The 990461-nt window shown below is 41.5% G+C and overlaps 2 protein-coding genes across 4 annotated transcripts; both read right to left on the bottom strand.

The window, feature by feature from the left end:
- Positions 1-284905: 284905 nt before the first annotated feature.
- On the bottom strand, positions 284906-370546 carry KCNK9 (potassium two pore domain channel subfamily K member 9). Its single transcript, XM_076332136.1, has 2 exons — positions 369955-370546; positions 284906-286141 (listed from the first exon to the last, which is right to left on the bottom strand). The coding sequence occupies exons 1-2, from the start codon at positions 370544-370546 to the stop codon at positions 285300-285302; spliced, it is 1434 nt and encodes a 477-aa protein (XP_076188251.1). The 3' UTR covers positions 284906-285299.
- Positions 370547-432010: 61464 nt separating this feature from the next.
- Positions 432011-981789, bottom strand: TRAPPC9 (trafficking protein particle complex subunit 9). 3 transcript variants are annotated; one of them, XM_076329044.1, is made up of 23 exons: positions 981752-981789; positions 979568-980168; positions 968587-968732; positions 965855-965983; positions 961234-961260; positions 959713-959834; positions 957127-957252; positions 949570-949786; positions 947686-947829; positions 930653-930779; positions 919484-919629; positions 908412-908497; positions 898126-898252; positions 896308-896440; positions 889974-890137; positions 879863-880015; positions 864951-865075; positions 790838-790980; positions 777021-777131; positions 713476-713629; positions 703464-703554; positions 442161-442384; positions 432011-435228 (listed from the first exon to the last, which is right to left on the bottom strand). In XM_076329044.1, the coding sequence occupies exons 2-23, from the start codon at positions 980149-980151 to the stop codon at positions 435049-435051; spliced, it is 3459 nt and encodes a 1152-aa protein (XP_076185159.1). In that variant the 5' UTR covers positions 980152-980168; positions 981752-981789; the 3' UTR covers positions 432011-435048. The 3 variants fall into 3 exon arrangements, with proteins under 3 accessions (XP_076185159.1, XP_076185160.1, XP_076185162.1); XM_076329045.1 differs by lacking the exon at positions 961234-961260; XM_076329047.1 differs by lacking the exons at positions 432011-435228; positions 442161-442384 and adding an exon at positions 655796-655837.
- Positions 981790-990461: the final 8672 nt, after the last annotated feature.

Here is a 990461-nt window from a genome sequence, read left to right as displayed (position 1 = left end):
CAGAGAATGCTGTCGCATCATTGTAAGTCAGGGGACAAGGAGGAAAAACTTGTATGAAAGAATAGAAGCAAAACTGTTTATTTAGAAACGGCATCTTGAAAAAATAAAGGGAAAAGAAGGGGCAGACACAAAGAATGTGGCAGAGAGGAAAACTTCACGGCATTTCTAGGACAAGCAATTTAAGCACAAGCACTGGATATTCCCTATCTCAGCCTCTCCAGAGACTGCTCTTCTGTCCTAGTTTGAGAGATGTCACCAACAGCAAAAACCACGTGAGTTAGAGACGGAAAAAGCCAGAACGCTTTCAGTGATCTCTTTCATCCTTCAGAGGAGTGATTCAGTCACAAATATTAATAAAACAAAACAAAACAAAACTGGAGTCAATAGTAAGATGAGCATTTCAGGAGCGTGATTTAATAAAACTGCTTAGAAGCAGTTCATGCAAGCCGAAGTTCAAAGACCCTACAGGGACAGTACAAAGATCAGTGATTCAAGGCTGAATGTAAAAAGCATGTCCAGTTATGGACTTTAGTCTGCTCGTTAACATATCTGAGCTTTTACTTACGTTTTACTAAATTATACCACTGAACTGTTCATCTTACTGTTAAATTCAAGGGGGGCTGATATTGTGCTTAATTCCATCCATTCGTCTGCTGCCACTGAACATCACCGTACGCCATATAAATGTTCTCACTATGCTGGCATTCATAATGTGATATTAAATGTCTTTGGTATGCTCCTCTGAAGAAGAAGTTAGCCTGGGGTGAAAAAGACAGTGTCCAATTATACAGCTTTTCACACACACAAAAAAAAGAAAAACAAAACCCAGAACACTAATACATCTGACATCTTAGTAGAGTCAGCTTGTTGATCGTGCCTCTTCCAACTACTGAACTAAGCAATTTAATTATCTAAATTATTGCTGATATGAGCAAGAAGCCAAGCATATAAAAGAGAGATGGGACTTTCTTCCCCCCGATCAGCCCATGTGGTCGTATATCTTTGTTCGATGCTTTTTAAAGAAATCATCCGATGGCATTTCTGGAAGATATGCATCTTCCCAGGCCTGATCCAAAGCCAACTGTAATTAATGAAAAGAGGGCCATTGATTTCAGTGGGCATTATTTCAAAACCCATGTGAATAATAGAGCAGAAAATTCTCTGCTAACACCGGAGTTGTTCCTGAGGTACTTTGTTCAACTACAACTGATCCAAAGTCTGCTGAAACCAAGGAGGAGACTGTCAGCAGCTCCAAAGTATGTTGGATGGGGACATTCAGGCACCCTGCTAGCGAACAGCTCTCCAATGTCTGCTCTAAGCATGGGCGAGGCTGCAGGGCCTGAGACATTTCTTCTCTTCTTTTGCAATATCACGTCTCAAGAGCAACTTCTACCCCAATCCCTAAAAAACCGATCAGACACAGAGAGATGGTTAGCATGAATGCTAGCCAAAGCAATCTGTCAGCTTTATAGGAGATGAAATAGGGTGGTGGGAAAGATCAGCAGACCATTCAAACCCATCAATTTGTTTGCCTTAGCTGAACTCTATTACTGCCCTGAAGTACTTGGTGCTGGAACTACCAGGGCCCATGAATGATTCATATTGCTGCACTTGGAAATAAGTTTGATTGTGTAAGAAATAAAGTCCATACTGAACAATTAGGAGGGGAAAATAATACATAGCTGTTTCCTAAGTGACAGGTATTTGTCCAGGAGACAGAATGAGACAAGAATCAAATGGGAAAAAATATCATACAGAGGAGCGTAACCAGGCGTCTTAGAGGACCATAAAGCATGCTCCAAGGGGGACTGGATTAACTCAGCACGGGCACTTCCTAATTTCTGCTTGCTCCACTTTGCAGCCTTAGAAATGTTCTTTTAACCTCTGTGGTGTTCAACGTGCATGCGCAAGGAAACCTGAGAGAAGGTCAGAATTAGAATTCAGCCACTCCTGACTCCTTAACCTATGCTTGGATCATGCATCCCTCAAACTGACCCCTTTGTAAATGCATCTACCACAGATGCTTTAAAACAAGCTCGTACTTGTTGCCTGCCAAATCACTGCAATTCTAAAATACCCTAAGTGGTAGACGAGGACTTTGCAATGTATTTTTGCCCGCTGCAGCCACACAGTGTCTGCAGGCTAAAACCTTGATGCAATACTCCCAAGTATAACTTTTCAGTGATTTGTCCAGAGGAAGCAACTCCAGATTTAAATTGTACTCCTGCATGTCCAGCTTAGAAATCTTTCTACTGATTGGCTAAGAAAACCCAAAATTAACCTGTGATAAAAAGTCTTTATGATAGAATCTCCCAAATCCTGCAGTCTGTGGCTAGGGTACTACCAAATCCACATCACCGTTCCCAAATTAATTTTGTTACCTCTCCTGTAAATAGGCTGCATTCATATGGTGGGACCAATTGCGTGCTGTGTCTACATCCCAGCTCCCTGATGGGACAAGACATAGGTGCACTCCGTTCTGCAGTGCCCCAGCTGCTGTGCCCGGGAGAACTGATGCCACAAAGTGATGCATTTTAGATCTGGCCAAATGGCTAAAGCAAGTCTTAAGGGCATGCCGCAGAGTGCAACTGTCTTTCACTCTCCCGACATAACTTACCAGGAGCTAGGAACAAGCTATAGTAAAGCAGCCTCTCAGTGCTGCATTTTGCTTGAATCATTTTTTTCCCCTTATTTTTTACTTACTTTCCTTTGGAAAGCACTAGGCTGAACCTCTTTAGCATGGACCAGGGAATTAGGAACAGAACAGGAGACTCAGAGGTCAGTTAACTTGTCATAATCTTATTTGGGAGCTATCCTTTCCTACCCCCAAAATATCCCCAAATATATAATTTGAGTCACGTAGGTTGCAATTCATTTACACAGCACATTAGTACATATTATGCCTCTGCAGTGGCTCATCCATTGAGGCACAAATGTATTTGAATCCTGTGGATATTAATACAATTAAATTATTAGACACATATAATTTATGAATGGTGATGGACTTACTAGGGGGGAACACAGACTCCAAACTACATGAGTCGACAGCAGCTGCACAGCTCAGCCATCCCAATAATGACTCTATCGCACCCTGGCTAAGTTAGAAAACTCTCTCCATACCCCCTTGCCTACTTCTTTTAAACTTAACACAACTCTGAAATGTCTCTCATGTCATCACTGAAGCAGGGTTTGCAGCATACACATGTCCTAGAACTGGAAAGTCCACCACCTGCATGTAATACAAGGCACGCTGGCTATTTAGGGTAATAGATAACACTATTCACTGGCCTTCATAGGAAGAGGAGCCCAATTCATACGTTTAAATTAACAGCCACTGCTGGCTGCAGGATGTCCAGATTAATGAGGAGTGATGTAAGCAAGACAAAGATCAAAATGATGTCCACAGAGGAAGCAAACAGTTCAAACTGTAGAGACAGTTTGCTGTGGAGTGGAAAATCCTGAGATTTGTTCCCAGTACTACACGCTCAGACTGTCCTCACTGCTGTATGTGCGGAGCATGTTGATTTATCACATGGTCACAAACACCAGTCTTTCGGCTTAAGCCCTATAGCCTGTACGGGGAAAGTCCCCCAAATCCCATTTCCTCTCAAGCAAAGGCAGAGCTGTTCCAGCCCACATTAGCTATTAGGAAGAAGCCTTTAACATTGAGCCCCTCGAGGCTATTCAATATGAGAATGCTCTACTCTTCAAGGGCCCATTTCCTGCTTTTTATATCCTCATGGAAGTTCTTTCAGCTCTTGGAATGAAACTTAATATTTTCTTTTTTAGTACAGTAGAGGATTATGTCAGTAAAAAGACCCATATGTCATGGCTTTATATAGTCAGCTAGCAGAGCTGGAGCGAGGAATCGGGATGGGGTAACAGCCTAAATCTGTTTGGAAAATAGGCAACATACTTTCTAACAAAGAGGAGCCTGGTGAACACATTTCCCAGAACTTCTTCTGGGGCCAGTGCAAGGAAGAATTGCTTTGGATTCCTTGTCCTATGCCTTGTGATAATGGCCTGGATAAGGATTACCAGAATCCCTACAAGCTCGAGAAATGAGCTCATACCAATTGTCTGTCACTCTCAGGGTTATTAACAGGGCTATGCTAATTTGAAATGTACCACACACTCACCCACCACTTCCCCAACGCTTCTGCTGAACTGTCCAGATGACAGAAAATTTCCCAAATACAGGAACATCAATGCCTCCTATTTGCATTACGTGAGTGAATTTCTCCTCCACATGTTCCGACAAGTTGATGGCGATCTAAAGTTTGTTCAGAAACAACAACTACATCTGATTAAGAGATTTAGTATTGCAAAGCCTTCCCATGCTCTGATTTCCATGGTCTTGGCCTTTGTAATGAAACCCAGAACTCTGCTGTGGACACCAACACACCAGCAAAAGTGAAAGATCTGTGAAGAAAGGCCATGAAAACAAGAGATACCTGTTGTTACGTGGGGAGGTGCAGATAGCAGGGTTACATCCTCAGCCTTGCCCCTTTCTGAAGCTTTCCCTCTTTACCCAGCACTTGCAGGAGGCATTGTCCCCTGTGCAGTATCCACTGCCTGAAATCCACCCAAGCTGAATATCTCCATGCTCTTGTCTACTGAGAACAAGCATTGCCACTTCTCTTTTAAAACGCAAGAAAGAAAAAGGACAGCTGAAGAGATATAGGCAGCTTGCAAGCAACCCTTTCCCACCAGTTATTCTAGAAAAAGGCCATTCTTTGCCTCCTTGTTGCAGCAGGGCTCCAGGGTAGAAAGCAATTCACAGTCAGTTGACATTGCAGCATGGCAGCAAAGCATTTTGGGAACTGACCTGAAACACAGAGTGGGACTGGAACCCACGTAGGATTGCTGCATTTATTCCTCATAATTGCGTATCTCAAATCGTTTAAGGCAGAGGCAATTCTGGGAAGACCCAACAACAGAACTCTAAGGTTAGACAACTTAACCAGTTTAGGTGTCTGCAGAGTGAGGAGGTTGTACGGAGGATTTGAGACTGGAAATCTTGGAAGCGAGTACCTGAAGTCTTTTTTGGCTCTAACCTCAAATGCTTCTCTCTCCCATGAAAGGAGTTGGGGCTAGGAGGAGAGAGGAGGACTCATCTTCTTTGACCACAGAGGTCTGCATTGTGGATATCTTCATCATCAACACAGACTCCTTTAAAATAAGAGAAATAAGAGAAATAAGAAGCGCAGCCTTAATGCAGCACCAACTTTGAGTGAAGACAAGTTGGATAGCATATCCTTGATGTCTCAGCCATCTCTGCCCAGCACCATGGCCACCATCAACAAGGGACGAGCAGGTAAGGGGAACACACAGGAGTCAAGCAGAAGCACAGTTTATCTAGTGCCACAAAGATCTTAAGTCCCAGACTGAGAGAAAACACACTTTACTCCTCTCAATCTCTGAATGCAACACACAGGAAATCACTGCCTGCGAATCCTTCTGTGACCTTGCCATGATCCTGGCAGTGGGGAACCTGCAGCAAAGTTCTGCCTTGTCACTTTTCTTGGCACTGCTGCTTCCCGGGCTGTGCGTAAGAGGGAAAACAGGAAGCTGATGAAGAAGACACTTAAAAGAAGTACAGCAAATAAGGGTCTGAAAGCTGTAAATTAAACAGGAAAAAAACTGTAGCCAGAGAAAGCATGCAAACTACCCCTATTTTCTACCAGGAAGGGCTCTCATCACCACTGTCACTCACACAGAAAGGATAACAAACAAAAGTTGTGCTCTACAGCCCATAAGCAGCTCTCACGCCAGGCAACCGACAAGACGCAGGAGGCCTATCACTTAGTTAGCTGATAAGAAATGTCACTACCAGCTACCCTGCACAACAGCTGGGTCTACCTGTCCGTGCTTAAGGCAAGGGGTGGGACAGCATCAGGTCAAGAATCCTGACATTGGCTAGAAGGGTTTTGAACCATCTCAACTCGCACTCTGTCCCATCCCCTCCACTCTGCTTCCTTCCTTTTAATTCTTCCCACAAGTCTCAGAAACAGCAGTGGTCACTCTGTTGCAGGAAAGAGAAAGCAGAAAGGGAGAGGGCCATGGAAGAAAAAAAGGAGTATAAGGAATCACATGGATGAAACCTGGAACAACATCAAACCCAGGTCTTCCTAACATTCTCATTTTTTCATATCTCAAATTTTCGTAATTAACTGTAGGAAGAAGTGTGATACCAAGCTGCCTCAAAAAGACCTGAAGCTTAAAAACTTACTTGATTCCCTTTCCTTACCTCTTTTTACATAATATTTTGAACTAGCACCTTAAAAGAAGAGATAGCTATTGGGTAGGCAATAGTAGATATCAAAGATTTTATTTGATAGTTGGAGGGAGGATATTATCAAATGGATAAGGACTCAAAAATTTTCAAAGTTCCCATTACTTCCAGAACTGGTGACAACCTTGCAGACTGAATTGTTATCCCAGGAACAGGGTACTGATCTTTAGATATAGGTCTTTTATGATACTATATCTTTATCCATGTGCTCTGTTCAAGTAGATGGCCAAGGGCTGTGTGATGACATCAGGAGAGTAGTATTTCCTTGAAAACAGAGACAACTGAAAATGAGAGAGCCAGGATCAGAGGGCAGGACGTACAGTAGTTACCAGGAAAATAATAGCAAATGCAAAATTGCAAACTTTGGTGGAAGAGAAAGGACATGGAAAAATTGTAGAAATGGAAAAGAGATACCCACTTAGACAGCAGTGCTAGAACTTAAATGAAATTACATCTGTGCCTTTCTGGACTTTAAAGATGAATTTAAGATACTGTCTCATACTAGGCTATTTCCGAAGACATTGCAGAGCTTTGGCTGGGATTTATCTCATTTAAGTTTAGATTGTAGGTGTCTAACTAACATTGTATGTGGTTTTATACTTGAGCTCTTCAGGATGGGTCCCCTTTCCAGTTCATGGGGGGAAAAAAAAAAGAAAAAAAAATCCATAGCCAGATTGATTTTCTCTCTTTCTAAGGAGGATGAGTAAAATAAATTAACTCACAAGAAGTGCTTATTTTCCCCAGATGCAATAAAAGGAGCCTAGACAAGCAGCTAAGATTTAGATATCGATATTTCAACAGATACTGATATTTCAACAGATGTCTGTCTGGTCAAGGTGACATAAGACAGTCAGCCAATAGCAGCAATGGCTAACAGATGGTAATGGTAACAATAGGAAACTTTAGCAAGTTCAGAGGCAGAGGGTGAAAAGACTTGAGTATAAAGTCTTTGTCTAATGGGGAACAGAAGAAGCACATCTAGATTTCTAAACAGATACCCCTTCCTGAATGATGAAATTGTCTTAGAAAAGCAGGTTTGGGTCTAGGACCAAAATGGAGCTAGGAAAAGCAATGTCTTTTTGAACTTTTACACTAGTTTACACAAAGAGAGCTTAAGAACACCCTGTGCAGGTTTTAGACCAGTTTCTGGGTGAATTATAATGGATATGGGAACTAAAACTATGGGGCATTCATGGAATCCTGGATTGCCTAAAGGGTTAAGCTTCAGCCTGAGTTTTCTGTATCCATAAACTGCATTGGATGAAGTCAGCCCTGATGTTCAACTGTCCTAAATGCCAGTGGGTAATGCCTTGATCTCACTGACTCTGCAAGCAGGCTCAGGAACCTGGAGGCCTGAAGACAGTCCTCACCAGTAAAATAAAGATTACAAAAAGGCACTGAGTACCTTGGCCTTTTCTACATCTTTTTTGTTACTAGATTTCCTGCCCAGCTGAGCAACAAGCAGGTACTTTGCTTTCTTTTTGATGCCAAAGCAAATGCCAAAGTACTAATACACTGCCATGATGGGCAGAGATACACATGCATTTACCCCATATACAGATAAGCAAATATTTCAAACACAGTTGTTCTCTGAAGAGTAACTGGTTTAATCTGTTGCCAATTAAAGAAAAAAAAGATGATGGGATTGTGCTTGTTTTGCTGTTTTGTCTCTGTTAGCAAGACTGACAGCCTATTATTTGTTAGCTAAAAAGAAGTGTTACAACTCTTGTTTTCCATGGATACATATAAGACCTAATTTAATGTATGAAAGTTTTTCATATTCATGTTGATGTATTCAGGGAACAACTCTTATTTATAGATTATTACAGATGAAAGGGACAATTATGTACAGTCTGACCTCCTGGCCAACGTAAGTCCAAAATTATTCTTAATAATACCAGTATCTCATCTATATCTTGTACAAAAGTTGCAGTACTTTTCCTGCTCTAGAGAGCCATCAGTCTTGATTTATGAGACAGAATATTCCCGCACCAGATCTAGAAAGTTGTTCAAGTGTTCAGTTACCATTGCCTGATGTACTTGATCTCTGGAATGAATGCATCCATCTTGTTTGCAGTGTCATGTCGTAATCTGAAACCTTTCCCTGCCTTCTAGGGCCCAGAATGAGTTGCTAGGCTGGTGGTTAATAATTAAAGAATTTGAATTTTTTCCCTACTAAGGTAAACACGAAACCCCACAATGCTATTAGCTATTCCTTAGCCTAAAAAGAACCCCAAACAAACAAACAAGACATGAAATAACACACTAGCTCAGCTAGTGTCACTAGCAATGTTTCACTTGTGCAATAAAGAAAAAAAAAAAAGAATTCTCAAGATCAACACAGCACCTCGCCTTTTTCTACTCCCTCCAGAAACTCTAAACGCTGCTGCTGCTTACAAGTGGTAGCTTAAATGCTTTAGGAGAGTCCAAAGACAGGGTGATGATGAATCCTCAGACTAAGAAAAACTATGCATTTGTGTACAACTAAACAGTAAGTACCTCAAAAAGTTCTCCACAAAACCCTGCTGGTAGCTATAGCAACTGCATTCACTGTATTTTTACTAGAAAACATTTTTTAAAGCTACTTAAGAAAGTACATTTTTCAGCCATTATTCACGTATCTAACTTTCAGGCCTTCCGATGCAATCCTGCTCTCCATTCAGTTTCCACCCTTCCGCTTCCACTTGGCATGCATGGCATGTGAGTTGCTGGGGTGACTCCCAAATTCGGGGAAGGAATTTGCTCTCCAAAATTCAGCAGGCTTAAATCTGAACTGCTGAACTGTGGCCTTCATTTCCAGTGAAACGCCATGCCGGCACGAACACATCTCTCAGGCAAATCGGACATCCGAGAAGAATTACACTTAAAGCAATAACTGATGTAAGTCCCAAAACATTATAAAGGGGATGGGAAAAGAAATAATCTTTAAGAACCCTAAATTGTTAGATCTGGAGAAATATTTGCTGTATCAAACTTCTGGTCTTGCTACATTTACTTACTAGCAAGTGCTGTAAAGCAACAAAACTTCAACGCTACTTGGGATATGAAAGCTTTGGAGAGCCACTATACTTAGATCATCTTAAATAAATTATGCTTTTCCATGGCACGGTCTTCTCTATATGATTGGCATCATACAGTACAATAGCCACGTTTGACATTTATCTGTTGAAAGGGATTTTCTCCCCCCCTTGAAATAGCTATGTGAGACCAGATGAGAGTGCTGCTGGTTTCCTGTATTTGAATCAACCACCTGAGCAGAAGACTGCTGTGGGCTTGACTCTTCTCTCTGGTGCGCCCATCTGCATGAACAATAGCTTTGACGCTCAAGTCTGAGAGAGAAGTACACTAGCACCTCACATTTGGTCTCCTCTTTGAGAAGGCAGAATTTTATTTCCCTCTGAGGTGTACAAAACAGAGAAAAGATTGAAAGCACAATGCAGGTCTTGACGCAGACCTTCCACTTCTGAAGCCTGTGGAAAAATGTTTGTCAGAGCAAATTGCAAAGCATATCCACTCTCACACCCCCCAAGTCTCTTCTGACAATGGACCACTTCTTGCTTTTCCACACGACTACATTAGTTTGACATATTGATTCATTTATTCACATGTAGCAGCTTGTCTAACTTGTCCATGACTTCACTAATTATGAAGAGTTCACCATGAAAAACAAAACAAAACCCACAAAAAAATCCTTCATAGCATACTATTAGATTTCTTCTAAAAGCTTTGCTTTGGGACGCTTTTTATAAAAGCTAGCCCATTACTTTTATAAAGATTCAGTTATATCCACAGAAATGCCACTGGATAGCCATGAGACCAGCTTTTTCCCTGGTTTTGCGTACTTTGTAGGTGAAATCCCTGTAAGGTTGAAAGCATTAAAAGACAAAAAACAATGTTAAAAGCTGTAACAGAGGTTTCAGCATTAAGACTTTTGATGTCCACCTTAAGCTAGAGCAAAGATAGCTGCAATTCAGTGTAACAGAAACACTAGTACTTTTGTCACACATTGCTGTGATGTTATCACCAATGTTATTCAACATGCCAATATATTAAAGCATTATGATACCTGGAAAATATTCACAAGTTGTCATCTTGTTCCTAATAACATCCTAGAGGCAAAAAGATTTCTTCCCCACATACCAATGTACAAGAGTGTCAGCTTTATGACTCCTGCCTATGAATTAAACCAGGAGGACTCAGTTTCACTGGCAACAATTCAAGAACAGGAAAGTCAGGACAATAAAATGACTTCAAAGGAACATGAGTTATTGGAAAGATCATGCAAGTGCAGGCTGAGCATTCAACCTTAACACATTGCAGTTTCATCAGATTCCAAATAACAGGAATCAATTGTTTTTTCTTAGCAGCAAATCTGTGGGATCTCAGAGCCTGGCTCCATCCTGATGTGCAGCTGCAACTCTACGTGTTAGTGTAAATCAAAAAGAAAACCCAAAAACAAAACCACCAACAAAAAAAACCCCAAGCCCCAGTGGAATTACACAAGTGCAAAGTATGAATAAAGCCGCACAGACCCTGATGCTGAGGCTGGCCCACCTTTCTGCAGAGGACAAGCTCTTAAAATAAATACGTTACCAAAGCATTTAAATCCATTCAACAGTTACTCTAAGATGACTCTTCTACTTAATGAGAGACTTCTCTTCAACCACAAGTTATAAATAGGAGCATTGCCTTTGCATAGTGTGAATCTCACAGCGAAGGGAACATTTCTAAGGGAAATGCAAAGATTTCGTCTAGGACTGGATTACACTATCCCGTTTCTCATCTTAGGAAAAGAAGGAGAGGAGGGAAAAGTATTATTCCCACCACGTGGCGCTCAGCCACGTTAAGACCTACCTTATTTCTGAGCTCTGTCCTGCAGCAAAGGAATGCCTTTCTTGCAGGCTGCAGCCCTGCAAGTAAACAGGCAGGGGCGTGCAGGATGTGGGCAGAACTTGGGATCTACTCTACCCCTCCCAGGGACCAAAGTAGCCTCACAGCCACCACAAATGCAGAAGAGAAGGATGGTAACGAAGGGCTATCCCTGCTGCGGTGCCTCCCACGATTACTGCTTGGGCAACGTCTGCCCTCGCCTCCCGCCTGGCCCAGGGCAACACACGGGCACTGCTTAACATCCCCTTCGTCTGCAGACAGATACACCAGTCTCTGTGCTGGTCCCAGTATCGGCATTGAGGAATGCACTGGTATTTGCAGATACCCATTTAATTCAGATTGCTGCCTGGCAATCGGAGGTCAGTGGCTTCTAGTCTGTGATTTCAAGCATTTCCTGATGCAATCGCCTAAAAAGGATATTGCCAGCAATGTCCTAGCTCACCTGCTTTTGCTGTAGAGAGCAGTCTGAGTGCACTATTTTTTTGTAACTTGTCACATACAAATTTTAAAAAAAGATTTGTCATCATTTTAAACATACAGATTTTGACAATTATTGAAAGCATTGAAAAAGTTATGTATTTAAGAAGTTATGTATTTTTAGTACTTCAAGTGTTCCTACTGAACTCATCACGTCAGTGGAAGCCAACGCAATTATTTTTTTTTCAAATGCCACACCTTGAATTATGTGATTCAGAAATGACTACAGTCTTTGCTAGCTCTGCTGATTTAGTAACACAGCTTGCAAAGAGATCAATGTTCAGACAATCCCACTGGTAGCTCAGCATACCTCTTAGCAGATTAAAGCACTCCATAATTTTTTATTAGAATGACAGAATCTGCCCCTAAATAAAGACACCATGGTAGAAGCCTCAATAAATTTGGAGTCATTTTCCACTTAAGTCTGTATAACACCAAACACACTGTTGAAACCTTAAATCACAGGTAACTATTGGTAGTGACAGAGCCCTTCTTAGACGTCATGGATTTATTCCCAGAAAGCATTAAACTTAAGGGAAGGATTGCATTAATTTTCCTATCTCTATTTCCCATTCTGTTGAGACATCGTTTAAACCATATCCCAAAGAACTGATTTTTACTGTCTAAGAAAGCATCTGTGGGAACAAGGTCAGAGGCCTTTCCCCGAACTCAGGTGATACAATAAAAGAACCTGGAGAAAGGGACCTCTGTGCCTTAAATACAGAGTTGGATTTATAAAGCAATCCCTGAGTAATCCCTGAGTTCCCACCCATCCAGAAAATCTACTTATATTCATCACCAACTTTTCTCATTAAAAGTTTGGGACTTGGGATCTCCCAGCCTATGGCATACAAGCAGGCACTGAAAGAGAAATGCACACCACTATTTTTATACATGGTCACCAAAGGAAGCAGCTTTTTTCAAATGCATCCTAAAACTTTCACTTCAGTGGAATCATTGAAGGAAGGTTTAAGTGTTTCTTCTCCTTCAAGTGTCAGGCTATTTTTTTTTATTTAATAAGACATGGCTACCCTATTTCTCCTTTCTCCTAGAAAATAATAGCACAATCTTTTGAAAATTTGCCCCAGTTCCTAATGCCTCACAACCCCCTTTTGCAGATTTTAGCTTTTAATTCCCATTCTTTTCAATTTTTGTGGTACATATCAAAGTGATTTTATACTCCAGGGGCTGAAATTGATAGAGTCTTTTGTGATTCAGTTTGATTTCTCCAGGAAGGCCACAGAAGCTTGTCTTTTGTGATAAACCATGAGCTGAAAAGGACCATCTCCAGTAAAACACAACTCCTAGGACCAAAGGACGGTGCTGCTTCAGTGTGCATCCTTTACAAGGATAAAGCAAGCCCAATAATCATCCAGATGCCTAGGAAGAAGACTCTGCTCTTGGCAGCAGGCAACACACTTGAAACAGCAGCAATGCCAAAAGCATGAACAGGTAATAACTGACTCTCTTTAAAACCTAATAAGACAACAGGGAGTCGTGAGACCTAGTGTAAAACCTACCAGACCCTCCTGGTCACTCATCTACTGCTCAGGAGGGTGGTGCTCTTGGCATTGTCACGGCTCCCAAGCAACATAAGAAGCTACCGAGCCAGAGGTTTTCAGGAAAAAAGGGGAGTTAGTGAATGAATAAACAACACAGGCAGATGGTGGGCCAAATAGGGGGAAGGTTGGACAAATTCATTCCCAAAACCTTCTTTTAGCCTGCTTAAGTCTCCTGAAGCATAACTGTGTGTATCCTCACCTCAGATCTTGTTTCAGTGACGGTCCCTGTTACAGCACCTTGGGGAATTTTGGAAGGGGAACAGTTCAAAGTCAGGCTCTGCCCTAAAGAGCTACCCACGATTTACCCATGGTAGCTCCTCCAAGTTTCTCTATCCCAAGTGAGCATTTTAAAGTCCTAAAATAAAATGCTCCCTCATCTGATCTTCGAGACGCCACCACACTTCAATTCTTCCATCTGGATACATCTCTCAGCAAGTCTCTGTTACAAACTGAATTAGAAACAGGTCCTGGAGGGATGAGAAAAGGGTTATAACCAGGCTCTTCACCTGTCACCTGGTCTTTAAAATGCCAGTTTTTCACACAGGGGGCTTGGACACTGAAGGATTTGGTTTGCATAAGGTTACTGTGACAGAGTGAGAATTAAGCTCAGTCCAGCAGTCCAAGTCTTGCACCAAAAGGAAAGCCATCCTCTCCCACATTATCTTTGCTGGGACAGGAGCAAAGGGTGCCCTGTTTACCAGACATGATCCCTGCGCCAAAAGAGTTTACAAGCTCATAGACAGGATTTCACAAATCCTGTGAGTACACAGCCATAAAGGATTCAAAGGGGATTAATGGATTCCTCACCCTTCCCATTCTTAAGGAGAGTATATAAGGAGAAAAACTCTCCTATTGGCTTCGCTGCCATCCAACACAGCATCATGTCACAGAACAGAGAAAGGATTAGCACTTATCATCTGATCAGGCAAACAAGTTAGCTAAACAAGAAGAGCTGGTAATGAGGCAGAAAAGCTGCATGCACAATGGCATGGATCCTCCCACCTAGGCATGGATCAAGAGTATTCATAATACTGTTATTTAATTGAGAGATTTCATAGATACAGGCTGATTTTTGCAGACAGCATAGGACTGACAAAGGAAGAATCCATGCTCTGTGAAGCCTTTTAATGACAAAACAGAATTAATAAACATTATCCCATTTATAACAGGAACAAGTGAAATGATCATTCACGTAAGTGTTTGTTTCACAGAAAATTGTCGCCACGTTCCAGCAATTATTTTTGCTGGCTGGTTTCAATGCAAGAGAAACACTGTCTTCATGTCAGTATTGTCTTAAATTGGCTACAGGGGGCAACTAAATCAACCCATAGGCTAGTACTCCCTAAAGCCAATGTAATCCCTCCTCCTGCATGGGCCCTGGAGGAGAGAGGGAAGACGTTTTTTAAGATAATGTGCAGTCCAACAGCCTAATACTTCCTGTATCATCCTACATGATGGAGCACTTAGCTACATGACATCACCGTCACACCATGTATCTCCTGAAAAAGCCTAAATCTGATACCTGGGATAAAATTGTCACATCACCCTGCTACAGTTATTCCAGATCCCTCTGCTCACCTAAACTGCTCTGATAGTTTTAATCAATACAAAACTTTTCTGCAGTGCTAATTTATTGAGAGAGAGATGCCAGTGCGTGTTGGTCAACAGCCATGGGCCCCCCCAGCCTGCCTGTGCAGAATGCAGTCCTGCTAGTTAACTCTGCTGAGCGATGCACTGAGGCCTTATTGAAATTATGGGTATTAATCTGACCAAATACAGAGGTTTACAATGCAGTTGTCTATATCTGAGTAAACCACCTACCAGCCCTTTATAATACATAGAGAGGAACAGCCACTTCTAGGGAGTAATACATTTCAAACAGGTCAGATGAATCATCCCGCAAAACCTCCTATTTTTCTTAACCAGCTCTAAAGGGAGTGAAGGGTGTCTGGCTGAGTGGGAGAGCCTCCAACAGACATGTAAAACTAGGTGAGGTATGTACTCGGCCTCTCTGCTCGAGGCAGACAGACCCAAGAGAGGTTAAACGCCACACAAACTAGTGGCACAGCCCTTGCTCCAGGACTATGCCCATCCATGCCACGTGCCATGGCAATTATTTAAGGGAATTCAGCCCATGATATGATGAATCTTCAAATCATTAATGAAGAGAAGGACAAAGGCATACAGCTAAGGGAAGAAGTAACACTGGTCAACACAGAATTGTTCCTCCTTATTTCTCGTGGGGTTTTTTTCTTGTTTTGGTTTGTTTTTTTCCCTTATGAATCCTGAAGACCTACAAAGCTGCCAGCAACTCCTCCAACTAGGGGAACAGACTCCCCAAAAATCAGTGTACCTGCAAGCTCCCTCTGTGGCTTCCTTGGCTGGCTAGGACATGCCTTATGGGTTATTACCTTCAAAATCGCTCTCTGGGAGAGAGACGGGGAGCAAAAACATAGACATGGAAACGAGGAGAAATTGAAGTAAGAGTAAATAGTTTTAAGTTGTTTATCGATCGATGGGCCGAGGCCAACTGTATGAGATTCAACAAGGACAAGTGCTGGGTCCTGCACTTCGGCCACAACAACCCCATGCAGCGCTACAGGCTTGGGGAAGAGTGGCTGGAAAGCTGCCCAGCAGAGAAGGACCTGGGGGTGTTGGTCGACAGCCGGCTGAACATGAGCTGGCAGTGTGCCCAGGCGGCCAAGAAGGCCAATGGCACCCTGGCCTGTATCAGAAATAGTGTGGCCAGCAGGAGTAGGGAAGTGATCGTGCCCCTGTACTCGGCACTGGTGAGGCCGCACCTCGAATACTGTGTTCAGTTTTGGGCCCCTCACTACAAGAAGGACGTCGAGGTGCTGGAGCGTGTCCAGAGAAGGGCAACGAGGCTGGTGAGGGGTCTGGAGAACAAGTCTTCTGAGGAGCGGCTGAGGGAACTGGGGTTGTTTAGCCTGGAGAAAAGGAGGCTGAGGGGAGACCTCATCGCTCTCTACAACTCCCTGAAAGGAGGTTGTAGCGAGGTGGGGGTCGGTCTCTTCTCCCAAGTCACAAGCGATAGGACGAGAGGAAATGGCCTCAAGTTGCGCCAGGGGAGGTTTAGATTGGACATGAGGAAAAATGACTTTACTGAAAGAGTGGTTAAACATTGGAACAGGCTGCCCAGGGAAGTGGTTGAGTCCCCATCCCTGGAAGTATTTAAAAGACATGTAGATGTGGCGCTTAGGGACATGGTTTAGTGGGCATGGTGGTGTTGGGTCGACGGTTGGACTTGATGATTTTAGAGGTCTTTTCCAACCTTAATGATTCTATGATTCTATGATCATACCAGTAGAATCTGGCATAAAGGTACTTTCTGCTTTATCTGTTTTGCTGCGTGCTGTTACCAGTCTTAGCTCAGAAACTGCTGAAGGAAAGGTGATCTCTCTTTATGTTAGCATACAGCTCAATCAGATGGTGTCCTGGAAAGCAGCATTTTTCCAACTTCCCTGTATCATCGCATCTAAAATTAGCAACTTAATGTTATAGCCCACTCATAACTGCCACAGGTTTCTTAGGGTTGTGGCCCGTAGTCTGGGAACAGCTGCTAAGGGAAGTGAAAAGGATGCCAAGGGAAGAAAATATAACAATAGAGATATCTACTGAAAAGGAAAAAAAGTCGAAGAAGGCAATAAAAAAGACAGAGCAGTGAATTAAAAAGAAGAAAGTACTCAGAAATGCACAAATAACTTGAGTGAAAAAAGAATAGAAAATGCACTCAGTAATAAACCCAAGGGATGGCAAAGAAAGAAGCTAAAATAAGCCCACTTGTAAACTGCTTTAATTTCGGGTATCAGTCATAAAAGTACTTACCCATATAATTAAGAGAAGCCTCCAGAAAACAGAAAAAACACTCTTACAAATACTCTAGAGGTGGTACCATAATTAAACAGCAAAGCAGGACAGGGGAAATTGGTTTGAAACAACTCAAGCAAAAGGTGGCTTATGAAATGTCAGACTTGAACAAAGGTTGTCAACCCATCTGTTGGGAATGAGCAATTCACTCCTGCCCCAGCCTCCCAGAGCAGCTGAACACTTTTACTACCTATGCTAAAGCGTTGTTCTTTACAAAAGGATTTTTTTTTTTTCCTTCCTGCTGCAGGAACATGAAGTCACATTGCAGAAGTGGATCATCAGATCCCATGTTCAGACTGAGAGCATCCTGGGCTGTGATGCAGCAGATTGTGTAGATAAGGCAGATTTGAGCTTTGCCAGCGCTTGCACGGGACCAGATGAACTTCAGGTGCTACAGAAGGGCTGTGCCTTGCTGCCTCTTAGCAGGTGCTGAATTAATTTCTCAGTCAGGAGTTAAAACCACTGTGCCTGACCACCGTGTCTAGATCTAGTCAATGGGGTTTATTGAAGATTTTCTGGTATCTTTTGCAAAGATCAGCACTGAGCACCCTTCTCTTATCAAGTACTGCAATGGACTGAAAACCATGCATTCCTTTGCATTCCTACCTTACCATTTTATCAGGGTATTTCACTTACTGTGGAGAAAAACTGTCCTACCACTGAAACAGATAAAGGGTTGCAGGGATGCCCAGTACAAGAAGTGCTTTGAAATGGGTACCAGCTGTTGTTTCATTTCTAAGAACTGCAGTGGTAATCATAGAATCATAGAATTGTTTAGGTTGGAAAAGATCTTTAAGATCATCAAGTCCAACTGTAAACCTAACACTGCCAAGTCCACCACTAAACCATGTCCCTAAGCACCACATCTACACGTCTTTTAAATACCTCCAGGGATGGGGACTCAACCACTTCCCTGGGCAGCCTGTTCCAATGCTTCACAACCCTTTTGGTGAAGAAATTTTTCCTAATATCCAATCTAAACGTCCCCTGGCGCAACTTGAGGCCATTTCCTCTCGTCCTATCGCTTGTTACTTGGGAGAAGAGACCGACCCCCACCTCGCTACAACCTCCTTTCAGGGAGTTGTAGAGCGTGATGAGGTCTCCCCTCAGCCTCCTTTTCTCCAGGCTAAACAACCCCAGTTCCCTCAGCCGCTCCTCATGAGACTTGTTCTCCAGACCCCTCACCAGCCTCGTTGCCCTTCTCTGGACACGCTCCAGCACCTCCATGTCCTTCTTGTAGTGAGGGGCCCAAAACTGAACACAGTATTCGAGGTGCGGCCTCACCAGGGCCGAGTACAGGGGCACGATCACTTCCCTACTCCTGCTGGCCACACTATTTCTGATACAGGCCAGGATGCCATTGGCCTTCTTGGCCGCCTGGGCACACTGCCGGCTCATGTTCAGCCGGCTGTCAACCAACAGTCCATGCAGATTATTTGTAGCCTTTATCTGGTGATGAAATTGGAATTACTGAAGTTTTGTCATACAAGTGGTAATTAGTTTTATACTAAATGTGGAGCCAACAGAAATTCCCCTGGTACCTCCAGCTCTAAATTTTCCAGCTCAAAGAAAATCTTTGCAATTGATATGCAGAATAATTCTTCTTATGACAATCAATATAAACCTGATTTCTCTGGAAAGAAATACCTGGATGCTGCCAATAGGCACATAATTCAACATGGTTGAGCAAACAGCACTGCAAAAATTGCACTTGGGTAATAAGCAGTGAAACCACAACCAAGTGTTGGCTAAGCTTAGATTAAAGAGCACAAGTCGAAAAATATTTAAAGCTGTCAATGGTTTAAACTTCCCCTCAAATATGATGTGAAATATGGCAGTTTTGGCATGTCTTATTAAAATCACTTAGGAATCAATATTCAGGACATAACAATAATCAAATCAAGTTGCTTAAACTGAACTCAAGGGATCCTTCTGTTTTGCAAAGAATCAAAGATTAATTTCTAAGGAACTGAATCAATGCAAAGTAAATAGACTCTGATAAGCTGGGGAGGATAGCTTACATCTACTGCATAGTAGATAAGCTCTGCGATAGCAGTGCTCCCTGAGCAAAGGAAATCTAGACAACTGCATAATCAGGACTGACAGCACTTGCAAAATATGACCCATAACTCAATCTCATTCATTCCTAATGAATTGTCAAGGCTAACATAGCTTGGCGAAGCTTTGTGACACGTAACCAGATCAGCTCCAGGTTTTGCACTTTTTGGCCAGCTCTGCAGCCACATCCACCCCGGTGTGGGATTTGTGACTCTTCAATGGGCTCTCAGGACAGGCTGCTTCGCTATTTCTGTAGCGCAAGGGTTTGCAAGCAAGTGCCAGGGCTCACGGGCACCTGCCCTCTCTTTATTGCTAAATTTCCTCCATACCAGGGAAGCAGTGGGAAATTTTTAAAGAGTATTCATACTGTTTTACAGGAAGATGCCTTTTAAAGTGAAAATACTTCCAGAAATCTCAGGCTCTTGTTTGTCACTGTACACAAAGATACCAGGTATTTGCCATGAAAACCTCAATATAATAAAGAACGGCAATCCAGCACGCTTTCAGTCTCCCAAACAAAGAAACTCTCTTCCTTTTTAGGTTGTTTCTAGCAGCACAAGGAAACAAAAGCTATCTCACTACTTGCATCACCTGTGATGTGAAATTAATTTTCCACTAACCAGCAGGAAGTAACATATCTGATGTGTATCAATAATGTTTATTATAAAGGTGGGTTGTTTCTTTTTTTCCCCACTCCAGATTAAATCTCTAACTTATACCACAAGTCCCTAGCAGGTGATATACCCACCGTCTACCCACCTACTGCCAATTCTGAAACGGCTTTCTCAAGGCAATAATGATGTGTGCATACTTTTTCCTTGCTAGATGAAGCATCAGTTATTTAATCTTCATAGACCTCTTAGTGATGGTGAAAAATAAATATTATCGGCCCTCTCCCACCCTCATATTCAGACTAGGAATGAATAAGCAACTTTGCCCTCAGCCAGAACTGTCTGTCCTGTTTTGCCGATCATATTCACATGATAAAATATTTCAGCCTAGTCAGTCGAGCTGGATGTCAGGAATAGAGTGGGGAGAAGAAATCAGTGCACACTCCCCCCCACGCCCCTGGCCAAGCTTCACTGCTGGAGATGTCGGCCTGGGGTTTGTAATTGCTGGTCACAGCCCCCGCGGCAGCCAGCACCAGCAAGTGCAAAGGAGATCACATAAAGGAAAGGAAAAGTCCTGAGATGGAAAACAAGGGTTGTAGCATTCTCACTGTTGCATTACTATCTCTGAATAGAAGACTGTGTCATTTTTGTTCACATTTCTCAATAACTGGAGTACAGACACACTGCAAGAGTCATGGAAGTGGGCTGGAAGCTCAGTAAGGTAGCTTCATGCACGTGTCTCGGACGTGAAAAAAGAGAGCCTGCCTGCCCCATTCTGCAGGTTCCTTACTCTTCATGGTTTCAGAGCCATGCCAGGGTAAATCTGGGTTCCCAGGGCCTCATTCCCCCACATAAAAGAGCTGTGCAGAGATTCAGTCTAAAGGCTGCACAGCCTATCTGTGCCAGAGCAGTATCCATTGTCTGTGGCCCCTGACTATAGTCCAGTGGGCTTTTTAGCTGTAATGTTAAGGCAAGAATCCTTAATTCCACCTGCAATTTACTGACCCTTGATGTCATTTATAAATCAAGATCATTAAGACTAGCACCTCCTCTCCCCTGAAAAACACCCCAAAACCTAGCAGTGTTTTTTAAACAAAATTTGAAATGGAAAACTATAAAATAAATGTTATGATTTATTACCTCACAACATCTCATACTTGCTTGCCAAGGAGAAAGTAAGTCTGAGTGCAGCTTGAGCAGACCACTTCAAGGCTTAAGACGTGTTAGGTCTCCCAAAAGCACAATGGGAGATCTTTGCAGAAGCTTCTCTCTCTACAAAATACATGCCTCTGCTTGGCTCCGCTAATTGGGCTGGGACAGAGTCATCTCAGCTGAGCTTTGCTCGTGCCCACTTCAGAAGCCTGATGTGACCTCCATCGAAGGGGATCACAAAACCTTCAGCAGCAACTGGAACAAGCTATTAGGAAAACACCAAGTAAAATGAAGTATATGATGGAGGAAATTAGCAGTCAGCTTGTGTCCAAATACGACTAGATAGTTTCTAATATGTTAACTTTCCTGCTCTTTTCCTGTTCTACATACATTTGCTACAAGAATTTCAAAATATGTTCCCAATCCCTCAGTTACAGTTCAGTGATTTCTGCAGATGCTGTCTCCCCCTTTCCTCATTCCCAAAACTTGAGCTCTCATGCTCCAAAACATCTTCGTAACAGTTGGTAGTGCCTAGTACAAAGTGAGCAATATCAAATAAGGACCCAGCATTACTGGTTTTAGACTCATTTGGCCAAAGAAAGACCTGCAGGAATGGCTCCTCTCTAAAGAGCTAGTTGTACAGGCAGAAATGCACTGCCACATCTTCCTCGCTAGGGAAAACAGAGTTGGAAAGGCTGGAAGGGGATATTTCAGTGTCATGGGTGACAATACATAATTAAAGTTTATCTTAGATTGAGGAATTTGGTGTTGCCTGAACAGCTGAAATAGCCCAGTATCACCTGTATTATTCTGGTATGGTGGTACAGACAAGACATTGATATAATGCAGGTTGTTTTCTTAAAGGTTTTACTCCTCATTGTGAGAAAGGGGAAGAGTTTAAGAATGGTTTTTAAAAGGGAGAAACTGCAATCACCCAGCAGTGATTAATCAAAACACGTTTTAGAAGAAAGTGTTGCAGTATGACAAATTGAAATATCCTTTGAAGCCAAGATAATTACCAAGCAAATCTCAGAAACATATTTTAGCAAGAAAGTTATCACATGCTGGAAACAAAAGCGTTCTTTTATTCCTATTATTTTCAGTATCATAATCTCCAGAATCAAAAGCTAGCTCCGGGAAGTAGCAAAGATGTTTGCCCTAAAACTGTATGAAATGTCGGCAGAAGTAAGAAAAGACTTATGTGTACGTATAGGTGCTACAGACACACTCACCTACACATTGTCTGGCTCTCTGAGCTCAGAAAAAGCTTCCCACGGACCACAGAAACAAACTAATTCTTCCACCTAATTCTTCCTCTGTTAGGTCCCCACTGGGGACCTTGTTCTTCCACCATACTAACATGAGTCATATTCATAAGTCATACTGATACTTCCCCCACAGTAAGTCTGCCATCAGATGTACTGTTCCAACCCAAAGCCTTTTCTCATTCATGGCATTGGTCTCACTCAAATTTGAGAGACAATCACTCAGATTAGTGAGAATACTATTTGCACTGATAAAACAAGCAAGATTTGGCCCCAAACTGATCCCTGGAGAGAGTGGCACCATCATCTGCTGTTCTGGAAGTCAGAAGACGTGGTTTCTTCCCTCCGCTTTGCAACATGTTGAGGACTGCCCTTCTGCAAGTGACTTAGAATAACTCCACCCAAAACTAGATGACATTCATCAGTTGGTAGGCTGCCCGTTGCTAAGTTCAGAGTGGGATTCTTAACTTCTCCGAGCCTCAGTTTCACGAGAAAGGATCCCAAAACAGCACATTGCCTCTTATTAGAAGCAACAGCAACACAACACACTTATTGAAGATACACAGTGAATCTGCAACACATACTCAGAACTTTCTTTTGTAATAATATTCCACAAACACTTCACTGCTGTAAATTCTAATATATGTTTTCATGTACTTGATAGGTCTTACTGGAAGTTACTTCAGAGCACCTTCCCAACTGTGGACAAAGAGCATAGTCTTTGTATATTCAGAATAGCAGCATCACGCTGGGAAATATGCATGACAGTTGGTAGAAGGATTTAAACTTCAGTAAAAACTACGAAATGCTTCCTCTTAAGAAAAAAATAAAAGAAGTCATGGAGCTTTTGAAGTGGAATAAACCTTGCAGTCGCCTGCCTAACCTATTTGAGAAACTGCCCCTACTATTTTATCAATTAGTATTTATTCTTCAGTATTTATACAAACTCCCCCAAGATGTCTAAACAGACATTTGTAAAAGAAAAAGAGGAGGTTCAGGCATGCATCTAGAGTAATCCTGGGTGGAAATGAAGCACACAGTTACATAGACAGATTTTGCAGGTGCATCTTCCTGAGAATGATTCCATTAGTGTCCACACTGCGCAGATGGGCTGTGTTATTTTAAGATCTTAATCAAAATACGTGCAAACAGGCACAGCACCGCGTGCATACTAATGCCTGTGAAGTGTCAGCTGTGAAGCAGTCGGTACACTTTTTTAAGAACACTAGCTCTGTAAAAATATAGAAGCAAAGGAACTGCTGAATTAGGCAGCTTAGAGGAAGACTTAGAGGCGATAGCTAGAAAGTAATGCATAGCACATTTGTAATAAATATGAACTGAAGAAAACATTATCCTGTTAACATGGCATGGTATTCCCACATGCTGACAGAAATCGAAATGTCACACAGACAGAATACAAGGTGTTAGGTCATCAAAATCCCAAGGTGTGTATGATTAGGAGAACCGACCCTAAAACCAGTAATTATAATGTAATCTTGACATCTATAAACCTTCTGTCAGCTCTGAATTTTTTCAGTGGCTTTCCTCAGTCAGGGCATTACCCGTTCCTCAGTCTCTGCTTTATCATCTGCAGTGAAGGCACTTTGCATCCACTAATCACAACTCGAGGGCTGAGCCAGACCCAAGTTCAGAGGACAGACTCACCTAGCAGTCTGTGGTCTGAAAACTTTGTTGGCTAAAGAAAAAATTAACAAACCCAGCTTAAGGATAGTGCAACACAGTTCCTTCTGGATTTTCTTTTTAAAAGACAGATCCTGTTCCTGCATGTCTGCATACTTAAAAAAAATGTCTTCTTCTGAACTTGAGCTGCCTCCCTGTGCGAGGGAAAAATGAAAAGAAAAGGACAAAGCAAAGGTTGTGTTCAGAGCCACAGTGCCCCGGGTGCCAGGCTTGTAAACCCCAGAACGTCCTCTTACCTGCACAAACACAGCACCACTCAAAGGGGCAACTGGTGCCCGGCTCCTGAGCCCCACTCGGCACGCAGCCGAGGTGCGCCTTGCAGAGTTGTGGCGATGGGCGTGCAGAGGCAGAAGGGCACACACAGACAGACACACGGACACGGACACGGGCACGCACAGGCACACACCCCCGAACACCCCCTGCGCACACCCGCGCTCACGGGGACGTGCTGGTGACAGAGCGGGGACGGGCAAAATGCTGCGTCTGCTGCCCACCCACCCCCACCGCGGTGGGGGAAACCAGGGGGAGGAAAGAAGGGAGAGAAGGGAAGAGGAAGAGAAAAGGAAGAGGAAGAGAAGAGGAAGAGAAGAGGAAGAGGAATGAAAGAAAGAGCAGAAAGAACAAAAAAAAAGGAGAAAAAATAAAGGAAAAGAAAGGGAGAAAGGAAGGGGGAAAGGGAGAAAGGGAGAAAAGAAGGGAAAGAAAGAAGGAAGAGAGAAGAGAAGAGAAGAGAAGAGAAGAGAAGAGAAGAGAAGAGAAGAGAAGAGAAGAGAAGAGAAGAGAAGAGAAGAGAAGAGAAGAGAAGAGAAGAGAAGAGAAGAGAAGAGAGAAGAGAAGAGAAGAGAAGAGAAGAGAAGAGAAGAGAAGAGAAGAGAAGAGAAGAGAAGAGAAGAGAAGAGAAGAGAAGAGAAGAGAAGAGAAGAGAAGAGAAGAGAAGAGAAGAGAAGAGAAGAGAAGAGAAGAGAAGAGAGAAAAGAAAGAAAAGAAAGAGGATGGGAGGGAGGGAAAGGACGGGGACCGAGCGGCGCGGCGGGGAGGGCAGGGCGGCAGCGGGACCTGGCGGCGGGCGGGCCGGCGGGCGCGGGAGCCGAGGCGGGAGAGCGGCCTGGCCGGGGCGGCCGCGGGGTTTAAGGAGCGAGGGGAGGGGAAGGGGCTGGGCGGGGAGGGCTGCGGGCCCCGCCGCCGGCCGGGAGCGGGGGGGCTGCCCGGGGATGGGGACGGGGCGGGGGTGTGAAGGGACAGGTCTGAGAGATCCGGGGGCCGAGACCCTGGGGGCCGTGGCGCTGAGGGGCCCGGGGGTGAGAGACGTGGGGAATGAGGGAGGCGTTCGAGAGATGGAGCCGGGGGGTGCCGACCCAAGGGGCATGTGGGCCAACCTGAGCCCCCTGCCCGCCAAGAGGAGGGGCAGAGAAATGTCCTCCCCGGGAGGGGATAGAGAACCGGAGGGAGACGCGTCCCCCGGCAGTGTGGGGAGGAAATGCCCTTTCTGGTTTAGCAAACAGGTGGCCTCTGCTTTTTCCTCATCCCTGAGCTCAGTGGCTAAATAAAAAGCCCTCGGCTGGGTTATTTTTGCTTGAATTTCAACTCTGACTTGTGTGCTGGAGCCACTAGTCCTTCACCCCTCCTCCAGACACATCCCTCTTGTCTCCTCCGCTGCCGCCTGTCAGAGTTGCAAATTACAGACCGTAGCTTCTCCCCATTAAGAAGCATTTTGATAGCTGTCCCCCGCTGTTTCGTCAGGGATGGATGTCCATCAGAGTGGGCTGGGAGGCTCACAAAGTAGCCCAGTCAGTCCCAAACCACTAGTCCCAAATGGGGGCCACAGGAGATAGGTGGGGTGACATCCGTGCCCTGCATTTCCACGTACGTATTTAGCATGGCTGCACCTAGAGCAGGTCTGTGAGCCAGGATCTAGACCAGGTTATGGAGATGTTCCCGCATCTGCTAAAATTTCCCAGTGCAGGATTGAGGCCTTAGGTAGCAGGGTTGAGGCTGCTCAGCTCCATGAATGTCAGCACAGCTTTGGTGGCAGATTACAGTTTTATTTTATCTGCTCTGTCTCCTATATGGTACCAACAGATGCAGAAACTGACTTCTGTTATGTTGCAGCTCACCTTCAAGCTGAAGGAGCACTGCAGATACCACTCCACAAAGATTTCAGCTTTCCAAAGAAAAAATCATTGATCAAATTCAGTTATTCCCAGCCATATCGCAAAATTTATTGGGGAACAAGTATTTACTTTATATATATGTATATATGTATGTGTGTGTGTATAATTTTAATTTTTAAAATGCATACACATATTTCCAATGGTTTGGCCAAAAAAAACTCTATTATTGAACATAATTCTTACAATAAAATCGTAAATAAATAAATAAATCTTTACAATACATTATTTTATGTATAGAAAAGGAGGCTGAGGGGAGACCTCATCGCTCTCTACAACTCCCTGAAAGGAGGTTGTAGCCAGGTGGGTGTCGGTCTCTTCTCCCAAGTAACTAGCGATAGGACGAGAGGAAATGGCCTCAAGTTGCACCAGGGGAGGTTTAGATTGGATGTAAGGAAAAATTTCTTTACTGAAAGAGTGGTTAAACCTTGGAACAGGCTGCCCAGGGAAGTTATTTAAAAGACGTGTGGATGAGGCGCTTAGGGACATGGTTTAGTGGGCATGGTGGTGTTGGGTCGACGGTTGGACTCGATGATCTTAGAGGTCTTTTCCAACCTCTATGATTCTATGATTTTAGGATTACTGTAGCGGTTGCTGGCAGGTGGGAGACTGAACCGAACTAGATGCTGTTTTTTCATTTGGCCTCTCTCTCCGCGTGCCTGTCTATGTCTGGCCAGTGCTCACCGTAAACTAACACACAGGAGGAAGGCCCACTGACCCCTGCGATCAGGACCTCTGGGGCTTTGCCTCGAATTGCTGTGGGAAGGAAGCGAAGTTACACAGGGCAGATTATATGGTGCTCACAAACTACCCTCACACGCTCCAGGACACCCAGAGTGCTCAGGAGGTGAGCGGGCCGCTGTCTACCTCTAAGGGGTTTTTCCCTGCAGAATGCCTACAGCAAAATAAAGCTCCCCTTTAGGTGCTGCCCCTTTCTCCAGTTTATTCATACAGCTAAAAGTCTTTTGACACACACAGAGACTAAGTGGAGTCACTTCAGTTTCTTTCAGGTACCAAAGCCTGTGGTGCCTGCAGTTGAAACGTGTTTAAATGGAGAGCATTTCTGTGCTATGAGATGGCTGGGGTGGCAGCTCCCTAGCGCTTTCTGTAAACCCTCTTGCCAGTGACAGATGCTATTTTCACTCCCCCCAGTCTCCTCCCCACTACTGCCAATGAGACAAGGTATAATAATGTCCTTTGCACGTTATTAAGACCAATTCACAGCCATCCTGTAAGAGACCCATTTAATCTATCGGTTCCTCCCTTCCTTGGGCAGAACACATTCCTTGTCTTCTGTGTGGCTATAGAAAGGCTTCCCCCCCCCCCCCTTTTTTTTTTTCTTTTTTTTTTTTTTCCCCAGTTTTCTTCAGCATTATTTAACTTTGAATCTGATTACAAGTATGAAGCCTGTTCGGGGAATAGAAATTAATTTGGCTGAAGGAAGACAAAGTTAACTTAAGACTTGGCATTTCAGGAAAAAATTACTGATTTAATCATAGAATCATAGAATCATTGAGGTTGGAAAAGACCTCTAAGATCATCGAGTCCAACCGTCAACCCAACACCACCACCCACTAAGCCATGTCCCTAAGTGCCTCATCTACTCGTCTTTTAAATACCTCCAGGGATGGGGACTCCACCACTTCCCTGGGCAGCCTGTTCCAATGTTTAACCACTCTTTCAGTAAAGACATTTTTCCTCACATCCAATCTAAACCTCCCCTGGCGCAACTTGAGGCCATTTCCTCTCGTGCTTTGCTAATGAAGAAGCATCATCGCCTTTGCTATTCCCTTTCAGGTTTCCTGCAGGGATCATTACCTCAATACAAGTGAGAGCCTGATTCGGCGAAGCACTTAGGTACTTATTTACCGAATTGGGACTTGAAGTTAGTGTTCATAGTGTGGCTGTTTAAGATTTCTTTTCAGGATTGCATTTTGGACACAGGTTATTAGAAAATCTGTTCAGAGATTTTCGGATTCAAATTTCTGATTCAGAGATTTTACAAATTCAAATCTGTAAGTGAGTGCAGGAAGGTGAAAGATTTAGCCTGCTTGAACACTGCCCACTGGAGTGGTTGCATGGTTTATTCACAGGTCTACCACCAGAATCAGCCTTTCATTAGCCTACAAAAAAATAGATGCAGTATCTAATTCTGCATATGCATCTGTAACCCTGAAAAGGAAACATCTGTCTCAGACTGTTCCCATTCCAGCGTTCACAAACTGCATCAAAAGAAACAGGACGATAGTGGGTTGCTCAACTCTAGACCAAAGTAGCAAACCAAAATTTTTCCCATAATAGAGTGCTACAGTATCTATGCTGACAGTTGATTTTTCAACCCAATATTTGAGTAAATACTATCTTTACCTAATGTCAAAACGTTAAATCTATGGGATGCTGGTGGTTTTCTCCCTAAAGCTTCACCTTCCCAAGAATTTCGTGACACTAACAGGAAAGGGATCTTTTCACCAAGACATAGCTTGATCAACTGTAAGAGATTAAACCAAGAGGTGTATCGGAGTGTTGCATACAGTGAAGAAAACCTAATGTCCTCACTCTGTCTTTAACAGTGGCCTAGTGTGTATTTCTATTTTGCAGCAGTTAGTATTTCAGCTACTGCATATAATAATCCTCTGTCAACATACTTCAAGCAAGCTCAGTTGTTAAAGCTGTTGCTTCTCTTTACATTGTACCAAGGTGATTAACAGAAAGGAAATCATTCTCTTTTGCAGATATTTTGTCTCCAGTGGTCTGGGGAGAAACATAAACTGTTTTAAGAATATGTAGATGGTAATTCAAGGTGCTGTCTTATTAGGATTTCTACTGGAAACAGCACTGAAGCAGCAGCTCAGAGGGCTATGACAACCGTCGATGCATGGATACATAACTCAATTTCCCCACATTTTGCAGTTCTTTCTGTTCTGATTGTGAGCCTTTGATTTCAGTTTTCATCCTGGGGTTAGGAATATAAGAGGTGGCTGTACCAGGTCAGGGAGAAGGTCTGTGTAGCCTGATATCCTTAGGAATGGATGCCTCAGCAGGTGTGGAAGAAAACAGTAATCATTCCAAAATGCTTCTCCAGAATAGCTTCTCAGTCTGCAATTGTGGTGCGGGGATTTCCTCACAAGACATGGTGTGTGGCTTGAACAGCTCACAGTCCTTTCTTGTTCAGTAAATTTGACCAGCCACATTTGAATCCGTACGAATTAATTCCAAACGTTTTGTGGCAACATATTCCACAATAGTTCACTCCCAGAAATTACGCAGTCTGCAAATCACAGTGCCTTCACTGCCTGAAACTACTAGTTTGATCACAGATATAACCATATCACCATAACCATCAGCCAGTTTTTTCTGCAGTAACTTTGCTGCAATTGTGCAGTGCTTTTTCTTCTGACCAGTTAATGGTGTCTCAGGGCTCTGACAGGTTTCTGTTACAAATTTCCTGAAAATTTTGGTGCTGGTAAGGCTCAGATCAGTAGCTGTGTGTTGGCAACTCATAAATTCCTAGGAAACAAGGAATTACATCACTGGGGAATACTCCTGTGCCTTTTATATTTTTATATATATTCTCTTGTACACATTATAAGTTATAGTCCCAAATGGCTTACATTTCAAGGCATGAAGCAGATTCAAATGGTCTCTCTTAAAAAAGAGTCTATCTAGCATAGAAATGTTTATTTTCTTTCCTGCAGTGTACAATTTTCTATGCCAAAATCTATTAAAAGCAATGAAAGAAAAATACGAAATTCTGCAGTAGAATATATGTGCTGTCTCGTGTTGTATTATGCACTGTGTGCTGTATCACGTTATTGTGCTGTATGTCATGGTTTAGTTTGTTATAGGTTTTATATGATACATGTATCATGACACTATGCTATTTTGGTCGTACTTGTTATTATCTTCCTTTGTTGTTGTTAGTGAATTACAGGATTTTTAATTCCTAAATCATGACTCATAAATAATTTGTTTGATGAGCACTGCATGCAGCACTTTACACTACTGAAAGTTACAAAGTCATGAATTATGGAATCCTCACGGTTTAGTGAAAAGACTTGTAAAGTTGATCTAACAACAAATAAAATTTCTACTAATCCTACAGTACTTTTTGGAATAAAACCTTAAAGACTAAAGAGAAGTAGCAACAAAAATAGAAAAAAAAAAACCACCATCATGAGCAAAGGCTTTCAAAATTTGCTGCCTGGTCTTTAGAAAGATCACTCTTTAGTTGACTACTTGAGCCATATATAATTAATTTCTGTATTGATAACCCCAGCTACATCTATATCCCATTTAATCTAAAACAGCTGTAAGAACAATGAAAACTCACACAAATCATTATTCTTGTTATATTCTAAGTATTTCTTGTTTCCTGACTTATCTAAGGATAGACTCATACTGCTCCATCTCTCTAATGCACAGTGTTTATGTTTATTCGTCTCCATAGGCACCAACTTCCTACTCTTCATTCACAAATCACCTTTATAAAAACGTAACCTTTAATTTGATGAGCTAGGAGATACTGTACCTAGACCATATCACAAGTACAATATTTAATAAGACCCTGTTTGTCTTCTCCGTGTAATTTGGGACAGAAAATGCTATGCTAGAGAAAAGGAGAAAACTTTCTTTATGATGGCCCAACCTTTTAAAACTCATTTTTGGAAAACATAGCTGTTTTAAGCAGCTCATTGGGCTGACATATGAGCAGGATGCATAGTGGAACAAAGTTCTATATATATAATAAATGTGATCAATCACAATAGTCTGCAAAAGCAATGCGAAAGCCAAACATATAATTTAGTTCTAGTTAGTTATATAAATACCAAAGAGGACCAAGTATCACATCATTTACATAGGTCTGATTTAATTATTGTAAATGAAGACCACTGGTAGATTTAGTAGCTTCTGTAAATCAGAAAGCTGATCATAGGTGACAGTACGGTTCTATAATTAAATACTCTTTCTTCTCTCCAGCTGTAGGTGATAAAATTCTGTGGTGATGAGTTCTGGAGCAAGGTAATAAATCAGATCCCACTTGCAATCAGGACACCTTTAATTATATTGATACAGGGGAAGGGGGCTTCTGACTACGTCTATGACTCAGTGGCTCAGGTAGTCAATGAATTGCAAAACGGAGCTTGCCTGATGGAGTAGCATTGAACAGTTTTCTTCCTCTTTATTGAATAACATTTCAAGGATTTGCCTGGAGTGCACTTCAACTTCACATTTCCTTGTAACACGGTAAATCAACATCAGTGCCTCTTTACTGGCATTTCAATGGAGCCAGGCAAAGTGGACATGGCTTTGGTTGCTGAAAGTAAAACCTAGATACAATATCTCCGTCTCCATTAAGACAGTGAGACATCTTTCTTTCCCTCTTCCACATACATCTCAGTATCCTTACAATCAGGAAAGAATCTGGAATTCCATAGTCCTAATTCATTTGTAAACACCCCTGCTCACTGAACTCAAAGGCATCACATATGCCCAGAGTAGAACTGTATGCTGAATATCACCAATATGTTACTGTCTGTAGTTCACGTTTAAACGTGGGCAGAGGAGCTTTTTTTCAGCCTCTTCTTGAGAATGTAATGCAGATTGAGAGAAAAGGTATGTGCTATACACCGTCTTTCTAGGACATCTTACTTTTGCATGTATTCTCTATTTCGTTAAAACTTTTATTGCATTGAAATCAAACAGTTATTCTTTGAATAATATTCTTTGATCATGGGGAGGCTTACACGGCACCGGGGCTGCTGGCGATAGATGGAATCCAGCTGTCTCACAGGGGGAAAAGGATCATTGCTCATGAATTGGCAGGGCTCATTGAGAGGGCTTTAAACTAGGTTCGAAGGGGGAAGGGGATAAAACCAGGCTCACTAGAGATGAGCCTAGGGGTGGCATGCCAATGCTGGGGGCGAAATCAATAGTCTAGCTCAAGTGCATCTACACCAATGCACGCAGCATGGGCGGCAAACAGGAGGAGCTGGAAGCCATTGTGCAGCAGGATAGATATGACTTAGTCGCCCTCACAGAAACATGGTGGGGTGACTCTCATGATTGGAGTGCTGCAATGGATGGCTATAAACTCTTCAGAAGGGACAGGCGAGGAAGGAGAGGCGGTGGGGTGGCCCTGTATGTTAGGGAGTGTTTTGCTTGTATAGAGCTCAACGATTGTGATGATGGTACGGTTGAGTGTCTATGGGTAAGGATGAGGGGGAAGGCCAACGAGGCAGATATCCTGCTGGGAGTCTGTTATAGACCACCCAACCAGGATGAAGGGGCGGATGAAGCGTTCTACAAGCAGCTGGCAGAAGTCTCACAATCGCTAGCCCTTGTTCTCGTGGAGGACTTCAACTTCCCGGACGTCTGCTGGAAGTACAACATGGCAGAGAGGAAGCAGCCTAGGAGGTTCCTGGAGTGTGTGGAAGACAACTTCCTGACACAGCTGGTGAGTGAGCCTACCAGGGGAGGTGCCTCACTCGACCTGCTGTTTACAAACAGAGAAGGACTGGTGGGAGATGTGGTGGTCGGAGGCCATCTTGGGCTTAGCGACCATGAAATGGTAGAATTCTCCATTCTTGGTGAAGTAAAGAGGGGGGGCAGCAAAACCGCAACCATGGACTTCCAGAGGGCAGAGTTTGGCCTGTTCAGGACGCTGCTTGAGAGAGTCCCTTGGGAGACGGTCCTGAAGGGCAAAGGGGTCCAGGAAGGCTGGACGTTCTTCAAGAAGGAAGTCTTAAAGGCGCAGGAGCAGGCTGTCCCTGTACGCCGTAAGAAGAACGGGCGGGGAAGACGACTGGCCTAGCTGAACGGGGAGCTTTTGCTGGGACTCAGGAAAAAAAGGAGAGTTTACCGCTTGTGGAAGAAGGGGCAGGCAACTCAAGAAGAGTACAGGGATCTCGTTAGGTCATGCAGAGAGGAAATGAGAAAGGCAAAAGCCCAGCTAGAACACAATCTGGCCGCTGTCGTTAAAGACAACAAAAAAAGTTTTTACAAATATATTAATGACAAGAAGAGAGCCAAGGAGAATCTCCATCCTTTATTGGATGCGGGGGGGAACACTGTCACTGAGGATGAGGAAAAGGCTGAGGTACTCAATGCCTTCTTTGCCTCAGTCTTTAACAGGCAGACCAGTTATCCTCAGGGTACTCGGCCCCCTGAGCTGGAAGACAGGGACGGCGAGCAGGATGAACCCCCCATAATCCAAGAGGAAGCAGTCAATGACCTGCTACGCCACCTGGACGCTCACAAGTCTATGGGGCCGGATGGGATCCACCTGAGAGTGCTGAGGGAGCTGGCGGAGGTGCTCGCCAAGCCACTCTCCATCGTTTATCAGCAGTCCTGGTTAACGGGGGAGGTCCCGGACGACTGGAGGCTTGCCAATGTGACGCCCATCTACAAGAAGGGCCGGAAGGAGGATCCGGGGAACTACAGGCCTGTCAGCCTGACCTCGGTGCCGGGGAAGATTATGGAGCAGTTCATCTTGAGGGCGCTCACAAGACATGTGCGGGACAACCAGGGGATCAGGCCCAGCCAGCACGGGTTCATGAAGGGCAGGTCCTGCTTGACCAACCTGATCTCCTTCTATGACCAGGTGACCCGCCTAGTGGATGAGGGAAAGGCTGTGGATGTGGTCTACCTGGACTTCAGTAAGGCCTTTGACACTGTCTCCCACAGCATTCTCCTAGAGAAGCTGGCGGCTCACGGCTTAGACAGGTGTACTGTGCGCTGGGTCAAAAACTGGCTGGACGGCCGGGCCCAGAGAGTGGTGGTGAATGGAGTTCAATCCAGTTGGCGGCTGGTCACGAGTGGTGTTCCCCAGGGCTCAGTTTTGGGGCCGGTCTTGTTTAATATCTTTATTGATGATCTGGATGAGGGGATTGAGTGCACACTCAGTAAGTTTGCAGATGACACCAAGTTGGGCGGGAGTGTTGATCTGCTTGAGGGTAGGAAGGCTCTGCAGAGGGACCTGGACAGGCTGGATTGATGGGCTGAGGCCAACTGTATGAGGTTCAACAAGGACAAGTGCCGTGTCCTGCACTTGGGTCACAACAACCCCATGCAGCACTACAGGCTTGGGGAAGAGTGGCTGGAAAGCTGCCTGTCGGAAAAGGACCTGGGGGTGTTGGTCGACAGCCGGCTGAACATGAGCCGGCAGTGTGCCCAGGCGGCCAAGAAGGCCAATGGCATCCTGGCCTGTATCAGAAATCGTGTGGCCAGCAGGAGTAGGGAAGTGATCGTGCCCCTGTACTCGGCACTGGTGAGGCCGCACCTTGAATACTGTGTTCAGTTTTGGGCCCCTCACTACAAGAAGGACGTTGAGGTGCTGGAGCGTGTCCAGAGAAGGGCAATGAGGCTGGTGAGGGGTCTGGAGAACAAGTCTTCTGAGGAGCGGCTGAGGGAACTGGGGTTGTTTAGCCTGGAGAAAAGGAGGCTGAGGGGAGACCTCATCGCTCTCTACAACTACCTGAGAGGAGGTTGTAGCGAGGTGGGGGTCGGTCTCTTCTCCCAAGTAGCAAGCGATAGGATGAGAGGAAATGGCCTCAAGTTGCGCCAGGGGAGGTTTAGATTGGATGTGAGGAACAATTTCTTTACTGAAAGAGTGGTGAAACATTGGAACAGGCTGCCCAGGGAAGTGGTTGAGTCACCATCCCTGGAGGTATTTAAAAGACATGTAGATCATAGAATCATAGAATTCTATGATGTGTATTTCTATTTGATGTGTAATTCTATGTGTAGATGAGGCACTTAGGGACATGGTTTAGTGGGCATGGTGGTGTTGGGTTGACAGTTGGACTTGATGATCTTAGAGGTCTTTTCCAATCTTAATGATTCTATGATTCTATGAATAGAGACAAATATAACAGGAGCAGGAATTAAAGATATGATTATGACTCTAAAATTAGGGGTACCAATGTATATATAAAATATTACAATCTATATTTTGAATGAGACAATTAACCAGCTTCATGCCCTTGTGGTCACTCATGATCTTGTAACAATACCAATAAGAAAACAAATTTATTCTGATATCTTAGTCAGCACTGTGACCCTTATTTGTGCTGAAATAGCCTTTACAAGCAGTTGATATGAAATGGTTTGTTCTCCAGCTTGTGCTGGGTGATATATCCTGCAACAACTCCACATCAGTAAAATTCGTTTATGTGCTGAGCATCCTTTCTTAATTCTAGAACCACGCTGGAGAATTTACAGCTGAACTTACCAGCAGCATGAAAGCAGTAAATCAGATGTAAGAGACTGTGCATGTCACACACAAAGGAAATACGTGAGGGTGAGCGGTACTGTGGGTGTAAAACCTTTCACAACGCACATTTGAGATGAGGCATACTCATTACTCGTATACAAAGGAGCTGAGCATCCTAAGCAAGTGCTAATCATACTCATGCTAATCATTTCCTTTTTCCACTATATTAGCCTGTCGTCTGGTATGTTGAAAGGTTGGAGGTTGATGTTGTTCATCCTATCAACCATAGATAGGATTGATTCCCATAGAAGCCCAACCATAGATTCCCATGCTTACACCACCCAAGTGTCCTCCTCTGTGAAGCCATTTTAAAAGCCCAGAAGTTTTTCTATAACATTTTTCTCCATATATATTTCAATGCAAAATAATATTCTCAATGCAGAAATAACTTTCCAATGTGAATAATTTTGTATCTTGGTACCTTCTGGGTCTGTAAGTCACATTTTGTATCCCATTGGGAGGCAAAAATCTCATTTTAACCAAAGATAAAGTCAAATTTCTTCTCCCATGACTTCCAGAAAAAAAACGGTCTGTAGATTTTTATATACAGAAGACAAAAATAATGACCCAGACTGAATATGGCTTATTCATGGCCTAAAGCCAAGACAAACATAGAAGGACATTTTTAAGGAATAGGTTTGAGAGATGAAGATTATTTTCTCATATAGGATAACTTATTTTAAATGGTAACTGCTTAACGTTTTTTCTAGGTTTGAAATATTACAATTAGTCTGGGAAGAAAGGTTGCAGGGTATTGAGCTGAAGTGGTCAAAGGAAATAATATATGAATTTATTACATGGATATCCATAACTCATGTACAGTATTTACTAGACAGAGCCTTTTTTTTTTCTTTCCATTAGACTTCAATATACAGAGAAAAATCAGTGTCAGCAATGACAACAGACAACAAATGCACCCAGCTGTTATATATTTCCAGACTGAGCAAGGTGGTGAAAAAGAACCGATGAATATAAAATATGTTTTTCAATTGAAGAGTTGATTGTATTTCTTTTTGGTCCTGTTAAAGAACTATTAACACACTAGCTGACATATCATTTGAGAAGAGGCATGAGGAAAAAAAAAAAGGAGAAATTTTGAGAGAGGAGAGGACTGAAGACAAGGTTTGTCCTATCAGACAGGTGGGATGAGTTGAGGTGAAAGTGGAGAGAGAGTAACTTTGAAGATTACTCTGTGTGTATAATAGAGCACATAGCTGGGTGATCCAGACTATTGCTGGGTGCAAGGGGCTGCAAGTTTGGTCTTTGGACATAGTGCAAAATATGAACAGAGGGAAAATTTGGGAGGAGAAAGAATTGTGAGATTGCTGAAGGAACACTAAAGCAGCTTGAATTTCACAGAGTGCACATCAGGCAGCTTAGGGCAGGATGACAGGGTGACTTAGTAGAGTGGCAAGCCAGAAGAATGATTTTACTGGTTGCGTTTTGAAGACTGTGGGATAATGTATGTGTTTTAGAAATTACAAGAACATAAGAAGAGCTGTACTGAGTCAGACCAAAGTTGCACTTAGCCCATAATCTTGACTCCACTAATAGCCAATGAGACATGCTTAGAGAAAAACAGGGCAAATCTACAGTGAAGCTTTCCCAGAATAACCTCCCTTGCTCCAGTAATTTGTAGTTTAGTTTGTTCCTAGATGAGAGGGTGGTATTAACAACTTTCAGTGGATTTCTCCCTCATGAAATATGTAATTCCTTTTTGAACCCATGCAAACTTATCCTGCAGAAAGTTTCAAAACTTTACCACACTGCAAACAACCAATTTGCTTGATCTTCATATGAAAACCTTCTCAAACATTGAACTATCCTTGCCTGTCTTCTCTGTACCTTTTCAAATTCCAGTTTATCGATATTAATGTGGGGAATTGTTTGGGAGACAACAAGGGCCAGAGTCAGTAGTCGTGATTTGGCTGTACCGGGATTTATATGGTGACTTAATGCTTATTGCTTTGCTCTGTATTCTTTTCCTCGTAATTGCAACATGCTCTTTTCTTGACTGCTATTGAGCGTTTCATAGACCTGCCTAATATAATTCCGATACCTTGTTCTAATAATTGGATCAAAACTGATCACTCTGTGTATACATTTGGGATTGGTTTCCCATGTGCACGCTTTTATATTTATCTATAAGGAATTTCATCTGATGTTTTACTTCGGAGTCCTTCAGTGTCATGAAGTCTTTCTGTCACTGTGTGCAGTTGGTTTATCTCTCTTCTAACATTAATGATTTAATATTATTAGAGAGCTTTGTCTCCTTGTTATTCAGCTCTCTTTCTAGGACAAGATCTCACACCAACCCCAGTGAGACACCACGGGTGACCTCTGACCACTGTGAAGCTGTGCACTGTGCTACATGCTGTAAGTAAGATGAAAGGCTGTCACAGTGGAGGGGGAACCCGAAAGACTGGCAGCAGTTTCCAACTTTTACTGACCAAGTCTAGTTGCTTTCTGGGAAAGTGGCATACATTTAAAACAGGATCTGCTTGTCAAATTCCTGATGTTATTCGCTGTTCAGGGAAAGTTTTGCATCTTCCCAAAACCATTAAAGATCTTTTCACTGAAATACAAGCTGAAAAAGCAGAGGTGCTGTTCAAAGCAAAACAGTTTAGCAAGTGAATTATGAGGGCTTGCTCCTTTGGCTGGTCTGATAAGCTGTACTACATGAACTTTTACTTCTCCATCAGTAACAGGGAGGCATCATAGAATCATATAGAATCATTTAGGTTGTAAAAGACTCTTAAGATCATCGAGTCCAACCATTAACCTAACACTGCCAAGTCCACCACTAAAACATGTCCCTAAGCACCACATCTACACGTCTTTTAAATATCTCCAGGGATGGTGACTCAACCACTTCCCTGGGCAGCCTGGTCCAATGCTTCACAACCCTTTCGGGGAAGAAATCTTTCCTAATATCCAATCTAAACCTCCCCTGGCGCAACTTGAGGCCATTTCCTCTCATCCTATCGCTAGTTACTTGGGAGAAGAGACCAACACCCACCTCGCTACAACCTCCTTTCAGGGAGTTGTAGAGAGCGATGAGGTCTCCCCTCAGCCTCCTTTTCTCCAGGCTAAACAAACGCAGTTCCCTCAGCCGCTCCTCAGAAGACTTGTTCTCCAGACCCCTCACCAGCCTCGTTGCCCTTCTCTGGACACGCTCCAGCACCTCAACGTCCTTCTTGTAGTGAGGGGCCCAAAACTGAACACAGTATTCGAGGTGCGGCCTCACCAGTGCCGAGTACAGGGGCACGATCACTTCCCTACTCCTGCTGGCCACACTATTTCTGATACAGGCCAGGATGCCATTGGCCTTCTTGGCCGCCTGGGCACACTGCCGGCTCATGTTCAGCCGGCTGTCGACCAATACCCCCAGGTCCTTTTCTGCCGGGCAGCTTTCCAGCTACTCTTCCCCAAGCCTGTAGCGTTGCATGGGGTTGTTTTGACCCAAGTGCAGGACCCGGCACTTGGCCTTGTTGAACCTCATACAGTTGGCCTTGGCCCATCGATCCAGCCTGTCCAGGTCCCTCTGCAGAGCCTTCCTACCCTCGAGCAGATCAACGCTCCCGCCCAACTTGGTGTCATCTGCAAACTTACTGAGGGTGCACTCGATCCCCTTATCCAGATCATTGACAAAGATATTAAACAGAACTGGCCCTAATACTCAGCCCTGGGGAACACCGCTCGTGACCAGCCACCAACTGGATTTAACTCCATTCACCACAATTCTTTGGGCCTGGCCATCCAGCCAGGTTTTTACCCAGCGAAGAGTATGCCCATCCAAGCCATGACTGGCCAGTTTCTCCAGGAGAATGCGGTGGGAAACGGTGTCAAAGGCTTTACTAAAGTCCCGGTAAACAACATCCACAGCCTTTCCCTCATCCACTAGGTGGGTCACCTTGTCATAGAAGGAGATCAGGTTGGTCAAGCAGGACCTGCCTTTCATAAACCCATGCTGACTGGGCCAGTTCACCTGGTTGTCCCGTATGTGCTGCATGTACGTGACCCAGCACCGAGGACAGGCTGACAGGCCTGTAGTTCCCTGGATCCTCCTTCTGGCCCTTCTTATAGATGGACATCACATTTGGTAATGTCCAGTCAACTGGGACCTCCCCAGTTAGCCAGGACTGCTGTTAAAGATTGAAAATGGCTTGGTGAGCACTTCCACCAGCTCTCTCAGTACCCTTGGGTGGATCCCATCCAGCCCCATAGACTTGTGTGTGTCTAAGTGGTGTAGCAGGTCACTAACCATTTCCCCTTGGACTATGGGGGCTTCATTCTGCTCCCCGTCCCTGCCTTCCAGCTCAGGGGGCTGGGCACCCTGAGAACAACTGGTCTAACTTGTTGCAAAGACTGAGGCAAAGAAGGCATTAAGTACCTGTTGTGGTTTAACCCCAGCCAGCAACTAAGCACCACACAGCTGCTCACTCACTACCCCCCCACCCCGGTGGGATGTGGGAGAGAATCAGAAGGATAAAAGTGAGAAAACTCGTGGGTTGAGATAAAGACAGTTTAATAGGCAAAGCAAAAGCCACGCACGCAAGCAAAGCAAAACAAGGAATTCATTCACTCCTTCCCATTGGCAGGCAGGTGTTCAGCCATCTCCAGGAAAGCAGGGCTCCATCACACGTAACGGTTACTTGGGAAGGCAAACGCCATCACTCTGAACATTCCCCCCTTCCTTCTTCTTCCCCCAGCTTTATATGCTGAGCATGACATTATACGGTGTGGAATATCCCTTTGGTCAGTTGGGGTCAGCTGTCCCGGCTGTGTCCCCTCCCAACTTCTTGTGCACCCCCAGCCTACTCGCTGGTGGGGTGGTGTGAGAAGCAGAAGAGGCCTTGACTCTGTGTAAGCACTGCTCAGCAATAACGAAAACATCCCTGTGTTATCAGCACTGTTTCCAGCACAAATCCAAAACACAGCCTCATACTAGCTTCTATGGAAAAAAATAACTCTATCCCAGCCACAACCAGTACAGTACCTCAGCCTTTTCCTCATCCTTTGTCACTATGTTTCCCCCCACATCCAATAAAGGATGGAGATTCTCCTTAGCCCTCCTTTTGTTGCTAATGTATTTATAGAAACATTTTTTATTGTCTTTTATGGCAGCAGCCAGATGAAGTTCCAGTTGGGCTTTGGTTCTTCTAATTTTCTCCCTGCATAACCTCATGACATCCTTGTCCTCCTGAGTGGCCTGCCCCTTCTTCCAAAGGTCATAAACTCTCTTTTTTTCCCTGAGTTCCAGCCAAAGGTCTCTGTTCAGCCAGGCCGGTCTTCTTCCCCACTAGCTCATCTTTTGGTACATAGGGACGGCCTGTTCCTGCACCTTTTATGATTCCTTCTTGAAGAATGTCCAGCCTTCCTGGACTCCTTTTCCCTTCAGGACTGCCTCCCAAGGGACTCTCTCAACCAGGCCCCTAAACAGGCCAAAGTCTGTCCTCTGGAAGTCCAAGGTAGCAGTTCTGCTGACCCCCCTCCTTACTTCTCCAAGAATCAAAAACTCTGTCATTTCGTGATCACTATGCCCAAGACGGCCTCCAATCATCACATCACCCAGAAGACCGTCTCTGTTCACAAACAACAGGTCCAGCGGGGCACCTTCCCTATTTGGCTCACTCACCAGCTGTGTCAGGAAGTTGTCTTCCACACACCGAAGATGTCCCTGCTGAAACCAGGACATCCAGGAACCTCCTAGGCTGTTTCCTCTCTGCCATACTGTATTTCTAGCAGACATCTGGTAAGTTGAAGTCCCCCATGAGAAACAAGGTCTAGCGATTGTGAGACTTCTCCCAGCTGCTTATAGAATATTTCATCTGCCTCTTCATCCTGGTTGGGTGGTCTGTAACAGACTCCCACCATGATATCTGCCTTGTTGGCTTTTCCCCTGATTCTTACCCATAAACACTCAACCTTATCATGACCGTCATTAAGCTCTAGACAGCCAAAACACTCTCTAACACACAGGGCTACCCCACCGCCTCTCCTTCCTTGCCTATGCCTTCTGAAGAGCTTATAGCCATCCATTGCAGCACTCCAGTTGTGTGAGTCATCCCACCATGTTTCCGTGATGGCAACTATATCATAGTTTTTCAGCTGCACAATGGTTTCCAACTCCTCCTGTTTGTTGCCCATGGTGCGTGCATTGGTGTAGATGGACTTCAGTTGGGCTATTGATCCTGCCACCTTTACTGAGGGAGAAGCCCTAATTCCTGTCTGGCTGTTCTCAGGTGCTTCCATGGTTCCTAATGCATAAACAACTCTTGTGTCTTTGCTGCCACATGGATCTCCATCCCCTACCTCCACTGAGATGGCTAAGATGCTGCACGCATTAGTACAGAGACATTTCAAATGTGCTCCAGTGTACTTAGAACATCGTGGAGCAGACTGAAGGACCTCGCTAGCACACTGTCCCTCAAACATTGGCATGCCGCCCTCAGGCTTATCTCTAGCGACCCTGGTTTTATCCCTTTCCCCCTTCAAATCTAGTTTAAAGCTCTTTCCATGAGCCCTGCTAACTCCTGTGCAAAGATCCTTTTCCCCCTTTGAGACAGGGGTACCCTGTCTGTCACTAGCAGGCCTGGTGTCGTGTAGACTGACCCATGATCAAAAAACCCAAAATTCTGCTGGTGACACCAGTCACTGAGCCAGATATTGATCTGCTGGGTCTTCCCGTTTCTTCCCTCATCATTCCCTGCAACTGGAAGGATAGAGGGGAACAGTACTTGTGCTCCTGATCCCTTAACCAGTCATTCCAAGACCCTGAAGTCTCTCTTGATCACCCTCTGACTTCTTATTGCAACTTCATCACTGCCTACATGAAAAAGCAATAACGGATAATAATCCGAGGGCTGTACCAGGGTAGGAAGTTTTCTCGTCCCATCTTTAACCCGGGCCCCAGGGAGGCAGCAGACTTCCCTAAGAAGTGGGTCCGGTCAGCATATTGGGCCTTCTGTTCCCCTCAGAAGAGAGTCTCCTATGACAATGACTCATCTTTTTTTTCTTTATGGAAGTGGTTTTGATGCAGGGCGTAGGCCGACTTAACCTTGGTGACACCTCCAACCTAGATGAACCATCATCCTCATTATTGTTCAGTTCCACTTGCAGAGCCTCGTACCTATTATGCAAGGGCACTTGGGAAGGTGGGGGAGTCATGGAGGAGACGCGCCTGCTGCGCCAGGCAAGAACTTGTCGCCATTGCCCCCTATCCCTTAAGTCCCTGCATTCTGCTGGGTGGGGAGACGATAGGGAATCCTCCATATCATGTGTCCTGTCTGCCTGACAGGTCTGTCCCAGGGATGGCAGTAGTCTGTCATCTCCCTCTCAGACTCCCTAATCCTCCTCAACCTACTCACCTCCTCTGAGAGCTGTCACTAAGCGGAGGAGTTCCTCTCCCTGGGCGCACCTCCCACAGTGTGCTCACTGCTGCCGTCCGGTACTGGCCTAAGAGCAGGGCACACCCTGCAGCCTGACACCTGGCTGGCAGCGTGTTCCTACTGGAGCTCTGTCTGGGAAGCTGCATGAGTTGTGGCGGGCGCAGAGTTTAGAGAGGCTGTGGCCTTCTGCCAGGTAGATACCATTGCTCCATGGTCAAGCAGGCAGAGTTACAGGCAGTGCCCTATCTGCATGCCCTGCTGCGTGAACTGGAGCTGCTCACCTCAGTGACAGGTCTCCTCAGCCACTGTGGTGCGAGCTGCGGGCTCCTGGCAGGTCTCTCAGCTCCCCTGATGTTCCTCCGGTTCAGGAACCCCCCCTGTGCACCACCCTAGAGCACTCCGCTGATGATTCATGCCAGCACGGGAGCTGCTCGCCTCAGCCTCCTTTAAAGCAGCTTTTGCATGCTAGAAGACTTCTCTGCACCACAAGGTGCAGAATACATGCAAAAGCATGCTTTTGCACATTGAGGCGTCTGTTTTTTCCTCACGTTACTAGCTTTAGTCCTCTTACAGTCTGCTTATAACTTGAAACATATTGCCCATGTTGTTCCCAGGAAGACCCAGGCTCAAGTAGGCAAGGTGTTTCTTAGTCCTTTGCTATGGTGGCCGTGAAGCCTCTCAAGGAATGATTGGTAGATCTCCTGGGATGTTCACTGACGGACTTCTCCCAAGCATCTTCGGATACATCTCAGCTCAATCTGTATTACATAAAGCAACTGAGCTTGTCCCTGTGCTGAACAGCCTCAAGATGCCAAGGTAAGCTCTGGGACTCGGGTTGAGGAATCCTCTTTCAAAGCACAAATCATAGTAAACAATGTGAAAAGTAGGTGAGCTTAGTCTGAGAGTAAACAGACCCATACTTAACTGGCAGCACAGGTGTGTTTCTTCATAGATTGTTTCCTGTTCATTTACACTGTCTCCCCTTGTCAATGTTTTCTAGAGTGTAATGCCCAAACCAGCATCCAGTGCTCCAAATGAGGCCTCACAGGCTCTGAGTTCAATGTAATAATTGATCATCCTGCCCATTAATACTTCCCACAATAAGATTTTCCCTTTTCTGCAGTAGAATTCTGCTGCTTGTTGCAGGAAATCTACATCTGGGAGTTAAATGCGGTAAATCAAACATAACACATACCTTAGGAAGACCATGGAAAAGGAAGGCAGTTAGCTGTGTTAGGGACATACACAACCCCATTAAAAGTCACTGGGAAACAAAATGTACAGATGACAAGCCCAATATTCTGGAGGAGGATAAATAGCCAGACTACAGGAAAAGAAGACAGCAATAGTTTTCTGGATTAGCCATCAGTGTTTTGTCCCACAGATGGGGGTGTGAGGAGATTCATTCAATTGCCCTAAGAAAGAAAAATGTAGAAATAATAAAACAAGGAAAGAAAAACTCAGCATCAACATAAGTTAAAAAGTCTCACTAAAAATATTTCCTGTTGAAAATGACCTTTTTTCTTTCTAGAATTCCCAACATTTTTAATGTAAAAATTTTAATTTTCAGGATTTTTGCTAATAGCTTATGTCAGGGCAAAACTTTGTGAAGCAATCTGATCTTTTGTCAGATTCCTTACAAAACACGTTTTTGATCAAGTCCTCTTAACTACCCTATGCACAGAATAAATGTCTGACCTTCAGGTATGGGTTTCCCAGGATACTCAGCTATGACATGCATGAAGGAAGGCACTGTACTTGGGGTCTAGCTTTTCTGGTAGTGACAAATGTGGTAAGCATCAGACACAACAATCAGTCATGATCAATAAGTGCAGCTAAGGAATGGGAAGGCAGATTTGACCTTTACCACCTCTTTGCCCTCCCAAATGCCAGAGCAGTTAAGGAATTGCTCTTGTTTCATTAGATGGGCCACTAATCTCTGTCTGGTCTTTTCACCTTGTGATGTTCCTTCTACCGGGATGACCGTTATGTGGGTCTGGTGAAAAGCCCCGTCACAACAGATTCTTCGTGGGCTTTTTATAGCTTTCTCACTAGTGATGAAAAGAAATATTACAATGGAGCCAAAAACTGGCTCAGTAATTTTAGTGAAGTGTTCAAAATGGTTTCAAAAATGTCTCCCTGTAGGGTCTAACTCATGGTCTCAAAGGGAGCCTGAGAAAGCATTTCCCCTGCTTCTGTCAATGCTGAGTGCTCCTCTCCGAAACTGAAAATCCTAGTTAGGTGTTACAGCTTGTGATGACTGTAGGATGTCCCACTCCCGTCACAAACTAAGCAAAATATCAGCAGTGAGCACAGCAGCACAGTTACATTCTCTCCAACACAATCTTAGGAGGAGTCTGCAGTGTCATTTAAAAACTCAAAGGAGTGGTAATGCTACATGGTGTACCAGCGAGCTTCATTCCATGAGCGTGACCAACGAGTATGTACAGAATTCACCTCACTGTACAAAAATGTGCATGTTGTCAGGACAGTGAGACCAGAGAGTCTTAAAGGTTTTGAACCTTCCCTACGTTCACTGTCCGTTTCCATGTATTTTATTAGGCAACAATAAATTCCCCCACATAAATGAATGACTAAAATACATGCAACTCAGGGAACAAAGCTTCTGCTCAGCTCCACTAAAAGTTATGGTTTTAAGTCACTTGTGAGATTACCTGTAATTTAATGTTACATGTTTTGAGGCAAATAAACAGCTTTGTGAGGTTCTTCCATTTAGCAGAAATTTGGGTGGCAAGGCATCACAGACTAGCACCTGATGGCTTGTCCAAAAAGCGAACCTGGCTCACCCAGGTAAGGAAAAATGTGAACATTTAGCTCTGCAAGTGATCTATTTCTGAACTAATTACCATATAGAAAGTCACTGTTCCTCTAGAATGATCCCTCTAGTCACTCCCATATCAGTGTCATCTGGCCTCAGCTGCCTTCACAGGTGACTCGCAGTTTTGGAAGCTCCCTGGTGAGACAGTATCACTGCAATGTGAGCGATACTCTCAGACAGCTATTCTGGCTCAAGAAATGGCTTTAGCCCGCTCACATGGCATTTACTCCTCAAACAGCTCTTCCAGTCTTTTACAGGAGGAAGACAGTGAACTAGGTAGAAGTGCCTCATGGACTGGGTTTGCCATGTAGGCCACCAAATGAACCTGATAATTTAGACCATCCCAGTGGAAGCCTGTCTTACCTGGGTAACGATGATTGCCCTCAGAAATTACCATTATTTTCCTAATACTTGACAGTTATTAAAGTTAGAAAGTTTCTCCTAAATGTCCTTTGCTATGAACTAAGATGCATACTGCCTCTGCAGAATGAACTGGGAAAAGTTAATTGTTACTTCTTTAAAACAAATAAATTGTCTGATTAGACAGTTGAACAGTGCTATTGGGTTCCCTCTCATTACTCTCTTTTCTAGCCTAAAAAAGTCAGATTATTTCATATTCTCAAAAGCTTTTGCCAGCCTTGATGCTTTTTGCTTATATCTCTCTAATTAGCCTGTGTATTGAAGTCTATGTCAGTAACCGCACATATCCATTCATAAATAAACACGAATAAAGAGAAATAATTTAATCTCAGCTTTTTTGCACCATCATGGTGTTAGCTGTACCTTTACTAAAATTCACTCTCTTCCATCATCCAAGACTTTAATGAAGATAACTCAGTAACTGTGGGTTCAGTACAGACTCTGAGAGGAGCCTACTCAGCATCTCTACTCAAACTAGCTGAATACTTTTGGGAGTGATTTTCCAATCTGTCATTCGCACATCATCTTTTGCTCATTTTGTATATCTAAAAATGTCACATCAGACCTTACCAAAAGCCAGCAGAAGTCATGAAGTACCATTATGTCACTTCCCCTGTAACTACTAATCCATTACTTCTTAAGGAAAGTGAATAAATTGTTTTAATGGGATGTGACAGATTGCTGGACCCAACAATTTAACAGTCTGAGAACTTGAACAAGCTTCATGAGTGAAGATTATACCATGCTTTTAAAAGGGACATAAACTATCAGACTTAAAAGCATTAGCCAATCTCTCTCGCATGGAATTAAAACACTTTCTCATACCCACAGCATCCCACAGTGATCACCTATGAGGTTAATGGTACCTCTTTAAATATCAAAGATGACAGCTGTCAGACAGAAAATACTGCCCTGGATGACCTATGGGTCTGTTTGTTCCTGTGATGCAGATGGGATGTGAAAGAGGACCTTTGAAATACTTTTCAAAGTACTTTCATGGGTTCGTTCATATTCCAAATATAAGTTCCTATACAGTTATTTGGAATACAGGCAAATATGTTTAATCCCTTCACCTCTTCACCTGGAGAGGGCATTACACTAACAAAAAAGAAAGGCACATGTTGAATTGACAACAGCCATATGGCAGAACATGTGCTTTCATTTGCAGGCCAAAAGATGCTTATCCAATACTCTTAAACACTAGCTTTTTACAACACTCAGTGCTGTGTTCTGTTTCAGGCCCTACGTTACAAGAATGAAGTGGCTGAACTGGACAGTATTCAGAGAGCTGGATGAATGCGCAGAAGTCAGGAAAACATGACCTAAGGAAACAGATTGAAAGGAATGGATTGTTTAGCCTAGCAAAGAGGAAATTGAGGGTGGACGTGACAGAAATCCTGAAATATGTAGAAAGTTGCTGAAAGGAGAAAGGTAGTAGATTTTTCTGCATACCCATCTGGGTTAGGTCAACAAGCAATGGACTTCAGTTGTCTTTAGGGAGATAGAGATAAATTGTCAGAGAAAAAAACAGTATTCACAAGGCTACTGAAATAGACGTGAAATCTTTATTCTTGGAAAGTTTGGGGTTTGGGGCTGGTTGGGGGTTTTTTTAGAATTTGAAAAAGCACCACTAGGACAGATTTGTGTGGAGCAGGAACACGGACTAGATGAGAGTCTCTGGAAGTCCCTTAAGCCCTGTTTTCTGTGATTCACTGTGCTACAGTATTCACCCCACAGCTGTAGCTCCCTGGGCATAACTTCATCCCTTTACTGAATGCAGTGGCAAACATCAAATTGTCTGTCAGCTTAGCTATTGCAGAGATGGCAGTGATGGTACCAGTGCGTCAGTTCTGGATAAACTTCCATGTATATTGTTTACGACACTTGGGGCTTACGAGTCGGGGCCCTTTTTCCCACTGTTTTACTTCAATAGTTGGGAAGAGTTGGGATTTACCTACTTTTGCATGCGATGAGACTGAAAGCTGAAAGATTTCAGGGCACGTTTCTGTCAGAAGCAACCTGAGTCCAACAGCTCCCAGTTTTTGAAGATTTGATTTGCTTTGCTGTTGAGCACACTCACTTTAATTCATAGATCTGAATGTTCAAGAACTACAAGATCATCTCACCTGGCTTTTTTGTTACATCTTTCACTCTCCTACTGAGACAAATCAAATCTGTTTGCTTAAATACATTCAGCCTTTTCCGTTTGGTTCTAGGAAAGGGAAACAGCATTTATTTTAGCATGATCCAAAGAGAATCCATCCAGAATAAAAGTGTTAAATACTTTAGAAGTACCAGTTTTTAAAAAGGAGAGTTGAACCAGGAATGGAGTTTGGTGGCTTTTCTTTAGGGGATAGTGAATCTTTTCATGTCAGCAATTTACTTGGCTTTCTCATATTTGTCTTCCTTGAACTGCACAGGGTTGTTTTTATTTAGAGTTTCATTAACGAATCCAAAGTGGAAAGAGAGCTGCTGTATTAATCAATAACTGAAGGAAATAAATCTCTGCTCTTTCCTGCAAATGTGCTGCTGTATGATGTGCTTTCCTTGGGAGAGCTTTATTCATGACAGAAGCCAGCCATCTGCTGGAGTGCTGCTGCAATAACCCTTTCTAGGACCGCAGGACCGAGCCGCTTGCTGATGTTTGAAAAAATCCATATTTTTCTTCAAACTTTATGAAAAATAAGCAGCTTGGAAAAGAAGGTGGGGAAACTATGCAGAGATCCCTTAAAAGTAGGCCATGACACAGGTATTAAATGCTGACGGAGGTGAAAATGTCTGTGGTGAGTGGGGATAGAGCACAAAACGTTAAGCACAGATTCACCATCTATCTGCATGGTGAAAACCTAACCAATGAAAACCAGAGCACTGAACAAGCTGCTCCTCAGACCTTCAGAGAAGGACTAGAACATTGTCTGGGTGTGGAACCCACCAGGAGGAGCCAGCCAAAGACAATCTTAACCCAGAAAGCCGTGCCACCTGAACAGTTTGTTGCCCAAAGGGGTACAGGACTTATCATGGGAAGAGCATTTGGGAACTGTGTAAAATTTAGGATGGAAGGTTTTAAGGGGATTATGGAAATGTGCAAAATGTATTATGGGATGTTTAGAGGAAGAACTGAAAGTGGGGAAAGGGAGGGATTGAGGTGAACTGGGGAGAAACTAGAGCAGGGAAATAAAGGGAAAAGGAGCTGGACATGTGTTACCATGTCACTGATGAGTACATTTGTCTCACTGGACACACAGTGCTTGATCACTACAGTCTATCCTATATCCTCATTAAATCCTATTTCCAACTCTCCTCTCTATTCTAAGCGTGCATGTGTCAACGCTAGTGTGCTGCAAGGTGGGCTGGCTGGCGACTGGGATAAGAGGTCTGGGTGCCAGCAACTGGAGGAAACCATGGTCCAGGGGCTGGGTATTGGGCAGACTGAGGGTCCCAGACCAGCTGCTGGAGAGACCCACATTGTGTGTGTATATTCTAATAGCAGCCTTCAATCCTGATCAGCCAGAGGGGAGGAGAGGATTGAGCCATCTTTCTTCATGTTTCTGTGAGTGCTGGGTTTGTTCATGTGGATGTCAATAAAAAAAATAAAAGTAATCTCTGTCTGCATTCATCTGTGTGTCTGGGCACGTGTGGAGCCTGTAGTGTGTGTGTGTGTATGTGTGTGTGTCTGTTGGGAACACATGCTAAGCCTCACCCCAGTCTGGACCTGGGAACACAGAACCACAGCAGCCTCGCAGCTATCTGGCTGAGAGAGGAGAAAACCCTCTGGGTCCTGAAGCCCAGCAGGTTTGGCTACCTCTGACAAAATGGGAGCAAAATTCCAAGTCTGATCCTTTGGTAACTAAGGCCAGGGAGAACTTATCAAAGGCACCTAAGTGACTTCACAGCATGTATTCAGTTTTCAAAGGTAACTGAAGAAAGAAGGAGACCGGTGGAATGAACTGACCACCATGTTCAGCTAGGAAACTAGGATTGTGGTTTTAGTCTTTTCCTGATGGAATCTGTAGCTCCTGGTTCCAAACTTGTCTTCAGTACTTGCCACCATGGCCAGATGAAGAAGGGATCAGGTTATCTCATCCCTGAACGCTCTGTCCTTTGCCCCACAGTTCAAGTTGATATTTAGTAATGGTGTAGGAAGCCATATCTCAGAAGCAAAAGGCTGAATGTACTGCTTCAAGGCAAAGCTGATCAGCATCTTTACTTGGGTAGAAAGGTGTATCCTGTTGGCTAATGGGGCTGAAATAATAACTACTTACTTAATAGTCTCTGGCAGGAACCTGATGCAGCATTGCTTAGAAATGACAGCTTGATAGGACAAACTGGTTGATTTACCAAGTGAATTACCACTGGAAGTGCACCCAGAGCTCAAATGGTGATTTTTAACTTAACACCAAAGTTTACTTCTCGCCCACACAACACTGGCTTGCTTACATTTTCATTACCTTCCACTGACAGACCTCTAAAATGAGAAAATGATGAAGAGAGAAAACCTGGTGACGGAAAAACATTAATTGAATTATAGACGTGAAAAAGGATGCTTACTTTCAAGAGGAAAGATAAAAAAATCTTCCACACCTCTGTTCCTAATACAGCAGTCTTGGGTTGTTGGGACTAAGAGGTTATTAAGGGTGGCTTTACATACTGCTGCCTCTGGATATAGAGATCGCTCTGCTGATTGCGTGCCTAGACCAGGGACTGTCACTGGGTTTCCTGTCTACAGAAGAGTGGTAGCGCTTCTCTCTGTGCATCCAGCTTGTCATTAGTGTGGCTGCTGGGAATTTTCATAGATGGCTATAGTCTCACAGCTAAAAAGTGGCCTCTGGAAAGACAGTAAATCCAGAGCATGCTCCCTACCATCCATGTGTCCTGGTTTCAGCAGGGATAGAGTTAATTTCCTTCCTAGTAGCTGGTACAGTGCTGTGTTTTGGATTTAGGATGAGAACAAAGTTGATAACACACCGATGTTTTAGTTGTTGCTAGGTAATGCTTACACTAGCCAAGGACTTTTTAGTTTCCCATGCTCTACCGACTGAGAAGGCTGAAGGTGCACAAGAAGCTGGGTGGGGGCACAGCCAAACTGGCCAAAGGGACATTCCATACCATGTGTCGTCATGCTCAGTACATAAACTGGGGAAAGCTGGCCGGGGGGGGGCTGCTGCTCGGGGACTTGCTGGGCATCGGTTGGTGGGTGGTGAGCAATTGCACTGTGCATCACTTGTTTTGTGTATTATTATTATTATCATCATATTTTTATTATAATTTTACTTCAATTATTAAACTGTTTTTATCTCAACCCACGAGTTTTTCTCACTTGTGCTCTTCCAATTCTCTCCCCCATCCCACTGCGGCGGGGGAGTGAGCGAGCGGCTGCATGGTGCTTAGTTGCCGACTGAGGTTAAACCATGACACCATGTGAGTGTCTTGGGACAACTCTGGAGTGTGCTGGGTGGATGGGGTGTCCATGCCCAGGTGCTGGCAGCGGGGGCTGCAGGGCGGCCTCTGTGAGGAGAGGCCGGGGCTGCCCCGTGCCAGACACAGCCAGTTCCAACCGGTCCCAGCCGGCTCCAAGGGCCCCACCGCAGGACACGGCTGAGCCCCTCGGCCAAGCTGGGGGCACCTGGGGGAAAAGAGGTGCCAGAAAGGGCAAAAGGCGGCACAGGCAGAGGAGGAGGAAGCCAAGGAGGGAGCAGCAGCAGAGGGACCCCGAGGCCGGAGGAGGAGGAGGAGGAGGAGGAGGGCGGGAGGTGCTGCAGGCCCGGAGCAGGGATCCCCTGCGGCCCTGGAGAGACCCCGCTGGAGCAGAGACCCACCCTGCAGCCCGGGGAGGGCCCCAGGCCGCAGCAGGGGGATATTTCCTGCAGGAGCCGCGGCCGTGGAGAGCCCAGGCGGGAGCAGGTTGTCCCTGAAGGGCTGCAGCCCGGGGAAGGGCCCGCGCTGGAGCAGGGAGAGGTGTGAGGAGGGAGGAGCGGCCGAGAGGGGCTGTGATGGACTGACCGCAACCCCCATCCCCACCCCCTGCGCTCCTCGTGGGGAGAGGAGTCGGGAGTGAAGGGGTGAAGCTGGGCATAGGGCAAAGGCATGTGTGTGGGGAAGGTGTTGTTTTAATTTTGTCTTTGTTTCTCACTATCAGAATCTATTTTAATTGGAAAAAAAAATCCCTGTTTCGAGTCTGTTTTGCCCTTGATGATAATTGGTAAGTGATCTCCCTTTCCTTATCTCAATGCACAAAGTGGAAATGTAAATATAAGAGGGAAAGCTCCCCCCAAACTTTCATTTTGCGGCAAATTAACAACAGGAACTCCACACTTCCTTCTCCACTAAGTGACCCATAATCAAGCAACTACTTTTTAACATTTTTTCCCCCACACTCTTACGCTAAGTCTGCACCTACATCTTAAAATATGCAGCCTGGATAAAACAAACACTAGCCAAACAAATCAGCCGAGTCACCTGAAGTCAGGATTGCAGAGAGGATGTAGCTTACACAACCCAAGTGAATTTCACCTAGGACATTTTGGGGTTTGCTTTTGAGGTGTGTTTAGTGTCCCCAGTCTGAGCTGAGATATCTCTCACTGGGCATTTGACTCACCTCTAGCATACAGTGTAGTACTATTAGAATAAATCCCTGTTCAGGTGTCTGTCAGGGGCTGGATAGGTCTAGCTGCAGGAGGCCTAAGAAAAAAAGATTGCCTCAGAAATTCACTGAAGCCCTGTTGATAGATTCCCATTGACTACAAAACCAAATAAAAAGTCATGGCCACACCAAGACCTCGTGTGCTCTTTGCTCGTCTCAGCTTTATTGGACTTTTTGGATCTTTCTTGCTCTGAAAACCTGGCTGATGTTTTCACAAGGTGCTTGCATGCTGCTTTCTGTTCTTCACTGGGCCAGAAACACTCAAAAGATCTTTCAGAGCTTCTGTTCCTATTTCCAGCAGGAATTAGCAAGAAAAGAAGTATGAGGAAGAAAAATGCACTATATGTTTTGTACCTCTAATAGCTCGTCATTTGGGTTTGCTTCTGGGTTTAGCTGGAGGCTCTACACATCCTTTACTTTAACTCAACCAATTTCAACTTCCTCTGCTACAATAAATTTCTGGAGACAGAAGAAGTGTCAGCAGCCTGCCTAGGGTAGAAGCCTGTGTACTCAAGGAACAAAGTTAAAAGTACTCTTTGCTAATGATTTTCCAGCACTGCTCCTTTTATTGACGTTTCTGCTGCAATTGCCTGAAAGCATGTCACCCCCAGGGCCTCAGTGAATATTCAGAGGAAATGATTATGTTTAAAATCATGTCTCTCACAAACTGAAAATTAAGGCAACCTGTTGGTACAAATGACCTGAGAGCATTAGCACAGTGATCCCAAAGGCAAGCGTGGTGCCAGCTCATTTCTGAAGTTGTAAGGCTGTTTTCCAAGAGTTTAATGTGCCCAGGTTACACGAGCAGGAGAAATCAGAGCCAGTGTTTATGCTTTCCCAGCCCCACACTGACAACTAGAAATCCCGGTTTAGAATAACAGTATTTACCTACTGCTGCTAATTGCTGAGCTCTTCTGGAAAGAACCCTACTGCTGCTTAAACTCCAAGTCAGTCAGTACCACTGGGATCACAGACTCTAGTGTGGGATCCTCCTCTCTGTGATTCACCCAAGAGAAGTGCATGGACAGAGTCTAGTGCAGAGTCTTTGATTCATTATTAGTGGGCCCAACTCGGGCTCCTCCGGACTTGCACGAACTGCTAGATGGAGACTTTGACTGGGATTTTTAAAACTTCCAGTCTTCACAATTTGAAGAGACAGGGAAAAGTTTACAGCAAGCACGAATGGCAGGCAGAGTGAGGACAGTCTCTGGAGACCTTCTCAGTTCCATGTTTCTAGTTCTTATCTTTCCCTTCCTGTAGTCTGTTGATGACTGCATTGTCATTTCCTATAATTCTCCACAAAATCCATATGGCAATCACTGACAATGTAAGGGCAATTGCAAAGGGAATCTAATAATAAGTAATACTAAAGATAAAAAATATTAGTCTGCTGCTCTAGGTGCTCACTTCTAAAAGCTTTCCTGAATCTTTTCTCTCCTGTTTTGCCTTCCATCCAAGACTGAATTTTCCTGCTGCAGGCTGAAAGGAGAAAGCAAGCAAAGACCCAGGCAGTGTCTCCAGGGACATTTCTACATGTTGCAGGGGACAGCCAAGACATTTGGCTATTTCGTAGTGTTCCCATCTGTTTCAAGTTGTGACTGGGATCCAGTTATCTCTGGGTTGTCCTCTTCACACTTCCAGTGGGCCACCATGTCTGGCTCTAGAGGTCTATGAATCAATCAAGAATTTGCCCTTTTTTCCTCATCCCAGGAAATGTTATTCTGCTGTGCTGTGAGGCCTGTAAAACTCTCTGGAGGTGGAAGGTGCTATTTATGAAATATGCACTATTCCTAAATTAGATAATTGTGCCACTAGCCTGCAACTTTTGCTCATGACTCTGATTTGGAAAGGATCTCACTATTCCACTTGCTCTGTGTTTGTTGTGTCCGCCCACTGTCTCTTTATTTTACACTGAGACTAAAAAATCTTTGGAGTGGAGACCATCTTTGTGTCCTGCTTTTCCACAGCCTAGGGGAAAGGGATGGAGCTTGCTTTTGCAATACAGAAAAGAAATTACCTCCTGGGTTCCTGAGTTGCAAAAACACTGAAAGTAAAGACAGAAAAGTGGAATATGCAGTCAAAGAGGTTTTCTCTTGGAACCACCTACTGAACAGATACATGGATATGAATCCTTAAAGCACTATTGTCCTGGTTTCGGCAGGGATAGAGTTAATTTCCTTCCTAGTAGCTGGTACAGTGTTTTGGATTTAGGATGAGAACAAAGTTGATAACGCACCGATGTTTTAGTTGTTGCTAGGTAATGCTTACACTAGCCAAGGACTTTTCAGCTTCCCATGTTCTACCGACTGAGAAGGCTGAAGGTGCACAAGAAGCTGGGAGGAGGCACAGCCAAACTGGCCAAAGGGACATTCCATACCATGTGACGTCATGCTCAGTACATCAACTGGGGAAAGCTGGCCGGGGGGGGGCCGCTGCTCAGGGACTGGCTGGGCATCAGTCGGCGGGTGGTGAGCAATTGCACTGTGCATCACTTGCTTTGTGTATTATTATTATTATCATATTATTATTATTATCATTTTATTTCAATTATTAAACTGTTTTTATCTCAACCCACGAGTTTTTCTCACTTGTGCTCTTCCAATTCTCTCCCCAATCCCGCCGGGGTGGGAGGGGGAGTGAGCGAGCGGCTGCGTGGTGCTCAGTTGCCGACTGAGGTTAAACCACGATAACTATTTATTCCTTTATGAACTTTATTTACATAAGAATGGATCCCCCTCATTATTTAGTTGCTAGACTTTTTCCCTTTATACTCAATATTTGAGAATGTTTTTACGGGTCAATTAGATCTCAGCGCCACTGATTGTGTCATCCCCAGTTCAAACACATTACTGAGCCAGATTTTTTCTGATGTCGGTCTGAAGACAAAGCAACTGAATTGACTTCAGGGAGTGATGCTATACGTACAGCATGTAAATGGGAGCCGAGCTTGGTTCCCCTCCACGATACCCTCCTTGATGTGGCCAGAGTTCTCTGGCAAAAATCCCTCTTTTGCCCCAATCTTACTTTTTCAATGGGATTCTTCTGAAATTACATTTGCCCTCTAAATGTTATTTTATGTGTGCACAGGACTGCTTTTTCAGTACTCACTTTATACACTAGCAAGCATTGGATAACATCAAGTCACTGCTATTGTGACTACTAGCAAAAGGCAACATTTCGGGACCATCACGCTCTAATAGTTTGGATAAGTACGAGAGCTCCCCTGATGCTCCCACGTTGATACAATTTTCTGTTATGGAAAACATTTGACTATCATCACATTTCAGACTGAACAGATTTAAAACCATAGCAGAGCAGAAGGATGCAGATTCAGAATGGAGAGTGGAGCATGATATTCCCTATACTGCTCTTCCAGCTAACACTGGCCAGGCATTTCTAAACCAAAGCCACCATTATTCTTCAATATACAGAAGTCTAAGGACGGAGCCCAGGTTTTTCAAGTATTAGTATCATGTCACAGAGCCTACTGTGTTCCTTGGCACTTTGATACGGTAGTTTATTGCCTTTAGAGTATAGTTTAGACACACTTTAACATGACAAGTACAGTCAGTCACCAGAATGAATGTGTTCTTCCCTGTCCTTGCCTCCTTCATGCTGACACAAGCACTGCTGAAGCCATTCAGTAAATCAAGACTGGGACAGATCCCAGTTGAAAACTCATCTTTTAGGGGAATTTGCTATGTTAAATTCCCTGTTTCAGGTCACTGTGCCGCTGTTTGAGAAGCAGTGCCCGCATAAGGGGATGGTGGGAAGCTCTAACCAGCACAAAGAGCCAGGACAGCATGCATTTATATTGGACAGCAGCCTGAGTTAAAATGCTGCACCCAATTCCTGTATGAATTTCTCAAGATTCAGCTTCCACTGCATTTTGTATATCTTTTCTTCTTCTTCTTCTTAAAGAACTTTGGATAAACTACAGATCAAATTTCTTCCCTGTCACATGGAAGGTAAGTTTCCCAGAATTCAGATTAACCTTCTAGCACTTTTCCAATAAGTGAAGATGCTTTTTGAAGCATGGGACACAGAGCATGAAATTCCATGTAAAGCTTGATCCTGGAGACACCATTTTAGCAATGACCTTGCTAACACTGGAGGTGGAAAAGTTTTTTTAGTCCCTTCCCCTAATCAAAAGTCTCCTGCCCATGCATCCAACAACAATTTGCCACTGCAGCCGCAGGACAAAGTTGGGACCTTGAAGTCCTTTTCAATCTCACTGTTTTACATTTTTAAAGCAAGACTTCATCGTTTCTTCCTGGACACATGATTTAATGCATTTAGTTGCATTAAAAGAGCTAAGTAAAGGAATAGAGCAATAGCAAGTCATTCTAATACATGTAGTGACATTCCCACAGTTCCAGACAATTGCAGGCTGTTCATCCTAGCTGAGTTGTCACTGTATTTCCAAGGCAGGAGTCTCAACCAGGTGGGCTCAAACACCCATTTGAGGAACCTTCTTACATCATGGCATAACGAAGGGCAACAGCTTCTCAGGTGAGCCAGGCCAAACTCAAGAACTCAGCTGTTCTCTCATGTTGTCCCTCTTCTACCGTAAACTGCAAATCTTAGTAGCATTTTCTTTGGAGATCACATTAACACTGTCTGGAATACTGTCTGGCTGGAAACTTGTGAGATGCCACCAAAATACATTGGGATTGCAGTTTCATATTCACAGTTAAGTAGGTGCAGTGAGTCAGAGACGCAGCTGAGTTTATGGGTTAAATTACTATTTCTCCTTACTACCCAGACATCACAAGGAGGACAGACCTCTCGCATTTTTTATTCCTGGCTTAGCATCTAATTTTAATTGCTTGCTTTGTGTTGAACTATTACAACGGTCCTTATTCAACTTGAATTATCTGGCCTGCATAGCTTTGAGGCCTCATTCCCCACTTACTCTGACCATAGAAAATTGACAGATAAAGCTGGTGGCAAGTCACAGGGTGACTGATTTGTATGAGTACTGCTGCTGCTGCTGTGACAAACCTGGGGATAGTTTCAATCCTGGTAATGTCTGTTTTCTCTTCAGCAAGAAATACTCAAGAACGAATTCCAGAAGAATCTCTGGATGCTGGCTTTTCTCTTACTAAGAGAACAATCAAGGAGTTAAAAAAAAAAAGTTTCACATTTTCTGGTATTGTTAGAATGCAGAAAAAGACTCAAATAGTTTTCAAGTCCTCGTCTGCTCTGTCTTTGGCTGTCTTCATCGTGTACATAGAGGAAAGAATAAAAGGCAAAAGTAGGCTTACCTCTTTTCTATACTGAAGGTGCTTCGTTCTTCTTTTCTCTTCTCCACCAACCCCAGCATGTTTAAAGTCTGAGTTCTGCTGTTTCTAGCCACCCTCTGTTTTTTCCAAAGGCATCCATGTATTTTTGCCAACTCTTGTAATTTTATGGCAAGTTGCACCATCGTTTTTTTAAGTCCCAGCTTCTAAGATCATTTGATAAGCAGAAAAGACCACCTTTACTAAAAAATAAATCAAGCAACCAAAAAAGTGAGCTACCAGAAGACAGTGAACATCCTAATTTTTGCTGTAAAAGCCATTTACAAGGCAAATCTCATTACATGTTAACCTTCTTAATAATATTTGCACTGTGCTAGCATCTCTGGCAGCTTGTCATAATAGCTGTTTAAAAAAAACACAAAATAGTTTTTGCTCCCTAAAAAGATTTCTGGGACTAAGTTGAGACTGTGCATGCTTGGTTTATTTCATATTATACCTAAAAATAATATTCAGTCTTCAAAAGATGGTGATGATCTTAAAAGGTGACCAAAGGTGAACAGGTAAAAAGTGCAAGACAAAGCTGTTTGAGACAAAACAGTGCAAATATAAGAATTAGCTGTTCCTCCCTTTACCAAGGATTTGGGAAAGAACAAACAGAAGTAGGTCTGAAGAAATCAAGGAGAAGCAGTCATCTATTAGATGCTGCCTTCTGAAGGATTCACTGAATATCTTGACACTAGCTGTAAGACAATGAAGATGAATCAGTGCAAAGTGAAAAGTTACTTTTATTGTACATTTTTGCACTACATGGCTTGTTTAGTAGCCCTGCAAGTGGACAACTGAAATCATAGACCATACAATATAAGAAAATAGAGGTTGAAGGACATTACAGATCATCTGGCCCTTGTTGCATCTGAATGAAGGATTAACTCTTCTGAAATCATCCTTGGCAGGTGTTTGTCTAATGTATTATTTAAAATTTCAGTGACAGAGATTCCCATCTCTGTAAACAGCATCCTTCAGTGTTTATTGTCCTCAAAAGTATTTCTCCTTTTCTGACTTAAATGTCTCTTGCTAAATCTTAAGCTAATTACTTTTTGTTCTGCCAACGATAGATATGAAGAACATTTTAGTCTTGTCTTTCCGAAAAAAACTTGCCACAGCTGAAAGTGGGAGGGCTGTATTCTCAGGAGCAAATGATGTTATTTCTTTTTGTCTTGCCCCAGACACTATATTTTCTAGGTTCCTTTTTTTCTCTTGGTCCCTCCACCCAGTCCACATCCAGATTTTTCCTGCATGGTCCATATGTGTCCTGAAAAGTTGTACTCCATGCTGCACTCAGCACTGTAGCTGGGGCCTTTCTAGTGTTGAGCAGAGTAGGAGGATATTTGCCCTATAACCCCCTTGTTTGAGCATCTCGGAAATGACAGAGGTGTTCAACAATATTACCTTATTTTCACTTTGTGGTTTACTAATGTCTCCAGACACTCTTCTGAAGACTTCTATCTAAGCAGTCAGTCTAAAACATTTTACGGGGTAGCTGTTGTGTCTAAATGTCCTACGCATTACATGGTGTGTGGTATTCAGTCTTCATCCACCTGGATGATGTCTCCCAAGGCCATCCTTCGAGTAGACTGCCTCCTCACAAAAGAGGCTTCATCCATTTCCCGTTGCTTTGCTCCTCGTTCCTTCTGCTTTTTGGCCACATTTTCAATGAGCTTGCTTGCATCACTGAGGGTTTTTTGTGTTCGTTGACCTGCAGATTTCTGCTTGCCTTCTCCCACACTTGGATCTGTGACCTTTAAGGGTTTGTCTTTCCCATGGTCTTCCTGCTGGTCTTTCATGTGCCTTACTCTGAATCGGCGCTGAGAAACATTCTGGCAAGGATCAGGGATGCTGTCAGGGCTGTTAGACTCTTCGTGCGTGTCAGATACCTGGAGAGTGGGGATTAATGGCTTGCGGAGTGTCTTGGGAGCCTCTTTGACATCTGGTTGTTTAGTCAACTTAGAGGTTGTCTCTGGAGGCAAAATAATTTGAATTTCTCCTAGGGGTTTGCTGCTTTTAGGGGGTAGGGGATCATCTTTATTCTCCAGAGCAGCCTTCTCACTCAGCTTTATCTTTTGAAGGTTTTCCAGCTCCCCCTGAGACAGATTCTTTACCCTTTTCACATGGGGTTTGTTGCTGCTGGAGTTGATAACCATCATCTTCTGAGCAGCCATTTGGGCTTCTTTCTGGATGCTCATAATCTTTTGGAGCTGGGCTTCTTTTACTTCCACAGGGATCTCCAGAGGGGCCAACTTCACTGGCCTCTTCAGGGCGACGTTCTCTGTGCTACACAAATCATTTGCAAGATGCAGGCTGGGAGACAAAGCTCCCTCTTTTTTCACCTTTTCTGGCCACAATTTCTTCTCTCCCTGGGATAGCCTATTCTCTGAAATCCTTGGTGAAGGAGGTTGGAAACCAAGGTTTCTATGTTCACTTCCTGGCTTCCCTCCCGCCAAGATGAGAATGGGATTTTTCTCAGGCTGCAGGTTCACGATGGTGACATCACTGACAGTGCAGTTATACCTGGGCTTTTCTTCAGCCATTGGGGCACCCTTAAAGAAAGCAAACAGATGTGGAGATCATTATCATACATTGTATTAATCATCACTGTTAGGTTTTTACATGATGTTTGGGAGTTCGACAAGAGTGCAAGCTTGGTGTCCCTTGAAGTGTACTCCTCATAACCATAAATCCTAAGCACTGTGTTCCATATTTTGGCTTACCCCAGGCTAATCTAAAATAAAGGGCAAATTTATTCTCCATATCTGGAGAATAAATAAGCCTGACAACTGAGGAATCAGGGCTTGTCTCCTCCCTGACTGTCACCGGTGCATCTCAGACAGCATTACCATTCTTTCTCCTACTCTGTCCCAAATATCGAGTGTCCTTTTTAAGCAGTTAGCAGCACCAGCCTGTACACTGCAGCCACTAATTTAAAGGAAGGTTGGGACCTCCACAACACATGGAAAATACCAGAGAATTTATGTTAGCTTGGGGAAGCTCCTAGTTGAGGCTCAGGTGTGGGTTCTTTCCTTTTCCTCTGACATTCTGAGTGATGGGCATTTCTGATGAGGGTGATCATCCAGCTCACTCCTGTGCATATACTGACATGTGCTTTATAGGGCAGGGCAAGTATCTTCATTTCCACCAAAATTCTGCCTAATTTCACAAGGTACTTTTCCATAAGGGATAGACAATTAAACCAATGATGATTTTGCTTGTGTCAATAGAAAATACCCTTAAATGGGCTTAGATGATGTTCAGAATACTGTGGATATTGTTCAGTTTCAAAACCAATACTTCTGAGGTGCTAAATAAAGGAAGTCCTAAATGGGAGACGTGGCAAACCTGGAGTTCATTTCTTGCTCTTGTTCAGAGAAACTTTATGTCATGGTTGGGAAAAGTTCCTCATTTTCATCAATGATATAAGCATCTCATTGTAAACAGGGCTTTGCTGTTCAACTTTCTAGTCCTGTATAGGCAATGACAGGTTCATGGGTGGCATCAGGAGATGGGCTTTGTCCCTGCTTCTGCCCAAACAAATAAGTCCTCTTCCCTAAGGTCCCCTTTCCATTCCCACTGTCTGTTTCTTGTACAGACTATACATTTTATGGGACAGTCAAGAGCAATATTCTTGACTGTATCTTGGACTTCTAGACCTTATTATCATAAAGATATTTTATTAAATTATAGTATTAACTTGTTTTTCCTCTGATGAACAGGGAACATGAGCTATTTTACTTCACAACTGCTCTCATCTCATGTAATCAAATCTGCATTGGTAATTCCTGTTCACTGATACTGGTGGGAATTTTTTTTTAAGTACCTGAGCTTATGTCCTGGTTTCAGCTAGGATAGTGAGCAGGGAGTGAGCAAGCGGCTGTGTGGTGCTCAGTTGCCAGCTGGGGTTAAACCACGACAGTCCTTTTTGGCACCCAACATGGGGCTTGGTGGATTGAGATAACGAGAAATCTGACCAGAGCACGTTAGAACAAATTTGTTATAAAACATTCATTATAGTAGTTTTCATAGTCGCTGGTTACAATGTTGATTAATTTGCTCTCAAAGTTGTGCTTGTTCTCAGAGTTGTGTTATTTAACACCTTACTGGTAGTATGTACTCCCTGTTGTGCTGTTTATCACCTCTGGGAGCTGGGTCAAGATTACCATTTTGCTGTACTTTGTAACACTGTCTTAGAATATGATAAAATGGCTGGTCATGAGACTAATCTGGTATTTGTACTCAGCAGTGCCAGGGAAATGTCGGTGACCCATGTTGAATCCAAAGGTGGGCAAAGACTATCGGGTACTGGTGGGCTTTTGGTATAGCTACCTTGGAGACAGAGAAAATTCAACAGCTGTCCACCTTGCCAGGTGCACCGGAGGACCATACGCTGATTTGTTGACTGGAGAGGCAAGGAGTGATCAGCAAGACTCACTTACCCTTTAACAGTCCCATATGGCCAGTGTGAAAGTCTAATGGAGAGTGGGGACTAACAGTAGACTATCGTGGCCTGAACGAAGTCACGCTGCCACTGAGTGCTGCCGTGCCGGACATGCTAGAACTTCAATATGAACTGGAGTCAAAGGCAGACGAGTGGTATGCCACAACTGATATCGCTAATGCATTTTTCTCCATCCCTTTGGCAGCAGAGTCCAGGCCACAGTTTGCTTTCACTTGGAGGGGTGTCCAGTACACCTGGAACTGACTGCCCCAGGGGTGGAAACACAGCCCCACCATTTGCCATGGACTGATCCAGACTGCACTGGAACAGGGTGAGGCTCCAGAACACCTGCAATACATTGATGATATCATCATGTGGGGCAACACAGCAGGAGAAGTTTTTGAGAAAGAGAAGGAAATAGTCCAAATCCTTCTGAAAGCCAGTTTTGCCATGAAACAAAGTAAAGTCAAGGGACCTGCACAGGAGATCCAATTTTTAGGAATAAAACGGCAAGAGATGGACGTCGTCAGATCCCAACGGATGCGATCAACAAAATAACAGCCATGTCTCCACCAACTAGCAAAAAGGAAACACAAGCTTTCTTAGGCGTTGTGGGTTTTTGAGAATGCATATTCCAAATTACAGTCTGATTGTAAACCCTCTCTATCAAGTGACCTGGAAGAAGAACAATTTCAAATGGGGCCCTGAGCAATGACAAGCCTTTGAACAAATTAAAGAGGAGATGGTTCATGCAGTAGCCCTGGGGCCAGTCCAGGCAGGGCAAGATGTAAAAAATGTGCTCTATACCGCAGCCGGGGAGAATGGCCCTACCTGGAGCCTCTGGCAGAAAGCACCAGGGGAGACTCGAGGTCGACCCCTAGGGTTTTGGAGTCAGGGATACAGAGGATCTGAGGCCCACTATACTCCAACTGAAAAAGAGATATTAGCAGCACATGAAGGGGTTCGAGCTGCTTCCGAAGTGATCGGCACTGAAGCACAGCTCCTCCTGGCACCCCGACTGCCGGTGCTGGGCTGGATGTTCAGAGGGAGGGTCCCCTGTACACATCATGCAACTGATGCTACGTGGAGTAAGTGGGTCGCACTAATCGCACAACAGGCTCGAATAGGAAACCCTAGTCGCCCAGGAATCTTGGAAGTGATCATGGACTGTCCAGAAGGCAAAGATTTTGGAATATTGCCAGAGGAGGAGGTGACACATGCTGAAGAGGCCCCGCTGTATAATAAACTACCAGAAAATGAGAAGCAATATGCCCTGTTCACTGATGGGTCCTGTCGTCTTGTGGGAAAGCATGGGAGGTGGAAAGCTGCTGTATGGAGTCCTATACGACAAGTCGCAGAAACGGCTGAAGGAGAAGGTGAATCGAGCCAATTTGCAGAAGTAAAGGCCATCCAGCTGGCTTTAGACATTGCTGACCGAGAAAAGTGGCCAGTGCTCTATCTCTATACTGACTCATGGATGGTGGCAAATGCCCTGTGGGGGTGGTTGCAGCAATGGAAGCGGAGCAACTGGCAGTGCAGAGGCAAACCCATCTGGGCTGCCACATTGTGGCAAGATATTGCTGCCCGGGTGGAGAACCTGGTTGTAAAAGTCCGTCACGTAGATGCTCACGTACCCAAGAGTCGGGCCACTGAAGAACATCAAAACAACCAGCAGGTGGATCAGGCTGCTAAGATTGAATGGCTCAGGTGGATCTGGACTGGCAACATAAGGGTGAATTATTTATAGCTCCGTGGGCCCATGACACCTCAGGCCATCGAGGAAGAGATGCAACATACAGGTGGGCTTGTGACCAAGGGGTGGGCTTGATCATGGACACTATTGCACAAGTTATCCATGAATAATTAATGCGCTGCAATTAAACAGGCCAAGCAGTTAAAGCCTCTCTGGTATGGAGGACGATGGTTGAAATATAAATATGGGGAGGCCTGGCAGATCGATTATATCACACTCCCACAAACCCGCCAAGGCAAGCGCCACGTGCTTACAATGGTGGAGGCAACCACCGGATGGCTGGAAACATATCCCGTGCCCCATGCCACCGCCCGGAACACTATCCTGGGCCTTGAAAAGCAAGTCCTATGGCGACATGGCACCCCAGAAAGAATTGAGTCAGACAATGGGACTCATTTCCGAAACAACCTTATAGACACCTGGGCCAAAGAGCACGGCATTGAGTGGGTGTATCACATCCCCTGTCATGCACCAGCCTCTGGGAAAATTGAACGATACAATGGACTGTTAAAGACTACACTGAGAGCAATGGGTGGCGGGACGTTCAAACATTGGGATATGCATTTAGCAAAGGCCACTTGGTTAGTCAGCACTCGGGGATCTGCCAATCGAGCAGGCCCTGCCCAGTCAGAACTTTTACATACTGGAGATGGGAATAAAGTCCCTGTAGTGCACATAAAAAATATGTTGGGGAAAACAGTTTGGGTTATTCGTGCCTTGGGCAAAAGCAAACCCATCCGTGGGATTGGATGGGTGCACTTGGTGGATAATGCGGAAGGATGGGGAAGTCCGATGTGTACCTCAAGGGGATTTGATTTTAGGTGAGAATAACCAATAAATTAAATTGTTTGATGTTAATTGCTATATTACATTGTGTATCATCACTTCTGTGGTGGCTATATGCCATATGAACAGTATTACAGTAAGAATCACCCAGATTAATGAAGAATGAACTTTGAGAAAAACCGAGCAAAGCGCAGTGATAATGAAGCCAGTTGAATGGCTTCAGCAGGCAACAATGCAACACCACACACCAGCTCTCCCTCCCTGACGGACTGTTATGACAGATGGAGCCCAAAGTCATGGACTAAGTTAACACAACAAACATTTTACAGGGATGGCCCACAGACAAAGGGAATGATATCTGTGTGTGTGTATATATCAAAAGACAGGAGAAGTGGTGGAGATTAATGGGAATGTATTGGAAAGTGTGAGACCTGGGCATGATGTAGATGGTATAGAATAAGGGGTGGATACCGTCCTGGTTTCAGCTGGGATAGAGTTAATTTCCTTCCTAGTAGCTGGTACAGTGCTGTGTTTTGGATTTAGTATGAGAATAAAGTTGATAACACACCAATGTTTTAGTTGTTGCTAAGCAGTGTTTATACTAAGTCAAGGACTTTTCAGCTTCCCATGCCCTGCCAGCGAGGAGGTGCACAAGAAGCTGGGAGGGGGCACAGCTGGGACAGCTGACCCAAACTGGCCAAAGGGACATTCCATACCATGTGATGTCATGCTCAGTACATAAACTGGGGGGAGTTGGCTGGGGGGCAGCGACCACTGCTCGGGGACTGGCTGGGCATCGGTCAGTGGGTGGTGAGCAATTGCATCATGCATCACTTGCTTTGTATATTCTTTTATTATTGTTGTTGTTGTTGTTATTATTATTACTACTACTACTATTTTACTGTATTTTATTTCCATTATTAAACTGTTCTTATCTCAACCCATGAGTTTTCTCACTTTTACTCTTCCGATTCTCTCCCCCATCCCACTGGAGGGGAGTGAGCAAGCGGCTGTGTGGTGCTCAGTTGCCGGCTGCGGTTAAACCATGATAGCTTAGTATCATTGTAAATAAAAATGATACTCCTCTTGCCCTTTCTGTGTCTTGTTTTGTTCCAGGAAAACACTTAAGGCTGCCTACAGCTCTGTAAATGTGAAATGAAATAAAATGAACATAAATAAACCCTTGTCCTAAAATGCAGGCACATAAAGCAATGAGACAGAATGAAAGCTTCAATGCAAAGTGAGGTATGGGAATGGAAAGGAAGAAAAGGTAAACAATATAGTACCTACAAATTATCATTTTTTAAAAGATCTTGGATGAAAAGCCTTTTAGCTGCCTTTAAAAAGTGAGTACCCAACTAAAACCCAGCCACCTATCCAAGCCTATAGAACAACCTACCTAGACACTGCCTCTTTCTAGCTGTGGCCATTCTTTATTTTCATGCTAGTTTCATAAAAGAGTGACTAAGTGATTAGATCGTTCACTGCTTCATTCATCTGAGGAAAATTCAGCCAAGTTAGGAAGGCTTGGAGAAATTTTACACACCACCTAAATCCGATTGGAGTCCTAATGTTGATACACTTAAAACCCACCCAAGGCTAATGTGCAAGATAAGCTGCATCCTCTGTTACCCTGCACACATTGCTCACTACCTTCTCAAAATGTCCATCAGCTACGTATATACTCCTACTTAAAATTTAATTAAGTAATTGGCCCAATCTTGTGTAGGTAATTGCTCTGTGCCCAAAATTCCCTTTGCAGTCAATGAGAGACCCATACAAAGAATGATTGCTTCAAGCCCTCAGGATCAAAGTATTTTGATAGTGGTATTATCAAAGGGACCACCAGTCTTTATTTAGAAACCACAGCCTTCATGTAATTTAAATACTTTCCTTCCTGGTCTCAGCTTGCTGATCCTCTGATATAAACTGCACAGTAATGAAAGGGCAGAGACAGAAGGGTCACAGTACATTATTACTATTTTACTAAATTTATTGCATGCACTGTAGCCCAGTGGCAAATTAGCATGGAGTGGTCTCAGATCTAGGAAACTTGGTGTCCCCCATAAACAGGAATCCAATGACCCTCTACTTAAGCTATCTTAGTGCCCAGACTGGATGGTCCTCAGAGAGAGGTGCTTCTGCTATTTTTACTTCATTTTGATTTCAGGAGTCTGCTCCTTGCAGGGCAATAAACACTTGGTTTATAGGCAGAAAGTGAGATTTGCAATAGAGTCTTAGGGAAATCTGATGCTATTTTGAAACCTTGTTCACCGGCTTGACAACTAGGTCAAGAGAAGGGATTGAGCTGAGGTTCCTTTCCACTCTTGATCCTCAGCCTCTGTTTTTCTACAACTGATGCAACCAGATTTAAAGCAGCCTTAGGAGCCCTGAGGTTTTCTGATGGTATGGGTTTTCTGAACCAAAATGGGCCAAGCACATAGGATGCACTCTAGATATCCTGACAACCAGCTGGACTTCAGCCAGAAAGTCAATTCGTCAGCAGGAGAAAGCAGCAGGTTGTTGCGCTATCACAAAGCTCTGCAGGGCTTGAGACCCAAACCACTATTTTACACAACTCACTTCCCTGTATGGCTTCAAAATGCTCCCCCATTTCAGTCCTATCGTGAACATAACCACCAGGAGGCAGTACTGGGATTATAGTATACATGATTATAGATACATCATGGTTGAAGGGAATCCTTTAAAAATCTTTGCTTCCTCTAAAAATCCCTGTTTTCTTAGTCACACTTGTGAATTTTCCTCTCCTTGCTCAATTAAACCAAATTTGTAGTACATTACATAGGAAAAAACAAACAAGCAAAACAAAAAACAGCTCTAAATCCCAAGCTCTTCCTACATAAGGCAAAGCTTTAATCTCATTGCTACAGGATAATCTGTGGTGATAAGCAGGTGTTATATAACTCAGATGCTTTTTCTTCCCATCATCACGTGTATCAACTGATTGCTGTGGTTCAAAAGGGAGGGCAGAAATACCTAAGAAAGGAAGTTCACAGATCAAATCCTCCGGCTTATCTGGTTGAAAGCCTGTCCCCAGAGTGGAGTTTTTTGAGTTCAATTCCAAAATAAACACCAAGCCTTCAGTGTGCCTTAATTCTCCATGTGATGCCTGAAGCTCTGCTACTGAAAAGCCCTCTGGCACGTGAAGATGCATTACACATGCTGTCATTCAACAGGGGAGAGAAATGATTCAGTTTAAACATCTAGGAATGAATGGCTTCGCTTCCACTGCAGATTCTGCATATACAGTAAATAGCTCGGGTCATTGTGAATGGACAATGCAACAAACAGAGCCAGCACCCGAATAACTCCCAGAAAAGCCTTAACTATCCAGCCTCACAGTACTCTGTCTGCTTTTGTCAGCTGGCATAGAGATCACACCTGCAACGTCAGGGACTTACATCATCATTTGCTGTACCAGAAAAAATTAACAAAATTATATTATCTGTGAGCCAGTGGGTCCTAGGAGGTCAGATGGTCCATCGGGCTGGTGAAGCTAAAACATAACAGTGTCTGTAATCAGCAGTACTGAAGACAGTGCTAACATCACACCTAGCTGTCTTTGATCCCAAAACAACCAGGTACCAAGGTTGAATGAGTGGGGGGACTTCACACAAGTCCCTGCTGAGTCTCCTCAGTGCAGGATCCAGAGATCATGTGTCATTCTGCCACAACTCCCTTTCCATTGCACTACTTGGTATCTTAAAACAAGCAAGAAGAGTTTCAAAACAGAACAAAGGAAAGACAGCTGAGTGGTCTGAACACCAGCTCAGTATCAGGGAACCCACTTCAAATCCCTTTTCTACCACAAGCAGCTCATGTGATGGCAGGGAAGATGTTTTGTCCCTCTGTGACTGTGTTTTCCACCTGTAAACTTGTACTGATTCCCTCTCCTAACCCATAGGAGCATTTTGGATGTAAGTATACTAGAGAGTGTAAGTTACTCAGCAACAGGTGAAATGGACTTATGTTAGTTCCCAAAATAGGTTCAATTCCAGATAACTTAATTTTCAGAAAATAAATGCTCTACATAAGGTGGTACCTGTTGAATAATCAAAGCATGAAAAAATCTATAATCACTTGAAAATTATGTCAAGTAATGCTAAGCATGTTTGCAACATTTTTCTCAAAGCTGCTCTGCCAATTTCTTTACATTTTGTAGGATTTTACAGATCCTTAGTACAAGTTTTGCTTCATAGAGGACTTGGTTTTACATTATGGGTTTTATTTTGTAGGTGAGAGAAGGTTTTGGACATGACTTAGTATTTGCAATCATTAACCTAAAGGAATGTGTCATGAAAACATATTTAAAATTTGTTCATAAAGTTTGGGGGATCTTAAGAGGAATTCCACCATTTCATACAGTTTGGCACACTCTCATTCCTAATGTTATCATTGCTTTAATAGCTCCTCCCTGAATACACGAGGAGACCAGTCTGAGTTCTAGGAAACCTACAGCAGACCTGCCTTTGCAGGCACAACCAATTTGCAAATCGTGGAGTCTCCAGACTTCCCGCATGACTGCCAAGCTTTACTGAACAACCTAAGTCTTGGGAAGTTTCTTGTAGGGATTTGTGATATTGCAGAAAAGAAGGGGAGGTGAGAACACCAGTCCTGGACTTCTTAATGGCACTCTGTGATGACAAGTAAGTCATGTAAGCTAACTTTTCCAACTTCCACATCTAAATAGGGACTTCATTCCTTATTTAGACCAAGACAAAGATTTGTAAAAAATTAGTAGCTAATATTAGACTTCTAAATCCATATTTAAGATATAAATGAATGACCTGTTTTTCAACAGTAGCACTGGCTTTGCACTTCTTAAATTCAGGCAACTTATTTAAGGATCTAAATCATAATTCAAGATTCTATCTTCAGCTTCAAAAATCTTAGCCTCAACTGTCAGAATAAGGAGTGATTTCCCAAAGTCCTGAGCACCTGCAAATCCCAGCCATTTCAACAAGACTGTATGAGAAGTAAAGGTCTGCATCTGCAGCTGGACCCATGCTGACTGGGGTGTGTATGTGTGTGTGACATTACAGCACTAGCCTAAATCTTCTCACTGCTGTGAGTGGAGCGAAGCAGAAATGAAAAATGCAATATCCCCTGCTAACTACCAGCTCCTGCTTATGTTACATGCCCACAAAGATAGCAGCATGAGCAGAACTCGCAGAGACAAAGAGACTGAGCTCTTACCTTGCCAGTTTTTCTTAATTTAGAGGTTGGCACTGTAAAATCCAGAGAGATGGAGCTATCTGCTACAGTGGAAGCTCATGTCTAGGAATTAATTTGGTACCCTGCACTATCCCACTGATAACAGAGGCCAGCACCTTGGAGGCAGTGACAGCAACTCTGCAATCATTCAATCTGCCTCTTCTCTGGATGCCACTCATCCATTGCACTCAGAAATACCCAGGGAGACAAGCACCTTTTCTCAGCTCTCCCCTGCAATATTTCATTCAGAACGGAAGAATGAGCACCCTGTCTTCTGAAAAGGAGGTGTCAGCAGTGCCATTATCTTTTATTAAAACATACAGGCTAGGAAATTCACTTCTTAGAAGAGAGACCCTCAAGCCCCCATATCCCATCTCTCCACAGCATTGTGGGGTCATTGCTCCTGCCAGAATTTTTCCTTTTTGTTTTGTTAGACCAATTAGGCCAGAAGTGAAAAACTGGTATGACTACACAGGCTGGCAGTAAGGGCACCTTTGGAGGTGCCCTTTGACAAGGACAATTTAATACAAGAGGCTTCAGTACTAAAATCTTCCTGAATGTCCAGCTACAAGGATAAAAGCTCCTCTCTCGCTTTCTTACCCCTTGCTACAATACGTTTTCTTCTCCACAGCTCCAACAGAAGGGATTGAGATTGTTTCTAGCCCAGGCTTGCCTCATGTTTTAGTTAGGGCACGCTCCCAGTGGGTTGCTTCAGGTGTAGTCTCATCAGACTGGAGGATTCCCCATAGTAGAAAAGGCTTTGAGAAGGCATTTGTGACCTATTTGAGGGCTGTGCACAATGGACAGGAGTCAGTTCTGCTCTCTTCAGCTGTTAGAGTCCAGTCTGAGCTGGATGTCTAGGGCACCCTCAACAGAAATGGAGAATGACCAGTCCACGCTCTCTGAAAGTAGGTACTTCAGACAGTACCTCAGATAGTGGGGTGACTCATCTTCCAGGAGATCCTGTCCCACTTCAATGACTTTGTGGCTCCAGTGGTTAAAGGTAAAGGAGGGAAACTCAGACTAGGGAGCCAGCAGTGGACCAGAGCCTGCGAAGGAGACCCCATCTCTTTAATGGCTGGGACGAGCCTGAATATTTGTTCTACCCTTTGTGATAATTTTCCTACCCGCATTCTATGGCTATTACTCACTTCATACTGTCACTCCACGAATACATTTTTCAAATGTTCCTATTAAGCTGTAGGCAGCATTTAGTGTTATACCAGTATTGATGTTAAAGCAGAATTACCTGCTAGTCATGTTAATCCACTGATGCTTTGACAGCGGGGGTATTACAAATAGAGCTTCTTTATAAAAAATGATTAAACATGACCTGAAAGTCCACAGCTTTCCAATTCCCTGAAAACTTACCATTTCCTTGTTGAATGCTGTAGCGTTTAAGGCCAGAAGAGTCAACGACAGCCCATCCTCTGATCCACTAATGACATGGATGTTGAAAGATTTTGATGTCACTTCTTTTATCCTCAAGCCTATTATCTGACTCTTCTCCCTTTCGCTCTTCAAACAGAGGCTGCTTTATAGAGCAGTGCAGTGGGCAGGCAGGGGATGTAGGAACTGTTACTACTTTTTCTACGGACTTGCTCCACAGCCATAGACAAGTCATTGAACATCTCTATACCTTGCAATCAATGGATGCCCTTTAGACATTTTGCAAGAATTGGGAGTCTATTAAATCTGCTGGGCTGCTCAAGAAAATCACTATAACCTCTTCCAACCTAAATTTACCTCTAGCTTCAGCACAACGCTGTTTGTTTTATTCCATTCTGCCCAATGGTCCTAAAGTTGTGCAGTGTTATTCAGCTACTATGCTCTGCTCTGGGAAGGGCTACATTTCAATGACGTGTGCATCCTTGCACCATTTGGAGATCGCTGTAGGACCTTCCAGATGGTAGGCAGAATACATTAATCTATGTCATGAAAATTTAATTCATATGAAGGTAATAAATTGTTTATGTATAAAATAGGCTGGACTAATACATTAGCATTCAGGGCTGAATCGCACCAGGATACAGGCACACACAGCTCACAGTGAACTCAGCTTTTTGGCTGTTATAACAAGAATCAATTGAACAGAATTATTAAGTGCAGATACTCTGTATTTGGATAGAATATGCCAACACACTAGCTACTGCACTGTTAAAACAACCCGCCCCTCTCCATAGTAAATTTAACTCAATCGTAAGAAACCAGCCATGATTTAAGAGAGAAAAATCATAATAATAGAGAGAGCATGTAACAGCATGGGCTTGCTGCTACATTTGCATTGACGTCAGAGCAAACAAGATTAAATGAAGGCAGGCACAGCTACAGAAATGTGACCTTAAACACATTCTCAGAGTTGCAGATATTGCCAAAATCTTAGCTGTAACTCCACCTGGTTTGCTGACATAGCCCCAGAGATAATGTCTTCAAGAAGCAGCCGAAGATCCCTGTGGCAGCTGGCACAGTGAGAGCTTTGCTCACTTTTGAGCAAAGGGCATATTGCCACGGAGAGGAATCAGGATGGGGCAGAAAGGATCCTGCTGGCACAGTCCTACACAATGAACCATTGAGGCTGGCAGAATTTGCAGCTGCCCCTTAGCTGCTATAAGATCTGCTGGGGCTGCTTTGACCTCTGCGTAGTCCAGGATTAGGGAAAAGATGAAAAAAGGCTTGATCTCATTTTCCCAGTCACTCACTCTCCTTCCCTTTGCCCAGTGTAACCTTGACACTTTTGAGATCCACTCTTGGAAATCCCAAGCCACATAGAAAACCAGGCCACTGGGAGCAATGGTTAATGGCACCTTCAAAAAGCTAAGAAAAATTGCAGCTAAAAATCTGTTACCATAGGAGCAAAGCCCGTTCAAGTCTACCCATTCAAAGAAAGCATGATTACATGGTGACATTGCCAAAATCTGTACCACTCTTCACTGAACAAAAAATGGAAAAAATATCCACAACCAAGAAAAATATTCCCTGGCAAGACAACATCCCTTCAAAAAAACTAAGCAGGTAGATCCCAGTCTTCCCAGACACTGTGACTTAGAGTGAACGAATGTGTTTCCTTTGACTTAAAGGATAGGTTTACCTGCTGTGCATCATTTAAACCTCTCAAAAACAGGCTGAATTGGGGTATAAATTATTTAATGACTTCACTGGGTCTCCCTGCTCTCACCATTATTTCACTTTACATTTACCGTAAAACAGATTCTACTTTGGATCTACGGGGTAAAGCACCTTTCTAAAGATTCAAATGGAATCAACCAGAATAGCGATTTCAGACTAATTCCCCTATTTGGAGAAGATAATCCAAACACAAAGATACCTCTTCCTTCATGTATCTGTGTAGAGGAGTTGTTCTGGAATGGTTAAAGCACACTGGGAGATCTTTGGCAGACAAGTTACACTATAGTACCTTCTCCAATCAATTTGTCCCAGCTGAAGAAAACTGGAGATAGTTTATCCGTGAACTACTGAGAATTAAATTCTTATCCCATTTCCTCCTTGTGTCATCTCTATCTAGCTACAGCCAGCTGGGCAATTTTGTGTTTCCTGCAACTTAGAGTCCATAATATAACCAGGTAGGTTCCTTGTGTGGGGGGGGAAATAGATGTAATAATAAAACTTAGCCAAATAACTGCATTACACTCAGGGCTCCAACCAGATGCTCCTGTTACAGTACCAGGCCAAGCAGTGTGCTATGAGGAGCTAAAAAACCTTTCAAAATTTTGTCCCTGTGGCATACAGAGTTCATGGGGGCTTACTGCCTTTCTGGTCTTGTTTCAGGCTCAACATTCAGCCAATATTTTTTGGGAAGGGCGGGAGCTTTTGAGCGCCTCTTGGATCAGGTTTCAGGATCTTGTATCACTTTCTGATCCCAGCATGAAGAAAAGTGGGTTTTTTTGGTTTGGGTTGGGTTGGGTTTTTTTAACCCATGCAGCTTTATTGGTGCACATACCTCTGAAGAGATATTTGGCTTTGATGGTGGTGCATTGAAAAAAAAGCAACACATCTCTAGTCAAGCTGCACCAAGCAATTTTCCTCCATCCTTAGGAACCCAGGGAGCTAAGCTGTATTATGCTACCTAGCCTATTACTAAAAGGTCATTGAAGACTTGATGAATCCTTCACTGCATTTCTTCTGTCCTCTTTTTGACATGTAGGACACAAATGCTGTTGTTGCATTAATTGCAATGGGTCCTGTTTTGAAATCTTAGAATAATAATCTCATGCAGAAGTTGCTGTTCCTGGCCACATGGGTCACTGGTAGTGTCCTGGAGACACTTAATGTACCACTGAATGTCCATACAGCAGCAGTTTTCATTTCTTCTGAACCATGAGGTATGAGATCTTACCACTTGCGACTTGTGCTTTTGAGCATTTCCTAGTCCATCAGTCAAGGGTCGCTTTTTTGATTCAATGCTTAGCATTGACTTTTTTTAATCTGGAAATGTACATGTGCTCAACTCTTGGACAAAAGACAACCAGTTTTAAAACAGACAAAAGCTCATTGCAACTACAGCACTGGTTCTACCCTTTCTCTCCTGACTTACAAGGAACCATGTACAGTTATAGGAATAAGGAGCACCTATTATCATAGAATCATAGAATCATTGAGGTTGGAAAGACCCATCAAAAGATCATCGAGTCCAACCATCGACCCAACACCACCATGCCCACTAAACCATGTCCCTAAGTGCCTCATCTACACGTCTTTTAAATACCTCCAGGGATGGGGACTCCACCACTTCCCTGGGCAGCCTGTTCCAATGTTTCACCACTCTTTCAGTAAAGAAATTTTTCCTCACATCCAATCTAAACCTCCCCTGGTGCAACTTGAGGCCATATTCTACCAAGCCTGGGAGCATCTGAATTTTTATGTATTAGTGTCATTCCAGTGATTCTGCCAATGAATAGTACAACCTTACTTGCAGATGCCCCCGTTAGTCCAAGTGTGCACGTGGGAGGGGGGTGATCCATTCATTTCATTGTGGTCTTTCTGAATTTGTTCCTGCCAGCTCCCTAGGAATTTTGATGACTTTACTCACCTCCCTCTATTTTATTTATTTTTCTCTTACTTATTACCATTGCTTTGCACTCAGGAGTTAGGAAGGAAAATAAAATAGCTTTTCTCCTGAGAGTTAAACACATTTCACTGCAAAGAACAAACAAAGCCTGGAAAAATAGCAGCTTTCCGGCACAATTCCAGGACTAAGGCAGCCTCGTGCTTCTCCAGGTAAGCTGATCTCCCTTGAATTCACAAGGACGTCTTCTTCTGCTACATGAGCAGCTGGGCATGGAGGCAATTCCAAGCCTTCTCTAGAGCATAGTCTAAAGCTAGAGCTAAGATGGCACAGCCTTCTCCAGTATGGTCCATACCACCAGTCAAGTTCATTATATTATCCATGTGTTTTGAAGACCCTCCTAACAATTATTGTTATTCTGCTCTCAAGACTATAGCACTGCAGTCAGAAATTCAGCTCTCGGTGGGAATCTTTCTGTTCACTTTCGTGGGTGTTAGAACTAAACCAACAAGGAAATCTTTAGTATCGTCGGAAGTTGGATGTGTATGCTGCAACACAGAAGTACACCCTGGGAAGTCTCTCCAGATCCTAGAAGGCCTTGATCCTGCACCTTTTACAATCAATGATGATACTGCCCTTGATTTCAACAGAGGCAGAATCAAGATGGGGGCTTTTCCAAATTCACCAGGACAATTTTACAAATTGCATGTAGTCTTCACTCAATTTTATGTGTGGCTGAAGAACAATGAAGGGAGTCTCCTGATGAAAACTCCATTTAGCACTTCCAAGGCTCTTCTCTATGAGACTCTTCAGCTCTGTAAATTCATCTTCTGTCAGGTACCTAGATCAATTTTTTCAAAATCTTCTACCAAACAACGTTATTCACTATTTCCACACCCAAAAGGAAAAGTTGCGAAGGCTGAACTTTCCCAAACTGCTGACCGTTAGTGCCTCGTGGTACTTGTTCTGACATGCATAACTTTATTTCTGTCAATGCTGCAAAGCATATTTGTTATTCATCTTCAGCTTACTGACTGATCCAGTTCAGGAAGGCACAATAACCTGTCCTCTTCATCCTCTCTATTTTTTGCAATTCCACCCACAATTTCTGTCTGTTCTCTTCGTCATGTATTTTCAGCCTCCTACCCATATCTCTCTTGGGCATTATGTATGCCCCTTAGCTGAGGATCCAGTGTAAACACCCATACACATGAGTCACTGCATACATGCAAACAGTCCCATCAAGCTTCCTTACAAGTGAAGAAGGGTGAACATAAAACCTATCCCCTTTCTAAATTCCATGCAAGGCCTCAAATTCAAGTGTTAGTAGAGTCTTGCCTCCTCCTGATCTTCTAGAAAAACACTGAGTTTTCCTCATTAAGTAGAATTTTGCGCTCATTAGTTTCAGTAGGATGAGCCTCTTGGCTCTGTTAAAAGTATCTGTCTATACCAACAGTTTCATGTTCAGCATAAGGAAGTCATCAATAACAGCTTTATCTCCCAAAGACCCCAGACTACCCAGATGCTTCCTCTTAGCACCTCTTGGCTCCTGCTCCTGGTCCCTGCAATTCACTTGTGAAGGAGGCAATTTGTCCCTATAAGACTTGGAACGATTTTTGTTTTATTTTTCTCTGATGAGAGGTACAGTGGGCTACCTAAGCCATCAGGTTGGTGTGTCTTGACACACACACATCTTCTGTGTGCCCATGTTACTTATTTCAATTCAGCAGCCTACTGTCTTATCTTGTTAGAGTGCTTTGAAAGGCAAATCTTATCAGAGCATAATAGGAAGGGAAGTTAAAGCTATTAGTACCTAGCACTTTCTTAACAGGTCAGGGGACAGAAGGGGAGCTCTCTAATCAGCTTCAGATTAATTTTCTTTTCTTTCTCATAGTCTTGAATAATAACTAAATATCAGCTCCTCCAGATGGCTTTAGATGCTATTAACATATCCAATAAGTAACCCAGAAAGGTAGCTAAAAGGGCAAATACATATGAACAGGGCATTGCAGGGCATTGGCTGTGGAGGAGCAGTGGTTGCTCGTTCCCCATCTATAGCAACATCTTTAGGGGAAGGGGTCCACAGTGAACATAGTCATGTGCTGGTTGTCCTTCCCACCAATTTTGTTTCTGGTGGAAAAAAAATAGAGGCATGGAGAAACCTAGAGTGAGTCAGGAAGGCACATCATACCTATAAAAAGGAGGCCTCACTGAAACAAGATTTTTTTCCTAACATTATCATCTCATCAAGTAGCAGAAAGGAGAGTCCTACTTCTACTCTCTGTCTCCTTCATGGCCCTGCACTGTATCCCTGGTTGGGTTCCTCACCTGAGAAGCTATATGTCTTCATGAGAGGGGGAGTGTTTTCCATGGCTACTGTCATTAATTACCTTGATAATCAGTCTCCTTAAAGGGTCTACTTCAGGTCTGAACTATTACTCATTTTCCATCCTGCCCAACCCACCATACTGTCTACACATATCATTTGGCAGCTGGACGGTATGTGCATTGCTGCTTGGATGACATAGTTGGTACCATGCTTGTCTTATTACCCTCAGTAAAGCCCCTGCTCAGGGTTGTTTTTAAGCATCTCCTTCCCAGGAAGGGTTGGAGCAAGGGTGAAGGGATTAAAGGGAATCAGAGAAGGTCATTAGCATCATTCAAGATGATCTTTAGCCATTTCAGAGCAATGAGCAACACCTTGTGTACTGGAGATGTGTATAAACTGTATACCAAACACACAGGGACTTTAGTTCCTCTTGCCATATCAGACCAAAGTTGGGCTTAAGCTGCACATACTTACTTGTTTTAAATAATGACAAACCGAGCCCTCTTGGTGCCCTGCAGGCCATTTGGTCCAGTCCCTCACAGCAGTTTACAGAAAAATGGAGGGAATTAGCAGAGCTCTCAGCTCTTTACCTCCAAGTGCTCAGACTCAGGAGCAAAAGCAAACTTAACCTCTCTTGGTGTGGTTTATATATTGAAAGGGGATTAAATAAATATCGCCATAGTCTTAAGGCTAACATCAAATCAACGTCTTATAAAAATAAGGTGCTGATTGGAAAGTGGGTGGGTGGGGATGGGAGAGTGGGGAGTGGTTCTTGTCTAATGGTCTCTTACTTCTGTCAGACTGTGAGGAAACATTCCCAAAACATTGTTGTCATTGCTGTGCTGTGGTAGCAGCAGCACAGTTGGTCTTACACAGTATGACTGCGGCACAGCCAGTCTGCTATGGACTCACCTAAGAAGTTACATGGTGCCACACACCTGCAAAGCCACCGAGCACCCCTACATCACAGAAGTGCAGGTTGCATTTCACAGCATGGTCCTGAAGAGTTTCTTTATCCTCATAAGCTACGGAAGGCTTGTGTAGCTCAGGTAGAGAATGTGCCCAATGCCCAGCGCAACACACAGATTCACTCTCAGCATTGTACCTCAGGCCTCTCACAGTTTTTTTGTGTGCCTTTCCAATTTTATAGTCCCAACATACTGGGAAAGCAGCATGACTAGCACCACCGAAACCAGAATAGAAATGCCAGCTCTTTCCCCATTTCTCCAACAGGCATCTGAAGTGCTTTCCTCATTTGGAAAACTACCCAGTAGGACCCCAAGCTTACAAATTCCCTGTGTCTAATACCTTTCTTGTGGGATTTTCCCCCTTAGCTGCCTTTTCATATTGTAGAAATAAGACCAGCATTCTCATCTGCTTCCCATTAATTTCCTCATTCAATTCTTGGATCTTGGAGATCTGCTTAAGGAAATTAGGCAAATCAGGCTTAAAATTCTCCTGAAACCTTCCCCCAGCAGTGAAAAGCTGATGGTGGTTGTTATTAGTAGATTGGGTTTAGAGCTGCTTGCGTGACTGGATAAGCTAGTCTATTTTAGTAGTAGCAATTTTCTAATCTATCAGAAGACACTGAGGGTTTAGAGAAGACAAACACATCATGAAAAGCTATAAACATGCTTTACCTATAGAAAAATCCTAAGAAATGTAGTAAGAAAGGATACAGAAAACTTGAACTTCTATCATTTTTTAAAAATACATGGAGTTTAGTAGAGGTCTCCTGGGTTTTGCACCCATCCTAGAGGAGTGAATAGGAGGACTAGACATTGTTGGGGATGCAATGAAGTTGGGGGGAGATACTTCTCTTTCATTCACAGCTACAGGCCTCTTCTAAAGCTTACACCAAATGGTGCTTCAGAAAAAGTTGTCAAAGACTGAACAACAGTTTTGCATAATGGGAGATGGTCCCTGCAGGTGAAGAAATTTGCAGAGCCTAGACATTCAGTTTCCAGCTATGTGAAATTGTCACCCTGATAGTAATAACCAGAAGAATTGAGATTGCAAGCTTATCTGGCATCTTTTGCCAGCATTAGTTTCAATTTTTACATGCCCCAAAGATCACTGGTTCCTGTTCACAACCCCTGTTAAATATCCTGAAATATATCTCTTCTGGAAAATTGTTCTGTTTTAGCCATTCTTTTAAATAGATGCTTCCATGAGGAGGGATTTTCAGCCAGTTTTTGCTGTACAGTTCATTGTTTCTAATCTCTCCATTACCATTACTATGGCAATCAAGTGCCTGTGCAATGCCCCAACTAGAAAATGTCTTTTTTATTTGATTAGCTCCCAAGTTCAGTCTTATTAGTTATTAATAACCTCATTCCACCCATGGTCTGCATTGATCCCTCTTATCAGCACTGGTTCCTGCTCTGTTCTCAGCTTTCTCAGAGTAATGGTTTCAAAGGTAAAAATTTCCAGCCATCTCTCTAAGCAAAACCCCTGTACAATCAATAAGAAGCCAACAGCTCCCACACTCACCAGCCGACCCGGCAGTTCTTGCTTTGCTCGTTGTTTTATCATTCCCAAGAAGCGTCTCCTCCTCCTGATGAGATCTATTTACTCTGCAGTGTTGAAGCTGCAATTGCAATGTATGCGGAGACCGGGTGTCTTGCTTGCTGAGGAGGACTGAAAGGCTTAGAAATCCTGCAGAGATATAAGAAGTGAGAGATTAGGGTCAGCATTGCTGCAGTCACTTAGGGACTGAACGGATTCTGTATGCCAAAAAAAGCAAATGTGAGTGTGTTGTATTCTTCTTGCTTCTTTAAAGAGAGGAGTATTCTTACTTTAAGTACCCATCTTTAAAGAATCCCCCTCCTCCACCTTTCACCCATCATGCACCTTTTTCATCCTTTCATTCTTTTTCCTTCTCTTCTGTGCCCTGCTTGTCCTTCACCTTGTCTTTGCTCTCTTTTCACTGGCAAATGTGGCCCCAAAATTCTCAAATCATGCCTGCCCTGCAATTAAGGTGTTGATTCCTAAAATAATGCCGCCACATTTGTGTTTCAGCATGTAAGCAGAAATTGTTTGATTTTCAGCAGAGTCAGTGATGGGATTTCTGAAAGCCCACTCATTTATGTTATGTCCAAATCCCAGTGCATGATGGGGTGCATAAGTCCAAGGAAGGCTGGTAGCCTACAGTGAGGTATGTGGAGCAAGAGATGTTTCAAGCCATGTCAAGACTTTGGTGTTACCCACTCAGATACACTGACTATGTACATTCACTGCACAGAGTAGAAGAACCTTCATAAGGTCGTGATGAAAGTGCAGCAAGTTTTAGTCCAGTCTTATCAGAGATTTTAACAGTCCTAATCCTGGTCCATTGACAGCACTCCCATCTATGTGCCAAAAGGGAACAAGGCAAAGTAACTGAGCAATGAAAGCCAAGAGATAGCCTAGCCTACGAGATCTGGAAGATGATGACAATGCAGGCATGGGCTAAATTAGTTGAGTTAGCAGGGATGTAGCAGGGAGAGTGGACTCTGTGGCCAACCATCAAACAACAGCAGGGTTGGGTACCCTGGAGGTGAGGAGTGAAAGGCAGGGAGAGGAGAACAGATTTATACCATGTCTCCACTGTGACACCAAAACTGCCATGTCCAGCTAAGGACAGCAACCTCCTAGTACTTGGCTTCCTCCAATTGCATCCTAAGAGCTACTTGTCCCTGCCAGCGGACCTTATGGAAGCACCAGTTGAAGCCATGACGTGTGAATCCCTGTTGTTACCTGATAGCACCACTCTAGCAAGATGAGCATCTGAGTTTAGCCTTGTTCCTTCCAACAAGTTCTTAAAGCAGCAACAGTTTGCTGTATTGTTTGGCTGTGTTTATTTGGTGCTGCTTAACTACCCTGCAGTGTCACTTATGCCCAGCTCTTCTGCATTGTTTTCTTCCTGTGTCCTGCCACCTCCAGGTTTTGCTTTCCCATAACGCAGTCCCATGGTGAGGTCATGAGAATTACATGGATCTTCTGACAGTACACAGATGCTATGGTCTGTGCTCCCTCACACCCATGAGTCTTCTTAAAAGAAAAGCCTAATTTCCAGACTTTTTCATTTTTTCCATTGATTCTTGTTTGGAGAAGATGCAGATGTTTCCCATTTGTCCAATGCTTCCCTATATCCACTGACAGATGCTTGGCAACGTCAGTGCTTATTTGCAGCATCTCATCAGACGTACTGATGAATGTCGTGTTTGCAGCAGTGCTGTCTGATGTTTTTCTAAGCCATTCTATTGTGGCAAGCAAACCTATTCACAATTTCTGTCAACCAGTGGCTGTACTGTAGCCATAGAGTGGTTTCTGAGCCTATTTACTTTTCATTTCTGTCTTGAACAGCTAAGGGGGCTGGGCTTTTATCAGGACCAACAGGAATAGATCAGTTCAGTTCCAGGCATCCAGCAAAGAAACATGAGAACTTTAGAAACACACTGGAATTTAATCAGGCTAAATCTATACAAATAAATTAAATATGCTTGGGTACATTCTTTCATACTGAAGCCAGCATGCATGGTGCACCCCATGTCTGTGATAATAAAGTGTACTAGCCTGCAAAAGAGGGTGACTGCATTCAGACTGCCTCCTTTGCATGGTCCGTGGCAGGTCGTAGGTGCCAACCTGTGCCCAGGAAACATTTGGGAGGATGCTAGTTGTCATGGACCAAAAGCATGTCAGGGAGCCTTCCAGCACTGCAGCAGCACAGACAGCCCAGTGCCAGTGCCCCAAAATATTGCCTGATATTGTTGGATTGACTAGAGCAAGTTGTATCCTTAGAGGGGCAGGTGCTAGAAGTTATTCTGTCAGCAGAGACAAAAGTTATGGCAGTGCCGAGTTTGGAAAGATAAAGATTAGAGCTGTGGGCTATTCGAAGTGCGATCTGCCCAGCCTGGATTGCTGATCATGACAGGATTGTACAAGGAGAGAATTCACTTATACAACCAAGGGTGATTACTGGTGTCACTGGGGAGACAAGTGCCCTCTCTCTTCTGGTTTGAAGAGTCCATGATCGTAATCTGCAGAGACTTTATTGTTTTTGTAGGGGGATGTTTTGCAAGGAGATAAATGAATAACTCATTTTTTCCCTCTGTGCTATTTATTCTGGAAGGTCAGTCATCTGCCCTGTAAATAAATAGAGGGTATATCATCATTCCTGCTATGGTATCCACATTTCCCATCTATCACTGGGTAGCAAGATTGCTCTGCCATAGGAATGGAAGCCAGGGGAGCTGCAAGTACCTCTGAGTAGCAGCAGATGAACATTGACTTTCAGCAATAACCGCGATAAACCACATCCATCCAAACAATGTGGGACAGGGCAGACAGGAGGCTTAATATTCCTCAAATTATGCCTCTGCATAGGAACTTGCTTAACTGCATTTTCCTTCTGTCTGCATATCAATATGGGAAAATCCAGACTAATGATACTGTTGTTCTTGGACATCGTATAGAATAAAACGGGAATGAAAAATTCACAGAAGTACCAGTTCCTAAGGCCAAATTCGGTCAGTTCACACACCCCAGCATGAAGAGCAAGAACAGTTCCAGGACCTGAATGTGCAGCTGCTGGCTCATGCAGGATCAGTGCCCGCAACCCCAGACCTTCCTGTGGCCAAGCTGGCCACCAGGACTTCCCGAAAGCTCCTGTGCCCCGTTGTGCTGGGCACAGTCTAAATACCATTGAACAACAGCCCCTCAAATATTTACAATTTATATATATAATGCAGGGACTCCGGGAAGACATGGAGGCAGCAGAGGGAAGTGATCTATTCCAGGCACAACAGGAAGTTAATTGCAGCCATTTGGGCAGCCCAGCTGATGCTGCCTTCCAGCTCCCTGGCTATTATGGACTGTGTGTTTCTAACCCTTTGGCCTTTGCTTCTTTCTTGCCACCAGAGTATTTTGCTTTGATTTTTCTTTAGCCTGATTGACCTGGCTGGCTCATGTCAGCCTTGGGAAACACAGTCCTGGGCCAGCCCTACCTCTAATGAGGAGTCGATGCTCCTGAAGGCCCCCAGGACTTCAGCCTCCCAGAAGGACCAGAATGAACAACCTGATCTAGTTGAAGCTATCCCTGCCCACAGCAGGGAGGTTGGACTAGATGACCTTTAGAGGTCCCTTCCAACCCAAACTGTTCTATGATTCTATGATTCTATGACTCCCCACACTATAAGGTAGGTCTTAACTTTCCTAAGCAGGGCACATCCTTCCAGACAGTGATGGTTAATGGCTGGAAAGATTCAGCAGTCCCAGTATCACTTTAAAAAAGCAATAAAAACAGGAAATATGACTTTTCCAGGAAAAAAAAAAAAAACACCTGCATTTGGCTGTTAACATGATGATTTAAGCACAGCACTATGGGAACTGGTTGTTTAAAAGAGAGAGTTAGCTCTCTGCTATAGGACTTTCTATTTACTGTGCCAAGATCCTTTCCACAGATAACACAGTCCATAGGACAAGTCCTTCAACCCCTGTGAAAATGGGCTATTGATTTATTTTTTCATTTCAAATTCTGTCTTTTTTTATCCCTGATGTGTTTTGCTGTTATTTGTCTGAAGTCCAGTGAGTTGCACCGAAGTGAACAGACAAGAAGTATGTGCTTATAGTTTGGCAGGGAATTGCCAGGGCTGGGAGTTTTGAATACCAAAAAGAAAGATGGAAACACCTAAGCGGTTATTTTAATCAATTGTTCTTTTTAATGAGAGCAGCTCATGGGGTGAAGTCAGTCAGTCGACATTATGCTTTAATGTTCAAAATCCTCCTAAATCAGAGCTTGGAGTGGACTTCCTGGGTTGGGAGTCAAACAAAAATCATCAATACACGACAACACACCACCAAGGCCTTTTGGGAACCCCAGCTTGTGCATATTAACAATAATCTTTTTTAAAATGTAGACGTAAAAAGGTCTGAAAAGTATCGTGAAGACACCAGTCAACATCTCTGAGGCAGTGCACAGGGTTCCTGAAGGTTCTACCTGACTCCTCTCAGCTGTTTCGAAAACATCAGCAGTAGACCACTTCCCCATGTACGATAAATACACACTCTCTCTCTCGCACGCTCTTGTATGCACACACACAGAGCAACAATAGTCCAGCCATGTTTAAGGCTCTCATACCAATGCTCTGTCCTGTCTTTTTACCTGCCTTTGAAAACAAAATATTCAGAAATTGCCTCAGGTACAAGCGGGTATGGCTCTCGAAAGATTATGTGGGGGAAAAAAAAAGGCTTTTGCAAGAGAAGTTAAAAAGAAAAAAAGGGGATTTAAGTTTTTCAAAAGAAAAAATATACACAATCTTGTTCTAAAGTATATGTGAGGAATAAAGGAATAGCAAAAGGCAAATTACACTGAAGACTGAAATACAATGGGGATGGGGGTAATCAGCTTATGGGCTGCTTTCATACAATAAAGCAAATCATGCATAATTTTCAGAGGCACCTTCAGATCTCACTGCCTTCGAACAGCATCCCTTATGTAAGCAGAGGCTCATCAGAGCACACCTGTTCCGTTTTCTGCCTTCCATTTGCACCATTGTAGACATCAGTGACAAATCTGATCAGAGTCCTCTATTCTCATGAAAATGAGAAATAATTTCAGCTGTATCTATTGTATGCAACATGCTAAATTACAAGTTAGTTGCTGTCTGTAGAAAAGAAGACTAGGTGACCTCTTACACCTATATACCATAATTATGTTAACAATTATGATATATACAACAATTTTCTTTTCAAGTCCAGGACAGTTGTTTATGTGGGGTTTGTCTTCACTAACTGCTTCCACAAGGAAGGGGGGCTAACTCTGTTCCCTTTTTTAATTTTTGCTCCTGTCTAAATGTTGCTGCAGCCAGAAGTTGGGAAGTTGAAAGCAGATCTGGAAAAGAAAAGTGGAGCGAAGTGCATTCTCCTTTGCTAACGTTCACACTTTCATGGTAGATAATAAACTGGACAAGAAGGTAACCAGAAATATCAACAGTATGTCTCCACAGGTAATTTTTTTCTGGCTAAGACTGCATGCAATATATCCCCATTCCCCAGAACAGACAGATCAGTTTTAATCTCCCATACAGTCTCTCCCCAGACCACTACTTCGCTCACAAGTCTCATGCATGAAGCCCAGTGAATTGGAAAAGCAGGAACCAGAACGCTAATTGGTGCATCTTACAGATTTATGATGGACTTCAAAGCTGTCGCACTCAAAATCTTGCTGTGGGCAAGAATGGAGCATACCTCACATAGATATGGAGCTATATGAAGCTACTATTAGTCCAGTTAAAGTTTTCATAATCTAATAGTCCAAATGATTAGCCCAGTCATAAAATTATACATGCATAGTCCAAATTAATACAGAGAAATCTCAATAATACTGTTAAAATTGTCATTCAAGGAAAAAAAAAAAGAAACAAAACAAAACATGAACTTTTTGATATCTACCCTTTTTTTTCAGTACTGTGCTCTTTCCTCCAGTGCCTGTCTGGCTCCTCTGGTTGACCGTTTCAGCTTTACTCGGGAAGACTGGGAAGTGGGTTGTGATACGTCGTCAGTATCCTGAGATGTCTGCCACAAGTAGTATGATATTTGTGGTGGGGCTTTCTTCATCCTCTCTTCTGGGTGGCATGTGATGTTGATGCTGATGCTTTGTGATTCCTCAGTTTTGGGTCTGCTGGGATTTATTTTTATACGTTTTCTTAACATGTTCTTTTTTCTGATTATGCTCATTATTCAGTTTTTCTGTTCTTGTTGTTATCTCCAAAACTAGTTTTACCTGAGCAACATAGGGCTGCACTTCTGCAGTGACCATTGATCGATCTTTAAGATTTGTCTTTATAGTCTGGGACCTCTAGTATCATCCCATGACTGTACTCTTCCCCACCACATTTTATTTTGAACTCACAGACTGCTCAATCTACGCTGTAACTCTTTGTTATCATTATAAACTAAAGCTGGCCATAGTTACCTGACTGCTAGACAACTGCTATCCTTAAAAAAAAAAAAGTTAAAAACAATTCAACCTAGGCAAGTCAAGACAAGTCATTAGTCTGGACTGACTAAGCCTTGACTGTCAGGTCAATGCAAAGCCTGTGGCCTTTACCTTGTAATAGCAGAAATCATACTTACGGGGCTGCAAAGCCTCCCTGCTATACATATGTCAAGACTTGAATCCAAAACCCCTCTCAGATGGCTCTAGAAAGAGACACTTCTTGGGACATTGCCACAGGCAGGTCCCAGCCATCCAATAAGCCCTGATGACTCCCACCTCATGTATCAGTTCAGCTGTTGCACCAAACCATCCCTGGGTTCACATTACATGTGGCTGCTCCTTGGCTGCTCTCTTGCTACTTGTGCCTAATGCTTTAGTGAGTAGCTCTCAGTCATTGGATCAACATGAGGATTTGAAAATATCCCCACTTCCCAAGTGTCTATCTGTAGTCTTTAATCACTGTTAAAGACCATCTCTAGCATCCCGGACTAATCATGAGGTTGAGAGTGCTCAAACTTTGCCAGAGTTTTATTCTACACTGCCATGCTTTCTATTACTTTTAGCATTGATTTCAGCTTCCTCTGTAACGGTCCTGCTTCACATTGCAGTACAATTCTGTGGTTTGTCCTGCATTCCTGTGTATCAGTAAATGATACCTTTCAGTGTATTTCAAACCCAATAAAAGAACACTTAACGTCATAAACTTCTTAGCTAACTCCTCCTTCTCTCTGTTTCTTTCTCACTACAGTATTCCAGTCATTGCGTGCGTGCAGGCTACCATGAAGTAGACACTGTGATTTTTTAGCAGTTGGTTTCAATTGTATTCACAGATTTGGAAGCTTTACACAGAAGAACAGCTCCCAGAATCTTTGACCAAGAAACCTCTCACTGAACTGAAAGGTTAATTAAACATCACATACTTTGGCTCACTAAGTGCATATGAATTGAAGATACAAAAAAAACCCACTTTGGTTTCATGAACCTATTAAGTGCCTGGTATTTGTCTTCAGTTCACATCAAAGCAAAGTCAAGATTAAAAAAAAAAAAATCCTGAGAGAGGCTCCCCATGCCACAGATAAAACCACACAAACAAACAAAGAAATGAAACCAAGCCGGTGATTTGGAAGCTTCCCTGGAATTTAGAGATTAAAATACCCAGAATCACAGAATTGCTGACGTTGGACAGGACCTCTAGACATCATCTCGTACAACTTCCCTGATCCAAGCAGGGTCAGCTACACCAGGTTGCTCAGGGCTGTGTCCACGTCCCTGCAGTGTCTGACTCACAGCACAGCTCAGAGCCCCGGGTCACTGGTCAGGCTGATGTGCAGTTTGGCCACAGAAATCCTTCCATACAACATTTCTTTGCATGCTTTCCAGAGATGGCAGTGCTAATACTTAGAATCATAGAATCATAGAATCATTGAGGTTGGAAAAGACCTCTAAGATCATCGAGTCCAACCGTCAACCCAACACCACCATGCCCACTAAACTATGTCCCTAAGCGCCTCATCTACACGTCTTTTAAATACCTCCAGGGATGGGGACTCCACCACTTCCCTGGGCAGCCTGTTCCAATGTTTCACCACTCTTTCAGTAAAGAAATTTTTCCTCACATCCAATCTAAACCTCCCCTGCCGCAACTTGAGGCCGTTTCCTCTCGTCCTATCGCTTGCTACTTGGGAGAAGAGACCGACACCCACCTCGCTTCAACCTCCTTTCAGGTAGTTGTAGAGAGCGATGAGGTCTCCCCTCAGCCTCCTTTCCTCCAGGCTAAAAGCTCCAGGCGTTAGTTTTGTAACGCCTCCTTGCGTGGATACATGCAGAATATGGAAGAAGAGTCACCAACCTTATAGATTCCTGGATGCCTTCACTCATCCTTTGGTGTGGGGCATAACCTTACTGTTTCCCTCTGTGTAAGGACTGGCTGAGACTGTGCAAAGCCAAGAGCTTTCCGACACAATGTCACTCTGGTTTTCCTCTGTTGTGCTGTGACTTCTTTTGGTCTAATATTGTAGTTTGGTAACATAGCTCTGGACAGCTTCCTCCTTGCCCTAAAAGAATGCTGTCATTTGCAATCTTAATGACTGGAGGTCTATCTGATGCCCGGTACAGTTTATATGATATACTCAGGAGACAGGCTGATGTCCCTAGGCTGTCATACTACTACAGTGCTACTTATAACTGGTATAGTGATGTCTCATTTTAGATACGACAGTTTCTTCTTCAGTGGGCTCATTGGACCACATCGCATTCTGTGTTTTGATAAAGCAAAAAGCTGCAAAAATTGGCCCTTCTTCTGTTTGCTATGTGACTGTGTTGTTTTTTGAAAATATTAGCTGATGCTAATTATTCTTAATGCTAATATTAAGATATCATACTCAAGCTAAGTAATTAGAAGGAGAAGAGCATCTATGTTCTTATTAGCTAAAACTGCTAAACAAGCACAAGCATATGCGCACTTGTTCAAACTTTCTCCTTTTTTCTGCAATTTACCAGTTTGAGCTGCCCACAGTGCTGTTTGGTGGCCAGTCAGGGCACACTGGAGTGAAGCTGAACCCTCATCCAATGCATTTGAGTACTCTGTCAATGTTCACACCGAGAGGACTCACAAGCACCCATCCTCTTCCAGATTTCACGCACATACAGAAGTTCTCGGGGACTGTACAAGCTGACACAAAAAAACATACCCCTCCAAATTCATTATTGCTGAGTTTGCAGACAACAGTTAAATCACATAGAGACTTTAGTTGTGAGGGTGTTTGAAGATTTATAACATGCCCCTTGTTTTGACCTCCAGATACTTTGCTCTTCCTTAGTACCGTCTTAAGCATATCTTCTGTGATGGTAGTTATCTGCTGGAGCCATTTCCCTAACCTTATGTGGAGGGTTGGACTAGTTGAACATCTACAAGGTACATCTACATCTACATCTACATCTGTCTGATCTTTGGTCAGATCTCAAACTGTTGCTGTGCATCAACAGGCACAAACAAGCTTCCCCATGTTCTGCAAATGAAAAGTGCATTTATTCTTATTAATTGTACTGTGGTCCTGACAACCAGACATCCATCTTCCTTATCAATATCCTTTTATTCCACTAGAAGGGCTGGATTGACCTCCAGGTAAATAGGGGACAGCTTCCCTGTATGCATCTCAAAAGACCTGAGAAATGCGTATTGCAGCTATTCTCTTCCTAACTGTCTCATTATCTCAAGCAGGGCTGCTTTATGCTTCTAGAGCTTTACCTTGATATGATTGTGTTTCTCACCTGTTTTCTCCTTTGCCTAACTAGCTTAAATTGTTTTTTGCCTATGTTTTCTCATGTGATTTATGTTCTTGGCCAGTCTACTTCTTTTTCTGTCTCCTCTGTTTCCTTCAGCCTGAGCCCATGCATTCATTTCTCATTACTTGTTGTTTTTTGCATTGTTTAGACAAAAAATCCAAGGTCTGATCACTGACCAACTTGATGCTGTTATCAGAACATTTGCAGGAGGTTTCTGCATAGGTTTCCAGGTGATGTGAGTAGACCAATAATTGATCCAGCTGTGGTCGAATAGAAAGAGTTCTTGGCATCTCCATAATTTTTTCCCTCCTGCCTCTGCCCTCTGCTCTTATAGTTCCAGCCAAATCTCTGCTGTCTCAGGAGATGTATAAAACTCCCTTCCCAAATTTCTGCACTTTCTGTACAAAGAAATACACTCTATCCATCTTTGAAATTGAAATTACAGATGAAAATCACTGTCCATTCCCATTGAACTAATACAGGATTGATTATTCCTCACAGCATATTATCCAATCTGATCATAAAGGACACAAATGATAGCTGTTTTAATGCTTGTCCTGGGAGACTGCGCCACATCCTGATCAATGTCTTTGTAAGGAGTTTGTGCTGACAATCAGATTCATTTTTTCAGTTTTAAATTCAGCCTGTGACTCTGAGTTACTTGCCATTGTATGCCCCTTAATCAACTCATTATTATTATTGCTGCTGTTTACATCAAGGAAGTAAGGAGTGGAAATGCTTGGCTCCAGTATAACGTTTGCTGTTTTGTATGCGTGTAATAAAAGTCTCCCTCCCACTGAAGAGTTTATAATCTCTTTAAGACTTCAGATAAGAGGCTATTGCAAACACTGAGGACTTACAGAACAAGGTGATGGTATAACAAATTCATATAACAAACCAGTCTCAAAAATAGACAATCTGTCTTTCTGAAACCTACTGTGTATTACTTGATTATGAAAATATTTAAAAGCTTATTCAGGGCCATAACTGCTGTCCTTTTGTGTTTATACATAGATGGCCTCTGCCCCAAGAAGTTCACAGTCTAAGTAACAGGATTATCAAAGATATAGATAGACATCCCTGCCTCAAGCACTACTTTCTTAGGTGACACCCATGCATCTTTCTGGAACAAACAAATCGGTCTTCAAATATCTTAATGAGGGATTCAGTCTGGAGTCCAATAGGGTGATCCACATTGAAGCAAAACACAACTGTGGATTTTGTGTTATAACAATGCAAGATTAGAGAAACGGAGGGATCAATGTTTCTGTCTGTTTTGCTTGCATAAATAGAGTCCATTACGTGCAAACCCACCCTACTCATATGTCATTTTATCAGTCTAAGCTCTTAGTTGAGCTGTCCTTGGATTTCTATGACATGGTAAGCAGACGAAGGGCTTGACCCCTTCCCTCACCCTCCTCCCCAACCATCAATGGCATTGCTTTTCTGGGTATCCTTCTGCAGCCCAAAAGCTTCCTTAGAGCCTGCAAGTTCCCATTTTGTCTGCTTGCACAGGTCCATCAAGCACCCAGACCCTGCAAGATTGCCTTTCAGCTGCCTGTGGCTGCGTACATCTGCAATGACAAAAGCAACCTCCTTCAGCACAAAACATCATTTACTTATTCCTGTAAGGTACCAAGCTTTCAGAACAAAGTCTAACAACCACACTCAGGCTAAACGCATGGGTATTAAGTGAATCTTCATAAATTTGCATCCTTTCATCCTTTAGCATTAGAAACATCTCACTCTGTCACCACATCTTTGTCTTCCTGCCTTTCTGTAAGACAGGCAGACTGTCAGCCTGTCACTAACTCTCATTAGCCTCACTTACCCAAACTCCTCCCTTCCTTTCAAGCACTGTTAAAATTTTAGGCCCCCTTTGATTTTTATGTCATTTTTAGCTTCAGAAGAGTACCACTTTCCAGCTGAATGGAGCCATCTAGATTGTAGATAATTTCTCCCTGTAATTCATGGCCAGCTGTTGCTATGTAACTCCTAAGCTATGTACCTGAAGTGCTTTTTCTGTGTGACGGCTTTATCTTTCTTGCTTGGTACAGTGCCTTTTTGCTTCAACATGACTGGAGAAAAGGAAAAAAAAAATTAACTATGACCAGATTATCAACTTAATTGAAATTAATGGTGCATAGAGAGAAGAGTGGGTCAGCACAAGTTAAATAATATTTGGATAAGTTAGGTGCCTGCAAGGCAGTGGGGACTGATGAAATATGCTGTAGGGTACATCAGGAACTACCAAAAGCAATAGTTGCATGATAAGAGAATATCTTTAAGATCTCATGGAGGGAAAGTACCAGAAGAGAAAAGAAGGGCAAACAGTACCATCATAAAAAGAAAGGCGAATTCCAGATGAGTCAGCCTAACTTTGATGCTTGGAAAGAAAATAGACCGAATAATGAAACAGTTGATACATAGCACCTAAAGGAAAGGAAAGTGGCAAGAAACATCCAACGCTGATTTGTCAAAACTAGATTGCTTCCATCCAGCTGAAGACAGGACAACTTATCTAGTTAGTAAGGGGAAGCACAAATCATAGACATTTCCACAACTATGCTCCACTATCATTGTGAAAGTTGTCACTTCTCCAACTTCTCACATTGTAGAAATGTGGTTCCATGACTTTCAGCAACCTCCTCTGGGTAGACTGTGAGCTTTTAATTTAGTTTAAATTTTAATGATTTTAATTTTTTTTTATTTTAAAATTTGTAGCCTAATTTGCCAGTTTATTGCAGTTCTGAGTTAATGTAATGGTGATTAAAGTACCAATGCTGCTTCCTTAAGATCTACCTGTTTACCCAGTCAGTGGTGCCAAGGGAATGAATACAGCCTCAGCATCATAAACAACCCTCTGGAACAGATGCAGTTCTTGGAAGAAGAATATTTCCTTGTGCACAAACAAAAAGCATGCACGTATTCCTGGACAGAAGAACATCCAGAGGCAACTCAAGCCATGCTTAGCACCCATGCGTGGACAACGGAGCTGAGCCCTAGGTAGTCTGTGGAGATCCAATCAATACAGTTGACAGAGCAGAGGGAGAGCAGCAAATAGGGGAACTACGCATTGCCCATGGAGTTGCATACATGGAGAGCAGCAAATAGGGGAACTACGCATTGCCCATGGAGTTGCATACATGTGTACTACTTCCGTGATGACCCTGTAATCTGTAAACTACAGATTGCAGTTGCCAGGCAGGATAATCAAGGGCATCTCGAATGGAGGCAGACTTCGGGGGGGCGTGTGCTGTGTCTCCACCAGCCAAATGCAACCTTAGAGACCTAACTCTCAGACTGGCAGAAAGACCTCCACGGGCCCATATGGCTCCTTAGTCAACACAGTCAGTGGCTCCTGGCAAGTGATTCAGCTCACCCTATAGCAGACACCAGGGCTCAGCTCAGTTGTCCACATTTAGGTGATTAATATGGCTGAGATTTCCTAGCAGGCTTCCAGGTTGGGCTGGGAAACATGATACTGAGTCTAATGAAAACCCGTGCCTCCTGGGACTGGCCTCCAGAGGTGAGGTGGGCTTCCCTGGGCAGCTCCAACATTACCAGATGGCTTTCCTTAGGCTCTTGAACCTCACCGTACCTCTGGAGTGGCTAAATTAAGGCAGACAGGCAGACACCTGTTTGTGGGCACAGAAAGGTAGGACTTCATCTGAGCTGAATTCCATCTTTGTTCACAGTTTCACTCTCGAACTGAAGTAAAGCACTTGTACTTAATGCAAGCCTGTAGAGTCCCTGCAGGGAATTGGTGTGGAGAAGCCAGAGCATTGTATACAGAAACAGATTTTACAGTGACTGTATTCTGTAGGCAAACCCTGTGACACTGCTGCAAACAAGGCACATGGCACTCAGGGACTTCTTAAACACCATCATTTACTTAAGGCCCCAGAGGGAATTATTCATTGAACCTGGCAGGGAGGACACTCCAGCAAGAGCACTGTGTCTGTTGCTCGGCACTGCTCTGTAGTGAAGAGGTCGACAAATTGGAGGGAGCCCAGAGCAGAGCAACAGGAGTGATACAGGTGCTGGAAAACATGGCTAATGAAGAAGGAATTAAATTATTGGGTCTGTGGGTATGTGGATGTGCATTAATCACCTTTAAGTGTCTAAAAGGTTGATATAAAGAGAATTCTGATTCATTGCTCTCTGTGTTCATGGAGGGAAAAGAAAGTGTCTTGGTTTATGAGAGATATATGTTACCTAATAGGAAAGGGAAAACAGACAACAAACCTTCTAACAGGAAGGATAGTGGAGCTCTTACACAGATTACCTCAGAAGGTGGTGGATTACAAGCCAAGAAGCTTCTAAGATGTTACACAAACTTCTGCTACTGGTGGCCAAGATTTATTTAATCCTGCTGCAGCGTGGAAGGGTGACCTCTTCTCATCCTTTCTAGTCCTACACTTTGTTGCTTTTATAAATCTAATTCAGGCCTAACATCCAATCATTTAATTCTGTTGATTTAGACAGATGGGAACACAGAACTGAACAAGGAAATGGGGATGTTCCTGTGCTTCATCCAAAATAAGAAAATCATGTTTCCAGTTTAATGATCTTTCATAAAGACTCTATCATCTTTACTACTATTTAATGAATAGTAGCTCCCGCTACGGAGCCTCCCTGTAAATCCTTCCAGTAAAGCTGCCTTTTGGCCTGGCTCTTCTCTACAGCACAGACAGGAGGATCAACATGGTAAGACATCAGGGAAATGCATGGGCAGGAGAAGGAAGAAGAGGAAATAACAGAAAGTGGAACTGGGTAAAGAAAGAGAGGAAATTGGTGGAAGGAGAAGCAATGTGGAGATGCAGAGTAGACAATGCAATGCAAAAGGTGATAACAAGAAGAAACACCCTGTGGTGAGAGAAAGAATGGAGAAAGCAAAGAAAGCTGTATAACAAGCAGGTCAGTGATGTTGCATTAGCACAATTCAGTGTATTTCCCTTGACAGAGAGGGAAATGAGAAGTTAAGCACTTTTTTTTTCATTCAGGAAGACCGAGGGAAAATAGGCATAATGTACCCAGCCATCCACTGCTTTTTCAAGCGAGACAAAGTCTGAAGATGAAATGTTATTGCTATCTCAAACAAGAGATACAAGAGTGAGAGAGAGCGTGGCAGGATTAACCATCAGATGAAGAAGGGAAGACTGAGGGGTGCCAAGGAGGCTGTACAGTCCCCATGTGTGCCAGGCGTGAGAGGTGCCTGAGCTTTCTCCAAGGCCCATGTGGGTCCTACTGAAGCACAGGACCAGCCTGACTGCCCAGGACGTACGGTTCAGCACAGGTCTGACACTGAGCTCACACACTCGTAGCAACAGAAGACATTTTTTTCCTCATGTAGCTGATGAGAAGAGAGACTTATGTCTGTCAGGCTGAAATGGTTCGTCTCAATTCAGTGGTTTGTATTTCAGCAAGCACTGACTTTCTCCAGGGCTTAGACCCTCTAGCATGATTGCAGGGCGTACCATTCCCACGTGCTTTCCAGAAATGCATCCATTTCCCCAGGAAAATGTGATGCCTGAAAACACAGCCTATATTGCTGTCTGGAGCAGAGCAGCAGCAGCAGCAGTCGAAAGGGAGATTGAAAAGGTGACCGGCAGAGAACGGTCTTCTTGGACAGATAGCAGCACACTAGGTATCAGGCTGTTACCTTCAGTATGTTCAGATGTCATCTACAGAGCAGCATCGTTTGCAAGTCCCTCACACAAGCTAAATAAAAAAAAAAAAAAAAAAAGGAATTGGAAAAGGGAAATATACTATGACAAAAAAACCTCCAACTTGATATTCAGAGAGGGAGCAGCAAGTAGGGGGATGGAGGGTCACGGTCACTCTCCTTTGTAAAACAGTCTTGAGGGCAGAAGAATCGATACGTGCAAAATTCAGTATCTTTATTAGGAACTATGCACAAACACAATTTTTTTCATTCTCAAACCTTATCCTGTCGTGTGTGTATACTGATCTCCCACTCATCGCAGTATTTCTGTATCAGGCATATGGATAGTACCAGATCATTCTCAATGACTCATTATTTACATGTAAAATGCCATGAACATCTGAGTGTTTTACACCTGGAATGCTATATTTGGCAGCACCAAGTGACTCAGTTTTGCTAGCAATGTTAGCAACAGTGAGAAAAATAAATGGCAATTTTAATTACATTTTGTAGATATTTTACTACAAGGATTTTTATTTTGGCAAATAAAGACATCTGGAGTCTAAATATTTTACCTTCTCTGCTCCCACTGCTTTAAGATGGCAGGGAAGGGACACTATACATTACTGTTGCCGTATGTATTTGCTGTGTTGTTCACAGAGGCACCAGGAGTGTATCTTATCTCAGACAGGCACTGTGGAGCAGGACAACAGACAGCACTGTACGGTAGTCACAGGAACAGGGATCTGCTGAAGGCAGGTGATATTGCAGAGGTGTGTTTTGAGGTGAAATTAAGCTGTGCACAGGACAGAGAGGACTCACCAACTGCACGTGTTCATTTCTGCCTTCCACAGTCTTCATAACCTGGACGCCAGGCTCTGGGCCACAGGACCATTGCTCCTCCTGCAAACACCAGCCATGCCCACACAGCACACGGGCAGGAAGGTTGCAGGTAGATAACACCTAGGGTCAAGCTCCTACACAATATGAACGTTTGTGTTTTTCCTGCTCTGACAGGTGAGATGGACCCAGACCTGTCCGATGACAAGGCACAACAACAACGACGACAACAAAGCTTATATGTTGTTTTTTTTTAAACCTTGCTCTTTCTAGCAGAAGAGCTCACAATTTTGCTCTCCTTCATTGCTAAATATACTGAGTACTCTAAAAAAGTCTTCACATGTGCTGGAGACTATCCATAAGGGACATTACTTTAAATGCTTTCTCTATTGTTGAAGCAAAGAAGTCATTAGATCCCGCTGCAGAGCAGTGAAGGATACCACCTCCTCTCCTGAATTTATGATCTGTGAGCTAATGCTCTTTCTAATTGAAATGGCTAGTGACTAATGAAAAAATAAAGGGTGCAGCTGAGCTTGGCTATACATTGGGAAGTTCATCAATATGCATTTTCCCATGACACTCAAGGATATTTCCCATAAGAAGGCAGGAATCAGGCTGTGAGATATGAAGGCATGGAGCAGATGGCCTTACCCATTTACCCTGAGTACTCACCGTCACAAAGTATCCCTGGACACTCCAGAAACCGTAACTCATACTTTAAAGTCTGAACCTGGAATAAATATTTCATCATCCTCCTAAAGCTCCTCATTCAGCTTCAGTGAAGCTGTGCTTTAAGATCTGTGATATCAGACCTCACATGAGAAAAAAAGCTTCTATTTGGAGATGTGGACCTATATGTGCATTCGCTTTTTAACCGTGGATGTGGGTATAAGGTCTACCTATACAGAGTACTCCTTTGGAGCTACCTATGAAAAGGGAGACACCTGATTTTAACAATATTCGACAAACACTGTGTTAAAGGTGTTGCGGTTTAACCTGGCAGGCAGCTAAATACCACACAGCCATTTGCTCACTCCCCCCACACACACAGTGGGACGGGGGAGAGAATCGGGGGAATAAAACATAAAATTCATGGGTTGAGATAAAGGTAGTTTAATAGGACAGAAAAGGAAGGGAAAATAATAATAATAATAATGATAAAAGAATATATAAAATAAGTGATGCACAATGCAATTGCTCACCACCCGCTGACCGATGCCCAGCCAGTCCCCGAGCAGCGGCCCCCCCAGCCAACTCCCCCCAGTTTATATACGATCATGACGTCACATGGTATGGAATATCCCTTTGGCCAGTTTGGGTCAGCTGTCCTGGCTGTGCCCCCTCCCAGCTTCTCGCTGGCAGGGCATGAGAAGCTGAAAAGTCCTTGACTTAGTATAAACACTGCTTAGCAGCAACTAAAACATCGGTGTGTTATCAACATTATTCTCACACTAAATCCAAAACACAGCACTATAGAAGCTACTAGGAAGAAAATTAACTCTATCCCAGCTGAAACCAGAACAAAAGGACAAAATAAATAAATAAATAAATAAATAAAAGACATTTTCACTGCATTTAATTAACTGAAATTGGGGGAAGAGACAGACATGAATGGTAAAGCAACTAATTTACTCCCATTTGGCTGAGTCAAAGCCCCAGCAGTATTCTATGTGCCATTTACCTGATATAGTGTTGCTAGGAAGCCTTTTGCTAATCCCAGTTTTTAGCTGAAAGATTTCCAGAGCACATCAGGTCATGTAATAGACAGAACTTGGGTTGAGCTGGGTTAAGTAAAGTACTTAACTTGTTTAACTTATCCCTGATTTAACTTTCCCTTAAACAAAAACAGTTCAACCAAACCAGGAATGTATGAACTAGCAGTCACTCATCTAAAAAATAAGTAGTATAGAGCTGGGATTACCTGCCTGTACACTCAAATTCTCCACGTCCAGCTTCAGGGTGGTTGCTCAAATGGTTGGCCCGGCTTGGAGGCTACTCATCGCCACACAGCTGAATCCAAAGGTGCTTGGTATCTTCCATCTGGAGGTTCTGCATTTTTCTCCCAAACACTACCAGAGGCTAATGCAAAGGCTCCTTCTCCAGGCTAAGTGTGGGGTGGAGGTCTGTATCTATTGGGTTTTTAAGTTGAAAGATCATGAACAACCTCTTTTGCAAATACAAGTCCTCTTTGTTTGAACCGCACATATAGGACACTAAAGAGGAAAGAACCATCTAACATTTGCAGTGCTGAACTGAACATGACTTTGGCACAGACTTGAACACTACCCATTGCCATTTACCTGTTACCAGGCTGTTCATCACAATTTTGGCAGCACTTCCCCAGTCAAAGCCTATGCTGACTTTGGAGCTAGCATGAGCAAGGGATTCTTCCCAACAAGCAGTTTGGACATGGCCACCCTACTCACCCACATAAACAATGCTCAGCCACTCAGCAGAAGGCCAGAAAATAGCCTTTGGTCCATTTTATTTGCTGACAGAGACAGAGGATGATGAGGGGATCCTAAGGAGGATGACTGGTCAGACCAGATATAATTAGGACAGTATCTTTTTATTCCTCAGTCTGGTAAATAGAAAACTAACCTGTGTCTCCCCTCTCATAGGATGTTGTCAGGAGGCTGCTGGCTTTCCTTGTTCCAAGCTATTTCCTGCCTCAGACAGCAAATTTCCTCCTGCCATCCTCCACTGCTACCTCCGTTTCTAACCCTGCTATCATTAGCTTTGCAGTGCCACACGAGGTATCAAAAATGAGGGCTCAGGGAGTGGAAAGAGGGAGGAAATTCTTCTGATGTGACTGGACTGAACAGGAAATTCTGGTAAAGCAAAATCTAATCAAGTCTTCTGAAAGGTATAGTTGGGAGGTAGAAGTACGCTCAGTGCCAGAGTAGCGTCAAGCTGTGTAATTTCTCATGCCTTTACAAAATACTCTCCAGAACTGCTCAGGGACTTCTTGCACGGACCCTGCCTTGAGCCACTCTGGTGCCACGCAGACACAAAAACCTGTGACGGGGCTCAAGTTGCTCAGGGCTCTGTGTATCCCACCCTCTCCCCAAAGGATGGTTTTGCAGCCCTGGAGGCATCCTGAGTCCAGATACGGTAACTCCAGTCACAAGAACTACAATGAAGTCAAAGTAATCAGAGCATTGAAAACTGCCACTAGTGGAGAAATATTCCTGTTTTTTCATGAACTGCTGCTCTGCACGCTTACTCTAAACTGTCCCCTGGAGTCACTTCCACTGTGCATGGAGAAGTAGAGGGAAATGGGAGAGGAACTTTGTTAACCTCTGGAAATCCCACACTCCAGATCTTACAGCTGCTCCAAGGATCTGCTGCTGATCTGCTGCTGCTTTTTAATCTATTCAATAACCAAGGTATGCAAGGGATTTTATCAAAAAGGAGGATTTATATATATATATACACACACACAGATGAACTCTTCACTGCATGTGCCATTAGCCCAATGTGCCCCAGATACATGAAAATGCAACACTGGACATGCAACTTCTAGGTCTCATTGAGCTCCTCAGCAGGATCGATCTGCATGGCAGGAGCTTGCCCTTAGGACAGAGACTCTGTCAAAACACTAAATCAGCCAAAAATCAGGGAAACGCAATCAGCTTCACTGAAGTCCTCCCTCTTCTTCCACCACATTTATACTGGGCACAGTATTGATTCAAGCCTATTATTTTCAAGCATCATTAAGAGTACAATGGACAGTGATAAATTATTATTTTAATGTGAATATAATGATATAAAGACACTTTTAAAGTAATTAGATCCTCACCCTTGAGAGCGTGGAGTGTCTTTTTCCCATAAAGTTCGTGCGATGCTGACAGGAGTGAGGTTCGAGACGTGCCAAGGGGGATTGACTGCTGCACAAAGAAACGCCTGCAGAGGAAAGGCTTGTCTCTTAAACGGGGTAGCTGTCTTCAAGATTTCTGCTTGGTCACTGCACGAAAGGAGCATGGGGTTGCCCAAAGGTGAGAGCAGCAGGCAAAGTCTTGGTTATAGTGTTGAAGCATTACTGCCCATGACTAACCAACCCAAAAAGTGTCCCCTGTTATTTGCACAGTTCCCTTCCCCTCTCCTGGCACAAGTAACGTGGGAACATGTTTCTGCAGTGGGGTCCCCAAGGCTTTAAACCCCACTCCCTGCCTAACAGAGAGTTGATTATTACAGCCTACTGAGCACAGGTTTGTTATAGGAAAGTGTCTATATATGCTCTCGTGTCCCTCAGTTTACCAAAAACAACTCTTCAGTGGTTTGGACACTAAAATCCTTGCATACAGCACTCCCCCTCTCAATAACATTGAGTCTAGTGTATTCCTGCACAAGAACTGCTCTTCATGGTCCCCTGTGCCCAGAAATCCCAGGAACAACCTTGGGTTCTCCTGAATGCCACAGACGGATGTGCAAGCACAGGGGAGACCTTCCCAACAAAAGCCGGGCAGCTGTTCACTCCAGTACATTTCAGATCCTGGATGTTGTACTGGGAGAGAGGTAGTGCCCAGGTAGCCAGAAGCTGGGCTGCTTCCGTGTCAGCATACGCCGATGTGATAACTAACCTCATGGCAATGAGGCTTTGAGTTCAAGTTGCTGGTGTCACCAAGTGCGCCTGCTGAAGAACTCCTGTTTTTCCATATCATAGAATCATAGAATCATAGAATAGTTTGGGTTGGAAGGGACCTCTAAAGGTCATCTAGTCCAACCCCCCTGCCGTGGGCAGGGACATCTTCAACTACATCAGGTTGCTCAGAGCCCCGTCCAGCCTGACCTTGAATGTTTCCAGGGATGGGGCATCCACCACCTCTCTGGGCAACCTGTGCCAGTGTTTCACCACCCTCAGCGTAAAAAATGTCTTCCTTCTATCTAGTCTCAATCTACCCTCTTTTAGTTTAAAACCATTCCCCCTTGTCCTGTCGTAACAGGCCCTGCTAAAAAGTTTGCCTCCATCTTCTTTATAAGCCCCCTTGAAGTACTGATAGGCTGCAATAAGGTCTTCCCGGAGCCTTCTCTTCTCTAGGCTGAACAACCCCAACTCTCTCAGCCTTTCTTCATAGGAGAGGTGTTCCAGCCCCCTGATCATTTTTGTGGCCCTCTTCTGGACCCGTTCCAACAGGTCCGTGTCTTTCTTATGCTGAGGGCTCCAGAGCTGGACGCAGTACTCCAGGTGGGGTCTCACCAGAGCAGAGCAGAGGGGCAGAATCCCCTCCCTCGACCTGCTGGCCACGCTGCTTTTGATGCAGCCCAGGATACAATTGGCCTTCTGGGCTGTGAGCGCACATTGCTGGCTCATGTCCAGCTTTTCATCCACCAGTACCCTTAAATATCCTTAAATGGGAAGAGAGCATCAGTCAAGTCAGGGATGGGAAAACATAAAACTCATTGCTGTAAATTACTCCAGAGCAGAACAGCTTGTGCAAAGCTAGGAGATGTTCAGGTAGAAGGTGTTGTTATAGAAATACAAGGTATTATTAAAAAGGTCTAATTGTTTAAGCATGGGGATTCAGGACACCAAACTGAGTTCCTCCTTTCTCTGCCCAAATCATTGTAAACAGCCCTCTGGATTTGACCAAGAATGGCTTATGAGTTTTAAATCTTCTAAAAAATTAACTGCTTCTCTTGTTACAGAGTGATTTATACAAGGGTTAGCTCCTCTCATTGGTCTCTCATGATGATTAAAGACTACAGTAATGACCAATAACTCTGGGATTAAGGCTTAAATATCACTGCCTGGGAGCTGAAGACAGCAGAAGGTGGCTGAATGGATCTACATGAATATTGAAGTGTCATTCTAATGAAGATGAGGCAGTAGTGGCCAGGCAGTGATTAGGACATGATATGGGGAGGGACTTGGGGGGGAGACCAGAGGGGAGCATATGCCAATTAGCTTAAAATGAGGTTGAAGAAAAGCTTGAGCTGCAATGTCTATTTCTGTAAGTACAGCAACTGGTTGGCTAAGGAGAAACAGCTGAGGTTGCATTGAAGCTAGAATTTTTTTTTCCAGAACATCACTGAAGACTAGCTAATGCAATTCACCTTTGATGAGATGTTTAATCAGCAGCAAAACCATCTGAGAACCTACATAGAGAGGTTTCCCCACAGTTCAGGCAAAGTATAGCTATCTTGCAGTCTTGCAGCCTTACAGATTAAAAGAGCTATTACTAAGCAGCTGAATAGGAACAGTAGGACAGTTCCTGAAGTCCATACTTGGTCAAAGATTCCCAAGATATCACTGCAGTGTCCTTGTTTGTGCCTGGCCCCTGGATGGAGCCTTCTGAGTTCGTTAAGAGTCCAGAGTGTGCCTAAACCTAAACACAGCAAATCCTACATCTACACATTCATAATGAATTTAATTCACAAGGAGCGATTTCTGAAGTGGAGGATTCAACCTGTCTTACAAGACTAGGAGGGTAATTACCCAGGGCTCCCTCTGTCATCAACAGAAAGAGAAGGGATTCAGAGCTTAGGATGAGATTAATTACCCTCTGGAGGTCCCTGTACCTTGCCACTGACTTCTCGCTTGGAAGTTCACTTAGTTAAGGTTTTAAATGGCCCTTGAGCTTAATGGAAAAATGTGGTGACTGCTGCTTTCATACACCTATGGAGGCTAAAGGGAACCTCATTAATAAATTTAAAACCTATACCCATATAATTCTTGGTAGTCATCTTTTAAGCTTTCAAAAGCAAAACAGGATGGAGTTGGTCAAGTTATGGTGGTTTGTGGAAAAATGACAGGAAAGAGGTGTTTGCCATGTAGCACAGGCTAATTCAAAAGAACTAACCTGCTACCATCACATGTCCACATTGCTCAGAGCCTGTCCAGGGCCCTGCCAAATCTTTAGGGGTCAGCTTTGTGCTGAAGTCTCTCCCTGAACCATCTAGCTCAGTGTTACAGCAGCACCTGCAGACTGCAATGCCACTTGCTATAAACCCTTTGGGGCAGGGGCTGTCTGATTTTTGCAAAGCCTAGCACAGAAGGGTCCTGGTCTGTGACTGTGGTTTTCACTTGCTGTAGTGGTCCAGATAATTCCCAGTGATGGTTTAAACAACATGATGTGGCAAAGAGTGGTTAGTTTTAGTACATAGGTTGTCTTGAAGTACATAGGTAGGTACAAGGTCCATAGTACCTAGGTTGTACTCTTAAATAACATTTTCACCAGAGGATAACACAATCTTTGCGATGGAGGTCACTCTCACCTTCCCACACAAAGGGGACCTTCTCAGACTTGCTGCTTTGCCCTGTGCTGGAGGTGCTGTTTCTTGATAAGAAGGTGGCTGCTAACGGATTGGGATACAGTTTTCCATTGACAAAAGCATCTTTTCCTGGACACCTGGCCTTTGGGGAGTTCTTATTTGTTTAACATAAACAACAACAACACAGTCCTGTAGTTTGGTAATTTCAAAAATCAAAGTATTGCTTTCTCAGAGAGATCTTTATTAGCCAGAGATAAAATATCATCTTTAGCAATGAGGGATGACAAATTAATTGCAGTAATATTTGCAAAGTGCCTGGAAGATTTAAACAGCTCTATATATTCAAGTAAATTAATATTTATTATGATCTAGAAGAAGAGACAAATGCTACCACAGGCCAGGACATTATACACTCTCACTACTTCTTCACTGGCAAACGTGATCTTCATTTGAGCAGTGAATACCCAACTGGATGTGCACACAAAGTTCAGTTTGCTGGTGGTGCTAATCGCTGGCAATTTTCCTTTTGTACTAAATGGGATGGTTCCAATGCCAAGGACAGGGAGATGTTAAGGAGAAACAGGGTTTGTTTTTTTTGTTGTTGTGTTTTGGGGGTTTTTTTGGATGTATTTAATACAGGAAGCCAATGTGAGCCTTTGAAGGGGATGTAGCAGACAAGCGCAGGACAGTTGAATTTTGTACAGAAGATGATGTGATGGCTGGTACAGGTACTTTGGGGCTGGAAAAAGAAGTGGGAGAGCCTGAACTGAGAAAGCCACAGAGGAAGCAAAGACAGCTCTGCAAAGGTTGGGCAAAGAGCTGCAGAGGGAGTGGGTAGGTTTTGGGGTGGATAGGCAAAGTTGAGAGGAACCCAAAGGTGGTGACAAACATGTTTGACAGTGGAGGGGGCAGCAGCCAGAGTGAGTGCAGATCCTTCGGGAGGAGCGAGAGCTCTAAGTACACACAGACCAAGGCAAACGAGTCCTGCTCTTTGTTCAGACGCTAGCTCGCTGCAAAGCCCTTGGCAGGAGGAAGACATATGATCAGCCTTCCATTTCACCTCTGCAGACATCATTTTTCCCATCTGCAAGTTGACAGAAATGAATATTTGCCTATGGCTGGGGAACTGAATTTTTGATTGCTAAATGATGCTACAGGAATGCAAAGTGGGTTGCTATGAACAAAGTGTGTGCGTTTATTTTGTTGCTGACGTAGTTTCCCAAGGCAAGGCAAAGGAGAGGGGGCTGGGTGAGATGTAGGACATAGAGCACAGCAGACCCATTTTCACACCAGTCCAAGGCTGCTGCTACACTGCGCTGACTTCTGACCCCCCCAAGGGAGTGTGCCAGATGCCCAGGGACATGAGGACATAGCACCCTCCTTACCCTTCCCCAGGAGTGCCCAGCTCCAGCAACCCTGCACTTCCCAGGGATCCTCCACCTGCCCTGGCTGTTGGAGGACACACAGAGCTTGAAAAGAGGCGTGATGGAGAGTTCATAAATTGGGGTGGGGAGTCAGAAGAATTTTCTTCCTTGCTAGGAAATCTTTTCACTGGCTCCATAAAACATAGTTTGAAGAGTCATAGGGAATGATCCTATCCTAGGGCTCTGCACTCAAAGGTGGCATCAAAGGGTTTGGTGCATCAGATACTTGTTTTGGCCCATTGCAGACCCCTGTGGTGTCCAAGGGGAATAACAATTTAGGAAATGATAATATTCTGTTTCACACTGTGGGAGCATCAAAGAGACCTACACAGACCGTGGAGACACTGCACCCATGGGAAAGGCTCCTCAGTGGACCACAAACTTCCAGTATCTTCTGTATATGAGGGCCCAGCATCTCCCCTCCTGGACTGCAGTATTTCTAGAGTTTTCTGAGCCCAGTATTTCTGACTGGGGAAATCCTACGGCTTCTTGAGTGTTTCTCCCCATCCTCCTCCCATCTGTGCATAGGGTGCCCCACCGCCAGACCAGGGTGCTATGGGGAGCGGGGAGAAACCTCTGACCAGCACCCAGCCTCTTGGGCTGCCCGAGTACTTTCCGGCAAAGCAGAGAAGCTGCACTTTTTTAGATATATACGGCATTAAGGAGAGCTCTGGGTGCCTTTGCCACCTATTAAAAACACAGATCAGACAGAGCAGAGCAGCCTCTGTGGTGGGGAAGTGGCTCAATCAGTAGCCTGGGGCCATGGGGACATCAGGAGGGAGGGGGAGGAACCAGACAAAAACTCATCTTACCGAAAGGTAAAAATCTGAATCAATAACCTTCCCTCCTGGCTCCCAATCGATACTTTCCTCCCTGAAGACATCATCTGACATTATTCAGCTTCTTTTTCAAGCTCTTCAGAGAATTCCCGGCTTCTGGCTGACTCTTAACAGGAATCTCGTCGGTTTTCAGACTCAAGGGGCTTCACTTTGTGGCAGAGAGTTGGCTCTGGAAGACAAGCTAATTCCCAACAGTACCTGCTGAAAGAGCATGTCGGCAGCCGTTATGCTCTTCTTTAGCGAGCAATCAAGCCATGCTTTTGCTCCTGCCAAAAGGCTGCACTCTCTGCTACATGGAGATTTATAGCAGGGCTGAGATAAATGGAGATGAGTGCTTTTATTAGCTATCTGAAACCATGCAAATGCAGACTGCCGGTTATGAGGTGAGGGAGAAAGGCCTCATTCAGCAAGACAGAAGAGCCAGTTCGGGAAGTAAATAAAATGTTGGCACTTTCCCTTGTAGATATGGCAAGGGAGGGGGAGGACTATTTCCACCTGCGAACATGGTTTCCAGAACTGACGGTAAAAGACCCCAGGGAAATGTAATTACAGAAATGTATTTAATGAGCAGAAGTCTCATCAGAAAAAAGAAAGTCTTTAAATAAAAAGCAATGGGAAATGGCAGGACACAGTTTAACCCTTGAACCCCCTCTGATTGCGATTAAAAGTTTCTGTTGGAGTTCGGAAGTGAGGCTCACACCAAGGAAAAAAAAGCAAAACAGGCAGACTCTGAGGAATTAGAGAATCCATGTAGAAATAGAAATTTCTGCAAATTACCTGCATTACAGATCAATAGATGGAAGGTATGACCTATGCTTTCTGGAAGATACAATGCAGTTTGCCCACACAGGAAGGCCTGGGAACTGAAAAGACTCACGATCTCCGTCTGTTTGTCCGACACAAAAAAAGTCCCCCCAGGAGCCATTGGAGGAAGGATGCTGTCAAGACGACCAATGCTTCCTTTGAAGTCCAAGAGCCGGTTCCTTTTTAGCTGTGGACAGAGAACCCTAGAACAGGATTACTTTTTGAGACCAGGCTACGGAGGGGAAAAAAAATGAAAGTTTCTTCCTAGAAGCAAGATTTTACAAGTTACCCAGTGACTTCAGTAGGACCAGTCACGTGAGTAATGAGTACTCACAGACACTGGTGTAAGCCCCTGGGCTGGATAAAAAACAAGTTAAATATAGCGTTCATTAGGGTGAAGAAACTGAGGTTAGTTTAATCTAAATTAATTTTGTATTCAGTTAAAGGGCAAGAATACATCTCTTCTGGCAATTTCCCAAAAGCATCATGAGCAGGGTAGTAGTTTAAGAGATTCATATGATAATATCTTAAGACATAAATAAAATGTTTAAGGATTTTAATGGAAATTAAGGCACTGTCAGGGACATGAATGAAGACTCTTGACTCTTGTTGACTTCAGTGAGTCGCTAATGCTCAGCACACAGACCTTGGTGTGTGACAGGATCACACCCTCCAAAGGCAAAAGCCAATAAGTAAATTGTAGACTGAGTAGACACAATAATGATTAACTCATATTAATGTAGTTAATAGTGAAGCTATTAGCAAAAATGCTCAGAATCTCTCAGTCTGGCACTTTTAAAGGGAATCCTTGGAGCCAGGCACCAAATTGCTTTGCAAATTAGGAGGATTTGGCTCATAGAAAATAAAGCTAAATTCATATATGATCCATCCCTCCTCCTTAAGGCAGGATTAGGTACACTTTAGCCATTCCCACCCAGTCTTTGTCTATCCTGTTCTTAAAAACTTGGTGATGGAACACTCACATCTTCCCCAGTTCTTTATTATCCTTACTGTTACCAAACTTTTTCCTGATCTAAATCTCCTTTGTTATGATTTAAGCCCTCTACTTCTTGCCCTATACACCCTGTGGATGGAGAGTAGTATATTCCATTACTCTCTGCAGCAAGAGTCATTTCTATTTTCAGAGTCCTTTCCTCCAAGTTGAGAAACTGCAGTTCCTTGCATCATTTTTTTTGCCACTGCCCCAAAAGGAAAAAATGTCACTTAGAGGAGTCTGGTCATTTCTATGCACAAATTTTTTTCAAGGTCAGTGGTAAATGAAGAGCAGTAGGAATGCATTGGTCTACATCTTTATGACTTGATTCTAGTCTCCACTCTAAGATGACTCCATTGGCCTCCATAGGATTTGACCACAGAGTATTGCCCTGTGGCTCCTCGCTCATTTGCTGTCCTGCTGTCCTTCCATCCTCACACACCAGTGCAGCCATGCCTGTGCACTATGGACTCAGATCTGGGGAACTTCCATCACTGCAGAGCTGCTGCTCCCCATGTTCACTGCCATTGCATCTCTCCTAGCTTAATCCTTAAAGCAAATTTCAAAAATAAGGTTGCAGATTTTGGCTAGGCTCAGCACTTGCCTACTGGGCTCTGTCTGATCTCCAGTATTTGATCACTTAGCAACACAAAACAAACAGGTATTACTGGTGCACGATCAGACCTGGTTTAACCATTTGCAATGGATTGTTAACAAAAGCGATCTGCTGACAGACTGAGACTCTGTTCATCACTAATTGCATTTCTTACAAGCATTGTTGAATGTTCAGCTGTAAAGAAACTTATGTTATTCCAACTTTTCCTTTATTCTGTTTTATTTGACCTATTTTCTCATTCTTTTTCCCTTGCTTTGCATGTTGCTACAGGAAGATTTAAATCTATGAAAGTGAGACTCTGAAAATCTTCAGCTGCAAAAAAGATTTAAATAAAAACCAGAATCCTTTAAATTTATTAAAAGGGACCAATGTTTTGAAATACTGCAAAGCTTCAGAGCTAGTAGTCTGTATTTTACAAGCTAACCATGTCTCTGTAAGCAAATTTACAACTGTACTTGCCTGCCTGATTTGCTGCTAAGATGAGGTTAATAAAAAAAGCACCTGAAGTAGAGTGGAAACTCTAGCAAGACAAGGTATCAGACCCTTTATATTGCCCTGCATGCGCCTACCAAAGCACTGATATTTTTAATTACCTTCACCTAGGCTGACCTGGTTCATTAACATTAGCTCAGAAAAGCATGTGATGTCATCAGCAACTCTTCAGGAGCAAAAGAACAAACAGCCTTTACTAACACATGTGATTTTTACAGACTCTGAGGACCCAGTACCAACAGTCTGCTGCAGTGTTGACACTTCCAGGCCAGCCACAATATCCTTTGTGCTGCACCATGCATACACTAACAGACTGCCCCGTGCTGCTCTGGTGTGTCAGAAGATGCTTGATCTCGCAGCCGTGACATGGGACAAGGCAGGTTGACTGGACCCTCTGAGCTGTTGTGTTGGACAAAGCCCATTCCCAATACTTGGGAACATGCACTCACACTTGTTGTGGGATTCCTTCTTGGTACAGCAATACCTAAAGATCCCAAGGTCCATTGGGCCAGATACTGTATGGGCACACAGGAAAAGATGGAGGGTACCACAAATAGGCAGGCTAAAGGAGCAATTAATGTCTATGTTTCGTGACAGGGAGCTGACGTATAGCCCAGAGCAGCAGACGGATCCTGGAATTACTATTGCTACCGTAAACCTACCCTTTTAATGCATTTCTAAACTGTGTTTCCCTTCCATCTCTGATGTACTAAGTGATTGAGTACATTTTCCCTACCTCTCTGGTCTGCAGCCCACACCAGCTGCTAAGGGAGTTGCTCCTACGGAGAGCAGAGGAGAGCAGTGGTTCTCCACCATGTCACAGACTTTTCTTTGATGAAGCTCAGACAATTACAAGCGAGGGACAGAGCCCGAGCACCATCAGACCATTGACAATTCCACTTTGGCTGTTGGGTCTATGCTCACCAACCCGGCAGTGTGGAGCAGAGACTTCTGACTAACTCCAGGAAGCATCATCCAACAATTTATCGCCTTGGGGCTAGCACTGCTGCAGCCAGCCTCCACAGTAGGGCTAATGGGTGTGCAAAGGAGGTAGTGACAGCAAGGAACTAATTTTCTCATATGAAATATTGTTATAAAGAGACTCCTACACTGCCGAGGACCTGAGATGAGAACCAGAAGCACAATGACAGCTCCTCTCTTGTTCCCCAAGGGTGCCATGTCTGCATGCCTGGCACTCGCCCCGCTGTTTCTGCAATGAAAGCACAACCCTGGATTGTCATTTGCCAGCAGCTGTCTTATATGGATATGCTTGGCTTGATCACTTGTACAGTCAGCCTAAGAATAGCTTCCTGTCTAACATCTGATTTCTCTTAAAGGATAAAAATAAAACAATCAGAGCCTGGATATAAAAGACCAAACTGCTGAACACTGCACTGCATGCATCTATGTTTAATGAAGGAAAATTTCACTTTACAAGGGGCACAAGTTATTTGTGTCAACCATATTTGGCCTCAAGACGAGTATCTAAGCTGCCACTTCTTCATCTGACAGCTAAATGAGTTTTCATATTACAGAGTGCTCGAGTGCTCTGATCATCCTAGGCAGTTCAACTTTTATCATGACCCCGGTGAGCTTGCAGCCCATGACTATTTTAACTCTCCCAGCCAACGCCCAGGAATGATGCAGGCACCATCACAGCCAGGATCATGCCCATCTGGCTTTTTGGAGGCAGGCACACAGCTCTGGGCATGGGTTGTGCCATGCGCTTGACCTTGGCAGCAAACAACAGACCTTGGGTGGTGTTAGGTGTAGCTTGAGAGTCCTGGGCCCATATCAGGCAGCCTAAGAAAGGTGCTTTGCTTAGACATACAAAAAGCATGACGTTTCTGTTCAAGAGCAGTGTGGACACTGCAAGCAGTTTAGGCTTCCCAGTCTGAGTCCCTGCACTGCCAACGGAGGCAAGTAGTCACAATAGTTAGCCCAGATGACTTGAATATAGGCTATAAATAGCACTTGGTCCCTTTCCTTCTCGCCTCCCTGTTTGCACTCTGCATTGAAAGCATTTCTCTCATATTGAATCCTCACGGGACATCTGCGGTACATGGTACCACTTATAAAACAGATTTTTTTTTCCTTTTCAGAAACAAACAAACAAACAATCCTAAAAAAACAAACCAATGGGAAATCAAATGTGGTCAGCATTTTGCCCAGGTTAATCAAACTGATGGATTCACTAAGCAAGGAGGAAATACTGAAATCAAGATAACTTTTTATTGTTTAGGTTTTTTTGCCACACACAACAGACCTGTCTCTGCAGTGCCAGACCACCTGTCACCTTAATAAGATATTTTTCCTTATTCAAAAAATAGCATAGAATGTGCTGAAGCCAGATACGAATTAGCATATATGCTAAACAATACGATTAAAGCCAAACCTTCAACCAATTGCTGGGGGCTGCAGCGCAAAAATCTGAGCGTTCTGGGCAGGGGATATCAGTGCCAGGCTCCTGACAAAACCTGGTCCTGCAATGTACTCTATGGCAGAAATGACATCAGAAGTGGGTGAGAGCCCTAAAGGACAATCAGCGATGGAAGTCTGTGATACAAGGCAGCCCAACACCAGTTCAAGCTGTAATGCTATGAGACAGGTGTGTAAATGTATTTGTCCTCAGATTATAGGAGCGGGGAACAGGATACTTTGGGATCTGATGCTCAAGAATTGCTCTTAGCAGGAAGAGATCCTAACACCTCCAATGCCTTGCAATCAAGCCACATCTGGCCCCATCAAACCACAAGAAAAGCACATCTAATCTTACCATCTCCTGAGGCTAAATCTTCTACACATTTGCCACAACCACTTGATCAAAAACAACAAGACTGTCCGAGGGTGGGAGGAGGGAGTTGTCATTATCTCCGCTACATGCCCAAGGCACTGAGCCACCAGTGAGCGATGTACCAGATGTCACACGAAGGGTTTGTGGCAACACTGGTACATGGGTGCCCTCCTCCAGAGTCCCAGTCTGATGCCCTCAACAAGGGTCTGGTCATCCCCCTTGAAATATGTTATTTAGCAGCTTAGTTTAGCTTGATTTTGGCCAGTAATTCCTCCCCCATTCTTTCTCTCTCTCGCTCTTCTTAATTACATTTGATTTTTCTTCAGAAGAGAATTCTTTTCTATGGTCATATTTTTTATGGGAATTTTAATGAGTCACTTGGCATGACATTAATCACTGAAGATTTAAAGTGTCTTTAAATTGTATTTTCCTTCCTCTTGAATGCCAGCCACACATTTTTGTTTACAGTGAAATGCTAGGGAAAAAAAAATCCTTCAGCCTATTTTCCTCAGTGCTAATTGGGGGTTTATTACTGCTTCATTTGCTTACAATTGAATCAAACAAAAACCTCCATCCCTTTTTCATGGTGCTGATAATTGAATTGAGTGGGTTATAATGATATTACTGTATATACATAAATGCACATTTTAAAAATAAATAAAAGATCATTAAAAATATGCCTCTAAGGAGAGAGACTAAGTAGTTGACTGCATACTTTTCTGAAGAAGATTTTATAGCTATTCTTAAATAAATATGCACAGCTCATTTCTGCACTCAGATTAACACAAATCGGCCAAAGACAGTACTGCTGGAAAGGTCCGAGCATAGGGTTTCCCTGAGAACCAAGGAGGATGGAGTGCCTATTTGCAAGGGAATTCTGTTGGGATCTGGGCACATAATTTCCGTGAATCCCAGGGAACACTGCAGAGCTGGGTGCCTGCTGGATACAGCACTGCAGTTGACATTACAGCTGGCTGCTCTGAACAGCTACAGAAGGGACTACAGGCTTTAGCTGACCAGTTCAACACTTCTCATTAGTTATAAACTCAGGATTTGTTTTGTGAAAATTGCTATTTAAAATAGCCAAGGTTGCCAAAAACCATTTGTTGTATTTGGTGATCATTTGTAGAGAGTGTTTTACATAGGCTGTCTTGGGCATAGCAATCGTGAAATGATAAGAGTTTTTGATTCTTGGAGAAGTCTGGAGGGGGGTCAGCAGAACTGCCATCTTGGACTTCCAGAGGACAGACTTTGGCCAGTTTAGGGGCCTGGTTGAGAGAGTCCCTTGGGAGGCAGTCCTGAAGGGCAAAGGAGTCCAGGAAGGCTGGACATTCTTCAAGAAGGAATCATAAAAGGTGCAGGAGCAGGCCGTCCCTATGTACCAAAAGATGAGCTAGTGGGGAAGAAGACCGGCCTGGCTGAACAGAGAGCTTTGGCTGGAACTCAGGAAAAAAAGGAGAGTTTATGACCTTTGGAAGAAGGGGCAGGCCACTCAGGAGGACTACAAAGATGTTGTGAGGTTATGCAGGGAGAAAATTAGAAGAACCAAAGCCCAACTGGAACTTCATCTGGCTGCTGCCATAAAAGACAATGAAAAATGTTTCTATAAATACATTAGCAACAAAAGGAGGGCTAAGGAGAATCTCCATCCTTTATTGGATGTGGGGGGAAACATAGTGACAAAGGATGAGGAAAAGGCTGAGGTACTGTACTGGTTGTGGCTGGGATAGAGTTATTTTTTTCCGTAGAAGCTAGTATGAGGCTGTGTTTTAGATTTGTGCTGGAAACAGTGCTGATAACACAGGGATGTTTTCGTTATTGCTGAGCAGTGCTTACACAGAGTCAAGGTCTTTTCTGCTTCTCACACCACCCCACCAGCGAGGAGGCTGGAGGTGCACAAGAAGTTGGGAGGGGACACAGCCAGGACAGCTGACCCCAACTGACCAAAGGGATATTCCACACCGTATAATGTCATGCTCAGCATATAAAGCTGGGGGAAGAAGAAGGAAGGGGGGCGATGTTCGGAGTGATGGCGTTTGTCTTCCCAAGTCACCGTTACGCGTGATGGAGCCCTGCTTTCCTGGAGATGGCTGAACACCTGCCTGCCGATGGGAAGCAGTGAATGAATTCCTTGTTTTGCTTTGCTTGCGTGTGCGGCTTTTGCTTTGCCTATTAAACTGTCTTTATCTCAACCCACGAGTTTTCTCACTTTTATCCTTCTGATTCTCTCCCACATCCCACCGGGGTGGGGGGGTAGTGAGTGAGCAGCTGTGTGGTGCTTAGTTGCCGGCTGGGGTTAAACCACAACAGGTACTTAATGCCTTCTTTGCCTCAGTCTTTGCAACAAGTTAGACCAGTTGTTCTCAGGGTGCCCAGCCCCCTGAGCTGGAAGGCAGGGACGGGGAGCAGAATGAAGCCCCCATAGTCCAAGGGGAAATGGTTAGTGACCTTCTACACCATTTAGACATACACAAGTCTATGGAGCGGGATGGGATCCACCCAATGGTACTGAGAGAGCTGGTGGAAGTGCTCACCAAGCCACTTTCAATCCTTTAACAGCAGTCCTGGCTAACCGGGGAGGTCCCAGTTGACTGGACGTTAGCAAATGTGATGCCCATCTACAAGAAGGGCCAGAAGGAGGATCCAGGGAACTACAGGCCTGTCAGCCTGACCTCGGTGCTGGGTCACGTACATGCAGCACGTACGGGACAACCAGGTGAACTGGCCCAGTCAGCATGGGTTTATGAAAGGCAGGTCCTGCTTGACTAACTTGATCTCCTTCTATGACAAGGTGACCTGCCTAGTGGATGAGGGAAAGGCTGTGGATGTTGTTTACCGGGACTTTAGTAAAGCCTTTGACACCATTTCCCACCGCATTCTCCTGGAGAAACTTGGCTGCTCATGGCTTGGACGGGCATAGTCTTCACTGGGTAAAAACCTGGCTGGATGACCAGGCCCAAAGAATTGTGGTGAATGGAGTTAAATCCAGTTGGCAGCCAGTCACAAGTGGTGTTCCCCAGGGCTGAGTATTGGGACCAGTTCTGTTTAATATCTTTGTCAATGATCTGGATGAGGGGATCAAGTTCACCCTCAGTAAGTTTGCAGATGACAGCAAGTTGGGTGGGAGTGTTGATCTGCTCAAGGGTAGGAAGGCTCTGTGGAGGGATCTGGACAGGCTGGATCAATGGGCCAAGGCCAATTGTATGAGGTTCAACAAGGCCAAGTGCCGGGTCCTGCACCTTGGCCACAACAACCCCATGCAGCGCTACAGGCTTGGGGAAGAGTGGCTGGAAAGCTGCCTGTTGGAAGAGGACCTGGGGGTGCTGGTTGACAGACGGCTGAACATGAGCCAGCAGTGTGCCCAGGCGGCCAAGAAGGGCAACAGCATCCTGGCTTGTATCAGAACTAGTGTGGCCAGCAGGAGTAGGGAAGTGATCGTGCCCCTGTACTCGGCCCTGGTGAGGCCGCACCTCGAATACTGTGTTCAGTTTTGGGCCCCTCACTACAAGAAGGACGTTGAGGTGCTGGAGCATGTCCAAGGAAGGGCAACAAAGCTGGTGAAGGGTTTAGAGCACACGTTTCATGAGGAGCAGCTGAGGGAACTGGGGTTGTTTAGCCTGGAGAAAAGGAGGCTGAGGGGAGACCTCATCGCTCTCTAGAACTCCCTGAAAGGAGGTTGTAGCGAGGTGGGTGTCGGTCTCTTCTCCCAAGTAGCAAGTGATAGGACTAGAGGAAACGACCTCAAGTTGCACTCAGGGAGGTTTAGATTGGATATTAGGAAAAATTTCTTCACCGAAAGGGTTGTCAAGCATTGGACCAGGCTGCCCAGGGAAGTGGTTGAGTCACCATCCCTGGACGTATTTAAAAGACGTGTAGATGTGGCACTTAGGGACATGGTTTAGTGGTGGACTTGGCAGTGTTAGGTTAATGGTTGGACTCAATGATCTTAAAGATCTTTTCCAACCTAAATGATCCCGTGATTTCACAATTCTATATTGTTCTTATCAACTAGCCCCAAAAAAACATCTTGTTTCTTCTTCTACATCAAGACTAACCATTGATGCTGATATCCCAGGGCCCCCTCTAGAATTTTTTTTTTCATATTTCTTTTGATTTGTAAAATTTTTCTTTCAGCTAATGTGTTTTTAAAGAAAACAACCTTTCCAAACTCATGGTAATTATTTTTGTTTCATTTAATCTCTACCTAACTCTAGTGTTGATCAGATTATGTTGCACAGATACTTTAGAGCAGGCATCTGATAAAGACATCACCCCTTTATGAGTGAGCTTTCCATTTTGTATAGCACTTCTTGGAGTAAATTTATTTTGTTAATTTTAAGTGCACTGCAGCTATTTCATGGGCAGTCGGTGCCAAAGTCTGCCCTCATATCACCTCCTTTTAACTCCCAGGAAGTCCAGGAATGGCAAGAGGAATACTTGATTTATACAAGCATACACTTTTACAGAAGAGGAACCTGACACCTGAAGAAAAGTCAAGGGAGAAAAAAAAAACATGAATGGGTTGGAGAAAGTGAATTGGAAATATTTATTTACTATTTCTCATCATACAAGGATTAAAAACACCAACTGAAATGCTCAGGCAGTAGATTTAAAGCAAACAAGTGAAGCTACTTTTTCAGAAAGCTCATAACTAAACTGCCAACTTATTGCCACAGGACATAACTGTACCTAAAAGTACAAAACTGTCCACATAGGGTTTACACACATTTACAGAAGATACGTGAATCAGGTAAGTACAATGTCTTGATGAGGTCTTTGACTCAGTCAGGTTATTGACTGCTAGACACTGGGAGGGAAAGTCTCCTTTGACACTTTGACACCTTGACACTATATTTGAAATATCCTTTGTCTGAGCTTCCCTGGGGCCACGACCCAGGCAGCCTTTTGTTGTGGTGGTTCTTATGTGCACTCTCATGTAGCCTTTATCCCTAAACACAATAGATGAAGGGCACTGTCTTGAAGTTTATTTAAATGCAGAGGTTCTAGGTCAGTAGCTATTTAATCCTGGCCTCATGAGACATTAAGTGTTGGGTTGGTTTTTTGGGTTTGGGTTTTTTTTTTTTCTTTGAACGATGTAGCATATTTGTCAAAACGCACCTTGAATATAAATGGAAAAAATCATGTGAAATAAATTACAAGAGGATTAGCTTCATTGAGTTTGTTTGTAATTTACTACGGAATTGCTAGTAGAGCAAATCTGTTGGTGACACTTTATATTTCACTGGAACAGCAATCTAAATAAGATGCAATACAGTACATTGAATTTTTATGTACTTACCTGTAGTTGCATAAAAAAGCATGAGTTATGACATGAGCGTGCTTATGTACAGTAGTTAATAGTCACTCATGTCAATTTTAATAACATGCTGCATAGAAAGATGCTGCCTGAGTGTTTTTAAAAATAAAGTATGTTTAACCCAATGTTCATATATTAATCCCCTAGAAGCTTGACACTAACTTATTACTAGCCCCTTTTGCCTTGGGTAGATACACAAATTGTTGTTTAGTTATTGTAGGGCTGCTCATCATACATGCAGTGCTTCAGGCACTAAGATTTTTTTATACCTGAGCTGGAACATTTATTTAAAAGCAATAATGCACATCTATATTTCAGAGTAGTTCTGAGAAGAAACATAGTTATGCCACAGGATAAAGGCTGGCACGTCCCTTGGTCCTGGTTTCATCCTATCTGACTGTAGGCACCTAAATACCTTTATTTAGGGAGCAACTGTGCTGAGATCCCTCTTTTGTCAGTGGTAAGAGCTGGAGGCAGCAGCTGGTTCACACCTCAACAAGGCTGAATTTCCCATAGAAAGTGCCTTGTTGTTCCTATTGACTGAGGAGTGAAGACTGGGAAACTGGGGAGGGGTAGATATGGGGGCCACTACACCCTCAAGGCTTTGCTTCTAACTATATGCACTATTTTCCCAAGCCTACCCCTGGAAAAGACTGGTAGATCAGACCTTACCTGGAGAAGCAGGCTTGTCTGGCCTTGAACCCCCCCTCCAGTGTTTGGTTGTTGCAGTCAGTAGCATTAATGTAAAGGCTCCTGCTTTAGAGCACTGCTAACTGGTCTAGCAACTGCTAACAAGCTAACGTAATGAGAACTAGGTTCTCTGCATGAGCTTCCACTGGACCATGTAGACATACCTTTAGTTAAGAGCTTTTATAATTAAGGAAAGCCAGGACAGCATTCCCCCTTTTTCCAATGTCTAGATCATTTCTGCAAGGCAAAGGAGTAGGATCATCTGCATGAGCAGACATGACTGAAAAACCACGGGCAGCAACTTTTGTTCAGCCTTTTTCAAAGGGCTACCTTTCAAAGTAGAGTCATGCTGTTAAAATCCCCTGTACTCCTGCAAAAAAGAAACCAACTTTGGGAGCAAGTCAATGAAGTTCAAACTGGAAATACAATGTGAGGTCTAAGGGTTCCATTAAGTATTTCAAGTAGTTAACTAGCATGCTGTCCAGTAGTAAATGAATACTGTGCCTTTTTGACATTACGCATTGGGTTCAGCCATGTATTATGAGGATGAGATGAGGAAACCACTGGGTAAGGGTCTATGTGATCATGACAGCCCCTCTTCTGGCCTTAGGTGCAATTCATTCAGTTTAACGGCAAAACTCCTTGTGACTTCAGCAAGGCTAAGATTTCGTGCTGCAAATTTACTTCTCTGAACCAGTCATGAGCCTTGACCAAAGCATAATCTTGTCTCCAGAGCCAATCAAGACCGAACACAGCTATGAGTAAGCGCTCAAGGGCAAAAATTTAACATGTGATTGAACAAACAATACTTATAGCCAGGACGGAACCATCCCAGCTGCTGAGATCTCTATTGCTTTGTGCTTCTGTTCACCAAAGTATTGTGTTTATTCCTAAGCATGATGGATGAGTTGTACTAGTGATATATAACATGGCCCATATGTAGCAAAGCCTTTACATTGCTCCTGTCTACTCTCATGACAATAGTTTCACCCGGCACACACACCATATGCACAAAAAGCTTTTTCATACTTTTCTTCAAATGATGTGAAATTGGAGCTGCACAAAGCCAAAGCACGGATCTGGTGGCACAGGTGCTGCTGGCAGGAGGTCTCAGGCACCAGATGAGCAATGCTCACGGTATTGTTTTGAAGAAGAGATGCTTTCTCATTTATTTTCACCTCCCTTTACTGAGGCTAAATGTCTTGATTTTCAAAGGCGCCAAGCCTCCCCGGCTCCCGCTGACTTCATCTGGAATGACAACTGTGCCTCACTTCTGGGGCCAGGGGGTCACTTCACCAAGCTACAAAACTAACTTCAGGCACCTGACCACACAGACTCTTTCCTTAGTCTCTCTCCAAATGAAAATATCAGGCCATAACTCCTTAGTGAGCTCCTTTCTTTCCCATAACTGATGCAAAATTAACCGGGGCATTAATCATCCCAGCCTCACCGTTAGAGAGACCATCATAAACCTCCACTGAATATTTGTTCCCTCAAGTATGCAGTTCCAAGAGAGTAAGTTGACCTTTTGCTAAAACCTCTGGCCCAGTCAGGGGACCTAGGCAGAGCTCCTGGCCCTGTTATAGACATTTGGTGTGACCTGGAGTAAATCATAGTGAACAGACATGTCTTGCCAGCTAACAGACATGTCTTGCCAGCTAACTTGATTTTTACTTGGAAACGACTGCATAAAAATGCACTGCTTATTCAGAGCCTGATGGCTCTGCTTGGAGCTGTTGCAGGTGGTTGGCAGTATGGGGTGCCAGCGCCGCTGGGCACCTCCTTTTTTTTTTGGTTGTAACTCATAGCAGAAATCCATAGCCTTGCAAGTTCCCAGGTACCAGACATCTGCACGCAGAAATAGCTGCCTTCATTTCTTTAATCATACAGTCACCAGAGAATAGCTCCTCCCAGGGTGCGCTGTAAACAGTATATGAGGTACAATGTGATCTCCTCAAGTCCCTCTGCAAAATATTACTTCCAGAAAAACAACACCCCCCCCAGACCAAACTGAAGATGCCATTAGTGTAATCAAAACTGTAACCACCAACTCACTGCAGCATAGGGCCTTGTCACATTAAGCAACACAAAGCAGATAGATTAGGTGCTATGTTTAAATACAAGAAGCTATATATGAATACAAAAAAATCATTAGTAGCCAAGACAACTAATTGTGATGGAACTTTTTTTTCATAACAAATACCAAAATAAGATAAAGAAGGAAAGAGACAAAAAAAAAAAAAAGAAAAAAAGAAAAAACCAATGACAAAGTACACTATTTAGTAAAAGATACTCTTTTAAGAGTACTTGGAGCATCACATTTCAAACTACACATAGAAATACAAGCAACTAATATTAAATGTAAGGACATATGGACAGCACACTGTTCATGACAAGGGCCCAGCCAGCAGTGGCAGGACAGACATGCAGACCATAAAGGCTGTGTGTCCAGCTCAGTCCCTGCAAACCACTGACCTGGCTCCCACCAGTTCCCCAATGTGAGGAGTTTGTCTGCATAGAAAATCATGTCCATTAGTAGATATCTAGAGAATAGTAAGAGCAAAGCAGGAATGTATACCCTGTTTCCTTAACACTCTGACAGTCTTTGATCCTTTTCAGCTCAAGGATTTCCTCTTCTTGACCCCTTTTCCTTTCCTTTCCTTTCCTTTCCTTTCCTTTCCTTTCCTTTCCTTTCCTTTCCTTTCCTTTCCTTTCCTTTCCTTTCCTTTCCTTTCCTTTCCTTTCCTTTCCTTTCCTTTCCTTTCCTTTCCTTTCCTTTCCTTTCCTTTCCTTTCCTTTCCTTTCCTTTCCTTCCCTTCCCTTCCCTTCCCTTCCCTTCCCTTCCCTTCCCTTCCCTTCCCTTCCCTTCCCTTCCCTTCCCTTCCCTTCCCTTCCCTTCCCTTCCCTTCCCTTCCCTTCCCTTCCCTTCCCTTCCCTTCCCTTCCCTTTCCCTTTCCCTTTCCCTTTCCCTTTCCCTTTCCCTTTCCTCTGTTCTGGTTTCATCTTCCAAATATTTTTCCCTTGAACCGATGCAGATTCTCACTGAGGCCCCCCTTGCAGGGAATTCTGCAGATCTGCTATCCTTCCATGAAGAATCGTTTCCCCTTGATTTCACTCTGTCTCCCACGATCCTCACCTGATGGCCCCCGTCCTTCTATGGGAAGAGATGGTGAGGAGTCAGTCCCTCTGTTATGTACTCTTTGTAACAAATTCTCTGCACTTTCATGTATTTAAACCACTCATTGAGAATATGCGGGTGTGATAGGATTAACACATGGCTGATGTGAAGGAGGTTATAGTGCATATTGCACAGTCACGAAACCATTAGCAATTGCTCACCGCCCTTAGCAGGGTACAGGCATGATATGTCAGCTCTGAATCAGAGCAAGGTGCCAAATGGCTGTGTGATGGGAAGGATGGTTTGCAGCTCTGAAGGGGTCCTGCTTCTGCCCAATTAACATCTAAATGGGATAACACATGGTTAGGAGAGTGGGGTGAAGGTCTTGTGGTACCAGGGAGGACATGCATTCAGAAACCCAGGGACCTGGTGCCAAACTTGTGGCTCATTGCTGTGACTCTGTGGAGTCCCACTGGGCTCCTAAGTCTCTTGGGTTCGAGTGGAAATACCTCCCAAAGGTCCTGCACCGAGGAGCCAGGAACCCAATTCCATGTGGTATTAGGCGAGTGCCTATGTCTGGTTTTTTAGTACCAGTCCCACGTGTACCTAAGGACAACATTGTACCAATATTAAAGAGGAAAAAAGCCTCCACAAGTTCTGTTCTTCAGTTCCCTCAGAGGTCACCTGCCTCGGCCTTTTTTCTTCCCCCCAACAGACGGAAAATTCCGCTGCTGCCCAAGATGGGGAATCTGATATGAAACAATTGTGAGCAATGTGAATTCTTGAAGTAATCTCATTTTTTTCACCTGTCTTAAAATGTCTGCTCCCAGACCCAGACACAACCACAGCTGAGAGTACAAGGCTTCTTCAAAAGCAAAAATATCACAGGGAAATGTCACCCCTGTTTGCAACCATCAGAAAGGGCTCAATTTTCCTGTGGGAAAAGGGGTAGGAAACCTTAGCTTACTGAACTCATGTTGCCTACCATTTAAAGCTTAAAAGAAAGAGAAGATTGCTCTATCAGTGATTATTGTCCTGAGGCTTATTTAATTCTTTCAGACCCCACCCCCAGCTTTCACTGACCTCCTTCTGCCTTCCCATATAATATTTCCTTTTATTCCTTCGCTCCTTCTGGTCTGAACATGTGTTTATTCAAAATTGGTGAGGAAAGCTGATCATGGTATTTTCAGACACCATTTCACCAATGTTTTAAGTCATAGGGTTAGCATTTGGCTACGGTGAATTAAAAACCCCTTCTAATATGTCTTATCATGTGTTTTCCTTCCCATGGCCACATCAGACTGTTCACCAGTAGCCCACCCTCACTAGCCCGAGCCTTTTTCCCCTCAACAGGCACTCTTACTGTCCGATTCTTTCATTTCTTTCTTCTGCCTCTCACTTTTTCTCCTTAAAATCTATACTGTATCTATAAATGCAGCTCCAGAGGTGAACCTGAAGCAAACCACCCACACTCGAAGCAAGTGCATTTCTATATTTAGCAACAAACGCTTCTGTTGTGCTGCCGCAGAGTCTTTTTAAAGAGCTGCACCTTCAAAGAGGTCTTCACAGAGCCACTGAGCTAGAAAGTATTGAAGGGGGGTTGTCTACAATTCAGCGTTGCTAAGCTTGTAACTCTTAAGCTCATAGCTGGAGGCAGAGCAGAGGGACATTTGCATGGTTAGCTCTGATTCTTTTCTTCCTAGAAATTGAAGAGAAGGAACACAGGGTGAAAAATTAATGCCAGAGCTAAAAAAAACCCCAGTGTCTGCCTGTAATAGCACTATCTCTTTCCCATATATCCTCATTCAAACAAGCACCGAGACACATTGGTCCGTTGCAATGACTGATAGCTTAACACCCCTGAGTCTTTTTTTCCCAGAATAGACGTGAGTATCCATATCTACCCTACTTATAGCAATATAACCGCGTTCAATTGCATTCTGCTTACCTAAAACTGCCCTTGACACTTCTACTGGTGAGACCAGACCTCATATCCACTGCTGATAGATCTCACTGGTAGTGCTAAATGAGCCCAGCCAAACCCTCTCAGGAGAGGCTATAGATGTCAGAAGAAGTCTTCTTAATCCATGCACCAGAGAAGACACTGTTTGCTGCTGTACAACCAGGGTTCTAAATACTGCCCTTCACAGTTCATTAATTTCAATATGGTTTATTGATTTTATGGTCATCTATGGGGTGGGCTCTGTGAAGATACCTCGTCTGATGTGAGTCCATGGAATTCTGGTTTCACTATTCTGCGCAATATTTACAGGACACTTCGAAACTAATATTAAAAATATGTGACTGCCTCAGCACACTCCACATTGCATAAGATGGAGGCAGAAAGTGAATGGAGGAAGAAAATGAGAATTACAAATATTGTTAGTTCTAGAGAAAAGCGTTGTGTAGAAGTTTTCAATTCTCTGGTGATTTTAATGTGGATAAACCTCTGTATGCTGCTGATTATTTGCATAACTGGCTATCTAAACCCTCTGAAACTTAAATCATTTTATACTTATTAATTAAGTTAGTTAAAGAGAACAAAAAATAGATATTTTCAAGCAAACATTCTCTGAGACTTCTCTTAAAGATAGACATTTGTTCTTCAAGTATCAGTTACATTTTCTTTTTTCTAATTTTATTCTGCCGTTTGATATCTGCACCATTTTTATTCCCCTTTCCCTTGTCACCCCAAAGGTGGCTAGATTTGAGCAGAATAAAGATATTTGTACACCTCTCATATCCCAGTGAAGCGTCATCTTTGACTAAGTGGCCATTGATGTCAATGAGACCTTCGTCTGGGTAAGGATTTCATGGGCATCCTAGGATTTGGTTCACAGCTGGCAAGGCACTCCAGGGGCTTTGCAGGAAAGAAGCACTGCAACTGCAAAGCCAGAGTTATTGGCTCAAACGCCCCACTCTCAAGGAAAAGAGTGTTTCCCTGGGTGTAAGAGCTTTGGGGAGATTTCAGGATTCTCTGTCTCATTTTTGGTTTTTGCCATAGTTAAGGTAAGGAACTTACCACTGATGATTGTAGAGAGGTCAGCACTGCTGTGACAGCAGCATGGGGCTGTCAGGAGGTAATAATGAGAGTTAAGCTGCCAGGAGCAGCCTTCTCCCAGCAGGAGAATGGCATATTTTGGGGGGCAGATGCCAGCAAACCAGCCCAGTCATGCCAATATCCCAGCCCATTTCCAGTCACTTGTCAGCGGTGATGGATCATTCCAGTGGCAATGGAGAATGGGGGCATGCCAGCTGGGTAAGTTGCACGGTACTTGCTTTAAAGAAGTCCTACTAGGACCCAGGTATTTTTAATTTTCCCGTCCTTTACGTCAATAAGTAGAGAAGGCAGGAAGGAATTTCCCTGTTGTCATACGGATGATTTGTGTCTCTTTCCTCTCAAAAGCTAGACTTGACCCCTAAAACAGAGAGGATATTAAGCTTGATGGGCAAATGCTCCAAGCTGTCATGTCATGTTGTTCAAAGATAGGAAATTGCTAGTACTTTCAAGCACACAAACATCTGCAGAAGTGGGTGGAAGGGAAATGCTTTGGGTGCACAGATAATTATTGGGATTGTTACATGATAGATGAGGTTATTTTCTCAGTTCTGTGCATGCAGCTCATGATGACTTTATCCCCATGAAGCGATGCGACATCCAGTCGCTGCAAGTAAAAGGAAAGACCATTGCCGCCTGACTGTCAGCCAGAAGATTCAATGGCCTTTTCGCTCCAGAGAGGAAAACAAGGGATTGTTTATTCAATATTAATTCTTTTTTCCATGGCCTGTAAAAGATAAGGATCAAGACCTACAATTCCTGGTTATAAGATAATGTAAGGGCTGGATAGGATTTAGGACCCTACACACCTTTGTGATTCCGGTATGTCTCCCTTCACATCAGTCCATACACACTTCAACTACAAGGAGTGGTTTTTTTCTTTTTTCAAGACCTGTTCTGATTTGGATGCTGAATCTCATATATTTTAAAAAGTGATTTGACAAGAATGTAAATTGTTTTAATTGATTTGGTGCTACATGGAAGGACACACATATACAGTGTTGTCCAAATCCATAATAAGAGAGGGAAAAACTAGAATTTTTTCCCCATCATATATCCACATTTTGAGTTCATTGTCCTTGACTTTGTTAAAACACTTTTTATCTTCCGTTACCTTACTTTTATGCTTGGAATGAGGCCATATTTCTGAAATTCATGTAGATAAAGTTATTGCGTATACTCAGTGTGAGTGGAGAGCATAATAGCAAACTATAAAAGTAGAAGGTCTGTTTATATGAGTTATGTCACTGTACTCATTCTGGAGGATACTACCAGCTCTAGAGTATATTGCACTGCTGAATGTACTTGGGCCCACTCAAGGTTATAGAGTGCTTATTCTCCTCCATCTTGTGTTACTGCTCTGTTGAACTGGGTAGTGGCTGTTCTACTCTGAGAGAAAGGGAACATAGCTTTCCAGAGGACAGGGTTTAATGCAGAAATATGCCAGCACACCAACATTTAAAACATACATATAGTTGAGTACAAATTCATTTGGCTTACAAGCTACGAATTGTACTTTCCCAAGTGATTGGGAAAATCTAATGTATTTACCAAGGGCAAATCATGCCAGACTAACCTAATCACCTGCTACAACAAAACAACATTTTCTGTCAACATGGGGAAAGCAGTGGATATTGTTTACCTGGACTTCAGCAAAGCGTTCGACACTGTTTCCCACAGTCTCCACCTACACAAACTGGTAAGATACAGACTGGATGGGTAGGCTGTGAGATGGGTAAGAAATTGGCTAACAGGCTGCACTCAGAGGGTGGTGATCAATGTTTTTTCTCAGACTGGCAGCCTGTCACAATTGGGGTCCCCCAGGGATCGATATTGGGCCCTACACTGTTCAACATATCTATAAACAATCTGGATGATAGGATTGAAAGCACCCTCACCAAGTTTGCTGATGACACCAAACTGGGTGGTAAGAAGGACACATCAGAAGGGAGAGCCATCTTACAGAGAGACCTGGACAGGCTGGAAGCGTGGCCAACCCACAACTGTATGAAGTTTAACAAAGACAACTGCAAGGTCCTGTAACTGGGATGACATAACAAAGGAGCCCAGTATAGGCTGGGACCTGTGTGACTGAGGAACAGCCTTGCTGAAAGGGACCTGGGGGTCCTGGTGGACAACAAGCTGAACAGGAGTCAGCCGTGTGTTGCTGCAGTGATGCCCTGGTTTCGGCTGGGATACAGTTAATTTTCTTCCTAGTAGCTGGCATAGTGCTGTGTTTTGGATTTAGCATGAGAATAATGTGATAACACACCCATGTTTTAGTTTCTGCTAAGCAGTGCTTACACTAAGTCAAGGACTTTTCAGCTTCCCATATTCTGCCAGCGAGGGGGTGCACAAGAAGCTGGGAGGGGGCACAGCCAGGACAGCTGACCCAAACTGGCCAAAGGGATATTCCATACCATATGATGTCATGCTCAGTATATAAGCTGGGGGGAGTTGGCCGGGGGGTGGCGATCGCTGCTCGGGGTCTGACTAGGCGTCAGTTGGTGGGTGGTGAGCAGTTGCATCACTTGTTTGGGGTTTGGGGGGGGGGGGGGGAGGGTTGGGGTGTGTGTGTGTTGTGTTTGTTTCTCTCTCTCACTCTCTTTTGATGTTTTACTTTCCATTACAATTTATTATTATTATCATTATTCTATTATTTCAAGTATTAAACTGTTCTTATCTCAACCCACAAGTTTTCTTACTTTTGCTCTTCCAATTCTCTCCCCTATCCCACTGCAGGGGGGAGGGTGAGCGAGCGGCTGTGTGGTGCTTAGTTGCCAGCTGGAGTCAAACCACGGCAAGTGACAAAGGCAAATCGGATCCTGGGCTGCATCCACAGGGACATTACTAGCAGAGACAGAGATGTGATCATCCCACCCTACACAGCACTTGCCAGGCCACACCTGTGTCCAGTTCTGGTCCCCACAACTCAAAAAAGGGAGGGTCCAAAGGAGGGCCACAAAAATGATCAAGGGGCTGGAGAACTTGCCATATGAGGAAAGACTGAAGGAGTTAGGTCTTTTCTCCCTGGAAAAGAGAAGGCTCAGGGGGCACTTCATCACAGTATTCCAGTGCTTAAAGGGTGGCTACAAAGAAGATGGAGGCTCTCCTTCACAAGAAGCCACATGGAGAAGACAAGGGGCAACAGGTACAAGTTACACGAGGAGAGGTTTCATCTCAGTATAAGAAGTAAATTTTTTACAGTGAGAACAACCAGTCACTGGAACAACCTCCCCAGGGATGTGGTGGAGTCCCCATCACTGGAGTTTTTCAAGAAGTGACTGGACAGGGTGCTAGATAATCTCATCTCGGCTCCCTTTTGCATGGAAGGTTGGACCAGACGATCTTTTAAGGTTCCTTCCAACCTGGGCTATTCTATGGTTCTATGTTCTATGATTCTTTGAAATTTAACAGGAGGACAGAGTCTAGCACATTAATAACAACATTCATCAGTTTCACAGAAAATTCAACTAAATTAACATCTGTTGCACCAAGTTTCATAATCAGCTTCAACTCTTATACAGTGGTTTTCATCTCCAGGTCATTAGTGCTGTTAGAAACTGCTTTAGAACACCAAACAATCCTTGTTTGCAGCAGAACTCCCATATGTTCTCGACTTAGAACTCATGCCCTCTCTTGCAACTTTCCCCATTTAAGTTACATCATTTTGACTAGGAAACAGTTACTTATAATACACATAGATATAACATTGCCAAGAAATCAGGTTGTTGGCACTGCAATCAAAATAACCACAAACCTCTTGTGGGACTTTAAGAAAATCACTTCTCCCCTGTTCCTCCTAAGCCTAGCAGATCTTGCCTGGTACTCTGTATTGCTGTAGCATCCAGTTCTACCTTCAGCTAGATTTTCTAGATGGTTTTGTAATACAATCTTTTGTATCATAATATCACTTGATCACCTTTCCTGTACTCTGAACAACCCTGAATCCTTCCCCAGTTTGTCCAAATCCTCCCTTGCCCTTATGCAGTCGAGGAAAGAGTTGATTCAGTGTCTATCAGAGGACGTTCATCCATTCGGCACAATGGGGCTGCCTCAGCACAACCGACTGTGCAATGAGTACTGCTATATACATTATCTTTATCTTATTGAAGGCATATTGCTGGGCAGTGGCTACTGATGTCTAACCTGGGACTTGAAAACTTTATCCACGTATTTTGCACGGATATTACTGCAATTCTTCATGGGACTATTTGTCGATGTTGTCCACAGTTGTACCAGTTTACAGCCTCTGGGAAGCATTTTCAGCATACCTTGTAAATCATAAGCATTTTCCAGCTATTCCTGCAGAGAAATCTTTCAGATTTGAAAAAATTTCATATGCTTCTTCCTGTAAGAGGACACAAGGCATCATTGTTTAATGCACCGATATGGGTCAGGGATCCTGGTGCAGTTTTGGCTTTGCCAGGGTGTAATTGTCACTGCACCTTGGTTACTTCCACCCCTTTGAACAGACAACACAAACAAAAGAAACAGCTCATCTATGGTTGATTGTGGTTCAGATCTGCCTTTACACAAAGTGACAGAAAGAAAGAGGAGGTTTATATCACATTCAGCATTATCTCTTGCCTCTTAAGGTCCAGAAGAACAAGGTTTTTATGTTTTCTCCCACTGGTATTGCTTAGGAATAACTCCCTGCAATTTAGCAGATCAGAGATATATTTGAAGGTTAAAGTCACTACACATTCAGTTAGGATGTCCTTGAATGTACAGTTCTCAGCCTGTCCCTGCCAGGATACCCATAAGTGCAGAATTGCCTCTTCCACTTTGGAAATGGAGTGCTTGGAATTAACTAAAGGCCAGATATAAGGAATTTAGCTAGGAATACTCATATGATTTAAATTCCTGTCCTGTTTATATTCAGATATAAATATATCATAAATTTATTAGCAAAATAAATCCTATATGGAAGCACAATCTGCCTCTTTAAATCTATGGACATCCTTTTGGATCAGAGGAAAATCTGCCTGCAGAAAAGTTTGCCTGAAACCTGCACGGCTCAAAAGCTCTTACTTGCTATGCACCTCATGCACAGAATTGCCTTATGCTGAGGAGTACAAGGAACACAGACTGTATCTGTTTTTAAATCATTTGGTATCGCTTGCATTGTTCAAAAAGATTTTATGACATGTCCTTTTGCTCTTGTAATGATTTGTTGTTCTATTCTGTTTCATTAAGCTATTATTTGTAAAGTGTTTTGTGATGTATTGCATGAAAGCTGCTATATAAGCAATTTTATGGGCTGGAATGACAATTCAGGTATCAACGGGCAAGGATTAATGGTGCTAATTATTCAATAAAACTGTTCCTTTCTTTAAGTTCCTTGTTTAGAGGGAGGGGTGAATTAAAATGAGTGAGTGGATGTTGCATATAATAGGTGTAAGCATTTCTGCTGATGGAAGATACAAGAGGAGATCGAAGAACATGAAAAATAACTCCAAATATTATCTATTTGAATGTGGCTACTATATGTCATGTAAATTACTCATTGAAATAGGACTGTACAAGCTACAGAACAAAACTAATAACACATTAAGTAATCCATTTGCCAAATATGGAAAAAAAGGTAAAAAATGCATTCTTTATCCTCTTCACCACCAACGCTAACCTACAGCAGGTTTGCTGAAGTGGACTGTACTACTCTAAAATTTTCAGAAGGAGGCACTTGTCTACTGAACCCAGCCCTGTTCAGAGCAATCTGCTGGAAGAAGTGTTCCCCCAGTGAAGAAAACATAGCTATTGGGTTAAAAATGTTCAAGAGGTTTCCTGTCTCTGAGACAGCGACAGTCTCTCCAGGACCAATAGGACATTTTAATTCATAATGCTAGACAATCCTTGTGTTTCCTGCTTCGCAGGTTTGATCATCTTGTCTTGGCTTCTGTAACATCTGCCAGTTAGTCCATATTTTAAGCCTCTTTCTGGGAGCCTCTGCCAATCCTGAGCAAGTGATCACTTGCTGGCCTAAAAAGAGCATGGTACCTCCATGTTAACTAACATCTATAATAGCTGCAAGTATCAAGTGCTACTCAAACATAAAGTGAAGTATGGGTTTTTTACTTCTGCTCTGTTGTGGGGTAAAGGACGCTCCAACCCCAGTGTGGTGTTGTTCATCCTTGATGGTAGAAGATTCAATGTCTATCAGATCACCTCTTCTTAGAAAATACGATTTTTAAATGCTTATTAATAATGGATGTATTAGTTTGTTTCATTGGCTTGCTCTGTGTAAGTGCAGGTCCTCATTTCATACAAAAGAATGTCCATCTAGCCACAGGCACCCAACAAAGCAAATGACTTCCACTTACCACATAAGAAACAATTTACAAGATTACGACTAAAATAAACAGCCCTCCAGCCGCACTGGAATATCTTTTTACTGATCTACATGCTTTTTACCCTACGATTTCCCCTAAGAATCTAGGTACTCATCAACCTCATGTCAGAGGAGCTTATGCACATTTCAGTACAGAAAGAAAGTACACAAAACTTTTTCACTGTGAGGGCAGTCAAACAGTGGAACAAGTTGCCTAGAGAGGTTATAGAGTCTTCATCCCTGGAGATATTCAAAACCTGGCCAGAGTCCTGGGCACCCTGCTGTATCTGACCCTGCTTCAGCAGGGGAGTTGGCCTAGAAGACCTCAAGAGGCCCCTTCCAATCTCAACCATTCTGTGGTTCTGTGAAATATGACTTGAAGGATCATAGTCTTCAGTGACCTGAAATCAGTGATGGGCTGTGGGGTGCCCAGGATTCTCACAGGTCAGACATTTAGATTACCTAATGTTGTGGTTTAAACCCAGTAGGCAGCTAAGCACCACACAGACGCTCACTCACCCCCTTGCCCAGTGGGATGGAGAGAGAACTGGAAGGGTAAAAGTGCGAAAACTCATGGGTTGACATAAAGAGAGTTAAATGTAAAGACATAATTAAAAAAAGGAGGGGAAAAAAAGAAAACAACAAAGAGGAAAACAAAACCAAAAACAAAACAAGAAAAGCAAGTGATGCAAAAAAACCCCAATTGCTCGCCACCAACCAACTGATGCCAAGCCAGTCACCGAGCAAAGGCAGCCCTGGCTAACCTTTACCCCCTGCCCAGTTTTATTGCTGAGAACAATGTCATACGGTATGGAATATCCCTTTGGCCAGTTGGGGTCAGCTGTCATAGCTGTGTCCCCTGCCAAATTCTTGTGCACCCCCAGCCTACTCACTGGTGGGGCAATGTGACGAGCAGAAAAGGCCTTGACACTGTATAAGCACTGCTCAGCAATAACTGAAATATCAGTGTATTATCAGCAATGATTTTACCACAAATCCAAAATATAGCCACATACAAGCTACTATGCAGAAATTTAACTCTATCCCAGCCAAAACCAGTACAATAATGCAGATTTCTTTAAACATTTAGATAATGTGGATTTAGGATTCCAGTGTCTGGCACTTCATTTTAAAAATACTCGTCAGGAGAGTTAACTTCTTTTTTCCTCCTTTTCATCCTGGAATGAGTTCTACATATATTGTTTCTTTATATGAGAAAGTAAGCATGGCTCCCACACTGAATCACCAACCTCCTTTGTGTTTCCATTTCCCTACGGTGGGGTTTTCCCTATGGCGATCTCTTTTAAGGCAGGTGAATCTACTCTATACCAGGATAAAGGACAAATCTTTCCGAAACAAGTGGGAGTCCCCATTCCTGCTAGTGCTTTACCGCACCCCACTAAGGTCCTCTGCAGAAGGAAAATGTTTGCACAGAAGATCCTAGTTGTACTGACTGCTGTACCATGTCCCAGACTGCCACTAGGATTAGGCAGGTGGAGAAAAACATGAAACAGTCTCTCTGTCAGAATACGAACTGTGGCTTTAGAAAGCCGAAAGCTGTGTAAGTAAAGTGCCTTCTCTTTATGGCTTTATTTGTTATCTGTGTTAACTAGATTTGGGGAGACAGATCGGAGAGCTAAGGATGAACTTTTTCCACATCAACCTTATTTCACTTGTAGTTTTCCTCTCTCCTGCTAGGTTCCCTAGGCACTGTCTGATACACCTGGAGATTTTTCTATACTGGTAACTGCAACTAGGAGCATAAGCCTGCAGGAAATGTAAATCTTCTTTACGTAAGAAAATGCTTTCAGCAGAGACACACATGTTTCCATATAGCCTGACTTCCAGCTTTGCCTGTTGCTTACTCCCTGCTTCCTAAGCAGGCATAAGAGCGTCTGTATTTCAGTGCTGTCATGAGAATGATTTATTCACATTGCTGTGCTGACTAAATCCTACATGAAACAGAACAACTTGTAGAGCTGACAAATCCAGCAAGGCACTGGTGAGGCCGCACCTCAAATACTGTGTTCAGTTTTGGGCCCCTCACTACAAGAAGGACATTGAGGTGCTGGAGCGTGTCCAGAGAAGGGCAACGAGGCTGGTGAGGGGTCTGGAGAACAAGTCTTCTGAGGAGCGGCTGAGGGAACTGGGACTGTTTAGCCTGGAGAAGAGGAGGCTGAGGGGAGACCTTATCGTGCTCTACAACTCCCTGAAAGGAGGTTGTAGCGAGGTGGGTGTTGGTCTCTTCTCCCAAGTAACAAGCGATAGGATGAGAGGAAATGGCCTCAAGTTGCGGCAGGGGAGGTTTAGATTGGATGTAAGGAAAAATTTCTTTACTGAAAGAGTGGTGAAACGTTGGAACAGGCTGCCCAGGGAAGTGGTTGAGTCCCCATCCCTGGAGGTATTTAAAAGACGAGTAGATGAGGTGCTTAGGGACATGGTTTAGTGGGTTGTGGTGTTGGGTCAACGGTTGGACTCGATGATCTTAGAGGTCTTTTCCAACCTCAATGATTCTATGATTCTATAAGAACACAAAATGAAACTCCTGCTTCCTTTCTGTATGTTTCAGTTGGGAAAAGAAGATGCTACTTCATAAGGTAACCAGTCTAAAGCATGAGCCCTGTGTCTGTAAAATTCCACGTTTCTTGCCTCCTACTAGGGCAGAAAAAATAACAGTTGAGCTAAGGGATGTACATAGGTCTGATACTAATAGTTAATTGCCAGCCCTGTTCTCCCCAGCAGCTGTGTGCTTGACTTAGATATCTCTGAAGCATTTCTCCTCTTTGGAAACCAAGGCAAGTCATATCTTGTGGCTGCAGGGCCATGGACCAAAGCATGACCTGGTTACTAATACAACCAGATAATTATTCCCTGATGGTTAATGTGTATTCATTATAATGTGTATCTAATGCAAATTATTCATTTTAATTGTGTTCTCTCCTCCCTGAGCACACTTAACTCCCATTGACAGGGAGATCAGAACAGACCCCCTCCGCTTTAACTTATTAGCAAGTGTTACAAGGATTATTCTGGTCGGGGAAGGTTTTGTGATGATGTGTCTGACTCATCCCCCATTGTAGCAAGTAAGGAGGGTTATTTTCACAGTGTTAATATGAAAAAGCATGTGGAAAATATAATGCTTCAAAGAGGTGCCTTCTGTGGAAAGTCATTGCTAATTAGGTGGTATGTGGGTGTCATCTGGGTCTCTGTAAACTATAGGTCATGCCAATATTTGAATCCTCTGAAGATTTTAGCCTAATTAGGGGGAATAATTAGCATTTCACCTTTCATGGGGAAATTGTGATTAACTATGAACTAACCCTTTTTAACGATTTTCAGGTTTTCTAGAATTGCTAAATTCCTTGCTGCTTTCAAAGCTGTGTGCTTAATGACAACCAGAGGGCACGTGGAAGTCTTATTGACTATCACAAAGGGTCTCCATCTCTCTGATCCAGACAATTACTGTCATCACCTCTTCATGCTGAAACACTGTCTTTACCCCCCTGAGATCTGGACCATATTGTGCTAAGTTCTACATCTCAATACAGAAGGACACGGTGCCCTGCCTAGCCTAAACAAAAACTGGCAAGGAAATCAGAAGCGTTAACTATTTGTAAAGAGTCACTTCACATAGTAAAGCAGATTCAGGACTACAGGACTGAAGGTATCAGGCTGACACCACTGTTTCTCCTGGCCAGAAATGTCAAGAGTATCTTACTCTCTTCCCAGTGGGCTTTAGAGAGATGAGTACCAGGATGTCACACCACTTCTTTCTGATGGAGATACCCAGTCCACACAGAGGTGGTAGGTACAGCAGGAGACAGGTATGTGAGTAAACTCTAAACCAGATATCTTAAGTACTAATTACAGCATAGTCATAACACAATTCCCCTGGGACTCTGGAGACATCTTGTGCTAAGCTCCTTGAAGCTATTTAATTAAAAGCTGTTTCAGGTATGTGCCTGAGAGCTGCAGTCACACTTTTGATTGACGTGAAATCCTACTCATAATATGAAGCATTTCTGCTCTTGCTATTGATCGGTTATGTGCAATATGAATCAACCTCAGCGGAGATGTTCTCTGAGTCTGCTACTCCCTTGCAGCAGTATCTATCCCTGTGCTTGTGTTACGGCCATTGCTGTCTTGTGATCAGCTGTGAAATTCATGTCTGTAATCAAAATTCCCTAAATTTGGTAGGTTTCCTCTTCCTGTGGGAAGAGTACAGAGTCAGATCATTTTCACAGAGGAACAAAGTCTTCCTTTTTTCCCTCCACCCAAATGGACAGAAGTTTAAGCTCCAAGAAAACCTCTCAAGCCATGCAAGGGGGTCCATCCAAGATCCAGACAAGAGGCCAGGACTCTCTGCTCTCACTGATAGACCCTAGAATATCAATTCCATTAGAGCCACAGGACCAAATTGTCCCACATCTTAAATGGGATTCCTTTAACATAGTTGAGAGTATCTTAACACATCCCAGGGTAAGGATGACCTCCTGGCTCTCCAAAGCACTGCTGTGTTGCAGGGATGCATGCATTGTGGACCCATACAGCAGTCCCCTTGCATCCTAAGGGGATAGAGAGTTTTGTCTTCTGATTTTATGTGTAAAGCTGACAGACCCCCAGGAGGTATATTTATCCCGAAGCAGGATGCGCACTGTTTAGATCATTCTGCAAGAAAATGACACTGCCCTGTCCGTGCTGTATCATGGCTTTCCTCTTCTCAGCTACAGGTAGAGCAAGTACATAATCCTCAATCGTCACATTTTCATTAGAAACACATGCAACCTGGTTCCCAAAAGCCTTTGTTGGAATAGTGTTAAGTAGGACAGAGAACAGCCTTAGTATTTTTGATTCCCTGACGTCTCCGCTGCTTTTCTGGCTGACTATGGGATGCCCTCTTAAGAGCACTCCAAGACACTTTATTGTGTGGCATTTTGACTGCTGCCAGCCAGCAGAATAAGGCATGCCCTGAATCACAGTGGGGGACCTGCAGCCACCTCCTGTCCAACTCTCTCTGTAGGTACTGTGGACCATATGTTGTCCCTGGCAGGCTGCAACCAGCAACACTAAACATAGGAGCTGGCAGTGCTCCACCCGTTCTCCCTGAAACACCACAGATATCAGAGGAGTTGCCAGCCATTGACAGGCAGGAGGTTCGGCTGAGAGCCATCTGTCCACGCTTACTTTCTGCCACTGCTGGTGGTGATGACCAGCAAGTTCCTGCAAGCCTGCAGAATGAACTGCATTTGGCCTCACGTAGAAAACTGGTGCTGAGAGGGCAATGTGACAGGAAGCCTGTAACTTTCCCCTTTAAAAAAGAGGTATGCATGCAAGAGGAAATTAGGGAGAAGAGGAAGAACAGCACAACCACCTACCTTGCTGGAACAGAGCGGTGTGTCACCATATGTGCATGCTTCAGGGCCTCAGGGATACTGTGCTTGGAAGAGAGGCAACATCTTCATGCAAAAAATTAATAATAGCAGTGCAAATAAAGGCTGTGGTTTAATTACTGACATTAAAAGCTCAGCAGAGAAGGCAACTAGTGAAGGTGACGTGACAGATTCTGCTAGCCTACCTAGTTTAGACACAATATTGCCTAAAACACACTCATCATTAGACTTCACAGCTATGTGAATATGCACCCATGTGTATGCCGCAGGCTGCGATAATGCTGTGGGAAGTTTGCAGGCTATGCTGGGGAGCAGCAGGCAGCTCCCATACACTAAATCCCCCCTCGAAGATAGATGCATGCAGACAAGGGGGTGCCCCAGCAGCCTGAAACCCTGCCTTCAATATCAGCTTGATGAAGCAACTCCAAATAGTCAGATTTGAGAGAGCAAAAGTTTCAGAGGGGTGAGCACCATTGAAGGAGAAGTGGAAGAGCAAAATTTACATGCGCTCCGTGATGGCAGGACAAACCAAATCACCCCCAAATGTCAGAGAAAGCGGCCAGTGACTGGAGACACTCACAGAGCCCAGCCAGCTCCATGGAGCATCCTTCCAGAATCCATCTTCTCTCTCTCTGCTTAAAGCTTCTATAGGTTTATGAGGAAGCCTCTGAGCCATATGGGAGCAAAAGTGGGATATTGGGACAAGCTGGCTGTAATTGTTGCCCAGGGACACTAGATGGAGAAACGCCTTTAGGGATAGAGAGTAGGTGAGGGGCTGTGTCACCAGTCTTACAGGAAAAAACAGAGGGAGTAAGTGCCCTCAGCTCACTGTTATTGATGCTGTTGGCTTTAAGTTTTGCTTAAAAGCTTTCTGTTTTCAGATCCCATTACAGCTCCATACAGGCCATTAGTTAATTAAGTTATGCCACCAGAGTCTGTCAAAGCTTGGATATGTTGTTACTCACTGCCAGCTCTCTCAGGCTCCCCCTCACCTCCCTCCCCTTCACCCCTCACCACTGGCAGATTTGGAAATCACAGTAAAAAACAAGACCCTGAGTGGATCAAAGAAGTTGTTTTAGCCTTGATGAGGTTGAGCCAACACAGCTTCCCTGTGCCAAGTGCATCAAATCACTATTTCCACACAACTGTGGCACCCACAGCTTTCAGATACCAAAAGCATCATCAGAAGACGTTACTTTCTTTTTGTCCCTACAAGTATGCCTCTGCCTCCCCCATGACACACCTCCTAGGAGTAGGAGTTTACCTATAAGAAGAGAAACCCTCAGTATGGAACAGCCAAGCCATCTGTGCCTTGTAGAGAAAGGCATTGTACGTCCTCTAAGACACACACAAGAAGAAACAAATTGGCAAAGCTAAAAAACTGACTGCCTCCGCCTCTGTTTGCCCCACCTCCTGTGCCCGCACCAACGGTTTCTGTTGGGAAACAACCTCCCATGATGCCCATTGCCATCATTTCTTGCTTGAGCTCTGGGGTGTGTCACTGTGACTGAGGTAGCAGAGCCCACAATAACTCCAAAAATGGAAGCGATGGACACATGTTGACAGTCTCTGCACTTAACAAGCAGAGCATGTCGGCATAGTGCCGTACTAATATGGTTCCCAGGACCTTTATCATATCTGTGTTCAACACTGTACTGTGTGGCTGCACCAGCCTGGCTCTGCACTTGATTTCTGTACATCACGCTGGCCAGCCTCACATCAGTTTTATGGCCCCAGCCTGCTTATTGCTGATGCTATTGACCATATTATCTTACCAGTTATCCCAATGACAGCCTGTTAATTAAAATTAATGTGTGAAAGAGAATGATCTTTATGAGTGGGTATCTATAGGTAAAATACGCAGATGGTACTGGACATCTCTGAAGACTCTCTGGATGCATCCCTCAAAAGAAGGGACTCAAAGTGCTTTGATGCACTTGTTGCTATGTGGGAAAGTGTGACGGGCTGGAGGTTCAAGGCTTGGACAAAGAAATCAGGACTGATTATCACCATGAGCTGCACTCAAACAGTTGTTTTTTCTGGGAAGTCAGCTGCAGAGGGTTATGAAGATCAAATCAGTCTCAGAACAAGACCAAGTTACTTTGAGCAAGTAGCAGTTGTTACTACAGAGAAGAGTGGAGTCAATGCAAATGATGAATCTTGTATCTGGCATAGGCAAAATTTGACTTTTAGTATCCAGTTCTTGAAGGTGATCACAACATCCTTCCAATTGTTAATAACCCTCTTCTGCCAAGAGCTCTACCTGAGGATGGACACATTCAAGTAATGCTAAAGCATTGAGTCTTATGTAAGATAAAGAGTGCAAACTCATCCAGTCCCTGCACAAGTTCAGTGAGCAGAGCTGGTACAATCTCTGTTGCTTTTGGAAGACAAGCATTTTAACAAAAAAGATTAAGATTCTGGGGGAAAAAAAATCCCATTGATTGAGAGCAAAGTACAGATTGAAGCCATACAGATATTCACCTTGTTCTTGACAGCTGGAGATTTTACAAGCCTGGAACACAACTGATAAAACTGGTAAACCTGAAGCTGCTGTACTTTTCTCTTGGCAGGGGGCTGTTTTGTTCTTCAATAGAAAGGAAACAGTACAGCCATCACCAAGTGATCTAGGTTGTATTTTACCCAGTGCAAAAGCAGAACCCAAAGGCTACTCAGCAAAGGGAAGAAGCGAACTGCTTTTGACAAGTGACAAGGTGTGGTACTCAGACTGCTTCTTATCAGAACATGTAACAATTTAGGAATTTGCTTCTTACATTTTCTAAGAGTGTACTTTTAGCCTCACTGACTAAATTAGCTACCTTTTCTCCTTTCTTAATGTGTTTATTGCAAACCACTGATAGCAAGGATGCAGAATAATCCAACACTTTTCCCTTATCAGATGCAACTCAGGGTCTTTGTCATCAAACATGATCTGAGGTGTGGAGACTATCAGATAACTGACCTTATGAACTCATGAAAATTGTAACTTGTGGCTGTAGTGCCCTTCCTCCTAAGGCTGAAAAAAATACTGTGTGTGAGTGTGTTTGAGCAGAAGGAGAGAGTTGGGAATGTCGAGAGGCTGAGCCACAATTTGTTTGCTTTTCTCAGAGCCAAGAAGTTTTTTATTATCAGATATTGGGACTGTGTCAAGTAAACTGAATTACAGATGTATCAATGGAAATGGTGTGAACTTAAGTGAAAATGTAGAGGAGAGAATGAGAAGAAAGTTGAAAATGGCAATAGGGACTCTAAATAGAGCTTCACTAAAACTCAGTGGATGCTAGAGTTTGTATTATCTGAGTGCTATGTTCAACCTCTCCCTATAGTTTTAAAATAAAGCTGATCAGACCTAATTCATTGTTGCCTTTTCTTGTTGCCTTGCCTTGCAACGTCAACTTGCTAGTGCAGAGTGCCTCAAACTGCCTGACTTTGCTCTGACACAGAAGATGTAATTCCATCAGCATGACAAGATGTAGCAAAGCAACTACATCATGGGTCTGAAAGGAGGGGAAGTGGGTGCTGATAACCCACCACTGGTTCTGGAGACTGAGTTTGGGATGGCAGTCTCCACCACATTACAAGTAAGAACAAGAAAAACATGGCATCTTCAATCCAACCCTAAATTAATATGCAGAAAATATGGGATCCAAGTGAAACCTGAACATGGCAGTGGAAAGTGGGGTGAGTGCTTATCTCAAGACAAATCTCAGCCCTTGATCAATAAGCAGTTTCCAAACTGCCAGATCATTAGCGGCCAGACCCACAGAGATGTAGGCACCTGAATTTCCACTGGACTGATGAAATTTAGTATCTAAACACGCTTGTGAATGCTGTCCCAGGTGCCTACTGATAACTCTAAGTGTTGAGTGCATTCAAGATCCCATAGGACCTTGAAATTCCTCAAGAGCTGACCATGAAGCTGAGAGCAACCATTGCTGCAGTCATAAATAGTTAACTGAACTAGCGCTACCTTGTGTTTAAAGAATTAGGGAAAAGTAAAACAGTTTGGAAGTGACTCTTAAATAAAGATCTAGTACTTGCAGTGTTTTAGACAGATTCCTCTTATATATGAAACTATGGAGCCTTACCGTGGACTTTCTAGTTAGAAAATAGGGTCAAAATGCAGAAGGTCATGCAGTCTACCTCTGTGTCCTAAGACAGCATAAGCTGTGCCTGAAATAACATCAAACTTATTTCTGAGACAGAAAAACCTGAAAAGCAAAGACTAAAACTCTGAAACCTGGGGGCTTAAAATTAGGCACTGCATTCAATGCGTAGACCCCATATCTTAGAGCTGCCAGAGTTCAGTGGTTTGCTATGCCTAGCTATAGGCAACTGCACCTCAACTTATGACTTTTAGCACCGTCTGTGTGGAAATGAAGTGTTTGGACAAAATAGGCCCTGGCACGGACTCCATCCTCGATTCCTCGTGGTGAGGAGCTGGAGCTCTAAGCGTGGGATTTTCACTCTCGAGGGCAGGGTTTACCAGCTGAAATGGCAATGGGAAAGGGTTAGGCACCAGGCAGGAGTGCTTCATCAAGACACTTGTCTGACAGCACTGCACTGAAAACATGTCCAGAAAGAGGCAAGTGGATGAAATTAAGCCCAAAGGACTGAACTTGTAGCAAAAGAAAGTAGAAGCAGAAGCACCCGAGTCCCAGCACCACAAACAGACAGCAGCTTGCTCCCAGCAGTTTGGGAGCTATTCAGGACCGCTGAGAATCCAACCTGAGTATTTCCCCTCCCTGTTAGTTTGGCCCCATTTACACTAATCTGAGCACAATCAATCAGCTTTGTGGCACCAGCACAGCAATGAAGCTGCAGATGCGATGAGGTCCATCCACATGACTACACCAATGACCACAGCAGGTCAGGCTCACTTCTGGGGCATGGTTCACAGTGGTCCCTATATGGGAAGGGCACAGACCCTGTGGATCAGTCTGGGATCATTTCTTCTGCCCCTCCACTGAAAGGATAAGTGAATTTCTGGTCCTACAAGGTGGTGGCAGGATCTACTCAAGAGCAGATCAATGTGATAGACTGGACTGAGATGGAGAAGACTCAATGTCTGTTTCTCACTTTGCTGGGAAATCAACTCAACCTCTGTGCCCCTATTTCTCTGTCCAATTTTTTCAACTTAAAATGTTAACCTTCTGGGGCGGGAACTGTTTTTCAGGACAGTGCCACTACTGCAATATGCTGCTCACCAGCTCCCGGTGTGTCCCCTTTCCTCCCTGCGGGGGACCGCATCTCTCCCCCAGTATGTCCCCATTTTTGTCCTGATGCCACCCTTCAGCTGTGTCAGTACAGCAAAGAGGGAATGATGGAGCTGGGTTGTGACAAAACGTCTCTTTCCCTTTCCCTTTTGTTGCTGCATGGGTTTTGGCACCCTTTCACTATGAAACCCCAGAAACAGCTGTAGGGAGGGGTGGAGGAAGAGAGGGGCAGGAGGAAGAGAGATAGTTGGGAGGCTCTGCTGCATGGGTGCAACCATGTCCTCATCGTGTCTGCAGTGCCTGGTCTCAGGGCCAGGCTGCAGTCTGATCTGGCACTTCTGCTAATTATTTCCATGAAGTGATGGGCTATGACAGATATCAAGCCCACGAGCACCTTGATGCTCAGCATGCAAAACCTGTCTCAGCAAGCTGGGTTTTCTCAGGCCACTGTGCAAAGACTGGCTGATCTGAGTGCTCTGATGTCACACCAGCCAACCTGACCCCAAATGCTCGCTGAACAAGCACCAGGTGCCCTATTTTGCATTGCCTGTAACATCCCAAAACAGTGTCTGACTTCTCAATTAGTCCGAGAGAGGACTGTAAACTTGAAATCCAAACTGATGGACTGTGAAATCCATATCACGTTGTCACCCACAGCACACTCTCCTTGCTCTGCACTGAGCTATAAATAGACTTTCATTATTAGCAAGCACACAAAGGCGGCCTGGAAGATGTTCCACGCTGACACTACTCCTGGCTTACTGATTTCTTGTTTTCACCTTGATATAGGAGTGAAGATGGGGACAAGCAGGGAGGGGCTGCTCAACAGCAACAGAGCTGAAATCACTTCTTCCCCTAACCAGGATTATTTCTGGGTTTTGTTTTGGATTTTGTTTAGGTTTGGGGTTTTTTTTTTACATTCTCTCCCCTGGAGCCAAGAGGCTCAGAATGCATTACCCAGTGCAACAGAATGCATTACACCCACCTCCTCAGTTAGGTCATCTGTTTAAGTTCCTGAGTTTGACTACCAACTCCCAAACAATGCAGTCATTAAACCCCTAATGTTTTCTCTCTCCCTGTTTTATTTCTGTTATCAAAAATAAAGGAAAAAAAAAGGAAGCTGATCTTTGTTTTAACCATTTAAATGTCTTATGGGAGCTATCAACTTGGAAAAAATAGAAAGGACTCGAATCTTCTGGGAGGAGGCAAACCCTGACATGTCAGTCTCCTTTACAAACTCCTTCTTTGCAAAGAATGAGCTTGTACGTGCCTATCTGAAAAAATTAAATCCACAACAAAAGTGTCTGATCGCAGCTGCTGATGAGACACAGAAGCTGTGAACCTCAGGCATAAACCTGAAGATTTGTGTCCTTTAGTCATGTTCTGGTTTTGTCTGGGATAGAGTTAATTTTCTTCATAGTAGCTGGTATAGGGTTATGTTTTGGATTTGTGCTGAAAACAATGTTGATAAGACAGAGATGTTTTCATTACTGCTGAGCAGTGCTGACACAGAGTCAAGGCCTTTTCTGCTTCTCACACCACCCCACCCTACACCCCAGCGAACAGGCTGGGGGTGCACAAGAAGTTGGGAGGGGACACAGCCAGGACAGCTGACCCCAACTGACCAAAGGGATATTCCACACCAGATGACGTCATGCTCAGCATATAAAGCTGGGGGAAGAAGAAGGAAGGGGGGACATTCGAAGTGATGGCGTTTGTCTTCCCAAGTCACCGTTACGCGTGATGGAGCCCTGCTTTCCTGGAGATGGCTGAACACCTGCCTGCCGATGGGAAGGAGTGAATGAATTCCTTATTTTCCTTTGCTTGCGTGTGCGGCTTTTGCTTTCCCTATTAAACTGTCTTTATCTCAACCCACGAGTTTTCTCACTTTTACCCTTCCGATTCTCTCCCCCATCCCACCGGGGGTAGTGAGTGAGCGGCTGTGTGGTGTGTAGTTGCCGGCTGGGGTTAAACCACGACAAGCCACAAGACACAGACACCCTTGGTGCTCCTTTTTTCCAAGGTCCTGTCATCCTTTAGCAAAAAAGAAACTCACAGTAGGAGCTCAGATGAGCAAAATGGTTACGTTTTCCTGTTCATTCGTCCTTTGAGTCTAAACGCCAGCTCTGCTCTTCCAATGCACTGGTCCCCTATGACATGCAGCAGCTATGTTTCTGCCTGGTTCCTTGGCATTTACATCAAGGTCAATTAAACAAGACATTGGTTGGCCATTATTTGTACAGTAGGAGTTCATTCCTCAACTAACAGAAGTTAAATGGCTTGGCAGAAAACCCAGGAGGGTTTAGTTTTGGATCAAATAGCAGACTGAAGTTTTGAGATAGCTGGCAGTGTTCATTTGCTCTGCAAGCTGCTCATTTGTATCTCAGCTTTCTTTGAAAATGCAGCAAACCCCCAAATGCCCATAACTCATGCATGCTGTGTCTGTGAAGAAAATCCTACTCACAGAGCTGTGTCTGAGGGTGTTGTTCCATTAATGTTTCTTTCCCACAGCACGTAAGTTCACATCTTTCCAGCTCCCTTTTGAGCCCCGCTGGCCATTTTTTCCCCATGACAGTTTTTGACTTCACAGCTTCTGCTGAGCTACTAAAATGGTTTGTGAGGCTTTACTGGATATTGGTTCTTTGGGCAACAGAAGGAGTGAAGTATGTTGAACCCAAATCACTGTAACCTACCTCTGTAAAATGATCCAGGTTTTAAAAGTTTTGGTTTCAGTGATTTGGTCTAGTGCATGGCCCATAAATGGTAGCATAGGTAAAGCAAAGGGACTACATTGCAGCTTGGGAGCAGGGATACAAGGGATAGTATTTTGGACACTGAAGGGGTTGGAAAGAAAATGTTAGGTATTACTAGAGCCACAGCCCTGCACAGGCTTGGAACAGCAACTTTGAGAGAAGTAACCTCTCCAGTCATCTTCATGAAGTGTTACCTGAGTGGTTAGTAAACATATAGTCAAGTTAACTCTTTGATTCTTCCTGCCAGAGTGAGGCAGGGGTCACATATCTGTGGGTGACATCTTCTGTAGGGTCCCTCAGTGAGTAGTGCAGGAAAATGCAGCTAAGAAGCTATACATTTATTCAAATGTTTCCCCACAAAATCTGAGTTCAAGGACCATGACAAAACCCAGCAGTATACCATCTAAACCTGCATATCATTTTTGCTTATTTTGTGGTTGAAACGAGGGCTGTAGATGGAGTTTTTCCTGTGCTACTATTCCTGCTTTCTCACAGGTGATGAAAACAGATTTCCTAATTTCTGAAGGTGTACAAAGCCATGATCAGCCATAATAATTTTCATTTACGTAAACCTTTTTAGAAAACCTCAAGATTAATTAAAGTTCATATGATGCAAAGACACTTTGGAAGTCTATAGTGCACTCTCACTAACGAAATTAATATCAGGACAATAAGGAATATTACCAGAATAAGAAATGCTCCTGAGAATAACAGCTGAAAAAAAAGGGCAGATACTAGATGTTTTAAATCTATTAAGCGCTTCTGCTTTGTGTATTGACACAGGTAATGAGTTCTACGGAAGGAACGCTACACTTGAAAGCCTGTAACACTAAAAGCTTAATTTAGTGTACAATGAATAATACAGGGAGCCCATTCATGGGTCGATCAGAATGGGATGAGAGAGCACCAAAGGAGCAGACAGATCATGTTAATAGGAAGCTTGAGGCTTATTTAAAAATCTATACTGTAGTTAAAATTAGAACGCAAATTGGAACTTGGCATTCTGTTGCTCAGGAAATTGGTAATGGGATACTAAAACCTTGCACTTCTCTCTGTCTGGTCCTAGTTAGAAGAGGACAAAGGCGATGACAGTCATAATGTCGTATACCACAGGGAGCCATTAACAAAAGTGATAACATAAAGAAATCAGCATTTTCCAGCTATTCGCACAGTGTGGTGTTTGCTGTATTCCTTTATTATTCCAAGTGCAGAAAAATATAGGTCAAATGTGGAAATGGACATTGTTATTAACTTCTTCATGACTGTTCCAAGGGTAGATGATAATTTTGACTTCTGGCCTTTTTCTTTAGGTGTGAATTCACAGATACCATTCAGCCCTCTGTGGCCAGTGGTATCAGCTGGATCAGATACACCGTTGAGTATTCTGGATTAAACAGCTTTTGCCTGGACATGATGATGCAGGTGGTTCCTCTCAGTCCAGTGGCCTGAGAAAAAGTTCTCAGGGGGTTTTGTCTCTTTCCCAGAGGAAAACTATTCTTATCTCAAAGTTCATCCTTACAGTTAGGTTACGTTTAGCAAGACAGATCCTGAAAGCAAAGGTGAGAGAGGGAGAACACCACTATCTTTTTGAGGGATGATGCCTCTGAGTCAGGCCAGAGCCACCTGCCAGGGTCAAATACCTAACTTCACTGTTATCTTTTCATGGTCTTCTAATCAGGCTCTGTGGCCCCAGCTCACTGCCATTCATTTCACTATAGACAAGTATGTTGCTACCTGAACCACAAGCTGGGAAGCAGAAAGCAGAAAAAAGACCCTGGAAAATCCAAGGTTTAGAACAAAAGTGCTGGAGACAGCCGTGCATGTCCCCTCCGCAAAGGGACCAGAGCTGCTGGGTGACTTCTCCCTCTAATACAGACCTGACCTGACAGCCTGGAGAATGAGCCCACAGGGAGAGTTCAGAAGAAGCAGAACATCAGGTGGATTTACATCCTCAAGGAAAAGGTGCCTGGAGATTCTAGAAAACACCACTGGAGCTCATTTTAGAAATAAACCACAGTAAAAAAAATTACCAATGATTCTTAGGATAATTGTTTCCCAGAGACACAGGAACAATGGAGAGTGGTTAAATAACTCCCTGTTATTTTAAAACATATAAGGAGTATTAAAAAAACTTTTTAAAACCTGTGTTCTGAGCAATGCCTTATGCAAACATAATGATTAAGATAAAAAAATTATAAGCTCAACTGGAGGAATAGTCACAATTTTTTTACCACTGTTTGATTCCAATTTTTTTTTTTTTATTAAAGCCTGACATCCCTGGCTGACAGTTTAATTATTAGGGTAACGTGATGGATAAAGGGACTTGCTCTGTAGTGCCTCCCACTTACTAAACACTTGCTTGCAACCGCAGCTGCAAAAAATGCCACAGTTCCTCAAAGAGAAGATAATAATTTCCTTGTTGTCAGTGCCCTTAACACTTATTATATGAACTCTTAAAGGAAAACCACCTTTTCATCGCTAAGGGTAGCTTATGGAAGTCAGAGCTATATGAGGCTCCAGATCACTGAAAGGCTGTAAACTACCAGTCTATGCTCTTGAGCAGCCACACATAGAAACTCTTCTACTTCAGTGGGATTATTTGAGGGCATCCAGAAAAGCACTTTGAGAATTTTGAATGTAGGTCTACACTGCCTACAAAAAGGCTCTGTTCCCAATCAATTTTAGAGTGTTAGATTTAAAAAAAAAAAAAAAAAAACAAAAAAAAACCAAAAAAAACCCAATAGAATCATTTAGGTTGGAAAAGACCTTTAAGATCATCAAGTCCAACCGTTAACCTAACACTGCCAAGTCCACCACTAAACCATGTCCCTAAGTGCCACATCTACATGTCTTTTAAATACCTCCAGGGATGGGGACTCCACCACTTCCCTGGGCAGCCTGGTCCAATGCTTGACAACCCTTTCGGTGAAGAAATTTTTCCTAATATCCAATCTAAACCTCCCTGAGTGCAACTTGAGGCCATTTCCTCTCGTCCTATCACTTGCTACTTGGGAGAAGAGACCAACACCCACCTTGCTACAACCTCCTTTCAGGGAGTTGCAGAGAGCAATAAGGTCTCCCCTCAGCATCCCTTTCTCCAGGCTAAACAACCCCAGTTCCCTCAGCCGCTCCTCAGAAGACTTGTTCTCCAGACCCCTCACCAGCTTTGTTGCCCTTCCTTGGACATGCTCCAGCACCTCAATGTCCTTCTTGTAGTGAGGGGCCCAAAACTGAACACAGTATTCGAGGTGCGGCCTCACCAGTGCCGAGTACAGGGGCACGATCACTTCCGTCCTCCTGCTGGCCACACTATTTCTGCTACAAGCCAGGATGCCATTGGCCTTCTTGGCCGCTTGGGCACACTGCTGGCTCATGTTCAGCCGGCTGTCGACCAGCACCCCCAGGTCCTTTTCTGACAGGCAGCTTTCCAGCCACTCTTCCCCAAGCCTGTAGCACTGCATGGGGTTGTTGTGGCTAAAGTGCAGGACCCGGCACTTGGCCTTGTTGAACCTCATACAATTGGCCTTGGCCCATCGATCCAGCCTGTCCAGATCCCTCTGTAGAGCCTTCCTACCCTTGAGCAGATCAACAACCCTGCCCAATTTGGTGTCAGGATGTGAGACTCCAGAACAGATGTGAGAGTCCAGAATAGATGTGAGAATCCAGAATAGATGTGAGAGTCCAGAATAACCACAAAATCAATAGAGACAACACCTGACTAGAGACAGAAAATCTTGAGTAATAGGACAACAAAGTTTGCTGCAGACATGATATTTCACACTGTCAGAAAAATTGCAAAACATCGCAGAATAGTCTTCTGATGCTGGGAGAGAAACTGGCAAATGAAATTCTGTGCCAATAAATACAAAGAATGGTATGGTGGGGAAAGGAAAGAAAAGAAAACCCCAAACTTAGCTGTACCTACATAGCAGTCGACTCTAAATTTTTAAATATACCTCCAGAAAGAGATGTTGATTCAATGCATAGAGCTCCATGGAAATGTCACACAATGTCAGCAGGAGGCCAGTAGTCAAACAGTGATTATTAGTAAAATAATAGAGAACAAGCCAGGACGTTTCCTTCCAGTCTGGTGTACACTACTAGTGTTCCCAGCGCAGCATGCACATTTCTGCTTATCCCATCTAAGAAAGATGCATAAGAACTTGAAAGGCTACAGTGAAGGACAAGAGAGAGGACAAAAGATAAAGAACAGCTCTGAGCAAGGACAGAGTCTTTAGCCTTGAAAAGGAAGAAATGCAGAGAGGCTGTAACAGAATTTTGCACAGCGTGGAGTCATTACACAAGAACTAGTGAGTACCAGACAAAATGATCAGCCAGAAGATTTACACAAAGTTCTTGTTCATGCAGTGCATAATTAAATCATGAAATCCATTGCAATAAGATGCTTTGGAAGTTATAAATAGGCTCAAAAAGCAATTAGGCACTGCATGGAAGAAAAGACTATCAGGGCCTGTTAAACTCAAAGCAGAGATACAACCTGCAGCACAGGAAAACCCCAAGCTGGGGTCTGCCTGAAGGTGGGAGAGTATGCCGCAGAAGTGAGGCAATATCAATATATGCCTGATCTATTTTGATATTCTTTCCTTAGGCATCTTCTATGACCATGGACAGATAAAAGTTATTGAGCTAAAAGGTCTGTCATCTGATGCAGTATGACTCTTTGGTGTCTCAACTCCACTCCTTGAGCCTCAAATATATCTGGATATAAGGTGTTACCTCAAGAAACACCTCTTTTAGCCCTCCCACTATGGCTGAATTAACCACAACTGAGACCTGCGTATGTCCAGACAGAGAAGCAAGCCAGAGCCTGTTTTTGCAGGCTGGCAGTGTGGGCACCCATCTTGACGTTGGTCTTTCCTCCCAGATCTTTCCAGACTTTTTAAACTATGGCAATCATTAGATTAAAAAAAAAAAAAAAAAATCATGAAGAAATTGTGAAGGAACCCAATTCTTCACACACCCTCCCACTGAGAAGGGCTATCCCACCTTCACAGTGGGATAAGCAGGAAAACTGGAATATGTCTACACGGGAGACAGTTTGTTCTGGAAGGACAGAAAGGAAAGAGGGTGTTGTGTTTTACATCAAGAGCATGTGCTTTCTATGAAGTTCAGAAGTGATGCAGGTTTGCTGCTGTCTCCACATGAGTATGAGAAGGAGTAATGGGAGGAAATGGGTCTTCTGTAGACCATGGACACCTGAAGGACAGGTTGTAGTGTCAATAAGGAACATCAAGTGCCCAAATATTTGTTGGGAGAGCACGGTGAGTTCAAACTATCTATAAAGTCCTTGAAATGAATAAAGGACGTATCAAATGGTGGAGGAAATTATAAGGAGAGAAAGTGTTTTGCATTTGGTTCTCTATAATAGAGAGGAACTGGTGAAGAATCTAAAAAGGGAAGGTGACAGGTGAAAGGACTGTGAATCGCTATTCTAAGAAAAAGAAAGGAGTCGAGAGAAAAAAGTAAGGATAATGGACTTCCCAAAAAAATAAAAATAGCATATTTCAGCAAACCCAGGGAATTCATCTGTAGGGTCTCTTGGGAAGGTAATTTAAGGGATAAAGGAGGGCAGAAGAGTTGGCAGTTACAGCAAGAGAGTGTATTAAAGGCACAATAGCAGTCTATCTTGATACAGGGGAAGGACAGAGACCACAGTGAGAAGCCATTATGACTGCATCAGGAGCTTTTCAATGGCCTGAACTAAGAATAAAAAATGACATAAAAGGCAAAATAATGTGCGTCATTAAGGACGAGGGATAAAAAACTCAGGGAGGGTTTGGGATAAAATGGGTTACAGGTTGAAAGAAACATAAAGACTGATAGGAAAAGGTTTTATAAATACATTAAAAGTTAGAAAAAACATAGGAAAGTACTGGTCCCTTACTTAACAGGGAAGGAGAACAAATAGCACATGATGCAGAGAAGACTGAAGAATTCAATCTCTCTTTGCTGCAGACTACACTAAAAATTAATTATGAGCAGCTACTTAAGGCAATTAATTTTAACAAGAGGACAAGCTCAAACAGAAAATGAATAGGTTAAAGGATATGTAGATAAGATAGAGCTATTCAACTTCATAAGGTATAATGGAATTCACCAAAGGATTTTGAAGGAGTTAACCAAAATAATCTGTGAATGATTTGCAATTACCATCTGAGAGATGCCAGAGGACTGAAGCAGAGAAAGAAGAGTACTTAAAGAAAGGGACACCCAAAACCACGAGGCCAGTCAGCCTCACCTTTATCCCTAGGCTGACTCTGGAAGGAATTGTTGAACAATCTATAGGCATCATGTTAAAAACCAGGTGATAGGAAACAGCCAACAGGGATTTGCGAAGAATGGATCATGTCAGATTGACCAAATTTCCTCCTTGACAAGGTAGCACAAGTGTTGGATGAGGAGGCAATGGTGGATGTGATTTAAGCTGACTTCACTGAGGCTTTCTTACCATCTCGCATAACATCCTATAAGCAGTTGAGAGGAAGATGGTATAGAGGATATTTCTAAAATGTGTGTTCATCATTGCAAACATATTTATTCACACTCAGGATGCTATTTTCTCTGCCCGAAGAAGATCAAACGTTCAAATTGTGTTTAGCCAGACTGTCTCAGCTACCTTGGGGAAAGAGAACAGGAGAAGAAGCTGTCATGCATTAGCTGATTCACAAGAATCGGCCTATACAGCCCTTTTCCCACTGATAAAAGCGAGGCAGCTGGAGGTGCCTTGCCCATCTATTAAAGAAGGGTAACTTATCATGTTTTGCCTTGGATGAGAACATATAACTTGTTTCTTCCCAATGACAGTTCAGGAGATGCAAAAAAACCCAACCTCCCTTGTCTGCCCCTCTGTGGATAGGAAGTGGCCATTGCCCTGGTGAAGTTAATGAGTGGTGTTCATGCATTAAAACCTTTCTCTTTAATGAACCCTGTGCACAAGGGTGAAGTTTCGATTACAGACATGCCTTGAATTCAGGTAAATCCAGCATTTCAACAGTTAATGGGAGCTTTCTATCAAACTCAGAGGGCATTACAAGGGGTCCTGTGATGGTCTTTCATGCATGTGGCTCATTCGATATTATCTTTAATACCTTGGATGATACTATAGAAAAGGCACATAAGATTTGCTGATGAAGTCAAGCTGAGAGTTGTTGCAGGGACCCCAGAGGACAGGATCACAAACCAAAATGATCTTGACATATGTGCTGGTTTTGGCTGGGACAGAGTTAATTTTCTTCACAGTAGCTAGTATGGGGCTGTGTTTTGGATTTGTGCTGGAAACAGTGTTGATAACACAGGGATGTTTTCGTTACTGCTGAGCAGTGCTGACACAGAGTCAAGGCCTTTTCTGCTTCTCACACCACTCCACCAGCGAGTGGGCTGGGGGTGCACAAGAAGTTGGGAGGGGACACAGCTGGGACAGCTGACCCCAACTGACCAAAGGGATATTCCACACCAGATGACGTCATGCTCAGCATATAAAGCTGGGGGAAGAAGAAGGAAGGGGGGGGATGTTCGGAGTGATGGCGTTTGTCTTCCCAAGTCACCGTTACGCGTGATGGAGCCCTGCTTTCCTGGAGATGGCTGAACACCTGCCTGCCAATGGGAAGCAGTGAATGAATTCCTTGTTTTGCTTTGCTTGCGTGCGCGGCTTTTGCTTTACCAATTAAACTGTCTTTATCTCAACCCACAAGTTTTCTCACTCTTGCCCTTCTGATTCTCTCCCCCATCCCATCGGGAGGGTAGTGAGTGAGCAGCTGTGTGGTGTGTAGTTGCCGGCTGGGGTTAAACCACGACAACATGTTGAGGAGTTGCTCTGACAAAAACAAAATCAATAAAGAAGTGCTGTGCTTAGGAAGGAGAATTCAGATGCAAAATGGGAAATAACTGGCTAAGCAATAATACTGCAGAAAAGAAGTCAGGGTGAAAGCTGACCACTAAATAGGACTCAACAATATGTTGCTGTTGCAGAAAAGGCACATCTCATTCCTGACTGAACTAACGTATGGAAGACACAGGATGTAATTAGAATTATTCTCCTCTATCTTGGTGATGAAACCTCAGCTGGAGTATTGTGTCTAGTATTGGACATCCCACTACGATGTAGGAAGATTGGAGAGGTCCAGAGGGAAACAGCAAGGATAGCAGGTTTAAAAATGGCCTGTGGGGAAACTGGCTTTGTTTTGCTCAGGAAATGATGATATGAGGAGGAATATATCAATGGTCTTCCAGCCCATACAAGGTCTGTTATGAAAGAGGCCTATGGGGAAAGAGAAATTTGCAGAATAGACAGTTCGCATTAGACTGTTAGGGGATGCTAATGAAGGAGGGCAGCAGAAAGTCCTCAGACAATTTGGGGACCTCTTCCTACAGAGCTTTTAAAGAACAAGTTAGACAGATATTTACCACTGATGAGATCAAGATATGCTTAATCCTGCCCTGTGCAGGAATAAATACCCTTCCAGCCCTGCATCCCTGGGTGAAGGAAGGTCCTTTGCCTTCCTTCTCCCTTGTGTCTGAAAACTCTACTTCTACACTTGGTAGGGAACCCTGTAAAGAAAAACAGGGAAGCCAGAAAGATCTCATCTGGCTGGACACAACGTGGAGTCAGGAAGGAGCTGTGATGATTTCTAGGGATGGCCAAAGGCTGGATTCAGAGGAAACAGAGGCGCCTCTCTGCAGCTCTGAATCAAGCATCGGATAGCCAAGATTTTAACATCCCTCCCCACAGCATCTTCTGCTTGCTCGCTCTGGACAGCTGCGTGCTGAGCACAGGGAAGACGCAGCATGCTTCATCTAGCATGCCACATGCTTTGGATACTTTTCTACTCTTTTGGATACTGTATTGTATATGGCCTTGAGAAACTTGCTAGAGGGAAAGCAAGGAGTCAATGGCAAGGCCAAGCATGGGTAATTTCTGTTCTACACTCATCCTTTATTCCTTGAATTCAAGTCTTGTCACTTTTTCCTACCCTGTGGCTCAAAGGATTAGTAAGATGGGGAGAAGGTAAGGAAGTTTTCACTCACAAAATTGTCAGAAAAATAAAAGAAACAAAAATAAGCATTCAGGAGATATTATCTAGAAATGTCATCTTTACCCAGAAAGTAAAGAATTTTTTATTTCTGCATGTTTTTTATGAAGTTTGTCTGTCTTTGTCACCATCACAACTGCTGCTCCTGTCAGATTCCCTCATTTCATGGTTTCCCCCAAAAAATTATCTACTTAAAGAGCAAGTAAAACCCATTTCCTAGTAGGTTTCAGCTTGTCAGTGGAACAGCATGATTTAAATCATTTGCATGAATGGTTCTTGCAATACTTTGAAGCTGTCCCAGTTACTTCCTGCCAAGAATAAACCAGAGGTTACCATAAAGTCTGTTTTCTCAGAAATGAGAGAGGTAGCTTCTGACTTGAGATGCCTGCACTTCTGTCTTATCCCAGACAACAGGAGTTACAAAGGAATATCTCAGGGTAAAATTTACCTGTTAATGCATTCAAATCATAGAATCATAGAATCATAGAATCATTAAGGTTGGAAAAGACCTCTAAGATCATCGAGTCCAACCGTCGACCCAACACCACCACGCCCACTAAACCATGTCCCTAAGCACCTCATCTACTCGTCTTTTAAATACCTCCAGGGATGGGGACTCCACCACTTCCCTGGGCAGCCTGTTCCAATGTTTCACCACTCTTTCAGTAAAGACATTTTTCCTCACGTCCAATCTAAACCTCCCCTGGCGCAACTTGAGGCCATTTCCTCTCGTCCTATCGCTTGTTACTTGGGAGAAGAGACCGACACCCACCTCGCTACAACCTCCTTTCAGGGAGTTGTAGAGAGCAATGAGGTCTCCCCTCAGCCTCCTGTTCTCCAGGCTAAACAGTCCCAGTTCCCTCAGCGGCTCCTCATCAGACTTGTTCTCCAGACCCCTCACCAGCCTCGTTGCCCTTCTCTGGACACGCTCCAGCTCCTCGACGTCCTTCTTGTAGTGAGGGGCCCAAAACTGAACACAGTATTCGAGGTGCAGCCTCACCAGTGCCAAATACAAAAGGACAATCACTTCCCTACTCCTGCTGGCCACACGATTTCTGATACAAGCCAGGATGCTGTTGCCCTTCTTGGCCACCTGGGCACACTGCCGGCTCATGTTCCACCGTCTGTCAACCAGCACCCCCAGGTCCTTTTCCGCCAGGCAGCTTTCCAGCCCCTCTTCCCCAAGCCTGTAGCGCTGCATGGGGTTGTTGTGGCCAAAGTGCAGGACCCGGCACTTGGCCTTGTTGAACCTCATACAGTTGGCCTGGGCCCATCGATCCAGCCTGTCCAGGTCCCTCTGCAGAGCCTTCCTACCCTCAAGCAGATCAACACTCCCGCCCAACTTGGTGTCGTCTGCAAACTTCCTGAGGGTGCACTCAATCCCCTCATCCAGATCATCGATAAAGATATTAAACAAGACCGGCCCCAGTACTGAGCCCTGGGGAACACCGCTCGTGACCGGCCGCCAACTGGATTGAACTCCATTCACCACAACTCTCTGGGCCTGGCCATCCAGCCAGTTTTTGACCCAGCGCAGAGTACACCTGTCTAAGCCGTGAGCCGCCAGCTTCTCGAGGAGAATGCTGTGGGAGACAGTGTCAAAGGCCTTACTGAAGTCCAGGTAGACCACATCCACAGCCTTTCCCTCATCCACTAGGCGGGTCACCTGGTCGTAGGAGGATATCAGGTTGGTCAAGCAGGACCTGCCTCTCATGAACCCGTGCTGGCTGGGCCTGATCCCCTGGTTGTCCTGCTCATGCCTTGTGAGCACCCTCAAGATGAGCCACTCCATAATCTTCCCCGGCACCGAGGTCAGGCTGACAGGCCTGTAGTTCCCCGGATCCTCCTTCCGGCCCTTCTTGTAGATGGGCGTCACATTGGCAAGCCTCCAGTCGTCCGGGACCTCCCCCATCAACCAGGACTGCTGATAAATGATGGAGAGTGGCTTGGCGAGCTCCTCCGCCAGCTCCCTCAGCACTCTCGGGTGGATCCCATCTGGCCCCATAGACTTGTGAGCGTCCAGGTGGCGTAGCAGGTCATTGACTGCTTCCTCTTGGATTACAGGGGGTTCATCCTGCTCGCCGTCCCCATCTTCCAGCTCGGGGGGCCGAGTACCCTGAGGATAACTGGTCTGCCTGTTAAAGACTGAGGCAAAGAAGGCATTGAGTACCTCAGCCTTTTCCTCATCCTCAGTGACAATGTTCCCCCCTGCATCCAATAAAGGATGGAGATTCTCCTTGGCTCTCTTCTTGTCATTAATATATTTGTAAAAACATTTTTTGTTGTCTTTAACGACAGCGGCCAGATTGCATTCTAGCTGGGCTTTTGCCTTTCTCATTTCTTCTCTGCATGACCTAACGAGATCCCTGTACTCTTCTTGAGTTGCCTGCCCCTTCTTCCACAAGTGGAAACTCTCCTTTTTTTCCTGAGTCCCAGCAAGAGCTCCCCATTCAGCTAGGCCAGTCGTCTTCCCCGCCCGTTCTTCTTACAGCATACAGGGACAGCCTGCTCCTGTGCCTTTAAGACTTCCTTCTTGAAGATCGTCCAGCCTTCCTGGACCCCTTTGCCCTTCAGGACCATCTCCCAAGGGACTCTCTGAACCAACGTCCTGAACAGGCCAAAGTCTGCCCTCCGGAAGTCCATGGTTGTGGTTTTGCTGGCCCCCCTCCTTACTTCACCAAGAATGGAGAATTCTACCATTTCATGGTCACTAAGCCCAAGACGGCCTCCGACCACCACATCTCCCACCAGTCCTTCTCTGTTTGTAAACAGCAGGTCGAGCGAGGCACCTCCCCTGGTAGGCTCACTTACCAGCTGTGTCAGGAAGTTGTCTTCCACACACTCCAGGAACCTCCTAGACTGCTTCCTCTCTGCCGTGTTGTACTTCCAGCAGATGTCTGGGAAGTTGAAGTCCCCCACGAGAACAAGGGCTAGCGATTGAGAGACTTCTGCCAGCCGCTTGTAGAACGCTTCATCCGCCCGTTCATCCTGGTTGGGTGGTCTATAACAGCCTCCCAGCAGGATATCTGCCTCGTTGGCCTTCCCCCTCATCCTTACCCATAGACACTCAACCGTACCATCATCACAATCGTTGAGCTCTATACAAGCAAAACACTCCCTAACATACAGGGCCACCCCACCGCCTCTCCTTCCTCGCCTGTCCCTTCTGAAGAGTCTATAGCCATCCATTGCAGCACTCCAGTCATGAGAGTCACCCCACCATGTTTCTGTGATGGCGACTAAGTCATATCTCTCCCGCTGCACTATGGCTTCCAGCTCCTCCTGCTTGCCGCCCATGCTGCGTGCATTGGTGTAGATGCACTTGAGCTGCGCTATCGATTTCACCCCCGGCATCGGCACACCACCCCTCGGCTCATCTCTAGTGAGCCTGGTTTTATCCCCTTCCCCCTTCAAACCTAGTTTAAAGCCCTCTCAGTGAGCCCTGCCAATTCATGAGCAATGATCCTTTCCCCCCTGTGAGATAGCTGGACACCATCTGCTGCCAGCAGGCCCGGTGCCGTGTAAACCTCCCCATGATCAAAAAAGCCAAAATTCTTCCGATGGCACCAGCCCCTGAGCCACGTGTTGATCAGGTGTGTTTTCCTGCTCCTTTCAGTATCCTTCCCTGCCACTGCAGGGATAGAGGAAAACACTACCTGTGCTCCCGATCCTTCAACCAGTCGCCCCAGTGCCCTGAAGTCCCTTTTGATCACTGCAGGACTTCTCTCTGCAACCTCATCACTGCCAGCCTGTATAACCAGCAGCGGGTAGTAATCGGAAGACCGTACCAAACCAGGGAGCTTCCTAGTAATGTCTCTGACCCGGGCCCCAGGGAGGCAGCAGACTTCCCTGTGGGACGGGTCCGGTCGGCATATCGGGCCCTCTGTTCCCCTCAGAAGGGAATCGCCTACAACAATTACCCTCCTTTTTTTCTTAGCAGCGGCAGTCAAAATGCGTGGGGCTGAGTGCCTCACCCTAGGCGACCCCCCGGATGGACCTTCGTCTACATCCTCGCTTGCCTCGCCCTCAAGTTCCAGGGCCCCATATCTGTTGTGTAAAGGCAACCGGGAAGGTGAGGGAGGCCGGGCGGGGGTTCGCCTGGCACCCTGAGCAGGGACCCGTTTCCATCCCCCCCCGTCGCTTAGGTCCCCTCTTTCTACCTGGTGGCAAGAAGGCAGGGGATCCTCTGCTTCTCCCGGAGCCTCCTTCTGCTGCCTCTGCCTCAGGGACGGTAGGGTGCGGCTCCACCAATCTATCTCCCTCTCACACTCCCGGATACTCCTCAACCTTTCCACCTCCTCCTTCAGCTCTGCCACCAGGCTGAGCAGATCATCCACCTGGTCACACCGCACACAGGTGTTGTCTCTGCTGCCCTCCGGTACAGCTGACAGGCTCAGGCACTCCCTGCAGCCAGAGACCTGGACAGCTGTATGCTTGCGTGTGAGCTCCGTCTGGGTCGCCACATTCCTTCTGGCGACGACTTTCGGTCGAGTGGAAACCATAGCTGGTCCTCTTCTTGGAAGCCGACGATTACCAATTGAGTTGGCCTCTGGAGCCGGGAGGGGGACTGCGCCCTGCCCGCTCGCCTTCCCTGCACACCCTGTCTGTGCGAGCTGCCGCGCAAACTGCCGCGCCACGCCCTTCTGACGCGCCACGTCCTGTTTGCCCGCCCTGTTCTCCGCCCTCCGGGTCGCTCGCGCTCCCTGGGGGCTGCTCTTGTAAGTGAGGGGGTTTGGCCGCTGAATCATTCTTCCCCAAAAAGCACATCTTTTACTCTGGAGTATACTTAGAAAACCAAACATAACTGAAGAAAAGATGCCTTGAAAAGACTGTTCAAAACAAACATGCTTTACCAAAGTAAAATTCCATCAAATTTTTCAAACCATGGGACATGTTGGTTCATTCCTTTATAAAATCAAACTTTAGGAAAAGACAAAAACAATTGTATCGTCTAATGTAGCTCCCCTCCAGAGTAGAACACTTCTTATACTGTGTTTTATTAGCTATGCAACTGAGAGGGGGAGTCTGGTTAGAAGACTGATCCAGGACTCCTGTCTAGCAGAGGTGCTCTGCAGTGAATCAGCACTTGCTTTTGCAGCTTCATGTTCTGTGCTGTTGGTGGTTTGCCACCACCATGGTTGCTCAGCTGGGCCCTCAAGATTGTCAGGATGATCCCTGTTTCCCCAAGACTTCTGCGGCTGAGGCTGGAGTACTCCAGCAGTGGGGGAGAGCAATGGGCCAGTAGATGGGAAATAGCTGTCAACATCCAGGAGTGTCTTGATCATTCAGGAACAGTGAGACACTTCCATCTCAACATCAAAGCCCATATGGCCCAGAATAAGGCAAGGCATATGCCTGTCATGGCTTCTCCCTGATCTAGCCTGATTGACCCATGAGGCTTTCCCATGGGAATGCCCAGGGGCTATCAGAAGGGACGAGGTCTGCATGTAGGATGGAGGCTGGTGCACTGTCCACTGTTCTGCGACCATTCAGGGATGACTGGAGCTATGGTTGACTCTTCTATAGTGCTGAAGGGAGTCATCTAATAACAAACTGACAAAAAAAACCCAACAGATGAAATAACTGAGACCTGCATAACAGGCTTACAAGCTGCACTTGGGTGAAACAAAAGCCTTGGCTAGGGTAATGAACTCTTCAGAAAACAATGCGCAGTTCAAAACGGTGGCTGGTGAGAGTCGCATTTCCCAGTCAACAAATCCCTTCAGTAAACACTGGCAACCACATAGTTTACTCAGAGAGAGCAACCAGACTCCAAAGAAACACTTGCTCAGGCAGAGTCAGGCCCCTGAGCTCACAGCAGGCAGGAAACACAAATAAATCAGAGGAGAGAAGTTGTTTCACTCTTTATACATCACACCAGAGCAACAACACTGCAGAAACTGGGAAAGTGCATGTAAACAGGGAGATGAGCACATTGGGTTCATGAGAAAACAAAAGTCAGGGGCTCTGAAACAGAAGAATGAATCCAGTCTTAAATAATTAGTTCAGGGCTTCGTTTTCCTTCAAAACAGGTTTTATATTAGTAAGTTGGGTTTAGCAGGGGTTTGGTATGATTAACTCAATTGCCATGACAGCGATTTGCAGTTCTGTCCTCATTCTGCAAGGTAACATACAAGGAAGAGACCAAACAAGGCTAAAGCTTAACCTGCCTGTAGCGGCTGGACATCCCAGGGGAGCCCAGACCCACAAGCATCTGCAGCGCTGAGCTGGTGCAGTCTTGCTGGCTGCAGATCTCAGCCAGCTCGGGCAGGTCTGGCCTGAGTGGTTTGCAGCCACAGCAGGGTTAATCCGTGCCCTGGATAATCCCCTCACAGGTAATTAAGGATTGACCATATCCTGGAACCGCCTGAGGAAGGTGCACAGCACCCTGCTCATTGCAAGACTCACTCCCTTGAAAATTCAGCCGCGGACACTTAGATGACACCACCGCGATGTGTTTCACTGGGGACCAGAACATACAAAGGGAGGAGAGGGACAGGCACTCTCCAAAGCCAGAAAAATCTGGTTTTGGTGGGGTACTGGGTTAAACTGAGGTAGCAGACAGATCTTCAGTGTCCCTTCAATTTACTTTTATTCAAATATTCTGCATGGGAAATAACCAGTGTGTTAGTCGATGCTGCATGCTGTTTGGATGAATGCACTGCATTATGTAAAAGATAAATATGCATATATTTCTAGCACAGCTGGACAACTTTCATAGGACATGATGGAGAAACTTCAATTAATAATATTTAATGAGGAATAAATCAGATCAATAGCTGTGTGAATTTTTGCTGGTGCATTTTCTGTTCGATGGATTAAATTTATACAGAAACAATATTACAGGACTTACCCAATACCAGATGAATTATACAGAGACTTATATTCCCTGATCTGCTATTTTGAACTGCTTAAGTAGCATCGATGACTTCACTGAGCAAAGACATGCAGTTGCAAAGGCGAAGGCCCAAGAGTTCCAGAAATGACCAATATTTTCTGGCACACCAACTTCTGGACACTCAGTTTGAGGTGGTTTAAAAAGGGCTTGAGTTTCCCCAATGTTCTGAGTCTGCTCACATCTGAGAACAAATCAGGATCCCCCACTCCAGACACGGTCATAAACTGAGGCACCCAAATTAATCAGCAATTTTAGAAATCATCTGGACCTAAAACAGGCTTTAAAATGGGAAGATGAAAGTAAAACAAAAATTATTACCAAAAAAAAAAAAAGCCTGGCAAAGCAAGCTGCACTCAAGTATTGTCTTTTTTCCAAGTGTGTGCCTGTGTGGAAGTTTCTCTTTGGAGATGGGAGGTTTTTTCTTCCCCTGATCTGATTCTCAGCACTTCGGAAAGCTGCCAGCACCCAAGGAGCAGCCACGTTTCACATGCTTACCTTGAACTTTATTTGATAGAGCCTAAACCATTACATTATTTGATTAGATTAGGAGGAGTACACTGCGGCATTGCATCATTACCTGAATTTAGTTGACCTCTGGGAAAATGTACTTCTGACGTCTCGATCAATCCAGCCTTATGTTTTTAGCTCCAGCAGGAAAGTTGCTGAGGAAAGCTCCAACACAGCAGCCCAAGCCAAGCTCCCATGCAGGATCCATCCCCCAAGAGCGGATGGCCCAGGCGCTGACCTGCTTGCGTGACTTCTGCAGCCACTTGACTTTGTACAAGCTGACTCGTCCCCGCATGGGAGAGGGGAGCTGAACCAGGAATAATGCAGCCAGGCAATGTGCTGAGAGGCATGGAAGGAGGGTGGAGGAGGGAGAGGAGGTTCTTGGTCTGTGAAGCAATTTTTCAAGCAGGTGAGAAGCCTTTTTTCTTTTTTTTTAATTTTTTTTTCCCTTAGATTGTCAAACAGCCTCCATTTATCAATGTATGACGGAGACTGATTATAAATGAAATACCCAGTCCGTAAGAAGATGGGGCTGAAGCCACTGCAGACTCTCAAGACATGCAAGTACAGCTTGGTTTTCCACAGCTTACAACCTTGATCTCATGGTCAAGTACCCCAGAAAGAGGTGTTGATCCCTGCCCCTTCCATGTAACCATACCAACTCAGGGTCTTGGTGTGAGAGAGACACCTTTTGGGATACAGACAGAAAGAGCTAAAGCAATTGCTGGCTAAAGCTACTGTCCTCTTCCCAAGGTTGTGCCTGTGCTTAAATCCTTCTCTGAACGTGAGCGAGGGGGTGAACTTAATTTTGGTGATAAATAAAGTCTGTCAATCAAAGACTTTGGTTGTGGCTGAAGGGTTCTTGGGATAGACCTGTAGTTGGGTTTGGTTTGGGTTCCTCTTTCAAGATGGGTTTCTTTTTTTCCATCTATGATCTAATTCTTTGTACTTGTTTTGTTGTCACAAGATTTTTGCTTATTTAGGACAAGAAGATCCCAGGTTTCACAGGGAAGTGTGTCAGCCTGAGGACCTCCGTGGGACGCACAACTCCAAAGAGCTAAAATGCAAAGTTTCACAGCACCCCCAGTCCCACTGCAGATCAGAGCTCATACAACCAGCTTTGATCTGAAACTGGCTCCAAACCAGCCCCATCACAGGTGTTGTCACAGTCAGACAGAGAAGGAACCTAGAGCAATTGCTAAAAAACTCTGTAATGCTCATTTTGAAAATAAATGTGGTCAAATATTCCTTGAAAATTGCCTGTAAAAGGTTAACTTATAACATCATTTAATAAGCATTCTGAAATTAGCTTTTAGAAAGCTCAGCAGCCCAATAGGTTGCTCACACCACAGTTTTCCATAATTAAAAATGCCTCTTATCTAGCTGCTTGTCTGTAAGATGCTTATAGGAGCAATTAATTATTTACTAAACCTTTAGCTGTTTATAATGAAAAATTCATAGAAAGTGTGACCATAAACAGACTAAGCTAGGAAATGCTTCAGCAGATGAAGAAAAAAGAAAACTAAAATCATTTCATTTCAGGCAGCGTAAGTACCTTTTCACCCACCAGATCATGGTGCAGAATGGAAAAGGTCCTTTATCCCACACCAGTATATAGGATGCTGCTTGCCATCGAACAGAGAAGCACCCCATCTCTTTGACAACACTTTCTTGCTTGCATTAGGTAACTTTGCCTGAAGCAGTCAGCTCTGGACAACATTTAAAACTATTTGCAAAGCTTGTCACATAGCCAGCAACATCCCGATACTGTGCAAGAACTTTCTCTTGCAAAGCCACTTCCCATCTTCCCACAGCACTTCCAGGTATCCTCGCTTTTGCAGGGTGTAAAGCTGTTTCACTCTTCCCCTATGACACCATCTAACCATCTGATTTTTGTAACTCCTCAGTGTTCCTATGTAATGGGCTTAGGGGGATTGTTTTCTTGGGTATCATATTCAAAGTCAAGAGCAAGTATCAAATGCATAAAATCACTGGGTTTGACTACCTTTTATTTTTTCCTAAGAAAAAGCCTCCTTTTATCTTAAAACATGGGTGTGCTATCAGTTCCTCTGTACCGTAACCCAGAAGTAACAAGCTACTGCTAAAGATTTGCTTGACTGCCTTCACCATCAAATCTCATTTTTGTCACCGGCGCTATCTGAAAAAAAGCATCCACAACACATGGGGTGGCCCTAAATGAATAAAGCAATGGAAGATTGATGAAAATATTGTAAGGCTGTTATGAGAAACAGAAAACAAAGGTGTAGGATGTATTTGCAGCAGCAAATACATTCAAAAAATAAAGGTAACTTCTTGGAAAATATTCTTTTACTACCCCGACCATCAGGCAAGAGGGATCCAAATTCCAATATGAACTTGGTCCATGGCTTTGATAGGAAATGTGGAGGTTTCTCTGTCTCCGCTTCCTCAAAGCCTGCAAAATTTGTAAGCTGACCTGACAATAAACATTCGGCATCTCCCAATTTCAACCAGGCAAAGAAGAGGAGAGAAAGGCACAGGAATCTGACATACCTTGAGGTACTAGAGGTACATACAACTGATGCCATCTATCTTGACCATCTTGACCTCTTTAAGGCCTTTGACATGGTTCCACACAACATCCTTGTATCTAAATTGGACAGATATGGCTTTGATGGATGCACTGTTTTATGGATACGAATTGGCTGGATCACTACATCCAAAGAGTTGCAGTCAATGGCTCAATGTCCAGATGGACATCAGCAACAAGTAGCATCCCTCAGGGGTCCGTATTGGGACTGGTACTGTTCAGCATCTTTATTAATGACAGACAATGGGATCGAGTGCACCCTCAGCAAGTTTGCAGATGACACAAGGCTGAGTGGTGCAGTTGATACGCTAGAGGGAAGGGATGCCATCCAGAGGGACCTTGACAGGCATATGCAAACCTCATGAACCTCAACAAGGCCAAGTGCAAGGTCCTGCACCAGGGTCAGGGCAATTCTCAATATCAATACAGACTGGGGGTTGAATGGATTGAGAGCAGCCCTGCGGAGAATGGATTGGGGATATTGGTAGATGAAAAATTGGACATGAACCAGCAATGTGCACTTGAGGCCAGAAGGCCAACCGTATCCTGGGCTGCATCAAAAGAAGTGTGGCCAGCAGATTGAGAGAGGTGATTCTCCCTCTACTCTGCTCTCATGAGACCCCACCTGGAGTACTGCATCCACCTCTGGGATCCCCAGCACAAGAAAGACATGGACCTGTTAGAGCAGATCCAGAGGAGGGCCACAAAAGTTATCAGAGGGCTGGAACAACTCTCCTATGAAGACACGCTGAGAGAGTTGGGGTTGTACAACCTGGAGAAGAGAAGGCTCCAAGGAGACCTCATTGCAGCCTTTCAATACATAAAGGGAGCTTGTAAGAAAGACGGAGAGAGACTTTTTGCCAAAGCCTGTAGTGACAGGACAAGGGGCAATGGTTTTAAACTGAAAGATGGTAGATTTAGATTAGCTATAAGGAAGAAATTCTTCACTGTGAGGGTGGTGAGGCACTGGAACAGGTTGTCCAGAGAAGTTGTGGATGCCCCACCATTGGAAGTATTCAAGGTCAGGTTGAATGGGACTTTGAGGCACCTGATCTAGTGAAGGATGTCCCTGCTCATGGCAGGGGTATTGGAACTAGATCATCTTCAAAGGTCCCTTCCAACCCAAACCATTCTATGATTCTATGCTTCTAAAAGTCTGTGGCAAATAGGTGCTGGAGTGTGTCCAGAGAAGGGCAACGAAGCTGGTGAAGGGTCTGGAGAACAAGTCTTCTGAGGAGCGGCTGAGGGAACTGGGGTTGTTTAGCCTGGAGAAAAGGAGGCTGAGGGGAGACCTCATCGCTCTCTACAACTCCCTGAAAGGAGGTTGTAGCGAGGTGGGTGTCAGTCTCTTCTCCCAAGTAACAAGCGATAGGACGAGAGGAAATGGCCTCAAGTTGCGCCAGGGGAGGTTTAGATTGGAAGTGAGGAACAATTTCTTTACTGAAAGAGTGGTTAAACATTGGAACAGGCTGCCCAGGGAAGTGGTTGAGTCCCTATCCCTGAAGGTATTTAAAAGACGTGTAGATGAGGCGCTTAGGGACATGGTTTAGTGGGCATGGTGGTGTTGTGTTGACGGTTGGACTCAATGATCTTAGAGGTCTTTTCCAATCTTAATAATTCTATGATTTTATGATTCTAAATATTTTCCATTCTTCCTCCTTTTGGTATGGCAAATGGCTCAGTGTGACCAGGTACAGGTGAACTTCTCAGCCCTGGCATCAAACCTGTTCCCTGAGCTTCTCCTCCTGATGATCTTCCTCCACCTTCCTCTCTGCACTGCACAGATAATGCCATGGGAGCCTTTCTATATGGACGAAGATGTGTCCTTTCAGTCAGCGTTTATAGTGAGGAAGTCCCCAACAGAGGCTGGAAGAGGAAATGATGGGGTCATTGCAGCTGTGCCATCTAATATATATGCTCTGTAAAGATATCTCAGTGACTCACGCTCCCAAAGAGCTGGCTTTCACAGCAATGGTGATATTACATCTGATTTTCCTCAAAATGCTCACCAGTTGCTGCATGTTGATATGTTTTACATGACCATATTCCATTGACTAGCCAAGACGTGAAAATTATCTGATTTGTTCTACCCTTGGTTTACTTTTTGCAAAGATGTTCCATAGTGCTCTAAGTAGTGTACCAAGGCACTAGGAGGTACAGCAGGCACGTGAAACACCCATATTTAAAGCGGTATCACTCTGACGCACTCATGTCCTGCTATTTTGTTTCTCTTTTCCACCTGCAATCTTCACTTGTGAAAGAGAGTTAATAGACAAAAGTTGCTGATATCCCTGCAGGTAGGGGGTTGGAAAGTCTCCAAGCATTATGTTTTTTTTCACTTTTTCTTAGAAATTCTTCTTTAAGAATGAAAGACTTAAGTTCTGTGACAAAAGACAGCCCTTCACACAGACATTTTTATTTTCTCTGGATGGATTAATCTGTCATTTAACCAATTTATGCCCCAGGTGTAAATGAAAGACCTCAGCCCAAGAAAACTCTATACTCATGTGGTTACATCTTCCTAAGTGTTTGTCCTGATTTTGGCTGGGACAGAGTTAATTTTCTTCACAGTAGCTAGGATGGGGCTATGGTTTGGATTTGTGCTGGAAACAGTCTTGATAATACAGAGATGTTTTCATTATTGCTGAGCAGTGCTGACACAGAGTCAAGGCCTCTTCTGCTTCTCACATCACCCCACCAGCGAGCAGGCCGGGGGTGCACAAGAAGCTGGGAGGGGACACAGCTGGGACAGCTGACCCCAACTGACCAAAGGGATATTCCACACCAGATGACGTCATGCTCAGCATATAAAGCTGGGGGAAGAAGAAGGAAGCGGGGGGGACGTTCAGAATGATGGCATTTGTCTTCCCAAGTCACCGTTAGGCATGATGGAGCCCTGCTTTCCTGGAGATGGCTGAACACCTGCCTGCCGATAAGAAATAGTGAATTAATTCCTTATTTTCCTTTGCTTGCGTGTGCGGCTTTTGCTTTGCCTATTAAACTGTCTTTATCTCAACCCACGAGTTTTCTCACTTTCACCCTTCTGATTCTCTCCCCCATCCCACCGGGGGTAGTGAGCAAGCGGCTGTGTGGTGCTTAGTTGCCGGCTGGGGTTAAACCACGACAATGTTCAAAGCTCTGCTTCAAATGAAGTAGACAAAGAGCTTGAAACTAGGCTTTTCACCTTCTTTGGAGATGCCCTCCTCGGTGAATTGTATGGTTATTTGGGACAGAGCCATTTCATTTACTTCTGTTGACATTGCTCTGCTTTGCATAACTGAATTAAGACCTAATGAGCAAGAGAAAGTGGGAATTTCTCCATAATACAGTAGTTCGGGCATTCACCTGGGATTCAGGACACTTTCTCCTATTCCCTGCTCTAATGAATAATTAATTATTTATGCTAAAATGGAATGGCTTCAATATGTGTAAATGAGAGAGACACATCTTCATTACTGGAGAGGCTGAAGTAGCTGTTGGTGAGGACTGTAAGAAAATACAAGCAAGGCACATTCACAGCAGTTTGCCAGGAATCCAAAATTATCTGCCAGTTGCAATTTGGCTGGATCTTCCTTTTCTGCTTTTGTTTTGGACTTCAGTCCAAAAACTGTAACAACTAGAGGCAGGAGCATAACATCTCATCTCTAGACAAATCTCTAATGGTACAAGACTTTTTTCTTCCTTCAATGAATACCCACTCCATGCTTTATTCTTTCTCATTTTCTGTGCTTCCAGTAGCATTGTTTTTCTATGTCTCTTGGAAGATTATTGTACAAGGACAGAAATAAGATTTTTTTTTTCTCATTTCTGCATATCTAATTGTCAGCTTCCTTCAACACTAAAAGCCACTCCTAGTTTCTTTTCTTTTCATTATTCTCCCTTTCCAGGGCTTTTCAGCCACCTCTCTTGCTTCAGAGTCCATCCTCCCTATCCTTGCCCCTTCCCCCTCCCCCAGTGACTTCTCTTCCACAGCCTTTGGTTAGTGTCCCATCAGGCTTTATTCCCCTTTCTCTTGGTGATGTCTGTAATCTTGGCTCACATTTCACACTGCCCTACCTCTTGGGCTTGTCTTCTGTAACAGCCTTAAATCAGTCTGGTCATCAGTGATGGCTGGTTCAACATATATTATGTTCACAAATCTCCTTAGACCTTTCTTTGGACACCCAGCCTGCTTTGAAGTTGGAAAATGTTTCTCTTCCTTTTCTGCCTCAAATCCTGCCATATTGTGAAGAGATAGCACTGCTCTCCTAAACAGACGGGTTGGGCTGCACATCTTCACCAGGACAAGTTTCCTGTCCTGCTCTCTGCGATTCTCTCTTCTATGATTCTATGAAAATTGCTGTCCATTGACAAGATACACTTTGCTCTATTTCTTTTCAGGCTCCCTACTTATCTGACTCCAAAACCCTCAGGACTGTCCAAACACTCAGATATTTCCTCCTCTCTTAAAAGCTTTCTGTACCATCCTCTTTCCCTCCTTTGCCATTTTCTCTCCCCCTGTTCATTAGGAGTGACAATAAAACCAAATGGAAACTCACAGCTCAGTTTTTGACAGTCAAATGTTTGCAGAAGACCAGATGAGGCTCTTTCTGCAGTCTGGTTGCCCATTCAAACTCAGGATTGTCTCTCCGTCCATGGCACTGAGCCGGTCTGCAGATGCTGCATTTTATTCCTTATCTCCTTTGTGACTTTGGCACTCAGATCCCATGTTCTGGCAGTTTTGTGCCCCTTGTTCATGCAACATTCTCACCGATAGGATCTAAGAATTGTATTTCTTCCACGTGCCTGAACAATACTTGCTTCCCCACCCTGCAATTTAAAAAAAATCTCATGCTAAACACCTCTCTTGAAATTCTCAAGGGTTTTGTTTGGTTTTTTATCTTCTTCTTTTCCTTTTTTTTTTTCTTTGTTTCTCTTTCTTCTGGCCATTTTTCTGCTTCCTGTTAATACTTTGCATGCCTCTGAAGATGAAAAATATTCTGTCATTGTTTCAAGGTTCACTAAGACTATTTAAAATGAAAAGCAATAAAAATATTCAGAGATTTCAAAAAAGAAAAATACTAACATAACCGGCCATAAGCAGTACATCCATAATTGAAACATTAATCAGAAAAATTGAAAAATCAGAGGGCATAAACCCACTTTTCTTTTCTCTTCCGTGATATTTTGAGTCCATTTGACTACTTCCAGGAAATGCTGTTCTCACCCTTTCCTCTTCTTATAGCACAAAGAACAGAATATGTAGGCTGGACTGCAGCCCCACAGCCCATGCTCTGCACTGCAAACTTTCACTGTGGTCAGAGAAAGACTGGTAGGAATGACAGACAGGTGAGAGCAGCGATTTATGTGTGGAGACACACAGTCTCCTTTAAAACAGGACCTAAAAATGCATTAATTTTCTCCTCAAGTGAAGACAGTTTGGTCAATATTGACCCACTCTAGATTTGAACAAGTGCTCTGGAAGAGAAAAGGTGACAGAGCTTACGAGTCATCCTCTCAGTCTTTGACACTGAAAAGCGCTTTGACTAGTTAGTTCCCTTCTTGAGCCTGATGCCTGCTTAATTCCCTGTGGCTCTGGTTGAGGAAGGTGCATACAAGGACAAGCTAGAGCAATCCAGACACCCTACGCACAAGTATATGGGGCTGTACTTACCTTCTTGCCCCAGCCCTTGCCTCGTGACATCTGCCAAAACCACACCATTCTTCAAGCATAACCTGATGTGGCAAATGGACCAATACAACTTTCTTTTTAGAGAGTGATCCCTTGTTCTTCTCATCCACTGAGCAAATGACCAAGTCAATACCAGGCACCTTTGGTAGCTCCTGCTGACATGGAGATCCTACTCCATACATACATGTTGAGAGACAGTTGATTCTCTGGCATTACTAATAGACAATATAAACTCAGAGCCTTTTCCATGGTTGTGCTGCAGATCAAAAAGCAGCTCTGGAAACAAACCGTGGTTTTCTTCCTTCTAAATCTATGCTTTCCCCATTGCCTGTCCTGAGGGAAAGAATTAACCTTCACAAGTCCGGTAATCATGTATGATGTGCAACTTGTATGTCACATGTTATATATAAGTGTTAGTATCCACTTACTGTATTTTTTATATATATATATATATGTGTTCATGTCCACGCTCCCCATCTCTATACATGTTCATATACACCCTACATTAAAAGAACCAGAGTGTTAGAAAATCAAGCATTCATTAAAAATGAGCAAACATCAGAAGTGAGGGTTTCTATGCAACCATAATTTGATACGAAATCACACAGAATAGTTGAAGTTGGAAGGTGGAAGGAACCTCTGGGGATCATCTAGTCCAACCAACCTGCTCAGAGTGGGAACAGCTAGAGCAGGTTGCTCAAGGCCGTGTCTAGATGGGGTTTGAATATCTCCAAGGATGGAGATTCATCAACCTCTCTGGGCAAACTGTTCCGGTATTTGACCACCTTCACAGTAAAGAGTTTCATTCTTCTCTCCTTTCCAGTTTCAGTGTTTTTCCTCCCATCCCCCTCAAGTTCCTTCTAAACACTGGAATTCTGTTGTTTTTACCAATTTATTCTACACCAGGCTATTTAGTTTTTACAGTTGCTTTGCCAAGTTTCACAACCAGCATGCAGTTATTTCACCAGTGTCACTAATGACACCAGCAACACTGCCTGTAGTATATGCAGACTGTGGAGCAGATTAATATTGCTATCAAAACATTTTTGTTGTATCTATGAACTGTGTGAGAAAAAAAATTAAGTTACCTTAATTCCCTAAAATATAATTAAAAACTTGGGTGCTCATTGCCCAGAGCAAGTTAGCATGAAATTCAATTTGTGCTCATCTGCTTAAGACTGGCAGAGTGTAAGACAGTGACTGAAACACTCCTTTCTACTGAAGTCTATTGGTGCGTGCCATTGTTTGTATTATGGTTATTCTTTGTGTCCCAACAGCATCTGAAGGATCCAGTGCCCCCCTGTAATAATACGCATATTGAGCACTTACTACAACATTAAAATATCTAAGTGTTGGTGTGCTCTATCTGTGCTGAATACTTGAAGCTTTTTGCATCTAGTCTGGCAATACCTCTGGGACACACCTTTCTTCTGAGTCCAGACAGCTAACAGATGTCCATGTGCAGATATGCCCCTTATCTCAAAAAAAGTTTTGTCTGGCTTTGTCTCCTACCGCCTCAGCTGCATAGTTGCATTCAAGATGCTATTATTGAAGTCTTATTCCTGCTCTGTGACTCTGAATATGTCACCTCCTTCCCTCCCTCCACAAGAAGGCAGGCCTGAGAAGAACCTCTTCTGTCTCCAGATCCGCAGACCTCCTCCAGTAGGACACACACATCATCCAATTTATTCTGGAAATGTATCAAGTTCCCTTTTGAAATAAGTTAGTTTCTCTTTTCATACAATCCATATTCATCCCCAGTTTATCCAGTTCCTTGCACATTTTACAATGCATGTGTTAATTCTTGATCTTTCTTGCATCATTAAAAAAGTTGACACTGCATCAATTCAATCTACTGAAATCCAGAAGCAAGAAATACACTGTGTTTCTTTTATCAAGAAAGTAACCAGCTGGGTCTGGCATGCTCTAGGTGCTGGTAAAGCCACTTGGCAAACATATTTTTCACTGACATCCTTGTCTAATTATTCTTTCCTTTGAATTTTAGAGTGTGATTAATCAGGTAAAGAGTTATTCTTCCATTAGCACTTTCATATTCCATTCTTCAAAACACCCAAGTACAAGCCCATGTAACATGTTGAAAAGTGCCAGAAATAGAAGAAAACACAGATTTCAAGATCAAGAGACTGATGCTTAGTGATGCTAAGAACATAAATGAATGAATGAAAAGATGAATAAATGAATGAGTAAATGACTACAGTAAGATGTTTAGGTAAAGTGGTGAGAGAAATGACATAACTTTAAACTCATTAATTCTCTTCCTAAGCAGCTCCTGCTACACAGGGTGACCAATTACAGTTATTTCCCAGTTCTTAAGAGATGATTAATTACATTTTAGCCTGCCTATGAAGCTATTATACCATTATAGATTCCCCTGGCATAAGAGTCATGCTCTTTAGCTGGCAAGCGCAGCCTGAGGCTAAAATTTCTCGTTGTGTTAGGTCTGGTAGGCCTAAAATGTTACTCAAAAACAAGGTCACAGAGTAAATAAAACACTGAATTGTAGAAGAAAATATAACACTTCATTCTTTCAATTCTTATAGTTCTATTCCAGCAATTCCATGGCATGGCAAATGATTTGAATAGGTGTGTCAAATAAAGACTTACACATCACCCTTTTAACTTTCATTATTTGAAATTACTCTTTTTTATGAAACTTTCCAGACCTGGTGGGGCAAAGAGCCCCATCAAGCATTACTGAGGCCAGCTGGGAGGTGCTGAAGTTAGTCATTCACAAAATGTATTAAGAACAAAAACACGACAGCTCTAATTATTATAAATGGGTCATTAAATCTCTTCAATTGCAATGTGAAATACAATCTCTGCATAGCAAGCATCTCCTGGAAAAAATCTCTTCTCCAAAGTTAAAAAAAAGATCTGTTCTGACCTGAATGTGATACAAGGTGAAATGCATTTTCCTAATGAATGCTAGTGTTATTAAGACATTAATAGTTACTAATGAGGGGAGGACTGGGATGAGAGAAGTAATATTTATAGAAAAGGTAATCCGCAAAAAGGAAAGACAGCCTTGGATTGTCGTATTTCAGACCTAGATTTTACAGCATTAAAGCTGTTGTGGAGAAGGATGAATAAGGTGACCTTAGAGAAATTTCCAGTAACTTTCTGAAAGTCATTGCTTGCAGAGAAGAAGGACTGCTCTTATACATTGCCAAGGGAGCTGGTGGAAGTCCCTTTCCTGAGTACACTTGAGAAGACATGACATTGTGCGTACACATCAGCCCTTTCAAAACAACAAAGGAAAAACAGCGCAAAAGGAAAGCAGCCCAAAGGGAAGAACTGAACATACAGAAAGCAGTAATAATTCCCAAAATGCCATAATAGACCTTTTCTTTCAGCTTTTCTGTTCCAAACTGCAAGCATTAGACTAAGACATATTGCACAAGGGGAAGACAGAGAATGTGCACTAAGGGTGAGAGCACAGGCCAGAGCTCTTATTTTAGTATGCAACTTACACAATATACACGGGACAACATACCTAATGTGCACTAAGGAATCAGTTAAACATTGGTTCACATGAGTTAATAATAGACAACACCATTAAATAGATTTTTCTGTAATAAGGAATATTTCAGGCCAAAATCTAGACCTCCTGGTCTGTAACAGCAAGGTAAAAGAAATGATCAAACTGAAGTGTAGACATCAGTGAGAGGTAAAAAACAAAAGGGTGTATCCAAACCATTTTGACTGCAAGCAGTGGTGTCAACAAGCCATCTTCATATGCAATTTAGATCCACATTAAATAACTTCCTTGGATTTACATGGGCCCATAAATATGAGGGCTTATTCTTCTTCCATGCATGTCTCTCTTCTGGACTGTTTGATTCCCTTAATAGGGACAGAACAGAAACAGAAGAGCTATAGATAATTAATTCGGAGTGAGAGACATGGTGAAACGTTCTTACACCTCTAAGTGGAGGTCTGATGCAGCAATAACTACCAATTCCTAGTTCTGTTCATATGTATGCCCTTGTAGTTATTGAATGCCTATGCCTATGGTGAGTGCTGGTCAAAGAAAGCAGGAGCTTTGCAGCATACACGTTTGATATTGGATAAAAAATAACACGTGTGACACATGCAGCCCCCATGCCCAGTTCTGCCTTCCTGAGAAAAGCCAGAGTCCTTCACCACTGGCCTTGTGCTGACCTCTGTCAGCATCAGAAGCAGCACAACGTGAATTAGGGGACTTGTCACCAAAAACAGTGTTGAATCATGCCTTGCTTATCTTCTCTCCCATCAGAGATGATCATAAGTAATAAATCCACAAGCAAGTCCAAGTCCATTCAAAAGTGCCTTTTAAAAAGGCAAAGGGAGAAATTCAATAAATGGTCTGGATGCTAATAAATAGGGGACTTCATGAGAACTGCCATCCAGCCAGTCTGCTGGCACTACTGAAACATGATGCATAGTTACGCATCTATGGGAAACACTTTTTTATGACCTTGGAATAAAACCAATGTCTTATGACAGCAAGTCCAGCTGCCTTACGTTCAGAGCTACAAGTCACTACCCTCATTAAACAAATCAGATTGATTCTTCCCCATTTCTACTTCTGAAAAGCTTTAATTCCTCTGAAAGAAACTTTCTGCCAGTTTCCAGCCAAAATGCATGTCTGGTCACTTTATAGCTGTTTGCTCTCTTGCCAACATTATTGCCTATAAATACACCGGGCGTGTGAACACCTGGGTGGTAAAAGAACTATTTAAGCTAAAAGACAACCTCACCTCCAGCCAGACTGTGTTTTACTTGTCTGAGCATGCCAAGCTCTTTCAGTCCCTCCAGTTAAGAAAGGCTCTCCACTCCTGTCAATGTTGAAGTAACTCCTCTCTGCAAGTTCCAGTTGGAGTTCATTTGCATCCAGCATAAAGAAAACATAATTTCAGTGTTCTCTAATTCCCTGTATCTACTAGACTGGCTCAGCAGATATACCCTGAGACACATGTACCCTTTAATATCCTTTTCATGGTTTTGCCACCTTGGTATTTCATTGTTGACCTGCAAACAACCACGTTTTTCTCCTCCTCAGTCATTTCCAGCTGATGAGCTCTGCCACATTGCCAGAGTGGCTTCAGTGACTTCAGTCCCACATGACCTGGGCATTCTTCTGATTGTATTTGGTTTTATTTCTCATACTGCAGTCTTCTAAGTCATCCAACACCTACCTCACTCATGATAGACCCAACTCCTTTGCATGGAGGATGCGTCATTATTATCATAAGCTAATGTTATTCTCAAACCCCCAATTTTATGCCACGTTATAAAAGAAAATATTAAACATAACTAGTCTCAAAATGTATCTTTGAGGAACTGTGTTAGTAACACCCACTGGTGCTGATATTTCATTGTTGTTGCAACCAGTTAGTTACTTCTCTGCAAGCTCTTTAAGTACTGAACCCACCTCCATTTCTCCAGTTATAGTGCTAATTTACATTGAAGAACTGTAGAAAATATGCTACATTGATGACATCTAGAGTTTTCCCATATCGGTTACTGCGTAACCTAACACAGTCCTAACCATACATCCTGCTTGCTGTCTACCCTATTATCACTCTTTAGCCACCTTTCCTCTGAAATTTATTTAGAAATTGATATTCTATGAGATTAGACCATGCTCCTCTTATTTTTTATCTTCTTTATTGCTGCTCTTCAGACACTTAATTCAAGAAGAAAGATATCTTGTGAAGAAATAGGACAACTGTGAGTGCAAAACATGAAGTCTGCACTTCTTATTGTAAGAGAGCTTGAAAATAAGGTAGGGAATTCAGTCATTCAGATGACTAACAGGTACAGTACACAGAAGAAGAATAAAATTGTGAGGACTGGAAAAAATAGCGGGGGGTTTTTTGCCATTTTCTGTCTGGTTTCTCTAGAAAACAAGGCTGAAGCCATTACACTGTGTGAGTGACTATGAGTATGAAACTGTGTCTTAACTACCTGCCTGCCTAGAAAACCTCTGGAGGAGAGAGACCCTAGCAGTCACTCTAACCTGGCCTCACACTTACTACATGTTAGAGAACCCACGCCCCCCTACAAATCCACAGGAATCTAGGCTTTATTGTTCAACTGCTCCTGAAACTAGTCATTTTGAGAAGTGATGAAGTTACAGTGCCATCACATTGCTGTGAGTGAGGTCACACTGAAAGGTGCACTGAAACACCCCATTTAAGTGGAGAATGCTGTTCTTCAGCCAAATCTAAATTTACTCCTGAGTGTCTTTGAACTATGAGTTCATACTTCAGTGCCGTGAAGGACATCAGAAAAAGTCAGGCTGGCAATTACTTCCAAGTGAATAATTTATTTAACAAATTTAGATACTTCCCTTTTGTGAATTGTGCCCTGTGAGTACAGGAGAACACCATTTTCTTTAATTTGTTATGTTAAAAATTCTGCTGAATATTTTCTGCAAATAGTTTCTGATGTGAAAAATGAGGACATTCTTTCAAGAGTCCAGTAATCACAGCAACCATGATTATCTCACGATCACCAGGTACCATTCCTGCTCTCTTTGTTGTATCCTTCGCTTGTTTTATCCCAAGTCTGCAAAGAGCAGAGATCTTTTCTTGTTTTATCTTCATGCATGGTTTAACACAATGGAGCTGAACACTCTGCATCTCACTGTAATATGAATAATAATTCAGGCTATGATCTCTGTTGTCAACACACATCAATCTCAGCTGTTATACAGCTCCTCTAAGACAGGCAGCAAAGCACCTCACAATATCCTAATAACACTTCCATTAGACACAGGAATTCTAAAATCCCCACTTCTTGCTGTGGAAGAAAGAGCCATCTATAGAGTGAATACTCTGGGCATCTGTTGTAATGCTTAACAAGAGCATCATGCTTCCAACCACCTAACTTAGGTAATAAATAACCAAGTCAGTGCAGGTCAATAGAGAGGATTAAACACCTTAGAAGGGCAGTTCAGAGTCAGCTATGGCACTCACGTCTCTCCAGTGATGCTTTTGGGACGTTGCATGCTGTCAGTAACGTTCCCAGCTGGGAGTTCAGCTGCTGTGGGATAAAGATACAGGACTGTTCATTCCTCATGAAAAATGCTCCCTTTCCTTCCTCCCTGCCACAATCCACAGAGTTAAGAGGGATGAGGTGGGGGGAACAAATAAACTAAACAACTGGCACAGAAAACCTAACAGTAAACTAGAATGAAGGTGGCAATCCAGTAGGAAGCTTCATTTTCCTGCATGCTTTGCTGTACATTTCACTACATCTAGCAGGCATGCTGGGTCAGGGATAGTACTTGTAATCTGTGAAGGCTCACAAATTTTGGGAGGGGAGGAAATGTGTTTCTGGAAGCAAACTCTAAGTTTTTGGTAAGAATTATAGGCCAGGACTCCACAGGAACATCCTCTGAATCATTCCCAGTGCCAACCCCAGACCTGGCTAGAAGCAAAGTCTCAATGCCTGGCTGAAAGAAGCTGTGGGAAGAAGGGTAGAGATTTATTAAGATCTGTAGCAAATCCTGGAAGTGATGGAGCAAGTCCGACACCAAAACAGAATCAACCTGCAGGCACTATAGGGAGGTCCTCATCTAGAGATGGGACAAAGCAACAGGCACAGAAAAGATGCAGCTGGAGATCATGAACCTTCACTTTGAAGAGCAATTGAAGACACAAAACCTCCCTTTCTTTAACAAGATATAGCATAGAAATTAATAAAATTTAGGTAGTAAGCAACAAAGATCAGACAGCAAATACAGACCCGTTTAAGGAGCAGTCAGAAAAACTGACATCCAGGCCCAGGCTAAATGTGTTTGTGGTTCCTTGCAAATGCTAGAAATATAACAAATAACTTAGAAGAACTTCAATGCCTCTTATAAATGCCAATATTGCATTAAAAGAAACCTGGGGGAGATGTGTCATCCATATAGCAACATGGCAATACGCTTATTCACTAGAAGGTCTGCCAAAGCAAACACAAAAGGGGAATGATCATAGAGGAAATGAATTCAGCATTTTTTTCCCAGTAAATCTGTTGAACTCAGGTCCCACAAGTAGTTAGTAATATTAATCCTTCTGAAGCTCCAGCAGTGCCTCTGGAAAGATGTAAGAAGCTGCTAATGAAGCACTCTCCTCGGTCTTCCCGCTGCATAAACATGGGGACTCGTATTATATGTCCAAGGCCTGCCTGTTTTCTCCAGATATTCCCAAACCAGATCCTGTCTCCAGCACTCATAAACAGTAGAGTGGTAAGGCAAAATTATTTCTTGCTAGTCAGAGCATGTATAATTCCGTTTTCACCAGAACGGACCAGATGAAGGCTCCAAAAAGTGCAATTTAGGTTTTTTGTAATTTGCTTTTTAACATGGAATAAAGCCCTCTTTCCTCTTTTCCTGCAGAAAGAATTTTGCTAGTTGGTCCTGGCAGCTCCAGTCAGAACCACCTACATGGCTCTGTTCTATCCCACATAATTTCATGAGCCACCAACAAAGTGCTGCTCCTCACTTTGTATCGGCATAGTGACAGTGCTAATTGCAGCCAGGTAGCCCAAACATTCTGCCACCACGGCGTGGAGAAAAGCGCACAGAGGTTTGAGGACTGACTCAGAGAGCGGGGAACAGAGGTACTTCTATCTTCCCTGGAGGAAGATTATTGTTGCAATCAGTTCCAGCCCATAAGGACATCTTCCCTGCACTTGATGCAAGCCAGTGGTCCTGCCAAAAGCTGCCTACACTGCTAATGGCCACATGAAGCACATCTGAGAGCCTAAAGACATGGTTGTTGCTATGCGAGTCCAAAAAACACATCGTAGCTATCTCTTCCCTGCTTGATGAAAAGCAAGTTTGGGAACGATCTTAGGCAACCTCAGCCCTCCTTCTTCCAAGCTTCCCATCCATTCTTCTGACCTTGGCTCAGTACCCAAACTCTCCTCAAGCTCTACACACAGCTTGGGGGCCCACCCAAGGACAGGCAGATTGCATGAGTATAAAACCCAGCTCAAATTGATCTACAGGGGTTTTCTTTCTGTGTGAACAAGAGCTTGGTAAGAGAAAATACAAAAGCTCTACCTCTAGCTAACGCTGTACAAGAGGCAAACACTACATTAGATGTCTTCATCCTTTTGCATGTAATATATACTCAAGCCACATGTTTTTAAGGCACTAGGTTAAGGTGCTTAACATTTGAGTACACATCATTGAAAAAGCAGGTTGGTACTTTAGTACTAACTCAGCTCTATTTTTTGTCTTAACACAGCTATAACATCCCCAGATGCCTGACCACCCTGCTGTGGTTAAATATCATACTTGTACAGTGAACTGCTGCCTAGATTTTAGAGCAGGTATATTTATTTTAAATCTCTGATCAGCAAACCCTTATTTTCAGTCTAGGCTATTGAAACAGAAGAGCCATTCTTCTCCTTTTTCATATTTAACCATGCAAAGTAATTGTTAATGATGATTTACATTTTTATTGGAATTAGTGGAAGAACTTATATAAAGTTAATTGGGAGTTTTGATGCCTATCACATCATTGAAAGTTGTTGGGACAATGAGGAAAACTAATTCTGAAGTGCTAAAATATTGTAAGAGGGCAAAGTGGAGTCTTCTAAAGATTTAAGATCTGAAATAGCCAGACACAACAGACAGATGATAAGCACTGGAAGGGGAACAGAGGATTGGAAAAGTATGCTTATGGCACTACCTGAAGTATTTTTATTTCTGAATATCTATATAAATGTTTTAAGTATTAAAGTACTTCTTTATTATTTGTATTAAATTAATTCATAGAAACCTCTGTATAGGACAAAGGCTCTTTGCAAATACATAGCAGGAGATGGGCTGGTCAGAAAGAACATAGTCCAAGTAGGCAGGACAGAACATTTTGACAGAAAGAAGTATTGTTAGATAGATTTCATAAGTGAGGGAAATGAAGCAGGGGAAGACTGGATGGGGCAGAGAGAGTCTCTGGAGAGACTGAGGCTCTTAAACTGAGGTGTTAATATGCAGGTTACTAAATGTCAGCAAGGTACTCAAGTTCCCATTCCAGTTAATGGAGATCTAGACAATGCAGTCAGTGGGAACTAGGTGCAACTCAGTATTGTAGTGTATCCAGGATTGCTCTCTAAGTCGCATTGACCCGATCTCACCCTATTCTGTTGCCTAGGCACAGTAATCCAGTTTAGATGCTCTTAGGTATCTTGTCTGTTCTTCACCTTCCTCTCAAGAAGATAAACAACCTCCTCTAGCCCCTCTGTTGTATCTGACAGCCACATACAGATGTCTGAGATGCACCTCAAATATGTCTCAGATGGTACCAGATAACTGTGGTTAGACAACTGAGCTATACTCCTCCTGTGACTATCGTGGAGGTTTCAACAGACATGTCATCCATGTATAGATGTCTTAATCTGGAAATAAATTCTATCATTAGGGTTTCATTTGTGGGTTTACATTTTGAAACTTGGTGTTTGTCACATTAAATATCATGATGTACAGATCATCTCCAGATCCATGTGACCCACCATGTTCTGGCTGTTGCCTAATCACCACTAGGCAATCAAAAGTCTCCTATTGTTCCTGCACCATATCAGCCAACCCTGCACAGAAGTCTTACACGCTGTGGGGTGCTTCAAGCAAGCAAAGGAATTATGCTGTGACTCAGTTATTTTGGGAATAAAGTTCAGCTGCCCAAACACAGCCTCTGGAGTCAATCTGGGCGCTGTGGGTTATCCTGCTGCTGCTCCAGAACAGTGCAGTTCCTCTGCCAGTCAGATTTGGTACAACACATGCTTCCTGCCTGTAGTAACAGTCTGTCTGTGCTCTTACCCCAGTCATTTAGCCAAACCTGAATTCTACCGAAGACAAAATGCAATGAATTAAGAGGATGCACACAGACAGCTACCACAGCTCCAATGACTTGCCATAATTCATTATGCAGTGCTAAGTCTGACAATCCCCATCTCCTCCAAAACAATGAAGCGGTCCAACCCAAATGGCTGCATCTCCTCAGCCTCTGCACTGAGTCTGGCCCCATCCACTCTCTGGTTTGGCAGAAATCCTACAAAATGGCAGGCTGTGAGAAAAAACTGTGCATGGCTGGGAAATTCATGGCTATTGCATCAGAGACTGTCTATGCAATAAGCTGGGACTGGTGTGCTTTCTGCTGCCAATGGAGGAAAAACTGAGCACACAGCTGGTGTGTAGTATTGCAGCTTGTTACAGCCAAAAGCTTTTCCTTTTCTGTTCCATCTAGTCCTCTTGTTTGTGTCAACCACCTTTTATGTCTCATCCATCGAGAAAAAGGCATCTCAGAGTAGACACAGCCATTTACTTTGTATTTGTACAATTGTCATGACTGCAGATGAGGTGTCTGAATGCTAACTCTCTTTATATATCAGTTATTACTGGTGTTTCCTCCAGGCACTGTCCAACCACAAGTATCTATATATTAATGCACACTGAGCAAAGTTTTAGGTCGGGAAAAAGGACTTTAAACACTAGTTCTCCTTTTTTGTAGTTACTCTGCCGAATCTGTCCTCCTTTGCTCTGAAACATTTAAAATACAAGGCAGCTCCAGTGCTGGAGGGAGGGTGACGTGTGAAGGGAGTCCTCTCCTTTCCTCACTCTATTGCAGATGTTCAGGTCAAATGTATAACCCATAATGTTAGGGGGAGCTGGGATGCCAAAACCAATCCAAAAAGTAGTAAAACCCTCTGATTTTTCAGTTGCAAGATAGCAATCACAGTAAAATACTGGCCCAATCATACTCGCTTGGCAGAACCTTTTCCCCTAGTGTGTCTGCATTACAAGCAAATGGTTGGTAACGATTTGTGTGCATGCAACACTTCTAAGTAATTAAAACAAACCGCTGCCTGCTGCAGAATGCAAACGTGCCAACAAATTAACCCAACCAAGCCAACTTTGCCTAGGCTCAGTAAATTCACTGCAGTGAATATTCCCTTAGAATGGCCAATTGCAAGGCAACAGCTCTGGGAAGCCAGCTGGACATCCACTTCTTTAAAGACAAGTAACTCTCCTGCTGAGATAGCACTGTGCGTTGCCTACTGTAGATTGAGTGCTTGAAACGTGGCATACTAAGGAGTTTTATACTAATTTTATACATCAGTTATTGCTTGCAGGGGAAATGGAAACAGTGGCATGAGTTGATGTGGCAGCAGAACTTTATACATCGCTATTCAACTTCTTTATCTCTGAAATGACAAAATCCCTAAATTTTCTCCACTGAAAGAAACAGTGACATAGTTGAGACATCACTTGCAATGATCAGAACATGAAGCTTGTGATTTTTCACCTTCTTGGTGAGAAGAGCCCACTTCTACCACAAGGGATTGTACCGCTTCAGCTGGGACTACATATAGTTTGTGACAAGGTGAGGGCAGCCGTGGAAGGCAATGGCAGATGTTTTCTTTGTGGGCTTCTGCCACCTGACACAAGAGGCAAACCACTGCTATAAGCATCTGCCTTGGGAGAGGGTAACAGCTGATACCGGTATTTCAGCCATTGCTTAGAGATATCAGTAGTTCTTCCGTTTGAGTAGTCTGGATAAGGTCAGTGTGGGAGGTAGGAAGATGTAATATTTCCCAGGTGAAGAGTATGACCCCTAGAAGAAGTGGAAGGACAAAAGGTGTGCATGTGTGTGCTTGTGCGACAGGTATTTTCAAAGTAACTTTGAACTGGCTTTTTGGTCACAACTAAGAAAAGAACCCTCATAGACAAACAATTCCCTACAGAAATTAAATAGAAAGCTTTCATCTGCATGGCATGGCAGGAACAATACAACATTTAATGATCTTTGCTAAGAATCACTGTTTCTTTACAGAAGAAAGAAATGTTTTCCTTTTCCTTGGTATTTGCTATTGATCTTGCCCCTTGACTTTTTGCCCAATTTGGCATGCATTTGAAATTGTTCATTCATGTGTCTCACAAGCTTTGATGTCCGTATGGTTTTGAGGAAATTGCAAATTGCTGTTGTAAGTGCATTTTCTGTAGTATGGTAATTGCCTATAATATACCAAAGGACAGTATTAAAGGAAAATATCCTGTGCACAGTTGCAGAATTGTGCAGAACTCAGCACTCAGATTAGCATAAGAAAAAATTGTGTTTTTACAGTAAATGTGATAGAGGACAGTTAGTTGGTCCAAAAATTAATTTTTAAAATATGTGTACAAACTTCTATTTCTCCTAAGATCAAATGCAATGAAAAATTAGGTAGCAACAGCTTTGCAACTTTAACAAAGTTGCAAAATTTGCAACTTTAAGAAACATTGACAGAAAATGAGAAGACAGTTATTTTCCTAACCTTAGATGAAATGCTCACCTTTCAACTCTCCCAACACACATCTCTAGCAGGCATTCTCTGATGAGCATGCTGTCATAGTCAACTCAGTTCTATTGCCAAGGAAATCACTTGCGAAAGTAATTTAAATGCCAAAGAGTTATCAAGGTTTTTATAAAACTACAGGAATTAAGCTAAATCACTGTTCTTATTTTCCTCTCTGCAGAAGAATTTCTCACATCTCCCTCTATATCTCCCCATTTGTTCACACATTTTCCCTTAGATATGGCAAGATTTATTTCAAACTACAGCCATTGAAAAGCTAGGCTTGGCTATCTAAGATTGCCTTTTAAGCTTATGCTATTTTCAACAGAGAAGGACTTAGAAAAAGATAACTCACTTCAGAAGATAATTCATCCCCTGGTTTTATATGCTTCTGTTTTGGTGGGATGAATTGCCCTTTGAAATTGCCGATTCCTCTGCGTTGTCTACAGGGCGAACACAGAAGACTCTCTTAAACCATGTATCTACCTCCTAAATGGTTAAATGAATTCTAATCTCTGGCTTTCTCTCTATTCAGGTCCCAACATTATGTGCTGCTTGGCTTATTCCCTCATCTTTCCACCAATTATCTATCCACTTAGGAACTGATCTCCTGGGTAATCAGTTCCAGTCCTCAATCATCACAGGAAGTCATGTCATATCACCCCAGCCATGCATTTATCAAACTCCTTCTTAAAAGTAGTTATGTGATCTGTACCCACTACTCCAAGTGAACAGCTGATCTGCATTAATCTTCTTCCTCTAAGGCTTCTCCTAATTCCCTGCCTAACCATATTTATGATCAGTTTATACTCCATTTGTCCTTTAGCTTCTATCTCTTCCTGGAATTTACCTGCTTGTAGATATTTATAAGCAATAATTGCATCCTCTGCTAGCTTTCATTTTGCTAGTCTGAAGAAAGCAAGCTTTGAATTTTTTTTTTTTAAGGTAGTTTATCTATTCTTCCATTCTAGTAACCCCGTTCTAATTTTAATACCTCTCTTGAATAGTGCTGATGAGAGGTGTACATTGTATTCCAGGTCTTGTTACAACAGCATTAAAATTTCCCTCTTTATATGAAGAAATCCCACCTAAAACACCCCAGTGTGCTTTCTCCTGACAGCCTTGCTCTGGTGGGTCACAGCCATTGTGAGCCAGCTAATATGTCTGCATCTTTCCTCTCTTTTGTCTTCTGCTGAGAAGACTTCATCTTATAACAGACCTTCAAAACTTCTAAACCTTCCTCCAAATTTCATCCTACGGCAGTTTTTCCAGTCTTCGTGGCCAGAAATTCCTTTTGTATGTTAGTCCAATACTCCTCTACCTTGATAATGAACCCCAATTTTTTTGTCATCACTTACTTCTGCTGATATGGTCTTATTTTTGTGCCAGTAGCCTTAGTGAAAACAACAGATGACATGAGCTGCAAGAATTAGCTTTGAATAACTACAGAAATAATCTTCCTAATCTGATGATTCTCTCTTAATTATAAACAGTTCTCAAATTCCACTGCAGTAATTTCCTAGACTTTTTAGTTCCTTTACAAATATTTATCTCCTCCATCTTCCTAGTTTTCTATGCAGAATTATCAAATGTCTTACTGAGGGCTGAAAAGGTTCACTTCTGGAAAGAATATGGCCTTCAAGAGTACCAAACCATGTTTACTTTATAGATAAATTCATAAAAATGCTTTTGCAAAATTCTAAGTTAATTATATACTGAATTTTTAGGACGCAAACTTTAATATGGAGCCTATAGTCACTTAGAAAGGGTATCTGTTTTTTTTAAATTACATACTAGAGGAAAGAGTTCATATATATGACATACGAACTCTGATCTTTCCAGTGTGTGACACTTCTCAATTCATTTAGTTGAGAAGAAGGTTTTTGTTGAAATGTTGCTGTGTTCTGGTGACTAGAACAAGACAGAATTTTTCACTAGTCACCTAAAAGAAGATTGGATATATATCTTCTGGAGGCAAATAATAAGTCTGCTAACGTAGATCACACACTTGCCCTCACACTTCCCTTAGTTTCACCAAAAGACTTCCTGAACAAAAAGAACTACCTTCACTTTATTTATTCATAATCCTGCTATTGCCTCCTTTTATCATCAATCAGTTGTCTCTGAATTCCACTCATTTTTAATATCTCTTGACCAGTTTAAACCTCATAATTCTCTTATTCATTTTAAATCATAAGAACCAAGACAATCCATTTAGGTGTTTCCTATAGATGAGCTGACTGCCTTCCTTTGCATTTTGGACAAATGTTGCTAAGTTCTTCCCTTCCAAAATAAGTCATATAGGGAATCTAGTCTTGTTCACAACTTTACACTAGCACTAAATCTGTCCCAGTTGGCCTACAGAAAATAAAGTATCACAGAATCACAGGATAATTTGGGTTGGAAGGGACCTCTGGAGGTCCCTAATCCAACCTCCTGCTGAAAGGTGGTTAGACTAGACCAGGTTGCTCAGAGCCATGTCCAGTCAAGTTTTGAATGTCTCCAAGGATCTTTTACCTATCGTGGCGATGGGATCTGTGAGACGCCCTAGTCACTGGATCTCAAATAAAAGCATTGCCATTAGCTAAAAAAAACCAAAAGCCCCCACATATTTGTAGAAATTTAGAGAACGCTAAGACAGAGAAAGCTCTCTAGCTGTCTACCTGAATATGACAAATATATATGTACATATCACACGTCATCTCTATATGTATATAAAAATTTAAGGAGAGAGAATTGAGTGCTAAACATGAGGAAGAAAAAATTGAATCAGTGCTACTCTGCATCTAAAACTTATTTTGCAAACTCAACTGAGTTAAAGCAGATACGCCACAGAAACTACTTCCTAAATGTGCATGCACCAGAACCATGAATCTCTCTCCCTTGTGCTGCATTAAGTGTGGGCTTTTTTATGATCTATCATTTTTTTAAGTCTTCATTTTACCTTTCATTAAACATTACAAAATGTGTCTCATCAGAAAGCCTTGTTTTTTATGGCAACATTTCAAGCTCAGTAACTGAAGAGACTTTATTCTGCATCTGAATATGATCTCCATTTTTCTTTTAATGAACTATTTTTATAGTGCAAGTGCATAAACAAATAAGAAAGTGAATGGGCAAAGATGCTTAAGGTGCTTTTATAGGAACAAGCTTAATTAATATCCAGCTTTCAAGAGGAACAATTTGGAACCTGTATAACTGTTTTATTTGCAGACATAAGAAGAAGCTATAGGGCAATTAGCAAAACCTTCGTTCTGGAAAGCTAGTTTGAAGTCTATTGCGTCAGTTTGAAATTGAGCCTTCCATCAAATACTTCTTCCATGCAGCTGTTCAAGGGAAAGTTCATCAAAGTTTTAGCAGGAAGAGAAACATGGATATACAACTCAAGTCAGAAGATGAGTGGTTCACTAAACAGTTTTGGCTGACCCTTGGGAGTTATTAAACTATAGTATCTTCGTGTGTTGGACTTGGGACTCGAGTCTTACCCTTACATCAGGCAGTCATAAAATACCCAGTTTTGCAACAACAGCAACAATGAAAAAAACCAACCCCAAGCCCAGCTACAAAATCTGTCTGCTTAGCTTAAAGGTGATAATTCCATGTACCCTTGCTGTGTCTAGATGTATTGTCTTTTAAGTGAGTGCCTTGCCTTCCTCTTGTGAGAACACAGAGTAAGGAGGAGGGGGTCTACAATTTCTACCATCATTATAATCTTGACTGAGACTGAGCTGAATCCCGCTGTGGCTAACAAAACCTGCTGTGACTTTCTCCTGCGTATACCAACCTGACTGTTTGTTAACAGCCCTACAGACCACATCTATCTCCTACATAATTTCTACTCCAAAGAAACTAGTTTGAAAAAGAGGCATGTTTTTCTGTTTTGCAGAATTTCTCTGCTCTCAGCATCTGATTCAACTGCAACATATTCCTCTCTCTTAATAGGAAGGGTTTCTTTGAGTAACTTTAAGTCCCATTTGTTTCATTATGCTATGGTGAAGGAGACTCATTAGTACTCCAAAGAGCAGCTTTGACTGTGTTGTGGTCCTTAGCTTTTCTCTCCAAGCACTGTTCAGCATCAAGAACAGTCATTCCACTGAATTATTAGTTTCTGTTATACATAAGCTACTCCTACTTGGCATCAGAATATCTCATTTTTTTTCCAGTAACTAAAAATTTAACTGACCAAATGAAAACACTAAGACATTTCAATCATTTGAAAGGAATAGCCAAAGATGCCTATAAAATCTGGGCTGTACCAATCAAATCGTGATGCACGATGACTTCAAAGATATGACCGCATTAGCTTATGCAGGAAGAAAATAATTTCAAGCTTAATTACTGATACTTTTTAACAAACTTGGCAGTAAATCCAATTTTAACAATAACTAACTGCACAGTCATTAATCCTGGAACTTAAGCCAAATGTAGTCTTCCATACTGAGGACATCTGTGATTGTCTCCTTTGGAATTTGTTCTCTGTGCATCTTATATAAGTGTAGCAGAAGTCTTCCAACTCTGATTCTTTTGTTTTATTTACAGCACATGAGAAAACAGGTTTGGAAACCTATCAACTACAGTTTAGAAGGAACAGAGAAGGGGAAAAAATAAATTTTAAAAATAGTTCTGATTAATTTGTTGCACTGAAAAAAAAAGGAATAGAAAAAAGAATAATCATTGTAGTCTTCATTTGTACATGCATAAAAGAGAAGACAGAAACATGCAGAATGTAGTCAGAGAAAAAAAGCACCTAATAAGGATTTGGTTATTGTTGGATGCTGAGGTTTGTTCAGAGCGATGGGAGTCTCCATTCTCTGCTTCTTGCAGGTAAAAGAAGCCCCTTCCCAAAATCCTACTTCTTCCAAAAAGTTACACAAATCCTCTTCCACTTCTGAGGAAACCAACCCCAGCTCACAGCTCCCTTGAACACAACCCAGATCCTCGGTGATGTATGTCAGTACATACTGATCTATTTGGATATTTTAGTTCTGAAAAAGAAGAGCATCCTCTGATTTCATGCTGGCTCACCTTGCCCTCATCACGCTTGGCTTAATGGTGAAGCAAAGGAATATTTTTAGGTACTGAGGAAATGAATAGTGAAAGAATATGCAAGATTTCCGCACTATTCCTTCCTGAGTTAATGCCTAAATGCCTCTCAGAAGCCTGCATAGATCAAGGTTTCCCACTTACACTTCTGCTTTTATATCTATTTACTAGAGTACATATAGTTATTGCCACTGAAAAAAGTGTGAGGCATCTAACTTCAAACGGTACCCTTAAATGGTGCTGACAGTGTACTTTACTTGCAAAACCCACAAAGTGGAACAAATAAAAAGAGCTGTTGTAAGACTAGCTAAAGAGGTTCAGGTACTTGCCATAATCATTTTGCAGCTGGAGATAAGCCTGAAAGAACATTAAAGTTTCACAGCAGAGATGTGATGTGGAGTTGATCATGTCAAAAGGTTAAAAACATCTTTTTGCCTATGCTTCTGGAGAGTAGATTGTGAGATACGTATAAATCATTCATATTCTACTAAAATAGAGCTCTGATTCACTTTTTGAGAATTTCAACAGATTACCCTACCAAAGTACTCTTTCTGTCCAGCTTCCACTCTTCAGCTATCTGTCTTCTTTACTCTATTTCATCCTCTTCAATATGATCTCCACATCATTTTTGAAAGCTCAGCACTTTGCAACTCTCATTTTCTGGCACTATCATTTCTTTCTTCTTTTCAAATAACTGTCAAAACATACTTCTTCACTTCTGAAAGCCTTTCCCTTTTTTTGTGATAAAAATTCTACACAAAATATTTTTGGTAAGAGAGTGCAAAAGTACTGCATAAATCAGATTCTTTTCATAATTGAATAATTTTAAAATGCTTCAAACAAACATATGTTTGATATTCCAGATTATTGCCACTATGAAACTATAATGTCAAAAGCATTCATGTAATTTATCAATGAAAATTAACAAAACTAGATTACATCATGGTAAGCCTTAAAAAAAATTGATAATTTGGAATACTAAAAAAACATATTTCGGATTGAGTTAGATTGGGAATTAATAACTTTGAGAAGGTACCATTTCAAAGAAATTCAGAGCATGACGTTGGAAAGTCAGGAACCTGGTTCCAATTCTGGTATTCTGGGAAGCACTTGGGGAAAAGTTGGATCTGGTCGGGCTAATCTTTACATTATGTTAAGCCTAACTTAAGTCATCTGAGTAAAGACGCCCACATATTTTATTGCTGTTGGACCCTGGATCTTCAAGCATATTCACCTGTAAAGATTACACATTTCTGTGGTGTCACGTATTACAGTAATGAAAAATGCTAGTATTGTACATAGGCATAATATGAATGCATAGAGAAATTCTATTGCATAAAGTGCCTGTCATTATTCATAGTGAACATTGAAGATATTTCTAGCGTGGGTCAGGCCTACCTTTTTTAATATTTTAGTGCGTACGTTTGACTAAGTAAAATATTCATGAATATATTTCAGAATAATCAAATCTAATTTAGATTCTAATTTAGAGCTCTTCTATTCAACAGGTCACACTCTTCATAGTCTGCATACTTGTGAATTGGAGAACTGTTTCCCACTCTGGAAAACATTTCTGAATGTTAAACAGATTGTACTGAAGAAGTACTACTCATTATTTTCCTATGAATGTGTCTCAGGCATCCAAGCAGGCCACGTGAGCTAACACATATGATGAATAGTGATGATTTGAAGTGAACAGTTTGCAAACAGTGCACAGATTGAAAAGTTTTCATCAATGGTATTTAGCAAAAGCTTATAAATAACACAGATATTCATGAAAGTCAGGAAACATTTCTGAATTAAAATGAGACTTCAATACATGAAGGTTTTGGGCTAGCATCTCCTTAATTGGTTGTACCTTTAACTCTGCTGGGTCTCTGTTTCTCAAGATGGTGCTCGGTGTAGCAACTAAATGTAAAAAATTAATGCCAAAGGTTGAATTTCTTTTTATGTATAATATGTGGGAAGTGAGAGTGATTGTACAAGGCAGGATACCCCCCGCATCTGGTATCTAACACCACATTTCTTGTAATGGAAAGCATGGATTTTCTAAGCCCCAACAAAAGGAAACAAATCAGAGTAAAGAGCAGTACGCATTACAGGTTCGTGTAGCCTGGCTTTCCTCAGGCTACATGAACTTGGAGGCAATGCCAGGTGCCAGCCGTGATAGCACTGCTACGGGCAGCAATTCTGGGTACGTACAAGGTTCGTCTAATTTTAGGGATTGCTCCATTGCTTGAAACAGACCACTGAGATTGAAAAATAGATGAATGAAGGCAAGCAACAACCTGAGATACCACAAGATGTAAATGGTGCTATCTCTTTCATGTTTAATTCTGCTGTACTCCCCCCCAGACCCAGTGCTGGGGAGGCAGGATCAGGCCAACACGCCGACTCTACCATCACGGACATGCTGGTAAACAATCAGGCACCATCCGAAAGCTGCAACAAACAGCTCGTTTCAGCAGTTTACCAGCTTGACTTTCATTTCAAGGTGAAAGCAATGAATTGGGCTGTCAGAACTGACTTCAGTTTAGTTTCACAATGATGTGGGGACTGATGTGGCAAGGGGAACACTAGCAGTAAAACTGATAAAGAGTTCAAGGACTCCTAAGGTTGTCAGAGCTTGCATCTAGAGCCCCAATTATTTCTTACTGTAAAGCTGATCAGAAAATCCTCCAATTTTTACACAGATTTTGATGATATCGCAAACTGTAAATGTGTACTATCAATTGTGCATACCCAAGCATTCGTGATGGTTTTTTTGTTTGGTTGGGTTTTTTTATTTTTTTTAAAAGTCTGATTCATCTCTGGAACTGACACAGTATTCGAGTTGGATGAAATGAAGGAGTTCCCCAGTAAAATATGAGCAACCCCCCTGCCTTCTCTCATTGTACAAGATCAGCAACTATTTTTGCTGCTCCTCACTGAAAATGATGCCAAGAAATGACAATTCAACTATCCATCCTCTGCAACAGGCATTTTCTAGAAATAGAAAATGGGGCTCTCCTCACACATTACAGTAAAACAGATTGAATTGCCATTATGCATATCTGGACTGGGAAGATCCTGTCAACCACAACGAAACAGAAGTATTCAGCATTTTAGCCATCCGAATCTGCCTCCCTAAATTTCTGTTACATTTTCACCTGGATAAAATATTTGCTTATGCAATCTCTGCTACGTGAGAAGGAGATCAAAGAGCAAAGTCCCATCTCAAGGTTATGTCTCAAATCCAACCAGGAGGAAAGTTTTTGACCTCACATGTGATGAACAGTACCTTATCACTCATGAATTTCTTCACAAAGGCAGCAAACCAACTCTAGAAAAACTCAAAGTTTTAACCAATGTACGGAATTTACCTAAGGCAACAGAAAGACTTGGTGTCAGAACTGGGATAAGAGCAAGGAAGCATATCTGTGAAAAAATGACTAGAATTTTTAACACAAATTTGCCATAAAAATTCTCCAAGCACTCAACAGAAAACTTTGAATAGATTCATTTCTCTGCAGTCTGGGGCACAAACAGTACAACAAGGTTGCCATAAAATTGCTTTAATGCATTCTATAGACCTGGTTGTGGTCATCTGTCTCTGCATGTGAGTATGTATATTTGCCTTAGGGTTTTTTATATTACTGTTGGCTTCATGTTCTTGAGGCTTCAGATCATTATTTATGAGACATTCTTCAATTTAAAATGAAAATTTGCAGAGCAAATCTTACATTTGATGAATACCTCCTGCTTCCAGAAACACCTTCAAAATGTGTATATATATATATATACATGTACATTTCCAGGTGGTGGGAATTAACCTGGCCTCTGCTAAACTGGTTAATTTAAAATGCATAAAACATCACAGGACCTCAGGAGAGAACAAGCTAATGAATGTGGTGTTATATGCTCAGCTTCATTCTTCATCAATATTTATTTGCTTTCTCTACCCCACCTTCTATGACTAAAAGACTTTTAAAAGTCTTTCTTCATTTTAAAGATTACTCTGAACCAAACTCCCACTCCAAATGAGAGTCTACCCTCTCTTTCCTGCATCTACCTCCAGAGTGCAAAAGTTGTTCATGTCACTGCCCTTCACTGCATAGAGGCAACTCTGTGAAATGTCTGTTGGAGACCTTTTAGTAATACCAGTTTAGCTCATACAGAGTGGCTGGAGCAAATCAGATCTTCATTTATGGTGTCAAAGGATCCATCAGGAATTGTTTCTTTAATTTTGTTGCTATGGAAATACCTGAACTTCTCCCCCTGAATTAGCAGACTTCATACCGCAATCATTTATTGTGTACATGGAAGCTTCTGATCTTCAACACTAGCAACCTGCCTAGACCTGTCCCCCTCCTCCCCCACCTAGGTGGGGCACGGCCACCTCCATCTCTGTGTTTAGAAATAAGACATCCTTCAGGCTAAGAAGATTGCATTGATACAATTGCATCTAATTGATGCTGCAATTGCTGATGCTGTTTCATGCTAGCCTAACTCAATTTTCCATTTTTGCCATTGCAAGCACCATAGTGCTTTATGTGAGAAGAGGTCCATGCATTTATGATGATACACATATCCCTGGAGCCTGTATGGCAACTTGCAGTTCAATGATTGGCTTATTTTTTCATGTCATTGCCACTGATTTTGCGGTCCACGGTGAAATTCCTTCTGTGATAGTTTCCCATCAAGACAGCTCAAGTTAGAAGAGCAGTTCTTATATGCTCTGTCCCATACGGGTTGTGGCATTTGGTGGACTGAATCTTCAGTTACTTTCCCCACACACAGTTGCACAAGGGCTGGTGTCTGCCAGCCTCGATTCATGTGCCCAAGCCCCACCTATGGCCTTGGGCTTAATGCTTCCCATGGGCTGAATCCAGGCTTTCAGATACACCAAGCTGGGAGAAAACACTAAGCGCAAGGGCTTAAGTGGGACCGAGACCATCTACATCAGACCAGTGCCTTTCCAGACAGACGTTGAGAGGACAATGTCTCTTGTTTTCTGACCCAGTGCCTGGGGAGGACCTTAACACCTAGTGTCTCCCTCTTCTTCTGGGAGCACACCAGGAACTTCCTAAGCTGAGGAACTCGGAGCGTAAGTCATGCCCCAAACAGGTTACCCACCCAAAGAGATAGGGGCTTTTCCAAGCAGTAATTAAATAACCCCTTTAGTTCATAAAAAGATGTTTCCCTTATATTTTGCTTATATTACACTTCAGGTTTTTGCTGTTTATAGTTTCAGGATTGTAAAAAACTCTCTTGTCCTGGAAAAGGCTTCCCTGGCAGAGTGAAATCTTAGACTGAAAACAATTTTCAAATCTTTCCCCATTCAGTGATCTGGAGCATTCAGCAATGTGGAACGTTCAAGTTTGTTACCATTATGAGAGGATTTATTAATTGACTTTTCTGACAAGGTTACCTAGTGGTTACTGCCACCTTGTAATGAAGGTGTCAGTTCTTACACTGTGGAGAGTAATGATAGATCCTTCTGAATGCCTGTTTCTGAATGAAGGACAGTTTGACAGACCTTCACTTCAAGTAGCTTCGGGTTTATGAAAGGAGAGGTCATCCAGAATCTGTCAAGGAACCAGCTGAACTTAAAGCTCTGGGAAGCTGTCGCTGTGAATTAACTGAGTTGTCTCAAGCAAAAACACACCATTTCCAGTGATATATATCATGGAGAAGAAAATTGAGGTATTTTAACCCTGAAATAAACTGCAAAACTTTCCCTTGTTTCATAGGTAATCTTTTTGATTCCAAGTTTTTCATCTTCTGTCCATCTTCAGAGGTTTAACAAAAAAAAACTTAACAAAAAAAAGGGTGCTTCTCACTAAAAGATAAGTTCTTTCCATTGTTAAAATATTAAATACTTAACTGATGACTGAAAAAAAGACTAATTTCTCCCATAGCAGCTGCTGTACAGCAATCTCTTTAAACAGTTTGAAATACACCAAGAAAAAAATGAAAGCAAGGAAATTGAAAATATTTTGAGTGAAAAAGTCAAATTACTTTTCTTGTAGGAAAACTCCCCTTTATTCCTCTCACACACACAGAGGTGCTTCAGAGGGATGTCTTTTGTTTAATGAGTCACTTGCGAGCACCAGCAATCTCTCTTAAGGCAAGAAAAAAATCAGTCCACTCTGGGATTTCAGGTCAAGAGATTTTTTTTTTTTTTAAATGATCCCTAGGAGTTCTTTTGATGAAAACAAAGGAGTGAAGGGAAAAAAGTAAAAGAGGAGCCATGCAAACTTTTGTCTGATCCTCACTCGTGCAATTGTGCCTCAGCTTAGCCTGATATCTGACTGCCATGCCTTGATGCTAGTACTCCTGCCGGCACCAGGCTGTTTGGTTCTGGGTAACTTTCCAAGCACATTGTGCCAGTTTTGTTCTTGAATTGGCTTACTTCCAAAGCCAGATGAGACAGAGCCTGGAAACTGTCAGACACCTGTGAGGTAGAGCCCTTCTTCATGGATTTTCTTTCAAGCTACTAAGGCTGGTCACACTTAGCTGCATTAACTCCTCTGTCCGGCTTGTTTCTTGAGTAGATCCAGAAGCCCCGGGTGATGCTTTACACTTTCAAGGAGAAGGAAATGCCGCCTTCTCTCCCAGCTAGGGCTCACAAATCTTCAGGCAATATTTAAAAGCACAAGAATGTCAATTTGGGCTGAGTTCCTCATGTGCTTTTTGAAGGTCACAGTAGCACCTTGCTCTATCTATGGTGTCTCCAAGGACCCCACAAAAAACAACCATCTTAGGTATTCCCATTGGGAGGGTTATACAGGAGCAAAAGTCCTCAGAGGGACTGAAATAGCTGCTGTTCCTGTCATTGCAATGCTGGAGCTGCAGGAGGAATTCACAAATGCCCTTCCTGATCAGAGCTGCTGTTGCAGGCTGGTATCATCCAAACAGGGCTTCCCAGAGTATATGCATCTCGCCCAGATCCTGGTTGTGTACATCACCATCACTTTACAAGTGGAGAGGAGAGGCCAATGGGGCTGAGTGAGGAACCAAAGGGGGACAACTCCACTTTTCCTCTCATTGGTTCAGCTGCACCTGGAGCCTGTGCTGCCACAATACCCTTTACCACTGAGTCAGTCTCTATAACCTGCTGTATGACTTTTTTCCCCAAGAAAACATCACTGATCATATTCCTATGGCATTTCACTGGTGCTTGAACTAGCCCCAGATGTTATTTTTATGATACAGAAGTAGTGTGATGGAGGAAGAACAAAAAAAGCTGAGCCATTGATAAGACAATTTTCTTCTTCCAAAGATGAAGCCTAGTGAGCATTCCTGTAATCACCAGTAAGAGATCTTTTCCTCCAGTTTTCTGAAAAAGAGATTAATATGATATACTGGAGTCTGCAGCTCCGTTCACTCCGCTTTGCATTTCCCTTCCAGCCCTGTAAAACAAGCCATTTATTCTCTAAGGTCATCAAATTCTAATTCTTTTAATAATCAAATTACCAGCAAAACTAAATGTGACAGGTCCATTTCCAACCCTTTTAATGATACTCCCATTTTGCCATCCACAGTTGCCTGCTTTTATCACTTTCTCCCTTGTGCCTTGGCTCTGACACCTACGAGCCCCAAAGGCTTTATTTATGTTAATTAACAAGGAAGTTTCCTTCCAAGTGAATAGCCAGATTATCTGACTCTTGATTTAATGGCAGAGTCAGCTTTATATACTGTGATTTACTGATGAAAAATATGAACCAAGAGAAAACTGGCCTTCTGAAGTGCTCAGGCAGACAGCAGTACCACTCCGAGTCGGGGTATTTCAGCTCTGGCTCATGTCCCACACTTGAAGCAGGTACTGCAGTTCTGCAGTCACCCATTTACTTTTTCCATTTATTTGCAGATTTTCTCTGCAGCCCCAGCTTCCTGCACATGCCTGGTATGATGATTGCTGTCTTTGTGGCATTGCTCGTTCTTCATCTCTGGGCAGCAACTTAAGGATGCAGCTTGCCCCAGAGACACTATGTGAAATGAAGCTGTGCTGTAGGTGGTGCGGTGTGTTTGGAACAAAGGCAGAAGGAGAAGAGAGCTTGACGAAGTCACTTACACTGGATTTTATAGAGGGAGATTTTACAGATTTAGCAAAGCTTGCCTCTCTCGTGGCCCAGGGTATTTGCTGGAGAAGCATGCTATTTGCATGCGTACTTCAGGGGACTAGAGGTGGGGGGAGGATCTGAACAGTCAAATGGAAGTCTCAGAAGTAGGTTGAAAGCTGAAGATACATATTTAAGGTCTCCACAAATACTCAACACGCACAAATCCAGGCACTGCAATTAAGTCAGCATGCACAGTTACTCATCCATTAGTCACTCACTTCTCCAAATACATCATAGCTAGAAGTCCCTCCATTCCCCTTATATAGTAAACTACCCATTACTGATATATGTGCATGATTTTTCTGCTGCCTTCTACAGCTCAACCATATTAAACAACTCACGACTGGCACCGTTTTCATTAGGCGGGCCAATGGAGGTAGAGGTCTTTATTTGGTTGGACCTGTTTTTAGGACATCAGACCTTTCTTATTCTCTGACACGTGTAACCCTGACATTACCTTCTCAGCCCTCCGTGTCCCCAGCATAGGCAGCTGCTTGCCCTGAACAATAGCTCATTGAATCATCTGTAGAAACAGCATCAGTTAACATCAACAATTGGAAGTAAAGGTCTAGCAAATTAGGTAGGAACATTGTGAAGGTCAATGTACATGACAACGTGTGTGCTCACTTCCCTCATCTTCCATCCCAGGACCAAAGCTGTCTTGATGAACCTCCAGCACAGCTTGAGAACCTGGTAGCAGGGTTCTCCGGTAATGAACACTGGTCAGAGATCTGATACGTTCATGACTGCTTTTTATGATGCTGTTACAGACAGTGTCACTGTTCCTTTTTCCCTTGCTCCACTTGTATTCCTTCATACATATATGGGAATTTCTATGAGGCGCAGTTTTGAAGCCATCACTGGTGGTAGGGAGTACGGGGACCATTACAATGGAGACCACAATAAGTGCTTACCAGAGAAGGAGGGCTGCAAGAATACAGTATGTGTCCAGGAAATTCCAGCACACACATCTGCAATGCATATCGGGAAGGGGTGGAAAAGATAAAATATCAGAGATACAGAGATATCCTGAACATTGCTTGCTTAACTAACAGCTAACATTGCCTTCATCCATAACATCTGCCTGGCAACAACAGAGCTTCCAGCTTCTCCTAGCGGTAAATCTCAGCGCAAGCTTGTGCTTTTCTGGGTATCTCACAGAAAGGTCATTGCCAGTGGACATATAATGGGCATTAGCAATTCTGAACATTTTACCAACCTCTCTTAGAAGTACTGCATAAGTGAAACAACGACCTGTTTAGCTGTGCTGTGCCCCTGAATGAGAAGAGCATCAACAAACTGGAGCATCAGTGCCTGGAATAACAGAATACCTTTTTAATGATTTATGATTCAAGCTAGCAAACTTGCTAGCCAGATGGATCTGCAACTGAACAAACCAAGGCTGACCCGAGGCTACAGAACCTATGTCGGCACACTGCAGAGGTTTTACTGGAGATTGATTGCGTTATCTCATTGCCACATAATCACCTGGTTAATTTTTAAGATTTTTTTTTTTTTTTAATTATTATCACTTAATCCAGACACTCTCTGTTCACTTTCTCACCTGGTGCTGGTATATCGGCTTTCGGAGTTCAAATCTTCTAATAACTTGCTGCAAGATATTAAGCTTTATTATGTATTTTTGCTTCTGAGAACAGCAGGTAGAATTTGCAAAGTCATGGGAGACAGATAGCAGACTGAAAAGACAAATGAGGAGCAAGCTCCCTCTAACCAACTAGAATTGTACCCACAGCTTAGAAGATATATCAGATGATTTAGAAGTTGCTGTACCAACAACTAATGGAGGAAGGTTAATTTTTGTTTATTTATTCAGAGTAGTCATCTTTTAATAGAATATTAACTGGACTTTTTCTTGCAGAGCATATTTCTAACAAACAATTTTGTGTATAGAAAGAAAGAAATAAATTTAAAAATATCCACTTTCCCTTCTTTATTTTAACTTCTGAGACAGTATCTGAAGACAACCTGTTATAAAAGACATTCTCTACGTAAGGTTGCATGTATGGGCTAAACGGCTCATATCCTTCCTCATCAGTATGTTACCTGATAAATATGATGCTTTTTTTGCTCATGGCATCCTTCAAATAAATTATTTTATTTCAGCATTACTCTGTTTACTCTTGGTCTGTTTATAAATTATATACTTTCATGTCTATGTAAAGAAAATTTCAGATGAGCAAGTATCAAATGGTGAATGCGATACATTTGTCTGACTTTCTGGGCAAACATCCTGCTTTATTCACAAATTCTGTTTTGCTTTCATAAATATGGTTGTCAAAATGAAGCCCCTTTTAATCATTACTCACAAATAGTCTGTATAGACCATGCTTTCAGGTAAACTGAGATTTACTGTAAAACTTGCAATCAGTTCTGCTGCCAGATGCAGGATACAGAATCCCAGATCCTCCTTCTGTCTGGTAATTACTGGACGACAAGGTGTCCACATATTCTTGACTAGACATAGGCTAAGCTGTTTTGTTTCTGGTGAATTGTGACACATTACCAAATTTTCAGGAACTTCAGCACTTTCTCTGATTTCAGGTATTCAGTTTTTATCTCCTAAAACTCTCCTACTTGGAAATCCTCACCAAGTAGGATTTCCTTCTACTTGCTTTCCATTCCCTAATGTCCATCTAAGCTGTCCTTATCAAGGTCAAGTTTTAATTAGTGAACTGAAGATTGAACACTTTCATTAATAATCTAGAAGAAGGAGCAAACATCATATTAATACAGTGGATTGATGATACTAGAATGGAAGAGGACACACCCAAGGGAGAAGGAGAATTCAATGCTAAGGAGGACAAGGAAGTTATTTCTCTTCATCAAAAATATCCCTTTTTTCCTCTCCCTCAACCTTTCCTATCCTCTTTATCCCTCAGTTTGATTTTTTAATTTGATAGCTCCTTGTTAGGTATACGTCATACTTCATGTTTTGTCCTAAAATACAATATTTATAATCCTAAACCCTAAGTTTGGATTCAGCATGGGCTTTGTTGGGGACAGTGAAGCCAAAGGCATGGTATTCCATGTAACCAAGTAATCTCTCCTAGGGGAAGGTTAAAACACATATTGGTGCAATATGGTAAAGCCATTTGTCTTATTTTACCCCATCTTTTATGCAGGTGCAAGGAGATATAAGGCCTGTATAAAAAAATGGGCCCAACCCAAAATTGCAAGACGAGTTGAAACCAAAGTTTTTGGAGCTCATCTTTGCTTTCCTTATCGTAAATTCATTCATACCAGTTTAAACCAGATGTAATATGTTATCATACTTGCCAGGTGTAATATGTTATCACACTTGTTTGTAGCTTTTCACACGGACCTTACAGTGAAGAATGATGTCACAAACTGGAGAACAAAGAAGAATGAAGTCCAATATATTTTGCATATCACCTGAAGATACAACCAACCTTCCCCATGCACACACACTTGGAATGAAAAAGTACATGGAAAATACTGCTGCTACTACATTTACTCCTGCCTGTATTGGTGTTTCGACACAAGGTTTCTATGCATCACTATCACAACTAATTCTTTTCTATCAAGCCAAAAAGAAACGAATAAATTAACTCCTTACTCTTCAAAAGAGGGCATCTTGGAAGACCTTCTACACAACAGTGTACAGAGGATGAAAGGAGTGTTTGACACGTATAAATGGATGTGCAAGAACTGGTCAGGATTTTCTCAATGGTATGTTTTGCACAGTTACTATTCAATAAGGTTTCCCAGGCCTCAGCTGTGAGTCAATGAGTAAACACAAAGGTATCGTATCAGGGTACAAATGAGACAAAAGGGAAACATTATCAGATAAGTAATTGCCTGGTGAGTAGGAAATTCACTGTAAATGTGTATGAAGCTACAATGTACTGCTGTATCCAAGCTGATGTTCCAAGATGCATCTCTTTCATATGTTCCTCTGAGAAAAATTTATAAAAGGCTAGTTTGCAAAAGACTAGCGAAAAGAAAGTCAAGAGATCCTTGACACATTGTGAAGCATGATTTTTATTTTACAGCCAAGCCTTCATTTTCCTCCTACCCTTCCCTCATCACAGTACATGAGTTTCAAAGGGGTCTTTGAGACAATGTGTGCTGCAAGAGAGGAACATATATGATAACAACCAGTGCCTCAACTGCCTCACTCCAGGTTTACCTTAATAGCTATGATTTTGGAGATAAGCAGGTTTGCCATTCATCCCTTCGAAAGGCTCCTTTTCATGTCAAAAGCAGAGCATCTGAGTGCTACACTAGTATTTCACAAATCCATCAAACAACGACAACAGTCTTATGACCGATCTTGTCCCACTTTTTCTCCCTGTCCATCCCTGTTTGATGTAGTTTGAATGGCTTTCTGGTAGCAGCATCACTGAGTATTTCAGACGAGCCCCAGTACTTCCACACAATCTCCAGAGATCTTCCCTTTCATGCCCAGCTTAGACTCCCCAGCAGCTCCTCCTGGGAATATATCCATGCGTCGTACTTCAGTAAAAGCTGTTGCATAACTTGATAGTTTGAAAGATCTTTTCATTGATCCCAGATACTCCTTGCTTATCCAATTTCCTGCTCAACACCGTGACCGTGATGTGTGCTCTATCAGACTTCCTCTGATGAGATGCCTAAAGGTTTAGAATCATAGAATCATTGAGGTTGGAAAAGACATCTAAGATCATCAAGTCCAACCGTCAACCCAGCACCACCACCCACTAAACCATGTCCCTAAGCGCCTCATCTACGCGTCTTTTAAATACCTCCAGGGATGGGGACTCAACCACTTCCCTGGGCAGCCTGGTCCAATGCTTAACCACTCTTTCAGTAAAGAAATTTTTCATCATGTCCAATCTAAACCTCCCCTGGCACAACGTGAGGCCATTTCCTCTCGTCCTATCGCTAGTTACTTGGGAGAAGAGACCGACCCCCACCTCGCTACAACCTCCTTTCAGGGAGTTGTAGAGAGCGATGAGGTCTCCCCTCAGCCTCCTTTTCTCCAGGCTAAACAACCCCAGTTCCCTCAGCCGCTCCTCAGAAGACTTGTTCTCCAGACCCCTCACCAGCCTCGTTGCCCTTCTCTGGACACGCTCCAGCACCTCGACGTCCTTCTTGTAGTGAGGGGCCCAAAACTGAACACAGTATTCGAGGTGCAGCCTCAACAGTGCCGAGTACAGGGGGACGATCACTTCCCTACTCCTGCTGGCCACACTGTTTCTGATACAGGCCAGGATACCATTGGCCTTCTTGGCCACCTGAGCTCTTGATGGTTCAACCATTCTGGTCAGTGGTTGTACAGCACCCTTCCTAATAGTGCCCTGATATGATTGGAGCACCTAAGGACTAACTCAGCATAAATATCTGCTCATTTCTTTTCTAAGGTATAATATACATATAGCATTTGTACAACTAGCAGCAAAAGGAGGTCTAGACATGATGCTTCAGTGGTATTTTAACCCAAATCCATAGAACAGTTTTGCATGCTGCAGACCATTGAGCATATGCTTTTGCTGGAATGAAAACCAGAAAGGAATATGTATCCCCAGCTCACTAGGGACAGAGATGAACATCTAACATCAAGCATCAAAGGTTCATCCCAGGCTACACATGATTTATGGGGAATTTGAATTGACACTTTTATGGCCTTTTACAAATTTTGAAAAACCATATGCCTGAAGATATTTTTCTGAGTTACATGCTTTTGAGCATTATGAGATGTAATCAAGACCTGAAAGCAAGAGTTAATATTGTATGAACTTTTAATTTGATATTGTTGTTATTGTAGTTTAAAATTATAAGCTCACTGTAAATGAAAATAACATCCTCTGTTTGCTAGCTGGCACAGGACCAAAGCTAAACACTTTCCAGCTTGAGTCTTCAGAGATTCTTTTTTTTTTTTTTCTGAATACTAAAAGTCTTTATTCCCCTTTAAAATTTTGACTTGCATTGGAAAGTATAAATATGAGTTTTGATGTGTAACTGGTGATACAGAGCCCAAATATTTTTTGCTTTTCTGACATAAAATAGGGTTGTGGTTCATTTCATATTTACTCTGTTTAGAAAGCACAACCTGCAATTCAACCACAGTCCTGGGTGCCAGGTGATAACCAGCTCTCCAGGACAGGCACATGTACTTCTCAGCTTCCTAATGGCAATAAACAGGTGTCAGTTTTTCCTATTCTACCATCCTTGCCTGTTTCAAACTGTAATAGAAGACTGACTTACACAGAAGTAGAAGGAGGAGGATGCTTGTCCACTTATTGCTTGCATTGCCTTGTACCTCTTGTCCTTTGGAAACATTAGGGTGCTCCACTGACAGAAGAAAATTGCTTAGAACCAAGATGCCAAAACTTTAAAGAGAAGCTCAGTCCAGATAAACACATGAGCATTATCTTTTTATTTTTCATTAGAATGTGAAATGTTGTAAAACTTAAATAGAGCTTCAATGGGGAATAACATGACTTACTTTGCTGACGACCTCAGTGTTGAAAGTGATATATTTAAAGCATTTTAAAGAACTTTCTTTTTTTTTTCCTCTCACATAACCGCTTCCAGACCCTCATGCTACAGGACATGGGAGTTCTGCTTTACTTCTCCCATTTCCCAGCATCCAGATGGCTCTCTTCTGCACTTTTTTTCACTCAACAATGGATGTCTTCAACAGAAATGCTGTTACACAAATGCATGTGTGTACAAATCATTTAATTGCAATTCACACTATTTAGGGAAATGGGCAAATTAGGTAATCATAATTGTCTTTTTTAACCTTAAAAATTATGAATTAAGAAGTTTGTGAACACCTAGTAAAATTCATAGTTGTGGCTGCTTTGGGGAGTCACAATATTTTACTTGCAATATTGGAATAAATACTGCGTGCCTAATATTTCAAATATTCCTTTTCTCCAGCTCAGTACTAATCTTTCACACCTGTAGAGATGGGTAGGAGTTGAAAATATTCATGGATAATGAGCTCTTCAATCATGTAGACAGAAGTTATAGACAAGCATCTGTAGTTAGACAACCAAGCTAGACTGAGACCCACAATTTTAGCACAGAAAGATTGGAATAGCAATTGCAGAGGATTCTACAGCACTTACAGTCAAATCACAGTGAGCTGGAAACTCTATCCTCTTGTTCTAACACAGATAAAAACAGGGAGGTCCCCAGATGTGTTATGCAACAGGTCAGACTATCCGACTACAGTGGTTCCTTTGGATACTTTAGTCCTGGAATCTGTGAGCCTGTAGTTGATACTGTATCTCCAAGCATAAATTTAGCTCTTTGCAAAACTACAGTGTATGATTAAATCAGAAATTCCAGTTATGCTGCATGCAGCTGTGGTACTGGAAGGGAAGAAAACTCAGCCTGTGAGATTAGATGTGTGGTAAGAGAAAGATGAGATGTTCTCAGCTACCAGGAATATCAATAACTGGAATTTACTCTGAATCTTTTGTTGATTATTTCACAACTTGAATCACTTTTTCCAAGAATACAAATGTGAATGAGGAAAAATTAAGTTAGGACTCCTCTAGAAGCAGCGTATTGTCCTGTTCTCTTTCCTTGGTAAATTGAACTGACTCCAATTTGCAGTTGATATTTGATATCCCTTTTTGTCCTGAAAGATAAAGCCAACCTGAATTACTGTTTGACAGAATTGCTACAATAGTGGCATGAATTTGTCTTCCACTGAGTATGAGAGACTGAAAAAATGAGCTGCCATTTACAGGAAGGATGTTACTTTATTTTAAATACAAGTGATTATAATTGGTTACACTATGATGTTATTACTTCAACAGCGACCCTCTGAAGTGTTAAAATTCCTTTTTCCATCCAGTTTGATTAATTTGTTGGAAGAGGAACTTCTAGGACACAGACTCACAGAATTAATAACTTAGATTTGTCAGAGAGTTGGGGTTGTTCAACCTAGAGAAGACAAGGCTCTGGGGAGACCTTAGACCTGCCTTCCAGTTCCTGAAGGGGGCCTACAAGAAAGCTGGAGACGGACTTTTTACAAGGGCTTGTACTGATAGGACAAGGGGTAATGGCTTTAAACTGAAAGAGGGTAGATTTAGATTATATATAAGGAAGAAATTCTTCACTGTGAGGGAGGTGAGGCACTGGAACAGGTTGCCCAGAGAAGCTGTGGATGCCCCATCCCTGGAAGTGTTCAAGGCCAGGTTGGACGGGGCTCTGAGCAACCTGGTCTAGTGGAAGATTTCCCTGCCCATGGCAGGGGGGGTGGAACTAGATGATCTTTAAGGTCCCTTCCAACCCAAACCATTCTATGGTTCTATGTTTAGAATAACTGTTTTCACTTGTGGTATTCTCCAAGCATTTCTAGACACAGCTTACCCGCATGGTCCCATAAAGGACACAGAACTTCAAGTTGTATGAAGCTTCACCTCCACCCCAGGTACTCAGTCTCTCCAAATAAAAATAATTTCATGAGATCAAAGCCAAGGTGGGCTCCACAATTAGATTAAAATCCCCTCAGGCAGGAGAAATAAATGGGTCCTCTAACAAATGTTTTGAAACTGCCATGGATGGAACATCTCTAAACACTGTACACTGTTGTCCTCTCCAACAGTGATAATAAGATGATCACCAAGCAGCATCTAGACACACTGTTCACTCTGCCTGACAGGTTTTGAGGTTATGTGGATCCAGTGGTTCATCAGAAGCTCAGTTATTGTTTCTCTTTAACTCTGTTTTTCAATCAGTGCAAAGTTCTTTTGAAAGAGGAAAAATTTCTCATTAGTGACAACAACCAAAGCAGTACAAGTGGCCTTTTTTGGCCTTTTGTCCTTCTTATTAGTGTAGGTGTCCCAAACGGCTTCCAACTAGTTTCAAAATATTTGTGAACAACTAACTATCCAAGAGTCTACTTTTGCAATCTTTGACTCCATGGAAAAATTAGCTGTATCCTGATTTCAGTATCTTTGTGGTTGAAGCTAATGCAGTATTATGAAATGAAGACTGTTGTCAGTTTTGGGGAACTTCCAGATGACAATCTCTAGTGAGTAAAGGGTATCAACAAGTTCCTTTCCAAATGGCACATTTTATGCTCTTTGGTTTCTGAATAGTTATAAAAGGCAGGAAGGAATTTTGTAGACTGAGAAAGATATCTCTATAAAATATTACTGGGTAGGTGATGTGCAAATCATTAGTATAAAAGATTACGGTTATGGGAATGTAAAGCCTTTCAACTAGGATATAAATAATAGCCAGAGAGTAGGATAGAGTTATAGAAAACTTTCCATCATCAAAGAGAAGCTGTTACAGGTAAAATGATACAGAATAGTGTTTGGAATTACATTAAATTATACTGAAATCTTTAAATCACTTTCCTTTTACAATCACTTTATATCTTCTACTTTCAAATATGTAATTTTTGAAAGTACAGCTTTTTGGAAAAGAATAGATTGCAAACTGAAGAGGACTAAATTTTAAAAGGCATGATATGTGCAAATATTTCATTTTAACTGGTGGCAGCTGTTTAAGGAAGGGAAAGGCTGATCAACTCTGTAATGGAAATAAAGCAGTCATTGAATACACCTCAGTGCTGTGGCAGGAGGAGGAACAAAGCAAAAGCATCTGAGTCCAAGGAGCCTCAAGTGGCCCCTGTCATAAATGTGCGGTTAACCAAGGTATATGAAATGGGGAGTTATTCACTCCTCTCATAATACCAAGAGTTAAGTGGACCATAAGTGTGTTTATGTTTACAGAACTGTATCTCTCCCCTCCTGCAGAAATGATTGTTCGGGGTCCCCATTGAGCTGCCCTGCGTCTGATCGCTGTATTTTTTATTAGGACATTAACCTGCTGTTTCTACAGTACTCATGCATGACTTGCTTCAGGGGTGATGAAGGACCTGGTGTGAGCAAACCCTGAGAGCCCTCTTCTTCACGCCAAGAGAGAGTGCCTGAAGGGCACCACACAACCATCCTTCTTCAGCTTCCTTTAACACCGATACACAAAACAAAGTTAGCAGACCTCCAGACTAAACCCCAGTGTGAAGCTTTCCTACACAATAGACGTTATAGATAAAACCTAAACATTAAGGTAGGGGCCAGAACTGAAGTCACTGGTAGCTTTTGTGTGGACCTGAACTGACTTTCAGTTAGGCCCTAATTGGAACATGAAATATTTAATTACAGTTCATTAAATGTCTTTCAACTGATATTTGTCAGGCATTCCAGTTTTCTGAATTTTCCACTTGTCATTGTTTAAAAATTTTCATTTCTTTTTCGCCTGGTTGCCACAGAGAAAGATAATAAATGACTAGCCCTGGAGCAGGATCCCATAGTACACTGCATGCTGGGACTTTCACAATAAGTTTCTGCTCCAGGGATCATGGCAGACACAGTGAGCTGTAGAGCTTATTGATGGCATGTCTCTGCCTCCCCTTATGTATTCCCTGTATGGAGTTATTGACAGATATTTGGCACCCTCCACCACTCCCCCTTGTTCTGTACTAACAGTCAGGGCTTTCCACCCTCACAAAGATGCTTGTCGTGCTTGGCACCTGCTCCATACTGCTGTGGACCAACCAGATTTACTCATTTTGGGATCAAATTAAATCCCTTACTGCCTTATTGGATGAGTCATTTCATTTTTAATGACTTCTCCTAAGTTTCCTGCAGCTCCTTTTAACCTGGAGAGAAAAAAAAACAAAACAAAACAAAAGCATGGAAACCAAAGTCCTGGTACTGGGGCACTTAAGCTCCATTTGAGCAAGTGTCTTGCAGTCTGACCTTGGGGACACAGTAAAAAATCTGCTGGTCTCTCAGCCTTGTCCCCTGAACTAACAACGGAGGTGATCCCAAGTCCCCTTTTAATGACTTTGAAGGCATGACCTAAAAATCTATTGAACGGGTAGGAAGGCCTAATTTGATTTTTCATTGTTTTGGATTGGGCCCAAAGGCAGCATGGAACAGCTAGATGAAGATCAACCAAGAAAAAAAGCCCAAAGACCTGACTAAGAGAAGGGTAAAGCAGTTCCAGTATAATTCCCACTGCAGTCTCTAATCAGTGTTGCTATGAGAAAAATAAGATGCAACCGGACATCTCGGAACAACCCACCTCTCCTTGTAACTGTCACGTAGATGTTTTTTTGGCAATGGCCAACTATGCTGACTTGGTTTGAACCATGTGCACAGAAAGTCTATAGACAGGTTAATCCCATATCATCTAGAATAACCGTGGTGTTTGCAGTGTCTACTCACACTCTGTAATTTTTAATCCTGTTTCTTTCCCAGCTTTCAGATTTAGAAATCTATCAACAGCTTTCATGTATTTTCCTCGAAATGTACAATCTTATTTGAGCTTCCTTTTTTGGTTTTTAATTTCATTGCACCTCTCCATATTGTATCATGAAGACCATCACTGTCCCTCTCTTAGAAAGTTACCTTAGACAATGTTTTCCTAACCTCCTCACAGTAGCTTTTCCTGTAACTGGACATTTCCATCTCAATCACTTCTTCTTAGAATTTAAAATCATTCATCACTTGCCCCAGCAACCCTTTCACTCAGAGCCTTTCCTCCTCACTACAATTTTGACTTCTGTAATACAATAGCTCTTGTCATTGTAGCAACCTGAACTCCCATTCCATATAGACCTCTTCCATGTGTCCTGTGTGAGCTCTCATTTCAAACCTTAGCTACGAATACTTTCCACCACTACTCTAAATTGCCCTATCTTTTACTTCTTTTTTTAATACCAGTTGGCTTCCCTTAAACCAGTAAAGCATTATGAGATATCATTTGTATAAAAGATTATTTTTTTCTTTAAAGTTATGCCGGATTTTTGCTTGGTTCAGGATGGGGGTATTTTATGCCCGGGAGCGCATGATCTGAGGATGGATGTAGTTTAAAGGAAAGAGAACCAGGCACCCAGCCAGTTTTAGCCTACTTTTGAGAGCAGGCAGCAGTACTTTTTGCCAAGTTTTTGGACTAACTCCCCATCAAATATGAATAGGATCAGACTTTTCACTCTAGCGAATTTTAATGAGGTATATTTGCTACCAAATAATAAATACTTGCTGCACGTAATATCTTAGTTAGAAAATCATCTACTTTGTCAGTCTTTGAAGCCTCTGCCTGGGCAAAGTATGTTCAAATCAATTCATTGTAAGTAATACAGCACAAAGGCGTTTTTAAGATGGGGATGAAGATTGGGCCATTTACATAGAGGGTTATATGTGGTAGGGCTCATGGGCAACAGTGGGAGTTGTTGATCAACAACCTGACAAAGCCAGAAGCATTGGCAGAGTGAGAGCGGTCATGGGGGTGAGGAGGACTCAGAGTCCGGCGATGGGGGAGAAGCAGGGAAGGGAAGAGTTATGCAGTGACAATAGAGTGACAAGAAGGTTTAATGTGATGCATTGGTGAATCAGGAGCCAACAGCCATCTTCTGTTGAACAGGGTTGTATTGTACTTTCTCTCTGTTTTCAGCAACAATTGTCACAGTTTATCCCTGCCACTGCAGTGCTATAAAAAGTTAAATATTGTTATCTAAACACAGAGGGAGGGAGGGAAGTTAGGCAGGTTTAGAAATCCACTGTTATAAAACCAGCAGAAACTGCGCTGGAAAGAGAGCCTAAAGGGGAGATTGTTCCCAGCTCCCCAAAAGCCTCCACCTGTGTCATCCTGTCCCACCTGGATGCTTTCTCCCCAGCTTAAAACAGAGCCATTATAGCGTTGTAGATCATCCCAGCGCTTGCATCGAAAGGTTCATTTTGCTAGTGCTGCATCATCATCCTCATGTCAGCTGTTTAGTGGCACAGTGTATCAGTGAGACACATCATTGGAAGGGAGACGATTTGAGGATAATGTATGTAACAGACAATACAGTTGCAAAGCTGTTGGGGCTTAATTATGGGACGCAAGCAATCACTGCATCTGCACCACAACCACCTGGGAACACTGAGAAATGAATTATTTTCCATGTGCACGTCATATTGATGACTCTTTTCTATTGACACTCTTGATATTGGCAGTAAATTAGATTAGACAGAAGGGGATTTTTCCCATTTCAGTCCATGCTAACTGAAAGGTAATTTTAAGTCTCTGCATATTTACTGAGTAAACTTCAATGTGACAGCTTTGAGAAAAGGAGAGAGAGGAGAGGAACAAAGGTTTTTTTAAATGCCACTGGCTTCCTTGTGCAACAGACTGTTAAATCCTATTAGCAAAGTTTCCCCAGGAGTAGCTACAATAAGTGAGGGATGTGGTACTCTCGATTGCTGTGATGCTTAAATATCCAAACATTTGGTTTGAGGACAACTTTTTAACTTTTTTGGATAAAATCAGCGGGAACACAAACTGTACTGCCCTTGGGGCCTCTGAATCCACCGAGTTAGCCCAAACCCTTCAGGAAAGTTTGGATGCTCTTGTGGTCTCAGAGCCTGATCCAAACATCAGAGATGTCAATGAACAGTGTCACTTGAGCAGGCTTTCAACAAGGCTCTCCACACTTGAGTCGCCTCATTATTTAACTTGCAGAGAGGTGGCAAGTCACTGATGTAGGGACACCAGGTAAAGGGAGACTCTCTTTGCACAAGGAATTATGATTCTAGTGTTGGTACATGAGCAAAGAAAATCCCGTGTCATTTCTGATTGCTTTTGCAGAGCTGGCATACACCTATATTTTTCAGGGCTTTGTGTTTTGGAGGCCTTTTTACTTGTAAACAAGGAGTCACACAAGGAAACTTTTTTACTCAACTCATCTTGTTTCAAGCACGAACTGAGCTGTTCTGTTTTAGTACAGATTTAAATTCAACGTTTTTCAAAGGAAAAGTTTAGCTTTAGCTCCATTTCAAGGGGAAAAGAAGAAGAAAAAAAAAAAGAAAACCAAAGTGATTCAGTTTGAAAAAAGATTTCATACTGACCAATTCAGTTCAGCTTCAGCTCAAGAAAAAATATGTCTTTAAACCAGGTTTTCATTTGGGTTCAAGCTGAAGTTAACTCTCTTCTTGCAAATTACATTTATCTTAGGAAGAAGGTATTCATAAGCAGTAAATAAGAGACAGTGCGTAACAGTCACTCTAGACATAAAACTCCACTTCAGCATCGTAGGGACAGTAACAGCTAACATACTCATCGAATTGGGGATATTGAAGCAGCTCTTAATTTTCCTGAAACTAAAAAGACTCCTTTCTATAAAAACAAACTCAAAAGAAAGACAACAAGGAATTGAGCATGATTATTTTCCAATAGCTCTTCATTCAAAGAAAGCATGACATCTAATGTCATTGTTTTGGAAGAGATGAACTAAATTGCTTGAAAAGATGAAGTGCTGCTTACGGAGTCAGGTTTTATTTGGTGGTCTCTCATCTTGGTACTGATTTAGCTCGACCTTGCCTAGTTTAGAAGAGCTGCCAAAACTCACAGTTTGGCAGTGACATTACTGCAAGTGTTTGATAAATTCTGCTTCATTCACCTTAGGCCTTGTGATTTCCCGTAACTGACTGATCATTTATACCAATGTGGCTAGCTTAAAGATTAAGTATTTTCCAGTAATGGATGTGAAGGGAAAGAAAAGATCAAATACAGGTTACTTGCAAATATAAAATAAAAAGTAGTCAGGCAAGGGCCTGAAGGAGACGAGAGAGCAACTGTTCTGCTGCATTAGAAGAAGCCTATACAATTTACCCAAACTATATTTCATAGAATCATAGAATGGTCTGGGTTGGAAGGGATCTTTAAAGATCATCTAGTCCAACCCCCCTGCCATGGGCAGGGACATCTTTCACTAGATCAGGATGCTCAAAGTGCCATCCAACCTGGCCTTGAACACTTCCAATAATGCAGCATCCACAACTCTGGGCAACCTGTTCCAGTGTCTCACCACCCTCATCATAAAATATGTCTTCCTTATCTCTAAATCTACCTTCTTTCAATTTAAAACCATTGCCCCTTGTCCTGTCACTACAGGCCTTGGCAAAAAGTCTCTCCCTGTCTTTCTTATAAGCCCCCTTTATGTATTGAAAGGCCGCAATAAGGTCTCCCTGAAGCCTTCTCTTCTCCAGGCTGAACAACCCCAATTCTCTCAGCCTTTCTTCACAGGAGAGGTGTTCCAGCCCCCTGACTATTTTTGTGGCTCTCCTCTGGATCCTCTCTAACCAGTCCATGTCTTTCTTGTGCTGGGGGCTTCAGAGCTTGGCGCAATACTGCAGGTGGGGTCTCACAAGAGTAGAGTTTCCCTTGACCGGCTGGCCACACTTCTTTTGATGCAGCCCAGGATACGATTGGCTTTCTGGGCTGCGAGCGCACATTGCTGGCTCATGTCCAATTTTTCATTCACAAGTATCCCCAAGTCCTTCTCTGCAGGGCTGCTCTCAATCCATTCAGCCCCCAGTCTGTATTGATATTGGGGATTGCCCCGACCTTGCACTTGGTCTTGTTGAAGTTCATGAGGTTCGCGTATGCCCACTCCTCAAGCCTGTCAAGGTCCCTCTGGATGGCATCCCTTCCCTCAAACGAATCGACCGCACCACTCAGCTTGGTGTCGTCTGCAAACTTGCTGAGGGTGCACTCAGTCCCACTGTCTGTCATTGATGAAGATATTAAGTAGTATCAGTCCCAATATGGACCCCTGAGGGACACCACTCACTACTGGTTTCCACTTGGACATTGAGCCATTGACTATAACCTTTTGGATGCTGCCATCCAGCCAGTTCCTTATCCATTTAACAGTCCATCCATCAAACCCATATCTCTCCAATTTAGAGGTAAGAAAGTTTTATTTCAATTCTACCTGTTTGGTTCCCATATCATTGATTCTTCCACCCTTGTCTGATTTTTGGTTCCCAGACTGGCAAATGACAAAAACCAGGTGTGTTCTTCCCATGACATCTATACTGTTTAAAGATTTTCTGCTCACTGCCTGCTCCATTCTGTTTTCTTGTTTAATGCAACAGGTTTCAATATACGTTCTGATGTTGTCAGTTCCTTCTCCTTGCATCCTTACCTCTGTGGCTTGTCATGGCTGAAAACCCCTGAGTGCGTCAAGTCATCAAACAATAAAAATGAAACTGTGGCAATATTTCAATATCCTGTTTGTTTTGAGAAAACATAGATCAAGATTCAGCCTTTATCCTAACTTAGCCACCGAGTCTATGCGGCGTGTCCACCTTGTGGTATCTTTCAAAGATGAGTTGATGGGTTATTTATCTCAATTCTACTATGATCAAAATTATACTTAGCTTCTGTAGTATACAGTCACAATCAAAATAACCACTTGCATGCTTTCATAAGTGTAGTTCTCAACCAATGTTTCCATGTATGACACTTTTCAGTATTTTATAGAGCCTAGTAGTGTGTTTGCACCCCATTGTCCATTCAGAGTCTCCTTCACAGAGTATATTACTGTTAGCTGCGATTAGTAAATTTTGTTTACAGTCTGCCAGGAGATCCATCTACTTGGCCATCTATACTCAAAAGACACCAGCACCTCTGAAAATAGGCTTACTTATACTGTCCTGGTTTTGGCTGGGATAGAGTTAATTTTCTTCCTAGTAGCTGGTACAGTGCTGTGTTTTGGATTTAGGATGAGAATGATGTGATAACACACCCATGTTTTAGTTGTTGCTAGGTAATGCTTACACTAGCCAAGGACTTTTCGGCTTCCCATGCTCTACCGACTGAGAAGGCTGGAGGTGCACAAGAAGCTGGGAGGGGGCACAGCCAGGACAGCTGACCCCAACTGGCCAAAGGGACATTCCATACCAAGTGATGTCATGCTCAGTACATAAACTGGGGGGATTTGGCTGGGGGGGGGCAGTGACCGCTGCTCGGGGACTGGCTGGGCATTGGTCAGCAGGTGGTGAGCAATTTCATCGTGTGTCACTTGCTTTCTATATTATTATTATTATTACTACTACTACTACTATTTTATTTTATTTTATTTTATTTTATTTCAATTATTAAACTGTCTTTATCTCAACCCACGAGTTTTCTCACTTTTACTCTTCCGATTCTCTCCCCCATCCCACCAGGGGGGGAAGAGTGAGCGAGCGGCTGTGTGGTGCTGCCGCCAGCTGGGGTTAAACCATGACACATGTGCCGGAAAGACCCTTCAGAAGAAAAGTGAATACATAATATCTCCATTATATATCAATTTTATGAGTGATAGAAAGTGCTCAAGGGGCAAGGTTTGAACTTGAGCAGAATCCCAAGCACAAAATGAGTCTCTAGGGAAATGTTTGTCTCCAAAGACAAACAAGATCAAGACCCCAATCAATGAAAGCAATTCTGTATACTAGAGCCTTGCCGAAGGATTTCATCACAGCTGGGAGAGCTGAGCAAGTGGGCTGAAATAGAGTGAATCTCTTCAAGGTGAATAAATATACGCAGTCATAGAAGGACACCTTCATTTCTTACATTGTTGCTATGTAAATTATGAATTGCATCGGTACCTACATCCTCTACTTTTACCATAATAGCTGTCTGGATTTGAGTGCTTGCAAGAACTTTCTCTGGCTGAGAAAGTGTTCCAAGGGGATCTGCAAAAACAGAAACAGGGGTGATTCCTTCACCCCATACCAGATCAAGGGAAATCCAGAAGTCAGAGGTATGCTCCTCCACCAGGCTGCGTAGGCTGGGTCCCAAATTTGGTGAGACAATATTAGCCAGGGCATGGGACAACCAGTGCCAGAACTCCTCTGAATGTTGTGACAGTCCCCGTGTTTAAACACGTATGACTCAAATGTGCCTTTGTAAAGTCTTCAGCGTAGCCTGGAGATGTTGCTTATTTTTTGTGTATGCCTCAGTTGAATTCTCTTACTAGAAGACAGCAATAGTGAGAAAGCAAAATGTCTGCACTGTAACCTGGCTGGCAGCCCTCTGCCTTGTTACAGCCCTCAGGAGTTTCTGAGCATTGCAACAGATCATCTTCTGGTGATTTTGTAACACTGGTAAATGCCCATCAAGGACATGCTTCAGACAGTGAAGGTATAGTAAATTAAGGCAGATTTGAAACACGTTCTCTAGACCTTACAGGTTAGTGCTTTTTATTTTAAAAATACTATAGGCTTCATCGCAGTCCTTCAATAACATACAAAAAAAAAAAAAAATCAGGCAAATCAATCCCTAATGTGCTGGAATCATGCCAGTAATTAATCTGTTTAGCTACTGGGACTGAAAGAACAGATGGGAAAATGCATCCCTTTTCACCTGAAACACCAGTGTCGTATCTTGAGTTCACAAGTCTCTAATGGCTCTGTAATATTATTTTACAATTTAATCATGACAGCTGTAACTTTAGTCACTGTAACTGACCGCTTCCATAACATGTGATGTTTCATTATGCTTAAGTCCTTTTGATATTTGGATCCAAAAGAGAAAGAAAAGAGGAAGGGAAGGGAAGGGAAGGGAAGGGAAGGGAAGGGAAGGGAAGGGAAGGGAAGGGAAGGGAAGGGAAGGGAAGGGAAGGGAAGGGAAGGGAAGGGAAGGGAAGGGAAGGGAAGGAGGAAGGGAAGGGAAGGGAAGGGAAGGGAAGGGAAGGGAAGGGAAGGGAAGGGAAGGGAAGGGAAGGGAAGGGAAGGGAAGGGAAGGGAAGGGAAGGGAAGGGAAGGGAAGGGAAGGGAAGGGAAGGGAAGGGAAGGGAAGGGAAGGGAAGGGAAGGGAAGGGAAGGGAAGGGAAGGGAAGGGAAGGGAAGGGAAGGGAAGGGAAGGGAAGGGAAGGGAAGGGAAGGGAAGGGAAGGGAAGGGAAGGGAAGGGAAGGGAAGGGAAGGGAAGGGAAGGGAAGGGAAGGGAAGGGAAGGGAACCTAGTTTGTAAAGATGCAATCAAGGACAAATGCTCAGTTGGTCTAAATCAGTCAGAGGAACTTGTCTAATGGTGCCTATTTATTTTCTCTTCAGCAAACACATTCCCTGTCATGTCATGTGGGAGTTTCACATTTGTCCTGTTCTGATCAAGGATGTATCTGTCTTTGCTTATACCAGGCGATGACTGTCCGCAAGGTACTAAGCAACTGAGGAGAAAACAAATGATTGAGCACATCTGCTGAAGTAAAAACCAAATATTACAGTTAGGAGCATTTGACCTCCATCTCATAGCAGGTAGTACATACAAACCATTAAAAACTCGGGCTAGTGCCTAGACCAGCTGACCTCTGTTTCCCTTGTTCTTTCAGGAATTAAAGCTTACATCATGCAAACTAGACATTCTTCACCTACCATTTAAAACCTTATTACCTTATTCTGATTTATACTTGATCAATAAAATAAAAAGTACATTAACAATGAAAAAATACGGAAATATCTATTAACTTCCTATTAACCACAGTTCCTTTTTACCATCACTACTGTATGAAGGTACATCAAATAGCAGCCTACTCCTGATGAACAAAGTATTAGGAACACAAGAGAAATATAACAGAGCACCTGATCATTAAACCATAACCATTAAGAACTATTAATGCCATAATGAACCATCCTCCTTGGCATTAAAGAATGATATGTATGTTAATTCAACTATCCAAAGTTATTATGCTAAAAAGCTATGCATGGTCGAGTTCTTTCTATAAGTAATAAGAAAAACCACTATTGGTTTTGGTGGATTTTGGAATGCTAGCTATGAAATTAGGACATTTTTAATCTGTTGGTCCACATTTGTTGCCTCCAAGCTTCTTAAAAGAGAAGGTGTTTAGTCAGGTGGTGTTCTATTTATTTTCAAAATATTTTAGAGTACTAGGAAAATTCCAGGGAACTGGCGTAAAATGCATATGGCCCAAAATTTTAAAAGAAAAATGTGGGTAATTATGGGACTAAATTCCTGTCTGACATCTATCCTGTGCAAAAAAAAAAAAACTGCTTAATATGAGAATTGATTAATAAGGAATTAAAGATGGCAATATGGAAATCAGAATTCAAGTGTAAGAACAGATCTTGCTAAAATAATATAGTGTATTTTTTCCTGAGATTGCAGGCTTGGATGAAAAAGACAATAATGTCAAAACAGCAGAAATCACTATAGTATTTGACTTTACACCAGAAACAACTTGTACAAGAACTAGGAAGATACAAAATGAATATGTAGATGTTGAACTTTTTACAACTGGTTGACTGATAGTCTTTGACATGTAATTGCAAACAGAGTGTATATTTAGCTGGGTTTCTAAGCAGACAATACTGAAAAGAGAGGTCACTGAGACAGAGGTCCCTAATAAAGTAGACACACAAAAAGTATGCTTTTATCAACTGTCAAGTTATACATGAAGGAATAAAGGATAATGTATTAGCCCCTTCCCTCGTGGAAATTAGTGACTTTGGAAAAAATCATGACTTCTGAGTGTAACGTAGTCAGAAGGGCTAAGATGACTCCTGGATACACAAATTTGAGGATTTCTGAGTGTATGAACAGAAATTATACAGCCTCGCAATTCGATAAGGTATCACAGCTGTAGGATTACTCCTAGTTCTGGTCTCTACACTTCAGGATGGGTATCAAAATATTAGGAAGATCACATGGGTAACTTAAGCTGCCCACCAGTTATCACATACAGAACTGAAAAGTGAATTAAACATTCCTCTATCTCACAGGCAATCACACAGAAAGATCTAGCCTAGTCTAGACAAGCTCAGACAAGAAATAAGTCATGAACTTTCAACAGGCAAGGTAATTAACCATTAGAACAACTTACCAACAGCTACGATGGATTTCCTATCACTGGAAAATTTTAAATCAATATTGGATATTTTTCTGAAAGTTACATCGCAACTCAAGGAGAGAGAATGGGCTTGAAAAAGAAATCAGTTAGAGCATGTCCTATGGCTCGGTCTATGCATTTCACCCTGGATAACTATTATAGTTCCTTCTGGCTTTAAAAGCTGCTACACTAGGAAAACAGCAACACATCTGAGAGTCATAACTGGGATTTGAGGATTAGCACACAGCATTTTCCTGCTTAACAACTGAGTGGATGATCTGGGTGTCCCTGTGGTCAGAGTACCTCATGTGACAGTGACTTGTAAATTCTGTCATTTTTACTGTTTCCAGTATGTGTATATATATAGATGTATCACTGTTTGGGCCTATTTTACATTAGCAACCTGATGTTGAAACTTTTGGAAAGGCCGGAAAGTAGAATCCTTCATTTCACAGAGAATCTTGGGTATAACGTGAGGTCATGGTCCCTCAGCTTCTCATTGAAAGTTCTCAAAATGGCCTAGGGAAAGCTTAACCACCTGTTGAAGCTTTCTCTGTCATAGATACTGACATTCGCTAAAGGCAGCTCCGCTTTTCCAAAACAGCTCCCTTCTGTCCAGTCATTACAGCTCTGAGCCGACCAAACCTTGTGAAACCCAGCTCCTTAACCAATCTTTACCACCTGATTTGTATCTCTTTTCCCAAATATCCACTTCTGCTTTCCACAGACATCCTCTGAGACCTTGAGTAAAAGGTCATTGTATATCTTCTGCTACAAATACCCAGCTGTTTAGCTAAACTCATTTCACACATCTTTTACCTGCTTATCTTCTCTATTGAAGTGGTAAGGTCTTGGCTATAAAGACCAATTAATCAATAAACCAATGCAGAGTACCTTATGGTGAAGGCCCTGATTTAATTGTTACTATAGTGCCATGCATCAATAAATTAGCAAAGAACTCATGAAGTTCACAGAACTCACACTGTGAGAGATAATGCAGAGTAAATTAAAATATCCTTTTTTTTAAATATTCATTTAAATCATATAAATCCACTCTGAAGCTTAATTTTTACTCTGTCAGAGGTCTTTTATTATGTTATTATGATCACATGTAGCAGCAAGAAATCAGTGATGGAAATCTATCCATAACCCAAGTTAGTTAACGGTTTTCTAAGTGCGTTCTAAACTCAATCTGCTTCCACAAATTTATGGTGCCTCCATACTTAAGTCTTTATCAAAGTATCCTTCCCACAGGCAGTTTCAAGATGACCGGTGAGGCTTAGTCACACTTTACTGTACATCTTCTCTACAGTGCTTAATATATTCTAAAAAGCCAAGAATACGACAAACAGTAATTATTAAACACGAGTCTAGGTGCAAAAAAAAAAGCTTTATAGAGATTAATAAAACTACAAGGGTAATAAAGCAAGACCTTTCAACTCATGGGAAAAAAAAAAAATCCTTTTTTTTTCCCTGATATTTAGGGTTATTGAGGCTGGAATGACTTTGTCTTAGATATTGATTTCCAAGTCTACATGATTATTGCTCTTTAAACATTGCAGTCATACTGTGCTTTCTGCAGACTCTAAACCAACAAGCAGTAGAAAGGCCACTAGAGTCCCAAAGCCAAGAAATACCATATGAGGTCTTTTTTTCATCTTCAATTGACACATGAAACTTCTGTTTAGACCTCTTTCTTTGTCAAAAGTAAAATTACATCCCACGTACCTCCCTTGCTCCCTCCAGCTTGTTATTCAGTGATTACCAGCAGTCTTTGTAGACAATTATTTCTTCCTTTGTATTAATCAGTAGGAGCAGAGTGACTCGCTCCACCACAGAACATGAAAGTTCTGCTAGGTCATCTGCCCTTCCCTCCACTGGAGCAGGAGATGTAAGCTGATGTTCAGTGCAGTCAATGCTCAGATATCTCTACCTACTCTTTTTCAGCCTAATAGATAAGTTATTAGGGAAGTTTCTCCTTAACTGGTGATTTAGAAGTTTTTATTTTCACTTCAGAAGTGTGTAGATGATGAAAGAATCTGCCCAGTAAACAATTCAGGGAACTGTGATTTCAAGTACATGAAAACTACACTGTTGAAAGACCCTTCTATGCCGCCAGAGCAGTCTAAAGACAACTTTGGTCTGTCTTCTTAGCATATGAGAGTCAGGCTCAGAAATCAAAAAACATCACGATGTCCATTAGCTCCTCAAAAAGCAAGAGACTCCAGCCTGGCATGTAGTGTAGCGTGAGGTAGATGCATGCCATGATGCCCACTGGGAACAGGGAGCTACACCAACATCCTACACACACACACAGGCACACACATGGAGAACCAGCCACAGAGAGTGAAAGCTGCAAACTATCATCAGTCGTTTGCTTTTGTACAGAAAGCAAGAATTTGCCATCTCCAAGACAAGACTGCGTGAAATTCCAGCTGTGTTGCGCTCTGCACATCAACTCTACCTATCGCCCTTCAAACTTGAGAAGAAAGGAGATTTTTCTTTGCTCTCCTTCAAGAGCTACTCTCTTGCTTAAACAGCTCCTGCACCCTCCCCTGAACGAGGCTGCAGTCGGACAGCAGGCAAAGGGAGACTGATTTTACAAGAATGCCTGCGAAAAGGAGACCCTTTGGCCATAAGGGGCATAGAAAGAGTGTAATAATTATTACGGTCTTTTCAGTGGTCATTACACAGATCCAGAGAAGAGAGGAAACCGTGTGGGCTATCTAATTTGGTAGAAAAAAAATCTAAGCCAGTACTGATATCTTAATACCTGTGCAATATTTAGCAGAAGAGTCTTACCACGCTTCACCCTCTCAGTCGGGAGAAATTACAATGCCGTATGAATAATAGATGAAGTGCTATTTTGATGATTGAAATTAGTATTAATGCAGAAGATTATTTTAATAGTGTGCATAAATGGAATTTTCAGTGCTGAAAGGAACCCTAATTAAATCTGATTCTTTCAACCATTCGCTGCTACGCCACTCAGCATTTTGGCAGGGGGGAGGCTGTTTGTTTTCTCTAACACTTATTTCTGTCTCCTCTATAAATCATTTATTGTTATATTTAGTCACTATAATCAAAAAGTAAAATAAAAACCTAATGATGAGGTCAAACAAGAAGCTTTTTAATAATGCAGAGCACGCTGCACCAGAAGGAAAACATGCCAGCACTTAGAGAGAGTCATACCGGGGACAGGCATGCTTTAATACTAGGAAGCTGGACAAACTACTTTCCATTCCTCTTGTTTGTTTTCCTGTAAGAAAACCTTGGAATTTCATCAGCGCAGAACAGCCAAGAACACTATTCCTGCAGAATACACAAGGGATTTTGCGGCCTTGACCTTAGCTTTGCCTGTTGCATACAACAGGGTCACACTTGTACAGTGATGTGCATTCACCATTACCATATAATTGGAGCACTGCATTAGATCTGACTCAGGAAAAACAGGCAGTCATATAACATCTTTCAAGGGTCTTTGTCCCACAGCAATTTCCCATTCAGCATGCATCTATCTGAATCCCTGTTCGCATAAGACTGACCAGCCTATTTGGACTGTCCTTCTCCAAGATCAAGTGCTTCTAAATTACATTTTCTAATCCACATACAGGAAAAGAATTATATCAATGAGATCACCCAGGAATGCTTAGGATGGTGAAAAGCATGGCCAGACTGTTTGCACTGCAGAAAGTGCAAAGCCAGGAAGATGCTATGACATTTGATAACTCTTCTCAAGCTCCACTTCTCCTCCTTCATAAGGGGTGTGGGATAAGGATGAATGAATAAAAGGTGTTTACTTACCTTAAAAGCAATTTTTGTTCCCCCCCCCCCCCTAGAATAAATGAGTGTGGGTCAACACTTTACCAGCTTCCAGGACAAGCCCAGGCAGCTCTACCTGCCTTCCTCTCTCTGAACAGGCAGAGCAGCTGAATCAGCCCTGCTGTGAAAAGACCACATCAGTTATTGATAATGACAACAGCAGTAATGTTGTATGTAGGCTATTTTCACTGCAATTCTTTTGGGGCAGTGGCTATATTTTAGGACATTCTTTATGAAATGGCTAATACATTCTGAGGTGTTGTACAGTACTAGATTACATGGAACCTCACCTTCCAACAATTGTTGCTTGCTCTTCCTTGGAGAGAGAGTATTCAGACAAAAGAGTAATCTCCCAGGTTATGTTCCCAGTACTCAACTCTTCCAGACACTGCACGATAATAAAATATCCATCATTATATGTTCACATTTACAATGTGTCTTTCTGCTATACTGTGAAGAAAATACACTTGACCAATCCTGACCAAAAGCAGCCAGCTGGCTCCACTCTCACAGAAAATTAGAATTGTAGTCAGTGCTCCTACTCTCCCTCTTTGAGAAACATCACAAGACATATTTTACCAGAGCTAGGATTAATATTTTGGTTCTCTGGTGAGATCCTGATGTCTTGTGGCCAAGAGTAGCTCCACCAAAATCAATGAAAGGAATAAGGGGAAAAAAAAATGAAGATCTAAAAGGAGAAATCCAGGATCTAGAACAAACATGCAAAAATCCAGGATAGTAATAAAAATAAGAGCTCCCTGTAGATTGAAGAACAGTAGAGATCCTTGAAATACATCAATCTCTTCAGCTCTATATGCACTGGATGTAGAGTGCAGTGGGTGGAGGCTACTCTGCCTTATAGCAGGGCCAGCCACAGACCCTACTCAAAGGTGGTCTAAAGCTATGATTGCATCTACATCCGCACAGAGGTGAGGTAAAGTATTAAGGTACAGCCTGTCATGTGCTAGTCATTTGAGCAATATTTATGGCCACGTATTGTGCTATGAAGCATAATAAACAATGACAAAATATCGATGGCATATTCATCTGAAGAATCATCATTTATGTGTTTTATGATGGGGCTGTTTCATAATTTATTGCAAAGTTGCTTTGTGCTGTAGAATGCATTATCCAATAGTTTCTAATGTATGGTCACAATACATTATTGCAGCACTGAGGTTAAGCTCAGGTGTTTATTAATGAGGCATTTTTAATCTGGTACAGCTCATAAAGGAGAAGCCAGGAGTGACTAACCTATTTTGGTAGAAATTTGAGTTAATAGAATACTTACATGAGAACAATAGATGCCGTCAAACTGGCGGGGCCATTGACAACAGACTGTGGAGCCTTTGCATTCAGGAGACAGAATGAGTCTTATTTCAAGCTGCTTTGCTTTTGTTCTGGTGATGTTGATACAGATATAAATGCCTGTTTACAGAAAAAAATGAGATTTTTGAGTCACTCCCCTGGACAAAAAAGGTCAGAAGGAGTTTAGGTTTTTGCTGTCCTCCTGGGGCCTTCAATGACATCCTCTCCCAGATACAGGTAGAGATTACCATCCCTACAGGCTCAGGCTTCCCCCTCTGTAGATGCTACTGGTTCCTCAGACCTGTCAGCAGGGCAGATGGTATCAGTGCACCTCAACCTACCTCAGCAAAAATGAGCTGGGTTACAAAGACCAATTGTTCTGAAGAATTTAGAGGGCTACACCCCCAGGCCATGGAAAAAAGCAAAGGGGTACAGCCACTGTGATCAAGCCATAGGTACTTGTACTGTACGCATCTACTCACCAATCAAGTCACATCTGTTTCTCCTCCTAAATCACATTTTGCTACTAAAGAGAACATCATCTTGAAGTGTGCAGTCACCATTTCTGTCTTCTCCAGATCCTTCCCTCAAGACTCACCTTTTCAAGGATGTCCACAAAATGCACCACCTGACTGCTGATGGCCAGCTCTAACAGCTTGCTCCAGGGAGGCAGCATTGCTCACTTGACTGACACATTATCCACTCTCCACACCACAGTTTTTTGTGGGTTTTTGGGGGGGCTTTTTTCCCCCCATTGCTTGCATCCAGCCATAGAACTGGACTAGAAAGATAAACATTTATTGACCAATGTGACTACACATTTCAGACCTGGGTGCAACTACAGCACACAACAAAGTGCAGAAAAAAGATCCCCAAGCAATCCAGTACATTCACAAACCCCAGCATGGGTATATAGAAATGTAAGTTCAGGTCCAGCACCAATAATTATGTTTCAACGCTGATATCTGTGGATACCTCTAAATTTCTTCTATGACTTACATTGTGTGGCTGGGGTGTGCCTCCACTGTGCCCTCCTTCAGGGCCAATGCCAGGGTGAGATTTCTCAGTAAGACCTGCACTTTGCACAAAAATGAGAGGTTAAAATAACATGTAGCTAATAATTAACTCATTTTTACATAATTTTAAATTTCTCATAACACTATATTAAGAAATGCAATGCAGTCATAGACCTAAAAGTATATTATTGCCATGAGTGTCATAAAAATTGCTCACAGAGAAGCAATAATGAGAACTCCAGCATTGCATATTCTCAGCCAACTTTCAGGATACGTAACGTATCACTGCTACTTGTCTGCAGTCATTAAGGTCATCTGACAAGACAGACCTGAACTTGGACTTCAATATTTTCATCACGGAAATTTCAGCTTCACTCAGATGTGTTGACCTGAAACATGCAGTTAATCAAAAGGGAACTCCACTCAGAAAGAGAAAGCTCAGTTTTTTTTTCTAGTAATGGCTAAAAATATAGTTGACGTGGCTGTGCATTTAATTGCACATCTGTTTGCAAGGTTATAGTTCCCATTCCAGGTCACTGACATTTACTTTCAACGCACTTCCAATCTGATTAGAAATTCTGCATATAAGTCTAGCAAGCAAGAAGCTAGCGAAGAGGTGTATGTTGCAGCTGAAGACAGAAAGTCTCCTTAACATTTTCCAAATACTCTGACTACACCATCTTAGGAAAGTTTATTTCTTCTTTGACTTTCTTTTGAAAGGTAGAGAAAAGAAGTCTGTGTAGAACTAGGTTATCTAAGCTCAAGCTTCATTCTGAAAGCACTTACTGATGAAATAATTTGTGTCAGTTTTCCCTGCACCTTGAATTTCAAGATTAAGGTCTTTAAGTTTGGATGTCAGCTCAACAGTGAAAGTCAAACCAGACAGCTGTGGAGGACCACTGAGTTCTTCATACTGCTTACCTCTCTCATCCAAGAAGTGGCATATTTCTGGAAGACGGTTTTGAAATCTTTTCAGTGTTTTTCCTTTTCTGTTGCACTATTGTGTGGAGAAGGTAGGCAGCTGTAATGTGCACTATTAAAAGATCATTTTAAAAATGTAAGTAATGGAATCTGACAGGGATGAAATTTGCTGTCCTTAGGACGGTCTGTGCTACCAAAGGACTGCTGTTAACCTTAGCAGGGACTTACAGTCCCTGGAAAGATAACTCTTTCCTGTGCAGTAGATCGGTATCATCACTGAGGCAAGGGAAAACCACCAGCTGCTGTTATTGAAACAAGTTGTGGCATAAGCACTTCCATGTCTTCCATCTACCTTATGAATAGCAGGAAAATGTTTGTTCCCAGTGTTTTCTTTTGTTAGATTTTTAAACAGTTCTCCTTTGAAACCGTGCTCTGTGGATATCATTCAAATGAGTACTGGGCTGTGTCGACAACAGCTGCTGACTCGTTTAAGAGGAAGAGAGTTGAGTGTGCATGCTTCCAACTTTTTTCAACTTCCCCTCAGATTTTCCTGTTACAACTTCAATTTTCCTTGCTTCCACACTCCTAGAAATGTGGATACCATACATAACATTCAGAATATATATTCATAGTTATCAGAAAATAAGTTTGCACTTGCAAGGTGACCCTCTTCTACCAGCTCGACATCTTCATTGCATTTCTTCTTGGCACAGATTTCTGGTGCAAGACATAACTGTTGCAGCTTCAGGTTTAATTCCTAAACATGTGAGTAGGACCAACGCCAACCTCAGACCTGGGGGTATATCAGTTCTTCCACATTGGCTGGCCTCCTGGCTGCGTTGTTTGGAAGAATCAACTGTGTCGAAAGGAAGGTTCTCTCCAGCCCTTGCTCTGCGCATGTCACATTAGATAATCCTTGATTAAAAGTATGTAAACAGAGGTAGGACTAGGACCCCTTTGTTCAACTTTTATTCCAGCACCTCTTGTATCTTTGACTGAACAGTAAACTAGCTTCAGTAAAAGATATGATTAAGATTTTCTTTTCAGTGACGTGATATTTGAAGATGGGGAAGGCCTAAAAGCAACATGGACGGTGCTCTGGACAAGGTTCTGACCACTAGTTCATCACATACACATTCATCATAGTATCGCTTTCAAAGAGGGAAAGACCTCGTTGCATTGCAACCTTTCCCTCAGCCAGGGACCCCAAGGGGATGGAGGCATCTAAGCTACATGCTTGATTCAGACATATGCACTCTACAGAGGGCACTTGAGCACACTCCTCTGCTCAAACACTACTTGGTTGTTTAATGCCAGGCTGTGTGTGACTGTCTGCCCCATGGGGTGGTAACCCCATGATCTTAGATACCACACTCTTCCTTTTTCTCACCATGCAGGGTAGCCGGGCAGGGGGCACAAATATCCAGCTTTTCATCCTCTGACACCTAAATTGGAAGTGCTTACGGTGTTTTTCCAGTTCTTGTCCTTTGGCTTAATTTTTGCACCTACTGTCAGCAGAATGCTGAACAAGCCTCTGGAAAGCCAAAAGGTAGGTATCCCAAACTAGGCACATTGATGGATACTTCAGAGATTACTTGGCCTTAGCTTTCTGCATTTCTAAAATTCAAGTAATGGTTGTTACTTACCTTGAGGGCATACTGGGAAGCTTAATTCATTAACTGTGTTCATAAAGCAGAGCAGTATCTTTTGGCTCCTAATTTAAATTCAGTAGCCAATGTTACGTTCCTGAATCAATATGTAGAGATGTGAACAAAAAAGATTTGTCTTTCAAAAGAGTTTGGGTCCCTTCATCTCTCAGCAAGAACTCTCCTACTCTCTCTACTTTTAATTGACTCAGTTGAGAATTGGGAACCAAACATCTGACCATTATGATCTAAATCTGTGTTTGTCAGAGCAAAAATCCAGCCTAAATAATGTGGCTTTTATACTCCCCACAACAGCAGCTATCTATGATTAAAGTGTTATTCTCATTAACTTCATTATAAACCTCTGCAATCAGAAGATACTTCACTGATGGGAACTTTCTGAGACTGTCTCTGCCTTGATTAAATCTTTGGTGCATATTTCCAATTACATTTGAGCAAACATTCATACATATATGTGAACATTTCAAACGTCCATGCCATACTCTTACCTCTGCAGGACTATGGGGTAGTTTTATTTCCTCATAAGCCAGAGAGTATGTTGTCTTTTTCTTTCCTTTATTTCCTCCCTATTTCATGGAGCATCTGTCCACAGTATACTCATATTATAGAAGGACTGGAGATGATCTGGACCTACATGTCAAATGTAGCTTTCCCCACCCCCCACCCCTCTTATCCTCTCATTTCTTTTGAGATGCCAACTTCATTCCTTTCAATGTCCCTTGAAGCAGCTGATGCTTTCAGGTGATGCCATTGGTTAGACAAGGAAGCCTAAATCATTGAATATAATACCATTGTTATTCTTCAGGGTTTCTGCCAGCTGCCTAGAGGGATGATGGAGGAACTGTTTCCTTCTTAGGTACAATTTGTCTCCTGGGATGCTTTAGAGGAAGATTGTACCTCTCTCTGAATCACAGCAGATTGCTACAGACAGGCATAGGTGATAAGTTGTCTCTTTGCTGGTGAGTCTCACGGACACGCTCACATCCTTGGGGGAGGGCATATGCCCCTCAGGTCAGAGTGGTGTAGAGTTCTGGAGATGGATTTTTGCCTTTTTCTATAGCATTTTGCACTGCCTGCCTCCTATGAGTACTGGAGGATGTCATGGCAAAGCCCTTGGTCTCCTTTGCATGCCATGCTATAGTGGTGGCATTTGATTTTTTGATTATAAGTCTTGGCACAGGCTGTTATAAATGGTTTATTGGCCTGTGAAGGCAGGTGGAATAAATGTTTTATAGACCCTGTACTATGCATTTATTATACATTTGTTTATAATTGTAAGGAATTGAACTTGTTGAACCAAGTAATCCAGTCCAGTGTTTGTATGTTCACTTCGGTGTGACCAGTTCTTTAATCAGCCAAACTCTTTCAATGGATTTTTCAAATCTCCTTATGCAATTGATTTTTAATTATTGCTGAACTCCTTTGTGTGTAAAGACTACAACAATCTAGACTAGTCCAAGTTTTAACCATTTGTTGAAGTGGTGAACTTGCAGTACAGTCTGCATTTAGATAAGCCACTTGAGCCCAGTTGAGGAAACAAACCCATTGCAGGGAAGCATTTAAACACAAACTCGAGAATAATTATTTGAGATGACTGGGATTATGATGGCTGGATTTGCAAGGATTTCCAAGACAAACAGGACACTGGGATAATGCAGTTAAGGCCTCCCCACGTTTTACAGCTAACAGAGCACCAGGGAATGATGTGACTAGCACTTTGCTCAGATACATCAAAATGTAGGAAACTAATTAAGCAGCCAGGCTTAGATTTACTGGGTGGAAAGGGGAAATTGCTGCCTTAGAAAGCATCCTTACTCCTGGCTGTGGCGCAACTCTAGCTGCTCATCTGACTTGCTGAATTTGCAGCACAGCTGGATCTGGCCTGGCCCAGTGGTCACTTCCAGCTGCTTTGGTGTTTTCAGACTCATTCTGCGAGAAGATCTCTGAATTTCTATGGGTTCCCTAATGCTAAAGGTCCAACACTTTGGAGAATGGCCTTACTTTTGCCCCATGTGTGATACCACGACAAGTCTCTTAGTCTCTTTCATTTCTATTTTTCTCCACTATGAAATAGCCCATAACTATACCCACCACCAAGCTGTCATAAAAACAAACCAGTTTGTAAGAATGAAAGACACTTCTGTTTCTAAATACTCCCACTCTTTCTAGATTGTGGAGGGGAAATGGTAATGAATATACCAGGATTTGTCCTTGTTTCCTGCTAGGGCTATTACACTCATTTTGACACTATGTGTTAAGATACTGGGTTAATACCTGGGCAATGCCTGGAGTCTGCAGTGGAAGGTTTGAGTCCACAGCATTATTAAAATGAGCTGTAGTTCACTTCACCAGAAAACAGAAATTATTAAGGAACAGACAGAGCACAAGGTTACATGAGCCAGCCTAACTTTTCTTAAACTCCTTTAGTGCCAAAACCTTGTTCTCAGGAACATCTTTCTCATGCTCCTCCCTTGTCTTCCTCTTGGGTGGTCAACAGCAGAAGCCCAGAGTGCGAGTCAGGTGGTAAGAAGATTTCTCAGCAGGGTTTGAAGTCAACGAGGATCCAGAATTGCTGGAGCCAAAGCTGTGAAGACCTGCCAAATCTGCTCTTAACCTTGCTCTGCTAGAGGAAATTATTACCTATCCTTACACCCTGCTTTCCATCTTGCTTTCCTTTGTTTACCTAAGCAAAAAAATCAAAGTTCTTCATTTATAACTGCATAAGTGAGATGTCAGTGGCATTTTGAGCATTATACTGTATTAAGTAATCCATGCACTCCTCAACAAAATAGCTGAGAGAAAAGATCTTGAAAGGCTTTGTATTAAACAAGTGAAGACAAGAGGAACACAACACACTAGAGACACTGATAAACAAACAAAGGCCTTATCTGAACATAGGTCTATAACCATTTTCAAATGATTAAAGAATCACAATTTTTTCACTTTGAAAGAATGGAGAAATAAGTGGTGTTTAAATCTTTAAAGAGTAAGACCTGTGGTCTCACCCTTTATTGATTCAGGTACTATTTATCTCCTTGTATATTTCACTGCAACTAAACAAAAATGGTTCCTATTATATTCTATTCCTTTTAGAAAAAAAATCAAACATATCCTGCCTGGGAGGAAAGCCAAAATGTTGAAAAGATATGATGAATGAGAGTAGACATTAGCTGAAACAGGAACACTGAACAAAAATTGCAAGGCATCGGCATGGTACTGCTTTTCTTGTCAGCAGTGAATCTGAAGGCCGCCACTTATTAAAGCATAAGCACTTTTTTTTTTCAACTTAATAGTTAACTCCGTATAAACTGAATGGTGGCTATTTTTAATTAAACGTCCACCACTGCCACAACCAGTGTCAAAACAGACAGGCTGGAAACCACAAAAGGTATCCACGGGGGCTGTTGTTGGTTGATTCCTGAGATGCACGAGGGAGCTGCTCCACACTGGCTCCCAGAGCAGGAAGCCAGCACTTTCTTCTTCCCCATGCAAGCAGAAATCTGCAGTCAAGAGAGGGTTATAGAAACCTCTTCCTCAGTGGAAAATTTTCCTGGGTCACAAATCCCCCAGTCATTTGAAAGTCGGCTCCAAAGCACAGTGAAGTTTTTTGGTAATGTTTCCACGGACCTTAAGGTTTCATTTAGTTCCGTAAACATCATGAAATGCCCTACCATATCCTGGACATCCACAGATATGACATGGGTCCTGTGGAAGATTCATGACCCAATAGAGACTAGGTGGGATGTGCCAAAAGGCCTAAGATGGTGCTAAGTACTTATGTTTATGCAGTGGGCACTAAGTGAATTACAAGTGGAGTCTTGTCACCATCCCTTCATGCTGTCTCTTAAAACTTGACCTAGACAATTTGTCAACCCAAATGAAACAGTCAGTCCCTTTCAGCATGCACTAGTAAACTGAATTTGCTCTGTCCTGCTCACAGTTATCTTGGCATGAATCAGTTTCCAGGCGAAGATGTGTAGCTGTGCTGGTGCAGTGCCACACCCAGGTGTTGTGGTTTAACCCCAGTGGGCAACCAAGCACCACACAGCCGCTCACTCACCCTCCCCCCACCCCGGTGGGATGGGGGAGAGAACCCGAAGGGCAAAAGTAAGAAAACTCGTGGGTTGAGATACAAACAGTTTAATGATTGAAATGAAATAATAGTAGTAGTAGTAATAGTAGTAGTAGTAGTAATAATAATAATAATAATGATGTAATTAAAAGGAAAACAACAAAAACAGAGAGAGAAACAAAACCCAGGAAAAACAAGTGATGCAACAGCTCACCACCCGCCGACCGATGCCCAGTCAGTCCCCGAGCAGTGATCGCTGCCCCCCCCGGCCAAATGCCCCCCAGTTTATGTACTGAGCATGACGTCACATGGTATGGAATGTCCCTTTGGCCAGTTTGGGTCAGCTGTCCTGGCTGTGCCCCCTCGCAGCTTCTTGTGCACCTCCTTGCTGGCGGAGTATGGGAAGCTGAAAAGCCCCTGACTTAGTATAAGCACTGCTTAGCAACAACTAAAACATCAGTGTGTTATCAACATTGTTCTCATGCTGAATCCAAAACACAGCACTGTACCAGCTACTGGGAAGGAAATTAACTCTATCCCAGCTGAAACCAGGACACCAGCATAGGAAAATCACTCTCCCAAGAAACCCATTAGCATGCTCATGGATCCTGGATCTGGCACACATGTGGCCACTTTGATGTCCAGGCAACGTGAGCTGGGCTCTCTCTGTACATTACTCCCTGATATTAACATCAGCCATTTCCTGTAAGAGATACATGCCTGGAACTGGGATTAAATTCCTGCTCACCTTTAATCTCAGACCTTCAAGTCTGAGTTTGGGTGATACCTGTTAATATCAAGACTTCTGGAAGGACTTATGTGGGTCTGTAGGCACTCAAATCTCTCAAGCTTACCAAGTGCTCTTTCAGCAGCCTCTGTACCTCCACATCAAGTCCAACTGTGCTGGTAGTAGCCTGGGTACATTTCCTCGCTTTTGCCTTCTGCCCCAGCTCCTTCAAGGAGCCACTCATAGCTATAATTTCATCTGCCATCTTTGTGCAGATAAGACATGTGGTTTCCACCTTGTGCTCTGGGGTGCTGGAAGGGTGAAATGTTTCCCCTTTTTGAGGAGTGTCTTAACAGCACTGTGCTTAGACAGGTTTCTGCAGGCAGGATGTCCCCCCGAGGAAGTCTGTAGAGGAGCCCTCTCTTCAAGAAACTGAGAAACGGAACAGCTAATGAGACTAAACTACTGGGTTTTTAAGCATGATCCTTTGATCAGAATGATTCATATGGATTATAGCTATAAACAGAGCTCTTCCTGAGCTTCTACATAGCTCAGGGCAGCTCTGCCTCCTCCTCTGCAGTTCCCTCCAAAGAGGTGGCAGCAGATCTATCTGCCCAAAGTGTCCTACTTAATCAGAAAGTGAGTAAATCCCAGCACCAAGTGGATAAAATAATCTTCTACCAGTCTGTAGTCTGTATCTAAAAAAAACACCCACCTGGTGCAGAACTTCTCTTAAGATCTAAACTAGCAACACATGGAGCTCAACACAAACCAGCAAGAAACAATGAAGAGGCTTTAAATTCCCTGGCTTCATCAAAAGCCCAGGAGTTGCTCCTGCATACCTGTGCAGGATTATTAATAAGGCCAACACTTGTGAGAGCCATTTTGACTGATGCATGAGCTGCAGAATCACTGCCTGTCAGATCTCTGACCAATGCGGCCTGCGATAGCAGACTCAGCCCGAGCACACTTAGCTCACTGTCTGGGACGCATTTAAAGCTCTTTGTTTTCATTACGAGATGAGGATTTGCCAACCCTAGTACTTCTATGTACTGACAGCTTAACTGCTGATGTCAGATCTTGCTGAAAAATGAGTTAATTTATGATTGCATGAAATGTTTGTCAAAAAGACAAAACACTTGGATCTGTTGGCAGTATATAAAACTATAAATACTAGAGAACATAGTGACAAGAGCCAACATTTATTAAACTTACAGCCTGTAATGTTTTCAATAACCTCTTTCATTTGTTTATTATTATTTCGGATCAGGAGGTTTCTAAAACTATATGATCTAGGCAGCCAGAGCATGGCTAGAATACAGGTGGACAGCAAGCTTCAGCATAAAGAACTTGGGAAGGGACGCAAGTAGAGACAGGAGGGAAGTCTGTCATCACATTTAGTCATCTTTAGACTTCTCCATAGGAAAGTCCTACCACTCCTTCTGCCAGAGGTGCTGCTGCTTATCCAGTGACTTTCTGATGTCTTTACGACAGCTATTTGGATAGTAATCATGGAAGAGTAACACCAGGGAAGTTAAAAGCAAGCTGTCTCCCTCCTGACCTTCTGAAGCCACTCTGAAGAAGCAAACCCCTTTGGCCTGTTGCCAAGGGTCACGGTTGCATTGGGATGCCCCTGATCCATGAGTTCCTCAGGGATCTTGGTGCACTGAACAAGGTGGGGACCCTCTATAACCAGCTGTTCTTGTTCACTCCCACTCACCTCCTGCTTGCTTTGGACCTCAGATCCCTCCAAGAGCTAGCCTTCTCTTCAGCCGTACTCTCTCCTTGCTGTTTATGTCACTGATCAGGACTCCACTGTGCCCGTTCTCATACAGCTACAGAAGAGGGACCTTGCTGTAGTGAGCCTTACATCTAAAGGCTGGTAGATAAAAGGCAGAAAGGGAGTTAGATGTCCAGAGAAAGCAAGTAATTCACCTGAGAGTAAATCATGACTGAACTGGTGAAAGATCTTAGGTTTCCTGACACAAAGCTTAGTTCCATGTCCACTAATCCTGCCCCTTAATGGTTTTCTCCCTGCCCTAAACTGTCTTTCATATTCATTCCTATCATATTCTCATGCATACCATTCCCTTTTTACCTATACCTTTCTCTCACTCTTAGGGGAATTTCCTGGACTTCATGCTCTCTACCTTGTTCTCTGCCTCACTAATATTTTTTTCCTGCTACTGGCCCCCCATGAAAATAACACTGTGGCTTTCATTTCCTCACATTTTCTTTCGTGTTTGCATGTCTCAAGCTGCTCTCGGCCACGCTGGTCCAGAAAGCAACCAAGGGAAGAACCACCAGTATAAGACCAACAGACTTCCAGGTAGACAGCATGACAGAGTCACTCCCCTGTCAATGCATGAGCCTTCCCACAGTGTTTGCTCCAATTTTCTGTTTATCTTGGTTTTAAATAGATTGTCCAGTCATTCCTTTAGGGGACTATAGCATCTTGCTCAGCACTTAATCATTGTCATTTACTGGCACTGCTATGCCAAAGGTACAATCCCCTTTCCATGGAGCATGCAACCCCAGTCAGGCTGCTCTCAAATCAGACTCAAGTCAATGTCATGGAGATATTTCCACTGATCATTATTGAGATTGCTATGAATCTGTGTATTTAGTAATACTAAATTCCTCTGTTAATCTGAACACTGGGAAAAGCTTAAACCGTTACTTCTCTTTTATACTAAAATCTGGAGGTGGAAGCATGAGTTCTGGGGAAAGCCCGAGTGGAAGATATACACTTCTTTGCTATTTTGATTCTTTGGCCTCAATTCAGTTGCCCAAAAATAAGTGTGTAGTGACTTTTGAGATGCCAGTGGCATCCAAGATGGCTGCACAGGTATGCCACAGGACCTACAGGAAAGGCAGTTTCAGGCAGGATGCCTTAGGAACTCTGAAGTGGTCCTAGATGCCTTTAATCAGGCAACCAGATGGTGCCTCCTTTCCTGCAAAGTCCAAAGCAGGAGTGTTGTCAGGAACAATTTCAAGCTTAGCTCATCACATTTCCCAGGCTGTTATCTCCTGCATAGGTAGCAAGGAGCAAACTGGCATGACTGAGACCCCTCTGGCCCTTAGATTCCCACTTGCCCTTAACTTCTGCTGCTGAAGAGAAGGAGTAACAACTCCGTCTCTCAAAACACCTTGTATAATCCATGTAACCAGCTGGGGTGCAGGTCTGAGCAAGGAAAACCATATATTCTGACAGAATGTTTTCTAGGTTTTTCAGGAAAAACTTTGGCCATCACAGATCCTTTTTTGGCTTGGAGGGAGAAACTAGTCAGATAAATGGCCAATATAAGGATGTGGTCCCTTGATCTTGAAAGTGTGAGCAGTCAGGCAAAGAAACTGCATTAGCAGAAAACAAAGAGATAGCTGCAGCAGTGAACCTGTTCCAGTACTTAGAGGGTCACAGTAATGCTAAATACACTTTCCTATTGGGACTATCGCCATGAAAGGGCCCTCTGAAGACAACATACAGAGTTTCTAACATTTCCCAGAGACAGTTACCTCAGCTGCTATTTGAAGAACTAAGTTGTGGTGTTCACCAATGCTGCTCCCAATAGGTCCTCAGCGGTGTGTCAGTCACTCATGTTTTCAAAAGCATTTGTGACACTAAACATTTCTCATTAAGTCTAAATGTCTCTCTACACAAGCTGCTTTACCAGCAAACTTTCACTTTTCCTGGTGTCTTTACATTAATGCAGTAAAGATTTTCAGTCATTACGTCTTAGGACACTGAGGAGACAGTGGTTTCTGCTACCAACAGAAGAGTCAACACTGAGAAATTTTACTGGAGCTTTGTACATGCAATTGTAAGGGAAGATGTTGTCTAAGAAGCAAAGAAAATGAATAGATGCTTTTAATTACATGATCGATTTGTCGTGATGTGGCAGGTTAGCCCTGGCTATGGGCCAAAATTCCACCCAGCTGCTCACTCCCCCTCCTTCAACAGGACAGGGGGAGAAAAAGAAAGAAAGAATAAGAAACCTTGTGATTCGAGATAAGGACAGGGAAACCCCTTACCAGTTACTGTCATGGGAAAAACAGACTCAAACCTGGGAAAATTAATTTAGTTTCTTGCCAATTAAAGTAAATTCGGATGGTGAGAAACAAACTGAAACAACACCTTTCCCCCCATACCTTTTTCCAGTCCCACCTTCACCCCTTCACTCCCGACTCCTCTCCCCTCGAGGGGCACAGGGGGTGGGGATGGGGGTTGTGGTCAGTCCATCACAGCCCCTCGCGGCCGCTCCTCCCTCCTCACACCTCTCCCTGCTCCAGCGCGGGCCCTTCCCCGGGCTGCAGCCCTTCAGGGACAACCTGCTCCCGCCTGGGCTCTCCACGGCCGCGGCTCCTGCAGGAAATATCCCCCTGCTGCGGCCTGGGGCCCTCCCCGGGCTGCAGGGTGGGTCTCTGCTCCAGCGGGGTCTCTCCAGGGCCGCAGGGGATCCCTGCTCCGGGCCTGCAGCACCTCCCGCCCTCCTCCTCCTCCGGCCTCGGGGTCCCTCTGCTGCTGCTCCCTCCTTGGCTTCCTCCTCCTCTGCCTGTGCCGCCTTTTGCCCTTTCTGGCACCTCTTTTCCCCCAGGTGCCCCCAGCTTGGCCGAGGGGCTCAGCCCTGTCCTGCGGTGGGGCCCTTGGAGCCGGCTGGGACCGGCTGGAACTGGCTGTGTCCAGCATGGGGCAGCCCCGGCCTCTCCTCACAGAGGCTGCACTGCAGCCCCCGCTGCCAATGTCTGGCATGGATACACAATATACAGGAGGAGAAAAGTCTTACACTAGGACTAAGGCATTTCAAGTTTAAGAAAGATTATAAATGTGTTTTAGCTTAAAAATCAATTATAAGGATATGATACTAGCTGAACAAATTGAAGGAAAATTATATAATTAGAGGAAATTTACATTTCTTGGATCTTACAGGAGATTCATAACTTGGGATATGTGAAGACATGTCTGTGAGGCAGGTTTAGTCTCACCTCTTCAAACTGTGGGCTCAGATAGATAGATAAACTCTAGAGGTTCCTTGTTGAGTAGGTAGCTCAGAGTCACAGGGCTCTTATGATCTTCAGCAGGTTAAGGTCAGCAAAAGCCGTACAAGCCTGGAGAAAACATAAATAAGTACAAGTTTGCTTCTTAGCTAGGAAATAAGCCTGCTGCCCTTTGCTAACCCCCTGAAGCCTGTTACATGGGTATGGCAATGAGGCAAGGCGGTCAACCACTGCACAGCAAGTCCTTCTCTTCTGCATGTGGACAAGGACTGCTTGAACAAAGCAGCAAGGATCAGTCATAACAGCTCAGCTGGCTCCCGAGAGCAACTGTGAGTCAGATCCTTAATTTGGTTTACCCACTGTTTGGTTCCTGCTGTACTGCTGGGGTTCAGTTGAATTGGATGCACGACAAGTTGCTAAAGTAGTTCTCAAGTGGAGAAAAAGCAAGTTTAACACACTTTGACAGTAGATTTTTGGTCCTCCTTGTACCTGGAAGCCCTGTTTAAAGAGAGGCAATACATTGGCAGGACGCTTTAATACCATAGTTAGACAAGCTGGACATCATCAAGAAAGATCACAGATGCTGAAATCCCAGGGGAAGAAAAGGTAGCAATGAAGTAAATAGCCCAGGAAGGTCTCTTTCCTTCCTCACAGTTCTGACAACAAGGAAATTAGCTTTGATGGTTTTCAATACCACAACACAACTGAAACTCAAAGGAAACAACTCTCCTTCTCTGAAATTTATCACAGTGCTTGCAAATTCCCCATCCTGGAAAGGGCAGGCTTCATCTGCCCGCTCTTTTATCTTTCTCCTGTGCAGCTGTAGATGTAAATTCTGCTTTAAAAAAAAAAAAAAAAGGAGTTTGAGATCTTGTACCTCAGCCAAGATTCGATGTACTTTTCAACGTCAGCAAATTGGAAAATCTCAGCGTAAGTTGGAAGTTGAAATAAATGAGCTCTGAGATCTCTACCTCGGTGGGAGGATTTGTTTTGTCTTTTATTCTTCTTGGCTGCTTGTGAGTATTATTTTTTTCTGAGCTTTCTTGCCTTACCGTGTCACAAGCAAAATGAAAAAACATTTGACGGTGCTGTCTGTTAAGGAACATGGAGAAGAGGGCAAACTTATTGCCCAGCTGAAGGTATCACAAGCAGAAACTTTCTAGTGAAAAAGGTGGGAAAGATCCAGCTGCCTCTGCAGATGCCAATCCAAAGACCCATTTCCAGACACAGGAGCCTGGACTGCTTGCAGACAAACAGCTGCACTGTGAAGTGAAGTGAAGAGCTGGCATTAAATTATATGAGACAGCCCACAGGAAAAAGAAATGGCTCCCCCCACCCTGTGCACTGACCCTCTCTGTCCAGCCAAGACCTCCCAAAGGTTCAGTCAGCCACTGTGAGGCTCAGGATGGCAAATCCTATTTTGGTATGTGGTTTTACAGTAGAAACCTTGCACTTGGGATAAGTGCTCAGGGTCCCTAAGCAGGGAAGGAGATTTAGATTTTTCTGAAAAGGATCTATAAAAGTCACGCCTGAAAGCCGAGAGCACCCATGCTAGGAAATAAGAAATGCTGAGGACAGATTAATCCTCCTCCTCTTCAGGATCTAAGTGTCTTAGTACAATATTCATTTAAACCCTCTCCTTAAGATAGGAGCTACCTTTCAGAGACCACTGGAAGTGCGAGGGTCTGCCTAGGATGTAGAAGTTGTGGGCTGGGAATCACATGTATGAAACCTTTGGGAATGTAAGCCAGGCCAGATCCTGATTGCTTCATTTTCCTGTCAGCCGGTTTTGCTCGATAAGATCTTGTCCCATAACTGTTCCCCTCTTATGCAAGGTGAGGAAACCTGCCTGGAGGAGCAGCCAGGATTATGGAGTTAACGCCAAGCTGGGCAATGTCAAAATCTTCTCAACTGTTTCAGCAATAAGAGGATGTTATTTTGAAACTGTGGGGAAAAACACACATGAAAAACAAGCTATGGTAATGAATTTTAAGTAGTAATTTAATGCTACTTGTAACAGGGGAGCATAATCTCTCAGACTGATGAACAGTCTAATTAAGACTAATTTATGAATAATAATTCAATCTAAATAGCCTGCGTGTGTATGTGTGTTTGTGCAAATAGTGAGTCTGCCTCAGCACTTGGTAATCCTGTGAGTGTTTTGGCAAGGGTGCTAATGAACCATAAAGTACAGAGATCTAGTTGTCTGACAATGCTTCATAATAAGAACAGGAAATGAAGTGTAAAAAAGGGACTGGATATGAATGCATTAAATGTCGCTGGTTTTTTACACTCATATGAAAAGAGTGAGCCACCAATGAATTGTACCAGGCAGCACCGGAGGTGTTTCAGATAGATACACTCTTTGATCACTCATACTCCTGAAGCAGAGAAGGTTTTGTTTGTCTTGCATTAGTTTTAAGAATCACACCCCGAATTCCTTATTGGAAGGTTATTAAAAATATTTTTATCTGTCATAAAGCAAAAGCTATGAATTCCCTGAGAGGAGAAATAAGGAAAAATAAATCCCTCTTATCATTTGTTGTAAAGCAATAGTTGCAGACCCAGCATCAAATTTTTACGTATTTTGGTGTCTGGTTCTTATCTCTTAAACAAGTGTTTCTAAGCAGGATTAGATTTATACTGCTGATAATGTGTAGAGCAACGTTTCTTGGCACATTGCAGAAGGAACCAAAAGAAGAAAACATAATGTTTTCCATTTCTTTGTTTCTTTGCAAGGAACACTCATTAAGAACTTTGCTGAGAGATTACATTGGTGTGATCAGTGTCTCTTTTTTTTTTTTTTCACTCAGGCATAAGATGTATAAGCAGAAGAACGTAAATAGCAGTAGGAGAGAAGAATTACCTACTTTTTACATAGAACACTGGAGAAACCACGACTTCAGTGCTGTGTGCAGTTTTCATGTCCATACTTTAAAATAAAAAAAAAAGTTAAAAAAATAGAAGGGACTTAGTGGAGAGCTAAAAGATTTGTTTGGAGCATGGCAAACATGCCTTACTAAAAGATGCCAGGGGTGTTTGATGAGAAGGTTAAGAGGCTATGAAAACATTCTCTATGGGGGCATCTAACCTGACCTGTGGTGAACAGCCAAATCCCAAAATCAGCCAGCTCAGGAATCAGGCTGGAGAGTGTTGTGAAAACAAGTAATAAGGATTACGATTTGGAGCTGTGACCTCCATCCTTATTCCTTAAGAAACTCTAAGCGAAGAATTTCCTGCAGACTAAGAATGGGAAAGCTGGCCTTAATGCAGGGACAGAGGATGCTGGCTGCTTGCAACAGGGACATATTTAGAAGTCGTTGGTTTAGTGCAGCTTTGGAAAGACACGCCAGTGGAAATCTAAACCCAGTGTGATGAGACGACACCAAGAAGTGCTAACCGCAGGGTCCTTTGTTGTTCCATTGTCCTCTGACATCTCAGATGGGACCAAGCCCCAGTTGAGAAAGACATGTCTACAGCTATGGTAGAGGCCCAGACTCTCATTATAATCTAGTCCCATCTAGTCAGTACAGTGAACGGACTCAAAAAAGCAATTTGCCTGACCAGTAAGTGGCTACTTTAGGATGAACTGAATTGCTCTTTTTGACTAAGCAAGCAATTCAGTTGCCAAAAAGTAAATGTGTAGAGCCACTTGAAGTATTTTAGGATAACCACACAAGGCTGACAGATATGACATGGAGAAACAGTGCAAGAGAATGTCTAGGGTGGTGGTGGGTGTCAGGAGAGGCTTCTGTGCAGGTTAGATCAGGACTCATCATCCCTTCTTTCATCCCTGCTTCAGATCAAAATCTGCCACCCAGTAATAACTTAGAATCATAGAATCATAGAATCATTGAGGTTGGAAAAGACCTCTAAGATCATCAAGTCCAACCGTCAACCCAACACCACCATGCCCACTAAACCATGTCCCTAAGTGCCTCATCTACATGTCTTTTAAATACCTCCAGGGATGGGGACTCAACCACTTCCCTGGGCAGCCTGTTCCAATGTTTCACCACTCTTTCAGTAAAGAAATTTTTCCTTACATCCAATCTAAACCTCCCCTGGCACAACTTCAGGCCGTTTCCTCTCGTCCTATCACTAGTTACTTGGGAGAAGAGACCGACCCCCACCTCGCTACAACCTCCTTTCAGGGAGTTGTAGAGAGCAATGAGGTCTCCCCTGAGCCTCCTTTTCTGCAGGCTAAACAACCCGAGTTCCCTCAGCCACTCCTCATAAGACTTGTTCTCCAGACCATTCACCAGCTTTGTTGTCCTTCCTTGGACATGCTCCAGCACCTCAATGTCCTTCTTGTAGTGAGGGGCCCAAAACTGAACACAGTATTTGAGGTGCGGCCTCACCAGTGCCAAATACAAAAGGACAATCACTTCCCTAGTCCTGCTGGCCACACTATTTCTGATACAGGCCAGGATGCCATTGGCCTTCTTGGCCACCTGGGCACACTGCCGGCACACTGCCGGCTCATGTTCAGCCGTCTGTCAACCAGCACCCCCAGGTCCTTTTCCCACAGGCAGCTTTCCAGCCACTCTTCCCCAAGCCTGTAGCGCTGCATGGGGTTGTTGTGGCCAAAGTGCAGGACCCGGCACTTGGCCTTGTTGGTTATAACTTGGGACCATCCAGTCCCACCTTATTCCACACAAATAACTTACACCCTCTTGTCATCCCAGACCTTCTGCCCTTCAACCATCTATCTTCTTCTGGCAATGTGAATTGTCTATTTCCCCGAAAAAAAGACTTTATCCCACCTTCTTTCGAAGTAGCTTCTGGTCATGCTCAGCACAGCCACAATCAAGTCACAGTCTAACATCCAGCAAGGATTCCCTTGACCCTTCACTCTCCCAACACCTGTCCAGCCTCTCCTCACTTCACACCTTCACAGCCATCACAGCACTTCTACCACGCTGAGCTTGCTCACAGCTGCACAGCGGTAAAAGCATGTGAAAATGGGGAGTATGTTGTGGGCTAACCCCAATAGGCAGCTAAGCACCACACAGCCACTCACTCACTCCCCTCCAGTGGGATGGAGGAGAGAATCCAAAGGGTGAAAGTGAGAAGGCTCGTGGGTTGAGATAAAGACAGCTTAATAGACAGACAGACGAAAGCTGTGTGCGCAAGCAAAGCAAAATAAGGAATTCGTTCACTAATTCCCATCAACAGGCAGATTTTTAGCCATTTCTAGGAAAGCAGGTCTTCATCATGTGTAACGGTGACGCAGGGAGACAAATGCCATAACTCCAAATGTCCCCCCTTCCTCCCTCCCTCCAGCTTTTACTGCTGAGCATGACATCATATGGTATGAGATATCCCTTTGGTCAGTTGGGTCCAGCTGTCCTAGCAACATAATAGCTACAACATCAGTGTGTTGCCAACACTGTTTTCATCACAAATCCAAAACATAACGTTATACCAGCTACTGTGAAGAAATTTAACTCCATCCCAGCCAAAATCAGTACAGAGTAGAATAAGGAGGTTTCAGCCTATCTCCCCCAATAAGTGTCACAGCTGTTTCATGGGTGTGGAAGAGGAAGAATCTTTGAGAGGTAAACAGGAAAAAGGGGCAGTAAAAATAAAAAAAAACACATGAAATTTCATCAGAGAGGGCTCCTGCCGAAGGCCCCTACACATTTCGTAGAGCACAAGAGGGACCAGGCCCTTTGCTTGTAACCTAATGCTTGAGAATTGTTAGGCTAAAGAAACATCTATTAAGCTTTGGCTTTTTTTCAAAGGGTGTCATGGTTTAACCTCAGCTGGCAACTGAGCACCACACAGCCGCTCGCTCACTCCCCCCTGCCCCGGTGGGATGGGGGAGAGAATCGGAAGAGTAGAAGTGAGAAAACTTGTGGGTTGAGATAAGAACAGTTTAATAATTGAAATAAAATAAAATAGTAATAATAATAATAATAACAATAATAATAATAGAATATACAAAGCAAGTGATGCACAATGCAATTGCTCACCACCCACCGACCGATGCCCAGCCAGTCCCCGAGCAGCGGCCCCCCCGGCCAGCTTTCCCCAGTTTATGTACTGAGCATGACGTCACAGGGTATGGAACGTCCCTTTGGCCAGTTTGGGTCAGCTGTCCTGGCTGTGTCCCCTCCCAGCTTCTTGTGCACCTCCAGCCTTCTCAGTCGGTAGAGCATGGGAAGCTGAAAAGTCCTTGACTAGTGTAAGCACTGCTTAGCAACAACTAAAACATCGGTGTGTTATCAACATTATTCTCATCCGAAATCCAAAACACAACACTACACCAGCTAGTAGGAAGAAAATTAACTTTATGCCAGCCAAAACCAGGACAAAGGGGTAATTAGGTAGCTTCTCAAGACCTTTTTTGGCATTGTTTTCCATTATTTTGCTTGGGGTTTTTTTGCCTGAGACTCAGGCAGATCTATAAAGAGATTCAGACAAATACAACATAAGGACATAAGAAGGACATGGACCTGTTGGAGCGGGTCCAGAGGAGGGCCACAAAGATGATCAGAGGGCTGAAGCACCTCTCCTATGAAGACAGGCTGAGAGAGTTGGGGTTGTTCAGCCTAGAAAAGAGAAGGCTCCAGGGAGACCTTATTGCAGCCTTTCAGTACCTGAAGGGGGCCTACAAGAAAGCTGGAGACGGACTTTTTACAAGGGCTTATACTGATAGGACAAGGGGTAATGGCTTTAAACTGAAAGAGGGTAGATTTAGATTAGATATAAGGAAGAAATTCTTCACTGTGAGGGTGGTGAAACACTGGCACAGGTTGCCCAGAGAAGTTGTGGATGCCCCATCCCTGGAAGTGTTCAAGGCCAGGTTGGACGGGGCTCTGAGCAACCTGGTCTAGTGGAAGGTTTCCCTGCCCATGGCAAGGGGGATTGGAACTAGGTGACCTTTAAAGGTCCCTTCCAGCCCAAACCATTCTATGATGCTACGATAATACTCTTATAAAACTGACTTCTTTCTACTTAGTCCTCTAGCTAGGGAATTGCTTTCTTATATAAAATCTATTACAACTTTTTTTAAAAACTGATTGACTCTTCCAAGTAATCATAAAGTGAGTTACTCAGATTTACTTCATTTCAAGCCATATTCTTCTTTACAGTTGCAGTAGAAGATGAGAAACAAGGGAAAGGCAATATATATCAACCTGTAATGCATGGTTCACGTGCAGTAGCTCATGGTACTCAGCAGTAGCATCTAAAAATAGGCCACAAAATGGGGAGAGATATAAATATATCAATAGATATATATATCTCTCTCTTTAAAGTTTCAGCAAAAATTATTCTGTCGTTTCAAACAATGAATCTAGGGGAAAAAAAGATGCACCTATATAATTTCTGGGTTCAGACTTACTAAAAGTAGAGAACAGCTGGATGCTGAAGTGCTTGTTTTTTGAGGGAAGTGAGAAAGAGAAATGGCATGATGAGAAAATGTCATAGTAAGAGACTTCAGTGGCTGGTGAATGAATACCAGGTTGGAGTTATGTTGGGTAAAGTGAGAGCCAGCTCATACCATACTGGCCCCAGTACAGCACAAATACAGGGAATGCACAGTATCAGCAATGCCCGGGTACTCTGCTTTTTCTAGAGGGCTGCTGTTATTACTGGGAGGATAAAACAGTTTATGGAAAGGAAATTATTCTGGGGAAATGCTGCTTGAAAGCATCTGCTGTTCTCATAGGGTATTGCTGCAAATAACTGCCTGCTTTATAACCAAGCAAAGGAATTTGGTGAATACGAGATTACATAAAGTTTACAAAGGCATATTAAGATGTGAGATAGAAACTCAGTATGATCTATAAAAGAGCGTAAGAAGGGAATTGTAGAGGATTAGGTACCCACTCTGCTTAGGTCCTTTTGGAGGTGCTGTGAGGCACCCTTATCCATCTCTGTATGCAGAAATCCCTTAGGAAACTCCCCAAGCTTTAATCATATCCCCTTCAATGAAGTTTGAACCTTGAATTTCAAGTTCCAAGCACAGAAATGAATCATGAGTGGAATTTTCCCTTCACTTTTCAGCTCCTCTCTGAGCCTTCCCTTCCCCCTCTCAGCATCTTCAGTGAGACATAGGCTGTACTTTCAGAGCACAAAAAGGCACTTCTTTCGCTGGAGGAAAACAAGCAAAAGTGAGCTGTCAAGGCAGGACTGCATGCGTTCACTGATCTGACACATTTTGACTGATCTCTCCTCTTTGTCCCTTGTGTTTCTGTCTCAGCCTTCTCTCTTTGTCCTCAACTTCCATTGAGATCAACAGAAAGTTTCTTATCTCACCCTAACTGTTATTTACAAACAGCAAGCCTGGAGGTTGGAAGGCTGAAACATTTTCCCTTAAATGTTTTGATTGTGGAAAAAGCAGGGTCCTTAGAAAATATCAGCAAAATTGCTTCTGTTTGAAGGAATGAGGCAAAGGAAAGAAGCAGATTTAAAGTAATTTAAAGTAACTCTAGGGAAGTAAGTCTTCCATAGATTTAATGTAATTATTTCACTCTTTTCATGATGATTCTCTAACACCTTCATGCTCACCTCCACGCCTCACTTATCAGCAGTGTCCTGTCCACTCTCCTCATGCCTGATGAGCTGCAGTTTCATCACAATATGTTGCACAGAGTCTCTAGGTCCTTCTAAAACTCTCAGTCTAGCCAGCATGCTCCAGCCCAGGTTTTGGAAGAACGGGCCAAGTTTTTCCTGCAGTTGCTTCGTTTGGCTGGTAGGGACAGTTATGGGACTGAAAGCAGGGTGTCTGACACCCAGGCAGCCAAGAGGAGCAGAAGGGACAAGAACCAGGCTGTGAGTGGAAATATTATGCAGAGCCTGGGGAATGGAGGACCATAGGTAGGGGAAGGGAACAGCACAGGAATGAGCGGCGGACAATGTCTAGGCAGAACAGTCCCCAGAACAGCAAATACAATTCCCTCAGCTGTACCACTGCCCTGGGATCCTGGAGCTTGCTGTCTTAGTCCCACTGCGAATGGGACACAAGGGAAAGCATGCAGCCCACCTACCACAGCATCACAAGCCCCCATAGAACCTGCACAGGCAGATGCATGCTGGTCTTTTGTCATCTCACACTCCTAAGGTGAATCTATCGCCTCTCCTGGGAGACAGAGGACTACTGCAAGAAATATGGCCTGAGGGCTCCTGGCAAATTACAAATGAAGTTCTCAGATTGACAAGCTTAGCTAAGTCTGTAAGAGACCCAGACACAATCTTGTGCTGGAGAGAATGGCAATAAAAAGCAATCTTGCTTTTATATTGTTGAGCAGAGGCAGTAAGCATTTAAAGAAATGCTCAGCCAGCAAACTGAAACAGCAAAACACTATATTTTTGTCAAAATTCAAACCACCTCAAGGAGTAAATTAACACTAACCAGTTCTGAGCTCCTCACCCCATCAGAAATGACAGCGTTGCCATATTTATTGTTTCAGTAAGCTTCAATTGCTGGAACAAGGAGCCCTTAAAGCAAGCCAGGCAATTTCAAGATGTGCTGGTTATAAGTGCATTAGTTGTGCAGACGGGTAGTTCTTTGCCTGAACTATTTTTAAAGACAGTAAGAATTACTCGTATATGTTTAACACTGCTAGAAAAGATATCTGTCCAGTATATTTCAGACATCAAGTCAGCAAAGGAAACAGGGGGCCATGGAGAAAGTACTGGGGACTATTTTGTACTCAACTCTGTATTCCAATCCAATATTTGGTCCCACCTAGTTCAGTGATCAGTGAGAATAAATATTTCTTAGTTACACTTTGAAAGCTACTTTTATGTTATAATCTCTTTAGGAAAGTCTCAACATATAAGACAGGTAAGTTATGAATGCATTCATGATGGGGAAGGGTAAAAAGAAGCCCTGAGGAACCACATCTTCAATGACAGAACTGAGAATAAAGATTGATGTCCAAGTCTTCTGTCTGCAGGTGAACCTCAATAACTCTGCCTTCAACATGCACAGTTGTCAAAAGAGCTGGTTTGGTCTTATTATCCCAAGAAGCACATGCTTGCCTGAGTGCAGGTTTCATGAAAGCCGGTCATTACATTATGAGGAAAGCTAATACCGCCAGCCAGCCAGAGTACTGCCGGAAGAGCAAGTGCCTGCCCTGGGTCCCCCTTTCACCTTCACCCGAATGGAGTATCCTGCTTCCTTCCAAGAAGCACATCAACTTAGCATTCCTGATTTTCTTGCCTATTATGGTTCATTACTATGACTACCATTGAAGAAAGAGATTTGGGGCATTTATTAATCGAGACGTATAATACTTAAGTTCCTTAGTAAATGTATTGGTTTTGGCTAGGATTGAGTACATTTTCTTCCTAGTAGCTCATATGGTGGTATGTTTTGGATTTGTGATGAGAACAGTGTTGAAAATACACTGTTTTAGCTATTGCTGAGCAGTGCTTACACAGCATGAAGGCCTTTTCTGCTTCTCACGCTGCCCCACCAGCGAGTAAGCTGGGGGTGCACAAGAAGTTGGGAGGGGACGCTGCTGAGACAGCTGACCCCAACTGACCAAAGGGATATTCCATACCATATGTTGTTGTGCTCAGCAATCAGCACTGGGGGGAAGAAGAAGGAAGGGAGGACATTGGGAGTTATGGTGTTTGTCTTCCCAGGTAACCATTACGCGTGATGGATCCCACGTAATGGAAAGGGCTAAAAATCTGCATGCCAATGGGAAGTAGTGAATAAACACCTTATATTGTTTTGCTTGTGTGCACAGCTTTTGCTTTACCTATTAAACTGTCTTTATCTCAACCCACAAGTTTTCTCACTTTGGCCCTTCCAATTCTCTTCCCCATCCCGCTAGAGGGGAGTGAGCGAGCGGCTGGGTGGTGCTTAGCTGCCTACTGGGGTTAACCCACCACAGTGAGTCAACAAATATTGGTTGAGCATGAACAGTCAAAAAAACCTTAGTGAGATGCAACACACGAGCTAGAACCTGATCTAGGTGACCAAATGTTTCATACCTCTGACGTAAAATAGTATAGCCACTCCTTTGAACTTGTTAAGGTAAGAAGATACGGCTTCTTTTGAAATACTGCAGCTCACTCCTACCCCAAAATGCATAATTTTTTCGAACAAATTCTTCCACTTATCCCCAACATCCATTTTGGTGTCTGGGATCCTACCCTCTGCTACCTCATTTAGAAACTAGTAGGCCCTTGAGCGGGAAGTCAATAGGTGTGGGTCCAATGTCCTAATGTTGTATTCCTGTGTGAATTCTCCTACCTCTAGTAGGAGTTATCATGCCTACGACCTTTCTGTCAGAGCATTGCTAGAAGCTTTTATCCTAAACACATGGAAAATTGAGATCTGACATCTCAAACTTTCTTTTAGATTTGGCTGAAACTGGCCTTCAGGTTAAAACTTACAAGGGATTAGGGGATATTGACTAACAAACAGCCAGTGCGTCCACACAACCACATTTCCTACTCATTTCAGTATGAATTCAGACTAAAAATAAAATAAATGTGTCATGATTTCTACCCATTCTCCTCATCCTAGTTTAGAAAAACTATTTTTGTCAGGACACAGTTAAGAGCTATTATCACTAATATCCAAGGTCCCCAGGGTATCATTTAGAGAAGAGTGACTGCAAACATCTGTATTCAGCTTCCCTGGAGGCTCAGACTCCCATGTGAGTCAATACACAGCTCTCAACCTATATGATCATATTATTCAGTAGCAGTTAACCAAAAAGCCAATCCATGGGTCTAACGAGCCATAACTAACTTTCCAGATTGTGTGCAGATAACAGACACGGGACAGACACTTCTGGTTTTGTTTCCAAACTTCTTAGGTGTATTTTGCCTCACAAAAAAAACCCCAAAATTTGGTTTACCATGGACGCAGAGGGCAGCTGAATGAAGAAAGCATTAGGAGTCAGAGGAATCTAATCTGCTAGCAGTACAGTTTCTCACAAAGAAATTAGACTGTTTTCAGAAGATTACGAGCTTGGCTTAAAATAACAGCTTTTACAAAATGCTGACCTCTCTGCCCACAGGGAACCTCCATTCATGCAAGCTTTCCTTCACGACAGGGTGTGCTAGAATTATATGATTTAATCTTCTCCTTTGTCTTTTTGAATGAAGGCTGAGAATATCAAGTCTTTGCTGTTGATTCTGGCAGCTGGGACTTGCTCTAAGAAGAACATCAAATATTATGTGACTTCACAACTGTGTCAAAAAACTTCACAGGAATACCAGTGCCACCCTTCCAGCCTGCTTTGTTCAAGGAGCCATACCACTTTTGAAGGTATTTGGAAGATGTCTTTTCTCCCTGTGCCTACATTTACACTAAATCAGACTAAAGCATGGACCAGAGCATGCTATCCTGCATCCAGTCTTTACTGTTTAGTCATCAGGTTACCTCATAGCATGATTTTGGTCCATAATAACTAATATGGGCGGTGCCTGTGCCTGCTTCACAGGACAGTGCAGCCTAACCATTAGGGTCAGGAGGTAGCATAGATTAGACTGGTCCCAATACACAGTTTGGATAAGAGGGTTGGGAAGACAATTTAATCATATGGATATAAGTTGTGCCATGCCATCTGCTCTCACAATCAGAGGCTGAAGCACATTTTATTACCAGGGAAGACACAGCTCTCCAGGACAAATACAGAAAGTGTTCAAGAACGGACTAAGTATTAGCTTTGCTAAAGCTTTTGATTTGGCAATATTGAGGCTCAGATTAATGAATTTCTCAATAAAAAGACCCATAAATGTGTTCACTATCTTGTCAGAGAGCTGCCAGTCTGAATCTTTGCTTTCATAGTCCTCTTGTATTGTGCAGGTCTTGAAAGCTTTCTATCGTATCACAACATTACAACTCACAAGATCTTTCAAGATTTTAAAAATGTATTAGTACTAATCTCTCTCTTTCCCTCTCGATCTCTCTCTCTCTCTCCTCACCTGTGCAGTTATCCAGATGGTAACTAAGGCAACCTGGTTTTATAGCGGGATGTGCAGACCATAAAATGTTTTATAACTCTCTAACTCATAATATTTCTGTAAGAATCTGTGGCATAAACAAACCAGGAGTATACGAGCCACTCATGAATAATACAGCTGTCCTAAGCTTTGTCATGAAACCTTTAATGGGTTAAAAAGAAACTCCAAATCTCCCTCCAGATACAGAGCTGACATCTCCCATCTCTAGAGACTGCCTATACTGCATTTTTGGTAATGGCACCTCATTTTGTCTTCAAACCAGGAGCTAATCTCCAGCTAGTTTATTTCCAAAATTCGGATTTAACGGTGTCAAGCAAATATCCTTGGAGGAATCAAACCTTCTTGCCATAAAAATTAAACCCCATAAACCCCTCACTCTTACCTAGTTATTGGACAAGACTTTTCCCAACAGCTAGTTTGAAGTCTGATGTCTTGCATGGTGGTAACACTAGAAAATAGAGGTGGGATCTGTGGGAGGTGAGGAAGCCATCCCTGCAGGGATTCATATAGTGGTGAAGAATATGGATAAAATTGGTCTCAGAAGCAGAATAGGTCATTGCCATGTCCTAAGGCAGTGGAGTATATACCCTGTTAATACCACAAGGGCAGTTCGCAAAGTAAAGGAAGACAAATTCATTTCAGGAGCCACTCGAGGCAAAAAAACTCATTCTGTTCCTCTCCTCCTCAGTGCAGCTTTTTTGAGACCTGTTTCAATATGTCTTATGTGCCACAACCAGAGGAGCTGAAACAAAGCACATCATTGTTTCCATTATGTGTCTGGACAGTGTCAGCCTAGAACTAGAAACACTTGTCTTCTTTTTAGATTGCAAAAGAAAAGACTCAAAAGCAGGCAGAGAGCTGCCTGGGAAAGGTTATTCAAGGTTGTCCAGATTTGGAGAAGGGTATTGCTTTAGAGCAAAATGTTGCAATGTACTCACAAGCTAATCCAGTGTCTAACTGAAGCTTAGGCACTCACTGAGCTAAACTCAGCAGTGTCTGCAGGTGACTGCACTCAATAAGGTGATGGGACCCTGATCTCCTGCCGAGCAGGTCCTCACTCAGTCCGAGACTGCCTGGACACAGCAAGGCACAGATTCAAACCAAATCTCCAGATCCACCTCAATCATTCTTCATCTGTCTGCTCCTGCCTCATATTGCTCTCCCTCTGCTTTATATTTGCAGGGTCTTTATAGCCAAACATATTGGGTGTTGCCTTCCAATGCTAAACATAGCTTTCTTTTCACAATACAGTTTTTGCATTTCCTTGCCCTGGAGCAAATACTTTTGAGAGCTGCAATGTGTGCAGTGCTAGGTATGGTTGTGTAGACAGACTTAGCCACAAGTTATCTGCTGCCCTTCCGGATTCTTCCCAGGGTCACTGTTGTTATCACAGGAGCTTGTACGCTAGCAAGGGCCAATTACCAGCAACATCCCACCAGCAACATTTTCGCTCCCAGGGACTGTATCATCCAACGGGTGACAACAAGAGCTGGTGCAGAGCATCAGGACACCAGCACACCGAGGTCGTCTTCCAAATGCTTGTCCACTGTACTAACAACAGTGCATGTATGGAGGTCTGCACAATTCCCATTAATGGATAAGAACACCATTTTGCAGAAAATACTGAAAAAAAACTGTAATAGAGAAGCCTTCTGTTTTGATGAGTGTGACAATATCCTTTCTATTCAAAAAACCCTTGGCTGAAGTTCGTTTGCAGAGACACCTGAGCTGGATAAGGCTTTGAACTCTGAGACATCGATATCACCAATGGTTTGATGACGAAGACTGCTGCTGTGATGCTCTGTGAACCAGAGAAATAAAACTCCTGGGATCAGACACAGAAACGAAGTTGTAGAAGTCGCTTGAGAAATGGAGCAGTCAGTGGTGTAATGACTTGAAAGCTAGGCGATCATGCAAGTGATGATGCCTGTGCAACACACAAGGAATTCAATCCCTTCTCCCAAAGAAGGGCCCTTGACAGATTATAACACTACATTCTGGACAGGGAGATATTTTTTGTCTGATGCCTAGACTTTTATTGAAGTCCAGGATTATGAACTGTAAGTCATTTAGTCCACTTTAGATAAGTATCACTTTCAAATCGGATTATAATTTGCAAAGGCACAACATGTTCAGGGCAAAACTCTGTCAGACACCAAGATAAGGATTCCAGGAGGCTCCACTGCATGGTAGCTTTGCAGACAAGGAACCAGAATATTGGGAACATTGTAATAGCACATGCACTGACAAAAGAGGCCTTTTTTAATTCAGCTTGAGACAAAGGTGATTTATCAGCCATCCCAAGGCAATTGCCACAAAGAACTGGGGCAGACTGTGCAACATTCAGCTGTTTCTGGTTGCTTGTGGTGCTTTGGCACGCATATACATTATTAATGCCGCTATTGTTAAGTCTTATTTTCCCTTGTGTTGTGTGAAAAGTTATGGCATTCACCGCTGTGCCAGTGACCATCCTTTGAATGTATTTTCATTTCCCATTTTCCCACGTGATGCATTTTTCTATGTCCAGCGAAACAAACAAGCAGAAGAGCCGCCAGCTCTGACTCAGAGGGGTGCTGGATGCCACAGGCAGCTTCCCAGAGGAAGCGAGTGTGAGGGTTTCTCTAGCACGGCATGCAGACGGTCTCAGGCATGCTTTGCCAGCTTCACAGAAAATCCGGAATTTAAATGAGGGAAACGCAGGTCTCCCTCCTGCCCCTGCATCTCTCAGAGACGTCGATGGAGTGAGTCAGTGATGAGCTGCTGTTGCTGCGTCATCACTGCAATCACTGGGGAGAAGCCCGAGTCACAGGGAGAAGCTTAAACCATCGAGTTACTCCTCACCAGAGTGCTGAGGCGGGCAGGGGAGGATGACATTCAGCAGTGGGCTCAGAATTCCCTAGTAGGATTAAGCTGCTTTGAAGAAGAGGCCTTCCCTTCCCCTGGAGTCCCTTCCTTGCCAAGCTTTTCATTGACCTGCAAGAGGTTAAAGTCATCCACAGCCTGATAAGAAAGCAGAGTTTTGGTTACGGTGTCTTAGCCTTTGATGCCATTGAAAAAAAGGATGAAAGTGCACAGACTCACAACTGTTGTTTAGTTTTATGTCCAGCTAGGTGTGCGGACACGGGAAGATATTAGAAGATTTGGATCCAGTTATTTGATCTGCCAGAGCTTTGAGTGAATTGGTTAAACCACTGACACCCAGTTTTTCTCCTATCCATGCAGGCACTTCAAGCCATTGCTTAGGCATCAGCAGCATACTGAAAACCACTGATCAGGCCTCACCTAACCTATGTACCTTGGGAACATAAGTTTCCTCCAGAGACATGCTCAAAAAAGCCCAGTATTTGTCCGCCAACTTCAGCTGATGAGCCATTCATAGAGCTAGCCCAAAGCAAGACTATGGAGGAGGTGTCTGAGACCAGATTTGTCCTGCTTATCTTATCAGTAGGTCTGAATTCTGGGTATGGCATTTGCGCTTTGAAAGTCTTATGGCACAGGAACACTGGTGAATGTTTAGGAGTTTGTGGTGTGTGGGAAAGGACAGAGAAGAGGAACATACTGTTGGCATTATCTGTATCTTTCTAAATTCCACATAGTTACTGTGTGGAGCAGGAGACTCCAGGTGGTCTCTTGTATTCCTAAGAGGAAATGCTCAAGGGATTATTATCTGAATGAGTTTTTTCTTTATTTGAAACTGGATTCTTTCTCCTTGACCTGAGTTCTATATTGTATTTTACTCTGGCACCTGCACTTAACTATTGAATTTTGCAAAGATCCACCACTTCTCTTGATTTATGAGACCAGAGAGTGACAAGCCTGACTAATCACTATGCATCTCAGTCTATGACATCAAACTTTCAAAAAGGTCAAGGAGGAGCTGCCATGAGAATCATGGTCCCTTAAGAATACTTTTGACATGGAAGCTGAATTTATATTAGCCAGCCCCACTCACAACAGCATGAGTTCCTGCCTATATCTGGAAAAGGTGGGTATCATGGCCTTCTGCTGCACCAGCAAGAAGATCAAGGTCCAGAAGCACAGATCCACCATACTCAGTGTTTCTTCCTACTGTCTCTGAATAAAAAACCCTCCTGTTTCAGTTCATTGTCTACAGCCAGTTTCTTTTATAGGGGCATCACAGTCCTGAAGTTTCCTGGGCCATCGTAACTGGAGAAGACGACACAACAGGGTTTGCTGTGGCCCAGTCTCCCCCTTCATGTAAGGGAAGCACTAATCCTTAACCTTGGGGTAGTATGAGGATTCATTAACTCATGTTTACATAGTGCTAGTATTAATTATTAAGTCAAGCTGCCACTGAAGGGAACAAAAGGCCTTGGCTTCTGAATAATAGGGCAAGCGCTTCTTGGAAGACTCCCACAGCCTATTTGACAGATGCGCAGCATGACATGGCATGTAGGAAACTGCAACCATGTTTTCCTTTAAGTCACATAACTAATTAAACTCGTGAGTTGGCTCAAGCTTCACCGAATAGTGTGGTGCTTTGGAAGGAAAGCTGCAAAGCTTTGGGAATAGCTGAAGCTCTGAAGATGGGGATTTACTGATGAAAACTACAAAGACAACATCACTAGCAATCAAATGGTGAGTATTTTTCTTTCAGCAGATTTTTTTTGTGTGTTAAAAAGAGAAGGAGGTGCATGAAGAAGTGAACATTCCCATTTTACAAACAATTATTGTATCAAAAATAAAACAGCATGCAAACCCCAAATAAAATTAGGACTCCACTGAACAAGTTATTAAGCAGTAAAGTAAAAGACAGCTCCTGTTCAGTAGAAAGGTCAATGTCTTCTACTCTGCAGCTGAGGAGAGCAGGGAGCGCAGAGCATGGCTGCAAGCCATTTGCTTCACAGATGCTTGGTAACTTCATTGGCGGATGCAACTCTGTCATGACCAAGAATATGCCATTAGGCTAAAAGATAGTTTATTTTCTAAAAACCATCTTAAGTAACAGAAACAACTGGGACTGTGCCATACCGGTAGCCACCCTTTCTGCCCAGTTCTGGGGTTAACTCCTTTAAACTGAAAACAATAAGTGTCAGGGGCCAGACAAGATTCTTGACCTGGCTATTCAATGTATACACCATGCCTCAGCACAATAGCTGACCCAGAATACTATAAGGGTCAATGTTTTACAAAACAGGAGAGTGTTTCAACTTGGAAGTGCAGGGAGCAACCAGGTATCTGGCTATATGGGCATAATTAGGCTTGCCAATGTGACGCTCATCTACAAGAAGGGCCGGAAGGAGGATCCGGGGAACTACAGGCCTGTCAGCCTGACCTCGGTGCCGGGGAAGATTATGGAGCGGTTCATCTTGAGGGCGCTCACAAGGCATGAGCGGGACAACCAGGGGATCCGGCCTAGCCAGCATGGGTTCATGAGAGGCAGGTCCTGCTTGACCAACCTGATCTCCTTCTATGACCAGGTGACCCACCTAGTGGATGAGGGAAAGGCTGTGGATGTGGTCTACCTGGACTTCAGCAAGGCCTTTGACACTGTCTCCCACAGCATTCTCCTCGAGAAGCTGGCGGCTCACGGCTTAGACAGGTGTACTCTGCGCTGGGTCAAAAAAACTGGCTGGACGGCCGGGCCCAGAGAGTTGTGGTGAATGGAGTTCAATCCAGTTGGCGGCCGGTCACGAGTGGTGTTCCCCAGGGCTCAGTACTGGGGCCGGTCTTGTTCAATATCTTTATCAATGATCTGGATGAGGGGATTGAGTGCACCCTCAGGAAGTTTGCAGACGACACCAAGTTGGGCGGGAGTGTTGATCTGCTCGAGGATAGGAAGGCTCTGCAGAGGGACCTGGACAGGCTGGATCGATGGGCTGAGGCCAACTGTATGAGGTTCAACAAGGCCAAGTGCCGGGTCCTGCACTTTAGCCACAACAACCCCATGCAGCGCTACAGGCTTGGGGAAGAGTGGCTGGAAAGCTGCCTGTCGGAAAAGGACCTGGGGGTGTTGGTCGACAGCCGGCTGAACATGAGCCGGCAGTGTGCCCAGGCGGCCAAGAAGGCCAATGGCATCCTGGCCTGTATCAGAAATCATGTGGCCAGCAGGAGTAGGGAAGTGATCGTGCCCCTGTACTCGGCACTGGTGAGGCCGCACCTCGAATACTGTGTTCAGTTTTGGGCCCCTCACTACAAGAAGGACATTGAGGTGCTGGAGGGTGTCCAGAGAAGGTCAACGAGGCTGGTGAGGGGTCTGGAGAACAAGTCTTCTGAGGAGCGGCTGAGGGAACTGGGGTTGTTCAGCCTGGAGAAAAGGAGGCTGAGGGGAGACCTCATCGCTCTCTACAACTCCCTGAAAGGAGATTGTAGCGAGGTGGGGGTCGGTCTCTTCTCCCAAGTAACAAGCGATAGGATGAGAGGAAATGGCCTCAAGTTGCGCCAGGGGAGGTTTAGATTGGACGTGAGGAAAAATTTCTTTACTGAAAGAGTGGTGAAACGTTGGAAGAGGCTGCCCAGGGAAGTGGTTGAGTCCCCATCCCTGGAGGTATTTAAAAGACGAGTAGATGAGGCGCTTAGGGACATGGTTTAGTGGGCATGGTGGTGTTGGGTCGATGGTTGGACTTGATGATCTTAGAGGTCTTTTCCAACCTTAATGATTCTATGATTCTATGATTCTGTAATTTCTGCTCTGAAAATTGTAAATGAGCTTCAGAGACATATCGCACATCCATGTGAACATGGCCATGGTCACAATTTTATCACTGGACTCTAATAACATGCTTGTAATTGCTTATAGCCCCATTATAGCCTCTCCCACTGGCCTATTTATCTTCACACATACATCCACCCACCCTCTTCACCCCCCCAGTTTAAAGGCACCCCTGCAGCACACACCAAAATTCCCCACAGGGTCAGCAAACTTAAAGAACACCAGCTCCAAAGTGACTCCCCAGGAAACTCCTGCATGGATAAACTGCAGCTATCCAAGGTCAGATGGTACCAGGGAGTTAGTGCTATTATTCTTAATCTTGCCAGGGAAGTTATAGGCCTCAGGAAGAGTGAGGGAAATGTCTTCATTGTTATTATGCCTTGTTGCTTTTTTCATTAGCACTACTAGGTATGCTATATCACCTGTATTAGCAATAGTATTAGTAGTAGCAGTAGCAATAACAATAGTTACAAGAGCATTATTTTTAGGAGCCATAGTCATGACTTCAGCATTACTCTTATCTGAAAAATAAATCTCTTAAAGCATCTCAGCTTAGTCACACTGGCGAAACCAGTTAATTCTGGGGAGGGGGGCTTGCTGGTGATGCATGTCTGCTTGGGACTAGTATGGCAACTCTAGCACATTTCCCATAGGTACCAAGACACTATCAGATGGCAACAGCACTTAGTCAGAGCTTACATGGGCAACACCAGAGATGGAAAAACAAAATGCACTCGAACAAGTAAGGGAGGAGCACAGGGCTATCCTCATTTGGAGCGTACAGGCTCTGCTCAGATTTACTGTCACCAGTTAACTGGTTCTGTAAGGCAACCACTTATGTGTAACTGATAGGTAGTAAAAAGAATTATTTGATGATTATCCCATTGCCTTTCCATTACTGGCCTGACCTGATAAGAAGCAGCTCCCCTATCCATCACAGCTGTGACTGTTCTAACTGAACTCATTTTTCAGACCACTATCAGCCAGCCTTGGCTATTTTTACTCCTAGATTTATGGGGCAAATTCATCCCCTAAATTTAATTTTCTTTGATGAAAGCTTTTCAGAGATTTTTTTTCATCCTTTCTCCATTGTCTGTGAGTTATGCTTTACCTTCCCTGTCCCAGGTGTAAGTCCTGGAAGGTTATCTGCAGCTGCAGAGAGATTGCATTGCCTTCCTATATTTCTTTTTAACTACTGAAGTTATTATTTTCAGAAATAATGTTTTTCATTCAAATCTCACTGTAAGCTTCAGGAAGTCTTAAAACAAGGTAGAATCTATGTTTGTGTATGGAGATGAGTTTTTTCCTCCTCCCCAATAGACCTGGGATCAGCTGGTGATCTGTGAGTTTCTGAAGAAGTGAGGACATCAGTCAATTACACGCTGGAGGATGCTCACCATTCACTTGCATTACTGCTTCAATTATCCGTTAATACCTCCAGCAGATGTGGACACTGCTATCTGTGTAAGGCACTTTGCATCGGTTTGAACAGCACGCTAAGAGTGCAAATGAAAAAATAACTTCCACAGAAGGGAAGGGAGTCCTCAGGAAAAAAAAATTAAATTCCTCAGTAACTCAAACACCTACTCAGTCGGAAATGTCCTGTTCCCCCCCGTCAGCCCTATGCAGGGATGCTGCTGCAAGCTCATTTCCCAGAGCTGAGTTTGGCTCTTTGGGGGAAATTTAGCCACCACCTGTTGCAAAAGCTGAATGTCTATCTTGCAGAAGGGAGTTAAACAAGTTGCAAATGCACAAGTCTGAGTGAGAGACATGGTACTGATGACTTCTTGGACAAACTGTACTGCATTTAAAGAACTAGGCCACATCCTGGCTGTGTAAAAAATACTTTTGAGGCAGAAAGCCCATCCCTGCTCAAAACACACTCACTGAGGGAGCAAAATCCAACATAGTTCAGACTTCTGCATCCCCAGACACCCAAAATCTGGCTTTGGATGTGAGGTCTTGGCTTTTGTTCATCCTTGCTTACATTGCTGCTTGAATTATTCAACTAAATTGCTTTAATGATTTTGAGTTTCACATTTCACTCCTCTCAGGCAGCTAAACCTCAGCTGCTTCAGTAGGTTGGCGAGGCAAGCACTGAAGGTCAAACATGTCTCCAAACCCTCTTGACACTGCAAAATAAGGCAGGGAAACTGAGAAGGGATAGTATCCGATACTGCCAACCCTGACATTCCAAAGTCTGGAGCCAGACACGACCCCAGGGAACAGACTGCTGAATCTCCTCTGCTGTTTGCATGGGTGCAGGTGAATTGAAACAAAGGGCCAGATCAGAAGATGTTAGTCCCTGTAGAGACCTACAAAAATCATGTCAGACCTAGAATTTGTGACTTGGAAGTTTCCTGACATCAAGGTATACCTCTTTCTGTTGAACCTGCAGCTGGTGTTTAGGATGGATGGAGACCCTTTGCTCAGCAGTGCTGGGTTAGGTACGAGGGAACACAAGCATTGCCCAAGCCCCAGGAGATCTGGCTTTGTCTTTTGCCTTCGGCAGAGTACAGATATTCAAAACCAAACGCCCAGGATCCCATGTGGTTTCAGGGGATGCCTGCAAGGGAGAGATTTAGTCCCTCAATTCTGGGTTTTCAACTTGTTTATTTTTTCTAGCCTTTTTCCACAAAGCAGTAGCTTTGTTCTTGATTTTAAACATCACGACTGCTTTAAGGGAACAAATCTCAAAAAAAACCCAAAAGGTAATAATTCTCTGCAGTAACCAGGTCACTCCTACTTTCATAGCAGTTCTCAATTCCTGTTTATAAACAGCGTACTCTGGCCCTGAGTGGTGATCACCTGGCAGAAGAGAGCAGTAATGCACTGACCCACCACCCCAAGCAATCACTCGTTATACCGTGGCGTTACAACATACTGCTGTGCTAAAACATCGTAATCCCCCAACCCCAAATTCCACCCATACCAAGATCTGGCCACAAGATAGACCTGATTTAAAACATCTACAAAGGTTATATGTGATATGCTGACTACGTCCTCCACTCAGCAGCAATTCGTTGGGGAAAAAAGTGACTTTAAAAGCAGCTGGTCTGTAGGAATGGGGAGAAAAGCAGGAACCATCTTGCTACAGGGCAGAGATAAGTGTTAATTGATACCGCACACTAAAAAAAGGCTTGAGATAAAGACTTTGCAGCGATAAACGGTGCCTCCTCTTCCTCGCAAGGTATCCCCATCTCCCTGTTTGATGCCAATCCCTCTCAGCCATCCTGCTGTGTCTTCCCAACCAGCTGCTTCTCACTGCTCCTTCTGGCCTTTCTACTGTCCTATACTGTGCTGTCACGTCCCACCTAGGAGAAGGGGAGAGTGACTAAGATCTGCAAGTCCCCTCGGTGTGGATTAAGGTGAAATAGCACTCAAGGTCCAAAAACAAACTCCAACTTTAATGGCACGAACACTTCTATAAGCATCAACCCTCTATGTCTTAATATATAACACAAGCTAAGCGGCTTTGTGAGGAGTTGAGGTAGGCCTTGTATTACTTAGCAACATCAAAAGCAGAGAGCAAGAAGGAGAAGGAGGAGAGAGAAAGAGAAAGAGAGAGAGCTGGGAAGCAGGAGAGAGGCAGAGAGAGATAAAGAAATCACCAATCCTGGATCCAGCATCGGACCTGCCAACGGGGGTGTCAGTGTGGAGAGTGCCCCAAGGAGGCTCACGTGCGCCCCTATTTATTGGCTCCAGCCCAAGGTTTCTAGAGTCTTCTCTCACCCCAGCTCCAGGAGTGGTTGAGACATTAGTCAGTCAAGGAGAGTGACACCGGGCCCCTCCCCGTGGCTGGCTTCTGGAGCTTTTCCTGGGGCATTATCTGTGCTTACATGTGCCCTTCTCTATGTCTGCTATGGACTGTGAGTTTGTGTGTCTGTCTTGTGACAGCCACTGGGAACTTCACTAGATGTTACTCTTTAGGAAACAGCAGATGGATTTCCAGCTTGGGTTTGTGTTTGTAGAACCAGGATGCTGCTGTGCCAGGGGCCGCACGAAGGGCTCCTCTCCCTTGTTCCTTCTTCCTCCATCCCGGCAGTGCACAGCAAGGCTGGGTTGTCCACCAAGGAGCTCCCTAACAGTGTCTTCCCATGGGGAGGGTCCCCCTCAGCTGCACAGGCACTGAGCTGGCCCCCACCCTGGCAGACTGTTCTCCCAGTAAGGGGATGCTCTCTGAGCAGTGGTACATCCCTCTCTTGTCTAACACCCCCCACACACACACCCCTCAGCCCCGCTCATCACATTGTGCGCTGAGTCTCCCACCACTCCATGTGTAAGGAGAAATGGAGATGGTGCCCCCTCCAGTTCTTAACATTTCAGGTGCTCTGTTTCGCTGGGGGATATTGCTCAAGTGAATTAATCTCTCTGCCAGGACATTCGGCTCACTATAGGGATAGTTAGCTGCACATCCCCTGAGGACCATGGGAATTGGTTTTACTATTCTGCAGTGGTGTGGACCTTTGCTAGGACTAATCCTCTTCATTACACTGATCTGTTTCTCACTGAATAGGCTTTGATTGATTAAGGATGTAACTGTTTCTCACACTACCACTAACCTTCTTAACCTTGGCATCAAGAAAAGTACCGAGACACTCAGGGAAAGATCTAAAAACCCAACAGCATATACCTCCATAATCAGGCCTGATAAGCCCAGCTACTTTTGTTTTACTGGTAACAATATCCGCTACAAAACTGCATTATGAAAAAAGCAGGACTATCTCTGTGGCAGGTGCTGCACTCACTGATGCTGGTTCTCAGGCAAATTAAAATAAATGAACTGTAGCCTCCCCAAACCCAGACTATTCACGGGCTACACCCGTAACCCAAGCAGCTGGGCTCTGGGCCAAGCAATTCTTCCAGGAAGAGGACCATCTTCTCAGGACAAAGTCTTAGTGGAATGAGTCTGTTCCTGCCGTATCAGCCTGTTGCTTACATCTCTGCAGTGTTACCTTAGAGCCCTTGCAAACTCAATGGTCTCAGCACAAAGCTCCTGGGTCTGCTGCACATCAAAGACATTCTGGCTTAACAGTGGCCATGAGAAGATTCTCCTTGCTCCCAAGTACCATGCTGCCAGGCATCCTGTGGGGTGTGAGAGGACGTACATTCCCATTTTCTCGGGATTTTCCAGGAATTGAGTGTTGTTGGAGTATCTCAGCAACTTCATTTTAAGGACTGGCATGACAAAAGGATGAAAAGACTTGGTATTAGCCCATTATCTCTAAATCACTTTATTTCAAACTGGGCTAAGGTAAGAGCAAATAGTAGTAATACCAGATAGAGTACACAGTGTAAGAATAGATAATACAGTTCACAAAGGCGTTTCTATAAATATGTTACTTTCTAGTCTAGCAGGTTTCAAAGTTTCTTTCACACTCTGTGATTCAGCTAATAAGCTGAAAGATGCTTCTCAGCTTTCTTATTCAAGGACTCGCACAACCCATTCACCATCTGGCTGCTTCACAAAAGGCAACCCGTGCATAGAGCCCTTCGCTCTTTTATAATTGAAGTTTGCAGTTTCTTCAGATCCAAAGATTTCCTACTCAATCAAGAAGAGTGTTGCAGCATCCTATCCCCACACCATGGCCTGGCCCCACTAGCATTCAAAAGAGTAATGTCTTTTGGATGTAGCCTAGTGCAATTTCTGCTTGCCCAGATGGTCAATAAAGACATTTAATGAATATTCCTGTGGTCAGGGGATAAATTATTAAGTTCCTGTAAAAGCACATGATCTTCCTCCCTGCAACGGCTATAGTCAAATGCCAGAGTGAAGCCTCGTTATTCATCTGCAGATTCCACAGAGCCATGTAAATTGACAACCACAATTTATCCAGCTAAATAAATGGTACTGATGGCCTACTGTTGGATTTTGATCAAGACTATACTGGGCTGTTAAGGAATTTGTGATTAAATGACCCATGAATTCTGGTTTTTGAGGGAAACATCAGCAGAACCATGCTAGTCCCACCCTACTCCTAATCACACGGCACCCCAGTTGGAGAGGTTCTTTATGGCAAATATGAGAATGCCCTTAGAAAAAATTGGGTCTGAAGAGAGATTCAGCCCTGGAGTCTAATTGGACAGAGACATTCAGTTCTTTGAACACGGAGTGCAGAGCAGCCCATTACTGGCTCTGTGGGCATTATTCCTTCTTTGGCACATAATTTGCCAATGAATACCTTCTTATATCTCGCTTTTAAAGAGTCTTTATTCTCGAAAGTCTTGGACTTTACTGTCCTTTCCTATTTTCAAAAGCTCATTTGTTTAATCTGTCAATAGGACTGTGCATCAACTAGAGGAGTTTGCTCAGGGCCATATCCATTCAGGTTTTGAATACCTCCAAGGATGGAGACTCCACAAACTCTCTGGTTGACCTGTTCCAGAGTCTGCCCCCCCAATCTCCCCCCTTCCAATAGAAATGTTTTCTCTTATGCTTAAATGGAATTTCCTCTATTTCAATTTCTGTCACTGCCTTTTGTTCTGTCACTGGGCACCACCGAGGACATCTCAGACATCGCAAGATGGCTCCATCATGTTTACTTCACCCCATCAGATATTTTTACACATGGATAAGATCCCCCTGAACCTTCTTTTCTCAAGGCTGAATGGTCCCAGCTCTCTCAGCCTCCCCTCATGTGTCAGATGCTCCAATACCTGAACGATCTTTGTGGCCCTTCACTGGACTCACTCCAGTATGCCCATGCCTCTCTTGTACTGAGGAGCCCAGCACCAGAACAGCACTCCTGATGGGTCTCACCAGCGCTGGGTAGAGGTGAAGGATCACCTCCCTTGATCTGCTGGCAACACTCTGCCTAATACAGCCCAGGAGTCTGTTGGCCTTTTTTTGCTACAAGGGCACATTGCCAGCTCATGTGCAACTTGCCCACCAGGACCTCTATGTCTTTTCCTGCAAAGCTGCTTTCCAGCCACTTGCTCCCCAGCCTTTACTGGTGCCTGGCGTTATTCCTCCCCAGGGGTAGGACTTGGCGTTTCCCTTTGTTGAACTTCATGAAGTTCTGTCAGCCCATTTCTCCAGCCTGTTGAGGTCCTTTTGAAAGGCAGCACAACCCTCTGGTCTCTCAAATAGGCCTCCCAGCTTTGTGTTCTGTACATAATATAGAACACCCTGAAATCTCATGCAGGACACCTCAGTTCTACTCTTAAAGCCAGAAGAGTGAAAATCAGATATCACAGAAAGTAACTTCAGGGGTCTAAGTTCCTTATTATTTCTGGATCTGAGAATTGCTCTCCCTGTCATATCTTGTTATCCTTCACTGCTCACTGAAAAGACCATATTTAAATATCACAGCCCTGGTGCATACACTTTATTTCAGCCTCCCTGCATGTAAATATTATTGATATTGATTTTCTGAGATTTTTGCAGCAGAGATGGCAAAGGGGTCTCTCTGCCTCACGCTCTCTGCACAGCACTCCACTCACATGTCATTGCTTTCACAAATACGAAAGCTCCATCCCAGTTCTCCACACGCCACAAAAATTTCCTAACAATGAACCTTGAAAACAAGCCACCTTACAGCTCATGTCTTTTTTTAAAACTGTTTGCTTGGTTTTGTATTTGTCTCATTGGCTTGACTTTGCTGACTGAAGTTAATCTCTGCAAGGAAGCAGTAAGATTCTGCTTCTTCCCTTACAGCTGATCAGAGAAGGACAACATGAGCGCACATGAATCTAGGGCACATTTCTCTCCCTCCTCTGCCCTTTGCAGGAGCTCCACTAGAAGGACCTCATTAGGAATTCTTACTCGCGGCAGCTTCAAACCATCTGTTGCCACAGAAGAAAGTGCTTGTTGAAAGCATTTCTTTTCCTAAATAGTTACTGAACAGTTGGTGCTGTCTGGTGTTCGGGGTACTCCTGGAGGGTGGTCAGTGTTCAAACAGTACCTGTCTAGCCAAACAAACACTTTCAGTCGTGCTTTTTGCTAAAACACACCCAGCCTCAGGATCTGGCCGGATGCCACTGGATGTCAGTTGAATCTACAAATGCCTTTCCTGGAGTCGGAACAAGACTCATGCTCTTTCTAAATTTCTTCTCAACAACTAAAGTGGTCTCAACCAAACGATTTGCAGAACTCAGACATTCCCAGTGTCCTGGATCACTGCCCACCTCACAAGCTGTGGTTTCTTTTGCACTACAGAAGAAGGCGTTGTTCCTGCATTAGGAGATGGGGCTGTGCCAAGTGGGTTTCTCTCTCACTTTTCTGACGGGTTATTCTCTAGGCCAAGAATCTGTTTTGCACTCTCTGAGCATTAGACCCATGGGGATCCCCTAGCCCTTCCTGTGATGGCTTAAAAGGCTAGTAGGACCTGAGAGCCCAGCTAGTGCCTCCCTCTCTGGGAAGACAGGCTCATATTATACTTAAACTATTCACTATAATCAATGCCATTGTTTGTTTTAGGATCCCCTTCCAACAGAAAGCATTCACAGCCTTCTGTGTCAGGCCTTAGACAGAACCACTGGGAAGGTGGTGAGCATCACAACCAGCTTTCTTCCAGGATTAACTAAAGAAGTAAACAAGCTCAGTGATCAGAGTCACTGTTCAAAGCACAAACCAGTGGCTATTTCACAAGGGACTGATGGGAGAGGCACTGCACAGGACCTCTGTTAACAGAAGCAGTCACAGGATTGCAGATGGAAGGGCTGGGAAAGAAGGGGAAGCAAGAGAAATACTGATGGTATGACCCTGAGAGAAACAAGGAGAGATGTGGTGTTGCACTGGTTGCAAAGAGGTTATGAACTGAACAAAGACACTGATACCTGCTGTGTTTGGAGGAGTGGTACACTGTATATTCATTAGAAAAATTCAGACTGTGTTAGAGAAGCATATTTAGGCTATAATCAATCAGTAATAAATATATCAATAAAATAAGACTGAATAAAATGATAAAAACATGAAAGTAATAAATTAAGTACAGTAAGAAAAAGAACGAAGGGATAGGAATATAACAGACTTCTTGGGCCCCGTAGCAGGACAGTCTTTGACTTGCAGAACTCAGAAACTCAGCTACTTTCCCTTTTGGTAGCCAGCTCAGGGTTATTACAGAAGCTGGCCTATCACTAAAGGTGAATTTGTAGAGGCTGAGTAAGGCCTGATCCACCGACTTTACAGTGAGGAAAGAGCTACAGATGCCTTTACAAAGTGCTGTGAAGATTTTTATTCATTCATTTGCCTCTGCATTAACAGCAGAGACAGTGTTACTGAAATCTTGGCCACTTGAAATCTTGGTCCAGCTTGGAAATGGGAAAAAACAGATATTCATGGATATGACCAATTTAAAGAATAAGCTTCAGGTTTACCACATGTAGACAGGGAAAAAAAGAGATCTCAATTTCTTTCCCAAGTCACAGGCAATATCCTCTTCTTATCCTCTTCCTTGCTGAAGGATCCTAAGCCTTCGCGAATGCTGCTGGGGCAAACATGCACCTCAGAGAACAAAAACTATCGTTAGAGAGAAGTGTGGTCTTACCTATAGGAACTGGTCTGGGATCAAGGAGACTGTGAGTATGTTTTCCAGCTGTGTGATCAGCATGCATCCTTCAGAAATGTCATATAATTTGTCAGTTTGTAAAACAATGAATCTAATATACTTCTTTTCAGTCTTTTTTCCCTATCTAGATTTTAATAAGGAGATACCGTTTCATTTAAAGGGTTAGGACTTCAATGCATACTACTAATAATAATAATAATAACAACAACAGATTATTTTCACTGTTATTAGAGAAGGCAATCCAATACCTGTTAAATTTCAGGTCCTCTGACTCTTCTAAAATACTCCACACCCTTCCCTGAATCAATAAGTCTGTACAAATCAGCTTCCCTCGCATCCTGTTTCAGGCACGAGGCTGGACCGGATGATCTCCTGCGGTGCCTTCCAAAGTGAATTATCATATGATCCTGTTATATTGTTGCAATTGGCTAATAATGCTTGGGCTATATATTTTATCTGAAGAGGTGCCTCGTTGTCTGGCTGTTGTGGTATCAAAGTTGAACTGTGTTCAGTTTTGGGCCCCTCACTACAAGAAGGACGTTGAGGTGCTGGAGCGTGTCCAGAGAAGGGCAACGAGGCTGGTGAAGGGTTTGGAGAACAAGTCTTATGAGGAGCAGCTGAGGGAACTGGGGTTGTTTAGCCTGGAGAAAAGGAGGCTGAGGGGAGACCTCATCGCTCTCTACAACTACCTGAAAGGAGGTTGTAGCGAGGTGGGTGTCGGTCTCTTCTCCCAAGTAACTAGCAATAGGACGAGAGGAAATGGCCTCAAGTTGCGCCATGGAGGTTTAGATTGGACGTGAGGAAAAATTTCTTTACTGAAAGAGTGGTGAAACATTGGAAGAGGCTGCCCAGGGAAGTGGTGGAGTCCCCATCCCTGGAGGTATTTAAAAGACGTGTAGATGAGGCGCTTAGGGACATGGTTTAGTGGGCATGGTGGTGTTGGGTCGATGGTTGGACTCGATGATCTTAGAGGTCTTTTCCAACCTTAATGATTCTATGATTCTATGATAAAGGTCTCCAGTTACTGAAGTAAACAGTAAATACAGAGCTCAGTCAAGTGTATTGTAATGTGTCAGCCAAGGGCAATACTAAAACTGAGAAGAAAGGCGCAGCGGGGGAATTTGGCTTACCTATTCACTATAAGCAAAATCTATGAAATTGCAGAATGATCTGCAAAAGGATGCCACAGAAGGAGCATCATTTCAGTTACCTTAAATACAGACTAGGCTGAACATACAGTGCAGTAGGAAAAAGGAGGCTTCTTGAAGTGTTTGCGACAAGGAATCGTAAAATAACAAAATAATTCAGGTTGGAAGTGGAACTTGATTATCTAACCACTGAATAAAGCAGAACCAACTTCAAAGTTAGATCAAGCTGCTAAAGAGCTTTTCCAGTCAGGCTTTGATTATTTCAAGGTTAGTACTGGGGCAACCTGTTCCAGGGTTTGGCCGTTCTCATTGTGATTCATTTTTCCCTGGTACCTAATGGGAATTTCACTTCCTGCAGCTTGTGTCTATTGCTGCTCATCCTTTTGCTGCACAGCTCCAACCAGAGTCTGGCTCCACCTTCTCCATAACCACCCATATAATGTGGGAATGGTCCCATCTTTTTAGTGCTGGTACAGCTCTACTGAAAATCCGTTGAGCTGCACTGGGCTAAAACAAAGGGACAAATCTAGGTTATCCTTCTGTGGATTCACAGAGTGTTGAAATTTTCTCATCCTCAGTGTAATAATTCTTCAATGTCCCTGCGTCATTTCCCGACTTGCTTTTCTTTACACATGGATCTCAGCATTGCCTTTCATGATGCAGAGAAAAAGAACTATTTAATACCTCATATCCCAGCATCTACTCTTGGTACCTCACTAGGATATTGCCATGGAAACAGGGAAAGTTTGAAATAAAAGCGAATACACTTGCTTTTCTTATTTTTCAGTAGGGACTTCAGAATTTACTGCGGTATAAAACAAGCCGTGTACCATCTGCTTATTGAAAATTGAATGCAAATATTTCTTTTCTTTATTCTGGAGCTCTAAATCACTGCCACGGTGTATGCCCTCAGAAGCATCCTTAGAGGTGATGCCTGAGTTCATGTAGCTTCCTGTCCAGAAGTTAAGTAGATGAGAAATATCATTGTCCTTCAGCCATGGATGGCACAGATAAAGAACAGACTGAACCAAAATGGAAGGCAACATGTACTGGAGACAAGCAGAGCCATGAGATCAGCTGCTGGAAGAGAATCTAGGCTATATAAGTCACACAGCCTCCCAGCTATATTTTGGGAAAGGTCATTTTTTACATATGATAGGGGCGCGTAGGAGAGTCTTCACAAACACACCAGCATCAATTTTCCCTCTGTGGTCACTTTCTCTGTGAATCAATTGAGTCAAGCACCACTGAACTGGAGAGTTGAGTACTCTGTTTGCAGAGGCAGCAGCACGAGCCTCCCAGCTGATGTGACTGTAATTTATTCAGACTGCCTTCTAATAAGGGGCACCAGAGCATGGTTTTCGATAAAGTTGGTGGAGATAAGTAGTTACAACATCTAAGTCAGCTAGCTGGAGGAGGCAAAGGGTCTGTGTATGGCACCATTTCTCCCCACTGCCTGCTGAGGTCTGTAAAGGATCTCAGTCTCTCTTCAAATTATATGCCACAGCAGAGACCTAAGTCCATCTTAGGAGGTGGCTAGAAGGAAGTTCATTTCTTTTCACATCCTTGATCTCTCTCATTGTATTGAGATTTCTGCTAAGGAAAACTTTTGGCATCATTTTGAATGCTGCTTTTATGACCCAGACACTTGCCTGTCACTGACCTGTTTCTCCGAGGTGGGGTATTGCTCTCTGCACTAGCATCAGTGTTGTGGTACACAGGGAAATTTCCCCTGACTTAAGGAGATAGTCCAGACCCACCACTGAGCCTCTGGCAGCTTCCCAGGGCACAAGCAAGATGTGGCAACACTGATGAGTGCAGTTGTTTCTTTGCCACTGATTTCCCCAGCCCTTTCCCAAGTCAGTGGTCAAAGAGCTTACGTCTCTATGAATTCCCACAGTCAGGAGTCGGGTTGGCAAGGACAGACTGACTTGCAACTGTCCGTATGTACAGGGTCACCTCTTCCTCTAGAAGCTGAGTGAACAACCCAGCTCCCTCTGTCTTGCACTCTGCTCAGCATATAATACTGCTTCGTAGGCAACTCACGGGGCTGCAACCATTGCAGGGTCATCTGTCTCCTGCATGACTTCACCTTTGCCTGAGCTCTTACAGGGGAGAGGTGTTCGGGTAGCAGTTGCAACCAGATTGTGTTTTCTGTTGCTGTTTCTCTGGTAATCAGACAGCTACACTAATAATCATGTCCTTACAACCATGGCTCCTGCTTATCACAGCCTTCTTTGAGAATGAAAGCACACTGTGCCCTGTACACCCAGCCATCCATCACTTCTCCGTCCTGAATGATTAATGTCTGCCTACCAGAGCCTGCACACAGCTCTCCCTGGGAGGCAGTGAAGCTGCATGTACGATGTTTTGGGCCCGGTGGAAGATGGGTATGAATGTATGATCATTACCAGGGAAGTCCAGGGTGCTACAAAAATGTCCACAAGAGACTGTTTTGCAGGAGATTTATTTTAAATGTGCTTAGATTATGCTTCATTTAAGCTTCCTCCTAATTCATGGACATCAGGTCAAATCTTCCACTGTGTCCATTTGGAGTGACAGATCTATTGTCTCTGGAGAAGTGTTGTTCATATTGAGAGACTATGTTTAAGTAGCCATTGTGTCACTGCTGTTATATCTATGGGACAAGTCTTGATTCCAGGTGTCTCCATGTTACACTGATTCAAACACAGAGTCACAGTCTTGTTCAGGCTGGGAGGGACCTCAGGAGGTCTCTAGCCCAACCTCCTGCTTCAAGTTGGGCCAACACTAAAGTCAGACCAAGTTGTTCAGGGCTTTTTCCACTTGAGCGCTGTGGTGGGTTATCCTTGGCTAAGGGACAAACACCCACTCAGCTGCTCTCTCACTCCCACTCCTCAACAGGACGGGGTAGAAATATAAGAACAGAAATCTTGTGACTCGAGATAAGGACAGGGAGATCCCTTACCAGTCGCTGTCGTGGGAAAAACAGACTCAAACCTGGGAAAATTAATTTAGTTTCTTGCCAATTAAAGTAAATTCAGATGGTGAGAAACAAACTGAAACAACACCTTTCCCCCCATACCTTTTTCCAGTCCCACCTTCACCCCTTCACTCCCAACTCCTCTCCCCACGAGGAGCGCAGGGGGTGGGGATGAGGGTTGTGGTCAGTCCATCACAGCCCCTCTCGGCCGCTCCTCCCTCCTCACACCTCTCCCTGCTCCAGCGCGGGCCCTTCCCCGGGCTGCAGCCCTTCAGGGACAACCTGCTCCCGCCTGGGCTCTCCACGGCCGCGGCTCCTGCAGGAAATATCCCCCTGCTGCGGCCTGGGGCCCTCCCCGGGCTGCAGGGTGGGTCTCTGCTCCAGCGGGGTCTCTCCAGGGCCGCAGGGGATCCCTGCTCCGGGCCTGCAGCACCTCCCGCCCTCCTCTTCGGCCTCAGCATGGACACACAATACAGGTGCTGACTCTTCACCTGCTCTGGACAATTGCTCTCCCACCCTTTTTACCCCTGTGGTATCTTCCTTACATGTGCCTTCCCTTCTTGGAGTAGTTTTTGAATTACGATCTTCACCACAAACAGCCCTAAGGTGGTGTTCACTCCCCCCCTGACACAGCAGCAGCAGCAGCAGAGTTACCTGCTTATGACTACTTGGTGTAGTGGAGCAGCAGAATATGGGGGGTTTTTTCCCCCCTTAATTCATGGTAACACTCCCAAGAGAATGGTGCATGTCAGCATATTAGATTATAAACACTCTAAGGGAGCAATTTGCCTCAGTGTTTTCTGTGTACAATTCCAAGCTGAATGGCCCCATTTTTGCTCGGCATTAAGCACAACTGCAGTCAAAATAACATGTAATCATGAACATAAGACCAAAGTAAGAATAGGAAGCATTTTTCCCAGTCTGTCTGAGTCTGCCTTGAAGAGCCGTGTGTTTAAAACAACCTTAGAATCATAGAATATCTCGAGTTTGAGGGGACCCATAAGGATCATCGAGTCCAACTCCCTGCTCTTCGCAGGACTACCTAAAACTAAACCATATGACTAAGAACGTCGTCCAGACACTCCTTTAACACTGACAGGCTTGGTGCCTGACAGCTTCCCTGGGGAGCCTGTTCCAGTGACCGACCACCCTCTCAGTGAAGAACCTTTTCCTAATGTCTAACCTGAACTCGCTGTGATGCAGCTTCATTCCATTTCCTCATGTCCTGTTGCTGGTCACCAGAGAGAGGAGATCAGCACCTCCCCCTCTGCTGCCCCTTAATTCCGCTGGTTCCTCAGATGGGCTCGTTAACTGTCTTTGGGCATCCCAAACTTTTTAAAAGCTAGTAGCAGTTGAAATGGAAAGAGTGTTTCTGATCCTGACCAGAATGGGGTTTGAGTTGGCTTCCCTGTATAAAGGTCTCTGGCTGGATATAGGAGTACACCAGTTTCCTACAGAGACTTAACTGGAGTGGAGCAGGCCAGACAGCTCCCCAGTAAATATCAGGTAGAACAAATGTCTCTGTGTCTTTGTCCAGAAACGCACACTCCATCACAACTGACTGGAAAACTCCACACAGCATGGCCATGGGCTGAGAAGAGACCCGAGGCTAGGTTTTACAGCTCACCTGCTACGTGGCAGCTTGTTAAGACACTAACTTCATGACGGATGTGAACCCTTATGCTAGCTCTCTGGCTGCGTGAAGTCAGGAGAGCTCAGGAACACCTCCAGACCATCGCTTCCTTCAGCCGTTCCACTAAAGGCCCAGACACACACAAGATGATGCTTTTTTTACTGCAGCTCAAGACTACAGAATCCTTCTGTCTCTACAACTCATTCAGCCCTGGACCCTATCAGATTATCTCAAGGAGCACGGGGAAGTAATGGCAAATTTGAAAACTCATCTGCTGGAAGAAACTAGATGGTTACTCAATGGTGAGACCTTTGCTCCTGGTATCAACATGGCATGGATTTAAATGATCAAAGGCAGGCCAAAATCATCTTGAAATTATCCAACTGCAATCACCACAGACTGCGTTTAGGATTCCACTTACCGAGTGGGCTCCCAGAGCTCTCCCTTTTACTAAAACAGCATCTGGTCATCTGTTGTTCTTCTTGTTAGTGGATCTGCCAGACTTGATTGACTTGTTTGCATTTGCGAATCCTGACAAGACCACATCTTGCAAAGCTGTATTGGCCTACAAGCTGTGGCAAGGAGGTGGAGTATGTCCGCAGGACAACAAACACAGCGTGATTTGCGTTCTAGATTTCTCTCCCTCTCTCCATCCCTCTCCCTCGGGAGAGCAGACACTAATCACTGCCTGTAACAGCACTGGGTGATTAATTTAAGTGATTTAGCACCTGGGGATTCACCTTCACACAGAGATCGATGGTTTGGATGTTTCCTACATTATTACCCTTACAGCAATTACCTCCCACAGATACTTGCTCTTGTGCTAATGAGCCAGGAGCTATTAGCATCCACATCCACCATCTACATGTTTTATAGTTGCAGGAGGGCTCTTCCTCGGTGACCACATCTTCTGGGCAGGCAAATTTACAACATGAATGGAAAAGTCTTTTCTGCAGATATTTCGGGAAGGAAAAAAAATAGGCAAATTGTATTAGCATTAGGAAGAGAAGTGTACCATGAGCATAAAATCAGAGCCAAGGAGAGCAGAATCAGGCTGTCGGTGATGTGAACAGTGCTGAGATTTACCTGCTCAGTGCGAGTAGCCCAGGCAGGAAGACCATGCAGGTAGAACTAGCGAGGTGTTATAACTTGCACCAATTTGCTGGGTTGACTCAAATAAGCAAAGTTCAGCTCCAGTGTAGGCTATGCCTAGATTAAACTGCTTGGTGCAATGTTGGAAAATTGAGGTAAGCTCTCCTATTGAATCTGACTAGTTAAATAATTCAGATTCTATTAATTGCTGCTCTACCCTCTCCTTTCTTTCTCACCACATCTGTATTCAGCTGAGTCCTATCTCAGTGATGTTGGCTTTTACACTACCGCCCAACAGTTTGGCTCATACCATCCCACAGGCTCTTGCACCAAAATACAGATTAATTCAACCAATCAGTCCAAATATTCCTCTTGTTTACAGTAATATAAATTCAGCAAGCCGATATCAGATTTATTCTGAAATGCAGAGTCCATATCATGATAGTCAGAGCCCATGCAGTGTGGGGAGAGACAGACTAACGTGGAAATACAAGCTGGGATCATTTGCACTGCGCAGTGTTTCACAATGACAATGTGAGTCTAGAATGGAGGGAGGTTGCCTTCTTGCTCCATCTCTGCTCCTTGTTTCCTTTTGCCTCTTGGGAAAATTATTTCAACTCACATCTTCAAAGACAGAGACAGGGACAACATTCCCAAAGAAATCTTAGAGGAGTGGGGTGATTGAATGTCTTAGCAGCCCCCTTTTTGTACGTGGAATGTCTTACATTTTATGAAGTAGAAATAATGAAAGAAAAGCACAGCGATAGCACTAAATGTGAGCATCATCAAGAGGCATAACTCATAGTTTGAGATCAAGGTCACATGTTGCAAGTTGGCCTCTTTTCCTCTCACTTCTATGTACAACACAGCAAACCTCTGTCCTAAAACTCCACAGATGTGTCAGCATCTTGCAGTTTGTCTCTGCATCCAGCTATTCAAAATGCAGCTGGTAACACTCATCAGACAGTACAACAGTGAAACACAAGATAAAAGCTGTTGCTCATGATGCACGGTGCAGCACAGGACACCAGAGGATGGTGTAAACTGTTCTTCCTTGCTTGAAAAGTCACCTGCTGGCTTTTGTCTAGAGAAGGCCACCAGATTAAGCTGACTATGGTATGACACACTGAGGAGATGCTCTTCCTGCCCTACGGCACCAGCGATCTAGTATCTCTTTTTTCACAGGTCCTCTCCAGCAGGTAAGTGCAAAGTGGAAACAGATCAAGGGTCAGGTGTGAAATTCCTCATGATCAACATGTACCATATGTTCTCCTTTTATTCAAACCTAAGTCTAATGTCACAGCTGTGGGTTGTTTCCTTTTGGAAACACCAAGTTCATTCATATGACCTGAACTTCTGGTGTGAAACTGGAGTCTGTTGTGATACAAGACCATCAGTGTATGAGGTATGTGGAAGCAATTTGGCTATCAAAGGGTTTTTTTCTTCCTCTCAACCTTGACTAGGAGGTAGAAGGGAAAGATTAACCTCCAGGTAGAGTCCATATAGTCTGAGGTGGTATAGGTCAGTAGTTTCTATCTATCTATCTCTAGCATTTCCACCCTCTTAGAAACCAAGCGACACACTCCCACCCCAGCCAGACCTGGAACAAATAACCATAGTGCTAAGACAGAGCAGCTCATCTGAATCCATATCAAGTGTTAAAGCCAAGAGTTTCCATTAATAGCCACTATGTAAGTGGCACAGTACGTTGACTTCATCTATAGGAACATTTTCTTCCTCTCCTTCAACAGTCAGAATTTCCCAGCAGTAAAATGCTGGAGCCAAGGATAGTCTGAATATAAGCAGCAACTAGTCTTTTATACCTCCTTCACTGGCTGAACTTGGACTGATACACTGATTGTAGGTCTTCCAGAGCTTTTGTTTTCTGCCTTTTAATCAAGTAACTTTTTTTACTGGCTCTGAAGAATCTAGAAATATGACTTTCTTTTTTTCTAAGAAACTTTTTTTTTTTTTTAAATGACAGAAATAAAAATATTTCCTTCTCTCGGTTCTAAATGTTTTGGTTTCTGTTTAATTGAGTATTGCTTTGTCCTGGAAGAGTGAGAAAGCACAACAGGGAAGAGCTCATTTACCTTTTCTGTACTGCTCATTATTTTGTACACTTCCAGTACAATTCCCTCATTTGTCCCCTCTCAAAAGTCACTGTTTTTACAACGGGCAAGCTGAACTGAAGACATTGCCTTAGGTGAGAAAGATGTAGAGATTTGGTCACAGCATGATTACAGACACAAACCCATTTTCAGCAACTGAAATATTTTGTTTGCTGTCAACCAAGCAGTTGATGTGTACTGAGCAGGCTCTTGCATTTTGCTGCAGGATGCTTAATTTCCTTCGTCCTCGGAGACAGGACCCAGGCACATGGCAGCAGCCAAACCCTGAACAGTCAGGCATCTGTGACTTTGATTCAAATTTATAAAGATATTTATATGCCTATAGATGAAAGATTGGAGTTTTTTTCCTGCATTTTTTTCCCCATCCCCTGAAGTCTAACATTCCTGTGGTGGTTAAGAAAAGTTCAGCACACAAGGTGTTCTTCAAATTCTCCTGGGCATGCTGCCGCACTACCTGGAGCCCTTTAAAATGTGGTCTTCTAGTCTATATTATTGATTGCTTAATTAATTACTCTAAAAGGGTTTTTTGCTTGCAAAAGGGGTGGACGAGGTTCAACGACACTTTGACTTGTCTGTGCATGCTGGATAAATTGAGATGATAAAATATGCTGGCAAATACCACTCCAAAAAGAAAGAAATTGTTGATCTTAATTGCTTACAGAGATGTTATCTCATGCAGCACAGAAAACACATGTGAGATTGCTCAGGTATATTTATCTCTATTGTTAAAGCTGTTTTTCTCCTTTCTGTGCCATAAGAACTCCTGTCTTCACTGTCAGAAAATGAAGTTTTTACAAACATTTTTTGTTGTTGTTTTAACAATATTAGCCAGGGACTAAATACAGGGAGTATATAACACTGACTGTGTCCCAACACACAGGGTATGTTGGCTCTTCACTCATTTGTAAGTGAGTCTCATACACAGCAAGAACAGGTGAAGGCTATGGCGACAAGCTAATCTCACTCTAGTTATAATACAGAACAGTGACTTCTACCAAGTCATTTCTGCATTAAGGCAATGGTTTCTTCCTGTAAGAGTGCACAAGGTAGTTGGTCTCTGTTTCATCACTGCATGTCATGGCAAATTTCCTGCAACCAGTTTTTTTATTTTAATGGTTAACTGTTCTCACTCTTCATGCAGACATTCTCTTTCATCAAGGCTGCTGGAAGGAAATATGAAACCTCTCATTCTCTGTCACTGTGCAGCTGGGATCAGCTTCTGGCCACAGCACCATCAGGAAAAAAAAAAAAAAGAAAAAAGAGGGGATCCTTCCTACTGGGAAGATGTTTTTCAAATACGAAATATTAGCTCTGGAAACTTTTAGAATTCTTCCATGAGCAGCGGTGTGTAGAAATCACATCGTAAGGACAAAGTGAGGTCCTGTACCTGACTTCACTTGTGACTTACCTGGATGGCAACAACAGTACAAGTTGCCCAACGCACCATCCCAAATGAGAAATCGTGCTTGTGCCTCACAGCAACACCTGCCAGCTAAGGCACTGAGACCCACTTCCCCTCTTTTGCTAGGAAGCACTAGATTAACAGTTTTGTGAGTGAAACGCTGATCTCCTCAAGTCAGAAGTTATGCCGTTCACTTTGGTATCCTAAGATCTTGCCCTTCAGCTCCACAAACTTAAGGTGGGGGAAGTCTCAACAGCTAACTCCAGTCCACCATGCACTGACTCCACTGACTCTGCTCTCATGCCGCCCCTAAGCACTTTCCTTTTGCTTATTCTGTGCTGTAGTCTTCTGGGAACAGCATGGTTGGGTAGTTGATGAAGGTTCATACTTCACTCTGCACGTACTTTTGTCAAAAAAGCTTTTATTGCAATGCAAAATATCTTCTGTATATGACATCTTTCTCCCCCCCCCCCCCCAACCCCCTTAAATTTAATGAGTAATCCTTTCTGGGTTTGTACATTGTGATTCTTGTGTGTATGTATGAATATATATACATATCTATATATCTATCAATCTATAGATATTATATTAATACAATCATATATAAATCTGGACCTATATCATTTTATATATATACACATATCACTAGATATATGTATGTGTGTGCATATACATATATATACATTACATATACACTATATACACATATATGCACACACATATATATCGTATAATCATAAACATCTGTTGGTTGTCAAGGGACTTTTCTTTAACAAAATAAGTTCCATCAGTGGATTTTACTTCTGTAGTGCAATTTTACAGGAAGTTAACATTTCCACATTCAATATAAAAGAAACAATATACATTTGAAAACGTGCCATAGGATTTTTAATGAAAAAATTAGAAAAGTGCATTATTTTACAACACTACAGTAAATGATTCTTTTTTTTTTTCTCTGTAAAGACATTGTAAAATATATACAGGGTTGCTTAGTGCATTCATTACAAAAGAAAGATGCAATCCCTTGCATAAATTACATATTGTACAGGGGTTCGCTGTCTACTTGGACTTGTAAACATTTGTGTGATACAGTTTTCATTCTTTATGTAAGCTGCAATACATCTTATTTTCATTTGACTGTTGTTGCATTCTAACTCCAGTACGGCATTCTAAGGCCATGTGTGAAGGCATCCTCTCCCATTACGGAGAAGGCCAGAAAAAGAAATGAAAACACGAAAGATTCTTTAATTTGGTTCTTTGTAATCAAGTTATCACTGGTTTAACAAATTGCATCTTGATGCTTATGACCTGCTCTTTCTCCTTTGCTAGGACCAGCTCAACAACCATGTTGAAGTTAGAGGTCTGAAATGAGCAGAGAAAACAGCTTCCAGGAGGTAAATTCCCAGTGCAGTCTCCACAGCCTAGCAGCTCCTCTTTCTAGATGACCGTGCTCCTAATGCTCTGTGTGCTGCACAGAAAATGTATCAACCAGGGTAGAAATTTAGAGAGTTTTGCTCTATCTGAGGCTGTTGAGGGCCTTTAGAATGCCGTCAATACACCACCGGTAAGTCCGCATATGCACATTCAAAGAAGTACAAAAATGCACCAAAAAGTGTCAAGAGATCCAAAAGAGACATAGCATCAACACACACTCACAAACACACACATACACGCACGCTTCTGTCTGAGCAGGAAGGCTCAGTCTCCAAAGTAGGAATCACAATTTAATTTCAACATGTATGTGTGTTTGGAAGAAATCCAAGAATTTCCATATAAACTCCTTAGGTCCCAAATTGAACACTTTTATCCCTGTTTCTCATAGATGAACAGTTTGTTGAAGTAAGAAATTGCACCTTGAAGAGACAGTATCCACATTCTTTTGGCCTACTGGAAACAACTTTTAAGCCCCCCCTCCCATTCCCCATTGACCTATCCAGCTCCAAATAATTTCCTTTGCTTTCATATCACTAGGATCAAAAGTTTTAGTCAATACTCCTCAATGGCAACAAACAGCCACACAAATCTTAACAAGTCAAGGGAAGAGGAAAAAGAAAACATTTTTTTCTTCCACAGTTCACTCCTGACCTTGCAAAAAAGGAACAGATGGATTATTGGTTGTATAGCATATTATAGGAAATTTACATTCTGTAAAAGAAAGACAGATTAGGTTTGCGTCCTAAAGAATGAGCCAGTCTCTCATAATTTCTGCTTATTAGTTAGTTGTTAAAAAGGTTTGTAGTAGACAGGACTCTTTCTGAAGCATATAGTAGTCCTTTTTTCATACAGGGTCAACCCAACAGTGCTTAGACCCAAACTAACTTTGTGTGGATTAACCAAATTTGTTATTGTTGAAGTCCAAAAGAGCAGTGCTCAGAGTGGTACCCAGGAAATGACTTAATAAAGCCAACCGCTAGATTAAGAGTCTTAAACCTGTTGTAACCTGGACACTGGGATCCCTCTCTTGTTATGCAGGTAGTATACTTGTCCTCCAATATCTGAATAATATTCCTGCACTAACAACTTATACAGAAAGTATCTGCCACAATGTAAATGCAGCTGAGGAGTCGAAAAGGAGGTAAACTGGCATGAGAAGATCACTGAATTGTGTTTAGCATACCAGTTGTGTTGGTTGGTGGTGACCACACCAGACTCTGCTGTACTAATCTTCCCAGGAGAATAAAAAGGGCACAGTATCAACGATGAAGAGGAATTTCCTACTGCTGCCTCTGACTGCAGTATCTCTCCATGTTGGGAATGGAAAAGATATGCTAAAAAGGAGCAATATGGCATCTATCTTTTCTGGAAAATGTGTGTGACAATAAGGAATTCTTCAAAGAAAAGAGAAGTCACATGGAAAGATAAGTCACCATAGAGCAACTGGGGCTTAGATGCTGAAGAACATGAAAGGAATGTACAGTGAAGGTAAAAAAAACCCACAACAACTAACTGTGCATTGCTAAAAGGATCTCACGTATATGTCTTTGCTCCTGTGTTGCACTTGTCCAATCTTTTGGCAAAATGACAGCTGCCAGAGCAACCAGAAGAATTTGGCCAGGTTCTGGTGGCCAAAACCACGATGAATAGCTGTGAGCTGCCCCACAGATCCATTTGGATGACTGGCACGAAGAAGATAATGAGATGTGCCCACTGCTGCGTGCTGAACAAGAAACTCCACCCACATAGCCATTCAGAAGGGGCTCTTAGAAGAAGAGCTTCAAATCAGAGAAATCAGAGAAATGTGCTAGGTACTTCAAAGGAAACATTAGAAGAAATGGCTATGGAGCTATCTGAAGGCTCTGTCACAGAAGTTCCTTGTCTTGGTTCCTAAGGAGAATGCTGCCCTGAGCTCTTGCCAAGTGTGCAAGTTAGAAATCAGCCCTGTCCTCCATCACCCTCACCCAGAGGCCAGGAAGAAACCCCATCTTTTGCTCTGCCTTTTTTAACCTTGCTCAGAGAGGGTTTGGGAGAAGGATATGCCATAGCATCGGCGTCCTCATCAATCCAGCTTGTGACACAGAAACTCAACAGTATCTTCCCCATTCCCCAGGTGGTCCAGACATGTTTGTACATGTATCCAGCAACCCTTCCTCCTAGAAGCATAATCTATCCCGGACAGCACAGCTGAGACACTGTGGCCATTGCACCAAATGGGTACCAGAACCATGCTCCATCCTGAAATACAGCCCCTTGCTCATCCATCTGCATCATCCCATCTCTCTAAGACACAACACTGGTTCTTTACAGGTAAGACAAAATCAGGCCCAAAGCCTATCTCCACAAAGTAATTTAAGAACCTATTTAGTTCAGTGGGAATTAAGAGCCTCACTGCATATATTGGATCTGAGCTAAAATCCTTTCCCCAGAACGACCAGCTCCAGTCAATGTGCCAAGATGACGCTTGTCAATAGGACAGCCATGGCATGACCCCCACGTCAGCAGTGATATTACCAAACAGGCCTTTTGGAAATCATTTTGTAGACTTGCGATTTCAGACTCTGGGAGGCCAAAATCATATACACACTCTACTTCAGCTAATCTAATTAAACACTGTTATCAGATTAATTAGCCTCTTAACAATAATTATGATTAAGGAGCTGCATACCCATGCTGTAGGGAGAGCCAGCAATAATGAATTAATGTTATTTCTCTAAAGGTCAATTTTGATTATGTTTTGACGTGTAGAAACTGTCCAAACACAGTCAATACAAAGAGGTTTCTTTGTTATATTGTGACCTCCTGAACGCAGCTGGAGCAGCTTTGCGTTTCCCAACCATTTCCATGGCACAGCTCTGGGGAGATGCTATCAAAGATAGGCAAGGATACCACAGTCCACATCTTTCTGAGCCACAGTACGGATTTGCTGCAGGCAATAGGACAGATGGTGTAACTGATCTCTTCCAAGGAATAGTAGAGGGAAGATGCTCTAGAAGATACATTTTTCCTTCCTTCCTGCTTGACACCAACATTGGTAATGTGGTCTCACCAATGACAATCCACTCCACCATGAACCAGCCATGGTCCATCCTTCCCAAACCTCCTGCAACTCCTGCTTGGGAGGGTGCTGGCAAATAGACTAAACCCAGAAGATCCATGGCTCTTCCTTATTTTGAAACCACGCCACAGACCTTATCAGTGATCCACAGACAATGAGCCAAACCACTGTGTCTCTTTGCCCGCTCATGTCATTTGTGCTGCCCTTTCTCCTGATGGCCACCTCCCAAACAAACACGCTCCCAAATTCTCCTCGCAGGCTAACGCATTGCATCCCAGCCGGGGACGAAGTGGATCTCACCCGTGCAGGTTTATGCACTTTGCATTTCCTATTTGATTCCCCGCATATTGTTTTTAATCAATCTGTAGATTTCTTTTGTCAGTAGTAATTAGAGTGGAACATTTCCTTCCCCAGGGTGCAGATCTGTAGCATAATGCTCTTCATTAATAGATGAGGGGGAAAGTACAGAATGTGGTGATCTTGGGTCTGAACATACGTCTATGAAATGGCAAGCTAATGAGTTAATTTCTGGGTAGGAAAGGGGGGAGGGCATATGGAGAAAGCCTGAGGGCCACTGTCTGTGAAATGGATCTCTCTTCTAGCCTCAAGTATAGTGCTCTGGATACAGCAATTACTGCAAGCTGGTCCACAGACCAGATAAACAATGAATCAAGGCCAGGCTAGTGGTATCAGAACTCGTGCATGAGGAAGATACATTTTAGAGGAGAGTTTCAATTATTACATTTGCTAGCTCCACTTGTGAATTAGCCAGCTATGATAAATGTTATCATGCTGTTGTTTGCTTTGCATTTCTCAAAGTGAACTAAAAGACAACACAGCTTGGAACTGTGAATATTAATTACCAATAAAATTGCAGCATTAATCTTTCTTTTCCCCCCTTTTTTTTTTTTCTTCCCAATCTATCGTGGGTGTTAATGTATGACAGCACTCTTTACATGGTCAGAAAGCAAGGTGAGGGAGGGCTTTGGGACATTTATTAATTACAATATTCACAGAAGGAGAGACAAATGAAGGCTGAAGGCTCCAGGGATGGTATTTCCAGCCTAAAATTAGCAGACAGCTTTGGATGACTGCATTCCTTAAAACGTAAATTATACAGGTTGACTGTTGTCTTTAGGTCTTTCTGCTCTCCATTAGGTTTAGGAAAGTTTGTTCATGGTAAGCACTAGTTGGAGACACTGATATAATATCTAGCAGTAAATAGAAAAAGGCTTACATTCCAGTTTCAGTATAAATCAGGACTCATTGCCTTGCACCCAAATCAGTTAGGTCACCATACTGGAAATCTGTGTGAGAAAAAAAAAATAGCCTTTCAGCATTTTGATTTCTCTGTAGCTTACCAATTCACAGCAATGTAAACCCACCAACTTCAGAAAATAGTCCAGCAAGAGCCAGCTCAGCGGCTGCAACATCCACCTAGGTTATGTGCAAACCCAACCATCATGCATTTCCCATGTCTACGTTCTCCAGCACACACAAGGAGAAACTTTGTGGAGTTCCCAGTGTAACGGGGACACAAATGCTGAAAACTCCGCAATTCGAAGCTTTATGTTGGACTTTTCCCCCAAGGGAATACTGATGTGTACGTGTACGTGACTTGGAAATTTGTGCAAAGGACAATACAGTTTGACTGAGAATCAGTCAGGGGTTTTGGAGAAGCCTCTTTGGGGAAAAGGAAAAAATAAGATTAACAATCACCAAACAATTTTCAATTAAATGAAAGACTTAGGGCCAGTCTGAACAAGTTTAGCTTTAGTAAAGAGTCCATTGGCTTCAGAGGAAGGTCCTGCCACTCCAGGCTTTAGAGAAGGGAAGAGTTTGCTTACGTCCTACTGAGTCCTTGCACTTAGGAGCGCCAGTAAAGGAAATAGCATGACTTAACATAATTTATCACAGGGACCAGCCCTGCTCAGGATGGGCTGGCTGAATAAAATCCTGATTTCAATGAAGACAGCAGCAAAAACCTGACTGGAGAATCAAGAACTCCATGAATCTCCTTATCAGCAGTAATCAGTGAAACACTGACTGAGCAGAGGACAGTCAGTCTCCCAGACCGATACTAGCCAGATCAAAGCACAACAGTCTTCAGTATCACCTCACTGTGATTTCAACTGGAAATAACATAACTACCCCTGCTGTTGAGAACAACTTTTTTCTATCTTTCTTTTTGCCCTCCTACTACTTTTTTGGGTAAAAGTTCCTCTGCCATGTTCATTATCTACATCTTAAATAATTGCCTTATTTTGGCAAAGGGTACCATCAGTTTTCATGGTTTTAATTCAGCCTCTGAGCTCAGATCAACTAGCATAAGAGTCCCAGAGAACCTTCCATCTGTAATCAATTTCTCCGTGTCCAATGTCATTATTCCATTTGTTTTGATTTTGGTGTATCGTTATGATGGCTAATCCTTTTCATACGCTTAATCTTGCTGAAGTTCCCAAAATAAAGTTTGCTATTAAAGTTAGATGACAGGCAGGCTGGTCAGAAAGGCAATATTTCTTTTTCAGTTCTGTGAGTGTTATGCACCTCTAGTTGATGAAAGCAGCGGTGGTATGATTCTCATTGTAATTTGTGCAATATTCCAGTCAATAATAGTGTCTTGTTGAAATACGCATTAAAAAGTCCATAACATTAGTGTAATGGACACACTCCAACACATCTCTCTGGTCTGGCTTCCTCATAAAGATTTTAAATGACTGTCTTAATTAGATCCTAATATTAACAGGAATATTACATAAAGCTAAATGAGGACATAAACTTCAACCGAAAGCTACTTCCACCCAAGCCCCTGCCCTCTGGTCTGCACACACCAAATCATTCTGGAACATTTTCATTCTCCATCTTGGTTCCAGTGACTGCTTTTTTTTAAGCTTTTAGCAACAAATGATGCCTTTTCGCATAACAAAAGCTTTCAAATCTGTCAGAGAAAACAAGAAATTACCTTGTTCAGGTTTGAATCGCAATAATCTTGATTACTGCCCTGGCATTTCTTTGATCGAAGCATTAGGATACTAATGAGACAACCTACAACACAGTAGATTAACTTGGTCACTTCCTTCTTTTCTTTTTTTTTTTTTTAATGTTGCTGATTTGCATGATTTAGGACGAGAGGAAATGGCCTCAAGTTGCACCAGGGGAGGTTTAGATTGGATGTAAGGAAAAATTTCTTTACTGAAAGAGTGGTGAAACATTGGAAGAGGCTGCCCAGGGAAGTGGTGGAGTCCCCATCCCTGGAGGTATTTAAAAGACGTGTAGATGAGGCGCTTAGGGACATGGTTTAGTGGGTGGTGGTGTTGGGTCAGTGGTTGGACTCGATGATCTTAGAGGTCTTTTCCAACCTCAATGATTCTATGATTCTATGATTCTATGATTTTGTCCAATGAGCTGTTACAGAGGACTCCAAACAGAAGTTATTGATGAAGGTCACTCTACATCTTCTCCATTCATTAGCAACCAAGAAGCTATTTTGGACCCTTGAAGTAAAATCTAAACACCCCTTCTAGAGCTGTCCCATTACAGTCATCCCTGTAAAGCATATATATGTACGAGGTTCTGGCAAAGCAGCCCCAGTTGGATCAGTCAGGATTTTCCTTACGCAGTAATGAAGACCAAGAGGAGACTTGCGCCTGCATTGTTCTATTAAGTTTCCTCTTTCGTTTCCATATCACAGCATGCTCAGTCAAAGCTATTTCGGTGCTTCACTGATCAAACTGATTTTTCCCTTTGATGATAATATGAAATATGATAGGATAATAGGGTTGTTATATAATCAAAGTCGACAGCAGGGAGCTAAATTTGTGTTGTTTTGATGAAGAGCACATTAGTGTGACATAAATAGACTAATCTGATTTATTATTATTATTTCTAATGCTTAATAATAGGGAAGGGTAGGGGAAATGAGGCTCTGGGGAATGAGAGTGCATCACAAAGTGATAGCAGACACGTGTGTGCTACAGAAACACAGGTTAGGTATTTTGGATATTAGGATGTCTTGTCATAAGCAGCACCACTACTACCTGCTTCTAGCTGAATTTTAAAAGAGCAAGTAGCGAGCAAGAGAGGTTGTTCTGAAAGAAATAATGTCTTAAGTGGAATAAAATTAATAATGTACCAGAGAAAATATTCTGTGAAAAGCAGAGTTGTGGGAAGAGAACTGGTATTCATGTAGGGCAATAAGAAGTCAGAGATAAAGCAGACAAAAATCAGCTCACCTTTCACCGACTAATTTTTCATGTGTAACTGAAAAGCTGGGATTAACCTTGGACAAAAGCTTCCCTTTCACGATACTGTCTGTCCAGTTCCAGACAGTCCAAGTCATTATTCATACAACAATCAAGAACCGCAAAAACAACGAAAGAGAGAGCTATATTTTGCCTGATGTGTACACATGAGAGTTCTTGTATTTGTGGCTGCTCACAAAGCAAAGTCCTGCAAGAGCTCATGCAAATGTCTGAATCCGTGCAGTCTTGCAAAGGAAACATCTTGCCACTTTAAAATCTCGTGTGTAACAAAAATGTACAATTGGACAGAATTGCGGGTCCTTCAGGCAGAAAAAAATAAATATTTGTAATATTTAAATTAATAAAAATAAATATTTTTACATCCTAAGGAATGCAGATACATTTTAGCAAAACACTTTCCCACATACACAGTCATTACAGCTTTTAGACTTGAAAGTATCACTACGGACTCTGGCTCCTTCGTATCAACATCCATAGATTTCTTCAACCACATCCATAAACTTCGACTAAGCTGAAGCAGAGCTTTTATAAAGCCACTGAGTTCTAATGCAAAGACTCTTAAGTGGCCGATAACCCATGACACGCTGAGGTAAGTTGCTCCCCTGGTTAAATACCCCATGTATTAAAATTTACTCTCCATTTATGGTTCCAGAGGGAAGATTTAGTAACAAATCAGCTAGAGCATGTAACAGCTTTGAACTTCTGGAGTTCAACATGATTTATAGGACATTTAAAGATTATTTTTATATGCAGCAGAAATAGAATTTTCCTCTTTTCTGAAAGGAAAAAAAAGGAGAAAGCTAACCAATTTTTATATGATGTAACCTTTTTTCCAAAACTGTTTAAATTTTTTGCTAAAAGTCCTGTTACAAAAGTTCTCCTTTGCTAGGCAGAATTTCACTTGAGTTCTGCAAAATCCCAAACTTTTGCTCCTTTTCTCCAATGTCAAATACATCCAGCAGTCGTACACGATACAGATGTGTATATTCCAGGCATTCTTTTTCTTATCTCCTTAGCAGCAAAAGAAACCTACATCTATTTGCACTTCTGGGATGCCACAAGCAAAGACTACGAAAGTGAATTTGGACAGCACAGTGAACCCTACGGGCCACCCTCAAGGAAACCAGCTTCTAGGTGGCAATCACTGAGGTGGTTTAACACATCCTGAAACTGCTTTTCTAGGTATGCTTGCTTCGATACTTCTGCCATGAGCATTTGCCTTAGGACATGGTACCAGCAGCACGGCATTAATGCACCCAGCATGCTCTCCTACCGTGCTGAAGGATGTGATCCCCACACGTTAGGCAGAAAAAGTCTGTCCTCATCCATCCTCATTAAGAATCCTAAGTTATTTCTTCACTAATCTTAATGGAGGTTTTCATGCCACAGCAATTTATAATGCCAGAGGAAGCTGCATAGGGGAGTCAAAGTCGTGGATACTTGCTTTTCATTTACTTGTTGAAACAGAGATATGGAAATTAGGAGAACATGAACATATTTGATATAGCTAATAATTTAAAGCCAGGGAGAAGAGAACAGAGGAGGAATGACATTCCTTCTTTCTCCCTATTAATGCTCTTTATAGATGCCTCTTTGAAAGGACATCAACATCCATCAGCACACAGAGCTCAGAGCTGGGGCTTGTACAAAAACACACCATCTAGTTTAAGAAGAAGAAAAAAAAAAAGGATTATTGCTTTTACACTGAGAGCACAAAATGGTTGAATCAGCAGGAGGTGATTAGTGCCAAAAAAAGACGGGTTTTGTATGGCGACTTAACACAGAAGGTTATTTAAAAGATAGGATTAAATCAGAGACAAAGGTGCAGGTTTATAAAACTCCCAGTCCTACCCCTGTCAAACCAAAGATAAATCTCCCAAAGCGCTAAATCCCATGTAATCATTGCAAATTCCTATTGTCTTAAAAGGGAGCTGGATTAGGCCTCTAATTCGGTTCTGTAAAGTCCGTTTGGTCCAGATGAACAACCAAGAGATGGACAATCTCCAAGGAACAACTCTATGACGTGGTCTCAACATCCTCCACTACAACTTGCCAACGCAATCACTCCCAGCGTTACCCTCCAATCACTGGAGTAAAACTGCTTTTGCCCATTACTGCTAAGTGCATTTTGCCTTTCCGCCTAGCAAAAAAGCAATATCACATCTAATCTCACAAGTTCCCAGTGAGCCAAACACAAGATACTGTCCCTTGAATTCTTCCTGAGACCAACAAAGGCTTTCCATTATTTACAAATCAAAAGCATTTAGAGACAATCATCTTTATTTTTTTATTTAAAACAAGGAATGCCCTGTCACTATTATATAAGAAAAAATATACATCCACCTATTTATACCCATCCTAATCCAAGCATTCCAAAAAATATAATTCCTATTCATGCAGGTAATTGCTGCACAAAATAATAATAATAATAATAATAATAATAATAATAATAATAATAATAATAATAATAATAATAATTTTATAAATAAAATAAAAATAACAAAATACACTCTTTAGTTCCAACAATTGTCCCAATTTCTCTTAAAAATTCCACTTGCAAATTGTTGGAACAGTTGAAAATGATAAAAGTAAATATAGTTAAATCAATAGGATTATTTGCTTTTGATTATTAACTCCATTGCTAGTTTTTCTTGTGTTTTTATTACGCATACCAGTTTTACAAAGTGCATGCTTTATTTTATTTTATTTTTTTTAAATTTTGAACTGGCAAGCTAAAATGATCCATCTTTTCCTGCCTTTTTTTAATGTTAATACAATCTAAAATCTAGCATTAAAAAATTTATCATGATACACCTGGTATACTGACTGCTTATGGCGCATGCTTGTCTTGGCAAAAAACAAAACAAATTGGCTCCCCTCCCACCCTCCCCGTTCTTTTTGGAAGCAATCTAAAAGTTAAAAGCAGGCTGGAACACAATTGCTTCAAGGGAAAAAAAAAATAATACCTGATGCTTTAATTTTTGTCACATGGCACTAGTTGTGGAATTGCACGCGCGCACACACACACGCACACACACCCAACACGCACGCACGCTGCAACCTGCTCGTGAGGAAAATAGTTTATTAGGTCAGGAGTGCCAGTGGCACATGAAGGCTCCCAGCTGTGTGTGCAACTTTGGATTTGGTACCCACTTCACGTCACCTTGAATCCTCTGACATCCACCGAGGGGGTAATGTAAGGCATACTTTGCTGGAACAGTAATAATCCATGCTTCATGCTCAAGAGCTGAGTCTCAGAGGAGGACTAGCTTTCTCTACTCCCTTTGGCCTCGCTCCGTCTCACTCAAGGAACAAAAATACCAAAACAACGGAGAAGAACTGGGGAAAACAAGGAAAGCAAAAGAAGACAAATCCCTTTAAATGGACTTTCGCCTTTTCATCAGCCTGTGGTTATCTGTAAAGCTGTGCAACCCAGGTGAGATGGAGCTGACAGGAGATGGGAGAAGGCTGTTTTTTAATGTGCTTGGCGAGATCTCCTCTATCTTGTAAGAGATGGAGTGAAAGTACTGGGGGTTCAGCTTCGAGCTGAACGAATTTTGGTGGGACACCACCCGGCTGGTGTACTCGTGGGACCTGTAACACATGCAGGAACAAACTGACTGAAGGTCTGTTACTTCGGCCTTGTACCGTGGCCGACCATGCTGGGAGTCCTCTTGGATGTGGATAATCATGCTGTTGCGGTTCCCTGCCAGGGATGCCCGTTCCTCGGCATCCCGCCTCTCGTCCTCGCTGTTCATGGTTAAGAACCTGAGAACAACCAGATTTAGAAATGCCCCAATGACTGTCAACCCCACTAGAATGTACATAAAGCTAAAAGCCACGTAGAGAGGCTTCTTTTGAAGGGCCCCTTTGGTCTGCAGGGCCACATAGTCTCCAAACCCTATCGTAGTCAATGTTATAAAGCAGTAATAGTAAGCATGGAAAAAGCTCCATTCCTCGTATTGGGAAAAGGCTGCTGCTCCAATGCAGAGTGTTCCCATGCAGGAGAAGAAACCCACAGTGACCATGTTTTCCATGGAGACCTCGGTGCTCCTCATCCCACAGCACTTTTTGATGCGTTTCAAGAGGTACTTGACGAAGGTGTTCATGCGCTCGCCCAAGCTCTGGAACATGACGAGTGTCAGTGGGATCCCCAGGACTGCATAGAACATGCAAAAGGCCTTCCCCGCGTCCGTCCCTGGGGCAGCATGTCCATAACCTGGGAGGGGGAATGAAAAGACAGGACAGTCAGCAAGGCAGGTGATGACCACAGCTCCCCCTTCATGCAAGCCACGTGAATCACAGAGACTCTCATGCCGCAGCCAGATCCAAAGCTACAGGAACATTGCAGTCACACAATCTTCCTATCTCCTCACCCACGTCCTGTATCTGAAGCAAATAAGACACAGAACGACAAAGTTGTACACACAGGAGTGGGAAAGATGAAAGAATGAGCAATCCATCCTACCTCAAATAACTGTGCAGTCTCCTAAACAAGATTATATCACGTTCATTCGCTACAGAAATTTCACATCCATCCTGTATCGCATGCAATAGTGGAAACTTTGGAAATAGGTTGATTTGTCCACACTATTTTTGAGAGCAGTTGGTGTTGCCCTGTCCCAAAACCAGAGTACACTGATGGCATCCAAATTCTGTGTCTGTTGGCAGCATGGAGTTAACAACATCCACAGACCCACCGACCAAAGAAATTGCTTTCCAAACTCTTCCATACTGAACAAACATTTCTCCTAGACACCCTATGAAAGCCACTCACTGCTGCAACACTGCAGGACTTTAGGGGTTTAATGCTTGCTCTATCTTTAATTATTGAAGAATAAACAACTTACCAGCTTGTTTTATAGTTTTACAGCTTTTACAGCTAGTCTGGCAAAGGCAATTTTGTCAGGATATTAAACTAATCCAGGACAGAGGATGTAGCATGTTTCACAGCATAGTTTATAGACAGTAAAATCATGGCTAAACCTTTATTCTAAATCAAACCATAAGTGGGGGGGGTCTGTTTTGAAATTATAATTTCACTTTTCCACATCACACTGTTTTAAAAATCTACATTTCTTACAGCTAAGACCCTAAGCGACAGTACCAAAGTCTCCAAAATGGGATGGCTGGGACTCACCTGGCCACGGTGTGCATTGACCACGTGGGCACCACTATCTAGACTCCCCTTAAAGTCAATAAATAGAAATATGCACTTCCCAAGTGCAGTTTCTCTCACCTACACCTAGGTGTCTAAAATAGGTCAATGAGTTATTCTGAGGAGACACCTATTTCTCTACAGTCATTATAATAGAAATCTCAGGACAGAACTCAGTTCAAGATTAATATACCTAAATTTTGGTATCTACATGTGTGCTAGGTGTCCAAGCTCCCATCATAGTCCACAAAGATTTAATGAAAACAGCCAGTAGCGAGTTATTTAACTGACCATTCCAAGTCTACCTTATGGTGAGATGAAATGACAGTACTGACTGTTCCATTGACTGTATTCATTAGGTCCCCATTAGACTGACCAGATGTCTATTGACTGCAGAAGAATTTAGACACTTACTGCACAGGTAGACAACTACATGCAAACAGCCGAATGCAGGTGTCTTAATCATGAGTAGAGCTCCACCTTCAGTGACCAGCTCCAATGTAGGTGCCTGCATTGTAGACACTGAGGGTTTAAATCAGCTTTCCAGAAAGAGGCGTCTAGCAACATTTGAGACCCCTGAGACATCAGGTTATCCATAGAGGGATGGCAGATGAAACACACGGCATACAGCAGACCCACGCTCCTACAGATCAGAAGCTGGAAGCCAGACAGCACCTGAGATACTACTGAGGCAGACCAGAAGAGCATGGCCATTCTCTGCAGACCATTCCCATTGCACTGCCTCAGCCCTGCCCACCACCTTTAGACTCATTTTATGGACCTGCTACTCTAAATTTGTCTAATTTTTTTTAACCTGTTGACACTGCCCACTGCCCCAACCTCCTGTCACAACAGATTCCAGAAGTTCACTATCTGCTGTGTAAAAAAGTACTTCATAATTTCAAGCAGATCTCCTTGTTTCACGTAGAGCCCATTAGCTCTAGTATTAAAGTTCTACATCTACCTTATCCATCACCTGCATGACTTCAGCTAAACTCAGCTTTACCTCTGCCCTGTTGCCTCCTGTCCGAACTGGAGCCACAGCCTTTTTAGCTCATACAGCAGAAATTACATTCCCTTGATCATTTCAATGTCCTTCTCTGGACCTTCTCTAGCTCTACCACATCATTTTTGAGGTGCAGAGACCAGAACTCTGGAGAGCCCTCAGGATGTGGGTGCACCACAGAGTCTGCAGTTTTGCCAGAACAAAAATATGAACACCAGGCAACCTTCAAAATGAAAAGCAACAGTGGACAAGAAAATAAAATGAGAAAACCAGCAAGAATGCCTTCCGAAAAGCAACAGGTATTTCTTTAGCTCAGTTGCTAGTTGTTGGCAGATGGATGGGATGCAAAAACCAGTTTACAGAAGAAGCACATAAATCAAAGTAGGAAGTTCTTTTCAGGTTACAAACCAAAGAGATTCACCTGTTGTATTGGGCCAGGTAGCCTGTTCATCATAAAAAGCTGTTTCCAAATTACCTGGAAAGGGAAGTGTTTTCAATAGATTGATGCTGAGTTTGTTCCACCTGACTGTCCCTCAATAAAGGCTATAATTGCCTCTCATTACTAAGATCAGCTTTTGAACTACAGGGGTGTTAATTAAACCAGGGACATATTCCCATTTTATAGCTTTAGTTACAGCTGATAAAGAGAAGGAAAGCTTCAGAAAATGTGATTTTCCAGATGGTTGCAGAGATGGCAGTTGGTGGAAACAGCTTTCACTTTGGGTTCTAAAGAAAACGGTTGGGGTGAAAAAAGATTTCTTTTGATATCACTATATCCCTCTCACTAAAGATATCCACAGAGACAGTTTAGGGAGATTATAAAACATTAATATTATATGCTTACACACTATCTCACAATTGAATTTCTGAAATTTGTCACAGACTTTGTAATTAACTTGCGACTCACAGCTTTCCCATAAGATAGCAATGTATCCATATCCCTGTTTTACAGATAGGAAAGCACAGACACTGGCAGGCTTTGATTTCTCTCCAATTCACACAGGTAGACAGAATATCCAGAAATTGTGATTTCTGTTCTGCCCCATGTCATACTGACATTCCACAATATCAGATAAATGTCTTTTACCGTATTTTCACCATGAGGCTGGGGTAAAGAAAGGACTTTATTCATGAAGCTGGAATAAGACTTTACAGATAGATTCACGTATAGGGGATCAGAGTTATACATTTCTCCAGTACAACATGGCTTTAAGGGATAGACACCTTAGTCATTGCCTTCAGCACTCTGAAATGAGGGGTTTCAAAATACACCAAAGAAAGACTTAACGCTCCATTACTTTAGCATTACAGAATCCATGCAGCACTACGCAGAGCAATGCATGAAAAGCAAACAAAGTGCATGTTCTCTGAAATTCAGTGAATCTCAAATTTAAAACAAACCACTGTCTTCTTAACATCAGAGACTGCCTCTGGGAAAAATGAGGTCAGTAATTGCCAGAGGAAGAGGGGCACAGAGGATCATTAACGCCAGGAAATAGCCCTCCGCAGCGCACAGGGTCAGTCTCCAAGTAGTTGGGTTTTACTTGTGTCGGGTAAAGGCAGAAGCAGAAGCAACTGCCTTGGTAGCAGATTTCAGCTACCAAAATTCAGCCTAACTTCTTCTACATGAATGCCACTGCCCTTTACCAGAGTATAAAGAGATGACTCCATGTGAACCATAAAAAACACAAGGCTTAAAGAGAAATAGAAAGGTTAAGCATGACATTGGTATTTCTCACTCTTCTGTGGTGAGGAAGAAAGATCAAACAGAAGACCTTAAAATTAGGTATAGCAAATGCACCCCCTAACAAGCCATGGGGCTGAGATAACAGTGAGAAAGGTATAGATGGAGCTTTACATTGGACAACACCCAGGTAAATACTACCTATACTACTCTACTATACTAACCAGTTTGCTGAGGTCCCACAATACAGCAATATGACCGCAGCAGGCAGGTTTGTCTGATATTTACTGAGATATAATTTGAATGATCAAGGACAGTCTAAGTAACTTTCACCTTGATTGGAAGTGATGTCATTAGTACTCTCTCTCTCTTTTATAATACCTCCCAGCTGCTTAGGCTTTCAAGACAGAGCTCATCTGGGTTGGCACCAAGAAGAATAGTTTGGCATGAGGAAATGTCATGTCTCAGAGTGTTACTCCAATTCTGGACTGCAGAGCACCAATGCACCGCAAAAGCCGTCTCCTCCCAGTTATGGAAGGGCTGGCCTACCGACATCAAGCAGAACTGCAGGAAGGTGTGGGCAAGGGAGGCAAAGGGTCAGACCGTAAGGACTGGCACAAAATGAGTTACTCTGTTAAGGTCTTCCCTGCCTTTGATTTTCCAGGCCTTGTCCATTCTGCAGTGGAAAACTCTCAAAGACCATGTGCATCTATAGGCAATTCTAGAAAAACAGGGAATACTATTTTCTTGTTTGCCAGAGTATAGCTATGAAAGTCTGGAGAAAAACCACTCAGCCACCTTCAAAGCTTATTTTTCCATGGTGCCTTTCAGATGAGACACAGAGAGAAACTCCTCATTACAAGCTATGTGAGGTCCATTCGGGAGGGCAATCCAAATAGCCTTCTCTCGCTTCTAAAGGGACATTGTGCTGGGGTACGAGGCCACAACCATAGCGTGCAGTGGAACACAGTGCACAGCTATCCTGAATCCAACAGCGACCACAGGCAGATGGCTGGGGAAGAGTACAGGAATGGTATAATTATATGGGACATTTCCCCCAAGTATTCACATACCCAGCTTCATCATTTGGAGCTCAGGGATTTCCTAAGCCAGATATGATTTCACTGGTTTTAGTAACACACAATGGATTTCTCTTCCATGAGCTTGGGCATTGTCCCTTGAATGCATATAAACTTTCAGCACCTGCAATGTCCTGTGGCAAGAAGGTCCATAGATCAACCATGTGTTCTTTAAAAAAATCACCACCGCTTCTTTACTTCTCTCCCATTACTATCATCTGATGTCCCCACCTCCTCTATTGAAGAGACCAGGAACAATCATTCCCTATTCCCCTTCTTTGTGTCACTCATGATTTTATAGACATTTTATCAACAAAAATGCCGTGCCTGCATCCAGGCCCTAAGCAAGTATCTCTGGCACTGTATAGCCTCACGTGGACAGACCAGCTTGCTTAGGTCTCCATCAGTGATCTTTGCACCACGCTCAGCTGCAGAGTATAGACAGGCCCGTAACATCTGTCTTGTCCTCCAACACAAATTCTCTTGAATAACACTTTGCTTCTGGGGCAAAAAGGGTCTCAATAAACAATTTCATGTTATTGCAATGATGCAGATTGTCCCGAATAAGTAAATCCATTAAAAAAAAAAACATTATGGGAAAAATTCCTGAATACTTTCAGTGTGTTGCATCTACATACTGCAAGGCAATATCTACTCTAGCAAACTAAACTGGGACAAGGGATGGATTCCACCACCAACCCATGATTGTCCACACTCTTAAATCATTAGCACAGTTCCCATCATGGCTTTACCCTGGACCAGCCAGCAGTGTCCCAGGCAAAGTCCATGCCTGGTCCACCCATGGTGGTTAACACTGGCCAGGGACCACTGCAGCTAAGCACCACTCTGGGGCAGGACGTGTGTTTAGCTGTTACTGGCATTCTCCATGCCATCTCTGCTGGCTTCTGTGTCTTACAAAACACAGGTCCTGCTCTACTTCGTAGCATAGATGGAGCCTGCGTGGTGCAAAGCAAAGGGTGTTTTTCTACACTGGGCTCTGTCAGAGATGGGGAGAGGTTTGTCTCTAGATGTGCATTGGTACCAGGCCAAATACATGGTCAATGTTAAAAAAAAAAAATTAAATGTGGCAGTGGCAAGTTAGTTATAGGTCGCGTTCAGGCCAGTGTGTAGCTGCAGAGCAGCTAAGCCTCATTCACATTCACATTCAATGTACAACAGGTTTTAGATATCTTGAATCTCGAAGCAACACTGTGTTATTCATGAGGAGTGCTTTATTTCTCTCAGGAGTAGGTTTCTCCCCTCATTCATCCACACATCATTCATCCCCATGACGGACATTTGGGCCTGGTCATCTCTGACAACAGCCTCCGGAAAGAAATGAACTACTCCATCCCCGTGACTCAAACCTTTCTTACTCATGCTGGCAGCAGCCCTGGCCGTGAGATAATGAAAAGAGGATAACGGCACCTGTTACTCAGACGGGCAAGCATAATTCAGATTAAAACATCCTCCTGATGTCACACACTTCATTTCAGAGGTTCATCTACGTCAGAGAAACTGCCACAAAGAACAGGCTGCCTCTCCGCTGGATTTGCTGCTCGTGCTTTCAGCAGGGAGAAGAAACAACGTGGCCTTCGCGGTGCAGATGAAAGAGGTTTCAATAGGGATCAGGGAGATACTTCATCTATCTAACTGGTAGTAACTTATTTACCAGGACAAAGGCATTCTCCTGTAAGGAAATCGAGAGCACATCATGGATGCTGCTGTACCTGGATGAAAGCTGCCGTGTAACTACACCAGCCTCCTGGCACACGAGCACTGCTGACTGCTCCCTCTTCTCTCTCCCAGATGTCTGGGCTCTCCCTGAATCCTGCTGCCTTTCTCCCCAAACATCTCCAGGACTCCCTTTTCCTTTCATTCCCTTGTTAGTCAATCTCACTGCAGCACATCAACTGAATAATCTCTCTTACTTTGCACAGCTTCTCCTTCCATCCTCAAAGACGTCCTCCCCTTCCATGCTCAAAAGACAGTCTCTAATGTCAGGTCAAAGCGTGGCACACGGCTCCCTACAGGAACACACAGCAATATGGGCTAATATCATCCCGTGTTGTGAAGACATGGACGTTGTGTGAGAGAAGGAAGGATGTGCCAACCCCCAGGTGCAACCTCAAATCCAAAATCCCTCGACAAGGTCGGCATAGCCTCTCACCCCAGCTCACCCCTGCTCTGTTATGACTGCTTCCATGTCCTGACTGCAGAGGTAAGGCCACGCCACCTTTGAAATGACACTCATCGCTTTGCATTGTATCAAGACCTGCAGAAGACCTCCTATTCTGGGCAGCAGGGACGCAGCAGGCTTCCCTGACTTTATTCTCCCCACCACGAGCACAGACGTCTCTTCTTGATCTTGGAACCAAACTTTCAAGATGTTCAGGGAAAACAGCTTCAAAAGCAGCTCTGACCAGCTGGGCAGGCACACACAGACGCACAGGCGGTGTCCAGCAAAGAAATGAGGAGGAGAAGAAATGGCTTCTTTCTGTGATCCGCTGACCGGCAGGTGAAGGCACAGCCAAAGCTGGTCTTCTTGCGGGTGGGAGGCCAGCCCTGACCCGTGCGCACCTGGAGTCAGGACGGACAACTGCCTCGGCCTCAGAAATTACCCCCGGCACAGCAATTTCTGTAAGCTCACCAGGCACGCTGAATCTACTGCCTGTCAGCAAACTTGGTGTATGACAGCCCAGGAGCAGAGCTGAAGGTCTCATCCAAAACAACTTACAAGACTGAAAATTACTGCTGAGTCAGCACAATGCCAGCTTCCATGCCACTCCTCTCTCCACCACATTTCCTCACTCCCTCCATTGGTCTGGTCTGCAGCCATCACACGTTACCTCCTGCCTTATGAAACCTGAACCTCCTGCTCTGGAGCATTACTGATAGTAATTTTTTCCCGTAGCTTCTCTTCCGGCCACACCAAGTTGCAGTAGATACCAGCATGGAGAATGCTTTGCATTGCCCAAACTGCCTGTTGGCATCAATTCCCTCCCCTGAGCATTACCAGATGTTGTTCAACCATGTCCCATTGGAAGATACAACCGTAGGAAAACTACTACATCAAGCGTGCTTGGGCAACTGCTTAAGAACACAGCCCTGAACTCTTACAGCCATGATGGAGCAAGAACTGAGGCCATCAGCTGCAGCAGCCTTCTGGGTAGTCCTCCTGTGGGTCCAGCTTGGGAAGACAATACGTTTCTCACATTACCTTAAATGATAGTGGTCCAAAGGCAGCAATTTAATTTTGTGAAACACAGTCATGCACTGCCATCCTCATTTCTGATTCAGGGTAGGATTTAGGGCTTCAGGTTTGGCTGGTTTCATCTGGGGATCACATGCAATACAGTCAGGCATTCCCCATAAGAAGTTGACCCTCTTGAGGAGACTTCTCTTGGATTCTTAGAAGATCGAGGCAAAATAATGTGTCTCAGTCCCAGTAAAGCTCTCAGTAAGGTCACCTCCATGGGATATGTTGCAGAACTGCGTTTCAGAGGTTCTCAGACTGCTTAGATTGGGTTTTCCTCCTCCTTCCCTGCCTGGACTCCACCACCAGCATGTACATGGGATGGTCTTTCCTCTGTGCTGTTCGATGCCTATGTGGGGCGGTGAGGGGACAAATCAGTTCAGTTCATTGGGGCAGAGTAGCTGGAAGCGCTGCTCATTCAGTCGTGTGCCCATCAGGTGTGTGCCCAGGCAGTTTCTACCCTTGTCCTGGTTTCGGCAGGGATAGAGTTAATTTCCTTTCTAGTAGCTGGTACAGTGTTTTGGATTTAGGATGAGAACAAAGTTGATAACGCACCGATGTTTTAGTTGTTGCTAGGTAATGCTTACACTAGCCAAGGACTTTTTAGTTTCCCATGCTCTACCGACTGAGAAGGCTGGGGGTGCACAAGAAGCTGGGAGGGGGCACGGCCAGGACAGCTGACCCCAACTGGCCAAAGGGACATTCCATACCATGTGACGTCATGCTCAGTATATAAACTGGGGGAAAGCTGGCCGGGGGGGCCGCTGCTCGGGGACTGGCGGGGCATCGGTTGGCGGGTGGTGAGCAATTGTACTGTGCATCACTTGCTTTGTGTATTATTATTATTATCATATTATTATCATTATTATCATTTTATTTCAATTATTAAACTGTTTTTATCTCAACCCACGAGTTTTTCTCACTTGTGCTCTTCCAATTCTCTCCCCCATCCCACCGGGTGGGGGGGAGTGAGCGAGCGGCTGCATGGTGCTTAGTTGCCGACTGAGATTAAACCATGACAACCCTCCCCACAGCTGGAGAGATCTGGGGCTTCTCTGCTTCCCCTGGGAAAGATTTTGTATTCCTCCTGAACGTATAACCCACTGGGACATCACTCCCCCATTTTGAGAGCTGTTGCTTCTGCCTACTGGGGCAGCACAGATTTGTTCCCAACGTTTGGTCCTCTCAGATAACCACTGGGTCACTGTGAGAACAAACAGGTTTACAAGATTAAAGCAAGCCAAAAGAAATTTTTCTTTTTTCTAAATAGTTCTGTTTTTATTCTCATTTCTTGATAAGGATGAGCCACCTATATCCATTTCTCTGCCCATCTGTCTCTCCTCCCCAATAGCTTTGAAGCTGCTCACCAATTTCCACCACTTAGAAGAAGCTGTAATGCGAACTTGATAGTAATCTGTTCCGCTGGGCCTGCCATCTGGCTAATCTGTGAATACACATAAAAGGGCCAAAAATCAACACACACATAGTGCAGACTCAGCTGCAATGTGATCAGCTCTTTCTCTGGCCAGTTACAGAAAAGAAACAGGAGCTGGGGGTCCTGCAATGTGGGGTGAGATGCAGGGGCATGGGAGAGAACTGCAGGAACAGGATGTCTCCATCACCTTATAAGACAGCCTGCGATGGAATACCTATCTGCCTGCAAGGATGAGGATGCAGATCAGTGTTCAAGAGAACTGGGGGCTGTTTTGGAGTTCACAGGAAACCAAGCTTGACTACTGCTGCTTCTGCTGAAGAAACGACTTGTTTCTAGCAAAAGACAAAACTTTAAAAATACTGCTTTAAAAAACCAAAATATTTGCGAGTTCTGCATTTGTTTGGGTTTGTTGTTCTTTTTTTTTTCTTTTGCACGTGAACCTTTTCCATTGTCACTAAAAAAGGTCAGTAAACAAAGGAAAGTGGAAATTTTCAAATGGCCACATGAAACCACTGACAATCTTTCTGCTCATCTGTATGACACAGAAGACCTGATCATCTCAAACCTCCTCTTGTTGAACTTAAGACAGCCTCTACTTTTACTGCTTAGATAAGAGATGTCTGCGATTGCTGGCAATTCTTTTGAATAAGATGACAGAGCATCCGAGGTAATTGCCACCTGGTGTATCACCCCCCAGGAAATCAAGGATGCCAAGACTCGCCAGTTAATTTTGTCCAGACATGACAACATTATCTCTACTCATCTCTGCAACTTCCTCTGCTTCAGAAAAGAGGCTGGGAAGAGGGAAGAGGTTCCTCTCCAGCTCTGTGAGAAGACTGGCATTGAAAACAGCAGTGATTCGGGCCATCCTTCTGGTATACCATTTCCCAACTCCTCCCAAAACCAACAGCAGCTCTGTTCTGGATTTCCCGCTGGGCAGCAGTTGACAGTTCCCTGGACTGCAGCTGAGCCTGGCCACCTTTCTGAAGAAATCAACAGCGGTAGAAATCAGCAGCCAGGCACACCACCGGGAGAGCGTGTGTGCACCACAGGGACGCAGCAAGGCAGATCAGCCAACAAGCTGGATTCTTGTAACAGCAAGAAAAACAAACCTCCAAAGTCCAAGGACAAGCAGGTTGACCATGACTCTTTGGGTTCATACATCTTGGGAACTTTGTTGTACGCACCAAATGATCAGGTTTTCTGGAGCCTGCACACCACCAGCTCAGCATAAGACCTTTGCATCTGGACCAGAGTGTGTTTTATCTCTCTTTTGCACTGAGACACCTGACTGCACAAAGCCCTGGAGCACTTCTGAGTCAACACTTTCCCATGCTCTCTATTTCTGACTGCCCCTGCAAGCCTTTCTTCCCCTTCCACCTCCCCATTTTGTTCTCTGAAACAGTCAGAGGATTGACCTGAGGCTCATATCACATCTAGTCCCAAGACAAATCATGCCCAGAACAAATTCTCAGTCTGAAGAGAATCATAGCAACCACTAGGAAAAGACTTATCAGGTCATGTTATCTGTTCCCAGGGGCCGGCATATGATTGTTCCCTACAATATATTCTCCAGGGCTTTGTCCAGTTTTGTTTAAATGATTGAAATAACAGGGTTTCTGCTCTCTCCCTTAGGAAATTATTCCCCTGTCTAGCAGATCCAACTATTAGGAAGTCTTTTTTGATACACAGCCTGTATTTTTCTATGCTGCCTTTTATCACAGTGTTCTTTTATAGCCCTCAATCCAACACACTCCATTTCTCTCCATCATTACTCACTCCTTTACACTTCTTGGAGATAGTCACAGCTTCATCCCTTAGTCAACATTAGCTATAAACAGAGCTCTTCGGGGCAGAGTCCCGCAGCAAGGAAGACAATAGGTGTTTTACAACATATACCTAGATTCGGATTTTAAACGTCTCTTCAGAAGCAGCTCCTTATGTGATCACTTTTATTGCACTTGTTTGAGATCCTTCCTGCTCTTCAGAATCTTTCAGGATCTTTGCTAAAGTTGTGCACAGTCCTTATAGATGCAGGACCATGGTAGCAGGGTTATCAGTTCCCTGGACTGCAAAATACCCTCTTTGGGTATGTAGGTCTGACTGGTCATCACTATAACATTATGTCCTCGTTGTATAGCAAACTTTTCCTGATGCTGTCATTTCTTTACATCCCAAAGGCTCCTTCTACTGCACGTATGTGATTGCAATAAGCATTATTTTTCCTCAGTCCCCTCCATAAATGGCACTCTTGGGCAATTTTAATAGTTTTCTGTAACTGATTTTGGTTGCTCCCAGTTTATTGCCAATGATCTGAGACCTATCCATGAGGGGGGAAGATGAAGGACTTGCCCCCTGCAGAGTTGGCAGGATGATCCAAACAGCACTCTGGGGGATCAGGGAAAAATACATCAGGAAGAAGCGTAGGGGCTCACGTCTTAACAAGAGGCCAAAAAAGAATGGGTTTCTTCTTCCTTTACTATGCTGTGATGACAGGAAAGGGGCATGAGAAATTTCTGATTTCTCTTTGGTCGAAGGGTTAGATCTTTTCAAACTAAAAACACATCAAGTCTGAGCCTTCGCGGGGTTAACAGGATTCTGCTCTCAGACCTGCTGAATGCCTGAGACAGCTCTCAGTCTGACACTGCCAGGGCTTGAGAAGCTGGATCTCAACAAAAACCCTGCTAAACAAATGTTACCGACGGCCGGCATGCAGCAGCGTGGCTCGAATCGTTAATGCTGTAGTAATCACGTCCTCTGTACCTGTGATGTCATTATCCACTGCAGTCCACAGAGCTCTGTTTGCACATCAGTGTGACATCAAATGCTGTCAGAGCTGGTCTGGTAAAATGCAGCACATCCAGCAAGAGACACAGAGTGGCATTTAGAGAAGTGGTTCAGCTGTGATTTCACTGAAGCAATTGTGTTTTGCCTCTACGACTCTCCTCTCCATGCAACTAAGAGACTCAGAAGAGCACAGACAACTTCCCATGAGTTCGCCCACCTGTTTGTTTTTATTTCGTGCTCTATCTACTGCAGATTGTTCCCGTACAGAAGAAAAAAAAGGATATTTTTCAAACTTTTAGAAAATACTAATAGGCACGTGGTATTTTGAGCAGATTCTCCTTTCAGCTGTTGGAGAAACCAGGGCTTCCCCATCCAAAAGGGCAGCTAAAGGAAAGGTTAGCAATCCCCACTGTGCTCAACTTTGGTCCCTGCTAGAAAAACATGCCAGCAAATCAATTAGGAGACATGACTTTTACTAATACAGATAAAGTGGTACAAAGTCTGATCTAGACAAAGTTATACAGATACAAAAGTGCTTCTTCGAGAGTAGTCTCTGTCTCAGCAGGTGAACAGTCGAGTGTGGAGGAACCGCCAATTCCTCTTCCCTCTCCTTTGCTTCTTATTCTCTGTCCCTTCATGACCACAGTAAGGAATTAGCCAGATGGACACACATTTTTCTGCTTCTAGATCTTTGCAATCATAGACTTCTTTACATCAGTTACAGCATTTATTGTACCCTTCTCTGAAAAAAGCACTCCCGAACATGTCTTCTGACTCTGGCTGGCTGCAGCTTTGGCCAAGGCTATTTTCCCTGCAGACACTCTAATTTTGCAGCAGCTGCATTAGCTGAAACCTGGCTTCAGTGATCTAACAGCCAAAGCAAGTGGAGTCCATCATAATTTCCCCCATTACATTACATATAGACCAAGCAGTGATTCAATTGGATTTATAGATAGATTTCAAAGGGGCACATGTATTTCATTAAAAAAAAAGAAAAACATTTTGTTCAAATGCTTTGCATTGAACTTATTCTTACCAACGTACTATTTTTTATTTCTGTTGCTCTTATTCCCAAAACAGACTTATGCTTGAAAATACAAGCAAAAAGAGATTTCTCAATTTTCCTTTACAAATTTTAAGTGTGTTCTGTCAACTGTCTTTGAAAAACTGAAATAATTCAACCAAAACACTTCTGTGAAGGAAGAAATTAAATTCTGATTGAGAAAGCATTTTTGGAGGTTGAAACCAAGAAAGTTAATGGAAATACATTGCCCAACTCTACTGTCCTGTTCAGTTTTCCATTGAGCCAGTACTAACTTTGAGGTACATTTATCCTTGCACTTTAAGACAGAAGAGCTGAGCTAGAATGTGAAGGTCAAAGTTTTGCAACATTGTTCAGGGTTGTCTACGGGAACATTTGCTGGAATTGCAGTATCAGGGTAATTACACCGCTGGAGCTAGACCGGTCTAACTTACTGGGTTGGCACTTTCAGATGAAGCCACCTCATCCTTTTTTTCTGATAGCAACTTTTATGTCAAAGAAGCAAGCACACAACCAGGAGCGTAGAGACTGCCAGTACCTTTTCCCACCAAGACAAAACCAGAGGCGTTTCTCATGGGATGCCGTTCCAGCCAGCAGAAACTGTCTAAGGTAAGTCAGGTTTTTTAGGAACTTGAGCCTAAGAGATATTAAACCCAGAACTTGAGTTCACATGCAGTGAAAATCTCCTTCCTAAGGAGATGGAGGTCCACCTCAGTTAGGGCTTCCATCTCCACTAATCAAGCTGTAAGGCTGTCCCTAAACGCTCTGCTCTTACAGCTAAAAGTCTTCCTATTTTCAGTCCAACCTTGTTCATGCTCTGTTTGTTCTCATAAAAGTAAAGTCCTTAGCTCAAACAGCAGTCCTCCCAGTTTGTCTTCCCTACTCCCATAGATTAATATAGATCAGCCATATCTCACCAGCCTGGTTTTTTTTTTTGTTTCCTAGGATGAATAAACCAGCCACTGCTAGTCTGTTGCATTAGACAGTTTCACTTTCATAGCATTTTGCACCTTTCCAGCTTGAATTCAATTTTCTTGTACATCAACAACCCAAATTTAGATACAGAAACACAGAAATTCAATGCTCCATTTATACAGACTTTGAATAGTATTTCATACAATTTTAGACAGATCTTGTAGACAGCACTGACACAAAACTTGAAATAAAGTACTGCATCTCAAACCTACCTGTCTTTGGTTCGCAGTACTAAAAATCCAGGGGAACTTATTTTGTCTCACACTGATGAAAATAGAGTAGTCTTTCTTGGTGACTATGAACTCACAGCACTATAACTCAAGTACACGTGAGTTCATGGTTTAACTAGAGACAAGCGTTTGAGCTAAGCTCCATGTTAGCATTAAACAGATGGATGCTAAAAAGAAACTTTCCATATACTGCAAGCATCTCTCCAACAAATGACCCATGAAAAGCACGATGGGGTTCACGTGCACTACTGAGTCTTGAAGCTGACAGGCATATCCCAATTATTTATTCTAAAAGTGGCTCAGTTTAATCTCCTCAACGCATTTCCAGTTCCAAACAAATCCTTTTGCTGAGACCAATCTGAGATCTTCCACCTCCCTTTTTATTTCTTTATTGTTTACAGACATCTACTTTTCCACGTCAGCCCTGATAAGCACACTGAACAGCAAGATTGCAGGAGGCAGTAGAGTGAGACACCATTTAATGCACCTGACTAGGCATAATCAGAGCAATCCATCACTCCAGCTTTCTATTCCCAGCCAACAGAAATAGTCAAACTGAGTGGGAAGAAATGGGAAGCTACCTACCAAAACTTCAAACCTCCACCCCTCACCATTTCTCTTTTGCTGGGTGGAAAACAGTGTCTTACTATATTATTTTAATATCATAACCAGGTGTTTTTCATTTTATTTCATCTCTGAACTCCTCCATACAAGGTAGCTCAAGAAATCAGACTGACAAAATACTTCATGTGACATTTCTGAGCAGTCATAACCATCATTTGCACAGTTTTTATACCTGAGAACCTCCATTGTGATCCAAGACCCCACAGTGGCAGGGGCTATATAAATGACACAGAATAACATGAGATGGTCCCTGACTATTCACAATTCTCTGACACTGGGAATCAGCATCTGCACTTTCCAGACGTGGATACCAGAGAGAGAGAGGGCTTAGTCATGAAGAACACAGATCAGACTAAGAGTTTGATATACCCCCAAAAAAGGGCCATGTAATGAGGAAAATTATTAGTCTGTTCAACAAGGAAGAAAACCCACTAGGAGAGTTATTTAAAACTGCTTTGGACAAAACCCTGGCTAACATCCTCCAGAAATATTCCTGTAGTGATTTAAGTTTCAGCTTCACTTGCAAGCTTTGAAGCTTATATAAATAAGGAGCAGCACTGCTGAGGGTCCACTAGAGTTCCTGTCTATAAGACGTAACGACCCTCCATTGCACTACACCTCCCATGCATGCCCTGTATTTCCAGTGCGGTATCATCTCACACTCCTTAGTTCGGGACTGGAGTTGCAGACACATGCTCCATTTTGGACTCTCAGTAAGGATCTTGGCACAGTTTTGTGGAAGTCAAGTTTCCTCAACTGCACATTTCTGGGAATCAATATATATAATCATGTGGTGGGTTGACCTTGGCTGGCCACCAAGTCGCTCTCTCACTTCCCCTCCATCAACAGGACAGGGGGAAAAAGTAGGATGGAAAAACTTGTGGCTCGAGATAAGAACAGGGAGATTGCTCAACAGCTACCATCATGGGCAAAACAGACTCAACTTGGGGAAGATTAACTTAATTTGCTGCCAATTAATAACAGAGTAGGATAGTGAGAAACAAAGGCAAAACTAAAAACCCCTTCCCCCCACTCCTCCTTTCTTCCCAGGCTCAACTTCACTCCTTCATTCCCAACTCTTCTACATCCTCCTCCCCCCCCCGTTCGGCACAGGGGGATGGGGAATGGGGGTTGTGGTCAGTCCATAGCACTTTGTCTCTGCCACTCCTTCCTCCTCACGCCCTTCCCCTGCTCCAGCGTGGGGTCCCTCCCACAGGATACAGTCCTTCATGAACTGCTTCAACATGGGTCCTTCCCACAGGCTGCAGTTCTTCAAGAACTGCTCCAGCGTGGATCCTTTCCATGGGGTACAGTCCTTGAGGAACAGGCTGCTCCAATGTGGGTCCCCCATGGGCTACAGGTCCTGCCAGAAAACCTGCTCCAGCATGGGCTCCTCTCTATGGGCCATCGTCCCTGCTAGGAGTCTGCTCCTGCATGGACTTTCCAAGGGCTGCAGCTTCCTTCAGGGCACATCCATCTGCTCTGGCGTGGGGTCCTCCATAGGCTGCAGCATGGATATCTGCTCTGGCATTGTCCTCCGTGGGCTGCAGGGGGACAGCCTGCCTCACCATGGTCTTCACCACAGGCTGCAGGGGAATCTCTGCTCCGATGCCTGGAGCACCTCCTCCCCCTCCTTCTGCACTGACCTCGGTGTCTGCAGAGTTGTTTCTCTCACATATTCTCACTCCTCTCTCCAGCTGCAATTGCTGTTGCGCAGGTTTTTTTCCCCCTTCTTAAATATGTTATCCCAGAGGTGCCACCAGCATCACTGATGGGCTCAGCTTTGGTCAGTGGCCTAAAGACAGAGAAGCTGAAAATATCCTTCAAAAGAAAAAAAAAAAAAAACACAACTCTTCTTTGACTACACTGAATCTCAGACTTCTGTACTCACTGGCCCATTTCTCCCATCAGTTTCATTCTATTTCTTTTCCATAGACTCTCCCTTCTTGTTCACCACATCCATTCCTCTTCTTCCCCTGCTCCACCTATATATCACTCCCATGCCATTCTCGTGCCTTTACCCTACTTGTTTTCATTTGCTGTTATCCCCTTTTTTTTGGTCCTATTTCCCTCCTCTCTCTTGCCCACTTTCTTTCACTCCCATCTGCCCCTTCTTCATTCTCCTTTGTCTTGACTACGGCAAACACCTGCCTCCTTAGGCAATGCACAATAGTTAGAAGAACTTCATAGCCTATAACCACCCTATACAACAGTTGTTCTATGACCGTAATTGCCAACTATAAACCACCAGCCTTATCTTTGCAGACAGGATTAATTCTGGCATGGTGCATTATAAAATTAGCCATCCTTGGCAAAGCTACTGGCCTTTAGTTTTCACAAGAACACAATTAAATGGCATTTGCACAGTCAAGCTAGAGCAAAGCTAAGAGGAGACAAACATCACGAAGTTGTTAGATTAGGAAGTAAAACTACTCCTTGGTTAGATCAAGCGTTCAAACACATTATATAATGTTTCAGAGGTAATAGAGGCAAAATGAAACTGCTCTTAGGCACTTCCCCTCCTTCCCTCCCTCCCCAGCCAAGCCGCAGGGGAGCACACGTAATAATAGCAAATGAGGAAAGTCGCTACCAGATCTCCAGACTTTGGGTTTGCTCAGAAGGTAACTTGTGCCACACCAGCGAAAAGGTTAACTCGGTGGGGTCTCTGGAGCGTTCTTTCCTAATTAAACACACACGCACACATCGTAATCAGAGCTGCTCCCTCACCCCAGGGCTGGATCTTCGGCTCGTATAAGTCAGCAGAATGCCCCAGAGGAACTACTTTGATTTATGTTGGCTAAAAATCCAGTCCCAGAGCCCCTGTGCGTACAAGAGGATGTGTTAGCATAACTGGTGACTATCTGGGCTTAAAGAAGCCTTGCTCACACACAGATTGTCACCGTGCAGATAGGCATGTATATACATGGGTAGCAACTCAAGCCTCACCTCTTCTCCAAATCAGCTTTTGATTAGCTATGGGCAATGCTCCGGAGCTCATGTCCACAAGCTCCATCCTGCTGGGGCGATCTCTCACCCACTCAGGGATACAGTCCAAAGGAAACAAAATCAAGCGAATTTGCTGAGCATGCCCTACTTTGTTCATCACAGAGATCCCCAGAATCACTGCATTTGGCATGATTTTGGAAGAAAGCTATAAGACACAGAACAGTTTCAACCCACCTTTTTTTTTTTTTTGTCCAAAACCTGCAACGTGGTTTGCTCACATAAGTTGGAAAAGTTAAACATTTGTCCAGCCCCCTTTAAACATCTATGCCATGTCAGAAGGTAAGCATCAATACCACTACTAGGAAACCAAGGATCCTAATGTGTTTCTCCTTTAGAGGAAGGGAGGTAAGAGACACTGGCATTAGGGTAAGATCTGTAGTCCTTTGGAGTCTGTCAAGGCCAATTGTCCTAGGCACTCAAATCATTACACAGTGATAACACGTCCTCTGGGAACCGGGTTCAACTTTTGATGACCCGCACAAGTTTTACTTGTGAATCCTGTTCAGCACAGCTCTGTTTCTCCACGCACCCGTAGCCAAAGGAGCAGACCAGCTTAATCTACTGCTGTTTAAAAACAGACGCTGGCCCTCAATTTATCTCCATCAAGAGAAAAAATACCCAAGCTCCTCAAATGAAAAGCCCTGCAGGATTTTGCCTGCGCGAATGTGAGATGGAGATTTGACAATAAAAAAGACATTTCATTTGTCTTATTAGTGGCTGACTACTGTGGAAGGTGTTCAATCAATTAGACTGATCCTGGACTCGTGAATTATTGATAGAGAGAGCTGGATTACACTCTCAAATGCTTTTAGCTTAATTGCCCAACTCATCATTGCTTCATTTTCCTTTTCTTATGTATATAATTTTTTTTGTTGTTGTTGTTGTTTTGCTTTTTAACTATAGCAGCTTGCCAGCGGCTGACCCCGTTACTTTGCTGCTGTTGCCAGTGCTGCCGATGCTGATCCAAGGAGCAAGCGCTGAAGCCTCGGCCGGGCAGCGCTCGTCAGGTGCAGCAGGTAGGCAACGTCAAGGTGGTGCCGGCATCCCCCAGAAACCAAGTGGGACTGGGGAGGAGAACAGTGGCTTGCCACTATGGTAGAGACATGCATAGGGGAATCAGGGGTGCCCCTCTTCCACCTCCAGCCCACTCTGTACATTTTATAACTCTCAGTCCCTTTCCATGCCTTTCTCTTCATACATCTGCTCCTCTTCGCTTTGTGCCCCCTTTCCTTCCTTCCCCTCGCATGCGGACATGCAGTACAGCACAGATCTGGAGCTCGTCTTGGCCAGTGTACCATCTCCAGCACCATTTGGGTGCCCAAATGGCCCTTCTTACCCCATCCTAACCACCATGATTCCCCCCAAACCTTCTTAACTTTCCCCTCTCATTACCCCTCTCCACCCTCAATACCTTCCAGCCTCTTCTCATGCCCCCCTCCTCATCATTTCTCAGCTCTTACACCCTCTCCCCCATTTCCCAGACTGGACCCATCCTCTCCCTCCTCCATTTGTAGCCTGGAGTGGGCAGTCTGGTGTAAAAATCATCAGGATTTGGGAACACAAGCAAAATAGTTAAACATGGCCAGCAGAGATAACAAGTGTCATTATGTGCATGGCTTTGAGTAATCCAGTGCGCACACAAGCCCCGAACTGCACTGACCTTGATTGTTTAACTCTCGCTGATGTACCGGGACATTACCAGAGACAGATTCACTGTATTCGAGTGTGCTCCATATTTTATAGCCTAAGCACATCTTAAATGCCTTTAAAGCGTGGTTCCCTGTGACTCTTTTGCAGGCTAACCTAAAGCAGGGAGAGAAGAGCAAATGGATTTATAAGGACACGGGAGCTATTTCACAGCGAGAGAGGAAAAAGAGAAAGGGGGGGGGGGGAAGAGAAAAGTAAGATGAGATGGGAAAGGGTATGAAAAAGAGATTATATGAGCAGAGCAAAGAGGTGAAAAAGAGAAAGGAGGATATGAAGAAAGAGAAAGGAGAGAGAAAAAGAAAGCGAGAAGGAAATAAAAAGATGAGGAAAACTGGCCCACGGGAAATGGCAGATACACAATGTGAATGCTTGGAAGAACAAGAACTCCTGGTACCAGATGCAAAACAGAGTATTTCTGTGACAACAGGAACATGATACGATCGGTACACAGTACTGGGGGATATGATCTGAGAGAGAAATAAAAACTGTAATGGCAAAACTGCAGCGCATGTGAATAACACGGTAGCTCATAAGGATTTAAAAAATGAGATCATTAGTATAACAGAATCCATCCGAATACAATTCATTTTCTGGGAAGCTGTTACAGATCTCTGCCATTAGATCCAGACATGACAAGAGATCTCCGGGAAATTATTAGAAAGATAAATAATACTGGGAAATGTGTCATTTTGCAATTTTCTACATGACAAGTGGAGAATTACTGTTACTGGTGATACTTGAGCTCAGTCCTTCTTGGATGTAATAGGCAATAGATTTTTTCCCCCCTGAAATAGCATCGGAGCCAGCAGAAAGCAATTCTATTTTATACTTGGTTTAGATCAACAGTGAGGGCATTAAGGAAAAGTGTTTGACCAAATGTTCACTACTACTGTTCAAATTAAAAAGAAGGATAAGCACAAGCAGGTGTCCAAGTCCTTAATTTCCGAAGTGCAATGGTGAAAAATTAAAGGGATTAGTAACTGAATCACCTGGTATGAAGAACGCAGGGATGATAAAGAAGCAGCTTAAGATTTCTCTGTGACAAATGCACAAAGAATACCAGGATTAGATTACAATAATGCTTATTGCAATATATCTTGCAACTTATTGCAAGATTACAGTAATACTTATTGCAAGGGAAGAATTGACAGGGCCATTTAAAAGGAGTGGGAAAAGGACAAATCAACAAATCCACGTCTGCTAAGTTTCTATATGTAGGAGTAAGATGAGAACTGTCTAATGAACATTAAAACAAATAGAAGAGGGTTCTTTGGATGTGGAAGGAAAGAAGGCAGGTAGGGAGCAAGGGTAAGATGAGGATAAGCCATACATCAGAAGAATACGTTGTTTTGGTTTTCAGCAGAAAGGAGGTTACTTAATGCTCAGGCAAAGTCCAGATAGAGACCAGTAACTGGGATAGAGAACTGCTAACAAGTCCCGAACGACTCCCCACATCCTCAAATGTAGAAATGAAATATCCCTATATCAGAATTAATTAAATAAACAAATTGCAGGTGTGTTTCTTGTTGTACTCCAGTGAGATTAATTACTATGCCCCACAGGGAATCCCTCGTGAAAATGAGGAACGCTGAAGGATTAAATAAGAAATGTTAACACGTTGTGTGGGATGGGAGAGGATTAGCCCAGAAAGAGTTAATGGCTGTGTTTTATCACCGTGGTTAAAGAGATGCCTGTGGCAGCTTATGAGCGAGACAAGCCCTTAGTACAATAACGGGTAAGCGAAGAAATATCAGAGGAAGGAGCAGCTGAGGCAGGGGCAGAGATCCACAGATCTCAGCAGGCTGCAGACACGGGATGGTGGCTGGGTGACTGGCAGAGGTGCTGAAGCCAAAGCCTTGCTGGAGAGAGGTCCCATCCCTGCAAGCACATGTGGAGCTCCTCACAGTGGGGCCGATCTTAATTAATATTTCCATTCCTGGGACAGAAGCAGGATGCCAGTGGTGAGATAAGCCAGCTAGCAAGTCATGAACGCATCTGTAATAAAGGAGGGGTCTGTAGCTGATACCACCAAAAGTAAAGTGGGAGTGTTGGGAAGGTTTGCACAGTCACCAAGCACCCCAACAATATAGGAGAGTGTCTTTGGCAGCACAGGCTGCCAGCCTCTTTCCAGGGGGCTGGGAAAGAGCTTAAACACAAAGAAAATGTTATCCTGGAAAGCTTTCCATCTCCCCAGACATGGAGCAGGGACCTGGCCGCACTCACCCACGCCACCCCAGCCCCTTCCCACCTCTCACGCAACACGAGCAACAGGGCGAGTGTAGCAGCATGTCCCTGCCTTGCAAGGCCGATCCCCATCTTGCTGATGCGAAGGAGATCCGGAGCTGCCTTTCGACAGGTCAGTGCCAGCAGAGACAAATTGTACAGAAACGAGGAGACACTTTGCTTACACCAAAGCACCCCAGAGAATGATTTCATTCACAATAAATCTCCTTCCTCAGCAGTGGTGATCACAAGGGGCTGGGCTGTTCTTGCATTTAATTCCCCTGATTGACGTTAGTCCCAATTTACCATGTTTTAAGCACAGAACTGACTGCAAAATTTCCTTTGCTACTGCTTCACTGTATCCTCCTATTTAAACTTTTCCCCGCTTGAGTTTGCCACGGTGCTAGGACACATCCTGAGAGATTCAGTCTTATACTGCACTGTCCATGGCCACTGCCTTGGGCCAAGGAACGTGCAGTGTCTTGGCTACTAAGACACTTCCCCACTTTCCGGAAAGAGGTGCTACATAGCCCCAGTGAGCTGGAGCTGCTGAAAACATCTGGATGGTCCCAGTCTGAGGGTGAAGTAGCAGGTCCACCCCCTGGCAACACCACCAGATCTGGGTTGGCCTTGGTCTTTCATGGCCTCCTTCCAGCCCAAGGGCTGGCGAGACGCTGGTGCATGCCCAGATCTCAGATCCCAGCGTGTTCCCAAGTCCATACCTCTTATGGCCGAAGAGCAAAGAGATGCTAATTGCCAGGTCACGCTACAAGTCCCAGGGGCCAGAACAGTCTCTGTGTTCTGGATTTGAGGTGCTCAGACAATAATTCAGTGGGGGCACAAGCGTCTATGGGATTAAAACCATTTTAAATTATTTTGGCATAGTATATTAAGATAGTGACAAAGGAGAACCTGAATGAATAAATGCAAGGTTTGGTTTGGTTTGTTTTTTTTTTTAAATTGAGCTTTAAAGAAAATGGACCACTTTCCCCAGAGCATCTTTCAGAAGTGAATATAATTCCCTTCTTACTGATTTGAGGTTGAATAATTTTGTATCACGGGCAAATCCACGCACAAACATACATCTTTTCAGCCCTTAACATGCAAACTGAAACCCTGATCTTGGCACAGTGTTCCAGGAGGCCAGTAAAGAATCCCTCTGCAACTAGCAAAACCAGTTGTAATGCAGCTTGGTGTCACCACACAGCAGTGCAGCCCCTGACCCTGCCATACCTCCTTATGGATGGAGTTTTAGCACCCCAAACCCTCATATTCACTCGCTTACCCTGAGAATCTGCAAAGAGGTCGCCTGATATAGAAGCAAACTCCTCGGCATTGTGCCAAAATGTCAGTGCAGCCATGCAGGAGCGGTTTTCTCACACGGAGCTACTGCCAAGCATTTTCCAACACATTTCTTTATATTACTTAAGCTATTATGACGATGACCCAAGGCATTTCCTTGGGACCAGAGAACAGCTGAAAGTACCAGGCACACAGACCATTAACCCCAGGCTGTTGTTACCTGCCAGTTTGAGCATCATGGCATACAAGTCCCGCTACATCCCCGGTCAGGGTCTCCAGCTGCTACCACAGCAGAGATAAATACTGCAAAAGCTCCTTTTGCACAAGCAAACACAGCAAAAAGGAGGGGGGGCGGGGGGGGGGGAGAGAAAAAAAATGAGCACTCTCTGGCCCTTGTGGGGGAAATGAGAGATACCCGATAGATTAAGACAGAGGAAAGCGTGCAAGGAGACATTAGGACTCTGGGGAAGGCCCAGGTTTCCTTTCAACACCTGTCCTCTGCCCTCTCACACCCTTATGCATCGCACTCCCGGGATGCTGGGCGAAGAGGGTTTGTGCCATGAACAGGAGACACCTGGGACCGCGCTGTGCTGTGCTCCTTCAGCTCAATAGTCCCTGCCGCTGTAATGCCTGGACAAGAAAGCTGAGTTGATAAAGTCCCAAGGGCGGACATGAGGTCTTCTACTGCCAGCCTTGGATTTTACACTCGCCCTCAAACTACGAGAGTGGAAATATCAGACAAGTGAATCTATTACCTGCACTGCTCAATGAGGCTTTTATGATATCCCCTGTCCCCCTTGGATAGATGCTTAGTATACTCTGGGGTGTTGAGATACATTCATTTCCATTTCCAATTCCTTTTTATTCACCATCCACCTCCTGGCTGCTATACGCACACACTCTCTTCTCTCCACAAGAAAAGAGCCTTCCTCCCCAGCCCCTTCTTCACTAAAATGCCTCCTGTTGACCCCCGACCAGCTGCTCTGAGCTTCGTTAGCACACTTGGGGTAGGAGCATAGCTTTTCAGATTAGCTCTTCAGCTCCTCCATCACCTCAAACAACCTTGCACCTACTTGTACTAGAGCACCTAGAGTCTCCAGTAAACACTGCTTTCAGCCCCCTGTTCAACAGAGACATGGTTTATTGTCCCCTAAGTAGCCCTTCACAGTTCCCTTCTCAATCAGCACTGGGTAATGGTTTCCTAGGGACCATAATACTTAGCAGCACAGTAATTGAATGATATTATTAACAGCAGCAGCATCTGTGTTGTCTGTTTAATTAACTGGAGAGCAAATGAGGCCCTAAGAGTCATTAGTCTGATCCTTTATTGTCTTCTTAATGATCTGCAGCTTCTCTTATTTGATTATTGGCTAAGGATCCCCTTTACCAAAAAATGTACTTTTAATAAAATAATAACAAAACAACTCTCTATACTCCTGAATGACATATATTACTTCTCTCAAGCTGCAGATTAGATAACCGTAAACTTTTACTCTAAATACTCCAAATACACCATCTCTACTACTCCTTGAGTAGCGTAAGGGAAATAGGAGACACCTACATTTCAAGGAAAGGAAGAACAAAGATGCAATAAAAATTGTATTGCTGCAGAGCTGATAAGTGACAAAAGCAAAGCTCACCCTGCTATCAATCGTGGGAACACCGTCCGGGCTGGAGGAGACAAGACCACCTTTAGAGACTGCTGGCTACCAAGGAAGAGCTACAATAACCCAGCACCGATGATCACAGCATTTCATTCCACCTCTGCACTGAAAAAGGGGTGGGGACCAAACGAAGAAGACATCCTCTCCATCCCAAACCGGGCTGAATTTATGGGCAGTCCAGCAGCAGCAGTTCCCATATCCCCACCTGGGAGCTTCTTGCATAGCTGGGACAGCCACTCTGCAGCAGCCCAAGCCCACTGTGCAAGCAGTCATGCAGTCCTGCCATCATGCAGAGGCATGAGTCGGATGTGGAGTCATCAATCCCTCCATACCCATTTAGCAGCCATCCTGGTCGGGTGTTTGGGCTGAGGTTCATTGCTTGACAGCTGGTTATTGGCTTCTCTGCAAGGGGCATATGGAAATTTCCATGGAGATGATCCCAACTGCAGTTATTTAGCTTATCAGGAAGCACAGGCAATTGGCATTAACCAATTTAGAAAACATCCCATCTCAGACAGGAAGGAGATCTTGCTGTTTGCATGCCTAAGATATTTGCTCCTGCAAAGCCTGTAAGTTAAGCTAAGCAGTAAAGGGTGTCAGATATAGTCATATACAGATCTGGGGACATACCACTGTGTGTTATATATCCTCTTCAATGGCCAGTCCTGGAAGTCTTAACACTACATAGCTTTTCTTTAACCTAATCCTGTGTAGCTGGTTAAACCCCTGGTCTGTTAGCCATGACGCCAACCACCAACCATCACGTTGCAGCAGGTATCTGGGCTGCCAACTGTATGTATGTCAAAGCCTGTCTTCGCACCAGCATCACACTAGCACCTTTGTATGCTCGTGGACTTGGACACACTGTCTCTCCAGGTATTAATCTGGGGACGACTGTGCTCAGACATGGGCCTTAGGTAAGAGAGATACCGCCTCCTTCGTTGTCATCAATCAACACTACGCACAGATTGAGAGGAAGGGCATGGCTCCATGGTTTTGTTCAGGTTTAGAGGTGTGGTGCTTGGGTAGTACTTTTTTACTGACACTTGTGGGTCTGGTAATCAACATGGGATCTTTGAACATCAAGTCCATGCTGGCTGCTTAGTTCCAAGTCCCAAATGCATCTCACTGCATAACATCATTGGTACCAAGAGGTCAAAGCATAGGAACATGACACATTAGGACCAAGGCTGAGGCTTTGGGAGGAACTATGGAAGGAGAGCTGCCTGTAACTCCATGATCTCAATGCAAAATCCTCCAGGAGTCATTGCCTACTTATCTGAATCGTCATTAAGGAGAAAAATAAACCCATTTTCTCCTGTGATGGCCTCATTCAGTTCAGAAGCATGTTTCATCTACCAACTTCTGCTTGCACATATTAAATAAATACAGAATGAAGAATGAGCAGAACTGGATCCTGGGGCTATAAAGAGATAGGGAAAATGACTGTGTCTTGTATATGATGCTAAGAATAAACAGGAAAATCAAATGAGCGAGGAAAGAAAAGAAAATTTAATGTCTCTTGTCACCACTGGACTTTGTCTCAGGACAAATTCACAACTGCTCCAAGATTTGCAGGCTTAAAAGGGTTGTGGTTCTCTGGACATTTCTTTGGAGCTCCAGACTGACTCTTCAGTAGACCAACTTCTTAGCTAGGGCCTGGCTCCTTAACAATTACAGATGTCTCTGTCTCTGACTTGTTCACCTGGAAATTCTGCTACACTTCCAACCGGACGAGGGATTTATTTGTAATCCCTGATTTGCTGCCATTCCCTCCCTCCCTGGATCCTGGTGCAACAGCTGTTGGCTGCCTCCTGCTCAGTGCATGGATGAAAAAGAAATGAATGAACACATGAACTTTGTGCCTTCCTGTAAATTTAGAATATAGCAACTCCTTCATACTGGGTATAACAACAGGTACCACAAGAAGCCAAGAAAGCTGCTGTTTCCTGGATGAAGTCGCCAGCGTGATTGCTGAAAAGACCTCAGACATTTCTCCTTTTGGGTCTGGAGAACCATCTACAGCTTTACATATTTTTAAAAAGCATTTAAAAAAATCTCAAAAGTTGTGATGTAAATCTGACAGGAACAATCTTTCTTGTGATTCAGCTGGAGGTTACCCCCCCTCCAAGAGAAAGCTTCCCAGCAGCACTTTGGTACAGTAGGTTCCAGTACCGACTGGAAAAGGAAAAAAAAAAAAAAAAAGAGTTTCAGAGATGGTACACTTCAGAGAAAAGCCCAAATGATAAGAAATATTTTTTTTTTCAGGTCAGCTGCTAACCAACTAAGTCACTACAGAGAGTCTTGGCCTTCCAAGTCTTCTCTTTATTGCCTCCATAAATTGGGAATAGTGGTGGCTGTCATCGATAAGTGAAAATGGTTGCGGGATCTCTGAACAGCAAGCACTGGGCATAAAAATATTCCAATAAACCCTGCTGATTTGTGATTTTTCCCATAAGAGTCTTCCTTGGGATAGCTGCTTGGGAAGCCATCCCACTGGATTCTCCCAACTCTTCTGTTCATATTATTTATGGGCAAAATATCCATGGGTCCTAACAACACAGCTTCACATGCATTCATATCTCAACAGACTTGCTCACACACCATTCCTTTCTCCAGATGCCCATTCACCCTTATCCCTTCTGTGCACTTACCTAGTTACAAAATGCCAGCTAAGTGCCACACATCTCCATGGGAGGTTATTCTCTAAACTAATACATCTGACTGCAAATTTGTACTGTACTCAACCTGGATTTTAACCTTCCATAATTTCCCCCCATTACTGCCAAGTGCTATGCCCTTTGACTAAGCCAAATCATTCCCCTCCTTCTTCAGTTTTTATATCCATTAAATTTTTGTAGCTAAGTAGCACAAGCCCTTTTACTCATCCCTTGGACAAGCTCTCCAGATTTAACCCTCCACTAGTATTTTGCATCGCCATCCCTCTGCTTTTTGTGCATTTCTTGGTAATCCACATTTTTTTTTGGTAACAGCGTAACAAGGTCTGAATATCTGCCCTTACTGAAGCTATGAGTGGGGGACTCCCCTTTCTTAATAGGATACACCACCTTCAGTCTCTTCCTTTTTCTTCCCAGTGGCTGTACTGGTGATTGCTTCTCCCCACTATGCTTGTGCTTGCAGGAAGTGCTGCACATTTTATATCGTGGCACGAAGCCATCTACTCATCTCCTAGCACCTACAGCATAGATGGAGGTCATGCCAAGGGTCCAGGGGGATTCGCACACAAGCTCATCTGTGTAGCATCTTTCCAGTTTCATTCTGCAGAGTTAAAGACTGAAGCCTATAAAGAAAACAGGAAAGGAATAAACAGGGAAGAAAGCCAGCTCTGTGGGAGGGATCCAGGACAGGCCCATAGGAAGGTGCATTCAAAGGAAGCCCCAGCTTCTACCAAATAATGAAACAGGTGGCCATGTCACACACTGCGGAAGAGCACAGCCATTGCCAACAGGCAATGTGGGGAACCAGAAATCTTGGCTCACGGTCTCTGCTCTCCACATGAAGCCACTGAGCAAAACTAGATAATCCACTTAAGCACGAGTCTCATTTTATGATCTCAGGATGTAACAAGGTGGCAAGATCAATGGCCTCATTGCCCGTATTTGAAAGGTGCGTGGGGAATAGCTGCCTGACTTGCTTTTAAAGGGTGTTCCTTGCTGCATTTGTTGAAAGTGGACGTAATTAAAATGAGGAGAGAGCAATCCCCAACCAAGAAATCCATCAGGCAATGCAAACACTATACTGGAATCTGCAGGACCCTACCCAGCCGGAGGTTGAATTTTAGGTAATTGATTTCCAGAAAACTTGTTCTTTGCCAAAATTACTATTTCACTGGCTTTTGTAGTTAAACAGCTAATTCAACTTATTTGGCAGATCTTTTCCAGTACGTCTGTGGGAAGGGGGACTGGATGGAAATAACTGCCCAGCTGATGTGGAGCAGGACTGAGCACATGCACACACCATCCTCCTCCCTAACGGTGGCTGTGCCACGGGGTGTCGCCTCCCATTCCTCACGTCACCAGAGCTCTGCCTGACTGACAAATTAGGGACAGTGCTCCTCGCATTTTCTCGTGTTTCAGCTGGAGAGCCATGTCACATTCATTTTTGCCCCTGGCCATGCAGGACATGGCCATCACAGCCTGTCGAGCCCTTCACACTCTGGCTTTTGGCAGTCTGGTCTTCTCTGGCCCATCTGAGAGAGGGGCTCCAAACCAAGAGAGGACAAAGTCTGACTCAGGGTAGAGAAGGTCTATGGCATGCTATGGCTGATGACGTTGTGCTGGAGGCTCCTGGGATGACATGAAGTCAGTTAGCCTCCTATTTTCTTTGTCTTTCCAGGGAGAAATGACTGGCAAGGGATACCAGGGATGTTTTGATGGCTGATCATGATCTCTGCTTCCTCCTGGCATGTTCTGGCTAGCAGGTTTGGCCGCCACTGGTTCCAAGTCTGTCCTGCATTTGCCCTATTTATCTTCTCCCGCCTGCCTCTTTGTTTCCCATCTGTCCCTCCCTTTCCCTTCCCCTTTCCACAGCAAACTCTGTGCTCCTAGAGAGCTTTCCATGTGCACAAGACAAGCACGAGTGACTTTGAGCTTCCTGAGGTCACTGTGCGCAAGGTTTCAGCCCCTCCATGGTGCTGGTGAGCAGTGGCAGGAAGACTGGCCACCTCCAAAGACCAGTGCCGGCTCCTGCACCGCTGGGCTTTACTGGCCACCGGGGCTGCGTCGGGAAACCCAGAAGCTCCCCACGTGTAGAACACTGGTGGTTCACAGTGAGCAGATTCCTCTACCCAAGAGGCCGACGACTCCTTATTTTACAATACTTTTTCCTATAAAGCAGACAGTCTCAGCTTTTGCTTTAGCCTGCTGGAGACCCTGCTGCAGCTCCCCTCATCTTCTCTCCATGGCCAGCCAAAGACATCAGGAGAGATCAGGGTGGAGAAGGCGAGGGTACAGCTACGTTCCTACTTCCCCTGCTACCTCCTAAAAAGCACTTCCAAGTCTGTGATAAGCAGAGGCAAGAATGACAGCCTTACAGCTACATATACATACGCAGCTATATAAATATATATACAAACACACATATATACACATATATAGCTACAGATGCTGTAGGAGCCAGCCTTGCCGCCAGCATCCCTCTCTCAATCAAGACCTGACTGTTTTTGCAATGAGCTCAAAGTCTTTAGCAAAACATTTTGCTCCCCATATGGCAACCCCTGTACTTCGGCAGCTCTGAAGCACGAAACAAGGCTGTGCAGGGGAGAGCATCAATAGCAAATGAAGGAGCCTGCGAGCCTGTGGCGGAGTCAGGAGCAGAACCCCGATCCGACAGCTCTGCTGGCATTTAAATCACAAAACTATCCTTCCGCTCAGCCACAGCCTAATTGCCTCCTAAGCTGGTTAGCCTTGCTTTTTGTCCATGTCCTGACTCCATATGACTGTCTCTTGCATAAAGCAGTGTGTCCCATCTATTCGGCTTGCATTCAGATTGCCTCGTCTGTGGTGGTTTTTAGGCTGCTCTCAACGACTGCTAATCTCATTCAGATTTACCAAATCGTTTCATAATGCTGAGTGCCTAGTAACCTCGCAGCTGTCTCAGTAGGAACAGACTCAGGTCCTTAATCTTTGCTGATATATAAATAATATTTTTATAAGCCGAATGCAATGAACCCCGTTGTCAAGTATGAGCCACCAGGTTCTTTATAGTAGAAGAAAGGTCTCTCCAGTAAAAAGCAATCAGTTAGCACATAAAGTCCCCCAAAAAACTTAGCTGTATGTTACCATAGAGTAGATTTGGATTTCTAGTCTCTGCCTCCACTGGAAAAGCATCGGTCACATCTCTCCAGCTCTACCTACTTAGGTACGTGCTAGCACTTATCTGCACCATGTAACGCATCAAGGATGGCCATAAGGCAACCCTCAATGCTCAGCACTCTTGCCAAAATCTGCCAGATGCTGGTATTAACAGCCACAGACGGCCACAGCATATATGCTATCATTATTAATCATTCGTATAGCAACGGTCCCCAAAGGCCATGGGCATGAGACAAGTCCCTTTAGGCCTGGGTTTTGGTGGGTGTTAGAGCATGGTATACTTTGGATTAAGACACGTAAGTTGTGGCTGGCACATGCCAACAGGTGTTGGCAGATGAGCAAAGAAATGACTACTGTTTGCAAAGCAGGAAATATCTTTTCCTACTTTAAGAAAAGTTGGGCCAACTAAATCAGTCACCAAGGGCACCAACCGTGTGTGCAGAACCCTTACCACAACCAGGCTTAAAGATCTAAGAAGAGTTTGGGGAGCAGTATCGCTGACTGGATGCTAAGCACAGGACTAAATTTGCCCTGGCTAACACATTCCCAACATGGTTTTGGACTTTGATAAATGTTGTTATATGTCCGCAGGGAAGTAGAGACACGGTATTCACATAATGGCACAGAATTACATGACACGGAAACAGGGTCAAGCCCTATAGGGGTGTAAAATGGGTGATCTCTCTTGAAACCTATGGAAGTCAAAATTTTGCACAAAACAGGAAAAAAAAAGGCAGGTCTGCTTCAATACCATGCTTCTAGTAGCACCATTATCTGATGGTTCAAAGAAGCTCTCTTTATGTAAAAACACTTCCATAATGGGTAATCAATGTTTTACCTGGCAGGGATGTCATCTTTCTTGATCTATGCAGAAAACATTTTATGCTCTGAAATTCATAACCAGAAATGTTATAGCTGCCCTCAAAATTAGTCAGCTACAACTCTAAAAAGCTGGCCTCATCCACCGAGCAACAGGCTGCTTTGCATGCCCATCAAAAGAGGTAACAGGAGGTAACAGACTGATTTCAGCACCTACCGTGACAGGACAATAACATTTAATTTCCCTAGCCCCTGATGAGCCAGATTTCTTCCCCTGTCATATAACCTGCAATAAATAACCCATCAATCCTTTCACCGGCTGGCCAGCTGCAGAGCTGTTCAGTTTAACATATGCACTTTACTGTCCCTGTTGCATCATTTGACATTAGTCCACATTTAAACTGTATTTTCCATTGAAAATCTCACTCAGACAAAAAGATGCGCATCTCTCACAATCTACATTAGCCACCATCACCAGTGACTCATCCCCCTGCAGCAGGCCGAAACAACTTGTCCTGGATAATCCCGTTTCATCTCCATTTCATCTCCATCTCTCTGCGCTCCCCTGCTCTTCTTGTTAACCATTTCACTGTTGCCCCTCTGGGTTAAGCTTTTGCGTATTAGACTGAGTAGCCTCTGTATACTGACTGAAGGACAGCATGAGTCAAAACAAGACAAATTTAGTGTTTCAGGAAGTGAGAGGAACATCACCGCCAGGCATCCACCAGCCCACTGTAGAAAGAGAGACATTGGACTTCTTCTGAAGCAGGGATGGTACCACTTTATCGCTTGCACTTAGCAATCTAAACTTAGCAGTGCCGAGGGCAATGCAGGTCCCCTGCCAGGCAACACACTGAATTTGCCTCTAAACGCATCCTAATTTTATATCAAAATTAAATGTGACTTGGCCACCTTCATGCCTGCAACAGATGAGGAGAAACTAGTGGCCAGCCAGCTCTGCCTGCCATAGACACCTTCAGCAGATCACTTTTCTCACGCTGCACTGAAGAAGATGGCAAAGCACCCACATTTCCCTGTAGGCATCAGATGCCTCCACCAGTCCCTCGAGCCCTCCCAGGGCAGAACAAAGAGGCTGGGGAGGAGTGGGGAGATGCGCTTTCCGTGTTGGAATGGGCATAAACTGAAAATAGCCTCCTGGCAGATGAGTACATTAGTGAAGCATGACTTACCAAGCAGGAGAAATGTTTCACTGAAACAAATCTATTGCCTCTGAACTCTCCCTGAGAGTGAAAGAGCCAGCACCAGGAGCAGCTGTTCACACCAATATGTTTTCCACCTTTACCTTGGGTAACCTTTGGATCCTCGCTGAATCTTGCTGTGTCTTTGAGAGGAGAGAGGACATCAAGGCCAGGACCAGTACACCGTGCTCTACATGATTGATCAGAGACTTGCAGTTTGCTTAAAGTAGTAATTTGGTGATAAAAATCCTAACAATATCCTGCTCCCTTCAACCTCAATACACTATAATCTTATTTAACACATTGGGGAAGAAAAAAAAGAAATCTCGTAGTGAGCAGGCACCAGAGGGAATGTGGGCTAGAAAAGGATATTACAGTATCACTTTGGAGAGTGCCATAAATAAATCTTTGCCTGAGATAGGTAGGCAGATCAGTGCAGCGCTCCACACAAAATTGCACTGCTCTACAAGACAGTGACTCATCAACTTCTCCACTTCTGATAATCAGTCCAACCAGGTTTTCATTACAGCGTGAAAGAGAAGCCAGAGAAGGGAACCATCTCTGAGCCTGGCTAGAAAACGTGGCCTCGCTGTCAGAGCGGGGAGTTGGGACACACGGGTACAGATCCTGCCTCCCTTGATCATTTTCTGATGGATGATGTGGATGCTCTCCAAAGGACAGTGCTTGTAGCCAAGGTGTCCAGTGCTGGGCTCCCCAGTACAAGAGGGACATGGACATATTGGAGCGAGTCCAGCAAAGGGCCATGAAGATGATTAAGGGATGGGACTATCTGTCACACAAGAAGAGACTGAGAGAGCTGGGACTGTTCAGCCTGGAGAAGAGAAGGCTCAGGGGGATCTTATCCATGTGTATAAATATCTGACAGGAGAATGTAAAGAAGATGGAGCCAGACTCTTCTCAGTGGTGCCCACTAACAGGACAATGGGCACAAAGTGGCATACAGGAAATGACATTTAAACATAAGGAACTTATTTACTGTGAGAGTGGTCAAACACTGGAACAGGTTGCTCAGACAGATTGTGGAGTCTCCTTCCTTGGAGATATTTAACCCCCAGCTGGATGTGGCCCTCAGCAATCCCGCTCGAGCTGACCCTGCTTGAGCTGGGGACTAGATGATCTCTAGTGGTCCCTTCAAACCTCCATGACTCTGTCATTCTGTGAGTCTCACCCCAGTTCATTGGCTGTTCAAGGATATTAATATATCACCTACATAATGCATCTGGCTGTTGAAAAGCAGATACGCGTTTAAATACCTGATAGGCCTCACTAAACTTAAAATCCAGGGTATTTACTCAAGTGTCCGTAAGTTTCTGAGCCAATGTCCAGCCACGTGCCACCAAAGATCCTAGCTGCAGAGGTCAGGTGTTCAGAACCCATTTTATTTCTCTCTTAAAGAATATAAATTCAACATATGAATCAAAGGTCTCCAGTGAAGACCGGTTAGTCCCGGTAGGGGTGCTCTCTAGAGGCTATCCATCTGGCAAAGAGCCCCTCTCAGACCGCTCTCTCTCCCCACTGGATTAAAAATCGTCAAGGAATCCATATGAACATTTTCTATAGTGCCCATCACCACAGTAACCAGGCACTGTTCAGGTGTACGTATGCAAAGCAACACCCTCAGTGTATGCCATGGACTATTCTGGTTTTCTACCATAGTTACAGGATGCCCCATGTAGGAGATGGCTGATATGTGCACAACCAGGTAGATTGAAGACTCCCAAGACAACCTGTCTATCTTCAATTTATTGCCAACTTGGGTTTGCTCCCTCCTGTATACTCTTTAACAGATTTTTTCAGTTCTTTGACTCTACAATAGGAAGTTATTGGTTGTTTTTTATTTAGTCTCCTTTACCTTTTGGCTAATGATACCCACTGTCTCCTTGTAGAACTGGAACTGGCTCCTCTGCTCCTTGCACTATTTTACATTGCTTCTAAACTCAGGTTTGGGTAGGAGTGCAACAGGCAGAACCAAGCCTTTAATCCTCATCCTTTCCAGACACCTCCACCCAATTCCCCTGAATGCATTATTTGGTTTTTTTGTTTGTTTTAAATCATTTCCCTTAAGGCAAGCATCACTATTTTGTCTCTCCATGAGCCTAGACAGGTAATTGCAACTCCGTAGAGCCCAGGATAAGTGTGCATTCTGCAGGTCTGAAGCCTGTTATCATTTTGCTTTCCTATTTCCGTGATCTTCCCCTTGCTTAGAACAAAGAGACACTGAAGCCAGTTGGAGGCTTTCTATTGATTTCAAAGGCCACTGGGTTAGGCCTCCGTTTCACAATAAACTCCACACTCCAACTATTCACCTCCTCAGGCTGACAGCAAAATCCAATCATCCTTTCCCCATTTGTCTTTCCCACTTTTTTTCCCCCAAGCTGGGAACTTTCTGCAATTAGCCTCCCAACACATAAGCCAGAAGAAGGGGACACCAGGCAACCAGCCCCTTCATCGGCAGCTTTTCTTCCTCTGAAGCAGTATTGACCCCAAGGCTCAGGAGGCTGCTCGAGAGGAACCGCGTTGTACGGATTAAGGGGAAAGCTACAACCCGGGCCAGCCACACTGTTTATAAGCATTCGCCAGCTTAATCCCTGCATCCTGGCAGGATGCCAGCTGCGGCGAGCCAGTTTTGTGTTATTTCTGCTTCCCCTAAAATTTGCCTTGGATGCAGCGCTCTGTACTCGCCACTTCGAACCGACGTGTGGGGCGTTTTATGGCAATCGGACAATAAACGAGAACTTCAGATGGATTAAATCCACAGAGCTCTGCTGAGGTCATGTAGTTATGCCACCCCACACCAGCTGAAGACACAGCTTAGATTTCGGGGTGCCCTTAAAAATAATTTATATACTCGACACCTGGGGAAATGATACCCCTGTAATGAGCTGGAGAGCCGTTAGGATAACACTGATGATTACAAAAACACTGATACATTGTGATGTTACCCCTCCACCATCTTAGCTGGACACCTCCAAATGACTACCACTGATGATTATTTTTTAAATCTTCCACGCACTGTTTCCTCCTTTTTTTTCCTCCTTTTTTTTCTTCTCCCTTGCCCACTTGCACCTTCCACCAAATGGAGAAGGAAAATTCGACCGGACAGAAGTATGTAATACAAAAACTGCCACTCTGGGCCCTGGTCCATGCTCTTCAGCAGAATAGGGCAATTCATATCCAGGGAAGGAGAGCGCTATGCACAGCAATACATATCACTTGCTCTGGAAATTAGATAGTTGATTTCAAAGGAGCAGCATTTATATGTGCAGAACAGCTATTTAAGGATGTTCACAGAAGCTTTATGGTTGTCTCCAAGCTCCAGAGAGCTCAACTCATGATAAGTATAGCATCTGGATTTCCAGGTGGGAGGATGCTAATCTAAACCTAATTTTAATGCATTACAGCTCTCTATAATGTTTGAAGAACAGTTTCTCTGTAAGAGAGCATGTACAGAACGAATGTTAGAGGATGGGATGGGAAGAATTTGTCAGTAGATGTCTGCCTTCTGCAATTCTAAGCCCCCATGCATTACTTAACCCACAACTCCCACAGAGTGTAATTGTCTCTTGCATCCTATAGGGCCACTTTGGGTCTTGCATGACATCCAAATCAGGTAGAGGATAATTTTCAGTCAAATTATCCCACTAACTCTGCAAAGTTAGAGGTCCTCTTCATCATAGGCAGGGTGAGAGCAGGAAGAGAGCAGACCCAGGCGGAGAACGCACATGAATCCCAGAAACTGCAACCCCAGGCAAGGGGAACAGAGCTGCAAGAGGACTGAAAGAAGATCAGAGCACTGCCCAGGAATGGCCTGTCCCATGATCCACACGCTCTGTGCAGCACAGAGCAGCAAATGGAAAGCCAAGGAGTAGCTGCAGCAAACTACTGCAAAATCAGCTGGGTTATCCCAAAGGATATGGAGAAGGAGGATGACCATCCTGATACACTGATGCTGAAGGGGGCAGTTTCATATGACATCTCCAGAGGCAAATCCAGTTTAAAAGATACCCATGCCCCCAACCACATGTTCCTGCCTGCCTGCCTTTGTCCGTCCCTTTTACTGCTGCCATTTACACCACAGTTCATCTGCCCAGCACCCACACTTTTAGAAGGGTCAGTAAACGAATATGTTAAAAAAAACCAAGTCAATCACACCAAGAGACTTCACCATAAGCTACTTACCTTGTCCTCAACTTTAAATAGTGGTAGCTACCACTTTCCTACATCTTATTTATCAAAGGCTACCAGTTCCAGTGACCCAAGCACTGATCAACATCCAGCCAACACTGGACAGGCTAGAAGGGCAGTAAGTTTCCCTATTCAGCTCTTGGTTTGGATGTTCACTTCCCTCACTCCCCTTGCCTTTGAATCCTGTCCATCTGGATCATCAGCTCTTCAGATGAGGGTCTTTTTCTTCACACCACCCTGAAACATACTTAACTTTTAGTAGGGGCATAAAGGGAAGCTCAAACTCACGTTTCTGGGTCTGTAACATAAGGCCATATCCCCCCTATCTAGATACTCTTCATGCAAGAGTGAACTATGTAGTGACACAGAGCAACAGTTCAAATCTAATGCTGCATCCCCATGTAGAAAACTCACTACTGTCTGTGGGACAACCTTGAAAATAGAGGGAAAAACCAAGATCAGATGCTTATGCCGGGTATTTAGTGCAACCACGCTGCAGGAGCAGGAAGCTTGGCATCCTTGGCAATGGACTTCTGGCACTCGGGCACTGCGCATCGGGACAAGCTCTCAATATCTGGTGAAACACATTCCTGAGAGGGATAAAGTTTTTCTGTGGTTAATTCCACGCCTTCTTACTTCTGACTTACCGAAAATAAGTTGTAAAATAACTACTGTGCCAGGTGGTCAGGGCATCCTATGGGAGAACTATGACTAAAAGTGCCAGGAACTCCTGAGCGTAACTCTGTCTTCCTGAAGATGGGACTGAGTGTTCACAAGCACAGCGCTCACTGTTTTGTCCTGTGGGCACATCAGTGGGCAACTGCATGAAATCATGTCTCCCCATGCAGTGGGGCAGCTGGCACATTGACGGGGCAGGCGTTTTGAACATGCAGTTACCATATCATCTGCAGAGCCACAAGCATCTGTGTTTTACCTTGACAGCCCTTCTGCATTTCAAGCCCTGATGATATTCATTAAACTTTCCTCCCTTGGTCTTTCCTTGTCGCAGCTCTAAAGAAACAATCTGTGCTTTTTTCTCTAGACTGGCAGGAGGAAAGAATAGAAGGGCAGTAAGGAAAGATCAATACTAGTTGAAAGCATTATGATCCTACCAGTGAGGGCATGTGCACATGTGTGACCACCTGTGTCTCTCCAGCCCAGCTCAGTTATGTTCCCTCTTAGAGTCCAAGCACTTCAAGGCAGACACCTCCAGCCAGATGCCTCCCGGCATCCCTCCACCGACTCCACACAGTGCCTCCAGGACAGACTATGCTCATGCATTTACCTCTAGGTTTATTCAGCAGGCCCACAGCGGCTTTATCCCCAATTAGCAAAGAAATACCAGTGCAGGACAATGTGGTTCAATACTACCTCCCCTGGCTTTCTGATTTTGCTCAACTTCCTGCAGCTTAGACTCATTCTTCAGAGCTGTTCAAAGGCCAGGAGTATGATGAAAGTCACTGCCCAAGGTGTTTCTAGGATTCTCCGTGACAGGTACAAAATCACTGCTTCTTGGCTGGTTCCTGTGTCTGTGTCATGGTTTAACCTCAGTCGGCAACTGAGCACCACGCAGCCGCTCGCTCACTCCCCCCCACCCGGTGGGATGGGGGAGAGAATTGGAAGAGCACAAGTGAGAAAAACTCGTGGGTTGAGATAAAAACAGTTTAATAATTGAAATAAAGTAATAATACTAATAATGTAATAATAATAATAATAATAATAATAATAATAATAATAATAATACACAAAGCAAGTGATGGCACAGTACAATTGCTCACCACCCGCCGACCGATGCCCAGCCAGTCCCCGAGCAGCGGCCCCCCCGGCCAGCTTTCCCCAGTTTATGTACTGAGCATGACGTCACATGGTATGGAATGTCCCTTTGGCCAGTTTGGCTGTGCCCCCTCCCAGCTTCTTGTGCACCTCCAGCCTTCTCAGTCGGTAGAGCATGGGAAACTAAAAAGTCCTTGACTAGTGTAAGCACTACCTAGCAACAACTAAAACATCGGTGCGGTATCAACTTTGTTCTCCTACTAAATCCAAAACACAGCACTGTACCAGCTACTAGGAAGGAAATTAACTCTATCCCTGCTGAAACCAGGACAGTCTGCCTCAGAAACCCACCCCCCCACGGCGCAGCAGCATTGACTGCAAGGTGCAGTTTCAAAATGTCCCATCTCCCGGTGACCTGTCATCCATGGATCACTGACATGGCCATTAAGGCCTATCAAGTCAGTGCATGCCTAAGGAAGGGTCTGAGCCATACATCCACACACATGAGTTAAATCTGCAGACGAAAACCATCTTGATGTGATTAAGGCTGAAGAGCAGTGACTGCTTTTGACCAGACCCTTCTTTTTGTCTAAGGTTTTCAGATTAAACAGAACATTTCCAAAGGGGATTTATTAAAAGGAGAGACCAATGCCTTTTTAAAAACATACTGTAGGGGCATTAGAAAGTCCTTATCATTACTAATGCTCAGCACTAAGAGAATTATTCATTGGAAAGAAAAGAATGTGTTTGATTCATTTTAGAAATTACCCATGATTAAGGATTACTATTTCTGGATCGTTGTTGTTATAAATTTGCATAACAGCCCTGAAGCGAGGCTCATTCCCCACAGAGCACCCCAGAAAGACCTGACCTGTCCATAGCACATGTGGATGCTAATGCTAAGCATGATGCAATGAGGCACAGTGACAAACAGGCAGGAGGGGAGAAGGCAGCCTTGATGAAGGGTCAAGCTTCTGGTTTACACCCAGAGCTGGGATCCAGGAAAGCCAGAGTCAGTTGCTGGCATTGAATTTCTTCATGGTGTGGCCAGGACATTTTCTGTGCCTCAGCTCTCCAGTGATAATTGCAGGATGGAGCACTTCCCTGCCTCCTCAAGCAAAGGGAAGACGTGATCCCTGCGTCACATTTGATCAGTGTCTTAAGTGCTTATTTAGCATCCAGCTAGATCTTCCTTGTCCTATTTGCTACCTTTGCGGTTAACAGCAATAGCAACAGTGCTGCGGAGAAAGGAGGTGAGGCAGGAGGACAGCAGGTGACTTCTCAGCACCAGCTGGAGGACTCCAGTTAGCATAAGGCTGGGGCAGCAAACACCATTATGGACAAAACAGACCTATCAGGTGCCTCGGGTGGTCACATCTTAACATGCACATCAAGTGGCTGCAGAAAAAAGGAGAAGAATAGAGAGCACATGTTCAGTCCTCCAGCAACCCGTCCCCATCACTGCAGGAGGGACTGACATCTCACTTACAGCAGCAGTCCTACCCACCGGCAAGCATCTTGCAGCTGCCTGGAGCTTGGTGTCCTTCCCACACCAGCACTTGCGTGCACAGCAGCAGTGTCCCAGCCTGTGTCAGCACACACCGGAGTGTCAGGTCACAGGCAATTGCTCAAGGCACTCTTCAGCTTTGGGTGGATTTCACTTTGCACCTCTTCAGGAAAATTGATCTGAAGCTTTGCTGCCCGAGAACTGGGATGAACAGAGCTGCCTGTGTTTCATCCCTGGGGTTGAAATGAGCTCAAAAACTGAGCCTGAGACGGAATTAAAACTGCTGGGTTTCTCCCAGCTGCAGTCATACCCAGGCAAAGCCTCTCACCCCTGCCCAAGTCATTTCAGATTGGCCCGGGGCACCACACACTGGGCCCAGGCAACTTCTAGATAGCCTGACCTAGAGCCCAAAACTGCCATCAAATCTGAACCACGTGCAGTTTGGAAGGCGGTAACCCACGCTGCAATCACTGCTGTGCGCAAGGGATTTTGTGTATAGCAGCGCTTGTGAACAGGGTGATATTTCCATGGCGTGACATCCCTTCCCATTCCCAGTGCGACATCAGTATGCACCTTGAATATTCACTGCCCAGGACATTTTCTTTCCTTTAGAGTACTAAAGTACTAGATCCTTAAAGTATTATATCCTTACCTAAAATATATGTATATCCCCATATAAATATAAGCATACATTACAAAAATATACAGCTACCTCCAAGAAATACTTCCCCCACCGAGGTCCACAAACTGAAACAGTTGTCATGCAGCCTCTGAACACTTCTCCCCTCTGAAACAAACTGCCTTTAGCTTTCTTTGTACTTCTCTGTACAAAAAGAGAAGGAATAAAAGACAAAAAGCAAAACAGGAGAGTGGCAGACAAGCTCTTCCCTGCGAGTATTAAACCTGTAAAATATGTCAATTCTAACTTACTCATCTTCTTTCCCTGCGGATTAAACCCCATCACTTTCCCTTCCCACCGTACATAAGAACTAGATGCTGCTGATCACTCTCATTTTTTTCCTATTTGCACTACCATTCCTCTTCTCAACAAAAGGGCTGAATACAGCAGGTGGTACAGATGAAGCATTAGTTCATCAGATTATTATTAGCCACATCATTATTATTAGACACAGCTTCCTCCACCCATTCCTTAACTGAGCTGAGCGGTCCTTTCACCGCTGCAAGCCCCCGCTGTGTATTGCGCGAATCCCTTCTTTCAGCTGTTGGCAATGATGTCCCGAGGTCTGGAGGGTTAAAACAAATGCAGAAATCATCAGCATGTGCGAAGCATTTAAATCAGTCCTTTCAAGCAGCACTTCCTTGTGCTTGGCTATATTGAAATTCATGTTGACAGTTTTTGAGGTTTATTAGGCCTTTATGGAGTTGCTTTTATTCCTCATTAGTCTTCACGAACCTGATTCTGGGTGGACCTTGTTATTAACCTCTTCCCATGCTGAGAATTGAACTCCTAGCCCTCTTTCTGTCCCTCCTCTTCACCACCGCTGAAGCTATGCCTCTGCCTTCCTTCTCCCTCTACAGTCACCAAATCCCATTGATAGCTTCTTGTAAGGCACTTTTTCAAAAACATCTTGAAAATCTAAATTAACTGTATTTACCAGTCATCCTTTATCTGCTCTGCTCTTAATCTTTCCAAAGAAATTGAGGGGTTAGAGACATAACTTATTATTTGTATTCAAGTGCTGCAGTGTTCAAAGACATCAGCAAAGATTAAGTGGCAATGTGCTAAGCTCTGTCTACATTGAGTGAAAGTCCCCATCCCTGTTTGTTCACCGTCTTAGCAGATACAGAAATGCTGGTGAAAGGAACAATTCTTACCTTGATCCTAGAAAATATGAATGAAAGCATGCAGAATTTTACCCTTAAAATTCATGGAGTTTTGCTACTTTCAGCTTATACTTACACTGGTGTTTTATTGCCTGTTCTTTAATTAATTTCTCAGTTATTCTTTCAGCAACTGAAATAAGATTGAGAAGTCTGTAATTCTTTGGATCACCCATAGTTCCTATTAAATAGATGGACACACTGGCCTCTCTCCAGTCCTCCCTAGTCAAATTATTCATCATAAATAGTATTTATTATGAATAAAGCCCCATTTTGGTTAGCAGAATATTTGGGAACCATCCTGATTTTCTTTAAATGTATTGATTGTTTATAAGCACTTGGCAAATAGACGTTAAGTTATTTGCAAACAATTTTCTTTGCCTCTCCACTTTTAATGGCTGGTTCCTAGTTGGTTCCCCATGTCCGTGATCTTTTGTAACTGCTTTATTAGAGAAGCCACACACTACACTGGAAAATCATTGATCAATGATAGACTGATTTATCGTCACTGGACTTTGGAGACTGGAAGATGCTTTCCCAAATCCCTTGGGGCTCTCAGTATAGTTGCAAACAGCATGAAGTGAACTAAGCAAACCATAGTGAAGTCAAGAGCTCAGACACAAAAACCAAAAACTCTATTTCAATTGTGTTATTATTCCGTTTCTCCAGCTGGTTTTGATGCTAAACAGCATGGCTATGCATCTCCCATGTAATACTGAATTGCTTAGCTCTTTCAAGACACCTAGATTTTCCCCACTGCCCTGATCTGGGCATCTCTTGTGGGACCAGGTCCCTAGGAACAAAATCCTGCGCCCAGCCACCTTCAGTGGGGTACACCAGAGATGTGGCCATGACATGCTCCTTACTGCACTGCAGCCTTACAATCCCCATTTGTTCCAATGCCATGTTGATTTTGGCTCCCTCCCTCAGTCTCTGCTTTGCTCTCCCCTCCCAAATTATTCTAGTGGCAAAGCATGAGCAAAGAAGGAAAAATGGTCTGAAATGGGATCCTGGATTACCCGCAACCCCAGTGTCAGGATAGTCTTTTAGTTGCTTTGATGTGATGTACTCAGAGGGGAGACGTTATGTCAGAAATACTCTGGCTCACAGAGCTTTGCTTGTGGGAATAGTCAATGGTACTCAGAAATTAAAACTCAGAAGAGGAAAGGGATACCATCCCACGCATCTCTTCTCACCATGCCACCCAAACCCTTTCCAATTCAATATGAACACAGCTTTGGAGTGAAGATTGATGCAAACAAGTAATTGAACCCCTCTGCAGTCTTCTTATTGCCCATGATCGCCTCCCTTTCACCTTGACGGTCTAGTATTTAGAGTCATCGCAACTAGCTTGTAACTAGGAAGAAGGAGATGAATCAACTGTTTATTAAGCCAAGCAGGAAATGAATTTGAAAATGATGCATCACTTGGAAGCCCGCAAAGTTTTATGAGAAGCCTGATCACCTCCGCATGAATGAAGCCAGTAGGAGGGGTCCCCACCTCTATGGAAAGGGGAGCTATAGTTTCTGGCTGCCTTGCTGCAAAACTACAAGTCAGCAGTAGGAATGCTGTATTTCACATTAATTTTTATCCATGAATTCACCGATAAATTGGGGAGCACATTACCGCCATCGATTTATTGTCATAGTAAATTTTGTGTCTGCAGAATGGAAAAAAAAACCCAACAGTTGGGGACTTCATCTTAGGAAAAGTGACGTTGTGCAGCCTCCCTTAATACTTTCTTATGGCAAAGCACAAAAGCTGATGGGAGAGGGGAAGAGAAAGGGATAGGGATGAAGGGGAAATGCTTGGGCTTGTTTCCATGCTGTTCATTGCCCCACTAAATCCAAAAACCTTTCAGGTTCTGATTTATTACCATTTTATGCACCCGAGTCTTCCCCTGACTTCCAGCAGTAAAATCTTTGAGGTCTGTGGTCACATAGTTCAATGGAAGCCATGCAATCTATGCTCTTATTAGCCAATACTGAATCAGCATGTGTTAGGAGACTTTTCAGCTGGATGTCTCACATCTATCTGTTTGATTTACCCTGCAAGTAGATACTCCATCTTTCACAAGCTGCCTGACCGCTACCAGGGCTGGAGATCGCTAATAAGACCCCAGTTGGCTTGAGTTGTATCCTTTGCACCTGTTTACCCTTCTGCCAAGCAGCATGGTCAAAATCTCCAGTGTTAGTGCCTTGCACACCAGCTGGAGACCACCACATTTTCAGTGCTGGTGAGTGTTAAGTTGCCAGCTGATGGACCCCGAAGCATCAGCTGGATTTGGCTTTTTCTGTCACGGCTCGATGGTGCGCGGGTGAGGCAGCTGGTGGAGAGGGCTGCATCTCAGAGAGGTGGAAACAACCTGTGTCTCCAAGAGCACATGAAGAGGTGGGCCCAGAGATGTGAAACAAAGAACTCCCATTACTGCTATGTTTGTTCTATGGGGGGAAGAAGGGCTCCCTAGAGGCCAAGCTCTGAAGACCCTGCTCAGATTTTACTCTTTACTTACACTGTCTTTAAACTGGAAATCTAAGTATGTATGTATGGGGTCAACTCCCCTCATCCCTCTCTCTGCTTTTGTATAAGCAAGTTTAAATCAGATTAGGCTTAAAATAAGAGTGACATACCGTTGTCACTGGGGTTACAGCTCACGCAAGATGGTGGGTTGTTAAAGGAGTGAAATAGCACTCAGCCTTTCACTGGAGGATTTCCAACATTTTATAAACACCAGGCAATCAGACCTTCTGACACCAGCGAGACAGTGAGCTATCTGCTTCGGAGGGGGAGGAGAGTGCTTACACAACTGTCACGGCAAGTCAGGATCAGAACTGGGAGGAAGACACAGCTGAGTTAATTTTTAGGCTGGTCCTCCAACCAGTCTCTCCTCTTTGGGACTGAGATGTTGGGAGATTCCTCAGTTTTCCATTGGCCATGTCACCCAGGGCTTAGACAAAGCACAAGGTCTTAAATATGTATCCTTAGAACAACAACTTTTAAACACTTTAGGTTAGTATTCATCTAATCAAGCAGAGCTGGTGAGCATTCCCTTCCTTCAGATAAAGAGAAGCATGCTCAGCAATTTTGTAAAGAAGAAAAAGTATCAATGGAGACAAAGAAATGTTAAGCAGTTACAATGCCACTGCTACGCCAAAGAGACCCCTGCATGATGTGAAATGGGAGATATTTAGGACCTTTTAGGATGGGACTTATTTGTCATGTTTCCAGTGAAGCCCACAGTTCAGCAGGTCCAGCACAGAGACCAGTTAGCCCCCACCTTCCTGCCAACCCTCCAGTGAGGTCTCGGCTCTGCATTTTCAGAGCAAAGTGATCAGACATCCAGCCATACTCGGGATGACACCAAGTGAGACACAGAGATCAGCAGATCTTAGAAGAACGCTGCAGGGAAAGCAGACTGACCATCGGTGCCCGATCTCGATGTTCTGCAAATGCTCAGCATCTACTGCCTGACAATGGCATCGTGGGCTTGGGGGATTAAGTTCAGATTTTGCAGTCTGACAGGGCTCGTGATGTTAGCTTGTGAATTTTTCATGGCCTATCCGCACCTCTATCAGCAATGCTTCACTGGCCTGGCCTGTACTAACCTCTTGATCTAGAAGGGATTTTTGTCTTTACTGTTACCCTCCCTCCCATCAAAACTCATTTCCTATTATTCCACTGCGCTACATGGTGCCAGTAGTTCAGACCTCTCCAGGAGACATCAGTGGGCTTGCAGATATTATTTAACCCCTGCTCGGTCACCTGCAACGTTGCATGGCATTTCAGTGGCGCATAACGTGAGTCAGTCACGTTGTGCTGCTATTTCAGGTACACTGTAAAGCTCCCAGCAAGCCCACTTGGGGCGGAGGTTGAGAGTTTGCAGCTTCACCCTCAGGTGAGGACACCGCCGGTACCCAGACCTGAGGTGCAGCCAGATTCCCCTGCCACAGGGAACTCCCTCCATCAGAGCCTGTACCTCAACACCAGCCCACACATCCTTGTCCCGTAATCTGGGCTAGCTTCATGTTTCCAAGTGGAGCTCTAGAAACTGAGATACCCTCTACTAGAGATTTCTCAAACAAAGATATTGGTGTGGTCATACAGCTGTGGTTAGATGGATGTAATTCCTTCTCTACAGCGGGCAAGGTCTATCCCTGCAAGGGCTGCCAGGCGTGAAACGTGCTCTCCTTCCCATTTGGAATAATTAAGATCTGGGTTTTGGTGAAGTCTCCTTCTAACCCAAGAAAGGCAAGGCCAGGCTTTGGTTTTTGAGTAGCACGCAGGCTGAATAGTTCAAGAGCCGCTCACATTTCAGGAACAAGGCCAGGTGAGCCACAGCTTTCAGTAAATTGAACCCTTAGTTTTACAAAGAATCACAGAATCACAGAATCACAGAATGGTTGAGGTGGGAAGGCACCTCTGCAGGTCATCTTGCCCCACCTCCCTGCAGGGCCATCTAAAGCCAGTTGCCCAGTACCATGTCTGGATGGCTTTTGAACATCTCTAAGGATGGAGGCTCCACAACCTCCCTGGGCAACCTGTGCCAGCAGTCGGTCACCCTCACAGTAAAACAAGTGTTTCCTGATGTTCAGATGGACCCTCCTGTGGTCCTATCACTGGGCACCACTGAAAAGAGCCTGGCTCCGTCCTCTTTGCACCCTCCCTTCAGGTATTTATATATGTTGATGAGATTCCCCCTGAGCCTTCTATTCTTCAGGCTAAACAGTCCCAGCTTTCTCAGCCTTTCCTCATAGAAGAGATGCTCCAGTCCTTCAATCACCCTTGTGGTCCTTCACTCGAGTCTCTCTGTTATGTCTATGTCTCTCTTGTACTGGGGAGTCCAGAACTGGACACAGGACTGCTGAGACTAGGCAGGACTCGTGAGACCAGCCCCATCAGATTACCCAGCAGAGCCAAATGAGTGACTGACCCTTGAGAAACCACCATTGAGAAACCACCATCATCTCCCATTGTAAACTATTCCTGAATCTTGCCATCCCTTCATCTCCCAGGGACAATGATACATCCCGTGGCTCACAGGCTTTGCAGAACAATTTGGTATGTGAGTCAGAGGATTAGGAAAATCTGTCACCCCTATCCTGCAGCTTGAAGAGAAGTTGAAGCTTCTGAGGCAGATTCAGGCATACTTGTGCTTTGCATTTACCAGTTAGATAGAGTCACTTTGATTTTGCTGTCTGAGATCTTGGCTTTGTTGTGGGTACCAATTCTTGTGCAGATGCTTCTTTTAAATAAAAGGACACCCAAGGCATTGGCAAGGCTATAATTCTGTCATCTGACATTTAAATCAAAGTCAATCTTTCCATCTCTTCGCTCATTAAACAAAACAAAACAGAAGAGAAAAGTCCTCAGGTTCTCCAGGTGTCTAACCTAGGTGGGAGAAGGAAAAATCATGAATGTCCTTGCTTTCATGAGCATCAGCTAACATTTTCCCCTCCAGTCCTGGCAAGCTTCCATCTACCCAAGGAGACAGCGATATGACTCTAATATTGAACCCGTCCGTGGCACTTTCCAGAGCCATATGCAAGGCTGAACATATGGACTGGATTCTGTTTTCACGCTAGCACGCATGAGGATTAACCTCACCAAGGTCACAGAGAGCCTTAGCTCCAGCAATAAGCTACACGCAGCATTATCTGATGCAAGTACCTAAATCACCAGGAAGAATTACAGCACAACAGGATCCAAATCCCCTACAGAGGAGGTAATCCCTTCCCAGTGCCATTTTAGCATAAAAAGGGGTGAGGCGTCTGCAAGCTTCAGTCACAGGCACCAGCCTGTTCATTTTTTCACTAGACTTGCTTTAAGTCTTGGTATGGATGAGGCTACGTCTGGTTTAGACTCCTTTCATTTCATCATGTCAGAGAAATGGAAAATAATTAAGACCCAGAACTGTGCAATGAAATCCCACAGTCACAGAGCAAAATTCAGTATAGCTGCCGTGACATTTGCTTTCATTTTTATCTCTCCAGAGGGTTGGCAAAACACTACCAAAACAGATCACCTCTATGATTTATGTCACCTTTTGTGCCTGTGTAAATGATGGTAAAAGGTGAGAACCAGGTTAGCACGCACTGATTTAGAAAGAATTCTCCCTCGATTGCACAAAAGGTGGGAAGCAGCTCACAAACCTTGCACTTATCAGCACCCCTCAGATTTATTAGTGTCTCTGAAGGGTCTCTAATTTTGCCTCACCTTCCATTTCACATTTCTCTCTTTCCTGGAATCATAAAGCCTCCAAGAATATTACCTATCACTCACCTCACATCTATTTCCCCGTAATTCATGCCTAGTTCTGTGCTTTCCTGTAACCCCAGGTAGTTCAAGGTTGTATTCTGTAATAACTCTTTTCTAGTTTAAATACTTCTGACACCTTAGTGTTGGTCTCAGGTTAGTTACGTCTGAATGAAAATGTCTTCAGACATGTTACAAGAAGGGAGGATCTCTGGAAAAAAAAAGAAAGATGAAGTCTTTAGGAGACTTGAAGTTTGGGGGTATGTTAATGAACTGATCTGATATGAGAGACCTCTCTGAATTCCTGTTAAATCCATGGAAAGATTGTGTGATTGCAAAAATATCTCCTCAGCAAGCATCTCTCTATAGTAAATAACAAAAAGCGGTACCTTACAAATTCCCAAAAGTTTCATTCACACCAATATCCTGCAGTTTTGATCCTTACCCAGACATCTGACCCTCTTGGTTTTGCCAAAGTGCTCAAAAGAGAGAGGTTGGTTATTTCTTTTTAAGAGATTTTCAGTATTTCTTTCCTCATTTAAAAAAAATACAGATCCTAAACAAAAACATACTATTTTGCAGAACAACCCAAATTCTCCTGTTCACAAAGCACAGACAAACCCAAGTCAGGTGATGACACTCTGCATAAAGATCCCCTTCCATCGAAGCACTTTTTGACATATCCCTAAAGATGTCACGGGGGTCTCTGAGGCTCAGGGGTAAAACCTTTGTTCATCTCCAGAGGATCCCACAAACCCACCTTCCAGCAGTGGACTGCTGGCTGCTGAGGATGTCTTTGCCAAACCTACCAACAGCAACACAGGGCTGAAGGCATTTTTTTTAAAAGCTATTTTAAGAGGTGTTTACTGTGCAGAAATCCAGGGGAATTGATTCCAAGTAACCAGCATAAGATTAGTCCCTTAGGATCTCCAAACGTAATCCTTACGGGGATGGACCAGCCAGGTACCTTTGGTAGTAAGGAGGCTGAAAAATTGGCCTGAGACTCAAAACATACTAGAGTTTGAGTATGTAGTTATTCAGGAGTAAAATTCAGGAGTAAAACCCATGAGGTCCTATGGCAAATCTCCACAGTCTGCTCTGAAATTAATACACGTGTCATCCTTATATTACTAAGGAAAACAGATAAACTATTCTCTCTTGGCCTGTCTCTCCCACATACGCTGTTTCTTCTTACACGATTATAAGGAACAATCTTGCTATGACATTTTGACTGAGAGCCTGCAAATCTCATGATCTCTAGCTACAGAGTAACAGCAATTAAAAAATGGCAGTTCAGTTGCTCTGAATGTTTTTTTCACATGCTTAACAGAGAGTAAAATAGTTTCTTTGCTTGTGGGAAGTAACTCCAGCAGGGCAAACAGCCCCTTTCTCAGCACAAACGCTGCCCTGGACTGGGTCAGAGCTGGTCCTGGGTCGGTACAGCCAGCACACGGGGAAGGCAAGCATCAGGAGAATTTCTTTACGGCAGGCCTTGCTCTCCATCAGAAAAAGACTGAATTCAGCTTCGAGCCTTCCCTCGAAGCTCAATTAAACCTTCACAGCCTGAAGCAGCTGAACTGCTCCATTTGCCCGTGAGTGTAGCTGTGACAACATCCTTAAAATCTTTTCAGCAACTGTTCTTGAAAGAAAAGACCATGTCTGGCCGCAGATTACCGGGGAGGATCAGACGTGGGCCTAATCCCTCTTTTGTACCAGCAGCCGCAGGGCTGAGGCAGAGGAAGCCCCATCATATGGGGCATCTCACATTGGCTTGAAAAAGCTGGTACGGACATGCCCGACTGCACGGGTTTCTCTGTTCAGAAGCCAAGCTGGAGCTCTTCAGAAGTGAACACCGAACTGGAAGCCAGGGAAAGACAGGGATAGGAAGGAAAGTTTTGGGGGGAGATCACTACAGAGCAGGCTTGCTACTCCTACCCCACCCAAATGATGGAGGCAGTCAAGACAGCAACCAGTGCTGCTGAGCATGGCCAACCCCCAACCTCAGCCCTGTCTTCAAAGGACAATTAATCCACCTTGAAGCTGAAACAACCTCTGAACATGCCTGTCACTGCTTACAGCCGTGCAGCACCACCAGAGAAACAGGAGCCAGGGACAGGGTAGCAAAGCCACATAAACTGAGTAAACGCCATTAATATGCAACAAAATGGTTGGCAGCCACCGAACAGGAGAGGAGTTCTCACGTGGTAATTGGGCTTGGCTGCAACTTACAGCATTACACCCATCCTGTCTTGATAATAGAAGCTTTGCTGATGCATATTTGATGGCTTCACTGTGTAATACGTAACAATATGCTGGGCTAATAATTCAGTGGCTGATAAACCCAGCTAAGCAGGACCTTGGAGTGAATTGTTCTGACCATTAGCTAATTTGCCATCAGCCAACTCATCCAGTAAAAAAAAGAATTATTGTGCACAACAGCATTTCATCACTTGGATTAACAATTACCACTTTTGGAGGTATTTCTTCACTCCCACAGAACTGTACCAGCATTAACTAAATAATCCTCAGCAAGGATTCAGGAAGGCAGGCAGCGGGTACCATTGTAGCTAGAGAAGGAAACTGAGGCAGCAAATTTAAGCCATTTGCTCAGAATGACCCAACAAAACAAAGGAGAGAAGGAACAAAACTAAGAGGATCTCTACACCAAATCTACCCACTGAACCAGATTGTCAGGTCAGGGACTGACCCTTTCAGGGAGGTTTGTCTGTCCCTCTAAATGTTTCTAGAGAGAAAGATAAAGCCAGGACAACACCAGTGTGGCTGCTCTGGCAATTCTGACTTCTCACGTAGCTTCCAGGAGAAACCTTCTCCTTCCAGCTTTTGAGCACTAGTTTAATTTTGCTGCAGGTAGAGGATGCTCTTGTTCTAGGCAGGGGCAGATTTCCTGGAACACGGGGCAGCTCTAGCTGCTCCCAGGTCCCTTCACTGATCCTGCAGTCCTGAGCGTGGACTCAACGGGATGCCTGGGTAAGGTCTGGGACACTTCCTGAGCTAGGCAGATGGTGCCAACAAACGAAGACTATAAGGTAGCAATGACTTAATCACACATTTGCATTACAAGCCATGATGTCAGTGCAGGTACTTCTAGGACTACTCATCCGATGTTTGTGAGTGATTCATAGCACACTTAGGGGCGGATATATCCTTCCTTCCTCATGTCCACAACTGAGTCCCACAATCTGAGGTGTAGCAGGAACCCTAAACCCCTTCTAAAACATCATAAATACAAGTTCACCCTCCTTCCTGCTGGAAAATTGTCAACAGACAATGTTCAATAGATACTACAAGAGAGGGAAGTCTGAAAGAACAACAAATGAGGACTAAATGAGAGTTATGTGGATTTTAGTTGGCAGGCTTCCCCCTGTTGTAAAGTTGTGAGAGCTCGGAGGTGGTTGTGGTCATGGAGAACCACAAGGCCCTAGAGATGCGAAACACTGAGGGTTTAGTATGGAAGTTAGATCATGACTGATTGATACTCCTAACTGAAAGAGGAAACAGCAAGTATTGTTTCAAATTTAAGCATCTCATAATTTTCACTTAACATTTTAGTAGCACCTTCGCTAGAAAAAAAACCAAAAAACCTTTGTTTGTCTTTGCTAGGATTCACTATTTCATTTCCTCTTGCCACCAAACATCATTTTGCTGAAGATACTAAAAATGGTCTCTTATGATTATGATAAAGTAGCGGCGCTTCTGAATAGTCAAATCAAGGGAAAAAAGAAGATAAATGAATCTGTTGATGAAAAGTTGAATGATTCAGACAAGGGAATTGATTATTTGAGTCAATTCCATCAGAATGTGAATGTCACTTTTGTTCTTCAATTTCACTTTCTTTTATTGAAACCTTATGGTCTGGAAAGTAAAAAAAAATATTAATTACCTTAACAAAATATCAACAGAGCCCTAATTCTGCATCATTCCTGTGGAATTCTTTGGTCATCCTGAACATGTATTTGACTATACACTTAAAAGAAGTACTTCAGTGTACATTTTCTCATGACTTCTGGTACTAAAACCTCCTTGAGTTAGAAGCAGTGCATCTATCCAAAACACATGTGTATTTGCCACAATGTTTTATGCTTTTTTATAGTCTTCTAAATGAAAAGTATAAAAGCAGCATTTGCTTATCCTGTTTTATTAAACATCTGTTAACCAGAACATAATATGATTTGTATTTACTTACTGACACATTCAATGAGGTACAGGGTTTTTTATTTTCTAGGTGTTTCATAGGCACTAAACAGGTCAAATTTAACTGACACTAGCTAACAAACAGCACATTTTGAATGTAATACTTCATTATGAATGAGATCTACACATACTGAAAAGATTTTACATGGTATTACTGTCCTTTTAATCTAACACAGCATTACTACTCATGGCATTTGGAGGACTTAACCACCAGCTATTTATTTCTTGTTTATACATCACTGCCTGAAATCTTGTTAATCTTTTATCATCTACCAAAAATTTGAAATTATACTTTGTAGAAGAAAAAGAGAGGCACTCCAATGCCATCCCCACTGAGCTTCAAGGTTACAGAGAAGGAGGCAGGTTTGTTGGTAAGAAATATCAGACAAGCCAATTTTAGGTCTGTTCCGGTAGATGTTTTATTGTAACAGGTGCCAAAGCCTCTCTGATGTCCATCGGTATTATTCTGCTGACCAGTAGCTGCAGTGACCCCAGGGCACAGCTCTTCAGGGGAGCTGAACTGACATCAGATGTAGTTGCTGAAGAACATGCTCCAGTCTTTAGCATTCAAGCCATAAAGGGACAAAAAATTCATACATAAATCCCACTGATTAGAAAAACATAATACCTAAAAATGTGCCTACTCTTTCCCCTCGTGCTGATGGAGAACCTCCTGTCAGCACCTCAGAGATTTACTTTGGGTGACACGCACAGCATGGAGTAGTCTCCACCACAAAACATCTTCTTGCCACATGAAATGTGCAAGTATCCTGAGAACATTTTCACTGACAGGGTTACTCAGGGCTTGAGGTCAGACTTCCAAAATGGTCTCACATTGGTTCCCACTCTGCCTCAAGTCTGGAATAAAAAAGTTTGCTAACAAGTGAAGAAACTCCTCACAATACATGAAGAAACCACCTCAAATGCTACTCCCTGCCCATTACAAGCAGTTAAGTGACTTGAATCACATTGGGTGAGTGATTTCAAGCTTGTGCTCAAGCAGGACAGATACAGATACAGACTGCATAAAATGAAGAGAGAAATACCAGAAAATAATCCTTAGTAAGTACATAGCCCATTGTAAAAACCTAGCCCAGGTGCCAAAAAGAAATCCAATAGAGAATCTGTCAGTCTGTGCATGTCCCAGCTGAATACATAATAAATTTAAAAGGGGAAAAGACTGTGTCTACAGAGTGTCAAGCAAAACAAATAGAAGCTGAGAAAGGATAGTCGAAAAGCCACCATCCTGAAATGGGAACTCTCTACAAATTGGCATCCCCATAGCTCCCCAACTGCACTTTGCTTTCAGTTCACTGACTCACCAGGACTTGGCCAAGGCCTTGCTGACAATGCAAAGATTTCTGTCTTCTCCTCCTTCATCTTGGAGACGTTAATGAGACCATCCAAATGTCACCATAATGTTAACCAAACACCGTAACACAGGCTTGGGAGATGAGTACTGACAAAGCATTAGCATCTCCTCCTTCTATAATCCCTTGCATGAAACCTATGTAATTTGAAGAGCCCCTACAAAACAGTTTAATGCCTGTATCATCCCTCTCCTCCACAGCACCCACTCACAAGATTGACCAAACAGTCCCCACGCTGCAGTCCAACTGATGTTGCTATTCTCTGCAGCTCATTTTTCTTTATCACAGTAACCCACCCTTTTGGGGTGGAAGAGGAGTGGGATGGGAGGAGGAATCGATCCAAAACTCCCCAGCAAAATCAGAAGAAAAACACAATCTTCATCAAGCACATCCCTCAGACCTGCAGAAGTCCTAACGACTCAGCCAGGAACAAGCGTTACCTAGAGACACGAGGCTGCACTCCCAAAAAGTGGGAGTTCGGTTTGGCCAGAGTCAATAGGAACATCCAATATGAGGATACCCAAATGCCGCACAAGGCAAAACCCAAGTACAACCACATCCCTCGAAGGACTATGCACAAGTGTCCCTTCTGCCTTCTATACCCTCTCTCCAGTGATGGCTTGTACTAAAACAGACAGCCTAAATGAGAAGTGTTTGTACACGCTCAGCCATCTGCAAATCTCTTTTAACCTGAAGTGTCTCCCAAAAAGCTAACACCAAAAATAAAGCAGTTAAAATTGTTTAAAATAAAATTTGGACTGTTTTCTTTCCTTTTCTTTTCTTTTTTTTTTTTTTTTTTTTTGTTATCCCAGTGCCTGCAACTGGCTTAATGACTGACTGATCAGGAGGTACCTGGGGTTGAGGGTATTTTTGTACTGCAGATGGTGGTGGACGCCTTGTGCTACAAACAACATCCACCTGCAGGGAAGGGAAATGGAGGGGGGACACATTTGTGCTGAAGATCAGAAATGCTTTACTTACCTACGGCTTTCTTTGGGAAAGAAATAAAAGGAAAACAGGTGGAAAAATAAGAAAAAGAGGCTTTGAAACTCTGCCGAGGATGGCGGGGAGCGGGGCGCCGGCGTGCCTCTGGGGGGAGCTCGGGAACCGCAGTTCGCCCCCCCACGGGGCTGTCTCCATCTCGCTGTCTCTGCTGTGAAATTAGGAGGGGGGGCGGAAAACAGCCTTCTCTCCCCTTTGTCGCTCATTTGAGAAATAAGCATCCTCTTCCCCTGGAAATTCAGTTTGGAAACGCAGGTATCTATTTCACAGCGTTTTATCAGCTAGCTCAAAAATAAATAGAAAGACAGGGGCTGAGCAAAGCCATATCATAGAATCATAGAGTCATAGAACAGTTTGGGTTGGAAGGGACCTCTAAAGGTCATCTAGTCCAACCCCCCTGCCGTGGGCAGGGACATCTTCAACTAGATCAGGTTGCTCAGAGCCCCATCCAACCTGACCTGGAATGTTTCCAGGGATGGGGCATCCACCACCTCTCTGGGCAACCTGTGCCAGTGTTTCACCACCCTCAGCGTAAAAAATTTCTTCCTTATATCTAGTGTAAATCTACCCCCCTGTAGTTTATCAGGCCCTGAAACATTGCTCTCAACAACAGTGTCCCTTTGGGGTGCTGTCAGTTGTACCTGTGTACAGGATCATGCACACAAGGGCCTGATCCCCGGCCAAGGCATCCCAGGCACCGCCGCGAGTACCAGCAACGATGCTGAAGTTGGTGGCACGTTTTTCCAGCAGCTCCTGTGTGATCTCTCAGACCCTCAGGCACTTTGAACAGCTTCTGAATTAATTAATCTCAAAATCTTCTACCTCGGTCACTCAGTGCCTGTCCCAGCTATCTCCATCAGTATTATCACTGAGGAGTAGAGCAGTCCGTCCGTATGCCTTGGTGAAACACAGCTCCTTGAACACCTCTTGCTCAGAAGAGCCCACCAGGGAATACACATTAAGCATCCCCTCACTCCATGGGGGAGGTGAATCTGTGACCCTCCTGTCCCCATCCCCCTTGCAGGTCTGACTTTGGGGTTTTAGCTGCGATGGTCCTTGATGTTAGTTAAGCTGAGCTTGGGAAAAGCCATGTTTCCGAGCAGCAGAGGGAAATATGAAGGCAGCTGGTCAGCGTGTTGCTCCTCCATTTCAGCCTAAGTTATAGACGTGGCTTTCGGTTCCAGAAGTCCCTGGTTCAATGTGGTACTTGCTGATGTAGCTGCACAACTCTTGCATTCACACTTTCATCAGGGAAGGCAAAATTAAAAACTAAAATCACTGATGAAATATAATTGACGTGAATGTTCTGGTGAGAAAAAGAGAGGAGAAAAGCTCACCGGTGATTGCTTCTCCATAATACTCTCTGGCCCAGAAAGGGAGGATAACTAATTGTACAAAATAAGGAAATCCAAAGAAAGGCATGAGAAATTATTTCAATATAGGAAAGAACTGACTAACAAGGGGAGATTAAAACAGTCAAATAACTATATAGTTTGACTATATATAACCTATAGTGGGGACTTTATAAGAGTCTGTAAATACCGGAAGGATGCGAACACTTTACTTGAGGCAGAAAAACTAGCAAGAATGGAAGGAATTTATGAAACACAAAATGCAGGCTAAAAATTAAGAGCTCACTCGAAATGCTGGGCTTATACATCAGGGGAACAGTCCGTCAAGGAAAGTGATCTTTTCTAGAAAAAGCAAAGATTTTATTTAATATGGACATAGTCTCTCAGAACCGTCCGACATCTACGAGGATTCAGCCGAAATCAGGCAAGGAACCTGGCAGGCTCAGGTGCGCAGCCTCACACTAACTGCTTAACATAGCGTGTTTGCAAATTGTAACGTTGCTGTTACAACTGATACTGTGCAATTTTTTAGCAGCTCTACACTGAGGGAGGAAAAAAACATCACTCCAGCTACAAAAGGAGGCAGCTCTGCTTTGCTCCTCAGTGACAGATCACTCGCTGAAGGTTTTCCATTCCTTTTTTCTAATATTCATCTAGATGGATTCCTGGTCCCTTGTTCTTGCCCCTATGATCCTCTGGAAGTGCAAGTGCTGGAAACAGTCATGAGAGGCCTGAAAATCATCAGGACTGGTGAGGGAGCAGCTTTGCAGAAAAAGATCTGGGGGTGTCGGTGGGCAAGTTGAAGAGGAGTCAGCAGTGTGCCCTTGCAGCAACAAGGGCCAACCACACCGGGTTGCGTTAGTAAGAGCGTAAGTGGCAGGTCAAGAGAAGAGAGAGCTGTGTACCCAGAGGTGCACTGCAAAACGAGAGGCAATGGTCACAAACTGCAGAGAGAGAAACTCAAGTTCAGTATTAGGATAAAAATCTTTACAACAAACATGGAACAGGGGCAGAGAAGCTGTGCAATCTCCAGCTGGTTAAAAATCTGCCTTGGAGATGATCAAAACACAACTGGACAAGGCTCTGACCTAACTCAGGACTGGGTCTGCTTTGAGGAGAGGCTTGAACTGACGATCACCAGAGGTCACTTCCAACCTAAGCCTTTCTGTGGTTCTATGTAACGAGCTCACTTGAACCAAAATTGAGAGCAAAATCAGGAGCAAGAGCTCTCAGAAGCGCAAAATGGATTTAGAGCTGCATCAGAAACAACTCACAGAAATCATTCTCCTCCTTCTCCTCCCCATAACACTGTTGAAGACCCAAACTGGCCCAGACATCCAGCCAAAATCCCAGAGATACAAATGGAAATCTAATGCCATCTTTATATGCTCCCTTTTGGGAATCACTCTATGAGCTGCTACCTTCAGGACACAGCACATCCCAACCTACAGATTCCGTAATGTACAAGTGGGGAATTCACTTGACCCTCCAAAAAGAGGGAAAATACGTATATACATGGGCTTTTCTTCTTCTCCACCACAAAACAGGCACAGATGCATCAGCTTTTCACCACAGTGAACTTTAAATATGAGTGTGGGAACCAGGAAAAAAAAAAAGGTAGAAGTCCACAGTTACCACCACGTCGAAGTAAAAAGCAGCCCCTTCTTTCTCAAGGTGGCATGTCTCCAAATTAGGTCTTCTGATTTTGTTTAGAGGGACCAGTTTTTACTATTCTTAGCACGATAGGGTCACTGCGGCGGGGAATGAATTGGTATCCAAACTGGCTCACGTATTGCCAATAAAACCATTTCCCATGTGCTGATTGCAGGATATTACTGGAGGCAACAGTCGTGAGGGAGAAAGCACTGTTTGATTTCCAGAACCCAGCTGAGTTTATATGGCTGGCAGTAGGAAAAGAAAAAAAACTGTTGACTTGAAAATCAAGCAAACCCAGTCTAGAAGTCATTGAGGGGGAATAAACATGGAGTCCCAAGATGCCTTTTATAGAAGCACTTTACCATGGATAAACACACTTTGGAATGAGGCATTTTTCCAACTCCATCTTCTTTGTGTCGATGTTACGTTTCTACCAGGAATAAGGAGCTTCTTACAGCTTTTTTTTTGTCAGTTAGATAAGAAACGGCTTTTGCTAAGAGCCCTCATCCCTACCTCACCAGGGATGTTTCTGAAGTCCTTACTGCTTGAAAGCCAACTAAGAGTAAACGACTCCATATCATAACCCAGTCCCAACCCATCAGAGAGACAAACTGTCAGGCTCGTTCAGGTTGGCTGAGTCACAACATCATTGCTTTCGTTTTTGTGATGAATGTCAGGGATAAAAGAAAAAGCACTACAGTTACATTATTCCTGCTCACAGGATATTGGAAAATGTATTAGATGGCTTCGAATTGGCTGAAGCACAGTACTGGGCTCCCTAGAGTTTTTCATAATGAAGTTCTTACTTCAACAGCCCAGGGTATGTTCTGGGGGAGCCCTCGTCTGCCCGACAGGTCCCACCTGCCAGTTGCCTTCCCCAATGTCCAGGATCCCTGTGACGGCATCCACAGCTTTTAAAACACCGTACAGTTTTCTTAGGCTCCTTTCACAGTTACCTGGCTCACAAGTGGCCAAAAAAGCAAACTTCCTCAAGCAGCCATAATGCTGTGACAGATATTTAGATTACCCTCTGGGGCTGCCCAGCAGTTAACAACTCTTCCAGAGTGTGGGGAGCAGTCACTCTCCTGCCTACAACACATACCTGAAGCGAATTTGTGAGGACAGACCTGTCCCCATCACGTGAGCTGAACAAAACGTTCACTCTTCTTTCTTCCTCTCTGCCTGCTTAGATTTTACCAAGGGATGCAGATCTCAGGGTGCACTTCTGAAGTTCCCATTGCATTCTCAGGGACATATTAAGGAGCCCCCACTCACTTTAGGAACAGAACTGATTGCACTGGGATTCTGCTCAACTTCAGCGCTGAAGAGAGGGTTGCTGCTTCTCCTGGGAGACACACAGGACACCCAGCTGGATTCCCTTGCAGCAATGAGGACAGATACTGAATATACAGTAATTTTCCTGTATTTTTTACTAAAAGTGTCAATTCAGCCCTTGCCCCCCTGCTTGGGAATACACCACTTTTGGCATACAGCGTTTCTTAGGAGCAGGATGAAACTTCAGGCTGAAAAGCACCATCACTAGAGTAAGTGACACAGCTGCATTCATGAAGGACCTGAATCCTGGCGTCCCACCATCAAGTTTCCAATAACACTATTTCCTTCTCTCTCCCTTGGACCTCTTCTTCTCTATGCATCTCACTGAGCCATTAGCAGAGCGATAACATGAATCTCACCCAAGTCACTGTATTTACTACCAGACTAGTCCATCCACCTCTTGAATGCTTGCTCTCTTTGGAGCAATGACAGGTACAAAGAAGGACCATCCCAGAAAAAGAGACCGATTTGAAAACGAGGGGAAACCCACGCAAACACCATCTCAACTGCGGTGTTAAACCCAAGCAGCCACATTCTGCCACAGCACTATTACCACACTGCCACGGTCTGCATTACTCGTGAATAAGAAGTCACAGGGCAGGAAAAACATTATCTTGTGCTAGGATTAAATACTCTCAGTTGCCTGTGAAACCTGAAGCCCAGGTCTTTCTGGGAATGTTATGATTGTCTCAGGCTAGCACCCAGTTTTGTAGGCTATTGAATAGTTCAAACAGGCATTAATTGGCACTTTTGAATAGCCATCACTGTTCACCTATAAGCAACGGTTCTGATACATAACAGCTGCCTGCTGTATAACCCTTCAGCATCAGATCCTTGGTAGAAATTCCATGAACTAGACATAACATGGACTAAGGATCAAAAAGAGAGTAAATGGGGGGGTGGCTTAAGATATAATAAAAAAAAAAAAACCCAGAGTAATGCAAAGGGAGTGAGTCTATCAGTGAATGACAGAGCAAGAAAAAACAAGTAGGGGATGATTTGGCTGCCTGGAAGTCTGCAGAGCATAAGGATACCTTTTTTCCAAGATTGGCTCAGGCCAATTTATTTCCCACTCTACAGACTACAGATTCTTTCCTTTCCCATTTGTCTACTAGGACATTTTTTCTGCTGTTTTATTCCTGACCCACCAGCCAGCAGTAAGATTAACTGATTATAGGCTATCTTTGTGAGCATTCGGTAGTATGAGTTGGAGATACTGCTAAATAAATGACATTTATAGCCAGTTTGTGGCCACATAAGACAGTAGGCATTTCTCTGATACAGGAGAGTTTCCACCATGCTCTCATGCAGAAGACCACCCTTACAACATAGCATGCAGTGGGGCATTCTGATTCTACCTGATACCAATCGGCTCCACTATTACAAACCAGCTGCTTCCTCACAGCTCACAGCACTTTGTAGGGTAAGCAGTAACACAGTACAGCGATAACTTGAGATGATAATTTAGGTTGCTGCTCTTTCTTAAGTGTCTGGATTTTTACAGGCTGTCTACCTTAATTCTGTCTGCCCATTAAAACCTCTTTGGGGAGAATGAACATGAATTCGTAAAAGAAAAACAAAAAATCCAGGAATTTGAAGAACGATAACAGGTGCATACAGAAATTGAAATAGCACATTAGTTTGCTGGATTTGAGCTGGGCTTTTAAAACCCCAGCCAAGCACCTAAATGTTATGTACTGCACAGACAGAGTAAGAGACAAGGGAAGGTTTCTTTCTCAGTGTAGACTGCACATGTAGGGGAAGATGGAGGCACTGTTATACCTATTTCACTTGTAGGAAACTGAGACACAGATTAAGGGCTAGAAGCAGTAAGATCCTTGAGCACCCAGAACAGAGGTGTAGCAATGCCTATGCTTTATGTGTCCAAGTTCTCAGAGTAAAATTCAAAACCTTGCCTCAGGAGCTTGGGAGATGTGGTTGTCATGACCGTTGAAGTATTTAATGATATAAAAAATCCAGAATTAATGCAGACAAAAAACAGAGTCAAAGACTTCCTCCTCATCTGATCACCATGCTACAGCATCACATGCTCCCTCCCTTGTACTCTCTCTTGCTGGATCCTTTTCTATAGAATGGCTTATTTTTAACAGCACAGGTAGAAAGTGCTCATTCCCTACCTCTTGCTTCAAGTAACCTCTATTTATGATCCCGAGGATGCCTAAATTTGTGTTAGGTGTTGAGATGACAAGAGAGGGGTGGGTTCTGCACACATGCAAAACTGCAACTGTTGTAACTGGAAGAGCTCAAAAATTGAAGGAAAAAATACCCCAAACTAAAACAGCTGAGGCATCAGAAAAGTATAGGTTAGGTCACCTGAGCACCAAAGAGAGCAAGCCTGAGACATGAAGACACATCGTCTAAATCTCAAACCACCAGCGACTACAAGGCCATGTTGATTTGGCTTTATGGCAGATGGGAGCTGGGAAAGTGAACTTGCTGGGACATCCTCATGTTTCTGGGGTCATATGCCCTCGTTCTGGGCCCAGGCTCCCAGAGAGCTGTGTCACCTTTTTGTGACCTACTCAATCCCAGGTTTGAATGAACATTGAATTTGATCATGCTGTTCCATCCACAGCATCTCTGAGTCTAGGAGAAAAGCAAGCACCCGCCTTGCCCATGTCCTTCATGACTCCTGTAACTAATGCATTCCCTAAAGAGCCTCTTTTACCTCTCCCCTTTGCGTTTCCATTGCAGCTGGCCACTTGCCATAAGAGAGAAAAGCAGCACAGGCAGCACACCGAAGAAGCCCAGAGCCTGTGACAAAGCAGTGCAGAAGTTAACACAGCCCTGAGATGCCAGTCAGTTCTGCCATCTCCAGACAAAAGCAACAAGGCAGCAAACCACTGAGATATTTCCATTCCACATTTGAATTTGCCCTAGGCACTACTGACTTTTCACAGACTCGCATAGATTGCTCTCTCCCTTATCAGCACCACAACTCACCTTTCCGAGCTAGTCTGAGCGGCGTGCCTTTTTCAACAATAACACCACTAAAGCAATTAACATTTCCTGTTAAGTTTTTGAGTCAAGGTAAAAGCACTCAGCCTGCAGAGTGCCGCTTTCATCAGAAAGGGCTGTTGTGCTTTTCAAGGGGCACAAGAGGATCGTTAAACAGCTAAACACACCCAGGCATAGCGACAGCTTTGTAAGAAATAACTCCCACAGTGAGGTTTGGAAGGCAGCACATAAACAAGACCAGATTGAGGGTCCTGGCAATGGACATCCTAAGAACAGATGAAGGAGGGCAGCAGCAAGCCATGGATTTTCCACCTAGGAGCTGAGGAGGAAATTGTAACCTCCAGGCAGCACGTTCGAAATAACCTTCTATTCCTGAGCTGCTAAATTTGTTGCAAGTCCTGAAGCTTTTTGCCTGTAACAAAACGGAGACACGGTACAGAAAAGGTGAAGAAGTGCTGCCCTACGACATCCCAGACAACATCCATATTCCTGATACATTTGGCACACCAGACCCAGAAGAGGTGCGTGTCAGCACGTCCACCCTATGACAGGGGACGTGCCATGATCCTAACACAAGACAGCACCGTGCCTTCTAGTTGGCCTCTTTTCAGCATGCTGAAAAGATGATGCCACATGCCAGGCAAAACCAGTCACGGGGATGGCTAAAAGCGTCTAACACATGGGGATCGTGGGGAGCGATGTGCAAAGGATCGGCTGCACTGGGGGAGAGAGCAAGAAGACAGCCAATCCTACCCTCCACGTGCAGGGCTGACAGGCCAGCAGCATGTCTCAGCGTCAGCCCAGAAGAACCACAGTCGAAAATGAGAAACACTCCATCTCTGCAGAAGGTGCTAAGGCAGGTGGGATCATACAAGGAAGAGATGAAGAGCTTGGCACGAGCCCTGGAGGGGGGCTGGGCAAGGGGGTGGCTTTGAGTGATGTGAAAACCTGGCTGCCAGAAGTTGGACTGAGATCCACCAACTCATTCCACACAGCTCCCCAAACAGACACACTTCCTTTTCTTAGAAGCACAGATGCCTATATATATTTAAAGCACTGCTCTAGTCAGGGGTTGTACTAGCTGTAAATTTTGAAACTGGGGGGAGGGGGAAGGCACTGAAGATTCCAGCATGTAATTTTCTCTTTTTTGGCTTATTAGATTATACCCTTGTTTAAGAACTAACTGTTCTTTTACTTGGTGTCCTTTTGGCAACCATTTCTACCTAGCAATACGTGGGTGTGTGCACTCCCCCAAGTTCGCTTGTACTTGCATAGCAAGTTCAAATGAAATACAGCTCAGAAATTGTACTCCCGCAGTCCAGGAGCAGGAGTATTTAGAGCAATTAATCACTAAAATGAAGAAAAGGCAATGACTGGCACTGTAGAGGAAGAGAAAAAAAATGTTAACTCAGAGCACTACTGAAACGTGCTCAAAATACACAATACGGAGAGGAAGCAGCACGTCTGCCTCAGCATTACAATGACGGCAGCTGAACATCACGGCAGCATGGAGTTGTGCTGCTCACAATCAAAATTCTTCTTCGGGGCGATGTGGCCAGGAGAGTGGATTTGGCCGGTTCCTTCTTCCCCGAGGTAATTTTGCTCTCTTCAGTCACACAAGTAATAACGACATTATTTAGTATTCCCCGAGCGTGGTTTAACCTAGAGAACAGCTCCAGGAAGGCTTACGTGGCCCTGCCCCCACTTTTCAGACTGAAAACAGAAGCATCAACGTATCTGCCACACATTGGCAATAGCAGCTTCCCTCCTTGGAGGTCTGTTTTCAAGACACCCAAAGCTAGAAGGTGTCCACAAAGCTGAAGTCAGTATGAAGTATTTGGGCTTGGAAAATTAGGATTGCAGATTATTGATCAACAACCTGGCTTCAATGCCATAGGTCTAGCATTTCTACTCGGACACTATCTAATCCTGCTGAGGTATGACTGTTTCCACAGTCAAATACCTCCACAGGTCCGAAGCGTGGGAAGAGTTTTACAGCTCTTCCACCAGTGTTTTAACCCCAAAGTTTGCTGAAAAGTGTTGGTGACCATTAAAAAGAGTTGTGCTACAAACGAGGCCGACGCTAGGATGCTAAACCTAGTACAGAGAGCACACAAAAACCTGTAGGGTCAGGCAACACTGTGCTGGGATGCTTGAACCCTGCCTACGTTGCAGCTTTGTAAGCTGTGTGAACCTCTTACGTTGTATTAGACCGTATTACAGATAGCTGTGCAGTGCAAACAGCCTGGGAACGTATGGTAGTGCTTATCTCTGGAGGCTTAAAAAATAAAATCTGTAGCTTCAGACTCTTTCGGAAAGGAAAGTGCATCCTGCATCCAGATCCCCACAACCATGCAAGGCATAAAGAAAGCCCTCAGCCAAGTCCAATTCCCACTTGCATCCCAGGGTAGGTCAATCAAGATGCAACTGTTCTAAACAGCGCTCACACAAGCTGTAATGTTTTGTACCTGCAGGCTACCCCATTCAGGCGGGATATCCTCATCTATCTTGAAAAAAACATCAGAGGAAACCATTGTCAATGCTTCCATTCTGAGCAGCACAATACCCCAAGAACTGCACCCTTCCCTCTCTGTTGACTTCTCCTTTTCCCACAACACCTTCAAGCTTTTCATGACCACACAGCCCTGCTCCATCTTTCCCAGCTCCCGTTTCTCATCACCCACTTCCCCATCTGCAATGCCATTTGTGCCAGCTGTGACTAGTATTTCTTGGCTTCTCCAAAAAACATCTCCAGGCATTGTTTCTCACAGCATCTTGGACACAAAAGGTGTCCCTGAACTAACCCATAAGGCCAATATGTTTCTTGGGATAAATTCTTCATCTAGTCAGTGATGGTGACAACTGAGAGCAATTAGCAGAACATAACTGTTACTATTTTCATTATTTCTTCTCCTTCCATCCTATTACTTGTTGCACTCATTTGTGTCTTGTTTCAAAGCAACAGAAATTTCTCCAAGGCAGTGACTTACTCTCATGTTTTACAGGTATTCATCAAGCTTCTGTGAATATCAACAGGAGCTGGCACCTCATGAGCCAGCATGCAGAAAGAGCAGTTTTAACTTCTATGTACAAGCAGACCAGCACCTACTGCAGCTTTCATTAATACTTCACGTGGTGACTTACTCCCTCAGGAGTAACAGGAGAGGAAAATCTTCCAAGAGAAGTTTGTGTGACAGGTAGCTGAAGAGGTGGATTACCAGAGGACTCAGAGTCACCAGGCACCTGTACCCCTTTGTTTTAAACTGTCCTGAACGGCATATTTTTCACATGTTCTTCAATGACTTCACACCCCAACCAACCTGTTTTCTAAACCCGTATTTGGCAGGTATGAGCTTACTTGGCTTGGAAACTAGCCTCCTAAGTGCAAAAGCTACTTTTGAAAATGGAGCTTTAGTTCTGTGGTCTTCTAGACACTTTTTTGAAATTACCCTGAATTTCATGCTGGTACAGAGCCCGGTGCATCAGGGCTCAAATCCAAGGACAGGACCAATCATCATGACTGGCTCTAAGTTTCAGTGAGTGGCAAATCAGAAGAAAACCAACATCAAATCCAACTCAGATATAGCTGTGCTGTTGTCACTGCCAAGTGGTGAGGCACACAATTCAGCACATAGCAGTTCACCTTCTTCCCAGGTGGGTCTTACAATCTGTGCTGAGTACCACACCAGCAGCAACTCACTTAGGAAAGCCAAATCTAGCAGAGGTATAGCTGCAGTAGGTTGTGATTTTGGAGCAGATGCACCCTGGCATCTTGAAGGTTTCAGAAGATAGCACAGAGGCACAAAGGGCAGGGTTACACGTAAGGCAGACACCTCCATTGGGCTCCCTATATCAATGGCCCCTAATCTTTTTGGAGGAACCCTCAGTGATGCCAGATATGGTGTCTCTGCCTCACCTCTCCCATCCCATGCTAAACTCTAGTCCATTCCATCACTGCCTCCCTACCCTTTCCTGAAACTACTGTCTCCTTGTTACTTTGGTGGACCAAAGCAAGGCCACTGCTGCCTGCCAGTGCAACAGCCCTGGGGTTGAAGCAGCCTCACAGCTCAAGCTCAGCTGAAACGAGAGGTGTGTGAGAAAGAGGTGGGACTATGTGTGCAGCAGGGTAGGGGCTTCTGCCTACTCAGCCCTGACACAACCCTGCTACTGTTGTTGTCATGGTCATGGCCACCAGCCAAACTGCAACAGCTGGCCCCTGACTCCAATTCCTGTTGCACTGGGACCAAAGGAGAACCGGCAGCCAAAGCTGCACGACCTCCACCTCCTCAGTGCTGCCACCTCTCCATCAGGCCCTTGTGCCCAGCATAGCCTCCAGACACCTGGAGAAGACAAGCCCAAGCCTGTGACTATGCTTACCTCCACTCATTCCAAACAGATGCTTAGTCCCTCTTACACTGACCATTACCTCCTCTTCCCCAAACTTGAGGAACATTCTCAGCAAAGTTTCCCAAAGTGATGCCTTGCAGTCTCAATGAATTGGTATCTTCTGACAAAAATATTTCATCCCCAGACCTCCAACCAGCTCTGAAAAGGAGCTTTACCAATCTCAAAATGCATGTACAGCTTTCCAACTGGTTATACCAAGCAGGTTAACATTGGCACATGTGTTCCACCATTTTCCCCTTGCTAAGACACATATTTGGTATTAGTAAGTAGATACAGTCATCAATCCGTTCTCCCTGCTCCCTGCCTCACATCTACTATTTCTTTTAACCCTCTGCTTTTCTCTAACAGAGGAAGAAAGGAGAAATTTTCCACTACCCCAGTGCCTGGCCCTGAGCTTGCTGGTCCCTTCCAAGAGTGCTCTGCAGTAAATAAAGTTTGTACAGTGACATGAAGATTGGAGGATGCTTTGCAGCTGAATAGGGATCTCTGTTCAAGCAAAGGTTGGTCCATCATTAGATCAGCCCAATGGTGAAATGAAAGTGTGGTGACATTAGTGAACACCCTACTAGAAGCAAAGAAAAGACTGCGGACCCACAGATGAGTCACAAAATCTGTCTGTTCCAGTGCTCTAATTACATTGCTCATCCAAGAAAAGCCTCTTTTGGAGCCATTAGGTCAGAATCTGTTCTCTCCCAGCTGTAAATCCCGCATAACTCAGTGAAGTCAATCGATTCATATTGGTGTAAGCAAAATCAAACACAGTGCACTTGCACAGCCTTTGATCTTTCTGTCTCTCTCTGAACGCAAGCTCACAGAATGCCATTAAAGAGACAAGAAACCCGGGCCCCCAGGTCTTGCGCACGCTGCAGGCACTCTGAGCAGCAAGACTGACATCGAGCACTGCGGCTGGGAGCTATAGGAGAAGCCAGAGGAGCAACAAAAGCCTTCTGTCTCCCCTTCAAGATGAAACACTGTGGACCTCCCAGAGGGCCTACGGACACTTGTAAAAGAGTTGGAGCATGTCACATTAAAAGGTTACATACAAAAGAAGATAAATTATCTGTCTATCTATCAATCAACAGGTAATGCTATCATTCTAATAGAAAAGCAAGCAGCAGCCTCTCCAGCAGCCTCAGTAAGCGTGCACACCTTTTCTGATATACAGAACTAAAACACTAGGAGACTGAAGACCACCAAAACCAGACATTTCTGTTTCAGGAAATCACCTGAATGAAGGATTCCAAGCAATGGTCCATTTTGTCCTAATAGACGTTTCCAGCTTCTTCCTCTTCTTCAAAGTCTCTACCAATGTGCTGTGCAGGAAAACTTGCCAGCCTCTCCTTGGCAAAGAGCTCTGCACTGTGAATGGAAGCAAAAGTCACAATTCAAAAGACACAGGATGTTCCCTCTATATTACGTGTATTAGGCAAGCAACCAAAGAATGGCCCTGGGTCACAGGAGCACTTCCTCCTTTCAAATCTAACACAACTTCCACTGAGACAGCTGATGACACGGTCTTCTGGTTGGGAAGATCATCAACCACCTGCTTGGTCCGCAGTTCTGTCTCTTGCTTCCTGGATCAATAGGGACATCAAGTTCTCAAAGGAAGAGGAGAAGAGGGAATGCCTTCAGCAGCCAAGAGCAGCTTGGCTTGAACAAATTCAATAGAGAAGCCCACAAGAATAGCTTGAATATTACTGATTGTGCTGGAAGACTTGACGAGTAACAGAAGAAGGCCGTGAGGCATAGACTGGAAAGCTTAAGGACATTCCTCCATCTAGGATTCCCTCCAAGCAGAAGAGCAGCTGAGGAATATAAAGCTTTTAGAATGTAGAAAGCTAAAAGGCTGTCCCCTCTTGGATGTCCTGAACCTAATGTTTGTTCTTGCAAAGTCATTTTTTAAGTCAGTGGAGATGACTCAGGAAAAAAAGAGCTTTTGAGGAGTTGTTTCTAATAACGTTGTAACACCCATGAATATATATCCATTTTGGATATAAATTTACACTTGTTTGGTTCAGTTAATGCTCTTTCGGGGAGCAGAAGGGGAAAACCTCTTCTGTTATTTAACATCAATCTCTGTCAGGCCTTCTATCCCAGACCCTGCATTTAATATACTATCTCCAAGTTCTGAAATGAGGTCCCCTGGGTTATACATTTTCCACAGCACTGAAATGTGCACAGTATGATGGAGACAAAGACAGAGATATCTGTAATGGCTAATACAGAACTGTATTGATTTTGTTGGTTATATGATGTTTATTTACTTTTTTAAGCCCTGTTTGGGAACATTTTCTGTTCCTTTCAGGCTACTGCCACATTTTCCATTTGCTACAGGAGCTAATATTGATGCTACACTCTATGTGTGTGAATTTGTTGGGTGAGTAGGAGGGGATGCTTCCTTCAAAATACAGGCTCTCCAGACCAGATTCCGCACACATTCATCTCAGTTTAAAGCAAACAAATACACCAAACCAACCAAGTTCCACAGGATTTACAGAGAGCAACTGTGATCAGAATCTGTCCCAGTCTGTCAGGATCCACCATTTTTGTCTGTTGGGAAAGACGTAGGTGGTCTCTCCCGCTCCCTCTTGATGGAAGGGGGTGGGAACACAATACCACATGGGAATAAAAAAGCAGCTTTACGGTGAAACGGTTTATGAACAGGAATTAACAGGGTGGTGGGAAGGGAATGAATCAGCCAGTCCCAGTGAAGACAAAGGTATTTTTCAGACACTACCCTGGCTCTCACCCACTTAGACACAGCATCTTTTCTTGGCCCCTGTGACACATCATCTCTTCCTCTCCTAAAAACCTAATATTGCAGTATCAAGAAAACCTATAAAAATGACCCTGCGAGGAGCAGATCAACTGATCCTACACTCAACCAGTGATGTACAGTCAGTCTGTGGATGCCAAGTCAGCCCAAGGCATCCAGAATTGTTTGTGTGTCAATGAAGCCTGGACCAACACTGAAGTCTAGAAATTATGGAACCCAACCAAAGTTTGGGCATCTGCACTTCCAGAACATGAGGAACTATATGGTCATCATCTCTGGGGTTATTTCAAGAACAGCATGTATCTATCTCACTGTTATGGTATAAAGATCCAGACTTGAAGCCCATGGAGGGGGAAGCAGGTTGTGAAATACAAAAACGGAGGCTGTACAAAGGTTTAGAGGGCTCTTCTGGAATACAGTGCATTTGGGCTTAAAATCTGTGTAGTAAATTATCTGTTCTCCCCTTGGTGCAGGCAAGTAATTCCTCTCACTTTAATGGACAATTTTATGGCTGCTAATAACATTTGTAGCTAAGATAATGACAAGGATAATCAAATCCCATGCTTGAGGGCATAAACTGATTGCTGCGGGGGTTAGCAACGAAATCACCATCGCCATATATTGCACAGGTGTATTATGGGATAGATTTCCTTCCTCCAAAGCAGAAAGGCATTGGTGTCTGCCAAGATAACAGATTGGATGATTGTCTGTGTTATGGAAATTGCTGGTTTGTATGCATGGGATTTAGGGAAAGAGGAGAAACCTCTTTGTTTCAGCATGACAGAATTTGTAACCCAAAATGCAAAATGAGTGAGGGTTGCAAGATGCATATTGATGCCTGTTCTAGCAGAACAGCTCTCTTAAAGGCAAGTTCAGCCTTGACCGTAATGAAGTCCACTGCCAGATAGCAAATATTGCTGTACATTTAGCATGGTACTCAGAAACATCCATAGAGTGTATAATCGCAGAAGCTGAGGGCTGGGAGAAACCTCAGTAAACTATTTGACCCGTTTCAGGATGCTTAGATCCCCAGTCCATCACTTAGGGGTTACTCAACTCATCAGTCAGCTCCTATACAGCAGCTATCAACTACCCACTCCTAGGAACACATGGCTTGGAGGGACCTCAACAGGTAACCTAGTCCATTCAGATCTGAAACAGGCTGAAGTATACCAAGCCCATGCATGTTGGACAACTGTTTAACCCATTCAGATAAATATCCTACTACTGGCACTCTGGAGGTTCCCTGCAGATCATGTTACAGCTGTTTTCACAGCTGACTATGAACCTACATCTGCCATGCTGAAGAGTAAACCTTGGGTAGATATGTAGAAAAAACTTATCACTGTCCTCTTTACAACAACCTTTCACATATTTGAAGGCTGTTATTATTCCTCCCTTTGTATATTTCTTTTTCAGACTAAACAATCTCTGTCCACACTGAATACAGGTCAAGTTTTCTCCTAGCATTTTGATTTTTCTGTTCCTTTCTCAAAACACTGTGTGCCCAAACTGGACCCAGTTTTCAAGTTGAAGACTTACCTATACCAACAAAACAGAGTACCTACCTTCTGTGACTTACATCCAACACTTCACTGTTTTGAACATCTCACACCGTAGATTCATATTTAGACTGCAACCCACTTTATCAGCATGATGTTACAGTACTTAGAATCATAGAATCATAGAATCATTGAGGTTGGAAAAGACCTCTAAGATCATTGAGTCCAACCACTGACCCAACACCACCACCCACTAAACCATGTCCCTAAGCGCCTCATCTACACGTCTTTTAAATACCTCCAGGGATGGGGACTCAACCACTTCCCTGGGCAGCCTGTTCCAAGGTTTAACCCCTCTTTCAGTAAAGAAATTTTTCCTCACATCCAATCTAAACCTCCCCTGGTGCAACTTGAGGCCATTTCCTCTCGTCCTATCGCTAGTTACTTGGGAGAAGAGACTGACACCCACCTCGCCACAACCTCCTTTCAGGGAGTTGTAGAGAGCGATGAGGTCTCCCCTAAGCCTCCTCTTCTCCAGGCTAAACAACCCCAGTTCCCTCAGCCGCTCCTCAGAAGACTTGTTCTCCAGACCCCTCACCAGCCTCGTTGCCCTTCTCTGGACACGCTCCAGCACCTCGACGTCCTTCTTGTAGTGAGGGGCCCAAAACTGAACACAGTATTCGAGGTGCGGCCTCACCAGTGCCGAGTACAGGGGCACGATCACTTCCCTACTCCTGCTGGCCACATACTTGTATCTAGTCGGTTCATATCAGTTTTCTATGTGTGCATTTGATGTTTCCTTCTGCAGTGTAATACTTTGCACTTGTCTTTATTGAATTTCATCATATTGATTTCAGACCATTTCTCCAATTTATCAAAATCATTTTGTATTCTGCTCCTGTCCTCCAAAGTGCTAGCCACCCGTCCCACAATTAATATGTGTACTCGCTGTTCTATCAGCCAAGCCATTAATGGGAAAATTGAATAGTACCAACCACAAGACAGACCCTTGTAAGACTGTACATGTTATGTCCATCCAATTTGACAGAAAACTACTGATATATATTTTCAAATTTTTTTCATTCTGTTTTGAAATTATCTGGTGGCAGATTTAGCAGGGGCCAATCAGGTTTGTATTTTCTGCCCCATTTACAACCATCTGTTTTTCACACATGCGACAAGTCCAGCCACAGTGCAACCTCTAGTCCACAGTGTGTGTGTGTCCAGACCTTGCACACCGTAATTCAATCCAGTCCATGTTTTTCTACCGTAATTATGAGAACTCAATGCTATTATAATGCCACATATGTAATAAACGTCAAGATCTACTGCTCCCCCACTATCAGCTAGACCAGCTACTCTATTGAAAAAAACCAACCCACAGAAGTCCAACATCAGTTACTCATGAAAAATTTGCATTTGTTCCAGCTTGTCCCTTGTTATCCCCCAGGTACTTTCACACTGATTGTTTAACAGCTTGCTCAAATATCTTTCTGAGTATCAAATTTAGGTTGACTGAGCATTAACTCCCCATGTTCTCTCCTGTCCCTTTTTTAAAGATAGGCAGCATGTTTGTTTTTCCCTGCAACAGCCACTGGTAGAGCTGTTCAAACAGCAGCCATAAAAAACTGGTGACACTGCTGACAGTGAACAGTTGCTGCTTAGAGAAGAGGTTTGATTCTTATCCAGATATTCAGCTGGAGACAAAATTGCAGGATGCACTGATAATCCCTCAGGGAAGCAGGAACCTTCAGCAAAAAAGGACAAGATAAACTTACATAGATCCCAAGCAAGATCCAAGACAAACTTCAAACAGCCTGTGTGTGTACAGAACCATTAAAAATAAGGCGGGAGGAGGCTAGTCCATACCTTGCCGCAAGGCAGGACAGTATGCATAGGTCATTCTTGACAGATGCTTGTCTATCCTGTTCTTCAAGACCTAGCAAAGAAAAGCCCACACCCTCCACAGGCAACGTATTTCAGTGTTTCACTAGTATCATTGCTAGAAAGATTTTTTACTCTGTGGCCACTCTAACTCTTCCTTGCTGTTGCTTAACAGCTTTTCTTATTCACTCTACCGCACTCAAGTTCTTCAGGAACAAACTGTGGTTTTGATCAGATTTGAAAAGCTCCCCAGGCTGGATTCTTTTCATAGAGATGATGGAAATATTTTTTAACTGCTCATCACCCAACCTGCAGTCAGGTTTCAGCTAGTCATCAAAATCAGGACCACATGTGCTCAACAGGCAGCAACTTCCATTGTGATATCTATCGCTAGATACTCAGAGCCAAGCTTGCATCCGATGCATCTACTTCTTCAGTACCACCAGCCTTTACTGTGGCCCACCTTGAGAAAAGAAAAACCTCTTGAAACCTTTAAAAAAGAAATCTGTGTCATACCAAAATGCCAGCAGCTGACCTACCTACATTGTAAGGACATTGACTTCAAACGTCGTACAACAGCAGCAACGTAGTAAGACTGAGGCTTTATGAAAAGTTATCTCTGGTGCCAGTCCAACAAGTCAAACCAGAGCTGAATGCAACCCATACAGATTAAGCTATCACAAGCATAGGAGTGGTACAAAGGCTTCTAAATTAAAACATAATTGGGGGTGGATATTTGGGAACAAAACAAAACTGAAGCCATTCTGAATCATAACTAGCGCTTCTCAAGCATTAAAATAAAACTCTTGGATGTGCAGTACATTCATGAACTGACTTGTAACACTGCTAATCTGCCTCTGTTGGCCTAGATCAGTAGGTATCAGCTTATGTTGTTTCCTCTGACTGGCAGAGTGCACTCATTAAGGCAAACACATTGCTAGTAAAGTCCTAATTGTTTTGAAAAGTGCCCTTTAAATAACAGGCCTTTTACTACTAGGCAGGATGTGTTTTAAGAGCAAATCATGAGCTTAAGCCTTTGCTGCCAAAAGACCGATCATTTATTTGTTTGTCAGACAGAAATACCAGAAACGAATGCAAAAGCTGATAGGGCTTCAGTACAGACTGAGCAGCTACCATCTCCTTCCTCTTCTTGGGATGTTCATTCCCACATGAAACAGCAAAGGAGGGCAGAAACTCTGAAGGAGAGAGTTTGAGAAGATCACTGAATTCTTAATATATCAGTTGAAAGGTCAACTGAAGAATTCAGGTCAAATCACTGGGATTTCCAGGTGCTTCCGATATCCAGGTGCTTCCGATAGCACAGACCCAGTGTCGCTGTTTTAACTATCAGTTGCCTAGAACTAGCTTTATCTCATTTCTAACACACCTAAGTAATACTGAAAAAAAGACTGCAATGATAACTCATATTTGGTGTCCAGGAGCAAACAAACAATAGATCAGGGACTTTTATGGAGGATGTGGCTGAGTGATGGTGGGTAGATCCCTTCAAATGTTGGGAGAGACTCTCCCTCCCCAAACATTGGTTCCCAGACTTCCACGTCTCAAAATACACTTTTTTCGTCTTTGGCAGTCTAGGGCAATCCAGTTTTTTTGACAGCCTAGTATATGTAACGATCCTGAATAATACTGAAAGGGCATCTTTCTGCTGTTTCTAGTCCTCAGCAGAAAATACTATATGCTTTATCCTGTAAGGAACTCTTCTAAAACTCCTGGTCTACCTCTGGAAGCCCAAGAAGTTCCCAAAGGCCAGAAAAACTGTGTGGGAGCACTGAGACTTCAAGTCACCTCTACAGGTATGAGGTGTTTCTCTGATGCAAGGTCGTAATGGCGAGTTCAATCATCTTTATTTCATAAACAGTTTTAAAACATTTTAGATGCAATATCTTACATGACACAGCCTGCATGCAGAGCCTTACGGTCAGGGCTCCACGTCCTTCCCGCTGCTGGAGTTCATCTTACTGCAGGTCCCCTAGCTTCCAGAGCAAAGTTAACCTAAGTACCAAACTGCAGATTTTTAAAAACTATTACTGCCAATAACACTATTTTCACTGATTAAAGTCAGACTTGTTTCACCAGACAGTCCAAACTATTAACAGCTAACAGTTGGACTCGATGATCTTAAAGGTCTTTTCCAACCTAAATGGTTCTATGATTCTAACAGCAACTGTTCATTAGTTCAAGTAATGGAGGCCTAGATCTTTGAAACAAGAGTATTCAACACCTTTTCCTACTGTGTCTGGTCCTGAAAAGATCCAGATTGGTGTGAAATGCAGCAAAGTGACAACTCCAAACTCGAGGTGGTCACAGGTTTGTTACGACAGTTTGTTTCTGATACAGTTCCCATAGCAATGGCCTGTGATGGTTTAAACATAGGAGGAGGACATCCTCTCTAGAGGACATCAAAAGAAAAGAGAGTGGAAAAAATAAAATATTCCATCTGCACCCAAAACACCTCTGTAATGAGTTAATGGTCACATACAGCAGAAATTGCTGACAGTGCCAATTGCCTTGGGAGTAGATCTCTCTTATTTCTACCTTCCCTTCAATATGTCAAGAATATCCCTAAATTGGGAGTCTAAGAACATTTCCTCATAGCTAATCTCCTGCACTATACAATTAGAGAGAGCTGCTGCAGTTTTCATTCATCAATCTGTGCCCTAAAGCTCTCTGTGAAATTTTCCGGAGAAGGCTCACGCAGCTCCCGAAGGGAGTGATCTTCTTCTGTGACAGGAGAGCAAGAAGACAATCAGCTTCCCATCAGATACCTTTTAACCCCACTACTTGCCTGCTTTTCTCTGAAGCTCTTCTTTCTTGCTGGTGCAGGGAATTGAAAGGACAATATAGACTATTCCCTCCTAATCATCCTAACAAGTAACAAATACACAAGTCCTTAATAGAGATCTGTCTTTCACTGACATGCCCTAATCATCTCCATAATGAAAGCAGTTAAAAAGGATACTGAACCCTTTAACCAACTGATGACTGCATAAGCCTCTGTGGCAATTGGCCAGATATTTTTAAAAAATGGTCACTTAACTCCTTAAAAAGAATAAAACTGCTAAGAAACTTAAGAGGTTCTTCCCCTGAAACAGAAAAGAAATAAGTGCGCAGTATGCTTTAAAAAAAAAAAAAAAAAGTGTCTCAGTGGATCAGAAGAGTTTGGATCTGAAGAGGTTGTTAACTGTCTGGCATCAATGAAAGAAAGCAAAATAAAAAAAACCACCACCAAAACAAATAAATGGAATAAAAAGCATCAACATTCTTCCTCAAGATTTCTCTTTGCTCAAAGTTTAAGGTATGCAGTAGGCATGTAGTTTAGCCTTTCACTTTCAATTAAAAAATTAAAAATCAGTATAAATGCCAAAGTCAACATACGGTCTAAGTCCACAAACTCTGTTTGCTTCGTTATTAAAAAAAAATAAATCTGAAAACTGCTATTACAGATATTTTCCAGGAATTGGTTTGCTATAGAATATAGCTCCTTGCACTGTAGAATTCATGTCAAATAATGGCCTGATCCAAAACTACTGTGACTCAAAATATTCTCTCCATTATTTACAACGGACTTTGGATCAGGCCTTAATTTCTGGGGGTTTTTTGCCTAACATTCCCTAATCCATAGACCTTCTCACTTTAATCAAAGAAACTGACGTAGCTACATCACCAACAATATCAATGTTAGTTGTAGCCAGTCAAGTCACAGACACCTGGTAGGGTATAGGTAACCCAGGGGAAGGACTCTATCCATACATTTTAACTTGAGGTCAGTAGATTCCATGGACGAAGAATTTGAATTTGTTACAGAAAAGGTAACGAATTCAAATTAATTTGCATCACAGCAACCCACGTATGCGAAATTTCGAAAGTAGTCAATGGCTTTGCTTCAAAATATCCACAAGCCAAAAAGAGATGAATAGGCCTGCTACACAGAGCAAACATCTGTTCCAAGTCCACAGTAACCTGTTAGTTCAACTTAGAAGCAGCAAGGACTCTTACTGATTAGTTCTGCATCACCAGCAAGCGACCTTGCTAGCATCTGTTGCAGGGGAAGGGGATATTTCATGCGGCCTTTATCCAAATCCAGTCAAGGATCTTCAGTAAAATCCATAGAAGCTGGGTACCTAAAAACCTAAAGGGCCTTTGACAGAAGACGCATAGTAATAACAGAGATAATTACCCAGAATTGTATATGCTCCTTGATGTAATAAAGCTCCAGGTTCTGCTATTATTGCATGTCAGAAGACCTAAGCTGCAGGAGTTTGCTAATATCACCTTGAATTCATTATGGACCTCTGCCTTTGGTTCATTTTCACTGTTTAATCTGGCTATAAACTAATGCCATGTGGTCTGAAAGAGAGAGAAGTGAGCTGTTCGGCAATTAGAAATAGTTCCCAACCTGAATCTTCAGAAAGTCATTTTATCTTCTTGTCTCTAAATTGAGGATAATTTTTACACAGAGGTGTTGTGAAGATGAATCACCTAATGTCAGTACAGCGTTCTGAATATAAAGTGCTGTGTAACTCCAGCTCAAAGCCATGAGCATGGCTTTCAGCATTTATGAAGGAATACGCTCCGGGCATTGAAGGAACTAAGCACCTCAGCTCAGATTGCCTTCAAGGGAAGACAACAGCATTCTGGTTCTTGCTTTGTGCCAGACCAGACCAGCAGCATCTGTCCCAAAACCCATGGTGTCCAAAAGGCAAGCTCTCCATTAATCAGTTTTACTTTATATCAACTCTCATAGTTCTGATGCTGTTCCCAGAGAAAGCAAAGGGATTTTTATTCTTTTTCATTGAAGCAGGCGTAAGCCCATAGCTAACAGCTAAACTCCTTCCCTTATTCTTAGTCTAGAACACCTCCTCTCCCTCCAATTCTGCCCTGTACATTTCTGCTTGCCATCCTTGTATCAGCAGGATCATTTTCTTCTTCAGCTAACTTCTTTCCCAAAAGACTCAGCGACACCTCTAACTTATAGCCTTGTCAGTGGGCAAACACATATTTCTATGCTGACACTTGCAAAGGCACGTAGATGGTTTTACTGCGTAGAAAAATAATCAATAAGCAAAGACCATATAGTGGAGAAAATGGAATTTCAAAGATCTTTGGTTTTCTTTCTCGAGGAAAACAAGCTAGCCCAGGAACTATTAGAGCTCGAGACGTGGAAAAAGGAAGATTCAGAAAATCATAGAACATACGGCTGATAAAGACTTCAAGAGATCAGCCAGTCCATCTTCCTCCCCAAAGGCAAAAGCAGCTATGACTTAGCCATTCCTGACAGATTTTTGTCTAAACTCTTTTTAAAATGTTCCACTGATGATGATTCCGGAATCTCCTAAGGCAATCGCTTCCAGCACGCAACCACCCTGACAGCTGGAAAGAGTTTCCTCGTGCCTAATCTAAATCTCACTTGCTTCAGTTAAAGAAAGAAGTTATAACTAGTTACGAGGAAATCAAAGGGCACCAAATCCTAAAACACTAGAAGACACTAATTTCTCAAGCTTGGTGATGCTAAGGAAATCTGCTGACACCATCACTCAGCTGAGTGGCTAGAGGTTTCTCGATGCTTCCCCAAAACTGTTTTCAGACTCTTACTGGATATTGCATTTGCACTGCCAGTAAGCCGTACAGCGGGAAGTTGCAGTTCAGCATCAGTCTGAGCTGTATTTTCGCTTTGCTTATCAGTGATTTTTAAAAAGCTTCTGCTAATGTGCCTCTGGCAGGAATGTGAGGTATCATTGCAAAACCAGTTTTCAAGAACTCAAGAACTGTTTCTATGAACATGTGAGCAAAGTAGTCACAAAATCCCCTCTGTGTTAGCAGAACTATTTTGGATATTTTATTTTTTTTTTTTTTAAATCTCCATGAGACAAAGAATATAGTGTGAAAAGTTCTTGCAGAATATTTTAGTTATGCAGGGGAGCAAAATCCTACGCACAGTTCATCTTCATGCAGCTCGCTGAAGCTGACCTCCTCCTTGCCTGGGAGATACCACCAACAGATATTACGAGTCCTGATCATCCAGTATTCTCCACTGAAGCTTCAGATGGTGTGAATGAATAGATTCATTACTTCAGTGCATCTACAAGCATTCATATCACCAGAAAATCTTGCTCTCTACTTTCATCTGAGTTTATTAATAATAGAGTAGCTTTAATCTACTCTGTGCTTGTTTGGGTTTTTTATACGAGATATGACCTTCATGGTCCTGGCAAGTCATGAATGTAGCAGTTAACTGACCAAAGCACTGGTGTCTTTGTTCTCTATCTTTCCCTTTTCATGCCTTGTCTTCTTCCTTTCTTTTCTTTCTTTCCATCGCAAATTGTCCACCTGCCATGATTCCCTACTCAACGCTTTTCAGTGGACTGCCTCTAAACTTTACCATCCGTCAAAAACCAAGAGCAGACTCAAAACGCCAGTGGCTGGTCTTAAAGGACGAGCAATACTAACAAAATAATTCACACGTAAAAACACTTATGTCTGTTTCTAAACCAAATTAGAGACATCGCAACACTACCAACTTGGTATTCTTATACCCATTTTACAGAAGGGTGAAGTGATGCAGAGAAAGGATACAGAGACTTAACTACTATCCCGAAATGGATTTAAGCATGTGTTTGCTTAGTTCATTAATGCAGGTTCAAACTCCCTGTCAGGCCACCATCTGCCAGAAGGATGCCATCTCCTCATCTGGATTTAGAAAGTTCCTGAATGTTTAGCTACTCAGTAGCCAAACAGCTGTCAATAGGTGGATATTCCATTCACCATTACAGGTATTGTACCACATTCTTAAAAAATATTTTGTCTCTGCTCACCAGGATAGTTCAGTCACTGCTTGTAGTAGGTTTGAGACTGAATACAAAGGCCTAAAAGCTAGAAAAAGAGACTAGCAATTCACAGCACGCACTGTCTGAATTTTGCTCTCCTTACAGTTACTTCTCAGGAAAAAATAAATAAATAAAAATCCTCAATCTGTTTGTTGTTTCAGTTCATTTTAGGGTGACATAAACAGCTTTCAGCTCTTTACATTCTGCACAAGCCTCCAGAAATATTCAGTGTTTACTAGAGCTCGGTGGTGTTAAATCAAGTATGACTATCACCCTTTAAGGCCTAAATGATGGAGCGATATCCATACCAATAACACATTCTGACAGTGTTGAAACCTGCTTACATAGAAGCAGTTTACTCAATCCTATAAACCTGTAGAAAAGGGCATTAAAACTTAGTAGGAATCCTAGGAATTACGTTTTATTTTCAAAAGTTGGTGTTTTCATTCATCGTATCCTGCCTCTTGATGAACTCTGTGGTGTATTCTACAGTGTATCTCATAGAAGACAAATAACTGGATGGAGAACTTGATTAAACCGCTCTCTGACATCATTTTGGCTGTGTAACTGGAAATGGCTGTGTAACTGAAAACGGATAGGAAATTATACTAGCTAACTCTGAAGTGAGAACAATCCCGAAATAAACTCAGCAACTGGTGAGAGCCAAGAACAGCTTATTAGTTCTTTTTGATCACCTAAAAACTTTCACAGAATGCAAACATGACCAAAACTTTGTGAAAGCAGGGTATTTTTCTTCTGCTAATGGGTTTTAAGAGCGTATGTTGTAGCACCTGCAGTTGTTTGGTTTTTTTTTTTTCCTTGGGTCAGTTCAAAAAAAAATAGGAAAAAAGCAACATTGCACCTGGGGAGTAGAAAAAATGTTGTGTCACAGGTGAAAAAAACAGTTTCCATTTACTTGATCAGCCCTCGCTTCTTTGTTTAGTACTCAGCTTGACAAGTGAGCAACAACCCCCTACCACCCTCTAATAAAAGCCAAATGCCGTAGATTAGAGGAAATGTGAGACTTGACCAAATCTCAGCGCTTCGCCTCCCACGGGAGCCTTCCAGTTTTTCACGCTCCCGTCCCAACAGGCCTTTAATGATGTGTTTTCGCAGGCAGCGACAAGCCGCGGGGGTTGCCCGACGCGGGGGGGGAGGCCGGAGCTGGCGGCGCGGAGGCGGCGGACGGCGCTGCCGGAGCTGTCCCTTCAGCACCACGGCCCGCCCCGCCCGCCCCGCCCGGGGCCGCCCGGCGGCGCCGCGCTCCCCGGCTCCGGCGGGGAAGACCCGGTCCCTGCCAGGCTACCGATCGCTGCTGGCTCGTGGTCCGTGGCCAGCGATAAACGCCTGCGATTAAATTAAAGCCGCAGTAGTTTAGATCAACACAGTAAAGAGGTAATCGCGTCAGACGTGGCTAGCACGGCAGGATCAAGGAGAACAATTAAGTTAGACATAAATTAGTCTGCTATCATATGCATATTGCTAGACTTCGTGGTCCGCCGATTCCTACTGCGCCTCTCCGAAGAGAAGTTTTGTGGAGATAGATGCACCACTCTAGATCAGGCAACGAAGGTTTTTATTCAGTCTGTTTTAAAAATCAGCCTGCGACGGCTAGTCAGATGCACTTTTGCAAGAGCACCTACTGACTACAGCACGTTCACTAACGCACGCACCACTGCATGTGCTTCACGAAGTCTGTCTGGAAGGTTTCAGAGGGAGAAGGAAATGTATGTGAGAGCGTACATACCGTCAGATTAAAAAGAAGAACCATCACAACAGATTAATACGAGTATTTAAGATCACTGCCCCGTGCAAGAAACATAGAGAAGAAATCTTCTCTTATTTTCCTGAGAACTTAAATATAGAAAGTAATTTTTTTCCCCTTTGAACCAAATTCTTTTAGGATAAATAAGAAATTAAAGAAAAACCTTCCATGTTCACTTTTACAGACTACCAGTAGATCAGATAACATCATGAAGCTACATTAGTACTGAAGAGATGATACACAAAAGAGAAGTGAGTTTGGCAAGATGCAGGTAGTAACTATTAATAAACTTTTGAAAGACGGATCCCGTATCCTCCTGGAGCAGTTTCCCAAATGAACAATTGTTAAAGAATGTCTGTTCTTCAGCACCATTCTTTGTTATCACTCTTCCTCTCAGTGGTTCCCAGTTGCTATACACATTTTAATTTAAACAATTCTGACATCCCAAAGCGCCTCTGCCTACAGAAACGCACGCTATCCTCCGCACGCTGAGGTGCTCCGAGCTTCCTAAACAAATCCCAGCTCTTTCCAAGAGAAAATGCTAAAGCTTCCCAAGCAAGTTGTACTTGTTTCTGGGTAAAATACGACCAAAACAGCAAGCTGCTGTAAAAACAGCTCTTTCTACCTGTCACCGACTGAGCTTAAGAACGCAGAAAGTATTGCAGCCACCTCTCAGGCAGGAGTATAGGGCACCGTGAGTACACAGGCATGTGCGTGGAAGCCTCGTTGTAATCCAGAGGAGCATGCCAGTCCAGTGCTCGCTTAGCACAAATAAATGACAAGAGGCAGATGGAGGAAGAGAGAATCAGTGACCAAGGGAGGAAGGAGAGTTCTGACTTCGTAACGAACAGTAGGAAATCTAAGTCATCAGCCAAAGTTACATTCTACTTTATATTCTACAGCCTATTAATATATGCATTTTATATAAATATATCTAATAACAGAAAAGAAGAAATTATCCCTTAAAAATCTTATCTTTGCAAGGGCTTTATACTGTCAGATGGTCTTTCAAAGGAAATTTTTTACTGCCCCAGGTATAATACAGTCACATACAAACGCAAGTAAACACTGCTCAAAGGGCACTGGACAGCACGTTCTGCTGAAAACCGTCAGTATCTTCAGGTGGCCATGTGCAAATTCCTTGTAACAAGCCCTAAACCGTAAAAAGGTCGAGCCCTTCTGTGTGAGTGAGCGAGCCAGTCTTTCGTGTCCTGTTCAGTACAATGCACTATCAAACAGCCACTGAGCCGGAGAGGTCCTTTCAGATCTCCCCAGATGTTAGGGGGGAACATCTAGAAGTTCTGGGAGAAGAACGTTACCAACCGCCTAAGTAAATCCACCCTATTGAATACAACACCAGGAAGAACAAACCTGCTCATCAAGCCAAAGCCAGAGTTGTAGCACAGTTCTGTGTGCACTCCGCAGCCTCTAGTTATCGTGGTATTTATTTTTACGGCAGGGAAGCAAACTTTATGCAAAAAGCTCCGCTTTAGCTGCGGGAAGCAGAGAAGTACAAAACGACAGCCTGTGGCTGTGTCCACTGACTGTCCCTCGACTGTCCTGGGAAATGGCACATCTGGGAAGCTGGGCAGCACGGCTGTGACAGCGGGCATCGTTTTGCCTGTCGGACCGTGTGCCCACAAAGAGGAGACGCAGACTGTGACCTGTTGGCACATCAGACACTCCAGCTGCAATAAAAACTTCAGGAACACGTTGGGAATGCCCAGGAGAGGCCCAGCAATGGGACCACAGCTGTGGGAACCCCCACCACAGCCCTTGCCAACGCCAAAACAGAAGTTTGCGAAAGCAGGGCTACGCTTGGCTGCATCAAGGGCTTTCCCAGCTGATCCAGTTCCCATGCCCTCATCGTTTTCATCCTCATCCAACTGCTTTTTGCCTAAGTTTTCCCCGCGTCTCTTAAGCAAAGGTGCAAGGAGGAGTGTTGGCAACAGGGCCTCCTTCTTCCTGAGGGGAACCCCAGGAGAGTGTCGCCCTGCCTCTTCCCCTCTCCTCCTTGCCACCCAACCCACAGCTCGATGGTAGCCACCTGGTCAGCACCAATCCCCCCACCAGGCCAGCCCCACTCCTCTCCAGTCCCAGCCAGGGGACACAGGCTCCGTCTCCAGGGGAAGGGGTGCGGGACACCGCCAAGTCCAACAAGTGCCCGTGAAGAGCAATGAATTACATAACACGGGAGGGAAGCCAAAAAATTCATCCGGCACTTAACCCTTTGCATGCCACGGCCCCCCTGCCCCTCTCCCTTTCTCCCAACCAGGGGGGCTTTTGCCCCAGCCCTGGCCCTGGCCCCAGAGGGCCTCCCCGAGGTGAGACACTCACCGATAGTCGTAATGACCGTGATGGCAAAGTAGAAGGAGCCGGCGAATTTCCACTGGACGCCAGCCCGGTGCGGCTCGGACTGCATGATCACCAACTCCAGCTGCCGGTAGTCCTCGCTGGTGATGTTGTACTTTCCTTTGAGCCGGATCTCCTCGGCTTTGAGTTTCTCCTCCTCCCGCATCTCGTTGTCGGACTCCAGGGCATCAAAGACGGCAGCCCCGACCAGCAGGTAGGTGAACGTGCAGATGATGAGGGACAGGGTCCGCACGTTCTGCCTCTTCATGGCCGCCAGCAAGGGGCGAGTGAGGGGACCATGTCCCCCCCTGGCCGCCCGGGGATCCGACAGGCCGCAGCAGCCGCAGCAGGGGGGCAGGTGCCGGGAGGGCTGGCGGCGCCCGCCGCCGCCGCGGCCGCTGCCGCTGCTCCGGGGCAGCTTGTGCTGCGGCGGCGGCCGCTCTCCGCCCGCCTGCTCGGGCTCCTGGGAGGAGGAGAGGCACAGGAGGCTGCTGGAGCGCCGGGACCAGGTGCCCTGGAGCCGGGAAACTCTGCGCAGGACCTGCCCAAACCAAGCCGTCCCAGTGCGCAGGGCCATCCAGGGCACCCCCGCTCCTCCCCAGCACCGAGGCCAGGGGCAGGGGGTCCCCGCCGCGGGAAGGGGGCGCTGGGCGGCGCCCCGCCGAGGGGCCGGCGGCCCCGGGCCGGAGTCCTGCGGCGGGCGGGTCCCCCCGCGAAGTTGGCGCGGCGGCGCGGGGAAGGGTCCGCCGCAGCCCGGGAGGGGCGCGGCGGGGAGGCGGAGGCCGCCGCCGTCCCAAGTTTCTTCAGGCGGCGCGGCGGGGCCGGGGGGGGGCGGGCGGCGGCAGCGCGCCCATCCGCGGGGGGCCGCGCAGGGGGCGAGGGGCGGCGGGCGCCCGGGCTCCGGCCGTCGGGGGCGGCCCGCGGGGACCCGACCCGCCCCGGCCCCGGGAGGAGCCTGGGGGAGCGCCGGCCGGGCGGGTCGGGACGGGCTGGGCGCTTTATTCCTTCCGCCGCGGTGCGAGGCGGGCGGCGGGGAGCCGGGCTGCTGCAGGTGGCCGCGGCGCGGGCAGCGGAGCGGCGTCCGGCGCGGCGAGGGCGGCGGCGGCGGCGGTGTCAGGCGGCGGGCCGGGAGTTGGGGGCAGCATCCCCGGGCGCGGCGGGCCGCGCCGCCGCTCCGGCTGGAGGCGGGGGCGCCGGGCCGCCGGCGTGGCCCTGGCGGCGGGGAGCCAGCGCCCCGCAGGAACCGCGCCGAGCGGGAGGAGCGGCGCGGAGCCGCCCCGGCCGGCGGGCGGGGGAGGCGGGAGGGCAGCGATGAGACGCCTGCCGGGCGCGCCGGCAGCGGCGGAGCACCTGCCCGGGGCAGCGGCGGGGCGGGACGGCGGCGGGCGCTGCCTCCGGCCTCGGGCTGCCGGGAGGAGCGGAAAAAAGCCGGCGGCTTCCCCGGGGAGAGAGCGGCCCGGGAGCGCGGGGAGGGAGCTCGGCCCCAGGCGGACACAAAGCCAGAGATGAGGAGAAAAATAAAAAAAAAAAAAAAAAAAAAAAAAGGAAAAAAGAAAAAAAAAAAAGCTACTTTCACGGCTGCTCCCCCGGCGCTCGGGGCTGGGGCTGCTTTATTTAGGATGATTTTAGAACAAAGCCGTTAAGAAAAAGAGCAACCGTCCTCCTCCTCCTCCTCCTCCTTCTCCCAAGCTCTTGACATCATCTCGGGGAAGATCGAGCCCGCGCCCCTCAGCCATCGCCTGCGCGTGTGAGTGTGTGAGTGTGTGTGTGCCTGCTCCGGTGCTGGCACGGGAGGCGGGAGCTCGCCCCGGCCCGCCGCGGGGAGCGGGTTAACCCCGTCGGCGCCGCCCTGTCAGGGAGAAGCCGCCGGGCTCCCCCGGCGCGGCTCTTTCCCGCCTCCCCCGGGCTTGGCCACGCCCCGGCCGCCGAGCGGGGCCGGGCGGTGGCGGCGGCGGCGGCGGGGCGGGCTCGCGGCGCTCCCTCAGGGACAGCCCGGAGTGGGGCGGGCGCAGCGCGCACCGGCCGTCCCCGCCCCCGCAGCCGAGCAGCGGGTAACGGCCGGGACAGGTGGGCTGCCCCTCCCCCGCGGCCGCCGTCCCGCCCCGGCCGCGCCGCGGGCTCAGCCGCCACACCCCGTGCTGGGGGCGGGAGCGAGAGAGGGATCGGCGGGACGGAGGGAGCGGCCGGGCGGCGCACAGGGCCGCGGCGGGTCGCACCTCAGGTAGCCCTGCGCCCGCCCGGGGGACGGCGGCCCCGCGGCCCCACGCTGAGGTCTACCTCACACACCACAGCTCCCCACACCACCGCCCCCCCACGCACGCACCGCTCCACACATTCACACACACGGCCCCACACACCACAGCTCCACACACCGCAGCTCCACACGTTCACACACACGGCCCCACACACCGCAGCTCCACACACCGCAGCTCCACACATTCACACACACGGCCCCACACACCGCAGCTCCACACACCGCAGCTCCACACGTTCACACACACGGCCCCACACACCGCAGCTCCACACACCGCAGCTCCACACGTTCACACACACGGCCCCACACACCGCAGCTCCACACACCGCAGCTCCACACGTTCACACACACGGCCCCACACACCGCAGCTCCACACACCGCAGCTCCACACATTCACACACACGGCCCCACACACCGCAGCTCCACACACTGCAGCTCCACACATTCACACACACGGCCCCACACACCACAGCTCCACACGTACACACAGCCACGCACACCACAGCTTCATATCCACACACACACACAGAGCTCCACACGCTGCAGCCCCATGCACCACAGCTCCACTCACACAGCACCGCACCCACGCTGCCCCCACACACACACACACGCCACAGCTCCACACCGTGGCCCCACACACGGACACAGCCCCACAGCCCCGTTCACACAGCCTCCACACACACACTGCCCCACATACCACAGCTCCACACCACAACGCCCACACACGCAGCTCCACACACACACAGCCCCCCAAACACAGCCCCACATACTACAGTCCTCCCCCCCAGTCCCCAGCAACCACGCCACAGCATCACACACGTGAAAGCCCCCCATACAAAACCCATCCCCACACATACTGCACGACCACACCACAGCCCTCCACACACCACCCCCATCCCATGCACACCACACAGCCCCTTCCCCAACCACACCACAACCTCCCCAAGCACAGGCACACGCGTAGATCCCCACATACAACACATGCACACACAGTGCCATGTCCCACTGGCTCAGAGCCAGCCCTGCTTCCACACGGCCCAGCCCCATGACTCCCGAGCCATCACGCTGCTGGGGGTGCTGCAGCCCCCACGGCTGCCCCAGGCCCACTGCGAACGCATGGCTTCAGGCCAGGGCCCCTCCCTGCACCCTGCCCGGCTCCTCTGGGCACACCTCTCTCCCACTTCCCCATCAGATTTTCAGCAGCAGGTGCCACTATGGAAGCTTGGGGCTGCTTTCATGTATTCCCTGAGACAAGGCTGTCCCTTCTGGTGTCACCTTGCCTGTGCTAACTGTAGGCCCCCTCCTGCGTTAGAGCTGGGATTTTCAACCTTACTCAATGAACACTGAGCTGCTTCTGATTTCTCTGAGCCTCAGGTGATGTTCCCTCGTTTAGGTCTTTCTCAAATCCTAGGACCCCAGTGCTCACTACTGTCATCCTTCATCCCTAAAAGCAACTCCACCTATCTCACTCCCGACTACACGTTGTCTAAGGCCATTGGATGCCCTTCCTGAGGTACAAGGGGGCAATGGGAACCCAGTGCCTTGCAAATGGATCAAATCTGCGGGCTGAGAAGGCAGTCTGCAAGTCTGAAGCCCTCTGAAAGGTGCGTCTCAGGCTGAGCAAACAAAACAGGTCACAAAGCCCTTTGTGAAACTCTTGGACGCGGAGAGGAGGAGGAATTCATTTCATTAATTCAGCAAACAAGATTTCAGCCAGGGCAAATTCTGCATCACATCACCTGAGCATTACCAGAATCGTTACAGCACCACACGGAGCAGGAAGGTCTCGCCTGCCGAAAGAAGCCTGTACATAACAGCAACAGGGGGAAGGAGGGGAAAGAAAGAGAAAAGAGGAAATATCTGGTTTCGATCAACTCCTTAAAAATAGAAGTCTGATTACTGTTGCCCATTTCTGATTCCCCAAGGGAGAGCAGGAGAAGAAGAATAATCTATAAATAGTTTGCAACACAGAGAATCCTATAGCAAAGTTGCTGGGAAAGTTCAATAGCATGATTCAAGGAGGGCTCCAAATTACATCTCAGGGGAGGGAGGTGCTGAACGGAATTGATAAATGAGCTGCAAATGCTGTGTGTGTTGTGTGTATCTAATTAACAGAGGGTGACTGGGATCAATAGCAACGAAGAAGCTGGTCTAAAAATAGCACTCAGGCAGGGACTGCAACCTGCGGGCAACAGCTTGGATGGAAATGTCCCCTGGAGTAATTAACCTTTAGCTGGAAAGTGGTGGTTAGCGTGGGGTCGAAGCAGAGCCTGTGGGCAGCTGGGAAGGGACGAGGTGTCCATGGGACTCCAGGGCACAGAGGGGCGTGACAGTCATGGAGGGTACAGGCACGGCCATGAGCTCACAGTCTTCCTCTGATCAGACTGCAGTGTCAAGCTGCGGATTGGTGTAGTGCTTTCGGGAGAAATATCTAAGTATTAGCATTTTGCTGGGGTTGTGGAATGGGAAATATTTGTAGTTCTGTGTACTTGCAAAGGTTTCAATATTGCTTAGAGAAAAGTCACAGTCACTTTTCAAACATCTATTTACGTCTACAAGAATTTGGGATTTTCTTCTTTTTTGCTGACCTTGTTGCCGAGAAAGTATCCACCTCTCTGAGGACCAGTCTTTGCTCATCCAGACTCACCAGCAGAAATCCGTATTTGAACCACAGAGCAAATAACATCCAAATAGAAGTGTCCTTCAGTCGTTCCATCTACAGCAGAGCAGTCAGGCAAACTTCAGGGAGAAGGATTGATGTCGGACAGGATGATCAATGGCTCACCTCGTGGGCTCTGCCAGAGTGCCAGGCTGAGCTGGCATCACCCGAGTGAGAGGCAGAGACACATACACCCAGAACAGAAAGTTCATTGTCAGCCTGAGTGCAGGATTGGGACCCAGGGGTGTATGGCATAACTGAAAGAAAAGGAAACCGTAAAGATGAAGAATCTAGAAAATATCTCTTTGTAAAGCTGGCATGGAAAGGGTTGGAGGGGTAAGGGATGAGTGAAGAGCTTTTCTCTCTTTAATATAGATGGAAGTGGCTAAGAGGATCTTTCCTGGCCAAATGTTTCCTCCACAAGGTAAAAAAAAAGTCTTTTATTCTGTGGAAAAGTGACTGACTGGGGACCTGGACAGTTGTAAACAGAGCTACCGAAGGAGCAAACCTTAATTAGTGACCAAAAGGAAGGTTAACTCGAAGTGTCAACACGTATCGTAGTTCCTCTCGGTTTAGTCTAACTTGAAGGAGAGCAAACAGGCTGGAAGATAAGCCCTGAGCTGTGTAGTGGTTGCCCTGGCTGCTGACAGCTGTGCTAACCCAACATTTCTCCTACTCCCTCTACAAGAAGCCAATGAGAGTTAGAAGTCTCCCACGTTCAAGGTAAGAGTGTGTACGTGCTATTGTGTTATAGCAGCTCTCCTGTTTTACCTTCAGTTTACTCTGTAACGAAGGCAAGACCTAGCTGCAAGGGCAGCTGGCTTCTGAGTTACTTTTGTGGACCTCTCCAGTCGCTCCTGTTGACCTGTCAGAGATGCTCCGTGAGGGAGATCTAATGGCTGTCTCTGTCCAAGAAGGGGCCAATCCATGAGCCATCTTCCAGCTGAACCACAGGAGTCACAACAAACCAGATAAGGAAAAAAGCCCCCAAAGCAGCAAAATAACCGAAAAACATGATCAAAGCTAGAAAGAAAAAGAGATAACTTATTTATTTTTCTACACAAGTTATCAAGAAACCATTTTCTTTCTCTTGAAACAGTGGCACAAAGATGGTCAGAAAGGCAGTTCTGGTTCAGGGCCAAGGTTCATTTAGCCCAGAACTCTCTTTTGCACGGAGGCTGTAGCAGACATGAGGGAGAAATGAGAACAGAACAAGTATGTGTGATTTTTTTCAGCTCCTTAAATACTCTCCCAACCTCAGACTATTTTAATTCAGGGGATTTTCTGAGCCTCAGTTAGTTGCTCTATTTAGTGACCCATGATGGATCTTTCTCCCAAGCACTTGTCCTCTCTCTTCCTGAATCCAGCTAAAACTTTTGAATCCTCAGCAAAAATTCTCATCCTCCCCTAAGGAGGAGATCAACAGATCTGCTATTCAGAGCAGGAAGAGCACTCCCTTTTATTTGTTCAGACCAGGCTTCCTTCAACGGTCCCCAGCCCCTGTGCTGGAAGAGAGGGCAAACTGTGCAGTTTCTCCATGCCACTCATGGTTTGGTAGAGACTTTGAAGTTCAAGAAGGTAACCTCAGTTTTAGCCACTGTCCCCCATGCGTAACGTGACAGCTGTCTGTGGCTTCCCCATCTGTCTGCCACGGCAATAAGAGTAAGAGGCTCCGTGTGTACAGGCGAGCAAGGCAGAGGTGTAGCCCTGGCTCAGTTTGCCCTATAAAGTGTCTCCGGCCCTTTGGGGGATTTCTTTGAATTACTACAATAAATGCACCATACGAGGCATCGTCCCTCTTCAGGGCTGCATGCCCTAAGGAAGCAGAAGGTATGCGTATCAACACCTGATGGGTGTTGAAATTTGCTGTGGATGTTCTTCTGAGTGACAATAGGCAATTATTCGTGGAAGATGGTCACACACAAGGAGTGGCTGTTGCCACGCTGTTTATACAAGAGGAGTACTTCAGATCTGTAGCAATTCCAACACCCAGCGAGATTGGCAATGCATAAGAAAAACACTGCAATTTCAGTGATTAAGAATAGCTCACCAGAGGTCCCCCATAAAAATTCTTCCCTGCAAGTCTACAAAACTCATTCATGAAATGATCTGACCATGAATGAAGACTGTCCTTCACAATGCAGCTGCAGCACTGAGGTAAATGCTGCCATTTTAAGAACTGGGAAGTGGCTCAGTTTAAAAATACAATGCCTGACTCAAAGCCTATCATAGCCATATCTATCAGCTCTGGTGCTCTTTGGATCAGGCTATTATCAAGAATGCAAAGATTATCATGACAAGCGTTAGAGACTGGATTGTAAGGAGCCAAACTTCCCTTTAGCTTCACAAGCTCTCTTCATGTCCTTCGCTTCCACCAGCTGCGTACATTTGCACAGTCACTGAAGTGTTTGTGGACCGTGGACTTGGCTGACCACGAGAGGAAGCTGCGCTTGGGTTACCAGGTAAATAGACCTGTGTCCTTAGAGCAGTAGCTCAGGAAAATGATGGAGGAGGGAACCTTCCCTGTGCAGCTCTCGTTTTATTCTTTGTTCCTTTTTCCCACTGATGTTCAAAGGAGTGCAGCCTCTATTGGATATGCTCAGGCAGGTCTCAAATGATTCAACAGCATTCCCTTCCTCAAGCAGTGTTTATGCAGAAGAAGGTAGAACAGGGGACTGGTGCTTTAATTCTTGCCTCCACCCCCCCTGTGCCTGCAACATGACAGTCCTCTTGAAACTAATCAGCAGTGACAGAAAACATGCACGAAGAGTCTCATTGACTTAGGGAGAGGGTGCTTGTGTGAAGCAAGTTCACACATGGGAGAAAAAAGAACAGGATCAGACCTACGCTTCGTATTTTTCCCACACTCATTTCTTTTTACAGGGAATTCACTAATATTAAATCAACCTAGATGGCAAGAATGTGAGCATCTGGTCCAACCTAAATAGTCTGTTCTGTTCTATTTTTATATTCATGTATCATTTTTATTCTGCAGAGCTTGTGCATGGCGGTAAGGGTGAGTTCACTTCTCAGTATACAAGCCAAAGGTCTCTTCCAGAACTGCTGTGAAGGATTTGGAAGATGTTTCACTCAAACACAGAATTTATATATAGGCACAAAGCTTTCATTAAACATGAGCAGCTAAGGGGACAGCATCAGTCACTGACGGTAATGTATGCATGTCTTGCAGACACACTATAGAGGAACAGGCTGCCTTGGAGAAATTAATACAGCAAAGGTGTTGATTATTGATGCATTTGTTACTGAATTGACTCCACCTAAGTTTCCTGAGCCAATATGGCTTCCAGATCTGTTTGTCAATTACCAAATGCTCACAGTGTGACTGTCACTTTTGCATTTACTGCAGCTGATGTCTCAATGTAATATTTGATGCATGCTTTAGACTACCTTGCATACCAAAACTGCCACTGAATAAGAATAAGTCCTCGAGGAGAACCGTGGCAAAGTAGAAAGGAAGATCCCTGTACTGGTACAGCCTTCTCCATCATCACCAAAGGTAACTGAGCTGCAAAGATCCAGAGCACTGGGAGAGACATCTTCCTGTAGCAATGGGTACTATATTTTGATGCAACAACTTCTGAATGAATCTTTGGAAGTGTGCATTTTGTTAAAATCACCACTGAAGAAGGAAATTAATTGCTTAGGGGGCTTCCTGGCTAGTGTAATAAACTACAACTGTTACTAATGGAATGCCACTGTAAAGGGAAGATAGGAGCTATCATGAATATTTGCTGTGGAATTGTCTTGTCCAGAGGGAAAGACTCCATATTGCTTGGAATATTTAAAATAAGGCTGAATAAAATGTACCGATTTATCTTACTTCTCTGTGTTGACTGCTTGAGCAGCAGGACCTAGCTTCTATCTCCTTTGAATAAATGGTTGATGTATACACATCCTTTTTATTTGGAAGAGATTGAGTGGGCTCTTCCACACCTCCTTCTATTTTTTTCCTGTTTGAGGACACATGAATACACTCACCCTTCAGATACCTCTGTAGTTTTCAGAGTGCATTTTGTTCTGACATACTTTTTCTGGCTTCTATTCCCACCATTTATGAACTCACCACCTCCCAGTAACGGCAAAACTTTTTTCCAACCAGCATTTTCCTCCTGCATATACCATTTTTCAGGTAGGGAACAGAGAGATTTACCAAAGCCATAGAGAAAGCCTGTGGCAGGTGGGGTGTCCAGCTGCAGCCTTAGTCTAGATCTTTCACAAATGAAGATGGACATCCTCTGGGGTGTCCCCACTGCCTCCACTTGCACCTTTTGCAAACCTGTGCCAGTGGTCCAAGGCCTGAGTACTCCAATGTAATCCCTGAATACTCCAGTTGTTGGTGCAGCTTTGGAATCTACCTAGGATAGACTAGGGCCCAGCAAGCCAATCTGTTGTAGAGCAAGTGGAAGAACAGCATCTTCCCTCTTCTCCACAGACATGCTGGAAGTGTCAGCTTTATCTCACCAAAATCAGGCAGTGGCTGGACTAACTAGTAATTAAGAAATTGATGCTAAATATTGTTATTACTGTATCTGACTGTGTTGAAATGGAAGTAAGACCACAGCAGTAGCTTAAACCCCAGGTAATTCAATTACATTTAGCTGTGCCAGAGTCTCTTACAGCTATTTTCCAAAATAAATTCCAACCTGTATATACACACAAGGCTAAACTGTTTCTTTGAAAGGAAGATTATAGTTTTACTTGTAGGGATCAAGCAGGATATATACTCTAGTGAAAACCTTTCCTGAGAAACTCAGAGAGTCAGGGCAAAGGCAGTACCATCTCATGGAGAGAATTTCCCACCACCTCATATTATCACTTATTTTGAAACTGGAGGAGGGAGGGAAAATGAACCTTTAATAACTGCCCAGCTCTAAAATCAATTTCAGTGCTCAAGACAGCTTGTAAACACACAATATGCTTTAAAAAGGATTGATGCTGAGGAAAGTGATGTGCATATTTTCCTGTTGTTGAAGTCAAATAAAGCTTTTAAATAGCTTCCATTTTCGAGGGTGCGTAAATGGCTACAGTATTAAGAGCCTTCCTCTGGCTGAAGACAAGGGATTTGATTCTCAGCTCTGTTACACACATTTAAATCAGGAGTAACCCACTGAGAATTGACCTGGGGTACATTTGTTATGAGAAAAGAATAGGACAAAGACTTGTATAAAAAAATCATAACAAGGACATAAATTATGATGATTTACACTTTTGGGCCAGGAGTTGAGAGTCCTTTTAAAACCACAATTGATTGATGAAGCCTCACAACATGCCTGTGATTCACTAAGTACTACGCTCAGTTTGCAGATGGTTGCTCTGAAGCACAGCATTGTTACGTGGTTACAAGCCCAACAAATGAATTAGTGGCAGAGCATGAACCAAATGCAGGTGGCCATATCCTAACTATCATACAGCAGTGCGTTGGGACAGCATTTCTTCCTTGCGGTTGCTCAGTACAGGCCAATCTGACTGACTGGAAAAGGTTATAATAATACCTAAACAGAGTGAGAATTTCTGCAGTTTTGTCTCTCTTGGCTACCAAAAATGATGACTTAGCATTGTCATGGTGCTGCTGCCTTTATACCTGCATGGTGTCGCATCTCGTCACTCCGAGACCCATGGCTTTGCTCAACAATCCACACTCCTACACTGAAGTAGGAGTTGAAATACTTTGCTTACTAGTAGGTTTAGAGATGCTCGACTGTTCAGCAGGTTCAACAAGGCCATCTTGAAGGACCAGCCAAGACTAAGGATGGCTGCCACTGGTGGCTCGGCTCACAGTCTGCATGTGCAAGACAGAAAAGATCAGTGGCAGGGCCAGAATGCATGAAGAGAGTGAAGAGCGTGTCAGTGATGGTTGTCATGCAGGGGATCTAATCTGTATGGGGGAAAAAGGCAGACTGGAAAGAAGGTGTGGGAGACTGAGGAAGGAAGCGGACAGAGAAATTAGGAGCTGAGGATGAGCGGCGAGGAGGAAGATGGTTGGTGCAATCAGCCATTTGGCACGGGGCAGAAAAAAATTGCAGTCAGAACTGCAGAAAATGTTTATCAATGTCCACTTCAGCTGTGTCTGCAGCTTTTCCAGCTGTCTGGAGACTCTGGCTGAATACTCTTGGCATTTTTTCTTGAAGGCAACAAAGTAGAGGAGGGAACAGATAGCACCCACATTTTAGTTTCCCCAGGGAGGCAGATAGTCTGTCATGCAGTGTTCAAAATCTAGGGGGTTCTTTGGGAAAGGCACATGATGTTCAGTGAAGTTACCACTGTACTGGCAGAATAAAGTGGGCTCTCAGACCCGAACTGTGTTTCCAACACACATCATGCCTTGAAGATTTCTGAGCACATCTCTTGCTAAGGCTTTTTTCTTGCATGGACGTAACACTGCAGAGACTTTTGCTTGTGCTTGTGTGTCAAGCTGATGGTGTGAGGAAAAAAAGAGCCAGGGCTCCACCAACTCCTCAGTTTTCTGATCCCAGCCTCCCTGAGTGCCGCTGGAGAATCCTTGTGTGTGCTGATAGCTGAGGGGCATTAACCCTAACACACCTCCCAAACAACCCTTCCCACCATTCTCCTGAAAAGACTGCTCAAGACACACTGTTCAGGAGGGAAATTTGCTGTTTAAATAGACTTTCCCCGGGATTAATTTTAGGTCTTCAGTAGATGCATTTCCCTACTGCTAAACTACAGTGGCAAAGCCTCTTTGCAAGTATCTGCAGACGCCTGCCTGCAAAGCAGAGCTTTGCACAAGCTTAGTAGCTTTTCCCCATCAGCAAAGCAAGCTGTCTGATTGCAGCACACAGCTTTAGCCGTATAATGCACTGCTTTTAGGACTTGGTGCCAGCAGAGCTAGACAGTCACGGTTCACACCTCCTCACACCCCTGGGCAATGTCGCTCAGCCAGCAAAAAAGCTTGTGGTTAGCGTTGGCCAAGTAACGCGGCTGGAGCTGGCCCTGGTCCTACAGCGTGTGTGCTCAGGGCGCTGCTGAGCTCTTCCTCACTGAACCTGCTCTAAAGGCACATTAAATAACAGGCAAGAGTTACAGGTCAAAAGTCTACGAGAAAATGGCAAATGGTATTTCTGGTCTGCTGAGTCAGGCAAAGGAGATGGCAAAGGGGGGGTTGGGACTTTTTGGTTTTCCCTGAAGATCATGTCTTGGCAACGATAATAATTTCTGGCAGATTGAAAAGTCCTGAAAAGGCCTGGGTTTGGCCGATTGAAAGGCAGAAATCTGAGCCCTGAATGTGAAGCTGCTTGATAGCTTCATAAGACCACTTACTATCAATCTCATCCTCTTAGCAACTGTATGAACAGCAGGGCATATGATTGAATGTTTTTCATATAAACGTTGTAAAATAAACCGCACTCCATTTCCTGCTGCAGGCTTCCTTCAACTGTAAATGTCAGGTGTGCAAGATAAAACAGGGGCTGAGATCCACTCCAGATCACGGCATCTACTGCATTTCAAATGTACGTAGAGCTGCCTTTCCACAAGCTACACAAGATTGAATTCATCACACTTTCCAGCACACTGCTAAGTAAAACAGAAGACTGATATACTACTAATAGTTGAGGCTTCTTATAGCTGCCTCATCTGTTATCACATCCTCCGCCATCATCCAACTTCTACTCCCACCTTGCAGTTACTCTGGCCCTCGTGCTCTGTTTATCTTGCTCTTCCTCTCTTGACTCCATACCTATTTCCATGCCTCTTACTCTCCTGGGTTCAGTTTGCCTGCTGACCTGCGATGCCACCAGCTCATGCAAGGCGTCAGTAAAAATCACTTCTGCCATGACACAAGCCAAAAGTTTTGGACACCCTTCATGGGATGCCACCATAGGTCTGTGTTCCTGGCTCTGCACAGGGTGACTGTATGGCATGGTGCAACTCTCTGCACTCCTCTGGGCCTCAGTTTCTTCACGTATGGGAAGAAGAACCTATAACCTGATGCCATACCTAAAAGCCACATAGGGCAGATGCTTGATTCTCTGTGTGTCTTGAGGTCTAGTAAATCAAAAGTCTGGGTTTGGTGGAAATGGCTGGTTTCACTGGGAGTTTGCATGAGCAGAGCCTGAGAATGAATGAAAAGACATTTAAGATTTAGTCCAAAGCATCTATTATGAATATGTCATTAAATTCATCCTAGCACAACTTGTGTTGTGGAAGGGATGGGACAGATGCTCCAGGCCTGACCTGGAGCAGACTCTCAGGGACCTGAGGAGGGAGAGAGAATTTAATTCTTTGTAACATCACTATTAACTGCCACACTGTCATGATGCTTTACAGCAAAGGAGAAGGGATGATTACAGAGGGAGAGTAGGAGCCACAAAAGAGCACTTTTATTTTCAAAACCTTCCCATAGCTTGGCAGAGCAAATGACAACAGAAGTTAAAACAGCACTTTCCAATTTTCCATTCTTTAGTTCCACACGATTCTTCTCTGGAACTGCAATTAGGATATTCATTTCCCTGTCTTGTGCTTTCTCAACACAGAATGTCAAATGGTTTGGTAGCAGATAGAAAAACATGGCTCTTATCTCCATATAAATATAAGAGTGCATCCCTCTGCAGGACTAGACCCAGGTGTTTGTGATGCTCATAGGCACCATTACTCTATTACCTAAATGCCTCGCATTAATGGATTTCTCCTTGCATCACTTGAGTGAGGAGAAATTCGGTGCTGAATTACTATCCTCATCTTACAGACAGAGAACTGCATCTTAGAGAAATTACAGCATTGACTGGGAGCACACAGGAAATCTGTGCAGATCAGAAACCTCAATCAAAAGCAATGCGGGCACAAAGGCTATAAACAGGAGCCAAATCGGCCTCCCCATGTACCTCTGTCTAGTACCTACGGGGATCAGATTTCCCTGAGACTGGTCCTTGGCCAGGCCCACGCAACCGAGATTTCAAACCACTACACGATAATCTCAGAGTCATACTGAAATCTTTAGCTGACAGAAACCGGAGAAAATGCACAGCTTCAAAGCTGCCAACGACGTCAATTTACACCTGCTGAGAATTTGGCCCAATCCATTCACTTCATCCAATTACACAGACGATAAACCACTAAAATTGTCAGATATGAGATATCTTTAATATAAGATCAAAGCAGTCTTCTAGACTGTAAGATCTTAGGGAATTTCTCTCTACTGGATTGGTAGGAACAAAAGTTTTTAATGTGAGGCAAGGATTCTCTTTTTACAGTATTGCTACTAAATTTACTAGAAACAGGGAATTTCCTTTGTGAGGAAACATGTTCTCATGAGAAATTACTTATGAAGAAACTTTCCTCCAGCTCTGTATTTCCATCAGATATCATACAGGATCTCCTGGGGAGGACACTGATTAACAGCAACTTTCCCAGGCCCATGTAAAGTCTGGCTAGGGAACGATAGTACCAGGCCCCAGCTCTTAAAGTGATTTTGACCTCTCAGCTTTTGGGCAAAGGTAGTAAAACAGCTCACTGCAGTTGTTCAGGTCACAGATTTTCCTCTTGAGAAAGACAAAAATTATTTCAAAAAAAAGCTTGGAAAATCTGGCTCTAGCATAAGGTATATATAGCAGGAGTTGATGAACCTTCAAACGTAGGCAGCCTTCCCCTAGCACCATGTCCATCCAAGTGCTAAATGAACACCAAATAGTGAGTGAGTAACATCCCTGCAAAGTCAGTAAATATTCTTACACCCCCTTTTCAAAATTGTATACCAGCATTTTGGCCCCCAGAGACACCAATGGTAAAATTCTCATTGATTTCAGCAGCACCACGAGTTCACTTAGGGAATTCAGATGGTTCATGTGAAGTCCACACACCTAATCAATGGCTAAAGCAGAAGAACTTAACCTGTGTAGGAGGAGGTGCTTTGGTGCCAGAATGGTTTGCAATTGCAGTGCCTTGGTAATTCTGCTCTGCTTCTGGTATCGAAGGGATTGTGTAATCCCATTTTTCTTTCTCTCTTAGAAACCTGTTTTCTGTTAACATTGTCGTTAGCCTGTTGTAGTTGTTAGCCTCTCGCTATGAAAGTATGGCTTTATTTATTAAAAAAAAAAAAGACAGTCTGTGTGCCTGCTTCTCTTCCTGTGGGACTTTGATCAAATTTAGCTTTACAAATGCAGAAATAATTCCATTCAGAAGAGAATCCAGAGATACTGGTGTGTGTGTGATATCCGATGCTTTGTTTCAGAACTGCAGGAAATAGAGGCTCCATTTTCCAGCACCGAGACTCTTCGTCCCTAACTAAAGAAGCACATGAAACCTTTTCACAAAACTTCTCATCTTCTCCCTGCCTGAAGGCTTTTCCAGCCCTCTCTGACTCCAGGTCATGTCTTTCTAGTGTCTTGTCAGCTTTCAGATCGTCTCACCTTTTCATTCCTATTTTCCTTTGCACTTGCTTATTATCTCTCTCTTTCATTCTCAGCAATCTAGTCCTTGGTTTAGGTAAATGTCAACTTTTCTCTCTACTGGCATGAAATGATATTTTAACATTTATGCTCTTGCTTTGCCTCAACTCATAATTAAAATTATCAAATTAGCTATTTCATTAAAGTCAATGGCCAGACCGCTAACAGAACCCCTCTTTTAGTATAATTTAACATCAGCATACAGTGCAATGAAAGTGCCCAGCACTTAACATATGCCAGCATCAGCTGGAATAGATACCAGTTAGCTCTGAGCCTAACTGAAATCATTTGACACCACTGAGCTGGAAAAGAACATTTTACATTAGTTGCTGTAGTTTAAGTATCTGGGACCAAGTATTCTAGTGCCTTCACTCAACAATATCACACAAGTTGTCTTAGCTTCTGTTCCAGATGTCTGAATTCAGCCCAACAGCTGTCTGGTATGAATCGAGATTGCTTTAACCTACCTTGATACCCTCTTGGTCCTAGTGGTGGCCCTTAGTCTGTCTGCTCATGGTGTTGGTTAAAACAGACTCAAGATTGTCAATAGACATCCCACCGTCCATGAATAGCCAGCAAGCAGCACTGTTCTGCCCATGACCTCCTTTTCCCCCATGACACCTATCACAAGACCCCTAATATGAGAGATGGATAGAGCAGTTCATTTAAAATTACTGTATTGACTCAGTGCCTAGGAGAGATCCGTGAGGGTTATGGAAAGGCACTAAAACAGTCATACTGTAATGAGAATGGGTCTGACTAGTGACACACATGTGCCGAAAATTTCCTTGAAGGTCTAGGTTAGCACACAGGAGAATAAGGGCTTTGGTATTTAACAGTTGTTCTATTCTTTGCCTTTGCAAAAATGAACCACTTGATCCTGGTATATTCCTTGCCTTTTCAGAAATGAATGACTCAGTACTGATAGCAATAACTGAACCAAGCGTACCTTCTAGGGATTTGGTATCCTTTTCTAAGTGTGCCCCATAAAGAGTAAAGCTAATTTTACACAGAAAAATCTGAATATTAATGACCATACTGGCGTCTTGCTGTTTCCAGTGTGGGAAACGGGAGCTGGGACAGAGAGCTGAGAAGCCCCTTGGACAGCTAAACTTGGTGTTCATACTGCCTTCAGGGGGATGGAAAACCACCACCCACGTGCCCTAAACCCGCATTAGCAAACCTTGTCCCTCAGGGCTGCAGCATCAGCAAGTAGGCAGTGTGTAATAGTCAGGTGCTCTGCACCACTGGTGCCATTACAGGCCATAATACTGCAACTGTATATCCCCAATGTCTATGCTAATCTCATCTGAAAAATCCTCCTTGGCAATTACCATAATTACAGTGACTAGTGTAAACCACTCTGAATTTATCCTGCTATTACATTGCATATGGTATGGCCTATGGAGCAGATTTACTTCCCACAGAACAAATGCACTGCAGCTTCAATGGGACATGGTGGTTTTTTCTTCCTTTCCTGTGATGGGAATCTTTTAATGCCATGAAAGTATGGGCAAAATGCAGCAAGCCATGCATATTTGAGACAGGTTGTGTGAGCACTGCGTGCACACACAAAAGTGGCAGTTGCGGTGAGGGCCGGGTGTTTTGGAGGGGAGAAGAACTTTGCTGTAACGAGAACCATTACAGAAAAATCCTATTCATTAAATATGTCTCTGTTTTGATCACAACTTTCTTTACTTTTGTGTTTTCATGTGTCCTATCTCAATGACCAGTGCTGATGAATTTTGCCATTAGAAGCTAGGATAATATCCCAATTATTAATTTTACAAGTAGCTCACCTTTGGACATAACCTTATACAGACAAGTATTGTTTCCAGGGTTTCACATTTGCCCTTATTAAAGCTGAAGATTTTAAACTCCTAGTGGGTACTTATAGAAACGATGGAGCCAGATTCTTCTCAGGGGTGCACAGTGAAAAGACAAGAAGCAACGGACACAGGTTGCAGTGAGGGAAATTTCAGCTATTTGCAAGGAAACATTTTTCACAATGAGGACAGCTAACCACCGGTACAGGTTACCCAGAGAGGCTGCAGTACCTCCATCCTTAGATATATTAAACTCAGCTGGAGAGGACCTCAAGCAAACTGACCCAACTTTGAAATTAGCCTTGCTTTGAGCAGGAGGTTGAACTAGAGACCTCCAGAGGTCCTTTCCAAGCTATAGTCATCCCTGATTCTAAAATATATTTCTAAGAAAATTTTATTGTCCAGAGTGCTTAGGCAAAGAGCAATACTATTCATTTTAAATGGCATGAAAGATGGACCTTAAGGCTTCTATGCTCATGAGTTTCTTCAGCTTTTGAGTGAAGAGCTACCAGGTTCTTTGTGAGTGACATCTTTTGGAAGGGAACATGTAATGCACTTCGAAAAGCTTAAGAGAACAGCAAAATAGAACTGAATCAATCAGCAGGCTGACTCAGAATTTGGTTTTATGGCTGTTTTTCCAGAAGGCTTTACTCTGAGATTTCCTGCCATCCAATGATGGAAAAGAAACAATCCATGTAACATATGTATGTAGTCAAAACTGCTTGACCTTTGTCAATCATACATTCGTAGAAAAAAGTTCATGATAGATGGAGACACAATGGCAGAAATTGTTCAGCATATAATTCCAATCATAGCCTATTCACGGACAGTTTGTGAACAGAAGAAAAAAAAAAAGAAAGGTAACATTTATCAGAGAAATTATTGATGGCAAATTACTCTCCCAACTCTGCCTGTTCCCTATACTCCATTAACGTTACCTTACCTCACAGCTTGGAGGAAGGAAGGCTAATATAGTAGCCAGGCTACTGCATTAACTGTCACTCAACAAATGAGCAAATCATTATATTTGCAAACTCTGCAAGCAAATCACTGTAAGCAATCTTCAGGAACATGCACATTGACTTCACTCTCATGTAACTCTTGGCATGCCTGCAAATAGAACTAGCACTGTTTAATTTAAAGTTTGATTTATCATCACTTTTATGGTGGACACACGTTCCCTTTTTTTTTTAATAAAAAGCTAAATTCTTTTCATTTAGCTTAAATCTGCACAAATATCCATAATGGCATCATTAGGCCATTAAGGCCTAAATAACAACTAAGTTCAGACCAAAGCTATAAACAAGTCTGGTTTTGTATTTTAAATGCACCTGTTCTGTGTAAGCCATGATTACATGAGGACTTTAAATCTTACAAATGCTCTTACTCTGCCCTCCCCCAAAACTTGTTTAATGATGTCAGAAAGCATGAAGTTGTACTCTGTGACGCACAGGATGCACTGTGATCTAAAAGAGAGCTGAAAACAAAAAAAAAGAAACTCAAGAAAGTTTCTTCATTGAGTATACAGATCAGACAAACATTTGGATGTGAACTCCTTTCAATTGAATTTCCTCGCAGGATCCTGGTTATTCCTGGGCTTCATGACATTATTGAACAGGGATGGGACTACCCACCATCTGAACATCAAGGTCTTTGAATATGCCTTTAGCTGAGCTCCAAAAATTGCAGCAAAATAGTAATCTATTGGACTGTGTATTCACAATGTTGCAAAGAATCCTGAAGGGCTCTCAGTGCAGTTGGGGTTACGCTTTCAAACTCGAACAGAAGTAAGCAGTGCTCTGAGACCCTACCTGGTACTCCTGAACTGCATTTCTCATCAGTGGACGATCATTGTCCTATGTCAGTTTCTTCTGCTCCACATTCCATGTTCAGCTTCTCTTTCTCACAGCTAGATCCCTGCACAAGTCCACTTCTTTTCATGAGGCAACAGCTTTTCCAAGTGTAACCCAAATTTCCTTTAGCTCATTATGCCATCCCTGACATTGGCCAGAGGCGGATTCCTAATAAAAAGGAAGAACTGAGTCAGCATGTGCTGATATTTGCCCAACTTCTGTAAACTGTCATCTAGGAATTCCTGACCCAGATATTGTGTCTATGTATTTAATAGTCCTTAGCAGATATTTTCTTCTATGAATCTGCCTAATCACTTCCTGAACCCATGTAAACTTTTAGCATCCACAGCATCCATGGGAAGAAATTTCACAGCCTAATTATACATTACACAAGGGACTGTATTCTCTTGTTTGCTCTGGACCTGCAATCTGCAGCCTGCTAGTTTCATTATTATCCCCTAGTCCTTGTATTGAAAGAGGACATGAAGAAAACTCTCCTCTTTCATTTCCTCCATACCACTCAGGTTTTAAAAGGCCTCTTTAAAATTCCTCCTCTGCTGTTCCCTTTTGAGGGAGAAGAATCTTAGTCTTTTAATCATCCCTCACACAGTTATCCCTTGCCGTGTCACCCTTTCCATGCCTTTCAGTTCTACTGTATGTTTTTGAGATAGACAGGACACAACTCCATACAGTCATCAGGATGTGAGCAGTGTGGATTTACACAGGCATGACGAAGTTCTCTCTTATGTTGTCAACTCCTTTTTCCAACATCTGATTTGTATTTTTGATGCCTACAGACCAGCATAGTTATGTTTTCATCCGAAGTATTATTCCACCCTCAAAACTTTGCTCCTAAGTGATAATAAACAACTGCTCTGCACATACTCAAACATCTCTTAATCCCCACAGGCTAAGCATCTCCTGTCTAAGCCCCACAAAAGGTCCTTCATTTAGTTCACCTGATCTCGACCCAGTGGTTATTCTTGCATGTTGACCCCACATGAGGTGGTAGATGCTGTCTTCTGTCTGCCATGGTAGAGGATCGCTGCCTTTTTTGCAGCTAAAGAACTCGGATAGTTCTGGAGCTAGTGGAGCATTTTGTTTGCTTAGGAAAGATGTGAGAGTCTCCAGAGGGGCTTAAAACTACTGGCATGCTGTACTGGAAAGGATGAAGCACCACCTGCAAAACCCACACAGAAATGTTCACCTGTGTAAACCAGAAACTTTCACTATTGCTTTCTATTGAGCATGTATATAAATAAGGTTATTACACACCTTCCCCCACACAGACATGCACTTCTGAGAAGTGCAATTGCAAGATATGAAATGAAATGAAATGAAATATGGATTAATGATTCGGTTGCCAGGAACATTTTGCATGGTTCATGATAGTCAGGGCACAGACCAGCAGCATCTGTGAATGTATCAGAAAAACAGCAGATGTGCAAGCACCCAACCAGAAGTATGTCTGGGTCAAGTTTGTTTCTCTGTCTTCTTGCCCACTGGTGGCAATGGGAATAAAAACATACATGAAAATTCAAAAATGCAGCTTTTGAGAGAAAAAAACAACAATAAGGCTACCCAGGCTGAGTGAGCAGGATGGAGCCCCGGGTGTTCTTGCACTGAGCTACATCTGTCATTTTCTACAGCTGCTCTGTTTAGTTCACTGCCCCGTTTTTGTGAAATGCTGTTAAAAAGAACGTGTGGTACAAGCAGCAATGGATTCACTGAACCGCAAGGCAGGGTGACCACCTGAGAGCCCCTTCGGTTGCATGATGCCTGTTAATGTAGCATTATTCTAAGAGTCTTCTTTAAATGGATGCCACCACCGTCCTCACAGCTTCACTTAGCCCTTCAGCCTATGGAAAACAATCTTTTTATCATACTATAAAGATAGAATCCTTGAAAGGTTACAGCTTAAGCTTATTATCCAGGCAGACATTTCATTGTTTTGCAAAGGTGTGGTATGTAAGACTCACCTAACCTTAGTCCTACATATAAAACACAGAGTGAAGCTTGACCCAACATTAATCTAAAATGGCCAGACCAAAAGTGGAGCCAGAAATCTTCCTGATCTTGAGTACCTTTGTGTACTGTTCTTCAAATCCAATTTATGCTGGAGCATAATGACGGAGACATTATGATATAGCAGCCATTCTGGATACAAATTTGACTAAAGTTTGGCCACTGACCGTGAGAAGTGTGGCCGTTCTGCAGATGGCTCCAGCCTAGACCATGCTGGCACTGGTAATTCTGTGATCAGAAAATGGGCAAAGTAAATTCTCCAAATGCACATTTGCTGAGTTAAAGGATGCTTTTTCTCCTAATGCTTTTGCAATACTTCATTTAGATCATGATTATGGATAGCAATGGGGGGATATGAACCACAGTATCACAGAGATTGCAGACCAGCCTTCTAGGTCTTTCAGTAGAAAGGCTTATCTTCTTTCAAAACACCTCAGATCCATAAAATATTTCAAAATGTTAGGCTTTTCTGTCTATATCTGCTGAATGGAGAAATGAATTTGGTGAGCTTAGAGAATACTGGAGGAAAGTATGTGTCTGCCAAACCACTGAGCTGGCAAAGATTTTGCTGAGGACTTCAGCAACTTGCAGCTGGCCAAAGGCCTGTTATTTATCTAATTTACTGACAACAGTGTTCTGTTATTTTCCTTCTTCAGGCATCAAGCTGAAGGATATCATAATGTACTTGGGCTGTAGCCCCATGAAAGAGAGCAAAGACTTGATTTGCTCATCCTATGTCTTCCCCAAAACTTTTGACAACAGTTTTCCACCTGCCCTAAAAGCAAATGGTTCTGGTAGATATAAATACTAGGTTAGCTGGGTTTTTTGTATGCCTGTAGGTTCCTTCACAGGTCATACAAGACATTGTGTCCTTGGGATTTCCACTGTGGTCTGACAAGTAAAACTACTTCAGAAATTCTGAATTCTGTGAACTGAGCTCAGCTGGATATTAGCCAGTCAGTCAGAAGAAATTGAAGTCCTGGAAAACACAGGCAAGTATCTCATCCAACTACTCAGAGTGCTTACTGAAGGCTGGAAGTCTGTGTTCATTTCTCTTTTCTGTCTGAGAAGAAGGACGCTGGAGTCCACATCTGATACCCATAAATGCACCTCATCTCCTGCTGTCCATAAAAGCACCCTCATGACTTCTACCCTTTGGGTGAGGTGAGGGAGAAGCTCCATCTATCACCTCTGTTGAAGTTGTTCCACATTGCAATAAAAAAAAAAAAAAAAGAAAAGAAAAGGAAAAAAACAAACCAGATTCACTCAGCACAGAGACAAGAATGAAAAGGAATCCCCAATTGAGTGATGAGCATATTCTGCTGGGAGGGAAAGAGTTCGAGGCTCCAGCTCCTCTTCAGAAGACGATGTGTTTTATATATTTGTGTGATGGACACTTCATCTCACATCCCAAGGCTTCCACCATTCCAACACTGAACCAATTACCTGCCAATCAGACTATCAGATTAGTACACACACTTTTTTTGGATGCCACCTCTGGTTTCCATAGAAACTGTTTTAAGCCTCATCCTCTCTCAATTAGAACTTTTTATAATTTCTCCACCCTTATGAAATCGTTTGTGGTTCCCATGGTAATCACTGAAAATTTGTTATCTCTCAAGTACTGCTTCTTAATCAGAGGCTTCACCAATAGCAGTGTCCTGCTGGAGCAGTAAAAGGCACGAGACGGTTCTAATCCTCTTTTTGAGCGAGGAGTGTGTCCTTTACTCATCCATAAGGCCATGTACCCCAAATCCATACTGAGCCTCCTAACTGACATCAAGGTTTTGGTCACTCTAGATTTCATTCTATTCACAGAGCACGCTACAACGTCCCCATTTTATTGATTGCAAAGATGAGGCACACAGATTTACACTGATTTTGTCCAAGATGGTTCCATAGGTCAAGTTACCTCAACAAAACTTGTAGGAAAATTCAGGTCTCCTTTGCTGAATTTAGCCCCTGTCCAGTTCCCTTTTCACTGGATCACAGCGCCATGCATTCTCACACAAAACAGGTGCCAATGGTCCAAATGCCCTGTGTACCTGCATTGCATGTTCAGGTATTTAAAACACCACATAGCCAATGCAAACTGATTTTTTTATATATATACACACACTACATACACACACTACATTTACAATGCATTTTATACACTGTCCTTCAAGCCTAGATAGTAATTTCCATCACTGTAAACATGCCAATCCATTCTAATATGTCCTACTACAGTCCCGGACTTAGAAAGCTTGCTTTGACACAGCGGTGTAGCTGATCTCAGCCCATTCTTTCAAAAATCAGCCCACACTGCTCCTCCTCTACGACATTACTACTTCTCGTCCTGCTTTGATCCTGTTATCAAAGTTCAGAAGCGAGGCTTGTAGATAGTATCCTCTGGCCTTTCTGACTCAACTCTAGCATTTCAGCAACTGCTATCTTCATCCATCTGTGATGCTACTGGACACCTTTCCATCAAAACACTTGTTGTATTTGCCTCTTGCAGCTGATTCTGGAGTTCTTCCTCTAATGACTGATACAAAACAAATTAACTATGTTTCAAATTTTGTTTTAATATAAAATACAGATATGTGCATATATCTTCTGGATGTACAAGGCATCGCTTGATGTGGTAAAATCCCATCCTCTCCTGTTCTACTGAAGCCAGGACTTCACCCAGGGTTTTCAAGTTGAGAGGGGACTACTGTAAACAGCTGCCATGATTTCCAGCCAGCAACTGCTGCATTCAGTTCCTCCTTCCTCTTTGAAATAAGCCCTGTCTTTTGGAAAGAAATCTACTCTTGATTTAAAAAATTAAAGGGAAAGAACACCATTTTTCCTCTACAGAACTGGCCCTAGTAGTTAATTACTAGATGTATGCTTTTTGTTTCCAGTAAAATCTGCTACATGACACACATTGATCCTATAGAAATTATTATCTTGTGTATCCCTCTTGTGTCCAATTATCTTTTGCTCCTGCTCCCTCACCACAATATATCATCCCACCAAGACATCTCAGACAGATTTTTTTTTAGGAAGAATCTTACTGTGTCTTTCAAATGTGGAATTTCTTTCTTGAAGTGACATTAATCCAGGGTCTGGCCTGGTGAGGTGTGATCCTGGATGTGACTATATCAATATCATTATGTATTGGAGATTATATGTGTGTTGGACATCTCCTCTAAAAAAGGGGAATGCATCTGCAGAACTGCAGAAAGGGTTCATTGATGGAGGAAATGATAGATAGTTAGCAACAACCTCATACAGAATTGCTCCATTTTGTTCATCAGATCAGGTTATCTCCCATGCCCACAGAAGCCCAGGGTTCATAGCCTGTTCATAGCCCATGTCAGGAGCTGCTCTTTATGCTTCACAAGAAGATAAATTTTCAGGTTGGGATGCTAGCTGCCTACCAGACAGCTTCTTCAACATCCTGTTCTCTCTGTGGTTGGCTACAGTCAGAGGGAACTGTAATTACCTTAGTCTATATAGCTGGTAGGCTTTAGGAGCTGTTCATTAGTACTAAGCAGGGTAGCATTTTATTTTAAAGCCGTATATAGCATTTAAAACAACAGAATCCTAGAGTGGTTAAGACACATTAGAATTTAAAAGAAAGTTCTGTCACCTTGTATTCAAAAAGGGAAGGCATCTTGAAGCATTTGACATTTTGGCATGTCAAAAAGGTTAAATGAATACCTGATAATCATGTAACTGAACACTGGCGTCCATTTGATAACCAAGTAAAGGTATTTGGAACCTATAGCAGATCAAAGAGCAGCAAAAACTTGTCATTTATATGTTGAAAAGCCAATGTGATGTCACACTTTTCAAGGGCCTTGCGAACAAGGCATCAGAAGGAAACAAATTGCCGCAGAGGCTTGTTAGCAGCTTTATTAGGAACAGACAGTAACCCCAGCTTTGAAAGAGAATAAGAATAATAAATAAAATAGCATTATTTTGGTACTGCTCCAGAAAGTCAGTACTTCATCACAAAGAAAAATTCTTTCTCCACAAAACCTCAAAGCTGCAAGTGGGTTTCAGCTGAGCCTAGTGTCTCCTTACAAACAACACACCTTACAGAAAGAGTACATCTCTTAGAAAAAGGAATTAAGTGTCAAAAAAAATCTCACAAGCATTTTAAAGGCTCCCAAGGCCAAGCTGTCAGAAATCATAGAATCATTTAGGTTGGAAAAGACCTTTAAGATCATTGAGTCCAACTGTAAACCTAACACTGCCAAGTCCACCACTAAACCATGTCTCTAAGTGCCATATAGAGAGTTTTAATGCATTTATTGGTGTCCTGACCCTGGGAGATGGGGAAGGGCTCTGTACACCCGCTGTGTGTTTGTGTATGTATAGGTTTACAGACAGTGATACGAAACCAGAAGTACCTTTGCAATGGTGGTATGGAAAGCTTGCGGTGGATCAAGGGTTTGCCTCCACTTTCCACATCTTAGGTACAACTCTTGGAAAATCCCTCTTAAAATGGACTGTTTATACAAAGGGAGCTGTTTGCTGCCCACCGTAGTGCAATGTGCACAGCTTGCTTCCAGCAGCACACCAGTCCTGCTTCCATCCCACCCTGCATTACTTATTTCTACCTCACCCAACCTCTGCTTTACCCCCTCAGAAGTACTGCCCAGCCTGGTGCCAACAGAAAAGAAAAAAGGAACTAGAGAGCAGGAAATCAACCTTTTAATTAACATCGCAAATTCCAATTGAGTGTTAGTTTCTTAAATTGCCTGTGTTTAACAGTGTAAGTATTTTCTGGTCCCCCAGCAACGTTTGGAAATAAGAACTGACAGAGGTGAATGGTGCCGTAGAATATACACCTCATTGATATGAAAAAAGGATATTGCAGCTATTGTTTACCTAGAGGTAAGTTTCTCCAAGGCTGAATTAACAAAATGACAGTGCTCTGACTAGATTACCCTGTTAGTTTTGCAGTAAGCTCACTTGTGGATCTCGGGCTTTTTCCATGGAAAGATGTGGGCACCAGAACACTTCCCTGGTATGCAGGATCCTAGGCATCTGAGATCCAGGACTCAGCACTCAGTGCTGATTCCCTATAGCACTGTACAGGGAGATTGGGTTCTGCTGCATCCTTTTCCCATCCTTCCTTCACCCAGCACAGGGTAGCAGGAGGATTCCTCCATCTTCTCAGAACAGAAAGTATTGAAGCCCCCCAACCCTCCCTGAAGAAGCAACATAGGTCTATCCTACAAAATACATGAACAGGGGTTTCCTTCCATTTTAGAGCAATGCTGTACCACTCACAGTTGTTATTTCTATGTTATTTAACAGAGGTGCTGGGATGAGTGCCCCCCTCAAAGCAAGAGGTATCTCGCCCATGTCTGTAAATCCAAGCTTCGGAAGAAGAGGTCTCCACCCCTTGTGTCGAAGGAGCACAACTTTCATTGACCCATTGGGCAGAAGCACCAGAGGGCTGTGGTCTGCTCTGACTTTATGGGGAAAGGGGAGGTCTGGGTTCCTCTCACTGCTTCTCTGCCTGTTAAATGTGAGGTGTATGACCAGCTCTTGAAGGAAGATCAGAATCTAGGTCTTCTGCTTCCCAGATAAGGCAAGGAATTGATGCTTTTTTCTGGATCCCAGATGGACTTCGGTGCAGATTCCAGCAGCAGAGAACAAGAACAGAGCAGAACTTCAAGAACCTGGAAAACACTGGTGTCAAATACTCACTGATAGAAGATATGTATGCTTCTAGTGGGAGTTGAACGTGGGGTTTTAAGCTCACAATTTTGGGCTTTGATTCTTGCTTTTCATGTTTACATTCTTACTGTAAGAGTCAACTCCTACTCTTTTCACTCTCTAATAATATCTTCTGAAGTCATTGGGTCTGCTGAGAAAGCAGATAACCTTTTATCCAAATCAACATCTGAACTGGGTCACCATGCAGCAGCCATGCAAGAGAGAGAATAGGATTCCAATCACCAGTTTTAAGTCAGCTTGGGCTTCACAGGTCCTATGAATTTCCCTGGTAGAAAACCCATCTTCACCAGATTCTGCATTGTCTCAGCTGCAGCTGTAGCTAAAATCCCAATATTGCAAAGCCTGGGGTAAAATTCCACTTCTGAGGATATATAAGTGCATATATACTTCTGTAGAGCATGAGAGATTCTGCTCAAAATTACACAGGTGACTTTATTTACATCTGTGTCAGTGAGGTCAGAATCTCATCCAAAACGTTCAGCTTTTTTGTGTTGGCTAGCAAAAATGTTCACACTCTAACTAAATCTGTCTTATAAATCACCTTGACAGTCCTCATAATTCAACATAATAGGGTTCTTTGCAGAAAGAATTGTCTCTCAGCTGATGCAAGGGGATGGACAAGATAACCTAAGAGGGTTTTATATCTATGAAAAATTCAATTCTTGACCCTTTTCTTATTTCTCTGTGACTCCACCCATTTAGGAGCAGTTATATCCTGAGCGTTAAGGAGATTTCTCTCCATTAGCTCCCCAGATCCCTTTGCTAGTCAGTATGCTGTGGCATTCTCCTACTTAACATATTCTCTCTCTATATTCTTTGCTCCAAGACTCATTATTCTACACTTATCTGCATCGAACTGCATTTGTCATCTTTTTGCCCAATTACTTAAAAGATCTAAGACCTTTTGTGTCTAACTGCATTGTTCTTCATTATTTACCTCTCCTCACCATTTACTGTCACCCAGAAATCTTGCTTTCAATACTATCCAAGTCATGTCTATAAATAATAAAGCATTTCAAGAGCCATGGTATAACACTCATCGTGAAATGCCTTCTCAGTTGAGACATGGAAAATAAACACAGGTTCTGTATGTTTTACACATCTTAGTCTGATGCCTTTCTGTCACTTTCTGCTACCTGCAGCCTTCAGATGTAAAAGGCACATATTGAAGCTGCCAACACAAACGTTAATTTATGAGCTGACTATCTCAGGGCCATAAATCAAAGGAATATTTTCCACCTAACTGGACTCCCTAGGTTGGAAAATAACCTTATGAGTACATTGATGGCTGTAAGACTTAGTAATTATGCGAATCATAGAATCATAGAGTAGTTTGGGTTGGAAGGGACCTCTAAAGGTCATCTAGTCCAACCCCCCTGCCGTGGGCAGGGACAGCTTCAACTAGATCAGGTTGCTCAGAGCCCCGTCCAGCCTGACCTGGAATGTTTCCAGGGATGGGGCATCCACCACCTCTCTGGGCAACCTGTGCCAGTGTTTCACCATCCTCAGCGTAAAAAATTTCTTCCTTATATCTAGTGTAAATCTACCCTCTTTTAGTTTAAAACCATTCCCCCTTGTCCTGTCGCAACAGGCCCTGCTAAAAAGTCTGTCCCCATCTTTTTTATAAGCCCCTTTAAGTACTGAAAAGCTGCAATAAGATCTCCCCGAAGCCTTCTCTTCTCCAGGCTGAACAACCCCAACTCTCTCAGCCTTTCTTCACAGGAGAGGTGTTCCAGCCCCCTGATCATTTTTCTGGCCCTCTTCTGGACCCGTTCCAACAGGTCCGTGTGTTTCTTATGCTGAGGGCTCCAGAGCTGGACACAGGACTCCAGGTGGGGTCTCCCCAGAGCAGAGCAGAGGGGCAGAATCCCCTCCCTCGACCTGCTGGCCACGCTTCTTTTGATGCAGCCCAGGATACAATTGGCCTTCTGGGCTGCGAGCGCACATTGCTGGCTCATGTCCAGCTTTTCATCCACCAGTACCCCCAAGTCCTTCTCGGCAGGGCTGCTCTCAAGCCCTTCATCCCCCAGCCTGTAGTGATACCGGGGGTTGCCCCGACCCAGGTGCAGGACCTTGCACTTGGCCTTGTTGAACCTCATGAGGTTCATAGGGGCTCACTTCTCGAGCTTGTCCAGGTCCATCTGGATGGCATCCCGTCCCTCTGGTGTGTCGACTGCACCACTCAGCTTGGTGTCATCTGCAAACTTGCTGAGGGTGCACTCAATCCCACTGTCTATGTCATTGATGAAGATATTAAACAGATACTTTCCGCCAACTTGATTGGCAGGGAACAGAAGAGATGTGGTGACTTTCTTCAGGCTACAATTTACCCCCTAGCTGGAGAGGACCCCCTTCTCCTCATTGGTATGGTGTCTTCTGGGACAAAGGCATGCTGGTCAGGTCAAGCCCTTCCTCATTCTCAGGGTAACATCTCTGTTAAAGGATAAAAGGGTTGTAGGGAAATCAGAGGGACACTGAAGGAATGAAGAAAAGTCTGGATGCATGAGGGAGCCTGAAAGTGAGGAAAATAGTAGCAAGAGCTATGGAAAATATCAAATGGCAGGTAGGGGAGCAAGTCCTGTCTGGCAGCCAGAGAAGAGGATACACTTTAAGGTAACTTACATTCCTTGTAAATGGACAAAAAGAGTTATTTTTACTTTCAAATGCACTCTTGTGTTCTGGGAGTGGTCAGCACACCCCTCCCGTTTCATAGAATCATAGAATCATAGAATAATTTAGGTTGGAAAAGACATCTAAGATCATCGAGTCCAACTGTTAACCTAGCACTTCTGAGTCCACCACTAATACATGTCTCTAAGCACCATATCTACACATCTTTTAAATACCTCCAGGGATGGGGACTCAACCACTTCCCTGGGCAGCCTGGTCCAATGTTTCACCACTCTTTCAGTAAAGACATTTTTCCTCATGTCCAATCTAAACCTCCCCTGGCGCAACTTGAGGCCATTTCTTCTTGCCCTATCGCTAGTTACTTGGAAGAGACTGACCCCCACCTCGCTACAACCTCCTTTCAGGGAGTTGTAGAGAGCGATCAGGTCTCCCCTCAGCCTCCTTTTCTCCAGGCTAAACAACCCCAGTTCCCTCAGCTGATCCTCATAAGACTTGTTCTCCAGACCCTTCACCAGCTTCGTTGCCCTTCTCTGGACACGCTCCAGCACCTCAATGTCCTTCTTGTAGTGAGGGGCCCAAAACTGAACACAGTATTCAAGGGGCGGCCTCACCAGTGCCAAATACAAAAGGACAATCACTTCCCTACTCCTGCTGGCCACACTATTTCTGATACAGGCCAGGATGCCATTGGCCTTCTTGGCTGCCTGGGCACACTGCTGGCTCATATTCAGCTGGCTGTCGACCAGCACCCCCAGGTCCTTTTCCGACAGGCAGCTTTCCAGCCACTCTTCCCCAAGCCTGTAGCGCTGCATGGGGTTGTTGTGGCCGAAGTGCAGGACCCGGCACTTGGCCTTGTTGAACCTCATACAATTGGCCTTGGCCCATTGATCCAGCCTGTGCAGGTCCCTCTGCAGAGCCTTCCTACCCTCCAGCAGATCAACACTCCTGCCCAACTTGGTGTCGTCTGCAAACTTACTGAGGGTGCACTCGATCCCCTCATCCAGAGCATTGATAAAGATATTAAACAGAACCGGCCCCAATACTTGGCCCCGGGGAGCACCGCTCATGACCAGCCGCCAACTGGATTTATCTCCATTCACCACAACTCTTTGGGCCCGGCCATCCAGCCAGTTTTTTACCCAGTGAAGAGTACGCCCATCCAAGCCATGAGCAGCCAGTTTCTCCAGGAGAATGCTGTGGGAAACACTGTCAAAGGCTTTACTAAAGTCCAAGTAAACAACATCCACAGCCTTTCCCTCATCCACTCACCAGATCCTCATCCACTAAGGAGATGAAGTTAGTCAAGCAGGACCCGCCTTTCACAAACCCGTGCTGACTGGGCCTGATCACCTGGTTGTCCTGTACGTGACGCATGATGGTACTCAAGATGAGCTGCTCCATGACCTTCCCCAGCACCAAAGGCCTGTTGTTCCCTGGATCCTCCTTCCAGCCCTTCTTGTAGATGGGCATCACATTTGCTAACCTCCAGTCAACTGGGACCTCCCTGGTTAGCCAGGACTGCTGATAAAGGATGGAAAGTGGCTTGGTGAGCACTTCCGCCAGCTCCCTCAGTACCCTTGGGTGGATCCCATCCAGCCCCATAGACTTGTGTGTGTCTAAGTGGTGTAGCAGATCACTAACCATTTCCCCTTGGATTATGGGGGCTTCGTTCTGCTCCCTGTCCCTGCCTTCCAGCTCAGGGGGCTGGGTACCCCAAGAACGACTGGTCGTACTATTAAAGCCTGAGGCAAAGAAGGCATTAAGTCCCTCAGCCTTTTCCTCAGCCGTTGTCACTATGTTTCCCCCCACATCCAATAAAGGATGGAGATTCTCCTTAGCCCTCCTTTTGTTGTGAATGTATTTATAGAAACATTTATTGTTTTATTGTCTTTTATGGCAGTAGCCAGATTAAGTTTAGTTGGGCTTTGGCCATTCTAATTTTCTCCTTGCATAACCTCACAACATCTTTGTAGTCCTCCTGAGTTGCCTGCCCCTTCTTCCAAAGGTCATAAACTCTCCTTTTTTTCCTGAGTTCCAGCCAAAGCTCTCTGTTCAGCCAGGCCAGTCTTCTTCCCCACCAGCTCGTCTTTCGGCACATGGGGACGGCCTGCTCCTGCACCTTTCAGATTTCCTTCTTGAAGAATATCCAGCCTTCCTGGACTCCTTTGCCCTTCAGGACTGCCTCCCAAGGGACTCTCTCAACCAGGCCCCTAAACAGGCTAAAGTCTGTCCTCTGGAAGTCCAAGGTAGCAGTTCTGCTGACCCCCCTCCTTACTTCTCCAAGAATCAAAAACTCTATCATTTAGTGATTGCTATGCCCAAGATGGCCTCCAACCGTCACATCACCCACAAGTCCTTCTCTGTTCACAAACAACAGGTCCAGTGGGGCGCCTTCCCTAGTTGGCTCACTCACCAGCTGTGTCAAGAAGTTATCTTCCACAAACTCCAGGAACCTCCTAGACTGTTTCCCCTCTGCTGTATTGTATTTTCAGCAGACATCTGGTAAGTTGAAGTCCCCCATGAGAACAAGGGCTAGCGATTGTGAGACTTCTCCCAGCTGCTTATAGAATATTTCGTCTGCCTCTTCATCTTGGTTGGGTGGTCTGTAACAGACTCCCACCATGATATCTGCCTTGTTGGCTTTCCCCCGGATTCTTACCCATAAGCTCTCAACCCTATCATCACCATCATTAAGCTCTAGACAATCAAAACACTCCCTAACGTACAGGGCTACCCCACCGCCTCTCCTTCCTTGCCTATCCCTTCTGGAGAGTTTATAGCCATCCATTGCAGCACTCCAGTTCTGCGAGTCATCCCACCATATTTCCGTGATGGCAACTATATCATAGTTTTCCTGCTGCACAATGGCTTCCAGCTCCTCCTGTTTGTTGCCCATGGTGTGTGCATTGGTGTAGATGCACTTCAGCTGGGCTATTGATCCTGCCACCTTTTTGCAGGAACAAGCCCTAGTTAGGAATTAAGGAATATGACCATTCTCAGGCACTTCTGTGGTTTCTAACACATCCATAACCCTTGCAACTTTGCTGCCGCATGGATGTCCATCCCCTACCTCCACTGAGATGGCAGACTGAACGACCTCGCTAGCACACTGTCCCTCAAACATTGGCGTGACGCCCCCAGGCTTATCTCTAGCAAGCCTGGTTTTATCCCTTTCCCCCTTCAAATCTAGTTTAAAGCTCTTTCCATGAGCCCTGCTAACTCCTGTGCAAAGATCCTTTTCCCCCTTTGAGACAGGGGTACCCCATCTGTCACCCAGCAGGCCTGGTGTCATGTAGACAAACCCATGATCAAAAACCCCAAAATTCTGCTGATGACACCAGTCACAGAGCCAGATATTGATCAGCTGGGTCTTCCTTCCCTCATCATTCCCTGCAACTGGAAGGATAGAGGGGAACACTACTTGTGCTCCTGTTCCCTTAACCAGTTGTCCCAAGGCCCTGAAGTCTCTCTTGACCGCCCTCGGACTTCTTATTGCAACTTCATCACTGCCTACCTGAAAAATCAATAGCAGATAGTAATCTGAGGGCTGTACCAGGGCAGGAAGCTTTCTCTTCATATCTTTAACCTGGGCCCCGGGAGGCAGCAGACTTCCCTAAGAAGTGGGTTTCAAAAGACGGGAAGAGTATAGCCTGTCTTTCTTAGCCAAACTCATTAGTTTTGGATGCCCATTTCATGGGTGAAAGAGAACCAGCAACATGCACACACATAGGCACGCACACACAAACACCAGACTAATTCACCACAAATTCTGACCACTTCAACCCTCACCCTTAGTCCCCCTATTCTTTGCTCTGCTCACACTGAGCATCATATTTAAATCAGGTCGCAAGGCCTTCCAGTGTAGAAGCCATGTCATAACTATTAATTTTCTTTCCCTGAAACACCTCAGCACATTTTTTGCAAGTTTACAAATAAGAAATAAATAACCTCCACTATACCTGTGAAGCCTGAGACCAGGCAAAAACTGCCGTAGAGAAGAGTAGATGTTGGAGACACATCCTTCACTTGTGGTGGCCAATAAGTGAGCTCTTTCACCATCTGCAGCAATCCATTTCATTCTTGATTCCTCCTCAATCCTCCAAGTATATGATGCCACCAGTGAAGGGCGCTTCCAAATAAAACACATCAGCAGATACTTTCCATTCCTCCCTTGACACCCTGCACGAACTCATGAAAGCCATGATGATCACTTACATGGTTATCAGTAGCAATATTAAAATGACAAACGTTATAAAGTTACCAATGAATTCGTTTAGGCTGCTGGAAATGCCACGCCTAGAACTGGCCAGAGCTACTGAATCATCAAGCCTGTTAGAGGCCTTTTATAATTTCTTCTTCCACGTGTTTTTGTAGGGCAAGGTGTGGAGATACTGAAGAGACTGGCAGACCCCAGTATCCGCATGCAGCATCCATTCACAACTGAAGACTGCTTCCCTCCCAAGCTCTTAATGGAAAAAGGAAGCAGGAGCGAAGCCCTACCCCTTTCTTCCCCGCCTCCCTTTTGCAGTTAAGGCTGGTAGAACACGCAGCAGAGACATGCTGTATCCCATTAAGGGTTGTAACGGTAAACAGACTCTTCAGCAACACCAGGAATAGTCATGTTCTCAAGTGCAGCAGCTAACAAACAGCCGAGAAGTTTCTGGATGAGCAGTTCACAGAGGCTGCAACACAGGCTACCAATTTGGTCAGGCTTCCCACTGTCTGTTGCCAGAGATCGCTTCTCCCAGGCTCCTGCTACATTGCAGATGCTGCTCATTGAGAGTCCAGCTCCTACAGCACTAAAATGCAGACAGATGACAGCTGAGAGACCAGGAGAGCACAAGGCATATATCAGGAGAGCAAGGAATTTGCTGGTTGTGTATCTGCATCCTCAGTCTCTCACAAAATTACAGAACTGCTTATTCTTTACTGTCACCCTTAACTGGTCTTTAGGAAGCATCTCTGTGGATTGACTGTCCTTTCCTCTTTCTTTGGCTCTTGGGGAGGAATGCCCAAGAACAGCTATTTCTTGTGCTGAGGGAGTAGATGTATGTCCACCTCTAAAGAAACAGCATTTCTCTGCAAGCATTTCTCAGTCAAGCTTTTGCAGTGAAAGCAATTTCTTCTGGCATCTCTGCAGTTTTTGCTTTTCCTGCCTATTGGAGAAGAGAGGATCATCCCCATGCTTGGCTCTTTCTGGAACTCATACAGGGGTCAGAAGCTGGGGAAGGAATTAAAATTAATTTAGCAGGCTTGGGAGAAAGGAGAATATAGAGTCTTGAGACACTATTGGTGCTTCACCAATTTCTTCTGGAGTGCCATTTTACCTTCTTGAGCACTAGATAATGTCCATCATGAAAGCAAATGGGGGAGGGAAACTCAGTGCATATGCGAAGAGTGACTACCTGCAGGCTTTCCTGCTGTTAATAAGGCATATCCAAGCTAATTTAACAAGCCTGTTAGACCAGAACATCAGCAGAATTTGAGTCTAGGAAGTCCAGAGCCACAATATAAACTGATACTTGAATTAGGTTGTCATATTCCACCACCTGTTAGACATGTATTTTAACAGTAGGCAATCCCACTTGAGTTTATGTGAGTCCAGGTCTTATATTTCCTCCTAGAACTAATTTCTTTAATCATTCTCCAAATATTTAAACTCCTTCCCTTTTTTTAAAGTTACATGTATTTGTTTGAGAGAGATTTTTTTCTATCACAGAAATATAAGTCTTTGTTTAAAAATGTCAGCTTATGTCAGCATTGTTCCTTTTGCTCTTAATGCTTGCCCAATAAAAATTTCCACTGGCATCTCACTTCATCTGACTAGCTTGATACTTTCATAGGTTTGCAGTTTCTTTCTTCTTTTTCTCATTCCATTAGAGAACTTGGAATGGGCCTGAAATCCCTAGTAGCTTGAGTTAATTTGGGAAGAAATAGTGTGAAAAATTCCACCCAGAAATGATGCTAAACAAATGTTCATGCAAGTAATTTCTCCCTCTAAATATTTGAATATGACAGATTCCCAGGACACGTTACTGCTCAATCCCTACAGTACTGGACTAAGCTGTTACTTCAGGCAAAATTAATCTCAGCTAACTTTACCTGTCCACAATGTAGATGTCTGCACCTGAGCTTTTAACCTCCCATGCAGAGCTAGTGGTGTTCCCATGGAGAGCTCAAGGTTCAGGATAGATCTGACCAGAGGTAGGGTGAAATGTGTAATGTCCTGAGCTCCTTTGACCGTACAGATCAGCTCTGCACTGTCTGGAAAGGAAGGGTGGCTTTCTCCGATGGAGGTGGAGATGTCTGCATTGTAGATTAACACATTTAGTCATATGTATCTTAGATAGTTGTACACCTAGTCCTGCCAACAAGGAGGTATAGTGAGGGAGTAGAGCACACTCACGGTGGGTGGCATCTTAGCAAAATGTAGCATGCAGACTCCAATATATCCCTACTGAGTATGTGCAAACAGATATTTCAGCAGCTCATAACTAAAATTAATGGGGATGAATTTTAATAGGAGTAGCAGAAGGCACATCCCTGGCACAAGGGGGACGTCACGTCTGCTGTGGAACATCTGGACACTCGACTTCCCAACAAATCTCAGGACCTGGGTAAAACAAGCAGTTTTTCCATTTCCTTGTTACATCTTACAGCCAAATCATTTTTGCTGAAATTAAGGCATAGAGTTTGGGGAAAAAAAAATACTAAAAAAAAAACCCCAAACCAACCAACTAACCAAAAAAAAACCCAGAAAGATGTAGCTCAGAAATAGGCAGACAGAATTTAGCCAAAGCAGTTAAAGTTATTCCATGACTGTATGAAAGTCTGGCAAAACTTTTGAAAAGAGGGGTCATATAGAAGTGAAAGTGTTAGGCAGCTTTATAGGCTGCACTGTCAGCTCTGACTGTGCTTGTTCCTGAATAAAGACCCAGCTAAGATTTAAAACCTAACATTAAAACTACTTTCATTTGCTCCTTCATTTTGAGAGTGGTTTTTCCATAGACAAGAGGTTAATAATAAGATACTGAAAAGGGTACAGAAGGTGATTGCATAGCTTAGATTAAACCAAGATTCACTGGTACACAATCATTTGCTGCTGTAATTGCATTCAAGTATATCTGTATTTGATTACCCAGGTTTTCTTTCACAGCACCTTTAAAATGTTGTTCCACTACCTGTGGTGAAGGTACCTATGAAATGAATGGGACTTGATATTTTAAAATGCCATGTACTGAGCAAACCACTAACAAGGGAGATGTAATACTGTTTTATTATGTGTTTAATGGGATAAAGATCGTCACAGGTTATCATAGTTAAGGACCTTTCTTAGCCTGAAAGAACATAGTTTAAAAAAAAAATAAATAGCTTTTACTGTGGTAAAGCCAGCTTCTTGAAAGTTTGTGGGAGATTTTACTTACAATGGAACCCACCTAGGGAACTGCTGTCCTTAGTATTATTTAGCCCTGAAACAGCTTTTCGTTTCAGGATGGGTAGGCAGGTGCTGTTCTCCAGCCCCAGGCATCTGACCACTGCTGACTGCTGTGGCGTTTGCTTTTTCAGTGCCTGCCTACACTCCCTCCAAGGCTTAACTGTTCCCTGATATCTCTTCATTCAAGACTTTCTGAGTTCTTGCTCCTAGTCTGATCAGAGGATGTGCCCATATACGTTACATACACATCAACTGGTGTCAGTAGGACCGATCTTGTGTATAGGGGGGCCATGGGGGGGACATATAGAAAAGATATCCAAAGACGTGGGTGAAGAGCATAGCAAACTTTCCCTGCCAGAAAGAAAGGTCACCTCCATTTCTCCGAATCAGTGCTTCATTAACCGTGAATCTCATCACCTCCATGTCTTCAGTTTAGCCCCTATTCACCATCTCACTAACCTTGATTTTGAAAATGTTGGTAAGCTCTCCTGTGCCCCAAGACAAGCAGTCCTACCTAGTGTCCTATACACATCTATTTGCTACAGGCCTTGCTGATGTCAAAATATGTAGGACTACAGGGATCCTGAGCCCTCTGTGCTACTCTGTGCGGCATTTAGTTGCATAAATTCATATCTCTTCATTGCACAAGACTCATGAAAGCAGATGTGTCTGATTTACTTGGTTTTCCTCCAGAAGTGGATGTCTTTGTATGGGATATTGTTCTTTTATTGGCATCAGTCAGGAGGTTGCTGTTAGAAACAGTCAAGGACCTCGAGACAGTCTGCATTACTAACTGAGCCTGGGAAGTCGTTACCTGTCTCATCATGTTGTACCTGTTGTAGTGATGTTTTTTACAGCAATTAGTGAATATATATATATTTTTTTTTTAAAGGCTAATATTTTCAGAACTGAGAGACCCAAAGTTTGGTGTCTATTTCCCAACATTCAGTCTGTACCTGAGAGCAAGTGGACAGAGGTGTAGAAGGACATATGGAGCTGACAGATACACACCATTATGTTGACCACTACCAGGTTGCGTTGAGCCACAAGTTCAGTGTACCGTGGAGGAACGCCAAAAGGATCTGCAGCATGCAACCAAGTGGTTTATTTTCAATTTGGGGGGGGGGGGGGGGGGGAAGCAATTATGGAGCTCTACAAGATCCAGGTGAGGTCTTGCCTTTTTAAAAAGCCCTGTGATCTGGAAAGCTATGGAGGGAGCAAAGGGTTAAATGAATGGGCAACAGCAAGCAAAATGCAGCCTGAATAGATAAAAGGTAACACATGATGGAGGTGAATCTCCACTTTAAAAAGTTTAGCCCAAAATATGTCTCTGACTGTGTCACAGAACGTCACAGAGCCAGAAGTATTTTTCCCCTTTAACATTTTTCTTTTAGCTAGAATTATACTGCTACGGTATTATTATTTTATCACAGTTGCGTTTTTTCTCTTTCCCTCTCTCTCCCCCCTCTCTCTCTCTCTCACAGACACACACACAAAATCAATAGAAAGAAATATTGAAAATGCCCTGTTTTCCCTCTTTTATTATAAAAAGACTTTTGCAGCAGCCAGAGGTTGTGGGTTTTACAACTAAGTGGCATTGCTAACTGGACCTAGACAGATAGGAACATGAAACACAACAAAAGGTTGAAAATTATAACTAAATTTAGGGCTGTCTGAGCCTTGATTTTTCAATTCTGAACCCTTTTTTGAGTCTCTCATGGCCAGTGAAACAAGTTAATGGGGCTAGAAAATGGAAAGCCCTTTTTCTGTTTTGTCTTTTAATAATTTAAGGGCGCCTCCAGCAACCAAAACAAATATATTTATCATCGCACACAAAGCCTTTAGGCGTGAACTCTAAAGAGGCACATTAGTGTCAATGCATCTGGTACACTGTCACTTTCCAGTTCAGCTTAACTCTTGCTTCTCCTTTTTTCCTAACACTTGTGTCTGAAGAGATGCTGTCTGCTGCTGCTTTTTTTCAGAAAAAAAAAAAAATACACTGATGCAGAAATCTCTTGGTAAAATTCAATAGTCTGGCTATGCAGAAGATCAGGTTCAACAATTATAATGGATGCACTTGATCTAAGACCTATGAAATAACAGCACCCTTTCACTCCTCAGAAGTCTGTTTGAATGTGGGCAGGATGGTTTCATTCACTATAAAGAAAAAATTATACAGATGCACAACACAATATCCCCTTGAAGGAGTTTTCTCAGATTAAGTGAAAGTAATATGTGAAGGATTAGAGCAGCAGCCGTGTTGTAGACAAGACTGCAAGCTTTAAGCTGAAAGGAGTGAAAAGATGTAGTAATGCATAAGTATCCTTGTGTTTGATATCTCTTCAGAAGTCATATTTCATGGTGGAATTATATTATGGGGATCAGCTTGGGGCAATGTTTCTTTTGCATTATTACATCCAGCAGCCCACTCTAGTTCATGAAGCAAGTCAAGTGAGCAGTAAGCTGGAAAAATTACTGCTCTGCATGTTAGTAAACAGTCTTGGAAAGGTGGATCACTAAGGATTCGTAAACCCATTTTTACAGATGGGAAAATAAAGGCAGAGCATCTAGGACAAGGTCATGTGGTAAGTCATTGCTCAAGGCAGACTGAGATGTCAGCGGTTTTGGCTCCCGGAGCTGTGCTTTGACTAGTGAACCAAACCCTCCCATTCAGCAAGAAGTAAAATGTTAATGTCTGAAGAATGGGGTGAGTTTGCCTTGGCACATCAGCAACACAGCAGGTTAATCAGGGTAAAATCATCCCAAGTTGCACGCCCAGAAACCAAGAGATGCTGAACTGCAACTGCAGTCTTATGACAATCTGCAAGGGTCAGACAGTCCGACTGCCTTGGAGCGTCAGGGAGACCTCGGCTAGCCTGCCCCAAAGTGGGTACCCCACAGGGGAACAGCATATCAGCATCCACAAGGAATCACTCTCCAAAACACAGGCTGATCTGCAGGGCAAGAAAATCACACCAAGCACATGCTTGTTTTCATCCAATAGACATTTGTGAGCAAACCCAGCACAGTGCAGTCCTGGAGCCAGGACGTGCCTAGGAGGACTGATCTTGCTGTCTTTAGTCCTAGTTTCGGTAGTCGGTTCCCTTGGCTTCGGTGGCATCAGCCATTATTTACCTTACTGTGAAAGCAGAAGCAACACAGAGAAGGTTTTCAGTTTCCCACTGGGGCTCTTTCTTGGACACCATCTCGCAGCCAGGCAGAATTATAAATCTCTTCTCCCAAAAGCTCTCTTCTCAGGGCTGGAAATCCTGAGATGCTGAAGGTCAGGAGGTTTAAGGTACATTGGCAGAACTCTGTATCTCCAGCTCGCATTATTCTGGGTGCTGGCCAATGCTATCAGTCTCTTGCCAAAAAGGAATAGCTATTATGGCATTGATTTTCTGCCACAAAAAAACAGGGAGAGTGGCTTCTAGTTAAATGCAACAGTAGAAAGTTCTCCAGTTTTTTACTGCAAAAAAGGCTGTGTCTTGATCTGTGATGGCTGAGACTGGCACTAAAACCCTTTCAACACCAGTTCTGCACACAGGAGTTAGAAAGAACTGGTAGAAACAGCCAGTATGCAACGAGCAGATTTTAGAAGTTGTTATGGATTGATCCCAAATACCAGGGGCTCTCAGTGACAGCAAAAATGGTTAGAAAGCTAATAAAATGTGTTGGAACACTAACATTCAACAGTGGATTCAGATCTGTAGACTGTATCCATCATAGATGGATAGGGCCGCACCACAGCAGTGATTTTTTTCAGTGTGTCTCTCTGTTGAAAAGATTTTTATCTGCTTATTAACAAAAATAAGTCCAGTCCAGGCTGTCCCAAACACTTCACCTTTAAACAAACAAACAAACAAACAGACAAAACCAATAGTCACAGTAAATACCAAACAGTCTCTAAGTAATTCCTGAGCTTTGTTGACTATCCAGATCACTTGGCCGCTGAGAATATATTTTCTTACTGGATTTCTAGTACTCCCACTCTGTTTTGGCTAAGAATTTATATAATCCAAGTTTTTTGTTTTGGCATGTCTTTTTTTCCAGGGTTTGGCCAGAGTGCAGAGGAAAGAAAAGTAAGAAAGAGATGGAGAGAGAGAGAAAGAGACTTGTCAGTACAACGGAGGAGATAGCTAACGTGTTCTGAACCTTAAATAATCACTACTTCAATTCAGTTTGAGCCACTGAGGACGTGCAAGGCTGTGTTTTATTCTTATTTCCACAGATTCAAAGAAGTCAGAGATAGCTTAAGCTCACATTCTCCAAGCTGAAAATGAACCTGAATTCATTGTATCGGAAAGCAGCCTAATCCATTAAAAAAAAAAAAGAGATCATTCATTTCAAAATTCACAGTGATTTCTGCTGCTTGCGGTTTGCGAATAATGTTGGATGTCTGCCACAGAACGGAGAAAACATGAACACAAACAGCACTTAAATTCCTATCAGCCCCAGTTTAGGAGGCTGCTTCTGGGTGGCAGCGCAGGGGAGTTTAGCCTCTGTGGCCCCGCCAGTCCACGCCAGCAGCTGTCAAGGTACCATCTGCTGTGATTTTATTTTTAGTTTTAGTAGTATGCACATTTTCCCTCAAAGACTGAAATTAGTTAAATATTTGTTGCCGATCCTGCTGCTGCTGCAGAGGGTTTCCAGCATCACTGACCGGGGCCAGCTGGGGACCAGTGACCAGGTCTCCATGCATTAAATCCTGTCTACATGGACCAAAGTGCAGGTGCTGAGTCCCTCCTAACAGAGCAATTAGAGCATGCTGCCAAATGTCAGCATCACCCCAGCCTTCCCCAGTATATACACTTCTTCCTAAAGCCATCACAGTGGACGCACTCTGGATCCAAATGATTTATAGAGATAATACAAGTAGAAGACTTGGCAAAGTTTTCCAAGAGCAAATGCTGTCTAATACAGCATCTCGGTAGGGTTGCTTTGTCCAGCACAAATGAAGTAACCTTCTCATAATTGCTGTCGCTGTGCTTAAATTGATCTACCCAGGTACTCAAGACAAGCTGTGTTTCCCAGTTCCTTTTCACTTCCAAATGAAATTCAGTTTTAATTCGACCTGCTGCAATGCACGATATTTTCATACAGATATGGTTCCCCCGGTCTCCCTGGTGGTACCAGCAGCACTTGCACTGGAAGATTAATTCAGGTGGAGGCTAACCCTTGTGAATGACTATCTGCAACTAAAGATACACCTGCAAACCTTTTCATGCATCTAATCTCAAATGTATTCATCCTTTCCAGAGAGCCTGATAGAGGATGGGAAGAGTTGGTACACGCAACCCCAGCATCCCCACACAATCCCATGAACGTGCCGGTGTTGGTGGGTGAGATGCAGAGCCAGCAACTCCCCTCTGCGAGACAGAAATGGGGTGAGGCCGAGACCACCACCCAGTTCTGCACAGAGGCCTCACATCTCCTTTATCCGCAGATGTGTTTCTCAGTCCCAGCTACAAAGGTTGACTCCTGAGCTCAGCCTGTATGTATGACTCATGCTCTTAGCTCTAGAGGCTTTTAATTCAATCCCAGGTGTGCTAACCACTGGCCATCATCACCAATACATGCGAAACGGCTATATTAATTTAGTTACAACATACGAAGGTAGAAGAGAGTCATTTCTCAGTAATGAATCACAGTCATGGAGATTTGAACATGGGGATTGGGAAGGAAATTGAAGTCAGGTTTCCTGTATGGCTCATTCTCCAGCCCAGCGTAGACTCAGACAGAAGAGATATTTTTTTGTTGTTCATTAATAACAGGGGCAGATCAAGCACCCCTTCCTGTCAACCGTACCCCAGCTTGGATGGCGGTGACCACACGATGCCATTCAAGATTGGTGTTGGAAGCTCCCCAGCTGCTGTTCTGCAGTGCCTATAGCACTGGTCTGTTTTTTGTCACGCACATAAAGCGTGTGCTACTGACTTCAGAAGTATTTAGGCACAAACCTAAGGACTTTGGTGACCTAAAGGCTCATTACAAAACATGCAACTCTGAAAAGGAAGTTGGCATCCTAAATGAAACACCATGGGTCCAGCCTGGCCATCGCAGAGAAGGCTCTTCAGGAGCCCTGATGCAGGAGGAATAAGGACATACCCGAGCAGCTAGTTACCTTTATAAGAACAATTTATTGCTTTTTCTAGACCTCTGAATAATGAGCAATACAGTAATCTTATTAAAAAGGACTTCAAGGGCATGACCAGCTGCCTTCAGTGTCAAGCATGACAGCCCTTGGAAGTGCTTAGTCACACTTTGACTCCCGTTATTATTTTCCAAGCCTGTATTTAAGTCAGACAGAAATGTGGCTCTTCATCACCCACTGCTATATGCCAGCATGTTTAACCATAACCATCCCACAACAGCAGAAGGGCAGGTATTGCGTCTTCTTTCATTAATGCAAAAGACATGGGCTGACAAAATTGTCTCAAGGTTTAACATTATTGTTGCCTTCAAAACACCTATTCCCAGGGCCAGCTTTTGCACTGATGTCCCTCTGATACTATCCTGAAAAGATTACTAACTACCTTTACTAACTACTAACTGCCTTTACTAACTACCACAGGACTCTGGAGCTGTAGGGACCAATAAAGCAGAGACATCTCTGGGGAGTAAACACAGGGTAAGGCAGAAAAGAAAGAGGAGAGAAAAACTCTTGAACATGCCACTGAAGGATGACAATTCCTTTTCTAGATAGTGTCACTTAGTCCTAGCCAAGGGCTATTCTTTTGATCTAACAAGGCTGAAGATGTAGGAATGAAGCCAACAGATCTGGGAAATTACAGTCCTAGAAAGGGGGAAGAAGGCACTAGATTAACACACCCAAAATGGAGGGGTAGGTATGAGAAGGGCTCGTATTATATTCGTAAGTAACAGGTAAGACTTTGGTGTCACTGTATGTTTAGAGTCTGTACTGGGTAAATCCCCTCTACTCTGAAGGGTTTTGTTGCGCCAGCAACTAAAGGGAGGGAAAGGAAGAAAAAAGAAGGGGGAAGGGAGGGAAGAGGGGAAAAGAGATAGCCTAATTAATATGAAAGCCCAGAAAATCAGAAAAGGGGAAAAGTAAACTGAAAGAACTACTGGAAGAACTACTGGAGTTTTGAAAAAAAAAATTTTATATATATATATATATAAAAATACAGCAGCAAGTTCTCAAAAATATAAAAAATAATAGCTTTCAAATTAGTGTTTTCACAGCTGCAGGCTGCAGAGTTTATTTCTTGCAGTATGAAACCTAATGATGTGATAAAAAAAAAATCTGAAATCTCTTCCACCCAGCCCTAGACAGACTGACAGCCCTAGAGATCAATGTCCATTATTAACTTGCTGACTTCATGCACAGCAAGGCAGAGCATGAACTTCTCTGGTTCTCTTCAAATTTGACTTAATCGGATCACCTACAGGATGAGAGGATAATTTAGCATGCAGGTCCAGCCACATCTTCATTGCACCCCTGAGCCTAGAACAAAGACTCTGGTTAGAAGGATGTGGACATCTAAGCAGTGAGATGCCCTGAGTCTATCTGTCCACGTCTTGAAACCCTCTGATCACACAGGAGAGGGCAACCGATCCACTCACTATTGATCTGAACTGCCTCCAAGGTTGTGGCTTAGAAGTGAAATGCCCGTGTCAGACTCTTTTTGAAGGAATCCTAATGAGACATCAAAGGGAAAGGACCACGTGGGCCACACTTCTGCCTCCAAACCATTCTCCTTAGGGATTTAATCTAACCCTACGGAAGGCAATAGGAGTTTTCCATAATTTCAGTTGGCGCAGTATCAAATCTGTGTGGTCAGAGGTGGGGTGGGGTCACAGAGCACAGGTGATACTTTTCTCCCCCTGGTCATCACTCAGAAACCTTGTCCTTACACAGACACATCCTCCACCAAAGTCTCCTACTGGAGTTCTCCTCTAGAAAATTAACAAAGGCCTTGGTTTTCTTAAAAAATTGGGCTTTAAAAAGAATTTAAGCCATCGTATGAAAATTCACAGAATTTAGTTTGCTAAAGTAACTAGAAGAGCTATGAATAGTTTAAACCGTCATTTAGAGGGGATGAGACGGTGGTTTAGAAACTCATTTCTCAAAGGAGGAAAGAAGCAGCTCTGTCACCCCGGCAGTGAGAGAGCCAGGGACACTTTTACCCTTTAGCTCCAACACCCCCTCCCCCGTGGTTTTGGTCTCCAGCTGCCCAAACAGATCTGCCAGCAGAAGTCTCCTGCAAGCCCCAGCTTTGCCTGCGTGGCCCCTGTGCATCAGTCAGTCCCTGCAGACCCTCTGGTCCCACCTCCGGCAGCAACTTGTTTGAACCTATTAAGCACGTTGTCAGAGTAATGAGGCAGGAGTTGTCCGTACTGCCGCCGAATCCATTATCTCGCACAATATCAGGAGTGAAAAAATGGCTGCTGGGTTTTTTAATGGTCTGGCAGAAGCCTTGTCGATAACAATTCTTTACTTGGGTTTGCTGGAAATTACAGCCATCTCCTCTGTTCAACTCCATTTCTCAGCCTCTTACAATTCTGTGGGAAATAGTTTTGAAACAGCTTCTCTGGCTTTAGGAAAAAAGAATAAGGAAAAAAAAGCAAATTTGTCAGTGTTGAACATGCCTTTCTCTCTCTTAAGCAGCAGTAAATGAGACTCTCTGGTTTCTTATCTCTCAGTCTCCCGCGTTAATATTTAGGAGTCGCTACTAGCAAGGCTGTCTCTGGTTCTCAGTTACGGCTTTGGATTTATTCTACTGATCCCAGTGCACTTCTGGATCCCTGACAGCAACTTACACGTGTCTCATCAGCGCCCGGTGACACAAAGTAATCTCAAAGAGATGAGCAGCTGAAATCCTGCTTCTATCATGTTTCCACCGAGCTGAAGTCAGCACGGCATCAGCAAGTCCTTCTCCCCCGTGGTACCTTCCCCAGGTCCCACGCTGGGCCACACAATGCTCCAGAAGCCTCTTGATGTCACGCGTAATTGCCTAAAATCCCCTGCTGTAGCTGAGCCTGTGTTGGGCTCCTTCCCTGCTGCAAGAGTTTTCTGTGTCACTGTTAGCAACTTTTTTTCCAATGTTATGCTGCTCTTTAAAAAAACAGGGACCCTAGCTATGAACTGCTGGTTTGTTTAGTGCAAAACCAGTCTCAGCTGAAGCCCATATGAAGTTTTCAGGTGCTGGAGACTCAGCTGGTTTGAATCTGTGCTCTTCCTTTGACTTCAGTGGACCCATGCCATATTACACCAAGTGCAGCTCTGCTTTTGGGTTTTTAACACATTTCTCCTCTAGAAGTTGTGCTGGCCGTCTCCCGAGAGGAGATTTTTCTTGCAAGATGTCCCTTACTTTGTGCTTCAGGGAGAAATAATCTCTGCCCTCTATTATTTTAATGACATCCAATACTGTTGTAGGCACCTCCCACCACAAATGGAAAGAGCTGGACTCTCTCTCTCACACCTTAAAAGCTTCAGACAGGCAGTAAAGAAAACTGTCAGGTACAGCTGTTACCGTAAGCGGTGCATCAGTGAGGTGGCCCAGTCATTTGGAGAGGGCAGGGATCTGAGGGGGAGGGATGGCCAAACTCAAACATGGCACCTGCGTTGCAGGTTTAGGTGGTGTGAAGAACAGTGTTGCTTTAGAACTGGCAGAGAGAAGACAAAAAGTCCTGCATCATCCATCTCAGCCAACCGTGCAGCATGAGGTATTCTTCTATTCAAGAAGCAGCAATGAACCAGGAGGAGCAGTCTGAGAGTGGAGTGCCTACAAAACGTCCACCTAGAAATGTTAATGCCATCCATAGGATCCAGGGAAGTCACTGATTGGAAGTAATGTGAGAAGAGGATGAATTTCTGTATGGCTCCAGTGAAAAACAGAAAATGGAGAAGGCAAAACCCATGCTGGCGGAATGGCCAGGAAAGGCACGAGAGGACTGGGAGAGCAGTGTCTTGGGGAAGGCCTGGAGGCAAGGAGTATAGGACACATTAAAAAAGCTACTTGGAGAGAGGCATTGCATTGCAAAGGTCATTAGCTGATGCTGTGTGCCTGCCATAGTGAGGAGAAGCATTCAAAAGGTGGCAAGTGGTGGAAGGTAGGAATGGGGCCCCAGAAGAGGGGGAGGAAACCCCGTCCCTGGAAACATTCAAGGTCAGGCTGGACCTGGTTGCTCGAGCAACCTGATCTGGTTGAAGATGACCCTGCTCACTGCAGGGGGGTTGGACTAGATGACCTTTGGAGGTCCCTTCCAACCCAAACTATTCTATGATTCTAACAGGGCAAGGGAGCGGTGATGGGGAAGGGATTTGGCACAGAAAGCACAGACGGAGACATTTGTTCAGTGAGAAAATCTCAGCCAATGCTTAGGAAGCAAAGAGGAACCACCTCCAGGAGAAACGCAGTCTAGAAAACAACAAAATAACTGCCTCCAAATCAAATAGCTTTCAGAGAGAGTATGAATGACAGGACTCAACAAAAGGTTGATTTTTGTATTAATAAGTTCACCTCGTTTTAAGCTCCCAGGCTAAAACACCAGCTAATTCAAGGCCTGTCAAACCCCCTCTCCTGTCCTCCAGCTGGCAGGCTGAACACAAGGCAGTTGAATGCCATCTCAGCCCACGCAAAGCAAAAAAGTGCCAAAGACCATTTACTGTCTGTGGACTTCTGAACTTTAACCATCTTTTAAGCTCAACACAGTCAGCCTCTCTAATTTTAAAACTAGTTACCACACGGCAGAGAAAGCTTGGGAACTCTTTGCCTCATCTTGTATTCTGTGTTTCTTCCTGAGCTGCTTCCTCAGATAGGGGCAGACACCTCATGGGTGAACTGTCCCATCAACTTCCAGGCATTACGTCCTGGATCCCAGTTCTCTTCTTAACAGGGTTAAACTCAGACCATTATTAGGCAAACTGAATCCAACACGCACATGTTGCCAGACAAATTGAATTTGCTTTCACTCAGTTAATTAGGATAAGCTTCCATTCTCACATCAACTGTTTTGCATTCACATGCAGGCATGGTCTCCTCTTCTGCTTCCTGCAATTGCCAGCATAAGGCCAGCAGATTTTCAGACATACACCTCGTGGCTTTTCCGTGGCTGATTCAGACCCACCTCCTGGTTCTCACAAGACTCTTTCTAGACTTTGATATCTAACACCTGCCAGAGAGGGCATCTGAGTTGTCATCGTCACATCCCAGCCTTTAAAAAAAAAAAAAAAAAACACAAAGCAAAACAAAAGAAAAAGCAAGAAAGAAGAAAGACAGAAAGCTGTTGAAGAAGACAACATCATTCTTCTATCACCTTGTCCCAAACAAGCAGATAGCTTCGACACTCTTGTAGGCCAGCACAGATTAGCTCAGGAAATCGGAAACAAGCAATGGGCTAGAGAGCATCCCTACCAGGACTTGGTGGTGCTGTGGTTGCTAGCTAATCAAAAGAGAAAGCTTTTTCTGTGCTCTTGTGCCCCATCTCAGTAGCAGGGACAGTCACACATACTTGTCTTTCAATGAGCTTCACTATATTCTCATGCAAAGAGCCACATAAACATTATTATTTTATTATTATTATTATCCAAAGGTTCCTGTTTGCTGGATCCCAAGGCAGACACAAAGAGTGATTGGTCAAAGAGGGGAGCTCAGGTCAGAATGAACACTTTCCTTTCTCAAATTTTAAACATCACATCAAATCTTCACCTTTTTCTCCCCATTCTCCCCTACATGTTCCGTGGACCTGAAGTTCAATGTTATTTCTTTCAGCTGCACAAAGATCTGCAGAATAAGGCCATATTCCCTCATCTACCCTCATCAACTTAGCCCGCTTCTTTTAAGATAGATGCAAACACACAGGAGCCTAAAGCGCTGCAAAAGCTGAATCTTAATCAGAGATATTTGGTTATACCAAGGTCCCAAGAACATCCTTACCTAGCGGCAACCTTTGTCTTTCAACTCCTCTTCCATGTGTTTTCCTTTGAATCTGTTAAGTCCATGCAGCTTCTTAATCAAATCACCAAAAATGTGTTGAACAAAATAATCAGCTTGTGATTACATTTTAAGGGATAAATAGCACATGACCAGCATTAATCACTCAGTACACCCTGGGTGGGTGGCTGATTCCCAAGGACTTTCAAGAAAATGTAGAAAGTGCTATATTTTTCCTTGAATGCAGTAGCCTTCAACCGAATCAAATGGAATTTTTTTCTTACATCTAATTTGTTAACACTGCCGATCTCAGAATAGAATTGACAATGCCACTAATAACAACATTTTAAAGTTATTATCCTCACTGAAGTCCTAAAGGATTTTATTAGAGCTAATGCAATTCACCTAGACTGTAATGATAAAAATGCACTTTTCAAATCATCTTACAGGCGTATCATTGCCATTACTGTACTTACCGGTTTCCTTAAATACCAAAATGTATCAAGGAGGAGAAAGAGATTGTTTTAGCAGTTACATTTCCCGCAAAATATTGTATTAACCATGATCTAGCATGCCTCTAGGATCTATGGATTTAAAACTGGGGAGACAAAAGCAGGAAATGTCAGGGGGGTATTGCAAACTAGTTGGTGATCAATCCTGGCTGAAGACATGACAACTTTGTCTTTGGAACTTTGGCAACTTTGGAACGTTTTTGTTCACATACTACAGAAAATCCCAGCCCCCACTGCATTTTGTTGTGTTGTGCTCACCGCTTGTCCCATTATGCAATGGAGTTTTAAGAAGTGCACCCTACAGATTGTGACTGCTTTACTAATATTCTCATCAAGCCAAAGTGTTCAGTTGTTGCAGCGCAGTGGGTGGAGGGGGGATATAATCTTTAAAAATAGATCCTCAAGTCTTTTCTTAGATTGCAAAAAATTTCTTAAAAAAAAAAAAAGAAATCCAAGCTACCACACACTCCCCCGTTCGTCTGAAAGTGATTTGTTGGCAAGAATAGAAGTTTGGTTTCCAAGGTACAGTGAAAGAGCATAGAGACGGCCTGAGGTATGGGATAAATATGCCATATTTCTCAGTTACACAAGGTGCTGTAGCTAAGGGGAGATGCAGAGGGGGTACCAGGATGAAGCCACTTGCCAAAAATGCCCGAGAGCATTTGTATGTAGTGCCTTGTGTTTGAAAGTGGAGTACAGGTGTGACTCACCCTGCCGAGACGTGTGCCAGCCGCTCTGCAGCTTATGAACGAGACATTGCAAGGCTAAGAAATCCTTTACGGCTTGCTCAGTCAAAATCCATGTGCCAGCTGCCCCTTGCATGGGGACAGGCTTCCTCCAGCTTTCACGGAGGAAGCCAGTCACGCTTGCATTGCTCGTGGTCCTTCAACGGACCCAAAAGCTGCAGGATTTTTTGGTAGCGCTGGTGCTTTTGCTGTAAAAATCAGTTTTTAGAGAGCTGCAGTCCTGCAAGGTCCTTTGACAGGCCATTGTCCCTCACTGCCTGCAGAAATGCAGCCAAAGGTACCAAGGGACAGCCTTCAGCAGGGACGGCTGCCACGCAAACCTTGGATGAGGGGAGGGACGGTGAAAAGTTGGGTGTAGTTAAATGAAACTCAGAGCCTTGGGGTGGCTGTGCCCTACAGAGCCCCTTGCAAGAGAAGGTGGATTTAATTCCACTTTGCAGAGACCAAACCTGATGGTTCTGAGGCTCCTGCTGAGCCTGGGGCAAATCACTAGATGTTATGAGAGAAGGGTTTGGATGAGCAGCCATTTCCCATACTGAGATGCTTTGTGGGGGTCATGGCCCATGGTGGGACGGGTTTCACAAAGACAGGAGCCTTCTCAGGGCTATTTTCCATTGAGATGCCTGTTCTGCTCAACCTGCAGACCAGAGGCTCTCAGATGGATGACAATCCACTCTTCAGGTGCTGGGGTCAGGCCTGCCTGGCCTCCCTATTGCAGCTTGGTCTTTGCCATTTCTCCATACAAGGTCCTCCTCTTTGCTCCTGTGGGCCCAAAGGGTTCTGGTACCCAACTGCAAAGGGGACATCATCACTCCAGACGGCAGGTGGAGATAAACCAGACCATGAACAAGCCAAAAAGGTTATGTGAGAAAATGACACAGGTGCTGGAGAGGAGGTAGCAGTGTCCTTCAGGCTGCCATGCCCGGAATAGCCTTGGGAGGGCTCCAGCATGTGAAGTAAAGTCCAGATTGACTGTGTTGATCATTATTTCATGCAGCATGGAAAGGTTCAGTTTGTGACCCAGATTTCCTTGCCAAGTCCTTTCTCCAGACACTGTTTTTAGCATAAAATAATTGCTTCATCTATCAGTCAATCAGCCTCACTGATGTTGAACCCTTACCCTTACTGGGATATTGCCCGCAAACTGATACACAACGGAGGGTAATGGCCACTTCATTTCATCTCAACTTTTCATCTTCAGCAAGAAGAGACCTCAGCTCTCCCTTGTCCAGAGAAGCCCCTCATCCCACATTTCCCACATCGCAACCCGTGTGAGCTTCTGCTCAAGCTAGTGATGATGTGAAGGCCAGCCACAGGCAAGGAGATGTCCAGGATACACCACAGAGAAAGTACCCAGAAGACACTTATATATACATATTTCCTTCCCCTGTGGTAACCACAAGTACCTTTGCATTCCTGTTTTACCCCATAAGTCATGGAACTTTTGCTTTTTCCAGGTAGGCCCAGCTGGAAGCATCTACAACCTTCCATTATGGGGTGGAGAAAGACACCAGCTTTCTGTTTGTCTGTGCTGAGTGTGTCCTTACAGCCTGTGGGAGTGGTGGGGCGAAGGATGAATAGGATGAAAGAAAACAAGACCCAGACATATCCTTATCTGAATAGCCTACAGTGCACCCAAAGCTTCTTGCAGGTTATTTTGAATTGCACCCTTGTAAGTCAATTGTGTAAGTCAATGGAAAAAAAAAAAAGACATGAGACATCAAAAGACTTTCTGTGTCTCCACCTAAAATCATAGCCCAGAAGTCCCCCAGCTCAGTGATGCCCTAGCCAGAGAGGGCCTAACCCAGACACTTCCCGGTTGGACTGGGCCATCCATCCCACAAGTTCGGAGCTGCTCCTGCCCCAGTATCTGAGCCCTGGCCCTGCCAGAGACCCAGCACTGGTGCAGGGAGGTACAGAAGCTCCTTGCAGGGTCACTTTTTGGAGCAGGGTCAGAGCAGCCCTAACGCACTGCCTTGGGGAAGGCAGGTATAACCCATTCCTGGGTGCGTGCCATAGCCCCTGTTACACCCTGGGCTTCCCCTCCCTCCAGCCCCACAAATCAGCTTTGTCTTGCATAGGATTCAGCTTCTAGAGAAAAACTGGTGGAAGCCCATCACCTGGGGCTTTGGGCTTAGGCTGCCTGCCAGGTCTCTTCTGAGCAGCTTAAGGCCAGCTACATCCCACAAAGGCCCACATCTCTCCACATGCCATGTAGGTGCTGTTTTATTTGCTCCTCCCTTCCCCACCTCTCTCTCTGGCTCCTCATTTCAAATTATTTTAAAATATTCCACCCATTTGTCCCCCTCCTGTTAGTGTTACCGTAAGCTATGCTATCCAATGCTCCCCCTTGCATCCTCTTCAGAACTGAGGAATCTAGGCCATGTCTTATCAGGAGCTGGCAGTACCAGCCCAAGCTGGGACTAGACAAAACTAAAACTGCTATAGCTGCACACCTACACATACACCAAAGTGGGGGGGGGTTGACTAAAAGTCAACCACTTTACGCTGTAAAAATTTGTAGCCCCTCTGAGCCCATTGAGCTCTCCTATACAGCATCAGGCTGCACAATGGTGATCTCCTCCTTGAGCAGTGATGCCTCTCAAGGTTACTCCTTGAGGTTGAGAAACCCCTTACCCGGCATCTGATATCTAGAATGAGGTAAGCGATATTTTGCATTGGGCCTAAAAGTATATTGTATGCTAGTGACATTTATATATATTCAGCTATAGCTTAATTATTAGAAGTGTAGTAAGTAGTAGAGTGTTTCACTGTTGTTTAAATCACTGTCTAAATCATTGTCTAATCACCATCTAAATTATCATTTAAATCAACATTTAAATCATTGTCAAATCATTGTTAAATCACTGTTTAACTAACATTCAATTATTGCTTAATAATCATTTGATTACCATTTGATTTTCATTCAGTCATCAATTAATTACCATTTGATCATCATTTGATGATTAATAAAACCCTTTTAGTTAACCCCATAATGATGACTTCTCTTAATAATTCTCCTGCAGCAGAAGTCTCAACCACAAGGTGAGGGGACACATTAAGCAAAGCAGCTATGGCACATTCAGCCCTAAAACCCCCAACCGTCCCCAAAGGTCACCATGCTGTTACACCACACTCCCTATGGAGCAGGGTCCTCCATTGAAGCTGAGCTGGAAATGTATACGATTCACAACACAGATAGCATCTAACGGTTGGGTTATTTTCCTTTAATAAACCTTTCCTGAACCGAACTATTTTTCCTTTCTGTGTCCCCACCTCTCATCCTGCTTCCGCAAATGAAGGCATTTCCTATTGCAGCCACGGGAACGCTCCACCACTGCACCGAAATTTCCTACAGCCTTCCCAGCATTTGCCCTCTGAAATGCCTGAATATGTAGGAAGGCTTTCATAAAGCTGAATCGCTCGCAGAAAAACTAGGAGCAGAGATCAGCAAGATGTTGAAAAGTCAACCAACACATAGTTGGGTCGGCTTTTCTCCTTGTTCCCTGCCAGCATTTAGTGTAACCTCTGGAGAGCGGGGAGTGGAGGTGGAAAGGGGGGGCAACGTTGTGTTAAAGCAATGGTCTGTCTCCCCCCGACTCAGCAATCACAAGTTTCATAAGCTATGGGCTTTTGTTTGAAATTCCTGATTTCTCTGGCATGTTTATTGATTTGTGCAGCTGATGTATTGGGTAGGTTGAATAGTTTATTAGCTTTCAGGAGAGTTACAGTGCATCCTGATTATGTAATTCAGGTTTTTGTCACGGAACTATACTAGGTTTGAGTATTAAACCATCTATTTTCTTTTTTCTTTTTTTTTTCCCCCAATAGGTATGAACATGGGTTATTCCTGGGTGGAGGAACATTATTGCTGCAAGCCTGAACTGTGCTTTCTATCTCACCTGGAGCATGGGGAAAAGCTGCAGCTCTGGTGACGTGGTAGGTGCTGTCATTTGTGTTTCACTTGCTGGAAAGGTCCCACCCAAGCCCCGTTTGTACGCAGCGAGCGTGGGTCCCTGCTGTAAAGAGATAAGGGGGTAATGGATGACACAGGGGGGTTCAGTGGCACCGCAGGACTGGCAGTGCCCGCCTGGCCCATCGAAGGGCTGCGGGACCTGGCTGGAGGGATCACTGCAGACAGATTTCAGGCTGTGCTGTACAGCTCCTGGGGGGAAGCAGCAGCACTGCACTTCAGCGGAATTTTTTTTATTTGATTTGACTTTTTCTTGCCCGTAAAAGATTGCTGCAAACACTGAGCTTTTAAATTAAAGGGAGTTAATGAAAGTGTACCTGTGATAACTATTACCGGATCCCTTGTACATTCAATAGTCGCATTAAGATGATTTCTTATTATCTCTAAATCCATTCCAGAGGCATGTTCTCGCTGTTACAGCCCTCCTGTGCACCATCACAGGTGCGGGTTTGCTGCCCAGCATGGCAGAAAAAAAAAAGGCCAACCGTGTTGCTACAGCCCTGACCTGGCTTTTTTTTTTTTTTTTTCCCTGAGACAGATGAGCTGGGGCTTACCAGGAACCCTGCTCAACATTTTCCTCGGATAAAGCGTGTTCGTGTATCCACATCCCCTGGGCATTCTTAATGCAAATGGAGACTTCGCCTAAAATGAGAGATCTTTTTTTTGTTATAAGAATAGCAATGCAGCTTTCGGCTGAGAGTGTGCCGCCTTGTACGAAATGGTATCAAACAAGACAAAAATGGAATATTGTGTTGGTGTAGCCAAGGCTGCTGCAACCACTTCAGTCCCCGTAGTCGATTAAGCAGAGTTTACTAGCAAGGCAGACCGTCCAAAATATATTTGGTGCATTGTCAGTCACAGGTAGCCCATGAAATATGCATTTTCATACAGCAGCCGCTTCATTTCAATTGAACCAGGCATCCATCCCTGAGCTCTTCTCTCTGATACAGCTGGGGGATTTTGCCACTGTTTTGGTTTTGGTTTATTTATCTCACACATCCAGTTACTAGTCACAAGGTGGGTCACAAGCCAGAGGCCAGATCCGTGTCTCCCAGCTCTGCTCTGTCAGAGTGACAAATGAACGGCCACTAATTGTTCCTACCGGAAAGGAGATGCTGAGGAGGCACAGAAAACCCTCTCCACTTCTCACTGCCACCGTCTGCTATGGAGGGGGTGGCCCGATCCTGATTCATCGATTGTTGCCAATTGACATTGCTTGGTTTTGGGGTGGGGGGATAGTTCTTTACCGAGAGGGTGGTCAAACACTGGAACAGGCTTCCTAGAGAGGTGGTCGATACCCCAAGCCTGCCAGTGTTTAAGAGGCATTTGGACAATGCCCTTAATAACATGCTCTAACTTTTGGTCAGCCCTGAATCGGTCAGGCAGTTGGACCAGATGATCGTTGTAGGTCCCTTCCAACTGAAATAGTCTATTCTATTCTATTCTATTCTATTCTATTCTATTCTATTCTATTCTATTCTATTCTATTCTATATTGCTTTTGTTGGACCCACAAGCACAAGGTGCACAAGGTTCACAAGGTGAGGGAAGGGCACATGGCTGGGCAACATTCTCCCTTGCTCGAGTCATTGGGGTTGGTACACACTGCAGCTGTCACTGCAGTGTCACCTGAAAACAGTCAGGAGTCATCTTTATATCTTCAGGTGGAAGTGAGAAATAGAGCTGCTGAAGTGTTTCCTCTTGGGAAAGACTGCACAGTAAAAATAAACTTTGGGTCAAGCTAAGTGAGGCCGTATCTACACGTGTGAGGCTGTTGCCTCGCACTCCTGGGCTCTGCAGGGTGGTCTGAGGAACATTGTCCTCCTAGGCAGTCTGAATCAGCCCCCGGGTCCCACCCACCTGGACACTAGCAATATTTGGGATGTCCCACATATGGCAGAGAGACGGAGACCACCACCACTGCTTCGGCTAAGCACCACGCTGCCATGGAGCTGGGGGGGGGCCTGTGCCAATCTGCAGCGCTAGGACCTGATGTGCCCTTTAGTGTTTGGAAGAGGAGCTGGGAAGAGTGTTTGGAAGAGGAGCTCGGCACATCACCAGTGCCGAGCAGGGAGACGTGGCATTCAGTGAAGCTTAACTTCTTGCTGCACGGCAGCACTTCGTATTCAGTATTTTACTGTAGCGCTGGAACTGCTTATAAAGATGTTGTCACTAAGCAACAAAACAAGGATTTTGCAGGAGATAGTAAGGTGATACTAAATCTCCTTTCCTCCTCCCTCCTCTCCAATGCACCAAGGTCACCAGAACCAGTCTTGTCTGTGTGGTGGTTGGGAACCAGTGAGAGGACTGATAAATAAGGGAAGAGAGGAAAACAATATCGTGGGCTAATTCAAACCAGATGGTCTGAAGGGAGAGCCCAGTCAGGCAGGGCTTTTATTCTCCTCCCAGTGCCTAACCTTGAAATAAGGCAGGCAGCAGATCAGGGCAGGAGGTGGACAAGCCTTGAGCAGGTGAAGGATGCACTTGAAAACAGAGAGGAGGACTTCATCCGCAGCACAGACCCCGGGACTCTCTCTGACTACTCCAAACACAGAAACCAAGGGTTAGGTCAAATGGACAAAATGGTACGGTCTAGTTGCAGAAAAGTGACACAAAGAAGAGTGAGGGATTACAAAATAAATAAATCTGATGGCAGAAAAAATTCCCTGAAACTGAAACTCTAAAGAGGCAGGGGTAAAAAGAGGTTTGGAGCCGAGCCTTACAACAGACCGGTAAGCAAGGCTGATGTGATGCAGGGGCTTTTTCAGTTTTGAATGCAGACGTCTGCCTAGTCTGTGATCTGTGCCCGACATCGTTGCTCTTTGCATTGCCACCAGAAGAACCAGCCAATGTCCCCAGCGCAATGAGCAGAGGCAAGCTAAACCCCAGTAACGGTGATGGGTGGCACATTTCCATTAGCGTCCTATGTGTGCAAACAGATAGAGCATCACCTCCCAGCTGCCAAAACACTGCCGCCTTATCTACAGTGCAGCAAGGAGTGCGGGGAAAAGAGAGAGGGAAAATATGACCGCGCTCATTCGGTTCCTCTCAGCTGAGGGTCTCATCAGAGCAGGTTTGCACAAAGCCAAGATAAAGCTGCAGCAGGTTTCCCTCTTCCCCTGGACATTTTACACTGGTGGTCCCCAGGAGACCTGTATTTCCCCATCATGTGGCTCCTTGCTGACATATCGCGTGATGCCCTGCTCGCCTGGAAGGTCACTGTGCACCTGGCCGATGGCGTGCATAGCAAAAAGGAAAAATACTGGGAATGAGCCGCAGTCCTGGTATTTGTAGCACAGCAGCGCTGAAGAGCCCACGTACAAACCTGGCCCCAGTGGAACTGCACCCTGGATGGGGAGGGAAAGGGTTTTGCTCTAGCCCACCTCCAAAGAAATGAGGCTCCTGTTCTCCTCATGCTGTTTGCATGCAGAGCTGTCTCCCTGGGTCCTTTTAAACTTTTAAATGCATTAGCTAACTTCATCCGCATTTGACAGGACAGGGCAGAGGGATTTATCTCACCCGAATGCCGTGGTCTGGTAAGTGGATGTCTCCATCTCAACAAGTCACCTTGGCCTCTCTTCATAGCCACTGGCAAAAAATAGGTATTTCAGGTTGGAAACATGACTTTTGTGATGCAGGGTGGATGTTTCCCCACAGAGCCCCTTTCTTCCTGTGGATTTCCTGGGGAGCACAGATGACTGCCCTGTATTACAATTACAATTGTAATTGTAATTACAATTACAGACTACAACAGCTCATCATGTGGCTCCTGTTCATATCTAGTGGTTTTCAATAAAGAGGCTTGTGTTAATAACATCACTGATCCCTCCTGTTGTTTCTCCCAACAGAGCTTGTGTGACCCCAAGCCCCCAATATGGACTGACCACAAGCTTTAGAAGACTTTATATATTTTATATATAAGATTTTATATTGAAACCAACAGCAGCAACATTTGGAGAGCTATACAAAAGGGCAAATCTGGTAGATTTACCCAATATTTCTATTGAAAATAATATCCCAAAGCGTTTGCATGTATTTTGTCTTACTTTTGTGCTAAATTTAAATGCTTATTAGCCAAGGGCTTTATTCTGACACCACATGGAAGTGGCTAATATCTATATACAATTCAAATACTACAGACCTGGGCCAGGTCCCTGCAATGCCCTCCTCAAGAGACTTGTAAAGACACAGCCCTGGCCAGGACTTCAGCCAAGTGTGGAAAGACAGGACCATCTTGTTTTTCTTCCACTAATAAAAAGAGTCTCAAGGGGCTCAGCTCTCCAAGGGAGTGAGAGTTGGGATGGGATGGGCAGGCTTTACACCATTACACCTTCATCCAGGTTTTTTTTTACACTGCAGATGCCATGGTAGGGAAGGAGAAACCTTTCACCTGGTCTGCCTTGTGCTGGGGCTCTGCAATGGTGGCATCTTCTCTGGTGGCATCTTCCATGTAAGCAAATGCCCACAGCTGGCTGTAGGGTTTATTTTAATGAATTAAATTATCCTGTTCAAGTCTCATTTCACAGCTCTTCTGCTCTGCTCTTTACTTACTTTACACTCACGTTACCTTTGCTCTTGTGCTTCCTCCAGGGATCTGCAGACACCCTGGCTGGCAAGGTGACATCCTTCTGCATCCCTGGAGCCCATACCTTCAACTGACACAAAACATATTTGCAGGCAGAGGGGAGCACATCCAAATGGCACACTCGTTCCATGAACCCTTTTTAATTCTCAGGAGCCTGTGGCCTCTCTCAAGCCAGAGGTGAGGGAAAGCACAATCATTATTAAACTGGTGATTTGAGAGGTATGTTAATTTTTTTTTAGGAAGAAAAAAGATGAAAGGGGAAAAGTTCCCTGTTTCACACTTCTTAAGGTCACACTTCATATTAAGATTGCATTTATAAAGAACATATAAATGCTTAATACATGTTTAAGTGATTGATGAATCATTTATTGTATATTGCTATTGAACTGTTGGTCTCTAGAGCTGTGACTTAACCATCTATAATACCTGCAGCTGCCATATATACAGCCATCGATAACGTTGGAACACAAAGTATTCGCGTGCATAACATGCTTACAACATCTAACATTTATAAATGCTTTATAAACAATTTATAAATGAAAACTTAATATACAGCGTAACCTATTTTTAATGTTCTGGCAGTTACATAACCCATTTGGCCTTGATTCATCTCAGTTAACTTCGGGCACCTTGCAGAGGTGTCTCTGGCTGGGGCCCTGTACCATTTCTCTCTGCATATCTACCCTCCTTTCCTCCCACTGCTTAATTACCCCTGTGCTGCCCTGAAGAGCCCTGCAAATGCGTCTGTGAGGGATGCTGCAACCTTGCAGGCTTCAACAGTCTGTGCAATGATCAAGCTGCACATCAATAACCCCCTCACACATGTGTACACACTAAAGGAAAACACTCCCCTGCCTTTTCTTTACCCTTTTCAAGCCAAATCCATTGCATGGATCCATTCAGCCTGGCGTGGCCACGCAAAGAGGTGAATCAGGCAAAGGGATGGGGAAGGAATGGCATCTGTGCTCTGGATCTGAGCCGTCGGGAAAGGAGGTGGTAGGAGGATGCCTAAACTGGACCGTGGCATCACTTCAGCCATCGACCTGGACCGTTCTGTAAGAATATGGGCAGACTTTGGATAGCAAAGGGCCCTGTTTCTGTCACAGATTAGCGATGACATCCTCATAGCCATTAACAAGATGCTCATTGTTAAACTGTTTCAATAGTTGGCCTGATTTCTTTCTGGCAGTGTCTACGTTGTTTTGTTCAAACTGAATACATGCTGAAAAGGGGCTGAAATCGCCCTTCTTCAGTCATGATATCGGAGTACATTGGGCCATTACGAATTCTTCTCTTCAGAGGATCCAGCGCTCCCTCGTCACTAAAGTGACGTGTTTCCTCATTGTTAACATACGCCTTCCCTTATGCCAAGTAATTTCTGAGCAGTTCCTGGGGAGTTTTCCTGTGGATGTGGACATGGGGAGGCTGTGAGGACGTCAGCACAGACTGTGCTGGTACCAGCCCTTGGAAGAGGAACACTTGGAAGATCAGCTGCAAGCAGGAGGTGGTTGAGCACCGTCTCACCTCGTACGCAGCTACTGGGCACAGCCTTTGGGTATAACATGATTTCCCAAGGAAGTCTATGCATATGATTTATGCCTTCAAGGTTCATCACTGTGGTTGGTATAGATATACACTGAGCACATACTGGCCTGGAAGGATCTTCTGCACTCCCAGACTTGTATGTATCTATACCTCACGTATTAAAATGACAGTGCCAGATTTTGATGAGATGTATTTTCCTTGTACCAGGGTTCCTGGGAGCCACTGGTGATGGCCCATGCAACGTAATGGGACAGGGGCCTCAATCTCAAATTCGCGGGCTCAGAAGCAGATTGTGCATCTGGCCACAGGTTTAGCAAGTTCCCCGGGCAGATGTGTGACTGAATTAGCTGTAATTAGTGGGTCTATTAATGTGCTTAACATTAGGCACATGCTTAGATATGTTGCTGAACCAGGACACAGGGACAATAAGTAATCAATATATATTAAATGACATGTCATCTACATACAGCACAAGTCCCATTGGTGTCATGGAATTGATGCATCATGAATGTAGTAGCCTAAGTATCACTCCAACAAGCAACACCAGATAGTAATAGAATAGACAAGGTCCTGTTCAACTGAAATATCTCAAGATGCTTTTAAGAGAGGATATGAGAGCCAAACTCCAGTTTAACAACTGAAATTAGGTTTGAAGCAATTTTTTTCCCCAGTAGATGACCAAAGTGTTAGGAGGGCTCTGATGGAGATGCAGAGGAAGGAGGGAGAAAAAGAAAGGGACATGTTGATCCTTTCTGTTGGGACCAACCAAAGAAAAGCAGAAAAGCAGGGAGTGGAAGAGCTGGTGGGAAGGATGAGGTGCGAAAGAGAGAAATGAGAAACCAAGAGCTAAAAAGATGCTGGACAACCCAAGGACCTTGACCTAAGCCCCAGAATGGTCTAACCTGCAGAAGTAAACATGTATCATTGAACACTGGACATGAAAATTGTCCAGACCTGCGTGTCTTCTGTATTAAGGAAAGAGCATTAGTGTTTACAAGCCTCTGTAAAGCATGTACCTGTAGGAAAACCTTCAAATCCCATCTGTGCCCAAACAGCTGAATTGCAAGCCCAGAGCTCTAGAAGGCACGAATAACATCCCGGGGAGTTGGCAGACAGCACTGTTGTAGTGTGTGTAGTGCGAGTAGGATGGATGCATAGTCCCACTTCAGTGAGAGACAAAGTGCCCACACCCAGGAAGGGAGCCAGAGGATCCAAGGAAGGGAGAGTGCAGCTGGGTCTCACTAAGGAAAGCTTAAGAGCTTCTAGATCGGGAACCCAAACACAGGAGCCTCAGGACTGTTTGACAGAAGGAGCTCAAACAAGGCTGGACATTAGATGGTGCACACAAAACAAATGCTTCCAGTCAGTCTTCCCAGATATACCACCTCCATAAGTGGTCCTCCTTCCAGCCTTTGAGCTGTTTCCATAAAGGATGGAAAGGATCATAGAATCATAGGATCACAGAATCATAGAATCATAGAATGGTTTGGGTTGGAAGGGACCTCTGAAGGTCATCTAGTCCAACCCCTCTGCAATGAGCAGGGACATCTTCAACTAGATCAGGTTGCTCAGAGCCCCGTCCAGCCTGACCTTGAATGTTTCCAGGGATGGGGCATCCACCACCTCTCTGGGCAACCTATTCCAGTGCTTCACCACCCTCACTGTCAATAATGGGATGCTGAGGCATAAGTAACCTTTCACGTGAGCGCATCTCCCTCCCCTCAGCTGACAGTTAATGGACACTGACACAGGAACCACACTATGGAGCATACATCTTTCATCAGCTCTGAGTTCATCTAGGAAGAGAAAGTTTGAGTGAAGCTGAAATTTCAGTTCCAGGGTCAAATACATTCTTTCAGAGACAGAATGCAGCATCAAGAGATATGTTATTATTACCAGTAAAAACACACAAGAACACTATCAAGAATTATAGATAGAAGAGACAGGCAGAGGTGTAAATAACACAAGATAAGTATTTATTCAGACAGTTAAATTTACACAACTTATGCTTCTCCAATGCATACATATATTGGACCAACGTCTGCTCTCAGCAATGGTGATTTAAATTAGGAATGATTTAATTAAACCAAGTGGGATCATATCAGATTTACATCTGTGTAACAATGCACAGTTTGGCTCATCATGTTCAAAATAATAGCTGGGTGGTTCGGGGAAATAAAAACAAGTTTTCGGTTCCAGAAAAGGAGAGCGGATCAGAAAAGTATCATCCTTTCTTCAAGCACTGCAAGGACCAATCCTGACAGCAATCCCAGTGATGCAGTATTCTCATTTCAAGTACCTTCCCCTCACCGCTCTCCAAATTACGCTGACACTTAAATATTGTCCTTCTGGACAAGTCACAAATGATCCCCAGAAGGAAGAATTTCTTGTGTTTCATCTCTCTCACCAAGACAAGTAGAAGTGTGAGAAAATTGGGAAAGATACCATAAATGCCAAAAGCAACTAAGCATCAAAGTTGACAAGGGACAGAGTGGTCTACTATATAATGAACAGATAGAACATTAAGGGTCTGTTCACACATAAGAACTTATATTTATGAGCACATATGGCAGATTTATAATGGCATATTGGAAACCTAGGAAATATGCAGCTTGCTTTTGTTATAATAAAACCTGTTCCCATTCCAACAGCTTCAGCAGGCTGTGGATGAGGATCCTTTATAAGTAAAGGGCACAGGAGTGTTGCATCCCAGTATAGGCTTCACAGAACAATATCCTCTCAGAGAACGCTCTCAAAAATAAACTCAGAAATGATCCCTTAGCTGGGTAAGCTGAAGCAGCCTGACTGCAACAGCATCTGTTTCACAATATTTTTGTTTCAAATGCAATGTGGTCCTTACAAAGCGTTAGCTGTATTCCTAGCACCTGCAGATTACCTGCTGGGAATACTGAGTAAAACCCAACTTGGATTTCACTGCAACAGTGTTGTGTAACATAGTACAGAGACACATGTCAAAAGCAAGCTTTTATGGAGAAGATTAACTGGTTTAATTCCTGCTTTCCCAGGATCCTACTTTTCTGTGTATATGCCTATGTAGTGACAGAGAATTCCGCTTCATGGCACAAACTGGTCAACCGAGCTCCACTAACGCAAAAAACATGTCCAACTCAGCTGCTTGTACCCTCTTTCCACGGGTGTCTCTGGCCCAGAACCACCGTGCAAGTCTAAGGAACAGTTTTCTTACTGGACATTGTGTGCTGGCAGCTGACAGAGCAGTACACCATTGCAAGTCAATCTTCAGTCGGTCTCAGATTTCCATCAGTTTAAGACTGAAGACTTCCACTCTGGCATTCAAAGCTGTATACAGAGCCACAGCTCAAGAGCAAACACTGATAACTGCCACAATACAGTTTTTTAGAGATAATACCCTGCATACACTGGAAATATAACTATCATGCTATAGCTATAGTTCCCTCAGATTAGAAATATATTTAGGATGAATACATTACAGTCATTTGCAAACATGCAATGAATTGAGTTTTGAGCATTGTCATTCCTATGGAAAACACCAGTCACTTCTAAAAATACAACTGGGCATGGTGCAGAGAGCCAGAATAAGCTATCTGGGCTAGTGCTCCACAGCATGAGCAGGACGGACCAGGTCAGGCATGAAGTAGTGTGCCCACAGTTGGATGAAGCCTAAACAAACAAAAAATTGTCAAAGAGGTTGTGCATGTAGATTTAGCACATATAAAGCTAACGGGAGCGCCCCTGCCACATCTTGGTGTATCCACCCCCAAAAGTATACTACCACCAAGTTTAAGAACTGCAGGCTGTAAATTTAAGAAAAGATTGAGACAGGTTTGAAACATATGGTCCATGAAATAATATATTAATCATACAGCTAAGACATCTCCCTGCTTTACATGGGGTAAATGCAGGTCTCTTTATACAAAAACATTATTCTGAAAGACAACAGGCTAAATTTTCAGTACATTCATCAACTACTTTTATGGTCAGGAATTTGATGGCCTTAATTGCCTAATAATTAAACTTAATCATTCTAAAAAAAAGAAGGAAAAAAACAACCACATAATCAAGCCCAGTCTATTAGCATGAAAAATCTGATCAGAAGAGTTTGCAAAAACTCATGCAAAGTGATATTAATGACCAGCTGATTAATTCTGGTGACTCCTTAAGTGTCTGCAAACGTTTAAAGCGACTGTGATTGTATAAAACACAACTGTGAAAGCCCAAATTCATAGGCAAGCCTGAAGCAACCCAAAAGTTGGCTTATTTCCTTTCTCAAGGACAAAACTCTTTAGTATTTCATTGCCTTCTTTCATTTCTTGTTCATAGATCTACCAAACTAAAGGCAGTGACTTTACCAGGAGCAAGTGGCACTGGGCTCAGGGGAGGAAGAGAATAACTGGAGGCACATTTGCTATTCTTACTTTCAGTAACACAGGAAAAAGCATCACAACTGCTATTTAATACCAAAGACACCAAATACTCAGCAAACAAGTGAAAAAGAACAAGCCTGTGAACAAATCTAAGAGAGAACTACACCTCAAGGGTACGTGCCATGGGTCCAGTGTAAGCCAGGAGGAATGTCATACAGATATACAACTCTTGTTGAAAAATGCTAAAACAGGATTATTCACGTTGGAATTGAGACCTTCAAACACATGGTTAAATTCAGCCCTCTTAAATTCAGCCCTCAAGACCTTTTCAAACCCACTGATATCAATAGAGTATATGAAAGTATAATGCATATATTAGCAGTTTCAAAGGCTTTTTGGAAACAGAGGAAAACTCTAGCATAGTTATAATCTCTCTCTCTCTCTCTCTCTCTCTGAAATTAGCTAAAGCAGCTGCCCGTATGACTATCAGCCAATTCAGAAAGTGTTCAGCTGTTCCTGCAAAGTAGGGACTGTGGCCTGGGGTTGGACAGAAACAAGCGGGGGTCAAGCAGACGATGTGCCAAGCTTTTCTGTGCACTGTGGTTAATCAAATAGCACACAGTACATTTACAGCTTAGTTTGGACCATAGGCTCCATAGCACGGATGTGGACACTAGGAAGGCAGAACCAGGAGAGAGGCAGCTCTCTGCTGCAGTTGTCTTCATGGAATTTGATATTCAGGTAGAAATCGCCTGTGTAGAGAAAGAGAAGTGCTCCAAAGTACACAGAGTCTTTGGTCGGCTTCACCTGGAAAAGAGAACGTGATAATCAGTATAATTAAACCAGCAACAAAACAAAATAATTGCACTTTGCAATTCAGTAGCTCCTTCAAATGATCTCAAAGTACTCTAGATTCACATCTCAATGTTGCCTTCACACAAAAAGGAGTAAAGATCTTGTCCCTATTCTAGCAATGGTAAAACTGGAGCATTGAAAATTAAATCCTGTATTATTCTCTCATGCAGCAAAGCTGTGGCACAGCTCAAACCAGAATACAGATCTTCAGGAGTCACTGATTCCAAAACAGAGTTGGTTTAAGGCAGAGGTCTCCCAAAGTCTTTCCTTAGACTGCATTTATCAACATCTAAATTAAAGGTCTAAATCATGTCTCTGAACTCATGTTAAACACATGGTTAAACACCATTTAACAACTTAGCAATAACTAAGTTCATCCCCACTGATTATTCAGACACCATCTGACTGCAAATTCTAATCTGGAATCTTTAATACTCACTATCACTGAAATAATTAAGTTTAGCAAGAAACATCCCATGAAAAGTAGCCACCCTGATTTGTCCGAATTAAATACCAAGTTCACACTGTTTCTACATTTATATATCTTTCTTCATCACAAAACCATTTACGATCCATATCTTTGCAACAAATAATATCTTTCAGTCCATCATTTCAGCAAGACACTTAAGTAATTTCTAACTTTAACAATCCCACGACTGTTCAGCATGTGATAAAGTTTGAATTAATATCTGCTTCCACAAGATGTTAAATCCAGTTTCAGGGTGCCTAGAATTGGGTTAAAGTTGCTGCAGATGCAAAACATGGAATCAGCACAAAGCCATTCCATTGGATGGAATTTATTGAAAAAATTGTGAAAAGGCAACTTCATCCCAGCACAAAAGACCCAATAAAGGGCACCTGATGCTCCTCGGTACTGGTCTTCCCTCAGCCAAGACCGTCTTACCAGTTCCTTTCTGCTCTCTGGACCCTGAAACCATCAACTGAAGATATACTCATGGGGTCATCCCTACTTTCATGGGCAGGCCTTTGCCCATATAGTCTCTTTTTTACTTGAATACTCATTGGTAACGGGTCTTTTTTTGGTCATCTCCAAACACCTCAGTGTTCATCATGTTACAGAGTCCAGCGTTAATTCCAAATGACAGCACGACATAGCACTGGTCAGCCAAGCCAAGACCCAAGCCCAACCACAACAGAAACTCTGGTGTTGGATCCAGAAGCACTGAGCCGTCCAGATGTGCTGGACTTGATTGAATTTGGGGAGAGAAAACATTTGCAAGGGACATCACTAGGAACCAACGGAACATTACTACCTGGAACAGTGAAGGGATGAGGCTAAGGCTCGAGACAGGTTATCAGGATTCTTGCCCACTATAAAAAATGTGGTCATATAGTAAACTGGGACATCAACAATGGGATATTAACTGGGAAAATATCTATGGACACCCTTTGCTGAAGGGCATCTTGCCATTGCATAGGAAGACCAGAACAAGGATGATGACTAGACCATGGTGGGGGAGAGCGGGGAGATGAACCACTAGAAAAAGTTTCCAGGGGTGTGGGGCACCTCAAGAATATGCCAGAGCGCTGAAAATTGCCTGCCACTACCTCCAGTGAGGAAGGTTCTCTGTAGCTTTCAGATGTGAGGGGAATGAGCTGTTTGTTTCTGTTTTCTCCTATTCTAGGGGTTTTTTTACCTTCATTGCTGGGTCCTTTAGCCAATACAGTCCTGCCTGTACCCTGTACAGGCCCTGGGGTATCAGACTTCTTTGTTGAACCTCCCTAAATTGCTGCTCCTGCACAGGGGCCTGGCTGTTCACAAGCAGCAACATCACCAGAGCTGGCAGAGCCCAGGCTCCCTTTGGCTTTGGTGCTGAGCACTTTTGCTGACATTCAGCAAACTTGTATCAGCGTCGTATCATCCACGTGAGTGATCAGAGCAGCCACAGCTGTTCTCCTGACCCCTGTCCTTGGCATCTCCCCTCCTCGCTGGGTACAAGTTCTTGCCCTCTAGCATTGCGTCTGGACATGCAGAACAACATCAAGCAGTCTCCCCTCTTGCTTCCTTCCCTTCCTCCCGGGGCTGCCTGCCTTATTTCCACCTCACTGGAACTGATGCAGACTTGCATACAGAGGAGGACAGAGGCAGGAACTAATGCAAGCAACGGGTGAAGGCAAACAGCAAATGAAGCCTCCTCAGGACCCATACCTTTTTCAAGCTCCCAGTCCATTTTTCCTAATCTAGCTGTGCCATGAAGAAATATCTGTAACAGCATTGACTGGAGCCCTTGACAAGCAGGAAAGGGGCTTCAGGCACATCAGCGTCAACACAGTCTTTTCACTCATTTGATGTTCTGCCTACATGCCTACATGGTTGCTCATTCCTCCTGCCTTTACATAATGCACAGGTCTCTGCACAGTCATCAGTTTCTCATCACAAGCGAGAAGAGCCAGCAAGGCAGGTGGTGGTATGTGTCCAGTTCTGACTGTAGCCCATCTCCCTGTGTGCAGCACGCACAGACCAGACAACAACGTTCATGCTTTGGGGACTATCCACACCTGTATGACCACTTGTACAACCACCACTCTAATCAACACTTGTAGTTTGGGGAAGAAACAGGGAAGCAAAAGTAGCTTGAAACCTTTGCTTTGAAACAGCTTTGAAACTGTTGAGATGCAAGTGGCTCTGCAGAAGTTACAACAAGCTGCTTCCAAAATAGTAACTATGGCAAGTAAGGCTGCCTCTCTAGTGGGGCTGCCTACAAACATTCCCAGAAGACCACAAGTACATCAGCAGCAGTCAGAACAGTAGAGGGCCAGATCCAACCCAACGGGTATACAGGGCACAGGACTAATTCTGAGGTTAAACAACCTACATTTAGGTGTCTCTCCGCACACAGGGTATCCAAGCTCCTACTACAGTAAGAAGACATCTAGTCAATGCAGCCAGTGGAGCAAACACAGAATGGTCTACCTGGCCAGCCTATAGAGTCAGGATACAGTTGCCTAAACACAGGCACCTCATGACACTGGGATGAACTAAGGCACTGAGACATCTGCACAGGGCTGGCAGGATTTACAGGACGATTTACAGAAGGGTTTCTGGCAGTAGGCCAGGCAGGATACCCATAGCACCTAAATGATGGTAGACACCTACTTTTAGGCAACTGAATCTCACCCCTGGTGTCTATGTTAGCGTAAACCAGGTTCTACCGGCTGAAAACTCCATCTCCATTGACTAATGGGAGCTTAGCTGGCCAGCATCCGTGGTAACACCTACTCATTCAGATGTCTCAGTCTGGAGCTGAATCCACCCAAATGTCTGTAAAGTGGATGTCCACATCTGAGCCAGCTGTTCAACACAAGGATTCATCTGATCATCTGAACTAATTACTACTTATTCATACTGCTGTAGCACTTAGGGAGCTCAGTTGGAGATTAGGGCTAGTGCCAGGTACTGTTCGCTGCCCCAAAGAGTTTACAGTGCGAGTAAAACAGTGCCAAGAAAACTAATTTGTTCCAGATGGGCCACAGAGGACCTGCCAGAAGTGAGCAAATGTTCATCATAGCTTCTGAGCTGATTCAAAATGACCATCTACTAATGAATTTCTCCTCATCTCCCACTACCAATCACTTGAGCTAGTGCATGATAACACATGCAGGAAAAAACCTGCTTGAGAATAGTAACGGCAAAAGCAGGAACAACAAGGAAAGATGAATCGCTGGTAGTTACAGGAATCTCCATGGAAGAGAATTTTTTTGGTTTTAATTTGGCAAGAAGCAACTCTCTCTGATCAACTAATTAGTCAAAACAAAACATTGGTAAGAACTAAGAATTTTTAATATGGCTAAAGCTATACTTCAGGTTGTGAATTAAGATAAAATAATTCAATGATGCAATGTATTTTAAGAGGTGGGGGTCTACCATGTTATCTCATGTTTCAAAAACCCATACTGAACAAAAATATCTACTATCTAATTGATAACTGATGAAGTCACTTTTTCTGCTAAATACAGTCATAGAAAAGTAAGGTTAATGAAATTAGAAGTTGTGCTTAAAAATAAAGATTTTACTTAATTTAAAATGCATGGAAATATCTTGATATCCTTTAAAATCTTCAGTAAGAGCATTTGCTTTTAGAAGTAGTATATCCCAGCAGACTTTGTGACACAAACCCAGACTGCTGCATTGAATTGAAGTAAGAGGACAAAAAGGTGAATAAGCACTCATTACATTACCTCTAAGATAAATCATCTAACCTGGACTTCCAGTTGCAAGAAAGAGAAATACAAAATTGTATGACTTTTACCCTTTAACTGATTTATATTCATACTGCGAAGCAGCATGTGCACGCTGAAAATTCCTGTGTATATCCCCTGTCTTCCAAATAGCAGCAGAAACTGATTTGAAACTTTTTAGTCTGGAAACAAAAATAATTGTGATTTGCTGAGCATCAGGCTTAGTATGAAATTAACATTTAGGAAAGCAGAAGGGGTTTGGGTTTTGGGTTTTTTTTCCCCAAAGAAATCACATTCAACTGAGCACCAATAATGTTGTAGTTTCTGCATCAGCATGACAACAGACCGAATTTTCAGGGCGTGAGAAGTATCTTCTCTTGCTGTAATACCTGATGATCCCACTTGTTCTTGACCATACACTACTGATACGCCAAACCATACGCTAGTTCTCCATCCTTCCTCCCACCCAGCTCAGCAGTGCAATAAATCATGTCACCACCTCTTTGTCAGTGTCAGTGTAAAGTCAGCCCAATTAGCTTAAACTGCTGACGAACGTAGTTTTCGCTAAACTGGCCAACTTTGCAGGAGAACAAATGCTCACACCATCTCTCCTGCTGGGTCTGCTGGGGAAGAGGAGAGCATCTTCCTGCAGAGGGGCAGAAACAAGCAGCTGGGAAATAGTAGCATCTCAAGCCACCTCCATTAAACAAGGAAAATAATCGTGTGCCCATGACCTCAGCTCATAAAAATAATGGGCACACGTTTAACAGCTTCGACAGAGCAGCACTAAGTTACACCAGCAGGGAATCCGGTCCAGTGTCTCAGCTTTCTTTTATAAAAAAGAGAAACTCTGAATCTCTTTCATCTCACCCAACCATGAGCTTCTTCAGTTTCTTAACCAGCATCTCTCTGAGTTTCTGCCAAACTCAGAGCATGAACACAATTCTGAGTATGTTCGTTCTTCCCCGAAGCGTCAAATGCACAAACCAGGACTTCCTTCTTGTCCCCAAAACAGGTGTGCCTTTCTGAAATCTTTTTTCCAAGACTGAATTAGTTATTACGGGGGATGAAAGGGCCTCTGACAGCATTAGATACACTGTCTGAAGAGTTTTCTTCCATGATCAGGGCTCTATGCCTCAAAGAAATATGACTAAGCATTTTCTCTGGGAGCCTGTGTAGGACAAGTATCAATACTACATACCGTGAAATCTAACACTTCTTGTCTAAGAGTGGACATTTTCTTCATTTCACCTTTTTGGATGAAAAGGAGGACAAATAGCAGAAAACAACTCTATTTTTAACTTATCGGGGATGGTGTTTACAGGAGAAATGTCACAATACTGAACAACGGGGCAAAAGCGGGGACCGTAACGTATGAGAAGGCTGCCTGGGCAGGCACAAGAGATGTGACCTCCTGACTTTTTGCCCCGTAGGAGACTCAATCAGAAGGTAAGAATACATCACACTGACATCTCCCTTCTTCCTCATTAGCCTGGAGGGTCAGGCCCTTCGGCAGCTGGGCATCCAAACACTGCCACTCTGATCAAAAAATCCACATTGTCAGAAAGAGAGTCAATGAAAGCCATCTTTTGATTATTTCTGTTGGCATATTTAAATTATTCAGCTAAGAATATAGTTAGCCCCCATTAAAATTCAAGTTGATGGTATATTCCATGCTCATTAGCTTTTTGAAATATTTTCTTCCCATGATGCGTAATTGAAAAATATGCATGGTGACTATCCCTGTGGTTAACCTTTAATTCCCTTCTTACCAATGTTCACTTAAATATTCAGCTTTGACAGGTACATTTTATTAGCTATCCGAAGAGCTGACCGAAGCAAAGGTCCTAAGCACTATCCCAAACACTCACCCTCTTCTTCATGTTTATTTTATAAGTTACCAGAAATACTGCTTATTCCACTCTGCAGTACTGTCCGTATGTTTTTCGTTCCTGGTTTTTTTTGTTGCTGTTTTTAGGGGAAGGGTATGGGAAAGAATAGTTTTATCTGTATTTTCAGTGTCTTGCCTTAGAAACAAAAAGCTCCCAGACTTGAATATTTTAAGGAAGAATTTGAGAGAAAAAACAAAATCTCAATTATCCTAAAAAGGGATTTTTTTTTGTCCCATTTTAAGCACGCTTTCTATTCTTCTTTATGGCTTTATAAGAGTATGCTAAGCGACAAGGAAATGAACCAGCTCATCACATTGGTCATTAATGTTTAGTATTTTCTTTTTGCAGTCTGTTGCATTTCCTCAGGACCTGACTGAAACTTATTTGCTGAGTTCCTTGGCTCAGCATGGGGAATATTTCTTACGGACCAAAGAGAAAAAATTACTTAAAATCTATTACTGCAGACTGCACCGAATGGCTCAAGGGACTGGCAATATGGTATTAAACATTTTATCTAGGTTACCCGTTCACATTTAGTCAGGTCTGCAGTGACCAAAAGTTACTGTGTCTGATAGTTTACTAGTGGTTTACATGATAGGAAATTACAGTCTTAAACCATTTCAGAGAGATGATTCTATATCCCCAAACCTAGCAGCACCTTTAGCAATAGCTGCCATAATCGTGGTGCTTTCCAAAAATTAATCTGCCTTAAAACGCACAATTGAATAATGAAGCCCTTTTCTGCGAATGCATGTTATCCAAAATCATGATCCCTTTGATAGAAAGACTTACTGAATCGATGTAGAAGGTGTTGGATCCCACAAAGGTGATAGCATCTTGCAGCTCATAGTTGTGCACCCCATTTTGGTAATCCTGGTAGGGCGTCACGGTAAGAGCGAAGGGCCCCACGCTGTGTTTGCTCCAGTTGGTCAGCTTCACCTCCAGCGGGATGGGGTCCCCCACTTTGCAGTCCACCACAATATCGCAGTCGCAAAGCTTGCCATCAATGAGGATATCTGCAAATCAAGAAAACAATTCCACATTATGTGGGACTCCTGCTTTAGAAACTGTATTAATCTTGATAGGAAACTTAACAAGAAACAGTAACCCAAATGAAACCAAGAGTGCATGACGGTTAACCTCAGGAAAGAAAACCCAGCGCTGCAGTGTTGTGTAGGATAGTGTTGCAGGGAAACTACTTGCAACAACCAGTTTATGAAGGTCTGATATCTGTCCACAGCTGTTGAAAAAGCTATGAAAAAACTCAATTATGATCTATACACAGGCACCCAAAGATATCTTTTTAACCTCCTTGCTTGCAGGCCAAAGCCACAGACAACTTCTCATGCTTCACCTGCAAATCAACAGCATCAGGTGAAGGGAAATACAAACAGGAATCATCAATACAAGTGGTAGCTAGATAGATCCAGGGCTGGATGCCCCTGTTCACATGTTACAGCCAGAATAAATCCTCCTGTATGGAGGTGACCTTTTGGAGCAGGACAGACACTGCCAGAACTTGCAATGTAATACATATATTAAAGTCCAGATTATAAGGAAAAAAGGGATTTTAAAATTATACAGCAGTACTACGAGCTTGTTCACTCTTTGCGCTTTAATTCATTCTGGGATTTCTATTTTTAACTTTCTACTTTTCTTTCCCTTACTGGGATAGCAGAAAATATAAAGCCTCTAAATTGGTTACTGCTGGGACAATGACAGCCGGAGTAATGTGTCCACTAACCTTGCCCATTTGCTTATACAGAACCAAAATGTTTCATTACCAACACACTATGAAATTGCTAGTCCAATTCCCCGCTCTGAAAGGGTTCGCAGTTGTGCAGTATTACTGTATTTTTCAGATGAGGGTTATCTCCGATGCACTATTAATACAGGAACATTTCTATTTCACTATGGGTTCACGTTCAGAGATAAGAGGAAGCGCTGGGCACATGTAAGAAAGCATCCCCTCTGTGAATACCTGTCCCCATGAGGCATTTCAATCACTCCAGCTCCTCCTCAGTCGCTTGCCTTATGACATACCACATATTATTCCTCTGCCAACAGCATCGGATTTACATTAGTAATATCCCCTCTTCAAGAAAAGACACTATTTTTATGCTTCAGGAGCTTTCACAGAAAAAAACATTTTACACCAAAGTGATTTTTTTTTTTTAAACTTATTTTTGTTTTGTTGCCTTAGATGAAAAACTACAAAATGATGCATGTTCTCATGATGCCCTTTAGCCGGGCAAACTGAAGAAGCCTTTAGCATAGCAACTGGAAAAAAAAAAAAAAAAAAAACTAGTGCCAAAGAAGAAACAAGTTCAGAAAGGGACATTGATTCCAGAGGTCAGGTCAGCAAAGCTGAACTACCCAGATGAAACCCCCTCCTTGACCAAAGCTGCCCAAATGCAGCAGCAAGTCCCAGATACAAGAGGCTTGGCAGAGTGAGCACAAAGAAACCCTGCAATGCTCAAGCTGCAGCTACCCAAAACCCATGCCGGTGTCCCAGCTGGAACAGTCCCCATGCCAAAACTAGCCTTTCCAAAGGAGATGCCCCGTTTTTGACAATGATAGCACTGGTGAGGCCACACCTGGAGTACTGTGTCCAGTGCTGGGCTCCTCAGTGCAAGAGAGACATGGACATACTGGAGAGAGTCCAATGAAGGGCCATGAAGAGGATTATGGGACTGGAGCATCTCTCCTATGAGGAAAGGCTGAGAGAGCTGGGACTGTTCAGCCTGGAGAAGAGAAGGCTCAGGGGGATCTTATTAATGATAAGGGAGGGTGCAAAGAGGACAGAGCCAGGCTCTTTCCAGTGGTGCCCAGTGACAGGACCAGAAGCAATGGGCACAAACTGAAACACAGGAGGGTCGCTCTGAACATCAGGAAACACTTTTTTACTGTGAGGGTGACCGAGTGCTGGCACAGGTTGCCCAGGGAGGCTGTGGAATCTCCTTCCTTGGAGATATTCAAAAGCTGTCTGGACTTCTGCCATCCTGGGCAACTGGCTCTAGGTGGCCCTGCTTGAGCAGGGGAGTTGGACTAGATGATCTCCAGAGGTCCCTGCCGACCTCAACCATTCTGTGATTCTGTGAAAGGAAGTTATAATCACCACTGCATTTTAGGAAAGGGCTAGCCATGTTTGGCCAATGCCATGTTTGGCATTGGATGTCTTTGCAATAGCACACTCTAACGTTAGGGGCTCTCCTGCCCAACATGATCAAATTGCTTCTTGCAGGACTGCCATAAGATCATGGAGGTGAAGTAGTGATTATAATGGTATCCCATTATCTGGGATTAACTGACTTGAATTTTTCAAAACACAAAAATGCGTGTGTGTGTAATCTTTATGCTTCCCAGCCTCCTGCCACAGAAGTGAAGTCCAGTTGCTTCCTTCAAAAGAACTGCATTTATATCAATTCATTACTTTATATCAGTTTATGTTTTCAAGCTTCTCCCTGCAAGGTAAGTGCTTTCATTTAAAAAAAAAAATTAAAAAAAATCTTGTTTTTTCTGGTTCCTCCAGCCAGCAGGTCTTACAGCTGTGAGAACGGTTAGCTCCCCAGACCAGCATAAACCTTCAGAAATACTCAGTGAGCTAAGTGGATGAATCTTTATTTTCAAGCTGCTTATCAACTTGCCTTTTAGCTTTAAAATTCGATGCTCTGCTGTAGGAATTGTAAATGAACCCTTTGCCCTCTGCCTCCACCTTTGTATCTAATAATAGCTCAAAGCATTGCTTCCCGATATCTTCATGTGAAAATAGAAAATCCAAACAAAAGGGAAGCAACTGTCTGGCTCAACCAGACTAATTTTCTTTCGTATTCCTAAAAAAATTCAATTAATTTAAGATTGATTTAAGACCATGTGTGTGCATACGTGCTTGTGTACATATTGAGAGATTATTTCCTTCCCTCCCAGCACACCCTTCCCTCTTGCAGTACCGAAGCCAAGGATCTCAATGAGATGTCAGATGAGAAAACACACACGGCTGGCGTGCAAAATACTATGGAAAGGAGTGTTTAAAAACAGTCCCCTTTCATCGGAGAGAACAGCTTGGTTTGACAGGCAGTTTTACTCCCTTCCTGACACAGAAAACATCTCATGGACCATACGGATTTGCTTTAATATTTTCATCCATGAACAGAGGAAAAGCCATGTGTACAGGGTCCCATTTCTGCAGATTCAGCTCACTCACACAGATGGCATATAAAAGCTGAGACTGCTCACACCACTGCTGTGAGAGTGAATCATTATTGGCTTCAGTATACAGTAGCTCTGAATCAGAAGACACAGTTGCTAGCACAGAAGACAGTGGTGGCCATATCTCCATCTTCCAAAGATTCAGAGACAAGATAAACAGTATTTCAGAAAATTAGAAGGAACAAGTTTAATGCAAACAGCATATATAAATTACATAAAAAAGGTGGAAGCATAAACTCTGGCTGTCAGAGGGAAAAAGGCACAAAGACCTAGCAATCTCCTCCTAAATAAAAGTTAAAGCCTTTTTTAAGTACTTTAATAACCCAACAGAATGCTGCTTCTCCCACCCCTTCTTGCTCATTTACCTACACGTCTGCTATGTTGGCATCCTTGGGTGCCAACATTACCCTGCAATGCTTGATAGCCATGAAAAAAGGAAAGACACAGTCTTTTGCACCCACGAACAGGCATGGGACCGCTCTGAGGAGGTGCAGGATATTTTATTTCTAGGACCTTCTCTAAGTGATTATTTTACCAAGGGAGAAAATGTTCAACACATTTTGGAAGGCAGAGGATGAGGATGATACAAGCCACTGAGAATCATAGAATCAGAATCATTTAGGTTGGAAAAGACCCTTAAGATCATCAAAAGAATGGGTGAGAAAGGTGATTGGAAAGCCTTGCTTTGTCACTGATGGCCTTAGCCAAGCCTCTTAAGATCTCGATGAATTCACCTTTTAGATGGAAAAACTACTTCATGGCCAGTTGATAGGTGATGCTTATTGACACCACAATGGCTGGGAGACCGTTATATGAAAATAATACATCAGATTTCATATAGCGTCTGTCTTTCAGGATCTCAAAACTCAAGAAAAGGGAATGAATGTTACTAACGGGAAGACAACCACTATTCCACAAGAAAAACAATTTACCATCACCTGCCAGGTGCACTTCTGTCTACATCACCCAAAGGAGCAGCTTGGAAATGAATACCAAACATTATTAACATTTTGTGTTATTTACTCTGCTGATGCTAACACACAGTAAGTTGTTCTTGCTACTTTGTCAAGTTTCCACGTGAGCACTCGCAACTCATTGGCCCACCTGTACGTCAAGAGTCCTGAGTCATGGCTAATTGCATTTCCGCACCCGACTCCCTAGTTGCCACTGTGGAAGTTTAATTTTGGAAAGCCGCATACAAATACATGTTTAATCTCAGTGGAAACGCACATTCCAGCAATGTTTACTCTCCTCACTCAAGTTTGGGTTGATTTTAAAAAACAGGCTGCAGAGGAAGGCAGGGTGTTTGTGCTCATCTTTACAGTCGGGGGTGGAGAAATTTCCATTGGATATTTGCTTTTAAATTTGATGTTGAATCCCGAACTGAAGCAGATGCATTGGTCTCTGCCATTCGCTGCAGCTGGGAACCTGTCTCAAGACGTCGAGCAAACGCCTCACAGAGGCATAGCTTTGCACAAACAAGTAGGTCAACAAAACTCAAGGCAAGAGATGCCCAAATGAGTAAATACGTCTCACACAAGTGGTAAAAGAGATCTTCAAACCCAGCAAAGCAAGCCTTGCTCAGCTGTACTGTGATAGGGGAATTTTAGTCAACCATTTTTTATGCTGTTAGAGCTGTTCCCAAATACTAGTTTTACTCATCTCGGTCTGCAAACTGGGAGAGCTACGGTCTGAGGAGGGGAGAGGAGCAGCAGCAACGCTGATGTCTCTAGAAAATGCCCATTAGGTACTTGGATGGAGGAAAGCCAAAGACCAAGAGCCCAAGCCACAGTTGCTGCAGTGAAAGTCTCGCAGAATGATTCAGTTTTTCTGTGTTCACCAAATCTAAAGTGCTGATTAAAATGTCTGCCCAGGCCAGCTTTACTTCTAATTGCCCTAAAAGAGCAAGGAAAGGGCCAGCCATTCTGTTTGGAACAACTACCGTTTTGTTTTTTTTTTTTCTCCTGTCCTCTTCTGCAAGAATGTTTGTTCAGGATTTTGCAAGGAACTTAACAATGCAAAGAGAAATCTTTTTTTCTTTTTTTTTTTATTTTTTAAATCAGTCATTTAGAAATAGGTTGAACAATTCTGTCCGTTTCTGATCTTACATCTTGTGGAGATGGAAGAAAGATCAGAATGGAGGAAAAAACCTGTACTACAGGCGAACTCTGCGTACTGTAAGGTACAGAGCAAGCTGATCCTGCCTGTCTCCAAACAAGCAAGCGCCCTGTCCCTCCTCTCATGCTGCATGTCAGGTCAGCAACAGTTTTAGCAGCCTGTGATTTGGGGTTCAGTCGGCTGCTTAGAGGAGCTGGCAGGCAACGTGTCGTTCTGTTGAGACAACAGGCTCATTGAATTTTCTTAGGTATCTCCTCCAATATATGAACCTAAACACTGTTTCTGTTTCCCCTCTTCCCACTTGTTCTCCCTCATGTAGACCAATTCCCTTTCATTTTCGAAACCATTCATGCAAATTATTTACACACAGAGATATAGCATTGGTTACATTTGTTTGTCTATTATGAGGTCCTGCAGTGTTTTCAGAGCTGAATACATCCATACAAAAGATATTTCTATGAATATAAAAACTGTGTTCCCTGTCACTCTCATCATGAAAATGCTGAATGGTTATTTAATAACACGACAGCCTCATAGCTATTTGCACAAAATCTTCTGTCTGTGATTCGGATCTGCTCCTCACACTAAACCTGAGCATCTTAACTTGGAATAACATCCTCGTGTTCATTCATGGTTATACGGACAGAATACTGAGCCAAATCCATCCCCTGCATAATTTCATTGCAGTCAATAGTAACAGAGCACAGAGGTATACAGATGTTTGTATTGTAACAGGTTCAAATGACACGAATTCGAATTCGTGAAATTACGAATTCGACAGCCGGCTAAACATGAGCCGGCAGTGTGCCCAGGTGGCCAAGAAGGCCAATGGCATCCTGGCCTGTATCAGAAATAGTGTGGCCAGTAGGAGTAGGGAAGTGATTGTGCCCCTGTACTCGGCCCTGGTGAGGCCGCACCTCGAATACTGTGTTCAGTTTTGGGCCCCTCACTACAAGAAGGACATTGAGGTGCTGGAGCGTGTCCAGAGAAGGGCAACGAGGCTGGTGAGGGGTCTGGAGAACAAGTCTTATGAGGAGCGGCTGAGGGAACTGGGACTGTTCAGCCTGGAGAAAAGGAGGCTGAGGGGAGACCTCATCGCTCTCTACAACTCCCTGAAAGGAGGTTGTAGCGAGGTGGGTGTTGGTCTTTTCTCCGAAGTAACAAGCGATAGGACGAGAGGAAATGGCCTCAAGTTGCGGCAGGGGAGGTTTAGATTGGATGTAAGGAAAAATTTCTTTACTGAAAGAGTGGTGAAACATTGGAACAGGCTGCCCAGGGAAGTGGTGGAGTCCCCATCCCTGGAGGTATTTAAAAGACGTGTAGATGAGGCACTTAGGGACATGGTTTAGTGGGCCTGGTGGTGTTGGGTTGACGGTTGGACTCGATGATCTTAGAGGTCTTTTCCAACCTCTATGATTCTATGATTCTATGATTCTATGAATATCTCACCTTGTCAACCACTGCTAGTCCTGTCCTAGAAAGTGTACTTACACTCAGAGCCTGCTGATCCAAAACGCCTACGGACCTGAAGAGTTCAGCTCCTCTTTGGGTCAAGGCTCTTGGACAGGGATGAAAAAAAAATACAGGAAAAGATATGAACAAACCAGTGCAGCTTCCTGCAAGTAGCCACAACCCAGAGATCTTCAGCTAACGTAGGGGCACGAACCTGAAAACAGGAAAGTTGGCAGAGGATGGGATGACTGAACATGAATACAGGCTAGTGAAAGAGGCAATTGCTTTCACAAGACCTCTGAGCTGCCTGATTGCTGGCAGACTTCCCATCCCCAAACATTTCACAATTGAATTAAGGACACTTTATTCGCTCCAAAAGCAATTAAAAATAAAAACACAGTTAAAATATAGTTCCAACAACAATAAGTAATTAGTCTTTGATAATTGTCTGTGTCATCCTAGTTAATCACTCTTTTGCTGTGGCCAGTATGCTGATGACAGATCCCGACTGGTCCGATTATTGTTCCTGCCAAATTGTTTCGAGTTTGTGTCTGTTCTTAACTCTGTGATGACAACGGACTGAGGATGCTGCAGCATCCCCGTTGGACTCGCTTGCAAAAGGATTTTTCAACGCTGTGCATTTGGATTGAGCAAGCTTTCTTCCTCCAAACCAGTACGGCGTTTATGTCCAATTTTAAACCCCAAATCTATCCTTAGCAGACACATGATCAGCATTCAATTTCAATGCTACTTGATCTCGGCTGTAAACATTTAGATGTAGTACAATCTTCTTCAATTAACTCTAAATACCAGGGTCACGGTAGCTGAAAAGAGAAGCATGAACGTGTCTAGTGCTCTGGGGTTTGGCTGCCTCCAAATTTTACTTGGGATCTTAAAACAGCAAACCTGAATGCACATTAACCACAGATTTATTTAAGAAATGAGTTGTTCAGTTTAACCTCGCTGGCTTTGGTGGGAGTTATTTTATTTTGCACATGCCTTTTACGACAGACATTTCTCCTGCCCTGTGAAATTGCTGGCACACGGACGGCACCTGCTTGTCTCACTCCTCCTCCGGCAGCCAAGATAACCTGCCATTTGGTGATCAGCCCAATTTGCTACGAAAGTGAAAATCACTTCAGAGTTTGTACTGCTTGTGTCCAGTCCTAATCTAAGTGCTCAAAGGCAGACCCCTAAAATTTTAAAATTCTCAAAGCTCTCTGTTTTCCAGTGAGCCTGAGCTCCTTTTGACTTATTTTAAAATATTCCATGACATAGCCTCAGCTTGCTTAAATAGTCTCATTTCTGAATGTGGGCCAACCCCTTTTTATCTATTTATCACAAGCAGGCTCACAGAAGACTTCTTTTGATTATCTGCTACACAGCCAGAAGGTCAGGCTGGCATACAGTGTATGCCTGTGTTTTGAAATTTCATGATCCCAGGATTTGCATGTTATTTTAGGTTACTGAAAACTTTATTTCTATAGCTTGTATGTGGCAGGACTATTTTCAGAGCATTCTTACCCTGCCTTGGGAAAAAAAAAAAAGGAAAAAGGAAAGGAAAAAAAGGAAAAAAGAAAAGCCCTATATTACATTTAAACAAAACTAATCCATACTAGGATATATCATATAACACTATCTTTTGTATACTGGCAGCTTCATGCAAAACCGCTGCAGGTCATGAATAACATGGCTTAACCTACAGCTTACTGAAAGAAAATCACCTTATTCCTCACTGGTTGCAAATGAGACTTAAAATTTTCTCCTTCTTTCTGCCATTCTACAATGATGGACCGCTTCCTCTGCAGAGGAGATTTTTAAAGGTGTCATGTAACCTTTGTGAGAGTTTCTGACTTGTGGCTGAAAAGTTAATGGTAAAAAAAGAGTCTGTAGCCCTTATGTGCGGGGTTGGGAGTCTGTCTGATCTCAAAGCAGGTTTAGTCTAGACACTACATAGATTGCAGACCTCCAGGGAGCGTTATCTGCTCTAGAAATCAGTGATAAGGATGGTGATTGTGGCATATTCCCTATGGAGATAGTAATGACCTAGCACACGGTCACAAAAGAAGTAATGCCTACTTAACAGCAGGGACACAAAACTAGGCTCCTGTACTCAACTCTGTGCATGCAAAGTCAAATATGTGGATTTCGCCACACAATCTACTTACCTAAACTCTCACTGCATATGGCAATATGGAAGTGGAAAATGTTTTTCTGGATTTTCTACTGTTTCAAGTGGAACCAGTATTTTCCGCATTATCCATTCAACAGGCACAGAGCGGTGCTCTGGACTCTCACATAGATAAGGGATCATACCTAACAGGTAGCTATTTTTTAAATTGCTAGTTAAGCTAATCCTATGTGTAGTATAATTGTCATATTTGAGGAGTAATTGGGGCTCCTGTAGGATGAAATATACTATTTACTGTCTGAAGCAGAAGGAACTCAAACACGGATGAGAAGAGAGATGAGACGGGAGGTATCTCCATGCTCAGATGTATAGAGACATAGGGGCAGGATGCTTTAAGAAAGCAAAAAAAAATGTTACTGATTATTTCAAGAAAAATGATGGGTACGTGACCCATTTCCCATGCTTGTCTTAAAAAAGAACCGTGAAATATCGCATGAGGTGTCCAGGCTGTAAGAATTTTTGTATCCTTGTAGAGCAGCCAAAGCCTGGTACGAGACAATATATAACCCCCTATTAACAGGCAGGTAGATGATTTACCACATTTCAGTAACTGTGTAAATATGAGCACTAGGACACTGAGCCTCACGGGCCTCCTTTAGCCCAACCATGATTGAAGCGCAATGAGCTGAGCTAAATGAGAGATATTAAACAACTCCAGGTACAAACGCTGTATCGCAGCACTTTATGTACAGGGAAGGCGTGACGTGTGGTTACCAGACTACATGGGGCTAATGTCTACAGACCGGAGTTGCTCAAAAGCAGGGCTGCACATTAAAATGAACATATTCTTAATGAAGTTTCTTTGAATTTCAGTCATAGCATATTTCAGTCTAATGACTCTAAGTTGTTTTACTTACCAGTGGATTGAGTTAATTTTTTACTATTTTCCCTATGTATAGTTAGTCCATTCTGCCACTTTTGCATTAAGACATGAGACAGTAATCCAGGTAGATGTGACTTGGAAACTATCAAGCCCTACTATGGTGCTATGACTTCTTTATTCTGATTGTATCCTTCTTCTACATCATGACCTGTCTCAAAATCCAGTTTGAATCCACAAAAGAACTGCACTAATAGATATATGTAGATGGAAGTTTTCAGTCATCCTCTGTGACACAAATCCATATTCTTCCTTGATAGATAGGATATGAACACACAAATAACAATCAAACTTCCTGAAAACAAGAAATCTTTAAGCCTGGAGTCATCAACCCAAACAACTTTTGGCCTCTCTCTGAGATCTTTCTGTTAATAATTTACTACTTGCTAAAACTGAACATGCTCAAAACCTAGCTCCTGCATTATTCATGAAGTCCTTTCCTTTCCATACCTGTCTTAATTTCAGAAATAAAATCAGACTCTTTCCTGCCAATCTCGGCTTTCTCTTTGACTTGATCTCCTCTCATGACTCACACCTCCAGGCTGTGATTAAATCCTGATGCCACTTTCTACGAAACTTCTCCAAATTTGACCTTTTCGCTCTGCCTACATTGCCAAACCCTTGCCTAAGATCTAATTGGATTATAAGCCTTAAGAATTAAAATCTCTTCATGTCTGCTTTTGACACCTCCAAACTACTTCCTTTCTATCCTACTGAAGACCTTGCTTTAAAGATTGTCCTGTAGGTCTATAACCCGGTTATGTGCACCTGACCTTGCACAGACATCATTTCCAGCTTGTCTACTTTCTAGCTATAGCAGTAGAGCTCAGCCCAGGCTAAATTCTCACACACTGACCCAACTTTTCCCGTGCAAGCTGAAACCTGTTGCTGAGGTCACGCAGTAATACTCACAGAAACCTGCTACCTGATTGCTACAGAGGTGGCAAGCTGTGCTCATTGCTACCTATGGGCTACAACTTGCGTGCAAAACTACTTCTCTCCTATTCCTCTGTTACGCTATTTTCCTTATTCCTTTCCCCTGCTAACCTTTTTTTTCATATAACATATATACTTCTATAGCGTATAGATAAAATACATACATACATACACATACATATGTATATATATAATACTAGACTATAAGCCCTTAGGGACAACAATAGTCATGTTCCTAAGAGCTTAGCAGAACAATCTGTATGGCACTTAGAACTATGCAGACCTATTTTCCTGGGATGTCCAGCCAGCATTGCTAGAGAATAAGAAACAATAAAAGAAATAACCTTAAATAAATTAAAAATATCTATATATGTGTATTTCAAACCTCAAGGCTATCCGGTGAGACAAGGAAGTGAGCACTGTACCAGTTTTCCAAATGGGGACACTGAGACATTTTAGGAAGCAGTTAACCTGTCCTGTGAGGAGCAGCCAGGAGTTTTCACTGAGCAGAAATGAATGCATAAGCTACCCGGTAGAATTGAGAGGGGAAGGTGACTTCCAGAAGATAGAGAAAAACATCTTAATTGTAAGCTTTCAAAATCCCTATGCTGGCTCATTGAGGTACCAACTCCTTACGGGAATAAGTCTTACACTAAACTGAATGTGAAACCTGAGGATTATAGGACATGCAGGAAGGGAGAGAGAGGATAAAAGGAAACCCAACCATAAGGAAAAGTAAACCGAAATAAAAATAATGCTATTTAAAGGAGAATTCTTTGCTAAAAGAGTTAAAGTAAGAACCTAGAAACCCTTTCTTCCCCATCACTGCATTTTGAAGGAATGGAGACCTCAGATATCAGCACAGTGAAGTGCAGAGAGGATGAAAACTTTGTGTTTAAATAAAACTACAAATTAAATATTGGAGGGGAGAGAAGAAAAGAAACACTATGTTCAGCTAGAGAGAGTAAAAAACTAAATCCTCTCTGTACCCGAGACTGCAAGCCATGCCTTGAGCTTCACCTGTCAAGTGCTGCAAAGCATTCCTGCAAACCCCTCTCCTTTTAATTGGCCATTCGGGTGGCAAAACCGTTCCTCGCTCAAACCCTGCAACCATGCTCCAGCCTGCGGAGCAGCTAAAAATAAGCAATGAGCAGGTGTCAGATTTTGGCCTTTTATCTTCAGCTTTTAAAAGACAGATACAATTATGGGCAAATCGGTGTAGTGCGGTGGCTGATTAGGTCTCTTTTCTAAGAATTATTTGCACAAGGCTCTGTGCGCAGACCGGCCAGAGCTATCAGCTCATCTACAGAAACAGTATTGTGTCTGCTGTACCTTCTAGAGACGCACAGATGCATAAGCAGAGGAAAGAAATCATTAACTCCTCACCCTCCATGGCAGGCAAAGCAGCACTGCATCGTCTGACAAGCTCTCACTGGTGCAATCTTTCAATGGTTTACGTATTTCGAGATTAGGTGTGTATGTTTGATACACACCGGTGGAATGCCTAAGAAATGAAGAGAGGCTGTAAAGCATAGGAAGTTGACAAAGCTGACAAAATTGAAGCTAAAAGTCTTCAAAATTCAACATATGGAAAGACTGTATGGCTTCCTAAGTTGTACCTCTGAGGTCATGTGTCATTTTGTGGATTTACATGAAGTGATACTGACTGCACCTTGTTTCCTCCTACAAAACACAAACAAAAAATCCTCCCAAACCCCATCACCTCTGTACCTGCAGGGACCAGATTTTTAACTTTATAAAAATCCATGGATTTACATTACCTAGGGATCTGGCAAAAGATATTTCATGGAGGTTTTTTTTGGCGGTGCAGGAAAAAAAAAGTTGGGTTTTTTTTTTAATTAAAAAAAAACAGGAGGCAAAGGGGGAAAATAGCTTTTGCTATTTTGAACTGATCCAAGAAATGAAGCTACCCATTTCATATGAAGAGGCAACTTTCCTTGCAGTCTTAATACAAAGACTGAGAGTGCATGTCAGGGCGTCCTGGTTGCCACCCCAGTCCCAGAAGCAGTTCTGCCAAAGCAATAGCCCTGGGAGGGCACTATTAAAAAATGTCTCCTCATGCCATCTACATCGTTACTGCTGTTTGGATAAGTATAGCCCCCAAACTGTGGATATGGGATATACCCTTTAGTGCTAACTTACCATCCTTACATCCAAACCCAGAGAGGTTTTATATGTATCCTCATTATGTAAAATAGGAGAGGAGAGAGGATCATTTTGTCCTGATCCTTTCTAAACTCCTAAAGAAGTAAAAGTTTTCAGTGGAAAAAAAAAAAAGTTTTTTTCCTGAAATTTTCAGGTCTCTAGCAAGAGTTTGGGGTATGTGTTTCCATAAATATTTTTGAAGTAAAAGAGTGAAGAAAAGCTTATGAGCTGGTTGGAAAGTATATAAAGCAAACAGTGACATATAATGGAACTGTTCCCAAGAGCATTTGCGATTTCAACAAGTACAAGGCATTGGGAGTTAACCACTGTATTATGTGGTTTGTCTTTTCCAGCATTAATTTGTGAAAAAGTCTATCTTTTATACACTTGCAATCCAAACAAATGAACAAATTAAAAGAACTAAGCACACAAACCATGCTGGGCAATAAAGCATCACAGCCAAATGCTGTCAGTAATCTATATTCACATTGTATTACACGAACTGACCCAGAATTAACTATGGCTGCCCTCTCCTGGAAAACTCTCTAAAACAGATGAAGTTCTCACTCATCCATTTCCATTAATGGCATTAGCATGCTTAGTGGCAAGACCACAGGAGAACATGACAACCGGCTAAACAGCTACGAGGAAGCAGTAACAAGCGACAATAGAATTGAACTATTTTTCCATAAAGGTCCCAAAGAGGTATTATAGTCCTCCCTGTAAACCAGGGTGTACAATTGAGCTCACTCAGAGAATACAAACTCTGTGGTTCCTGGCTTAAAGTTTCGGAATGGATGTCAAATGTCAGGTTGGGAGTAAGAAGAAAAAAACTTGCAGTCACTTCCTAGAAGATCTTCACATTAGAGACCTGACCATGAGCTTTAGGAAACTTCAGTTGGGAATCTTAGTTCCCTTGAGGTTCACTGGTCGAGCACTTGCAACATGAGCCCATGTGCTCCAAGAGGGGACTCAGTGCTGGCACCAGGCTCAGCAGACCATAATGCAAGAGCCTGCTGGTACGTGTTTGTGCACATCCTGAGCGCTCTTACTTCACTCTGCAAATAAAGATGGCATTCCCAGATGATCTGAGAACAAATGAGGATGGGGCAAGGAGGAGATAGCCACTTGCACTACATGCGTGGGGAGAAGCAGAGGACATCCAGCCTGACCTGGCATAGGTGAGTCAAAGAAGAGATGCTTTCAAGGAAGGGAAAAGGTGCATCCAATCTTCACAGATCTTAGTATGAGTCAACAAAATGTCCTGACCCATAGTGTCAGACATTATTGCTGGAATACAATATTAGTGCAGGTGGCTTCAGCCTCCTGTCCATAGCTGCATGGACACCTGTTAGTACACCATTCATGGGCCTTTTCTCTGAAGAGATTTCTTGCTTGAGCCCACTCAATATGAATCTTTTAAAATCCTTCCTTGAGAAATGACAAACATCATAAGACGGTAATTTGGGAAGATCACTGGTCAAATCCCAGTTATTACTTCTTCCATAAAGGTATCACTGAGGTTCCTGAGCCATATCTAGTGACAAAAGCACATAGTTACACGCTAATATGGTAGAAGCAGGATGAGATTTCATGAGATTTAGATACCAAATTGGTCAGTAGAGAATCCCTGATCAAAACAAATGAAACAAAAATCAGAGGTGAAAAATTACTCACCTTCATGAGAGGTTTGACTTTGAAAGGGTTCTAAAAATAACATCAGTCTTAAAGATCTATCAGAGTAGGATAATCTGTTAAAGTGAAGCATCTCATTCAAAACTATAAAAAGCATTTAAAATCTATAAAATTAAGTTCGGGCATTTTAGAAACTCAGTAGTAAATAGCTACAGATGTAGAACTTTCCTATCTTTTCTTCCCTGTTTTCCTCTCTCCACATTGCTCCTGACCATTTCTTAGTGTCTCTTGCATTTGCCTCTGACAGCAATCACAGTGTACCAGGCACTGTATGGAAACAGGCAAAATCTCTGTCCTTAAATAATCACTTTGTCACGTAATGACCGGTGAAATCTCCATGTATGCAAAGAGCCCTTTCAGATGCCACATTCAATTTGCCTCAGTGAAAAGTAGCCGTAATAGAAAGCAGATGCTCCACAAGGAGTTTGCCAGCTGTTGAAGTGACGTGCAGATGTTGAGCACACTGAACTCCAAACATTTGACCTTCCAGTATAAAGGGAACGCACTCCCTGTCTTAAAAACACTGAGCCAAGATCTTTGGTACCATAAAATGCAATAAAGTTAACATTAGTCTCAAGTTTCTTACACAAGTACAGAAGCAACAAACCCACAAAACAAAACGAAACACTGAAAAATTATAGAAAAACAGTGGGGAATTGTCTTTGACAGGAAAGATCAATTCCAGTTGTCTTTAATGACCTGAATCATACAAAACACAACTGTAGCATCCATCCTCTTGTTTTCCCAATTTTATTTGTAGTTAGGCTCCATTTTTACATTCCGGAGCGTGGCAGTCTCAAGTGAAAAATGCTCTGTAAGAGCAAAGGTCCATTTCCTCTGACACTTTTCTTTGAGATCTAATTTAAATTAGTATCACTATCTTCTCTCTAAAAAGTAGGGTAAAAAAACTAATAAAATTGTTAATTGCTTGAAAATAAGGCAAGCTTGACCTACTCGTACTTAATTTAAGTATTTGTCTAAGAAAAGAAGCCAGTATCTGCCACAGTGTGCCAACACTTGTTATTAACAACAATCTGAAAATCAACTTCTTGAAGGGGGACCCTGGCCGGAATTGAATATTCTCTCACATCAAAGAACAACTACCAGTAAAGACCGACAGGAGATCTATTGGCACATACAAGTTTTATTTATTTTTTAACATCTCAAAGTCATTCAGCAGAATGGACTGCTGTCTTTACCATCCCAAAGCACCTCATTAAAGGAGTGAGTTAATCAAGTATATTCTGCTAATGAGAAAACATGATTAAAAAAGTTCAGAGAAGTGAGAATAAGGAAAAAATTTAACAGAGCAGTCAACCTCTTTCCAACCTAGGAACATACCCGTGGTTCATAACATGTAAGCTGTAGTTGGGTTAACAAAACATAAGCTGTAGTTATGTCTTCTGTGAGTAAACAGTAATTAACCTGGTCAAAAATTCATGGGGATACTTTCTGATAGGAATCCATGGGGGTAGTTTCTAGCAATTTTTTTTTCCTGCCTACATTTTGATGGTCTAGAAAGGAAGGTTCTTCCAGCCCTATGACACATAAAATAACTGCAATTAATATACATGACCTGTACACTCTTTCTGTATGGCTTTGGCATTTGGGCCTCCTGCATTTATTTTAAATTTGGTGTTAGGACCTTGCTGAGCTCATGATATGTGTAATTATCCATGTATGCATCCACTAGGTTTATAGAGAAATACATGTAATCACTCACTCCAGGTATCAGGTTCGTAGTTAAGATAGCTAATTGGCTATTATTTGCTAGTAGCTATCTACATATACAGCTACATCATACACTTTTTACCGTGTCAGCTTCCTTTGCCCATTGACCCACCCATTTGAGAGTCACTGTAGCATTTAAAATCTTGGGCATTTTCATATATGCCTTGTCCATTCCTGTCCACAGCTCACTCAGTATAGAACTTTCTTCCAAACTATTCCTGTCCAGAAGGACTCCATCCTGTACCAGTAACAGCTTTTCTACGCGTAAAAGTACGAGGTCTAGTTATATCTGGAATATTTCTACTTGACACTGAGATGGAAAAAAGGCTACATTTGCTCAGTCAGCCTTTCCCCTGCAAATGCAGTATTTCACGCACATATTTTCTCGTCCATTCTGAATCCATGGAATCACAATAACCCCAACAACAAATCTAAATATTTGAAAGACACCATGGCAAAATCACTTTGGAAAATCCATCTGAGATCAGCACGAGGTTCATTTTCTTGCAGCCCGCTGAAATATTGACACAAATCTTTGTTCTGTGATCTGATTTGCCTGTTAATAACACTGAGCAACAATTTACCTTACCTAGACTTATCATCCTATCAAAACAGTACTAAATACTTGAATCCTGTATGAGAATATGCATTGTGTGGGACTGAGGACTGTAATCTTCTCTTGGATCATTTGCAAGCATGGCTCTTTATTGCTTGGCCATAGTGTGAATTGCCATCCAAGCCAGCAAACACCATTTCCCTGACTGCCCACTCGCCAAGCCTTGGGTAGAATAAAAATATGACACAGACTTTATTGCGAGCCCTGGAAAACCACCTGCCATCTTTGGCTCTGACAGCTGAGCAATTTCTGCTGGGCAGCCACATGAATTGAGATTTCCAAGGGAGAACAATACAGCTGTTAAATAATAAAATAGCTCAAGTTTGTCTGCAGGTTGTTTATACTAATGAGCAGAGCTGGTATTATGATCATTGCTTTTCAAGTTACCGTACCACCTTGCAGAAAGAGACCTGTAGCAAAGAAGATAACAGTGATTATATGAAAGGAATCCTAATAATTCTGAAATGGTTATTACTCAAAAAGATCGCTCGAGTTAGGGGGAGACAAAAATTCCTAAAGATTTGCTTACTTCTCTGGTTGGTTTCTCTTATATTTGTCCTTTATCTTCACTACATAATTGTCACAGGTCTGTTAAATTGGCAGCACCCAAACGGATGCCTCAGAAATGGTTCCCTAGTCAAAGCTGATATCACATATCTAGCATACCAAAAATCAGTGATCACTACACATTAGACAGCTAATGGGCTCAAAGAAAAATACTCAAAAGAGCTTGACCAAAGTGGCAAAATAGCCTGGCTTTATTTCCTGGACCTTCAGTCTGGTCGTATTACACTTTCTTTGGATCCTGTCCCTGAATGCCTATTCTCCACTGCAAAAAAAGTCGCAGTTGCTACTTCTGATGGTCCTTAGAGCTGTGCCCCCATCTCCATCCATGACCATGGCCTTGTTCTTCCTCACAGTCTGCCCTGCCACCAAGGTTGGTCTCAAACGCTCTTTCCTCTCCAGCCTTCTCCTAAAATGCCAGTTATACATGTGAGGGCCTCTCCAAATAAGACCAGAAGGTAGCAATGCGACCTTACTTCCCATGGCACTTCCAGCACAACACTTTTGAGGACACTACTAGAAGATAACGGCTTGGGAGGTGACAAGAAGAATTAACCACTATCTCTTTTTCTGGCCATTGCAGACACTTTCATAATAGAGTTTTCCCAGACCTTCTCTCCCCAGGCTTGCAGATCAAGCATTTTGCTCACTTGTTGCACCTGCCTCAACTTCACTGGGGTGGCAGAGATCTCTGCCATATGCACATGTAGTGCTGACAGTCACGGGTGCTCAGATCCCACCACATCCAGGTGCTACCGCATTACACCTTCATCATCATAATACAAGTTCCCAGCGAGCACTTCAGAAAGGCACGCCTCTCAAATTAACTACCAAAATTCACTTTTATTATATTATTGATACCATCATAGCTATTCAAGGAAGAGATCTTTTATTCTACATTCTGCATTTTTGGTCTCAAAAATGATATTAGCAATGAAAACAACTAGTCTTACTAGTTCTTTGTGTGGCAAGGCAGAGAACAGTCATAGCACTTCTCTCCCCAGCAGGTAGAGATGGAGACAAATCAAATCCCTGGTGGCTTCTTGGCTCTATTGGAAAAAAGCTACAGATGTCTCTTGCAGCACAGCTTTCTCAGGTAATCCTATATTCAAATACAGCATACTTTCTTCTCCATAAATTCTTTCCAGTCCCACTGAAGGAGCTGGATGAAGCAAAGGAGGAGAAATAGCCAAAATTTAGACTGAAAAGAGAGGTAATCTCCAACTATAAGTCTATGATTGCTCCATGTATAATAATTCTTCTAATTTATCCAGTCCAGTTGCAACTTCAAAATAATGAGACTTTCACCATATCCTCTAGGAAATACCTTCACAGTTCAACAGATCTTACTGTCAAGGCTCCTTAAGTCTCAGTCTAAATGTTCCCATCTTCATTTTATCCCGTTACTCTTAGTTATAGCCTACATTCTAGCCTCGAAATAATTCCACTCCTACATGGGATTGGTATCCTTCTAATATGTCCAGCCTCCACTACCCTCTGGCATAGGAAGACATTAGAAAAATATACTAGAATAAATTAAAATTGTCAGAAAAACCAATGAATGTCAGATAATTTAAAAATAAATACAATTAGAGCAGTTAAAAATGGAGAAGGCCTATTAGATTACTGAATGCATCCCTGAATACAGGATGTCTTAAATTAATCTGATATTAAATGTGATCTAAGCCAAAAGGTCTAGAAGAATCTTGCGTTATCTTCTTTAATTTAGAATTTCTTGGCCTTTATACAATGTCTCAAAATGCTAATACAGCAGTACCTGAAGGCGTGTTAATTTTTATTTCTCAAAAATTGAGTTAATTTCTTCTTTTCAAGAAAATGATGCGCTGCTTCTTACAGCAAACTTATCCCCAGTGTGAAGATCTTGGACAGGACTTTTAACTAAAGTTACCTGTCAAGCCTGTGCCCTCTTCAAACTGAGTGCAAAGGGAAATATTGCTGTGCCTGTCTGCAGTCAGGTAGAACTGCTGCATCCAACCTCATTTGAGCTGCAGTTTCAACAAACACACATGGGAATGCAGTACTGCAAGAATATTTGATTGTGTTTGTTTACCAACAGTGTTGATGCCAAGCAGCTTTGCCTGGCAAAAAAAAAGATGAAATTTGATTTTTAATAATACCACAACTTTGATAGGAACTGTGTTACAAGACATACCATTTCAGGATATCAGAAGACAGATGGTCTAAATGAAACAGTAATACATCAAAACCTCAAATCTGTAAGTCTTGTGAAAGTTATTTTAAAGGGTACATAAACTTAAATACATATTCCAAAAGTCAGACCATGTAGCATGACTGTGATCACCAGCGGCCCCACTTCAGTTAGGTTTTCTTTTAGTTTTCTTTGTGGTTATACCTGAATTAGCTCAGGATACAAGTCATTTCATTTTTTCAACAGAGGACCCTCAAGGAAGAACAGCAAAGTTGTTCCTAAACTTTTTAAACCAATAAACCACAGTTAAGCTCCAACATATGTAATAGGCTTCAGTCTGTTACGGTCTGTATTTGCTTTTAAACATTTGTCTTAAGGACTGAAGAGTTGCTCTGAAAATATCAGACATCTCAGTCTAGAATGAACTCTGTTTCTCTGAATGATCTTGATTCACAAATCTAGAGTCAAGAAAGCTTTTTCTTGTAACAGAACTCTTCATTGTTGGGTCAATTAAAAATAGATTCAAGAGCAAACAACGTTCCTTAGCAACTTAAACAAAGCAGGAAAAACCACAGTCATTGCTAACCACTAGGGGAAAACCAAAGTGCCTTGTCTCTTTGCTAAATTACCTTGCTTTATTTTATAACCAGCCTCTTCAGGCCTGTTATATGAGAGACATTTGCTGACATATGTAAATGATTTCAGTAAAGATGCTCTCATTCTGCTCTCAAGGCACAGAGGAAGCAAGGCTGAGTTCAGGTCTTCCCATTTGCCTTGTTCCCGGAAAACTTGAGGCATGATGGGCTTCTAGTGCTGAGCTGGACCTTATGTTCTCCCTTTTGTATAAGCTGCACATAAAAAGACATTTCAGTTTCATTTCTAACCACTCGAAATGCATGATGCAATGACTTCACCTGTTCTGAAAGATTAGAGGACATCCCACATCTAAACCACAATACAGTAACGGAGTCTAGAGAAAATATCATTATGTTTTGCTTTTTGTTTCTTCAGCACCTGATTTAAGATGGTCATTGCTTTGGTGTTTTGGTTTTAAGACACCATGAGCAGCAAGCACTCAAAATACAATACTCTGTTTTTTAAAGAAAAACTAGTGTCTACAGCAACAATTATGACAGCTTTTACTTGGAGACTGCAATGAAAGAGATCTGATAGATTCTGAATAAAGAAAAATCCTTTTATTCATGATGACAAACGCCTACAGTGTCCAGAATCTCTTTAAAAAAAGAGAAAAGTTCTTTTTTTCAAGATATGCCTGACAGACTGTAGCTGGAAGCATATGCCCCAAACACGAGTTCAGATTCTCACCAATCTTCGGAAAGTCAGAGGGATCAATTCAGATTTCCTGAATTTTAATGCACGGCCAATTATTTTTGCAACCAACCCTTAAAACAGGTCTGACAGGCACAATTTTGATAGCAATTCCAACTCTTTTGATTCTGATTTTGCAAACAGCATCCTGAGTCATGGGCTGCGTTTAAGAAGCTGCATTCACTGTTGCCACACACTGCAGGAAAACATCCTAATTTTTTTTTTTTTGTCACTACAAGTTGATTGTTATCTTCAGATCAAGGTGAGAACTTAAAAGTCTCAAATATGTGTATGATCTTACAGACTCTGGGGAGAGTCTAATTGGCAAACACAGTTGGGAATGGCAAAGAGACTACAAAGCACTGGGAAGAATCCAGCCACAAGTCTGTTTTATGACAATATATTTTAGAGTCTTGCAAATATTTATCTTCTCTTCTGCTGGACAGCCAGGTTGAACCAGGTTTTGTACTTTTTTAATTATTTATGTGAATTCTATCTGGAGAAAGGAAAAAAATAAAAGCCCTGCTAATACACAGAAGCTCTGCCATCCTATATATCACAGTGGTTTCTGTCTGTGAGAAGTAGCATGTTTCTTGAATTTGTTCCTAATCTTTCTTAAGAGAAAAAGATGACTGTATCACATTGCCAACAGACCAAAGCAGAACTGTGCTGCTGATATGTGTCCCTTCTTTGTGCAGCGTGCAACAGCTTTCCTCCATTATTATATTGTATACATAGCATCAGCAGGCTGAAATTTTGGTGAACAGAATGAATCCACTAGAGCCTTGGAAATGACAGCAATGTTTTCCATCACCTGCTGGATAAAGAAAAGGTTACTTTGCTTCAGTGTCCTCTGGTAGAATTTTGTATCATTAACCATTAGACCACAAGGACTGACGGAAGAGAAGCAGACGGTTCATGCCTTTCTCCTATCTTTTTGCCTGTTTTCCAGGGGATGGTTGCCTTTTCATCCTCCTCCTTAGCAAAATAACTAGCTGTGTTCTGCCTGTCTGTGGCTCAGGCTTCAGAGTCATTTTTAGATGTTACATGAAGGCACTTACACTAAGTAGCTCATCAAATGAAGGGTTTAATAACTAGTAGGAACAGGGTATCTAACTATCACTCCAGACTTAGAAGGCCAGCCTTTGGTTTTTTATCATCATAGCAGAAAAGTATAAGCTGGTATAATAATTATTATTATTAAACACAGCTATTAACATAAAACTAAATTATCTTCTTTTCCTGACTAACCTATGGCTTCCTTTTCTCCACCATTTTATGGTGGAGAATAAATAATACATAAACACCACCACACACTTCACGGTCCTGTTTTAAGTGATACTTTCAATTTTTAACCCTTTCTTTTAAGGATTAAATTCATTTTTAGCCCTGTAGAGTTGAAAGCTCAATAAGAGACACAAGCCAAGCTGCATGGGGTCTGACCATCACGCAACGGGGAGCACTCAAGGAAACATCGTGCTGCAAAAAGGTGTCCTTTTTCCCCAAAAATGCCTGGGCACAGTGTTGCTATGGGTTTTACATGGAAGACCAGAATCCATGATGCTGATCAGCTGCAATTGTTTTCAAGAATCTACAATTAAAACCACAATTTTCAAGGGAAACATGGACTTGAGGGGTGGTAGAAGATCTTCGGTCTACCTCAACTTTGAGCTGGATAAAGGAAGCTTCACCCTCCCTCCTAACCTGCTTTGTACTGATGCTTGCAAGGTACAGAGAACTATTTAATCCTCCCCCAGCAGCCAGTGTGCCGAAATGGCATGGGAAATGCACAGCAGCGGACAAAGGGATGACCAGATCACAGTCCCCTGGATGCCCTGTGGGTTTATCTCTGGATAAGCGTCCCATTCCTATCTCCGGATAAGCGTCCCATTCCTATCTCCAGGTGAACGTCCCATTCCTATCCATTAAACAAAAAGGTGGAAGGGAGGTGCTCTTAACACAAATAGCAGTGCAAAGATAATCTCTCCCCCCCCAATGTTAGATAAAGGGCAGTTTTACCATTTCTCCCATCGCTTCTGGCATTTGCCATGAACATTAATCCTGTCGGTGGAACAGCCTCACTGTTGGTGCTCCCAAATGCTGATCACCCTGTTGTTCATTTTGACTAATAAAAACGAAAGCAAGCAGCACATTGAATGTATCCAGCAATTCTATATTGCTCACAAACTCCTCCAAATTAACATCTCATCTACAGTGCAATGTTCGATACTTTTACAGCCCTCCAGCAGTAAAATAAGGCACTGTTTAGAACATTTTGTAAAGCTATTTTGCATCAAAATAACTGTACATTTGAAAAATGTGTTTTCAATCCCTAGTTAAGTTTTATCCATCTGCCCCAAAACCCCATCTAAATCTTCAATTTTTTTAGCTGATCCTCACCTATACAGAAGTATTTTAGCTCCAGTTTGCTATTTGCAAAATGAGACCGTGATGAGATACAACCGGGTAGATTTCCACACCGTGGCATATTTAAAGAAGAGGGGGAAAAAATCCCATTATTTTACTTCCCCAATTAAGCTTTTTTGCTCTTTCTCTTTAAATACCACTATTCCCAACCCCCTGGTGTGCTTCAAGAGCTGCAGGGAGAAACTCGGGTTGCACAAGCACGGGCTGTACAACTCAATTACGGAGATCTGAAAGAAACTCACATCCTCGGACAGCATCTCTGAGGTTTCGCCATGAACACTGCCTGATCTAATTAGGAAACACTCAGCATCTTTGTGGCAATTACTAAAGAAAATAATTATGGCATGACCACTGTCTTCCTTCAGATGGAAAAGCAGCAGAAAATGACAGGAAACAGAAGTCGAATGGGAGTTAATAAAACAGCCTTTGGCAAGAGAGGAGAGAAACGCCAATTCCAAGAGAAGGTACAATTTTCTCGACTGGAAAATGAGGAAAAAGTAGCACATTGCAAGCTGAAGACCAACAGGAAAAGAGTCCATTTAGTCATAAATGAGCCATAGACTCACCATAATAAAGCACAGCTTATGCTTGCAGACAGCTGCCTATTATAGTTTATTATAGGAAAAGAGCCTTTAATGGGAGTCAACGGTACGGTTCGTGGCTGCCCTACTGTCACACATTTGCCCTCAAGAGATACCAAGTGACAATGCATTAACAATCCTACACTTATTAATGCTATGAATTAATTTTCTTTCAACACAGAAACCCATTTAAATCACTGAAAATGCTTTAAAGTCCCCATAGGAGTTAGTCTGGTGGTTACAACAGGGAACTGGAAAGCGAAACTCTCTTAATTGCAGCCCCAACCTTAATCACGGATTTGCTGCAAGAATTTAATCATGCAACTTAACCTCCCTGCCTCAGTTTACTGATGTGTATAATATTACTGTATAATATTACTGGCTCTGGAGTAATCAAAATATGGCAGACACTTTACAAAACAATGAAGGCGATCAGTATGGCACTTACGCAACACAGAGGTGCGAGTCTTAATTAATGTTTATAAAGTGCCTGAAGAACTTGAGAGAGCTGGTGCCGAGGGAATACAAAGTATCATTACATTTATTTTGCAAAGAGGTATGAATATGTGATTATAATTTTATTACCCACGCAGATTTATATGGAGGGTTTGAGCACAAAAGAAATTAAACTTTTTGACACCTTCTCTGCAGCACAGGTTCATTATCGGAGCAGTGTATCAAATGTAAGGGATTTAATAACTCGCTCCTAAGATCAACTGCGAAATCATACCCAAATCTTCACTATCTTCAAGCAATGTATAAGCAAAAAACTGTGTGTGACAAAAGTGTTTTAGAAGTTAGGACTGTTATGTGGATGTTATAGCATCACAGAATCTGAGTGCTTTCAGAGCATTCATTTACTGTAGCAGCTGTAATTTCCCCTGTATTTTGATTATCTTGACATTTTCTAATCATGAGAGTTATAAATTTTAAAATGATATGGCAGCCTTGATAGGCTGCAGATTCACCCCCAAGCGAAGTTACTTTTTTTATTAAATGTTAAATTGCTTTTCTCCAAAAGGAGAATTGTATTTTGGTTAATTTTTGCTTTTTGAATGCTGCCACAGATTTCTTCTGATAATACAGTGGTCTGAGTGACAGCAGAGATTTTTCTTTTCAATATTCCTGGATAAATATTGACCGAAGACAGTTCTGTCTTTCACCACTGAGATGAACTAGTTCGGGCACAATTACAGCAGGTTTTTTTTTAGTATAGCGTCTAGTATGACTCAAAAGTTTCGAAGCTGAGCTTAGAATTTGCACAGATTGTTTTCCAGAGCAGCTCTAGCATTTTCAGGCATTATAGCTAGGGTCTGAAATTTGGCTGGGGAGGTACAGCTGCCTGCATGTTAAGTATGATACTTTTCCTGCTCAACCCAAATTCCTGTAAATTATAAGCTTTGTAAAATAATGTATTCTGTATTCGTAGTCAAGACTTTTTCTCCAGATACCCTCTATGTTCCCTTTACTGAGTGGTCTCATTTCCAGCACCACAAGATATGGAAGGTTTCCCTCCTAAATATCATGTGCAGCCTGTTACAGCTGCAAGTGCCGTAGGTCAGAACAGCCTGGTTCCTCAGGACTCCCCCAGCTACACCCAAAGCCACACGAGAAACTTCAAATTAAATGAGTTAAACACTCAGGAATGGTATGGTTATGGAAAACCATGGAGATCTTCTCATGTCACTTAATTTGTGGGGGATAAGTGCCAAGAGAGGCTTTCGATAAGTTCGTGAGATTTCTTGTCTCAGACCTTTGGTCAGACCAGTGCGTGCACATCCAAACCCTCCTCTCCCAGCAGATACACTTTTTACTAATAATCAGAAGTCAGAAAGAGCAGTGTTGTTCCTAACTCGCTGTCTAGCAGCATTACATTCAATGCTGCTACTTCCATAAATAAGGGAAAAATTTTTCAGTCCAGCTTTCCCTAATTCTGAAACTTCAACACGTAAGTTTTGATGGTCTTTTCACTCTTGTGTCCTTTCTTAAACTGCAAAAATAATATTTCCCAGAACTCAAGCAACAAGCTCATGAGGGCTGTCCAACCCAAGACAAGAAGAACAACTGACACTAACACTTCCAAGTTCTACAAAGGACGTGTGTACAAACACTTTCCAGCTATTATATCTCATCTTTAATAGCTGTGAATCAATCTAAGAGGCAACTCTACAACTTCTTTGCTTTCAGACAGATTTATGGCACAACTGAAAGCAATTAATTAGCATGACCAGACTACGTATCTCCTAACCTTCATTCTCCTTAAGAAACTGTCTCCTACTTGACTAATAATAATGGTCTATCACATGGTTTCAGTTACGAATTTTCACTGTTATTTTAACTTTTGAAGAGAGAAAGTTATTTTGAAAGCATCAAGCCTCACTTCTTTACAGGTACCATTTGAAATAATGTCTTTATTTTGTCATATTTATTTCATTGCTTAATACATAGACATAAAGGATAAAAAAAGAAAACATTACTGCATGTCCTGGCAAAGAAACATCGCAATGTGGGATTGCAGTCTTTGTCCTGGATCCGCAACTCACGCATTGGACAATTGTGTATAGGACTTCTCTGTTTTGACAGATACAATCTAAAGATGAAAACATATTCCAAGGCAAAGGAATTTGTAATTTTTCAAATTATAAATGAGTTCCATCTTTGACTTCCTTAACATCACAGGGAGGAATGTGACCACTATTAGCCCTAGTAACACTAACTGGATTTGAAGCTCATTTTAACTCTCAGAAGGGTGTATTTGTGTACAGTGAAGTCTTACTCTCTCTGCTAAAATGGCAAATAAAGAAGGTGCAGACATCAGGCAGATAGCAGGACTGAGGTCTTCAACCATTATTCAGAAGACAACACTTTGCAAATCTGCACTGAATACCAACTGATAGCTTAAGCTAAGATTAACACACTGATTTCAATGACGGGAGTCACACAGGTCCTTTCAGCAAACACATCTGAAATATTCTTCCTTACTTATCTTTTTCAAGAGATCCCAGGTTTAGTCAGGCTGACCTACAACCCCTCCAGAAAGTCAATGTACTGAGAAGCGTATTACTTCCACCCATCCATATATCTCCCCAGGGATCTTCTCAAAGAAAGACGTTGCATTGCAAAGTCTTCCTTGTTTGCAGATCTCATTCTACCTGCATACATTCACAGTGACCAAGCTTTTTGTTTAGACACACACAGAGTTTCTCCTAAAATACAGCTATCTCAGAAAGCAAACAGCAAGGTAGAAAAGAAAAACAGATTGTCAATGCTCTCTCTGCAGCAGAGCTGCTCTGAATGAATTCCCTAAAATACTTAACCCACAGATAAAAGCTCTGATGGCAGCATCATTACCCAAGACCTTCAGAGAAACCAACGCGTGATGACCAGATGGTTATAAACACAATGAGCTCAAAGTTAGATTGCCTTTGAAGTAATCGGATCACATCACTCTGTACTGTCATACAAATACAATGCCTTGGAGAAATAAAAGAAGAAAAGGACTATTTTTCATTATTTTTTGGTAGGCGCTGTAGTGTCCTCGTAACAGAACCATATCCCTTAAACTAACTGGAAAGCTTATGGTGCTGAAGCCTCTCAAAGCCACTGCAACTCCACATGTTTTACAGCATAGCAGAAATAACCTCCTCATTTTAAATTCTGTAAGAAGAGGAAAGTGGTTTAGAAATATATCCATTTATGTACTCATTTCTATTCTTGGCAATTTAAAAAGCTCTACGCAGAGAAAGGAGGATGGTGGGTAATAGAAGAAATATCCTCTTATACATATGAACAACCAGCAACATAAAGCGTAAAAATGTGCACTGGGCACCAACTCTAGTCTATTTGTATTCTCAGGTCTTAATATTACAGCCATAATACTTCATGCTGACTTTAGATATACGTGGATGCATCCTCTCCTAAATTTTAAAAGAAGCCTTCGAGATATTTTGCTGTGTAATAACAGCAAGGATACGTACCTTTCATAGCTTGGTTCTCCAGTCAGACTGAAAAAGCTTTACGAAGGAAGGAAGTATCATTAGCCCTACTTAATAGTGAGAAACAGGCACAGAGAGGTGAAATAATTGCTCACAATTACACTATACGCCAGATATATAGGTGGGAATAGGACCCCCAAACTCCTCAGCCCTGTCCACTGTGATTCAGTCTCTAGCAACAAAATCGTTTCCAACACACATAAGAAATAATTGTGCCCAAACTTCACAAAAGCAAAAGAACAACTTTACTTGCAGCTGGGCAAAACTATTTTATTCAGGTTTTTGCAGGAGAATGTCACCTTTTGAGGTTTGTTTTCATTTCATTCATAGTTTATTCCCTTTCAGCAGAGCAACCGACAGACTCATCACTCCTTTGAAGTTGCCTACTTTTTCCCACACTAGCATTAGCTACATAGACAATTCTTTTCCTTTCAGTAGGGAACGGTGAATTGTAGTAGAGCTGTCTGGCATGGGTTTAGGATATTATTTGCTATGTCTCTGTAAATAGCTGCAGTGCCATAGTGTATGTATTTTTATGGCTAACCTTCAAAGCAACACAATAATAAATAATAATGGATTTTCTAGGAACGTACAAAGTGGAGACAAGGAAATATAGCCCTGCGCAAAGCAGACTTCATGAAATGGGGCTGACAAGAAGAAAAAGAGAAAGAGATGAAATCTTGACATCAAGGTGAAGAGAAGGAACAGAGGGTGCAAGAGTGGAGACCCTGAAATTATCTTGCAAATGAAGGCCAGAGAGGCAGGTACAGAGGCTAGAGGGAAAAAGAAAATGATAAGTCTCTGTCAGTGAGAGAGTAGTGGAAGAATGAAAAATAAGCAAGAAAAAAGGAGACCTTGCCGGTCTTTGCATCAGCATTGGCTAGATCTTGCAATTGAAGAAAGAAGAGGTAGCAGAGAGGCTGTAGGGATGAGTCACCATTTACACATAAGCAATTTGCACTACGTGCGAGAAGAGGGGACAGACCAGGCGTGCCATTCAGTGAATAGCTGTAGTTTTGCTGCAAACTGGCAGAATGCTAATGACACCCGCCAAAACTGCAATACACAATTTCACATCGCTTCATTGCTAGTGATCCTGAGCCCCAGAGGCAGAACATGGGAATGGACCTCCTCCTTTGGCACAGCAGAAAAGAACTGACCCTATTTATCTGTAAGGCAGCTCTGAAGCACTTGGCAACCACTTTTTCTATTACAGCTGCTCTGGCCAAGTCTTTGGCCATCTAATCTACCACCCAACATGCTTCTGACTGACTGCAGGTAAGGTGGATGAATTTCTGGATCTAAAGAGACTTTGTTTCCAGGGCTGTCTTCAGTCCAAAACATGCTTTTCTTCAGTTAACTAAGTTTACCATGTGACACTGACTTTCCCTTTGTTACCATTTCTGATTTAACCAAACAGCTTCTTTTCCCGTGTTCCTTGAATGGTCTCTCAACCATTCCTGTAGGTGCTAAACCTACCTGTCCTAAACTATGTTTAATCGCATATAATGTATGAATTACTGGAATTGAGCACTTAGCAAATGACCTATACTGAATATCATTTACTATTGAAATACATGAATTTGTTATTCATTTTACGCTGCTCTTTTCAGAAGAGATGTTCAAGATATCTTCAAAGTGTTGCTTTAAGGGTGACACCAGCTATTCACTGACTATGAGCCTGTGTAATCTTTTCCTGTGTCCAGCTTGAGCTGAAAGCCAGATATTTACCATCAAGCATCTGCCTGGTCATTCTCTTTTGGCCTTCCTTCCTCCACCCTGCAAGGACATCACATCACTTCATCACTACCAACTGTACCAAAATCCTGTGGCCTATTCTGTCTTTGGAAGATTTCCAATTCTTTCAGAAAGCACATTGCAGTGTGCCACTAATTGCAGTTAAAAAGAGTAGATGGCTCAAGTAGCTGTTATTTATTCATTTGACATTCTTAAACATACACTTGGAATACCTACAGAGTTTCAACAAAGCTTCAGTGAAGTCTAAACCTGCACTTAGGTTTTTTTATCCCTGTAATTTGCAGGTCAGCCTTGTGGTTTCTTTTATTGCCAATAATTAAGCAATTCAAGGTGGATTATTTCACTCATGAAAATTTACATTGCTCTAAGCAAATATGCTCTGGGAAAGCTGTGCTGCAAACCATTCCCACTTGTTGTGTCTTCATGTAAACTCCAAGCACATCCCCAGAAATCAGGTACCTTGTTCCTCACTGCTGTGTGCTGTTTCACTGATGTAAAGGAAAAGAAGGAATGTGGTTTCTCACAGAGCTGCAGAATCACTGAGGCTGGTAGGGACCTCTGAGGATCATCTAGTCCAAGCTCTGCTCAAAGCAGGGTCAGCTAGAGCAGGTTGCCCAGGGCCACGTCCAGCCAGGTTTGAGGAGCTGCAAGGATAGCGAGTCCACAACCTCTGTGGGAAGCCAGTGCCGGTTTTCAGACACCCTCATTGTAAAAAAGTTGTCTTATGTTTAAATGGCATTTCCTGAACTTCAACTTGTGCCCATCGCCTCTTGTCCTTTCACTGAGAAGTCTGGCTCTGTCTCTACATCCTCCCATCAGATATTTATACACATGGATAAAATCCCTTGAGCCCTGTCTTCTTTGGGCTGGCTTCTTCCCGTTGTCTGAAGAAGGCCTCATCTCCTTCTTCCTGATCTGGAGGTCTGTGGCAAACATCCACCACAGCATCACCTGCATTGGTCTGCTCTCTGACCGTGACCCAGCAGCTCCCAGCGGGCTCATCATTGGTCCCAAGGCAGAGCTCCATGAATTCCCCCTCCACTCTCACGTAAAGTGCAAAACCTGCTGTGGATCATCACTGCCCTCCCCTGTCATTCCTGTGATGTTTTTGCCCCATTTGGTCAGGCAGATCCTGTCTCTTTGTAGCCATCTGTCGTGGTTTAACCTCAGTCGGCAACTGAGCACCACGCAGCCGCTCGCTCAGTCCCCCCCCCAATGGGATGGGGGAGAGAATTGGAAGAGCACAAGTGAGAAAAACTCGTGGGTTGAGATAAAAACAGTTTAATAATTGAAATAAAATTATAATATAATAATAATAATAATAATAATAATAATAATAATAATAATAATCCACAAAGCAAGTGATGCACAGTACAATTGCTCACCACCCGCCGACTGATGCCCAGCCAGTCCCCGAGCAGCGGCCCCCCCGGCCAGCTTTCCCCAGTTTATGTACTGAGCATGACGTCACATGGTATGGAATGTCCCTTTGGCCAGTTTGGCTGTGCCCCCTCCCAGCTTCTTGTGCACCTCCAGCCTTCTCAGTCGGTAGAGCATGGGAAACTAAAAAGTCCTTGGCTAGTGTAAGCATTACCTAGCAACAAGTAAAACATCAGTGTGTTATCAACTTTGTTCTCATCCTAAATCCAAAACACAGCACTGTACCAGCTACTAGGAAAGAAATTAACTCTATCCCTGCCGAAACCAGGACACCACCTTTAATCCCCAAAGAAGATCCCATAATCATAAAATCCAGATCCTTGCTGTTGACACCAGCTGTGCAAGTAGTTGCTGACCTACAGGGTCTGTCCACTCCTTCTTTAGCCCTCCCCCCTAAAGGAGAAAACCATCTGGACCACATGTCCTCAACCATGACCTGTGAAACCATGTAGCCATACTTGATATGCTCCAGGTTTCCTTGACTCTATCATTGGTGCTTATGTGGAAGCAGGTAATAGCCCAAGGGCTGGACAGGCCCAAGCAGCCTGTCTACAACATCCCAGATCTGAGCCACCGGTAAGCAGAAAACATCCCTAGACAGCAGGTCAGGTTGGCAGATGGGGAGTCCATCCCCTACAGGAGGGAGTCACCCACTACTATCAGCCTTCCTTCTCAGGCTGAGCTGGCTCAGACGCTTCATTGGACAGAGCTCCCAGAGCCTCATCTGCACCCAGGGAACTGAAGCTATTCTGTAGTTGCAGATCTGCAGTTGGAGCAAGAGCCTTCCTCCTGAGGCCAGAAGTCACAAGCTTCTGCCTTTGCCATCATGGAAGTCTTCATTTTCCAACCTGATAAGCACAGACTGCCAGCACATCCTTCAGTACAGTTGGGGGTTCAGGCTTTTGTATCTTCAGGATCTCGGAGGAGAACCGATCAATTTCTTTCTGGACCACTTCTGCACCAACTGCTGCATCTGGGAGCTGTGCTTTAAGACCAGCAGCTATATAGGCTTCTCCACAGCACCTGCTGAAAGGGTGCTTGATCCTCCCTAACTAGGAGTCATCTGGAAAAAAAAAAACCTCAAAGCACCTTCTGATCAGGAATAGCTGGCAGAGCTCATTAAAAGCTGCTAGAGCCTGCTGGAAGACCAGCCTCCTGTAGCTATCCTTTCCCAACTGCAGCCAGCACCTTGAACATCCTCGAAGAGTTCCCAGGAGTCCTCCGACAGCCCCAGAAGTTCCCAGCAGATCTCAAAGCAAAGCACAGGACTGCTCGTCTGTTGGCTGCCTCTTTTAGCTGCGCTCGCCTCATGAGTTTACTACAGTCCTGACGAATGCCGCGAACCACGGCAGCTTGTGTTCAAAGCATCCTTTTTTTGTGGAAGTACAGAGAAGAGTACAACTTTATGGATCAACAATATACAAGCTACCAAGCGGAACTTCTAAGGTTGCAATGATATACAGTTGCTAAATCCTAGCCCATCACTGGCCCAAACGATGCAAATTGACATTTAATGGGAAATACTGCAAATCTCTAAATTTCTTTTACATTATCCAGTTTTCCTGATGCACTGATTTTCCTGTGTAACCGACAGCTGTTACAATTTTTTATGGAAAAATAAAATAGAAATATTTTAATGATTTTTTGAAAGGCAATGGGAGAAATAGCAAAACAATATTAAGTTTGCAATTTTGAAATTATTTAAAACCCAGGTCTGAAATGCAAACTCTCAAACATTAAGGGAGCACTATGGTAGATCCAACGAGGCATTAGGTAAACTCTGCAGATGAGGTACTGATTTGAAACTGCACTAGAGAGGAGAGTATCTGAACTTACCATGGAATACATAATGCTGGCAAGACAGACAACTGATTTCTGTTCTTTAATGCTGACATAAGGTAAGACACTTTATCATTTGTTTGGAAAGAAAGCACTTGTAGTTGTTCCAGTAGCAATAGCTGTTATTCTTCAAGGACTACAGGAAAAAATAGAGATCAATGCATTGCAGAGCTGTATTTATAAAATTTTGCAGGAAGTGCAGAAACATCTAATTCTCATCCCCCTGTCTTCCCATTTATAAAAGAAAAAGTAATTCTGAGGGTACTGGTTGCCTATGTCTTCTTTTTCTTGTGGTTGATTGACTCAACATCAGCTTGTTTTGTGAAGAGGAGGCTAAGGGGGAATCTAATCTCAGCCTACCACTACCCCAAGGGGAGTTGTAAAGATGATGGAGACAAATGCTTCTCAGTCATGGGCAAATGGCCCCAAGTTGGAGGTTCAGACTGGACGTCAGGAAAAGATTCTTCACTTGCAGAATAGTGCAGCGCTGGAAATGGTCATCCGGGGTGGCTGTCAAATCTCCAGCCTTAGAGGTATTTGAGACTCAGCCCAGGCAAAGCTGACCTGATGGAGTTTGGTGCTTTGAGCAGGACGCTGGACTGGAGACTTCCAGCAGCCCCTTCCAAGGGACATTTCTACCTTTTTTGATAAGGGCTTGGTGGTGCCTGCAAAGGTTTTTGCCCAGACTGCTTGTTTTTGCGGTCTGTTTATTAGTGCCTTTCCCTCATTTAGTCTCTTTCCTCTCCCCTAGATTTCACAGATTTGCAGGGATTTCATTGTCACTGGGCTCTCTACCTCTTTATCAAATTGCATTAAAAATTGGTGAACAAATTCAAAAGATGTTGGGGAAGACAGAGGGAGAAAAGAGAGACAGAAAGACAGAGATGCAAACACACTCACTCTCTCTTTCTTTCCAGAGAGGAATGATCACACACTTTTATTGTTTTGCTCCCACAAAGTTCTGCCACAGGGCAGATCGCCACAGGCCACTGCATGTGGGAATTCTTGTCCTTTCCAGTATGTCCTTAACACAGAGATATGAAGGCACAAAACCACCATTCATCTTCCCAACACATGCATGGTCCTACTCTCCAGCTCACTCCTTTTCCTGAGGCACATGGTGCCAACTCTGCCAGACATAATCCCAGACGAGGCAGGCAACTGCTCTGACCTGGTATTGTAATTCCTGTGTTCCCACGTAACATTTATGTCCGTTACCCGATTTGCAAATCCAGCTGAGGATATAGGCCAGGACAGAGCAGATGGAACAGCATGTTATGACCTCTGAGTGGTATTTCTCCTAATGTATGGACTGAGTTGAGAAAGCACGTTACAATGTCAGGCTCTCCAGGACGCTAAAGCAGAAATCAAAGTTAGCATGTAAAACTGCCGAGTGAAAGATGTTCCTGTGCATCACAAATACCAGCATTGTCAGCCAGTGAGTTCAGTGGGAAACATCTAGCTGCCCACACTGGGAAGTTGTTGAGGAGAGAATCTGGAAGTCTTACTTAATACTTCACGTATTCAATGTGAAGTAACTTTTCTACACTTAACAATAAACACAATGTGCACTCACACTGTGCATGAACTGATGTCTGAAATACCAGCCATTACATCCACTGGGTTGAGAAAAGATAATTTTGGCTTGTTTGGAAGAGATTAGCTGTCCATTTTACACTCCCAGACAGGGATGCTGGCCCAGTGGGTAAGGAAAAGAATACATACAGGACTCCAGTGAGTCTTTTGAGCTCTGACTCCATCTATCATAAAATGTGTTTTATTTACGACCACCTTTCACCAAAAGCTCCCCAAACCTTCCATGTACAATCAATACCAAAAGTCCTTAGGGTTTCTTGACAGCAACCTCCATCTTGATAACAACCCAAAATGAGAAAGAGCTTTTTGATCTTTCTTCGGTTTGCTATTTGACAAGGTCAGCCTTTTTCTGCCTGGAAAGCGAGAGCAGCAGCACTGCGAATGCCATTCATATAATTTCTTTTTTGAAAGAAGTTCAGCACTATTTCTTGATGATGGTCGAGGCTTGGATACAGACCATCTGCCCGCGGGCTCATTTCAGAGGCAGATCTCTACTGTCACAAATCCCTCACCCACAGCTGAGCATGTCCGGAGCTTTCTTATCCACCTCACTCCTTCCATTTACAGCGGGGAGAATCCGAAGGAGTCTCGTTATGTTACATCATTAAAAGACAGGCAGATCTTTTGTGCCTATCTGAAGCAACATGAGATTGAGAGACTGACAGCATTCATTTTCTTGACCTCAGTGGCCCCACTCCAGGAAAAAAAAATCTGATCAGGTTTCCCCTGGGTTTGGCATAAGCTCAGGGACTAGCTCAGGTGTAGCCACCCAACATCAGGCCAAGTGAATTCCACCCTAAACATTGCTTAATTTTTGGGCAGAGCAATCATGTCCTCCCTGACAGGTAACAACAGTACTTTGCTCATATTCTTTAAGACTCAGAGTATTAGTCAGCCAAAACCCACTGAGCCGTTTGAAAAGCCACCCACTGACTTCTAAATTTTTATTTTTTTTTACATCAAGAGGCTAAAATCATCTTTGTCAGAGATATGCAAGAGAATTGTGTAATACAGGTTTTCTGCTACAATTTTCTTAGCTTTTCCTACACTTCTGAACTGAAGCATCCTCATTTTCCTCCTCTTTGTCTCCTCTCTTATTTGCACAAGTTTTTTTATTCACCCATGAAATTCATTAGGCATTATTGTACACAAACCTAAGCACAACATACCAGATAAAGAAGGGGGAAAAAAAAAAAACAAGGAAGAGTGAGCATAATGGACCCACATGGGACAACTAAAATCTGTCTCTAATTATTATTAGCGCTAAAATTTTAAAGCGTGACAATGAGTTAAAACCAAAATACAGCTACAAAAAGCAAAACAACACAAAAGAACCTTGATAATAAGCAACCATATTAAAAAGATAATGAGCAACAGTGAATACGTGACTCCTGATAAATATGTTCACCGGAATCACCGTATCAGCTAAACACAATCCTACTTGCAATTACATGGCCTTTTTTGCTACAGGCTGCAGTGCTGCCCTGTTCATTGCACTCCTTCTGTTTTAAGGTTCCTCACTGAATACCTAGAATTTTCCCATTGTGCATGACTTTAAATCCTTGCCCAGAGTATGTAGGGGCACTGGAAAAACCACCATTACTTTCTATTTTCTCCTTATATTTTTTCCCCTAAATTTTACCTTAAAGTAAACCAGATTTTCACGTTCCTCCATAGTTATTAAATTAGGAAATCAGAGCCAAGTAATATGCACACTTGCATTCTTTTGGGTCCCCAGCTGTTTCAACAGCCTTCTTTAGTTAAACAGTCCAAGAACTTACTTCCATTCCTAAATTCAGGGCTGTATTCAGAATGATCTGCTCCCAGTAGCTAATTTAGGTACCATGACTGCTTTTCTCCACTGACAGTGCAGACAGCCGGGTCTGGCAGCGCTGGATTGTAGGTGGCCTGAATCACTGATCACTTTCTCAAATTCAGATGCTAAAGATAGGCTTCTGTAGAAAAACAGTCTGAATATGGCCCCGCATCTCTGCCAATTTTTCTCCTATGGTTTGTGTTTGCCCAGCTCTGAACCTCTCAAAATCTCATCAAAGATGCTGCAAGAAATGCTCAGCACTTCAGTGTCTCTTTCCTGGGACTTGTACCATAACCATGTCTCTGCTTCACAATTTCTATCCCTCCTTATTAGTACTTCCCTTAATTCGCATTGTGTAATCCCTCTTTGGAAATCCTGTTTATATTCTATTTAACACAATTTACAGACTACTGCTTAGAATAGGGCTGGTCTTGCACTAAGTATTACTGACCACGTAATCCACGTGCCCTCCGACATGACAACTATTCTCTCTCATTCAAGCCATGGTCCCTACTTGCCTAAGACCTTTTTTTCTTTTAGCATCTCTTCAAACTTTCCTGTTTCAGTTGAGTTCACTATTAATTCGTCCGATTTCTATTTACCAGGCTTCGCTGCAGTCAAAGCAAACGTAGTCAGCTGACTGACATGAAATTTGGTCTGAAATACAAATGGCTGTGAGAATTTTAGTGCTTGATACTGCCAGCCTCTATTCTAAGAAGTAATCCTTATTTATAAAAAGGGTCACCTTTGACTGAGCAGCAACAATGCTGATAAGAATCTGCAGGACTGAACCTTATAAATGTAATTTTTTGCAGGTTATTTAGAGAGAACAAAACAAGCAGACGATCAGGTTTAGACATCTCTTTTAAAGGCAAATCTGCAAATTGTCTGGAGACCAAAATAGATTATTAGCAGGAAATGGAGTTTTCTTAATATTGAATCTGATCTTGCCCTACTGAAAATCAATGGAATTTTGTCCCAGGCTTTCATGGGAGAGGGACTTAACACATTCACGCTCCCAAAGACCTGGCAGCATATACAAAAGCAGAGCTACAGCAACTGTAAAGGAGAAAGCTCAATTTGGATAAACCTTAAATTTCAATATAAAAGCGTTCATGCTGGAGAAAGAAAGAGAAACATGGGAAGATACAAATGTCAGATTCGAGTGGCATTGCTGAATGCACCAGTGGAAACATTCAGCTTTCTACATAATCCACGAAGTATAAAAACTAAGGGAAAGCAATGAAAATCCAAAAGATTTAGGTCCGCAAGAGTGTGGTTCCATGCAGAAATGTTCACATGGAAAGAGTTGGTGCTTCTGTTAGCAATGCTATTTTCATTTTAGTGTCTTCAAACAAAAATATAAGAATATTTTGCCAACGTCAATTAAGACTCAGAATGCTTCTGGGACACACATCCATATTACACCCATTTTTACAGACTACAATGACACAGAGTTTGACTCATTAAAGGCCAGAAAATGAGTCAGCAAAGAAAAAGAACCAAAAAGCCCCAATCATCCATCGTCTGTGATAACCACTGAATAACCTCTCTCTCCTCCGTCATTAGTCAGCTTTGGGAATAAAGTCACTTATCTGAAACATAAAACTATTTCATACTTGATGTTTGCCTTTTTTGTATGTTTGTTTTTCACTATGATTGCCTCCTAACGTTTCCCAGCCTCGCACACAGACTGATGCACTTAATTTTGACAGACACAAAATCCCTCTTAAATCTGCTGCAGTGTTTATACTGGGATGTATAAAAATGACTTTGTGAAACAGAATCTCAAAATAGAAAACGAGATTAAAAATATTTTGCACATGAAGACTTCTCTAGGCTATGAGAGAAAGAGAAGGATATTACAAACCTTATTCTATTTCTCCTGATTGCCTAAAGGGGCCCCTACAGCAGAACTATTATCTTTAATCTTATGTTCTCTTTTCAGCATGTATTTTATTTTCTTCTCTCTGCTAACAATACCCTGGCCTCTTAATAGCTCCTGAGTTCACCTCCTAAAAAGATCTTCCAGGATAAGACTTCTCTGTATTAGATTTGCAAAGGTTTAGAAACAGCTTGGGTTCCCTCTGCGCTAACAAACACTTAGTGGTAAATGCCTTCTCAAAGAGAGTATTGCAGCAGTGATTTGGTCAGTGTATGAGCCAGTTTGCTTAACAAGCATGAGCCTCCCTTGTCTGCCAGTATTACCGCAAAATAGAATCATTTTCCTAAATGGTTTCATTAACGGGACATTGTGAGGCTGAATAGGAGATCTTGAATGAAAATGGACAGGGTGAATTTTTAGTCATGCCAAACCAGCCTGTGGCATCAGTCACAAAGGTTTCACTGAAAAAAATGCCTCTATCGCTTTATTTGAAGATGAACACATTTGCAATGATTCTGAAAGATTTGCTGCCACAGCCACTGTGGCTATACAGCGCTCATCAGCCATGATCGAGCCAATTTATCAGAAGAACCCAGGATGAGTTATTGTCTGACAATGCCAAGACTTACATTCGCCATGGAAAATCATAATCATCCGTTGCTTCAAACAATTCCAGTTGAATTGCCTCCCCAACTTATTCATCTCATACAAAGCCATGATAGGAATATCAAGAAGGAAGAGCGAGCCACACAGAGCAACCACAGCCTCTCCTCGAAGTGGCATCACACCGAGCAGCTTGGAAGGCTACAACAAATTCTGCATTTTAATGAAAACCAGGAAGAAGAGGGTCAGGAGAGCATCGTGTGAGACAGCTGTCGCTATTTTTAACGTACAACAATGCTGGAGCACAGGCTGAGCCTCCCATCCTTTGGGATTTTTCAACCTTCTCTGGGAGACAGGAGGATAGGGTCTCCTGAGGGAACTCCACCTACACAGTAATTTAACATGGGCCATGGGCACTAGGATTTTTCTTGTTTCTTTTTCTGCCTGAAGCCCACATTTGAATTTCTGGAAGACTGAAATTTATATCCCTAATGTCTTCAGGCTGGTAATAGTGTAGTTGAGTGACACTTAGCGTCCTGTGACAAAAAGAGTTGATGATCTGTCCTCAATTTCTAATGAATCTATATGTGCATTTCCACACAGGAGAGTTCTTTAGTCAGGTACAATATACTTCTTCCTCAGACCTGCCCCATAAAATAAGTACTATTACAATGTCTTCTACATACGAGGCATGATACAGTACTAATATAATCATTCCCATCAATAGGATTCATCTTCTCAAACTGCAGCCATGTAAAAGCATGATCCTCTCTAAGTTCATGGAGATAAATACGCTTACAAAGATGTCTCCGTTCCACCTACCTTGGGCAGTCTTGTAGGATGGGAAGAATTGCCCTGGGACTACTCATCTCACTCCACTGATGGTGGACAGAGCCTGGACTTTCAGGCAATTCAAACTAAGGGAGATAAATATCACCGATAGCATACAAGAGAGACAATTATGCACAAACTCCTACAGTCTCAACTTTACAGTAATTCAGTGGGATGCCTTTTTATTGTTATCAATATTTTGAAGGCACATTTCTAATGCTAAATCCATTTTCAGATAGCAGGGGCATAAAAACAGTTGAGAAACATGTAGGTGTTGCAAGTGTAGGTGGGGTTTCTGTAACTCATCTTGTTTCACATCCACTGTAAAGATAAATATCAATGCATGGCGATACTACTGGAAGTTGCTTATCTTGCTGCTGATTTATGGCTATTTGGTTATTAAGAGAAATCAATGACATGAAGTTAGACTTCTGTATAAGTAGTAAGTAATGCAAAAATATAATGAGGACAAGCAAATATAAACTTTCAACGGCCTAGGGAAAATGAATAGTTTAGCAAATGCGTGATGTTACGCAAGAACTCCTTTAAAAAAAAGGAAAAAAGAAACAAAGAAAGAGAGCAAGAAAGAAAGAAAGAAAAAAGGCTGCCTTACTTCCCTGAACTCTCAGCCACCTTTCCTTCCAGCTTTCTCTGCATTACAGATCCAACATGCATCTCTGTCAAGCCAGCCTACATGGTTGCACTGTAAGCTACCGTCCTCCAAGCTGGGGACTGAAACAAAACTGAGAGGCCAATAAATCATGCTACAAAAGGGAATCTCAAAGACCACATAGTGGGCTCTTTTTTCCTTTCTCTTTTGATTTCCTAGTGGCTTTTTTTTTTTTTTTTGGCCTTATGTGATGCTTCTTGCAAAGGCATTTGGCAGATCAAAAAAGCTCATACACAAAGACAATTAATCCTCATCATCCTCAGTGTGACTTGTACTAACCAATTAAATTTAAAATAATTTTCTTCATGAAACGTGATTGGATCAAACCCTGAGATTAGAAAGTGACTGAACTTTCAAGAAGTTCACCCATAGTGAATTTTCCCAATATTAAGAGTTTCACAATATGACCTCAAATATCTATTGATGGAATTTATTCATTCCATACATTGATTGAACCTTCCCATTACTGTGGTAGGGATGGCTTTTCTGTAGGCTTGATTCTGGTGTTACTTGCAATAATATTTGTGCAACTTCTTTACATCTGTGTAGTTAATGAATTAACAGAGCTGAATCAGGCCAATCATTCACTGTGCCTGCCTATCTAGAGACTAAATTTGACAATAGACTGTGCTTTTAGCAATGGGATGAGCGTCTCGAGGTGGATACATTATGGGGAAAAAAAAACCCAAACGAGCTGACAAGTGACTACAGCATAGTCAGGGGTGGAAGAAGGACCGATCCTTGCAGAGGATTTAACTAAGCTAGGCAGGAAGCTTTAGCTACACACAGGGCATATTCATAAGGTATAGAAAAATAATACCTTGTGAAAATAAAAATAAATTGGTATATCCTACCCAATATTTTGCTCCTGTTCTTAACAGTTCATGATCAATGCTAAAAATACATCAGAAAAAAAGCACTCTTGGTACCCAAAGGTTTCTCACTTCCATAGAAAAACCTTTCAGTGGAGTCTCTTTGCTGTGATGACAATCACATCTATAGAGGATTTAAATCTCCAGGGTTTTCAAGACAACAATCTTAATCAAGGCCAAATTTCTTACAGCCATGGCAATGGCAAACCATTGCTGCCATGGCAAAAAACAAATTTATCTCCGGGCAAATAATCAAAACTTTCTGCTGTAACTTTTTCTTCTGCATGTCCAACTGAGTTGTTGAGAGGCTGGTCAGAGTCATGCTCCTTACTCCCAGTCCTGCACTGCCAAATTTTAGATGCAATTACTCCAGTCTGCACATTGGAAGTGAGAGGAGAGTCGGACAGAAAAATCTCAGTAAAAACAAACTCAAAAGTGAAAAACAATAATTTGACAAACAAACACACAGTTCTGAGGCAATTTCACACATTGCTTTCCAGGATGCAGGGGTCTCTGTACCATGTTTTATGCAACTGCAGCTGAATGCCTTTTGTTCAGTATGAACTGTCCAATTTAGTTCAAATGAGTTAGTTTGCCTCCTATATCAATACCTGCCAATGTTTTAGCATAAAAAGAAATGAGGATATTAGGGCTTTTTTTTTTTTCAGATGGCATCTGGTTGGCTATTGTGAAAATACTAGGGCAGTTGCTCACACCCATTTTGCATTTAGTCTAAATTAGCCTTTTCGATTTAAAAATACCCCAGATTTCCCCCGTCTATCATTTTCTCCTTTGATACTATTTCTGAGCTGACGGAAATTTCAATCAGAATGCTGTTAACCTCCAACAAATTAAATATTGGGAGAGTATATTAAGCAGAACACAAAAACTAAATAGATTTTAGAAGAGTTGCAAAAGGCAAGAAACAAACTGGAATAAAAGATGGAAGAAAAAATAGGATTGATATGTAAGACCAAAATCTGATTGAAGTCCAGCACTCATTGGAAAAGAGTGCAGATCCAGACCTTGCAGGGTAACAAAAAAAAGGTAATGCTTAACATTAAAATAATAGTTTCCATTTCAACTTGTGTGGGCACAAGTAAATTTAAAAAATGTTATGCCTTCACAGTGGTAAATTAGTGCACTTTGCCTACACATATCTTTTTTAAAAAAAGACAATGTGATCCAGAACACAATTTTCCTTTTGCAATGCCGAGTCACTGAGCCAGGTGTAAAGCTTTAAGGCTCTGGATTCTCAGCCCTGTGTTTATAGCCCAGAATTAAACTACATCATCTCTTTTTTCATTTTCTTAAACCCAACTTTAAAAATATCTACTGCCTCAGGGTGCCCCGTTTCATATTGTCACAGATATAAAATCTTTGTGGGTTATCTGCTTTTAACTCCTTGCTCTGAGCTCAAAGGCTGGCTGAGGCAGGTCTACAAAATAGGGCTGAACCAAAAAATAATTACTGATAATCAGAGAGTTTCCTGCTTCCAGCTGGGATAGAAGAACAGCAATGACAGCCTTTTCCATGGCACTTCACTATCTACCTTTCCATTTGTGGCCTGAATCTGTGTGTAACGCACATGATTTAAAGACAATTGAAAATCTGTATTCAAAGACAGATCATTGAAAATCTGGTATCTTTGCCAAAAATACTTCAGAATATTTCAAAGAGGTGAAACCCATGAGGGTGAGTCCTGAGGTCTAGCCAATATTTTCACTGACATCTTAAGTTCTAGGGAGGGAAAAAAAAATCTAAAAAATAAAGGAAAACTGATTCAAACTGGAAGGTGCTACTGATGATTTGGAGCACAAGAATTAAAATCCAATGGGATTTTGATAAAAATCAGTAAAATGCAATTCACTGAAGAAGAGGACAGAATACTAATCTTCAGCAAGAGAATGCAAATGTAAATATCTAGCAGCTAAAAAAAACCCACCCAAAAACCTGGCCTAGGGACCAGCAGCTCACGGAAGGCTCTCTGCTAGCAGATTGGCTAACCAGGCACAAGTGGCTTGTATAGCGAAATACCCACATGTCCCTCTGAGCTGTAACTAACGTACGCAGGAAAGTCCGGGAGGGCATCGCTCCGTTGCATGCAGCTTTGCTGGCATTTCAGCACGAGCACCAGGTTTGGATTTGGCCCACACTTTGAGACTCAGCACGGGTCAGCGGGAAAAATGGTCAGAAGATGGTAACAAGAAAGGTAAGAGGCTTTCACCTTACCAAGGAAAAACCTGGAGGGAGTGTGTTCACTTAGGCTAGAAAATAGGCTGTGAGTGGGAAGCGTGGTAACCAGCTCCTACGCAGAAAGGTTTTTAAACAGGACGGGATTGGAGACCTCAACAGGGCTCAAACGTTCAACGTGAATCTCATGTTTATCACATCCTGAGTGTCTGTTTCAGGTAGATTGTATTTAAATTTAAGTTCCCAAAGGCATAAATTCCCATTTCTCATATAAATTTTTAATGCACCTCCATTATTAAACCAAATTTTATTCCAAGGAGCTTCGCCTCTGAAATTAATCAAAAGATTTTTTGTCATACTCCAGATGAAGCAAGCACAGAATTCCAGGAGCCTAACACAGAAACTGGACTTCTAAAAATAGACTGTGCGGAGCCTGATTTGCTGTAAGTCGAGTGGGTAGGTCACATATCACATCTCTCTCGGCTGATCAGCATCGGTCAGGTGTTGCTTGAAAGGCAGCCCAAGAGGGAAAGCAAATAGATTGATTCAGCACAGAGCTCAGAAACACACACTGATATGACAAGAGATAGCAGAAACTCCACAAAATAGTGATCTCTCTATACATTTGAAAACAGAGTTTGAGGTTGATTTTTTCCCATGCCTGTTTATCACTCTGCATCCAAATGCTAAAAATAAAACTTGTTAGTTATGAATAGGTGGGAGTCGGATCTCCATCCAAAACAAAAATATATCCTAAAACATCTCTCTCGGTCTTCCCGATTTGAGCAAATTAATTCCTGTCAACAGCACAGATATTTTGCATGAGCAAAAATAACAGGAGCTACAGCCGGGAACATAAAACCTAATGGCCCGTGCCTAAGGTCTCCCCTCTGTGCTGGAAGGCAGAGCTCAGCAGAAGACCATGGAAGGGGCTCTCTGGTTTCAGAGACTCAGTGTCAAGGCAGAAATGTTCGGCACAGCGGCACACAGATGCTTTGGCACAAATCAACGAAGGGATAATGATCTAGGGGAGGTAACAGCGGGGCACAAAAGGTGTTTGCAGTTCATTTCCCTGTTCCTCCTGACTGTTTGTGGGGTCATACAGAGCCACTGCTCACATTTGAGAGTCTCATGCTATGCATTTTGTTGAAAAGAGGTATACATGCCATCTCAATCCTCTTTCACAATGCCTGTTCTGGTATGTGACAAATAGTGCAGAAATACCTAAATAAAGAGCAAGATACCTTTAGTGAGATCATCTCTCTCCCTGAGAGAAGAAGGAATTTGGTCCAAAAATCAATCTTCTCATTAATTATTTGTATTAACAGATATGCTGACACATCAAACAATTTACTTGGGTTCTTATATATTATACTCAGGTGACGCTTTCAGCACAGTGCCCAGCAGAACACTTCAAAGTATTCAAAGAGGGGGTCAGATGCTGCTTTTGGGGACCTGTCACCAAGGCTATGGGGATGCAGCAGCTCCAGGCACCTGGCATTCAACCACTGGGCTTCACTCACTGCTCTCACATCCTTTTCCTTCAACCACACACTCGAAACAGGCAGAGTCATCCTTCAATGCGCTACTTCAGAAATGGAGAGGGGGGAAAAAAGAACATTCACAACCTTCACATTGAAGGTTTGTTCCACAAATGTTCTTTTGTGAGACCAAGAATAAAAGGGAGAGTAAAAACGTCCATGGATGTTACTTTAATCTTACATCAGGAAAATAGAACACCCTCTGTCTGACTCCATTTTGGCTAGACGAGACTGGCTTTCCTCAACGTATGAGACAGTATAGGAGTTAGATCACATGCCTGGTTCAGTTCCAGCTTCAATCCAAAGTTGCTCTTGACACAAAACCAGAGAAAACTTGGCAGTGTCGTTTCCCAAGCTTGGGTTCAGTCCCGAGCAGAATTCCAAATGAAACACAAGGTCCCAAATCTGCATGGAGCAAACCAAAGAAAACGCTGGCACTGATGCCAGTGAAACAAGCGGCCAAGTTTTACTGATATCCACACGGCGCTTCTCTTTCAGCTGCCCACAAAGAACTAATACTGCCTTGTGCGGGCTATTTGCCCTGTAATTGGTACCTAAAACCAATGAGACGAATGTCAAGGAAAGGAAAATTGATGTCAGTTCTCATGGCAGATGTGTCCATGGGGCCATCACTTCCCAGGCCACCGCACACAGAAGAGGTCAGAGCAAACCCGCACGGGGCACTGCTGAAAATGCCAATAACGAGAAGCAAAAGGAAAATTTCAAGCATGACTAAATAGTTGATCACATCAAAGGAAACAGCTGAATTTTAGCTCATGAGGATGGGAGTGATCACTTCTCATATTGTCTCTACTTATAACACAGGATTGGGGGTTAATCTTTCCTGATCATTTCCTGTGTGATTAGGCTAAAATCACTTAAACCGTGACATCTTTGCTCACAACAAGTAGGACGTTTATGCACAGTGCAAGTATGCAGAGGTTGAAACAATGCTCTGAATAAGGATGCCAGAATTGCCTCTTGATGCTTTCCGTGATTCAGCCCTCGCTCCTCCCCGAGACGTAAGGCAGGACTGGTACCCACCGAAGTCAAAACAGCGTCTTGCATGCCTATGTGCTGTGAAATCATTGCACGGGTGACGCTGCACAGCCACTAAATAAGCCTATGACAAGCTTTTTCCTCAAATACACATGCATTTTCATTAGTCTAAACTAAATGGTGACCAGAGGACGGAGTCAGACCTCTGCGGACAAGCACTCAGGAGGATGATGCTGTCAGCGCACTGGCTTACGGATTGGGAGGAAATTTTTCGTTCCCTAGAAGTGGGCAGAGAATCAATAGCTCATTTTTCATGTTACGGTTATTATGCCTAGTGCTCCACGGGTATTGTGTTATATACAGCCTCTGTAGCAACGGCTTAGATTCCTCTCTCCTGTTTGCTCTGTCAGTGGCAATAATTGCAAAAAACCCCAGGGCTCGGGAGTGTTTAGCTCTGATTGGGAAATACAATAGTGGACCCAGTAAAACTAAAATAATAGCCAAAGAAAGCACTACATAAGTATGAAAACAACTGTAGCACGATACCTTTCCAATTCCATTAGAGTGATTACCCCAGTGGCAACCCAGCTCCTCAAAAAAGCATGTGGTAAATGTGGGTTTTTTTATTAAAAGTGCCTTTCACCATCCACAAGAATTGCTCATGAGCATTGCAGCAACATCGCAACACTGCACACATTGCTGAGACTCTGCTTGTAGACATCCCCTGCGTCCCTTGAGCAGCAGGTTTGGAAAAGCTGATGAGGACTTGGAGCATGAATCTCCCCTCCCAGGCTCACCTTCAGGGCGTAGCAGGAAAACCTCATCTCTATATCACAATTTTCACGTTAGATCAATCTGTGAGAGCAAAATGGACATGCTATGAGTATAGAGCTGGGGGCTGAGGGTAGGGAACGGGCTGGGATAAACTTTATGACACAGTCTACCTTAAACACATTTCTGTCTACCTGAAGTAGAGCAGAGGACTTGAACTTTGCTCAGGGAAGGCCTGTGAATATAACTCTTGTGTTTGCAAGACTAAAATTTGGCTCTGAAATGTGTGGTGATTACACGGAAACTGTAAAGTACAGTAAGGTACTGGGAGAAGTGCCTCGCTTAGAGTCCACGACAAGTACAGCATCAGCACCAATATTAAAAATAATAGTAGTAACACTAATGGGGAGTACAGAGCTATAGTGAAAAGCAGTATCTGAAGGCTGGTGTCTGCACGAACAAATATTATCTGGTGATATACACCAACCTACAGATCACCCAGACCACAGTACATAACAGAGAATTCATTTTTTTTGTTTGCAAAAAGCCAGAGTCTCAGAACTGACAGCTAAGAGAAGCATACAGCAACAGCAGAGCCGAAAACAGGCAGGCAATTAAACGCCCCCTGCAATGGGTTTGGCTTTCAGATAAGTGAAACGGGGAACTGGGTGTAAAATGGCTCTTTGGTGGCAAAGTCTTCAAGCCAGGTTGAGAATGAAGACGGTGACTGAAGAAACACCACCTCCCAGCTTTCTTTGTGTGCAACCACTGACTGCCAACTTCTGTTCAGGGCTGATTTTTGGTAAACGCTAGGGGATATATAGAGGAGAATCCTTTTATAAGAGCTACCCTGCAGAGACAATGACAGGATATACTAAGAGAGGAGGATACCCCTTTACCTTCCATTTCTAACCTCTGTAAAAGTTCCTCTGACAGCCTGCATAGCAAATACAAGTTATTTGCTACACCTTAAATCAGCAACTGTAAAATTCCAAAATTTCTTATCTCTGTAAAACATACATATTCATATATATTCTCATATATATCTGTAAGTGTAAAGAAAATAAGACTATTTTATTTTCACCCAGAAAACAGTAGCAGGCTTGGAGCTAGACCTAACAAACCTTTGCAGCCTAAATGAAATTTGCCTGGTTGTGTTTGCAGGAATGTAGAAAACTGTTTCAATAAATTCCTTATAGAGGAGAAATGAAAAAGCACTGATGATTGAAGAGCAGAAAAAGAATGAGAAAGCTGGTTGGACTCTCATGTTCATTTTCTCCTGACTAGGCAAGCAAAAGATCTATCAATAAAACTAAAAGATAAAAATTGATAGGATAAAACAGCACGCACCGGCTGTAATTCAATTAACCTGCAGAACTCCCTGCCAAGAGTTTCAAATCAGGGCTGATTTTCATGTGAATTAATATAGTTTTCACCATATCACTCACTAGATTTGAAATGTCAGAGTAGTCTATAGCACCAGAGAGTAAACTGATGGTTGCCTTTGGCCAAAAAACTGCAGCAATGTTCTACCACCATTAAACGGTAATTGCATTATACATGTTTTCCCTCCGCTACAAACATTTAGCTTTGGCCATTGCTGGAGCAATACCAATTTGGTCCTGAAAAGATGTTAGAGTATTTGCATTATACACAGTGACTTAAAAAGGGGTGTGCATATAAATAAAGGATATTAGAGGAACGGTTTGCAGGCTCAGGAGCCGAGTGGCCAGATTTACCACCAGCCTGTGCTGAAGTGGTTACGCGTATGCTCGGCCAGGTTGTGCTGCTGCACTGTATGTGGCAGGCAGTGAAGGAGCCTGAAACGCCAAATTTCACTAAGATTCTCCAGCAGCTGCTGTAAAAGGAATTAGCATGAGAAGCAGAGCACAAAGCTATCAGAAGAACGCTGCACAAGTGAATAGAAATTGAAGAAAAATGAGCTCCTTGTGAAATATTGCAATCACTTCTTTAAGCAATAAAGAGATGGTTTGTTAAATAATAGACTAGAACAACTCCAATAAAATAAAATCTGTCAAAGTACCCTTTTTAAAGTTGCTACACAATCTTCCAATTTTGCTTTCATTACTAAACAGTAACAGATGATCAGATTTTATCATCATCTTGTCTGGACAATATCTTACCAGCATTTGAATACATTAGAAAATGAAAGAATACCGGAAGAAGATAATTTAATATAATTACCACTTTCTGAAAATAGCTTGTGCATAACATTCACTTAATATAGCTCGAATAAAGTGAGAAAGAAATCAAGGATGGAGAAACTGTTTCCTATTTAAGACCAGATACAAACAGCTTGTCCTAACCATCTCTTTGGCACCCACTTCCCTTCCCTCTGTGTTGAACCAAATGAGCAAAAATAATTGTGCCAAAAGAAACCGCACGTTACTGCCTGACCAGGAGCCTCAGACTTAATTAGACCAAGGATGAGCTGGCTTCACCAGCTACAAACCTTGAGTTAGACGAATACTTTCCCACAAAACCCCTTTTCCTTCACAGAGAGAGAATGAAAGGACAGAAACAGAGAAACAGAATTTGCACTGAATTGTGCCCCATTGCTACGTAGGCTGAGGTCTTAAACCTGTCCCCCCAGCAAACAGGTTGGCCACTACATCTTCAAAATCACAGCACATGGTCAGGAAATTCATACACAGAGAGTACGTTTTCCTGCAAGCAGCAGAAGAAAAAAAACGCCCAATTTCCTGCAAAAGCTGCGCTCCCTGTCCCACGTCCTGCACCATCACTCCCGCAATCACCCCAGCTCCTACCCAGTCTCTGTGATCCCTTCAAGGGTACAAGAAACCATCTCTGGCCCTGTGCTGACTTGTAGGAACATAATTATTTTTTGAGATTTCTGTCCTATTTCACATACTGTTGAAATCAACAAGTGCCTTGAAAAATTACTGGGAACAGGCATATAAACAGGCAGCATTGCAGACACAAATTTCCTTAGGAAATAAAGCTAAAAACCAGCGTCCTGCCTATATTGCCAGACAGAAGTCCCCTTTCCTTAACCCCATGTGTCTCTAGCTCTATCTACAGCAATCCTAACTTATACCCAAGCTAAAGAAACAAGCCACAGCCTTAGTTACATCAATCATTAACATAACAGCGGCTGATAACGTAAGTGCACAATGTACATGTATCTGTTTGTCATTAGGACCGCAAATATCCTTTGGTCTTTTTTAAATTCTCAATCAGCAGAGAAACAAGTCACAGTTTTGAGGAAAAATTCACTACGTTGGAGACTTTCTCAAAGCCTTTTACCACTGAATACAGAAAAGGTTTGTGTCCTTTTCTCAACTAGTCTTGACTCTGTTGGGCAGAAACTGAAAGGCAGAACAGAAAAAAATGAAACACCACCTGGGTCACTGTATCTGCTCAGGGAACTGATATTAGAGGCTACTTTCATTTATTTGATGTTGGAAAGGTGCTCCACTCTAGCAAAGGCAGAATGACATCCAGTGGCAGAGGTTAAACCTAGAGAAATCAGAATGGGAAATAAAAGATGAGTCATAGGGGTGGTCAATTTTTAAAGGATGTCCTGGTTTCGGCTGGGATAGAGTTAATTTCCTTCCTAGTAGCTGGTACAGTGCTGTGTTTTGGATTTAGTAGGAGAATAATGTGATAACACACTGATGTTTTAGTTGTTGCTAAGCAGTGTTTATACTAAGTCAAGGACTTTTCAGCTTCCCATGCTCTGCCAGCGAGAAGCTGGGAGGGGGCACAGCCGGGACAGCTGACCCAAACTGGCCAAAGGGATATTCCATACCATGTGTCATCATGCTCAGTACATAAACTGGGGGGAGTTGGCCAGAGGGGGCAGTGACCACTGCTTGGGGACTGGCTGGGCATTGGTCAGCGGGTGGTGAGCAACTGCATCATGCACCACTTGCTTTGTATATTCTTCTATTATTATTATTATTATTATTACTACTACTACTACTACTATTTTACTTTATTTTATTTCAATTATTAAATTGTTCTTATCTCAACCCACGAGTTTTCTCACTTTTACTCTTCCAATTCTCTCCCCCATCCCACCGGGGGGGGCGGGGAGTGAGCGAGCAGCTGTGTGGTGCTCAGTTGCCGGCTGAGGTTAAACCACAACAGTCCTTTTTGGCACCCAAAGTGGGGCTCGAAGGGTTTGAGATAACAACAGATTAACCAGAGCGCATCAAGGAATTTATATCTGTTAACAGTTGCGGGTCACAATATTGATTCATCCATTCTCGATATTAGTTTATCTGATCTGCACCGTGCTCTTTTTTTTTGCTGTACATGTTAAAGATTGGTGTTGGGTTTTGCAGTTTGTTGTGGTCTGCAGTGATTAGTGATGTTTTGCCGGGGAGGTTTGTTATTAAAACACTGGCCTGGAGCTTAATCTGGTATTTGAGCGTTGTACTGAAGCCATTACTGTACTTCAGGTACCACTTCGTGGAGACAATTAGCAATTATAGTACCTCCTCTGAGAGGTTTTTTATGGAGGAAATACAGAATGGCAGTGTCACTACCTTCTTCTATGATGTTTCCTCCTTCATTACAGTAACTTTTCAGTATCTTGAACATCCTTGGGTAGTTAAGATACTTCTATTGGTATTTCTTGGGAATATTGTTTCGGTTTTGTCTAAGGTTAATAAGCAATTTAAGAATATCGTCCAGAGATCTGCCCCAAGGCTGGATAGTTATGAGTGGCAGGGTGTGTGGGATAGCATGGGCAAGTACCTAGGACAGTGGGCACCCCCAGTGTTTTGGAACTTCACCCCTGAACAAGTGCAGAATCCTAAAAAACTAGTAAAGTATTTGGAAAAAGTATGCTGTCACCCTGGCAACTCCAGAGAGACACAAATCACTGCAATGTGCTGGGGCCTGGCCCATGCCTACCAAGCCCTGTTCAACACCATTCAGTACCCTCAAGGGGAAGAGAAGGTCTCTGGATCTGACGACAAAATGACAGGCACTGTAGCTACTCCAACCCCAGAGACAGGCACTGCGGCCACTCTAACCCCGGCGACAGGCACTGTGGCTGAACCAAAGAACCAACCCGTGCCGGCATCAGTCGCCCCTGTACACAAGAAGAAATATTGGAAGTGGAAGTCGGCTCATTTAGTAAGGGAGGAATAAACTTCTTCTAAGAGGAAGCAGGAGGAAGAAGTGGATGAGGCAGACTACCCTGGAGAAGGGCCATCATGAGAACAGGAGGAGGAGAGCCAGCCACTGCTCAGGAAGGAAGAAGAGGAAGAACTCAGAAATGAGGTGGTAACCACCCGATCCCTATCCCTGAGTGAGCTGCGAGATATATGAAAAGATTTCAGCCATCATCCAGGCGAGCATATTGTCACCTGGCTGCTCCGATGCTGGGATAATGGGGCCTGTAGCCTGGAATTAGAAGGTAAAGAAGCCAAGCCACTGGGATCCCTTTCTAGGGAAGGAGGCATTGACAAAGCAATTGGAAAATGGGCACAAGCCCTCAGCCTCTGGAGGCAACTCCTGTCAAGCGTGAAGCAATACATTGATTACATCATTGTGTAGGGCAACACAACAGGAAAAGTTTTTGAGAAAGGGAAGAAAATAGTCCAAATCCTTCTGAAAGCCGGTTTTGCCATAAAACAAAGTAAAGTCAAGGCACCTGCACAGGAGATCCAGTTTTTAGGAATAAAATGGCAAGATGGACGTCGTCAAATCCCAACGGATGCAATCAACAAAGTAACAGCCATGTCTCCACCAACTAGCAAAAAGGAAACACAAGCTTGCTTAGGCACTGTGGGTTTTTGGAGAATGCACATTCCAAATTACAGTCTGATTGTAAACCCTCTCTATCAAGTGACCTGGAAGAAGAACAATTTCAAATGGGGCCCTGAACAACGACAAGCCTTTGAACAAATTAAAGAGGAGATGGTTCATGCTGTAGCCCTGGGGCCAGTCCAGGCAGGGCAAGACGTAAAAATGTGCTCTGCCCCGCAGCCAGGGAGAACGGCCCTACCTGGAGCCTCTGGCAGAAAGCACCAGGGGAGACTCAAGGTCGACCCCTAGGGTTTTGGAGTTGGGGATACAGAGGATCCGAGGCCCGCTATACTCCAACTGAAAAAGAGATATTAGCAGCACATGAAGGGGTTCGAGCTGCTTCCAAAGTGGTTGGTACTGAAGCACAGCTCCTCCTGGCACCCCGACTGCCGGTGCTGGGCTGGATGTTCAAAGGGAGGGTCCCCTGTACACATCATGCAACTGATGCTACATGGAGTAAGTGGGTCGCACTAATCACACAACGGGCTCAAATAGGAAACCCTAGTCAACAAGGAATCTTGGAAGTGATCATGGACTGTCCAGAAGGCAAAGATTTCGGAATATCACCAGAGGAGGAGGTGACACATGTTGAAGAGGCCCCACTGTATAATAAACTACCAGAAAATGAGAAGCAATATGCCCTGTTCACTGATGGGTCCTGTCGTCTTGTGGGAAAGCATCGGAGGTGGAAAGCTGCTGTATGGAGTCCTATGCGACAAGTCGCAGAAACTGCTGAAGGAGAAGGTGAATCGAGCCAATTTGAAGAAGTAAAGGCCATCCAGCTGGCTTTAGACATTGCTGACCGAGAAAAGCGGCCAGTGCTCTATCTCTATACTGACTCATGGATGGTGGCAAATGCCCTGTGGGGGTGGTTGCAGCAATGGAAGCAGAGCAACTGGCAGCGCAGAGGCAAACCCATCTGGGCTGCCGCATTGTGGCAAGATATTGCTGCCCGGGTGGAGAACCTGCTTGTAAAAGTCCGTCACGTAGATGCTCACGTACCCAAGAGTCGGGCCACTGAAGAACATCAAAACAACCAGCAGGTGGATCAGGCTGCTAAGATTGAAGTGGCTCAGGTGGATCTGGACTGGCAACATAAGGGTGAATTATTTCTAGCTCGGTGGGCCCATGACACCTCAGGTCACCAAGGAAGAGATGCAACATATAGATGGGCTCGTGATCGAGGGGTGGACTTGACCATGGACACTATTGCACAAGTTATCCATGAATGCGAAACATGCGCTGCAATCAAACAAGCCAAGCGGTTAAAGCCTTTTTGGTATGGAGGACGATGGTTGAAATATAAATATGGGGAGGCCTGGCAGATCGATTATATCACACTCCCACAAACCCGCCAAGGCAAGCGCCACGTGCTTACAATGGTGGAGGCAACCACCGGATGGCTAGAAACATATCCCTTGCCCCATGCCACTGCCCGGAACACTATCCTGGGCCTTGAAAAGCAAGTCCTATGGCGACATGGCACCCCAGAAAGAATTGAGTCAGACAACGGGACTCATTTCCGAAACAACCTCATAGACACCTGGGCCAAAGAGCACGGCATCGAGTGGGTGTATCACATCCCCTGTCATGCACCAGCCTCTGGGAAAATTGAACAATACAATGGACTGTTAAAGACTACACTGAGAGCAATGGGTGGCGGGACGTTCAAACATTGGGATACGCATTTAGCAAAGGCCACCTGGTTAGTCAACACTCGGGGATCTGCCAATGGAGCCGGCCCTGCCCAGTCAGAACTTTTACGTACTGTAGATGGGAATAAAGTCCCTGTAGTGCACATAAGAAATATGCTGGGGAAGACAGTCTGGGTTATTCCTGCCTCGGGCAGAGGCAAACCCATTCGTGGGATTGCTTTTGCTCAAGGACCTGGGTGCACTTGGTGGATAATGTGGAAGGATGGGGAATTCCAATGTGTACCTCAAGGGGATTTGATTCTGGGTGAGAATAGCCAATGATTTGAACTGTATGATGTTAATTGCTATGTAATATTATATGCCATACCAATGGTATTACAGTAAGAATCACCCAGATTAATGAAGAATGAACTTTGATGAAACCAAGCAAACTGCAGTGATGGTGGAACCAGAACTGACTTCAACATGAAACAATCCAACACCGCATACCATCTCTCCTGCCCTGAAAGACTATTATGACAGATGGAACTCAAAATCATGGACTAAATGAACCCAACAGACATTTTAGAGGGATGGCCCGTAAACTAAGGGAATAATATCTGTGTGTATATACTAAAAGACAAGAAAAGTGGTGGTGATTAAGTAAAATATATTGGAAAGTACGGAACCTGGGCATGACGTAGATGGTATAGAATAAGGGGTGGATACTATCCTGGTTTCGGCTGGGATAGAGTTAATTTTCTTCCTAGTAGCTGGTACAATGCTGTGTTTTGGATTTAGGAAGAGAACAATGTTGATAACGCACCGATGGTTTAGTTGTTGCTAGGTAGTGCTTACACTAGCCAAGGACTTTTCAGCTTCCCGTGCTCTACCGACTGAGAAGGCTGGAGGTGCACAAGAAGCTGGGAGGGGGCACAGGCAGGACAGCTGACCCAAACTGGCCAAAGGGATATTCCATACCATGTGACATCAGTATATAAACTAGGGGGGAGTTGGTCGGGGGGGCAGTGACCGCTGCTCGGGGACTGGCTGGGCATCGGTCAGCAGGTGCTGAGCAATTGCATTGTGCATCACTTGCTTTGTATATTCTTCTATTATTATTACTATTATTACTGTTTTACTTTACTTTATTTTAATTATTAAACTGTTCTTTTCTCAACCCACAAGTTTTCTCACTTTTACTCTTCCAATTCTCTCCCCCATCCCACCGGGGCAGGGGGGAGTGAGTGAGCGGCTGTGTGGTGCTCAGTTGCCAGCTGAGGTTAAACCACAACAGATGTGGAAAATTCAGAGCAAAATCTGTTATCCTTCTGAAAATCCTGCAGTCCATCAACCCAAATTTACTGGGTGCAGTGCAGAAATTAAGAAGTGAAGTAGTAGCATCTGTGATATTTAGGGATAGGATGACCACAGCAGTTCTCCTTCAGACCTTTCAATCATCAGATCTGTGAAAAGAAGGGAGTGAAGAGAAGCGGGATGCCTTAAAGAAAGTTATTCTGGTGAAAGACTCTGGCATCAGGTTCTGCAAAGAGATTTCAAATGCAGTTTGTATTTCTAGTATTTCCTTGATGTTTCTTGAAAATGGAGATTATCAATTGCAGATCTCCCTGTCCCTCAGCACACGATGCCAGTGATACTATTGAGCACACAGTGACAGAGCAGAACTCTGAACACCTGCATTTGGTTTAGAGCCGTGCCACTGGTATGCTGGGCAAACTGGTGGTTCACTCTGTGCTTTGGTTTCCCTACCCATCAAGTCCGAAGGATGACCCTGATGTTTTCTGTTTAGTACTTCAAGATCTATTGCTGAAAAACGTTCTACTAAAATGATGTTACTGTTAACCCAGGAAACTTTTTCATTGGTTAATTTTACATCTTCAATACAAAAGATAACACTGTAATTTTTCTAAAATAATAGGCTCACACTATAGCAGGTATCTGCTTTAGAAATTAAATACCTTACTCAAGTGAAGGCAAAACCCTTTGAAATGAGAACAAAAAACTCACTTTTTTTTGACTGCCAGATTCTTTCAATGCTTTTATTCCTCTACTAAAATCCAGAATTTTAAAAATTCCAAATTACGTATCTTCAGTTTTATCAATGGGCGCTTTGGATTTTTGTTTGAAAGGTGCTTACTTGCCACCCCCCACTCCAAAGAGAATATCAAAGACTTCTGCTGCATTGATAATCTACATGTCAATTGTTAGGAATAAATTTCAGGGAAAGTTAGATAGCACATAACTTACTGGGAACCACTCTGCAGGATTGCAGGCAAGGTTACAGTAACGTCCTTTCAACAGGACAAATAACATATCCATTCACTATGAGCCATTCCTGTCATGTTACCTCATTTTAATCAGCCGTTTTATGATATAATACTCATGTGGAAATCGGGCTAAAAATACCCCCTGCCAAGGTGACTGAAGGCATAAAATTGAAAACTTTTTATTTTGCATATTTTAAGATCAGGTTTTGTCCTGAAATAATGTAGCATATTAATTGAGTTTCATATGGGGAAGAGAGAGAATGAAAGGAAGGGGAGGGAAGGAGGAGACGGGCCTGGAGCTATCGCCTCTCCATCAATAATTAACCAGCCCAGGCTAAAGCTAACATGATCTTCCTGCACTCCCCAGAAGCAGAGCGCTGTTATTTAGCACCTTCGATTGCATTAAAACAATACAAATTAAAAAGCCAAATGTTGGGCTTGGATGCTGGAGCACAACTGCTCAGCAGCATCCACAAAAATACGGGTGGCCAAGTCAGCCCTTGAACTGTCTCCCAGGTGGGGAGGTGGACAGACGTAGCACACACACGCTTTCCCAGGAGAAGACAATATCGCTTGTGGGGATGGGCAAGGGGAGGAGGATTTCCTCTAGCTGTAATCCTCACCGCACAGCAGAAGTCAGCTGTCTAGGGAGGTGTCGTTAGGAAGGAGAAAAAGTCATCTCGGTCTATTTGAAAAAGATGTTTACAAAGGAAAGGGAGGAGCATTGACTTTGTGATCAAAGCCACGCACGGCCATGGCATTACATGGTTTCAGAGCTATTCCCCCAATGGTTCTCCCCGGCTTGCTCGGTTTACAAATCAAAACAAGTTATTTCATGTTGCTCAGCCTGCAGCCTCAGTCTGGTGCACTGAAAGATCAGCCGGTGACCTTTTCCCCACCGGCAGTCCATCCTCATCCCCGCACCAAGGAGCCCAGGACACAACCGAGCTGGCGACCACGCTGCGGATAGGGGAAGCGGAGCAGGCACACAGCTTGATCTTTCACTCTTGTATTGGCTGCGCCATGCTGACAGTAATGAAAATTTGTATCTCTCCGTTTATTAAATTGATCTAAGTGAAAAGAATCACAGGGACTCAGGCTGTGATGAGGAGAGGGCAGTTCTCCAGACCGCAACCACACGCTGAAGCCGTCCCCCTTCTTTGTCCCCAAATCCTTCAGCTAAGCGCGCATAACCTTTTGGCAATCAAACTCATCTGGGGCTCAGCGCACTCATCTTCCACAGGCATAAGGATACATCAGCATTACGCAGACCAGGACCAGTATTGGCAGTTCCATACCAGTGGTTATGTGAAATTTTAAGATGATTTTCAAAAGAGCATTTTGTCTAGAATATGTGCAGCAGTGCTTCTGACTTTTTGCAGCTGAACTGAACTAGATGAGGAGTAAGCCTATTAGGACAAAATTGAATATCATGTTGTATACAAAACATTACAATGATCCTTTTCTGCTGTTTTTATGTAATAACTCTATTCTACTACGTTGCCATAAAAATCAGCAAAGAACACTCTCATTCAAGAAAAAACTGATATTAAGAATTTAACTTTCTCATTTCAAGGGAAAAAGAGCCCCTGCTTGCTACAGCCATTTTCCTTTCCCATGGGTATAAAGAAACGATCTGACCGTAGCCAAAGAGTACTGCTACCGAGCTTGAACTTTTCACAAGTGGTTACAAGGGATGTTTCTCAGGGGTCAATACTGGAGCTCATAGCGTTTCCCATCTCCACCTGGCTGATCGGATGCAATGTGCTCTCAGCAAATTTGCAGATGACCCCAAATTGGGAAGGGAGATCTGTCAAGACACTGGAGGGTTTTGCCATTCAGAAGGACATCTAGAAGCTGGAATAACGGGCTGCCAGAAACTGCACAAGCAAAGTCCTGCATTTGGGAAGGAACAACCTCAGTACAGGTGCCCAGGCAGCAACGACAGCTAAATACATGCTGGATTGCTTTCCTGAGAGTGTAGTCTGCAAGTCAATTGGAAGTGATTATTCCCTTTTACTCACCTGCCTCACTTGGGATACCATGCTCAGTTTTGGGACTCCCCCAGTACAAGAGAGATGTTGACAAACTGGAATGAATTCACATGGCTGGGGGCTGGAGCACACAATGTATGCGGAAAGACTAAACAAACAGGGAGAGGAGGCTCAGGGGGCTTCTCACTATCAATATCCCTACATAAAGGGAGCTTACAGAGAAGACAGGGCCAGATTTTCTCAGAGGTGCACAGCAGAAGGACAAGAGGCAATGGTTACCAGTTGTAGTGAAGAACATCTTGATCAGCCACATGGAAAAAAAATATCCACACTAGGAGAAATTGTGGATTCTCCATCCTTGGAGATTTGCAAAACTTGTCGGAGGCAGCTCTGAGCAATCTGACCTAACTTTGAGGTTAGGCTTCCTTTGAGCCGGGGGTGGGAATACATGGCTTCCAGAAGTCCCTTCCAACCAAAAATGTTGTGTGATGCTCAATATCTAGGTCTGTACTCATGCACTTCTTTTTTTGTGAGGGCTGTTACAGGAAAAGGCAGGCAAAGGAGTCAGGTTTCCATCATTACTTTTCAAGGAGAGAGAGAGAGAGGGGTACAACTCATACCTGGCATATCCACATCTGTAAGCACTCCAGAAATGGAGAGATGGGAGGAAACTCAAACCCTACTGCTCCTTAGAGAAGAGATGAGGTGGCCTCCCTGTTTCTTCTGGTTTTAAAAGAGTGTCTTCAGCTTCCATGCGGCCAGGGGATCTCTGTATGACCAGAAGCAGCTGATTTGTTGTGACTCTGTTCCCAGTTTTCCCTCTGGGAACTGAGAAATAAAATACTGAGGGCAATAGCAAGCACATAGAGAATTATACACCTACTGTTCTTCGCAGCAGCAGCTGCGCCTCTATTTCACTGTGTCGCGCTTAGATCATTTTGAAAACTAGCACCCCTGCTATGCATCCTGCTGCACACTGTAAGCTCATCGTGCAGCAATATCGCTTTAGTAGCCAAACGATCTCAGAAAATCACTCCTGCTTTTCAAGTTGAAAAAATAGCGATCGAAGAACAGGGTGTTTTCTAGGTAATGGTGACAGATTCCAGAACTCACCGTTAGTGACAGAAGGCTTTATGAAGAACAGCACATAGACACAAACGTGATCACAAATACAAAGCAGTACGGTAGTTTTGTTTAGTTAGTCCAGATAATAATTTCACTACAGGCTAGGCTGGGAAAAATGGCTCTGACTGTGCTACAGGTGAGACTTCCTATACTGTACTTCTAAATGTCAGTAATTAAGCATCTGCATGCTTTGCTAAGTCAACAATCTTTTGACAAAGAGAAAGATTTACCCTTAGAGCAATAGAGCATGAAAAGGAAAAATGTTTTTGTGATAATATCTTTTTTTCAGTATTTTGCCTCAATAATACTCATGTCTTAATGACCTCAACAAAGGCTTAACAGAAAATTTACACATAGCAAAACTATAAAGTTTTCCTGAATTTAGACTATCTGGAGTTAGATTAATTCCCTTAAAATATTGAAGAGAAAAGCAAAATCATTGTGGAAATAGTCACTGATAAAGTATGGGGAAGAACTGCGCTCTGGCGATCAGGAAAGTAGAGTAACAAAGGAAAGGTAGCTCTTCAAGTATTTGTACCCCTTCTCCTAAGAATACTAATTGAGACAGTAATTTGGGTGGCAAAAGTAAAATTACTTTTCCTTTTTTTCATCATACGGTCACTCACATGCCAGAAGAACAGCACTTATTTTATTTTGGGCTTTTAAGAAGTTCCTGAGGCATTAAGGTGATCTATGAAATACAAATTCAGAAAGGGAAATTAAAAAAAAAAAACAAAAAAAAAACCCAACACTTCTAGTACATTGCAGCATCCACCCTCAAAACTTGAAATGAAGTAAGAAACAGCTGTATTAAGAGTTGGCCATTTCTTTGCAATACTTTTCATACTGGGATCATGGAACATGTTTAATTTTTATGAAAGATATGTCCTTAGCAAAGAGGCGTACCTAAATGTCTTTATTTTTTGATCCAAATTTAGCAACTGGAATTTTTACAGAATATATGATGCTATAAAGCACCATATATACAGGTCTTCCACACAGGGACCTCTAGTAAAAAGCTCCTCAAGAGGCAGTCTGAAAACAGTAATAAGGAAACAAACACAACTTCTTCATAATAACAGAGCACCTGAATATCACCCCAAGGAAGGCTATTTCTATATAGGTAGCGGAAAATGGAAAGAAAAATCAAAGTGTAAAAATGAAATGAAAAGTTTCTGGTTTTTTTATTGCATGTACGCAATCTATCATAACTCCTTCACTAATTTTAACCGGTGAGTCAGAGAAGTGTCATTGTTCTATTGACTAATCTGCTTGGACCATCAAAACAGCTTTAGTTCCGGTATTCACTTATTTTTTTAAGTGATTAATTAGCTGGGGTATTGCATTCCTCTCCCCCTCCTCACCCCTTTTGTTTTATTAAGGTGTCCAGGGATGCAAAGCTTCCATCCAAACCAGAGAAATTCTTTGTTTTTTCATCTGTGGAAAGACATTTCTGATAACTCATCTCCCTAACAGTGATAGCAAAGTGAGCTGGAAATTTAGGAAGAAAGATAACACGAACAATTTCAATGACCTCCTCTAAAACTTTGAGACTAAAATTAGACATGCAGTTCTCGACAACTGATGCTGTAGCGCCAATAATGCCTTTAAATTGCTTGGGTGAACTGAAGCGATTAAAAAAGGGCAAAAGCATGGATGCAATTCCTTCTCCTATGCACTATTTTCTTTCCTGTACTCATCATACACAAAGAAGTGTGATGACTTTCATTTAAATTGAAGGATTAACACCACCATGGAACAAGTATGTGTTACTAAGGAGAAAGGATTTGTGAAGGCAAACCAGCCACCATCAGTCTTAAAACTCTAGCCGACCCCAGTTACACATGCAGTCCTTGTTGACACTGCTTTATTTCAGAGTTAGAAGGACTCATCCTCTTGCTAACACGATTGGACAGGAAAGTTTATATCACAGATATAAAAAGTAATGACATTTTAAGAAAACAGAGGCCTATTAATTTTTCCACAAGCTAAAATAGGCCTTTGAAACACAACCCAAAATTAGACGCAGTAGGCACAACTTTAATCCGTAGCACTCTGGGCCCCTACAGCTTATCCAGAATATTAAGAAAAGTATCCCAAAATCTTAAAAACAGAGCAGTTGCTAGCCATGCAGGGGAAAAACTGGCAATGCTGGGTTCAAAAAAACGGGGGGAAAAAAGAAGAAAACCTCTTATTCCTGAAATGAAATTTTAGAAAGCAAATTTTTCTCTTCTACATTTCCTGCAGAATTAGCTCTTCAAAGGCCATCTTCTTGCTCTTTGGGTGACCTTTCCGCTGTTACATTTCACTGCGTACCCTCAAGGATATCTTTTTAATATCCTGTTAAACAGGAAGGGAAACGTGCAACGAGCAAAACACTCCAAAATGGAGGCACTTCTGCTTCAGTAAATACTTTGAGGATATATAAACTGCAAAAAAGGGTCTCTTATTTCCAAAGGCCAAAGATATTTATAGAGTGCTTTCTATCAGTGCTTTGGGAAACTGGTTACTACACGGTAGAAGAAAACTAAATGAGTGAGGCTTTCATTGACTGCTGCAAATGTTGTCAAAGAGAATATCATTATTAATACAACTAATAGCACTATTCTGAAATAAACCAATAGTGGCCAATCCCTTAAAGTCTTTGAACACAACCTGACATTTAATTAGGGACTCCAGAATGCACTAGGAGAGGCTCCCCGATTGAGCATTAAATTAGCTGATTGGTTGGGAACATCTTTTAGTATTGCTATGAAATAATATGCTGATCCCACCCACCCATAATGAACAGAAAAACAATTTTTTTCAAAAAAATACAGAGGAGATTCTCTTTCTTATCCTCTTTTTTCCTGCAGTGAGAATTTGGATATGCTTTTTCTCATCTAACAATGGTTCTCTCGGTTCCTCCCCTTCTGTGGGACACAGCAAACTTGAAAGTCTCTTTTGTCTAAAAATTTTGTGCTGCATTTGCTGCAAAAGACACCAAATTAACTGTATTCAGTTAGACTGCATTTCTCGTGTATCTTTTCTTTTGAAGAAGACCCTGGCTAAGATTAACAGGCAAGCAGAACACTGATTACTATTTTAAAGGCATTTTAAGGGGAAAAAAAATCAGGCTTTGACATTGGAACACTGCTCTAGTCAGAAAGTTTATTTAAAAAATAAATCATCGGGAAAAACAACAATACAAAACCCCAAGGTCTTTAACACACAAGATTTCTAACTCCCCACTTTCATCTTTTCTGATCTGCTCAGTAGCAGCAAGTGCCTTGTGTGGTCCCTTCTGCTCAAGTGTGCTTGACAGGTAGACTGTCAAGTTAAAAATGACGTTTTTAAAAGATAACTTAAAAAATAATTAATTCCCACAAATCACTGGGACAGCCAGGGAAGACAAGCAGGAAAGGAAAGGGGGAGAATTTACCACCCTGCGCACTCATAAAATGGATACTTAGAAACAGCAGGATAGTAAATTTCTCCAATTTCCCCACTCGTGTTGCTCTGTAGCACAGGAGCACCAGGCTCGTGAAGCAAACCGGAGTTATGAACCCCGAGACCTCTGTGGTTCCCTTCCCAGCACAGCTTATCTGGCAACGTGGCTCCTCTAATCCAAGACACACATGAGCCTAAAATCATTGCGGTGCACCGGGCAATTCCCAGCCAGTCCACTGATACAGTCTCTACAAACCCGTATTCCTCTAGAAATTGCCAGAGATGGCCGAGGTGAGGCAATAGTGATAGAAAAAGCTCATCTTCCTCTTCCTCATGCTCCTACGCACTTGGTGAACTTTCAGTCAAGAGCTGTGACTCGCTAGAAATTTTACTGACAAGCTTTTTGGCTTCAAATGACATTTCTTTCCCCTTTTTTAGATCTGTCTATCAAGTAAAGTTTTATATTCCACCTAATGCCTTCATTCACTTGGACATTATCAATTTAAGCTTTAGCTCTCAACCTTTTGACCAGACTGTAAAATAAACTTGTGAAAGATTATTTCAGTCTCCTCTAAATCAGTGCTGGAATAAGAGCTGGGCGAATGCGGCTTCCGACAGGAACTGCCCATGACAGCTCGTCAAACAATTGAGCATAGAAGTAGTGGTAATCACCAAGAAAGTAAGTTACTGACTTATTCAATTAATATTATTTTATTTATTAGTTAGTGCTCAAGTATTTGTGAATGTAGCTGAGAATAGTTTATTGAAAGACATTAAAATCCATGAGATAATTTATTCCCTTGAGCAACATGCCCATCCTATACATCTTAACATCTTTATGTTAACATTGTCACTGAACCTATATGTCCTTTTGAAAATAAAGCCATCTTCAGCTTTTAAGTTATAGCTCTCTGCACCTATGTGATTTCATACACAACTTTCAGTAGTTTGAACTTAGGCTACAGATTTTAGGGTTTTCAATGTATGACCTGACACGCAATTAATAAAATCTACATTTCTTGCTATTGTCCTTGTTTCAAACATACTGTACTTAAACTATTGATGCACTGCCAAGCAAAAGTAAGATTTTTAGCACTTATGAGAATATACTCCTAGTACAAAGAGACATTTGCTTACATTAAGAAATGATCTAATGTAAATTAAACAGCTTTTGAAGAGTTACACAGTTTAGGTTTCTAGCAAAACATAAGGCTCAGGTTTGCTCTCTGTGACAGAAGTGCTGTTCTAGTAGATTTTGCTATTGTATTATATTTTGATGGGAATGTGACCCTGCACTCACAATGTGAATTATATGACCTACAGGCTATATGATTTTGGATGTGCATCTTGATTATGTCCTGGCTGATGGACACAGGTGCTCTGCTCCAGAGTCCTCATCCCCCAAAACCTAAACCAGGGTCCTGTTGGAGCGCCTCATGGCTCCCTCTCTTTTTGCAAACTGACTACTGAGAAACTTAGAATACAACTTTATGACAATCATGAGATTTAAAATTTTTATTACTCAGGAAGCATTTGAAAAGGTGACATTTTAAGCCTTCATTTAAAGCATAAATGTACATACAGAGATTGTCAGAGCAGAGTCAGGCATTTGGAGGCTTAGTAATGACAATATGCAGACTTGGATCTTTAAATGACCAACTTAAAATCACTATCAAGCAACTCTAGGACCCAGTATGAAAATGCTGAGATGTTTTCAGGCAGTTCTGCATGAACCATCACAGAAACTATTCTCACATACACCCCTTTATTTATCACCTCAGCAGACATGAAGATGAAACAACCCAAGACGGGGATCGTAGTGATTTCTTGGCTGTCTGGATTGAGAGGTCCTATATATGGCCTAAACCTGTGCTGTCAGACTTCCTTTACCTGCACCCGTTTCATAGTCCTGGATTTGCTTAAAATGAAAGCAACGATGATGGTAAAAAAGGGGTTTCTGTTGTACTTGGCTTCCAAGGTAGAAAAGAAGCACAAAGAAAGTGTACTTCCCTCATAACGCTGCAGGACTATCAGAAGCCATTCACAGCGTGTGTAGATTGTACATCTCCACAGTCCATATCTTTAAAGCCCCATCTGGACAGTTTATTTTATCTTCATTTTTAGTGCAGTATAAAACCCTATAAAAAACAATCCCCAGAATAGGGACCCCGAGGAAGCAACACAAACCGCCTGTGGATAACAAGACTCATTGTTTAGACTACGGAGAAAGGACAGAAATGGAAAACCATAAAAGCGATCCATGAGATTAAGTCTCTAAAAACCAGTGCATTCCTACAGGTAATCAGGCTTTCTTCACATACAATATATTTCAATACGTGAATACCAGTCTGTAAAAAAATTGGCCACACTATTGAGCAACCTCAAGTGATTTTTTTGGGTGCAGTTGCACGTCATTTCTGTTCATCACACAGATGTTGGAAACACAAGCAGAGCCTACACAATTCTTTGAAGTGTCAGTTTTACTCTGGCAATCCTGCACACCAAACATGCATGATCACCACGCAAATACAGCTCACCAGGTCGTGAGGCCTTAAAAGTGAAACCAGAGATTTTAAAAAGCTCTCACCAACACATTAATGACCTCTCCTCTCCCCAAAGTACCAAACCTCTACCACAAACAGGACACCTGACAATTAGAGCATACCTGAAGAAAGAAAAATTCTTACTTGTTTTTATTATTTGCGACCTCCGGCTTAACTTTTGGCACATTAAGGGAAATGCAACACACCAGAGGAACTAACTGAACATGCAAAATAAGCTCTCATGATTTACTGTAAAAAATTTTGCCTTCCCTACCCCAAAATGGTACCCACTATTAAAAAAATAACAATAATTCTATGAAGAAAAAGAATATATGATTCCTTCTACCTGGGGATACCCCAAAACGCAATTAAATTAATGGACTTATGAGCAGAAAGCCAGAACGCACAGGAGTTTGCAGAGACCAGTTCAGAGATGAATGAGGAAGATTGCTTCAGTCCTCATTAATATGCTGCATCTTAGTTCATGTCTATCTCTTTGGGTAGTCACAGGCATGGCATTTTCTTTCATCTGACTTTATTAAATTTTGCTGCTATCAGTTTTCCATTACTTTCCTCTCGGACATGCTCTTAAAGCCAACCAATACAGTCACATTCTAGCCAAACCAGACCAACATCAAAGAAGCCTATGTTTATGCCATACGGTCCATACAATCCAAACTTATCCTCCCAGTGACAGTATCAAATCATCACACAGGGAGACAGGAGTTTGTTGAGAGAACGGGACGTCACAGGAGGATTTTAATTAGCCCAATGGGAAATCCGTTCTCAAGCGGTTACAGAAAAGTGGAAAGATAATAGATACAAGACACTGGAGACAGATTATATCAGCTTTTTATGAAATTCATTCATATTTCAGTTCCTTCTTGCATTAAAACTAAACAGTCTTGCAAACCTTTACTGTGACAGCTGTCCCCATTCACAGCAGTAGTCTCAGAGATTTCTCACCCAAATGCCTGTGCCAGGCCCTGAGCACACAGCAGAAAGAGCAGATTATGCACATCTTTGTCACCTCCCCTCTTCTCTTTATTGTCAACAACTGGAGTCTCTTTTTTGGTGTTTAGATGATAGGTTCACTACATCTTGTCTGTTACACATGCATGCTGTGTCTACTGCAATAAGGCTGGGAGCCTTTCAATAATAGTAACACCAGAAAAAACATGTTCAAATGGGGCATCTTGATTAAGACTTACACTAAGCATTGCGCTATAGCCCATAATTACTGCTAGCATAGGACTTTTGAGTATACAAAACCGACTTTATGCAATGAGGCACTGGGTTTTACCGAAATCATCTACAAGTGGTAGATGTTTGTTAGGTAGATACTCTTCCACTATGTATTTTAAAAATGTTAGGCTAGAGATAGAAGAGTTGGCAGTGTTAGGTTTACGGTTGGACTCGATGATCTTAAAGGTCTTTTCCAACCTAAATGAATCTATGATTCTATTCAAAGGGAGAAAAAGTTTTTACATAACTGATTCCATTTAGGAAGGAAACATATTCACAGAGCACTGGGCAGAAGTTAGTTCATCCTCTAGCCGAATGAATAGGCAACTTCAGTTTCCTGACCTGTGTATATAATTGCCTTTATTTGCCACTATAAAAGTTTTATTACGATTCAGTTCAAACTTCTATTAAAATTCAACCAATCATGACATCAAACACCACTGGCTGAATTTATACAGATGCCTAAAGGAATAGATAACGGCTAAAAAGGCGTATCTCCTCCGGTATTAGACAACAACAGTTTGTCAGAGTCAGTTCACAAGTTTATCTCATAAAAAGGGGGATGACCCCTTGAAAAGGGCAGTTTCCTATGCGAAGGGAGCAGACGAAGAGAAACAACTCAATGTAAGAGGCCACAATAATTGACTGGGAACTTCTAAAGAGGAAAGAAAGCAGGATTCTTCTTGTTCCCTTGACTAAGCAACGGCTTACAGAAATACCGTCAGAAATCATCGGTGCAGCAGGGATTTACAGTAAGAGGAATCCTTCCAGGTCAGACGTTATCCCTGCAGAAGTGCAGAAAAAGCAGCAAAGTCTATTACGGTTCTCCACATGACAGACGTTACTGTATCCCTTCCTTCAAAACTTCTTACCTCTTACAGGACAATCAAAAAAGAAAACCGTAGGCCTTCTGGAAAGCCAAGAAGTTCATTTTTCCTCCAAGGAGAATTTATATAGTTCTCCTATTATGCACTATTATACATTATATTAGATACTCTATCATACAGTTCTCCCCACCCATCCACAAACCACTACCCCAAAATCTGTCTGCTCTTTATAAAATATGCTTGTGGCTATACAAGGCGTTGCAGAGGAAATACAGTGATATCAGGAGAAAAAGTCTGTCTCCTCAGTCTCTCAGAATATTGTTATACTAGATTTAAACACAGCAAGGCCAATGGCTTTAGCTGTACAGAGAAATTACTACGCATTTGCAAAATGAAACAGAATTCTGATTAGTAAGGAAAGGAAGACAGGGCTAAAAATGCTGCCCTAATGCCAACTACTGAGGGATGGTAATGAACTGGTCTCTGAGCATGCTGAGACACAGATCACCTTGCACAAAGTCCATCATTTGGATACGCGCACCCATCAAACCTCCAGCACTGTGGAGCAGAGTGTACCGTTTCCCTCAAAGCTGCCTTTGAAATGCATCTTCCTATAAGCAGAAAACAGCAGAAATGTAATCAGCTCTCTATGACTTACAGACTTTCAGTATAAAAATGATTGTTCTGGGACTTTTAACTATAGTCTCGGCATTTTTCACTATAGAAGCTTGCAGCCAATTGCCCAAGTAACGTCCACAGAGAACAACCAGTAGGTCCCTGGAGATGGAGAGGTTGGAGAACTTCAGAAGAGAAAACCGCTCTTCAAACTGGTGAGTAAGCCAGGAGCATACGTCTGAAACTTGGACCCAAACGTGGAATGAAAGGACTAGGAGGAACCTGCTACTGGAAGGGCCCACCACAACAGACAACTGTATCACATTATGAACTCATGCCTAAATTGAAAGGAAGCAGTCTCTGAAGTTGATGTAACCCAGGGAAAATAGGAAAAACCGGAGTGCTGAAGCTCCCTGAGAAACACGTCAACTAAGATACATTGCTAACATCTCACCCTGCTGGAGGTATGAAAGCCTGAGATACAGTAAAGCTCTCAAAATGCCCTTTTTATCATCCTTGTACGTCTTTCAAGGTACCGACTACCTGAATGGTGATGGAAGGAGAGAGACAGCATAAGGATGAGCTCCTGTTAGACTTGCTATGCAAACCCAAATCCTGCTGCTCCCTTGTTGTGTCAGGGGGCCCGGAGTGAGAGGAGGAGTCCTTTAGTTTGGACATCTTCCAGTCAGCCAGAAGATATCACAGAGCCAGATCTATATACCTGCACAGCCCAATCGTATCACCATGCAGCCAGATCTGGGGCTTTTTCTCCCTCCAGTCGACTGTGATGTGAGAAGCCCAAGTTGCCTGCCTAGAGCTGAAAGCAAACAGCAGACTGGATAAAACGCAGAGGCCAGCTTGCCCGTGGAGAGCGTGCAGCCTGGCAGAAAGGAAACCTGGAGAACCAATGACTTGCCCTGCTGCCTTGGAAGCGACAGCACAGGAAAGCCCTTTGGCTGAGACCATAAAAGTAAATAAGAACTGAAAGGTCATTGCCTACCTGTTGTTTCCTCAGCTGGACACCTTTCCACCACAGGCACAGAGTATCTGAGGATTATTTTGTCTTACTACTGAAAGCTTCTACCTCTTCAACAGCCTGCACGCAAACTGGCAAGCAGACCACGACCGAGCTGCAGGTGCAGACTCCTGACGTTACGGATTATTAGGTTTCCTCCTGTTTGTTTTCCATCTCCGCACTTTGTAATGCTTCCAATTAAGGGCTAAATTTATAACGGGTGCGTTTTCGTAAAAGAAATTTACTCAACACTTCTCACTTGTAATGTGATTATTTTTTCTTACGGTGTCCTAAAGTGTTTTACAAAATTAAAACACTAGCTCCAAGACAGGAATGCAATATTGAAACCTATTCTAAGCAGCATGGCATCAACCACCAATTACTGTAAAAACCTATTTATTTAATATGTCAAGGCTAATTGTGGTAGCCCACCCAACACTTCCAAATAAATAATTAACAGCTGAATTTAGGAGCATGAGGTAATCAAATTCTCTGCTGCTTATGAAATGTTTAAAAAATATATTGGTTTTATTTCAAAAGAGGTGAGCCTTTGCATAAAGAGCATGCTATTTCTGAGAGTATGAATGTATATGTATGTGACAGGAGTGAGAAAAGTTGGAGAAAGAATAATTCATTATTTACTTTTAGCCCTAATTTATAGAAATTTAGACAGAGAGCTTATACAAAAACTATTCTATTTTTCCCCTCCCCCTGGTAAACCAGAAGTAAGGGACCTAAGAGAAAAGTGGGAGAGCAAGTCTGAGTCTCTGTTACTACACTGATATGCATGTAGTTGCACCAAGGAAACTTTAAAACAGGCCCTCTGTGGTCCTATGTGGGAAACATTTTGTATTGTGAAAGTTAACTATAAATTTAATTCTCACAGCATCTATTTTTGCTGCGGAGTATCACAGAATCATAGAATAGTTTGGGTTGGAAGGGACCTCTAAAGGTCATCTAGTCCAACCCCCCTGCCGTGGGCAGGGACATCTTCAACTAGATCAGGTTGCTCAGAGCCCCGTCCAACCTGACCTGGAATGTTTCCAGGGATGGGGCATCCACCACCTCTCTGGGCAACCTGTATCACACAAGTCTATTCGCACTTTCAAATTGGTTTATGATTTTGGATCAACAGACCGATTGGTTTTTCCAACAATTCAGATTATTTTAAAAAGGTAAGTGCTATTTTCTTGTGCAGGGAAGGGAAATCACCTTCTCAAAATCTTAACAAAAGTCACTACTTGGGATAGTAATGGTATCGAGTCCCATCACCCATTCTTCTTATAAGAAGTCACATTTTTTTAAGAAAACTGACAAAAGGCAGGGCAGATTCATAAGATAATGCTGACATAGCTCATGGTTAAATGATGTTTTATAAAGTACATAAAATCTTTAGATATATAGCTCTGCAGATCCTGCAAGGTTTGTAAGTAATGACAGATCTGAGAGTGATTGTTGAAATACTGAACTTTGTGGTTTCACTCACAACAGCTCTACAAGTCAAGCTTGCATTTTACCATCCTTGCTATTACTGGTAAACCTTTGTCTCCCCCAAATATCAGCTACAAGTGTCTGAAAGACTCGTATTCTCTCTTCACTCTGGCAGCAAGCTATGGTCAGGCTTTAGACACGTTTTTCAGCATATTGCAGGGATTGTTCCAAGTTTCTACATGTATTTCTTCCAGGTTTTGTACAGGTTCTCATTAAAAGCACCTAGTTCTATTTGTATCAGGATTGTAACAAGAGGTAAACACAGCACAGAGCTTGCATTATTCTTCGGTAACATCCCCGTTCTACTACTCATATATTGGAGTCAGAATTCCATTTAAGTGCATCTTCAGTGCTTCTGGATAATGCAAATCCTGCAGGTGTCCCAAGAAGCACTGAGTTAACCAGTTGCCTTCTGAACGGGCTATCTGATTGAGAAGACATATTGTTCTTATGTGGTTCCTAACTGCAAATACAAAATCCTCAGAAACACAAATAATATCCTAATTTGAAGAATAAATTCCATTAGAAGCAGTTGGGAAAGGAAGGTTACCATTCGCTCTGGCTAACTTTTATGAGTAACTGAAAAGATACCTGAACTATTTTTAACATTCTTGTTGTCATTACCAGGTTACAATGTCACCTCTTCAAGACTGCAAAAACCTGCTTCTCTCCACATCTTTTCTCTAATTTCCTTATGTAATTTCTTGTGAAGGTGCATTCAACGTTACACTTTGAACACTTTTAACAGACCAGTGCCAAACAATTGCCCATTATTTCCTAATGTTCCCAGTTTAATCAGATTTTTTTGTTGTAGTAGAATACAGAACTGAAGTAACCTGATTTTCACTGTAAAACTCTTTTTGGGGCTATGAAATACTTTGCAGGTTGGTTTCTTTCAAATTATCACCAGCATAATGTTAAAAAACACACCACCACCCAAACCCTTTTGTGCAATGCTGTTGGCTTAGAAGACCAAGCATATGGAACAGGCTACTCATTCGGGAGGTTGTCTTTGTGCCAGTGTATGATGCAGGCAAGAAGAGAGAAGATTTGCTTTTCATTTTTTCCAACAAGAAGTTCATAACTGATCCTCTCCACCCAAGTCAGTATTTGCAGAGCTGCTCTTACCATGTAAAAGTGAACCCTTGATATTTTATATGGATAAGAATGTATGCAAAATAAAAAACTGCAGCAACAGCATATCAGTGGGTTAAGTTGACCTGAGCCTTGGAGTTACATTAAAGACTTCCTAACCTGCCTCCCTAAAAGAGAAGAATTAATAGAGGTTTTTATAAATGTTAGGTATAGCAATCCTTTACATTTCAAGATCTGTAAGAAAGCTCATCGCAAAAAGATCGTAAATAGATCGATGTTATTTGGCTAATCCTGTTTAAGTATCTAAGATTGCAACCTGGAATTAATTAGGTGACATTACTGTTACTGAGCTGTAGTTACTATCAACCTGTCTGGGAGAAAAAGTATAAGAAAGACCAAATGTCAGAGTTTTAGACAGAGGCTCATGAAGAAAATATTGCAGAGAAATAATATTACACCCCTTTTATTTCTTAGCAAGCACAGACATAGTAATAAATAATGAGGACATGGGAACTGTTAAGGACAACGCAGACCACTCAGAGAGCTTGGTTCATTCAAAAAAGCATTTATGGTGATACAAACATATACAAATGAATACATCCATATTTCTTCAAGTAACAAAGGTTATTCTTAGAGAGTGGAAGACCTGCCATGAAAATCAGTAGTTTTGAAACTGATGTAGGAGGGTTATGATACAGATCTATAAAATCATGAGTCACATGGAGTAGGTGAGCAGGGAATGACTTCACAGTCTCTTCTATCAGAAGCAGCAGAAGTCAAACAAAAGTAACAGATGGTGCACTGAAAACAAAGAAAGGATATGTCTCTCCACATAATCCACAGTTAAGCTTGCCAAGATAAGTTATGAACATAAAAGGTTTCCTTAGGTTCAAAAAAAAGTGAGTGGACAAAAGGATCAGAAGAGAGAGTCATCGAAATCTATTAAATACAGCACCACTACTTCTTGGGTGAGCCATAAACTGCTATGACAAGTGCTATGAATTGCTGTGCTCACTTCATTCTTATGCCATTCCCCAGGATCTACCACTGGGTGCTGTCAGAGACAGGATCCTGGACCAGATGAGTCTTTAGTCTAACCCTGAAGAGCCCTTTCTATGTTCCTGCATGTGAAGAGTCGCAGGAAATAAGTAACTTTTGCTTCTAATGCCAAGTTGCATTAAAAATGCGAAACGCATCAACAGACAAAAAGCAGAAAGAAATAATTTACTTTTGTATTTGCCATTGGTAAGACTAACCCTATAACCAGAATGCAGTTCTGGTGTCCCTTTTTGAGAGGGAATGCAGAACAACAGGAAGGCAGAAAAGAGAAAAAAGAAAAAAAATAACTGAAGGTTGGAGAAAATATTTTTCAGTGACAGTCTTAAAAAGCTTAATCTGTTTAGCTTATCAAAAGATTGAAAAAATTACTTGATTAGTGTGTAAGTATCTCTGTGGAGAGAAAATGAAGAGCAATAAAGGACTCTTTAATTTAGTGGAGAAACACGTTACTAAAAGTAATGGCTGGAAGCTGGAGCAGATGTTGTTCAAATTAGGCAGGGAAGAGGGGGGTTACTCCTATCCTGACCTCTTCATACGAAGACCAGTGCCTTTCTACAATCACACTCAAGTTGTTGAGCACAATGTGTTAGCAAGGAGTGATAGATAAACTCCCAGAACATGGGGGAGATCAGATTGAACGGTATCTTTTCACTGAAGATGTTTATAAATCCCATGGACTCAAGGATATCCATTTGCAGTGGTTAGTGGGAGAGAAGGGAAAGACAGCAGTGAGCTGGGGCTTACTAAGGGATAAAAGAGAGAAAGTCTGTTGTCAAAATTGGGGGAAGAGTCTGACAAAAAGGAGCACCTAGAAGATGTGAAGGGCGAAGCTGGAAAGCCTGGGTGGGAGGATGAGGAGTGAAAGATGTGAAGGGTGAATGCAAATAACTCCAACTAAAGCAATCACTGAAGTGACCCAAGCAGTGAATGATGACGGCGGCTTTAGCTGGGGCAGCTTGGGTAAGTCAGGGAATATGGGGAACCAGCCCCTTGCCTGAGATAGAGATTCAATCCCTCGTGGTTCTTGGTAAATCCTACTCCTCAGGAGTAGGATTACTGAAGACAAACAGCGGGGAACGATAGAAGTCTGGGGTAACACATAGTCATAAACACGTCCATGGAAGACAGAGAAGACACAGAAAAGCATTAAGCCTAAAACAAGAGCAGAAATTACAGATTTCTAGATCTCATAAACATAAAATAGATGACAACTGAGTTGTGTTGGAAAAGCAGGAAGTCTCTGGCAGGGATCTGATTTTATTGGGTCAAAATAGCCATTAACAAAGAGCTGTTTACAGAAAAGGAGATCATTTCCCAAAGATTTTCCTTAAATATAACGCTTTATAAAAAGACATCAAATATATATTGGCTTGTAATGAATGTAAAAGGGAGGAGAGATCCAATCAGAGGTCTGCAAGAACTAGGAGTTTTTCCATCTTCTCAGACTCAGAGTTTTTCATAAAACTGATTCACTGCTCACTTTCTCACATATTTACTCATTTGGCAGACTAGTTTCCCCAGAAGGCTATTTCAATTCAACAATGCCTGTACAGCAGAGACAAAAGCTGGTAAACAGGGAACGATGGATGTTCGCTAATATAAGACAGTGTGAGAATGGAATGGCAAACACCTCATCTAGACTTCTTCAAAACAAATAAAAGAATATAAAAATATTCATTACTAACTAAGAAAGAAGGCAGCATCAAAAAACAAATGGGAGTTAAAGAAAGCCAGGGAGAGCAGTCTGAAGACAGAGGTGATGTGGAAGTGGGGATGGGTATGTCTGAACTTGTGCTACCACACAGAGGTGCCTTCTCTCAGAAGGAAAAAGCAGTATGTTAATCTCTGTATCACGCAGGAGGCAGACGTCAAAAATAGTTTGCGGCTCTTGTGAGCAGAGCATGGGCCTGAAGGCATTGCTGCTGCCCCTGCTAAGTGAAACTTAAATTACATCCTCTTATTCCATTACTGTGTTATGTTTCCTATATTGTTTTATGTCATTTTAAATAACTACGCCCAGTGGGTCTCCCAGCAGTCTGGTCCATGGACCAAGAGATTTCACTAACAGCTGTTTCCTTCTTTTTCCTTTTCCAAATATAATCATATTGCATGACGTTATAGTTCCCTGTGCAACTTTGAAGAATTTCTGTGAACAGCTCAGCAATGGGCAGAGGTGAACCAGGTAACACACAAGTCCTTTTCCAAATTTTTTCCTTGACAGTGATCGGTACCCAAGAACAAGAGGCAGGGAAAGAGGACCATTAGGCTTTCTGAAGCTTGGCTGTGTGAACTGGAGATTGTCAGATCCTAGATCCCTGTTCACCTCACTGTCCAGTTCTCTAGTCTGTACTTCATCAGTTTACCTATGCGAATGTTATGGGAAACAGTGTCAAAACTGTTCTCCTGAAATCCAGAGTTGTGAGCCTACTATTTTTCTCATCTCCTCAGGATCCTGAACTCCACCGTCCCAAGGCTGCCCCCGACCTTCACATCCCTGACCAGTTCTTCCTTGTTTAAAATGTCAGGTCCAGGAAGATCGCATCCTCCCGCCGGCTCCTCGATCACCTGTGTCTGGAAGCTGTCACCAATGTACTCCAGAAGCCTCCTGAATTGCTTGTGCCCTGCTCTGTTGTCCCTCCAGCAGTTTTTGGGGTGGTTCAAGTTCCCCATGAGGACCAGCACCTGCAAATGTGAGGCTTCTTCCCATCGTCTGAAGAAGGTCTCATCCACTTCTCCCTGGACAGGCGGTCTGTAGCGGGACACCCAGCACAGCGTTGCCTGTGTTGGTCTGCCCTCTGAACCTGACCCATCAGCTCCCAGCTGGCTCATCATCAGTTCGTGTTTACATCCTTCTGCCTAAACATTTTGCACTACTTATGGGTTTGTTTAGTGTTTGGTATTAAAACAAGAGAGTGACAAAGTGCTCTGGTGTATCTTCCCTATTTAGCTACACTCTGCTGCTTCCTAACTGCACTTGCAGGGACCATGCTTAACCTACATCAGCTTCAAATGGAAAATAAAAATAAAAAAAAAAAAATAAAAAAAAAAAAAAAAAAAAATAAAAATAAAAATATAAAAGGCTGCATTAAGAAAATACTAAGAAAATACTTAGTAAGGAGTCACAGCTGGAAATGTTTGTTGGCCATTGATATTTTGGAGTTTCCCTGATCCTACTGAAGTTCCTTCCTTTCTCCCAGGACCATTCACATTTTAGATTTGCATTTCTGTAGCCAAAAGCATGCTCATGAACTCCTTTATTTTGCATTGCTTTGGGAAATTCTGCAAATAATGTGTTGTTTTAACACTTTGCATGAAAACATAGCAGTGACTAAGATCCATTACACTCCATTTCAAGCCCAGACACCTAGAGAATTAGCTAAATGTGCACAATTTACCTCCTACATAAATGAAGATTATGGTTAACTCTGTTGAAGTCAATGCATTTAAGTCGGTGTAAGGTAAGATAAACTGGAGTAAAGTCTAAAGCATTCATTTTAAGAAGTAGGAAATACGTAAAATAGAAGTAAACAGACCACAGGCTTTCTGCTAGAGAGCACTAACAACCACCTACATGAAGAAAAGTGGAGTAGGTGTGTGTTGGTTATTATTCATATAATTAGGATCTGGTTTAAAAAAATACATTTTTATATATGAAAAGTTACATATTAAAAATAGGTATCAGCAAGTTATGTCATTTTAATTATATAATTGAAAATTAAGGTTACACACCTCACATTCTTCCCGTAGATAAATCTCACAGGACACAGAAGTTGAATATTGCAGAATGTAATGTTGCCGTTAAGGCTATAATTTCAACATCTGATATCCTAAAAGTTGCAAAAAGACCAGAGGTTTATCTGAAACAAAAGACTGCTGGACCTTGCTTACCTTTTCTAAGGTGTTTTCACCTAAATAAGGTAAACTGAACAAAATAAGCCATTTCTCAGGTATCAGTGTGCATGAAAAAGGCTGGGATGAGCTCTGAAAGTCTCGCACTGCCAACAGAGAGAACTGGGAGGATGTAATGGAAAGGGCTGAAGGAGAGAAAGGTGGGGATGAACTGAGGTTAACGGATGAGCTCAGGGAGCAGCGGCCAGCCGGCGCTGAAGTGGAGGTGGTAAAATGTGACAGGAGTGGCCTGTGACCAGTGCCAATTAAAAGAGATGAAAAACTGCTGAAAAAAGAATCAGGCGTTAATTTAGGAAGCCCGACTGCGAAGCGAACATAGTCCGAGCTAGGAATGAAACTATGTGGTTAATAGAAAACACTGTAAATCTTATTAAGCAGGAAGTCTAAAGAGGCTTTTCTCTCGTTTTGTACCTAAGACTCTGCAAATCATTGCATTATTAGATTAGCTTACAGAAAGGTAGTCATTCAATATCCCAATCTCATCCATGGGGAAAAAAACTGTTGAAAAAGGAGATTTATAAAAACCACCGATGCCAAGGCCTATAATTGGAGAAAAAGGATGGTTTAGCCCAGAGTTGGGCTAACAAATGCTAGCCCAGGGAACTCAGACATTGAGTCCAATGGGGATTATAAAGCTTAAGAAAAAGCAGTACTAGTCAGCCATAGCCGATTTTTTCCCATCACTGAGACAAGAAGTAGTTGCAAGTGCTGGCTGCAATTGTTCATACTCTCCGTACACTTTCTGTCTGCCCTTAATCAGAGTAGAGGAGTAAATGTGCATACCTAAAATCGGTTCTCACTCCTTGGTCCAAGTGGGACTGAGCAGCTGCATGAAAAGAAATGAATCAAGAAGGCAGTTCACGGTTTCAAGATTTAGCGACATTGCTGTAGTCAAGGACTTGGGAGACCCAGGCTTCGTTCCCTGCTCTGCCACAGTACTCTTGCACACCTTGAGGCACACCATGAAATCTCTCCCCTTGCTTCTCAGCTGCACAGCAGAGATAAAAGTTCCTCCCTAATTTAGGAGAACGCTGTCAGCCAAAAAACTGGGGGTGCTCAGACATAACCACACTCTAAAAAGCCAAGTCTTAAAATTAAAAATTCAGGAAAGGACTTGTAGTCAAAACAATGCTTAAGCACAAGCTAAACTTACGGATTTATTTAAACCACCGTGGAATAATAAAAATTTAAGGGCGCTTTAATTTCAGCACATTCTCATGCACTGTCCTAAACACTGATAAACTTGGATACAGCCAAAGCATGTTCACTAATTTCTGAAGATGCACAGCTGTCAAAAGAAAAATTAGCTGAAAGGAGTCCAGGGACTGAACTTCCAAACCAGTCTGATTTAGTTAGCACAGCAGAAATAGGAACCTACCACAGGGTAAAAATAACTTTGATGATTTCATACAATTTTGCTACTAAAATTCACATTGTTCTCTAAACTATAAATGAATTTACCACCTAATTGTAATGCAAGCTATCTAAGTATTTCATACTTAAAGCAAACCAAGCGTAGTCTCAACTACTGTGACACACTCAGATGAAATAGAAAAAAAGATCACACACTTAGATTAAGTTTTCTAAACCATCAATATGTCATAACCAACCTGCTTTTTTTCAGTTGCTGATGGATAGCCTCAGCAACCAGCTATCAAAATGGAGGGACAGTTAAACATTTTTCTATCTGCTCTTCACTACTAAAATTTAATCTCATACGCTACATGCCAGCCGTGAAGGTATTAGAGAGCTTTGTGCCCATCACTTTTTAATCATATGCCTGTTGGACTTTTAACCTCTTGGAGTAAAAAGAGAAAAAAAATCCATTTATCTTAGCAGTATTTTGGAGGTCTTTTGGGCTATTTCCTATATATCAGCAAACATTCACTGCTGGGTTGTTTGTCTGATAGCCTCGATATCTTTAACAGTTGTTTTATTCTTTGCAATGTTATGCTTTGCTTTTGGTTAGCAGTGCTGTTTTCTAAAGCTCTCTGTAGCATCGCACATGAACAAAATGGGGGAAAACACATGGACTTTCAACGATAAGCTAGTAAAGAAGCCTTAACCAAATTGTTAGGCTGCTTGAACCTGAAGGATTCACAGATTTTTTAACTGAGTATCACAGCATAAGCTCTGCCCAATATCCTACACGCAGGCAGTACCTACCAGCAGAGACATACAACATTTTACACTGCATTTATAGCACAGTATTTTTAACTGACTGCAGAAGATGCCAGTTCAAATGCAGGAGGTCTGCACCGGTCTCAGCGGGGTTTTCTCTTGAAGACATCGGTGTAAGCCACTGATAAAGTCAGAGAGCACCTTTGTGTCCCCATTTACGACGCTACATGGTTGGCACCTGCTAAACAAGCTCCTGTAGCGTCAGGGTATGGAAAAATGCTGTATTTCTAGCATTTAAACATAAAATACCCTTCTTTATCTACATACAAAATAGAAAAAAAGGCCAATCTGTAGTCCTCTTCTGGTAATAACACCCTTTTTAAACAAAAATAATATATTCTTAGTTGAGAAGTAGTAACAAGTTTTTGATGTCACCAATTTTTCTTCAAGTTCCTCTTACTTCTCATTACCCAGTCTTTGATGATATTATACTTATTGTGATTGATACAACTTAATAGGTTTTCTGCCAGCTCTGATGAATTACTGACATGCATGAAAAATTTCTCTATACCGTTAATGTTACAGATACTTGATTACAATTATTATATTTTAAAGGAGGCACGATAAGCTGTTGGACAAAGAACCCATACGCTGCATAACTTCATGTTGTAGAAAACATTGAGGGTTTTTTCTGATTGCTTTCTATATGCTGTAAGAGGCTGATTTTCCTCTGCTGTGTCATTCTCATTGTTTAAGGCAACAGGTTCTTCCATTATTAGCAAAAGGTCTCAATCACCTAAATAGTCTTGAATAGTCAGCATCCCCACAAAAGACATTTTGTGGAGATCCATCCAGTTTCTATTCCTAAACCACAGGACTTCTAAGAATATTTTCCAGAGATAATAATGACAGTTATGAAACTAGTTTTAATGTACTATCTTGGGATAAGTGGGAAACCTTCTGGTACACCCTGAAAAATATATCTTTGAATCAAGAATGGCAATGTCCTAGTAACGGCAGCTTGAGAACATTTTCCCACATGAATCTCCAAAATTACTAGTCTTCCTTCAGCTGTCATTTATGTCTTTGTAGTGCCTATGTTGCATTCTTTATTATGTTTATCTTCGTTGTAGACATAGATGGAGACCATAACTATTTAAGGTACAAAGTGAGGAGTTATTTTCCTCTAAGATCAATCACAAAGTAGAGGAAAAGTTGGAGGGGTGTCCTGGTTTCAGCAGGGATAGAGTTAATTTCCTTCCTAGTAGCTGGTAGAGTGCTGTGTTTTGGATTTAGTGGGAGAATAATGTTGATAACACACCGATGGTTTAGTTGTTGCTAAGCAGTGCTTGCACTGGTCAAGGACTTTTCAGCTTCCTAGGCTCTACCGACTGAGAAGGCTGGGGGTGCACAAGAAGCTGGGAGGGGACACAGCCAGGACAGCTGACCCCAAATGACCAAAGGGACATTCCATACCATGTGACGTCATGCTCAGCATATAAAGCTGGGGGAAGAAGAAGGAAGGGGGGATGTTCAGAGTGTCTTCCCAAGTCACCGTTACACATGATGGAGCCCTGCTTTCCTGGAGATGGCTGAACACCTGCCTGCCAATGGGAAGGAGTGAATGAATTCCTTGTTTTGCTTTGCTTGCGTGCGCGGCTTTTGCTTTGCCTATTAAACTGCCTTTATCTCAACCCACGAGTTTTCTCACTTTTACCCTTCCGATTCTCTCCCCCATCCCGCTGGGGGCGAGTGAGCGAGCAGCTGGGTGCTGCTTAGCTGCTGGCTGAGGTTAAACCACTACAAGGGGAAAGAAAAAAAAAAAAAGGCGCCATGTTTGTACATGCACTGAGCAAAACCAAAATAAAACAATAAAATGCCATGACCTGTTCATTCATAATATACATGTTTTTTTCCTATAGCACTGCTAAGGCACCTCTCACTGCGGTAGCTAAGTGCCAAGACAAACATCATCAAACCATGTTGTCTGCGTAAGAGCAGATGTACCCCATGAACAGCAAGAAATAGTTTTGGTTCCAATGACCAATTCTGCCCGTTTCCCTAACCTCACTGAACTCCTGATTTCCTTACAAGCCTTTACAACTTGAAAAGGTCACAGAGAAAAATGCTGCCTTGTACACATGCAATGGTCGTTAACAACCTTGGATCCCTTTTCAGCCCCAGTGGTTCTTGGGTTTGTACTTTTTGCTTCAAATGTGCAGCCTAATATCTAACCCTAAACTGATGAGAGATGTAAATCAACATACTGTCCTGAAATTCACTTAAAGCCATAAAATCCTTCATTCAAAGTTGGAGAAAAATATCCTAGCACTGATTGCAAGTAACTCCGTAATGTGGTCAATTGGTCATTTGTGCATCCCAAGGTAGAACTGCGTCACATCAAGAAGACAGTTCTTCCATAATTTTATTTCTATGAGTACCAAGCCTGCAGTTAACCCTTTCAGTCATTTGCACCAAGTGATTATCTAGCACTCATTTCCACTTTCTTAATAATAAGCTGACAGCATGCTGCAGATAAATTGATTCACACAGCTACACAATTGATTAATTCCAATTGGAAGGCGATCGCTGTTGCCATGCAAGTCAGCAGGAATCTTGATTTTGCTTGCTCTCCTCCTCCTCTCTTTTTCACAAGCTCAGGCAGAAGGGAAGCATGCTGGTTTTGTCAAGATAACTTTGGGAAGGATGAAAACAATTAGCGGAGGTACAAAGTGCTTTCACAGCACAAATAAATGAACAATCTTACGTGTATACACAGGGAAGCAAAAAGATTTAACGTCTAAGCCTCTGTTAAGGACCGTATCTGTAGTGCGCCCATTCCAAAAGGGAAAAGGACACTTGTAGCAAGGTCTCAGCAATGTGACAGGAGTAGAAAGAAAGCAGGACGACTGTCAAGCATATCCAATCCTCCCTCACGCGCTTCCCCATACGTACACGCACACAATTAGTCTCAGGTAAGGAAGCCCAGGAGCCCTTGTCACCTTCACAGCAATGTGGTTTTCAACATAAAGTCTACATCTGAGAAAGTGAAAGAAAAGTAAGGAAACCTCAAACAAAACGTCATGATGCGTAGGGCTTATTAGGGAGTTGGGAAAAATTGCAGCATGCAAAGCAATGGTTTTGCTGAGCTCTCTTACAGATGGCCTCCATGAACCCTGCTTGTAAAGGAATTTGTATGTGTAAAATAATAGGAATTAGCATGAAGCCATGGTAGGTCCCACATCTGTATTTTGAGTCAGATCATTGAATAATTGGGGCCTGCAAAAAGCTTGAATATTCATCAAGATTCAAAGTCACAGAAGGAGCCTGAATTTTTACATTTCCTAACTCCTTGAAGATTTGACTTTGCAATTCAGTCTTAACTTTCCTGACTGAACATTCTTTCAGTGTCATTTTCAGAAATTATAGAGCCACATATTGACTCCAGCAGCAAACTGGCTTTTGGGTGGCTCATCACCAAACGTTTTAACAATGCATCAAAGAAAAGCTGACCAAGAACCTCATTGCTGAGATTTATAGCTACACAAATCATGGCCTAACCTTGAAAGTGTCTTGACTATAAGAAACTGAAATTTTCCTTCCATCTGCGGAAACTGATGTGGTCACACTACAGCTGAGGATCCCGTGCCCCACTTCAGAGAATAAAGGCTTCTTAGCTGTGCTTAAGTAAAATGCAGCATTAGACTGCTGTGGTATATTTAATGACTAAGAAAAACTACCAAAGGGAGTTCCCAAGTCATAATGCAATTTAGTAGACTAATATTCACTTGTACTTTGAAAGAAAGCCATTGAATTATGTCAGAATAAAATATGCTGAAGAAATATTTATAATGTATGTACACAAACAACTGACACAAACACATTTAAGCAAGACTGCCACCGGAGAAGATAGTGTTTGGGTTTCATTTCAAACAAAATCCATTGTAGGTGCTTGACGCATCCATACAAAGGCAGAGGCATTTGGTGGTGGGAACAAGGACAAAGATGTTTATTGGCCACAGGGGTAAAACAGTCATCGGTATGTTATGACAGCCCATCTCAAAGCTCTGATGTTTCTAAGATAGAAGCCCATACTTTCTACTACTTTATTCACCTCTCAGATTTGCAGTGATTTAAATATTTCTTAACTGCTTTCTAATTAAATCAGGATGTTATTTTTCCTATATTTGCTGTGATTTAAATATTTGGTTAAATACTTTTTAATTAAGCCAGGATATTATTCATAGGAGAAGACTGATACTTCATTAATGATGCAAAGGAGAGAGCTGCTTTTCTTTCCTAAGAAACAGTCTCAGGTCACAAGATTTTCAAAATTATAACCTAAAATCTGAAAGTCTGAGATTTATTCCCTCCCTGTTGACCTTAATGAATAAAACTTAAGACTTAATTTTAAAATTTGGTGTCTGGGGTGAAGAAGCCTTCCTTCTTCAGAATACTGTCTCTAAAGATTACTTTATTACGGAAAAGCTGTAAGAATTTCTGAAACTGTGATGTATTAATTTTCCAGCAATCAAGATGCACTGAAAATAGCAATGAAAATTGACATTTGACAACAGTATCAACATTACATTATTTAGTGCTGACATTAAACAAGTAATATCTTTTGCTGCCACTGCAAGGCCTTATATTGCATCTATCAAGCACTTTTCAGGTTCCCTATGCAGTCAAAATGTTAATCAAGTTAAATAGTTACTGGGCACATCCTGATTTAATGTTTGCTTTGATTTCAGTACCTGCAAACTCCACATTCGGTTATTAGAACTGAAGTTCAAAGTACTACGTGGTGTCAAAGAGGAAGAGGACAGAGGCCACGAGAACCCTGTTATCATAAAAATGAAGGATCAGTTAGCAAGGGTCTAGAAATCAGCTCATTTGGACCCAAGTTAAACAAAAAACCCAGAGGCAGGGAGATGAACGCTAGGCCACACAGACTTCCCATTTGCAAGATTAAATAAAGCTAATGAAATAACCATTTTTTTCCTTCTGCACAAACTAAGTCAGCCTCTAATCTCTGAATACTACTATTATTATGCTACATTAATATGCAATACAATACTTTTTCACTATTTTGAAGACTCTGCAGGAGTCTGGTGGTAAATATTTCATTTTACTGAAGGCAACACTGAGAAAGGGATGGCAAGTAACGCACTCTAGACCACCCAATAAGGCAGAAGCATCTATTAAGGTAATTGCTTCATCCTCAGGATATTACAGCATGTTAATGTTTCCCAACGAAAATTCAAAGTCGCAGCCCAAGCGCAGCATGAAAACACAGCGCACAGCCCTAGCTCCTGGACAAACATCGCAAGTAGTATTCTGCTTAGATATTGGCAGAAACTGCAGAAAATCCAGAGTAGCCAGTGATGCCTTTCTAGCTGAACCATCGCATTTCTGCAGGCTCTCCAGATACAACAGCAAGAATCTGCACTACCTGTTTGCAGTATAATGAGCTACTAGCACCTTCGCTATAGTATTTCACTGATAAAATGTGGCACGGCATAGCACAGCTCTTCGGGGCTATAAATGAAATTCCTGCAGTTGGCAGACACTACCACGACAGGGCTGTCTACTCCTGCAGGCAAATATTTTGCTACCCTGATTGTTAAACTCTGTAAACCCCACTGGGGAAAGTCACGGCCATCTAAGCAACTCCTATAAGGATCTCCATCTTTTTTACAACTAATTTATGTGTTCCCCATTGAGAAGCAACACCATGCTTTTAACTGCAACTGTTTGCGTGTTGATCTCGATACACTCTCAAAGTGTGGGTGTAAGAGGAATTCTGCAATGAGCCGGAGCAAAACTCATCCTGTATCAGAGGGCTTGATGGGGAGGATGATATTGCACTTGGTCTAAGCACCCTTTTTTTTCTTTAATCAATGTTCACGTAAAGAAAATAGTCAAACATTGAAGACAAGTGTGTCTAAATATTTGAGATAATCTGACATATAAAGTATTACCAGTGTTTCTTCAGTAAGCTTCAAATAAAAAAAAAGCAGCCTGAAGCCAGAGACATGCTAATTAATGTATTTAATGAAGACTGAAGAAGGGAAAAGGCTACTACAAAGTGCCTGTCATTGACACATAGCAATTCACTGTCCATCCACAAGAAAGAAAGAAAGAAAATCTCAGTATTGCCCAGAGGATGAAGCTAAGGGTCTGGTTGAGGGTGGGATAAAGGACAAGTCATATTTTGGGGAAAGATGGAGAAGGCAAACAAAATCCATCCCAAACTGGGAAAAGGAGATGCCACCTTAAAACTGGAGAAATACGGAAAATCAGTGTGACTTAGAAAATTTCTCTGACATTTGAAATTTGACATTTGGCAGAGGAAGAGAGCTTCTTGGGACATCTTATAACAGTGGGTAAACACAAATATGCCTACATTTGTGAAGATAAGAAATTCAAGTCCAACTGATTAAACTGATTTGCCTCAGGCCATTCAAAAGCTTCACAACATCCGGATGTCCATCCAGACACCTCCACTGAAAGCCAACCTCTGCATGGGAGACTCCTCCTTTGGCTGTCAGACTTGGTCTGGAAGATCAACGTAGCAACAAAAAGTTTTTCTGATCCTCATCCAGATCATAGAATCATAGAATCATTAAGGTTGGAAGAGACCTCTAAGATCATCGAGTCCAACCATCAACCAAACACCACCATGCCCACTAAACCGTGTCCCTAAGCGACATCATCACGCACCTGATGATAGGACAACTCTCCCTATGAAAGGACTGATATCTTGATTTGTATTTCTTACAGCTAAGCTGCACTCTACTGATCATCTTATTTTCTCTTCACTAGCAAAGAGGCAGCAGTGAAAGGACAATGCAAAGAATTTGTAAGTTTGATGCCATCAATTTTTGTATTCCTTTCACTTAGATTAAGACTTTATCCAGGACCCAATTCCTAAATATCATAGTCTAAATAACCTTGAAATTTTGACGGGAATATGTGAGGTCATACTGTCTTCTTAATAGCTATGGAATGAAACATATCAAATACAAGACCAAATACAGAAAAAACCCTCTCTTTTTACCAGATCCACTCTCATCTTTCACAGATATAAATAAAGTGGAGATGGGCATTTTCTCCAAAAGAAGCAAAGAATAAGGGATCTTTTTTTTTTTTTTTGAAAGAACTCAAAATTACAAATCAGTGGCTCATTTTTGAACTGTACATTCATGACATCCTTTCTTTTCCTGATATTTTCAGAATACATTAGCTCAGCAGTATCTGTAGTTTACAGTAGCAATTAGCATCCTGGGGAGTCAGCCGCAAATAACAAATTCATAAACAAAGTAGAATTAATCAAGTGTAAAATTAAAAATAAGGAGGAGCTTGCATAATCTTAGAAGGACAGAACAGCTAAGAGATGCCCTTGCTCCAGGCAAGGATTAGTCTGTCAAAATTATGGCCAAATATTTAACCATGCTTCTTTTTCCTTAATGGTTTAAGAAATTAATGGCAGTTAATCACATAATTAAATAATAATAATATTATGGCCTAACAATTAAATCGGAACCATAATCACCTCACTAAACTTCAAGATGCCCTTGCAAGGTTTTCATTTCAGGAGGAGAAGGTACAGGGGAGACGCTCTTAACCATAAATGTGCAGGCAGGCAAAATAGTGGACAACAGCATATGGTTTCTGGGAATGAAATCCCAAAGTACAACTGTTCCTCTTCCTAAATGTAAAGATATGGAAGGTCTTCTGCCATTATGCTGTCAGATTATTAAATCAACAGCAAGTAAAAATCAGCCCATCTATTATTTTATACACACAGGATGGAACGGGGCAATGTGCGAGAACTCAGCACAGAGCTGCAATCTTATCCTCTGCTTACGGAAACCTGCACTTAATTAAATTAAACACCAGGATAACTTCAGTTTAACCAGGCTTTTCTCAGATAGTGCCCCAATGTCACACCTCATCATCACGTGCTGGATATCAGGTTACAGGAATTGAACCAAGTCCCACATGGATTTTTCGAACTGCATTGAGGGAAGAGGATGAACAGAGAGGAGAAGGCAGGGAGGTCACTTGTGAACTTTTTTTTTTTTTAATTTAATTTTTTTTTTTTTTTTTAATTTACTTTTTCTTACAGTTAACAGCTCACAACAGAAACTAGGACCATATTTCTGAAATCCCAGTCATGCTGCTGCATTAAGTGACAACACACTTCATAGTCTGCTATGATTACATGGTAAACCAGGCCAAAACCAGTGGCCAGCCCTCTACCTGGCTCCATACCGCAATCTCAGACTGGAAGGCAATTACAACGCATTTCCCCTGATTTTTCTGTTTCAACTATTCATATCATCAGGGCTATAATTTCATTGGCTATAATTTTATTTATTGTTCCCAGTCTGTGACAATCAGGAAAGAGTCCTCCTTAGGGAGGATATTTTTAACAGAGCTCAGTATGAAACACAGTAGAGCCAGGGCTATAGCACTTCTGACCAGTAGATTGCCTTCCCCAAGAACAGCAGGCTGAGAGATGTCTTACTATCAGGAGGACAACTTGTAGGATTCAGGGGGGTTTTGTGAAGCTTACCCATACTTTATGTAACTGAGTACTATGAGTATATTTATAAGGAGAAAGTCACTTTGAAGAAGAGTCCATGAAGTCTACTGGAAGGCTTGCTGCGGTAAGTCTAATTTACCTAGGAAGTGCTGAAATACTGACAAAGAGAGAAACTTTAAAAAAGGGGAAAAAAAAACCAAACAAAAAGAACAAAGACAGATCAGAGACAGAATCATCTGAGCTTGTCAGAAAGGCAGGTAACATTGTCTGTCTTGGAAACACTTCTACTCACGTAGACCTTGCAAACTTACAGGAATACTCACAAGTGCAAAGTTACTTACATCCTTAAACAGTGGCAAGATGAGGCTGTTGTTGAAGTGCTATGATTTGCTTTGCATTCCTATTTAAAATAGTTTCCCTTTAGAACATCCTATTGAAAGGAAGTGAAGGGCTCTGAAGCATTATTTACCTTACATTTGTGAGAAAAAGCCTTTGTACCTAAGGCTGGTTGAGACCCACAGTATTTCAGGATGGCAAAGCCCTCTTAGATTACCGATCTCATACTTGAAAACAGTGAGAATAATTCTACAACAGCAGATTTAATAGATACAGTCTTAAAAGAGAAAAATCAAAGCAGTGTTTGTACATCTTTTTTTTCCCCCCATGACACTAAAACATTCACTAATTAGACTTCATAACACTCCTCCTGGCTAGGTAAGAATTATCACTACCATTTTACAGGTTGCTAATTGAGGAGGTTTGCTCACTTATTAGAAGTGAAAGGATCTCTATCAGGCCACACCACGACTCAAAAGGACAGACGCCACTGCAACCTGAAGTGCCTCAATCCACTGGGTGACAAGACAAGGTGCAATTTGTTATGCATTTACTCTGATCAAAGAGAGAAATTTCTAATGGACTGCCCTGCTACGGCTCAATGTGCTGCTATCTTTCCGCTTTGTAACAGCAAAATTGCAGTGAAAAGAAACAATTTTCTACAAAGCAAGTCCTAAAGACAACAGTGCAGAAGCTATTTTTGCAGCTAATGCTCAATGTTTCATGCTGCCTCTTTATTCTTAAGGCAAAGGGCACATATTTCATCAACCGCAAGCTGAGAAGTGGATCTGTGTACAAAATGAAGAGATCTCATCCCTTAACATACAGGAAAGCAGATGAGTCACTATAATCAACGGTAACAATAATCCTACAGCTAAGTCTTGAAAACTGAAGAGATATTTCCAAAGTACTTTCATAAATTTTCATAAGGGGCATTTCTACCACTTGAACTAATACAAAGCAAGGGATCAATATTACAAGAGTTTCTGTATTTGACAAGAGAGATTTAAAAACTTTCCACTTGCTTCTGCATTTCAGTTCATCCTATTTAAATTCTGTCTGTTCCCACTGTCCTTCAGCCACATACAGTAATTAAATGAAGATGTTCTAATTTATCTAAATATTTGCAGTATTTTATTATTTGCCCAATTTTCTGCAAGGTATGTATCTTAATAAGGGTATTTAAAGGATATTTATGAGCTAAAACAGAACTGATGGAGAGCTATAAATCTATCAGTCACGAGGAGCTATTTTCATTTCCCACTGCCTTGGAATGACCAGGCCTGGCTTGCCAGGAAAACTCAGTAGTGGGCAGGTGCTTCTTGGCTACAAAAATCCCTCATCTTCCTTCTCCTCACATTTCTTTCAGTCTCTAGCCTTCATTTTAAATCTCTGCAAAGTCTTCAGAAAGCAAAGTTGGGCTGACACTCAAATCAAAAGCCTCAAAGAATCTGGAATACCTTGTCACTGGAAACAGCGTAAAACCTCCCGTACATTGTTAAAACAACAACCTTTCACCACAGACTGCTCCACTCAGTGTGTGTTTTGCATGCCGTTCAGGACATGACCCAAAACGGCAGCTGGACCATCTCAGCTGTGGCAGGGAGCTCACCAGTGCGAGGCACGGCTTCGGGCTTTCAGTTCAAGTGTCCCTTTCCTGTTCAAGTGTCTGTCATCCTCTGGCCAAGACTGTGATACTCTTATAAAAAAGGAGACAGATTATAAGCTAACTTCATATATTGTAGTGATGGAAATGACATACATGGAAACACTTTTTTTTCTCTTTTGGCTATGTCTCCTAATTTCTCTGCCTTCCTCCTATCATATGTTTTTTCCTATTTATTGTCTTCCATATGTTTCTATATAATAGAGAAAGCACAAATAAACTAAGAAGTACAAAAAAGAAAAGAGACATCTCTCTATAATTATAAATTTTGTTGTGCGATGCTTTCTTTCTGGTAAGCATTTGGGGAAACAGATTTTATGAACAGGTTGCATTAACAATAATGGGACAAGTTTCAAAAGTAATACAAGCTGGTGTACTTCAGAAGTGCAAAGGCTTCAATTACAGGCTTCAGGCATTTTTTTCTTTGCTCTGCAATAACTAAAACCACTAATCTAAAGAGGAAAATCTGCAGCCTTCCAGCCTGCTTCGCGGTGTAATATAGTGCCCTTTGCCTACTTCTATAGTGACAAGTGCCTACACCGTAAATCTCTGCCCAGGCACACCAATGACATAGTGTTGCAGGGAAAAAATATATTGTACTGCTTCCCAAGCAGTGTCAATTTTTTGGTCTCTAACACTACCGGTTCATTAACTCTGCACGGTGTTCACTGAACTGCTCCAGGTAGACAAAACTCCCCAAGCGAAGTTAACCAATGTCAAAAAGCACATTTCATTTGGTATAAGAAACACGACAGAGGAGCAGGCAAACTATCAGCACACCCCAGCTTAGTCATTTCCATGGTATGAAACAACAGATTGCCAGTAATAGGTTTTAGCTTGCTTCTCATTAGGGAATTATTTTGGACCCCACGAATGCCTCTTGAAGGAGTAGGTAGGCACGTATGTGCATGGAGGTTCCTCAGGCCAATGGAAAAGATACCCCAGAGGCATTCACAATCCTTGGATCCCCCAAGGATGCTGCAAGCAGCTCCGCAGTGTATCACTTATAAAAAATGTACGATAGCAACCCCAAATTATAATGTCACAGGCTTTGTTTAAAACATGAGGTCTGTAGAAGTTCTCTCCAATACACCATTGAAGAGGAGAAAGGAATTAATAGTTTTTAGCTAATAGGATTAAAGAAACCATTCTAATCCCAATTTATAGTACAGGGGGATTAACATCATGTGTTTTGATCTGGGATCGAGCATCTGATTTCTACCTGACTTGCCCCATTAGAGAGCTGAGCAAGAGGAGCTGAAGGCTGCACCCTTTATTCACTGCCTGATGAACCCACACCATCCCTGGGGCTTGGAAACAACTCTATGTATGAACTTCTTATCAAACTGCCATCAGTAGCGTAGATTTTCCCATAATTTGGAGGGGGGGGACAAGGTTCTTGTTATTTAACATCTATTTACATGAAGGGACTGGAGAGAGAACAAAAAGCCAGCTTCCGCTGGGTGAAAACAAGCCAACCTATTGCAAATGAAGCACATACTTCAAAGCCTTCCCTGTGTCAGACAGCCGTGCCAACTACAGCACATTACTTTTACCTCAGACTTGCTCAGAAATCTGGGATTGGATTTGTCTTTCCATGCCTGCTGTAGACGTGACAATACAGAAAAGCAAGCACTGATTAAAGGCATCTTTATTCTACTCAGCCGTGCGCTTTAGAGGCTCCCTCTGTGCCTGGTTTGCTCTTACGAAGAGTTACTGATGGACTTCTAATAAAACTCCCCATTTTCTGGGCACACCAAAGTGCAGAGGTATGGAAGCATCGGGGAACTCTTTCCCCACCTCTGCAGGGTGTCAACATTTGTTGTCTGTGATCTCCTCAATGTCATAACCACTACCCAACCCTGCCCTTGAAACCCATCGCATCCAGCTCCCTTCTCCCTTCTCAAGTGTCCAAAATGGTAACTGTGTTCTTCGGTCTAAGCCCCTTTATTCCACATCATCCCACCTCTTTTATACAGTGTGCAGTGATTTTGTGCAAAACATTCATCTACCTCCATTTTGACTCACGTCCAGTATTTCTCTCCCTCTATCCAATTAGTCCGATGATCATTTTCATGTAAGAATTGGCAATCAGGCTCTACTTTAAATATGCAGGGTGCTAGAAAAAACTTACTTGTGATAACTTCGCTAGACATATTTCTTTTCAACTATTCAGGGCATGCAAATCTACTGAATTTTGCAGTAGCTGGTATACCATACCTCTGCTTTACCAACATACATCTCCAATGCTCTTTTTTTCCCTAATTCTTTACAGACTTTAATATACGAAATTGGAAGGTGCTGATCTGCTTTTACTGTTAGAACTTATTCAAGAACCTCAAACACATTCTGATGATATTGAATGAGACAGGTAGAAGCGTGCCAGCAACAAGCATCACTGTAGCTCTCTCTTAGTAGGCACAGAGAAGTTTTCAGCTATGTACTGAGGATGAAGTAGATACTGCTTTTGAAAAGCAAAGGCTTTGCTTAAGTCAGCTCAGTAAATTTCAGAAATGTTATAATTAAAAATTAAAATTAACTTTCAGTTGCTTGGGCTCTATACTCTGTTTCACGTGGTTTTAAACGCACTGGTCTGATTTACATAAAATTTCTAAATTTTTGCTTAAGGATGTTCCTGTATGATTGCCAAGTCTTCCTTTAAACTAATCTCTCCTCCTTTCCCTTCCACTGTCATTTTTATCATTACTGCACTTATTAATTTTTAAAGGTTGCCCTTCTTCACAAGAGCTAAATAGGAAAAAACTGAAAGGTTGAACCATGGCAGATAATATAAATTTGGCAAACCATTCCCTTCTCCATCCATATCCGCCAAAACTCAAAATACATCCCCTCTTTATGACTTCATGTGCCGCTGGTGATTTAGAAGTGAAGTAATAATTTGTTCACTTGCATTTTAACAAATATGAGGAATGGCACATTGGCGTGGACGCTTCTTTTTAGTTGCAGTCGCCAGTCATCTCAGCTGGCCAAATACGCTTTTTTCCTCCTTCTGTGGAGACAGAGAAATCTCCTCGCTGGCCTCTTTGCTACAGAGCGAAGCAATACAAATCGGGACGAATCCTGTAATTTCCAAGCATTTTGTCAATTTTGAGCACCCTGCCAGTGATCAAAACCAAATGGTTTCCTATTAGAAATCTCAGCTGCCGCACTGAGCTCACTACCTGCCCCAGTTCTTTTCTGCAATGATATTGTTGCATTTACTGTTATGACATTTAACAAAACAAACTCCTAGACCAAGCCCCTCTCTGTGGTTCCCTAAGGTGGTACTTTAGTGCAGGTAAAACAGGCTGAATAGTCTCGACAGAAATAACAGGTTGGGTTGCTTTCTGCAAACTACTGTCTTTCAGATCGTGTTGTGGGCTACAGGACTCCCGGTGATGTTGTTTTACACAAGACGGTTACTGAACTGCTGAAAGTTTTACCCAAAAGCTTTTTTCTTTCAAATGCAGTCGCATTTTAAATAACATACAGTTAAAAAAACCTATATGCTTTCTTTTTAGCCATCAGCAAACTTTCTTTAGGGGAATTGTGAAAGTTAAACAAGGAGAAACTATCATAATACCACAAAAAAAATCTGCTTAACCCTTTAAATGTTGAATTACCCCTTAAAGACCCCAAAGGTATTCAAGCTGTGGGTGATGGTGCACTATATAACCAAAGATATAACCTGAGCTGCAAGATCTATTTGCCTTTGCTTATTTAGCAATAAGAAAAATATTATTTCTGTCTACCATTCTGTTTAAAAGCAGATGAACAACTTTTACTCAAAGTTGAAAAAACACGTATTAGTCTTCAGGCAGAAATCAGGATGGGAAAAAATTCTCCTCAGAGGGAAAATTCAGAAAGGTTTAATGCTGCAGTCAAGGAATTAGGATGGAAACATGGGGGCAACCCTAAATGTGAAGATTTTTGCAGCACTTTTTGTAATCAGTGCGGATGTCTTTAGGTAAAATCTAATTTTCCAGGGAAATCATAAATGCCTCATTTTCATGAGAAGCCTGAGGGAGACTATATGTACCAGAGATAATACAGAGATTATATCAGGCATAGAAGGCAATGTCTTTGGATATAAATAACATGAGGAAATACAGATGCAATTTCATCAAATATCACCTCCCTGGACTACAGACACGACTGCACCTCCTTCTTAAGACACGTTGAGCATCATTCTGGTACATTTAGAGGGCTCTCATTATAGCAGGATTCAAAACTGTCCCGACTGCCATGTTCTAAAACATCTTTCTCACCTGCAAGGTGGTAATGTGCTTTCTCTGGCCAGGCTTGAATAGTGCTATAAATTGCTTTACAAAATAGTACATTCTGCTGGTAGGTTATAAAGTGCTTTACAGCACAGCTTTGTATCCACAGTTTATAGCTCAGTTCATCTCTGTAGCTATGAGGCTGAATGCTTTAGCACTTGGCTAGGAAGAACATGAGTACCCGCAGCTTTTCCTAATGTAGTGTTATTCCTCTCAAGAGAGGACCGAAAGAAACCTTCGCAGTAACTGAAAGGCCATTGCCAAATGCTGTTCGGCCCAAAGTTTACACAAATTACAAGAGAAATCTAAATATTTTCATGTTTTACGAATACTAAAATGAACAGTCATTAACTGAGTGCAAATATGGATATTTTACCCATCATTAACAGGGAAACTCTTCATTGTTTCAATTAAAATATTGATAATTTTCCTCAGTCTTCCCCTTCAGAGAAAGGTTGTAGCCCAGCTGCTTTAAAAATACTCTTTCTTTTTGCTTTTTCAGAACCTCTATGATTACCTTTCAAATTGGTAGCTATATCTTGAATTAAGGACGTGGAAGAAGAGGGAAGTTCTGAGTACTGTTTCAGATCCTGGCAAACATATCTTGGAAATAATAGATCAGCCTCCAAACCACCAGCTGAGGAAGTGGTAGAAATCCCATTGCTAGATCTCAAGAGTACATTAAAAATAAACCCTAAGAAAGAAATCAGCTTTCCACGGAGGGAATGGAATAGGCCAGGTTTTGTTTCAGAGTCTCAAAAGTTCAGGTCTCAAAAATTCATAGAGCTCCAAATTTAATTACTTACATTAATATCCACTCTCTAGCTACACAAAGCCAGGATTTCCATTAGTCTCCCAATTCTCGTGAGACTGTTAACCGCTTGGCTAGTGAATGACGTGAAATACATCTCAGCCAGGCCCTCCTTACAGTAGCACATTATACAGAGCACTTTGTATATGCAGGTATACGACCAGCAGAAGGCTAGGGCACTCATCCAGGAAAGGAAATCCATATTTAATCCCATTGCCACTGAGTATTTCTTTAACGCAGGCAGGTCTTGCTTTCACCTCCGTAACATTTTAGAGGCCAAACTTTCTTTTTAGTGTTCTTTTGAAGAACATGCAAATCGGATCAACAATTTTTGTCTTTTTTTTCCGCTTCCTTCTACACAAGAATTTTTTAAAAAATCTAATGTAGTTAGATTCAAATAGAATTTTTCTTCTTGAAAAATCAGTTTTTCACATGAGACCTCCCCAACCTTAGCGTCTGGTATGTCTGGCTCTTCCCACCTTTCTCCCTCCCCCAGTGGAGGTTCAATAGACTTGGGAAAGCACAGTAATAAGTCAAAACCCAAATAGAATAATGTCCTCTTCTGGCCTCTCGTGAGAGCATTTTTGTTGGGATGATCCAGACTGACTCACGCATAAGGCACCTCCCCAAGGAGCTCAAGACAAATTTGCAGGAGTCTGTGCAGACAACACAGCCTTCTCAGGAGACCTGCAGAGATGCCCATCCTTCACTGCTGCTGACACAATGCTTTGCTCATTCCCAGGGTTAATGACCGAAACATCAACCACCAAGTCCAGTATATCACAGTATTCCTCCAGTGCATTTAGAAAGGAAGATCACATAGAAGACTAGGACCAATGTTGAGGAGAGACAAATTTTGCCATCACAGAGTGATCAGCTGACACAGCATCCAGAAGTTATAAAGTTGTTAGAAGAACCGGTTTATCTTTTAATTTTGGCCCTTGCGAGTATGTAACTGGAGACAAAGATGCATAGTCATGACAGTTTGTAGCAGTGGTTCCTAAACATTTCCAACCACAAATTCACTTCTCTGCAATAAACCTACATTCATTTACACTGCCAGGCTCTTTCCCCAATTCTGAGAAAAACCGGTCTAACAAGGATGCAGAAGTATAACCCATCACACTCACAACTCATCTCTATGATGCTGTGCTACCTACAGGTTCCCACCAGGCATAGGATGATTCCTCTAGGTTTGACCTCATGTCTTCTCCAGAGGTTAAAGGGCAGAACCATAACTTAAATCAAATTCCATAAACTGATGGAAAGGTCCTGACTCAGGGCAGAAAGCATGCACGTGTGTGGGAGGGCAGCACAAGTAGTCATTGATACCTGGTTTCTCTTTTATTATTTTTTAAATGTTTTTAGTGGATTTTGCCTTCCCCGCAACCTCTCAGTTGCCATTGAAGATACTCTGATATTAGGACTGTATACCCCACCTAAAAACTAAGACCTAAATTATTTGCTGGGCAATGTGACAGTAATAAAAACAAGTTCAAGCAGAGAGAGCAGTGTACAGTGGCCTCTGTCTTTCCTGCAGCCATTTGATAACTGTGTCTGATTTCAAAAGAATTTTTTAAATCCCAAATGCAAATTTTACGCACATGAAAACACCCTATGTTGATACCATTTAGCTGAGTAGTATTTTAGATGCAGTAAAATCAAAAGACAACTTCATATAAATATTTTAAACTCATTTCTCCAAGGTATGGGTAAAGCCAATGGCTCAGTAAGACTTTATACATTCCCCTCTCCACCAAAGGAATAGACTTTTACTGAAATTAATAAAGAAGACATGGCAGAGATGTACATTTTCATCTTCAGGGGAACAGCTGAGGCTGTGGGAGGGTTATGAAGCCATTTTGTCTCTTGGCAAGTATTTCCAGAAATACCTGCTCTCAGGTACGTTCATCTTTGCTCAAAAGACCTAGGAGAGCCTGGTCCTGGAGAAGGGACAGTGGGTGGCAAGGACCACCTGAGCTGGTAAAACAGATTTCATGTTCCTATTTATTCACTACCTACTGTCAAGCAGGTCTGCTAATGAGAAGACAGAATAAACTAGAGGAGACAACAACGAAATTTTATGCAAGTTTATTGCCTAAATATTACTTTTGAGTTTTGTAGTAACAGACAATACAATAATGGGGTGTGTTTATTTATGGAGGGGAGACTGCGCTCAGTTCAGCACTGCAATAAACAGAGACATTGAAGTGATAAATCAGGAAGGCTTGGTAGAAACTAAAATTAAAAGTAAGCCTCACTAAATCTTAAAAATGGTATGGCTACATAAACAACTTGATCCATAGTTTCTTTTGTTGTTTACAGATAATAGAAGTATCTATTTTCTCTAGCTATGAAGTGCTTTCTGTATTAAAGTACTACTGCCATCATAAAACACTCGTGAAAATTAACAGCCAACTTCTCTTCTGCACTGCATATTAATTTCTATATGAACATTTCTTGCCACACAGCCTTCAAAACATCCTCTCTCCCAGGATATTTAATTTCATGCAGAAAGCAATTTTTGATCAACCTACACAAATCAGTGAATGAAGAGGACATGGTGCATCCAACTGCCTGTCTGAACTCTGGGAAAGCACTCCCCACTGTGAGTTACTAGACTTGAAATGAAAAATTAATTCAGTTTTTTATTTATAATCAAAAACTGGTCAAAGGACAGATAAGAAGTGGTAATGGTAGATGGCAGTGGGTTGTTTAATAAAAGCTAGAGCTGTGAGGAAAATGCTGGATCTGGGTTTAGTTAAAATGAAATGGTTTCATATATGTCATCAGAGTGAGTATTGCCAATACTGTCAAGATGGAAAAGGTTAAAATACAGGTATGAATATAGAGTGATCAGAATTAGAGTTACAGCAAGTATTACATGAGGGGGAATAATACAAAAAGATACTCAAGAGGAGAGAAAAACCTTGAAAGCAGCAACACCAGAGCCCCCAGAGAAACAACAGACTAACTCAGACACAGCCTTACAACCGGCCAAGACAGCAAGGTTGTCAGGTTGCTTACAGAATACATATATTAGCCCAGTCCAGACACACGTTAGTTATTCCTGTTCAGCACAGTGGACTTCACATCAAAACCAGTTCATACACTTCAACACTTCTCAGGGCTGGAAAGGTTCATCGAGATTTCTGAGCACGGTCAACATTAATCATTCAAAAGCTGGAGTGCCTAAATTAGTATGAAAGATACTGCAGTAAGCGCAGCTTGGCCAAATAATAATTAAATTACTACCGTGAAAAAAAAAAAAAAGACAAAAAGACTGCACTGAACAACTGCTTCGTTTGGGGAAGAGGGGGCAGGAACCAGCAGAAGTGCCTCTAGCTACTGGATCTTCTGCTGAACATTTCTACACTGGTAACAGGGTGAACCGAAAACTCTACTAGTGATTTTCTCTTTTTAGGCCATAGCCCTAGAAACATTTATAAACAGCACTAAATCTCTGCTTCTACACATCCAAGTTAAGGTTTCTGCAAAAATGTTTCCAGGATCCTAACTCTGATTTCTTCATCTCTGCTGAAACTATACAAGGGTTTTATAAAGCTGCTTATAAAACACAACCTGAAAGGACATACCTTATTTCCCCAGCAAAAGCAACTGAAATGATGCTTCATGCTTTAAATTAATTTAGTTGTTGGATCCTTTCTCTTGAGTCAAATACTCAAACCTCTGTTATATTTTTCTCATTTCCTTCCCACTTTGAACTGACATCAGATAGCCCACATAAAACATTTTGCACAAAATTATACTGGTCAAAACCTTTAAGAAAGAAAAAGGAAAAAGATACCAGCTTTCTAATGTTTTTATCTATAAAGCCCCTGTCTTGTTCTTGGTAGTACGCTTATAAATAATTAAAATATATGAACAGCAATAATAGCAAAATACTTTCCTTATTAGGCTTGAACTCAACTTTCTAAGTATATTATTACCATGATGAGCCTCTATTTATCTTGCCTGTGGTAGTACTTTATAATGATTACATAAAGAGGTCTATTTTAGGAAGGTTATATCTTTGATCTCTTTTTATATACATAGAAATCATTTGCAACTGACAGATCCATTACACTCGCACATGATATTCTTCATCTGCAAATAAAATACTCTACATAAACAACTTAAAGAATCATTTTGTTTCCTTTAGAAAAGTGCATTCCGGCTTCTCTCAGCATATATAAATTGAATCCATACTGTGCAAATCAAAGAGGGTATTGATTCCTTAGGCAAGCATGTAGAATCCATCACACAGTAAGTTTGTTATTTGGATTTTTTTTTTTTTAATCAACTGCCACATAAACACGTCTATTTATAAATCCTGCCTACAAACAACGAAGCATTTCCAAGGCAGGTACCGTTTGTGTGAATTTTCCAGAAAGCAGAGAAAGTGAAAAAGATGAAGGAGGCTTTTTTGGCTGGCCTTATGGAGTGAGCACACAGCCAAGAGCTTTGAAGCACAGGGCTTAGTTCACAGTACCGCTGAACCCGCCTTGTCTCCAACGTCACCTTTCCCACCATGCTCCCCATCCCCTCTCTCTGCAGCCTTGTCTTACACACAGTCACTTTATTTTCCATGTATTGTCAGACCTGAAAAAGTTCAGGCAATTATTGACAGAATAAACTTCCATGTGCTCTTTCCTTAATGTCTTCAGTAAATGCCTTAAATAGCTTGTGTTCTACCTGTTTCGTCATATGCTTCACTTGACCATAGTTACAATGATAGTTACTAGACCACAGGGAAGATCTACGGTGACACAGCTAAGATGCTGTCTTCCATCAAAATTGACCAATATACCTCCAAAGAAAGAAAGAGGACAAGACCACTGGGGAAAGGAATGTTTCACAGGGCTGCCAGGACCAATGTACCAAAGAAACAGTATCATCTCAGTGTCTAATGAACAAACTTCCATCAGTCTCTGTGTGCCAAATAATAGAAAAAATAAGGTGAGGAAAACCAAGAAGGGGGAGGAAAAGGTATTTCAAAGCAAGAAAAAGAAATATATTTCTGAAAGGGAACTACCCATGGTTGAGTCACTATCCTTGGAGGTATTTAAAAGACGTGTAGATGTGGTGCTTAGGGACATGGTTTAGTGGTGGATTTGGCAGTGCTAGGTTGACAGTTGGACTTGATCATAGAATCATAGAATCATTAAGGTTGGAAAAGACCTCTAAGATCATCGAGTCCAACCGTCAACCCAACACCACCACCCACTAAACCATGTCCCTAAGTGCCTCATCTACACGTCTTTTAAATACCTCCAGGGATGGGGACTCAACCACTTCCCTGGGCAGCCTGGTCCAATGTTTCACCACTCTTTCAGTAAAGACATTTTTCCTCACGTCCAATCTAAACCTCCCCTGCCGCAACTTGAGGCCATTTCCTCTCGTCCTATCGCTAGTTACTTGGGAGAAGAGACCAACACCCACCTCGCTACAACCTCCTTTCAGGGAGTTGTAGAGAGCGATGAGGTCTCCCCTCAGCCTCCTTTTCTCCAGGCTAAACAACCCCAGTTCCCTCAGCCGCTCCTCAGAAGACTTGTTCTCCAGACCCCTCACCAGCCTCGTTGCCCTTCTCTGGACACGCTCCAGCACCTCGACGTCCTTCTTGTAGTGAGGGGCCCAAAACTGAACACAGTATTCGAGGTGCGGCCTCACCAGTGCCAAATACAAAAGGACAATCACTTCCCTACTCCTGCTGGCCACACGATTTCTGATACAGGCCAGGATGCCATTGGCCTTCTTGGCCACCTGGGCACACTGCCGGCTCATGTTCAGCTGGCTGTCGACCAACACCCCCAGGTCCTTTTCCACCAGGCAGCTTTCCAGCCACTCTTCCCCAAGCCTGTAGCGCTGCATGGGGTTGTTGTGACCCAAGTGCCGGACCCGGCACTCAGCCTTGTTGAACCTCATACAGTTGGCCTCGGCCCATCGATCCAGCCTGTGCAGGTCCCTCTGCAGAGCCTTCCTACCCTCCAGCAGATCAACACTCCCGCCCAACTTGGTGTCGTCTGCAAACTTACTGAGGGTGCACTCGATCCCCTCATCCAGATCATTGATAAAGATATTAAACAGAACTGGCCCCAATACTCGGCCTCGGGGAACACCACTTGTGACCAGCTGCCAACTGGATTGAACTCCATTCACCACAACTCTTCGGGCCCAGCCATCCAGCCAGTTTTTTACCCAGTGGAGAGTACACCCATCTAAGCCGTGAGCCACCAGCTTCTCTAGGAGAATGCTGTGGGAGACAGTGTCAAAGGCCTTACTGAAGTCCAGGTAGACCACATCCACAGCCTTTCCCTCATCCACTAGGCGGGTCACCTGGTCATAGAAGGAGATCAGGTTGGTCAAGCAGGACCTGCCTCTCATGAACCCGTGCTGGCTAGGCCGGATCCCCTGGTTGTCCCGCTCATGCCTTGTGAGCGCCCTCAAGATGAACCGCTCCATCATCTTCCCCAGCACCGAGGTCAGGCTGACAGGCCTGTAGTTCCCCGGATCCTCCTTCCGGCCCTTCTTGTGGATGGGCGTCACATTGGCAAGCCTCCAGTCGTCCGGGACCTCCCCCGTTAACCAGGACTGCTGACAAATGATGGAGAGCGGCTTGGCGAGCTCCTCCACCAGCTCCCTCAGCACTCTTGGGTGGATCCCATCCGGCCCCATAGACTTGTGAGCGTCCAGGTGGTGTAGCAGGTCATTAACTGCTTCCTCTTGGATTATGGGGGGTTCATCCTGCCCACCGTCCCTGTCTTCCAGCTCAGGGGGCTGAGTACCCTGAGGATAACTGGTCTGACTATTAAAGACTGAGGCAAAGAAGGCATTAAGTACCTCAGCCTTCTCCTCATCCTCGGTGACATGATGATCTTAAAGGTCTTTTCCAACCTAAACGATTCTATGATTCTACCCACAACATCAGCCAGCTAACATGAGTTGAGGATGCTAATCTCTATTTCATGATTAACAAAGATAAACCCATATTGTGCCTTTTAAAACTTCGTAACAGAGCCTGTGTATTCCTTTGGTAAACAGACTGCCATGAGCTTTGATTCATGAATGAGACAACGCTTATTGGTTTCTCAGAGTTTCAAAGGGAAGTCTCGGAAGTGCTATGCTGTTTTATTTTTATTCATACCATACAAAAGACATCCCCTGATTTAAGCCAGATTTCATCACTGCATAAAACATGGAGAATTGCTGTGTTAGGACAGCATAGGCTCATGTACACTAGTCCCAGTTTGATCCTGATGATCTGCAAGCAGTTTGCTATGATTTGATGGACCATATTGATGAGACAGAACAAACGCTGCAAAGGACTTATTTATCTACAAATAAATATGTATCTGCCACCAAGAGCATGTGACTTTGTCCAATATAAGCTCTGAACTCGAGACATGGGGAAAATATGGTTCTGCTCCCCACTGGGGTACACTCTCTCTGCTGGAGTGTGACTAAATCTACTCTACTGGCAGACTAGATTTAATAATGTTCTTCTCCTTCCCAAGAATGTTATAAAGCTGCATTAACATCCCCAGGCAAAAGTCTCCACACAAATGAAAAGGAATATTGTTTCTATTTTAGAGACGCAATAAAACCCCATAGCCAGCCACCTACATAATAAGTACTTCCACTCACACTGGTTGCTGAAAAAACAACATTCAGATCACCTCTAAGTTTAGAATAAAGTAGTATGAAAAGTTAAACACTTGAGCAAATTCAGGATTGCAATTACCTTAGTTAAAGTACAGTCCTGATTTATCACCCAATTCTTACTAGAAATCTTCTGTCATCTTTCTAGAACGAGTACACATGACCAAACAGAAGGTTCAAGGCATATATAGCAAATAATATGGATTATATGGATTTTGGAGAAGAGATTCTTTCATATATCAAACCCTCAGCACCTCACTGAGAGAAAATCCATAACGAGTAGCATGGAAAAAAACCACCGGAACAAGAAATGTAAAAAAACACTTCAGCACTCATGGTGCAAGCACAAGGAGTCAAATGAGCAGACCCAAACTGCACTCCCCAAAATCCTTTAAATTCATCTTCCTGGTTTGGATCTCTTTACTCAACTACCAGAAAAACAGACCCCTAAGCTCATTCACAGAAACTTTAGACAAAGCTCCAGTTTTATTGTTAATGTGGAACATGAAACACCAACTCATGGCTGACGCCTAAATACTACGAACATGACCAAATTTAAAATAGGCTAAGCACTGGTATCTATAATGGCAATAGTTGGGCACATTACCAGCACTTGCTGTACAAGCTTATGACTTACGGTTTTACTAATAGGCTTAAATCCTTACCTATTTCACTTCTCTTTTTCAAAACATAAGTGTAAAACAATATCAAATGTAGAGTAAAAACACAGTAATTCCCAGTTACCTTATTAAAACATTGGCAGGATTGTAGTAAAATTTACTGGAGAGGCAGCTCTGCGATGTTATATATTACCATTTGATGGAAGGCCACCTTATCTAGAAAGGGAAAGTTCATTGAGATGATATCTTTATACCTCTTCTGATTGATTACCTGCTCAATAAATAAATATATTCACATTTTAAATAAATACGGAAATTGTAGATTCTTTCATTATTTCTTCATCTCCACCAAGAAAAGCTTTTCTGTAAAAGAAGCACATAATACTGGGCAGAGATTCACCAAAATCTTTCCAAATGCTATAATGTCATAGTGGCAGCACAAACTACCCATAAAACCACTTAAGCTGCCAGTACCCAAAACAGCACATAAAATCCAGGAAACTTACGGGAATTACACTGGTACTTACAGAAAAGCTTAGTACATATTCAAATTCCTAACAACATCAGAAAGCTTCATCACTGTCACCAAGTAGGAAACACCATATGCAGGGCCAGTGCTTAGGTGACACTTTACAGGCAAGAATAATCCACTTGAGTGACACCTTAATAAATGGCTTTTAAATTGCTGGGGAATAGATGCATTTCTAAGATTCTTCACAATGGCTAAATAATGCGGTGAATCCATTGAAATGACCTGTCTGAAGTTCCTGTAAGTCTGTCTTTGAACAGTTCCTGTAAGTCTTTCTGCTTACTGCTATGATCCTCGATGCTCCACTGTACCCTACACGCTTGGCAACTACATGCGCGTAGGCGGGGGCATGGCATTGCTGGGATGCTGCAAGATGCTGTTCGTTGCAGAAAAGAAAGGTGGTGGAAGGGGTGAAATCAATAAAAACGTCAGAGCTGATTTCAAGCTGCAGCTGTGCAGCAGCTACATCTGCATCCAGTCTCCTGGCTCCCCGATCCAGACCTGGACCTGATGCCTGGGCTTCCTGGCTTGACCCTGGAAGCTGTCTCGTGGCTATGGACTCACTGGGCTGTGTCTCCAGACCCAATCCTGACTTGCCACCCGGCATCCTGGCTCAGCACTCCTGCATGCCTCACCATCACCGTGGCTCCCCGTCCCTGGTGGAGCTGCTGGCCATCGCTGCACCCTTTGGCCTTTGGAGTGTATCTGCTCTCACTCCCTGTCAAAAGGCCTCTGAAATTCTCACAAATCTTCCTGAAATATTATTACTGAAAACAAAGGAAACCCAAGGAAGGCGTATCAGGATCATGATGTGACACAGCAGTTAGTGCCTTCTTACATGACTAAGAGCTGGCAGATGTAGTCTGCTCCTTCAAAGTGATCTCATTTGAGTGAGACTACAAACCTCAGGAGGTAACATTAAACACTACCTGTGCCTGTTCTTGAAACAAAGAGTTATTAACCTGAATTTTTATTCTTATTAAAAGCAGCACAATTGCTAATACGAGAATGAAAAGGTCCACATTCCTGGTGGTCCTCTGATTTGTGAGAGAGGTAGATAACACCATTTTCTAAAACAGAGACATTTACAGTGACAGAACTCTCAGATCGTACAAATTCAAAAGGCTTTTATCGTAACAGACTATCATTTTGCTGGTTTAATTCTTCAGACAAGCTTAGAAGTCAAGTAAGTTCTGCTCTGTCAAGACTTGTATAATTTTTTTTTGCTGCCAGCATTGTTATCTGTCCTGGCCCAACGAGCTTTCCAGGAAAGAAAGCAATGTACAATGGGGACATCTTTCCCATAAGAACCAAATGGGTAGAAACATTAAAACTTGAAGCTTTTTGAGAAGGAGCACCAACATGGGCACATATTATCAACGTTATCAGTGTGCCAATAACAAGATTAATCCACAGAGCACAAGACCTTTTTATTTTACACACGCTACCTGGTGACGAAGATGTAGATGGCGCTGTAAACTTAAATTCCAAAACGGATTTTGAGTTGCAGAGCGCTTCTGGACAGTGGGACAACTTGGTGACCACTCTGATTCCAGATCCTCCAGTCTATTTTTGTTTCTACTGCAAATGTTTAACCTTTGCCTGTGACCCTAAGTGGCAGTAGATAGCCCCGGCCCAGACAAACATTAGTCTAGATGCAGAACATGGAAAATACAGACACATCTCTGAGATGAGATAACATTACATCCATAAATTTCTTTGAAAACTAGATTCCCTAGTGACAGGATAATTCATAAATGCCTTAAAGAATAATGATTCAATGCCACACACATGGAATTAAGAGCACAACTCTATTCTTGCTCATTTGTGGCAATTTCACGGTGAACAGAGATGAAATGTCTTCCTAAACTAAATGTAGCTTTAAGTGGGTTAATATTTATGTTAGACCAAAGTAGCAACTCTAAATACAGAGAGAAATGTAACTCAAGCTTTGGAGAAAACTGCAATTAAGAAATGAATTAAAATCAAATTAATCTTTGCCCTGTCCCAGTGTAACGCTTAAATTGCAATTATGAAATCTGTAACAGAAAAAATTTAAATAAAGAATAAATTACACATATAGCTGAACAAAGGCAGTGAAAGCGAAAGGAGAAATGCAGCAACTCAACAATGAAAGTGCTTTGCTTGAGGTCAAAGCTTATTATTTGCACTAGAGTTATTTGGACTCATCTGCATAGTTGAAGATGACAATTTTACAGCAAACTTGTGAAGTTTTGAATGAAGTAGACTGACATTTGGGAAAAGACATTTCCATAAACAAATGTTGACACGTGACAGATGGGTACAAGGGCTATTTGAGGACTACTGCATGTATTCATGTTATTCATACCACATATTTCTTTACAGGCTTCCTAGCAACAGAATTTCTAACTAAATCCATAAGAAGCCACATGCTCTCTGAGGGACTCACTGCCCTCCCCCAGAAAAAGCATTTGTGGGGGGAATTCATGAAAATCATTCAAGAAAAGTATTAAACAAGTGCTCCTCCTGACTAACAGAGGAAGTACACGAGTGGTTCAGTTGAAAAAATTTTTAATATATTTTCCAGACAGGATCTGTTCCAATTGTGTAGCATTCTGTTTTATTAAAGCTGAGCCCTGAAAACATTGTCATTACCTGAGAGAGGACAAAACCATACATGCTGAAGGTGTGATCCCTCAAAGGTGTTACAGGGAAAATTCAGGATCTTCAGGCATGAGCCAGGTAACCACCCTTCGCTGGCCACAGGCAGTAATGCTGAACGCTGCAAGCAACATGAGGTGTAATACACCTTGTTGGCCTCTATTTCGGCTTTTTCATTTCCTGTGTCTGCCAGCAATGCCGGAGATGTTGTCTGTGACCAGTGGCTTAGACATCACGAGGTTCGAGACCTGAGAGCTACGTGGAGCAGCCCTGGAGAAGAGGGCGAGGGGCAATGCCCAGGCAGTTCACTTTGGAGCAGTGACACTAAATTTAAAATAATCAAATCACACAAGTTTTTCAAGGCGTTAAACAACTCCTTCCCCCCAAACAACAAATATATACCGTCCTCTGCAACTGAAACAGGAAAGTGCTGTAGAAAAATCACTGGGGGATGATGGTAACTTCCTTCATTTGCCAAAGGAACAGTATGAAATAAAAAGTCAAACCATTCTGCTACAATCTGGTATTTCTGGGATTTTTTCCTAGATTTCCAAATGAAAGGTATTAGAATTGCACTGGAGATGGTCCTAGTAAGCTTTCACGCTGATTCCTTCTCACATCTTTAACACACTGCAGCAGACACACCGCTTGAAGCCACGAATTCAACACAGAAAGAAGATCTGAGGGTATCCAGGACAATGAAAACAAGATAGGGAAAAAGAGAGGATTATTGCTAAATGTATTTATATTTGTAGCAATGAACATACTGGGTTGTTGCCGTGGGGTTTATTTATTAATTTTTTTTTTTTCTTTTCTTTTTTTCCTTGAAGCCAACCAGGTTTTTATGGCTCCTCAACGTACACAGCTCAAATAAGTAGATTCTGGGTATGAAACACAACTAAGTCAAAACCACGGTCTGCCACTGACTCACTAACAGAGACAGGCAATTTCTCAAAGATCAAGGCATGCATTTTTAAGCCAGAGAGTGTGAGTTTATCAGCAATTATTCTTCATTCACAGACATGTCATGAGGATCCCTTAATGGCTTAACCATGCCTCGAATATGTAAAAACGCCTAAGTGCCAAATACTACTAATATCGCAGCACATACTTCCTTAAAAATCTTACATTGAAGACACAGAGATGTTCCTCATAATCTCCCCACATCTCTTTCAGAAAGTCACCAGACCTTTTAAGACACATACATGCACAGTCCTCTAGCAGCATTGCTCAGACAGTGTGTAATTCCTAACTGGCATCTCTTGACCATTTAACAATTACATTATTTTATAAGGCTCAAATGCCTTAATTTTGACTGTCGAGTCTGCACTGAAAATTTGCTATCTGCCAAACAGCAATTTGCCTGGAGACCAAAACCTTCAAACAGCTAATTCATACTGTACTTGTTCTCATTTCCACTCAGGACATCCTTTCTACAGAGCTGGGACAGTGCTTCATCCCAGTTCCAAAGGCCTTTCCATGTTCCTGTTACATTAATACATATAGCAGGAATCCACAGGCTGTTAGTTTATCTCAAAAGATATGGGGATCAGAAAGCCTTTTTTATTCCTTCTAATCAAAACTAACATAGGAAATATTATGTTAAAGTTTATATTGCACTCACACAATCTAGGAAAACCAGATTTCTGCTGGGTAGACTGTAGTCTTTTCAAGCGTCGTCAGCAAAAAGTCAAAATACAAATCACTGGAGGCAGTGTGGACACAGATGGATGTCACAGAGCAGCACAGCTTTACCTTGGAGCATTCATTTACCTAAGTTCTTGCTATTACCTCAAACACCCAATTTACTTACATTAGAGCCAGTTCAGTTTTTATGCTCTAGTTTCGATAAGTCACGTACTGTTTTGGATATATTATTGGGCATGTTTTCAGGTTTTTTTGCCATGGATTTGGCTGTCTTCCTTTATTGCCGTGGGGTTTTTTGCCATATATTCATTATGATATGGGTCACAGTTTTTGAGTAGAGAATCTATTACTCTGTAGTTTGCTGAGATATTTCTTAACCTCTGTCACAAGGAAACCGTAAGTTTTCATATTTAAAAGATGCAAAAAACCTCATAAACATCTGGAATAATTTATTGGATTTATGCCACTTTATGCTTTTTAATCACAAGGCCAATGACGGATGCATTCATCTCCTGAATGCTGACTGAGCTCGTGACACAGCGGTATTTCATCTTAGACTTCTAACGTCATAACATTTACAAAGTTAAAGACATCTATCCATCTGTGGTCACCCACCTAGCAGACACTCCTAGCTATGTCAATTAAGTCTCTCTGCAGTAATGTTTAACTTTTCCTTGATTCTTATTGTATAAAAACAACTTTTAGTGAAGATGTATTTGGCTACTTTACCACTGGGAAAGGAAAGCAATAAAGAATGGTGCATTCTTGACTGCTGCATACCTTCAGGGATCAGGTTAATAAGAACAACGAATTAAATGGAACAAAGAAATGAAAATCCATCTGCTGTTGGGAAAACCAAGCCTCATAGCCCTGAATCCCCCAAAAGAAACTGTACAAATTTGTTTTCAGAATTAACATCAAAGGTTGTGGGAAAAAGACACATATGAAATCAAAATATGTATGTATCACTGACTTTACCCTGATGTTTACCTTGTAAACTTTCTGGGGAAAAGAGCTGTGATTTCTTTTGCAGAACAGTAGGGCATATTGCAGGCTCAAAACCCCAATATGTCCCCAAGGAGAACTTGAAAGACATTAAATCAAATTGTACATTGTTTTGGTTTTGATTGCTTAAAGGAAAACATGTAAAATAAAATTGATTTAATGTACTACTAATATCAGCTGCAATTATTTGGATGGTTAAATTCAGCTTACTGTCAAACACATTTGAAAAACTACTCAAATTTACTCACCTAAGTTCATCACAATATTCTGAACCAAAATGTCAATCCCTAATTTAATTTTGCTGATGAAGAAATCAAGGCACAGTTCAATGGCTTGTTCAAGGCCAGAAAAGACATCAGTGACAAGCTCCTATTTACATCTCTTACCACTGGATAACTTGTCTCCTTAGTATAGAGCTCAGCAAAGTGCTTCCATCTCAGATTTTTTTTAATCTCTTTCTCACTTGAAATATCAGAAATTGAAACTTTTCTCTTTTTTGCGCTCCAGACCAGCACGTTTATTTTTTCTCCCTCTGGGAGAAAAATCCTAATTATTTTTCCTGACATCACACATAAAACCACATCATCTTACTGCATTCCTTTATTAGCTTCCTTTACGCTGAACTTACAGTTTACAGCTTGGCTGTGAAAAATGTATCTGGAACAATTTCTTCCCAAGGTGACAATTGGAAAAGAAAAAAGAATTACAGAGGAACCACACAGACTTGTAACTGACTATCATGACAATTATATTAACCCAGGGATATTCATTTGAAGAAAGGGTCCTTGCAACGAGACATTAAAATAAGTATACTTTCTATGTCTTGGCTATGTTTTATCAGAGGTTCTCAATGCATCTACAGTCCTTCATTAATTAAACTGTAAGAACCCGCAGCGTCATCAAGCAATTACTGCTTATCTCTCCTTAGTAAATCCCAAATCAGAGACAGGGACAGATAATTTTTAGGAAGATTTTAAATCTGTCCTTCCCAACTGACATTATTTTTATAAACAAATTAGGTTTCCTAGGTGGGTATTTGAGATACTTAGGAGTTGTATCTGAAGCAGATGGAGATGTGAAGCACGAGCTAGTGCACACAAATGGTATGAATGCCCGAGGCTACTCAGAGCCAAAGGCACTGCGGAAAAGTGAACCAAAGGAGTCCTGAGACAAATTCTAATCCTCCCTACCTCATAAAAAGCACAATAGCCCCGTGTTGTAGATTTGCTTTACAAGGAAAGTTGCAATAATGGTTGAAACTCATAATTTCATTCATTTACACAACAGGTTATATTTTTATGTGCATTTTTTGGCCAGCGTGAATTATGCTTTCCTTAAGCAGTTGTTCATAATTATCATCCTTTTTGGCCTTGGATGCAAACCTGTCATAATATCTTCTAGTAGCTTTAATGTCATACCCATCTGTCTGGTAGGATCAGAATGGACTTCTGACACCAATGATACAAAGTCCTGCCTCCTTCAAACAAACCAAGGACATTAATTCTCCTCCTGTCTGTTACCACTCAACTTCGCAAAGTATTTTAGATGCAGTTTGTATGCTGGACTCTACATAAAATAAGCACTGTTATTAGAACTAAAGATGCAGAATTTCTTATTCATTTTGTTTTAAATGTCCAGGAATTCTGAAGCCCCCCTAGAAGTCCTATGGTTTAAATAAGAACATATTTATTATTTCAGTTTAACTTCCATTAGACCTTTGCCACAAATCAGAAGTAAAAAGAGACAGAGGAGACTGCCTTCTTCTGCAAAGCAGGTGTTTTAAACTTATGCTGAATGAGCAGAAATATTTCTTTGGGGCAGATAAGTACTCTAAATGCATTGTAGAGAAGTTCCAGGACACAATGGGTTGTATATAATGTAATAGCCTTTTCAATTCAGGAAGCTGAGATTCATATCTACATAGGACAGAAGCAAAATTAATTTGATGGCCTCAGCATCGACCTAATGGACCTAATTAACATTCCAAACCTCTTTTAGAAACAGTTCTTGAGTAATTTCTTAAATGAGAACCAAAACGAAGTAACACTGTAAAGCCTGAGGTGACAAAGCTCAAAGGGAACAGTCATTTTAGTGCATGATTACGTTTTCTATAGTAGAGGGAACAGGAATGCATATTAATGAGAATGAAGGATTTGTAGAAAGAAGTAATAGAACAGATGACCTCTTCTTACAAACATTACCTCATTTATATCCGTAGACTATCAGACTATCATGGCTACAACAAGGTTATCATGAACAGTTCTTTTTCATGTGAGTAAATGCAGTCAAATGATGGAGATTTTTTTAATCAAACCTGGCTATGGAATTTAGGAGTCAACAACTCATCATAGTTCTTGCCTTTGAAAATTTGTAAAATGTTACTGAAGTCCTCTTTTGCAAACAATCTTGTACAGCTGGCAGTTCTTCATGCAGCTGCCTACAAACACAAGCTCATCGAAAGCTGAAAAGTCAAGCCACCCATTATGTACTGTTGTTGTACTGTTTGCTCCGCCTTTTCACCTCCTACTTCCAGAAAATAATGAAGCTAGAAAAACTCAAGTTTTGTTCCATCCTAGTGTTTTGAAAGATACTGTGGATGAAGACGTTTTACCAGCGTTAAATACTGAATGACTGGAATCCAAGTATCATAAGTATCGTCCAACAGCAAGCTCCAGACCAGACCTAAAGCTATTGGTACAACTATGATATCTCAACCTCCACTGCTATAAGGAAACCAGTAGTAAGGTGACTAAAGAAACCCCCAGTGCTGCCAGGGGTACTGCTGGACATCCATGTCCCTCAGGTGTCATTTCTTTGTCTGTTTCTCAGAATGACAGCTTTTTCTCTCGAGATTTGGTTGCCTTATGTCTTCATCTTTAATGCTCAGGCATTGAAGCTGAACTTCTGGACATTTTAGCAGCTCATCTCTCCCATCTGCTATAGTTCAGTGTGATTTTTCTAGAAAGATGTGGTTTTCTGCTACAATCACCTGTGAAAAAAAAAGAGCTCAAAATTAAGTACCTATGTTTTCCTTTTACCAGCATTAGGACCACTAGCATGTCACAGCCCACACTGTCTGCAAGGTAAGACTAAGTTAGCATACAGCTAAATCACCAGAGACAGAGCTGAAGCATGAAATAATCTGATTCACCAGCATCCAGTTTATTTACAGGTAAACGGCATTACATTGTCACAGAGGGCACCAGACTGGTCAACTGAGTGAAATCTTAGGAAAGGTGTTTCCTTCTCTCTGTTTCAATTTCTTACCTACAAAATGGTGTTAATGCCACCTGCCTCTTTATGGAGTCCTTTGAGTGGTACAGATAAAGAAAAAAACTATAAACCATGTTACTTTGCCTCAGTCTTTAACAGGCAGACCAGTTATCCTCAGGGTACTCGGCCCCCCGAGCTGGAAGACAGGGACGGCGAGCAGGATGAACCCCCCGTAATCCAGGAGGAAGCAGTCAATGACCTGCTATGCCACCTGGACACTCACAAGTCTATGGGGCCGGATGGGATCCACCCGAGAGTGCTGAGGGAGCTGGCGGAGGTGCTCGCCAAGCCACTCTCCATCATTTATCAGCAGTCCTGGTTAACGGGGGAGGTCCCAGAAGACTGGAGGCTTGCCAATGTGACGCCCATCCACAAGAAGGGCCGGAAGGAGAATCCGGGGAACTACAGGCCTGTCAGCCTGACCTCGGTGCCGGGGAAGATGATGGAGCGGTTCATCTTGAGGGCGCTCACAAGGCATGAGCGGGACAACCAGGGGATCCGGCCTAGCCAGCACGGGTTCATGAGAGGCAGGTCCTGCTTGACCAACCTGATCTCCTTCTATGACCAGGTGACCCGCCTAGTGGATGAGGGAAAGGCTGTGGATGTGGTCTACCTCGACTTCAGCAAGGCCTTTGACACTGTCTCCCACAGCATTCTCCTAGAGAAGCTGGCGGCTCACGGCTTAGACAGGTGGACTCTGCGCTGGGTCAAAAACTGGCTGGATGGCCGGGCCCAGAGAGTTGTGGTGAATGGAGTTCAATCCAGTTGGCGGCCGGTCACGAGCGGTGTTCCCCAGGGCTCAGTACTGGGGCCGGTCTTGTTTAATATCTTTATTGATGATCTGGATGAGGGGATTGAGTGCACCCTCAGTAAGTTTGCAGACGACACCAAGTTGGGCGGGAGTGTTGATCTGCTCGAGGGTAGGAAGGCTCTGCAGAGGGACCTGGACAGGCTGGATGGATGGGCCCAGGCCAACTGTATGAGGTTCAACAAGGCCAAGTGCCAGGTCCTGCACTTCGGCCACAACAACCCCATGCAGCGCTACAGGCTTGGGGAAGAGTGGTTGGAAAGCTGCCTGTCGGAAAAGGACCTGGGGGTGCTGGTTGACAGACGGCTGAACATGAGCCGGCAGTGTGCCCAGGCGGCCAAGAAGGCCAATGGCATCCTGGCCTGGATCAGAAATAGTGTGGCCAGCAGGAGTAGGGAAGTGATCGTGCCCCTGTACTCGGCCCTGGTGAGGCCGCACCTCGAATACTGTGTTCAGTTTTGGGCCCCTCACTACAAGAAGGACATTGAGGTGCTGGAGCGTGTCCAGAGAAGGGCAACGAGGCTGGTGAGGGGTCTGGAGAACAAGTCTGATGAGGAGCGGCTGAGGGAACTGGGGTTGTTCAGCCTGGAGAAAAGGAGGCTGAGGGGAGACCTCATCGCTCTCTACAACTCCCTGAAAGGAGGTTGTAGCGAGGTGGGTGTCGGTCTTTTCTCCAAAGTAACAAGCGATAGGACGAGAGGAAATGGCCTCAAGTTGCGGCAGGGGAGGTTTAGATTGGATGTAAGGAAAAATTTCTTTACTGAAAGAGTGGTGAAACATTGGAACAGGCTGCCCAGGGAAGTGGTGGAGTCCCCATCCCTGGAGGTATTTAAAAGACGAGTAGATGAGGCACTTAGGGACATGGTTTAGTGGGCATGGTGGTGTTGGGTTGACGGTTGGACTCGATGATCTTAGAGGTCTTTTCCAACCTCAATGATTCTATGATTCTATGATTCTATACTATTCTCAGCATGAGTTACACAATTCTAATCAAAGTAAAATACTAAATTGGGGAGATCATTTCCTTCGTTTTAGGCTAAGGGAAATCATGGTCAGAGTATAAGTGAGACAGACTAATGAAAATGAAGTTCCTTAGAAAAAAACAAATCTAAACAAATCCCATGTTAATTATCATTCTCCTCAGAGTTTTAAAAAAGGACATCTGAGGAATTTCACTTGTGTAACTTTGATGCCAAGCAATCAGCTATGCAATAAACAGATCAAAAGTGATAACTTAGCAGACCCCCAGTGAATCAGCGAGGTGATGTTGTCTTACGCTTAAGCCTTAAGTAGCCACTTGGCACATGCACAGCACAAGGCCTCTATTCCCTCTTTTCATATGAAATAGAATTGCCTCGTATCAGCAGAAACTCCAACAGAAAGACAACAACAATCTTTGTTGCAAAATAGACAGCAGGGAGCTTCCTAGTTTTTCACATTCAACAGCAACAAATTTATTTTAGTCCAGCAGACCAAAGACACACTCCTGCTAAAGTGACGCTCACTCAGCAAAATACCAAAACCATTTTCAACACTGTTGACTCCTGTGTTAAGTTCCATTGCATTGAACTGCATTATTTGTGGAAACAGTCTACAAAAAGCATGATAACAAGCTAGTCTCTAGGGCATCAACAAGTGCCTTTTCATGGACCTCTCTACTGAATAGTGTGGGAACACATGTGAAGGCAGCATGAGAATTCATTGTGTTATGGAGGCTTGCTGTGATACAGACATCTGAGCTACTTGAAAGTCCCAGAAAGTCTTTGTCTGAGAAAACAAGTAAACAGTTCTTTTTATTTGGCCTTTATTGGAATAATTGATGTTGCTATAGAGAACACAGTCATAAATTTGATCATCATTCTCTCAAAAAACCCAAAATAATCTCACTAAAGAACAGTCTGAAAGCAAGTAAAATAGTTTAGCAGATAGATTTAAAGCGATCATAACTGCGGAGCTGTCGTGGTTTAACCAGTCGGCAACTAAGCACCACGCAGCCGCTCGCCCACTCCCCCCCCCAGGTAGGATGGGGGAGAGAATCAGAAGAGTACAAGTGAGAAAACTCGTGGGTTGAGATAAAAACAGTTTAATAATTGAAATAAAATAAAATCCTAATAATAATAATAGTAACAATAATAATAGAAGAATATACAAAGCAAGTGATGCACAGTGCAATTGCTCACCACCCACCGACCGATGCCCAGCCAGTCCCCGAGCAGCGGCCCCCCCGGCCAGCTTTCCCCAGTTTATGTACTGAGCATGACGTCACATGGTATGGAATGTCCCTTTGGCCAGTTTGGGTCAGCTGTCCTGGCTGTGCCCCCTCCCCCAACTTCTTGTGCACCTCCAGCCTTCTCAGTCGGTAGAGCATGGGAAGCTGAAAAGTCCTTGACCAGTGTAAGCACTGCTTAGCAACAACTAAAACATCGGTGTGTTATCAACATTATTCTCCCACTAAATCCAAAACACAGCACTGTACCAGCTACTAGGAAGGAAATTAACTCTATCCCTGCCGAAACCAGAACAAGAGCAAATTTACCTTGTAAATTAAGAACCTACATCTCTAAATCTGTACATTTAAAAGGCAAAAAAATGTTACCTTTGCTCAAAGGCAGTTCCAAGTATCAAGTGAAAGCGGAGTTTTCAGATGTCAAACACTTCAAACACTGACTTTTGACAGTTTGTACTTACACAGGAGAAAATCATCCCAAAGAACTGAGGTTCCAATTAGACCTCAAACTTCATCTGAGAATTTGGTGGCCAAAAAACTCTTTCAACTATGGGCACAGTAACAGAAGGGTTTCGGAGTAGGTTTTTTTTACTCAAAATAACTTTCAGCAGATTTTCACAAAACTGTCTTGTTATCCATCCTTTTGAGCACATATGCTAGCGACGGCATGGAGAGCAGTTGGCTAAGCACCCTGACATACACTTCTTGCCCTTGTTTGCTTGAGCTCTGTCTTGGTAACTGCTTGCTGCTCTCTCAAAGGTAGACTAAGTTCACAACTTAGATGAAGGCAGGTTGCTCAAGGCAGTCTCCACTGGGGACACCAGCCACAAGGTTACTTAGACTCTTTTTCCCCCCGATAGCAATTCAGTTCAAAAAAATTAAAAGGGGTTCTAGGCTGCAAGGTAGATTTGAACGTATCATTATCCAGACAAAAGCAACTCAACTGGAGCTTTCAGCTGGCTCCTTAAAATCTCTTCTGTCAAGATGGGAAAATGTAACAATCTCCCCCTCAGAAAGCTGAAATTTCACTTATCTTTACATCCTCTGTCTAAAGGAATCTATCATTTCAGTACATGAACAGAGAATGCTATTATCAAAGCTCTCTATTACCACCAAAATGACATGTACATTAGTCACTGGAGGAATCTAGAAGGCTCAAAATACTGGACAGGTTTGGTAAGCAATATTGATGTTGTGATACGTATTTTCATCCTTTCTTGTATTCCTTACCAAGGTCTGTAACCTTCAGCTGCTGACAGCTAAGACCCAGATCCACTGCATTCCAATGTCTTAGAGTAGAAGGAATTGTGCTTGCTTCCTCCTACCTGCTGTGACAGGAGTAGCCAATAGCCGTAAGTTTAAACCACACGTTAAGGGCATTGCGCTTTTTTAAAGCATCATAAGGATACAATGCTTTGGCAGAAGCTATTCATATAGATCAGTAATGTAATTTCATGGGAGTTTATGTTTGTGGAAATCACTATGCTGAATTGTACACAAGACTCATCTAGTCCAACACTACCTCTGCACCAGATACTTCAGAAGGAAGGCAACGAGCTTCATCTTCTGGTACTGTGGAAGTGGGAGGGAACAAAAAACGAACAACACACCCTTTTAATTCTTCTGCCTTGGTCCCAAGAAACCTGGCGTTTAACAAAACTTGAATTTTCCAATAGAGGGCTGGAAAATGGTACTAAGCCTTTTGAAAGCTTCTTCACAAAACATCTATGAAACATAAGGCCAATAGCAATTTTCCATATCTTTACCGATTTTCCAAAAGTTTCTTAGTTTTCTGAAATGCCACTCAGGTTCGCATCAAGTGTTTTAATGAATGTTCCTCTCCACCAAACCATTCCCTCCCAACCACCAGAAGGAAGTTGGCAATCACCCCCTCAGCTTGCCAGTGGCACAAAGCAGGATTTTTAAGGGTCTGAAGACATTACTTTTATAAGATCAGACAAGAAGGAATAATTTCTCCCTGGGTGAGCCAATGGGAATTGCGTGTCAGCACTTTATGAGGAATCAAATTCCCTTTGTTTACTACAAATCACTTTATATCCTAAGGATTCCTATATGAAATAGTCAGTCATTCCTCAGGCAACATCTCCATTTACTCTTGCCTGAGGTAGACTCTGCATCAGATCTTCAGAGGTGGGCCCTCCTGGGTGCTTAGTGACACACAGGCAGAATGAAAACCTTGTCCCAGCCACAATGTCACATGCTGATGAAGGGTAGATGCCCTTAACTTCACCAGGAACACGATTTGGGCCCATGACTTCTGCCCTTTAGAACCAAAATACGTAAGTAAGTATTGGAGGCAGTTTTTTAATTGGCAGCTTTCTCTGAAGAGAAGCCCGATCTGTTAGTAAAGTATTCTTGGTAAAAACTCCCCAATCTCATTACCCTTATAGGGTATAAAATCAAGTTTGTAGCTCTGGCCTGCTTCCAAAACTGGAACATCTGCAAACTTTAAATCCTTTTTTACTACAAACTCAAAACAGGCTTTCCCAGGAAAGAGTTTGCACTTATTCTGGAAGCCACACAGTACTAAAAAATTAAAAACCTGAAGTATTAATAATACCCTTCCCTGAGACTAGAGTGTTTTGTAAAAATGTGAACAAAAATAAGAGTAATATCCAAGAAATTACAATTCTGCTTCACATATGGGATTTTGATTTGTAAACAAGGACCTGTGACTTTAACAGATGTTTCAAAACCCAGGAAAAAACAAGACAATAACTGTATTTCCTGAGGAACCCCCCCAAAGCTAAGACATTTATAACTTCTGCACACTAATGAAACAACATGGATCTCATCTGTTTTTCAAGATCTTAGAAAAAAAACAAAACCAAAAAAATCTCAACTGCATTTAGCTTTCTCTATTCTATCCAACGAGCATGTTACATACCTTCCCACTTCACAGTTAACCCTTGAAAGGGAACACTATGCATATCCATGGATCTCAAAGCATCTTCCAACAGGATAATCTAGTTACCTTATCACCTCAATTGATAGTTCATTTCTGGGCCTCTGCTGCAGAACTTCAACAGGCCAGCAGCCCATAATACCAGAAACAGCCTCTTTTCCCTTCTTCTTTCTGCCACTGTACTTGATGATGAAATACATATTTTGCCCCAAAACAGGAAGAGTTAGTTATTCTAGTAGGAGTATCACTGTCCTCAATTTTAATCACTTGATGTGCACCTTGACACTATGTTGAAGAGCATTTAACATGCACTAATTATGACCATCCCTACTTAAAATCCTTCAGTAATTTAAGTCATCAAAATATACGTGAAGCACAGCAGTGCAGGATCACCTCCCCTGGTCTACAGACATAAACCAAGGTACATACCATTAAGTGACTGTTCCAACTCAAAGTAAATAAATAGCAGAGACCAAAATCAACCTAAGGTATATTTAAGAGAATACGTTAGGTGCATTGCTTCCCAGTAAAGTCCAAAGTAAAGTAATAATAAAAGGGCCATTTAAAATTATTTTTCTTTTTTTTCCATTGCCAGGCTCAAAGTACCTCAAAGGGGAAGATGTCCCCTTCTTTTACAGACACAGAAAGTTGTGTTCATTCAGTAGGGCAGAGAAAAACTTGGAAAACAGGGTCTCCTGAGTCTTAGTCTAGCACCCTATCCACTGGACTGTCCCTCAATACTAAGGATTGTAAAGACCATTGGGAGTCAAAGCTAAATCATATGCTGAGGATCATCAATTAATCTGCATGACTAAGACTGTTCAATCACAGGACATACACCAATTTCCTTGAGGTAAGGAGCTTTACACCATGTTCTGGTATTTATACCCTTTAAAGGCAAGACTGAAAAGTGAGGGAGGATGAAGGCTGTAGGGAAAAATGGGCACCTACTGTTTTTCACACATCTATTAATGGCCAAATGCTTGAGACTATGTGCATGAAGTGCATGTAAAGAACGTCCAAGGGCTGAGAAAGAGGGTTATCTGGCACAGAAACACCCTTCTGATATTAGCAACTATGAGCTTATTTTAAAATTTGACTAGAAAAAAACCTCAACAGAACCTTAAATATAATGTGGTGGAAGGTATTCATAATGCTGAGCAATTATTTCCCAATGGCTTCCACCACAGAAAGGAAAGCACAGTAACTGAAAACGAAACATGCATACCTGCCTTTGGTGTAGTCCTGTGGCATAAAGACAGACGTACTCAAACTCAGTTTCAGTTATTTTCTGTGAGTTATCATTACCACCAGTGCTTTAATTACTGCATTTTGCAGATGACCCATACAATAACCATTGAAAAAAGTCATTAAAGCTAATGAAAAATTAAATCCGAAAGTCTTCACTGGATTGGCTTCTAAATTCAGCTTTTAGAGTCTTGGAATAAAACACTTTGACAGTTTACATCGTTAAATAACTGAATGTCATATAAATGTGCTCTTTTAGTCATCATTCATTTAATTATCTCCACCATTGAAATAATGCAATAAACCCGTGCTGATCAGTATGACTTAGCACTTAGAAGCACAAATCTAAGAATACAAAAATAGTTACAGTATTTTTCCTCAAAAAATATCAATTTCAACTTCAGTGTATCTTCTGATATACATGATTATTAGCTCCTACTGTTGGGTTCACCATTCTACCTGGACTATAAGGCAAATATATAAATATTACATTTAAAAAAGAGATTTGTAAGGGGGTAATAACTGCTAAAATTAATTAGGGATTGAAAAAGAGAAGAAGCTGTTAAAAAACAGATCAAACCTTTCTTTCTTTTCTCTGTATCTCTACAAAGAGATTATTTTCCCTTCTCCAGTAAGTCTGGAAGCCAGCCATCACTTGCCAACCTTTTGTCTCTGGAGTGTAGTTGGGATTTCTTGCTTAACACTCCATGGTAGCAAGCTGATCACGGTTAGCCCAGATGTGGCATTTGAAGGTAGAAATTCTGCCTTTTTTTTTTTTTTTTTTTTTTAAGTGTACATTTAATAGAAGTTTATATTGGAGTTTGTAACATAGTGGCATCTGAGATATTCTTAGAACGGATGACACGATGTATGGAAAACACAGTATTTCATGTACCACTGATTAGTAAAGGTTAGTAAATAGATATTTTATTATGATTCATTGGTCAGTAATTATTTTCACATTTAAGGGAATTTTAAATAGCAGTATTAAATCCATATCCCAAAACATTTTAAACTACATTCACAGACACTCGCAGATATGGATCTATTTACATGTGTCTGTCACTGCTACAGGTTTCTGTTTGCAAAATAGAAATCCCATATGTGAAACAGAACTACTGTTTCTCAAGGCCATAAAGTCACTTTTATTCACATTAAAAACTATCATGTAGACCGACGTCTACCAAGAAGAATCCTCAAGCTTTTTATATCCAAAAGGGACATTTCTGCTTCTGATTGGTTGTCCACTTGTAACAAAAGAAAACCGTGACTTAAATTCCCACTGTTTCCTTTTAAATATTTAACATTCCAACTTTATTCATCCTAATCTCTGGACTGTTTTCAGCAACTAACACAAATTAAATGCAGAGTAACAACAAAGTTTTAAGGAAAGCAGGTTCACTGGTAGCATGAACAACCAGCTGAGAGTCTGAATTCTTATAATGTTCTTCCAATATTGTACTAACTCCAATGAGGTGTGAATGAAAAAAATTTAAAGGAATCCTACATCCTTCTCTTTGATCACTGCAGACTTGTATAGAAGGAGATCTCAATTTAGGAAGAAAATAAAATAGAATGAATAAATCAAAGCTGTATTTACAAAAGGTCTTGACATATAATAGGCACAATTCTTACCATCAATAAGCATTGGCTTTTTTAACCTCCTCTGGAAAACTCAGCCTATGGCATTAAGCTTGCATTGAAAAAAAACTGAAACTGTAGCATGCTTATTTTCAATCTAAGTCATGTGATGGGATGAATCACGTGCCCGAGAGTAGAGCAGAAAAGCTCATCACTTTGAAGAATGATTACCCATGGATGTTGGCTACAATAATTTCATACGAAGATTACTTAGTAATGAAAAAGAGAACAGGAACACACACTTCATCTCTCTAACTGAACTTCATCTTCTTCTCATGATGTAGGCAGTGACTGTTCCTGTCAGTCTGCCTATTACACATAAAGGAATTAGGGCATTAGGAGTATTAGCAAAACATTTAAGTTCAGACAGCAATCACACCCCTGAGGAGACCTGACACCAGATCAACCAAATATTCTCATCCACAGATCACACTGTCACTTCTACAGGTTGCACCATCTCTAACACGTCCACCCACGTTAGCCGTAACTCAGAGAGAAAACAGGTTTTCTCAGAACTTGCAGCGTGACCTATAGAACGCATGCCACCAGGTTCCTCCAATTTGTCTGTCTTCACACGGGAACGACTTTTAGAAAAACATCAGTGCTGAGCGATGGTAAATCCAATGCCCTTCATGGGAGTGCTCCTGTGATTAGTGAGTTATTCTCCTTGTTCAGAAGAGCTACCCGATTCAAGTCTGAATGTACCTAGCTTCAGTCTCCAGCTGCTGGATCTTTCTTTGCCTTCAAAAGTTTTTCTTTCCATCACCAGTTTTGTGCTCCTCAAAAAGATACACATAGATTGTAATCAACATCCCATAACCTTGTCTTCTTAAAACTAAACACAATGAGCTCCCTCCCAATCCTTTTAACATATTTTTCTAGTCATCTGAGCATTTCTGAATCTCATTCAATTTTTCAAAACTATAGCTATTTTTCTTTATAACAGCAGGATTGGTGTAACCATGATGGTTTAAAGATATAAGTACATCAAAGTCTGTTCATATGTTAGGAACCTATATAGCTTTAACATAACATTTTAAAATCTTTATTATAAAAGTATTATTTTACAAAACAGGAAACATAAAAATAACTTACAACTGAATATGTGCAAAGAGTATATATATTTTTATATATATTATATATTTGGATTACCATATTCAGATTTTATCAAGATTTCCACATTGCTGTTACATAAAATAACTGGAAAATTACTGAATTTAATGCACTGTACATGATGTGTGCTGCCTTTGAACAATGAAATTTTGCTGGTTAATGTTTACCCAAAGGCTTCTTTGTAATGAACATGGGCCAGCTCAGAGAAGAGGCGATATGAAAGACCACGGCAATTTTAGTATTGCTGCCATCTGAACAATTAGACAGAAGAAATAAAATAAAATTTAGCTAATTGTAAAATGTAATTATCTTTGAGAGGAGTAAACCAGCATTAATTCTTCTAAGTGCTCAAATAAACATAAAGGGGTTTCTCAGACATTCTCCAAGTAGGCAAGTAAAAGAGAAAACTGGAATATTAAAATGAAAGAGGAGAGCATCACAAATCAGGCAAACAAATATGTAAAAGTTTCTTCAGGGAAACATTAACAATCTTCAACTCATAAACTGTATTAGCGCTGTTCTTATTTTTGTGATTAATACCACCTTGGATGTTACTAGTGCTCAACTTTGCTTCTACATGAAATATATCAAGCTTAATTGATGCATTTTATCTTCCCTGATGTTACTGACAATGGAGTCAGTTACTCGCTGGTTCAATGAGTATGAACTCTTGAAGTTCATGCACAGCTCAATGGTGCAAGTAGGCACAGAGTATGTCATGAAGGACGGCAAACTGAAAACATAGACAGCAGGGTAAACCTCTAGTCCAAATCAACAAGTCTTCCTCAGCACGCAAACATTTCAGAAAGAAATAAAAATCTCCACAATCTACGATGCCTAATCTATAAATTATTCTTCTTCTGGGCTGGCAAGGGATAGATGATTAAAAGGTACACATCAAACACATGCATATGACATACATGTGTGCCATGCCATTCGGGTGTAGACAGCCTACAAAACCTGCATCTTTCCTTGATGTGAATTTTTTTTATATCTAAAACATTTCTGACATCAAGGTGTGTGTCCTGTCTTAATGGTAGTTTCAAGTGACGAACTTATTTCATGACATAGCTACAACAGTAGAGTAGGAACCAATTTGAACCTTGTAAGCTTACATCTTGTAGGAGTAATGTAAATCAAGTAACTCTAGTTATCAGTGACATAAGTAGCTCTAAGTTCACTGATGCTAGAAAAATGCTTCAGATAATCAACAAACCAAGCAAAAATATTTCTGTTTTATAGAGTTAGCAATGCAGTTGCTTCCAGATTTGAAAATGAGCATTTGGGTGCAGTGAAATGAAAGAGGCAATTGGAAACCAATTAGCTGAACTGAAAATGGAAATGGTTTCAGCCCCAGATCCGCAATCTGCACCGAGACTTGCATGAACATTCTTATTTTATCTTATGCTTTGAAACAGGCTTCACATGATGAAGAACTGCAAACACTCCCTGGTTTGGTAGAATTTGAGTATTTCGATATCTATCAACAACGGCAGCAACGAAACCACCACTGATGTTTTGGTTTATTTGCATTCCTAAGTTTATAGATGTTTAGGCAGACAGTTCTTTTGTCTATTTAGAGATATGAAATTCAGACCAGGATTTTTAGCCCAAGGCTGCTCCTCCATGCTGTTAAGTTCTGTGCAGACTGAAGAGGCTAATTCACCAACGGGATCTACCACACCTAATGCAGCCATGATAATGACAATAAAGCAAGCCTTCCTTTCCTTCTTGCCTCCCTAGAATGGGTATTTGGAAAGGGGACGGGGATGGAAGTGGTTATTTACCACAGGTTGGGCCACACACGCTGTGTTAAGGAGCAGCACATGAAATGTATGTTTTTTTTGAAGTTGCAGATATCTGTTAATAAGACTGTGGCAATGTGGCCTGCCTGTTCTCACTTAATAAACAAACTTTACTAAAGGAGCTTGCTATCACATACCAAAAATAAATAGTACAATCAGAAAGAAAACCCATTCTGTAGCTTAATGGTATGCTGTTCAGTAGTCTCTCCTCAAATTAGAGTAATCAGAAGCTCTCATATTCATCCCCCCATAGATAAAATACATGTCAGGGGATACTGACGATGTCCTGCTGTGAAATTCTCCAAGTTCCCACAGGTAAACGTGGAGGTAGAAAACCCTGTATTTTGTGTCATCTTTATTTAGCAACATACCAGCAACATTCAATTATGAAAGAAAAGTTAAAACTCTGGATGTAATTAGGACCCTTGGTGCCCAGGTGCTGGCAGCAGGAGCTGCAAGTGCGGCCTCTGCGAGGAGAGGCCGGGGCTGCCCCATGCTGGACACAGCCAGTTCCAGCCGGTTCCAGCCGGCTCCAAGGGCCCCACCGCAGGACACGGCTGAGCCCCTCGGCCAAGCTGGGAGTGCCTGGGGGAAAAGAGGTGCCAGAAAGGGCAGAAGGCAGCACAGGCAGAGGAGGAGGAAGCCAAGGAGGGAGCAGCAGCAGAGGGACCCCGAGGCCGGAGGAGGAGGAGGAGGGCGGGAGGTGCTGCAGGCCCGGAGCAGGGATCCCCTGCGGCCCTGGAGAGACCCCGCTGGAGCAGAGACCCACCCTGCAGCCCGGGGAGGGCCCCAGGCCGCAGCAGGGGGATATTTCCTGCAGGAGCCGCGGCCATGGAGAGCCCAGGCGGGAGCAGGTTGTCCCTGAAGGGCTGCAGCCTGGGGAAGGGCCCGCGCTGGAGCAGGGAGAGGTGTGAGGAGGGAGGAGCGGCCGAGAGGGGCTGTGATGGACTGACCGCAACCCTCATCCCTGCCCCCTGCGCCCCTCGTGGGGAGAGGAGTCGGGAGTGAAGGGGTGAAGGTGGGACTGGGGAAATTTCTGGGGTGGGGGGGAAGGTGGTTTAGTTTTTGTCCTTGTTTCTCACCATCCAAGTCTACTTTAATCGGCAATAAATCAAATTCATTTTCCCCAAGTTGAGTCTCCTTTGTCTGTAACGGTAACTGGTAAGTGATCTCCCTGTCTTTATCTCTTATTTTCTCTCCCCGTCCTGTTGAGGTGGGGGACTAAAAGAGCGGCTGCGGGGGCAGTTGGCCAAGGTCAACCCAGCACACCCCTCCTCAGGAAATAATTGCTTGTGTACTCCTCTGAGTAGTAAGGAGAACAGAATTTACTAGATATTAGTTGGCTACTAGATACATTTAATTCTGTGCAGATATCCCTTCCACACACATCTAAAGTTTCAGTGCCACAGACTAAGTACTGAATACACATGGTATTCTTCAGAGACTATCATGTGGCTATGGCCAAGACAGAAATATTCCATATGGTGTTGCTACTGTACCTATAAAAAGGCTTTAATGAATTCTGACTTCATACCATCACATAAGAAGTATGGAAATGTAATGCCTGCCACATTTTGTTGCTCTCAGCCTCTCCCACAGTCTGTCCTCCATGTCTTTTCCTCTCTCATTCTGCACTGGATGGCTGTGCTCACCTCTAGCAGGCATACGAGAACATCCATCGCCAATCTGTTTGATTTTAATGCAAGCTTTTTTCCAAGCTGTTGCTCATGCTGTCCATTGGCTCTTGGAAGAGTCATGTTGCTTTACTCCCTCCTTAAAGCATTTCCTTGATGTGATGCCCACAAAGGTTTCACAGAGTAATGCTGTTGACATGTCAGAGATCACTGCCTATCATGGTGAACCACAGCACCTCCTTGTTTTCTTAAACCCTCCCCAGCTCATTCAGTTATTTTTTTTTATCTTTTACACAGATGGTTATTTCTGGACACAGTCTCCTGTTTTGTCCTGTTGCTTGCAACGCACCAGTCAGTCAGCAGGATTAACAGGATTTAAAGGTTCTATGCTAGCAGAAATAATAAATAATAATTAACTTATTAGGATTTTCAGAAAATAAATAAGTAATTTTGTCATTTTTCATGGATCATCTTTTCTAATTTACTTTCCCACATTAGCACTTATTAACTTTACTCTTTCAAAAATCAGATACTATATTTTAGGTTTCTCCTTATTTTTATTCTCTCTTTTAAAGTAAAAAAAAATGAATCTCCTAATATAACTAAAACTATTTCTATATATTAGACACATGGAAGTACAGTCTAGCTTGAAGATAGCAATGGGATTTTCTTTGTCAAATAGGAACGATTTATATCTATGCCTAGTGGCTGGCTTTTCAAAATCCTCACCAGGATTCATAGACATGGACAGAAAAAGCAGGGCTATTACAGGTTGCTGGAGGGAGGCCATTATTCACAATGAACACTTTACAGTTGGTATACATTGCAGGGGCTGTTGACCAAATGAACCTTTAAAGAAGAGCAATTCTAAGCCCAGTAAAACTCAAACACAGGCTAACTCCTGAAGAAAAAAAAATCTTAGGAATTAAGGAGAAAAACACTCTATTAAATCACACAACTCCTCACTCAACATGTGCAAGAATCCTTCCTACAGCCACAAGAAGATGGAGGGACCCACAGAAAGGCAACCCGAATATTGCAGACATGCAGTCCATTTAGAAGCTGCTAATGAACTCACCTCAAATTTCACAAAAGCTGTTCAAAAACAGAAATTACTTTGGAATCCAAATAATTCCTTACCTCAGGTATGCTTTCTTTCACATCTTCAGTTCAATTGTAATACTTTCCTCAGTAGGCATACTCTATTTTCACATCTGCTTTACCACTTGATCAGTGCTAAGTGCATAGAATAGAGGGGGTTAAGGTTGTTGTTGATTTTGTGGGTTTTTTTAATAATTTCCTGGATCCATAATTTCATAAGCTATTTTACCTGAATTGTCTAGCGGCCAAATGTGTCATGTAAGATATTCTGTCTAGTGAGAGAGGTGAAAGAATTCCAGGCTGAGCAGTCAACTGGAAGCAAGAGAAGAAAGTTATGAGGCCTACTATGAGGACAGTTTTAGCTGAATATTTCACTTTGGGATAGGAAGTAGGCTGAGGAGTTCAAGCATATGAAACAGAAAAGGGTTGGTCCATATTTTCCTGGGTTTTTCCTAAATAGTCACAAAGGCCCTGCAGTGATGGGACAACCACCAAATCCCTTGCAAGAAGACCTACCACACAGCACACCTCAACCAAACAGGCTTCACAATAGGAAGAATTTTCCTTTTCCTTTTGCTATTAACTACATTTATTTGCATCACATAAAAATGCATGGCACACAATGCAGAAAAGCAAAGTTGCAACAATGGGAAGTAGGTATCATACAGGAACCAAAAGCAAAATTGTTACTTACTGAAATTATAGAAATTCAATATCCTACATTACAGCTACCTTTTGCAATGCTCTAGAAAGAGCCCTGCAGAGCTGTCAACAGAGGCTTCAACTCAGGAGACCTCATTTGTTTTGGAAATTATCTCTCTTTCTCTGAGTAGCATCTAATTTCTGGGACACAGTTTAAAATAAACTAAAAGAAAGTTACTCAACTTCAAACCTGCAATAACACCGACACCTCCAAAGATCAAACCTCAAGGGGACTAAGAAAAGCAAACAAACATCAACAGTTTAGCAGCCAGTTTCATTTACTTTCACATTTTCAGCAAACAAATGAGTGTGTTAATATTCCATGGGCAAACTACAGTAGTTGTGCTGTCAGATTTCAAGACACTCAAAATCTTTTCCTCCTCTCAATTTTGTGTATTAAACAGGTTTGGGTCTGATCCAATAAAACTAACCTGCATCCTTCAAATATCCTTTAAATGCAACATGCTGGAGTTTTAAGATAACTTTATGAAATCTGTGTGTGTTCTACTCTTCCTACTCACAAAATTGTGAATCAAGGGTTTGTTCACATGTCAGTGTTTAGTAGTCTAACTGTGTGCCCCTTAAATCCTGTCCTCAAATGCATTGGGGAATATTCCACAGTGTTCCAGGTTTCCTAGAAGCAAATTCCACTGTGAAATTTTATCTGTGACAATAAACATTCCCCAAATTAGTTTAATTTACAAAGCAACTATTTAAATAGATTTCTTCAAATGATATTGACAGATATCATCATGATATTGATAGATGATAAGATATCAATCTTATCTCATTTATAGCTTAGATGCACAGTGCTTCCATATTTCCTTTAACATTTATCTATATACTAGCACTGCTCTGGCATGGCATACATGCCAATGACTGTTAGCAGGATGTAAAGCAACATTTGGATGGGAGGTTAGCGCAAACCTTGCTTGACTTCTTAATAACTATAAAAATCTTATCATTATATCATACTAAAGCATGCTGTATGGTTGGAGCTGTTCCAAGGTTGTATTCTGTAACTCACAGAGCTAGAAAAAAACTTAGTTCCTTCATACAGGTAATAATTAAGGCAGAATTCAGCTGAGCAAATGTGGCTGGTTTTTACCAGTTTTACATCTCCCTGTGCTCCCTTCAAGGTCGGTGGGGAGACACAGGCATTCCTTGGTCCTGACCCAGACAACTATATAGGCCAAGCCAACTCAAACCTTGCAAGTGCCTATTACTGTCATTTCAGTATAAAGGCAGCCTAATACAACAGGATTAGATACAGACATCTACATCAAGTACCATGAATCTTGTCCTTATTGTTTCTGTTTGAATACATCTTCCTTTCATGGAATATTACCTGAGTTAATTAAAAAAAAAAAAATCATTTTTCTTGGATGCTTATACAAACAAATGAGAAGTCTCTCAAATGAATGCAAGGCTATTATTTACTTTCTTCTTAACTACTCAAGTCACACACCCTGTTTTGAACGGAATAAATTTGGTGATTTGTTTGTTTATTTCTACAGCCTATAGCAGTGATATGCCTTTCATCCAATAACCCTCCTTTGGGCCTCTCTGATGCCAAATGGTGGATTGGTTTTGAGGGGTTTTTTACGGTTTTCTTGTTGTTGTTGGGTAGAAAGGGACAGGCAAATAGTAGCCTGTCATAATGCAGCATCATCAAACAGTACAATGTGATGTTAACCTGCCATGCAAGCTCTAGACAGGTCAGGAAGTAAGAAATTATATGCAGAGTCTTTCCTCTTTCATGGCTTTTATGTAGCCATGCGGATCAGTGGGAAAATATCAGGCAGGAACTTTTATCGTTTCTCCAAAGATAATCTGAGATTTCAGGTTCCTATATATCAAGTGGAGAGAAGGGACTTTGCTGCTGTTCGTGATGCAAAGAGGCCAACCACCAACCTGTCAGTTCGGCTTAAAATAAATTGAGCAGGGTAACTAGCTCAGATTTATGAATGTTTCCTTTGCAAGTCTGTCCCTGATTCATAGACATTACAACCAACAGGTAACTATATCTTCTTCTTCTCTGACCTCTGGTACTTCCCAGGACATATAATTTCATTCATTTCCCCTACTGAAACTCCAGCCATTTGTGTTTGGCTACGAATTTCCCCGTCAGGAAGTCTGGAGATTAATTTTATGGTCTTCCCTTTCCAGGAGGTCACATATGAATCTCTCCTGGAAGATGCTGGAGAGTCAACTTCCTAAAGGAGCTCTGACGGCCTCAAACACTAAATTTGCATAAATAAAATTGACCAGGCAGGTAAGAGCCATGGCAAGTTCTCACATACACATGGTTAAACTCTCTTCCTCCCCAAAACAGTATAGCCTCATCCAGAGTGTCATTGCAAGCAGTTCCTAGTTATTCCACTCTTTAAGACTGACAATGTGTATGGTGTGTTACTGACCGCCAGCCATGCCTAGAAGAACTGCTGGTGAAATCTTTACAGATATAGATACTATCATCTTTCATATTGTGCTTCTCATTTTCTCTTGAAGGAAATGGAAGGGAAGGATGGAAGGGGTGATTCCTCAGCAGGAGCCAGCTACTCTAGTTCTCTTATTTGCCCCTTTCATCAGCCAAAAAGCTAAAATAACCCGTTGTAACACAGGGCTAATGGGTTTATCTCATAGAGACTGATGCCTTTGATTTTCTGGCTTTCCTTCCTGAAACATCTGCTGGTAAAAACACTTCCCTGAGAGAGCTCAGCAAAAGGACTGTCTTCCCCCAAAATAAGTGCAATTGCAGATATAATTCAGAACTGGAAAAACACATGAGCAACCTGATCTAGTTGAAGATGTCCCTGCCCACGGCAGGGGGGTTGGACTAGATGACCTTTAGAGGTCCCTTCCAACCCAAACTATGCTATGATTCTATGATTATGGAGCCAAATCGTTATCCAGAAATAATTATTTAGCCATTTCAAATATAGTTAGGAATTTCCCTCTGAATGAGAAAAACTAGCAGCCAGGAGTACTAGGAGAACTAAGGGAGGCTCTGAAGACCCACAGTTGAACTGTAGAAGCAACATAACTTGCTCCACTATGGTCCCTATAAAAGCTGATTTACCTTTTTAAGGACCTACGGACACGAGCACGATGTAGAAGGCTACAAATGAAGTTATTTGCCACAGTTAACAGCATTAATAATAGATAATACAATACAATAAATAATATACTATACCATACTATAATAAATAAAGCATGAATCCAAGGGTGTGGGAAACTTTGACGAACTGCGTAACATCCCTACTAGGTTCAGAGAAGTGTGAGGAAGGACTGTATTGTGGTCACTTCCTCAGGGAAATCTCTTGCATGGCAAAAAAACTAAGCGTCTGCAATGGGGATGCCTATTTTGGGACCCTGTGGGAGCAGGAGAAGGAAAGAAACTAGAATCTTTACCTCTATATTAATAATTTCTTTTTTTTTCTTCCCCTTCAGTCCTAATGTTGTTTTTATGCAGCTATTTGCATTTATTAAATTATAATTTATTTCAGATAACTCAAAAGGAAAATAAACATCTGAACGCCTTGTACTAATGAAAGTGAAAACCAGTATGACAACAAAATTGCTAATATGATAAAAAATCTATATCTAACCAAGGCAGAATATCAATCCTGCTGTTTCTGGCTCACATTCAATCTTACGAAGAGACAGAATGAAGATTTTAAAAAATATATTCATAAATAACGCACTAGCACAATCCAATTAGAACAAAAGTTTCTTTTTCCAGGACCAAAAAAATATCACCAGGGACTCACACTAGAAGAGTCCCAGTGCTCTCAGACATTTTACTCCTTTTGGGAAGAAAGCAGAAGGTTCTCCCCATTGCACAGGGTCTTTTCATGACAGATAAAGCAGTGGGCACGAGCCATGCTGGGAGAACATTTCTGCCACCGCAAGTGCTGCCCAAGACAGCTCTACAAATGCCTTCCTATAGGCTCCTGTTTGCCAGCCCTGTCAAAAGGAGGATGCCAGGGCAAAAGGAGCCTAACCAAAAACTCGCCCTGAAAAATTTGTTGATACAGGAAGGACAAGTGGAGTAAATGTCAGTTTTTTCCCCGTCTATTTTCACAAATAGAAGTATTAATGGACAAAGAGGAGTCAAGAAGAAAAAGTGTTTGGGCATATATCTACTGTATTTGTTAGTGACAATTAGGTGCCCTAACTTGGTCTCATCGTGACTGGCAAATGGTCACAACCAGCTGACAAGAAAAGCAGACAGAAAGCCAGGAAAAATCTCTCACCTCCCCAGATATAAGTGGTTTCAGAATTACTTCCGTCATTTAACATCACTTGTTGATGTTCACAGCTATCTACCAGCACAATAGCACAGTTACAGGCAAGAAACGAGCACTGTTCTTCATTCTCAGAGGTAGCTAAGCAGTATGTACAGTACTTCCAGGGCAATTATGTTACATGATGCTCTAAAATAAATTCAATTATTAAACAACACCATATGTCCCTTCCCTCCAGCTGAAAACACAGCATACGGTTACTTTGTTAAAAAATCAAAACCTGCTGGAGTAAATAGTATTAGATGTCACTAAAAAGCTTCTTTCTTTGCTGCAGTATGGGGTGATAGTGTAATTATAAGTTTTGGTAAACTTTAACCTCCTCTCCGAGCACTTGTTCAACATCTCTCTCATTTCACTCTCTCACCCGCAAAATGTCTGCGTGCGTAAGTTCTCACCTCCACGTTTCTTCCCTTGCCTACAAGCGCACTCATTGACGAGCTAGCAGCAACTGCTATGCAGCTAATTCAACACAGACATTGCTGCATGGTCTCCCAGCACGGCCCCCAGACCTCACAGCCAGACGGGCACATCACACACTAGCAACGGGTGAATTCTTTTCCCCCCCACATCTCTTCTTTCCATGTCTGGGAACGCCACTCCCAACCTTGTGCTCAAGCAGCGTTGCAATACCGCCATCCGCTCTGCTGCTCGCTTTGCCCTCAGCGCAGCATCTGGGTGCTCAGCAGGTCACATCACTTCCCTGCTTTGCAATTTACTGAATATCAAACACTCTTCCTACCAGCCCAGGTAAATCATTCATCCTTGCCCTGATCATCTCCTGCCTCAATTACTGTGACTCCTTCCTACCTGGCATCCAATTCCCACATGCTTCCTTCCTTTCCAGCCTGTTCAAATCACAGCTGGTAAAATTATCTTCCTAGTCTGATAGTCTGGAACCATCCTTCCCTTCCTCCCAAGATAGATAAGCTTTTACTATACGGAGTCCTCCCCTCCCACCCAACACGTCACATCTAATAACAGCATGTGCATATTCTTGGCTCTGCAGTGATCCTTGCCTCGTATATTGGATTTCAATTCTTATTGTGGCCCTTTGCTCCTTCTTTAAGCCACCAAACCCACAGCCTTTATTTTCCCCTCACTTTTGTTCTTATTGCTCCTCTCTTATCCTCCCTCAATATTCCACAGATGAAACTGCAGAGTATCTCTCACTGCAAGGTTTTCCATTAAAGGACTTTTCATTACAGGAAAAGCTCAAGAATTTCCAGGCAAATTGCTTTATATAAAAAAGTGGAAACACGTAACATGTTATAATCTTAAAACCACTGCTTTATAACAAGAACAAATTTTGGTTTCTAAAAACTCTTCCTACTTTTCTCCTTTGCAGAAATCATTATCTGGATATCTTTTACTATTTCCTTTGGGGTTTATAAGGATACATATTATGATATTAAGGAACACTGGCAACATGGCTTGGCAATTTAAAAGAGAGTTCAGGTGCTTTAAAATCCGTAAGACACACACTCTCCGGTATTCATCTTTTACAACCATTTGTTAGTAGCATCCAAACAGGTTTTTAATTTCTGAATTCACCTTTACGCTAAACTTGCAAAAATTAGAAAAAGGAAATGAAGCACTAAGAGACCAGGAGCCTACAGTGTCACTGCTTGATGCTGGAGTTTGAAGGGGGAGATGTCAAAATCTTCCAAAAATACCACTCCCTGTTCACTTCCTACCTTTAATCCTCTGGTTATGAAACAGATACTCCATGGAAGGGACAACAAGGCCAGTCAATTCATTGGGAATAGCAAGAAATACCTGATAAATAGTTCAGAATAAACAGTAAACGTTTTTGGACGTGTTTCATAAAGGATTATGTGGAACAGATACATCTCTTTTACACAAGAGACAACCGACCGTCCTATGGATTGACACCAGCTTCAGTAAGAAAAAGAAGATAAGAGGCTGAATCTGGATAATCCAATTATATATGAGTTCAAATCTGAATTTTACATGCTTTAAAAGAGCTTTAAATATTAGTAGGTTTCTTTCATAAAATTTGGCAAAGTAAAAATATTTCCTTCTCCCACAACTAAGAAAGGACAGTTGTACTTAGAAACTGGAATAATGGCTTGTTATATAAACCTGTTGATAAAAATGTTGATGCAGAGATGTTTACCAAAATGTCAACAGATAGAATAAAAGCTATACTAATTGGATTTATGCACTTAGAAAAGGATTTATGGTAGACAAAAAAACCCTGTAGGTAATTGTAGGAGGTCCTTTAAGCTGCTATAAAACATGCATAAAAAATTACTCACTGTGATATAGGCACTGAAAAGTACAAGTGGTTTCAAAGACTAATTAGATAAATCCATCAAAGAAAGTTCAGCATGACCTAATAAACACAAAGCAGTGGATACAACCTCTGGCTCCAAAAGTGCCTAGGATGCGGTTTTCCAAAACTAGAAGGAAACACATTTGGGAAAGTGTTATTTTAGAGTTGACACTTTATTCCCTAAGAAAAAGGATACTGGGTTAGGGTGGGACCTCTGGTCTCACCTAAAACAGATCTTGGTATGGTTACTCTTTCTAGACCCCAAAAAGCTGAAGAGAAGAGAACTATTTAAGTGCTCTATGAGAACATTTCTTTATCGGTGTAACTTATGGGCACCTATTTCTGATTTGTATGAAGGCCTTAGACCTGCTGGATGGAAATACAGGAGGCTAAGGGTGAGACTTTTTGAGATGTGACATCCCGCTGGCTCAGACATAGGGGAATGCTACTGAGAAGTTCAGCAGGAAAATGTAGAAAATGGCTTGTTATTTATAGGTAGGCACCAGACAGAGAACAAAAGTGGCAGAAGAGCATCTCAGTTCTGAAAAATTCAGATCACTCTGACTAGAAAATAAATGAAACCCCACTTCCTTTTCAACATGCCTTCACACCCCTGCCTAAATACGAGAAGTTGTGATCTTCTCATATCTCCCTACTAACGGTTTTAAGGGAGGTATGATGTGACTCTTTGTGGGCCAAACCTTCCTGGGGAAGTATACAAAATCGTACTAAGAAAAATATACAATAACCCAAAGTGGATAAAAACTTTTCTTTTCCAGTGTCTTCCAAGGAAAACTGAAAAATAAATATGGAAGAGATCTGTATAGACCCCCTTTTGAGGGACTGAAACGCACAGACCAATAGTTATTTTTATTTGTTGCTAGACTACGAACTTTTCAAATGTAAAAGGGATGAGTTCCTTCCCTCGCTGAAAACTTTCTTTGTGGTACGTTCTAAGAAATCCTCAGAGCTAGAAGCATTTCTCCATGTCATCTGTCAGAGTAGCCAACTTTCTGGACTATGCGTTGCAATGACTGAAATGCAGCCTAGCTCTGTGTTTTAAGGCACTTCGAAAAAGATCCAAATGTGCTCGGGGTTTAAATGTGTTTGTTACCTAGCACAAAAAATATTGACAGTAAAGAATGCATAAAAGCTATCATTTGTTATCCCACACAAACATTTGCCTCTAACCATGTGACCTTGCAATCTCCCCTGTTCAGCCTATAATTGTCTACATTGGAAAACATGCAAGTTTTCTATTTCTTCCCCCAAATGCAGTAAATTACGTTAAACATATCTGCAGATGAAGAACTCCATATTTTTCCTTCTTATTTTTTCTCCCACTGAACTTCCAGCATCGGGTGACAGCTTCCAACAACAGCTGGGCCTCTCAACCTCAAGAGTAAATAATTTCTTTGATGTGGGCAAGTTTATTTTACTTATTACCAAGAAGAGGTAATCACTTTGGTTAGACCAACTACCATAACTAGCTAACACAGGCATCTAAAGCTCTTCCTCAGATCTTAAAGTAAAACAGAACAGCAATAATGATCCCATGAGCCACAAGATTGGCCTCGTATTGAAAGACACTGAGAAGGCAGCTTCTACCGACGTTTAGGAAAGTGCTGAATCTTCTATAAGAATGTTTTCACCGCCTGGATTGGGAAGGTCTCAATGAAGCTAACGAGGTGATCCTGTATGTATTGGCAGTCTACGTTTTCTTAAACTGGTGCCTTGCCATGATGCAAGGCTAGGACCTATGTTTTTCAAGAAAACAACAGAAAGTTTTTTTGGCATAAGGTAAGAGAGTAAACCCATCAGATTTTCCATTTTGGCTGAAGGATCTCAATGCAGAGTCACTATCACTGAGCAAATTTCCAAATCATTGCTGGCAAAAAGCGGGAAAACCATTCAAGATGGCCTGAACAGATACAGGACACCGAGGGACCATTAGCCCCTGACATAAACAATGTACATCAGAAAGAAGTGGGGACAATGACACACAAGATATCTAAACAACTTGCAGCACAGCTGTGTCCAACAAAGGCATTTCCATTTTGGTTTTATTTGTACTGCAGATAATCTTTACTTTATTCAAACCTACCACATGCCACCAGGCAACAGCTTACCCAAGAAATATGTCATAGTCACTGCTTAACATTACAGGACATTTTTATGAGACGCAAATACATTTGGATGCGTGGGGTGACTGATACACTCCACTCAAAAGATTTTCCTGGGCTCTTCCAATCTGATCTCACAGCCATGTGTCAAAAAGCAATCTAAATTCACCCTAGATCGGTACCTCTGCTGTGACAGTCAAGATCTGGAAGTTTATTGCACTGCCTATGGCAAAGCACAGCTCTCTGCTAATGTACCCAAGCAGTAATCTTGTCCACATGAAAAACCCACATCCCCTCAACAGAAACATTTTGACAAGCACCATTTACACAGCACAAATATGTATGATTTTAAGGGTTACCTCTAGGCGTTAGATGAGTCAGCTAACAGAGGCGATTTTTTTTCTGTGGGAACTTAATTATGTTCTACGGCCTCTATACCAGATATCACAGCCAATCTTCATGACCACGCGCTTTAGACTCTGGGTGCTGGTAAACACGCTGAACATAGCAAGCGTATCTAGACTTACATAGAAAAATTTGCCTGCAAAGCTACTGGGGATAAAAACATAAATTGGCTGTTAATCAAGACAGTGAAAAGAAGACTAATTTTGTACATAAATTCATTATTGGAAAGAGAACAAGGGGGAGGGATTTTCTAAGTTTTCTACATTTTCTAGTCATTACTGTTTATTCCAAGTGACACAAAAAGCTTGACTTCTACACCTGGATACTCATACAGCAGTTCAAGGAGTCACCAGAAGGGACTTCCTAATCGAAATGAGAATTTCTCAACCTGAAGAATAAGAGCCCGTTTCAGATCTGCACCTTGCCTTCTCCCAGTCTAGTAGCTCCACTAATAATTCCACATTGCCAGACATATAAACTTTTACTGTCGCAGATGAAGCACGGTCTAAACGAACTCCCTAATCTGGGTTTCCCTAGGAATTCGTATGTAAACTGGTGGGATACACAACTGGGAAAACTGAGATAAAAGGAATAGCAACGATGAGACATCATTAAACAAGCTGTGACCTTCAAGGCATAACACTGACACAAATGTCACTCCTAAAAATTGAATTCCATCATTTATGAGCAAAAAATAATACTCCATTTTTTAAAAAGGCACTCAATACTATTTTACATTTAAAATAGTTTGACTGCAGCACACACTAGAAGATGGGACACACCAACCACCCAAGATCTCACTGAAGTCAGGGCGGCTTTGGAAAGCTGAACCTGCTTGTCAAGTTTGACAACAAGGAGTTGAATCCTGGCCAAAACGCACTCTTCTCTCATCAGACGAGTTTCAAGAGTTTCTTTGTATGACGGGTACAGCAATGTACCTGTTTTCACATCAAATCCATAAAACAGTGTGAGAGCCGCGGTGCTCATAGCTTATTTTGAGCTAATTCAAAGGACCCAACAGAAAAGGCTGCAGAGATGAAACAACTATACTAGTCATTTTAAACCAGTTGTGAGATCTGGCAACTGGTTAAAAATCTAAGCTAAATACCGATGACTGACACAGGAAATACGAGAAGGAGACATCTTTCAAAAATTGGAATTTCAGAACATATTAAAAACAAAATCCTTTTTCTCCTACTTGTAAGTCAAAGACCTGGAGGTGACCCTTCAGAACAACAGGCTGTACTTACAAAGAAATAACGTTTTGTATTTTTATACGAGGTTAAAACATACCTAAGACTGAAAGTCTACAAAGTGAAAGGAAACATATGGCTGTTTTAAACTGTTATTAGCCTAATTCAACTTTATCATTAGCTCAACTCAGAGGTTAACACATTTCATATTTCAAATTACCCAATCATATCTGCTACAGGCATGCTGAACAAATATCATATAAATCACAGAGCCTGACAAGATTTAATAGAAAAAGCTGCTAAACTGACCTATAAATATAACATATTACAATGCATCAGCTGGTGTTGCCACTTTCTTGGAAACAGTGGAAGAAATTAGGATAGTTGTCTAATACCCTCTTTCAAGTTTTTTACATGACCATGGGATGAATATTCAAAACTTAAGCCCAGGTAACCAATCCCGCATTGAATGTTTTACATCTGAGTTATACTTCAATAATGTATTGAAATTTACAGCAAGACTCCAACACCTTCCCCTGTTCTAATCATCTCCGATCTGTCTGAAGCAACGGTTCACCTCTTTGACAAGTGCACTTATGATTATTTTAAAATCACTTTTTTGAAACCCAGCAGTTCTGCAAACCCAATTTGCTTTGAATCTCATTCCCTCTTCGCTGGGGGAGGCAGAATTTAATATTTATGATCTCTGCTCCTGTAAGGGAGTATTTGCAATTCTTCTGACACATAGAATCATAGAATTATAGAACGGTTTGGGCTGGAAGGGACCTTTAAAGATCATCTAGTTCCAACCCCTTGCCACGGGGCAGGAACATCTTCCACTATATCAGGTTGCTGAAAGCCCCATCCAACCTGGCCTTGAAGACTTCTAGGGAGGGGGCATCCACAGCTTCTCTGGGCAGCCTGTTCCAGTGACTCACCACCCTCACAGTGAAGAAATGTTACTGGGTTAATCGTCTTTTCTTTCTCAAAATGTAAGTATCTTTTGTTCCTACAAGGTAATGAAGGAGAGTTACTCATCTTCATAATTAATCCTGAATTTTAATTAAACCTATTAACTGAACATGTCAAATGTTTGTCACTTTCAAAGCAGCATAAAAATTACACTTAATAATAAATGTTACTTTTTCACATATTATGTTACTTATTTACATATTGCCCTGGGTTATATTGCAGCCACAGTATCTATAACAAGATCCCTATGCTATTTTGTTTGGTATTAATATGATTTTTTATGTTATAACAAATGTATTTTATTCACTCCTCTGTACCACCAGCAGCACAAGGATAAATTTCATTGTATAACATGCTGGTGTGTTCCGTACAGTACACCGTGAAATAAATGAGCTTGCAATGACATATACATAATTACCCTTATCTTCCTTAACTTTGCGTAATAAACTCAAAATGCATTATTTATGCATCTCTTATTCTTCAACCAGACTAGTCAAATGAACAACTCACATGAATAAACATAAGGATATAAGAAAGTGTTTGAAAGATCGGAGACCAAATTAGCGGGGTAGGGATGTCCTTCCCCATGTTATTTGAATATCTAATAAAAGTACATGATATGAAGGACACTGGAGATGAGAAACTGACTCTGCTCTGAAAAATATTCCTAGAAAAACAGCCATGCTAAGAATCCGTAATGCCATGCTTAATGCATCAATTCTGCTTTCCCCTAAAAGTTAGTGCTTCATGATCAACCCGGGTTCCAAAAGGGATCTAAAAGTCAACCTGCATTATCATCTTCTCACATAGCATCACCAATAGTAAAGATCTCACAAACCCAGTTCTACACCAGTTACATCACACAGCCCTACAGTTCTTAATGCCTCCAAGCGATTTGCAGTGAAGACACCCAAAATATCACCAAATACCACCACTTTGGGGGTAGGAAATCCATTCCTCAGATACAACAGTGACAGGAGAAAATTTCCCAAGAGTCTGAGGATTGATCCAAGGCTGAAGAAAATGCTAGATGTCACTAGCCATGCCCTCACATTCCAAATATAGGTGAACTTCTACAGCTTTGCCTTTGCTAACAAAAATATATCATGTTAATGAATTATTCACTTCAATAGTTCCTCTATTCCCTTACACCAATTTTTTCTTGGGAACATGGCAAGAACACCACTAGTGTTTATAACACGAGATGCCATGATGGATGCAATACAGGTAACTGCATCGAAGGGAACAAAAGAGCATGTTTTTCAACAATCCCAGCACAGTCCTTTCAGTAAGGTTATAAAAACCTCATGATGGCGATGCACAGGCATTAGCTGGCTGTCTTTGGTGAACTGGCTTCCAGGGTCCCGAGCAATAAGAAGCAGAAAAAACACTTTGCCGCACAAGTCAGCAGATGTAACTATGTGAAAAGCAGAGCCACGAGCAAGCTTTGAAGAGTGGCATAAAGGTCCTGTCTAGGTAACTGGGTGAAATTAGGTATTTGCTGCTGCTTCTTATATCTGATAAGGTACCTCCAGCTAACTTAAATAGCAGTCAGCTCTCTCCACACTAGTATGTAAGTGTGCCAATGACATTTTAGTTTTCATTGCCATTAGGCTGTAGGGCAGGAGAACAAAGCACATTAACATTGTGATATTTGGCTCTAAGAAATTAGCGCTTTCACTTCTGTTTTGATGAGTTTTGTAGAAATGTAAACATGGAAGCTTTTTAATCAATGGGGGGGGGAACGGGGCATTCCTCCCAGGTCCGAGATAAATAAAAAATAAACTGCTTATACAGTGGGCTTTACATATGTTAGTATAAAGCACCCTGGTTTACCCTGTTAACAAGTGATGTGAACAGCAAACAAGTCTCTCTACCTGGGAGTCCAGGTAAAGAAAAATTACATGAACCAGCTCTTTTACATCTTATATTTTTGTCAGTCAGCATCATCCCAGCCTTCTGAAAGGCTAGAATCCAGAAACACTAAACAACATCAGAGACACCACCATAATTCACCAATCTTAATGCATATATTCTTGTTCCATTACACAGATACTGATTTACTCTGTATTACAATAAATATTATGGAAGCTTCTTGACTGATCAGCTTGCAAGCTGGTAATCAAAGAGAAACAAGTATAACGACCAAATCTATAAAGAAGCATTTTTTACAATCAGGTAAGCACCAGAGCAAAGCATGATGACGCCAAAGTCACGGAGATGAGGACAATCATACAATAGATGGATGTTCATATGGGAAAAAAAAAAATCCAGCTAGACCCCTTCCTCTACTGATTAACAAAGCACTAAAGCCGAGGTGGCCATATGGAAGCACTTTAATTTGCATGCTTTGGAATTTCAGTGGCACACATGATTTGCAGAATTACAATCATACGCATAACTAGCCCTTGGAAAGCCACTGAAATAGTAGATTTTGAAAAAAAAATATGCAAGCGTTGCCTTATATCCAAATGAGACTACAATAAACAAAAAGAGAACAAAGGAAGTGGTAAGTGTTTAACACTAAAACCAGGTGAACATGCCTGTGGATAGAAATAACAAGCTTTGCCCAAAGAGAGAATTAACCTTAGGCTTGCAAAAGCGAGATTTCCTCTGCATTTTCAAATGCACTGTGAACTCCCTGATTCAGGCTCCAAGTAGCAGAAATGACAGAGGACAGACTTGCACTAGCTGTGGCAAGGCGCAGTGAAGGAACCCCAACAGGAGACACTGCTGGAGACCAAGGGAGGTGGGAGGGAGAGGAAGAAACTAGACATCTTCTGCCAGATCCTTTGGGTAGACTTTCTGGCTTGCTCCAGGTGATAGTCACACATCCTCAGTTGAGTGCAGAGGCACATTGCACATCTATTTGCATGGATCTCAAAATGATCAACTCAAACTTACATCCTGACATAAACACTTTGCCTCCTTTTTCTCCAACATTTCCAAAACTTCCCCTAGGAGGTTGTGCGAGCTAGTCAGGAGACTCCTCAAATCACTTTTGCTCAGTTATTTAATCCAGCTGACCGTGGTTGTCTGTGACCACCCCAGCACACGCATAACTTAGCACTATTGATATACCTTGACTAGATACAAATCATCTCTTCAGCGTCTTAATGACATACAAAAGACTGTTCTGCATAATCATTTCTACGGGAAAGTTTCTATTGACTACTAAGAAATGTCTTATGTACAATCTGATCACTCTACAGCAGGAACAACCCAGGAGAGTCTTTGGGACACTCCATCCAGGCTGTCAATCAACCCTGTTAGGCATACGAATTGGACTAGGGACAGCAGGAGCTGCTGGGCAAAGTGCCCCTTTCACACCACTCGTGCTACAACCCAGCAAATGACAACCTCAGAGCACAAACTCATGCAGAACAATATCAAGCATCCTCAAAAAAGGCTAAAAAATGGGTTACATTTTTGTTACAGCTATCAAACCATCAACATGCCTACATGTAAAGTATAAATTGTTGTAACTTCTTGCAGTTGATAGGTTTAATTGGGCATTTAGTAACACAGAACCAGAACTATTTTAATCATCTGTCTTAAATAATTATTTAAAAAATAAAAAAGAACACTGACCACAGAAAAAACACAGTACAAGTAGCATTTATTCTCAAAGCAACTGCAGAGCGGTGAAGGCAAAACCCTCACCTCTTGGAGGAAGAATGAGTTTTGTAAGCAGAGGACAATAGTTTAAACACGTAAATAGTTTAGAGCAACTTCCCAGGACTTGCTCTGTGTGTCCAAATATAGACTGACTTGAAATTTGTCATGATATTTTATAGCCACAGAACTGATTTAGGAAATTTGGACCAGTACGACTACATGTTTGGAGGAAAGCGGATAAAAAGGTAAAATCGACACATACAGCCAAAAAGGAAGGAACGATTTGCTGATCACTGTGCACAGAAAGCTGTTAACTGAAATACATACAATTACATTACATTAATTCATATTTCAGAAAAAAAAAAGAAAGTATACAAGGTAGAAAGACTGGATGACCGGAGTCTATCACTCAAGATACAAAATAAGAGCAGTGTAAAACTTCAAGGGACAGATGCTTCCCCACGTGCCCAGGCAAGCCAGTGTGCAGAGAAGCACATTTGTTTCTGGGGGACTGATAAAAAGGACGTAGAAAAAATGTTACAGATCGGCCAGCCTTGTAAAAATACATACCTCTATCGCTTTACTTCTTTTTCCCCTCCTCTTAGATATTCATTTAGGATAAGCAAGCAAACACTTTTTATGCTAAAAGGAGTTTGTTTCATTTTTCTTCTGCAGAAGATATTGAGCAAGGATGCTACAACAATGATTCACTTCAAGAGAAGCAGATGAATGTTTTTGGTCTGATTATCTGATGTTGTACCACACACCAATGCTGATTAACTATTACTACTTCGCATATGAAAAGCCAAAGTCCAGAAGCACAGTCCACTCATTACTTTGCTAGTTCACATGTACTTTAAATGAATATTTAAAAAATGCTGCATCCTAGTGGTGATGGATATGAGAGTAATCATCAATTTACGGGCCTAATTATGCTTACTCTTCTGTAAATAAGATGAGGGGTAGAATTTAGCGGGACAACCAGGGGATCAGGCCCAGCCAGCATGGGTTCATGAGAGGCAGGTCCTGCTTGACCAACCTGATCTCCTTCTATGACCAGGTGACCCACCTAGTGGATGAGAGAAAGGCTGTGGATGTGGTCTACCTGGACTTCAGCAAGGCCTTTGACGCTGTCTCCCACAGCATTCTCCTAGAGAAGCTGGTGGCTCACGGCTTAGACAGGTGTACTCTTCCCTAGGTAAAAAACTGGCTGGACGGCCGGGCCCAGAGAGTTGTGGTGAATGGAGTTAAATCCAGTTGGCGGCCGGTCACGAGCGGTGTTCCCCAGGGCTCAGTTTTGGGGCCGGTCTTGTTCAATATCTTTATCGATGATCTGGATGAGGGGATTGAGTGCACCCTCAGGAAGTTTGCAGACGACACCAAGTTGGGCGGGAGTGTTGATCTGCTTGAGGGTAGGAAGGCTCTGCAGAGGGACCTGGACAGGCTGGATCGATGGGCCCAGGCCAACTGTATGAGGTTCAACAAGGACAAGTGCCGGGTCCTGCACTTCGGCCACAACAACCCCATGTAGCGCTCCAGGCTTGGGGAAGAGTGGCTGGAAAGCTGCCCAGCAGAGAAGGACCTGGGGGTGTTGGTCGACAGCCGGCTGAACATGAGCCGGCAGTGTGCCCAGGTGGCCAAGAAGGCCAATGGCATCCTGGCCTGTATCAGAAACAGTGTGGCCAGCAGGAGTAGGGAAGTGATCGTGCCCCTGTACTCGGCACTGGTGAGGCCCCACCTCGAATACTGTGTTCAGTTTTGGGCCCCTCAGTACAAGAAGGACGTTGAGGTGCTGGAGCGTGTCCAAAGAAGGGCAACAAAGCTGGTGAAGGGTCTGGAGAACAAGTCTTCTGAGGAGCGGCTGAGGGAACTGGGGTTGTTTAGCCTGGAGAAAAGGAGGCTGAGGGGAGACCTCATCGCGCTCTACAACTACCTGAGAGGAGGTTGTAGCGAGGTGGGGGTCGGTCTCTTCTCCCAAGTAACAAGCGATAGGACGAGAGGAAATGGCCTCAAGTTGTGCCAGGGGAGGTTTAGATTGGACATGAGGAAAAATGTCTTTACTGAAAGAGTGGTGAAACATTGGAACAGGCTGCCCAGGGAAGTGGTTGAGTCACCATCCCTGGAGGTATTTAAAAGACGAGTAGATGAGGCGCTTAGGGACATGGTTTAGTGGGCATGGTGGTGTTGGGTTGACAGTTGGACTCGATGATCTTAGAGGTCTTTTCCAACCTCAATGATTCTATGATTCTATGAATTAAGGAAACATTTTCCCTTCATGCACAAAACCATGCAGAAGGAATGCAACACCCAAAGGAACCTGCCCCTTACTGATCTACCTTGACAAACGACAGGTAACATATACATACACACACGCACACATACATACGTACCAAAAGTTACCCTAAAATCTTTTTCTCCTCTCCCGTTTCTTTGTCTTCCACAATGAAACTATTCTGTTCTATAAGAACATCTAACTGGTACGATAAAATGTCTCAAAAACACACAGATTTACATATATATATATGTAGATTATGCCTTAGATCACGTAGGGTGCACACCAAAGGTCTGCAAACATGTGGGGCTGGTTCGCTGGCCATGTCAGTCTGAATTTATGCGGTGTGCACGTGCATTACGCTTGTTGATATGAAACAGTATAAACATGGTGTGTGTATCTGTACGCTCATGGGCATCTCCTTCTGGTAATGAAGGCTTAGACTGGAGAGAAGTGTGAATTTAATGTCACACAATAATTAAAAAAAAGCCTCTAGGTGAGAATATCATCAGGTGAGCTATATTCCTCATGAAGGTCTTAACCCTGAAGGATTAAAATGTGTAACATATGCATTTATTTATTTGGGAGGTAGAAAGGAGAAGAAAAAGTGGTAGAGTTGGAGGAATCAATACATGCTTTACTGTAGCTGTAAATTAATTTACTGCTTCGCTTTCAATTCAACCCATTCCAACCAGATAAGCCTATGTACATTTTGAGCTTCAGTTGGTATAGGTGACAGAAACAGCCATATAGTATTATCATGGTCTTTTAAAGGGGACAAGGGAAAAGCCACATTTAGAAGATGTTACCCATGTAAACAGAGCACTGTGATTATGTATCACAGGACTGCCTTCAAAGGTACTTTATTTTGGAGATTTTATGGCATCTGCCTCATTAGCCAGCTAACACTATAAATCTGTGCCTTGTGGTTCAGGAGCCTGAAAATACAGGATCAGCCCTGAATGGCCAAGTGTTCCCCATTCCTTTTGTGCTCCTTACATCAGTGATATTTTGAATATTTAATTTCTTGTATACCAAGCTGATGTAGGGAGGACGAGCACCTTCTGAAGATGACTCAGCACCGACTTTCCAGGGAAAGGTGTTCTGATAGTTTAGTGACGACAGGTATATAAGGTGTAGGCGCAGAGGTATTCACATCATATATAAGGAAATAAAATGAAGCATCTAGAACAAGATTAAATGAATAGATTGGACAGAGAGCAGAGTCTATTTTTAAAGTTCCAATAATAACCACCTATGAGAAAACAAAATAATAGTGCTTCGAGAGAGCGAAGCTAACGTCAGCTGTCCAGCATGCCTCTGAGCTTTAGGGACACCGACAACATGGAACGAGAATTTAAAAGACATTTTGGTCATAGTTTCACATATTTGAAATTCTCGCTTTCTTGATACAATATAAACTAGCCACTGACAACATAATTCTGCTGCCATACTTTCCCTACCAAACATTAGCATTTGCTTAATATTTTTTAATTGATAATCCTGAGAAAGTTCCAGGACTACATCTGCCTTATTTGGGCTGGGTTTGCAATTCAGAAAGATGTAGCAGTTTGATTATAAGGAGACCATATCAAAATAAGAGATGTAATCACTAAGCACACAGCAGTTACTTCTTCACATGGAACAGCATTATGGATGTTACCCCATTGCGAGTACAATTTAACACATATATTTTACTACTTGTAGAGCCTGCAGAGTCTAAAGAAGGGGCAAAATAAATGAGGAAAAAAAAAATCTTTCCACCCTAACTGCCAAATTCTGAACTTCTGTTTCTGTTCCTTGGAGACAAGCAGTAGTATTTCTGGTTTTGCAGAAGCAGCTCAGAAATGTGTGAAACATAAGACATGACTGGACAACATCCATGCAGCTCCGTGCTGTATTTTAGTCCGCTTCTTTTTCCGTACAGAACAGAAGGGCTCTTGCAGAGCTTAAGGGCAGGTGATCAATGCCAGGCGAAGTGCAAACCTCCCCGATCCCGTGACACAAGCTGAACAAATAATTAGCAAAACTGCAGCCCAAGCACTGAGTGGCGAGTGCCTCGTGAAGCTTTCTCCTCCTCTTCCAGATGGATTAATTTTTCAAGATAACGTGCTTTTCTTTTCCAGCGGGGAAAGAGTGGGGACAGACTTCCAAAAATAGGCTAGCCTGTCACAACTGCTAACTGTCACGCGGTGCCGAGATTGGAGCTGATCTCTTGGGGAGGCAGCTGAGAACAGAGGGGAGTAAGGAAGTAAAGAGAAAGAGTAATTCCTCTTTCCATAGCCCAGCCAGAAAGAAAATGAATAGGCAACCCGCAATCAATCACAAAAGATACATAAGCCAAAAATCAGTCATTCCAAGTAAAAATACATAAACTTATCAGTTTACCAGGAATTATTAGCACAACTGGTATATTCTACAGCATCAAAAATAATGCCCAAATGTACTCTCTGTCCAAGGTCTCACCAGGACAAATACAAGATTATTGCCTATTTAAACAATTTGACCAGGCAAATTAAACCAAAATGCTCTCTTTAAATTCAATTTTCAAATGCTGTCCTAAAAAGGCTCCTGTCCATGTGGCCTCTGCAGTAAACAGACACACTGAAGTCACAAGATGACTAGAAACAATTATGTTTAGCCTTTTGTGAGATGAGGTACCATTCAGATTACATAAATTGAAAACTCATTTAGGAAAAAAAAAACCCCAACAAACCATTTAAATCCAAGCAAAATTTGCTCAGCACTAAATATTTAAAGTTACATGAGAAGGTAGGGAAAAAACTACAACTGCATCGTTATTAAATGGACGAGAGTATAATCTCATTCAACAGTGACCTTAGCTCCGTGCATCTAACGCATTCATTTTATTAAGAGGTCTGAAGCGGAATATTTGAAAAGAGAAATCTTATTAAGAAAGTCTTCATCATTCTTGCTGGCGTTTTTCCTTCCCGCTGCATGAAGGAAATGCATTTTGTCTGTATAATCTTTGCCAATAATGGACTAATTTTTTTTCATTGCCTGCCGTAGTCACATGTTGTTGTGGAACATTAAATATTCACTTCATTAAGCTGCAACACCAGGTGTTTTCTGATGCATCTGTGTAAGATGCTAATAACGCAATCTCAGCATCAGGACAAAAAAAAAAAATTACGACATAAAATTGGATATCATCACTAATTCATGAATTTCATTTCCCTTTTTAGGTCTAAAACGCAGCCCACTTGTCCACAGACAAGAACAGGTTTTTGTTGTGTACAGTCATGAAACGTTGATTTAATAAGACTGAGGCACTGACCGACAAAGATTATTTAATTTTTTTGAATGGTGACCATCCCTAGAGGCCCCCCTAATGACACAGCTGTGATTCTAGGTGCTGGGTACAAACAGTGCCAGCGTGGTCTCTGCCTAACGGCCATCTCCTTCCCTTTCTTCAGTGTGCCTACTTCTTTATTTATACTTCTGCATAGCACTATCATGAAATACAACAAACGTGGTTGTTAGATTTTATTATTATAATATTTCTTGAAGCCAATAGAAAGCATTGCTTTGCTCAACACCTGAATGTGCAGTCCAAACACTATTTATTATCATTTTCCGTGGGTAAATACGCTGGCACTGCTCCAGCGTTGCACACCAAGAGAAGGAAGCTCCCATGCCGAGTCCAGGAAGGGCCAGGAGAGCAACAGCTTCAATTCCTCCTCCTCAACAGCTGAGTCAAAGCAAGTTCTTCTACTGAATGTCTATGATAACCCATTAAAATGAGGCTGATTTTATAGGGAACAGTGATGAGTAAGGTCTGTGCCAATGGACACCAGCATTATAGTCATCATAGATAACTGGAGGCTCTAAGACGGCTGTATTGCAGCTTTTTCCTCCCCTTCAAACTTAAATTATTGAAATAAATGCCTACTTAAGGAAATAATAACCAGTGGCAATTTTTTGTTAATGTCAGATATAAAATAAAATTAATTCCAGTAAACTACTCGTGAACTGAGAGTCTGAAAACTAGCGCATGAGAAATACAACACACCTTTTAAAGAAGCCCTCGCCTGGAGCCCTTTACTCTCACACGGTTAAGTGTTTATGAGAGCTTTTACGAGAGCTTTTGTTATCCATATCGTAACAGACACAGAGATTACTGTCGGAGGGAGTTCACTAATAACACACATGGCAACTTGCTGTAAGCCAAAAGACCGCAGCGAAAAATCACACAGACCACAAAACAGCTGAGAGATGAACAAAATAAAAGTTTCCTCTGGGTATAGCAGAAGAACTTCATCTGTGAAGAAAAGATGGCTGGAGTCCTAAGGCAATTATTTTGTTATCTAAAAGTGGCTTTGAAAGTCAGACATTTTGCCTCAAAATCCAAGCAGAAGCAGTGTTTAGATGGCTGCATGTAGGAATATTGTAACAATTTTCGGATACTAACTCTTTTCTAATACAAGTAGCTTGGGGAGAACCAACACATTTTGTGTGTATCACTAGCTCTTTGATGGTCTCCTAATGAAAAATTAGACCTAACTTTAAATAATCTTCTGTTTTTATGTTAAGGATACCCATGAAATATCGGTGCGGTAATAAAAAGGAGGAAAAAAAAGCCAAACATCTCTAACAGAGAAGTTGTAAAAGACCGTATCTTTAAAGCAACTGATTCTGCACAAAATGGGGCATTTGGAAACAATTACTGCAATTTCTTCCCTGACTTGAATCTACTTAAAGGTACTTCTTTCAGGCAGATGGCAAAGAAAAAATACTGAATGTACAACATGGCCACTTTCTAACTTCTCTCCTGAAACACCTTGGCAGCCTCAAAAATTGGCACATCCCAAGACTTCATCGCAGGGACTGATCCTCACCGAGAATGTCCATCTTATATAGTCATCCTAATGAAAGAGCCAGAGCCAACAAACAAAATTCTTTGCACTGGTGGGGAATAACCTCTCGATTCCACATTTCTGGGTGGAAGGGCAAGACGGGAAAGACGACTCTGGGATACTGAACCTGGGGACACACAAAAAATCCTCTTCTAGTTATTTTCTCAGGTCAAATCTAAAGGGTTGCCAAATTGCTTGGATACCAACATGCATTTACCAAAGCAAAATACTGATTCATTACCCTCGCTGGAACATACTGCTGGTTAATACTATTTGCCAATTATCTGCTCCCACCTTTCCATTACTGAGATAGCAATGCACATATCACAAAGGGGTTTGAGTGTGTGACAAAGAGCTTTGGCTACTGAAGAACAGTGCTGCACAATTTACAAAACCAGAAGGTTATTTCAAGACAAAATTGCCATGAAACACCATCATTTAAATAATGAATGGCTATGCTTTCTTGCTTGATTTCTTTCTCCTAAAATAATTTTTCTTGCTTTCTGTCAGTTGGCAACAAATACATCTTAACATTTGCATTTCAAGCAAGAAGAGAAATCCAGACAGTTGCTCCAAAAAGGACTGGAAAATGTGCTGTAAACTCTGATATGTACAAACCTACCAAAGCCATCCAAACTTAGCCAGACAGGGAACGCATTAGCAGTTTGTCAGAAGTTCAGAAGGAACCCCAACTTTGCTTAGAGGCTTTGGAAATTGCTCTTCTCTCCCATTTGAAAATGCTTTTCAGCCACGTCCCAGCCCGCAACATCCATTCAAACACTCAGCTCAAAATGGAGCACCTTGTTCTGCTCACTCCCCATAATGCACAGCAAGAGACAAGAAATGTCTTCTGCATAATTTATGACCAAAATGGCCCAAACAGGCCCTAAGTTGGTTTGGTTTGTGAGTTTGGGGTTTTTCTGGGGGGGGGAGGCTTGGTAAGGGGGTGGTTCTTTTTTTTTTGTCACCAGCAGTCACTAGGGAAATCACAGGTGATGTATTCAAGCCAAAAATGCCCATCCAGGAATCATCAAATAGGTCCAACTCTCATTATTATTCAGTGTAATTATGAAAACTAAAAACTGGCTCAATTGCTACCAGATTTTATGTTTGTGAAGACTTAACAACTGCATGGGACTTAAGCAAAAGGGGAGACGCGGCAAGAAACCTTATTTCACTTGCTTGTACCATTATAGGGAGTGGGTAAATTTTCAGCAACAGATGTTAACCCTGTTAGCAAGAAGACAAAACTAGTGCATATGTTGGGGCAGAAGGAAAAAAAAAAAATTTAAAAAAAGCAGGTTTGGTATAACTATTTGGCTCTGAGAAGCCTATGAAGCCAACTGGTCAAGCATTTTGTCTGATAATTTAACTTGAGTTTGCTGCCTCATGGACTCAAAACATCTAATTTAGAAACCATCTCACTCGAATTCTTTGCGTACCATGGTCATTTGTCGGAGAGGTCCCAGGTTGAAAGACCACAGCTGTGGCATGCTCTGCTTCCTTCCCAAATGGGAAGGAGTACAGAGCGACTCTCCCTAGTCATAAAATCTCCCCCAAAGGCAGCTTCACCACCCCTTTGCTGCGATGCCTTACCAAGCTAACAATAAAAGAAAACACGATAAACAGACAACGCTGCTCAGGAAAACTCTTGGATTTTTATAAGCTAAGATAACAGATGATGTTAAACATGGTTGCTCCACTGACTTGCTACCACACCATCAGAGATCACCATATAATCTACACTGTATGTTGGCACTTAAATAATGGTATGCTATAAATAATAAATGTAGGGTATAGGATAAGAAATCAGATTAGGAAAGTGGACATGTGAATTATACAACCTCAAATATACACACACATATGCATATACACGTATACACAGAGGGACAATACAGATCTTCACACACACTTCCACTGTTGACTCTCAGCTTAGACGCTGCCGTGTTTGGGTGGGATGCTTCTAAAAACTGTGTCATTTTCTCTTTGTCTCTAAGACAGTATCCTTGTGAAAAGAGAAAATATTCAAAGGGTTTAATTACTTTTTTCTCTTTTTCTGAGCATTCAGCAATCCCTCACGGAATTATTTTCACTGCATTCAAAGAGGCGAAAGAAATCCAGCACGGGCTAACTCCTGAGATCCTCCCACCCACAAATAAATCCTAACTGTCACCCACTTCCAAGCACAAAAGAATACTAAACAGCAAAACCACAGACTTTCAGGTTACACTGAAATGAACAGAGAAGTAACCTTCAAAACTATTTTAACACATGGGGAACATTAGAACCACAGAAGAAAGCCACAAGATACAGACGCAGCTGCTGAAAAATATTTCGTTGAGAAGTTCTACGAAAGATTAGCAAAAACAAAATTGAGGAAATCCAGGTGTAAGAAAACAGAGATTTCTTATCCGTATTTTTAAACTGGCACAATACTTTTAATGTATGTGAATATATATGAAGATTGGTGAACTTGTACAGGCAGAGGGTGGATGAGATGACCTCCAGAGATCCTCCTCTTTCTAACTGGAATTATTCTATGGAAAGGAAGCAAGCATGTTACAGGATGAAGTGAGGGTGGTAAATCCCTGCGGAGAAAACATCTTCCTAGGTACTTGATTAATTTATAGCAGTATGATGCAATGGTCACTCCAGGAAAAATCCTGCTATACTCAAAGATTCTAGGAATTCTGAAGTTTTAATCATTTTATATATTAAGCTCATTTTTCTGCATTAAGGCAACCTTTCATAATTAAAACAGGTTTCACAGTATCATATCAAACGGATTATTTTAACGGTCTTTCAAACACAACGCCAGGCAGAGACTCGACTTACATAGCTTCAAGGGAAGAAAGTGAATTTAGAGGCAGCTATTTATTTCTCCCTTATATTCCACTTTATTCCAGAATATAACACTAACTCTAAGGGATGATAAATGCAAAAACGTAACAGTAATGCCTGTTTTTTGGGTCTCTAATAACAGTGTCAGAAAAAGGTGAAGAAATTAAACCACAAATCTGTCTGCAGCCTCGTACAATTGTTCTTTGCATTTATGTCCGTAAAGTTGTGCTAATTCAGAATGGCTTTTGGGTACATTTTTTCTCAAAACCTAAAATAAATATCAAGACAAGCTGGCAAGATTCAAAACAATCCTCCCTGAGCTGTGATCCTACATCAAGACACAAAGGCAACGTCCCCAAACAACCGTTATTAAAGAAAACGGGCAGAAAGCAGTCCTGTCATTAAAACTCAGGGGACCAAAGCCATCATCACATATAGCTGCCGTACCCAGGAGATGACAAAGGCGTATATAAAAGCTCACACAACTGAGTGTACCCAACACCTCAAACTTCCCCAAATCAAGCAGGACATAAACCAAACCTAGATAATAAATCCTGCCTTAGGGTACAAAAGGTGGTGTATCTTTGTGTATGTGCATATTTATTCATGCACACACCATAAATTCTAGGCAAAAAATCCTACCGGTTTTTGTCATGTGCTCTACAACCATTGCTCACTTTCACAACATCCGTTTCTTCACGACTTGTTGCCTTTTTCTACTCCCATGAAATAAACTCATGAACAATGACGGTACAGATCATAAACCAGTTTTTACCAGCCTAATGAGAAATACTGGTAGGAGTTCAGCCTGAAACCAAACTGTCCCTTTTTGAGATGTTCCGCACACAGATGCTACTCGGCTGTTTTCAGCACCTCCTATACCAGTGTATCAGGGCCCATTTTAGCTTGCAAAAACGGCGGCAGACTCCAAAACCAACAACTCCAGTACAGCCTGGCAAACCTGGCAGTGAGATTTCAGTGATCGCATCCCCATTTTAAAATACTAATCTCCAGTATGTTTTACTGTTTAAGAGCGTACGAAGGTTGACTACTTGGTAAAGCAAACCTAGCAAACCTGATACATTTAACCAACCTCAACTAGGAGTTTATAAAGATCTTTAACCAAGTGATAGAAATTTATTCCTTGAATTATTCTCTTGCATACGTTGCACACTTGAGTATAAGGATGGCTTCAAATTCAGCAACAGAAAGACTCATCTCTCATGCACCACACTCCTCTAAAAGTCACGTCATCTTTTTTCTTTCAGGTTCATAAAAACTCTGGTCCCACTGGCTTCGGAAGGACAACTTACACACAGACATTAAACATGCCCTTCAGCACCTTGCAAGAATACAGCCAGTGATCAGGACCTTGCAGCACTGTAGCTCTTCCCGAGGCAATATTTTTTTTCCTATTTTGTTACCTCGAGAGTCAATCAATGAATGTAGTGATTTTCCTCTCAGGATCTGGACTTATTTTTAAAAGATGATTAATGGGACATAACGTAGTACCAGCTCTTACACTTGACAGAAAATAAAAATTCAACCGAACGTGCTCTACTTTAAAAAATGCATAAGGGTAACTAGAGCAAAAACAAAGCAGTGACGTACTACAATGTCATCTCAGGTCTGCTCTGAGAAAGTATTAGCAAACTGAGATATATTTAGTAAAAATTAAGGTGGCACTATCTGTCTGATTTATTCAAAACCTCATAGGAAAGGAAGTAGGAACTGAAAAAGAAAGACTTTTACGTTCATCCCTGCTTCTGTGCTTCCTGAAATGTTAGCAACCATGGCTACCAGACGTCAGTAGGCTCTCATTTTCATCACCAAGAAATACCAAAATGTAATATATTCCCATCAAACTTGTTCTTAGTAGGTTTTTTTTTAAAAAGAAGTTTCACATACTTCGGTATCAGCTGTAACAACAGAAAGGTGCTCCCGCACATCCTACCCATTTTGCCTAAGAACTAGTGAATTCCCCACTTCTTAACCCACAGGGTATATTAAAATTAGGAGTTACGGTGGTAAAAATTGGGCAGCATCAGTCTTAAACAACCTTAAAACACCAGTCTTAAGTAACATCTGGGCCAACACAATCTATGAAAAGAACGATGAAGCCCCTTTTCCTCAGTGCCCACTTAGTTTGGAGACAGGAAAATTAATAAACAAACAAATGTAACCCCAGTGAGATTTAAACAGTGGTTGTAAATGCTGGGAGGTGAACTTTGATCACCTTCAAGCACATCCTGTTTTTCCCATTTCAGGCCAGAGCAGCGTTTGCGGGATAACAGGCTGGCTGCCTCCTCTCCTCCCTTCTCCCAGAATAAGTGTCTGCAGCAGCTTAATTATCAAGTTTCAAATAAACATATTCCGCTCGGTGCATACATTCAATTACAGATAACGAGCTCTAGACAAAAGCTATTGAACTATAACTGATACTCTACGAGCCGGTACACAACAAGCAATGATTAAATGATACAGACTAGGGACAAGAAAAGAAATTTTTATTCTTCCCTGGAAAAGCATGCAAAGCAAGGAGATTTTCTGGGGAAAATCTGACAAAGAGGTAATTGTCAATACCTGTTATTTCCTCTAGTCTCATCCATTTTTCATAATCGTCCAGTGAAAGTTCAGGTGGTAGTCACATTTTTCACTCTTAGTGGTGTTGTTTCAGTGAGATGTTTACAAATAAAAGCTTACAGTGTTTGCTAAGAGTTGAACTTTATAGTACCACAAGGATGCACCGGAATATGCTACATGCTTGCAAATAAAAGCTAAGACAAAGTGAAGCCTGAAGGCACATTTCAGTAACTGCAGTAATTTTAAAAGTCTGTAGTGATAAACCAAATAAACTCCAAATATTAGAAAGTCAGGAAATTCAGACCTACAGTTTACCTTAAAGGAAATGGAAACATCAAAAGTACAGACAGGGAGAAATGAAGTCAGTGGAAAATTCTGATGTCTGTCCAATGCATCGGGCACGGTCAAGAGCTGCACAGATTAATCTTCTCCAGCTTCAAGACAATTTACAAATAGCACATGTAGTGCTTTGAACACATTATGGCTACGAATGGCTATGAAAATGTTTTGCTCTCTAAGGTTTATGACATAAGGGAGTGTTTTTTACATTACCCTTCTTCCTTATAAACTGAGTTTTCATTTGCAACGGTATAAGGATTCGAGGATTCCTCATGGAAACCTTATCAGAAATACAGTTTCTTTATCTCTTCAAAAACGACTGCTGCAATGTTCCATCTGAAAGGTTTGCTGTAATCCTTCATCCTGGATTTAGCTTATTCTGATTCTAAATATAAAATAATCTGGAAATGTTAACAACTGCTTCTTCTCGGTATCTGTCCAGTGGTTGCAAGTTCATCATAATTTTTCATTTTGGTCAAGTCAGTTCAGACTGCACTCTCCTGATAGCACAAAATTAAAATCTCAAGTGCTGCCTCCTAATTCCAGCACAGCAAAACTAGAAGCACAGACAAGCAGAATGATTACAGATTGCAGAGGGCTTTTGCAAGAGGTATTTCACTTTGTTACCTATTGCTGGAGAAAAATTGATTTCTCTAGCCACAACCTGTGGCTAGCTTTCAAAAGACCGCAGCTATGACCTACAAGCATCCCAGTCAGCCCCCGGTTAACCGGGGGGGAGCAAGCAGCACCAAACAGTGGACAGGATTCAGCTTTCAAAGTCTACTTCTTCCAAGCCAACAGGACGCTGACAACTTGCTACAGGTAAAAGTGACAAGTTTTCCTCCTTTTCAGGGTAAGTGCAAATAAGTGTGATCCACCAACAGCCAAGGAAAGTTCACCTAATACAAAATAACATTTTCCAGTAATCCCGGAGCATGTTACCCTGACAAAAACCAGCTGCTTTCTCATAAGTATAACTCAGCTGTCAGATAGCCACAAAGTCTTTGAAAATACTGCTCCTTGAAAATAACTGCTTCAATAATCAATCCTCAATACAGTCCATACACAACTTTGCTGCATCTCCTCTTGGAGCCATCACACTCTGCTCTCAGGGGGTCAAGCCCAGATGACTTTCCTTCCCATCCTTCCCATTACAGCTACTGACTCTGGAGTTGTATGTGGATCTATATAAACCTTCTTATGTTATGGCAGACTCTAAAACCGACAACCAACTGCCGTCATCCAGGTCTTATTGTACGGATGAAAAACTTTTTCTTGGAAGATGCAGTCTGGCTCACACATAGTGAGAAAAACTGGGCTAGAAAGCAAAATCAGGTCAACAGAAAGTAGAGTTCTGTGTGAAAAAAAAGTTGAATATGCTTCGTGGTAACATACTAGCCATTGGTTACTGCATACAAAACCACCATGACTTTTCTAATGAGGCAGAAACCAAGGAAGCTTTTGCAAGGAAGAACTTTGGATTTATTTTCTCAGGTGTTTTGTAGATTAGGACTTGACTTGCATCTTCAAATACCTGGTTCTTTCTCAGCTGTATCAATTCCTTGCTAGTGCTCCAATCTTGGCAGTAGAGACATTTGATGTTTATTACTTTGTGCCCACTACATACTGTATGGCCTTCCAAGAGCTGAAATGCTGAAATTCAAATGACGCAGCTGGCCTCATACAGGCTGCCATTAAACCCAGCAATCAGTGGTTAGCAGAGAACAGATAATCCAATAACCCTTCAAAAGGGTCAGAGATTGGTATTTGGAAGGATGGAGATCAAGGTATAGGAACCTCTGAGGAGACTTTTAACAGCCTGCTAGACAAGCGACATCTGACCTGATCTACTGTTGGACACAGACCCTCTCTGAATGGGAGATGGGACCGGCTGACCATCACAGGTCAACCAAAACGTCTACAACTCTATGGAAGCTTAGATTATATTATATGCACATACAAAGATTTTCACGAATATCCAAAACCAATATAAAATAACAATAACCACAGAAAATACTTCTTCCAGCCTTACACAAAAGGCTGCTGTAAACAGACAAACATGTCATATGAAAGGTCAGGAGGACAATGCAATCGGTAAAACCGCAGAGGATATTAACCAGGCAGGTCCTCTGGCTCTACTGTTACTCTTCCCAAAAATACTCTTTTTTTCCTATGTTCATGCCTAAATCTTATCTGAAGGCTTGATTTAAATTCATCCGTCTGGTCAGCCACATTTAAACCTGTGTTACAGATTGAGCTAACTGTGATGTCTCCATCCCTCTACAGTATATTTCTGAAAATGATTTTCTACTTATGACCCTCCTGTTAGCATATTCCCCAGGGCTCAGTACTGGGGCCGGTCTTGTTTAATATCTTTATTGATGATCTGGATGAGGGGATCGAGTGCACCCTCAGTAAGTTTGCAGACGACACCAAGTTGGGCGGGAGTGTTGATCTGCTCGAGGGTAGGAAGGCTCTGCAGAGGGACCTGGACAGGCTGGATCGATGGGCCCAGGCCAATTGTATGAGGTTCAACAAGGCCAAGTGCCGGGTCCTGCACTTCGGCCACAACAACCCCATGCAGCGCTACAGGCTTGGGGAAGAGTGGCTGGAAAGCTGCCTGTCGGAAAAGGACCTGGGGGTGTTGGTCGACAGCCGGCTGAACATGAGCCGGCAGTGTGCCCAGGCAGCCAAGAAGGCCAATGGCATCCTGGCCTGTATCAGAAATAGTGTGGCCAGCAGGAGTAGGGAAGTGATCGTGCCCCTGTACTCGGCACTGGTGAGGCCGCACCTCGAATACTGTGTTCAGTTTTGGGCCCCTCACTACAAGAAGGACGTTGAGGTGCTGGAGCGTGTCCAGAGAAGGGCAACGAGGCTGGTGAGGGGTCTGGAGAACAAGTCTTCTGAGGAGCGGCTGAGGGAACTGGGGTTGTTTAGCCTGGAGAAAAGGAGGCTGAGGGGAGACCTCATCGCTCTCTACAACTCCCTGAAAGGAGGTTGTAGCGAGGTGGGTGTCGGTCTCTTCTCCCAAGTAACTAGCGATAGGACGAGAGGAAATGGCCTCAAGTTGCGCCAGGGGAGGTTTAGATTGGACGTGAGGTAAAATTTCTTTACTGAAAGAGTGGTTAAACATTGGAACAGGCTGCCCAGGGAAGTGGTTGAGTCCCCATCCCTGGAGGTATTTAAAAGACGAGTAGATGAGGCGCTTAGGGACATGGTTTAGGACATGGTGGTGTTGGGTCGATGGTTGGACTCGATGATCTTAGAGGTCTTTTCCAACCTCAATGATTCTATGATTCTATACTCCCAAAGGAAAAGAAAAAAAAACAAACCCACAAACTTGCTACTCTAAATAATGTGCAAGCACACAAAACATAAATCAATATCTAATAGTGTCATGGTTCCATTATAGTTGACATATGATTTTAAATAAACTATTATTATGACATAATTCTAAGAACATTTGTGCCTTTAACAATCTCTGTTCCCAACAAGGTTGCACAGCTTTTTCCTTCCTCAGTTCTTTTGTGTAACCTAAATAAGACAGAAAACCAATATATCTGCTCAATGAAATTACAGGGTAAATTCCATTAATTCCCCTAAAAGCAAGACACAGATGAGCATATGAAAGCTCTGAAGTATTAATGTGTTTACTGGGGCAAGCAGAGATGGGCAGAGATTGCAAAGATGCTTGTTAAAATTCTTTTCTTGAGCTAAAATCTAGTAGTCACCAATGAACCAAGTCACAAGAATGCTGAAAACTCTTCCCCTAGTCCCACTAATTATCTCCACTTCATTCTACAAATAAACTGCTTTCATTTGTGCTTTGCTTTTGATGTATGGAAGAAGTGGAAATTGAAGAAGCCAGAGATGGTAGGAACTATGGCAAACCGAGGTGACATTTATTCCGCTATGAATAATATGCAATGATGAACAGAGACAATGAGCACCGAAGTATTGTATTTCTGTCAAGAACTGTATTTCCAGCTTCTGGTCACTGTCATATTTACAGGATGCAATCTTAAAAAGAATTTGGGGTCATTATTGTAAAGAGTGGGAGAAAAACCACATACGGTGTATTTTAAACTTAATTCCTAGCAATAAGATTACCATTTAACTACAACCAACCTACCAGAATAAATCTTCAGCTACTGGAACAAGATGTTGTCTGATGCAAACACTCTGAGGATGAAGCAAATTTATAAATGAGCTTCAAAACCTCTGAAGCTCTGTGGAACCAAAAGCAAAACAGAAACACAAAAGCTGAGGGATGAAGCACATAAACTCAAGTGAGGTGCAAGCAAATAAGGTTTGGTATAGGATTTGCCTAGAGTCACAGTCAGGTCTACAAGGATTTAGGAAAGGGAAAGAACCCTTTTACTCCCATTTTAATCAAAATAGTCCTGATGAGGAACCTACATGAACTTAAACGTGAGCCAAACAGGGCTATGATATATGTTAGAGGCCACGTAAGAGAAAGAAAGGTGGCAATTAGCCGAAAAGCTGACAAATGAGACTGGGGATGACAGCAAGACAGAGGATGTAAGGCTTGATTTGAAAGGTGAGAGCTGCACAGACCTTTGAAAGTGAAGCCAAAGCTCTTGATATCTAATCGGGTGATGAACTAGGATCCATGTGTGAAGTGTTTGATACGGTCAAATACATGAGGGAGGAAATTCACTTTAGTGATTTCAGTTCCTATGATATCAGAAGGGGACAAAGTGTGTCAAGGGGGCCAATAAAGAGCATTTATGAGCAGCCGAGGGACCCTACCCTGAATCTCTCCAACAACATGAATTCTCTAACGTGTTTGGCATCCTGCATCCTGCACTGTCCACAATGCCTGGGCAATACCCTGAATTCAGCTCATTGTAATGAGCCAACACTGAATAAATGTATCTGAGATATATTTCTGTATCTGAGTAAACATATCTGAGAACGGTCAAGATCTTTGGTACCTTGTTGTAGTAGAGTCACAACCCTTCAGAATGAGGAATGAAAGCTCTTTAACAGCCCCTGGGTGAAATACACAACTGTAACTTTACACAAACACAAAGGCCAAAAGCAAAATGCATGTGCAGAACAAGTTAATGTTACTCCCCTTGAACTGGATTTGGGGGATGCTGTCACTGCTGCATGGAAGAAGCGTGTCCTGTACTGCTCATGCTCATGCAGACAGTAATTCAGACTGCCCAGCTACTGCACCCGCAGCTTCTGTCATCAATATACAATAACATCAAATTCTTAAATAAGGAACCTTGAATACATTTTCTCTCTTTTCTGTAAGAGTTACATGAGTCAAAAAGAGATACAGCAAATAAAGTACAATAAAACCATGCCCACGGAATATTAAAATAACTGCTTTCAACAGATTATTTATTTTAAGTGTGCACGTTTAATTTTAAAAGAAGTCCAAATAAATGAAAAAACACACGGGGCAGTTGTCAGTCCTGTTGTTTGATGTAGTACTAGAAGGCAGCTATAGCTGGATCCACAAACAGAAATAGATGTTACAGTATTCCCTCTCATCATCTAATTTCAGTCTAGCTGAAGCCACACACCTGAATTGGGAAGTGCGAAGGACACCTGGGCAGATGACTTGCTGTCACGTGGACTCCACAGACCCAGGCAAGCTTTGGAGGAGACATCAAGTCACCTGGGAGGAAACATGGAGGTGACAGGTGCATCTTTAAATCTTACCCCTCACTGAGAGAAAAATCCTTTTAAACAGCAGGGAAACAGTTTTATTTTCCCGAAAGCCACAATCTTGATTTGTCTCTGAGTGAAATGCAAGTGTCAGCCTTCCTAAAGAAACAGTCACAGTGTGAAGAACTGGTTCTACCTTGCTTCACCCAATTGCTTGGATACTCCCAAAATGTGGGAGTCTGCCTCTCCCACCGTCCCCAGCATGAAAACTCTGTATTGGGAACCCCACACTTCTGTTGCATCTGTTCCATGATTGGGGATCAAAAAAGTATCAATTACTCAAGAGAAAAGGGGAAGACAGTGAAAATGGCTGTGATGCACTGTGAGGACACCAGGGGGTGAAGAGGACAGAGACACTCGAATTGCAGCCTGTGCTCCAAAGACGTTTAAAACTCCTTCCTCCCATGTGAGTTGCCTGGAATTGTATTTCATTGACCCATGAAAACTGCTGGATACGGGCTAAGAGGGAACACAGCTATAAACCACATCCCTGGCTCAGAAGAGCAACGAAGAGCAACGAGCTGGTGAAGGGCCTAGAGAACAAGTCCTATGAGAAGCAGCTGAGGGAACTGGGGTTGTTTAGCCTGGAGAAAAGGAGGCTGAGGGGAGACCTCATCGCTCTCTACAACTCCCTGAAAGGAGGTTGTGGCGAGGTGGGTGTCGGTCTCTTCTCCCAAGTAACTGGCGATAGGACGAGAAGAAATGGCCTCAAGTTGCGCCAGGGGAGGTTTAGATTGGACGTGAGGAAAAATTTCTTTACTGAAAGAGTGGTTAAAGATTGGAACAGGCTGCCCAGGGAAGTGTTTGAGTCCCCATCCCTGAGGTATTTAAAAGACACGTAGACATGGTGCTTAGGGACATGGTTTAGTGGTGGACTTCGTAGTGTTAGGTTTAAGTTGGACTTGATGATCTTAAGGGTCTTTTCCAACCTAAATGATCTTATGATTCTATGATTCTAAGATGAACATTGGTATTACCTTCCAGATGAGTTCCTCAGAGCCAGGTAGTTTGAAGAATGTTGTAGGTCATGATGACAATTTTGCTTGCAAATGCATACGGCCAGTCTTCCAAAAATCATGCAACTAGTGTGGTTATCCACTTCCTATAACAAATCACTCCAAATCATTCAACAACTTTCTCCAATCTTCTCTTTATCTCTTCTGCTAATAATAAGAAATTCTCTGCATAGTTCACAAGTAGTTTGGCCACAAAAATATCCACTTAAATAATCAGCAGTGAGATCTCTCCACTGGTACATATGCATTATTCATTACCACGTAAACTCAACAGCATGCTTAACATGCCAGGGGCTTCTCTAACTTCCCACAAAAAGGCTGACAGAGAACTTTTTTCCCATTTTTAAGCACACACAAATTAAGTTTAGTCCATATGCTAAAGCCTTCCTGCTTCCTCTTCCCCCAGCCCCTAAGCATAACAAATCACAGGAAAATCCATCAGATAAAAGTTTGTCTAAATGAGTTCTCAATTCACCACTGGACCATAGTTTCAATCTGTTGTTAGAAATGGATAAACCTGACTGTGTTTGCACTCTTCCCTTTCCATGTGAATAAAAGTCAAAGCAACTAAAATAAAATTTTGACCTGTTCTCTGCACAGGAATTAAAAATCTATATATTAAATATAGATAGCAAAAAATATACGATAGCAAAACCCCTCATTTTGCTTCAAGAGGCAGAAATTTAAAATGGACAAAATCCTTATACAAGTTTTTAGAACATGAGTGCCACGACAGAGGAAGGGGAAGGAGAGAGAAACAGGTGAGAAACTTCAGCCTGTTATTCGGGGCAATCAGCTGGACACAGGCATCTTTTTCAAGGGCATGTCTTTGGGTGAAAATAAATGAGTACTAGTCACACTAGATCTCACTCACCTAGTAGTCACCAGATGCCTTTTCTTTACTGAACTTCGGAGCTCTCAAATGTAGCTTCAACCACAATAATGAGAGCTGCCAACCCCAGAACAGCTGATTTCTACTTCCTGCCCATTCCTGCAATTGTTTCTTCTTAAGGTGAACCCATCGTATCAGCTACACTAAACCAGCCAACCAGCCAACCAGAGTATCTTCCCTGGAGCACTGTAGTAACTGACCTCTATTATTGCAAGTTAAACCAGGCTGGGAAAGCCAGACTCTTTTTGAGAATGGAAGACAGCTATTTTTTTTCCTTCTTTCCTTATTTTCATCATGTCTTTGTCCTCCCCAGCTAGGAGCATGTGAGTGCTTGTCTTCAGCTCAATGCCCTTGCAATTCAAGTATGCCATGTTATTTTCCCAGGGATAATATGCTTTCTCCTTAGCCACTAAGGGATGAAGGATTCTGGGTTGCCCAGGAAAAAAATCTTTTCTTTCCCATCCCCTTTCATCACTGTCCAGTAGCTCAAATAAAGGCCAAAACAATATTTCCAAATAACTTGCACGTGCTGACAATCTGTCATATCCCAGTGTGGCTGAGCTGTACACAAGTGTGCAAGGAATGACCCTGCACCTCCAGATTGCATTTAATGTTCTTGCTACACCAGTCAATAAGCAAATCACTCACAATCACATACTAAAATTATAGCGGAAAAACACATGAATTTGATTCTACAGCAGTTGAAACAACTGAACGGGGGGCAAGGTACCAGCTGTGTGCAGCCCATGAGAAGAAGCATGAAGCTGCTTCTCAAAAGTGTAAGTTTAGATTCTACAGGCAGATGGCTTTATGTTTGGGGTTTTTTCTTATCAACTGTTTTGTATTCAAAATAGCAATTTGTGATTAGCCATCAATAATGCAGGATGCCTTTGAAATAAGTTATTCTTTCCATTCCGCTATAAAAAGTGACAAGAACAATTCTTTACATTTTTATGCTAAACTGAGTTATGGAAAAATTCTGCTAACCTAAAGCATATTGCACTGTGTCTAACTAAATCACTGATTCCAGCAAAGAAGCCCTTCAATGACAGCTCAAAGTCATATGGCCAATGAGGCAAGAAAAATAAAATATCTTTAAAAATCAGAGCCTGGATTTATGGTCCTTCAATTAACAGCTGACCATTTAATACCAACAGGTATTAAGAAAATACTCTGATTTGCTGTTAAAACTAGTTCTAGTTTATAAAGATCTCTTGTTGATGTCCTTCCAGTATTAGACACACGGGTTGGAACATCTTTTTACCACATATGACAGTGCAGGTCAGACCCCAAAGAAACACGTTGTGAAGATCACATCAGTGGCAAAAATAACTGGGTCTATAACACACCTTGAGAACTGCCAAAAATGTATGATTTTTATGAAGAAACGCAATCTTTTTAAGCATGACTTTTGATGTCGCACAGCACTGCCCCATATGTCCAACCAAATGCCATTTTTAAACCCTGAGGATATATTTAGCTCAACATACATCATCCTACTGTCGTCATTTCATTGAACAAAGCAAAACACAGGATCACGCTAATGATGCATCCTCAGCTCGTGTCAAGAGCACAGCAGTGAAAGGACTGCAATAGCAATGAAGTTTAAAATGTAGTCAAATAAGCTAAAGAAATAAGCAGAAGATGGCACGATAGATATCAATGGATTTGGAATATGAAGGCAAGAATAAAGAATGGAAATATAAAATATGCTGACATACGAACTATATCTGTTCCTGATTAATCTCTGCTCCCCTGCCATTCACATAAGGCACCATCTGATCTTTCAAGTTTCTGCATGCATGATGAGCTCTTGGCTACAGCCTGGGCTGGTGCAGCCAAATCTTTGCGATTCCACCTGGGCAGGACAGAATGCAAGTTATCACTTCCGACTGGCACAATTTCCTATGCCCAGAGTGACCCTGCATGACAACTATATGCCTCATTACACCAGCCAAGAAATTAATGTACATCACGAGCCCAGGACAGCTTATTGCCATCTCAGTGGAAGCTTGAATTCAATTACTGAAATTCAGAACAACTGATGAGGTTTTTGGAGTTTGTTTTTTTAAGGGCAACATTTAGCAACGAATAAAATTTAACTGTTTTGGCTAACAACTGCAGATACATTTTGTTATTCTGTACTTGATGTCCATCACAACAAACCATTTGTTCATCTCACCTTCCTGCTAATAAACTATCTTTCTGATGCTGTGCTCGCTGAAGCATGATCAATCATCCTGTACTGGTTTGTAAAGGATGAAGCCCCCTTTTCCCCAATGAACTTGAGCGCGCAATTCTTTTCCTAGCACAAAGGAGCATCAGGAAGCAAAGCCAACTAATTCAGCCTGCACTGAAGGATAGCACCAAGTAAGACAGTTCTTGACATGTACCCACGTATCATTGAAACTACACTCTTGTGGGTTTTTACCCAATTTTTAAAGTAGGCCATAGAATATGGGTTTTACGCAATTTTTAAGCAGGGTATAGAAGGTACTTAAAGACACACTTCAGAGAGATACTTCACAATCTGGTACTAGTGATCAAGCTTGAGGGAATACTTTTGTCCAGCACTTATCCACAACAATAACTGGTCTTTATGTTGAACAATATAAGCAAAGATATCATCTAATAAAACAACAACAGCACAGTGAACTGGTTTTTAAAATGAGAGTTTGAGCAGAAAGTATAGCACAGCCACAGGCTTGCTCACTCTGCTTGTGGGCAGGGTGAAATAGTCCTTGATGGACTTCAGGGACCCACACCAGACGGCCACAATTTCCCAGACCGGTTTGTTCAGAGCTTGCTTTGAGACATACAATAACTTGCCAAAGCAATGTTAAAAAACACCAGAGCAAACAGCAGAACTGCTGAAGCCTGGTTCCCCAGGGACACGTGTGCACTGCTTCTGCGCTCCTCTCCATCATAAGGTCACCTTCACTAAGCAAAAGCGATTAAGCACTGGCGTTAATTTGGACCTATAAATTAGCTGCTGCCAAACATGACACAAAACAGGCAAATTCTCCAGCCTCTTCCCAAGTTCGCTAACATTTGGAGTCTCTTTCTTCAGTTTCTTGTAAAACTGGTAGATCTTTAAACTACATTTGAGTACTCCTCCACTCTTTTAAATTTGGTTTATGTTGCCCAATAGGTTAAAAAAGTGGTAGGGGGTGACAGGGATAAGCGCAAGCACACAAAGCCTCATTCCACAGGAAATCAGTCTAAAAATACAAATAAATGCAGCAAATAGCAACTGAATTCATAGTACAGATGTGCAAAAACTGGATTTTGCTCTCAGCTGAGATAACTGCCTAAAGATTTGACATTAAATGAAATCCCTTCTCCCATAAATCATCTTAGTCAGAAAATACGTTCCTTTCAAAATATATTTGGAGAGGAAATGGTTAATTTTGGTTTATTCCTTGAATGCCCCAATTAAGGCATTTCTACTAAATAAGCAAGGTATTTTCTGTATTGATTTTGGGGATTATCATTACCATTAGCTTCATGCACAGTTCATCCAGTTCTTCAAATCTAACATTATCAAGGGTAGATTAAAAAAACATCCATACGTAGACTTTTTTGCATTTTCACTGTATTAACTAAGGGAAAACGGTTCTCTCATTTCTCTCCATGACAGGCATTTTATTTCCCTTGTGCGTTTTCAGAATACATATGCTGTGCCTTTGTTTTCTTCTAAAGCTAATTAAAGCTTTAGTTTCATTTACCAAAAAAAAAAAAAAAAAAGAGGCTATTTTCATAGAATTATCTATTTAAAACCTACCACATCCAAATCAAGCATTTTCCAACATAGCAAGGGGCACATCGTGCATGCAAGCTCATTTTTGGAGACCGTCTCTGCCCAAAGGACAAGACAAGCCACTTGCCCGCCTCTCTGGGCAAATCTGTTCTCATCACCAAGAAAGTGCTGGTCCATAACAGCTTTTCTAGTATGAATTCACCAATTACTTCTCTTCTTCCCAAAAACTTTGCTTACATTTTGCTATTACTAGACCAGGTAGCAAAGGTTACTCTATAGAGATTGTGCTGTGTCAATCTGGGAGATTCAACTTTTAGTTAGGTGGTTTTTAAGCACATCACGGTGCTTCCTTCATAATTCAAGGAGCTTAGTAATTTCATGGGACAATAACATTTCTGCAGTGAAATATCCCCCTGTTGACTTTCCAAGCTGGTGGTTTGCCTTTGCGAATGCTACGCCTGCATTTGATTTTTATGAAGATTTGGTAATGTGTCCAACTTTACCATAGTTTGCTCAAAGTTCATTAATTTGGAAACTTTTGACATGCATTGGAAATCATTGCTAAGGGCCAGGTTACCCACTTCCATTCTGCTGTGCTCCCTGCTGCTGTACTTGAACAAAACCTCAATTTCTTCTTAGCGGCGCTTGTTTTGCACTGTCTGCTGGGCAGCAGTGCTGTTGCAGTCTCCAGAGCTCCCACTCCTGCTTATTTTCTGCCTATTTGAAACACCACTGATACACCCAAGGGGACTTTGAACTCTGCTCTTCTTGTAAGCAAGAGAAGTAATACCCAAACTGCCAAAACAACTTCATACAAATACAGAAAAAAGCCAGAGCATGGAGATAGATATAGTCCAGGCTTTCACCCATGGAGGGAGAAGACTGAGCATTCCTACGAGCACCCACGTACCAGTACACCAGATTCACCAGTTCAGATGAAAGTCTCCCATCTCAAATCACCACCTCTCATCATCTTGGCAATCTCCTCACAACGTAGCAAGGGAAGAAGAAGAAGAAAAGAAGACTTCAGGGGTGAAACATCTGAATTTCAATTGGAAGAAGATCCATAGAGCAAACAGGGGATGGCATCAGGGTGAAGAGTAGAAAAACTCTAATAGAAGGCAAGTGGGAATGAGAGGATAGTCTATTTAGAGATAGGCAATACTGTGTACCAGGTATACTGCCAGAAAAAAAAACAGCAATAGCAGCACTTGTCATATATACTAATTATTTCTGCACCAAACAGCACAGATCACGTGAGACTGAAAACTAAACTACACAATCTAGGCACAGGAATCGTCTTCTGGTCTTGACTGCCAGTTCCTTCAGATAACAAGGACTGAAAATTTCAGGACAGGAGAATAATTTCCAGGGAGTCAGACTGATGCCCAAGGCTTCAGATACAGAATATATTCATAGCAGGAAGGGTTGAAGGGCAGAGCTTGCTTGACAGCCTAAGGCATACAATTTTTTTCCTGTAGTGCAAATGCTTAGATTTGCTACCCAGAATGCCTAGATTTGCTACCCAGAAAAACATTTTTTTATAAAGTGTGGCTTGACTTACTCTGAATCCAAATATGTTTTCTGTTGTTGCACTATAAAACTGAATACTAAGAATACAACAGCGCTGCAAGATAAGAGTGCAAGTACTGTATGTACTATTTACCTTGTGTATATGCATTGCCTATGCGTGTCACATAGCATCAAGATGACATATAGCTCTCCACCTCATTCTGGGAAGTATTAAATATTTAAAGCATGGTCAACCCTTCTGTCCCAACTACAGCAAAGTGAGGTTTCCCATGGGATGGACTTTCTCCTCCTCTTATCAGTTCTTTCGTGATCCCTTCGCTGAAGAAGCTTCCAAGTCATTAATGATATCCTTTCTAAAGCACTGACTCCTGTTTGGAGAAACGCTGGGATGCATGTAGCATTTTACAAACAGATGACACCACTGCTTTGAGAGTAACGTGCTGAGATGAAACACTTCACCTATGTTTAGAAAATAAATACTCCCCTTATCTAATCACAGTAATTCAGAGTACGCATGCCACAGTAGCATGAAACGTATTAGACCATTAATATCTATTTTTAACTATGACAACATGTTTAGGCTTTTTGCTTTCTGTATTGCATAACCACCTTGGTTCCATTAAAAGTTATCATAGAGGTAGATTTTCTGAGGTTAGCTTCTCCACAGCGCAAATAAATCACTCAGATGAGCAGCCAGGCTTGACAAGAACGTAACACTGTACCTACATGTACCATTCTTCTTGTTTCATTCTATATATACCTACTAATACTAGCTAAAATCAGACTTTGCTAACTTCTAGGTCTTGCTCCATGCCTCTCCTGCAGATCCAGAGAGGCACAACAAGCACTTCAGAAACACTTTTTTTTTTTTTTAAACTTTTTTCAACTTTTTTCCAATACAAAATATTCAGTTTGACCTCTTGGCCCCATAGGTGTGAATGCCATCAGATAAGTCCTCTTTACCACCTTCTCAGGCTATTGACAAAGCAATTAATGCCAGAATTGTTACATGTTATAAGGACTTCTACTGGAACAGGTTCTGAAGCTCTTTAAACACTACAAACTGCATAAATGATAAAACAAGTTCTGCCTTTCCCTTCATACTTACAAAGTTCTGCCTCTAAACAAAGAGCCAGGGCATAAGCCATGGTGACATGCTGAATTTCAAGGCTTGGATGCAACGTGTAGAGGACAGCTAGATGTCTATGCAGAAAAGAAACCACCATTTTCTCTTGGGAGTTTCCTTGTGTCCACAGGGGAGTTAAAGCAAAGCCTGCTTACTTCTTTCAGTCGTTGGTATAAAATGGTGATTGTGAAACCAAAGAAGAGGTTCCCGGCTGAATTTTGAAGAGAAAGTCCCACTCCTCTGGACATTTAAAGAGCTTTTAACTGACTTGTTTTGGGTTCCTGACTCTAATGTGCAAGAAAATCCCAAGCTTTTCAATAAAATTCAAAGGAGAAAAAAAAAAGGCTTTGGTGTTATGTTTAAGCATCCAGATAAATTGCCTGATATTCTGAAGTCTTGAGCATCCAGGAAGTCCCAAAATATTGTTTGGCACTGTATCAGTCATAATTTCTACATGAATTCAGGAAAAGAACTGCATGGGGGTTGCAGTTTTTCTTGGGTTTTGTCTTTTTTTTTTTTTAAATCCTCAGGCAACTTCACTATACAAAATATTTTTACCAATCATAGTTTAGCATTGTAATTATTGGTAACGTTGATTTACATGAATCTATCAATAAACCTAAAAAACCCAATGCCACCAGTGGAGTCCTTGTGATTAACGCACTATTGTCATCTTTCTGAAATTTGAAGTTGGTTTGGGACTGCCTTCCAAACTTGAAAATCATTCAGGCAAAACCAAGTAACACAATAAGGTCAATATTCAAACTTAAAAAAAAAAAAACAAGCACCAAACCAGCAATAAAATGTTAAACAACAAAAAAACGCCATTAAACAGTCTGTAGCAATGGAGGCTCCAGGGAATGTCACCATCTACAAATTGCTTTATTTCAGATTAGGCGATACACAAAAACGATTGAAAACTTGCCGGGGGAAAAAAAATTAAATGGATTTAACTATTCATGCAAACACTGCCTTTTCAAAAACACCAGCTTGTGTAGAAGTATACATGAGCAATATGGCAATTTTACAGTTGGACTTGATGATCTTAAGCATCTTTTCCAACCTAAATGATTCTATGATTCTATGATTCCATGCTTGGTACTGTACAGCTATGGTGCTTCTCCTTAGCTGCCAAAGATACAGGACCAGAACAGTCCTCCAGCATCACAGCTTATGGGAATGACGCTGAAGCTTAACGAAGACAGAGATACAACTCTTACACTAGCTCTATGTTATTTTCCTATTAGCAAAGATAACAAACCCAGACAGAGAGATGAAAGAAGCTGTTTCATACGGGCAGAAGTTCTGGAAGGATATCAAACCTCTTCTGGTCTTTACTTGGCACCCTGGGTCACTAGGCTGGTCCCTCTTACCTTGCCAAAGTAAAAACAAATGAACAAAATGCCAAAAAAAGTCTTGAGATGAAAAAAGTGGCCCTTCAGTTTATGGTTTCCACAGACTTAAAGAGAAGCTACATCTGTCCATTTGACCACCTAGAGCAGGTACATCACTTAAAACAAGTTACAGTATCATGGTCGTATTTTGAGGTTGGTTTAAGTTAAAAGTTAAAACTCTCCCTTCCTAGTCAATAGAGAGTTAGGATATGGTTCCCACAAAAGCAGATGCTTAGATGAGCAGCACCCTCAAACCCAATAAACAGATGCCCAGTGGCCATACTGAGAGCTTGCATAACCTCAGGTGTAGAAACCTATACTGAAGCTATCTATAGGTTGGGAATATTAATTTTCTTGCTGTTTTCTTGCAGATTCAAGTCTTATGTCACTCTCACATAACAAAAACCTCTGTTCTCCCTCTTTCACATGCCCTTTCCGATTGCTCTCCCTCCCATTAAGAGTTTCCCCACGCTGAAACCCTGCAGGAGCTCCCTCGATTCCTTTCTAGCCTCCCTAAGCAGCGGCTGAGGAAGGAGGAACGTGCTGAAACCGGTTCTGAGTAAAAATCTTCCTGATCAGCCAAGTAAACTGGCTAAACACAACAGATAACATCTTCGTTTTTCTTTTTCCTTCCCCCCCCCCCCAAGAAAGTGGGCTAGAAACCAAGACAACACACCAAAGATTTTCTCCAAAGTCTACAGCAGTCCTGCACTGGTGTTAGCAGCAGAGCTCCACGTGTTTAATCTTCCACCAGGTCTGAAACTAGAATGCAATTTGTAGGGTGACACAGTTTTTTTATAAGACCAGCTACCATCTTTCTACAACACAAACTTACCTACTTCCTTCCTCTTCTGTGGTCCTCACAAAGCAACGGACAACTGCAAGCTGGCCACACTCTAGACACAATTGGTCTTAATTCTTAGATAAGAACATTATCTAAGTATAGTGTTCAGTTAGACTAGCTGAAAGAAGAGGATAGCTAACCCCAGCAAAGCGTACGGGTGTAGCAACAGGGCTAGTGGTTAGAGGTTAAGACAGCCCCTGCAAAGGAGAGAGAGGCAAGTGGATTAGGAAGCTCTCTACTGAGGTCTGGAATGGGCCATAAAACCACTATCTCAGAGAAACCTTTATTTCCATCAGCTGCTAGGAATTTTAGCACTCAGGTTCATCTTCTGGAGGTATTTTGCAGAACCCTCTTGGAAATCAGGAGTAAGGAAATGGTTTGTGACAATTACTCTCCCACTAATGAATGAGTGCTCCTGCCTGACCAACGGTTTGTGATGAAGTCCTGCTGTGCAACTCTCACCTTCCCTCTTCCCCCAACTTCCACAAGGCTTTATGCTCACTGGTCGAAATGCATAATAGGGGATACACATTTAAAAGCCTCATTTCATGATTCTGCAGATAGCACTGACGATCGTTGTTAAGAAGTATCAGCAAGCGGTATTCTGTTCTTAATTTTTGGCACTGACGTGAAGTTTCCATTTGGTAACACATCTGCCAGTGCCAGGGAGGTGTTTGAAAGGTGGGCGAGAGGGTAGTTTCCCTCTTCCAGCATATGCTGCAATTATTTAGTGATTTCAATATATATTCCAATGTAGGGTTGTATGGACTCACTAGCTACGGTCAATGGGACCTTCCATTTTGTGGTGTGCCACATTTCCGCCTGTGTTGCAGCGGCTCATTAAAAATGCAGCAGAGTTCCCTGGAGGAACATTGTCGGTAGGTGGAAGTCGAGTTCAGGTACGCAGGGCTTTGCAAAGCATGTTTTTTATGTCATCTACAGCGTTTATGGAACTGTTAGCTGTATAGCATACCTATAGACACTTCTTTCTAACATTCAAGTATTCAATATGGTCTTAATAAGCTAACTACCAGTAAACAGCACAGCAATTATATACTAGAAAAAATAAGTTAACTTTTAAACATCTTTAGCCCCTGATCTGCTTTAGATGCTTTTGCTTCACTTTGTTTCTAAATGGGCAAAAATAAAACTTCTCTTTTTTTTTCTGGAAATACTAGTAGAAACTTTATTCTGTTTCCTTTTGTACTAAATACTGTAGATAAATAGCCTGAGAACAAATTAAAAAAAGAAATAATTCATCCTGTGATCCTGGCTTCTGCTGACACCAAACAACTTCTAAGAATATGCATTTCCTATTCACAGTTCTGTTAATTCCTGCAGCACTCTTATGTTATGTTCATTAACTTCCTTTTAACACTAGTGTAGATTATTTCCATGCAGTCGGGGAAAAAAAAGGTGCAAATGGAGCAGAAAACAGAGCAGGGACTACAGAAGTTTGTTAGTTTAACAACGAAGCTCCAGGAGCAAAAACATTTTCAAGTAAATGCAACATGAAATCCTCCTACACTGCAGTGTAACAATCAATTCGTTTGCCTAGAAAACTTCTAAAGCTCTTGTAAGGGAAGAAAAAAGACAGACAGACAACTCAACAGTATCAGGAGATGGAAATTCTTAGCAAAAACTCCCTACAGCAAACTGCAGGCAAAAAAAAGAAAGCTTCCAATGAAAAGATCACGTATTAATTAAAAACAATAATTAGCATCCCCGTCCTTACTTCAACAACATTGACCCCTTTTGCATGAGTTTTCATGCAGGAGGTTATCCAAAAAAAGTACCAAAGTTGGAGTTTTTTGCAAGAACTGTACTCAAAGAGAAGACTTTCTGGTAAAAACTGGAAAGCCGTAGGAACTTGGAATGCTCCAGTGGTACCTTACTTCACAAGCAATCCACTTAATCTCATCCCTAATGCATTAACTGCACGGTAAAACTATGAGTAAGACACTACTTCTATGCATACGCCTACAAATTCAGCCATCTTCACAGCAAGAATAAATGAGAACATATACACATTTGAGAGAGAGAGGGAGAGAGGAGTTTATAGACATACAGAAATATATTATAAATAAAGGCATGAAGAGTGAACACATCAGAGTGAACCTCTGATACTAGAACCTATGCCCCTGATTCCCTAAAATAAGGTTCACTGCAAAGATGTATTTCATTATAAATGCTACAAGTTTAAAACAAATAGCTTCCCCGAAAAAGAAATCTTTAATAAAGGCAGATGCTCTGCAGATGCATCAGTGCCTGATCATTTTTCTCCCTTCTAATTAAAAGACCATTCTAACTTCTGGTTGAATTTTTTCCCGTCCAAGTGCAGTATGTTCCAGAAGGTTGCAATGACATGACTTTGCACATGCATCCGAACAGGATATCACATCTGCATAACGGTAACTTCACCTCAGATTCCAATTTACTCCATAATGTACTACATAGCAGAGATGCATTCAGCTGATTTCCATAATAACAACAGTAGCTGGAAAAAAGTACTTGTCTACTAAGTTGAAATGTGACATCTATATCAAGGTAAACATCCGAGTCCCCTGAATACTTTATTGGCAGCCACACTATTTTAGCTTCAGAATAAATTTTCTCCAATAGCAGCTTTTATTTCATTTCAAATCCATCAGCTCTTCTAGCTTCTAATTCCCAGAGCTGCCCCTTCGAGTTTTTAATCTTATCTTCCTAGTGTGAAAGTGCTGTAGACCAGCACTTTTAAACACAATAATGCAACAGTTTTTGAAAGCTATATAAATTGTGTGAAAGACTATCCTATTAATTCCCTTTCTCATTACCAATTTTTCTCTTTTATTTACAGGGCTTGGGGATTTTAAAATTCAGTTACTCCAAGGGAAGGAAGAACTCCAATTTCACTGGGACCTCCCCTCTGGCTCTTGACATTTTCAGAAACCTGTTGGACAATAACATTCGGGTCAGCCCAGACATGGAAATTATGCTAAGCCTAAAACAGATCAATTCTAGTTTGTAGCTCTCAGATAATGACTTTGTGCTCAAGGCGCTTTACAGATAAACTAGCAAAAAAAAAAAATCTATCTTCAGACTATCAGACTGGTAGTACTAAGAAAACCCTGGCTGGAAATCAGGATGGTAAACTGATTAAAGAGCACCAGAGGGTAAAGAAGCAACTGGTTGCTTTATTCTACTTACAAAGACCAATCTCTTTCTGCCAGGTAGGAAAGAAATTATCCTGTGAGCTGGAAACAGACAACTTTCCTGTTTTAGGTGCAATCATCTACAAGTAACAGACACAGCGGAACTGAAAGCAAATATTTATTAGAATACCATTGTTGAATTCAGCTAATTAACTGAGCACAAGCCTAATGTTTTATGGGACTTTCGTTTTTTAAAAATTAATTCTCAGAGGAGGAAAAGGATCAAGATGATGCCACATGCCATTAATGAGCCACTGCTGAAATATTTTGTCTTCTGCTCTGAGTTAGGAGGACTGACCTAAGCTAACTGGAAGTTATGAATATTAAAAATAAACTAAAAAACTTGTCTCGAAGGCAGCAAGTTCTTGCTGATATTATAACCCTTTGCATCACTCTGATCTGGGCCACAAAACTCCTCCAACCATCTGGATAAGAATTTCCCTAGACCAGCCTCCTTTTCCCTCTGGTGGTGCAGTGGCAGCTGGAAACCCTCTAAGAAAAGAAGGTTTGCATCTCTCCAAGCCCCCTTAAAAGAGATGTCACACATAAAATCCCTGTGCTTGCCTACTCAAGATTTTGCTAGAATATATGATCTTACAAACACTAACGCCTGCAAGGGTGGTCAACTTACAATACCAAATGACCTCCACCAGCACGAAGTATGATGCCCACCCAACTTCTCAGATTCCCATTTGAGGCAGCGTCCCCATCTCACGCGTCTCCCTGATTTCAGACGTCGACAGCATTCAGTGCCTTTGTGACTACCTAGACACTTCTGAAATTTCACAGGCTCAAAAGTTTCTTGCCTGCGTCCCATGCAAAAATAAACCTCCAAAGATATGAGTACCCTTGGGCTGTGCTCAATTCCTTCTTGTCACACATTCTGGTTTGCTGAGAGAATTAATTGACTTTGTGGAGCATAAAGAAACAGAACTGGCAATATGTACCTCAATTAGACTCTATTTTTAAAATAATTTTTAAACTTCGTAAATTATGAGACTTTAAGGACTTTAACAAGTTTGCTTGATTCACTGCGATCAAACAAGGTTAGGAACTCGTTATATCGTACATGCAGCAGTTTAACAATATTAAAATATACCATAAGTCAATCTTTCTGTAAGCGACTTCGAAGCGCACAGTAAGCAGATCTAAAAAGCCCTGTAATTTGCAACTGGCAATCATCATTCTGGTAACACTGTAAGAGGCTTTCTTAATTCCACTGGTGTTTAAATTCATGAGCCAAAACACATCATAAGTTGTCTTTTATTGCTGTCAAGAACAACGATACAGATTCTCTTATTTAGCCTTTTGTGACTTACTGGGGTCCTCTGAGTGTCTGAGAAGAATTGTTTGCTTCACTGAACAGTAGATTGAGACTCTCCTATTTTTATGTTAGAAAGACACAGCACATAAAGTATAACCTTAAAGCCTGCAGTTAGAAGCCACTGGCTCTTTATAACCAAACTTACATCAGTTCTTAATTATTAGACATTTTTAGCATGGCAATGATCGAGGGTGAATGCTCCAACTCAGAAAGAAAATGCCACCTTCTGCCAGAAAACTGAGACTGCTTTGCCATGCTCTGCCAGTGCCTAAAGGGAATATAAATGGATTGAGGAGGAAACACATGATGCGTCACTGATAAAATAATCTGGCATCACAAAAGTACCGGTAGCTACGGCTCCACCAAAAGACCGATAAATGTGCAAACAGCAGCCTCTTTAGAAATCATTGTTTTCCCTCCAATATGTGGTGACAAACTCCGTGACAGCATTTACTTCATGCCACCAGCTTCACTAAATAAATCAGACTATCCTCATCCACCCACAAAGCCAACCCCAGAAGTCTATGGAAAATACTGATTTTTCTTGACTATGTTCAGGTCAAAGATGCAATGCAACAAAATAGCTTAAGACAACTGCTCCCTCTCCAGCTTGTAATTAGAGCCTTGAAACCGTGTTTCTACGTCCTGGTTTGGGATCTGTTGTCAAGTCACTTTGACGTTAGGCAAGCAAATTTCAACACTCAGGAGCTTGCTTTCTTGCTGTGAAACAAGCACAGTTATCTCAGAAGGCTGGTTGTTTGGCTTTGAGACTTTTTGCTCTTCTAAGTTTTAAAAAGACTGAAAGAAATCCATTTCAGTTTGAGTTCGTTAGACAAAGCGCATCAGCAGCAAGTAAAATCATTATATGTGAAAGATTATGCATCTGAGGATCCACACTAGGAGCTGAGTCTCCCTGTATGTCAGGGGAGAGGAACAGGCTCTCCCAACCATGATTTGCAGAAACCACCCTGCACCATCAGCGGGAGCAGTTTTTCTTGCATTGCCTCCCCTGGGAGGACCCACATATTTTCCTGAAAATGGATAAAGCTTTGAACAGCAAAGAGACACAGTTAAGAAAGTTAAATCAAGAAAACAAGAAATAGTGATTTTGAGTATTAGTTTTAGGTAAGATGCAGAACTATTTCCCTGCTACCGCAAGGACCAAAATCAGCCAGAAAATTTTAGATACATAAATGGTAGTGAGCTGTGAGCCCATAAAAGGTACTCCTGCTGTCCAAATGAAAAGAACAACAATGGCAGCCACTTCAGCCCTCTGTGATCCACAAAATGTGGTTTGGCATAAAGGGATACAACAGATTAGAAATAGAGTTTATAATGAAATTTAATACTCTCAGATCTAACTTATATATTCGATATTTAATACATAGCAGAGATATCAAAGCTCATTGTGACAGACCTTCCATATAGCTTAGAACAGTCTTTATGGAATAGACACAGAACTTAATCATATTTTTTTTCTTGTTGGATTATTTGATCCTTCTTTGATTATTTTTTTTGTCATCAGCAGTGAGCACAGTACAAACATCACTCTTTTCTTCACTCCAAACTGCAGCTGATAGCTGAGGTAGGTGCACCACACAACAGCTACAAGGAGAACCCTTGATTCACACTCTACGCACACAAAAAGAACAAAAAAAAAATTTCTTCAGGTTCTGAAAGATATTAACATGAAAAGAGTTCACTGTTTTAAGAGGAGTAGAAGAGAAGAAATTTGCTCGCCTCTTCAACAGTCTTATTTGGTCTTCTATTGCTCTGCAACTTTAGACAGTGACTTATGGGGAATTCCTGTCTGATTCCAAAATTTGGAGGAGAATCCTTTTCACTAAAATCATGCTCAGACCAGCCTCGACAACAGCATCAGCTGCTCCTGTCTCTCCAGACTGGGTGAAACAGGTCTCTCAAATGTTGTAGTAAGTCTTCCAAATTCAAACTGGCAGTCTGCATTAGGATCAAGCAAACATTAGCAGTCCACATTATAAATTCAGCCTGTTCCACCCTCTTTCCTCATGTTGTCCACTTTAATTTTTTGGACAAGAACCTGAGTTTTGTGGCATTTCTATTGTAACTTCTTTCTAGCTTAGGGGCTGAATATTTAAGGCATAGCAGCGTGCCTTTATGAAGTGTCAAGCATCCTTAACTACCTTGCACATAATAGATTCACAAATTCACATGAAGTCCTTGAAACATTTGGAGTTTGAGCCTCAGCTTTGAACCAAGGAGAGCTATCATCTTGCTTCCCATTTCTGAGAGTACAGCCCGTGACAGCAGTGTGCTGACTGTGCTTGCCTAACCCTGTGATTTCAAGGTGATTTACTTTTTTGGGGCACTGTACGTCCACCTACCGAGAGTTAAACAAAACTTCCATCTTTCATTACCGTTCTCGTAATCACATACTTCTGGAAGGAACTATGGTTCATATGCACCAAAAATATCCAGCCTATCACATGAAAGTAAATGTTTTTTCCCTCTCTTCCTTATGGAGAATAGAGGAATAAAGGGACAGTTCCTGAGTCCTAAAGTTGGTGCCAACTCTATATATTTTTTTCAGTTTGGGGCTAATATTTTCCCAGCAGTATTCTACAGAGCAGCTGCATCCCAGATACTGTAAGCACCAGCTATGCAGAGTCTCAAGACTATTTTGAAGACAGAAATGCTATTCAAGAGCGAAATACCAAAAATATAGGATTTTAAATCTTCAGATCTCATTTTTGCTAGGTAGGATTCAAGATGCACATTCAGGTCATTAAACTGCCTCTCTTCAGAATATATTTATAGGAGTTGTAGGAGCAAAGAGAGTTCCCGTAGAGGCAGGGAGCTTGACTCCTGTGGAAAAACACCTGCTCCTCCAAGCCAGCAGAGCAAGCCGTTTACTCGAGCTCTTGTGAAACCACATGGTTAACACTGGGCTGCCACTGCCTCATTTCATACTTAAGGTCAACCCCACCATCCCAGAAGTGACAGGAGCGCAATACATAGACATATATATACTAAAGCTAGCTTTAATCTTGTTACCAGTGCCCAGGCTGGGCACAGCGGGGCTGCGCCATGGCTGATTCACCTCTATCTTCCATGGCAGGATCGAAGCACAGCGTCGGCAAGAGCACGCAGACAGGAGCTCCTCTTCAATTCCAAAGCAAAAGTGCTGTCTGAGTATGGCCTTTTGTACCATTAAAAAAGCTCTGAGTGACCAACCAGAGAGATTTTTTTCCAGCAGTGAGAAGACACAGTCTGATTACGCAACATTTCATTGTAAGCAAAGTGCTTTTTGGCTTCTCACCCGACCGATACTTCACACCCACATGCTGTGCAAACTCTTTATGTCCCGGTGCAAACAAGACCATTTCAATTTACAAAGGATGTAAGATTTAAAGTCTAGGACTAACAATTTTTTTTTTTTTTTTAAACATGGTACACGAGGCAGCTCTCAAAACTGTTCAGAACAGCAAATGGCTACCAGCAAAAAACGAGTGGAGACAGAGAAAATAATACTGTGTCACTTAATGAAAGAGCAGCTCTGAAGTCTGTTCTCTTTGTGTTCTTTCACCGTAACTTGTTCTCTTGAGCGCTCTAAGCCCAGAACCTTGTTTTCATATCTATCAAGAAAAAACCTGCATAAAGCACTACTGATAACGTAACAATAATGTACTCAGCTTATTAAAACTGTTCTTTTATTTAGCTTTACAAAATTGCAGGAAAATCAAGAGATCTTAAATACAAACACAAGTTCCAATTTACTATGCTGCAAGTAGGCGAAGTGCAGAAGGAAAAACAAGAACGTGCTGAAACCTAAATTTTCTTTCAAACCATCAAGATTTGAAACTGATTACTTAAAAAAAAAGTTACTATTTGATAAAGTTTGAAATCAAGAGTAGAAGCTATTGTAGAAAAGGCTGGTATAAAGCATGTCCTCATTATTTGCCTGCACAATGCAGTAGGAATTTGTGAATGCACCCCGGCACACGGCGCTGGAGGGATTTTTATCATTATCCTTTCCCTTATGGCTTGCTGTGTGTTATCGTACCTAGTGATGTTAAATGGACGTAAGACAGACATGTTTTCTGGTATATCTGGTGCAAAAGCACACATAGAAAATGAGGAAAATAAGAATGTGCGATGGTTGAGGTCAGGTTCTTCCCACCAATGCAAAGTATAAGCTAAAAAATAGTAATAATTGTAGCCTTAAATACAACAATCATCTTAAAATATTACAGAGCTTGACAAAGACAACTAATGAAGAATCAGGGGGATCAGCATCACAGCGGGAAGCAATCCTTCTAACAGGCTGCTGGACCAGACTGCCTTCTGCGCTGGACTCACGGGGGCTGCAGGGAGAGCTCCAGCTCAGGGCTTGGAGGGGAGCTGGCATCGCTCCAGCAATCGCCTGCCGGGAGCTTGTACCTTCTCCAGGTGAGCTGGGCACTCCAGCACCCCCAAATGAGCTGGAGTCTCCCCCCGCAATTAAAAAAAAAAAAAAAAAAAAAGAAAATCCCGACAGCTTTTTGCAACTTTAAATCTGGTCCTGGTTGTGCTGAGGGAAATGTGAATAACTCTCTGACTTTTAGGAAAATTCAGTTTTCAGCTAAGGAATAGGTTTACACGAACTACATAGCCAGGGCTCTTTGCAAGCAGAAGAGCTTACAACCTCCTCTCTTTTTTTTTTTTTCCCCCCTTAAGAAATTTGAGATTCTATTTGCTCTCTGCTTTTGAAACAGAAAGGATTGCAAAGCCTCAAATCAACAAGAAGAGAAAGGGAAAACAATACTGAATGAAGCTGCATTTTATTGGCTGTACAAATACACACACCTACACACATATATTAACACAGTTTAATAGGTCGATCTCAGTTTAAAATAACTAGCCATTCTTTAGCTCAGAAGAACTGAACAAACTCTTAGAATACCGGAAGAATTAACTTCACAGGTAATTTAAAAAGTGGAAAAAAAGAAATCATGTTCAAGCACCTATCCCTAACATTTTCACAGAGTCAGTAAGCTCCACTCATTGATTCAAAAAGCCGTTTTGCTGGTGTATACACACGAGGAATTAAACTGATGTTACTTTTGCAAGATGCTCAAATCCAACTAGGACTCCAAGTCAAGACTGTCAGCTTTGTAAAGAAATACTTATAGGAAAAAAAGAATAATCTCCATTTTCTGAAAAGTAAACCCCAGTTTTTCTGATCCATAGGCAACAGGACTGTTCCCGCTCACATGTACAGGCACCGACCCAGAAGACCTTGAGCTCTGCAAGGAGTCACAGATTCCTGTTCATGGCCATACACTTTGGTACTGGGAGCCTGCTTTCAACCCCCCATTCTTTCTGGAATCCTCTCACCGCTTTATCTTGGTTTTATAGTTTTGATATCAGTAGTTAGCTTACTTTAACTAAAAATATAAACAAGTGTTAACATGTAAACACAACTAAGACCATTAAATGCTTAGCAACCTTCTGTATTGTCATCTGTTACTCAAATGCAAGCTTCCAGAGATGTGGGGTTTTGCTCTCAGCAAGTCTTAAATCATTATTTGAAGGAACTTTTAAAATCCAGAGCCTTCAGAAAAATCTCTTGGGTTGCTAAATTCCAACGTGATCAGGCTTAGGAGTTCTTTGCTTTCCTGTTCTTTCATTTATCCTTAGATACTTTCCTGTAACCTCAGCGTGTGGTTTCTGAAGAAAGGGTAAACATAAAAACTTCCTATTGCTCCTACTCCAGTCTTCTGCAGAAACTGAAGCATAACTTTACCACCTTCAAATTAGATGTTAAATCTGTAGTTTACTGCACATCCTGCTTCCACTGTTAATTAACAGCTCAAAATAAAGACATTCATGTTCTGCAACTCTGCTGGAACACAATTATAAAACACGACGCTGTAGAAAAGCCAAAGGTACTGAGCTACTTGCCATTACGCACTGCCAGACTGGGTGTTACTAAAATGCAATACCAAAATAAGCAGGAAAGCAACCAGTGGTTCCCATTACTGATGTCAACTTGCCTATGAAGAAAATATCTACTGGGTAACTGAACCTTAGGAGATATTTTGGGGACCAGTGTGAGGACATCTATTGGAAGGAGAGTAAAAAATAATTGGAACTTGCTAGTAAAATGAGTCAAAGCAAAGGAACAGCACTTAACAGCATTAAACACTTGTACTTTAGTTTACTCCTATCATACATAGCAGCTACAAAAGACAGACTGAATATTTATCAGTTGTCCTGGTTTTGGCAGGGATAGAGTTAATTTCCTTCCTAGTAGCTGGTACAGTGCTGTGTTTTGGATTTAGGATGAGAACAAAGTTGATAACACACCGATGGTTTAGTCGTTGCTAGGTAATGCTTACACTAGTCAAGGACTTTTCAGCTTTCCATGCTCTACCGACTGAGAAGGCTGGAGGTGCACAAGAAGCTGGGAGGGGGCACAGCCAAACTGGCCAAAGGGACATTCCATACCATGTGACGTCATGCTCAGTACATAAACTGGGGAAAGCTGGCCGGGGGGGGCCGCTGCTCAGGGACTGGCTGGGCATCGGTTGGTGGGTGGTGAGCAATTGTACTGTGCATCACTTGCTTTGTGTATTATTTTTTTTGTTATTATTATTATTGTTATTATTATTTTATTTCCATTATTGAACTGTTTTTACCTCAACCCACGAGTTTTTCTCACTTCTACTCTTCCAATTCTCTCCCCCATCCCACCGGGGGGTGGAGGGGTGGGGAGGAGTGAGCGAGCGGCTGCGTGGTGCTCAGTTGCCGACTGAGGTTAAACCACAACATCAGTGAACTGGAACAGCAGCAGCTTTGCTGTGCCTCTCCCATTTAAAATCATCATGGTTCAAGAAGTGGCTCAAGGATGGAAGAAGTATTATGAGAAGACCTAAAATCTTGAAGAAAAATCAATTTGATCATCCTAATGGACAATGTCAAAACCAACAGCTTTCTGGCTGATATTTCTGCCAAATATTATTTATCTGCATAAAAGTAAAAGCCACATCTCCTTCTGTATACAGCAGACATATTGTTATCATCTGCATATTTTTCAAATTATTTGAAGAAGTTGGAAAAGCCAGCTATCTCCTAATAAGATGGTATTCTCTCAGCACTACTGTAATGAGAATCTTTATAATAGTGACAAAATTCAAAAGTAATATTTCTTGTTCATTCTGTAAAAAGGTACCTTCAGCACTCTGATTTGTCTCTTCATATTTCACTAATTCAACCAAATACATCTTGATTTTTTTTAAATAAAGAATAAATAAAGGTATGGGAAGTTAAACAAATCCCGTTTTGATCCCATCATAATCCAGAAAGTCATTAAATAAATTCATCGTGGCAGACTCTATTTAGCAGTGATTATTTCTCATCCCAAAAGAGCAGGAACTGACATTCAGATCACGAGGGGAATTGAAAGCCAAACAGCAGCTGAGTTTTCTCGAGCTGCAGCTAATCAAGATGCAAACATGAAAATTCAGCACGATTTGGTGGCTCCATAATGCACAATATTCCTGTTTAAGGAAAATCCTAAATAAGGTTATCTTTCAGAAAGGATATTTGTGTCGGAAGTGATGGAAACTACTTGTTCATAATGGTTTATATGCAAGGAAGGAAGCCAAGGGAAGTCCTATCTGTGGTACTGCAAAGTGGCTGGTTTTGACTGCACAATAATTTCCCCAAGAATATGTTCTTCATCCTCCCTGTGTTTTTGTGACTTGAATTTTCATTTTCCTGCTACAGTAAGAGACAGCATTGCCTCATGTGCTGCTTTTAGACCTTTCTGCATCTTTGCTCTCCAGGGCTTTTCAAAACAAATCTCAACTTTCTCACTATTGTCTACGAAGAAGCTGCCCCTCAGGCAGGGGCACCGAGCGTACCGGTGTTCAGCCTCCCACCAGCTACTTTCCTCCTCCACTCCCAATTGCGCTGTTCTGTCAGAAAGAAATTTGTGGCATGAAACATTTCTCTAAACAAGAACTATTTGGAAAAACTTCCTCTACAGATTCTTAGCAGTGCATTGAATTGAACTTAATGCTTTTAGAAAGAGATGTAGAGCGGTCTTATTTTTTTAGAAACAAACTTTATAATATTAAATAATTTACAAGCTGCAGTTCAGACTTGCCAATACACTAACCATCATTTCCTACATTTTTCTTTATAAACATCACAATATTATCAGAACCTGGATGCTGTAGACATGCAGAAGAGGAATAAAAAGCAAGAAAAAATAAAAACAAGTCAAGATGTGGCAGTCGTATTATAACTTCTTAAATTTTCCATTATTTAACATGCCCAGGCCTTTTATAAATCCTTTTACAGTCATCATGTATGTCAAAGAGAGACACATGCTTCTCAGGCCATTTATGACTGTTGTGGTTTAATCCGGCAGGCAGCTAAACACCACACAGCCATTCACTCACTCACACACACACAGTGGGATGGGGGAGAGAATTGGAGAGAAAAAAGAGTAAAATTCATGGGTTGAGATAAAGACAGTTTAATAGGACAGAAAAGGAAGGGATAATAATAATAATAATAATAATAATAATAATAATAATAATAGTAGTAAGAAGAAGAAGAATATACAAAGCAAGTGATGCACAATGCAATTGCTCACCACCCGCCGACCGATGCCCAGCCAGTCCCCGAGCAGTGGTCACTGCCCCTTGGCCAGTTTGGGTCAGCTGTCCTGGCTGTGCCCCCTCCCAGCTTCTCGCCGGCAGGGCATGAGAAGCTGAAAAGTCCTTGACTAGTGTAAACTAGTCACTACTTAGCAACAACTAAAACATCAGTGTGTTATCAACATTATTCTCATCCTAAATCCAACACACAGCACTGTACCAGCTGCTAGGAAGAAAACTAACTCTATCTCAGCCGAAACCAGGACAACGACTAGAGAGCACTGTCTATTAAATGTGTAAAAGAATTCAGGTTTTTCTTTGTTGCAGTTGGGTACGTCTTAATCCTTTGGTGAGCAGAAGCTAAGAACAGAAATGTTGTCAAGGCTCTGGCTCAATGAGATGGTAGCTCCGATGTGACCCTCTCCAGCCAGCCTGGGACAAGTGCTCCAGAAGAGAAGGCACTCCGGCAAGAATCATTGAGGTTGGAAGAGACCTCTAAGATCATCGAGTCCAACCGTCAACCCAACACCACCATGCCCACTAAACCATGTCCCTAAGCGCCTCATCTACTCATCTTTTAAATACCTCCAGGGAGGGTGACTCCACCACTTCCCTGGGCAGCCTGGTCCAATGTTTCACCACTCTTGCAGTAAAGAAATTTTTCCTCACATCCAATCTAAACCTCCCCTGCCACAACTTGAGGCCATTTCCTCTCGTCCTATTGCTAGTTACCTGGGAGAAGAGACCGACACCCACCTTGCTACAACCTCCTTTCAGGTGGTTGTAGAGAGCGATGAGGTCTCCCCTCAGCCTCCTTTTCTCCAGGCTAAACAACCCCAGTTCCCTCAGCCGCTCCTCAGAAGACTTGTTCTCCAGACCCCTCACCAGCCTCGTTGCCCTTCTCTGGACACGCTCCAGCACCTCAACGTCCTTCTTGTAGTGAGGGGCCCAAAACTGAACACAGTATTCGAGGTGCGGCCTCACCAGTGCCGAGTACAGGGGCACGATCACTTCCCTACTCCTGCTGGCCACACTATTTCTGATACAGACGAAGAAGAAGAAACAGGTTACTGCCCTGCACTGGGCTTGGAGGAAAACCAGCTCTGACATAAGACTTTCTTATTTTCTAGTACCTTTCATGGAGTGCCACAAATGATTTATGGTCAGGGTTACACTTTACGTGAGTCAGGATACTACCAAATATCTTAATGATTGGACTAACTGCCACTTGCCTCCTCAAAGCGAATCACAGAACAAATGGAAACGGAGCAAGTTATTTCACTGTCCTATTTCGGAGACCGCACAGGTAGTTAGGAAGACCAAAGAAGATGCGATTGCCCTGATGCTCTCACTCTCTCCCACAGATCCTCCCGATTTCAAATGGACCTTTCAGGAACTCCACACCTTCTAAAGTTAAAGACTAAGTGGCTGCCCAAGGCAACAGAGCAACACTTACTGAGTTGGAGAGTGAACCTAGAACTGGATTTTCCATCACTGCACTGGAGCATCAGCTCTACATTTAACAATGAACAATTCTCAATCAAACATTCAATAGCCTAAATGCTCTTTTATCCATATGCTTACCCAGATAATCTTGGTATCTGCTTGCCACATATAAATGAGGCCAGATTAAAGGTCCACATTTGGATTAATTCAAGCAAGGTGCTCCCAGAATAATGTTTTCATCTAAAAGATCAGAATTAATTAGTCCCAATTTATTTTCATACATGGGGAGGACAAGATTATGTTTCTGATCCTCCCAAATTCATTTTAGTCACTTAATATGTGCCTCACAAACAAGCTGGCACTCACTGACTTTGGGACATGGTGTTACACTCAAGGATTTGTTAAGGACTAAGTCAACGATTCAGATCGAGGACAACATCTGGCAGCCCAGGACTCTGCTGAGGTGAGAAGGCTGCCTCAGACAGGGGAACAAGCTGTTGCTACCAAAACTTAGCCGCATCCATGCGCTCAGTGCTCAAATTCCCATTTGTCAGTTAATAAGACAATAATCAGAGGGCCAGATGTTACCATCGAGGGGAATTTAAACTTTAGCACCATGCTTTGAACAGTAGAAGTATTTAAGAAGCAAATCTATTTCTCAAAGGTAATATATAACACATGGTCAAGTTGTGAAAACAACCTTTAAATCCCCTTGTTCTTCCTCTTTCCCAAATGATCTTTTTTCCTTTCCCTGTCAAAAGCATCCTCACTCAGCCCTTCTGTCCTACATCGTTTCCTGCACCTTTTCCCTAATTTCTTGATAGATGTCTTTCTTGGTGAAATCTGCTATTTATAGAAAAGAGCCGTGAGGACAGAAGACAGGGATGCATCGATGAGGTATAACACAGGGAGAGACAGACCCCGCTGTGCTGCCAGCATTCGCTGTAGCTGAGGCAGGCGCTGCCAAAGAGCGGAAGGAGCAGAACTCAACTGCTGCTCATTGTGGTGTTAAGTTTTGCGATGTACTTTATTTCATCTTTTTAAGCAATGCAAGCAAAGTTCTCAGAGACGCTATTTATGTGTAGCTACGGTTATCCAGCATTGCTGCATGTCCTTCCGGAGCCTCTGGAAATCTCAGTTATAAATAAGTCCATGAAAACCAGGGAGCTCGGAGTTAGGGTTGATGCTGCCTTAAAGGACCAATTTCATTCTGGTTTCTGTGGCTCCCACTTGGCGGTGGGAAAGAGGAATTAAAGGGAAACGGATTTCTCCAATTTTTGAAGCTCAAGTCAGGACCAGGTGTAACTCTGGAGCCTTTTTAATCAAACACAGTATTACTTCTCATATAGAAGCAACCTGGAAGAAGTCTACTCTGACTTCCCATATTATATAGATGAGCACGCTGTCCTTCACAGTGCTCAAACCACAAGTCTACCAAAACATTATGATTAAGAGGTAGCTCCAGTATTTTTGTTTTATTCCACAGGTTTGAAACCCAGCTACCTCCTCTACCATACAAATGAATTATGGGGAGTATCAAAGCTGTAACTGCAATGAAAAAGCAAGTGTTTGTTTTGGGAATTAACGCTCTACACAAGAGCTGGGCAAAAGGAACCGTCTAAGACCAAGCTTAATGTTTCAATATAGGCCATTTTTTTTAGTTTTACCTGATTTGAACGCTCAAGTGCAGCAGGGCAACGGTGATGCTGTTGGGTCGCTTGTATAGGCAACTCCTTACTTTCTGGAAAGCTGTAAGACATCACTGGGCTAATTTAAGTCGAATTCAAAGACAGACTTCTGTTATTTTTTCTGAAAGTATTGAGGCATGTACACAGACATAAAAACAATTTGTTGTTCAGCTTCTTACATAAGTTAAATAATAACAGCTAAATTATTTCTAATTTATCCATTAAAACACTCCATTGTCTTTCAAGGGAGTTTTGTAAAATGACTGAGCATTATTAAATGTCTCAGCCACCTGCTTTTTCCTGTAGATTTTTAGATTTCAAAAGAAAGCTGCTGGTAATGTTTTGTTGATATGTCAAAAAGTTTCATGTGTTGTTTTATAATTAAGCAAAATTTAATACTGGGTAATTAAAGTATTGGGTTGTTGAACATTAAGCTTCTCCCAAAATCTTATTTTCAAACAAATTGAAATTCTAAATAAATTCTAAATTGAAAAGAAAGCAGCAAAGGAAGCCAATTTTCCCCGTGTAGCACTTACAGTTATTTTTATATGTTCGTATGTTTGATTTTTATATGTTAAAACAATGCCAACCTAATTTTTAGGCTGATATACTTCCAGTATAAACACTGCAGCCTCTCTTACAGCTCTCAAATGTTAGCAAGTGCATATAATCATTAAAAAACAGACTGCGGAAGCTGAGGTACAACACAAACCCATGGCAAATCAATGGTTTCCGGTATTCTGCCTCTATCCTTTTTGTCAACCGCAACTACTCAATCACACACAAAGTAATATGCCTAATCCTGCAAAAGGTAAATGTATCTTTTACATTTTACTTATTTTCATAACTTTCGCTTCTAGTAGAAAGATAGAAAAGTAAACACCTGAAAAAAGAGATCATTCAGTATTCAGCATGTTTGTGTATATGTGAAGCCAGTGGTTTAGATGTTTTTATTTGAAATGTTGTCTCCCAACTCTGCTGATGAAACCAACAGCAATGTGTCACGATTGTGACAGATTTTTAAACAAGTGGGTAATCACATTTTTGTATGCGATTCTTCTACATTTAAGAAAGAAAGCTGAAGAAAAAGAATACTAAAATTCAATTTGAATACACTATTATGAAAGTTAACGTACATTTGAGAGTGAGCTACTAAACATACAGGAAGACAGGGAAGAAGTTTTCGTTTTTAAAAAAAAATCAAATATTATAAGGAATAACCATGTTATCCTCTGTACCACACTGGAATAATGCTCTATCAGCAGTAAATAAAACAGGAATTCTGAAATGTACGGGCTTCTGCTTGCACAGCTTCAGTTAGACACAGAAATCAAGGTGTGGGCTGAATTTCACTGAATCAGTGGATTTATGCTGACATAAAAATGCAATGAGGCAGAGCTGAATGGGAACTATATTCCTGCAGGCTCAGCTATTTCACCTCCTCTAATAATTCCTATAGACCATTGGGTTGTTGATGTATATTTTTTCTCACTGTTAAGAAATATTGACAATAAATATATACATATATATATTCCTTGATGATAAAAACTTTAATTTCTCCTACCTATATCACTTCTTTACATATTTCTCCTATATCATGTTATGACACATCTCCTGCTATTTTTTTAATTTTTTGAAAAGCTCATTTTTCATTCAGATTGTACCTCTTTTCAAAATAAATTTTTGCAATGGCAGACCTCCGGTGTGAATATTATTAGGGCTTGGGTCCACTGAGTTATCTAACTTTAATGCTTAATTTTAATCATATGAATAGTCTCCCTGAACTGTAATACTTATATATGCTTAATGCTGATCATAGTTATTAATAGGTTTTGTATCAGGCACTGCCTGGAAACGTTAAGAGTAAAGCTTCATTCTTCAGAGATACATATAGAATCATAGAATCATAGAATCATTGAGGTTGGAAAAGACCTCTAAGATCATCGAGTCCAACCGTCAACCCAACACCACCATGCCCACTAAACCATGTCCCTAAGCGCCTCATCTACACGTCTTTTAAATACTTCCAGGGATGGGGACTCCACCACTTCCCTGGGCAGCCTCTTCCAATGTTTCACCACTCTTTCAGTAAAGAAATTTTTCCTAATATCCAATCTAAACCTCCCCTGCCACAACTTGAGGCCATTTCCTCTCGTCCTATCGCTTGTTACTTCGGAGAAAAGACCAACACCCACCTCGCTACAACCTCCTTTCAGGGAGTTGCAGAGAGCGATGAGGTCTCCCCTCAGCCTCCTTTTCTCCAGGCTAAACAACCCCAGTTCCCTCAGCCGCTCCTCAGAAGACTTGTTCTCCAGACCCCTCACCAGCCTCGTTGCCCTTCTCTGGACACGCTCCAGCACCTCAACGTCCTTCTTGTAGTGAGGGGCCCAAAACTGAACACAGTATTCGAGGTGCGGCCTCACCAGGGCCGAGTACAGGGGCACGATCACTTCCCTACTCCTGCTGGCCACACCATTTCTGATACAGGCCAGGATGCCATTGGCCTTCTTGGCCACCTGGGCACACTGCCGGCTCATGGTCAGCCGGCTGTCGACCAACACCCCCAGGTCCTTCTCTGCTGGGCAGCTTTCCAGCCACTCTTCCCCAAGCCTGTAGCACTGCATGGGGTTGTTGTGGCCAAAGTGCAGGACCCGGCACTTGTCCTTGTTGAACCTCATACAATTGGCCTGGGCCCATCGATCCAGCCTGTCCAGGTCCCTCTGCAGAGCCTTCCTACCCTCGAGCAGATCAACACTCCCACCCAGCTTGGTGTCATCTGCAAACTTACTGAGGGTGCACTCAATCCCCTCATCCAGATCATCAATAAAGATATTAAACAAGACCGGCCCCAGTACTGAGCCCTGGGGAACACCGCTTGTGACCGGCCGCCAACTGGATTGAACTCCATTCACCACAACTCTCTGGGCCCGGCCGTCCAGCCAGTTTTTGACCCAGCACAGAGTACACCTGTCTAAGCCGTGAGCCGCCAGCTTCTCTAGGAGAATGCTGTGGGAGACGGTGTCAAAGGCCTTATAGACTAAGAGATGATCCACACTTCGCAGCACACTCACTGTATCACAGACTAATTAAAGTAGCATCAGAGGAATAACAACCACCTCATCTTTTGTTTCTCATTACTATTCACTACGTGTTCAGGGGATCCAATTGTTTCAGATTCTTTATGAATTAGACTCAATATATTGTAAAACAGCCCTGAAAAAGGGCTGAAAAACATAACAGTATAACCTATCATACCATCTATTTGAAAATTTTCATTGGTAACAGAGTTTTTATACATTTTCATATGCTCCAAAAGTATTATACTTCTGGCAACCACTCTCACTATTAAGTCTGTAGATTGATCAACATCAGACAACAAATTAGGAGAGCACCCATCAAACATACGAGCAAGCCCAACCAATTTTGATTCTGACCTGGTTATTCTCTCGCTATTAAAAGTAATACTCAACTTAGCACCTTCTTTTAAAGACATAAATGTACCCCCCGTGTTTCACGTTGCATGCTTGACAAAGCCGTTTCACTTCTCACACTTCCACTTGTATAAGAAGCCACAATTTAATACCTTCAAAGAGCAGCTGACACCTTGTGGAAAACTTTAAAAAAACATTTCATTTTGAAGGAGTTTTCATAATATTGGGCATATTTTCTGTTGGCTTATTTGTGATATGTAACACCAAACTACTTTTTAAGCAACACCTCTTTCAAAGGTCTTGTCCCCAAAGAGAATAGCAGTTTCTACAGCAACCAGTTGTGACTTAAGTCCAGGATTAGCACATAAATAAAGCAAAGTGTGAAGAAAAAGGTTCTTTTCTGCTAAAATTCTTCTGTAGTGAAGAACCAGAGAAAAATAGCCTGAACAGGTAACTCTAGTGGAAGAGCTATACATAAATACAAAGTTTCAGGAACTTTATCGGCTACATCAATTTACCACAAACATCTTCAGTAGTTATACTGCATCTGAAACATCCTCACCCTGTGTGCCACAACAATGCATAATTCTCCGGGTCTGTTCTTGTACCACATTTACCTCATGGATTTTCATTCCTAAATATTTTAATGCTTTTCTTCCTGATTCCCCCCTTTTCATTTTGGCATAACTAAGCAGAGTTGAATCTCTCTTGAGGCTCAAGTGTATGAGCGGTGTGTCGCATGGCAAAAAACACATTTGGAGGAAGATCAGAGCTATAAAGAGCATCAGTGGAGTTATAGATGTCTTCACCGGAGGGATAAATGTAATCCATGTGTGCCTGGACAGTAAGTTGAGCACCCAGATGTGGATGAGATGATAGTGCTGAATGATAAGAGAATGGGGAAGGGTGCTAGAACATTTGCAAAGCAGTCATGGGGTTATACTTTTAAGCAGAGATTAAGCAGCTAATTAATTGATTAATCAAAACAATTAACTAGATGTCAAATCAGCACAGCAGCAAATTTAAACAGTCAATTAATTCATATATTCAAAAGAACAGTAAATAATTAATAAGGAATTAAAGAGTTTGTTAATTATGTGGCAGTAGATTAGTTATGCAGAAAACTAAGTGAGAAGCAATTAATTAATTATGCAGAGAATCAAATGAGCCACAAAATATTTATGCAAAGAATCCATACAAATGGGCAGTTTAAAAACAGATGGGTGGCAAAAATGCTGAGATACATTAAAAAAAAATGTTTAATAAGAGTCAATTACTGGTAACTGTAGTTAGCTAAGCTATTAAGAAAACCATTTGAATCAAGAATGAAAGTCAGGTCAGAAATCAATTGAGTGAGGAGAATTAGGTTACCAAATAGATTCTAAAATAAAGATTCATCCAGACATTAGGAGTTATTGACAGTTACAAGGGGCAGGTCTGGTTTAGAAACACAGGTCAGTGAAATTGAAATGGACACCGAAAATATGCCTTCGCCACGGTATTTTACTATCGTAACCTCAGCATCCGCTTTGCCGTCTCCTTTTGCTTACTGCCCCAGTGCGGGACCCTGCATTGTATTCAGTTTAGATTATAAATGAATTAGGATTCATGTCTTACACTCGTCTGCAAATTGTCATACATACAACTGCAGCATTAGACATAAATAATACTCTGCATGAACGTTTTCTCCAAAGTTTAACTCCCGCAACATGCCTTCGTTAAAATGAGCTGTGTAACGCATCTGAGAAAAAGGCTCCATTTATATTAGTAAAAGGGAGTGAGATGTACATCATGGCATCGGTGTAACGAGAAGGTAAGTTACACAGATGTGATGCTACAAACTTGTCCAAGCGGTGCCTTCGTAGTCAACCACAGATAATATTAGGGCTCAATAAGATATAGTATAGTGTCTATCCGTAAGAGCTATTTGATTTGAAATGCCTGTTTTATTACTTAGATGACTGAGATGAATTTGTAACACATCAACTAATGCTAACCTATGCCAAAAACCCCCACAGACTATTTCTGTGTTATGAAGTAATGCAAAATTTAAAAGACAAGGTGGTGAAGATTGGATGCGGTAGGTACAGTTATAAATCAGCTGGAATTCATCTATATTTAATATTCATGGTGCCACTGGCTATCCTAGAGGAAGGAAGCACAAAGGCTTCCTTCATTTTCAAATGCAAAAGGCATGGAGATCTGAGAGTGTGTCTATGTATAGAAATGCAGGAAAACTGTACGTGCTTCAAAGAAAAAAACCAAATGTCAACCTCACTAGTTGAAACGGATTAAAGCTGCGAATAGATTCAGGCAGCACTGATTCAAGGCTTCCCAACAGTGTACGCCTCAGAGTATGGCCACTCTAAGGATGACAGGACAAGGTTTATCTGCTTCCAGGACAGGAAAGACAGATGAAGGACTGTGACATAAACTGCTGTTTTTGGAAAGCCCCCAAGTCTCCTCGTTCGCAGTACGGCTGCTGCTCCACATCCCCTGGGCTCTCCCTAAGCGACATCAGCTGGCCTGGCAAAGGATGGAGTAGACTCATGGCTGGGTTCTTCCGTGCCTTTGGCTTCGCTCCCCTAAACAACTGACTCTACTGCCTATACCTACAGTCAATCACGGAGAGCAACATTCAGAGGTGAAATGACGTTAGCCCTTTCTAGCTTCACTTTTCCACATGGTCTTTATTAAAGAAACAGGATTTGGAAGCGATGAGTACAAACAGCCATAGCAAAAATCTCAAAGTGGTCTGCACACTGAAAAAAGCTGAGAACTGCTGCTGCCACGGATGATATCCAAAATCATCAATGTTAATTCCCAGCCAAAATAGCCTGGGGAAACTCTTTTCTAGAGATGGTCCGAACTTCCATATGCAATGTAAAGACACTTCACTCTTCAGGCTCTACCAAGATCATCAGTCCATCATAGCACTGCAGCCCAGGAAAGTCAGTCTCAACTTGTCTTGGGCTCCATGAAGCTTCATTTTAGCTTCTTCAGTTTATCAGCAAATTTCCTAATGGGCAGGTGGCTAGGCCTGATTTGTTTTACTTATCTTTGTATGTTATAGCCATAATTTGTATATAATAACACTAAAAAGTAATTATTTGGAGTAAAATGAAGTATTTATGAATATGAGTATTTATGTAGTAGTTTTTATGATAATGATATAGCACGGAAGAATACAAGCCTGGTATGACAGCAGAGGCCTTTGAAAGCTGGGACACGGGATACCGTGTGGAGGACAACAGGCATGGGAGGAAAAAGGCCACAAGCTGACACTGGAGACCTAGGGCCATCAACGGTAGGTCAAAGAAATGCAGACCTGGGAGCAGGAAAAGTAGTTTTAGGAGTAACAAAAAGAGATCAAAAAAACATCATGCAGTTGCACACCAGTTAAAAAACAGCGAGGAGAAAAAGCCTATCAGAAAATATAAAAACAGCCTCAAGTGGTGTGAAGAACTGGAGGATGCTAATAACTTCCTGCAACCCCTGTCGTCTTCTTCCGAAATATGGGTAACATCAACCTCAGGACCCAGAAGGGCAAGAGAAGGATGACTGTAACAGCAATGAAAGATTCTATTTATACATATATATAGAATGTGTATAATGATTCAAACTATGTTCTTATTATTACTGAGACTAATATTCTTTAAATAAACTGTTAAGATTTCAGTCATACCAGCAATCAATTCTTGACTTCATAGAATCATAGAATCATAGAATCATTGAGGTTGGAAAAGACCTCTAAGATCATCGAGTCCAACCGTCAACCCAACACCACCATGCCCACTAAACCATGTCCCTAAGTGCCTCATCTACTCGTCTTTTAAATACCTCCAGGGATGGGGACTCAAACACTTCCCTGGGCAGCCTGGTCCAATCTTTAACCACTCTTTCAGTAAAGAAATTTTTCCTTACATCCAATCTAAACCTCCCCTGCCGCAACTTGAGGCCATTTCCTCTTGTCCTATCGCTAGTTACTTGGGAGAAGAGACCGACCCCCACCTCGCTACAACCTCCTTTCAGGGAGTTGTAGAGAGCGATGAGGTCTCCCCTCAGCCTCCTTTTCTCCAGGCTTATTCATAAATAAGGGCTGTTTTATTTTTGTCCATAGGGAAGATTTGTATTGTACCATTCCCGTGGAAATTCATGTATTCACCTAACTATAACTTCAAATTATAGAGAACTGGATCCAAGGTCAGGTTTCATCAGTCTTCACGGAGGGAAAATCAAGTGAAAAATGTGAGTGCTCGTGCCCCCATGGAGGGGTTTCCAAGCATTCTCCAAACTCCCCTTTTCTGTCCCTTCCTACTTTCCTACAGAAAAGAAATTCATTAGAAGTTGATGAATTGCTCCTCTTTTTACCCCTTTCCATACAGGAAAATACAGACTTTTCTAATGGAAAAAAAGAACTGCTAATATTTTTCCATCATTTTGGAATTTCTCCTGAAAATTTTGTTCAGAATTTTTAAATAAAGAAATCTTTTCAGGAAAAACAGTTAACCTCTGCCCCTCACACACACACACAGAGCTTCAGAGAAGTTGCCGTAACAGCCTGACCTGTGGTCTACATTTTTCCTCCAAAATGAAACTCTTCAACAGTTGTTCAAAATTTGGGACAGAAGCACTATTTATTAAAGAAACATTTAATTGTCGGAAACAACTCAGAGTTTTGCGAATCTGTACAGAGCAAAAGTGAAAGAAATAAACAGTGACAATAAACCACCATATTAACCTCTTTTGATTTAAAAAATAACCTCCAACTATTACTTCAAGAAAAGTCTCAACAGAAACAGACAGTTACCATAGCTGAAAACGCCACTGTGCACCCTTAATAGCTGCAATGAAAACCACTGTTGGAAACCACAGTTTTATCACCCAGCTGTTTTCTGTACCTCATTCTCCCTGGCATGGCTTACTGCTCAGCACAGGTTTCCAACTCAGGATAAAACCACAGGAACATTGTGGAAGGCTCCGAGATGTAGTAACAGCTTCTGTAGCATTAGGCAGGACCTGCACTTCAAAGAAAATCTTTATTTCCCCCTAGTGAAGGACAGCCTTCCTTTCCCCAATACCTTCGTATGCCAAACAAAGACAATTCAGAAAAAGTCATTTTTAATAGATGGACCCACATTTTATCACAAAATTAAAAACACCTAAATGCATGAATTTATTGTGAAAGGTATCAGAAATGGACAGGTCTTCTTATACCATCTTGTTGGCCCTTGGAGGCCCAGGGAGGATGTTTTCTGGAAGTTGATTTGTCAAAACACCCATTTAGGGTGACTACCTGATAGGTTACATATACTGCAGTGAAAATCAAAATAATCTTTATTTTTCTGAGACAAATATGCAAACCTACTATTTAATGATGTCATAAGAATGTAATATGCAAACTCATCTTGTTGTTATCTAAAGGCAGTTAGCATCAGAATTGGAAAGTATATTCTTGTGAGCATCCTCTCTCTCGGGACTTCTCTCCAGGCACTGCGACGGACCCTTGCTCTATGAGATGCCAAGTCGTAAATAAGAAAGAAAATAAAACCAGTAAATGATACTTAAAATAGTATTAGCGACAGAGTAAAATAAAATGCTTGCCAAGTGGGGGAAAAAAAAAAATCAATATTATTTAACACGCTTCTAGATTGCCAACCACCACAGCACATAGGAGCTTACAACAATAAAAATACAACTTCAATACAGTACCAACAGTGAGCAGCAACAAAATCGATCAAAAGCTAAGTGAAATGCATGAAGCTTTGGTTCTAGCTGAGAAAGCTCTCCTGTCCTCCCAGAGCAGACTGCAAAAAAATGAGAGTGGGCTCTGGCTAGAAGTCTTAATGGTTACAGCAAAACTAAGGAAACCAAGGTTACAGCCAAGGTTTTATATACATTGTTAATACTGAGAAGAAAAAATGTTATTAAGTGGAAGAAAAAAATAATTAAATGTACAGTATTTCAAAGTGATTCAAAGATAACAAGAGATCTACTAAATGCGAATACTCCATAGTATTATTTTTCAGAGGCCTCTGAATTCATCACAAGACCCCACATTAAGAGCTGAAAATATCTTCAAGAGTCAGGGACAGTCATGAGAGATTTTCTTGCAGGAAGGTAAACCTAAAATATACAATGGAAAAGCCTATTGCCATCAAAGATCTTACTGTATCACCTCACTCTGCCTAAGGACTTACTTGGAGCAATGAGCATTTCCTGTATCTACAACTGAAAGAAGTTAGCTAATTGAATTTTAAGTGAAGAATTATTTTCTTCCAAGTGTTCATTCATTAGTAAATAAGAAATGAGAACAAAATCATTGGATGCCTTTCTATACAGTATGCTTTATCTGCCTGGGAAATAATTTTTGTTCTCAGAGTAAATATAGCGTTTTACACATACACTTCATATCCCCCTGTCCTGGTTTCAGCTGGGATAGAGTTAATTTTCTTCCTAGTAGCTGGTGCAGTGCTGTGTTTTGGATTTAGTAGGAGAATAATGTTGATAACACACCGATGGTTTAGTTGTTGCTAGGTAGTGCTTACACTAGCCAAGGACTTTTCAGCTTCCCATGCTCTACCGACTGAGAAGGCTGGAGGTGCACAAGAAGCTGGGAGGGGGCACAGCCAGGACAGCTGACCCAAACGACATTCCATACCATGTGACGTCATGCTCAGTACATAAACTGGGGGAAAGCTGGCCGGGGAGGCCGCTGCTCGGGGACTGGCTGGGCATCGGTTGGTGGGTGGTGAGCAATTGCGCATCACTTGCTTTGTATATTCTTCTCATTAGTATTAGTATTAGTATTTTATTTTATTTCAATTATTAAACTGTTTTTATCTCAACCCACGAGTTTTCTCACTTTTACTCTTCCAATTCTCTCCCCCATTCCACCGAGGCGGGGAGTGAGCGAGTGGCTGTGTGGTGCTCAGTTGCTGACTGGGGTTAAACCACGACACACCCACATAAAATATATCTACATTGGCATGACTCTTAGCAGCTCAGAGTATGTGAGAAAAAGAGGGAGATGATCTTAACCCTCTGATGTAGCTAAGGGCTGCCTAGGTTTCCCCAGATATCTATTAGGAAATTATGTTCAGATGAATTCTGAGGACTTCTGATATTTTTCCAGATAGTTGAGAGGCACGTCGAGCTACTTGCTTGATTTGGCTGTCCATAAATTCAACCCACAATGCGTGTGCGCATCAACTACATGGGCAGCAATTCCAAAGCACCTGTCAGGCACACATGAATAACATCCAAACATGTGTGTTGATATTCCGATGAGTCCAAGCAAATGTGAGTCAACAAGCAAATGCTACATAATGTACAATGACGTTTCTCTCAAAAAAATCCTGGATAGGAATATGTAGACATGTGCTATATATCTCATACATATATTCCAGCTGTTTTCTATCTTCTATGTTGCCAGAGGCTCTGCTGCTCTCCTCTCTGTGTCTGGCAGTTACCGAAGCGAGAGAAAATGCAGGACAAACAGATCTACCGAAGGTCATATGGTACAGAAAAATATGGGAGTGCAACCAGCATCACCACAAAAGAACAAACTCAAAGCATTGCAGAAGACTGATACCTCCAGAAAGAGTAAGGAGAGAGGCACGTAGCCAGGGGAATCTGCAAGTGGAGGTTCATAAATCAAAAAACTGAAACCCAGGCAAAAGGGGCCCTAATCCCGTTTTACCTAGTCACAGCAGTGTTTTAGTCAAATTTAAGCTCCTCAGCTCAGTATCTGTTTCACTGGATGAAATGTAATGCTTTCAGCCCTTAAGCTAAACGAATGTGTGAAAATGATGAATTTTAACATTGGGCCTGGCAGTGTGACACCACTCATGGCAGTGTCGTCTTCTCGCAAACCAAAACTTGACTTTGTAATGTACAGAAGCAGAGCATCTAACTCTCCGGACCTCCAACTGGCCTCAAGACCTTTCCAGTTAGGCAGTCTTTATTAATACGAAGGAACATATGAGCCAAATGCTTTTATTGCTTTACTAATCACCTTTATTGATATTTGCATGAAACCTGACTATTTTCTCAGTCCATCTGTTCCTGCTGTTCATTTATAATGTGAACTCTTAATTCTGCCTTGTTAAAACTGGCTCATATGGAGGTAATTATGTCAGCAAAAACAAAGGATCATGATTTCTAATGGAAAATGGGAAGCAGAAGCTACTAGATTTGCTGTTGATGTCATTTCTAATACTCCTTAAATAGAACTGCTTGTACATGCAGACCTTTTCAGGATGTATCAACTGCATTAAAAAGTCAAATAAATGTTATGTTAAACTAAAAAGCAAATCTTTTAAAGAAAGAGTAAAAATATTATCTCTTCTAACCTTTCTTGAATGCAACCAGAGCAATAAGTAATGATTTAAGGTGTTCAGAAGACACCAAGCTAGTTTCACTACCTATGTATGTACTTCACAAGAGCCACAGAGACATTAGACAACTCCTCATCCATGTACTTAAGATATAAATACAGTAACCAGAGCTCTTCACAGGTACCGTCTCTGCAGATCTACAGTAGAGTTCCTCACTGACATGACGTATAAACTGACTGGGCACAAACAGAAGGTCCCATTCCTTTGGTGGCTGGGTCCCATCTGTTTAAATAATGTCAAAATGTGTGACCTAAACTATACTGCAAAACTTTTGCCAGCACATCTTTAAAAAATACCAATTAGTAGCATGGCTAACCCAGCGTATACTCAACCCTTGGTCCCTACTGGCACAAAAACCTGCTTTAGCTGCTGAACTGCTGGTGTTAAAAAGACCTCCAGAAAAGCTGTTATACAGGGAAGTAGTACAGATGTCGGCTTTGTCTGTCTGACTTGAAAACTAGGCATTGCGTAATGAATTTTGGTTTAGTTGTATTACAGCTTAGGTGTATTCACATACTCAACGCACTTCAAATAGGTACAGTGAGGCCAATGGGGATCAGAGTACACATCCACAAGGCAACATAAAAGGAGCACAAGATTTGGATTTGCCTGAACTGTAATGCTGAACGGCACATGAGAAAGGCAACCTGAAAGCCCTGACCACCTAAACCCAGACTATCTCACCTCGAGATGGTCAAAACGGCATTGGCTGGAGAAAACACAGCATCGGTTGTCCAGGTCTCATGCGCTTCTATTAATCAAGTTTCTGCCTCAACAGCAAGGTTGGAATTTGCTCCCTCTTGAAGCTGGATGGATCGTATTGTAACTGACCATAGGGCATAGCAGGAAAACCTTTCCCCTATGTGCAGAATAGGTTGGTAAGAAGGTGCTTTTCTATATGTTTGGTACCTTTTGTGGAAATGTTTAATTATACTAGTCAAGAAAGGACAATTTTTGACAGAATAAACTACAGCTCCTCTATACCACCACAGGAATAGTTATCCTGTTGAAACCTTTGTAATATAGACTATTGGTAATATGCCTTATTGTGCCACGGTGAACCTAAGATTCAAGCTTGCTTCACACATCCTAATCCGTATGCCCAGTTTTATTTTTTAAATAAAGAAATATATTTGAGAAGGACCTGAAAATTCCCTGTGCTAACATCAGGCCTTTTTCAGGAACCTATTAAATAAATTGTAGTTTATTTTTCACTGGGAAAATAAAATTATGTATTTGAGACACTCACTACTTCATGGGTAACTTCCATATATTTCTAGCGTGAAACTCATTTCAATTTGCAAAGATAAATGCCTTGATTTTTCCTCTTTGCTTAGTTACAGTATGCAGGGTAATACAAGCTGGGAAAGCCGGCATTTTTCTTTGAGCAAATTCTACTCAGCAGGATCCAAATCCTTAACTGGAGAAAATCAGCATAATTTCTTGAACATTAGATGCTCAAGAAACACTGAGTCTCACCTTTTGAAGAAGTTCAAAAAAATTAGACTTTTTTTAATATTATGTTAGCCTGCAGAATGTTAAATTTTATTTGGGTAATCAATATTGCTTGGAAATTGTGATACATAATACCAAAGTAGCTCTTTCCTAGAAAACTGAGAATGGAATGAATGAACGAGGCATAGCCGCAATGCAGTGCTTCTTCCGACAGCGAGACCTGCAAACTTCCCTACCAGTTCTCTAAATAGCAGCTGTGATTTCTTTTTCTAATTACAATTCACTCTCTCTCCCCTCCTCCAACCCCAAACTAATTTTAACATAGCTTCTTGTTAATTAACTACGTTAATTGGTAATGCTTCTTGGCAAATTTAGCAGGTTTCTGCAAGCACTGGCTCTAATATCTATGTCTAAATGCATATTCATCCTGATAAAATTCATGAAAAATTGCTCCCTTCACTCTTTACAGACTTCTAATTCAAAAATCTATCTTCTCTTACCTAAAGTCTGGCTGTGAAGTCCCAGAAAGTTCTGAGAAAACCACTACTGAATACACTATAAGCCAGAAATTAAATAAGCACATCCCATGCTATAAAGGATACTTTCTCCTGAGGGTCTTTGGATATGTCGTAGTCACTAATTTCTGAATTTATTAGGAAAAAAAAATAATATGCAAGTGCAAACTAATTTCATCCAGCCCTGCAAATACATTATTAAGTGCTGAATCTTCTCCAAGGTTTGGAATTTAATGAAGTAAGGCGTCCAAGTCATCTGTAATGGCATGGAGCTCTGCTACATGCAACTGAATTTAGCCACAACCATTATTGAGTCAATGGAAGCCACTGGGATTTAGCTTCACTGAAAACTGTTTATTTATTTAGGTACTCAAATATTGGTTTATCCAAGCACTAAGCTAACTATAGATTTCAAAATGCTGGCTTTAATTATTGTAATTATTTTTTAACCACTTATCGGTACATTACAGCAATGCAACAAAACTATGTCATGACAGTGATGTTTTTACCAGGATTTTAGAGAAGGGAATCTTGCATCACCTCCCCTTTGATTAGCCAGCATCTCCTATCCCACACACCCAACACCTTGCATTGAGAACGTGCTATGGAGCACCGTTGCAAACAAATGCATAGACTGTATTGGAAATACTTACAGTATGTTACTGCACAACTCAATATGCAGGTTTTGTGATTTGAAGGAAGGCAATCTGGAGCAAGACAAAGGGGTTTTAGGAAGGTACTTTCTAGAAAAGTGTATGCTTTCCTGCAATACTGTTCAGCGCAGGAATGATTCTGCAGTACCTAGAAATGGGTAACTTCCCTCAGAAGTGTAGAAATCACTCCAAGCTGCGATTTCAATTTGTGATAATAGGTAGATCCAGTACGAGCCATTCCTCCTTGCTTCATTGCTGCTGTTCTCAGTACAAGACTACTTCCAGTGCATATCTGCAATGAGGTTTGTTAACCGTAGCTCTGCAACAAGACTGGTGAGAAAAAAAGAGGACTTGAAAGCATTTGAAAGTCATTCTAGAATAAATTCTGCAGCCACATAATACTGCACTGGGTCCTGGGAAACAAGAGCTGCCAACTCAGCTAACGGTAACTGAGTAAAGAGTAGAGTAAAACTACTGGAAAATAACTGCTACTAGGACCAGGAAGAAAAGTGCCAACTGCATCTGTAACAGGAATCGCATCCACAGCAACACATCTGCCTGACCTGCAGCATAACAAGTAGTTCACAAGTCTTAGTCTATAGAGTAATGAATAGCTCTAAAAGCTATAAATCTTTCAATCATTCATTACAAAGTGACAACTGTTGCCATGCCAGAAAGGTGTCATCTCTAATTTGTCTCTGCACCTCTCTAATAAGAAACTTATGTCTTGATTTTAATGTATGTCTAAAAAACATAGCATGTTTGCACTCTCCTCCTATTTAATCTTTAAAAGGTGTTTTCATGATTTTGTGTACCCATTTAAATTTTTCTTAGTGGAGTTCAGAATTACTACTGATGCTTTCTCCCCTCAAATCCAGCACGGATCCTTCTTTCAAAGAGCTGAGAGATCACAACTTCCAAAAGAGAAGGGACTGAACTAGCATCAATACAAGAGGAAGAAACAATTGGGGAATGAAACCCACCCTGACTCAAGACTGTGTTCTGCAAAATCTTCTTTGCGGCTCATCAGTCCAAAAACCTTGCCCAGCTTATTCAATCTGTTAAGATCCTCACCTACAGCACTGGGAAGAGTAGCCAAATGTATTAGCAAACCAAAATTAAGTGTTAGTGAAAGTAACAAGTACACAGAAGAAGCTAACAGCAATACATCCTCAGTGCAAACACGAATAGCAGTTGCGATTTACCAGAAGTGTGTTGCAACGGCATGTGGTTCATACCAGACTTCCCGAACAATTTCAATGTGCAGCCATTAAATACTCCATGCCATTTCACATTACAGAAAAGCTCTCTGGCTTTAGGTACGATGTTATATTAACTTAATAAACTTCAAAATACATATTTCCACACTGGAGTTTCTCTGTGCCAAAGTTCTGGGAAATGTATCAGTCTTCAGAATTAATGTGGACATTTCCCTAATGAACAGTCATACAAAACAAGTTTTTGCATAAACAATATTTCACGCATTCAGTTTTTGTTATTTTTGCTTTTAGCTACTTCCAAGAAGACATAAATTCAACCCCTAACACTAATAAACAGAGCCTCCAGGGGTTCCACTTAAATCTTCCTAGCATGAAAAACAGACAATGAAAGAAAAGCCAGTGCATACAGCTATTCCCATATTCAGTGAGATTCCTTGAATCTAACTATACATGGTTAAGTATCTGCCATATAATACCGTATCTTAGCTTGCAAAGAACGTGCTGAGTAACCACTAGCCTACACCTGATCTACTTGCAGGAATACCATAACAACTTGCATTCAGTGAATTTATACTGTGGCTAGGAAGGGTAACAGCAGCAGCAAAGGCAGGACCAGCAAAGCCTCTTGACTCCAGCTCTGTAGCAAGCCTGAGTGCTAATTCATTGGATAGCTTGTATGGAAACTGGACCTTCTTTCCCTGTCGTCGTTACCCATCAAAGCTTGATAGAAATAAATGTGAATAAACATACAACACTACAAACACTTCTGGCTCTGAACAGCACGGCCAACTACAGTTTCATAGTCAGCTCTGCCTGATAACAGAGAAAAGTTCTTCACAATTGTTTTTTAATTTTTGTAGAAATACCAAGAGGTGTTTACTTTAAAATGTATGTGGGCAGCTTAAGTACTAGAATCACACAGCAGTCACACTTGCAAAGCAGCAGTGCTGAAGAGAGGGCACCCTGCCTGCCGTCATTTCTGTAAGAACTTTCCTCAGATTGACAGAATTTGGCTTTCTCTTAAAAAAAAAAAAAAAAAAATCCACAATCTAAATATGTCGATGCATCTGGTAAACAGCTCGCACGATGGCCATTAAAATCCATTAAAATGGAATACTACTAAAAAATATTTCAGCATAAACTTTTAATACATTATGTTTTCTAGAGTTTTGTTCTGCCATGGTAGCATACACTATCATACTACTTAAGGAAATAGAGCAAAGGACATTAATCGCTCTCTACAACTACCTGAAAGGAGGTTGTAGCGAGGTGGGTGTTGGTCTCTTCTCCCAAGTAACTAGTGACAGGACGAGAGGAAATGGCCTCAAGTTGTGCCAAGGGAGGTTTAGATTGGATGTAAGGAAAAATTTCTTTACTGAAAGAGTGGTGAAACATTGGAACAGGCTGCCCAGGGAAGTGTTTGAGTCCCCATCCCTGGAAGTATTTAAAAGACGAGTAGATGAGGCACTTAGGGACATGGTTTAGTGGACATGGTGGTGTTGGGTTGACGGTTGGACTCGATGATCTTAGAGGTCTTTTCCAACCTCAATGATTCTATGATTCTATGATTCTATGAAATATAGCAGCAGTGATCAGACAAAGTTTTGGCTTTGGAAAAAAGGATCATAAAACTGAAATATGTCAACATTACTTCATTCTGATGACCAGACTAGTGCCACAGAGCAAACCAACAATGGGAAATTGCACTTATGTGCATCTAAATATGGGGAGTATCAGATGATAAGTAGTTAATTTGCTTGCTATTTTTCTGTCTAAAGATTTGTAACACAGTAATGGCTGCAGCAAAAAATCATTGCACAGCTTCATAAGCTTTCCTAAAAAAATGGCATTTTGCATTTATGAGCAACACCTCAAGGCTGATGGCGATTCATCCTTAAATCCCCATTTAATCCACAAAAGAGGGCCTGTACAGGCCATGGCCATGTGAACCTCTCACAACCTGCAGACTCAATGAGCCTCTGTCCTAACCAAGACAAACCACAGAGAAGATGAAGAGAGGTTACTTCAACACCTGCTCAATGGCTTTAAACTAAAGGGGGGTCGATTTAGACTAGATAGAAGGAAGAAATTTTTTACGCTGAGGGTGGTGAAACACTGGCACAGGTTGCCCAGAGAGGTGGTGGATGCCCCATCCCTGGAAGCATTCAAGGTCAGGTTGGACAGGGCTCCGAGCAACCTGATCTAGTTGAAGATGTCCCTGCCCACGGCAGGGGGGTTGGACTAGATGACCTTTAGAAGTCCCTTCCAACCCAAACTATTCTATGATTCTATGATTCTATGATTCAAGTCCCTGTTCTTTCTTGGTTGTAACACGACGGTGCTGAGAGCAATGTGCGGAAGACCAAAGAGAAGACCACCAAATTCCTTACATACAGATCACTGAAAAGCTTCTAAAAGAGAAAGATGTTTGGATATTGCAGGAAAAAATTTATAAGTTTGCTAAAAATATAGCTTGCTTACTAGGTTTCCACAGCAGGGAAACACACAGGGACCCATGCAGTTGAAAAGATTAACACATGATCTGGAAAATGATTGACTAGAATAGGGATGAATTTTTCTGACAACAGAAAATTGTTCAACATAATCAAAATCAAAAAGTTTACTGTGAAAAACTGTAGCATTGCATAAACCACCTAAGTGATGGAGTGATAAAATGGCAGCTGAAATGCAAAGGAAGGCAGTATAGGTCTGAAATATAATGCGAGCACTGACAGGTTCTTACTTTGTCATTACCACTCTGGAAAGAGATCTCGGATATGCGGTAGACAGCTCTATGAGAACTGTAAGATATATGAATGCTCAGCAGACAACTGTGCTGGTTTTGGCTGGGATAGAGTTAATTTTCTTCACAGTAGCTAGTATGGGGCTGTGTTTTGGATTTGTGCTGGAAACAGTGTTGATAATACAGGGATGTTTTCGTTACTGCTGAGCAGTGCTGACACAGAGTCAAGGCCTCTTCTGCTCCTCACACCACCCCACCAGCGAGTGGGCTGGGGGTGCACAAGAAGTTGGGAGGGGACACAGCCGGGACAGCTGACCCCAAATGACCAAAGGGATATTCCACACCGTATAACGTCATGCTCAGCATATAAAGCTGGGGGAAGAAGAAGGAAGGGGGGAATGTTCGGAGTGATGGCATTTGTCTTCCCAAGTAACCGTTACACATGATGGAGCCCTGCTTTCCTGGAGATGGCTGAACACCTGCCTGCCGATGGGAAGCAGTGAATGAATTCCTTGTTTTGCTTTGCTTGCGTGCGCGGCTTTTGCTTTGCCTATTAAACTGTCTTTATCTCAACCCACGAGTTTTCTCACTTTTACTCTTCCGATTCTCTCCCCCACCCCACCGGTGGGGAGTGAGCGAGCGGCTGGGTGGTGCTCAGTTGCCGGCTGGGGTTAAACCATGACAACACCACAAAAGAAAACAGCACATAAGATATTAATAAAGAATGGGATTGGAAGTAAGAGAGCAAACACTAGTGTGCTACTGTACAGAAATCCATGGTGTGCCCCTATCTCAGGCACTGCAGGCAAAGCAATCTCAAAGAGAGCAGAACAAGAAAAAAACAGGATGACAAAAAAAAGATGAAACATGGCACTTTTAACATGAGAAAAAACTAGTATTTTGATTCTACATCTGGTAAAATAGGATCCGATACAGACGTATAAAATCACAAATATAAAATAAAGATGACGAGGGAGCAATTCTTTTACAGTTCCACATGGCACAACTGGGACACGAATGAAGTTATCGAGTGACAAAGGTAAAGCAAACCCTAGAAAATACATTTTAGAAAGCAGAGCTGAACTGTGGGACTTCACCACCACAGGATACTATAGGGCCAAGAGGACAGAGGCTCAAAAAGAGATTAGGCTAATTTGTGTAGCATAACGCCATTAGCAGCTATTAAGTTCATTGTAGCTGCAGGTGAGAAAGTCCTGAACCTGCTTGTTCCCAGAAGCTGGGAATGTAAATCCTGGACATGTATATACGGGAAGGGAAAGATCACCTTGTATTGTCCCTGCTCCTCCTGAGCCACCAGCCACTGGCTGGGATTAGAAGACAACTGGGGCCATTAGAAGACAACTCGTGGGACAGATAAATCTGTGTCCTCCGCCTGCATGGCTGCTCTCATCGGTTATCTGGGCAGGTGAACAAACACCTGCCGAAGGGCCCAACCGCTCAGAAGATGAACTAGAGTGTCCCAAGGGGAACACAATTTAACTGAAAATCGACAGGACACATTACACAAACCCCCATCCTCCTCCTCCCTCCTTTTGTCTGCAAAGGAGAATCTGACTTTTGATTTAATAAGTAGTTACCGCACAGTTCCTCCTAGTTTCAGTACTCAAGTGCTGTGTGATCCTTTTACTTTCCTATTCAGTTTACTGAACTTCAGATATCACAAATATCTCTTCCTGTTCCTGGAGAACTTCAGACGGTCACTTCTTTCCCAACAGAATATTTAAGGTCAGAAATATAGTTCATGATACCAAATTGTCTAATGCTTACAATCTGTTTCTGTGTAAAGGGGATCATTTTTCCATGCAATATTAAAGGAGAAATATAACAAATAGCAAGGGCTGGATAAATAGTCTTCTCTCCCAATTTAAAATCTACAGCATTTTACACCAAAGTAATTTTAACTGAAAGGAAAATCTAAGTGGTCATTCATCACTGGGAAGAAATGCTGTTATTAGTCTCCAAGTCTAACAGCTAAAGCCTGTGAGAGACCGTCACTGGTCCCAACAAGTCAAAAATACTTTTTTTAAGTACTGATATAAAATTCTGGTGCTTCGTACTTCCATTGTGACAACTTCCAAGAAAATTTTAAACCTGTGATACACATTTAATAACATGGATACCTTACAAGTTGATAACTTCTGTTGACACTTTATCTTTTCCCCTCTTTTCCTTTAATAATATTTTAATTACAGAGGCTGATTTTAAAGTATCATTTTTCAAATCTTAGAGTACTGCTAATGCCTAATAGGTCTGCAAACACTCTTCTAAAGAAGATTTCAGGGTTTTTTCCTACTGTTGCAGTTGAGCTTAGATGCTTAAACAATTTGTAGGTAATTTGTAGGTAACTACTTCAGAAAGATGACAATTAAAAGACAGTTACTTGGAGACTGCTCGAATTCCCATTTTTTCCTTTTCTTTTTTGTAATCAATGTGCAAATTTAGGAATATAAAACCAGAAGAGAATTAGAGAGAATGATACATGTATAAATAAAACAGGCAGTGTGGTTATGCTCCCCTTTTTAATAAATGCCTTTCAAATAAATAAACGCTATTAAAATGCACCATTATAATTTGTCTACAGTTTTGTCGGCTTCATAATGGAAATATATCTTCTGAGGGGATCTGAATGTCACAAGGAAAGCAGGCATCGGCCTGGCTAGAGGAGAAATAAAGACAAGGGAAGATTGCTAGGCAGGGGAAAAAGGCAAGAAGCTTGATATAACAAAGGTGATGGACACCGCCTAAAAAGCTAGAAACAAAGGGACTATGAAAAAATCAAAGTATATGTAGAATAGTCTGTTTCAAACTACTAGAGGAGAAAAACTTTTTAAAGCCAATAAAATATAAATTACAAGGCAGTAAAATGAAAAGCAGGAACCTCAGAGGCACACCTAAAGCTTCTCACCTGATGATTCAAGCTGACATCGTCTTTGAAAGTCCAAGTTCACTATGAAAGAATTCCAGTAAGTGTTTAAAAGAGTGAAATTTGAAATATTTCCATCTAGTAACATAGCAAACTTATTTCTATTCATAAAAATCACACTATCATTCAACACATCCAGTACCAGTTTATTTATATGGTAAGAATAAGGTCAACCAACTTATAACGTGGATAAGAAAAAGACCTTTTTGAAGTATATGTTATCCATTACTACAACAATTCTGAGTATAGTTTCCAGCTTGAACAGTTACTTGTTTCAACACTGTTCATCATACAATTTCAGAGTTCATTTTATCAGCAGTCTTTAATAAGAGAACATCAATCGAGATGCAAACTTCATTGCAACCACTAATAATTATATATTAAAGGACTAGAGGAAGAGGCACTCAGGTATACCAGACAAGAGGAAGGTAATGTCTCTCAGAAGACTTAAAAAGCACCTAAAAGTCTGCAACAAAATTGATGACATCAAAAGTTTTTATATTACTAAAAGATTTTAAACCACAAGCCTTAAAGCTTTATGCATACATTTGATGGCAGAAGGTTAAATGTAGTTGCAAACTCTCATGGTTTTCTACGCTGTCAAATGCAAAACAGCCAGCTATGTAGAGACTGCTCTGAAGGATTACTGTCTAACATCTGTGCCCTAACAAAAAAGGAGAAGGCCTTTTATATGCGATTGTCATGAAAGGAGGTTGTAGTGAGGTGGGTGTCGGTCTCTTCTCCCAAGTAACAAGCAATAGGATGAGAGGAAATGGCCTCAAGTTGTGCCAGGGGAGGTTTAGATTGGACGTGAGGAAAAATGTCTTTACTGAAAGAGTGGTTAAACATTGGAACAGGCTGCCCAGGGAAGTGGTGGAGTCCCCCTCCCTGGAGGTATTTAAAAGACGTGTAGATGAGGCACTTAGGGACATGGTTTAGTGGGTGGTGGTGTTGGGTCGATGGTTGGACTCGATGATCTCAGAGGTCTTTTCCAACCTCAATGATTCTATGATTCTATGATCATAAGTAATGAGCTAAAAAAAAAAAAAAATAAGGCTGTCAAATCACCTCCAGCTGCAGTTTTATCACACTGCATATTCTGAGTTAGCATAAGGACCAAGTCAGTTAGAAGGATGAAGAAAAGCCCTGATGTAGGAGAAAAGATTGACTGATTGAATCATTGATTGATTGATTGACTGGAGTTTATGCTTTTCAAAACAGGAGCGCTCATAAGTAACATCCATGCCACTTGGAAGATGTTGCGTGCAAATCCTCCATTTCAAAGCAGCCTTAAAGAGGCACATTTCAGAAGTCAAATCTTATCTCAAGAGGGACTTGTACACAGAGACATTTTAAACATTCACACGGAGAGTAGAGCTTTCCACAGCAATCAAATTGTACCAACTGATGAAGAAATCCTCAAAATCCCAAACATTATTTGAAAAGCACTATAGTTTTCAGAACAATCAAGCTGTAGCTTGTAGTCATTTCAGAGTCGATATTTACGTGTCACTTCCGAATTTCATAAGCCACAATTTCAAAAAAAAATGTGGTATTGTCAGTATAGCTCAGAGCAACTCCAACACTGTAAGAATAAGCAAGTTTTACATGTTTTCTGCATAGTACTTTTCAACAGTATAACATTGTAATAATTTTAAATGTTAATTAAGAAAAAATACTAAAGACATCTTACTCCCTAAACCCAGGAAACATCATTCACTACATAAGCTGATGGCCAAGCCATCTTAACACGTGGCATCAAAGGTGAAATCCTTGTTGTCACTCAACCAAAAATCAAACTCTTACCAACTAAAGTAAAACCAGGATTTCATCTCTGAGAAGATCAAACTACACCATGGGACAGATGACATGTTCCAGTACATGGAAACATTCAACACCTGAGGAAGCGCTTAGAAATACACTGTCCAACATTCAGAAAGAAATTAAATTGGTTTTAAGAAAATAATTCTCGTTTTTTATTTATATGAAGGATGGTGGACTGAAAGCTCAGCAGAGTGTTAGTTGCTGCATTTTTGCAAAGCTAATTAAAAAAAGGAGCAGTAGGGTAAAGTTCCCCTTTGCCACAGCTACAGTCGAGTGTCTCCCAGGAGTACGAACATTCAGTAATTAAGAGGGTCTAATCAGCTCCCAGGGCCCACCTCACCATTTCATTTTCTTAAGACTGCCAATAAAGATGCCAATTACAGCTAAATATGACAGAACAAGATATGCTCTTGTGAAGTACAAAGAAAGATCACAGTTGATTTCAAATTGGTCATCAAATAGCTAATAAATTGTAAAGGGCTTTCATCGCTTTGATTTTGAATACAAAAGAGTAAGCTGCATACAAAAGCTTTCAGAGCAGTTCTACCACAACTCAGCCAACTCGGCAAAGTTTGGAAATGTGATAAGCACATTATTTATTCAAAGAAGCGAATAATATTTTAAAAGATACGTATGCTAAATTTCTTAATTCTCCCCAGAATATCACTAGTGGAATCGCTAACCCATACCATCCTAAAAGAAACTGTGAAAATTGAAGTGCGATGATAACCACAGCATTTCACTTTGTCTTCTCCAATCAGCCTGGTCTGTTCTGAAAAATAAAAAATAAAACCCCCCACATCTTACTTGCTCTACTTATTGCCAAAAGTAATCTGTCTTTACACACTGGGCAATTAAATATTGAAAATAAAAGGTACTGACATTATTAGAGCTTCATCCCCCTGGCTGAGTAGCTGTACAAGTAATGTGCAGAGCCTGCAATTTTGCTTCTACAGAAGAAAGTCGTATACCCCTTAAGGCTGCCACAGCACAACTGCTAATTTTGAACACCTCTCTTACAACTGGATCAGTAAACTCCAAGTGGGGATGAATAAATAAGGTAGGTGGTGGATTTTAAAAGGCAAGTGAAACAAAAATAGAAGGATCTTTTTATAGTAAGAAAAGCCTGGGGGAGATCTCACTACCTCTTTTCCCTGCTGAAAAATGCTATTTGCTTTTTAATTAAAGCTTTTTCAGTTTCTTTTTGCGGCCCAGTTTTCTCTGAGCACCAGCACGTCTGTGGAGATGAAAAATGCACAGAGTAATGAATTTTAGATTTGGAAGAAGTCAGCTCTAGAAATAAAAAAGGCTTCCACACATAGCCAAGATTTGAAGGTGAAGTGATTTAATGGCTGACTCGACTCATTATAATTATCATTATTCATGTTGTGGTGCCACCCAGAGGCTCTGTGTTAGGCACCGTACTAATAATGTATTTTCAACAATAAATCTGTTTGCAAAACTATGCAAGGATTTAAAAGACCAGGCAGACTTTAAGCAAGAAGAAGAGCAGATGCATGGCAAGAAGATGGGAAATGAAGCTTCAGTGGACAACTACCAAGACGTTAGCCAATATGGCTTTGCTTGTTTAAACAGGAAAGTAAACTCTTCTAGGGAAAATAATCTGGTATAGGTCACTGTCCCAGGGAGCAAGGGAGAGAAGGCCCCAAGGGTGACGCATCCCTCAAATACTGCAGCAAGGTACCCACAATAGCATGGGATGAACCGATCTCTTACTCCTGTGTTGTGTATCTTAACATTTAAATAGGTATGGCAGAAAAAGCACAGAAAGAAGGAAATAGAGTATACACCAGCAAGTTGAGGAGGGGTGGGAAGTTCAAGGATGAGTAGTTAGGAGCAGGAGGCAAAAAAAAGCCGGAGAGGGCATGATGAAAGGCACTTGGAGCAAGTGAGGTTGCTGTAGAGCAGTGTGAAAGGCTGGTATTAAACTGCCAGTCAGAAACGTGGATAGTCAAAACAAAAGAAAGCTCTATGATAATGCTGGTGTAATGGAATGGCAAACGGCAATTTGGGCAAAAGGCAGTTTGGTGCTTCAAGTCAAAATCTTTAGACTTTTAGTTTGAGATTATTCCTTGCCAAGTAACCATGCTAGGCTTTCTTCATAGCAAATTTAGCAAAGCTCTTTGCTGACAGCTGCCAATAACCTTTCTTATTCAAGAAAACCCACTCTTTACATAACTCTCAAAATTAATAATTAAAAATAATTACATATGAATTATGATTAGACATACCCCAACAAGATACGTGCGTCAGAGTAGTAGGATGGGGCATAGCTCAAAAATGTGTATAGAGGAGGGGGAGGTGTCAAGTTATTGTCAGCAAGAAGTGGTTTTTACGATGTCTCAAATTCTCCAGGTCATATCCTTCACTATGTCAATCACAGAGCTCATGTAACCTTCTCAGGAAAATTTAGCTGTGATACAACCGACATGCAACTCCATTTTGTCAAATTGACAGAAATGTGACCCTAATTGCAACAAAAAAAGTCAGTAACTTGCTATGATGCCACGGCTCTGTCCTTGGGAGCTCTGCAAGGCTTAATTATGTTTAGTAGTTATCCTCGGACTCTCTTCAAAGGATAGTCACATCTATGATGTAAACAACAAGAATTAAGTTGTTTTAGCTTTTGTAGTAACCAGATGCAACTGAAGGAAACAATAATTACACTAAAATAATTCTTACACCAAAAAGCATGCTATTTCACAAGTACCTTGGGGCTCAGCTGTAGGACAGTAAAGCAAAATATTCTATATTTGCCATGAGAATCCAAACTCAGCAGTAGTGATATTAATGTATATTTTCTGCTTCATTTCCTTTGAATTCATCATTGTTCATCATGTGCAAGGTTTTTTCAGTCCGTATTTGTGCAATCAGAAGGCTATCAAGTACCAAAAATCTCTAGGAGAACATTTAACCAGACACACGTCCATTTATTCTCAATGGCACAGCGCTACCGGCTAAATAAAATATAACTGCAGTCAGTAATTCCCAGTCAGCCCTGTAAGGATACAAGGTCAATTATTTCATCCTTGTAAATTAAAGGCTGGAAACAGCATACCAAATAGCTAAAAGCCTAACAACAGACAGGCTGTTTTCATTACACTTCATATCAATAACAGTTGTCAAAATGAAAAGAACTGAATTCAAGCTTCATTTGCTTCCTACAACCCATTAGTAAATGTGTAAGTTTCTGTTTTGATAGGCGAGGGAAGCCTTTATAGTCTCATAAATGTAAAAATAAAAGATCTAATTTATTCACTCATCAACAATGGAGGATACAGCTTGACAAGTTTATATGCCTGAACACACACCCACCAATTAAAATGGTGAGGATGGATGATCACATATGGCAACCTTGCAAGATTGTAATGAAAATTAGAAGATCTTGAACCTGAAGAAGACATCTGCTCCATCTCCTTTTCCCACAAGAGGATCTTGTTACACCTAATCATTCGTGAGACATTTCTGTCTAGTTGGATATCAGGGGCTTCCATGGTAAAGCCACCACGGCCTTCCTAGACAATCACTTCCATAACTTTGCCATAACTTACTATTTTTTTCAAATACCCTGTATAAATCTATTTTACTGCAGCTTTATTTCATTATTTGCTTTAACCAGAAACACAAAAAATCTGTTCTTTTTGTCCTTCTCTTCTTTTTTACAGCAGATGTGTTGTGGTTTAACCCCAGTAGGCAGCTAAACCCCACAGAGCCACTCACTCACTCCACCCCAGTGGGACGGGGGAGAGAATCAGAAGGGTAAAAGTGAGAAAACTCGTGGGTTGAGATAAAGACAGTTTAATAGGCAAAGCAAAAGCCGCACATGCAAGCAAAGCAAAACAAGGAATTCATTCACTCCTTCCCATCGGCAGGCAGGTGTTCAGCCATCTCCAGGAAAGCAGGGCTCCATCACGCATAACGGTGACTTGGGAAGGCAAACACCATCACTCTGAACGTCCCCCCCTTCCTCCTTCTTCCCCAGCTTTATATGCTGAGCATGACGTCATACGGTGTGGAATATCCCTTTGGCCAGTTGAGGTCAGCTGTCCCAGCTGTGTCCCCTCCCAACTTCTTGTGCACCCCCAGCCTACTTGCTGCCAGGGCGCTGTGAGGAGCAGGAAAGGCCTTGACTCTGTGTAAGTACTGCTCAGCAATATCGAAATCATCCCTGTATTATTAACACTGTTTTCAGCACAAATCCAAATCATACCACCATACAAGCTACTACGAAGAAAACTAACTTTACGCCAGCCAAAATCAGTAAAAGAGGTAACATACTGGGGGGCTGTTATGTACCTCCTGGTCTTCTGTCAAGTTAAATAACCCCAATTCTCTCATTCTTCCCTCAGATCATGCTGTGTAGATGTCTAATCATAACCATGACTGTACTCTGAATTCTCTATAATTAGTCTATACCCTACTGGAAAGGCACACCGGAGAATTAACAAAGTGCTCCCACCTAAACTTAGTAGTATGTCCTTGTTCCTATAAGAATTCTTACATTTTTCAGTCCAGTTATTCAAGCAATTTTGAATTTTAATTCTGTATTCTGACACACTTGCAATCTCTCCCAGCTTCCTTGCATCTGCAAATGTAATAAGAATGCCTTCTAGTCCACAACCTGGGTTGGTAATGAAAACAGTCTTTGCTGAGCTCCATTCAACATACCCTTCCAGTCTCACTATGAATCACTCATAACTGCTTTCCATAGGTGGTTTTCCAACGAGTTCTGCAATCGCCATACAGCAGAGTAATCTAAACCATGTTTCTTCAGCTTAAAGTGTCATGAGAAGGAATGTGAAAAACCTTACTAAACCCGCAAAACACATTATCTACTGATTCTTCTCTCTCTGTAAGGCTTGCCACTTCCTCCTGAAAAATTAGACATTTCTTTTTGACTACTTCCTGCTCATTGATCTTTATCCCCTTGTTTGAGGCCTTTGATTATTCTTTTTTAATTCAAAAGAATAACAATGGTTTTTACTCTGTATAATAGTTCCAAATGATGCAGTGGATATACCAATATATCAGAACCTGTATTACTATCGGTTTGATGAGCAGCACGCATACACAATTTACTAGAAGTGCCAAACAACAGTTCCACACGGAAAATTTAGCTGTTCTAAAGAGCAGAAAAATGACACACATTATATTCTTTACAACCCAATCATGGGAAATAGGTTGTTGGCCACTTTAAAGTGTGAGTGCAGTGCTCATTCTTGGTGGACTTCAGGTTTATGTCTCCTTTTCTGCACTGCATTATGGCTCTGCCATATGAGACTCTTTTAGAAAGATAGTAATAAATGGCTTTGTAGGAACATTGATATTTTTGTGAGTCAATGTTTCTTGTCTGCCAATGACTGTAGATCAAACCTGCTGAGTGTGCAATTAACAGCCTACTTTTCCAATTATGTACCCTCACAAAAACTCAAGTTGATATAGCTGTCATAAAGAACGAACACAATACACTGTACCTGAACAAAGTACTATATAAAAAGATACTTTCTTTTAGAAATATCTTTTTCTTTTTAGAAAAAGATATTTTCTAAACAAACAATAGCAAAATACAGCTACCTTATCTGAAAGCAAATAGGTACCAGGACAGCTGCTAAGTATTCTTGAAATACTATTTCTTTTTAATGCCATATCTTAACCAGGTTCTTATTAAAAAGTACCAAATGTCTTTTAGCTGGTAGAATTGAAACAGAAAATCAAAGAGAACAAGAAGCAGGAGTATAGCAAACAGGTAGCCATATCCTAGCTCAAAAACTGGGATTCCCTAGGCCTCATTATAGGAAAAATCTGAGGGCAACTCTACATTCACTGTAGAGTAAAATTTCCATGAGAATATTAAGGAGAAATGGGGAATGTTACTGCAGAATTATTTAAGAGCTTCCTTCTTCCTGCCTGTATACACATCATATCTATGAGCAGAGCTTTATGAAAGTGCAGAAATTTTAGAAACTGCAAACTCTTTCCTGAGACAGAAATTCAGATGAAAGTGAGAAGAAAGGAAAACATTTTGTCCTGCTTTTGTAAATTACAATTTACACTTTTAAGAACGGAGCGAACAGGAATTCTTATAGTTTCACACCACAAGCACAGGTCTCCTATAACACAGCTCATGCAGCGGAGCTTGCAAATCCAAAAGGAAGGGAAACTTTAGTTTTTTGCTAGTGAATACTGAGCAGCATGCTAAGAAAGTCTATCTTCAAGGCAAGAATTTTTGATGGAAGGTTGTTCAGCACTGCACAGGCAGGTCAGAGGAAGTCTATGAAAAGCAGTAAGTATTGGTCCCCAGTTGAGTTTTTTCCATACTTATTCCAGAGTGCTCAAGAGTGTAGTAGTCTTCTATAGCATAGTCTTAACACCTCCTTGCAACAGTAAAAATTTACAAAAAGTTTGAGTAAAATGCCAGGAAGGTCAGTACATTTCACTGTAGTCATAAGAAAATGCCAAATACATTAACTGGAATCTCAGAGGTTAAAACTTCATGAAGGAAACTTGGCACTTTTGATATAAAATTTCAGAGGTCAACCATAATGACCCATCTTGAGACATCTTTCTTTCTGCTCCCAAATCTTTCCCTTCCCAAAGCAAAAATTGCAGCAAAATAGAAGTAACATTAGTTTAACATACTGCAAGACCATTAAAAACCCAACAACAATCCTTCCTTGGATTAGCAAGAAATAAAAAAAAAATTATCAGTCGATACTTGCTTAGGATGACGTGTGATAGTGATCTGATTCTCATATGTGACGGCGATATCTCATCGGGATGGGTGAGAAGAAAAACTTTACTGATAAACAGTTGTATTTTTCATTAAATGTTTTGTGATGAAAGAAAGCAGGCCCAAAAAATAAATGTCCCATCTGTTTAAAAGCATGCGGTTATTATCCTACTGTAACAAATCTTGTTCAGATCCAAAAAATTATACACTTTAGTACTTCTCCCTGTGCTATAAAAATTAGTTCCAGGGGAAAAACAACTGACACAAAGTAATTTTATAACAGTGTGACATTTATAAAAAATTAATGTTTCTGTTAATTGATTGGCTGGGGGGAAATATGGAGACAATCCAGCTAAGTTTGAGTTTCATGACAATGCTTGCAGAGAAAAAAGGCAAAAATCCCTATGCAGCTGGCTCAGACTTGCTCGTGTGTACCAGGTTTCATAATAAAACAAGGTTTATTCAATCACACAGTCTCCGTATTCATTTGTCCCCTTACAGTCATTTTTTAAAAATACTTTTATTATTTCAACCAAATTTGACAAAATTGAGTAGAAGTTTTAGAAGTATAATGTTCTGAACAGCTTCCTGAAAAATGAATGCTAAAGAGCAGAGGAACTCCACCAATTCTCACACTAAGCTAAAGGCAAGAAGAAAGCAGCCATCTTCTAGCTACTAAATCCAACACTATGCTGTTAGAAAGACAAAATTTGCTTTAGTTTTCAACTACCCCCCTCCATCCCTGCCTACAAACTAAAAAAAGAATCAATCTCCCTACATCTTTGAAATGTCACCTCCCATCCTTGGTCAAATCTGGTTGACGTGTTTCCAAAAAAAAGGTAATCATGTTAATATAAAAAGTTAAAAATATCTCTTGGTTCAATCTTTCATCTTTTTTTTTTTTAATATCTTTTTTAATTTAAGCTCATCAAACGCAATAGCAGACCACATTTCCTTTCTTGTCATGGCTATGGTGATTGTGAACGAATGACAAAAATGTACATAATGAAAATGTGGGGTTAGAGTCTACAGTAGACAGGAGAGGGATAACATTCAGGGAGAGATTTAGCAAGGTTGCAGGAGGCTATAGGCAGGGAAAAATGCATCCCCATGTTTTTTCTGTTCTCCTCCCCTTTTCTTCATGCCTGATTAAGGAGAAAGCGTGAAGTATCTCTCAGATCCCTACCAGAATAGCCAATCTGGGTGAACAATAGCAAGTCATGAACTTGAGAGGGAAAAACTGACCAAAAAAGTTGGCTTACATGTGTGTCTACGGAATTTAAATAAAATATATACTGTATTTTTGGCATGTTAAGTGTATTTTAATAAAAACTATTTTCAATTCCATACTTTAAATACAACTTTTAATTTGGCTGACAATAGCTACATCTAATGGTAAGAGAGGTTTGCTCTTCACAGTACCCAAGAGTCCTGGACCTCCTACCGCCCAGGCCGGCACGCTTGCTACAGCTACAGCTTTGCCCCACTACACATCTGTATTTCTTCCCAAAAACATGCACACCACAATTTTGCTCCCACATGATGTTATGACATGGGCCAGAGGATACATCTCTGCATCATTTGTGCAGAGCACTCTGGCATACTGTAAGATAAAGCAAAGACAACATTACATGAATGCAAATAACAGCCGTTATGGGCTTTCCATTTTGTTTTCTAAAGTGTCTGAAACTGAAATGGGAGATATCAGAGTTGGTTCAGATCTGAAACACTGTCTGAAAGTCCAGCTTATAGGTCATAGCAACTTTTGTGTTCAGTTTTATTCTTTCACTCGGGGCTCAAATGAAAAAGAAAATTAATATTTTGAAAAAGTAAAAGGAAAAAACGCTTCCTATGTCATTTGAAAAAAACAACATATCAACATCATAAAACATAATTTTCTAAAACTATGTTGAAGCTTCCACTTTATAACCAACAGGAAAACTAGAGACAAGATGTGGGACTTGAAACTTTTCCTCTGCTGGCTTTCTGCCAGCTGTCTCCTCCTGTGCTGAAATTAGCACTAACTAGATACCTTCTGTTAGTTATCAATGACACATCTTGTATATTCATTTGGGGGTTCTTTTTAAAGTAGTTATTATCAATGCATTTTACTGCAATTATATCTCTCTCTTATGCTTTAATTTTTTTAAAGATCTAATTTGCATTTCATTTGTCACTTCATCATGACAAAATCCCATTTATTTAGACCCATATCACTATGAACTACGATAAATAGTTCAAAGTAAATTCACTTAGCTAAGCTATTTTACTAAATGTATGTAATTTGGACATTTTTTAAAGCAGACAAAGAAAATGCTACAACTGCTCATTACAATGGCAGTCTACTATAAGCAGGCAAATTTTTCTGAAAGCAGAGCTTCAGAGTGAGGTCGCTGTCCTGGTTTCGGCAGGGACAGAGTTAATTTCTTTCCTAGTAGCTGGTACAGTGCTGTGTTTTGGATTTAGGATGAGAACAAAGTTGATAACGCACTGATGTTTTAGTTGTTGCTAGGTAGTGCTTACACTAGCCAAGGACTTTTTAGTTTCCCATGCTCTACCGACTGAGAAGGCTGGAGGTGCACGAGAAGCTGGGAGGGGGCACAGCCAAACTGGCCAAAGGGACATTCCATACCATGTGTCATCATGCTCAGTACATAAACTGGGGAAAGCTGGCCGGGGGGGCCGCTGCTCGGGGACTGGCTGGGCATCGGTTGGCGGGTGGTGAGCAATTGCACTGTGCATCACTTGCTTTGTGTATTATTATTATTATTATCATATTATTATTATTATCATTTTATTTCCATTATTGAACTGTTTTTATCTCAACCCACGAGTTTTTCTCACTTGTGCTCTTCCAATTCTCTCCCCCATCCCACCGGGTGGGGGGGAGTGAGCAAGCAGCTGTGTGGTGCTCAGTTGCCGACTGAGGTTAAACTACGACAGTCACGTTTGCCAATATTCTGCTTGAATCTGGGAAAGAAGCCTTACAGAACTTTCGATTGATAATTTCCCTTCCATGGTGATTGATGGTGACCTTTCTGCCAATGTACGAGATATCATTTGCAGACTGGAGATTTCTTCCCTAAACATTCTACAGTGGGTTAATAACAATATTTTCACGTGCACTAAACACAAAGTACCCATCTACAGCATCCCATTATACATCACATTTCTAGCTCCAAACTGTTTTGCCACCTTATGACATATTCTCAATTCAACTTTTTCTGTTTTCCCTTTCTTTTTCCAAGGGGAATCCATGATGCTAATGAACAATTGCAAAATAAAAATCACAGATTAAGTATTCTCTCATCCTACCAATAAATGACAGCTTCAAGTCACTGGTTCAGCATCCTGCAAATCACTAAGGAATTATTTCAACTGAGACTACGTGGGTATGTTACAAACTATTAGACTTCATACAATACACATACTAGACCATCATATTTAGACATAATAGAACATCATCTTTAACCTTTGCTTTGTCTACGCAAGCCACTTGACCTCGGGTAACTAATGACTTCCAAACCTGTAGAGCAGACAAGCGTCCTCTTATTTCAGGAGCTGAGGTTACCAAATGACCTGAAAAATTTGCAGAACTACGTGTTTCCCCAGAAAAATTGTATCACGAGGGGAAGCATCGACCAGCATTGTTAGACTGTAAAAGACTGTCACTTGAAATTCATCATAATTAAAAATATTGTTACAAATTCATACTTCAGAGAACACGTTGAAATTATACTCTCTTCTTCCAGGTCTTATGAAAATTGATTTTTAAATAAGAAAGTAAATATTGTTTTCGCTAAGCCATCTCACCCTTCACGCAAACGACACAATTTGCAACAGGTCTGCATGGCTGGAGCACTGCAGTAAAACTCCTCTGAGCCTCTACTGGGTATCTGGGTTTTATTCGAAGTGTTAAGAACTGGACTGCTTCATAATGAAAGTATGATTTCTTTATCTTGTCCCTTTCTGACAACTTAGGATGCAAAGAACATAATGTATTCTGCAATAATCCCTTTTTCTGTGCTATGCAAACTTGCAAATGCATATGCAGATTCACCGCTTTCCCTTTGACATCCCATACTGATAAATGGATATGACTTTTCTTCTGCAATTACTATTTTTACAACTGTAGTTGTATTTGACATTTACTTAAAAGCCAGAGGCACTCACAGCCACCCTCTTCCATCTTATCTAGACACAAAGCCCTGAACTGAAGGAGTCGACACGTAGCTTAGGAAAGACTGAATTAATGTATACAAGAACCACCTGCTTTGTGTCTCCAGATCTCTCTACTTATATCAGAGCTCCCGGCAACATTGTTCAGCTTCAAAACTATCCATTCCCATTGTTACCAAAATCCTCAGTAAAAAACATCAGTGGTCTGAAACCAGCGAATAAAAACTATTTCCATTTTTATGTATATCTCATCCATTTCTATTTGCAATCAACATTTGAAAACTATTTTTTTTCCTTTTTCCCCTTGCAAGAGCATACATTTCCTAGGAGTGCAAACCCTGACAAATTTAAGGTAAAAATAATAAAAACCAGATGAGCACATAATATAATGCAACATTCACTGGGATGAGTACAAAAATATATTTATAATTTGTTTATATTTTATGAGCAGGAGTATTTTGTTATTGCTTTGGGAACCAGGACAAGCACTTTACTTGATGCCTCTCAAAACCAGCTTAATGCAGACATTAAACAGAAAGAGACTGAACCAGCTCCCGCACTCATACCCCATCCCTTGACTTCGTAGGAACGTTGTTTTTACTTCTACTGATGCTTACTCCAGGTAACGTCATTTTAAGTTTCTAAAACAAAATAGCACACACATCTCGTTAACAAACCATGCATCTTCCAGTCTAATTCTGAAAACTACAATTTCCCGTAATAGTGATGATTTATTGGAATTCAGATGCGCAGGGGCCTCAGTTTAGGTTTCGTATACGGCAATCCTGCAGGAAAGGTTTGCTCAGGGGTCCCAAACGTTAATGGCAATTTTGGGGATTCCCACTCCACGGTGAAAATCATATTACTATGGCTTCACTCCAACAAAATACATGTGAAAGAGTAGCTTTTTTTTTTCTTTTTTTATCCTCCTCTTCTTTTTTTCTTTTTCTTTTGCTTTCCCTCTTTATTTGCAGTGCTGCAGCTGCGCAGCTTAGTGTGCTCAGCAAGAACTTTCAGACGTGAGGCTTATGCAGCAGTGTGGGTAAACCTGTTCTCTTGTACTGAAAAAAATGTCAGGACGTAATTGAAACCAGACGACCTGTCACTGATGTCAAAACTCTAGTACATAAATTCAGGAATAGGGAAGCCAGCCAGTACAGTACAGTAATCGAAAGCTGAGTTCATCAATATTTTGCAAATTTCTGATTTTTAAAAAAATCTTCAAACTATTTTTGCAGACATTGCCAAAGAACTTTGTACATATGCTGTATTATCATCTCCCTAACTGGTAATGACATTAGAATGAATCTGGGAGCGGTGCTGCACTCTCTGACAGTCGTGCAATTTTAAACCTGGAAAGAAGAAAAATATACTTTTTTTCATGTCTGAAGAATCCCCCTAGTTTTTACATTGCCTGTCAGAGAAAGGCCAGACTTTGTGCCAAGCTTCTGGAGCAAGGTATACGAGTAAAACGCAAGGTGTATAGGAATAATCGCCACTCAAGAGATCAATCTCACAGCTGAGAAGGGCTCTGATGGGAAACAATTGGTTGAATATGAACCCATTAAACATACCACTGGCAAGACCAAATTTCAAAGCCCACATTCATGCCACAGCTGCACACAGTGGCTGTTAACCTTCCATTTTGAAGAGAAACTGCCGAGATAACCATCGTATTTGTCCACACTGCCAAGCGGCCACACAGACTACACGCACGCTGTTTAAAATACTGCCAGTTTTATAAAGGTTTCCAGTATTTAAGACCGTTTTCTGGGTACAAAATCACTAATAATGAACCAGAATAAGATGGTTACTTGACACCAAAGTAAAATCATCTCTGTAGTCTTTCACATGTTGCACTGCACATTATTACAAGCAGCAACACCTAACGACTACCTAAAAAATTCAGCATTATGCACCAAACAGTTTGACCAAAAAAATGACAACTTCAGCCACTATCAAAGACATCTTTGAAAGAGGTTAAAAAGTAACTAAAAAACAATTGATGGACGCTTTTGTAGAAAAACTTACCATGATACTTAAACTAGGATAGAGCTCATTTGAATTCTTCTCTAAAGTAAGAGTTGCTTTGTACATGGGAACAGACTGAACACTGACCCACAAGGGTATAATAGAAAGAAGAATCTTTTTTTCCTGAAAGCCTCTTCAGTCTAAATTTCTTGTCTTGGATGAAATATTGCTATAGTAAATTGTAGACTTGCAAGAATATGTTGTAATAATAAAAGCCCAATTTGTTGTAAGAGCTAGCAGGGAAAGCAAGGATGAATACAATTGCAAATGCAGACGTGAAGTGAGACAGGACACAACCCTCAGAATTTCTGGTGGAATTTCCACCAACGCTACCTTTTCCTACAATATGAACTAGAAATTTACTTTAAATAAGAGTTCGCTCAGAACAACTAGATGAGAAAGAATTAAAATAGAGGTTGAAACAAGTCTTGCTGCCTTCTCCAATTGCTCTTCTTTCTGAATTTCTCCTTTCTGAGTGGCAACAGACTCGGCCCATTCCCATTGGAGCTACAGGGGCTGGCTGAGCTTCTCCTTTTTGCAGCAGCCTCTGCTTCAGCGAGGTGACCCTCTGCCTGTCCCCCTTTGCAGGAGGAAAGTCTCCAAAATGAATCCCTTTCTCATTCAGAGAGGAGTGATCTTTCTCTGCCCATTAAAGGACTCCACATTGCTGCCCAGCTCTTGAACAAATACTGAACAAATAAGTTCATATTAGAGTTGTGTAACAGGACTGCTTTAGGATCTCCTGAACCTATAATAAAACCAGCTATTCTCAACCACCTCTCAAGTACTCGTTAATTCACTGTAGAATCAGCATCTTTGCTAACAGCCCTCCTGCTTTTGAAATTGCAAACTACATTATGAAATCTTAAATTTGGGCAGACCCAGTTTCTATCTGAGAACTGCACATACAAGTTTGCGATGCGAATAAAGTCAGCAGTTGGTATAATAGTTCATTTTATTGCAATACACATTTTCTCATTTAGAAATACGTTATAAAGACTCTGTGAGTCCTTCCCGTTTCCTTAATTTATTGTAAAATCTGCAACCAAAACACTTTTTTTCTCTCTCTCACTTCATGACCAAGCATCATGAGCATATGGCAATGCAGTGTTTTATGTGACTGACTATCACGCTAGTGTCTGAACGTTGGACTTGGCAGCAGATGTAGGTGGCCTAAAGCGGAAGCAGAGGACACACGGTCACTCATTAAGGTTGTGAATGAAAATAAGATGTTTCCAAACAATTTTATTTGAGAGCAAGATCTGGTAGGCTGCTGTTTTAACATCAGCATGTTCTGACTGTGAAACAGCTGCCTTTGGCTTAAGTTAAAAATCGCCGGAAAAAATGGAATGTTAAATTGAAGAAAAAGTAACCTGTCACCAGTGAATCATTTATATAACAAATACGATTTTGTTGTCCCCAGTTTCCTAAAGTTAGGCAGGTGCCTGGATTTAAGCCCTGGACTAAACCACTAGGTCGAACTTCATTTTATAAACTTATCAAATTTGATACATATGATGGCAAAAATTAAAGCAGAGAAAATGCCAAAGGAGGTGAGGGTGAGCTAAAAGCTAAGGTTTGGACATAGTTATCTGCTGTTTTGCTCCCATGGGCAGTACCAAGTATGGTACAGCAGTACCACTTCATGCCCTTTTCATCCATATATCCCCTACACTCAAGCAGTCAGCCATGTGTGGTTTCTAACATATTTCAGGAAGAACTGATTCTTGATATTATGCATATTTCCACTTTCAACTTCTATTCTGTCATCTCACTTCCTATGAGAGGAAGAATATGCAAAAATGTAGACATAGAAATTATTTTTACTATGGACACAGAAAGCAACAGAGCATAGAAGATAAGCTCTCCTAGTATGTCACGAAAGAATTTGGTACAGACAGAAACAGTAAAATAAACAGCTTAAAGTAATGCCTTTTGTGATAGTTTCGCTGCAGAGTTACAGACTGCACACAGCCAACAAAAAAGCCTAAGACAATGCAAGTCACAGTGCGCCTTAGTGTGCACCAGGATAAGACGCCTGAATGAGCATCCCTAAGAAAGAAGAATTAGCTCAAGTGTGAGACTGCTTCTGGTTTTAATTCTGATTTTATTACAGGTCTCCTTCAGGATCTGTCTCTACAGATCTGTCTCTTCCCCATTTATGCACAGGGTAGAAAGAACTACACTGTCAAATAGTGATTTATAAATTGGGGAAGCAGTGGGAGACTTCCTATAAGTCAATTTTCCTGCAAGAAATGTAAGGGCAAAAGCAATTTTTCCAATAAAACAAGAGAAGGGTTGGTCTTGCAGGATAAGGCACAGAATGAGGAGCTGACAGATAAGGACTTTATTGCTGTGCCTCTGATTTCTTGGAGCAGAATTTGGGAAGCTTTTAATATGCAGTGTCAGAATTTTCCCTTACAAATACCAGCAGAACCCCAAAAGGACTTGAGGTCTGGATACCCTTATTTTATTTAAGAGGCCTATCAAGACACTGTACAACCTAAAGACTCTGATAATATTAGACTGATGCTATAATTATTAAATAGTTCTTACCATGAAAATTGCTGCATCATAGAATCATAGAATCATAGAATAGTTTGGGTTGGAAGGGACCTCTAAAGGTCATCTAGTCCAACCCCCTTGCAATGAGCAGGGACATCTTCAACTAGGTCAGGTTGCTCAGAGCCCCGTCCAACCTGACCTGGAATGTTTCCAGGGATGGGGCATCCACCACCTCTCTGGGCAACCTGGGCCAGTGCTTCACCACCCTCAGCGTAAACAATTTCTTCCTTACATGTAATCTAAATCTACCCCCCTTTAGTTTTAAACCATTACTCCTTGTCCTGTCACAACAGGCCCTGCTAAAAAGTCTGTCTCCATCTTTCTTATAAGCCCCCTTGAAGTACTGATAGGCTGCAATAAGGTCTCCCCAAAGCCTTCTCTTCTCTAGGCTGAACAACCCCAACTCAGCCTTTCCTCATAGCAGAGGTGTTCCAGCCCCCTGATCATTTTTGTGGCCCTCTTCTGGACCCGCTCCAACAGGTCCGTGTCTTTCTTATGCTGAGGACCCCAGAGCTGGACACAGCACTCCAGGTGGGGTCTCCCCAGAGCAGAGCAGAGGGGCAGAATCCCCTCCCTCGACCTGCTGGCCACGCTTCTTTGGATGCAGCCCAGGACACGATTGGCCTTCTGGGCTGCGAGCGCACATTGCTGGCTCATGTCCAGCTTTTCATCCACCAGTACCCCCAAGTCCTTCTCGGCAGGGCTGCTCTCCATCCCTTCATCCCCCAGCCTGTAGTGATACCGGGGGTTGCCCCGACCCAGGTGCAGGACCTTGCACTTGGCCTTGTTAAACCTCATGAGGTTCACAGGGGCCCACTTCTTGAGCTTGTCCAGGTCCATCTGGATGGCATCCCGTCCCTCAGGTGTGTCAAATGCACCACTCAGCCTGGTGTCATCTGCAAACTTGCTGAGGGTGCACTCGATCCCACTGTCTATGTCATTGATGAAGATATTAAACACTACCGGACCCAATACAGACGCCTGTGGGACACCACTTGTCACTAATCTCCATCTGGACATTGAGCCGTTGACCACTGGATGCCACCATCCAACCAATTCCTTATCCACCGAACAGTCCACCCATCAAATCCATACCTCTCCAGTTTAGAGAGAATGATGTTGTGGGGACTGTGTCAAAGGCCTTACAGAAGTCCAGATAGACGACATCCATAGCTCTTCCCTCGTCCACTGATGTAGTCACTAAGACCTCTCTGTCAAAGTGTGTTCACCTTTGCTGAAAAGACCTCCACTGCGTTTCTCCCAGACCAGAGACAAATGTCAGTTTTATTTCTTAACAGGCAGTCAGAAGTCAAAAGAATTATGCAAGGTCTAGGGAAAAAAAACCTGGAAATTTATGGAGGCAGAAACGAAAATACAAGAATTTGGCAATCTATTCAAAGTAAGGTGGTAGCAGAGCTAACACAAGTGCTCCGGGCTCCCAGGTCTGTGCACAGACTAAAGCATGGCAATGCCCCAAACGTGGAAGGTACGTATGGGAATAATGTGAACAAGCCACAGAGTTCAACATTAATACTTCTAGGTGTAAAATTACTCAATGCCCAAGTATTTAGAGAATTAAAGCTTAAATTATCAGGTAAGACAGTCCATTATGAAGCATTTTGCAATTAAACATGTATGTCTTTAATATACTTTCCATAATATGACTTGGACTAATCTCTACTACGCATGCTTGTCACCCAGAGTGGGTAAACAACTGAAATCTAGTAAATTACACCTCAGTTGGGTCTATTCTGGGGACTTATTCAGAGGGAAAATGGCCTTATTTGGTTTGCTTTCTTAGGTAGGACAGCAACTACAGAAAGGAAAAAAAATTGGAGTGGGAGGGATGTAATAAAAAACAAAAAAGCCAGGGGAACTTTGACTCAGTGTATCTATCACTTTACACTTTGTTTTTAATAATTGTTTAAAAAAATACATTTTCCTTGAGAATTACTTTGCTGAATTTAGTTTTACATTTCTTACTTTCCTGTATGCACACAATGAACTGCAACAAATACCGTTGCCCACTCATTCAGCCAGAATTAGTGGAAAGTTAAATATAAAGTACATAGTGAGCAGGGAAAAATGCAGTTAATCTCCTCTTCTAAAACAAGGCTCAATGATACTAAATTGGAATGTATAACCAAAAGTAGTAAAACATAAAATTTTTTAGAAAATAATCAAAATACTAAGTCATAACTATAACTGCATTAAGTCCTCAAAGTACATGCTTAGAGAAGCCTTGCCTTAAAAAAAATCTGGAAAGAACATATTAAGAAAAAAGTAAATCTCATATTTTAAATTATTTTTGGTAATGGGTGATGGACTACTCAAATTCCTTTTCCAGTTTCACAGAATCATAGAGTGGTTTGGGTTAGAAGGGACCTTCAAAGATCACCTAGTCCAACCCCCCTGCCATGGGCAGGGACATCTTCCACTAGATCAGGTTGCTCAAAGCCCCGTCCAACCTGATCTTGAACACTTCCAGGGATGGGGCATCCACAACTTCTCTGGGCAACCTGTTCCAGTGCCTCACCACCCTCATCGTAAAAAATTTCTTCCTAGTGTCCAATCTAAATCTACCATCTTTGAGTGTAAAACCGTTGTCCCTACAGGCCTTGGTAAAAAGTCTCTCTCCGTCTTTCTTAAAAGCCCCCTTTAAGTATTGAAAAGCCACAATAAGGTCTCCCCGGAGCCTTCTCTTCTCTAGGCTGAACAACCCCAACTCTCTCAGCCTTTCTTCATAGGAGAGGTGTTCCAGCCCCCTGATCATTTTCGTGGCCCTCTTCTGGACCAGCTCCAACAGGTCTGTGTCTTATGCTGAGGGCTCCAGAGCTGGACACAGCACTGCAGGTGGGGTCTCACCAGAGCAGAGTAGAGGGGCAGAATCTCCTCCCTTGACCTGCTGGCCATGCTTCTTTTGATACAGCCCAGGAAATGATTGGCCTTCTGGGCTGCAAGTGCCCAATTTCATACTCTAATGAATATTTTTAGTTTCTATTCTTATGTGCAACATCATGTATTTCAATTTTGTAAAAAAGGCATTACAAAATTATTTTTTTTAAATTTTCTATGAACATAAACATGCATAACATTTCATTTAAAAAGAGCAGTTGTTAAAATACTGATAGCTGCTACTAGGGGGAAAAAAAGGTCTTCAGAAAAAAAAAAAACACCTCCCTGGGATTAAATGCTTGTTAATCAGTTTGATTTGTATTTTCAAAAACACTTGTGCCAGCCATCATGTACAGATGCATTGTCAAACTGGAATAAAAAGTCAGTTAAATTCAAATGGATTTTTGCAATTAACAGCAAAGAAAATTAATCATTCCAATACATAACATCTTCAACACTGTTCCAAAATGTGGACTGCTAATAAATTTCCACATTCTTCTCTTACTAATGTTTTTTAACTCATGAAACTGCAATGCACAACTGAAAGTGGCCCATAAGGGAAAAAGTGTCAACACATGAAAACACGTTTTCCATAATCTCATCAACAGGCAAATGCCACAGCATCTAAAATTAAGAATAACCTGACATTTTGGAACTAAAATCAGATCACTGCTTGTTTTCCAGATGATCTGACTTCCCAGATTGCTTTTCCTATCTGCTGTATGCTGATCCCATGTACTGAAGTGCATCGCTAAGTTCCTGACCAGATGAGATGTGCTACGCAGGGTATTCTGCAGGCAGTACACTAAGTCAAAATCAACTTGAAAGGTTACAGTCAAAAAAGTATGTATGTCTTAACAGGCACAAACCTCTTTTTAAGCTTCTGTGCATCACAGAATAAAACTGAAAGTAAAGTTTGTAGCCAAAATCTCACTCTGAATATCTTAAAATAAAATTCATTATTTGAAACTGGTAATTGTTCTTATGGCAGGATTTTACTTAGGTTGATGTGTACATTTAAAAAACCTCCTTGTAAGCCTAAAAGGTCTTAAATATTCCCCTGCCTAGTGATCAAATGGCTGGGTTTGCTATCAGCTTCTGCAGATTTTTACATTTCTGTTGAAATAAGCAACTATTGTGTTCCTCTTGGGTTGAAAGACATCTCTTCTAAATCTGCATCATGACTCTTGAATTTGCAAGTTCTCATGGATCTGCTGTTGGTCATACTTCGGCTCAAAAGGAGTACCATGCATTAAATTATATTAAGGCAAAATCTGGGGCTTCCAAACTTAATTTGCTCTGAATCAAGTGAAAACAAGAAGCAGCTGCTCTAAGTGCTGCACTGGGCAGTGCACAAGGAGGGCCATGATTCATTTTGACCAGGGAAAGAAAATAGCCTTTTTTCTTTCTTACCTTTTTTTGCCACTTTGGAGCAGCTTTCAGGCCACAAGCATAGCAGCATTTGGGAATCCAACACTCATTGTTGCATTTCTATCACACTTCATTGTATCAAATACGATGACTTTATGATAAGTATAGAATGAAATTGCTAAATGATCAGAATTAACTACAAAGATTTTCAGAAACATCTAGATGTTTGCTTTATTTCAAGTTCATATCTTTTACTGTTTACTTTTTGGATTTAATCTGAAATGCAAGCAGATTGATTTTTATTTTATTTGCTACTTTGTCAGGGATCTTAAACCTATATAAATTAACCTTCTTTCTTCCTATGATTTACAAGATCAACCCTCTTCTTAAAGCAGAATTACCATTTGTGATTTTTTCTGCGTCACGTCAGATTTCAGATATCACAACACATGAAATCATCCAACTGATTTTTCTTTCCCTCCAACTGAAATGTTGTACATTGAGTTTCATGCGACTTTCCTTTTTTTCTGTTCAATATTTCTTCTTGTTGAAGCTTTTGGAACTGAATTTTGAGATTAAGGCTATACTAAGACTAGCTGGTGTTTCTAACAGCCTTTGTCACTGAAGAGAATGGCAAAAATTTTCACCTCAGGGTAATGTGGAAAATGGAATTAAAGATCTACAAAATAATTTTAAGGAACACAGGTCAGCATAAATGTCAGTATTATGAATGGCCAAGTAAATAGGCTGGGGAGAGGGAGATGAGGAAAGAGTGGGTACTTAATTATGGATTGTAATGAAACATTAAAATTCTTTCTGATGTGAAGAGTGATCCTGTTTGTTCGCTGTGGCTGATGAATGCCACCAATTTTGGTTCAGTTTCACGTTGCTCAAGGGCTTTGAGAAAATTTCAGCAACAAAATCCACAGCAATAATGTCACTATGGCCCTCTCCTATTTCTGAGTTGGAAAATCACTAGGTTATATAATAAAATTCAGCAAAGAAAGAGGTAAGAAGGGTGACCTAGAGACAATCATTCAAGAAACAGGTTATTGAAAAACATTGTATTAACAACATTTGTAGCACATGTATTATTTAGATAAACTCACTTTATTTAAGACTTGATTATAACCTCTAATTATTATGCAATTCATGTATTCAGCAGAAGAATTTATAAGCTAATTTGCTGACTTTATTTGTAAGTGTTTGTACTGAGAGGATCACATTAATTTGTTCACCCACAGATTCACAATTAGGGGAAAAAAATCTTTATTTTAGGCATCAGTACAGAAAAGTAGCTGGAAGAAGTTATTTTCAAGCAGTTCTCTCAGTCTTTCCAGACTGATGTCCTCCAGAGAAAATGTGTGGGTTTTCAATACCACAAAAGGTCAACCACTCTCACAAAATTAAGTTCTTAGAAGTTCTGGTGTTCCTTACTGAAAAAAAACACTAAATAATAATAGCATAATGAAGTTAGCTTGGCAACAAGCTTCCAGAAAAGAACCGACTCGCTAAAGAAAATGTTAGAGAAAAATCATTAAAATCTCCAAGATGGAGATACTGAGAGGAAACATTCTCAGGGTGCCCAGGAAAAATGTGAATTAAAATACATAAAAAGTTATTACATTTTGTCATAGCTCAGATAAAAATTAGGAATCCTAGGAGTTAGTACTCTCAAAACCTGAGCAGAACATAACAGTGTACATAACTTTATTTAATAATGACAAATAATTCTATATGTTGTAACCCCAACAGGGTCAGATTCTTGGCTGAACAGAAGAACTAAATGGAGAGCGCCTTTCTTGCAATGTTCTTTAAGGCCAACTGTTCTGGTTTTACTACTTCCACAGGAAAAACAGCTAAGGCATATTGGTCTCTGTGTCCAATAACACCAGACACAAGCCCCATCAAAAAAATAGAAAACATACTCAAACCTAAATCTGCAAAGGCCATACTTGCACAGAGTCGGAGATAGGCAAACAGCATCATTTTTCTGTAGAGTTGCCTGCGCATCCCTAAGTGCCTGTTGCAATTCAGTACAAGAAGACAAGAAAATTTTATGATGAGAGAGAGCAGAGCTAGGCTGGCTCCCTTCTTCTGTTGCATTGCATGATTTATTTATATATATTAATAAACTCTATTTGTAACAGTGCACATCCCAAAATTCAAGGACAAGAAGAAAAATACAAACATGTAACTGGTAAATACCACAACTTTTCCCAACATGCTCAAGTAAATCTGGATTATTTTCACATAAATGTGCTGATCAGTAGAGTAAGCACTGAATACACGTACATGCTGATTTGAGGTTTGGGTTGGGTTGGGTTGGGTTTTTTAGAAAGAAAGAGCATGTTACAACATGTCAAACAAAGATGGTATCATTATACTTTAACCAGATGAACAGAAAATGCTGAGAAAGGTGACGCGAAGAGAAAACAGTTATCTACCAACAAGGTTTTCTGTGTTAATCTTGCATCTTGTTGACATCTTAACTAAGGCAACAGATTCAGGGCTCCCATTCTAGTAAAGCTATTTAACGTTCACAACTTGTTTTCCCTTTCCTCATCATAACCCTGGGTCCTTCAACTCACATTAAATTCTAAATATAATTAATGTAATTACTGAAGAAAAACTACAGTGCACGTTAAGAGGCCTTTGTAGCTATTTATAAGCAAGTTAACCAGAAGACACAATTAGAGTAGAAGCATGCAGTCAAATCTGCCCCTAACTCACGGGCTGACCTTGGGGAAGTTGCAAAACAATGACGATACTCCTCACACCTGGCCTGACTTGGCATTTCTCTTTAATAGTAGGATTGGCCCTGCTCTGAGTGGGGTCTGAACCAGATGATGGCACAGGTCCGGTCCAGCTACACTGTACTGATTCCATACTGTACTGTTCTGTGCTTTTCAACTTCTTTAAAACTTTCCTAGCTCACTCACAATACTCCCTGCAACAAAAAAAAAAAAAAGCAAAAACAACTCATCCAAAGTATCACAATACATTTTCAATAAAGGTGGAAGACAAAACCAGATGTTCTGAGACCTGGAACTTCAAGCTTTTGTCATAAATGTATTTCTTCCTTCTCACTCCACTTTGCTTTAGTGCCTCCACCTTTAATCTAAATTTTGTATTCTGAAACTATGGGTTTGTGGTATTCAAGTGTGTTTGCAAAGCACTTCAAAAGTGAAATGTAACTACTAGAAGTGATTTCATAATTTAAAAATATCTATTAAAATTTTAATACATGGCATTTTTCATTTTTCTTTATTCCTGTAAATATTTATTCCAAAATATGCCGTGAGTGCTGAATGAAAGATGTTACAGTGCAGTCTCTACACAACATATAGAAGAAACTAGAAACAGTACAAAAACTGGAAAAAAAGTGTTCCCATCTGTCATTCAAAACAAACTTCATACACAAATAACAACCATACAGACCTCCACACCCTCCCAGATCATTATGTGGATATCGAATTTGACTCCAATTCTGTATTTCCAGCCCTCCAGGACAAAGCAGAAACATCTGCCTTTATTTCAGCTGCCAGTCTAACAGTAAGTTTTAAGATAAATCACCCTCTATGAATAATTAATACTGCTTTCTCAGTTACATTTGTGATTATTAAGTCATTATTTGATTATTTTCACTGATGATTACTCTGTTTTCCCTTCTGGCGTTTAGTCATACAACTCTGGAGAAAAATGAAACTTCATCAGATAATTTGCAAATTCTGGTTAGAATTGAGCAGTCAATTCTTAAGAGTTTTGTATTTTAAAGTATCTAGCTGAATAGGTGTACGGATCAAAGGATATTCTGCGATGGGGTTTCACATGCACAGAATCAGCCTTGGATTATAAAGTACTCCAGCAGTGGAAGGTCTTAAGGTTGGTACGCTGAAGCCCAGAGAGAAGGGCATCGGTCATAAGACACAAGTTTTAATGAGGATCACATAAAGAAGGGTTGGGATAGGGATGAAGGAGATTCCACTTCCTTAGCAAACTATTTCCTCTCTCTTTTTGGGAACAGAGGATCTGAGTCTGCAATTCTCAAAGCAATCAAGGCAATCTTCCCATCAGTCGTTCAAATCACCAGTGCTACACAAAACTCTCTGTTTCTCACTGGGTTTGTCTTCTGTCAGACTGATGTGTTAAGTCAGCTCAGGGAAGTCTGGCAAGAGTCAAAGCTGGAACAAATTAGGTAGTAAAAGTGCACAAAGTAATTGAGGAAATAATCTGGAGGAAGACTTGGCAGTGAGGGGAGAAAACTTGTTTTCAGAGAGATCAACTCCTTGACTTACCTGGCAGCTATACAAACACTAGCACCAAAACCCAGGAGGACACAACCAGAAGAGGGGAATGCACAAATACTCCCTCGTAGCAGCCCTCATCTTAAGTCAATTAAAAGTCCTCCTCAAACTACACTTGAGGAAGGAGAAGGAAAGCAGTGGGCTGCAGGATCAGGAGGACACTAGGAATGTGAAATCCCATCTGAAGTTTCTCTGAGCCTTGATACTGAAATGGGCTTGGAATAAGCTGAGAGTAGATTTGTGGATGCTCTACCTGCAACTACAAATAAAACCTTTTCCTAGAGGTGGTTTCTTGCAATTCCAGGATGAGGAAGGTCTTTGGACAGAATTATTGCTGTGATGCTGAGGAGGATATCTGGAAGTCTTCACGTTCAGAAGGACATAAGCCTAATACCACTTCATTGCCAAGCCAGTGGCAGCTAAAGGGAGTAACAAAAAAAGATTTGTGAAACAGACGAACTACAAGCGAAAGGACTGCTCTGACACACTGATGTGTAAATAAAGATACTGGAAGTAATTCAGTGTAGAAAAACATTTGCTTTGCTTATTAATCAGGGATATTGGAAGAAGCAAAATATAGTCCCATAGTTTTAGTTTAATTTCAAAACTGGTGTGAAAGTCACACGTTATTAAACCCTGAATAGGAGACATTGTTCTGACCAATCTTTTTCTAAGCTTTACTCACCATCATTCATTCCTAGTGCCTTTTAAGCCAGTATCATAAATGAGTCATTCACTAGTTAAACCGGGAGACTGCAAGACTGAGCTTCCCACTATATTACCGTCTTATTTTGTAGCCTGAGGCAAAGCAATGATCTTTTCTCAGTCTGTCTATATGTAATATGCACACTAAGCTTCTCACAGGGATATGATTCGCTCACTGATGATAAGAAACAGTTCAGTGTTCTCAGAAAAATAGCATCACAAATTCACAAGAGGTAAGCAACAGAGTGAAAACAACTGTCTTCTCATACCAGTGCAGTTGGACAATTTAAAAGTTACAACAAACTTTTTACCTAGATATATACCATTCTCTGGTATCAAGCTCTCCAAGGTTTGTGTTTTGTTGTTTTGTTTTGGGGTTTTTTTTTAAATATCAGCTTCCCAAGTCAGCTTCCAGCCTTATAAACATAATGTTGGCCAGAAAAGAAAAGTCAGAAGTTCATCCTGCCCTCAGAGAAAGATACCCATTTGACTGTTTCAGGACTTCTAATCTGGAGCCAGAAGGGATGAGATCTTCCACATCACCCCAGAAACCCTGAGAGAGAACGGGAACGGCAAGACTTGAGCTCTGTCAGCTCTGGCGGACAGCACAAGCCAAGAAAAATTAAGGACATGCTGGAGAGCATATTATAGAATCATAGAATACTTTGGGTTGGAAGGGACCTCTAAAGGTCATCTAGTCCAACCCCCCTGCAATAACCAGGGACATCTTCAACTAGATCAGGTTGCTCGGAGCCCCGTCCAACCTGACCTTGAATGTTTCCAGGGATGGGGCATCCACCACCTCTCTGGGCAACCTGGGCCAGTGCTTCACCACCCTCAGCGTAAAAAATTTCTTCCTTGTATCTAGTCTAAATCTACCCCCCAAGATTATATTAGCACAAGGTGAGTTGGAAAGCTGATGTGGGAGGAGGAGTTCAAGGAAGGAACCAGATAAAATGGTGAAGATAGGATTTGCTTCTGCAGTTAAACAGACTTGCTCATTTATTTGATTAAAATGCCACTGGACCCTTGGTCGGTGATGCAGTTGCAGAGACTGATAATGATACGTTTCTTCAGATATGCACAGAATGAAAGAGGAGCTCTAGCAGTTCTGCAGGAGAATTTTGCAACGTTTTCTTCTGGGAACTAGTTAGAAACTTGAGCTATCAAATAGGCTATCTGCTTATGTAGTCACGTTTTTAGCTTGTATTTCACTTTGTTCTTAGATGCAATGCACGATGTCCAAATTAGACATCTTCATAGGCTTTGGCTCCCCCACATCATACCTACATTCTCCTTCCATGTCTTTAAAAATCAGTTTGGATTAGTCATTGTACAGTTCCTAGACTCAGAGTTATTGGGTGAAAAGGCAAAATTGTTCTTTCATCTTCAACTTTTACTCCCTAGAAACAGATTGATTATTTTAGAAGTTGCATGCGCTGGTTGAGGTATTCCCTTTAGAAGCGTTGAGGAATGTTTTGGAAGGAACTTTTTTGGCCTACTGTAATGTAATTTGGCAGAAACACGGTTTTTCCTGATGAAGTCTTGACTTATTTATCTATGTTTAGGTTGAACATATCACAGAAAAATTCTGTGAATTAACAAAGCAAATATATGTTTCTATGTGGTTACTTAGACCCCTGTATGGAACAAGCCTGTAGGTGTATTTATGCAGCAAACAAATTATGTATGTGGGCAGGTAATAGTAACAGTACCTTTTATCACATCTTATCTACATTTCCAGCATGTCAACAGCACACAAGTCAGAATCTTGAACAAAGAGGAAGATTTTACACGAAGACCTAGTCATTTAATTGACAGCAAGAACAACAAAGTTCATTTCCAGAAATGTTTTACCCTTAACTATCCCAATTTAGGATTTTGTTAACATAAATTGCACTGGATCCCAAATGCTGAAATGCTATATAGAAAGAGATGTAGTGAGACAAGGCTACCTATAGCTCTTAATTCCTTACAAATCTTGAATGGCATCCAATCACAAGCAGGAAACCAGAGCAAAAATGTGTCTTAAGACTCTTTCAGAGATTCATGAGAGCTTTAAACAGACAATAAAACAAGTCAGTAGTTACACTTACCATCCACTAGCAGCAAGTCACTAGTTACACATAAAATACATCCACTTAACAAAATAGGACTGGAATCACAAGTCATCCTAGCTTTGTATTACGGAGACAGCATTAGCATCGACAAGACTCCCAAGCTGAGCAAATTTAAAGGACAGGACAATTAAAATGTTAGCCACCGCCTGCAGCTTTATTTGCAAAAGCGTTCTCAACATTGCTACCATCAAACAACTACTGCTTCAGACAGAGTGAAACGCTAAGACCTAGTACTTCATTTTAGTTTGAACTGGATCTACAGCATAGGCTCTGTATATACAATAAACTGAAGTCATGGATTAGCTCAAGTAGATAAACTGAACTCTCCAGATACTGCTCTGTACCAGCCAGAAAAGCTGCAGTTGAAATGATGAGATTCTCCGATGCACATACAGTTTTGCAGAGGTCTCCACACGTCTCTCAAAGCAACTCAATCTTTCTCTAATAACAACCCTTGATATTTCAGTTGTTGTGAGGAGATTTAAACCGAAATTCCTAAGCCGAAACTTCAGCTGTGTCAGGAATCGTTAACCCTTTTATATAGTAACCAGGAGCTAAACACATTTTGTGACGACAGGCTGCAAATAAAAGGACTTGCAGAGCCTAGCAAGTCAACGTGCATCAAACGTGCTAGGGGCATCGCTACAAAATGCAGCATAGGTATATGAGGTCAGAACTAGGTCATATTTCCATATTTTATAGACTTTGCCAAGTTTCAAATTAGAGGCAATCACACAATAAATCTCAAAACACAAGAGAGTAAGAAGATAAAAATACCCCTCAGTTAACAAACAAATCAAGAAAATAATATACAAGTTTCAGATACAGCAGAAAGGAGAACAGATAAAAACTCTCTCACAAAAAACATTTTCAGAGAACAGTAATTACAGGCAAGTATTTTTGTCTTCACTGCAGATACAGCTTTGACATTTCCACTCTCTCACGGAAACTATGTATTTGAAGTGAAAATAGGAAACTAGTAAAAGGCAACTGTCAATTGCCGCATGTTCGTTGAATCTATGTCAATAAAGGCCGGCATGTCTACTTTGCAATTATTTTTAACCTATCTCTACACATGGAAGAGATCCAGAGGAGAATTTAGTGAAAACAAAGTGTTTTAGTAACTGACTTGCATTGAATTTGACAAATTTACAGCGAAGTTGAATGTCAATACATACCAAAATTTACCAGTCTTCAACTTCATGCCAATGCACGAAGAAGCGGGAGCATTAGCCCATTAGACTCCAAAAGAGCTGCCTTTGCTTTTACTAACAAAAGCTACTGTTGGTAAAAAAAGAAAAAAATCCTTTGTTTCTCCCAAGAATGCTTAGCTAATAAAGCAACTTAGGTAGTATGTGAACAGCTAACTGTAAAAAAAGCAACTACAAAAAAAAAGATGTCATAATGATTGTAAAATTGTAACAAAGACACCACCATTAAAGTAATTAAAGCCAGTCTAAGCCCAAAAAAGAATTAAATAGTCTAAGAAAGCAAGAGAGAATGCAGCACAGATAGCAAACCTACATGGGATTTCACAGGACTAGCAAGTATAAAAAGCACGAAGATTTAACTAGGGAAGTTGAGGAAAACTAGAGTATACATCAGGATTTCCACAATACTCTAGTAGCTAAAACAGCAAAATCATATGCATTTTCACACAAAATATCAACAATCGATTTAAACACTATTTTATCAGTCTGTGACCTAGAGCTTACTTTTTTTTTGTTCCACAAACACCATGACTTCTACAGGCTATGAAAGCTATAAACAAATAACATTAATTTGCAGTTAAGATCATGGATTATGAGTTTATGTAATTTTTTATCATATTCTCTGCTGATTCCTTCTGCAGTTAGCAGTTATAGAAAGAAACAAAAAACATCCTGAATTCTTTCTTTTGAAAGAAATCTTTGTGCTACCATCAGAATCCCAGGAATTTCCAGTTATCCCAATATACTAAATCCATCACTGATGTTTATAAAGTTTCTCTTTCATTAAGAAAGTGTGTATATATAAACATCACGAAGTCAAGAACTCAGAATAAATTCCTCTATTCCATATACTATGTGCATATCTCACATATGAGCAACCACCTCCCAAGTCAGCGTTAAGCGCGAGGTAGCGTCCTTCTTCTTCCAAGCCATGCATATTCGAAGATAAAAAATCAATAAAAAGAAAAAAGTATCCTGGCAGCACAGTACCTAAAGCTATGAGGAGCAGATACCAACGTAGGTTTAAAGAGTTAGAGCAGGGATGGGCCAAGCCCTTTGAATGACGTCAGGACAGCTACTGACAGCCCCTTCTTAGGAAGTTCTCTTCCACATGAAGACCGGTTGTTCACGCAGGCTTCCTCCTGCATAACTGAGACTCTCTCCACCTATCGTCCCTGTTCCTCATGGCCTTCCTCAGACTTGTTCCCGTGTTTCATATGATGGTAAGCTAAATTAAGAGCTCATCACCTCACCAGGGAGGAAGAGAGGCTGGGCTCCCTCTTGCCCTCCTCTTCTGCCCACCCTTGGCTCCCCACAGCACGAGCCAGCTGCTCCTTTGCCCCAGCACTCACTGCACTGTTACAAGGCATACTGATTCAACCCCTTAACCTGACCCCCCAAAAAAAGAGAAACTACTATTTTTTTTTTTCTGAGTTTTTTTCTGCCGGTTTAGTGAGTTGAATTGAGTCACTTTGCCATGAAGTGACAGAGCCAGAAACACGTGAGTTTCTTTCATGTAAGAGTGAGAGATGAGAGATAATGGGACTAAGCAACATCTGTCGGTTTTGATAAGAACAAGCCATTAATGTCTTGTCTTTTCATAAAGCCATACCCTCCCTTTCTCTGTCATTCCCTTCAGCCAATGCCCATTTACCTAAATCTCATTCAATTACAAAAGAAAATAATTGTAGAATTGACATCTCTTCAGTTTCTCCAATTCTTTTTTGACAATCCTTCAATTTTTGGTTTATTCATGTCCGAGATCCTGAGGAGAGGAGCTGCCTATCAATGTGTGCTCACTCTGTGCTGCTGCCTGGCACAGTTCCAGCAGACAGAACAACATAACAGTTATAACCACATGGACTAAGTCAAAAACTGCCTATAGAGAAAGCTTGGAAAAGATGCTGTTAAAACCTGCTTTGGGTATGCAGAAAGAGTAGAACTAAATTAATTTCCTGATATGAAGGAACCTGTTTTAAAAGGTATGTGATAATGGACTCCATGTGTCAGAAGATAAGAACAACCTCCAGCAGCAAGACCTCAAAGAAATTCCTAGAGGAGAAGTACAATTAATTTCATTATACCCTGAGAAGAAAGTGTACCTATCACTGTATTATTTTACTCATACTTTTCCTATGCTACATAATGTTTGGTGAATAAAAAGAGTTACACAGCAGCTTATTATTATTAAAATATGACAGTGCCTGCGTCTCCCCAAGCAGCACAAAACTCCAGACTCATATCCTCTGAAAAATCTTTTCATTTTTATAAGCCATCTGGCAACAGGCCATTTCTTCTCTGCCTTTCCTTTGATCATACAGCCCTAATTTTCTCAATGTGGCAATTAATCTCTTTTCCCCCCTGATTTTTGTATAAAGATATTAGAAAACCCTCTGAAGCCTCCACATTGTACACTCAGCTAACATATGCAGCCTTGTATTCCTATAATTATCCCTTTTTTCCCCTCCTTTCTCCCTTCTCCCTTTTACATATCATCTATCATATCCCGTTACAATAGGACCACATGATCTTTTTGTGCTTGCTGAGCACCTATCCAGTGTGCTACGAGCTGTCCTGTAACAGATATTACCACCACCACCCACAATCCTGTTCCTCAAATTACCAATAGAAATCTCCAGGCTCTTTTTTCTTCGGCAAACTACACATTGATATTATGTCTTCCGTTCATGCAGTACGCTGCTAAGAAAATGAATGGTGTAGATGTCAGGCAGAATAGTGTATACTTAAAATTCTTTGCTATTTCATCAGATTGCCTTTTGCTTGCATTAGGTCTTATCCCCTTTAATAAAAAACTTTCCTAGAATGAATCTTTTGACGAATAGGTATTGAGATAGTCTTTGGGAAAATAAAATCATTCACTTAAGGAGAAGTAGAACATTTAATGTGATTGGATACATCATCCTTCCCCGAGTATTCATTTCATGCACAAAATCCTTTTGATGCTTTATACCTTTAGTGTCACAATAAAGAAATCTTCTTATTACTGAAGAACGATAAGAGAGTAAACAGCAGCTGTGTGATAGCACTGATGTAGCAGAACATATCCCCGCAAGGATTCTTGACCTTTCAGCCTCGGTTTTCAATGCTGCAGCTAAAAATATCTTTTCTCCACTGACAAACATTACAGCTAAATGCTGCAGAATAGCAATGAGGAGCTTTATGCTCTAATGGCTTTACTATAAATAGAATCTCTTCAATGCTAAAAGCTCTTCATTAAAAGGATTAGTGACTACAACACACAACAGGAACAACCGATACCAAACCTCGGGCTTTGTAGCACAAACTGATTTTAAATGTAGTAGATTTAAGATTTCCAAAGTAACTGTGTAATTTGGTGAGTAAAGCAGAATGAAAAAGAACTCTCTCCTCCGCATGCAACATTTTGGAGAGCTGTCTTTGATATAAAATTAATAGTTTGAGCAATCGGCTTCCTAGTATTCTCATTTTGTCCAGTTCAATGCCAAATTGACTGTATAATGCAATGTCAAAATGAAGTACAAAGTCACAGCAAAACTGATGTCAGTACTTGAGCGTAATAAATGATCAGTTATCTGCTAGAGCAGAAAAATTTTCCTTTCCTGCCTGGTTTAAATAGGGACGCAAATTCTCACAAGGCTAGGCTGCGGCTCTGCAGCGCTCAGCTACATTGCGGTAAGAGTCACTCTTGGTGACTGAAGTAGGAGGGTGACAAAGGCAGGGACGACGAAGAGACAAGCGGAATGGGAATCCTACTTACCATTTCAGGATAAACACTTAATAAAGCCAGCGTTAGGAGGTTATTTTGAGATTCATTGGCAAATATACCATCAGACTGATGTCTGACAAATACTATGCCATGGGAGAAAGACCGGAGACAAGATGTAAATTAAAGCAGAAATAAGGCACATTTTTTAAGTGATGAGTTATCCTAACATAGCAACAGTGAAAGACTGACTAGGAAGTCAGAAACCTTGATGCAGAAGATAAATATTACCTGCCAAACATGAGATAAATTGACCATCTACAAATATTAGAAATAACAAGCTTGTTAACAAAAACATGTCTGAAGCATTCAAAGATTTTTAAACTTCACTGATCAAAATTGCGGTGTATGTGCAGTCAATCAATGAAATGCAATCCCCTCCAAGACTAATCGTATTTGAAGACACACAGTAACCCTGCACAACCACTGTGAAAGGAAACTATTTCATACTCAGTTTACTTGCTCCCATCTTAACCTGGCCTACCAAACCATCTTTCAACGGACCATGCCTACAATTAGCAGTGCTTACAATTAGCTTTATAAATGGGCTAAGTTCATCACCTAAGTACTAGTCATCCCTGGGCCCATACAAGCAAGACTTCAGCCTCTAAACGAAGGGTGTTCCTTGCAGCACCTTGGTATATATGTGAAAATCTTATTCCAAAATGCCCCAAAACACACCACCAGGGGAAAAAAAAAAAGTGATCAGAGACTATGTACTGAAAGATTAGAGGGTATATCAAGCCTTCAAACCACTGAGGTTTTTAAAGAAAGGATCATCTGTCTGTGGATCTGTTCAATGTTTTTAATTGACAAAACAGTGCACCATCTGATTGCCCATCAATGAATTCCACTCATGGTCCTTTGACTTTTTTTTTTTTCCCCCTGTGGTTCTGCAATTATGTTTTTGCTTCAGCATTTTTAACCTGTTTGAATTAAAGCAGATGTGGTAAGGTAATTCAATTATTTTTTTAAATAAAAGGCATAGTTTTGATTAGTTGGAACTAATGGCACATTTAAATACGTTATGGGTTTTCCTCTTTTATATTTGTTTATTGTTAAAGAACAGAAATTTTATCAAACATAAACCAAATTCAGATTACCAGAATAACTAAGGATGGCTTTTTCCCCTCTGACATTTAGACAAATGGCAAATTTTGATTCCCTGCAAAAATTGCTAATATGCAGAACTACATACTTTTTTCATTTTCAATTAAAGGATTTGCTACTAACATGCCATATGCTGTGTGATATGTTTAACAGAATGTTACACTTCTAATTGCATACCAATCAAGGGCTCATATTTTCCAACAATTAGCAGGGTAAAGTATAAATTTCCTGGTGTCATTGGTGCTTTCAGGCATCCAACAGAGCCTACAATATTTTAATCCACACATCTTCAAAATCACAAACACGATTTGGCTTCAGTAAAAGACCTCCACACACAGGAGACTGAAAAGGAGAGGATGGGGAGAGAGGAGAATGGAAGATGCATTTCTACTGACAGCACCATCCTTTTAACTTCCCAGGATTTCCCATAAAAGTTCTAAGATATTCAACCCCAGAAATGGGGTAGAGATCTCAGATGGAGTTTTTTGGGTGGGCTGGGGTTTGGGTTTTCTTTTTTGGGGGGGGGGGGGGGGTGGTGGCAATCAATGTATATCTGTTTATAATGCCTTGACCTTCCATAATGAGGTTTCTCTGCTAACAGGAAGAAATATGCAGCTACATATCAAGGATCTTATAGAATCTTAATATAGATCTTACAGACCTTATAGATCTTGTAGAATGAGCTTATCTGAACATTTGAAAATCACCCAGTTTCATGGGTAAGCCCAAGAAACCAAATATTCTATATTCCTGCCAATTATAGCTAGTTTGAATAGGGTATGGGAATGGAAAAATCAGGAAACAGCTCAACAGGTAGATCTTGGTAACTTCCACTTTCTTAGGCAGTAGAAAGTATCCAATCCTGATCTTCATCATACAGCTTTAGAAAGTTTCAAAGATATTTCATGCTGTTAGCTTGCTTTTTATTTGTATCTCTTAACTTAGTTGCTGATACTGAAATTTCACTAACAAGTGATGAGTCTTCCCATCATATAATTTATTATTTATGATGGAGCAGGAGTGAGCTACTTAATGAATAGCAAGATGACTCGGATTCATTTTAATCCCTGTTTCGAAATAGAAAGAATCCCAAATGACTTTTCACCTAGACATTATTATATATGAGTAAAATTTTACTGAACAAAATATTTATTGTGTTTATTTCAGTGTTTGGAAACATTAATAAATTCACTTTGCCATCAGGATATGAAGTAATGACAATTAAAGACTGTCTAATCACTGCATATAAAGATAGTTTTAATTTGCTATTAATTGCCAGATACCGTGTACTCAGATTTAATTTCTAGTGAAATGCTCAGGGCAATTCCACTTTAGCACTGAAAATATTTGAACCTGCACTTATATCTCCTGTTCTTCAGTGTTATCTCAGAGCTCAGAGAAGCCCTTCATACACCCTGCTCTCTAGATTTTAGCACGTCAGGAAAAGCATAGGAGTCATCACTACAGTATTTCAGTTTAAAGCTTCTTCCCAAAGGTAGTTCAGAGACTTTATAACTGCAAAGTTTGGGTATAAACAGTACTATCCAACAGTACTACCCAACGATATCCAAAAGACTGATGTACTGGGAATATGCATGTTGTTAGCGTGAACTTTCATGAAAAATGAAAATAACTGAACAATCAAGGGTCACATTTGGAATCTGTGCAACTGAGAAACATCCACTATCCCATACAGAATACAGTGAGTTTCTAATTAGAAGAGTAAGCTATAATGTGAGATAACTAAAGGCACAGACAACCTGCTTCAAAATTCCAAAGGAGCAACGTTTTAGTCAGTATCTACAGACAAGAAGATCTGAATAAAATGTAGTTCCTGGGCTAAATGAAATCTCTGGTTTTCTGTAATGCTTTGGTCCCTTCATCTTTAAATTTAGACATGTAACAATTTTCTGCTGAGTTCATACCATCGAACTATCCAACTTAATTTGACTAAAGGTTTGATTATTATGGCATGCTGTATGGCAAACAAACAGCTCCACAGACTGAAACTCCAGATGAAAGATAGAGGTAAACGCCATCTGTGGTATTTTACTTAAATTAGGTAACACTACTGGATCATTACCAAGTTGCCAGCACCAATGCAATACAAAAGATACTTTAAAAGAGAACAAGAAGGATTAAGAATGATGCTATACAGTATGTCAGAACTGTTCTTAACCTCACACAATACATTGCCTAAGAAACAATTTATTACAAGAAAAAAAGGAAACCTGTGAAGGTTAGTTATGCATGATGATCAAGTAGTTGGGTTTTTTCACTCTCTCAAAATAACAGAAGAATTTCATTGTCTGCCACCATGCCTTTTGACAAACAGCTTCCAGATTATCATCGCCAACCTCTATTACAAGCTGCCTCCCCTATCAGGCATGTATCGCTACATGTCGCAGTCCTTGTTTGCCTCTGCTCATTTTTACTTGACTGAATTATGCACAGCTTTCTGAATGGACCTCCTGTACCAAAACTATGTACTGTGACAGCTAGAAAGCCAAAACAATTTCTCACAAGCAAACAATCCTGTATTGTCTCACTTTCATTCCTTACCTTGTGTCATTCTAGCATATTTTTTACCTTTGTGTAGTACCTATTACTTTTGCAGAGATTTCTGAGTATTACTGGCTCCAAGGAACTGCATGGACTGCACTACAACCTCCCCAAAAGACAATAATTGAAAGGGAATAACCAGATATTGAAGTAACAATCTGTGGTGGGTTGACCTTGGTCAGCTGCCAAGTGCCCACCCAGCTGCTTGCTCACTCCCCATCTTAAACAGGACAGGGGAAGAAAAAAGGATAAAAAAGCTCATGGGTCAAGATAAAGACAAGGAGATCGCTTACCAGTCACTGTCACAGGCAAAACAGACTCAACTTGGGGAAAATTAAAAACTTATTGCCAATTAAAACAGATTTAGATGGTAAGAAACTAAGTGAAAATTTAGAACACCTTCCTGCCCCTTTCCCATACCCAGCTTCACCCCTTCACTCCCGACTCCTCTCCCCACGAGGGGCGCAGGGGGCAGGGATGAGGGTTGCGGTCAGTCCATCACAGCCCCTCTCGGCCGCTCCTCCCTCCTCACACCTCTCCCTGCTCCAGCGCGGGCCCTTCCCCGGGCTGCAGCCCTTCAGGGACAACCTGCTCCCGCCTGGGCTCTCCATGGCCGCGGCTCCTGCAGGAAATATCCCCCTGCTGCGGCCTGGGGCCCTCCCCGGGCTGCAGGGTGGGTCTCTGCTCCAGCGGGGTCTCTCCAGGGCCGCAGGGGATCCCTGCTCTGGGCCTGCAGCACCTCCCGCCCTCCTCCTCCTCCTCCTCCGGCCTCGGGGTCCCTCTGCTGCTGCTCCCTCCTTGGCTTCCTCCTCCTCTGCCTGTGCCGCCTTTTGCCCTTTCTGGCACCTCTTTTCCCCCAGGTGCTCCCAGCTTGGCCGAGGGGCTCAGCCCTGTCCTGCGGTGGGGCCCTTGGAGCCGGCTGGAACCGGCTGGAAGCAGCTGTGTCCAGCATGGGGCAGCCCCGGCCTCTCCTCACAGAGGCAACACCTGGGCATGGACACCCCATACATTTTGATTTCCAAGAATTTGCACGTGCATGTGGCAAAAAACATAATTATTGTGTAATGAAAACTAACCTATACTTGAAATTCATCTGTATATCTGGGTTTCCTAACAATTGTTGAATTTCCAGCTAGCAACACCAACGGATACTACAAGAAACACATCTTTGATTCTACATTCATAAGGACAATACAAGTCACCTGGATAGACAAGTGTCACTTTGTCACTCAGAATACAAGCCTAGATAATAGGAAAAAAGGCTGTTACATATCTGACCATTTAGTGATCAAGCTGCAGGCATCAATCCAATTCTTCCTAGAGAGCTACCCAGGTGCAGGGTTCACAGCCACAAATGGACGGTTTTCTGAGCAACAGGGCAAATGACAGCAGGAAGGAGCCTTTTCTTCAGAAAATATCTTCTATAGCAACATCATCAGCACAGCCAGGGGAATATCACAGACGTGGCGAATACAACGTTCCAGCTGTTCGGAGAAATGACTCCCAAAGTTATGTGGAGCATCTTCCTTGCTGTTTGCTAAGAAAGAGTTTAAGTGATGAAAAAACCTAACAGCAGAGGAATTTCACATCAATGGACAAACTGTACTCCATCTGCAATATTATAGATGCGTCTTTACAATATGGTATTAATCTCTGACAGAAATAAGGCCTGATACTGCTTTACTACACTGTTGGTCATGGTGTTGAGTAGCTGAAACTTGAAATGTAATCAAAATTAACTTCTGAAAGTTTTGGTGGTTTAATTATTTTGTGTTTACTCAGAGTGATTACGTTATTATCCACCTTAAACATTAAAGATCCTGCTACACTAGAAAGACAGCAGCAACTTGCTAACCACTGTGTTGTAGCCAGATACCAACAAAATTCACACTGGTCTTAATACATAAACTTTGAAATGAGCCAGAAGGTTTAATAAGCTGGATTTACTCCATCATTCCAGTTTCAAACTAATGTTTGTGAGAGAGGCGATGTTGGTTTCAATAGCCTACATCATGTTTTGTGAAATACTAAATGTTCACTATAATTTTGGTGATTAATAGAGGACAATAGATAGTCTTGAAAATGAAAGCACAGATTTACTTTATTAAGGTAGAGATCATTAAGGATCTGTGTCAGGAATGATCCTACTGAAGGTCTAATCTTGTAATCCAGATCTAAGAAGAAAAAAAAACTTTACAATGCACGCAGGCAGAGGCTACTGAGATAATTGTGGGGTGGGCAAGAAAAAAACCCCACTATGCTATCAAGGAGACTAGGAGAGGTAGTCCTGACTGCTGTCTCGAAATGCACAAAAGAAAGGGCGAGAGTAAAAAAAGGCAAACATCAGAGACTGAGAAAAGCTATTTAAACTAAAGAACAATATTGACATGAGAACAAAAGGGCTGGAAATGAGTCACAAATAAATTTAATCTTGAAATTCCTATTCACAGCAAGGTTCTCAGACTGAGCTCAATAAGTTTACAAAAGGCTCTCCAAACAAAATTATATTGAGACACCTTCTGTAATCTACTTCTGAATTAAATAACATAAAGATGTATCTTTCATGTTATGAGATTAATTTAAAACAATATGCCGACAATACAAATCACTATCTATTAAGTACCCATAAACGGAAATAATTTCTTTCAAATACAGCCTGTTTAAGAAAAATAGTTCATAAATAGCGAATAGTGAGCACACTGCTGATTAATACTTTCATTAGGAACAGATGTTCAGAAACTCACTGGTTGCTCCAGCAAGTTATACAAAATTATAGTCACTAGGAAACCAGAAGAGGTCATTTTGCCTCTTTAACAGGCGAAGTTCAGGATGTTCACTCCAACTGACAGCTGTTTACTGATCTTATTTTCATCCAAACCTCAAAACTTAGATTACGTTTCTCACTCATTTTTCATTTTCTTTGTTTCACTACCACTATTTGGCAATTTCATCAGTGAGAGAAACCTGCATGTTTTCTGTCTGGAAGTGAAGCATATATGGGAAAAACTGTGATAGTAAGGAGGTGATGCAGTTACTGGGAGTTAAATGCCATGAAGGAACCCACCAGGCAGCACAGTGTGGACACCTGTCCCCATAGGGTCTGCTTCCATTTCACAGAGTTTATGCATGGGCCTAAATTTCTGGGCAGAATGAGTGGGCGACAAATATATCTCATTTGAAACAAGGGCTTTGAATCAAAGTGGTCTAACGTATAGGTGCAAAGTCATGTTTTACCCAGTCTACTGGTCTGAGCTACTATCCTGGTTTCGGCTGGGATAGAGTTAATTTTCTCCTAGTAGCTGGTACAGTGCTGTGTTTTGGATTTAGGATGAGAACAAAGTTGATAACACACTGATGTTTTAATTGTTGCTAAGCAGTGTTTATACTAAGTCAAGGACTTTTCAGCTTCCCATGCTCTGCCAGCAAAGAGGTGCACAAGAAGCTGGGAGGGGGCACAGCCAGGACAGCTGACCCAAACTGGCCAAAGGGATATTCCATACCATGTGATGTCATGCTCAGTACAGAAACTGGGGGGAGCTGGCTGAAGGGCAGCGATCGCTGCTCGGGAACTGGCTGGGCATCAGTCGGCGGGTGGTGAGTGACTGCATCACCTCTTGGTTTGTTTTTTTTTTTCCTTTCCTTCCTGGGTTTTGTTCCCCCTCACCCGACCCCCCTCATTGTTTTACTTTCCATTACAATTTATTATTGTTGTTGTTGTTGCTATTTTATTTCAAGTATTAAACTGTCTTTATCTCAACCCACAAGTTTTCTCACTTTTGCCCTTGCGATTCTCTCCCCCATCCCACTGGGTCGGGGAGGGTGAGCGAGCGGCTGTGTGGTGCTCAGTTGCTGACTGGGGTTAAACCACAACAGCTACAAGTAAGGCAAAGCCCAAGCCAAGAAGTCCTGCCAGATCTGAGCTGCTGATCCCCCCTTTCAGCAGTGCTCCAGCTGGAGTCTGGAGCTTGGGTGCAGCATGTAACCAACTCTGAGCCTTCACGTCCCACTAAAACAAATTTACTAAACGCTCCCACAGCTGGGAGCACTGTTGGAAGACTTCCAACCAGAACCATTCGGGGCTGGTGGCACCCGTTTCTGCTCTGAAGTTTCTGATTTATGGTCTCCAACACTTTTAATACCTGGGCTTTTCCTTTAGCTTGAACAACTCAACCCCATCATTCACTCAGGTAACTGACAGTTGACTGTTTATCAAAGCACAGAAATGTAGTAATCCCTTAACACTTCTTTTAATTATTGAGGATTGCTGCTACTGCCTTTTTTTCTTTCCTGAAGTTTTCACATGAGGCAACCAATTATTTCTCTCTGTGTCATTCCAGATACTGCTGAGACATTTTACCCTTTCTATATACTAATAACATTTTTAATTAAGATTCTTCCTTATTTCATCTCTTGTGTCTGGCCTTGATATAAAGGTTCTGTAACAGCTCTGTACATGTCTGATATTATTGAGCAACAACTTTATATGATACTATACAAAATGTAATGAGTAACAGAAAAGAACTTGAGCATCTTTTGATGAAAGCCCTTTTGTACAAAGTCATCCTACAGAAAACATTTGCTCAGCTCCTCTTTCATATCTGTCCTGGTTTCGGCTGGGACAGAGTTAATTTTCTTCCTAGTAGCTGGTACAGTGCTGTATTTTGGGTTTAGTAGGAGAATAATGTGATAACACACCGATGTTTTAGTTGCTGCTAAGCAGTGCTTACACTAGTCAAGGACTTTTCAGCTTCCCATGCCCTGCCAGCGAGAAGCTGGGAGGGGGCACAGCCAGGACAGCTGGCCCAAACTGGCCAAAGGGACATTCCATACCATGTGTCATCATGCTCAGTATATAAACTGGGGGGAGTTGGCTGAGGGGCAGCAACCGCTGCTCGGGGACTGGCTGGGCATCAGTCAGCGGCTGGTGAGCAATTGCATCATGCATCACCTGCTTTGTATATTTTTATCATTATTATTATTATTATTATTACTACTACTAGTAGTAGTAGTAGTTTATTTTATTTTATTTCAATTATTAAACTGTTCTTATCTCAACCCACGAGTTTTCTCACTTGTGCTCTTCCAATTCTCTCCCCCATCCCACTGGGGTGGGGGGAAGTGAGTGAGTGGCTGTGTGGTGCTCAGTTGCTGGCTGAGGTTAAACCACGACAATATCCTAAGATGCAAAAAAAAATAGCCCTTCTCCTTCTTTAACTTTTTCTAATGTATCCATAGGTAATCAGAAATGTTATTAAAGTGAGCCTGAACTTCTGCTTAATAAGGAAACAGATACTAAACTTAAAAGTCTAAGTTCATTACTGAGTATACAGTATCAATGAGCACACAGAATCACAGCTCAGGAAAGATTTTCTGTTTGACTGGCTTCTTTTGTAAAATCAAATCAATTAATGATTCAAGTCAATCAAATGAAATTAAGTTCTTTCTGGCCTAAAACTGTACAACCTGGCTTTTCAAAAAATATTTTACGATTGCTTAATACAAAGGTCTGGGATACAAAATAAAAACAAAAGTAAAATCAAGTCAAGTTCTGACATTGTTTTACCGAAGATAGAATGGGGAGAAGGAACAGGCTAAGAAAAATCACAAAATTAAGAAAAATAAGATGGCAAAAAAAATCTCATATGCTAAAAAATAGACAATTAGCTGCCAATTTTGAGAGAGGGAGACTAAAAAGAAGAATAGGAGAGAACATGAAAGAGAGAGGACTTCAGTCAAAGCTTATATTTCCTCACACAAATCTGTCTGTTCTGGTCTGTGCTCATACTGCTGAGGTTTTGACAGTTGGAAGCTATTAATTTCAGTATTACAAGGCTTACTGAGGAGGATTTATGTTCTTCACAGTCATTAATTCACTTCTGCTTCCTTGATGAAATAAAGGACTACTTCAGAATGAACACTGAAAATTAAACCAACTTCCCTCCCCTTAAAACGTCTGTTTGCCGGAGAACTTCTACTGATCATAGGTCACGCTGGCCTTAACCGATGAGTCAAAACACGTGGGGGTGGAGGGAGAACACGTGCAAATACTTGGAAAATTTTGCATTTAGTAAAATACAAAAATGAGAGGAAAACGTTCCATTTGACTTGATTAAGTAAAAACTTCAAACTACAACAGAGTACATTTGCACTTCTACTGAGAAGATGTAATAGTCCAGTCAAATGACACACTTTATTAGTAAAAAATAGTCTGATCCAAAGTACAATGTAGTCAGTAAAAAGACTGCTTTCATTCACAACATTCATGGCATTCAGTTCCAAGCATATGCATTATGTTTTCAAGCGAAATAAAACAAAAACTGAAAATGTCAGAAGCCAGATAAGGAAAGCTCAGCGTATGCATTCTGGAATAAGGCCTCCCTTCTTGCTTACTGCCCGAAACCAATTACACGTTGAACCTGTCCTACATAGGCTATTCAGAATATTCCTCCACTACAATTAGCATATTTTCCATTTCTCATTCTCTACACGCTTAACTGTACAATTCGTTTAATTGCTGGGTAATTAAAATCCTGCCTGATCAAAGCACCTTTCTTGCCTCTCTTGTTAATACATACATCTTCTGATCTTTTTTCCTTTTTTCTTTTTTTAATTGTCCTCAAGCTGAATCATATTTTTCTAAATTTTTATTCAAATGGTATCTTCTGTGTCCATCAAAGTAATAGAAATCTATTTCTCTGCAGATTCAGTGATACTTTTCACCAACTGCTTTACAAGACAGCTTCTTTTGTCTTTTCAATCTTTTTCCTTACAATTATCTTCACACCTTTTTTTGAAAGTGTAACCCATTTTCATAATTATTTCGATAGCTTTCCATTTTTTAATTTGGATGTTCAATTAATCTATTATTCAATTTACTTCTAACAATACCTAGAAAATTAAGTATCTTGCGTAACTGTGTAACAATTTATCATCATTATGGTGTTTCTCAATCACCTGTTATGGCTTAACTGAAATGTCGTAAGCAATATTCCCATAAAGAAGTAAACTATGCATAGCTCTTTTTTTTTTTTTTTTTTTTTTTAATTTTTGCTTTAACAATACAGTGGTTTTGTAAATGAAATATTGAAAAAAAAGTCACTCACTTAGTCAACATAACAAAATGTATTAGGCACATGTGCCTGAATCAAGCTTGGATGAGTTAATTTTCCTGCTACCACAATGTCCTGTTTCTTTTTCTCCTTTTCATATCCGATTAAACACCATTATTTGGTACTTTCTTTTCTGCCGGTATTTCTCCTGTAACATTGTGTTGGAAACCTTAATGGTCTTGAAAAAATCTAGACTGCATTTATTAACAGATAGTTTCTATTCAGTATGCTCTTATGCCAAAAGTTGCCCTACTTCAGCAGGTTTTTTCCCTCCTTGAGACCTCATCCTCCGATGGATTCAACTCTTGATTTTGCTAAATTAGAGAAATCGGTCTCAGAGAAAATGCAGTTCAAAGCAAGCAAGACTGTATTAGACATCTAAGTAGTGAACACAGAACTCACCTGTCAGATTTACTCAACTTTTGAGAACCGATCTAATTTTACTCAGTGTAGTATCTCCATAGCATAAAACCAACAATAAGTCTTCATTCCTTGATCACCTCCAAAACTTTACTTTTTCCTATTCTGGTTTGATCTGAGCTCTTCTTACAGAAGAAGTTTCCCATGTGAGGTTTCATTAGAGGCTTCTACAAATGTCACATACACCTTTCTTCATAGCTGGATTACACCAGTAGCTCAGAGTAACACTTAAATCCTTTCCAATCACTTCAGACAGCTGAACTTCTAGCAGATTTCTGTGTTAACTAGTCTCACAACAGATAACCTTCTTCTCTGGACTACGTTTCAGCCACTTCATTTATGGTACTTTGGTTTTTGAGATTATCGAAAGATTGTAAGAAATACAGAGTGAGATTTTTTACCAAGGCCTGTAGTGACAGGACAAGGGGTAAGGGTTTTAAACTGAAATAGGGTAGGTTGAGATCAGACATAAGGAAGAAATTCTTTACAATGAGGGTGGTGAGACAGTGGAACAGGTTGCCCACAGACGCTGTGGATGTCCTGGCATTGGAGGTGTTCAAGGTCAGGTTGGATGGGGCTTTGAGCAACCTGATCTAGTGGAAGATGTCCCTGCCCATGGCAAGGGGGGTTGGATTAGATGATCTTTGAAGGTCCCGTCTGACCCAAACCATTCTATGATTCTATGATTCGACACAGTAGCCTGATCTCTTTTTGGAGAGATAGTGGTGCTTACCTTTGAGCCATCAGCATATTTCATCAGTTTATTCCTCCTCCTCATATCTGCTTTCCTTTTTTTTTTTTTAAGCAAAAATCACTAATGATTCACGCTGGTGAAATTGGTCCTAGACCAATACTTAGACAACTCCCTTAGTATTTATTACTCCATTTTCCCTCCTGCCCCTTCTCACTGCGTTGTTAGAAATGCTGGACCTGCAGCTTCAGCTACCAGTTCTTTCAGAAATCTGAGATGAAGTAACCACTGGCACTCCACCCAATCTGTCTCAAGCTATCTGTCTTTACATAAGAAGTTTTGTTAATTTATTTTCACCTTAGGGTGCTCTCTTTAGCCTTAGCATCTTTTCTTTGAAATCATTACTCGTCCAGTTATGTCTGAAACCCTTTCTCTACAAGCTTTTCCTCTCAATTTAGAGTAACCAAGGCTTCGGTAGGAATTAGAAACAACAGCTGATTCAAAACATATGACACAATAGCATGTTTTGACATGCGAGAACATTATTCATGTGCCAGATGCCCTAGTTTTATCAAGTTAGTCCATTTTTTCAATGTACTACCCCAGTCCCTTAACACTTTCCAGTAACTAAAGCATGTTGCTTGTTTGACATTGCCAAAATATCCTCCAAAACAGCCCGCACACAAGCTGTTAAGATATGAAAGTGTTCCCACCTCTCTTGCATCTTAAAAATAAAAATGAAAAACCTGAAGATTTTTCTAAATGGATGAGAAAGGTTGGTTATGTAGTAAAATCCATTCACCACCAGATTGTTTCTCAATTTCGGTCTTCCTATAAATCAGACTGTGATGATAATGGCCAGTCTACTGTAATTCTAAAATAGAAGTAATTAAAGAATATTTCAGTTTAAGGAATGAAGAGAATAACATTCATAATTTCTTTGAAGGGTAGACCTTCATATACCCTGCTGATCTCTCCATATTTCCAAGCTTATATCTACATAATCTACATGTTCCTGTGGAGGGCCTATGAGGGGGTTGTTTATTAAAAGAGAAAGTAAAACCACTTCCTTACAGTTCCCCATTAAAACTATTCTTTGAACAAACATCCAAGACAGACTTGGAATTTCAAATATAGGGGAAGAGCAATATTGTAGGACTGCCCTGACTAAAGCAAAACTGTTAACAATGACCATGTCTGCAGAGATCCGGCTCTTTTTAACTAGGTCCCTGGGGGCAACAAACTGTCAGGGTGTCACGATGGCATCCAAAACACAGGCTTAGAGATGTACCGTTTCCTCATCTATGCACTGACAGATACTTTAAAATATTTTCCTCTGTATTCAGGATGCGGTGATTTGACACTGCTGCAATCCCTAAGAGTTAATCACATAAATTGTGGAAAGAAAGATTTAATTATGGTCTAAGGTCAGACTGGAAAATGCAAAATAAAATGGGTGAGTAGTTTCAGTAATTAATTTTAAGACCCATGAAATATATAAGCTGTGAAAATTGATTCTGATTTGGTGCTCTCTAAAACATACAATGAATTATTACAATAATTTATTTTAAAAGCAATGCTTCCATAAGATGTTTTGTGAAACTTAACCAGCAGAACTTCCAAATAAGCTGTCATAAACCACATGCTCATAAAACACTTCAAAATACTTTAAAATCTACCTCTCCTATTCATTCCAACTACCTGTGAGGGACAATTTAAAACCACCCTTCAAGTTTGAGTTTTTTAGTTTTCTCTAAGTACAATACACCTACATGATGCAGGTAGACACACAATTTATCGTGAACCCACAACAAAATGTGTAGTATTCTCTACCTATAAGTAAACAATTAAGACTTTGGTTACTAACTATCACTTTTCTTAATTATGATCTGGAGAGCATTCAGCAACACTATTGTTAGTTTTCCCTTCAATCACATACTAGCAAATGAAACGTCCTGCATTATGAAAAGGTATCCATGATTAATTTAAATGTTATAAACTGTCTTGAAATTCATGTTTATAATGAAGGAAGAAGTGAAGAATGAATGAAATGAGTGAATGAAATAGAAGAATGGATGAAAACCAAAAGCTATTTCTGGACTTTGCCCATGGTGAAGCTTTACCATTGTATGGTTCTTAGAATATTAATGTAAATACCTTCTTTACGGTTCATGTATAATCATTAGTTTTCAGTTATTCAGTTAGTTTCTACAGAGAAAGAAAAGCTAGGTATTTGCCCGATACATTAAAACATTTAGCACGTTTAGATTTGTCTACAGTTCTAAATCCCTAAATCAAATTTCTCTAATAAATCTTCACTCATACATATGAGCATCATCAGGAAAAGATGTCTTTACCTTGTGGTTGCAGGCAGTGAAGGAAGTTAAGTTTATTTTGCTTTATGTAGGAGAATTTATAATAAGTTTCTGTTGCAAAATTTGCGTACAGCATGTAAAGTGTTGGGAACCTCTCACTTAAGAGGTACTTCTCATTTGAATGCAGGAATATCCTGAGTCCAGCCTATTCCAGGTTCAATCAACAGTCTATTTCAAACGCAGTCTATTTCAAGTTCAACAACAACATTTTGTGCATAGCATTTGTACCTATGATAATTTTGCTATGAAATGCAGAAGAGTACCATCAAACTGATAAGTGTTTGGTCTCAGAATTTTGCCTGCTTGCAAAACTTAGCAACATAAATCAAATAAAGATTGAAAAAAATATCGCACAGCCAGCAACTACAAATGCCTCCATCTGATCATTTTCAAATCTAACCACAGAACTTGCACGACATATGCCTTTAAAGAGTCTTGGTTCTCCTCATTAAATTTTGCAGGCTATGTTTCCTTGATTTGATGATATTAATATATTCACCTGAAAGCCACATCTATTCCTACATTTGGTTTGTTGCCCAGCAGTAAAAAGAAAATATGTCATAAATTTTGAAGAACATTGAATTTGCTGGTGTTGAACAAGATTATGTTTTTCAATTACATGTGATTTACTAACCTCCCTAATACACAACTTAATTTTACAGAGATGTCCTAAATCTTAAAACCAATTTTAACAACATATTAAGAACTGTCACTCTAGCCTTTACTCTCACTTTAGCCTTTGAGGTATTTTCTTTTTGATGATTCCTCATGTTTTAAATACTTTTCCCTTCCCCAGTCATTTAATTATATGAAATCACAACCAACATGGCTCAATAAAAGTCACTTTCTTCCTCTACCTGCCAACCTTCAGAGCTGATTTCTAACCCTCAGACCAAAACTTCAATGCCACTAAGTTTTACTTCAACTCTTTGCCTTGCATTTAATGAAAAAAAAAAAACAGGATTGTCAACTTTACATGAAAAATTATTTCAATATCCTTTTATAATTTTAGAAATGTAATATTAACTGTAATATGAATTAAATATGCCAAATTTAAAAGGAATTTTGAAGTCCAGCTTTTATAAATTTGAACAAGAGCCAGTCATTTTTTTAATCAAAACCATGTTAAATATTCATTCATGTTTCAATGTGAGCACTTATAATAAAGTAAACCCTTCAATGTAACCATCAATATAGCAAAAGCCTTGAAAAATCATGGAATCAATTTTATTGCATAACACTAAGGCAAAATTTTCAGCCAATATATGCAAAGATTATGTTACAATGATGACTAGTATAAAAGGGTTCACATTAAAACACAAGTTATTCTTAACATACAGAAAAGCAAAGCAAGGCTGTGACTACAAATAGCGTTATACAATTAAGAGAAAAAAAAATCTGACACTACCATATTACAGTATTTTCAAAGTAACTTCTTATCAATGGCATCAAAATATTGGACGAGGCAGGACAAGAAAAGAATATCTGTAGACTATTGCCTTATTAATTATATCTATTGAGATTATAGTTCTCTTTTAATAGAAATGTTAATGGTCAAAGAATTTTTAAGATAGCTTGCATAAGTTTATCTCATTATTGGTACTCAGTACAGACCATTACCACTAAAAGAGCTGATTCTTACAAGATAGTTAAGGTCAATCACTTCAAAATACCAAGAAAAAAACCACAGGGAAAATGGAACTCGCATTACATCTTAGATGATTTAAAACACATAACACTTTACCATGCCTGTAAGTGTTGAATAGGAAATATATTCTAGCATTGAAAGACAATTTAAACTCCGAAAGACAACATTTCACATTGTCTAAATACGTGTGTAGACACACACACGCACACACACACTCTTCATTGTCCAGACATTCCAACAACTCCTTATTACTCCCACCTACCAAGCTGAAAAAAACAATCTTTTAATTTCTCCTCCATCTCGCACATTAATAAAACCAAAATTAGCCTGTATTGCCATGGTACACTTTCCAAAGGGACTGCAGTAGCTTTCCTCATGATGACTAGGGCTACCCGGCTACAACATTGTGAAACCAACTAGCAAAGATTTAACTGCTGAATATTTGAGGTTATGGTTAATTAAAAGAAACTAAAATTTCTCCATTGTTCTTAATTTTCATTTCTTGCTTTTGTTTTCAAGTAAAATCAGACATTTAATCAAAATGTCCTTTCCAATTATCTCCACAGTGAGCTACAGTTTCTACATGGACATATTTTTTGTGTTGTACAAAATAGATAATATATGCAATAGTAATTTCAGATTGAGAAAATCTTAGACATAAAAATAAAGCAGACTTCTGCAAAACCACTATTTTCTGTCACCAGAACTTTCAAAAAGGAGATATCATATGCAAGTTGTGGCAAACCAAGTATCTGAGATCCCACAAGATCTCCCCTTCCCTGCTTTATTTAATGCAGAAAATTAACATGTAGGCCATAATCAGCCAAGAAATTGCACTTCAAAAGATTTTGCAGTTATGAGGCAGAGAATATCACAGAGTTTTGTCTGGTGTTCATACATTCTGAAAACTAAAGTAACCGTGATTCTTTAACTGAATTAAGCAACTACCTGAGAAATTACCAACTCCACAGGCAATCACATTTTAAGGTAAATCAATGCTACGTTCGTATTTTCCAACTAGTGCATCAAAGTACCTATGAATATCACCATTTAGGCAGGAATACCAGGTACGATCCTATGATTCTAAAAGCCTCTTTTACTAAGAAAATAGTGGAATTTGGCATGAAAAGAAGAAAACCAAGAAAATATGAAAAGAAAAAGACTACGGTTTTCATCCTTAAGGCGATCTCCCATGCAAAAGTGCCAAGGGAAAATTTCCAAATACAGAGCCCAGGTTACAAATGTGTTGAAGGTCAATGGCACTCCGCAGAACTAAGATGACTCTCAGGTGACCTGTCTGAGCTCACAACACCCATCTGACACAAACCACTCGTTTTACTGATGAGGACCAGGGCAATCATAGCCAAAGCCAGTCACACAAGCAAGTGCCACCAAATCCTTGAATCCTCTGAAGAACAGAGGCCAGATAAGCATGATTTCAGAGACAGGTGTTTATGGTTGAAGTTCAACATGTTTATAACAAAGAACTTTAAACCATTACCAGTTTTCATCTTCTCATCTATAAACAAAGTACTTACAAGTTTTAACATACGGGTTGAGGATGCTCCACATGCTTGAAAAAACATAAGCATTTAAAAGAATACACAAATCCTAGAGTTGGGGGTCATTTGAGTTTTAATAGTTAACGCAGACAATAGTGATGGATCATTGTTCCTTAAAATTGGTCCTCTCTAGGTCATCAAATTAATTAAAACAAGGAGTATAGAGTTAAATTTGCTTTACAAGCAAAAGCTTTGAAAACAATTTTCTGATGAACTGGGGACCTTTTCTGAAACTTGTAACTGACATAGAAGTGTTGGGGATAAAACATCCCATGTTCCAAAGCCTCTGAACAAGCCTTATTAAGAACCTCAGACAGAAGTCACATTATTACGACTCTTCAAAATTAAATTAATTCAATATTTCATTGTTGGAACATAATTCTAAATGCAAAATTAAGAGAAATTATTCTTCCTCACTACACAGAATAACAGATTTTTCTGTACCTAAAAAGTTAGTAATGCAAATGTCTAGATCATGGTAAGAAATATACCACAAAGTATATCACAATTCCATATGAAAATATTTTAGAGAAATTACTTTAAAAACACACACTGTCGGGCAAAGGGAAAATTAAGTAGCAGCCACCTCTCATACAACACAACTAGGACTGCAAATTACAAGAAAAAGTGCGTACTCAGGTTTTATATTCACTATCACTGAACAGTGATACTTAAAATAGATATCAATTTTACATTTATCTTCGGCTAAGTAAAATATCTAAAGGAAAATAAAATTCCTAGCAAATTCTTCTGTATCATAGACTACCAGTAAATGAAAACATCATCATTCTCATGCTGCTAAAAATTACAAGCCAGCATATCCTCTAAAAAGATCATCAATAGATTTTGACATTACTCACCCCACTGGAGAGGAGCCAACTGTAGATGCTCCAGGACCAGCTGATTAAGAACGCCTTCCACACTTGCTTCCCCTTCACGCTTCAAGGAAGGGTAAATTGGAATTAAGGAAAATTTTGTCTCAGAGAGAAAAAAGAGCATGTAATATGTACAACTTTTATTATTGCAAACAATTGCAAAAAATTGCCAGCTAGAGATTCATTAAAGGTTAATGTTACATATTTGGTTTATTAACCCATGAATTGGCTAACAATAATAATTAGAGCAGTTGATATTGTCAGAATATAAAAATTTAATTCCACTGAGGAGTGATAAATATGAAGATGCAAAGGTAAAATGTACCTGAACCATAGTAAAACACTAGGGGAAAAAAGTCTGGAAGCTGTAAAAATGCAGAACCTGTAACAATGTGGTGCAGGATCAGAATTCAAAATGACAAATTAAGAGCAATCTGAAAACAAAAAGGATAAAATTTAATAAGGCAATACAAAATGGAACAAATGTGGGCTAGGATAGCTTTGAAGACTGTCTTGGTGCCAGTTCTGTAGAGGTACAGGGATGTTAGACAATGCAGCGACAGTGCCATTATCAAGGGTAAACATCATACCAGAATCGCACAGGCATATAACCTGCAAGCTTCCCTTTCTACTCACTCCCGTATGAGCTCAGTAACAAGCTCAGACTGAAACAAGAAAAATTAGGAAATGTTCTTACTCTAAGGACAGTCAAGCACTGAAATAAACTGTTGGGAAAACCAGAATCTCTATTTTTAAAGGGCTTCAAAACAGGTTACACGAGTGTTAATATAAAAGCTTAGGCAATATCCAATGTAACACAAAGATAATATTTTCCATTTAAACAAATTAATAGTATTTTCATGTGTGATGCATCAACCAAGATAACATGCATCTGTAAGAGGAAGAGCACTGGATTTCTTTTTTCTAATTCCCTGATTTCAGAAAGGCACTGAGTACAAAGAGCTTTGAAGCACACGCAAATGTCAGCACCATCTTGTAGTTGGGCAAAGCTGCATTCACTGGCTTTGGTACGATTTTGTAGCACAAGAAGCCCCTATCTTGGCTAGGTTGAGAGGAAGAAGTGGAGGTGGAGCAAGCACGGCTCCTTCACGGACACGCATACAGCCTATGAGCGTCTGTGTACTTACACTGGAACTCCGGCAAAACTTCTGTTGTCTCTACAGCTCAGCTCATGCTTTCCCAGAGCGGGAGCATCACACAGAAACAAAACTCAAGAGAGAGGCAGGATCCTCTCCGAGACTTGAAAAAACTCCTTTCCCAACTTTGTAATCTTCAAGTGAAACAACCATAGGTGAAGTGATGTCCCACAATAATTAAGGGCTACGCTCCCAGTAAGATTCATCAAGGTTTCAAGCAACAACTCCAAAAATACTGGAACCATCTTGCTCAAAAATAGATTTAAAAAGTAGAAGAATATATGAGCTGTTATAAACAGCTCCTAAATGTGATCAGTTCTTTTTCTGCAGAACTCTGGAAAGAGAGGCACATCATCTGACTGATAAAGTATGTTCTCATCTGTATCATTTAAAAGAAAATTAACAGGTACTGCAGATAACTAATTTCTACCACAGGACATAATTTTAGAGGCTCTCCAGGAGATTTAAAAGAAAAGTCTTGAAACCTCAGATTAAAATGAGATCTAACAATTAGTGATTGAGACTCAAGAGCTCAAGGAGATGATGGAAGAGGATAATCAATACCTTGTATAGCATTCTTGCCATTTTTTTTTTTTAAATAATTCTCATTATACCCTGAAAAATGTCTTAAATAGCTTTTTTTTTCCCCTAAAAGGACTACGAATAAAGAATTCACAAACCCCAAAGAGTGTGAAAGCCATAACCACCATTAAAAAAAAAGCACCTATTTGGAAAACTGAAGGCAGCAGAATACCACCTTAGAAAAACATTGCTGCTGAAAAATAAGACTCAGGACACCAGCACAACAGAATAATTCCTGTAAAGGAAACTATAGGATAGAGACTACATAATTTGGATTACTTCATAGATACAGCAGATAAATAATTCTCTCACATCTTTAATGTAAGGAATATGTGAGAGAAAACACTAATAAAAAGGCAGTATTTAAAATAAGTTTTAAAACAGAGTGGATGCCATTAACTGTAACGTTAAACTAACTTAACTGTAATTTACTTACAACTGGCTCACAGTGGTGTCTGGAATATTACAATTTTTTACTGCTTAAAGCTCCATGGAAAGTTTAATGTCTCAGATACCATTATAAAATGACTATAAAATAGGTGATTCTCCATACTTTAGCATTGGTAAATGCTATCAAAGCAGATCCGTGTATTCATAAGGAAAATGCATTTTGCAATTTCAAATTCAACACAACTACAAATTATTTCTGAAGCCAAGTGCTTCTTAGATTGGGTGAAAAAAGTATGCATAGCTATACCTCAACTAATAAAAAAATGACATACCGATACTTCTTAAATCCTGTGGCCAGTTTTGGTTCCCCAGTTCAAGACATTGAAATACAGGATAAAGTTCCCTGGAGTTACCTTAGAGTCCTCAGGGTTACCAAGATGATTAGAGAGCTGACGCACATAACATACGAAAAGAAGTTGAGAGAACAACCAGAGTTGGTCTTGAGAAGAGAAGAAAGCCTAAGGAGACATTTTATTGCTGTCTATCATAGTGGGAGGGTATAGAGAAGATGGAGCCAGGCTTTTCTTGGAGGAGCATAGTAATACAAAGAGGGGCAATGGACACAAGTTGCAGGGCAGGGTGTTATACCAGACCTGAGCAGGTTCCTTTCAACCTAAATTATTCTACAATCAATGTAACCTCGCTGTCTTGAGATTACTCCACAGGAAGACCTGGCAGTGCCAGTGGCATTCAGTGCAGTATTCAGGCTGCCCCATAGGTATGGCAAAATAGACTCAAACATAATGTAAATGCCTAAGTTGCACAAACCGATTCAGAAAACACGCTTTCCCTTGCCAGCAAATCCCAAAAGTACTTCATGCAACCAGTACCTAAAATCTTGCCCTCAGAGCATCTAGTCCAGCTTAAGCTCTGCTGCCAAGCAGACTCAAAGACAAAAATCACTGAAGTTGACAGAGAAGCTCAGTACAGTTGGTATAGTCTAACCATTCCTAATGGACACAAATAGCATTGAATTTCATATCATTGATCTTTGTCTCCTGACTGTATATCACGCAATTATATAAAATTGCTCATTATAGTGCAAATACAAACCAAACATTGTAGCAAACTCATTGCCTTGGAGATGAAAAGCAACCAAAATATGCAGTAATAAAATGTCAGAGCAAAAAGAGAGAGAAGCTTAACTCAAGAGTTTGCCTATTTTCTAAGACAAGCCTTTAGAAGTCAATGAAAGCAAAGCAGTTGGAACAGGGGGTGCCAATATACCCTTCCATTCTTAGCTCAAAGTGGAACCTGATAAATGACAAAAGTGTAAGGTCCAGAATTTAAAATTCATCAAAAAAAATTGCACAAACGGAAGTACAGACTGCCAAAGTTAAGTCTGACCTTGCAGAATCTATCTACTTATCCTCCAAGCATTTTGCTGAAATCTCACCGTGATTACAAACCTGCTTTTCCATAGGAGTCAGATTCTTAAATGCCTTTGTTGACCCAGGTCTCACTTCCAACACTCAAATCTTTGTTATTAACAACACATACATCAGCCAGGACTGCAACAGTTGACTTCCAGTTTCCAGTGCAACTGTTCACATTTGGCAGTTCAAGACACGTTCATTTCCACAATCAAATGACTTTCAACGGAGGCCTCAGAGCCAATGAACACACAACCACCAGATGTTGTTTAAAAAAAATAAAAACTAAAACCTAATTTTTCACAGTAGACACCTTTATTTCACGTTTCTTTAGCAACAGATTGTACATGATATAAACTGTTTCATACCGAAAACCTGAATGACAGTTAAATTAGCTAGTTATTTCCCCAAGGAAAACATTGGTCTTTTATACTATCTTGATTGTCTAATGTGTACCTCGGTACCCACAATTATAACACAGCATGTTATCTAAAACCTACTGCTTAAAAAGACAATAGATTTTTAAAAATGGTTTCTATCTTAAAGTTACTCATGTTTTTTCTCTCTGCAGCATTCCACATCTTGCATCCTTCTAAAAAGATTTATTTTCAATAACATATTTCTCAGTTCCTTTGCAAATAAATACAGGTGGAAGCGTGCACACAATCATAAACAAATTAGCAAATGTTCATAAATAAAAATTATACTAATGAAAAACAAATTTAAATGATTAATGATCATAGTTTACTTATAGCAGTAGCCTTAGCCATATTTTAAGCTTTCTGCTTGATTATTATTGTGGTACTTTATTATTAAAACTAATTACAGGCAGTTATTGAGGTTCTTATATAATAGTTACTTTCAGAAACAATTGTTGATGCTAAGAAGCTGCATGGAAATGTGAAGCTCCATCCAACTAAAGCTTTTCTAAGGAAACCTTTACTGATGTTCAAAAGTTCCACAACATGCAATATTCTCATAACCGAAGATCCTTAATTATGATCAAGATGAAGTCATCAAAAGCTGAATAGGCACACAGAAAAGTAAATTTCAATAACAGTTATCAGTGGTTTGCTGTCAAGCCCAGACAGCGTATCAAATGAGATGACTCAAGGTTCTGTCCGATACATAATAATTTCAAACTTCTGATTGGCTACTTAGATGATGAAATACAAAAACATTCGTAAAATTTATGTATTTGGAAGAGATGTCAGTGTTCACAAACCTAATAAATGAGTGGAACTTATGAAGATCACTTAGATGAAATTCAGTGAAGAAAAGTTCCAAGTATCACCCTGGAAGGAATCAACAAATCTATAAATGGAAGTTGGGAATAATTATTCAGTCAGTTATGCTGGACCACATGCAAAAAAATCAATCAGACATGGGACACCTGCAAAAGAAGTCAAGAATAGTTCTCAGAGCAAGCATCATATCTGAAACATGGAAGGTATAGCTTTTATTCTACGAGAAACCTCACCTGAAGTATTGCTTCCAGCTTTGGATCCCACATATCGAGAAAAATATAGCTATACTGCAGAACAACATCAGCAATATGACTGAAAGAAAATGTGCTTTGAAAAAATGTTGGCAATTAGGTTTAAATATAGAAAACAAAAAACCGAGGAAGGGGCACACAGTAAAATTTCAAAAACGTAAGAAAACACTGCAAATAGGACAGGCTTCATATAAATCACAGCAATTAATGCTGAAGTAAGAAAAAATGTCTAACTATTAGAAAAGTTAAAAATGGAACGTGATATTTAAGGTGGCACTGGAAGTTTCATTTTTCAAAGGCTGTTAGGGCCAGGTTTAGAATATTTTCAAGAAAATTACTCCAAAATGCTATAGTCTCATTTCACTGAAAGAGCAATTCTTTCACAGTACATTAGAAAACTTTTCTGGCTGCAGTCAAACCTGGGTAGAGCAGGAGACGGGGGGAGGAAAAGGAGTTTAGTTGTCAACAGTCATTCTCTGACCCAGCCCACCATGCGGCTGCACAAATCACAGAATAATTTATATTGAAAGGCAATTCCAGAGTCACTGTCCAACCCTGTGCTCAAAGCATGGAAAATACTGAAAATGCATCAGGCTGTTCAAGGCCTTGACCAGAATTTTTCAGTATCTTCAAAGACATCAATTTTACAGCACTTTTGGACAACCTGTTCCACTATCTGAGCACCCTCATTGTGAAAAGGATTTTTCCTAGTACCTAACCAGAATTTACCTGGCTACAACTTGCTACAGTCACCTCGTGATATGCCTTGCTTGAAGAGTCAGATGTACCTTATTGAGTGCTGCAACTCTTGGGCTTTGAGAAGGTTGCCCTCAGAGGTCCATCAGCTCTCCTGGACCCCTGTGCTCCTGAGGGCAGCCTCCTGTGCAATCCTGCCTAACAGTTCCTCAAAGTCTCCTCTCCTAAAGTCCAGAGTCATTCTCCTGCTACTTGCCTTCCTCACTTTCCTTGGAATATTAAACTCTACCATCTCGGGGCGACGGTAGTCAAGGCTGCCATCAAACTTCACCCCTCTAACTGGATCTTTGTTATTTTCAAGTAGCAGATCCCACACAGCACATGCCAAATCAAGCCATCCAGCACCTGTACACAAAAAGTGTCCTTAAAGTACACCAGAAATCTCCTAACCCGCAATTGGAAGACTTCTTCCAGTTGTTAAAGGAAGAATCCGTCCAGCTTTGGTTCTTGATTGGGTGGTCTGTAACAAATGCACACTGCATCACCCTGTTGGACTTCTCTGTTCTTGATCCAAAAGCTTTCAATTGGCCCACCGCTCATTTCCTAACAATTCCCTGTGCACTTCAGCATCTCTGCCCAACCTTCCTAAATAACCCATACCCACCTGTCAGTGCACCCTGTTCACACAAACTACCAACTATGTCTCTGAAATCCCGACGACACCAGAGCTCTGCAACTGCATACTGACCTCTAATTCCTCCTCCACATGCTTTTGCAAGTTCAGGCGTAAGCATCTGACATAGGCTCTCGATCACACTTCAGGGAAGATTCAGAGATCCTAACCCATCACTTTCTCCTGCCCATGCTTCCCCCTTCTTGCACTGCTCTACAGGCTTTGGGGTCCATCCTGCAAGGCACCAAGTTTAAAGCTAGACTCACTTAGACTAGCAAGTCTGCTGGCAATGTTCTTACCTCACTTCATCAGGAGGGTGACAAGAGGCACCCAGAGCTAGAGTACAGAGAAAGACTGTACATTAAGCAGCAGCAAGAGTTATGACAAACTAAAACAGATCTAAAACTGAAGCATAACTAACTTCTGGATGCTACCCCTAGCCAAAGCTTTCTGTGCTTCCTATGAAAAATCCCTTCCGACATCTGAACATTGATAAATCTTTGTTTACTCTTCTAAAAAGGAGGATCACCTGAATGTGACCAAATTATCTGAAATAATTCTGAACATATTTGAATTTCTGAAGTCAAAATGTAGATGGCACAAAACAATGGAATACTCTGAAGAGTAATAATCTATGATCAGTCTAACATAGAGCGTGGAAAGACCACAAAGAGAAGTTTAACCTGCCCTCCATCTTCCACATGGGTAACATGACATTTCTTAACTCAAGATTTTGAAGAAGTCAGGTACAAACTATCAGTAAAGATATGAAAATCTTAGAGCACTCAGCAACAGACACAGCACTCTAGAAACTTCAAAGGACACAGCACAGATGCCTTGATCCACAAGTCAGAATGCATAGAAGGTCCCTGAAGAAAATATAAATGGTATTTAAAAATATTTAGAAAATATGAAGAGAAGCATAATTTGAAAATACTAGCCACCTTAATACTACATGTGCTCCGTCTGTTCAAATCCTGTGTTAAAAAAAATCCAATTGTTAAGCTGATACCAGATGCCATCTAACATGCTAAAAAACAAGACAGCATGTTCTTAATTTAAATGATCTCAATACACCTATCATCTCAAAGATACACTAAATTACATTACTCCAGAATTTTTCTTAATTGAAATGGCATGGCAGTAAGCTTTCCCATAAGAAGGTCTATTTTCCTAATAATTTTCATTCTATCAAAAATGTACAAATGTTGAATTGAATAATATGCTGTGTTGTCTTTACCTCCTGCCTTCAGCCCTCCAAAAAGTATATGAAAATCGATCAAGTTTTACAATACTTTCACAAACAAAGCACTGAAAATCTCATCACTTGAAACTCTGAATATTTCAGTGGATAAAGCCATGGAAAATGGACTTTCCATACTGGAAAATACTTCTGGTGCTCTTCAATACATACAACCTGAAATCCTCATCCTTTGTGAACTATTTTTGGCCCTCACAGGAGTTTCATGTAACAAACTTTTCACTGCAGTCAATGTAATCCACACACTTAAAATTTCAAACTTTTGTTTATGTGACCGTTTCATATGGTATGAACCAAAACAGTAAGAATTTAAGGATTTGCAAGCTAAATAATACAGCCCTTCCCTTGTAAACAATAAGATTACTTATAACAAAATTGTCTAACAGTGTTCTCTAAAATACACATTTCTCCTCTCATGCATATACTTAGCAGAGAAAGGGTAGCTGGAGAGCTCAAAGTAGTTCAAAGATGGTAGACATCAAAGAGATCACTTGGTCTTACCATTCAAAAGACTTTTGCAAAAACGCCTTCTCTAGTAAGAAATATAAGCAACTATATCCCTTTGTATTTTTGCAAATACTTTTTATGTCTTGGCTGCATTTAGGCTGGCTTCTGAAGGAAAACAAGGCTTATGCAGTTAAGCCATCCACCCATTTCTCCCTGTCTGTCCATCGGTATGTCTGAAATAAACTCTGCCGGCCAGCGTCAAATTACTCTGGTGGGAGGACAGATGTCTCAGAAACGAAGTTTGAGAAACTTAGCAGAAGTGAGAGGAGCGATTTTTTGTTACTAGTTCACATCTAAATGTTGCTGTAAGAAATAAAAGGATGAGAAAGACTGACTCTACTTGAGACGTGAAATCTGGAAAACAGCGCACACATGCAATTTGTTGCCTTTCATCAGAATACTTTTAGTTGTAGGAACTGAGAGAACATTCATAACAAATCTTAAAAACACAGAAACTAATGCTTGCACTGAATTTAACACAGGGAATTCATGCATTGTTCTATTGGTTTTCTAAGGTACTGACTTCAGTGTCAGCCATGATAGTTTTGGTATCAAAATTAGGTTTAAATACAGAACACAGAATGGATGTAAACAATGCTGCTCAGCAACAGAAATGAATGAGGATGTATTTTTACACCCTGACAAAATTATTACAACTATGCATTCAATTCCAGTGTAAGAATTCAACTATGCTATCAAAGAATATTTATATCTTTCCATAACACAGAAATTTTCTAAGTGAGTTCTGGTTAAATATTAACATTTTTGCATAAATGGAACTCTTTCTGAAATGTTGCTTAGGGAGCCTGGATGGAACCAGGCACTAGGAATCTCATTTATGTCTCAAGTGTTGCCTTTGACAAATCCTGCGCAGCTAATTTAATAATTAGTAATGAAAAATCATTTCCGATCACTAGGTAAAAGTAGAATTAAAAGTACAAAAAGAGAAACCACGATTTGATTGCCACTGTTCTCTCATTTCCTGCCACCCATCATCACGTGAATTTGAGGATGATCGGAGTGAAAAATCTAAATCTCCTGGAAGATGCTGAGTATCAGCACATGGCTTGAGGGGCTGTTGGCTGCACAGAACGTTTCTCTGATTAAAATTATGAAAAAGTGTATTTTTGACAAGCCAAGCACAAGATTTTTTATGGAAATCATGAAATTTGCAGCAACCCCATTGGTTTATTTTAACTCTAAACTGAATGTAATTTCTTATTAATAATCATAAGGCAATATTTTACCACATTTAGAATGATTATGGGGATTTTATGTTTAGAATGAATAAAGTCATCACGCAAGTCCTTTCCAAGCCTTAGAAAGGCTACCCAATATTAGATATATTACTAAATCTGTAAAGAGGACTTGGAAATAAATTATTCTAATATGTTCTGATTTGCTCAAATTTAATTAAATATATGAAAATTTTCTAAATCCAGCTTCATGTATTTCTTCATGATTCAGTTACTCGGTGTGGGGGAGAATAGAAAAATTTGACCCTATAAAACTACTACTCATCAATCCTAACTATACTTCCTCAGTTCCCTAAAAGTTGGGAAAAACACACAGGGTTTGTGGCAGGCTCAATGACTCAGAAAAAGCCATTATAGTAAGACCCAAGCATCGTCTAAATAATATACAGCACAATTAACCTTAAACAGTCTATAATTATGATAAGCTTCATAGTTCTAATTACTTTTCAGTAACACTGTTATAAAGTGAGTTGAATTATAAAATAATATGTGTCATAGGGCATCTATTTATATATTTTTAAAGCAAGTATTTACGAAAGGATATAATTTTCCAGCAAATATCCAGCTTGCTGTTAATCTCCAGACCTTTTGCTTGTTGCCTTTCTTCTTCCAGCTGCTTTGCATTCGCAAACTGTGTCCCATCGGTAGGGGATTCTGGGAAGCTCTCAAAATTGAACTTGTCAACTTGGATAGCCATACTGTAGCAAAGGGAAAAGAAAGAGGAAAAAAAAAAGCAGGACTTTTACTATAACAATTTTACAGATATTACTTCTGCAGAAAATGCAGACCACTGTAAAACCAAGCACAATATTAGTATATTTGTCTCAGTGGCATCTAGTCTGTATACTAATGATATATAAGCCATATGATTTATGCTACTGAAAACAGAAGTCTAAGCCTATTGAAGGTGGTAAGATTTTTTACAAATCATCAGTCAACATCTTAATGCCTTTGTGCGTGGTACACAAGACATCTGTTTTGCAGCTGCAACCAGTTGACCTTATTGTGGTTCTGCAGAGCCTGAGAGAGCACCTTCATCTGCCTTCACTCTTGGTATGTAAAAGCTCCTGGTGTGCTTAAGACTTGCTGAAAAAAAGCAACAAGACTGGGCCAAATGCTGATGAACATACACAAGTGAAGCAAAATATTATATACAAAAGTATCTCCTGAAGTGAACAGTAACACACTTAGAAAGCCATGTGCACTTCATTGGTTTTACAAGCCAACTTCCTAAATTTTCCTTTAAAAATTTCCTTACAAAACTCAGGAAGGAAAGACAAAATAACCACAGTACTAGGGCCTAAATGTGGCCCTTGTGTCTTTTTCTTTAAGAAGATACTTCCATCTTGCTTAATGTATCTTCATGAATTACAGGCAATATTAATTTCAATATCATAGTATAATTCATTGGTAGTAAATGGTTAAATAATTGCTTTATTAAATGTACAGTAAGGCATAAAAGCAAATTAAATTAAATATATTACGCTATAATGCATACTAAATACTTATATGTTAAACTAGAATCACTAATCTAATATAAAGGGAATTTAGACCAGCTCACATCACATGAAATGTGGTTATAGCAGATCTAATATACTGTGCTGCCAAAACAGCTTTAATTTCCTGAATCGTCTGAAATAGAAAAATAATTAGGGAAGAATTAAAATATATTGCTCTTGAGATGACTTTGCACTTAAGGAAAACAGAAGACCAAGCAACAGCTTTGAAAACCGTTCGTGATGAAATGCAACTGCAGTCTAAGAAGGGGTATGGGAAGGGCATTTCACAAAACCACAGGATTACTATTATTCCTTTATCTATTTCTACATATAAAGAGGGAAACATATTCTATAAATGTTGCCAAAAGGAAATCACTAGTAACGAAAGTCAACAAGAAAGGGCTTTGAAATCCCCCCAGGCCAGAAGAGATTTTCTATAATTAGCATTAATTTAAAAGAATCTTGACCCTAAAAGAAACTGGGAGAAAATACACGGCAATTACAAGAACAAGGAATAATCTAGAGCTTATGAAGTTTACTGTGGAAAGATGAATTCAAATAGGCCCATCAGGCTTCACCCTGAGCAAAAACTGACATCTCAGGAAAAGCTGTTAATGTTCCAAGACTACCTTCATCATTAAAAAGTACAAACACAACACTGAGACAAAGGTGGCACAATTACTGTTTCTATAAGCTACCTCTTCTGCAGACAGCATCTTTGCTCATCTTCACATTTAAAAATCAAAAAAGGCAGAGGAATTAACCTATTCCTCTCCGAGGGGTGTTTTTGTTTTGGCTATTTTTTCTACAGCAAGAGATCATTAAGAGTTCTTCATTTGCATGCAAAGACCATCCCGTGGGCATATAAAAAAGCTAACATGAGCTGCAAAAGTGTATCACAGTAACTGCCGGAATCAAGCCAGAAATAAAGAATGTACTGAAAAACACCTAGATAAAATCTGTAGAGTGGATTTTTAAAAAAAAATCCGGCCTGAAACTATGACTAACACCATCAGTTCTTACTGGCATTGAAATATGATTCGATTCTGCAAATGCCGGTTGAGTTTCCTGGATTTTGCATGGCCAATGCATGTGGAAGACAGAGACACAACTGGAAGATTACAAAATCAGTTTTGCCTTTGTTTCCGAGATTACTTCATCACTCTGTAGTACATGAGCAGATGCAAACCCAGTACTTCATTTCTATTATATACACAGCACTGCTTAAATTCTCACATAAATACTCATAGTTAGTTACCTATAGTCATATTTCAACAACAAATAATCTTAGTTCCAAACAGTCAAACATATTTAGAATCCATCTCCCAACAGAGCTTGAAAACAGCTCTCATCTAATTACTGTGCCACGCTTAGAAAAGAGAATGATATATTAGAAAAACAGTCCTGCCTAACAATATTTAATATTTAATTGAGGGCATTCAGATTGCATTCTTCTGTTAATGGATCATTACTGGCATTATGGTAATTATTTTTCTGGAAATTAAATACGCGTGTAAGCACTTTTTTCTCCAACAGTCTACAATAAATCCACATCAGCTTCAGGAATACCGCCTAGATTACTCTTAACAACAGTTCATTGTAGAGCTCTGTTTAAAATAACTTTTATTAAGCTCTAAGGTATGGAAAAGTTTAGTAAATAGGGCTCCTAGTACTCAGAACCTCTACTAATTTTTCAAATCTTTTAACCATGTTTTTATTTACACTGTGTATACTGTATTTAGCACAGTGACACCTCATGTCACATGAGAAGATACAAAACCACCCCCAACAACATACTTGCCAGCTAGAAAGTGAAGAGGTCTGAGTAAAAGAGAACTATGGAGAGAAAAATATCTCACACAAAACAATATTACAAATACAGCTGTAGGCAGAATATATGAAAGCAACAAACAGATAAATTTTTTCAAGACTATAGTTACACTCAAAGTAAAGCATGACAAAATTAAATCCTAGCTCCTTTTCTTAAACATATATCCCTTTAATCATCAGTATTCTGTTTCCTCTTGTGCTAAAAATATTCATATCGAGTTTTGTCTCTGCATTTTTTATCAAAAATGTTGCTTCAGTATTTATTCCTCAGCCTATGGAATGTGTAGGAAATTGGAAGGCTTTACACAAAAGTAAAAACAAAATATAAATACCATAACCTAAATCAGTCACTCATCCTTAAAAATTCACCCCTACACAAACACGGCTTCTTCACTTCACTTTTAATGTGATGATTTCTCCCATCTCAAAAGATGCATTTCACCAGTGAGGTATTAACAAACGGACAAACAATTCCTGAAGCCAGTTGACTGAAGGAGAAAATGGTTAGGCTGGACATTGGATTACAATCACCAACTAAAAAAAGAACTTTTCATTTTTTAAATGATCTGTAGAGATCACATGGGCTTTATCCTAAAAGAAGCAGAAGTCAGTGAAAGGCAACCTCCTGAACATTGCCCAACTTTGTCACTGTGCTGTGCATCAGAATAATGAAACTGAAATATATTTTAGCTGTAAAAGTCTTTCTCCAGTTCTGTCTACAGTTACTTTACAACCTATGTTTCTTGTCAAGAGTTCTCTGCACTTCTTTTCTCCCCAAATTTGTCCTTGTTTCATAGAATTATAGAATAGTTTGGGTTAGAAGGGACCTCTAAAGGTCATCTAGTCCAACCCCCTTGCAATGAGCAGGGACATCTTCAACTAGATCAGGTTGCTCAGAGCCCCGTCCAACCTGACCTTGAATGTTTCCAGGGATGGGGCATCCACCACCTCTCTGGGCAACCTGGTCCAGTGTTTCACCACCCTCAGCATAAAAAATGTCTTCCTTATACCTAGTCTGAATCTACCTTCTTTTAGTTTAAAGCCATTCCCCCTTGTCCTATCACTACAGGCCCTGCTAAAAAGTTTGCTGCCATCTTTTTTATAAGCCCCCTTGAAGTACTGATAGGCTGCAATAAGGTCTCCCCAAAGCCTTCTCTTCTCCAGGCTGAACAACCCCAACTCTCTCAGCCTTTCTTCACAGGAGAGGTGTTCCAGCCCCCTGATCCTTTTCGTGGCCCTCTTCTGGACCCGCTCCAACAGGTCCGTGTCTTTCTTATGCTGAGGACCCCAGAGCTGGACACAGCACTCCAGGTGGGGTCTCACCAGAGCAGAGCAGAGGGGCAGAATCCCCTCCCTCGACCTGCTGGCCACGCTGCTTTGGATGCAGCCCAGGATACGGTTGGCCTTCTGGGCTGCGAGCGCACATTGCTGGCTCATGTCCAGCTTTTCATCCACCAGTACCCCCAAGTCCCTCTCGGCAGGGCTGCTCTCAATCCCTTCATCCCCCAGCCTGTAGTGATACCGGGGGTTGCCCCGACCCAGGTGCAGGACCTTGCACTTGGCCTTGGTAAACCTCATGAGGTTCACACGGGTCCACTTCTCGAGCTTGTCCAGGTCCCTCTGGATGGCATCCCGTCCCTCTGGCGTGTCAACCACACCACTGAGCTTGGTGTCACCTGCAAACTTGCTGAGGGGGCACTCGATCCCACTGTCTATGTCATTGATGAAGATATTAAACAGTACCAGTCCCACTACGGAACCCTGCGGGATGCCACTCGTCACCAATCTCCATCTGGACATGGAGCCATTGACCACTACCCTCTGGATACGACCATCTAACCAATTCCTCACCCACCAGACAGTCCACCCATCAATTCCATACCTCTCCAGTTTAGAGAGAAGGATGTTGTGGGGGACCGTGTCAAAGGCCTTACAGAGGTCCAGACAGACAACGTCTGTAGCCCTTCCCATGTCCACTGATGTGGTCACTCCATCATAGAAGGCCACTAGGTTTGTCAGGCAGGACTTGCCCTTGGTGAAGCCATGCTGGCTGTCTCAAATCACCTCCCTGTCCTCCATGTGCCTTGGCATAGCTTCCAGGAGGATCTGTTCCATGATCTTCCCAGGCACAGAGGTGAGACTGGCCTGTAGTTCCCCGGGTCTTCCTTTTTTCCCTTTTTAAAAATAGGGGTGATGTTTCCCCTTTTCCAGTCAGTGGGAACTTCACTGGACTGCCACGACTTCTCAAATACGATGGAGAGTGGCTTAGCAACTTCATCCGCCAGTTCCTTCAGGACCTGCGGATGGATCTCATCGGGTCCCATGGACTTGTGCACCTTCAAGTGCCTTAGATGGTCTCAAACCTGATCTTCTCCCACAGTGGGCAGCTCTTCATTCTCCCAGTCCCTGCCTTTGCCTTCTGCGGCTTGGGCGGTGAGGCTCGAGCACTTGCTGGTGAAGACGGAGGCAAAAAAGTCATTGAGGACCTCCGCCTTCTCCATGTCCTGGGTAACCAGGTCTCCCGTTTCACCCTGGAGAGGGCCCACATTTTCCCTCATCTTCGTTTTATCCCCGACATACCTATAGAATCTTTTCTTGTTGCCCTTGATGTCCCTGGCAAGATTTAATTCTATCAGGGCCTTAGCTTTCCTCACCTGATCCCTGGCTGCTCAGACAATTTCTCTGTATTCCTCCCAGGCTACCTGTCCTTGCTTCCGCCCTCTGTAGGCTTCCTTTTTGTGTTTGAGTTTGTCCAGGAGCTCCTTGTTCATCCGTGCAGGCCTCCTGGCGTTTTTGCCTGACTTCCTCTTTGTTGGGATGCATCGCTCCTGAGCTTGAAGGAGGTGATCCTTGAATATTACCCAGCTTTCTTGGGCCCCTCTTCCCTCCATGGCACTCTACCAAGCAGATCCCGGAAGAGGCCAAAGTCTGCTCTCCTGAAGTCCAGGGGAGTAAGCAGGGGAGTAAGCTCGCTGTGTGCCCTCCTCGGTGCCCTGAGGATCTTGAACTCCACCATTTCATGGTCACTGCAGCCCAGGCTGCCCTTGAGCTTCACATTCCCCACCAGCCCCTCCTTGTTGGTGAGAACAAGGTCCAGCATAGCACCTCTCCTCGTTGGCTCCTCTACCACTTGGAGAAGGAAGTTATCATCGACGCATTCCAGGAACCTCCCGGATTGTTTGTTGTGATATACAAGAACCTAGAGAATCAAGAATCTATAGAATCTACATAGAAAGAAGTAAAAAAAGACAATTCCGATTGAAACAGGCATTCAATTTATTACAAACCGCTAGGATAACAATGGCTCACGTTGTGCAAGGGTAACTGTAGACACAATACCTTGCCCTTCACAGTAATTACATATCAGGGAAAACATAAAATATCTTAAAACTCAAAAGTTTAAACGTATACTTGCTCCAGCAAAAGGGACTAGAATTTCATTTTAACCTTCTTTGCCTCGTGGGTAGCTATCCAAATTTCCTACAAGAAGAGTTTTCAATAAATCATGAGATATTTGTATAAAAACACTGCATTATGTAAAAATATTAAATAGCCAATCCTGCAAATGCAAAACAGGTTTTGTCTCTCTCTGGTTAACCTTGCTTGTGCGGGAGAAGGGATAAAGTAAAACAGTTTTCATGAATAATAAAACAATCGTGTTTTGAAACTACTGGGTTTTGTCATGAAACCCAAGCCTTTGTGACAGCTACTCAGACAACCAAGCATCGTTACAGGGATGCAAATTATTCAAACACAAATTAAGTGAATGAAGAGGAAAAGGTCAGCTCATTGGCAATGCTGATGATATGTCTGCATGGTATCATCTCACGTCACCTGTCAGGATGACTTACAGGGAAAAAAAATGACAAACCTTCTGATGGTGCAGCAGACATTTCAATGCCAGTTATCTAAAGTCCTACTAAAGTAACAGTACAGAATTATTAAAGACACTGGGTAGTTCATTTCACCACTTCTCATAAAATGAGTTTCAACTTTACTGGAAATAGTGCTCTATCCTGACAACAAAATGCACAACAGAAAGGACTCTGTATCAAGAAAAAAGTCTTCCTGTAAATGGCATCATGACTACTCCTGAGCCAGCGCCTTGCTCGTCCCTCTTTATTAAAGCAGTGCCAGTTACAATTAAGCAACACCAACAGTTTCACAGAAGTGGCAAGTAGCAGATAAAATTAATAGGTGAAAAATTCAGTACGGGAGTATTGCCTGTAGTGCTATAAACTCCTGCCTCCTGCTCGGTGCCCTTGTTCCTGGCAGGAGAGCAGGTAGGTCCCAGGCATACCTGATCCCCCAGTGATGCTCGCAGCTCTTTTGATGTCCTCATCTCTTATAAGAGGACGAATCTATAAAGTGAAATTAAATATGTCACACTCTCCAAATCAAACAGGGTTAAAAGCAGGCATGGTATTAAAAGAAAAGCAGCAATCTGGTTAACATAACTAGATTTCATCTTTCATTAAGTAAATACAATACTGCTGCTTAGGTTGGAAGAATAAAATCTAGAGATCGTCCTTATTCAATTATCTTTAGGAAGAAACAATATAACAGGAACCCAAAAACTCTTCCTCATGGCTAACTATCTATTTAAATAATATCATCTACAGATGAGTTTGCAAGCTGTTTCCATAATGAAGCTGAAAGGAGGCAGTTGGAGACTTTATTCAATATTACGCTTCTTGTTCATCCTCCTTTCTTATATAAAGTAGACAGTAGGGACACAGAGCCAGACCATATTACTACTACTTATGCAAAATGCTTATGTATATGAATAGTCCCTGTATAGTCAGTGACTTTGAATTTCAGGAAAAGCTAGAAGTGAGGGTGATACTCTTGTTCTCACTTTCACGAGGAAAAAAAAATGCATAAAGACAAGCCTACTTTAAAAAAAGAAACTTCACCTGATTCTTCCATTGTGCAATCTCAGTAATAACATTTTTATAACATCATGTTTCAGGTACACATAATTCTACCCTAAATACAAGTTCTGCAACTAATACAAAAAATGGTACAGTAGTAACACCCCAGTATATAATAATTTGTAGGCAAAGACGGACCTCAAGAATCAAATCTCTTGTGAAATGAATACATATATATCACTCGATGAAAATGAGAAAGTAAAGTAATCCAAACTAACATATACCTTGTGTTTACTTCTAATTATTTCACTGCTTTAGAAGTGCAATCTATGTTTCATTCACTACAATAAAATACAACTCTAAAAATAAGGAACTCAAGCGACCCATAAGTAATGATCTCTCCTCCTGGCCTCAAACTGACTTCATAAATAAAAAGGATTGCTTTAATATCTGAACTATGCAGAGCAAAAGATAAATTTTTCCATTAATCTCAAAAATGCCAATTAAATGAAAAAATTTGCATTTAGAACTTAATTATTTATTTAAAACAATTGAAGAGGAGATAAAAGTCAAACTAGAGTGCTGAAGTCTGTAAAATTCAACATCTTATACTCATCTGATCCACATTTCAGATGGTAAAAAGTTAAACTAGGGAAGAATAGTTCCACTGTATATAATGTAATATTTGAAAATGGAACAGTGTTAAGAGATAGTTAGCTACATAAATCTTCTGTTTAAATGAGATTATACTATGCATGCTGAGAATCTGGCTTTTTAATTCCTAACTCCAAATCTGAAAACCATGAACTGGAAATGAAGAGGCATAACAATTAACTTCAACTTGCATCTTTTTTCACTTGTCCATTTAAGTAATTTGGACTTCTATGGCAATCACCATGCAGCAAAACCATTAGCTACTTAATGAAATAAGAAATTTAAATTAATAATAATAATGGTAATAGCCTACTCTATAAATACACCAACTTCTATAGAGGGCATAAGAGACTAATAATCAATAGTCATTCACTCCATAAGGAAATCTAGACAAGCATAAGCATGATAATACTTAAAGATTGAGTTGAATATCCTCCCTTTATTTATCGCAGCTGATAAATGGATTGTCATCCTATCATTATCCAAAATAATGCCATACTGCACCTCCTACCTACCTCTCAGTGGAATATTAATAATCAGAGAAATAAATTTCAAAAGGTATTATGTTCATATTCAGTTGCTCATTTGTATAATTCAGTATTGCCTTTATATGGCAGAAAGTTCAAAAGAAAACATATGTAAATTAAAAACATGGAATTTTGCCAAAACCAAAAAACCTCATTCTACAGTCATGCCTAGTTATCATTCCAGCTCTCTCAATCTTCTCAGGAAAAGATTGAGAAGTTTGCCCACCCCAAGAAGTAAAGAGAAAAATACAGTGGAATAAGGCAAGCACCTCTGTTAAGTTCAGAGCATCTTTTCCAGGTAGCCTCAAGTGGAGGAACCAGGCACTCACCTGCTCCAACCCTCATCTTCCTTCTGACTCTGCACACTCCTAGCATTAAGGACCATGGGACAAAAACGTCAAGTGCCTCTGCTTTTGGAACACACCAAAGAAACCAGAAACACTGGTAAGGAGCACTGTGATCAGGAATCGCCACCAGATCACTTCACAGCATGGTCTCTGTCCTGTCCCAACACTGATGGTTTTTGCTGGTCCCAGGGCACAGCGGTATGGTACAGGTGGAGTGGCGCTGGGTCTGTGTAGGACCTGCGTAGGACACCGAGACACTCAGAGGGGTCTCACAGCCTCTTGCACATGATAAACCTGGATCATCAATTCACTTTCTCTTCAGAGAAAAAGCTTAAAAATCCCCAACAAATCATGCAATTGATGGCAATGCTCCTCTTTTAAAGGGATATGACCATAACGTGTTGCCTACACCCAAAGGTCATCTTCAGAGATACTGAGATCCTAGTCAAAACCAAACTTAGAGTGCCTGAAACTGAACAGAGTTCTTGAAACACCAGAACAGCCTATACAACTGAGAAATCATTCATACCTGAAGCAGTCCATCTCAGTGATTACGCAGGAGGAAATGAAATGATACAGGGCTTTACATGGAAGATTTTCGTAAAGGAAGATTCAAACATTTTTGGGTAAAATGATAGGATGCATGAATGCCCAGTGTATACATTTTGCCATGGACTATCACTTCAAGATACAACTAGACTTTACATTCATGGTGAATTATTAATTGTACTTACTTGTTGTCTTCTTTATATACAAAGACAACATTTGCCCTTTTTCCCAGAGCACTGCAGTAAAAGTTCACTTTGAGAAGATTTACTGTGATAACCAAAGTCTTTTCCAAGTCGTCGTTTTCCCAAACAATTTCCCTTCCTAGATGTGTAACTTGTATAGTTATGCCACATGTGTGACCACATTTTCAGGATTTCTTAAAAAAACAATAGCTGCTGAGAGTGCTCCTTGGTTAGTTCCTTGAAGAGTCTTGTATTCAAGTTAGCCCAGTCCATGGACTTTAAAATGTTTACTTTGCCACAGCCGCATTGCTTCTTTTGGTATAGAAAGGAGTTATACAGACTTTATTACAGATTCTCAAGTCCCAGAAGCAAGTTTTGTGAGTCACTGTATTGGGTTTGCATGGCAAGGTTTTGGTAGTGCGGGGGCTACAGGGGTGGCTTCTGTGAGAAGCTGCTAGAAGCTTCCCTCATGTCCGATAGAGCCAATGCCAGCTGGCTCCAAGACGAACCCGCCACTGGCCAAGGCCGAGCCAGTCAGCGATGGTGGTAGCGCCTCTGGGATAACATACTTAAGAAGCGGGAAAAAACTGCTGGGCAACAGCAGCCAGAGAGAGGAGTGAGAGTATGTGAGAGAAACAACTCTGCAGACACCAAGGTCAGTGAAGAAGGAGGGGGAGGAGGTGCTCCAGGCACCAGAGCAGAGATTCCCCTGCAGCCAGTGGTGAAGACCATGGTGAGGCAGGCTGTCCCCCTGCAGCCCATGGAGGTCCACGGTGGAGCAGATATCCACCTGCAGCCCATGGAGGACCCCACGCCAGAGCAGGTGGATGCCCAGAGGAGGCTGTGACCCCATGGGAAACCTGTGCTGGAGCAGGCTCCTGGCAGGACCTGTGGACCCATGGAGAGAGGAGCCCACGCTGGAGCAGGTTTTCTGGTAGGACTTGTGACCCTGTGGGGGACCCACACTGGAGCAGTCTGTTCCTGAGGGACTGCACCCTGTGGAAGGGACCCACACTGGAGCAGTTCGTGAAGAACTGTAGCCCGTGGGAAGGACCCGTGTTGGAGAAGTTTGTGGAGGACTGTCTCCTGTGGGAGGGACCCCACGCTGGAGCAGAGGAAGAGTGTGAGGAGGAAGGAGCAGCAGAGACAATATGTGATGAACTGACCGCAACCCCTGTTCCCCATCCCCCTGCGCCACCAGGGGGGAGGAAGTAGAGAAATCAGGAGTGAAGTTGAGCCCAGGAAGAAGGGAGGAGTGGGGGGAATGTATTTTAAGATTTGGTTTTCTTTCTCATTGCCCTACTCTGATTTGATTGGCAATAAATTAAATTAATTTCCCCAAGTTGAGTCTGTCTTTTGCCCATGACAGTAACTGCTGAGTGATCTCCCTGTCCTTATCTCGACTCATGAGCCTTTCGTCGTATTTTTCTCCCCCTGTCCAGCTGAGGAGGGGGAGTGATAGAGCGGCTTGGTGGGCACCTGGCATCCAGCCAAGGTCAACCCACCACAGTGACACCATACTTAAACTAGCCTGCAAAAGAATAAAGTTGGAGGACGATCAGGACATAATCAAGAAACCAAAGCACCAGAACAACAGTGAACGTCTCCCACTGCAGCAACGCGGTCCATGAGTTTTGACCTACAGAGCTTATTTTGTAACTACTACCAGGAATACTGTTCACAGACATGAGTCGGGGCACAAGAAGCTTTAATCGTGCTCCCTAAATCTTAGCTACCAGTGAGTAAGCTTCACCTGAGGAGAAGTACAGGTTCCACAGCAGTCAACTGCTCAGCACTATTAATTAAAATTATATGCATCTCACTCACACACGCACACACAAAATTTTCACCTAAACAATATTTTCCCCAAAAAACACTGTATGCATGAGTTTATTTAATGCTTCCTCCACCAATAACACCTAAACATGTGTTTAGAAGCATGCTCAGAAACAAGCTATTTTCAGAAAACAAACTCTCCCACTGAGCAGTGCAGCAGCCTTAAAAGACCACAATTCTCGTCAACAGTTACATCCTTAATGAACGTTAATGTGATAGCCTCCAAGCACTTCCCCTCCACCCAGGAAATAATGGTTAACAAACCAAGGTGTTGCTTCTATTGCTAATTATACTCAGCCTTTAGCAGCCCTGGATCCAACTTCAGCAATGTGCAGAGCCAGAACTGTCTTTAGTTGTACCTCATCATGTTTATATTGATTTACCTTTGCACATTTTGCCCCACATATTGCTGTGTTGCATTAGTTGTCTGCTTTGCCTGATTAGTATATCAGAAAATGAGCACAGCTCTAAAGTACCTTGTTATTTTAAGACAAAACTCAACTGCTGTAACTTCCCATTTGGAAGCTGCCATATCTTATCAAATAACTGCCCTGCCAGTTGCCCTCGTATTCAATGAGCCGTGAGCTTGAGCTCCCGTGCGAAAGGGCAGTGAAGCCAAATGGCCAGCAGCCTCAGATCTGAACACTACAGCTAGAAAGTCAGTATTTATTTAATTATTAAAATGGAAAAATACTAATTTTGGAGCAGTTGCCTGCCATATTAACCCAACTCAGTGCGCTGGTTTTGGCTGGGATAGAGTTAATTTTCTTCATAGTACCTAGGATGGGACTGTATTTTGGATTTGTGCTGGAAATAGTGTTGATAACACAGGGATGTTTTTGTTACTGCTGAGCAGTGCTGACACAGAGTCAAGGCCTTTTCTGCTCCTCACACCACCCCACCAGCGAGCAGGCTGGGGGTGCACAAGAAGTTGGGAGGGGACACAGCTGGGACAGCTGACCCCAACTGACCAAAGGGATATTCCACACCAGATGACGTCATGCTCAGCATATAAAGCTGGGGGAAGAAGGAGGAAGGGGGGGACGTTCGGAGTGATGGCGTTTGTCTTCCCAAGTAACCGTTACGCATGATGGAGCCCTGCTTTCCTGGAGATGGCTGAACACCTGCCTGCCGAAGGGAAGGAGTGAATAAATTCCTTGTTTTGCTTTGCTTGCATGTGCGGCTTTTGCTTTGCCTATTAAACTGTTTTTATCTCAACCCACGAGTTTTCTCACTTTTACCCTTCCGATTCTCTCCCCCATCCCACCGGGGGGGAGTGAGCGAGTGGCTGGGTGGTGCTTAGTTGCCGGCTGGGGTGAAACCATGACACTCAGTCAATTAGGGTGGTATAGACCTCACATTATATACGCACAATCAATTGCACAGCCCTGTTTGCATGCCTGCCTAATGTCCAGGCAGTGACACAACCATCTTCAAAGAACTAAAGCAAATTAAAAAAGCCTGTTAAACTCAAACTAGATCAAAGAGCTTTGACTCTTCTTTTCTGTGGTTCAGAAATACTTTGAACATAGTAGTTTGAATTTTAGAAAGGAAAATTTCACCTGTGAGCGAAGTCACGCTTGGGAAGCTCTCACGGAATATGCAGCTAGTGTAAAGGAACTCAGAGGTAAAACCAGGATTTTTGGTGCCACTACTAAAACAACATTTCTTATCATTTTCATATACACAAATTTCTTATATGAGAATGGATTCTTCACTACATTTGGAGGAAGTGGAGGGAAGGGGGATTATAAATACTACAAGTTATGAGCAGTCAACTAATGGTGCCTGAGATAAAGATACTTTGGTGCTGACAGACTTCCAGAGCACCCTTTGTTATCATGGCAAGCACAAAGTCCCCAGCTGAGGAACAATTTAAAACAAAACCCCCAAAATATGACCTTTCAATTAAAAGTTCACACTGAAGGTATCATTTTAAGTATGTTGCTAAACTTTTTCAAAATTTTCATGATTTTTAAGAGAAAGTGTTCTTGTTAAAATGAGGAATACCCTAACAGGATTAAGGAGTGCTGGAGTTTTTCATTTAAGTATTTCACTCACGTCTACTTGAAATAATGTTTTTAAAATGTCTAGCTTTAAAGATATATTTTTTTAGATTAGTCTTTTCAGCGCTTCATAAACTGAGAAACAATTATTTCAAGTAAAAAATTAACTCGATATTATTTAGAAGCTTTGGTAATGTTTTAAAATATGTAAATGTTGAAGGTGGTTTTTTTCAGCATTTCTTTTTAACCTATAAATTTACAAAGTCTTTTCATTCATCTAAATCTAAATTTTGTGGACTAAGAAAAAAAAATTTAATCCAAATTCTGTGAATCCCCATTTCTTTGTAGTATTCCTTTATAGATCATAAAAGCTCAGAAGATGATGCTATCTAAATTTCTTCAAGACAATTTTTCCTTTAAAACTTTCCTTGCAAACTGCAAGGTAAAATTCAAAGGTACCAAAATAGAAAACAAGGATTTGAGATCTCTTTTATGAAAATTACATATACGTTCCACTCATTGACCAGATTTTGCTGACTATAGTAAAAACATATGTAGGCATATATAGATTTAGGCATCCATTTCAAACTGAATCCCAGTTTAGGAATCAGTCTTATTCTTTGCCTTTGGCGGGGGGAAATCAATATATTTTCACTTCCAGCTTATGAGAGAGTTGAAATTCACTTGTATGTAGATCACCAGCACTTTTTTTTAAAAACCATCCTTTTCCACCCGGTTCCCAGTTCCTGCAAAGAAGCCAAAATCCCCAGACAAATACACAGAGGGGCACACATATTCAAACACACGCACAGTGTTAGGCCAATTTGACAGTTTACCAAAAAAAAAAAAAAATTCCCCATCTACAAAGAACAATTGAACATAGCAAATCCCAGAGTCAGATTATCCCACAATGACAGCCTAGTACTACCAGATAAATTGTACCCCAGAATTGCGTAGTAGTTTTATAAACCTTCCAATCCACAGCTGAGAAGCCCCCATGCTTCTGATGTGCTAATTTGCTCTGAGTTATTCAATTATCCAGGTATAAATGAATTATAGGGTTAATATTAAAAGTGGAAGCATGTATTATTAAAATTGGGTTTATATATCTTATACTAAGTAAATAATACTGTAAATATACTAAGCAAAGATTACACAATCTGCTTTGTTCTGAAACTGAGTTTTTTATACAAAATATTTCTCTTTTTATTGCTTACTTGTCTCCATTTCTCTTCTTCCATACAACTAAAAAAGAGATGCCATCAAGCAGTAAATCGAGGAATAAAGCTGCGGAGATTTTTTTACTCCCATTTATTCCCGTTGAGCCTCCCTCAGGGATATACAAATTGGAAATCTTTAAATTATCATCTAATAGGCAGAAACAACGTAGGCGAGACCAATTAAGTAAAAGGCAGAAAGTTCTATTACACATGTAATTAAATTACATTCTTTGACTAGACTACATTAGAATCATTTCCCAAAAAGGACAAAACTTGACTTTAATCAGCACATGACACATTGTATGACATGTCACTAAAATAGTACATTAAGAGTTTTGATATTACTAAAAAGAGCAGTTTTCTTAATTGTAAATCAAGTTACTTCCAGGTGGTTAGGAAATGGGCTAACCAGCAGCATTCCTTCCTAAATATACAAGACTCTGATGACACATAATTGAGTACAAAGTCATAAAAGAGCAGTTTTCTTTTTTTTTTTTTAGCTGTAATATCCTTCAAATAGGTACCTACACACATTTTTTCAGTTGGACTGTTCTCTTACAGAAATCCATACACTGTCATAGAACTCAGGAAATCACTAAATCAAATCACCACCTTAATTGCTAACTGCAATGTCAGTGACAATAAGTAGGGATAATTTTGGCTTGTAATCACGAACATTATCAAAAAGAATAATGGGGGGGGGGGGGGAATGCAGTGCAAACAATTCCACTTACAAGCTTTCAGGCTCTTCATCTCTAGCCATTCTCAGCATTGAGGCAAACTATTGCTTGTTGCAGGCACCAGTTCAGCAGTGCCCGGAGCCCTGTCCTCGTGACACTGCACGGGAGCTTTGATCCAGCCCTCGGCAGCTACTTCAGGAGCTGGAACGCAGGCTGGGATGAAAACATACTCCAAAGGACAGATACAAGGGACTCTCCTGGGCTACAGAAGCCAGAGGAGAAGGAGAAGCAACACTTACCTCTCCCCATGGTGCTTTTCTGCACTTTTCCTTTCTGAAAATTGTCTAAACCAGTCAAAAAGTAAGGCATCTTCACCCCATTTTGAGAACAATACAATAGAATTAGTTAAACCAATAATTGTTTGTCAAGCTGATAATCAGAACATCAGATATGGATTAACATCTCCAAGTACAAATTGCATTTTGGAACTAAATTAATTCTGCAGTCATTCTGCAAACAAGGGGGGCAAACAGTTTCACAAACCTGGGACAACCCGTATACCCTAAGCCAAATCAGTATTTTCCTTCAAGTAATTCCCAATAACTCACTTTTTATCTCTCTCTTTTTATATGTCTTTAGACAATACCATTTCAATAGAAAATCTATGACCTGTCTCAAGAAAGTTCCTATCCTATTGGAATACATTTGCCAAGCAGGCTTAGAAACCCTGGTTAAATCATTATCATTATTTCATTATTGGAAATATCAGTTTATTGTTTCTTTCATAAATGTACACAAACTAAAATGGAAGACTTGGAAAGGAAATAAAGCGATTTGCTTTCTCAATTGAACAGTATGGAAATGCAAAAACCTAAAAAGCCACATGGTTTAAATTGCCTTAGGAAAAAAAAATAGCCAGTTTATATCAAAAGAACAAACAGCTTTTAAAAATGCAAAAAATTTTAAAATGTTAATTATTTGTATAAATCAGTTCTTGTGCACAAGGGATCAAAAATAAATGTATTTGTGTAGTTGATAGCAGTGCTGAGAATAGCAGGAGGCAATATGAAAGACAAAAACCAGGGCTTGTTTTGGTGAGCGTGTTTTCAGGACAAGTAGTACAGACATAACCAACTGTCTAATGTCACCGTGTGCTTGAAAATATCATTGTACAGGAGTCCAGCCTGCACAGCCTCTCCGATAATGCCACATAAAAGACAAGAAGCTCTCCTTCAAAATTATAGATGGCCTGCTCTTTCCAGAAAAGGAGACCTAACGTCAAAATACAAGAGAGAATACCAGAAAGACGTTGACTTGAACACACATAGAACAGCCTGGGAAACAAACAATAAGGAGTACTGACCTAAGAATATTCCTCATCTAGATTTAAATTCCACAATTAAAGCCTGTGTATATGTACTTATTGCCTGTTGTCGCCATTTTATCAGCGCTCACTAATCACTCCATAACTTACTGCAATGGTTTAACCCCAGCTGGCAACTAAGCACCACCCAGCCGCTCGCTCCTCCCTCCTCAGCAGGATGGGGGGAAGAGAATTGGAAGGGTAAAAGTGAGAAAGCTCATGGGTTGAGATAAGAACAGTTTAATAACTGAAATAAAATAATAACAACAACAACAACAACAAATTGTAATGAACAGGAAAATAACAAAGAGAGAGAAATAAAACCCAAGAAAGACAAGAGATGCAAATGAAAACAATTGCTCACCACCAACCGACCGATGCCCAGCCAGTCCCCAAGCAGCAGCCCCCTGGCCAACCTTCCCCCTAGTTTATTGCTGAGCATGATGTCACATGGTATGGAATATCCCTTTGGTCAGCTGGGGTCAGCTGTCCTGGCTGTGTCGCCTCCCAACTTCTTGTGCACTCCCAGCCTACTCACTGGCGGAATGGTCTGCGGAGCTGAAAAGGCCTTGACTCTGTGTCAGCACTGCTCAGCAATAATGAAAACATCCCTGTATTATCAACATTGGTTTCAGCACAAATCCAAAACATAGCCCCATACTAGCTACTGTGAAGAAAATTAACTCTATCCCAAAGATAGAGTTAAAACCAGCCAAAACCAGCACACTTACTGTCATGAAATTCTCTATTTCATATTGAAGAGGTCATGACTCTGAATATTCTTAATTAAGTCCTGTCCTACTCAAGTCACTGTGTATTTAGAAGGAAAATAAGTGACAGCCAAAATAAGCTGCTAGTGATGCCCATCTTAAGATATGCTTTCCACCAATATATAGAGGGGAAAAAAGGAAATATTGGTAAAGTACAATGTATCTATTGTGCCTGACGCTGTTGGGCATAGCAGTGCTGCTGTAGGATGAGATGGGGTAAAGGCTGCTCATGAGTAATACAAAATAAGTTAATAAGAAACAGTTTAGAGCATTATTTACAGAACACAGCACAGCCTATTAAGCCTATGGTTATTTTAAAAAACATCTCAATGACTTAACACAAACTTCACTTTCTAAGTTTACTTTAGTACTTAACAAGTCTAAATTCAAATGAAAAACAGGACCTCAGCTCCCGACTTCAAGCATGACGCATATGCTCTCCTATCTTTAAATTAATGCTTCTGAACTTCTTAACTTTCACCTTTCATTTCATTTTACATACGAACTTTGCTTTTCCCTCCAGTGAATAATGAATAATATACAACATAGAGTGTAATGCCTAGGAATAAATCTAAACTGAATTCAGGGGTGAAAATGCAGCTAAATTGTTACATTCATGTCAGGATCCAAAACAGTAAGATCTGATCAAGCAGCTAAAAAGACACCACTTATAACAATAATGGATATCAAATATATAAGAAAAAAAAAACCTAAAGATTTGCAAGTGCATGGAATTAATAATGATAAAATATTTACTAAATCTACAGATGTCACTGCATTCTTTTACTCCCATTTCTTCCAAAGTTCAGTGGATTTTCTAAGGGTGAAAATTTTGATTGTTTGATGATTTTTATTGTCATATTGTCATAAGCCTTTCTAAAAAAATAAATTACTCTTTTTGCGTGACAGCTTTAGGAGATGTAGGTTTAATGATCTCAAGGTACAAAAACATTTTGTGTTTTGATGTACCTTGCTTATTTCAGTGAAGAAATCATCTATTCTGAACCTCAGTTCTATTAATAATTAAAATTATTTTTCGTAACACAAAAGTTTTCTCAAAAATATAGACAAATCTTTAAACAAAACTTTAGCCCTGCCCATAAATCCTCAATGCTTAAACTAAGTTAACCTGGGGGATAATAATCCTTTGTTTAATGTGCACTTACATTCTAAAAAACTACCCTATGGTTTATTGGGTCAGTGACTCCAAATCAAATTTCTTTCTTTTATCATTTAATTCCTTCCTTCCAGTCTTCTAATCCCCACACTCAGATTATTAATGTTTATAATCTTTCTCCCATTCATCACTATCAATAGCCAGCTTTTCCAAGGTCTCTGCTACGCCCAGAAGAGGAGGAAATGCAAAGGAACGTCAGAATATGGCCAAGTAATTAGAATTCCGTTAACATTTCTGTAGATAATACATGGTCCAGACTATAATGAAACCCTTTATCATGCTCTTCCACTCCAGTGGCTAAACAGTTTTTAATATTTATAAATATGGAAAAGGAAGGTTATTCACCAAAAATTGGAAGTTCTTTTAAGATGTCCTGGTCCACTTCAGTGTTTACGTATTGGTTACACTCATCTATCTGATGCAAGCTACTTTTTTAGCCTTAGCTTTATCACCTCACTTAACACTTCACTCAGATGTGACCCATCCACATGCTGCTGGAAAATGACCCCAAAAAAGACAGCGTACTCCCCTCACTCCCTTCAGCTTCTCTTGATGTCCAAACTAAATTCAAAAATAAAAAATGAGACTGATAAAAGGAAAAAGTCAGCTGACTTTTTAAACTGCAGGTCTTAAAGAGTTTGCAATCAACTCCATCAAGCTCTGTGTTAAATTAGTCTCTGGCCTCTCCACCACTGTTGAGAAGAGACAAATTGCATCTTTTCCTGCTATCAACGAAAATATGTCTAGCTGATTTGGGGTAAATTCACTGTAGCTCTGTGAGCCACTCAGTTAAGTGCAGAGATGCTCCCCAGATCGTACATTTTTGATCTGAACTTTGGGGCAATTTTATAACTCAAAAGACCAAGTAGCTTTGGAAACTTAGTCATGATAATATGAATGTAATTACTATAGCAGCTTCAATGTGTTCTTCCTAAGGTATTTTTAAAGAGCTGGAATAGGGGAAAAGCGTCCATCGTTAGTTATACCCAGTGAATCAGGAACACAAATCAGCGAATTAGAAACACAAATCCATTAATTAGAAACACATCTGATCTGGGCCAGCATAGCACCCACAACAGAGTCAAATCTCTTGTTGGTATCCAACACAAATGAAATTCCAGACATTTTCAGTGCTGAAAATTAAGTAAAGGAGATTAACTTGGATGTTAGCTCTTTTATTTGGAAGCCAGAAATGACTCGGACAAATCAAAATGCTTTGTGCTTCACAGAGTCCTATCGGTACCCATCAGGGCCTGCAACATGATCACTGCTGATATAAAAGAAGCCCAGAGCTCCACTGCACTTACATGCAGCAGAGATTTTGTGTCCTAACCAGGGAAAAACCATAACAGGGTAAGGGCTAAAGATGAAAGGCTCCTCTTTGCAGATGCTGGCCATGTCTCATCATCAAACAAAAAGCATGGCTCAAATTAACTCCAGTAAGTGAAACAGTTGACAATCATCTCTAGGAATCTTTGTACCTGTTTGAAGTAATGATAAAAAATAACTCCACTTAACTTGAAGTGTACATATCTACTGGTGCAGAGACCTCCATGAACAGCCTTAGAGTTATAAAGAATCCAAACTACACATCACAAACTGATTATATTTACACAAGAACATGCAAAATATGAAAAGCACACCCCTCATAAGATGGATAGAAACAAACCAGTTTTCCTTATGAAGTGATCAAATTATATTTCAACTGCATTTAGCATATTTAACTTGAACCACAAAACCTGTTTGCCATTTTCTGAAATTCAGAATAAGTCTCTGTCCTTTTTTTCCCTTTGTTATCAGAAAACAGCTGATGTAAAGCTCCATTCTTCTCAAATGAGAGCAAACCTAGCGGGGGAGACATTTAGTAGTGTTTCTAAGCAGGATTTCATGAGGAATGTTCCTGAGAAGGATGGAGAAAAGCCAGTGAGCAAAGTAGTTATTCTTACTGGCAAGGGATCTAACAGTGGCATTTACTTCAAGATAAAGAACCCTGTATTGGTGTCTACACAGGTGTTTAAACACCCATTAAACTCAAGGGAGGAAACAAAGAGGATGGTCCCCTAACAAAGATCTGGGATGCCGTAAGGATGACCATTACTGCTGTATATCAACAACTGCAGCCAAAGCAGATAAGGGAGATTGACAATCCTCTTGTAAAGATAAAGATCCTTGCAGGAGCCCGATGAGGGGGGCAGAGAACAAATGACAGCTTTTGTAAAGTTAGTTCAAGCCTCAGAAGCACTCATTGAGCACAAGGAACTGCATCTCCCTGTTCTCCAGCTCTTCCACAATGGGGTTTCTTGTTGACAGAGTACTTTGTCTCTTATGATTCTGAGAAAATAGTACCTAAGCTGCAGGACGTGCCCATCGCATCAACCTGTGACACAATAATGACACGGGTTTGCCTTAATTCAGTACATCGACTGTAACAACAGGTATGTTGTAAATAATGTGTTATGGATGGGAATAACTCCAGGTATCTCAAGGACGCAGATAGATGATATACTACTATTAAGGTAATTGCATTACCAAGAAAAAGTTTCCACGACATTCTTGGGAAGTCCTGGAAGTTTTAGCGCTGTGGAAGCTCCAGGGAAAGACTGAGATTTTCCCGGAACTGTGCAACGTGGAGCGTACTGAAGAACACTGTGACCTGACAGAGGGCTGCAGTAAGGCATCGACTGCAGAAACGCTCACAGCCATAAGCACCACAAGAGCAAAGACTATTTTTTTCCTTCTGTTGCGACTGATAAAGGCTGCTTGACTGAGGTCTGCTCCACCCCACACTGTAAATACCTACGGGGCCATAAGGCAATAGAGAAGGTAATTCTGCTATTCATGACCAGAGCACTAACCAACGACCTTCCTCAAGACTCTGTATTCTGAAACATTTTCTCTTTTTCATTTGAAAAGAGGAAATCAAGAAAAGAAAATCTACGTGCTTTGGGATCAAACATCAAAAACTGAGATTGAGAGGTAGAAACAGATTGAAACGTGTGAGACTCTCAAAGCCCAACAGCTTCAAAGTCAACATCCAAAGCTGCAAATCACCTATAAATATTTCTGTGTAAGCACTCAGAACACAAGGCAATATTCTAAAAGGGACAGCAAGGAAACTAGAAAAACGCAGCTGCAATGTCATGCCAAGAATGACACAGGTAGATGAAGTCTCCTTCAGGAGGTACACACGTATTTTAAGGGCATTAGTTCATTCAGTACAGAAGTTAAAGTATTTGGTGGCAAGCAGTTGGAAATGGACATATCCTTGTTAGAAAGCGTACATGAGGCAATCACTCAAAGAAAAAAAACCCTGTATTTACTTTAAAAAAAAAAAAATGCATCAAAAGCAAACTGTACAAAGAGAACAGCCGTAGTTGCTATAAAGCATTATTTCCACAGCCAGTTTTCATTAACAGAAAAATACCTGAAGATCCTAGACTTTGATCAAATAATGTGTGCAGAAGCAGCAAGCTATTTTATGAGATTCCAAGACAAGCTTCTCTCAATTCCATCAGGGAAAAAAAAAATTAGAAAGACGAAATGCAAGTCATTGCATGGTGAAACTGCTCCTGTTCCAGTACCTTACACATCAGTCTTTCTCTGGCTAAGTTTTAATCGTGAATTTATTGAAAATGTAGTGATTCATGTGGGGATAGTTACACTATTTTTTTTTTCCTGGTTTAAATTGCTGATTGGTACATTCAAATCTTAGGCTATTTTACATATAGCTGGGGTTTTGGTTATATCCTGAAATTGCATTGTTTTTCAAAAATATCTACAATGTCAGAAATGAATACCCATTAAAACAGGAAAACAAAGCATAAAGATGATACAAACTACACCTGTTCTTTTCAAGGGAGAAATCCACACAGCCAGAGCAAGGCAGCCAGAAACCACTTCCCAGCAAACATACAGTTGTATTGAATCATTAAGCCAGCATAGGGCTTAAAAGGATAAATCTCAGCTTTTAAGTGCAAAATAGAATTCAATTTTAACTACTGAGCCATGACCACTGCCTCTTTAACAATGTTATAAAAAGCTACTTGGCTTTTCAAATTTTAAAAAGTCAGTATCGCATAAATATGCTCACAAACAGTCTAAAAATAACTTTAAGCTGCCTACCCATAAGGTCAGAAGCAGTAGACGCACAGAACTGAAGCTCTACAAAGAGCTTCCAACAAGGAAAATACTACTGACAAATGTGAAGGTGTTGCCACCGGTTCACAGCTATTTCTATACATTTTTTCAGTGTCAACTTACGCCAAGTTATACTCAAGCTAAAATGGCTTGAGATGTAGGAGTAATCTTGAATATGCAGTTCTCATCAGTGAACACTTTACTCGTGTTCAGAGTATACTTATTAGAACTTATTAACTGAAATTAAACTTTGGTGCATGTCTTTTCCACTCTTTACTAATGATGTACTACTAAAGGAGAATAAAGATAAACATATTTGAGATGCATTAAGGCAGAAACCAGTAATTTTCAACAACTCAATGCAGTCCAGCGTGCCTCGTTACTATGAACGCAGAGAACACATACAATGTTGATCACACTACATCAGAAACCTTGTCCATGTGGATCTTCTAATGGATTCTTCTCCAACTCCTGATGGAAACTAAATCCGCCATATCACAGCACAACCATTACTTTAACATACTTCATGCTTCTCAAGAGTTGAAAAATATAGTGGAAATCCTGATAATGATGGGGGCTCAGACTTCCCTGAGAAATTATTTTTTTTTTTTTGGCTGTGGCAGGTCTACACTTGGTAGCATATCGTATCACAAGACAGAGAGCTCCTCTTTGTAGACCTTGAAAAACAATCTAACAAGACCATCAGTAAGTATGCTCTGAACACCAGTAGTGATTCACTGATACAACAATTTAGGGACTTCAATGATTCTGCATCAAGTTGTGTCTATCTAGCTTGCAGAAGATGAAGGACTAAGTCAATCCTCCTGGGATTTGAACCTCTAAGGAGTCTAAATATTTCAAATCTGATGTTTCAAGCATTCTCCCATCCCCTCCAGCTACACTTTTTTCTTACTATGCTTTTTTAAAACTTTAATGTTTTCCCTAGAATTGGGCACAGAAAGTATTTGATTACCAAAGTAAGAAGTCATGGGTTGAAACAAAGCCATAAGAAACACTGCAGCCTGTCAAAGGTGATAAGTGCCTCTGATTATCCTTGACTACATTCCCCGGGCTCAGCATTTCATTAAATAGCAATGCTCTCTTTTAAAAATAGATTTACCACCGTCGTGTCCTGAGGTTCTTTCATGTTTTTAGCTAAATCTATGTACAGAAAGACTACTTTCCTCAGTAATTATATTTGATTTTCATTTTCAATGTTACTGGTAAGATTTGTTAAGTTTGGGTAATATGACCTAAAACAAGTCATGAACACTAAAACAGCTTTTTCCTCTCTGTTTTAAGAATTTCCCTTCAACTGGATGAATGAATAACTTCCTGGGAGAAATTACAAAATGCCTTAAGAATTATGTATTAAATTAAATGAGGTGAATTTGGCTGTTACATCCTTGAAGGACAATACAGTCAAACATCGATGCATGTCAAAATAAATTAGTTTTTTTGCTGGATATTAACAAAATTCTTCTAGCACATTTCAGGATAGAAAGTGTCTGCAGCACCCGCTTAATAATGCCTGATCAAAATCTGTACTTTTTTTTTACTGATTATGATATTGTTTCAAGTAAGATGACTCACCATGTATTAAAAATAAGGAATATCATATATTTATGTGGGTGGAAATCTTAACAAAACATTGAAAAGAGCAAATATATTTTCAAATAAATCTTTTTTCTTGACGTAATAGACATAAATGGCTCTGCTCTGTAGAATACTTATCTAATTGGGGACAACAACAGGAAAGCTGAATTGATTTACTGTTAACTGAAACCCAGAAAACAACACTTTCCACAAGATGTCAAATTTCCATTTCCTTTCTTCATTGGTAGAAGATTCATCAAACATCAGATGAGGTTAATGCAACACTACCAGAAGTCAGGACAGAAAGAAAAATTAAAACACAATACTGTCTCTGAGAAGAAAATATAAATTGCAGCATCCCACAGATAAGCTTTAGAGTACCACCCAACTACAGATTACTTACTTATACGGAAAACATACTCAGAGTTATCTAGCACTTCCTGCAAGTCAAGATGTTCTTCTAAATTGGAAACTCTAACTCAAATATTGATAACTTGAAAATAGCTTTGAAATGGTCTACCATTACATTTATGATAAGAAGATACTCAGTCATATTCTAATGAAAATCTCTTAAAAACACAATAACTATAACTTAACCTAGTAGGTCAAAATAATAAGGCATATATTGAAGACTAAGGACTACCACTCAAAAACATGAAGAGGCGAAAAGAAAGGAATGAGGTTTGAGCTGGTATCCCAAATCAACAACTGACTGATTTTTCATTAAAAATAAAGCTAAGGCAACAAATAAAAGGAAACTACATGGCAAAAATGTGCAGTGTTTTGTATTCCCTTTTAAAAGTAAATACAGCAGCATTTTGAAATAAAGACCTTTTGCATCACTATTTCCTAAGATGTAAAAATGCATGCTTCTGTGGCTCCACTGCATCCTATATCAATAGAGAAAATACTTAAGCTACAGGTTGAATCTAATCTCTTAGACAAAAAAAAATTAATAGAGCAGGTATGATCATTATTCTTCTCTTTAGTCTAATTAAAACCTATAGCTGGAAAGATTCTCCAGGGTCACAGAGCCCAGCTTCCAGCTGCAATAAGCAATATATCACGTAACGCAAAGTCCTGCCTCAGGAGAGGAATAACCCCAGGCACCAGTAGAGGCTGGGGCTGACTGGCTGGAAAGCAGCTTTGCAGAAAAGGCCCTGGGGGTCCTGGTGGACAAGTTGCACATATGCCTGCAATGTGTCCTTGTAGTGAAGGTGGCCAGTGGCATCCTGGGCTGCATTCAGTAGAGCACTGCCAGCAGGTCAAGAGCGGGGATCCTTCCTCTCAGCTCAGCACTGTTGAGACACATCAGGTGTCCAATGCTGGGCTCCCCAGTACAAGTGAGACATGGATATACTGGAGCAACTCCAACCCAGGGTCATGAAGATGATTAAGAGATGAGAGTATCTGTCATACAAGGAGGAGAGGCTGAGAGCTGGGACGGTTCAACCCAGAGAAGAGAAGGCTCAGGAGGGTCTTATCCATGTGAATAAATACCTGAGAGGGGGCAAGGAGTAAAGAAGACAGATCCAGGCTCTTCTCAGTGGCGCGCAGTGACAGGACAAGAGGCAATGGGCAGAAACCAATATACAGGAAATTCCATCTAGACACAGTAGGAACCTTTTTTACTGTGAAGGTGGTCAAACGCTGGAAGAGGTCGCTCAAAGAGGCTGTGCAGTCTCCGTGCAGTCTATGATTGTGTATGTGATTCTGTAACCTTACTCATAAAATTATCAATTCTGTCTTCAAATTACTTAGAAAGACTGGAAGGGCAAAAAGCCAGTCTGTAAGTTATTCCAGAATGTCTATCCTCTAATAGTTGCTGATTCCAGGTATGTTTACTAATAAATAATTAGAAAGCAATGGGGAAAAATCTTCAATTGATAATAAATAAAATATTCCCAAACTTTAAAGGGGCTGAAAAACATTTAGAAGATTGCTCTACAGGAATAAATATTCATGTCATCTGCAAAAGGAGAGCATTTCTATTTATCAGGTGAAGTTATGCAGAGTTGGGCTGGGTTTTTTTTACATTCAAGTACTTGAAAGATTGCTTACATAAAGCATAGTTAGCTCAGAAAACATGTTAACACAGTGGAAGAGAAATGTACACAAGAACCTGTGGGATCATCTCCTGCTCATTATCTCTGCCCTCACAAAACCTGAAAATTTTCTTGTACATTCATTTCATACTGTTATTTCAAACAATTTCACAAAAATGAATTCTCTGCAAGGAAATCTCCCACCTTCTGTTATTCCCAACATCTACACAAAGTATTACCTGAAGGGAGAGGGGAAAAAAAGGAAAATCTTCTTTTGCTTCAGAAATGTGTTCATTTGAGATAGGGAGCGGCTTAAGGTGAAGGGGTAGGAGGAAAATAGAGGTTAAACTGGGGAATAAGTGAGAGAGAGAGAAGGGGAGCAAGACACAAAAGGGAACCCCTAAGGAATTTTATAATGCTGATTTTTATACATGGCTACTTAATGCACCCAGAATTGATACCGGGCAGATGTAATACGTATTGCAGGTCAACACCTGAGTACAACCCAGTAGGTACATCTGATGAACACAGTCTGCAGAATTTAGCACTTTAGCACCCAGGGACGAATAAATAGATAACATGAGATAACATGAAGACAAGTAAACTCGTATAGGTATGCTGTTCTGAATCGCCAAGCAGCTTTCAAAGTGAGCTCTCAACTTAATCTAATGAGAGTTTTAACAGTAAAGCCCAATCATCACAATGATTGTGGAATTGCATTTTACTGTGGCTTTCAATTACTACAGTGTTTAAGGTTGCCAATTTACTCAACAATATTCCGTATCAATAAAGCACATTATTTATGGAGTACTTAATAAATAGGAAACTGGGTTCTAATGGGAATCTCCTGAAGTGCTAAATTCTGCCACGCAACTAGGAGGGTGCTGGTTCAGAGAGTCGTAAGTAAAACTAACTGTAATACACCGAGATATCTCAGATGAAACACGCATCATTAAACTTCAGATGGATGAAGAATTTGCTGTAACAGTAAAAGTTCTATTCTCTTTTTATCTGAGAAGGTCATAGAAGTTAGTGCATCTAAGCTCAGTATCATTTATCTTCTGGCAGCATCCTGAATCACTAAGACTTGGGATATAACATAGTCCCTCCTAAACTGGGGTTCAGGGATGACTTTCTGCCGGATTCAGAAAAAAAGCAGAGAATCCTCTTCAATTATTCTCTCAGATTGCTGATTATCATGCAACAGATCACCATGCAGTGCTTATAAAACACCTCCATGAACTCAAAATATGTTCAGTATGTGACATCCATTCACCCTTCCTTAGCAGGCAGCTCTCCTCCACCAGAATTGTAAAGCTTCTTATTCTCATGTTCTCTTTTTGAGCACATATCTGACTCTAGTATCACAAAAATATTGACAACAATCACTTCAGTAACAGACTACTAAAAGCTCATCAAATCTGTACCTTACCATGGTTTCAGAGAGGATTCTTGGTGAAATTCAAGGTCTCAAGCTTTATTCCTCAAAATGCTCCATGTTACAGCAGTAACCATCTGTAATTCTTTTATTACGTAAATGAAGTGAATTTCAGGATGATGTTAAATGGGTATACTTTTTTTAAAAGATAAAGCATTTCTTAGTTCTTACACTTGTTTCCATTAAATTCATTTTCTTTCACACAACTGTGTACAATTTGAAACATTTCAAAGATTAGTCATAAAAGCAGATTTTTCTTTAGTGTTCCCTTCTGTTTATTGCTACTCTCAGCACTTAAACCAGAGCTTGAAACGTGTGTGTTAACCGATTCTTCTTGTTCATCTCCTTCTACCTCCAAGCACATCAAAGAAGCCCTACTGCTCCTTCAACAGCAGCAGCTCCTGTTGGATTAACAGGCCAAAACACTGGCTGCCTTCATTAACACTGTCCTGACAAACCAGGGGGATACTTAAGAGACTTCACAACAAGAAACTTGAAAGAGTCGATATTGGTTTGAAAAGGCTTGAAGAGTATAAATAATGTCATAGTAATTAATTAGCGTCCTGTCTTTACCGCAGCTACCAAGTCCTTGACCAGTCTCATTATCACTTTTATCTAGAAGCCACTACATCATGTAATAATAAGTGTTCTCCAATGTAAAAGGCTAAAATAATAGACATAAGGAGCAAATTACCAATACAACTAAAACAGTTTTCTGAGGTTATGCCAGAATGTTCAAAACAAGTTATTTTAAGTTAATTACTACGGATGAGTGCAAGCAGAAAAGACAGAACTAATGGCAGGCCATGTACCCCAAACATTAAATCACAGTAATTCAGCTTATTTCGGTATTTCTTTTTATTTACTTTCCGCAACTTTTACTTCTAATTCTTGCACTTTCATTTCACTACCTAGCAAAAAAAGGTAGAAAACTGTAATACAACTCTCCATCGTAATCAGGCCTTACCGGACTTATGACCATTTAATTCCTTATTGATTCTTTTTTTTAATCATACCCAAAATGAAACTGATTCTTTGCCCTCTGCAGACAAAGCTGAAGACAAACATACAAATTTGCTGAGCAGCATAATAAAGACTATCATGTCTTATAGACATTACGCTCTGTAGGAGCAAACCTTTCCTTTACTTTGACAGATGCAATTCAAAATGGGGCACGGTGTGAAATCAAAATATTGAAACTGTCAAATATAATCGCTCTTCTGGCACACCGTGCAAAATTGAACCTTTATTTTATAGACAAGAAAGATGTTTTATTGCTTTAGCAGACCAAGGTCTCGAAGATGACTCAGACTTACCCTGAGGAACATACAGTCTAAGAAGGCAGATAAACACAGACCACATAGACAAAGCCCAGTCTTGTAGTGTATGTCAGAGGGAAGTCAGCAGCTGCGAGAGGATAATTTTACTGTTGAGACCTGGAGCGGTTATAAGCATAATTATCCTCTTCGTTCTCTTCCATACTAACAAGCACGATGAAACAAAAGTGTTGTGTTTTTAAGCACACGCTAAGATTAACGCTTCTTTCCTGAACCCTTCTCTCCTCTGATGTTTTTCGCTATTTCAGCAACACTAACCTTCCTGTTGCATAGGAATGTAGGTTCCTACATTCTCACTTCTTTCACTCATTTTTCTTTCTACATTTCAATTTTATTAGATTGTTCCCTTATAATGCAAGTTTCTTTCCAGTCTAAGAAATTTGAGCTCTTTATCTTCTCCATCCCCAAACACAATCTCTATGCCTAAATCTGAAATGACTGAATGTGTTATACAAACTTACTATTTCAAATTCATTTCCTTAGATCAGTTTTTGATGCTCTCCAACCTAATCCCTGCTTCTTCCATTTCGCAGTCTTAACAAGGATTACAAACATCTCATCAAGATCAAATCTGAACGTCTGCATCATTATCGTCCATAATACTTGTGCTGTGTTTGACACAGCTGACCCTTGCTACTTTTTATTTACATAGCAGTCGAGAGAACAACACTTTATTCCTACTAGAAAATGTCTAATTTGTGGCAACTTTGGTTTTTTCCATGCTTTTGTGTCTGGCTTGTTGGGCTCCAATTTCAGTTTCCACTTCTGATCCAATCATCCAACCTATGCAAAACTCTGCCCTTGCTCTTGTCACACAACTATAGTTTTCAGCATGAACCTCCTGGTCTCCTGCCTTCAACCTCTCTTCTGGCCACGGACACACATTATTCCTAAGCTTGTAGACCATTTAGGTTCTTTGATTTTTTAAGCGTCAGGCCAGAACACATTTTTTTGATCAGGCACTTGCTTAATTACAACTTTTTCCTGTCTGAAAAATTAGGTTTAATCCAACTTTAATCCATTACCCAGACACAATACCCCAAAGATCATACTGTCTACTTGGAATTTCTTAAAATAGGACATAATTCACTTGCTGGCCGAAGGCAGTTCTGTACCCTCTTTGCTTACCTGGATGGTACAAAAGCAGTTTAATGACAGCAGAGGCTCCAGTATTGCTTGTCAGAAAACTCTGGCTGAGCGTATTGCTGCTTTTTTATCTTATCTTGTGCATGTTGCTACTGTTTTCTAAAACTGTTTCTGAAAAGTGAAGTATTGTTTCTCCTAGGTTATGTAATTTATTTCTTTATCAGCATGTTCTGCACATTATTCAAGACCTTTGACAATAATTAGTTTTGCTTTAAACACTAAGAGAACAAGATTGGGTTTGGAAACTTGTCAGACTTATTTCTGAACTGAAGCAAGGAAAAACATTTAAAAAGTGCAATGCAATATGCAACAGTAAATGATGATTTTAAAAAAAAAAAATCTCAGACCAGCAACAGAATGCTGCCATAATATGTATTATTTACTTTAAATGATTTTAAAACCCTGTAGATGATCATTATTTCTGTGCAAGATCATTACTTCTGTGTAAACGTATTAGACACTACACTTAGATGTGAATAGGTTTCATTTGTATGATCTGAACCAGATTTGAAAAATGATGAATTTCCACGTGATTAGCTCTCAGCATGTTTGTTTTTCAGCTGATTCAGAAAAGCATATTCTATTCATGGTTAGCTTTTAATGCAATGTATTTTCAACTACAGAATTGTAATTACGTACTTTTTCACGGCATTAGTATTGTTGATAGTAGATACGGAGCTAAACTATGACATGCAACACACAGCCCACAGGTAGTCTGCAAGGCATCGCTGATCACTTGGTAGGCTTGCCAGGTACTGACAGAACATTTGGGAGCCTAAATCAAAGCTAAACATGCTTCAGTCTAACTGTTCAATTAGCTCATCAGAGTAAAATATGTTAATGGCAAATTACAACTTTTTTTCAGATTCAGTGTATGCACCCTGTTCTTATAAATTCTACTGAAACAATTTCCTACTGGCTTCAGTTACATACAGCATTATGGCTAAATCAGTATTTAATTGGATCTGACACGGTCATTTTTGTGACACGTGCAGTGGAGGTACCAAGGCTCAATCTTTCACCAAAAGACAGTATGGAAATCAGGACTGCAAAACCTCTTCTTCCAAACATGAACTGAGACCCACTAAATTCCTAAAAGTGCCCAAGCACACTGGTACTGGTGGATCTTCCACACCTAAGAGATGACAAGAAATTGCATTCTATCTCCTTCCGTTTCACTTTTCATTATATATGCAATATTTTGTATTTGCCAATGTGTATTTGTATTTGTAATTGTATTTGTATTTGCATTTGCCAATGTGACGCCCATCTACAAGAAGGGCCGGAAGGAGAATCCGGGGAACTACAGGCCTGTCAGCCTGACCTCGGTGCCGGGGAAGATTATGGAGCGGTTCATCTTGAGGGCGCTCACAAGGCATGAGTGGGACAACCAGGGGATCAGGCCCAGCCAGCATGGGTTCATGAGAGGCAGGTCCTGCTTGACCAACCTGATCTCCTCCTACGACCAGGTGACCCGCCTAGTGGATGAGGGAAAGGCTGTGGATGTGGTCTACCTGGACTTCAGTAAGGCCTTTGACACCATCTCCCACAGCATTCTCCTAGAGAAGCTGGCGGCTCACGGCTTAGACAGGTGTACTGTGCGCTGGGTCAAAAACTGGCTGGACGGCCGGGCCCAGAGAGTTGTGGTGAATGGAGTTCAATCCAGTTGGCGGCTGGTCACGAGCGGTGTTCCCCAGGGCTCAGTTTTGGGGCCGGTCTTGTTCAATATCTTTATCAATGATCTGGACGAGGGGATCGAGTGCACCCTCAGTAAGTTTGCAGACGACACCAAGTTGGGCGGGAGTGTTGATCTGCTCGAGGGTAGGAAGGCTCTGCAGAGGGACCTGGACAGGCTGGATCGATGGGCCCAGGCCAACTGTATGAGGTTCAACAAGGCTGAGTGCCAGGTCCTGCACTTGGGCCACAACAACCCCATGCAGCGCTACAGGCTTGGGGAAGAGTGGCTGGAAAGCTGCCTGTCGGAAAAGGACCTGGGGGTGTTGGTCGACAGCCGGCTGAACATGAGCCGGCAGTGTGCCCAGGCAGCCAAGAAGGCCAATGGCATCCTGGCCTGTATCAGAAATAGTGTGGCCAGCAGGAGTAGGGAAGTGATCGTGCCCCTGTACTCGGCACTGGTGAGGCCGCACCTCGAACACTGTGTTCAGTTTTGGGCCCCTCACTACAAGAAGGACATTGAGGTGCTGGAGCGTGTCCAGAGAAGGGCAACGAGGCTGGTGAGGGGTCTGGAGAACAAGTCTTCTGAGGAGTGGCTGAGGGAACTGGGGTTGTTTAGCCTGGAGAAAAGGAGGCTGAGGGGAGACCTCATCGCTCTCTACAACTCCCTGAAAGGAGGTTGTAGCGAGGTGGGGGCCAGTCTCTTCTCCCATGTAAGAAGCGATAGGACGAGAGGAAACGGCCTCAAGTTGCGGCAGGGGAGGTTTAGATTGGATGTGAGGAAAAATTTCTTTACTGAAAGAGTGGTGAAACATTGGACCAGGCTGCCCAGGGAAGTGGTTGAGTCACCATCCCTGGAACCATTTAAAAGACGTGTAGATGAGGCACTTAGGGACATGGTTTAGTGGGCATGGTGGCGTTGGGTTGACAGTTGGACTTGATGATCTTAAAGGTCTTTTCCAACCTTAATGATTCTATGATTCTATGATTTTAACTGAAGTAGAACAGAGAATACGCTGTTGGGTTAAATTTTCTAATGTGAGGAATAGAATCCCATGTCCCTGGAATAATTCCTACAATTTCTTCCATTTCAGTTTAAACATTTCCACAGTACTTCACACCCAAATAAGTATAAAGTACTAAAAATAAAAATTATTTCTACTGTAACATCTTATATCTGAAATTCCTTTATATGATTCTGTATCTGTCATGCAGTTTCCACCTCTCCATCTGAATGGTCTTAAAATAATCAGAAGGTTCCAAATCAAGCAAACCAAATACTTACTCTTTTTTAAACTTAAAAAACAAATAATAGTATTAAAATATTAAAAATCACTTCTTCTTCCCCCATATCATATGTATTTTATGTATTTAGTACACACGGCATACAACTAGAATCTGCGTTCTGTTGTAGAGCTTGGACAAAGCATCAGCGTCCCACCTTTACTGCTGTCACCTGACAGGAATTGAATGAGTTTAAGTAAATTCAATGACTTGAAGTAAGCAGGTTTGATAACACGCTAATAACATTGCCATAACTACTCAGGTATGAATAACAAACAGTTGCAAAACCATTACATACTCTTCTAATGAACTTGTGCTGTAGAGAAACTTATAGAACTCGTGCTCCATGAAAATAAATGCGTGACTGTGATTCTGTAATTCACCAACTCAGAGACCCTCAAACAAGTGCATCTGCTATGCATGACTGGAATGTGCTGAGGTTGTCAGGAAGCCATATCTTGAAAACATTAGTTATCAGGATATTATATCTTGGCAGATGTTGAAGAAAACCAGGGATGCCTCCTGTTGGAAAAGCAGCTAACCAACCATTATATATTGATCACAAATATTAACTGCGCAAAACTGTGAAACAACCTGTTGCACTTGCCCATGACTGAGAACAGAGATCGAGTCATTTTTAGACTGTATGTAGGATTGCAATAACGTAAATTAGCCACATGGATCCCTCTGCTTCAGAAATGGGTATGCAGAATTGATCACTCTGGTAGTCTGTAATGCTATACCTGTAAGTATTATCTCACCATCACTAAAGGAAAATGTATCTCTAATGCTTGTGGTTCCTCTATTGTCCTGCGTGTAAGGCTTAGCTGTAATTTGGATGCAACAAATATCTTCTAGTAAATAAAGTAATTTTGAAAACCCGTTAACTTCTTTTGGATCCACGTATTTTATTCTTGATCAGCATCTATTCAGTTTTCACGCACAGATGGATATAAGCTATTTGTAATTTTTCTTCAATAAAACAAAGTAAAATATTTTACCGGAGAAGAGGGTACAAAACAACTTAAACCAAACCCAGATTTTATTTTAACAGTACTGAGGCAGCAAAGATATCTCTTAGAATTTAAAAAGAGTTAAAACCCTAATAATCTTTGGTCTCAGAGATCAGACATCAACCACAAGCACAGCCACCATTTGAAAATTACAAATGTATTCACACTTAATAAATTAACTTTTTAGTTATGAACCTCTACTTAGTTTTTAATTACCATATACCACTAAAAGAAAACTCTGAACTGAACAAGTAATTTCTGATTTTCCAACATATTTCCAACATTCCTCAAATGAAGGCTAGGAAAGTTAAGGGATACACAGGATGAAAAACTTCAAAAACCTCCAGTGTGAAAAATACAGCTGTGAATATATATATATGTATATATGTAATCTACAAAAGAGTGAGGCACCAATCCCTGACACAGTTCACACCTGAACAGAATGGATTAAAGTGAATTGCAGAAAGCACACCAATAAAAACGGAGATGCCAATACAGATTTTGAGAAGATCTGATCATGCTGAAAATTTCGCATCAGATACTCCAAAATAGTAAGGTGGTTTTCCTAGTGTAAAGAAAACCCAGGAATGAAATAGGGAAAATGACACCATGAAAGCAAAGAATCTCCTGCTTTCCTGGATCTAGGGAAAAAGACTAGGTAGATTTCATGTCCAATCAGCAACACCAACAAAGCCATCTTTAAAGTGATAAAGAACAGCTCAAAGAATCTGAATATAATATTGGAACTATTTGTTATCTTTGAAAGGCAAGAAACTAAAAAAAAAATCTATCAAACAAAACAAATCCTTTTAAAAATATTTTTTAGAAGAGAGAGATTTGAAAAATAAGGGGCAAAAAGTCATTAGGCTGGACCCCAGAAGGACCAACTTTTATTTGGCACCATATTTCCTGGATCATTGTCAGTTAAGGGAGGACTTTCTGCATCCTCATCTTACACAACTCATTCATCAGCTGCTCTGTGGAGAACCTTCCTACTCCTTTCATCATTCAGGATCGACTCCCATCGGAAACAAAGATAAATGCTTGGACTTCTAAAACTGCTCTTCAAAGACACGGGAGCAGAAGGCACATAGCATCTTAAAAGAATCATGTCTTAGAAAACTCGGTCCTTAACAGAAAGAGTACAAAATACTACGATTCTGTTCTTTGTCAAGTTACTATGTTCCTTAAAGACAAGATAACAAGTTATCTCAGGTGGAGATAAAAACTCAGAATCTTTTTTAACAAAGGTAAAACGGAAGCACAGGAAGTACTTGGTCAAAATCCTTCCCTCTGAGAAATTTTAGAGAACACTACTTTTAGTCAAATAAGTTATTTCATAAGCAGAAAGAATAATAAAGTTTGTTTCATAAGGATTTGTGTTGACTCTTTTTTATCCTCTAACCTCAGACTTGATTTCCGCATGTTCCCTGCCAAACAACCAAAAAGCTCCAGGTGTCAAATCAAATATACATTCACTAAATTCTGCCTGTCTTTCCCAGAATAGGGGCAGTGATTTTTCTCTTTACTCTCTACCCATCAATGATTTTGACAGAACTTTTAGGAATTAAATCTATCTTTGAGACCTCTATTCCTCAATTTACTGGTGAATTCAAAACTTAGTAGTGACAGAACAGAAAAAGCAATTGCATCAAACTTGTTTTGTTAGAAAACCAGATTCAAAGAGGGAGCTTGGAAAGGTCAGGCAGAGCATTAGATTCCAGGTTCTGATAATGGAAACAAAATCACAGCGTTTAAATCATATGTGTGGCTTCACAGCACATAAAGTTAATTACCTTTTGCAGGATTTAAGCCATTTTTTGGTAAAATAATCAGATTTAATCAGAGCTAAGTCTTGAGCCTCAGGTTTTGTCAGTTTGTAAAATATTTGGGAGGTACCCAGAATCATGAACGGTCTTCCCACCACTTCGGTCCCTTGGAGAGGCCGTACTCCACTGTCCATCGAGGGAGCTTTCTCTCCGGTGGTCTGGTGCTTTTACCAAGTCTGGCACTTTTGTAGATCAAAAACGCACTTAAGAACCTTGAGATATCTACAGTACATCTTGGTATCATATAGCAATAATGTTCGTACAAAGACAAAAATGCATGGGACAACGTTTTCAAAAATGGAAGAGTATATTGTAAAGACCTAGTTATATACTTAACTAAAGGCCAGTCAGCCTCACCTCAGTCCCTGGCAAGGTGATAGAAAAAATCCTTGAGGAAAGCATTTCCAAACACATGAAGGACAAGAGGATGATCAGGAGTAGTCAGCATGGATTTATGAAGGGAAAATCAGGCTTGAACCACCTCATTGCCTTATACAACGAGGTGACTAGCTTGGTTGATGAGGGGAGAATAACGGATGTTATTTCTACCTCAAATTTAGTAAAGCTTTTGACACTGTCTCACATAACATGATCATAGACAAGCTGACAAAGTATGGGTTAGGTAAGTGGACAGAGAGGTGGGTTAAAAACTAGCTAAACTACTGGGCCAACAGGGTTGTGATCAGCGGCACAAGATTCAGTTGGAAGTCAATCACCAGCAGTGTACCCCAGGGGTCAATACGGGGTCCAATGCTGTTTAACATAGAATCATAGAATCATAGAATCATTGAGGTTGGAAAAGACCTCTAAGATCATCGAGTCCAACCGTCAACCCAACACCACCATGCCCACTAAACCATGTCCCTAAGCGCCTCATCTACACGTCTTTTAAATACCTCCAGGGATGGGGACTCCACCACTTCCCTGGGCAGCCTGTTCCAATGTTTCACCACTCTTTCAGTAAAGAAATTTTTCCTTACATCCAATCTAAACCTCCCCTGCCGCAACTTGAGGCCATTTCCTCTCGTCCTATCGCTTGTTACTTCGGAGAAAAGACCAACACCCACCTCGCTACAACCTCCTTTCAGGGAGTTGTAGAGAGCGATGAGGTCTCCCCTCAGCCTCCTTTTCTCCAGGCTAAACAACCCCAGTTCCCTCAGCCGCTCCTCAGAAGACTTGTTCTCCAGACCCCTCACCAGCCTCGTTGCCCTTCTCTGGACACGCTCCAGCACCTCAACGTCCTTCTTGTAGTGAGGGGCCCAAAACTGAACACAGTATTCGAGGTGCGGCCTCACCAGTGCCGAGTACAGGGGCACGATCACTCCCCTACTCCTACTGGCCACGCTATTTCTGATACAGGCCAGGATGCCATTGGCCTTCTTGGCCGCCTGGGCACACTGCCGGCTCATGTTCAGCCGGCTGTCGACCAGCACCCCCAGGTCCTTCTCTGCTGGGCAGCTTTCCAGCCACTCTTCCCCAAGCCTGTAGCGCTGCATGGGGTTGTTGTGACCCAAGTGCAGGACCTGGCACTCAGCCTTGTTGAACCTCATACAATTGGCCTGGGCCCATCGATCCAGCCTGTCCAGGTCCCTCTGCAGAGCCTTCCTACCCTCGAGCAGATCCACACTCCCACCCAACTTGGTGTCGTCTGCAAACTTACTGAGGGTGCACTCCATCCCCTCATCCAGATCATCGATAAAGATATTGAACAAGACCGGCCCCAAAACTGAGCCCTGGGGAACACCACTCATGACCAGCTGCCAACTGGATGTAACTCCATTCACCACAACTCTCTGGGCCCGGCCGTCCAGCCGGTTTTTGACCCAGCGCAGAGTACACCTGTCTAAGCCGTGAGCCACCAGCTTCTCTAGGAGAATGCTGTGGGAGACAGTGTCAAAGGCCTTGCTGAAGTCCAGGTAGACCACATCCACAGCCTTTCCCTCATCCACTAGGCGGGTCACCTGGTCGTAGGAGGAGATCAGGTTGGTCAAGCAGGACCTGCCTCTCATGAATCCGTGCTGGCTAGGCCGGATCCCCTGGTTGTCCCGCTCATGCCTTGTGAGCGCCCTCAAGATGAACCACTCCATAATCTTCCCCGGCACCGAGGTCAGGCTGACAGGCCTGTAGTTCCCCGGATCCTCCTTCCGGCCCTTCTTGTGGATGGGCATCACATTGGCAAGCCTCCAGTCATCCGGGACCTCCCCCGTCAACCAGGACTGCTGATAAATGATGGAGAGTGGCTTGGCGAGCACCTCCGCCAGCTCCCTCAGCACTCTCGGGTGGATCCCATCCGGCCCCATAGACTTGTGAGTGTCCAGGTGGTGTAGCAGGTCATTGACTGCTTCCTCTTGGATTACGGGGGGTTCATCCTGCTCGCCGTCCCCGTCTTCCAGCTCGGGGGGCCAAGTACCCTGAGGATAACTGGTCTGCCTGTTAAAGACTGAGGCAAAGAAGGCATTGAGTACCTCAGCCTTTTCCTCATCCTCAGTGACAATGTTCCCCCTTGCATCCAATAAAGGATGGAGATTCTCCTTGGCTCTCTTCTTGTCATTAATATATTTGTAAAAACTTTTTTTGTTGTCTTTAACGACAGCGGCCAGATTGCGTTCTAGCTGGGCTTTTGCCTTTCTCATTTCTTCTCTGCACGACCTAACAAGATCCCTGTACTCTTCTTGAGTCGCCTGCCCCTTCTTCCACAAGCGGTAAACTCTCCTTTTTTTCCTGAGTCCCAGCAAGAGCTCCCCGTTCAGCCAGGCTGGTCGTCTTCCCCGCCCATTCTTCTTACGGCGTACAGGGACAGCCTGCTCCTGCGCCTTTAAGACTTCCTTCTTGAAGATCGTCCAGCCTTCCTGGACCCCTTTGCCCTTCAGGACTGTCTCCTAAGGGACTCTCTCAACCAACGTCCTGAAGAGGCCAAAGTCCGCCCTCCGGAAGTCCATGGTTGTGGTTTTGCTGCCCCCCCTCCTTACTTCACCAAGAGGCGAGAATTCTATCATTTCATGGTCGCTAAGCCCAAGACGGCCTCCGACCACCCCATCTCCCACCAGTCCTTCTCTGTTTGTAAACAGCAGGTCGAGCGAGGCACCTCCCCTGGTAGTTGTCTTCCACACACTCCAGGAACCTCCTAGACTGCTTCCTCTCTGCCGTGTTGTATTTCCAGCAGACGTCCGGGAAGTTGAAGTCCCCCACGAGAACAAGGGCTAGCGATTGAGAGACTTCTGCCAGCCGCTTATAGAACGCTTCATCCGCCCCTTCATCCTGGTTGGGTGGTCTATAACAGACTCCCAGCAGGATATCTGCCTTGTTGGCCTTCCCCCTCATCCTTACCCATAGACACTCAACCATACCATCATCACAATCGTTGAGCTCTAGACAATCGAAACACTCCCTAACATACAGGGCCACCCCACCGCCTCTCCTTCCTCGCCTGTCCCTTCTGAAGAGTCTATAGCCATCCATTGCAGCACTCCAGTCATGAGAGTCACCCCACCATGTTTCTGTGATGGCGACTAAGTCATATCTCTCCCGCTGCACAATGGCTTCCAGCTCCTCCTGCTTGCCGCCCATGCTGCGTGCATTGGTGTAGATGCACTTGAGCTGGGCTATCGATTTCGCCCCCGGCATCGGCACGCCACCCCTAGGCTCATCTCTAGCGAGCCTGGTTTTATCCCCTTCCCCCTTCGAACCTAGTTTAAAGCCCTCTCAATGAGCCCTGCCAATTCATGAGCCATGATCCTTTTTCCCTTGTGAGACAGCTGGACTCCGTCTGTCACCAGCAGGCCCGGTGCCATGTAAACCTCCCCATGATCAAAAAAGCCAAAATTCCTCCGATGGCACCAGCCCCTGAGCCACGTGTTGATCAGGTGTGTTTTCCTGCTCCTTTCAGTATCCTTCCCTGCCACTGCAGGGATAGAGGAAAACACTACCTGTGCTCCCGATCCTTCAACCAGTCGCCCCAGTGCCCTGAAGTCCCTTTTGATCGCTGCAGGACTTCTCTCTGCAACCTCATCACTGCCAGCCTGTATAACCAGCAGCAGGTAGTAATCAGAAGGCCGTACCAAACCAGGGAACTTCCTAGTGATGTCTCTGACCCGGGCCCCAGGGAGGCAGCAGACTTCCCTGTGGGACGGGTCCGGTCGGCATATCGGGCCCTCTGTTCCCCTCAGAAGGGAATCGCCTATGACAATTACCCTCCTTTTTTTCTTAGCAGCGGCAGTCGTAATGCGTGGGGCTGACTGCCTCACCCTGGGCGACCCCCCGGATGGACCTTCGTCTACATCCTCGTTTGCCTGGTCCTCAAGTTCCTGGGCCCCATATCTGTTGTGTAAAGGCAACCGGGAAGGTGAGGGAGGCCGGGCGGGGGTTCGCCTGGCACCCCGAGCAGGGACCCGTTTCCATCCCCCCCGTCGCTTAGGTCCCCTCTTTCTACCTGGTGGCAAGAAGGCAGGGGATCCTCTGCTTCTCGCGGAGCCTCCTTCTGCTGCCTCTGCCTCAGGGACGGTAGGGTGCGGCTCCATCAATCTATCTCCCTCTCACACTCCCGGATACTCCTCAACCTTTCCACCTCCTCCTTCAGCTCTGCCACCAGGCCGAGCAGATCATCCACCTGGTCACACCGCACACAGGTGGTGTCTCTGCTGCCCTCCGGTACAAGTGACAGGCTCAGGCACTCCCTGCAGCCAGAGACCTGGACAGCTGTATGCTTGCGTGTGAGCTCCGTCTGGGTCGCCACATTCCTTCTGGCGACGGCTTTTGGCCGAGTGGAAACCATAGCCGGTCCTCTTCTCGGAAGCCTACGATTACCAGTTGAGTTGGCCTCTGGAGCCGGGAGCGGGGCTGCGCCTTGCCCGCTCGCCTTCCCTGCACGCCCTGCCTGCGTGAACTGCCGCGCAAACTGCCGTGCCACGCCCTTCTGCCGCGCCATGTCCTGTTTGCCCGCCCTGTTCGCCGCCCTCCGGGTCGCTCGCGCTCCCTGGGGCTGCTCTTCTAAGTGAGGGGGTTTGGCTGCCGCCCCTCTTGTCTCCGCCCACACTGAGTCAGAGCTGCCGCTCGTCAGGAACGCCCTCCTCCGGCTCGGGGAATGGGGGGGCTGGGGCTCCCTCTCGCTCCCTGCGCTTGTGCTTTTCGCGGGTTTGGCCGCGGTTTTGCCGCTTCAGGAAGGGTCCCCCGTCGCGATCCTCCGCTCCGGAGCCCTTCGCCTCGGTGGCTTCGCTGAAATGGCGGGTACAGTGGGTTTTTAAACATCTTCATTAATGACTTGGTTGATGGGGCAGAGTGCATCATTAATAACTTTGCAGTTAATACAAAACTGGAGGAAGTGGCTGATACACCAGAGGGTTGTGCTGCCATTCAGAGGGACCTTGACAGTCTTGAGAAATGGGCTGAGTGGAATCTCATGAAGTTCAACAAGAGGAATTGCAAAGTCCTGCACCTGGGAAGGAATAACCCCAGGCATCTGTATATGCTGGGGACCAAACAGCTGGAAAGCTGAGAAGGACCTTGGTTTCCTAGTGGACAACAAGCTTCCACAAGGCAGTAATGTGCCCGTATTGCAAAAAAGGCCAACGGCATCCTGGCTGAATTAGGCAGAGTGTTGCCTGCAGATCGAGGGAGGTGATCCTTCCCATCTACTCAGAACTGCTGAGGCATATCTGGAGTGCTGGGTCCAGTGCTGGGCTACCCAATACAAGATATGGACTTCGTGGGGTGAGTCCAGCATGGGGCCACTAAGATGATTAAGGCACCGGAGGAGGAGCCTTTCATATGAGGAAAGACTGAGAGAGCTGGGACCCGTTCAGCCTGGAGAAAGGAAGGCTCAGGAGGGATCTCATCAATGTGTATAAATATGTGATACGAAATGAAGACGAGGGAGCCAGACTCTTCTCAGTAGTGCCCAGTGACAGGCCAAGAGGCACTGGACACATTAAAACACATGAAATCCGATCTGAACATGAGAAAACACTTTTTTTACTGTTGAGGACGGTCAAACACTGAAACAGGTTATCCAAAGAGGTTGTAGAACCTTCATCCATAGAGACATTCAAAAGCCAACTAGACACGATCCTGGGCACCTCTGCTAGGTGACCCTGCTTGAGTAGGGAGGTTGGACTACCTGACCTCAGAAGATCCATTCCAACCTAAATGATTCTGTGAATGATTCTGTGAAAGATTCTGTGAAAACATATTTCATTAGTATTTTTGATGGAGCATTCACATCCAAACCAAAATGGACTTAAATAAATTTCCTGAGTATTTAAACCGTATCTATTGTCATTAATAATACAAAGAAAAAAATTTGAATGGCTCAAGCTGTCAGGAGCTTATGATTTATATTTTAATGGATGAAGATAAAATTTAATGTCACTTTAAACAAATTAATTTTTGTTGCAGATTTTATTAGGCCAATACCCTCCATGAGCTTTCACAAACCTCTTACGGTGAGTCATTCATAAATTGGATTCGTATGGCAAGAAGACACAGAAATGTGCTAACTGCATGAATACTCCATTCAGTTTCTAAGTCTGCCTAGTTATCTGGAATTATCTAGATCTAGGATTTAGTACAGACTGCAAAGCAGATTCTGAAAAATCACACTAAACACTTCTTGTACACTAAGTGAAATTCTTTTAAAATCGCGTATATGACTAACTTCCATTGAAACTTACTGTTACCTTCAACTTTTCTTCAGCACCTTCTACTTGTCAAAGATTTGGTCAGTGTTTTAGTAAAAGGTAGTCTTTCCTATGGTTTCCACTCTAGGCCAGCCTTCTGCTGAGTTATCACGAATAGCTCTTCCTAAAAATCTCTCCCTCTGCAGCCAAACTCCAAGACTGCTTTATTATGTACATTCATCAAGATACTCCAACACTTACTTGGTCAAGGAAATGCAGTATTTCCAAAACTATGCTACCTGTTTGGAATCAGTCAGGATTCAATCTTGTTATTACAGATAGTTTTTTTGTTTCTGTTATTTCCCTCTTTTCTGGGGCATGGCACAAGGCACTGACTCTAGTGGTCTTAGGATGAAAGAGTCTTTTATGAAGAATAAAAATTCAGTACAATGTATTCTATTCTATCACAGTATCAAAAATAATTTTTGTAGTTTCCCCAACAGTAATAAAATTAGTATCTATGTCGTATTAGATACATTCTGTATGCCTAAGTGAAAGATCTGAGAACACATTCGCTGCTGCAACTTAAATTAATATTTTCTTCTTTTTCCATAACTTTGTATTATTCCTTAATCTTTTGTAATTCCTGCAGCAGCAAGTATAAAACCTAAGTGCTGATCAGAATCACTTCGTGTCAGGGAGAACACACATACAGGAAAAAGACATCCCATTGTCAATGGATTTATAAACAAAATGAAGATCTAAAATTGTTCAGAAGAACAAAAATTATAGTTAATGGTCAACACAATAGAAAAGTCAACACAAGAAGAACAACTCTTCACTAGGTGTTCAGCTAGAAATTCTTTTATGCAGCAAATGAGTATAATTTGCTATATAAAATTTAAATGCCTCAAAATCTGGAAAAATTATAACAGCATGTGAATGCTGTTTTCATCAATCCATATTTAATTTTAGATTTCCAACAGGGCTCTGTTGTTTCCAGGAATGACCACAGGAAGAAACGATTTGTCTTTACCAATGCTGTAATTTTCTGCGTGACTGTAAATCATCATTTACGTTTCAGACCACTATTGCTGATGTATTTAAAGTAAAGACTTCTGCAAACCTTCAAGCTGCTCTTTACACATCCCAGCTCTTGGTATCACTGCATGTATATCTATCTTCAGGTACGCAGTACATGTTCAGCTGCTGCCAGGGCAGTGAATTTAGCACTCAACAGCAATGGCTACAGCAAACCCAGAAAGGGAGATTGTGTTTCTGCTCTTGGCATTTTCCTGCTGAGTGACAGCCAGAAAATCGCTTGCCATTTTGTCTCTCAGGCCCCAAATCACAACATACACCTCTTTTATAACGTACTTAAGCACATGGATGAAAAAACATGCAAGACAGACTTTGTTATTCTAGTTCACTACCTGCTACATTAAATGACTGAAGTTTCCAAAAATGAGCAAATACCAGTTCTGAATTCTGTCCCATTCAGGCATACCAAGTGAAGAATATAGGAAAATCTAGAAAGTTCAACAGTGTGTTAGAAATTGTAGCACCAAATACATAAGAAAGAGAATGAGGTTTCCACAGAAGCACACTGAACTGGTTTCACAGCGACAATTTCATACCCCACAAAGCTCTGTTACCTTCATTTTAAATTATATGAAAGGCAGACTTACTGTAAACAAGATAGAAATCCTCTCCACCTACTTAGCATAGAGTTGTCCTCTATCTTATCCTTCAAGCTGAAGGAGGAGAATTAAAAAGGCTGAAAGCCAATGACAATCTTCCAGAGCTTTCCATTTTGTTTTTATATTGAAAAAGAGGTTTCTGGTCGGAGTTATACACCAGAAAAAAACAATGCTGAATGAAACATACCCCTGCATAGCCCTTGAGGAGGTATATAATTCCCAAATCTCCATTTCTTTTTTTTTTTTTTTTAATTTTCCATAGGGACCTTTCTAGCTCTTGTAGCAAATTTCCATTCCCAGACATGAATTTACAGTCCTTATAAATTCATTCTGACAAAGCATGGAAAGAAAATTAAATTGTGCTAAGAAGTTCTAGTGGACATACTCCTGGGCTTCAAAGCAACTGAATGCCTCGTCCTTCACGTTTCAGAAGTCAACTGTGAATAAACATTTCTTATGTCTTTTAAGTCTGCTGTGCCCCAAACTTAAATGCTGATCTACATCAGGACTGAAATAAATACATAAAAATGAGAAAGTTCAGTGTTTAAACGTTGTGAAGTTCTAGGAGTTTTTCTCATATGTTCGAAAAGAAAGAAGAGTCAAATGACTGCTGGCTGCACCTTCGGGTGAACTCTGCCGTGCAGAAATTGGCTGTGTAAAACAGTGGGCTGAATGTGCATCTATATCCTTCACCTTACTGAAAAGCGGACAATCCTCTGCCCCTTCCCTTCCTCTAATAGCATGGTTTGATTTACTCCCATCATGTTGCCGCCTTTATGGCTACATTTTGTATCTTATCATAGCTGCAATCACATTTCTTGCTGTTCAGCAGAACTGAACTATTCCTTCCACACTATCAAAAGTTACAGCGCTTGACAGCCCCTCATTCTACCTATAACTTTTCTTCTCTGCTGCTCTGTACCCATGAAATGAATATTCTGGGACTGCTCATCAACTCACTGCTTTGCTGTCTCAGTCCTGAGCCTGAAAAATTTAACTCAAGTCAATCAAGCAATTAAATTTGCGAGTTCTTAGCCACTGGAAATGTTGTAGCAGTAATCCTCTAAAACACCTACAGGAAATTAAATGATGATATCATCAGCCTATGTATAACTTTTTAATTCAACCTGCTGTACCAGCAGATGCCAGGTAACTGCATTCGTACTAATGCAGCACCTGTGCTAGGTGCTAATATAGCACAAGGCTAACTCTTCTTACTGTGCAATCTTCTGTTTATTAGAGACTTACTTTAAATTAGCTTTTCAGGTCTTCAGGGTATGGCTTATTTCCTTGTATCTCTGCTGGTAGTAATATCTGGTGATAAACAACATGACTAATATTTGGTAATAAACAATAGTAGAAGCCTGCATGAACCAAAACCGTGTTTCAAGAGCATCTATATTATTTCATATCAAAACAGATAACATTGTAGTTACCACTGAAAGTTATGATTTAGATTTTTCTGACCAAGCACTGAAGAACAAAACGCAGAGTTTAGCTGCCAGTTAGTCCTGCCCTGTAAAGCATTTTCTCACCCACAGCCATTCTGCCAGTTCATTCCATTTAGGATCTGTAACTTAAACAGAGGAGGAGGGGATAAGTTAAAAATAGCAGCAGCAAAAAAAGCCAATTAGTAGGAATTGCCACAATAACCTTTGTCAGGATAAATTTAAGGTATAAGGCTCAGAGATAGTTACTATGGCAACCACAGGCACTTGCAAGGTACCATTAATGAGAAATGCAGTATCTGTCACACAAGGAAGTAGATGCACCAGCAGCCTGACAGGCTATTTAAAGACACTGTTTTCTTCCCTGCCCCCTTTTTTTCAAAGAGCAGCAGGAAAGTAAACTGCTACACAAGTAGCTTTAATATGTGTATTTTTCTAATTTGGTATTCTCTTTCCACTTCTTCAGTCACTGAACTGTTAAGATCTCAACATAAGCTTTATTCAAATTGAACAGGTTAGATTTACAGACATTACCCATGATTTGTCTACTCTTTGCAACATAAATTTAGCTCAACTCGTACAAAAACTCCAAGTAGCAAAAGGTGAAACGTTTCACCTAGGTACCCAAAAAGACATAGCCACAGGACTTACGGTAAAATAATAGTTTTACTGTATTGTGAAACAAGACATGCTGAAACTAAGACACATATTTGTAAAAAAATTTGTATAAATTCTCTTATTTGCCAATACAATGTGCAGCTGTTATCTTTACAAAATATATTTTACCAGTTGGAAATTATCTCAGATACGTGTCTGGTACTTTTTCCAAATACACACCAACAAGTATTCAATGTGAATAGCTTTAAAATATGAGGTTTCTCCTTTTTCTACACAAAATCTATTTCATTTCCATTTCTAGTTTTTACCAAAAAAAGCCAATTTCAAACTTGGACTGTCACTGCCACCACAAGCACCCTCATTAAAGACAAGCCTGCATTAACTCATTACTGTACACACAAAACTACACAGTTCTTATCAGGACCCTAAATAACATATTTTTCAGGACTGTGAAAAATAATAAAATGTATGTGCTGCTGCAACTCCTTGGTACCCCACCTGGAGTACTGCGTCCAGCTCTAGGGTCCCCAGCACAAGAAAGAGCATGGACCTGTTAGAGCTGGTCCAAAGGAGGGCCACAAAAATGGTCAGAGGGCTGGAACACCTCTGCTGTGAAGAAAGGCTGAGAGAGTTGGGGTTGTTCAGCCTGGAGAAGAGAAGGCTCCGGGGAGACCTTATTGCGGCCTTTCGATACTTAAAGGGGGCTTATAAGAAAGATGGAGAGAGACTTTTTACCAAGGCCTGTAGTGACAGGACAAGGGGCAACAGTTTTAAACCGAAAGAGGGTAGATTTAGGTTGGACATGAGGAAGAAATTTATTACAATGAAGGTGGTGAGGCACTGGAATAGGTGCCTAGAGAAACTGTGGATGCCCCATCATTGAAATTGTTCAAGGTCAGGTTGGACGGGGCTTTGAGCAACCTGATCTAGTGGAAGATGTCCCTGCCCACAGCAGGGGGGTTGGACTAGATGACCTTTAAAGGTCCCTTCCACCCCAAACCATTCTATGGTTCTATGATTTCAAACTACGCATGTGGATGGAAAGGTTTGTTCAATACTACCACCATTCTCAAAACCTGGTCCAGCTGAAAGTGGTAATTCAACTATGCCGGAACCACAGGGATACACCTGGTTTATATGCAGCGTCATTCACTGCTCCTACCCAGGCTGGATGGATGGGCCCAGGCCAACTGTATGAGGTTCAACAAGGACAAGTGCCGGGTCCTGCACTTCGGCCACAACAACCCCATGCAGCGCTACAGGCTTGGGGAAGAGTGGCTGGAAAGCTGCCCAGCAGAGAAGGACCTGGGGGTGTTGGTCAACAGCCGGCTGAACATGAGCCGGCAGTGTGCCCAGGCGGCCAAGAAGGCCAATGGCATCCTGGCCTGTATCAGAAATAGTGTGGCCAGTAGGAGTAGGGAAGTGATCGTGCCCCTGTACTCGGCACTGGTGAGGCCGCACCTCGAATACTGTGTTCAGTTTTGGGCCCCTCACTACAAGAAGGACGTTGAGGTGCTGGAGCGTGTCCAGAGAAGGGCAACGAGGCTGGTGAAGGGTCTGGAGAACAAGTCTTCTGAGGAGCGGCTGAGGGAACTGGGGTTGTTTAGCCTGGAGAAAAGGAGGCTGAGGGGAGACCTCATCGCTCTCTACAACTCCCTGAAAGGAGGTTGTAGCGAGGTGGGTGTTGGTCTTTTCTCCGAAGTAACAAGCGATAGGACGAGAGGAAATGGCCTCAAGTTGCACCAGGGGAGGTTTAGATTGGATGTAAGGAAAAATTTCTTTACTGAAAGAGTGGTGAAACATTGGAACAGGCTGCCCAGGGGAGTGGTGGAGTCCCCATCCCTGGAGGTATTTAAAAGACGTGTAGATGAGGCGCTTAGGGACATGGTTTAGTGGGCATGGTGGTGTTGGGTTGACGGTTGGACTCGATGATCTTAGAGGTCTTTTCCAACCTCAATGATTCTATGATTCTATGATTCTACCCTCACTGTTAATGCGCATACAGTTCACTAAAACTTTCTCTTCACACCATTTGAAGTTTCCTCTTGATCGAGTCTGGTTTTGTTCATACCAAACTGAATCTTCATGTAGTAGAAGAATCCTACAAGAAGGATCTTCTTTATGAGCTCAGAAATTCTTATCAATAAATTATTACTCAACTGTATTTTGTTACCTTTATCAATCCCAAAGAGGCAGCTTCTCTCCTTTTAAACACTGCAAATTAAATACTAAAAACTCTCTTTAAATAATATATCTCCTAAAACCAAAGCACTCAAGAGAACACACTGCGAAAACCAGATCAATGGTAGCTTGTGACTTAAATAGGTTAAATGTGGTCTCGGCAACTTAGCGGCCAAGCTTTCGCACTGGTATTAGTAGGTGTTAGATCTCCTTGAAGCTGCGAAAGCTCTGCCAACTCATCAGGAGATGCACAACTCATTAACACCATTTTGATGTAAAAGATAGGGCTGAGGACAAAGATTCCCTGATGAAGTAACCCTGGAAGGAAACTTTGGTGATCAGTATGTATAATTTACATCTTAGATCCTCATTTGTCAAAGGGAAAGGTTTTAGCTGAGGTACATCCATGGCTGGGATTTTACCACACACGTTTCACAGCAACTATTAACAGAATTCATATTCCGCCATGTGTTCTGCAGAGCTGACATATATTTCAGTTTGAACTGAAAAAAAAGACAACGAATAAACACTTCAGGAAAAATACAGATGTCCTAGTAAACTGTTATATAGCAGGAGTAATTTTGAGAGAAAGAATTCCTCATGCAAGCAATGACTCAGTAGATTCTTTCCAAAACAAGATTAGTTTCTGGAGACTTATACAGCACAGAGGAAAAATTATTTTAATTGTATTAAAGGCATGTAGCCACACAAACCACTCTATTCTGTTATACTGAGTATATCTAGTTTCGTTACATACCTGAATTTATCCAGATTATACTTTTTAATTTTGTCATGTAATTTATAATGCTTTCAGCTGATTTTAAAAATATTAAAGTGAATGTTGCTGTTCCTGCTTGTCCACTGCTTTCCCCTCTCAGTTAAAGGACGGACCCATGACTAGCTGATTGGCATTAGCACAATTCATGGGAAAGAAGACTCTGAAAGGAAGAGGAGAATAAGCAACTGGGGAACAGAGAAATATCTTAGAGTATTTGAAGAATCTGAAAGAGCACCTGTCATCAGTGAAGAAAATCTCTATTCCATCCCCAAATAATCTAGTCTAAACAGGCTCCAACCCATTACCAGCTCCTCTCCTTAAAGCTGCACTTCAGCAGTGCAACTCCTGCATCAACTGTATGTGTGGGAATACTCCAGAAACCTTCAGGTCAGGAGTCAGGAAGAGATCTGCAAAACCTTCACCAAGAAGTAAATAATTTAGTTTGTGGAGATAAGAACTGATAAACCAGTTTCCATTTAACCACCTTACCAACAGTTACATCAGACAGCAAAACTTTAATCCCATAATTGAAAGGAAAAAACCAAAAAAGATACTACCAATCATCTCAAGCTATTAAACTTGAAATAGGTTTATAATTCATTCTTTCATTTACAATGTGTGCTTGCTTTTATTTTCTTTTTCCCCCCCTCAAGTGTAACAGCAGCTACATTCCTCTCTCATACTAGGTTCACTTTTGCAAATATTTTCTTCCTAGCACTTCCTTTCAACTTAAATAGTTTTCAAGTATCACCTTCTCATTTGGTGAGATTGTACCAAAGAAGTGAAAACATCCTACTCTGCACTGATACATGTCCTCAAAAAGATGGTTGTTTTGTATTCAACTACTATTGAGCCGTGGGCAGCATTTTCATAGATGTATTAAAACCTGCATCCAATTCCTAAGAGGTAAAAGACAGCTCTGAGCTCATCATTCACTATTTAAAGTTCAGATTCTTTTTCCATCCAAAGTGTTCATCACTTTGGATTTATTAAGACTGAAGTTCCCCTGCCAATTTATCACCTTGTCCTTCTGTAATTTCCCGCAGTCAGCCTCCCCCTTTACAGCCCAGAATTTACTATCGGGCACCTTCCCAGCCCACTGCTCACTCCTCTTCCCACACCATTTCCAAAGAGGCTGAGCAGCTCGGGGCCCAGCCCAGATCCCAGAAGGGCTCCAATGATGATTTGATCTCTACAACTGATTATTCACTCCTCTGTCACCTTTCTCTTAACCAATTAATAACTCTCCCTTCTTATGCCACAGCAGCTTGGATTCTCTATCAGCCTTTGGTGAGGAACTCTGCCATATATCAATAATTATATTAATTAGATCTTCCTTACCCAGAAGCTTGTTAGCTCCTTAACAGAACTTCAATGGATTTATGAGCTACAACTTCCCTGCATAAAACCGTGTTTACTCTTTCCCAATTCAGCACACTTATCCGATGCAGATGTACACAAAAAAAAAAAGGAACGAAACCTGTAATTAACCTTCTTTATTACACGTCACCCTCTTTCCTGAGGGTACTCACCTACAATTCAACATATTAAATCTGGAATGTTTCCATAATGTCAGGATCATTCATAGCCTGAAAGCACTATATAAGACAAGGAGTAATTGAAAAAATGTATGTATGGAGGCTTTAAACACACCTACCACACTAGATAGAAATCAAAGTACTACAGGATTCAGATTTAGAGTTCCTCTCCCTCAAGTTACAGTCCTTCTGAGGGCCAGAAAATTAAACAACTCCAATGATCTTGTTTGAGAACTATTATTCTTTAAAAATCCAAAGCTAGAGCAGAATTCTTCATTTTTATTACAGCTGTCAACTGTAAGAAAATAAATTAGAAGCCGTATGTGTTTTCCAAAACTGAGCAAACATGCTTCAAATGCTGCATTGTGGACTAAGAGCATACCAAGCTAACGTGGGTAAAGCTCTCCCTTGGGAAGATCCAGCCACCGAAAGAGCGAGCTGGAGTGGAGAAAGTGGCCTAAGAGGAAAGACTATGGAGTTAACACCACCCCATTCCCCCCCAAGATTATACACTTGTGTGGGGCAAATCATACATCACATTCAAACTTATCAGAATATTGGTTTTAGAATCTATAAATCCTTGCATTATTCCAAAGAAGGCTTCAACTTTTTGCCTATGATTGCAGTTAGTACAGTGGCATCAGGAGAAAAAAAGAAAACAAAAGACTCCACTTCAAACCAACTTCTGAAGACATCTTTATAGCTGCAAAATGAAAATGTCATAAAAAGCAGGCTTTATATACTATAGCATTTACATAACATGTTTCAGTGATCTTTTCAGATCACTGTTGTTTTAGCTTTTGTTTCCAGTTAATGAAGGAAGAAGTAAATGGATGTCAAGACTGAAGAATAAATTCAAGCTGCATGTCCTGCTTTTGGCTGGGATAGAGTTAATTTTCTCCTAGTAGCTGGTGCAGTGCTGTGTTTTGGATTTCGGATGAGAATAATGTTGATAACACACCGATGGTTTAGTTGTTGCTAAGTAGTGCTTACACTAGTCAAGGACTTTTCAGCTTCCCATGCTCTACCGACTGAGAAGGCTGGGGGTGCACAAGAAGCTGGGAGGGGGCACAGCCAGGACAGCTGACCCAAACTGGCCAAAGGGATATTCCACACCATGTGACGTCATGCTCAGTACATAAACTGGGGGGAGTTGGCTGGGGGGCGGTGACCACTGCTTGGGGACTGGCTGGGCATCAGTCAGCGGGTGGTGAGCAATTGCATCATGCATCACCTGCTTTGTATATTCTATTATTATTGTTGTTGTTGTTATTTTCCCTTCCTTTTCTGTCCTATTAAACTGTCCTTATCTCAACCCATGAATTTTATTTTTTTTCCCCCTGATTCTCTCCCCCATCCCACTGAGGGGGGGCAGTGAGTGAATGGCTGCGTGGTGTTTAGCTGCCTGCCGGGTTAAACCACAACACTGCCAAAGCACTAATTTTAAATGACTGTCCTCTTTGAAGAAAAGACTCATAAACCAGCTATTTTAATTATACTTTTGATCATCTAAAATAAATTAATAGGAATTGGGTATTTTCATTTCCAACTTCAGGAAATCTACGCTGTACCATCATGATCTTTTACAGAACATCAGAGAGCAGGCAGAAAGCCAAATCAGTGTAACATCGGAGTGTAACTTTAATAAATCCTTTGGCCATTAAAGCAGACGTAACTGGCAGCCACTCAAGACAATCTTCTTTCATCCCATTAATGCAGTCACCATGTCACCACAGCCACAAAACACAGCAAATGCTCCTAAATACAGAGTGCTATAGGCTAAATTAATATATTTATCTGCAGATATCAATCAAACCAGGTGTGACCTGGAGCTGTACCTACACCTAAATGCTCACTCTTTTACAGGCAGCATGAACAAAAACATCCTGAGATCTGTTAGGTAACTTTTTCCCCAAAAATAAATATAATGGTTAATCAGGAAATGGACTAAAACTATTCAGTTATCTTCACCATTTGAACCTACAACCTGTAAAGGTTCTACATATCCAGATACCCTTCACTCCTTATTTCCAAGTCTCCAAACACCATATTAGAGCAATTTATCAGGAAAATAAATTCCACGGCAATTTTTCATCTGTTAGATGAACATACAAGGCACCAGGTTTTAGATGTGAGTGAACAGAAAAAGTAATGCATCTAATTGGACCTGTGAAGGAGGATTGTGCATGCTACTCCCAAAAACACACTACTTAAAGTAATATATGAGTCTGGAGGCCAAGAGCCTTACCATAAACTGGCACTATACCATTTGTAACAGCAGAAAAATAAAGGAAGAAAGGCTAAGAAAAGGAATGCATCCTCTGGAGGGAAAAAAAAAAAGACAGAATAGGACAAATGTTGAGAAGACTTGGTTGTACTGTGTCCAGCTCTGGAGCCCTCAGCATAAGAAAGACATGGACCTGTTGGAGTGGGTCCAGAAGAGGGCCACGAAAAGGATCAGGGGGCTGGAACACCTCTCCCATGAAGAAAGGCTGAGAGAGTTGGGGTTGTTCAGCCTAGAGAAGAGAAGGCTTCGGGAAGACCTTATTGCAGCCTATCAGTACTTCAAGGGGGCTTCTAAAAAAGATGGTGGCAAACTTTTTAGCAGGGCCTGTTGCGACAGGACAAGGGGGAATGGCTTTAAACTAAAGGGGGGGGTAGATACAGACTAGATATAAGGAAGAAATTTTTTACGCTGAGGGTGGTGAAACACTAGCCCAGGTTGCCCAGAGAGGTGGTGGATGCCCCATCCCTGGAAACGTTCAAGGTCAGGTTGGACGGGGCTCTGAGCAACCTGATGTAGTTGAAGATGTCCCTGCCCACGGCAGGGGGTTTGGACTAGATGACCTTTAGAGGTCCCTTCCAACCCAAACTATTCTATGATTCTAAGACAGAAAAGAGTCTTAGAGTACAAAAGAAAGTGATAGAGGACCCAATTCATATGGGCACGTGCCCATAACACTGTTGCCTTTGAGAAGAAAGAGTAGTTTATCGATGTGTGGGTAGATTTTCAAATCAAAGAACATTTTAGGTTGGAAGGGACCTCTGGAAGTCATCCAGTTCAGACACCTCACTCAAAGCAGGGCTAACCTGGAAGTTGGCCACAAAGACTCATGTTTGCAGCACAGAAGCATGCAAGCGATACAACTTTTTGCAACCCTGCTCCCACCCAGGCACACAGCATAGCACAGCACAGCTCCCTTCGCCTATCATGCCTTAGGCAGTGCCACGTTCAGCTAGATAAGAAAGAACTATGAAATAACCTCTGCAATAACAATGTTTGCAGCCTACCTTGAATTTAGACTACAAAGCAAGTCTTACAGAAATTTGGGCCACGCCAACTATATTAGTAGAGCTGCAGATGAGCACCTCCCTACTCGTCTGTGCTCATCTAGATGGCACCTCTTTTTACTTTGTGGTTGGCTATCATCATTTCACTTCGTATTCCTAGGTTTCTAACTTGGACTTTACTAAATGAAGAGAGACAGCAACAGCCTATCTCAGGTGTGCTGACCACTGAGTAGGTTCGGGACAAAACAGAAATTGTGATTAAATTTCCATCTCACAGAAATACTGACAAACATCGGTAGAAAAAACAATGTTGATTAATACTACTTACCTTTCTCTAATGTTCAGAAAGTCCACTAGAAAAAGAACAGACAACCCCCAAATTTTCCATGGAATCATTTCTTCCTGTGAATATTGGTATTTTTTATTTAATTCTAATGAGGGGACTAATGCCCAGTGAAAGGTTGATAATGTTCACCTTCATTCTCCACTTTTTTCCACCATCCATCAATGTTGAAACATGATTTTTCTAAAACCACAATACGAATCTATTGGCTTGAATGTGTGAAGTAAAGGGCAAGCACAAGCCATTTCAACTATGACCTCCTTCAGGAAGCAGCGTTTTTTCCCGTTTAGCTTGTTGCTCCATTGTTATCTAACAAAAGAAACATTTATGGATTTTCTTACATTCTTACTTTTTCTTCCACGTATCTTGCACAAAAATGAAAACCCAATTAAAAATATTAGCACTTCAGCCAATTTTTTAATAGGCCTGCACTTTGTCAAATGCTTCCACAAATGTGCCTAGTATCCAAAAATTTCAATAAATAAATAATTTTTCCAAGTATTGAAGAAATGAAGGAAGGAAAAAGTCTGGTTTCTTCTATGGGGGGAAAAAAAGCTCTTTTTTAAATAATTTCTAAATCTGAATTCTGAAATCATTATTCTGACATTTTCAAGAGAGAGCTTTTGAACCCTGCACTTCCTACAACCTGTGATCTAGTTATAATTTAAGAGGAAAATTAAGATGACTATTTTGGATTTTGAGTGATTTATAGATCATGTAAAACTAGGATAGCAAACTCGTACTATATCTGTGTAATATTTTGTATAAGGGCCAACCTATCTAGCCATGTTTATGCTGTACCCTATTAAACTTAATAAATCCTGTCAGAGACAAACTTCGCCTGCACTCACAAACCTCCTGTTTCCCTAGCTGTACACAGAAAATATTAGAAATAGTGCAAATTGGGTCTCCTGAGGTCAAGTCAATGTTCAAAGAGGTCAGAAAAATTGCCATGCAGGCTAGATCCAGTGAGTTAGCCACCCCAAATTTGGAAAAACAGTCAAATTGCTTAGACCTACTTTTGAAGAAGTGGGAAGAAGAGAAAGATCGTCTGAGAAGTCATATAATACCAAACCAGTTGCCTACCCAGTGTAGCATCCTCCAATTCATATAAGCAATACACTGAGTCTTTCAAATGAAGCTGGGGGAGAGGAGAAACACCTTACACAGACAAACCTGAGGGAAGGGGAAGTCTCCATACCAGCAATTAGAGAAGGCAGGTTTATCTGTGTTCCAAATATGTGTGTTTTTGACAGAAACAGAAATGCTAAATTCAAATGCAAATCATAGGAAAGAGATTCTCTTGCACATTGCCTATAGAAATACACCATAACTATATCTTCAGAACAAAAGGATGATATTCTACTGGGGAGGGAACGGAGGGAGGAACAGGCGTCTATTCACATATTTGTTGCTGTAAAACCTACAAGGGCATTTGTTTTCCCATCATCAGTTACAGGGACAGAACACTGGAAAAGGTCTTCCTCTTGGAAAATGCGGCAATTGCAGGCAGGTCTTTAGCAATTCTGCTGAGGACACCTTAGAAGCAGCCAGGTTCTTTGCCTCCGCTTCTCTGTGAGGGAGATTGCTGAACAATCTGATGATGTCTGAGGCCTGGAAATCTCTTCATTTCTAGCCATATTCACAGACAGCTCAAAGCTCAATTTTTCTTGATGTCCTCACCTCCCATAACCTTTAAAAGAGAGCCCTTCTCTGCCCTCGACTTCATAGAATATGTTAATAATCCCTTTTAAATTTTACTGCGCTTATCAAACCAAAGTCAATGTCTATGTTATTTTCATCAGTTATCTGCATCTTCTACCATTTGATCTCCTTTTTCTTGTATAAATGTGACCAGAACTGAATGTCATAAGTCTCACTTATTATTCCCTATTTCTATTTGCCTGTTCTCAGACCACATTTGGTTTTTTGCAGTACACTCGCACTGAGGACTCGCAACCACCCAGCAATCACCCATCGTGCCTTTGCACCTTACCAAAGAATCAGAAGCACAGAAGAGCCAAGGTTGGAAGGGACCCTCAAAAGAGCACCTGGACTAACTTTGCATGGGAAGCATGCCCCATTTCAGTGCAGGAATTCCTTGAGTGCTCTAACTATAAAGCAGTCCAAAACTGAAATTTCTCTTTATTATTCCTTCTATTGCTCTTTATTTTTTTATTATTATGTTTATTATTTTCTCAGCCTATAATTTTTGCAGATTCTTCCTGTAACATCTCCAATTTTTGCAAAGTGCTTTGAAATAAATATAGCTATTAGAACTGGATCATACCGTGGATCGGACCAGTGCTAGATAAATCACCCTTTCCTACCCAAACAAACACGTCCTTTCCAATTTCTTTGTTGAAAATAACTAATTATTCACTCAAAATTATGTACTATATTTAAAGATTGATTTGGCTATTAGTAAAAAAAGGCAAGCCTTAAAAGAATTAAATGTGTATTTAACAGATGTCAAGTAAAAGACAAAATAAAAACGATTACCCTGAAAACAGCAGGTGATTTTTATGTTTTAGTTAATACAACCTTCGATATTTTTTAATTTGACTTGAAGGTATCTCAGAAACTTCCAGCTTGCCATGGATTTAAGACGAAGACCCAGGGAAATTGCTGTGATATTTTATTTTCTCTCGATGACAGCATGCAAAGCCTTAGTCATAGCAGCTTTGTCTTTAACACATAAACTGTAACAGCAATGTAAGGAAGAAATCATTAATCTCTCATACAGACAACATGCCCTGTCATAAACAAAAGCACAAATTAAACACTCACTTGGCAGCTACAAGAAATAACAATCATGATTTACTTACACATGGACAATAAATTTATTAAGGGAACTTATGGTTTAAAAAGGGGCAGAATTTTTAATTCTCATACCCTTTGGAAGAGGGCTTATTTCAAAATGTTTTCAATGTGTATGTGCATTGTTAACTAATACTGCAGAAATTGCAGTATACCACATCACAGACTTCACAGCTCAATTAATCAACACATTTAAATAAAATAATTAAGCAGTAGTCAATGGCCCTCATTAATAGTATGCACACAAAGGACTTTTAAAAATTCTTTACTTTCCATGGATGAAAGAAACACCACACTATGTGATGAGAGGTATAAAGATGAAAATAATAATGTTTCTTTAATTATTCTTGACTCATTAGAATTTAACAAAAAAAGTATTTGAAAATAGGTGAAGTCAATACACACAAAAGTTCACTTATCAAAACTGAGAAAAATAGCTATACTTCTGCTGACTTTGTAAAAAAAAACCAAACAACAAAACTTACAATAGGGAATATGTATAAGCGAACTCATTCATGCAACCCTATAACCCTGCTAAAAGGTAGGAACTGCCGACCCAGCAAGAAGCTTGGCACTTCTTAAATTCTGAGTGTTGACTTCGCTACTGTAGGATTTCTTTAGCCTACTTTTTCTTATGCAACTCCCAATTAAAAAAGAAAAAAAAAATCCATTATGTTATTTCACATCGGCATTCACATGGATCACCAGTACTTGTCAGAACTTGTAAATTTTGCACGAAAGCCTCTGCCATTTGAATTACCAATAAAAGGATTTCCTCATTTATGATGGCCTGTACCAGTGATACACCGATTCAGAAGCTGCAGGACTACTTACTATTCTCAAGGAACTACAACTCTCAAAAAATTTTAGATTTCATTCCAGCATCTAGTGGAGAAGATATCCTCTCTGGTTGGGAAGATGCCTGAATGATTAGAGATCCTTCACAGCTCCTCCATGACTGACACCATTTGACCCTTTTTCTCCAGCCTGTTCTTACCAAGGGCCTGTTTGCTCCGCATTTCTTAACTCCTCACTCCAGTCCTATTCCTGCGCAGTCCCAAGCTTTGATCCCTACAGTCCTCACACAAAGGCCAAACCAGTCTGAAAACTCTAATGCCTAAAAGTGTTAATTCTACAGCCACCAACTGTGGAGCCTCATATACATGGAAGACTTTAACAACTCAGTTGTGTTGCACTACAAGGATAGATGAGAGGATTGATCTACTCAGACCATCACCATGATAAATCTTCCACTGACGATGATGTTTGCCGTTCCCGAATGCCAGACACACTGTGCACAGAATAGAAATGTAAAGGCAGTGCAGGGTATGTTGTACAAAATGAGATATCCTGGGGCACATAATGACATAACAACCATTACCATAAATTATGAAGTGATTTACGCATAAATGAGGGTTGTCATGAAATTTAATTTTAATGGTTTGATAATCAAGTAAGAAACACAATAATTACCATACCTAAGTTTTTCAGTAAATTAAAATCACTGCTAGTGGCAACACTTTTTTGTTAACATACATAATACAATTCTCCTCCCAGAGCTGTCTGCTATATTCTTCCATTTCAGAACAACCTGTTGAATGCCACATCGCTGTGATGAACAAGTTCAGTTTTACTGCTGACTGCAGTCAAAACATTTCCACATTCATAGCAAAGCCCCTTCAACAGTGTGCAATTGACTACTTCAAGAAACAGCTTTGCAGACGGGAGGCTCTGCTAGTCGAGCAAAATATCCGAAGGCTGAACTTTCCAATAGCATGTATCAGAGAACTTGTTTCCCTCATCATCACGTGATGTTCAATCGGATAGATTAACAAAACATGTCGACAGCACAGTGTGGTATATCAAGCATATTTTTTATTAACTGAAGATGTTAATAAAAACATTACTCAGCATCCCTCACTGCAGCCAGAACTTCAGCAGAGTAACTTGTCTGACAACTTTTTGCCGGGACACCAGTTATCCAATATATTTCCCTGTGTATATTAAAGCTTAAAAAACCTCTTGCAGATGTAAAGCAGCAAAAAATAATTTGATTTTGAATCTAGCTTTGTAATGAAACATAATTATATTTTCAGGATTTCATCGAAGCACCCTCCAAAACCCTTGCCCCTCTCTTTTCTTCAACATGCTACCTCACAGGAGAGGGAAGGCAAATTTCCTTTCTTTTCCTTCTCTCCTCCAAATGAGTCTTAGTTCTCTCCTCACCACCGCAATCTTCTGAGAACAAAAGGCCTCAAAGTAAAATATATCACTAATTGTCCCAAAATGGGACACAAAGGAACATTTCAAATCCTATGGAAACCAAAAAGGGGCGTACGAAGGTCGCTAAGTAACATCTTGGGATACAGGAAAAAAATGAAAGGCTGATCCTTTCCATTTGTGTGTCCGCAGAAAATATAATGATGAAAGACAGAAAAATGAGTGAACAAAATAATCACTAAGCCCAAATTATCATTTCTTACTACAAAACAATGGGGAGCAAAGCATGTATTCCTCTATCCTAGAATAGAGGGAAAAGAGTGTCACCTCTCAGAAGCACCACTTACCTACATATCCGAGAACAGTTACAACGTACACACTAAATATTCCCAATCAATGGCTGAAAAATTACAGTAAATTGTAAGCTTAAGGTTTTCTGAAAGCTAAAACGAGAATCTTTACTAGTCAGCAGAATAATCTTACTGTACAAAAAGGCATATATTTTCCAGGTATTATTTTAATGGCCTAAAGGATGTCACTTTTCCTTAATAGTATAATACCATTTTTTCATACTGCATGCAGTGTTATTGTAACAGCTATTATTTCCCTATCTCTAGGTTAATTGAAGCAAACTTCACTTCAGACCTTAAAGTAAAAGGGGTGTGTAATATTCTATGCATTTGATCCATTTTACATAAACACAAATAAGCCAGAGAACAGGAGGGGGCTGGAATGCACCGAATAATACGGATACTGTAAGATGGATACCAGGGACTGCCCTGCATGCACTCAGCAAGATTTGGCAGTGCTAGTACTGATCATAAAATCATAGAATCATTAAGGTTGGAAAAGACCTCTAAGATCATCGAGTCCAACCGTCAACCCAACACCACCATGCCCACCACTGATCTGCTGCTGATCCCAGACTTTTTTTTGGCATTTCTGCTTCCACCTCCTACACCCTCCCCATATCCAGCTTCACAGTCAATTGTGGACCTTAGTTATAAATCAAATATGTTACGGAGAGTGCTTTAATAAGTGTAGTATCCAGAGCCTTCCATCACCATTCTTCATTTTACATAAAAGCAATGGAAGAATCCCCTGCAAATTCCCTCTCACCAGGCAGAGGAGGGAAAAACATATTCTACAGCAACGGCTCCATAACATAGAAAAGAGAAGCAACACATCAGAGACTTCCAAGTTATTTTACTTTCTAAACATACAAAGTGGGAAGCAAAGAGGCAAGCAGTAAGCAGGATGCAGCATTATCCTTCTTTGTAGGTCTGTAGGCAGAGAATATGAAAACACTTAGTGTCTCCAGCAATAAGAACAGGAACAAAGAAAACAATTTCCTGCTATTTACACTTTGTCAGGACAGGGGATTTCAAAATGATGGTGAGGAATGGAGGGAGAGTAAATTACAAAAGGAAGCAAGAGTGACCAAAGCTGGCAAAAAAGTTGTAATTTAAATAAAAGTGGAATGAGGAAAACATTAGGAATGAGGACGGAATCAAGAAGGTACAGGGAAGGGGAGAAAAACCCTAACTTGACTAAAGAGCCTCTCTTTAAATATTAATCAGATATTAACAAAAAAATCAATGTCCAAAGATAAGAAAGAATTATAAAAGGAGAATCTAAGATTAAGCTTTGTTGAAAAATATTGTATATCGGGACTGAAAACATTTGGTTCAAATGCAAACTCCTGAGAACGGTTGTCCTATGTTAAAAAAGAAGACCTACAACCATTGACCATTGCTCAAAAAAAGGGGGAAGATTTCTTTTTTTTTTTATTTTTCCCATGTAAGATTAACAAAAGCACTTTGCTAGGAGGACTATGCTAATTTAATTTTAAGGTGCAGTGTATGTTCCACCTAAGTTTCTGTAGCAGATCCATCAGAATAAAAATTAGAACTCTAAGCAACATCGGAGCTGTATACACATTGTTACAATTAAAAGCACTCATCATTCAAGAAATAGATAATAAATGAGTTTAGAACTGATAGCAAACTCAGTGCAACTTCTAACCACGGGTAAAGCAATAAAATATTTTGTAGTAAGAATAAAAATCACTGCCCTTGAAAGGTTTAAATACTTGCAAAAAATACACAATCTGCCTTGATAAATGACTGTTTCAAAAGACTTAGTGAAAGGGTTTATATCCATTACAATATAACGATTTAAGGATATTTAAACTTAAATTATTAAATCCATAGGAAAATAAAAGTAATTCAATCAAGGAGATGCAAAGTAATTTTATAACCTTATTTGTAGCATTATTTCTATTTGTTACATATTGTCCCAAAAGTTGGGAGTGAAAAATTTCAAAGAGTTTACCAACTACAAAAATGATGGGAAATAGCAAGAGACATAAAAACAGAATTACAAAACAGTACGGCGAAGAACATTAACATTTTGGTGAGTATTTAGACTGCTTTTAGAAAAAGAAAATAACCCAGTTCTTTCTAAATAAAAGGAACAAGCACTGTATGTTACTGATATTTTTGTCCATTCCTTGATAAAGTAAAATTGAGAAAATTCGGCCTTGGTTTGAGTCAATGCATTTTCTCATGGTTGTGCTTTCGGAGTCACTAAGGCAAAAAACCATTCCGAATTTACTGCTTTGTAACATATTCTATACTTCTTTTTGACAATTGCATGCCTTGCAATTGATGTGTTTTTACTTTGAACTTATATTCAGACTGAGATTTGAAGACATTAAAGTATCTCTCTTTAAATAAGTTTATCAATTTCATGATTGAAGACTGCAGCACAACTCTCCCAAAGAAGAGAACTGTGCAGATAGCCCATGACCAAATGGAAACATTTCCTTTTCCACAGTTTCATCTTTTTAAGATTAAAATGGTGTCATCTAGATGTAATGATCATCTGAAGGAGATAAACCAAGCAACCTAGGGTACAGCCAGCAGTAGGAATCCTAGGTAGATATATTACGGCAAATAATGGTTATACTTTGCTACAAAATGATCTTTATATCACCACAGTAGGGTTGTAAGAACCAATACACATAATAGCCTACTTAATCTAGAATATTTTTTCCACAGAGATTGTGATTGCTTTTTCTTCAATTCTATTTTTCTTTCCTACAGTTTTCTTCCTACGAAAACTGATGAAATGGCTGGGGAACTACATAAAGAAAAGACTATTTAAAACTGGGAAAGGATAATGAACTAGTGAGAAAAGGTCTTAACATCAGAACTACGTTCAGAGCGCAGGAAAATTATATTAAAACATTCCACAAAAATGAGTCAATGCTATATCCATCTGTACACCTCAGAACCAACTATTTTGTATTTTATTTTCAGTACTACTAGATTCATAGCCAAAATAAATTCACATGAGATATTGCTAGACCTCAGTGACGCACCTTAAAGAAAGTAAAACTCTTACATTCCTTGACACTTGTACAATGTTTAAAAAGAAATATAGGCCCCAAATATCATCAATTGCATAGAAATAAATAAATAACAGGGTTAAAAACACAGCCCTTTTAATACTGAAAGCACTTACCGCTGACATTCCCCAGCATGCAGAATTAAATCTTCGTTATTCCTAGCACTGATGGTCAACTCATGTTCTGTAGAATTGAAGACATCAAGAAGTAGATGGCATTGCCGGGTGCTGTTCAGATGGGGGAAAAAAGAATAGCACAATTTCAATAACACACCACAGAATTATTAGACATATATCAGAATTAATATTATACATAAATATAAACATATATGCATAAATATAAGTATACATACATCCACATACATATGTTTTATACCCTACTCCAATTATAAGAGCATCTTACTCTTTTACTAGAAATAACTTTTGTTTTTTAATAACTGGAAATTTTTTTTTTTTTTACTTAAACTAGACAGAAGCGTATATCCTAAAGAGAAGTTGTTCCGCGGCAATTACAACCTGCCCAATATTAAGCCCTATAGCATTTGATCACTCGTATATATTCTCACTCTGCAGCTTTCAGTTTCACTTCTATGGAAAAAGCCACAGATTTTTTTCAGTTCTTTGAGCATTCACATGAAACAGTTTTATTATTTCAAATTACCTTGACATTGTCTTTTTAAGAAACAAATTTACAAGTAAAAATTTAAATCCTTGCCCAGTGTCAGGGAGCAATTCCATTTACTATGATAGCTGGTTTGTCTACAGACCAAAGCAGGCTGGCAACGAGAGTACTTTTCCATTATATCAACTACTCTGAGAGAGACAACTCTGTCCCTTCCGTAAGAAAGGCAAACATAGGCAGCTCTCACAGAAAACCTTATATTTGTCAGCTACTACCCTTCAAATCCAAATTTCCCTAGAAGCATTCAGTATAAATACACCAACCGCATTTCTGGTAACCTCAGCAAATAATACTGACAAAGCTACAGAGAAGAAACTTGTAAATTGTAGATTTTAATTGTAAATTAAAAGTTTTTTAATTGTAAATTTTTATTCTTATTTATAAACTTTTCTTCCTTGTAAAACTAAGCACAAATAGCAGTATTGAGTGATTATAATATAATACACATGGAAAAATATCAGAACCAGATACCAAAATGCCAAATGCAATCATACAGCTGCAATAATGCATCAGTCTATTCTGAAATTCAAAACTTCCTAATAAGCTACTTAACAACTGAGAAATATCCCAGCCTTAAGCATCACTACAATTTAGCTTTAGCTATTAATGACTTTGAAGTTTAAATGCACATAAAACAAAATGAGGTGACTTGTCATTGTGAATTACAGTATGAAGCAGTATATCCATTGTACAAAGATTATGGATCATCTCATCGCATATAATTGCTATCAGAATCAATAAGAAGGGAAAAGTAACTTGTATTCGATGTCAGAAGTAAAACCCATCAGCAGCATTAGAGAGAGAGTACACATGAAACCAGAAGCTCCCCAAGAGGGAAGAGAGGGGAATGTCGGTAAGGTGAGAGTCGTCAGAGCCATCCTTCGAACAATACGCGTATTCAAACTGAGTCAGACACAGTTGTGTGTCTCAGGCAACCAAGTATATTTATCCTATTGCATAATAATTTACAATTAAACTCAAATGCCAGCCATTCCAAAGGCAATTAAACTCGAGAGGTGCAAGAGTTTAAGAACCGCTCTTCTACTTTGGAAATGGGCTCTGGTTCATAACACAACTCTCTTCTGAAAATCAAGAGATATCATTTTCAGAGCATACACAGGAGGAACTGTGTCGCTACTTTGCAAACCGTTGAGACGGGAACACTCATAGGACAAAAATGGGAGGTTAAGGTTCAGGTCACAAAAGTGATAGCAATGTCATATGCAATCAGGCCCTAAATGACAAGCAAGCACTGCTTGGGGACAGTAGCACATCTCTTAGCAAAAGTAAAAAGCAAAAGTGGGGGTGGAGGCTTTTTTTATACATATTTTAAGGGTTTTCACTCTCTTTGGGTAAAACCTCAATGAATACTGAATATAGAGAAGAATGCATGAAGGTAGCTGAGTGCCTGAAGCAAACACGTCAAAACTCAAGAGTTTAGAACAAATAAGGAGTCGTAGCTCTTACTAGAAACTCCCTTCCTTAACAGCTCACAAGAAAGAAATCACTGGAAGGGCAGTATTTGAGTCGGTAGCTATGCTGTTACCAGTAAGGAATGAAAAAGAGAGAATTAAAAAAAAGCCTGGCTTCCATCTCATCGTTAGGAGAGTGGGACAAGACCTGTAAAGAAACAGCAAACTTCCGCCTCTCCAGTAGATACAAAGTTATGATCTGCAAGAGAGACTTCTAGCGTAGCCTATGTTTACAACATTCAACATGGAAGGAATTTTTTATTTCTCCCATAGAAATTTCTCCCAATTTCTCCCAATTGTCTGAAATAACACTCAAGCCTTGTGCCAATATCTTTTGGCAGCAGAACCAAAGTTTTGTAAATAAAACAATTCATGCCATAAATATAAGGGACCTATACAAGCAGCAGCCCTTCAGGACTCAACACCATCACTAATACCAAAAATTCCTAAATATGAATTCTTGGGCTATGCGGTGAAAATTATTCATCATCATGACATTTATTTCATCCTCTTCAAACACTACACAAAAGAGACATGTAGGGGAAACAACTCTTTCTTTGTCAATTTTAAGTTAATTCTCCAGGGAAATCTTTAATTAATAAAAATCAAAGTTACAGAATTATTAATGTACTTTGAAAACTTAGAAGAATAAGATACAGGTATAAAAAGATTGAAGGTAACATTAAGACTGTAGAAAAAGCATTAGATGTTCAATGTAAATACAGGACAGTATCAAAGAGACTATTAGAGCAATGAAAAACAAACACAATTAAAGGTTACAAAAATATTTTAATTAAAACAGCAATCGTCAAATACTGGAAGCTGTATCCAAGTAAGGAAACCAAGACAAAGCATAAGCTCTGGAAAATTAGAGGTAACACCATAATGAAGTTAAAAAGGAAAAAAAGAAACCCTCAAGTCGTTAAAGAGCAATTTGCTAAAGATCTGAAAACTAGCATGATTTCTTTTTTTTTTAACATGCCACAGTCAGTAGGACTGTGTAGAATTGATGATGCTGATATGATCCGGGTGAAAGTTCCAGGAAAACAAAGAGTTAGCAAGAAAGCCAAATTAACTATTTATATCAATTTTCACTACAGGTGAACTTACAGAAGGCCATCCTTTGCGAGATAGGAATTCAAGAACCTATCTCAAAGTGTCAGTAAATGAGATTTGAGAGGCAAATCATAATCATGCGAGTGTGATAAAGGAACTGCAACATGACTTTACTGAACGGCTACATGTAAGTCCAGGCAGCAATCTGTTGCTTAAACTAAGCTCTGTATCAGACAAATTTCCAATGTCATATTGTTTTAAGGATTTTAAGGCAATAGAGTAAATCTTAGGCCATCAACTCTGGACTCCATACTAGGTAAATTAATTTAAAAAAAAGTACGTAAGCTTTTAAAAACTTGAAACACTCAAAATAATAAATAGATCTAAAGATGATTAAATTATATACCATAATGACCTACTGAAATTTTTGGCTGAGAAGTATCAGTCATAAGCCACTGATTCCTGGAACTGGGAAAGATTATCCCACACTTACCCAATTTCTTCTTACTTTTCCAAACTATCTATCACCATATAAAAGTTTACACTAAATATTTAGTGGATTGGGGAGGGAGGTACAGGGTGAGTTACTGGGGAAAAAATCCACTTTGAGTGGATTTTGAGTCCTCTAAGTCTAGTTAAGTAGATGTTAGTTACCATTGATCCCAGAGAAGACGGAGAACCCATCTTCAACATTTCACACAACGTGCAGAGTCATCAGTGGCTTCCCAGTCTTTTTAGAAGTTTTGGGTCATTTTGCTGTTACTAGCTCCTTTTTAAAGTTTGGGTCAAACGCATGTAAAATAAGTCAGTTTGTGTTTGGGTGTTCTGGTTTTGTGGTTTTTTTTTTTTTTCCTCCAGAACATCTATTGAGATAGCATGGTATCATCACACATTAACACACACAAAATTAAACCATCATCTAGTTTTATTCCACATACTTACGGACTTACAAGCATTTAAGAAAACAGTATGAACTAGTACGGACTTTCCCATTTCTGCAAAGCCCAAATAATCCACTCTTCATGGATTATTCTGGAAGATGCAGGGCAGAAATACATTATTGCACCACAAAACTCTCAACTCCCATATATCCACGTTCCTATCTCCTCATTGTACACCCCCCAAACTACCCACACCCGTCCCATCAACCACAGTGGGCAGCACAATGTTTTTGGCTGGCCCCGAGTTCATCCATGCCAACTGGCACAGGGAACAGAGCAGGCAACTGCAGAGCCCCTGCTTCTGCCTTTCCTCACTGCGACATAAATTAGGATATCTCTTCTCTGTCCAGTTACCAATCTGCAGGAACATATTTAACCTTTCCCTGAAGCGGGCTGAAATTAGGCCAAATTTACCTAGGGGAGAGGGGGAAACAGTTAAAGTGATCATATAAATTTCATTTCCCTAGGAAATAAAATATAAAATTATCCAGAAAAATACAGCAGACACCACAAACACAACATTTGTCTTTTCTGAACTGAATGATATACAAATTATTTCATTATGTTAAAAGTCCAAATTAAATGAAGATGAATTAAAGCTGTACTGGACTGTATATAGAGGCTAGGATAAAGAACAAAAGTTCTTGAAAGGGTTTTACTCTTCTTTCCGTCTGTCATTTTGACCGCTAATGGAAAGGAAATAAGCCTGGGTCAAACAAACCGTTTCAGAGCCTAAGTGGAAGAATACTAAAAATCACAAGGTGCAAACATTTTCCATTTCAATGATCTTCCTTATTTGTACATGATGTTTTCTTTAGAAAAATCTACCATAAATTTCATGTTCAAGATTTTCTTTTACAAGAAACACAGAAGTCTATACATCAGAAGGTTGTACAGATAAAATACAGAATTACAAGGAAACATTTTCAGTTGACTGATTTATAATCTGAAGGTCCCAGAATAACATGCAAATTTAAGTCAATACTCATTTCAAACAATAAAAAAAAAAAATTCTTAATTTTTTACTGAAAACTGAGTTAATTCAACAGTGTCTTGAAGATTTGTTGTATAAATTAATTTCTGTTATCCTGTATTGTAGAATTCAGGATATAACACAAACAAAAGTTAGTGACATGATGAATGATGCTGTATTTTTTAAATCTTACAATGCCAGTTATGATTCCAAAAACAGTCACAAAATTGGGGCCATGGGAACTTAAGGCAAGAGAGAATTACACTGTGATCTAGAAATTTCTTTCAGGGGTATTGCGATTACTATTCCAATCCACTCTGAAATGACAGCAGAGGACATTCTTCAGTAACATTTAACACAGTATTAAAAACCAGATGCAGCTGCCATGCTCTAATGACGGCTCACTTCAGTGAACAACCTTACTGCAGTTCTGATTCTAGCTTAGTTTTAAAGTCAGTTTAAACAAGAAACGCTCGGGGGGGTGGCAAGTTATCTACATCCTGACTCAGCTCAGTTTCCCCATCAACTGAAATCATGGAGTGTTTTCACATCTACACTTTTATTTGTTTCTTTTCTGTTTTCTTTAAACAGGCATCCCTACTCAAAACGAGACGTCAGAAAGTGAAGAGAAGCACTGGCAATGACGACAGGCAATGGCGTGCCAGATGACAACCCTATTCTCCAAAATTCACTGACAAACACAGAGCGCAACATAGCAAAACAACGATCTAGCGTATCTTTGTTGGTGCTACTGTGTTTTCAATAGGGTTTCTTTAATTCAATTTAATTTTTATTAAATTCTCTAAAAATGAAGCTTTTGAGACTAACTTTAGATTATTAAGATTATCCATTTTACTGTTAAAAGCTCTTTTCACATGTTCCAAGAACTGTCCTGATCTGACTTCTCCCAGTTGTAAACCTTTTCAATTATGCTAAATATTCCCAGCACATCTATAAATATTTGCAGATTTATGTTCTCACGTCTTCATGTGCCAAACCGTACATATTTAACATTTTGATCTCAAAAATTAATTCTCTCAATCTGTAAACTACTTTGTGCTGCTCTTCCGTGAACCCACTGCAACATTATACCATTAGCAGAGTTTAAGGTTAGCAAGATGATTTAACTATTGGACGTAACCTCCCACGTGTCATGGGTTCCCACTCAGTAGAATCTATATTGAGCGCGGTGGTGTGTGTATAGATAAAGAATATATTCTAGAAAGACATCCAGTCCTGAGAACATTAAAAAATGGTTATTAAATCTATTCCTTGACAGATTTTTCCAATGGTTATTAAGTCTAATGGATCAAAGCGAGAGCTTTATTTGTAGTTGAATTTGCCTGGTTTCCATTTTGACTGTTTTTCATTAACAAAACAGTGAATTTAACACTAATTATTTTCTCCATGTAGAAACATCCATTCATTTTAAACAGGTCATATCTTAGCCTTCCTCCAAACTAAACAGATCGCTCTTCAAGCACCCAACTAAAACAGTCTTTCTCCACCCTTCAAAGCTCTATGACATTTGAACATTGAAATACTGAGAAACAGAAGACTAGAAACAGCTGCCTGTCAGTAGGTAGCTGATTCTTGTTCTGAATGTAGCAAATTCAGACCAATACTGTTTAATATCTTCATCAATGACATAGACAGTGGGATTGAGTGCACCCTCAGCAAGTTTGCAGATGACACCAGGCTGAGTGGTGCGGTCGACACACCAGAGGGACGGGATGCCATCCAGAGGGACCTGGACAAGCTCAAGAAGTGGGCCCCTGTGAACCTCATGAGGTTTAACAAGGCCAAGTGCAAGGTCCTGCACCTGGGTCGGGGCAACCCCCGGTATCACTACAGGCTGGGGGATGAAGGGATTGAGAGCAGCCCTGCCGAGAAGGACTTGGGGGGACTGGTGGATGAAAAGCTGGACATGAGCCAGCAATGTGCGCTCGCAGCCCAGAAGGCCAACCGTATCCTGGGCTGCATCCAAAGCAGCGTGGCCAGCAGGTCGAGGGAGGGGATTCTGCCCCTCTGCTCTGCCTCTGCTGAGACCCCACCTGGAGTCCTGTGTCCAGCTCTGGAGCCCTCAGCATATGAAAGACATGGACCTGTTGGAGCGGGTCCAGAAGAGGGCCAGAAAAATGATCAGAGGGATGGAACACCTCTCCTATGAAGAAAGGCTGAGAGAGTTGGGGTTGTTCAGCCTGGAGAAGAGAAGGCTCCGGGGAGACCTTATTGCAGCCTATCAGTATTTAAAGGGGGCTTATAAAAAAGATGGGGGCAGACTTTTTAGCAGGGCCTGTTGCGACAGGAGAAGGGGGAATGGCTTTAAACTAAAAGAGGGTAGATTGAGACTAGATATAAGGAAGAAATTTTTTGTGCTGAGGGTGGTGAAGCACTGGCCCAGGTTGCCCAGAGAGGTGGTGGATGCCCCATCCCTGGAAACATTCCAGGTCAGGTTGGACGGGGCTCTGAGCAACCTGATGTAGTTGAAGATGTCCCTGCCCATGGCAGGGGGGTTGGACTAGATGACCTTTAGAGGTCCCTTCCAACCCAAACTGTTCTATGATTCTATGATTCTAATTTAAAAACTCAGCTACAAAAAACCAAGAAGTATTTCTGAAAATGCTACAGAACTTTTCTATTGCCTAACAAAAATGTTTGTTAGAACATGGCCAAAGAAACACGCTGTTTACTCTTTCCCTTGTATGATTTGTAAATATAGAACGATCAGGATTTCCAACCCAAACCTGACACTGCTGAAGAGGCTGTATTGCAATTTATTGTAGTGAAAATGTGGGCAACCCTGGAAACTTGAATGGAAATTCTGAAAATTATGTCTGATTTCACTAAGACCCAAAGTTCTACCCACCAATCTGAGGATCTCCTGTGAACCCTCAACATAGTCAAGATTTTTTTTTTTCAGTCTCCAAACACTTTGGTGAAACCAAGTTGGAAAAACTGGATCCTGCCATTAAATACAAAACAATGAAAGGTCTTAGACTAGGGAGCACGCTGCGGGCTTTATTATGAACTGATGCCTTCTTTACAAAACTAAAATATTTCACTAAACGATATACATTAATGGTACAAAGGAAAATTAACTTGAACCTACAGTTAGATGAACTGACACTTTGAATTTAACAGTGTCAGACCTGCTGCAGGTTTTTTTTTTTCTCCAACTCAATTACAAGAACAGAGTCTAAGCCTCTGCACTTGCCAAAAGAGATCTGCAGCTGTACGGTGGTTTTAAGATAGGAAGAAAACTCCGCTGCCTCAAAAAAATAGACGGCTCTTATTTAAGACACTTTTATACTGATGGCATAATGGCAAGGGACACAAGGAGACCAACAGGCACCTTACAGCATGCAGAGCACGCCTTACTTGAATTTTTACCAAACGTGGAGTGAAGCAGTATTTTTTCTGGCATTTTTTTCATGCTCTCTGCTGTTTGATAAAGGCAATAAGGAAGGACATTCAGTGCCCGCCAAAACTGGCAGATAATACCTTTGAGAGAATCAACACATATAAAGGAGATAGTTCAAGACAATCTAGCTAGCACAAGCTTCAACGGCAGACTTTCTTAGAGTTAACAGTATGTCAAAATGAAGAGGTATATCACATGAAACTGTCAAAAGAATGTTTCCCTTACACTGAACCGTTAGCATCAGATCTCTGCCGGCAGTCTAGGATCGGATCATCGGATCTCTGCTGGCAGTCTATAATCTGCTGGTAACTGAACTGTTTTGAGGCCTGGAATCGCACCAGTAGTTTTGGGGCTAAGACATGATAAGGAATCAATTAACATGGTATGCTCGATTACAGATGACAATGAATACAATTTAACTCTAGAGATTTATCTGCATTTTATGGTAAATAAAGAGTCAAGCAGGTAGATCCCTGAAGCCCTTTAAGACTTCAGTGATCTGCAGGTCAGTGAGCTGTAGGTCAGACTGGGAAAACTTTCAACATTAACTCATTATCTCTTATACCCTATATCTGGGCTGCTTTAAACACCTACATTCTTGATTGTCCTGTGATGCATAATCATCTCCAGGCAAGCACAAACAAGCAGAATCAAGGATTACAGGTAACATGATCAGAGGCAAACAATTTCCCAGCACGAGGCTGTTCTGCCAGTCTTTTCGGATGCAGGTAGCTGAGTGAGCATAGGTTGATATACCCAGTGAAAAACCTCAGAGCAGATTACGTCCGTTTACTGACAGAACATCATTTCTTCCGACAGCAGAGCTGCTATCTGAATCAGAATTAGGCAACAGATTAGGCACTGCAGCATGTTAAGGGCTGCATCAAGCTAGCCACGGATGCCTCTACAGACGAGCACAGATAAAGGTTAAAAGGACCTCTTGGCAGGATTAAACACATCTTAAGATATACTGAAGATGCAGTTAATGAAACTTCTCACTATAAAGCAGAAACCTGTCCATGAATGGAAGACATCATTTTGGCTAGATATTTAGAAAAACCAAAAACCAAACCAGAATCCCCAGCTGTTTCAGTGATATTTCCCATGCATATCTGCTCAAGCAACTAAATAAAAGAAATACCAATTACATTTGGAAGACTTTGACATAAACCATAATCTTTATCTTACAACTGGGGGGAGGGGAGTGATTTCATTAACATTTTTCCTGGTTTTTTTTCAGTAAATGTCCAGTTTTTTATTTTGCTTTGACTTTTTAAGCCCAGCAGCTAGTAAGCTATTGTTTCTTACTTTTGTTGAGGTAAAATGTAAAATAAAAACAGCAAAAACATAAAAGAAAGGGAAAAAAATGAATCCAGAAAATGAAAGCAATGATAACTTTCATTCTGAAATGACAGCTGAGAAAGTAAATTATAAAACAGTTTCTCATAATGACTAAACAAAAATAGCTCAGTGCCTCAGATAGAATTTAAGCAATGAAATCTCTAGCTGTAAATCAAAAGGAAATCAGATTCAAGACTTTAACAGAGCAAGTAAAAGTACAAAATTTGACTTATAATTTGCTGTCATCGAATCTCAGATATTGGCAGAGATGATCAACAGTCAAAAAACAAACTTTGTTTCATTTAGTGGCAAATATTTATCCGTAGCAGATTGGAAGATGACATATTTCTGCTATTTTTCACTCTAAAACATAATATCGAATGACACATGACTTCTTCTGATGGAGAATCAACACGAGGAAGCACAGGAGTAAAGGAATGCTGCTACTGATCACTAAAGCTAATAGTATAGAACAAGCAGCAAGAGATAAGAAGCACTTAAAAACAAAATGCATTCATGACTTAGCAGACAATACATACCTAATGTAAGAAAAAAAAGATTTGAATAGTCTTTTGACAGGTCTTGCAATAAAACATTTCTGAAAGAAATTTAACTATTACAGTATTTTCCCCCAACTCACTAAAGCTTTTTGGCACCCTAATTAAAAGCAGTCACATTTTTAACTACATCTCCAATCAGCAAATCATTTAAAATAAAGTTTACACTGACTTAAATGCTGATCAGTATGATGAACAGGGAAAGAATGAAGCAAATGCATACAATATGAGCTGAAGCACTGGGCTGAATTGGAGACACTATATATAGCACCTGCTGCTATAAGACTTGTGAAACTACACAGCTGAACAACTCAGAAACGCTACCTTTGAATTAGCGCCTCAATCTATTTTTAAAGACTTCAGGATTAAATACTTTCCTCACATAGTAAATTCCTAAGAATAGATTGACAAGGCAGGAGTAGGATAACCTTGTCTTACACAAAACACAGCCAGGAAAATCTAGCACAAAAAGCCAGCTTACCAACAAGAGAGTTTCAAATAAAAGCACCATGTTGTATTTGAAGCTTTTATGGAAGGTTCGCAGCTTCACACTCAAGCTGCTCTGTGACTGTAGGAAAGTAATTGCAGTGAACCAAAGAGCAGTCGTGCCGTCCATTTAGAAGTATACATAGACAGAGTACAAAGGACATTTTTGACACTGAATGAAGAGGACTATGCATGCAAATAATAAATGCAAACTGAGTATTTTAACCTCTATAATGAATCTTCTTGAAAACTATTTAAAGTAGATGCTGCGGTACTTCCAGGCTGATAGAGATTGCTTATTAAACCTTGAAAACCTTACAAAGGCCTAAGAATGTGCCATTGCAGGGATGAAACTCTGAACATCATTAATAAGGTTCCTGGGATTTTGCAAACAGCTGTTCTAGATACTGTGTTCTGACTTCGCAGGTAGCATTAGGGAGGTGATTCTGCCCCTCTACTCTGCCTCTGCTGAGACCCCACCTGGAGTACTGCGTCCAGCTCTGGAACCCTCAGCACAGGAAAGACATGGACCTGTTGCTGTTGGAGCGGGTCCAAGAGGAGGGCCAGAAAAATGATCAGAGGGATGGAACACTTCTCCTATGAAAAAAGGCTGAGGGAGTTGGGGTTGTTCAGCCTAGAGAAGAGAAGGCTTCGGGGAGACCTTATTGCGGCCTTTTAGTACTTAAAGGGGGCTTATAAGAAAGATGTGGACAAACTTTTTAGCAGGGCCTGTTGTGACAGGACAAGGGGGAATGGCTTTAAACTGAAGGGGGGTAGATTGAGACTAGATATAAGGAAGAAATTTTTTACGCTGAGGGTGGTGAAACACTGGCCCAGGTTGCCCAGAGAGGTGGTGGATGCCCCATCCCTGGAAACATTCCAGGTCAGGTTGGACGGGGCTCTGAGCAACCTGATCTAGTTGAAAATGTCCCTGCCCACGGCAGGGGGGTTGGACTAGATGATCTTTAGAGGTCCCTTCCAACCCAAACTGTTCTATGAGTCTATGATTAGATTTACTTTACTAGAGCAGTTCCTAAAAGGGTAAAATGATGCCTATTATGCTACACTTTCAAGCAGCAAAATGCTTGACAAACCTGCTTACCAATAAAGCCATACAGTTTTAGGTCTCTGTTATAAGAGCTGGACACAATCTTATCATTAAAAAAAATCAGTTTGAGACAATCTTGTTTGTCTCATTTTTAAACTTTTTTTACAAAAACTATTTCAGTGTTTCGTTATGTTTGCCTAACCTAAAATTCCCTTGCTATATGCGAAGGTCATTATTTACTGTATTACCTGCTGTGAAAAACAGATACCTATCCTCTTGGCAGTGCCATTTATGTAATTGAAAACTTAAGTCCTCTATCAGTCCTCTCTTCGGCTTCAGCAAGACCAAGAATTTCTTTAAATTCTTTTAAAAACTCGTATTTTATCACTCTTCTCACTCTAGACTTTCTCCAACTTGTCCACTTTTCTTCATGTTTCTCCACGCTCAAGCCCCAAACTAGATATGGTAACTTTTCTTGAGGCTTTACTTCTTTTTTTCACAGGAACAAAAGAAACACTTCATGTTTTGCAAGCTGTGTTCCTGTCCATCCATCCTTTGACATTTTTGCAATGGTATGATACTGGTGACTCATTTCTTTCCTTTGAAAATGAAGTATGTTCCAAATATCTCCTAGACTTATACTCCCTTCTTGCCTATCTTTGGGTTTTATTTCTGAAGTCTGTCATGAAAAAGGTCCTAGGACCAGTAGGAATCTCTTGGATCAATTAAGTTCACTCTCAACTATTATTAGTAGTAGTATTACATAATTGCACTGAAATAATTTCAGACTTTAAACCAAGCAAAATGCTTGCTCCCACTATGCACACTGGCTTTCTTTTCAATAATCCCACTACTTTGGTAGTTGGTAGCTGATTATTACAAAGGAATTTTTAATAAAAGCATATTCCCGTCCAATTTGTAACAATTTTTTCTTGCACTAACTTCATCCTTCATCTAAAAGAGTATTTCCTCCTCCTTGATATTTATACCTCAGAAGTACTTATGCACTGAAACAAAGTCTATTCTCAATCTTCTTTCTTCCCAACAAACCCAAGCTCATTTATTCATCTTTTCAATGACAGCTACTCAAAGGCCACCTCTGGAATTGCCGAAGTTTGAATACATCCCAAATATTTAAAGATTGTAGAGTATTTAACTACTAGCATAGGTGAACTTACATTAACAAAACATTGTTGATTAAGGATCGGTAAAATCATTAACTTACAGAATTCATTTTTGTAAAAGCTGCTTTGCTTAAACAGTACGTAAAGCAATATAAATTGGATAAAAACATACAGAATAGGAACTGTGTATTTAGCAGCAAATAAAGACAATTTTATCAAAAATTATTTGATAAACAATATTTATCAAATAATTATGAAAACTTATTCTACTTAGTTGCTGATGAATTTTAGGCAATCAGATTTTAGTAATTATGGCATTTGATCACCATTACGTGTTGCCATGATTTTTAAAACTCACTACAATATGCAAAACTACTCTGTGGCTTACAAGAGAAAGTAAGCACCAAAGGAGAGAATGATTACAATTTATTCCTCACATCCAAAGACAACCATTTACACAAGCATTTTGGGTAAGATTCTGTTAGACAAACACGAAACAATGTAATGCACAACATACCACAACAGCAAAGAAATATAGGAAGAAGTCATCAAATTTTACAATAAACAAGAGATTCCTGTCCCTGGTAAAATAAACCATCATGAAAAAATGTTTGAACCTCAGAAATTATCCAATGCACATGGGTTGCTTTAATCATAGTCTGCAGTTAAAAGAAGCTAAACTCCTAAATGAGGAATTTTGAAAATTTGTCCATATAATTCTTTACCTACATGTTGATGATGATATTGAAAGTTTCCAGCATGGTCTTTAAGTTATAGCCAATATAATAGAGACAATGAGTCAAATAGACAAGAGTCAAAACAAGGCTTACCTTGTTGCTGGAAGGGTGCTGACACGTGTAAAGAAAACAGATGGCTCTACTTCTACATGAAGGCCTAGTGAAAGGTTCCTGTAATATCCTTCAACATGTCCTGGTCCACCAGAGTACTTAAAATTCAAAATGGCTTCCAGTGTCTAGAGAAATAAAAGTAAATTACTTATTAGCCATGTTTCATTACTGTGCATTTCACAAGTTCAGTGAAATTAGACCATAGAAGTGATTTACCAACAAAGTTTCTATGCCCTCAAGAATTTGCCTTCCTAACTCATTCATTCGATTATCTCAAGAAAAAAGGCAATCTAACAAATAACTGCATCTTATGTAAACAGTTGCTTTTTTTTCCTAATCTTTCAAAGACCAAGGAGTACAGAACAAAGTCAGCCGGACTCCCTTTATATAATTCCTCTCCATACCACATTTAACAAAGAAAAAATGAAGGGCTTATTTTTGCTTAGAAGAGTTTAGGGTTTATTAAATTATATGCTCTTTCATACCCCTGAAAAATATTCACCACTTCATTACCTTCAGAATCAAATGGAAAACTTTTAAAGTTTTTGAGTGTGAACAGATAAAGATTATACAAAACAAAAAGCATCCGGTCTCTTAACAAGTCTCTGTAAACACACGCTCATCTCCATTAACTAACAGATTAAAAGAACACTGTTGACTGGATCTAGTGCATGAACCTTGTCTTTCTTTGATGTTCATTTTATAGAACATGATTGGTTAGCAAATATTAAAAATGAGGATGATTCTTTAACATTAGTCTTATGCACTCATTACTTTCAGTAGTACTGAGCCTTTACTTCTGTGATGAAATTTTGGGCTCTATGTCTTTTTCCTTAATGAACAGCATGTAGGAAGCTTCCCAGCATAGCAGTCCCCATGTCATCATCAGTGTTCAAGCTCAGAACAAACCTTTGACTCATCCAAAAAGACTATACACCACCTCTTCTTTCACTGTATTCCTGAAATATAATTTGCTGGAAGCAAGGTGAGAATCTGGGAATCGTCACTGGATTCCTTCTCAGCTCCTATTCTGGCCCCTAGTCACCTGCTATTGCCAAGTCTCAGAGCAAGGACAGAGGTAGAGACAGACAAAACAAAACAAAGCCAAAAAACCCCCAAACCTCAAGTCAACAACTTATCCAGGAAACCAATTATATTTATCAGATGTCATCAATCCTCAGACAGTTAAAAGTACTCTCCCTTTCAACTGAAGATCTACAAAACGTTTTATGAAACCTGTTAATTTTTTTCATAAGCTCTAAGGAACAATCTAAGGATTTTCTAACTTACAAAAAAATTTATGTGTGATACCATTCTGTTTCTAAGTCTGGCTGAAGGAACGGAAACATGAATACAATAAATTTCTTAAAATAACCACAATCCAGTGATTTGAAGAATCCCAAAATCAAGAGTTTAATGTTTTGCTGCATGTGCATGCTTAAATGTTTTGCCTATTTCCAGCTTGCTTTTAAGTAAAGTGGGCTAACTCCAATTCCTAATTTAGGGTCATTAAAATTCATGAGAGTCACCTTATAATACAAATAAAAACCTTCACTGGACACTCTGGACATACCCGTCTACTTTGTTTATGTCAGTTCCTAATTTGTAGTTGATGAACTCAAGTTTATGTTATGTCAGGAAAGCTAATCAATATTAAACACAAAAATAAAAAAGTGCAAACCCATTCAAAACATACTTCATTCTAATTAACCAGCTGGACTATTTAATAAAAATCAGAGCTAAACTCCACAAGTACAGGGATCTGACACTACTTACATCGTAAAGTGAGAACGGACTTAAATTTCAATTAGGTAATCTGTGAAAACTCTAGCTATGTATGTTCTGTATTATTGCTCTAACTCTCAGTATCCTGCTTGGGAAAGCTACTGTGGTGTGGACCCATGCTTCATTCTACGTATGACCATGGCACAAGGCCGCCTTACTAAGCCCAGTCCCATATAATTACAGGTAAACATGTAATAAATGTTAGTTTGAAAGGTCATGGAACATTATCATTCCAGACGCAAAACCCTTCCAAACATCCAATTCCAAATGAAAAACCTCCAGAAAAAGGCTAAAAGATACAACCATTACGCGCCGTTGATGAGCAGGAGAGTTTAAGGGCATCATCATAACCTTGGTCCTTGTTGTAGTGAGGAATTTGTCAAACAAAACTTGCTGATGACCCTGCGTGTCCCCCACACCCCACACTAGAGAACAGGGAAAAGAAAACCTAATGGTCTTCTATTAATCTAGACAACAGGAGGACATCTCTTCTCACCCAAAATGTAAGATCTAACTGGGGACATTTAATACTGGGGACGTAAGAGATTTTGAATCTCTCTGAGAACCACAGAACACCCAAACCTGTATTCTTTCTCTGGCCATGATAATTTGCAGGCTTCCTAGGAACGTACACACGCGCACAAAGATAAAACATCAGGCAGACTTTACATCAGGAGTGTAGATGTATGTGCAGTAGGGGAGCATGACCGAAGGAAATAATTTTTTCAGAAGCCTTCAGGTGATCAGAGAAAGTTTTATTGCTTAGGATTCATATAATATGAACAGGATGTAAAAAAAAACCAAATTCAATCTCCTTTAAGCCCCTCTACGCACATGTACCTTGGAAAGGACTCCACATACAATATGAAAGATTGATTTTCTATCTCTAGGATAGCAAAAAAATCCTACACTTTCATAAGCTCCAATTTAAAACAATTTACCACTCTCTCCCACAGCACCTGCAGAGAATGGTCCAAATGCCACAGCCCCTGATTTAAATAATGTTGTATACTTACTCCAGTGGCCTTGTCAAACCTACACAAATAACAGATTTATAGCAGATGCTATTCATCTTTACAAATACTAAAAGAATTTATTAGATTTCTCCAAACTGCATCACTGCAGACCAAAAAGAAATGGCAGGGTGTCGCTACGAACATAATTTTGCCTGCAGATGATCCATAAAAAAGAAAAGGAAGGAAGGATGGAGTACAGGGGCAGGGCAGCCAGGAAAAGAAGCCTATTGTTAACTGAACAGATCTGGAATTCAAAATATCTATGGACTAGGGGGGGGGAGATTCTTGTTTTTAAGTGGAGTTGCATTCTGGAAACTCAATAGTAAAAATATGGATAAATTGTTTAACCTATACAATGGCTTTGGCTTGATAAATTTTTTTATTACTTCATTGGTCCTTCTTTCTATTGATGAAGAAAAGAAAATGAAAGTGTTTCTGAGTGTAAGTTCCAGACGACAAGACTCTTAACCAACGGCACCAGACATTAATACCATCTACTATACTGACAAGAAATATTTTGCAGATAAACTATCAGAAAATTACCATTTTGGTTTCTCTCACGCATTTTGTCCTCAAACATATTTTCTGCATAGAGCAGGTACCAGGTTTTTTTTAAAAAACTCATGCTCTCCAGTCTGCTCATGGAAGTCCTTCCCATATCCACTTTCATAACAGAATTAAAAGCAAAATTAGAAAAGAACTGCTATTTTGAGTAACACTATGCCACTAATGAAAAGCAAAACATGTGGCATTAAAGTTTCCTAACTAAATGACAACAGTTAGTACTCTTCTGCCAATCCCTCAGTGGTGACTCTGTCTGGACAGTAATACCTTTCATATACTGATTTTTAATTGCCAATTCAAACAATTATAATCTACAACTCAGATCAATTATTTCTACTGAACTACTACTATAGTACTTCCTACCCAGAAGTAGAGAGTAAAATCTGAAGAGAATTTCCACATAATTCTACAGAATATTGCTACTTATACAGAAGCTAGAACATTACTGATTGAGAACAGCTCCCCAAAAACAGCTAATGACACAAGAAACATATAAATAAGGGGGAAAGAGCAGTGATGAAGGGGATTTCTTGTGCTGGGAAGTTAAATATGGTGCTCAATCCTTTCTGTATGCTTGTTCTCAAGTAAGGAGATTGACTGACTACCAGAGTCAAGAAGCTTTACCCCAAAAAAGTGTTCAAAGTTCTATGTAGCAAAGAACACTATTTTAGCTCAAAAAATTGGCTTAGACCAAGAATATGTTACAGTAACTATAACTCAAGGATATAAGAATCCACCTGCAGAGACGTAATCATTATATGCTGTATGTAAGACAATTAAACGTTCCACAGAAGAACACAAAATTTTAGCTTAATTTAATATTAGCAACTCTCATAATTAGACTGTTTTAAGAAAAAATCCTTCAAGATATCAAAAACATTAAAAGAGTCATTTTCTTTTAAAAAACAGGAGTAATTACTGAACAGCAACATTAGATATAATCAACAAAGAAACTACCAACAATGACAACGATATACTCAGTAGATGAATTAGTAGTCAGGAAACTCAAATTTATAGTGATATATTGTTAATGAGTACACAATCAATAAAATGTTCATATACTTTCCTCCCCACTGCTGAAAAATACTTTTGTGCATCTGAATTTTTGGTTTTGTAAAATCCACACAGTTGGAAACAGTTCAGGTCAGAAGCTCCTGGGTTTAATTCTTACATCATCTCTTTTGCTTAGTAGATTTGTTTGTTTATTCTTTGTTTCTTTATTCCGAAGCAATTTTACTAGCAATAGCAATAACTCTGATTTTATCCCTGTGAGTATCTTGCTGCTGGAAGAACCAGACGATTCTGTTTTATAATATTTCTTCTTACAATATCGCATCACCACACATGCTGCATTTTGTGTTTCAGATAGCCAAGCAAGATTTGTCCTCAGTTTTTTTCCAAACTGGAACATTAATTTCTGAAATATTTATTATCAGTGTTTTCCATAATTAAATTAACAATTCATACTTTGTAACAAAGGCTCACATATACTGCATTTTCAGGTCCTTCCTAAATTCCCTTAGTACAGTAAAAATGACACTAAGTAGATCTCAACATTTAACACAAGATGAAATGCCAGTACTTAGCTACAGGCAGTTTGCTCCTGAGACTCTGCAGATACTGACTGCAATAACTGTGAAGAAATACCAGAACGTACCATTGCAGGCTCCCCATTAAGATATAGAAGACCAGACTAAAAATATATAAATTCAGAATATAATCTTTCCATTTTAGTTTCTGAACTGCTTATAGAAAACAGTTCTTACTGATGAGTATAATTTCTCAAGGGATTAGGGCTTGAAATTTGAAAAAGAAGTTATTCTAGGTGTGTAATCTTCAAATATACCTTCCTTTTTCAAAAAAAAAAAAAAAAAAAAATCAGATTACTTGCCCAACAGTAAACATGTTTTCTTCCCAAATCCCATCATGCTCCTGATCTCCTGCTTCTCACACAAATTAGCATTAGCAGGACATGCTCCACGCATTCATGTGTGCTTAGCCATTCTTTCTGACTTTTAGTCTCTTTTCTCATGGGATGCCTTTTGTTTTCAGGTTTGGGTTTTTTTTTTCCTTAAACAGACTATAAACCCCATTTTTGTTAAATTCTCTTTCTGCCTCCCTCCTTCTTTCCTCTCCTTCTCTGACCATTCCACTCCCATATTCAACTCTGACGGGCAGTGATATTCATCAGTAATAAAGAGAAATAAAAATGTACTAGTTCATCAGTTCCATCTCGCAAAAGGCACCAGAGATCCTCTCTCTACAAAATTAACTTCCCAATTTCTTCTATTGGGTGCCATGCTTAAATTCTTTTAAGAGCTTTGAGGATTGTGTAATAAATCAGGGAACAGGAATTTCAGCTGCCTAAGTGTAACTAATTAAATCATCTGGCAGTAACAAAGAGAAAATGGTTTCTCAAATTAACCACACGCTTTTCAACAGCAGCAGGTAACCCTGGCAATAAATACGCTAGTAACAGCAAAGAGATGGCCAGCCGAATGCATGCTCAGAGTGCCAGCGTTGCTGACGCAGACGGTGTTCCACAGCCTTGGCTCCGTGAGTGCAGCAATGCAGTGCTGGTGGCATCTCCTGGCAGAGGCCCTTCCATAGCTTCCTCGCTGCTTCTGGGCCGTGAGGCTGAGCTCTCCTCAGGGCTGCCGTACTCACGCAGCCCCGCAGGGCCTCTGTGATGCTTCAGGCTGCAGACCATGGTTCCAAATGGTACATTCGAGCCCTCTTTTGCTCCTTGCTGCCTCAGGCCAGTCCTATTCACTCACCTTCATTCACGCTGAGAAGCTGCATGGTTTATCCCCATCCGCACAGTACACACTTATCACAGAGTGGAGTAGATTTTTTTTGCCCTAGTCAGACTAAATTTTTTATCCTTCTTTCTATATGTGGCTCCATACCTCAATTTCCCATCTTTACTATCAAAATTTCCTGGCCTAGGCATTACTGGACCAAACCCAAAAAGGTCCAGTCTTGGAGACTGCAAGCTTTCGAATCCAAGCACGTGGGATATGCTGCTCCAGCAACACAGTTCATACAGAAATGCAGTACATTGAACACAGTTGAATCTTTTTTCAGGGAAAGACCAGAATGTGGGCATTGGGAGGGAAATGGAGATGCCTACGCAGCTGAAACCAAGGAAGATGGGACTCAAATACTTCAAGCTTCCAGTCCTTGGACCAATTTGTGAATGCAGAGACTGTGCCTATGCTTAGAGTTGTTCTCATGAAAAAATTCAGTCCTGGCATTTAGAAATGCACACAACTCTGCCTATGTATTCATTTGGCTATCAAAACTAATTTAAATTAGCACTTTCTTGAGCTTTAATTTACAATAGTCTAACAAAAGACAAATACTTGTGATTTTCGCTTCCTTCTCCCATCGGGTCTACAGTCCATGATTTCACAGGTTAACCTGACAAAGGATAAAGTCTGTATAAAAATCAGGCTTAAAGGATAAAGTCTGTATAAAAAAATAAGGCTTAACAGCAGTGTTGGGAGAAGCAACAGGTGCCCTTATGTACATAAGCTGAATATCCTCCTGCCCACTTGTTCTCAGGAGGACAAAAGAAAAAAACATACAACCCCACACCACTAAAGAGGAAAAGCAGAGAAACTGCTGACTAGTTAGAGATTCTGTAGTTCTCCTTGGGAGGACAAAAATCTCCACTCTAATAGAAAAAACCCTCCAATCAAATGTCATTAGCATCATGTTTCTATTACTCCCTGTTGGTGAGAGCTAAGCAAAGAACAGCATTACTGAAATCTGAATGCTCTCACGACACACTTTATGGTTTCTGAGATACACGTTTCTTCGCATTGACTCTTTGGACTGGTCTCTTACTGCAAAACTCAGACCACAGGGATTTGGATGCTGATATCTTCAGCATCATGATATCATTCCATCCAACACTCAGACCTTCCTTTATTTGAAATCCTGGTATTGAAAGGACATTTGGGAGGAGAAGTGGAGTATGCCATTTGTGATAAAGAGAGCACCAAGCCTTTACCTCACAAGGTTTATTTTGAGCTGAGTATTATTCCAAAACTGAAAATAATTTAGTCCTCCCTGATGTCTTTAGTATCTGGCACAAATCCTAGGCTGCCCAAGAAAGTTCCACAATAAAAAATTAAGATCAGAAGTGGAATACATGAACAACATTATATGAAATTTTCTACCTGTAGAAAACACCATATCATGGTTCATAAAAAGTAAATTATATCATAAATTGAATTTTTACATGAAACTAATTGATGGAATGAGTGTGCAGTGATGTCATGCAACTTTGCAGAAAGATCTATTCATTGCGCTCTCTCTCTCTCACTGGAGAATATTAATCTTTTCACTTACGGCAAACCTGTCTGATTTTCTGATACAGAAAATATACTTTAGGTTTTCTGTATTTTTATAAATGACACAACAACTCTCTTTTTTCTTTTTTTAGCTAAAAAATAAATTCTGTATTTTTAAGGAGAAATTAAACAGCCAAGAAAGGACAGAAAGTACCTATACATTTCTCTGAATGCAAATCATGAAGCAAATCTAAATCTACTGGAATACTTAATTGATCAAGGTAGAATTCCTAATTTTCCCCAAATAGGAAAAGGAGACTCTCCCAGTAGATATTGTTCCTTAAAGCACCAAATAGTATAGTAATTGACAGCAAGAGCCCTGATACATGCATTATAAAAAGGATATGCATATGTAATCATCTTGTAGTGCATATGTAATCATCCTCTAAGACCGAACTGCAGCAAGCATTCTCCATACTAATTTTTTTCCTCTGTATTCCATTAAAAATATACATGGCAACTGCAAAAGCTATGATAAAATTCTTAATAACTGATTAAGCTATGAAACAAATTGTGCCACTGCAGTAATTTTTATGTACAAATACAAACAAAGCCCACACTGTTATTCCTGTTAAACTACTTAATCAGTCTAAAGTAAAATTAAATATAGCTTTTAGCACATGTGTTAATCAGGTGAATTTACACAACCAGTCTACTGAACAAGGTGCCTGTTGTGTTCATGCTCTGGCGCAGTTTTACTCAAGTACACCTACTGCATACACACTGACTTTCAGTAGCAATTTCTGCAGCACACCAATGTTTATCTAGCTCATCCATCTACATTTATGTCTAGTTAAGCCCCTGAACAATGAAACTGCTGCATCCCTTTGTAAAAATAGCACAATGGCAATGACAAGTAGCTGAAGCTAAATATAGCTCCGCAGGCGTATGCCAGGAATTAAATAGTACATTTTACCCTTCCCCAATCCTAAATCAGTAAGCTCCAACAAGGAACCGCTAGTGAATACACACAGGAGCTCAATAAATCCCCCTTAAGCTTACAAGGCATATTCTGAATCTGTGCTAGCTAAAAATAGCCGTGTTTATAATGAGAATGGAGATGTGAGCAGAAAGGGTTGTCTTCACCGAAAGGGTTGTCAAGCATTGGAACAGGCTGCCCAGGGAAGCGGTTGAGTCACCATCCCTGGAGGTATTTAAAAGACATGTAGATGTGGTGCTTAGGGACATGGTTTAGTGGTGGACTTGGCAGTGTTAGGTTAACAGTTGGACTGGATGATCTTAAAGGTCTTTTCCAACCTAAACAATTCTATGAGTCTATATTAAGTTGAAAGGCAGGCATGCTATAGTCATTCCGCATTAATGGTGTGAATCAAAGGTCATTCTAACAAACAGATAAAATACAATATACAGCAATCTTTTACAGAAGAGCATTCATCTCGCATTAAACTCTGCACTTGCTAATTGGCTATTTCAGCCACACATTCACAAGTTATTCTGTGTGCATTTTTTATCTAGAACACAAGTTGTTACTTCCAAAAGATAGGAGAAAGATAGGAGTATACCGCATTATTCCTCTGGACAGTATTCCCTCCTAGAGTTCAATTCCCCTCTGGAAATATTCAGGAAATATAATACATAATTCTTCTTGTAATATTAATCACAGAATTCTGCTTTCTTTAATTAAAGGCAAATTGCACCCAGGCCTCCAGGGCAGTACTATTGCAGCCGAACACCCAAGTGGCTGATGCGTGCTCTTAACTGCCTCAAAGGTTTTACCTCCGTCAACTTAGATACAAGCACTGCTGACCGTCAGCAGTCACTTTCCAGACAAAGAAGGAATAGTCACATGCATTCCCCTATGGGTATATGATCTCACACAGGTCCAAGACCATCACCATTACCCAAGTAAGCAAAATCTAGAGTTTCTATTTTACAACACACAAATCCATCCCATACAAAGGGCACACAAAAAGTACAAATGGTTTCCTGAAGATCTCAAATCCATTCACTGTTCAAAATGGTCTCCTGAAGAACCCAGCTCCATGCACTATTCGTATACTTTTTATTCATAATATTGCTGTATTGTACTCTAAACAAAAATGATACTCACACCCTCAAAAGACAAAACAAATCCTCCTCTGCATTAGCTGAAGTACCTTAAAAAGAAATAATGCATCCAGCAAATCACAAAAAAATCGACTATAACAAATAAAAGATCCTTGAAACTGAGTGATCAGATTTTTACGTGAGAGCTCTTTGGTATTCTTGTGTTAAACAATCCTCATTTTTTTCAGGAATTCCTATGATTAGGAGGGATAAGCCCAATTAAGTGGTTGTTCAAAAGCAGGAGCAAGTGAAGAAAGAGATTTTAAAACAGGAATGTTTGAACAACTTAATCAATAGATCTGTTTATTCAGCATAGCCATTAACATATAAATATGGGAGACTGAGTACTTCAGATTTTTCAGCTGCTACTTGGGTTGGAAATAGAGGCTCTAGTAGCACAATCATTTTCAAAATCAGTAAAGTTATTGAGCTAAATTTATCACTGATTTAATGAGTTTTATATGGAATGAATATTGCAAATTCCTACTCCTTAATTTGATGATAAAAACTAACACAATAAAAAAATAGTGAAATTAGTTTTCGGGGATTAACGCTTCGGAAATTAAATTTGTTCTATAGTTTTGCTAGAAATCAGGTCCTAGAGTTGCAGAACAGCGACGCTTTCCATTCTAATGTATCTGCTTTCTTTCACTGGGCATGCTATCTGAAAGCTAATATGCCAAGCAACCAAGCATTCACTCACATTATTAAGAGAACTGTATGTTTTAATAAACTCACTATGTGATTTCCTCAAATGTTTTTCCTCAACATAGGGAATTTGGACTTAGCTCTTCAGTAAACACAAGAAGATAATTGCAGATATGAAACAGAAGTACAGATGACACTAAAATTCATTTCCTCTCTTCACTGATCCCATTTTGCCATCATTCAGCCAGGTAAACACGGTCCGTGCCAAGAGGCTCCAGCACTGTTGTCCGCTCCAAGTCCCACCTGCACTAAGGATTCCTGAAGGCTGAGAATACACTTAAAATTCTGCGATGTAACAACAAAAATAGACAAATTTTACAAAGGCAAAGGTCTTAAAGCAGACAAAAGGCATCACAAAATGTTTTATCAGAAATATAGCGTACATCAGACTAGTCTGCAATATGCGGTTATTATTGATTTCTGAGCACGATCTCGTAATTCGGACAACACTTGGACCATCACTGTTTTCAAGCTGCCACTACTTACACATCTGTATTCTTCACATAGATCAATTATGCTCTAAAAGTAACAGAACAGCCTATAAAAGTAACATTTTAAAAAAGGCTTAATGTGTTGTTACTTTTGGTTTTTCCCCCTCCAACAAAATACATTCTCAAAAGTCAACTGGGGGTCATTACTATTAGGTCATAACTCACCATTAACAAGAGAATTCATCAATGGATTCAGAGATCTTTTCCTGAAGGAAACGTGACAAATCTAATTCCAGAATCTAAGCTGTAAAACCATCTAAAACCAGCATATGCTAATAAATCAGGAGAACTCTCCACTTTCTAACAGAAAATCTTCTTTCTGTGTGAATAAGAAATAGTCAGTCTCTGATTCCTTCCTTTTTTCTCTGAGACACTCAAGGATATTAAACATATTCCCCCATCTTCCAACAACTGTTTACACATAAATAAAATGTCAGCAAAAAACTCTTTCTCATGTGACCACTTTACTCTCTAGGGATCCCCAGTGGTGAACTGACCTAAACAAATTATTAAATTTAAAAGATTTTTGCACAATGTGTATATACACATTTTATATACAAATACAAATACATACATATTCAAGGAGCATCTGGACGACACTTTTAGTCATATGGTTTAGTTTCAGGTAGTCCTGCAAGGAGCAGGGAGTTGGACTCGATGATCCTTATGGGTCCCTTCCAACTTGAGATATTCTATCATTCTATGAAACTTTATAGATATATAGATAGATATAAGGTACTGGTGCCTGATCTTTAAATCACTATTTTGATTTTATTAGGGATGCTAACTTGATTTCCAATCTAAGTGGTTAGCACACATTTAAAAGGATTACAAATGCTTATTTAAAAAACACACTGAGTCAGCTCATTCAGAGAACTTCATAAATATGCAGCAGGAAACTCCCAAACAGTGACTCATAACTTCAGAGGTTTAAAACAGACAAATAATCATGAATTTTCCAACTGTTACTCATACTCAATTAAATCCTAAGACAAAACCATCCTGCTTCTGTGAATTCCACTTGACCATCCGTTAAGTTCTACAGAAATAAGAGCACTATGGGAAAAAACAACCAAAATCAGATAACTGAGAAGAGTGCTAATTCTTAGCAGCTTATATGGAAAAACTATTTCATATAAACATACATTGAACAATAATTCTTTCCCTTACAACTGATGCGTGGGTGGATTTTGTCTTCACCTCGTTTAAGAATGACTGACTGATTCAGGAAAAAAAACAAACAAACAAATACCCAACTTTGACAACTTGTTTTTACCTAGAGAAAAGAAAAATGAGACCTCATCGGAGAACATGCAACAATCTCAAAGTTTCTTCTCCATAGAACTCTATTCGTGTATATCTATTAAAAGTTCCAACTCAATAATCCTGTCGTGTTCCTGGTTAGACAATGCACTGACATCCTCTAGCTACCTGTTCTTACAGAATTATGATACTTAGAATACATGTTTTATGGGTTACTGCTAAATATCATCATAATGCTCCTATTTTGTCTTGAAATGAAGAAAAGTATTCTTTTAAATTTTAACAGCCTTAAAAATATGTCATAACTGTAAATGTAGTGATTTCTGTAAAATGAACAAGAAGAATGCCTTATAAACTCATTTTTGCAAATCTTAGTAAATTACTGGCTTTTTTGGTAGACACTTTAGTAATCATTTCACCAAAAGGCAAGCTAATGTATGCACAATGTAAAAACCATATAAATGCAAATCAATATAATCACGATAACAAAAATCAAAACATCTATCCATCCCATTTGTCACTCAAATGACAAAACTTCTGCATGAGACACAATGAAATGCATAGGGATTAATTTTAAAGAAAAGGGTTAGACACCTTCCCATACTTCTGAAAATGTACAAAACATATCTGATAGCCTAAAGAAGGATATTCTAACTAACCACTGACTAAAGCCTATTTTGAGCAGTCCTGTGAAAGCAAACTAAGTCCACAGGACTCAAGGAGGGTGCCATGTGTAGAACTGAATAGAGCCCTGACCCGCTCCATCCTGTGCGACATACTCACTTCCCACAGCAAATCAGGACACCCTGCTTGGTGTACTTGCATGCAAGGAGGCCGCCTACTTCCCGGCTACTGCAGCAACACTGGCTAAAAGTCAGGAACAATTTTTGGTATGATCCCATTTGATTACGCAATAGTCAATTGTCAAAAGAAATCCAGTATCCTATTCTTGGAAGATCTTTATGGAATACAAAGTTTTGAGACAAAAAAGAGACACAAAAAAAAAGGGGCAATTAAAAGAATTATGATAGAATGCTGATTTTATTTTTTTATTCAAATTGATTCAACCTGAATGATGGTGCTTTGCGTCATTCAAAACCAAATCAAATTTTTTCTCTTTAGTTTGTTGGGGGGTTTTGGTGTGTTTTTTTTAAAAAGACAGGAGTAACTACACGAAAATTAATTTGGTTATTTAAAGTATCAAAATACATAATTTCAGCCATTCAGAAGTCCTCCTATGCCCGCTCCACTTTTTTTAAGCTAAATGATTAAAATCAGGTGATGATTCAATTTCTTATTTGCTAAAAAATGTGTTCCCTTCGATTCACAGACTCATTCCTTTTAGTTATGTACCAGAAGAAATTATGAACACTGAGTATTACACATCCGTGTTCTATTACACATAGGTTTTTACTGAATACAATTAGGAGCTGTAACATTTAAAAGTCAAGAACTGTTTACCAATAAATTTGTATTATACGGTCTTTAATAGAAGATAAATAGTAGTCAAAACTTGCTTTCAAAGTCAAGCAACAATGAAGCATAAATGGTTGACTACATATTCTTGCATCTATATGACAAGTGTCACACCCTGCTTTAAAAAAATAAGATTATAAAGAATCAAGTGTTCTTGTCCATCTCTAACATTTTAATTTTATCACGACAAATGGTAAACAATCTGTTTGGCAACTTATGATCTATTTTTACCAGGTAACATGAGGGTAACTTCTTCCTATTGAAATAAAGACACAAGAACTCAGTTTAAATATATAAGCCTGGCAGCTTTAATATAGGAAAAGTGTAAATTACTCCTGAGGACTCTGCTTGAGGGTTGATTTGTAATTGTTTGCCTAAGACAACCTATCTGCATTCAACCCATATCAGAGAAAAGCTACATGGATTTAAAAAAGGAAATTAACTTTTCCAAAGCAGACAAGAAATCCAAATGAGTTCTGAAAAATGCAAATTATTAGAGTTATATGTAATATTTTAAATATTTGGTATTGAAATTGTGCCAAGGTAACTGCAGTAGGCCCAAAATGTTAAAAAGAAAATATCCAGGTTTAAAATACCACAGGATAAAATTAACCACAAAATTATGATGGGACCTCAAGTCAGCCAAAACTTTGAGATAGACTTATCTAGACTTCTCTCTCCTAAAAGCCTCTCTTTCCACCTTTTAGAAGTTATAATTTTCTGAGAACAGGTACCATTTAAAAAAATAAGCTCCCCCTGCCTACTATACTCTTTCACATTTTCTATCAGTCCACCTTGGTGACTTCGTGTGAACTCTGCACAATCCACTGTTGCTCTTTATGGGTGCATTTTCAGGATTTGGTTTGTCTGGATCAGGAAGATCCTTTTGTGGTCAATCTCCTACTTGTTCTTATTTACTCAGTCTTTGTTCACATTGTGGAGTGGTCTTGAAGCATGCAAACTTATTTCAGAGTGAATTATGAAGGGCTGCATTAGGAAATATCGCCAGCAGGTCAAGGGAGGTGATCTTTCCCCTATACTCAGCACTGCTGAGACCCTCAGGAGTGCTGTGTCCAGTGCTGGGCTCCCCAGCACTGGAGAGATATGGGCATACTGGAGCAAGTCCACCCCAGGGTCATGAAGATGATTGAGGAATTTGAGCATCCATCATACGAGGAGAGGCTGAGAGAGCTTGGAGTGTTCTGCTGGAGAAGAGAAGGCTCAGGGAGATCTTATCCATGTGTATAAATACCCAATGGGAGGGAGCAAAGAAGATGGAGCCAGGCTTTTCTCAGTGAGTTCCAATGGAAGGACTAGAGGCAATGGGCACAAATGAAATACAGAAGATTCCCTATAATCATAAGGAAGAGCTTTAGCATTGTTGGCATAGTCAAATGCTAGAACAGGTTGCCCAAAGAGCTTGTGAGGTGTCCATCCTTGCAGATACTAAAAATCTGACTGGACATGGCCTTGAGTAACCTGCTCTAGCTGACCATGCTTTGACCAGGTTTGTTGAACTAGACCATCTCCAGAGATCCCTTCCAACAGAAACGATTCTGTGATACTGAATTGGAAGGTGTACTTCATCCACTACTAGGCATTCAAGTCCATAATACCAGATTAGAGACAGTCTAAAATAAAATCCCCCATCCCTCCTCAAAAGCATTGGTACCACAGACATCCCATCTTTAGCAGCAACTGTTTCACTTTAAAAATCTGCATTTTTTGGCCACATTACTTACTAATGTAGATACGGTCCATTCTGTCACCAGAGAGAGCTGATGATCCGATTCTTGCTATTCCCATGAGTCTCCCTGGCTGCTGACGTCTAGGCTTCCTGACGGCAGAGCTCCCATCCTTTCAGCCATTCCTTTTTCCCCCTTCTCACCCCTCACTTGCAAACCTTCTTTCCCTCTCAAGCCTTCTGACCTGCTTCCCCAAAGGGAAAAATCTCTTCCTCTCCAGAAGGTTCAGAACAACTCAGCACGCAGCAGCCAGGACACAGCAAGCAGGGACCTTCTAGCCTTCTCTGCTGCCCAGCCATACCCTTGTAGAGCAACATAGCCTACAGCTACTCTTACCTGAATACATTTGTGCTGGGTTGTATAACACGGGTGAATGACTATGCCTTTTTAAGTATTATAATCGACATGTGCTCCCACCTCACCACTTTACACTAAGAAAGTACCATGGACAACACGCACCATTCTAAATATATCCTCAATTAATAAAAATAAATCGTTCATGTCCTCAGGCATTGCAATGTAGCATCTGTGCTTGATTTATGGCCTCCATGTCCATCACTGCCTTTTGCTTCTCTGCTCTTTTTTAGCTGGCTTCATTAGAGCACCTGTTCAAGCAGAAGAACTCACAAGCCTTTGTCAGCATACAGCAGTCTGCAGGTCAGGCTTTAGCCATCTGTTTCACTGACCATAAGCCTCTAATATTTTGAGGGAAAAAAACAAGAAAAACATTTTTTTAAAGTTTATTTCTTAATTTTGCTCCAGTTTAATTCTTTCCAATTAAATGAGATAAAGGAAGAGATCCAAGGATAAGACGAGAAAGTGTTCAAGTAAGATTATATAAAAACATAGTACATACAGCTAGACAGCATTTTAGTGTGTTTCTCATTTTAGTATTTCAAATCCTACAGATAGAAAAATGAGAAGGAAAAATGATAAGATGACTCTTAGAAATTTAAATAAAAATGGGGTTGCTTTTGACATACATAAATTCCACCTTTTCCATTTACAGGATTGCCACTTGTCTTGAATTTTGTCACAGGAGACTCCCAGTTTTGATAGACCTGTCATGTGCCTTGTCAAACAAGCTTGCAAAATATTGTAAAATTTGTAGAGGGAAGTATTTTTCTATCGTGGTGTGGGTATGACAGCTTTATGAATGACGTCAAGAAAAAATGCTGTTCTACAGAGCAAGTATATGGCAAGTTATTATACACTACTCACCCCCTGCCCACATTACTCAGACGTTTCAGGCCTTGCTCTCCCTTTCTCCTGCTTCATACAAATTAAATTCTTTTACTTTTTCATAAGCTGGTTTAAAAAGATAAAGAAAGGCCAACACAACATACAACTTAAGCTTGGTAACTGGAGAGAGAATTATTAGGTGGTTTAGCCATTTTCTGTATAATGGAGATAATAATACAAATTTAAACAACCAAATGTGCCAGAAGTGGCTGTATGTTTTCACTGATTCTCTCAAAATTATAACACCACATTACATGCACTCTCACATTTTGAAGTGCTTCTTTGAAATGTTTGATGCAAAAATCAATGCGTGAACATACAAACATAAAACAAAAATAAAACCTGGCTTGCACCAACAGTTCTAATACAAACCCACATCTTAAAAAGTTAATGACTACCCCAAGAATATAAAAAATAGATGTTTTTTACTTCAGACCTTTTGCTTCAGAGGATCCAGCTCCTGTCTATCTCTTAGTACTTGTTAGGATGCATCTTCTACAAAAATATTTAAGACTCTGTTTTTAATGCTCATTTACTCTTCTTTCTTTCAGTGACCATTATGCAGCATGTCTAATGCTTTCCCTAGGTGGGCACCTGCTCACCTAAATTTACTGAGCTTCACTAATATAATCTAAAAGCAAAGAGTCTTATATCATAACTAAGATAAGATTTCACTGATGATACAGTCTGCAGAGAAAAGTTGTTATGAGTTTATACTCGTAGAGTGGCCACATACAGTAACCAAAACAGGACGCCTAGAGAACAGAGCAAGCACACAAAATACTTCCCAACCCACTCTCCCAGTCACAAATAGCATGAGATACCTTGAAACAAAGGTGCATTCTATGTATTTAGTAACCCCCACTGAACCTGTCTTCTCTGATCTTGTCCAATGTTTCTCTGAATCCAGAAAAACTTTCACCATCTCCCTCCTTCAAGTGTTTCTTCACATCTTCAAAGAACTCCAGTATGTGGAGCATATGGACTGTGAAGCATTGACTTCAAAAGAAAAATAAAAAAGCCTTGTCCCCAGTATATCGGACACAATCATGTGTCCACTAATTCTGTATTACAATTTCTATCAAAGTGTCCAATAGAGACATCAGGCTTAGCAGTACGCAGAGTCCCAGATCTGGAATTCTCAGAAAGTACTGGCATCGTATTTGCCATCTATCAATCAATCCTCAAGCACAAAGATGGTTGAAAGCAGGAGGTGACAAACTACAGTTGACAACTGAACCATTACAACGCTTTAGTTCACAGATGTGCTCTTGTTCACAGTAATATTAGTTTTGTTTATTAGTACCACATTATTTTCCACATACATTTGGATCCTAATAAAAATGTTTTTAGGGCACTTATGAAAGATGTCATCTTGCTTTTAATGTGCATACCAAGATGTGCCAATGTCTTTTGCCCTCTTCTCAAGTCATTCTTGACAGGTAAAAGGCTCTTCCTATGGAAATGCTTTTGTTCTGTGCTTCTGATGATGTGCCCTCAAAGAGTTTCCATGCTATCTACCAAGATTTAACTCTCAGCTGTTCTGTTTCTTTTCTTTTCAACAACTTTTCTCATTTTTATGAATATTTGCTTTATGTAGCTTTAGGAAGCTATGCACTACTTCATTGACTGTTGTTGCTGTATCCAAGCATACCAAAATCACTATTACAAGGGGGCACTTCAGCTTCATATTTTGAACCAGGTCCTATATGTTCCCCAGGAAAATGTAAGGGATTGACTTTCATTGGCTTTCTCATCAACTGCTCCACAAAAGAGACATGTCTGCAAATTTAGTCTGTCTTATGTCCCAGTGCAGCACTGGTCCAATTTACAAGACAACAGTTGGAGTCATCTCTTACCACAGTATCCAAAATTCACAGCCTCTCTATTTTCCACTAAGATCCTACAATCAGTAGAATCATAGAATCATTTAGGTTGGAAAAGACATCTAAGATCATCCTAACACTGCCAAGTCCACCACTAAACCATGTCCCTAAGCACCACATCTGCACATCTTTTAAATACTTCCAGGGATGGTGACTCAACCACTTCCCTGGGCAGCCTGGTCCAATGTTTCACCACTCTTTCAGTAAAGACATTTTTCCTCACATCCAATCTAAACCTCCCCTGGTGCAACTTGAGGCCGTTTCCTCTCGTCCTATCGCTTGTTACTTGGGAGAAGAGACCGACCCCCACCTCGCTACAACCTCCTTTCAGGGAGTTGTAGAGAGCGATGAGGTCTCCCCTCAGCCTCCTTTTCTCCAGGCTAAACAACCCCAGTTCCCTCAGCCGCTCCTCAGAAGACTTGTTCTCCAGACCCTTCACCAGCCTCGTTGCCCTTCTCTGCACACGCTCCAGCACCTCAACGTCCTTCTTGTAGTGAGGGGCCCAAAACTGAACACAGTATTCAAGGTGCGGCCTCACCAGTGCCAAATACAAAAGGACAATCACTTCCCTACTCCTGCTGGCCACACTAGTTCTGATACAGGCCAGGATGCCATTGGACTTCTTGGCCACCTGGGCACACTGCCGGCTCATGTTCAGCCGGCTGTCGACCAACACCCCCAGGTCCTTTTCTGACAGGCAGCTTTCCAGCCACTCTTCCCCAAGCCTGTAGCACTGCATGGGGTTGTTGTGACCCAAGTGCAGGACCTGGCACTTGGCCTTGTTGAACCTCATACAGCTGGCCTCAGCCCATCGATCCAGCCTGTCCAGGTCCCTCTGCAGAGCCTTCCTACCCTCGAGCAGATCAACACTCCCGCCCAACTTGGTGTCATCTGCAAACTTACTGAGGGTGCACTCGATCCCCTCATCCAGAGCATTGATAAAGGTATTAAACAGAACTGGCCCCAATACTTGGCCCCGGGGAGCACCGCTCGTGACCAGCTGCCAACTGGATTGAACTCCATTCACCACAACTCTCTGGGCCCGGCCATCCAGACAGTTTTTTACCCAGCGAACAGTATGCCCGTCCAAGCCATGAGCAGCCATTTTCTCCAGGAGAATGCTGTGGGAAACACTGTCAAAGGCTTTACTAAAGTCCAGGTAAACAACATCCACAGCCTTTCCCTCATCCACTAAGTGGGTCACCTTGTCATAGAAGGAGATGAGGTTAGTCAAGCAGGACCTGCCTTTCACAAACCCGTGCTGACTGGGCCTGATCACCTGGTTGTCCTGTACGTGCCGCATGATGGCATTCAAGATGAGCTGCTCCATGACCTTCCCCAGCACCGAGGTCAGACTGACAGGCCTGTAGTTCCCCAGATCCTCCTTCCGGCCCTTCTTGTAGATGGGCATCACGTTTGCTAACGTCCAGTCAACTGGGACCTCCCTGGTTAGCCAGGACTGCTGATAAAGGATGGAAAGTGGCTTGGTGAGCACTTCCACCAGCTCCCTCAAGACCCTTGGGTGGATCCCATCCAGCCCCATAGACTTGTGTGTGTCTAAGCGGTGTAGCAGGTCACTAACCATCTCCCCTTGGATTATGGGGGCTTCATTCTGCTCCCCGTCCCTGCCTTCCAGCTCAGGGGGCTGGGTACCCCAAGAACAACTGGTCTTACTATTAAAGACTGAGGCAAAGAAGGCATTAAGTACCTCAGCCTTTTCCTCAGCCTTTGTCACTATGTTTCCCCCCACATCCAATAAAGGATGGAGATTCTCCTTAGCCCTCCTTTTGTTGCTAATGTATTTAGAGAAACATTTTTTATTGTCTTTTTGGCAGTAGACAGATTAAGTTCTAGCTGGGCTTTGGCCCTTCTAATTTTCTCCCTGCATAACCTCACGACAACCTTGTAGTCCTCCTGAGTGGCCTGCCCCTTTTTCCAAAGGTCATAAACTCTCCTTTATTTCCCGAGTTCCAGCCAAAGCTCTCTGTTCAGCCAGACCGGTCTTCTTCCCCACCAGCTCGTCTTTCAGCACATGGGGACGGCCTGCTCCTGCGCCTTTAAGTTTTCCTTCTTGAAGAATGTCCAGCCTTCCTGGACTCCTTTGCCCTTCAGGACTGCCTCCCAAGGGACTCTCTCAACCAGGCTCCTAAGCAGGCCATCATTCCGACTAGGCCGTAGTGTTGATTCACTACCATCTTCTTCCTACTTAGGACTGAAATTTCAAGCTTGGAATTCTGTGTTATTTGTTGCAGCTATTAAAAAAGAAATTCAGTGTTACTCAGTGATACAGTTGATTTATTAATCTGATTTGCTTAAAATTTTCCCTAATTTGTAGCACTATACCACCATCAAAAAACCTACTGTGCACTCACTGAAAGGCCCACCATTGTAATGCAGAGGAAATATTTAGAAACTTTAAATTATGTTAACAAAATTTGTAAAGTGATGTTCTGCAGTTTATAGTTCTGCTAAAGCGAATGGTCTGGTACAGTACAGTACTGGACTTCAAAGCTCAAATATCTGCAGACTTGTCTAAAAGACTGCCTTATCCCACAACACAGTGAGTTCTTACTTTTGGAATACCTGTCCTGCACTCATCTCTAAGCCTGGAACTATGTGATAGGTAATAAATTCAGGATTAACCTAATATATTTTAACTCATTATTAATGGAACCCACTAATCTGCCTGCGCTTTTAAGTGCTATTATATCAGTCAAAACATAAGAGATATGATAGACAGTTCATGCATGCAAAGTTCCGGGTTGTTGATTTATCTATAGATGCGGAATGTTTTCTTCTACTTCAATCAAGCTGAGAAGTTGGTGTCAAATGTTTTAATGTATAGAAAAACTACTGAAAAAAATTCAGCTGTGTACTGCTGTAGATACACAGCACCACACAGAGGAGAGCACCAGAAACAGGAGAAAGGACTGTAGTTTGATTTTCTGTGCGATACTTAAAAATTGTATCTTTGAAAGATAAAACCTCTTTCTTGTAAAAAGCCCAATATTCAAAATATGACCTGCAAAATATGACCTGCAAATGTTCTCCCTTCAAATTTTCCAAATATTTTAACAGCAAATTGCTCATTAAGTTCACAGCTACACAAAGTAAAATTTGGTTCTGCTGTTAAAATAGCAGTTCCTTTGAATGATCATGATGGATGGTGTAATAAGTGTTTTGCATAGCAATATTTTCATGTTTTAATTACACACATATTCAGTAGAGCTCTCAGATGTTTTTCACTGCATCACCTCACAAAGGATCCTTTTTTTCACCATTACTGTCTGTTCAAGAGTCTAAGGAATTTTATCAGGAATATCTGACAAGAAAATAGCCAACAAGGGGGCAAAAAGGAGCGTCTAAGTTTGGGGTGGAAGTTATTTCTTGACTGAAGGTTTTTTATGTATTTTTTCTGTTTACTGGGTGTATGGGGTGTCCATGCCCAGGCATTGGCAGCGGGGGCTGCACGGGCGGGGCTCTGTGAGGAGAGACCGGGGCTGCCCCATGCTGGACACAGCCGGTCCCAGCCGGCTCCAAGGGCCCCACCGCAGGACAGGGCTGAGCCCCTCGGCCAAGCTGGGGGCGCCTGGGGGAAAAGAGGTGCCAGAAAGGGCAAAAGGCGGCACAGGCAGAGGACGAGGAAGCCAAGGAGGGAGCAGCAGCAGAGGGACCCCGAGGCCGGAGGAGGAGGAGGAGGAGGGCGGGAGGTGCTGCAGGCCCGGAGCAGGGATCCCCTGCGGCCCTGGAGAGACCCCGCTGGAGCAGAGACCCACCCTGCAGCCCGGGGAGGGCCCCAGGCCGCAGCAGGGGGATATTTCCTGCAGAAGCCGCGGCCATGGAGAGCCCAGGCGGGAGCAGGTTGTCCCTGAAGGGCTGCAGCCCGGGGAAGGGCCCGTGCTGGACCAGAATCAAAGCATCATCACAGCACCGACAAAGGTGGACAATTTACAAACACAATAAAACAACAACCCTTGTCCCTTCACCGCTTTACAACAACAAAAGATTCCCCACAATTATTCCACTCTCTGGCGATGTCCAGTCTGAGTTTTACCCGTTACCTCTCCCAATTACCATCCTTATGTCCACCCATGAGCTTTTACATCTTATTCTCTCCCCATCCTGTTGTGGGGGGGAAGCAGGTGGGGGGCATCTGGCAGCCAGATGAGGTCATCCCACCACACTGGAATTGTCTATAAAAACGTAAATTTCATTTAATTTTTTCTTATTACTAGACCCCAAAAGGATAATTTGCTTTTCTCTTACAATGGCCTTACAAAAACCTGCATGCAGTCAATAGCACTCTAAGAGAACTCCCTTCTCCCCTAATTTGTTCATATCTATGAATTAAATTCATTCAATGTCATCATTTTAAACAGTTCTTGATAGAGTCTAGTGTACTTGTTAATAGTAAAGTGTATACTGGAAATAACCAGAAAAACAAGCACATAAGTTATGATTGAGGATCATAATAGGAACTCAGAAAGGTTAATAATAAAATACAGCATGTAGAATCCTAACTTTTTGTTAAAACAATACATACTTGTACTTGTAAAGACTTTAAAGAACTAAATCTTTCTATACCTTCAACACTATTGCTCATTCCAGTCATTACACCTGTGTAACCAAGAAAGTTAAGCATTCAGCACTTCACAGATGTCAAACTGACAGATTAAAATTAACAATAATATTGCTTTCAGTATATACTTTAAATTGTCTTTCCTAACATCTTGCCATTGAATCCTCTATTTTCTGTCCTTTTCAGATGATTTCTTCTCCTGTCCAAGCCCATGTGTCATCACGGAGAACTGCTGACTTGGTCTAAATGCAAGCAGCTTGTCAGAAACATCATCAAATCTGAGTTAAATATAGGTGGTGAACCATAATAAACGTGCCACTTACATTGTACTCATCCTTACCAGTTCCAAAAATTAAAGGAACTGTTCACATTCTATATTTTTATTAAGAATGGAGGCTTTGCATGTTGCAAGTAGTAGAAGTCTGCAGGAAGCAGAAAACAAAATGTAAAGGGGGCCAAGTTACAGAAGGATTTTGGAATTGAATTTGAGCTGTGGAAAAAATAAGTATATAGTTTAAAAGTCTATAATATAGTCTAAAGAAAGGAAATCCTTCACCTTTCAGAAGGTAGCGCGCTCTCATTAGGACGAGGCACTGACTTTATATCGTAGTGTAGTATTTAAATACATTGCTGAAAGCCTTATACTTCTAATGAGACATAAAACTGGAACTCTGGCTCCCATTCTTAAAACCTGATAGTTTTCGCAAGCAGAGTAGTTCATGTTTTGGCCAAATTTCATTTGGATAATTATATTCCAAGTAAGTACTCTAGTAATTTCAAATGTCTAAGAGTCACCAAAACAAATTGCACTACACCTTAGCTCTCAGACCAGAATATAAGGAACTAGAAGGTCACCGAGATAAACAGCAATAGATTGGTAGACAATTTTAAATGTCAGCAAAGCAATTTTGTGTAGGATATAAAATGCAATGGAGACCTAAGGCAAAATTTTTGAAAATTATGCTGAAAAGTACCAAAGATCTTTGGTAACAGACATATGCACAGGCTGCAGACTGCATTCCTTAACCCACAAAACCCGAGTCTTAGTTTAGATAGGGGCTCCTTCTACAGCCTTTATTTACTAACAAAAGCTATCCTCCTGTTAAGTGTAGTTGCTCTCTGCACTTTGGCCAAAGAAAGCCCTATTACATGTGCATAATCTCTGTTTTCAGACACAAGACAGTGGACTGAGGATAACTCTTCCATATTGCTTACAATACAAGGAATACCACAAGCACAGGAGAAATACTACACCAGAGGACAACAAGTAAACAAGACAAGTAGAAAAAAAATTAATACAAAATACGCTTTAATGACTCACTGGGTGCAAGAATGAAAAAATCACCTAAAACATCCTTGAAAATGGGTGAAGTCAAAGCAACATGTCCCCTTAGAACTTATTAGGCAAAATAAAAAAAAATACATCAGATTTGTTGAATTTCTCAGAAGAGTTAAGGCTATAATATCAAAGATAATATTTCACACATTAGAAAAGCTTGAGAAGGGACAAAATCGGAAATTATATTTTCATATCACTGATATTTTTCATATAAGGAAGCTGATATGTTCAAATCAACTGCACGCATCAAGACATTGGAGTAGAACAAGGTTGTTTTCATTGTTTAAAAAATGGGGCAAAACAAGGATTTTGTAATAAGGAAAGAAAAGGCAAGAAAAAAACCCAAAATAACAAAATTCTCTTTTTGAAATACAACAAGAAAGTTTAGCACTACAATTCTTAAGACATCAGCCATTCGACATACTATATCTGAAAAAGTATAGGAAGTACACCAGGAAAATAAGAAAATATTTTCTTAGTAGATTTGTTTACTCAAGATCACTTTCGAGATACATCTTGCATTGCCATTGGTAATATAAAATACCCTACTAAAATAACCTATCACTGATCTGAAAAATACATGTAACCACTGAAACAGTGCTATAGTACTTGACATCCAACTACACCCATTATTCAGACTATAATCATTTTGCTGAAAAAGCTTCTAAAGCCCTCTCTGAGAAGTTTATACACTTATCCCACTGTATATTTATAGATATATTGTACACTTTTGTGGTGGTTTAACCTCAGTTGGCAACTAAGCACCAACTTTGAAATACTAAGAGTGTATCGTGTTTATCTTTTGGAATAAATTAAAACCTAATGTAATGTTCCAAAAGGGTTTCCTTTAGTAGCGAAGAGATCATCACTCTGTTTTGTGACTAATACTCTATTCTTGATGCACCTCAGACTTACACTCTACCATTTCCTTTGATATCACATACGTAAAAGCCGTCCTTTCAAGGACTTCACTAAAATTGCTCTACTTTTTAACCTTTGCTGGTAAGCTCACTCATCATCAAACATGAGATATACCTTTTCCCTTAGTCAACTTACCTATATGTTCCGTAAGTAACACCTTATCCTGTCGAACACTTCAACAATATGCAAACAAATAAACAAACAACAGATTTTACTCCTGCTATACAAAACTGACTTGTAAAAGAAGGAGCTAAAGAGAAAGATTATAAACAAATTTTGAATATATTCGTTAGCTCCCTCTTAACACTTCTAACAAGTTATATTAAACATTTGCAGCACGACAGTGAAACTGATTGCTCTGCAATACGGTATCTCCTCATATAAGCATTTTACATTTTTATTATAGCAATTTTAAAAAGGCATGTTAATGCTTTATTTGTTGTGAATGCAGTTCATTCATCTGAGACTCCTAAAACGCAACTATGCACCGCTTAGGAAAGATGAATTTCATAGTGCTTTCTTCAAGTCCTCAAAGGAGTTCTTCCATTCTGACAGGGTATTTACAAGAAAGCAAAATGATTGTGTTTGAGGTGCTCACCTTGATACAAAAAGTATGACTTCAAAATTGGATACTCAGACTCACAGAACTTTGGACTTTGTAAAGCAGCTTTGTGTTTGTCAGTGAGCTTAGATAAAGGCACAAGAGAATTCAAGAACCCCATTCTCTTCTGCCCATATGCACTTTCAGAAGGCTCTTCTGACTGTTTCCCCTAGTCCAACATGGCTAGGAAATTTAAAATTCAGGCAATGAAAACAATACCCGCAATATTATTAACGTAATAATCAGTTAATAACAGTTAATCACTAAGCAGGCTACTGAAAAAATATCTAATTATATCGCTCATCAAATTAATGTTCTCATGCTGTCATGCTATTTAAAAAGTACTTCTCTTCAAAGCAACAGTTTGGTTAGTTTTTCCACAGCCAATCCTGTACTTTAGACCTGGTGCTTGCTTGACCTTTCACATCTGCAAAAACCTAAAACCTTGGAGTAAACTGAGTCCCAAACCTATTTAAGTTTGCTCAGTTGTGACATGGCACGTTACACTGCAGAAATCACAGCCTAAAGCATATTGTATTTGTGTTTTGTATATTGTACAGGGCAAACCCAAGCAGCACCATGCAATCTTGCACTGGTAGCGGTATGTTAATGTGCAGTCTCAAAAAAACAAAACAACCCAGCAGAAAAGAAAGAAGGCTTAATGAATTGACCAGAATATTAGTTTTGAAGCATTACACCTGTCTCCCATTCTCTGGAGCGATACTGTATTATTACGTATGACAAAGTCAATAGGCATCTTAAAAGATTAAGAGACATAATACAATATTGAGACAAAAACAGGATCTGGAAACTGGTTTTTTTATGCTTTTGTTAAGCAAGCTCATAGCCAATAAACACTGTTTCCAAAAACTGTAGTAACTGTAATATAATTTAACATCAGTACAATTCCCAATTAGTCCTCTCTCAAAAAAACCACTAACACAAACTCTCAAAGGGACAACAACATTGAAAGAAAAATAAAGGAAAAGGCCTTAAGAACACCACAGAAAGGAAGCTTCTTCAAAGTTATGGCCCAGAGACAAATACCACATTAAAGAAAAGGATAGCAGTGTAAGTCACTGAGCTAAAACAGAAGAAAAAGAGCAATAAATAAATAAATAAATAAATAAAAGAACTCAAGGAAAGTTCCTGTGAAAAATCATATTCAGATAGCAAAAGCAAGCAGGCTTTTTGCAGAGGATCAGCTGAATGCTCCATCCCAAGTCAATGGAATTCAAGAGGTACAAAGTCCAAGACAGAAAAACACTATCACATACACCACGCATCTAAGCAGAAAGAACATGGGGTATGCATTGTCTATATACACTACATGGTCTAAAAAAAGGCTCCAGCCTGGAGCAGTTCATGGTGCACAAAAGCCTACATTATGAATGCGCATTTAAATATTTTCTATTCAAAGCCTGCTTAATCAAAATTTTAATTTTTCTATAGTATAGCTAGAATCTTGAGAGAGCTTCCATTTGTTATATGTGCAAGTAATTTAAACACTCTTTGCTTCTTTATGGTAATAACTATGTACCTGATTATTTCAGCAACGAGGGGAAAAAAAAAAATCTAATCTGTAATGTCAATTGTGAGCACAATATTATAGCTGAGTCCACTAAACCTAACTAAATATGTTCTTAGAAACCAACAGGCTATCACCATTTTACATCTGAAAATCTAATGAAGGCTACATTAATATTACTGTGCACGTAATGCAAACGTAGCTATACAAGAAAAAGTTATCTGTTTTTCTAGGTTATCTTGTGTAATTATGTACAAGAACATCAGGAACTGACAAGCAAATCAGATGACCGCTGAAGTTTGGGATGGTAACTTCAAACAACCCTAAAGACTTCACAGGACACCGTGTGCCTTCATATAATCCCAGATTAAGTTAAAAACGCTTAACGTGTAAAAGGATTAACACCTACACTAAAATATACAGCTTAGCCTCAAAACTCTGCAGAAACACTAATCTCATTGGCTACACCTGGAGAAGTTTGTCATGACTAAAAGATGTATTATATTAAATCTTTCCTCCCTGCAAGAAAACATCAAAAAAGCAAAGCCATCACAAAAAGCAAGACTTTCCTTCATACGTTATCAAATCAAGAGATTTCAAGCTTAAGAACGTTTTATTCGATACTCCATCCTCAATAAAAAAAATATCTGCTGTTGATATAAAAGCCTTTGCAACTTAAAAATTACTGATTTACAAAGGCACTTTTTGGATCAGAGTGTATGGGTTATAATGTCTTCTAAAATATTTATAACTTTAATAGTAATTATGAAAAAATGTTTTCATTTGTAGTAAATCATTTAATATATTCTATCCAAGATGACAGCTTAATAAGATAACTGCTTAGGCAAACTGAATAACCAGCTCCATGTGTATCACTCTGCTACTTCAAATTTAAAAAAATTCAGTCTTCTTTGAATTAAAATGTCTCCATCAATATGCCAATTTTTATCAAAAATAATAGAACTAGTGCTCAGTGTGTATTAAATCTTTCACAAGTAGTAAAAATAAATTTCTTAAGCATATATACCATGTATAAATAAAATAAACCCTGCATCTTCACATACTTTCAGTACACACTGCTAACTTGGCCTTGCTCAAAGTATCAGTAGCTGAAAATACATATATAGGCAACCAATATATTCATGTTAGCCATCTTCATCTCTGCAAGGAACCGCTGTATGTAATAATCAATGCATTCAACATTTCATTTAAACAATATCTAGGATCTTCAGAAAGAAAGGAAGGGAAAAGAAAGAAAGGGAAAGAGAAGTGGGAGAATGTATTGTCCAATTTCATATCCCTGTTTAGTTGTGAAGCGTTACAAATTGTAATCGATTAACGCAATTGAAACTGATCATGGAAGTTTAAAAAAAACACTGAGTGAAATGGAATTTATGAATAATTAATCCATATATTAAACGCCAAATTTTATCACCATTTTACATCTGAAAATCTAATGAAGGCTACATTAATATTACTGTGCACATAATGCAAACGTTTTAAAGGACTCTACGTTGAACTGAGTTTCCATAAGGAATACAATTATTGATCTTCTTAGTTCAAACACATACAGTGCACTTCTTGTCAAGTACTGCATATGTCAGCATTACGTACTACTCTGCCAGGTAATTAACAAAGTCTAACATATTTTTTTTATGCAGAGTATTCCACATGTTTTCTACCTCTTGTAGTTGGTGAAGCAATTTAAAAAATGTAAGGGGAGAAGAAAATTACATTTTTTTTTCTTAAGCTCCGATCGGTATAACATGCATTTATTTTCGCAATTCTTTTACTGCTTTGTGACCCTTCTGCCATAAGGTGCTTCAGTCTATAAAAGCCTAAAGAAAAAAAATCCATGTCCTTTTGAATAAAGCCTTAACATAAATTACAACTACATGGCGTCCAAGAAAGTAAAGGCGCCCTAAACTCTGTATCACAGATGAACAAAGAGTTTGCTCGTACTTTCTCAAACTGTATGCTAATAGTGCTCATTGACCTTTTTTCTTACTCTGACTACTGCTTAAAAGTCTTTTTAAAAGAAATATCATAATTGCAGAAATTTTAAGAATTCTACTGTTGCTAAAATCAGTTTATCATAGTTTCACAAACCGGTTCATTACACCTGACAGTTGATGGCAAAAAAACCCACAATTATACAATATTCGACTTATAATCAAAGTCATCCTGACATTAAAAATTTGCCAAATCAACCATACATCTGCAGAATGCCAGAAGATGGTTTAAGGTTTTTTAATCCGTGGAAGTAGTCTGAGTCTGCTTCTCATATGGACCACAGTTTTTAGTTATAGCGTTGTTTCTTAAAATTCAGTTTTGTCTTCCATCTGAAACACCTTGGTGACTATAACTTGAAACACTCTCCACTCCAGGAAACTAATCTACCTATGCTCAACCAGATGTAGCAGAAGATCTTCATCTTGAATCAGATTTTCCCTGAAATGACAGTGTTAGACATCTCTCCCAAGGTCAACAAACTAGTGATTCAGTTTTGAATTAATACTCTAGCTATCTCCTATTTAGAGTCCTTTCTCCTAACTTGTAAGACTCAAAGAGGTTTGATAGAAAAGATCAAATAACAGTTTTTAAGTAATTAAAAGTTTGATGTGCAGAGGATGGGAACAGTTTCCACTGGGGATAGGAAAACCATGAAAAGGAATAGCTAGCACAGAAAAAAGGAAAAGCTTTCTATAGCTTTCTGCAATAGAAAAGGCTAGAGATGAGGCTAGAGGCTCCAGAAGGCTGGAGCACCTCTCCTATGAAGACAGGCTGAGAGAGTTGGGGTTCTTCAGCCTGGAGAAGACAAGGCTCCGGGGAGACCTTAGACTGGCCTTCCACTACCTCAAGGGGGCCTACAAGAAAGCTAGAGAGGGACTTTTTACAAGGGCATGTAATGATAGGGCAAGGGGTAATGGCTTTAAACTGAAAGAGGGTAGATTTAGATCAGATATAAGGAAGAAATTCTTCACTATGAGGATGGTGAGGCACTGGAACAGGTTGCCCAGAGAAGCTGTGGATGCCCCATCCCTGGAAGTGTTCAAGGTCAGGTTGGACGGGGCTCTGAGCAACCTGGTCTAGTGGAAGGTTTCCCTGCCCATGGCAGGGGGGGGTGGAACTAGATAATCTTTAAAGGTCCCTTCCAACCCAAACCATTCTATGATTCTATGATTAAATATGGATTGTGGAATTTCCATCACCAGATCTTCTTCCAGAATGGCCTAGGCATCACTTCTCTGTAACCTGACCTTTGAGGCAGCAAGATAGAGACTAGATGTTCTCTTGAAGTCCCTCCCAGCTCTACTTTTTGTGATTTGTTTAGCATCTCTTGTAGAAACATGGACAGGAAAATTTATTAACTGCAGCTGGAATATTTGTTTAAGAAGTCAGTAATGAAACTGAGTACAAACTAACTGAAATCTTATTTTCTCCTAGAAATCTACTTTCTCTTCAGGCAGAATAGGAAGTTTTTTTTAAAGGTTCTGATAAAAAAACCTTATCATAAAGCAGTATTATTAACTGAAGCTATTTTATTTTAATGGCATACACATAAAAGAAGAGCACATTCACTTTTTGTTAACCAGGAATTTTAAAATAATTTAGGTTATACTGACTTTCAGATATCAGCCGCAAAAAGAACATCAATGTGTTCGGCCGCTACAGAACAGATAACCTTGCCTCTTAATGAGAAGAAAGAAGACCGTCAGAGTAAAGTATAATGAGAAACATTTTGTAGAAATGCTGTCTCCACATCAGTAATCTACTGTTTGTGAGGAAATCTGCAATTTTTCAAGTTCTAACCTTTGAACATATTACTATGCTGAACATTCATAAGATCAAGGAAACATCAAGTACCAGGAAGCATCTCATGAATCTAAAATTTAAACAGAAAAATCTTATGTTACTGATAACGTTAACTACCACGTCTACAACTTTCAGTCAGTGAATGACTAATAAAACCACCATAACCTGCATGCACATTTTCGCATCAAATATAAAAAAAATCAGTATTATTTTAATCTTTAAAGGGTAATGAATTATAATTCTGCGTAGTCTGAAGATATAAATGCTTATCTAGAGCTGGGACACTGTCTTTTCTTACCTATTATTTTATTACCAAAACCTATACAGTGGAAAAATAATTACAGAATATTCAAGATGATACAGTATAATAATGCTGTTAATAAATATACAGAGATGTAACTGATATTTGTCTAATCATTCCCACACACAAAGTTCCCAAATATGAGACAAAAGATATTACTCCTTATACAAAAGATATCAAAGCTTTTCAAATACAGCACATTACCACAGCCCTGTTATCTTATTAATTCTTAGCCTAGAAAATGGCATTTTCACTATTTCTTCCAGCATTTAAGGTCAGCTCTGATCCTGCTTTAAAGTTAGTCTCCATGGTGCATTCATCTGTGCTTTCAGCTATTTTGTGAATCACAAAGTAATTAACCTTTATTCGATACATTTATCATTCACTGACAAGCATGGCATTTCTCCCTCAAGCCTTTCTTGAAAAAAAGTGCCACTATTATAACTGTTACCAACAATGTATGCAAACAAATACTGTTAAAAGGTAGAACAATACACACAAATGTAAGAACAGTCAAGCAAAAAGTAATTTTCACTGGCTCTCTGTGATTTCCCTTATTTGTAATTAGGTCAGAAAATAACATTCTTTACAGATAATTCTGAGCACAAAAAACCTGTAGAGTTTTTTGGCGAGGTTTTTTTTCAGTTTTAAGAATATTCCTCTTTTTACTTTTTTAACCACCTAAGCAGATCACAACGTTTTGAATTTTTAAACTCAGTTTCTGAGCAAGTTTCAAATCAAAAGGGTTTTTAGCATTTCTAGTACATACCATTTTAAACATTACTCAATAGCCTTTTTTTAGTCATTCATATTCCACGGAGGTAAAGAGGAAGAAAGATTGTCAACATAAATGTATCAAAATTCTCTGGCATACCCCTCAGTGGCTGACATACCACTCAGTGGATGGGCAACATTTTTTTTCTTTTTATATGTATTAGACTACATATAACTTCCTTTATATAGGATGAGTCTTTAGAATTACTTTCAAACTGGAAGGCCAGTAAGTTTTACAAGTAATGAGGAAAAGAGTACCAAATGGGGGCCACAAAAATGATCAGAGGGATGGAACACCTCTCCTATGAGGACAGGCTGAGAGAGTTGGGGTTGTTCAGCCTGGAGAAGAGAAGGCTCTGGGGAGACCTTATTGTGGCCTTTCGATACTTAAAGGGGGCTTATAAGAAAGATGGAGAGAGACTTTTTACCAAGGCCTGTAGTGACAGGACAAGGCAAAATGGTTTTAAACTGAAAGAGGGTAGTTGGGTAGTTAGATTGGACATAAGGAAGAAATTCTTTACAATGAGGGTGGTGAGGCACTGGAACCAGGTGCCCTGAGAAGTTGTGGATGCCCCATCCCTGAAAGTGTTCAAGGCCAGGTTGGACGGGGCTTTCAGCAACCTGATCTAGTGAAAGATGGCCCTGTCCATGGCAGGGGGGGTTGGACTAGATGATCTTTGAAGGTCCCTTCTGTTGTGGTTTAACTTCAGTGAGCACCACACAGCCACTCGCTCACTCTCCCCCTGCGGTGGGATGGGGGAGAGAATCGGAAGCGGAAAAGTGAGAAAACTAGTGGGTTGAGATAAGAACAGTTTAATAATTGAAATACAATAATAATAATATTATTAATAATAATAATGTCGACCTGGGGGTGCTGGTCGACAGCCGGCTGAACATGAGCCGGCAGTGTGCCCAGGCGGCCAAGAAGGCCAATGGCATCCTGGCCTGTATCAGAAATAGTGTGGCCAGCAGGAGTAGGGAAGTGATCGTGCCCCTGTACTCGGCACTGGTGAGGCCGCACCTCGAATACTGTGTTCAGTTTTGGGCCCCTCACTACAAGAAGGACGTTGAGGTGTTAGAGTGTGTCCAGAGAAGGGCAACAAGACTGGTGAGGGGTCTGGAGAACAAGTCTGATGAGGAGCGGCTGAGGGAACTGGGGTTGTTTAGCCTGGAGAAAAGGAGGCTGAGGGGAGACCTTATTGCTCTCTACAACTACCTGAAAGGAGGTTTTAGTGAGGTGGGGGTTGGTCTCTTCTCCCATGTAAGAAGCGACAGGACGAGAGGAAATGGCCTCAAGTTGTGCCAGGGGAGGTTTAGATTGGATGTGAAGAAAAATGTCTTTACTGAAAGAGTGGTGAAACATTGGAACAGGCTGCCCAGGGAGGTGGTGGAGTCCCCATCCCTGGAGGTATTTAAAAGATGTGTAGATGAGGGGCTTAGGGACATGGTTTAGGGGGCATGGTGGTGTTGGGTCAATGGTTGGACTCGATGATCTTAGAGGTCTTTTCCAACCTCAATGATTCTATGATTCTATGATAATAATAATAATAATAATAATAATAATAATAATAATAGAATATACAAAGCAAGTGATGCACAGTGCAGTTGCTCACCACCCGCCGACCGATGCCCAGCCAGTCCCCGAGCAGCAGCCCCCCGGCCAGCTTTCCCCAGTTTATGTACTGAGCATGACATCACATGGTATGGAATGTCCCTTTTCCAGTTTGGGTCAGCTGTCCTGGCTGTGCCCCCTCCCAGCTTCTTGTGCACCCCCAGCCTTCTCAGTCGGTAGAGCATGGGAAGCTGAAAAGTCCTTGACTAGTGTAAGCACTACCAAGCAACAACTAAAACTTCAGTGTGTTATCAACATTATTCTCATGCTAAATCCAAAACACAGCACCATACCAGCTCCTAGGAAGAAAATCAACTCTATCCCAGCCGAAACCAGGACACCTTCCAACGCAAACCATTCTCTGATTCTCTGATTCTAAATTGCCACAGCAGTATTCACATTAGAGACCTACATGAACTCACGTACCAAACTGGTGAACTACTTGTATAAACTGTCTGCAGAACAGGATGTCCAATGTGCCTTTTCTTTCTTTTTAACGGAAGGAGATTCTCAGCAAATGATAAAAGAAATTACAGATCTGTAAATTACTTCAATACTGGGCAAATGGTCAGGAACCGTAACAGAAAACAAAATTAGTGGGCAAATGGATTGAAGTGATACATCAGAAATGCTCAAATGATTTTAAGATCAGAAACAATGTCTGTCAAATCTATTCTCCAAGGAAGTCAATGTCAACATGAGTAAGGATGAGTATATTCAAATTTTCCAAAAGCTTCCTAAAAAGCACTTAAGGAACCAAGGTACATGGGATAAGAGAAAAGGTTTTCCTCACGGAAAACTGGTTCAATAGACAGTAAACACCACATAGGTGCAAACAGGTACTTTTAAAACACTGTAGGGAAATACTACCTTTGGGGTCAAGATGGTCCTGTCTCATCAGATGCTGTGCAATACAGTCACAGTGATCAGAACATGGGGTAGCTGATAAGTGGTAAGTTTTGCTAATAATATGTTGATATAATAACATACTAAGTATTTAAACACAATGACTGGTTATAAATTACTGTGGGTAGCTCTCTGAAAACACCTGCTAAGTAGTTAGCAAGTTCCAAAAGGAGAGATTCAGTAGATTGAGACTCTGCAGGTAGATGGACACTACCGAAAGGCAGTATGAATGCAGTCTATCAAATAATAAACACTGCGGAAAATGAATACAGAATGATTAAGCTACCACTGGGGGCAGGGGAGAGGGTAATTGATGTAATTATTTGGCGGACAAAAAATTCTACACACAAAAAAACCCAGTTTCAGCAGGATATTTTGGAGGCCATAAGCTCAGAAAGAGATTTGAAAAATTCATGTAAAAGACGCCTAAGTGGTAGGTTTTAAATAAGATTGATCAGCTACAGCTTCTGCTTAATGAAGCCAGCAACCAACTAAATGTTGAAACCTGAAAAAATGGAGCAGAAAACAATCATTTTTTTATGCCACCTTTTCATATTATTTCCTTAAATAAGTTACATTACTAGTGTCCAGTATTAGGGATGCAATACCAGGCTAGATGGAGCTTTCTTAAGTACAGGTGTTCTTACACCTTATTCAGAGCCCTACTTTCAGCAATCTTCTTTTAAAGGATGCTTGGCACAGGAAATTCAAACCGTTAATAAAAAAAAGAAACATAATGTCAAGTAACAAATTTCTTTTTTGTAATCCTGCAACAAGGCAAGAATCACATCACAAAACTAGTAGGTAACAACCAAAAAGACTGTTATACGGAATTATAAATACAAGGAGTTGAATCTCCATGCCGAGGTTTGAATGTTTGCTTTTTTGAAAAGCTGATCTTTACAAACTCAAGGTCATGTTTCCCAGGAGAATGCAGTATATGACCTCTCAAAACTACTGTCAACTTCAGCTTAACTTTATATACGATTTAAGAATTGAGTAATTTTACTGATCCCCAAAACTTAGCCCAGGAAAGTATCAGCCTGCAAACAATGCACAGTACATGCATTTGCTCATGGTTTTGCCTTCATTAATTGAGAAAATGGATTATTACTTTTTTCAAGTTTAACATTTTCTGTTACAAGCAATAGCACATGTAAGTTTTCTTTAAAAAAAATGAACTAGTAAATAGCATTTAAATGGGATTTTCCTGATATTATTAGTGACTACATAAACCAAGTCCCACAAACAAGACTGTTTAAAGTTTGTGTATATATATATGTGTATATATATGCGCACGTATACATGTCAATCTAGAAAACCAAGCAGCATGAAAAGTTATTGTATATCATGCTTGCTACAAATTATTTTTCACACTAACTAGATTATAATGTTTAAACTGGAAATCTTTGATTTCTACGTGGAGCCCCCACAGTTGCTTCTATTGTTCCATATAAACTTACTCTATACCGACTGTTTATACATCTAGTCATCTGTTACTGTATCTAATAAACACACAAGTTAAGTACACAGGAAATTACTTAAGGGCTTGCTTGACAACTCACAAGATGGTAAGTCCCACATCTCTCCGCGGGACTGCTTTAGATATCCTAGTAAATGTCTGTAACCAAACAGTTTTACTGAATTTCAACTGTGCATATAGTAGTAAAACTTTCAGTTGTGAAGGACAGAGGCACCCATCTGCCTGGAAACATACTGTTTCCTTAGGGTCCTGAATGGGAATGCCAAAAAGATTGCTAAGGCTTATGCAGTGCTAAATCACTACCCTCTATTTCTCACCCCTGTGGGCACAAATGATGCTACAAAGGGAGACCTAAAGCGTAGATCACTGGCAACTACAGGACTTCACTTCCAATAGATCCGGACACACTGGCAGAAGTGGATGCATCCAGCAGATCACCACCTGGCAACACAGCTAGTTTTGGCAGCTGGACTTTGGCTTCTATGGCCATAGGACACCTTTGCAGAATGAGAACGACTTTACAGACGCAGGATCCACCTGATGAAGCGAGACAAGCACGTCGTTGCCAACAAACTCTCTACCCTTGTGAGGAATGCTTCTAAGCTAGGTTCACCGTGGGATGGAGACCAAAGCCTGAAGAGAAGCGGATGACTGGACGATAGATGGAAAACAAGCATGGAATAGGGTATGAAAGGAGGCTTTTGCATTGCCCTTGAGAAAGCAGTGCAACCAGGGGCCCGTAACAAGTGCCTGTAGATAAATGTACACATCTTGGGAAACAAGCAGAAGGAATTAGAAGTCTGTGCCTAGCAATAAATAGACCTACAATGTATTTGGGATTCCAGAGACTTAGTGGGATAGCTCACACAACCAGACTGTTGCAATAAATGGATACAGGCATTCTGAGAAAGAAAGGCAGAACAGACAAGATGGAGAGAAAAAACTTGAATACAAAGGCTCAAATACATGGAGCTCTGCTACAGAAAGAATGACCAGCCAAGATCAAAGAGGAGACCAGCAGAAGAATGTTACAGTAGACATTTTAATACAGACTGCCTGACCAAGAAGTGGACAAAGCCTTACTTAAACAAATCAAAGACATCTCCCAGTTGCAGTCCTTCTTCTAATGGAGGACAAAAAACTTTCAGCAACCACTAGGAATGTAACATGGCAGGACACAAGAAATCCAGGAGATTTCTGGAGTGTGAAAGGGGTAATTTTTTGTCACAGATGTTGGACAGGCCTACTTTCTCTAACCTTGTAGAAACTTCTGTCTGCTTAAAAAAGTACTGTGGCTGTATGTCAAATAAATTACTTTTATCTTGGTAAAACAAATACTTTTTGCACTGATCTGCTTATGCAGGACTTCTGAATAGAGTATTCTTGGCTGCTCTTTTATCAAGAAAAAAGATGGATGTCCTTACGTTAAGGCTATAAAAATTAGTTCTTTACACTTATGACTCACAGCTTTCTGAAGAAGCTTACTCCTTTTTCTCATAATGGAGCATTCAGCTTTCATCAGCAGCGCTACCACTAATGATCCTAAAACTGACAGTCTAAAAGACATGATGAGTCCTTACAAGGAGTCTAGTAGCAATTATCTTCTCTTAAATATCGATGGAGCAGATAGATGCTGAGCTGGCCACAAATTTTCAGACAAACAAGAACTTGCTAATGATGGATTCTTGAAACTATGAGGAATGGGACAGTGGGATAACCAATCATTTGCAGGATTTCTCTTGCAATATAACAGTGCCAAGTTCTGCTAGAAAAAAATGTAGCAGGGAATTCAAGGTTTCTGGAAGAGAGGATGTGGATGTCAAAATTTAAATGTCACTATCAGAGGATGTACAGACAAAAGTTTTGAGAAAGCCATTAAGTTAACTCATGACTTCAAAGAAATCTGACCTAATAGTCCATCAGTCTTCTTTAGCAGACCAGGACAAAGAGAAAGGCCTTTGTGATATTAGGCAGAACATCCAAGAGCATGGCCCGTATCTGCAGGGTGAGAATCATGTTCCTCCTTACTCTCTTCCGAAGACTGGGTATTAGAGATTTTAACTTGCTCCACAGCATTCAGGAGTTACAGGACTTGATCTCTTGGAAGAAGAGTTAAGGTCAAGATCTAAAGGCAGGGCCATGATAAATACAAATACTAGTCTATGATTCTTCAGATTATGAGTAACAATAAACATTTTTAAAAATTTCTTTAAAGAGACTTTCTGAAAGAGTGAGACAAAAAGGATGGTCTTCTCTAACCACTGATATTTTCTTTAAAGGAAAGGGAAAAAAAGGCAAAAAAAGGCAAAAAAAAAAAAAGCAACAAAACAGAATACCAGAACTATATTTTTCACAAAGGGAAGTTTTCCAAATTCATGTATGTTACATATTTGCTACCAGATATCAACACAAGTTACAGTTACAATAAAAACATCCAATTGCTGTTAATCTTATGTAAAACTACACAGTACATCAAGCCCCTACTACTACAACCAAAAAGAACAGAGAAAAGAATAGTTGAGGCCACTCTACCCCTTCACAGTATACATCTTTCTCTCATCCGAAGGACATCTACTCTATTTCTTTCATACCTGATGGAAGAATGAAATAGAAGCTCTTCCACCTATGGCTGAGCAGGGAACCTACAACTGCTTAGCACTTCATGGCTGTCCATGTCACTTCTCTGCAACCTACCTGCCCAGCTGTATTGCTCCCTTTCAGTTCCCCACAGCACTCTCCAATTTCCATTCAATGCTAAAATACAGTGAACATTTCTCGATGTTGCATTTTTTAGGTATGGGACATCTCTCTCAATAAACAAGACCAGAAAACCATCATTTTGAACTGAAGGGTTTTCTTAAAAGTTAGAATTGTCTTCATAATTTTGCATGTTGTATACCAGTTTTTAAACAGATCACAAAAAAATCATCACAGAAACTAGACAACGCCTGCCAAGGAATATTTTGCAAATTAAACTTCTACTTTGTCTAAGTACATATAAAACAAATTTAAGTGAGAGAGTTGCATAAAAATGTATGATTTCTATGCACACAGGGGTGGAATTCTTGAAGCGCAGCTCCAATAAATGGAACTGGATACCCCTTTATGAAGTTAGTAATGTTTTCGAAGACTAAACAATATTTTAGGCTTACAGAGATTTTTATATAACTTCATCTCTCTTTTAAATTTTAATTCAAATACAGGGGCTCTCCCAGGTATTTGCTTAAGACTTGTAGGCATTTAATTATTTAAGTGCTACAAAAAACTACGTCTACCAGAACATGTCAGTACAATGTGGATATGAACACTGTTGCCTGCCACACGCATTTGTTGATAACTGAGCTATGGAAATTATTATTTCTTAAATGGAAAGGAACTAATATGCCAAGCAGATGACAGCAGCTCAATCTACAAACCATATCTTAAGAATTCTATCTGTTCTCACTCAAGAGAACAGGAAACTGAGATACACAGATGCAAACAAAGTTGGTTTTAGGACTCCAAACAGAAATAAAAACCATTCTGAAAGGTAACGCTCTTTCCAAAAGGCTATATATAATGTGTTCTATGCAGAACACTAAACAAAGGAAGGTACATGTCATCACAGATACACTCTTGGTAACTGGAATTCAATATATCTGAAGACAAAGCCACAAAAATGACATTTGACATCATCAGCTAAAGCCAGCATCTCGTCAGTAAAATAAAAGCAGAAAATTGCATTTTAAATGAACATTAGGAAATATGATTGGATGCCTCTTCTTTCTTCATATCCAAAAAGCAAAAGCAACAATCTAAGCCAAGCATCATATGTCTTAACAACTAAATGCAGCTACACCTTCTTGAAGAAACAAATTCCTACGTTCTCATCTTTTCCCCTTAGTCAACCAGTGTCATCTGCTTCAGTTAGGATGAGTTTCAGCCGACAAACTCTTAGCCAAAACCCAATTTCAGTCACACACTGATCATCTAAAAATCCTGACCATCTGTGTTTCATGAAAGGGAGATGTAAAAATATTAGCAGCATATTGATGAATCTGCAAACCAATCTGTCACAACCTCCTTTGCAGTCTCATAAAAGGCCAGGTTGGCAGGAATCTAAAAAATTCCACGGGAAAACTTCTGGAAGAGAAGAAACAACTGCTTCAAACAAGTCAGTTGTCTGGGAGAGAATAAAAAGGCAATAATTAAAGCATGGTTCTGCCAAACACTAAAATAACGTGGAGATCTGGCAACCATCTCTTATGGCCAGTGAAACTGAATACAGCACTCATGCTTGACATCTTCCATTATTAATACAGTATTATTAAACAATAAAACCAGTGTGATTTCTGCATGTTAGGAGGAAGTAGATGAAATGTGTTTGAGAACTTAATAATGATCAAACTTGCTTTACCTCTACAAAGGACTCCATAATACTCCATAATACACAGAATCAAGAACAGCTGTGCCTTATTCCCAGTGAGGACATGCTCTTGGCTCATATTAAACTTGGCATCCACTGTGACTACAAAGATCATTTTATCAGAAGAACTTTGCATTTCTCCTTGGTGAATTTCTGAAATTCCTGTTGGCCCCAACCTCAAGTTTCCCAAGATACTTCTGGACTCAATCTCTACCACTTACAGTGTCTACCCAACACGCAGTATCATCCACAAATTTGCTGAGGATGCATTCTCTTTCAGCATCTGGATTGTTGGTAATGGACGATATCAGCCTCAGTATCATCAAAGAACCAGCCATTTCATCCAAGAAGGCAATCAGGTTGGTGAAGCTTCAGCTGAGGTTGGTAAGTCCACATTGTCTGTGCTCAATTACGTTCTTGTCTTTCACATGTTTGGAAAAGGTTCCATTATCTTCTCAGAAACTGAAATGAGGCTGAGCAGCCTCTGCAACCCTGAATCTGCCTCCTTATCTTTCCTTTAGATGGGCACAACATTAACTTTTTTCCAGTCATCAGGAACCTTCCTGAGTCACCAATCTCAAGTCTGCTTCTGTCCCTTCAATATGAAAAACACCACATCCTTCATCAGACTTCAAAAAAGAAACTGCATCACTTCAAAAATCACATCTGGATGCCATCTATGGAATCTTATTCAACAATGAAGTAATTCTTTCCTCAAAGCTCTCCTCTTTACCAACACATTTTTTCATGCTCTTCAGCATCATCTTTACACATTTTTGTGTTTTTACTGTAACTTCATCTTCAGACATTTTTTTCTTTCTTTTTCTATACGTGCCCAAGACCAAACACCAAGTTCTCCCAATTGTTTCTAGGTGCATATATATATACACAAATACATATATGCACATACACAGAGGTGTATATATATCCAGTAATTTATATAGGCATATATATCCAGAATTTTGGGCATGACAAGCCGACAACTAATGCAGTGAAGTTCTTCATTGTCCAATAAAGTTTGTTTCAACCATTCCTTCATACACATTTTCCTGCTGTCCTAGTAAATTAATCTAACATGATAACATTCCTACCTCATTTAAAAAAAAAAACCTCTGTAGTTCAGCTATTACAAACTTATAGATCCTTCACTTTGCAGCGTCCTCTTATACTTTTATTCCAAGCACTTTTGGAACACAGGCAGCTTTAATCACAGTCACCTTTACTGCAATGCATAATACAGCTTTGATAGCATTATACAATTAAGAGGAGTAAATCTCACAGATGTGATATGCTTTAAGGTATACATCATGTATAAATTCTGCTGCTGCCAGTCAGTTACTTTTTCTTTTCATAGAAGTAGAATCACTATTGATCACTGGCATGACATTTTTCCTGCTCCTTCTTTCTTCATCTGAAGGCAAGTGCAAAACCAGGATATAAGGTTCTTATTTGCTCTCTTGATTTTTACACAACACCTTACCCAACACCTAAGCCTCTTGTACATTCTGGAAACTACACACAAATTCTAAACAGTACGTGTTCTGAGCATACCAAGCCGTATTCAGTCCATCTCAAACTGGATTTTAGTCTTTAATACAATTTTGCCTGAACGATTTCACATTCACAATACAAGCTGGATACCTGCTTCATTTGTAGACACAATCAGGCACATCGCAATTCCAATAATAAACTAGAAAGACAAATTTCAGTATGATTCACATTTCTGGTGCAAAATTTGAGCGAACCTATGAAAAAAGTCTGGATTCGTATTTGTTCATTCCTCATCACCTTCACAATTAGAAGACACAGACTACTTGCCTGCACTGATTACAACAAAAGTTATCCTCAAGAAAACTAGTAAAACTAGTAATTGCTCTACCATCTACATAAAAACATCACATTACCTCAACATTTTTTGAAAGCTTTACTGAAAATTGTGCAAAAAGTAAAATTAAGTAACGAGCCAGTACATTATCTTTTTTTTTTAAACTGTTCAGCAAATTCATTAGACTTGACAAAACCCACTTAATAGACCAGTAAAAAGTATGAAAAACCTTAAAACCAGAAAATTTCCTCTGAGCAGCCAAACCAAACAAACTTGGCTTTTGTATTTTAGATACCTCAATAAGATGCTTTCTGATATACTGGATGACTTGTGAACATTTCTTTATTCTGTAACAAAATCCTTTGGCTACATGATGCCCTGCTGCTGTTTTTCTTAATACAGGGCTTATCCTACTGGAACAAATCAGACGTTCATGTGGCTCTGCATCCTACAATGGTCAGCAGGATCTGTTTAAGGAGGAATGTGACAAGCAAGGCAACAAAATGGTCATCACTCTCCTTTATTCTCAGTATCCAGCAACAAAAGTTTTTAGGACAGACACTGCATGTGGATCATCCAGACAACAGCTACCTATCAAATACAGTTTTCCACTTCTCTCGTTCCATGTTGAACATGTCTATTCTTCTAGCCTTCCTAACATTTAGTAGCAATGAATTCTACAATTTAAATTATGCACATAATGTAAACAAACTTCCTTTTGATTATTTTAAAACTTCACCTGGTAATTCCCACAGCTGAAGAAACCAGTAATACTGATGCTGTCTTCTTCAAAATATTAATCTTTCCACAAATCTTCCTACAAAAACAAAGTTCATTTTATTTTCAGTTTTGCAGGCAGGCACGATCTGTAATTCATGTCAATGTCTAGCAGAAAACTGATACATTCAATGACAACGACGATGTACTAAAAAACATATTGATCTTTTTATGATTACAGTAGTTGTATGAAAGTCAAGATAGGTTTTTTTTGATCTGTACCTAATAAATTTAAAGGCAAAGAAAAATTAACCGCTGCTGTCCATGATTCACAGGAGCCCTTTCCCCAAGCACAGAAGCAATAGAGTAAAACTAGACTAGGTCATCTCTTTCCTAGCATCGTGGATGACAGCACATCATCCCAAAACCTGTATCACCTACGTTATTCAGAGCCTTTTACCACTATTCATGGCCCTACAGTCCAATACCCTGCAAACCTAATAGCAAAACCAAAACAAAAATAAACAAAAACCTCCAAAGCCCTGACAGCTTCCCCTACCACGCAACTCTACACTCTCTTTTCTAGTCTCTTTGTCAGGCATGCTGCAGTGCTGCAGGCACATTACAGCGTAGCCACTAGAAACACAGTTCATTCAAATGTGGGACCAAATGTCGTCACTCCAGTCACACTTACTTAAAGCCTCCTCAGTACTTAGAGAAAGCAAATAAAGCAGTTGAGTCCCAGACTCTGTATTATCAGTCAGCAAATACTTACCCAAAAGAGTCAGAGACTGAGAAAGCTGCAGGACCTTGGATCACTTGGGTTTTAGGCCCAAATGAAGGACTATCCAAGGTTTCTACATGATACCCAGCCTCAGAAAAGACCCAGGTGCTTGCTGTGATGCCAGGCAGTTATCTAAAGCCACTGCTGGAGGCTTCCAAAGGAAAGAGCGTCTCAAGAACCCATGCTTGGAGCACAGCACACAAATGTAAAGCCATGTGAAACTTTTCATATCAAATTTCACCTTCAAGCAGATGAATCTCTAATTTAGTAAAATACTGAATTTCTTAGAAGGCATAACACCACCTCATCAGCATAATGACTTTTTACAGTACGAAAAGCATGTCTACTACACACACATACTGTACTTAAGTGTCTATACATTAGCAATCTGACATGAAACAAAACCCAGTAAAGTCAAAGTGCTCACATTAAAAATAAATGCCAGTAAAATGCAGTCAAAAACCCTCATACAGTTTCTTTCATGCCCAGACTTCAGAATATGTAATACTGAAGAAGTTATTGTATTTTCTTAAACAAGTAAATACACTGATTTTAATTTTTTTATGTGCTTTTCCGCATGTATTATTTCTTTTAATATGTCTGGCTTTGTTCTTTCTTGCAGTGTAAAAACGTGCTAGTATATTAAAATGTTACTAAATGTATACAGATGTATAGCTTCTATTCGAGCAGCTAGGGGAATGGTAACCATGGCACTGCTTCCAAGAATAGAATTATCATCTGTAACAGCACTCATGCTGTGGCAGTTGACAGAATGGTTATAAATATATCTATTAGCAGCCTGAACTGAATCTTTAAACAGCACTATAGGGACAGCAGTTGGCTAAAAATAGCTTGACAATATTGCATTTGAACACTTGTCCTCAGAAACACTTTTGTCACATACACACAGTGAATTTCAATTTTTTTCTGCATGAAGCTGAAAATGAACATCTGGGGCACACAGGAGACAGACAGTATGGCATTTTTTGACCTCCCGCCTCCCTATAACACAGCAAATAAAAGCACAACAGTAAAAATCTTGAAAAGGCTGCTGTAAAACATGAAGTAATGCCTAGAATTCAAAGTACATGAAGCAAGGGCAGAATCAAAAATCATTTTATGAGGAAAAAATAAAAGAACACATGGCAATCAACAGCACACAAATCATCTGTCTGAGCTGCTGGAGCTCAGCTTCATTCTAATATACTTCCATATAACTGAAACAAGAAAATGATGGTTACACAGTTGTTCCTAACAACTGTATGAGCTACCATTCAATATGAATAAAGGAAAACTGTCTGAAAACAGATTTCTAAATTCAGTAGTCATGAATTCAGACATACATTCTCAAAAAAAAGATATCTTTCGTTTGCTACTTTTAGTATTTTATTCATCTTAAGTCAAAATTTTTGTGATCACAGTTGATAACAGTGCAGAAATACCACTGTGGCCAGTTAGGTCAGCTGATGAAAAACAAACAAGCTTCCTTTATTATTCAGGGAAATGTTTACATTTCTTTAAATTATCAAATAAAAATAAGGAATGCTAATTTCCTAATAAGCAACTGTACACTGGAAATTGTGGCCATTCAAAAAAAAAAATGGTATAAATGATGAAGGTCTTCACAAACAAAGATGTGCTTGCAGAGTAAAACATGTCATATATCATAGAATATTTTAGCTGAGAAGAAATCTCTGGAGGTTATCTGATGCAACCCTCTGCTCAAAGCTGGGCTAAGTTAGATTAGATGGTTTAGGGGTTCATGGAGTCAAATTCTGAACATATCTCTGAAGATGGAGATTCTGCAACATCTCTGAGCAACCATTTTGTGTTTGAGTGCCCTCACTGCGAACAAGAAACTTCCCAATATTTGGCTGCAATTTCCTATGTTCCAGCTTGTGCCTATTGCTTATTATTATTTGGGTGGTGCCCAGTGAACAGACAGTGGCAATGGGCACAAACTGAACGGACAGGACGAGGCAATGGGCACAAACTGAAACACAGGAGGTTCCCTCTGAACCTCAGGAAATACTTTTTTTACTGTGAGAGTGACTGAGCACTGGAACAGGTTCCCTGGAGAGGCTGTAGAGTCTCCCTCCTCAAAGATACTCAAAAGTCATCTAGACACAGTCCTGAGCAACTGACTCTAGGTGGCCCTGCTTGAGCAGGGGGGTTGGACTAGACGACCTCCAGATGCGCCTTCCAAACTCAGCCATTCTGTGGTTCTGTGATTATTTTTTTACCGTGCGCTTCTGAGATGACTTTGTCTCCCTCCTCTCTATGCTGTCCCAGTACGTAACTCCCTTAGACATCTCCACTTAAGACTGCAGAAACCCAACTCTCTCATAACTCTCCATATACGTCATGGAATCCAACACCCTACCCAGCACGGTGGTCCTCCACTGGACTCACTCCAGCATGTTCATGTCTCTGTTATACTGAGGAACCCAAAACTGGGCACAGGCCTCCAGACATGGTCTCACAAGTGCTGAACCGAGGGGAAGAATCACTTCCCTCAGCCTGTTGACTACACTTTTTCTGGTACATCCCAGTATGGACTTGGCCTTCATTGCAAAGGCACACACATTGCTGACTACTGTTCAATCTGTTGTCCACCCAGTCCTGTTCTGCAAAGCTACTTTCTAGCCAGTCAGCATCCAGCCTATACTGTTGCCTGGAGTAATATGGTGTAAGATAAGTATTTAATTTTATTTTAGAAGTGTACATGTGTGTATTAAGTTTCAGTAATAGGGTTTTAACAGGTATTGCCTACATTAAAAATATGAAATTAAAGTTTAAAGTGCACTGAATTTGTGTTCTTCAGCAATAAAGGAAGACCTTTGATGTGTACTTCCAAATGCAAGTGAAAACAAGACACTAGGAAAGAAAAAGTGTCTCTCAGCCAAAATGAAAATAGGTTTTAGAGCAGGTTTCTATTACACTTTCCATCCTTCTTGAAGATTATTTAAGGATGAACTACAATTTAAATAGAACAACTTCTACCAGTTGTGTCCCTCTTAAAGCCTTATTTTTGGTAAGAGAATGTAATCTGCCATATAAAACTTAAATATTGAAAAAGTAAACTATACATAGTATGAGACTTCAATATCCAGGCAAGGAAATTAAGCTCCTGGGATAATTAGAATTGCTGTTTTCATAAAGCATATGGATAAACTTGATCATGGCAGTGAACTTAGGCTGCAAGGCAAAAAGAATTAACACCTCTACTCAGATTTGTCCATTATCAACTACACCCTGATTCTTTCTTTAAAGTTTACATACTTCCAAACTTTCTTCTAGATTTATCACACAGGAATTAGAACATAGAGCATACATTACAACTCTGAACTTCTGAAAATTTATATAAATACTGACTCCATCTCTCTCTCTCTAGGATTTTTGCATGTCTGCCAACTGATGTGATGTTTACTCAACCAGTCAAAGTGTGATGCTTAGGACTAAACGAAACTGATGTCAGATCTGGTTAGATATTTTTTCAAACAGAAAAATTAATGACCAAATAAGTTCATTAGAATGAGCAATAGCTTGACTGGTAGCATTCTTTTAAAACATCATTTAGGTAACTGATTCTTACTAATAAAAAAAAAATAAATGAAACCTCTGTGCAAAAGAAAGTAATTTTTGTTTCACTTAACTTCAACGTCTACTACAAAATTGCTTTTATTCCGAGGGTGGTAAGGGGTTTGATGAGAGTTCCAGTTAAACTTGTGCCACAAATTTAAACAGAATACTATGACTATTACTTTACGACTCTGTTCTGGTATAAATCTTTGGTCAAGTAGCATTTGACTCTGATCAGAATTACTGTTTTCCTCAAATAATTTGTTGCATGTATTCCCTTAGAAGTAAAAGCAGAATATCAAAAGTTGTCTGAATTTATTATAATTTAATCAGATAGTCTAAAATTAACCATTAGCAAGTATCAATTGGATGGCTCAATTTACATAAATGCTTTTGCTTGGATAAACCAGCAGGTTCCTAAGCACTACATACTGAGGCTAAGAAAAGGTACAGTTAAAGTTCAACACAGAAGAAAAAAAAAAAAAATCACTGTTTGATACAACAACTTCAGAGAAAACTAACATTCATTCCAAGATCTAGCTGACTATATTTATGGTTGCCTTGTTTAAATTTCAGTCACAGTGCCATCTGGTGACTATTTATACTCTTATACATTTTAAACAGGTGGTATGTTTTAGGCTCATCCACCTCATGTCATCCATTACCCTACATTAACCCACCCCTTTTGTCTTAAGTTTTATCTGAGGACAAGGACAGAAATGATTCTCTATGAACTGGAATGGTTCAAAATTTCCAATTTGCATGTTCTTCTTACAAACTTACATGTGCACTAGGAACATAGTGGACATTAACCACTAAGTCATAGGCATATTGCTATAAAATAATAAAAGTTGCTATTGATGGAAATGAACAGCATGATCTCAAGAATGAGACAAATTGAAGGGTATGCTTTTTGTTTGCTCTCCCCTGGAATTTGGCCTCTAAAAGCCAGCTATGCAAGGAGAAACATTACTGAACTTTGGTTTTGAAGTTCTGGTGTTAAAATTACCATAGCTTTCATTTTAAAAGTGGTGGCAGATAAATAAACTTAGTGAAGATAAATCGGAATATCAAGTATAAAATTTATTGATCAGCTTACTGTGTTCACATATGAAAAATTCAAATAGACTTCCCAGGCTCATTATATATTTTATCTCTTTTAAGTTTTTAGAAGTGATGAGCCAAGTTCTGACACTTTGATGAAGACAGCAACATGGGAGAAAGATCTCTCATATCAGTGTTGACCTTTATTTTTTCCCCTTCCCAAACTCAACAAATATTCCCATCATTATTCACACTTCACACCTTCCCACAACAAAATAAGTGACAAGACTATAATATATTGCAAACCCATAAAAGAGGACCATCAAGGGAAATACCGTATTATACTTGGTAACATTTTTCCTTAATACAGACATGCTGTAAGAATAATACCTGATTGGAAGTTAAGACAGTACAAGTAATTCAGCCAGAAACTGTTACATTAAAAAAAGATAGCTATTGAACAAAAATTACAAGTAAACTTCTGTTTCTCCTTCCTTCTAGAATAAAAAGATGCCATGTAATACTACATTTCTTTAAGTTTTTCAATAGGAATAATCACATCTCAACTTCATATGAAACAAACTGTGTGTATCTGGTGAGTTAGAAAATGAGTTCATATCATTGGTCCTTATGATCATTAATACTACCTCAATTTCCAGTCCAATATCTCTTCTATTATTAAATATATCCACAAGGAATCACATATGTAAAACATGAAATATTACACTTCAGGTGCTACCATTTTCCTTCAAAGTAGTAACAAAATGCTTCACCTATCCCATAAGAAAAACAGCTGAGACGCTCAAAGAGAACAACTATTTCCTATTTTCCTGTGGAAGACATTGTTATGTCCCATTTTATGTAAGAAATTTCAGCAGGCACGCTATCTACTGTACAAAATGGGAAAGGCTGTTGCCAAAAACCAAAATCCACTGCTTCTGAAAGTTTCACTGCAAGAAACTGCTCTGATTCCACACCCCGTAAGTAGAACCATTCTGAACATACTATGCAGGTCAATAATTTCTGATGAAGTTTTCTTTCCATGAAACGATTAATAATTTTGCCATTGTTCACTGTTTTCTACAAAGCAGTTCATGCCCAAAGATACTAGTTTTGTTTTTCAAGGGTAATATAACCTGTTCCTGACAACAATGAGCATACACAACTATTTGATAAATTGGGGGGAAAAAAGAACCAATCTTCCTGAAGGAATAGCAATTCTCTTAAATTAATATTCTAGAGAGCCGCAGAATCATTTTCTATTCACTTGAATGAACGTTCATTAAAGAAGTGACTGGAACTCATGTCCACCTCCCTCATGTGCTAATCATCTAAAACTTTGTCTCATCTAAGCTGGGTAGTCCTGTAACGCTATATTGGCCTAGCTAGTAACGGGCCAGAAATTGTATTTCTGTTGCGTTGTATTGAGCTTGCAAGGCCTCAGGACTGGGGCTTGCCCAGCTTGCTCTGAGCTTTTCTTGACCTGGTTGCAACTTCGTTTTATGTGGTTTAGCTGCCACAATAGTTTGTCCAATCAATCAGGATACTATACCTAATTTGTTTTACTTTTGTTGGTACAACCACAGTTTTATACATACAGTTGTCGGAAGCAATTACTCTATGTACAATGAGATATTTATGATGACAATGTAGTGTAAAGAAATACAGGCCTTGCATGGTGTGTCCAAAGAAGGGCAACAAAGCTGGTGAAGTGTCTAGAGAACAAGTCTTCTGAGGAGCGGCTGAGGGAACTGGAGTTGTTTAGCCTGGGGAAAAGGAGGCTGAGGGGAGAACTTATCGCTCTCTACAACTACCTGAAAGGAGGTTGTAGTGAGGTGGGTCTCGGTCTCCCAAGTAACAAGCGACAGGACAAGAGGAAATGGCCTCAAGTTGTGCCAGGGGAGGTTTAGATTGGATATGAGGAAAAATTTCTTCACCAAAAGGGCTGTCAAGCATTGGAACAGGCTGCCCAGGGAAGTGGTTGAGTCCCCATCCCTGGAGGTATTTAAAAGTCGTGTAGATGAGATGCTTAGGGACATGGTTTAGTGGTGGACTTGGCAGGGCTAGGTTAACGGTTGGACTTGATGATCTTAAAGGTCTTTTCCAACCTAAATGATTCTGTGATGGAGGCTTTGAGAGATGGATGCAGCACAGAGTGTAGGCATGGCATGAGAAGAGATGGGATACACGCTTGACACTGTAAACCCCAAAGACTGTAAATAACCACCAACAGTCCGATAAAGAAATGCAGACACAGAGCTGGACAAAAACACCATTTTGGGGATAATAAAGAGAATGAATAATATCTAACATATGTAAAAGACACCATATACAGTGATTTTGGACATAACATGGAGCTGCAGATCAATGAAGAAAGAGCAAGGTGTAAAAACATGGTAGGAAACATATAGAAAGGACCCCAAGTGTATCCTAGAGAGGAAACCGTCTACATCATATTCCTCCAAGTGAAGGAGGACCAGTCACTTACAATTCACCAGCACTCAGAAGAGACCAACCTTACACCCAGAGGAGCAGTGGGAGGGTGAGCATAATTTCTACCCCTTTTCCTAGTGCTAAGAAGTTAGTGTATAACAATTCAAACTGTATTATTATTCTTTCTGTAATTAGGTCTGGGCTAATAATGATTAAAAGGTTAAGATTTCAACTGTACTAATAACAAATTATTGGCTTAGATATGTAAGGCGTACTTTCTCTTTGCCCATAAAACAAGATTCTAAGCACAATAAAAGATAGCACCTCTTGACAATTTGACACCTGTGGACTATACCTTTTGTGACTCTGTGTTTGTGTATATGTGACAATTTTCTCAACAAACCTGTAGCCACAGATATCACAGATTTTTATTCTTGTACTTCATCCACTCTTCCCTGTTGCCATACGGTTGTCAGTTTTGCCTGTAGGTTTTGACATCCTCACAATACATGTGAGGGGATCTTATCAATGTATATAAGTACCTGAAGGGCGGGTACAAAGAGGACAGAGCAGGGCTCTTTCCAGTGGTGCCCAGTGCCAGGACCAGAGGCAATGGGCACAAACTGAAACACAGGAGATTCCCTCTGAACATCAGGAAACACTTTTTTATCGTGAGGATGACTGAGCACTGGCACAGGTTGCCCAGAGAGGTTGTGGAGTCTCCATCCTTGGAGATATTCAAAAGCTGTCTGGACACAGTCCTGGACAACCGGCTCCAGGTAGCCCTGCTTGAGCAAAGAGTTGGACCAGATGACCTCCAGAGGTGCCTTCCAACCTCAACCTTTCTGTGAGTCTGATTCTGTGAATGATGCCTTATAAATAGATGGCTAGATAAATAAATAGATGCCATTGGTATGTTTCTTTGTACTGCCTGAGCTGTCTAGGTTCTTCTGCCTTGTCTTAGACCTACAGTTGTACTGTATTTCAGGCAGATACTCTTCTGTGCTGTGCAGCTCCTAGACAGTGAATATGACTCAGTAATGTAACTACTGATTTTCCTTAATGAATTAGAACCTGGAAGTTCAAATAATTTCATATCTTTACTTATGTTTTCCACTCTGATAGCAATGATTATGATGTAGAATATAACTAGCATCATACATTCTCGAGACTTTTTCATGTACTGATGAAAAATGCCACAGGAATGCTGCAGATCACTCAAGAGAAATGCAGAAAGATGGTAACACAACTACAAGAACACACTGTTTTATTCTGAAATATGTCTTTCAATTTTTTCCTATTCAGCACTTTGACCTTGGAGTTGTTGGATGAAAAATGGCATGGAGCAGCCCACACTAAAATGGAAGAGTGGCCTCCTAAAAGAGTATACTGCCCCAAATCAGGCTGAGTAAGGTCTTGAAAATAAGACTCTTGATCCAAAATGACTGTGTTAAGCCAACGGGTCTTCTACTGTCCCCAGAAACATTTATGTAAAGAAAGCACAGTTAACAGAAGATACTGGCCAAGTCAACCCTGATGAAGTGCACTTTTACAATAAGGGAAAATCTATTCAAAATCCATCTCCTGCCCGATTCAAGCTGAACCACTCCAAGCAATTGCCCTTACTACCAGCCTATTCATGTGCCAAGGTATTGGTCCTGTTGTAACAAGAAATTCCTTCTCAACAAGAGAAATTTACCGCAAAGCTTCATTCAAACTGCCACATCCCAACCACTACGTATCATGTAAGCTTTCATAATTAGAACATTCAACACAAAACTGCAGAGCAAAAATTCATTTCACAGAACTCTTACAGTGTAAGGGTTCATACAGCTTCTCAGGACTTCTCAGTAGAAAGTGAGAAGAATCTTTCTACAACTATATGTAACTATATGTATGTAACTTCATGTAATCTATTACTCAGTAGAAACAAACTAGTCCCCAAATTCATATTAAACCAATAATGGTCGTTGGTTTTTTATTCCACTTTCAAGTTAAAATGAGAAAATAGGAACACTGGAAGACCTAGTTAGGCAGACAATCGAAACAAATTTCTGAAAGTAAACACATTCAAATGCTTGACTTAAGCTTTCACCTAAATAAGCATCTTCAAAAGTAGCACATTTTCAAGCATGTGTTATACAGAAACAGCAGCAGCCAACTTTCAATTTTAAATGAACAAATTTGTAAACTTGTTTAGAAAGAAGTAAATTAAGAACTGACAAAAATGACAACTGAAACTAGTAGAACAGTCACAGTGTTTTTTTTCCAAATATAAATCAAGTAAGACTGAAATATCTTCAGTTTCATTTAAAAAAAAAAAAGTTGTATTTCTCTTTTTTTAAATTTACCTACTTGTTTACAATCTTAACTGGCATTAATCAGTTTAAAATTGTTTTTCATAATGCTAAATGAATTAATTTTATCTTGCAATTTCCAAGTTATTTGTAGCTTATGTGGCTCAGAACCTCAGCCATAGATTAGAACACTAAAAGCACTGATACATATATTTAATGACAGTAGTACAATTTTCCAGGGAATAGACCATATAATTATATGACAAAAAGGAAAGGACACAGCAAGAGAACATGGAGACTCCATCAAGCAACAATCTCAGTTTACTAGCCAGGTAGCCTTCATTAATATCCCTCCAAAAATTAGCAGGTCCAAATCTCTCCACTACACACATAAGCATTGTACGCACTCAAATACACCTGCTCTATGCTCATAAAGCCTTGTTTTCTTCGGGCTTTTTTCCTGCAAACTGTGTTGTTGCATTTTTATATGATTGATCTTACAAATATTTGAATCACTAAGGGAAAGTCTAAGTGTAGAATACATAGGCTTACAGGTGTACCCTGGGTACTAAATAAATTGAGGTATTTCACTTGTCTTCTGTAATGGAGTCTAAGAAAAATAATCTTTTCGAGCACTTTCCCATATTATATAGTCTGACTATTCCCAAATTGTTTTGGTGCATTATTTTCTTCAAATTTTTTTTGTATGCTCTATTGAAGTCCCAGAAAGTGTAGAAGCTCATAAAGGCCTTAAAACTGATCATTTCAGTCCTTTCCATTACAATTATTTAACACCTGATAGATCAGTTACTTCCAAGAGAAGCACAACTGTGCCTGTCAAAGACCTCTCTTCTCTATTATTTCTGGAGTACTCCCCACCATTTCATGGTTCAAACCTCCTATACGCATGCATACGCACATGCCATTTTATTTAAATTAAGTACTCCTGTATGCCATAGATGAAAAATAAACTCCTGTTTAGATAGTATATAAATTCCTTCCTTGCAATATCAAATTTGTATTAGGAATCCTGCTTAGTTTATACATAAATTTCTTAACTTAAATAAAAACATAAGGTATAATTCCATGTAGGTAGCAAATCTTTTCAATTCCCAGCAGCCATTTTTCTAGAGTCATCTCTTTAAAATCTATCACAAGTTGGTGGTAGGACAGGAAACCTGCAGGTTTCAAAGCATAGCAAATTTGGGTATCCTTTAAGATTTTGATTTTTTTTTTATTTTCTGTAACTCTCAGACCTGGCTACCTTGAAGCACAACGGATGAGTTAATTTACACATGCCTTCTCTAGCTATCATTAATTATTTTTGTAACTTGAACTCAACTTTATCTTAAACCATATATTAATGGAAAATAGAAATCTATTAAAAAAATTAAACTATTATCTTCATGGGGAAATTTGGGGAAATTTCATTTTGGTGCCATATTAAGAGGCTTGACTTTCAATCAGATTTCTTTAAAAGAGACTCAGATTCCAGACAAAAAAAAAAAAAATCAACAGAAGTTGCTAGGATGCTGTGATAATTTAAGCTGAATTTTATCCAAATAGCATGCAAGTTTTGGTAGGACATAAGGATTAATGATTTAACACTTGCCAAGACTGCCACAACACTGAAATGTCCTCTTGAATTAATTCAGAACAGGTGCATCACTACATTTTCAAGAATAAGCACCGACATACACATCATTTCTAACAAGATTGCTTTCAAAAGGTCAGTGACATAAATAGACACAGTTATCTATGAGTGTATTGACACTGTTGACATTTTTAACATGACATTGTTATCACAACAGTGAAACAGAACTATATAAGTTTTGAAGCCATAACCTCTTCTTCTAAGTTCCTAAATGAAAAAGGAAAAATTAAAACCTACCCAGAAGCAAGTAAACAAAATTATGTAATCGGGGGGGAAATGTTAACAATTCAGTTATGTTTATTTGCAGTTAAATAATTTTCTTTAGATTACACATAAAAACCTCTAGCTGCAGAAAAATATGAGATCATAGATTTCTTTTCACTTTGTGCCCTGAATATTTATTAAAGATGCAGGGTACCAATTTGCCATAGATTATATGATCATAAACTGATAGAAAGACCTGAAGAAGTGTTAGTGGCAGGGAATTAGGGGAATTCCTGAAAGAGAGAAAAAAAAAAAGAAAAACAAATAGTAGCAATCACAATTATTTTAAAGAACTTGGACATGGTCACGGGATATAAAGGAAAAAGCAAGTAATATTCAAATTTCATTGTTTTTCCTGTTTATTTTCTTTGCAGCTGTAGTTATTCACACTATAATTGATTGCTACCGAGTTAACCCAGCTAAAGCAAGGATAAGGACACAGCAAAACAGTACCTGAACTCCATGCAATGAGTAGATGAGAAGCATCATCCTAACACTGTTAGTTCAATAAGAAAGGTGTATCCTTGCCTCATCATATATAAAGCATTACTCGAATTAGGAACCGTGTATGCACTGGAGTCAAATATGGAGCAAAACTTAAGCTATAACCTAATTTGTATGACAATAACCAGAAAACCCTTTCTTATTCTTCCTGTCTTGTCAATTTTGGTCCCTGTTTCTCTTACTAAAAAAAAGAAAGTATTATAGAAATATAAAATATATTATAGAACAATAGTATTCCTTAAAGATGTACAGATATCCCTCATCTCTTCACCTTAAAATTCATTTAACAGTAGACTTCACTCAATCCATATTCCTTTCACTTCAGAATTCCCCAGATAAATCTCAGCTCCCAGGAACCCAGTGCTTCTCACGCCCTATATTGAAAATCCACATTTGATATTCTCCACAACTACAGCCAGCCACTCCAGTTCTGAACCTACTCCCCAAGTATAAATGCTGCAGAGCAACCTGCAAACAACTCTAAAACTGTAGTGCCTATTTTCCATTTAATTGCTTTCGAATCAAACAGAGCCCTTAACAAAACCCACAGGCAAAACTGCAAGAAAATGCATTTCCAGTTACACAGAGGATAATATGCAAGTCTCTTTTTAAAATCTGCTACTATTCTTCAAGGTTTTCCTAATTCATAAAATAGCAGTAATATATAAACAAGCAAGCTAGTCACACAGACAGAAGTATGAAAAACTTGTTTATTCTGTATGATGAGCTAAAATTGAAGTTTTATTTAATAGTCAGAAAAATAAAAGGCCCACCATAACTCCAAACAGGTAGCCACACAAATGTGAAGGAATACATTTTTAAAACACAGGAACTAAATAATCAAAATGAAATGTACCTTCCTTCAAAGGAGGAATACAGCAGGAAAAAAAAAAGAAAAGAAAAAAAGTTAGAGAAACTGTGAAATTTTGTTGAGATGTAGCACTGCAAGATACTCATGTGCCAATCCATCACATTTGTTTAGGTTAGTCCAAGGCTAACACTTCAGCATGGCTGACAAAATTTTAATGAAGTGTTTCACTATACTAGAGACTTTAACCATTTGAGCACAAAGGAGACTCTACATTCTGAATTTTTCTCTTCAACGTCTTCAAAAAAGCTTTTCTTGTCTCAGAGAGCAAGTTTACAAAGGGCATTTTCCATTGTTTTCCTAATCCTCTGACCTGAAGGTTTTGGTTTCCAAAAGCAAGTTTCACTTTTATAAATTTCAGATTGTCTGCAAGGAAAGCATACTAAGTAGTGACCGAGCAGTTTCCTCTTTTTCCTGAGATACACAGAAAGACTTTCTAACTCTTTTGAAGGCAATTAAATCTTCATTCACTGAGAAGATTCCAGTAAGTTTTTACTTTTTGGTCCTTTTTTTGAGCAACGTGAGCCTGGTAAGAACACATTACATTCACCAGATAAGATATTTTATAACACTGTTATACAAGCTGGGGGAAAGAAAAACTTTTGATAAAGAAAATATTCAGTATTACAGGTACTGTATGTCTGTTTGAAGACATTAAAGAAGTCGGCTTACCTAAACTTCTTTCTTTTTTTCTTAATAAAGGGCTGGAAAACTTCTAACAGTAAATTTATGTTCACCCACTATTTTGGTGATTCTCAACTAACTTACATTTGAGTATATTCAAATACATGTGAAAAACTGAACTTTGAACTCCAAACTGTTGTAGTTGTAGTCTAGAACATACACACTGTGAGCATTTTGAAATAGGGAGACTTTTTTGTTGAACCTAGAAAGGAAGCCAAAAATTAAGATGTAAAACCAAAATGCACTACGATCTCAGTTATAGACTGACTTCTATTCCCATTTGATATTCTTCTACATATCCTTAAAAAGCCTAATGTTCATACAGTTTGATTTTCTTTCTGAGTAAGATGGCAAGCCTGTATGCTGAACAAATGAGGAAAAGAGAACATGAGCTGAGTCTTACTTTCGCACATTAGGCTAGTACAAGGTACTCAACAGATGGCAAGATTCCTGAAAAAGAAAGCCAGGGTTTTGTACATGGCAAAGCACTTGAGCGAGTAGAAAATACAATGAGAGATGAGAAGAGACAAAAAAAACAAAAGGCAGAAAAGCTTCAAACAGCTTAATTATAAAAATATTAACGTACCCAGCAAAGACAATTCTAGAAATGACTAGACACATGCTAGTGTTACGAAGGAGGAAAATACTCAGTGAAAGGATAAGGCAACGGTATGCATGTCTGAAATTAGAGAGACATGTAGCAAGTTTGCTGATGATACCAAACTGGGAGGTGCTATTGATTCTCTCAAGGGACAAGAGGCCTTGCAGAGGGATCTAGACAGATTGGAGCACTGGGCAATGATTAATGGGATGAAATTTAACAAGTCCAAATGCCGGATCCTGCACCTAGGACGGAATAATGCTGGGCACAAGTTTAAATTGGGAGAGGAGAGGCTGGAGAGCAGCTCTGCAGAAAGGGATCCAGGGGTGCTGGTTGACAGCAGGCTCAACAGGAGTCAGCAGTGTGCCCGGGCAGCCAAGAGGGCAAACCGCATCCTGGGGTGCATCAAACACAGCATAACCAGCCAGTCAAAAGAGGTGATTATCCTGCTGTATTCAGCGTTGGTGTGGCCTCACTTGGAGTACTGTGTGCAGTTCTGGGCCCCACAATTTAAGAAGGATGTTCAGGTCCTTGAATGCATCCAGAGGAGGGCAACAAAGCTGGTGAACGGGCTGGAAAGAATGTCCTATGAGGAGCAGGTAAGGACTTTGGGCTTATCTAGCTTGGAGAAAAGGAGGCTGAGGGGCAACCTCATTGCTCTCTACAGCTTCCTGAGGAGGGGAAGTTGAGAGGGAGGTGCTGAGCTCTTCTCCCTGGTATCCAGTGATAGGATGCATGGGAATGGTTCAAAGCTGCGCCAGGGGAGGTTTAGACTGGACATTAGGAGGCATTTCTTTACCAAGAGGGTGGTCAAACACTGGAACAGGCTTCAGTGTGTCAGTGTTTTAAGAGGCATTTGGACAATGCCCTTAATAACATGCTTTAACTTTTGGTCAGACCTGAATTGGTCAGGCAGTTGGACTAGATGACCGTTCTAGGTCCCTTCCAACTGAAATAGTCTATTCTATTCTATTCTGTTCTGTTCTATTATGTAGATATAGAAGTGGAAGAAGATGCTTCTACATCAATGACACGGCTCTCGCTTTTCCGTATTTCCCTTGTGCATGGGAGATACTCTTCAGGTATCAGAACTGATCTGGGCCATTTCTTCTGTCACTGGACAGTAGAAATTATGACAGCTCTTCCCTGTTCTGAAGGACAAATGGAGTTATTGCAGGTTACTGCTGTCAACTTGTCCTTCTGGTATCACTTCCTGTACATCCCTCCCTGGAGTAAGATAGATATCACAACAACAGAGGTTAGAGAAGCATCTGTAAATTTTGTCCAGGATGCAGAAGGTGTTTTTTGCACAAAGCAAAATTATTAAGTTGATGTCTGGATTCCTTCTCCCTTTCTCTTTCAGCCAGTATCCCCTAGAATTTTGTTCCTGGAATATAAATACCCCATCTTATGCCTTACTCTTCCAGGGTAGATTCAACACACATAACTAGGAGAGCCTAGTGTGATGTAATGCAACCCAACAGGACTCAGCCTGGCACTGCACAGTGCAGAGAGATGCCGTGTCTTGTTTTGCACAGTTATGTCATCACCCCTTATTTTCAGGGGGGAACAAGGTCCCCTGGCTACACATAGTACATAAAGACAGAATGTCCACATACTCATTGTCATGCTTTTAAATTCAACTGCCAAGTGTCTTAACAAAATATGCACTGAAAAAATGCTACTAGGTAACTGTTAGAAATACTCCCCACTGGTTATACTGCTTCCACTGTTATCTGTGACTCACATATCCACAGGAGTTACCTTTTACAACGGGGACTTTTCAAAGTGAGTGACTTTCACAAAAGAGGTAAGGTAAGCAGAGCTACCACTACACTAACACCTGAGGATTAGGGTTTTTGGTTTGTGTGTTTTTTGGTTTTTTCCTCCACAGAAATCATAGTCAAAGTAATTATTCAGTTAAATACGGGGTTATAATACTCAAATTTGGGGACAGCTTTTTCTTTTTATCAACTGACTTCTCTTAAGTTGTTAAGTTGAACAAGCACTCTGAGCTATACTCACTGAATTAAGTGACATAGAACATGATAATACAATTGTTATTTTTTTTAATTAATTTTTCAGTTAAAAATCTAACGATCGCCTAACATCCCAATTCCATTCCATTTAGACCGGGAGACCATAACTCACACTTGGATACCAAGTGCAAAGAACAGTTACGATTCAATCAAACTATTTTACTCCTTTTGTAGTAGAAAAATTATCTGTGTGAAGTTATGCATTATAGTTGCATGACAGTACTACCACAAAGGAAACCCAAAAGGTTAGTTTCAAAATTGCAACATTAAAAAATGTTCATTAGAATTTGTAAAACTTTAAAGCTTTACAGAGATACAGCCTGAATAGCACAACCGGCACTTTTTGGGAAATCATCACTGAGCTGTATAATAAGTGCTGGAAAGGTAGCGTTCTCCCTCCTTCTGAATTTGACATCTTTGTCATACACAAAAGTTCAAAATACAACTCTAAAAATAATTGGTCTCACATGAGCTCACTTACAATAAGTAGAGAAAAGATACCTAGGACAGGAGGCCCTTTACTTGCTTCAAAACCCAGTGGTGGAAACTGAAGGTGGACAAATTAAAGCTAATAGTAAAATGCACTCTTGAATGACATGGGTATGCCACCATTAAAGTAACTGCTAGAAGGATGTAGAAAGTTTTCCGCCACTGAAATATTTTAATAAAATTGGATGACTTCCAAAAATTCAGCTCAGAATTCTTGGCTTCATGCTGGAACCACTGGGGTAAATTTATCACGACCAGACTAGATGGGTCATCAGTAGGAAGTTTTCACCAAGGCTACAAGAATGGATTCACAGCATCTGTATAACATTCCATCTTTTTGTATTTCAACTCATTTGCTCTCCATTTGTAGCTATTCCCCCCCCATCCTAGACTGGAGCAGGAGCTAACATTATAGTCTATCAGTGGCTACCGAGCAAATAGATAAACTCAGGGAGAGGGTTTGGAACGACCACAGCACTGCACTGACCAAGCAAGAGGTAGGAAAATATATTAAGATGCAACAGAAATTAACATGGAAGAATTAAAATAAATAGACGTAAGTAATTACCCATAGGAAACAAGCATTGGGCAAGGGGCAAAATCTAGAAATACCTTTTGGAAAAAGTATCAAGATACTGAGCAGAGAAAATCTCATGCTGAATTTCTCCAGCAGTAAAGAATGTGGGATTTTAGACTTTTTTTTTTGTTCTTAAGAAACAGGATTACATCACCTGTTTCTCACCCTAGTCACGGTAAGGAACATTTGGTGGTTGTATCAGAAATATTCCTAGCTGTACATCTTGTGCGATCTTGGGCAAGTTGTTTACTCATTGTTCTGGACTGTCAGCCACTACTATCAAATGGCAGCAATAGTAATAAAACTGTCTATTACTTGCATTTGCATAGTGCCTAACAAAAAATGAGTGGAGTTTTACAGAATGCCTTAATCCTAATAAAGTTACTTGTACAGTACTTGAAATGTACCGCTCGGTTTGCTAGTCATTTTATACAAAGATATAACATAACTGAAAGTAGACTTAATAAAATTTATATAAACTAGCTACCACCATGAAGTAACCTAGAAGCCTCCTTGCTCCTGCAAATCACTTTATTAAAAAACATGCATTTTAATTGCGTTTTTTCCTCTTGCTCAGACCTATTTCAGCTAAATCAACAGTATGTTTTAAGAGTCCCAGGTTTAAAATTAGCTAGTCATTATGAGTTCTCCACTTTTACAAATATAATTGCAGAGAATGATATATTATGTTCACTGTACTTAACGGCTACAGACAGTTGATGCACATCCATGTCACTTAACAGTAATATTTACACTAATACATTGTCAAACTACAGATCTCTAAGTCAAGGGGCATAGAAAATATTCTAGACACAAACAACATGCACCAGTGAAAAGGATTAATGTTTTCACATTAATAGTCATAGTACTTTTCTCTACGTCTTCTACCACCAGAGAACATTTAAACACAGTAACATTAGAAATTTAATTTACTATAAGTTTACACCTACAGAAAATCAGGTCTAAACCAATCATAGAGAAAAATCTAAGAAATTACACTCTATTTGATCAGCATCTCCAAATTTCTGCACTTTCCCTTCTTCATGTAAGAATTTTTTTCATCAACTGTTTTTCCTCTCTCACATTACCAGTCACTGCAATATACAGCAAGAACAGCAGTTTAATGACAATGCATAGAATCCAGTTTCATAAAATGGCCAACAAAATATGAGTTATAACTTGGATCTATTTCATGTAACACAATATTAAAAACTGTATTTATTTATTTGTCTCGCTTTTTTCCCTCTTGTACTAGGATTTTCCTCTCCCCTACTTTTGAAAATTTTAGATAATTTTCATTTCCTGGAAATTTAAGGCTTTTAAAGCCAAACTTGTACTACTCACCCTAACAGAGTCACCCTTCGACATTGATCAATGGTAAAGTTAGCACAACATTATACTTAGTATTATACTAAGATATAAACCTGCATTAAAACTTGAGATTTTATGCCTGTTTTCACTGATAGCAGTAGAAAGCCTTAAACAAATAAATAAATAAAATGGGAATTCTCTTAAGCAATCCTTCAATGAGAATATTAGTTCAAACCATCTTACTAAAAAAATCACAAACTATGACATTTAAAACCTGTTTTACCCCATAAACAGTAAATGTGGAGCTTGCTGTGATGATTATCCAGTCATTTCCCTAGGTGAAATGAAGTTGGTAGATTCTGATGTGCCCTTTCAAAAATGGCTTGGCATCAATTACAGCTATCACATTCTGTGTTTCCATTTTCTTCTGTGGAAAACTACCACACTTGACGTACTCTTTTGAAGTCCCCACAGTGATAAATTACCAAACTTCATTCTCTTTTTGATACTCCTGGGTAAGGTAGCTATTAAGAATGCCAATTTTAGCTAAACGGAAGATCTGTAGTCTAAAGATTCTTCTTTTTTATTAAGATGCACTTTAACTCCTTTGGCTAGTTGCCGCAAAACCAGAACAAACCGCCATGCATAACAACGATCTGTGCCTGTGATGGAGAAATCAAGAATATTTCAAGAAGAAAGTTATTTGAAAACTTAAGAAACTGAACTAGCTTCAAGATTTATTTATTCTCAGATTGAGAGAAAATGAACTAATCTATATTTTTAAAAAGAACAGCATAAAAACTGAGCAATTTCAAACTAATCAAGGATATGCTGCTAAGGAAGTCCTGCATATGGTACATGGCGTTTATCTCAGCTTTCAGAAAAGCTATTCTTCATTATTTGTCAATACACTGGGTCCCTGTGGTAAAAAGACCACAAGAAAAGATTAAACTGATGAAATTTACAGAATCTCAAAAAAATTCCATCAAACATTTGACAAGAAGAGATTACCATATGCAAGATGAGCAATATTTAAGCAAAAATGTAACTTAAGGTTGAAACCAACTTCAGCAGCAAATTTCTAGATCATTACACTTTGAACTTGACCATTTCATAATGTAAGAACTAAATTTTAGTGATCGGAACAAAATGTTCCAAATAGAGGAAAAAGAACCTAAATTACCCTTTCTTACCCATGTCTTCCTCCATATATTCAAAGAGGCTATTGGGTTTTGGCTCTAGACAAGAAATATAAATAGAAAGTGCTAATAGCAGCAGCTACACAAATGAATACAACTAGGATGGAGACACTGTTCACTACCATACCACTAGCTATTATTTGGGGAAGAGTGGCTGGAAAGCTGCCTGTCAGAAAAGGACCTGGGGGTGCTGGTTGACAGCCGGCTGAACATGAGCCAGCAGTGTGCCCAGGCGGCCAAGAAGGCCAATGGCATCCTGGCCTGTATCAGAAACAGTGTGGCCAGCAGGAGTAGGGAAGTGATCGTGCCCCTGTACTCGGCACTGGTGAGGCCGCACCTCGAATACTGTGTTCAGTTTTGGGCCCCTCACTACAAGAAGGATGTTGAGGTGCTGGAGCGTGTCCAGAGAAGAGCAACGAGGCTGGTGAGGGGTCTGGAGAACAAGTCTTCTGAGGAGCGGCTGAGGGAACTGGGGTTGTTTAGCCTGGAGAAAAGGAGGCTCAGGGGAGACCTTATCACTCTCTACAACTACCTGGAAGGAGGTTGTAGCGAGGTGGGGGTCGGTCTCTTCTCCCATGTAAGAAGCAATAGGACGAGAGGAAATGGCCTCAAGTTGTGCCAGGGGAGGTTTAGATTGGATATTAGGAAAAATGTCTTTACTGAAAGAGTGGTTAAACATTGGAAGAGGCTGCCCAGGGAAGTGGTGGAGTCCCCATCCCTGGAGGTATTTAAAAGACGTGTAGATGAGGCGCTTAGGGACATGGTTTAGTGGGCATGGTGGTGTTGGGTCGACGGTTGGACTCAATGATCTTAGAGGTCTCTTCCAACCTTAATGATTCTATGATTCTATGATTAATGAAATGAAAGCCTAAACAGGTGGTTTCGGATGTGAAGATGATCAGGATGCAATTCCTGCACAGCATCAAAAGTGGTATTACGTTTATGGAGTAACTGTTCCAGTTACCATAATTTGGAGAGCATGCCTCCTCTCTCACAAACTACTCTTCCAAATAACACATCATTTTTATCCTAAATGACTGTTTACAAACTCATTTGGTTAAGTCTATCTCAACAGAATGATTTTTTTTGAGGTAGGCCATTTGTTACTGTTTCAGGGGAAGATTTATAACAGTAATACAACATCATTATTAGGATCTAAGTCAAAGGAAATATAAAGTATATTCACGATGCAGCATGTAAACTTACATTTCTGACTAAATCACTCAGAAAAATTATTTCCTCCAGGTAGCAGTTCTCCAGAGCTATAACAAAGTAGTCTCCCTTATTTTCAGGGGCAAAACAAGAAGCAAAGAGATACAAAAAAGTAAATAAGACATGAGTAGTATTTATTTGGCTCTGAAGTTATAAACTAACAGCTATGAGGATAAGGGTGAAGAGATCTTAGTATGGACTTATAAATTAAAACGTACAAGATGAAAGGAGAAGAAATGGAGGAAGAAAAGGGTGAATTAAGCTGTAGGTGAAAGGCAAGCTGGAGAATTGCAGAAGGAATGCCCTTAGTGTTGCTAAGGCACCTATGGAATTGCACAAGTTCAATTATGGTAAAACAAAAATTGCTCAAGCAAGTTCTTAGAATAATGATTGTATCACAGAACATTTAAAATGATTAAAATTTTAATATTTAGCTAAAAATGAAAATGCAGCCACGAATTTTACTGAACTTACATGGAACAACTCACAAACACAAAGCTACTAAACAGAATGTACAGATATTCAATTCAGGACAACTTTGTGTCATACTAAGTAGCAACAGGATTTTGAAACAGATGAAATAACAGTAGTTTCAAAATTAAATAAAAAGCATGATTTCATCTATTCCTTGTATTCAGAATTTTGCTTTACAGAAAAGAATAACTCAAATCCATAAAATTACTTTTAATACACTTCAGCTTTTCTCCAACTGTTTGATGCAAGATATACATTACATTGAAACTCCAATCTTATATTGTGTAACATTTTCTTCTATGCATATATCTAAAGATTTGAATAAAATTCTCTCTGACACTGTTCATTAAATGGCATTACCTTGTCATGTCAGGAATAACATCCTTAAGGTAGGTTACAGTTAACTGTTGTAAGACAGCACCTGTATGACGCTCTCTGCATTTAATTTCACACTCACATAGGTTGAATTAAAATCTTGATTATGCTTTCAAAAGCACATGAACAACTTCACTGGATCAATTTAGGTAGGCACTGGAGAACATTCCAGCTGATCAGAGCTGTCCTGTCACTTGGTCTCCGCAGTTCTATTTTCTGGTGCATTTCAGTTTCTGCCACCATGTTTTCCCACCAGAGCAGCTGCCTTCTTCCCAGCCAATTCCACACTTCTGGTTAAGTTAAAACGCTAGAAATTATCATCACAAGTCTAGTAAAAATGAGCACAGCAAAATTCTATGTTTATCAATACCCATGTAAGGATGAAGTGTGGAAATACATTTGGCCATAAAGTTAATATAATATCCAGAATATCCAGAATTTCTATTATAACTGAAATATAAATATCAAATGCTTGAAAGAGTCTTTACTTACAATAGAATGCAAGTCTCTCCCACATTTTCAGGTAAGTCATTCTGGAAGAATTCTTGTGTTGCAGAGTAAGATTTTCTGCGCTTAGGGGTAAAACAGATCTTTTAAATCTTACCTACAGCTTTTTTCATAAACATACTTGAGCTCACTCTGTCCAGAACCTGATATGACCGAATATGAGTCAGTTAAGAAATGGAAGACGTAGTCAAAGAAGTATAGCACTATGAATAAAATAAGGACTGTTGAAAGAAAGGGTTTACTAGCTGCAGCATAGCATGATACCCAATACGCAACAGGGCTTCTGACTCAGACCTGGACGATATACTCTCATTTTAGGAGCATGTACAATGAATCAAAATCCACCTGCAGAGGAGATGAAAAAACACTTTAAATTGGACATTCAGACAAAATCCAAAGTGCGAGCGGGGAGGCTCAGTACTGATAAAGGCAGTTCATTGTTGTGAACTAAGTCTAATAAGTAGAGCAAGTCTTCAGAGGGCTGATCAACCGCACTCTTAACTCTTGCTGCTGAAACATTCTCCGTTTGGCAGAAGCAATCATGAGGACTACTGCAGCAACTCTGATTGCCAGAGGATCAACACCAAGAGTAGTAAAAATGTACAAAGATTGAGAAACAAATAAATAAGGTACCTGAAATAAAGAGTGGTCTTCGGTCTAAACCCCGTGTCTGACCTATCTCACCTGTTCTCATTAAGAGAGGAAAACTAAACATGCGAGAACTTGCAAGAGCAAAATTGAAGTATATATATCCAGAAGTATCCTGAATTTATGACACTTGATGATGGGGCACATAGCAGTTTACATTCTGAGAGCTCTAGGCCACAGGTGATCTCTGTCCTCTGGAAGAGCTGTTTTAAGGAAATGTACCATCCAATGCAAGCAGAGCATTCAGACAAATATCTCAATTTCTAATTATTCTTAAAATTTCTTAGAGAGGTGACTGGACTTTCACCACCCTATTCTAAAAGTTTGTTCCAACCCTCTCCCCCCTTCAAGTTTCCACCTCAGCAAGTCTTCACATAAGCCCATCTTTTATTTTTCTGCATTACTTTAACCCCGTCACCTTCCCCTCCACTTTTTCATTCACTTTCTATACAGCCAATGCCCTCCTACATAAGCCCACTTCAATATTACGATTTTCTGCTTTCTTATCATAATGTCATTATGGAAGTAACCACCTACTGCTGTTCTATTTGTAGAGAGCACTTCTTAGGCATTACCAGGATAAACAATCCAAAGTAATTTTCGGACTTCACAGTGATCTTGGGGCATCCCCATCCCCAAATGGGTTCATCTACTGTTACCTTCCAAGTTACAACAGCTGCTCAGAGGGAACTCCTTTTGTCTGAATATTTCCAATGTGACAACCTTGGAACACTCTGAACACAGGTAACGTATATGGATGACGTCTGCTGTTGATACTCACTGACTGTATTAATGACTTAAATGTAGTCTGGCAAGCTGATGAAAAACTACCAGAAATTGTTCGTCTCAAGAGATACGGACATGTCCTAACTACAGCAACAGGATTTTACTGTAGTTGAGTAACAAGGCCAATGATGGCCGTGGATCACTCCTCGGGGAAAGAAGCTCTCATGACGGCAGAGTCTATTTACTGTTCACATAAGCTCTGTTTATTGTGCTGATGTCAACTTTAATTTTTCTTTGTTCATCTTTAGACAAAAGAGATGAAGTGTGGTTTATATAGTAGATTGTACCTGCTGCAACCACCCTTGATGAGACATTTGTTTGGGTATAAGTAGACTATCACCTCTTGTTTACTGAGTGACAATGAAAAAAGTCTGGAGAAAACGGTGCTTTTGACAGGCAGATAGTGAATCTATCCAAAATTTTTCTATCAATACTCTACAAAATTTTTAATGTTTCTTTCATGTCAAATAAAATGGCAAAAATAGGAAGTACTTCAAGTTGTAAAACGTGTTGAATTGAAATTGCAGCTACTACAGTGATAATAGTGAATGTAAAATACCAGCTGAGATGAATGAATTGAATTTATTCAAATCCAGGGGGGAGTAGCAAATTTATTTTTCCCATGGCTCTAGAGAATAGCTTTAGTAAAATATTTTCTTCGTGTTCTGAAGTACAATCCTCTCTAGGGCACAACACAGTATTCATTTCTTGATGGAACAATTCACAGAAGAGGAAGAGGGTTGGTGAGCAGAAATAGCACTGAATACTCGACTAACAATTTATAGAACCCAAAAGCACTTAAAGGAATATAAGCAATGCCAAACTGGGCAGGGAAGCAAAGTTAAGAGCGTTTAGACCCAGACTACTCAAAAACTGCAGGCTTTCATCCAAATCCAGATTATAATCAAATTTCACTGAGCAGGTCCAACTACCAAGAATCCAGCTCGCTCTCATTTTTGCAGAACTCTACTTTTATTATCCACTTTATCTCAAGGGAAACTGCAATTCTTGGCCAGGAAGGCAACCAAAAACACCTTGCTGACCTGACAAAGGTTGATTCGGCTCATGGCTCCAATCTGAGCAGACTTCAGGAAATGTGACTGGCTTTCTGGTACTTATCTCACAAATATCAGTTAATTATATTAAAAAAAAAAATTATTTTGATAAAAATCAACTTGGGAAGTGAAAGAGCTTTGTTTGGGATTTTTTATCTTCTCTTTTACAGGCTTGAAAGTTATTAGGGAAACAGAGGCAGACACTTGTGTCTTCCTTTTTTTTTTTTCTTCGTAAGACTTGAGGTGTTTAATACTGAAGGAGAATTCAGGGTCACAGAATTTACAAGCATAGTATTGAATTCCAAAATAGGACAGTGTGGAAGTAGAACATCTAACTTGGGCTATATGTTTGTGCCTAAGATCTCATTTCTAAATTCACATTTAGCCAACCATAAAGAAGGAATCTAAATTTCAGTTGTGCTCCACAGATTCAACATCCACACTAACTTCAGCAGGATCCAGAATTATTTAAAAGTTTAAAAAAAAAAAAAAAATCCAACTTGTTCTGCTTAAGGGCTTAAACTTAGAATAGATTTAAGGCTTACGGGTAAAAGGAGTTTGACATTAAAGCATCAACAAAATAAAGTTTATCTCAATTAACAGCATACTTTCATACTAGAAGAGCAGAGCCTGAGAACTGCATGGAAAAAATCCAATTAAGGCCTGTATCTCATTTTAATACACTGCTGACTAAATCAGAAAAGATACATTAAAGATGGTGTATTAAATTAGATTAGCTCTACATACCATATTTTAACACTTCCTACCATTTACTGATAGTGCAAGAACAAAGTAGTTCCATGAGATTACTTAAACCTCTCCAGTTTCTGCAGTTGAATCTCTAGAATTACAGCTCATGTTCAGTATGCAGAGACAAATTCTCTTGAACATACAAGTTTCAAAACAAATAAGTAAGTCAGCCGAGGCCCTTATAAATTATAAACCAGCCCTCAGTCTGCCATACAACTGGCCACCAATCAATGCCTATGTTTAACAGCTTAATCCAAGATTTTAAAAAACCCACGATATGCTTTCAAAGTTTCTTCACCCAGCTAAAAGACTTGTCCATTTCAACTCTTAATTTGGTCTTTTGTCCAGTTAGGGTCATGCAGCATTTCTTAATCCCAGAAGATTTATTCCAAAGAAACCATGGACATTATATTGAACTGAGATACCTTGATGAATAATTCTCCTTTTCACCTTGTGACAAAAAGGAACTACCAATGAATTACCATTACGTGATGGTAATCACTGTGACTTTAAGGACCAAATTTCCACAGATCAGACTGATCTCTAAGCCTCAAGTCCATGATATGTGGCATGGAGTAAGAGTGTGTTTCTTCTGTCTCTGAGAAGAACTAGACTAAGCCAAATAATCTCAGCTTCCAAGCATGAAAACCAGTACAGAATTCCCTAGGTTAAAAATAATACATTGTTGGCTGAGAGATTATGATATTTGTTTAAATTTCTCTCTGCAGCTTTTGCATTAAGACATAGAATAGCTGAGTATCTAAACACACTGCAGTGTTACTCAAGAAGTAACAGATACAGCCTTAAAATAGACTATTTCATGTACCAGTATAACCACAGCAATGCAGAGCTAAGCAGGGGCTAAGTCACTCTGCCGTACAGATGCACCCTAGAATGACTAAGGTTTTTAGACAATGCTTACCACAACTACTCAGTAGTGAACAGTAGAAAAGAGTACCTCTGAACATAATATTACACCGTGATATTCTATTCAGCTTGAGGGTATAAGCAAGCTTTATGATGAGGTCATAAAGCAATTTTTATACTGAATTTATGAGATCATTATAACAGTCCTTTCCAGAAGCCAGTGACTGGTTTATTAGAAGACAGCCTGTAGCAAAATTGAAAATGTAGATTGCAGAGAAGTTCAACTGCAATACTGGCAGTATCCAAGACTGAAGCACAAAAATTGTAAGGCAAACAAGTAGGGAGGGAAGGTGTAAGCGTTAAGACTTATAAATATCCAAACAAGGACATTTCAGAATCAGCAACAAGAGAAGCATTGATTTACATTAAATTTCATTTGCAAAAATTCACCTTTATTTGAAGACTAGTTTATGCACAACATGCAGGATTGAAAAACAACTACTACTCCTGAATATTCACAACAGACACCTATTGCTAAATCATGAATAAATGACAGCAGAACATTTTCACCACACATACAAATTGTTTAAGATCAATCTTGTTTCTTAACTTAAAAACTCCCACTTGCTTCTTACATTAGTCCTTGTCAAACCACTTTAATTGGCTTGACTATTACAAGATAAACCTTAAAACATAATCAAGCAATCATCTCAAATGGCACTGTGCAGGACACAGGCAATAGCCCACAAGCATTGAATTGTTCTGCAGCAACAGAGAGAAACTGAAGTATCTTTTAAGGAGGTTCAAGGGAACTCAGAAAGATTCATAAATATCAAATATTTTGAGACTCAGGTTCAAAGGGAACCTTGGATCATCTCTCTTGTATATATCCCAGCTTGCTACATATTAGACAGCAATGTTCTAACTGAGCAAAAGTGTTTGCATTTGACAACAAACATATATTCATGTACTCTCAAAGATACCCAGTCTAAAACCAAGCAAGTCAAAACCAAAAATACAGCAAATTCCTCAGAACCCAGCCAAGAAAACTGGACCAGAACACATTCTAATTACATCTTTAAATGCTTAATTGACTCAACTATTTACAATAACTGCCTGATAGTTTGTTTGGAATTTGTCTAGCTTTTATTTTAAGCTACTGGCGGTTCTTACGTTTCTTCCTACTAAAGAGCGCTGTCAAAGTAGACAGAAGTCACAAACAGAAATAAACAGACAGTATTAAACAGAAGAAGTAGACAGCAGGGGAAAAAGAAGGATATAATGCCTTATCACAGAATGACTAGCAGTCAGATGTAATGCAGTCATCTAAATAGACAAATGCAATCTCTTCAGTTATGACAGGTAATTTCTTCTGGTCATTTGCCCAATACCAACTATGTATGTCCATATACATAGAGGCTTAATTATGTGGATAGTCTGGTGAATCGAAAAATACTTCTAAGATATTCTAAATAGTTCTGAACTTCATGAGCATTTTTAATCCAGGTAGATCAAATGGTTGGTGTATAGTAGTTTAATTGGGACAAACTGGGATAAGATTATTATTTATGAGTGTATTAACATGGTAAATAGAAATGCAAGTTATAGAAATGGACATTTGTTTAAATGGAATGAGCCATGACAGTAAATCACCCTACAGATGGTGATACCTTACTGTGGTTTCCTCTCCTCATCTACAATAGACCAATCTTATAAATACTGGAAAAATACAAGTCATATTTTTCCTGTCATGGACGTCATCTGCAAATATATGATCAGAATTATAGTAATTTGAGTAATTAGAAGCATAATTTTGTAGACTTTCTCCAGAGCTTTATCCTGTTGGCTATTCTAACACCCTGATTTTTATTTTTCCCCCACTCTATAAATCATCTCTTCTAAACATTACAAAAAGTGCAAGGTTAGTGCTTAAGCCTGTTTTAGAACAGATGTTAACACAGTAAATTGTTAATTTTGGGCATGCTATGGGAGCTGTACAGCAGTCATACGAATCAGGCTCAATACACAGATAAAGGTATTGAGCAAGGAACCCCTTGATGCTATTGGAATGTGTATTCTCTATTGAACATAGTCTTGATCACCTGCAAGGTCCTTCCATCACAAAATACTGATTAATTAAATGAAAGTTCATTCCATAAACCTAACAACAGAATCAAGCATGTGCATTCCCACCAGACTGTTTCACTATACACTGTTAAAAACCAAGTTCTTGCTTTACAGTTCTCCAACATCTTTGTAATACCATCACATAAGTCATTGTGAACCTGCAACTTCTTGGTTGCCAGGACAACTGGCTGACAAGCAAAAAGTGCACCAAAAGGTTTTTTTCATGTATTTGGTGCAAATAAATTCTGCATTCCTGGATTTTTAGTCTGATTTCAAAATAACATTCCCCTTGCTTCCATAAGTCAGAAGTGTCTATAGGTCAGACATTCTACACAAAGTTCTAAACTTAAAAATTAATGCTGGACATTTTACCCACCTAAATATCAAATTGTTTCCTCAATCATGCTGATTTGTATTTATGAGCAATTGGGAAGTACCTTGCTATGTCATAAAGCACAAAGAAAGGCTTTACTAACATTTTATCATCTTTCATATGCTGTCATCATCCTTTCTGTACTGCAGAATCAAATGATGATGAATTAGCAGTGCTAATGGTCCAAAAGAAACATACTTAAAAATTAATAGCTTCACCTGTTTATTGATCAAATAGAATTGTAAATAACCTCACTGGGAAGAAAGCAAATTCACATGCAAAGCGAGTTACCGAGAAAAGCAAAGCCTATGTTTGCTTCTCAGCCAAAGACATGCTAAGCCAAATATCGCAGTGTACAACACTCAATCTAAATTCTGACTGAATGAATTAACGCAGAACACAGATCCATGCAGGAAATGTATCAGATACTACAAGGCATGCAAAACATTCACCAAAGCTAGGGAAGAGACCCATGAAGTGCTACAGTACATTTTTGACAATCTTTGCTATTTTCATCTTAAATTAGATCGTCTGCAATTCTGGCCAGTATGAAGCTTATTCTTATTTCACTGCTCAAAACAAGAAGTTTACATCTTCAACAGGTAAGATCTTTAACAGAAAAACAAACACTAGCTTACTCCAGGGAAGACTCTCTCAGTAAGCACAGTGCAGCTTCTACCTATACAATTGTTCTTTCATCCTGCTACTTTTATTTACTTTTCCTTTGGCTCTCTTAACTATTCTGTTTTATTATTTATATGAACACCTCTAAAAGGCTTACTACTGGAAGTGTGAAGATAAGACTTTGATCCCAAACTGTTTAGAAGGTAGAAATCCTTCTGTACATTTTAATATAAGAAAACCAAGAATTCATACAGAAGCACCTTCCTAGAGTACATAGCGTAAGAAAGCAACATGAGGTGAAGAACTGACAATTCCTTGAGTATACCATACTGATAACCAACTCTTTACAATTTCTACTGTTAGCCTGACCTTGTTTCACTTTTTTGTTTGTTTGTTCTAATATAACAATCCAAACACAGAACATCAAGCTGTTCTAAAAAAAAAAAAGGAAAATATTTATGAGACAAAGAAACCTTTATTTTTTAATCGCTCAACAAACCATAATACAGTACAATGAAAACCACATCTTTTACTTATTTTGATGTCACTTACTTACCTTCACATGACTGAAGTCACCAACTTTGCTGCTTTCTTGTGGATTAATAGGTTTAGTCTCTACTCTTGGTTTGACAACCTGCCGAAAAGGACTGGAGAGCGGAAGTCCACTCACACTGATTCCATCTAGAAAGAGAATAAATGAAATTACTTTTACTTGTCTAGTGTTATGTTTTATTCCAAATCCATATCTGTATTATCAAAAGGAGAGAAAATACACAAAAAGAAATATTAACATTTTATACAAAAAGGCAGAACAAAAGGTAAAGATTATTTCGCTATCTTTTTCTCTAGAAGCCAAAAAAACCCAAACAGGAATACACCTAAAACTCAGTGAAGGTCACAGGAAAGGAATGTATCTGCATTTGAAATATCACAACAGAGATGTCAGAGTTAATAATATAAAATTAGTTTTAATATTTACAATATTAGAAAAGAACAAAGATAAAAGATTGTGCTTTTCCGTGATAGCGACCCTATCAACTGCTTAATATCTTTAAACTAACTTCAAGTATGAGGCCTGAGAATTCCTTTTTCAAGTATATACTGTGGAAAAGAATAGAAAATAGAGAAGTCATGTTTTGTACCATCTACTGATGTAAAAATAGATAAAATATTTGTCATGACTAACAAAGACAGAATGGAAACTAAGGTTTACATCGTAATAGTCAACAAAGAGCTTAACAGAAATGGATATCCTTAGAGGAATGTCCTCAGTTTGGTATTTACTAGCAGTTTGTGTACTGGCATATAGTATAGCAATAAAAGACAAAATGACAACTTAGTAGTATTTTTTATTGCTGACAAGCTTGTATAACTTGAAGGTAAATAAATACAATGCAGCATATTTGGGTTTCTCAACCTACCAAAGCTATATTCTAAGCACAAACCATTAAGACGTGTGAAAATTACTGGTGAATCAAAAAGTCAGAGGAACAACAAAATTAAAATAATGAAGTTTTAACATACCTTAAAACTAGATTCACAATTTATTATTAACAATTCATTGTTATTATTTAGATTTACATCCAAAGCCCAAAGAAGAGCAGGATTTTGTTCCTTTATGCTGTGCAGAGCAACTGCAATCTACAAACACCAATTAAATACAAACAAAATCTCATATATCGCAGCAGATGCATATATCTAAACATACGGGAAACATCAAGTTATTACACAAAGCCCAAACATACTTCCTCTTTGGAAATTGCTCCTATCAAATTACATTTGCTAGTATCACATTCCAATTCCATGGATGACCTGTTGCAGATACATTCCTCAAAAGAAGAAACCAGAAGAACAAGACGAAGCATGAAATGGTTTTCCTTCAGTAAAATCCAAATTCACAGGTATCCAAATGAGAAAACAAAGGGCATTTCCCATACTTCCAGTTTCCTTCACTATCTAGTTTTAAAATGCACCTTAGTTCAGCCTTAAGGGTACAACACCATGATAAACATCAGATTTAAAAATTCTGATTCAGGAGGCTTACTAGTCAAAAAAAACATAACAGTTTTTAATTTACAATTAACTTACCTCATATGCAAAAAAAAAAAGTTAAAAGAAAGATTACTATTTCTCAGGAAATTAATATTTCCATCGCCAACCATCATCAACATCACCTGCTCAATCAAACCAGAGCATTCAATAACTTCCTAAAAGGTCAATAACCTTTACAGATTACAGCAAAAGATGTATTCGCATATACTGATGTACTTCACGTGGGCGAAGCCTGACGATGCTGTATATTTGTACTGGTTTTGGCTGGGATAGAGTTAAATTTCTTCATAGTAGCTTGTGTGGGGCTGCGTTTTGGATTTGTGCTGGTAACAGCACACGGTGGGGAGGGGGAAGTGAGCGAGCGGCTGTGTGATGCTTAGTTGCTGGCTGGGGTTAAACCACAACATTCTCAAGGCCCCCACTGACTTCTGCAGAGGATTGCCGGAAGCTGAGTGAAGATGTCCAAAATGCCATTCTTGTAGTTGCCACAGTATACTACTGGCTCCCCAAGGGCCAAGGTACTACTCTTCAGAAGACGGTACGAGATGCTACCACTGAAGTAGTGGAAGGAACGATCCAACTCACAGAAACAATTCTCAGTGCTTTAAAGGAAGGGAATTTTAAGGAAGGGAAATTTAAAGGAAGGGAAAATTATTTTGATGGTTCTGGTGACTTTCACACAGAAGCAAAAGAACTAGTAGCCAAATAAAATATGTATCAATTTTTGTGTGGAGTGCATGAAAAATTGCCTTCTTCCCCCTCGACCCACAGCACAAGTTGTCACATTAATGATTAATGTGCATTAGATGTAAGCCTTCATGCAACATTTAGGATGGACTTTGCCATGCTTCGTGTTTTGGTGCATGGTTTTGAAGCAAATCTCATCATCATCCCCACTTAATTGGGTTTGCAGAGCAAGTTCAGTGCATGCAAAGTAGATTCTTTTTGGAGTAAACAAAATCAAAGACTTCAATCCCAGAGTACAGGTAACGTACTCCAACCCCTAACGGGGTCATAATAGTCTGAATCAACAAGCAGCCCTTCAGACAAATTTGAATCATGTATGCGGAGGGGCTATTTTATCCAGAGGGCCAGAATAAGTCAGGCCTCATGTAAAATACCTGAATCACACCACAATGTAATGTGAAAGCTTTAGCACCGAGTGCTTCTACCTACCAATCTGTCCCTACTGCATCACCTTAATGTAGATACAGCCTTTAGTCACTAAATCCAGCAATTCTAAATAAGGAATTATAGTGAGATCACCGGGCACTATAGGAACAGAAAAAAGCTGATCAGACGTTATATACTATACATTTAAGACCAGGCATTTAGAGTTTCGTTAGATGTAAGATCCAAATACAGGAAAGCCCCTAATGAATTTTCAGAACCACACAACTTGCAGTCTACCTAAATTAATCAGGGTTGCCAACCATCTGATGGAACTACTCTTTGCCGGTCATATTACAGTTTCCAGCCACCTTCAGACAGCCAACACAGATCAAGCATTCCCCAATGGACACTCTGAAAGAATTTAAAAGTGAAAGACTAACACTGTATTTTCCAATGTCATATCTTTGCTGAAGCATACTGCCAAAGCATTGAATATCCTGTTGTATCAGTTACCGGGGGAGAGCAGGACAGGCAGCTGAGAACACCCTCCCCGTGCAATGTAGATTTACTAAAAATCAGTCAAAACTTACTGTGCATTAATTTGTTTATCCATGTGCAAACACTGCTTTGGACTGTTCAGTAGCAAATTTTTTAATAGGTTACTGTTAAGGGACAGACATTGAAGTGACTCGCATAGGCTTATCAAAGTAAGAGAAATACATGATGTAATACCCGTTCCATCTTTTAGATGGCATCACAGATGCCAACAACAAAGATAAGGCATCATGATGTCTCAAATTCAAGCAACAGTAGTTCCAGTTACACATCCCAAAGGTTTGTATTGTGATTATTAGCTTGTATGATAATCCATGCATTTTCATAGAATGGTTTGGGTTGGAAGGGACCTTTAAAGATTGTCTAGGCCAAACCCCATTTCACCTTCTTTTTTCACCTTCACTGTTGTTCTTTTCCAGGTTAGCTAGTTAACGACTTATACATTAAAACAAAAACAAACAAACAAAAAAACAGAAAAAAAAAAACAAACTGAGAGCAACCAGAGCATGAAGAGAACATGTCCACATTGTACTACTTTGAAACGTATGCAGCATTAGCCTGGTTTTCCTCATTGTTAGAATACTTCTTTCAATCCCTATGAACGTTCAAATTAAAAGGTTTTATTAATATTAAATATTAAAACATATTTCTTCCACTTTCGTCCACTGAAGAAAAATCAATCAGCAGCATCTAACTGATAAAAAACCAGAAGGGGTAAGTCTGAATAGGGAAGCTACAAATGGGAAGGCAATCATATGAGTTATTATATTATTATCCTGGAAAACTAGAAAACACATCAGCTGAACTTAGTAGTATTTATTAATATTCAACTAAATTTAAGAAAGCCTTTTCTCTTATAACTACATTAAATCATGCAGTAATCTAGCCCATGAAGACCAGGGAAAAGGAAGGGAGATGAGGGCACAAAAGAATTTTGTATGGGCTAATAGGTATTTTATTTCTAACTTGCACAAGAAATAACAAGGTATCAAACCACTCATAGACCAGCTCTTAGCATCTCTTAAAAGGCAACTGGTATTAATGCAAACATACTTATTAGCCTAAGATTTGAGGCAATAATACACTAAAAAGTTCAAGACAGCTTGCCAACAAAAATGATCATAAATCTATTTGATAGCAGGCTTTGAAATCCACTCTTTTTTAATTAAAATAAAAAGTTTTACCTGAGGAAAAATAATTCTTTTCAAATTGATGAATGATTTTCACCAGTTCTATATTTAGAACAAAAGTTGATACCGATGGTGCATAAAATTGCAAAGAAAAACATGAAAAGAACCAAGCATGAAAAATTGCATGGCATTAGTCAGCTTTTCCATTTTACATAAGGCACAAGTTTTCTTTTCTTGAGAAAGGAATAGATAATACCTAAAAGAACATCACGGACTTACAACTAATGAATTTCTTAATTGTTTTATCTTTTAAAAACCCATTCTATTTTCATTTTCTTGGGGGGGGGGGGGGAAGACAAAGGTTGGTTTAAACCTTTTCTCTGGGCAAGGGAGAATTTTTTTAATCTCTACATTGTACCTGCAAAAGGAGGTATGATAGCAAAGTAAACATTGATTCTGCTGCAGGCTAAGAGGAAAGTCTAAGGTAACCACTGAGTGGCTGAACTTTCTGTTTCAAGTCTGTGGCACTCAAACATGGCATATAACAGAGCCTGGTGCCAGGCACTGTGTTATACTTCAAATGACTCAACCCTTCACAACTTTGACTGTGCAAGGGGACTTCTCTGCCAGAGGACAAAAAAAATTAATGTTCTGCTACTAGCAATGTTTTCTTTTTAATTATTTAGCTTTTTCTGTTCTTTGACCAGGCAGCAAAGTTGATTAGACATTGTCCAGCTCCTCTGCAATACATTAGTCACCAGAGAATGGGGAAACACATTCTGTTAAAAGCCCTGGTAGGTTGAAGAACTTAATGATGGCAGAAGAAAACAGGTAATTGAAAAATTTAGAGCATCAATGAAGCAATTCACTGGAAGTTTTAAATCACTTGATATTTATATTTTTTCAGACTTCATACCTTTTATTTTCTCTCATGAAATTTAGAGATTTGAAGATGCTAAATCCTCCACACTTTTTCATCAATCCATACTGTCAAACAGCTTGAGCAGTCTTTCACTATAAAAAGAACAATTGTCTTTCTACTCTGTCCAAAAATCTTCCTAATTTCTAGAATCCACATTGAGTATTTCCATGGTAACAGCACATGACCAATACTTTTTCCATGGTAACTGCAAAAACGCAGCTTGCCTTTCCAACATCGCAGTCACTGCTGTCACAACAGAGCAAAATCTCTTACCGGCATTTCCTCTCTCCTCTGAAATGTTAAGTAAATTGTCAATTTAACTTCATTAGCCACTTTCACAGCACACTGCACAGAAGAATCCCACACAATTTCGTATTTGAATGAGGGAAAATTTACTAAGGGAGTTAAACCTTTAGATTTATAACCCAATGACTAAGCACTGAAGAAAGAGCTGGCATGGGACAGCTTCCGTCCCATTCTAATACACTCGTAACACTGTGTTGTACACTTGTACACTTGTAACTACTCCCTTGTAACACTGTGTTGTACAACTATCACTGGCCTGATCCAGGTGACAAAAATATATACGCTTTTCAACAGGTCCATCACCACTACAGTGGTCTCAAACTCTGTGGCAAGGAAACCCTTAAATAACCTTACCACTGAAGCCAGGACACCACAGAAGTTTGTTTGTATTCCAAGGCAGTCTATAGGTAACTGGCAATATGAGGTCACGTGAGATGCAAAAGAGCTAAGATTTTAGGTTAAACTGCTGCTTCTCTGCAGAAGAAATATTTATAATCCAATAGCAGTACAAACCTGCTTATTGCTGTTTTCTGAAGACACATGAAATGTACTTAGTATTATATATAGGGTGTCCATGCCCAGGCGTTGGCAGCGGGGCTGCAGGGTGGCCTCTGTGAGGAGAGGCCAGGGCTGCCCCATGCTGGACACAGCCAGTTCCAGCCAGCTCCAAGGGCCCCACCGCAGGACACGGCTGAGCCCCTCAGCCAAGTTGGGGGCGCCTGGGGGAAAAGAGGTGCCAGAAAGGGCAAAAGGCGGCACAGGCAGAGGAGGAGGAAGCCAAGGAGGGAGCAGCAGCAGAGGGACCCCGAGGCCGGAGGAGGAGGAGGGCGGGAGGTGCTGCAGGCCCGGAGCAGGGATCCCCTGCGGCCCTGGAGAGACCCCGCTGGAGCAGAGACCCACCCTGCAGCCCGGGGAGGGCCCCAGGCCGCAGCAGGGGGATATTTCCTGCAGGAGCCGCGGCCGTGGAGAGCCCAGGCGGGAGCAGGTTGTCCCTGAAGGGCTGCAGCCCGGGGAAGGGCCCACGCTGGAGCAGGGAGAGGTGTGAGGAGGGAGGAGCGGCCGAGAGGGGCTGTGATGGACTGACCACAACCCTCATCCCCATCCCCTGCGCTCCTCGTGGGGAGAGGAGTCGGGAGTGAAGGGGTGAAGCTGGGACTGGGAAAGCGGCGGGAAGATGTTGTCTTAATGTTTGGGTTTTTGTTTCTCACCACACAGCTCAATTTTATTTGGCAGTAAATTATAAATTTTTCCACGTCAAGTCTGTTTTGCCCGTGACAGTAGCTGGTAAGTGATCTTTGTGACTTTACCTCAACCCATGAGCTTTCTCATCCTATTTTCTCCCCCTGTCCTGTTTAAGATCGGGAGCGAGCAAGCAGCTGGTGGGGGGGGGACTTGTTTGGCCCTTAGGCAAGGTTAACCACCACATACTAAAAAATATAAAAATATTATAGTCACTTCTTTCTTACATGAGTGTTTTAACAGTATGAAATAATAACCCAAGAGATATGTCACAGTTTTTGGAAAGTACACAACTTGAGCATTATATATGAAAACTAAATGCCCCCTCAACCCATTTGTTTATTTTGTCAATCCCATTGCCTGATAGAAATTTCAAAACCAAAAGCCTCTTGGTAGGCAACCTCTCCTAAGAATACTGTAACAGTTTTAAAGTACTTTCAACAAACTGAAAAAAGAAAAAACCAACTCAAGATAGGAGAGTATGCTTGCCAAACTAGAATATGCCTTTTTTTACCTAGAAAAAAGGCTTGTATTCTGCTGAAAGTAGGCAGAATTCTAGAAACTTGCTGGCTGCAGCAACAAAGAGAGGAATAACATAAGAGTAGATAGAGTTTCAGGCAATATAATCCTTCACCCTTCACACTACAGGTGGGCATTAAGATGCAGTTCCTTCCCTCTCTCGAAAACATATTAAGACTGTCACACAAGAGACCACAGGCAGCAGTACTCCAGGCAAAGCTACTAGGATTGCATCAACTCTCTGGCTCCCAGGAGCAGGGCAGAGATGACACGTAGCAGACTAAGCACTTCTTTGAGACTCCATTACATTTGAAGAGGATCGTAATAATAATTAACAATAGCAAATGCAGTAGAAGTAGGGATTCCTTCCTGAGGTTGATGAACTAACTAAACTAGAATTGGAAGTTAAATTTAGAATAAGGGTGAATACAACGAAAGGGAGCAAATGAAGTGTAAAGAAATTCATAATCAAAGACTAGAGATTATTTATGCACACTACATTACATGCTAAAATAAAGTGCCTCAGCAAGGAAATAGCGTAACAGGATGGCAGGTCAATTAGCCTGTATGCGCCAGTAATAAATTTATTGCTATTTGCCTCATGTCTGTCTTACTTATTTACAGTGTAAAGATTTGGGGCCTGAAACACCTCTTACTACGTGTTTGTATAGTGGCTGGTACCACCGATACAGGCTAACATGCTATGGCACTTATATACTGTTAAAAAAGCCCACCCCATATCAGTCAAATTATGAGACAAGATTATTTATCTAGATTAAAAGGCAGTTGGAAGAGAAAAAGGCACCTTATCTTCTGTAAGCACTAAAGTTGGAATTCATGAACTCTGTAAGAAAAGTTCTCAAAAAATTAAGAATATTTTTAAATTAGCATGGTGATGAATTTATGGAGGACACAAGAAGCGTTTGTAGTTAAAAAAAAAAAACAACCACAAACAAAAATCCACTCATTTACTCAGCTTAACAGTGAAACCAAAATGAAAACTGACGTCTTCAAACTGCAGAGACAAAAAACTTCTTAGAAATGAAGCCACTTTGAAAAAATATTCTGAATGATTAAAGGCAACCAAGCATAGTAACATGTAAATGATCATACTGAAATATCTCTCAGGACTTCCATCATCATCATCAGTAATACAATTATCCTAATAGAGTCCTCTAGGCTACTTAGTTTTTCAGAAGACCGGTCAAGACTACATTTAAATTCAAAACCAGGTATCTTTCTAACAAAGAAATATATTGTCTCTATGCTATGTAAGCGTAGGAACATTTTTAAGTAGATAAAGTCTAGCCATTTAAGCAGAAAGCAACAAAGTGAGTATGAAACATACAATGGTCTTGCATACCAATATTAAAAAATATTCAAGATCACTGCTTTTAGAAATATGCTATTATTTCTCTGCAACCTTTCCTCCCCCAGAGAAGGGAAGGAGAGACTTAAGACATAGACTTCCTTCTCTCTTAGCATGTAACTAATTAGTTCCTTTGATGAGTTTATGAATTTAAATATTCTCACACCTGTCTTCAGGTTCCCTATACACAGAATGAATGAACACTAACATTTTACATAATGTAGTACTCATTGCAGATTAATTCATTAACTTTGCAAAACATTATCCCCATGTAACAGAAGCTTTTTTAAAAGACTGCTTCCCGCTAACAAGTTACCATTTATAATGCAATCCAGAAAGAGCAGCTATTGTTCTTTTCCCATTTAGCATCAGGGAAATACTGGATTTCAGAAATTAAAGTATAATGACTGGAAAGGAGAATTGATTATGCTTATAATGTGAGCATCCCGTTGACCTCTTTGATTTAACAGGTGACAGAGACCTTACTGCTTAAGCTCCTTAAGCTTGACTGTATCAAGCAAATAGAGTGGTCCCTCCCATCTTACTTAGCGCAACAACCTTAGAATCAAATTAAATACACACACTGACTTTCCTGACCAGAGAACCAAGAACATATGTAGAAGGAACCCTGAACCACCGAGGGACAGGAGATCCAAAACTTCATTAGCATTTGCAGCAAACAGATCTCCTACAGGGAACCCCTGAATCTTGGTCAGTTGCCTTCAAGACATAAGCCTGGTCTTCTTAATCCTAATTAACGAAGTGTCTCTAGAACACCTGCCTAGCTGTTCAAAGTGTTTGCAAAGTAATTAATTCCAAAGATATTAAACCAAGGCAATCTAGATTGTGACAAGAACCTTAAATCATAGAATCACAGAATAGCTTGGGTTGGAAGGGATCTTTAAAGGTCATCTAGTCCAACCCCCCTGCCATGGTCAGGGACAGCTTCAACTACATCAGGTTGCTCAGAGCCCCGTCCAACCCGACCTGGAAAGTTTCCAGGGATGGGGCATCCGCCACCTCTCTGGGCAACCTGGGCCAGTGCTTCACCACCCTCAGCGTAAACAATTTCTTCCTTATATCTAGTCTGTATCTACCCCCCCTTTAGTTTAAAGCCATTCCCCCTTGTCCTGTCGCAACAGGCCCTGCTAAAAAGTTTGCCGCCATCTTTTTTATAAGCCCCCTTGAAGTACTGATAGGCTGCAATAAGGTCTCCCCGGAGCCTTCTCTTCTCTAGGCTGAACAACCCCAACTCTCTCAGCCTTTCTTCATAGGAGAGGAGTTCCATCCCCTTGATCATTTTTGTGGCCCTCCTCTGGACTCGCTCCAACAGGTCCATGTCTTTCTTATGCTGAGGGCTCCAGAGATGGACGCAGTACTCCAGGTGGGGTCTCCCCAGAGCAGAGTACAGGGGCAGAATCACCTCCCTCGACCTGCTGGCCACGCTGCTTTGGATGCAGCCCAGGATACGATTGGCCTTCTGGGCTGCGAGCGCACATTGCTGGCTCATGTCCAGCTTTTCATCCACCAGTACCCCCAAGTCCTTCTCGGCAGGGCTGCTCTCAATCCCTTCATCCCCCAGCCTGTACTGATACCAGGGCTTGCCCCGACCCACGTGCAGGACCTTGCACTTGGCCTTGTTGAACCTCATGAGGTTCACACGCGTCCACTTCTCGAGCTTGTCCAGGTCCCTCTGGATGGCATCCTGTCCCTCTGGTGTGTCGACTGCACCACTCAGCTTGGTGTCATCTGCCAACTTGCTGAGGGTGCACTCAATCCCACTGTCTATGGCATTGATGAAGATATTAAACAGTACTGGTCCCACTACGGAACCCTGCGGGACGCCACTCATCACCAACCTCCATCTAGACACTGAGTTGTTGACCACTACCCTCTGGATGCGACCATCTAACCAATTCCTCACCCACCGGACAGTCCACCCATCAAATCCATACCTCTCCAGTTGAGAGAGAAGGCTGTTGTGGGGGACCGTGTCAAAGGCCTTACAGAGGTCCAGATAGACAAAATCTGTAGCCCTTCCCGTGTCCACTGATGTAGTCACTCCATCAATGTGCTTTAATGGGATGTGCATTCTTCTGCAAGGGTATCTGGCATGTTATTAGGCTATATTTGCCTAAACCCAACTCCCAGCATGGAAGCCTATACAACACAGACAGAATGGCATGTTCCTGACATCACAGCTAGGACCTTACAAAACTTAATAACTGGGCAATAAAATGTCAAATAAAATTCAGTCAAATAAATGGGAAAAAAACAACCCTAAACTTACATGTGAAATAGGAGGCTCCCAGCATATCATTATTGTTCAGGAGCAAGATCCTGGATGGTTCACAGATTCATGAATCTACAAACTCAATGTTCAGCAATAGTCAAAAAATCAAATGACAAATTGTGCGTTATTGCATTATTATAAGGAAAGTAATATAAAACAAAATAAAGAGCATCATTAGGTCACTACAGAAATACATAGATTACTTTTCAAATAGTCTGTACAGCCTACCTCAAACATACAGAACTGAAAGGGTTCAAAGGGGACAACAAGGCTGATCAATGTATGTGTCCTGGTTTCAGCTGGGATAGTTAATTTCCTTCCTAGTAGCTGGTACAGTGCTGTGTTTTGGATTTAGGAGGAGAATAATGTGCTAACACACTGATGATTTAGTTGTTGCTAAGTAGTGCTTACACTAGTCAAGGACTTCTCAGCTTCTCATGCCCTGCCAGCGAGAAGCTGGGAGGGGGCACAGCCAGGACAGCTGACCCCAACTGGCCAAAGGGACATTCCATACCATGTGACGTCATGCTCAGTACATAAACTGGGGAAAGCTGGCCGGGGGGTGGCCAGCTTGGGGACTGGCTGGGCATCAGTCAGTGGGTGGTGAGCAATTGCATTGTGCATCACTTATTTTGTATATTCTTTTATCATCATTATCATTATCATTATTATTATTATTATTTTCCCTTCCTTTTCTGTGCTATTAAACTGCCTTTATCTCAAACCACAAATTTTACTCTTTTTTTTTTCCCCAATTCTCTCCCCCATCCCACTGTGGGGGCGGGGGGCAGTGAGCGAACAGCTGTGTGGTGTTTAGCTGCCTGCTGGGTTAAACCACAACAGTATGGAAGTGTTCCCATAACAGGTACAACTAAGCCAGTCAGAAATCTTCAGCCTGCGAAAGAGACCACTGTGGCAGTAACATGAGGAAATGTATAAAATCATGAGTGTAGGTAAGATGTTTAGAAGATGTACTGTTAGCTGTTTCTTGCAATACAAGAACCAGGTAATTTCAGAAGGACACCAGTAAGTGCAAAGCTGCTAAAAGTAATTTAGCTATGATTCTTCTTGCCACAGCATGCTGTATGGTGCTAACAGAGAGAATGAAGAATTTTATGAATGAGAAGCCCACTAAGGATGACTAAATGCCTAAAAACAGAGAAACCTTACCAGGCTCTGGAAGTTCCTGAGCTACCAGGAGTTGGAGCCCAAAAGCCTAAAGGAAAGCAGCATGTATGTTCATGATTCTCCCTATATTCTCCCACAGGCATCTGCTCTTAGCCACTATCACAGCCAGGATATTGGACTAGACGGTCATTGATCTGATCCTGTACAGCCACTCATGTGTTTTTGCTTCCTTTAATCTAGAAGAACATCTAACATTTTTCCTTACGAGACAGTATACCATCAACACACAAGAATTAGATCAGCAATTTTGATTGATAACTTAGTTTACTTTCCAATTGGATAAGTGTATCATCAGAAACATCAGTAATTTATCCTTTCTGTACTATGTCCTTATTACAAACAGCGTCAAAGGAAACAAATTCAGCAGCAAATGAAAACAGATCAAAGTAACAGATGCCCTGCTAAGGGCATTACTTTTAAAAGACAGAAGTATTTTGATCATCATTGTAAATCTGGTCTGCAAAATAAAAAGGTACCATAGCTACCATATGATTAAACTCATGTCATAGTTGCCATTGATTTTTCTAGCTCTTTACTGTTATTCACATCAGGATCTTACCTGCCTCTTTACAAAGTACAATATTTGTAAGTTAAAAGCAATAGAGAAAAAGTACAGTAGCAAGTAAAAATGTCGATGTACTTAGCATCTCTAATAATACTTTCAAAGTACACACAGTACATAGCACCCAAAGATACTAAAGTTCTAAAGAAACACTAACGGATTCTACTCCTTTATCATCACTGAACGAGAAAAGGTTGAATTGCTTCCAGGCTTCAATTACCCAACCTTTCAAAGAAGCTGGAGGCAGAAATAACAAGGTAAAAATGTTGTTCCGAGATATTGTTCATATGTGGTCCCATAAAAGTTAGATAGAGGTAAAAAAACAGAGGACCAAAGCCACTATCCCACAACTGTTCTATGTCAATACTGAGAAGTATGTATGTTATCTTCTCCTTCTAAAGAATATTTTGTTTGTATGTTACTTCATCTGAAAAACTGCTGGGCAAGTGCAGCTTCAGAGTGCCTTTAAAGCTTTTTGGATACAGGGCAAATGAAGGAAATTTTATATACATATATATATATATTTGGAAGATACAAAAATGAAATCAACAGAACTGGCACTAAAGACAGTAATGTCTAGCTTTTAAAATATTGACTTGCATAATTATTTTTCAAGTTATATCAATTACATTGATCAAGTTCCTTCTCATTTCCATGCCTCTGATTTCTTTCCTACTAATGTTAATCTGTCAACAAATAAAAGCTAAGTTTCCGAAGTTCAGTTTGAATTTTGAATCAACTGGCCTATACTTTTTCCATACAATGTAATAGATAATGTGTTGAATTATGATCTAATAAAAGTTGTTATAAAATAAGAAAGCAATAAGCCATTGGAATTTCCATGGAAAAGAGAGGTCATCTGCAAGGTACATGAGGACCAAGAGTTCAGGGATCTGTAAGTAATGGAGTATCACCTCCTCCTGAAACAGTCAATTCATCCTCCAGTCAGCGTTGGATCTGCTCCCCCACCCCCCAGTTCTGTGAATTTGTAGCACAAATTTGTGCTGTATGGAATTACATTTCCTATCAAGGGCATTTCTCAAAGCCTCAATTCCTTGGCAGCTGTGTTTTCACAGTAACATCAGGGTGTGGTCTTCCTCCACTATCAGCTTTTTCAAAAAGTTCTAAAGTAAACCTTAGTGAAGCAACACTGGGGGGTTTGTGCAGTTAAATCCTAAAATAGTTTTATAATTTATGTATTTTACAACAGGGAAGTTTAAAAACCAAAGTCTTTAAATCTTTACTAACAATTAATATAACCTCACAGAAATCAGTCCTATTCAATAAGCTATGCATGTCATTTTGTTGTATTTTTTCTTTACTGAAAATATCTCTTTTTTAAAGATTAATTACACTGATAATGCATACCTGCAACTGGATCCTGCGAAACAGTCCAAATAATAATTATACTTTTTTTTTTTAAATACAGGAATATCTTGTTTTGTTAAGTTAATTCAATCAGTGTAAATATATCAGGCAATTGAAAAAATACAGAGTATAGTATTTTTCTATATATTTTTCTATACATAGTATTAATATATACTATATATTCTATATAGTATTTTCTATATATTTTTCTATATTTATCTCTCTCTCCAGTGAGACTGTATGTTTATTATAAAAAGGAAATCCTTATTACAAGTATCTGGTACTTGTAATTCCAGATAATTCTAATACAAGCAACCACTGTTTGTTTGGTTTTTTATTCAAAAGAAACGATGAGTTTAAGCACATGAAACTTTCTCTACAGTACAAATATTAGGGGGATTATGCCCTACATTGCAGTATGTCACTTCTGGCAAAACTGCAGTCAGCCACAATTAAGAATTCTACAATCTGGGATAACTAAATGATCAACTTAAAGTTATTTCTCTTTAAAACCCACTGATGTTTGCAAACTATTTTTCTTTATCTTCATAAGATAAGGCCACAAAGAGACACATCAGAAATGCTTTGTGTCAAGAAAGATTTAAAAAGATAGCAGGGCAAGGTCTCATGAGGGGAAAGTTTGGTCAGACTATTATGCCCACAGTTGTCACAAAAATTCAGTCTTCAATCCATACAGCTCACTGAACAGTTGTCTTTGCATTACAGGACACAAATATGAAAACGCACAGCCACATCACACACCGTATTTTAAAATGAATGGCACAACAATTGGGTAAGTGTTTCTCAGAAGTACATACAACCCTCCTAAGCAAGAAGAAATTAGAAACTCACCATCACTGAGATCTTGCAGAAGGTTTTCTTGGCATGAAAAGTCCAGCTTCACTTTAATGTTTACAGTAAATGTTGCAATCTTTCCAGGTTTTAGAGGAAACTGGGAGAGGGTATCTTCTAGCTTCCAACTCAGGAAGTCCCCATACAGCTTCTCTGTATTAAAACAAGTAAATATTTCATGAGCGTAACTCCTGTGTTAAAGAACTTTATAACAGTTATATATAAGGAAGTCTATAACAGTTTATAACTGTTGTAGAGAGCATTAACTGATTTGTCATTTGTTGTTTAAATTCCAAAATATTTACAATTAAGGCATTAAAAATTAATGTAACACTAGAAAGATATTAGAGAGGTTACTGACATTGACCTGGAAGCATGTAGATCACAAAGCTCAAAATATGAATTTAAGTGAAGACCACTACCAGAAAAAAAAATATTGCACAATAGGCAGCATTAAATATACACTTTGAATACAGCCTGAAGGGGACCTAAAAGCTCATATAGTTCTGAATCCTACAGACTTCAACTTGGAAAATGTCACACGAATGCAAAAACATTTCATCAAAATATTACACCAAAATAAATCAGTTACAATTCTGTAACATCATCATTTAGTTACTTATTGAGCAACGGAGAAGGCTAGGAAGACTATTGGCTTTCAATTTTTGTAAAATAAAGTCCTTTGTCAAAACTGAGAGGCATAAAGTATACAAGACCCAAACATTAAGGATGCTGCCAGACAGGATTAGTTTGTGTTAAAAGAGATTTGTTTGATAAATTATTTATCATTGGTCCATATGAGATAGGGCATCTCTCCTAAGCCTAACATGCCAGAAGATAATATGAGGAAAAAAACAGTATTTATTGTTCAACAATACATTGAGATACTTTATCCAGTTATTCAGTCTCCTTAGTACTCCAGTAACTTCGAAAGATCCATCTTGAAATAAAGAGGAGCAGGGGGTTAAGTCCGCTTCAGGAAGAAGGGTGAGTTAGTTATGTGTTATTTCAAGCTCTGAAGTATGCCAGAAGCTAGAGTCACGGACATTTAAGTACCGTCAGCAAAAGCAATCCAAAAAGTGATGTTTATGAACTTTACGCAAGATAAAATAATTTTTTTTTTTAGAATGACAGAAAAGGTTGTTACATACTAGAATGTTACAATAACACAGTGACTTCTTCCTCAGTTGATCTTACTTCAGATACTAAATAGACACAAGAAATATCTGCTAATATCTTATTTCTTTTATGCACTTCATGAATGATCCCCGGGGAGGGAAATCACTTGATCTCTCAGTGCTTCACGTCTAATCCATTGTACAGGCTCTGGCTGAGGTGGAGTTAATTTTCTTCATAGCAGCCTGTATGGTGCTGTGTTTTGGATTTGTGACTAAAACAGCGTTGATAACGCACCAGCTTTTTGGTGCGCAGTACTTGCATGGCATCACGACTTTCTCTTTTCCCGCTCTGCCTTGCCGGCAAGTAGGCCAGCAGTGGCCAAGAAGCTAGAAGGCACCACAACCAGGATAGCTGAGCCAGACTGACCAAAGGAATATTCCATGCCATAAAATGTCATTTTGTTTTGTTTTTTTCTTCCTCTTTCCTTTGCTTATTAAAAAATCTTTATCTCTACCTATGAATTTTCTCACTTTTGCCCTTACGATTCTCTTCCCCACGCCGCTGGGGGAGAGGATGGGGGGAGTGAGCGAGCAACTGCGTGGGGGCTTCAGTTCTGGCCAGGGTCAACCCACCACATCCATAAATTCATTAATATTTGCAGGACCATACAATGTTAAGTGCTGCAGAAAAGTCTATTAATACATAAAATAAACATGATGGTTTGACTGGCAGAATCCTAAAAATATATTTATTTATTGTAGCAATGCATACTATCTCCAAAGTACACTGAAGAATTCTTCTAAAGGCTCATTTAAACACCATTTGAGCACTGTTTGCATAACATGAGGACCACTGAAAGTCACACAGTTCATCTCTAATTCATACCAGGCTACTGGATTTAAGAGCAAGTTAGTGTATTGCCATTTCAGAGCCTTTCCAAAACCACCATCTAAGATCCCTGTGTGAGAAAACGGGGTGGGAAGGCTGCCTCAACAACTACAATCTAGAATTCAGGATCTTTCAAAAAAAGTCATTAGAATTCCAGTCCAAACTTTGTTGATTTGCACAGAACCAACTGCATCTAGGGAAGGAAAAAAAAAAAGTGAATATTTTTCCATTAACTTCTACCTAAACAAGAACTGCTTTGCCTGAGAGGTATTTTTCTCACAGACCATCAATTGTTGTCTTGTGTCTTTCCACATCAAATCAGTATTATAGACTTCTTTATAAGAACAAAGATGAGGTAAAAATAAAAAAATCCTCCTAATAATTGTTTCTTTAAAGTCACCTCCACCTCATCTAATGATTTAGCTGTAACCATATCACTGTTCTGATTTTCTTGTATTTTCAAGAAAAGAAGTAACTTAGCAAGTACAGCAATCTCTATACCCTTTTCCTCGTAAGTAAAACCATAATATGCTAAAGGGATGTTTTTCCTCAGTGTAAGCAAAGACAAATGACATATCCCAAGCACTTGAGTGTATCTTCAGATCGTTTCCAAAATGTGTTTTCACTAAGCAGAAGATTTATTTGAAGATATTATGAGTGAAAAGACTTTCCAAGTGAGAATAGCCCTTGCAGATACTCTCTGATTTAACAGCTGTAATTACAAGAGAAGGTCTAAATGCTCAAGCTAAAAGTTAAACTGTAGAGAAAAATCTGGTTTATATTTATCTGACACTGGTTTACAGTTTAAAAATGTTTTCTTCACCTTGTTCAGTAATCACTATTACAGTGAATTATACTACGGCATGGGGCTTCAAACCTTTCCGTTCAGTGGGAAAGACTCTTATTTGGGGCGTGTCTGCATTCAGTTGTTTCTAGAGTCCAAAATTTGTGTTTAGCAAACAACTGAAGTTACAAGCAACTTTTAGTCAAGAGTTCAGATTAGTAACTTGTTTTATCATTCTACTGGATACTAAATCACTAAAATCGTAACAAATATCATATGACAGCATACCCACAATCTAACTTTGGGTTACCCTAATCCAATCTAACTCTTAACAGATTTTAAGTTCTGCTTAAAAAAAAAAAATCCACACTGGCATTTTGCATAGAGAAACTCAAAAGACAAACAAGTCTTTTGAGATGACAAGAAACTCAATTCCTCAATTCTTTTCAATCTTAAATTCCCAGGTAAATGTGGCTTTTTGCTATGTTTGTCATTTTCCTAATTTCATCTATTTCAAAAGATGCACAAATGGTTTATTTTAATGTAAGCACATCTATAAAATTATTTACTGAAATAATTTAACTCTTTGTTTGGGTATTTAACTTTACATAGCTATTAAAACCATTATGAGAAGCCATATCTGTTTTTACCTTCCCACCATCACAAACTCATGCTATTGTATAGAACAACACATATTAGGACTGCTACTATTCTTCTCAAAATTATTTGCTCTTAAGATAATCAGTCCACAAACAAAACCATAAAATTCTCAATTTAAGAATTACTTAAATAGGAACAAATTCAAGTTAGACTAGCAACGTGTATTTAGTATTTGGTATATTTGAACATTAATATCTCAATTGCATAGATTGCAAAGGTATAGAATTTATGAGCTATGAAGATTTTAATTTCTTTTTTCCTCTTTATAAAATGCCTTATATAACAACAGTGTAGACAAAGACATTAGGCCTATAAGAAAGCTAGAGAGGGACTTTTTACAATGGCAGGTACTGATAGGACAAGGGGTAATGGCTTTAAACTGAAAGAGGGTAGATTTAGATTAGATATAAGGAAGAAATTCTTCACTATGATGATGGTGAGGCACTGGAACAGGTTGCCCAGAGAAGCTGTGGATGCCCCATCCCTGGAAGTGTTCAAGGTCAGGTTGGACGGGGCTTTGAGCAACCTGGTCTAGTGGAAGATGTCCCTGCCCATGGCAGGGGGTTGGAACGAGATGATCTTTAAAGGTCCCTTCCAACCCAAACCATTCTATGATTCTACGATTTTTTTCAATAACAATGTTTAAGGCTATCAGCATTAAATTGTTCTGCAATTTACATCCACCACTTGATCAGATTCATTTCCAGAGAGTTAATCTTGACTAGGTTTCAAAATAATTTAGGGGAGTAATAATGTCAAAGGCAAGAAATTCAAAAGGACCTCACAAAATCAAGTGAGTAGACAAAAAGATGGACTTCAACATACATAAAGTTAAAATAATGCATCTGGGGGAAAAAAAAAGAGCCATGCATGCTATGTTGAACTTGGAACTGGCAGTTACAACTCCAGAAAGAAACCCTACAGTCACCATTGATGGTCCTCTGGAATCATCAGCTTAGTGAACAGCAACAGAAAAAAAACCCAAAAACAAAACAAACAAACAAACAAACAAAACCCCAACAACAAAACGTAGGTCATCATTAGGAAGGACACTGAGAGCAAGTCAAAGCGGGGCATTTTGCCACTGCGTAAAATCTTGGTGTGCTCACATCCTAAGTGTTATTTGCAGTTCTGGTCTCTGTACTGCAAGGAGGACATACTAGAGCTAGAGACAGTCCAAAGAAGGGTAAATAAAGTGATCAAGGGGGTGGAGCAGCTGCTATGCAAGCAGAGATTAAAAACGCTGGGACCCTTCAGTTTGAACAAAAGGCTGAGTAGGGAAAGATGACTACAGATTACAAAAATTACAAGGATGGTGGATAAAGTAAATGCAGAACTGTTGTTCACTAAATTCCCTGGTATGAGAACCAGAAGCACTTGATAAAACTAGTAGGAGGCCAGATTAAAACAGATACAGCACTTCTCTACCCAGCTGATAGTGAACTTCCGGAATCTGTTGCTACAGGAGGCTGCAGAGGTAAGCAATACCAGCTGCTTCAGAATGGGATTAGGCAAATTCATGGATAAGTCCACAAGGGGCTACTGAAAACGAGTATTTATGTACAGCAACTACAGATGCTGAGCAAGCACAACAGAAACACCACAACGGTGGCGAGACTTGCATGCTCTCCCTAAGCAGCGACTCCTAATGTCATGTGACTCCTGAGCTAGACGGACCATCAGCCCTAGTAGGACATTTCTTAAATTCTTACACCTTTGTCTTTCTGTGGGAGAATGGGACAGGATGGGACTGAATCCTCTATTAAGCATAGCATTATGATCTGCAGACAGCCTCAAAATTGCAAACGGAACTTAAAGCATCAGAGAAACCGTATGTACGTGGAATAGTGTTCTGAACACAGTTGTGGATTCCAGACGAACAGAGATTTACAAAAAAAACCACAGGAGGATAAAAAGATGCATTTCAGCCTGGAGGTCCAGTGAGACGCTAGCAACACTACTGGTAATTTAATTAAAATGCTTGGAACAGTGGGGGAAAGAGTTTAAAGGTAAAGACAAAAGGAAACAAAGTAGAAAGAAAAACATAACAGACTACAGCTGAAAGGTGAAGTCTGGGTAGAACATAACCAAAACAACTGCTGATTCGCAAGCTGAGCATCTGAAAGGAAATATATATGCAAGAGCAGTTTCCAGCCAGCACAGAAGGATCAGACCAGGGTACTCCACATCTCTGAATTTAACATGCACAAAGGTACACTGAATGCAAGTATGATCAGACACCTAAAGATAGAAATCTAATGTGCTTCAAGGCAACAAAGCGCTTCAGACTTCTACAGTAATCTGCACGTCTGATTCTTGATGCCTCACCAGCTGGAGTATATATTCCTAGCAGAATACACAGGACCTCAAAATAACTATCAGTTCTAAATGCATAGGCATTGACATTCATACATCTTCACTTCTCCAAATGCATGAAATTCTAGTAAAAATGAAAGCTGCTTATTTAGCACTGCAGAATATCTGCCACCTTTTTTTAAAATGAGGAACTGTGAGGTGTGCACACTAGAATTACAGGGTTAAAAGCACTAATAGTTCATCAGCTCATAGGCAATGTACGGATATTATTATTAATTTTCCTTTGAGATTGGGGAAAAACAGCCTCTTTCGAATTGAGGAGACAATCCAGAATATTTTGAATTCAGACCTGGTAGATAGAAATGAATTTGCAGGACTTGTTACGTTCTTTACAATGTAAATGTATCTAGTAGAGTTTCCTCTAGGCAATTAGCAAATATCCCTAAAAGAAGAAAAAAACCTGCTCTAAAATCATGAACCATTTGACATTTATCCTATGAGTAGAAAAAAGATTTAGTAAGAATCATACGAAATTATGAAGATCTCTGTCAGCCAGTGTGGGCAGAGTGGAAGAGATTTGAGCTCAGAAATCCAGATAGTAAAACCACAGCAGCTAGACTGGGGCTGGATTACCAACACTCCTCGTCCTACCTTCACAAGGACATTTGGACTAACTGGAGAAAAGCCTGCCCACATTCACAACTCTCTATGGAACATAACCCAGCTCCAATTTGAAAAACACTACAGTTTTGTTTGGCAAAAAAAGGTAAATAGATCTATTCCAGGATATTCACAGTTCTTAAAGTGGGTAACCTGGACCTCAGAGTAGATTTTTCATTCGTGGTCTGGCACAGCTAAAACAGCTGAGACCGCAAGCAGATGTGTTCAAAGACCATGGAAAGAATACAGCTAGACAGGTGAATTTATTTCTCTTTGTTTGAATTCCAGAGGTCAATCACTTCTAAGAAAGATCAGTGAGGTTTTGCTTCATCATCCAGGTTCATTCAGTGTGTGCAGCTGGTGCTCCCTACTACAGCCTAATAACCTGTGAGGCTGGTGAGAACGCCTGGCACACTCTTCTCAGTGCTTCAAGTTTGAAAACATCAGTGTCACATTTGCCCCTGAGTGGATCAACTAGTTGGGTTATCAAAGCTTTCAGAGCGCACCCCCTAACTGAGACATTACAAGCCTCTGACAAGAGCTGACTGGAGACAAAGTATGGAAAGGCATCCCCCTTCGCACGTCATCATTCTAAAAAAAGTATTAGACCATCTGACCTGGTGAGGGACAATATGAGGTGACACAGAGTTGACCTTGACAGTATACATGTGATGTCCAACCTACAGATACCACAGCCTGGTAGACAGAGTGGTGCAATGAGACATTAAAAGACGTGACAGACATGTTTATTGTGGCAGCATGACAAGTCCCTTTTGCTGATTTGCCTCAGGATCTGTTCCATAACACATGGCTGCTAAAGGACTCAAAAACCCTGTGATGTCCTTTATGAACTGCACAGAGTGAGCTGCCATTTCTGCTCATTTATCTGAGGGCCGGAGTGGAAAAGCTAAAGAGCTGCACCTGAAAGAAACAGAAGAGAGGAAGTAGGGGGAGGCAAGTTTGAAAGCCTGATCTCCAGAAGTTCTCATTAACAAGACACCATTGAAAACAATGCCAAAGAAGTGGGCTTCCTCAAGAAAAATGACAGGCTATAGCTAACATAATGAAGAAGGGAGGTCAGGTCACTGCACTGCAACAGCTAATCCCATCCAGTAATTTCCACAAAGAAATGCCAACGGTTGCCATCTACAGCATTCATCTTTGTGCTAAAAGTTGTGGCCCCAGAAACAGAAGGTAAGGAAATGGAAGTCAGGCAGGCAGGCATGCAGCAGCTGCAAAAGATTTACGAGCAACTGGCAAGACTAAAAGAACCAAAGCAAATTAGGTGAAACCAAGGATGATTGAAAGCTCTTTGTATTTGGCTGAAATTGGACAACATCTCATGGGCTCCCAAGTTGACAGGCAAGCTGTGGTCATGGCAGATGCAGATGCCTAACAGCTTTCAAGGAGACCTTGAGCAGTTCAAATCACAGGCACATTTCAGCCGAGGAGTAGTAAAGAACATCCAAGAGACAACTACTTAATGCACTACAGATAGTTCATAATTGTCTGCATATGCTCTCAACTTGATATATAATAACAAGTTAAGAGTTTGTGTTGTATCCACATTATTTCCATGCATATAGTATATTCACTGACCAAACTGAGCTGCTGACATGACAAATATTTAGTTCCCTGTTGATCACCAGAATCCCATGTCACACTGTACTGTGAGTCCATCCTTATGCATTTGTATCAATTTACGAGAACTGAAATTGAAGAGAGTCCATTAAAAAAGGCAAAGGTCCGTCCTTTGCAAGACCTATGTGCAATCACATTTGAAATAACGTAATTATTACATGCTTAATGTGGACCATTAGTTCTTTTGCCATGGACAGCGTTTTTCAGCGCTTTACATCGTACCCACAGCAGACAGTCATGTAAAAAGTCGTACTTATTTAAGTATGTATTTTCCTCCAATAACATGGCTCATCTCGAGCATACAGTTCCAAATACAGGGGTGCATTTCACTTCTGTGAGACAATGCAAGAAACTGAAGACTGCTTGACAGGACCCTGGATAGCCTAATCTAAAGCTTTGCTTTCAAAAGAAGGTTGGATAAGACTATTTCCAGAGGTCCGTGCCCACGTAGACTTCCACAATTCTATGATTCTGATACCATGGTTCTCACACTCTCAGAACAAATATCATTCGGTGCCTCTCAAAATGCACTCTCATTTCTAATTTTCTGAAATGGCGATTTAAGTGTTGCATTTTTTTGAGTATGCATATTTCTAAGTTATTAATCAGAAATTTTCGTTTTTCTGATAAAGACAATTATTATCATGCTTAATAACATCTAAAAGACTGTCAAATACACAAAGAGGGTTCATGATAAAAAATTTCTATAGAGAAAGAAAATGAAGGATGAAGTAAAATTAAAGTTTTACTGAACTCATAGCTGAATGTATCAACTTTTCTCCTTTTTCCCCACTGTTATTAACAAAAGTTGTAACTGAGAGATTATGATGGTTTTAAAGTTGACAAGAGTCCCTTTTTCAAAATTTTGAACCAATTAACTGTGTAATGTTATGTACTAAGAGTCTGATTAACATCTGATTCAGAGGCCCATATATTCCACCATTTAATACATTTCATTACATAAACTTCACCATTTAATATGTATGCTGTATTTGGTCTTTCCGTTACATACATAGAGCACCTAGCACAGTAGGAGCACATTGGAATTACTGAAATAAGAACAGTAAGTCATCATACGTTTCAGCTTCTAAAATTATTCTTGGTAACAAGTCTCAGACAGAAAATCTATTCTTAGATGACTGGCAACTCCTATTCTCTCAGGTTGCAGAGGAGAGGATACTCTGTTGGAAAAAAAATCATGAGCTCGAATACTGAAATGAACAAAAATCACTAGGTATCACATTGCATTTTAATATTCCAGCACTGACAGAATAAAACCTGCAATAAAATAAGGTATTTCTATTGTAAGTAAAGATTATCTTGCTTGTCATCTGCAGTTCTTCTGGTAATGTCATTTTCATAACGATGCCTCAGAGGACAAACCAAAAATGATAAAACACATCACAAAACAAAAACAAGATTCACCTATCAGATGACTTTTTAATACTACTATATACAGAGCATTTTAGGAGAAATAACTGGAAGCAGGAGATGTACTGTACTTCTTCCATACCTTCAATTATTCTTTTAACTCACAATAGCTTATTTATTGCCTTGTTTTTTAAAGTCTTTTATCCCATTTTTTTCTTATTGCTCACTGAGTGAGATAGAGGTAGGCTTATTTACTTCCACTCCCTCAAGTAGGACATCACTGCTAATGGTTATTTATTTAATTAACTAATCAGGTTATTTAGACATAAGGAGAAAATAATTTAGACCCAAGATTCTTGCTTTTTACTAGTTATTGCCTCAGGATTTTTTTTTCCAAGTAACATAAAAATGAAATATAGATTTCCAAAAAGCAGGTGACCCTTTGACACACAGATGGTTCTACAATTTCCTCCATTTTCTTTCTACATTTTCGTACATTCTCTTTCATTTCTATATTCCTACAACAAAATCAAACTGAATGATTCCAGTTCCTTAACAGGGATTATGACATTTATTCTAACCGGACCTAAAAGAAGTATAACACAACTAGTTCCCCTTTTATCAGAGAAAAAGTGATCATTATTATTTCTAAATATAAATCAGCATACACACCCTTAGTGTTGACTGTTTTCGCTGTGACCTCTAGTTTCTCCAATGGTTCTGTTCCAATATTTTCTAACTTAATGATAAGCTGTTGGGTCTCTCCATTGTAAAGCTGGACAGACACATTAGTGGAGATTTCATCCCCTGAAGAAGGCTGAAGTGTATGAGCAGACCTACAAAATGTGACACACAGACAAACAAAATATCATGATAAACATGTTAAAAGCCTGTCCAAGTTACTATATTCTATTAACTATTCTTTGAAGACTCGGAAGCTACTGCTCTGCAATCTTGAAGATATTAGATATCATTTTCCATTCTCATTTTAGCCAGGGTCATTTTTTATAACCATTGAGGATAAATGTTCGTATTTAATGCATAAGACAAGTCAGATTTCAAACAATATAAAATATGTATTCCTAACTCTGAAAGCTTGTTAAAAATTGCTGCAAAAACCATAAGAAAGGGAAAAGAGCAAAAAAGCAATAGCAGGTCATTAGAATGAATAAACTTGAAAAAAGCGGTATCTGATCTACCAAGTGTTTGAACACTAGGGTTGAGTAACAATGAGTATCAAGAGCTGAATGTAAAACAAAAATAATAAAAAATAAAATTGAGGAGAATAAGAAGTTGAGTGCTACATAGGATTACCAGGGTGAGAGTCCTCTGCAAGATCCTGACGTCCATACTGCTCTCTGATCAGCCCGTAAAAATTACAAAAGTGAGAATGAAGTAAACTGGTAGAAGAAACCTCAGAAGAGATGAAACCTTTGTACTCACAAGTGAGGATACATTATCTTACATTGTTAGGCATTCCCAAACTCCACCAACATATGATATACGTGGAATTAGGACAGAAACGCCTTTAATGACAGATAAGCAGCACTAAATGTTTTACACAGCTGTTCACCCAGAAACTGTTTTCTTAAGGGATCATAAACAGTATCTGAAATACGAGGTAAGATATACTTAGCAGAGCAATATATTGTAAAAATAACGTAAAGATGAAACAAAAATTATTGTATGAGTTTTATGTGCCAGAGAAAATGCATGGGAATCTAAAGCTTCAGAAACATGAGAATTTATTTAAATGAGTATCAAGCATTTCATTTTAAAGTAACAAATGTGTCAAACCAGTCAATTATTGAAATAGCAGATATGCACAGTGCTATGACAACACATCATAGATAAAGGAGAATTGAGCAGTAACATTGACCTTTGCTGGGAGAAAGTAATACGGGAGTTCAGAGAATGCAGTTTTAGTGGACAGCAGAGGGCATAAACCTCATGGGAGTGGATCCTGGAAGAAACTCACTTTGTGAAAGGTGAAACTGAATATAAACAAACTCTTTAGAACGTGAATAAGGGAAGAAGGATTGCAGAACAAGACAGATGGGCAGAGGTTCAATTTCTGACTGTATTTTTCATGCTAATGCAAAGTAGTCAAAAGGGATCAAGGACACAAGGGCAAAAGCTACTGAGATTAATGACTGATAAATCTGTTGGGAAACCCAGGTTCAGTAACTTCTTTTGGCAGGTATTTCTGCTATCCTTCCTTTCTATCCTATCCTTCCTTAGCACAAGATAAGCAGCCTCCACAAACAAAAGAAGATTTTAGTCTTTCAGAATGCATCTATGACAACAAGTACTTAAAACACGTATTTTTTTATCATTTAAAATTTACTGTCATGTATTGTTATCATTGCAGCACTCAGAAGTTTGGGCATTTGGAGTGACAGGACAGAAGAAATTTCTTTTCTCCCCTCATATTTAAACAAAAGCATCAAGGAATTGCATACTAACAAACCAAACAAATGGTACTTTCAACTACTGTATAAATGCACATCTGAAACCTGAGCCCAAGCTAATTCAGCTTACACATCCTTTTCTGTAATACAGCTTCTTAAATTAAAAACTATCTCAATCCTTGTTTAAGTACTGCGTAGCCACCAGCTTTGTTCTGAACTTGCAAGACCTCAGGACTGAGGCTTGCCATGAGGACATTGGTAGATGAAAAATTAGATATGAGCCGGCAATGTGCGCTTGCAGCCAAGAAAGCCAATCATATCCTGGGCTGCATCAAAAGAACTGTGGCCAGCAGGTCAAGGGAGGTGATTCCCCCCCCTCTACTCCACTCTGGTGAGACCCCACCTGGAGTACTGCGTCCAGCCCTGGAGCCCTCAGCACAGGGAAGACACAGACCTGTTGGAGCATATCCAGAGGAGGGCCACAAAAATGGTCAGAGGGCTGGAACACCTCCCTTATGAATAAAGGCTGAGAGCGTTGGGGTTGTTTGGCCTAGACAAGAGAAGGCTTTGGGGAGACTTTATTGCAGCCTTTCAATACTTAAAGGGGGCTTACAAGAAAGACAGAGACATTTTAGCAGAGCCTGTAGTGACAGGACAAGGGGCAACAGTTTTAAACTGAAAGAGGGTAGATTTAGATTGGACAATTTAGTAAGAAATTTTTTATGATGAGGGTGGTGAGACACTGGAACAGGTTGCCCAGAGAAGCTGTGGATGCCCCATCATTGGCAGCGTTCAAGGTCAGGTCAGATGGGGCTTTGAGCAACCTGATCTAGCTGAAGATGTCCCTGCCCACGGCAGGGGGTTTGGACTAGATGACCTTTAGAGGTCCCTTCCAACCCAAACCATTCTATACTTCTGTGCCTGCTCTGAACTTGTCCTGACCTGCCTGCAACTTTGGTTTGACTTACTGTAGCTGTAGCAGCAATTTTTCTTCTGACCTGGTGGCTACGCCTATTGCTTTATTTCTGTTACCTCTGTTTGGTACAACCATAGTTTCATATAGATAGCAGTAACAAGCAGGTGTACTAGGTTGAATGAGATATTTATGACAAACACAGTGAGAGAAACACAAGTCTGGTATGATAGCAGAGGCATTGTGAAGTGGAGACACAGGATTTAGCGGAGAGGACTACTGGTGTGGGATGGTAAGAGATGGGGCACACGCTTAGCATCAGAGACCCCACACCTATTCACTAACAGTCAAAGAAATGCAGGCCTGGAGCTGGACAAAAAGAGCTTTCAGGGGTAACAAAGAAAACAAGAATCTAACATACAAAAAAAGCACCACATATATTAAATTCGGTTGTAACGTGGAGCTTGAGTGAAAAAAACCCCAAGGCATAAAAATGTGTTAGCAAACAAAAATGGCCTCAAGTGTTTTCTAGAGTGAGAGGGGGGAAAAAAAAAAAATCAACATCATATTCCTCTCAGTGAAGGTCTCCAGATGCTGACAGCTAGCTGTACCACCAGACTGAAAAGGCCAATCTTAGGACCCAGAGGAGCAGTGGGAGGGTGAGCGTAAGACCAGGATAATAGGTAGAAAATAGGAAGTGTGTGTATAACAATTTTAAGTGTATTTATTAGTGATTCTTCTTGTGTATAGAGTATTTTTCTCTCTTTTTCTTTCTTCTGTAATAATTGCATCTGCATTAATAATGATTCCTGTATTGGACTATTGAGATACAAACAGTAAGTTCTTAGCTTTATACATTCCTCTTTGCTCATAAACAAGATTTTGAGCATAACAGTATTGTACAATTATTTCAGTATATTAGAAAATACTCATCAGGAAAGCAACCTATAATACCTGGCACACTGGCATGCAGCTTTTCTGCTTCTTGTGGAAACGACTGATATTTCTCCAAGTTCATCCATATTAGACGACTTTCATTATTTTACTTATAGATTTGTCATTTTCTTCCCTCAATTTTCTTACTTTATAGGCTTTTTCCATCAAGACTGTTTTGCTCAGTATTGTAATATTTTTATATACTATATATGATACATATAAATTTATGCATAATTATAAATACATATAATGATGAAAACATATACTAACAAAGTCATTCCCAAGCCACAGCAAGCTTCATTACAGCTCCTGCTAAGTTGAGCTTATTAAATTGACCTTCCATAACACAAATCAATCAAAAAAAATTTTACAGTTCTAACAAGGCATTATGGTATGCCTAGAAAGGCCTGGACTTACTCTTGCCAATATGACTATCACCCCAAAATTACTACTAGATCAATCAACTGTTGAAGAAATTATAAACAGCTATATTTGACCTTTCAAACAAACCTTTTCCTACATACCAGCAGTTTCACCTACAAAGAAGCAAGGCAATAAATACACTATCAAGATTATCTCAAATACTTCAAAAATAAATAAATTTGGTGACAAATTAAGAAAAGTCAGCTCAGCTCCAGTAGAAGGTTCCAAAGACAATCAGCTATAAAAACTCATGTGCTCTGTCAGGAAAAGACTCTCGAGAATAGAGCCCAACATCAAATGTTGGTAAGATGGGTGTCAAAGCAAATGTAGAAGTAAAGCAAATCAGCAAGATGCAAGGATAGAAATTGGATTCGGATTTTATCCTGCTGTCTCTAAATTCAGAATGTTCTTTCTTTCATTTCTTCACCATGTCTTTTAAAAATACATCATCCTCCGGAGAACCCAAAGGATAAAACGCTGTTCAAAGGAGTCGCATGAGGCAATTTGCTGGTATCATAGAGGCTGGGAGAAGAAGTAACTGATGGTAAACAGAGACACCTCTGGCATACTGCATGGTAGCCAGGAGTGCTTCTGAATTCCCAGGGTGTTACAGGAACTGAGACCGAGTACTGAAACTAAAGCATCTGAAGAAACTAACAGTAAATTTAACACCAATGAAAAAGTAAATTCACACCAGTTCACAAAGAAAATCTTGTTAATGTTCCACATTATCAGCTGAACATACATCCAAGAAGAGCAGCTATTATGCTCATTTAAGACTATTTGCAATTCCCTCTGTATTTCAAACCCATCATCTTCTTTAATACATTCATAACTTTGGCTAGCCAATATTAATTTTGATTACAGCTAAACCACATAGACTCCACATCTAGCAGAATTTTTATAGGGAATTTACCAACATGTAACTCAATTGCAGCGTTTTATTATTTTGCTGTCTTCATCAGGATATTACTTTTGTATCTCTGTAATACAATGCCATCAACACAGCCCATTCCACATTAGAAAAGTAGAATTCAGTATGGAAAAATCAGAACCAAACTGGTTCCTTTGCTTTAACTAAGTAAACCATACTGAAGAACGCAATAAAAAAAAAATATTACATATATATACACATATATATCTCTGTGTCATACGATACTGATGGCCATCCTACTAAGGATCATAAATGGAGCTGAGATCTTCCAATCAATAGAACAATCCCTGTGGTACTTGAGCTATCAAGGCAGTAAGTAACAAAGGCTGTTTCCTGATCCATAGCTAAAAGGACTATTAAAAAAAAAAAAAGGGAAAACTGAAATTCCGTACTTTTACAACTATTTGCAAAACAATAGATGGCTGGCAAGACTCTGAGATATAGTGATCAACATGCAGCTTAGTAGGTGAATACTCTTGAACTTTGAAAAGTTCCAAAAATCGAATTGAATCAGCGTCTTACCAACTCTCTCTAAAATTGTGGAATTAGTCAGCCGCATTCTTCAAGAAAAAAAAGCTAAAAAAAACCTCACAAAAAACCCACACTACTACTGTGATCTTTTTGGTGAGTGTATAAGGAAGTTATTTTAGTTGATTCTTCCTGTACCTTTTAAACATATTGTTTCTGTAGTACGGTATCGTTTGGTCCTCTCCTAAACAATGGAAATATTGATATATTGGAGCAAGTCCAGAAGAGGGTTATCAAAATGATTAGGAGGCTAGAGCACATGACATATGAGGACAGGTTCAAAGAGCTGGGTTTGCTCAGTTTGAAAGAAAGAAGAGGGGGTGATTTTTACTTTTGTGAGTACGGTCAGACATGGGAACTGATTTCCCACAGAGGTGATGGAAACACCGCCCATGGAGATAATTAAAATTTAACTAGATCATGTCCTGGGCAACCTGATCTAACATTTAAGTCATATCACTTGTCAAAGCTGGCTCTGCTTTGAACAAGAACCTGGACCAGATGACCTCCAGAGGCACCCTTTCCAACCTACACTATTCCATGGATTACCTCTTTACTGCAAGATTTTATGAACATTTAGCCTTTAAAGGATTCAGTCTTTTAAAACTATGACTCTAATAATGAATAACCATTACACTCGCTCAGTTAATTAAATCTCAAAATATTTTCTATGAAATTCCAAGGTTTCAAGCAGTAAAACAAAAAAAATAGATTTGTATTGTAAAGTAAATAGCACAGATATAGTTTATGGCTTGTTTTACTGAAGCACCGATTATATACTCAGATGAAGGAGTTTTTATTCAACACTTAACTACGCTTAAATACAACCAAATAAAATCATCATTTAATTCAGTTTCTCACCTTGGAAGGGAGGTACTGATCTGCAGCCTTGGCAAAGCTGGAATGACTTCAACAGTACAGCCATTGGTCTTCACTCCTGGCAGATTGTCCAGAAGGCAATCACTGAAGACTCCAAAAACTGAAGTATGGTAACCTGATTTTTAGAAGAAAACACCAGTATGTTGTGAATTTTTCTGTTTCCTGAAAGGTCTAAAAGTACTAAGCTTACTAGTCAGATCTTGCCAATATTTCTGCTACCCAAACCACCACCTTCTCTACAGAAGAATCTTCTCAGGACACAAAATACATAAAAGGTTTTCAAATCCCCTAAATAACATTTATAACTACATGACAACATACAAACAACACACATGTATGCCTTTATGACATGTAAATTTAAAAAAATAAAAGAGTCCATGATTTCTACCACACATTGTATAAGTTCTGTAGAATCCTTTACGAGATCAACATCACAAGTCATAGTACAGAGACCACCATTTTATACTACATCACCTAATCCACTGGTGCACATAGAACTTGTTACCCTTCAACATATGTTAACCGTTCCCTATTTCCTCTAAAAACTGTTTATAGGAACGAGTTTCAACTGTATCCACAAGTGAAGTAAAAAAGAATCCTAAAGGAAATTAATTAGGAAAAAAAATATATATATGCATACATGCATACCCACACAGACACCTGCCATGCAAGACCACAGCTTATCCTCTAAAAGTTCAATTTAGTAGGAAAGTACCTCTACACCAATTCCTTACCAGGCAATATATACAAGCTACACTGAAGGAAAAATTGATACATTGACAGACAAACAGCCACCAAGTACAGAAATCAACTCCTCCACTTGCAATACATTTTTAGTATGTGAAACTAAAAGCAGACAACTACAGCACAAATGTTCTGAATGCTTTGATGCTATTCTGTATTTACTGAAATAGTTTCTGGAAAAAAAAAATCAAATGAAGAATCATTTTATGAGCAGACAGAAAAGCACTTAAGAAAAACTCAGTGAGAACAGAGTTTCTTCAAGTTCAAAGCCATCTTCTTTTGGTGTTTAGCTTTATTAAAATGGTTCTTTTCCTGTAATTCTGTATTCCGGGAACACGTACCTAAAATTGTGTGTTGGTAAGATGATTCAGTCCTACTACTTGTTGAATCTATCATCTTCACATATACCTCCTTTTCTAGGAGACTGATCTGCTCGTCTTCTACAAAAGCTCTTTAATTCTCTTTACTTACTACAAACACAATTTTATTTAGGCTTATTAATGAAATGATATCTCGACTGCAACAGACTACACACATTGGCTAAACTGTTTCTACAGAAGCAATCTGCAAAAATTTCTGTAATCTTACATGAACACGATTAATTAAGAAAAACGAACTGCAAGATTATCTTCTGCATTCTCATGAAAACGTTCAAGTAATCCTCCTCAGAAGCTTTCCAAATGAAAGCATTAATAAAGGGGAGTTTGAGTTCATTATCCTTTTCCACTCATACGTGAGATACTGTAAATATGTGTTCATTACTGCTGTTACAACCAAGGAATTTTTCGGGCTATGTTTTTTATGAAGTCTAGTATAGAAAACAGATTTCCTTTTTTTTTTGTTTTGTTTTGTTTTTTTGTTGGGTCGACGGTTGGACTCGATGATCTTAGAGGTCTTTTCCAACCTCAATGATTCTATGATTCTATGATTCTTTTACTTACTGAGGAGAATTCAGAGTGCCAAATATATATGTGTCATACAAACTTATGTAATCCACAGAGATGTAAAACACATGGTTGTTTTGCTAGGAAGAGAATGACTAAAGACATCCCTTACCATTAACAGTGATCTGTCCAGTAGTTTGAGGAACACCCACAAGAGTTACCGGATAGAGACCAGATTCTGCAGGTAGAGAAAGAGCTGCAGGAAGAGATTCGAATTCTACTCCTGTTGTCAAGAGACCCTGAAAAAGTCATATTACATAGATAAATGCCTTTATGATATACACTTACATTTTTATGATATATACTTATATTTTAATCTCTCGCATTACATCACCCAAACTTTTACTATTTATTCCAATTTCCTCATTGCAGTTATTTTGGTTTTTAAGTTCCAGTGACTGAAGCATGCATCTTGAATTACGACAAGATTTGCGTTCAACACTGAAACGTGTTTCAGGATCTGAGGGGGGAACAATGTATGAAAAACTAATAAAAATTTATACCCAAGCACAGTAAAAAGAATGAGTGATTTAATCTGCATGGTGTTGTTTTGTACCTACATTTAATTGTACCTGTGACCTTACTTATGTATTTGCTTATATTTTGGACAGTGGAAATCAAACATCAATAGTGGCTCTTGCTTAGCTTTAATTAAAGTTCCTGGCCAGAAAACAGGAGGAAAAAAATTTAGTATTTACAGATAATAAAGCAAGCCTAGCTTTACTATCCAACCTAAACATCTCAGTGAGTTGGAATAAGACATTCACTTTTCTAAATCGATCCTTTATCAAGCTTAGATGCCTGCAGTTAGGCTGTATGATTTACTCCCTTAGTGTATATCAGAGAAATCTCTTAGCATCCTAAATTTAGAACATGGGACAAAATAAGAAATTAAGAAAAAAAAAAAATTTAACAAACTTTTAAACACAGCATTACTATCCTTAGTAGACTGGGGGGGGGTTAAGCTCGGTTAATGAATTTAAGATGCTTCAACACAGAATGTACTGTTACAAGTAAGAAATTTAATGCTGTAAAGCACATAAGTCTAAGTTACCAGCTGCTTTTCTATACACATAGATTTTTATTTTTATTTTTTTAATAAAGATGCCATCCAAATATCTCCATCAAGTAATGCAGTAAGTACAACTGGATTAAACCTCAACTCCATGAGGATGCTTCACAGGAACTCAAAACTCTATGGAAGAGGTAGATACTATTTTTGTAAAGACATGAAAAAAATCATCATTTGAGCCACAGAAAACCACAAAGAGACTGAAGACTGAACAAGGAGTTTAAGAAGCAGCAACGTTATCTGCAGAGTGCCAGAATACCAGCATTGTTTTCCTTTGAAAACATCTATGATTGCCTAGTTTTTAGTTCAATTGGATTATGAATGGTGTGCCTCTAATGCTCATGTCAGTTGTAAAAGACAGACTAGCCCTCTTATGTTTCTAATTCTCAGTTAGAAATTAGGAAAATTGATACTCGTATAACAAGTACTTAAAGAAACGCAAATGGCACCACTGAAATTACCCAGGCAATGACTGAAACTTGACCTGTCATGTACATTAAGTTTTAATGGCCTGATTTGCATTGGGACTAACCACCAGCAAGTCTTCTTCAAGCAATTCCTAGATATTAACCAAAATCAACACACCAGCAGTAAAAAACTGAACTAAATTAAAAGCTATTATCAGAATTTCTTCCCTCCTCAGAAGGCAGTGTGCCTTCTGGAAAACTAACAAACAACTGTCTTTTATGTACATGCTACATAACGGCTAAATAAATGCTTTGCACCTAAGATTTTTAACAGCAAAGTCCTAAACACACCAGAAGCTTAAGAAAGCAAACTGAACAGGTTTGTCAGGTTCTTGATTTCTCTTCTACTGAAGATCTGAAGTCATCAAGATTATAATATACCCAAAAGCTAAAAAAATCCTTCGTTCTAGCAATTACTTCTTTGTAGACTTGACACTGTTGAGACAACACCTAATTCAATCAAAGCTATTCTGGCTTTGTGGAAAGGCATGTTAGAGAGCTCTATCCTTCTCTAATACTGCACAAAATTCAATGTCATCATTTTGCTTGAGTTGTAAGAAAATACTGTATCAAACCCTCACTTTTACTGAATTTTAGTTTTCCCCCAGTTTCACACGGAGACTTCAGCTGTCAGAAACAATCCACAAAAAAGTAAGTAAAAACTAATTCTGTGTTATAATTGTCTTACATTCACCACCCAGTGTACCAGAGCACTGCCGTTTTTTGATTCCCACTTCATAAACGCAAGCTTGGTCACTACTTTTCAAATAGGTCTGTTTATGTAGCTGGGAGCTTAAGCAGGCCTTGTTTGCACTCTTGGTGAAATATTCCTTGCAATACTACAGAATAAAGAGATTAAAATAATTATTGCAATAACTAGACAATACAAACTAATTTTAGATATGATGCAACACAATTGATTGCATGTGACTGAATATGAATCCTTCCAGTGGGATTCACCCCACAGAAATGGGGTGAACATTCACACTTTAATACTGACTTAGCCTCAGTCTTCATCATAATCATTCTGCTTTTGCTTTGGCTGAAGCAAATCTTAGAACATAAACAAAAGGTGACCCCATGCACCCTCCTAAACTCACTTTTAAAACAGGTACAGAAGGCTTTGTAAGATTATTTCAGTCCCGAAAGCACTGAACTATCATTTGTCCAAATATTCAAATATATTTTAATTATTCAGGATTCACCTCAACTAAATACTTTCATCCAAGGACTTAAAGTCCTAAAAAATCTATGACAAAAAAAACCCTCCAATGTCTTGTTTAGTACCAGCTATAACAAATGCAAATAAACAGAACTGACAGGGACCCCTTCTAACTCATCTTCCTACTCTGAAGCAGAGCCAACTCCACGTTAACAATTCCCAGCATGTTTATTCTAGGGAGTTGGAATTTCCCTCAGTGGTAGTCTCTAAAAGGGGATTAGGTAACTTAATGCAGTGGTTAAACTGGAAAGCCTTTCCAGTTCAAACTTTCTCCCAATACTACACTGAACTTACCTTGTAACAATTAATACACATCATTATTTTCCCACTCCTAGCTAACTCCCCAAAATAGCCAGTATATCAAATGCCTATAAACATATACAAAACACTAAGAAATGACAACACCATTGCAAAACCATAGTCAGGTCACTTCTCTGAAACATGGGAAGCTCCTCATTAAGACATGGTCCTCATTAGCCCAGTTTTCCTTGGGGCAAGGGAGAGAGGGAAGCAATGGGTAAATACAGCTTTCTCCCATGTTCTTACTCCTCTGCTTCACATTTTTAGTCAAGCTGGATGTCAGGACATACATTCATACATTCATTTCACTTCTTGCAGTATAACCAATCTTGTGCTTTTACGTAATACAAATTAGTCCCCCATCCCAGCAATTAGACATCGTCCACTATCAAGCTGGATGGAGGGGGTGCATGGGAAGACATTTCCCTGAAAGCCTTTTACGTTCCCGTAAAGGAAAAAAAAACCTCAAGGGGGGCCATAAACCAGCACAGCCCTGAGAAATGCATCTAAAGTAGCCATGCATGCACATACACAGGCTGCCATACGACCCCAAAATTGCCAGTCAAAACCTCAGAGCCCAGCCAGAGTTTTGATCTATGACACCAATAAATTCCCTCATTGCAGGGGACCGAGGCCTGGAATGGACCAGAGCCAAATAACCCTGAAGAAACTAAAGATCACAACCGTGGGGGAAAAAAATAGGGAAATGAACTGAGAAAAATTAAATAAATCAATGGTAATATTTTTAAAGGCTAATGGTCAAGGCTCAGGAAAAGCAATGATCACAACCCAGCTGTCAGAGAAAGCATCTTCTTCACCAAAGGATTTAAACCGAGAATGTTAACAGCAGACAAAATCCAGACAAAAATCAAGATAAATAGAGACAATAATAGACAAAAAGGCACGCGAACGCATCTGGAGTACAATCACCCAAAATATGTGTGTGTTTATGGACAAGAAGGGTTACTAGTAAGAGAAATTGCTAGTATTAAAATGATTTAATAACAGTAGAGGAAAAAAATTGCTATATACAGTGTAGATTGTTCTCCAGCCCCTGAAATTATATCAAAATGACACCCTTGGATCATGCTGATCACAAACACAGCATGTTGATCACAGATAACTGCTAAAGCAAAATAAGTACTCAGCACAATGTATTTTTCTTATAATGCATTAAAAATGCATTCTCAGTCTATTTTTTAACAACAAAAACCATGAAAAGAAAGAGCTTTTCTAGAGAACAAACGCAATGGAAATGCCAAAACACCTGCACTAAGCACATACTATGCCTGGAGTAGAAATAAAAGAGCCTCAAGTGCATTATCACATGGAGGGGAATACAGCATTCATTTCTCTCATTATGAGAGCTTTACCATTCAGTAAAACTTCCAGTTTTTAAAAGCAAAGATACTAAGAAAACATAAAAACTCACCCAAATGGAAAAAAAAACCAATATAAACCTCAACTAGGCTTCAGAGTTCCAGACATAAACTGAGATCAAGATACTTACCCTTAAAACTTAACCCACACAAATAAGTTTTAAAAGACAATGACATATCTAGAATGTCTGAAAGACATTTTCAATATTGGTATTTGCTGGATGGCAGAATTCAGCAATATTTGCGCAACATTGCCCTCTGGTGCCTAAAAAGATTTTAGATTAACAGTGACAATCAAATCAAGGCTGAAGTATTGTCATATCCTTTACCTAAACTTATCAGACACAAAAAAAAAAAAAAAGGAAGTGTTAGATTTCTTTTCTCTTGAGTCTTATACTGTATTTCAAGTAATACTATTTAGTAATCATTGCTCTTTCTGACCTTCTAGGAGAAGTTTACCCATATACAAGGTTTCCTCCAGGGAATATATGAATCTCACACACACACAAAATTTACATTTCCTTATATTCTTATAAAACAATTTAAATTGTCTTAGAGTGAATATATGCATGCTATTATCACAGCATGTCTTTCAATCACTTCAAACCTCGATTTAGTTTTAGAGAAACAAAGCAACTTGTATGTAAATGGTAGCATTTGGGGATGCTGTTAAACCAGCATGAGTATGTAACTGCTTTTTTTAGGCTTCACTTACCAATCCTGAAATGCAATCATTCTTTTTTTAAAGTAACACTGCCAAAGTTAGTTTTCACACTGAACATGCTTTACACAAAAACTGTCAGATATTTATTTAAAAGCAAATTTTCCCTACTATTTCTAGTAAGATTATTTTAGGCAGACCTAGAAAACACCGAACTCAACCATTTTTATCCTTATTCCCCCTCACTTTTTTTGTGTACATTCTTATCCAATATAGCTTCAATTAAATGTCATCTGTCAGCAAGTAAATATTCTCTCAAGATGGCAGAAACAGTACAAAGATGTGAACTCACTAAAGAGCAGTTCATGGAAACAATTTAAAAGATCATAAGCTAAGTTATGGGACTGATTATACATAAAGATTTATCAAAATTTTAGATGGTATTTTTAAACATCAACATAGAGCTCTTGGCCAATAGTATGGTTTTGAAGTTTACAAAAAAAAAAGTAACAGCCATTCTTATACCATCATTAATCAAAATACCACACTTAAATTGTCTTCAAATAAATACACGCTCCAAACAGAAGGAGAACTATAGAACAAAGACTTTCTTTTTGAATAATGAGCTTTTAGTACTATAAACTACATTACCCCCATGTTTTGGGGTAGTATTTTTTAGTTTCTCGATATTATTCAATACAGTTTACACTGCTCTGTAAATATTGTAGCCTTCTTAGAACAACAGCTATATTTTCTACAGTAAGTGCAGAAATCATAGAATCATAGAATCATAGAATCATTGAGGTTGGAAAAGACCTCTAAGATCATCGAGTCCAACCGTCAACCCAACACCACCATGCCCACTAAACCATGTCCCTAAGCGCCTCATCTACACGTCTTTTAAATACTTCCAGGGATGGGGACTCCACCACTTCCCTGGGCAGCCTGTTCCAATGTTTCACCACTCTTTCAGTAAAGAAATTTTTCCTTACATCCAATCTAAACCTCCCCTGGCACAACTTGAGGCCATTTCCTCTCGTCCTATCGCTTGTTACTTCAGAGAAGAGACCGACACCCACCTCGCTACAACCTCCTTTCAGGGAGTTGTAGAGAGCGATGAGGTCTCCCCTCAGCCTCCTTTTCTGCAGGCTAAACAACCCCAGTTCCCTCAGCCGCTCCTCAGAAGACTTGTTCTCCAGACCCCTCACCAGCCTCGTTGCCCTTCTCTGGACACGCTCCAGCACCTCGACGTCCTTCTTGTAGTGAGGGGCCCAAAACTGAACACAGTATTCAAGGTGCGGCCTTACCAGGGCCGAGTAGAGGGGCACAAAAAATGCTTTCACTCAATAAATAACATTGCCTCAAAATTTCTCAGCTGGTGGTTTTTTTTTTTTTTTTCTTTTATATGAAACTTGAGAAACAAAGTAGCTAAAAATCTTAGAGAACTTAACACACTTTGCAGTGCATCTTCACATGCATTTTATTTTAATAGTAGATCTCACTAGACTGTACCATGATTTACTGCTTTAACCAAGATACAAAATAAATCCCTCAGATATTTCCCAGAATTTTGGGGGTTTTCTGAAGGCCTGAAATCTGAAGGTCATTTTTTCCTGGACAGAAAAAAGGCTTAGTAACCACAAAAGAGACAGAAGCTATCACTCACATACCTGAACAAGTTTATACAGAAATCAATATTCCTGGGGAAAAAAAAGTAAAGTGGTATATACACTTATTTACAGCTGAACATCACATCTCCTGTTAACTTGGTCTCCACCACCAGGATAGCAAAAATATTCTGTCTAAGCCATTGCAGTCAAAGCTTCGTTAGGCTCATTTTTGTCTGTCTCTCACTCTGTTGATTTAAGGTACCTGCTAAGTTTTATTAAAGCCTTTCGTCTGATCACCCCTATGCTCTCTCCTACTTCGCTTTATTGACTAAAATACACAGTTGTTGGACTTAATCACATCCATATTCCATGACTAAACATTTTCCTTTGTCATTTTACAAACACTATTACACCTTTCAATGGATCAGCCTTCTAACTATATGGATAAAACAAAAACATGAAATAGAAAAAGACAGAAAAGTAATACAGAAATGGGATACGCATGAAGAATAGGTATCTAAATAGAGTCCCAAATCATGAGTATTCATGACAAAATAAAAAGCAAGAACAACAAAGATGGGCAAAGAGCTTTGAGAACAATAAAACAAAAAAAAATCAACTTTTCAGACAGTACAGGGCTTATCATCTGAGCAACACTGATCAAAGTCTTGTCTCCACAGTCTCATGTCAAGTCTAAAAATCCAATTTCTTTTACTTAAGCATACCTCAATTAAACTACATGTACTTAGCATGAATACTTCAAATAATGAAAAAAGCTAGAGAAGCCTTTCAATGAGGAAACATTCTCCTTAACAACTTTAAGGAGAATAATACTAAGTTGTTTATCATCACAACTTTCAGCCATAACAAACAGGAAGACACATTAGGAAAAGTATCGTGATAAAAAGTCTGGATCGATGCTTTCATTTAACATGAAACAAATAAGCCAACAGAACAACAAATCACAAACTGAAAGACGAGGGAAAGGGAAAATTAGAAAAAAGGAGTAAGACTAGATTTCAGGACAGTTACATGTTGATGAATGGTGAACCACGAAAAGGGTAAAGAACAAAGGAAATCAAGCAATGGAGAACTCAAAGAAGAACGAACTGCCAGTCATTGGAAACAAGCTTGAGTGAGTAGTCATACTGCAAAGGTAAGGTGCTGAGTCAGACAGAAGGAAAAAAGTTGTGGGACAAACGAGCTGAAACTGCCACTAAATGACAGAAAAGGATATGCTTGCTATGAAAATGATTCTATGAGACTAAATAATAGGACAGAATGTGATACCTGATGAGAAATCAGACAACAAGGGGGCATGGGGACTGCTGGCATGAGTACATGTTAATAATAAACCAAAATATTTTAAAATATTAAACAAAGCTTTGAATTATTAAAATAAAACCAAAAGAGTTTATTCTTGTGATAAAGTCATAACTATTCCCACATTCTAGAAAGCTTACAGATGAGACTGGAAAATCAGAACAATTTAGACTGGAAGGAAATGCTAGAGGTCCTCTTGCCCAGGCCACTGCTCAAAACAGGGCCAGCTTTGATGGTAGTTTCGGTTTTTCACTGTCCTATACACACAAGTTTTGAAGATTCCTAAAGATGGAGATCCCACGTTCTCTCTGGGCAACCAGTTCCAGTATATGATCACCCTCATGATTGGAAAAAGGGAACTTTTTATTAGGAAAGTTTTCCATTGCTGCAACGTGTTCCCTGATTCTCACCTTCACACTGGGCACCTCTGGGAAGAGTCTGGCTCCGTTTTCACTACACCTTCCCATTTTGGGATCAAGGAAAGCAATAGGAATTACCCCAGTATTCTTCTCTTCTACAAACTGAACAGATGCAGCTCTTTGAACCTGTCCTCATCTGTCATATGCTCCAGCCTGCCAATCATCTTGGTGATACTGCTGGACTGATACCAGTATGTCAATATTTCTATTGCACGCGGAGCTCAAAACTGACCTTGGTTTTAAAGACATTGGATCTCAAATGCCAAATTGAGGGGAATAATTACTTTCCTCAACTTGCTGGCTACAGTCTTGGTACCACAGACAACTCAAGCAAAATCAACTAATTTCTACCAATGAGATGCCGTTAGCGCACAGCAGAGTTTCTCAAAGCACTCTATTTATGGCGCACTGACTAAAGAATTACATTAATCACTTCAATTATTTGTATCTAGTTTGCATGCCTGCTTCCTCTTATGCTTTCTGAAATTCAGTATTAATTCAAAGATGGAACTTTATCACGCTAACAGTAAAAAGAAGTATTCACGCTACTACGATTAATTTGCTCAGGGAATGGATGGAGTGCACATCTATGCAAATAGCTGTATTCTGAGTCCTTAAGTGTATGTAAGCACTCATAAGAAATTTTCCCATAAAGAAATTAAGAAATTACCCAAACCCAGTTTTTTAAATATATAATTACATCATTACTTACACAATACAAATTAGACTATAAATCAAAATGTTCTTAAATTAATTCCTATAGAGTCCTTTCTCATGCTCAGCTTTACAATTACTTTTTCTATTCATTACTAACAATTTGGAATACTTTGGTGAGGGTTAGATAAAATGCTGCTGAAGAAACCAGTGTGTTAGCTTCCAAGAATGAATTTTATTTTCCTATAAGCACAATCTTTGGGCATGTTCCTTTCCTATGGAAAAACACTTTATTATATGTGGCATATTATCAGTAATTTAGGTAAAATTGTTTAACTAGCCACTGCAGTAGACCTATCAATAAAAAAAACAAACAAAAATCCTGAGCAAATAAATATATGCTGATTCACTTAGCCTAACAGAACAATGGGCTCTAAGAGATGGGTTTTATTTTTTAAAGCAATATTAAAGGTAAAAATATTTAACATAAAGGATAACACTGGATTAGGATGGAGTGGAGATTAAGTTGGTTTGGCAGTTAGAGGACTTTTAACCTTTAAATGGATAACAAACAAAAAAGTCCTGTTAGTTGGCATAAAGGGGGGGGAAAAAAACCAATTCACTTTGTTTCAGGATACACTGCAAGCAGTCCACAAAATTAGTATCAGATAGTTGACTGAAGTAGTAGATGGTTTGGGCTTGATCCTTCCAACCTTACATGCTTCTCTGGTTTTTTAGCCTTTTTTTCCTCCCTCCTGATCATTTTAGCTTACGGTATTTTCAAATAACATATATCCTTGGGAACAGCAGATCTGTGAGCTGAAGTTTCTATGAAAAAACAAAGCTTCTCAGAACTAACTATTTTAATTCCCCAGATTTTTAAAAATGTGGCCAAAATGGGAATTTGAAAAGCTAGGATGAATGCAGATTTTTAAATTACAGTAGTAAGTATACACTAATTATTAGTTTTCGGGATATAATTATTACCTGAAAACCAGTATATGTAAATTATGGAGCATGACTTCTAGTCAATGCAGAAAGGTACAGAATTGATTTACGGGTCAGTAACAGTAAACCATTTAAACACTCTGAGTGGCAGAGATTTTCATTTCAATACCTCATTACCAACAAATACGAGAAAATTGACAGTACTGCACTGTTAAACTGAGGTTACGCTGGCTTAAACGATTTTTTAAACTATTTGATTTATAGAAAACCATATTCGAAAGTTCAACTGAGAAATTTTTCAGGAAAAAAATAATAAAAAGGGGAGACTTAGGAAGATACGTACCATGTTTTCTACTCGGAGCTCAAAAGGCATAGGGTTGTACACCATCAATTGAACTTCACATACATCTCCCTGGACCCACTGGAAATCTACATGAAATGATTACAGAATTAATGCAAGAATTACCTCATCATAGTGTTATAAAAAAGTAGCATCAGCTGAGCTGTCAGATTGCTATATTATCTTTATGTTCTAAATTAACATCTCTGTATAATCTTCACAGCCGAAGTCCTATTCAAGTGCATTGTGGGACACAAGCTATAAATCACAGGCAAAGCAACGGGTTAAAGGACTGGAAGCATTCATTAATACAGTAATAGTGCTCCAAAGACCCAGTGTGCCAATATTACATTGGCAAAATTAACTCAGGCATCAATTCAAAACAGTACCTTTAACGTTAAACACTTAAAGGCTCACATACTTGGAGTTAGGTGCAGAGTACACGTCACCTTGGATAATTAAGACTCAGATAAAAAGCAGATAAGGAATGAACACAACAGGAAGAAGGAAATTAAAAATAATGGAAACAAATCTTCATATAGACACAGCTGATGATACGGACTAAATAAAAGATCATTCTAAATTAAAAAGGAAACAACTGCTCACCAGCAAGATGCCACTTTAGTTTCCTCCCACTAATTTTCTTTGGGAAACAGTAAGTAGTTTGGGAGATGCTGTGGGAGGGGAAGATGACACTAGGATCTACAGGTATAGATTTTTCTGAGGTTCACAAAATGGACACTTAAACGATAACACAAATTATTTAATAACTTCTGAAAATACTTAGGAAAGACAATGAACAAAAATAGGTCAGATAATAAGCTGTACTTTCAGTTTATATCTCACTACAAGTGGCAGAGGTTCAACTTTAAAGACACTTCACCCTGCCAAGTTTAAAATTTTGCGTTTTTTTTTAATTTAAGGAGGCGAGAAGTTTATGGAAGTGGAGTCAGCAGCAGAGATATAAGTTCTGAGGAACCATTCAATGCACAAAGAATATTTTACATCGGCACTTCATAATCTTTTCAGCCCACAAGATCCTGTCTACCTTCCAAATTTCTCACAGTTAACCACATGCACCTGACATTCAGACTTAAAACTGAATGTGACAAGATTCTCCATACAAGCTGAGGACCTGCAGTCCAAATAAACAAAAGGTGGTTTAACTGTATTTGTTAAATAAATCATGACTATACAATAATCTATAACATACATGGATTAACTTTTACTAGTTTACTCAATAATGTTAACATACATTACTAACACTTTTTTACTAGGATATTAGAAAGCATCCAGTAAAAAAAACAGGTTTATTAATATTAAGACTGTAATTCACAGTTGAAACCATCTGTACTCTAATTGTACATTCACAATCATTTACTATCTGATTACATTTTGCAAGCAATATTAGAGAGCTCAAGGGAGACGTACTTAATGCAAATGTTTAGCTCCAATTAATGCTAGTGGAAATTAAAAACATACATTCAGAGATATTAACAGGTTATATTACTACGAAACCTGAAAAGCAAAACTGTTGATTAAAACAAAATGTTCAAAAGCACAATTGTATGAGATGTTCTGTAAATTTCTTTTTATTTAATTGCTTATTAGTGTCCACAATGTCTTCTGCATTCTGCAGTCCCCAAAAGAATCAGTTACTCGGCTGAAGAGGTATTGTACAGAGCTTCAAAGGTATATAAGCACTGAAGCCCTGTTATGGTTAACTATATCAACGTAGACACTTGTAGTAGCCAAAATAGGTACTTCAGTCCTTGTAAATTATAGCAATTTCCACATTATAAGAACTACCACAAGATTGGGATGTTTTTTTCTGAAAACATTTTCAATGCAACCACATAAAAAGTGATTCTGAAAAAGTCAGTGACCAGAAAAACATGTTGGAAACTTGATTTCATCTAAGTATTACTCTGAAGAAATGCAAACCACTGATTTGTCTGATGCTTTAATCTTTCCTTCCAGAAAGAAAGGATTCTAGGCTCATTTCTTAATTTTTACAGATACAATCCCTCCCTCAGTGTAGAATGCTCCCTGAACTACCTCCTTACAACAGTACTGAAACCACGGGAAGCCGACACTAGCAGCACGAGCGGCAGTCGCCTCGTGCTGAGAGGAGCGCCAGGCTTGTGAGGTCCCCGCAGCGTGTCTGAGGGGGGTTCTGGGCCCACCACACCATTGGGCTGTGTGTGGGGAGGGACCGACCGGCAAGGCGGCAGGTCTCATCAGAGGAGAGCAGCGGGTGAGAGCTCGGCAGTGCCGGCTGTCCCGGCGGCCAGGTGAAACCAGCCCCGGGGGCAGCGCCAGCCACCAGGAGCGCCGCAAACAGGGCGTGCAAACAGGCACGGGTGCCTGAGGAGAGCGGCACGGGCAGTACATAGGGTGCGCAGGGAGCGGCGACTGAGGGGAGCGGTGCCAGCAGTTCGCGCGGGAAGGGCTGCGCACTCTGCTAGAGATCAGGCTGCTGCTTGCTCTGCTTACCCGCAGGCTTAGCCTGCTGTCCCGACGGTCGCCCCAGCTAGCTGATGCTGTGCAAGCCTACCCAGCAGCTTGAGGTCTCCAGGGAATTAGAAGGGCTTTGAGGTTGGCAGAAGCATGGTGGTAGAGACCAGGCAAGGGCTGTTCTCTGCAGCAGACAGGAATCGGCCACCTTGCCAGGCAAGCCCAGGATGAGTGGAGGCAGCCACCCAGACAGAGCTTGCTATCAGGGCAGCTGCTGTCCAGGTGGAGGGCTGCAAAGACTGCACCCCTGCCTCCTGGGTGGAGGAGGGTGGAAGCTCCACTTGTGCAAGGTGTGCTCTGGTGGGGTCACTCAGGCAGTGGGTGGAAGAGCTGCAGGGGGAAGTTAGCAGGTTATGCTGTATGAAGGAGGATGAACAAGAAATAGAGTATTATTTGAGACTTTGCAAGAAGTACTAGGGCCCCGTGGCACTGACCTCCAGAGACTGCTGGACAAAGAGCTTCAGCAACAAACTAACAGCACCTTGGTGTTGCAGAGGCTCACGAAATCAAATTAGGCAGGTGACAAATTCAAAAATAAACTTTATTTAAACCAAAATTGTTTAGCAGAAAACTAACTAGAAATAAAGCTCATCAAAATTGTTCAACACTCCCAACAACATCAGTAAACCACAGGTTCAGGATGGTGTATGAGGGATTAATACTGCACAGCCAGCTTTAGAAATGAGGATCCAGAATGTGCACACTCACTCACCTATAAGGTGAGGGCTCAACCTCAAGGAGTTTCCTTGGGCGGCCCAAGGGGAGAGTCCCTGACTGCAGACCCGCTGCTCCCGTGGAGGACCGACTCAACTTGCCCTCCAGCAGGGCTCCATTTATACCCTAGTCGAATCTGATCTGTGGTCAATTCTAATTGGCTGAGGGCCTTAACTTTCTTAGTCCTCGCCTGAGGTGTATACGTGACCATAATCACTGCCCCAAGGCGTGTACGTGACGGTCAGCACTCACCACCTTAAAGGCACGAAAGTAAGGGTGCGAAAAGTAAGGACGTGGCGGTCCTAATGCCCCCCATCTTTGTCAGGGTGGGTGCACCTGCCACACTTGGAGAAGGAGGTGCCAAGGTCTCTGATGACCCGTAGGAACAGACTATCATTTCACTCCCCTTCCTCATATGTACCAACCAGCAACAGATATGAAGCCTTGGTAGAGGACAAAAACCATGAGCAAGACTCGCAGGGAGAAGCACACTAGCAGCACATAGTAAAAGCTGCAAAAGGACACAGCAAGTGCTAGTAGTGGATGACTCTGCTGAAAGGCACCAAGGCATCCATCTGCTGGCCTGGTATACAGCCAAGGGAGGTTTGCCGCTTGCCAGGAGCCAAGATCTGGGATGTCAGAGGGAGATGACTGCCGCAGCTGGTTAAAAGCACAGACTACTGTCCCCTACTTCTTTTCCACGTGGGCACCAATGACATGGTAAAGCAAAACCTGGGCAAGATCAAGCAGGACTTCAGAGCCTTGGAGGCACAAGTAAAGGGTACAGGTGCCCAAGTGATTTTCTTCTCTGCCTTGCCAATCAGAGATAGGGGTGCAGGCAGAAGTCAATGATGCATCATGCAGATCAATACATGGCTTCATGGCTGGTGTTGTCACTAGGGCTTTGGTTTCTATGATCATGGGAAGTCCTTCAACGAATACAGCCTATTGGGGAGAGATAGTATCAACCTACCTAGAAGAGGCAGCAGAATCTTCGCTAGCAGATTGGCTGACTTGCCAATCTTGCTTTAAACTAACGAACTTGGGGGCATAGTGTCCAAAGCTGTGACAAGTACAAGGTCCTGCACCTGGGACAACATAACCAAAGAGCCCAGTACAGGCTAGGATCTCTGTACGGCTGGGGAGCAGCCTTGCTGAAAAGGACCTGGGCGTCCTGGTAGACAACAAGCTGAACAGGAGTCAGCAGTGTGCCACTGCAGCAACAAAGGTAGATTGGATCCTGGGCTGCATCCGCAGGGGCATTGCTAGCAGAGACAGAGATGTGATCATCCCACTCTACTCTTGAGTCACCATCCCTGGAAGTATTTAAAAGACGGGTAGATGCGGCACTTAGGGACATGGTTTAGTGGGCATGGTCGTGTTGAGTTGACGGTTGGACTCGATGATCTTAGAGGTCTTTTCCAACCTCAATGATTCTATGATTCTATGATCTTATCTAGGCTCGTTTTCCCATGAAATGTTGGACCAGAGGATCTTTTGAGGTCCCTTCCAACCTGGCTTGTTCTATGATTCTATGATTTATTTGCGTGGGGGGGTGGGGAGGGTGCCAGTAAATATATGTATGTAGATATATATACAGTCTTCTCATTCCCACAGGAAAACATGACTAGTGCCTACCACCACCAAAAAGACACTCCCACTTCTAGAGATCGCACTAGCTGTCTCTGGTTTCCTTTCCAGAAGGTCTAGCTACCCCATGTAAAAGATGCCAGGACAATGATACAGAATTGCTTCCTTGGGGGAAAAGCTTTTCAAAGGGAAGGTAAAATCAGGTTATATGATCCTAGGAAAAGAGCTGTATTTACATCATCTAACATAGGTATGACATTAGTTGCCAGATTTACTAATGGAACTATATTATACATTCTTGCTGCTTTAGACTATCAGCACTTTAAAACAAAAAAACACTTTATGTCAAAAATCAGCAGGTTTATTTCTTATGACTAGCATACTATTAAAGTAATTTAGCCAGAATATAATTATCCCAATCAGAAAAGCTTATCAGAAAACTGAAAACATTTCCTCAAGACTTTCTAAAGGGTTTTGTTTCCCTTTGTTTTGTCAGCAGTACTTGATTTCCTTTGTTGCAACAATAATTTAACCAAAATATGGCTTACATTATTTCCATGTAAGAAAAACACAGTTAATTTGTTATTGTTGTCATTTTTAATTAAATTTAAATATATGTCATTAAAATATTCTCATTAGTTTCAAAGTTTATTAAATTTCTCAGCTTCTTTCAAAGGAAGTATCTGATTTTATTTTGTATATCCTTTTGTTTGCAAAACTTTGAATGAAACATTAGAGGCTTTTAAAAGTGAATGCACTGTGTATATACTTCAAAAGACAAATGTTTTACAGGATCACAAGCAGTTCAGACATCTCCTTAGGCTAAATAAAAACCTAAAAGGAGAAACTGCCCTGTATAATATAAAACTCCTGTGGTACACATAGCACACAAACAAATCCTAACTTGACCTGTTTCAAAAAATGCAGGTTCCTTTTGTATCCATCAAGGAACAAGAATACTGCATAATACAACTGTTTGACAAGATTAGCAATAAGGTTTCATTTAAATGAAAAAAACATGACAAGGTATACCTAAGAGATTAAATGTTGAAAATTTAATTGTGATCTATTTTTAAACAAATTATTAGGATAAATAATATAAGCTATTTTCCAAAGAAATATTTCTTTAATGAGGAACCACTTTAAGATGTTCCCACACGTCTACATTCTTAAAATTTCTTATCCTTTACTTAATTCTTATTTCTTACCCTTTTTTTAATTTCTTATCCGTTATCTTTTGAAATGAAAGTAGCACTGCAGCAAAGTAGCACTGCAGCAAAGTAGCACTAAGCCACATCCATCCAAACTGCCAGATAATAATCCATACCTCTGCATATTTCCTAATTCCTCATGTTTCAACTATTTATTGAAGATACACATCAGCATAAAACAGATTAGAAAATGTGCCTGTTCTTCTCAAGGTGAGGGATATCATCTTAATCATAATCAGGGGTCCACAGCACAGGCAGATTAAGTCCAACATCTAACCTAGAAGACTGCGTGGAAAAAGCCTGTGGCCCCACTTGTTAGAATGAAGAAACCGTACAGCGAGATTCTCCAAGTACTGGCTCCGCAGGCCAGGCACAATCCAGATGAACAAGCCAAGTGGTTGCTACACTGCTGGAGAAAATTAATTTTAAAAGTAGATGAAAGAGGACTGTCGGAAAGGTAAAAAAGGAAACAAGAAAGGAGTCGTCCCAGAGAGCAATGCGATACACTACGATACAAATACGCTACCACTAACGAGAAACGGAGAATATGGGAATTGGAAAGCATTCCCCATCTCTCTCACACGCATTCATGCTTGAAAGGGGCGGGGAGCAGGGGACAGAAAATGAAGTTCAGGTGCTGAGGAGCGCACACGCTTGTCCTATTAAAAAGTTTCTGCCCTAACTTGTTCCTGAACTACCTAGTTGAAGAGTTAGTTGGAGCCACTACTGACGATGACCTGCTAAACGTTTAGTATTTTGCAATTCAAAGCATGATACAGAAAATCTAACAAACCTTGATGACATTTCAAAGTACTGTTTTTCTACTTTTTTTTGGTGATTACACAGTACTAAAAACAGTAACATAAGGAGCCAAATTAAGATAAACACCATTCTGCAAATTTCTGTATTCAAGTTTTTACAATCAGTTCTATTCCATAGTCACACAAGTCCTTTTCATGCTGACACTAATGCTTATGTTAAAAATTATCATGCATGTGATATGCACAAAAGCAACAAAAAGGACTACCAATATTTGTAACTTAATCCAGGATTTGAAACAAGCCTTGTAATCTATTTCCAATGGCACAATTACTGCACTGAAGACCTTTATAATAAATGAAATAATCCTCTAGCAGAAAATGCCTGTAGTATTCTAAACATTGTTCATACGGCTTTTCTGATTTTTGCTGAACTGTCTTTAAGCAAAACTAACTAATCAGACAGTTAATCAGTTAAATCATAATAGGATATCAACTAGAGACATTTTTTCTTCTCCTGAAAGAGAAACTGAAAACCAATTTTAAAATCCCAATGGTCTAACACTATTAACCAAAAACAGGACAAGGGGGAATGGCTTTAAACTAAAGGGGGGTAGATTGAGACTAGATATAGAATAGAATCATTGAGGTTGGAAAAGACCTCTAAGATCATCGAGTCCAACCGTCAACCCAACACCACCGTGACCACTAAACCATGTCCCTAAGTGCCTCATCTACTCGTCTTTTAAATACCTCCAGGGATGGGGACTCAACCACTTCCCTGGGCAGCCTGGTCCAATGTTTCACCACTCTTTCAGTAAAGAAATTTTTCGTCACATCCAATCTAAACCTCCCCTGCCACAACTTGAGGCCATTTCCTCTCGTCCTATCGCTTGTTACTTGGGAGAAGAGACCGACACCCACCTCGCTACAACCTCCTTTCAGGGAGTTGTAGAGAGCGATGAGGTCTCCCCTCAGCCTCTTTTTCTCCAGGCTAAACAACCCCAGTTCCCTCAGCCGCTCCTCAGAAGACTTGTTCTCCAGACCCCTCACCAGCCTCGTTGCCCTTCTCTGGACACGCTCCAGCACCTCAACGTCCTTCTTGTAGTGAGGGGCCCAAAACTGAACACAGTATTCAAGGTGCGGCCTCACCAGGGCCGAGTACAGGGGCACAATCACTTCCCTACTCCTGCTGGCCACACTATTTCTGATACAGGCCAGGGTGCCATTGGCCTTCTTGGCCGCCTGGGCACACTGCCGGCTCATGTTCAGCCGGCTGTCGACCAACACCCCCAGGTCCTTTTCCGACAGGCAGCTTTCCAGCCACTCTTCCCCAAGCCTGTAGCGCTGCATGGGGTTGTTGTGGCCGAAGTGCAGGACCCGGCACTTGGCCTTGTTGAACCTCATACAGTTGGCCTTAGCCCATCGATCCAGCCTGTCCAGGTCCCTCTGCAGAGCCTTCCTACTGATCCAGCAGATCAACACTCCCACCCAGCTTGGTGTTGTCTGCAAACTTACTGAGGGTGCACTCAATCCCCTCATCCAGATCATCGATAAAGATATTAAACAAGACCGGCCCCAGTACTGAGCCCTGGGGAACACCGCTCGTGACCGGCCGCCAACTGGATGTAACTCCATTCCCCACAACTCTCTGGGCCCGGCCGTCCAGACAGTTTTTGACCCAGCGCAGAGTACACCTGTCTAAGCCGTGAGCCACCAGCTTCTCTAGGAGAATGCTGTGGGAGACAGTGTCAAAGGCCTTACTGAAGTCCAGGTAGACCACATCCACAGCCTTTCCCTCATCCACTAGGCGGGTCACCTGGTCACAGAAGGAGATCAGGTTGGTCAAGCAGGACCTGCCTTTCATGAACCCGTGCTGGCTAGGCCTGATCCCCTGGTTGTCCCGCTCATGCCTTGTGAGCGCCCTCAAGATGAACCGCTCCATAATCTTCCCCGGCACCGAGGTCAGGCTGACAGGCCTGTAGTTCCCCAGATCCTCCTTCCAGCCCTTCTTGTAGATGGGCGTCACATTGGCAAGCCTCCAGTCGTCCGGGACCTCCCCCGTCAACCAGGACTGCTGATAAATGATGGAGAGCGGCTTGGCGAGCACCTCCGCCAGCTCCCTCAGCACTCTCGGGTGGATCCCATCCGGCCCCATAGACTTGTGAGTGTCCAGGTGGCGTAGCAGGTCATTGACTGCTTCCTCTTGGATTACGGGGGGTTCATCCTGCTCGCCGTCCCTGTCTTCCAGCTCGGGGGGCCGAGTACCCTGAGGATAACTGCTCTGCCTGTTAAAGACTGAGGCAAAGAAGGCATTGAGTACCTCAGCCTCTTCCTCATCCTCAGTGACAATGTTCCCCCCTGCATCCAGTAAAGGATGGAGATTCTCCTTGGCTCTCTTCTTGTCATTAATATATTTGTAAAAGCTTTTTTTGTTGTCTTTAACGACAGCGGCCAGATTGCGTTCTAGCTGGGCTTTTGCCTTTCTCATTTCTTCTCTGCACGACCTAACGAGATCCCTGTACTCTTCTTGAGTCGCCTGCCCCTTCTTCCACAAGTGGTAAACTCTCCTTTTTTTCCTGAGTCCCAGCAAGAGCTCCCCGTTCAGCCAGGCCGGTCGTCTTCCCCGCCCGTTCTTCTTACGGCGTACAGGGACAGCCTGCTCCTGCGCCTTTAAGACTTCCTTCTTGAAGATCGTCCAGCCTTCCTGGACCCCTTTGCCCTTCAGGACCGTCTCCCAAGGGACTCTCTCAACCAACGTCCTGAAGAGGCCAAAGTCTGCCCTCCGGAAGTCCATGGTTGCAGTTTTGCTGCCCCCCCTCCTTACTTCACCAAGAATGGAGAATTCTATCATTTCATGGTCGCTAAGCCCAAGACGGCCTCCGACCACCACATCTCCCACCAGTCCTTCTCTGTTTGTAAACAGCAGGTCGAGCGAGGCACCTCCCCTGGTAGGCTCACTTGCCAGCTGTGTCAGGAAGTTGTCTTCCACACACTCCAGGAACCTCCTAGACTGCTTCCTCTCTGCCGTGTTGTATTTCCAGCAGACGTCCGGGAAGTTGAAGTCCCCCACGAGAACAAGGGCTAGCGATTGAGAGACTTCTGCCAGCCGCTTATAGAAAGCTTCATCCGCCCCTTCATCCTGGTTGGGTGGTCTATAACAGACTCCCAGCAGGATATCTGCCTCGTTGGCCTTCCCCCTCATCCTTACCCATAGACACTCAACCGTACCATCATCACAATCGTTGAGCTCTAGACAATCAAAACCCTCCCTAACATACAGGGCCACCCCACCGTCTCTCCTTCCTCGCCTGTCCCTTCTGAAGAGTCTATAGCCATCCATTGCAGCACTCCAATCATGAGAGTCACCCCACCATGTTTCTGTGATGGCGACTAACTCATATCTCTCCCGCTGCACAATGGCTTCCAGCTCCTCCTGTTTGCCGCCCATGCTGCGTGCATTGGTGTAGATGCACTTGAGCTGGGCTATCGATTTCGCCCCCGGCATCGGCACGCCACCCCTAGGCTCATTTCTAGTGAGCCTGGTTTTATCTCCTTCCCCCTTCAAACCTAGTTTAAAGCCCTCTCATATAAGGAAGACATTTTTTACGCTGAGGGTGGTGAAGCACTGGCCCAGGTTGCCCAGAGAGGTGGTGGATGCCCCATCCCTGGAAACATTCCAGGTCAGGTTGGACGGGGCTCTGAGCAACCTGATGTAGTTGAAGATGTCCCTGCCCACGGCAGGGGGGTTGGACTAGATGACCTTTAGAGGTCCCTTCCAACCCAAACTATTCCATGATTCTATGATTCTACTTCTATGGGTGATGAACTACCACAGTCCAGTTTCCTATGGATTTGCATCTTTTGTCCAAGAAACTGCAGCTCATTCATCCTATTTTCTTCGTGTTCATGATGATACCCTTATAAGAAAAGGGGAGACCCCAACAGCGCATCTAGCTCAGGGCACCACACGTGATAACTGGCTGTGCTGGCTGCTGCCAAACAGAATGTGTCAGAACTAAGTCTTCCCTGATTTCTCTTTTGTTTGCGAAGGAAATAAAACTAGTTTATCTCCTCTGAAAATCAATTTTATCATCTATGAGTCTTTATTCCTCTTTTGAATTTGAAACTGTCCCACAGAGAACAAAGCTTTGCTCCTTCAGAACTTCAGGCTAAAAAGCTGATTATCTCAAATACAAGAAAGTAACGTTCAGGTTTGCTTTCCTTGACCAAGAAAGATTTTCTAATTTAACAAACAATGGAAAATACTGCAAAATATTCTTACCTATTTTCTTATTTCGTTCTTCCCCCCGACTGTGTGCAATAATTGGAGAATATATGAAGGGGCTTTTGGTTGACACATTCTGGCCAAGTAGACTTTTCATTTTGTGAGGTCGGAGACTGGTTGGGAGGTTCAAGAGCTTCACAGATCTGTTGAGTAAAAATAATTTTATAGATGGTTGTGTTAAAAATGAACTGATAAATGCTAAATGACACTCTGAGTAGGTACTGATTAAAATACCTGAAATGGAAAATGTGAAGTAAACACCTACAGTACAAAAGAAAAGAATACTAACCCAAGGAAACTAAAGGCAAAGTTTCAGAAAGCTCTCAGAAAACAAATACCACAGGAAAAACATCTTCTGTAGAAACCAACAAAACCAAAACTAGCCAGATCAGTGATCTGAAATCCAACCATTAATTTCCAAGTTAAGTGCAAACGGAACAGCAGATACACCACAAGTCCAGGGCAGAAAGCAACCAAATGTTTAACTTAAACCCAAACTAGAAGCCAGACAACATTTCTCTGGACAATGTAATACAAATAAAGAACTTCTCCAAGGTGAATAAAATAGATTTTAAAATAGTTAAAATGCACAGAGTTGCTTCTGGAAGGAAGGAAACGTCCCAGAAATTTGAGTGGGTTTGTTGGAACGACCAGAAAGCAATTACAAATAGAAAACAAATGATTTATTAGGCTATATCCCCGTTTGACCCAAAACCCTACAATACCATACAGGGAAATCACTGGCCTTCTAATGCTGATGGGAAATTAAGGACTAAATATTGGGCATAAAACAAGCACTAAATTAGTGGATATTCAGTAAAAGTAGCAGCATTTTAAAAGCCTGTAAGACTCCTAGTTACTTAAGAGTCAGGAAGGAGCGAGGAAAGGAAAAACAAAAGGTGAATAAAGGCACCATTCAATATCATAGCTATTTTGCTAGTCTATTAAGCTCGAAGTATTTGTGCTTTTAATTAAGAACGTCATCAAGAGACAAGAATCTCCCCTTTACAAGGTCTCATGGATTAAATCTCCAACTTTTTTAAAATTTGGTTTTCAAGTAAAAAAAAAAATTCCTATAGAATAAAACTACAATTTTTGCTAATTGCTAGAGGCATCCCACCACACTGAGGTAGACAAGCAAGAATGAAATAAAATGCTCACAAAACTTTCCAGCAGCAAACTTTTAAAAGATACTTAAAGATATAGTAAGCATGTACCAAGACATGAACAACAACAGAGCCTAGCTAAAACCCTAGGAGACTTCTAAAATCAATTAAGAGGCCAAGTGCAAGAATGCTAGAAAACCCCAACTTGTTCAAAGATTAACTCCTTTCTTCCCCCCTTTCCCACATCCACCTCCCACAGTAAAACTTACCTCACTGGAATTCTTTGATAAATAAAATTTGCCATAATAAAGCAAAGAGATTATAAATGCTACAGTACGTGATTAAGTTGTTATGTTTTATGAAGTGCTTCAAATACTATGATGAGAGCACTGGAGCACTAAGAAAGAAACCTGCCTTCCTCAGCTGTAAAGGTCATAGAAACAACTTAAAATCAAGTGTCTTCACTTTGAAAAGCAGGTAAGTATTCTTTTACGTGTTGAAACAGTTTTGCATCATTTACAGGATATAACTGAAGTAATTCACTTGCCAAAGTTACAGAAGTTTATTTAATTTCAAAACAATAAACTATTACTGAGAACACGAAAATAATGTAAGTGTGGGAAAATAATGGAAGATTGGCTAGTAGGATTGTAAACACGCTCAAGTGACTTGCAGCTGGGGTGTCAAAAACCACATATATCATACTAATTGTTGTTTGGCCTTGTGTGTTGGACAAGTAGAACATCTGTGTTTAGATAACATAGGCCTGTGATAGACTTGGAGGCACCCTATCGAACATGCTTGAGATTCCTGCCCCGCTGTGGGAAAGATCAAAGCACAGCAGTAAACTACGCCTGCGTGAATCCTTGATAAACGGGTGAAAACAGCAGGTTCGTTGACCCTCTAGCACAGACCGAGCTCCACAGTGCCTGCGTTCCCGCTTGTGTGCCTCTGCCCGGGTGCTGCTTTGGGGATCCCCCGGTTGGCGAGGTAACAAAAATAAGTTTACCCTTTGCATTTCATCTGTGGTTTTGTGGTTGTTCCTGCACCCTGCCTGTGCCGGCTCACACATTTGGCGTAGTCGGCAGGATTCAGGAACAGCCATGCCAGAGCTGGCAAAAAAGTCAGAGACTGGGGACGCCACGACGGTGACTCCCCATATTCCGGGATGGCCCAGTACTGAGCGCTGGACCCCTGTGGCCACTTTCCTGGCTACATGGGGTCCACCAGAAGCATGGCCTGAAACAGATGATGGGGCGGTGGTCACCCCCAAGACAACTGAAACGGCTATGCATGGATTGCCATGGAAAGCGGCATCGGATTCTTCTTGCAAGTTAGTGAGGAGATTGGGATGGTTATTAGTTACCAGTCTTAGAGCTCTTGACCCTGAAGTTGTTGCATTACAGAGTACAATGAGAGAATTGGAAAAGGAAGTTGGGATTTTGCAAGATGCAAAGGTGATCACACAAGAAGTAACTACTACTTAAGCAGAGCAGTGCCATGGGCTGCAAGATACTGTAGAACAAATGATAGGGTGTATCGCTAATAAATGGCAGAGGGGGGGAGTCAGCAAGCGGCCATGTGGTGCTTAGTTGCTGGCTGGGGTTAAGCCATGACAGTCCTTTTTGGCGCCCAGTGTGGGGCATGAAGGGTTCGAGATAACAACAGGTTTGATTGGAATGTGCTAGATCGAATTTGTAGCTGTTAGTGCTGTTTAGCTGTTAATCAGCAGGCTTCTGTTCTTGCCATGGGGCTTGGGCTTGCTTGCCTTACTGTATATTAGAGTCTAGTGCTTGTTAGTGGCTGCTTTTTGCTTTCACTGCTTGTTATACTGCTTATCATCTTACTCTGCTGTGCCTGGGAACATTTTGATAACAGCAATGGCTCATGCGTGGATTATGGAATTCAATCTGGACAGGGTAGCAGTAACGAGAAGTATCAAAATGCAGCTTTTGAGAGGAGCGCCTGCCTCACTAAAACCCTTGATTACACCAGCAGTCACAAATGCTACTGGTAATGTAGGTGCCCTAGCAAATACCTTGAGGGAAACTGGGGCTGTAACTTTGGGACCGTCTGTGCGGGTAGTGAATAAAGGAAAGCCGGTAAAACCGAAAGGAGTTACATTACGGGTAACAAGGAAACAAATGCAGAATGATCTTGTACAAGCCAGTGTCCCACGATCAGAAATAAATGGGATTACAACATCAGAAAAGTTTCGCTGATGGCAAATGTTAGCGCCTATGCAAAAAAGCCGACCGCCCCTGGCCCCACCACCAACTCCGTGCCCACCCTCCACCCCCACCTGCCACCTCAAGGCAAGGCACTACCTGGCAAATGCCAAAACAGCAGAAATGAAGGTTTGGCAGGTCCCCCAAAACTGCCGCCACCCTAGCCTCTTACCTTGAGGGGGACCAATGCCCCTGTGTTCCTTTAACTACAGAGTGGCAGCCTGGGAGATTTTACATGTGTTAGCTCTGGTGGATACTGGAGCTGAGGTTACTGTATTACATAGTAATATTGATAATAAAGAAGCCACATCACAGATCTCTGGATTGGGGGGAAATCTGACGCCTGCCCTCCGAGCTAAGGCTACTTTAACAATAGGAAATGCCACTCCGTTTACCACGACAGTGTTAATTGCCCCAGCTAAAGAATATATCTTGGGTATTGATGTGTTGGCAGGACGAACAGTTGAAACGTTAAATGGTCACTTCTGCTTCGGGACTTCACAAGTGGGATTTGCCATTTGATCTATAACCATCTTGCGTGGATTCCCGAAGTGGGATCCTGTTGTGCTGCCCATGCCTGCTAAGGTGGTAACTGTAAAACAATATCGTATTCCAGGGGGGGAAGGAGGAAATTACTCAAATCATTCAGGCACTTCAACAAGTGGGAAATCATTAAGGAAAACATGACTGCTTTTAATAATCCTATTTGGCCTGTTTGAAAACCAGATGGTACTTGGAGAGTGACTGTAGATTACAGAGAATGGAATACAAGCCACCCCCCTACTTGCAGTTATGGTACCAGACATGGTTACTACTTTTTCTTTCTATTAAAAATATCGGCAAAAACTTACAACCCTGGAAGGTGGTGATAGTCTTGCTAATGCTTTCGTTTCTGTAGCCATTACATATTTATAAAGCATGTCCACATAATTGTACTATTTGTACGCAGCTACATTTAAGGGCATTATATAGGCCACAGGGAAAGATAAAACAGGGTCAGTGGGCCTTGAATACCTGGCAGGTCGATTACATGGGCCTCCTGCCCCTATCGAGGGGGTGGCAATATGTATTCACTGCTGTGGATACAGTGTCAGGACTGGTTTTTGCTAAACCCACCAAATATGCTAATCAACATAACACAACTGAAGCATTAGAACAACTCATTCATCTATACGGACCTCCTCACCAAATACAAAGTGACGAAGGAACACACTTTATTGGACATAATGTCCAAGATTGGGCTCAAGGGCTAGGGATAGATTGGATATTCCACATTGCCTACCATCCCCAAGCCAATGCCTTGATTGAAAGAATGAGTGGGATGTTGAAGCAACAATTAAAAAAGCTAACCAGTATTAAAAAATTTACAGCACTGGAGTTCACATCTTACTAAAGCAGTTTTTGTTAAATAGCCGGAATATTCATAATCAAACACCCTATGATCGTATTGCAACACCTCCAGTACAAGACATGGTGAGGACTGAAATTCTTCCAGATGGTATCTCTCCCAAAATATTAACTAGAGGGGAAATGGAATTGTTTACACTGACGGATTGCGTGGTGGGACCATGACCTAGTAGTCTAGACGTGAAGGTTCATATAATAACCCCTGAGAATGCTGTATGGTTCTGTACCCCAACTTCTCTTATTTTACATCCTCTATTGATATCAGATTCTCGAGTTCTTGTATTTCAGGTATCTTCGACGAATACCTGTGCCTTATCTAGAGGCCTTATCTAGAGGCATTGGAACAGTGTTATTGGTGTCGCAAACCCAACATCGAATTGAAGTTCAATCTGAAAAAGCACAAGGCATAGCTCTTCCATCTGTGTGGGCAATTACCCCACATCAGGTTATCAAACCCAGAGTGATATTAGCTGAAGGAGCTGGAGCAACAGCGTATGTATTACTGGAAGGAGATGATGATACCCCTGTTTTCCTCCCTTACCACAGGTTGGCTCATCATGCTTTGTAGTCTTGTACTACAAGCACATGCCCTGGATACATTTCCACGAGATCAACATGTAAATACTTAGATTTGGTTGGCCTCTGCTGTAACTAACTCATCTGCCTTTTGTATTGAGGGAGGATTAGCAGCTGCAGATGTTTTGACAACATTTCATTGGCGTGCCAACCCCAGTAGCTGTATTACAGAAATATACTATGCTAAGTGCTTTTGATATTGATGTTTCTCATTGCTATTTTTTCCCGAGTAGGTAATGGCTGTACCCCAAGGAACATTACAAAATTGATCAGTGGTGGCCTATCTCCTTCTTTGACATCATAAACACTGCTCCGATTTTGAAGGTGTGTGTTGCTTCAACATAACTGATGAATCAACCAGCGTAGAGGACAACATTCAACACCTCCAGGACTTAATGCATCAAATAAAACAATCTACTGGTGGTGCCTGGCTGGCTGAGTGATTTAATTCCCTGACAGGATGAGTGGGACACCTGATTTGAAGCATTATTGTAGAGATATGTTTATGCCTTTTTCTATATGTGTTTATTGCATGCTTCTGTAAATTACCCTGCCCTACACCCCGCAAGCCCAGATGGACACCTCCAGCTTTGCCAGCCCCAGCGGAAGTGGTCCCTTGAGCAAGGGGGTGCAGTGTGGGCAAATAACCCACACGGTAAGTCCTTAGCACATTAAACAAGTTGTATCAATATCCCACTAATAAAAAGCATATACATACAAGAAAACAATTTGTTTTAAAAATTACCCCAATCATTACCCAATCATTCAAGATAATGTGCTACTGCTGAAAAATAACGGGGCTGTAAGAGTAACACTACACAGACATGTTATCTCTGTGATATAAAACACCTGATAAGAAGTTACTAGATAACACTAGAAGTATTTTGGAACAAGAAATAAATCACATCCATATATTATCTGTTGGTGATATTTAATGTCAGCATCACAATCAAATGCAAAATAGTAGACAACGAGCCTGAGGAATAGAGAGAAACTATGACAGATTCCTGACTATTTCATATTTTGAAAACTCTTCTGATAGAATTTTGTTACAAATTAGAATGCAACTTAAAGCAAAACATGTGAATGATACTTATTTGAGGAAACAAACATTAAATTAGATAAAGTGCTAATAAAAAGGAATTTTACTTTATATAAAGAAGTGCTTGGGCTGATCCATCATTATTATTTAAATACTGGTGGATAACCTTTTTTATCTTAAGGCATGACAGTGGAAGGAATGTTCTTCAGCCATATATTAGACAGCTATACCCTCACAGGTCATACATGGCACATGGAAAATTTTTTAATACCTTTGTGTGAAAATGTCCTGGTTTCGGCAGGGATAGAGTTAATCTCCTTCCTAGGAGCTGGTACAGTGCTGTGTTTTGGATTTAGGATGAGAACAATGTTGATAACACACCGATGGTTTAGTTGTTGCTAAGCAGTGCTTACACTAGTCAAGGACTTTTCATTTTCCCATGCTCTACCGACTGAGAAGGCTGGAGGTGCACAAGAAGCTGGGAGGGGGCACAGCCAGGACAGCTGACCCAAACTGGCCAAAGGGATATTCCATACCATGTGACGTCATGCTCAGTACATAAACTGGGGAAAGCTGGCCGGGGGGGCCGCTGCTCAGGGACTGGCTGGGCATCGGTTGGTGAGTGGTGAGAAATTGCACTGTGCATCACTTGCTTTGGATATTCTTTTATTATTATCATTATTATTACTATTTATTATCATTATTATTACTATTTTACTTTATTTTATTTCCATTATTAAACTGTTTTTATCTCAACCCACGAGTTTTCTCACTTTTACTCTTCCAATTCTGTCCCCATCCCACCGGGGGTGGGGGGAAGAGTGAGCGAGCAGCTGTGTGGTGCTCAGTTGCCGGCTGAGGTTAAACCACGACAGAAAAGCTTCAGCAATGTACATTTTCTAGCCCCTGGCTCAGCCCAACTGAATTCAAATGAGTGACAATTAGGAATTACAAAATAATTTCACTAGCTACCCAGAAGATCAAAATCTTCTATTTGGAAAAAGTTGTGTTCATTAAAAACAACCTTCCTTAGAGGGGAAATGAAAATAATTTTTAAAAAACCCAACTCTACTAAGTAAACAGAGGAAAGGAAAAAAATGGCACCAAGTAAATTTAAAGTAGTAAGAAAAGTACATAAGGACAACTAAAAGACATCAGTGGTGAAAAGGAAGAAAAATCTTTTTTCTTTTAAGTATATTAGTAAGAAAATGAGTTTTAACACAGGTAAATTCTGAAAATGGGAATAGTGCATCTCTTAGAACAGAAAGACAATAAATTCTTCTATTTTTTATTTGAGAAAATACTAGATGATGATTTCATAGTATGCTATAATGGAATACTTTCCAATCCAACATGCTTTTAATTTCTGAAGCTTCATCAAAAGAAATAAAAATTCATTCAAGGAGCTTTCCAGATTGCACTACAGTATTTGAAAAAAATCCCAAAATTCCAAAGGCTAAAAGAAAATACATAAAAATATTATAACATTTAAAGCACATCAATAATAGACCAAGCATCTAGTTAAAAGACAGGATAAATACAAAAAAAAGAAAGACTATAAAGAATACCATACTTAAATAAAGGACAGCTAGACATTAAATAGTAGTTAACATGAGTAATGGAATATAAAGATTTTGCCAAGCCAAATCTTTTCTATTGCTTTATAGGTATGGGGGAGAAAAAGGTAACAGTGCAATATGTTCTGATTTCACTGTGGCATTTCAATGTTTCACAGTATTTTGATTAAGAAATCTGCATCCAAAATAAACACTCCACATTAAATGGATTACAAACTAGCAGACCATGAAATGCCCACAGTAAATAGAAGTCATCATAATCAGTAAATGTGTATGTTTCTAGAGGGCTCTAGCATGGATTGAATCATAAAGCTTAGGTTATTCAACATTGATCAAAACCACATTTCCACATACTTATAATTTACGTCTCAAAAATTAACATGATTTAGCTCAAAGAGCTCTGCGGTCCTGCAGCACAGCTATTTTCCAACTAGCTGGACAGCTCTACAATACACTAGGTCTGCTGTGTAGAGGTAACTGGAGGCTATATATTTAGACGCAACTAATATTTTGTTGGATTATGGATTTTTATCACTATGGCTTTAATAGAACTTTCAAAACACAAGAAGGGGGAAGGGAGAGAGGAGCACAAAGAGCAATTCTTAGCTGTTAAACAATGTTGATGTTGGGTTCCTCACCCCATGGCAAAACAGCAGCAACTATTTTCAACACTCCAAGCACAGCCAGGTCAGTGCAAGCTGGTAGTGTAAATGAAGCACCTGGATGGTAAGCAATTTCTTAAAGCTAGCCCTAGGAATCACAAGTAAATATAATGTGCTTGTCCCCTTCCCTCAGCATACAAAACATTTTAAGTGAGGCAGAGCCTTTCCCATTGAAGTCTTGGTAATCTGTTGCCGAAGTTTTGACTGGCCTCTATATGTACAACTCCTATTAAAAAAAGGATTCAATCAGCATTTCCCATATCTTCCAGACTTGAATTTTCTTCAATATTCAGCATGGAGAAGAAGAAGAAAGCACTATGGAATACATCCAGTACAATCCACCTTCTCCATGGTTTAAAATTTAAGCAAAAAGCAAAAACCTGAGACTAATTCAGGATTTAACACTTCGCAGCTAAACACAATGCTGCTTTTTCAGCACAAGTTAAGGGTTAGACTCAAGGGAACTTTAGCATCACATTTCTGCACCTATTTGACAGCCAAGGCAGAGAGATACCATACACTGTCAGATTAGGGAAGGTAGTTTTGGTTTTATACTGTGTAATACTAAGATTATTCCTAGAACAGAGATCTGGAAGAGGCACTAAGTGGCTGGCAGCACTCTTGCTCTCAAAAGAAAGTATTTTGCCTTAAAAACGTTTTCATGGGAGCTTTTGCTCTAACTTCTCTCTACAATCACGTAACTCAAGTAATTAACTTCTATTTTTTTAATACTATTTAATTTTTCTTTCTAAAAAAAAAAAGGCTAGGTTAAAATTTGCACTAAGTTTGCTGTCTAAAAACTTTCAGGAGAAGAAATAGAGTCCTCCTTCACGTATTTAGCTGGGAACCTGCCTTCAGGATGTACTTACAGGGAACACACAGACAGTTACCTGAATTTGTCATTGGACATCTTTAAGGTCAATGGAAAATGAGTCAATACAGTCCACATACCCCAGTAATTCAACTCATCCTAACACAGGTATCTAAATTCAATTACAAAACCTGGAAGTGACTACCTATGTGTCTTGACTGCAAGTATGATCTAGGATAGTCAAATATCACTAGTTTAGCTCTACACATAGATTTTTTTGTGAAACTAAATCAACCCCAAGGTCAGCTGATAATAAATTACTCAAATAACTTTCCCACTGTAATACATAGCTTTGGTTCTAACAGTTAAGGTTTTGGGATCATATGTCCACATTGCATGTTTTCCAGCAAAGAAGTTGATACCAGCTGCAACTCCCAAGTATGCACTGCACCACTGAACAGGCCACACAAAGCAGGTATCTGCAAAGTCATCCTAGATGATTTGTCAGTGCTAACTGAACCCACTGAGGGGACAATGCCAGAAGGCCTCAGGGAAGATGCATTTTTCCCCCGTGAGTACACATTGAAAGTGGGGTGACCCAGGTGGCTAGTCAGTGCACAGCTTTGTACTTGGTCCAACCAGGAGAAAAAAAACACTGTTTCCAGGACACCACTGGAAACGGTGTGACCGTTCTGATTCTGCATACGATTCCATCTGACCGCATACAACCATATGCTCCAGTTAAACCTGCACCTTAAGCAAGAACCTCACACGCAACAAATTATTCGTGTGAACATACCTATCATGTTAAATGCACTACAAATAGTTAGACAAGGTCTCTTTCTTCAGTAAATGTGAAAAAAAATTTGAAGAAGTTAGAGAGAACATAGTAAAATTAGTTATATCATGAAAAATGGTCAGAGTAAAACATTCATTTTCATTTTAGAGACTAAAAGTAATCTGAAAATAAATATAATTTTCACTCTTTGGATATACACTTTATTATCTCTTTGTGATACCAGAACTCTTGCTACACGACATGTGTGATGACATCCCACTGAGAACTCAAATCTCTATGAGAACTCTTCAATAACTTCTACCGTATTTTTTCTGAATAGTAATTATCTTTCCTTCAAAAAGCCGCTTCTTGACAAAGATTTTCTTTTAGCCTTTTATTATTGATGCCCAATGGCTGTTTTCTCTCTCTCTCTGACTCTCTCTAATACTTCATGCAAGGCTTTAATCTAAACAAGGTATTATTCATTGGACTGACTGCATGATGTGCCTTGGCACACAGGCACAAGAAGGAACGTGGATTTAGAATAGGCCAGTGAAGGTGCCAGCTTGAAAATGCAGCATCTGGAAAGGAACAGCTACAAAAGGCATCAGTTCCAGCTGAGTCCCAGGCTCCACGGATGGAGACAGCATCCAACTCGTGGACCTTCAGTATGATCAGGTATCTAACTTAAGTCTCAGCTGCAATTACAAAATACTTTCCTTCGATTGTATTAGAAACTCTTGAATGACAGTTAAAAAAAAAAACCAACTCTCCTTCTGAAACTGAAGGCCACAGAAAGTATTTTCTGCTCAAAGGCTCTATTTTTGCCAAAGAACTTCTCAATACAATTTGACATTTTGACATTTTTCCATGTTATTGTGAACAACTTACGGAAACTGAGAAGACTACATCCTTCCAGTATCCTTTAAAATTTGACAGGTACTGTGGAAAAGTTAAAGATTGTATTTTGGAGTCTTACCTCACAATAGGCAATTTGGTGAACGGAACAGGAGGTAACTTCAAACCATCTGGAAGAGTGATGAATTCCATTGTACCAGGGCATTTTGCCGTGTAGCTTTCCAAGCTCTGTGTTACATCTTTCTTTTCTAGAAAATAAATTTGTTTAAAATAAAAATAAAAAACAATTTCAAACTTACATGTAACCAAAGTTTGAGATGAAGTTATAACCTAGTTTTACTTGGGTTTTTGTATTTATACAAGATAACTCTAATGAAATGCCAACTAATTTTTGCATACAATGCTTAGAGTTATATTCCAGAAGCCTTAACAGATGGATCAAATATAATTAAGTGATCTTAAGCAAGACAGTTTTCTGGACTTTTCAGAATTTTTGAAGTGTCAGGCTATACGTGCTTTTTGTTAATTTTTTCATTGTCAAGATAAAAATTTCTACAATTTCTCTAGTAAATCTACATATCCAACACAATTGGCCTCAAGCATGTTAAGGTTATTAATAATAGCATTGTTATGTGAACAAGCCCTGTCCTGAAACATTAGCTGAAACAATACCAAAGGCAAAGAAGAGAAACAAATTACTTTTGATGTTACCTTGCATTAAAACTACCTAATTCTTAAAATAATTGTACTACATTATGCTACTAAATCATAACAACTGGTAAGAAAATTTTTCTTTGGTTTTGCTTAAAAATACAAGAACATTCAAACAAACATATGTTATGTGGGTTATCTTCAATAACGTATAATAAATGCTTATGAATTTTATCCAACAATTATTTTCAACAATGTACACAATTGTGTCTCCAGAAAAAAATGTCTATTTGGAAATATATGGCCTGAACACAAAATTTTATATTGGGAGTCTTTCATTTTATGAAATGGGAGTCTGCAAACAGAAATAAGCCTGAGAGTATGTGTTTAGAGGGGAGAATGACATAGCTGAAAAGTTTTAGACCGATATTGTTTTAAAGCACAGTGAACATTCCTCCATATATGTGCTACCAATAAAAATAACTATTCAATAACTAAACTGTTTCTAGAAAATACTTCAGAGATCAAAATACTCAACGATGAAACAAAAGAGAAAAGGGAAGGGTGATACCAAATCCTGCTTTCAAAAAAAAAAAAAAAAAACCACCACCCAACTGCTTCGACAAGCGTATTGGGTTTATGCAGCAAGGTTTTGGTAGCGAGGGGTGCTGTAGGGGTGGCCTTTGTGAGAAGAGACCAGGAGTAGCTCCCTGTCAGAGAGAGCCAGTTCCAGCCAATTCCAAAATGGACCTGCTGCTGCCCAAAGCTGGGCCCATCAGCTATGCTGGTGGCACCTCTGTGATAACATATTTAAGAAAGGGTAGAAAATGCTGCATAGCAGCTGTGGGAGGGAGGAGTGAGAAAAATGTGAGAGAAACACATCATGTAAACCATGCTACTGCCCGAAATGCTATCTTGGGCCTTGAAAGGCACAAACATCCACGGATGTTTGTACTGCCCACATCAATCCAGCTTAGTTTGCAAGCTTCTAAGGCCATGAGTACATATGCTTTCAAAGCAAATAAACATTGACTGTAATAGCCTTCACTATGAAATTAATGCCACATAACTGACAAATTGCCTTGCTTTTGTCTGTGTTTCGCTGAACTGTCTCTTGAGCCACTCACCACATTTTAATTGCGTGTAGGAAATCTTCCCAAAAATACATTATTAGACATACACACACACACACTCAGATCAGCACAGCACAGCACAGCCAGGAGTTGCAGTGGTTCAAGACTGAGCATTTTCGTAAAAACTTCAGGTGACAGCATTCAGGTTGTTATTTGCCATGTTATGTGGGCAAGGGCTCATAGTACAAGTAGAGTCCACTGAGATGGAAAGCATCACAGCTACCAAGAACGAAGACAACACTACAATATGCGCTTAATTCTGCTTGAAACTGGAGGTCTGTCATTCTGAAGAATTGGCTTTCATTTCCTAGTGTGAAACACTGTCAATTATTGTATTCAAAGAAAGCATGCTGCCACTTGCAAAAAGCATTTGTTTATAGATTTTAAAGTCTCATTTTTATTTCACAGTAGAAGCTCAGCATGCTTTCTGCAAAGACAAGGCTAAAACAAGACATTTTTCTGTGCTGGTATTGTAGGAAATGCAGTTTAAAACATTCTGCTGCCAAGCCAACAGCTCTATTACTTTTTACTTAGCACTGCATCTCAGCTGAGATGCTAAAGGAATCTACATCAATAGGACATATCAAGAAGCATTCATGATGCAAAAGAGCAAGAGCTGCATGATCTTGCCTGAGAGCCACTTCTGAAAGCAACTGTTGGAGCCTTTCTCCCTTGACTGAGCACCTCTGTTGCCTGACCTCCGTGGTATGAATGAATGATACACATTTCTCTGCTTAGTCAAATTTGCAAAGCCTAATAGTTGCCAAAAACCTGCTACGGACTGCTACTTTCAAACAGCTCTGAATTTTCCTAGCATCTGCCTGGCTGTCATCATATTTTGACACAATCAGAAACTGCACCAACCTCCTGGGAGGACCTATTCAACTACTAAGTCTCCTGACCCATAGTTCAGAAGGCTGTCTGCGACTGAAACAGTTATCACTAGTACTTATCTTTCTCTTTGCAAATAAGAGAGAAAACAGCTACTCTTGGAGGTCTTTACCCACCTAGTGTCTTCATGCTTGTATACGTCAGCAGGAAAGCAATCACCACTTGATCCTTTGACCTATGAATTCACCTCAACAGCTTTTAAAAGCCTGCTCTGCAGCTGGAAACACTACTGGATACTCTTGTGTAGGTATTAGAGACTTATTTATTGACTGAGAAATGATGGGTTATTTTCTCATCTGGAATAACTGTGTTCATGATTTTTTTTTTTCCTCCAGTTTCTCTCCAGACTCATTGAAAGATCAGGATCACAGAACAGCTGCAACCAAATAAAGCTGAACAAAGCCATAGTCAGTATTGCCACTCGAGCACATACTTCTCAGTTTGTTCAGTATAACCTCATAGTACAATTTCCCCATTTCATACCAAATTGTTTTCATTACCTTTTTTTGGCTGCTTCTGACAACTGAAAATTTTGCAAGTCCACCAGTATTCTTGGTAATTTTTTGCTGGACTATTTCACGTCAACACAATGAGCATTGGTTTTGTCCCAAAGCTGCTTCGAACCTTCTTCTAACATGAGAACACAAAAATCTGAAAGCTTCAGTTGCACAGTTAGAAACCATTTGTGACTGAAATCTACTAAATGTGGAAAAGAACTAAATGTAGAAAATAGAAGTCGTCCTGCTAGTTTCACAATAATGTGAAGCAGTATTTCACAAAAATGGAGCCATTGAAAAATCAGACCAGGACAGGAAAGAAGGTCAGTTACAGACTAACTTTTTGAAGTACTTCAGTAATGGTGATTTAACAGTATCACACAAACAGCATTTCATGCCTTGGCAGATAACGGAGAAAATTAGAAGAACACCATTGCTATAACTGTACCTTTCAGCCCTTTAATATTTGAAGAAATTTAAAATATCTGCACTCGGTCTCAGTCACTACCCATTAGAACCGAAGTCAAATATTAAAATTACATTTGCTCTCTGGCAAACAGTTGGTTAATCTTGTTTTGATCAAGTCATTGTGTCCCTTGCAGAACAACCTACAGCAAGGTAGAATGAAGAAAGGGAACAGTTTATGTCTGACCTGCCAGTTTACACTGGAAGACAACCAACTTTCTGTTTCCTTATGCAACTTGCTAAAATATTGAAAAAGGAGGTTGGGAAACAAATAGCTAAAAGCCTTCCGACTTCAATTTTCCCCTGGTGATAAGCCCAGAATCAAAGTTTTAACAAAAAAACCTAGTACCCAGGGTTCTTTGTGCTGGCTGAGCTTTTCCTTCCCCCTTGAAAACAGCAAATGATGTTCACAAAGCAGAAGTCCGAGGAGACCTCCTGCAGCAGTCGGCCCCTGAGAAGTGGCAGCCAGCTGGCCTGCCCAACTCTCTCAGGAAGAGTCAAACATCTCCTTGATAAATTACTAGTAACATGTAACAAGACAGAAAAGTCAGCCTGACAGCAGAAAAAGCAAGAGAAACAGTTTCTGCACCCAGAAACATAGATGTTTCCTACCAAAAAAAAAAAATTTGCTCCGTGAGCCCTTGTACAACTAGACAAGAAAAAAAAGTCAGTGTCTGCTGCCAGGGAGATCTTCAGCATCACCCTGCCATCAAGATGCAGTGCATTCTTTAAACTAAAAAAGAATTTCAAAAAGGCCACAAAATACGTTAAGACCCTCACAAAAGCTGAAGTAGAAATTGAGTATTCATAGACAGTAACTGCTACGAAATTTTACCTTGGAGTTAATCACTAGATTATAGCATGTATGCAAAGGTCTTCATGACCTTTCAGGTAGTCCCTCAACTCTAGTTTCGGATAGATGCAGATGGACAGCAAGCGTCCTATTTGTATACTCAGTACATCACTCTTCACTACCACAAGCAAGCTAATGTTGTTAGTGAAGTGCCTTAACAAGACTTGCATGATCAATCCACTAATTCAGTATTTCGGTTGTTTAATTCAGCAGAACAGAGCAGGTCTCCTCTAATTTGCAGGCAAGCATCACCTGTTTTTCCATTACATTAAGTCTGACAGGTATTAGACAACAGCATTTTCTACAGCTTTAGTAAACAAACAGCATCTCTAAAATGTCTCTAAAAAATACACAGAGCAAGTAAACACAACTTCAGACTGCTCAGAGATCTGATGCTTGAACAAGTTGCTTTGAAAGCAACACAAGGAATGCTGGGTTTTCATCCCAATATTCTCTACTGCAGTAAATCTCAGCACTTACCTATGTTTTTATACTGCCCTGAACAGCTACATTTCACACTCCCACCTATATTCACTAGGTCATCAGTTAGACAGGAAGCACATGCGAGCTGACTGGCCAACTGGATGACAGACTGACCAAAGCGAGTGAGAATTAATGGTCTTTTTTTCTTTGCCCCTTCAGGGCACTGTTAGCATCTACCTTTTCTATGTATAAACAAGTGTCATGAAACTAGAACAAAATTAACATCTCCGATCTGTTCTCCACACCACGTTTTGTCAATAGACTCAAAAGCTATTCTTACAGGGAAAACCAGAAAGGCACCAGCAGACAGTGTATTATATGAATCCTGTTTCTTTGAGAAATCAAGCAAAATAAATCTCTAAATAAATACAGCGGAGACTAAAACTAATAAAATTCACAGTTTGACATGGAAAAGAGCAGGAACAACAAGAAAATCATTAATCTATGCTACCCAGAGAGCTAGACCCACTCTCATGAACAGATCATCATGAACAATATCAAAGAAAGTGGCTCCATCCATACAAAGAAGAGAATGAGAGCAAAAGGATTCAGTTATTTGTTGTGTAATAGCTCATCTTTGAAAAAGAAATTATCAGCTTTACTACTAACTTTGCAGGAAGGGGAGGTAAAGAAGATAATCTTTTGAACATAAATAACAATAGAAGAGTTGTCTGTTAGAAGCAGAATGTTTTCTGCTTCTAGGATGAATGAAGAGATTGACTAAACACATTACGGTCTTCTTTTACAAAATTCTTAATAATTATATAAAACGTGTACACATTAAGTCACAGTCAGTTTGAAATTCACAGCTAGCACAAAAATATTTTTAGATAAAATCTCATGAAAAATTGACATAGCTGAAGTCAGAGTTCACAAACATGCCATTAAAATTTCAGCATCTAGTTCTCCACTGTATCTGAGAACTTCAAATGTCTGTATACTTTGAACGCTACAAAAATATATTTTGTACATACAAAAATCAGTATGTAAACCACTGAACAATATTAATGATTTTTTCACATTATGAAGTATCAGAAGACCTACCTTAACATAAAACTGGAGCAAATTAAGCATAAATAACTTCCATTTTTTTAAAAAAAAAAAAGGTAAGGACTGCTGCAAAGCTGCTTCTGAGCAAAGAAGGCTTTGTAAAAATTTACAGATACAACGGCGTAACTGTTAAACACATCTGATTTTGTATTTTGGGTGGAAGAAGCACACAGAGACAGAAGATGGCAAGAACAACATGCTAATTTCTGCGGGACATTTTTTGCAATATACTGTTATGCAAAGTCACGGGAATTTGGCCAGAGAGGATTATCATGATTCAAAGTTTCAATGCCTCCACTAGGGACACAAAGAGAAGAGACTCTTGCTTGAGAAAAGGACAGTTTAATTGTTTAAAAAAATAGACAACTGTCTGAAAACTTACAATGAAAACATGTCAGCTCTCTCAACTCACATATAGTTGAGTTTTCCAATTGTTTTGAAAAAACATTTCTTCAGTATCACTCCTAGATCTTACTCTTCTTTTCTTAGCACATCCAATCATACTCAATGGACATCATATGGGGAGTTCACCAAGGTACGTGGATTATCCTCCTTTAAACACGGATATTTCTTTTTATATATAAACTGCTACTTCCAGTAGCAGCTTGATTCCAGTGCCTTCATTTGGCTTTAGGCTAAAGAGAGCAGTATTGAGTCTATTAAGTGTCATATAAAATGTACTTGAATTTTAGTAAAATAGTTAACATAGCACCTCCTAAAATAGCTTCTTTCAGTACAAAAATCTTAGCTTTTAAAAATACAGCACAAATTCTTCATGTCTTCATATTGCAATTAAAGTATGTCTTCCCCAAAGTAATCTTTTTTTTCTGGAACAAAATCTTTGCAACTTGTCTTCATTTGAACACTTGTATCTTTTCCCTCAATTGATCAAATCAGGCTTCTTCAAAAATCAGAGGTAACTACATGAAGATAGGAATTTCGAGCTAAAGCTCAGAAACTTCATTTTGTTCATGAATGTCTTTATACAAATTAATAGGAAGCTTTTGTCATAAAGAAACGCACCATTTTATTGTAATGATTGATCTTCTGTTTTACGTAAGAATCTGGATACGGTGTTGGCTGGAGTTTTTTTCTGTACCTCATCAACATGCAAGTCTAAACAAAGGTAAATCATGTGTGAAAGACTTCGAGGTTTGTTTATAATGCTAGACAATTTGTATCAGTCTTCATTTACATTACAGTGTTTTTCTTTCATATAACATATGACTCAAAACTGCTGGTCTTCATATTTTCTGCTATGCAAATAGCAGATAAATCTTTTATCACTGTTGCTAGTTTACTTGGTCTCATTTATTTATTTCACCTTAAAATTAATAAATTCACTGAATTAGAATCTGAACCAGAGTTACTCAAGGAACACAAGGGTAAGCAGATCATTATTTGAAACATGTATAGGCATTGTGGTTTTCCTCTTAGCAATCTTCACTTTCTACATAGTCTAAAAGACTTGTATTTCAGGAAAATAAATTACACCTTTTTAATAAAGCAGTTTGAGTGAAGTTATTTAATAAGCCAGCTTGTCTCTAGAAAACACCAGTTCCAGAGAGAGATTTTAAAAGAATAAAACAAGCCCAGAGAGTTTTACCCTGCTGCTACTATTTTGAACTAAGAAAAAGGGTTTTTAAAAAAAGCAGGAAAAAGTGTTGCAGATAAACAACTCCCAGCAACAGGAGCACGTAACAGTGCTGAAGTTTTATAGTACACAACTGAAGAAAACACAGAACTAGATGAAAAGCTGCAAAATTCATAGCACCATGATGAATAAGAAGAGTTCAGTGGCTTCTAAGCAGCTTCGTGCTACTTCATGTACAATCTCAGAAGTCTTTTATTACAATATGTCAGAAAGCATTTACATTCAAGCTTTTTTTAAATATATTCATTCTTACACCTGTGCTGGTTTTGGCTGGGATAGAGTTAATTTTCTTCACAGTAGCTAGGATGGGGCCATGGTTTGGATTTGTGCTGGAAACAGTGTTGATAATACAGGGATGTTTTTGTTATTGCTGAGCAGTGCTGACACAGAGTCAAGGCCTCTTCTGCTCCTCACACCACCCCACCAGCGAGCAGGCTGGGGGTGCACAAGAAGCTGGGAGGGGACACAGCCGGGACAGCTGACCCAAACTGACCAAAGGGATATTCCATACCATGTGACATCATGCTCAGCATATAAAGCTGGGGGAAGAAGAAGGAAGGGGGGGGACATTCAGAGTGATGGCATTTGTCTTCCCAAGTCACCATTACACTTGATGGAGCCCTGCTTTCCTGGAGATGGCTGAACACCTGCCTGCTGATGGGAAGCAGTGAATAAATTCCTTGTTTTGCTTTGCTTGCGTGCACGGCTTTTGCCTTGCCTATTAAACTGTTTTTATCTCAACCCACGAGTTTTCTCACTTTTACCCTTCCAATTCTCTCCCCCATCCCACCGGGGGGGGAGTGAGCGAGCGGCTGTGTTGTGCTTACTTGCCAGCTGGGGTTAAATCATGACAACACCATATTGTGCCACTGCTGTACATCGAACACACATGAGGTGACAAGTCTGTTCAATTACATTTTTTATGTATATACACACATATATACTTTCTTATACATACATACACAGTTAAGATATGGCACTATGCTGAAGCTGTAAAAAGATTTCCAATTAATGGCTAAGAACCTACCATGCTGCTATAAATATTCCCTGGTGATTACATTGAAGATTTCAGTCTCCATCCTGAAATCAGTTAATTTTAATATTATAAGACCAACCAAACTAGCTCCCTTTTGAAAGATTTATTGGTTAGGCAAAAACAACTTGCAGGTACTTTGTCAACTAAAATACAATGCAGTGCATTAAAACCAGTTCATTAGCGTCAGTTAAGTAAACCTCACTTCAGCTCAGAAGTTTACATCAAGTTTTAATTTGCATTATATTCTCTGTTCAGTCTGATTAAACCGTCATTCTTTTCAGCCCTTGAAATCAGTAACTTTTACCTTTCTAAAAATTAATTTACACACTATAGAGGATCCTAGGGGAAATGCTGTCCTAATTTAAACGCAGTATTCAGGAATAACGTTCCTTATGACTACAAAATATTGCAAAGTGCTGACAGGCTACATCTATATTATCAAGTATTGCAGCACAAAAGGACAGAAGCTATAGAGCAAAGCAGTTAGTGCCTACATTACACGCACTTCAGGGGATTACTTGTGACAGTCAGCATGAGCAGACCTTCTAACAGAAGGTTTCCAGTACAGGATCTCTTACTTTCCACTCTCAAGAAACAATACCACAATCAAGTCTACTCTAGAAACTCTTCTAAATAACCCTGGCTCAGCAACAAATTGTGATATTGCCATTTTTGCCAGTTTCCTAATAGCTTACCACTGCTTTGAAAAGCAAAAGCCACATGACTAATAATCTCTTTCCTCAACTCCATGATCTCATTCACTTATTGTTCCTTTCTCTCTCTTCTAATCTTCAATTAATCAATGTACCAAAAGGGGTTTTTTTGGAATTCAGGAACATTGTATTAACTAAATCACACTCATTTAAATGCTCCGTCATTCCCTGTAAAGAAATCACGCTTCAAAGATGTTCCACCTCCTTCCCATTAGATCACAGTTATCCATATGTCTACTATTATTTACTGTAGTTTCTTATCATTTACCCAGTACAGATATCAAATTTACTGAACTCCAGATGGGTTCAAAGGATGGAATTAGGTTTACCTTACTTCAAAAGAAGCATCAATGACTACGGTCAGGTGCAGACACCTAGTCGGGACTGAGATAGCCACATATATGTAAAGGGAGTGATGAATCTTGTCAAAAGAATCACTGGGGTGGTCAGGATCATTAGGATGACTAGGATGCAGCCATCTACGCTGAAGACAAGCCCACCTCATTTAGTTAGAACTTCCATCCTTCTCTGAACTCTTAAAAAATGCAGAGATACGTTTGCCATTTGTAATTTCAAAATGAGAATGAAGACAATTTAAGAAATTCATTAACTGCAACTGTTAGTAGTTCAGCTATTTAATTTTAAAATTCTTTTAGCATCTTTGAACCTTATCTGGTACCTGAAATTTATTACTACTCATTTTACAGTTCAGATCACTCCCCACCATAAACCACTTCTAATTACACTTTGAAAGAATTCCACAGATTTATTCTCTGTAGAGGAAGGACCAAGCCTCGGAATCTTCCTTCCTAACAAGAGAACCTTGATCAAAGTTTTCTGATACAGCTCAATCTTCCCTGAGTGTCTCTTTTTATACCACAATTATGTTTCAGTTCTGGCAGGCTTCCTGCTTCTAATATATTTGAAAAAGTTATTAGCTTTCATGAGTTCAGCAAGTTACTCCTCAAAATCTTTTCCGGGCTTATGTTCCTCCCCCCACCTCATTTAACTTATCAGGGTTGACATTCCCTTCTACTTTCTATGTTTGGACACAACATCCACTTTTATACAGTAAACCTTTTTTTCCTCCCCCAACTGCATTTATTTTGCTGTTTAACTACCCTTGCTTTTTTCATTATTTTTTGATTTATTTTAATGGAGAAGGAGAATACACTTACTGAGAATCTACTATGACATCTTTAAGCAGTCTCCATGCTACCAGCAAACATGCCACTCCTTTTAATTTCTTCCAATTAGCTCCTTCACTTTTATGTATCTCCTCCTTTCAAAGTTTAATACTACTGTCAAGGTGGTTTGTTTATTTTAAAATCAGGCATTCATATTTGTTTATCCTACATTTTATTTCTAATACTTCTAAATCTTGTTTCCTGTGACCTAAATGTGAAGAACAGGAGAAAAAAAAAAGAGGAGGAGCGCTATGGGAATAGATAGGACAAATGGCAAACAGAGGGGAGCAATGGTGAGCAACCAGCTCAGACTAAAGAAAATGAGCTGAAGCTTTCAAGAACTCTTTCTACAGCAGTCTAAACAGGGAAAAATGAGAAAGTTATACCAAGACATAAACAAGAGAACAGGATACAGCTAGGTGAACATACAGAAACAAGTTGCTCCAGCAGTCCCTCAAAACAAGAGGTGATTTTAAATTATGCCATGCTTTAGAGTAGCAGCAGTTATTTATAGGTCTAAAGGTTATTCTTATCCCTTTCTCCAGTGAAATGCCATTTAGTCAAATCTGTGTGGGGAAGTATAACTCACCAAGTGCCCATGCAGCTTCATTTCATTTTCCCAGGTGTTTGGGTGGAAATTCAAGACAATGTTTTAAGTAAAGATCCTCAGAAATTGAGTCTGGTCTTTACTGCTGCCAATATAGGCTTGGCAGACGGATTACACATAAGGGCATTTACACATTCGCTTTTGGTCTAGCTGTGAATTTTTACGAGCTCAGTTTAATATTCTTTCTTATTTCCTACATTTCTACATCACAATTTGAAATTTAAATATCACCAAGTGAATGCATATGCAATCTGTTCTATAAATAAAAATGTCTGTAAAATACTGCATAGTATCCTCTTTCATGCTGTGAGATAGAAAGGCATATTTTAAGAGTTGTCAGACCCCACATCTGACATAATCAAATTACTATCAGCCCAGGCTTAACCATAATTTCTAAAGATAAACAAGGTTTGTGGATTATTTTTCTTAGATAAAGCTCATCACTTCTTTGCAAAAGGCACAAACCTCACCTCGGCAGTTGACATGTCAGCCATCACCTGAGCACAGCAATCTTGAAAGGAGGATGAAAGGGTTCTGAAAGCAATCTCAGGTTACTGGCACGCAGTCCCTGGTCCTCCAACTACCAACAGCTCTCAGCTGTCAAGGCATCAAAGTGGTCTGCCCAGCCAACACTGACAGGTCCATCACAACTGATCTAGAGGATGAGGGGAACTGAAATAGCATTCAGCATAAATTTTGGCAGAAATTCTTCATCAGGGAGGATGATCTCAGCACAGGCTGAGAATAAGTATCTTCTGGAAGGTGAGAGGTTGTTTTCATGTGAAAACTGCCTGGAGCCAAACTTACAAACCTCTAAGGTTTGCATGGCATAGATCAATGTGTCATATGATTTTGAAGTGCCAAGTAATAGCCACTACTGCATTAGCGATAGAATCCTGCCACCATGGAGTTCAGAATCACATCAGTGACATTTAGACAACTAGGGATACTTCTGAAAATTCAACTCAGAACCTTTGAAAGGAACAAAAACCTTTTTCTTAGGTAGAGTTATGTTTTTATCATCCCACTGACCAAGTGCAGCCACGGCATGCAGTCGCTATCTGAGATAAACCATAAAAACCACTCCTGACCAAGTAATGATCTCAGCCAATCCATGGTATTTTCCTGTGCAATGCCTGTATGGAGATATATAAAGTAGGCATACTGAAAATGAAAATCCACATACAGAAATCTGTCCTAATGGAGACTGATGAACTGTTGACAAGGTTTGCTTCTGAAGATAAAATATCCAGCTACAGCAAGGAAACCCGCTAAGTCCTTCATCACATGCAGGACCTCGTCTGTCCTCTGGTTGAAGAGAAGTGTCGTAACAAATGAAGTCTTTCACTAAAGATTTCATGTCTTTCAGCAGAATGACTGTGGCCAGGGTGATGAGTATCCACTCTGGGGAGGGCATGCCTCTATGGAAGGCGTATTTGTAATGAAGCCCAGGATATCATTTTTAGTTTCCTAGGGCTAAAACAAATTTTTTTCATGACATCAACAGAAAGATAAATAAGCAAAAATTGTTCAAAATCATCTTATAATTAGTGAGCAAAGAAGCCCTGATAACCAGATCAACAAAACTGGAACAAGTAGTGTACCTTATTTGCCAAGCTGCCAGACATTTTATGGTCATGGCTGTGGAACTTAGCCTATTTATTTTTGGTCACTGCTGCTGCTGAGAAGACTAAAGGCAAAGGTCATCACAGAAAGACTGAATTACATGATATCCATTATTCTCTGTCTTTCTGGTGTTGAAAGGTAAACATGTACATACATGAGAGGCCACGTGGTCGTTCTTCAGATTGTTAGCCAACATGGTTCTGTTTCTAAAGAGAGTATTCGTGTTAATCTAGGGAATGATAAGAGCAGCAGAACAGATGCTTTGAGACACCAAAGGCCATGTTAATACTCTAGTAGTATCTGTGCTGACAATCCAGCTGGCTATAGAAGCACCTAAAGGGTCCCAAGAGATCTCAGACAACTATGTAGGCTGTGTCTAAAAGAGAAGAAAAAATATGGAACGACATTTGTCTTGCTACCTTTGCCTGCTGACTATCCAGGACCAACAGGTAGAACTGGTGTCAAAAGGCCAACGTGCACCTTCATAGTAGCCTCCACAACCTCAAACCCCTGCCAAATTGCTTTGGGAACCAACCTCTGTCCTAAAGTCTGGTAACAGAGGATGCAGCTGGAACTAACAGTGGTGTCCAATGATATACACTCACAGGAATGACAGGAAGACACCCTAGCACCTTTCAGGAAGTACTTCTAGATCTTGTTCTCTCCATCACGTACTGTCACTCACCTCAAGAATAAAGACATCCAGAACACTGGTCAACAGATGAAAAATGACCTCTGCATGTTTCATGCAAGGCAGAATCATCAGAGAGTCAGTAGTTTAAGTACACAACAGACAGATCAGTAGTGATCTCAGATGTGAAGCCTGTCATCTCACTGGAAGGCTGGAAAGAACTGAAGTGCAACAGTCACAGGACAGGAAGATCTCAATGGCAGAGGTATACTGAGAAGCACTGAAAGGTACTGAAAAGTGCACGTTATTTCCCATATAATAAAATAGACAAACTTAGAGGATCTTTAATGAACTGAACTCGCCCCAAAAAAGGAATGAAGCATTTCTAGTTTCACCACATACACCATGAATGGTGAGAAAAGGTCATCTCAGTGCACTGAGATCCTTGCCACCAGAAGCAAAACAGCAGGCGTGACAGTTGGAAACCCACTGAATGTTTGAAAGAATGTGAGCTTGCAGGGGTGACGCACATGCTCTCTGTAAGTGGTTTCTGTCTGGACAGTCACTTTTTGATAATAGCTGTTTCCAAGTAGCTCCGTGTTTAGACAGGCCCTAATAGATGAGCTAACTCAGAACCATTTGCACACAATAGAAATCACAGTCCTTTTAAGTACTATGGATATTATCAATAAAGATCCACAATAAAATACTGGGGTTTTTTTCCACGTATCTGACTTTACCCAAATCAAATTCAGTGTGAGCTGTACACACAGTGTTATGTTTCAAGAAGCATTATGCAAAAGAGATAGATTTAATTCCAAGCAACTTTGCAATTGCACATTTATTTCTTATTTAAAGGAAGAGTGATTCTCAAGGGCTTGTTAACATTGAAACATAATGGCTTGAGATTAGAGAGTTTTTATGCAGAATTTGGTACCTTTTTTTACTAAGCAGAAGACTGCATTTTACATATTTATGTAACTAAATAGTTTAATTTTAAATCAGACTCTTAGATTCCATGTTGTTAAAATAGTGACTGACATCTCCCATTTACTTGATGATATTTATTCAGATTTGCCAGGCTGCATGGTTGGAAATTGTAATTCAAGTAAACATATACAAAAGTTGTGTTTTAAAATTATTATCAAGTGTCATTCAATTAAAACATAAGAAAATTTTGTTTTAAACACAAACCAGTTTTGACTATGCATTTATATTCCATGAATAGAAGCAAGAGCTTCTAATTAATAGATCTTTCATTGTAACTACGAAATCTCATCTTCTGAACTTCTACTTGAAGTAAAGAAGAAATCAATTTTTTTCCTGTTTTCTGAACTCCCAGTATCTCAACTTCAACTGAACTACGATATCAATCTCAGAAGAATTACAAAAAAATTACAAGCCAGAAATACATTTCTGGCACTGTCATCCACACTCTAGCTAGTTCAGAACACCACTAACCATGTCTGAGCAACATGCTATCAATAAGAGACTTCAAACACAACAGTAAGTTCTGTTTTGGATGTCTTCAGCAGAAAAGGAGAAAAAGATTCAGCTATTTTTCAAACACGGAGAACATTTAGTCTGATTTTTCAAAGACACTAAACATAACAGTTATCACAGGTCTTATGAAACTGGAAGCTTTACTCAGACATATAATGACTGAAGACAAGAAACACAAAAGTTGCTTCTCTAAGATTTCAAACCTTTTTAGGATTAGGGATTAGCAATATCACATGTGAACATGCATAGCTGTCCTGGTTTTGGCTGGGATAAAGTTAATTTTCTTCCTAGGAGCTGGTACAGTGCTGTGTTTTGGATTTAGTAGGAGAATAATGTTGATAACGCACCGATGGTTTAGTTGTTGCTAGGTAATGCTTACACTAGTCAAGGACTTCTTAGTTTCCCATGCTCTACCGACTGAGAAGGCTGGAGGTACACAAGAAGCTGGGAGGGGGCACAGCCAGACTGGCCAAAGGGACATTCCATACCATGTGACGTCATGCTCAGTACATAAACTGGGGAAAGCTGGCCGGGGGGGGGCCGCTGCTCGGGGACTGGCTGGGCATCGGTCGGCGGGTGGTGAGCAATTGTACTGTGCATCACTTGCTTTGTATATTCTTCTATTATTATTACTATTATTATTATTAGGATTTTCTTTTATTTCAATTATTAAACTGTTTTTATCTCAACCCACGAGTTTTCTCACTTCTACTCTTCCAATTCTCTCCCCCATCCCACTGGGGGGGGGGAGGGATTGAGCGAGCGGCTGTGTGGTGCTCAGTTGCTGACTGAGGTTAAACCACGACAGTAGTAGAAGAGCTTAAAGCCTTGTCTTCAGCCAAACCTCCCATACATAAATCAAGAAAGCTTCATTAGAAGTCCAGGAAAATCCAAGGACCTTTTGACAGCAAATAAGATCTACAGACAGAAAGATAATTTATTCCAGTTTATCAGTTCCTCTCAGTTCCTCTCCTTCCTCCACTACTGATTTGAGCCACTAAACAGAGGGGATTCACTGGCAGGCAAAGACTTAAAGCTTGCCAGCAAAGTTCTTTGCTGCAGGAGTCACCAAGGAGAGACATTTGGCCATTACTAAAGGAGAAAAGAGGGGGAAAAAACCTCGATCATTTTACTCCCATCCTCTTTATCATAAACAAAGGCATAACTGAAAAGTATGCACCTTTTACCTAGCTTACTGTGAAACAAAAACATTTTTAAAACCTTTCATCACTAATTCTGTCTCATTATTCTGGGTGATAAATAAATCTGTCTGAAACATTTTTCCTAAAAAACATAATACAAACATAACATTTGTCACCTTTTTGCTTTTCCAGGTGATTTTGTAAGTGCTACATGCCCACACACCCCCCAAAAGGGAACTCACACATATCATTACCATTTCTGAAAATCATCCACACACACATTCATTCCATTGTCATCCACTGTCAAATTTAATAAATCCCACTGAAATTTATTGCTGAATTTAAAAACAACCCACAAACTGAAAGAAACCACAGAAACTTATCTTACTTCTAGAAACTTAAGCCTACTGTCCTAGTTAAATACTGTTGAATTCAATTCCATCATGTTCAGCTGCTACAAGTTTATTGTCTCAAACACAGGGACAAGGATCGTGCCTACTCCCTTAGATGACTTCTGTATCCAGACTATTAATGTTTCATCAGAAAACATCTCTCATCAGAAAACTCATTGTAGATTCACTCTGAACTACAGTACACTCTTCTGAGTTTACTTTTCAGCCTCAATTCCTCTCAATCTCTTCATTAACAGCACTTATGAAGGCTTGAAGGCTGCTAGTATTTTCAAATACTACTACTTTTTTAATCCACACACAAATTAAGCCCTCTGATCATATTCCTAATATTTACCAAGGAAATAGAGCATTAGGCTTGAGGCAGTCAATCTACAGATGGAAAACATTTAAGACAGTTTTATTTTAGATACTACACATCAAGGTCGGAACACTGTAATATTTAAAACTAGTAACACTGTATACGTGATTGATTACCGTCAATTACTCATGCATACACAGAATTCCCTAACTTCTGTGCTCTCTATTACTTCTTAAATTAAATATACTTCAAAACAAAGTCACATTATTTGACTGTAGGACAGAAGAAAGTGCAGATATCTCATTTTTTTAAAAATCATACCTTGATCAGAAAGAAAATCCAGCATGGTCTGGAGAAGGAAAGACAGATGCCTGACACATAGAGCAGGATTGCCCATTCTTCTGGAAGCATATACTAGCTCATGAAGCAAACGCATCTGTACTGCAGCCCATCCTCTATGAGTTCCTATAAAGTAAGCAGTCATTTTATTTTTAATGTGTGAAATAATGTTCTTATCAAGCAGTACTTACAGTTTACAGTGATCTTTCCATATGTCTCTGAAAAAGCCATTTTAGGGGTAAAATCTGACAAAGCGCTTCAATGCAACATAAAGGTAACTTAAAAATGAAAGATAAACACCAATCGTCATTTTTTTTTGTAATCGTCAGTTTTTGCAGAACTTCTACAACCTCTTCTCCCAACACAGTCCCATCCCAGTCTTCTCCTTTTCCATCATAGCCCACAGCATATTTTTTCCAGTACATCCCCTCTTCCAAGACAATTTGTATCTTTCTGTCTAGTCCACTTGCCATTTTCTGCCTCCTTTCACATACCATTTCTTTCGGTGACTGCTAAAATCACACCAGTTTAAAAAAAAACCACTAAGCATCCACACATACAGCAGGTTGTCTACATGCCTGTTTCATCAATGGAAATCACAAATGCAGCTAAGACAGCCTGGAAAATACCATGTAGTGGCTGGTCAGCTGAGTATTTCCATGTTCTCCATTGACTGAATTGAATTCCACATATGGAAACACCTAAACTTACAAGACAACTTCAAACTGAAATCCCAACAATAGACAGTCAATGTACTCTCACAAAAGGGAGAAGACTCTTCCAGCTGCTGTTCATTCATATTTCAACCAGTTCAGAGTTTTCTTACTGGTGAACCCCACCTCCTTTCCATCAGCCCATTGCTTGCTGCTCCGCTCCTGCAGCTACAACATTTAGTGAATGGTCCCCAAAAATGCTACTATACAAAAATAATGCAAGTTGTTGGGCTACATGGAAAGGTTTACTCAAAAGGAGTTCCCAAGCAGCATATTAGCTGTTTCTTCCTTTAGAGGCAAAACGCAGCACAGTATATTAAACTAAAGAGAACTTTTAAAATTATTACTTTATATACAGTTTTAGATAACATCAATAGAATCGTTCAAACATAGCTTACCTAAAGAAGAGCAGCAAGCAGCATACAGCTTGCAGGAAGTGAACACAGTATTTAACAGCTACAAGAATAGGCATGTGTTCTTACGGGCTGGTTTTGCATTGGTTTTTAATAGATGCAACAAAAGTAATTCAAACTATATATAGCATCTAAAAACTGTTGAAATGTCTTAACCAAATGCTAGTCTTACAGACAGTATCACTCTGATCTAATTTGTGGACAAATATGACATATTTGAACCTACAGATAATAGATATAATTACATTATATGCACATACGTATGTGTGTCTATATACAAAAATATGTAAAAGAATCTTTCATTCTTCGATTATAAGATCAAATAACAACAAATACCAAAAGAAATACAATTTCTGATACACAAGTTGGAGGCACCTTAATTGAAAAAATACTCAAAAATAAAATATGACCTTTTTTGTACTGAGAAGTGTATAATAAAAAACAAAAGACATTTTTGAAACAGAGTAGAAATTAAGCTCTTATAAATAAAACGTAATTATTTGCTGCAAACAGAGGAATACAGCAACACATTCAGCAGTAGCTCGCAGAAATTTTAAATTATTGAAAGCAACACTAACAAAAAGTGAATGTACCATTCTAAAGAACTGCTCTATTTGCCACAATTAGTTTCAAATAGGTAAAGGATTTTGGTTTTATTTGAAATCTCTCAAGGAAATTAGTTACAGAAAGCCAGTTGAGTGACCTAGGATTCAAATCCATACTTTCCCAGAGACACTTACCTTTGCTAAAATCTTTAGGATCCAATGATAAGCTATAGCCAGGGAGAGTTTCCAAAAGCAGTTTATAGCAGGCCCTCCACCCAGGCTCTGGGATGCTAGGTGCAGCGCACTGCATTGCTGCTATACGCTTGAAAAAAGCAGACTTTCGGTGAAAACCAATACGTTCATAGAGCTCAGAAAGAATGCTGTAACGCTGGATTTTTTCTTCTTCTGAAAGCTGAAATTTAAAGGGAAAAGAGAAAAGGTTTGCTTTTAATCAAATAAAGCTTTAAAGCATCTATCTGATTAAAAAAAAAACAGGAGGAAAAAAAACGTAGTAGACATCTCCAACACTACAGAAGGGCCAGTGATTTTGCACAGAGCCAGTCACGACAGCTTCTGCTACGAGGAAAACTTAAGCTTGCTTGAAGTTCAACAGTTAACAAGAGCAGCAAAGATAGATTTCTTTATCAACTTTATTTGTCAGTAGAACTAACAAGTAAATAGTCAATAACAGCTAAACAGCTCGGTATTTTATGGAAGATATTTAGCATGATATTCATGTGCATAATAAGAACACAAAAATACACCACTTCCAATATCTATTGATTTACCAAGTTAAGTGTTTTCATCCCTTTAAGAAAAAACCTAATTATTAATCTTGAAATCTCAAGCTATGGAAGCAAGGAAACTACTGTCTCGATTTTTATGTGTGTCTGATCTTGTAAACCACAAAATATTTATTCCATGGTACTATAATACAGACTGCCAACTAGTGAGGAAAAATTTAGTGAGAGCCCCATTAGGCTTAAAGTTGAAACAAACCTGATAAGGAACTACCAACATGTGCTGCTTTAGCTTATCAATATATTGGTACAAGTCCCAAGTAACCATTCTTTCCCCTCTGCTTTGAATGACAATCTTGCTATGAAATCAGACAGCCAAGAAGAAACTGCCGCAGAAACTCTGGAAGCTACCAACTACTTCAAGTCTACACCCCAGTAACAAGCAATATTGAGTTCTGAAGGTGGACCAATGCTGACACCTAGTGCACAATAGCTGGCATGCACAACCAAAAGCAATATAAAATATTTTAAATTACTTTAAAGCTGCTAACACGTTTTGCAAAGGCGTTTAAAATGACAAGCTTCATACAAAAATAGCACTAGAGGACAGAAACAGCGTTTCTGCAACTCATTCTTCAAAACTGGAAGTATCAATCAGTGGATTCTGTGCGTTTAACTTCAGATACTTAAAGCCTTGGAAAGTCAAAAGAAGATGGTAGCCACACTGGTTAACTTTTAAAGAAATAATTAGGTATTATAAACGAAGCTTCAAAACATCTTTTAGTCACTTAAATCCTAATACAATGACAAAAAAAAATAGTCTGTTTTCAAAAGTTACTTTTTAATTTAATTTTAGACATAGGGATATGAGAGACCTCAAAGAAGCCTAGAGTTTTCAGAAGGCAGCATGACTTTATCTGATAGTTCAAATCTTAGTACTTCAGGATATGAAGAGACACAGACAGATAGACTAGCAGATCATTTTAGAAAGTTACAGAAAATTTGTGAAGACGAAGTTGCTATTTCCCTCAGAACTGACAACACAAGACAATGCTCAATGCAAAAATACCGCCCATCCACATAAAAGACCAATCCCTGTAACAAGAGTTGTAAAAAGGCGATTGCACCAAGCTGAAAACTTTCATGAATCAATGCAGCTGGAAAGAACACGAGGCACAAAAGAAAATACAGAACAATCTGAAACCAGTTTATCAGAATCCCCAAAAGCTATCATTCAGAAAGAACATGAGGTGTCAGATTAAGGTTACCTACTTTAGTAGGGAAAAAAAGCTACTCCATTTCCTCCCCCCCCCCCCATTTATGTCATTTTTAAAAAGCTAACACAATAAAAAAATACGGCAGCAGAATTAGAAAGGGCATGAGCACATGATCACATACGGAAGTTAGAAAAGCTTAAAAAAGAACTATTCAAAGGTATTCCTTGAATACATAATACTGTCAATGTTCACACACCTATGGAAACTAAATTTTTAAGATGAGAAGAAACAGGGTCATGCTATCTAGGTAAACATGGGCGCTTACTAAAAATTGGAACAACTATCAGAGAGGCAACAGATTCTCAGAAAGTTTTTTTTTTCTCATATCTGAGTAAGTTTTTAACACTGCTATCTAACCTGTTGCATAATGATTGCCCACAAAGTTACTGAAGTATTTTTTGCAGTTGCAGGAAACTGTTTTTTCATTGCAACAAAGACAGCAAAATTGCATTTTCCCTGAGCACAAATAGTTACATGTTACCACCCAGTGATGTAAAATTTAAAATAAATAAATAAATCCCACACAGATACTCCAGGTAATTAATTGTGGGAAGACTGCAGTAGGCATTCTGCAGACCATTAGTGCAGCATTCACAAACACCGCTCCTGACCTTACAAATTTATAAAAGCTTAAGACCTATCAATTGGCTGTGAAATAGCCAACACCTGAAGCACAGTCTCTTTTCCATCTGGTTAATTTTCATTTAACAGTTATAAAGTTAGCAATTGCACCTGTAAAGGCTGTAGTTCACTGTCTGAGCAACTGAGCCAGTTTTTTCACAGGCTTGTTTTAAGACAGGCTTTCAAGAGGGTAGTTTTTTATTTGTTTTTTAATTATTCCTTACTATATTAAAATTTTACAATCTCACTTTCTTTGTAATTAGATGTTACAATTTATTTCTCATATTCCTCATAACTGGATGCAAAGATAAGTTCATTACCCTGCAGCTCTCCTACAATCAAAAAACACCAATTACATGTTACTAGATGGGGCAGGAGATTGAATATATGGAAAGAAACCAGTTTTCCTGTTTATCAGAGGCATACACTTTAGCCTGTCAGGTATTTTTTCTGCTGTCAAATATTGGTTGTGCTGATGTTCTATCCACCTGCAAGAGAAAAACACTGTCCTACAGTTTGTTTCCCTAACCTATCACAGGATGACTCCTCCTTTGAGTTAGTCCAAATTATAAATATAACTATTATCTGCTTCCATGCCATATACAGTAAATCTTGAAGAGCTGTAAATATAATTCCCAGCCATACCCCTCTTTATGGTAAATACATTCCTCAACACTGGAAAGATTATCTTACTCATGTTTCTCATAATAATGCTTTCTAGAAACACTTCCACCCAAGAAAATGACAAAGTAGTAGATGTGCAGTTACGAGCTAGATGAATGTCATCCTTGATTGAAATCAATAAAGGTAAAGAATGGTTCACAGCTCAGCAGTGGGCCTCAATGCCCAAATAATCAATATTGTCAAGGTGTTGGTTTGTTGTTTTTTTTTTTAAAGCAACCATATACTGAACTTCTACAGTGGCATAATGATAATAGCAGATATAGCTGACATCAGGAAATGAACAAGTGATCATTAGGTATACAAGCTACAGCAGAAGATTCAGTGGAAAAGACCCAACCCAAACTATTAATATGATTTAAAAAAAAAAAATTTAAAAAATCAGTGAATATCAATATCACTTGAGAAGAAAAATGATCGTGCTCCTTAGTACCCAATTTAACATATCTTTTTTTTCTAGAACACATCTACTGAGTACCATCATCATCTAGTTTGATCTCCCATGTTGTGCAAACGATGAGTTACACTCAGTGATACAGAATCATCATAGAACAGCCAAGGTTGGCAGGGACCTCGAAAGATCCTCTGGTCCAACATTTCATGGGAAAGGGAGTCTAGATAAGATCATCTAGCACCCTGTGCAGTAGCATCTTGAAAACCTCCAGCAATGCAGACTCCACCATGTCCCTGGGGAGGTTGTGCCAGTGAATGATTGTTCTTACTGAAAAAATTTTTTTTTCCTTATACTGAAATGAAACCTCTCCCAGTGCAACTTGTACCCATTGCCCTTTGTCTTCTTCATGTGGCTCCTTGTGAGGAAAGAGCCTCTGTCCTCTTTGTAGCTGCCCTTTAAGTACTGGAATACTGTGATGAGATCCCCCCTGAGCCTTCTCGTCTCCAGGGAGAAAAAGACCTAATTCCTTCAGTCTTTCCTTCCTCATCAGGCGGGTTCTCCAGCCCTTCGATCATCTTCGTTGCACTCCTTCGGACCCTCTCCAGTCTGTCCGTACCTTTCTTGATACTGTGGGGATCAGAACTGGACACAGTACTCCAGGTGCAGCTTTACAAACGCTGAGTAGAGTGGGCTGATCACATCTCTGTCTCTGCTAGCAATGCCCCTGCGGATGCAGCCCAGGATCCGATTTGCCTTTGTTGTCAGCAGCGCGCTGCTGACTCCTGTTCAGCTTGTTGTCCACTGGGACACCCAGATCCCTTTCAGCAAAGTTGCTGCCCAGCCGTACAGAGATCCTAGCCTGTACTGGGCTCTTTCGTTATGTCGTCCCAGGTGCAGGCCTTTGCACTCATCTTTGTTAAACCTTATACAGTTCTTGCTAGCCCACTCTTCCAGCCTGTCCAGGTCCCTCTGTAAAATGGCTCTCCCTTCTGATGGGTCCACCTCACCACCCAGTTTGGTGTCATTATCAATCCCATCATCCAGATCATTTTTGAAGATGTTGAACAGGCCAGTATTGATCCCTGTGGGACTGTGATGGGTGGACTCAACCCCTTAACCAAAAACCAGCAGTGCTTTGGTACAGGCTCCAAAGGAGGCAAAGGCCTGAGCCGTAGCCAGGCCAAGAAATCCTCTAGTTTCAATCTGTTCTCTGAAAACCCACAAAGAAGCAGAGTGACACAGTGAGCATTGATGCACATGAGCTTGGAACACCAATCATGGCGATTAACACATGAATAGTGGGTGGCTTTTCTAAGACTCATTTACCAAGGAACGAAGTAAGTTGTGGGTACAAGGAGCCTCATGCCTACCTTTCCATCACACGTGATTTGACTACAAGCCAACCACTTTATCCCATAAATATGACAGCCTAAGTGAGCCGCCTTTGAGCTCTCCCTGTTAGGCAGCATAGCTGCATGGCAGTGATCTTCCCTTGAGCTGGGACGCCTCTCAAGGTTGCTCCTCGAGGCAGAGAAACCTTTTACCAACAGCAGATCTTTGGATAAGTCCAATTTGAGCTCTCCCTGAATTGCAGCTGGACTGCACACCAGGTGACTCTTCCCTTGAGTAAGGACATCTCTCAAGGTCTGAGATTCCTTACCCGAGACTAAAAGATCCTTTCTTGCCCAAGGCGGAGAGATCCCTTACTCAAGACAGATGCTCGGTAAGTGACTGATAGCATGCTGAATTAATATTAATGAAACATTACTAATCCATGTAGCTACTCAACATTATTATAAACTTTGTATAGATAATTCCATTAGACATAAACCGTTGTCCAAGTCTGAGACTAAGATCGGACCTAGATGCACCTAGGCTCCATAAGGAGTTTAGAAAGCAAGGGGGTCCACTCTGAACCTCGTGACTCAACGGGAGGGTCCTCCTTACCCTTTTGCATCTCCGGTCTCTGTGTGAATCATTCTAACTCGATTCTAACTCAATTTTCCTTTGTATGTTTCTTCCATGCAGTAATTAATAAGGTGAACCTTGCCATCAAACTTATTGAACCTTGGCAAACCCCTGTTAAACTTTGTTAAATTCCATCGAATTCATTGACCTCAATAAAACACATTGCTGCTTCTCTCTTTTGAGTGAGGTGCATTCCACTCATTCACGACAGGGACCCCACTTGTGACAGCCTGCCAGCCCGAGTAAAAGCCTTTGATCACCACTCTCTGAGTGCGGCCTGTTAGCCAACTTCCTACCCATCTTGCACCCATCCAGTCTGGATCTTGCCAGTTTGTTCAGGAGAAGGCTGTGGGAAACAGTGTCACTTTGCTGCAGGTTGCTAGATGATACCTGCATTAACCCCCTAAATTCTGACTGAGCTACAACAAAAATACATAATATACCTGATTTTTATTTCAAGGTTATCCAGACAGTGGGACATCTGGCATTTATAGAATATATTTTACATAGTGTGACAATGCACACTGAGGCATGCTTTACATGCACAAAGATTTATTTGCGGGGTCAATAGCTGATGGCATACATCAAGTTCAAAGTTCCTTTAGAGGAAAAACAAAGCAGAGAGAAAGAGACAAGCCAGCTAGGAAGAAAAGCAGTAGGGCCCCCAGAACACGCTTCTCTGGTTCTCTCCAACACAGCAAGCGATAAAAACGATGATGCCTTCTCACCACACTTTTTCACTAGATGTGTTTCATCAGGACCCACTCAAACTCTTAGTTGTTTCTGTTTGGGACACTATTAGAGCTGGCTGGGGCAAGCTTTCATCAGGGCACGTGTTGCATGCTGACTAGCTGCCAAGCTTTGTGCTTGTGTATTATTAGGTAATACTTATCAGCTATTTAAATGACACATATATTTTGCCATTCACTAAGTCTTATTTCTTTCCTCTAATATAAAGTGGAAGTTGCAACATCAGTGGTGTCAGGGAGGAGACCAGGTGATTCTCACAATGACAGTAATTGCTTCTGTAAGAAAAACAACATAACAACAATTTTGGAGTTTGCAGGCCACGAGAATAACAGCGCAAGAACAACAAGGGAAGAATACTGCCACAGCAGCTTACATGAAAGGCTACAGAGCTGCCAGTGAAAGACAGACTACAGACTTAAAGAGAAGGCCCTTAGCACTGCAAGGATTACAGCAGTCAAGGTACTCTGCGACAAAATTGATGATTTTTATGATAGCTTATCAATTAATTATTTTCTTGTTTATGTTGAGTTAGAAAATTGACTCCACAGAAAGGATTCTCCACAAATGAAAGACAGTATTCTGCTTCCCTCATAAATTTGCTGTCCCAATCTGGGCTTAATAAGCTCAATGGTGTGGACTTAAAATTGCTAGTCTTACCAAGATGTAATGAGCAGAAAAGGAAAAACGGTAAGAAACCTAACAGCTTTTTATGAATTCTTTCAACCACAGCAGTCTCTCTGTAACCAGTGACACCAAGCTTGAGACACCGATAAAGTGTTAGTCTTATTCTGTGGTGGTACTGAGCATTTTTCTCACGGTTCCAAACACTGATTTTCTCCTCCAAATTCCTTTCTGATTTGGCCTAACCAAGACTTCACACTACACAACAAAAATTCAATTGATGAACAACACTAGTCAGACTCAAGCTCACTTTGCAACAGGTCATTCCTGATTTGCTCACAGTTTCATTGAACAAGATACAATCAAGAAGAAAAAAAAAATCCATTGCAGATTTCTCCCAAGGAGCTATTTTTCCCTAGTACAACATCACAATACAACAACAATGGGATTTTTTTTCTTCACAACGGAGAATAACCAATGGAGTCTCTAATCTCAAACTAAGTCCTCGTGTTTTCAGATGAAGCCTGAATACCTTTTAAACCAGACTCACAGATGTGAAAATCCTCAGAAGTCAAGTCCTAGTGAGAAGGAAGGCAGTGATGCAGAAAAGAACCTGGAGTCTCCTGAATCTAAGTAACTTTCACACTTCACTTTCACTCTCAAATGAGAAGAGAAAAAAACCTGGACTTTCCGCACTAACCTGACGAAGGTTGATATAAACTGCATTCTGAAGAAACTCAGAGGCTTCCATGCTCCTTTTCTGTATTGCAAGGACTCTCACTGCCTTCACACAGGCTTCCAGTTCAATCACACCAGCATTCTTGTACTTGGAGAGAGAAAGTTAAAATAATATTGAAGTATCGCACCTCTTAAGATTTTATAAGTATTTCTGTTCAATACATAAACCAGATGTCACATCTTCCAAACCCAGCGATTCCTCAGTGCTAGTGACTATACTGTTAAATTAACAACATATGCCCAAGTGAAAATTAAGGTGTCATCTAAAATGTTATTATGCAAAACAACAGTTTTCAGCCTCTTCACTCACTTTTCTTATTTTGAGACACAGCACAGCTTCAGTCTGAGAGTTTAGACGAGGAGAAAAGTTGGAAATGTTAATATCATTTTGGATAACCTCATATATATATATGGTGGGTGTGGGTGGTGTGTCTTCCACAAAGACACTGTAATAGGTATGTAAGCAAAAAGGTCAGTTTTACAGTAATTCTTCACCACCTAAAACTGTTCTATCACGATAAACGAAGAATTAATTTTGCCTTTCTACTTATTACAAAGTACATTATGTAGCACAGGAAGCTGTAGCAACAGAACTTTAGTTTTACTGCATCAATTTTCTCTTTAGTTAAAACAGTATCACTGAAGACAAGTGAATTACAAACCATTCTGAGTTTTCTAATATCTATTTACAAAACATTTTCTGTAAATGACTTTCAGTTACAGTATTCAGCTTGCTTAAGAAAGGCAGGAGACAAATTAGGTGTGCATTGATCAGTTTGAGCTTGGACAACAAACACAGGCAATTTTCTAGACAAACAATCTGACCTAGTTATTTCCTCAAACAATACTGATAATGGATATTTGAGTTGGCCTATCTCCTGCTGAAGTTAAACTCTGTTCAGGCATTTATCACGTTTGAAATCTAATGGGGGAAATAAAGCTCAGAACAAAATGCAAGAGTTACTCCACCAAAGCAGTTACCTGTTCCTCTCTTGTGCATTTATATCAACAAAAACAAATCACTGCAGATTGAATCCATTTTAGAAGATGCTACAAAAGTTTCTTAAGCTCAGCGATAACAAAAAAATACGTAGAAAGTGCTGATTCCTCAGCATTAGAGCTAGGAGTTACTCTATATGTAGGTCTTAGACAAAAGGTAACTATGCTTGTCTTGAACAGTTACAGATCAGTCCCAAGACAAAGCTCTTTGTTATCTGCAAGTGAAGCTGCACTGAAGCATAGTTATTACTTGCTGAGAGCATAATGTATATTATTATAATCAAAACATAAATATCCTGCCCTAAGTCCAACAAAGTCCAATAATTTTATATTTCTAAGAAATCATACTCTTTCTAGATGAGCAACTTACCCTTAAGGTAACATAAAAAGCTGAATGCATACTTGAGAATTATCGTTATATTGATTGATTCAAATTTATCAGAAACTATCCCCAAAACTATCACATTTCATTGCTTCTGATCATAAATTAACTCATGCACACCATGTATCATGTTTCATTTGAAGAGTCTCCCTTCAACACAGACGTGGAAATGCCATATCATATTTACAGAGCTTAGTCTAAAGATACTTTCAATATCAAACAAGAGAGATACTTGAAGTTAAAAAGTTAAAAAGCATAAATAACTACACTGCAATACCATTAAAGTTATCTTTAATGTTGATGTGGATACTGAGCTACTATTGTCACAGTATGAAATCCTTTTTTTTTCTCTCCATATTATGAATGCAAACATTAAGCTACCTTACTATCTTACGTTCTGAGCATTCGCACAAAAATCTAAAAAAATGCTCCAGTAGAGCTGAAAACTGTTTAATTTTTGTAAACCCTCTTTTAAGAATATTCGTCCTCCACATTTCCTCCATAACCCCCTACCTCTCCGCATGCTCTAAATATTAGCCTCCCTGAACAATCCTGTAAAATCATAACCATCATCAGCAACCTCTTCATAAACTCTTGAATTCCCCAGAGATCATTCCAGCAGGCACAGTAAATAAGCATTCAGCTTACACAATGCATAAAAGCATGGTGCTGATAACGCCAAGGTCGCAGGTCCTGAATAACATGCTTTAACTTTTAGTCAGCCTTGAATTGGTCAGGCAGTTGGACTAGATGATCATTGTAGGTCCCTTCCAACTGAAATAGTCTATTCTATTCTATTACTGGTGTATGTATTAAGGACCATAAACATATGTAATAGTTAACAAACCTTAAAATATCTAGCACTTTTACTTAGAGTGCTTTAAAAATATAAGACAACTAATCCAAAACCTCTAGGTACTAGGAGGCCCAGTAAATAGTTTACTCAGCACATAGCTGGTTTAGGTGTTGTCTTTGGCCAAAGTTCTGAGATTCCCAGACTCTAAACCAAGCACTTAGTTCAGTAGTATAAATTATTCCTATTTCTTCCATTTGTATGTTTTACAAACTTTATTGCACATGCTTTAGAAGATCTTCTGAAACCAAAACCACAGCAGTTCATTATTCACAAGAATTTCAGTGAAGTTTCTTAAAAATAAGTAGGATTACCTTGCCATAGTAAGAAATGGCTTCTTTATATTTGTCTATGATATCTTCAGGACTAAGGCAATTCTTGGCACGTCCTATCTCAGAACTGGTATCTGCATTTATACCGTTTGAAGTCAGCGCACCTAGAACAGAACAGGGTAAGAAATGAGCAGAAGGACTTTTAGCAAACACTAAGTATCTAAGAAGAAAACTAGGATATGCTGTAGGTTTGACCAAAGCATACACAAAGAATACTTGCCCTACCTAGAGAGAAATCATGCCCTACCTAGAAAACACTAGTTCTGTTTTACTATGCTATTTTCAAGAGTGCAAATGAAAAATGGATTCAATCATAAACCAGCAAACAGGAAATAATCTTTCACTTAGTAAAAAACAAATATATTCATAGTCTTTTACACTTAGATCTGAGTATTTAGACTATGAATAAAATATTATGCTGCTAAAATTACATTACAGCCACATCTGAATATGCAATTTTAATCTTTGAGTTATTCCTTGTTCTACTTAAAAATTGTATTTCTAAAGCACACCTAAGAAAAAAAAAAGCAATGTTTTTATAAACTAATTATTAGAACAGTGACCTTCTCCAATCACTTAAAACAAATACTTCTCTTCCCTATGCCTAATCACAGAAAAACAAGTGTTACATTGTAACAAAGGCCACTAAATCTGAGCCTTCCAAATTAAAAAAAAAAAAAAAACCTGAGGCTCAGACAAAACAGTAAGAAATTGCTTTTCTTATATAAGAAAGAAGGTGAGAGACAGAAGGAGTCTTAACATACATAAACGATAAGAATCGAAAACAGAAGCAGATTTTATTGCAGAGTTAACGTAATAAAATTGAAAACATACATCAAACGTTTGGCAAGGCTCTATACCTTTTTAAATCTTACTTAATCTGTAGGATTACATGCCTGAATTTATACAGTAATTAATTTCTCCAAGAGTTTTCTCTACTAAGATGGCAAAGAAACCTTTGTGTTTCAGAGCTGAACCTAACTCTCAATAGACAGTTAAAAAATACTGTGAAAGATAGTTTCTACTCCCTCTATATAGTCAGAAATATGTTACTTCACATGCTCAAATGCTAAAGCATCTTTTACATGTTTGTCAACCTTAAAGAATCATACTAAGCACATCTGTAGATTAACACCTTAGGGGTTTTATGGAAGTTAAGTGCAAAATCTTTGTTAGTGATGATTGAAAGAATACCATGACACTAGAAGACTACATGCAACCATTCAGGTTTGTCGGTTAAAAGAAAATTTTAAAAGTCCTCACTACTCATGAGAAGAAACAATCTTGATTAGAATTTACAGGGGCACAATCATGGAACTACATCATTTATTTTGTGCCAGTTACCCTTCAGTCAAGTCTTGCTTCCTCAAGATTTATAGCCAAAAACTGAAGCATCAGGAATCAGTACTAGTTTTGGCAAGTGGCAGTAACTATCTATACAAATGCAAAACAAATGCAAGTAATAAAAAGAAGACTTTTGAAACATGCATGAAAGTAATGTACCTGGATCAATGAGAACTTCTTGTGCCCCTAAAAGGAGGAACAAAAATGATTTTTTTTTTCAGCCTCAAATATAGCCAACAAAATAAGCTCTTACAGTGTTTTATAACTAACATCAGTCTTGAACAAAATTATAAGATTAGGATCATCATTGCTATTTTGAAGGACTACCAATTATAATTCAAGTAGTCACCGTATGTTAAATCTCATTTTGTTAAAAAACAAATGTAAAAATCCTGTACATTTGCAATGAATTCTAAGACATCAAGAAGAATCAAAGAATTTTCAGTGTATAATTTAAAGCCATATCCTTTTTCTCCTTCTTCTTTATTCTTGTTTTAGTTGGCAGGTTTCCGTCACAATCCACTTACTATATTTTAATATCAGGTCTTACAGTGCTTAAATCTCCTTGTGGAAGCTCATTTAATCTACACAATACTCTAGAATAACATTTTCAAGTAATTGTACCCCTTTCAATTGTCATTAATTTCACTCCATCAAATTTTCTGAATAATTGAGTCATGCCAATCCAACAAGCCAGATTGTCTACATAAAATAGTTGCCAAGAGTATTGCAAAGTTGGATCACCAGATACGTAACACCTTGTTGCCCTAAGCTTTGATTAAACATGGCAATGAAATTGTTAAGATCAAGGGCTAAGCAGTCAAAAAACAATTGCTTTATGAGCGAGACAGGACCTCCCTTCAGTTGATTTGCTCAGACTCCAGACTAGTAAAGCAGAGGTTTAGAGCAAGATCAGAAAGATACTCCAACACTTCACTCAGGTGTCCTAATTCTTCTTGGGAAAGAGGAAGGTCAGGCAACAGAATTAAGAGCTTAGCACTTCAAACAAATAAAATACAATAGAGGAACCCAAAACAGCTAGTAAGCTAAACATAAAGCAATCTAAACTCAGCTTATTCAACATACAAGTCACATAGCCAACAGACCATGGCCAGGTTCCTGGCCAACAGGAACTAAGCAATTAAAAATCTTTTTTTTACACTGAACGCTTTAGAGACAAATCCAGCCGTTCAAGGGGACACAGCCTAAAGCTCTCCCCCTACAAACAGAAGATTTTAGGAACGTGAGAAATCACACTTCTTTAAAACATCAAAGCTTCCTTTTCACAATCGGCAAGACACTGCAGTCCAAGGGCTCATGGCAATGACCAAGAAAGAAACCTGTCTTTGGAGCAGGCAAGATTCCTTGTCTTCTTCTATCAGACAAGTGCTTCCATCGACAAGTACTTTAAACACTACGTTATCAACTAATTCTCTTCTGAATGAACTATTCCTATCAAAAGAGTTTCAAAAGAAGTTGAAGGGTACGCCAACAAAAAAAACCCAGACAATATTCTGATGGTTACAGATAGGTATAAAATGTATTGTGATTCTGCTTAGTAGGAAAAAAAACCCTTTAACACTGCCCTCTTAAGCTTCTGCTCTATATTATACAAAGAGAGATGATATTAATGCTTCTCTTTCCAAAGATGCTTCTATACAAATCAGACACCACAACATTTCTGGAGCAGCCAGGTCCTGTGCTATAGCCTAAAAATGCCAAATGGTGGAAATCACAGGAGATTCAAGAGAAAGATGTTTCTCTTGACCGGGTCTGGGCACAAAGGCAGTACCAAGAAACCCCATCCTGTCAAGGCTGAAGTACAGGCACAAGAAGAGGTGCAATTCCAGGCACATCAGGAAGCAATAAAGGTAACTCTCACATCTATGTGCCTCAAAAGTAGGCACGAATTGAATGTCAGTTCCAAGTATGGCATTTCTTGATTTGCGCAGAATTTGGAAACCCCTTTTGTTTCTGGCTTTATCCTACAGAAAGATACACTGGGATTTGCTCCACAGATGAAATACTGTGCTCACAAAATTAATTATAACAAAGCAGACTATAAACAAAGGTGCAGTTTGAAAAGATTTTAAATGAAAGGCACTGCAGAGTCAAAAAAAGGTATTGAAAAGAAACTTTCAGAAAACCTTGTAGGAAAAAGACATCACAACAATAGCTGTTTGGCTAGACAGAGTTCAGCAGTTCAGCTCTCAAAACATTAAGAGATCATAACTAGAGTTAGGGAACAATATCTAACAGACCATGAAGTAACATTTCATCTGGAAGGGGTGACAAAAAACCTGTAATCAGTTTTTCTTCACACAAAAGTCCTTTGAAAAACCTTGTCATATGAAACTAAAACATTTTTAAAATACGACCATGCTAACAAGTCTGCAAACAGGACTTTGAATTAGAAGACAACTTATATAGAGAAGCAGCAATAATATACCCAAAATATATTTTATTCAATTATTCTGATAGCTGACTTATTTGTTACCTTGTTCAGTAACAAGGAGTACCCATTACAAACAGATTGCAATACCTACTGTTAAATATTTGTTGAAAAGTGGAAAAAGGTTAATAACAGTGTGAAATTATACCATAACAGACAACATAAAATGCACTCATAGGTCATGCGACCAAACACACAGATTTTAATGACTAGATATTATATGAAAAATTAGTATTCTCTCATGAAATAAGGTGATTTTACTATCATAATTATCTGGCGTCAACGTACACAGTTTGTAATAAAGATAATACAAAGCAAATGTTTACTAGGTTGTGACATAGATGAATAGAGATGGGTGGTTGGTTTTTTTTAGATGAAGGAATTCATTTTGATCACATTGCACACAAGAGTACTTAACACCAGCACTTAAACCCAGCTTCTGTTTGCTTCAGTACTGTGTAAGAACCCAAGTATACACACAGAAACAGCTGTGCTGGGTTAGACCAAAGGCCCATCTAGCTTATAATAATCAACACATTCTTCTTTCACTACCCTAGCCAGCCTCTCCTGGAAGCCGTATAAACTTTCAGGAGCCTTAACACCGTGTGGCAAGCGTTAAAAGTTCATCTCCACAAACACAAAGGAGCGCAGAGGAACAGTGACAATCACCTGAACCCCAATAACTTCATCAGAGCCAACAGAGCTGTCCAGGGGTGAAATCCATCAAGATCAGTTAACATGAGCAGCTCTCTGGATCACCTTACAGACAGACTGTGGGAGGTTACTGCCTGCAGGGATATGGGGCTCATTATAGGATACAGGGAAAGAACATCTTGGGATTTTACAAGATTTCTTACGGGATGTGTAGGGGACAAACCAAAGACAAGGAAAAGGAGGCTTCAAGGCAGTTTAGGGAACAAGCATGGAAAAATAGAGAGATAAGGGGAGTGCATGGGCGGGGGGGGGGGGGGGGGGGGTCTAAGTACCAACAACTGGAATGGGTCTCGGAGGCTTGTAGGCCCAGGTGCCAGTAACTGGTGCAATCCAGTGGCCAGCTACTGGATAGACTGAGTGACTAAAACCAGCTACTGGATGGATCCATACTACTAACAGGCTTTCATCCTGATCAGCCAGAGAGGGGAGCAGGATCAGGCTGTTAGTGCTGTCTGTGTTTATATGAGTGCTGTGTTTTCTGTCTATGTTGGTTTGTGTGGCTGCATGTATATACATTGTGTGTGTGTGTGCCTGGATGCCTTTTGGGAATGCATGCTCAGCCTCATGACTGGCTGGACCTGAGGACATGGAGTTGCAGCAGCCTTGCCTCTATCACGCTACCAAGTCTGGTAACTCCTAATGAGAAGGAGTTCCACGTCATACCTATACAGTGGATGAAGAATAATCCCTTTCATTTGCTTTTCCATCTGCTAGCTCTATTTGATGCCCTTCAGTTCTTCTATCAGAAGAAACACTGAACCTCTGATCCCTATCCATCCTCTTCCACAACGTTCACCATATTACAGAGCTCTCTCATATTTCTCCTGAGCCATCTCTTTTGCAAAACTGATGAGTCCTAGGCTATTCAGTTATTCTTTGTACAGAGACCATACCAAGATCATCTTTGTCGCCAATCTGCAACTCCTTCCAGTAGAAAAATGGGAGATAGGGAACCTGAACACCCTTTTGAGATGGAAAACTGAAATGGCATACAGTATTCCAGATGCAGGTGAACCGCAGACTTAATGATAGTTTCTATTTTTTTGTTACTCTCCTAATAATTTCTAAAATATTTTAAGCAGACCATTTCTCAAAGAATGTCTACCATATCAATGTTAATACAATCCTCGTATTAGTTATGCCATCTGAGAGTTTAGAAAAAGTATACTAAATCTTAAAAATTATGTTGGTTTATTGGTATTTAGTTAACCAAATCTATTTATTGAATATTGACTTTAGAATAGCAAAACACCTCTGAATAAATGTACCTAACTTATTCTTCTTAATATGTGCAGCTCTGCCACATATGTACTTTATGAAAACTGTCTGCATCTCCTCCAGCAAAATTCAAACTAATGCAGACATTATTAACAATCAGATGAAGAGATCAAAAGCTTTGCAACTCTATGCAAAGCACGCATGTCAACATTAACGCCAAAACAGTAGAAAAGTCATTAATGTAAAAGTCTTAAAAACAAATACAATTCTCCCCTCCCACCCCCCTCCTGCAGTTTATCCTGTCATCGGTATAATTTTACAGAGTTAGGAGGTAGGGAAGAAGTTTTCAGATGCTCAGTGGTGGCAAACAGAATAAAAACAAAATCCCATCCTTACCTGGTCTGTGCCTGTTGCCTGCCTCAGCAGAAAGAGAACCTCCTTGTGCCCTGCGAGATCCAACTTTACCTCCAGTACCACCTGGATAATGATAGATGACTGATGCTGAGCATAACCCCTCAAGAGCAGCTGTAGAGTAAAGAAAAAAGCCAACAGATTAGTAGAGATACTTGCAAGAAGTGAGGTATCATGTAGCAAAGTCTATTTACACAAACACAAAGTATGCCTCAAATTGGAGACCTAGTGACAAAGGTCATGGAAAAGCCTGAGATACTCAATGTCCTTTTTATGTCTTTTTTCACTGGTAAGGTTTACGCTCAGACCTCCCAGGTCCCCAAGCCTAGCAGAATCTGTTGGAGTATGCACTAGCCGCAGTAGAGGAAGACAGACATTCAAAGCACTTAATCCAATTGGACACAAATCCACAAAACCAGGTAAGATGCATCCATGGATGCCAAGAGAGCTGGCCAATGTGAGACCACTCTCTTATCACCTCCAACAGGTCATGCCAATTGGGGGAGGTTTCTAACAACTGGACAAAGAGAAATATCATACCCTTCTTCAAGAAGGAAGTACCGGGGTCTACAGGCAGATCAACATCAGCTCCCTGGAAAGGCTATAAAGAAATCATTCTGGAAGCCAGTTCCAAGCATGTGAAGGACAAAAAGGTGACTGGGAATAGCACACATTGATTTACCGAGGATAAATCAGTCCTTGGCAACCTCACTGTCTCCTATGATGAGATGATTAGCTCAGTGGACAAAGAACAGCAGTGGATGTTGTATATTTTGACTTTCACAAGACCTTTGGACATGGTCTCCCATAGCACGCTTATAGCCAAATTGATGAAATAAGATTTAGATAGCTGGCCTATAAAGTAGGTGGAAAATAGGCTGGACAGCCAGGCTCGAAGGATTGTGACCAGCAGTACAAAGTCCAAATGGTTGCCCGTTACTAGTGGTGTCCCTCAGGGGTGAATACTGGGGACAATACGCTAATGTCTTCATTAACAGCCTGGATGATTGCATAGAGCACTCCCAGAAAATTCCTGGGTGATACAAAATTGGGGGGAACAGTAGGGCAGGCCTTCAACACAGAGAGAACTTGACAGGCTGGAGATATGGGCCGACAGGAGTTCAAGAAAGGCTCAAGCATCTCAGACGGGATAAGCCTATGCAGCAGTGCAGCCTGGGAGCTGACTGGCTGGAAAGCAGCTTTGCAGAAAAGGACCTGGGGGTCCTAGTAGACAAGAAGTTAACAGTAGTTAGCAGTAGGCCCTTGCAACAAAGGTGGCCAACTGCATACTGGGCATACTGGGCTGTAACAGCCACAGTGTAGCCAGCAAGCGGAGAGAAGCAATTATTCCCCTCTATTCTGCATCTGAGAGACCATATTTGGAGCAATGTGTCCAGCTTTGGGCTCCCCAGTACTAGAAAGACATTAACATCGCAAAGCAAGTCCAGTGGAAGGCCATCAAAACAGTCAGGGGGCTGGAGCCCATGACATATGAGAAGCAGAGTGAACTGGGTTTGTTTGGCCTTAAAGAACAAGAGGCTAAGGGGAGATCTTATTGCTGCCTTTAAACACCCAGTGGGAAGGTACAAAAGAGATGGAGTCAGATGCTTCTCAGAGGTGCAGTGATTGGATGAGGGTCAATGCAAGTTGACATAGGAAATTCTGCTTTAATGTAGGAACAATTTACGTTTTGTTGTTGGGTTTTTTCAACCTACAAGCAGCAAAACATTAGAACAGGTTGCTCAGAAATTGTAGAACTTCCATCCTTAAATATACCTAAAACGCAACTGGACAGGTCCCTGAGCAACCTGATTTAACTGGATGTGATATGAGCAAGAAGATCAGACTTGGGGACCTCCAGAGGTCACTTCCAATCCAAATTATTCTGTAAGTATAATTTGGTAGTCCAACAGATGGGCCTTAAAATATTTTTGTGCTCTGCACAAGGAGAAAAGTTCTCCTTTCCTGCTTGAAGAATCCTGAGCCATTTAACCTTTTGGAAGAGTAGAAGGAAAGAAGTGGAAGGTCAGAAGGTGTTAAGGTTTTCATAATACATAACCTACAGAGCCATTAGGAAGCTAAATGGATTTCCAAGTAGAATGAGAAAGCTAAAAGCAGAACTGGAGACAGCAATTGTCCTGAAAGGGTATGAAATTGAGAAGCAGAAATTGTGCTCAAAGTTCACTTGTAAATCCAATAAATAGAAAAAAAAGCAGGGATGAAAAAAAGAAAAGGAAAGGATGAATGAAAAGGCAGGGGAAAAAAGTGAAGCCTAGGACCTAACATGAAAGGAAGGAAGTTATGCCAGTGGAAGTTAAACACTTGTGGCTACGGTAGATGTAAAGGCAAAAATCTTTTCCTAACAGTCCATGGTAGATACTCACAGGAAAGATTTTTAAAATATCTGTACAATCCACTGAAAAAAAACAAACACTTTCCAAAGAATTAAAAAGTCAGATGCAGATTTTTTTTTTTAAGTACATGCTTTATTACAGTAACACATTTTATGTTGCAGGTTTTCTTAAACACATTTCTTTCTCATGTCTTATTAACTAATTTTTATTTCAACTTAATTATTAGTCACACCTGATATTCAGATTTTGATCACCAAAATCATTCCTACTTTTCACAATACAGAAGGAAAGTTATAGAAGATAGTTCGATTTACTTGGTTTTAGCAACTAATTATTTGATTCACTATTACCACTTAATCCTACCTCCAAGCCACAGAAAGTCATTCACAGATCGCAGAAGTTCCACCGCCATGTGATAATGCACCAAGGAATCTTGTAACATGCCAGCTTGTAAACACAAGTCACCAACATGTTTCCGCATCCGGCCTTGACAACGCTTCTTATAGTGTCTGCAAAATAAAAGGCACAATTTACAGTTATTCACTGGAAACACTTATTTGAGGTAATAAACACCTAAATTCTCAATTCTCTTTCCTCCTTAATAGTAGATCAACACTCATTTACTCTCTTTCTCTGAGCAAACATCCAGTATGAATTCTAACCAGCATAATATACAAAAGTAAAAGAACCAAAAACTTGAGGATATATTGAAAAAAAGCAATGCATCATGTATTTTGGCTACATAGCATTTACACATAGAGTCAGAAAGTTAAAAGACTGCACTTCAGAGCACTTTAATGACCTTGTCACAAATGAAATAAACAGAATCATAGAATCGCCCAGGTTGGAAGGAACCTCGAAAGATCATCTGGTCCAAGCTTTCATGGGAAGGGGAGCCTAGATGAAATCATCTAGCACCCTGTCCAGTCACATCTTAAAAACCTCCAAAGCAAGGTTCTTGTAGCCCTCAATGGGTATTTGGCTGCCTTTCCACAGCTAGTATGCTTCTTTTTTGCTTTTAAGTATACCCAAAAGCTCATTGTTAAGCCAGGGTGGTCTCTTGTTCTGCCTTCTTCCTTTCCCTTGGTAGGGAATGGACTGTTCTTGTGCTTCCAGGAGGCTGTTCTTGAATAACTCCCAGGACACACAAGCTCCTTTGCCGTCCATGGATGCTTCCCATGGAATCCCTCGCATCTGTATGTAAGCCATGTATTGATCTGCATGATGCACCATCGACTTCTGCCTGCACCCCTATCTCTGACTGGCAAAACAGAGAAGAAAAATCACTTGCGCACCTTTCCCTTTCACTTGTGCCCCCAGGGCTCTGAAGTCCTGCTTGTTTTGCTTTACCATGTCATTGGTGCCCACATGGAAAAGAAGTAGAGGACAGTAGTCTGTGCTTTTAACCAGCTGCGGCAGTCATCTCCCTCTGACATCCCAGATCTTGGCTCCTGGCAAGCAGCAAACCTCCCTTGACTGTATACCAGGCTGGCAGATAGGTGCCTCGGCGCCTCTCAACAATCACACATTACTAGCACTCGCCATGTCCTTTTGCAGCTTTTACAATGTGCTGCTGGTGCGGCTTCTCCCTGTGAATTTTGCTCATGGGTTTTGTCTGCTGCCAAGGTTTCATATCTATTGCTGGTTGGTACACAAAAGGAAGGGGATTGAAGTGATACCCTGTTCCTATGGGTCATAAGAGACCATGGTGCCTCCTGCTCCAAGGTGCTGTTACTTTGTTGTTGAAGCGCTTTGTCCAGCAGTCTCTGGAGGTCAGTGCCACGGGGCCCTAGTACTTCTTGCAAAGTCTCAAATAATACTCTATTTCTTGTTCATCCTCCTTCATACAGCATAACCTGCTAACTTCCCCCTGCAGCTCTTCCACCCACTGCCTGAGTGACCCCACCAGAGCACACCTTGCACAGGTGGAGCTTCCACCCTCCTCCACCCAGGAGGCAGGGGTGCAGTCTTTGCAGCCCTCCACCTGGACAGCAGCTGCCCTGATAGCAAGCTCTGTCTGGGTGGCTGCCTCCACTCATCCTGGGCTTGCCTGGCAAGGTGGCCGATTCCTGTCTGCTGCAGAGAACAGCCCTTGCCTGGTCTCTACCACCATGCTTCTGCCAACCTCAAAGCCCTTCTAATTCCCTGGAGACCTCAAGCTGCTGGGTAGGCTTGCACAGCATCAGCTAGCTGGGGCGACCGTCGGGACAGCAGGCTAAGCCTGCGGGTAAGCAGAGCAAGCAGCAGCCTGATCTCTAGCAGAGTGCGCAGCCCTTCCCGTGCGAACTGCTGGCACCGCTCCCCTCCAGCGCTGCTCTTGGTGGCTGGTGCACCCCAAGGGCCAGTTATATGCAGCTTCCCACGCTTTGACCTGGCCGCAGGGACAGCTGGAACAGCCCAGCTCTCGCCCGCCGCTCTCCTCTGGTGAGACCTGTCGCCTGGTCCCTGCCCACACACAGCCCAATGGTGTGGTGGGCCCAGAAACTACCTCGGACACCTGGCGGGGGCCTCACGAGCCTGGCACTCCTCTCAGCACACAGCAACTGCCGCTCCTGCTGCTGCCAGCATCGACTTCCCATGGTTTGTAGAGAGTTGCTTATGTTTGTGAAGAAATACGATCTTTTTAAAAATGTCATGGTCCTGAAACAGGTATGTTTTTTCTTTTAAAGGCGTGATTAGTGAAAGACCACTATCACTTCAGGCAAGAACTGACAGGGCTTCTCTTGCTACTCCTGTTTTTACATATTAAAATAAAGGGTGAAGTTCTTTCCCAAACAAAATGAATAGCCAAGGCCAATGAAGTCCTACTGAAAATACTAAACAGACACTTTGGTACAACTGAAAAGGTAACTTGGGCACAAATCCATGCGATAAAGGCACTAACCTTACTATTTTTTTTTTTTTAGTAAGTTGCAGCTAAGAAACGTAACAGATGCAAAGTAAGGCACACTAGACTTTCAAAGCGCCTCATGATTTAAGTCACAGTTCAGAACAATGCTGCTCTCCTGAGTCTATCAGCAATTCTCCGGCTCTCCCTCCTGCAAAAGTATTCCCTAGGAAGAATATCCTTGTTCTACCTTATAAAATTGTTTTCTTAGAGAAAAATTAAACGTCAACTTAGATATTTTATTCACTTACCTACATTACTCCAATAGTATATCCTTTTGTTCTAACAATGTCTTCTAAGTACATAAATACATAGAGGCATACAATTTCATTGTCCGAACTTCAAACCAAGGAAAAAAAAAATCTTTTTTCTTTGGATGGTTTAAACTAAAATAGAAGTTACCTGAGAATGAAATTTTAATTTAAAGAATTACTGTAGATGTCATTCTTTATTATATACATGAAGTATCTCCAAAGAATCTGCTTAAAAGGGGTTTCCAAAAATACAAAGAACCATCTCGGATTGACTGTCATATTTCTACATTTTTAGCTTTTAGTAGATGTAGTTTACTTGAAAAAGTATCACTAAGTCCAACAGAATATCTTTTAAAAAGATTAGCTAGCATATTTGAACCTAACAACTTAAAAAAAACCCAAAAAACAAAACAAAAAAACCAGGGTAACATCCATTCTCCAGATGCTGAACTCTTACACCCTAGAGCAAGACTTGAATTTAAGAGGAAATGCCACGATTATGGAATTAAATGGGGTTTGGGGTGGTGGGTTTTTTTTCCAGCAAAGAACTTCCCAGAGGACCCTAGAGATGAATTAAATTGCAACTGAAATAATCTCTCCTAACACATCTGAACAGACTGTCTTCGTGAAGTCTGTAATGGAGAGGGGGGGAAGTAAAAGGGGGACAGAACATATGAAGTATAAGGGTAGGACTAAGCATATTAATTTATTTCCTTTAGATTTTAAGGCAGAAAGGCTAGGAGAAATGGTAATAATAAAAACAATTACATGTTACTGGTTTGTTTGCTTTTGAGGTTCTTGGTTCAGTTTGGGTTTTTCACACCAAAGAGAAGCATCAAGTCCAAAAGATAACCACTGCGTTCAGCCACCAATGTCTTACTGCTTGTAGTTGGTTCAAAAAAAGAATAGTTCATCAAGAAGATGAAGAGAAAGTAACTGATTGATACCGATGGAGGACAGAAATTTAAGACAAGATATATGGAAGCACATACGATGTCCTTATAAAAATTAAATATAAAAGCAATCGGAACCAGTGTCATTGTTTACAAGAAAAACTGGAAATTATAAAAGGAGACAAGAAGCATGTCTCCTATTGTTCCCCTCCATCTAAGAAGTTACAAGTAACTCCTATATACATGTTCCCACTTTTCTGATCTATCACATCATATTCACAATTGATGTGAAGATGACATTAAATGAAGCTAAATACAAGATGACTGTTGTTATCTTTCAGATATGTCAAGAAATTGCAATATTTGTTATATTTTTCAACAAGCATGTACTTTACAGATCTTTTTAAGAAAAAAATGCAAGAAAATTCAAAAGTGAAAACTAAAGCTGCTCTGCACAACTATGGAAGGGCACCAAATCTTACCAAGATTTCAATCTGAGCTTTGGGTTATAGAGAAATACCTCCGTCAAAAAGTTACTTTGTAATCTTGAATCAGTATTGTATAGGAGAGTATAAACTGTTTACAAGTCAGGTTTTACTAATCTCTGCATTCCAGAATGAAATTAAGATTATAAGTATTATATTGCTTTTAATTTTTTTTTTTTGGTTACACAGAATAAATAGTGGAATTGGAGAATCATTGTTTCCTTACACAGCTATAATGCCTTTCAAAGATGCTAACACTTCAAATTCCCTCTCTCTACACTTTCAAGTAATCTCTATGTTTATGAACAAATTACATTTCTTAATCCTCTCAAAACTGTAGTTTTTAAGTGTTTTTCCAGATTGCATACGATTAAATTCATAAATATGAGTCATACAGCAAAAGGAAAAGAGATTGTGCCAGACTGCTAAATCAGAACCTAATACCGGAATCATTTCAATCACACTGCCTCACCAACAGCTCTTCCTAACCAATACCTAATTTTGCTGCAGATTTATGCATGTGTCAGTATATGCAAAGTTTGAATGCATTTATTTACTTAGACATCAATAAACACTGCTCATACAAAACACTTCTCTTTCAGAAACTCTCCTTATTTATAAACAAACAGATAATTTCGTCCTGGTCATGAAAAAATTTACTATTAATTATTCAATTAATAATTGGTGGATTGGATTGGAATTCATTCCACCTACTTTTAGGCTCTTAAATGTGGCGCCAAGCAGGATTTATCTCCTACAGTCCCTGCAAGCCTTCACCATCCTCCTGGAAAACATTTTCTCACTAATTATAGAGTAAGTTTGCACCATACAAATGTATAAACTGTGTCTTAATTTAGCGCTCACAATTAAGTACAATGAATTCAGCCTTCCCCCCTCCAATTACCCCAAGTATGTCCAAAAAGACAAAAGGCAAAGATTTCATTGAAACGAAACCCACTCTCCACAGACAGCAAAACTTAATTTACTTTGTATTTGGGAAGCCGGGGGGGGGGGGGGAATCTAATAGCTACAATATCAGGTCATTAAAAACACGTCTAAGTGATTGATGGTTTCTTCAATGCATACTGGGGTGCAAATTTAATGGAAAAAATCATACATGCATATATATATCAGCATAAAATTATGATTATTCATTTTAATACCTAGCTAGTTTTGCTTCACAGCTTTACCTGAAGAATCTGGACACAAAGCTGACAGTGAGAAGCTTATAGATATCTTCTAATTTATTTTTTATTAAAACACTGTTTAATTATTTTGGCTCTCTACTGCTTAATCCTAATCTATTTGATGACAGAAAATCCACTTAAGTTAAATGCTACTTTTTCTAGAATAAGATGACAACCTTTTTCTAGGTCAGCTCCTTGTAGTACCCTATCACTATGAGCTGTTTCTATTTATTTTGCCTCTAGAAGGTCATTTAAGACATTAAGTTTCAAAGACACACCACAAACCCCTTCCAGAGTGTGATGCACTCAGAAATATCCTCAAGGAAGGCAATGCCACATAATGCAGGACCGCACGTGGAATATGCCATAGTGTCAGCCATCCGAACTCCTCTTCAGAAGGTCCTCTCCTTAACACATGTACACACACAGTTGACTACAAAACTAGTTTAAAGTCTTATTCTCTAAAGTTAGTTGTGTTAATTTGGTACCCAACACACTCTTTATGTTCTTTTCAGAGTAATAATCACAATCATTACCATCAGTGACCACTACTCCTACTTCAAACTGGAGGACAATAAACCTGCTCCAGGAACCAAAAAGCACTAGTCAACCCCATTTCCATTTCTACCTCATTTGCTACATAGGATACATGCTTTACCCCTTCATCCCCAACTCCTTTCTAGGATCCCAGGATAATTTTACAGAAAATTCAGAGCAACAATATTATATTTCAGGACAGAATTTATTTTCACTACAAACCATCCAGCAACAGGTTTGAAGGAATTTCTGGATCCTCAAAATTTCAAAGTGGCTAAATTTAAAAACAAGAAACATGCAAAATGAATTTGCAAAAGTATTCATGCAAAATGCTTCAACAAAAATTTCCATCAAATTCCGCTAATTCAAATTAGCATGCAGAACTATAGATATCACCAATCATAACATTATTCAGACTTAAAAGACACAGCTACGGCGTTTGATCAACTGCCAGAACTTTTGAATTTGGAAACCAAACACAGGCAGCAACAGCTTCATGGCTTTGGAGTTTAAAAAATAAAGCAAATTCCAGAGGCCAACAGCCACCTAAGCAAATTATGTGTGTCCTACAAAAAAATTCAGCATTGCTACCAAATACAATTGCCAAATGCGCCAAAAGGTGTCCACCACAGTAGTAAGGCTCCAGGCAGCAATTTTTGTGTGTACTGAAAAATAAATATAAAAAGCAACACTAAAATATGCAATGAAGGCGGGGTGGAAAGGCAGTACATGGAAGAAAGCTAACTATTTTTAAATATATGCAATCACAGCCTACCTTTTTAGACCCAACAACAAACTCACAGGGCAGTATGAGAGAAGAAGGAAAAAAAAAAAAAGAAAGGAACAAAAAAATTAGAAAGACAGAGAACAGAAAGAAAATTAACAGCCACATACATAAACTAAGATATCATAAACCTTGATAAATCAGTGAACAAATCCCATCTATGATACTGTGTAGAGAAAGACACATCTATAAATAGAGCCCTACTTTCTCATCGCTCAATAGTATTAAATGGATGCCTTACCAGTATTAAAAAAGAAAGAACCTAAGACACAAACTGATGTGAACAACATTAAAATGAGCTTATCCAAGCAGATTTATAATCATACATGAGTATGTTTATTTTTTTTAGTTGAAAACAGAAATAAAATAGAAAAATTACACAAACAGGATTTCTGGTATTTCTGGCAAGTATGTTTCCTAGTTTCAAGTTTGTAGGACCTTTGTATCATCATGAGAACATTCATTTCCCTTCTTTTCAATCAGTCTCCCGGCCTCTACAAATAACTATCAAGTGCAACTGATTTCAGAAACTTTTTCAACTATCCTCAGCAGCCCTGTGACCACATAAATATTTCACCTAATTTACAGGTGAAGAAACAGAAAGAAAAATTAACAGATTTGCCAAGATCATCTATTGGCTGATAGATGATCAGACTCACAGTCCACAGTCCTACTTAACAGGACAATCTTTCTTCAAAACTTCTTAGGACTTAATCCCACTATTTCCCACTAACTACATAAAGTTTTCTACCAGCCAAAAAAAATTCTTCTACACAAATAATATAGTGGTTTTGCATATATTGTCATCTCAGTACAAGTCCTGGGAATGTCATCTCCTCTGCTCATTATACAAGCAACTTGCAAAAGACAGAGATCAGCCCCCCTTTTTCAGAGAACTATCTTATTTGAAATGCAGCATAATAATCCATCTTCCTAATTTATGAACCCTGCATCTTGAAAGAATCCAATCACGTTGCAATTATTATGCAACCAAGTTAATGCTAGGCTTACTAACTGGGTGAGAGAGAATCCTGATCATCCTAAGTATTAACCTTAATATTTTACAATAAATTGCTTGGAGAAAACTCTCTTTTAAGACACAAAAAAAGTTCAGTAGTCTTAATTAGTCTTTAAGTCACGTGATCATAATTACTATGTCCCATGTAACTTCTTAACATATTTTCACTCAATGTATCAACTCAGTTCATTAGCTCAAGGTTACAGCTGCACTCTACATCTAATGAGACCTTTGCTACACACTGAAATTTAACTTCAATTTTCAAAGTTACAGGAAAAGATACGCTTATTTAGCCTAAGTAGACATCTGCAACTCCAGCAGCCAAGACATATACTCTCTGTTACACGCACAGAGAGTGTGCCTTCTCTTCCATCTATTTAATATAGAATTTGTGCTTTTAAACTAGTTAGTTGCACACTGACTGGGAGGTCAGGATACAATATATACAAAAAATTTTAAAAAAGGGACAGAGGGTATATAAAAAAAGAGTAAGGGGACATTCTTGGCCTTTAACCCTTTAGAAATTTCCACCTATTCTAGAAAAAGCTGTTTCATTTGCCTCAGTATCTCAATAACATCATCATTTTTTTTATTTCATTCTTTAAACTCATTATGCCAACAGACTCAAAACCAACAAAGTAGCAAAAGTTACTCTACCAGATGTTCTCACAGGCACTCCCTGCATTCAGACAACCTTTACTCCTCCCTAAACAGAATTATACAACATCGCATCTTACAAAAACAGAAACCGGACTTGGTTGAAAAAGGTCCTTTATAGCCCTGTACGTCCCTGTTATGACTTAATGCAATGCTTTCCCCTTAATTAGGGAATCTGCCACTGCAAAAGAGAACATGCTACAATAAAAACCTTTTATTGCAACCAAAGTAATAAAACACAATATACTACTATTTCACATCTAAAGATTTAGGTTTGAAAGTGTAGGTTAGTTTAATAAACTGATCTTAGTTCAATGATATTTCATGGTCCTGAATTTCTGCTACGTAGAACACAGAAGCAAAGATATGTCATGCTACATGAAAGGTGCCTGTGCAGAGAAGTTCAGGTACACTACGCACATGTATTTCTAACTCAATCAACTCCTTTTTTTCTGATGTTTACTTGGGATTACATGAATTTCTCCTTTCTGTTACGAAACTCAAATATATAGAAATAAGTCCAGGCATTTAGAGTATTTCCTTACTCAGCCATGCAAAATACTAAACAGAGTATAAAGATCTTTTAATTCAGCTTGCTTATGCTATTCATATATAAGTCCTAAGTTTTAAAACAATCAGAAGTACTAACTCCACAGCAAAATAAAGCTGAAAAATTTTCTTATTATTGAACTGAAAGAGGAAAGATTTGAATATTTAACACCTTTTCTTTGAGCGGTTAAGTGCAGCCAACATTTAAAGTATATCCATTGATCTAGACTTACTGAAAGAGTCTATTTGGTATTCAGACCACCCAGCAAGGTTGTGTGCATACCTGAACCAGTGATTAACTCTGTATAAACCCATAAGTTTACAGAACTAGGGTCATACACCTTCCATTATGCAAAGAATTCAAGCATCACACTAAATCTGTTTCAACTCTTCAGTGCAACTGCATAAAATATCTTCTTGGATATGTGTGGACAAACTTACTACCTGTTATTTGAGCTCCCCACCAGTTCACAACTTCACGGGAAATATTTAGCCACCAGCTACAACACAGCCACTGCTCATAAGTAATTAATTTATGTAAGGAACTGACTTCCAAAGTACAATTTGGAAGCATGCTATTTAGATGACACAATTGAACAGCATAATTAATTCTGATTTTGAGATTCTTGGCCAAAACCCATAGTTTTCTTAGCTACAGGAAAGGTAGCTAAGTTCCTTAGGAAAAGGAAGTGTTAGTGATTACATTCAACTAAAATTCATCCAAACTGAGTAATTAAAGCTGAGATTCTAAAAAGGGCTCATCTCATCTACAAAACTTTACCACCCATGCAGAGTACAAAAAACAATAACATAGTAATTTATATCACTAATGAAAGTTGAATAGTACGGGGATTAACCACAACACTGGAAGAGTAGCTCGAGTAAGGAACAACATTGGATAAGCAAGTCAGAGCAAGTTCAACTTGCTCTGTTCACCAGCAAAGAGGACCGGGAGCAGGGGAGAAAGCTACTGTTGACCCTTCAAGCAACCAGAGATAATTTAATGGAGGGCTTCAAACTAATTAGAAACTTAGAATGCTTTCTTCCACTATATCACATTCTTATACAGGGATTCTAAGGCTAGGACTAATTATGCAGGCAGAGCTGATTAACACGATCAGAAGGCTTCGCAAACCGGCCTGGACAGCTCTGGACAACCCAGCCTGGATACCTCTGAGCTTTTACACACAATAACCATTACCGGCATCCCTAGTAGTACATGACAGACGTGAAAGACACCATTCCCGTGCATCCTATGTATTTTGATAGGGCTTCCACACCTCTATCTTTTCCAAGACAAAAGGAAGATGGTTGCTTCTGTCCTTTGCATTTGACTGCGAACAGTGGAGTCGAACACATTTTGCACCTGCCTGTAGCTAGCAGGCCAGAATTACTAATCCCTAATACGAAAACTATGTAACACTCAAATCAAAGCTGAGCATGCAAATGAAAAGATGTGATTTGGGGGCGGGGGGACACGACACACGACCCAAAACTAACATACACAAAACCAAAGAGAACAGTTGTGAGAAGAATGGTAGCAGAACAAGACTGGTCAGGAATATCAATAATTAAATAAAAATGAAAGACACAGAAAGACGCTGAACTTAGTCACCAATATAAACGGTCACTATTTCATAGGATGAAAAAGTAGACAGAGGCTTCGGAAAAACAAAAACCCACAGTAAATAGGATTAGTCAAATACTACTCAACATAGAACAAAATTACTTTTTGTCGATGCTAATTGAATTTCTTTATTAATACTGCATATCTATAAACAGTTTGAAGCTTTCCAGCAAAAAGTCCCTTTATAGCAGAATCTGTCAAACCTCTCCTGTGACTTCTTCCTACTATTTGATTAGCCTCATAAATTAAACATATATATATATATAAAAAAACCCTCAAAACATCAAATATGATCAGACTACAAATTAAATTCTCTTAAATTACAGCAGACTACACAATAAGATAGGGGCATGACCCCTGTTGTAACAAAGTATGCTTTGTCCTTTCTAATAGGCTTATTCTAAAGGCAAGCAATTGCCACATACGTTTTTCCAAGACCTGCGAGCTGACAAAAATAGCTGCTTACCTACTATCTGTGTCGAGACCTACAAAATCCTTCTTCTCAAAAGGAACACAGAGGAGCGGGATCTTGTCTCCAGATTTATCAGTAGCTCTGTCAAGCCGCTTAGACTCCAACACTATGAAGAGGGATTCGATAAAATCTTCTATTCTCTTCTCCACAGTTTCACATTCATCGTAACTAGGATAAAACGCCACGTCTGTGCGGGGCTGCTCTGCAATCTCTCCTTGAAGCCCAAAGACAAACAACCGGGAATCATAGAGAGTAGAACCATACATTTCCTTTTGAAGATGGAATTTTTCAAAAGTCTGAGGCCAGTCCTTCGCAGAAGAACAGTCCGTAATAGTTATCAGCCCCACAACTTTGCGGTGTGTCTGAAAATCCCCCCATTCATTGTTCTCTGGGGGATAATGGTGCCTGTAACGGATATACAACACACGCTGAGAGTCACGCACGTTAACTTGACTCACTGCTGAAATTCGCTTGTAGATCCTGAAAAAGCTCTCTTCGGGTACAATGCCAATCGGCTGAACCACAACCAGGAGAGTCTGATGATCCTCAGCACACTGCATGTAGTCAGGAACACTCATTTTGCATCAACCGCAGGCTAGTAAAAGAAAAATGTGTATTATTTTTTAACATTCGGAAGTACACACGTTGCTGAATCAAACCAGGACTTTGATGCTAAACACTTCTGCATCCTGTATATATGTATATATGTGCTACAATACTTTCTTTCATCATTTTACTACATCTTCAATCGTGCAGCCCACTGCCAAAGTTACACAGTGCACAAGGAGTGTTCTTAGTCACGTATCAGTATGGCCACAAACAAAAATCTGTAAATTAGGGGGGTTTTAACCGAATCAGTTTCCCATTCACCGTGCACCTACACAAGCCAACCTAACACATGGGGCAGCAGAGGGTCTCTCCCTACCACAACCACAGACTAATGCTTGCTAAAGCACCGCCTCAAAAGAGACCTCCTTTGAGACTCAGGCTCTCCAGTCTGTCTCCACAACACGCCTTGGGGAAATACGGAAGATTGTGTGAGATGGGACGTAAACTGACACCAAATCGGAATGACCAAACTTTACACAGCTGTCAGTGCTCGCACATGGCCAGGCAGGGGAAAATCAGGTCCAGAACACTTATTTTTGACAAAAAGTGAAGTCATTTTCTCAAAGCGCGTGCAGGTTCATCAGAAGGAAGGCAATGTTTTCTGCTTTTATATTTAAATATTTAGAATTCCTTCTCCCCTGAGCTATCCAAAATTGATCACTGTACTGCAGATGTGTCTTAAATGAAGACGTGCATAGCTAAGCCTTCGCATTTCTTCTTGAGACATCCCGGACCACACAGATCCTTTGGTGGCTTTCAGCTCCAAAGCACCCTCAAAAACATTACATACCACCAAAAAAAAAAAAAATTAAAAAAAAAACCCAAACAAAAAAAAATCAACCCCCCCAAAAAACCCAGCAGCACAGCTTTAGACTGACACTGCTTGGTTTTACCAAATAGAACGAAGAAATGAGTCCTGAGCCCGAGAGCACAGGTGGCAGAAAAGCAGCTGTTCGACGGGGAGGGGCTCCTCATAACTACCGGCAGCGCGAAGACCCGCTAATGTAAATCCCCTCTCCCGTCCCCCCACCCGGCTCCCCAGCGTCAGCCAGAAGCGCAACCCCGCCGCCAGCGGCGCAGGCAGCACAGCAGCGCCCTGCCCCCGCTGCCCGTCCCGCCGCTTCCGACTCAGCGGGAGGGCGCGTCCCGCCGCCGCCGCCGCAGCAGACGGGCGGGCAGGAAGGGAAGGTGTGAGGGCTTCGCCCCTTGCGGCCGCTCTGCCGGGGCGCCGCCGCCCCTGCCGCTCCGCTTCCCTCGTTTTCCTCGCTCCGGGCTGATCCCCACGTTGGACGCGGCGAAGTTTAGGAGAGGAAAAGAAAGAAATGTTAAACCAAGAGACAAGCCCAGAGGAGGCGCGGCGGCAGGCAGGCAGGCAGGCAGGCACACGCGCCCCGCCGCCCTGTAAGGAAGGGGGCTGAGGGGCAGCGTGAGGAGCGCGGACGCCCAGGGGAGCCGCTGGGGGGGGGGCAGCGGGGAGGGGCTGAGTCTCTGGGGGAGGGGGGCGGCCGCCTCGGGGCCGGCGCGGGCTCTTGGGTGGGTAACGCGTGGGGGGGGCGGAGGGGCACTCACAGCCGGGACAGGAACCGCCCCCGCCTCCTCCTGCTGCCGGACGCGCGGGGCGGGCAGGGGCGGGGCGCGGCGGAACTGACGGCAAAGGGCGCTCGCAGCCCCGCCCCGCCGAGGGAGGGCGGTGCATGCGCAAAGGCGGGGGGGGGGGGGGGGGAAGGGGTTGGCGGGCTCGCTGTGTGGGAGAGCGGTGCCGTCCTTCGGCCGTCCGCTGCCCGCGGTGCTTCTCCCGGCGTTTCCTCAGGGACTCCGCTTGTGTCTGTAAACACGAGACGTTCCTTGAAGAGGAATTCATTAAAAGGCATAAGCATCAACTGGCAGGTGAATCCCAGCTGCTAACATATGTCCTTACTCTAACTGAAAACTTCAGGGGCTCTAACACTTAGCAGTGGCCAAAAGTGAGCTTTCCTAGCATTTCCAAATCCTGAAATCGGTCTTTGGTGTCTTGCAGCTTAAAGGGCAAAAGTCCTGAAGACTCTGGGAAGCATGAGCCTTGTGTGAGAGATAGGGAGCTTTTCTAATGGAGGATATGGGAACCTCATGAAGTTCAATGAGGCCAAGTGCAAAGTCCTGCACCTGGATTGGGGCAATCCCCAGTATCAGTACAGACTGGATGATGAATGGATTGAGAGCAGCCCTGCAGAGGACTTGGGGGTACTGGTGCATGAAAGACTGGACATGAGCCAGCAATGTGCGCTCGCAGCCCAGAAGGCCAACCGTATCCTGGGCTGCATCAAAAGAAGCGTGGCCAGCAGGTCGAGGGAGGGGATTCTGCCCCTCGGCTCTAGTGAGACCCCACCTGGAGTACTGCGTCCAGCTCTGAGGTCCTCAGCACAGGAAAGACATGGACCTGTTGCTGTTGGAGCAGGTCCAGAGGAGAGCCACAAAAATGATCAGAGGGCTGGAACACCTCTCCTATGAAGAAAGGCTGAGAGAGTTGGGGTTGTTCAGCCTGGAGAAGAGAAGGCTCCAGGGAGACTTTATTGCGGCCTATCAGTACTTAAAGGGGGCTTATAAGAAAGATGGAGAGAGACTTTTTTCCAAGGCCTGTAGTGACAGGACAAGGGGCAATGGTTTTAAACTGAAAAAGGGTAGGTTGAGATCAGACATAAGGAAGAAATGAGGGTGGTGAGACACTGGAACAGGTTACCCAGAGAAGCTGGAGATGCCCCATCCCTGGAAGTGTTCAAGATCACGTTGGATGGGGCTCTGAGCAACCTGATCTAGTGGAAGATGTCCCTGCCCACAGCAGGGGGGTTGGACTAGATGACCTTTAAAGGTCCCTTCCACCCCAAACCATTCTATGATTCTATGACATCCTAGTTACAGCAGCAGTTCTCAGTGAGAATGACCTCTCTCACATCTTGGTATTTGCCAAATACCTTTGAAATCGCTCTTGAAATCAGGCAGTATTTAAATGAAAAATAAACAACATTTTATTCCACTAAACTACAAACTTAGGAAACCAGTTCCTAGGTTTGGTGAAGAAAACAAAGCATTGGCACACCTCATTACAGCAGCTCTCTAAGACAGATTCTCAGAGTATTCTCTGGTTTTCACTCGGGCAAGAGTTGACAGGACATACCTGCAGCTTTTCAGCTCTGGGCCCCAAGTAACATCCTTCCAGCATTGTTTTCCAAACAACAATCTCTTGAGTGGTACCAAGCCTCTCCATATTTGCTTCCCTTCCCTACATATGACTGCACCCTTCGGGATTTTCTGTAATCCAAAATCTTGATCGTCAATTGAACTATGATATTAAATTATGAGACTTCTATTCACGAGACAGTCTGATAAAGCATTTGCTGTTGACAGTGGGAAATTCTTCATGCAGGCAGCCCAAAGAAAATTGCCATCTCATTTATCAACAGACAGGTCATGTAAGTGGTGCAAATGTATCCCTTCTCCCACAAAACTGGGAAAAATGAGTTACATTACCTCTGAGTTTAGAAAGTGTAAGTCTTTAAATTTTCTTAAACATAGATTTTAGAAGCAGTTTTACAAACATTTTGGGATATATTATCAAGACAGATCATCAAGCAAACCATCTTTTTGTTGTCTGAATGTCAAGAGAAAGGAAAGTTATACGATCTGTTCTTGCAAGCCCCCCCCTGCCACCTCTGCTCTTCAGCCAAAGCAAGGAAAGTGAAACCTGCTCTCAGCCTCAGTTTGCAAGTCCTCTGGCATGGGAGCATTCTCAGCCTCTGTCTCTATTTTTCCAATGCAGATGCTTGTTGGAGTAAAAGTGACTTAAAGTAGTGGCACTCCCAACAAAATAACTTCAATAGAATTCATAGTTTTTGAAGATTTTGGATGGGCAATTGCATTTAGATAGAATCCTTCAGGTTGGAAAAGACCTCTAAGATCAAGTCCAACTGTCCACTAAACCATGTCCCTAAGCGCCACGTGTACACGTCTTTTAAATACCTCCAGGGATGGGGACTCCACCACTTCCCTGGGCAGCCTGGTCCAATGCTTCACAACACTTTTGGTGAAGAAATTTTTCCTAATATCCAATCTAAACCTCCCCTGGCGCAACTTGAGGCCATTTCCTCTCGTCCTATCGCTTGCTACTTGGGAGAAGAGACCGACACCCACCTCGCTACAACCTCCTTTCAGGGAGTTGTAGAGAGCGATGAGGTCTCCCCTGAGCCTCCTTCTCTCCAGGCTAAACAACCCCAGTTCCCTCAGCTGCACCTCAGAAGACTTGTTCTCCAGACCCTTCACCAGCCTCGTTGCCCTTCTCTGGACACGCTCCAGCACCTCAACGTCCTTCTTGTAGTGAGGGGCCCAAAACTGAACACAGTATTCGAGGTGCGGCCTCACCAGTGCTGAGTACAGGGGCACGATCACTTCCCTACTCCTGCTGGCCACACTATTTCTGATACAGGCCAGGATGCCATTGGCCTTCTTGGCCGCCTGGGCACACTGCTGGCTCATGTTCAGCCGGCTGTCGACCAACACCCCCAGGTCCTTTTCTGACAGGCAGCTTTCCAGCCACTCTTCCCCAAGCCTGTAGCGCTGCATGGGGTTGTTGTGGCCGAAGTGCAGGACCCGGCACTTGGCCTTGTTGAACCTCATACAGTTGGCCTCGGCCCATCGATCCAGCCTGTCTAGATCCCTCTGCAGAGCCTTCCTACCCTCGAGCAGATCAACACTCCTGCCCAACTTGGTGTCATCTGCAAATTTACTGAGGGTGCACTCGATCCCCTCATCCAGAGCATTGATAAAGATATTAAACAGAACTGATCCCAATACTCAGCCCCGGGGAACACCACTTGTGACCAGCCACCAACTGGATTTAACTCCATTCACCACAACTCTTTGGGCCCGGCCATCCAGCCAGTTTTTTACCCAGTGAAGAGTACGCCCATCCAAGCCATGAGCAGCCAGTTTCTCCAGGAGAATGCTGTGGGAAACACTGTCAAAGGCTTTACTAAAGTCCAGGTAAACAACATCCACAGCCTTTCCCTCATCCACTAAGTGGGTCACCTTGTCATAGAAGGAGATGAGGTTAGTCAAGCAGGACCCGCCTTTCATAAACCCCCCATGCTGTCTGGGCCTGATCACCTTGTTGTCCTGTACGTGCCGCATGATGGCATTCAAGATGAGCTGCTCCATAACCTTCCCCAGCACCGAGGTCAGACTGACAGGCCTGTAGTTCCCCAGATCCTCCTTCCGGCCCTTCTTGTAGATGGGCATCACGTTTGCTAACCTCCAGTCAACTGGGACCTCCCTGGTTAGCCAGGACTGCTGATAAAGGATGGAAAGTGGCTTGGTGAGCACTTCCGCCAGCTCCCTCAGGACCCTTGGGTGGATCCCATCCAGCCCCATAGACTTGTGTGTGTCTAAGTGGTGTGGCAGGTCGCTAACCATCTCCCCTTGGATTATGGGGGCTTCATTCTGCTCCCCGTCCCTGCCTTCCAGCTCAGGGGGCTGGGTACCCCAAGAACGACTGGTCTGCCTGTTAAAGACTGAGGCAAAGAAGGCATTAAGTTCCTCAGCCTTTTCCTCAGCCTTTGTCACTATGTTTCCCCCCACATCCAATAAAGGATGGAGATTCTCCTTAGCCCTCCTTTTGTTGCAAATGTATTTAGAGAAACATTTTTTATTGTCTTTTATGGCAGTAGCCAGATTAAGTTCTAGTTGGGCTTTGGCCCTTCTAATTTTCTCCCTGCATAACCTCACAACATCCTTGTAGTCCTCCTGAGTTGCCTGCCCCTTCTTCCAAAGATCATAAACTCTCCTTTATTTCCTGAGTTCCAGCCAAAGCTCTCTGTTCAGCCAGGCCAGTCTTCTTCCCTGCCAGCTCGTCTTTCAGCACATGGGGAGGGCCTGCTCCTGCGCCTTTAAGATTTCCTTCTTGACAGGTCTGTCCCAGGGATGGTAGGGTGCGGTTCCAGTAGTCTATCATCTCCCTCTCAGACTCCCTGATACTCCTCAACCTACTCACCTCCGAGAGCTGTCACTAAGCGGAGGAGTTCCTCTCCCTGGGCGCACCTCCCACAGTGTGCTCACTGCTGCCGTCTGGTACTGGTGTAAGAGCAGGGCACACCCTGCAGCCTGACACCTGGGTGGCAGCATGTTCCCACCGGAGCTCTGTCTGGGCAGCTGTGTCAGTCGTGGTGGGTGCAGAGCTTAGAGAGGCCGTGGCTTTCTGCCGGGTGGATACCATTGCTCCCTGGTCGAGCCGGCAGAGTTACAGGGCCCTGCCGCATGAACTGCCGCGCCGTGCCCTGGGCGCTAGCGCTCCCCAGGGGTTTCTTTTATAGCTGTGGGGGCTTGACCGCCGTTGCTCCTGGCCCCGCCCAGGTCTCCTCAGCCGCTGTGGCGCGAGCTGCGGGCTCCTGGCAGGTCTCTCCGCTCCCCCGAGGTTCCCCCGGTTCGGGAAACCCCTCTGTGCACCGTGCTAGGGCGCTCCGCTGCCGATCGTGCCGGCACTGGCCTACACCTTTAACTGGTGTAAATTGATTTAACGTGAATTCAAAGACTGTACAGATTGAACTGCATTTTTCAAATAGAGCAGCTCTGTGGACTGCACTAGGAAGCTGCACAACCCTTTCGGGAGGGAAGATGGTTATGTTCAAACTTGGCCAAATTCAGGATGGAGGGGACAGAGTGACAATGTTAAATATAGAAAATAACTGGTTTTCTCTCACAGAATTTTACCAGGAATGTAACTAGGAGCATCTCTCACAGAGAAGTGATTGCTAATTTATTTCTACAATATTGATGTGAGTACTAACTGGGTGGCAAATGCTGACATTGTATTTTGTTGTGATACCGGTAATGCCAAAATACCTTAAAGATTTGGTCTCATGTAAACACAGCCAATGCTCAGCATTATTCATGAATCTACCCTATAGCATTGGTAGGAGAGGGTTTTAGAAACATTTTTTTGACATAGTTCATCTCAGCGGTTTATTGTTTCACTTCTTCCCTACGAGGCAAAAAGGTGATGACAATCTATGACTTGCATCAGTTAAGATAGTTACTAATAAACGTACATTGGAGTATCTAATGTTTTACCATCTCTAGAAGGTGATTTAGATTGTGCCTCTGTAAATGCTGTGATCTAGCACTTTCTCCTTGCCATTAAGCTACTCAGTCTCCTGAGATCCTTCAGGATGAGCGCATGTAATGTTCTGAATAATTCCAAGTGGTAGAGCAACTCTGAAGAGAAGTTGCCTATAGGTATCTATCAAAAATGGAAATGGAAGATTAGACATTGTATTGTCTGCCTAAAAGCTTGGCTTCCATTAATTTATTTTTGCTTTTGAAAATCTTCAGCGCTCCAGCTAGTCTAATGGAGAAACTTCTACACTGAGAGTCTCCCCTGAGTCTTCCAAATGTTTAGGTATCTTAAAGTGACCATTGCCAGTTCAGTCATTTTCTGTTTGCATTTCTGCATTAACATTTAATTTACCAACTGCTCAGATTTATCTCATATTTTGAATATGATGCAACCTTCTTATCCCTACCAAATAACACTTCATCAGTTCCCCTCAGAATAGCTTTTTTTGCCTTGTGCAAGAAAATGCTTCTGCTTCCTCATGAACTTGTCTGGTTTTAGTTTATAAATGCTGGTTTTGTATTGCTGTACTTAAAATTTAAAGAACACAGAAGTTAATTTCTTTTGTTATAGTATGCAGCTTGTGCTAGACACCTCTTTCTTTTAATATAGCCTTACATTTATTATTGTCTGTGCCAACTACTTATCCACATACTGTGTTTATGCTTTGCTAGACTGACTTCAGCTCCTTCCCTTGTTTGCTGACACAGGCAGATTTTTCCCTAGTCCAGCACTTATCCACTGTTCTTTACACAATAATGGTGAATTTCATTATTTTTTGTGATTACAGATCATAAATATTTCAATCTCTAATTAGTCAGTCTATTAACTTCTTAAATGTGTATGAATTTGTTTTAAAATGTCACTCAGCAACATAGTGGCCAATCTTTTTAGCCATGCTCTGTTTTTATGTAAAGAAAATGTATTCTTCAGGAGGTTTTTTGGCTTTGCCAAGCAATTTACAGTCTTCAAATTCTCTCTAGAATAAATGGAAGATCTTCAGTGGAGCTAGAAATGCTTCATGCTCTTTCTATAATAGAATCATAGAATATCTCAAGTTGGAAGGGACCCATAAGGATCATCAAGTTCAACTCCCTGCTCCTCACAGGACTAACTAAAACTAAACCATATGACTGATGTAACCCCGTTTACTATGCTTGCTCTTTTTCCAATAGTACTCTAACTTCTCTCTGTAACTTTTGGGAATTCAGCAGACACTTTCTCCAGATTCTCTTCCATGGGGAACTCTGATTATATCATGTTTATCATTATTTTTCTTCTCATTTCATACAATGAAGATCTGATACAGAGAAGTACTTTTCAATGATTCAACATTCTTTTCTGCTTTCAGGTAGCTCACTAGTACATGTGAATAAGTTCTCCCCATTTGAGTGGACTATTTATTGGAGCAGCAAGTTTTACTTCTGCCATTGCTGTATTTCCACTCAGTACAGGACAGTAGAAGTAAAATCAGTAAATTAGGGAGTCAAATTAGTATACTTCTTCAGTTAGGTTCTGCTTCAGATTCAGCCCATGAATAAATTTGTTCAGTGTAGTTCAGGTTCAGCGCACTAAGAGTTCATACCAGTAATCTGGAATTTATGCGCACTGCCTTACATAACGAATTAAAAGGGTGATGCTCTAGGGTGAGACTGCAGCTAGGAAGAGGCTTTAACACCGTCTTCCTGTTCTTCTGCTGGAGCTTGCCCAGTACCTACACTGCTAACAGAGTGCCAAAGTTTCTCTCCAATTCCCTAAATATGAAACAGAGATTGAGAAGCTTAGAGAAGCCACGGCACTGCACTGAGAGTACAAATTGCAGTGGGGAAGTGAGAGACAGAGGTCAGGGGAAAGAATCTAATCTTGCCTTTTTGACCTGGGAAATTTGTGCATGTGCATACACCACCCAGACACACGTATTTACACAATGAAGTAAAAAAAAGAGATTGCTGTGGGGAACGCACAGGTGTCAGTAACAAGAAACAAATCTTCACTGCGGGACAAGAATAGCATCTCTGGTCACTCCTTTATTAGACCCAATTTAGTCAGAGAGCTCAAAAGTCACGAAAGTACCTGCACTGTGCAGTTTCTTACTCAGGTCTGCAAAGCACAGCAAAAAGAAGGACTCCTGTAGCACATACTGGTGAGTCAAGTGAGAGTAGAAAAGGAGAGACCGAGATGTGATGCTGCTCTGCAGTTTGTAATTAGTACAAACAGTCCCTATACTGAACAGGTCATATTAATTTTTAGGCAAACTGTTGTTTTGAATTTACCAGAGGAGAGATTTATTTTTCCTGTGTTCCCAGTCAGGTTTGACAAAGAAATCTTAATAACACCACCAGTTCAGTTCTGATTCAAGAGAAATAATTCTAGTATGAACTGCTCTATGGATTTGTTTGTTTTTAATTAGGAATAGGTTCGATTCCATTACTGGTGCAACATAAATTTTGCAATTTCAAAATATACTAAAAAAAGTTTAATCATTAAATGCCAGTAATATTGCACTATCATGGTATTCTCAGAGTGTGTGCACACCCACCTTATGCTATAGAGCTACATCATGTTTCTGTCTCCTTGTTGTGGTTTAACCTCAGTCGGCAACTAAGCACCACGCAGCCGCTCGCTCACTCCCCCCGCCCCCCCCCCCGGGTGGGATGGGGGAGAGAATTGGAAGAGCACAAGTGAGAAAAAATCGTGGGTTGAGATAAAAACAGTTTAATAATTGAAATAAAATGATAATAATAATAATAATATGATAATAATACACAAAGCAAGTGATGCACAGTGCAATTGCTCACCACCCGCCTCCCGATGCCCAGCCAGTCCCCGAGCAGCGGCCCCCCCGGCCAGCTTTCCCCAGTTTATGTACTGAGCATGACGTCACATGGTATGGAATGTCCCTTTGGCCAGTTTGGCTGTGCCCCCTCCCAGCTTCTTGTGCACCCCCAGCCTGCTCAGTTGGTAGAGCATGGGAAACTAAGAAGTCCTTGGCTAGTGTAAGCATTACCTAGCAACAACTAAACCATCGGTGCGTTATCAACTTTGTTCTCATCCTAAATCCAAAACACAGCACTGTACCAGCTACTAGGAAGGAAATTAACTCTATCCCTGCTGAAACCAGGACAATATCCACCCCTTATT

The sequence above is a fragment of the Aptenodytes patagonicus genome, chromosome 2 (assembly GCF_965638725.1).
Source record: "Aptenodytes patagonicus chromosome 2, bAptPat1.pri.cur, whole genome shotgun sequence".
Classification (NCBI taxonomy): Eukaryota; Metazoa; Chordata; class Aves; order Sphenisciformes; family Spheniscidae; genus Aptenodytes; species Aptenodytes patagonicus.
The sequence above is the reverse complement of the archived record's forward strand: the minus strand, read 5'-3'. Positions and strand labels throughout refer to the sequence as shown.

Bases quoted from the DNA above. Each gene is read 5' to 3' on its own strand.
- KCNK9 (XM_076332136.1), bottom strand. From the start codon at position 370,546: ATGGCCCTGCGCACTGGGACGGCTTGGTTTGGGCAGGTCCTGCGCAGA. The intron at 286,142-369,954 runs GTGAGTGTCTCA...TCCCCCTCCCAG, and splicing joins CACGGTCATTACGACTATCG to GTTATGGACATGCTGCCCCA.
- TRAPPC9 (XM_076329044.1), bottom strand. From the start codon at position 980,151: ATGAGTGTTCCTGACTACATGCAGTGTGCTGAGGATCATCAGACTCTC. The intron at 968,733-979,567 runs GTAAGCAGCTAT...TTTATTTTGCAG, and splicing joins GGTCTCGACACAGATAGTAG to ACACTATAAGAAGCGTTGTC. The intron at 961,261-965,854 runs GTAAGGATGGGA...TCCTCCTTTTAG, and splicing joins AGGCAACAGGCACAGACCAG to GGGCACAAGAAGTTCTCATT.